The following is a 1,136,224-nucleotide window of genomic DNA, read 5'->3' on the forward strand; positions in this document are numbered from 1 at the left end:
GGATGGGATGTTCTTTTCACTGATGTCAAGCCTAGTAAGCAGACATCTTCTTCTGGCTTTTAAACAGCCAAATGCACATTCCACCACCATCCTGAGACTGTAACTGAAACGCTCCTTGTTGTCCAGGTGTACGGTATAGGGCTTCATTAGCTAAGGGAGCAAGGGGTAGGCAGGATCCCCGAGGATCACTATTGGCATATCCACCTCCCCAATGTTTATTTTTTGGTCAGGGAAGAAAGTGCCTGCCTGCATCTTATTGAACAGACGCATCATGCACCTTTCCAGACCGCCCTACACTGATGTCGGTGAAACGTCCCCTGTGATCCACAAGGGCCTGCAACACCATTGAGAAGTATCCCTTCCGGTTTATGTACTCTGTGGTAAGGTGGTCACGTGCAAGAATAGGGATATGCGTGCCATCTATTGCCCCCCACAGTTTGGGAACCCCATTGCGGCAAACCCGTCCACTATGTCCTGCACGTTTCCCAAAGTTACTACCCTTCTTAGCAGAAGCCTATTGATGGCCCTGTACGCTTGCATCACAGCATCTCCAATGGTGGATTTACTGGCTCCGAATTGATTCCCAACTGACCGGTAGCAGTCTGGGGTTGCCAGCTTTCACAGAGTGATGGCCACTCACTTTTCCACTGTCAGAACTGGTCTCAAGCGAGTATTCACATGCTTCAGGGCTGGGGACAGCTCCGCGCAAAGTTCAAAGGAAGTGGCATTTTGCATACAGAAGTTCTGCAGCCACTTCTCATCATCCCACACCTTCATAACAATGTGATCCCATCAATCTGTGCTTGTTTCCCAGGACCAGAACCTGTGTGCCACAGACTGAAGATGATGTGTGACAGCCTGCAGCAAACAGGAGTTGTTCTGCTCTGTGGCTTGCATCAGGGCAGCCTCAGTAACATCACTATTTTCCATGCTGCAGCTCCTTTCTCACCTTTAAAAATACTGCAGGATAAGCCATGAGGTATTTGTGATGCTCTCAATGATAGTGCAGAGCTGAGTGGGCTCCATGTCTCTCTGGCAACAGCATGCGCACAGCACAGGAAAACGGTGTGAAAGGGCGTTTGCAGTTTGTTTGGGATAAGAAGGGGGGGAGAGAGAGAGCATATTGCATCATGGGAGGACGACAAGCTTCCCGAAAACCTCTGCAGCTAGTTGCACTGTGGGATAGCTACCCATGATGCACTGCTTTGAATGTCGACCCAAGCATGGTAAGTGGGGCCGCAAGAGCCCAGCGCAAGGAGTGGGGTGTGATCACGCTCCTGTGACTTCTAACATTTGGCAGGTGAAAGTCGATTTAAAGAAAATCGACTTCAGTCTGCAGTGTAGACATACCCTCATTCTTTTTCTTTTTAAAAGAAATCGGTATTATCCGATTCCAAGTCTTCACCATTTCAGATTAGTTCTTGCTTCTTCCTTTCATTGTCCCAGGGTTATTTTTAAGTCACATTATCAGTTTGTTTCTGCTGATTATGGCTGAACAGAGGTGGGCAAATAATCCATCATGAATGAGTTAATCGATGAATTCAACTTTCATTTTTTGGTTCATGAACTGTCTGCAAATAAAAATCACAATTTAATTTGTTGTGCAAATTTATTTTCCAAATAATTTCAGCAAATACTTTTGGCGGTAGATCATTTGAAACCAATTTGGCACGGGTGTTTGATATTATAGAGAGGAAAGATTGGTGATACTTTCCCAATCCCCACCCATGTGAGTCATGAAAATGAGATGGTGCTTAACAGTAGGTTGTGTAGTTCTCTGAGCTCCATGGGGCTCCTTTAGGCTTGATTCCACCTTTGTGTGGCTTGAACATTCTCCTGGTCTCTGCTGGAATACTTGGATTTGGCTCTTTCTTGAATGGGAACAAAAAAAAGTGGTGGCACCAAAATATGACTTGTAATTCTTCCTCTCCTTTCTTAGTGCTCATCTGCATGGTGAAACTTACCAAGATAGCTATGCTAATATAACCCCTTATGTGCATACTCTTATTTTGGAATAAGAATATTAACTAGAGGCCTTTTACTGGCATAGTTGTGTTGGTAAATTTCCTTGTATAGAGAAGCCCTTAAATGAAGAATGATATCAACGTTGTTGATATTTGTCATTGCTGGAAATCTAAGCTAAAACCTCACTAAGACAAATGGTGCAGCTACTTTTTCAAGCTCTCTGTAGATTCATAGTTCAAAATTTTGTTGGTGGTGAATCTCTCTTAATGCACTATTTCCATCAGCATCTCCACCAGTGGTCTCATGCTGACACTGTAAGCTCTTTGGACAGGGACTGTCTTCATTATTACTAGTGTAAAATTCAGCTCATCTTCCCCTTTTCGGTAGCGCAATTTAGCGGTGGTTCCCACTGACTCCATTGCCACTTTAAGGGGTTTCTAGCACCAATACTCGCCACTGAAAAAGTAAGGGCATCTTCCGCTTTTCAGCGGCACAGTTCTACAGAGGAAGGTATTGCCGCTTTGAGACTCTCTTAAAGTGCCAATGCCCTCACCTCGGAAATCTCTTAAAGTGGCAATACATTATGGCCTTTGACTTCAAAGGGACATTTGAACCTAAATACACCCAAGATACACAACTCTTGGATGCTTTGAAATCCAAATCTTGAGTCTGAAGGGAATACATCAGTGAATCTGAGCAACAGATAGTGGCGCTGCAGCCTACATGTGATTTCTCCCCGTCAACTATATCCTGAGATGGGCTTGGCCTGGATAAGAAGATCAGAGGCAGGGCTCAGAGTTGGCTGGACTGTCTTGGTCTCCAGAAGATCTACTTTCCTTCCTTTTTTAATGAGTCACTAGCCCTTTTGGTTCCAGAGAAAAACCTGAAAATGTGAAAACAGCATGAACAGATGTAAAGGCATCTGCTTGCGTATGCAAAGAGCTGGGAACAGCAGCTCTGATGGGGTACTTATTCTAATGCTCAGTGATGTTGATTTAAATGTCAGTGTGGTTAACTATCTCATGCTGTCAAGGCATATAAGAAAGGAAACCACAGATCTGTATAATCTATGGTGAGTGGCTACTCATTTTGGTGCTGCAAGAGGATGGTGTTTGGGAATTACACCCTTCCCACCCCCTCCCCCCCCCAGTCTGTCTCATGGAGCCAGCCAACCCCAGGAAAGGAACAGAATCCTGCAGTGCATTGGAGCCTCATCAAGGGGAGCCAATCCCACAGAGCCCACTGAGGTATCTAAGCCTACCAACCAACCAGCATCCCCTCCCTAGAAGAGCAGGAGGCCAGGTCTGTTCTGGAGGTGGGTGTGGAACCAGCCATCCTTCTCCTTGGTTTTAATGGCTGCTTTCTCCTTCCAACACTGGGGACTGTTGACAGACTCATGACATCTGTCTACACTCAGGTCTTGTTTTCAAACTCTTTTTGGGAGCCATAAAAGGCAAGAAACATATATTTTTCTTTTAAAACTTCTAATGTCACTCTGGGAGTCAGGAAACTAGACCTGTGCTTACTGATGCCTTAATCTGGCCTGTTCAGAGCCTACTTCAATCTTGTTGAGGGAAACCAAATGTGAGGAACCCATTAATACCCATCTGATTATATTCTGAATATCTGCATAAGCTGCTGAGAATGGTATCTCATTTTGGCATCTCATGAGGGTGGTGCTTAGGGAGTACAGTCATATGACCTTGTGATTTACGTATTGTTGGGTTAGGGCAGTGTGATGTGGTGGAATAGGCCCTGCGGGTCCTGCAACACCCATCCCAGGAAAGGAGCAGTAGAGTAGTCCTCCAAGCAGCATAAAGTGGCTGCAGAGGAAGCAGTCACTCTGGGCCCAGAAGGGCCATATAAAAGGAGCTGTAGAGTCACAGACAGGCAGTTCCTTGCTCGAGCCAGAGGTATGCAGGTAGTGCTCTTAGCTGGTTAAAGGGAACTGCAGCACCACAGACAGCTCAGTGCTGGCAGGGACCAGGGAAGTGAGAGAGAGTTCCTGGCTGGCTGCGGGGCTGGAGCATAAGAGGAGCCTTGATGTAAGGCTGAAGCATTAGTGAAGTCTGGGGCCATGGAGAAGCCTAAAAGCAGTTTTGGTAAAGGGACATGGCAGTGCATGGCTGCTGCTGTTAAGAACCCTGGGGTAGGAGCTGGAGTAGTGGGTGGGCCCGGGTCCTCTCCCATAGCCCACTGGAGAAATAGCCTCCAATTAGACAGTGATAAACCCCCAGAGGGGATCCAAACTACTTATCTGGGGCCAGGAAGGGAAAACCATTACCTCCATAGAGGAAGCCTGGGGGTATGGCCCAATAGCAGGGCCTGGGGGTATGGCCTAATACCAAGGCCATAAAATCATGTCTCAGGACCCCGAACATTGATGAGATTAAAACAAAAATACATTTTTGGTTCTTATTTGCCCATTTGTTTCTGAACCTGTGGAGGACACTTGGGTCACATTTTCAAACTCTTCTCTGCAATCATAAAGGGCTAGAAACTTATTCTCTTTTCAATGAAAGCTGAGATTCTCACCTAATCTCAGGATTCCAGGAGTTTGGGATTGAAATACATACCATATAGCCTGAGACTTGCAATAAAATAGCAAGAGCTAGGATACTGCTTGCTCAGTAAACAGCAAGGAATCTATTCGTTACTAGAGGATGGTACAGAAGTAGCTGTTCTCATTCTCACTCCTAAACTTCCTCAAATCACTCTTAGACAAGGGCCCTTCCCAGAAGCTGGGAGGAGCCACGTCCTCTGTAGGAGGGTCAAGAAACATGCACGCACACTCATCTAGCCCTCACAGTAGCTGTTATGGTATTACTGCTTCATCCCACACCCCACTCTGAGCCCTCATCACAGGCCCATGAATGAGAAAGATGTGTATATGTGTGAGAGAGAGAGGGCACAGGGTCTCCATAGGAAAAGGGAATCAAGGAGAACTGTAGTGTTATCACACTGCCAGTTACCAAGCTTCTTCAGGTGCCCTCTGAGCTGTGCTCATTAGCATTCACATTGTCGGTCTGCTCATTAAAACACCATAGAAATAAGCAGGTATTTGTGTCTCTTTCTTATGAAAACCTTCCATTGACTTCAATGGGGCCAGACTGTCACCCTTGGAGTTTGGGTCCTAATTTAATAAGAATTGTTGGAAGTCACTTATCTACTAAATGTCTGAGCCTCCTGAACGTTCAATATTTAATAATGGCTAATCTTGGGAACCAATGAAAAATTAATCTGAGGTTTGATTGCATAGCATCAGGACACATTAATAAGAGATCCAGAGATAAATGATGAAAATATTTAAGGGTGGGGAAAGATTTAGTCTGCTCAATGTGGAGAGGAGATGAATAAGTGAGGATATGACACAATCTGCAAAAAATACAAAGAAAGTAAAACAAGTGCTTATACTTACTCTTGCTCATAATATAAGGAAAATAGTCAACTATGTTAAAAGGAAGTATATTTAAAAATGAGGAGTAGAAATGCTATTTTTTTTATATATAACATAATTAACCTCTGGAACTCGGAACTACAAGATACCACCGAGGTCAAAGATTGAGTAGGATTAAAAGGAAAGGAGACTTTTGCATGGATGAGAACACAAACATTTATATTAGATAGGATTAAGACAAAATAAAAATTTGGATATAAACTGTTATGTGTAGGACACAATCTAACCAGCAGCTGATGGGGTTAGGAAGAAATTTCCCTGCTGGGCAGGGTATTCCATAGTTTTCCACTATGGAATTTCTTGCCTCTTCTTCTGAAACATTGGATATTGGCCACTGTCAGAGACCGTAGATGTCTCACTGGTTTAGTCTGGTATGGCCATTCCAAAGCTAAACTCCAGTGGAATATTGAAATTATCAGCATCTATCCGGCTCAACAGGAAATGGAAGATCTCAGCAGTTAGTAATCATTATTAGTTATTACTGAGACTAAATTAATAAAATACAACAGCTTTATTCAGATGATCTATTTAAGGCTTATGTCTCACCTTTACAAAGGGACGGGCTGAATGATCTAGTAGATCTCTTTCCTCTCTCACTACTCTCATCTTAATTTAGTGCCAATATTGTCAACTGAATGACTGTGCTTAAATTGTCAGAGTGAGTGAAAGACAAGTCCATTTTGGTTTGGGCGGTCTGGGTTCAGTGCTTGGAGGAGTGACTTTTAAACTCCGGCATCCTGGCCTAATAGGGCTCAAAGTATTGAAGACTAATGTCCTTTGCAAGAGGCTGGATTAGAGGGCATCTAACTAAGACTTTGACAGGAGTCTGCAGTGCTGTCTGTCAACGTAGCCATGGCAAGGGATGGAGTAAATCTACAAATTCATCCCCTTTGGAAAATGTTTATAAAGACTTGAACAGAAGCACAGTTAGGTTCTGCAGGCACCAACTCTACAGCCCCATGGAAAACAAGGTTCAAAGCCAAATAATACGGACTTCTTGGAGGAAAGGGGAGGGGAGTTGCATAAGAAGAATAGTTGGTTAGAAACCTGCAAGCAGTTTTATGTCTATAAGGGTATTAAGTGAAAGATGCTTCAATATGAAATCATTATTTTCCCTCTTCTAAATCCAAATACTAATTGCAACCTTGCTGAGAGCCTGCAATATTAAGGCTATCATAGTCATGGCAACTGAATGAAACATTGAATGGAATACATATGATCTGCACAAGATTTTTTTAGTTGTTTGGGCAGTAGACAAGCATTTATTTAAAGCATCTACAATACACAGATTGAAAGAGAACTTTCAGTGCATACCTCTGAGCAATTTTGCCCCACACACTGTTATCGCTTAACATTTTTGGTATCTCTATAATTCATTTCTGCACAGGATGATTTGTTACTCCACAGACACAAACAAAAGTGCAAATGAAAATTTCCACATTCATTTTACAATGGCCCATTTATATTTCAAAATTAAACCCATCATACAAACTTTTGTTTATCATTGGGCTGACTTTTCTTAAAACCTAGTGATAAATACCTATATAAATAGCTGCACAAAGATTTTACATTTAAGAAAGCAGCACTTCAGATGAGCTGCTTAAAGTCACCTTCTATGCTTTGCATGATAATTGTAATGCAAAATAAGAAACAGCAGCAGGCATCTACTACAACACTTCCAGGCTGATAGGGTGCCATTTAAATAAAGATAATTAGGCATTTAAATACAACCAATACCAATTAAAAAACTTCCCAGTTAGCAAAGAGTGCTCAAAATAAGCTTGTTGAAATAATAAGTTTCCATTTGCCATTGCTAGCTTTTCATGGGATATTTATCCATAGCTATTCAATTGTAGTGCCAAGGTCTTTGTGCACACACTGGTGAAATTCATCTCTGTGCAAAGGGTCAGCCCAAGTTCTATGCACCAATGGTGCTGATATTTCAAACAGGGATGAATTTTACCTGTTCACATAAAGGCACATGTATATATGAAGGTCAAGTCTACACCTAGAAAAGGTTTGCCAGCATAGTTATATTGGTGAAGCTATAATGGCAAATCCTACCAGTGTAGACACAATTTAGGCCAGCAAAAAAGCACTTTTTTGCTGATACCTTATGTTGGTTCCCAGAGTAAAAAATAAGTTATACCAGCAAAAGCACTTTTATGCCAGCATAACTATATCTATACTAGGGTTTTTGCTGATGTAGAAATGTCACCAAAAATCATATCACTTAACCGACATTACTATACCAGCCAAAAATTTCTAGTGTAGATCTAGCCATGGTGAAATGTGTACAGGTTTTGTATAGCTGCTCACAACTCTCATTGTATCAAAAGGAAACTGGTTCACAATTTATATTGAGTTCCATTTATAAATGGCTGTAAGGCTAATAAAAGAATAATATGTTGTTAGAATGTGAAATATGTATCATTATACATGGTCATGAACACATTAGTAGATCGTGGTTATAAGCAGCCAGTTGTCCTGTTGGATTCCATAACTATCTGACAATTGATTAACTATTTAAACATCTTAACAACCTTTTGATAAATTACTCATAAAAACATGCCCTTAATATAAATTGTCATCAAAACCTGTTTAAGGGGAGTGCTTTAAACTGAGCATACCCTGGGATTTGATTGAAATTATCTTCAAAAAAGTATAGGATATTTTAACTAATAGTAAAAGCAAATAGTAAAAGCACAAAGGTCTTATTAGAAGTGGGTGATATTTTTAGCGGAAACTTTTTTTGCTGAAAAGTGCAGATTTGAATTGACTGAAACATTTTGCAAATTCATGTAGAATTTGTCAAATTGTTTTGGTTTTTTAAAAAAAATGTTGAGACTTTTTTCTGAACCTTTTCTTTCTATGTTTTCAAAAAAATAAAATTCCATTTTTGGAGTCAAAACATCTTTTTTTAGAAATTTCATTCAATGTTTATTAAATAATTTTAAAAAAGCCCCAAATTCACACAAAACATTTCATTTTGGGTTTAACGAGACATTTTGTTTGACCCAAAACAATTTATTTTTTGGTATGGCCAGTAAATGGAAAATATTTGAACAGTTCTGCTTATTAGTATATAACGAGATGAATAATATAGAATCAGTGAGGCTGGAAATACTGACTAACTTGATACATACTCTTAAGGTTGAAGATGGGACTTGATCTGTGGAGGGCCCACATTTCTTGAATGCTGTGCCCTGCAACATAGAGTCTGGTGTGTGAGGAGGGTGTCATAATAGGCAAAACCCAAGATATTTTTGTTTCTTCTTAACGGTGTTTTGTTTTTTCATGATATGAAGCTGGGTTGTGCAGGGTAGTGGTTTGATAAAGACACTAGTATGATCTTCTGCCCATTGGAAGTGGTTCTTGTCAATGATAGCTTTGGAATTGGTTTATTAGATTACCTTGTTTTTGCTTTTTAAGATTTGTTCTGGATTATATTTTTATTAAGCACCCACATGAAGAGCAGACTTTTTCTAGGAAGAAAATAGGGAGAAGGAGAAAAAAATGGGGACAGATGCATCCCAAGGGAAAAGAAGTACAAATATGTCCCTAAGCTACTCTTTGCAACATCCAGTTTCTGGACCAGCTGGCGCCAATTTAAACACTTTGCCAGAAGCTGTTTTAATTTGCTGCAGCCTTATTTAGGTAGCTTATAGGTTGTTCTGCAACCTCAGTCTTTCTACTAATCAAACTATGGAGAGTCCCATTCCTGTCTCCGACTCCTGCCCCCTGGCATGTCCCCTACAACAGGAGCTATGAGGACCCACTCTGCTCCTACGCCAGTGAAACTTCTTGCAGCATCATTGACTCCTGTATGCTAGAGCTATGTATGGGGACCCGGGATCGGATCCTCTGGAAATAAAACATTAAAGAAATAAGCTCAAAGGAATGGAATGAGAGGAAATGAGAGGGGGAGAGAAGAAGAAGGGTAGGGCAAAGGTCTGCTGTGCTTTAGGCAATAGTCTGGTTAGACCTCTCAGGTATATGTAACACATCTGCCCAGTCTGTACTGCTTTGAATTCTTCCAAGGGTGGTTCTGCTCAGAAACATTGACACAGTACTACATTACATGCTCCTACGCAAACTAGGGAAATGTGGTTCCATTAAACTACTATAAAGTGGGTGCACAACTGTTTGAAAGATTATACTCAGAGAGTAGTTATCAATGATTTGCCATCAAATTGGTAGAGCGGTCCCGCAAGGGTCAGTCCTGGGTCTGGTAACATTCAATATTTTCATTAATGACTTAGATAATGGAATAAAAAATACGCTTAAAAGTGGCAGAGGACACCAAGCTGGGAAGGGTTGAAAGTACTTTGGAGAACAGGATTAAAATTCAAAATGACCTTGACAAATTGGAAAATTGGTTTGAATGCAACAGAATGAAATTCAATAAATACAAGAGCAAAGTACTTCACTTATGAAAGAAAAGTCAAATGCACAACTACAAAATGAGGAATAACTGTCTGCATGGTAATACTGCTGAAAAGGATCTGGGTGGTATAGTGGACCACAAACTGAATATGAATCCTCAATGTGATGCAACTGGAAAAAAGCCAAATATAATTCTGGGGCGTATTAACAAGTGTTGTACGTAAGACACTGGAGGTAATTGTCCCACTCTATACAGCACTCATGAGGCCCCAGCTGGAGTATTGAGTCCAGTTCTGGGCACCACAAATAGGAAGAATATGGACAAATTGAAGAGTCCAGATGAGTGTAACAAAAATGATAAAAGGTTTAGACAACATGAACTATGAGGAAAGGTTGAGAAAACTGGGCATGTTTAGTCTTGAGAAAAGAAGACTGAGAGGTGATCTGATTGTAATACATTGAGGGCTGTAATAAAGATGATGGTGCTCCATGTCCACTGAAGTACAAGGAAGTACAAGGACAAGAAGTAATGGGCTTAATCTGCAACAAGGGAGATTTAGGTTAGATGTTAGGAACAACTTTTCTTACTATAAGGGTAGTTAAGCTCTGGAATAGGCTTCTAAGGTTGGGGTGTGGAGTCCCGGTCAATGGAAGCTATTAAAAACAAGTTGGACAAATGCCTGTCAGGGATGGTCTAGGTTTACTTGGTCCTGCCACAGTGCAAGAGGCTGGACTTGATGTCTTCTTGAAGACCCTTCCAGCCCTACATTTCTATGATTTGTATCCAGATTCAGGCCCCAATTCTGCAAAGGCTTTAGCATATATATGCAATTTAGGTTGTATAAGTAGTTCCAATGTGTCCACAAGCACTCCCAAATACTCAGTTTTTTCCTATCTATAATCCAGAGTAGTGGAAGTATTTCCCCATTTTTAGCCTATAGATCTTAAATGAGGGTTTATTAGTGGTAACCTATTCAGCACTGTTGAATTTACACTGCTTCACAAACACAGGCTGACACACAGATGCCCTGGTAGAAGAATTTAGAGGATCAGGCAATAAATTTGTTAGGTACAAACATTGGCTATATCCTGCCCTTCATCCATATGTGGCTCTGCCAGCTGCATCAATAGGGAGTTTGATGTAATGACACCAGTAGATTGTGTTCATGAAGGGATAGATTGTGATCTAGTCCTACTCATGGGGTTAAGAAGAAATAATTCCCCATACTCTGTCCGGCTGCATGGGACCTTCCAAGATCTTGGGTCTGGGTGCAATAGTGAAAGCAGATACTATATTCTTGATACTTCCTTCCCACGTGAAAGGGAGTGGACAGTGAGAGGAGCCATGGGCTTGCCCTGACATTGCATTGACAACTGGAGCCAGCTAGCCAGGAGTGAGGAAGTAAGCTGCACTCTTTTCATGTAGCCTCTGGAGCATATGACGTATTGTGACTCTGTCACACATTTCTTTTCTATGGCTTCTCCTGGGATTGAACAACTACAAGGGTTGAGCCTAAAGGCACAATCCAGTCTACAGAGATGAGGGTCATCAAATAAGACAATGGCAATATCACCATATCTGAGTATGTTCCTAGGTACTATATGAAGAAAATAATTTCTCTAATGGAGTTAAGTATTTTAAAGCATGATTTTAATTATAGATTATAGATTTCAGTCACTCGGGAAAATCTATGCTTTTACAGTTCTGGAGATTATCATCAGATTGAATAGTACTGAAAAGATAGCTATTAAAAGTGCAATCAGCTTTTTAATTTTCATTAGTTGTGACACAATGGCTTCAGAGTATTTTATTTTTAGAGACTTACTGTCTTTTCTATAACAATGTAGAACCCATAGGAGAGGTACCATGTTACCAGCATATGACTGAGTGACTGAGCCAATGAGATGTGAGGATGGGAGTAACAATGCAAATACTTGTGCTAACCCTCAGAGCATGCCCAGGGTGAATGAAACGTCTGTGGAAGCCTGAGCAGAGTCAGATGGTGCCATGTGCTTGTGCTGAGTGTGCATGGAGTTAATTAAAATGCTGCTCCTTCTCTCCAGACAAGCTGACTTTTGAGTGCTTACTATACATGACAGTCCAGGTTCATCAGAGGAACAGTGAAGTGATTCATAGATTATAAAGTCAGAAGGTACCACCCTGATCATCTAGTCTGACCTCCTGTATTACATAGGCTATAGGACTTCCTTGAATTAATTCCTCATTGAACGAGAACATATCTTTTTAGGTTATGTCTACACTGCTGGGGTGCATGGATCGATGCAGCAGGATCGATTGAGCAGTCTGTGCAGACCCAGAATCAATCAATCAATCCCGGAAGTGCTCTCCAGTTGACGCCATTGATCCACCCCCCTGAAAAGAGTAAGGGTGCATCAACCGAAAGGAATCTCCCATCGATGCAGTGCAGTGGAGATGCCACGGCACAGCAATGTAAGTAAGTTGATGGGAGATACGCAAACTACATTATGTAGCTTGCGTATCTCTCATCGACCGCCAGTGGCAATGTAGACCAGGCCTCTGACAGACATCCAGTCCTGATGGCAAATCCACCACTACTCTTGGTAAATTACTAGATTAAATTGATTTGAGTTTTAACATAGAAGTTGCCTTCATATTTGTTGAGTCTAAAATCGATAGGGTGAAATTCACTCTAGTGCAGAAAACCATGTGAAGCCCTTATATACCATTTTAGTCCCACTTAAACTCACTGTTAATGGATTAAGTGTACCGTGGGCCTTACACTGATTTGGGATAATTTAATTCACAGCAAATAATTCCAGTGATAATCTAGTTTGATCTCCTGTATAACACAGGCCATAGAGCTTCCCCAAAATAATTCCTAGCACATATCTTTTAGAAAAACATCCAATCTTGATTTAAAATTGGTCAGTGATGGAGAACTCTTAATTTTAATTGTGAAGGGTCTGAGAGTAAAACGAGTTTGTCATTAGCCTCTAAGGAGTAGGCTGAAATAGAACTGGGTTGAAATATGACAGCTGAAATATGTTTGTTGGTCTCTTGGCCATTTCTTTCGAGAATGAAGCTCTCCTCTTCAGGATTTAACTCTAGAGAAGCCCAGGACTGGGTCCAACAGGGTTGTTAAAGGTTGGGGATAAATATACATTTACTGGGCTATTCGGAGAAGTTTGGTTTTAAATCAATCCTCCTGGATTTTTCATGCTTATGACCTCTGGAGAAACAACTTCTCACTACCAGAATTCTAAAGAGAAAAAATAGAAGAAAGTGATGCCAAAAAAAAAAAAAAAAAAAATAGAGCTAGGTCTGAGTACACACACATTTGGAGATATTCAGTGATGGTAGGAATAATTACCAGCTATCTGTAGCTTGATTGATTCTACCTGAATCTGTTTTAAACTATTTTCACAGAATTCCATTATTCTCTCCTTTAGCATACATAGAGGAAAAGTGGAGGAAAAAATACACAATATATGAAAAGGAAACAAAACAGTTTTTAATATGTTAATAGTTGATGTTTAATTGGGATCATATATTAAATCTCTTCTTTCCCTCATCAATGTTTTGTCTCTATTCTTATAATCCTGTTGTCAGTGCAGAATTATCACCCACTGGTTTTCAATTATGGAGATACCCATATTGATTCCCCCCTTTAATTGTAACTCTCAGCTGAAAACTTACTCACTTAAGCCAATAAAAATGGATGCTGTGGTTAGTTGTAAGCTTCTTTTAAACATAATGTAGGTGTAAAATGCAGAATGATAAACTTATTATATGAAGCTAGTGTGGAATTGGACTTCAAATTATTTGAACCCAGACAAATGTTATTCATAAATATTTCTTTGTGGTAGCACCCACAATGAAGAAAGTTGTACAAGTGCATAATGAAGTCCTGAAGACTCTAAGGATCTATAAACACTTATGCATTTGTTTAATTTTTCAATGCATGAGCAGTCCCATGACTTCAGTGGACTAATCATGGGCTTAAATATATGCACATGCATAAGTATTGGCCTAAAATGTAAACAAACAAATAATATAAATTGTTATAGGGTCTTTATGTCAATATGCATTTAAGGCCCAATCCTGAAAGATGCGGAGCAAGTCCAATTGCCACTGACTTTAGTGGGAGTTGTGGGTGCTCAGGAACTCTCATTAGAGGGTTCCTATAGGGTCTAATGCTGTGCCCACTGAAATCATAGGCAAAACTCCCATTGAATTTTATGACAGCAGGACCAAGCCCCAAAATGAAAATCAAACACTGGAAAGTCCTTTTCAAATTATACAGCCCATCTAAAATGTAAATATCCAGAGATCAGTGTTTCCTTTAAATTAGATAAATTACCCTTTAATTATTTTTTTTTATTCAAGTAATCTTGTATATTGGGGATGAGGAAAATGGACTACAAGAAAATCTCCCTACATACAGAAAACTATTTATTTGTGATTTCTCCATCAAAATATATACAAAACATTAAAAATATTTCCGAAGCCTCTTAGAATGGGCCTCAGCCGAGGATGGAAACCAATTTTTTTTAAGCGCTTTTAAAGATTTAGAACCCAGTCCAGTGATATTGAGTGATTCAGATTCTAAGGTCAGAAGGAACCCTCATTATTATCTAGTCTGACCTTCTGCACACTGCAGGCCTCAGAACTTCACCCACCCACTCCTGTAATAGACCTGACTCCCAGTCAGTTCAAATCATGTAAACTTAGCACTTCCTATATGGACTTACTATAAAACCTATGCATGTATAGTCTTTACCACCAAAGATGATGTAGCTAGTGCACATATGTTGTATTGATCACAATTGAATTAAGTGTCCTATCTCTGTTTTCCTGTTTCCTGTTATTGGTCTTGCTTATGTTTTATTGTGTATCTAATTTAACTCCATGACTGATAATCCTCTGTTACCTGTAAATATTTGAGTGAAGATTTTTGTTTAAAGGGTTCCTGAAATCAGTGGGAGATTGTGGATCCTCTGCTCCTGAAAAGCAACTTGTATAGGTGATTAAATATTGATTTAGGTGTTTAACTTTAGGCATCCATTTTTTAAGGTCTTGGCTTTAGCCTATAGCTTTTGCTGGACTTGACAATACATGTTGAGGCAGATCCACAAAGGTATAACACCTAAACCCTAGGTGCCCTGCCACTCAGCTCTGAGTTAGATGAATGCATAGAAACTGGTTAACTGATCTCAAAAAGTAATTGTAAATGAGGAATTCCCATCCAATGGGGATGTTTCCAGTGGGGTCCTAATTGGAATCTGTTGTTGGCTTAGTGCTATTCAATATCTTTGTCAATGATCTGGAAGAAAACATAAAATAATTACTGGTAAAGTTGCAGGTAACACAGAATTTGGTGGAATGATAAATAATGATAGGGACAAGTCATTTATACAGGCAGACTTGGATTGCTTGCTAAGATGGGCTCATTTGAACAACATACATTTTAACACCATCAAATTCAATGTCATATATAGTAACAAAGATGTAAGTCACGTTTATAACATAGAGACTGTGTCCTGAAAGCAATGATTGTGTATCAGTACACTACTATGTCCAGTTCTGATATCAACAATTCAAAAAGGATGTTCACAAATTGGAAAGATTTGGAAAAAAGCTACAAGAATTATTCGGGGTCTGAAAAACATGCCTTATAGCGAGAAACTAAACTCAGTCTATTTAGTTTATTGAAGAGAAGGTTAAAAGGTGATGATCACAGTGTACAAGTACATAGATGGAGAAAAGATTTATGACAGTAGACAGATTTTTCAATCTAGCAGAAAAATGCAAAGTGAGATCCCAGGGTTTGGAAGCTGAAGCTAGAAAAATTCTGATTAGAAATAAGGCACAATTTTTTAACTGTGAGGGTAATTAACCATTGGAACAATTGACCTAGGGATGTAGTGGATTGTGAAGCTGGCAGGTCAGATGCCAGCTCTTGCCCAGGCTGCAGGCATTAGCTAAGAACTGACAACCTGGTAGCTGAAGACCAGACCGGCTCACGTATGCTAGTTTTGCTCAAAATAGGTACTAGTCTTACAAGAACATAGCTAGTGTTTAGACTCTCTGGAATGCTTGTATGTTGCTGCATGTATTAATCTCACTTATAATATCTATGTCCCATGTTATAAGGTAATATTTAAGTGTTTGCTCTGAAACTGTAAACCCCCACAATCAGGACAGAATCATTACTAAGTATGAAATACTAGTTTGTCACAGGAGGTGTTAACTTCTGCCCAACAAAAGAAGGTCCATAGACTAGTCATTGTGAAACATCAGAGGAGAAAAGATTTTGTTGATTCGTCTTCCCTCTCCCCCTTCTACCCCATGAAGAGGAGACGGGAACTCGTCCCATCATCTTGGACTCTGGGAAAAGGGATTAAAAAATCCCTGACAAGAAGAAACTGCATGTTTTTGGCTGTTTGAATTCTGAAGGGCCAGAGATCCAAACTGAAGCTAGAGATCCCCCAGGGGTTGCCTCCTGAGTCTATCCTGAAAAACACTTGGAATAGACAGATCACTACAACTCTGTCACTCTTAGGATTTAGATAACTCACTGGTGTGTATATGTTTGCTTACTTTAACCTGTAAATAACAATTATTCTTTTTTCCTAGTTTAATAATCCTTTGGACAGTTTATTACAGGATTGTCTTTGGTGTACGATCTAGTTTATCTGGGTTAAGTGACTGGTCTCTTGGGATTGGAAGCAACCTAAATGTGGTGTGACTTTGTGTTTGTGTGTGCAAGTGACACTTATCACTATGTCAAGTTTGTCTGGGTGACAAGATAGACTGGAGTGTCTAAAGGAACTGTCTGTGACTCCATGGTAAAACTGGTATAGTAATCCACATTTGTTACTGGTTTGATGAAATCCAATTATAGAATCCACCACCAATTTGGGATGTCCTCACTAACAGTCGTGATCCACTCCAGAGTTTTATGGTTTTGATGTAGAAATTACTGGCTGGGGTTCTTTGGACTGTGTTATGCAGGAGGTTGACTAGATAATCATAATGCTTCCTTCTAGGCTTAGATTAATAGATTTTATGAACTGGTTTATACTTCCAGTAGTTACACTGCAGGTAAAACTGTCTGTCAAGCTTTAAGGATTACTACCATGTTGTACGAGATGCATCAAACAAAATTGCTGTAGGGTAACCCCAGGCTAAAATTCTACAAAGTCACATCAGTATACTCAGGGGAAAATGCACATGGACATGCTCCTACAAGGGCAGTCTTCACAAATTTGACTTTTACATTATTAATACTGCACAGGTGCCTTGGCTATTAACCCAATCAAAAGAAAAGCTCAGACTTTTGCAAATGGTGAACAATACAATGTACACTGCTATTGACAGTTCCAGCCAAATGTCTTTAACAAAGGAACAAATAATTGGATCAATATGGGGATGTTTTTAAAGGCTTCAGAAGTCTGCCTAGAGAATATAAATTGGAAATCAACTCTGAGGTGAAACTAGTACAACCATCAAACAAAGTAAAGGTTCACTTTAAAGAAGGACCTGGAAATATGGATTTACAATCTTGTACAATGGGATTCTCAAAAGACTAGATTAGCAATAAGGTTTCTGGTTTAAAGAAACAAACCATAAATTTTGATTCCTTCATACCTCAAAGTTTTGAATTGTGATTCTTGCTAAAATCACTTCCTGCTATAGGAACAAAGTCAAGTTCTCTTTAGATTTAGACACTAAAGACTTTTGGCAGGTAAAACTTGATTAAAGAAAACAGTTACACCTATCTTCTGAACTCCTTTTTACATATAGATGTCTGTAATTGCAGTTTGGCACTTTTCTGGATCAAGAGATGTAGCAAAGTGAAATGCTAGAAAGACTCAGATTGAAGTTATTGTTGACAATACCTTAATGGCTGAATGCAAGGAATTCACTGAAAATGTTAGTGTAGTTCATGATGATCTGATACTGTATCCCACTGGTAATCATGTATTCCACGTCCCTTTCTGTGCCAATTTACATAGGATACAAGTTGTTGCACCCCCAGCTTCTAGAGCCTTGTCTTTTGAGCTCAATCTGTAGCAGCTCATGCTTTGAACGCTGGTGATCTCTGTTTCAGTCCCCTGCCAAGATGGTGGCTGTCACAGCAACACTGCTCAATACAGATGTATATTTGTGGATATAAGTTCTCTCTCTCGCACACACGCGTGCACATGCATGCGCGCGCGCGCACACACAATGGGAATGGTGCTTCTGAATGATCTAGATGCTTTTGAAAATCTCACCCTGTATTGGTCAGCAGTTACATGTATAGGATGTCTAACAGAAATCTTCACCAGATTCTGGGAAGGTTTAAACAGTGTTGGCTGTCCTAAATTCAAAATTGTTTTCAAGATATAGTTAAGCATTATAAGAACATCTCTGTCCAGATCCTTGCTGTGGCCCTGGTACAACAAAATATTTACGCGTATGCTTAAGTCCTCCTTGTTCAGCAAATCAAGCACTTAAACATGTGCTTAAGTGTTGGCTTCAAGGATTTGTTGAACTATGGCCTATCTTTCCAAAGTCACCAATCCCTTTCACAGACTGACAAAGTTTGTAGGTGGTGGTTGGAATCCAAACCTGCAAGGTAATAAGCTATCTAGTCTTAAAATGATGTCAAATAAGGGAACCTGTGACCATTCCATGTGATGCTAATGAATGCATATTGGGAATAACACTACAAGACTATCAATGTATAGCACTTGGCTTCATGGTACTTACTACAAGAGAACAAAACTATGCTGCGGTAGCGACCCTGCATACCTATTGTTCTCCGTGTACCAGTTGGAACTTCTGAGATGGTATCACAAACGTGGACAAGCTTACAAACATCTGGGCCTATCTTAAAATGCTTCAAATATGACTTCTGAGATACTCAGATGAAATCTTCAGCATATACCAAGAAATTATGTCAGGATCTTGAATACATCAACCAAAGACGCTTCCTTTATGTCACAGATACACAGCACATAAAACATTCAAAACATACAAGAAGGGAGAGCTAATATTTGTGAATGTTAGAAATATAGTGAAGCACTAATATCACAAAAAGCTATTCTTTATTAAGCCAGAAGTATCACACTACGTGAAGATATGAATCCTGGTATGTTTAAGAGCATATGCTTTGACTGTATTGGTGATGATATGTGTTTATGCAAGGCTTTCTGTGTAGAGCATACTCAAGCAATGAAGTAAGGGACTTTCCCAATCATAAGCCAGTGCAGTGTCTGAAATTAATTCCTAGTTAACCAACAAAGGAGACCATGATGCATGGAATATCTGACTGCCTTCAGAGCAAATTAGGCATTTATTTGTTTACAGTGGGCCGTCAAGAAACCTTGCAATGGTTGATTACTATTTGGGTTACTGGGAAGCAGATCCTTTACACACAACAGCAGCCTTTCTCACTGAATGCTTTGCCTGGCATGGAATTCCAGAGACTGTAATTACAGATAATGTAACTCAATTTGTCTGTCAGGAATTTGCAGTTCGTAATATCAGCAGAACCTGAACTTGTCACATCCCTGCCGCACTACAGCCAAAGCAGAAGCAGCTGTCAAGATTGCCAAGAAATTACTTTAAAAAAATAAAAAAGACATACCAGGATACCAGAGACCATGGGAAGCATTACTGAAGTAGAGAAATCAGCTGGTGGTATGATCAGCAAACATGCACAGTATCTCATACTATGCTGCATATAGATGCCTCTGCGTGTGGCAAGAACACTTTGGAATTCAGTTGAAAAGATGATGAAAAAATGTAATGGGTTCTGTTCCTGATTCTGTCATTGCCTTGCCATGTAAACTTGGGCAAGCCACTTTTTAGGTGCTTGAGTCCCTCTTCCCCATCTGTAAAATAGAGTTAATGCTCATCTTTCTAAAGCACTTTCAAAACCTGGAGCAGAAGATATTATATCATTTTAACCTGGCACAAATAGAAAGGAAGAAAAGTAAGCGGATTAGAAAAATTCCAACAACACATTTTCATCAGTTTGCTGATTTTGCTGAAATCTAAACATTTTGTGGAGACAGTTTGATTTTTGACAAAATTCCACTGGAACTCAGCAGGGGTCCAGCAACTGTGTCTGGGCCTGTCTTCTCGGCAGCCCACCATGCAGATTGCCTTGGAGTCAGGGACCCCAGAGCTTCTGTTGCTCAGGGGCAGCCTGCTAGCTGGACAGCCCCAGAATTCGGGCTCTGATCCCTTTCACAGAGAACTTTGAAACTTTTGGCGTTCATTCCAAATTGCAACTAAATCCTCCTCCAAAATGCAATTTCCATTCTCTGAGTAGCTCTACTGGTAAGGCTATGAAGTAACTTCAGATTTTAATCCTCAAAAAGCTCAAACTACTACAAAGCTGGAGACTCAATTTGGATATTTAAGTATATACAAAGGATGGCCAAAACTTACTGACGCCCTGAGACCTCCCTCCCCACTGGGCAGAATCCTCTAGCCCCACCACCCTGCAGCAGGGCAGAAGTTCCAAGCTCCCCACCCCAGTCTGGTAGGCAAGATGGGGGGGATAAAGGAGGCTCTGTGAGTCGCACTTCTCTGTAAAATAGCCGCATGCAGCTCACGAGCCAGTTTGGCCACTCTTGGTATATAGCAACATTAACTCAGTCTATATGTATTTTATAGTAGAGAGCAAAGATGGTAAAATAATACCTTTTATTGGACCAATGTCTGGTAAGAGAGACATACTTCTGTGCCCCTCCGAGCTCTTCTTCAGGTCTGGGAACAGAACTCCCGGCATCACAGCAAACAGAAGATGGAACAGATCGTTTAGCATAAGTAATTTCCCATCTGTAAAAAGGAGTTCATAGTCAGATTTGTAAAGCACTTTCAAATCCTGGAGTGAAAGATTCCATCTTATTACTTTAACATAGCACATATCAAACAGTAAGCAGATCTGATTTGAAAAATTTTCACGACATTTTTTTTCCCTCAGTTTAAGCTTGTCTTTTGCACCAAAAGAGGTTGGTTCCTGTAAAAGGTATTACCTCAACCACTTTGTCTCTCTAATATCCTGGGACTGACATGGCTACAACTACGCTGCATATATATATTTTATAGTATGCATTTAACAGCACAGAGAGTAATATGTTAGTATATACATTTTTAACAGGGGAAAGAGAAGCAGAGGATACATATGCACCAAGGTTGTAGGAACTCTATCTTAAATTTCCTGTATATGTGTGCTGATTTCCCAACCTTGATATCATGTTAATGTGAGTGTTTGCATTTATTTATCCTCTTGCCCTAACAAAATAGGAGGAAAGATTCTGCTAAAGCACTTTAGAGCTTCCTCAGCACGGCTAAATCAGTCACTGTACTGCCTTATAGTGAAGCAGCCTTAACTTATGCAGCAACACTAAAGTGTTCGGAGCACGCTTTGAGTTCTGCACTGTAAAGTCCTGTTCAAACTCTTGAAATGTCTTTTAAAAGTGAATGAGGATGGTGGGGGAGAGAAATACAAGATTGTGCATCTCCACTTCAGGGATGGATTTAACCTGCATGTTATGCAATGTATTCCCCCATCTCTCCAGTCAGACAGCAGCAAGCTTAGTTTACATATGTTTGCAACTCTGACAGTGCAGCATGGAACTGTGATAAGGTAGTCTGCCCCCTTAAGGGTAGTGATGCCTAGTGATCAGTCCACCCCCATAGTGTGGTGTGGTCTTTAAGATTCTGAAAGGCCTAATATATATACAAGTATCTAGGAGATATTGATTTTCAAAAAAACTGCTCTGGGGAATGAATGGTGCTGGGGAGGAAATTCCATCTCTGTGTCTTTAATGGCTGAGGGCCAGCAGCCTTGCAGAATGAATGCAGTAAGGTTCCTCACTCACCCAACCAATGGGGGATGAGCTGGAAGAAGGGGACTAGCATACATACTGCCTCCTGCTCAAAGCAGGGCAAACACAAGCAGGAGAAGTTTGCATTCAGATAAATTGGGGATGGAGGAGGAAGAGGTCAGCTGAGGATGAAGCTGGCTAAGGCCCTACAGCTGGCTAAACTACAACCTAGCTCCGAGGAGAAAGTGTTATGAGAAAGTGACCATCTGAGGTAGAACCCCAGCTCCAGAAATCAGGCTGGGGAGTGAGGAGATCCTGAATAAGGTAAGTGCTGATGAGGCCTCTTACATGAACAGAGTGAGTGACCTGGGGCAACTAATGAAGACAGTTCCACTTTGTAGAAAGACTTACTGAATCAGACTCCACGAAGGTGGTAAATATTTTGAACTAACCCAAGGGTTCTCAAACTGGGGTTTGGGACCCCCAAGGGGTTGTGAGATTATGTGTGTGTGGGGGGGGAGGGGGGTTGGGAGCTGTCATCCCCCACACATGCTGTGGCTGCATGGCTGACAGCCAGAGCCCTTCAGCTATGGGTGGCCGGAGAGCAGCAGCTGCTGGTTGGGTGCTCTGAAGACAGGGTCGCCCCCAGCAGCAGTGCAGAAGTAAGGATACTATGGCATAGGGGTGTGGGTGGCATGGCATGGGGAGGTCGTCACTTTTTTGGGGGGGGTGTTGCCTGAAATATTTTCAAAGGGTGTCCCAGGAAAAAAAAAGTTTGAGAACCCTTAACCTAAGTCTGGATAATTGGTTGAAAGAACCTGAAGGGGTACTGCATGCAATGCACCTGCAGGGCCACAAGGGGGTGTGTGGGAGAGCAACACTCCATGACAAGCGCTTGTTGCCATGTACCACTATGGAAAACCTGCAGGGAAATAAACAGTTGTCTAGAAATTTGAGCTGAATACAGCACACAACCTCAGAGAGGACAAGCCAACATACAGCCATGCATAACTTAGTTTTCTTAAGAGAATAGTTATCAAAGACAAAAAGAAGGTAGAATTAGGTGACCCATGAAGAGGATACAGGGTGAGGTTTCAGTATGAGAATGAAAGTTCCTGTTCCTCAGACATTTTAATACTAACCCTGTAGGCTAATGCTATAGGAGAAGTATGAGACCCACGGGGTGGCTGAGAGATTTGAGCTAACACATTAGATTAAGACACCAGTTAATATGATATTTTAAGAAAAAAGGATGCATGTGCAACTCCGTCAGTCCTAGATAAAATAGGACCTAGCTGGAACCATTGCCCTTAGCAAACGGAACCTTAATGAAGCTCTGAAAAAATTCAATAAACTACTTAAAAATATTTTTAATGTATGTGCCACAATCTACTACCTGCTAGAACCAAAAGGAGGTTGTGGCACAAATATGGAAAACATTTTAAAGAAGTAAACACAGTTATTGTGCAGAGAAAATTCTAGTAACATTTCCTACCCAATGTTGCTGACTCAAAGGGTTCTAAAAGTTTGGATGTGCTTCAAATAAACACCCAGAAGTTTGGATGTTTCTCAAAACTGGGCCTCTACCACATTTTAGGCTTGCCCCCCACCAGTGGAAACAGGTGCAAATTTATGTACTTTAATCACATCAGACACAGAGATGGAAATAACCTTGAGAAAGTTACAATGGAAGGTATGGAGGCAGGTCATCACAGCACCATCTATCCATCTCCACAACAAGCGAAGAGACAGAAAGATGGCATGTGGGAGATCACTGGAAGATCAGCTACTGCGTGCTCAAAGCTAGCAATGGATTAGGAAGGCTTCCAAAAATTCTGCTTTGATGTCAGCAATACTCAGTCATGAATAAATGGATTTTAATTACTTATCACTAGTGAAGAGAAAAATGGATGAGTGGTTAGAGGGACTGCCTGGGGCTCTGATGTCCTGGGGTCAGTTCCCTGCACTACTACATGGCTTTCTATGTGACCTTGGGCAAATCTCTTTCTCACTCCACGCTTCAGTTCCCTATCTGTAAGATGGGGATGATGATAATTCCTTACCTCAGTTGGGGTGTTGAGATGCTTAGGTAGTGAGGTTATAAAAGTACAATAGATAGAGAATACCGCTGACCAACAACAAACTAATCATTGTTATCAGTACATGGGTAGAATGATGTATTCTACCCATTTCCTGGCAGGTGGATTTGCTGTAGTCCAGTGCCAGAAAAATAAAAGTTGGTATGGACTAAACAATTTCAAGAATGGCAATGTCTGTCTCTCTTCCTCCTAGAATATAATGTCAATTTGAATAAGTATTGGTGCAATTCACAGTTAGACAACAAGGCCTTCAAAGTCAGAAGGGAGCCAGACACCTGTACATTCAAAATCAGTCTTGTTGCTCTGAAGGCCATTTCATTCATTCCAGGTTTCTGCACTTAGAAGACTAAACTTGCAGCCTCTTCATCTGTCAGCCATAAACACTGCCTCATGGTAAAACAAGGGGCTAAAAGAAGTGACCCATGCTCAAGTATTGGGGAGGGACTGAACATTCATTGCCTGAGATGAAACAGAAACTTGAAAGTAAAACTTCATCATTAAAGTGAGAGGAAATAACAATAGGATTCTTGCTTCATTTAAGAGCCAGCACCAAGACACCTGCTGTCAGTGAATACCAGGTATTGAAGGTTTTTTCCTTTTAACAAAGGTCACCCTCTGTATTGAACTACCTCTTTGTATCTGTAAAACTAAAATCGACCTGATGCACAGAAGAATGACTTTTATTCTCCTCTTGCATAAAGGAATTTAACACACATGCTGTATTGTTGGACCTCTCCTGCTCCAGAAACCTAATGGCTATTTGTGATTTGTTTACTCAGTTTTTTTTTTTTTATCAGAGTAAAGCTTTCTGGTGTCTGGATCTTATCTGCTACCTTGACTACCTCTCCCACCTCGCTTATCTAGCCTACAATCATATCTGGTGGACCTATCTTTAGTTATAATCATCTGGAGGGGGGAAAAAAGTCTCACTGCCTTTTTCTTGCCTCCTAACTAACCCTGAGCACACAATCATTAGTACCATAAAGAAAGGAAAAACAGCTAAAGGGACCATACACTTTAAATAATGCAACACAAAATGGTTCTGCAGCATCACTCAGTGACGGTGAGAGATGTGCATCATAACCAAACTTCCAAATCTTTCATACTACACTCTGCTACCTGGCATGTGAATGGCACTGAATGATGATAGAAGGTGGTAGTGAGGTGAGCTGTGCTGATAAGTTGTATGCTGGTGGGGTTGCCATCTGGTTAGCACTCTGGTCTGCCTTCAAACAGATTCTGAGCTCCTTTGGTCACTCCCTGGGCTGGCAGGGAGATGGAAGGCTGGAGCGTGGCTTGGTCAAACCCAGGGGTTATGGAGACAGGAAAGGAGACATTTCTGTTACTGAGTTAGAAATAGTAGGAATGGCTTGTCTCATCCAATGTGTTTGCCATAATGCAATAACTCTGGTGGTGGGGGATGTAATCAGAAAAAAACTAAGCAGTAGAGCCAGGGAGATCCTGCAGAAGTGGGGAACCACACAGCGGGCCCTTCAAACAAGAGAAGACTGTACTCTGCTACATTCAGGAATTAGTTGGAGCCTGTCTGGATATTGACCGTTTCCACAGATCTGTATTCTTCTTTAATTGAGCTGCAGATGGTGGTCTACTAAAATACATTTTTGTACAAGAGGTTGAGTGAGTTTCTTGTTTCTGCATCTAGCACATCTAAAACTCAAATGATACTGTGTGGAGTCCCTCTTAATTGAAGGGTAGGATAAACTTGGGTCTCAGACTAAGAGGATGTGCCACAAATCATACCTAGGGAAGAGTGAGGTAAAATTCTGGTAACAAAAATGTAGAGCAAATCTCTACCTGTGAGTAAGTTCACACACCAAGATAGCCTGGGGGCGATGCTACAACAGGACTCTGATCTTTTGCAAGGGAATGTCTCTTATAAAATTAAAAATTGAGTTGTAAAAATCTCAAATACTACAAACTGTATAAATTCTCAGGCATTAATTGCCTCAATACAGACGTCTGCTTACACACACACACACAAACATTAAACCTCTGGGATATATCAATACAAAACCCGACAGCACATCTCTTCAGAAACACAGGCTACTGCCAGCATGTTTTATCTGTCCTCTGTTGTCCACACTGGCTCATGGCGTATCTCAAAGATCATCTAACACGCCAGGATGAAGAAGGTGGTTATCAATTTTGCTCATCAGGCAGAATGGAACTTTCTACATAAGGGTAAAACTAGTCAGTGCAGGAGAGAGAGAGATTTTTCAGGTGCTGCTCCAAGACACTGCAATGAACTCCCACAAGGACAAAGAGCATCACAAATCTCATCACCATCCACTTCGGGGGCCAGGTACACTTCTTCAACCCGTCTTCTCTAACATAAACACACAGTAGCATATACATTTGTGTACCCTACCAAAATAAAATGCTCCTCTGAACATACAATTCTCCCTCTGAGGCAAGGTCAAAGAGAGAATGAACAATCCATGACAAAGGCTAGTTACGTTGCTTAATGTGTTATTTGCAGGCACTCAGGCCATGTGTGCACTACAAAGTTTGGTCGACCCAAGTTACATTGGCATAAACCTTCCACCGTTAGTATATCCCTCATGTGCTTGCATACTTGACTTCTTACATCAGCGTGGCACACACTCACCAGGAGTGCTTGTACAACGTGGTGCACCATGTGTAGGTATCCCACTGTGCCACTCACCGTCCTCCAGTGCACTGTTTGTTGGGAATTTTTGGCAATGCACGGTGGGGCAGAAACGAGTCACACTGAAGACTGGAAGCAAGGGGTCAAGTTTCCATCATGCCACTTTCTTCATCCCAAAATGCCATCCATATCCCATAATTTTTATGCCTTTTTAAAAAAAATGCCACAAACCCGCATGGTACTTCTTGGTGTCTGTCATCTCTGACATAAGAATGGAGCCTGCATAGCTCTGCACTATTGTTATGAATTTTTCAAACACGGGGCATGAGCCTCTGGTATTTGCACAGCTGAAGGAAGATCCATAGCAGCGGGGGACATGAAGATTTCTTGGAGAACAGTTTGCTGTGGAACATAGTGAAAACCAATTCAAGGTTGTTGGAGACATTCATGGAGCATCTGGAGGCAATGGAGCATCACTTTTGGTCTGAGAAACAAGCACAGACAGATGGGATCCCTACCTAACATGAGCTTAAGATCATGACAAGCAGAACTTTCAGATGAGCAAGGCCACATTCCTGGATCTGTGTGCTGAAGTCTGCCCAGTCCTCCAGTACCTGGACACCAGAATGAGAGCTGCACTGATCGTGGAGAAGCGAGCGGCGATCGCATTCTGGAAGTTTGCAATGCCTGATTGTTATTGGGCAGTAGGGAATCATTTTGGAGTTGGAAAATCCACACTGGGGGCTGTTGACGTGCAAGTGTGCAGGGCCATTAATCATTTCCTGCTCTTCACTACTGCAACTCTTGGTAATGTGCAGGATATAGTGGATGGATTTGCAGCAGTGGGATTCCTGAACTGCAGTGGGGTGATAGATGGCATGCGTGTCCTTTTTTTGGCACCAGCTTACCTTGCCATTGAGTACATCAGCAGAAAGAGCTAATTTTCCATTATGCAAATGTTGGTGTACACTGTGGATGATTCACTGATATCACAGTGGGTTGGTCAGGAAAGGTTCATGATGATCCCATATTTAAGAGCACAGAACTATTAAAAACACTGCAAGCAGAGACATTCTTTTTTGAGTGGAGGATTACCACTGGCCATGTTGAAATGCCAATAGTGATCCTGGGGGACCCAGCCTACCCCTTGCTCCTCCGGTTCATGAAGCAGTACACTGGCCACCTTGATGGCACTAAGGAAATATTCAACTATTGGCTCAGCAGGTGCAAAGAATGACAGTTGAATGTGCTTTTGGATTGAATGGATGCTGTAGGTATTCTCACTAGATTGGATCTTAGTGAGAAAAATATCCCAATGGTTATAGCTGCCTGCTGAATCCTGCTTAATGTCTGTGAGGCAAAGGGGGGGGGAAACGTTGCCACCGTGGTGGAGGGTGGAGATGGAGCATCTGTCTGGTGAGTTTGAACAGCTAGATACAAAGGCCATTAGAAGAGCTCACATCCAGCTAAGAGAGGCCTTGAAAGAGCCCTTCAATGGTCAGCCACAGTAATGCTGTGTAGTGAACTGTGCTCCACCTGGCCCTGATGTTTCGGGGGCTCTCAGGAACTGTGGAATGCTTAGTGTGCATTTATGAATATGACACTGTATGTTAATGCACCTATGAATGATATGGTGCTTTCTGTATATTTATAATTATTACACTATGTTTTCCACTAATCCTATGACTTCTGTGGCCGATAACAAGTAGTGGGCATTTTGAGTAGCGCTTGGCATTCTGCAGTATATGTCGTGAAATAATAAAGATGAATTCAACTTTCAAAAAGATAGAAATGTATTGCATACCCAGGAAGTAGGTGCAAATAAAAACCAAATGCAATAAAAAGTTCAAAAATAAATTAACAGAACAGAAAGTTACAAGGGGGAAATATTTTTCATGCCTACTTCAGTCCTTTTTGGCTGTATATACAGCAAACGGTGGCTCTCATTGGTCAGTTTTAGCAAAGCTTGCTGTTCTCTGGTGTGGACTGGTAGGAGTAGGGATATGGCCCCTGCTGCCATGTGGGCTGGTATAGGGAGGTGCTAAAATGGAGTTCTCCATTGACTTTAAAGGGAGATGAGCCCATGATTGTTGAACCTGTTGTGTGTGCTGCCTGAGAAGCCCCATAATATCCTGATGCATCTCTCTCTTCTTTTCCGGCTGGGACTCCTCGGCCTTTCTCCTGTCTTCTCTTTCTTTCTCCGTGGTGTCTACCATATTCATCATCCAGGCCCTCTGCTCATGGTCTGATGCAGCCAGCACTGTCTGGCAGGTACTCCCTGAACATGTCCTCCCAAGTCCTCTTCTTCCTCTTCCTCCTCAGGGGCATGTGTTCCACATGTGTAGAGGCAGCACCCCTCGCGGCCACAACAACAGCAGCAGCTACAGATAAAACCCACAGATGTGTCTCTGGATTTATAGTCAGAATGGAGAGTGAAAGTTAACTTTGTGAACTCTCTTCCCTTACTCCCCTGAAAGTTAAACACAACAAGCTTCTTGACACTTCGGCTCTGGAGTGCCTCAGCACAGCATCACTTTCCAGTCCCAGCTATGGTGAGTATGGCATGCCAGAGGCGGAGGGGGAAACGAGGAGGGAATTGTTCAGCTGCAGGAAACCATAAAAGTTTGTCCCCCGTTTCCATGGGTCTGAGTACAAGGCAATGTCCCTGAGCACTGGCACTATTTTCCAGAGGCAGAGGAGATTTTTAGCTCCTAGATCACTCCTGAGGATAACAAAGGCACAGAAAGCATAGTTGCTGCTGACATCCCAAAGCTCTCCAAGCCTGTGTGCTTCTAGCCTGCGTACCTCAATGGTGCCTGCCCAGGGAACGAGTCCTATTGCAGAGGACGAAATCAGGCCACCATCCCTACAAACCTTTTGGAGAGGATTGCAGAATGTCTCCGTGAAAGTTGCATCAAGATCTCTCAGGCAGATACAAGGGACTTCCCTGTGTACATACACAGACTGCTCTGGGTGGGGCCCCCCTCCAACTGTACAGGAGAATGAAAAGCAGATAACCACTCTACTTCTCTCTATTTTACCGCTACCTCTTCTAGTACAAGCAAGAACAATGAAAAGTCAATACCTGTGTCCTGCTAAGCTGCGGGTGGGCCAGGCACCATCTTTATATATAAACATTGTAAGGGAAAATTCATGCACACGCTTTCCTGCATCGGGCTCATCCTTGGCTGGCTCATCCTGCTTGGCTGGCAGGACTGCCAAGACTGCAGTGGAGTCTTGAACAGGTCCTGGCTCACAGCATAGCTGATTTCCCACATCAACGGTTCCCCCATCCTCCTCCTTGCGGTTAATGGCAGAGGCCTCTGTCTCAGGCTCTGAGAGATATACGTGGTGCTCTGCAAGGCGTTGGTGGGGTCTCTGCCAAGTGTGGCATGCAGCTCGTAGTAAAAAGGGCTTAGCACTGGACTGGCTGCTAGCTTCCCTGGCCTTGTGGTACGCCTGCCACTGTCCCTTTGCTGGTATGCAGTACCGCTGCTGATTCCTGTTGTACCCTCTCACCTGCATTGTAACTCTGTAGCAGCATTCAATGAGTATGAGGCTTTGTCGGGGGAATGAAGAAGGGGAACTTTTGTGATTATTAGTCTCTGTGACAGGGGGCTGGCTGAGCCCAGTGAGTTAAGCCAGCCCCCTGCCACTGGGGGAATGGAGCCAGCTGAGTGAGCCTGCAGGGACTGGGCTAATGAGGCGCAGCTGTGAGGCTCATTACATTAGACCCTAAAGGGTTGCAGGAAGGCACTGAAGAGGCTGACCAAAGGGAGGTAGTAAGAGCAGTTGCCGGAAGGGCTGAGGGGGTCAGCCTGAAAGGGAGAAACCTCAGTGGGAGATAAGCTGCCCTGGTCTGGTGGCTGAGACTGTGTGTCCACTGGCCTGAGATGGTACCTGTAAGTAGTTGGTGGTGGGAAGATAAGCTTGTAAATAAAGAGCACTGGTGGGGATGTGAAGCTGCATCTGTGGGTGGTTTGTGGGGGAAGAAACCTGGAGCAGCAAGGGGGCGAGCATGTCCCCCTTTTACACTCTCCAACATGTTAAAACATTTTTTTAATTGTAACTATCCTCCTTGAGTAGTTATTTGTATGGTGGTAGTGGCTAGGATCTCCAGTTGTGGGCTAGGGCCCCAGTGTGCTAGGTGCAGTACAAACACAGAACAGAAAGAGGATCCCTGCCCCAAAGAGCTTATAGTGGAAATGATTGCCAAGGATGCACAGGTATGTTTATCAGCTTTGTGAGACTAGAAAACAATTCACTGGTTTCCTGTTAAGACAGATAAAAGGGTGTGATTATATATCCTGTCATTGCAACTAGATGTAACAAATGAGACATGCTTGTTAAGTAAAGCAGTGGTACAGTGTGTGTTTGCAGGCATTGTGGTAACTGCATTTCTATGAGATAGTGTAACTAAGTGTCTCAAATAATGGGGATTGTTTTTATGGCTATTTCACTTTTTTAGTTATAAAATATTCCAACCTTTGTTTTATATCTAAACTATGTTGTTTGAATCTGACCTAAGTCTCACTCTGTGAGTGAGCAAAGGAAGGAAAGGGAAAGCATAAGAATTCTTCTCCCTACCTTGTGTCCCACCCCCATGCTCCATTGCAGAAAAGGCTAGCGCACACTCAGTGAAACTGGTTGATACTTTTGAAGTGTCCTAGGGGATTTAAATGCATCATCCACTGAATTGAATGGAAGATGTCTAACCCTGCAGGACTGGTCTGGAAAGCCATAACTGTGTCATAATCAGTGGAACTGGAGACAGAGAGCCCATGTTTCCTGGAGGTTCTGTTATTGATGGGAGACCAGGAATGCAGGGAGTTACTATGCTGGAAGCAACTCAGCCCCTTGGACAGAGCAATGCACAGGATTTCATAAAGTTCCTCTTTTTCAAATGAACCTGTGTTCAGCTTCACTCTTTGCTAATGAACCAATAACCGCTATGCCCAGCCAGCAGGGGGCAGGGAGGGGATAAGTCAATTGATCTCTTCTTCCACATAGGCAAGGACAGCAGTCATAGTCCCTTTAAAACAAATTTTGTTTAGTCTTCCTGAGGCTTAACTATCTGTATTTATATGCCTTTTTCCTATGGCAGGGTGGTTTAGATTAGAACATGCATTTATAGGCAATGGTGCTATAGTGAGGATGGGTTGCTCCATGCTCTTGGATGTAGTTTGGGTTGATTAATACTTGGTTTTGCTGCCGTTAGTATATTATTGCCATCACAGGCTAGTAGCAGAGTAAATATTATGTAAAGGGGAAAGCTAATTATTTTGAGTTTAGGATTCACAGTTAAGAAAGGAAAATTGTGGCCAAGGCAGTACAAGGAGTTACAGGGAGTGCCCACTTTATCTGTTCTGTGAATGACAGCATGGGGCAGAGACCATCTTGTTCTGGACAGCGCATAGCACAATGGGTGCTGGTCTGTGCCTAGGTCTCCTCCATATTACAGGACTATGGATAATAATGCAAGTGTATGATCACCGTCAGTGCTCTGTCTGTTTTTTGTGGTGCTTCTCTCAGGCACATGTGCACATAGTTCTATCAACCAGTGCCCCAGCCCCTGCATTTGCTTTTAGTTCCCAGGGAAACCTTTGGGCCACATGATTCAGCTTCTGTTCAAATCCTGCCCGATGCCTGTGTTTTGGATGGTGTCTACTATTGTTTCAGATGTCTGATTCCATGAAGAAGTTCAGTTGCTTTTTATCCTTACCCTGAATGAAAGGCAGCTGTTACACTGACCCTGTTTAGTGGTTGATCCAACCCACAATATCATATTATATAGGTGTGTATTGTAATATGGTGTGACAGGGTGGCCTACCCTTTTAAAGGCTGGGAAGCCTGAGCAAGGCAAGGCTCTTCAGCCCTACCTATGCCATAATTAGCTGTCTTTCAGTCTAAGGGGGCTGGACTAATTGGGTTCAAGTGACAGCCTGAAATGCCTGGGCCTCAGAAGATCTGAGAAATTCACTTTGGAGAAGGAACCATGGGGGGGCAAGATGAGCTCCTAAGGAAAGCCCTGAATCAGGGTCTGGAAGGACTCCAGGGAAACAGCCTGGGAGTCTGCACTCTATCCCAGAGCAGGGAAGACTGAAAAGTAGCCCAGAGGGGCTGAGACTAAGAGGGGAACTCTAGGGAAGGAGTCTGGGAGGCAGGGCGCTATCCCAGAATCCATGTGACTTAAAGAGAACCGGAAGGGACTAGGAACTGAGCTTGGAGAGTGGGCTGAAGAGGAGGCCAAGCAGAGTGTGTTTGTTTGTGTGGCTTTTTGCTTGGTTTTTTGTTATCCCAAAAGAGGAATTGAACTCTGAGAGTGACCCAGCCAGTCATGTGAGATACATGTCATGTGAGATACAGGAAAACCCTGGTGAGGGGAAATTAAGGTGTAGCACCTCACTCAACCAGCAGGGATGCTACAGGACATGCACATCTTATGACAAAGAGATATGTTAAGGAACAAGGTGGGACCACATTGCTTAATCCACAAACCTTCATGCAGCCACAACCCTGTGTGACGGGGCCAGCCCTGACGGCTATAGGAGGGTGCTGGAAGGCATATATATCAGCCCCAGGCTTAGCAAATCCTTGTTCCCTGGGTGATCCAGCTGGGGCCACTCCAGGGCAATTAGGCCAATCAGGCCAGCTGGGGCCAATCAAGGAGCTTGCCCCAGCAGTTAAAAGCCTCCCAGTCAGGCAGATGGGGGCAGCTGAGAGGGAGTTGAGTGGAGGAGCGGAGCAGAGCTGCTCCAAGGCGTGGAGTCAGTGGAGGAGCAGAGCTGCTGCAAGGTGTGGAGCTGGTGGAGGAGCTAGTGTGGGTGTGGCGAGAGCACCCAGCCACAGGAGGTAAGAAGGAGCCTGTGCAACCAAGACCAGAGGACGCCGGCCCTAAAGAGCCTGAAGGAGGACCACAAGCCGGGGGGGGGGGGGGGGGGGGGGGCTACAGATGAGCGACCCAGGGAAGGTAGTAGCCCTTGGATTAAGTTGTTTGAGGCTACTCCTCGCAGGGTCCCTGGGTTGAGGCTCGGGGTAGAGGGTGGGACCAGGCTCCTCCCCCTCCCACCCAGCCACACCACCGGTATAGCCGTAAGGAGCGCAGACCCACGGAGCCAAACAGGCCCACCTCACCACACCTGATACAGCATCCCCTGCCTCCCTAGAATTCATGACAAGCAGCTTCTCCCACCAAAAAGAACACATTTCCATTCCCATTTCACCAGCTTTTTTCCTCAAACTCCTGACTAACATTTACAACTTTTGTAAATGTTAGTCACTACAGGTAGTACAAAAGGCCCTAAAAAGATTGGAGACATAGGCAGAAAACAGAATGAGACTAATCTGTGACTTGCTCTAAACCAGCGGTTCTCAACCTTTTTTTCCCGAGTACCACTCTGGCCAGGTACAGTCAGGTAAAGTACCACTTCACCTGACTGTACCTGGCCAGGGTGGGACTCGGTAAATAGGTCGAGCTCCGTGAAGGGATCAATACCCTCCACCGAAGCCCTGCCGCCGTTGACCATGTTCGGCGGTAGGGTGCTTGGGGCTTTTCGGCGGCAGTACTGTTTCTCGGCGGCGGCGGAAGGGGGGAGGAATCAGCGAAAAGGCGGTTCGGCGGTGAATAGGATTTCTAGGCGGCAGGAGGGGAAAGAATTCGGCGGCGGCAAGGGAGGGGGGTCTGCGGCGGTGAGCTTTTCCGCCCGCGGGGGGGGGCATTCGGCGGCGGCGGCCTTTTTCGGCGGCGGGGGGAGGGGGGTTCTGCGGCAGCGGCCTTTTTCGGCGGCGGCAGGGGGGGCATTCGGCGGCGGCAGGGGGGGTATTTCGGCGGCGGAATCGGCGGCGCGGTTTTGCCTTGCGTACCACCGAACCGTCTTCCGCGAACCACCGGTGGTACGCGTACCACCGGTTGAGAACCCCTGCTCTAAACAGTTTTTTTTGTAACAGTATAACTGTCACTAGAGATGTGACTTTTTTATTTAACTGATATAGTTATACTGGTACAGCACTTAGCGTGGATGCAGTTATGCTGGTATAGCTTTTTTTGCCATCGCATACCAGCATAGCTAAAGTTTGTATGTAGGCAAAACCTTAGAGAAATGCAAATTAATGCACAAATACAAGCTAAATAAACAGACACAAACATGAAGGACGAAATCTCAGTGTCTTTGGCGTTATGAGTGGGTAGCAAATTAGACTTGAATCTGTAATATAATAGATCAGCAAAAATGGCCAAAGCCGTACATGTGCATGCAGACATTGTGTCATGGGATGTTGCTTTCAATTCTGGGCATCTCCTTGGAAAGACACTGACAGAACAGAGGAAATTCAAAGAAGGTTAATTACATAAAACGATCAGGTTGCTGGAGGGACTGACTTACAGATGGTTAAGGGTTTGTATAACTTGGCTAAGACTCAACCAAAAACTGGGAAGGGAGCAAAGTCTACAAATACTTGAAGGTCATAAATACCAAACGTAGAGAGGAATCATTTAAGTTTGATATGCAGACACATAATTAAGAGTAATGGAATTAAATTGAGACAGGGAAAATGTAAGTTGAACTTTTTTTAGTGGCAAGATGGAACAAGTTGTAGAGCAGTCTCTCAAGGGAAATGGTACATTTATAAGAGTATTGGAATTCACACTTGTGAATATACTGTAAGGAAAATCCTGAATCATCAGAGATGGACTAAATGATGATATAGCCTTCCATTCATAAATTTTATAATACAGTATATATAGATAGTGATAGAAATAGATTCATAATAGGGGGCATGTATAAAGAGCGGGTATGGCAGACATACCCATTGCATGGCAACGCAGCATGGTGTAGAAGGTTTATCTTCCATGTGCTTGGAATGGACTTGTTAGCCTCAAGCGGCAAAGGTTTAAGTGATATGTAGGGCCTTGCCACCTACCTTTGGTACCTGGATGAATTTCACCTGTGGCACTGATCTTCCAGAGACACATTTATTCAGCTTAAAGCATGAGTGGTCCATTTAACTTGATAGGACTACTCACATACTTGGTTTTAAGCACGTGTGTCTGACTTTCCCTGAGGGCTGCACCTTGGCATGGTGGGAAAGCTTGTGATTTCCAATGACCCTGTGAGCTATGCTGTGTGGAGTTTTACTCCCGATGGGGCCAGACAGGTCAAAGATTAGGGACCAGACAAAAGGCAGTTCATGTTGGGGTAGACCAGACCCCTTAGCTGCAGCTGGTCTAGAAGGCATACTTTGTATCCAAACGGGCTGCCATGGTCACAAACTTCAGTGGAGCAACCACTTTCTACTTCAATCTGCAGTGGTGTTAGCAAGCAAGTTGTGTCATTGCTGCACAATCCAGGCACTGTATCACTTCCCTTTGGCCTTAATGCATTCTGCATGTGACTGTCTTGATTGTTTCTCTGGTACCTCACAAAGTGCTGCATCTTTGTTAGTCAGCCCACTTGTTGCAATCTTCTATACCAGTGGACAAAATGGCCAACTAGGACAAGAGAACCTTACTAGTTAGGCACAACTTAGTACCACTTCAAACAACTTTTTGTACACTTCAAACAACAATTCCTTGCTAACTTTTCACTTGGTCTGTTCTTTGAAAGTCCTATGGCAATGGGCAAGTGACAACAGGGTCAGGCAGGGGATGCTGCTGGGGGTTCCTAGTCACAAACCTGCATGCAGGTGGTGCAAGTGTGATGGCTGTTCATTGTTGACTTGGAGTGACATCGGTGTCCATATCCTTCTCACGCAACAAAGCAGCCCTCTTTAAGGACAGCACTGCTCTTCTCAATCCAAAAAAGGAAGAGAGAAGAATTCCTGAACATTGCTCACTTCATTGTTGACTTGTTACACTGCAACTAGTTGGGCATCGAACTGTACGGTAAAATGCAACATCACACACACAACATTGAACTTTTCATCCTGGAATGACTTCACTCTATCTGATGCTAGTGGACTCGAAAGGTTAACTGCCCTCATTAGAAGACCTGCCAAACACAACACTGATATAGCTGCACTGATTGAAACGTGTCTCCCAGGCAAGTCCGATCTGAAGAGGTCAGTGCTGGTTTCACATTCTACTGGATAGGCAAGTCCTTAGAAGAGAGATGATATGGGGCTTGGACACTTACTGCAAACACGTGATTGTGTACCAAAAGGAGTAAATGATTGCCTGATGGTTCGTCATCTCAACGTCTACACGTCTTGTAATAGTCATTAGTGCATATGCACTCATGATGACGTGATCTGATGATATCAAAGAGAAATTCTATAAAGACTGAGACAATAAAGTCAACTCATTAGCCCAACAAATTAATCATCCTAGGTGACTTTGTAATCGACTCTGGAATTAATCACAGAACTTGGTCTACAATAATTGATACACTTGGTGTGGGGACAATGAATTTAGATGGCACACTGTCTCAGAGTGCATAGAGAACAAGCTAGTCATCACAAAAATATTTCAGCAAGCAACAAAGCACAAAACAAGATGGATTCATCCCCGCTCTCATCACTGACATTTAATTGACTGTCGTGCGCCAACGAAACTGTTGGGATGCCAAAATCACCCATGCATGTGGTGTGATCATCAGCTCGGGAGATGTAAAATGATACTGATCCTCTAATTAAAATAGCATAGTCAATGTCCAATACCCAAGCTCAATGTGACAGCATTGAAATCTGAGCTCATGTGTGCAAGGCTTGTTAAAATCACACACAACACTCTTTTTCAGTTGGACATAACAAACACTGAGTGTGCCTGGTCATCTTTTAAGGAAACAGTGGTCAATGCATCTAAAGACATCCTTGGCTTTGTAAAGAGGGTGCTTCAGGACTGGTTTGATGAAAATGACACTGAGATAAAGCAACTCATCACATCCATGTAATGGTCTTCATGCATTATGAATAAATGATAGCTTGCACATTACAATTTGTATGTGAATAAGCTAAGCTTCAACACATGAAGGATAGCTGGTGGAAAATGAGAAAATCGAATCAGCGGAAGGCCAAAAAGACTGTTTTCTGATGAACTGAAGACTGTGTGACTAACAATCTAATGGTACCACCACTAACTGGAATGCACATAAGTCACTGCTGCTGACCAATTATTGACAAATTTTGATGGGCTGAACACTTTGGCATTTCAGAATCTTAATCAACCAGGTCAGCATCAAAACTTCATGATCCTGAACAACTTCCAATTCAAGACCAACTCTCAATTCCACCAAACATATCTGAAGGATGGAAAGCTGTCAAGCAAATGTCAAATGGAAAGCAGTGGGTCCAGATGGTATTCCTGTGGAGATCTTCAAATGTGGGAGCCATGAGGTAATCAGGAAGCTCACTGGTCTCCACTTAAGGTTTTGGGAACAGCAGGCTGTGCCATAGGAGCTTTAAAGATGTTAGTAGTATTCACCTTTACAAAAAGAAAGGCAATTGCACTTCTTGCAATAATCATTGTGGCATCTCACTCCTTGCCACTGAAGGAAAGATACTTGCCCAAGTCATGCTAAATTGGTGAATTGATCAATTTGCAGAGACGATATCACCTGAAAATCAGTGTGGCTTCAGTCCTGGGTGAGGGAAAACAGGCCTGGGTAACTACAGGCCTGTTAGTTGGACCTCAGTAGTATGCAAGGTGTTGGAAAAATTTTTGAAAGAGAAAGTAGTTAAGGACATCAAGGTTAACAGTAATTGGGACAAAATACAACATGGCTTTACAAAAGGTGGATCATGCCAGACCAACCTGATCTCTTTTTGAGAAGATAACAGATTTTGTAGACAAAGGGAATACAGTGGATCTAACTTACCTAGTAGATGGGTGAAGTTCTGTGGCCTGTGTTGTGCAGGAGGTCAGACAAAATGATCATATTGGTCCCTTCTGACGTTAAAGTCTGAGGTATTTCAGACATGATCTGTGCGCTCTGGCAAATTCAGGAGAAATGTTGTGCGCATATTCAAGACCTATATGTAGTTTCTGTTGCTCTTATTAAGGTCTTTGATCATTGTAATGGCCCGCAGTTTGGTTTGGTTGCTCCAATAAGTTTGTCAGTGTTCGTTAAATCTTTTCACGCAGGAATGCAGATTTGTGTCCTTGATCAAGGCTGCTTCTCAGCTATAGTTTTTACCAATAGAGTAAAACAAGGCTGTGTTCTTGTTGTGACATTATTTAGCATCTTGCTTGCAGCTGTTGCAATAGAGGCATTCAAAGACATTAACTGTGGCATTTATATACAGTACCGTATGGACGGAGGTGTCTTGAATCTGCATTGCCTACGTATGGAAAAGTTAATACAATTTTTCACAAATTGGTTCATGACATTTACCATGCAGTCATCATCACCACACTTTTCTATGGCTGCGATATAGGACTATGTATTGACACCACATAAAACTCTTGGACCAATTCCACCTATGATATCTACGATGGATAGTGGGAAGATTGGGTTCCAAACATTGAGGTCCTTGGGTGCTGCAACATCACAAGCATAGAAGCTTTTATAGCGAGAATGGAGCTGAAATGGTGGGATCACATGATCCATACATTTGACGGTAGAATACCAAAGGCCGCCTTTTATGGAGAATTGCAAACTGGAACTTGTTTTAAGGGCAGACTAAGAAAACATTACAAAGATTCTAAAGGCCCACCTCCAATCTTGCAATGTTGAGCTCAACACGTGGGAGCTCTTCATCCCATGATGGCGGCAGCAGCACTGCCACCTTGAACTGAAAGATTTCAAGAACTCCTGGATTGCTACAATCAAGGAGAGACAAGCAATGTATAAAGCTAAAGTGCACATTCTTCTATAATTTGTCTTAGCTTGTGGCACTTGTGGATGATGCAGGTCCAAAACTGGTCTTTGGTCTCATCTCAGGACCCACGATAAGTGACTGACTGTGGCTCATCTGTTGAACTCATTGGGCGACTCCATCATCATCATCATCATCCATGTTGCAGGAAGTTTAGCATGATATTTAGTTTCTACCAAACAAACGGAGTGGGATGATAACATGAAATACACTAACTGCAAAAATTTTCACATCTACATGTAAACAAAATGCATATGCATGATAGAACAAATACAACATAATGCGAAGATTACTGTTACACGTTAGGAACTTGATTCTGTCTTCCAGTATGTAACTATGTTGAAAGCCCCAGATGTTTAGTAAGTTAAGTGGTTAGGCTATGGCTGTTCGATAGAACATTGTTCAAATTGTTTGTCACAATCTCTCCATATCAGAGAGAGCCAGGAGAATCTGTGGTGTATGCATGGGATTCTGTTTCACCCTGAACCAGTGAATCAGTTCACATTTTTTCGAAGTGATTCACTCTGTACCAGTGATGAGAACCTTCTGAAGGCTAACAATTATATTGAGCCTGAAGAATTACTGCATTCAGTGGAATTAAAGAGAATGAACCCATTTTTATTGTCTCCAGAAATATGACCATCCCCCTCTCTTGAGGGGTGGGTAATTGGGATATCACTATAGCTTTGCACTTATGAGGAGAATGGAAGTTCTAATGCAAAAGAATACTGGCAAATGGTCTTATCTTCCTCAGAAATATATTTGTATGCCCTATCTGTAGCCTCCTGAAAACTAGTCAGGAATCTGCTTCCCTGCAAAAAAATTACTTCCTTGCATTGCATGCACATGCTGTCTTTTTAATTTTCTTAAGATGTTATGGTTTGGTGTGACTGCTTGGACTGTTAACATTAGTTGTTGCTGGGGTTTTTTATATCTATAGAATAGCAGTGAAATATTTTCCTTTATGGGAAGAAGCCATACAAACAATTACATGAAAACATTGGGGAAAAATGGTATGTCCACACTTAGACCTACCAACTTTAGGCCCTATCCTGTAAAGATTTAGGCATCTGTCTAACTTTAACTTATGTGAGGAGTTCCATTGTCTTTAGTGGGACTATAACAATGGCTAAACTTATAGATGAGCTAAGTGTTTGCAGGACTGGGGCTCTTGATAGTGTTTGGGGTTTTTTTGTTTTTAAATCGCTGTGTAACTGTTTACAGTCAAATAGAAAATAATGTTTTTGCAAGTAACTGAAACTGCAGAATAGAAGATGGTTAAAACAGGAGAACTTGGATTCTATTTCCAGTTCTGCCACTGACTTGCTATGTGACCTCAGGCAAGTCAGTTTAGGCCCCAATCCTGCAAACACTTGTGCACTTGCTTAACTTTACAAACGCGGGTTATCCCATAGGCTGCTTTCATATATAATGCTGAGCATGTATAAGGATCAGGGCCTCAATTGCTAACACCTTCAAAAGGGAAGGATATATTTCCCTATCATGTGTACATCCTAAATGCCCATGAGTTTCTAAAGTACTCAGATGGAAAGTGCTATAAAGTGGGAAGTAGTGATGTCTGGGAAACTTCAAGTGTATGTAGCATAAGTGCTGCTGAATAAGTGTCCACATATTTGAGGGAACATAATGTACCTAATATCATAGAATTTTATCAAAACACTTTCATTTTCAAATTATTTAAAACTCTGAAACACAGGAGTGCTTTTAAAAAGGCTGCCTGGTAAGTGGAAAAGGACATTAGCTGGGAAATATTTATACAGCTTGGCATAATGAGCTTTTAAGATGTTTAGTTCAACGTTTACGCCAAAGGAAGCCTGTCTTTTATACATATCTTAGTTAATACAGCTGTCAGTAGTCAGAGAAGAAGTCGTGATGACACTGAAGTTGGAGGAGGCCCACTGTTAGGTGCATGCTTACCTCTGGTGAACACATTGGACTCTTAGAGGGACGTCACATAAAATAGTTGTGAACTTACTAGTTAAATACTGTGGGATTTTTCGCTTTAAAGGATAATTTTGTGCTGAATGTATTTTTGTTTTCTTCAAGCGTGTGTGGCTTTTGCTGTGTGTAAAGTGCTAGATTAATAATCCTCATAATGGATGTCCTGTCTTTAACCAAATTGGTACAATGGGCAGTGACAACACAAGTGTCACGAAGGGTTTTTCTTCACTGACAAAAATGCATTAGCTAGTCCTTTGTGAAAACATAGTGGAGACAAGGCACTGTAGCTTTGCTGCAAAGTAAACTAGGCCAGGTCAGTCATGGGTGGGGCGAAGGTGTGGGTTGAGTGCTGACCTCCCCTAGCTGCCATGCAGAAAACACTGAAAGAGGCTTGTCACCCCTTAGGATTTTGTAGTAAGATAACTATAATGGGATTGTTAACTCACTGTTTTAAAAAAAAAAAATGCAAAAAACACCACCAACCAAGGGCGCACAAACTTTTTAAACAGTGAAGACAAAGCCTGAGCTGTGCAATCAGTGACTCCTCCTTGATCTAGAGACGGTCCCTACAGATGAATATCTCTATGCTCATTTAGTGAGGCTGCTGCTGTGGCTGCTAATTATGGTGATTGGGTTTTGTGACGGGTACTGAGACCTGGACTGAAAATTCCAAACTCATTGCACAGAGCCCACTGAAGAGCTATCAGCTGGACACAGATTTAGTCACCAGGGGTATAAATCTACAGCAGTCAAGCTTGCCACGCACTAAGTCGTCATGTGGATGCTGCTATTTCACACTAAAAGTTCTGTATTTCTCTATGAACCTTTAGTGCACAGTAGCAACATTCATATGATGACTTTGTGTGAGCAGGCTAGAGCACTGTAGATTTACACCCCAGCTTGCTGCACACTATCTCTTGTATAGACAAGCCCTTACTATGTGAATTGCTAACCAAGAGGTGAAAAGCTTCCTGTTCCACTAACAAGCAGACTTAAACTATACGGTGCCCCCTCCCCCAAATATTTTTTCATTCCTCTATTTTGGTATGAAAAATGTTGCCCACCACTATCCTAGGGAAGAAACTGCTGCATACTGAAAATGAACAATAATAATATGGTGAGAGAGAATTTCATTATTCTGTTAATCTGTTGTGTTTCAGGATTCAGAAAACTTGTTCAAACTAATTCTAACTCCTGATTCTGAACAGTCATATCAGCCTCTGTTTCACTTTCCAAACAGAATATAAAGGGGGGGACATCATTAGGTATCTGTCTAACAGGGTGTGTTGTTCTCCACTATTTGCTGTTCCCTTAGAAGCATGAAAGGTTTTTTCCCTTACTTACACACACACACACACACACACACACACACACCAATATCACTGGACGATAGTGTCTGTCTGTGTCTCGTCTTGTAAGGATTTTCGCACAGGATTTTTGTAAAGATTTTCAAACAGTTTTAAGTGACTGTAGTGATCATGAAAGGTTTGTATTGACTGTTAACCACTGACTTTAGGCTTCTCGCTGCCTTACCATCATGCTCAACTGTCACCAGCCAGGAGCACTTCTAAAGACAAGACGAGGGTTAACTCTTCAAGCATGCTCAGTTCTTGCATTCTGCTGAGAATGTCTGGAAGGGATGGCAACCGTGCTCTGACTTTGTGCAAGATATTTATAACTAGGAACTGAACTAAGACCAACTCATTTCACGTAAGGCACTGCATCAACTAGTAAAACCATTGTCAGTCACTGCTAACCTGGGCTGGATTTGAACTGATAACTTAGATGTCAAAGGCTTCATATTCTATTCACTATACATCTACTCCCTTTTCCTTTTTTGTTTAAAGGGAATTGAATTGGTCTTATGTTTAACAGCAACTTCCGTTTATATAGTACTGTATTGTGGCAAAATATTTGTATGAATGGACACTTGTTAGAACTCAGGTGTCTCTGAAACAGTGTTTATTAGTTCAGTGCTGCATTGGAACCAGCACAAAATATTGTGGCTCCATCTGAAGCCTGGCTCCATCTGAAGCCAACAGTTTTGCCATTGACTTTCAGTAGGGCAGGATGTCAGTCACTCCCCCTATAAAATGCATAGGGTATCTTTTGTCAACATTGTCAAAATGAAGTGATCTTTTAAAAATAAATAAATAAAACCAAAGAATCATTGTATATATTTAGACACTCCAGGACTTAATGGATGCTATATGAATGGCAATTATTATCTGATTTCAAAGAGCTTTACAAACATTACCAAGCCACATGAGCTCCTTGTAAGTTATGGAGATATTTCTATGTTGTACCCATTTTACAGATGGAGAAACTAAGGCACAGAAGTTAAACAATTTTCTCAATATGTAAGTCAGAGAGTTGGGCGTAGAATCCAGGAGTCCCAACTCTCAAACATTTATTCTAAGTACTAGTTTACACAACCTCCTCTTATAATCTACCAGTTCTTTGGTAGATTGAACCTTGGGTCCAAAACTTTTCCGGTGCCTCTTGAAATATCTAATGACAATATCAAGGCTCACTTTCTAGAAAGTTGAGTCAGTTGACACTGGAGATAAAATAGCAAAAAGCTGAAGTTGCTGAAAATGCCAACTGCAGCTCTGAGTCTTCAATGTAAACATTTGATGTTGGGATAGCTGGACACACAACAATTTTTTTGAAAAATCTTTGCAGAAATTGTCTCATTTTTACAATAAACTAGAGTTTTTAATCCTTTGAACTTAAAAATCAAGTCCCCTGCAGGTAATTATTCCCTATTAGAACAATAGATTGGCTTGGTCGCTGTACCTGACAAGAAAGCCTTCTATCTGTATGGCTTTATTTCTGAGTGGGAGACCTAGTCTTGGATTTTGATGTGAGAGGCTCACACACCCCTAGTTTTTGTTTATTGGCATTTAAAATATACTCAGGTGGGTTACGTGCTTGTGAAAAAGTTCCAGTTGAAGAGCAGTCAACATCACGTCCCTTTGATTAGCCATAGGGTGATAGTGTGTGGGAAGCAGTAGCAAAGTATGTCCAGACTGTAACACCAATGTGCATGGTTCCTGAAGTAGAGGGACCAGCACTAGAAATGAGAAGGCAGTGTGGTCTCCTCCATTCAGTATCTGGTCTCTTTGAGATTACTAGCAGAGCTGCCAGTAGATTTGGGTAGAGATGGTTGAAAACCAGGACAAATTTCTCTCACATACTTGGTGCCCCTGACAATGAGTTAAAAGCACTGTTACATACACAAGAAAGAGACTGCAATGACCCCACAGTTTTTATTTGTATTACAGTTGTAAAGAGGTCCCAGCCAAGAAGTGGGGCTAGACACTGTATACATATGTCCATGCACTCTCTCTTAGGGATAGTCTTTGTCCTGACGAGATTACTATCTAAATAAACAAAACAAAGGGGGAGGGGGGCGGGAGGGAGAAATTTACCCATGTGGAATTCATTCCCTGAGACACTGAGTGACTTGTCCAAGGTCATACAGGAAGTCAGTGACAGAGCTGGGAACTGAACCCATCTGCCAGGAAGACCATTCTTCTCTAACTGTAGAAAAAGGCCAAATACGTAATTCAGTGCAGATAAAATAAATCAATCTACATTAACCCTCCTCTCTGACAGCATTTCCTTTCCAAAGATGCTTCTTGAAGCATATGACTATATCTAGGCTATTTCAAATTAACTGGGGGAGCACACTTTAAAAGGCAGGAACAACATGGAGGATGGCCTGCCTGCTGCCCAGCTCCAACACCCCTACACCTCCTAAATGCAGTAGTAAGGAATAATCAGTGAGGTGTGTACATTTCTGGTAGCTACCTTCTATTGTGCCTCAGTTTGATCTGGACTACCTCTACAGGTGGGGAAAGTAATTAATTTTCTGTGTCTACTCAGTGCTTTTCCTTTTAGCTGAGGTTCCAAAGTTACTGCCTACTGTGATGATGGTTTCATTATATGAAAATTTTATCCACTGGGTGAACTAGACATGATTCCCAGAACTTCTAGGTTCTTGACCACCAACTGATTTCATATACTGTTAGATAATAGGAACTTTCAACCAGCATGGATTGATTAAATTACCAAGCAGAAAATCTTGACTTAAATCATCTTTTTTTAAAAAAACCCACTTGTTTTGCATTTGTACTTTGTACTTTACATTTTAGTTACTTACCTAAAGGAAGGTATATCCTCATTGGTTGGTGACCATTAAATCCATGTTGATTTGCAATTAATAGTCTTTACACTAAATTCAATATATCTTTTTGCTAATATATCTTTTTGCTTATTATGTTAAAAATGGTTAAAGATAAATTTTTACTTGTGATTTCTGTCAAGTTCTATTGGATGAAAACTAGAATTTAAATTAAAAATGAACAAAACCAGCATTTTAAAATTGTTCTTATTAGTTAATTTACCTTAAATGTGTTGGATACATAGTTTTAAATGTAAAACATAGAATCATAGACTATTAGGGTTGGAAGGGACCTCAGGAGGTCACCTAGTCCAACCCCCTGCTCAAAGCAGGACCAACCCCAACTAAGCCATCCCAGTCAGGGCTTTATCAAGCTAGGCCTTAAAAACCTCTGATAGAGATTCCACCACCTCCCTAGGTAACCCATTCCAGTGCTTCACCACACTCCTAGTGAAAACGTTTTTCCTAACATCCAACCTAGACTTTCCCCACTGCAACTTGAGACCATTGTTCCTTGTTCTGTCATCTGCCACCACTGAGATCTTGATCAGAAAAAAATTAAGTATATTATCTATTGTGAATTGAACTGATAATTTCTGGTCACTAACTATGTCCTTCAAGATTTTAGAAATAATATATCTCACCCTTTCACACCTAGTGGAAGAGGGAAAACAAGCTTTTCTCCTTTTTTATCTCCCACTTGATTTCTTAACTTTGAATGATCTAGTCAATGAGCTGAACTAGTTGAATAAACTGAAACTAAGAAAACCTTCTCTCTGCAATTGCAGAAGAGGGTACTGCTGTCAAAAGCTGGTTTAGCATTTCAACAAACTCTAGATCCAGGTGCATAGTCAGTGACTTTCACAAGTTCAGTGGTTTGATTTTTCTTTAAAACTTTGGTAGCAAATGCATACTGCTTAATATTTTTAATTTAAAAGATTTTAATCGATCATAATAAAAATTTAATTGTTATAGGTCCATTTTTAAAAGGAAAAATGTATTTCATATAACTTTAAAATTCTAGTTTAAAACAAGTATCCAATTAAAAACAAATGTATCTACCCTGCTTTCAACTGTTGGCATTGGATAGTATGGTATTCTGCTAGCAGTCCCATCAAAACCGGTGTAAGTAAGGGAGAGAGAATCTGGTCCAAAATGTCATACACAGCTTTCATACTGACTTTTACCATTTTTTATTTTTGGAATTTATTTAATGTCATCTAATAAATTTGCTATGTAATTGAAATGGAGGTTGTTGAAGATTCAAGCACCAAAGAGGCAGTGTTTTTCTCAAGCACCATCTTTTAAATATATCCAAAAAAAAAAAAGTAAAGTTGGTTTTTTGGCTTTTGCTTTTTTTTAAAAAACAAAAGCTTACATACATGGAAATTGTTTTTTAGCAATAGGACCTGATTGCAATTCAGAAGATATTTGGAATTGCTCTGCTTTTAAAATATAAAAAGCTTGGACAGTAATTAAAAGTAATGTGGTCATATGTATTATTATTATTATTATGTAAATATATTTTACATTTCTTATATCATGAGCTGTTACCCTGTGGATGAAATGGGTCTTATGTGGCATCTGAGTGGATTTGATTTAAAAAAAAGAAATTCTCACTTGCATCCAGGTAGTTCTATTGAACCATTGTACTAGGGTCTGAGACCCAGCTGGTGAAACTAACTGAAAACAAAGGAATACACTGTATGCTGTTCTTGGGTCATGCCGTGGCTCAAGGGAGTCAGAAGGGATAAGAACCAACAGCCAGACTCCAAACCAGTCACACTCCAACACCCTTGTACAAGCTACCTGAACCTTAGTCTGGTTGTAACTCCCTGGTTGGTCAGGAATAGATGAAGCATTGGCTTGGATCCTTCAGTCCCCTATCCCCCTCCACCACCCTGCAGCATGCTGATCAGCTGAGTGAAATACCAAAAGGGAAACAAATGGTCAGAAGTCCCATTCAATTAATATAAAGCATTATTAGTAAAACACACAGGATTTTTCAATGTGATGTTTATCTTCACTGTACACTTACACTAATGATGATTGTGAGCTCAAGTCAGACTTCTTAACACTGGCTCTTGTTTCAACCAACCTGGGTATTGTTAGAAGGAAAAACAAAAAACACTTTCCTAAGATAAAAATCCACCATCCAGTAGAAGTGCCTGAGTCTCATTCAATAGACTGATACTCTCACCTCTGTATACATATTAAGATTAATGTGCTCATCAATGGGAAATATATATTATCCCTCACAAGACTGCAGCATCTCCTTCAGTGCAAACAGAATTAGGCTTTTCAAAGACTCATTCATTAGTCAGTAAGGGGTACCAGGAATCATTCTCAAAAACTGGTGTAACTACATCATGACTAGGGTGTGTTGTTGAGGGGGTCTGATGCTGCTTCCATTGAAGAAAATGAGAATTTCACCATTTGATTTCAGTGGGAGCAAGACTGGTAACCAATTAGCAGCGATAAGAGTCATTTTCTCATTCTGCTTCTCGGGAAGCATTGTACCACCCTTGCTGAGAAAGCACGGTGCTTCACCCAGGATGCAGAAAGTACTGTTCCATGGCTGCTATTGATATTAATGCACAACTGCAATCCATGGACCTTGTTCCCTGTTACGTTACATTGACTTCAACAGCATTCCTCCCGCAGAGAATTTGGCTCCATGTTATCAGTACTGTGACATTTTGCTACCGCACAGCTTTAGGGAAAGATCTAGGGAGCCCTTGCGCGCGTGCATGTGTGAACACACACACACACACACACACACACACACACACGGTGGGGTGGTGCTAAACCAAATACTAGCAGCTGGGACCCAGACTGATGGCTTGTTTGCTGCCTGACTCATAGACTTTAAGGGACCAATATGATGATCTAGTCTGACCTCCTGCACAGTACAGACCACAGAACCTCACCTACCCACTCCTGTAATAGAACCCTAACTTATGACTGAGTTATTGAAGTCCTCAAACCATGCTTTAAAGACTTCAAAGTCCATCAGCAAATGACCCATGCCCCCATGCTACAGAGAAAGGTGAAAACCCCCTAGCTCCTCTGCCAATCTGCCCTAGGGAAAAATTCCTTCCCAACCCCAAATATGGCAATCAGCTAAACCCTGAGCATGTGGGCAAGACTTGCCAGCCAGATACCCAAGAAAGAATTCTCTGTAGTAACTCAAAACCCACCCCATCAAACATCCCGTTACAGGCCATTGGGCGTATTTACCACTAGTAGTCAAAGATCAGTTAATTGCCAAATTAGGTTGTCCCATCATACCACACCCTCCATACATTTATCAAGCTCAGTTTTGAAATCAGCTAGGTGTTTTTTTTTTTTTTTTTTTTTTGCCCCCACCGCTTCTCTTGGAAGGCTATTCCAGAACTTCGCTCCTCTGATGGTTAGAAATCTTCATTTAATTTCAAGTCTAAACTTCCTGATGGCCATTTTAGAGAGCAATCATATCTCCCCTCAACCTTCTCTTAGTTAAGCTAAACAAGCCAAGCTCTTTGAATCTCCTCTCATAAGGCAGGTTTTCCATTCCACGAATCATCCTAGTAGCCCTTCTCTGCACCTGTTCCAGTTTGAGTTCATCTTTCTTAAACATGGGGAACCAGAACTACACACAATATTCCAGATGAGGTCTCACCAGCACCTTGTATAACAGTACTAACACCTCCCTATCTCTAGTGGAAATACCTCATCTGATGCATCCTACGACTGCATTAGCTTTTTTCATGGTCACATCACATTGGTGGCTCATAGTCATCCTTTGATGAACCCAGATCCTCCTCCTCCTCTGTCACTTCCAACTGATGTATCCCCAACTTATAGCAAAAATTCTTACTAGTCCCTAAATGCATGATCTTGCACTTTCCACTATTACATTTTCATCCTAGTTCTATTACTTCAGTTTACAGGGTCACCCAGATCTTCTTGTATGATATCCCGATTCTTCTCTGTATTGGCAATATCTCCCAACTTTGAGTCATCTGCAAACTTTTAGCACATTCCCACTTTTTGTGCCAAGGTCAGTAATAAAAAGGTTTAATAAGACTGGTCCCAAGACCGATCCCTGAGGAACTCCACTGTAATCTACCTCCAGCCTGATAGGTCACCTTTCAGTATGACCCTTTATAGTCTCCCCTTTAACCAGTTTCTTATCCACCTTTCAATTTTTATATTAATCCCCATCTTTTCCAATTTTACTCATTCCCCTTGTGGAATCGTATCAAATGCCTTATTTAAATACACTGCATTCCCTTTGTCTAAAACATTTATCTTTTCAAAAAAGATCAGGTTGGTCTCGCATCATCTACTTCAAACCCATGAAGTTTAAAGCTAAGCAACAAAGTATGCCTATTAGGCCCTGACATTATTCCCAAGTGGCACAGGATATAATGTGCTAACTTTCACCTAGGATGACCTTGGTTCAAATCGGACAACAGTTTTTTGGGTTTTTTTTTTTTGTTTTGTTTTAAATGAGAGCATGAGGGAATACAGCACAGGACTGGAAGTTGTAAGATCTAGGATCTGTTTCCATTTCTGCCACTGACTTGCTCTGCAATCCTGAGGAACATACTCCACTCCTCTTCAGTTATTCCCCTATTTCATTTTTGGGAAGATAATTTCCCTGTTTCCTGCTTCTCAGATCCTGTCTTCTCTAAGGTCTTTCCTCATCATCTCAACTACCCAAGAAAGCAATTGGTTTTGCTGCCATTGGGGCTTAACTCTTCCTCTCCACAGCCAGCAGCACTTTAGGACTGGCTACCTAGCAGTCCCTGACTCTTCTCACTGCAGCAGGATGCAGTGGGCAGGGGCAGGAGGAGGAGCTGGGCAGAGGGTGCAGGACACACAACCACCATCGGGTGGAGCAGTGACTCAACCAGCTGGGCACACGTCCCTGAGCCTTCCTCTCCCTTTCTTCTGTGTCTGAGAGTCCCTCCTTTCTAGTCTGAATGCTGCCCTGAGTGAGAGGTGGCAGGTCGTACATTAGGAATTTTCTGGTCTCAAAGCGCAATGCTTGAGCACCATTCCTAGTTACTCTGGCAATTAGCCCCTGCATGGTATGCATAAGACCTGCAATATTTTTAGTTTATTCAGTGCTGGTATAATTTTGCAAATACATGTAATTGTATCATTTATAAGGTATATCAGTTTGAGACTTTATTGAATTCTAATGCCAGTGAAAGGTAGGACTGGCAGCCTTGAAGACTGCAGACATCTGTGCCCAAAGCAGTAGTACAGGTTTCCCCACAGTGTCGTACTAATGAGCCTTCAGTCTGACCTAGTGCTAGCTGTGTTGGTGAGGGTGGTTTTATGATGTAGACCTTTGTCCACCAGGAATTGGACTGAAATCCCCAATTTATTTCAGTTTGAATGTTACCAAACCATCATATGGTAGTAATTACTACAGATTTTTAAAGGTAATTAGGTGCCTAAAGACAATAGGTGCTTAGTAGGATTTTCATAAACTCCTAATTCACGTTAGGCACCTACTCATCTAGTTGAATTTTCAAAAGTGCCTATCTGCATCTTTAGGTACCTAATTACCTTTAAAACTCTGACACTAAATCACTACTAATCAGAGCTGAATTTTGTCTGTGACCAAGCAGAGAGAGAGAATCATTATCTCATTAGCAATCCCATAACATTCAAATACCACATCTTTAACCTAAATTTTGCGCACTTTGATATCTCTTGGCTTTCATAAAAATGGGAAGTTGAAATATCTCAGAAGCTGGGAGAGAAGCTTATTCTCACAGCGTGTCAGAACATCAGAAATGTTTGGTGATTCTGGAAGTCTCCTGAGATTTCCAAGCTCAAAATTTTGGATGGGTTAGATATACTTAACAAAAAACAAATGTCTGGAGTTTCAGCCACCACAATTATTTCCTCTTAGGCCACAGTGTTGTCCCCATTTACTTTTCTTAGCAGTTACTTAAATATGTGTTTACTCACATAAAAATACATACATAGTATTTGGCTGTTATACACATTATCTAACAAATCAGGATTAACAATGACTCATAGTGACATTATGATCACTAACAGAAAGAGAACCAGGGTTCTTTAGCACCAGGTTTAGCTACAGCCACCATTTTGCAAGTAAATAGACAATACATTCCACTGATTTTAATAATCCTTGGAAGGCTGAGGATCTAGACATAGGATACATTGTCCTAAACATTCATATGACTGGAAGTATGGAAAATGCTAGTTATTCCAGTAACCAGAGGTTATAAAAATGTGTTAGTGTACAGACATGCATAAACCAGTAAAGTAACTTTTGTATACATTTCTGCAGTATCAGAAACATCAATGACCTAATAACTATAGATAGCTATCCATGGAGGCCTCTCAGAATAGGCAATACTTACTTCGTTTTGGTCAGATATGTTATCAACTTTACCTGCTGTTGTAAATTGTCTGAGATAACTCTCCTTAGTATCACTTTCACCTCCCCGCTTTTGGATGTTTCCAGCCTTAACTGATTGCTACAGAAAGTAGCTACTAAGGAGAACAGTGGACAGTCCAGCACTCTGCCTGTTGCATTTCCATATCTTCGGTTTTCTTGACAAAATACAAACTGTGTGGGCTAGCCCATAAGTATTTCAAAGTGTAGCTAGTGCATCAAAATGCTAGGGGCATATTATCCTTTGTCACAGGTAGCAATCGGAATATGAATGGTTAATTGTAGCTCCAGAACTAGGGAGCCAACAGGTGCTCTTTTGATCACTGCATCTGCTCAGAAAGAGATATTGGCCAGACTGAAAACTTGCATGGATTACTAGCAGAAACAAATGTCCGTAAACCAACATTACACTCAGGCTGATAAATGTGTATAGTCAGAACTCAGATAAAGCCTGAAGTTAAAAGCAGCACACTTATTTGTAAAGGCTGCCAAAATGTCCAGCCTTCCCAAGCAAGGGAAATCCTAGTTAACGTGAACAGTGGGATGGCTGCTGGTGGTGAATGTAGGGACTCTGAGAATGTTAAAAATACTTCTGGACACAAAAGTGGTTACTCCTGTGAACAAGCAGAATAATGTGTGTATAAACAGGATTGAATACTTAGCCATGGTGAGTTTTTTGTTCTCGTGTGCACAGTTGCTTCCCATGTTTGTGTAAGAAGGAATTTCTCCAGAAGATACGTAGACAGTGTTCATCTTCCCCAGAGTACTGAGTAGGGATCCTCCAATAGGATCAAGGGAGCATATTCTACATCAGTGGTTTTCAACCTGCAGGCCGCTTGCGGCCAAATCAGCACACAGCTGAGACTCATGTGACATCCTCAGGGCTGTACAGGAAGTATTGGATGCGGCCCACATAACACATATGCGGCCCACAGTGGTAAATAGATTGAGAACCACTGTTCTACATGATCAGTCTTTTCACTGTACAGAGCCGGGGACCAGGGCTGGACTAACTTTCCTGTGGGCCTGGAGCTATTAGATTTTGTGAGGCCCCTTACAGGCTGGTGCAGTGCTGCTCCGGGGACTGGGAGCACTCGGGCCGGCCTGGGGAAGATCAGCCAGCCTGGGGGTGACGTGGGCCAACGCTGTGGCGCTGCATGGGCTGGCGGCGCTCCAGGGGCTGGGATGGACTGGCCAGACTGGGGCCTGATTGGGTACGTGCCTGGTGTTGGGGCACTCTGGCAGTGGGGGAGGGAGGCTGCTGGGGCGCAGGATGGCCAGGGTAGGTTGAGGTGACTTAGCGCTTGGGCACGTGCTTGGGGGTGTTCTTAAAACTACAATACTCACCTGGGGAGGTGAAGAAACAAATTGACAGAGCCAGACGGGTACCCAGAAGTCACCTACTACAGGACAGACCCAACAAAGAAAACAACAGCACACCACTGGCCATCCACCTACAGCCCCCAGCTAAAATCTCTCCAACACATCATTAAGGATCTACAACCTATCCTAGCAGATGATTCCTCACTCGCTCAAGCCATGGGAGGCAGGCCTATCCTTGCTTACAGACAGCCCCCAATCTGAAGCAAATACTCACCAGCAACTGTACACCATACAACAAGAACACTAACCCAGGAACCTATCCCTGCAACAAACCCTGTTGCCAACTCTGCCCGCACATCAACTCTAGTGACGCCATCACAGGTCCTAATCACATCAGCCACACCATCAGGAGCTCATTCACCTGCACATCTACTAATGTAATATGTGCCAGCAATGCCCCTCTGCCATGTACATAGGCCAAACCGGACTGTCAGTACACAAAAGAATAAATGGACACAAATCAGTCATAAAAAACAGCAACATCCATAAACCAGTCGGAGAGCACTTCAATCTCCCAGGACACTCTGTAGCTGACTTGAAAGTTGCCATACTTCTACAAAAAAACTTCAAAAACAGACTTCAGTAAGAAACTGCAGAGCTGGAACTCATATGCAAACTTGACACAATCAGACTGGGTCTGAATAGGGACTTGGAATGGTTCTCTCATTACAAGAAGTAATTGTCACTGTTCACACATTCTTACCTTCTAATCAATGGTTTATGAATAGACCTCATCTACTCTAACTGAATTGACTGTTAGCACTTGCCCTCCCCATTTTTGTTTCTTACCCTTGGATGTGTATATATATACCTCCTATCTGTGATTTCCACTTCATGCATCTGAGAAAGTGGGTTGCAGCCCATGAAAGCTTATGCCTACAGAAATTTGGTAGTCTTTAAAGTGCTACAGGACTCTGTGTATTTTTTTTTTAATAGGATCCCTTGAAAGTCCCAGCTTTAGCCCATTTAATGATATGGTGAACACTGGCATAGCTGTATAAAACAGTGAAGAGAGCTCTCAACCATCCCTTTCCATGAGCACTTCACTAGCTGTGTGTTGAAAGTGAGCACACCCTTTGCCATGCAAATTAGTGAACACTCAACCAAGGGAAGCCCATGCAAATATCTGAACAGGTGAAGTCCCTGAGATAAATAGATACTATTAAGTATCGGTGTTTTATGACTTGTGACTGTAGTGCAGATAACATACAGCAACATATTAAAACATTACAATGACACTTGCCTTTTTGAAAGAAGGCTTTAAAGAAGTTAAACATTCATACCAATCATGGGTATTTCCTCACCAAATGTGTTGATTACAAGAGGCTTTTCATGTTCATCTGCTGCTTTCTAACATCTTCAATTTTTATCACTCGTATCTAATTTATAGCATTTTCTCAAATGCTGGAAAATTAGCTGCAAATATGAACATTTAATGAAAAGTAAGGGGTGTGTGTGTGTGTGTGTGTGTGTGTGTGTGTGTGTGTGTGTGTGTGTGTGTGTGTGTGTGTGTGGAGAAAGAGACGCTAATAAGGATATCGTTTGCTGAGGTAACTATGCACTGTAAGTCAGTGCAAATAGCCTTTGAAAACTCTACTAAGCTGTGAAAGGTTTTGAGGGTTATATATTGAGGGCAGATTATAGCATTGCAGATATGTAAATACTGTCTTAACTGGTCATTTTCATCTTGCAAGATGAGGGGAGGATAGCTTTTGTTTTTAAAGAAAAGTGGAATCCCAAATACCCCCCAGCATTTGCCATTAGAGGCACAAAATGTGCAGGACAGAGATACAGAAAGGGGATGTGGTGTATGGAAACCCTGTATTAAAATTGCTTTAAGTGCTCAGTAGTTTCTTGGTCCAGCTTGCAGGCAAGAGGGCTTTGTAGGGAATCTTGTGATTACTGAACAGCAGTCAGTCCACAGACAACCAGCCTAGAGTAAAAGGGTGAGTTGTGCCTCTCTCTCTTTTAGGGAGCAGCCTGCTTTATGTCTTTCTGGTTTGGGGTTCTTGTGTGGCGGTGTTCTGAATTCTAAGAAATAAAGGAGTGTTATGTTGCAACCTTATAAAATACTCTTCTACGTTTTTATCTAACTTCTCTGTTTGCATGCTATAAAACATAACAGGGGAATTGCTGGCTTCACAGAATTCACTCCTCTTCCCTCTCAGCCCTGCACAAGCCCATTCATGGGTGATCAATGAGATGCTAGCTCTGCAGATTAGAATGGGCAAGGACAAGAAAATGGCTATTCTTCCCCATCATCCTCCCACCAAATTCATGGCCCAGCCTGGTCCAAACCATTGGTATTAACTTTGCACCTTCCTCTCTGTATTGTGGATCCAATACCTTTCCCCACTCCTCAAGGAGCCATGCTACTACAAAGGCAGTAGTATTACCAGATTCTTAGATCTAAGGAGCTGGAACACCCTGGCAGAAGGAAAAGGGGTTATCTATTCCCTCCTGTTGGATGAAACCCCCTGAGTGCAAACTTGTGGAATTCCCATCTCCAAGGTGGGTCTCATTCCTGTAGGGATGTTATTCAAGCCTTTGATAGACAAATAGCAGTCTGACTAAAGGAAGAACCAGTTTGAACCTTCACCGAAAATGTTGATTTTGAGATGTTGAGAGCTTTGGTAGTGCCTATAAAATGTCACTTCCTGCATTCAACTGGACATGGAAGTATCAAATTACTGTGAAAGTGGTTATCTTTGTAATATATCAATTCCTGACCAGGACTTTTAGAACAGCCGAAGACACTGCCCCCTAAAGAATCATCCCAGGTTTATACTGCATAATGAGACAATGATTCAGGATTTTAGTGTGTGTGTGTGTGTGTGTGTGTGTGTGTGTGTGTGTGTGTGTGTGTGTGTGTGTGTGTGTGTGTGTGTGTGTGTGTGTGTGTGTGTGTGTGTGTGTGTGTGTGTGTGTGTGTGTGTGTGTGTGTGTGTGTGTGTGTGTGGTAACCAAGATAGTGTTACCCAATTGTGCAGAAAGGGAAACTGAAGTGGAGAGGCTAGATGGCTTGTATAAGGACTTGGACAGAATCAGACCGCTCAGGAGAATAGCTTACGGTCCTATGCTTACACTATGAGAATACAACTCTAGTTTGCTCCACTTCATTTCCATCTGTGGAGGAGAGAAATATGGAAACAAGTCCATCTATTTAAATTAATGAAAAGATGTATACCTGGAGGAACACCATGTCATATCAAATCTCTTTTAGAAGTTAAAGGTAGAATATTCTTGCACCTGTTGACTTGTTTTTTAACAAAACAACTTTTTACATTGTGTTAGAAACCACTTTCTGAAAGATCTTTCTATTTAGAAATGAGTGTTTATTAAAAGGAAACATTTTAGGGTGGCTCAGCCTAATTGTGTTCTTGTTCAAGTGAAACAGGATGCTTGGCCTGAAGCTTGTTTCCTTCATTTCACTGTTAAATTACAAGTGCTTTCCTGCATCCTGAAATAAGAAATATGAGTGGCATAGCACCTTTCTCAACACAATATGTTTGAAATGATGCATGGTCGAGGGAATTTAATTCATCAACCACTTAGACTCCAGCGACTCCATCATCTTTTATTACTAGCAGCCACTATGGGTCACAGTTTTAGACTTCTTCCACTAGAGGGGGTTACATGTTCTTCCTTCAGAGCAGATAAAAGTAAAAGATCAAGATAAAAAAGGGAAATGCATGTTAACTATATTTTTAAGTTATAGGTTAACTCAAAAGCATAACAATGATACAATAATAAAATATGTAGTACTGCAGGACTTAATATCTGTTACAAAAACAATTAATTACAGAGAAATTAGAAGAGACCTGTTGGTTGAATACTTAGCCACTTTGCAGTTCTCTATTTCTCAGGAAAAAAGCTAGCTTAAAATAATGGTTAACATTTCTCCATACTAGTCTTTTGTTGTCTTGTTTGTCAATATCGAATCATAGAAATGTAGGACAGGAAGGGACCTTGAAAGGTCATCTAGTTCAGTCCTGTGCACTGAAGCAGGACCAAGTATTATCTTCACCATCCCTGACAGGTGTTTGTCTAACCTGTTCTTAAAAACCTTTAATAATGGAGGTATCTGTTATTCATGGTAGATAGTTAGATTTGTCATCCATGTCCCACCATGTGCTGTTTTCTTTTATTAATATTTTTATACTAACTTGCAATGCTTTGCTTATTTATTTTATTTACTATATCTATTTACTTTGAGAAGCACAGTAAAATATATCCCTGGGGGGGGGGTGTGCGCGCACGCCTCTCACACTGATGTAAATCAGGAGTAACTGCACTGAAGTCAATGAAGCTGTCGGTCTAAAACTCATGTGAGAGAAGAACTGACCCAGAATTGGCCCAAAATGCTTATTTAGCAATATTCTGCAGAGTAGTTTGCATGCTAATTTCAGTTTAGTACAGTGATAGCTAAATCTTGTGGAGTTCTAGGATTTGCAAGTCTTTGGCTTGCTCATGCAGATAGATACTTCCACGCTTAGTTACTCCATGCACAGTCTCTGTGGCTGTGTGTGGAAAAAACTATATACCCGTACACTCCCATTACTTCAATGGGACTCTGCACAGCAGCAAAAATATGAGCATAATCATGGCCCTTGTGAATCACTTCTTGAGCTCATTAAATTAGTTTTTTTTCTTCATGTAAAGTCCCCTCCCTCCATCTTCCTGCAAGTGAACTTAAATGTAAAATAGTTACTTTTCTAGCTAAAATGAAGCCTGTGCTATACATTAGGAACAGTACCTCCCACAAGATGGGCTGGACTAGAGGATGCCCTGTACATGTTATCTATTCTGCCTTTAGTTTCTATTAGAATTTTTCCCTCTCTCTGCTTCTTCTTAGATTCTGTCTCTCTGTATTAGATTTTCATTCTTCTAAATCTCTGAACTATTTTTCATCTTATTTATTCCCTGAACTTTTTTTCTCTCTGCTGCCTCTCGCCAGCTCCCTGCAATTCTCCTAAGCAGAACACAATCCCAACAACTTCCAAGAAGTCAAATTTTCAGACCCACCGTGTCTGAGTGGGTTTTGAATTAGACCAAAATGTTCACTCATTCCTAATCTAGGTGTTTTTTTGTTTGTGTGGGGATGTTGTTAGGTGGTGATTAGGTTCTTTTGCATGTTGTACCCCATGAACAAAAATCAGTTACCTTATTCTAAAGGAAATGTTTGGTTGCAAGACATTTCTATTAGTTTTAAGGAAATTTATGGAGTGCTTTGCCTCTGCAACAAATAAGCTGATGCAAGAAGAGCAGCATGGTGTTCCAGATTCTGGTTATGATATCATGGATCCACAAGCCATAAACACTGCAGGGCGAAAAGAAACCTGCAACAAACTCATTACCAAAACAATTGGATTCAACAAACTTGTATGTTTTGTTGTTTATCTGTAACCATAAAGTGCTCTCTATCCCGTTAGAAAAAGCGTACTGGAGACTGCAGTAGGTACATATACAGAGTCCTTTCTTGAGCTTTTGACTCTGTTCCTTACGTAACTAAAACTAATGAATTTAGGGACACCACATTATACATAACCCTAGTTGATGATTCTCAATTACATCTTACTGCAGAAAAGTAGTGGAGGTGGAAGGGTGTAGGAAGAAAGCAATGTTGCCTTTGAAATATAAAGCTTCTCTTGAGTAGACAGAAGTGAAATGGCTTCATTGTACCTGTGTAGTGTGTGAGAACCCCATATTTTTTTAAAGTGTCTGTGTTTGAAGTACTGTACTGTATTGTTAGTTTGTCTTCTGTTCTGTCTGGAATTCTTCCAAATACAGCTAACAAAGGCTTGAAGAAAAGATTCACAACATCATGGAAAAAAATCTTCACTAAAGACAAGAATAAATATTTACAAACAAGCTTTCCCAGCAGACCAAGAAGCTATATAAATAACTAATGTATTCTTGCAAAGGTATTAACATACCAACATAGGAATTTATATATACATTCAGCTTTGGGGGTATCAGCCTTTACCCACGCAAAATGCCTAGAGAAGTCAATGCCAGATTGTTATTCTTCGATCAGAGTATTGAGGAGTCTATGTTAGGGGAAAGGTGTATCCCCCAGTCTGAACCAGCATTCACTATCTGAGCCTGTGGAAATTTGGCAATGATAAAACAGGCCCAGGCCATGTACATCCCATCCCTCTCCTCTGAGGAGCCAGGAAAGACCCCTGCTAGCGTGGTTGCAATAGTGTCCTGTTGTCATGGAGGCCCTTCCGGGGAACAGAAGTTGGTGTGGTGGCCAACCTCTTCATACAGATGATTCTGCCTTCCTGAAAATCAGCTGCCATATTTGAGAGTGTCACCATGTCCTTTTTTCACAGTGTGGCTATACCAAGCCTCTCCAGTCTTTGTAGGACAATGAGAAAGTGGATCTCTGCAAGGACTAGATTCCCTCTCGTGTTTCTCCTCCCTGGTTTCCTCCCCCTGGAAGAAGATTATCTGGGCCAAAGGGAAGTTTGCCTGATTAAAGATTGGTGAACTGGGCCCATATATGTATACAGTACATATACTGAATAATATATTTATCTTGTTATAAACAGAAGAATCCTTTTGTAATGAAGTAGCTTTTATTTTTTTTACTCTTAGCACTGTAACTGGGATTACAATAGCAAATAGCAAGGTATTGACCAAATTGTGATTTCATAGAATCATAGAAGATTAGGGTTGGAAAGGACCTCAGGAGGTCATCTAGTCCAACCCCTTGCTCAAAGCAGGTCCAACCCCCACTGAATCATCCCAGTCAGGGCTTTGTCAAGCCCCGCTTTAAAAACCTCTAAGGATGGAGATTCCACCACCTCCCTAGGTAACCCATTCCAGTGCTTCACCACCCTCCTAGTGAAATAGTTTTTTCTTATATCCAACCTAGACCTCCCCCAGTGCAACTTGAGACCATTGTTCCTAGTTCTGTCATCTATGACCACTGAGTACAGCCTAGCTCCATCCTCTTTGGATCCCACCCCGCTTCAGATAGTTGAAGGTAGCCACAAATCCCCCCTCACTGTTCTCTTCCATTGACTAAATAAGCCCTGTTCCCTCAACCTCTCCTCATAAGTCCATGTGCCCCAGCCCCCTAATCATTTTCGTTGCCCTCCGCTGGATTATCTCCAATTTTCCACATCCTTCCTGTAGTGGGGGGCCCAAAACTTGACACAATACTCCAGATGCAGCCGCATAGTGCTGAATAAAGGGGAATAATCACTTCCCTTGATCTGCTTCTAATGCTCCTACTAATGCAGCCAAATATGCCATTAGCCTTCTTGGCAATAAGGACACACTATTGACTCATATCCAGCTTTTTATCCACTATAACCCCTGAGTCCTTTTCTGCAGAGCTGCTGCTTAGCCAGTTGGTCCCCAGTCTTTAGCAGTGCGTGGGATTCTTCCGTTCTAAATGCAGGACTCTGCACTTGTCCTTGTTGAACCTCCTCAGATTTTTTTTGGCCCAATCCTCCAATTTGTCTAGATCACTCTGTATCCTATTCCTACCCACCAGCTTATCTACCACTCCCTCCAGTTTAGTGTTTGCACCTTCAGCAAATTCGTAGTTATCTATCCCATCCTCCAGATCATTAATAAAGATGTTGAACAAAACCGGCCCCATGACTGACCCCTGGGGCACTCTGCTTGATATCGGCTGCCAACTAAATATCGAGCCATTGATCACTACCCGTTAAGCTCGATGATCTAGCCAGCTTTCTGTCCACCTTATAGTTCATTCATCCAACCCACATACTTGCTGGCAAGAATACTGTGTGAGACCGTATCAAAAGCTTTGCTAAAGTCAAGGTATATCATGTCCACCACTTTCCCCACATCCACAGAGCCAGTCACCTCATCATAGAAGGCAATCAGGTTGGTCAGCATGAGTTGCCCTGGGTGAATATATGGACTGCTCCTGATCACCTTCCTCTCCTCTGAAAGCTTAAAAGTGGATTCCTTGGGGATCTGCTACATGATTTTTCTGGGGACTGAGGTGAGGCTGAGTGGTCTGTAGTTCCCCAGATGCTCCTTCTTCCCTTTTTTAAAGATGGGCACTATATTTGCTTTTTTTCCAATCAGCTGGGACCTCCCCTGATCACCACGAGTTTTCAAAAATAATGAGCCAATGGCTCTGCAATCACATCAGCCAACTCCCTCAGCACCCTTGGATACATTGCATCCAGCTCCATGGACTTGTGCATGTCCAGCTTTTCTAAATAGTCCATGGATTTGAACACATTCTTTGCAGTAAATGGAGTCTCTACTAAGCATGCTCTCTGCACAGATGTGAACTTCATACATATATTAGCAGGTATAGGTAGTACATGATGATCATGCTATCAAAATAATTCTACTGAATCCATGTACTTTTAAGATGAATGTTCATATATGTTTCTATAAGCGGTATTTCACTTGGCTTTGTCAAATACATTTGTAGTTTGAGCACAAATCCCAATATGTGTATATATCTCCTTTCCTATATAAATCTGAAACTTGTGTGCCTCTTTAACTTTTTTGACCTCGGTATTCAATACATGAGTTGGATTATGGATTAAAAATGTAGAGGTCCAAGTTTGACCATGATCCAACCCCTTAGCCACCATAGATTCTGTAGGAGAGTAAAGGGTTAAAAGCTGGACAAGTAGTCAGGCCTAAATTACAGGGAACGGGGTCAAAGCAAGGGCAAACCTAGTTTCTGTTAATTGGTGTGAATTTTAGTCAGTCTGTTATCTCTCTTCTCCTCCTCCCTTCCTTGCCATCTGTGCAGGGGATGAGTCTATCGCCATTTCTGTGCAAGGTCTTTTGGTGGGAAGAAAGCATTATCTTCTTTCTTCCCCTGGCACCCCTTTACTTCAAAGAATGTTAGTGTAAAATATATAGGTTTTAAGGTGATGTGCCTGACCTTTGTATGGTAATCCTGTAAACAACAAACAGAGGCGGGTATAATTATATTCATTATGTAGTTGTTAATATTCATTTTATAGGTGTCAATGTAACCAAATAAGGGTCTATGGGCAGTTGCTGAAAATGTATACATTTACATACTGTTATGGATAAAAGAATTATAAAGTAACCCCCTCGTTGCTCATTCACGGTGTCACGGTGGAATGAGCAGGCAATAAAAGGTTCAGTCTCCCCTGGGACAACCTATTTGATTATTTCTAACTATTTCTATTTTGATTCCTTCTGAGAACTCCCACTGTTCGTGGACAGTATATGTGGGGGGTCAAAGGCTGCAGAAGCACATGGCAGCTCCAGTCCCCATTCCACCAGATAACTTGCAGGTAAGCAATGCCTCACTGGAGAGATGGCATGGCTGGCATAGTCGCTAGCAGTCTCCATTAGTGGTGTTTGTAGGGACTCCTTCCCCCCGACCCACAGCCACAACGATTAAAGTTGCCATTTCCTGATAAAACACTGGAGGACGACCACAGTAGCACCATTTGCCATTTCTTCTTCATGAATACAGAGCCCCTTGGGCATCATACACCGCTCCTCCAGATCCATTTTTCATGGATGCTAGTGCAAGAAGTGAGTGGGTTCTAGACTGCACTCTTGCAGTATGATAGACTTCTCTGCCTGTTGAGAAGTGATCACAGGAACAGGGTGAGTGAAGAGGTGAGCTAGTGCAGTACAATCACGTCAGACTGCCAGTATGTTGCACATTACATATAATAAAATCCATCCAGCCAAACGCATTCATTTCCTCTGGGGCTCCGCATGTGTTGCTCCTCTGACCAGCTGCATCACCACAGAGATTGTAATCCTACTAATCAAGGGTGAGCTGCTTGTATGACATGACGTGAGAGGGATGGGTGACTAGTTTTCAACATCAGTGCCACCACTCAACTGTGTGTTTGTAGGCAGCAGTAATGAGAAGGTGGGGACAGAGCATTCATGAGATGGAGGGGCTAGGAGACGTACACTGTTAATGTGGGAAAACCCAGTAATGACCAGTAATTAATGATATCCTCATTAATCATAAAGTGGGGCCTTTTCACAGGCACAAATAGCATTAGATGCCTAGCTTCCATTTGCGCCTTTGAAAAGCTCCTCCTTTATGAATAATGACCGCATGCAGGGTTCCAGGGTCCCCCTCCATGCCTTCTCTTATTGCCCCGTGCATCTGCTCTTAGCCCTTCCTCCCATGAATGCTCTAACGCTGACTTCCAAAGGGAGTCAGGCACCTGACTGCTATTTGTGCCTTTGAAAATCTCCCCCACAAATAATAATTATTCAGTCTCGTGAAAGCTTTGGGCATCTGTACAAAGAATAATTCAAACCATGAGTGACCACTAAAGTGTTACTATGCATTTGTGAGATGGACACTTATTCCGAATACTGGTGGCTGGCAGTGCATGTGACTTCAGAAGTGTTATGGTCATGCTGGAAAGGCCATAACAAAATCAAGTGCCTGCTAGGTTTTCTCTTTGGCTAGAGAGCTGATCTATTAACATTAGCTCAGGGTTTATAGACACCAGCCTTGCTTTCTACTCAAGAGATGAACAGAATGGAGTTTGGTTTTTTGCTCACCTAGCCACTACAGAATTTGTACTGTTTAAAAAATGTATATTGTAGGCCTTTGTTTTTTCCAGAATTTGTTAACCTTTCAGCTAGTCCAATCACTGCAGTATCCACACAGCCTCTGTCTGTCCTCCTAGTCTAAGCCAATTGCATTAGAATCCCTTTGACATTCTTCATTAATAATGATAATTTTTACAAATCTTCTCTAGTTCCTGTCCTGGTTTCTTCCTTATGGCCCATCTTTTCTTCTTCTTAAGGTGTTCTGCACTATGACCTAACTGGTGATAGAGTATGTGTAAATCTCAGACTTCTCTGCACTGGAACACTGCCAAGGGACTTGACCATTATTCCAACAACTGCTGTGCCAGCCCCTGATGTTTAGTCATGCTATATCTCCTCCACCCCTGTCCTGTAGCATAATATTACAACACAGACAATTGCTTCAGACTAAGCAAAGGAATAGAAGTCTGTGTTCACTACTACTAAAATGTCAGGATTGACATTAAACAAAAACAAAATAATACTTAAAATTGACTTGATTGTGATGATGCCTTTGTCTGAAAGTTGCCCACTGTTTTATTTGCCCTTTGTTTCTTTTTCTCTACTTAGAGAGAGAAAGTTTTGTAGGGATGTTTTTAAAAAAAAAAAATCAAGAGGTTTTCCTAGCTCACCTATATCTTGCAGATATATATGTGCTAAATTTACAGTGAAGCCTAAAGTGCAGAATTTATAAGAGGATATCGGTGGTGGTTGCTGTCTCAGAAAACATTTGCATTTTATTATGAAAACTGGGGGAGGAGAGTCCATAGTGGATTCTCTGTACCTTAAAGTCTTTAAACCATGATTTGAGGACTTCAATAAGTGAGTCATAGGTTAGAGCAGTGGTTCCCAGTGTTTTTGGCTTGAGGGCCACAGATATTATTTTTACAACCCTGAAGGACCACCAGTCTCCCCTCTGCCCCCGCATTGCAGCCAGATGGCAAGAGTGCCTCCTCACTGATCTCCCATCTCCCTGGCTGCAGCAGGGAAACCACATGCATCCTGTAGCCCTGTGCACTCCACCTTGGTCCCTAGGCAGTGGCTCCCTTCTGCAGCCAAGGGCACAGGAGATCAGTGCTCCCCTCCCTCTGGCTCCAGCAGGGACCCCAGTGCCTAGGGACCCAGGTGTAGCGCTTTGCCGTGCTTCCTGCTACCGCCAGGAGGAGGGAAGCACTGATCTCCCATCATCTTGGCTGCAGCAAAGGCGTCTGCTTCTTGTAACCCCGTGGCTATGCACTCCACTTGGGTCCTTAGGCAGCGGCTCCCTTCTGCAACAAATGGGAGGGGAGCAGCGAGCCACTTTGAAAGCCTTCACAGGCCACTTTTGGCCCCTGGGCCACAGGTTGGGAAGGTTAGAGGTTTATTACAGGAGTGGTTGGGTGAGGTTCTGTGACGTGCGTTGTGCAGGAGATCAGATTAGATGATCATATTGGTCCCTTCTGACCGTAGAGTCTATGAGATGACACAGCAAACTTTTTTATTTTAAGTTGTAACTATGATAGCACCAATTTCTGAGATTATGCATAGCAGGTAGAAAGATCAGTTAAAGCTTCTCTTTTTTACTTGGGTAGTTGAAGTTGGCCTCCTAAGACCATATTTACATGCTCAAATAAGTGTTACTGACTTCAAGGGACAGCTACTAGGTACTCAGCACTTTTGAAAAATCAGGTCACTTAGTTCACAATCTTGGCATATATTTTTCGCAAATGTGCACTAAAAATACTGTTGTTTTGTTTTAAAGCTGTCAGTGAAGGAGTGCTTATGCATTTTAGACCAAGAAGATTTAGATCCATTGACTTGACAGGTTACTATTTGATTCTTTGCATTGGCCACCATTGTTCAATATGTAAATTGAGAAAAACTTATTTTTACATAAGGCATCACATAACTAGATATAAGGCAGAATTAGAAGTGCTGTGTGCATGTGTATTATAGGTGAGGCTGGTAGCACCACCTATTAATAAGGGTGCCCACACTTATTTATATATATGAAGTTACAATTCTGCCTTAAATATATCATGATATAATGCTGTAAAATAATCACGTAGGTGATCCGGACTTTTGAGCATGCAATAGCATTTAAGTGTGAAGTAATCTGTGGCACCTATTACATATCTGCTATCCTAGATCCTTATGTAATATTACTATTTGAAAATGATTTTGTGATACATTCTTTCACTACTGTTTATAATTATTTCTTATGGCATGTGTTACTTCCTGTTTCACAGCCAGTCAAATAGTGTTATGGAAATTTTAAGGAGGTCTAGATAATTTTATGACTATTGATGACACTTTTGTCTACGCAAGCTAAGATAAAAGGAATCGAAGCTCATCTGCAGGAGGCAGCCTGATTACCGCAGGCATCGGAAAGGAGTCCCTGCAATATTGCGCACACAGCTAAGTTATTTTGGAGCACCCAACTGTGAGCTGGCATACCTGAAGCACCAGTGCGCAGATCCAATATGGTAAATCCTTGGAGTCTGATTCTCCACTGCCTCACCCCTTGTGTAGTCATTCACAATCTATAATCACAGTGCAAACTGCTAGCGATTCAAAATACAGCATTTTGCACCCATTTCATCCATCCTTTGTATAATTGTAAATGACTGAACAAAGTGTTAGGCAGTGGAGAATGAGGGTTTCCGTTCCTGACAAATTTATTTGTATGGAACATTTTCTGTGTTTGATGTAATGAAAATTTTAAAAAGTGTGAATATATATGTGTGTGTGGGTCTCAGTATGCTAACAAATATTTTTATAATTTCAGTTATTGAATGGCACTTTAAATATGACCAAATGCAAATATTGAGAAAAGCACAAACCGAAATCCAATAAGCAAAGCAGAGCTGTTGACAAGCAGAGGTCCAGCCCTTTCCCTTGAAATCCAGACGCTGCTGGTAGGCTCAGTTTAAAGTATTGTTTTCCAAACCCAGCAATTTTTTTGGAAAAGAAACTCCACAACCCATTTTAAATCAGTGACTTTTATCAATGATTGCCCTGTTCCAATGAGAGATGTTAGTTTTATTTGTATGTTAACTTACCCCCCTCTTTGTGTTTATGGTAGTAATTTAGAACTAACATTAGAACTTGTGCTGTTCCATGAAAGATGACACTGAAAGAAAATGGCTTTTCATGAAAGGAAATGCTTTCCTCCAAATTGTATGCACTCTATCATTTTCAAACTGAGATCACAGGTTAACAGAGCAAATTTAGCTAAAATGCAGAATATCTTTGGCTTTGCATTTGACTTGTTTGGTTCTTTGTGTGTTTTTTTGTTTTGTTTTTTGTTTTGGTTAATGTTCAGTTGTATTGCACCATGCTTAGATGCTGGTATGTTAAGCACGCTACAAATGTATTATATACTCTTAAAAAATCAGCCATGTAAATTCTTTAGTTTTGTGCAGTCCTGCTTTCACATTACTGCACCTTCATAGTGAAACTTTGACCTCTTGTTACAAAGATAGATTTATATCCAGAATGAAAGACTGTTCCAGTTATGAAGGGCAATGGAGTCATATTTTCAGTCATTTACATGATCCGTCTTTTTTTCTCTTTTGTTTGAAAGGGACAATGTGGAGATGACTAATCATAAAAAAAAAAAAAAAAAAAAGTATATAAAAGCCCTTCACAGGGATTACTGATAACTCATTAAGCACTCAATCCTGCCGGTGCTTATTTGCAGAAGCGGGTCCACATTTTCAGAAGTTGCTAACGTGCCTCCATTTTTCATTGCCCAATCTGAATCAATTTAAAGGGGCCAGATTTTTGAAAGTGATGAGCATTTGCTCTCTGAAAACCCAACTCCCCTTACTCCCGGCAGCCAACTGGTGGGGATATTAATCAGACTGTTAGAGGGCTAGAGAGAGAAGAGGGGGGGGCAGGCATGCCTGAGAATGCAGGGCTGAGCCCTTCATCCTGCACGGACTCTTCACCTCTCATTGGACAGACGGGGAGCTGGGTGCTGATTGGTTCTGTGCTTCCGCTCATTAATTAAACTCTTCCCAGGCGTTTGGGGTATCTATCCCCTTTAGGTGCCCCACCCTCTCTTCCTGTAAGTCATGATTGAGGAGCTGTGTTTTTTAGGATGCTGCAGGTCTGACTGATGGCCCGTTTTGGGATCAAGAAGGGATTTTTCCCACTGGGTCAAAATTGGCAGAGGTCTGTGATTGTGTGTGTGCGCGCGCGTCCTGGAGGCACAGTTGGGTTAAAAGGAGTAGAACTTGAAACTATAACATAAGGAGTTTTAGTTCATTGCAACTTGCAGTAAGTGTCCAGGGCGGAATAAAGCATAAGGGGCTTTTAACCCCTACTACTATCTAACCCCTCACAAGTGAGAGGGCCTGAGGATTCAGAAGGGAGTTGAGTCCTAGGGGTGGGATGAGGAGGATTGACCCCAAGTTGTGGGTTATATGGTGGAAGGTCTATAACCACCCACTGCACCCAGTTTAATGCCTGGTATGTGAAAGATGGGGGAAGAGGAGGAAAATAGAGTGCCCCTCCCCAATATAAACTTAATAACTACTGAAACCCATTCACTTCTTTCTTCGTTCATCTGTGCATCCTGATCAGTTTTGCACTTGCTTAACTTTATGCATGTGAGTAATCTTATTGAAATCAGTGTGGTTACTTATGGTAGTAAAGCTAAGCAGGTGCATGAGTGCATTGGGGCCTCCAATGGTTGCAGGAAGTTGGGCCACACTCAATTATTAAAACAAGGATTTTAAAATTGAATTTCTCACCAGTTAGAGTATTTACCTTCCTTTTCACTTTGCATGGATGACTGAGGGTGGACTTTTGGTTTTAGTCAGCTAATTTGGTTTTCATTTTCCTGCACCAATGGGGAAATGTTGAAACTGTGATCTCTACCCAAATCCTGAAAGATCTTTGTATTGATTTCTTTTTTAATTAACATCTCTGTTTGTCCTCCTTGGGTTTTGTTTCCATCTCCCCACGCCAAACACACACACTTTTCTGTATTTCACAAAACCGAAATTTGGTAACTAAACTAAATTGTCTCTTTTTTTTTTTTTCTACTGCAATTCATTTTATCTCATGGATATTTAATCTAAGAGCGAGCATCTAAAGAGAAGCTGCATAGATAAACAGAGGGCCCTATACAAGGGCCAAACAATAGCATCATTTAATGAATCAGGATCTTCAGTATGGCTTTATTTAGAGAACTGCTCAGAAGTCTGCTAGACATATTGTAGCTGGAAGTCTGTATTGGCTTTGTGGAGGGGGATGGGACAGGGTCTGCACAGTGGCAGATTGTTCTGTTGTAAAATAGTTGCGGTTTTTCCTTTTCACAGGAGTCGCTGCAAATAAGGGGATAATTTTAAGATGGAGAAGTGGGAGAAAGGCTCAGTAAATAAGACAAGGATGACAAGATGACAGTCTGAGACCAGGTAGGGCTGTTCTGTTAACCAATTAACTGTGACTTATAGTAGTCTGAGTGCTGACAGACTCTGATACCAATAAGGCCTGTAAACTCCCAGTCAGTGTCCAGCATTTGATATGACTATAAGATCATAACAGTGGTGTGATATTGAAGCTTCACAGGCATGTAGACGATGCCATTTTAGAGTACCTGGGCCTGATTCTCTATTGCAATCAAAGTGAGTATAAAGCACTATTGTATCAGACTGATAGCATTTCACACCCACTCTGCCCAGATAGAAATAGCTGTACAAAGTATTAGAGAACACAAACCACTTATTTTTATGGGGGATAGGAAAGAAAGTCATATTGGTAGCTAATTTGCATGCATGGCCACCCTTTGGTAAAGTGTGTGTGTTTTGTCTCCATGGCCCTAATTCTGCAAAGAGAAGCACACAGGCTGCTGAAATTGATGGGGCTCTGTGCAGGCACAGGGGTCTGCCCCAATGGTTCTCCTTGCAGAATCAGGGTTAAAAGGAGGATCTCATCTTTAGTCATCCTATTTCTAAGCTTTGGGCACCTGAATGAAATAGGGCTTGTGTTTAAACTATTTCTGCCGGGGAAAAAAAATTGTAGAGGTTGGATAAAAAATTTCCACCTAACACCCAAATGTAAGTGATTTGAATAAAAGAGAACCCAGCCCAGATCCAAAGCACTCCTCCTTTGGGTTTGGAAAACTGAAATCCAACCAAGTTTTGCAAAGGCTGTATTAAGAACAAAACCTGTTACCTTTGGCCTCTCTCTGCTCTTTTTCTACCCTTCAGTAGTGGCAAAAATGAAAATGATCTTTGACACTTTTTTGGGAAGAAAGTTACTGAAAGCCCTCTCCCAGCTGTACTAGTTAACAAACACTACTATATATTCTAACATTAGATAGCTATAAACATTTGCAAGGTGAGAGAAATGAGGGCACAGCTTTAGGGTCTATTGAAAAGCATTTAACTGGCTGAACATTTTGAACGGACCCAGTGGGGGAATGGTAACATTCTATTAAAAAGTAAAATAAAACAAAGACTATTCCCCATTCCTCCCAAAAGGCAGATAGTTGGCATTTATAATGACATTACCAGTTTTTAAAACTTCTGGGAAATAGGGATACTGAGGACTGCAAAACATAATGACCTCACTATATTAAAAAGGATCAAATATAGCTGGCATCAGACCAATGGGGCTTTCTACAACTTTCTTTTCCATTGAACATCTTCGGACTATTGTACAAATAGAAAAATACAGGTCCTGGAGAGTATAATACACTCTTCACACTCACTGTGCTTTTGATCTGAAATAAAATGCATCAGGATGTTCCATTTAGCTTTTTTTCCTCCCTCATCCCTTCATAATCTTCTTCTCCATCATCCTACTTGCTTTCTTGCATTGAACTATTTGGAGGTTTAGGGGGTCTGTCCAGACAGTCATTACCAGACAGGGAGAGGTGGTGCTTGTGGGAAATGTGGGTGGGGCTTAAATGAGTACAGAGAAGTGCTGAAAAGTCTGAGCATTCTAGACTCATTAACTATCCAAACAGGAAGAAGCTTGACCTAGTGCTCATTATTCATGCCTGGGGTTGTGAAAATAACTGATTTTTGGTTCATTGGCAATTCCAGAAATATCAGAGGAAAACATTGTTGGCAAATCAAAAAGTTGAAACAATTTATTTCAGGTTGAATTTAATGTTTCATTTAGCCGTATATGAAACACTTAATTTCCACTCTGAGCAATATTAAATAAAATTAAACTTAAAAAAAAAAAAGTAATTTTGAATTGAAAAATTAAAATGTTTTCTTTAAAAATTCTGTAAACAATGTTTTGACTTTAGGCATTCTTTTGGCTGTTTTTTGAGACAATCAGCTTGGAAAAATTGGCACACATTCACAAAACATTTCTGTGTTGCCAAACTTGCATTTTTGGCGGAAAAAAAACCCAAAATGTTTTGGCCAAAAATATTGCCCAGCTCTACTTAATGATGTTAATTGCAACTAATGGATTTTATGCAGGATTCTGTACCATGTTTATTTAATTGCACCTTTGCAAAGTGGGTATAAGATGCTAAAATCCTCTTATGCACTTTGCAATGGTATAAATGACTGCACAAGCTACAGGTCAGTAATGGTGCATTAGGTCTTCTGCCCATATCCCCTCCCTACCTATGCAAGATCTTATTGGGAATTCTTGCTTTACAGGTATTGAGGAAGTCAAAAAAGAGGAAGGTCTTTCTCTCTCTCTAGAATCTCAGATAGAAGTATCCTCCTTTATTTATTCATTTTTTCCTCTCTGCCGGAGAGTTGGAGGCCTCAGTGAATCCACAGTTGTGAATATTATCCATGCAGTAAATGGTTAGCGTCCTTTTGCATCAGAGTAAAATAATTTAGGAGGAACATAGATTGAAAAGATCATATACAATAATGCATCAAAGCAGACAAAAATGATTGTAATGCTTATGAACTCCAGATGAAGACTTTTAAAGTCCCTGCAAAAGCAGTGAAATTGTTTGATTGGTCTGTTAATTATTGGACTGGGCCCAGTATCAAATATTTGTAGAAGATAAGACTTCTCTCTGTGGAGATGAATAATAAAGAAAGAAAAGTAAATCTGGGTTAACAATTTGGCTCACTATATGCTCTGTATTTTTCATTCTTTGCTTGCAAATCAATCTAAAATCATGCTGAACCTGTTTATCCAGTTTATAAAAGCATGTGCACAAAATAGTCAATTAAAAATAAGACTCTTGCAAGAGATCCCGTAACATTCACATATCTAGAAAGTACAAATGGTACTTTATTAATAAGGAATCAGATTCTCTTTTTGCCACCCCTGCAGCTTCAGGGTATAGAAATAAAGATGTATGACTTTATTCCACCTGAATGTATGGTGGGTGGTGTGTGTATGATGCATGCAATCAGGAAGTCTATTTGCCTACAAACTACTGTTTTAAATGCAGTCAGAAAATGAGTGTTGAGAAGAAAAAAAACCATGCAAACACACACACAGCCTACCCCCTCACGCTTATCTTCCCATCCCCCCCCCCCCCCCCGGAAAAAAACCCACACCAAACCACCATCCAACTTCAGCTGTAGTCCTGCTGGTAGTAAGAGTAAACAGTATGTGGTCATTGATCTCCTGTTGGTGATATTGCACTCTGGGAAATGCTGGGAATGCCTGGAGACATGGCTGCAGTCAGTTGATGAGCTTCTGAAGAAAAATGACAAGAAATAAGGAAGAGATAACATTCAAATCTAGAGGAGAGATTGTGGATCAAAGCTTTTCTTCCTCTCCTCCTCTTTACCCTACAGCCAATAACCCATATACCCGTTCCTGTGTAGTTTTAGGAAGAGGGAGTGAGTGGATCTTCCCCTTACTTTCTTGTGGTGTGTGATTGATTGAGATTGCTGTGTGGTCACAAATAAATAAAAATCCGCAGCTGTGTTAAATGAAAGTAAGAGTAGGCGAAAGAGCTGGAGCCGGCTAGTGGGGTATGCCCTGCTGTAGTCTCAGCACACTTTCATCAGCCCCTGTAGGCTCTGTGCGTTACGGGTGATGATGTAACTTTGTGTAGTACTCCGACGACCGGTGGAAAGCGTGTGTGTGGAGGAGCTTCTTTTTTTTTTTCCGCCGGGAGACGGCAAAGCAGGAACTAAGCTGTTAGCACGGCCAGTGCATGAGGCTGATGGCTTGTTTCAAACCCGCCACATTTTGTAGAGGGTGACTGTGTTTCAGCTGCGATCCCCCGCCGCCTGTGCCCATTGCACTGATTGTTCCTCCGCTTGGGGGAGGGGGGGGGAAATAAAAGAGCCCCAAACAACTTTTTTTTTTTTTAAACAAGCAGCTTCTAAAACTAGGGGACCCGTCCAGCCTAGCAGCTCGAGGATTAAGAGAAGAAGCTAAAGGAAAAGACTCAAGAGGCTGGCTGCAGTGGTCTCTTCAGACTCTGTGTGTGTGTGTGTGTGTGTGTTTGTGCGTTTGCCCCGCTCTGACAGTTGCTTGCATCACAAGAGGTGCCTTTGGACACACACACGCATCCACACAACAACTCTCGGCTGTTTACTCTTAGCAAATAAAGAGAGAGTGGAGCAGCCTCTCCTCGGGAAGGGGATCAGGTAATCATTTCCCAGGAACCAGCAAGCTTTTCCGCGTTGGGAAGTAGTGGACAAGTGGGGGGTGGGGATAATCCCCCCCCTTTGCATTTCTTTTCATTGCTCCTTTAAGTGGCGGACAGATTCTTTTTTTTTTTAATCCTTACACGGTGTCAATAATCAGCATGTTATTTACGATCTAGACACTCAGCGGCAACAGCAGCGACGAAAGCAAATTCCACTCTGTGTCTTTGGCTGGGCTGGGAGCGTGGAAGGGGTGGGGAAAGCTCTTCAGGAAGGAGGTCAGGGTTTGTTTAAGAAAGATCAGAAGACAGCTGAAGTGAGAGAGGGACTCGCCACTCACCCCCCCCTCCTGTTTTCCAGGGTGGCTGAAGATCGCACAGAGAGCTTCTCCTCCCCCATTGGTGCCAGTCTCTCTCTTTCTTTTCCTTTTGTTATTTGCGCTCGCATTGTGGTGTTTGTCTCTGAAGCCGCCTCATGACCAGCAAAGGGATTTCACCTCGTCCTTGAGAGAGAGAGAGAGACACACACACAGAGCAAAGGGAAGAGACCAACCCAATACCCATCTCCAGCGCCCTCCCCTCTCCCGCCAGCCCCGGTTCCACTTAGCATCCCACGGCAGGAGGAGACACTCAGCAGACCGGGTAGGTGCTCTGCCAGAACCATTTTAACTTTGCTTGTTGCAGATACTGGCCGGGGGGGATCTGATCTGCTCTGCTGTGCCTCGGAGGCTGGCTCTCTACTTAGCGCTCCGCTTCCAGCTGGAGGGGCGAGGAAGTCGGAGTGGTGTTCAGCGCTGGCTGGGGAGGGGGGCGCAGGCAGGGGGGCTTAGGCGAAGGGGCCGAGTTTGGCTTGAGGCGGGAGGGGGAGGGCAGCTGCCTCTGGGGAGGGGGTGTAACTGAACTGGCCCAGCGGCGGGGCGGGGAGGGGAGGTGTGGGAGAGGACTGATGGGATGTTTCCAGGCAGGGTCTTGCACACCTCCTAAAGTTCGGTGCAACTTGTCACGCCCCCCCCCCCATTGATTGCACGGGGGTGGGGTCGGCTGGGATTGCGGAGACGCGGGCTAGAACATTGCTCATCCCGCAGGACTCCGGGGGATCCCGCAGACAGGAAGCTTTACATGACTTTAATTGCCTCCTACTTTTGTGTGTGTGTGTGAGCGAAAACGGCGGCGCCGCACTTTGCGTCGCCTTCGAGGGCTTTGCGCGGCTAAACCCCGCGGGCGGAGGAGGAGGAGGCAGGGAGCCCAGCGGGCTGGCGGAGTTAAAGCGGGATGGGGGCTGGCGGGGTTGGAGCGGGCGAGCTGCGGTCTGCAGAGGGTCGAGCCGCTGGGAGCCAGGCACCCCCGCGTCGGCAGATTTCCACAAGCGCGCGCTCCTTCTAGCCTGCAGAGCTCCCGGCTCTGTAGGAAATAGCTCGACTCAGCCTGGTTCAGTCCTGAGCGCTTTCCCACCCAAAGAAAACCGCTCCGGCAGTCCGTGCACACAGCATGTTGTTCTCATGTGCCCCCTGCCTCCCATTCGGCAGGAGCCTAGCGTCGCTGGTGGGAGCGAACTCGGCCAACTGTTAAAGACATTTCAGGGACTTGCTTTTATCGTAACTGCGAGCCCAGAATAAGTAGAGCCGTTTGTCAAGAACATGAGCGGCGTTCCCGAGGGACTGCCTTCAGTCCCAGCACTGTACTGTGATCAAGGGCAGAACCAATAGGAATCGGTGGGATTTTGGGTAATAAGTGTGGGAATCTCCAAACGGGCTGAGTCTGAGTGATTTGTTTCCCTGCTGCTCATAAATAATGACCCCAGGCATTTTTTTTTTTTAAAAACAGCAGGCCAGTGAAATAGGCATGTGGAAGATTTGTAGGCGTTCAACATTTCAATTAAAAAAAACAAAAACAAACCATAGAGTCGTTCAGCAGGATTATAGGAAGGACATCTGATGTGAACTAGTGTTTTTAAGGAGAGACTGATAGAGCTTTTTGTTTATTAACTCTTGCATAACTGAAGTTAGAAATGTCCTAAAATTAGGAAAAGGTTTTTCATAAAGATACATTTTGCTCTCTTTGAAAGAATTCAGCTTTAAGCTTGATTCCAATAAAATAAAGGCATTTTATGTAGATCTTCCCAAGAAAGTTTCTTGGGTGCTTTTTCCTGATTTATCTATAATTAGCAGTCAGCAGCCTAGCTAAAATCAACTGCTAAGATTTAAAATCAAATTCTTTTTCACGAGGGATGTTTCTTAATCTTTATTCAAAGTTCGTCTATATATTGTCACTGTTTTCTCTCCAGAAACTTATCTCATAAAGATCAGAATGCTGTATCTGTTGTTGTTGTGGTGGTTTTTTTGTTTTTGTTTGTTTTTTTTACAGCCCCTAGTCCTTCCCAGTGGTAGAAAATTCCACTTTGTTTAAAAAGTGGATCCATTGTGTAAAATTTGCAGTTTACAAATATTTGACTGGGATTGTAGGGGAAAGGTGAATGTGTTATTGAGATATAATAATATCCAAATGTTTGTTTTGTAGGCCTCTTCTATTCTTAAAGAGAGAGACTGACGTGAATTTGTTGCCTTTTGTGAATGCATAATATGTATATGTCTGCATATTTAGAACATGGAAACCTGATAAATACACGGCCATTATGCATGGAAACCTTGCATTAGAGCTTTTTGTTGAACTTAACCTGTTTTGGATGAGTGTCACAACATACAGAAAACAAGACTTAAAAGCCACAAACATCTTTTATAAGCAAATTAGCGTTTGAGAGATGTATTAACTTGAAATAGCTAACTCAGTTCAATTGTGTATGCGTGCACATGTATTCAGTTTAGTCTAATATGAAGTTTTGTTAATGATGGAAGTGAGTATATGTTTTTGGAAAGGCAAATATAAGCATATAAATATTCCCTATATAAATGTGCATTTGTGTTAGAGAAATGTGATTGTCCTGTTGTCATGATCTTTTAGTGGTGGGGTAAAAGTTATAGATAGCTTAACACTTTTTCAGTCAAATAATTCTTCAGACAATGCACTAATAAATACTGAAATGGGAAGGGATATTTCTGAGATCTGTACACTGAGAAAATATGCTAGTGTCTAATACACATACATATATATGTGTTACTGCACCTTTTTATTTTATATTACTTGCCAACATTGTTTAGATTGGGTGGTAGCAATGTCGTTAAGATGTCAGATGTGTAGTTCATATGGGTTAGTTCCTTGACATTCATGACTGCGAAAAGTAATTCTTCAGTTACTCATCCTAAAAACACAACATTATATTTCAAATAAATTGTTAAGTAGCTTTAACTAAATACCAATACATATTACATAACAAGGAAAGGAGTTTGATTTAGTGCTAGTGACTGTGTTATAAGGCCATTTTTATATATAGGAGCTTTGTTTCTGCCTTGCTACTCTTATCTACAATGATATAAAATTCTGTGATCTGGATTTTGAGAATGAATAAAAAAATAAGAGCATTCAGTGGAACAAGTTTTCTAAAGCTGAGAAGAAAGTAAATGAACAATCCTTTAAAAAAATAAAACCGTATCTAAAATATTGCCAAAACATTGCAGTGATGCTGTTGAAAGCTGTTATGTTTTTTGACATTATAAGTAGATTGCGAACTGGACAAAAACTTTTATAATAATAGCAATGAAGTATCTTTTCCCTACTTCTACATATAAATGATTCTGTATTCCTTGAACAGGCATGGTGATACACCCAATGAAGTCACTGACAGCTTTGCCTGGAAAAGGCCTACATAAATGGGCTCTATATTCTTGGAGTGACCTTTTACAAAATGCAGGTTTTGTTTGACACGCAGTAGTTAGCTCTCCTTTTCTATCTCAATTTTTCTCCTTGTCCCTACATGCATATGTGTACACACATACACAGACACTTGAGAGTTGGTCCTATGTAATAATGTTCAGATTCAGATTAAGTTTAGGTGGGGGATTGATTTGAGGCTGAACCAGGGATGACTTCAGGTTCAATGGTGCTGAAAACTTGCGAGCTTCGGCCCTTTTGGGAATGTGTCAGCACGGGATCCAGAAATGCCTCTTTCTGATTGAGGTCCATTCAGAGATCAGAATTGTAGGATTGGGGGACATGAATCCAAACCTCCTTCCCTTTCCTCTACCCCCCCAAAAATTTTGGGAGAAGTGAGAGCTCTGGAGGAGGCCTACATGGAAACAGTAGGTCTGACTATCTCTATTTAGGATATTATTCATTTACATTCATTGGCGTTGTGTGTAGAGTTATACAGTGGAGCCTGTCCAGGGAAGATGAATAAGACTTTGTGCTCCTATACAGGCTGTCAAGGGAGCTTGAATCCTCTAAGTCTCTTACTTCAGTGATGGATACCCTAGACGTACATAAGATTGTCATCCTTGTAACCCTTTGCCCTTTATGCCTCCTGGGCCTTTACCCTCTTTGAGTGTTTAGCGTATATGTATACAGTGTTTTTTCAACATGTAAAATGCGAAGTCTGCACAAGTTCTCCCTATTGCCTACAAAGCACACATGCTTTTATTTCTCAGTCTGTGGCAAACATATGCTTCCTGACAGTTTGAGGAGGGTGTTCTCTAATATTTCTGAGAGGTTTATCTTCTGTCTATTTCAGCATCTATTTTTTTTCTTTGGATCTCAAACATGGAGTGAGACCCCTAGGTAATCCACATTGGGATCTATTAATACTGTTGGCCATTTTCAGAGGCACAAGGACAATTACTAATCTCCTGCTGGCTTTCCATCCATTTGGGAAGCAAGTGGTTGTAAGAATGTCGTTTTGCATGGTGCATCAAATACCTAGCAAATCTTTGCTCACCTAGATTACGGTCCCTAAACCCAGTAACAATACCACAAATCGAATGTGAGTGGCCCTGAGCACCACCTCTTACTGTGATGAGTCACACAACCAGCAGCACTTTGTTAGTTAAATTTGATCTACCAGCCCCACAGCAGTGCTAACAATTTTCAGCTAAAAAAACACTTCAGTGAATTGTCCTTCAACAGAAAATCTTCCCTCCCCCACCCCACTGTTGTGCTTTTTAAATTATACGAAATCCTTGAGAAGCTGGTGGAAGAAAAGTGCATTATATTACCCTCGGGGTGATCAGAGTATAAGGACTAGGGTAACCATGTATATTTCAAGGAAAAATATAGGTCAATACTTATTTTTAAAGGACAGCACCTCTCACTGATACACAAAGCTATAGAATCCTCTACAGTGCAGAATCATACTTTGATATTAGAGTCTTTGATCCTTGGCATGATTATAGCCAAAATCTTGAGGAAAGTATGTCCTGTATTGGTCTGTTGTAAGATGCAGGAAGTTTGGCACCAAAGTTCCCAAAGCTGTTAGTGACTAGTGCCCATTTGAGAGTGTTCATAGCTCTCAGGAGGCAGACAGCATTTGCAGGATAAGGTCTCAATGAAGGGGTATCCCTAAAATAAAGAATGGGCAGTTAGTAATCTTACTAGGGAAACACATTATTGGGCCATGAGCAGAACTAACTGGGGCCTTGTCTGTATTCAAAGTTGTGCCAGTTTAATTTTAAATTGATTTTAAAAACAGAGCTAGTTACACCACTGTAATACACAGTGTGGGCACTCTTAATCTGATTCAAATCAGATTAAATCTATGTAGTTTAAAGTGATTCCTCATTGCATGAAGATAGAGAGATACGGCAGGTTTAAATTGATTAAGTGTTCACACTGTTTTGCAATGGTTCATTTAAATTGGTTTAAAATCACATCTTTAATTAAACCAGTACAACTAGTGGGGACAGCCTCTCAAACTGATATAAGATCTTCCCCACTTTCAGACAAACACAGTTAATGCATGCAAATACCAGAAAGCTTTCAGTTTATGGTAGTTTTATGTTATGCTTTTGTTATAAACAAAAACTGCAGGAAATAGTTATAATATCTTAGCCAGGTAAATAAATGTTTACTCAATAAGAATATATGGATAAAAAAGTTAACTCTGCAATTTTTTAAAGCAATATCTGTTAGTGTTTCAGTATCTCCTATCAATGAATGGAGGTATTGTTTCTCTTAGTGGGGGATGTACTTTTTAATGATACAGCTACACACTTCTTAGTAGGAGGCCCAGCTTTATAAGGCAGATTTAAACTGAGGAAAAACTCAGGGACCATTAAAAACCACTGGAAATCAGGCAGTTTCAAGGTGATTTTAAGGCAGATTCTGATTTTTGTATTTATTTTTGGGGAAGATGTCTTTTATGTAACAGGTGTCTAAACTAACTCTTTACCCCATTTCTTTCCCCCACGCCCTCAAAACAAGACTTTTTCTTAAACAATTTCAAAAGTACCTAGTTACTATTGGGATAGAAATTTCTTCAGGTGTAATCTGTTCTGTGGAATGCTAATGATGGTAGTTGATTGTTTGATTCTGGGTGTTTTATTCAGGCAAAATTCTCACTAACTTCATTCTTAGATCCTGATGCTTTGTTAGGCAAACACCTTTATGTATCTGTATAGTCCTAAATCTAATGGCCAAGATTTGCAAAAGGGACTAGTGATTTTGGGTGCCCAATTTGAGACACTTGAGAGAGGTCTAATTTCCAGAAGGCACAGGCTCAACACTTCCTGAAAATCCTGCCTGTTTAAAGTATCTCAAGAGGGGCACCCACATTCACTAGTGATTTTGAAAATCTTGGCTTCTCAATTGGAGTTTTGCCTGGGTAAGGAGTGCAGGATCAGGTCCTACCAATCGAAAAATAAATACAGGGAAGTTCAGCATAATAAAAAACCTAAATTCAGGTCACGTGTACAGCTTAATTGTAACCATAATTTACTACTGGTGAATGGTATACAGACTATTTAAGAATCGGAAAGGGAAGATTTTTGGCCATGAAATAGCTAACATGTTAATATAATATGTTACCCAATCATATCTGGGGGAAGATTGTATATTTAGTATATGGGAACTACTGGGTGCTTGGTAGAGTTTGGGGCTAGTTTTATGTTTGTCACCCAATTGTAGTTGGATGCAGGATAGCCTTGGTTCTCAGGAATGAACAGTCTAACCTTTGAGGGTGAGAGAGTCTATAAAAGTGAACTATCCTGCAAAAGGTTTGTTGTTCTTAAGATGATCAAATTCAAGATAATTAATGAATTCAAATTTCCAGGTGACAGGCCTGGATTATGCACTAGATAACTACAAATATAGGATGAGCTTTTTTGTTCTCAGCGCAGACCTGACAGTTTCAGGTTGATGACATCCTTTTCATGCCCACTGCTGACATCCAACAAAGATAGAGTTGGAATGAAACTTACTGAGGCACTTGTGACTTTCCTATAAACAGGGATGCCTTAGGTGAGTAACATTTTGGACAATATGATGGAAGTTCTGCAATTGCAGGGAATAATATTAATCTGCCATCTTCAGTCTTGCATAAAGCAGATTACAAATGAGGGAATTCTGCTGAATGTATATATAAATATAAATGTGAATTTAGTGCTTGTGAAAAGCAATGGATTGACAGTTCTGGAAACTGAAGGCCTCTATCCACCTGAAAGGTGCAGCAACAGTGTGAGATTGTGTGCACTGCTTCATCTCAAATTTGATCTGCAAGGGAGCAACACGGGGAAAGAAGGGAGAGTTTAGCCACCCTACCCATTTGGGCCCTGATCTAGCCGAACACCTGAGCATGTGTTCTGTTTAAGCACATGAGTAGGACGATTGCTCACAATCCTAAAATTAATCATATGCTTAAGTGATTTGTTGGGTCAGAAATCTCCTCCTTGAATTGTCTGATGATACTGTTAACAAGGGAACCAGTTCTGGTGGTTTTTGTGGTCTGAACTATTTTTCCACCAGGAACTGTGGTGAGGCCGTCATCTCACTTCACATAGGTCACTGAGAAGCCCTCAGATGATAGAGATGGATAATATGCTTTAAATGAGGTAGAGGAGAAGGAGGAAAAAAATCTTGTTCCTTCTGATGTGAAAGCGCTCCCTATTGTTCATCCAAAAGCTGAAATTTTGTGTTGATAGATGAAGCAGCTTGTAGCTGGAAGTATCAAAGTGGAAAAAGTATTAAAAAGGGAAAGTCAAGGGAAATTCTAAATCTAAAAAAGTTTTATTAGGGAAAAAATAGCATTAATAGCAACTGGAGTTATATGTAGAATATTTTCATTATGCTATATATAGAATTAGCAATAAGGTTTTCATTTTAAAGTTTCCTTTGCGTAGGGGGAGGGAGGGGGGTGAAAAATCTTGAAATCCACACAGTATTTTTCTTCCTGCTGTGCTTAATTTCAAAATCCTGTTCTGTTACCAGTCATAGGAAGAAAAATATTTACTGTTAAAACCATGGACCCTAATGCACTTATTTTGATAGGAATATTTTGTTTTGCTCCTTCCAAGACAAAGGTGACTTGAAACACTTCTGAGCTTTTGCTCCTACCCTAAATTGTTCCAGAATGTGGCACCTGAGCTGTGCAAAATCTGTTCCATGGCCTTAATTAGGTGAAGCACTTTGTGTGGGCTTAACTTTAAGAACATGCTTAAGTCTGTTCAGTTCAGAAAAACATTTATAAGCACATGCTAAATGTTAAGCAATTTGCTTAAGTACTTTGCTGAATTAGGGTCTAGAGGTAAAATTTTCAAAAAGGACTTAGTCCTAATGACTTTCAGGGTACCAAGTGCTTAGTGTTGACCCACTTTGGAAAAAGGGAACTCAGGCTCCTAAGTCACTTACACCTTTTAGAACATTAGACTTCCGAGTCTTAAAAGCTGTGGTGAAATAATAGAAGAGGCAGTTTCAGTGAAACTCTCTGATGTGGTAATCCATGAAGCATGAGCTCTGAAAGACTGAGTGGGAGGCTCTAGTGTTTGCAGAACCCATGTGGCATTTGTGTTGAATTGGACTCTGAGGCAATTTTATATAATTAGCGTTAGAAGAGAATGGTTTCCCTAATAATACTTCATTTTATTTTTTTTAATTCGTGTGTGTTTGGCGGCGTGTGGGGGGGGAGAGTGTAATTTCTCTTTGTTTTCTTGGTTATATTGCGGTTTGTTTTATATAATGTTTAAATGTCCGTGTCCATTTTGTGGTACTTCCTGCTCATTTTTTCCTTAGACCAATACTTGATCTATATTATGAGCATGCAGTCAAGAAACACCCGAAATGTCCATTTTTTGCAAGACTGGCATTACAGGCCTGATTCTGCACCCACTAAAGTTAGTGGGGGGCTTTGCTTTTAATTTCAGTGAGTGCATGATCAGACCCTGTAAAATTGAACACCCAATTTGTATATGAAATGGATCACAGCTCACCTCTGCTTGAGATTTGGGACTTAGGCACCGAATATTAATTGAAATTCAGTGGAATTTGACAGCATAACTCCCATAGCCTCTTTGAAAATCCCAGCCTTTGGGTGAAATCAATGGGAGTTCTGCCATTGGCTTCTTTGATTACAGTGGAACCAGGATTCTACCCTCTAGTTACAGTTCAAGACCCAGCGTATCTTTTTAATGACTTCAGTAGGCTTTATTTCAGCCCCTTATACTGTGTCCTGATTAGTTTTCTTGTTATACTCTGTCTAGCCCGCTCTGATGTTTTGGTCTAGCTGACCATGTGTTGCTCTTCTGTGCAGTTGTACATTTGTTTGTTTTCTTTTATTCAATCAAACACACAAATAAATGAAGAGGGGAGAAATGAAAGTATGATCTTAATAAAAGAAAAAAAAGTATTTCCTTTAAATAAACCCCTATATCCACGTATGTGATCTTCGCTTGAAAGACACACTATCTCCTTCTTCTCAGCATTTGCACAGTAAAGTAATGCATTATTGCATTTTCATAAATAATTAAAAAGCAACTTAAAAGAAAGTAGGCCAGCAAAAAAAAAAAAAAGTGTTTGGTTTCAAATTTGAGAGAAGAAAAAAATATATTTCTAGATTGCAAGTTGATTAAATTCTACTAAATCCCATTGTCCCATCCCATAATGACCAAAGACGAATTTGACACCGACAGAGTTCCATTAAAAAGATTTGGAATGATGCATCTGTGGCATCTGCTTTTTTTTTTTTCCTCCCTGTTTTTTCCCCCCTTTTGGTAAGAGAGGCAATTGTGACCCTTTATCTGTTTTCAAGTGACTGAGGAGCAAATCTCTTGAGGACTGCTGATTGGGTTTTTAGTACGGTTTTCAGTGTTGTGCTGTAATAAAATGAGTTATTTTAAAACTGTGCATACATTAGTGTTCTGGCATGGCATGATACAATAATGTGTGAAAAAGTATAAGATCACACCTTGGTGAAACTTGCAGATTTCCTGCATAATCTGACAGTGAGCTCTTGTCAGCTTTTGACTGTGTGTAAAGAGGGAATAAAGTTTCCAGAAGCAGAGCACAGGGTTTGGATGTATTTTTATGTCTGTTCAGGGATTTTGGCCCCAATGTACATGTGAATATGCTTAATTTTAAGTATTTTAGTCCTGGAGGACTACTTGTGATTAAAGTTTGAGAGGTAGTTAAGTACTGTGTTGAATTGGGGTCTTTTAAAAATTGTATGTTAAGGAAGATCACAGTTAAATTAATGTTTTTGAATTATGTAATCAAAATGCATAATTTGTAAAATAATAAAATAAATGAAACAATAGATGATAATATTGCAAAAATGATAATGATGAAAAAACAAAATGCAATCCATAACAACCCTTGAAATTTAACACCACCTCACCTGCTCCAGTGCTCAGCTGATTTCAATGGGAATTTGTCTGAGAAAGGACTGGAGGATTGGACTCAAAAAAAGAAGTTACATTATTTCAATGTGCAGCACGCTCAGTACAGGTTGAGAACTTCTGTCCTTATTCAAGCATGCAATGAAGCATATAGAGATCCCTAAGTATTAATTTATGCTATAGGTCCAATTAAAGTGACCAGATAGCAAGTGTGAAAAATCAGGACACTTTGGGGGGGGGGGGGGGGAGTATAGTTGCGTATATAAGACAAAGCCCCTATAATTGGGATGGTCCCAATAATATTGGGACGTCTGGTCACCTTAGATCAAATAAAAGTTAGGGATTTGATACAGAAATTACTGGTGAGCTTCTATGGCCTATGTTGTGGAGGAGGTCAGACAGAAGGATGAAAATGGTCCTTTATGGCTGTAAAATCTATTAATCTTGTGTATTAATGGTCTCCAAATATGTTGTTATATGATGTGTTAAAACTGAAACAACTAAAGGATTGGGCAAGTACACAGCTAATCCAGGCTTAGTAGAAGCTTCAGGTAACTGATCCACATTTTTCAGGAAACACCATGCAAAAAGTCTGTGTGTGTGTGTGTGTGTGTGTGTGTGTGTGTGTGTGTGTGTGTGTGTGTGTGTGTGTGTGTGTGTGTGTGTGTGTGTGTGTGTGTGTGTGTGTGTGTGTGTGTGTGTGTAAATGGGGATGGGGGAGCAGGAAATCTCTTTATGGCCATATTTTGAATCACTGACCACTTTTTCCAAGTCGGTGTGGTGCATGTTGGAACACATTTTGAAACACTGAAATACATTTGAATAACTTTCCTTTAAGGTTTTATACAAACACCAGACCAGCATGGTCATTGATAGACTTGTTCCTAAACACCTTTTCTGCTCGATTCATCCTTACAGGTTGTCAAGGTATTCAGGTGACCTGAGATTGAGGAAACAAGAAAGAAGTCAGCTGGCAAAAGTCTCAAACTGAGTCTGACTGAAGCATAAATAATTTTTGCAGATTTATGCCTGGCTGCGTAGGAGGTGAAGAAAGTATTTTTCACCTGCACCATCACATCTGAAAGGCCCGAGTAGCAGAATTTTTCCAGGGAACGATTAACCTGGTTAGTTCAGGTTGTTTAAATCCAGTGACAGCTCACATTTTACAAGGCTTGGTGGTAATTCATAATAGTATTCTCTGGATCTTGGACCTGACAGGCCTTGTAATGAAAGGACTCAAATAAGCCAGGTGGATTGGCCATACCTCGGAGTATTTAAGAGGCTCTGAACCACGGTCTCTAGCATGCAGGATGAAGGAAAATGGGGACCTTTCTCCTTTTCTTTGCTGTTGCCAAGAGTGGTTGCATCACAAGAGTTATTCTGTCTGGGGGTTACCCTGTCTACATGTATTACTAAACAGTCGTGGCCAGTTAGTCAGAATTACAGATGTCTTTCTCCATCCATGTTGGCCATGCGCTACTTGCAATATGGGCTCAGATGTCTCCAGTATGCCAGTGACACCCAGCTTTATGAATCTCGCTCTTGTTTCCTAATCAGGTCAGTCAAGAGACTTGATCGGTATTTAACAGAGTTTGGGGATCAGGTGATGACTAGTAAATTGTGGCTGAGACCAAAAAAGGCAGAACTGATGTCTATGGGTTGACTGGGGGGGTGGGTGGTTTTTCAAACTCATGCACCTGTCTGGAAGGTTCTGATCTGTTCTATATAGGATTTTATGCCATGTTCCTCTCCATAGTGTCTGAATGCTTTCCAGTAGTGCATTAAGCAGTGTGACTACACATCTGTCACATGTTGTTGGTTCTCTCATCCTCTTCCTGGAGGAAGAAGCGGGTACAATGGTGTGGCTTGTTTTGGCAGGGTGGTTGTTTTTTTGTTTTTTTGTTTTTTAAATAAATATACCTGTTGCTATGTGCATATAGTAGTAAAACAAGGTTGAGCCTTTTGGGGGCAATATTTTGGCAAATTCTAAATAGAGTTTTTAACCTGGAGTTGAAAAATACAGTTGCTTGCTTCTTGCTCAGCTCTAGTTCTAATGTATAAAGTCCTAAATGACTTGGGTCCAGTCTACCAATTCTATCCTTGTGTGATTCTGTGGCAGTTATGGTCAGCTAAGGTACTCAAGCTAACAAGACTCTGTCTTGAATAAGAGGGGACTACTGACTGGGGATTGCTCTTCCCCTTTGGAATGTACTTCCTCTTTGGTCTGTCAGACTGGCAATGGTCAAGGTGTGATGCAAGGTCTACCTGTATTGCCAGGTAGGTTGGTTGGTTGGTTGGTTTGTTTTTGTTTTGGTCGGGATGGGGTTTTAGGGTATATCAACACTGCACTTAGAAGTCTGATTTGCAGCTCAGGTAGGCATCCTGTGTTGGCTTTATTCTAGATAGCCTGGCTGAAAATAGCAATGAAGACACAATTGCGCCGATGCTGCATGGTCTAGGAATGTGAGTATGTGCCCAGGTTTCCTGTAGGCTGGTGCCGTCCCCACTAAAGTAGAATTAGTAGCAGGGTAGGAACTGTAAAAGGCAGGGAGAGTCAGTCATTTGTTGACACAGAACCAGCATGTAGTAGTTCGTTTCATTTTTTTACATTTTGTACCTGTACAAAGAGAGTTTTGATTAGAATGTGCTAATGGTCTAAATATCTAAATTCTACTGGCCTGATTCAAAACTCCTCGTGTTCATTTAAAAAAAAAAAAAAACTGGAACAAATTTTAATGTTGACTGTTTAGTGCTCAGATGATCAAATTAAAAAAAAAACCCGAGAGTTCTGTAGCACTTTAAAGACTAACAAATTTAATTTCAGTAGGCATAAGCTTTCGTGGGTTGAACCCCACTTCCTCAGATGCAGTAAGCAACATATACATATCCAAAGGCATAGACAATAATGGGATAGGTGGATGAAAGCCAGGTACTTGAGGCCTAATGACAACCATATCATATATGTTGCCTGTATTTGCTATATTATTTCTACCAACTGCATCTGAGGAAGTGGGGTGCAACTCACGAAAGCTTATGCCTACTGAAATTAAATTTGTTAGTCTTTAAAGTGCTACAGAACTCTCGTTGTTTTTGCTGTATACAGACTAACACGGCTACCCCTCTGAAATTCAAAAAAGTTAGAACGTTGTGAAGAAACGCTTTTCTGTTCACTAGTTAATGACTATCAAATAGAATAGGAGGTGGTGGACACTAGCAAATGATTTTCTTTTTATCATAATGACCATGAAACAAGAATGGAAATGACTCATCGATGCCACTTAAAATGGATCAGCTCTTAAAGGAACTCTTAGTTCTTCCTAAGGTCTGAATCTTTTCTGGTTTTCTCTCCTCTCTCAAATAGAGGCAAAACAAAGGCTCTAATTCTGGAGAAAGTTTGTGTGTTTCCAGTTTTTATGGAAACATTTGAAAGGAAGGAGTTTGTCTAGCAGTCAGAGTATAGGAATTGGAGTCAAAACTCCTGGCTCTACCTCTTACTCTCCGTGTTGCCTTGAAAAAGTTCCTTAATCTTGTGCTCTCTCTGCCTCAGTTCCACCATGGGTAAAATGGGGGTAAATAGTAGGGCTGTTGTGAGATTTCCTACTTTAGAGGAATGTTGTGAGATTTACTGTTTGCAAAGAGCTTTGAGACCTTGTGATGAAAGGTGCTGTGTAAAGGTAATATAATTAATATCAGTCCTAGTAATAATAATTGTGTTCAGATTAATGATATTTATTTTTCATGGTTGAGTTTTGCTGGGGAATGATATTTTTCTACAGGAAAGAAATTGGCCTGAGAGTATGCTGGATTTTTGATTTCCTAGGATTTTTTTTCTTTTTTTACTTGTTAACTGACAGTGTTTTTTTTTATATCAGGCACCTCTCTTGAAGTTGTTGAAGAGCAAATGAAGTTTTTTGATGCTACTTTTTGCAGCAGAGAAGTCAATGGTGACATTTAGTGTTCCAAATGCCTGTGACAGATTTAAAAAAAAATCAAATCAGTTACTCCCAGTGAGATGGGTAACTAAGAGGGATCCTATTTGAGAAGATTTTGCTGCGCTGCTAACAACAAAGTATACATTTTCCTCCTCCCCCTGCCAAAAGAATCCAGTTTATCATGAAATGTTTATCAAAACCATATAAATATTTCTAAGCTGCTGAATTTTGAAGGGAAATTCTTACAGTTTAACATACATATTGCAAAGCAAACTATGGATTTGACGGTCCCCTGTTTAAAAAAAACAAATTAGCTTGGTTACAGCTCTACTTATTTCCATGCATGGCAACATCTGGCATAACTATGGATATCTGGGAATTCATTGCTTGAAGCCATGGAAGAAAGTGTTCTGGTTTGACCCCAGTGTAAGTAGAGTCCAGGACTTGAACCGGAATCTTCAGGAGCAGAAATGTCTTGTGTTTGGAAAGTTGGCCTGTTGAGTCACCATGCAAGCACTAAAACAAAACTAATTTTAATCAGGTCAGAGTTCACAGATTCCCTCTGGAATCTAAGTCTCTCTCCCCCCCACCCCCTTTTAAATAAAGTCTCATGTCTTAAGTGAAAAAGGTCAAAGTTGATGCACTGTTACAATTTTTTGAATGCTTTCCCTTAAGAACAGTCACCCAGGCTAGGATTAGCATGAAGGAACTTCACTGTCTGTGTTTAAAAATGCAGTCAGTCCAGAAAGAGCAAGATTCCTGGGAGCCTTCCTACTCAAAGCTCAGGGCAGCAACTGCAATGTAATTTAAAGCAGTGTATACTTCGTAGCTTTGGAGGATAGTGCCTCCTATTAATGTCACATCAGAGGATGCAGGGATAGTAGTCATTTTAGAAAGGTTTTTATTCCTGTTTGTTTTACACTGAACACTTCAGAAGAAATAAAAAGAAGCATCAATTGGGAAAAAAATGTAACTGCAGAAAACTACCAATGAATCCAATTCTGAACAGGCTATAGATACGACATTGGGATATGGGTACAGGAACATTTTAGTGGGGAAGCAATTGCAAAAGGAATTTGGGAGAGGCGGGAGAAATCAGATAATGGACTTTAAAAATCAAGTAGGCAAGCTTTCACCTAAGTGCCCATGCAGGAGTTAGATGCTACCTGCAATTGGATGGAATCCTGCTCAGCATTAAACTGCAAAATAATTGTTGAGGTAAGGTGGGTGAGGTGACATCGTTTATTGGACCAACTTCTGCTGGTGAAAGAGACAAGTTTTCAAGCTTATACAGAGCTCTTCTTCAGGTCTGGGAAGTGTACTCTGGGAAGACTGTCACAGCTTATACAAAGTGGAACAGATTGTTTAGCGTAAGTAGTTAACACATATTTCAAGGAATCATTCAAGGTGAAGTAGCCTGTTAAGGTAAATGAAGTCACTTTTTATAACATATTGAGTTTGGAAGTCGTCATCTGTGTTCCTGTTCAACTTTTTCAAATGTCAGTGATCAGATTTGCATTACCAGATTTTAGGTTAAAAAGTTTTTATTTTAAGTACAAATGTGGAGTTTATAAATATTGCAGTTGGATGTAAAAATGAAGTAAATGTGCCTAATGCTAAAAAAAAAAACCCAACCCCCCCACACCTCTCTAGTCATGGGAGACGGGGGAAGGAAAGGGGTGTGTGTGTGTGTGTGTGTGTGTGTGTGTGTTGGCGGGGGAGGAAGGAGGGTTAGTGGGTTATAGATTGTTGTAATAAACCATAAATCCAGTGTCTCTGTTCAGTCCATGATTTTTAGTGAAGTTATGGATTTAAGCACCCAGGTTTGTCTTTTGAAGGTGTTGTGCAGGTTTCCTTTGAGGTTGAGGACTAAGGGGTCAGTGAAAAGTGTTCACCTACAGGTGATATAGTGTTTTTGTCTTCTCTAATTTTTCTGTGAGAGTTAATTCGGGAGTGAAGTGATTGCTGAAGCTTAAATTCATAACTCTGCTAGACACTAAAAATTACGGACAGAATAGAGACACTGGATTTATGGTTTATTACAACAATCTGTAACCCACTAATCCCTTCCCCCTCCCACACACAGACTTCCTCCTCCCCATGACTAGAGCGATGTTAACCGGCCACTTCACCTTGAATGGCCCCTCGAATGTGTTAACTATTTATGCTAAACCATCTGTTCCACCTTGTATTTATCTATGACACTCTGGCCTGGTCTACAATAACAGGATTAGGCTGACGTAAAGCAGTTTACATTGAAATAACCGTGGATGTGTCTACAATTTAAATTTCCCTTCCTCTGACCTTAGTGCCCTGTTACACTGACTTAATAACACCACCTCCCCAAGTGGCATAGAGTCAAGGTCCATGTGGTTTGGTCAACACATTGTCAATGTAGGTGCTGCATTACTTACATCGACTATTACTGGTCTTCAGGGGATGTCCCCCAATGCTCCACCCTGACCGTTGTCACTGTTGTGAACTCCGCTGCCCAAAGGCCAGGTAGACAGAAAGCCCCTCTCCCCTTTAAAGCCCTGCAAACTTTTGAAATTCCTTTACCTGGTTGCCCAGCTTGGAGAACACACCTAGCAACTTTCCATTGTTGTACGTAACTGCCCAGCTGACCAGGCCAGCTCCATGCTGCAGATGCACTCTTGCCTGGAGTACACAAGAAGTGTTGGATCTCCTGGGTCTGTGGGGAGAAAATGCTGTGCAGGCACTGTTCCCATCCAGCTGTAGAAACGTTGACATCTATGAGCAGATTGCTTGGGGCCTGAAGGCAAAAGGCTACGAGAGGGACCAGCAGCAGTGCCATGTGAAAGCCAAGGAGTTGTGGCAGGCAGGCGTACCAGAAGGCAAGAGAGGTGAACAATTGATCTGGTGTGGAGCCATAGACCTGCTGCTTTTACAAAGAGCTGCATGTCATTCTCAGTGGAGCCCCACCACCACCCCCAAGAGCCCCATGGATACTTCAGAGGAGCCCACATCACAGGCCCCAACTGTGAACAGAGGGGAGGAGGAGGTGGATGATGACGAGGAAGAGGAATATAGGGGACAGGTGACTGGACAGGTTTTTGTCTCCGCCACAGTCCGGTCAGTCCTGACAGTGAACACAAGCAAGCCTGATTCAGGGGAAGGAACCTCTGGTAAGTATGCAGTTTGCTTTGAAATTACAGGGATAAAACCCCTAAAGCAGCAGGACACATCCGCTGATTTACTCTTTTTTTAACTTATACTGGAAGAGGTAGTGAAACAGACGAGAGGTAGAGTTTCTATTTGCTTTTAATTCCCCTCTTGAGTTAGGCAGAGGGAGCCATGTAGAGCAGTTTTTATATGTGCACCGGGATATCCCATGAATTCTTGGTAGAGATCTTGATGAAACATTCTTGGAGGTACTCTGAAATACTCTGCCGAAGGTTTCTGGGGACAGCTGCCTTGTTTCTTCCACTGCAGTAGGACATTTTCCAATGCCACTCAGTGATTACTTCAGCAGGCACCATTGTCGTTCACAGGGTTAGCAGTATATGGGTTGGAGTGGCATTGGGACACCAGCAGCAGGTGTGCGCTCTCTCTGCCTCTGTTTATCTCGAGAGTCAGATGCCATCTAAAATCACTGCTGTCTGTGGAAAACAGTGCCAGAATTCAGTTCCATTGCTCTACACATCCATCCCCATGCCTATGAGCTATCCCCAACTATCTCTCATTTCCCCGGGCCATACTCACTGTATCTGGTGCTTTGACTCATGCTGTGCTGAATCAATCCCAAGGAGAAGTGAGAATGTAGCTTGTAGGGATCAAGGGGAATGAGTTCCATATCAGACATTTTTATTTCTGTCATGAATACACTGACCATGTTACCTCTGTGTGTTGTACCTTCAGCTGCTGGTATTGTGTCCTTGAGGGTCTCCCCCTCTGCACCTGAAGAACGCCTCAGCCAGATAAGACAGCAAAGGAAGAAGATTCGGGATGACATGTTCCAGGAGATCCTGCGAGCCGGTGCTGCATCACAGAATGAGCACAGGGCCTGGAGGATCACCCTTGCAGACTGCATGGACGAATAGAGTGGAGAGGAGAAAGGTGCAGGAAAAGGAGAGGGACGTGCAGCAGGAGATGCTTGCGCTTCTCAGACAGCAAACAGAGATGCTGCAGACTCTGGTGGATCTTCAAGTTCAGCAATCCCATGCTTGCCTCCCTCTGCAGCCCATAGAGAACACTATATCAGGACCTTTCTATACCCCCCCCGCAACATTTCACATGACATCAGGGGACAATGCACTACCTATACTACTCCATCTGGGGGACATTAAAGAAAATAACATTTGAAAATACACTGACCTGGGAAAGCCCCAGTTGATAAGTATGTACTTGAAATGGACATGACTTTCGACTTCATAAGTCCCACCCCCCCTTATTTTATTAAGTCCTAATTGGTTTTTTTTTATTTGTCTGGTTACAGAATAAAATTCTATTTTTTGGAACATAATTCATCTTTATTAGTTCTGGGGGGTTTTCGCCTTCCTCTGTAGCATGGGGCACGGCTCACTTGCTGGTGGATTCTCTGTACCTTAAAGTCTTTAAACCATGATTTGAGGACTTTAATAACTCAGTCATAGGTTAGAGGTTGATTACAGGAGTGGGTGGGTGAGGTTCTGTGGCCTGAATTGTGTAGGAGGACAGATTAGATGATCATATTGGTCCCTTCTGACCTTAGAGTCTATGAGTTCACAACATATGCTGGCTTGTGCTGAGCAGCTCTGACACCTATCAATTTCCTGTTACTTCATTTTGTCACAGAGCCCATAACATCATTCACAGACAATATTAATAGGTGCATTGGCAGTGTTTTATTTCTACACACACGGCATTCGCCACAAGATTCATAGCAGGCTGCAAAAGAACATGGCCAGGTAGAGCACGCTACAGCAACACACACTACTCTGGCTCACTATTAAAATGGTCTTTCAAAGCCTTCCTGAACCATATAGCTCCACGATGAGCTCTTCTTATAGTCCTTGTATCTGGCTGTTGAAATTCAGGAGACAGCTGCTCCACCTCCACCCTAATGGAAACTTTACACCCTTTGCTTCACAGATATTATGCAGGACACAGCAGGCAGTTATAATCATTGGGATATTTTTTTCATTGAGGTCCAATCTCGTAAGTAGACTACGCCATCAACCTTTCATATGACCAAAGGCACATTCAGCTGTCATTCTGCACCTGCTGAGCCTGTAATTGAAGAGCTCCTTGATGCTATTGAGGTGGCCAGTGTATGGCTTCATGAGCTATGGGAGCAAGGGTGAGGCGGGGTCTCCCAGGATCGCTACTGGCATTTCAACATCCTTAATGGTAATCCACCAGTCAGGAAAGAAAGTCCCTGCTTGCAGCTCTCTGAATGGTCCTGTGTTCTTAAAGATGTGTACATCATGCACCTTCCCTGACCAGAGCCCATTGTCGGTAAAGGGGCCGCAGTGAATCCACCAGTCCTGCATTACCATAGAAAAGTAGCCCTTTCTGTTGATGTACTCTCATTTTAGTGTCCCTGTGCTGGAGGGCCGAGGTGAGTTCATCACACAGATCCAGGAATGTGGTCTTGTGCATCTGAAAAATCTTCAGCCACTGCTGGTCATCCTAAACCTGCATGACAATGCAATGCAATCCCAACAGTCAGTGCTTGTTTCCCAGGTCCAGAACCGGTGTTCCACTGTTTGCGGTTCAATGACCTTAAATTGATTCTTTCTATGCACTGCAGCAATCTAGCCTCCAAGGAATCGTCATGTTCCCCACAGTTCCTTTTGTGGCTCTGCAAATACTGCAGAATCAGGTGCCCCATGCTCACAACATCCATCACGATAGTGTGGGATGTATGCTTCTGTCACAGATGGCAGACAGCAAGGAGGGACGCATGGATTTGCGGGGATTTTTAAAAGAGACATGAAATATTATGGGATGCAGATGAAATTATGGGATGGAAGACACTGGATTATGGAAAGTTGAACTGATGTTCCCGGTCACCCTTGAATGACTCGTTTTGGTCCCATGAAGCACTGCAAAAACATCCCAAAATATCCTGTGCTGGATGCTGGCGAGCTGCACAGTGGGATAGCAACCCATGGTACGCTGCGTTCTGCATCGATACAAGCACTCCTGGTGAGGTCACGCACCAAATACACACAGAGCATAGCGTGGACATGCACAATCGATGTAATGGCTGTGGTGGCTGTATGTTGACATCATTTAGGTTGACATAATCTTGTAATGTAGACATGGCCTCAGAGTACCTTTCCAAGAGCTTAAGAAGAGCTCTGTGTAAGCTCGAAAGCTTCTCTCTCTCACCAATAGAAGTTGTCCAATAAAACATATTACCTCACCCACCTTGTCTTGCTAATATCCTGGGACCAACACCACTACAACAACACTGCAAACAACAAATTTTGGGGCATTTGAGAAAAGATTGACTTAATGTTCTATTGCTGAAACGCAAGTGCAGTTTGTAAACGTGAATTACTCTTTAAAAAACAAAACATGAGGGTGGGAGGAGGGAGTGAGGAATGATGAATGTTTTTTTTTTTTTTCCTCCTCCTGTTATGAGAATTGATTAATTCTTACCAGTTGTTACTGATTGGACTCTAAATTTACAAATGGAAAGAGCAGGGGCTAACTCACCTCAGGAAGTTTTTTCATCTGCACTCCATTTGTATCACGTGTACAAGTGTTGTAAAGTTCTCTATTCATTTCTTAAGGGGCAGTGAGCTCTCGCTACAGCCTATACAACATACATATATTGTTCAAACAGCCAAGGCATGAAAAGTTACACCAGGAGAGGCAGTTTTGTGCTTGATGGTTAGAGCAGAGGACTAGGAGTTAGAACTTCTGGGTTTTCTTCCTATTTCTGCCCCTGTATAACCAAGTTGCTTAATCTCTGTAGGTCAGATTGTGAGCGCCTTGTTCTTCGTGATGAGTTATTTGTGCAAATAGTATCATTGATGTGAATGTGGTCACTTGTGTGAATATTAGCTCACATAGATGGAACGGGTTTCATGATCTGACCCTCTGTGCCTTAGTTTACTAGTCTGTTAAATAATACTTACCTAACAGGGCTGCTGTAGTGAAGTTAAATGTTTGCAAAGCACTCAAATCTTTGGATGAAAGGTGCTATAGAAGTGCAAATTATTAGCAGACACCTCAATCTACCCTTGATTGCCCAGAAAGACATGGGAAACACCTATCCTTACTCACTCCCAGTACCTTATATGAGTCCGATATACTCAGAAATTGACTCCATCCTCCAATTTATTGCAGCTCTGTTCTTGAGCTTTACAAGTAGCTGTCATTACTTAATCTTTTTAATAATGTATTTTAATTTAAATTTAGGGGAAATTACTTAGATGCAGCTGTTTTTGCATTTCAGATTGCAGTTTACAGCCCTTTGAAGTCATCATATTTGAAGGAAAAAGAAAGAGCTTAGGATAAGCAAAACTTGAATGCAACCATGGAGTCAGATAAGAGATATGAATTTGCAGTATTGTTTATTCTGCTTGGGAAGCAAATCCAGTGGATGAGTGAGTAATGCTGGGGCAACTCACATCACACCCCGGGAGGTGGTGTGGCTTTAGTATAAGGGATTGGTGGTTCTCTGTATCTTAAATTAGGGACCAGTTCTTTCAACTTGTGGGTTGAGGTTTCTGACAAAGTTAATTGGCACTGTGGATACCTATTGTAATTCCAAATGATGAAGTTGTGATAAAGCAGGTGCAAGCACTGGTACTTTCAGTGGTGCTGATTCGTAATTTGCAAATTGCTGTTTAATAGATTTTGCAATTTTACCTCTTTGAAAAAAATTAATTCTGTGTTTACTAATGTGGGACTCGGTGGAGTTAGTGTTGCATAGTGGAGGATTTCATGGTACTGAGAGTTAGAATGTCAGGATTTTATTCCCAACTAACTGTACTACCACTACCCATTTGATTTGTAACGCTGGACAAATCAGTTAACTCCTTTGTACCTCAACGTGCCTGTGGGTAAAGTGGGTACAAAAATACCTACTTCCCCCCAGGTGCTGTGAGAATTAATTGTCCTGTTCCAGCAGGCCTCATTCATGTGATTCGTTCTGGGACTACTCATATCAGTAAGAACTGCAGGATTGGACCTTAGAGTTTGTAAAGCACATTAAGATCTTTGAGTTTCAAACACAGGACACGTAACATTCATTTCTCTTCCGAGAAATATTTGGTCTGATTTTTTTTTTTTTAAAGAGGTACTGAATACCCACAACTCCCATTGACTTCAGGACCACTGAAAAATCAGCGCCAGATATGTTTTGCAAGAAAATGATTAATGCAACAGGTGTCTGGTAGTACCGAGGAGCCCTAATCAGGAACTAGGATCCTGTTGTGCTAGGTGCTGTACAGACACAGAACAAAAAGACAGTTTCGTGCAATAATGCCAGATTTTTGTCTCTTCTGCATGCCCCTTCTCCCCCTGTTCACTGTTCCTCTTGTGTCTTGACCCTATCAAATGTTGTTGTAATGCAAGAAGGCTTCAGCATCTGCATCCTGTGCTGATCTTTTTTATTTAACTGGCAGTGCTACTAGCTTCCCCCCCCCCCCACCCCTAAACTAGCTATCAGAACACAATAGGTCAACAGGATAGTTCTCTTTACCATGGAACACACCTGAAATATCTGCTAAGGTAGTGCCTATGATTTCTTAGCAAATGTACAACCCAGTGGGGAGTGCAGAACTCACCTCCATCTTCCAAGGGTTAACAGTAACCTATAATAATAATTTTGTGACACAAAAATGCTTCTTTTTATGCATTACCTATTTCCAGAGGTCTAATTTAGGTTTTGTATCAAAATGGATATCACAAACATTCTGGCTTCCCACTGAGAAGGAAAGTGCTACCATGAGACTTCACTCTCTGCTCTCTGTTATTCTTATGGTGGTATCTGGCAGGGCTGAGGAAATAAGGAAGCAATTGCCGATATCACTAGCACTAAGTACAAATAGTGGTACAGAATGGGCTACAAAGATAAAATAGTTTGACAGGATTGTTCTATCAAGGCCTGACCTTTGTTCCTTTTTATACTGTGTTTGTGGCAAACTTTATAGATACCTATCAAAGAAAAAAATATGGATTGGTTACAGTGAATTCATTTTTTTAACCACACAGAAATTTCACATGCCATATGAAAATGGAGAACTCTGAGATAGTACAAAGAGATTACATGTGTTTTTGCATAAACAAACATAGGCAAGTACATTCCCATGTCTACGCTGCAGGTGCACAAATGCCAAGAATTTCAGAGTCAGGTTCTGCTGTAGAACTGGTTGAAACTTTTCATCAAGAATGGCTTTTTTTGTTGAAAATTTTCACAGAAAGATTTTAACTTTTGATTACTTTGTTTGTTTGTTTTTTAAAACCAAAATCTTTCACTGAAAATGGAAAAGTTTTAGCCAAAATACTACTCAGAACCAAATAGCTCTGCTTTTCAGTTTTTATTTTTCACTGGAAAAAACTACTTTGTTATGGGAAAGTTTTGAAGAAATTAAAAAAAACAATGAAAAAAAAATTCCTATGAAAAAGAATTGGAATTTTTTGATCAGTTCTATTCTGCAGACAGCCATCAAGTTTGGGTAAACTGCAGTACCCCATCTCACACCTGGCCTCCTGCTTCGGACCAGATTCCAGGGGAAGACTCTTTGGAATGTGAAATTCTTATCTGACAGCCTATTATCCATGGAGTTCCTTCCTCCCTCCTTTCTCTGCATCCTCTTGATATTGGCACAAGTGCAGGGCTGATTCAGACTGTCTCCAGGAAGCTTATCCTTTTCTTTCCTCATCTGTGCTCTGGAAAAAGGGATCCTGGAGTACAGGATCTTATGGTTGTTTTTGTTTGACAGACTCAAGTGTAAAAACGTGTGATGCATCCAGACTTGAGTCAAAACCAATTATCTAGCCTATGTAATGTAATCTGGTTTATCCAGGCTGTATAAATCTGTTTATGTATGGTAATGTGATCTAGTGGGCTGAGTATGTCTGGGAGTAAGCACCTTAGGAGTTCTAGTCCTGATCTACCACTAATGTGTGCTGAGATCTTGGATAAGTCACTTAACCCCTCTGTTTCTCAGTTTCCCATGTGTTAAAGATGGTAATGCAGATTTACCACTTTATATAGATGTTGTGAGGAGTAATTAATTACTGTTTGTACAGTTTTGAGGATACACAGTCCTAAATAAGTGACAACTTAATTTTTTCTTCATATTTATGCTATACTCTGGGGAAAGATATGTACTAATTCATTCCCTAACATAGGACATAGTTTTTGTTATCTTTCCACTTCTAAGTAGAACAGGAGTTTGATGCCAGCTCTGTATTTTTTTTTCTTTTAGTGAATGTAGTATATTTGTGTGCTCAAATAAAATGGTCCATCCTTTTCATTTCATTCAGAACCCTGGCATTTTTTTTTTCCTGTCAGTTATGTCTGTTGTTATGTGGCAAGCTGTATCTACCAGAATGGCTCAGTTTGATCAGTTTCTTTGTTTGTGCACCTGCATTGCTGACATTCTCAGCTGGAATATGTACTGATATGGGGATATTTATGTATAACAAGTTATTGCTTTCCGGTGTGCCTCAGTCTCCCTGTATACTCAGTGTCCAGGGACAATGCAGTATAGCTGCTTGCCTTCTTTCCTTCAATGTGCAGATTGGACCCTCTGTTCTTAGTGTTCAGAGTCTCAGTAGAGGAATAATGACCCATCCACAGTTCATCATTGCAGACAATCATGCAGCACATTGGCTTAATGTGGAATATCCGGGCACAATAGAGTGAGGAAAGTCAGAGAGTTCCAGTCTTAACTCTGAATTTGCTTTCAATGTTGGGATTAAGTCAGAAAAGAGTTTTTTGGAGGTTTAATTTCCTTTGTTTTTTTGAGGTAGGTTTATTTTTAAAGGAGGTGGGGGAAGGAGAGTAATATGCCACTCACATGCTTTGCGATCTGAGAATCTTTTGGACCCCATAGGATGTCAATGGACTCATTAAGATTTAGCCAAGTTTTATGCATTATTCATAACATACATTCACAGCATGCACCCTAACGACTGTCTCCTGTGAATGCTTAGTCAGAATCATTTGCATTCTGTATATGGATTCATAATATGGAATATATTTAGCTACTTTTTGTGTATTATCCTTTCTACATATTACCAGCATACACTGTTGTGAGTTATGTGACAAATGTGTTTAAACAATAGCATGTACTTGTGCAATATGATTCCATAAAAACAAACGCATAATAAAACTCCTCATGAAAATTAATTATTGCATATGTGCAATAGATGGGTTTTTCCTAATTTTTTTTTAAAGCTTTGGTATCATTTTCCTTGTATTTTTCCAACAGGTTTTAATGGATTTTTAATTATGGGCTCATATTTTACAAACTCTTGTTTCAAATATAAAAATATTTCACTTTTGAAGCAAAGAGTTGGCAGGTGATGAAACACCAAAGTGAAGCTGAGATGTTTGATAATCACAAGAGCCGTTTGCTGCAAGTTTGCTCTAATCCCATGAACATTATTCCTGCTGTACATGACAAGACAAAAGAGTCAACAAAACACCTCATCAAAAAATTAATGCTTTTCTTGTCCTCTGAGGTGTGGAAGCTCTTCACTGCTCTTTTCTGCGCCTCCATTGATGTCAGGAATGATGTTTGGACTGGCATTAAACCACTGAGTGGCCTAGAGCAAGCTACTTAACGTATCTTTGGTTTGGTTTCCCTCCCTGTAAAAGAGAGAGAGTACCAGAGTGGATTTGTGAGGAGTAACAGGCTAATGTTCCTTTATGGATATTTAAAGCTGATGTGCCCTTGTACTCGTGCTTTGCCATAAATGTTTGGCCAGACAGGGTCAGCCTCTTCTGCAGGACTATCCCTTCACTCAAGCAGGACTCTCTCTGTGTCCTCACTGGAGTGGGAGGAGAGATGGTGGATGGGTGTGGGTGGAGGTAGTGGTGGATGAGAATTACCTCTCTTGTACAGAGTCTGTGGGAAAGTAACTTTCCTGCAGAACTCCCTCTGCTTTTGGGACTTTAAATGGAGGTGTCTTGGAACTGTCAAAGGCAGGGAAATACCTGAGAGCAAAGCTGCATTGAAACCATGCTGCCAGATAGCAGAGGAAAGCTGCAAAGGACAGTGCAAAATCACAGGGCTTTTGTAAGCATGGCCTTGTGCTTCTAGCACTTCCCTGAAATCCATTTGTCTTGAGGAGCAGCCCCAACGTTTCTTCAGGATGTGGTGGGTACAAATCCTGACTTCTCATAACTTCAGAGAAACTGTACGCTTCTCTTCCCCCCAACCACTTCCCATGGATTTTCTCTTGGGAGAGAACAGCCTGTCATTTATTCATTCATTCATTCATTATTTCACCTAAGGGGCCAGACTTAGGTGATTAAAAAAGGGATTCAGAAAGTACATAATTATTTTAAAATGGGATTGAAAATCTTCAGGAGGGCCCTATGTGGAATATATTTATTTATTTTCCAGAAGTACCCACAGTGCACTAGGCAGCTTACACACGCTTGTGGTCCTTGCCTTGGAGAGAGAGATGCAACCTGGATCCAGACTCAGGCTTTATGTACACTTAAAAAATAAGTCGACCTAATATAGGTTTACTTACAGCCACCACTGTAATTGTCAAGATTGAAATTAACAAGAATGACAGCCCCACCGCCCGATGTAAGGGGATGCAGTGTCTACATTGACACTGCATCGCCCAAACTATGCCAACAAAAGCCCTCGTCGAGGTGGTTTTATTTTGTCGGAAAAACAGGGCAATTTTGTCGGTGGGAGGTTGATTGCCACCTCTGTTTTGTTGACCAAACCTGACTTTGGTTGACAAAACTCTCTAGTGTAGATCAGGCCTCAGTAAGGATCTCGCTATGTCATCTGGAAGATGGTACCATTCGACTCTCATAGCCTGGAATTGGCTGCAATTCTTCTTTGGTCAGATGACGCTCCATAACACGTACTTTGTGTTCTTGCTGCACAGTAGGGCTGGCTGAAATTTTTAGAATTTTCAAAATGTTGATGAACATCTTTTCATGAATTATTTTTTTTAAATGTCTTCGCTGTTTTTTCTTTGGCTCTATTGCTCACATAGCAATTGAGAGATCAGAAGGCTTCTGTTCCAGACACCTGGATCAAGGTGTGTTTCTGTTCTGTGTTTGTACAGCCCTAGCACAATGGGATCCTAGTTTATTACGAGAGCTCTTAAGCGCTATGGTAATAATACACGTAAAAATAAATAGTGTCAGTTCATTGGCAATATTGGCCCAGATGATGTACTTAATTATATCCTTGTACAGCATAAACTAAAACATGCAGAGGCAAAGCCATTGCAAGTCACTTCTTATGTATTTTATTTTCATATAGAAGATGCTGATCAATGAGAGAGAAAGAATAGGCTTGTGGCCAAGTCACAAGATTGGAATTTAGGAGCTTTGGGGTTTGTAGGTGGCCTATCGGTGGGTTTCCTTGAATTAGATTGCCTTCGGGCAAGGCACTAGTTAGTCTCTGTGCCTCAGTTCCCCATCTGTAAAATGGATTAATAATACTTCCCTGCTTCACAGGAGTCATGTTAGGAGCTTCATGATGATGAGTACCATGGAAAGATCTATTTAAAAAATACCCCAAACTCTAGGCAAATTTACCATAAGAACAACATAAATTATGTCAGTAAACTAGTGTGAACTCCCTTTCTCTCACTATCAAGCCAACAACAAAAGAACCTAAGTACCAAGGAAGTTAGGGTTCCCCTGAAGGCCAACAGACATGCTGTATGTGAGAAAGCCTCTGAGGTTTTCCTCCAGTGTTTATATGAATACTGTTTATATTAAGCAAATGCAAGCTCAGCGACATTTTTCGTATTCTGGGAGCTGTTTCCACAATTTGGGTGCAGCTTGTCCTTTAGCATGTCTTAGTTCAGACTACAGTGCAGTGTGTGACAGCATCACCCCCAGAGCAGCCTGTGATTCTGCTCCTTGTATTTTTCTCTTGAGCAATCTAAATTCAAATTGTAAAATGCGCAACGGTGCAGTGAGTATGTTTTGTTAGTGTTATTAGGCTTATGATGTGGAAAACAAAGAACTTGCTTCCTACAATTTTGTGAAATTTCTTGGAAACTCCTAACAGTTTTATTTAATATTTGCAATAGGTAGCTCTTTTTTTTTAAAATGGTTTTAAACAGATTTTCTTCAAAGAACAGCTGTTTAAATAGGAACTAGGGTACATGGAAAATGAGTGCCGTACATTAGTTGAATGCACAAGGGATAGCAAAAAAAATTTTTCTTGTACTAATCTTCACACCATCTCTCCCCCACTAATAATATCTTGCAATTACATAGTAACTTTCAAGATCTTCAAGTACTTTATGGCTATATTAATAATCATAAATACGTATGTAGTACTGTGCCTTGGTAGATCTTAAAGTGCTTGTGGTAGGGTGAGTACCACATTATTAGCCCCATGTCACAGATAGCAAAACTGTGGCAGAGGGCAGATTTGCAATACTGGCAAAATTCGGTGGCAGTCAACGGGAGTTACACAAGCTATGCAGAGTAGCTTGCGTAACTCCCATCGACTTCATAACTTCCCTTTAGCACGCTGTCTCCACTGCGCTGTGCTCTTTTTGGAGGTGGTTTTAATAGATTGACTTCTGAATCGATTGAGCATGTCTTCACTGCTGCTCAATCGATCTGGAAAAATCGATCTGACGGCGGCGAATTTACCACCGTCAGTATTATAGCCTTAGGGAGGTTGTGATTTGTCTTTATCACCCAGTGGCAGAGCCCATCATTCCAGGTTCTCTGATTTCCAGTCCTGTGATCTATCCACCTGACACGCTGTCACCCCTTTGTATACATTAATTAATGCACACAGTGTTTGTGTCATGTAGGTCAGTGTTATAGCCTGTATGCCAACCGCAGCTATTCAGAAATCTTGTCAGGCCCTTATAAACCCTAAGATTGGCTTAAAACTCATGAAATAAAAAAATGGGAGGAAGGTTCTCTTTGCTTGCTATGTGGTTTTCATGGCTTCATATTGTCAAGCTTTTCTCCACAACCATGAGGACTTAGATGCTGCTTTTAAAAAAAACAAGAAGTTGAGATTCTCACATACCCACATGACTTCAGGAGCTGGGGCTTTCAGATAAACACCTAAATACTGTAAAATCACAGGAGCTGGCAACTGCGTATTATTTATTTTGTGTACCATGAAAGTGGGACACGAAGATTAAAGTCCGGATTTTGCCTTGTGGGCACCTGCAGCAGCAAATGACCAAGTGAAATCTCAGAACTTGGGTTACCTCAAGTGCAAGAAGTTGCCCGTCCTTGTGCCCCCATGGTGTGCAAGTTACCATGGAGAAATCAGGGCTGTGCCTCACACATCCATAACCCCCAGGCAGTAGACTTGAACATCTAGGGTGTATGGAGGTGGTGTGCTGCTCTCATTGAAGTGGGGTAGCAGTGAGGTGGTTCCCTCTGCATTAATGGACTCTTCAACAGCAGAATTCTTCCCAGCGTTCCCACTGGGATGGGGCAGCTTTCTACCACTTCCCATGTGGATGAGTGTTTATAAGGCAAACGAGAGCACTAAGTCTCATGTCTTCAAAAGTGGCCATCGATTTCTGGATGACTCTGTTTCTATCTGCCCAGCTTGAAACCCCTTCACGTTAGGAACATTCAGGTGTCTCAAGTTGGGCTTTCAAAATGAGTGGTTGCACTTAGAAAAATTTGGCCTAAGGGACTTGCCCAGTGTCACACAGTTAATTAGTGGCAGAGCCAGGAATAGAATTCCAGGGGATTTGCTCCCTCTTCAAGCCTCAGGACTGGTGTTTCTCCATGGCTTAGCATTACAGTGTTTTCACGTGCTGTATCAACATCACCGCTCCCTCCTCCATTGCTCTGGGTCCTCCCAGGCATTTCTTTTTTCCTGCTCAGGTGATTGTTAGCAAAGCTCGAGTCATGTTGAAACTTGTTGCAATCACCGGGATATTCCTTCACCTCGAGCACTTGTGATCCTGAGCTTAATTAACAAGATGTACAGTAGCTAGCCTTTGTATTCGTTACCTAGTTAAAAAGCACTGGGACAGAGTCTCGATTCTCTCTCTCTCTATCTCTCTCTCTTTTTTTTTAATGCCAGTGTTACTGCACTGATCTGATTGATTTGTCTCGAAGTTCAGGCTATTCATACTTGACAATGGTGGAGAAAAGACCAAAGACAGGAACTGAATTGGGCCATATGTTACTTATCTGGAGGTTAGTGCTACCGCCTTTCATCTCAATGGGGTTTTAGCACTAAATCCTGATGATGATGATTTAAATGTCAGCATTGTTTTATTGTTGGCCAAAGCATGCAAGAAAGGAGAGGGACAATCCTGTTCTGAAGGTCAGCACCGTCTAGTGTGAGTGGCATCCTGACGGACCCCAGTGGGGTATCTGAACCCCGGTGAAGGGGAGCCCAGCAGTGCACCCATTTTGAACATCTGCCATATTTAGTGGGCGTGGCTTGGTCAAGTTCACACATCAAGTACATGGGAAGGTCAAAAACAGAACTCTGAACTCTCACGCCTGTGCTTCCTCAGTCCAATTCCTTCAGGTGTCCACATTATTTACAAAGAACCAAACCAAAACATCCCTATTGCAGCTGGTGCTGATTGCCAGTTGGTGCTGGTTGAGTGGCAAGAAGGAAGCCAAGGGCTGAAAACATAAAGACACTTTGTTTGGACAGCGTTTTGGGAATCGTATACAGATGCTGTAAGTGCTGCCCCTGCCCTGCCTCCGAGCTTGTCAGTCCACCACCTCCCATACTCACTGAATTAATGCAAACATTTTAAAAGCATCCAGGAAGTAGCGCAGGTGGCTGTTAAGTACAGCATTGGTGTATATCTCTAGTTCATCCATACAAGGGTTTACAGAAGCTAGGAAATGCATATAGTAAATAAATGGCAGGCAATTAGAGTCTAGGTTGCAGCAGCCTTGTTTCCTAAATATTAATGCCACACTAAGGAAATAAAACAGTTTAAAGGAACTAGCTGGAAATCTGGTACAGGTGTAAAAGTGAAGCATATGGCAGAGCAGAGATTACCCGTGAAAATGACAGATGATTAACATTGATTAAAACTTTTAATTAACACCCTGCAAAATCCCATAAAATGATACTGCATGTCAATTTTGTGTGATGTCTTTGAGCATTATTCTACCTATTTTAAAGATGGGGCAAAAAAAATTTAGATAGCAAGACCACTTATCATAGTGATTTTCTTACCCTGGGGTTTCTGTAGTGTGTCATAGGCGTTGTGTCAATCAAGTTTGTATCAACTGCCAATATGGTTTAAAAAAAAAAAATTGCGTTGATAATTAAAATTTGCCTTAGATCTGTACTCTCCACAGATTAAAAAAAAAATTATTTTTGGTTATTCTTGTTTTTATTTTAAGCTTCTCCATTGGGAGAGAATGGATGGATTTAAGAAACCAGAGCCTAGAACACTGGAGATTAAACACTGGAGGGCAAAGTAAAAGGTATTCTCACGCAGTAATTACAGAAAATAATCAGCCAGAGTGGGTACAATCCCACAAACCTTACTCATATGAGTAATACCATTGACTTCAATGGAGCTCTTTGCATCAAGAAGGATTATGCCCGTGGTCAAGATTTTTTGAGATTGATCCCTGGGTTTTATATTTTCCACTAGTTAGTTTACATGAGATGAGGAACACAGGTCTGTCTCCTCTAAGAAATCTTTGCTACAGTAAAAGAAACCACACACAGAGCTGGCTTGTATATTCAGTGTTAATTACACTGGAAAGTACTTCCCAACAGGAATGTACCTAGCCTCTTTGTTCCAAGGAAACTGATTTCTCTGGAGGGGAAGGGTCTCATTCTTGTAAAATTGTGTGTGTGTGTGTGTGTGTGTGTGTGTGTGTGTGTGTGTGTGTGTGTGTGTGTGTGTGTGTGTGTGTGTGTGTGTGTGTGTGTGTGTGAGAGAGAGAGAGTAAAATAAAGAGGGTACATGAATTCATGAGAATGTTACCAATGGGTAACTTATTCCAAAAGCAGTCTATACGCTACTGTCTGGGTTTTGTACGCTAGAGTATTCTGTGAAGCACAACCGTCATCCACACTCCTCAAGCCCTGGCTGGTCCTGGGTAGAGAGCTCTGTGGTTCTGGTGGATACAGACTACATTTAGCCTAATCCATTCTGTTTGAAGTCTGAATATGTTCTTAGCTACTTTTAAATCTTGTTCTTAATCCCCATCAGTCAAGTCCTGAGCAAGGTAGTTTAAACTGTTAAATCCTCCCCCCCCCCCTTTTTTTTTTTTTTTTAAATGCTGTTCCTGATTTTAAAAAGAATGTGCTCATCTCATCATGTATTCATCATGTTAACTGGACACCCCTCTCCCTCCCCAGTGAAATTTGGTTAAGATAGTTTAGAGCCTCAGGCAGGTGATGTAGGGGTTGGCAAAAGATACAGCAAAATGAATTAACTTGTAAAGCGGCCCGAGTTTGAGGTTGGGGAGAAAATGTGAGGAAGAAGGAATTCTTGGCAAGTTTCAGGCTTACAGCTAAAATGTAAACTAAATGTGGCCATTTCGACCTCTTATTTCGTACTGCTGAATGGGAGTTTGTTTCTCCTGTTTTCACTTAGCTGCCTCCACATATCCTCATCTGCATATATGGACCCCAGTCCATCACATTCTGCCATCCCTTCCACACCCACTGGCAGAAGTTGGTCACACTGGATTTCAAGTGAGGGAGCTGATTAAAAGGGAAACAGCCTATTTAAATATCGCACTTTTGTCTGAAATATTTACCGCCTACTATGGCCTCAATCCTGGAAATTGGTTCTCTTAGGCAGGCTTGGGACCTACTATTACAAATAACACCCAGGATTACTATAATTGAAAGTGATAAGAGGGGAAGAACATTCTTCTCTTTTTTCAGTTTGCTATCTTTGTCCCTTTGACAGCACTTGGGGTGTGTGTGTGTGATTCTTCACAAGTGCTCAGCGACAGCCTAGCTCTGCTTCTGGTGAAATCAATGGAAGTTTTATAAATGACTGAAATTAAAGCAATACTTGAATGCTTTTTAAAAAATCCCAGCCCATGCCTATAGTCAGTTTCATGGTTTCCTCTGGGTAGCCAGTCCCTTTCCCCTGATGTTTGGGTTTTTCACACAGCAACAGGGGAGAAAATATCTTTTAAAATATGTATATAGAAAGTGAGAGAGAAATGTGATGATAAAATCACAAAAATGGCAGATGGGCTGGGAGGAAGCTGTAGAGCTTGGAACTACTTTTAACTGATTTTAAAAAGTTCTAGGTTTCTGTTAAATGTTGTCCTTGTGCATCCCTGTTGAATGAATTCTCAAGAAATTCCCAGACACCCTGGGAAAAGTTCTCCTCTCACTGACACCTGAACAAATTTGGAGTAACTCCACTGAAGTCAATGAAGTTACTCCCAATTTTCTCTGTGCAAATTGGCTACTTGTGCTACAATCCATGGTGTAACTTTGGTGGGGAGGGGAGCTGAAATCAGCCCTAAATCTCAATAGGATGGGGATGCAAGTGGAAGCTACTTTTCCTTACAGCCTTTTGACAGACTGATCCATAGGGAAGCCTTATACTGTGATGTCTGTTCTCTCTTGATCCATGTTTCTAACCGTCTTTGACATGAATGGGAAACACATGCGTGCGTAGAAGAGTTATTTAGACTTAGGGCTTAATGCACTGAAGCTGATCATCTTCCCTCTAAGAGTTAAGAGGCTGAAAGATGACATGAAGACCAAAGAAAGGGGAAATATAGAGTTGAAAACGGACAAAGAAGACACAAAAAATATATTCTTGTAAATGCTCATTTGAAATTTCTCCCATATTATAGAAAGAAAGGGTGTGTGTGTTTGTGTGTGTGTAAAACAATTGACATGCTGGCATAAGTTGTGTTTTGGGGATAGGAAAAGACTTCTAATAGATTTAAATCTGGAGATCTTGTATGCAACCAGATAACTGAAGCTGGCTTGACTGTTTCCTGACATGCTGAAATAGAACAATTTTCTAACGGTGTGTGGGACAAAGCTGGGCAGAAGCCATTGGGCCTAATCAATCTCCAAGAGCTTCTTTTCTGGTTTATCAGGAGAAATCTGTGCGCAATGTAGGCATTTGTTGAGCAATTAAAACCCTACCCTTGAGCTTACAGGCTGCTCTTGTGTTATTGAAATGCAAAAAAATAAATGGTTCAGCCTTTTTTTTTTTAAGGTAGAGGATAATAAATTCCCAGTAATAACAGTAATTTAAAACCTTGTGACAGGAGTCATATCGAAGATAATTTTTTTGTCTGACTGGTTTAAAAATATTTGCCAAGAAAATGCAAGGGATGTGCTTGGTGCAAAAGAATTTAGCATATGTAGTGAACCTATTTCCTAAAAAAAGGATAAAAGTTTTTGTTTCATGTTCTATCATACATCTTACTGGATGTGCCAGTATATGTAAACCCATATTTATTACATATGATTATATATGCAGTGTTATATATAGGAGGATGCTCAATTTTGTGGTTAAAGCACAGAACTAGGAATCAGTTGATACAGATTCTATACCCTCCTTTCACGTTGATTTCCTGTGTGACTTTTGTCTAAGGCAAAAAACCTCCACGTCTCCATTCCTCTTTTCTAAAATGGGAATAATAAAATTTACTACAAAGGGGTGCTAAGCCTTAATACGTTATTTACTTTGAAATCCTTAGATGGAAAGAGCACTTATAAATTATGTTTAAATGCAGCAGGTCTGTAAAAGTGGGCTCCTTCAAACTCCGTTTAAGTCTATGGAACGGGACAACTTCCTTGAAGCTGATATCAGTCCAAAAACCAACCCAAAGGGTTCTTTTTGGAGCCACCTACCAGATGAAGGAGCTGGAATAGTCTGATTCTTTGAGATTAATGAAACAACTACTTCAAAACAAATTTTGTCTATTCCCTATTTATCTTTGGAGATGATAACCAGAGCTCATTTAACCCTGTGAACTCCTGGTATGACAGAGGGCTGCAAACATTGACCACTTTACTGCAAAGACAATAGACATTTCAGATCTTTGTACTCCCTCCTTTACCTATCTGTTTTTCAAAATGAAAAAAATATTTATTAAGGCCCTGTTCTTGCAAGTTGATCTGCAAGAGATAGACCCTTAAATCTGCTCATAGCTGTATTTAAGTCAGTAGGGCTTGCCACAGGAGTCTGTGAATATAGCTTGCAGGATTGGGGCCTAAATGTTACATTTTGTGTTCTGAGAACAAAAGAGTTCATCCATACAATGAGAGCAGATAAGGTTTTTCTGCTTTTGATTAAAAAAATCTGAGCATGCTCAGTTACAGGTCACTTACATTTATCACAACTCTTCCAGTTCTTAGGATTTGGAAAGCTGAAGCTCTTGTGAAGGTTTGAAGTAATCCAGTAATATTTAATCAGTGAACATTCTGCATTTGTTTCAATGGGACGTACTTCTGAATATCTGTGCCTTTATTACAAGGGGAAAAAAAGTACACCAATAGTATTGCATCAACTTGCAGAGTTTACAGAGTTTTAAAATTATTGGAGCAGTTAATTTTTTCCATAATCGCTTCAATTTGAAGAGAACTAGGTAAAACACCAACCTAAAAATGAGCTGCCTAAATAGAAATATTCACCTGTCAGAAATTAGGCTTTAAAATAAAAATACCCAATTAAGAACAAAAATCGCATTGAAAAATCTAAAGCAGTAACTAAAGTATTGAAGCTTTTATTTGTGCTTGTTGACTGCTGGCTTCTGGGAATATTCGAGTACCTCCTCACATTCATTGCACTTAAAACTGCAAAGGGGGATAGAGTCTCAGATGCTTTAGCTGAAAATCAAAGAAGCAGTACACAAGAGGAATCATGCTTTCTTTTTCAGTTGTGTATTGCCCCACAGTGGATAACAATCATACCTGAGGATGGATCAGCAAAAGGTCAAACCCTTTTTATAGCATGCTGACAATAGGCTAAAATATTTAGCACCACTGTGGATAGCTTAGGTTGGATGAGGAGCTTTTCAGTACCACATAATTGTATTTCTTAATGACTTTGAGCTTTCAGTTCACATTTAAAAAGCAGTTGTATCACTTTTGTTTAAAAAAACAACACACAAATCACCTCAGCACAAAGATTTTTCTTTATTTTTCAAATTGGTGAATTCACCATGGCAAGTCAAAATGACTAATACAAGTCTCAACTCTGGTCTCTTTTATACTTGACAAAAATATCCTACTATGAAATGAGGTAGAGTTGATTCATAAGAATTTGTTTGTTTTAAAGAGGAATGAAATCCATGTGCACATTTTCCATGTATGTGTTTTTCATGATGAGGAACCATTGGTTCTCCTGGCCACATATGCCTCAAACACATCAAAGAATGGAATTTCCCCTATGCTGTGTTTCACCATTGTCCCTGTATAGGCCCTGATTTAGTAAAAACAGAAGCACATGTCTAACTTCAAACATGTAAATAGTCACATTGACTTCAGTGGAACAACTCATGCTTAAAGTTAGGCATGTGCTTAAGTACCTTTCTGAATCAGGGCTATCTTGCCCACCTGTATTCTTGCCATCCTGGGCCTGGTTCACCATTGACAGTATAATTTACATTGGCACAAAATGGGTGTAAAATGCTACCATTCTGAATTGGTAGCATCAGGGGCCACTCTAGCCACAGGCAGATTGTGCAGCTGCCTAGAGTGGCAGATTTCTGGGCAGTTGTTTAGAGGGTAAGATTTGACCCAGCTGCCTCTCTGTCATGGTGGAGGGGCAGCCAGGCCAAATTTGAGTGGCACTGTGACCTCCTGTGCAAGGTCACAATGTTACTCACTCAAATTTAGTGGTGGGGGACACTTAGCTAGGCCTATGAGGAAGGTGGGAGACATGCTGAAATGTTGCTTAGGGCAGCAGATTGTCATGATGGTCTCTTCTGACCTTAAAGTCTGTGAGTCTATGAGTAAGACACATTTGGCACTCACTTTGTGCTGATGTGCATGACTACATAAGGTGCAGAGGAATGGCAAATCAGGCACATGGATCGGATCTGTGCCATACAAAGGAGGGCATTGGATGTCCAACTCTCTTTTGGATGACTGCTAATGATGATCTGTGCATTGGCCAGTGTTAGAACACTAATATACAAGCACTCATGCTCTTCCCTTAGAACCCCACTACTTACCTGATCCTGGATGCAACAAAATTTCAGTAGTGTAGGGACCAGGTGTTCCTGAGTGAGTTCCAGTCTCAGGTCACCAACATGCTAGCTTCAAAACCATTCACTGGTGGCTTCCAAGTATCAAGAAAAGAGAAGGATGCAAAGTATCATTGTGTTGATCTCTGTTTTAACATTCCTCACCAAAAAAACCCAAACAAACAAAAAAACCAGAAAACAAAAACCTAAATCACAATATTTCAGTGATGCAATAACTGATTGCTAAATTACACGATACCCTTACTGGTTGGATAATACCTTACTCTGTTAGTGGTCCCATTCACATAATTTGAAGAATTCATGCAGTAAGGTCCTATTTAGTATAAGTAATGGTATCAGAATCTGTCCCATAATAATAAAAAGTTTAGAGGAAAGAGTTCCATGGGTCCAGCCCCCCTGCGTATCTGTGCTGGGAAACTAATTTGGTCCATAGTACCTGCTTTAATGAGATCACAGACTAAGGGTCTAATTCTAATGTCAGCTTTACTGGTGTAAGTGTCATGTGTTAAGTGTGATCAGCCATTAGGTCTAAGACTGCATTCATTTTACAAAATATCATGCAGTATATTTGCTATCACATATAAGTAAAACTCAACTACAATTCCTCAAAATAAAACAAACAAAAAAAACCCATCCAAACAAACCCAAGTGCATTTGTTGAGCTATTATTCTTATGTGTTTCGTTGTTTATTCATTTGCTAATTTACCATATTTGGTAGTTTGTATGGGGTCTCTCAGTCATGGCTGTGAATTGACAAAGTTCTGATGTTTTCACCTCTTGTGATGCATTGAGATTTTGTATCAGTTTATGCCAGAGCAAAAGCCAGATTAAAATTAAGCTTCTAAAAACTTCTGCTAATAAAATTCAATAAAAAAAAATTAAAGATGTTTACAATGGTTGACAATTTCTTAATTAGAATTTAGAGATAAGTAGCTACCATTGTTAGCAGCCTGATCTCCAGCTTTCACACCTGCCTTTGACAATTCATTTATGATCTCTCTTACTTTAACAGTATTGTCTTACTGTGAGGAAAAAAATTGTTGATGACAGGTCCACTTCTCTGTGTGCTGCTGGGTTCTGGTGCTCTGTGTCATTAGAGGAATGGGAAAAGCCATCAGAAGATACCACAGTGATTAGGCATTTTACGAACACTTGCAGAGAAGTTTCTGGCAAATTACTATGCAGATTATTTCAGGTAGTGCCAATCCTGTCAGACTCTGTGGCTTCCTATAAAATGACATAGAGTGATGTGCAACCCAGATCAACGTGAGGTGATATGTATTTGTCTGTAAGGTCATTAGGCCTCATTTCCCTTTCCCTTTCCCTTGCAGTGATTTTACACTATTATAATGTCAATAAACCCAATGGAGTTACTCCTAATATATAACAGGATAAGTGAGAGGAGAATCTGGCACATTGTGTTGTAACTGGACCTGATTCACCACTGTGTTATCCCAATTTAATGTGGGCGTAACTCCACTCATATTCAGTAATGTTACACCATGTAGAACTGGAGTAATGAATAGTGAACCAAGTCTGTTTTAACTTCTAGTTCCCATTGTCCTTTTTTGATCTGTGCAGGTATTTGGGGGGCGGGGAAGGGGTGTGTGTGTGAGAGAGAGAGAGAGAGAGAGAGAGAGAGAGAGAGAGATTCCACTGTATTCCTACATAAGTCTAGGTCTTAAAATATATCCATGTACAGCAATATGCTGTTATCTGATTGTCAAAATGCAAAAGCTCATACTAACCCCACATAGCAAAAAAGAGCTCTCAGTAAATTTACTTTGTATCAGTACTGTAGGAGATACAGTAATATTTGTGTTTAAAATGTATCCCTGTCTCTCTTTAATACCTCAGGTGGGCATTCATGGGGTTAAAATGATGTGATAGCTGGTCTTTTCATGGTATTTCAGTTCCTGGATAGTGGAAATGCCACAAGCAGACCAGACACTGTTATTTTGTCCCCATAAATGGGATCAAAAGCATCCCATGGAAAAATGCAAACACAAACAACAAGTTCTCTGTATTCCTGTGAACCTGAATGCCCAACCCCTGTCTGTTACGTGAGCTCATTGCTCCTTGTGAAACAAACTTCCACTTGCATCTTGTTGAGTTTCCATCACATCAGTTCTTGCGTATTGATCTCTTTCATCTTAACCAGCTTCCATTTCACTGTCTATGGCTTCTGCTCTTTGTGCCACATAGACCCAAGGATTTCCACTTTCTGCTCAAGTTCAGTCTAGGCTTATACAGATATTACGCAACTATTGACCTGACGTAGTGCTCTGAAAAATTATTTGTTTTTGTTTTTTAAATGGATTTTTAGTTTTTTCAGCTGTATGTATGATAAAATATTTAATAATCCATCTTCAGAAAACTCACATTAATGACTAAAACTCCAGAGATTCCACTTCCATTCCCCCCACCCCCCAGGAGCCCACTGTTGGTAACATAAATCATCCTCAAGAGCACATATCCTCTGCAAGTCCTAGTGCTGAAAGTTAATAGTTTAAATAGTTATGAGATTTTTTTTCTTGTTCACCTTCACCTCATCTCATCTTCAGTTCAGCATTGGGGAAAAAAATGAGGGGCTAGTTGAGTCTTCAGACCCACTCAGTGCTTGCCTTCTCTTCTGGGACTGCCAACAAGGGTTCAACATTATACATAGGAATGTTAAGAATTGCTGTACCTGACACTAGCATCCTCTCTGGTATCCTGTCTTGGACAGCGACCAGTACCAGATTTTTTAGCGAGGATATAAGGAACCCCAGAAATCATAATTATGGAATAACCTGACCACTGGGGAGGTTTTATACTAACCCCTGAGTTCTGGTTCATGCCCTTAAGTATGAAGCGTTATCTCTCTGTATTCGTTTTCCATCCAATTTAATGCAAATGTGGATGTTCTCATCCATATAACTCTTTAATACTGCTTTTGGATCCTGCTAAAATCTTGGCGTCAGTATCTTTTGGCAATGAGTTCCGCAGATTGATTATGTATTGTAAAGGGTGTTTTTTATCTTTCTTTTAAAGGATGTTTAATTTTAAATGTGTTGCTTTTGAATCTCATTGGCTGTCTTCTTGTTCTTGTATTTTGAGAAAGCGTAAATAGAAGCAAATGACATTCTCTGTACCATTCATTATTTTACACACTTCTGTCATGTCCCCTCTTGTTCGGTCTCCTCTCTAAAATAAAAATTCCTATTTTTTCAGTATCACCTCATGTGAACGTGTTTCCATGCCTCTAGGCATTTTTGCTTTATCACTTTTAAGACAGGATGACCAGCGGTGAAAACGGTGCCAGGTGTTGTTTGTTTTTGTGATGTGGGACTAAATCCATGAGAGATTGGATGGGGGAAATTACCAATTAATTTCATTTACTCCACTAATCAACCATAACCCCTTTTGGTGACTCCTGACCTGTCTTTGAAATGAGGGTCTAAACGTGAAAGGCTTATCATCCCATCCACAAGTCATACGTTTCTTCCATGGTGTTTGGCTTCAAGTTGCTGGAGGAAAGATTCTCTCTGGCATTTTTCCCCAAATGATGGATCTTCCTGGGGCCTCCCCTTCTCTCTGAGGTTGGATTAGGGGTGCAGTGCCGGGGCAGAAGGTGCTGCTGTGGGTGGTCAGTGCTCCATTGGTGGGATGAGGAGTAGACGGAGAAGGATGTTGGCCTATGATTTTTGCCACCCCCCCCACCCCCCAATGAATTTGGACCCTGGATGGGTCTCAAAAAAAGACAAAGTGTGTCAACTTAGTAAAAAGCTTGGGAAACACAGTTCTGTCGCAATCTGGTCCCTTTGTACACTCAGGTGGCTTAAAGGGGTCTGGTTTTTTTACCACAAATGGCCATCAGAGAATTTTCTTATCTGAGAAGAACTCCCTGCTGGCGAAAGTGTTCAGACTTGAGGCTTTATGTCTATCACTCTCCCACTCCCCACCACTTAGCATAGGAGGCGGGAAGGTGGAAGGGACATGTTCCTGGTGGACAGGTACCCAAAACCAGTGGTGGAATTTAGTCCCTTTGAATCTAAGTCTAACTTTGAATTAGTTAATGATTGTACCACGTTTAGGAAGTGTAAAGCTACACATATGTGGTAGGTACTGTGATTATTGATTATTAATCTCTGGTTTGAAAAACAATTGTCAGTATAAAGTAAACTGAAATTGTTACTGCTTAGGTTAGTTGTCTCTTTTAGACTGTGTCTTACGCTAGATTGTTTGACTTTGTATTGAAGAATGCTCAAGTAATGCTGTATGTGACTGCTATCTGCTTGGGAGCCTAACAAAAATGAGATGTGATTTCATGAGACACTTTCCAGGAGCACAACATTTGTATATAATAACAGTGAATGCAGTGCAAGGAAAAATAGTAATTGATAAGGAAACAATTTCCAGTATTAAGCTTCCAAATGGCAGTTGGAAACCAACAAGACAAAAAGTTAATATTCTGAGACTTTTTAAATGCTTCCTTTCATCTATTATCCCCATTTTAAAATGGCAGTTCAGTCTTTCAGTATTTTTAGGAATTAAGGCCTAGTCCTGTAATGAGATCAGTGTGCCTTCACGGAGCCCCATTGAAATCAATAGGGTCCCCTAAGAGTGCAAAGGTCTGCCCACCAGGATCCAGTTGTAGGATTGGAACTGGAGTTTGGTTTTGGTATATATTGATCTTAGATGCTATAGACTGGGCCCAAAAGTTCACCTCTTCTTAGTGACTGGATTGCACTGGTGCTACAGGCCTCCTCCTTGTGCAAGGCCTGGCTACAGCTGCGGATTGATCCAGCCTGCATTAGAGATGTAGTACAGACTCTTCAGGCTCCCTAACTTGTTGCTAATGCTGTGACTGTTGCTTCTGGGGCCTGATTGTGTTGGCACAGCTCCGGCTGACTTCAATGGGAGCAGAAGTTGGTTCTTCTGTGGCGAGATTGTGTGCCTGTGTGTTTCCTCAGATGCAGTAGGATTTGCATAGCCTTGTTTGTTTAATCTTGTTGGCTAGTTGTGAGGTTACATTTGTTTCCAAGGTCTGTCTGTTTTGTGTTCTCAAAATGATGGGCTGGCTTTTCCCAAACAAATCTCACCCTATAGTTGATTTGGACTTTGGACTGCCATTTAATTCAATAGATGTTCTGAGCATGGAACAATTACAGCATTAGGACAATGTCTATTTGAGTTCAGTCAAGCTGCATAAAAGTGTCTTCCCCCCCCCAGCAAGAAATTGATTTCATGCTGTTCAATCTCTTGGTGTATTTATTAAGCTATTATTTATTTATTCAGTTACATAATTTATTTCATTTTATTTCAAAACTTGGATGTAGGCTCTAGAAAGAAGAAAGGCACATTCGATAAAATATTTTTCAAAGTATTTAAGTTTCTGCTTCTCTTTTGGAGATGGAAGACTGCAGTGCATGTTGAAATGATGGTAGCTAACAACGCTTAACAATGGGAACAGGAATAATGGCCCAGGGAGCAGAGACTTGAAGAATTTTGAAAGGCAATATTCTTCAGTGTTGGGAAAGTAATGAAAAGTCAGAATGAAACTCAATAGAGAAGCCATCATGAAAGGAACGGGCAGAATTGTGCTTTTATGTTGCTGTCAAGGTTCAGGATTTGTTTTCTTTCCATTCAGACAAACATTTTATTTGATTTAATTCTAATTATTATTTACTTTAACCAGTGCGGCTTGTACTAAATGTAATTTTAACCTGCACCCCTTCAAGTGCCCAAGTTTGGGGAAATTTTTGTGCTTTAGAACACTTTGTCTGGCGAACTCTTACAAAAAATTAGTCTTGTATTATTTACTCAGAGCCAGACTGAGATAACCCTTTCTCATGTTGAGTAGCTCCATACACCATACCTAGCTCCACTGCTGTGGTATAAAGTGCTATTCACTGTAATTCATGCACTATTTAAAAGTGGTCATGATTAATGGTCTGTTGCCACAGAAGTCAAGGATAAAACTCCTACTGGATTCAGTGTCAGCAGAGGTTTACACTCTCATCCATAGTTAGAAATTACACTGCTGCCCGAAGTTAGGGTCAGATTCTGCCTGCATTACACATGTTGAAAGTATCTTGCTCTGAGAATAGCCAATGAAACCAATGGTACCATTTGCCAAGTAAAGAGCTACTTAACAGGATTCATACTGATGCCAGTAACTTGTTTGTATTGACTTTTATTTTGTTCTAAAAAAACAGCTCTGCATTAAAGGGTGCTTTATATAAAGTTCTGGGCACCCTCATCATATATTTAAAAACACAGTGCTAGATGAATTATTGCAAAAATTGTCCACAACAGCAGCATTTCCCCTTTCTCCTCCCTACCACGTATCGTCTGATTGCCATTCAGCAGGGCACATTCCCTTCAGATAGAAATCCCTCCCCCAACTGTCTCAGTTCTTATCCAATGGTCACTCAGCTAATATATCCAGGAGTCAAGCAGCATTAACCTATTTCAGACCAGGGTAATAGATGGTGTTTGGGTTTTTTCTTTTAATACCAATCTATTTCTCTTTATCACATTTTTCCCACCCTCGTTTTTCTCCTAATGATATCTAATTATAAGGTACTACTCTGGCTATTAACCTATTTTTAAAGGGTGGGGTTTTTGCAAGGATGACCGGGAAGTGAAGTACCAGAAATGCTATCACTAATTGAAGCCAATCATCATGACAAAGGAATATTCTAGAGTTGAGACTAGTCCTGTTGGGTGATTTTATACAGTTCAAGCTGCCTTTATTCTGTGAATGTTTTTTTAAAGCAGGTATCTGAGATGCTGGAGCTGGTTTTCTGCTTTTCTTGTAGAGGATGGTGTTTTCAAATGTGCTCATCAAAACTCTGCTGCTGTTGAATTAAATGGTAACATGGACTGCAATAAAAGCAGAGTTATACCAGTATTTAATGCTTTTGAAAATTCCACCCTAGAGTTCTGCTGGTGAGCTGTGTGTTCCATCACTGCCACATTTGAGATCAGCCGCAGGTATAAGCAATGCAAGATGCTGCTTGGGATCATGCATCTTTTGGGAGGCCTGCACAAACTTGCAAACTCATGGGTTGGTCCAATCTTATCATTCAGTTCTACAATTGGGAGGGGAGTCAACTCAAAACCCCCATCACCCGCTCCCCACACCAAGGTCTTTAAGGCCCTTCATAATTATAAGTCTGACCTTGCCTGTGTTATTTTGAAGATTTTTTTTAACATAACACATTGTCATTGAAGAGCTACGACTCTAATGGGAAACTTCAGTTGAGCTTGGTTTCCAGGAAAACAGTGGTATTTATCATCAGGGAGGTAAATTCAAACTACTCATGTTGGCGCCTTATTGGAAGTTTTGCTCTATTTTGGTCAAATTTAGCCACTTAAAGAAGTTATTCTTAGAAAAGTTTTTATTATTTGTATTGTAATAGTGCTTGAGAGCCCTAATCCCATTCAGGACCTCCTCATATCAGGCATTGTATGCCTCTATGGAAAAATCCCTTTCCTGAAGAGCTGACCATTGAATTTGAAACAAGAAGTGATGAGTGAGTGTAGCACACAGTAGGGGAGAAGGGACAGGAGGAGAAAGGTCACCATGATAAGATCATGCAAAGAAATTGAGGGACCAAAGCAAGAGGAGGTTAAGGATAATGGGGACCTCTCCTCTTCATCCTGGTTAGTATACTCAGGGTCTGTCTACACTATCTATATATAGTAACCCAGAAGAACCAGGCTGATATTACCTCATTTGTGCTTTTTCTTTCCCCTTTCCAGCTAAAAGGACACTGGTCAAGTTAAATTTGACCCAAAGTTTAGATTCTATTTAAAGTTAACAAAATGACACCCCCTGCCTCCCGATTAGTGAATCTATAATCTAAATAATTCCAAATGTTTCCATGATTTGATTCTTTTTATGGAAACTTTATTTTTAAACAAACAGTCCTCAGCTATTTTGTAACCTACATTTCACAGCATTGCACCAGTAGTGTATTAGAATTTGAAAGTTAAACCTACTAGAAACAAAAGTGAAAATGTCATCTGCTTTAGTCATCAAAGCAGAAAGCAATGCAAAAAAGTGAGCAAACATCATAAACAGTGAAAAGGAAATAAACTTTAATATTTTGTCTCAATAGATGTCTGCATGATTAGTCTGTACAGAAGGTGTAATTATCATTCCTAATGGTTTACTTTACTCCCTGGTTATCAGTGGATTGAGACATTATTTTGCACGTTCCCTGCTTCTAATGGGCTTAATTTATTTTTGTTTATTTCTATGTCCATGGCTAATGATGGTCAACATTTTCAGATTTAAAAGTAAAAGTAAAAAATTGCTGTTTCAAAGAAAACAAAGTGTGTCATGAAAAGGCATTGATGTCTTTGAAATTTTCCATTTTGATGAAAATTTCAGTATAATTATTTTATCTTCGTTTTTGCTATTTCACAAAAAATAGCGCTGTAAAATGTGAGTGGTGACTGAGTTTTGTCACATGATGTCATGTGGAGTTCTAGGATTGAATGGGTGTTTTCATATATACTGGGAGAGCATGCAGTTGGCTCAATTGATCCACATGTCACACAGGGTGAACATCTGCTTTATGTGGGATGAGCCTAGTCACAGAATACATTGCTGGACTGACCATCTGTTTGTGGGGTTCCCTATAGGACTGCTAAGTGGTATTTCCCTCCAGCTCAGTCTTTAGTGAAAGGGAATGGTTTTGGGCTGGTGTTTATCTCACAGACCATTATAATCTGTAGCTCCTTGACTAGGATTTTTATTATATGGGGGATCTGGACAGGCCTTACACGTTGTGGGTCTGACCATCTGCAAGTGGGGTTCCCTGTAGGGCTGCCTGTCTCTACCCTGAATTTTTGGAGTAAGCAACAGGGATTTTGGACTGATGTTTCTGTCACTGAACACTGCAGCTTCTTCACTGGGATTTTTGATACATGTGTTGTGAGGTGAGGGAAAAGGGGTGAGCAGTTTCTTGGGATCCCTGCAGTACCCACCAACAACTGTGTGCTTCCTCTAGAGATGAATCTGCAGGTTACGGGTCCTTAACTCCTGCCCCCTGCAAACATGTGAGCCCTCTTGCAGAGATTGCAGGAAGCCAAATCCGGCTTCCCTGCAACCAGTGAGATATGCTCTCTAATGGTGAAGGATAGCCATCCTTCTTCTGCCCTTTTGCTGCTGAGAGGGTGCAGCTACTTTCCCACCCATCTCCACTTCACTTCACCACATCCTTGTCCCGTCTCCTCACCTCCTCCTTCCATGAAGTACTGGCAGATAAGTTTTGCTTTGTGTCGGTTTGGAACTTGCTGTTTTAAGTGAGCCTGGCAAAAGACAACTCACCTTCCCTGGCCTGACATCCTGAGAAATAAACTCAGAATAGCCTCTCTTGGTTTTCCTCTTCAAGTTGGAATTTCAAATGGATTCAGTTTGAAATTTCATTTATTTTTAATACAAATATATTGACATTTTTTTTTCTCATTCTATTTTTAATCTCCACCTTCTGGAGGATACTAGGTTGGCCAATTTAGAACCTTATTGTTAGTCAGGCTGGTATTTGTCTTGTCTTCCTGCTTCCTTGTTGGTTCAGAGAACTGATGGACAGACTATTGCAAAGCTTAGGGCGGGGAAGAGAGAGAGATTTGTGGGGAGCGAAAAGTCCCTGAGTTCATGCCAGACAATCTCCAAGAGTTAATTTTATTTGCAGGGAGTGGTATGAGGGAGCAGATTTTGGTGGAGAAGTGAGAAAGGAGCACAGAAGATGAGATACGTAGAGACAGATGGGATGCAAAGAACAGGAGGGATAAGACTTCAGAAAGTCTGTATGATTCTTTTCTAAGCTTCCGTATTTTCCTAAGCTTGTTTATACCTAACTATATCTGAAGCTTTGGAGGTTTGCTCATCACTAACTGTCACATTACAGTGAGATGGAGTGGGACCAATTGAAAGAAAAAGCAGAGACTCTTTATTTTTGATGGAGGAGGATTTCTTGACTCTGTATTTTGGTGTCTTAGATAGCTTTAAAGGATATTTTCCAAGTTCTTGAACAATCTGATATGCTGTTAGGTTCTATTGCTTATTAACAGAGGCAAAAACGTCTCTCTCGGGTATTTAGGTGCCTTTTGTCCACTACCAAAAACAGAAACACCTGCTGGGAGTAAATACTCTTTGCATGAAATGAAATATTTCTTTTTGGAAGAATTGGCTTCCTTTGTTCCATGTTGAAAAAGGTGAGGGTACAGGTTATTCTACTGGACTTCAAACAGCTGAGACAAGTAAAACACAGTGCATAGTTTATTGTAAGTTCATGCAAGTTAATAAATCCATTGCCTTCAGATATGAAATGCTACTGATACAGCAACTGATATTTTGTTGGTATGGCACTTCAGTGGTTCTTTCCAGTTTACTGGACCTATTCTAATCCATGTTTTGAAGCCAGAAAGTTAATGGTATGAAGAGAGATGCCTTTTCCTGAATAACAGTTGTTGTGTAGTTTATTGGATGAGCTCTCTGAATCTGAAGACTTCACTAAGCCAGGAGGAAGGAATTGTGTGTCAACTGCTTACTGTAACCATTGCTGTTTATAGCTCATTGCCTCAAAGCAATTAAACTTGGTGAGGACAGAGGGATAAAAAAAAGCAGTAAACAAATTCTAAGCATGTGGCCATTTGCTGCGTCATAGTTTTTCTTTTGAACTCAGTTCTGCCAGTATCATGAAACAGCAAGCGCCCACAACTACTAACACAATCAAAACATCTGCTCTTGCCACAGGGAAACCCTTGCAATGAAAACTGATCTCAGAGAATATTTTGATTTCTGTCATTTTCTGTCTGTGAACTGATATTAATAAGCCTGAGCTAGAAACCTGATTCTATGCTAGCAACATTTTCATGGCAACATCAACAGCCTATCACAGTTTCCAATCTGACCGTGCTTGTTATATCTGTATGAATGGTCACCATCTACATGATTGTATGAAAGCAAAATTATTGATATAAAGAGTATATAGGGAGCATCACTCCTAGTTGGGGGGGAGAGGAGGTCACTATTACTTCTAAAGTTTACTATTTGTTTTAACCATGAGAAATATTGCTGGGACAATTGTTTTTCTTTTTTTCCTCCTCTTTCCTCCACCCCCCTCCTTCCTCAAGCAGGTTACTTTTATATTGAGATAGTTTGTTATGCATCTATGCCTTCTTTCCTTAGTTTAACCATTCAAAGAAAAAGTATCCCAAGTTTTTTATGTATTGAAAGGTCTGGGATTATTATAATTGTAATTGGTTTAACTTTATTGCCTGCCAAGTGCTTTGAACTTGTAAAACATTGTATAAGTACTGAGTGTTCTTGTACTTCTTAATTCTGACTGGCATTTACAACAATTCTTTCACTATCTGTGAAGAATATGGCTCCTTGCTCTGCCAAGAGTATGTTAGGGTCTGATCCACTCCATTGATGCGAATGGGAGACTTTCAGTTGACTTCAGTAGGAGTTGAATCAGGCCCTTTTTGCTTCAACATTGCAAAATGAATTCCTTGTTGTTCTCAATGGGTGGAAATCCTGGCCCCACTGTAGTAATGGGAGCTTTCCTCGTGTGTATAATATTTTCAGTTTCATATAATCTGGTTATGGCTGCTGGACTCAACTCAGATATGCTGTTTTGGATGTAGACACAGGTGACGAGGGTGAGGGAAAATTTCCATGTTGAGGCCCAGTTCAAGTCACATTTACCCAGCAGTTGGATGGGGTTTGCCACAGTTGTAAAAAGATAGAATCCACCAACGAGGGAAGTGTTAATTTGCCCATTAAATAAAAGCTACGTACTTTGAAGGTATGTCTGGGCTAAAGGGAAGAGATACCACCAATGCATCAGCTCTAATTTTTGTAATTCTTACTGCATCGGATTTTGCTTTTGATGGATACCCGCATACATACACTGTGCAGGTTTCACTGGGAGAAAGGAAGTGGGAAATAGCTTACGGTCTCATCAATTTTTAATTTTTTAAATTTTTTTGTTTTTGTTTCAGTGGCACCATTTCATGCAGTTGTGAGCAAACAAACAAAAAAACCCAATCCTGATGACTGACTGTATGTTGGAGACTTTCTGTTAGGAGAGTTTCCATCTGTGGGCTGAGTAACATCCTCCCACTTCCCAGAGCCATCAACAAATGTGAAATCCAAATGGAATTCATGTCCACACCGGACATAGTATGAACTTACTGAATTGACTTCTCCAGACCCCCTCCCACACAATACTATTTTTAAAAAATGTATATAGCTAGTATTAAATAAAGCCAGATTTCTACAAAAGCTTTCCAAGAGAAACTGCTAGATGCCCTTGTAACCAGTTTGTTCTTGTGTTTCTTACATAGCGGAAAAGAAATAGCTGATCTGGATTGAACCGTAATTGGGGCACCACCTCTGTCCCATATTTTAAAATGTGTCTGCCTTGCCTGTCTTGTTAATATATTTTTCTTTAAAACAGTGGTCTGTGCAACAAGCAGAAGGACAGAGAAAGAAAAGGGCACCTAGAAAACGGCTTAATGTTGTAATCCAGAGATCTGCAGTGGAGTTATTCCTAATGTTGTGTGTGTGTGATATGAGTGTAGTGTGCGTGTTTATTATAACAATCTTTTACTGTAATTCCCAGAATTTCAAGAAGCATAAGGCACAGCTTGTTTTTCATGGTTTTAATTTCAATTATTTTTAATTTTTAGAAAAATTACTAAGTAATTAAACTGTAAAACTGCTTTGTCTGCTCCCAATGGTTTCTTTTTCCCTCTATGTGTTGAAGGGAAATCTGAACCCAAGAACATTTAAGTGAATAAACATCTCATCTCCTTGTCATGGCATCTATACTTTGCCATTTTTTGCTACCCAGATGTGACAGGGCAGCACATAAAATGTGCAAAGTCTGTCATGAATGGCAGTCAGACACTGGGTATTCAGGGAAATGAAATTTTGTCTTTTTGAGATTTTTTTGCGTTTAAATCTTACAAAGTGCTGTGTGCCTCCTGAAAGGTGATGCTAACCCCTCTCGATGCTGCTTTACCAGGAGGCTTTTGCCTTGCAGGATTCAGCCTATAACCTGCGCCTTTGATCTGGAACTCCCTCTGTGTGGTGTCTGCGACAGAAGTGCTCGGTATGCTTCCCGGAATCTCAAATATTAACAAATGTTGTTAAGTGAATTCAGTGTTTGTGAAAAAGATTGACAGCCCTGGATGCAGAAAGCTTCTCTTGACCCATAGAGTAGAGCAGGTACAGTACAGACAGCAGTGGTGCAACTTTCCCTACTCTGCCATGCCATTCAGGCCTCTCATAGAGGGACCATTTCTGTGAGTGAATGGCTAATTAAGGCTCCCTGTCTCTACAGACCTTCTATAAGAGAGAGGGTAGGTTAGGTGATAGCTTTTATTAGATGAACTTCTGTTGGTGAAAGAGACAAGCTTTCGAGCTAAAGATATTACCTTATCTGCCTTGTCTCTCTCATATCCTGGGATCTACATGGCTACAACACTGCAAACAGACCTTCCATTGCTGTATGTAGTGTTGTAGACATGTCAGTCCCTGCATAGCTCAAAAGCTTGTCTCTCACCAATAGAAGTTGGTCCAATGAAAGATGATACCTCACCCACCTTGTACAGACAGTGGCTTTTTTTCTGAGGTGCCACTTAGTGCCATTTGTGTGGTATTTCTTGTGTCATGAGGTTGGATCCCACAAGGCTCTGAGTTTAATGGGAGTTGAGGTTACTCAGCACCTTGCCAGGATCAGGATTTGACCGGTTAAATCATTTCTTATGAGCATCCAGGAGATAGTGATAGCCCATTGAGGGTGGGCTGATTTTAGACTCCACAAGTTCATTGTGCTGCTCCCTTGAGCTATTGCATTTCCTTGAATTTCATCTTTCATGTATTTCAGTCTCTTTTCTTTCATTAGTTTCATCTTCCCAATTTTGCAGTCCTTCCCCTCATGTACAGCCAGGCCTTTCTGAAGGAGATGGCTTGGCCACCTGCCTCCAGAAATTGCTCTACTCAGTTGGCAGAATGATACCTCCTAAACTTTTCAGAGCAAGAACCAGTCAACCCCATCCCCGTCTACCTCCCAAAACATGGTATCCTATGTTCCTTCTTCTCCAAGAGGCTGTTACTAATATTTTTTTTTCTTCCTCTCTCACACATCCACCCTTTACCTTGGCAAGGGAGAGATTTGGGAAATTGCCACAGCAGTGAAACTCTTGCCGTTTGACAATGGGCAATGACAGTAGAGTTGGGCATTATGATTTAGAGGCATACAGTAAGTGCATTAACTTTGCAGTCCATTTTCTTTTTTGTAAGGTATTTCATGTTGAAAGGAGGTGGGGAAGCTAAATGTAAACATCACCTCTATCCTCAGTACAAGATTTAGATCTCTGTGTTGATGTAAAAAGGTCATTTTGGGCCTGAGGGTTTTGACATTGTTCCTGTAAGTTAGAACCTTAACATAAACTATTTTCAACACTTGCCATGAAGAACAAATGACCTTTTAGTAACTTGCCCAGAAGACAAATGGTACGTTAACACAATAAATATACTTTGCTAGTATCATGCCTCTTGCTTTAATTTTCAATTAGAATTGTTATCTATCTCTCTCTCTTGCAATGAACCAAAATCTGACAGTGCATTTTCATGTTTTGATTCTGTGAGCAAGATTTCCTTGCCTTCTCTTGGATGGGTAATACAAACTGACAATTACTGACTGTCCAGTAAATTTCCTTGTGTTAAGGTACAGTTTGTCTTGTATTCTTCTCAAAGTGAGCTGGATACAACATGTCTGTGTGTGAGTTGGGGGGTGATTGTCAGATACCACAGTACAGGTCTCCTTTAAGAGCAGAATACAGGGAGTTAAGGGACAGCGCTATTAAAGCAGTTGTGGTGCTAAGTATAGCTTCTGTTTAACTGAACTTTGATAGTGTGAGAAATAAGGATTAAATAGAAATGAGATTGGATATCAAAGGTGAAATTCTGTCCATTTACATCAGGGAGGGATGAGATACAGGTTTTGGGACTCAAACTTTGATTTATGGGACTATTAAGTGACAAAGTTAACCTCTACTTTTTCTATTTTTTAAGTTAAATGTCTAGACCATATTATTGTGAAGTTAGCCACCAAAACGCATTAGTCCTGAAAGTGTCTCATGAGCTGGCCGTGTGGCAGCACCCACATTTCCACTGCTGGTGTTGAGGCCATTGAGTTCCCTGTCAGTCAGAGGCCAGCTGGTTGCTTTCTGCTGAGCTAGCTCCCCCTCTGGGCTGCCTGGGCAGGGTTTGGGCAGTTCCCTGGAGGAAGCAGCTAAGCTTTCAGGCTGCTAGCATATGAGTGGAGAGGATGAGTACCTTTCATCCTCCCCCTCCTTCACAGCTAATGGTGGTGGCTTCTGTGGAAGGAGGGACAGTGCGGTGGCAGTCAGAAAGCTAACGGAATGTTAGAAAAGGGATAGAGAATGAGACCGAAAATATCATAATGCCACTATATAAATCTGTGGGCATGCCCACAGCCTGACTGCTGCAAACAGTTCTGGTCTTGTTACCTCAAAAGAGAGATATTAGAATTAGAAAAGGTACAGGGAAGGGCAACAAAAATGATTGGGAGTATGAAACAGCTTCCGCATAAGGAGATATTAAAAAGACTGGGACTGTTCAGCTCAGAAAAAAGATGACTAAGTGGGGAGACGATAGAGGTCTATAAAATCATGAATGATGTGGAGAAAGTGAAAAAGGAAGTGTTATTTACCCCTTCACATAACACAAGAAGTGCAGGGGTCAACTGATAAAATTAATCAGCAGCAGGTTTGAAACAACCAAAAGGAAGTAGTTCTTCACATAACAGTCAACCTATGAAACTCGTTGTCAGGGGATGTGGTAAAGGCAAACAATATAACTGGGTTCAAAAAAGAATTAGATGAGGTCCATCAATGGCTGTTAGCCAAATGGTATGGGGCACAACCTCATGCTCTGCGTGTCTTTCAGCCTTTGGCTGCCAGAAGCTGGGACTAGATGACGAGGGATGGATCACTTGATAATTGCCTTGTTCTGTTCATTCCCTCTGAATCATCTGGCACCGGCCACTGTTGGAATGCAGGACACTGGGCTAGATGGGCTGTTGGTCTGACCCAGTATGGCCATTCTTATATTCTTATGAGAGAGGAGATAGACAACAGCATGCTGTAATCATGGAGAGTAGAGGGAGCTCCAGTGAAGAAGTGGGGGAGAAAGAAGTTGCCATGTGAGAAGGGGATTCTCAGAGAGAGAGGTTGCCATTAGTGGGGAGACAAGGGTGAGGGGAGAACAAGGGAAAACTATTAGTAGGTGAGAGAAAAGGAGGGAGAAGGGCTGGTCCTGCTTCTATTGAAGTCAGTGATAAAATTCCTTTGACATTAATAGGAACAGATTTGGGCTTAGAGTGTGAAATTCTGCCCTGTGCAGAGAGCCAGCACAGACCTAGGCATTACTTCAGTCCCATACAAGCCCTAGTTTGAGGGCATAAGTGGAGCACAGAATCTACATTTCACCCTAGGCGTGGGGGTGGGTGGGCAAATTTCAGTGAGAAAGGACTGAAGAAGGGGCAGAGACTCTAAAATGTGATGGTATTGTTCAGAGTAAGAGCTGGAGACAGAAAAGAAAGAGGAGACAGATGTGAGAGAAAAGAGAGACTAATATGGAGATAGATAGAACACATCTGATGAAAGGAGAGATGAAAAAAGCAAGAGGTTTTGCTTTGTTAGGTTAGTGAGTTGTTGAATGCTTCATATTTCTTCCACTTCTCTGACAGATGTCCCTGCTGGCTACTTTAGATTTTGTAATTAAATGGAGAAAAAGACAGCAAAAAGAGCTTAAAAGTTGTCAGAGTGTACAGAAAATGCTACAGCAAAATGGGAACCTAGCAGTCCTTAAACTCCCAGCCTATTTTGGGTGCAGAGGGACAGTATAAGGTCTATATCATGTACATCTCATTTAAGCTCCGGGGGCCCAGTCTTGCAAACACTTACACGTGTAAGCAACTTTACACCTATCAGAAGTGTTCCACTGGGCTCAGTGAGGACTACTGAGGGGCATGAATTTATGCTCAGATGCGTAAGTGCCGAATTGGGGTCTCAATGGGACTGAAGTGGCACATAGGCCCAAGTGCTCAAAAAATCATGAGACTGGCTTAAAAATTATTTTTTTTAAAATAATACATTTGCGGTCCTTTATAGTCACCTTCTGGTTTTCGAATCTTTAGGTTTCACATTTCCAAGCTGTTCTCCATAACTTTGATGCCTAGATGTGTACTCCATTTATTAAAAATGAAAGTGGAGATTCTTACAAAATTGCATGACTCCAGGAGCTGAGGTTTTAAGAAAGATACCAAATATTGCAAGATTCATGATAAAATAATGAGAGTCAAAGGGGCTGCTTGTGCTGGCCCCTTAGTTCAGGGGTGAATTTAATCCTCTCAGAATTTTCCAGTAAAACCATATACATATATCACAGCTATGCATGCCCTGTCCCCAAATCAGCCAGACTGGATTCCACTTCTCCAGCAGAAAAGATGACAGAAGTCTGAAAATTCCCTCTGGACACCTCCAATCCCCATTTTATTTTGTATTTTTCTATTTTACTCTATTCAGTTTGAGAGTCCCTAATTCTGCATCATCTTTCTGGCTCTCCCAAAACTCCTAAGGCAGGCTCTGCTGGTCATCACCCTCTGGATTGCTCATGCCTTTGTAAAACAGAAATGGAAATCTTGAGGATATATTTGAGTACAGTCCAGAGTCAAGCCTTCATTCTGGGGGAAGGAGAAAAAAGAAACCTAGGTCAGCGGCACATATGGGGAAATAACACCAGCAAGTCACCAAGAATGAGAATTTCTGCTTCACTGGTAATTTTGAGTTTCTTTATAAATAACTTTTTCGGTGTGGATTTTCAGATAAGATTTTTGAAGTGAAAACAAGGGTATGCAAATTTTTTACAAGAAAAAATCTAGGGAAATAGTAACCAGATCCCCCTCCCCTCCTTCCACCAGACAGACAGACAGACAGACAGAGTCCTACACCTAGTTCTCCACCCCTTTCCCTCCAAACACACAATTTGGGTGTGTGATCCCAATCTTGTGTTCCTCTGTGGGAGCTTTGCTATTGACTTCAATGGAATCTGGATAAGGAGTTACATGTTATTTTATATTGCATTCTATTCTAATTTTTATACTGTGTCCATCACCGTGGTATGTGAACATCTTAACTAACCCAATTGTCCTCCTCAATAATTTTGTTTAATCCTCTTTTTAATCTCCTGCCTCTTCATTAGCTTGTCTCCAGGTAGTTTTAGCTTCTGAATTTAGGGCTAGTCTGTTTTCAAAGAAAAAATTTGAGAAAGTTTTAAACAGTGCTAAATTCTAAAGCTATTACTCATTACAATCAATGAGAGTTTTGCTCAAGTATGGAATTATGTAATGTTGGATTTGACCTGGTAGGAATGGAACTATTTGTTCTTGGTTTAAAAGTATAAAAAAATTCAGTGAAAAAGATTGCTTTTACTACCTCATTTTTCATGGCAGTTTTAAAAAGACATCAAAAGAAAATACCTCTTCTCCAAAGAGCGAGGGTTGAGAGTTGTCAGCTCTGAGGGAGTCCACAGAGAGACCTCTAGAGAGCACCAAATGAGACAAGACCCACTGAAGTTGAAGCTGATGGAGCAGTTGCAAGGTAGAAGGAGAACTAGGCATGAGCGGTATCAGAGAAGGTTGGGGGAGGGGTTCTCGAAGTTAAGCGAGCAGTTGATGATGTAACAAGGGGCAGAGAGATCAAGGAGAAAGAGTTGGCAGCGAACAAGTTGTGAGTGAAGGTGGCTTCAGTAGACTGGGCAGAAACCTGACTGGAGAGGATTAAGGATGGAGTTGCGGTAGAGGAAGTCTAGGCACAGGGAATAAACAGAGTACCTGAGGAGCTGAGAAATAAAGGGAAGAAAGGAAATTGTTGATAGAGGGAGAAGTGGGGGTTGAGGGACTTGGTCCTATTGTGGTAGCGAATAAGAACCAGAGAGTGAAACTCGCTAATAATAGACTAATTTAGTTCCAGGCCTGATTCTTCATTGCCCTTGCTCCTTGTGTAGTCATTACAAACTGCACAAAATGGGCATAAAAATGCTATCATTACGTAGTAGTTTTTTATGCCCACTTTGCACTGATGTGAATGACTGTGCAAGGTGCAGAATAATGGTGAATCAAGCTGTCAGTGTCCAGTCTGAGTGAAATCCAGGATGGGAGGGAAGCCACAGGGTGAAAAGCGAGTTCACCAGTTTTGAAAATTATTTCATATTCAGTAAGCTGAGTTTTTAAAACAGGAAAGAGTGCTTTTAAAAAGTATATTAATATGTGATTTTTCTTTTAAATAAATAAATAAATAAATAAATAAATGAAAGGGGGACACAATCTTCTCTGGTCCATGTAGAAGGAGGGACTGAAATGACTTCAAGGACGATAGTGAGGTTGGTTAAACCCCAAGGACCTCATGCTTTATTTTTTTTACTCTGGTTCGCATGTTAATGTTTGGTCAGGGCTCTGAGGACTGCTGTGGGGACAGCTGTTCCCTCTCTGCCAGGAAAACAAGTAGTGATTCAGATCCAGCAGGGGCCAAGTTGACTGTGTAGCTGAGAAGGCTACTAGAACAGAATGAGTATGGAAGATGGAACTATCTTCTCGCCTGTAGAAATTCTCTAGGTTTGAGTGAGTCACATTTGCAGAACAGCATTGGGAATCTGTACTTGCTCTTTTAAAAGGAATTTGATTGCAAAGTTGATCAGTCTGATACATTTCACTAGTCCTACATTTGATATAACTTAAAAAAATGAAATTGCAAAAGATGTTGCCAAATGGAAACTGAAGCAGAAGCAGCATTACAATCATGGATACTTGGTCTGATTGCCTGGACACTGAAAAAGAATGTCTAACTTCAAAAGCTGCATCGAAATCCTAAACACACACAAATAAGACCACCTATATAGCATGATGAGGACCAAATAAAAGTCCCACGCAAAAAAGCCTCAAAAGATGTTCATAAAGTACAGATGGGGCTTTAGCCTGTGGAAATGTAGAGGTAGTAAGTGAGCAGCCAAATTGCTACATACAATATCCTGGGTGGAAAAAAATCAATTTAAAAGACATAGGGCCAGATCCTCAGCTGGTGTAAATCAGCATAGATCTATTGACTTAAGTGGAGCTGTGTCAATTTCTGCCATTGCAGAGCTGGCTTAGGGTGATTTATTGTTGTTCTAGGCAGCACTAATTTATGATCAGAAAACATCTGCAGTTGGGTGTGGAATGATGTAAATGTTTCATTGGGTTCTGAGGCACTTAGTAAGCCATCTGCAAATGAGGGTGGTGAATGGGTTTTGTCTCATATTGCAAGGGGCATAATTAAGATTGCTCCAGAATTATAAGTTCCCAACCCCACTACTACAGATGCTGTTATATGTGTAGTAATGCAGTTCTCTGGATCTTCCTGATAAAGTGTCTTCCTTTTGGGGCTCTCACACCCATTGCCAGTTACTACACATTCTTTTTTTTTTTTTTTTTTTTTTTTTTTTTTTTTTTTTTATGGAAGGGGATGGCTCGTTACCAGAAGCAACTCAAAATTTTTAAGGCAAACACATTGTTTTTGTCAGAAAATTACATTAAAAAAAAAAAGAGAGAGAAATTCGTTAAAAATTATTGACTTTAAATTTTGACAAGTTGTATTGATTTTTTTTTAAATCAAAGACATTATCAAAATGAGAATAGAAATGGTGGCTGAATTTTTTCCCGTAAGATGATTTTGATTAAAAATTTCATCAATTGTTTTTTAAAAAGCGGTCCATTTCAAACCCCACAAAACCAAAATAACTTCAACACTGATTTTTTTTAAATTGTTTTCCCATTTTTCGACCCAATCTTCTCACTGTGTATTAACTTGTATAACTAATTTTTGTACCAGGCTCCTTTGGGCTTTAGCCCTTTACATGCATTTGTTTTTCTAACGAAGGAAAGTAACTAGCATGAACCTTCAGCCCTAGCTGACACATGCTGGCAGTCTCAGCAGTGTTGTAGAAGGGATACAGGGACTGAGCTATTTTCGCAAGTGTAGGAATAGTCCTGGAAAGACAGCATGGGCTAGAGACGTGAGCACAGAATTTGCAGTTAGGGGCTTTGTCTATGCTGACATTTTCCCTCCTAATATTTCCTTTGGACCTGCTCTAAGCAAGGTTAGATGATAGAGGGGTTAACCCACCTGCAGGTGATCTACACTAACAATCTACCACTGGTGGAACTGAACTTGTGTTAATAGCGGTGGGAAATTTTAGGGTAAATAAGCTAAGGTAGACACAGTCAGGAAGTCCTGAGTTCTACTTCTGTCTCTGCCACTGTTTTGCCTGTGTGGCTTTGGTTTCCGAATCTATAAAATGGGAATAACAACAGCAGCCCTGGAAGATAAATAATTATTGAGGTTTAGTTAGTTAAAAGTGATCAATACTTTAAGCATGTGCAGACTATGAAGGTGCTACATGTTGTTAGTTCCTTTTGGGACAAGGCTGAAGCATAGACAGGGCAAGGCTCTTTTCAGCTGGTCTAAAACCCCAGTGTGACTGCAGAGGAAACCCATTACTCATTTCCGGACTTAACTGCAAATAAAGAACACCCTGAGGAGACACATCATCACTAATTTATTTGTCAGAAGAATAAAAAGTGACAGAAGGGGATTCCCCAGAATGTTTGGTGATTTTCTTTTGTGCTGCAGTGGCAGTCCCAGAATAGCCATATAGAATTTGCACTGAAACAGGAAGTTAAAGAACTAGCTATGCTCACACATGCCTCTTTGCTGCTTTGGCTTTACTGGAAGCTTGTGCCTTTTGAGTACAAGAAATAACTGGGAGGGGCAGGCGGGGAGGAGAGCAGGGGGTTTAAATCCAAACAAGGTGGTGTTTAAAGAAGAGAAGTGAAAGCTGTTTCTTTTCAAAGGAGAAGGGAGGAAAGGCACTGAAATGACTCTTGCATGAGTCAGCACTGGGTGTACCAGAGTATGTGTCACTTTAGCTGGGAACCTGGCACCACAGAATACAAAAAATACTAAGGCCTAGTCCATACACAGTTTTTGTACCATTATAATAACTATTTTGGTGAGGGTGTGATTTCTTACTGATATAGTTATACCAGTACAACCTCTAGTCACAGTGTGAATGCAATTATACCTGTATAAGCACCTTTATACCAGTATACTGTGTCCACTCTCAGGGGAGGGAGGGAAAGGGGGTTTGTCCTGCTTTAGCTGTACTGGTATAGCTAAAGTGATACAATTTATGTGTATAGACAAGGCCCTAAGCACCTTCACTTCCTATTGATTTCACTGAGTTAAGGGCACTCAGCATTGTTTAGCATTTCATAGACTTGGTTCCTTTTGAGAGAATGTGGCATCCGTGTAATGAAGCCAGATATTCAAAAAAACTCAGCATGTGAGTACTTGAACTCTTTTGAAAATCGAGCCAGACGTGTCACAGTGGGAATTAGTAAGTGCTGAGCACTTTTGCTACCCCTTATTTAGATACCTAAATGGGAGCTGAGCTCTCTTGAGACCCTGGCTTCACCAATAGCTGCTGAACTCTTGAAAATCTGGCCGTGCATGCAACCTTTCCCTTGTATGTATCTTAACTTTCTTTCTGAGTACACCGCTCTTTTATAGAAGTCAATACAGAAGCTTAAATGGAATTTGCATCTGATAGCAAATTCATTGACAGTGGAAGAAATAAAATAAGGATAGACAGTAAAAGTTAAAAACTTTTTAAAATTGCAAGATAATTTAGAAGAATGCTATTTCCATTCCCTGATGTGAATTTACAGGCCAAATTGTAGCTGATGCTTAGATGTAAAATGTGTTCTCATCATCATGGTGATGATGAAACTTCATTTTCCAATTGTTTAAAGAAACAGGACCAGATCCTCAGCTGATGTAAATCAGTGTGACTTCATTGAGGTTTATAAAGCTGATTTATAATAGCTGGGGATTTGGCCTTCAGTGATTAGTGTTTAAAAAAAAAAATACAAAGTTTATGGCATCCCACATTTTCCCCCTTCAGAATCTGGCAATTAAAATCCCAAATTACACACACTACTACAGTATCACAAGGGTTTTGAAGGCATTTTCTCAATAGACTGATCAATATTTACTTCCCCCAAAATCATTTAAGTACCTTTTGAAGTCACATCACAAGCACTTTGGGGAAGCTAAGTAGTGTCACCTTAAATAATATACTCTTGTGCAACATTTCCACAAGCCACATGAATAATCAGTGATACTTTTAGGTATCTAGTTCTGCCTTCTTCAAATGTATCAATTTAACAGTGTTAGCATGGCATTACAAAATATCCACACTGCAGTATCACTACTATATACAGGATAAGGATGTTTGTGTGAGCTAAAATTCAGGGCAGGGAATCAGGACAACTGTACCTGGTTTCAGGGCCATATTATCCATTAGGCACAATAGGCACAGTGCCTAGGGCCTACGAAACTTTCAGGGCCTACGAAAAAAAAGTATATATATATTTTTTTTTATTTAAAAAACTATTTCTTAATAACTTAAAATCAAATTAGTTATTTCAGTCGGGGGGCCTACGAAGGCAAGTGTGCCTAGGGCCTACGAAGGTCTTAAAACGGTCCTGCCTGGTTCTGCCAATTCTTGTTTGGCCTTGGGCAGCTGTCTTCCCTTTTGACTTTGCCATAAAAATAAATAAAATTAAATACAACAAGGAAGAAAAGATGCCGGGAAGATCTCTAGCTCTTCACTAGTTATTTTAATGTAAAGAGGAAATGTTCTTTTTGTGAAGCAGGGATTTTAATATCATATACAATAAACTGTGTCTAAATAGTGCTAATGGTCTAAAATAAACTCAGGAGTGTCAGGAATATCAAAGTTAAGACTTCCACTCCATATCTAGTTCACCCCCTCTTCCCTAAAAATAATCATAGAAAATGTTGACAGCAGTATGAATTAAAGACCATTTTTATTAGGACAGAACCTTCCTTTTGATTTCTCTGCGTTTTAAGTCACATCACTGAAACTTCTAAAACTTGAGTTCTGTGCACTTTGTTTTTGTTGCATCATTCTTTTTCCTTTTGTGGAGGTGGCACATTTTCTTAGATGGTTTTAAAACGTACTGAGTTCTTAAAAGAGCTCACTTAGTCTCACTGATAATAAAGTACATAAGGCCAAATTCTGCCCTCAGTTGCATAAGCACAGCTATCATTGTCTTCTGTGGAAGCTGCATGTGCACATCCAAGAGCAGAACTTGGACCATAACTCTTAGGTGCATGTAAATGTTGCTGGAAGCTTGTCAAAGGTCATGCAGAATTCCTGACATGAGGCCATATGGGATAGGGCAGACCGTATAGTCATCTCCCTCAGGATGCTTGCTTTAAAAATGTATTGTGTACCTGAGAGACAGGAATGTCTATTTTAGAGTCACTTTAGTTAATTGGTTAATTCAGTTTCAGTTGGATACAGTTTTTTACTTTATTTTCTGCACTAAGCTGGTGTGTTCTGTAGTGTTGCTGTGCACTGTTAATCAGCTGCTGGATTCCACTCCGGAGGTGGTGAAGTTATGCCTGTCTGATGGGATCTTTTAGTATAAAAGGCCCTATGTAAATATATCTAATAGTTGTATTGAGTTCAAATATATTTAGTCACTTTTTTATAATACATGCTATTCAGCAAGTGGAATGCAAGAGAAAAGGTAACAAAAACAGGTGCGTACTATTGTACTATTTTGTTTTTAAGGAATCTCACCACCTTTAGTAAAATGGAAACTGTGCTTATACTTAGTATCTTATGTCTCCTTCCTTTTTATTTTGGTAAACAGTGAAAAAACTGAAATTAAATTTTGAAGACACAAACTGTTGAGCTACACAAGGGCATGATGCAAAGTCCTTCTGTGATATCTGATCAAGTTTTTCCTTGAAGGGCATGAATTTGACTGTGGCCTTCTTTTGCAGGAGCTTTTCTGAGGCCTTTGAGGCTGTGTTGGAGTCCTTTAACAGCTATTCGGTTGATCTGTTAATTTATGTGTTGTACAGATGTGCTTTAGAACAGTGTGATCTATTTTTATAAATCTTAAAAATAAAGGTGCAAATCAGTTTCTGAAACCTGTCAGTGTCTATTTGATTTTCCTATACAGGAATATGCAAGTAATGCATATGAAGGCCTGTGAGGTTTGCTGCTGAAACTGGTACTTGTGATTTTACCCTAGTTATTTTGTGTAATATATTTGCTTGTAGCTCACTTGAAACCTGTGAAACCTCATCAGGTTGCATCACGATGTGATCTAATGACACAGATGGTCTCAAACAATACATATTCCCGTTTGTTGATTTTATTGTAAATAAAGAACATTTGAAAAGCCAAAATATTTAGAGTATTTTAATCCTAATGACATAGTGTTGAGGGGTAAGAAATAGTCTATATTTGAGGAAAAGATACACAGTCGTAATGAATGAAAAGCAATGCTATATCAGTTTTTCTTAAATGAAAAAAAAGGTAATTTTGCCTTCAAAATATCTTTTAAAACTGTGTATCAAGCTAACCCAACCAGGCAGGCAAACCCCAAATATCTACAACTCACAAAGTTAGTTGCCAGACTTGTGCCCTTAAATTTATTTTTGTATTCACCATCCAATACCAGAGAGAGTACAAATGCCCTTGACTCAAATGGGTAAATTCTGCCTTGAGATCTCTTTTTGTCTTGATTCAAATCTATCCTGGATGTGTAGATTTCAGGCAAAATTTGACTTGATGTAACTAAATGGATTCCTTGACTCTAAAGCAAAACCTAAAACAGGATCACGTGACTGTTCACTTTGTACATATGAATGGGAGTAGCTCAGTCTCCTGAAGGGAAGCTTGATGTGAACAGCAGACTAGGGAGCAGAATTGGCCAGGATGATGCATTTTGCTAAGGTTTGGTTGATAATAATGCCCAGTAGCTAAGTGCTGTTGAGAGAAGCTGTAGAAATGGAGCTTACAGTTTGCACCTATTGAAGATTCTCTAACCATTTCAGGAAGAGAAAAGGAATCAGCTTTGATTAAGCATGTAGGGAGGTATGGAGTTCAAGGGACAACCTGAGTCTGATTCAATGTATTTTGTGAATCCAACAAATAGGAGCTGGGTTTACTTTTTCCCTCTGCATACAGCTCTGCCAATAGAATTCTGATAGGAAAGTACCCAATCTAGTAGTATATCTGCCCCCCCAAAATGCCGGTAAGTAAAGTGATTGGAATTTGTCTTCTGCTGTGAATCTTCTGTTATGTAGTTCCTTCCTATAAAGTCAAGTTGGTTACCTGGCAGTGGTGAGTTAGGAATGTGTAGAGGGTGTTAGAAGTAAGGAGTGAATATAGTCAGGTCAGAGCTGTAGAAGTCTCCCTCTTGTTCAATGCAGTGTCTAGTATCCTGGTGTGGAAACTCACTCAATCTGATGTTCAGGATTTTGTTTGGTAGTCTGGACAGGATTGTAACACGGTATAAAGGTGTCACTATTCACTCTGCTTCTCTTGGCTTTGTGCTATATTTTTACTTGGGTGTTTTCTTATAATGAATCTATAATACAGCATGTGAGCAAGATAGATGGGTTAGTTTCTCCCTGCATATGCATCTTCCCTATACTAATAATTTACATATTGTAAGTCATCATGACTCAATAAATATTCATCTATACTTTTGATATGAAAATAGGTTTTCTCCATGCCACAAAGCAATGTGCTAACTTAGTTTTATTCCAGTATTTGAAAATATACTAGGTTAGGTGTGTCATCCAGATGGATTTATTCAAGCACAATATGAAAATGGTCAGTACAGAAATAGGCAGTTTTCTTACAGTAGAAGTCACCATGTTAAACTTGACAAAGATATCACTATGGTGTAGTACAACTTCAGAAGAGCACATTTACTGTGCTGTATATGATAGTTTTTAAAGTACTAGAATGGAAACAAATTTAAACTACTTCTTGGGTTTTAATCCATCTTTCAGGTGAGAAAGAAAACCAAGACATTTTCCAGTTATTGTTAAAGATCGCACAGCATATTTTATAGACTGGGGTGTTAGCCTCTATGTCCTGGCTAAATTTCAGCTTACATTTTACCCACCTAAATGTCCTCCTGCATGTTGGCTAAGTTATACTTCACTTCCAGTCATAAACTGTCATGTAGTTTTTCTACTGTGCTATTCAACAGCCACTCTGTTCCACTGTAGAGCTGTCTGTTATATAAACTCTTGGAGATCCTTTGGGATGAGAATATTATATAAATGCAGGATATTGTCATGTTTGTTATTGTTAATTACCTTCAATTTTTTCTCATTCTTGTCCCAGCTCTGCTTAAAAGCCCTATTCTCTCCACACTTCTAAGTAAGGGAGATTGTCCCATTGAAATCAACATATGCACTATGTACAGTTAACACTGAATTACATTTAAAAATACTTTTTAGGGTTTCCCTTCTAAGTATCTTCTACAAATATCCTAAACCCACAGGTACTTTTGCAATTGCATTTATTTCCTGTTTACAATTGATTTTTTTCAACTTAGTCTTCAGGAATCAGCTTTTTATGTTTATATTTTTTAAATTGTCTCCTTAGAAAGGAGTCAGATGATAGTTAATATAGGTAGTTGGGTCTTTGGAGGCAAATGTGTCATTTCACCCATCCTGCCATGCAAAGAATATTGCTTGAAGCCACAGAGATATTGCTGCACAGTAAAATCAGATGTTAAAATCTATATCCCAGCTATTAGTGTAATGTGGACTTGCCCTTTATAATATATAATGGAAGGGGGAGAGGAAACGCATATGTGAGATTTGATGCTTATTTTACATTTATTTTATTAAATGGGGTTATGTTTGACCAAACCATGTTCTTTTGTGCTCGTTTAAGACAAAACAGTGGGTAAAATTTTCAAAAGCTCTTAAATCCTATTTTCAAAAATGACCTAGCAACTAGGAGCCAAAGTCTAATTGAAAGTCATTGGGATGTAGGCTCTGAAATTACTTGGTGCTTTTGAAAATTTTACTCGGTATTTAAATCAAGGAAGATTGATGAGTGCAGAGGACAGAATCTCTTCTGAGCCCTTTCCACAAAAAATGAATTCTCATCTGGTGGATAGAAAGAGGTGGATTTTTATGTGTGAGATCCAGGGAAAACCTGGTGTGACCATGGGTATAAAGTTTTAGCTCTGCTGCTCTGTGTGAAATTATTTTCATGGAAAATGGAACCAAAGCCTAAATTGCTAATGATTTCTGTTGGCAGTTTTTTTGTTCAGAGGTCAAGGGCAGATTTTGCCACATTCAGCATTCACTATCATTAAGATTTAGCAAAAAAATGAATATAATATGTTAATGAGGATCTGGATTTAAAGTTGTAGCTGTGGTCATAGTGAGAGGCCTTCCAATAGTACACTAAACAATGTAACTACACATCTTTCACATGGCAAATTCTTTTTCTCACCCTGTCATCAGGGGAAGAATTGTGTGTGGTGAGTATCTTTGTTTTTTGTAGGGTTTGGTTTTTTTAAAATAAACACACAGCAGTGAGTACATGTTAGGGAAGGCAGGTTGAAGAAGTGTGCCTTGCATTTAAAATGGAAGGTGGTAAAGTTTGTGATGGTCCTGGGGGAGTTTGTTCCACTGCCTCAGACCAACCACCAAGAAAGTTCAGTCTTCTGTACAAATAAGCTTTATCTTTGTGGTAAAAAGTACCATTCTGCCTGAGGAATGGAGCTGTAGACCATGGTCTTCATCTCGGAACTTCAAGGGATCTTTATATCTTTAAATCAGTATTATATCTGTCCTGAATGTCACCAGTACAGTACCCTCTAGCCTCTTGCATGAACACTGGTTAAGTAAACACAGAGGTAAGAATGCCTTCTTCTTAAATCACTTCACTGCTTGCAACATCTGGATTTTCTTTGGATGTCTCCCACCAAAATCCTGTCCAGGCCCTTTATGAGATCTGATGAGTTCATAGAATTAGGTGGTATTGTTGCAAGCTAGATGCTATAAAAGGTTAAACTGCTTAGGAATGGATCCTCATAACACAGAGAGATGCAAGAAAATAAAGAGGACAGAATGTAGAACAGTGTCTAATTGTCCCACTGGAAGGAAAATGGGGCCGTGCCTATTCACCTTTAGAAGCCTTCGTCCCCTTGCTTTGCTCTCTCTCTGCTGTCAATCCAGAGAGCGTCTTGAACTTCATTTGTGTGCGTTTCACACAGAGTTTGCTTATCAGTCTGAAAGGCGTCTGTCTGATCTTCCCTTTGCATGCTTTCACTTTTAAGATCTTCCCCTTTCTTATGCAAAAAAGGCAATTAGAGTCATATCTGTTTATTTTAAACAAAATGGCTGTTAATTAGCGTGATCAAAAACCCTGCCATTGTAGACTATGGGTTTCACTTTGTAGTTGCACTAAATTGCGTACAGTTTGGTGCCAGCTGACATGATAGCAACACAAATTCTAGGTTTTTTTTAACTTAATGAACAAATAGATTTATGAGGCTTTGTTATCTTCTGGTTTAGATCTGTAGGTTCTGAATGCATTATTTAGAGTTCTTGTTTCTTAATGACTAATGTCATGTTGTTACTTATTAAGAGTGCTTTAACTTACTAAAGAAGTTTTCCTCTCCTTTTGTATCCTATTTTTTCTTTTTCCTTCATTTTTTTTGATGGCTTAATTAAACCAGTATGTGTAGTGTTCACAAACCGGCTAAGATACAGTTCTGGGTAGTCTCATTCAGATGCCTCATCACTGACTTTGTGAAAATGCAGATAGCGAGACTGGATTGCTTATCTTTTGTTACCCCAAGAATAACGATAAAGACATTTCTTGAAGCTTTCTATTTTAAATTTTCAACTACCTCTTGATATTCAGTAGCAATAGTTGGGGAGAGGTTCCCATAGCCATGCTGCAGTGCATTGTAGCTGTGTTTTAAGATAGGAAAGGTGTAGAAGAATGGGAGCAGATTGTAATTCCCTTCTTCATGTTAGCTAGCCTTTACTCACATATATAAACCCCCTGACATCATGCACACAACTGTTCACTCATGTGAGGAAAGGGGCCAAGATTTTCAAAAGTGAGTGGTAACTTTGAGTGCCTTTAATTCTGGATGCCCAACTAGAGACATCTTGAAAAAGCCTAATTTTCAGAGGGCTGGTGCTCAGCAGTTTCTGAAAATCTAGCCCCTTTAAGGTATTTTAAGTTGGACACAGAAAAAATTTCTAATCACTTTTGGAAAAATTGTGACTCTGGACAGTAGAAGTTAGAGAAGAAAATGACTTAGTAGGTCATCTGCTCCAGTCTCCTCTCAGTTCAGACTTGTGAACTGCATTTTCCAGATCTTGTGTTTAGGGAAGTGGTGAAAACTCCATTGAAGAGACTATTCCAGAATTTAATAGACTTCATTGTTAACTTTCACTGTTTCTGCTGATCAGCCTAAATTGACCTTTTAGCCTATTACTTCTATTTATAATTTATTGTACTGGAGTGTCATTAACTATCTACCTTTTTTTGTCAACTGGCCTTTGTTCAAGGACGCAGGATGAAACGGTTATGTTGCTTGGAGAAAATCAAATACAAATCAAGCAATAAATGCAGAACAGCATGAGTAACAAAGGCAGTAGGGCTATTAAGCCCATTTGTTGGTTTTGTTTTCACTTAAAATGTTTATATTTTTGGTAATAATTCCCCAAGTACACATTTGATTTTGATAGAATAAGACAATTATTGCCTGCTAACATGATTGCACAGTACTTATATGTTAAACATGTTTGCATTAATATAAAAGAATATTGAAAATATTCTGATGCCATTACATAAATTGGAATATTTGGAATAATAATAATATAATAAACTACCTGGAATAGAAGGGATCCAGATATGGGTGACAAAAATGAGTTTTGGAAAGATTTCAATATGAAGAGAGATTGAAAAGGTTAACATTGTTTAGTAGAGCTGTGTACGAACTGGAATTTCCAAATTTGAATGAAAACAAAGAATTTCAAAATTTCCCACAAAACAATTTTTTTTAGATCAATCAAAACATTTCATTTAGATAAAATCAAAATGTTTTGTTTTAATTTTGACCTTTTTCAAAAAAAATATAAAAGAAATTAAAAAAAAAAAAAGTTGTTTCAAAATAAATAATCAAAACATGCTCCAAAAATGTTGAAATGAAATGTTTTGACCTTATCAAAACACTTTTTTTTTTTTTTTCCAAATTTTTAAAACAAACTGTCATCAGAATCAACATGTTCCCACAGGAAGTACTGGTTTTGATGAAAAGGTAATTTGTGATGGAAAAACAGTGTCAGATAATAATTGACCATCTCTCTTACTGAGTTGAGAGAAGAGGTGAATAAGAGAAGACCTGGTTAAGGTATATATATTGTGGTAAAGTCAGGCCAGATGGCTACAAAAGGTTATGTAATTTTAAAAGCACGTTGGTCTTAAGAACCTGTGAAAACTGAGTTACTCAAGTTAATTTTCAGCACTTTTGTCTAAATGTTATGAAAATAATACAACTTATTGTGAAAGTGTGGGTGGCTCTTAAAAGAGCCTTTGTGTTATCCTGTAGACTTAGGGAGCAGGTTAGCCACCAAAACCATAGAGAATGCGTCCCTGGTGCTTCAGAGCATAAACCACGTCCATAGCCATTACGGTCTTCTGCTTAGCATGCTCGGTGTAGGTGACAGCATCGCGGATCACATTCTCCAAGAAAACCTTCAGCACTCCCCAGGTCTCCTCATAAATCAACCCCGAAATATGCTTCACTTCCCCGCGCTGAGCCAAGCGACAAATAGCCGACTTCGTGATACCTTGGATGTTGTCCCGCAGCACCTTCCAATGGTGCTTAGCTCCTCCTTTCCCCAGCTCTTTACCTCCCTTACCACACCTGGATGTGAGCCTTAGACTGCTAAAGGCCCTTTTCCCTGTAGGCAGAGGTGAGGTTACTGAAGGTCAATTAGAGATACTGGGACCCAGTTAAGGGCTACATCAGGCCTACTTAAACTCTGCCTCCCCTAGAGGGAAGGGGGAAAACAAAGGAGGAGGAGAGAAAGGAGCTCCATAAGGTTTTGGCAGCTGGAGGAGAGACTCCCCTGGATTAGGAGACAGTGCTTCTCTGCAGCTGGAGAAGCAGAGAAGGAAAGACCCTGGCACTGGCCTGCGGGAAGGACCAGTGTTTCTCCGATCCTCCAGGGCTTTACCACCACCTCTACAGCCCTGAGAAGGAGCTGCAGCAAGGTACCTCCCTGGGCCCTGGGTCATATACACGGACTGGGACTACCCGCCCCTCTCCCGTGGGGTTGAAGGACACTCCACAGGCCTGAAACAAGGCCACCACCAAACGCTCTGTTAAAGAGGTGCCGAGGGGAAAGGACAAAAGACTTGTCCAGGTTGGGGCAGAGTGACCACAGGCCCCGCTGCCAAAGGAGATTGTGGCTATACCACAATATATAATAAAGTGTGTAACAGAGAACATAAATCAAGCACTCCTCTTTACCTTTTCTCATAGGCAAGAAAATAAATTATTCAATGAAAATGAAAGGGAAAAAATGGGAAATTGACAGAAAGAAACATTTTGTGCAATACATAATTAACCTCTGGAACTCACTGGCACAAGATTAATTTGAGTTCTAGAGCTTAGCAGAATTAATTAGCAGAATGTGGGTAATTAGATAGGATAAAATTATGAGAGATATAAACCTCCGTGGTTCAGGACATACTCACGAATGAGGAGAAGGAAGAAATGTCCCTCCATGTACATGTTATTCCATAACTGCCCTTTATGAAAATTCTTTGCACCTTCTCTGAAGTATCTGTTGTTGGTAATTGTCAGAGACAGGATATCAGACATGCTGAAACACTGGTATACTGTTATGGCAATTTCTGTAAGGATATAAAAATGTGTGCAATTGACATTTATCACATGGCATTTTATTTCTTACACAAGTATAAGTTATATGTAAATATATAACATACAACATGATATGTTTCCTGTAGACTTAAGAGAAATAAGGCCCTGATCCATCAAAGCACTATGCTTTACTTTAAACACCCATTTTAGTCCTAGTGTTTTCAGTGTATGTCCTTAAGTGCTTAGGTGGATTTTGGCCTCATATCATTATATATTATATAAAAAACACTTGCTTAATATAAAACAGTAGTTTAATCTCAAAATATATGTAGGAAATGATATTAAATAGTATACATGACCTGTTGTGCTGCAGAAGTAGTCAGAAATTAGTACTTACCAGTGTCCTTTGCTGTTTGTCTATCATACTATCTTTGTAATTTCTGCCTTTTGGAAAGTCCTGTATATTTGTAGGGGTAAAGCCAAAAGAGATTTAATAGGATTCTACAGAAATTACTCTAAAGTTATATAGGTTATTGACTCATCCTATTCAATTCTTTAGTAGAGATATAATTCTCTGTTAAGATCTGTAGAATGGGTTGTAATAAATAATAAAAAGTACTATAGAAAGGCTACTGTCTCTTACATTCTATAAGACTTTGAATAAGCAATTACCAATAAAAACAGAAAAAGAAGTAATACTTAATTTCAGTTGGGAATCGTGACTACCATATGTTAGAGTTGCTAGTTTTAGTCTTTATTTTCCAGTCTTTGATTTCTCTGTTTAACTAGTGTGTTTTATATTTCCTCTCCTTTGTTACTCCTGGATCCATTCTATAGCAGATCATACTGGGTAAAACCATGGCTTATCTCCTTTAACCCAAAACAAACATAAAAGACCCATGGGATAAATATTGGATTAGATTCTCATAGTCTGTTTACGGGATGCAGGTGCCGTAGGCTCACTTAATCTCATCCTAGTAGCATTTCACTGACGCTTTCTATTTGACTACACAGAATTTTAGTTTATGATGATCTGAAATTAAGTGTTCGCTTACAAATTAGCACATGAGGTTGCCGTTGAAAAGATCAGGAGACCACTCGCTTTCCTGGATAGAGGAATAACATGTCCATCTCCTAGAATGCAGCAGTAGCCCTGGGGCCTCGTCCCAGCAGCTATGCAGCTCCAGTCTCCATAAATTAATTTACTGATGGCTACTCAAGTAGGACCTGATTCAATAAAATATATGTCTGGCTTTAGCACCATGGAAGCCTGTGAGAGGCTATGACAGAAGTCATGAAAAATCAATTTTCCATGGTCTTTTGTGGCTTTGAGTCAAAGCTCAAGAATATTTTATAATAAATTGGCCCCTTAACTCTTACAGTACTGACATCTTTTCCAGACTGCCAGCCAAATGAATGTTTAGTGGGAAGTAGCTATGGCATATTGCAGCATTTAGAGGGTTAAAGAAAGAGTAAGGCAAAATGGCTCATAGGGTGTAAATATTACTGTACAAAGCTGTTTGCAATAAAAGTTCCTCATATCCAAACCCTCAGTCATAGGGTAGCTGGCCCCTTTAAAGGAAGGCGGTTCAGCGCCTTTGTGCTGGAACAAGTGCTGCTAGTTTGGTCATATCAGAAGGCAGAGCAGTACTTACAGACAGACTATAAAGAAGCTGTCAGTAAAGAAGGTACAGGTGCAGGTTTCTGTTCCCTGGGATGGGAGCGGAGGAGGTGGAAAAAAGGGTCTTCAAGGAGAAAGCCCTGAAAGATGGTGCTCAATAAAAAGAGCACAGAAGAGTCCTACAACAGGCAGGAGGAACTGAGAGAAGCAAAGGGGAAAAATTCCCTGGGGATGTGTAGCCCTCAGTGCGCTGAAGAACTGTGTTGTGTTTGTTTTCCTGTGTTTGGGAAATTAAACTGTGCCAAGGAAGAGACTCTGGGTGTGACAGTAGGTCCTTCATGGGTTGGGGACAAGCCAATATCTTGCACCCTCACTATGATAGAAAGTTAGGCTATCTCGATCAGTATTCATCAGTTACAATGAAGGCTTCTCTTTTTTCTGAGAGTAGCTTGCTTAGCCAAATAAATTCCTTATAAATTCATTACTTTCACATAATTGGGGTTCTACTGTATATTCATCTTCACATATGCATAATTAGAAGTGTTGGTTTGCAGATCAGTGTACAATACTGTGTGCTTCTCTGTGTATTAATGTACATATGAGTGTAGAAAATGTCACGCATAGCTCCCAACTAAATGGCCTTGTCAGAAGATGCTCTTTGAGCACTATCTGGAAAAGATGAAACTGCAGCAAAAGGTTGCAGGAAAAACAGAATCTCTTCTGGTATGAGGTAGCAGAGTGGTCTTTTGTTCCTGAACATGGAAAGTAACAATTTCTCCCCAGAAATTAGTTCATTAGTGGGTATTGCTGTTCATGCAGGAAGGTGTGTGATGTCCCTTGATTGTATGTAGTTGAATAGAAAATGTCACCTCACATCAGATTTGTAATACTCTCAGCCTTTCCTACTTGATGGCATATAATCTCTTTTCTTCCATAATGCACAGTGACTGCATCACCACAGCAGAATCAAAATTCCAATGTGTCCAAAGAGAAGGTAATGGTTGCCACCTTAGATAAATGACAAGTTTGGGGAAGGGCAAAGTTCACTGCATTAAGTCTCCCTCATGATACAGAAAAATATTTTCCCCACACTCTGGATGGAGCCTCTCCTGTGCCATGTGATGAGCAGATAGGAATTTAGAACTAAACAGGTACCCAGAAGAATGAGTGTGAGGATGTGGGTGTTTATATTTTGACGTGGTTCATAAATTGTCCTTCATTGTTAGATGCTTTTAAGTTGAAAGGTGAAATATGCTCTGTGAGTGTTGGTAGGAATTCATAGTTATATTTAATTCTGTACAGGTGTGTGCAGAGGCAGTGGGGTGGGAGAAGTGCAAAATTGCAAAAATGGGTTAAAATGTACTTTTTTTTCCCCTTCAGAGACCTGCTTTCCGATAGCACTTTGGTTAGAAATGAATTTAGCAATCTCAGTCTAGTTCTCTGTGAGTATTTTCGTCTCTCTCCTATAACTATTTCACCTCCATTCCATGAGCTACACATTTCAATTTGATTGACAGCTTCTGCAGAGGAGACTGCTCAGGACCAACACAGCAGGGTGATAGGGGGAGGACATTCCAGGCAAAGCCTGAGGTTGCATTGGTAAAGCTCTGTTCATGGAGTGGGACGCTCATGCAATCGTGCTGTGCACTGTGGCTGATTTTTAGCCAGGGCTATCAGTCCTTCACCGTTATGAGCCCTGAAATACGTCATTCTTTCCACCATCAAAAAAAAGAAAGAAGAGGGATGAGGGGAAATAACTTTGAAGCAAAGAAAAATTACAGCCGTGGGCAATCTGCAGTAGAAATTGCTCTCAACTATGTTAAATGCTTTTACAGTGATCCAAAGAAGCTTCTGAAGTGACCAGTTCTCAAGTTGAAACAAGACTGGTAAACATAACTTTCCATGCTCTAATCCAGGTAACATGGTCTCCATCTTTAACTATCCACTCATTCTCATATAGCTGGCCTATATGTGCAAGTATTTCCATGCTCTGAAGTAGGGAAAAGATTAACCATGTTGTTGTACTATTTGGTTTCTGGCTGAACCTCTTTTTTTGTTTCTTTCGGTGTAAGATGTGTGGGTTTTTTTCCTTTCCTTTTGAAAGCTACAAAGTACAGTGACAGAAACCATCATATTCAATTGGACATGCTTTCTACAGATTTGTTAAGGATTTACTCTACACATTTGTAGCGTTTAGTTGCCATGGCAATGACCTCGGTGGCAAGAGGGAACAGCCTTTAGGTTGGACCTCAGATTTTCTTTTCATTTCCATTTAATTTGATTTGACTGCGAAATGTCACTTCCATTGCATTGATTAAGCTTCGTTGCTGCCACCAGCCCTGTTAGAAAGGTTAAAGGACAAGCCAGTGGCTGTCATTTTGCTCTCCCCACCCTTTTCTGATATCAATACAGATGGGTTTTTCAGATGAAAAATAAGAACTCCTTTCCTTCTCTCTTTTTTTAATTCCTACAGTGTTCTGGAGTAATAGCCAAAAACACTGCAGCAGCACTATTGCAAGATGCAGATTTATACAGTATTTCCATAGAATACTGTGGTATTTTTTTTTTAAATAAGGATTTACTGCATTAACAGAGGCTTGATTTCTCCTTCTTTCCCCTATATTACTCTGAAAAGTAAAATAAAAATGAATTCATGCTCCAACATTTCTCATATCCAGAAACCATATTTGAAAGAGGACCGTCATCTCTTTATCAAAGTCTGCTTTATCCATAGGGTGTATAATGATTGCCTGCTGGCTTTGTTGAGACTAGTAATTAGTGGAAGCTCAGTGCAAAGAACTCTCTTTTGGACAGACAGTTTCTAGTTGTTTTGGCATTTGCTGATTAGGTAACCGGCATCAAACAGATATTTTAGAGCATTGGTAGAAGAGGATCAAAATTAGAGATGGGCCAGAACAGGGACTATATAAACAACCCATCCTTTATTTTATTAAAAGCAAACACAAACAAAAACCAAACAAAACTCCCCAATTCTTTCTTATTCTGCCGTAATGGTGGAAAACATTGTAACTTACAATGGTGACACTGCTCTGCTTTGGACCATAAGCTACAATATTTGTACTATAGCTTACAATGGTTTCTCATTGAGAGAGAGCGAGAGATTGGCGGATTGGATAAAATAGTATATGATCAGTGTGGTTTTACAAAATCCAAATAACCTCCGTCTTTGCTCATCTCTAGAAATGAAACCTCATATCATTAGAAACATAAACCACTCCATATAGCTAAGGTTGTAGCTAGCTTCCTGCTACAAACCAGGTTTCAACCCTCTAACTCAGCTTCAACTAAAGGAAACTTCTTGAAGTTTTGCATGCTGCATCTCATCCCAAGGTGAAATTTTTTGAGAGTAGTTTGGTAAAAACAGAGGGAAAGAAGTTTTAATGTTATGATGCTTTTAAAACTTTCCAGGTGTTTATTTTAGAAACATTTAAAACATTATTGTGAAGAAACGAGTACTTGGTACTTTCCCATGGTCTAGGCTTATCCGTGGAAAAGAGACTTGTCCAAAGAATGGTGGAAAATAGCACCCTTCCTCATGGTGAATGGCTCACTCTAGTAAGTACCTGTATGTCATGCCTCCTGTAGCAACCCTTTGCCTCCTCCAGTGTGATCCATTGTTAGGGAAGGACATCATCTTTGGAGGAAACTGATCAATTTTCCTGTTGAGCAAGTTGTTAGTGTGCTCTGTGTACATTCATACACATATGCAATGGACTTCTGGAAAAAGTGGAGTCTTTTACAGTGATGGGGCCCAAAGCACTGCAGCTTACAATAGCTTGGGATGGGTATTTTGAGATATAGCAAACAGTATCTCAAAATGTGGGCCACGGGGTGGAGCAGGAGATTGAGAAACAAGATCTGAGTTCTTCCCCCTCTTTGTGCTTCAGTGTTCCATTCTGTAAAATAGGGATAAGGATATCTGGTCTCCTTCATAAAAGCACTTTCATGTTCTTAGATGTGAGTGCTAATTGTTGTTAATTTTTTGTTATGAGCTATTTGAGGGGGTGGGGGAAGGCATAACAGTAACCTGTAGAATCAGGTGCTGATTCCAGCTGTGGTGCCACGTGGCAGGGATATATGACAGAGCCATGTCATATGACAGAAGTCAGGAAAAAAAGTGCAATGTCTTGCGAGCATTCTTGTATGTCACACCTTTTGTTATAATCCTTGTGTGTAAAAACAGAGTAGCTAGGAAAAGTGAATGAGATGAAAGAAATTCTAGAATTTCCCCCTACACTCTAGCTCAAATCATAGCTGACAAAGGACAGACATTTTCAGTGCTGCTTCTCTTGAACAACAAGGGCATTTGTTGGTATACAGTAGAACCTTAGAGTTACGAACACCTCGGGGAGGGAGGTTTTCTGTAGCTCTGAAATGTGCATAACTCGGAACAAAATGGTGTGGTTGTTCTTTCAACAGTTTACAACTGAACATTGACTTAATACAGCTTCAGAACTTTATTCCTCACTTCCTCCGTCCCCATCCCTGCCCTATTCCTCTCCTCCCACGCCCACACCGCCCTCCCCCATTCTCCTATTCCTTCTCTTCCCCCTGTCCTATCCCATCCCCCTTCCTTCCCCACTCCTCTTCCCTCCCACCCCTGCTCCTTCCCCAATTTCCCCTGCCTCACCCACCCCCCTTGCCCTGTCCCACCACGGGCACTCTCTGATGTACAGGAAACAGGATGGTGGCCATGCAGGGCACCCAGCAAACATAGAAGGGAAAGACGACTGGCACTGGGACCCAGGAGGCTGTGTCCAGCTGCAGAGGCAGTGAGGGAGCAGCCAGCCTCCCTCACCTGGCAAGAGAAGCAGCTCCATCCCCTGGAAATGTGCTGAGAGGGAGGCCCAGCATGGGAACGACAGAGCCCCTCCTCCCCCTCCCCCTTACCCCCCAGGCTCAGCAGAGTCATCCCTGGGTAGCCCGTTACTCGAAGAAATTGGGGGAAAGCAGTGTGTGGTTGATGGGTCTGTTCCTAGCTCCAGGGTTTGTATTTCTGAGTTTCTACTGTACAACCATGATTCTCAACTTGCTGACATTCCCTCCACCCACTCTCACTCCACTGTGTTACCAAAAGGTACCGTTGTCATCATGGGTCTGATCCTGTGAGGTGCTGAGTTCCTCCCAGGAGCTGCTGAGCTTCAGTGCCTGTAGACTTCAGTAAGCCATGAGGCAGTTTGCTTGAGGCTCTCAGCACTTTAAAGGATTTGGGCCCTTGGTGCACACCATGGCACTGGAGTCAAATCAGCAGGTACTTTATACCTCAGAAGTGCATCAGTGTATTTTGTGGCTTTCATTTGCTTTATTAACATGTGACATGATCTTACCCAGGTAAACATTATTCGCCCTATTTCAATCTCTGAAAGAGATGCTGCGTGATTCCATTACACCAAGTGAGCAGGACTCGGAGGCAGCTCCAGCATTTTTTTTCTCAGCTCAGCAGGAGCTGAGTCCTGGCACTTCTCCCCCAGAATCATTTCTTGCTGTTTTCTTTCAGACAAGAACAAAACAACAAAAAAAGAGAGGCAAAGAATAAAAGGAAGAAGTAGGGAGATTTGAAGGAGGATGGTTAATTCTGGGGTCTGACAGGACCTGTTTGAAACTACTCCCACCCCCTCTGTCACACACACCCTCAGACTATGCTGCATTCTTCAGAACCCTTTATATACGGCCCCCTTTTGCATACACTTCTAAATGTTGTTTTGCTTTAAAAAAAACCCATTTATAGTGGGATTCCACCTCTTTATCTTTCCTCGTGAGACCTGAATAATCACATTCTGACATCCATGTGTTCGTGTCGTGACATTGCATTAATGTATTCTGTTCTCTTTGGCCATTAGAGCTGCACAAAACCTTTGTAGGGACACACACGATTTTCATCTGGTTTTAGGTTTTATTACAAACCTAAATCTTGGACCAGATTCACTGACAGACCTGAATTTTGAGTAAAGCTGACTTTATTTCTGGTTTTTGGTGGAAAGTTGCATGGCTCAGAGTCTTTTGCACTGATTCAGTTCAAAAACAGACAATGCTTGACACGTGGTTGAGACTTGGTTTTTAATTTTTGGGTTCCATCAAACCTAACATGTATTGAACCACAGGGAATTGTAACCCAAAGTGAAGAGGTTTGGATGAACCCTTATGAACTGAAACAGCAGCACAAAGACATTTATCATGCATTTACGTCATGGCTATCCTCATCATGTCAGTATATTGCCATTGTGACATATACCATGGGTTTGGGCATCTTTAACTGAATTGGCCTGACAACTAGACCTGTGGGACAGAGTATTGAAAATCTTGTGTATTCTCTGAATGTCGGGATGGGTAGTAACCCTACTTTTAGAGAAGGAATTTTTGACTGTAAACTCTTACGTTAGAGTGCAAACTTTAATTCAGATTGTGACCTCTTTCAGACATAAAAGGGACCTGATCCTAAATAAGGCCTTTGAGCACTACCTGACTATATATAGTAAAAAATGAGAGGAAATCATACAACTTTTCGTATTGTTAAAATTCATGATGGGCTTTCCATTAGGTTTCATCATGGTAGAGCTTTACTGCTACAGCAGGTCTAAACCTCCACCTTTCATAGTGAATGCAATGCCAACTGCACCATCCTACAGTTCTATATTGGTGGCAGTAAAGAGTGTAAAATCATGCCCAGAAATAGGACTGATTAGTGAGTGACCGATGTGAACATAAGAATGGCCATACTGGGTCAAACCAATGGTCCATCTAGCCCAGTGTTTCTCAATCTTTTAAGTATCAAGTACCCCCTAATTCTGAAAATTTTAATCAGTACCCCAACACTCAATGTTCCATGGGATTTTATGTTTACAGACTAATGGGAGCCATACGTTGGAAGAAGGGCTGAGTATATAAGGGCTGAGTATATGACAGGTGGTCAGATCTAGTGTGGGTAGGGTTACCACTTTTACATTGGGGTGCACAACTCAAGTATGTACCTGGGCTAGAGGTGATGTTGGCCAAAGCTAGGAGGCTTTGAGTGACATGCCAATGCTGGGGAATATAAAATGCCACGCCAAATTTTTTGCCATAAATTTGAGAGGAGGAAGTGGTGAGAGAGAGACAGGAAAAGCGGGTAACTGGTAAAATCTGGGGCTGTCATAGTTGTCAATTTCACTGCTCCAGCTGAAATTGACAAGTTTTCTGGGCACAGGGCTTTGAGCCAGGGAGGGAGGCTGCCACCTGGGCAAGTTGCAGGTGGCTACCACCTGGCTGCCAGTCCAGGGGGTGGGCGACTGCCATCCAATCCAAGCTGGGGCAGAGGAGGCTTCCACGACCCCAGGATGCGAGCAGACAACTGCTGCCCGTCTTCAAGCCGGGGTGCTGGAGGCTGTCCCGCGGCTCGGAGCCGAGATGCGGGTGGCTGCCACCCAGCTGCAAGCCCAGCTCGTGAGACTCAGGAGGCTGCCTCTAGGCTCCCACCTAGGAGCTGGGACCCAGCGGGAAGTGGGCTGCCGCCACCCGGCTTCCCCAGAAGCTGGAGGCTGCCGCCTGCCTCCCCCAAGACCCGCAGCTGCCGCTCGCTTCGCAGCTGGGACTGGGTGGGAAGGAGGCTGCTGCCGCCCGGCTTCCACAGACATCGGCAGCTGCCACCCACCTCCCCTTCACTTAGTTTTTCCCCCGGTACCCCCTGCCTGTGTCTCGCATACCCCCAGGGGTATGCGTACCGCAGGTTGAGAAACTATGATCTAGCCCACTATCCTGTCTGCTGACAGTGGCCATGCCAAGTTCTTCAGAGGGAGAGAACAGAAGGAAACCAAGAGCATAGGATTGCATTCCTGACCATCTTGGCTAATAGCCATTGATGGACCTATTTTCCATGAACTTATCTAGTTCTTTTTTTAAACCTCGTTATGCTTTTGGCCTTCACAACATGACCTTGCAATGAGTTCCCCATATTGACTGTGTGTTGTGAGAAGAGATACTTCCTTGTTTGTTTTAAACCTGCTGCATGTTAATTTTATTGGGTGACCCCTGGTTCTTGTGTTATGTGAAGGGATAAATAATACTTCCTTATTCACCTTCTCCACACCTTTCATGATTTTATAGACTTCTACCATACTTCCCCCCCTTAGTCATCTCTTTTCCAAGCTGAACAGACTGTCTTTTTAATCTCTCCTCGTATGGAAGCTGTTCCATATCCTAATAATTTTTTGTTGCCCTTCTCTGTATCTTTTCCAGTTCTGATACATCTCTTTTTGAGATGGGATGACCAGAACTGCACGTGGTATTCAAGGTATGGGTGTACCATGGATTTATATAGTGGCATGATGACATTTGCATCTTATTATCTGTCCCTTTCCTAATGGTTCCTAACATTGTTAACTTTTTTTGACTGCCACTGCACATTGATTCAGAGAACTATCCGTGATGACTCCAAGATTTCCTTCTTGAGTGGTAATAGCTAATTTAGGCCCCATCATTTTGTATGTATATCTGGGATTATGTTTTTCAATGTGCATTACTTTGCATTTAATAACATTGAATTTCAGCTGCCATTTTGTTGACCAGTCACCCAGTTTTGTGGGATCCATCTTTGCAGTCTGCTTTGCACTGATCTATCTTGAGTAATTTTGTATCATCTACAGACTTTGCCACCTCACTGTTTATGAATATATCGAACAGCACTGGTTGCAATACAGACCCTGGGGGACCCCACCATTTACCTCTCTCCATTCTGAAAACTGACCATTTATTCCTACCCTTTGTTTCTTTTCTTTTAACCAGTTACTGTTCCAGGAGAGGACCTTCCCTCTTATCCCATGATTGTTTACTTTGCTTACAAGCCTTTGGTGAGGGACCTTGTTAAAGGCTTTCTGAAAATCCAAGTACACTAACATGCACTGGATCCCTTTATCCACGTGTTTGCTGACCCCGTCAAAGAATTGAAATAAATTGGTGAGGCATGATTTCCCTTTACATGAGCCGAGTTGATTCTTTCCCCCAACAAACTGTGTTCATCTATGTTTCTGATATTTCTGTTCTTCACTGTAGTTTCAACCAGTTTGCCTGGCACTGATCTTAGGCTTACCCAGCCTGTAATTGCTAGAACGGCCTCTAGAGCCTATTATAAAAATTGGTGTCACATTAGCTGTCCTCTAGCCATCTGGTAAGGAGCTGATTTAAACAATAGGTTACATGGCCCAGTTAGTAGTTCTGCAGTTCCATATTTGAGTTTCTTCAGAACTCTTGGGTAGAAACCATCAAGTCCTGGTGACTTATTACTGTTTAATTTATCAATTTATTCCAAAACCTCCTCTTTTGACACCTCAGTCTAGGAAAGTTCCTCAGATTTGTCACCTAAAAAGAATGGCTCAGGTGTGGGAATCTCCCTCACATCCTCTGCAGTAAGAGTGATGCTAAGAATTCATTTAGCTTCTCTGCAATGGCCTTGTCTTTCTTGTGTGCTCCTGTGCACCTTGATCATCCAGTGGCCTTACTGACTGGCAGGTTTCCTGCTTTTGATGTACTTACAATTTTTTTGCTGTTAGATTTTGTGTTCTTTGCTAGTTGCTTTTCAAATTCCTTTTTGGCCTGCCTAATTATACTTGTACACTTGACTTGCTGGAGTTTATGCTCCTTTCTATTTTCCTCAGTAGGATTTGACTGTCAATTTTTAAAGGAGGCTTTTTGCCTCCAATCACCTCTATTACTCGGTTGTTTAGCCAGCATGACATTTTTTTGTTCCTTGTTTCACTTTTTGAAATTTGGGGTATACATTTAATTTGAGCCTCTATTGCAGTGTTTTTAAAACGTTTCCATGCAGCCTGCAGACATTTCACTTTTGCAACTGCTGCTTTTAATTTCTGTTAAACTAGCTTCCTCATTTTTGTGTAGTTAATTGCTAGTGTGGTGGGCTTCTATGGTATTTTAACCCCTTACAAGGATGTTTAAATTCAATTACATTATGGTCGCTATTACTGAGTGGGTCAGCTATATTCACCTCTTGGACCAGATCCTGTGCTCCACTTAGAACTGAATCGAGAATTATGTCTCCCCTTGTGGATTCCAGGGCTAGCTGCTCCAAGAAGCGGTCATTAATGATGTCTAGCATTTTATCTCTGCATCCTGTCCTGAGATGACATATTCCCAGTCAATATGGAGATAGTTGAATTCTCCTGTTATTATTGAGTTTTCTGTTTTTATAGCCTCTCAATAAAGGCTCCCTGAGCATTTCACAATCACCATCACCATCCTGGTCAGGTGGTTGGTAGTATATTCCTATTGCTATACTCTTTATTATTCAAGCATGGAATTTCTATCCATAGAGATTTTATCATACAGTTGGATTAATTTAAGATTTTTGATGTGTTTGACTCTATGCTTTTTTTTCACGTGGTGGTACTCCCCAACCTGTACAACCTACTCTGTCATTCCTGTATATTTTGTACCCTGCTATTACCAAATCCCATTGATTATCATCATTCCAACAAGTTTCTGTAATGCCTTTTATATCAATATCTTCATTTAAAATCAAGAACTTGAGTTCACCCATTTTAATATATCAAGCACTTATATATATACAAGCACTTATAAAATTTTTCAGTATTTAGTTGTCTGCTTTCTCGTGATGTAATTGAATGGGACTCTTTTTCATTGGACTCTCTCTCTTTAGTTCCTGCTCTTTTTATTAATCATTTGTACTTTATCAGGTTCTATCCTCTTCTCTTTACTATGATACAGAGAATCTCCATGAATAGATCCTTCCCTAAGCGATGTTTCTATCCGAACCATGTGGGGAGGAATTTAACCCTATTTGTTTTTGTACTAAGATCAAACTTCCATACCAGTGAAGCAGAAAAAAAAACATGGGGACAGGGAGGGGGTAAACTGTGGGGAGGAATTTAACCCAACTGTCTTAAAAAATGAAATAATGTACATAATACACTAGAGGCTTTTTTGTGGTCTATAAATAATCCCTACCTTCCAGTTTATAGCACTTCTCTCCCATCCTGCAGTTTACAGCACTCATGATCATTTTTTTGTCCACTGTTATCCAGTGCTTCCTTTTTCAGTACTACATTTGCTTAGCTGTATGTGAAGATATAGTACATGTGACATGTGCATTGTAGGATATTATATACAAATCTGATAGATAAAATCTATTTGCATGACATTATCTGGAATACTTTGTGCAATTCTGGTCTCCTATGTTTAAGAAAGATTCATTCAAACTGGAGCAGGTGCAGAGAAGGACTACTAGGATGAGCTGAAGAATGGAGAACCTGCCTTCTGAGAGGCGACTTAAGGAGCTTGACTTGTTTAGCCTAACCAAACAAAGGCTGAGGGGAGATATGATGGCTGTTTATAAATACACCAAAGGGATAAACACCAAGGAGGGAGAGGAGTTATTTCAGTTAAGCGCCAATGTTGGCACAAGAACAAATGCATATAAACTGCCCATCAACAAGCTGAGGCTTGAAATTAGATGAAGGTTTCTAACCATCAGAGGAGTGCTGTTCTGGAACAGCCTCCCAGGGGGAGCAATGAGGGCAAAAAATGTAACTGGTTTAAAGACTGAGCTCGATAAGTTTATGGAGGAGATGGTATGATGAGGCTGCCTACAATGGCATGTGGCCCATCTGCGGCTGCTAGTAGCAAATATCTCCAGTGGCTGGAGTTGGGACACTAGAGGGGGAGGGCTCAGAGTTACTATAGAGAATTATTTCCCAAACGTATAACTAGTGAGTCTTGCCAGCATGCTCGGTGTCTAACAGATCACAATATGTGGGATTGGGAAGGAATTTTCTCCCAGGTCAGATTGCCAGAGACCCTGGGTATTTCTTTTCTTGTCTTCCTCTGCAGCACGGTGCATAGGTCACTTCCTGGTTTAAACTGGAGTAAATGGTGGATTCTCTTTAATTTGAAGGCTTTAAATCATGATTTGAGGACTTTAGTAATCTAGCCAGAGGTTATGGGTCTATTACAAGAGTGGGTGGGTGAGGTTCTGTGGCCTGCGATGTGCAGAAGGTCAGACTAGATCTTGATGGTCCCTTCTGGCCTTAAAGTCTATGAGTCTATAATATTCTGCATGTGCTATTTTGGTCTTTTTTTTTTTTTTTTTTTTGGGAGAAGTAAATGAACCAAGGAAGTGAAAACACGCTTAATAACCATAAAGATAAATAATGGAGCTTTGTAATTAGTGTATCAAGTTTTGTTCAAGCTGGTCTATATAAGAAAACAAAGAAAATGCAAACAAAATTAAATGTAACAATCATTTCATTAATTGCAAGAAACTAGCTCACAAATACACAATAGCAGTACAATTGTCAGCAAATGCTTTGTCTTTCGGTTGGTTTGTTTGTTTAATAAATTAGATGGATGTACCAGATAGCATGCTACTGGGGCAACATTAATTTTATTATAGAATAAAAACTAAAACGATTAGTCTGTTTCTGGCATGTTTGTAAGCTATCTGACCTATTTCCTTCTCCTGCCTCCTCCACAGTGCCTACCAAATTCCCCTCTATGCATAATATACAACTGTCTTACAATTAAAGCAGCTGGTAGTCAGCCCTGGAGACATTATCCAGTACTATGGTAAATAGATAAGATATATTATTTTATATATTTGTGCAACAGGGAGAGACAGCTTCATCACTTGAAACAGGGGGATTATCTGTTTACACTAGAAAAATGGGCTCACTTGTTTTTCTTCTCTTCAATTGTGGAGATATTCGCTTGTTGCAATATCTTGAATCATTCTTACCTGTAGGAATATTTCTGGATGGATTCTCTTTAAATTATTACAGTTCAAGAATAGATTACATTTACAAAGTACAGGTCCCAGAATCCCAAGAAATGTGAAGGTACAGTGCTCAATGACATCATCCTGAAACTATAAGCCAGTGTTGGAAGCTTTGAACTGCTTTAAATTGTATTATATGCAAAAACCAAACCAAACTCAAAACCCCCGTAGTGCGACGTCAACATTAAAGTTGTAAAATGAAGCTTTTTCATTTTTATTCCATTTTATTCATATTTATTCTTTTTATTTGTCTTTGGGTTTTGAGCCTGAAAGGGTAACATTTTGAGGCTTTTCTTCCCAACCATATGGACTAAACACTTACTTAAAAAAAAAAAAAAAAAAAAAAAAAGTGGATGCAGAGATTCTTGTGTCATCACATAACACCAGGATTGGAGCTTTTGGAAAAATGCCAAATAGTGCATGACTTGGGATGAAATCGTAAGCGTTGTCAACACAAGCTCCTCAAGCTTAGCTGTGCTCTTTTGGCCTAATGGCTTCAACTATTCTCCATATATCATTTTCAATTATTTGTTAGTTAATATGGCATATAATAGAATACAAGCTAGAATTTCTTACACAGCTTTTGACAGCTGGTTGCAGTGTAGTACATACATCCTTGGCTTGACTGTTTTCAAACTTGGCTTGGTCAATAAGCTCTGCAAAAACAAACAAGGCAGTGGCAGAGCTACAAATGTACCCCAGATACCTTGTCACTCAATCCTGTGCCTCAATCACTAGAATTTCTTTATTTTATTCTTTCTCTTTTATTCATTTTTCATTTTGAGTTTTTTTTGTCACACATTAACAAGGCCAGTGTCAAACATTCGGGTATTGGAGGGTTGAGAGCTCTCAGAGACAATTTGTTTTATTATCCAATGTGGTTATAAGCATATTTTGCATGTCCATAATGCTTTTCATGTTGAAAGCACTTTGCAAACATTCTTATTAATAGCTAATAATTATATCTTTGGGTTTTTAATCATGGTGTAGAGAACTGTAAATTGAGAGGTCTCATGTTAGGTTGAGATTCTTAAAGTGTTATATTTTCCTCTCTTCTACCTGCATCTCGTTTCAGATGTTCCTTTTACGACATGTCAACATAAATGTTAATTACTGTCTTTAAAATACCTTAGGATTTGGCCTTGTACATGGTGTATATTGGAGCTTTGCTAGGTTGTCAAAGATGTTTTTCAATACAATGAAACATCAAATTTTTGTTCACATACAATAATACTGATGTTGATTTTTTTATATGTATTTCATTGGCTATACCTCAAAGTAGGTAAGGAGTAAAGAAAATATACTTCATCCTTATATTACTAGGTGCCTCAGTGTTAATGAGATCATACCTATGACAAACATTCAGAGGGAGAATGTTAGTAAAAGCTTCATCTATGTATTAATGTAAACCACCTGAAAGTTGAATGAAAAAGCAGTGTTCAAATCCTAACATCCTTTACTTAGTGCTGACTTCATTTCAATGGAAGTTTTGTCTGACTAAGGGTGCAGTAAAAGTGATTAAGGACTTCAGGATTTGTTCCATCTAGAGTTGATTGAAATTTTTTGAATGTCAAAACGTTGATGGTTTTTGTTGTCAACATTTTGACATAGAAATAGGGAAATAAATATGGAAAATATGTTTGGAAATGTTTTCACCAACTCCCCATTATCATGGGAAGTGAAATACCATTGACTTTTGCTTGTACTCCAGGAAAAATTCTGCTGTGAGGAATCTTGCAGCCACTATGATGGTCCTTCAGATCTTAGTTTGGGAGCTGGGTGTGAGCCTTGACAGTTTCAGAGATTCAGTCTGCAGAATTTTCTAAAGTTCAGATGCTAAGTGTAAGCAAATCCAAACATCTTTAGGCTGGAAATCTTCCAAGGAACAGACTTCCCCATGATTTGTCTAATACATTGACTTCAGTGGAATTACACCAGAGGTGATTTTGGCCCACTGAGTAGTATATATGCATCATAGGCTCACACTTACAAGGAAGGCTATTTTTTTTTTTGTCATAAGAAACTCAAATAAGAGACTTCACAAATGAGACTATCGGGAAGACAAGCTTAATTCTGGCCTCTGTCTGTGGGAGCATGGTACCATAATATACCAATGAGTTTTTTTCATTGGTGGCATTTGGAAAAATAAATGAAGTGTGACTCTCAGCATCTCTTTAGTTGCCCTGAAAATGGAATGTCAAACAGCATATAATCATCTTTCTTGTTTAGAGAAAGAAGAGCAAGTGAAAGACCTAGTTTTCTATTTGTGTCAGTTTTTGGAAGTCTTAATATTCCATCTTGTCTAATTTTCCAGAGAGAGATAATAGAGTTCCTGTCAAATTAGAGGTTACAGACTTTTTAACCTATGTCATGGAAAAAACATTAGTTGTTATTACAGAAATATAATCCAAATAAAAATTTAGTTTTTAATACTGTTATGCTGAAGGTTACATTCCAAGCATATAATTTTATTCATCATAAATATGAAAAAAAAAAAAACAACCTTGTCCGATGTTAGTATGCAAAAACAAAACAAAACAAAACGAAACAAAAAAATCCCAAGAGAGTGCGAGAGAGAGAGATTGAGAAGGCTTAACTTGCTTTGAAAAAAATATATAGCCCATAGCTCTGGTGAACTGAAGTTTAAATTCAGCCACTATGATGTCAGAGCAGAGTAAGAATTAGTACTGTGCTGATAAGTGGATTTTTCAGTTTTAATTGACATGGTAAAGAGGTCATTTTCAGATTTTAGTTATGCTGATCTAACCATCTTCCAGAGGGGGAAAGGGGATGGACTTAAAGGGTAACTTAGGAGGAATATATCTGCTCTCCTTTGAGGCTTTACTAGGGGAAGCATGATGTGGTAAAACTGAATTTCTGTGGAATGCAGTGGCACTTACTCTTTTGTTGCCAAAACGTTTCCCTGTGAAGAAACTAAGGGCTTGTCTACACGGTGCTTTAGTCAGCAACAGAGAGGTGTGCATTTTAGCCCGCACTCCCATGTGGCACAAAAACTGGCCTGTGTGGCCCTGCTGTCATGAGCTAAAAGTGCCCTAATGTGCATTAAATGTAGTCCTGCGTCGAACAGTTACAGCGAGAAGCAAAAGAAGTAAAATATATTTAGAATTTAAAAGCTTCACTGAGCCAGTTGACTGGAAAGCAGTAGCCAGAGCAGTGCCAAACACAGTAGTTTCAGTTTACTAGGGTTCAAACAAACCTTTCCTTTGGTTTTGATTCACATGGGTTTGTGCCACTTGGACCAAATTCAGACCTTGTGTAAATGGGTGCAACTCTGTTGAAATCAACGAGCGTTGAGCTTTGAATGAAAATGCCAAGTTTTACCTGCTTTTGCAGATAAACCACAAGTTCCCCATAGTTTGCACTTCAACCATAAAGGGCATGTCTACACTGCCTTTTGAAACATGTAGCAGCAAGTCTCAGAGCCTAGATCTATAGACTTGGGGTTGCGGGGCTCATGCTACGGCACTAAAAACAGCAGTGTAGATATTGCGGTCAGGCTGGAGTTTGGGGTCTGAAACTTACCCCTCTCCCTGGGCTTCAGATGCAACCTTGGCTCTGAACGACTATATAATCCTTTTAGCGCCATCGCATGAGCCTGAGTCTGTAGAGCCAGGCTTCAGACTTGCTGCCGCGGGTTTTAAAAGACAGAACAGTGTAGGCTTACCCATAGTAGCCCATGTTCTCAGATAGACAAGTCTAGGCCGAGTCCTTTGAATTCATTGAGTTCTGAATCCAGGTGAGTGTTACCTGGTTTAGGGTTTTGTAATGAGAGTTTTTCACTGCCCTAATTAATGCAGTGTACCTGATGCTGACTATTGAAGTAAGTAGACATTTTGGAACTAACTAATTTGGTACTAATTGGCAGCTGGATTGGAGCCAATGTGAGCAGAAGTTTTCACTTACTTTGATGTCCAGTCTTTTTTTCAGTAGGAGCTGTGAGTTCTCAGCAATATGTATGCATGGGCCTCTTCACTCATCTATGTAAGCCCCATCTAAAACAATAGGACTACTCAATTGAGTAAAAAAGGCTTTAGGAACAGGACTTTGACTAGCAGCACTAAACCAGATTTAACCATCTTCTATATGTCACCTGTTGCATCTGCAGTTGTGCCATCTTCAAGCATTCAAAAATCAGGAATCACACCACAAAAAACCCATGAGATTGACTTGAAAATCATGAGATCTATTATAAAAGGTTCTTTTTATTTGCTTTCTGGTTTTTGAGCCCTTAGGATCCACAATTTCAAGCTTTTCTCTTTAAACATGAGGGCTAGAAACTTGCTTTCTTTTTTTAATAAACTAAAGCTGAGATTTTCAAATGCCAACATGATTCCAGGAGCTGGGGCTCTAAATAGTACACCAATTATCATGTTACTCATGTTAAAATCATGAGAGTTGGCAATACCAGGCCTGTGCACGTATGCATCGATCTGTACAAGTGTTTGTCTCTGTCTTTGTTTTAAAGTGCCATTTGTTTTTTAGTGAGGCAAGCACCCCATCCTTGTCTAGGCTCCACACATTGTCTCACTGACTTGCAAGATAACTGAGTGTGGAGCAATGAGACTGCACCTCAGGAGTGAGGATTGAATATGACTGATTTCTGAGAAACTGGCTGGCTTTGACTGTAATATTAATCTAATTTATACAGTACTAACCCTTAGAGCACCTGCATTTCCAAGCTGCCAGCCAAATAGAAATTGAATAAATTGTGCAAAAATACTTTTTTTTTTTTTTTTGCAACTTGCATATTACATCTCATCACAGTCAGGATTTTATTTGTTCTTTTTCATTTTGAGGAAACTGTTTCTCTTTGAATATGTGGCATTAGATGTTTCCTTCTCGAAGCTTGACTGCTAACCCAGAAGAATGAGCTAGCCACATATACAGTTGATGTTCCGGTAACATGGATAGGATTTCAGAGGATGTTTCAACTCCAGCACGTCTGTGCCTGCCATCAGGGGGCTGAAGTCCACACTCATCTCAGAAGGACTCTTGTGTGAAAAGGGTTAAATATTTTAGAAGTAAAAATATGGCTTTTTTTAGAGCTTTTAAAAATAAAATAAAACCCCAGAATTTTTATACATTATTTGAAACAAATACAATTAGATTGTAAGTTTCCAGCCTTTTCTGTTTTGTTAGGTTGCATAGAAGCCAGCTGGTTTTCTAACTTGAGTGACCTCACATTCCACAAATGTACTCATAAATCAAAGCAAGGCCATGTATTAAAAGCTCAACTCTGACACTAATTCAAAGGAGTGAAAGTTTCATATATTGTGAGGGAAGTACATAGCTAAACACTTAGGCCAGATTTAACAACTCTTACTCACACCGAATAGGACTTACTCATGCCAGTGTAGGCCCCTGAAGGACATGGAATCCAGTGTACCATTGACGTCAACGGGACTGCTCGTGTTAATTAGTAAAAACAACGAGAGTCCTGTAGCACCTTAAAGACTTAAAGAAGTGGATTTCTTGTGTGGACTGGTCCAGACTGAGGTTGATGGTGGGGTGGAAATTATTGAAATCCCGGTGGAATTCTGAATAGCGACTTGGAACGGTTCTCTCATTACAAGAAGTAATTGTCACTGTTCACACATTCTCACCTTCTAATCAACGGTTGTGAATAGGCCGCATCTACTCTAACTGAATTGACTTTGTTAGCACTTGCCCTCCCCATTGTTGTTTCTTACCCTTTGTGTGTGTGTGTGTGTGTGTGTGTGTGTGTGTGTGTGTGTGTGTGTGTGTGTGTGTGTGTGTGTGTGTGTGTGTGTGTGTGTGTGTGTGTGTGTGTGTGTGTACACACCTCCTATCTGTGATTTCCATTTCATGCATCTGACGACGTGGGTTGCAGCCCACAAAAGCTTATGCCTGCAGAAATGTGTTAGTCTTTAAGGTGTTACAGGACTCTTGTTGTTTTTGCTGTATACAGACTAACATGGCTACCCCTCTGGTGTTGATTAGTATTGCTCAGTGTGGTAAAGGCTGTAAAATTTGGCCCTTAAAGAACAGTAGCAATTGCAAGTAGTGCAAACACATTCATGACGATAAATGAGAAAACAGGAGGAAGCTATGTACATTTTCACCACCTGAGATTGCCATTACTGAGTTTCTCCTGGCAATTGTGATCCAGTGATACTGTCACAATGTAACAAAACATACTGGTGTTATTTAATAAAAAATACTTCACAGCATCATCAAGTTTTACTAAAAGGTTAGCATGTCACAATAATGTGGTGAAACAGTGATGTTTCTGGGCCATGTGATAGATTTTGGGACCCAAGAATATCCCATAAGCAGTGCTTGGGAAATGATAAGTGAAACTGGAATGATCTCAGAAACATTAGGACCGATGATAACCTGGAGACATGAGTCAGAGTCTAAAGGCCTAGTGACTCTTGTCGTACTGTGAGCAGTATTGCTAGACTAGTATCTTCCTACACTCCAGTGCCTTGTTGTTTATAAAAGAGAAAATTAGAAAAACAAACAAAACAACAAAAAACTAAGTATTTCGGAGAGTTGACACCATGGTATTGTTGTCTGCATATCACCATGGTTTGGATTGTTCAATGAAGAAATTCTTTCTTTTGCCAAAGCCATGTGTGTGTTGTTTAGTTGTTTTGATCTGTGACAGATGGATGTCTCTGGAGATTGCTTTCCTCCATTAATCCATGGAAGACTGTGCTTCATCCCTGACCTGGAGGATCAGCCCTGATCAGAGCTGAAGAGAGAGCTCACTCTTCTTGCTTGTTGAATCCTTGGCCTCTTTAACCCAGTGGTTTTAGTTATGTGCATGTGGATAGGACAGACTATCAAATAATTCCACCTAAGTGGCACTGAAAACGGGTTTTAATTATTTCTAGTCATACTGATCTGGCTCAAATTTGAATGGGCACGTAGTGGCTCTTCATTGAACATCAATGCACCAAGCCTCCATAGAAAACAAAGCCCACAAGAAGAACAATCACAGCATTCTGCTGCAATAATCAAGACTATGGCATCTTAAAGTTGAAAAAATTGCCCTTTTCAGTGGCTGCTGTAGTATTTTTAAGAACATTGTCGCCCAAATAAAATGTTAGAACTTTGTCAGAATCCAGTGGAATTAGGTTAGCACAAGCTGATTCAGTCACAATTAAGAGTAAAACAATGTATTTTTTACTCTAGTCACATGCCCGGTATGTAAGGAGCTGCAATTTGCAGACACTCGTTCTCCTTGCTAGTCCAAAACTGATTTTCCACCAACAATAACAGAAGACTCCGCTTGTAACATTTCAAATACACTGTAAGAGCTAATGTGAATTCGTCTTAACTGTAATATTACCTGGCCTATTCCAAGATGTTATCCTTTTCCTGCATCTGCCAAACACTCTCAACACTGTTATATCAAATGTCTGTGGTAAAGAGACTGTTTTGGGCAGTGGTTTCAGAGACCGCATTGAACATAACTAAACCAACTCTAGACAGTTGTAAATGTGTATCATTTATTCTTTTGGATTAACATGGTTTATGTCAATCAGTAAAAGTTCTTTTCAGGTGGGTAATAAATTGATAGGGAAAATGTTCAGCAAAAAAGTGACATTATTAACATTTCTATTTATATAACTTACTAACAGTGCTTTTACCTGTTAAAAATACCATATGGACATTGGGCCAAATCAATACTGGGCGTAACTTAATGAGTGTTTATTTACTTGCTTGTTTGCATTTTGTCAGCACCTTGGAGCCCTAGGCATGGACCAGGACCCTATTGTGCTAGGTGCTGTATAAGTACAGAACAAACAGACGGTACCTATCCCAAAGCCAAGTGACAACAGATTGATACCGACAGATTGACAGGGGAGCACAAGGAAACAGTGAGACAATAATGGTCAGCATGTAGGCAGTGGTCACAGCACCCCAGCTCTCTAACAGTTGTCAAGTTTCTTGTAGGCATCATGGCAAAGGAGGGTTTTGAGAGAAGATTTGAAAGAGGACAATGAGGTGACATTAAATAATTTAATGCAGCTAATTAATTAATCCTGACCAGACTCTTGTGAGTTCAGTGTTATCACCCTTATTTTACTGAAGGGTGAAGCTGAGACTAAAACATAACTTGACCGAGGCATCATAGGCAGACTGGGATTAGAACTCAGCATTCTGGATGTCCAAATCTGCATTCATTCCTCATTCTCTCATTTACTTTTCCAAACTGCTGGGCGCAGCCTTCATTTTTATCTGTGATTCAGTACTCAAACAGTTTTTGAAATAGTTGTAAGTAGATTAGCCACATCTCTGCAAGACTTCACTTTACCCCCTTCTTTTGGCTGCTGCTTTCTATTGACTTTTTGTCTAGCCGATTTTCTCCCTATACCCCAATTTTTCACACCTTGTTTAGACTTGTGTGTTTACTGGAACTCCACTGTTTTAAGTTTCCTACCTCCTCAACACACAAAGCACTCCAAGAAAGGATTTCCATGTATTATATTTTGTTCTGAAAGCCTTATCTTATACAGACATATTTGCTCATTTTCTTTTTTTCTCTCTCTATAAAAAATTATGTTTCAGAACCATTATACATGCAGCATTCTACTTCCATAACCTGGGTTCAGATCTCCCTGTGAAACTGCACACAATAAAACATTTTCTCTAAGAAAAGTTAACAATGCACTAAATGCTGATGCAGTGTTTCAACACACTTAATTCTTTTTCTTTTTTTTTTTTTTTCATTGTTTATCATCATTTTGTCAGTCTTCCATATCATTCCCCACAATGCTATGTGCTGGGTTTTCTTTGAAAATTCCTTTCCTCTGAACTTACTATGAACTTGTCTGTAACACATGGCCATAAAATGCCCCATACAAAAAACTCCAAAAACAAATCAAAACTGAGAACAAAACATCACCCCCCCTTACAAACAACTATATCCTTTCGAAGGAACAAAAGATTAAATGCTGTGAAATTATGCAGCACCCAATCCTCCAACTCTCTCCCATCAACAATAAAAATAGTGATTTCATATAGAGAAAGAACTTCTAGTTGCAGGTATAAAGACTGGAACACAAAGCCTGATTAAGTAGAAAGCAAGTGTCATAAACCACAACAACATGATTTAAATAATGCATGGATAGCACACTTTGTTCTGTGTTCTTGCTTTACTGATGGCTATTTTGCTGGTAATGTCAAAGTGTCAGGATTAAATTTTGTGTGATGTAGGGGGAGGAGGAGGAAGAGAGGGATTGTGTTTCTTGAGATGTTCTGTGGGAGGAGAAGGATTATGCATGTATCTAATGTAATGAGTGAGAGGATGAAGAATTAGATGCATGCATAGAAAAAGGAGGTGGGAGGATTACTTTGTTGTAGAAGAGGAAGAATTACAGTGATTTTGATAGTTAGAAATATATTGCCCTGATATATGTCACATTTCAGGTGTTACAGGAGGGCTTTGCTTTTGGATGGAAGGAGTACATGGATTATGGAGCAGCTGAAGAAGGGAGGAAGTGATTGGGAGTGTGTGTGATTGCATTCTGCACCTGTATTAGCAGAAGGGTTTCAGCAGAGAAGTGGAAGAGGATCAGAAAGAGGGTGTGGCTAACCAACATTCCTTTGCAGATAGTCTGTGAGAATGAGAGGATGTCCTTGCAGGGGTCCCTGCAATGGAAATGAAATGGGTTAAGATCAGAGGTTGAGTTTGGAAAAGCACCCACAAATCTGGATTCTTTATCTGGGGCTTTGTGATCAGGAAGGCTCAGCTGGAAATCTCATGAGAACAGGGTTTCTTGGGAGACTTTGGGCACTTTCTGCCCTTTGTCAGACTGGACATAGGTGTATAAAAATTACACTTAGCACTTTTTCACATGTCGACCACAGATACTTTACAGAGTTGAGTGAATATAATTCCCTGTATTTTACAGATGGGGAAACTGAGCACGGAGAGGGGATGCGTTTTTGAACAAGGTCAAAAAAGACATTAATCGAATCAGGTTTAGAACCCAAGTCTGTCTGCTAGGTCTGTGCCTAATGCACTCAAGGCCACATCATGTAGGCTGCTAGTCCTGTGGTGGCAGAGGGCCCTGGCTTGAGAAGGGCCATCACAGAAAAGAAACTACAGACTCACACAGGGCCTTTTCAGTCTTTACACCCATTCCACATTACTGGTACCACTCTCTTTGGTTGGGGCCTTTTCAGGTCATGATGACAGCTGCAACAGCCTGCTTTAGTCTTCCAGTGGCTCTGCTGGCCAGACTGTCCAGGCCTCTGAGCCACTTCTCCCATCATCTTGAGAGAGCCTGCCCCTGAATCTGGCCCTTGCTTATTCGGCCTTGCCCTCACCTTTATATTGGCCAACCATTTTAATTAAAAGATTTGGGAAATGGAGGCAGTACTTGATAGATTCCTAGTGGTCTCCAGCAGCGCTTGAGCTGGCCCATAATCCACTGCACCATAGGCCCTCCTTATGGTAACTGCTATGTCTGACTCTGGATGGCTCCTGACAGCACAGAGTTCATGTGAAAATCAAAAACATTGGGAGAAGAAAGCAGGTGGAAATACCTAAACTTTCTGGAATCTCAACCCCCTCCTGATACCCCGCAAAAAATTTTCTTTTTGCTTCCAGTTCACTTGGAGGAGTGGGTAAAAGTTTAAGTCTATCTGTCTCTAATAGAAACTGTATGATTCTAAAATAAATTAAAATTGCAGCTTTGAAGTTTTCATGAATGCAACAGGCTCAACCTTTTCTGCACTGAGCTTCTGCTTGGTGCTGCTGAGGGGGGGAGGCCAACGTTGGCTCTGTTATGCCTCCCGCAATGGAGATACAGCCATCTAAAGTCATCCCGGAGTGAATCATATCTCAGCTGCTTAGATCCTCTTTAATGTGGAAATCTTGCGGTATGTTGTTTGCATTTGCAATAACTCCTGATAATAATGCCCATCTCTTACATAGCACTTTTTTTCTATAGATCTCAAAACGCTGTAAGAAGGAGTTCATTATCAGTATTTTATAGATGGGGAAATGGAAACGTAGGAAGGAAAGTGATTTGCCCAAGGTCACACGGCAAGTTAGTGAGGGAACTGGGAATTGAACCTGCATCTCCTCAGTTGTAGTCCAGTGCACTAGCCATGTTGCAGCTGAGAGGTCCAAGCTTGGGGCAGGGCATCACCATGTTATGTTCCATACTAACCTAACTAAGTGATTGTTCCTGCCCCCCCAAGAATTTACTGTCTGACTGACTTGGCTATTCAAAGTGGTAGAGGGGGGGATAGACACAAAGAGGTAGATTAAAAGATGGCTAAGTGATAGGTCTCAAAATGTAATAGTAAACGGAATCAACACTGAATGGATGTGTTTCCAGTGGGGGCCTGCAGGGATTGGTTCTTGGTCCTATGCTATTTAACATTTTTATTAAAGACCTGGAAGAAAACATAAAATCATCACTGATAAAGTTTGCAAGTGACACAAAAATTGGGGGAGTGGTAGATAATCAAGAGGACAAGTCATTGATACAGACTGATCTGGATCACTTTGTTCACTGGGTGCAAGCAAACAATATGAGTTTTAATATGGCTAATTGTAAATGTATACATTTAGGAACAAAGAATGTAGGTCATACTTACAGGATGGGGGATTCTATCCTGGGAAGCTGCAACTCTGAAAAAAGATTTGGGGGTCCTGGTGGATAATCAGCTGAACGTGAGCATGTAGTACACTGCCGTGGCCAAAAGGACTAATGCAATCCTTGCATGCATAAACAGGAAGAAGGAATAAAGGGGTTATTTTACCTCTATATTTGGTACTGGTGTGATCACTGCAGGAACAGTGTGTCCAGTTCCAGTCCCCACAATTCAGTAAGGAAGTTGATAAATTGGAGAGGATTCAGCGAAGAGCCATGAGAATGATTAACGGATTAGAAAACATGCCTTGTAGTGATAGATTCATGGAACTCAATCTATTTAGTTTAACAAAGAGAAGATAAAGGGGTGACTTGATTCCAGTCTCTTAAGTACCTACATGGGGAACAAATATTAAATAATATTCTCTTCAGTCTAGGAGAGAAAGATATAGAACATAATTCAATGGCTGGAAGTTGAAACTAGACAAATTCAGACTAGAAATAAGGCATACATTTTTAACAATGAGAGTAATTAATCATTGCAACAACTTACCAAAGGTGGCATGGATTCTCCATCACTGCCCATTTTTAAATCAAGACTGTATTTTCAAAAGATCTGCTCATAGAACTCCCCCAAAATTCTTAGCTCTGTGTTGTACAGGAGATCAGACGAGGTGATCATATTGGTCCTTTCTGGGTTGGAAACTGTGATTCACACAAGGTCGTATTGCATGACAGCAGCAGACCTGGGAGCTGAACCCATGTCCCCATCTAGTGCCCTGTTCACTGGATCGTGCCCCCTCTCTGAGAAAGTGTTTTTATCGTGAAATTTCTGAGCGCTCCTGATAGACTTTGAGTTCAAAGTGTGAAGCTTGGAACTGGGTTCAAGTTTGGAACTGAATGTTCCCAAGATTACATGTTTGCCCTTTGGAGGGACAAGGGGTGAAGAACTCCAGTTTCTTATTCCTGGTTTGATCTGATTTATAAAAAAATGAAAGAACAGGCTTCCTTTCCTCCCATCAGTGTTTGTGAAAGGCAAAAAGCTTTAAGGGGCATGCAAATGATGAAAAGGGAACAGTTTCCCGTGTTTTCAAATGTCTGTGTTTGAGTTTTGGACGAGGGTTTGGGATGATTCTTCGTTTAGCAGAACTGGTTCATGCATCCTTAATTGTAACACTTCTGATAGCAAGCCCCATTCTGCACTCATCAAAGTCAATGGGAACAAGGCTTTTTCTGAATGTAAGAGAATAACTTTCAGAAAGTTATCTGGAAAAAAAAAGGTTTTAGTGCATCATTTACACAGTTCACAAAGAAGGTGTCTTGAGCGATCAGGGCTGAAATGAGGTCATTGGTAGGACAAAAACTGGCACTCACGTTCTCCTGTCTGTGGATTTTGATTTCTGGTGCCATACATTTTTCCAGCATAATCATTTTCCTCTTTCCACCCACCACTCAAAAAAATCACAAAAGGTTTCAATATACAGTAGCTAATTACTATATTACAAGCTCTAATTAAGTGCTTGGAGTATCTGCACAATATGATGTCCAAGCCAAGAGGGACACATCCCATCCTTAAGTGGATGCATGTTCTTGTCAAGTTAACTTACCCGCATTTTACTCACATGAAATATTCCGCATCTCTTGCTTCTTGACACAATGACTGATAAATGTTTTAAAGGCACATTTAATGTTGATATTTTTGTCATCCGAAATGACAGTGACTTCAGTATCCCCAGATTTTATCTTACATAAAGCGACACATTACGTGATGGTGAACTTCCTAGATTTTACTGTAAGCCACACAGTGGTAAAAATATGTATCGCCTGAAACTTTTGTCTTTGTGTGGTACAGACATATGCTTTTAATGTTTCAAGCCACGTGTGACTATAAAACTAAAGGGTGTTAAATATTAAAACACATCTTAGAAATACCCTGGACATTCAGTATAGTCAGCGCTAATGTTCCTCTATTAACTATTTAGTTTTCCTGAAACCTTTAATGTACAGGAATTTGTTCTCTTCTGTTTTTAAAAGTCATGTCATATTAGCAAGAGGATGCGGTGGAAGATGATCAGAAATATTTTCAAGTCTTTTATAATTAAAAAAATACGTTAAAATGGTTTTTATGAACTTTTCCACCCTTGTTCTGGAGCGGAAAATAACCACTCCATATTTTAAACCTTCCATTCAGTTTTTCAGTTAAGGGTTCAAGTCCCTTTGCTATGCACGCAGACAAATGTTGATCATAACCAAATCAGCTTCACTTTTGGTAGAAGATGACTGTACAGTGACCAGTAATGCTGTTTTCACATTGAATGAACTGGGAATTTTCATTCTACTTCACTTTAAATATAGTTTCATTATATCAGAGTCCTTCATAAGCTGTGTGTGTTTTTGAAATAGGGACAATAAAATTCACCTGATTATGCTTCGGTTTTGGCTTCATCACTGAGTACTATGGCTGTTCCAAATGTGTGCGATTAATACTCTATATTATACCACATCATCATGTTTTCACTCTTTGGCCCTGATTCAGCAAAGTACTTCAGTGCATGCCTGACTCTAAGCACCTGAGTAGTTGAAGTCAGTGTCACTAGTCATTTGCTTTAAGTAGGCACATTCTTAAGAATCTTGCGGAATTAGGCACTATTATGTACACATAGTTAAACCTTTCCTGCAACAGTTACAGTATATTGTATTAACAACAAGCTAATGGATTTATGGATGTACCTATTTGTACATTGTAATTTGCATCTTCATTTGGAAACAGTACAAGGAAGCAATACAAAACAGCAAATGTTAGGTCTTGGATATTCCCATGAGGAAATACTTTTCTAGTCTCAGAACACAGCAATTCAGGTTTGCTTTAAAAAAAAAAAAAAGTCATATACTTTGACTCTGACCTTTAACTTTTAATACAAGTCATAAGTAAGCTTTTAAGCTATGGATTTAAATTGCTGTTCAAAGCTGCCAGAAATTGATTTGTCCATTTCATGATGGTGCAAAATGCTGACCAAAGCATCAGTGAGAATTTTGTATAATGTAGGAGTTTTAGGGGGTTTTTTTTGTTTTTTTTTTTTGACTGACTAATTGTACTCTTTTTACTTGTATTGATATCTGTGCAAGTTTTAGCATTAATTGTAAGGTTTATTCTACATGGGACAGTCTAAAATACAAGTGTAACCTATGAAGATAATGTTGACAAGAGTATCTTTTTATTATACAATGCATGTCTTCACAAACCATGTTTCAGGCTATAAGCTAAACAGGCTTGCCTTATTCAAGTGAGTAGACCGCTGAAGTTGATGGGACTTCTCACAGGAGTAAGAGAGCAGGATTTGGCATTATATATGACACGGACAGCGCTGCCATGATGAAGTTGCCCCTTGAGTAGAGTGAAACAATCAGAGAACACATTTGCAAATTAGGGAACACAGTATTTTGGCCAAGGACTTGGGGGTTAACCCCTTTTCTTATAGAAAGTGTAAGTGGTTCTGCAGAGACAAAATTTTAAAAGATCTGTGTAACAAGGAGGAGTGGCCTACCCCAGAGGCTGATGCTGGGAACAAATGTACGCCACCTAGTGGGCAGCACTGGGTACGTCACGACCTGCCTGCTGGAAGTCGAGAGGTAGGACATGAAGGGGAGGTGTAAAAGCCAGGCCCTGCAGCTCAGTCAGGAGAGAGCCGCTGAAGGAGGAGGACATCTCTCACCCGCTTCAAGAGTGAGAGGCTGGAGCGGACTCCTGTTGCACCACAGATTGGCCTGACCAGCCAGAATTGTCCGACAACACAGATGTCGAGGAGCTGCCAGGACTGCCACTTGCAATGTGCACCAGGGAGACAGAGGACAACCCCAAGGTGCAGGTATATCACAAAGGGGGTGTAGGAAGTAGCCCAGGGATAGCCGATTACAGTCCAACTGTGCTTCTGCTTGAGCACCGTTCGGCACGTTTCAGCTGGAGTTCCACTGATCCAGTGGTGGAACACTCCACCATTATTAGGGCCCTGGGCTGGGACCCAGTGGAGTAGGGTGGGGCCGGGTCCCCCTCCCACCCCACACCTGGTGCAGTAGACTCACCCCTGCCTGAGCTCTTGACTGTGTTGGTGTTTGCCCCTGGCTAAGACTTCTGTTTGTTGTACTGCCCTGCTAGAGGGCTCAGCCTTATAGACTACTTTTGGGGGTATCTGTTTACAGGTCAGACCCCTCACTGTGTGTCACCCGGCCCTGCCATCAGGGCTGGGCGCATAGACTGCCGCTAATCCCCCCTCCCACTTTTTTCTTTGGAGCCTTCCCCTATCGCTCGGACAATGAGAAGATGTGGCCTCTCCCAGGGGTGACCACGCCTCATTACAATCTATTTTACAGTTTTTGTTGTTTGTTTACCCTGTGCATTTCACTCAGCTGGCAGAAGGAATTAGACTTTTTTTAGTCGGTTTCACTTGCATGTTTAAATGCATGCAAGGAAATTTAAATAAAAGGTATACTATTTCGCTTTCTGTTGGGCCAGATCTTCAGCTGGTGTAAATAAGCATAACTCCATTGACTTCATCAGAACAATTCCCCATGGTCTCAACTTTTGCAAAGAATCCATTGCCTTTCACATTTGTATTTTAAATTTTTTTTATTTTTGAACCATTTGAAACAAGATATTTCAACACTTTAACAACTTTATTTTTTTGTTTTTTTTGCCAATCTATTGTTCTCTATTCTAGGGGGAGCATTTCAGATGAGGATCCTCTTCTAAATGGAGATATACAATTAGAGAAATTGTTTCAACACTTGCTTGCAAGGCCAATAAAAAGAGAGGCTGTAGTGCAAATTACCCTTGCAAATGCTTTCTAAAAAGCTAATAACATTCCCTCCTTCCCCCCATAACAGTCTCCCACCATACGGAGAGCCTCTCTTTCATGTTCATTTACCAGCCAGATTTATAAAACAATCCCAAATCCTTGTATAGACTGAGGGATTGCAGCTTTGAACTGCTGAATTGGAAAAGCTGTTAATATAAGAGTGAACTTTTCATGTTCTGTCAGATTGAGTCAGGGTGGTGTAAACTTGACCCTTCAAGTTTTGGTGTAAGATGGAAGACTTTGTTTCTTTTCTGTTGATAATTTTCATCATGAAATCCACAAGGTTTTCTGTTTAAAGCTATGAAATGAGATGATAAAAATATAAGAACAAATTATTAGCATATTCACTGCTTTATGTTTCTTAAAATAGATAATCTGCTTTCTGTGGAATATGGTATAATTTGAATCTTTTCAAGCACACAACGATTAGGCAAATAATTAAAATCACAGTGATCTTCAGAATAAGGTCTGAACGATCCATAATGGAGCTTGTACTCCCTGCAGGCATGAATGCAGGGCCAGAGGACAATTCTCCCCTTTGGATTTGTCTGTTGGCATGTGATATTTTGCTGTCCCATGATTTCTTGGGTAATCCAGGAGCAATTGTGCAGCCTTCATTTGTGTTTAGTTGCATTGAGGTCAAGCCTCAAAGAACAGCAAATTGTGTTTCTTTCCCCAGCAGTAGTTCTAGATGGTCTATGCATATTGGTTCTTTACCATTTAGCATATTGTACTTTGTGGTTTGTTACTGGAATCCGATATAACCCCGATGGTATTAGAGAGACAAAGGGTACGTCTGTATTGCAACGTAAGGCCACGGTTCAAACTTAGCCCTGGTCCACACTCACCTGGAGATTTGGCGGCAGTCGACGGGAGTTACGCAAACTATGCAGAGTAGCTTGTGTAACTCACGTCGACTCCTTTGCTTCCTTTCTGCGCGCTGTCTACACTGTGCTGTGCTACTTGAGGGGGTGGTTTTACTCAGTCGACTTCCTGAACGGTCTACAATGACTGATCGATCTGTCAGTGGCGAATTTGCCGCCGTCAATATAGACATGGCCTCAGACTCAAGCCCAACCTCCTTTCCATCTACACACAAATTGCATCAACCTAGGACTTAGACCCAGGGTTCCAGGACCCCACAGGGAGTGGAGGGCCTGAGCCTGAGCTCAGACCAGAGCTCAGCCTAAGCTGGGATACAGGGTTTTCAGTATAAACACAGCCCCACTGGACTCGTGCTCTGGGGGTCTGCCAAAAGTATTCCACAATGCCACTGTCTGCTTTCTTTTTCTTCTGCACAATCAAGTTTGGTGGATAGTGAAGTTTCCCACACTGCACTATGATCAAAGGGTAGAGTGGCCACATTTTGGGAGAGTGCTAGGTTGGGACCCAGGGTTCAACAATTCCTAACCTGGGGTTACAAATGAGTATAGATGCTTAAGCCCTAAATTAACAAACCCAGGGTTTGCTAACTCAAGTTCTACTAAAAGTGGGCTTATGCTGCAGTGTAGACATACCCAAAGAGATTAAGGGCCAGAGCCTGGGCCCTGCTACAGGTCCTTTGTACCACTCTGGTGACACAAAGCACCTATAATGCTGGGTCAACCAGAGGGTTGAGAATGTCCCCAAAATGGAGATATTCTTGGTGATATAGAGATACCGTAGTGGCTTACTACAGTGTGACCTAAGAGCCCCTTTACGCTAGCTGGCAAAGGTCAACTCACTGTTATCAGAATATTTTGCCGAACAGTACCACCTTTTAAACGTCCTACCTAGAGGGGTGTGATTGGAGGAAAGGGAGTGAGGCCAAGGTGTTCCTGTGCACACTGGCTGCTGGAACAGCTTTTTGGGGGCCATAGGTTCAGGAACCAAGAGGCTGCTCTAGTTTATACCTGGGACAGGGATGGGCTCGAGATTGGAGGAGCAGTAACAATGTGGTTTTTTTGAGCACACACCCTCCTAAACTGTGTAAAATGCAGTTCCGAGGCAGTGCACAATTGAGGCTTGAAGAAGGAGTTAGTATTGTGATTATTTTTTTTTTATAAATGCTTAAGTAGAATGGCAGCTAATCACAAAGGATTAGTGTAGCTATATATTCAGAGCAGCACCAGGTCCACTGAAACTTTTTTTCACCATCTGTGGCTGAATGGATGTGCTATTAGTATGGATAGGCTATTCAACTTGCGCTGAGTGTTCAGGCTCTTCAAAATCTGACCAACATCATCTGTACTCCAAAACCCTCTAGGGAGAATTCTTGTTCATACCCTAGATTTGTGTGCGTGCGCGTATGCGTGTGCGTGTTTGGTTTTAGGCCTACTCACCCTGCTCATCATGAAAACCTCAATTACTGTTATATGACTCTGACCTGCATTTGTTTCCATTAATCATTCTAATGAGTTTAAAATCCTAACACAACATTTCCCAGACTTTTGAAAGCCGAGCACCCCTTCAAGAACCCAGTCACACATACCATATGTTATTTAAAGGGCTACACATCTTGTTTTTATACATCTTCTGCACCCATAGCAGGTATCTTCAGAGCACACAGCATACTTTAGGAATGCTGCCCTGGGGATAAGTGGGGATGGTTCACTACTCCATTGTGAACTGGGTTGTTCCAGTGCACCTTAGGAAAGTTATCGTGTAAGTTAATGTCTCTGCTCCTAAGCGATTAAGATGCAAACCTGACCATGAGAAAGAGAGAGATCCGGAGCAGTGCATTGCTATAGGATTACAACGGGAACAAGTCTGGGTAATAGTGAAGATGGGATAAGCAGCATATGTATAAAAAAAGGACAGTGAGTCCAAATGGAGGGCTGAGGTGTAGTGTTTATCTGAGATAGGAGGGAGAATTTGGAGGTTCCCAAACCAGATGAATGTTTGGCTACCCATATCTCCTTCTACTTGCTATCTACAATGAGTCTCTCTAACGCAGGGAAGGATGTAGTACCCCAAGATTATGCTTCCTGTAGTGATGTTGCAGCATTAGAAAACCTGATTGGCTGGCACGATGATGGCAACATTTCTGGGAAGAGCACAGTAGGAGTTAATTGGCATAGTATTACTGGTGAGACAGTTGGTTTGGCTGGTGGCTGCTTATCAGTTTCATTTCTAACATTGCAGAACACTGATATAATTAAACAGGAGGCTTTCACAAAAATTAAACAATAGCCACTGATGTGAATTTCCATCTTGTGAAAACTGTTTCTGCATTTAGTAAGGAAGGTGCTAAAATGCCAGCCAGCAGATTGAATTCCTAGCTTGATATACGGAGTAGCTAGAGCATTATTAGAGGCAATGCAGGCTTCCCCTACAGTGCCCAACCAATGTACCTCAACCCAGATTGTATGAGACCACCTCCATAAGTGAGTCCGCTCTGCAGGCCACCTCCATCCTTAGCTTCTCTTTTGAGACTGCAAAACAGACTAATGGTATTTATGATCTGGACATTCAGAAGTGGGTTTAGACCATCCACTTGTGTTGCATGGGCTACCAAATAGCTATCAAATGGTAACATCTTTCAGTCATTTTCAGTCTGGCTTGGATTTGAAACAGCGAAGCATAGTAGATACAGGTGGAAAGCACCATGTCTTCACCTTGCATACACTAAAATGAACGAGATTGAAAATCATTGCAAAACAACAGCTGCTTTTCCCACTCGCTCAACTGTTTATGACATCTTTCTTAAGGGTAACACATACAGCTCTGTGGAGCCAGTCCTCTCTCTTCTTCTATTTCCTTTCTATTGTTAATCTGGTAACTGGCCACTTATTGTACTTACTGTCTTTGTAATTGAAACTGCGAAAACCTGTGGCAGGTAGCAGGCAGATGGTGTCTGTAGTGCTGTCTCTGATTCTCTATGCCTCAATCCGTAAGCCACAACCCTCCCCCCAACCCAGAACAACAGCAACCCTAAACAAAAACTAACATCAAAAGCCTGATGCTAGAAAGCTTTGCTCATGACCTGTACTCAGCATGAGGAGAATCAAGGCAGGGAAAGATGTATGGAGAGGGAGATATTGCAACAGATTTTAACATATGTGCTTTAGGCCTCTTGGCAGACTCCCTCTTGGGAAGAGGGGAGGGAGCATGCCCCCAAGCAGTTGGTTGGCTTTGCTTGTTTCTATAGCAGCCTGGAGGAGAAAAATCACGTTTAAACACTAATGTATTAAAACAAAACAAAAACCTAACCATTATAGGAAGAGAGGTTTTGTTGTTGTTATTATTATTATTTTATTTTTAATAAAGAAATTTGCATTAAAGATGAATGAGCGTATATTAGAATAATTATGTTATAAGGTATGTAACATTAAAAGATACTGAATGGAATATTCACTGTTTTGTAGCAATACTAATAATGAGATTCCTGTCACCTAATCTTACAATAATTGGGTTATTACTATGCAAATTAAGGTATTACTTAAAAAAAAAAGGAGGTAAGACAGATCCTTGAGGCAGCCATTTATCAATCCTTAAAGCTATGCTGTCAATTCTCTTTAGGCTAAAGATCCTTTTTTAAACAATTTGGAGATGCTAATTTCATTATTTTTTCACCCACTTTCCTATTAGAATATTTTTTTAGTTTTCCCAAGTTGCAAATCAATAGTGGCTGAGTTTATACATTTTTAGTCTCTTGTGGAATCCCCTTTAGGAATAATTAGACCAAATAACTCTGCTTATCATCTTTTTTTTTTTTTTCTCATTCCTTTAAATAAAATAATGGGTCTGTGTACCCTGCTAGAGATTTGTATTTTAGAACTGGGGAGGGAGGGGAGAATAAATAAATTGGTGAATTTAACCCGCTTTTTCTTCTTTAATTGTCCAACAGCTGCTTATAGATTTCTTGATTTTTATTAGTTATTAGAAAGTATTTGCTGATTGATTGTTGGCCTTGTTGGTCATTTGTGAAGAATGTTCAGTATACAAAATGTGAAGTTTGAGCTCCATTTGGTTAGTTTTGATTGGACACACAGGTTACATGGTATTGTTTCTGTTCCCTGAAGATAATACTTAGTATCAGATTTCCAGTGTAAATATTCATGTTTGAGTTCAAAATTTGCTTTCTCTATAATGTGTCCAATATTTGCTTAAAACTTGCTGTTCATGTGAATATTCCTTAATACTATCTTGATAGGATATATGGAAAGCAAGAAAAAAGGGGCACTAATACAGCCATAGGTGAACCCAGTTTGCATGAATATTCACAGAAAGGTCTTGTCCAGCTCTACCTTAGACCCTCATTACTTACTCTTTCCATTACTGCAATCCATCCCTATGTGCTGATTTCCCAAATGATCCTTTATCCAAGCTCTAGACAATGAGGAACGAAAGTCTGAATGGTGCTGAGCACTTACAACCCCTATGGACTTTAACGTTCCCCAGGACCTTGGTTTGTATCAAGTGTACAGAAACATGACTTCACTAACATAGAGTTAACTGACCGCCATTGTCATGCCATTCCTCAGTGAACACAAGGTAAGATCTACCTTCTGAACTTTGAAGTAATTATACAACTTTATTCCATCCTACACCTCTCTTAACACCACATGATCCCATGTCACAGGGTAACTAGTCTCTTATTCCTTGCTGACTAGTTGGGCTTCAGGGAAGGCACCTTGGCTTTATAAAGGGGGTTGATGACAAGTGCCTGCAGATGCTGCAGGAAGTAAGAAAGCTCCTGGGGGGCCCTGAGTCAGAAGGGGGAAGTTTCCAGAGGGGAAGACCTGTGGAAAAGGCCAAACTCCAGGCAAAAGATGCTGGGAGACAGAAAGACAGACCCACCGGGAGGAGGGGCTGGGCCTTGCTGAAACTGGAAGGAAGACTTTGTAAGTTTGAGTTCTGGTTTTTACAGGGTTTTGTGCAGGACAATAGCTTGACCTGCAAAAGGGGAATGTTTTGAATATCTGGCCTGTGTGGACTTTTTTTAAGGGCCCCTGAGTAAAAGAGAAACTGAGGTAGGCCTCAGCGCAGCCACTCTGGCCAGGGAAGCAGGGAGGTCTTAGAGGCCAGGGTTGTCATTTGGCAATCCTTCCGTCAAGTGACTCTGAATCTTGGTTTCTTCATCCTTAGTTCTCTCCACTGCTGTGGCAGGGCCTATCTCCAATCTGACTCTTATTCCTATTCCTGTAATCTCACTTTGCTGTTAGTTGTAACCTTTTCAAATCCTTTCTAAAAATGCACCCCGTAAGCTCCTAGAGGGATGCTTGGGTTTTGGGAATGAGCACAGGAATTTTCATCCCATCCCTGACATTAACTTCCTCTGGCTTTGGGCATAAGATCGTAAGAATGACCATGCTGGGTCAGACCAATGGTCCATCTAGGCCAGTGTTTCTCAACCTTTTATATTTACAGACTAATGGGAGCCATATGTTGGAAGAAGGGCTGACTAAATAAGGCTGTGATATGACAGATGGTCAGATCTAGTGTGGGTAGGGTTACCACCTTTACACCAGGGGTGCCCAACTCAAGTATGTACCTGGGCTAGAGGTGATGTTGGCCAAAGCTAGGAGGTTTTGAGCGACATGCCAATGCTGGGGAATATAAAGCACCAGGCCAAATTTTTTGCCATAGATTTGAGAGGAGGAAGGGGTGAGAGAGAGACACGGACGGAGGGCGAGAGAGAGAGAGGGTAACTGGTGAAATCTGGGGCTGTCATAGTTGTCAATTTCACAGCTCAGCTACAGCTGTGAAATTGAGAAGTTTTCTGGGCAGGACTTTGAGCAAAGGAGAGGGGCTGCCCCCTGGGCAAGTTGCAGGTGGCTGCTGCTTGGCTGCCAGCCTGGGAGGTGGGCGACTGCCACCCAATCCGAGCTGGGGCAGAGGAGGCTTCCGCACCAGCTGGGACCAGGGATGTGAGCAGGCGGCTGCTGCCTGTCTTTAAGCTGGGGCGCTGGAGGCTGTCCCTTGGCTCAGAGCCCGGGCATGGGTGGCTGCCACCCAGCTCGCGAGACTCAAGAGGCTGCCACCAGGTTCCCACCTGGGAGCTGTGACTAGGCGGGAAGTGGGCTGCTGCCCGCCTCCTCCGAAGCTAGCGGCTGCTACTTGCCTCCCAGCTCAGAGCTGGGACCTGGCAGAAAGCAGGCGGCTGCCACCAGTCTCCCCCAAGAGCCGGCAGTTGCCACTCACTTCCCAGCTGGAAGCTGAGACCGGGTGGGAAGCGGGCTGCTGTTGCTTGGCTTCCCCAGAAGTCGGCAGCTGCTGCCCATCTCCCCTTCACTCAGTTTTTCCCCAGGTACCCCCTGCCTGTGTCTCACATACCCCCAGGGGTACACGTACCACAGGTTGAGAAACTATGATTTAGGCCAGTATCTTGTCTTCCGACAGTGGCCAGTGCCAGGTTCTTCAGAGGGCATGAACAGAACAGGGCAATTATCGAGTGATCAATCCCCTGTCACCCATTCCCAGCTTCTGGCAAACAGAGGCTAGGAACACTTCAAAGCATGGTTTTGCATCCCTGCCCAGCCTGGCTAATAGCCTCGATGGACCTATCCTCCAAGAACATACCTAATTTTTTTCTGAGCTCTGTTATAGTCTTGACCGTGCCAACATCCTCTAGGAAACAGTTCCACAGGTTGACTTTGCATTGTGTAAAGAAATACTTCTTTTTGTTTGTTTTAAACCTGCTGCCTATTATTTTCATTTGGTGACCCCGAGTTCTTGTGTTATGAGAAGGAGTAAATAACACTTCCTTATTTACTTTCTCCACACCAGTCATGATTTTATAGACCTCTACCATATTCCCCCTTAGTCATCTCTTTTTCAAGCTGAAAAGTCCCAATCTTATTAATCACTCCTCATATGGAAGCTGTTCCATACCCAAATCATTTTTGTTGCCCTTTTCTATACCTTTTCTTGACTTAATCTCTCCTTCTAATTTTCCCTCTTCTGTGTGACTGGGACACACACAAAAATACATAATATAATACTTATCTACCTCAGGAAGTATCTGAGGGCTATCTCAGTAGTAATATTTACCGGCTACCTTACAGGCTGTAATAAAGTTAGATTAGCTGGTCAGATAAAGCACATTAAAGTTTTTTAAGTGCTTTGTTTTTAATTAATTAAAACACTATATTTATTATAATGCTGAGTAATTACCTTGTTCAGGTACTTTTGTAACCCTCTGTATTTTGCAACAGACCGTGTGTGACACTTGTCTTATGAAAGCTACTATGCAGTGTGACAAAGTCAAGTTAGTCCACTGCAAGAGGCTGGTCTTATTATGTTCTGGGATGTGGATGGGCTTATATGTGCCCACAGCTGAAGGCTCCTCCCTCAGTTGAAGGGGAGGAGCTACTGAACCTGGGACACAACTAAGTATGGGGGGCAACTAAAGAAAAAACCAGGAACAAGCGTGGAGGTCAAAGGGCCAAAAATAGAGAGCCTGAAGGGGACGTCAAGCAGTAGACCTCTGGGCAGAACATCCTGCATCTTCCGCCCACAGTCCTGCCCACAATCCACCCCCTTTCCTCCCAGGGCCCCACCCCCTGCTCACCGCCGCATCCTTCTCTGCCCCCACCCTCAGTCTCCTTCTTCTCTACCACAGTCCTCCTTCCCCTAGGCGGGACATGATGAGCAGCGGCGGGGAGGGGCGAGGAGGAGGAGAGGAGGGACGCAAGCGGCGAGCAACAGCAGGGAGGCCGAGGAGCGGGGGAGTACTGACGCCGTGAGCAGTGAGTGGCAGGGCCAGGCAGGTCCTGGGGTGGAGTGTGGGCAGGGCCGCAGGTGGAAGAGGCCTGGGCCCTTTTAAATTGCCAGGCCCTGGGCAGTTGCCTTCTTTGTCCCCCATCGACAGGCCTGCTGAGCAGAGAACTCCGGACAGCGCCCCCTGCTCCTCAAAGTTTACAAGAGGGTGCTCTATTTGGGTACCGGGATGCCTGCCTGCAGCTAAAAGCCCCTCCCCCAGTCTAAGGGGAGGAGCTACTGAGCTCAGGACTCAAGTGAATGCGGGAGACGACAAATGAAAAATCAGGGACAGGCGTGAAGGTCATAGAGTTAAACAGAGGGAACTGGAGGGGGACACTGAGCAGAGAACCCCAGACAGTGCCCACTGCTCTTCAAAAGTTGCAAGAAGGTGTTGGAAAGCAGTGATTTTGGCCTAAGAATGATAAAAGTCCTTTTTCTTAGAAGCTAAGAGGGGGAGATCTCAGGTAAATTAGGGACACCTGAGACCAATTAAGAGCTGCCTGAGACCTTTACAAGCCCCTCCTCTGTTTAGTGAGGAGGAGAGAGAAGCTGCTGTGCAGGGCTGGTGACAGTAAGGAGACAGGCTTCTCCAGAGTTTGCGCTTCTCCCTCCAGGGGGAAAACCCAACGTGAAGAGACTGTTTAGGAGAAGACTGACACCCTCGGGGCTAACAGCAGGACAGCACCACTCCAGCAAAATGGGGCAGGGGAAAGTTATTTCCCTTTTGTTTTGTGTTTATAAATTGGTTTCTTTTGGTCTGCTGGAGGAATCTTCCTTGGGTCTGCCCTGACACCTATCTTGAAAGTACTAATAAGAGAATACAGAGGGGAAGACAAACACAATCTGGAGTGGAGGCTGCTTTAACCCAGGCCCCACCAACACCAGAAGGGAAAGTGCAAAATGCGGTGAGACAGAGAAGGTGCCTTGCTACAGTAGAAATAAAAACAGCAATTGTGAATTGTCTGAGAGGAGAGGGAAAGAGATTCCTTTATTTGTTTGATGAAAGGTACTGCCAACCCATGCCTCCGTGTCACCGGAGCTCCCTGGGACAGTGTGCTTTCAATACTGCTCCCAAAGGGAAAGCCAGCTGAAGACTTTGAAGTTCCAGGGTGTCCCTCAACATAAAAACAACTAACCACAAATATTGCCAGCTTTTAAGTACAAACAGTAGATGTTAAGGTTAATGTATTAAAATATTGTTACCTGATTATAACAGGAAAGTGACTTTGTGCTCAGAACACCCCGGTGAGATAGGAAATTACTCTTATCCTCATTATAGAGATGGGGAACTGAGAGACTAAGTAACTTGCCCAGACAGGAAGTCTGTGGTGGAGCAGAGACTTGAATCTTGGTCTCCAGAGTCCCAGGCTAGTCCCCCCTAACCACTGGACCATCCTTCCTCTCAAAAATGTAAGCTGTGCACTTTTAAAGGTGCATGAGAGTGAAAGCTGTGCTAACAGTAGCTGCTAACTGCATTCACTTGTTCTAATGGCCGATAATATTTCAATCTTCCACGTTAATTGTACCAGGATACTGCCAGCTGTTACAAAAATCCTTGGCTTTTATTAAGTTTCTTGTTCTTGATGTATTGGTTCTTCTTTAACTGCTCTGTATCTAACTGAGCCACTGAACCCACAGACCCCAATTTATATTCAACCTTGACTATAGCAATCAAGAAGAATCTATCTGTGTAGCCGGGTGCACCTGAACAAAATAGTTGTGGTCTTGGCTCATTTTCAAACCACGAAAGCACCCCGTGTTACTATACTCACCACAGTGGAGATCAACAGGATATCCTGAGGGAAAATGTGCCCGGTCTTTTCTTTGCAGGAGTAATATAGAATGGCTAAAGAAGCCTGAACTGTACTTTTGTCCTTAATGAGGGGCATAAGTAGAGACGGGTGAACTGGTTCCAGTAAAATAAAATCTAATTTACATCTTTTTCCCAGAATTCAAATGAAAATTTCTGAAACTTAAACAAGTTAAATTATTTTTTCAGTGTTTCAGTTTTGTTCATGTGTGTGCTGATGGGGCACAGTGGTAGTGCTAGGAAATTTTGCAAGAAATTTGCAAGATTTCTAACCTGACTGGATATAAGGGACTGAGAGAGTCTGTTCTTTTGAGATTCCAGCCCACTTTTTCCAGAATGAAACGTTTCAGTTTAAATAAGCTTCACATAAGTATCTTAATTTTTTGTCTGCCCATTTGAACAAATCCTCTGAACCTTCTTGGGTTTGTCTTTCCCTAGTAATGAGTGCAGGTTGAGAGGAGGATAGGCTCTTAAGAAAGCTATGAAGTATAATATCTGTGATCCCTGAGCAAAATTTCCCTTAAAAAGGAATTATTTTAACCTGAAATTTCAGCAACTGCCAATTGCATTTTGTAAGTGCTGCCGTACATCCTATGCTGTACAAACCATAGGGGAAGACATGGTTACAGTGGAACAGCTGATACATAAAATGTGCGCTTGGGCCACAGCATGTACCAAAAGCAGCTATGTAGTCTTGTCACATCTTTGGAGTGCTGGCATTTCAAAAGAAACTCCAAGGCATCCCACCGCTGCATTGATTGATTCGGGTAAAAAGTATAAAACAAAGAGAATTTCCCTTACTCTCAATTTCCCATACCTCAGCCTCCTGAGGTATCCTCTTTATTAGCAACTCCCAACCCCCCCAGCTCCCCAAATATTTCTTTCTTCTTCATGGTCCCTGGTGAATTAATCTACATAAACCAGAAAATCATCAAAGTGAAGTTTTCCAAAGCAAAGAGGAAAGCAAGAGCAGTTAGGGAATGTAATTGTTGCTGCTACTGGCTGCTGGCACGAGAGTTAGATGATTCCAGAAATGGGGAATCAATACTTTGCCTAGCCAGGGTGGGGGTGTGTGTGAAAGAGAGGTGAGAGGCCCTACATGAACATGTAGGTTGCATAGGCCTAAAGTTATCACTGCTTCAGCTTACTGAAAACATAATTTATTGGCCTCTTAAAGTTATTAGTTACCCTGTGCGAACCACTGCTGGCTGCAAGTTGTAACTTTTGGTTTTGATCCATTACTGCAGCAAATGAACTTTGTCTGAAATCCTAACATCTGGATGGGAGGGGACACATTTTATTTTTAATGTTAAAAGCCATGAAAGCTTTTCTAAGACAGCTGTAGAGGAGTTTACACACTGAGCCCACAAAAGCACTTTGTGATCTTTTCTAATGCCTTTGGGTTTAGCTGAAGCGTTTTAAAAAACCCCTATATTATGGTTTTTAAAAAAGGAAGAACAAAAAGAAAGGACACTGCCCTATCAACTAGAACTTTTACAGGGCAGCATGTTCAAAGTCACCGCTGTAAGAGGAGAAAATAAAAGGTTTAAACAATTTTAGATTAAGCGAGAGAGGCTGAGATGTGATTTTTGTCTAGGAAACAGGTTGGGAGTGAGAATTAGTCATCAGCACAGAGGTGGAATGATGGCTTCAATTTGCCACAATGATGTGAAAATACAGAAAATTTAAAGTGGGTATAATTGCTCAGATACCACGGGGATGGGGACATTAAATATACATAGTGTTTTAAATAACACAGCAAGCTGTAAGAGCACAGTAACATGTGGTGTTGGGGGATCCAATAATTATTGGGATACATTTATAATCAATTCAACATCAAGATTAGATGCAGCTCTAAATAATAGTTGATTTTTATCTTGGTTAATTTTGTTTTCTTTGAATTCCTTTTCAAACTTTACTTTCTCCTCCCTCTTCCTCTATCACTCACTGGTGGTTGTTTGTGCCCTTCAGACTGATGGCAGGCAGATGGCTCTCTCTGCAAATAATGTTCAATGCTGTTCTGTCACTTGGCCGCTAAGCAGTGTTGTAACAGAAGGGCAGTTGAACTCTCTGTGTGCAAAACATTAACACATTTGGCCTCTACTGGCAAGGGGCTCAGGAATCTGAGTTGGCTTATGAACCTGGTTTTCCCAGGGGACAGTGCAATAGACTTGCTGAGCCACCAGGTCAGCTGTTAAAAGCTAATTTTTAAGTGGGTTCAGATCTCTGTCCATATGTGGATAACATTTAAGTGGAAGTAATTTAGACATTTAATCAAACCAAAATCCATGCTACAAAAACAAATGAAGGTCTTATTATAGATTCGTGGTGCTGTGTTTTTGTGTGTGTTCAAGGATGATAATGCTGGGATATATTTCAAAGGAAAGAGATGTGTAAAGGAACACATTCTGGTGGATGTAAGCCTGAATAAATGAAACTCTGTTATTTAATTATAGTATCTGATTGAATATAAGTGGGTGGCATGGAACAATGTCCTTCCATCTTAGGATGTAGGAGATTTCATGAAAGTGCACCTCTCAGCTTTGCATCATTACATTCTAGGTGACCTGGTAAGGACTTTGTCTCCCAGGACATGCGGAGTGGAAGTTGGAGTTAGAGCTGTGTGATGTTGTAATTTTGAGGCCGAATTCTTCATATTGGTGGGGGTCTTCTACAAGTTGCTGTGGACCCTCAACTCCCCCACTTCACAGAACTGGGCCTTTCACTTACAGGGGATTCATGCAAATCTTTATTTCAGTTTCATGTTGGGTGGATTCATGTCCCTCGAGTTTACTTTTGAGTTCAGGGTGTGAGCACGCCCCAAAACGCAAAGTGAAACTCTGCTGAAACCACCAAATTTTGCATAGTTTCCACCAAAAACCATATCTTGGCACAGAGTTTGCTCTAAATTTGACCTAAATACACCAAGATGTTAGCGAAGCTTTAGTGAAAGTTTCTATAATCTTGGCTGTGGATTCCCCAGATTTCCCTATTCCTAGGTTTCAGGCCTAAGAAATTTACAGAAATTGCTGGTAATGTTCACCATAGCCTGCAGTGTCTTCTGCATGGAGTTTAAGATGTTTTTAACCTACAAAATCCTAGCTTGGTCTCAAATCATTTATCCGAGATACCTCTTCTATTCCTCTGTGATACTGCCACCATTGAGATAAGCAGTGAGCTTGAGCTAAAACACATGCATAAACACACAGTGCAAGATGGGCAGGGCTGGATTCAGTCTGTTTCTAGTGAAGTACTTGGACCTGGAACACCCCTCCTTTTTCTGGTGGAGCCTAGATTTGTTACCCATTAGAACACGTTGCAAAGTTCGTCTCTTTATTTGGATTTTTGGGAGGAAGTGATTACCAAAGGAGTTACTATCATTAATGTTGTCATAATCCTCTTGGGCATCTATTATTGCAGTTTGATATAGGAAGACCATTGGTGCATTATATGCATTTGATTTTAGCATTCTTTTTTAATCATTGTAAGAATGCTGAGAATTTGGGATGGCCACTCCAAGGATATGGCTACATTTGGAGCTGGGGGCATGATTTGGAGCTCATGGAGACATACCTGCGCTAGCTGTCATCAAGCTAGAGTACTAAGAATAGAGCGTAGATGTGGCAGCATGAGAAGTAGGAGAGGCTAGCTGCCCCATGGACAGGTACTTACTCCTGGTGGCTAGCCCATCTCGCCACTTGTGCCACAGTGTTTACACTATATTTCTAGCACACTAGCTTGATCAGTGCTAGCTCCAACTCAAAATGTAGACGTTCCCAAAAAGAACTTGAAATAAACAAAGATAGCTTCTGTGTGTGCGTCATTAGTAGTGCTGATAGAGGTGCTGTCTTTCAGAAGAGATGTAACATTGATTCCCTAAACGCTTGCAGTCATTAAAGATCCTGCGGCACCATTTTCAAGTTTAGGATGTTAGCCCTTGGGTGCTGGCAAATTCCAGTTTTGGTAATTATATACTGCTTACGTTAATTTCTTCTTTAGTTGCTAATGAAGAAGTTATTCTACTTCATTTCTTGTTTTAAACTGTAACGTTTTTAACCTCATTTATTAGATGTTGTGTTTCACTTTAGAGATGGCTTCATTTGAGGAATGGAGTATGTGATGTTTGTGCACAGATTTGAACCATTGCTGAGTGCTTCAGAATGAAATGAAGTATACAGCCATGTGTCTGTGTAATGTACTTATTGGATCTAACTAAGTAAAATTCTGAGACACCTTTTTGCACATAGGAATTGCCATACTGGAACAGATATGGTCTTGGTTAAGGATCAGTGGATTTGGGAAATGCGGTCCTCTGATTTTTGCCTTCTCCTGTGTGACAGTGGAATTCTGTATAGTGATGCAAAGTCTCTGTATCTGTACACCTACAGGAAAACTTGGAAGCTGCTAAGCAAACAGTTTCTAAAGGGTTATAACAAGACCTAAATCATATTTCAATTCTTTATTATACCTGCCTCTGCCCAATTTCTTCTTTTTGAAAATGTTAGTATAATTTATTTCCAACATATAAATCTCTCTAAGCAGTGGGAGTAGCTGTGGACATGCATTCTCAGGTGTCCTTTCTCTTTGTTTCAGGCAATGTGGGTGAGTCTCCTCCAGGACTGCAAAGTTGTCAGGGGCATACTAAAGTTTTCTTTGGCAGTAACTTAGCAGATAATATTATTGGAGTCCAAACTAGAACTTCTCATCTAAGCCTCTTCAAAATTCAGGGGATTTGGGATTAGAGTTCTTTGATCTGAATCTTAAGGGTTTTCTTCAGAGTTTGATCCAAAACCAGAGAAGCTTAATTTCTGGTTCTGATTGGGCCTTTGGCCTAAAATGATATAAAGCTGATTTAAATAGCTCACAAAATTCCTACATCCCTATCCTAACCATGATTTGGCCATGGACTGGTTTGGAACACTGCCTCTTGAACCCATCTCTCGTCATTATTCTAGTAACGATAACTTACGTTTATATAGCGTCTTTCCTCAGAGAAAATACCCTTTATAAACATGTGCCTTGACTCTGCAAGGAACTCTGCAATTAGTCAACTTTGAATTTGGCTCAGGACTTCTATTTGGGATCTTATCCTAAACATGGTACCTCCATCAGCACCATGTTGTAGGACCTGATCTTGAAAAAAAATTACGTGTGTGCTCCACATTAGCAACTGAGTAATTCAACAGAAGTTGGTGGGAAGAGTGCCGCTTACTGAGTTGCCAGCCACACTTCTTGCAGCTCCTAGATGTTTCTTAAAGGTCATCTATCCAAGTATCCCATCCTGATGCTATTTTGCTTGTGAGATCTGATTGGATCAGAGTCCAAGGTGCTACAGCTACAGGCATATTCATAGATGGTCATTATTTAATGAAGTGGAGGAAATTTAATTTCTTTTAAAGAAAGAATATCCAACAGTTTGTCTTTGTACTAATAGAACATAAGAGGAGTGATTTAAATTAAGAGTAAAAAGGAGGTATTAATGAGTCATGGTGATTCTGAAACTAGTATTTATGCAGCTGAGCCTAATATGTGTATTCCACAATTTACTGCTGCCTGACTCCAGATGCCAAGCACTGCGTTGTTCTCATTGCAAGAGTCTGAAATATAAGTCTGTGGATAACATTAATCTGATTTTACAACCACTCACAATTAGACTGATTAAGGAGTCGAGCTGCACCTGTAGCGGTACACCTTACACCACTACCTGTGCTGGGATGTATTCAAGAAGATGCAGTTTAAGGGAATAGTTTAGTGATTGCTTCTAATATCTTGGAGTGCAATCTTTGCAGAAATTGGGTGTAGTTCTTAGTATGATGATTAGTCTTATTTGTTTCAGTATGATGAATGGGTAATAAATGAGTGCAAAACTGGGTGCTTTGATAACTGAAGCCCAATTCAATAAGGTACTTACTTACTGCTTAACTTTAAGCATATGAATAAACCCACTGATTTCAGTGGAGCTACTCACATACTTAAAGTTACACCTTCAGTACCTGGCCAAGCCAGAGCTTATATAAATATGTGATAATTAATGTATTAAGTGCAAAAATAATAAAATTAAAATCACAATGTAAAAGTTTAAAGTTTTCATTATAATATTAGCTTTATTATTACCCGCATTCATGAAACACCCAGTATCTGGGCAGCTGTATGTTTAGCTGGATTATTAGTAAACCCAAATACATTATGGTTGAAATCCTCATCCTGCTGTAATCAATGGGAATTTGACTTCACAGGGGCTGGGCTATCACTCCACAATGCAGTGTGAGTTAAAGTTAGTATAAGTGTTATAACAGAATTTTCTCATAAAAGATACACAAAATACTACAGTAATGATACAAAATATTACAGTAAGGCTATTAGAAACTAGTGATTTAAATGATTGGCTGCTGTAATATTATATAGGGGTTAGGCCATCATTGTAGTATTTATCTGTACCTTCACTTCTAAAGCACCCTTTTCTGTAGTACTTATTTGCGTATTTTAGAAGTGAACGTCTAGATAAATACTGTAGTAGGGGCTTGTATACATCTATATATATAGTGTGTATAGAAGACCGAGATAAATAAATCTTTTACAATGCAGTTGTTTAGGAAACAGTACCTAGACCAATGCTTCTCAAACCATGAGCTGTTTGCAGCCCAATCAGCACACAGCTGCAACCCATGTGACATCCTCAGAGCCGCACGCATAGTATATATATTGTGTGGATGCGGCTTACATAACACAGAGAGAGCCGAATATGCGGCCCACAATGGTAAATAGGTTGAGAACCACTGACCTAGAGTCACAACCTCAAAATCATTTTAACTGCTGTCCAGAGTGAGATTCTTTGGTTTATCATTTTCAGTCAATATTAGTATATCTTTAGTAGTATAATTATTGATATTTTTAATGGATGTACGTTTCCTTTAAGTAGTTAAGTTCTAAATGCAGTCCCCAGGAATAAACTTGTGAAATGCTTGTCATTATGGTTAACAATTTATTAGACTATGAAAAATGGTCATCTGTATTTGATCATCCATCTCAGAGTAACACAGAGTCTGGCCTTAGTAAAAATAAATTACTACTAAGCTTATGACTGCAAATGCTGCACTTTTATATTCGTGTTACTTTACTATAGTGCTTCAAGCTGTTACTAGTACTTCTATGCAGAATGGACAACTCTTCCGTTAAAATGGGTGGCCAATCCTGCAAGGTAATGAACACCTTAAGTTCCCATTGGCTTCAGTGGGAGTTGATAGTGCTTAGCACCTTGCAGAATTGAGCCTGAAGCATCTAGGAAACAATTAGTAGATGATGTGGCACTTGGTGATGGCGACAGTTGAGTTTGATTTGAAAGTGCATGTCATGAAACAGTGTCAAATCTTTCTATAAATAAGACCTCTTGCAATAAGTCAATTACAGAGGGAAAACCTGTTAATTGCTATCTTTCAGCTCTGTGACAACATGTGTCATAGGCTCAAGTGTTCACCATGTCTCCTGAAACAAGTGTTTTCCTTAGAAAACTATTTAATGTTGTTGCCTGGGAGGAAAACCAGTGCTGCTTGGCCAAGCACATTTGTAATATTGCAGCCAAAACATTAGCAAAATAGAGAGCCCTAAAGAGCAGTATGTATGCTACCCCACTGCAACAAAATGTTTGAAGCCTTGGGCTACTGTACTGTAAGATGGCTACAGACTGCCTTTGTACATCAGTAACAGCCCAAAGCTTAAAACAATGTTAGTCATTTTATAGTGCACACATTTTACATCAGTTTTCATATAGTCATATCAGAGCGTACAAGAGGAAAATATACGTGTTGTTTCACTAATATACATAATGTTTCTCTGCTATAAATGAATGTGATGCTCAAGATTAACTGGTTTATATTTGTGCAGAGCCTTGCAGATGTAAAGAGTTGACAGTGGGGTTTTCAAAAGAGCCTAAGGAAATTAGATGCCAAACTCCCAATTGAAATTCAATGAGAGTTGAGTTCCTAACTCCTTTAGATGCTTTTGAAAATCTCAACTAGTGTGACTGCTAAGTGGTGGTGGGGCTGGTGTTTTCCACTCTTCTTTACATTGGAAGAGTGATGGCAGTCCAAAGGGTTAAGCCTCAGCTTCCCATATAGTCATTTTTCTTGGACATGGTACCCTGGACTGCTGGACCTTGCTCCTCCATAACAAATCTGGCTGTTTTGGTCACCACTTGATGGCTAGGTTTTGTCTGGAAATGTAGGGGAGAGAGAGTGAGCGAGCAACTACTATGCAGGCACCAGCAAGGGTTAAGCAGTCATGCCAGCGTGAACAATGGAGACGGGGCAGCTTTAAATGAAATGAGCTGAATATTTCATTCGGCCACTCAGCTGCCTGCTCCAATTGCCTTCTTTGCTAAAACGAGAGCTTAATCTAAAGTGACAACAACATCAGTTTCTATGTGCTCCAGTCACACTGAACATGACTTCCTTAACATAAACAGTATTTACATGGACCGTCTGGATATAGTAGGGAATCAGGAGCGTGCCCAGCTAAGACACAGGCTACATTGAAGGACAAATAACAGGCATCTGAGAATTAACATCAGAAAATGAAAGCCTGACTCTCAGAGGGCATGTTCCTGATACGTTTTACAGATAGAAAGCCTTGCACCGGTAACCTCAGTTCCAGTAAAGACTCTGTAATTTAAAAGAAAATAGTACCTTTTCAGTTTAGCTACTTAACCAAATGCATTACATCTGACCCATTTTCTTACGCTACATGACAGAAGAGGAAGGACCCCCCAGCTACAATTATCAGAGTCTTTTAAGCAACTGTAACCGATAACCCACTCCCTCTCCTCACTCTCTTCTCAAAGCAACTTCCACTTTTTGGCATTACAGAGGGGATTCCATGCAGAGGAGGGAGTGATCCTAGCAGAGTCTGGCTTGGGAGTCGAGACTTTTGCACTATAAGCCTCTGTGTAAGTGCCTGAAGAAGCAGATTTGTTGAATCCCTTTTGGTTGGTGTGTTCCATATGGACAGAGCGAGAGAGAGTGCTCCAACAAGAGCATTTCTAAGATAAGAGCAAGTGTTTATCTTCGGAAGTCGTGTCATGACAGATATAATCTGGCTCCCTAATATAGATGCCAGTAGAACTAAAGCTATATAGGTGTAAGCACACATTCTCTCTCTCTCTCTCTCTCTTCCTCTCCCTTTCCCCCCTCCCTTCTCCATTCCTCCACATTCTTTCTCTTAATGGCTATCCTTCTCCAGATAAAGCATGCAAAGAACACATCTTTGCCTGGTTCTCCTCTCTTCCTTCTGCAACTTTTAGGCTGTGTTGTTCGGCCGGTAATATCCCAGACCTAGGATCTCTTTCCTAGGCCCGACTTCACCACAGGTTTGCAGGTCATTGGAAGACTTGTACATATCTATTCCTTTGTGTGTTGAGGGATAGAAAGCCAAGTATTTAAAGAAAGAGTTCCTTCTTTACTAAATAGCCGTAGGTAACCTAGAGGAGAGGAAAGCAAAGCAGGAGGGAGCCTGATTTTCTATGATCCTGACAGGGAAAGCAAGGGATAGTTTAGGACAATCTGAGCACAACATGCTGTGGCCCCTGGGGTCCCTTCCCCATGTAATGGTGGTGGCCCCTTTCCATTCCCAGAGATGCTGAGGTAGCACCATGGGACTCCCTTGCCCTTGGGAGCATCATGGACAGCAGCAGGCAGTCTCCCCAGTGCTTACTCCAATAGCCAGGGTGTATCTATTCTACATGTCTAGGTGGGCCAGGCCTGCAGCACTCATCTCCTGCCCCATAGAGCAGTGGGGTTTGGTGTTAGCACCCCAGTCAGCTGTGCGGGGCAGTTCACTCCTCTCAGGGCTATTTTTTCAGCTTGTCTGCAAACTCAGGCAGACATCACTGCATCAAATACATTCACGTCATGTTTTCAAGGTATTCTTTGCAACCATGAAACCTAGAAACTTAACTTTAACAAAGGGGGGAAAAAAAGCTGCAATTCTGATATAATTACATGACTGAATGAGCTAGAGCCCTCGGCATGGCCTGGCATACCTATGCCTTAATCTGGTCCAGGGCTAAACTGACTGGATAACAGGCCAGGTTATTAAACTATAAGCACAGGCTACAATGCATATTCGTTCTACCTTGTGTGGGTAGATGTCTTCCTTCCTTCTACCTTGGGGAAAGAAGAAAATCTCCCTCCTCTAGGCAGACAGTCCTGGGTTTTGCTGGGTATAGGTGTGTGGTAGAGTTGGGGGTGCTTAGTGCAAGCAAGTAGTTCTGCTGGGTGGTGCTTCTAGGACTTGGATAAAAAAATCTTCTTTGTAATCATTGGTCTAGGACCAGTTCTTCATTAAATGTACTGGTCCTGAAAGTGCTTGTTATCTTACCAGAGTGTTTTTCTATCCTGACAAATCATGATACATTAGAACCTGAAGCATCACTTAATTTATTAAAACCTATATTTCTGGATTTTTGTTATTGAATGTTAACTTTTAATACTCCAGTAATTTTGGAAAACTTTTAGGAAAATTAATATTTTTCACTGAGATCTTTTGAGTTCAATGCTGTTGTTGCTGAAGACAGAAGTAAAGAGGTGCTACAATGGCTAGATTAAGTGGAATTTTTCTTCCCCCCGCCCTCTTCAGTTGAATATTTTCTCCTATTAACTTCATTAAGTTGTCATAGCATGAGTGTAATGAGCAAATCGGAATCTCTTATGATGTCAGCATGAGACTTAAACTTAATAAGGTAGTCAAAACTTACATTTTCATACTAGGTCATTCTGATTGTTGTCTTGCTTTTCCTTTCAACTTCAGTTCCAGCATAAGTTTTAGCAGCCAATATTCTCCTGAATTTCTAGAGTTAGAGGCGTGTTCTTTATAGCATTTGAAACCATCTGTCAGATGCTATGTGACATTGGTTCAAGCAGTAACAGCTCTTCAGAGAGCAGTCACTAAAATCAGGTCATAACTGAAGTGTAAGGGAAAAAGGCAAGATAGTAATTAGGATACTTTGACTTTAAAAACAGTTTCCCTCAAACCACCAGAGCTAGCAAACAATGCTATCCATCAGATGGAATTAACAGTTTTCCAGTAGTGTAGAGCATAAGTTTCTTTCCCTACTGTTTCTTGTAGTAGACCTTAAAATGATCACTTGTCCCTCAGACTAGGCAATAACATAGGCTGTTTATTAGACAGGCTAGTCTGTGCCTGATCTGATGTTATATGAACTAAAGGAAAACTTTGCATAGCTCCTGCTGTACTGGTATGGCTAGGAGGAAATTTCACCTTGTAAAGCTGGGGCCTATGGATCCCAAGTGTCCTGGGCAGTGGGAAGTGTGTTAGCTAAGAAGTGGGATATGGCATAGCTCTAATTGCCCAGATTTTCTTTGTAATATTTTGTTACAAGGTGACAGAAGACTTGAGTAATACATAGGTAGCAAGATGAATCATGTATGTATAAATCTGGGTACACATTTAGCATAATTCCCATAGAAAATGGGAGTTTTGATATGCAGAGTTTCCCCCTTATTCTTACAGGGATTTATCCTCCTAAATCTCCCCCATGATCTGCATAGGTATTAGGGGATCTACAGCCAGCATGGGTCATCTCTTTAGGGGCCTTTTACCTTGATAAGTCCTTCCTTCCCCATTTCTCCCAGTGGCACTTTAATAAACAAGATCATACTTCCAGGAATTTCCTCAGCTATCACTTGTTTAGAACCTTGAGGGACAAGTATACTGGGAGAGGAGGAGCGCATGCAATTGGCTGCAATAACTTGAGCCAGTATTGTCCTGTGGGCTTGAAGGAAGAGAGAATCTGTTGCTCAGAACCTACCCCACCCTTTCTCCATCCCCAGATCTGGATTCCAGCAGAGGTTTCAGAGAGGGGTTACTATAGGGTTGAAGAAAGAAATATATTGTGATGCTGGCTCCTGTATACCTCCTTAGACTGTGTGCATAGATTTGTTTGTAAAGGAGTGTTTCTTTTTATGGTAATAAAATAAGTGCCTGTTTAAAAAGCTCCTTTTCTGAGGATTACCATTAGATGTGCATTTATTACATAGTTATTAAACTTTGATGAATATATTTATTTAACATGCAATAATTGTCATATTAAATATAAAGAATTAGATTAAGTAGGCTAGTGCTCATACTTAAATACTAACTGTCTATTACAAGTAGATTTATTGAGGATTAACAACTACATAATAGAACTATCTATTTCATGATTGTTAATCCTCAATGAATGTTTTTAATAATTAATTGGCACTTAACTAAGGGATTATAGGGTTCATTGTGGTGGAGTATATGAAGCAATAAAGGGTTTTGGTGTGTGATTAAATGCCAAAGGGAATATTCCTATGATATGATGAAATAAAAAGATGATGGACGGGAGAGAGAGAGGGGGCAGAGAACAAATATAAATTGGGACGCAGCTACTACTGAATTTAGTAGCAAAATTCCCATTAACTTTAGGATAAGTGGAACTCACTGTATAATCTTTACCCGGTGAGAGTTTGCAAGCTCTGTTCTGTTGCTTTGGTGTCATTTGAGGATGGGAATAATTGCAGGGAGTTTCAACAGTGAATAATAGTTAAAGGGGTGTGGCCCACATGGGGAAAGTGACCTGATTGGACACAATGTCAATAAATATTTCAGTGTAGCCTAAAACGCCAATCTGTCTGAATTTTCTCAGCTCCAGTTGGCTAAAATCTTTATCTTGTGGCATAAAAAGTAACCTAAGAAAGGTAAATGAAACAAGTAATGGGAAGCTTTAATGTAAAACACTAACTATATGAATTTCAGGAACATGTCTCTGTATCAGGTATCACAGTACCCAGGAGGAAGTTATGAGTTTTAATTAAGGACAAGAAATTGCTGTGAAGGTTTCATAAAGACAAATACGGAGACAAACAAGAAAAGACAAATGCTGTATTAGCTGACTTGGCACCCAGAGAAGACACCAGTCCCAACATTCCAGTCGCTAGTCCAATTTTAACAACTGGAAAGACTGAGTCAGAGTGGGATTAACCTGTAGTCTATTACTCTGCCCTTCTCCTTGCAATATTATATGGATGAGCAAATTCTGATGTAATTTAACCTTAAAGCCTTTATACTAGAATACTTGTGTGCTCTCTCACTTTGTGTGTGTGTGTGTGTGTGTGTGTGTGTGTGTGAGAGAGAGAGAGAGTCTCTCTCTCTCTCTCTCTCTCTCTCTCTCTCTCTCTCAAGCATTTCGTCCCTTTTAACAAAAATTGTATCCATTATGCTTTATATATTTTTAAATTTAAAATAATTGAGTAGTTAGACTAAAGATATTGAACCTTTTTAGCTAACAATGAAAAATACTGAAAAAGCTTTTGGCTTTATCAATTTTTACCATTGTATATTGTTTGAATGTCTTTTAAGAGTTGTCATCTGAATTTGAGGAACATTTTTATCCCACTGCAGAAGTATTAACAATATGAGGTATATCTTCTTTTTTTTTTTTTTTTTAATGTGATCTCTGCGTAAAACTGTGAGTGGAATATTCCATCTTTCTAGTTTAAGAGCTACTCATCTTTAGTTCCTGGAAAGTTTGCTTCTTGTTATACTTGCCAATTCAAAAGATTATAGAAAAATTCTCTCTGGTTACTTGCTGAGGGGCTTTGAAATACAGACTGTTTACTTCAGATAATTTGCTGTGGCTCTTGTTTGAGTGTAGTTAAGATTCAATCTTCCAGGTTTTGGGTGTGTTTGTGTCATTGTTTCACTTTCTGGTGGTTTTGGAGGTAGGAGAGCAAGAATGTTTCTCTTCCTGATGCTAGCCCCTGTTCTGTACATGCTAATGCCATTAGATGATCACCTTAAAGAGGACTGATATTCGTTGCGTTTGATGTATCAAGTTGAACATGCAAAAATGTGGCACCCAAAAATCACTCCTCTCTTTTGAAAATCTTGGCTTATGATTGGCTCTCAAAACATAGAAAAAAGTATGTATGGGGAAACGTGGCTGGAAGGGGCAGATCTGGCTGGAGATTATATGGGGGAAATGGGCAAAGACAGCCTAAATCATATAGTGCTCTCTGTGAGCAGGCAGAGGCCCTTGTGCTGGCCACAAGTTCATAAACCCTAAATCCACACTTTAAATGAAGGGGCCCTGACGGCTGGGATGTCCTCAGGGGTGCAGGGTCTGCAGATATCTTGTGGCATGTGGGTGACCATCACCTCCCCATACACCCCTGCAGCTCCTTTAAAACCTTGTTTGATAGCAGATTAATGTCCTATATTGCTCATTTCCAAAAGATGGCAGCCCTGCGGCGCAAGCTTCAAGGCAGAGCCAGCCTGCCCTCAAAGCTTAGCAACACTCATCTTACAGCAGCTGCTGCTGCTGTAGAAGGTATATGTAGTGATTGCTAATTTGTGTAGGAGACACAATTAAGAACAGGGAATGAGGATTCGACTGTTGGCTGTCATCCATCAACCTGTATGTTGCCCGAGGCAGTGGATATAATTTTACTGTTACTAATTTGACTTTGGTTTTCCACACCTTAGTTCTTTTCTTTGATTCACTTCATTTTCTGTGACTAAACTAAACAAGCAAGAAAAGAAGCACCATCCTTTCTGGTTTTGGGAGCAGGTACTTCACAGCTCCAGCCAGTAGTTTGCTGTGGTGTTTGATTTGTAAAAGGACTTAAAGGTTGGTGCAGGGGAGAAGACCTCTTAGGGCAGTGGTTTTCAACCTGTGCTTTGCAAACCCTTGGGGATCCCCAGCCTATGTCTAATGGGTCCACGAAAGATTGTCGTTACCATAGAACTGTGGTTTTCAGCCAGTGGTCTGTGGACCCCTGTGGGTCTGCAGACTACGTCTAAGATTTCTAAAGGGGGTCTGCACCTCCATTTGAAATGGGTCGCTCTGAGTGGCATGTAGCTGATGTGCAGAACTTCAGGTGTCCGGACTTCCTCGCAAAGCATTTAAAGTACCAAATGAAGCCACCGCACTGGGAGGAAAAAATTCTTCTGGCTCTGAATTGGTTGGTTAAAATATCGGGGGAGGAAGGGGGGAAGAGAAACGCTAACAACTGCAACTTCAGAGGTTATTTACATTACAAATGTGCTCCTTCACACCCATCAAGAGCTGAGTATTATGTTGTGATAGCAACTCCTTTATGAAATTATAGGTTGCGCAAGTGGAGTAAAATTCAAGTCAGTCACAAGGGAGCAGGCTCATGAATCTGGATGAGGTCACACGTCTCTAAAGATGCAGTTTGATAATCTGACATCAAAACAAAGGAAATCTGCTAATCCTCTCACAAAAATGCAATTTGCTAATCAGAACCTTGTGTTAGGCTGGTGTCTTGGTAAACAGTGAATTTGGCAGAGCGGTATCTTCGGCCAGCAAGAGAAAAAGCTGGGAATCCTAAGATACCAACTTTGAAACTCCCGGAGCTCAGACAGTGCTCTGTTTAGAAAGAATTTTAACTTGCTATCTGGGCCACTTGTTTTTTTTTAATACAATTGCTGATGCATATAGCGCATTGTGTTTTAACCATTCACTTTGCTTGCTTGAGAAATGCTTGATGCAATGTCTCTGTTGACCAAAGAGATCGGGTAGATTTCCCCTGGTTTACATTAGTGGAAGGCAGCATTACACCACTGGATGGGCCCCTGAGGCAAAAAATCTGCCAAAGAAGAAGGGTGCAGTGGTACAGAGCAGTTACACCCCATTCGGAGAGGCCAGCACAGCCCTAATAGTGGACCAGGGCTAATGGAGGGTGAGTGGGGAGGACAGCTGGTGAATGCAATTCAATACATCCCCTCAAACAACTTCTGTTGATGGGGCTCCTAGATAGCTGCCAGTGGCAACTAAATCTGCCCACCCCAGGGAGGAACACCAGCATGTGGTTAGGGAGGGGATGGAAATGCAACCTGACTTCCTTCAAGGTTAAGCCCTCCCCTAGTATCCAGGCTCCGTAGTTCTCAAAGAGAGATGCAATTTACAGGTTGAGTGAATGTATCTGGTCCATTGACTCAAATATTGTGTCTGGGTTTAAAATGGGATGGTAAGATTATTTTGTGACTAATAACATTTATAGTTACATATGCTAATGCTTTTAGCATTGAGATTAGAGATTGGAAAACCCTATCAGGCCATCTTGTCATCCCAGTTACCCATGGGACTGTATGGTCATCACAGAAGGTGGCTCTGAGCTCTCTTAAACATACCATAAGGGTAAACAAAATTCTCACATTCCAGGGCATTAAAATGAGCCAAGGAAATGATGCTCCTACCCCCATGTACATCAAACAGTTGTCAGTTTTCTTGCTTAAAGACTCCAGTACCGGCCACTCCTGGAGGTAGATTACTAGCCTTTTTAGATCATTGATCTGATCATCTGTGATGCCTCGTATGTTTCTTAAGTAGGAAGAGGTAATGGTCTAGAACCTGATCACTGCTCTGATTGATTTTAAACAAGCAAGAATAAGGGTTTTTCTTTTTCCTTTTCAACTGAGTTCTGTGCAGACGTATCAAAAAGTGGAGAGAAATGTCAGAGCCCTGTCTCTAAAATACCATAGTTAAGAGATGGCAATATTTTGAGTACTTCCCGCTAGTTAACGTCTCTTATCAAAGCGGTGTTTATAAATTATTTTTGTGCTCTGTGTGTGTTTGCATTGAACGAGGAGAAAATTATAGTACCTGTGCCAGAGAAGCATCTTTCAGTAGGTAAGAGCACAGAGCTTTATGTAGATAGACATTGAAAGCTGCAGGGTTAGATCCTATGGCATTTGGGATATGAAGGGAAAGGGAGGCAAACAGATAAATCAGGGAAAGGAGCATAAGTAAATACACACACACACACACACAATGGGTGGAAGAAAGCTGCTTCTATTAGCTATGCAGTTGGCAGCAACGCTTGTACCCAAAAGATCCTAAATGAGGGCACTGTCTCTTTAAAAGCAGTAGGGGGTTGGAGTTGAGGGAATGCTCACAGCAGTAAGTATAACACAGCTGTGCTCTGTTTATGCTTAGGCTACAATAAAAAAGCTATAAAATGTGAGATGTCATAGCTCCACTTTGCTTTATTTATACTATTTCCTCTGAGCTCTGTCACACTGCACATTCATCTGCTAAGTTGCAGCAAGACTGGAGATTAAAATATCACAGCTCAAAATAGGAGTCAAGCGGAAGGAGATTCATCATAGCCCTATTAAAAATATGTAAATACGGGAATGAAGTCATTTTAAAGCTGTATGGCTCTCTTCCTCGGTGGGCTGGGGAGAGCTGAGAGAGATTTCTAGAGTGAGTGATGCTTTATGCAAATGACAGATTTATGGGACTCATTCTACTTTCCCCCCATCCCTTTTAAGATTAAAAATGTCAATTTGAATTGCAAATTGTACCTTTGCTCTATATATTAAAAAGGGGTTTTTTCTCTCACCATTGCCTAAACTAAGAATGGAAAGAAATCTGATTCTCTAGTAAAGAGGACTGGAGGAGTAGTGTGCTGATAAACTTGTTACAGTAACTAAGCTTTATCCTTGTATAGCACTTTGCATCTGAGGATCTTGAGGCACTTTGCAAGCATCACTTCAAAGCTCACAGTGCCCTCAGAGGCCTGGGTATCATGTGACCCATTTTACTGCATCACCAAGGCTGGGATTTTCAAAAATAGCCTAAGGAACCGAGAGACAAGGTGGGTGAGGGTAATATCTTTTATTGGACCAATTTCTGTTGGTGAGAGCTACACATCGTTGCCCCTCAAGTCTGGGAAAGGCACTGCCATGCCACAGCAAAATGCAAGGTGGGACAGATTGTTCCGCACAAGTAGTTAGCATGTATTGTAAGGGACCACTCGAGATAGAGTGGCCCATTAACATGTCTGCCGTTGCAGGGCAAAAAGAGGGGATTGGTGGGGTACAGATTGCTGCAGTAAACTAATAATCCAGTGTGTCTGTTCAGTCCACGATTCCCAGTGTCTAGCAGAGCAATGAATTCATGCTCCCAGGCTGTCTCCCAGAAGTGTCATGCAGGCCTCCCTTGGAGATGACAGGTCAGACACAGAGCAGTTGCCCCGTGAAAAGTGTTCACCCACAGGTGACAAGGTGCCCCTGTCTCCTTACAACATATGTGCTAATTACTTGTGCTGAGCAACCTGTTATACCCTGCATTTTTCTGTGGCCCTGGGAGTGCCTTTCCCAGACATGAGGGGGAGCTCTGTGTAGCTCGAGAGGCTTGTCTCTTTCACCAACAGAAGCTGTTGGTCCAATAAAAGATACTATCTCATCTACCTTGTCTCTTTAATATCCTGGGACTGACACGGCTAAAACTGCACTGCATACAACCTAAGGAGGTTAGGCACCCATCTCCTATTTAAGCCATTGTGTTTTGGTGCTTAACACCTTTAGACTACTTTGAAAATCCCAGCCAGAGTGATTACATAAGTTGCTTAAATTGATTTTCTTTCCCCTGTTTTAGCTGACTGGCAGGTGGCAGCAGGTACGTGAAACTCGCCGATCTGTGTATCTTTAGCCTCATATTAAAACCTTGGATCTGTTCATTTATTGAACCCAGTTTTGGACAAAAGCAGAGGGTGAAGTGTATCCCAGCTCTGTAAAGCTGTATTTGAGTTCCATATGGGTGGAGTGAGGGGAGGTAGAATCTAAACCTGACCCAGGGAGTTTCCCAGACACTTCAGTTAAAACACACTAGTTTATTAACTATAAAGAGATAGATATTTAAGTTAGTACAAGTAATGAGGCATAAAAGTCAGAAATGGTTGCAAGAAAAATAGAGAGAAAACATTACAGGGGCCTAAATTAACAAGCTATTTTAAATTCAAAGTAAACTTCTCTCACCATCTGCTTTCAGCAGTCTTACTGACCAAACTTCTTAGGTCAGAACCTCTTCTCCCAGAATCCAATCAACGCTTCCTTTGTCACTTCAGGTGCCGTCAATGCAATGGGCAATGGGAGAGAGAGGAGGTACCTTGGGGTGTTTGTCCCTCCTTTTTATAGTTTCAATCCCCCTCTTGAAACACATTTCCAGCTGGATACCAGGAGACAAAAAGTCTAGAGCAGTGGTTCTTAACCTTTCCAAACTACTGTACCCCTGAAGCCTGAGTCCCACCCCCACGGGGCTGAGGCATGTAACTTAATTTCATGGCACCCCTGTGGCTCCAGGCAATTGCCTTTCTTGCCACCCCCAATACCAGCTCTGCACTTGCGACCCCTCTAAAACCCCTGGTTAAGAAACACTGGTCTATAGGGAAGGATGTTCCTTGCCGCCTTTTTCTCAACTATTTGGGCTTCCTTTGTTTCCCCTTCTGCTTGATGACTCTGTTTACTACTTAAATGCAAATTAAGCAGAGCACCCATTCCTTTGTTTGAGACAGATCTGTTTGCCAACCTCGGTTTGGAACATGTGTTAGTAACACCATAGAGTGGACTCTTATAACTTCACATACCATTTTGCCAAACATATTTTGCAAACACCGTAATGACCATCAAATTATGATTTTTCAAATGATACCGTACAAGGCATACTTTGTACAAAGATCATTAAAATGGTATATAGGGTGTGGACACAAAGGTAGTCTGTTCCAGGTCTGCATACACATTGTGGCCCCTCACCTGGCCATAGCTCACCCTAAAGAGACCTTCTCTGTGGCCGTTCAACTAGCCAGACCTTCTTTCAGTCTCTGTTCAGGGTTTAAGCAGTGTGGTGGACTTTGCTCCAGGGTGATTTCACCCAGAGTGAGGGATGGATATTCTTATATACTTTTATTACTAAAAGTGATTGAGAAATGTTCAATTCCCTTTCTTCCTCTCCCCTTTCCATCTTTTTGTTACTGATTTCTCTTTCTCTCTCTTTTAATTAAAATTGTTTTGGTTAGCTTAGTTGTGATGAAAGATTGACAACCGTGGAGGCTGATTTCCTGTGGGTAAATGGAGGCCAGTACAGCATGAACAGGAAGAGAGCTAGCTTTCTCCCATATCAGCTGGTCAAAGTTCCTCAATCCTGGCTTGGAGGGACCACCTCAATGGTTCATGGCATAGTTCAGTTCCTTGGGTCCAGCCTGTCTTTGGTTGCTGTATGTCGTCAAGGGTTCCAATTAATGTAAACTGTGGTGCTTTTTTTCTGATGTTGACACTTGTCCACTAAGGACTGGAGTGAAACCATCTACTTCTCTAGCATTCATTGATTCATTTCCTTCAGTTGTAGCAGATTTCCTGATCAAAACTACCACACTGATGTCTTCCACTGCATTTGTGTTAGTAGAAATGGGAAGAAGTCTGTTTCTGACTAGATCCATTGAAACACAGGCCCTTAGTTGATGCTAGAGTACTTTTTGGAAGTCTTAATTAATTCAATAGTCACTTGTTTCCAGTGGAAGGGAGAGAGTGAAGTTTGTTTGATAGGCTGTTCTGTGTTTTGCATGTTCAGGCATGAGGACTTTCTCTTGAAGATAGACGTGCTTCTGAGTGATTTAATCTATGAAACCCTGAGGGGGCGGGGCAGGTAATCAATATGATCCAGAGAATGATTTGCTTTTCAGTGGTTATATCATTAGTTTGAACATCTGACATATAGACCCTGTCTATACTGAATAAATTCATACCAGCATAACTACATCAATATTGGCTTTACACCAATATATCTTACTGTAGTGTGTTACCAGATTAAATTGTACTAGTGTAAACCCTGTTTTGCCCTGGTGCAGTGGGCCTATGCTGATGTAGTTACAGTGGTGTGAATTTCCTTCATGCAGACACAGCCATAATCCAAGGTAAAGAAGGTTTTTTACAAAGTGTAATCCTCAAAAATGACCCATGCATTACTCTCCCAAACAACTGTATGTCATGTTATATTCACCATCTTCCTCCTTCTACCAAACTGCTCCCCATTTTGTCATTTCCTCCCATTTGTATTTTTGTCTTAACCAAAAGGTAAGTTCTTTGGAGCACAGATTCAGAATAAAATTTTCCAAAGTGCCTAAATTACTTTTATAAACCTAAATCCCATTTTCAAAAGTGATGTAGGCACTTGAGTCTCACTGGAAGTCAATGCTACTTAGACTTCTAAGTCAACTTAAGTCCCATTTTCAAAAGTATGTTTATACTGCCCCACAGTTTGGGTTATGGGGGGTGTGAGTACCAGGGTGCACCAAAGTGCTACGCTGTAACTCCCCCACGTGGACACTGTGGATGCGAACTAAAAGGTTGCTAGTTTGTATTAATCTAGTCCTGTTACTTTTAATTTGTGCCCGCAGAGTCCATATGCGGGAGTTACAGTGCAACACTTTGGTGTGCACTGCTATTCCCCTGCTGTAGTGCAAACAGCAGGGCAGTGGAGACAAGCTGTTAGATTCCTAAAGCACTTAAGTGTTTTGAAAAGTTTACCTGCTTGATTTATTTCTGTAAAGTACCCTGTACAGCTATGGTACTCTCTTTATCACATATGTAATAATAATAGTGTCTTTTCAGGAAGAATACATGTTTCATTTGGTAAGCAGTATTTCCAACATGGCTGAAACCTGCAAGGTTGTCTTAAATTTCAAGATCCAAATAGGTTTAGAAAAACATCCAAGCTTCTTTCCTCTTGCTTAGGAAAAGGAAAAAAATAAAAAATAAACCCTCAGGAAACGAAACAAAAACATCTGTTTAAGGTTTAGAATATTTAAAAGCACAAAGATCAGGAAATTCAAAAAACTAAAGTTCCGACAAATCCATTGCATATATTGGCTAATACCTTCAAAAGTGTCCAATGATTCTGAATGCTGCAACTTTTTAAGTGACCAACTTGGGGCACTATCCTGGTTTTCAGAAAGTGAGTGCTTAGCAATTTCTGAAAATCAGGCTCCTTTACATTTTCTTGAGTTGAGCATCTAAAATCACTAGTTACTTTTAAAAATCTTGCTCGTTGTATTTATAAAGGTAAATGACGATCTACATACATAACCTGAAGAATTGCATATATTCTGTGTGCAGGAAACCAAATTTAAAGTTGCTTTAGAAACACGTACGTTTTATTTTCTTGATTAATACACTTACATTTTTTTTCTTAGACAAATTAAAATTTTAAGGCAGAAGATGCTGTTCTGCATTAATATAGATAACATCCTTTATTACAAAACTCTAAGAGCCCTTAAACTTAACAGATCTCAGTTGTCATTGGCACATTTTAGATATTACCTGCAGCTGCTTCTCTGATTTTTTAGATCTAATTTTATATGCTCACATAGCTTCATATACCACTGTCCCTTTTCTCATTGTTTTGATGATGAGATAAATCTCCAAAGCGTTATGCAGGCTTTTAGCAGTGCAATTCTGATGACTTCTGTGAGAGTTAGTGGGATTTTAATTTGAAATTATCTCCTAAATTTGAAAAATTTAGCCCTGGCAAAAAGTTAATTTGATAATCAAAGATTTCTAACAAACACTTAAACGTTATAAACCTAGTTTATTATGAGAAGCTAATTTCAGAACAAGTTATATTGACTGTGTTTATCATCTTAATTCACTTCTTCACCAATATTGATCATCCCAGTCAATATGACACACAGTCGGTTCTGTAGTCTTATTTGTTTGAACCCAGACAAGAAAGTGTTGGGTAGGAAGGCAGTAATGCTACATGTCCTTTTTTTACACATCATAATATTAAGCCAAATATTGTATGGATGGGCTACACAGAATAATAAAATACAGGTAATCCAGTAAAATCCACTAAAGGATTAATATTTACAAAAATAAGGCTCTTCCAAGCCCAGTGTATCTGGTTAAATATGGAGGATTATTAAGACTAGACAATAAAACATAGCCAGTTGTTTGCTCTCAGTTACATTCTAATGGAAGGGTTTCCTAATGCCAATTGGTTGACATTGATGCTTCATAGCCCTAATAGCATTTATTCAGATATATTTCGTAACAGCCTTAATACTGTCTAGACTGAACATCAAAAGGGCTATTAATGCTGCCATGATCAATTTTTTAAAAGGGCAAAAGAAAAATATGCTTTTTTGTTTATATTTGCAATCAGTTTTTTTAAAAAGTATTATTTTTATACAACAATGTCAATCGTATGGAAGTCCTTGCACAGGTAAATATCTGTTTGTTTTTTATTCAGTTTAGCCATTCATTTTTTTAAAAGAATTAACTAGTTAAGCGCATAATTTTCAAATTGGATCTGCTGATATGAAAGGCTCATAAATTTAAAAATACAGAACTAATTTTCTTAAAACTTCCTTTGTTTTGCAGAGCCCATTAGACATTCTATATTTATGTGATTGTGGGTTTTCTTACAAACACAATTGTATATAACACAGTAGAAAAAACTTATTTGTGAAATAGTATGTGATTATTTTAATAATGACTGTAAACTCCTTAGAGCATGGATAGTCTCTTTACTACATTCTTTTTACAGTGTCTAACAGTGGGGCCTGATCCTTGACTTGAACCTCAAGGTGCTACTTTAGTATAAACAAGTAGTACTGTATGCATGCCTCCACAAAGACAGAGTTAAGGTTCAGGGCAAATGCACCTGTATTCCCCCACAGATTCAGCATGGGCACCCACTGTTAGGCTCCCAGCTTGTCAGCTATCACCTCTCTTGGGATCTCTCTCCCTCCTGCATCTCTCTCCCTCCTTACCAGGGTTTTTCCAGGATTCATTGTTTCCGGCCTATATTGTGTTACTCCCAGCCAGCCAGACTGCTAGCAGTTAGGAGTAAGTCCTTCAAACCCCACCAAGGGATTTTTCTGCAGTTACAGATTCGTAACAGGCTTATCTCTGAACAAGCACGCTGACCGCATAAATCAGCCTGTTTCTTTATACATCTTGGGCCCTCCATCTCCAACTTTCAGGAACATGTAATCGGCACACAGTGGTTTTCTCCCTGGGCTTCAAAAGACTGGGTTTTTGAATAACCGGGTGAAGGAATTTGCATTCAACTACCCCTACATATTTCCCAGGAAATCAACTTCACACGTATTGTCCCAAAAGACCATTCTGGTCTACCACATGGTTTAATATTGATGATTTGATCATCCAGGCCCATAATCATACATAACCTTTGCATTTAATACAATGGACTTCAAAGATACTACAGTAAGGTTTTCCAAGGATACTGCAGGAAACTGCCACATCTGTTACAGTGTGTTTAACCCTAACTTTTACATTACCTGATATGGAAGTACCTTTTAACTTTTAAATTGAACAAATGTAGGGGTTTTAAAATGTAATATATATTTGGATTCAAGTTAAAGCATTTTTATTTCCTCTATAGAGATCAAGCCAAGGGAAGTGGATGTTTCTGATTATGATTTCTATATTTGCTGGAGACAAATTACCTCTTTTCTCCCTATCAATATTAGGTGAAATACTGGCTTCATTTAAATCCAGGAGAGTTTTGCTTTCTAGGTATTTTCCCCCATTGTGTTTTGTTACTTCCACAGCGAAATGGATGAAATGTTGGTTTGTGGGGGTTTCTTACGCATGTAACAAAGTTCTCTGATCTGAAATGGAATTCCAATACTTTAGATACGTTGTTGGAAGGTAACCATGGCTTTTCTTCTTCAGATCTACTCACACTAACTACTATGAATATTACCTGGCTGCAAAGGATGATCTAGATCTAGATTGTTTTAGACTGATAGCTGCACTGTGACTCAAGCAGGTCAAATCTTGTATTTGGGATTCAAAATGCAAACTCCACCCACTGTGCCCATAGGCCTGCTGGGTGTTGATAGCAAAGTTCAACCAGAAAAATTAACTCTGTCCTTTTAATCTTTTTTTTTTTTTTAAATACTTTTGAAGGGGGCAAGATTTTCTATTGTGGCCTAGTGGCTTACTCCATGGTTCCTTCCATGAACCCAGTTACATAAAGTAATGGCTGTTCTTACAATGGAGAAACCCACTGTCCTAATGAATTGAAATACCCATGCAGTATTAACTTGCTATCTGGACAGTGTTTTATTATCAGAGCTGAGTCTAGGGTGTATGCCACAAAACCAACCAATCCCCCTCCCAAGAACTGGTGGTATTTTATTACAAATTCTGTTTTTACCTCTACGTGAATAGTTAACGTACACTATTTTCTTTGGGCTAGATTGTGCCTTCAAGGCACAGCTCTGCAGAGAGGGCTCCCTGTAGCTGCACAGCTTCAGAAGAGGGCTAGGGAAGGAATTAGTCCTGAGAGCGCCACAATTTCTTCACAGCTCCACCTTTGATTCCGGTGGTAAGTAATCTGCTACAGCCCCATGACAATTGGTAGATTTCTTCCTTCCCACATCAGCTCAGCTGTACTAGGCCGCACATTGGAGGGGGACCCAAAGCTGTGTCCATTGCTGGCCTCACTCTGCCCGTCTGCAGAGGAGTGGGGAAGTATCAAGTGTGCTCCTCCAAACTCCTGTGCTTGCAGCTGAGAAGTGGGGAGGCCAAGCAGTGGAGTGAGTCTGGGGTCTTATTCCCCCCTTTGTCTCCTACACTGCTATGTAACCGTTAGGCACAGTCTAGCCCTTTGTATTTGTGTCCCGTATTTCAACTCCATAATTACTTCCTTATTATTATGTATTTTAATATTTGTTTCTGTTTGCTGTCCCACAAAAATGAATTAAAAAAAAATAAGAACAGAGCTCAAAGCTGACCTGGAAACTATGTGGAGATTAGCATCTGAGTCCATAAGAGGATCGGTTTTCCATTTTGATATGTTTGCAATTCCCATAATCAAGAGGAGAGTGTCCCTCTTAAGTTTTTGGGGTAGGCTTGCTTGCCATAATTGAGGTACTGCAGGCACCAGTGGAGCAGCCAGCTATAAAACAGATGCAGTAGATTCTGCTGCTGCCTGAAACTTATCTACTGCTATTCTCCTATTGCCCAGGAGCACCTCAGTTTAAATTATGGGAATCTGCAGAGTGACCACAAATTATTTTTTGAACCACACATTTTTTGGTTCCATTGTATGTGCTGGAGTGATCTCTCCGACTAAGCCAGAGAGTTACAAACTAGTCCAAAAATATAGCATTTAGTATTAATGATTTATAGAAGTCAAAACATTAGATTAGTTTAAATATTTTTATGTACAGTCCCACAAAAATTCAGTGGAGAAAATGGAGTAAATGAGGTTAAACACTACTCACCTACAACCCCTGCAGAGACAATGAGTTTACACTTAAATGTACAGCTTCTAAGGATAATGAGATGCAGTAGCTACATGGCTCTGCCCTGGAGAAAGAAAGAAAATGAAGGATAATGTACTACTTGCTAGCTAACCTAATGATGGCTATGAGACAGTGCACTATTAGTCCTACCATGTGCAACAGTTTATTGAGACAGATAAAGAGAGAGGCAGATAGTCACAGTTACATATTCTCATTAACTAAGAAAGGATAGACATGAACAGGGACAGAATTTCCTTTGGATTTTTCTTTGGCCAGTGAGCACCATAGCTATAGAAGGGGAAATTAAGGGAGTCAAAATAAATCTCAACTGGATTTATATAGCTGGAGAAGTTTCCACTAGCAGCATGGGAGCCTAATGTCACACTGTAAAAATAAACAAATAAATAAAAGCAAAACCTCTATTCTAGTTCAGCAATCATCAAAAAAGGAAGTTGGTGTTTAAACATTAAATATGTTCCTGACGTAGTTTTGACTTCAATTCTTCTGCTTTATAAAGAGTAATAGGAAAGTAATATGTAAATAATAGGACCAGCTTTCCTTTGTGGTAAAAGTGCATAGACTTGATTTCAAGTTACGAGGTTAATATGTTGGTTTAATATTTTTGGGGGAGGGAGGATTATTTAATGTTACTTTATTTGTAATTGTTCTCTTTAAAAAGTAATGACTAAAGTCATTTTAATTATTACTCTTATTTATTATTTATATTGCAACAATGCTTAGATGCCCCAGTCATTTAATGTTAGCTCAACCCTATGGCGCTGATCCAAGGACCACTGAAGTCAATAGAAGTCTTTCCATCAACTTCAGTAGATTGTGAATTGAAGGCCCTATCGGAGCATGGAGCTACCATGCTGTCAATGGCTGCCACTCTTCACACAAGTGGTCACCACAAGTGCTGCGCTAAATCATTCTCACCTGTAGTGAAACTTTGTTTTCAAATATGGGATCATATTCTGAAGTCATCACTCATTCAAGACTGCCATTGATTTCCATGCAAGTATAAGCATGGTCTGTATGAGCAAGTACAAGTGTGATCCTGCAAACACTATCCATTTATTACTGCATTTAGTAGTAAATAGAACACCTGCTGGTTCAGGCCTTTCTAGAATAAAGATTGAGCAAAGCTGGGGAATTATCAAAACTTCAAAAAGTGGTGGGAAAAATTGTGAACATTTTGTATATATGTTTTCCCATTTTTTAACCAGCTGAGAAAGAACTTCAGGATTTGGCCCATATTTTTCAGCGAACTTAAACTCAGTAGTGCTGTTTTTTCTACAAAAGTTCAGGTTGCTCAGCTGAGTCAAGTGGTTGGTGTTACTTTAAAAATGATTTAAAAACTCCTAGTGTCAAGCTAGCCTTTACTCCTAGTACGGCTGTGCATCCTCGCTACACAGCTGTGCTAGAGGTGCTGATATTATGGTTCTAAGTCTTCTCCAAAGTGCAGCCCCTGCATCCTCCATGAGGCAGTGGATGGAGCCACCATTCCAGTGTACTGACCATTGCTTAGTGTACTGACCAACTGAGCTAGCTGGGCATGAAAAGGAAAGACAATTGTACTCTTTTCAGGACTGCAGTACCTTATTTCCTCCAGAGTGAGCAGGAAGCAGGGGCAAAACTGAGAATATCCGAGTCAGTATTCCTTCTCTTGCTTTTTCTGTGGCAGGATAGTACCAGACCCAGAAATGATCCTAAAGGCTTGATCTAAGGATGTTACTAAGTGGAAAGGCACTCTCTGTTGATCAGACAGACTGAAAGAATAAAGCCACTGAATGAATTAATGTGCAGTATCTGAATATACTTAAAGGAAAAAGCATGCTGAAAATAATGCTGTATCTCCTAAATGAATACATTTTTAACTACAAATGAAGGCACCATCACTGGAGGGTAAAATACAGTTGTCACCTTTCCTGTCAAGATAAATACGTGTATTCATTATACATGCAGAAATCAGTGTGCCCGGCACCAGTTTTATATCACTGTTAACTATATCCCCCAAGGCTGTGCCATATTTAAGATGTTTCTACATTATATAAACTGTATTTGAGCATTTGGCACATTTCTTATTTTATAATAATAAATAAAAATTCCTTCCCCTGCTCCTTTTTGACATGTGTGGATATAACACATTTTAATAAAACAAGTTTCATACAGATGAATACTGTGTTGTTAGCAGCAGGTAGGAGTAAAAAAAAAAAGGACTAAACGTACATATATATATATATAATGAGAATATTCACTTTTACATAACAGGATGCAAATTTATAAGCGGGACATATCCTCATGTTTCACGGCATGCTAATGGTTAACTGCCAGCGGTCAGGAAGAAAATTCCCATATGTCAGCTTGTTCAATAACTGTTGATTACCAGATATTTTGTACTTTCTTCTGAATCATTTGATCCTGGCTACTGTTGGACAGGATGCTAGATAAGACAACCAATTGATTTGATCCAATATGGCAACCTTTATCATTTTCTCTTCTCTTCTTTATTTTTTTAGTATAAGCTTATTCATAGTACTGTTTCAGGAAATCACATACAAATATGAGTGTTCAGGCAGTGTTACCATCCCAGTGCCCCTTTTTTATCCATAAGGTAGTCTTGTGGAGGGCTAGGTGAGTGTTGTCCTGCTCACACTTGTCATCACTCTGATTTTAAAATATATACAGTAATGTGTCTCAAGCAACAGAACTTGTGTATCTTTGCTTGGAATAACAGGTAGCATCTGAAGAAACGAGTCCTGGGACGTCATAGCATATTGTTTCAGTGTTTTGCTTATAATTATTTGGTTTTTAAGGAAGGATGAGTTTTGCGTATTAAAGGATCCCAAAATAACTACCTACATTTCCTAAATAAATGCAGTGATTTTCAAATGAGCCTAAGAGTGTTAGGCACCCAAATATGATTGAAAGTAAATGGAAGCTGGACACCTAACTCCCTTAGGCTCCTTTTTAAATACCCGCCTTTAACTTTTAATAAATATAGAGACTCCAAACTGAGGGGTTACAAGCAGCAATCTAATCTCCTTCCAGACTACAGTCTGACTCTTCCTATTCAGAAGCAGTTCTTAGCATGGCCATCTCTAGATTAAATAAAATGTTAGCTATAACCAGGTACGAGCTCACTATTAGTTTAGCTGTCCCCTGGACACTTCTAGACAATAGCATTTCATTCACAATAAGTGATGTGGTAGGCAGGCAGAGTTGTAGGAAAGAGATCTTTATTAAACATGCTGAGAGGCCAGTGTTACGTACCGAGGCTCTACCACTAGAGTGGTGGTAGCTTAACCCCAACTTCCATTCATTTCCTGAGCTCCTAGTATCACACCAAACTAGGTCCTACTGAAAACCTGACCCTCTTTCTCCAGTTCCACACATCACATTGCAAACAGCAACATAGTAGCTCATATGGGGTCCATCTTAGTAGATGGTGCACACAAATTCAGAACTCTTCAATGCTTTAATTATTGCATTTTAATACTGCGCAAAAGACACATCTAACAATGGGTGAATTTGTTTGGACAAAACCATTCAAACCTCTAACCAGTGCTCAAACCTTTATACGATGGTCAAAGAAGTACGTTAAAAACAAAAAGTCCTTTCTTTTCATGTAAACACACTCTGCACTTTCTGGATCCTGTCCAGGAGTAGAAGAAAGAGCGCCAACACATGGCAAGAACAGCTTATCTTGCAATGTTTCTGCCTGATCAGAAGCAGAAAGTGCTGAAAATCTCATGAGAGAGCCTGTTCTTCTTAATAGGGATGGAAAGCTTGTGAGAAGAGCTGATTGTTTTGGTGTGCATCAAAACATCTGGATGATATTCTGAGAAGGGTAACCAGATAATAAATGTGAAAAATCAGGACAGGGTGGGGAGGTGCCTATATAAGAAGAAGCTCTAAATTCCAGTACTGTCCCTATAAAATCAGGACATCTGGTCACCCTAGTTCTGAACAAAGCCTGAGAAGCTTTGTGATCTTCCTCAATTGTTATTTTAAAGCATGTTTAAGTGACATGATGCTCACACACTGCTTGAATAACTCTGAAGACCAGAACCAGACCTTTAAAAAAAGTTATATTGTGTGTGATGACAGAAACTGAGCAAATAACCATAACCATTATAGAAGCTCTGCCTGCTGTTACCGTGGTTCTTCTAAGTGTGCTTTCACAGACAACCATGACATGAGCACTATGTTGAAATCAAGAGGCCCAAACATCTTAGTCCTGGTCCAAATTCCTGTACCTTCATGCATGATCCCATGGATGGGCCAGGTTTTTCAAGCAGTGTTATGGGGCTGGGTGTTAGGTTACTACTAGTCTCTGTTATTATGGGTTATATTCCAGAATTAGCATTTGTGCCAAATTTCATGTTTTTAAAAATTATTTTATTCTGGATACATTTGTTAATGTTGGAGTGTGTTGGCAGGTCTGTACTGTCCCACTGATATGGCTAAAGATGAGTGGAAACATTGTCCTGGCCTGTGGCTAGGGACAATTGAGGGGAGTAGACATTAGACTGGAAACGGGGTGACAGGGATGTGCTGGTTGCTCATTACAGCAGTAACAGTAGTTGTTGATATGGGATTTGTGGGAATACCATGGCAGCAGCAGTCAGTTCTGCTATGACAGCTTCCAGTTACGATACATGAAGCCAAGAAAGAACCTGTGTTTAGGTGCTGCCAGATGAGCTTTGACTGGCTGTTTTCATTGCTTGCAATTTTATATTAAACTGTTAATCCAAGGTGACAGGTAGGATGGACTGGTGTATATTCTTTTCTACTGACCGGCCTTTACCGTCAATAGAGCAAAACATAGGGATGGCAAGAAATTATATACAGTAGGATTCTGTCTGATTTAGGGGAGGGAAAAAAATAAGATCTTCAGTATAGAGTAAATAAGCGTAACATCAAAAATGGTCAGGGTTTTGGGTTGTTGCCATACTTACAGGTCATTTCAAGGACATCCTTTAACTTTGAGGTCTTGCTACAGACACCTGTACCCATTTAAGGGTATGCTTTTTACCTAGGCAAATAGTTGAATTTGGAGGAGCCTATTCTTCTGAGCCTGCCATCCCTTTAAAAGCTCATTTAATCTCAGTTCACCGAGTCTAGTGGGAAAGTTGTTTCTCCTGTTGACACTGTTTAATGTTAAAGATTTATGGTCATTCCTTGTGTATACACAATAGGTATTTTATAAATTAGATTGTTCGTGAAGTAACATGATAAGTAAATGTTATTGCTATAAATTCTGCACTTGGGCATGTATTTTATACCACATAGCCAGTAGGAACATAAAGGCCTCACAAACTATCCTGCCTTGTTGTGTAGAGTAGGCTACATTTATTGTAACTCCATTTATTTCAATGGGTTAAATTTGGGAACATATCAGTAAATGGTGGCTATATACTGGATCACCTAAACTTTGCAGCACCAAAGGCTGTAATGGCAGCTTGCCAGGAGCAATATATTTTCTTATCACTGCTAAATGTATGCTAATGTTAACTAGAGTTATATATGTGAACTAGAGAAATATATGCTAATATTAACTCTAATCATTATGTGACTTGTGGGTTTGTTTTTTAATGCACACATATTTGTAATCAATATTTAATGGGGAGTGCTTCAGCGTTCTCTTAGTTATTGTGATACGTTTTTAGGCCTTTTAAGAAATGGGGCGCAAATATGCATTTGACTGAATAAGCAGAAGCTGATCTGCAGCATTCTGCTGTGCATAAGGTTCACTTTACTAAAGAGCTGATGAAGACCCAGCTGACACCAGTATGTGTGCAAATATCTCTTTCCTTTAGTACAACCTAGGTGTGGCATTGTGTGGTCTTTCCAAAGCACTACGTGTGTGTTTTGAACCCTGACTGCATACAGTAATCAGCAGGCACAGATTCCAGGAAATAGGCAAGAGCGTCTAATAACCAAATTTAAAGCTTATGGGAAGTATAGGCAATGCCTGATGGCACAGAAACAAATCATGCACGGGTGACTAGTACAGTGAAGTCAAGTTCCCATCATTAAACTTTCTCCATCTCATAATGCCCTCCCTATCCCATAATTTTTGTAATCTATTTTTAAAATTCTTTGAACCTGCATGGAATTTATCATTGTTCGCCATCTCTGAAAAGAAGCACGGAGCCTGCATAGTTCTGCACTATTGTCATGTGTTGCAAGCCCAGGATGCATGTTCCTCCAGTCTTTGCAGAGCTGCAAGAAGAGTTGAGGGGAACATGATAATGTTGTGGAGGACAGTTTGCAGTGGGACATTGTGAGAACCAATTCAGGGTTGTTGGTAGCATTCCTAGAGCAGCTGTAGATGGTGAAGTGCCATTTCTGGGCCCAAGAAATGAACAGTGACTGGTGGGATTGCATCATAATGTGGGTTTGGGTGACTAGCAATGGCTGCAGAACTTTTGGATGCACAAGCCCACATTCCTGGATCTGTGTGCCAAGCTCGCTCCTGGCCTCCCAGTGCAGGGACATAAAAATGAGAGCTACACTGACAGTGGAGAAGTGAGTAATGATCTCACTGTGGAAACTTGCAGTCCCAGATTGTTACTGGTCAGTGGGAAATCATTTTAGTATTGGAAAATCCAACAGTGGGGGCTGTTGTCAGGCAAGGGTGCAGGGCTATTATTCATCTCCTGCTTTTCAGGTCTGCAATGCTTGGTGATGTGCAGGACATAGTGGATGGATTTACATCCATGGGTTTACCAAACCAAAGTGAAGCGATAGACATCATGTGTATCCCTATTTTGGCATCAGACCACCTTGCCACTGAGTACATCAACCGAAAGGGCTACTTTTCTATGGCTATGCAAGCAGTGGTGGATATTGGCTAGTCACGGAAGGTGCATGATGCTCACATCTTCAAGAACACAGGACTGGGCAGAAAGCTACAAGCAGGGACTTCCTTTCCCCCCATTGGCAGATTACCACAGGCAATATTGAAATACCAATAGTCATCCTGGGAGACTCAGCCTACTTCATGCTCCCCCAGCTTGAAGCTGAGCTTGTCTTTAATGTTTCCCTGTGCGGAGAGTAGGAGTTGGGATGTCACCCCTGATGCCATGTGGAACATTGAAGGGGGCGGGGGTATAGCTAAAATGGAGTTCTTCATGGACTGCAAAGGGAGGCGAGTACGTGATTGTTTAACATGTAGGTCCACAAGAGTCTGCAGCATCTGTGTTTGCTGGCAGAGAAGCAATTATGTCCTGGTGCATCTCCCTCTCCTTTTCCTGCTAGGACTCCTGGGCCTTTCTCCTGTCTGCTCCTTCCTTCTCCATACAGTCTGCAATATTCTTCCTCCTGGCCCTCTGCTCACGACCTGATGCAGCACTGGCTTGTAGGATCTCACTACATGTGCCATCTTGAGCCCTCTTCTTTCTCCTCTGTATCTCGCTAAGGCATTCCATGGGAGTGGAGAGGGAACCCTTGAAGGCTTCAGCGGCAGCAGCTGTAGATAAAACACCTGTATCATTGTCAGTATAGTCTCAATGGAAAGCAAAAGTTAAGACGCAGAACTCCCTTCTCTGGCCCCCCCAAAGTTTTAAACAAGATATGCTTATTGACACTGCTGCTTTCGAGTGCTTGAGCACTGCACCACTCACAGCTCCAGCCATGGGGAGTATGGTCTGAGAGGGAAATGAGAAGAGAATTGCTTGGTTGCATGAAACTGAGTATAGGGCAATGGCACTGAATACTGGCACCATTTTCCACAGGCAGTGGTGATTTTAGCTGATATCTCCCCCCTGAGGGTAACAAAGCCACCTAGACCCCTATGCTGCTAGTTTATGTACTGCAATGCTGCCTGCCAAAGTTATTGCAGACTGGCATGGGAAAGTGTCCTACCACGGAGGAAGAAATAAGACTGCCATTCCTAGAAACCTTTGGGAGGATTGTAGAGTATCTCTCAGAAGGATTCAAGGGACATCCCTGTGTACATAAACTACTCTGCATCCCTCTTGCCCCTCTCCTGCTCCATTGCCGCCTAACTCTACTACAGGGGAATGAAAAGCATATAACTCTACCTCTCTTTGTTGCACTGGTACCTCTTCTAGTGTAAGTAAATTAATGAAAAGTCAACAGTTGTGTCCTGCTAAGTTGGGAGTGCCATCACTGTAATGGGAGATACATTTACACACTTACCTGACGTTCCTTCCCCTGCATTGTGCTCACCATGCTTGACTGCTGGGACTGACTAAACTGAGGTCTTAAACGGGTCCTGGCTCATGGCATAGCTGGACCCCCCAGTCACATGTCCCCCATCCTCCTTGTCCTCGCTGTTCATGGTAGGGGGCTATGTTGGGCTCCTCAGAGGCATCCACAGTGGGGTGTGGGCAGTAGTGGGGTCTTCACCAAGTATAGCATGCAGCACTTTGAAAACGTGGAAGGTCTGTGGCTTGGCACCAAAATGACTTTTGGCCTCGCTAACCTTTCAATATACTTGTCTCAGTTCCTTCACTGTCATGCAGCATTGCGGCTGTTCCGCGTTGTACCACTTCTTCTGCATCCCCTATGCAATCTTCTCATAGATGTCCACATTTCTACAGCTGGTCTGTAGCTGTGCCTGCACAACCTCTTTTCCCCACAAGCCAAGGAGATCCAATCCTCCTGTCTACTCCAAGCTACAGTGAGTTCGGAACATGTAGCAGGCATGGTCAACAGGGCAGTTGCACACAGCAGTGGATAATTGCTAGTTGTGCTCACTGAGCTGGACAATCAGGAAAAGGTCTTCAAAAATGTGTGGTGTTTTAAAGCAAATTGGTTTCTCTGTGATCCCTGGCCAGTGGACTTCACAATTGTGACTGGAGTGGACAGTGTCAGACATTGTGGAGTGATTGCTGCTATCTGACATAGTGTCTACACATGGGCTCTGTTGACCTCAGTACATCAACCATGACATAATGCTGCTTGGGGAGGTAGTATTACTATGTCAGCATAACTGGGATGCTTACATCAATCAGTAGGAGACAAATTTAAGTGTTGACATATGCACATCAAGGTCAGCTCAAAGCATGGACCTAACTTTGTAGTGTAGACAATACCTCAAAGTATGATTTTTATACCAATTTAGTTAAACCAATGAAACTTTGTGTGCAGATGCTCTTGTGTCACTTTAAACTTGACCTGTATCAGTTTAGCTTGCATCTGTACGTTTACAGAAGCAATCTATAGTGATATAAGTACATCCATACGAGAGGGTTACCCTGATTTAATTGGTGCAAAACTGTGTGTAGTCAAGCTGTAAATGTGTTTAGAAACTAATTTATTTAAATGTATGCAATCCCCATGTGTGTGGACATTCTTATTTTGGTTTTTAAAGGCTTTATGTCAATTTAGAATGAAATAGAAGAGTCCATCCCAATGATTTGTACTGATTTAAGTAAATCTTTTCTAAAAAGCAATTTAGTTAAATCAGTACTATTTTTCTCATGTGGACAAGGCCTTTACATGCTTTGAGCAGTGAAATACTTTATATTTCAGCATTGTTAACTACTATCATTGGTCTATGAGTCAATTCTCATTGTAATGAATGCGGCGATTCACATCTCTGAGAGCTATTGTTTCAATTTCCTGTAAACTCAGGTAGGCATATTTCCATCAATTACATTTGGTTCACATTCTCAAAATTATCTTTGCAGCCTTACAAGCTTATAGACTTATTTTTATATGAAAGCTGAGGTTCTGGAGCATAAGAGAATAGGTTGGAAAGGTGCCAGTATTGCATACAGTTGTGTTCTGGTTCAGTTTGAGTCAATATCAATGTTTTTTGACAATGACTTCAGTGGGAGTGAAATCAGGCATTGTGTGCAATATTGCCAGTCTCAAGCATTCAAAAGTCAGGAGTCAGGCCTCAAACTCCTGAGATTGGCTTAAACATAGAGATCTACTTCGAGTGATTGCTCATATCCATTCCAATATAGGTGAGTGCGCGCCACCGTGCACTGGTTCCCGGAACTTTTTTCCCCTTAGCAGACCCCGTAGGGTCGGCTCAGGCGCCCCCTGGAGTACTGCGCTCATGCCGCGGTACATAGGGCACCGCCGACCCTGCGGGCCCTCAGTTCCTTCTTTCCGCCCGTGACGGTTATTGGAACGTCTGCCTCTTGCCTTACAAGCAAGTAGGTTTCCCCATTTGAACTGTTCTTTATAGTTGAACATTTAGAGTTAATTAGTTGTTAAGTAGTGTTAAAGTATAGGTAGCATTAGATTAGATAAGAAGCCCTTAGGGGCTTACTGTTGGGCCATGCCTGGCACAACAGGATTCAAGTCCTGCGCCGCTTGCGGCAAACCTGTCCCCATGAGCAACCCTCACGACCACTGCCTCCGCTGTTTGGGAGAGCAGCACCATACGGACAAGTGCAGGATTTGCAAAGCCTTCAAGCCGTGCACGCAAAAAGAACGAGATGCGCGCTTGAAGGCTATTCTGATGGAGTCCGCGCTCCGCCCAGACTCCGAACCAGCGCGTTCACCCATGGCACCGAGCGTCTCCTCGGTGCGGAGCGCTCCACCGGCACCGGAGCTGACCTATCGCAAGTCACCAGTGCTGAAGAAGAAGAAGCACCAGGGCACCGAGCGCCAGGACTCCCCCGCACTGCGGCCTGGAGGGAGTCAGGAGATGCACCAGCCACGGGCCGTTGAGGTTACTCCGGCACCTGCATCTCCTCGCAGGGAGCACCCATGCAAGGGCCGTCGACGCCGGAGGTGTTCGCTGTGGCACGCGCCCTCATGGGCATGCCCATGCCTTCGTCCACCCTCTCAGCTGAGGGCACAGGGACCGGCGTCTCGGGGTAAACCTGCACTGGGTGGCCCTAGTGGGTGGCAGAGACAGGAGTCGAAGTCTCCCCCCAGATGGTCAGAGAAGGTAGAGTGTGCGGGCTCCCCTCTCAGCTCCAGCTCTGGGTCATCGAGCTCCTCCGCACCGCAGCACCGTCGACGAGCCACAGCACCGGAAAGGTCCCAGTTGAGGCGATGTCATCACAGTCCCGCCTCATGCAGCTCCTCGGCACTGAGTCCCTTGCCTCGGCACTGGTCCCGATCCCTGGACCACAGTCTGGCGTGGATCTTGTGCCGGAGGAAATGGCACCACTAGCACCAACAGCACCGACGGCACTGACAGCTCCACGCCGCTGCTCGAGCTCCTCAGACTCGACACCGCAGAGGCATGTCCGGCACCGCTCCCGGTCCCCAAGGGGGAAGCGCCGCCGCAAAACCTCGGTACTGAGATGGAGGTTGCCCTCAACCTCGTCCAGTCGCACGCCTCCTCGCCAGCACTGCACACGACGGCACCAGCGCTCCTCATCGGGGTCCTTGCGCAGCGGATCCTCGACGAGGGCAGGCAGGACTCATAGACACCGCCGGCACCGCTCCAGCAGCTCGGGGTCCCGTACTCGCCGACTGGACGCGCCGCAGCCGGCACCCGTGCCAGCACCAGGATGGCCACAGGGACCGTGGCAGTGGCCATACTTGGGGTCATGGGGGGCCCAGATGGGCAGGGCACGGTCTCGGTCACGTCGTCAGTGGCCCAACCAGCACCTCCCCCGTTTACTCAGCCAGACAAGGGCCATTCCTCTGAGGAGGAATCTGATCCTGAGGAGGGACCCTCTACTGGGGCCCTTCCACAATCCTCCAAGGATGACAAGAAACTAGACCTACTCCACAGGGGCCATGCAGTTGTGAATAGCGAACCACCAGGCACTCATGGGTCACTATAACCTGAACCTGTGGAACTCATTGAGGAGGTTTGCAGGGGGCCTGTTCCAGGACCAAGTGGCAGACTTTGCCATGGTGTTGGAAGAGGGCGCCACGGTGGCAGCAGCGGCCTTACAGACTGCTAGCGACGCTGCGGATAACGCCAGCAGAGCCATGGCCTCTGCGATTGCCATGCGCCGCTGCTCATGGCTGCAGTCTTCAGGGCTATCCCAGGAGGTGCAGCAATCCATCCAAGACATGCCCTTTGATGGGGCAGGTCTGTTCTCGGACAGAACGGATGAGAAGCTGCACGCCCTGAAAGACTCTAGGGCGACCCTCCGCTCTTTGGGCCTTTACAGTCCCCAGGCCTCAAGGTGCCAGGCTCAGCTGCAGCCCCAGCACCAGGCCTAACCGCCCCCTAGGCGATCACCCAGACCATCACAGCCCCGTAGGGGCCGTGATAGAAACAGGGGATTTGGGCGCCGCGACCACCTGGGATCTTCCGGGGCCTGCCAGCAAGTGCCCTCTAAGGGGCCAAACCCCGGGAAACAGTTTTGAAGGTGTGCTCGAGGGTGGCACCGATACCTCTCTCATGGATCTGCACCTCCCATTTGCAGAGAGGTTCAGACCCTACTATACCGAGTGGCAAGCTATTACATCAGACCGTTGGGTCCTTGGTGTAGTCTTCAGGGGATATGCCCTCCAATTTACGGCTTTCTCCCCTCAGATTCTCCCCCCACCCTGTCGCTCTTCAGGGACCCCTCTCACGACAACTCCTTTCGCAGGAGGTCGTTTCCCTCCTCCGCCTCGGGGTGGTGGAAGCGGTTCCTCCACAGGAAATAGGGAGGGGATTTTACTCCAGGTATTTTCTCATTCCCAAAGCAAAAGGGGGCCTGAGACCCATATTAGATCTCCGCCGACTAAACAAGTTTATCAGGCATCTCAGGTTTCGCATGGTCTCCCTAGCCTCCATTATCCCTGCTCTGGATCCAGGAGATTGGTATGCCGCCCTCGACCTGAGGGATGCATACTTCCACATTTCCATCCTTCCCAGCCACAGGCGCTTCCTCAGGTTTATGGTAGCTGGCTGCCATTACCAGTTCTTGTCCCTCCCCTTTGGGCTCTCGTCTGCCACCAGGGTCTTTACAAAATGCATGGCGGTGGTAGCGGCCCACTTGCACCTTAGAGGGGTGCAGATCTTCCCCTACCTGGACAACTGGCTGATTCGGGGCAGATCCAGGGCCCACATTCGGAACAGCCTAGCCCTCACTGCGTGACATGCACCAGACTGGGGCTGCTCATAAACGAGCAGAAATCCACTCTCACCCCAGTGCAGCGCATAAATTTCATCGGGGCCACCCTGGATGGCACTCAGGCCAGAGCCTTCCTCCCACAGCCTCACTTCCAGGTGATGGCTGCCATAATCGACCAACTCCACAGGTCCCCCCACGACAGCCAGGCACTGCCTGCAACTGTTGGGACACATGGCAGCATGTACGTACGTGGTGAGGCTGGCTCGCCTCAAACTCAGGCCTCTCCAGGTGTGGTTAGCCTCGGGGTATGCACCAGCCCGCCATTCCTTAAACAGGGTGATCACGGTTCACCCACATGTCCTGACCTCCCTGAACTGGTGGAGGATCCCATGGAAGTACTGAGAGGGGTCCCATTCCAGGATCTGGCCCCATCTGTCACCCTAATCATGGACGCTTCAGATGTCGGGTGGCAGACCCACATCAGCACCGACATGAGCACCCAGGGGCTCTGGTTGGAGGAAGAAAAGAGCCTCTATATCAATGTCCGGGAGCTCAGGGCAGTATGGCTGGCCTGCAAAGTATTCTTCAGGTCCCTGAGGGGCAGGATGGTGCAGGTCCTCACGGACAACACAGCAGCCATGTTCTACATGAACAGGCAAGGGGGGGGCACGCTCCTCGGCTCTTTGCCAGGAGGCCATTCGACTTTGGGACCTTGTGGTGAGGCATGACTTCCATATATCTGCCTCTCACCTCCCGGAGGTCAGGAATGACGAGGCGGACCGCCTCAACAGATCATTTCTACCGCGACATGACTGGTCGCTACACCCGGAGGTGATAACTTTTATTTTCCGCAAGTGGGGTGTTCCCCAACTGGGCCTGTTCGCGTTGTCCTGGAACAGGAAGTACCCGAGGTTCTGCTTGCTCCGGGGTTGCGAGCCGGGCTCCATTTCCAACGCGTTCCTTATAGACTGAACGGGGACCCTCATGTATGCATTTCCACCCATTCCGCTCCTGCCCAAGGTCCTCTTGAAAATCAAGAGGGACAGAGTGGACGTGATACTGATCGCCCCAGCCTGGTTGAGACAGCACAGGTTCAGCATGTTGCTGGACCTGTCCATCACCTCGCCAGTGCTGCTCCCAAGGCATTACGACTTGCTCTTCCAGGACCAGGGTCACTTGCTGCACCTGGACCTGAACTTGCTCCACCTGCCGGCCTGGAGACTCTGTGGCTGACGGAGGGAGAGAGAGCCTGTTCAGCACAGGTCCAAAAGATTGTGCTGGGCAGCAGAAAACCTTCCACTCAGGTTGTGTACCGGGCCAAGTGGAAACGGTTTACCTGTTGGGCGGAGTTCCGGGGCATCCAATCTAGCAGCTCGCCTATACAGGCGATCCTGGAGTATTTGCTCCACCTGAAGCTTCAGGGTTTAGCACTGGCATCCCTGAGGGTGCACCTGGCAGCCATCTCAGCATTCCACCAGCCGATGGAGGGACAGTCGTTGTTTTCCCACCCCATATCGGTGAGGTTCCTTAAGGAGGTGGAGAGGCTATACCCTCAGGTCCATGACCAGGTGCCTCCCTGGGACTTGAACCTGGTCCTCACCAGACTAACGGGACCCCCTTTCGAGCCCATGGCTACATGCCCACTGCTCGTCCACTCATGGAAGGTAGCCTTCCTGGTGGCCATTACATCGGTTAGGAGGGTCTCCAAGATAAGAGCTTTGAACTCGGAGCCCCCCTATACCGTCTTTTATAAGGATAAAGTGTGGTTGAGACCCCATCCAGCTTTCCTGCCTAAGGTGGTCTCCCAGTTCCACTATAATCAAGATATCTTCCTCCCCGTGTTTTTCCCAAAACCGCATGGGTCGGAGGAGAAGCGGAGATGGCATTCGCTGGACGTGAGATGGGCCCTGGCCTACTACATTGAGAGGACGCGGCTGTTCCGGAAGTCTATGTAGCTGTTTGTGGCGGTGGCGGACCGGATGGAGGGCTCACCTGTCTCCACCCAGCGCATCTCCGCCTGGATCACCGCCTGCATCAGGTGCTGCTATGAGCAGGCGAATGTACCGCTTCCAGGGTCTGTTTCAGCGCACTCAACCAGATCCCAGGCCTCGTCCGTAGCCTTCCTGGAGAGGGTGCCCCTGCAGGACATCTGCAAAGCTGCCACCTGGTCGTCGGTACACACCTTCACATCCCACTACACCATCGTGCAGCAGGCGAGAGAGGACGTGGGATTTGGACATGCCGTGCTCAGAACAGCTCACCGGAAACTCCTACCCACCTCCAAGGTATGGCTATTTAATCACCTATATTGGAATGGATATGAGCAATCACTTGAAGTAGAAAACAGGGTTACTTACCAGTAACTGTTGTTCTTCGAGATGTGTTGCTCATATCCATTGCACACCCACCCTCTGTCCCCGCTGTCGGAGTTGGCAGAAAGAAGGGACTGAGGGCCCTCAGGGTCAGTGGTGCCCTTTGTACCGCGGCATGAGTGTGGTACTCCAGGGGGCGCCTGAGCCAACCCTACGGGGTCTGCTAAGGGGAAAAATGTTCAGGGAACCAGTGCACGGTGGTGTGCACACACCTATATTGGAATGGATATGAGCAACACATCTTGAAGAACAACAGTTACTGGTAAGTAACCCTGTTTTTTTCAAATACAATATTTTTTGGTTTTGTTTTTGTTCTATTTGCCTTTTGGCATTTGAGCCTCTCGGGAGCACTTATTTCAAATTTACAAGCTTTTCTCTTCAACCATGAGGGCTAGAAATTTTCTTTTTTTTCTTCTTTTTTTTTTGTTTAAATGAAAGCTGAGTTTCTCAACCAGTCACAGAAATCCAGCTAGGGCTTTAAGAAAAACACTACACATCACAAAACTTGTGATAATATCATGAGTTGGCAACATAATGTTGCCCTCTGTTGGCTGTTGCAGCTGTGAAATGATGTAAGTAGGGTGGTGGGTCCAAAAAGAAATAAAAAATCAAAACTGGTTTTTTGTTTTTATGGAAAATTGAGTTTTCAACTTATGCAAAAAATTTTCATGGAAAATTTTGACTGACCAAAATCTGAACACTCAGACACAGAAAATTTTTCATTTTTCATCTGAAAATTGAAAAGTTTAGAATTGGAAATGTTGCTGAAGAGACCCTTAGCTGTTGTACTTCAGATGCCTCATGTCCCAATTTTCCTTCATGGGTGGAGTTCCCCAGCTAGACTACAACTTCCAGGATGCATTAGGGCCAGGGACTTTCAAGGTGCACCATGGTGACTCAGCAAGAGGGCAGACCATGATACATTTTGGGAGAGTTATTCCAGTCTGGGAGCCCAGCCTAAAGAGGAGTTTGGCAACCAAACCACAATTCCACTGAGGAGTGCTGCAGCAGCATTTACTAATTGAAATTTTCAGCTTGCTGCTTAAGTTATTTGGTTTTTGGCCAACAACTTTTGGTTTCCAATTTTTTGCCAAGATATTAAAATTTTCCATGGAAATTTTTGATAAAACCAAATTCATTTGGTTTGTTTTTGTCAAAATTTTCTGCAGGATGGGATGGGGAGGAAAAACAATTTCCTACCAGCTCTAGACATAAGGATCATTGCTATATACAGAAACTTCCTTCAACTTAAGTGGTAGGGGCCTTTGTGTTTGGAGCTTATAGAATCATTTTTCTATACTTACCTGCACAGGCTATGATCTATGAAAGATGATAACCTCTTCATCATTAAGGTTAAAACCAAGGTCCTGTTATCAGGCTGACTTTTTAGAGGGGAAAAATAAAGAAAATGCCATGACCCATTCACCAACATTTCATTTTTACAGGCTGTGGTTACCTTTTAAATGGATATTGAAGTCATTTTCCAGTGATTATGGTCAGATTGAAACAATCAGTGATGAAGCTAAGAAAGTCTAGATCTATCCTAATTATTCTATATTTCCTTGTTGATGTTTCTGTTTCTAATATCATGTGAAGTATTTTCTTGTCAAAGGGTTCTGAAGTGTTTTTGGCTCTTTGTGCGTACAAGTTGCAATGCATTGTGTTCAGTGAACAAGTGCCCAGTAGCTTTCTAAGTGCAATGCTTTATTCACTTTCCTAGTTGGGCTGAATCATGGTGATAAGTGATTTTGTGAAAGGTCACTTATTATGGTCAACTATAATCCTACAACTCATGCACTGTACTGAGTGGCAGAGCATATTATATAGATGGCAAAGAGTTCTTTGCTGCTCTGTACCTTCAAATTGTCACCCATGGTTTATGCTCTTGCATTGCCTTTCGAACACAGTAATAGCAATTGTTCATTATTGAGGTCAGGATAATTAACTTACAGATGGTTGAAGATTTGCTCTGTCTAATTTGTTTGCACCTGCCTAAAATGAGAATTTGAAAACTGAGTTTTTCCTTTGTGATTTCCTAATGACTGATCATTTCCCCCAACCTCCAATTTCTTTCAGTCATTTGGAGTTCAAAATTTACTTAAATACATTTGAATATAAAAATAATAGGAAAACAATCTATCTAGTATGTAAAGTGAATCCAGACCTTGGTGCACTCAAGAAATGTCATCTTTGCAACCTGCATGGACACCTTTATTTTATTGTATCTATGATCCGATTGATTGCTCTATTTGCATGGTCAGGCACTAAAATAAGGGAAAAAAATAAGTGACAGTAATTATACACTCATTAATGGTGCATGTATTTTAATCTGTATTTATAATATCTTATACTTTTTAAGTTGTATTGCAATACTTTTTGTTTTCTGCACGTTGACCCAAGGCTGTCAGTACTGATAATCTATTGGTGACTGGACGCCTTACTCAGTCACTTCCAAAGTTTTGACACCTCTGAAAAACCTGCAGCACTGAGTCTCAGGGCCCTGGTCATATGCAGGGCTAAAAATGTCAGTGCAGACATGCAAGCTCAGTCTGAGACCCATCTCCCTTTCTGGGTTTCAGAGCCCAGGCTCTAGCCTGAGCCTGAATGTCTGTCAACATCGCTCTGAAACTCAGCACTGCAGGTTTTTCTTTGCAATGTAGACATACCCTGAGGTTAGGCAGGAATGCTCATGAACTTTGGAGGCGGGTGGCATAAGAATTTTTAATGCCTCTGGATATTTTTTCCTACATTAGGAGGGAAAGAATCTTTGTAACTTTAACTGGAACGCTATGCACATAATATTAGTAATACGCTGCAATTCCATAGCACCTTACCAATCAATTTAATCTCTAAGCACATGTGAATGGGTGGAGATGGAGTAGCACAGCAAAATAGTAAAGAGGGGTGGTGGGGAAGATTTTGCCCAAAAACCTAGGGGTGGAGGGAAATTCCCTACTATTATATAAGGTACCATGGGAGATTTAACATCCACAGAAAGCAGTCAAGTCTTGTATCATGGGAAAGATCCCACCCACCCCAACTCCTTCCCTCCCTATGCAGTGAGCCTCATGGAACTCAATTGATCTGTGGTGAAAGGATGATATGCTGTGATACCAGGGAATCTGAGTGGTTGTTAGGTAGGTGTTCCCAGGAATATACCTTTCATAGAATGGCATTTCTAACTTGGTGCCCAGCCATCTCCATCAGATATTTGTCACTGCCATAAAGAGTCCATTTAAGCTTTAGTCCAGTGGTTCCTTACTTGCCTGACAAGCCAAACTGGGGGAGAGGAGGCATCAGACTAGTCAGGTGGAGAGGGTCATGGGTAAGAGCAGAGGAACAGTGGTCTGGTTGAAGAAAGCTGCATGACTGCAGACCCACGCCATCCCCAAAACACATGGGTTCCTGAATCTGTGGGTAAGGCGGAGAGCAGCTCCTTGAAAATCACCTTTTTTCCTTCCCTGCCTCTGAGGGGGCCGCTAATGCAGTTGACTGTGCAGCTGCTCACATGTGCAGGGATTTAGGGGCTGGCAACAGTCAACCATTCCAAGCTTATCTTACCCCACAGTACAAAACTTAGAAGTGAGAGTATTTGTGGCTGAATACTTGTGGATTCCCACCCACGGCAGAATGTAGCCTTTTGAGGAGTATAGAGTGGGGAGCAAATAAAGAGAGGATGAAATAGTAAAATAAGAAAAACAAAAAACAGTCCACCAAATAGAGCAGAAGGAATAGAATTGAGTGGGCTGAAAAATAACAATCTGTTTCTGTACAAATTTTCAAAGTTAATGAAACAATTTTTCTTTCATTTTAAATTTTGTAATGGAATTTTTCTTTTTTATGGATTGATTGGGGGGGAATGGTTTGTTTTCATGTAGTTTGCCTTGAATGAAAATGAAAAACTATAGTCACTTCCACATCTGGTGAGATGTGTAACGTGTGTGGTACTAAATCTTAATCAACTAAATTTATAAAGCTCCTCATCCTCCCAGATCCCAGAGTACTCTATAAATTTTGTACATTCGTTACATAAATTGCTTTGCATGCTACAAAAATGCAGTCACCTCTTGGATGAAATGCAGCAGCTGTTTTATGATGTACAGGATCACTGAACAATAGTATAGGACAAGAAATAAGGAAGAATAACAAATCCAACAAACTGCAGGGAAAATTTTAGGTAGGCAGAATGCTACTACCGGAATTAAAATTTGGCCAGTGCACCAGAACCAAGATCCTGGCACTTGTGGAAAAATAAGGAATTTTTAATTATCACAAGTGGGCAAAAGATTGTTTCCACATCTCATCTTAAAAATGTCACCTTCGATAGCATGTAGTCCTCTGGCAGCATGCTGAGAGCCTTTTATATTTTTCCATAATGACAGAAACAAGGTGAAATTTCAGTATTTTTAGAAAGTGGTGCCCATACCCTAACTAAAGAATTAACTATCTCTGTTGGACTGTTCCTTGATCTGTTTGTATCGAGGTGGTAGTAGTAAGGAACTTACGATGTTTTCTTTGTTTCAAACACTTTCAGTTAAATAACGGCATATATTACACTGCAGCTATTATGAATACCTTTCTTGGAATGAGTAAAGGAATATTGTGCAACCAATAGCAGTGCTACTCCTTAGACAATCAATATTCGGTGGTAGAGAGGGTAGCAGAGCTCTTACCATCCCTAGGTGGATTCAGAGGATTACATTTCCACTCACAGTCTCTACTGGCTCTTCATAGTAATTGAATCTGAATTCTCTATGCTCCTTAGTTCAAACTCTTGCTTTTTAAAACATTTGTTTATGTGAGTAAAAACAAAATCTCAACATCACAACTACAACCACTTTCAGGTATACATGTGATGGTTTTTTTGTTGTTGTTTTTTTTAATGATACTGCTGGTTCAATCTGCAGATCAGTTGCATTATCAAACTATTTCTATCTCTGAAATCAAGAAAAAATGGAAAGAAATCAAAGTAATCTTGGAAGGAAAATATTTATCATGTTTTGGAATGGGTGAATTATTGGTACATCTCATGAGTCGAAGCGCTAAAGTTACCATCCACTTCTGGAGTACCTCAACCTGAACCTGAACCTGAACCAACCATCTGAACTGGGCAAACAAATGAGTGGCAAAAAAAGGCTTCACAGCAAATGTCTCAGCAGATTAGGCTCATGGAAACATCAATGTTTGATTTAGATGTCACTTTTCAATAGAGCGAGTGTGTTACCAGCTTGAAGATTGTGTGTCCTACTTTCTACAATTCAATCCTTTTGGAAATAAGAAAATGGAGACAGAAGAGAAATCTCTGTGGGGTAGGTTGCTGCTATGGGGTGGTGATTGATTGATGGGAGTGTGTGTGGGCATTTCCTTGAGATTTCCAAGTAGGTGCCACTTCTGAATCAGTATTACTCAGTGGGATCTGTCAAAGTTAATTAGTGATCAATTTTGTTCTACATCCAGTCTTGTTATAGGACAATGGACAGAGAACAAAACATACATGTTTTGTCTTACTAATTTAGAAGTGGGGAAACAAAGTGACAAGATAAAATCTAATTATTTGTTTTCCAACCAGACTATGATTTCTTCCTAATTACATGTGTAAAACAAACTTTCAAGACATGAAACTTGTTACAAGTTCACCAACATCTTCTTTCCTCACGCTTTCTCCCATAGGTTTGTTCACAGCAACACCCACTGGAGATAATGAGCAGTGACAGCAACACTGCAGATTTCCCTGTAGTAGAGCCCTGAAACATTGACTGCTATCAGCTAATGCTGTAAGCAGTGTTATATACATGATAGGATGCCTCTAGCCTTCAACAGCATGTTTTCTATCGACCAGCAGTTTTTAATAAAAACTGATGATTTCAGATGTTAAATTTTAATAAACCTGGTCAAAGCTAGTTGATTTTTGGTTAGCCAGATAATACAGTCTGTTATCAAAACAACACAAGGTTTAATTCAATCAGTTTTTATTATTTCCGTTCTGAAGTGGGTTTTTTTTTTTTAAAATTCAAGCAAGAAGTGGAGCTGTCACATTGATAAGAATTCTGACTGTATTAAATAGAAATGTGTGAGAGCCTGTTTTTTAACAAAAGCCCAATCCTAGGCATATGAAAATGTGGTATTAAAAGTATAAATATAGGAGGCTTCTAGTGAAGACAAGGAAATGGCACTTGTATGGTCTTCTAATAGGAAGACAGATCAACTGAATGTGAAAGACCTGAGAGTTGTTGCTATGTGAGCTGGGGTATAATTTAGTGAGCTGACAGGAGGAGTGAAGTATCTCCTCAATATCTGTGTTTGGCAGAAGAGATGAATGCATACATCAGGAAACAATGTTTAAGTGTTTTATTTCCTTATTTCAGCCTGTCAAACTGTCAGCGTAGTTAATGGCCACCAAGAGAGAGTGAGGGAAAAGGAGGGAGGAGAGGAGGAGGAAAAACTGAGAGAAACAAAGGTGCTGTGGAGTCTGAAAGAAAGAAAAACTGGGAAAGCATTTGCAGGATGCTGAGACATAATGGTCACTTGCACACACATGTCCAGATTCAACCATCTATTGTGTCTTCCTTCCTTCCTCTTTCTTCTAGTTTCCAGTAAAATTAAAAAAAAAAAAAACCCAAACTTTATCTTCTTCTTTTATTTTATTATGGCAGTACTAAGGCCCTGATTCAGCAAACCACTGAAGCATGTGTGTCAGTCCCACTGAAGTCAAGTGCTTTGCTGGATTGGGCTCTAAGCAGACTAGGGTGAGTTGGATTTTCTAAGGTTTAATACCGGGTTCTTATATAGTACTTTTCATTCAGAGATCTTAAAGTGCTTTACAAAGATTTAAAGTTTTGGCTTTTGCCAGTGGCCTAAAATTTGGTTTACAAACTACCTGTGAATGGGCTTCCTTCTGTTTTGTTTTGTTTTTTTTAAACAAATAAATGGTTTACATAAATCGTTCTTTAAGTATACAGGGGGATAAAAGCTCAGGGCATAATTCTTCTTTGACACACCCATACAACTTCCATTAAAGTTAGTAAGACTTGTGCACTCGTCTGTGAGGGAAATATTAATTTGTGGCCAGTTTTTTTACTTCTTTTCATTGCCTCGGCATAGAATAAAAGTATATTCTTTTTTTCAACACATTAAAGGACATATGGCTCAATAACCACAGAGAGAGGATAATATGTACTATTCTTGTACTTGGCTGAGAGATGACATTTTGTTTTCACTACCTTATTAATCAGCCAGATTGGCAGTAAATAGACTTAAGATTCTTTCATGGAATGTGAAATTCACTCGCACACGCCCATATGAAGTACTTTTCAAACAATGCTTCAAAGATATGAAGCGCAGATAGCATTTATCCAGGAGACACACCTGACTGAGCTAAAGCATTCCAAACTCAGTAGGGAATGTGTGTGTCAATTAGTCTATCCTTTTCCTTGGTGAAGAAAAAAATCTCCCCTTTTATTTAAAAGCTGGCACAGGACGGAGGACAGAACTCTTACTGTGAGGGGGAGGAGCTGTTTGCACTAAGTATTATATTGCATAGCATCTGTTTAAAGGCAAAGCATTAAACATTTCCTGATTCTGCAGATTGTGCTGTGTCCACCACACTTTTCAAATGACATTATTGAAATGTTGCCCAATTTTTAAAGATTTGAGCTTCAGTGCCAAGTATGCACCCATTGCTTTCATGTGGGTATGTACTTGGCATAGCTAAGCCATGCCTCCGCTGCCACTACCCATGCTATTGTAGTTACACTGCTATTTATACTCATGTGAGCTCTGTGTACATGAGCAGGATATATGCTCACATCCCTTAGCTCATACTGCAGACATAACATTAAGGAAGATGTTGAAGGGGATAGTCAGGTAGCTTTGTGGTTGTTTTATGGGGATCACCTTTCAAGTGAGAAGGGCAATATGGGAGAGAGCCCAAAAGTGTGTTTGAAAATGTAACAAGAGGGCGATGGAGGTTGTCATCAGTGGCCAATTGGAAGCAGGAGCCAACATTTTGTTAGTGAATGAGAGATGATATACACAGTATTGGGGATAGACTGTGAAGAGCCTTGAGAGTGAGGGTAAGCAGCTTATGTTTGAAGTGATAGGGAAGGAGGAGCCAGTGGAGGAATGCAGAGAGGAGTGACTTGGTCGTAGTAACAAGCTAGGAGAATAATCTTTGCAGTAGCATTCTGAATGGATCTGAGTGAGGCAAGATTGCATTGGTCAAGGCCAGAGTTGTATCTTCCCCTGAGTGTTTCTAGTACAAGTTTTCACTGGTTACATAACATAACTGAAGCTTGTCTGTCTGGCATTTGAGGCACTCTGGTTTAATATTATTAGACTACGGTATTATTTATTTACAGGGTGCATGTCACTGTACGGGAAAATAACAGACATAAGGCAGTGTTCTGCTCTCTGTAGATCAGAAGTCCATGGAAATCAGTAGAATAGACTAGTGTCAAAGTAGTAAGAGATCAGAATCAGGCCTGCAGACTCTACTTGAAAAGTATATACAGTCATATCACCCAGTACTTTGATCTAATCAGATATTACAGGCTATGCAGGATAAACACTGTTACTTTAATGAGAGATTTCCAAGGACTGACAGGAAATGGAATTCATAATTCAGTAGTTTGTGAACTAAATGAATCACCCAGTATAATGTTAGAGGGCATTGACCTCCTGGAGAGTCAGATGAGATGTAAAACCAAGGTCCCAAATACTGGTCATTTAATCAGCTCATGCCACAGTTTAAAACAATTAGGGGTATTGTCCCTAATGCCTACCTAAAGTCCATGCTGGCTTAATTATATTCTGACAATCCAAAGCACTCTTTGCAGTTTAATAAGGATTTGGATTCTCTTTCTGTGCTGTACTGACTTAGCTGTGATGTGCAATGTTAAATAATGTTTCACGCCAGAGATGAAATCCCTTTCTGGGATGGATTAAATGACCAGTGTGTATAAGAGGTGTGTCTAACTGTTTGGGATGAAGTTTGCTGTACAACTATCAAATATCTATTACATAAGATGTATGTTGTGAGAAGGAATACAGAGATGACATAGAATTAGAAAATGGAAGTGACGTTAAGCTTATATATTGTTCTGTTCAGTCTTTTTAGAGGGGAAATGCAATTGTTTGTGTGCATCAATAGAGGCTACTTCACAGTTCTCAGAAGACAGATCTGCCAATAAAACTATTATTTGTAGGGAATAATGAGTGATCCCCCATTATTCTCATGTGAAAGCTCTGCCAGCTGAGTTCAGGTGATTCCACATACACAACTTTTTATGTTTATGACTTACAGTTCCTTACATTTTGCATATCATTCAGAAGTGAAGGCGATGGCTTTAGTGCACAATGACCTTTTTATGAATCTGTACAGCTCCCTACACCATAGCTGAATTATACAATGGTTGCTATTATTTTCCTGTGTGTGTATTAAAATGTAGCTCATGGAGAGCACCACTGAAGACAATGGTGTGGACATAGGGGTCCATTCATGCAGGTCAGCTTGTGAATTAGGGCCTATGTCACTAAAGCTATGTATATCCAGCCGATTATTATGACATGAATGTAATGTATAAAAACATTATAAGATGCTACACATACAGAAGTTAGTAGGGGAGAATGGATGATATTCTATCATTTTAGAAATGGAGTGTGATAGTTAAAGACTAAGTTGTAATATTTCTTCAGAATTGGGCAGAGTTAAGGGAGTATATCCATAGTTGATGTTGGCACTTCTTGACTTTCAAGTACCTAACCATGAAACACTAATGTTCCGTTACCTTATTTTCTTGTATTACAGATTACAGAACAAACTTGTAGTAAAAGGCAATTTTAATGATATTTTAATAAATTCCAATTTCTTTATCTATTAGGCGGGCTCAGATTTTGTACCTTGATAATGTAGTTGGCCTTATCAAAAGCAAATGTTTACTGTCAATATAAGACTCAGATACAAATCATCTCATCACTTATTTTAATTAATTTTTTTTTAAAGGATTTTTTTTTATGGTGTGCATCACAGCAGTACTGTATTGCCAACCCCAAGGATTATGAAACCATGTCAGTCCCCATAACTTCATGATGTTGTCTTAAAATGATCAGATTTTAGAATTATTAAGTATGGGGTTCTTTTTATTTGCTTTTATAGTCACATTTAAACTTTTATGCACAACTATGAAGGCTGGAATCTTACTTTTTAAAAATGAAAGCTGAGATTTTTATGTAATTATCTGACTCCAAAAAAAATATCAAATATTGCAAGTCTTGTGATAAAACAGCAAGTGTGTACGACACTGCTTTTTAAATGGATTCACTGACATTAGTGAATATAGCCTCACAACATCTTTATGAAGCATGGATTAGCATCTTTTATTTTTACTGGTAAATATTGTGAGTACATATCTCCATGATTATGGTGGAAAAACAGGATGAACTTTTGCTTCATTTTAAACAGAATTAACCTATGCACAGGTTGTATGGATAGAAATACGTCTGAGTGAGTAAGAAGTAATTAAGTTTCCGTGAAAGAATGGCCTTCCCTTTCGTAGATGGATTGTAAACATAAGAGGTATGAATTGCCATCAAATCTAACTAACTACTGTGGGCACCCTTAACAATTCTGCCATTTTGAAAGACTTTGCAGTTTCTTCAGAATTCAATAGATGGTCCCTATCCAGCAGTATTAAATGGTAGGATCTCAAAACAGTAGAAACATAAAAGCACCACTTCATCATTATAGTGTGTCCATTACTGAGGCATCTGAATCTTTCACAATCTTCTCTTAATGAACAGAAAACTGTGAAGCAATTAAGCTGAAATAATTCTAAACCTAGAAAAGGCTTCAAAGCCTCTGTGTAAGTTTTTTGGATCCAAGACAGTTTATCAATCTTTGTTTATGAATTCAGACACTCTTGAGGCCCAGGCTAACTCTACTGACAGCTGTCTAATACGGCACTTAACAATGTCAATTCATGACAAATATTTTAATACTATGCCCACATTCTCAAGTTGTTTGCATATAGGATTTACAGGTTTATCAAAGAGGCAACTCTTATCATTTGGATATATTCTCTTAAGGGTTTAAGAAAAAGGTTGATATTGAAGCAGAATATATTTTTGATTGCTGAAGTGGATACCCCCAAGATTAATCTTTTGCAATAAAAAAGTATTATTAAAGTATCAATCTCTTTGGAAAAATTCACATATCTAAGTTAGGATGCAAATTCTCTGTGCTGTATATTCTGTCATTTCATTTCTATGTTGAGGACTTAATATGTTTGCGTGATGATAACTCAATAGTCCCTTCGAAGGTACTACCTATTGCTGGGATTCCAAACAAAAATACCTCTGATCAGGTTGGGGCAGCTTTGCCAATGTACCTCAGTCTGATTTGTATGGTCCTGTATTCCATCTGGAAGGCTGCTTTTCCCTTACATTGGTATCACTCTCATTGCTGCCAGCACTAGGGCCTGACTGTCTTCTCCACCTTGCTGCTGCCCAAAATGGTGCTAAAATGACTGCCCCACATATCCCATGTTCTCTCAAGTCCCCCAAATTGAATTCTAACGGAACTTTATCCGAACTCCCTGAATTTCTCGAGTCTCCAAAATAAGCATGGCACTCTAAGGAGTGCTGGTTTTCTGGAAAGCTTTCTAATCAGGATAGAAATAAAACTTACAGCATTTCAGAACTCCTGATTCTGGTCCCAGCTGGAACCCAGTGAAGAGACATGCAGAATTAAAAAATAATGATAATATGTCATCCATATATTAGTCCCCCCAAAAGATTTGGTCTGAGTTTTGCTGGAAGATTTTGGGTCGATTTAGTACTTCAAATGAATTGGTTTGACCATTTCTATTCTTTAATTGTTACTGTAGCATATAGGAGGAGGAAGAATCTGCTTTAGAGCAGAAAAGTTACTGCAGGGTAATACTAAAACACCTGGACTATTTCAGAGTAATTTGGAAGTGCCCTACCCCACTTTTCTAAATGTACTTTTAGCAATACAGAGGGGAGTAAAGGTTCTCACCATATGATGAATTAGGTATGGACCAAATATTCTGTGGAACCCCTTGTGTGAACAGTGCCATACAAAATGAAATCCTGATTCTTCTCCTTTCAAGACCAGTGGGCATTTTATCATTGGCTTAGTGGAAGGAAGATATGACCCTAAAATTGTATTGCTACTATAAACCACTGAAATTAGCCAAGAATCAGGCCGCTGGGTGCCTTAGGGTGGGAAATGGTCCTTCATAAGATATACTAAAGTGTCGGAATGCTGTGAACATGAAGGTTTCAAATAAGGTTAGCCCATTTTTTTTTACAAGATGTTAATTTTGGCAGTTGTACTTTAGCCACAGCATTTCACACCCAGAAAGAGAGAGTGTATCACTAGATAGGAAAATTAACGTTCTCTCTTTTATTTTTATACTCACTAAAACATATCTTGTTTCTTGGAGTCTTTTGTGTTCCATATGCTGTCTGCTCTTCAGGTTTGGTTTCTTTTCAGATTGCCTACATGACACTGCCTGAGATACCATTATAACATCTTTCTACCTTTTCATCCGCTCACAGCTTTGGGATTCATCATATCATTTTATTTACTGGTCAGACTTTTTGATATGCTGATAAAGATCTCTTTTAGGGAACAATTTGTGTTTATAGTTGTGTGAGCTTCTGATGCTAGGTAAGATGTCATTCATCCCCATTATTTTTAATTTATTTCAAATTCTCCCTTTTCTCTCCAGTGTACCATCAAACAAATCTGTTTTCCTCTGAGCGTAGCAGGACTTTTGGTTTTACATTTTTGTTTTTGATTGGCCAGCAATTATTGGTAAAGGACATCAGAAGACTGGCAGTCAGGACTCCTGAGTTCTATTTTCAGCTTTGCAACTGCATCATTGAGTTATTTAATGTCCTTGTTTCTCAGTTTACCCATCTAAAATGGTGATTGTTAACAGTTACCTACCAAGGGAGCTGGATGCTTAGGGCAGGCCGGATGCAAGGCCTTAAAAAAAGTGGGAGTCTTTTCATTGACCTATATAGGCTTTGGATTGGACACATAATTCATAATGTTTGTGGAGCAGTTTGAGATCTGTAGCTGAAAGGTACTATATAATACAAAATATTATTACCTATACAGAGCTATACGGGTGCATGGTACTTAGCAGATAAATCCAAATGACAGGTCCCTGACCTGAAGAGCTGGCAGTCTAAGTTAAACATAAAACAGCAAGGAAAAAGAGTAAAAACAAAAAGATGGGAAGGAGCGTGGGAGTACCAAGGTTACAAGAGGTATGAAATAAATATATTGTTTGATATGCCTACTGTGATTAAAGCATTTGGGTTCTCTTTTCAGGCTCTAAGTCCTATCCTCACTTATCCTTTGCAGTGTTCTAAGACTGGGACACCAAATATCTGATGATCTAACTGAAGTGTTACAGCTAGTGCTACCAATCCCTCAATGGATCAAATATGTGCTGCTCACTTGTTTAGCAGACAGGCAGCATTTGAAAGAATTCTGTAACAAAGATCAGATAACGAGGTCACTACCTTGGCACTGAAGTCCAGCATTGAATGTGATTGAAGGATCGGACCCCACTCGCCCATCTTGAATTTGGTATAAAGCAGAGGATAAAAAATAATAATTGAAGCTGCTGGAATATTTTTTTAAAATGCCCAAGCTCATCCCCATATTCGGTACACACACTGAGGCCATTTCTGTTGCCAGGATCTCCACCACCCATTCTTAAAATGTCAGTGTGTGTGTGGAGGGGGGAACCTGGTCTGTTTTTTGTAATGAAATATATGTGCATGCTTGTCAAATAAACTTTGATAGCTTTTTCAGCAAATGAGAGGAACCTTTTTAGTGCTTCAGGTCATCCAGGAAATGAGCTTCTTTAGTGCAGCCAAGACAACCCATTGGATATTTGATTCCATTCATTTAAAAGCACCACAGCAAATAGTTCAGGTCTGAAAATGTGCATTTTGGTTTTTATAAAACAAAATATAAATAGAAGGGTTTCTGTAATGTGTTCTTTGCTTTGTTATGGTGGAGCTTTTTGCTTGTTTGTTTTAGTTTTTTGTAATGGAAACCCTACTGCTTGAAAGGGGGAGAGTTAAATTAAATATAAGCCAGAAGTGAAACTGACTAGTCTGGTTTCATGGTGCAAGTTGAATGAAAAAGCCAGTAGATATCAATGAGCTGAAGGTCTGGCCTGTAAGGAGATATGGTAACTCAGCAGAAATAAGAAACAGCAGTAACCAGCAAGGACTTTTCACCAGGTGCAAATATTTATAACCATAAATAAAAGAACCCCACATTATTATAAGCAAAACGAATGCACAAAAAAATACTTCACCAGCCTGGGGATCAGCTCAGTTCTCAGCAGAGAGGCCTGCTTTCTCAAAGCCATTTTCCCATCCCTGCCTCCCCAGTAGCTGTTCTTACAGGGCGTCTTCTGTACAAGGATTGGGGCCAGAGAAAACAGAGTTAACGCCTTGCTTACATGGGACCTGATATTACCCTGCTCCCTGTCAGAGTTAGCAGCATAAATGGTCAAAAGCAAATTATTATTAATTATTTGTAATAATCTGAAGTGCTAGCCATAAGCGAGGTAAGTGCATTTTGTTAAATATGTATATTTATCTTGACAATGTCCTACTAGATAGATGTTCTTTTAAAACAGCTGCAGAGACTCTGTAGATTCTGGCAGTGATAAAAGGGTTAAGCAATTTTTGGCAGACCGTTAGTCATGTAAAATCATAAAGCAGTTCCAGTAGAAGAAGATGTGTGGAGGTAGAAAATATCAGACCGCGTGCACGCTCTCTGTGGATAATAAAAATTACCCACTTTCTCACAGATGTTGAATCTGGCAGTTTTCCACTGAAAATTTGGATTGCATATCAACCATCCAAATTATTTTAGTGTCTGTTGAAGAGTGTGTAGGCAGAATTTCTAGGAGGAAAATAGGAAGTCGATTTGAAAACATTAATATTGTTTGAATAAAACTCTTTAAGCTGATTGTTCCTCAGATGAACTGCAATAGACATATACCATCAAATCCTTAGGAGAACTCCAATGGAGAAAATGAAGATGTTGTGAAAAGAATGCTGAGAGAGAGAGAGTTATTTGAGGAATGGTCTTTTCCTTTTTACTTAGATCCGCAAGCCACCTTTCCCTCTTTCTAATTATGTACCATGTGGCAAAATGCCAAGGGGGATGAGATCATAGAATATTGGGGTTGGGAGTGACTTCAGGAGGTTGTCTAGTCCAACCCCTTGCTCAAAGCAGGACCAACCCCAACTAAATCATTTATCTTTATCAAGCCAGGCCTTAAAAATCTATAAGGATGGAGATTCCACCACCTACCTAGGTAACTCATTCCAGTGGTTCATCACCCTCCTAGTGAAAAAATCCTCTGACAAATATTTGAAGGGAGTCAGTACCAAGGATGGTATGCTCATTGGAGAGAATAATCTGGACTACTCATACACTTTATAGGTTTCTATATTAACAGTGTCAAGTCAGGGAAGGGAATTGTTGCAAATTATATTATCCCTGGGTATTCTTGTGTGCAGCTCAATGAAGATCTTTGCTTAATGTGTTGGTGGGATCAAAGAAGTAAACAAGATGTTAGGTGCAGAAAGAAATGAAAATAATACAAAATATTAAAATGCCATTCTATAAGTCTATGGTGCACCTCTTTTTGGAATACTGCATGCAGAACTGCTCATTGCATCTCAGAAAGGATAGTACAGGAAGAGGGGTTCAGAGAAAGGCAGTGAGAATGATTAGAGGCATGGAGAACCTCCTATAAATGGAGTCTCAAAAAATTGGGATGGTTTATTTTAAAACTTAACTGAATAAGAGGGGACGTGATAAAAGTATATAAAATAATAGATGGTATAGAGAAGGTCTTGTGAAAGCTTCAGTTCTCTTAGTTCAGTGGACCAATCTTTTTTCGTTTGTGGACCCCTAAAAAATTAAAATAGAGGTGCAGACCCCTTGGAAATCTTAAGACATAGTATGTGGCCCCCCAGGAGTCCACAGACAACAGGTTGAAATCCACTGCTCTACTTTCATAACAAAAGGCCAAGAGGACAGACAATGAAACTAAAGGGCAGCAGAATCAAAATTTATAAAATTAAATACTTTTTTTCACTGAGGCCAAGAACTTAGTAAAATTTAAAGAGGGGTAGGACTTTTATATGGATAACAAGATTATCCAGAGTTATAAGAGTTAATACCAACCAAAATTCTAGAAGATATATCAAACCTCATTTTTCAGAGCTTAAACCACCCTATCTATTAAGGATTAGGATGGGGCTTTCCTGGTGGGGACATTATCCCATATGTGCTTTTTGTGGGGCTTCTTGTATCTTCCTCTAAAACATCGGGACTGTAGACACTGGAGAGTAGATCAACCATCAGTCTGATCCAGTATGGCAATTCCAGTGTTCCTTTGGTATAATTTAGGAGAAATGGGATGAAGTCAGGAAAAGGATAATATAGTCAGGATATCAGGGAAAACTTCTTAATGGCAAGATTTGTTTGAGACTGCCTGGTACCATGGTGATGAGCATCTTACAAGAACTTGAATAGAAAAGACTGTGGAATAGTCTCCCAAAGGAATTACGGAAGGTTGGTTATTTGAGCCATTTAAAAGTAGACTGGACAAAGTACTAGGAAAGTGACAGATTTAATTTTTAAATTCTGTTAACTCCGTAAAAGAGAGAGAGATCCTCCCATGGACCTCTATGTCCTATCAAAGTAGTGACCCCGCACTGCTTAATTTTCAAAATGTTTCAGACTGTGAGACCATCATGAAGGACTCTTGGGCTTTAGTATTCCATGTATCAGGCTGTGAGAATCATTAGAATAAGGGCCAGATTCTCTGCTATGCCAGTTTTACATTGGCATAATTTCATTGACATGAATGGAGTTACAAGGCCTAAAACCAGTGTAACTTAGTGGACATTCAGGCGCTAGCTATGCTAATAGGTAGTTTCTGTTTATAACTCCTATGAATCTCTGATTTTTCCTCTCCTTCATCTATCTGTTGTCCCTCTCACTAGATTCACAAACATTCAACTGCAAAGCTCAATCCAGCCTTAGAAAGATATTGTCAAGAAACACCATGTAGCTTCCATACACATGCACATGATCAATGGCAATAATGCCCTCACCGAGAGGGTGGGACTCAGCATTTGGGATGTATTTCCCTCAATCAATCTATAGTGCTTATTCAGAAACTATTATGATTGCTATTATTTATTCATTGTATTACAGTATGCCTGGAGGCCCCAGGGATGGATCAGAGCTCTGTTGTACTAAGCATTGTACAGCCACATGAGAAAGACAGTCCCTGTCCTGGGGACCCCAGAGTCTAGCAAGGTGGCAGTCCTGTACCTCTTCTCAGCATCTTCTGTCACTGACATGGCACTAGTCAGGCACAATTTGGGAAACGCTATCTTATAAAAATGTTTGTGGTGCTCTATGGCTTTATTGTAATTTAGCTTTTGATACTGAGCTTTGAGAGTTATTGGAGAGCCACATACAGGGCCCCCACATGGGAGGGGCAGGGGGGAGGATACACTTTACCAGGACAACCCCAATTACCATGAGGAAAAAATTGAGACTAAATTTTAGATCATGCCTGAGGATATTTATAGAAACTTACTTCCCTGTATCTATGCGTCTGTTGTCCAGATCTTGTGAGATTTGCAAATCTTGGAGATTTATAACACAGGAGGAGGGCCCATGATACAAGTTTGTACTGGGCCCCAAAAAATTATGCTTGGGACCTGGCCACATAAGGTGTGTAAAGAGTAGCAATGGAAATAGCTTTAGTTTGTGTTTTGTGACAAACTCATCTTCTTCTGCAGTGTGTGTGGGTGTGGATCTCTAGCAAGGATTACCTGGGTATATCTCACTTAATTTTTTCCCTGCCATGGTAGGAGCCTTGGGCACCGATGCCCTTTGGTCCCTCCTCTGCCCATGGAACATAATAGTCTCCTGTAGACTGTAATACTGTGGTCTAATTTCAGTTGTTGGGTTTAGTATGATAGTGCTGGGTAGCGTTGGTGGCCTGTGATATACAGGAGGTCAGACTAGATGATCTGGTGGTCCCTTCTGGCCTTAAACGCTATGACCTATGAACTCTTAGGGTGGAATCCTGGCTGCACTGAAATCAATGGGAGTTTTGCCATTGATTTCTGTGAGGTCAGAATTTCACCCTTAGTGCTATCATTCAGAAGGATTTTAAGGGCCTTTTCAGACTCTGTGTACTTGCCAGCTGTCCCTCTTTGGCTGAGTCTGAACCAGATTTTTAAACCCGGAGTTGGGGGCTCTGAGATTAGGGCCTGGCAGATCTAGTTTTTGAAAAAATGTTGGCTTCCCACCAGCGATGGCCACTCTGGGAGCAGGTGGCAGCCTTGGACGTGTTACCAGCACAAAGTGGAATCTAGAGATGATGTTTAGGGACCCTGGGGCTGGGGTGCAATACTGGGGTCATGATAAGTAGCAGCAGTTGTTAAAGGGGCAATTTTTGCAATAAGGTGGTGGGGGGAGCTACTGAAAGGTTTAATATGAAATTATTTTTCTGTGCCTTTTTCTTTCACCTTTCTAAGAAGAAAATAACCTAAAATTAAACAGGATGTGCATATGGTCTTCCAGTGGTTGTGGGGACAGTGATCTTCAGACCCATTTGGAAGATTTCATGATAGAATTTTTACAAAGTTTGGCAACCATGACAGTGTGGCAAACACACATATAGTGTACTGACATACAGTTATCTCATATTGTATGTGTGTGTCTATACTCCCTGTTGCTGTGAGCATGCACTACTCAGGAATTTGATGAAGTTGTGTCTGTTTACACCAGTAGTAAATTTGACCCAGAGTCTGCAGAGTCCTTTCAGAATAATGCAAATATTATTAAGGAAATCAGGCAAAAGACAAATGAAGATTTTAATGGTGACCACTGTAGTATATCATGTTTTTCTCAGGGCTATTTCCCTTTTTGTCCTGACAGCATCAGTTACTCTTCTTAAGAAATTCCTTGGGAATTATCATTGGCTATAAAACATTGACAGCAGCGTTCCTACAGCTATAGTACTTATAGCAGGCATGATTCTGTGTTACACTTAAGATCAGGTATGAGGTACAGAATGATACTAGTGGAGTTTTTGTGCTTGCAGTCAAGATTTCTCCTTTTTTCTCTTGTTACCAGGGTATAACACAGAGAGCAAGTATGTGAGACAATTCAGTATGCACACTGTGAGAAATATCACCTCACTGAAACACCAACTTAACAGTTTGAGACTTTACTAAGAGTAAGAGAAATTTAGGTCAGACACAAAAAAACCTGTTCCTGATCATTCATGCTCCTCAATGAGTTACAGAAAAAGGTTTATTTTTCCCCCCAAGAGGGACATTTGATGAAATAGCCCTTGGGTCTCCTAACTCATGTCTGCTGCCTTGAAACCTGAACAAATTCTACCTTATTTGATAAAAACTAGTTCACTCATAAATTTGAATTTGTACTTGGCATGTTATCCTATTAATATAGATATGTACACAATATATGGGATAACTTAGTCAGTTTGAATAAAATAATACACTTTGCAGTCCCACCCAAGTCTTTACATCAATTCTGAATCAAGGCAAGACCCTGGTTCTGTGATGGGCCCTTGAGTCTGTATGGACTCCTTGGGTCTGCCTGTGAGGATCTGATGATCGGATCTGATGATCGGATCAGGGCCTATTTTGTTTTGTTTTAAGGTTCAGAAAAGGGCTTAATTTTTTTCAGTGTTTTTCCTTTTTTCTATTGCAGTTCTGGGCTGTATCTGAGACCTGAAGCAGAACTGGTAAGATGGGCCCAGAGCCAAACTCTCAGTTTCAGTGAAGTCTAGATCAAATCCAAGTATTACACGAGAGGTGCGTGCGTGCGTGCTATTTCATGCCGAAATGAAAACATAAAGTTCTGGGAATCTCTTGAAAGAACCAGTTTTTATGAGCTATTGAGCCTAGTTTTGCAAACTGAGTTTTGGATAGTTTGCTTAAGGTTAAGATAAGGTTCTGAAACTTTGAGTGCTTAAACTAACCAAATGTTGAGGTTCACACACCTCTAATATAACCAACTCTTCTACTACATGGTTTTAAAAAAAATTCATTAATTCATATCTAAATCAGAGTGGCTTGATTGGAGAAGTTTCCACAAAACCAGAAGCAACTACATTGTCTGCCCCAACAGAGAAACATATTATTTTAGTGTGATCTGGTTCTTCTGAGCATATAGCTGGTGTGCTTTATAACAAGTCCAAGCCCACTGAATGAAGTCTGTAAAACTAAAACTATTCTCCAATGTGAATATAAAATACTTTCCTGCTCCTTTATATACTTTTATAGTCATTCAGCATTCCAGTTGTTTTTAACCTGCTTTCCCAGACCTCTCTGAAATTCAAACTTTAAACGGTGAGAGCCACAAGTGAATATAGAGAAGGCTAAATTCTGCAGTCTTGTAATCAAACCAAGCTCCTATTGAAGTTAGTGAGAGTTTTGCTTGGTTTGATAATCTCAGAACCTAGTGCATATTCTTGAGGCATCGAGGAAATCTGATATGATAATGATCATATGATGCTATTGGTGGCCATTTCTCCATAAATATTCTAAGGGTTTTTTAAAAAATGTTATTGAGATTTACTTTTGTGGCTCTGTATTTTTTATTCCCAGCTGTTCCATTAAAAAAAAAATCTTAAAGCGAAGTTCTACCTTGAAAGGTGACTGTATAAAAATGTCATCTTGTGGTTCCGTATTTATTGGTTCTCACTGACTACCGGATCAGATCGACTCAGTGCTGGTTAAAAGATGTGTTGTTTAAACACCAGCTTTTCAAACTCAACATGGAAGCTAAAAGTCTCACACATCACCAGCCATACTTCACTCAGAAATTAATTAATAGCAGTTCTGTTGGTGGTTCATAAACCAGATTAGCACCCAGAACACACTTCCATGGATGAATTAAGTCTTCAGTGGCAACAGGAATAAAAAAGCAGAAAATCTTATGTAAGTGCTGATTCGGTAAACAAATGGACAATGTGCAACATGGCACCAACAGTCTATCCATTGAAGACAATGGAGCTCTGCATAGATATAAGGTTCCACACCAGTGCTCTGTTTGCATAAGTGAAGTCTTAGGCCCCAATCCTGCAATCTCATTGGTGTGGGTGGATCCTTACATTTGTGTGGACTACCACTGGAGTCAATGGCATGCTGCCTGGGCTCAAAGGTCCATCTATGTGGATCAGAAGGCAAAATTAGAAGGCCTTCAGCAGCTACAGCTCTAAATAATTTCAGGTTACCCAGGTTTATTTCGTAAGGGGTACCGCTTTTACACACTCACTTTTCAAAATAGTACCACACTTGACTAAAGTAAGTGAACATGAAAATATTCATTACAGTTATCCACTCATCCTGGAAAGAAAGATTTTTGCCAAAATAAGACTGTCTGGAATTGGAAACTAAGAAACTGAGAGTTTTTTGTACAATTTCTCCTTTTTGTTATTACAAATTGCAGGTCATTTCAGCAGTTTGTTTAAATATTTATTGGAAAAATAGCTATTTTGTCTGGAAAACTTCTCCTTAATGAGAGCAAATCCTACTAGTTTTGACAAAGTATGTTAGATTTTTCAAAGAACTACAATAACACACTTTTAGCAAACTGCATTTGAGAGGAAAGTGTTTTTATATATGTTAATGTACAGAATTAGTCCTAACCTGCCAAGGAGGATTAAAAATACAACACCTTTCAAAGATGCAAATTGACAATTAACAAAACAATAGAGTTCTACGCCTTCCTTTGCCGAGGTGCAAATTGATAATCAGACTGCAATGAAAAGCTGATGGCGTCTATTTAAAATTTAGTTTCAGACGATGGCTCCCAAAGGAAGAAGGAGGGGTGGGGGAAAAGTAATATGACCAGTTCTGTACTGCAAAAAAAAAAAGAAAGAAAAAGAAAAAACCAGCTCTAATGTACAGTGGATACCGGTTTAGTGTACTGTATAATTTGTGTGGGATGAGTTGCAATAAAAGGGGGGTAACATAACTGCACTGATCTGCGAGAGCAAAATTTAATGGCACCAGTCTTTTTTCATACACACAACATGCATTGAGGTGATACTGATGTGATAAATTGCAAAGCTGCATGACAATTTTTCATGCATCTTTGAATATCGCTCCTGCACTCTGCCCATTAAATCGCATCTGTGATACTTATTCTAACACTCCACAACCCACTGAGTAGCTTCAAACAGCCACCATTTTATTTTTAAATCTTCCTGTCTCTCAAACATTTTGCCTTCTTTCCAAATGTTGGAATTGCCCTTCAAAATATTCCTGACTAAGGCCTGTGATAGAGCAAGTCTGAAGGACACTGGCAGGTTTTCTAGGCATAAAACTGTGTGACTTTAGCATCAGCTATTCTGCAGCTCTCTAAGACTACAAATGGAAACTTTATACCATTGGAGTACCTTGTGATAAGTTATAGAGCCATGTGATAAAATGGAGAGCTGTCTAGAAAACTTTCATTCAAAGAATACTTAAATCAGAAGAAAAGTTCATAAAAATGCTGTTGTGTTGTTCCACCAGCCTTAATAAATTATATTTATATTGCACCTTTGGCCATCTCTGATGAATTCTGCTCTTTATCCTGTAATGCCCATGGACTGCTATTACTACTTCACCTCTGAGTAGCTTTAAACAGTTGCCATGGTTGGTTTTTCTAAAATCTCAAACAATTAGACAGATAAATGTCAAAACTACAGTGGGCCACTTACATTTTTGAGGTCCAGTGTTTCTTGCCCACTGTATATGGCTTCACCTATGGAGGAGTTGCGCTGAAGTTTTGCCTAGGACAGAAGGTTGCCTTGAGCAGTCTCCGCCTCTGGAAAAGGGACATTTTTAGCACTGCGATAGAATTTAAAATTACTACAGTTCTGATTCAGTAAAGCATGCCTCTGGAAAAGGGACATTTTTAGCACTGCGATAGAATTTAAAATTACTACACACTGATTTGATCCTAAGCACATGCTTCTTGAATAGGGATGGTTTCCTGTTTTGGAGCTTAAGTTATTATGCATAGGAAAGTTATTTTATGGTAGTTTTTAATGATTACCAAAGTGTATTTGTCTTAATTTTTCTTTTTTTGAGGTCTGTAAAATTGGACTCCTGTCACTATGGGAGCTGAATTTTAAAGGTGAAAGAGAAACTTGTAGAAACAATTTTTAAAAAAAAATTATGAATGTAAAACAATAGTTACTCGATATAATATATAGCATACGAAGAATATATATATATATATCCGGGTTGAGATTTTCAAGGCCAATTAGAGGATTTAGTCACATGACTTTGTTCATTTGAATGGGAGTCATGTGACTCGATGTCCTAGTCAGCTTTGAAAATCTCAACCAGAATTGCCTAATTTTAATGAATTTATCTCTTGAAAAGCATTGTTGAGTTGACAGCCATTGAGAATGAAATCCCGCATGGTCACAGAGTGGGTGCGGTGTGGGAAGCAGCAGTGCAAGCTTGTTTCCACCTACTCCACTGCAGCACCAAACTGGAGTTCTCTCTGTGAGGTATGAGGTGGCTCACTCGCCATTGACCATTCAGTCCTTGCTGTCTGGGACAAGGTAAAGAATAGGAGTGTTGATTTTTTTGGATCTGGCTGATTTATCCATTAAAACTGACCTGACGCCGCCACTCCTCTGACCAACACATACTGTGCAATCCTCTGTAGTAATAGCTTTCTGTCTGTTTTGTATTTAGAGTAGTCACCTCCGCCCCAGTCCTGCAGACATTTCAGTTGTTACGTACCTGTATATATGGCCCATGTGCCAGCTGGCACAGGGTCGCGGGGCTCGGGCTTAGGAACTGTTTAGCTGTGATGTAGATGTTCAGGCTCAGGCTGCAGACCGAGCTCTAGGACCCTGCGAGGGAAGCAGGTCCCTGAGCTCGTGAGCTCAAACATCTACAATGCAGTTAAACACCCCTTAGCTTGAGTCAGCTGGCACTGGCCAATTACAGTGTAGACATACCCGATGTGACTATTCACTGCCATGAATGCCTGCTGAATCTGAGACAAAAACTTAGAGATGAAAGTCGTTGTATCTTATCACAATAACACAAGCCTTCTACAATCTTCACATGATCATTTTAAAAAAACCCAACCCTACTGTTTAAGTTTCTTATTGCATTGAAATGCAGGTATAAAATAATGACCAAGGAAGTAGCTTGGGTGAGGAGAATGTGGTGGTGGTGTTGGCAGCAGTGGCAAGAGTAACTGGTGTGTGGTCTAATTAACTTATATCTTTAGCCCTGAGAAATGTAGGTATAGATTGTGTGATTATCTGACAGAAGGCAGGTGTGGAGCTTGAATTCTTCAACTATCAATGAAAGAACAGCTTGTGACGTCTTGAGCCTTTACTCTGGTGACACACTAACACCTCTTCTGATTATCAAGATGTAACTCCTCTTGTGTGTTTTACATAACAGGACTGCATGAAGAACATTGTTCTTGGTGAAGTGGCCTTTTATGAAAACCTGTTTGGGCTCCATTTATTATGGGGCAGATCTTGATATGCTTGCTTACATTGAATAGTACCTTTATTCCATGAGCTGTCTGCTAGAAGTCAATGAGACCATATGAGAAATAGGGTAAAATTAAGAGTAAATTCTGGTATTTGGCTCCATGTGAAGAATATGTTTTAACCTTCTTCATTAAAGCCTTCTCAAGAAGTTGAACATGTATTTAAAACATATATGGAATAATCATTTATAAATGTATCTGATTTCCAGTTATGGAAAGATTTATGTTTGATGTCACTAGATGCATCTTATTCTCTTGTCCCCAGTGCAGTGGGAGATGTACATTTTTGAGGAAGAGGGGGGCAGTTTGTTTTTTATGTGATAGTGTCCTACTGTTAACTCACCAGGACTAATAGCTTTGTTCCTTTTCAGATATTGTGTAGCCTTTATAATTTCTAATCTTTTATTTCTTTTTCTAGTCTATTCATATTTGCTGTTGGGCAGGGCAAATCAATCTTTTCTAAGTACTCTTTAATCATAGATCTGGATGTGTTAAGCTTGCTGTTACATAGCCTCTGGTGGTTAAAAGAGAAAAGGGGGCAAAAAACTAGTCAATATGTCTGAAATGTGATTGTGACCAGAGAGCTTTCTGGTCTCTGTACCTTTACCTTACTGATGTTTTTTGATTTTGTTGGTGATTTTTATTTTAAGAGGCTACTTTGGCATTTTCTCTGTCTAATTACATTGCTTTGTAAAACCTGTCTTGTGTGCTGTGAATGTTCATTCCCATAGCTCACATTTTCCCTCTGGTTTACAATAAATCTCAGAGCACCTTCATATTCAGACTCCTTTTCCGCTCTTTCTCCCTAGAGTGTTAATTCCCTTTCGTCCCCCATCTGAATATCTGTAAGATCAGCATTTTTATTCCCGCCCCCTCGAGCCACTATTGCCATCAACTGTCATTTATATAATGGCTTTAGATGTGTTCCATCATAGCACATTGACCCCTGTATCTGGTTTGTCATTAATTTCCGGAGATTGGTTCCAGGCTTGAACTAATTCCTCCCCCCCAGGGACCTGAGTTAAGTATCCCTTGGAACCCACCTTCTTATTCTTTTGTACATCAGATATTAATCATATCTCCAGCATCACAGGGACACTGAGGCATCCTGGCATGGTTAGAAATACTCTAATTGTCCTTCATTTGCTTTCTGTCTGTTACAACTTCAGATTCATGCTTCATAACCTCCAAAGCCCTATGTAATCTTGTCCCCAACTACATCTTTGATCCTTCTTCCTCTCTCTTTCAGTGACAGAATAGTGTTTTGCCTGCCTTCACTTTTCTGCCTGCTTAACTTCTCCGACAAATCCCCCTTTGCACGGTGCCTTACAAAGTAACAAGTAGATGCTAGTATGGTAGTGGGAAAAAATTGTATGTGAACATGTAATTGAAGATTACGTCGTCATGGATACATGCAAGAGGGCTGAATTAAGGATGTCTGGGCAACCTTAAATTTAGCATTTCCTAGCTTTTGTGTGTTTGACTTTACAATCTTTATGTTCATTTAAGAGAGTGTGTGTGTGTGTGTGTGTGTGTGTGTGTGTGTGTGTGTGTGTTTGTGTTTGTGTTCTGGACACCACCATCTCTCCTTCCACTATATAGCACATTTCCCAGCACAAAAATAATCTCCACAAGGGAAGGGCAATGATTAATTAAAAGGTTTTTACTTTTTACCTCTAAATACAGGAAATATTTGTTGACCCCTGTAATTTCTTATCTACTGGTAAAAAATATTTTAAACTGCATCCTCTATATTGAAGAACCATTGCTGGATCAAGAAGCTTTTGTGCAAAATATATGGACCACTCCCCCTTGAGGCCTGACCTGCATTACCTTTCCAAGACTCCTCTCTGTATGTTTTCGCAAAGCTAAGGTTGGAATGGAAGTTTGTGTTGTCCCTGTTGGGCATGTAGGTTTGGCCCTAAGGACTAGAGAGAAAAATATTGCCCATATATTGTATAAGACTTTGGCACCAACTATTTCTCCCCCAAAAGTGTTTTATTTTTATGAAAAGCCTGATCTTGCTTCCATTAAAGTCAATAGCCAACCACCCATTGATTTCATAAGCTGTAGAATCAGATTCTTCTTTTTTCATACATAATTTGTTGTTTTTATCGCACTACCATTTGTCATCTTTGGAACATGAAAATATACATCTCTGTTGTTAGTGTTATCTGCTTGGTGAACAGAGTTTTCATCCCAGTTCCTAATGGAGCTAAATTTAATAAGAGTCTATAGCCTACTTTCTTGCTTCTGCACCAGCTGTTTTATCTGCCAACTGATGTTTAGACACTAAAGCCTACTTTAACCAATTGTGGGATTTCCCCATCCTTCAGTTGACCTTTGCCATGTGTGCATTCTGCATCTTATCATAGTATTGATTCTAATCAAGATCCTTGTGGTTTGTAGGCAGCTGCTCTACCAGGTAAGCCAAAGGGGAAAGTATTTCACTCTCAGCTGGGAGCAGATCTGTGACAACTATTTGCACACGTTACACATATTCCAGAAACAAACAGAAACAGTTGATTTGCAGAATAACCATTTATTGAGTTCCTTAACTACAGTTCACTTAAAGGCTATTTAAGTTCAGGTGTGATACACACACTAGGATGACTAGGTCTAGACCTTCTTAGTGGGCTTTTACCCTCCTGGAGTCTTTTTAGTTGTGGTGGCAGATTTTGATTAGGGGACAGTGTGGTCCGGCAAAAAAGGTACTAGATTAGGAGATACTAAACTTGTGTTCTATTTATGGCCATGCAACTGTCCTGCTGTGCCACTGGGCAAGTCATTTAATTTCTCTGTGCCTCTTACTATGTGTTTGTGCTTTGCTAGCACAAAGGGCACCTGATTTTAGATGCGGCCTCTAAACTAATCCAAATAAATGAAACAATTATTATAATAATACAGAAGTCATGTATTTGCAGTGGTCTGCTATGCTAGGCAGCCATCTTCAGATTCTCTCTGTTCTTTTATGCCCTCTCTTTTTCCACCTCCTCTCTGAATTAAACAGTCCCAGGGTTTGTCTACATATACAGTGCTGCAGTGGCCCCACTGCACCGATGCAGCTGCGTTGCTGTAGCACTTAGTGAAGATGCTTGTGACGGGGTGGACTAGGCCCAGAGTTCCCCTGCTGGAAGCCTCAGGGTCCTGCCACACCTGAGCCAGGAAAGGAGCAGTCGAGCTAAGTCCCCCAAGCAGCCTAGAGAGACTGCACAGAAGGCAGCCAATCAGGGCCCCAGAGGGCCATATAAAAGGAGCTGCATAGCCACAAACAATCAGATCCTTGCTGGAGCCAAAGGTCTTCAGATGGTGCTCCTGGCTGGCCAAAAGGAACTGCAGTACCTTGGACAGCCCAGTGCTGGCAGGGACCAGGGAAGCAAGAGAGAGCTCCTGACTGGCTACTGGGCCTGAACACAGAAGAGCCCTGGGCTAAGGGTGAAGCATCGGTGAAGGCTGGAGCTGGGGAAGTGACCCAGGGAACTGAAAGCATATTCGTTAAAGGGACACAACGGTGCATGGCTGCTATTCCTAGGCTCCCTGAGCTGGGACCCAAAGAAGTGGGCGGGTCCGGTCCCCGTCGTGTTTCCCCTCCCCTCCCCCTCCCACTGTAGGCCACTGGGAAAGTGGACTACAGTCAAACAGCGATAAACCTCAAGAAGGAGATCTGAACTACTTAGTGGCCCAGCTGGAGAGCTGGGGCCAGAAGGGCCCAAAGAAGCCCTCCTGCTGACATAGTGCTGTCTACACTGAGGATTGGGTCAGTATTACTGTATCACTCAGGGGTATGGACCATCCCCATTCTTTTTGATCTTTCTTCATATGCCACTAATCACTTTTGTTGCCTGCTTTGACTCACGTCTATTTTTGCAGTACCTTTTTCAAGACAGGGTGACCAAAACTGAATATCGCATTTCAAGTGGATGAATTTGAAACCTAGCAATGGGAAACATTGTAGTTCAAATTATTCCTTCCACCATATGTTACCATACATAGTCACTGTATACTCCACTATCAATATTTTTAATGACTGAATGAGTCCCTTCTCACCACAGCTTCTTTGCATCTCACTACTGTCCAGATTTTCAGGACTGGCAAAAAATTATAAGGGTGGAACTGATTCTGCAGATAGGTTTCATGAGGCAAAGGGATTTACTTCTAACCTTCTTCTCAGACAGATAGTGCTGGTCACTGTCAGAGACAGGCTGCTGCACTAGATAGACAGTGTGTCTGTATGATGAGCCCTATGTTCCCATTGAAAACGACCTCCCATTTTGTTGACATCTACACACAAATAAACAAGATGCCAATCACATGTGATAGACAAGCTCAGATAATATTTTACCTCCATGCACTGACTTAGGCTAAGCACCCCAGAATCATTATCATTTTTCCAGGAGAGATTTGTCTCTCTGCCGTGCTCTCATTGAGGGAAAAGCCTATCAATTTGTATTGATGATGACCACAGTAAACTCAGGGAAATAATCATATAAATAACAGGAGGCTTCTCTCATACATAGTCTTGAAAATAAAGATGCACATTTATAATTGTTACAATCACTTTGGCTCTAAGCTCCCTCAGAGGCATTTTGTGGTCCCACTCAATTAGATAAGATCCTCCTCTTTGATCAACTTTATCTCCCCAAATCACAGAATCCAACCTATAGTGGTCACAGAATTTCATGAAGTGATATTTCTGCAAAGGTGGTTTATCCAACTGGGGCATTCAGCTCACGAGAGGACTTGTAACTTCTAATCATCCTCTTCATCTGTCCACCATATGCACTGTTGGTCTTCAATTTATACAACCTCACAATCCTGAAAAGTGCCTTTTGCTTTCTGAAAGGACACTCCTTTTCTTCCCTATTTGTTGCAAACTGAAGGATCCTTGCATTGCAGTGCATACTGAGTATCAGAACGTATTAATCCATGCTCAGTGATCCCAAAGGAGAAATAAATTAACCCAAATAGGCAGAAATTCCAGCTTTCTAAATGATTCTCAAAGTTATTTTGCAAAGGAATAGCTCCTTTATATCAGGTTTATATTTCAGTAAGCTGTGACTATAGTATGGTGTGCCTAATGCACCCACCCTGAGAACAGCACTTTTGAAGCTGGGTTGGGGAAGGGGTTAATTGAGTAAGTGCTGACTTAGCAGTGACATAGTCAACATAATTTCTTGATCTATATACCACCCAGACTATATATTTTGGCATCACGCTACGGGCACAAGAAACAGCTAGATGATTAAGTACACTTGACTCCAGGGCTGGCAATATTGTGCACCATAAGCACAATGAAAATATCACTGTTAATCAACTATGTCTTCCTTCTGCATGAGATTGGCAACTTGGAACCCACCATGCCAAATCAGGGTCAGCAGCAATACCCAAATGAGTCTGTTACACATGCCAGTGTAAAAATAAAATGAACAAACATGAGAAGCCTTACTGCAACTCACAGCTACATAAACAAACCAACCAATACAGAGACTTTCTGCTCCTCATGTTTATCTTGATACAAACAATGTTACAATAGATGCACAAGCTCAAGCCCATGGAGTTACCTTAGGAGAAGGGGAGAGACAAGAAAGAGAAAACACGTGCTTAACCTGATAGACAGCTTGCTGCTAGAAAAGGCTTCTGTTTATTTCCTTTGCCGGCCAGAGGCTGCCAGTCTCCCAGCAAGAAGGCTTGGCTAATATGGTTTCCCAGCAGGAGCAGCCCAGGGATGTGTTTTTTGAGTTCCCCAGTCCACATTCCCGATCACGACTCCATACAGCCTTAGGGGGGCAAGGACACTAATTTTCATGGCTTCTCTTGTGCCTTGAGCACCACCCTTCACAGCAGAAGTACAGTGATTTAATTGTAGGCAGTGGTGGGGAGGATTGGCAAAATTTCCACTCTAGTTCCTCTTATTTATCCGTTCCATAGTGCTAGACATTCCATCACTTCCCAGTCAGCAAACATTGGTTCCCTTCTTTCTTGTGAGCTACACGCTATGGCTTTATCTCAAGCCTTGTGCACGCACCAGCACGTTGGCGCACCACCCTAGAAGCAATATGTGAAAGAACTGTGGCTCAGTAAGGAAAGACTCCTCTGCTGCTCCCTTACTCCAAAAGGGTAATAATTTTTCGATTGGTCCATACCAGCTGCTAATTGCTGGGAGGAGGGGCAGAATAGCATGCTTACATGTGAGCACCATTCTGAGAACCAGTACATTGAGATAGAGAAGGAGGGCAGCAGAGCCAAAGCCAGTGTTGCCAACTCTTATGATTTTTATGAAGAGTCTCATGATAATTCATGTTTTTTCTTAAAGCCCCAGCTCCTGGAGTTCTAGGAATATGTGAGAATCTCAGCTTTCATTTAAAAAAATTTAAGTGTCTAGCTCTCATGGTTGTGGAGAAAAGCTTGAAACACTGAACCCTAACGACTGAAAAACCTGAAGAAGAAGGAGAATCCATTTTTTTTAAGATCCTATGATTTTTAAGTCGATCTCATGATTTTGGGGTCTGACTCATGATTTCTTTTAATGCTTAGTATTATGCTCTACACAGTCCCTACCCACCTGATTGGAGGTAGTGGGTACACAGGTCTGGGGAGTCCATGCAGGAGTGCAAGACTGAGTGTGTCTATCTTACTCCCATGTACATCCAGGTACAGGTATGCAGACCAGAGTACAGCCTTAGCTGCATATTTTTTTTCTGGTTTGCATTATTATTCACTAAACACATTACAACACACTAGTCTTGGATTGCAGCTGTGAGACCTCTCTGTGGTTTTTCCCACCCCATCTTAAGAACTCCATGCATAAATCGCTGCAGGAAGCATAGCCCCCGAGATGTACCTTGGGCTTACTTAGACCTGTTGTTCTGAGGCATCATAAACAGAGTGTTCATTCTCACCCTGGGCAAGGAGAAGGGAGCATGCTGTACAAAGCTGTACAGTATATGCTATAGTGGTGGAGTTTGAAGTCTGTTGTTTGAAAAACATTGGCTGGCATAAGGTTTTGATATTCTCCTTTCAACATGTTTGCTTATGTCACTATTGCTCATATGTATTAGCTTAACTTGCTAATATACCTGTGTATCCTCTTGGATTACAGTTGATTTTGGGAAACATCCTGAGCTGCAAATGGGCATCCTGGATTGTAAATGAGAACCCAGGTAACAAATATATTTTATTATTCTTTGCCTCATGTATGGCTATGTTAAGTTCATCTGCTTTATTTATGGGAACGAAGGCTAAACCCCCACTTCATTAAATGTACAAAGCCATTCTGAAGGTATTAAATCAATATCAAGGTTTTATGTTGCTAAAGAAATGTCTATTTTTATAGTCCTGGTATGGTTCAATTGGCAGCACTCTGGAATTGAATTGTGGATTCAGTTCTCAAATATTAGGCCCCTGATTTCCAGTGGCACCCACAGCTGCCATTGCCTTTGAATGGAGATGTTGGTGTGCAGCACTTATGGAAGTCTGGTCCAAGGACTAGAGCTTGTACCAACTGCTGATTGATCTACATTGCAGCAAGGAGGGAGATTGAAGGAAAAGAGGGACAGAGGCATTCTTAGATAGATGCAAACATGTTCTCTTCCATCAGCCTTGGATGGCTTTTCCGATCAGAGTTAATTACACTTTTCAGAATGATCAGGAGACAACTCTGGGGTTCTGGCCAACGTTTTCTGTCTGAAAAGGGCCAGTTCACATGTTGCAGATTGTGTTGAACTCTGTACAGGTAGGCAGCATGCATAGTGGCTAGAGCAGTGTTTCTTAACCTGGGGTTTTAGAGGGGTCGCAAGTGCAGAGCTGGTATTGGGGGTGGCAAGAAAGGCAATTGCCTGGAGCCACAGGGGCACCATGAAACTAAGTTACATGCCTCAGCCCCGTGGGGGTGGGATTCAGGCTTCAGGGGTACAGTAGTTTGGAAAGGTTAAGAACCACTGGGCTAGAGTGTGGATCTGGCAGTCGGGAGAGCTGGCCACTGACTCACTGTGTGATTTTGGCCAACTCATATAACCGCTCTCTGCCTCAGTTTCCCCTGTCTGTATACCAAGTACAATAATATTTACACAGCTCTACAAAGTACTTTGTGTTCCATGGGTGCAAAAGAGGTGGTGCAGTGTGTCACAGTTACCAGGCTAATTGGGCCCTTTAACTGCTCCTGGTCTCTTCGAATGCATTCAGGTCTAAAGCCTTGAGCTGTCACTTCTTGAGGTAATTTAGCTCAGCAGGTCTGACTTGTGTCCAGACCCTGTAATTCTGTACCCTCCAAGAGCAATGACAGTGGTGTCCAGTGACTAGACATCCTTTTTGAAATCAAAGTATTATTTATTAGAACAAAAGCATTTAAGAGAAAAACAGATATTAAAACAATAAAACAAACTATACAATGTCTAGCTCGCCAAGTATCTAATTATCTTTCCAGATGGAGATCCTAATAAGTTTATGCTTCCTGCAGACACCCCAAAATATCTACGAGCTGGCTGGCATAATCCATTCTCTCTCTCTCAAACCATTTCTCCTCTCCTGCTTTGGGGATAGTCTCCTTTTCAAAGCTGCTTAGTCCTTTAGAACTCCTTCCCTTTCCAAAAACGAAGTCACTTTTTAACTGTTTATAGCCTTGTGATCTGTTAGTTTTTTAACCTCTTTAGCCTTGTAACTTGTTGGAGACAGGAAGCCCTGGAAGCTGATAGCTTTGCCCATTGTCTTTCATGTGTGTGCTGCGGTGTCTTTATCTGCAGCCTTGGTGTTCTTCCTGTTTATTCTTCCCACAGCCTCCTAGTAAGCTAGATCAATGCATTCATATAGGAAAGTCTTATAACCTAATATATACTAACGTCCCCACACTGACCAGGTCACAGACAACGTTCATAGAAGTGTTACATCTCAGTAGTCTTAGATTGTTACACAGCAGCTCCCACACTATTGATAGAGTTATTATATATCAGTATTCTTCTATTATTATATAGCTGCTCCTCTGCAGTACTACTATAACATTTTTTAAACATAGCTCCTGCTTCTGTCCCCTTCTTTGCCTATCCAACCCCTGTGATCCTCTCTCCTCCCACCACACCTTCCCCCCTGAGTTAAGGTACATTGGAGCCAGTTTGCCTCCTCCTCTGCTGGTGTCTGGGAGTAAATGAGGGGCATTGAGAGCACAGGAGAGAGAGTCTCCTAGCTTTCAGTTCTAGTTCTTGGTGCCACAGTGGCTGTTGGTAGTTAAGAACAATTGCAAGGAAAGTCCTGCTCGTCCCCTGCATCCCTGGGAGGGAGAAATCTCAGTCACTTTGTGTGGATGGCACATGGGCTGTAGAGTTGGCTGTAGGGTTGTGGGATGGAGCTTGGTCAGTGCAGATGGAATATTCGGAGACTAGTAATGCCAGCCTGCCACAACCTCTACCGAATATGTGTGAACAGAGATTTTCCAGAAGCTTATAACTTGGGCAGACTGGGACTGATTTTCACTGAGGTGGCAAAAGGCATGTCCCTGACACAAGGGCCATCCCCCTGCTAAATTTCAATCCTCTCTCCAAAGTGCGGCAGCACTAGAGCTCCTCGATGAAACAGTTGCAAGAATTTTTGAACACAGGCAAAATATGTTTTTCCTTTACATTTTTTCCAGGAAATGGCCTAACTATGTTAACTTAAATTTTCCAAATTAATTCAGCTCCAGGAAGGCCCCTCTGAAAAACTTCAGCCTGGATGGTTAAAGTTTGGCAAAGTTATAAAATATTGTAAACAGAGTCTTATAATGGAAAGTGTCAGGGCTCGTCTACGTGGATCAGTGGTACACACGAGAGAGGTGTGATTTCTAAAGAGTGTAAATTTTCATATGTAGACCTTGCTGGCACAAACTATACTAATGCACATGAGGGAACTTTTGGTTCATGCCAGCAGGGTATACACAGGCAAGGCAGGTTAATGTGCATTATGTTGGTCTGCTTTAGAAATCATACTCCTCTAATGCATGTTGCTGCTGTATATAGACAATCCCACAGATAACCTTAATTATAGAAGTTGTACCTGCTCTGCCTATATACATAATATGCCCATATATTATAATGCCCATATATAATATGCCTAATATGCCCATTTCGGGGAGGGGCATTTCTACAGTGGGCCAGTGTTTGGCCAGTAGTGTTAATCCATATTGTAAAACTCTTGTTGTCCTAGAAGGGAGTAGTGTGGGGAAAGAATGCAGAATAACAGAGAACCACTGTATGGATTGGAGAGAATTCTGCCCTTAATAGAAGGCTGTTGTGGGGATTTAGTGAATTTCCCTGAATTTAATTCTGCTTTTTGCCACAGAGCTACCTACTGTGCCAAATGTTCATAGTTTGGTAGAGAAAGAAATGCCACTTTGCATTCAAGGAAGCAGATTTTTATGGTGGCATATGATATAATAGTCACAACAACTGAACAAGCAGTATAGGCTAAGCCCTGGCAATAATGTTAACCTTGTCATCATTCAAACGGAATTCAAATTAGCAAGCCAATATAAAAAAAAATAAATCAGTCAAGCATGGGATGTGTAATATATAGCCATATTTAGTGGTTCTGATAAGTATATTGTACTGCTGATTATATACTGTATATGGGGAGGATTTTTTTTGCATTTTTAGCTAGTTTTAATAGATGTGGGGTATCTAATTTGATGCCAGAAACTTTCATCACAAGTTGCTTGGAGGTGTTCAAATTTGCTTATGAAATAGCCCCTCCTGAGCTAAGGAGATGGAAATGAAACACCAAAAGGCTTTCTTGAAGTGCTTCCATGTTTCCTAGCTCACAACATCACATTTGATATTAATATTAGGTACTGAGGCAAAAGTCATCAGGTAGACAAGAGAGGAAATGTAGAAATAGTCATTTTCTGGTGTTGTTTCCTCAGGATGCTATTTTGAGTCTTTAAAAAAAAATCATGCTTTGCTGATGAGGCTGCTGTAAACCGAGGAAGTAGCAAATGTAATTGAAGTCCCAGAGCCCTGCCCTTAAAAAGATTCAATACTGGCAGTGTGCATATTGTTTATATGAAAGCAAACTGATGGATGTATTTGGTCAAATTCTGCTGGGTTCCTATGTGAACCATCAGCGTTTTCCTTAATATTTTGTGTGGAATTCTTAAATCTGCATTGTAGTTGCACATGATGAATACTTTTACACCTTTGAGAAGGGAACATTTTCTTACTCTGGGTGTCTTCAAATCATACCTGCTTTCTTTATGGATGAAAACAAGTTTCTCAGTACCATAGAACCAATACAGCCATTTAAGAGTGAGCTGGATTTTATTCTGCCTCTCATGACATCAACAGAATTGTCAATTGTAGGAGGCAGAAAGAATCCAGCTTAACTTTCCTAGACTGATGGCAGAGTTGGCCGGTTAGGTGGAACCCCCTCCCCCAAATATTTCAGTGTAAAAATATATAAATTTATATATAGAAATTGAGGAGTTAATTTGGGACCCCCATGATGTCATTTTTGAATCATATTTCTAACATTTAAATTCACATTAAACATATCAAAGGCAGATGGATCAGTGATGAAAGGGAAGCAATGGAGATTCAAAAAGTGAGGGTGTAGTTGCATCAGAAGGACATGGCTAAAACCATTTCCTGAAGTACTAACAACTTTGAGAAAATGTTGGCGTGTTTCCATCAGTAATGTTAGAAATGTTTTTGTGTTATGGGAATATTCACCAGGTATTGTCATGGAAAAAAATCAGGGTGATACTAAATCATCCTAAAAATCCATGTGCGGATGTGCTAGCATCTGCATTATAAACCAGTTGTCATTTTTATATATAGTATATAGAAATATCTAAATAATGCATTTAGACATTGTATCAGTGACAGCTTTGCCACTATTGCATAATATTACTGTTACAAAGATAATCGCTCCAAAGGTTGGAACCATGCAGGAAAAAAGGCTACTTTTATTAGAAAGTTTTAGCTTTTATGCATTTCAGGGCAGTTGTAAAAACAACAAAACAAAACCACAAAACCTGATATTAAATGCATGCTGCTGTGAAGTTTGCAATTGTGTAAATGATCATTTCTAAAAAGGATTAACTGCAGAAATTTGACTGAATTGAGGTTGGGTTTTAGAAGAAAAGGAATGACGTTCAGTTGGGTGGGGTAGAGAAGGAAGACCTAAATGTGACAATTAACTTTTGTGTTCCCATTACGTCCTCTTGATTTACATTTACATTTTACTTCCCCACCCAAAAAAAGACTTTCATGTTAATTTTCAAAAAGGAAACTTGACACTTTTTCTTGAGATTTTGGTTTGTTGGTGCTGAGGGGGCAGTCCTGAATGCTAACACCAATGACACAGCCTTAGTCGGTTAAAATATGGAAGTCAAATAGTGAATATCTCGCTGTATGCTGGTTGGAATTAACTTCTTAATATATTTTTAACACTCCTTTCTTTTTCCACCATCCATACCATGGTGAGTTTATCAGATGAACGTTGTATGCAGTGTTGTTGTTGTTGTGTTGGTCTCAGGATATTAGAGAAACAGGCTTCTCTTTCACCAACAGAAGTTGGTCCAATAAAAGATATTCTCACCCACCTTGTCTCTCTAAGATGAACATTAGCAGAGCGGTCTACATGGCTTCATTTCAATTCTGCAGCAACATTTGATGTAATTTTCCTGTTTTTGCAGAATTTCCAACTATGTTAATGGAAATTAGACTGGCCACAGAAACATTCGTGAGAATTACCTCTGCAGTGACATTTCAACAATTTATTTGATTTCACTTTAGCTTACCTGCTCATGCTTTTTTTACTCTGGTGTTGACCTTAGGAGAACTTGGTATATAATCACGAGTCTTTCAGTCAAATGCAACTTAACAAAATAGTATTAAAATTTCTGAGTGACATATTAACTCTTTTGAACACTTTTCCCTGAACATGCTAACAAAAAGGTGTTTCTATGTGTATACTTGGATAACTGATGCTCAGCAGCTAATGGCTCAGTGTTAAAAAAAGGTTTGTCCGGGGGTGTACGTGTGCATGTGGGGGAGGTGTTAGGGATGACCAAAATGGTGAGTTTGTGATTAAATCAGAGTACTGTCTCTAAAGGACATCAAGGTTGGTGATAAACTCTGATCTTTCACTCTTTTTTGGGTAGACTGAAACGGAGAGCATTACACAACTGATGCTCTGAACCATCAGTGTTTGTCTGTAGGTGTGACGAAGAAGTAGAAGAGGATGATGGGACAGCACTGTGTGTTGTGTTCTAGTGCGCTCTAGCAATCATCCAAGAGAAAGTTTGTGGACACATTAAGACAGCAGAATTGCGGTTACTGTATTAACATCAAAATGTGATGAAATAGTTGGAGAGGAAGTACCCTTGGCAAAAGAGCTAGAATTATGGCCTTTTTTAGTGAAAGTAGCATATTTTTTACTCTGGTTGACAAAGCTTCTTCCATTGTTGACCACGGTTAAGAGTACTGTTAGCCATACAACTCTGCAAATGGATAAGAATGATTTTTAAAAAATTACTACTGGTAACCATGGTCACTAATCTCCATACCAAGCCATTTGTCAATAATCAAGACTGGCCAGCAGGAAGGAGCATGCTGAGCTAATAATAGGCTGATCACAGCTGACTCTTTGTAATGGTGACCCTTCTACTCAATTTAATCAAATAGCCACCAAAGTCAGCATTACAAACAAAAGTCTCAAGTGGTATTGTGAATGAGGTAAAGTTTGTTATATACCATAATAGCGTGACCAGAATTATTGCCAGCTATTTGTCACTTACCTAAAGAGAACCTTAAGCTTTTGAATTTCTCATACAAAAGTGTAATTCCCGTGTACATCATTTTTTTTTTTTTTTAGTTGTAGCCCTGAATTTCACATATTTCACACGCAGACCAATTACTAATCATTGTAATGGCCAGGAATGACTATTTACTCTCTGGCTGTATTTATTCTGATTTACTTCCTTGGACAAGACTTTGACTATGTGCTCTAAGAGTTAAGCAATAATTATCAAGGTGCAATGTACTTCCTGGGAGAGGGCAGTGACTTCAGATGCAGGCTTTAACCTCAGTTGGTCATTAATTCATGAGAAATGGTTGGTGGTGAGGTCATTCCTGGTTTTATGAACTGAAAACTGGGGTGAAAGCTTAATCTGTCCTTGGCATATTTTTAGAGAATGAATGAGAATGATTAGCCTGAGTGTTAGATTTTATCAATCATCTCTCAGCATTCCTTCTCAGCTCATATGTATCCTTCATTTGTGAGCCTGGGATGGACATGAAATGAAAACATGGTAATCATTTGTCTCAGTTAAAATACATCCGTTTATAACCCGTTCTAATGGTCTAAACATGTATCAAAACATAGGCTTTCAAAACATTTTTTTCTTTTGCATGGGAGTGATGGAGGATGCTGGGAATAAACTCTACTAATGTTTGTGGAAGTGCACAAATAATATACCCATGGCAGACACAGGCCTTGCATGCAATGCCCTGGAAAGTAAGAGCCCTCTTGCACCAGACATTCATACTTTTACAGGTGTTGCTGTAAAACCGTCTGAGCCACAAAAAGATTTAAATAAAAAATAGATAAGGAGAGGGTAAGGAATTATTTGATTTGGCTGAGAAATATTACCTGCTCTTGTTTGAAGAGGATGACGTTAACACAGATTTAGGTACCTTTTAATTTGCAGTGGCAGTATCCACAAACAGGCTCAGTTAGAGTGCAACATTTTGGTGTGCTCTGCAGTTCACACCACCATAGCCTTCACTGCATAGCCAAGCCGTAAAACCTGGTCATTACCTCCAAGAAGCCTCCAGCTCCAGATTACAGCCAGCTCAGTATTAACCTGTTCAGATGGAACATTGAGAAGATGGCAGCTGTCACATTCTTGGGCAGCATCAGAGACCATGCTGAAGGATGCCCAATAGATGTGGACACTCATGGAGCAGCAGCTGTTGCATGTTTCTGGCCCTTCAGTGGCCTGTGTGGATGCTGTGACAGCAAATTTACCACAAAGCTGCAGAACTATAGGACCACAGCTATATAAATACTGTTGTACGGACGTGAAACGGGTGCTGAGGGAGGCTGAAGAGCACCTGATAGGTGTTTTTGATTCTCATTGTATTCCTCAGTTGTGCCATATTAAGTGGAAGGAGAAGATCAGAAATGAGGACATTCTAAGTCAATCCCATCACTGCCTCCATCAGCACTGGTTTGGTTTTGGTGTATTTCTTGGTATGGGCATATTACTGGAATGAAAGACTAATGAATTCCAAAGGAATGCTGCTACACAGCTGGTGACTCAAAAGCTTTGGTGGCATGACAAAATTGCCAGTGAGGGACCAATACTGAATATCTAGCTAGACCGCTTTAAGTACCTAGCCAGAGACTGATCCATAGTGCTTGATCTGCAAGGAGGCCATGTCCCTTTGGAATTTGCCAAGATGATGATTATAAGGATTTGACTATATGACTGTTGTAATTTCATTGTAGAAATTCAATATCCCCATTCAGTTAAAAAGAGAAAACATTGGGCCATTGATTGCATAGAAACAAAACTTATCTTATTTGCCTACATAACTTTCTTGGTTCCCTAAGGCTTGTATCCTGCATACACTTGAAGCATGGGATTGGTCCCATTGACTTCACTTGGATTATTTAGTGTTTAAAGTCAAGCATGTGTTTGTTTGACATGTTCACAAATGCTTGAAAATTGAGGCCCAAATGTTTGTGTTGGAAAAGTTTCAGGCCTCCTTCCCAGCCCATCCCCACTGCCCAATAAACAATAGAGGTACTCACTTGAAAGCTTTATACAGGAAAGCTGGGTAACCTGATGGATTTTAAAAAAACCCGACGACCTGGACCTTTAGTGCATGTTTGTCCACATCATTCATTATAACTGAGCACAGTCTTGATTCATTGTCCACACACAACATGTCTACAGGCTGTAACACTTACTATGCATACTATATTCACTTGTCATAGGTACTTAAGCTTTCCATCGAGACCCTCTGTACTGGCGGAGAGCATTCTAGGCCATGATCATTTTCCAAAGTCTTTTGGTTTTCTTTTTCCCTGTAACATCAAATCCCGCAACTGAAAACCACCAGAAAACTCTGGGCCTGATTTACCATTGCTTTGCATCTTGTATAATCATTTATACTCATGCAAACTGGGTGTAAAACACTGCTATTCAAACACAATAGCATTATGCATCCATGTCACACTGATGTGAATGACTACACAAGGTACAAGGCAACCATGAGTTGGGCTCTCTATCCTTGGACTCACAAATATATGGTGAGCCTATTTCAGTAACATTTCCACAATTAATAGGCTGTGAATTTAGATACCTTCACATGGACAAAAATCAGTTAATATTTTATTTGCATTTCCATTTAAAAAACCTCCTAAACTAATGTTTATTTGAAGTATTTTGTCCATGCCTCCTTTTACATATTTAGTGTCTTTTCAAAATAAAAAAAGTCTTCAATGGAAACGTGAAATTACAGAAAGCCAAGAGCAGGTGATCCATTATGAAATTCACTATGAATTACCTCAGAAACACTGTGCATTCCCCTCTTCCCACTTTCCTTTTGTGTGTGTATGTATGTGCCTGCTCAGTGTTTACCCAACCTGTGTGTCTATTTGTCTCCCATCTGCTGTCTGCTCTAGCACCAGACTGGCTGTTCCAGAGTCAAGAGTACTTTAGCTTTTTTCACTATCAAAAGGAAGAGAAAATAAAATAAAAATAAAAATGTGGAAAGGGGAGGAAGGGAAAAGGGAACGATCCTTCCATGGATTTTTCCCTACGTGATTTTTGTGTTGATTTTTTGTTTTACTTTTATTTGTTTGGGCAAGTTTCTTGCCATATACCTTTGCATTTGCATTTCCTGTTGATTGGCAATTTTAAAACTGTTTATTGTGCTCTTTTGTTTAGCTGTTCAAGAGCTAAAACAAAAGCCACCAGGCCCTGTGAGGGACACATTTGCATGCGGCAAGCGTTGCCCGAGGAAAAAGTAATTGCTAATGCATATTTATGTGGCACAAATTTGCCATTTGTTTATGCATAAAATTATCAATAGTGCAGGGCAGCCCAGCCGTAGAAAATGGTGACCTTTTTAGCTTAATAAATAGAAATCAGCTGTTATTGTGAAGAGATCAGCCATTTATTCTGTGTTGAGGGACACTGCCGGGAAAATGTAGATTGGTGTTGGCAATATCATTAAATGGAAGGCCAGTGACCCTTTCGGTATAGTCTATTATACTTTATCTAATAGGGGATAAATGACTCTGGTTGGCAAATAGATTAAAAAAAAACCTCCAGACCTCTCTCTTATTCCTCGACCATATAGATTATGAGCAGATAGACGCTGAGGAGGTAATCTTAGACAAACTGTTACTGTCATTCTAGAGTGACTCAGTTTTAAAGCAGTTTCTCTATTTATGAGAGTCCTTCACCACTTCGATAGGTTGGATTTGGAGTGAAAAACCACCAACTGTGATTATTCTTTTCACACTGACAGACTGAATCTTCTGTATTTTTGTAGGGTTTTGTGTTAGATTGGAGATTGCACGTGCTGCAGGAACTGACAGTTCATCTGTCCAGAAGCAGCATTCTGAAAGGTTCCATTGCCATCGGATTATGTGGTCATGAAACTGGGACAGTCAGCTTCAAAGGAGAAGGGAATGAGGTCCTTTCTGAAGACAACAATGAGTTTTAGGAAGTAGCTGTGACTAGTTTCTCCATTCCCCACCATCCCCAAACCTTTCAATTTTTCATGTGAACGTAGTGCATGTAAAAGTTTACCAGACTGCAGCTCCAGAGAGTGCAGTGCCTTTATCTGCAAAACAGGTAGACAAGGGAAATGGCAATGAATGCTTGTTCATGCAGCCCCACTAGTGTTTCTCAACCCTGATAGGCAGACTTTAAACCTGAGGAGGCAAAAGTGAACAACTATGAGTTCCAGGAAGTAGAAAAATACCAAACTTTTCTACATCTCTCTCATTTTGCTCCCTATAGTATACTGTGGGCTTGTTTACAAATGAGATGCTACAGCTGTGCTGCTGTAATACTTCAGTGTAGATGCTATCAACACCACGGGGAGGGGATTTTTCTGTCGGCAGAGATAATCCACCTCCCTGAGAGGCGGTAGGTAGGTCAACGGAAGAATACTTCCATCGACCTAATGCTGTCTAAATGGGGACTTCAGTCAGTTTACACCACTCGGGCGTGGAATGGTCTCTTCCATCCTGTTGTTTTGTGGTGGGGAAGGGCTGAGTCACTTGGAACCCTGTTCTTTTTGCTTTCTAAACATGAATCAGAACATCACAAAACAGCCACCATCACGTTCTATACTAACTGATGCCTCATTAGTGGTAGCAGTGGAGAGGCAAAAGAGTGAACCAAAGGGAAGCCTGAATCAGCATTTTACACCTGTAGTGGCGTCCCTTTGTGACAGGGCAGTGCGGGGAAGCTTGTGCTTTCATTGCCTGTGCCTGTTCAATGGGGAGAGGACTGCTGTCTCTTAGGCTGTCGACTTGGTCTTTTCGCCAGCACTACTACATTCACATGGCTTGGCTTGTACTGAGCATGCTCACACACACTGAGCATGCTCAGATACACTGCTGAAGCCAGCTGCCCTCCCTCTGCCCCCCTAGGCCTGGGTCATCTCTGCCAAGTAGTTACCCCAACCCAAGTTAATTTTGTCTCAAATGCAAAAATATTTGTGGGCAACATTCTAGAAACAGAGAAAAAAATGAAACAAAGACTAACAAATAAGCTTACTTAAATGAATGCTATGGAATGCAAAGCTAGGGTGGAACTAAACTTAATTACAAAGTAGTGCCTGGGTTACCTCACATGACAGAAACGTTCTTTTTTCCCCCCCCTTACCCAGCTTACAGCTTTCTTTGTCTCACAGTTCTCTGTGTATGTCAGTCACATGTCTTTCTCATAACTCTTACCAGAAGTCCAAGTATCTGAAGTCTCCACTAGCATTTGGGGATTGTCTCTTCTTCTGGTTAATAAACAGATACTATCAAGTTTTCCTTTTACAGATTTTCCTTTCTGCTTGAAACAAACTTAGTTATGTTGTGCCTTGGCCAAACAGATCTGCTTTTTCCAAAAGGTCTTTTCCAATGCAAATGTTGCTCCCAGAAGGGTTCCTGCTGTACACCGCAGGGCTTGCATTCAGTCATTCTTTTGCCTTTCCTCTGTCCCCTACTCCCAATCATAAAATAACTCTTTTGAGGCATGCTGAGCAAGTCCAGGCAGGCAAGATTGGGAGGTGACCAGTGACTAGTAAGATGAAGTTAGATAAAAATGAGTAGAAACTGTTTAAACATCTCTGGTGGAAATAGAAATTGAAGGCCAGATTCTTAGTTGCTGTAAACCAGCATAGCTCCAGCTGAGGATCTGGTCCTGGATTTATTATTATTTGTATTCATTATTGTGGTACAAACAAATAGAGCAAAGATAGTCCCAGAGAGCTCGCAAACTAGACTTATGACAAACCTCAGTAGGTGGACAGACAAGTGGAGGATGGTGGATAAGTGAAAGCAAAGATGCAGTTATTTGCGTAACTAGTAACCTTGGTGATCAGCATATTCATGGGTGGCCTCCAATCCAACTGGATAATTTGGACCTACTTGCCACAGTCTTTTTTATATCCTGAGGCATTTTGCAGTAACATCATTCCATAGCCTCATAGATTTAAAAGCCAGAAGGGACCTTCGTGATCATATAATCTGACCTCCTGCACATTGCAGGCCACAAAACCTCACTCACCCACTCCTGAAATAAACCCATAACCTCTGGCTTGTTACTTAAGTCCTCAAATCATGACTTAAAGACACCAAGTTGCGGAAAATCCATTCCCTTCTGGAATATTATACTAATGGTCAGATTTTGATGCCCTTACTCAGGTTTGGTTACACCTTCAAATAGTCCCATTGACTTAATCAGGCCTTCACGAAGAGTAAAACTATCACAGTCTTGCCCCAGATCTTCAGGGTGAGAGTGCATTCTGCAGTGTGTCAGCAGAATGACTGGGGCATTGGCTACGCATAGATGTTGTTCTGGTTTAACTTAACTGGCTTTTAAACTGATTTAGTTACACCGGTTCAAACCCCTTTGTGGACATGCTTAATTTGGTTTAGGAGTGGCTTTTTTGGTTTAGCTTAAACTGGTTCCCAATAGACTTGTGCTGTATTGAAATAATCCTGCTTTAAAATGATATAAGAATATTCACATGGCCTTTTGGACTGACTGAGTTGTTTAAAATTACACCTAAGATTAAACCGTTGCAACTTTTTTATGTAGACAATCCCTGACTAACCCTGCTATTATGATGTTTGACCGTTCATGATAGAAATTAATTGAATGAATTAGATGAATATCTTTTTTCCTTTTCATTCTGTTTTTAAGGAGTGGGCAGGAGATAGTACTGTACCTTTGCTCTTGTATATTGATTACCATGCAATGGCATTATAGGCTAAATCCTCACCTGGTACATACTGGCATAGGTCCATTGACTTCAGTTGCCATGTGCACTTGAGGCATGTGACCCAATGTTAGAATGATTGGAAGGGTCTAATCCTGCCCTCAACCCTTTCTCAGCTCTTGTTGAATTTCTGTTTTAGTAGGAAACGTTGACGGTTGAGCTCACTGAAATTAAGGTCCATAGAAGATAAAGGATACATTTTATACTGTACTGGTTAGCTGGTGAATGTTTCAGATGGGTTATTCTGCAACTTGGCTAGTGTTACCAAATATGATAACCAGTCCACTATGTGAGTTAAGCAATTTATGCTTTCTAAATTCTTTAAGATATATTACAATTAATTAGTATACAGGCCTGAACTTGATGAAGAATTTCCTTCACCATTGATTTCAATGAATCTATACTGATTAACATCTACCGAGGATCTAGCCCTTTATTTATTTATTTGTTTCCTCTTTCAGTATGGACCAGATTTTCATTTTAAAAATCCATACATATAATCATCTTAATAGGACCCTCTTTTTGTGGTGAAATTTACAGACAAAATATAAGGAGTTTATTTCTGTTTTGCTCACATGACTAATTGAGAAATATTACAGAAAATTAAACTTGATTTTTTTTTCAAGAACATTTGTGTACATGCATATTTTTATATGAACTATGGATAGCTCCCCTTTTTTGAACTTTATACCCTTTATATTTGTGTTCCAACTTCTTTTCACAAGTCTTACTATGTGTCTGTTTATATTCATGGAGCATTATGGGAGCCATAGAGTTGCCTAAATAATCCCACAGTGTTAATTTAGTGAAGAAGTGCCTGCCTTATATTTTAAAGGAATTTATTTAAGATCCTGTCAGGGTTTATTTTTTAATTTAGAATCCCTATTGATTTTTCTCCATTAGTATGATTGTTAACCTATCCTGACACTTTCTAAACTACAAAAACCTGTTGCAAAACATGAAGCCAAGTTAGAAAATAATATTGAACAGTTTATATTGTGAAATCTCTTTTCCACTGTAAACTAGTGAGGTGGGTAAATATTATTGTCCCCATTTTATAGACAGGAAAACTGAGGCAAGGAGAAGTTAATTGAATTGCTTATGATTACATAGTCACAAGACATCAGTGAGTGGTGGAACTTGAGATAGAACAGAGACTCTCCCCCCGGACCATCCTAAACAGTCTACTCAAAGAAGAAAGTTACAGGCATAGAAATGGAACCACTGAGCATGGATTAGCAGTTTAAATGGCCTAGAGAAAAAGGACAAAATTAGAGCTGTGTTGGTTATGATGATAAGAGGGATATGCTTTAGTTCTAATACTGTCTGACATTGTGGTATTTTTTTTCTCCTCATGGCAGCTTTTACATGTGAAATATTTTGGATCACACCTTAATTTACACCAGTCTCAGTTTTGCAAGAAAGAGTTCATGAGCCAAAAATAAAGGAATAGGGTGGTGTTAGAGGAACCCAGGCTTTTGTTTCATGATTTGGATGCATTTTCCTTTTAAAATCTAACTGTTGATATGCATTTTGTTTTATTTTTTAGCCTTCCTCTTGCTGATGACCCGGTTTCTCTTTGATCCTGTTTACAAGATTCCAGAAGTTGAAAATAACCCCAGCTCTTCAGCACTGGGTAAGAAAACAGAACCATATAAAGACACAGTGCAATTACTCAGGAGAGTTAGCAGCATGGAAGTGTGTGATGTGAGGGAAAACGTTGTGGAGAAAATAGAGAGTCAGTTATAAGGTTCCCACGATACACATTAGTACGGACATTTTTTCCTCACTTAAATACATATACTGAACATAATTTATTAATGTCTCTGAGTAGAGTTTTGATATTCACTCTAGAATTCTCTTTTGGGATGAACTTTTCAAAATAACTTAAAGTGCTGTGAAGGGTGTTCAATTGGAAGTCCTGGAGGCTGCAGTCTTCATTATTTATCCTCTCTAACTACAGAACAGGGTAGCTGTAGTCCAGGCTTTCCTGTGCTGCCTGGGCAAAGTGCCTCAACTTTCCCTTGAATTGACCACATCTGGGGGTGAGTGGGTTGCACACTCTTTCTTTCTGTTAAATTTTGGCCTCTCCTACCAACACAGTGGACTGTCATTGCATTTGTTGAATTCGCAACAGTAATTATGAATTTGCAGGATCAGGTGTGTTAAGATAGATGAAAACTGAGTTTTCGGGATTCCATTTTCCCAGGCGTGACCCTGATTCAGCAAAGCACTTACACCAGGGGAGAGGTTCACTGCAATCAATGGGTTTGCTCATGTGCTTAAAGTTAAACATGTGCTGATGTGCTTTGCTGACTAGGGGCCTGAACGCAGAGCATTTTGCAGAGCTCTCTGCACTGCTTTAGGCTTTCATGAACTAGTTGTGATAGCTTTTAGAGGGGGATAAAATGGAGTATTTAAAATCTCAGGTCTCAGCAAGTAGATAGAAATATTTCCCAATATATTGCTCTAAAATTTAAAATCTAAAATTATTTTAAGTCTATCCACATATTCTTTTATTAATTTGGGATGTTGAACAGGTTTGAAATTTTACTTTCCTTTGTTTCAATTTATGAAATAAAATAAAAAGATCATCAAGTTAACATGTTAAGGACTTATACGTATGCTGAATTTTACTACCATGAATAGAAAGTGTTTGCAGGATTGGGGCCTCACAGCCTGATCCTAGGAAGTGCTGAGCACCTTCATGAGATGGATGAGTGTCTTCATCTCCCTTTGACTTCCGGAAGAGTTGAAAATGATACCTCATAGAACATTGAATTCCTCTCAGGATTGGGTTCTAAGTACCTTCCCCTGTTTCTCTTTTGCTTTGCACCTTGTAATATCATTTACATCTTTGCAAGGTAAGTGTGAAATGCTACCCAATCAGAATTATTTACTCCCACACAACAGTAGGCACATTTTGCACTGGCTTTTCACTTGTTTTTCTCAGGTGTAAATGAGAACACAAGGTGTAAGGCAGTGAAGAATCAGGCCCACTGTAAGTAGGGATTTAGGGCTAGATCAGCGGTCCCTAACTTTTTTGACTCGAGGGCACAAACATCATTTTTACAACCCTGAAGGGCCACCAGTCTAACAACTCATAAAAAATGTATTGACATACACACCATTAAGGACTACAAATCATTACATATGTAAAGTAAACCTTTTGATGTTACTGTGCTCATTTTTACATTCACTATTTTACACCTACATATTAGTCACAGTATGTCACACACTCACAGACAAAGCACTAGTGTAGATGAATGACTGTCACTACACACTGAAGCGCATGGCCTGGCAGCTAAGTCACAGTGGGTGGCGTGCTAAGTGCGGGCCAAACTGGAAGGCACTTATTTTTAGAATCCTGCCCACTCCTCAAGCATGGTAGGTCCTGGCTGCTCCTCCTCCCCCATCCCCTCCTGACTGCTGCCAGATGGAAGGAGTTCAGTGTGGAGGCTGCCTCCTTGCTGATCTCTCGTCCCCCTGGCTGCAGCATGGAAACCGCACACCTCATGTAGCCCTGTGTGCTCCACCTGGGTACCTAGGCAGTGGCTCCCTTCTGCAGCCAGGGGATTGGAGATTAGTGCTCCCCTCCCTCTGGCTCCAGCATTGACCCCAGCGCCTAGGGACCCAGGCAGAGCCCTTTGCCATGCTCCCTGCTAGAACCAGGGGTGGGTAGCACTGATCTCCTGTCCCCTTGGGTGCAGCAAGGAGCCTGCACTGGTCTTGTAGCCCCACGGCAACATGCTCTGTGTGGATCCTTAGACAGCAGCTCCCTTCTGCAGCCAGCAGGAGGAGAGCAGCGGGCCACTTTGAAAGACCCTGTGGGCCACTTTTGGCCCCTGGGCCATAGTTTGGGAACCACTGGGCTAGATTTTCAGCTGGTGAAATCAGCTTAGCTCCATTGACTTCCATGAGTTGAGAATCTGACAATCCGATGCAGGGGTATATTTAGTTTAGGTTGGTGCCTGGAGCGGGAGAGAGAAACTGGCTATGCGGACTAGTTGAGTGAATTGGGAAGTGCCATAAATGGGGAAAAGTAAATCAGTTGGTGAAATGTCCTTCAGTGTCGATGATTGAAGGTGTTACTGGGAACACAGATAAGGATTTTTTAAAATCTGATGTTGACACACACCTCTTTAAAATGTAGATGTGCGTGTTTGTGCGTTTAGTCCACACATGGGGGACCTCTACCCAAGCCTTGTGTGGAAAATTTCTATTGAAACCAGCGAACGGAAGACTACAGGATTGAGCCCACATTCTGGACAGATCTTCATGTATTATAAATCAGCATTATTCCATTGAAGTCAATAGAGCTTTGCCATTTTATACCAGATGAGGATCTGGCCAATAGTGTCTTAAACAGTTGATTTTATTTACAAAAGCTTTGTGACTCACTTTTGTCTTCTAACTGCAGATAATGGATTGTGACCTTTTTGTACTGCTTCCTCATCTTATTGAGTTTATGAAACAAGAAATAGCTGTTTTACCAACTAGTGACCACTAGTGTAGGCAATAAAATTTCTACTCTATAGAAAAAATAAATCCTTCTATAAGTTGCTAAATGATTTCTGAATAATAAAAGATCACCATAGAATGGATGACTGATTATTTTTTAAGTCCTTCATTCTAACAAGGGTCATCAGCCTTTGCGAATGAGCCACTTTGTTGACAAATCTGTCATCTAAATTGAACAACATTAATTAGAACTTTGTGCTGCAGATTTCTACTTTTTAATGTGGGTGGTGGTATCAACAAAAATGTATAATGAATTTGATTGAAGATGATTTTAAAAGGTCTGCCACCTGTAGATAAAAATGTGCATTACTATGCATACGTAATTATCAAGACTGAAAGGCCATGGCACAAACCCCTGACCTTTTGAAATCAAAACACTCACTGTAAAGAAAGGAGGCTCTGGTTTCTCCAGCTATGCAAATATAGAACTCTCCATCTACTCAACTATATCAACACTGCATTCTATATCTAGTTAAAGAGACCCTTAAGAGTGCTTGATAGGGAAAATATGGAGGCCAAACACAGACCTGTGTGTTTGGAAAGTTCACATATTTTTAAGGTGTAGGGATTAATTTTTTAATCTAAGCAAATGCACTGCTAAAAATATTTAGCAGCACAACTCTTAGAAGCCACCCTAGAATAATAAAACTGTGTGTGAGTATGAAGAGGAGAGAATAATGGTGTGTATGGACCCATATTTCAGCTTCAGGTTTTCCACAAGATTATTTACAAGCAGAGAGAGGTTTTGTTTGTTTGTTTATCATTGTAAAATTATGAAAAATATTTTGATGGTCCTTTTAAAGTCAGTTCACCAAACATGGATCAGAGCAAAAGCAACTCAGAGTTCCCCATCAACAACATACGCCCACTATTGCTGTTTGTAGCAGGGAATGAAAGCTTTTGCTTACAGTAGTGGTGAGAAAGACTAAAGGGAAATAAAGGATGTAAACGAAAGATTTTCTGTTTCCATATGAGTGCTTGGAACACCAAGCAAGCAAAGAAGCAGCTATTTTAGCTAAGCTAATGTAATAGAAGACCATTGCACCCAAACTGTCTCAGCAGAACTTCCTGTATAATTAGATTGTAAATCTTCTCAGTTGAGGAAGTTTTGCCCAGGGTCAGATTGTCTAAGTAATAATCCATTCTATATAAATTAGAAAATCTGAACTGCTGGGATAAGTTATTATATTTGTTTTTGTTTTTATTCGTAATATAACTCAGGGAACTAAGTGCAACATTTCTTCTTTTTTTCTTTTAATTATGTTTACATCTCTTAACTTTTAATTATCTAAAAAGGCCTTTTTTGTGTATGTTTATTGCCATTTTCCTGGGTAGTAATGGTGGAGATTCTGGGCAAATTAACACATTTCTTAATATACTTTAGGAAGTGATACCACAGAATCCTCTGGTCACCACATTCTATGATATCATTTCCTCTACGAATCATATATTAGGAGATTCTGTTGCTTTTTAATCCTGCTACAGTTTTGTAATGCTGAAGTTTTACTTCAAGCTATGACTCCCTTGTTCTGCAAAGATTAGAATTGCCACCTTCAGGGTAAGAATTAATGGACACGGTTTTGCTAATAACTAGTTATACAACATGAAGGCTTCTGTGGTTAAAATTTAATTATTTTATTTGAAAAAAGAAAGGATTGGAAAAATGGGTATGTTGATTGAGTTATATAAAAATATTTTTGGGCTAAATTCTCAAGTCATTATTCAGGCATTAAGACTTCAGGATTTTCCCATTAGGCGTTCAGGATTTGCCCTTATGTGAACAAATAGGGTTAGGATTATTTACTTGATTAGGATCGATTGTGGTATGAGCTGATTCTGCATGACGGCTCTTTATCCATTCCTACCTATAAGCCTTGATTTATAAAGTGATGACATGTGACCCTGGTTTTCAAAAAGGTCCTCAACTCATTCTCTAGCTTTAAAAAAAAAAATTTAAAAAAAAAAATTGTGGGTTCATTTTATAGTTTTTATACATGTGTTAACCTGATTTGTGCATATTACACACTTTGGGCTAGATCCTGAAAGATGCTGTGCATACTCAACAGATGCTGAAAGTCAATGAATGGTGTCTGGTGCCTTGTGGAAGCCCATAGCACCTTGCAGCATCAGGCTATTTGCAAGTGCATAGTCAGAGGTCACTTCTAGTCATGTCTGTTCGATGATCTAGAAATAAACATATGTTAAATGGTAGCATTATTGCAAGGTATATGAGGAATTTTTAATGTGTGTTTAGGATGTAGGGGAGGAGGAGGGGAAGAGCTAAGAAAACCTTAGTATGAAGAAAAATGTCAATCTTTTTTTCATTGTGAATGAAATTGTACTTATCATGATGGGTTTTCAATTATTTTTTATTGAAATTTTCTCTTGCAATATTGGAAATTCAAATACAACAACATTTTATTAATGTTCTAGGATAAAACCAAAGAAACTGACTAGGAACAAAAGTTGAACTGCCCCATGTCAGATCTAATGTGTGTTTTCCAGATGAGCGAAATACAAAAGATAAACAAACAACCATGTATCTTGAGCTGCAGGAGGATTTTTGCTAGTCTACTGCCAATTTCACATGATCGGATACTCAATAGTTCCTTCAGCTGGATAGTCTACAGAGGATTACAAAATGCCAGGGCAAAACACTTCTTTTTGGCAAAAACAACAGGGGCATTGGAACAGGCCCTGAAAATAGGAATGTTCTCAATTTTCACAGCCACATGGTCATCTGTTTACTATCCACAACAGGAACAAATTTATTCTTTATTATTTTTCTCTATTGCTGTGAGATTCCAGTCAATTTTTAAAAAGGATAACACTCTAGAAGAAATGTGAAAAATTCAAGATGCTTGAAAGGCCCTTGAAATTGGTAGTTTTGGGAAACACCAAAGCATTCAGGTGCCCTTGGAAACACAAAAGAGCAGTGCGAGTAAGAAGATAAGTGGAGGTCGAAAAATAGTTCAAACAGCCTGCTCTCATTATTGCCATCAAAATCCTTATAACAATTCCATTTTTATGTTTTTAAACTGTTCAGTATTATTATTTAACAGCAAGGAACATTGCCTTTGTGCAGAAACTCCAGAAATAAAAGAAATCAGAAATCAGACCTCAAGACTACTTGTGAGGCAGAAATAATCCAACCATTATTTCTGGTGTAAAAGGTTTGTGAATAGCATCATTTGCCTAGAAGCTGTTTTCCAACCTAATAACTCCCAGAATAATGACCTAAAAATGTTTCCAAGAGAATTAGGGCCCATATAACTATTAGAAACTACAAGTTTTTGAAAAAGTTAATTTATGATCGGCTGAGAGGTGAGTTCTAATATAACTTCTTGTTTAGTTGGAATCATTTTAAATCTCTCTGAAGTAAAAATAAATATTGGAGTAATCCTCTAGAGAAGAACTGTCTGAGTTATAAAAAATACACACACACACTCACAGAGTTAAATACATACACACACATATATATATATATTACTTATTGTTATAATGAGCCCCAAAATGGTATTAACTAGATTTTTAATCCATTTGGGAGGTGGTTTTGTGTTTGTTTGTTTTTTCTTAATCTTCTGCTTCAATTTGCCTTGGGCAAAAGCCATTCAAAATAGGCTAAAATCAGAGCTGAATACTTAGCTTGTTGGTTAATCATCACTTGAACAGTTTTCACTGGAGAGACTATGGAGTAGAGAATTTATTATCTTTAATGAAGATGTTGGTGTGTTTCCCAGGTGCTCATAGGTTTTATTTGCTTTGTTGCTTGTTAATTTCTTTCTTTAGCTGGCATGAATTGTTTTAAATGGGAGGGATGGAAAGATGCACAAATATGCCATTGAAGCCATTTGATAAAGACCTGTTCAGTGAATTACTGTTATTCACAAAACCTCTAATCTGTGCATCAAAATGTTAATTCTCAAAGCTCATTGGAAAACCATGTGTGTATATATGTTAAAATGGCTATCAAACACCAATTGGTGTTTGATCCAGATATGGCATACATATTTAACCTGTTGGCTGCTGCCAGATGTTCCAAAAGTGTCTTGGCAGATCTCACGAAAGTTGATTCACCCATGAGGTATGTCAGTTTTCTACTCCATCGGGTGAATCAGGCTTCTAATGTGCAGGAGAATGTACCAAGTCTGTTTTTAAGATTATATTCATTATAGGAGGTGCAGTTAGGGCCTACCTCCAGAAGATAGCAATAAATAGTTAATAATAATAATATACTTGAGGAACAAACATCAGCAAAAACACTGGAGGTTGTAATAATTTTCAATTTAGGGGTAGCTCACCAGGGCTTTCTGACTGCTGAGGTAATAATGAGGTTTGGCTGCAATACTATAGTCTGTATAGTGTGAGATCCATCCTGAAAGATGCTAGTGAGAATTAATGAGTGAAAGGCACTTGGCTCATTGCAGAAACATGTCCAGTCTTGGGACAATCACTTGTGTTGTCACATTGATTGACTATATCTACACTAGCTGAAAGTCAAGTGGTGTTCAATGGTCAGATTTAGGGCCCAATTCTTATTTTCTGATGTCTCGTGTACAGTGCCACAAATCTGATGCAGATCCACATATGAGATTGGCTACTGCTGTTTGTACTTCAAAATATATTCCTCCTTCGAATGCTTGCTCATGTCGATTCCAAGTAGGTGTGTGCATTCCACGTGCACTGTCGTTGGAAGGTTTTCTGCTAGCGGTATCCATCGGGTCAGTGCAGGCGCCCTCTGGAGTCATGTCTCCATGGCGCCGTATATAGGGCCCTGCCAACCCGCTGCCTCTTCAGTTCCTTCTTACTGCCCATGACAGTCATTGGAGCTTCTATCTTCTCTTGCTTCAGCAAGCATTTTCCCCAGTGGTCTTCTACTGTGGTTCCTATAAATAATGAGAATAGAATTAGTTAGTAGTAGTTAACTAGCCAGCTAAAGTTTTCTTTGGGGGGTTCCCCCCAATAAGTTTACTCCCACCCAAAAACCAGGGCATGCCTCGGTCCCAAGGATTCAAACCATGTGGGAATTGCCATAAACCTACGCCAAAGGGCGATCCCCATGAATCCTGCCTGAAGTGCCTGGGTGAATCCCACCAGACTGATTGCTGTAGGATTTGCAGGGGATTCCGTCCCAAGATCAAGAAGGAGAGGAATGGAAGATTTAAACACCTCCTCAATAGAGACAGCTCTCTGTCCCCAACTGGCGGCAAACCACTCAGACCCAGCACCCAGTACCTCAGTGCAGAGCGCGTTGGCCTCTATTAGAGAGTCTACAGCATCAAAAAGGACTCATCACTGAGAGAATCCTGGCACTGGTGTTCCCGGCACCAAAGACAACCCAGCATGGTTCCCAGTCTCTGGAGTCTAACAAGAGGCTCCAAAAGACTGATGGACGGCATTTGCCCACAGTGAAGGCAGCGGGGAGGGACGGCACTAATGGTGTGTGTCCTGCACCGGGGCACCCAGTGCCTACCCCACTGGAGGGTGGCACTATCGACTTTGGACTTGCAGAGGGTTCCGTTGAGTCTGGCCCCAGTGGACTCACCTGTAAGGGAGAGCCAGGTGGAAGAGTTGGACTTCCCTTCCACACCTGACACTTTTGACGTGGCTAGCAACCTGATAGCCATGATGGCACAGCAGTCTCCTGCCAGAATGGAGAGAGTTCCAGAATGAAGACCTCCGGCACTGCAGTGAAGTGTGGTGCCATGTATAGGCAAACCTGCCGTGATGCGGCACCAATCACCTTCCCCTTGGCATCGTTCTCTAGCACTGTCTCACTTGGCACCGCCGTGGTCTCTGTGCTCAGTGTCATCAGACTCAGAGGTGGAGTTGTACCCTTTGAAGCATAGTCAGCGGAGTGGCACTGCTACAGTGAGTAGAAGGAGCAGGCTCCCCTCATGGGACCTTGGCCAGTGCGGTGGCAGATGTCCATGAAATGCCCCTTTTGTACCCCTTAGGCACATCACCAGGCCCAGGGGTCTTACTCTAGGCATTCCCACTCAATTGCCTCTGATAGACGGGCTCCCTGTCAGCAGCCCCTCGAGTGTTCACCAAATGTATGGTGGTTGTCGCTGCATTCCTAAGGAGACGACAGATATAAGTGTTCCCATATCTGGATGACTGGCTTGTCAAGGGCCACTCCAGGGAGCAGGTAGAGGCACATGTCAACCTGATTCTGTCGACCTTCAACAGACTGGGTCTACAGCTAAATGTACCCAAGTTGATCTTGTCCCCTACTTAAAGAAAAGAGTTTATAGGAGCAGTCCTAGACTCGTGCCAGGCGAGGACACTTCTACCAAAGTCTCGCTTCCAGACCATTTGCTCCATCAGAGGACTTCAGATGCTTTTCTACCATAATGGCTCAGAGCTGCTTGAAGCTTCTAGGTCACATGGCCTCCTGCACATATGTGGTCCAACATGCGAGGGTGTGGATCAGACTTCTTCAGGCTTGGCTGGCAACAGAGACAAACTAGACAAGGTAGTTTCACTTCCCCCCTCAAATTATCGAGTCCCTTTTGTGATGGCTCAACCCTCAGTCGGTATGTGCAGGAGTGCCTTTCTCCAGACCCCAGCCGTCGTCATGTCTAGTCATGACCGCATCACTGTTGAGGTGGGGAGTGCATTTAGGGACCTTTTGACCTCAAGGCCACTGGTCTCAAGCAGAACTGTCATTCCACATCAACATCAGGGAGCTGAAAGAGGTTCGCCTAGCCTGTCACACCTTCCAGTCCCTTCTACAAGGCAGATGTGTATCAGTCATGATGGACAACACAACAGTTTTATATAAAGAGACAAGGTGGAGCATGCTCCTCTCCCCTGTGTCAAGAAGCCCTCAAACTGGGGGATTTCTGCATAGCTCACTCCATGCACCTAGAGGCATCTTACCTCCTGAAATCACAGAACAAGCCGGCGGACCATCTCAGCAGATCCTTCTGCTACCACAAGCAGTTTATTCACCCAGATGTCGTGAAAAGCGTCTTCCAGCAATGGGGAGTTCCCCAAGTAGATCTGTTAGCAACAAGAATCAACAGGAAGTGTCAACAGTTTTGTTCATTCCTGAACCACAGCCTGGGCTTGATCGCAGACGCATTCCTCCTTCCTTGGAAAGGACACATGCTTTACGCATTCCCACCTTTCCTGCTCGTTCACAAGGTGCTGCTCAAGATCAGGAGGGACAGAGCATCTGTCATTCTCCTAGCCAAAACCTGACCCCAACAGCATTGATATAACAGATCACCCTGCCGGTGCCGAACCTAATCACACAAGACTTCCAACATCCCAGCTTTGAGTCTCTCCACCTCACAGTGTGGAAACTTCATGGTTAAATCCCATGGAGGCCATATACTCAGGGTTTGTCAGAGAGGTCCACCTTGGCAGCAGGAACCATCCATCAGGGCTACGTACTTGGCCAAGTGAAAGAGGTTTTCCATTTGGGCAATGCAGAATGGCACCTCTCCGACACAAGCAGCGTTACTCTTCATTTTGGACTATCTGTTGCACTTGAAGCAGCTAGGTCTGGCAGTGTCATCCATAAAGGTGCACCTAGCGGCGATCTTTGCATTCCATCCCATTTTCTCAAGGGCCTGGACAGACTATACTCCCAAGTTTGCCATCCAATACTGGTCTGGGGCCTTAGCCTGGTGCTGTCCAGGCTTATGAGGCCTCTCTTTTGAGCTCTTAGCAGCATGCTCACTCCTTTACCTCTCATGGAAGGTGGTGTTCCAGGTCATGATAACCTCAGCTAGCAGGGTGTCTGAGCTCAAGGCCCTGACATCCAAACCTCCGTACATGATGTTCCATAAGGACAAGGTCCAGCTGCAACCACAACTAGCCTTCCTCTCTAAGGTGGTATCCCAGTTTCATACGAACCAGGACCTCTTCCTTCCAGTATTCTTTCCTAAGCCACATGCTGATAACCAGGAACAAAGTTTCCATTTCCTGGATGTCAGGTGGGCACTGGCTTTCTACATTGAAAGGACAAGACCATTTCATAAATCAAACCAACTCTTTGTTGTAGTAGCAGACAGGATGAAGGGTCTTCCGGTATCATCCCAGAGGATTTCATCGTGGATCACATCCTGCATTAGGACTTGTTTATGATCTGGCAAAGGTGCCAGCCCCAGCGCTGACAATGCACTTCATGAGGGCTCAGGCCTCCTCAGCAGCATTCCTGGTGCATGTCTCTACGCAGGAAATCTGCAGGGCCACAACATGGTTATCAATCCACATGTTCACATCGCATTATGCCATCACCCAACAGGCCAGGACCGATGCAGCATTCTGCAGAGCAGTGCTTCAATCAGCGATTCCGTAAGCTCTGACCTTTCCTCCTATGGTCAGCTTGAGAGTCAGCTACTTGGAATCGAGCAAGCACTCAAAGAAAAAAAATCAGTTACCTACCTTTTCGTAACTCTTGTTCTTCGAGATGTGTTGCTTATGTCCATTCCAAATCCATCCGCCTTCCCCTCTGTCAGAGCCAGCTGGCAAGAAGGAACCAAAGACACAGCAGGTCGGGAGGGTCCTACATATGGTGCCATGAAGGTGTAACTCCAGGGAGCCTGCACCGACCCAATGGGTACCACCAAGGGAAAAACCTTCCAACGACTTGCACATGGCATGCACACACCTACTTGGAATGGACATGAGTGACACATCTCGAAGAACAACAGTTACGAATAGGTAGGTGACCATTTTTTCCCATGGCTCCATGAAAAGCTCCCTGTTACTTTACTGAATCACAAGCTACTAAGACACATCCAATGAAGGTAAAGCTGTGAATTAAACTCTTAAAGTTCCTGACACTGAAGATGTTGTTCAGAGTTTGTCTTTTTCACTAGTTAGTGGCTTTGGTGGCTTGAGTTCAATAAGCACCCAAAAAGAAATGGGAAATTTTTCATGGAAGGGACAGAGAGAGGAAATGCTCCTACTTTCCAGCAGCAACTGGCTATTTCCAACTTAAAGGGCAATTTGCTCTGAACAATGGTTATATAAATATGGCCTCGTCTTACTCAACAAATTTGCTTCCCGTGTATATATTTAGACTCGTGTCTTCTCACCATATCTTATTTACACACACAAGGTTTTGCTCCCTTTAGCTCTGCAAAGCCAGTACAACTCTAGTAAAGTAAACTGGTTTCCGTTCTCACTCATGCATTATCAATACAATTTTTAACTGAATGCCAGCTGCAAGCCAAATTTTGTCCTCTTATACCTGTGTAATCCCATTGAAGACACCTGAGTTTAGACAGGAAAGAAATGGAAGATAATGGGGAACAAGTGCAGGTAAGGAAAGTATATGGCCATGAGAATCTTCATTATTGGTGATTGTGTGGGAACTGGTGAGAGCAAAGTTTGGCTTTCAGATCCCAGGTTGAATTTTCAGTGCTGGCAATTAGAAAATACACCCTCCCCCCCACACCCCGCTCACCCCCCACAATCTGCAAATTGAGCAACTTTGATCTGGAAGTCAGAGAGAGAGATTGAACATTGCCATCCCATGATGCTATTTATACAGTAGCTTTTCCACAACAGTACTTTGTAAAATCCTTTTGCTCAAGTGGAAAAGATAAACTATTTAGGCCAATATTTTACAAAGCATCTAGTAAGGGTTTTTTTACTGCCTTAATTTTTGGGAGCTCAGCCTGAGACATCTGGCTTTAAGGGTCCTGACTTTTAGAAAGTGCTGGGTATCTATTGTCAGGAATCAGGCCTGCAGGAGAGCCAGTTGGGAAGTGGGAGCTGCAGTAGAGCCAGTGTCTGGGTTCCCTAGTGAACATAGCTGGCCTGTAGTAAGCCTCCTGATTGGCTAAACTGCTTGATTGGTTAGGAGAGTCAGCCGGCTGGCTCTGAAGCCAAGCAGCAGCAGCAGTTCAGTGGCTGCTCAAAACATTTGCCCATGGCTGTGGTAGCTCCTGCTCCTACTTGTTCCCAGCCTTGCTCCTGCCTTTCCTCACTCCAGGTTACCTGCTTCTGAGCCTGGGCTCTGACTTCTGGCTGCCTGATGCCTGCTCCAGCCACTAGGCATGACTGCCCACGTCCCTGACACCCACCTTCTGAAAACCAGACCCTTTTAAGGCATCTAATTGTGGGTGCCCCAAAGCTGACACACCCAAGTTCCCTAGCCACTTTGGAAAAAATACTGGGGCAGAAATCTGAAAAACTGAAATGTTGGTATCAGGATTTCTGCTTCTTTTCACACCTTGGGAAGGGTTAATTCTGAGGTACTCTATTGTCTTAATGAGGGCTGTCTCTTCTCAAAGCCCATTGGGCTCTTTCAGGGGCCTTTCAAAACAATGAGTGCAGTGAGGCTGTTCTGTCTAATTACTCCAAGACAGGGATGCTAAAGAGGAATTAATGACAGTTGACAAGTGCAATTAATAATTATAGCAAAGCCGGGAGTCATGCAGCAGGCAGATGACAATAACAGGGTAACTGTACATGACAGCTTTCATCCGTTCCCTTTCCCCCTCCTCCCTTTAATGCGAGCTGCTCTATGTAGCAGGGCCCACACAACACACTGACCAGAAAAAAGAAGCTGTTGCAATCTGGTCACTTAAGTTTGGGCGATTTCTAACCTTCCCTTTCCTCCCTCCCCCGTTCCCTCCTAAGGAAAAACATCACAACAGCACAAACTTAGTTGCACAAGCGTCTGTTGGCTTTCACTATCAGGTGTTGACAAGGCTACTTAAAATTCATGTTGGTAGATTGGAAGGAGAGGGGGACAGGGAAAGGCAGCAGCAAGCTGGAGTTGAAGTGGGATTTCCATATCAAAGGCCAGGCCTTTGGCTCTGAATGGTAATTAAAGTACCCAGATTTCATCTCCTTGGTCAGCTCATGAAAAGGGGGAAAAAAAATTAGAGAGAAGATTTTTTCACTCCCTTTAGACTACAGTACTGCAAGCAGTAAATTAAATGAAAGTTGAGCTAAAAGGTGCCTAACGCCTCAATCTCTTGCATCTAATAGAATCTATGATGTTTTTAAAGCATTTATTCAGTTCACATCTTCATCTCACTGTGATTACAAAGGATATCATGTCCGCTTACATTTATTGGGCACACATCTTGGCCTCCTCAGTGTTGTAGAAAGACTTCACTTCGCATTACGTTGCTGTTGTGTCATGGCCTTTTGGTTAAGAAGAAGAAGAAAATTCTCTGTAATTTCTAGCTGACCATCACAGGAACTACAAACACTGAAAACCAAAGAAGAGCAAATTTAATGAGGCTTAGGGAATTGTAATGAAACTCAACTTTGCTGGTTCCAATCTAGCCCAGGTTGTGACTGAAAGTTCCTGCCACATGATAGGTGTTTTGTGACCCATGTGAAATGTTTTTGTCATTTTGGCCTAATTCCCAATGGACACGTATCCCACACTGCATAAAGCGCATGTGGCAATTGTTGGTAGTCTCAGGACAGAGATGGAGGATTGAATGGTCATGGATTCCGAACTACCCCCAGCCGTCTCTAGAGCTGGTCCCATTCAGCTTAGAGCTGAGGTACATTGATAATGAAGTGTGGGGGAGCTTGTGCTGCTCTTATCCAGGCTTGTGCAGCTCCACACTCTGGATAAATAGAGGCTTCAGTGGCTGCCTGTGGATAAATAGTGGGTTTCAGTCTGCCAGAGCTGTCAGTCTGGCCCTTCGCAAGCAATAAAATTGCACACAAAGCCAGATAGTTTCACTTCTGCCGTTGATGTCCTCATTTACACGTTGGTTTGTCCTTTTGTCTGTGGCTATCAAACACTTTCCTGAGGTTTTCGAATCCTTGCTGTGAATTCCCGCCTGTGCAAAGTCGTGGTCTAGCCATTCCCAGCCACACTGGAAAGGCTAGCTCTAGGAGTGGGGTGAGCCCGCTGGATAATCACAGCAGGATCAAAAGCATACAAAAAGTGTGCGTGAGGGAGAGAGGAATTTAAATCATTGTTTTCTGGATGTATTTTGTTTTGTTATAACAAATTTCAAGAACTTAAATAGAGATGAGCCCCTGAATTGTAACCCTACACCCAAAAAACACTCCTAACTTCACGGGGTTTCAATTCTAGATGCAGGCTCTAAATTCTGAGATTGCCTTCTCCTTCCCTTTTCTTTCTTCCCTCTGTCATCTTCTCCTTCCCTTTTCTTTCTTCCCTCCTTGCTTTCCCTCTGTCTGTCTCTTCCTCTCTTGCACCCCCACAGCTCAAGTGCATCGTTTTCTACTATTGTGTTTAAAAAAAAAACCTCTGCTGCAGGGGCTCTGACATGAATAAAAATGTAATCCTCAGTGCGCCCATTGTGCGCTTTCATTTGTTTTTGCTGTATCGATTTATCAGCGGAGGAAAATTACTCGCTGGAAGAGAGGATGCCAGTCAGAATGACATTTATTTCATAGTACAAGGAGGCTCTCCAGCGTGTTTCCATGTAACCCAGATATCGGAGCTGTAAAAGGGCTTGTAACAAGGTTTAGTGCTATGATTAGATCGTGTGGAGCACCTTGCTTTCATAACAACAGGCACTTGGCTGGAGCCAAGGCCTAAGCTTATGGTCAACTTTTTTTATTATTATTATTCCTTTTTTTTTTACATAGACACAATATTCAGCTCACCGCCTCCAAAATATTTCTGTACCAAAAACAAAACCTGGTAAGACTATGAAATCTTATTCAGCTTTTATAACAGGGCTTGAGCTTTTATGTCATCAACTTTTTAAAAAAAGATAAAATACTCACCACTTAATCTTTTTAGCTTCTTTGTGCTTTCTTTCATTTCAATTGAAATAACCCCATGATTTTAATTCACCAACGCAAATCTTCTCTTCTAGTACCTTATACCTTATATTTGCTCAAGGCTAACAATTACCTGTAAAATGAAACGTATGCTTTACCCAAAAACTGTAATAGTTTTATACGTGTTGCAAATAAAAATGTGTCTCTGCAGACTGAATACGGGGCATGGAGTCCCTGGACGGCTTCTGTTCATAAATGCTTGGTGCTGTGGGACGTAGGAATTGCACAGAGGCTCAGATCTGAGGTCCATCTGATTCAGTATCGAGTCTCTAACAGTAGCCAGTGCCAGATGTTTCATAAGAAGGTGCAAGAAATCCTACCCAGTAGGCAGATGGGGGACATTCATCCACCCGGGGTATCTTCTAATCTCTAGTAGTTAGAGATTGGTGTAAGCCCCCCCATCATGAGGTTTATATACTTTTAAAAAACTTTTTAGTATTACTGTTATAACTCTGAATATTCTTTCTATTCTTATATTCATTCTTACATCTATATAAATATCTTATCTCCGTTTAACTCTGGCTAAATTATTGGCTTTAATGACAACCAGTGGCAATGAGTTCCACAGTCCAGTTATACGTTGTATGAAAAAGGGCTTGTTTTGGAAATGAATCCAACCCTCTCGATGCTGCTGTCTCCCCAATCATAGCTTTATATGAATCCATTCTGCATGGGGATTACAGGAAGACTGGTAAACAGTAGTGCAGCATACTCATAGGCTCTCAGGTCAGAAGGGACCAATATGATCATCTAGTCTGACCTCCTCCACAATGCAGACCACAGAATCTCACCCACTCACTGCTTTAATAAATCTCTAACCTATGACTGAGTTATTAAAGTCCTCAAATCATGCCTTAAAGACTTTAAGGTGCAGAGAATCCACCAGCAAGTAAGCTGTACCCTATGCCACAGAGGAAGGCGAAAACCTCCCAGAGCATTTGCCAATCTGCCCTGGGGGAAAATTCCTTCCTGACCCCAAATATGGCAATCAGTTAAACCCTGACCAAGTGGGCAAGACTCACCAGCCAGGCATCCAAGAAAGAATTCTCTGTAATAATTCAGAACCCACCCCATCTAACATCCCTTCACAGGCCATTGGCATATCTACCACCAGTAGTCAAAGATCAAAAAATTGCCAACCTAGGATGTTCCATCATACCTTCCGCTCCATAAATTTATCAAACTTGGTTTTGAAGCCAGCTAGGTTTATTGTCTCCACTTCTCCTCTTGGAAGGCTATTCCAGAATTTCACTTCTCTGATGGTTAGAAACCTGCGTCTAATTTCAAATCTAAACTTCCTGATAGCCAGTTTGTATCCATTAGTTCTTGTTTCCACATTGGTGCCGAACTTAAATAATTCCTCTCCCTTCCTGGTATTTATCCCTCTGATGTACTTATAGAGAGCAATCATATCTCTCCATAACCTTTTTTTGGTTAGGCTGAACAAGCAAAGCTCTTTGAGTCTCCTCTTTTAGGGCAGGTTTTCCATTCTGCGGATCATCCCAGTAGCCCTTCTCTGCACCTGTTCCAGTTTGAATTAATCATTCTTAAACATGGGGGACCAGAACTGCACACAGTATTCCAGATGAGGTCTCACCAGCACCTTGTATAATGGAACTAACTCCTCCCTATCTCTACTGAAAATACCTCATCTGATGCTTTCCATCATAAAATCCTGTTTCCAGTTGTTTATATCTTTGCCAAACGGTAATACTTTGAGCTGAAATTTTCCATGTGATGTGTTTGCCTCAGACTTAATTTTTTGTTTGTTTGTTTGTTTGTTTTTGTGTAAAATTTCAGCCAAAATGGTTCAGCTGTTTTCGAGCAAGAGGCTAGAGAAAAATAAGTTGTTTTGCCAGTTTAAAAATTCTTACAATTGCTTACAATTGAGAAGCTCTAATACATCCATGCTTTGGATCAGGGACTTGAAATTTGGTGGGATAGCGGGGGGCCACCCTGTTGTCATGGATATGCATTTTGTTGTTCTTGTGAAAATTCACCCAAATTTGGTGAAGTTACAAGCCTCTGAAACTCTGTTTGCACATAATCAGAAGAGACTTTTTAGATTTTGGAAGCTAAAGTCTCTGAAGATTCCATCTGTGATGAAAATGCTGCAGCACAGAGCTGTAGGGGCTGAGTAGGACTTTGCATTTGCTCTTCTTGGGAGCCAGAGGCTGCTGTGGTGCTGGGCAAATGAACTGAGATCAACTCCTGTGAACTCATTGCCTTTCTGCTGTTGCTCAGGCAACAAGGGTGAGAAGACTGGAATGCAGAGGGTTAAGGAGTTGTGCCTGGAGGGTGGGGTGGAGAGGCCTGAGGGAGAGGGAGACTGGTACAAGCAGAGCTGGAGGAGTGAGATGAGACTGGGACCAAAGGCTGGGGTGGAGAGCTGGGTCAAAAAGGGTGTGTGGTTACGGACATGAAGCAAGGGGGACAGGGCAAACTGAAACTCGGATGAGGCAGCAAGGGGATGGAGGAAAGACTGGGACTGTGATCAAGGACAGGCTGGAGGAGCCATAGCGAGTGGGGGAAAGGGACAGCACAGTTTCTAACCACTAGAGTGCATCCTCCTCAGAACCTGGAATAGAACCTATGTTTCCTCTTTTGCACTGTTCTTCTGCTGTAAGCAAATACATGTGATTCCCTAGCTAAGTGTCCCATCCCTCTCTACGGCTGGTCTGTGTAGAGGATGACAACCTACTACTGCTATCCATTGCTATCAGAGGTCTGAGTGGTGGAACTGAAGATTGTAAACCTGCTGATGAACCATGTGGGAGTCGATATGGAACTGATGGGGTTTTTCCTTCAATTTTTTTTTTTTTTTTTTTTAATAAACCTACGTTATTACATTTAAAAAAAATCCTACATAAAAAGAATACTAAGGTTGCAAGTCCAACCACTCGAAAGTTAGGAAATGCCAAAATTAAGGTTGCCTGTGCAACCTTAAATCGGCCCCCTTGTATATATGCATTATGAGACAGTCTTTAATTACATGAACATGTATTATTTTTTTCAGTGATGCCTCTCTTGCATTCAGTGCACAGGCTACATGGTGCTCAAGGAACGAATCAAGGTTGTATAGGAAGAGGACTGTAATCTCTAGGACCTCCTGCCTTATTTCTTGCAGAAGTTGGAAGATATACAGCGAATGAGGCAGGGGGCTGTAGAAATAGAGAGAATACTCTTGTGGTTAAAGCAGTTGAATGCTGCCCTGGAGAATTGGATTCTACCCTCCCCACATTCCTTCTACTTCTGCTCCAGAGTTGCTGTGTGGTGCCGGGCAAATCACTTAAGCCAAACTTTTGTAAGTGGTCACTAATTGTGTGTGCCATGTTTTCTGGGTGGCCAACTAGAGATACCTGAGGTCTGATTTGCAGAAGTGCTGAGCACTCACAGTTGCAACTGAGGTCAGTGAGAGTTGTACTCTGAATAAATAAAATGATAAATTCTCTGAATAATCAGGCCCTAGGCATCTCAAATTGGAAACTCAAAATCAGTGTACATTTTGGACATTGTCTCTGTGCCTCAGTTCCCCATCTATAAAATGGGAATAATTTTACCTTACTTCATAATCATGTTGGGAAGATAGAGTTAATCAAAGATTAATGAATTTATTATAGTAATGGACACCATGGAAAAGCCATGAGGAAATTTAATAATTCTGGCTTCATAGCAGGGCGTAACTAGTGTGCAATAAATAAGGCCTAGGGCATTAGGCCTAGCATTAAATTCTGAGGACCATACAAGATATTAAATACCTGCTCATTAAGTGAATCCCTTCCATTTTGTGTGCTGAAAGAGGCAGAGGTCCTGGGGGAAAAAATAGCATGTGATCATGTAATTAAAGAATTTATCATAATACGTACTCATAAGGGAGCTAAATTCATTTTGCCTAGGCAACCTCAATGCTGGCATTTCCTAACTTTTGAGTGCTTGACTTTGCAACCTTAATGTTCTTTAAATCCAAGGTGGGCTTTTTGTTTTTTGTTTTCTGTAATATAAGAACAAAATATTTGCCAAGGTAGTTACTCTGACTTGCTCAAGATTACACTGCGAGTCTGTGGGAGATAGGGTGACCAGATTCCCAATTTTTATAGGGATAGTCCCGATATTTGGGGATTTTGCTTATATAGGTGCCTATTACCCCCCACCTCCTCTCCCAATTTTTCACACTTGCTATCTGGTCACCCTAGTTGTAGAGCACAAAGGAGAAAGTAGTTCTTAATTCTGGAAGATAAATGGAACAAAGAATGTGTGGGGATTGTGGTTGGATGGCTTGGCGAACAAGGAGGTAACAGTCCTGCTTAATTAATGTAGGTAGGTAACTTACATACCACTACCTATAATGTAACAAAGTGCAGAAGGAAGAGTGTTGTTGGGACTCGATGCAATAGGCTAGCATTGTTTACCTAAAATACCCCATTTTTCTGACTCATTGGTGTAGAAATCAGTGGTTCTCACCTGTAGCCTCCAGACCGCTTGTAGCCCAATCAGCACACAGCTGCAGCCCACGTGACATCTTCAGGTCTGTACAGGTAGTATATATATAATATGTGGGTGCAGCCTATATAACATGGAGAGCTACATATGCAGCCTCTAGTGGTAAGTAGGTTGAGAACCCTGGGGGTAGATGGATGTTAGAGGGGGATGGGAATAGCTCTCAGGATGAGGGGAATAGAATTTTTTTGGAATGACAGGTCCTGAAAGAAAGAACTCTATGGAGAGGCTGACATTTGGCTAAAGTAATTGTATGTGCAGTCAGGCATGAAAACGAGGCTTATACTGGGGTTTTTCTGTGATATTGTTTAGGAATTACCTTTTTTATAATAAAGTATGCTGTAGGAAGGATGATGCTTTTTAGACTCTATGTATGAGCAGTTCTACTTGGAGTGAGGTGTAGACTCCACCCACATGTAAGAAAAACTGTTGTTTAAAATGTTTAATCGTGCAAAAAAAAAAAATGCTGTGGTACCATACATCCTAAAACTAGTTACATATATAGAAATGTGTGTAAAACCAGTGCACTACACACATTTGGTAGTGTCATGAAAAGCTTTTGCAAGTCTCATGACACAAACACGCAACTGGATGGTAAAGTGTGGCTAGAGCAGCACTCTAGCAAAACCTTCTTTAAAATGAAATTATTTTAATCCCTCTCAGGCAAGAAATTAGTTTAATCAAGAAAATTGATTTTAATTTAGAAGTGTACTAGCATTTACAGCCGTATCCAAGTAATCATTTCTCCCCACTGATGTATCAGAAAATAGCTTGCAACATGAGTAATATCCAAAAATCAATTAGTTCAGTTTAAGATTTTCAAATTTCATTGTTGTTGTTTTTTTAAAGTAAATCTTTCAGGTTGTCTCTGAAAAATTTGCATGGAAATTGGTCTAGTTAGAGCTTGCATTTGAATTTTCCCACTCACATTTTCTAGCCCAGAGCAGAATGACAAATGGAGCTGAAGAGCAATAGTGATCACCATTAAAAATGGTACTGACGGTCTCCACACAGTAATATCTGAGGTGATTCAATTTCCTCCCCATATTTTGAATAGGAAATACTGTAGTTTCCCAGATATCATTGGATTTGTAAACAGTGGCATACCCTTGGTGTATACAAGGCATACAATACATGCCCCAGACCAGCTGTGGCCATGAGACGATTCTGTCCAGCCCTCAGGTGTCCTCCACACAGCGTGACCTTGCATGCACCCTACGTGTGGTGAGGTCATGCTGCATGGAGGATCCTGTGTGTACAGCTACAAGCCTGAGTAAAAATGTCATGGTATGCCCGTGTAGCAATTGGTAAATGTTGACATTGTACTTATGTATTTCGGTAGAGGGAACAAGAACTTTACTGATCACCTTACAGTGATTGACTTTCAATGCTCATAGATTTATTGATGATCTTACATTTATATAAGGTGTCCAAATGTCCTGATCTAATAGGGACAGTCCCAATATTCAGGACTTTGTCTTATATAGGCGCCTATTACCTTGTCCCAATTTTTCACGCTTGCTATCTGGTCACATTTATATAATACTCTTTTTTTGAGGATGGACCTTTTGGAAAAGATTTTCTCACTATTTACTACATATTTAGATATGGGCAGGAAATGGCTTTCCTGTTCTGTGAAAATTTTCAAGATTTCCAAAGTTTTTCCCATTGTACTTCAAAACAAAATGGAGACCTTTCAAAAATTTAGAGAGAGTTCCTGTGAAAAATTTTGATTTCTGATGAAAAACTGTGTTGAAAAATTCCCAACCATTTCTCTCTGTGTAATATACATAAACTCTTGTCACCCATCCTGGAATGACAGCCACTTCTGGGGTGGAACATGGCAGGAGATTAGTAATGCACAGTAACCACTGCACAAGTTAACACTGGATATTAGTGAGAATGTCGGGCTGGTGTAAACTAGCATAACTCCATTGACTTGGGAGTTGTCTGTAGCAAAAGTTCAATGGAGCCATGTGATTTTTATTAGCTGAGGACTTGGCTCCACTGTGCCTAACTGAAGCTTCAGAAGGAGTTGTGGAAAGGCAGGATATAATTTTACAAACTGGAATTTGGTCAGAGAATCTTAAATGATCACACAGTACCTTGGTTTTATGTCTCACCCAACAAACAAGGCTATGAAAGACAATGTGATTTGAAGTTCTAAATGCTTTATAGACTAGTTGAATGTTTACAGAATTTAATATAATAGCCATCCTCTCTAGATAGAGATGTTTGTAACATCCTTCCACCACAGTGAAGAATTGGGAGAAAATGATCGAAAGTATGAAGGTGTAAGTGGTAACTCTTTAATACTTGTAATACTGAGAACATAAGAATCTTAGATTCATTCATAGACTTTAAGGCCAGAAGAGACCACTGTGGCCAAGTTACTAGTTTGTCCCTTTCCATAAAGGGAGGCCTTGGAATTACACCCAGTAATTCCTGCACCAAACCCAATGAGATAGTAAGTGCTATACAGGTACAAATTATTAATTAGAATTTAGAAATAATAAGAGTCACACTAATAATCATTAATTTCAATTGTAGTGCATTGGAAAGACATGGGACAGAGAGCCAAATACAATGGAGAGACTTTCTGAAGCAAAATTAGACCCATTAGTTGGGAAATCTCATACTGCAATGTTTGTTCATCTCTTCTCCATCACTGAATTTTGCTTTCACTTACAAGTGTGAACTGGCAGATTAGAGACTTCCAAGGGCTCATTCACTGTGAGGTTTTACAGGTGATTTCAGTTTAATGCAACCAGATAATTGTAGCCCTGGGGCTTGGCTAGGTTGTAAAGCTGCTAATCCAGACAATATTATCCAATTGCATGTTGTGCTTATAGGAGAGACCTCTGCCTTTAATAGTCTCTCCCCATGCTTGTAAGTATTTTCTAGTTTCAGCAACCCATAGAAATGAGACACAGGCTAAGATTATGCTCTGGAACAAGTCACTAGAGTTGTGCAATATTGGGGCCCTAATTTATGGCACATATATTATATATGGACTCACCATGGTGCTATGCATATGCTCTTTTCCCTCCTCCTTAAAACTAAGCAAAATCTTTGTACTAGGCACTGACAGACCTGAAAAAGTGAAGTCTTATTTAGCTATAGACCAGATATAGTGAAAGCAGCCATACTGCTCCCTTTATAAATAGACTTGTCAATTACCATAACCATTATTTGGTAGAACAACCCTTTATAATACAAAGTGGTAATTCACTCTGTGTTGACTCCATTTTGGGCTTCTTTGAGAAACGATTGACATAGGCATTGAATAATGTGTTGGTGATTTTGTGGTATACTATTCCTTTTACTTGGTGGCATATGACTCTGATCAGAATCCCAGAGCTGAAAGGCCAGAGTGTTAGCTTCTAAATTACTCTCAGTCCACTCTGGACTTTGTCATATGATGCAATGATAGAAGAAAAAAAGATATTTTATTTTTAACTCTGTTTTTTGCCATTGTGGAGCTCCCAGCTATCGGTGTTTGGACAAAACAAACTCCAATTTGAACTCATAGATTTTTCTAACTTAAAGTGTGTGTGTAAATTTCCCTTATCTGGGAAAATTAGGAACTCTGCATAAAGCATCATAATCCAGTGAAATGATCATGAGAATGCAATGCAGGAACACCTGAGTTGTAGTTACTGTTCTGCCACTTGGTCTTTGGTAAGTCGCATGTGCTCTTAACTCCATTTTCCAGATCAGGAAATAATACTTTCCTACAATCACACTGGCATTGTGAAGCTTCACTAGCTAATGTTTATACAGTGCTTTGAAGAAGTAAGTGTTACATAATTTCAAAACATTACTATTCTTTTACACACAAACAGACACACATACCACCAGGAACTGGTAAATTGCTTAAAATAAAATGAGAACTAAAACCTGTAGAGTTTGGATATGGATCCAAAGTTGGAGGTGTTCGGATCTGCTTTTGGTCTGGCCATGTGTCTAAAAAGAACTGACCCTCATCTTTGTACAAAAGTTGAACATTATTATTGTCTGTTTATTTATTTGTAATATCATAGTGCCTTATGGCCCCAGGCTTTGACCAAGTCCCTGTTGTGGTAGGTGCTGTACAAACACAGAACAAAGACAGCCCTCACCCCAAAGAGCTTACAATCTAAGACAAGAGACAACAGATGGATACAGACACATGGACGGGGAGTTCAAGTAAACAGTGAGATGAAATCAGTCAGCATGTTAAGCAATAGTCTTAGTACAGCAGTAGCCTAATCCTTTTCAAGCTTTTTGTAGGCAAAAACACAAAACAAAAACCAGAGCCTTTAATAAAATGTGAAAAGTTTAGGTAACTTCTCATCCCCTATTATTTTTCATGTCCTGGTACTTCTGCCTTTCCAGATTCTGGATGGAACAAGATACAGAAATGCCAATATACTGTGAAGGGAGCTTCTTTTGCAGTATTTCTGAATCAGATTGATAGATGGAATACTAGAAACCTCACAAGAAAGCTTGTTCTTGTGAGATTTTCCAGCCCAAGTTTGCACACTCAAGAGGCTCATACCGTTCATATATGGCTGAGATGAAAGATCATGCCCATCACTACACATCAATGCTGTTGGTGACTGTGACTTTCATTTATATAAGCACGCTTCATCCTGAAGCTGGTGCCTTTATAACAAGCATAATCCTTCAGATATGAAGGCAGAATGGGAACCCACCTTATGAATCAGTCACTAAAATATGCTCACTACGATTGAGTGAACTGGTTTGGCTGGCATAAGAAACAGTGTGAACTTCAGAGCAATCTTTGCTCTGAATTGAATGTGAACTTTTTTGAGATTTGGGTCTGTTATAAAAGGGATGTGCCCCTTTAACATGGCTGCTAATTTCGTAGGGCCTGGTAACTGTGCTATAGCCTATCAAATGGGCAGAAGAATTTATTAATCCAAAATTTGCTTGTCCTGACATTCCTGTAACAGGGAAGCAACGGAGTGTGATCTGCACTAGAACACATGAGATTTGATTTTAGCTGTGCTGGAGCCAAACAAGATTTGTTGTCTCTTTCAACAGTAGCTGACATATAAGATGATCATTGAAGGTGGGCTGGAAGCCTATTTATGAGGATACTTACTGCCTAAGATTCCCAGGGGGAGGGAGGAGAGGAAGGTACCATATGAGCAAGGAATGCAAAGAGAAGGGGTGCTATGAAAGGGTGGGTGTTTTAGTGGCATCCATCTAGCATAAGCAGCACATGCCACTCACAGCTTTGTCACTTGTGGGTAATGCAGCTATCCCGAGCTCATGCCAATTAACCCGTTAACACATCATCATAGGTTCTGTATGCAGGGCAATCAGTAATGTACAAGCAGGTATGTAGAGCTGTGTTCTGAGGCATCAAAAGCACCTGAATGTCTCAACACACCTGAAGTGTGTGTATTGGCTGACGTACCTGGATGAATGAGAGTGGCTGGGTATGTCTCAACAAGGGCTCTATTTGTCAACATTACTTTATGTATCCCATTATTTTATTAATACATTTTAAATGAATGAGGACTGTATAAAATGCATTTTGATTAAACAAAAATGTTTTCATTTAAATAAAAAAATTCAGTTAACACTTTATCTGCTGGAAAATAGCTGCACTGGAGCTAACAAATGGGTACCCTGGGGCAGAACAGAAATGCTTCTCTATCATTCTCCCTTCTTGCTACAAATCACAGGGTGGAAGTAGAAACTGAGGTGCCAGTCTTCAGAGGTGGCTGAGGAGTGGACAAGGAAACTCAGGGGTAGAGGGCAAAAGTGGCTTTAAACTAGTTTTGCCTTTCCTCAATCCTACGCCATCTGTGCACTGGACCAGCATCCCCCAGTATGAATAGAGTAGATTGATGGCCACTCCAATGTGTACCAGCTGCCAATGGTTCCAAGAGACCGTTATGGCTGCTTGTGTTTCTGAGGGGTAGTGAAATTCCTGGCCACTCCCCCATTTTCTCAGCCACACCTCTGTGCTTGCTGCAAGGAAGGAGTCATTACGCCACTGAAGGATCCTCCTACATTTTGGTAACAGTTTGGGTAACATTTTTGACAAAAATTGGTAGAAATGTAACAAAAACTTCAAAAAATGAATTTTTAAAGAGTTCTGTGTGCGACAGAGATTCTGTGTCAGCAGCTCTTGTCAGGCTTGACAAATTCCCTACACCTAACACATTGCTGTCATGATATTTATCTATGAAGCATGTCCTGTGGAGTATCGAATGGAAGCTTACATCCTACTGGTCATCAGAAGCATTGTGAGATGCATGTATGGATGTTGTTCAGGAATTTGTATAGAAGTACAAAAATACATTTAAACCATCATTCTTCTCAATAGTCACTTGAATCTGAGCATCTCTGTTCTTTAATACATTTATTTTCTTTTTAGTATAACATCATCTCAGTGCTGTGATAAGAGTATGCTCATAGACTCCTAGACTCTAAGGTCAGAAGGGACCAATATGATCATCTAGTCCGACCTCCTCCACAATGCAGGCCACAGAATCTCACCCACCCACTCCTGTAATAAATCTCTAACCTATAACTGAGTTATTAAAGTCCTCAAATCATGCTTTAAAGACTTTAAGGTGCAGAGAATCCACCAGCAAGTGAGCTGTGCCCCATGCCACAGAGGAAGGCAAAAACCCCCCAAAGCCTTTGTCATTCTGCCCTGGGGGAAAATTCCTTCCTGACCTCAAATATGGTGATCAGTTAAACCCTGACCAGGTGGGCAAGAGTTGCCAGCCAGACATCCAAGAAAGAATTCTCTGTAATAATTCAGAACCCACCCCATCTAAAATCCCTTCAAAGGCCATTGGCATATCTACCAACAGTAGTCAAAGATCAGTAAATTGCCAAACTAGGATGTTCCATCATACCATTCTCTCCATAAATTTATCAAGCTCAGTTTTGAAGCCAGTTAGATTTTTTGCCTCCATTTCACCCCTTGGAAGGCTATTCCAGAATTTCATTTCTCTGATGGTTAGAAACCTGCGTCTAATTTCAAGTCTAAACTTCCTGATAGCCAGTTTATATCCATTAGTTCTTGTGTCCACATGGGTGCCGAACTTAAATAATTCCTCTCCCTTCCTGGTATTGATCCCTCTGATATATTTATAGAGAGCAATCGTATCTCCCCATAACCTTCTTTTGGTTAGGCTAAACAAGCGAAGCTCTTTGAGTCTCCTCTCTTAAGACAGGTTTTCCATTCTGCGGATCATCCTAGTAGCCCTTCTCTGCACCTATTCCAGTTTGAATTAATCATTCTTAAACATGGGGGACCAGAACTGCACACAGTATTCCAGATGAGGTCTCACCAGCGCCTTGTGTAACGGTATTAACACCTCCCTATCTCTACTGGAAATACCTTGTCTGATGCATCCAAGGACTGCATTAGCTTTTTTTACGGCCACAACACATTGGTGGCTCATAGTCATCTTGTGATCAACCCAGGTCCTTCTCCTCCTTTGTCACTTCCAACTGATGCATCTCCAGCTTATAGAAAAAATTCTTACTAGTCCTAAATGCATGACCTTGCACTTTCTGAATTGTGCTCTAGTACGTCACACGTGGAAATGTGCCTGATTTGGAATGGATTTTAAAACAGTCGAGTTCAGTGTTACATTTTTGAGGGGGGAAAAATACCACTTGTTAACTATAAGCCTAGAAGGATTTGTCTGTTTCACTGAGCTGGGAAATAGACACTGATTCTTTTGAACAGGTGGCCCAGAAAAATAATTCTTTGTCTCTTAGTTTTAAAACAAATAAATAAGAATTTTTTACCTTAAAATTTAAATGAAAAAAACAGACATGGGTTCTTTTGGGCTATAGGTTAATACATCATCGTAATCTGAGGGGCCGTGTCCAGCCCAAGGGTTGCTTTCTGGCCTCACTCCCATCTATACAGGCAAATATAGAGGCAAATCCAAAATATAGGCTGAGGACTAAATACAGTCTGTGGATACTTTATCTCTGTAGAGTGGGGATAAAGCCACTGGAAAACACAGACAAGCAGCCATTTCTATTCATCTTTCAAGGAAGACAGAAGTACAAGCTAAGGTTATGACTGTGTACCTCTGTTTTTTGTTGAAAGATGTAACATATGTTCCTTCCAGAGGAATTCTTCTGTTCACATCAGGTTCTTATACTTTGCCCATTGCCATGATGTCTGTGTATCTGTTGTGTTGTGGGGAGAGCCAGGGACTGGGAGTCTAGTGCTAAGTTCTGTTGCTGACTTGCTATGTGACCTTGGGCAAATCACTTAAACTTTCTGTGCCTCATTTTCCTGAAGGTCTAAAATGGGGATAAGAGTACTTCTGTGTAAAGTGATCCTTGGATGAAAGATGCACTTGAAGAGCAAATTGTTGTGACATGCACATGGGACTTGATCCAGATGTGCGCACTGGGGCAGGGGAAGTCTGGCCTAGTGGTCAGAGTTAGGAACCGGGGTCAGAGCCGGAGACAGAATCAGGAGTCAAGAAAGGGTTAAAGTCAGAATCAGGGGTAGGGCAAAGTAGCAAAGACCTGGAATGAGGCAGGAAAGCAGGAAGTGGCAGTGGAGGAGGACCAGGGATTAGGAGGGCAGGAACAGGTTGGAAGACAGGGTTCAGGAGTCAGCCAGGTAGGCAGGGTCCAAAATGGCAGCTAGCCAGTAATCCATGGAATAGCTCAGACAATTTCCTGTGGCCCTTTGTGGCTTATGTAGTATATCAGAGCCAGCTAGTGGGGCCAGATGTCTCCCTCAATCAGGAGCTTTGTGGGTGAAGCCCTTGGTGAGCTTGAGCTCTGCAGGTCCTCTTCTCCACTAGTTCCAGTGAGCTGCCGTGTTCTGAGCACTGCCTGGGGACCTGCAGGCTTGGGTTCAATATCTGCAATCCCTCCCATCAGAGCCTATTGAAGTCAATGGGAGTCTTTCCAGTGACTTTGTTGAGCTTTGCATCAGGCTGATTTAAAGTGGTTCTTTGGGGTCTGATAAATTGCCAGTGGTAGTCCCTGCTGTCACCAGATTCGGATATCCCTGCTCTGGGTTACCCCCCAGTTCCTTTGTGTTTTAAAATGCAGCTGCAGTGACTGGAGTTTTATCTGTGATGATTTATTACACCTGGGACTCTTAAAAATAATCATCTGAGTGGAGCATGATTCTTAGAAGTTAAAGATGAGTCTAACCTTTTGGCCTCTTCTGTCCATTTCTTTCAAATTACTTTAAAGAGGAAACCTCTCTTCTCCTCCTTACTCACTGCCCTCCTTGCCCCAGCTACTTTTCCATTCTGCCTGGGAGTAAACAGTAGAAGTTACATGTATTAACACTGCACTCCAACACAATGATTTTGGGTGTGCTCTGTGTGCAAGTCCCTGGCAACCATAAATTAATTAAAAGTAGACAGGAACCATAGAAAAAGCAAGTTCTCTTCCCCCCCTTTTCTCACCCCTCTCTTCCTTTCTTTCTCTGTGGGTAAATAGCTAATTCCTTTGTTCCTTGCTGCACTATTTCATTTCTGCCATCATTGTCCTCATTGTTATCTGAAACAGGAGGGGTCTGGGCCAGGAACAGCCAAGGTCTTGGCTAATGACGGGAAGTCTTTAAAGTTTGCGCTGCATTTCATCTTCTCTGTGGGAGTTTTAGGACGCATCCAGTGTTTGATCCCCACCGTGCAACTTTGCTTCTAGTTAATTAACAGATCCCCATTACACTCTCTCATCTGCAAGCACATGGGAGGCCTATCAGGAGGTAATTCAAGGCCAATCTGAGTGATGGCAGGAATTAGTTGTTTTAGGGGGCTAATGTTCAGGAATAAATCTGTCCGTTTGCAGAGGTCTCATTTTAATTTTTCATTTCATTGTATTATTTTCATTTTTTTTCTCATTCCATTCAGGTCCCTTTTCTAATTTTGCTTTTTGGGGAGTATTTTATTTATTTATTTTGCTGCCACTTTGCCAAGCTGGCAGCCTGCATGGAATGCAGTTTGAGGGCTGCTTAGGAGGGAACTGCAGTGTATTAACAAGATGTTTTCACCTTCCTTTCACTCCTGCCTTTCCCATTCCCACCCAGCCTATTATACAGGTTACAAGTGTCTTAAGGCAACTTTTTAGTCTTGAGTAAAACCACCACGGGCCTCCCAGCTGTGGAGCTTTGTCAGGCTTTTGGCTAAATACAACATCTCGCAGGAGTGCAACCTTCTGTTGACTTTGAATGTTTGGAGTTGTCTGATTTTTCTTTCCTTTTCCCCACCCTATGAGCAATGACCCCCTTTAACTAATGAATTAGGAACTGCTCCTGCAGTTGCAATTCTCAGTTCGACACTTGGCAATGAGAATCAAACTGGGGCTATTTAGTGCAGCGTTAAATGGCCCACCACATTAGCCCCCTGGCATGCTAAGCTATTAGGTTGTTTTACTGTTGTTAAAGTTACATTTGTTAGGTGGAGTTGCTGCCCTTGCAGAAACTTAGTAATGTGGACGAGCAGCAGCCAGCCTGTGTATTGTGAATACAACGTGCAGGATGTGTAGATGCAGTCCACATAAACGTTGCCCTTCTGAGCAGGCGCACATGTAGCTATTACAGTGGCAAACTTTTAGCTTTGTTTTGACTAACTGAATTAAGTGGGGTTGGCTGACCATTACTTTGTAACAGGCTCTAATTGAATCATTAATTGTCATTGTGCCAAAGGGGGGAGGTGTATGGGGGTGGGGGAGGAACGAAGGAGAGAAAATCTGGGTGATGGAGGGAATGGTTTAGTGGTTTAGAGCTGCCAGTTTGAATCCTGGCAGGGTCAGGTCAGCCTTTCATCTTTCTGAATTCCATTTAGTTCATTGCAAGTGGGTCTTTCAGACAAGGCCTTAGGTGATGAGCTGCCTTCTATTCTGCACAGATATTAAAGTTCCCATAGCTCCTTTTGGAAACGTGGGGGATTGCCCTGGTGTTCATGGCCAACATTTCTCTTACCCGTCACTTGTTTTGCAGTGATTTCCACCTTCTACCACAGCAATGGCAACGCTTCAATGGTGCTGAATGTTAATAGTGTTGAAAGCAGTTTGCTATCCTTCAAAGGAGGAGAGAAAAGCAATGTGTAAATAAAAGGTACTGTTGTTTTATTTGCTATCTGATTTAACTCCTTTGAAATGGGTGGTACAGCTGCATTTGAGGCAGCCCGTTGCTGAACAGTTTAGGCAACTGACTGTTAGTGTATGGCCTAAGATGCCAGACAGTGAGGCTGCTTGAATGGGCCATTGGTTTCAGAGAGAATCCCCCTGCAAGAAGAACATGCCAGTATTGGACTGGGTTTGTGCTAGCCAGCTTGCAGGATATATTTGGCATTTGGCGCATTGGTAGCGGCTGCCAGTGTGTGTGGGGGGAGAGGAGGGAATAGACAAGAAAAACACAGAGGTTTAAAATAAAAATATGGAACGATTTCCTTCAGACCATATGGACGATGACGCTGTGACAAAAATAAGGCCAAAACTAATCATGCCAGGTTAGAGTTTTAGTTCAAAACCGTATGTATAATCGTTCCCATGGGCATAAATTTCACTGACTATTTTCATAGCGTGAAACGTTTCTTAAGTTGTTCAGACTCTTGTTCTTTAGTCTGCTACCAGCTGAGTTCCCATTAATCTTTCCCATAGTGAGAATGTTTATAGTACCGTGTTCCTTGTGTGCATGTTACAGAATGAGCACCTTTGGAATTTTTTGCCAAAACTGAAACTCTGCATGGAAACATATGGGTTTCAATGAACAGTCTGTCAGGTTCAGGATGGAATTTCTGCTCAAAATGAGGCAGAAACACTCTTCCACATCTCAGAATAGTCAATACCCTTGTGGTTAGGGCACTCACCAGGGATGTGGAAGGCCAACTTCCTGCTCTGCACAAGTCAGTTTCCCACATCCCAGATGAGTACCCTAACCACCAAACTATTTTGAGTTGGCGCATGCATTCTCTCTCTCTCTCTCTCTCTCTCTCTCTCTCTCTCTCTCTCAGTTTTGTTCCACTGCAGAACAAAAACTCAAACTTTTCACAAAATGAAATTCTTATTTTTCAGCCAGCCCTAGTTAGAAATGGATTTCAGCCTCACATTTTAGAAGTAGATGCAGCCTTTCCAGACTGAGAATATTTGAAAGTGGGGTTTTGGCTTGTCCAAAGTCATAGAATGTTATGTCCTAAAGGGACCATTATGATCATTTAGGTTTAACCTAGATGCAGTCCCATGCTCTGGGTGTCCCTGAACCTCTGACTGCTAGAAGCTGAGATTGGACAATAGGGTGGATCACTCAGTAAATTGCCCTGTTCTGTTCTCTCCCTCTGATGCGTCTGGTACCAACCACAGTCAGAAGACAGGATACTGAGCTAGATAGACCATTGATCTGACCCAGTATGGCTGTTTTTATATTTTTAACCTCCTGCATAACACAGTCCATAGAATTCTACCCAATAATTCCTACCTCAAACCCAACGTTTATCTTTTAGAAAGACATCCTATCTTGAAAGGTCCAAATTTTTTAACGTTAAGGTGTGGGTGGATCCATACTTTTGTTAATTCTGTTGCAGAGATAGGAGCCAGTTATGAAATGTGTATGTTTCCAAGTTTGGAAGTTTACAGAAGCTTGCTTTTGGATTGGGCCCATTTTTAATTCATGTAAATGTAAATTGTGGCTCTCTAGAGACTATAAAGAATATATTCCCAATTTATCTCAAGATTGACTAATCTATTATCTAAAAGCTCCCCTGGGAAAAGGAAAAAAATCATGAGAAGAAATTTAAACAACTGGTTTCCGTTCACTTTTAAAATCAAATAGTGAGGGAGGCATAAAGAGAGTCCCAGCTTGGGTAATAACGAAACCTTGCTTTGAAGTTCTAACTAAATTGCATTTCTTGTTCTCTGCTGTCGCCTGTAAAACTCAGCACAATTGGGCATGGGATAATTAGTCTATAATACTGTATGTTCAAATAGCTTTTGTATTATGAAAACAAAAATTCAAAAGGCCAATATGCTGACAGTTAAACAGGCTATGGGGGCAGTAGTGGGGACCTTCACAAGAACAAGATGTGTATTTTATTTGGCTACCCTGCTGAGCCAAATTTTAAATAAATTAAACATACAGAGCTGTACTGGAGTTGAGAGATGAAGCCATTTAAATTTTCCCTGTTGTATGTTTATGGACATTCAGTGGAAACAGCCTTTGCCAAAGCAGATCAGACAATTGGTCTATTGAGTCTGGTATCCTGCCTCTGTAATGGCTAGTACCTGATGCCTCAAAGGATGGTGGAAAAAACCCATCTTGCGTCAGAGCAGTTATGTAGGCAGGTGTACATGAGAAACAACACATTTCTGAACTAACAAAATGAGCTATATCACCTCCTGCTGTTCCACTCTCCCTCCCCCCCCAAAGTGAAACTGTTGCAGCCATGCAAAGCAAAGGCTTGCATCAACTCCAATGGGCCACGCCGTATGCTCCGTATACTCCAGATCCTCAGGGCTCCCTCCCTCAAAACCAGATCAGGCTCTGTATGCTTCTATTAAAAAATGGCATGATAAAGAGAAATTGAGAAAGAAAAGTGTTGAAAGTATACATAATGGACAGTAGATAATGTAACCCTGGTCATTGTCAGCCAATAAAATTACTCACTAATTGTAAAACCCCTCACAGAGACACACTCACACAAAACACACTGGTCCAAACCCTGCTCTCATTTACACCACTCGAAACTTGTAGTGATTTCCCAAAAATCAACTGGATTGCTCTGGATTTACACCAGTATAACTGAAAGCAGAATTTGGCCCAACATTGTGCATCTCTTTGATTACTTGCTGTCTTGTTTGTTTATAGTAGAATAAATACTAGCATTTGAACTTATTTTAAAAAAATATATTTCAACATTGCTTAGACAGAAATAGAGGCTAATGTGACTGGCTTTCAAATAGCTTATTACCATTCAAATACTCTGTAGATAAATTATATTAAAAGGGGGAGGGAGAAGGGGGGGGAACTGTTTCAGCTTCCGAAACATTCTAAATGGAGACTTAGCTCTAAGTAATCAAAATTGCTTTGGTTGTGCATAGCGGCATTAAAAGCCTTGTCCACTAATTGAGTGAAGCGGCTCCAGTGAAGCAGCCTTGCCCCCTCATTATGCGATCTTGCAAGTGCTGTTTGTCATCGTCGCTTGCCGGTCTCAATCTAACTGTACTGCTGCTGCAAATTAACGGTAATTCGTTATGACATGCTGTGTCCTTCTAGTGAAACAACAATATGGAACTAGTACCACTCCCCTCTCCTACCCTTTCCTCCTCCTCCCCTCACGCCTGGATCTCATTCCTAGTTCAAGATACCACCCCGGATTTAGCCTTCTAACTGCTCTCTACTAATTCGTATGTCAGGGTGTATTGTGGCTTGACTGATGGATAGTACCCACTGCTCTTCCAGTGACACACTATAAAAAGATGTGTGTCAGACAACAGGCCATTGCTTTCTAGTGGCTCATGCAGTTTCAGTCCTGACAGAGTATGTGGACTTCAGAGGGAAGCTGTGTATGTGTGTATATACATGTATCAGCTCACCTTCCATCTTTTACAATCCAAGCACCTCACCTATAGAATGTTTGTAGAAATAAAAAAGTTCAGTGGGTAATATTTTAAATAGAGATTAACAAAAATGTTTTGAATTTAAATTGAATAGGACAGATATTGTGAATAAACACAATTGATTAATGTTTTTTGTACTTGTATCCAAAGGAAAATTGGTCTTGTGATGAAAACAATGGAAAAGGACTCCAGATCTCTACAGTTCAATCCGCTGTTGTGCCACAAACTTTTTTAGTGACTGTGGGCAAATAATTTAATCTCTTTATAATAATAATACTAATAATTGCATAATAATAATCTCTATCTCCCTTCCTTTGTCTTTACATTTAAACTGGTTTGTGCACAGATTCCCTTGCTATGGGTATGTACAGCAGTTAGTACAAAGGAGCCTCAATCTCATTTTTGGGTTTTCTGAAACCTTCAGCTGGTGTGAGTTGGCAGAGCTTCATTGAAGTCATTAGTAGAACTGGGAGAAAAGTTTCAGATAAATGGTCTGTGTGCTAAAAAATGCACTTTTGGGTCCACTGAAATGATTTGTGAATTCAATATGAATTCACCAAATAGTTTCAGACACACCCCCCTCCCCCCCCCCCCAAAAAAAAAAAAAAAAAAAAAAAAGGCTAGATTCCCAAAGGGATTTAGGCATGAGTCACAAAACAGGAGGAAGAGAAGGATGTGGTGATAGTGCCCTCTTTATACCGTTTAGCCCTGTAATTAGAGCTCTCCCCTAGGGAGTGGGAGACCCCAGTTCAAGTCTTTACTTTGCCTGAGTCAGAGCAGGGATTTGAACTTGCCTTTTCCACATTACAATAACCTGCAAACTTTTTTTGGAAACGTCACCTTGAAACAGAAGTTTTCATTTTGAGGTAGCCTGTGGGGAAAAATTGAGAGTTTTTGTTCTAATTGACATTTTCACATGAAAATCTTAAGTTTTGATTAAATATTTGTTATGGAAAAACTTTCTGAACAAAACATTTCAGCCAACTCTAGTGCCTGGTATATCATTATTATAGCTGGTAAAAAACAGAAAAAAGTAGTTTAAAAATGTCATGGACAATTTAAAAAAAATTGTTACTGGTTTTTCCAAATATTTTTGAAAATTGAAAAATTTCAATTAGCTCTATTGCGGGTCATTTAGCTGAAAAACTTCAGTGAGAATTTTCTTCACATTTATTTTTGTAGAAATTTGAACTTTCAGAGAAAACATTTTGATCAGTTCTAATTGTTACTAACGCACTGACTAATATTAGAACATTGGCACTAAAAGGAAGGCTTCCATTGCTTACTGCAATGAGGGATGATAGTAAAAGGATTAGCTAGGCATGTAATGTACAACTGTCATAATCTGGCAGCCCTCACAATTTTATCACAAATCTTATGATATTTGGTGGATTTTCCTAAAGGTCCCAGCTCCTGGAGTCATGTTATTACTTGGCAAGCTTTCATTAAAACAAGTAAGTTTTTAGCCCTCCTGGTTGCAGAGAAAAACACACAGATGTGAATTCTTAAAGACATAGAAACCAGGAGGTGAATAAAAAAGAGGCCCAACATTTTATTATTTTTAGAAATCTTTGGGGTTTTTTTGGACGATCTCTTGTTTTTGAGAGCTTTACTCGTGATTTTCGAATGCATGAGCTTGGTAGTACTGTATCAGAATCTACCATTTCCTAAGAAATATAGTGGTGGGGGGAACAACCCCCATAGGGCTCAATCCTGCCAGGTGCCAGGTACCCTGAAAAGACACTGACCCAAATCCCAAAGAATGCTGAAAAGTAATGAGGAAACTGAGGCAGGGAATAGCGTACTGTTGTTTTACCCAGATCTCTAGATCTCTTGTAGTGTCTGAAGTAAAGAATGATTGTTGAAGAGATCCTTTTGCAAAGTCTGTGTCTATTTACTTCAACTGTCATGTGTCCCTGGAAGGGTAAACTATAATTCAGAGTGCTCATGGGAAAGGACCTCTGAGACCAGGTATGCTTAAGCTACTGGGGTATCTTGAGGGTGGGTCAGCCCTGGTCCTGAGAGCCTGGAGCAACTGAGTTTTGTGGTCTCACTTCTAGAGGAATCAAACAGAATCTGTGTCCGGAAGATGTGCTCAGTGTGTGGTTCCAAACACAGCAGCAGCCTGTTCTGTGCCCAGCAGGGGAACTTGACCAGTAACATTATGGTTATGAAGTAGCTATGGTCAGAATCAGCGCTATGGGCTGGGGGAGAGGGAGGGAGGCGCTCAGTGGCTTGTTCATTGAGGCTGCAGAAAATGCCTTGGTGCTGCCATTTGTGGATAGGGTGAATTGTCTGGATACCTTACTCTTCACCAGGAGTCTGATCCTGCACTCAGGGAAGAAAATGGCAAAACTGCCATTGCTTTCAGTGTGACAGTATCAAGCCCCAGGAGTTTTAGGGCACCTCCCCATTCACTCAGACGTACCGATGTTTCATGAACTGGGGTAAACATATCTTTAATTTATACAATATATAATCATTTTTTAATTCAGATAAAGTGGTTAAGTATAATCAGTTAGCTATTGTATTATTTAAACACCAGGTGATTGTTATTTCATAATAACAACTTACATTTGTAGAGTGCCTTACATCCCCAAGGGATCCTAAAGCACTTGACTGACTCAAAAATAAAATACATAGAAAGTAAAACATTAATTACAATTATACTGCATTATAAAATACGGGGCTATTAACATTCTGGTAATCTAGGGCTTGCTTCTGCTCTCATTTAATTTAATTTAATGCCAAAGCTCTGGTTGGAGCACAGTTAGACCTCTACTTATTGTGAGCCTGGCCCAAGTTCTGTCACCCTTGATTTGCTTATTATCTCTATGCAGGGATTGAACTGAGGGGGCACAATTGGAAAATGGGGAAGGGGAGAGAAATGGTCAAGGTGCTCTTCCAAACTCCATCCACAAAATCAGCTCCGCTCACATGAGTTGCCAGACTGAGATGCTGCATCCAGTAGATTGTGCAAGTGTCCAAATATGGTCACGTGTGCTCTCTGAGATCCACTGGGCTTCCTCAGCTTGACTGTTTCTTGGTGGGGCTCTTTGAGCTCTGTCAGTCTCCTTGGGATTGGTTCCTTCTTGACTGGGGGGAAAAATAAGTTGTGATATCTTCCAAATGTCAACTACCTGTGTTAGCAAACGAGGGCTCATCTAGTACACTGTACAGAGCTGTGATCCTACCTCTCTTTTCTTACATGAAGAATGAAATAATTTATATGTCAACATTAACCGTAGGCATTGGGCATCTGAGTTAATGCTGAGATGAATAATGCAATTCACAGATCTCTCACAGATATTGTCCAAGGCTCTCTGCAAACTCAAGTAAACATCTCTGCATTGGTTTTCTTTGTAATGATAATACGAAAGCTGAAATTCTGGAGAACAAGAGGTGCTGGCACATTTTACCGTTGCGTACCAACTGAATCTGAGCCCTCTTTCTATTGCAATGTCTAAAGATCCCAAACACGCATTAACATCCCATCATACTAGGCCCTGCACAAACAAACAACATGAAGACACTCTGCTCTAGAGACCTCACAATGTAAGATTTAGGCAGTATGCAAAAGGTGAATAAAAATATAGGCATGGGAGGGAAAACCTGTGAGTAGTGGTACTATGTGACCTAGGGACTCCTGAGTGTCCACTGGCAGTGGGCACAGAGGCGCATAGGGTTATATAAGGATCCTCTGGGTCAGATATCTGTAAACTGGTTCATCAAAGGGTGGCATGTAAGGTTTCTACCAAGAGCTAGTAGTCATCGCAATTGTTGCAAAATGTATGCACAGTTCATATTTAAGTTATGTATCTACATGGTAAATTATGTTCTTAAGGTGCTGGCCAGTCCTGGTGCTGGCTGGCTCCTGCCTGAAAGGAACATTTCTGAGGTAACAGACAACTCCTTGTCTGACCATTGTGTATTGTATTCCTCACACGGTATGCCAATTTGCATAGTGAGCCAGGTGCAAAATTAAGAGATTGTGAAAACAGGAAAAAACAAACAGCAGGAGGTGTCTTTATTCATGAGCAGGACAGAGGGTTGTTTTGCTTTATCGCTTGTTGAAGTACAAAGCTACACACCAAATCTTTTACCTCGGAGGCAACTCACAGCATGCTTGTCTTATAAATAGAGGGTCACAGCCAACCTGGCTGTGAAGAGCTGCAAGGATTTGGGGACAACAATGCTCTACAAGACATGAAAGTATCTTGATAATTAAGTCTAGGTGCTAGAATGCACATTATGATTTTATTTTATATGTATCCATTTGTTGCCATTTGTTACCTACTTTCTGCTATTACTTGAATCCCTGTGCTTTCTTAAATAAACTTATACTTGGGTTTACTGTAAACATATCTAAGCGCTGTGTGTTAAGCAGAGTGGTGATCTGAGATAGAACTGGTAAGCTGGGGTGGACTGCTTTGGAAGCAGAGAATCTGTGTATACTGTGAGCATCCAGTGGGGCACCAGGGAGATGTTTGGTGGGCTCGAGAACTGGAGTGTGCCAATTGCTAACCCGTAGAGTGACAGCAGGGCCTGCAAGGCCTACAGAGGAGTGCTTGAGTTGCCATTGCCAGTGGAGTTGAGGAGCTGACCACTGGCAGGTACAGACAAGGCTTCCTCATGCTGAGGGCAAGTGGTGGTCAGGTTTCTCACCACCCTGAATACCCCTGGGAAGCATCACATATTACTGAGTAAAGTATTAATGAGTATGAACAGGAGAAGCAAAATCTGGCCCTGTGTGTGTAAAAAAATTTGTCACATGCAATTTGTTTTCTTTAAAAATAATTAAGGATAACTATTGTGTAGTAAATTCTCGTGCATTCCTGAAAAATTCTGAGCACCCCATGAGGTTAACAGGAGTTGTGAATTTTCTGCAATTCTCCAGATCAGGCCCTTTGTTTGTGTTCAAAGATGTAAATAGAGCACGGCCAAACACAAGTTTCAGTTCTCAGAGTGTGTGTCTCTGTGTCTAAGTAAACTGTACTTTTTATATGGATTTACAAGGGATCTCTCCTACTGAGATTGTTTTGAGTCTCGGAAACCACTCAGTTTTCCCTGGCTTTGAACCAAAACCACGTGAAAACTCACTATTTCAGATGGTTGCTTATTGAAACCATAATTCCTCCCAGGCCTCCAAAGCTTGCTTTGTGTATCCCTTCCTAATCTTTCCACTGCTGTAGGTCATTGGGTGGTACTCATGTTCTCAATCTGAGCATTATAATTACTGCTTGCTTCTATAATGTGGTGAACCAGAAGCCAGCACCAAAATTCCCTTCAGCATTGCGGGAATTAGGTCTGATCCGCAGTGTTTGGATCCAATCTCTAACTAATGTTACTACGAATGAGTATTCATATTCTCATTAAAAGATGATGAAGAACCTTTCACCCTCCCTGGCTTATTAGCATTATCTGTTTTCTAGGTCTGGTCTATACCAGAAAGTTGCATAAATTAACCTAAGGTATGAATTTGAACTGATTTAGTTAAATGGCTGCAAACCCTGTGTGGACACGCTCACATTTTGGTTTGTGTGGGTTTTTTTCAGGTTGGGAACAGGTTTAAGCTTAACTGAAATAAGAGTGTTTGTACTGTGTTTACTGAAATTGGGTTTTAAACCTATTTAAGCCAGTGTTATTTGCCTATGTAGACACGGTCTTACTTTCATGATCACATTTTGCTCTCTCACCAATTCTGAAAATGTATATAGATTTATGGTAGTGATTTATAAAAGCTGACAGAAGTGTCATTTTTCATGTTGACTAAACTCTGTAATCAGTGGCTCAGTTTTTTAAAAATGCCTACTTTTTTAATCATATGGTAAGATAATTAAACTATCAGAGAGGAAAAGCTGAGCTGGATAAACATAAAAGTTGGGTCTAAGCACCCAAATTTGGCTCTGGATGTCAGGCATGTTCAGATTTGGAGTTTTGTATCAGCTTACTGGTGAGATAAGACCAGCTGAGCATTTCAGATCAAGAATTGTGTTGGGATTTCCAGCATTATCTGATGGGGATTTATATTCAGGATTTTGACTTGTTCAATTAATGGGAGCTGATCTTCCTTAAAATTTGGGACTATTTTTATGTGGGGTTTTGATTCAGGCCCCTCTCTAGAGGACAGGCATTTCTGAAGTATACATATGAGAGAATCTTTGCTTTCAAAGAAGACTTAGCTACATTATATTCGTGTCATGTTTTCTTTTTCATTTCCTCCATGAAACAGCTGATAAGTTGCAAGCACATGTGTTATTATCCAATGGGTGACTTTGGTCTGGAAACAATTAGATGTTTGAGGGACTTGGACAGAAAGACATAAGAACTTGGGATGTGCAATCTGATCCTGATAAAATAAAGACCACACACCCCTCCATCTTCACAGAATCCAAAGCTTAAATTGAATCTTTTTCAGTGTTTAAAATGTAAATCATTTTCATTTTCAGCTATTTGTGTCATCTTCTCTCATTTTTCCTCTTCTTGGTTTCAGTTTGGATCAGAAGCAGAAGTACCAAAATATCAGAAAATAATTTGTTCTTATGAAATTTTTACTCAGTTTGGCAGACACATGTTCACTTAATTAGGATAACTTTTTTTTATGTGGGAGGGATTATTTTAACTGAGTTTATGCTCTTAAACTTGTTAGGGTGGCCTAAAAGACTACATCTGCTCTTACAATTTTTCTGTGTCTTGGATCTTCTCTGTGCATGTGTGCGTGCACGCATGCGTCTCCCATTTCAAGACAGGGTTCAAACTCAAAAAAAGACTTCTTATGAAGATAAAGTAAGCAACACCCAAAAATTATGTTTTGCCCCTGGTATGACAGTATTTGATGAAATTACAGATATGAGACTGGCTCAGTTGGAAAAAGTAATTTCTGCATATACAAAATCTTCCTAAAATGTGAGGTGGCTATTAGGCAAGAAAAGTCCAGATTTTCAGAAGTGATTCCACATGGCTTCTAAATGTGTGTGTCTAACATTGTGCTTCTAAGTCTTGCTGTGATTACTTTTGGGTGTCTATTTTGCATGCTTACTTTTGGATGGATGGCTTTGCACATGGGAAAATCTGGATGTGGAGGTGCAAACTAGATTTAGCAAGGAAATCAGCTAGTTGGGCACTTAACTTCCCATTTTCGGTGATGCCAATTCTCATGATTTTATTTTGAGTCTGGTGATGGTTGGTGTTCCTCTTACTCACACTAGAAGGAGCTGGGTCTTTATGTGACAATTTCAGCATTCAGTTTCAGAAAGGAGCTCTAATTGTTACTAAAGTACTGATTTACCAACAGAACATTGATACTTAAACGAATGCTTCCATTGCTCATTACAACAGGGGGTGGTAGTGAAGGGATTAACTGGGAGCCACTCATTAATTTTGGGTGCCTGAGGCATGATTCTGAACACCTGGATTTCCAGGTACTGCAGTTTGCTTATTTAAGTACAGTTTGTGCATCCACATCTAAGGTTTTTTATGTGCAAAAAATGTAGGCACCCAAGAGTAAGTGTTATACAACATAGGAGCAAAATTCAGCACCTTCTGTTTGCAGGCACTTTGAAGATGGGGAACAGAGAAGTTCTGGCTGCACATTGTCCAGAACCATCCTTCTGGTGTTGGGCAAGGTGCCTTGGACTGTTAGGAGTAGCGATCATTTGTAGGGTACACCTTAATATCCTTTATAAATAGTAGCCTGAGGTGTTTTTCTGTACCTAGCACAGAATCTAGTATATAACAGTATATGTGCAAGGAGACTGAGGTTCTAACTGAGGGAGACTGAGATTCTGCTGCATGGAGTTGTAGAGCACTTGCAAGTGTGTTAGTTGAGCTGCCATTAAGGGACCTGGATGTGGGGTGTGTGCGTGTGTGTGTGTGCACGTGCGCACACGCATCACTTGGCAGGACAGGTGTTGTATTAGAAAAATTTGGTCCTAAAAGCTTTAGTCTCTTTCAGCGTTTGCACGACATCTGTCTTCTTGCACTGTGATTTAAAATCTACTAGTCACAGACTTTTGAGCAAAGAAAAAAGAAACTGTATTTGAATGTAACTCTTTCATTGAAGTTTCTGACACATTGTGTTGCGTTAAAAAAGCTTCAGAGAAGATCCTTGGTATCAAGTCTTCTACAAGGGCATAGTGAGGCTTAATTCATTAATGTGTGTAAAGCACTTTGAGATCCATGGATGGCAGGTCCTACATACAGAAGCTGTAACCTTCAATAGAGACAGATGCTATACGCTTGTTCTCATAAGAATTTCCAGCCTGATTTCTCAACAAATATTGTACAGGTACATGTTGATAAACATCCAAATGGAACCTTCTGAGATTCCATCTTCCACTGCTATTCTCAGGATCATAGAACTCAACTCATTAGGTCCCTCTTTTGGCAGCCAACCACTTGCAATGAACATGTGCATAATTTATATGCAATTGCTAAGTAAGTGGCATTTCTTTCATATACTTTAAAAATGACATAGTGACATTTCAATCAAATGTGAACTAATAGAAGAATGTTACATTACGGACATTTATAATACAGTATTTTTTGTTTTATGTTATTTGACACAATTCTATAACTCTCAAACAGAAATATGAAACACACATGTCCGTTCCACAAGGGAACGTGCTACTTCTTGTGGCAGACTTCCAGAGTCTAATAGAGCAGAGTGTTGGGAAATGTTCCCTGATATTCAGGTTACATTTTCCATACATTTTAAAGGGGTTGTGTGGATCCTGTTGCCTTGCAAAACATCTAAATAATAATTGTTTCTTCTCTAAAGAAAACCAGTATCTTCTTTTAAAGGGACTTTGTGAAAACTATTCCTTATTTTGTAATCCTCCTCTTCTCTTTGTATTTAAAAAAAAGAAAAAAGTCCTCTTCCACTCAGTGCTTTTAATGAGTTGAGTTGAAGCGATAAGGAAACTATGAGCTGCACTAAGACACCATTACTAGATCAATGACATACATCCCTGGGGAACTGGGCCTAGAACCCTGGTCCTTCATTTAAATAAACACAAATACTTTTTTTAGCTAAAGTAGATCTCCCCTAGGTGAGTAGCTACAAAAGGGGGACACAGCATATGCATACATACATGGCTAATATATTATAGAGGGCCATATGACTGGAATTGAGAAGGGCAGGACTGGAAATGACGGAGTTCTATGATGGAAATACTGTGATGGAGGAGATAGGATGGAGCCATCCTTTATTAAAAATAAATACTTTCTGAATAATCCAAAATTCTAGACTTTAGAACTTTGGTGCAGTGTGAAAGCTGCAGAGGTTTAGAAAAAAAATCAAATGTTAAAAAAATTAACCAAATACAGATCTTTAATTTTTACTCAGTTTTTTTTATTTAAAACTTGGGCAATGTGTCATTAATAGTGACCATGAAAGTACTTCTAAAAAATATTTAGTCTCTGTTTATGAAAGCGTGAAACTCTGTTGAAAAGAAACTGGTACTTTCACACTGTCATATACAAAACTCATGATGTGCCTACCAGTGAAGTGTAAAGAAAGCCTCAATTGTTCATCCAAGAAAAACAGCACATGGATTGTGGTATAAATGTCTCTGGGTTTAACCCTTTTATGGTTTCATATCAATCTGTAAGTCTCAAACAGGGAGAGAGAATAAAATAAGACTGTGAAAGAATATGAAAATCATGAGGTCTGTGGTGTTTCTAGATATTTCAGGAAATATTATTAGAACTAATTGGAATTTTTATTACTCAGAATTCAGTAAAATGTCTATTTTATAAATAATTGTGTTCAGAAAATATAAATAATAATAAGTTAAGAGTCTTGATTTAAAGCTCCCTGCTCTCTCCCACTATTGGATAAACCTCCTACTAATTGACCAGTCATTCAGTCTACTTACATGGCTCTCAGCATTGTAGTATCTGACTGCCTCCCAGTGTTGGAACACTCAGTACTGCTTAGTTTCTCTCTAGAGTTATTTTGTACTCTTTGATTCTGTTCTTAGTTGCACTGATGAAGATGCAGAGCTAGTCCGTTGACTTCAATGGCTTAATTCTGGATTTACAGCAGTCTAAGAGCAGAACCTGGCTCTTTGCTTCTAGTTTCCCCCATCTCTCTTTGTATTTCTTGGACTTATTTGCTCTCTCTTGCTCTTTTTCTCCATCCTGCTTTATTGCTCTCATCTCTTTGTGTGTAACCCAAATGTAACCCAAAGTCCGTTGTAATAATTGAGTCTTTCAATTGATTTCAGTTGATTTTGTATCAGGCCTTTTTTTCCCATTTAGACCCTGATTCAGCAAGGTTCCTGTGTACATCTGTAAATAGGTCCCAATGGGAACCATCTGTGTGCTTTAAGTTCCACACATGCTTAAGCACCTTGATGAATTGAGGTTCTAATCTCTATATTTTCCTTTGAACACCCTACCCAGGACTAGTTCTTTTCAATGTTTTCTTAGTGCAAAATTCTCCTCCCTATTTACACTGAAGATCTCTAGCGTTTTGTATGCTTCATCCTCAGATAAAACATAATTAGTGGCCTAATCCAACTTCTGTTAAAGTGAGTGCAAAGAACCTCATTCATTTTCTTGGGATCTGAATCAGGCTCCAAATACATAGAAATCTGCACAACTGATGAGAGATTTGCGCTATGGAAAGTGTGATGTTACCCAGGGTTGGTGTGTCTTTTCCCTCTGTTTCTGCCTGTCTCTCAGATCATGGCATTCTCTCTCCATCTTCCAGACCCCCCAGCTCTGACATCTTGTCTACTCGAGGCTTTTGTAAAAACAAATTCTCTCTGCTGTTACTGCTAATATAGTTCCTTGTTGTAGTAATGGTGGGAGTGCTTGTGTAGGCAAGGAGCTTTTTAATGCTATTTTGCCTAGACCTGCTCTCCTTAGGTAGTTTCTTTAAAACATAGGGCACTAAGAACATGCAGGGAATTTTGCCTTGTTTTCATGGAACAATGGTAATTGGTGCTTTGATGCATTTTCCTTTTTTAATCTTTTTTTCTTTTTTCCAGTTTTGCAAACAGAAGAGAATATAAAGGACAGAAGGACTGGTGGAGTTTAAACTGGGAGACACAACAGGTAAGACTTGTATAGTAACAAAGCATTTCCTGCTTTCTGAGTAACACATTTTTGGAATGGTAACTCTTGAATGAGAGGAAGGATGGTTTGGGCACTAGCCTGGGACTCATGAAATTGGGGTTTAATTCCATGTTCCACCTAAACTTTCAGTATGACCCTGGGCAAGTCACTTAGGTCTGATCTTAATCTAAAACTTAGATTGATCTAGCTATGTCGTTCACAGGTTTGAAAAATTCACCCACCCCCCAAGACACACAGTTAAGCCCAGGTGTAGAAACTGCAAAGTCAAGGGAGGAATTCTTCTGGCAACCTAGCTAACAACCCTCAAGCGGTGGATTTACTACGGTGTCAGAAAAATCCCTTTCGTTGCTATAGCAAGTGTCTACAATGCAGCAGTGTAGCTGTACCATTTGTAGTGTAGACATATCCTTAATCTGTGGCTCAGTTTCTCATCAGTAAAAAAAGGGCTAATAGGACTTCCTCACCTCACAGGGTTGTGTGTTCGTATTATACACTAAAAGAGTGTGAGGTGCTCAAGTACTGTGGTAATAAGAGACATTTAAGTTAACTAAGGTAGATAGAATGGTAATTCTTAGCCTAAAAGGCGTAGTTCAAGTATCCTATCTTTGTTGTATGGGTAATTGGCTTGCTGTTTACATTAGTTTTTTCTAACAAGTTCCTTGTATCATTTCCATTGTTCACTGCAATAGTCTCTTTTGTCCTGCACCACATGTTTTGTAACGAATGTGGAGGAGACAAATGATACAGTCATGATATGGTAGATTGCATACAAAAAACTACATTAAAAGAACATTAATAAGGTTGCAAACTCAAAAGTTAGGAAATGCCAGAATTAGAGTTGCCTGTGCAGGTATGAACTGTGGTATTTTTCAGAGGCTTATAACTTGCTCAGATTTGGGTGGATTTTGACTGGGACTACAAAGGGCACATCCCTGATTTTTATTTTATTTTTTTTTAAAAAAGGCAACTCCCTTCTTCCCTGCCATATTTCAAGTTTCTGCTCCAAAGAATGGGACACTAAAGCTTCTCAAAGAAAAGGTCTCAAGAATTTTTTAACATGGGCAGAACAATTTTTTCTCCCTAGTCTAGTTCTTGAAAATGGCAGAATCATTTTGGCTGAAATTTTGCAAAAAATTCAGTATGAGGCAGACACTCCTCATGGAAAATTTTCCCCCAAATAGTTAAAGTTTGACAAAGTCATAAGCAACTGAAAGTAGCGGCTTACAAATGGTTGTGCTGGGCAACCTTAATAAATAACTGATGTTACAACTCCTGCTTATTATACATGTCCTGAGGTTCTTTCGCAGTCCTTATTCAGACAAAGCTATTATTGGCCTGAGTAAGGTCTGCAGGATTTGGCCCTGTAAAGCTGATTTAAAATATAATACTTATATATAAACTGGGTGCAAAGTTTCTGATTTAGAAACAGCTGATATAGGCTACCATAGGATATAGAAGAGGCTGAAATACCTTCTTTTATCGCATATTGTGACAACAAGAATTCCTGATTGCTTTCCCTCCTACAAACTTGTAAAAATATGTTTGATGTGTAGACATCCATGAAATGCAGGCTAGCACCAAAGTTAATTTTGATCACATTTGGAAGCCCCTGCTGTTCCACCTGTTGTATCCGGTCTGAAATATAAGTTATAAGCCCTTTGGGGAAGAGGCTGGGTTTTTGTTACTTGTCTTTGCAGGGCCTAGTACAATGGTGCTCTGATCCTTCTTTGGGGTTCATAGACACCACCATTATGCAAATAATAAATAACACCCATGACTGAGATTTCGAAGGCACCTAAAGCCATCTACAAGGGAAGTTCTTTGTTAATAGAGGAATAATTAATTTCCTAATCAGAAATAGTTCTGGTCAACAAATGTAACAATAAAACCCAACAGTGCAAACAAAATAAAATACTAAGCTGTCCAAAGTCAAGTAGCTGCAGAACTGGAGAAATAGTTTTCCAATTGCAAAATGTTCAGTGCTGGAACTTTGTATTTCAGTGTTTTTGTCTGTAAAGATACCCTCTACCAGGGGTATATGTAGATCAGTGGTTTGCAAACTTTTTAAATGGAGCCCCCCGTGGACTTTTGTCTAAAAATTGCGCCTCCCCTTCCCCTGAATCCTGCCCCCCTTTCAGAAAAAAACAGGGGGGCACTTCCCACACTGTAGGCCCTGTTTTTTCCTGAAAGCAGGCATTTGGGGGCAAGGGAGGTGTGATTGTTAGGGGGGCGCTTCCCACACTGTAGGCCCTAACATTCGTGTCCACAAACCGCCCCTCCCCCCTTCAGAAAAAAAACAGGGCCTACAGTGCGGGAAGCACGGCAGCAACAACACGGGGAGCAGCAGCGCAGGAGCTTGCCCGGCAGCGGCAGGGAGCTACTGCTGCTGCAGGAAGTGGGCGGCAGCTGCTTCCGTCTCTGGGGAAAGTGGAGCTGGACCAGCTCTGTCCCCCGCTCCACGGCCCCCCATGATCCCTCTTGTACTCCCCCCTCCCACCCAGCGGGCCCGCCCCTCTCTTTAAGAACCATTGATGTAGATAATGCATTTTTATTTATTTATTTACATTTGGAAATCATTTCTAAGCATCTTGACCTTTCAAAATCACCCACTGGCATCATCTCATGCCAGGCCAACATTGTCTAACAACATACGTTGGGTCATACCTTCGGTTTCAGAGTTCTGTTTCTGTGCAATTTCACTTTAGATGTCTGCTAAGAATGGCCAAGCTGCAGAAGAATCTTGAGCTCCCTGTTTCTACAGTCTTTGATCAAACTACATTCAACACTCAAAAATATTTATAAAATGGCTTTTCAAATTTTCCTTTAAGTAACCATAAACCTGCCCCTCCATACAATTGTTTTTTACAATGAAGGATTTCTTACGATCAATCTTGCATCTTAATGATTGATTATCGTTTAATATTTATATTACCGTAGTGCTCAGGGGCCACAGTCAGGATTGGGCCTTATGTGCATTGTACAAACAGACAAAGAGACAATCGCTGCTCCAAAATGCTAAGCTGAGACAAGTGACGTGAAGACTGGAGAAGAGGTACTGTCCAATATATACCATTTATACTTACACACCTGCAGTTCAATTTCACCTTCTTTTCATTGTAGTGTTAAGAAGAGATGGTGGTTTTCTTTTTAATGACAGAAGAAAGGAGATCACACTATAGGGAATTTGAACCTTGTGGCTGAAATTGACTGTATTTCTTTTTCATCAGCAAGACAAAGACTGAAAGTTTTTTTGGATTTTGTTTTTTCTGGGTAGGTCGGGAGGTTCCTCTTAAAGTCATTAAACAAACACATTTTCTATCCTTTTCCAAATAAGGCATACATTTTTATGGGTTTTTTTCCCCTTATAATGTTGTTATTGAACTGATGGAAACAAGAGACTAATTAATAGCACTAAGATTAGCTGAGTATGATCATGCAAGCTTCCCTTTTGTAGCTTTGTTGATGCACCTCAGTCCTGGCCTGCAAAATAAATTGCTATTCCAGCCTTGGCTCTCTTTTGAGCTGTGTGTCTGATGAACCACATGCATTGGTTTTGTGATGTGCACAAAAGGTAATTAGAATGAGAGTGCGTGTTGGGCATGGTCTGACTTTTAGTTTGGTAATACTAACGTACTCAGATAAACTCTTCTCTCAGGCCAGTGTGATTCCGTTGTCCACTACAGATGTATTTTCTGTCATCCTAAGAATTTGGGTATATATCACGTGTTGTGATGGTAGTAAGAGGGGGGTTGGGAAGAATATTACTTCCCCTCCTTCAATTTTGAAAAGTGAAATCAACTGCTAAACTGATAATCTGCAAACTCGCAACATTTACATGTCTTTTTGTTTGCGGGTGTGAGAGGAAGGCAGCTCCCATTCTTGCACATCATTTATTTTCTGTGCCATCCTGAATATCTAGCGTTGTGTCTTTAATTTGCATACATGGCTTTAATTTGTCTTGTGTTAAGCTCTTTAAAAATCCATGATTGAGGGAGACTTGCCTGCAGCACATGCGGAGGCAGTACAGTGGTTGGCACCTTTTGTGAGTGTTTCATCCATAGAGAAGGTGGATCTTATTTGTGGCAAGTATAATGACCCTGCATTGATTATGCTGCAGTATTGTAGGTGTTTTCTCCTGAGTGATCAGATGTATTAGAGTGATTGCTGTTGTACCTTTGTGGACTCTTGCTTCAAGAATCCTTCTGTCACCTAAGGGGAGTCTTGGACTCATGTTTTGTCACCTGAGAAATTCAGAGGCAAATTCTCTACCACACTCCCTTCATTGTCAACTGCCCCAACTATCACCCAGCTGGCAAATAGTCCCTCAGAGACAATGGCCAGTTGATGCATTTAGAGCACCCTGAGACTCATCTGATATGTGCTTGAGCCTGGGACCAAGCAGAAGATTAGGGAACAATAACTGCAGGAACTGGACACAGAGGAGAATCTGGACCACAGATTCTCTTAAACTTTCACCTGTCCTGTTCTGGGAAGAACAGCTTTCATTCTTAGTTTCCCATCCTGAGATTTTAATACAACAAAAGCAGTGCAGTCCACTACCATGTTGGAAGACTTGGGGTTTGTCTACAAGGCAAACTCCTGTGTGGCAAGCCAGGTTTGAATCTATAGCACACCAGATTGATGTGCAGTAACATCCTGTACGGACACTGCTACGGGGAAAGCTACACTCTGGGATTTGCTGCGGCTGGGTCCATACAGGATGTTACTGCACGGCAGCTGGTGTGCTGTAGATTGACACCTAGGTTTGCTGCCCAGTAATTTGTTGTGTAGAGAAGCCATAGCTTTTGGGAGTGACCCTGTTTTGGTTTTAAGTCAGGCTGAGCAAGGTGAATAGCAATGTATTGTCTAAAAACTGTCAATCAATGTAAAGTTTGTGACAATCAGCCAGCTGTAAGAAATGTAAGAGCAAAATAAACAACAGTCAAATGTTAAATCTTCCTTTAAAAAAAAATCATAGGGAAGATGAGAGGTGATGTGAGTAGGAAGGTGGCAGGTAGAGTATTGTATGATGGAAGAGAAATGGCATAACATTAAAAATGATGCAGAACAAGTATTCTTTATCTTTTAATTTGTATTTCAATTGCTGACAAACTCATTCTCCATCAGGCTTGCCAGTGAACTAATTTTATACACACATAGCTGTTTTTTTCCTTTGAAGTTAAGGTCAGACTGTTCCTGACCATTTCCCCACTAGCAAATCTTTGCTTGCTTTCCGGATGATCCTTCACACTTGTTAATAGTACTTCCGATTTTTTTAAAAAACATCTGTCAAATCAATGCTGAAGATCAGTCTATCCATTTACTGCCCCCACCACAGACAAGCAATGTCTAAAAACCTTCCTGTATTTCTTAATCTACTTCTTGCACACAGCTATCCTCTTTGGTAGGAGCATGATTTTCTGTCTGAAAACAAGATAATGGAGGTAATTGATTCAGCAGTCAGTAGCTCAAGCATTTCATTCATGCCTCCCTGTGGGAATTTCTAGTCACTTCTTCCAATCCTTGTCTGTTGGTTCAGGAATTCTAACCAACCTTTGTAGAGCTGGTCAAACTGAACTCTTGACTGTTAGTCTTGTCCTGTGGGAAAACAGAACAGAATTTACTTGAGTCTCTGAAAAGGTTTGCCTTTTTTTGGCTTTCCAGCTTAAATATGTCCATTTACTTCTTATCTTTTCTCATTATTTGGGTCAAAGAATACAAGAATTCTTTTCCTGGAAGGAGAAAACCTGATGTTTAGAAAAGACGAGTCAAGAGCTATATTTTGTCTCCATCCTAGTACCATCTACATTTAGGAATGCTGATTATGTACCAGATCTGAAAAGGTTCCATTCATACTCTTCATAGTCAGTTGAAGGATTGAGTAGCAAATGCTGGCTATGAGTTACTATGCTTTCATACTTCAAGCAATGCATTTTGGGCTGATTTTCATAGGTAGTAAGCACACAAAACTCCCAATAAAGTTGATGGGGTGTGGCGGGTACCCTAGCACCTATGAAAATCAGGCTGGTCAAAAAATGGTAAAAAATATTCACAATTTTAAAAAAAATTCACACAAAACCCCCCCCAAAATTTCAAAAACTGCAGTGACCTCTATGAAGCTGTTAATTTTCACTGAAGTATTGGATAGATGTGATGGACAGAACATTCCTACTTCATCTCCCTGGCTTCATACAATGACCCATAGCACTGCTTTGGCATCTTCATCATTCTATCTCCCTGTCTGAAGGGAATCAGTTGGCTATTTAATGGGGGAAAGGAACCACCTTATGGATCAAATCAAATAGCTTCTCTTCAGTTCTGAAACAGAGAAAGCATTCATAGTGCTTTCATGAATGCCTCATAGTGCCTCATATTGATGCTCATATGAAAAACCATTTTTTATTCTTTAATATTTTATTCTTTAATATTGTAAAAAGCTTTTTTATAAGATGTTAAATATGTACTGATGTAGTTAAGAAAGAGAACACATATCTGACATAAATTCTGGGATGGTTATACACAGATGTGGTCAAAATAGTTTGATGCATATTGAATATAGATTACACTGAAGGTCTTTTGGATTCAGGTGTTTAGCACAGTTGTTGTACAGCTTCCCATGAAGGAGGACTTTTACTTTTTAGCACCGTTGATCACAGTGCACTTTTTGTGTGGTTTCCCCTGAGGGAAATAAGGCCCACCAAAAAGTTATCTGAATGAATAACAGACTCATAGGATTAGAAGGGACCACAAGGGTCATCTAGTCTAACCCCTGCCAAGATGCAGGATTTGTTGTATTTAAACCATCCAAGACAGATGGCTATGCAGCCTTCTTTTGAAAACCTCCAGTGAAGGAGCTTCCACAACCTCTCTAGGAAGTCTGTTCCATTTTCCTACTGTTCTTACAGTTTTTCCTGAGATTTAATCTAAATCTGCTATGCTGTAGTTTGAACCCACCGTTTCTTGTCCTGCCCTCTGTGGCAAGAGAGAACAACTTTTCTCCATCTTTTTTATAGCAGCCTTTCAAGTATTTGAAGACCACTGTCTGCTGGTTATCTGCCCCACAAACTCAGCATAGAGTAGCTATCACACCATTTTCTCATATGGTATATGGAATATCAGGTGCTACCATGGGCCCATTTATTCATGCTTGAGAGAGAGAGAGAGAAAAGAAAAATATTGCGCGAGAGCTTACAGAACAATTCCTAGTTATAAGGCTTAGCACAAACTGAAGCTCCAATAAAAGGGATTTCAAGTATTTTTTTTATTGTAAGCACAATTATAAGCTTTCCAGTTTAAATCTGACCCATCATACTGAAATGCTGTCACCAGTATCATTAGCAAGTAAAGTGTTGATAACATAGTCAAATGCACAGCAGAGTTCTGGCTCTTAAGTGTCTGGACTGACTCCCAATATTAGAAATAGGAGTCAAACTGCCATCCACTTCTCCTGTGCTAACAGACACCCCACCATTAGAAGTCTGAAGGCAATTTTAATAAAATACATAGCCCTGCTGAGTTGGTCTTGAAAGATAAGTAAGCAACATGGAAAAGAAGCTTTTGTTTAAAAGTAATTATTTAAACTATGCATTACAGGTAATTTTCCTTTAACAGTAAAGCAAATGCTATCAGAATTTCAATAATAGTTTTGGTTACTTATCTAGATAACATGATATTGTCATTTCCAGGAGCCTAAAATGCTGTTTTATTTTCATTTCTGTCAAAAATAAGGGTAAATGGGACCCAAATAAACATTTAAACATGGTTTGTGTGCGCTACATGTATTTGTGAACAAGTGTTTTATATCCCGGTATTTTTATGGTAATATAGCTATCTAATGATGGTTTTATAAACTGCAGGCTTGATTTATGAGCCCAGCTTAAAATACTGGGGTGAAGAGCATCTTTTTATTTTTCATTTTGTGTAAACATGGCACATTTCAGCTTTAATAAAAAAGCTGTTCTTTAAAAAATCTTGTTGGTAGTAAACCACAACACTGTGGGAACTTTAAAGAGAAAGTGTAAATAGAGCCAAACAGTCAATGTCTCCACCAAGATGTAATTGAGAAAAAGCTGCAGTATCTTATTTCATCGAAAGCTTTTACTTTAAAAAAAATACCTAAATAAAAGTCAGCTTTTGTTTTTCTTTTGCGGTTTCAACCCTGCTCATACAGTGCAAAGCTCCCAAATTATCACATAATGGTTTATTTTAAGGAACTTAAACAACCCCGTAGAGGAAAAAGAAAGCAAGTGCAAAGCTTTATTTTCCTCAGAAAGTAAGTTCTCAGACCTTTCACTAAAAGGTTGGGCATTTTGTTACAAGTATTCTTGCCCTGAGCAAAGAAAGAGCACAAAGTTCCAGATGTTTAGTCAGAGTAGATTTCTCGATTGTATTGAAGGGCATGATTATCTGTTATGAAACTTTCATAGGAGTGGAAGTAAAGCCTAGCAGTTACAGCAGAGGACTGATAGCTGTTTTTCCTGTGTTCTGTCACTGCCTCTTCTACAGACTCATTGTGGGACGATGGAAAAATCACTTCAACCGGGAATTTGAAAGGACCCTAAGAGGAGTAGGATTGAATTTCACTGGGTTGGATGCCTCATTGTCTTAAGTTTCTTTGAAAATCCTCACCTTAATGCATTCATTATAAAATACGTGTATTAATAATAATAATTAGTAACATTATACTGTATATACAATAGTGATAGCAATGAGGTCTGAGTACTGAACATGGAGATCTACAAAACATATATAAAACAAGGTTCCTGCACTAAGCACTTACAATGTAAGGCACTGATCATAGAACTGAGTCCATGTAAGCTCAAGGATTCACTTGTATGTATTCAGTTGCAGGATCTGCATCTAGTTCAGATAGCTACAGGACACTAGATAATATCTGGAATACAAGAAAGCATGGAAAGTGGTGGAATGGTTATGGTGCTAGTCGGGGGTTTGGATGACCCAAGTACAACTCTCTGCTCTACCACAAACTTCCTTTGTGACCTTGGGGAAGTCACTGTGTCTCTCTGTTCTCCATCTGTAAAATAGTAAAAACAGCACCTACCTCATAGGTAGGTGTTGTGAGGTGCAACATATAGCGATGGGGGTCATATCGGTATCTTGATAGATAGGAGATCAGAGTAAATAGGTTTCACAAGAGAAGGGCATAATAACTCATATCTATCTCACAGGAGCATTGTGAGGCTTAGATAACATATATCAGTACTTGAGATCATCTGATTAAAGGAGCAATCTAGGTGTAATTATGTGCATTATTAATGTGTCTTCTTTCACATTGAATTTAACTGGTTCACATAACTGGTTCATTTAATCTGTGAAATGTTCAATTTTGTCCAGTCTTCTGAAAGTTCGATCTATTTTCAAGCAATATTGGTCCTAGATTTATTTTCCTTTTTCTCTCCGTTTTGCAATGAGATCATCCTTTTGCCCTAAAGACATAGCCTAAGATTTTCCACTGCTGTCACATAAGCCAGTGTTTCTCAAACTGGGGGTCCTGACCCAAAAGGTGCTTGCAAGTCCATTGTAGGGGGGTCACAGTATCCTGCGCTGTCTTCAGAGCTGAATGGCCAAGGAGTGTCGGCTGCTGGCCAGGTGCCCCATTCTGAAGGCTGTGCCGCTACCACCAGCAGTGCAGGAGTAAGGGTGGCCTGGTATGGGGGAAGCGGGTCATCACAGCCTGAAGTATTTTCAAAGGGGAGCCCAGCAAAAAAAGTTTGAGAACCCCTGATTTCAACTATTGTATCAGGCTACCATTGCAAGGTGCAACCCTTATTGCCTGATGAGCCAAAGAACTTGGTTAAAACTTGGGTAGCATAGTCATTTGGAATGCACAGGCAGAAATCAAACTTCTATCAGTTGACTGCAGCGAGAGCTAAAGTTTTGTCTCCAGCAAGAGACAGGAGCCAAGATACTGTCTCCCATTTTCTAATTTTAGTAGAACCCTTGGCACCGATCTTACCTAGACAGACTAGTGTTGTTTCTGCCCAGAACAATCTGCTGCAACAGGTTCTATTCCAAGTTACTCAACTCACTTTCAGGAAATTGTGTGTCTGGAGGTAATGGGGGCAGAGGGGGGACCCCTAAGATATTTCGGAAGATAAGTTATAAAATTTCAAAGCATATTTTAATTAGTAAAACATAATGCTGCTATAATCATCTAAATGTAAAGACTTGTTTGATAGGGATTTTATTGGTGAATACAGTGCTTGATTTAGAAAGCCCATTTGGAATAGATTGTTAACAAAGACCCTGTGACAAGATGTAAATGTGTTCTTGCATGTAAAGGCATTCCTGCCTATCACATGGCTGATCTGGGCAGGATTTTAAAAGGCAAGGGGAGGCCGGTACAGAGGAAGCCTCCATATGGAAAGGATGTATCTTCTCTGCTCCCAACTGGTTGAAACTGGAAAGCCCTAGGCAATTTTCCAAATGGCTCTGTTGAAATTTATTTTAATTATTGTACTTGTGTCAGGGGACATGGTATTATTTACTTCTTGCCCTAAAAAAAAAAAAAAATCATGTGCTGGTGCCGTATTCTGTTAACCATATGCTGTACTCTACCTCAGAAGTGGCAGTATTTCAGCAGTGGAAATTGAAGTGACTTGGAGGTTGCGGGGGTGTATAGTATATTGTAAAACTGCCAACAGTCTCACAGAAGACAGATCCTATATCCTGTATAAATGTAAGATCTCATTTCTCTTTTTTGCCATTTCCTCTTTCTCTTGTGTTGAGCTGGTATTGGTTATGAACTGTAGTGAGTGGTTTTCCATTTTTTATGCAAGCAAATGGGTAGACAAAGATGACCCACAACCCCTTAGAAATAAAATACGGTTATTTTCAATTTCCCTGAGAAAACTGTAGATAAGGCTCATTTTTATTTTTGAAAATATGCAAACCATTTTTGGGTAATCAGTTTATATCTAGAGCATCAAATGACAGAAAACGGGCAGTATATTAATGATGACTGCCCAAAGAATGGCAATTTTCCTCCAATCATTGATGCTATGACAGTCTACACCAGTTGAGGATCAGCCCCATAATTTTTATTAATTTTCTTCTTCAGGGTGAGTAGCATAAATATCTAATCTCAGGCTTTTGGCTTGAGAGGGTTGTTTCCAGGACTTCAAGTATTTGTCCAAAATCTCTGGGCTGTTGATGGTGCAATGGTCATGGGTGCCACAAGCCCTTCATCAATGAACCCATCATCAATAGAGAATAAAGGATAAAGAAATGGGCATTGTCTGGGCAAGCTGCAAAGAAGTCCTTGTCTCCACTTCCCCTCCCAACAGCACATGTTTTGCTGCCTGGATTTACTTTAAAGTAGAGCATTTATTATGTTCTTAGTTTCTCTCTCTCTCTTTTGTAATTGATTTATTTGTCAGTTTCTTTTCAAATGTCAGACAGAAACTAGGAGTGTATAGAAAGGTGAAAGGAGGGGGAGGGCAGCTGCAGAGAACCTCAGGTGTTTCAATTTTCCATTGTACACAGATAGTGTGATCAGTTGGATAGCAAGACAACTGGTATAAAGAAAAACATGCATGCATGTGGATTTTGGAACGTGTGTGTATAAAACTATAAACACTACTTCATCTAAAGAAATGAAAAGAAGTGGGAAGTTGTAGACTTTATTCGGACAACCTCGTCCTTCCCTCTTGCTTTGAGTGGGGAGAAAGGATAATCTGTTTCAAAAACATTTCTGTAACTCTGTGAAATGATTTATAGAATATGTGTGCTGTACACAAGAACTTTTATTGGCTGCCTTTGCAGTGAATTAGGGCCCTATTTGACAAAAAATTATGTTAAGACTGTTTTTGCAGCCATCCCAGTCTTCCGTGTTGCGGAAGTCAAATGTAAATTCTGTCTGAATTGGGCCCTTATAGAAGCAGTGTTCAAACAACCTGTGGAGAAAGGAGAAACCATTCAGCCTGTGGGCCTGTGCGTGCTTCAGAGTCCTTCATTCACTGCTATAATTCTCTGAAAGTAAGCTAATAAAACTTCCTATTGACTTGCATTTGTATGTGCTTCGAGCATATATTTATAGTCTACCATCAGTGGATTAAAAATCAATTAAAATCCATAAAAACAGCCAAAGTTACATATTCCCTTTTTGCTGGTAAAGATTTTTCTAAAAGATTTTACATTAATACTCACTGCTAAGTATTATAGAAAATAATGAACCAGATTCAGGCTATGTCTTTAACTTCATAGAAGCCCTGCCTAGAATTTACATGCCCTCACCTTCCCCAGAAACCTGGGAATTTGTGAAATCCACCTAACTGAACCGGAGATATTAAAAATTCTCAGATATGATGGTAATTTGGGTTAATGAGGAAATTCCACCCAACCTAGAGAGTGCCAATATTGTGACCATTTTTTAAGAAAGGGGACAAGTCAATGTGCAGAAATTACCAGGGTATTGCCCTTCTCTCCATTGCTGGGAAGATCCTTACTCACATCTTGTTGAACTCTCCTCCCTCTTCCTGAAGATGTCTTTCTGGAATCCCAATGTGGTTTCAGACCATCTCGGAGTACCACCGACATGATTTTTGTTGCATGACAGATCCAAGAGAAGTGTAAAGAACAACATTGCTTATGGCATTTGTTGATCTAACTAAGGCCTTTGATTTTATCAATTGTGAAGCATTATGGAAGGTGCTGTCTAGGTTTGGTTGTCCACTGAAGTTCATTCATGTTCTCAGGTTACTTCATGATAGAATGACTATCCTCCGTAATGGGTTAGAAACAGACCCCTTCACCATTCGTACTAGTGTTTAGCAGGGCTGTGTTATTGACCCAACCTTTTTCTCTATCTGTCTTGCCATAATCTTGATTCTTCTTCATGACCGCCTTTCCTCCGGAATTGGGATTGAGTATCGTATGGATGTCCAGTTTTTCAATCTGCAGCGTCTTCATTCTAAAACTAAGGTCACCAGGACTGTTATTACTGACCTTCAGTATGTTGACCAGATGTACTTTCTGACTAAGTATTGTTAACCTTAATATAGGAGGTCCCTCGAGCAATAATTATATTGGAATGCCAGTGTAACCCTACTTTCCCTTTTATCCCTATATACAGAATCATAGAAATGTAGGGCTGGATGGACCTCCAGAGTTCATCTAGTGCATTCCTCCACACTAAGGCAGATCCAGGTATACCTAGACCATTCCTGACAGATGTTTATCAAGCCTGTTCTAAAAATCCTCTAGTGGCTGGGGTTCCACAACCTCCTTTGGTAACCTATTTCAGTACTTAACTATCCTACTTAGAAAGTTGGAATTCTCTCCCCTCCCCCCCCGATTATCTAGTGTATGTCTCCCTTGTTGCAGATTAAGCCATTACTTCTTGCCCTACCTTCAGTGGACATGGAGAACAATTGATCACCATCCTCTATATAAATAGCCCTATCTGAAGACTGTTATCTGGTTCCTCCCTCCGTCTTCTTTTCTCAAGGCTAAACATGCGCAGGGTTGTTTGTTTGGTTTTTTACCTTTTCCTCAGAGGTCAGGTTTTCTGAACCTTTTATCATTTTTGTTGATTTCCTCTGGATTTCTCTCCAATTTGTCCACGTCTTTTCTAACGGGTGGCAACCAGAACTGGACACAGTACTCCCAGCAGAGGCTTCACCTTTGCCATTTAGAGTAGAACTATTACTTCCTGTGTCTTATATATGACTGTTAATACATTCCACAATTATATTTGCCTTTTTCCCATCCCATATATTGTCAAACATTCTTGGCGTAAAATTCTGGACCCACTGAATTGGTACTGTAACCTATGTTCCTCTTCGGGTCTCCTCTTCCTAGTATATAGCCAGGCTTGGCAGAATTCTTTTTTTTTTTATAATTTTGTAGGATAATATCAGTGTTTATTTTGAAGCATTTTTCAAGATTTGTATCCATTTAAATTTTCACAGTTATGCAAAAATTATGTGCTTTGAGCATTTATTTTTATTTTTATCAATTTAAATTTTCACAGTTTCATAAAATAATGGGGAGGTGTCAGACATTAATTATCTAATGACTGTTGACATTGAGATTCCAAAAGTTAAAGGTTTATAACTGTTAAAACACAAATTGTCAATGTTATATGTCAAAATACACAAAGAAAATATTCTTCAATCAAACTCTAAGTTCTCAAGCAGCATTTTTCTTACTTTGCCTAATCTCTAAATTTTCAATTCATTGATGGAAATATTTGTCAGTTTCTGTGTGTGTGTATAGTGAAATTGACAATTACCAGCATTTACCAATAAAAATCTAAGCCTTCTGAGCCCATGGATAATGTGGTCTCACATCTTCTGTGTTTTCCCCCTCCGCCCCACATAACACCAGTAACACTGGTGAGCTCTATGAGGGCCTGATCCATGCTCATGAAATTCATCAGAAGTCTTCCCATAGATTTCAGTGGCCATTGGATTACACCCTAAAAAAATAAATAATGCTATTAAAACGTGGTCCCTTCCCTCAAGAACTTATGGTCTAAGCATGAACAAAATATAACAGGTGATGACACACACACATAAATGGAGGTGGGAGAACAAGAGTCAGATAAATGTGATTATATGGAGGATTTGGTTAGTTCTGCATGTGTCCTGGTGAAGTTTGCTGTAGTTTAGAATTAATTATGCTCTTCCTGAGGTACTCGCTTATTTTGCAGGCATGGTTGGCTGTTTAATTTAATGTTAGTGTATGCTGATGTACTGACCTTTTGGAGACCAGAGGGAACCAGTCTCAGTCCTTAGCTTCTTTGCTGAGACCACCACCTAATGCCAATTGTGATGATGATTTTTTGGTATGATGTGGACACTTTTACACTAGGAATTAGAGTGGCAACTCTAAATCAGTTAGTTTAAATCACTGTCAGGAAAAAAAGGCTTTTATAAAACATTAAACATTTAATCTTGTAGGGTCGTGGCTGTGGGTAGGTAGAGAGCAAAGAATTGGGAACTGCCATGTAAAATCAGAAGATTGTGTTTTGTGTGAAAATCGTATCTTACGCACAATAAGTCTGATCACTTCTCTTCTAAAATGCCTTGTCTTCCTACTAAGAATTGAGAATAATGGTTCCCATATTTTACAGAAACTGAATTCTCTTGCCTCCTTCACATTCCTTTTTTTTTTTTTACTGCATCATGTGACTAGCCATTTCCCCATAGACATAGTTTGGGAAGTTCTGAAACTACACCAATGTCACCTTCCACAATACTGAACTGCCCCTCCTTGTGATCAGAGATAATGCTACCTGCCCACTGGTCTGGATGAGATATGGACACTTTTCTGCTGTGCCCCCCCTCCCCCCAACTTGCCTGGGGCATCACTAGCCTTGTCCCTATTTTCCAGAAGAGTATTTGTAGTGGTTACTTTGGTACAGCTTTGCCACAAGAACTATTCTTGTACTATATAAACTCCAATAAAAACTGGTTCAATTTGCAAAAAAAAAAAAAAAAAGTTAGCTCAGAGTGAGACTGCCAGCTAGTAAGGAGTGTACTCAGTGATACCTTGAGGGCAATCTCCCCTATAGCTGTTAACTGGGGTCTCCCCAGAAACCAAAGAACCTGTGGCTATTTCTTTTTTTTTCCCCTAGACCTCAAAGCCCAGCTCTGGGTGGCTGAATAATCTGTGATCTCTAGGAAGAATTATTAACAAGCTTTCAGTCCCAAGGACTGATTTACATTAGTTTATTTGGTTTACATTTTCAAGATTATCCACCCAAGGAAAAGAAATAGATTTTTTAAAGTAATCTGAGATTCTTCTTTACATTTATTGATTCCCCATATTAGGGCAAGGGGAGATTATGACTTGGATTTTGCAGGCTGATTGAGTCTCAGATCATAGCTGGAATCAGAGTGTGATATGACTGCAGCTTTATTTGCCAGAGGATTTTAGCAGCTAGAGATGGGGCTGAACCAAAATTCCAGATCCAAACAACCATGAGCTTTGGGGAAAGTTCAAATACATAGCTGAGCATTACCACTGGCACTTATCTTTACAATGAGCCAAACAAAACTACAGATCACGAACTGTGCAGACTGGGCCCATGTCTAGTACTAACCTGCATTGACCATTGATCATATTATTGGTGTGATGGCCAGTTCAGCTAGCTTTGGTCATTTGAAAGAAATCCATTCACTCTCCTGGTTTTAATTTTGATAATTCAAATTCACAGTGCTATACATCTATTTGGTTTGGTGTTATACATAAATCAAAGTTATAGACAAAACCTATCTGAATGAAAAGTTTCAATTTTCTTTTCTTTTTGGCTGCAACTACTCAAAGAAATCATTATTTGGTCAACTAATATGCTTAAGTGTCCTTCAAAAGGGACTATGATATATTAAAGCAGTTCAAACGTCTTCACAAATCATTTTGCTTTTCAGCTTTGATCCTGAAATATGTGAAATGATGTCTGATTTATGCCACTGATCCTTCTTTTAGATAGTTAAGTGTTCTTGCTTAATGTTATTAAATAAGTTCAAAGCAGCAAATGGCCATCCTGGGCTAAGGACATTTAAAAATGGTCTTCTCAGCAAGGTATTTATACAGTATATGTGCTTTAGTCATTCTTGCTGCTTTGCCTTGTACAATCAGGTTCTGGGACTTCCTTCTTCCACTCATGTCCTTTCTTACAAAGCCTTTCTCATCATTATGATGTGCCTTCTCCTGGGCATTGTTTTTTTTTTTTTGGCATAAAATCTTATTTATATCCCAAGATTTTGGAACTGAATGGGGAAATAGGAAAGTGATCAGATGGTCTCCCAAAATGGAAGAAGCTTGAAAATGGGAAAGGGAAAAAGATGCAGCATAAATTGTGTGGCATGACCATCTCTTAGCCCAAGTTACTGGTATGCGAAGTCTTTTCAGGAAAGAAAACAAGTGATCGGCAATATTAAATAAATAGATGCAACCTAAAAGGATGGTGAGGCTGCCAGCTTTCTAAGGAAAACCTATCAATATATTGTGTCTGATTTCTGATTTTATAGGACAGGCAATGTCAAACTAGGGCTCAAGTCCCTGCTCTGCCAAAGCCTTCCTCTGTAACCTTGGGCAAGCAATTCAGCTAGGGTGATCAGATAGCAAGTGTGAAAAATCGGGACGGAAGGCAAGGGGTAATAGGCGCCTAGATAAACACAAAGCCCTAAATATCAGGACTGTACCTATAAAATTGGGACATCTGGTCACCCAAAATTTAGAAGGAAAAGAAGAAGAAGAAAATTTAGCCTCTCTGTGCCTTCTGTTTCCATCTGAAAAAGGGCATAATACTTCACAGGCTAAAATTATGAGGCACTCAGATCTGTGGCCATATAAGAGACATAAGATAGATAGACTTGGCAAAAGCGCCACAAGAGGGAGGCTAATGCACTTCAAAGAAATAAAACACACCTTCCCCCTCACTAGCCCTTGTGCAAAATACTACAGTATTCTACAATGAAGTTCTCAAACTCTACAATTTACACTAGTGTTGTCACAACACTTTGGACTGTGTATGTAGAACGTAATGTAGAACTGTCAGTGTAGAGTGTACTGGCTTTTTGGTGTGGTAATGGTTTTTGTTTAATAAGAAAAGAATTCTTAAACAACAAACTAAAAACATTAGAGACAGAAGTTTTCTTTCTTAGGAAGTTGCGGTTTCAATGCCTTAAAATGAATCTAAACATTGTCCATATATGGACAGACCAATATAATTATTAGAGATGGCTAGAAAGAGAGAGAGCACACGCATAGTTTATTTCTCTGGTGTCACATCAATCTGCCCAGTTAAGTGATTGAAGGGGAGAATTGCAGGCTGCAAAAGAAACTGGGCCCTGATTTGTTCAGGGTCACCAGCAGTGGTTTGAAACCATCTTGTTTGCAGATACCTCTTTCATGTTATGAGGCTGTCAGTTGACTGACTTGGTAAGATTTATGGCTTGAAGCTCAAGTGTATGCGTGTGTGTTGGTGGTCATGATGGGCAGCGGAGGAGGGGCGGGACAGAGATGTTATTGAGCAGACAGTGATCCAAGCCTACTTAAATTGAACTTTTGCCATCTTTTGTCTAATCCTAGTTAACCTCTTTTTAATTTCCCCCCCACACACTGGTGTGACTAACTCAAGCAGGTGAATCAATAAGTGATAAAAGGTTACTGTTATGGAAATAGAATCAATGAAGTCTTATTGAACACCTAATGATGGTGGGGAAGCTCTTTTCTTAGGTTACTTGTGAGATCCTGGGTTTAATTTAATAGATTCTCTCAAATAATCTTATTTACTATGATACTGTTGAAGCCATTAGCTGAGTACTTGTTGGGACTAACAGTTTCTTAAAGCTTAGGATTCAATATGGAAATTCTGTATAATTATGGAATAGCTTATGCTTTACTTATACTTTATGGTAAACAGGTTTTTTTTTTGTTTGTTTTTTGTTTTTTTGCTTTTTTAAAGGTTGACTAAAACAGCTTTTAACCTGATTTTGAGTTCCTTTTAATTAGGGACAGGAGATTTTATTTTGCTTAGTTTGTAATGTTTATTTTTTAACATATTCTAGATTTTGTGCAGAAATTACAATTTTTGAAGTTTGAGTTCTGTTAGACTAGCAAACCATGATTTCAGGCTGCTGTTTTGTCTATATAACTAATTTCCCTGGCTGTTTTAGAAACAGGGCAAGAATTATTTTCAAACAAGGATCTTTATTTTTTCTGCAGTTTCCATATAATTAGAAATACATGGACTTTAAAATATTAAATTTACCTTGAAAACAGTGGTTTACATTAAAAGACAAGCCCCAAAATATGGGGGTAAAAATAGATTAGCTTCTATGAAATATAAAAAAAGATATGAAACAGCACTGGTTTCTGCCATTTGATTATTAAAAACAGAGGGCTGATTTTTAATGATTTAGCTACACATTAGAAATATAAATAGATGTCACTGTTTTGGAGCTATCAGTTTGAAAAGTTTACTACTGTATCTGCTTAGTATGTGTGTGTGTGGAGGAGTCAGGATCCCAACAAGGACAGTCAGGGCCAGGAATCAGAGCAGGGGCAAACCTCAGGCTGGGAGCAGCAGAAGAGTTTGTTGTCAGGTTCGAGACCAGGGTCAATACCAAAGGTCAGAGTCCAAGTCAGATGGTGAAGTCCAGATCAAGCCAAGGTCAAAGCCAGGAATTCAGGAGCAGGAACAGTCACAGCAGCTAAAGGAGATTCAGTGCTGTTGGCTGGATGCTTTCTGCCATACGCCTTGGGTTTATATAGGGCAGAGAGCCAATCAGGACCCATGAGGCTACTGTCTGTCAAACCTTGGAGGTGGAATTTCCCCAGTCTGAGTCCACAGTGGGTTATGAGATATGGAGTGCAAGCTGCTTACAGTTGCCGCTGGGTCACAACCTGAAGATGTCAGCTGCCTGGGAGCTCTGCAGGTCTGGATTTTGCCCCAGGGGGCCTTCAATCAGGCAGCTGATGTCCAGTCTACTCCAATTAATCAAGATCTGGAAAATAGAACAGGGTTAAAAACATGCATTTTCTGATCAGTGGGCTTGGAGCAGTGCTTAAAGAAGTTTACTGCTCCTGGGATGTTTTGTAATGGTCTGCCTAAGTCTTTCTATCGGGTTTCAAGTAGTGGACCTTAAAACATGAGTGTCAGTTAGTTTATTATTTTTGCCCATATTTTAATTGTTGTTGAATGGTACTTGTGTAGAAGTTTTCAATAGTCCCACAAAACTAAAATGAAGGTTAATGTTTGTCCATCAGCTTGTTTCCACCCCTAGCAAAGTTTGAAAAGTGGTTTAGTCCCATACAGCTGCTGACGTCAAAAGCAATTGCCATTTCCACATTCAAAAGGAGTAACCTAGGTCCAGTGAAGTGGTTAAATATCAGACATAGGGGAAAGAAAACTGTCCATAGCTTTGAACATGGCAGCAGGAATAGCTTACTATGTCATCCACAATATGGAAATCAAATGGCCTCTCAAGAATTCATCTATGCTACACCTAGGGCCTGTGTAAAAGGAAGTTTAATCTTTTATGAAATATTCCCTCCAAATCCAAAACTTTCAGCCCAGGTATAAAAAAGAGAAGGAAGCTAATCGACTATTCTTTTGGGCAACCATCAAGAAAATACCTGTTCTTTCATGTGTGACACAACTGTATGTACCCGGATCAATTCTTAGCAGATGAACCATTTCTAGTCATGGCACAATCTGAAATACAGTAATACAAATGCAATGCATCATTTCACAGAGTGCATAGAGGGCGCTTCTTCTCTGTTTGCAGGCAGATATCCATGAGAATCTGAAGTCCTCAGACAGATTAGATAAAATAGAAATTTGGGGTAGGTTAGAGAAATCTGAATGTATTAGAGATTTTCATATAACATTTCCTATTGTTCTACTAAAATCTCAAGGAAAAGGATAATCTTGTGGTTAAAACTCAGGATAAGGGAGTAAAGGGAACTGTCTCCTAGCTCTGCCACAGACATTTTATGTGATCTTCGGCAAGCCACTTAATCTGATTTCACTTCAATTTTCCCAGCTGCAAAAATCTGAGGTGAAATCTATTCTACATAGGTTCTTATACAGCACTTATCACTGCAATATCTCAGTGCCTTCTGGTAGTGCATTTAGCATCTGTCACGTGTTGTTTGTTCTCTCCCCCTCTCCCCAGAGGGAGAAGCTTGTGCAGTGGTGTGTCTTGTTTTGGTAGGGGTTTTGTTTGTTTTTTGGTTAGATACTGATTCATGTTTGTGAAGTGCTTTGAGATCCTTGAATGGAAAACCATATAAGACAAGATATTTGTCTCCTGTAGTACAGGCTTACATTTTAGAACATGATTCCTAATTGTTTGGATAGCACTCTGGCTTTACCCAGCTGCTTTGTAAACTGTCTCACCTTTCAAAACTAATAGTTAATCTGGCTGGGAATGAGGTTTTATTATTCTCATCAAAACTTTTGATAACCTCAATATTTTTTGGTTTCATCAAAAATGTTCAGGTTTTTATCAAAAAAGCACATTCTTGTTTTGTTTTGATAAAAACTTAAACATTTTTGATTAAAAACAAAGAATTTAATGAAAACTTCAGTTCTACCAAGAAGTCACAGGGGGTTAAATAATTTTTTGAAAAATGAAAAAAAAAAAAAAAAAATTCTGGTAAATTCTAGCTAATAACAACTAAGGGAGCTATTTGGGAGCGAGAGAGAGCCTTGCTCTAGTTTCTATCTTGCACCTGTAGTATTTCTGGGGAATTTTTCAAATAAACTTATCGAGACAATTGTGCTTGGCTGTAAATATGGAGCATAATAAATAAATGTGATTCTGTGACTGTATCAACACTGTTACGTATCTGTTGTCAAGAAGCGTAAAACGTAGAGACTGGCAGATGGGATGGGAAAGATCATTATGTTTCTTAAAGAATGATAAATATTTTAAGGACAAAGTGCTCAAAAATGACAAAACCCCTTAACACCATGTGATTATTTTGGGGAATACTTTTTCATGTGATTTAGGCCATTTTTGAAGGCTGCACTATACTCTTAAATGGATGATGGCAGGTGGGGTTTTGCTTTTTTCCTTCTTTTAAATCCTTTGTGCTGTTCTTTCTCCATCTCACACTTAGGTGAAATTAAGAAGTCTGACTGTTGGGTATTACTTTTTAGACCTGCTGAAATAGCTCTTCCTACTTGCATCCTTATGGTCTCATTAAGAGGATGCTCACAGCAGGCCTGACACCAGTGAATATTTGCAGAGCTCATTTGCCTACATTAGAAACAAAAAGCTTAGAAACCCTTCTTGAGAGATAGAATGTAGAGGCATTAGTGCCCGTTATCTGGGTTACCTGGGCCTCACAGAAGTTGGTGACCCACAAGGCAAGACCTAATGTTCTCCTTGCAATTCAGCACGTCCTGTTGAAAAGTGCCTTCAGTATTGCAGATTCCATGAGAGTATGCCTATCCCAGGACTTTGAGTGAGTGGCTTTAAAGCTTGACGGTAGTGAAATCACTAAGGAATGGGAGTGCACAGTGGTGTTACTGAGTGCCCTACAGTTCAAAGATGTGTAAAATGATTAACTAATTCTCATTCCTACCTTTTCTAGGGTTACTGCTGTGGTTTAGTATAGCATATTTTAATGAGTCTTATTCTCTTATGTGAGACAAGTTCTCTCGGCAGGTCATGTTAAAATATCTAGAATCCCTGGACCCAGGAACAAATCCCAACGGGGATGAATCAACCATTCATCGGTGACGTAGATACTTCGAGTTCTATGTGTTTTACTGTGTGGGAGTCTAGGATGAGATTATCTAAATTGATGAGAACCCTTCTGCTCTGCGTGGACATTAGTCCATGACTCTTTCTGTAAAAAGAGGATTGTCCAAAATATCCACTACCTCACCCTCCCCACTTGTGAGTAGTATTGTGTGCTAGTTGTTCGCTTGGCTGCCACACCCTACCACAGAGGTAGCTGCAGTTCAGTGTTGAATTGATTGCTTTGTAGAATAGATGTAGTCTGTAAAGCGTATTAGAATTCTTTGAGATTAAATGTGTTGTATAAATCTAAACTGATACTGATATTCCAGAATTTTTATTGAGAGAAATGGAGCAATTGCAATCAGTTACATAATGTAGTCACAAGAGATGTGTATGTTATGTTAATAGAAAAAATCCTGAAAGTTCAGATCATTTTGGATAAAAACCCAAAAAAACTGGATGATCAGGCAAACCTATTTAACTCTCTGAACCCTATGATTCTGAAAAATTGGGCTGAAAATCTTGAGAGAAAAATATTTCCCATGAGACTTGTCCAGAGATCCAGTATTTACCTATTACTTCTTCTCTGAATAGATATACCATGAGAACAGCCTTTCTCAGTACATTTAAGTACTTCTGCTTTTGGAGGAAGGCAGACTTGCACAACCACTCAAAGTGATTTTTTTTTTTTTAAACAAACAAACCCGCTCAGCAGAATTGTCTCACCTACCCTAATCCCATCATACCAGTTTTGGGTTTTCTTTATTATAGGTGGGGCTGGTAGCTCCACTGATTTTTAAGGCCGCCTTATATATTCCATTATTTTCATAACTTTCCTTGTTTTCAACTACTTATACCTTTACCAAACTTTAACTATTTGGACTGAAATATTATGTGTTGGGTGCCTGGAAAATGTCAACCAAAACTTTCCAAGAATGAGGCTAGAGAAAAAAATCTTGTTTTGAACATTAGAAAATTCTGGTGACCTTCTTTTGGAAGAGCTCTAGCTCCCCCATGTTTTGGAGCGGAGACTTGACATTTGACAGGAGGGTAGCTTTATGGCAGGGGTATACCTTTTGCCATCCCTGTGAAAATCTTTCCAAATTTAGCCAAGATTCATAGATTCCAAGGCCAGAAGGGACCACTGTGATCATCTAGTTGACCTCCTGTATAACATAGACCATAGAACTTCCCCCAAAATAATTCCCAGAGAACATCTTTTAGAAAAATATCCAATCTTGATTTCAAAATGGTTAGTGATGGAGAATCCACCAGGATCTTTGAGAAGTTGTACCCTCACTATTAAAAATGTAGGCTTTATTTCCTTTCTGAATTTGTCTAGCTTCAACTGCCAGCCATTGGATCATGTTATAACCTTTCTCTGCTAGATTGAAGAGTCCATTATTAAATATTTGATCCCCATGTAGGTACTTACAGACTGTAATCAAGTCACTCCTTAACTTTCTTTTTGTTAAACTAAATGGATTGAGCTCCTTGAGTCTGCCAATATAAGGCATGTTTTCTAATCCTGTAATCATTCTTGTGGCATTTGTCTGAACTCTGTCCAATTTATCAACATCCTTCTTGAATTGTGGATACCAGAATTGGACACAGTATTCCAATATCAGGTGCCAAATACAGAGATGAAATAACCTTTCTACTTCTACTAAAGATTGCCCTGTTTATGCATCCAAGTATTACATTAGCCCTTCTGGCCACAGCGTCGCACTCGGAGCTCATGTTAAGCTGATTATCCACCATGACCCCCCAAGTCTTTTTCAGCGTCAGTGCTTCCCAGGTTAGAGTCCTCTATCCTGTAAGTTTGGGTTACGTTCTTTGTTCCCAGATGTAATGTTTAGCCACATTAAAAAGCACATTGTTTGCTTGCATCCAGCTTCCAAAGTGAACCAGATCAGTCTGTATCAGTGACCTGTCCTCTTCATTATCTGAGACCTATCAACCTGCTTTTAATCCATTTAATGTGTGCCATGTCAATTTTGTATTTTTCTAGTTTTTTAATCAAAATGTTATGTCGTGTCAAGTCAATGCTTTACAGAAGTCTAAGTACATTATGTCAACACTGTTACCTTTATCAATCAAATCTGTAATCTCATCAAAAATATTGGAAGTCAGTTAGACAAGGAACTATTTTCCATAAACCTATGTTGATCAGCATTAATTGCATTACCCTCCTTTAATTCTTTATCCGTCAAGTCTCATATCAGCCACTCTATTACCTTGCCCGGGATCAATGTCAGACCAACAGCCCTATAATTACCGGGGACATCCCATTTTCCCTTTTTAAAAATTGGCACAAACATTAGCTTTTTTCCAGTCTTCTGGAACTTCTGCAGTGTTCCCAAACTTACTGAAAATCAACATTAACAGTCCAGTAAGCTCCTCATCTTTTAAATATCTTGGATTTAAGTTATTTGGACTTGCTGATTTAAAAATGCTACTTTTCTTTAGTACCTGATGTTGAACATCCTTATGAGCTATTAGTGGAATGGAAAGAAAGTTATCATATGAAGTGCCTATATCATCTGTTGTTTTCCCAAATACAGAAGAGAAATATTTATTGAACATATCTGCCTTTTCTGCAATATTATTGATAACTCTACCATTTCCAACCACTAATGGACTGATACCATTGTTAGGATTCTTTTTGTTTCTAATATATTTTAAAAACTTCTTCTTATTGTCCTTAACTCTACTGGCTATAGATTTTTCCTTGTGTCACTTAGCTTCCTTTATCAATTTTCTACAGTTCCTAGCTTCTGATTCAGATTCATTACTATCAACTTCTCCTTTCTTCCATTTGTTATATATATACTTTTTTAATTTTTTACATTTGCCTTCACTTCTCTAAATCAGGTTGTTTTTTTCATCTGTACAGCTGCCTTCTTTGATTGTGGCTTTTTGGGCATCTATTAAAGGTTCTAGACAATTTCCAGTTATCACTCTCATGTTTCTGATTAAATTCTCCTCCAAGATAATTTAGCTGATAATTTTTTTCATCTTTGTGAAGCTGGCCCTTTTAATGCACCAAGTATATATATTACTGGTCTGGACTTTATTCTGCTTGCAAATTATACATGTGATCAAGTCATGATCACTTGTATCTAAGCTACTATTAACTTTTAGTTCTATCATCAGTTCCTCTTCATCTGTCAAGACAAGGTCTAATATAGATTTCCCCCATGTTGGATGCAACACTTTTTGTGTTAGGAAATTGTCATCTATAACATTCAGAAATTCCAAGTATGTTTTAGTACTGGCAGCATGAAACCTCCAACATATATTACTCAAACTGAAGTCCTCCATGATCACACACCTTTTTTTCCCTATATATTATAGAGGTGTGTGTAAAGAGCCAAACATCCTGTTCCCTAGTGTGATTTGGTGGTGTGATTAACCAGATACCAGTTAATAGTCCATCTTGTGCTTTATATGTTAGAACATTGATCTATAAGCATTCAACATCATTTTATTCCAAGTTATCAGTGATTCAGTAAAAGGTAAAACCGTATTGTATATAGAGTGCTCCTTTCCCTTCCCTTTTGTCCACTCCATTCTTCCTAAATAGGTTATAGCCATTGATTTTTATATTCCAATCGTGGGAATCATCCCATCAGGTTTCAGCAGTACCAGTTAGATGGAATTCCAATTCCTCTTGTTTGGTTCCCTTTGAAAAAGCCTTTGAAAAATCACTGCTCACACATTCTCAATAGACTTCTTTGATATTAGCAGTTAAAATCTCTGAGGATTCTGGCTCAATGATCATGCTGTCTCTCACACCTCCTTGTGCTGACTACTAGTGGACGCACCATCCCCACACAGCAACTGAGCATGCTCCCTGCATCCTAGGGCTACAGGGATTCACTAAAGTGTTTTCCCTGTAATGGCTGCTCCATGCACCAGAACTGTGAGCAGGGAGCCTGTCTTTCTTGGCTTTCAGTAGCCTCTGCTGGCAAGGGGGCATTGTGAAAAAGGATGCATGTGATGCAAATGCAGAGGGGACAACAGCTAGACTGTAGGGAGGGAAAGGATAGGAACAAGATGTCTGATGAGACTGAGTCTGGGAGCCAGTGAGGGAAATGTGGGTGGAGGACTGGGACCCATTTGGCTGGGAGGGGGAACACTGAGATCAGAGAGCTGAGAAAATAGGGGGAGACTAGGACTGGGTTGGACAAGGAGACTGAGACGAAGAAACTGTATGTTTGAGGGGAATGGGGTGGTGAGGAAGGGTGGTGGATTTTTCTCTTCCTGCAGTTCCCTGCCTCACTCACCACACACCTTCAAGCTGCTGTAACAAATGAGGCCAACAGCTGCCTTTACTACACAAACTCGATTATATCTGAGTGGTCTGGGTTTTTTGCGTTTTTTTTTTTTTTTTTTTTTTAAATATAGATATTTGATTGAGAAATTTTAGTTTATTTCCAGACGGAGGTCGTGAGGTTAAAATCCATTCACGCCGAAAAAGAAAATTATTTGAAACAGTTTTGCTACAGATTTCAGTGAGGAAACCAACCGAGAGAGCTCCAGTGCAAATGTAGGAGAAGACATAAGAAAAGGAAGCCGTGATCATATCTAATTAGAGTTGAAATAATGTTTCCCTTTGAAATGTTTAATTAGGCCTGTTTTATTACATAAACATTCTTGACGCAGAGCACACTGAGCAAGAAGACTCTGATGAGTTAAACAGTGCAAAGTGCTCAAGCTCCCAGTGTGGGGCAAAACCTGACCAGGAGTGGCTGTTGTTACCAGATGTCTGGACCATCGGTGGAACCACGATGCTTGCTGCAAACAGCAGGCTATCATTTCAACCTTTGTTGCTTCTACTGAAGCCTCCCATCGTGCTTTCAATTTAACAGCATCACAAGGAGACAAAGACATTTCTTATAATGTGCTTTCAGTTCAGAGACAAATCCCATTTAAACTTGATCAACCTCTCATAACCTATTAGTTATTGTTGCCAGTCTGCATGTCCTCTGGCAAAGCATGCTACTTGCTCTAGAGGAGGGAAGCGTCCACTCCCCCCCCACCCCCAACCACCGCCCTTCACTTTGATAAAGCAAGACCAGATTTGCTGGCAAACTTACAGTCTGCTTCTCACAAGCTTGCAGCAAATTTAATTAACCTTATTACAAATATAGTTTTCTTGAAGATTACATCACAATCTGGTCATGTCGCCTGCTGCTGATTCAACATATTCTGTGCTTTGGAGAACATGTTCATTTTCTGAAAAAGGTCAGAGTATCAGAATATCTAAAACTTCACTGATTTTTTCCAAGTTCCTGTTCAAACACTCAGATATAGCAATATTTTGTTTCATGTGCAGTGTTGTTCTCTTACTTCATGCCAACCGTGGATCGTTTACCTCACAACACAATTTACAGCCCTGCAACAGCAAGGATGGCTAGACTATGGACAAAGTTGGTGCTTGTTTAACCCCTGAAAACTAGTGGATCAAAATCACTGCTGATGTAAATGAGAGCAGCCCCAGTGACTAAAATGGAGTTTTGCCTGTATAAGGACTACAAGATTGAACTCTGAGTAAATTAAAATGCAATATACTGGTCAAGATCATCAGTAGTGAGGATGGGTAAACTGATTCAGATTACAATAAAATAAAATACAATAAATTAAGGAACTCTAAGAAACCTTGTTGCAGTTCTGAAACATTTGCGGTCGGGTATTATTCACTTACAGTTTTCAGCTGGAATCAGAAATTTCCTAAGAATGCCTACTTTTGGTGCAAATTCCACCATCTTATTGCAGAGATCTGGATTTAAACTGAACTCTTGGATGCTCACTTGAATTGTACCAGAATCTGACCTGTCAAACGCTCACTCAGCTCTGCTCTGCTGAGTCCCTTTAAATGTGTCCACTCTCAGCTACAACCCCTTGGGGAAAAAATGCTTGCTTACTCTATTTCAAATCTAGAAGAGACTCTTTAAAAAGGTCCTTGCCCTTATTCACAGATTAACAAAATCAGACCTTATTTACTGAAATTTCACATCATTCCCTACTCAGTTATTGGGGTGGGGAAGATATTAACAAAACAATATTAATGTCTCATTGACTATATTACAAATTCCTCTCACAATTCACAGCAATAGAGGAAACGTAACATAGAAGTCTTTCTGACTGATTTTTGCCTATATAATTATGTTAGCACAGAAATATCATGTGGATGGACGGTGGAGGCAAAACAGATTAGTCAGATAGACAAAACAGACAGTGGTACAATACCCTGTGATCTAAAACCTGACCACTTTCCTCATATATGCTATACAGTTAAGGTGGCTGACCAACACAACATCTCCTATTGAGCACATTCAAGAGATTAAGTAAAAATGCAGAAAAGAATTTGTAACAATTCTATAACTAATGGGAGGTCTAAAGATTTATCTATTGTTGAACAGCTTTTTGTTGCATATCAAGGTGATGAGTCCTATGAGAATGGATGCATCTTCCATTTACACCTACATGTGTGCACACAATAAGCATGAATGTTTCACCTCTGAAATACAATATCTGTCACCTTTTTAAAAAAAAAGCAGTTGTTTGCTGGTATTAAATGCTATTATTTATTATTTTACCTTCATGCATTGTAATCTGGAGGTTTGAAAATGCAGTTCAGAGGGACAATCAAGGAAAGAAGTGAAGGCTGTTTCCACCAAGGTCAATTTCCCCCCATCCCACCCCTCCACACACAAAAAACACTCCCCACAACATTTAGATAACCAAACCTTTCAAATGGTTTTGTTAAATTTAATTAATGCGTAGGTCATTCTAACATTGTCATGTGTGGAGGTGGTGCATCATTTTAGTGCTTCACTTTATAACAACTAATACAATCAATCAAAATATTAAATTATTTAAACAGAACAAAAGTCCTTGATCCTTTGGGAATCTGCACACCATTAGTAATGTGTTTTTTAAAATTTTCACATATAATCCCCGGAGCTCGTTCAGCAGTATGAATCAGGTTGGCCTCTTATTGCTTGAGAGGCCATGGAGATACTTGCTTAATACTTGGATTTTTTTTCTTTTGCAGCTGCTAACAGTTCTGACTTTGAAATGATTCACTTAGCATATATTTCTAGTTCTATTAAGGGTCAAATAATCTTCTCTGTCTATTTTTAAATGTAGCCTGTTAATTTTCATATGCTGTGGGCATGAAATTGGTTTTCTTTATATACAGGATTGTTGTGCTTACAATTTACTTTTTAAAATTATCATTTTAGAGTCTATTCCTAAAAAGTGGCAGCTCCACAATGCTTTTTGAAAATATCACATTTTCTCTTTCCTGACAGATCTTAGACACTATGGGAGGGAATAGTGCTTTTAGAAGCATTAACTCCTATTTGTAAATCTATGGGTTTTGGCAGAGTGGCTGCTCCCTGGCTCTTTCCCTCATGCGCCCTAAAACCCACAAAGCCTTAAATGAATGGAGTGGGCACAGGAGGGTGGCTGGGAGCTTGAGGGGGTGGGGAGCATGCTGCATTAGCTCTGCTTCCTCCATGGTACTCTTTGTGCCCTATTTCCCTCTCCTTTGCTCCCTTCCAGGCAGCATAGGGCAATCAGTCCACACTGAGCTAACTAATTCCTTACCATGGTGTTCACAGGCAATGGGCTGATAGGGTTCTGGGGCAATGTGTTCAAGAGGAGACTTAAATCAGGGTACTGCCTGCTATCTTAGTTACATTCTCCTGGCATTTTTCGCAAAGAGGAGGTAACCCTGGTATTCTGACCAAATGTTAGCTCCAGAAATGACATTCTGTCAGCCTAAATTCTTGTCCTGAACTGTAGTACTGCTGTATGCTATTGAAGGGTTTTCATGTTTCACCCTAGAGGTTACTGCTTTTTTCTGGAGGGTGAAATAAACCTGGTGTGTAGTTTGTGTGCCTGTGTCTTAAGTCTGTAAAAGCTCTGGGATTCTGTACTATGAGTCAAGAATGAAGTCAGGACAGTGTTATAAGCAGACTAAGATCAGATGAAAAAGAAATATGTTAAGATGGATTCATAAAATTTCTGAACTTGTCTCACTTTGGGGCACAAGTGGAATCCTTCTGACTCACCCCCTACCACCTTTCCCTAAAATCTTAGGGGAAAGGAAATTCTTGTTACTACTTGCATATAAAACAGCAAAAACTGAAGGCTTTGTAGCAGCCAGTTCTCTTATCAGAGTCCTCCATGGACAAAACACCTGTTTGTGCTGGCAAAGAATGAAGAATGCGCCGGCCAACACCTCATTGTCTTGTGTGGTAGCTCTGCACAGTATTAAAATACATGGGAGACAAGGACACAGATTTTCTTTAAACTCTGAAACCTTGGACTCAGAACACCACAGAGGCTGTGCTCCTATTGAGACGGAAGATAGAGAGGAAGTGAAATGTGCTGATTCTGTGCTCTTTCACAGCCCACTGGTGAGTGGCTGAAGCAGCAGTGGTGTGTGTGTCAGTTAGAATCCCCAGAGGATGATACATGTTAGCTTCCAAAAGCCTCATTCAAATATCTGTTCATGCGTCATGGGATGGCACCAGGAGACCCAAGATGAAATGCCCTGGTCATATAATTTGGTTGGTAACATAACCACATGAGAGACTGGAGTTCAGAAGCATTGTAGGGCATTTCATACCACAAGTCAGCTGGGAGTCCTCTGCCCTGAACCTAGTCCTCTGAACAGTGGGAAGTGTTGATTGACTTTTATTTAATTTATAGCTAATGTCTCTCAAGTCAGCTCTTCCATCATATGCCTAATACTTGGGGAAACACCCGAACACCCAGTCTAGAAGCTAGTTTGAATATATAAAATCTAGGATTATTAATTATTATTATTTATTATTACATTCCTAAAGCAAAATAGCTTTGGGATGCTTTTGTCTCACTCATGCACACTGTAAACATGTAACATTCTCATCCTCTCCGAACAGAATCTGTACAGCTGGGGTTTGGCTTTATAGCTAACCCCAACAACAACAGAACCATAAACCTCCGCCTATGCTCTCTTGAAATTTGGTTGTTCCTAGATTGCCCTGCAGTGGCTTCTCTGCATAAGACCTGAGTTTCCTCTGCATAAAGAGTCAATCCAATTTCCTTTATGTACAGGGTCTAGTTAACAACCCTCAATGCTACAATGAGTCTGCAGCAAAGTGGTCAGTATCTTTCCATAGGGACCAAACACTTGCTAACAGGATGAGTCTACACATGAATGCCCCCACCCAGATACATCCCCCCAACACCTTTAATAACCACTCCCAGCAAATGAAAATGCAGGAGCAATCAAATACAGCTGTGTAACATTTTAAAGAAGTGATTAATCTATTACACAGAAAAAATTGTATAAAAAGAACACTCTCTTCAGGTTGCAAAGGCAAACACTCAAAAGTTAGGAAATGCCAGAATTAAGGTCACCAGAGCATTCTTAATTCAGCCCCCTTGTGAGTATGCATTATGTTACAGTCTTTACATGACCGTATGTTGTTTTTTCCACAAGACCCCTGCCTCATTCAGTGTACAGAATGGACCTGATCTTTCACAGGAAGTGTAAGAAGCCCCACCACTTGAAACATTTAAAAGTATTGTGGATTAAGCACAAGAAAAAAAGCTGCTGGGGAAAGAGCACTCATGCACTTGATAGGTGGAGCAGGACTACGGTACATTACTCCTTTCTAGCTCTAACTTCTGTGACTCAAATTGTAAAATTATTGGACCTGGAACAAGTTCCGGCGTGCTGGTATCTCAGCAATGACTGTGATGTAAACTCCAGACAGATATGAACTTCCAGAAAGTCTATTATTAAGCAAGGCATCGCCCACCCCGCTCCCCTTTCTCAAATATATAATCCTTATGTATAGAACAACAGCATCTGACAAAGCTTTGGAGCCTCATTTTGCCAGGACAGCAAATACCCAAATGGAGAGAAACAAATAAATGGGAAGATCAGAGAGAACAGGCTAAAGGCAGCAATAATCAGTGCATATTTTGTCGGCAAAGCAAATGCTGAAAATTTTTATTGTTGTCTGGCTTTTATGACAGAGCCAGACTGAAGATCGTATGGGTGAAACAGATTGATGTGATGTAAGAAACCATCCATTTTATGTCATCTCTAAATACAAGATTTTTGGATAGAATTTTAATATTTAAGCTAACACATCTTAAAATGCAAGTTTACTTCAGCTTTTCACTTGGTTTCAACCATCACCCCAGAATTCTACAAACTCTAGTTTGGGTTTAAAACTAAAAGAAAAAAGGCAGGCTCTCATTCAGACTGATTCTCTGCAGTCCTAATTAAAATAGACTTCAATGAGAAGTTTTCTTTTCCTCTTCCAACCCAACCTTAAGGGCATAGTTGTAGATGGAGAGTATATTGTGTTCATTTTGCTGTATGAGTGGTTTGGTAGAAGAAGCTGTTTTTCAAACACAGAGCGACTACTATGTTGCCTCAGGACTCTGCTGTCACATCAAGGCTGTTATTCCCCATCTCTCCCTTTCTCTCTCTCTCTCTCTCTATATATATCTATATATCCTCACCAGCAGGTAGCTGAAGTTTCTACATTTTACACGGAGACAACTTTTTACTCACCCTTAAGAAGTTTCCTCTAAAGTGGGATTAGAGCCACAGATGTAAATGAGTCAAATATATCTTTTGTTTTGAAAAAAAAAATAACAAGATGGGATAACAGCATGGATGGTTTTTTTCCAAGAACCACCACGCAGATTAGAAGACATAAATACATCTATATAAGATATAAATTGAGCAGCAGCAATGGTTCAATATCTTTTTCCCTATTTTAGGAAAAGTGGGGGGAAAGGAAGAAATTATTTTAAAAATGTTTTAGTCAATTTTAATGCTTGTGAAAGTTCTTAGACTAAGAGCAATAGAAAATGCAATGTTCCATTTAGCCAGTTAGTGAGAGGAAGTGGCAGTCCATGGTTAGATTTACTGCTACATCAGTGTCTCAATCCTTATGGAGAGGACCATCTTGAAAAGGGCAGAGGTTTGTTCATTTTCCATGCCCACAACTTCTTTCCTGAGATCATTAGCAAGAGTGCCAGTTAATACCGAATGTGTTGGTGTTTTTTGTGATGTGTGCACTTGCCCACTAGGAACTAGACTGAGGCTACAAACTCATTTCACATAGGCCACTGAACACCCATAAAATGGTAGTCTTTCAGTCACTGTCAATCTGGATTAGATTAGAGCTAGCTATATAAAGGTAAAAGGTTTGTATCACAATTCCCTAAACTGTCCAGTCCCTAACCAAAAGAAGGCCTTTCTCAAGGGTTTCTGCAAAATTCTTCTTCTAGTAGATGTGGATGTGTATTTCAGATAGGTGTGTGGGCGCCCTGTGTATTGGAGCAGGAGACTTTTGCTTAGCAGTACCTGTAGAGGGGTGGTACTTGCGGTTCATGTCTGTAGCCCTCCCCTGGCTATATGAGGTGGCGCTACCCCAACCCCCAAATTCCTTCTTACTGCTCATCAGCTGGAGTTGGAGCTCTGTGTGGTTGTAGTCTCATAACCTTGCATTCATCCTTTTCTTAGGGCTTGTCTTCACGTACAGCACTTTAGTGAAGACGCTAGTATGCCAACGCGAGAGTTTCTCCCATTGATGTAGTTAATCCACGTCCCCGGGAGGTGGTAGCTATGTCAGTGGGAAAAACTCTTCCTTTGACATGATGCTGTCTACATGGGGGGTTAGGTCAGTATATCTATGTCGATCCGGGATTTTTCACATCCTTGAGTGACGTAATTACATCGATATTAGGTCTGTAGTGTAGAACTGGCTTTAGCCTTGTTCCTTGCAGGTAGTTAGTCAGTTAGTGAGTGTGTGTTTTTAAAAAAATGTATAGACTATAGTGTTAGCAGTAGTGGTCCCTGGAGATGCCCTCACCGGAATTCAAATATTGCCCTTCATGTGGAGTGGCGATTCCCAACAGTGACTCCCACACGTGGTCTTACTTCACCTTGGTGAAACCCACCTTAAAGAGCACTCTTCGATATGTAGATCATTCCAAAAAGAGGACTCACTTGGCATGGGACCTTTGCCTCAAACAGCACCTGCTTGAACAGTCCACGTGGCTTGACATAATACTGAAGCCTTCCTCAGGCCACAGATTGCCCCCAGGCTCAGAAAATTTTGCTGCCTCTCATTACGGAGCAGAGACCTCTCAGAAGAGGCTCAAGAGACCTTCTCTGTCGTCCGCACCAAAAAAGAGGTCTCATAAGACCAAACATGAGCACTACAGGTCCCGGGGTGACTTTACTGCCTCTCCTAAGAAGAGCACGGACTGGCACAGGATCAACTCTGGTGCATGGGATGGCACGGGTATCTCTGACCAGCCCTCAATACAGGGTAGGGAGGTCAGAAACGCTGTACTGTCGACTCTGGTTCCAGCCTCAGGGCATCAGTTGAGTCTGGTACCAATGGGAACGATGCCTATACCAACTGTGTCTGTGATGTTGGTTGGGATGGAGGTTCCTGGCTCTGTGCCTACTGGTTATTAATGCCTGTCCCATACCAGGGGCCCCCTTGGGCTCAGTGAGACCTCCTCCCAGAGGTCTCATTCATCATCAAGATAAAAGGCAAGGTCACTTGCCCATGTGACATTGGTGGCTGCAGATCAGCTGCAAACCCAGGTGCCCACAGATCCCCTTCCTGTGGAACCACTGGCATCTCCCCATCCACAGACACCAACCCAGGAGAAGGACCTGACTGTGGCTCAGCCAAAGGCCTTGTCCTCATCCCTGGATGATGCGATGCTGCCTGGTTCATCCTCCCCTTCCATCCTTGAGGACTTTAAGGAGTGCAAGAACCTTTTACAATGGGTGACCTCATCCCTTGATATTCAAGCAGAGTTTCTCCAGGAGAATACCCATAAATTCACGGATGTTCTCTGTTCCTGGGTGGGTGGCCATCCCAATTAATGAGGCTATCTTTGAACCAGCGAGAGCCCTTTGGAGTACACCAGCCTTGGTGTTGCCAGTGGCAGAGCCCTTGGAGAAGTGCTATTTTGTGCCTGCGTAGGGAAACAAGGGGTTCTATTCCCATCTGGCCCCAACCTCCCTGGTGGCCATGGCAGTGAATATCAGCCCAGCAGGGCAGGTTCAAGTCCACCCCCAAGAACAGAAACTTTGTGTATGGACCTTTTGGACAGAAGGATATACACCTCATTGTCATTACAGATGAGGTTCACGAACCAATAAGTTTGGCTGTCCTAATATGACATTCTCAATTGGTTGGCTATGTCCAAGTTTGAAGACCCAGTTGCCCAAGGTCTCTCAAGATGAATTTTAGAGGTTTGTTGCCAAGGTTTGCTTGATGGCCAAGATGTCCCTGCAATCCACCCTTGATGTTGCAAACACTTTGGTCAGGGCAATGGCCTCTGCGATCACTATGAGGAAGGCTTCATGGCTTCAAAATTCTGGGATCATTCTAGATGTCCAGCAAGTGATTGAGGACTTGCCTTTTGTTGCTTGGAGCTTGTTTTCAAACAAGACTGAGGAAACTCTGAATTCCTTTAAGGATTTCAGGGCTACCTTAAGGTCTTTGAGGGTATACACGCCATCCATCCAGAGACAGCAATACAGGGCTCAGCAACAACAGCCATAAAGGCTACAGCATCCTTTCACACAGCCCTTCCCTCACCCCAAAACAGCAAGACCATCCCTAGAAGAGAGACAGGTCTCACAAGAGAAAGCACTTGAACTCAGGGTTGGCCAGTCTGTTCGCCATCCACTAAGCACCCATATTGACTCTTTAGTCCAGAGCACCATTCCAGTTGTTGTTTTGTCCTTGTTGTCCCTCCGTTCCTTTGAGGACAGGCTTGGCCCACTTTTACAGTGTCTGGCTCTCGATCTGACACCTGGGTCCCTAGACACTGTCAAATCGGGCTACACAATCCAGTTGCTCTCCACACACCCCTCCCCACCCGCCCTCTCCATCCCTCTTCAGGACCTTTCTCATGAGGCACTGTTTTTTGAGCAGGTCCGCTCTCTGCTAATAGGAGTGGTGAAGGAAGTTCCGTGAGAACACCAGAGTCACGGTTTCTACTCCTGCTATTTCCTGATATCAAAATGCAAGGATGGCATGCAGCCCATCTTCGACCTTTGTGGATTCAACAAATTCATCAAATACGTGAGGTTCCTCATGGTCATTCTCAGCTATCCTCCCTGCTGGTCTCAGAATGACTGGTTTGCTTCTCTGGACTTTCAAGACACTTATTTTCATGTGACCATTCTACCAAGTCAGAGGAAGTTTCTTTATTTCATAGCAGAATGTCATTTTTAGTATACGATTCTCCTGTTTGGCCTCTCTTCTGCTCCCTGAGTCTTCACCAAATGTATGGCGGTGGTCATGGTGTACCTCAGAAGGAAGGGACTCCACATCTTCCTCTGCATCAACCACTGGTTGCTGAAGGGCCTCTCCAGGTGTTTCTCGCCCACATCAACACCATACAACGTTTACTCGACTGTTTGGGATTCATTCTAAACACCATAAAGTCAGCATTTTCTCCCATTCAACAAAATAGAGTTCATTGGGGTCCTATTAAATTCCACAAAGCTTCCCATGCCACTTCCTTTTCTTCCCAATTTCCTCATAGAGGTGGGAAAGGTTGTTTGTGTGGTTTTTGGCACATGAGGCCCACCAGGCAGGGACTTCCATCCAGAACATCTTGAAGTACCTGCTACACCTTCAGAAATCGGGCTTGACTCTTAGTTCTCTGAGAGTGCGCTGGGCAGCAATATCAGCATTTCATCCACCTATCCAAGCAAATCCATTTTTTCCAACGCCCTGGTGATGAAATTTCTGAGAGGACTTCTCTGCCTGCACCCTCTGATGTAAGAGCCAGTCCCTCTGTTGGACCTGAATGATTTTAGCATCTCTAATGGGGTCTCCATTCAAGCCTCTTGCATCCTGTCCACTGATCCTCCTATCTCCAAAAACTGTATTCTTGATAGCCATTACGTCTGCCAGAAGGGTGAGTGAGTTGCAAGCCCTGATGGTGGAGCATCCTTATATGCAGTTCTTCAAGGAAAAGATGATGTTCTGGCCATACACAAAGCTCTTATCCAAGGTGGTCTCTCAGTTTCATTTGCCTGAATCACAGTGTATTTGCCTGTATTTTTCCCTAAGCTACATTCCTCCATGGAGGAGCAATGCTTCTGTATGTTAGATGCTGTCTAGCCTTTTATCTGAGCAGTACTGAACAGTTTCATTTCAGCTGTTCATATCATATGCGAACTGCATGAAGGGACAAATGGTCTCTGCATTGACCATTTCTAGATGGATAATGTCTTCTATCGAGACTGTGTATGAGATAGCATCAGCAACGCCTCCTCAGCACATACGGGCTCATTTGATGAGAGCACAGACAATGTCAATAGCGTTTCTCAATGACATTTCCATATTGGACATTTGCAGGATAGTCACGTGGTCCTCCATACACACGTTTATGGACCATTACCCGATCACTGCATCTTCCAGAGCGGACGCTAATGTCGGAAGAGTGGTCCTGTGATCCCTGCTCTGAAAGACTCCGAGCCCACCTCCTACAGGAGGTACTGCTTGTGAGTCATCTACCCGGAATACACATCTGCATCTACCCAAAGAAGAAGAAATGGTTACTTACTGTAACTGTGGTTCTTCAATATGTGATACAGACAGGTATTTCCAGGGCCATCTCTAGGGAGGTGTGGGGCTCAGGGCAAATCACACTATGTGGGCCCCCCTTAACATTGCAGGTTGTTTTCACGTGTTTTGGGCCTGGTTGCTTCCTGAATTTAGGGCTTCCGGAACCACGTGACCGGAGCTGGAAATGCAAAATCCGCCATCTTTGTTGCAGTAAAAAATATTGGATGGGTTTGATCACATTTTTGGACATACTTCTGCTCTTTCTTAGGGCGGGGCCAGGCAACTCTTGTGATGTCGAAACGCAGGGCCCCCCAAAATGCAGGGCCCAAGGCAGTTGCCCTGATTTGCCATGCCCTAGGCATGGCTCTGGGTATTTCACAACCTATCCTCCATCCCCTCTGCATTGGAGTCTTCCCCTGGACATTTAGTGCGAAGGAACTGAGAGGGGTTGGGATGGCGCTACCTCTTATAATTAGGGGAGGAGCTACAGACATGAGGCACAAGCACCACCCCTCTACCAGTACTGCTAGGCAAAAGTCTCTGGCTCTGGTACATGGGACATGGACACACCTTCCAGGAATGCACATCTGCATCCCACCTTGAAGAATGACAATTACAGTAAGTAACCGTTTCTTTTAGTTTCAGACATGAGTCTGTTGTAAAACTCACCAAAACAAATATGAAAAGGTCAATACACTTCAGAGAGCTATTTTTTTCTTCTCATTCTGTCTGTGAATTGTCTGACTCGAAATGATGAATGCTTAAAGAGCTACTGCCACACTCTATCAAACTTTATAAACTTCAGCAGAACTCCATTTAACACTTCTGTTCTTTTCATCGTATTTCCTTCCCCAGAATTGCTGAATATTGAGATGCTATTGTTATGTATAAACAACTGAATTAAGTGCTGGTGAAAGGTACTGAATAGACAAACCTGGGGACTAAAGTTCTCCACAAAGAACAGGCACAGCATGAGCAGAGACAGTGTAAGCTTCTCCCTCTGTAGCTCATCGCACCCCATCCTTGACTTGAAGGATGAGACGGTATTTCAGTTTCCAAAGTTCTTTGTCCCATGACTGAGATTTCCACCCCAGGTGCTATTTATTGTGATGTCTGTTTGGAACTAGACTGAGAACACCAATTTATTTCATATATTGTAGATCCCCCAGCCATCTTCAGAAGGTAACAGCTTTTGCCTTCTGTCCATGTAGGCTGAATTTAAACTCTAAACTGAGAAGTGAAAGGATTAGTATTCCAGTATCGATACTGTCCACTACCAACATTGTAATCTCCTCTGCGGTCTGACTCATCCTGCCTGACTCAGTCTTTGGTGTCACACCATCCATAGCTAGTGGCATCACAGTTGTTGCAATGGTGATGAAGTTTGATGTCATGAACCCTGGATCAGCTCATTACTGAATGAGGCATACAAAAGCCAGTAAGGAACAATTACTAATTATGAACTGATGTCCTGGCCATGTTACCCCTGCCCTGCAACTTTGGGTGCCTCACAATGCTTTGCTGCTGTAGCTACCATCTTGGCCACTCACAGCCAGCCTGTCAGAATGCAGGTCACACATTGAGTGTCTGTGTATAGCCATAGCCTTGGTCCAGCATCTCTGGTCCCAGCAGCCTGTCAGCGACATATCAGCCACACTTTGGCTTCCAGCAGCCTTGGCTATTACTTGCAAGGTGACCCCAACACACTTCGTCCCAAATTTTCTCCCAGGACATGTGTTCTGTGCTGTCCAGCCCACTCCTGGACAGTCCAGATATATTAGATCTGTTGTCCCTTTAAGGAGATCAATATACAGTAGTCTGCTACCGTAAATGGAGTTACCCAAACAATTCACAACTCCAGGTTAGTTTTAATTACAGAATAAAACAAGTTTCTTTGTCTACAAGGGGAATAGGTTTTAAGTAAGTACAAATATAAGACATAAAAGTCAGAAATGGTTACAAAGAGACATAAATATAAAATGCTTTCTAAACTTAAACGAGACTTGGTTCAAGGTGACATTCTTAAAACAGGTTCTTAGTAACATTGCTGACCAAGTTTCAGGTAAGAATCTGCTCCCAAAGTCCATAGGCTGTTTCTTTTTTCTTCATAGATGAAAGAGAGAGATGGATAGGGAAAGGTTATTGGGGAGTTTTTGACCCACAATTTTATAGTTCAGTCACCCCTTAAAATGCATTTTCCTGAGGGTTACCCCTAAGTAAAGTTCATTCCGGCTGTGAGGACAAAGACAAAGAGTCTGGTGGTGAAAGAAGTTTCATGCTGTAGTTTGCTAAGATGCAGATCTGTTTGTTCCTGCCCCCATTCCTTGCCACTTGATAGGTGATTGCTCATCAACTTTGATGACACCTGGATAGAGGCATCAGCTTATCCTTTGTCTTTGAGAAACAGATTTACCCGCTGCCCAGACTTGTCTGGTAAACACACTTTAGTCGTGATTTCATCTTATGTTTCATAACTTTATATATAATGTTAGTACACACATTTCACCATGATATTATTGACCAGCAAGTTATTAGTTTTCGAATGATACCTCATAAGGCATGTTTTGTACAAAGATTATAACGGTATGTAGGGTGTGAATACAGGGATGCATTTGGTCTCAAGGACCCAATCCAACGCTCCTGAAATCAATATGAGTCTTTCCATTGACTTCAGTGGGAGTTAGATCTGGGTCTTAGAGTTTTTGTAAGATATGATATGATTTTAAGTTTGTCATTTTATATCTATCCATGGGTATCTCTTTTCCTTTGGGGAAGAACTTGTACAGTTTTTTTTTGTTGTTTTTTATACAAAATTATTATTTCAATGATAGTAATGACTCTTTATGTATATTATCTATCCCAAAGCAATTTTAACATGTGTAAGATATAGGGATTTTAGTTTTTCATGGTCAGGTTTGCCTTCTATTTTTTGGTGTGCTTTGATGTGTCTGAGTGTATATATTATATGTACACTTCAGTTTTGTTGGAAGTGAATTGAAAGTTGGGAGATAATTAGCTTTATTTTTTAGTAATTGAGGTTTTAGGTGAGAGAGAGAGAGAGAGACAGAGAGAGAGAGTGACTGTGTGTGGCAGTTTAATTTGAATAGAGCTTGAGGTCCAGGCAGCTGTTGGTGAAGTGATCAGGATAAGTAAAGGTATATCCTGCTGATGAACACAGCTTACATAACATTTTCATGTATTGAACAACTTAACTTGCAATCTTATCTAAATGATAAATCATTTGAAATACACAAAAGATATCAAGGAGAGGCCAAAATTGTACATATATAAAAGACACATGTTTCCAAAAGCAAAACACTACACTTCACACTTCCCCTGGAGAGAAGATGAGTTTGCACTATTGGAAGGTTCTCTGATACTTCGGTGAGGAGTGTGTGTGTGTGTATGTATGTAATACAAAAACAACAAAAAGAAAACATGCATGCATATATGTATGGGCCCAAATTCTGATTGTAGCCACGCTGGCATGGATTGAGAGTAAAGCCTCTCAAATTATACTGGATTACCCTGGTGTTGGTGAGAGGAGAAGCTGGACCATTATATGCAAGTCAATAAATGAGGGAGCAATTCTTTAGCCTCTATTTCACCTCCCCAAAACACTACAGTGTTCTTTAACAGTGGTCCAAAGGACTACAGCTGAAAGTGTCTCAGGACATCACTCTGTAATACAGTCATATTGTTGGCTTCAGCCAAGCCTAGTGATAGCAGTCAGTGTGTAGGCTTGCCATCAGCACAGCTTTGCCAATAATTTACCTCATTGCTGACCAGTCGCACACCCTGCTCTCTCAGCCCTGGGGCCAGCAAACAGCTGTGCCAGTACACTTCACTGTCACTTGCAACACCCCCACAGCGATAGCAATCCCGAGCCTCCATCCTTAAGCAGAGAGACTGCCAATTGGGCTGAGTTACAGCGCGGCCTGTAGCGGTACTGTGAAGAGCGCCAACAAATTGGGGCGAGGAGGTGCTAGGGCAGGCTTGCTTCTTCTCTCTGTGTTTACTAAACAAAAATCTAGAGCAATTAATCTGAATCAATCTCTGTCTCTCATATATATATATATAAAAGAGTGAGCGAAAAACTCTGTTAACCAGAGAAGCAGGTTTTAAATACATTAAAATATTTTATCCCACTATTTGTTTTGACCAATTGACCACAATATTAAAAATTCAATCATGGAGCAGCTGACAAGTGCAGTTGTCTAATTTTATTTAAGAGGTTTTTTTTCCTTTTTCCATTTTTCCATCCTGTTAACGCTGCTGCCTGTGCCCAGACAGTAATGGGCTTCTTGTATGCCCACGACTGTTATGATCATGTAAATTTATTGGTGCTTAGAAGAAGCGAGCTATTAAAACATTACAACAACCATTACAGCCAGGCTCGTGTTGGCTTTCGCTCCCAATGAACATATGCTTCCGAGTGAATGCCTAAACTCTTATTTATGGATTTAATTTAATATGCGGAAAGAATTCAAAATTAAATTTTGTGTCTGCCTCCAGAGAGTGTCAGTGTATAATAACATGGTAATTTTTACACATCTTTATGAGAAATGGGAAAATTAATTCTTTCTGACAAGTTGTAATTATTCGACTTGGAACAGTTGCAGCTGAGCAGTTTGCATGCCTGTTGTCCGTTGTGGTGCCGTGTAAGGGGAAAACGTGGGGATGTAGATATATTGTGTGTCTGAGAGTTTCTAATAGCTTTTGACATTAGCCCTCTATATTATCAGGGTGCACTTTAAAGGAGAAGGGGTATAATCTGTTACACTACCTGGAACACACATATAGTTACAGTAGACAGAGTGTTAGAAGGTAGGAGGATTATTTCCATCTGTCTGAGGCTGGGGAAGGAATTCTGTGGATCACTTTGCAATTACTAAATTTGAAAGTAGCATGATACCTTTTCATAGACTTTGGCCTTAACCTATTACTACCGTTTAAAATGTGCATAGAGGCTTAGAAAAATCTTGTGTTTTATCTTCCATCTGGGACTGATCCTGTAAGATGTTTTACTGCTTTCAACTCCCATCAAAGTCAATGAGATTTCAGAGTGCTCAGCAGCTCCCACAGAAGTAGATTCTCTAAATGTTATTAGTCTTTTAAAATGAGAATATTTTAAAAATAAAACAAACATTCAACATGAGCTACCGTGACAAATAGTTTCATGAGGGTGACGTTTTAATAGAACTTAAGTGCTGTTTCAGAGTTTCTACCGAAAGGTAGGACATGGTCATCAAGCACAAGCCTCAAGCATCCCTGACTGTATTAGATAAAAAGAGGAAATGTAGTCAAGTGAATGAAGTGTGTATTAATGGATCTGAAGGCAAACCTGGTGCTGTATTTTCTGCCTTCCTGGTATGGTACCTTTGGGATAAACAAATACAAAAGGCAATGCTTTGGAAACATTTTAGCAGATACATGTTGTAGAAAATGGAAGCTCTGCAAAGAAGACAACGTTGTGCTTTCTTTTATACCTCTGTGACTTATAGTAGCAATACAACTGGAAGTGGTGTTGACGGTTCAGAAGATGGCGCTCTGCTCTACAAGACAATAACGTGTTAGATATTAGGGGACATTCTGCTAATGCCACTTTTGGTCTTTTAAAGACATTCCCCTCTCCCCCAAACTAAATGTGCTACTGTGTCCTAGTTATAATTTGGGTTATAATTTGTGCAAATGATGCAAAATTTAGGCCTGGTCTACAGTACAGGGTTAGCAAGGCAGTTTACGTTGACCTAGCCATGGAAGTGTCTTCACTTAAATTTGGCTCCCGCCAATGTAAGTGCCTCTTTGGGCTGATTTTAGTAACACCACCTCCCCAAGCGGTGAAGAGTCAAGGTCGATGTAGTTCGGTCAATGCAGTTGCAGTGTAGAACAGATTCTGGGAGACCAAAGAAGAGAAGTGAGGTTGAATCCAAGATTCCTCACTGAAGCTGTTCCCTCCTATTTAAACCAGTTAAGCTCTTGGCTCGGGTCCCTCGGATGATTGCAACGACTGTGGTATCACATGAGGAGAGAGATGGTCTCTGTCATCCTGCCTAACTAAATTGCCTCTGAAATTTCAGCTGTATGTAATAATGATACTTCACACAGGAGACCCAGTTGTTGTGTATTGTTGCTCTGCACATCTGTGGCTTCTATCAAATACACCAAATCAGTCAAAATCTGGCTCTACACACTGTTCAAACTTTGTCAATATACTTCATTCCAATTATAAAATCTCGTCCACTTTATTTCTGTGATGAGTGTGTTATAAGGAGATATAACAGGGAGGTTGGCTTCTTCTGCTGTGACCCATCCTTTCTGCAGGTGCTGGGACTCAGCAGGGTATTGCTCATAGATTGCACTGACTCACTGTAGCAAGTGAGACCTATTAACTGCACCCTAAATGTAATGGAAGTGAGAATGAATCTCTGGGAAGAAATTATATGGGCTGAACAGTCCTCAAGAAAGGACCCCTGTGAGCATCCAAGAATGGAAGATTAACCTTTTGCCAGTTTTGGCCTTATGCAGCCAGTGTGGACTGTGCTTTGAAGCAAGGTGAGAAATGTACCTCATCACAGGGTCTTCCAAAATTTTGTAAAACAGCTGTCCCTATTAAAATTGCAGTCAGCTCAGATTAAATATCATTGCCTCTAAAATATGAGTTTTGCAGGACAATTGATCCCCCTGGTACTTTGAAAGCTTTCAGTAAAGGTGAAATATCTCACATCACTGAGATCCTTGAGCTGTTTCGTTGTTCCAGTTTGAATGTTGACTTTGTTCAAGTAGGCAAAGCAGAAATTCTTGAGGAGTTTCCTGCATTGGACGTTGTTATGATGTCAATTGCTTTCATTCAAGGTATATGATATAAGGATTACAATACCCAGCCACTTCCAGAGATTTAATGTTATTTGTGGTGAACAGTTGGGTTCCTTGTGGTGTTTAAACACTAATACAGAAGGACTGAATAAAAGTTTAGTGCAGCTAGTTGTACCTCCTCTCAGCCTGCAGAGTGCAGGATTATTGTTAGTCACATTTGTCCTGAAAGAGCTATCCCATAAAAACTACCAGTGAACACCATTTGACGCACATCCATACAATTCCTTTGGAATAAGGAGAAATTATCTATACCTCTCTCTAACAGAATGTATCCCTGTATTCACATCCTACACACTATTGTAATGATCTTTCGTACAAAGTATGCCTTGTAAGGTATCATTTAAAAACTCATCATTTGCTGGTCATTATCGTCCTGGTAAAATATGTGTAGAAACACTGTATGTGAAGTCATAAAATTTCAATATATAGTATTATTTATACATGTTCCAAACTGAGGTTGGCAAACAGGTCTGTCTCAAACAAAGGAACAGGTACTCTGCTTAATTTGCATTTAAGCAGTAAACAGAGTCATCAAGCCGGAAGGGAAACAAAGGAAGCTCAAATAGAAGAGAAAAAAGCAGCAGAGAACATCTCTGTAAACTTTTTGTCTTCTGGTACCCAATTGGTACCCCTCTTTTTCAAGAAGGGAACTGAACTATAAAAAGGGGGACAAATACCCCAAGGCACCCCCCTCTCTCTCTCTGTGCCTATCAATTCACTGCACCTGAAGTGACAAGTAAGCAGCTGTTGGACTGGAGATGGAGTGCTGGCCTAAGAGGTTGGTCAGTAAGACAGCTGAAAACATGTGGTGAGGAAAATTTACTTTGAATTTAACAGTTTGTTAAATTAGGCAGTTGCATTTTATCTTTATTTTTCTTGTAATCATTTCTGAATTTATGCCTCGTTACTTATACTCACTTAAAATCTATCTCCTTGTAATTAATAAATTTGTTTTATCTAATCCAGTGTGTTTAAATTGAAGTATTTGAGAAACTCTATTTGGTGTGGCAAGTTGTGTGCATATTATGTCTATTAAAGAAATAACAGACTTTATGTAAACCTGTATTGTCTAGGAGAGGGCTGGGCAATACAGGATATATATTTCTGGGGGGAAATCTAAGCCAGGGAGTGTGCTGAGGTCACCCTGAAGTATAACCAAGACTGGTGAGAGCCAGAGTGTAAACCAAATGTGGCTGGCAGGCTGCAGTTAAACACAAACAGTCAGGGGGTGGCTTGCATGCTGGACGGTTATTTGTGAGCAGCCCAGATGGGAACATCTTCAGCAAGCCATTGTAAGGCACCCAAGATTGCAGGGCAAGTGTAGCACAGCTGCTCATTAGCCTAGATTGTACCCTGGTATGTCATATTCTCCTTTCCTGCTGGGGAAGAGTGGAGGGAAACCTAGACATTTCCAAGCTATTCTGCAAAGTAAACCCTAGAAAATCCCACCATATCCCTAACAGCAAACATAGTTAAGCGAATTTCATTTCTGCCCTGGATATGTGTGAGCAAGAAATAAACAAGGGTTGAATTGCCAAACACATCAACTAATCCATGGTTGTGGTCTTATTTTTAATTCCCCTTCAGCACGATGCTATATAGCAAATTTGTCAAGAATGTTTTCAGATGCTAATCACTTTCTTGCTCAGTATCTTAGCTTATAGATATAGATTGGCCAAATGGATCCTGGTAGTTGGAATTTTTGTTTTTTATTTGGGGAGCAGAAACAAACCTGTGTAGAATTAAATATGGAGGTCCCATAACAGCTCTATTGAGTATTCGACTTAAATTTCACGATAGTTCTTCAGCAGCATCTTCCATCTGATGATCCTTAAGCATCCTCCAAACATTAATGAAATAAGCCTCACAATACTCATGTCCTATTTTACAGATGACAAATTGAAGCCCTTAGTGGTTAAGTGATTTACAATCGGTCACACAGAAAGTTAGTAGCAGAGCTGGAAATTGAGTTCTGGTCTCTCAACTTCAATCCCAGGTTTTACAACAAGAGCATCCTCCATCTCTGTGATAGATAACCTCATAATTTAGTAATTGGTGAATAAAATATTCAGTGGTTTACTTCAAATAAGTGCTCAAAAATTTGGATTTTTATTTGAAAGTTATCTGAATTTCCCAACTTCTTGGGTCAGCAAAACTGTGCTGAAATTTCTCCTTTATGTGAGATTTCCAGTACCACTAGCTTCCAGTCAGATATTATCTAAATTTCAAGGTACTGCTCTTCTTTGTGCTGTTTTGCCACTTGAGAGGCAGAATGGTTTGGAGAGTTGGCCACAGGATGGACTGGGAGCTAGGAACTCTTGATTTCTAAAATCCACTTCTGCCACAGATTTATGTTGTGACTTTTGAAAAGCACTTTATCTCCATATCAATTTCCCCATTTCTGTATAATAGGTGATAATACCTGCCTCACACACCAGTAAGTGAGTCTTAATGATTATTACAGTGCTTCTGCTTCCAGTTCCAGTGGGAGTCAGGAAGTGCAGAGAGAGACAACTTTATAAGACAACAGTTAAAAGTTATCAAGAATGTTATGGATCTGCCATTAATAATCAGTCCAGGTTTGGGGAATCATATTTTGATGTGTTCTTTTTTCAAGCTGGTATGTCATATACTCCTTTCCTGCTGGGGAAGGGAGGAGGGAAACCTAGAAGTTGCCAAGCTGTTCTGTAAAGTAGACCCTAGAAAATCTCTCCATATCCCTAGTAGCAAGCATAGTTAAAAGGTGTTCATACAAACCAAACTCCTAGATCTTTTCTAACTCGAACTGGATCTTGATCCTGATAAAAAATCCTAAGGAATGTCCCATCTATAATTTGATTGTATCCAAACCTATTCCTCCCATCTCTAAGCAAAAGGCAGCATTTTTGAGAACCCCAAGGCATTGCTTAGATAACATTTCCTTTTTCTGTCCTTTGGTGCTGCATATCAGAACGTGATTATAATCATTATATCCCTATCTGTATCTTGCTCTCTGTTTTCCTTTTAATTAGGTTGTAAAACAATTAGTTACCACCATATCTTTTTTTTTTCAAACTCCCCCAGTGAGCCCTGAGCTGTTTGTTCTCTGGGGTTGGGAGGAGGGGGCCCTATCGTCTCCTTTTATTTACAGCAGGGTGAAGGTCAGATATAAACAGTTTTTGTTCTTGTGCTGTTGCTTTCTTTTGTGACCTATCCTGCATTGTTTGGCTTCTTTCCTCCCCCATGCTTTGAAGTGCCGCACACCAGGTGTTCCTGTTCTGAATTACACATGAAAGGACCACATCCCTGGACTAATTAACTAGTAAACTGCACCCGCCTCCCCTGGGTTTAATTGATGCTGCTATTAAAAGGGGAAGCCAGTTCCTCATTCCCCCTGATTTCACACCCTAGTCATCTCCTCTTTATCTTTCTAAATGTGGGGGATAGTCTTGAATTTCTCACTTCTGGGCCACACACCAATTAATATGTTCTCTCATTCCACAATTAATAAAATAGTTATCCTGTATTAAAATAAAAATTTTAAAAATCCTTCACATTCATTTCTTCACTCTTCCTTATTTGTATCTGATGGTTACAAAGGCTCTCCCAGGAATGAAATGCACAGAATGAACCACTTTCTTAAAGGAGGAAGACCCAGTATCTAACTACTAATTACTTCACTTGATTGTCTTGACCCAACAAAAGCACTGGTGTATACCGACATGTTCCATGGCGCACAGTTTCTTTCCTGGGGCAATGTTTCTTATGGTGCAATGAGTGGAAACTTCATTTTTCCTCATTTGTGTCCTATAGTAACACTCTGGTACAAATCTAAGGCACCCACTATGCCCACCTGAAAAAGTAGTACTGACTGAGTTAAATTAGTTTAGAAGTTAATTAAGTAAAATTGGTGCAACTTCCTTTTGCAGATATTATTTAATTGGCTTAAGGGTGCCCACTACTGATTTATCTTAAATTGATAAAGAATCAGCTTGAAATTGATAGATGGCACTCTTAAATAAATGTTTTTAAAAGTGTGTTCACACAATTGGGTTGCACTGATTTAACAAAATCAATTTCTAAAACAATTTAGTTAAATTAGTGCAAGTTTCCCAGGGAGACAAGGCCTTAGTGATCATATTGGACCTGCATTCTTTGTGTACTCATGGGTTGACTAGCCAAGAATGCTTGGATAAGTGACTCATGGTGGCTTGTTCCTTGCCTTTTTTGAAAGATCAGTGACCATATGATAGCTTTTGAAATGTAGAGCTAAAATCTCTCATGATTTACCACTAAAAAGCTGAGAATCCCAGTTATTCAGTGATGCATAACAGTTTTCTTTTAGCTTTGCCGGTTCATGAGATATCAGACTTTAAAATCACGTTACTGTGTAAAAACTCTTGCATTTCTTCTGAGGCCTGTGCTTGTAGAATGGCATCTTGGCATGTGACCCAGCAAGTGCTTCTCTAAAAGGGAATGCTATCTAAGCAATGCCTTAGGGCTCTCAAAAATGCTGCCTTTTGCTTAGAGATGGGAGTAATAGGTTTGGATACAATCAAGGTGAGGGAGAGGGAGGAAAAGGAGGAGGAGGAGGGATGTGGTGAGCAGCAATGGGGGGCGAGCAGGGGAGTAGAGGAGGGACACACTTGGTGAGTGATGGAGGGGGTGGTTTGAGCAAAGATAAGGGGGAAGGAGGAACATGGCAAGAAGCAAGTGGTGGGGTCTGGGTGGAGCTGGGGTGGAGTACAGGTGGGGCTATGGCTGGAAGAGGCAGGATGGGGAGAAAATATCTCCGAGGGGAAGCTTCACCCGCCGGCTATGGCTCGGGGCCTTTTAAATCACTGGGCCCCTGGGCAATTGCCTCTTTTGCCCCCCGCCCTCTGTTGGCAGGCCTGCTCCTCTGTGTATACCCAAAACTCCTATTGACTTAATCATCAACAGAATGTCAGTGGGAGTTCAGGTGCATACGGAGTGCAGGATCCAGCCACTCATGTAAAATGACTTGTCAGGCTGAGAGACTGTTGGTATGAGGTGGGCAGGAGTTGGTCAGTGTGTACACCATGAAAATTACAAGACAGAATCGCACCTCGGAATGAAAATAATAGTAATTAATACTTAGCTCTTATGTAGCGCTTTTCATTAGTAGATCTCCAAGTGCTCTACATCATTAGCCCCATTTTATAGATGGGGAAATTGTGGCACAGAGACGGGAAGTAACTTACCCAAACGTTACCTAGAAGGCCAGTGACAGAGCCAAAAAATAGAACCTAGCTCTCCTGAGTTCCAATCCAGTGTTCTGTCCACTGGGACACATTGGAAATCAGACTTCCTGACTCTGTATACTCTAGGCAGTATTCTTGCTTACACATTAAACATTCTTTACTGGGTTTATACATCCTGATGATGCCAGAAAGAGGAGCTGTCACAGATAGAGAGGAGCAACAGTAGGTACAGTTAAACTCTGATATTAGGTTGTATCCTAATTGACTTCAGTGTTGTTATATAATATTCTACTTTTATATACAGATTGGCTTCACTACAAAATTGAGTTCTAGGAGTTTCAAAGGATTAGGAGATGTTTGGATCTGGGAGCTTGTTTTGACCCCATCTCTTTTGTTGTTTATCCCAAAATAAGCCATTTACTCACAATATTTCTGGTATTTATCACCCAATTGCTCCTTTCTCAGTCACTGAATAGCTATCTCAAGTTACTTATGTCTTTGGTCAGTTTTACACTACAAACTTACATTGGTATAACTAAGTTGCTCAGGGGTATGAAAAATCCATACGCTGGAATGACGTAGTTGTACCGACTTAATCCCCCAGTGTAGATAGCGCTATGTTGGCAGGAGGGCTTCTCCTAGCCACATAGCTACCGCCTCTGATAGAGGTGGATTAACTACACAGATGGGAGAAGCTCTCCCATTGGCATAGTAGCATCTTCACTGAAGTGCTACAGTGGCACCGCTGCATCGGTGTGGTTGCGCTGATGCAGCGTTTTAAGTGTAGACTGCCCTTTGCTGACTTGAATTCTTAAGTCCTTATTGTGAATGGATTCTTATTGCCCTGACTCAATTCACACTTGAATCTTTCCATCAATTTAATTTGAAGTTGGATTAACCTCCTGTACTTGAGCATATTTGTTTACTGTATTGAGCCTGATGGTTTTCCAACTTATCCAGTAGATAGGAAAGAGAAGATGTTGGGAGTTACCAGCCTGAGTTCTTTCTTCATAGATTTTGAAGCCATAGATAATATTTCCAGTTTAAATTTTATGCTGCCATGTATACATACTTCTTGTAAGGATGATTTCCCCATCCAAGGTGGAGCCTGAGAGTTACTGTGCAATTGGATTCAGAGAGATGGGCTGAATGTTAATCAGCTGGAGAAGATTTTCAGAAGGGATCAGTTGTCCAAAGAAGACAGCTGCCAGGATGACAACTTTGGGCCTGATCCAAACACACTGAAATCAATTAGTCTTTCCATTAACTTCAGTGGGCTTTGGATGAGGTGCTCTGTGTTTGCTGGTCAAATAGAGGGGAAAAAAGGCCCGTTAGTCTGAAAATGCACCGTTCTCCTCCACAGAAATGGGAGTGGTTAGGAGATGCGCAGTAAATTATTTTGGTGGGAGTGAGATAGGACCCTGTAAGGATTCAGTATTGGCCTTGATTCAACACTCTTTCCAAGCTCCATTCAGCTGTAATGGAGAAGAGAGAGCCACTGGGGAGCCCATTATGACTACCTGATTCATAGCTGCTCAACACTGGAAGAAGAAGAACTCTGTGTAAGCTCGAAAGCTTGTCTCTCTCACCAACAGGAGTTGCTCCAATAAAAGATATTATCTCATCCATCTCGTCTCTCTAATATCCTGGGATCAACACAGCCACCAACTGCATGCAACACTGCATACAACTCTGCATACAACACTGCATACAACTCTGGTACAAGTCAGGACTGCCCTAACTTATGAAAGTTGGGAACCTGGTGCAGCATAACTCCACTCCACCAGGCCCCCTCCCAATCTTCTCCATCTCACTCTTGCCCTCTTCCCCAGGCACTTTGCTTCCTTCTCTTTACCCTAGGGTTTGTAGGGAAGCTGGTGCAGGATGTTCTTTTGTTGGCAGTTCCATGAGCCAAGGGGATAATCCAAGGGATATCTGCAGCTAGTTTAAGACCAGTTTTGCCTTGTTTATGTGATGCAAAGTAACCTTCACAGACTAGAGAATCCGGCCTATTACCTTACCTGTTACCTTTGAGTGTGGGATCTAATGCTTTTATAATTACCCAGTGAATAAGCTGATGATTGAGGGGAAAAAATCTCTGTGCATTTCATCAGATACTGAACAACATTTACTTGTCAAAAGGTTAGAAGAATGAGTGAATTTTTATCTGTAATTTAAATCAGGCAACTTTACATCTTCAGAGTAGCAGATTTTTTAAAACAAATTTAGAGTTCAAAATAGCGATGACTCATTGGGTTGGGTGGGTTTTTTTTCTTTTTTTCTTTTTTCTCAAAATATAAGGCCAGCTCCTAAGCTGATGTAAGTTGCATAGCGCTACTGAAGTCATTGAGTAACTACATTGATTTATAATAGCTCAGGATCTGGCCCACATTTTGTGTTACAACGTATATAACATTTAGGTTTTTTTAATTTCCTGAACTTTTAATTTAAAAAAACCCCAATCTTTGCTTAATTCTCTTTTAAGAAATTCCCCCTTTAAAATATCTTCACCTGGTTTTGCTTATTTTCTAGCTTATTTTCTAGCAAAGATGTTTTTAGCTCAGGGCAGATATAAATGAAAGCCCTAAAAAGACATTTTATTGCCAAAAAGCACTGGTATAATTCAAAACCACCTCTTGCTAAATCATTTGTGAGTGTCTCATCAAAAGTATAGAATATGATTGTGTTATTACAGATCAGCTCTTCTGGGAACAGTTGTCATAAACTTTCTTAAACCTAGCCATTTTATCCCTTTCATAATCCTTCCTACCCTTCCCTCTGATGTTCTATAGAGTCTCTGCCCCCCTTCAAATCTCAGCTTTTTAATTCTTTTTGTGATGGAACTCTATATTTTTGCTGTTTAGAAAGACTCAGTCAAGTTGAAATACCTAATTAAAAAAATCCCCAAACCTACCTTGGTTATAAACATTACTTTTGGTTATCAAAACTGAAAGGTCTGTAAAATCTTATTTACATTTCACTTCTGCTTCTTTTGTTTCATTCTTCAGACAAAGGATGAAAAATATTGAGGCCAGAATCAGGCACAAAAGTCTCCTTAGATCTTTCAAAGAATATTTTTGAAAATATGCAAAGGAACTGATAGTACCTAACAAGGCAGTGGGCTTGTTTGGTTATCCTTTTCATTTCACTCATCTTGGTCCATGAAATTAGACTGGTCAGTTACTTCATTGTTTTGGTTCATTTTCAGTTTCCAGCTGTTACAATGATATTGTCTAGGGTGACAACACTTGAGGGGAATTTTTAAATGTTTTTAAAAGTAACTGTATATTGACTTAAAAATAACAATGGGAATGTTTCTATTCATGGACACTAATCGGACCCTTCCCAGCTCTCATAAATTTGTATATTGATTGGCTAAGCTGGTTGGCATTGGTTCATTAAATAGAATTTCCAGGACCAATCATAGAAAATACAAACCTGCTGATGCTAATATTCTAGGCATAGATCTTAAGTTAAAATGACATTTAATTGTATAAAATGAAATTCTTTGAATGTACCCTTTCCCTCTGCTCCTCTGTGAATCTTCTCTTTAACTGTACCTTGCCTCCTACTCAACTTCCCCCATGAAGCATCTCCTTCAGAATCCTGATGTTGACATCACGAGTGGAACACCTGAAGCTCTCAGCTTGCTTTGGGATGATAGCATTCAATTGATAATTTGAAGTCTTTTTAAAACAAGACCTAAATTAAATATTATCTTACTCAACGATAAAATATATTCTTTCAATTACTTGTTGCTGGGTCTTATTAAAAAAAGTAAATAGTTTTAGTGAGCATTGTTTTAATTGTTTCCTACTTTGATTTTCAGTTCCTTAGTTGTCATCATCTCCTGGCAGCAGCAGCAGTTGTAAAACAGATCTTTCAACAGCCTTGGTAATCGTGTGGAAATGAATCTGATTTTAAAAACTTTATTGATATACTGGTTCATTTGCCTAACGTGTACAAGCATATGCCTGCTCACCACGTACACCCAATACATTCATCTGCACCTCATGTCAATCTCTGGAGAGAGGGTCACTCTTTCTTCTTATCAGGAGTATCTACATAGTCTTTACAGGATCAAATCTCATTTCAGCATTCATATTAAGTGCATTTGATATCTAGATGGAGATACATTTTTATATCTTAAATATTAAACAGCATGTACAGACTTCAATCAAATTCACCAGCTGCTGCTGTCTGCTTCTGGCTGGCAGTATGTCCATAAGAAATAGTGGTCTTCAATCAGTAAGTCTTGCTTCTATTTACATACTTTAATTTTTAAAGACAGAAGAATGTAAAATTTGTATGTATTACTGTGGTGCCATTATCTTGCCCATCAGCCAACCAGCAAATGGCTGGCAAAATGCTCAGAAGGACCTGGTATCACTTTGTGGCTTAGTAGCCCATGGTCCTTGAAGCATTTACACTGAATTATTTTGTTTCCAACTAGTGGTCAAATGTCTTTAGCAAAATTGACATGAGATTTCACTCTTAAGAACCTCCAGGTAAGCAGGAAATGTGTGTCTGTTACACACAGTAGTAGATATTGCTCTGTGGGATGCATTAGAGAGGTTCAAAGAGTGTAAGATAAGAATCCTTTGTGGTATTAAAAATCTAAAATATGCTCAAACCTGCTTAATGCATTAAGTAACTCTCACTTAAAAGAATTATTACTTTCCACATAATCACAGAGGACACGGAGAAGAGCTCTTGTATACCTCATATTTCTGGCAGATGCTACCAATTAAGCAAATGAAAATTTTAGGATTAAATAATACAAATATCATGTAGTTTAAACTGTAAGCAGATGAGACGTAAAATCAAGTCCCTGTCTACTAGTGGTCATTAAAGATCTTATGGCACTTTTAGCAAGAGAAGGGCTATTAGTTTTGGTGGTTCTTTTCTAAATTTCAGTTTATATTCTGTACACCTTCATTCTGCTACTTACAATGAGATAGTGGTGTTCTTGTCCTGTCATCATGGAGTGGCACACTCGTAAAAAGCTGTCTCATTTCAGTGTGTAGTTGAAATGACCCTTGTACACCATTATGTAAAGTCTGCAAAATGCTTTGGGATGCTTTGAGTGTAATGATATAGAAGTATAAAATATTGCTACTTTTAAAACAGAAATAACATGTATAATATGGAGTCTAATTTAATGCCCATTACGCTAATTGGAGTTTTTCATTGACTTAGTAGTTTTTGGGTCAGGCCTTTAAAAAATGGCCTGCTCAAGTAGTCTTTTCTGTGCATGTAACTATCACTGAAATCAGAGGGAACTCTCTGTTGCAGAACTTCAGACTTAAACCCTATGCACTTGCATTTTATAGCTGATAACCAGAGCCTGTTTGAATGTTGTTGATTTAAAGCAGACATTCAAAAATCACCTACCATTTTCATTCCAGTGGGAGATAGGTGCTGAATACTTTCCTCCTCTTGTGTTGTTATACAATGTCAGGATCTACAGAAAGAACTTCACATGGTTGAAGAGGGCTTTAGAGGTCTTAAGCATCAGACTTGGGAATGCCTAATAATAATTAATAACAACTTTATTTATAAAGTGCCCCTTTATGTAAGTGCTTGGGGTGCTGAAAAACAGTACAATAAAAACTTTATAAAAATGTACTAAAAATATAATTATAAAACCACCCTCTTCCTGAAATCACATGTTCAAATCCTGGTGGTGTTGACTTAACCTTTTATCCTTCAGAAGCAGATGAATTAAATATCAGGCAGTTTTCTGTGTTCTCTTTCTTTTGGATCAGACTTATAAACCAAGGTCCTGTCTTTTCAGCATGGCTATCAGGCTGCATGACACTTTTCTTAAAAGAAGTTATTTTCCTTAGGGTTTTATGGCCTAAAATTTCCTTTCCCTTGTGACAGTTGGTTGCTGTATTTACTCTCTATTCACAAAGTGGAATTTTTCAAATGGAAAAGGTTCTGTATTATAATAGATTATATATAAAGTATGATCGTCAATTTCAAGTTCATTCTTATTGTAAAAATTTATTCTTTCATCTATGACTACTCATTAAAAATCTGTTTATCTAACTTCCCATAAAAGAACCATGCAAATCAATAACAGCCTTCTAAGAAGTAGTGGAAGAATTTAGGGCAATCTCAGAGTATTGAACAAACATGCAGCTGCATTTCAGTGATGGGTGAGGAGATTCCTATATACATAGAAGGCTGGATCTTGTTTAATGGGAATTGATGGTGCTCACTGGTTTGCAGGATTGGATCTGTGACAGACAGAGCAATTTCCTGCTATAGCCTTGGCTAACCTTATTGAATTAAGTTTAAGTAGCTTTGGAGGCATTGTATGAAAGAATGTTTATGTATTATTGTGGGCTAGGATTGCATGTAACCTCTTAAGGGGGAGGTAAATGCAAATATTCACCTCTGGTTATGAAAAAACCCAACCCATTGAAGCTACGTCCTGAGGAGGGGACCATTGTCTGTTGATTACCTAGTCCTGGAATCTGAAGATCAAAGGCTTAAGGTGTATAAAGGAAAGATTGAATTATTCATGTTTATGCTTGTTCTGAACTAAGAGAGTTATGAACTTGTTACCATAGGAAAAACTGTTTTGTGAGATTTGAAGGACTGACTACTATCAGAGCCATTGTTGGACTTGGGGGTGATCGCTAGTCAAGTTTATTCGCATGCATGTAGGTTCTTTTCTTATTTTTAATATGTTTTGTCTGTAATGCTTTCACCTTGAGAATAAATGTGCTTGCTAAGAAAGAGATGTGTGGTAACTTATAACTACTGGCAATTATGCTGTTCATAAGCCTTTGGAGAGAAAGGAAAGTACAGATGTTGGCCTATTTAGGCAGTCTGGCTTACTGGGAACGTCAGAGTGTAGGCAGGGAACTGGGCAGCCAGGAAAAACCCCGCTAAGGAGGGTGAGAGAGGCAGGTCTCTGGCCAAGAGAGTTGACAGTTGGGAGCCGGGACCCTAGAGTGGGTGTCCTTGATAGACCACAAAGGAAAGATACAGGTGTAGTTGCCCTAAACTGCAACAGGGTCCATCATCTGTAAAATGCTTTGGGATCCATTTGGATGAAAGACGTTACAGACCTTATTGAAAGCCCAGTGACGTCAATGGGAGTCTTTCCATTAACTTCAGTAGGCTTTGGATAGTGCTTTATAGAATCAGAAATTATTATTATTATTGTATTTTTGAGAGTCTTGGATGAAAGTGGCTTCCAAAATACTAAATAGTGTTGTGTTCATTTGAATCCTACACTCGTTATTTACTAAGGACAGCTCCTTCACTTTCTTCATCTTCAGCTCCATAATAATAATTATATTATTCTTTTAGTTACAGTTTTTCCCTCCAATCCTCCATGAGTTTCCTACATTCTCTTATGCACTGCACTGGGACACAGGATTCCTAGTTTTTTTTCCTAGCTCTGCTACTCAGCTACTGGGTGATCTTGAGCAAACCACTTCACTTCTCTGTGCCTCTGTTTCCCCACTGCAAAGTGAAGATAATGATACTGACTTCCTTTGGTAAGCTTTTTGAAATCTACTGATGAAAAATGATTAATTAAAGAGCTAAGTATTATTATTATTATTATTATTATACTAATGTTCTTACTCTCTCGTAACTATCTGGTCTCTGTTGTATTGCAAAGAGCCTATATTAGAGAAAACATATTTTAAAGTTAAAAAAGAAAAAGTCTCTTTTGGCCACTTCTGCATCCAAATTACCTGAAAACCTGAATTACTCTGGGCACTCAATAAAACCTCTCAGACAACAGCCCTATGAGATAGCAACTAATGGCTTAATGTGACTAAGCCACTTAGTAGAGGTTGGAAAGGGGTGAAAGTCAAACTCCTTGGACACTTCTGAAGCTCCTACAGGAAAAACACAGCCTGAAACACTTTTTTGTGTAGGATTAATCAAAAATGGTGTAAGTTACTATCAACTTCTCCTTTGCAAATGTCTACTTAGTGCCTATGTGGAACTCCTGGGAAGTACAAACTGACCATGAGCGATTCGATAACCAAGGCTGCCGAATGATATCAAATGAGTTAGAGGTCTCTTAGTTAAAAGAAATGCTGGGGAACTGTTGTTCCATTGGTCTCCATTCTCCACCGGTCTCCATTGGAGACTAATGGACTAATTGGGCTAAAATACTGTTCAAATGTAGCTGCTGCCCTCTGCTAAACTAAAAGGGGTTACGGAGCCTCTGTTGTAATTTAGTCATTCAACACAGGAGAAATGAAGAATAAATTAGTTAAAAATATGCATGGGATGGCTTTGTGATATGTCGTCTGCTCAGTATTATTTCCCACTACTTAATGGAGGAACATCATGAACTGGAGACAGTCCAAACTGCAGAATTGTTACAAAATCTCCAGCTGCTTGGGGTGGTTTGTCCCATTATAAAGACATGAGACACTTACAAAATTTGGATCCAGCTGTGGGTTTGGATTTTGAATACCCTATATCTGTTGGGGGTGTGGGTTGGTGTGCATCTCTACCACAAATTCTTGCTCAAAGGTAGAACATACCAGATGAGGCTGTACAGGATTACCCTATAAACACAAAGCTGCTGCTGCTTAAAAAAGAAAAATATTTTCTGGGCATTCATATGTTCTAGAAGTCCAGAGTGGCCATATGTAGTCAAGGCCTTTTAGCCCTGTGGATTACGGGAAGCAAAGTATTCCATACTATGCAGATTCTTGGTCTCAACCAGAAAGGGAAGTCCAAGGACTGGAGAGGTAGAGTAGTCTGTAGGGGCAGGCTCTCTTTTGCTGCTCTCCTGTACCTGCTCCCTCCTGACAGCACAACTATTCCAGAGGTTTGTGCTGTAATTGACTGCACAGTAGCTTCAAGCCATATTTACAGCGATAGATGTACTTGAGGTGACGAGGGACAATGCTGCACCGAGCAGCTGGTCCTTTGCTGTAAACTTTCCTCTCCCTTAAAGTCCATAAGGGTCAGCTCCCCCTGAAGCTTCAGCAGAGGGATTCTAACACAAAGCTAGGGAGCAGGATCTATGCCACAGAGGAGGCTTTTCATCTTCATCGCACACCCCTGAAGCTCTTAGAGAGATTTCACTGGATTTCCTTCTGCTGTACTTATAGAAACAGAGGTGATGATGATCTGACCCTTTGGGTGAAATTCTTGTCCTACTGAAATCAATGAATGTTTGCCATTTTGACTTCAGTGTTGCTAGAATGTCTTTCATGGTTTTGTAGACCCAGTATCTCTTAATTTCTTAAAAGTAAAAATCAGTTTGCATATTGTTTTTTTTTTCTACTGGTATCTCTGTACACAATGGCTGGCATTTTCAAAGGAGTCTAAGGGAGTAAGGGATCCAACTATTACAATGAGAAGTGGGTGCCTAACTCCACTGGGCCTGGTCTACACTTACCGGCAAATTCGGGGGCCGTCGACGGGAGATATGCAAGCTACGTAAAGTCTTAAAGTCTGTTCTGTCTTTTGACAAATCTCTGCCAATGTGGGATAGTTGTTATTGCATTAATAACATTGAGTGATGTATCTGAATGTGAGTTACCAGGACTGCACACACACAAAACAAGAAAAAGCAATGGTTTATGGTTAGTGCAGCCCTTTATGCAAAAATGAATTTGTTAGACTACATGATGATGTTGTTGTTTCCAGTTCTGATGCACCAGATACCCCCAATAGACTTTTATTTTGAAGGTTAGGTGCCTCAGACACACTCTGACATATGCAGCCTTAAAGATAAAAGATTTATTTTAATGATTGCATGTGTTACAATAGCCACAGCTAAGAAAGGTGAATTAATCAGGGATTAGATCCAAGAGGTCACTAGAGGAGCAGAGATAAATGGCTAGAAGAGCTGAAAGAGATCTAAGAGGAGAAAGGCCGGGTACAAGTTCATAGATTCAGAGATTCTAAAACCAGAGGAGACCATTGTGATCATCCAGTCTGACCTTCTGTATAACACAGACTGTAGAACTTCCCCAAAATAATTCCTAGAAGAGATATTTTAGAAAAACATCCGAAGTTAAAACATATCTTTAAAAACATTTGTATTAATAGGCTATTTTATGGTCTGCCTTTTTTATTTTTGTTTCTCAGACGTTACCTCAATGGTTCATAATTCTGCTCTGATGCAATAGAACCTTATGGCTAATTTGTAAGAGAACAGTGTTGCTCTAAGTGGGGGGTATAATTTGTGTGTATTCATACGATAGAATAGGATAACGTACACCCTGATAATATTACTAATGTAATGCCATACTTCAAAGAGAAAGTGTTGAAACTGAACATATGAAAATAAAAGCGCAAATAAGGGTCTGTGTTAGGTTTGCATATAATGAGCCTGATTCTATATTCCTGGTTTACCCAAAACTCCCACTGTCTTCAATAATAGGAATTTTGGGTGCATAAATGCTGTATGATTGGATCTAATACCCACAAATCTGAAATGAGGGGCAGGAAAGCTTATAGAGTTCAGAAGTTTTCAGGGAATAAAGTGTCTACAACTTTTTAATAGTAATGCATAATATCTAACATGGCCTCATTTGTAGGATTATATCTTGTCCTTGCATGATATGAGAAGACTTAAAGATAGACCTTTTCCATCCCTAACTGCTCTGATTCTGTATTGTTTGGCTCTGCTATCATTTGCAGATTTTAGTTTTAATCCTGCAATTTAAAAAACAAAAAACACACAACCTAATAAATACTTATTGAAAAGAAAAGAAAAAATATACTCGCTCTTTGATACTATTCTCTTGGTAGTGCTGACAATGCAAAAGAGTATTTCGAGAGGAGGTAGAAAACTCATGGAGGATGGGGGAGGGAAAAACTATAATTAACTAAGGGGATAATATAATAACTATTATTAGAACACGTGAAAACATATTTTGAAAAATATTTTTCATGGCAATTTAAGTCAGCGACAAAGATTTTAAGCAAACAGTGCAGGTGCAACTCACAGAGTATAAATGAACAAAGACAACAGACAGCTGAGGACAACTGGTATATAAGCACAATGGAAATCTGTTGAAAACATTTTTTAATCTCTTCTGTTCCTCCTGACTCACCCTTCTCCTGACATGACATTTGTTGTTTTCATCCACGACATGTTCCTGTCATTATTTCTGGTTTACTTTGTACACAGTACACAACACACACACAAGCATTCTGTAGATTTTGATTTGGTTTAAAACTCCTTTTGTGGCTTATTCAATAGAGAACATGTTTGTCACACATTACTGTACTGTTGACAAGTTTCATCAACATTCTCTTGAACTTTTACCTGTTCTGCCACTCAGTTAATCTCACTCAGCAGTGAGTGGGTAGCCAGACCAAGTTGTGTGATATTTAAATGTTACCATAGTGATGAGTAGTGGACACTGCCATCTTTCTCTTTTTAATTAAAGAACAGATGCAGGGAAGGCTGATCTTGCAGTGACCCTCTTTAAGCTGACATCAACACACTAATTGTTTTCAATTCTTTTCTTTCCTCAGCAGTCTTAGCTTTGTCCTTCCTTCCTATCAAGGTCTTCGCTCCTCTTAAGTTAAAGGAGCAGTAACTCCTTTCAGATCCTTCCTTTTGGGGACTGCAAGCTGACGTTACTTCAGAGAAGTGACTGAGCACGGTCTCCTACTTGTACAAAGCATGAATGCTCCTGCCAGTTATAAAAAACTCCTGCTTTGCCTATGTTAAAAAGTACCTTTGTGAGAATGTTAAGTGTGGATTTGGTCAAACAATATACAAAAGAAGTGTGCCTCTAAAACCATCAACATAATTCTGTCCTCCTGTGTGTGGTATGTCAACCGGACCCTTTGCATTTAAGAAACAGCTTACCAAAAGGGACAGCTGTGGAAAACAGAACATGAATTTGACAGGAAAGAGCCTCCTGCGTTCTAATCCTGGCTCAGCCACTGACTCGCAGTCCATCTTTGGGCAAGTCACTTTAACTTCAGCCTCAGTTTCCCCGTCTCTAAAATGGGGATGAGAATACTTACCTACTCTACAAAAGTGCAGAGAAATAATTAATGTTTGTACTGGTGGCTGAATGTGTAAAATATTCTATAAATAATAAGTATTTATTTACAGTGGTCAGCATTACTGCATGTTGGTGTTCTGAGATTGTCACAGTTTTCTTTTACACTTAGAGTAGAAGGTATTTATGGTAGCCACGTTAATGGCTGGCAAATGGCAGACTTTTTAATAGCTTCTCCTGTACTAACTGCCATTTACAGACCCATTTTAGCCCAACTCCAAGATAGACCAATTTAGTCAGGAAAAATGCTCATCAACAAGAAACCAGAGATTATTCATCTTGCGCAGGTGCAAATTAAAAAAAAAAAAAAGTCTGATATTACAGTCTGTATGTACCTGATGTAGATACTGTCACAAAATCAGTGAACGGGTGTTTGCCATTGAAAGTGCCTCATTTCTGAAATAAAGAGCAATTATTCAGCTACAAAATCCTAAAGATGATCAATGACCAAAATCCTTGTAATGTAGTAAGTTATCTGAGCTGTTTGTACAAAGGGGTGGAAGAGGTTGCTTTTGTTCTGTTCTTCTTTTCTCCTTTATCTCTAGGCTTGCTTGAGGTGGTACAAGATCTCAGTTTCATGAGGGCTTGAGGTGATAAGAGGTAATTTATACATATGAAATACATCATGCTAACATTCACAACACTCAGAAAATCATTATTTGACTCTATGTGCCAGGCTGTCTGATGAACTGATACTGGCAATTGAGGCCATTGAACTGTTTATTTCTCTGGCATTTTTCTACATTAATATAAAACATAGAGGCATAGGATTTGCCATTCCAGATCAAATCATTTGGTCCATCAAATCTGGATCATTTGGCCCCTCAAGTAAGCGTTCCTGTCTGTGAGATTGATCAGTTCCTGATGTTTAAGAGGAAGCCAAAAATTCCTCAAAATACTACTGGATAATTTTGCAGGGCTGTACATGGAGGGGAAGGAGAAAATCTTTTCCACTGCGGTGATCAACTTACACTGCGGAGTATGAAATTTCATAACCCTAATTGCCTATCTACAAATTCTATTTTTTATAAACTGATACATTCCTTTATAAAATACAGTCACAGTATGGATGTGGTGGGTGTTTAAAAACACATGCCTGCACACACATATTTAAATGATTCAACTCCACTCTTTGTTTTCCTGCACTATGAAGTAGGCAAAAAATAGATACTATATAAAGAGAAACAATTAAGGCAAGGCACAGATATTTCACACCTAAGCATAACCAGATCCTGAATAATAGTATTAATTCCTTTATCAGTTCAGGCAAGATTTTCCATATGAGCAGAGGTGTTGCAGAGGGGCAGAAAGATAGGATTGCATGGTTTCTCTGTGTTTTATACTAGAGATGGACCTGAGGTGTAAAGGATAAGTCCCGGTGAACTTTTCCAAAGATTGGGGTGGTTAGAAACGAAGGTTATAGTTTGTTGTATTATAGGGTTAAGGGCAAACTGCAAAGTTCAGCAATCCACCAAAGGGTATTTAGATGCATGATTCTCTAATAGTAATTAATCTTTGGGTTTTTTAAATTTCGTGTGCAACCAGTATGGACTCCTAATTTAGCTGACACTGGCTAAAGAATTTCAGATGATTGTGGGGGTTTAAAAAAAAACCCCACAATAATAATGCAGTCCAATCTAATAGGATTAAATATATCAAACAATAGCAGTCTGTGACTTCATTTACTGCCTGAACAAGACCATAGGGGAAACTGCTGTCTGTTGTAATGAGGTGAAGAACATAAGACCAACTGTTTTGTGGGGATGAAATACTCAAGATAGGCCAGTATGCTCTGACTTAATCTGAGTTCATCCACATTAAGCCTCTTTGGAGGATGTATATCTACAAGGGCATGGCTCTTTGCACCGCTGCCTGAAATGGCTCCTCCGGCTGTTTGTGGGTTTTCACTGGCAAGTTAGTTGATGCTGAATGTACTGGATCACTATGTACTGTGATTTAATGATCTTTTGGGTGAAGCTATACACTGAGGGTAAATCCAGTAAGTCAGTAAACTGCCCATTTATTGCTTCCAGGTTGGAAGGCCATGTCCATTTGTAAGAAACATGTTACCTGTTAGTGTCAAACTTTCTAACATTGTGGCTTGAGTTGCAGCTGCAATATTTGGCCCTATCAAACCCTACACTGATATTTCTTCTAGGTTTGAGAATATAAGTGCATAGGAGATAGTGGCACACTCTGTTCTTCTTCGAGTGATGTCTCTGTGGGTGCTCCACTTCAGGTGTCAGTGAGTCCCGGCGCTGTTGATTGGAGCTTTGTGCATCAGTGCCTGTATGGGCCACGCATGCGTGGAGCATGTCTCACAGTGTTGTTGGTGCCCTAACCGCCAGGCACGCGGCCCAACCCCCTCTCATTTCCTTCTCAACTGTCCCCGGTCTAAGACGGAGCTCCGCAACACTCCTTTCCCTCTAAAATAAAAATTAAAAAATAGTTAGTTTAGGAATAGTGCAATCATAGATTTTAGTCATAAAATAAGTTTGTTAGTTAACCTATATAAAAAAAAAGTTCTTTTCGTCTGTTAATATAGCTAGTTTAATTAGAAACTGAGAAATGCCAGGATCACCAGGATTTAAGAGATGTGAATCCTTCAGGGACATAATCCTAATATCGGACAGGCACGCTCTCTGCGTCAGGTGCCTGGGAGAAGGCCATATCCCTGCTAAGTGCACTCACTGTGCCAAGCCTAAAGCTAGAACCAGGTGAGACAGAGGTCTCCACCTTATGCTTATCCTCATGGAAAAGTCCCTACAGCCTACCTCTAAATCTGACACAGGAGACAAAGGCAAAACTGTGGCTCAATCTTCCAATGTAAAAAGGAAGAGAGCCACAACCTCGCCCATTAGAAATGTGCCCCAACAAAAATGGTCTCCAGCCAGGTCTTTACCTCCCGTACTTACGCCTCAAGGGAGAGTTTAGCTATGGTGCCTACCTCTTCTGGCACCATCAGCACCGAAAACAAATCAGCACTGACCCAGAAAACTATGCTGGCTTCCTCACCGTCAACACCAGCCAAGTTGATACTGAAGACTGCACCGGCACGCATGACACTACCTTCGGCACCGCCATCAGTGCTGTCTCCACCATCAGCACTGGTGTCAGAAAAGATAAAACCTGCAGTACCAACTACCGCACCGAAGGAACAATCGGCTTTGGTGCCAATGGTACCGATAAAGCATTTGCGGCACCATTCCCGGGAAGATACACCTCCGTCTCATTCCCCTTTTTACAGCACCAACAAATCACCCTATATTCAGGCATCACAGTCATCCATTTCACCCATTCCCACTCCATTATCAAGTGACGATGAGGAAGCCTCACAGAGAGGAATTTTCTCCCAATACCAGTCTCCCCCAGCCAGAAGAGATTCTATATCATCACTAAGATCTCTGGCTCAAATTGAAAGGACTATGAGGAAGTGGATTGAAGAAATGAAACTCTCTCCCAAATATCTTCCCATTCATACAACATTTCAGAGGAACTGTGTACATCCCATATTCTGCAACAAGGCACACCTTCAACATCAGCCAAAGCCCTAGAAAAACCTCCTCTGTTATCCCCTAGACAGGATGCAGATCTGGAGGAGTCAGATGACGGGATGGAAGAAGAAAACTCCCCAAATCACAATTCATCTTTATCTCTGGATGAAGCAGTAATGCCCCCTCCCCACCAATTACGGCTGATGATTTCAAACAGTTCCAAGAGTTGTTTAAAAGAGTAGCAATAAGCCAGGGCATACTTCTACAGGAGGTCAAAGAAAACCAACATAAGCCTCTTCAAACATTACACACATCAGCCAATACGAAAATACCCTACCGATTAACAATGCCATAATACAACCTGCTGACTCCATCTGGCAAACACTGGCATCAATCCCACCAACCTGTAAAAGGGCTGATAGGAAGTATTGCATTCCATCAAAGGGAAGCAAGTTCCTATTCACTCACCCTTTCCCAACTCCCTCGTGATAAATGTGGCACATCACAGATCTAAACAATCACAGCCTAAATCCACCCCAGGCAATAAAGACAACAAACGCCTTGACCTGTTCGGGCGCAAAGTATACTCCTCGGCAACCCTACAATTTAGAGTGGCTAATTATAATGCCCTATTAGCCAAATATGACCATGATAATTACAGAAAGATCAATGAACTGAAATAATACTTACCCGAAGAAAAGTGGACACAATTGAAGGTACTGGTAGATGACGGCCAGTTGATCCCATGAACAGCTCTGTATCATGAAGCACTTAGAGTGGTCGTTCTTTTCCACTGCCGTGTGGCTACAACTGCTACATAGATCCACTGGCTAAAATGTGGGGGTGGCCCTGGGGGAAGGACATAGCAACATCAGTGTGACTGTGCTGGTGGAGGTCTCCTGCATAAACACCCTCTTAAGACAGGATCTCTAAGGTAAAATCACAGCTATCTCATGGAGTTCCAAGATCACAAAATGTCTGTTAAGTGGTGTGGTGGTGGCCTGAGGGAAGGACATAGTGATGTCAGAGTGACTGTGCTGGTGCTTGTCTCCTGCAAAACGCCTGTTTGCTTCGGCTTTGTGTAGGAGTCAGTATTTATTATCATTTGTATTTCAGTAGTGCCTAGGCACCCCAATCAGGAATCAAGATCCTATTGCGCTGATCACTGCGCAAAAACGTGGTAACAAGACAGTGTCTCATAAAGATGTAAGGGTGATGGGTTGGTTTTTGTGTATGTGTATTAGTCAAATGTGATTAACCATATGGGACAGTAACAACGTTGCTAATTCATTTAATTAATATGTAATGTATTGGAATACTGTCTGTTTTAGTCCATTTTTCTTCAGAAAACTCTGTCTTCTGCTATGGCAGAGCTGTAATTCATTTCCATTTTCTTACTTCTTTCATTTTCACAGTGTCTCAGTTAATTGTCAGGGTCTGTCTGATCACAGCAGTTAGTACATGTATTGCTGTATTATGTTTCCAAACAAAAACTAAAAAACAAAATCAAAACAGACCCACACATTTAAATTTTTCTTCTTTTTAAGATTTTTTTTTTTAATTTGGATTGACCCACAAAAGATTCTGATTCAGACTCTTGCAAAAGCAAACAATGTAGTATTATATTCTGTGTGCACTGCAGCTGGTTGTTTTTTTGTTTGTTTTGTCTTTCCACTTCCTACCATGTACCCAGTATGGTGCAGTAATTCCACAATGTTACATAACTTTATCCTATAGTGACATTCAGTGATATACGGTGTGAATTTTGATATGCTGAAACTCAATAGATGTAACAGGGTGTACTGGTGTTTTGGTGTCCCCTAGAGGGATTCCCGAACCTGTGATGTATCCCACCACATGTGGCATCGCTAGGAGGAGGTTCCACTGAGGTAGACAAAGGCCTAGGGCTTCAGGGGTTAATTCCCAGCCAGGGTTCAGAGGCAATACCGGCTGGGTGCTAATTAGAAACATCTGCGCCTATGGGGGCTCAGCATAAGGAAGGAAGAATGAATGAATGGATGGATGGAACCGTGTTGACCAGAAGCTAGGCAGAGGGCTTTTGTAAGAACATGGGCACTGCTCTGTATGGTTTTGTATGAGGGTTTTTAAGTTAAATTATATAAAAGGAAAAGCAGCTAGACACTTTTGCTATGTTAGTGTCAACTTTGGGTAAACCACAGCCCCTGCAGGAAAACTCTACCCACAGAGGGAGATATTTGTGTTCAAACCTGAGCCTCCGCTGAATTTTTGCTTTTGATGTTTTGTCCCAGCCCTATCAACAGTAGGTACAAAAACAACCCCCAAAATCTGGATCTAATTTCAGTCCTCCTCATTTTGCTAAAGTTGTGGAGCGATGAGATTTGAACTGCTTTAACTATGGACTGTAAAAAGATTTTAGCACTTTACCTGAGATGTGGAATGATTTTGGAACAGAATTAAAACAAAGTTTGATCCTGTCTAACCTACAAGATCAGGTTGTGAGTGATTTAAATGTCATGTAACTAGTTCTGGCTACTGTGGTTTAATATTTATTTTGCCTGGTTTAGTGTAGTAGTAGTCTGGGAATATAGCTCTTTGTGGCAGGACAAATCTAGTTTGTCTGCAGAGCACCATGCACACGTGTGTTACTGTATAAATAGTAGATAGTGCTATTAGAGAGTTGGGATTTAAAGGAGGCTTCTTGAGCTTCTCTTAAATCCTGTATTAATGGGCTCAGCCGAAGTGACTTGCTCATAGCACCCTACCTGTGTTATCCAGACATATTTCTCAGATATTTTATTTCATTTCATTTCATACATCACAAACTACCAAGGCAACCTTGTCATTGCAATTTTCACACCCTTTCTTTTCCTTTGTTCTATGTATCAGTGAAATCTTAACTCTGCAGTCTTCTGCCATAGGTTAATAGTCTGGAACAAACTTCATTTAAGACTCTTACGTAATAAAAGAAGGGAGATTACAGAAAAGGTGGTGGCTACAACCATGGTTATGTGGATCATATCTCACAGGCTTTGCTAGTTCTGAAACATCAATCAAAGGTGTGTGAGAGGGAGAGAGGAACAGTCCTCAAAAGATTCACTTAGTTCAGAATGCCTAGCCAAACTTATAGGAGATGGGCTCGACCCACAAAGTTCAGGTTAGGATCTTAACAACACCAGAGTATGAAGTGGTTCAGATCTGATGTATCGGTTTGGCTTATTTTAAAGATGGGCCAAACCTACAAAATGCAGGCCTGGATTTGGGAGTGTTTGGATCTGAGGTTTGGGTTTGCCACCTTTTATAGTTTACTGTAAATGTCAGATATTAGATATAAACTCCTCCAAAGTTTGTAATTCAAAGCTTTTGGTTTGGAAATCATGCACAAACAAAGGTTGTCTCACAAAACTTCCCTTGCTGTCTGGTTTTTTTGAGAGGCTGAAATATTACAAGAAAAGTCTGTTTCATCATAATCAAGTACTTTCTGCTTCTATTGAAACTTGGAAGTGCTGAGGTGCATAAATACTATAAAAACAAAAAGCTAACTCACACTTTTGGATTTCAAAAGAGTTCCATTCCTATTTTGTTGAGACTAGTTCACTGATCCCTCACTTTAGCTTACTCACAGTTACAGTGTGAGCTGCACTGTAGACTTTCTGTTACTCCTACTCAAGTGCACCCTTCAAGTGACAATCTTTTCTTGTTTCACCTCTCTCAAGAGTGAAGCCCTGTGGTTCAAATACTCTGGGACTGGATCTCTGGGTGGCAGCCACAACCGTGTTAACATAACAGGGGTTTGGGACCTGTAAACTCTTTTCCCCTTTATCAGCAGCTGTTTAAAGTGACTCAAAAACAGCTTCTTCAAAACAAAGCATTAGTTATTCACCCAGAGGTACATAGTAAGCAGATTAAAGAGATAAAATAACAAAGGGCCTATCCATCTGATTCTTACCTAAGTTTATTCTTGCCTTGCAAGTTTTGGGTAAGTTCTACTGAGTCCAGATCCCTTGCTCCTGGAATGGAAGAGACAAACTGCTAGACTGGGATCTACAGGGATCTGACCTTAACCTACCACTGCCTGTAGTCATCTCGTTTGGACACTAAAGTCATTTCACTGCAGCAAACTGGTATCACCAATGGAGGACTCTGACCTCAGGTAGGGACTGAATAGCAGGAGTGTATGAACTCCATAAGGAGAGATCCAGGACTCCATGTAAGTAGCCTCAGTAATAGAGAACTGGGAAAGGAAATATGAATGTGTAGAACTGGTTTTAAATAGAATACTTTTCACTTATTTTTAATAAGCTGACAGGGTCTTTATTAAACATTGAGCTTATAACAGAACTGTTGCTGAGGAGTTCCCTTGTCTTTAATCTGTGCACTCTGTCCCCTTCACTCCCAGCCTCTCCCTCTCCAAATATTCCTAACCCATTTCTCCTTTCAACATGCAAAACAGTGTCGCTGCTACTGGCCACTACAGACGCAAACACCTGTGTGCTGCTGCTCTGCAAAACATGTCACATAAGTCAAGTGCATTGGGGAAAGAATCCACAGTACTGTTGAAACTACATGTATTTTATTTTACTTCTGATTGTTCATCTTTTATTTCCTTTACTATTCCTCTGTTTTTCTCCTTTGGCCTTTTTTCCTACTTCTTATTTCTCTGTTGACTTTAAAGAGCTTTCAAAGCCTCCTAGTAAATGTTGGAAAAGATTCTACATAGAGAAACTGTTTTGCTCTTCTGGATCATTTATCTTCTGTTTTTCTTTTTCCTTCATTTTTTCTAGGAATATTTATATGAAAACAAGTTATTTTGCTGCTTAAAGAGAAACTGCATTTTAAAAATAGTATTTTTAAAAAATTCTGTTACTAATAGCACTTTAAATTATTAAGAGTTTTTAAATATAATTTTGTTTTTGCCTTATATGCTTTTGTTTATTTTTCACATTTTCTTCTTGCAAAAAGGATTATTTAAACATGCCTGATCAAAGTTGCCAATTTTTGCCTATTTTGGGGTTAATCAGAATTCAGCCTAGGAATACTAAGAACTAATGTATCTTGGTGAACCTTTTTGGTAAACTTAGTTCAGGTCTTGAGTTGTAACAATTTCCGGTATAGGCAACTTTGCCTGTTCTTGAGTTTTGTTACACACGGTTTTTTACACAATTCTGTATGATTTCTGTTGTGTGTGTATGTGTATAGGATAAGGGGAATGTAAGAATGATAGTAATGAACCATTATAGCAGCTGATAATTATGTTTTTATTCAAATGTCTATACAAACAAAATACGAGACTAGAAAGACAATTTGGAAAGATATATTTCAGTAGAATTATTGTTAAATGTTAAAGTCAAATGTTTTTCTTAGACTAGGGGTTCATGGTTATAATTTATCTAGGATTTTATAATTAATTAGTGGATTTTCATAGATGTAGCTAAACTTATGGGGCAGGGGCTGGTGGTGCCACTTATTAGTAAGGTTGCCTGACATTTCCCATTTTAAGACCTGTTCTCAGTTGCGTATAACTTTCCAAAATGTTAACTGTTCAGGCTGACTTTTTCTATGGCAGGTGTCTGTCTCAGCCAAAACAGTTCAGGCATTTCCAAGAACAAGGCTAGAGAAAAGTAAATCGTTTTGCCCATGTTAAATAGTTGGTTTTTGTTTTGTTTTGTTTTGTTTTTTTAATTTAAAAGTTCTAGTACCATGCTTTGGAACAGGGACTTCAAATTTGGCAGAGCCATGTTCTTTGTGTCAGGGATGTGCCTTTTGCTGCCGCCTGATAATCCACCTAAATTTTGCTAAATTACATAATTCTTTGACAAAATCTCAATTTTCACATGCTCAATAGAGACTTTGATTTTTAACAGCTAAAATCTCTGATTTTGCTCTCACTGAGCATGCTCGAGCCTCTTGTAGCTGCTGGTGCTGACCAGACCATGCTTACACTATCCCCTCAGAATATCTGAGTATGCTTCATAGGGCTGACTGGAAAAGAAAAATTCTGTTTTGCTGCTGAGGTTTCAGAATATGCTTTTTTTCCATATAAGGACAAAACTTGAAATCTTTTAGAATTATATGGGGGATGGGGAGGAGAGAGAGAGAGATTTGTCCCAGAATAGCCAGCAGCTCTAGGATTAGGGGGTGGTCTGTTAGGATGTGGTAGATTTAGGTTCAGTTCCCTACTCTGTTTGATTAGTAACAGGGCCTTGAAGCTGAACTATAGAGTTAGTATCATTTTCTCAATCTCCCCTGGTGGAGCTGTTCTACTTTGTATAAGTAATTAAAAATTCCTTGAGCCAGAAAGACTGATCCTTTAGCCTAATGGTTAGGTCACTCACGTGGAATGTGGAAGACCTGGGTTCAAGTGCCTGCTCTAAATCCAGTGGAGCAGAGACTTGAACTTGGGTCTTGCATATCCCAGCTGAGTTCCTTAACCACAGGGTGGGGGTGTCTCTCATTTTGACCAGAAATTCCAAACTACACCTAAGAAATGTTCCCAACAAAAGTCTTGTAGAGTCCAATGCATTTCTGTGAAAAGTTTCAGTTTTGACAAATTGGCATTTTCTGACAAAAAGTTCTTTGCCAGGTCCAATGATTCATCGCCTCACAGCTCCTACATCTGACCAGACTGCACGTGTGCCATTCCCACAGAGCAATTGAGCATGGTCCAGCCCAGGATTACAGGGGTAAAGCAGGACTTTCCTGGAAACCACTACTCCAGGTGTTATGGGCCAGGGTGGAGTGGGGCACCAGAGCTAAGAGCAGAGAGCCTGGCCTCTCTTTGCTTATGCTCTTAATCACCCCTCTGCCGCTGCCCAGGAAGCATGGAGGAGGAAACCACCTGAGGTGAAGGGTGGCCAAAACGGACAAAGGGTGGCCAAATTAAGGTTGCAAAGGCAACTTAATTCTGGCATTTCCAAATTTCTGAGTGTTAGACTTTGCAACCTTAGTTATGTTCATTTAATATATTTTTGTGTGTGTAATATTTGGTCTTTCATGAAATGCCAATAGGTCTTTTTAAGACTTGCTTACGATTTATATAACAAAACAAAACTTCAGCAATCTTGTCAGGTGATTTTATTTTTTTGCCAGCTTTTACAGCTCTGGTTCAGATATTTCAATGACATGTAATTTTTTTCTCTCTCTAAATGTCAATTTCTTTGCTTCTGATGATTTGCTTTCAAATATGATGCCTAAAGCACACTATTAGCCATTCTGAAAGCATATGACACTTTTCTCGCAATATCACATGGCCATTTATGGCTGGAAGGACAGTGAAAAACTAAACTGTTCTTATAAAAAAGAAAGCATTGCATTAATATAGTATCTTTATAGTTTTGTTTATATTTATGTTCGGGTATCCCCTTTGTGTTATTAAAAGGACTCATGGTCTCATGTGTTTTCTCTACAGGGGATCACATTCATTTATATTTATAAGGACTCCCATGATGGATGCTTTCTGGAAACATAGTTTTTCAAAAAGTTGTTTGGATTATTTCAAACTAGATAGCAACACTATTTTGCAAGCAGTGTGATTCCAGGAAGAGACTGACAAATATGTCCATAGTAAGTCATATCTTACTAAGGCAAAAACATCCATGTTGGAGGACCCCTACACCTGCAGGGGGCCCACTTGACGTCAGCTTGGCTTCATGTACATGCAGTGGTCCCCCAGTTGTATGAGCCTTGGGAGCAGGCCTTAAGTAATGAAACACAGACAAATGTATAAGTTTTTTGAAAGTCAAAATGTTTTTGCAAATTGGCAAGAAAACAAGCAATATTCCCTCAAGGTGTCTCTCACTTCCAAACACAGTGAAGACGGCATTACAGTGATGTCCCCCAAGTTTTCTCTCTGTGTTTCTCCATGCACCTCTTCTCGGTGCCATTTTTGCTGCTGATTTGCATGTGAAGGTGCCATAATCTGACGTACAAGGAAAGAAAGATTCTAAGGGCTGGTCTGCGTACACAGTTGTACCAATATAACTAAAAGTGTGATTTTAGGTGGATTTCATTAAACTGGTGCAACTTTTGTGTGTGGACACTCTTGTGTTGATTTAAGCCTGGCTTATATTGGTTTAGCTTGTGTGTCTACTAGCTGAACAGATATAATCAATTTTATACTTGTATAAGAGTCCACACACAAAAGTTGTACTGTTTTAGCTAAACATATTTTAGTTAAACTGGTGTTGCTTCTATGTGTGGACACGAGTGTTAGAATGTTTGCATGTCTTTTGGTATGATGGGTGGTGTAGTGCCTCTGGGCAGTTTTAAGCTAAATAATATTGTTTTCATTTCAGAATGATATTTTTATGACTCAATAATTTAGGGAATGACTCTTTTTATCTTTCACTCTGCTTTGTGCTTGTGCACATTTGCATCATACGTTTGTTCAAGCAGTTGGTTTTGTTGCTACATTAATTATGTATACTATAGATGGCAAAGAATTTGAGGTCAGAGGAGCGATTCTTTAAGGGGAGTCCATGTTTAACCTCTTTCACCTGCCTCTTCTCACTCCCCAAACACCATATTAAAATGAAAAGCATCTTTCCTTCTGTAACGGCAGTTAATATTAGTTTCAATCAAATTAAAGTTTGGGTATGTAAAAACAGTAGTCTTGATTAGGGCTGTATATTTTGGCTTAGTTTGGGCCACATGTAACTGGCTCTAATTTTTGGCATTTTTTTATGAATATTTGTGAAATTGAATACAAATCTGGTCCACATTAACTCTTGTCTGTGAATATAATCTGAATATCATCTGATTCAGCAGGAATACATCAAGAATGCTGTTCTCTTAGTCCAGCACTGAATTTTGCTAGGATAGAATGCCTTTCAGCCTTCCAGACACAACTGGGAATCCAGGTCTTGATAATCTATGAGGCTGAGATTATGTATTACAGTAAAAACAGATAATAAAAAGATGCTTTTGTTTGTGATGTTCAGATTGACTTGCTCTGACCATTCCCATTAACATACAGTGCTAGACTGAGCCCTTTGGCTTAACCCTATGTAAGGGGTATCAAGTAGGTTGTGCAGCCCTCATAGCCTTCCCCCCCCCCCCAAATTCCTCCTGCACTTCCTTCTTGTTCTCTGGGGAATGCAAAGAGGGATTTACTTCAGTCTTTGAAAGGAACTTCTCCCAGGTGCCCAGCCAGCACTGCTAGCTGGAGCACTGGGGGCCATACTCAAAGGTCTGCTCATTTCTGCACCTTCCTCCTCATTGCTTGCACTGGGGGGTGGGGGGGGGGTGCAAGTCTGCAAAGCATCTGAGGTGCTCCCAAATTTCAGACCCAAAATGCAGGTGATTTTGACACAGATACATGGGTTAGTGTGGGCTGAGTAGGTCTTACAATTGTGTACTGCCTCCTTAGGACAATCTAGTGAAAGTGAATCTATGAAAAGTAGTGGTAAGCAAGACTGTTAGTGCAAGCAATTGTGTTTTTGTAAATGAGCTTTTTGGGGAGTCAGAGGAGATATAAAAATATGTTTACTTGACCTGCCCAGTAAGTGTGGCAAAGGCTTCCTAATGTGGTTTAAGATTTGACACAGTTTGTGAGACCCCTATGTAGAACAGCATAGCAAATACAATCCATCTATTTGAAAACATTGCCTCACTGTTAATTATGAATACGCAGAGAAGGCTCTGAAGTAAAACAAGGTTTTAAAATTGTCTAAATATGAAGAGTGTAGCAGTTGCAAAAGAGCCATTGTGGTCAGTGAAGTAAATATGCATTTTAAATATTGTGTAAGCGTGTATCTGCATGATAGTCTCTTATATGTCAGCTTCTTTTATTCTTCCAAGGGAGATTTGTATACTTAATTGATTTTTTTAAATGATTTCTTTATTTTTTTTAAAAGGAAATAAAGTCAAAGGTAATTTACAGAGAAATGCTTTCAAGGGATCTGCAGTCCTGTCTTTGAATTTGTATCTGTAGTTTGGTGTGGGCTGTCAGTTGTATGCAGAAAACCCCAAATTATATTTGCAAGTACAAGTCAGGTAGTTAAAAGTTCACTACCCAGGTGGAATGCACTAATACGATTTGCTCATTCATTTCTTTGTTTTTGTAAATGCGAAATGTAGGGAGCAAATTTGGAAGTAATTTACTGGCTTTCAAATTTGGTAGAAATTTTAGCTAATTCTCACAATTTATAATTAAAATTAAAATTGGCTGCCTCTCCCCGCTTGTCTGAAACAGAACAGCTCTGTAGTGAGGTATCATATAATTAAGACTCTGCTGTTTTTATGTACAAGAGTAGTGGTGATAATACTATTGCACTTTCTATATAACTTTTCATCCATAGATTTCAAAGTGGTTTACCATCTGGGTGAGCAGCTCAATACACTAAACAGGTCTTGAGAGCCCTGCAGACATTAATAACTTGTTGATTTCAATGTGGAGCACTTTGGCTCTGATTCAGATGAATATCTATACTGAAGAAAGCACTTAATGTAAAACACATGCTTAAGAGCTTTCTTTAATAAGATGAACTTAAGTACATGATTAAGTGTTTTCCTGAATCAGGGCCTTATGTCTGAAGGCAGACTTTGGTCGCAAGCATCAGATGGTTCTTTGTAAATAAGTTATCTCAAGAGGCTCATTGCAATATTAAATTCTAGTGTAGTCTAACTATACTGGTACCTGGACAAAACTGGCCCCTAATACCATGTATTGTGGCTTGGGTGGTGGCCTGCAGCTTTGCATCTTTTGGATGTGGCTGGAAGTGACATCAGGTTATCTATTTTCCATACATATTTTCCACCAATCGACAATTCATTCTCCATTCTAGAGGTGTGAACAGGAGAGAGGAGGAATTGAAGTATGTTCCTGTGTAGGAACACCTCCTACCACCTGCCAAATCTGTGCCATGAGGTTGAGTTTCATTAATGTGTACAAAGAGGAGGTAGGAAGTCCGCAAGAATTTAATGCCATGGAAACATTGAGGCCTAAAGCAAGGGGGCAATTTAACTATAAAATTCAGAAAGGGAGATGGAAAAAGAACTCAGTCTCATGCCTGGTATCCCACTTGCAGTAGACATATTTTGCTAATAAAGAGTAAAAAATTAGTGCAGCTATCTACAGGTCAGGTTTCCCTGCTCCCCTTACTAAGCATGGGGTACACTAATTCTGATTAACTGCAAAAAGATGCAGGTGGGTGTGTAGGGGGGAAATATCAGTGCATGTACTGGTAATATACAAACCATTTCAGACAGCAGCGTTCAGAATACATCTCTGTAATTGGCCTGAAAATCCCATTCTTAATTAAAATCAAAATCATTCTGGCAACAACCTCGCCACAATTTGCAAAATGTTCTCTCACTCTCTTGCTCTCGTTTGTTTGAGGGTGAAAAACTTCTGAGTATATCTTTTCTGAAAGAGTAACATTAACTAACACAAATGTGCAATAGCTGATTTTTGTTTTGTTTTGTTTTGTTTGTGGTTGAAGCTGTTAAACCCTTCCAACCAAAACTAAATTGTGCATGTGAAGTTCATACATTGTTGTTCAGACAAATGGTAAATTTTATAACATTGTTAATGCCAGACAATAAGATGAGGGATAATAGCTCCTGTTTTATCATTTGTTTCTACTTTGCACTAAATTGTCTATTCAGTCACGCATATGTGGGTTATAATGTAGCATATTTAATCTTGCAATTTAACCACTAGGTTTATTTAATACCAAGATAGCAAGGACACAAGGAGCTGACCTCTCAAACAGCACTTACCGTTCACAGGGGTTTTTTCTTCTTTTTTTAATCTGAATTAAATTTAAACAACTGTAATGGTGGGAAAATCTATCCAGAGTTCTTTTTTTTTTTCTTTTTTTTTTTTAAACAAGGAATTGGCAAACCAGGAAGAATAGACTTTGTCATGTGCAAATATGGTGACCATAAATGGTCCTGGAGGCTTTTTCCATTGTCCTCTGACTTTGCCACGAGAGAAAGCGAGAGAGAGAAAGAAAGACACGTTTGATAGAGTTGTGAAGAATGTTTGAATGGCTATTGGGTGTTGGGCATTGTCTTGCAGTGACCTCAATTCGGTACAGTAGAGACCCTTGAAAGCACTGTCTGAAGTCACAATACCGCTATTCTCCTCCATTTAGCAAAAGGGATTAGTTAAAAGGGTGACGTTCCGTGCAGAGAGTTCCAAGTATTCCATGAAACAAAAGGCCCTGAAATGTTTTTGAAGTTATTTTTAATTGAGTTGAACTAATTTAATAAAAGTCCTAAGGAGGAAAAAAAAAATAAAGGAATGTGATTGTTTTATGATTCCTCACAGATGGAATGGACGTTTATAGCATACTTCTTCTTTAGTCTTCAAGAGAACAGTAGCCCCATTTACAGCTACTGTTAGCAATTTAAAACTGCTCCAAAATGAAATCTTTCAAGAAGTCGACAGCTTATAAATAAATCTGTCTGATAAAATTGAGCATAAACTGCATCTGTGGTTAGTTTGCCAAAATTAATTCTACATTTAATTAGAGATAGCAGTCAAACATATTTAATAAAAAACAGCCTTGGAGAGTAAATCAAATGAAGTCAGATTTTAGCTTTGCATTTATTTATTTATTTTGCAAAGAGTGATGAAATGACCTCACCTCTACAATCCTCAGATATATAGTAGAGATGGCTAAAAGAGGCCTGGGCAAGCCAATGAAATTACTTGGAAGAAGTCCTTAATTACTTGGCTCAGACCACAAGGAGACAACTATTATGCTGTAATTTTTGTTGATTCTATAATTAGGATTTTCAGTAGTGCCAGTGTATTTGCTGCAAACATTAAAATGAATTAGTATGCTAATTATTACCAGAGTTGCAAAATTCAGACCCAGGCCTGGATTCTCAATAGCCCCCAAATTCGGTGGTGTTTAGATTGATAGTTTTTAAGTTACGCCCCACTGTAGCGATTAATTTCAGGGATACACTTTCAAATCAGAGAACCAGAACCATGCATGCAAAACTTACATCCACTAATCCATGTTTTTCATAAGCAATTCAGACGTGCCTCAAAAATATTATTTGGAACGGTCTTCAGCTGGCATAAATGGGTGCAGCTCCATTGACTCAAATGGAACTACATCCATAGTAATAAACTTCTAAAACTACTGCAATAAAATAAGACAATGGCCCAAATTCATCCCTGCTGTAACTCCAGGGAAGTCAATGATGTTATAACATAGAAGAATTTGGTCTATTATGTTTTAAAAAGAAAAAATGTTTTTTTAAAACAAACAAGCAAACAAACACATACAAACTAAAATATGTCTCAGGCCTCATCTACAGGGGAATTACATCTATGGGGCCTAGATTCAAATAGTTCAAGACGATTCAACTTACTAAAGAAATCCTGTTTGTTGTTGTGCTTTTTTTTTTCAATTCGTTAAGCTGAAATCTGGATCGTTTTTTAGACATGAGATATAGTGTGCTATCTGACAATATGCGGTACTCCTTCTAGTAGTTTAGTTTTTATTTGTATATCCTGTGTCTAAAAATTAAAAGTATAGGACTCCTATCCCCTCCCCTATATAAATTATTAGTTTACTAAACTTAACTGCAGTTTTCTTTCTTCCTTTATAACTGGTCAGTATTTTCTGAATAATTAAGTTTTTAGAAAAAATGAACACATACAGGAAACTATAATAAGGAACATGGGTCAGACGTTGCTGGAGGTCAGGATTAAAACCTTATTTAATTCACCCTGCTAAGGTTCTACTGTTACCAAATATTTTCTTTCTCAAAACCACTGCAAAAAAGCCTTAGGATTGCTTATTGAAAAATATGAAAACTTTTTAATGTGTATTTTTGCCAAGATTATACACTTGCGAGAAATATGTCCTATTTCTTTTATTGCGTGCTATTGATGGTGTGGCAACTTGCGCATTGAAATGAGTATTCATTTGTGCTGTGAAGTGCAACAGTAACAAATCTTAGGTTTCCTTGTTTTATTCTTCAAGTTATGTACAGTTCTGTAGTACAGAGTGGATCTGATTTTCTAATGTATACTGGCAACATAGCACTGTATCTCCCTTGATTTCACTGGAGTTGCATCTTATTAACACACATGCATGTGAGATCAGAGCCAGAACAATTGCCTGTAACTGAACTGCACTTATGTTGACTGTAACTTTATAGGAACTGTGGTTGAGATTTTTCAAAGTCACCTAAGGGATTTAGACTCACAAGTCCCCTTTAAGTTAAATGGGAATTCAGCAAATAAATCCCCATGGCTCCAAAAATCTCAGCCTTTGATATTGTCAGTGAAAATATTTTCTGTGAGCCAGATCCTGAGTCCTTAGATATTACTGAGGCAAAGCTCTCATTGATATCAAAGGACTTTAGAATTTGACCCTTTTGTCTTGAATTTTATTTCATGCGTTTCATTATCATAGATCCAGATTCTTGAATCAAACTATTGACCTTAGTAGGACTATTCATGTGTTTAGTTATACCTATACTTAGGTGCCTTGCTGAATTAGGGCCTTTAGCATTATTATCTTACGAGAGTATAGGAATTTTAGGAATTATAATATGCATTACCTGCAACTCACACTCAAATAAATGCAGGTCTTTTTAAAAACTAGACAGAATTTCTACATTCCAATATATTTCTATGAATTTGGTCTGGTGATAATACATATCACTGTTCTCTTTAGCCTTCATAATTACTTATTCAAATATTTCTACTCACCCACATTTTAAAGTTTTCAAAGGCTTATCTTTTTAATATAATGTTCAAAAGTTCCAAGTGAAGGTCATTAAGACTTAAAATTGACATTTTGAAGCCAAGCTACAGATTTCATTCTTCACTTAACACAGAGTTAAGGTTTGATTTGGGGCGGGAGGGAAACAGGGAGTGTAATATCACTTACATGAAAATGTCTTTAAAAGTATATCACTTCCATGTAAAAATTAGCTATTGGTTTTAATTGAATCAGATGCTTGGATCTATGTGGAATTTTGCAGGAGGCTTTGATGTTTTTTATTAGATATTTTTTAAAAGGTGGGACTTTCTTTAAAACTAAGCATACATATTGATTTTGTGTACCATGAGGTTGATCATTTCTTTCTTGTCACCAATAGTCCATGCAATCCAATTTGGGAATGATTTGATTTTCTTTTTTAAAACCTCACCTACAGTAGCTATTTTCTTAAAGGGTTAATTTCAGATAAATGATCAGGAAATCTTTGTGTGAAAAACTCAAAATGGAGAAACTGCATCGTTAAGTGGAGAATATGTAGTAGATTATGTAGATTTCTGCAGGAAAATATGAATTTACAATGAGAATGAGTGGGTCTTTAAAGACTCCTTTCAGATGAGCATCCAAAAGTTTAGACGATTATCAAATCACATCTAGATTTAACTGAACTTCTTGTCTAGGAGTGTGGCTGGAAATCTAATAAAACAAGTGTTATCCCAAGATTTCTGTAACTTGCTGTTTATACCTACGTTGGAAATACCACAAAAAAAACCTTTAATCTATTTTTTTTTTTTTGGTACTTCCACTTCCAGCAGAGAAAAGTATGATCTGAGCACAGGACTGAGAGCCAGGAACAACTGAGTTGTAATTCCAGTGCTGATTTAGTGCCTCTCTGGGCAATGCCAAATTACTTAATATCTCTGCTTCATTTTTCTCATCTGTAAAATGGGGATAATCCTTACCCATGTCACAGTGGGTGTTGAGTGTTATTTTTTAATGTTTATAAATCACTACAGTGTTACTTATTATTATTATTATTATTATAGTCATGGTCACAGAACCAAAAACACAAATGCTCTTCAAAATGAAGTTTGTGATGGTGGGGATGAGAATGGAACTAGAGGAAGCCCTTTTGAAGCTTGATTAGCGTTCTGGACAAAGCTGTAGGTCAACTCTTTATCTATCCCTAAATTAAGTGTGTTGAAAATATCCACATGTAGGCATATTTGCCCCAGTAGGGAAATTAAACTGAATTGAAGATATAGGAGACTATCCCTTAAATCACTCCTTATGAAGGGATTACTGTGATGAAGGCAAAACAGGATGCTGTATTATACCGCAAGAAGCAAACAATGTGAATGAAAGCAGCTGATATTATTCCTTTATCCATTCCAGAGCTGTTTGGATTTCGTGGCAATAATCTGACTGAAGTTTCTGAAATTGTTAAGGGGATAGATAATGCTGAATGTGAAAATGAGAGCACTCAGGATGTGCCAAGATTTTTAATACCCTGCTCTTAAACAAAAACCTCCTGCAGGTACAACAAAACTCAAGCCTGCCTGCCGTGGTCTAGTTATACACTCCAGAAAACTTGTTTTAAGGTAGTGTTCACCATTTTAATTTTTTACTTCCTGAATTACATCATCTGTAAAAGTTGCCAGAAGGATAAGAGCGAAATCTTAGAAAAATGGAGGGAAAAAAATCTGTTTTCAGACTGTTATACCCACTGTGTCAACAGGTGCACTTCTGCCACATAGGCTCATAGGGTTTGTCATAGTGGGTCAGACCACTGGTCTATCAAATCCAGCGTTCTGCCTCTGACAGTAGTCAGAGGAAGAAAAGGAACGCCATTCACTCTTCCTATCCAAATCCATAGAAAAATGAAAACTATCCTGTTCTTTACCTACCAGTTGTGCAACACCGTTCATGCAGAAGAGGCAAGAAGCGATTCCTTCTTAATTCCTGTAAACCATAATCTAATGTAGTGTGTCTCAACCTTTTCAGACTACTGTACCCCTTTCAGGAGTCTGATTTGTCTTGCGAACCCCCAAGTTTCACCTCACTTAAGAATTAGTTGCTTACAAAATCAGACATAAAAATACAAAAGTGTCACAGCACACTATTACTGAAAAATTGCTTTCTTTCTCATTTTTATCATATAATTATAAAATAAATCAACTGAAATATAAATGTACTTACATTTCAGTGTATAGTATATAGAGCAGTATAAATAAGTCATTGTCTGTACGAAATTTTAGTTTGTACTGACTTTGCTAGTGCTTTTTATCTAGCCTGTTTAAAACTAGAGAAATATCTAGATGAGTTGATGTACTCCCTGACAGACCTCTGCATACCCTCAGGGGTACACATACCCCTGATTGAGAACCACTGCTCTAATGCCTGGAAGTATGTCATTGACTATCTGAGGACTAGTCTACACTAGAAGCGTTACTTCTGGTGAAGACCCTCTATGCCAATGGTAGAGCACTCTCCCACTGGCATAACAACTCCACCCTGGCAAGTGGCAGAAGGTATGGGAGAGTGCCTCCTGCCGACATAGCGATGGTGTGGGTAGCATGTAGGTCGCTATAACTTGCATCGCTCAGAGGTGTGGCTTTTTCACACCCCTGAGCAAGTTATATCACCTTAAACAATAGAGTAAACCTGCGCTTAGTCTGCACCGCTACAGTTACGTAGCATTTCTCACAAAATTATCATGCCCTTTATAAATCCAGCCATACTATTTGACTTGATGCCCTCCTCTGGCTCTGAATTCCTCAGATTACCTATCATTATTTGCAAAGACAGTTTTGTTTGGTCTTTTAACTTGTCTTCAGTTGAGCATAAATAAGAGCCACAGCAAGGAAAATTTGGGGTGAAGAGGGAGAGAGGAAATATACTTCAATTATTAAACACTCTTGGCCAATTTCTGCCCTAAGATATGATCATTCAGCCCTATTCATTTCAATGGAGTTGCACAGCTGTTTCTAATGACAGAATTTAGGCCATTCTATGGGAATGGTGGAAAGATCCTAGACTTTTTCCTAATTTTTTATTTAACTACACTGATCAAAGTTTGTCTTTATAAAATATTCCACTGCCTAACAGCCCCAAACCACTATTGTATGATTATCATAAGCTGTAGTGGTGTGGACCACTAATTTGTGTGTGTGTGTGTGTGTGTGTGTGTGTGTGTGTGTGTAAATATTTTCTATATATAAAGGTATATAATATTCATTACATACATATTATAAATCATCATTCTAATATTCAAAGGTATGTCCAGTATTAAGGTTTTTATTTGAGAGATCTTTTGGATTATTAGAGCTAGTTGAAAAATGTAGAACATTTTTCATGAAAACTTTCTAAATGTTTTCTGGAAAATATTAATTGAAATTTAGAATTTTTGAAACATTTCAACCACTTTATAAACTGGTAAATAAAAAGTTTTTAAAAAAGTAAAAATTGTCAATTTTTTTTTAATTGTTAATTTTTCAACCTGCTGAAGTAATTATTATCCTACTGATGATGCAAAAAGGGAAGGAAGCACAGGATATAGTTCTACATATTCTCTGTCATTGTTTACACGGACATGTTTCCAGTGACAAATATGACAAGTAAATAAGAGAGAGCATTAGTATAGAACATTTCCAAATGGCAAGTGAGTAATCAAACAAAATTATGTAAAGTAGAGAAGAACCAGAAAAGCAATATTTGAGATTCCAGTCCGAGTCTGCATCCAGTTTAGGTTTAGACAAGAGTTCAAGGCCAAATCAAGTCTACAGTTCAGATTTGAAGTAGACAGAACAGAAATCTCTCAAGCTGCTAACAAAATTTTGACCCAAAATGGTAAAAAATTTTCAAGATGAACAGTTCTTGTGAAATTCTGCTGTTGTTAGATGAAACCTTATAAGACAAAAATTTTGGCTGCATACAAATCAGTACTGGAAAATGAGTCCATTCTGATTTTGGATCCGACCCACAACCAATAGCAGTGAGGTCATATCAGGGGATTTGAATCTGAACCTGCTTAAATTTGAAGGGGTTTAGACTGGGATGTCTTGTTTTGAATTCTCTCTGTTGTGGCCCTGATTTACTCTGCCCTGCTTATGATGCACTTTGCTAGATTCCTCTACTAAAGGAATTATAATTTTTCAGTAAGTGTGCTATGCTTAACTCCAAAAAGCTTCCAAACAGCATTTGACTTCAATTCCATAATGTACATTGGCTTTGATTTTTCTATGGGGTTATCTCAGATGGATCTGACCCGGGAAACCAACCAGTAACCGGCAACCAATTTCCATCAAATGACAGAGGTTTTGTTCCGTATGTAAACAGCACCAGTGTATTGTGATCGTCATTTTGATAACCTTGTTTTCCAGCTAAGAATGGATAAAACTAGGCATTAGGAAAGAATACATATCAGCCCCAATCTAGCCACCCAAACTCAAACTGAACCTTATTCATTTACCCAAGTGCTTAATTTGTGCTATGGCTGAGGCCCGGCACCTCTAGGCATGGCAGTTCATGGTCCTGGCACCTCTGGGCTTGCTGTGTCATTTATGAAAGTAAAAAAAATTGCTTGAGCCATAGCATCTCTTTCACTACAAATTAAGCACAGATTTACCCACAGTACCTCCTTCTGGCTAATACAAGAAGAATAAGGGCCAAAGTATCATGGAAACAGCCTTTTTCCATGGTACTGTCAACTTGTCCAGAAACAGGAAACATCTCACAATACTCCTCTTCCTGGGAGATTACCAGGTCCTTCATGAAGGATTCAAAAGGTTTAATAGTTTGGATAAAGTTCACATAAGAATCCACATTTGGGCTTGCTTGTCTGAATTGATCAAAGCCTTTTGATGTTTGCCCATCTCTGCAGGGAACCAGACAAGTTTTCCACTGTAAGCTTCTCTGCTTTTCAGTACTTACTTTGAGCTTAACTTACCTTACCTGCTAGTATTTCTCATTGTTTTGCTCTTCTAACAGTCTGTGGTGCTGTCTGGTCAATTGTGATCCACAAGTAAGCAGCAGCACTGTAACAGGAACGAGAAGGTTTGTTAAATTAAGATCCTCTTAGTCCCAAAGGAAAAGGGTTGCTCACTCTTCCGTGGATGAAAAATGACCTCTTCTTCTCCCCTTACCCCAGAGGAAGATTTTCTTGATAGAACGACATGAAAACTTGGCAGGATCCATGTGTTAGATGACACTGTATGTTGATGAAGAACATTTCTTGATATCTCAGTAGGGGCAGACAAGAAGGTTCTCGGAGAGCAACAAGAAAAGAAATCAAAAGCTGGGTGCCCCGGTCATGAAATCTGATGGTTGTAATTCATAACCTGCCAAGACCCAAATATGTGACAAAGGCCTTTAAAAATGTGTGACAAATGCCTCAAATGAGGGACACGAAAGAAAGCAGGGGAGGGAAGGAAATTGGAATAAATTTGGGATTTGTTCCTTAATATATATGGACTGTCAACTTGGATTTAAAAAGTCATTATTTCTGATGTCATTAATTTACAAGAATAAAAAGGGAGAACACTAGGTTTATACGAAAGGAGATAAATGATTATTATTGCTAGTGGTGTGGCTTTTTTGTATAGCAGTAGCACCTGTGGGCATTAATCAAGGCTCAGGGCCCCAGTGTGCTAATGAGAGGCTGAAATAGGAGAGTTCAAGTTTCAACATATTCTCAGTAAGTTGAATTCATTCCTGGTGTGAGCCTGGTGTTACCTCAGATTCTGCCAGCTGAGTCTATATTTTTATCTATGTATCCCTACTACACTGTCTGTCAGCCAGGTCCAATCCATTGCACCACTTTGTCTGCCAATGAAATTCAGCTGTATGTGGGGCAACATACACTAAGTACTGACCATGTGAAATAAGGGGAGATAGTTAGAGAGGCAGAATGTAATTACGCAGGTTGGAATTTGGCTTAGACACCAGGATTAACACTCTTCTCTTGCAAAAAGTATCATAGGGTCTTTAGTAGACAAAAATGTTAATAACTCTTCTTTTACCTCTCATCTGAAAAATGGCACCTTGAGTGACAATTTTCTTTTGCTAGAACTTTGGCTCAGTGCTGGCTATGAAGGAAGAGTGCTTCCAATTGAATCATGGCCTGTACTTCCTGCAGCATTTTGGATGTGTCCTGGATAAGTCTTATCCAAGTATTCATTGTGGCTGATTCTGCTTGACATATAAGGTAGGAGAGATTGGCAGCTGGCATTTTTGTAATATAAATATTCTAGCTACAGAAACATAATTGCCCTGATTCTGAAAAGTGATCCCCATCATAGCAATGTCAACAGGAGGCCAGAATCTGCTACCCATCCTCACATTGCACAGCATGAAGTCATGGGAGTTTTGCCATTATTTTCAAAGAGGCCAGGATGTCACTCATTGACTTCAAGGGGACTTCTCAGGGAGTAAAGACCCGTTCAACACAAATAAGAGCCCCAGAATCTGGCTTGTGGCAGTTCTCAGTTCTCTGTGAAGCTGTGTTTCAGCTGCAGGGGGCAGAGGTGTTTTCGTGAAATTGAGTTGCGAAATGTGTGGGCTCCAGCTTATGGTGGACGGGCAATGGCCAAAGGACTGATATCATTGCAAATCATTTATATTGCATATTATTACACTTTATTATTGTATATTATATTTGAATGACAGGGAGCAGGATTGTAGGGTGGGGGTAATTGGTTTTGGGGGGGAATGTCAGGGACAGTGTGGGTCCAGGAGAAGGTTGAGGTGCTCTGACCAGGCATCTCCACTCTGCTCCCTGGCAACTGGGGCCTTCAGCAAATGGGCCAAGAGTCACCGACTCTTCAGTCAAGAGTTCCTGATCCACAATCATGTGGGCATTGGCTTCTGCATTCACATAGGCTCAGATTTGGCCCCTCTGTGGCTACGCTCTTGGTGGAATCCCATGGCCCAGGTAGGCAACATAATATGCCACATGACTGTAAATCAAGGAAAAAAGCCACAAATGCAGTTGATGTCAAGATGCTGCAGAACCTACCTCACCTCAGGTTTCTTAAATAGTTGTCTTCACTGGTGGTGATAAGGGAAGTTGTCCTGATGAGGCACATTCTAAGTATGGGCAGGGAAGGAGTAGCCATGGGAAACTCAGGTTTATATATTAAGATTATCCAGAGTGTATTAATGGTGGGGGGGGAGGTGTTTAGATAATAATGGTCAATTTAATTTTATCTCATGTGCCGCAGAGAACCAGATGAACTCTTGCCATTCAACTGCATCTGTTGTTTGCTCCTTCCAGAATAAATATTGCAGTTCCTGATGCTGAAACAGCTGGAAATCTTGCATTCATTTGTTTTCCCTGAGATGAAGTGTGTCCTGTGGGCTTATCTTATGATACCGCTGATGTACTGTTTATTTAAGATAGTTAGTTATAAGACGTGTGTTGTATGCAAGTCTTCTAAGGCCCATGTTTTCAAACCCAGGTGCCGAGAGGCTCCTTGGCCACTTTCATTTAGCTGTCTATGTGTGGGTTTGGTTTTCAGAGGTGCTGAGCTGCTCCAGCGGTGCTGTTTCAGAGGTGCTCCAACTGATTTATCTGGGAGTCATATAAAGGCTTTGCAATAAACTAGTACTCTGTACCATTGGGTATATATTGTACTAATACAATAAGGCCTTGATCCCTGATTGAGGCCTCAAGGCACTACTGCAGTACAAATAAATAGAATAATAATGCACCTGAGAGAAGCCAAAGGGGGCTCTACATTTCAGACCTGCACCATTGGGATTCGTAGTCTTGTTTTGAGAATATTTGTGATCGTACAAAACAATCTGGATTTTCTTCTGTAATAACAGGCACTAGTATTTGCACTAGGGTGATTGCCTTTTCAAAAGGCAAAAGAGGGACCTTACAAGAGCCCCGGCCCTATGTGGCCCCGCCCCTGTTCTTTTCCTCTTTCCCTGAGTCCCCGCCCCTTCCCCTCCTCTTTTCCCCCAGGGGCCCTGTCCCTTGGCCAGGCTGGAAGCTGGAGCTGGACCATGGTAAGAGCTGCCCCAGGAGCCCAGGCCATGGTGGGGAGCCCCCACACCCTACACCTGTACCGGGCAGAGGGGGCAGGGTGCATAGCCAAGGGCAGGTGGAGGGTCCGGATCTCCCCACAGCAACCCATGCTCCCTGGGTGGCTCTTACTACTGCCCAGCTCCAGCCTCAGGGGGAAGAGGAGGAGCAGAGGACAAGACCTCATGCTGAGGTAGGGCTAAGGCCCCCTCCCCCCGCAACTCCTCCCATTGGGAAGAGGCTGGCACCACTTCTGAGCCTTGGGCAGGCATGGCATGGCCTGCAGGGAATCTGGCACAAATGCTGTCCTGGAGTCATTCAGCCCAGGACCGGGACTTGAACTCTGCAGTTTGGGACTATCCCACCCAGTTCAGGAGGGTGATCACCCTAATTTGCAATGGTGCAAGCTCAAATGACTTAGACACCATTAAAGCTTTCATTATGCTTGCTTGTATGAAGAATATAACAGGACTGTGCTGTGATTCTTACCAGTTATGCTGTACTGTGGGTGGAGACGTAGGTTGGAGGTAGGGGCAGAAGTAGAGTAGCATAAACATATATACAGCATGTTGAAATAAAGCACCTTCTGTTATGTCTGCTTCTGGTAGATGTTCCTCCTGCTGCTGCTGAAGATAGTCTGGGAAGATTAGAGGCTCAGTTGAGGCAGGTCAAAGACAGACTCTGTAAGCGGGGATCGAGTCTGTTTGCTTAGTGGAGCTGTCTATCTAGTTGTTGACAGATGTAGCTGGTGCAGCATTAGACATTGCTGGCTCCTCCTCCCAATTGTCAAGTGACAATGGTTGTGGTAGTAAGTGGCTGTGTGAAGTGCATCATGAATCCCTTATTTATCTGGTGGTTGTTGCCTGGGATGGGGGGGTTTAACGTTGATTGTCTAAATTATAATCACGGCGTTTATTTAAGCAGTCTATGGGGACTATTGAAGCATTTTAACTTTTGCTCCTATGTTTCACATGTTATGAAGTCTTGAGGCTTGTTGGGGACAGGGGCAAAAAAGAAAGAGTTAGCCCTGTAAAAGCATTAGCATTACAGGTCTCCTTACATACGAAGGAATCATCAAGAGTTTCAAGTCACTGTATTAACATGTAATATGATGGACAGGACCCTGCTGTGCAATCTAAATGGGGCTTTTACTTTTGCAGATGCATTAATCTGCCACAGAATACTTGCTGCTATCTCTGCTCAGTGATGTTCCTTTCAATGCCAAGTCACAGCTTGTACTGTGAACAAATAGCTTGTGCAGTAATTTGCCCTTTGATAATATCATGCCACTTAAAAAAAAAATCAGTAAACCAGAACAAGTGACCAGGTACCAAAGAAGGGGGAGCACCAAAAATAGTCAAAAGCCATTGAATCTTAACTCAAAATATGCAGGACATAGGAAACTCAGGTCCCTTTAGCTATCAGAGATGCCCTAAATATAGTTTATGACTGAGTGAAGGAGTTCAGGTTAGAAGAAGCCTGCCAGAGGTAATTAATCCAGGAGAGAGAGAGAGAGTGAAGAGAGCGTGTGTACATACACACACATGTACTTCAATAACTGTGGTTCCAGATCTGCAGCATAATCCATCTTTACTGATTGGGACCCTCTGCATCTACTCTTTAGTCTGTTTCAGACGCTTCACCACAAGGGTATTGTGATTTGGGACTTCCACGTCCAAAAAGAAGTTCATGATATTGGGCAAAGTTTTTTCTTGTACCCCTGTAGGACAGGAGGGAGTTTTCTCAATCCCTTTATTCTGGATGATATGTTATCATCTTTTAGACTGTACTTTAGTTGTGGCTAAGAGAGCATATGTGCAACTTCTTCCCAAGATATTTATACAAATCCATTCCTAGCCAGCAGGGGGTCCTGCAGGAGCATTCTCTGTTACAGAGAAGTGTATTCATAAAACACCGCTACACATCTACCAGCAGGTAATGGGGCAAAGTTCTGTTAACTTCCAGAAAGTCTTTTTTTTTTTTTTTTTTTTTTTTTTGAGAAAGTGACCCTTTCTTACAAAGGTGGTGGAGTTTTACAGTAGAAGAGGGATTTAACAATAATGATTTGATGTATTACATGGAGCAGATTATTGGCACTAATATTTTCCAAGGTAATGCTAGCTATACTAACTTTGTTAAAGTGGTGCAGGTTTGTGGACAATCTAAATGCATTCAGGAATGCTAATTCGCAAGATTAAAACAAAGCCATGATTAATCAGTTTCAATCGCACTGTTAAACAATAGTAGAATAGCAATTTAAATTTATTATAAATATTTGTGGATTTTTCTACATTTTCAAATATACTAGTATTTGCACTGTTAAAAGATAAACAAAAGAAATAGTATTTTCAGTTCACCTCATGCAAATACTGTAGTGCAATCTCTTTATCGTGAAAGTGCAATTTACAAATATAGAATTCTTTTTTTTTGTTATATAACTGAACTCAAAAACAAAAAAAATTAAAACTTTAGAGCTTACAAGTTGAAGCATGAAGGGGCGTAGAAACGTCTAGCATATCTGGCATGTAAATACCTTGCAACAGCGGCTACAACAGTGCCATGCAAACACCTGTTCTCACTTTCAGGTGATATTGCAAATAAGAAGCAGGCAGCACTATGTCCCATAAATGTAAACAAACTTGTTTGTCTTAGCGATTGGCTGAACAAGAAGTAAGACTGAGTGATCTTGTTTGAGGTAAGTGGAAAAATACTATTTGAAAATGTAGAAAAACATCCAAAATATTTATAATGAATTTCAATTGATATTTTGTTATTATTTAACGTGCGATTAAAACTGTGATTGATCATGACTTTTTTTTTAATCTAGTTAATTTGTTTTGTGTTAATCGCATGCAATGAGTGCAATTAATTGACTGCCCTAGTAAATATATATACTCTAAAACTGGCAAGGTGACAATTCTATACATTTTAGTATTAGTGAATCAACGTTCATATAGTCTAGATGTTATTTATAATTCAAACATTGCATTTTGGAGCCTCCGGCTATGGTGGCATCAGATCTTACAAGTTAAGGTGGCAATTTAGGGAAGCATCCCTTTCCAGGACAACACTTACATATGTGCTTATGTCTCGTTAATGGGACTTAAGAACAGGCTAAATCTTATGCATGTGCTTAAATACTTTACTGAATAGGGATACACTTAAGTACATGCCGAAATGCTCTTCTAAATCAAGGCCTAAAATGGGTAAAATATTGTTAGTACATGGGTAAACAACATCCAAATAAAGCAAGGACTTGGTGGTGGTTCTTTAGCTGGTATCACTACCCATGCACCAATACCCCATGGTCTAAGGGGGCACTATCTTTTGGATGAATTGTATAACTGAATTTCTGACCATTTGTGGTCACTAAAGATGCCATGATATTTTTCTCAGAAGTAAAAATGTTAGTCCTAATTGCCAGCCAAATTCCAATTTTCTGATAAACACTTTCTGCACGCCTTAATTCTGCCTGCAGACTCAGTTAGCAAGGGTATCTTCAGTGTTTGCTGATGCACAGCTTGTATAGTATTGTTGTATGCTGTGAAAAGACATTGCATTGGACACTAGAGGTGGCTGCATTTTTTAAGCTAAAGTGATGAAATATATAATAAATTAGTTTGCAAAGCTCTTGAGATCCGTCAGCATGAAAGGAGCTATGTGATGTGTAAATTAGGTGTCTTCCATTGGAGTAAATAAATGATAATGTATGGTACTGAGTGCATGTTGGGGGTGTTACACTGGAGATTGCTTTTCAGCTAACATGAGTTACATGGCACCAATATCAGTTTAAAGTTAGGATGTACCTGGTGTGTTCAGTAACGGAGCAATTTCTCCAAGGTACATGGGGAATGTTCAGCAAAGTCAATGGTTTGTCAGTGGAGTCACGGCTTAAAGCTAAGCATGTATTTAAGTGATTTGCTGGGCTGACGTAACTACGTTAGTTTGATTTTGGTGTGTTTTCAGTGTGTTTTTTAATTTTTCTTTTTAAAGGGTATATTTTCAAAAGTGTTACACCAAAGAAATAGAGCCTACTATGGCTTTTAAAAATTCACATGATTGACTCAGTAGACTGCGATCACTTCTTGGGAACTCTTATAGTTCATCATCATATTTAAGGCTTGCTCAGAGCTGGAGGGGTACTATAATTCCTGCATTATTGATACAATGGTTCTTTTGTGTTGGTATTTCCATTGCACATGTGTACCATTTCCATCGGTCGGCTAAGAATCCTTAGGAAAGTTATGATGAAAATTAGCTACTGGGCATATGCAGAAGTCTGGTCTGGAATATTTTCTTTAAAAGAATGTAGAAGAGTTTGAATCATAAGATTGTGAAAGACGGTCTGTAATGAATAACTCAAATTCCTGTTCCCATTTTTTCTTCTTCTTCTTCCCATAACATTATAATGAAAATTTGAGATTGTTGTGGCTCAATATTATAAATCTTTTCAAATGTTATATTTTAAAAATTGTATTTCGTTATTGAATATATTTTGGCCCATATTTTGTATTTTGAGTCAGTTAATATCAGAATCTCTAGAGATCAGTTGAGTCATAGATTCATAGATTTTTAAGGACCACTATGATCATGTAGTCAGACCACCTGCTAACACAGGCTATAGAACTTCACACTGTAATTTATTCATCAAGACCATAACTTCTCTTTGAGCTATAATATAATTTTTAGAAAGATGCTCTTTGGGAAAGAACATATATGCTAATCATGGAGTTCTAAAAAGTCACCACCTTGTAGTTCATGAATCACATCTTGCCTGTTATTCTGCCAGAAGGAAACACTTAAATGTTTGTGAGCCCCTATAATAGAGCTGACCTTTGGACTCAGCAAAGCCAACTGCCCAATTTGGGAACTGCAGTTTTCAGCATTTTCCTTCCAATGTCAGCTCTGAAAATGTTACACTAATGTGTACCCGTCACTAGGATTGAAAGAAAGACTAAACACTTTTGCTTCACTTCAACAGCTGGAAGATTGAATGAGTTAATGGTTAAAGATCACCCACAACCACCATTCCCTTCTCCTATTTTATTTATATGAATAATAAAATGGGAGAAAACCCCCTCAAACAACATTTTAAAACAACAGGAACAGGACATACATGTAAGCCCAGTGAAGTTTGGGGTGTGTAACAAAGAATTATTTCTTTTTCGCTCCATAGTCCTTTGTTTGGCCTTGTACATAGTTGTGTGATTCTGGTTGGCAGTGATTAGAAAAAAAAGAATCAATATCTTTTGCAAAAGAATTTGAAATTGAAAATTTTCAGCTCTAACAGTGATCGTGTATGTTTTGATGTGGAGGAAGCTGACAGAACACTGTTTTAGAGGCTAACCCAAAAAATTCTGGGGGCCTAATTGTGAATCTCTTACACTGATGAGGCTGATTTGGAGCTGCCTGTGAATTCTAGTTCAGATGTCTTGTGCCCACATCTTCCTCTACAGGCTGAGTTCCTTGGCTGGACTACATCTCCCATGATGCACCATAGTACCGTCACAAAACATTTTGATTCGACTTGACAAACTTAAATGTTTCCATTTAGGTTGACCTGTCTTGTTTTGATTTTCCCAATGGGAAATTGAAAAATTTTGGCAAAATCAAAATTTTCCTGTGGAACGTTTTAATTTTGTGAAAACTGATTTTCCATGGAAAAAAAGTTTCAGTGGAAAATTCCCAACTAACTGTACTATTCAGTCCCTGATGAATCCTACCTCTGGAGAAATAATCTTTTAGTTTAAGAAGAATTTTTCTTGATGTTAATGTGAATGTTAAAATCGCCTAATAAAATGCATTTTCTAAAATAAATGTTGACTAATCAGACTTTGTTGCTCAGTGTCAGGTTATCTGTCTTTATTGCCTTTATCCAAATTATGGTTCAAAGGTGCCATCTCAATAGCACGGTCACCACCCTGATTTGGTAGTGGAACACCCTTCAACAGGAGCACTATTCTCATTATATTGTGTCTCTGCTGAGACCGACAATGTTAGGGCCAATTAATATTGATTGTGCGGATGATTTTTGCAGCGTTAACACAATACCACTAGGAACTAGACTGAGACCATCAGTCCATGTCACACAGACCATCAAAGAGCCATTGGGAGGGTGTGAGAAAGAGGTTTCAATCAGTACTGACTTCCAATTCATTCAAACTGCTGGCAAAATTAAGTCTTCCACATCCTATTATAAATCCTTGGAGAAATCCAACCACCCCAATATTAGAGTGGTGGAAACAAATGCTAGATAGATGTTAAAAATAGCAACATAGAATTTTTAGGGTTTTGTTGTTGTTGTTTGGCTTCTCCAGCTAATGAATTCCTGGTAAAGAAAATTGCACTTGTCCTAGAGAGTTTAGTATTTATCATTTTGGATAAGGGAATTTCAGAGAGGCTGAAGTGTCATTCTGGTTGGTTGTCTGCAAGGAAACATTATTGATTTCTATTGGTAGTACTCAGTGCTGCCTACAGATGTACATCATGTCCAAGAGTTCAGAACACCAGAGCACAGAGCTTTTAATTCTTTGTAAATAGTAGCATTGTGCATAGAAGCCTTTTTTCTTTTCTTTTCTTTTCTTTTTTTTTTTTTTTTAATATAACTAGAAATAATATTGTGCACATCAGTTTAAAATGAATTGACCTTTGTTTTGAGTTGGGGTTGTGTGTTACTTATTATTATGGAGTGCCTCCATTTGCCCATGCAAATAAGAACAAAGCAAGGATATTATCAGGCTGCAGCAAAATTAAGAGGAAGGTCAGATTTAATGAAAACATCTGTCATTAACCCTTTTACAGAGGCTGCCTGGGGGAACCCTTGTGGTAAAAGCCTACCTCTGCTGAGTTGCAAAGGGATGGCGAGCATAATGCACATACTCTGTCGAACAGGGTGTACTCTAGAGCTCTGTAGGCCTTGAGCAGGAGAAAAACGCATGACTTTTAAAAAAAAATTGTTTTCCTTTGTTTAAAAAAAAAATGCAGAGAATGTGGCCCAAGTAAGGCTGCTAACTTCCAGGTTTTATCCTCAGCCTTGGCTCTGCTGCTTAGTGGTACTATGACATTAGGGAGGGGTGTGTATGCGAAAGAGAGATGTATAACCAATGGAAATCCCAAAGTTATGGCATGTAGCCTTTTCTGAATGTAAAAATGAAGATTATCTTGAACTTCCAAATCTAACAGAAAAAGGTCTACATTTTCATCAAAAGAAATCTACGTTTTCACCGATTGTGGGAACGTGTGTGTTTTTGTGCAATAGCAGTAATGCATTCTGGTAGTCAAAAGAACATAGATAAGAAGAGTTAAAAACAAAAAATATTCAGTTTGTAACTTTGAAACACAGGAAAAATTGCTAGCTTCCAAATCATAGTGATAACAATAATATTTATTATTTGTTATGTGTTGACAGCATGTTTGTAACACAACAGGCTCTTCAGTCTAGCAGGCAAAGCTATAACAAGATCCAATGGCTGGAAGTTCAAGCTAGAGAAATTCAAACTAGAAATAAGGTGCAATTTTTTAATAGTGGGGGGTAATTAACCATTGGAACAATTTACCAAAGGTTGTGGTGGCTTCTTCATTGCTGGCAACTTTAAAGATAGGATTTTTTTTTAAAGACGTGCTCAAGTTCAAACAGGAAATTAATTCAGGGAAGTCCTTTGGCCTGTGTTATATGGGAGCTCTGACTAGATGATTATAATGTCTCCTTCTGGCTTTATAATCTATAAATCTATGAAAAGGCTCAATTTGGGTAACCAGCCAACACTCCGGGACAGATAATCAGCTGATTAAAAATTGACATGGCTCCATCGACTTCACAGGAGCTATTATGTTTTGTACCAGCCGAGGACCTGGTTCTCTGTCATCATTCATGCCTCTGTGGTCTGAGGTACAAGATAGGAATCTTGTTTTGGCTGGACTGGAAATTACTGCAACAAAAGCTTTGCCATTAGTATTTTGGTGTTCCCAGTCCTGTCTGAAATGCAGAACCTGTACAAAAAATATAAACAAACATAATTAAAAAATTGACCAAATTTAATCTCATTTCTAAAATAGTTTGGGTTAGTTCAAAGAGGATAAGAACAAATTTGCCTACTCTTAATTATTAGCCAATAATGCTTTCCCATTAACAAAGATGACTATGAAATAATTGTTTTCATTCACAGGTTGGTTGGCATTTGGCGCAAGGATATTGGGTGCAAAGCAGCATTGAGAAATCCCTGACTGGCATAGCTAGAGCAGCCAACTCTGTACTATCTGACACGGGGTGTGTGCGGAAGTAGGAAGGGGTGTGACAGAACATTCTGGTGATATATGGACAGCATGACAGGCCTTTGCGGGCTGTTGCAAGCAATTAGAGCAGCCCAAAGGCCTACAGTTCTCTAACTTATGCCCACAGGGACCTGTGAAGCACAATGGTAGCATATGACCAACTTTGCTGCCTCCCCTTGCATCCCATGCTGAGCAGATCTTGGTCAGAACTGAGGCTTGGAGCCAGAAAATCCATAAAACACCTAGACTCCTGAGAATCATCTAACATAGACATTTGGACTCTGTGTTGAGTTCATGTTTATGTCCTGTCTAGCCCCCAGATTTTGTAGCAAAATTAGACAACACTTTTATTATTTTCTGCTCTGTCTGCGATGATAAGTGGCAGTGTTACAGGAAATATAGGTGGAGCTAAAAATGTTGATTGTATGTTGCACTAGAAAACTCTTTTCTGCTACCATTCCCACTAAGATGACCAGATAGCAAGTGTGAAAAATCGGGATGGGGATGGGGGATAATAGGCACCTATATAAGAAAAAGCCCCAAATATCAGTATTGTCCCTATAAAATCAGGACATCTGGTCACTGTAATTCCCAGCCATCTAGAACTTGCTGCTCCTTTGTGATCAGCCATAAGTTGTTAAATGAAATAGACTTACTGTCATCCTGATCCCCTAGTTTATTCTGCTGCAACTGTTCTGGGTCCCTTATTTAGAATAGAATAAACAGATTGGCTTGCATTACCTGCTGGCTTGTTAGGTTCTGTATTCACTTTTCCTCCTCCTCTTTGCATCCCTGTATATTTAGTGAAGGATTTTGACAGCCAGCTTCCATTTACGGTGCTAATGATCTTGGTGGCTCCGCTGCTGTTTTTGCTTGTAATTTGTGTAATGCTGCTTGAAATATTTTATTATCTGAAGTGGAAATGGTCTGCCTTATTATCCCACAGTGCCCTCATCCTTTTGTGGATGAACCTGTTTGTTTGACTTGCTGCACGTGTGACATATTTCAGAGTGACATTTAGCAATGTGGCATCTCACATTTGGATACTTCTTGCTTGGCTCTGTGCTCATCCCTCCACTTATATTTTGAAGAGTAATTTCATATTTTCTTCTCTATGATTTTATTTGCCAATATGGACAAGAGCCATCCGGGGAAGGGGAGTGCACATTGGAGCTGGCACTGAGTGAACCTCTGGCATAGGGAAGAGAAGCCTTTCCTGTGTCAAGAAGACTTGGGTACGTCTAGGTTCTACAGCCTATTCTACTGTCAGCCTGTTGCCAAAATTCTGTGTGCTGCCTAATGCCAAGATTTACTGAGGGAGCGAGAAAATGTGTGTCATCTCTATAGATGTTTAATTAATAAACTTAACAGATAATTTCCATAGTAATTACCTTACCTAAGGTGGTGAAAGAAGGGGGAAATCCCTGTGCACGTTTTTAGATTACATAAGTTACAGTACTATTCCATCAATAACAACCACATGCTGATTTGCAACCTGCATTAGTAAAATGGGTACAAGGTGTATATGGTTTGGGAGGGATTATTTTGCATAATTAACAACAGCAACACAGGTTTCTTTGAGACCTACTCCCTTATAAGTGATCTTGATTACTAGAACCCCATTGTAACAATGATCTAGCATACAAAGTAGTGCTGGTGTAACCCACTGGTGAATGTGTGCTACAGATCCTCCTCTGTGCTCAACCCACAAAGGATAGGAATCAGTTAATACAGCTCCAGCTAGAAAGCCTTGATTATTTAGCTCAAATTGTAACAGCTCATGCTTATACCTCTTGAGGTACTTGGCTTAGTCCCTGGTGGGTCGGCCAAGATAGCAGTCATCACATTGGCAAAAACTGGGCTCAGTTTCCTGGCCTGTAGTGTGATGATGCAAATCAGGGTAAGAATGTCAATATCTAACTCTGTCACATGAGAGAGTTTAGTGTCTACTGACTTCTGTGGCTGCTTTAAGACCCCCCTTCATAGCTGTTTTATCACCATTCATAGATGGGGTGGGTGGGTTTTGTTTTGTTTTGTTTTTGTGAGAATTGTAGGTCAATTTGACGCCCATTATATTTTCTTTTTGTGTTATCTCATGGGTTTTGTAAGTATTATTATATTATATATATATATGTGTATGTATATAAATACATAAGTATTATTATAAGAATTATTCTCCATTCTGTCACAACAGTTTTACACTAATGTAACGTCATTGAAGGCAATAGAAGAGTTTCATTGGTGTAAACCTGTGAAGCAGAATGGAGAATCCATTCCCAGATTCTAAATGCCCTCCTACAATAAACTTCTGGAACTTGATTATTCTGCTGACAGAAACCAATTCTTGACACACCACACTGTGCACACACTTGCAGAGTAGAGGATGGTTCCAAGTTATACCCTTCAAGAAGGAAGTAAAATCTCCAAGGTTTGGATGTGGGGAGGCCAGCAGAGTACCTTAATAAAAGGCCTTTCTTACTTGCTATAACTCGCCCTCCACCCAGCCAACAGGTTTTGTGTTACTATGACTTCCCTGTAGGAGCTGGTCACAGTACTGCCACTAAATTAGCTACCTGGAATGACTGCTGGCAGGGATACATGACTCTCCTTCCCTCGCCCTGGCTCTGGGGGGAGTGAACAAAGAGAGGAATGTGGATCTTGGACTCAACAGAACAGACATGTTCCAAACCAAAGTCAAGCTTTCAAAGGATATGCCATTGAGTAAGAAACTGGAAAAGAATAATTCACTTAAAACCTTTAAGCCTTGGTGGAACAAGAACAACAAATGAGGGGTGGACTGTGAAACAGCCACATATTGAAAAACTTCAAAGTAGTTTTGAGCAGTTGAAGTCTAGTCAGTGATTCATCTACTTCCCCCCTTTCACTTTTCCTGCCTCTACATGAACAGCATGTGCAAGCACTGAAAGAAAATAAGAATCTTATACTCATAAAGATACCTGCCTACCATCTGGCACTCATCCCAGCAGCCTGATGATCTCCTTAGTTGTCCAGCAGATAGTAGAAAAACAAGAGTCCTGTGAAGATTTTCATGTCACCATATCCCTGCCAGATGGCGGTTAGTAAAACATGGGCAAATTGCGCTAGCTCTGCTTCCATCATGACATTCACAATAGAAATATTAGAATATTGCAGCTTTAAAAAAAAAAAAAAACAATCTAAGAATTGGAAGGGTCTGTAAAGTATTGTAATTGTGGAATGATTAACAGGGACAAAACTTAATTGCAGGGCAAAAGAACCCACAAAACCCGAGAGGGAATCGAACATAAGAGAGAATGATCCACTGGTGGTAGGCAGCCCCTCTGGCACTTCAAAGATATTTCAGTATTCAGAAACATTTCACTGCACAAGCATGTCTCACTGAACTTTTGTAAGTTTTGCCAACTTACGGCCCGTTTTATTAACTATTTTCTATTCTCCATTTGATACAGTCTTTCAACTCCTAGTCCTGGGCATAAAGGGTCAGATTTTTAAAAGTATGTAGGTGCCTAATGGGATTTTCAAAAGTTCCTAAGTGCCAAAAACCCAATGAAATCCACAGATACTTTTGAAAATCCCACTAGGCGCCTAAGTATCTTTTAAAATCTGTCCCTAAATGTGAGACTTGCTTCTGCACTTGTTAATGGGTGAGTATTAAACTCCAAGAGGCCAGGTGAGTCAACTCTGCAGTAAGGTGAGCAAATCTGAGGAAGGATGGTATAGAAGAGGACGGACTCCACATCTTTTCAGGGTCATGAGTGGTGCCACTATTACTGCTATTATTATTTATTGGTATTACAGTCATATCTATAGACCCTAATCAAGGAGTTGTGCACATTGTGCTAAGCACTGAGCTCTCATGCACACACGTACATATGATGAAAGACCGTCCCTATCCCAAAGAGTTTACAATCTAAGTGTTGTGTCTACCAGCTCTTTCTTCTTACAAATGACTGGGAGGGAGTAGGAAACATAAGGTAACAGTGAAGCAGTTGTGATTGGTATCATCATCCTTTTGCTGCCATATAAGGACTGAGCTCCTGGAGAAGAATAGGAGAATATGTAAATAAGAAACCCACCCCTGTATGCTCCCCCGCCAAATTCCCAGGCTCCTTTATGCTCACACTAGGTCCACATAAATTGTACTCTCCATGGCATTTTCTGCAGTGGAAAGAAGGAATTTTGGGCAGAGGCGCTCCAATATTTGTGTGTCCTTTACAAGGGTTACCTTTGGGCTTCCGATGAAAGGATCTATCTGTGCTTCTCCCTCATAGTCTATCTTTGAGGAGCAGCCCCTCTCCGGGATGTGAAGGAGGAGCCACCTGCCCATCAGCATCCCTCCAACTGCCATGTAAGGACTGTGTTCATTGGGGAGGACAGGAGTTGGCCACCAAAAAAGCATTAAGTGCTCCACCTGAAAGGAGAGAGTTGGGAGTTTCACTTCTCAGGGTCTGAGTAGGACTGTTCAGAACCTAACGAAGAACCTTTGGCCACCTCTGCACCAGAGAGCCAGGCAGAGCTTGTTCCAAGGACAGAATATGGTCTGGTGTTTCAAGTAGCAGAAGGCTTGTTATTGACCTGCGGTCATATTAATTTGAATTCAGATTTTTTTAATGTTTTTCTTCTCAAAGCCATTTTGATTAGCGTTCATTTCAAATCACAAAATCTTTCATTTTACAGAGAGGTCAGTTTCACTCTTTTGTGTGGTGAATTGCTTGTTCTCATACACAAGTTCAATGCTGTTGTATTTGGGTTTCTAATACCGTTTGAAAAAATAAAAATGTTTTCACAGGAATTTCAGAAAATCACTGGAAACATTTAAGTTTAGATCAGATTTTGTAAAAGCCACCTCACTTCCCCTCAACCTGAAATCTAAATTACTTGATAGCATCTTGTTTAAAGTTACAACATCTGGAATACTAACTCTTTGTATCAGGACTCAGAGGAGTTCTGTACCAGCTCAGTTTCATTCCTGGCTGAAAAAGAACTGTGAATCTTCTCCACACTGAACTTTTTACATCACAACTTAATGTCTTGCCATTTCCCTACATCCCCACCCCCATTTCTTTTTCTCTCACCCCCCATTGCGCTAAAATGTGTCTATTACCCTCAGGCTTTGACCTTAGGCAGGCAGTGACCACACAGTCATGTTATTTAGAGTGAAGTAACACCAGTAGTCAGGAAGGAACAATGTAGTTCAGGCCAGATAAAATAAATCTCGCATTTCCTGTCAAGAAACTGGGCCAAAAGCAATGATGAGAGAGAGAGTGGGGGCAAACCACGTAGCTCAAAACCAGAGACACATGGGACAGATACAACCACAACCCTCTCCTGAAAACAGAAAACAAAAACAAAACCACTGGAATGACAGGGAATACATAAAGTTTGCCGCACAAACAAAAAGAATGCACAACATGTGGGAGGTGGGGGATGCCAGCTTCCAAAACCATAACATGTGCTGTATAGTGGGTCTGTGAATCCACTACTCACACAGTGAGCAATTACTCCCACAGGGCTACATGTGGGAATAGGTGCTAACCAATGCGACTAAAGTATTCACAATCTGGCCCTAAAAGGCAAAGTATATAACAACAAGATCAGTAATCCTTAGCAATCTAACTGACAGGTTTTTTGTGGGAAGAGATATCGGAGTATGTGGAATGTAGCATGACTATCTTCCTGAAAAGCTGGAGATTGCAGGAGGGGGGCAGGGAGGGGAGTGGGGAGATTCCCTATGATGCTCCCATGAGCTGGTATTGGATTTTGTTCAACTTTGGACAGTGAATCGGAGGTGAAGCACCAGATATTATTATAATAATACTTAAACACACGTAGTGCTTTTCATCTTCAAAGCACTGTACAAATATTAAGTAATTAGGTTGTTTTTCCTTCTTCTTAGGAAGAGTTAGAGAATAGTGTTTAAAGAACTATCATAGATCTGATTTATTTAGACATTCAAAATACTTTGTGTAAAGTCCTTCACAAGAGGCTGTTAACAAAACTCAATTGCCGTAGGGTACAAGGTAATGTCCTGATGTGGATTGAAAACTGGTTAAGAGACAAGGAACAAACAAAGAAACAAAAACAGAACTAAATGGCCAAAATAGAACTAAATGGCCAATTTTAATAACTGGATTCCTCACATATAGTTTGTTAGCTCTGGGCAATATGTTAGAGAGGCAAAGTTTTCTAACATCAAATGTATTTTGTGTCAGTTTAGCGAAGAGTAGTGAGGTTTGTGAGGAGCTCTGGAAAAATTTGCTCCTTGTCCCTATTTTCAGGAGTGGAAGTGCAACATTTACTCTGGGTCAGTGTCCTTTGTGGTTATGAAGGATGTGACACTTTCTCAGGGTACCCAGGACTGAGAGTCACTTTATCCCCTGCCTCCAGTGAGAGGAAGACTTGCTGGTGCTTAAATGGATGTCAGCTCCCTGACACCATAAACAATCTCCTCAGGGCTCTGCCAGCCCTTATTTTGCTGGATAACAAGAGATGCACTCCAATCTTTGATCCCCCTTGAAGCGTTGCCTTGTGGTATCCAGCCCCTATCACTGGACACTCTCAGAAATTATTCGGTTCGCTATCCCCAAAGAGATAGCATACACACAAAATTTCCTGATTCAACTGAGAGTCTGCTCCTATATGATATCACAGCACTGAGATATAATTATAGTGAGTACAATCATAAGTTCATTATGAAAAGCTAAGATTTAAGAGATAGTGAGAAAAGATAATGGAAATAGAAGTGATTGCATATCAAGTAAAATGCAGACCTGGGTCTACACTTACCAATTGTTACCTTTCCTATATAATAAAGTAGATTTTTCCCCAAAGGTTCAGTCTTTTGCAAGCTAGCTAGTTTCTGACAAACCAAAGCCAAGTGTTCATGAAGCATCCTTCTCTGCCAGGGGTTTTCCTTAGGGATCCCAGCCATCTTTGCTGAAGATGCTGGGAGATTGCGTCAGATGAGATTAACTACTTTAGACAAGGGTTTAACCAGTTAAAGTTAAGGTTGGACTCTTGGAAGTGTGTTATACTTGTTGTTTTATATGTAACCATTTCTGTTTCCATTATTATCCTTACTCAGAATCTCTTAAATTTAAATTTTTGATAATAAATTTGATTGTTTTCACTATAAATATATCTCAGTGCTGTGATGTTATATAACAGTTGATCTTCAGTTGACTCAAACAAGCTAGTGTGTACACTGTCCCTATGGGAATAGCAAACATGGTTTTTCTCTTACTGTCCAGTGGCTAAGGGCTGGACATTGCAGGGAGCATGCCAAGGACTCGGGGGTTGAGGTTTGCCTGTCACTAGCCAATGCAGAGAAAATGAGGTCTGGAAGGTAGTGCTTGTTTGTCCACAGGCTGTTGGTTTCAGGGAACTGAGCTACAGCAGGCACAGACAAAGCTGCTTCATGCTAAGGGCAGGTAATGGTGAAGTACCTGACATCCCTGTATACCCTTCTAGAGTGTCACAGAGGGAGAGGGCAGGATTTTATTTAAGGGAAGACATCTATTCAGTGTGGAGCTCTGTGTGTGTATAGGTGAAAGGGTGGGTAGAGGGTTTAAGGAAAACGTAAACCCCACAAAGATTATGGGAGGTCATATGGGAAGTGTGTTTGGAGCAAGAGTAATTTAGTCCAGAAATGAGGTTGAATCAATAACAACTAAGTTTGATAATCACTTAACTGACTATTCCAAAGAGAAGCTTCCCTGCAGGCTGGGGTCTTACACAAGACCCCAGCCCTAGAATTCTCCAGCAGGATATCGAGTCACAATGTACTCAACAATGAACCACTGAGTTAGAAACATCACAATGCCAGAAAAAACTCTTATCACAACTTACAGGCATAACCATTTCTTGCTTCTTCTGAAAGCTGTCTCTGCATATTAACTCTTTCATGGCTGACTTGGCGTGTGTGAATGTGTGTGCTTGTACACAGGGTTGTTTGATGAGTGAGTTATGTTTTCTGAACTTCTGTCGTTTTCAAAATACAAGAATAGTGTGAGAGAAACTAGTCTTGTCCTATGTCCAACCTGCCTGAACCAGGAAGTATGCTGGAGAGCTCACAACTATATGTGTTTTCAGAACAAGTTTTTCTTTCCAGTTTAGAGATCAGAGAAGACTGGAAAGACTTTGGAGAAGCATCCTAAACTGGGATGCCTATCTGAAGCTCCATTCCTTTTGTAGATTGGTTAAGCTTCTTGCCACGTGCATAGAAATTCCCACATAGCAAAGCTTTAGCATTCATTTGCAATCAAATTAAGATCAACATTCTGGTTGGATGTGCACATGCACCGCCTGTTAAAATGTTGAACGCCTAGAATACAAGTATTTTCCAGGTTGCTGTCCAAAAAAAAAAATTAAATAGCATCATCTATAGGTATATGTATAAATGCATGAGTGTGTATGTATAAATAAAAATATATACATTTTTATGTAGTGTGTATGTGTGTGTGAGAAAATATATTTATAAAGAAAAAGCGTTCAGAAATATTAATTACAGGAGTAGCTATATTTAAGTTGCCTAACAACAAGAAAGATTTATGTGATCTTTTTTGAGACACACTAATACCTCCAATGTCTATAGCAGACTTTTAAAATTCAGTGGGGAAGACATTCCCTCACACGAGGGAAGTGCCTGTGCTTTGTCCCATGATATTCCATAAAGGTTTGCTGAAATGTATATTAGTGAAAATCACCATTTCCCTTTTGCCATTTGTGTTGCTGAGGAAAGTTTTGGCAACCCGAATAATAACTGAACAAGAACATTCTAAAGATCTGGCCCTATACAGCTAGCAGCAGTAAACTAGGAATACCTGGAATCTGCCAGAGCAGCTGGGGCAGCGAGGAAATGGAAGAGCTGGTCAGGCTCCTCCCAACCACTTCTCTGGACCCAGCATATAGCCCCAGCTTCCCACCTGTCCACTCCCAGGTCACAAAATGGGGAAGGAGCTTCCCCAACTCATGGAATGAGAGGGAGGGAGGAGAGAGAACTGGGTTCCTTTGGTCACCAATCATACCCAGCACCAGTCCCCAGCACACCCCGTCCATGGCCCCACAAAGTCACTGGACCTTTTTGTCAACCTCCTCCTCACCTTGGCCAAGGTGACCATCTACAACACCAGGGAGAAGATGTTGGCTGAGGAGGTCCTCTGCAACTGTAGGGCCTATTTCCATTCCTCCGTCCAATCACATATCCAGACAGCCTCTGGGCTGCATCCACTGACTCCTTAGCTACTTTTGAGGAGCAGTGGATGCTGTCCAGGGTTCTCTGCTCCGTGTCCCTTTCAGGTTCCCTCCGTTTAGCTCTCTGACCTTCACACCTGTTCCTGTTTTCTCATTTGTTGTCCTTCAACATTAGTTGAGTCCTGGGCCCAGTAGTTCCTCCCCTTAGGCTGGGGGAGGGGCTTTTAGCTATGGATGGCCTTGCACCTGCCCACGTCCCAGAACCCAAATAGACCAGTCCCCAGAGCCTATCCCCCACACTAGGGAAAACAGCTTTCTCCTGCTACCAGTTAATGTAGTTAGTCCTAAAGCTGAGGTGGTAGAAATCCATGCTGAATTTTCAGGAGTCAAACCCTGTGGGTGATGCATGATGTGGAGGGCAGTTAGTTGTACACAATAGCATTTGTTTTTACCTTTAAAAAAAAAAAAAACCTACCACATACACCAACCATAGGAAATTACAATAAAAACCTACTTTAAAGACAGGTGCATAGTTAAGCACTCAAAAGTTAGGAAATGTCAGGTTTAAGGAGCAATCTTAATTGGGCCCGTTAATGCATATGTATTATGATACGGTCTTTAACTACATGATGACATACTATTTTTTCCACAGAACTCCTGCCTCATTCAGTGCACAAGATGGCCACACAAGGTGGCAGAATTAAGGACAACCTTAATTCTGGCATTTCCTAACTTTCAAGTGCTTGCAACCTAAATAACTTTCTTTTAACATATTGTATATGTATATTGTATTCATATTGATTTCAGAATGTACACTTCTCTAGACCTAGTGAGCCAAATTTATCTCTTGTGCAACTTCTATCAAGTCAAAGGTGTTTTACTGGAAGTTAATTTGGCCCATTTGATCTAGTGAAATATATATTCCAAAGTCAATATTGATCATCCTGGCTGTTCTTTTTAAATAGATTGTAGGCATTAAAAATGTGCATGTGTAAAGCTCATACTAAATGACAGTGTCCTATTCTTTATTATTCATTGTGGCTAATAAATAAACCTCTAGCTTCCCAATAATTGGTTCCTGGGATGCTGATGGACATCTGTATTTATCATTTAGGAGGCTATCACTAGTAAATCCTTTTCTCTTTATGCATTTGCCAGAAATTGCAGGGTTTTTCAATAAATGACTACTGCTAAATTAATTATTTTTAAATTACCTTTTGTATAGGTGAGCTTTAATTTATCAGTTGTGAAATTCTTTAGCAAAACACAAAACGTTAGCAAGACATAGACAAAAGGGAAAAACCATCATCCATTTGCTGAATCTCTGCATTTGTTGTGAAGCACCATTTCATCTGGATAGATGAATGACTCATGAAGTTTGAGGAAACTCGTAATTTCCATATAACAGTGCTGTTTGGTAGGATTTTCTGACTTTTTTGTATTCATCATTAAAGGCGATATTACACAATGCCAAAGAAAATATATAACCTTCATAATGTGCTTTCCTGATCACAAATGGGGCTGGATATCCTGCAATGAAATGTCAGGTTAGATCTTTGTAGACTATGGAGACTACTCAGAATAGAACACTTCTGGAGCGCATTAAATTGGTGTTAATTGAGAAACACATATGCCAATGACATTTTAAGCTACGCTAAATAAAACCAAACCTTTAGCAGGTCCCTATCACGCAGAGATTCTGAGACTTCACTGAACCTGCTGCTGTCATCATTTTTTTTCAACTGCGCATATGTTGCTTACAATGATATATGGTAACTCCTGATGCAAATACCACTCCTGCTGTTACAGCTAAAAGGCCCAGAAATAGCATACAAACATCATGCTTTTTTTTTCCTGTTTCATCTTATAAAACCCTCTGACCAACAGCATACATTTGCTTCATGTTCTGTGCTGTTTTTACATGGTCTGACTTTACTCACTGCAGCAAATTGTTTTAATGAAGCAAATCACAGTTTCTGTATTTTAGAAGAGACCGATCCTGCAAGTTTCTAAGGACCATAGAAGTTGAAAGGCTGCTTAGTACAGTATCTCACATGAGGAACTTGGACTTTGCAGAATTAAGCCCAAAGGACCTGATCCAGTGCTCATTTACACTAAACAAAAAGACTTCTGTGACATCCGTGGACATTGGATGAGGCTCAAATGCATTGTGCATGAATGTGCTTTATCTTTCTCTTTAGTTAAATAAAGCCATTTGGAAAACGCAAAGCAAAATTGGGGTTGAAGTCCCAACTGTGTCAATACACTCAAGCACTGTGGCAATATTTGGTTGCATAATTTGATTTGTTACAGAAAATAAAAGGGCAACCTGAGGTTACCAAGGCCTGGGTTCAGAAAAATCAGTCACATTTTGCAGGTCTGTGGTGAAATTCTGCTGTCTCTCTCACCAGGAATTGCTGTAGAGTGACCTGACATCCTGATATTATCGGGACTGTCCCAATATTAGGGGCATTATCTTATATATGCAACTATATGCTTCCTCATCCCCACTCCCTCCCACCCCCAAAAAAGTGTCCTGATTTTTCACACTTGCAGTCTGGTCACCCTAAAATGCTGTGATGAACAGCTCTTCAAATTAGGTTGCAGGGTTGTTTTTTTACAGCAATTGTCTCCTGCAGAGAGCTGTGGTAAGACAGCAAGGAGGGCTTATGAAGAGCCTAGAACAATTAAGCTTGCATTTCCCAGCCAGTGGGAAATTCCATTGGCTGTTAAGTGATGTTGAAGCCAATGGAAGCATTGCTATTCAATATCTGCATGGAATTGGACTGAAAGGCAGGTGGGCTTTTTGTGTTTCTTTAATGTTTTAATTCCTGCAACTTTTTTTCTTTCGGAATTTTTTAAAAGAAATAACTAAACCAATACATTTCAAGCTAAACAGATGCTGTTTTGAGCACTTGTGCTCTACCTTTGGTAGGAGGAGGGATGGGTTTGTGTTTAAGTCACTGTCCTGGGACTCAGGAAACCTGGGTTCATTCTGGCTCTGCCACAGACTTCCTATGTGATCTTGGGCAAGTCATTTGATCTCTCTCTGCCTCTGTTTTCTCTCAGACCCTTTGTCTACTTCAAGTGTAAGCTCTTTGGGACAGGGACTGTGTTTTATTATGTCTCTACCATTGTTGCCCAAGATTTTAAAAATCATGATTCAGACCCCACTCAAAATAATGAGTTTTGCTTAAATCGTGAGATTTTTTATTAAAAGAAATACATTTGGGGGTTTGGGTTTTTTCATTTCATTTTTGGTTTTAGTTTACCTTTGGATTTTTGAAGCTTTAGGATTTGCCCTTTCAATGTTATCTCTGCAGCCATGAAACCTACTTTTTTTTTAAATTTAACTGAAAGCTGGAATTCTCATGTAACCACATAACATTGGGAGCCTGGGGGTTTAAGAAAAAGACTAAATATCACGAGACTTGTGATAAAATCATGAGAATTTGCTAAATTGACATGCAGTGCCTCATTCAACAGGACCTTGATTTTGGTGGAGGCTCTAGGGGTTAATAATAATTCTGTGGCCCAGTGTTACAAAAATCTCCCCAACTCACCATTTTCACTTCAGGGGAACTCAAATTGCTGGGACAAGCATAATGGTGCCTGGCTGTGAATTTAAAAAGTAGGAGGGGGAAAGCTGGAAACTCTTTTTATTTTAATCTCTAATGAATTTAGATTTTTAAAGGGATTTTTCAGCCTTATTTCTTTAAAACAAAATTATCTATATTTGTGTGTAGTGTATGTGCACCTATACAGTTAATGTATATTTAGCCTTGGTCTTGGAAGTAGCTGCGCACTGCCAGGACCCCTAGAGTAAAATCCTGGCCTCACTGAAGTCAATGATAATATCACCACTGACTATAGTGGAACCTGGATTTCACTCTGGTCCACTTGGAACTCCATTGAAGTCATCTGAGCTGTATGTGGGCACAGGACATCTGCCCATGCAGAGTCAGTTGCAGGATCGGGGCCTCTGTCTCTATGTTCTTAATGAATGGAAACAAACATTTTGATAGAAATTGTCCCTTTCTAAATGCTCTGATGCATAGTTCTAAATGATCAATAGCTTCTCACTCAGGAAGTATATTTTCAGCTCTTCTGCATTTTCCCATCATCATTTGTTAACTATAGTACACTACTTTGTTTATCTGGGTTCACTGATTCAGGACTTTTAAAATATTTATATATTGATTTATAGGTTTTTCTATGGCAGGCGTAATGGCAGCATCTGAACATCTCACCAATATTAGTGAAGATATCCTCACAGCGGACAGACTATGAGGGAAACATCATTATCCCCCCTCCCCACCTTTTGCAGAAAGGGAATTAAATGGCTTATTCAGGAAGGCTGTGATAGAGCTGGGAACAGATCCTCTAGGCTCCCAACTGCTTAGTGTCTTAGCTGTTGACCATGCTTCTTTTTCCTTATGTAACTTCTCCCCACCTTTTAACAGGAAAGGATCTTAGCATCATGCGCTTCTGCACTTCTAGGGTAGCCACAAACCACTTGAGCATTGTAGGTTTAGGCATTAGCCAGTTGTTTTAGTCACACAATATGTTTCATTGGAAAGCTGCACATTGGATTCAGTTGCATTTTACTTAATTGTAATTTTGTTTGTTGTAATTTTTCTTGCCCTCCCTTTTACTCTGTGCCTATATTTGAAGGTTCCAAAATCCTATACCAACAGAAGGGATTGGTTCTTTATTTCCATCATAGCCATCACCACTCTTTTGTGATGGCTAACTAATAGTTAGCTTACAACCTGGAGGGTGAGTTCATTGGTTAAAATCCTAAAGTATGATTATTATCCACAAGTGGGGGATTCCTTTTATATTAACACTGAAATTACAATGTCTAGGTTTTAATAGTGCTAAAATAAAATATTAGCATCTATCTAATCTATCATTTATTTTAATTATCCTAAGCAGATGCTGGAATAGCTTGAGGAGGAAGGTCAGTGGGAGTTCAAAATGATAGAAAGAAGGTCTAGTTGTGTGTGTGTGTGTGTGTGTGTGTGTTTCTCAAACTAACTGATGAGGCGTCCTGGCACAGCCCTTCGATTTAAAGAGACGACTTCCTCCGTTTGGAGGATGTGAATGCCATTCTTGTGAAACAGTGAAGAGTTATTTAAAATAAGTGACTTTTTATGGCTTTTCTAATGATAATATGTCTTGCAAATATCTACAGCAGTTCTGCTGAACTTATCAGAGATAAGTATGGAATGTGTGGAGGGTGCTCCAGACTTTGTGTTTAATTGGAACATCTGTATGTATTGTTTTAAAAAAAAATCTCTCTTTTACCATGGAGGAATGGGTTTTGTGTGTGTGTGTTTGTCTTTTATGTATACAACATAATGAAGCAAAATAGTTTGTTTTGATGACTAATTTGCACTATTTATTTCAAATACATTTTCATACATTGGTTAGAGAACGAATTCCCCCCTCTGGAGGTGTAATATTAAGGATTAGATTCTGAGTGTAATGTTAGATTACTTATTTCTGCATTTTAGAAATGCCAATGCAGCCAGAAGGGATCAGCCTGATTTACAGCTTTACCCACCCGCTCATAAAGGGACCATTAGGCAGCCGGAAGTCCCTGGCTGGGTTATGAACCAGACAGTCTATATGAGGAAGGTCAAAGGGTGAGCTTACTGTTTACTGAATCTGTAAATAGTTAATTATTCAGCTCACCAAAGGAGTAAAACACTGCATAGGATGTAAATCCCCAGCAATTCAATGCTATCTAATATTGTACCAATTGTAGACCCAAGTAACACATCTGCCCTATGCAATAACATACAGAGGAGCTCTCTGCACTTTAAAACCTTTTAGGGTCATCATACAATACTGTAAAACCATTAAGTAGCCCTCACGTGCCAAAACAGTTTAATAGGCGCTGCGATGGGCGCTTAATTGCATCAATAATTATTCACGCATTAGCACCAGCTCCTCCTTAAAGTGCATACAGCAGTGACTCGTTAAGTTATTACTAGCACTTATTACTGATAAAAATTAGCTTTGTGCAAAGTATATATTCATATATACATATATATTACAGGATAAAATGTAATCTGTTTTGCAAGATTTTTGGTATACTGCCTAATTTTTTAGCTCAAATATATGTAAGTGTCTGTTTGGAGATAGAGAAGAATTTGTCTATAAAACAGGCAGTTAAGTAGGAGGCAATCAAATCTGCAAGGGCACGAGTCAATTTAAAAAAAATCAGTTTATGTATTGATATGGCGGGGGGTGGGGGAGTTCAAATAGCTGGCTGTCTTTCTGTGTGTGTATGTATGTCTCATCCCTTTCGGTATCCCAAGCAATAAAGACGTTCGCTGTACTGTCGTTAATAAAGTCTATATGTTTCCGTGCCTGTGTTAAATGCCTCGTAGTGCACTTTGTTTCTTTAACCGCTGATCACTTACAGGGAGCTTGTACAGTAGATGTGCCTGGAGGGAGAGCAATTGTTATACAACTCCTTAATCCGAGTCATGATTAAACCCCCCTTTGTTACTCCCTCCCTGCATTACTCCAGCCTATCATCTTCTCAGAGAAATCATTTGGCAAGGAGATGCGTATATATTTTAAAATCATAAACCCTTTAAAATCAGTTTTGCCATTGTTCTGTTTTTGGAATGTAAAGATTTTCTTTTTGGGCATTTCAATGTGCTGTGCTGTTCAAAAGTGGTAGGAGGGTCATGCCTCTGTGTGTGTGTGTGTGTGTGTGTGTGTGTGTGAGTGAGAGTGAGAGAGAGAGAGGTATAATTGTGTGAAATATGATGTATGCAGATATCATCACTTCTACAGTAATTATGGAGAGTATTTGTTTAGTGGGAACATACTTTCTAGTGGGGGTTGGGCCGGGGGCAATCGTGTTGTGACGCAGCTGAGAGAAATGACAAAGAATATGTAAAATCTCACACTGTGAAATGTTATGTTCTGCTGAGACCCTCTACTAGGGGGACTCGTTAGGAATTTCGAAGGTGAGGGCTGCGGTGGTTTCTGATGGGGAGGTTTGTGCTTAGATCTTCAGGAGGCGCTGGGGTTTAGCGTTCTGTGTCATGTGGAGCCCAACAATTAATATGGTCCTGGCTGAAACTTAAAACCGCTCTATTAGTAGTTTGATTGAGGAGGGGAGAAGAGACCAAGAGTAAACAAAAACGTGTCGTCTAGCGATGGGCTTAATTGTACACAATACATCTTGCTTCTGTGCAGCTTATTCCAGTCACCCCGAATGGCAACACACAGACACACAATTAGATCTGTGGCGTGTATAATATTGCCAGGCGAGGGTGGGGAAATGGACATCTGTTTAACAATTCTCTATTGTAGTAAGGAGCGTAGCAGCACTGTTGCCTGCCTGTCGTGTTCAATCAAAATGAATAAACTGCTGATTTAAAAAAAAAATCAGGCGGAAGAGAGCCTGAAAGTATTTGCTTGCACTTGGGGGTTTAATTTCGGCAGCATGGTGAGGAGGGAGAATCCCAGGGCAGGCGGGGTTTCGGTAACACTGAAGGGAAGAGTTGGTTTTTTTCCCCCTGGTACTGCTCGGGAGAGCTGAACAGCAGTCGGAACTAATTGTAGCTCGCTCAGGAAAGTCTTCATTAACACTTGCCACACATGCTCGCCAGATGTGCTGGAGAGGAGGGGGAGAAGAGGGTATGCGGAGAATGGGCTCCATACTGAAACCTTATAATCTGTCTTTTGTTTTCAGGGCTATTGTGTTAGGGAGGGAAGGACTGGAGGGGGAAATCCTGGCTGCTTTTTGATGCAGTCAGCTCCTATTGCGTGAATGGAATTCCTTGTCTTCCAATCCGCACCAAGGAAAAAAAACCCTAGTCAACCAGAAAGGGCTTATTACTATTTGTATAGCTATCAGTGACCTGTTATTCCACTGCACACAACTGAATGTATCTTCGTTATCAAGCTAGCAAAGCTCTACCTTTCTCCTCAGTTTAAATTGACATTCTGTGCCTTTGTGGGCTTGCAAAGTATCCGTTGGGCAGACCAAGCAGAAAAACTGTCTCCTTGTTTCACATGGACTTTGCCAATGAAACGTAGCTGTGAACAGAGAGGCTGAGGCTGATAGGAGGAGTAGAAGAACTCTGTAGTTATGGCCAACTCTGCTTCTTGGTCGGGATTATAGCTCCAGTGCTTTGCATTGCACCATGTTTCTATGTCTCACCTTTTAAAAATCTTCCCTCTGTAATGGCTGTTGCCATTGCCGCCCACATCCTGGAGTTGCTGCTCACGCAGGTATCTTTCATGGAAACTGGAACTGATTTGCATGCAGAGCAGTATGACCAACTGCTCTTTAGAAAGATTCAGACAATCTTTCTCCTCCTGAATTTGTAATCCTGGTAAGAACCAAATTCAGTGCAGCTATCCAAGGAACACTCAACACTACAATTTCTCCTTTCCTCTAACTCCCTGAAGTAGTATAATCATGAAGTGGGATTCTCTTGCTAAGGTAGTCTGTGACTGGACACCCTGCTTCGTTCAGACCTTCCTTTTCTCATGGAGCATGCTTTCCATCTACTGATGGGAGAACCTCAAAGCGTTCAGAATTTAATGACGTAGATAATTCTCCAAGCCCTTTCTAAATAATCTGAACCTATTGACCCTGGACTGAAAATAATAAGGGCATATATGCACACACGTGATTTCCAAAGATTTACTACTTGCCAGAAATAAGATAATCTTTCCTCTCAGCATTTCAACACCCCGTTTCCCTTCATATATACTGCAGGGGAACAGAAACATGACATGATTTATTGAAAATAAATTTAAAAAGGCAATCAAACTTTTTTGAACCTAAACAAAAATCTTGGATGAACTTTGTGGGTTTGGAGCCATCTTGTTTTATATGACTCTTGCCCATCTATAATCCCACCCTCCTTTAAAGCCTGGAATGGAAGTAGCTTTGCTCACTACCTCAGAAGAGCAAATGTTGCATACAGGGAAAGTGGGTTGTGGCTGAACATAGGTCATAGATCTCAAAGAAAAAGGCAAGGAAAGAATTAAGACTAGCCAGGGCACAGGTCTGCCAACCTTTGGGAAGCAGTGGCCAGACATTTTCTCCAAATTCCCCTCTGAGAATAAATTCTTCCTCCAACCCCCATATGGGACAATGACTTTCCTCCCCTCAGCATCATTGACCTCATTTCTTGGGAATAAGGCAATTCCAGACAGCCCAAACCCACTCAAACAGGTGACTGGAAGCAATCAGCTGTGTGCTTTACCCCACCACCTATTGATCTGCCTCTTAGTCACTGCTGCATGCCAGCATCTTCTGACTGCAAGTCCCTGGAAAATCTAGGGCCAAGAATTTCTCTGTTACATGCCCTTCAGAAAGAGCTAACATAGCCAAAATACTGACTTAGTTGCCTCAGCTTTACCTTTTGTAGGACAGCAGTGTTTCCTATTGAACTTGATTGGACCAGCAAACTTAACCCATTTGCATGCAGAGACTCTGAGGATATAGTTTGCTTAAAATATATTTATTATCTGCTGTGGTCCCATGAAAAAGCAAATATAATAAAAGTAAATTAATTATTTATCCTCCTAATTTTGCTGTTGCTACTGTTTCATTAGTTGTGCTCTTTAATAATATTAAGTAGAGCATTTGCAATTTGTGTAATGCTATCACACATTATTTACACACTCTGAACTGTGACTGTGCCAACATACAATATATAGACAGCATTTTACTTACAATAATTCATTATTAGAAAACCAACACTTTGACATTTTTGTCAAATTGATTTCTTCTTGAGATGTGTATGTTCATATTCTCTGTTGCCATCCACAGAACTCATTTCCTACTATTTCACCATGAAGGCAATGGGACAGAACACACACACACAACATATACAGTCTCCAATGATTATTTTTTATTTTGATTTAAAAAATACAGAGATTAGGTACAACTTTCAAATTGCACCTAAGTCCCATTTTCAAAAATGACTTAAGTGCTTAGGCATTTAAGTATCATTGAAAGTTAATGGGGTCCAGGCTCCCAAATCCAACAGGGACTTTTGAAAATTTGACCCATTGTCAAGATAAAATTCCTGTGTGTTTTTTAAGAGACTTTGCACATGTTACTAATAACGTTTCGATTATTAAAAGTGAATTAAGAATCTTATTTGTTGTAATTTTATATGATTTTGATTTCTTTTTTACCCTTCAATCAGCTTGACAAGTGAAACTAGACTGGTCAGCTTCATTTGCTGTGTATTGTCAATTTCACTTCTGGGTTTTCATGCAGTACCAGAACACTGAAGTCTTTAGGTTTTCAGCAGTGTGGGAAATAATTTCACACAAATTAAAAAATAGCCATTTTTAAATATGAAAATATTTCTGTTCATACTTGGTTTTCTGTAATCTTAACTTTGAGCCCAAGCTACTTGACAGTTTCTCTTTGAATGAAGGTATATGTCTTTTTGTAGAGAAGAGGAGGTTTTGTGCTAGGTGGCTTGAGAAGGAGTAAGATCCGTTCACAGTCTGGGATTGATTTGCGGGAGTTCTGATTAGCCCGATGGTTATCATTTGGGAGTGGAGTCAGGGGGAGGAGTTCCATTACAACAGGCATCTTCTCCCCTTAATAAAAATAAACATACGTCTCTGCAGAAAACTCAGATAAGAGATTGTAGGCTCTTTGGGACAGGGGACTGTCTTTTTTGTTCTTGTTTGTACAGCACCTAGCACAGTGGTGATCCTGGTCCATGACTGGGGCTCCTAGGCATTTTGGGCTGAATGCACAAAGGAGTTAGGGCTTCTAATTTCCAGTGAAATCACTGGAAGTTAGGCTTCTAATGTCTTTTTAAGCTCCTAACTTCTTTTGAGCATTCAGCCTTACTGCAATACAAATAATGAATAATGTAAACACTGTAGGGCTGTAAGATGGAGACTCAGAGAAGTGGATAAATACCTACTGCTCTTTACATTTTCACAGGCAGTCAGGGACTGTGGGAAGAAGTTCCCCTGCCTTCCTGGCTGCTTCAGGCATTAGTTTCTTTGTTACTTGCAGGGTGGATCCAAACCGCCTTCTTCCTCTCAGCTATTCCATTTGCATTCTAGCTGTCTGGCTGACACCACCTGACCCTTTGCCTTTTTGGAATTAAATTTAATTCACCCTGTGCCTCTCTCAGAAAAAAATAAGCTGGATTTAGTTTTGGAGCTCAGTTTAATTTCCCAAAATAACACATGACAAGATATAGCCTTCTATAGTCCCACAGTCAGAGTCCCAGAACTTTCTTTGTGATCTGTATTAACTCAGGCCACAGGCTGAGGGCTGGGGTTCATCACACCCACCCACATCTGTTTGCCCACCAGCCCCTGAATAGGTGCACCCTTTCATCCTTCCTTCTGGATCCCTTGGGCATGACCCTCTCGACCCTCTTCTGTTCAAGCCAGCAGTGTTCATCTTGGTTAGCAATCTTTCGTTTCTCCAGCTTCTTCCATCTCTCCTGCAGTGTGGCTTTTCCCACTCTAGCCTCCACATCTCTGGACCTCTGACCATTGCTGCTACCTTTGTTGGACTGTCTGTGGCACTGTCTCCTGCATACCCTGGAGGAGGAAAAGGGAGCTTTCAAGGCCCCCTGCAGGGGTACATCCTCCCTCAGATTGTCTGAGGAGAGCATGGCTCATCACCGCCAATTTCTTCAGATGAGCAGCAGACAAAGTTTGTTTCTCATACAAGTTTAACAGCTGCTGTTTCTTCAGCAGTTTGTAATTCGTTTTCCCTGTCTGTTTTTTCCAACTCCTTTCCCAAACAGACTATGAGACTTTCTTCAGTGCTTCTCAAGGGCACTTGCTTTCACTCCTTTTGGTACTGAAGCAATTCACATCCACACAAGCTGCCACCATATAATCACAGATCCTAGTGAGTGCCCCTTCCTGGCCACCCACTAGAATTGCCGTGAGGGGAATCTAAGCCCCTGTGCCCTGGATTCCAAGAGGTATCTCAAGTTCTTGGGGCCTGATTGGAGTCCAACCACTGGCCCAATTTCAGGGTCCCTAAACACACAATCAAAGCGCAGACGTGCTATCTGGTTCCACCCTCCCCCTCAGTGAGTGTTGGAACCCGCTATCTAGCCACCTAGCCCCACTGGCCACAGTACTGACCCCTCAGGCTTCCCAGTACTTAAGCACACCCCTTTCCCAGAACCCCAACCAACAGGTGTGAAGCTTCTGGTTGACAGTTTAAATCTCTCAGGATCACACAATAGTTGTGAAGCAGCTAAGAGGTGCACACATAGACTGAACAATCGCCCTTATGCTCTTTATATGTAATCATGTGAAGTACAGGAGAGTACAGATCACATGAAACAATAAAATATACTAAACACAAAATCCTTCACTAGCTCACTCTTACCTTGGGATTCCTTTGGGGGGGGGGGTCATCTGTGTTCTATCAGGCAAACAGGGTCCTCCTCCCCCTTATCTCTCCTGCCCATGCCACAGCCTCCCTCATCTTAATCTGGTGCAAGATGGCTCTTTTCCCCAGTTCCCCCCTGGAAATCCCTTTATAGACTCCTGGTGGGACCCTTACTTCTTTTGTTGTGCCTTTTGTTGGTAATTTTCCGTTACCAGTGCTCCTCAATCTGCACAAAGTTCCAGTAAGTTTCTAGGTGGCATTCAGGGTGTTGGTTTTAAACTATAAAAAGTCCTGAAAGGTTTGGGATATAGTTGCCTTAGAGATGGTCTCTCTCCTTGTGACATACTGCTGCAGCTGAGATCAGCAGAGGGGCTTTAACTGGAGCTCTGTCCACACAAATGAGAGGGAGCTGCTGGGAGGGCATTTTCTGTCAGGGTTCTCCATTTTGGAGCTTGTTCTCTGCCATGTTGGTCTGCTACAGACTAAATTAGATAACTTCGAAGCCTACAACAAAGCTCATCTTTGTTCTCCCTACTCTAAGTCCATTGAGGACGGGGTGGTCTCAGATAGATATATTCATGGGCAGTACCTTGTTTGTTTTTGTGGTTCTGATTAATAGGATAGGCACCCAGAACACTGCACATGTGACTGTAGATGCATCTTAGACATCTGAAGACATATGTAAATATCAAGAGGGATACCTCACAGCATGCACTCATTTATGGCAAGTTGTATTTTATAGTTCCTGATTCTGTTTCAATAGCAAGAAGACAGCTTTTTCAAAACAGTGCTACCAGCCCATTTTAGCCTGAGTCTTGCAGTATTTGGTGTTTCTTGTAAAGCCTCAGCTCATGTGAATTCGTATAAATCTCAACTATTATTTAAAAAAAAAGTTTCTAGCCCTTGTGGGCGCAGAGAGAAGCTTGAAAATGTGACCTGAGTACACCTAAAGAGTTAAGTATCAGAGTTAATAAAAAAGACACTAACACACTTTGGGTCTATTTAAATGTCATAATTATTAAGCCAATCTTATGGTTTGGGGTGGGTTGACTCATGATTTTTTAACACTTTTTGGGTTGACAGTACTCAATACAACATTTATTTATTTATGCAGGCTCTTGGTCCTGATTTTAGGAGGTCTTTTTTGATTCACATTCTTTCACCCTTTATCCCAAGCTTCTAAGGATCAACCTGTGTTTCCTCTTCCTTTTCTTTCACCATTCTGTGGTTGAAGAGGTCTGTTTTCTATGATCACAGTGCTTTGACTGTCAGAGAAGCATCTACGGTGTGGGGCAGGATAGTACTCAGGGCAGCCTATGTTGCCATCACACCACGGCAGCTACACTAGACCATATACGTCTACTCAAGCTGGAAATTAAACCTCCAGCTTGAAGTGTTAAATCTACTCTTAGTCCTAGATCTTGCAATGCTGTGTGCCCGCAGAGCCCTGTTAGCTTTGGTAACTAATCTCTGCCTCGGTGTGGCAATCTGTCCTGCACGCCACAAGATACAGGATAAGGATCTTAGACTTTTGAACAGAAATTCATGTGAATGGGCTTTCTCACTACATTTCTGGTTATTATTACAGCTTTATGGTGGGCCAGAAATACTGCAAGGTCACTAGCACAGACTTTCTTATGGGAGTTTCTTGTCATAGTCTAAACCAGAGAGACAAGGTGAATAAGGTAATATCTTTTACTGGCCCAACTTCTGTAAAAGATATTACCTCACCCACCTTGTCTCTCTAATATCCTGGGACTGACCTGGCTACAACCACTTTGCATAGCCTAAACCAGTAAGTCAGATATACCTTGAAATAACGGTAATAAACAATAATATAATTAATAAAATGTCCCAATGTGATTTGTATTCAGTTCAACTTTGGCACAAACCTTGTTTTGTGCATGGTGTGGTGAGGTGGGTCTTACTTTATCCCAGGAAGTTCAACCTATGTACAATTGATATAATTTTTAGACAGAAAAAATGTATTGTATGTTCACAACTCTATGTACCACTCAGTAACCTGATGTGAAATTACAAAAGACACTTTTGACTAAAGGGGCACTAATTTACAGGTCATTTGTTGACTTAGTTAAGAAAATTTCTTGTGGTTTCAGAAAATCAGGATTATTTCCTCTTTAATAAGGAAGGAACAGCCGTTCTACAGATAATAAAGCTGTTTTAAACCTGCTAAATACTATGAAATAGATGCGTACTGCTAATTAAGGTACGTGTTGAATTGTAATTATGTCATCCTGAGGGATTTACATATAGAGTCTCGTTAAAATTTGATTCAATCTTCTATCATTCACAGAAGGCGCAAATTATTATTCATTTAGTGCTCTCTGATTTCAGTTCCAAAGGTAATCCAGAGAAAAGAGAGGGGGATTTTTGTTTTATCAGCATTGTTTAAGATCAAAGATCCTTTAATTATCACACTGTACCAATAGTCTGCTAACAATTTACCGACAAAGCAGTTCAGGTCTTAAACTGACAGTTTACCCTACAGACAGAGAAAGATAGATGGATGAAGTGTCTAGCCAACAAGCAAATACACCAAATTTGATTTTGAGGTTACTTGTTGTCACCACCAGATAAAGTTTCTTGGCTGTCCAAGTAAAAGCATGTGGCACTTGTACAACACCTTTCAATCAAATGTATCAAAACATAGAACACAGATCGCAAAAAAGGGAAGGGCAAAGATGAATGAAGGCTAAATTGGACCCATATCCAGCAAGCTTTTGGGACTTCTGGACAGACTGTTTTTTCCAGATCAACCCTGGAAGACACTGTCTCTGGCCCCCAGATGGACACTTGTCTTTATACAGAAATTAATAATTAATTAAGGCTCCCAACAACTGAGTGAAAGAAATAAGTAGCATTATACATGTTTTATAGGGAAGTTACTGTGGGTGACCTTAAAAGGAATTTTTTTTTTTTTTTGCAGTACTGAACTTATAACTGTAAATTGGTGTGCTTTCCTATACAGTTATTACTGTTTTTTAAAAAAGCATTTATCCACATTAGCCAGACAGTGTTAACTGAGATTACCATTTTTTCCATATAGTTGGCATAGGAGCTATCTCTGGTAATCATTGGCAATTGTTGATTTTTCTTTTTTAATGGTTTCTGCTCTGCTTAGTATATAATATCCTGGTGATGTGTTTTTATTGGAACAAGGTAGATGTTCTCCTACTCTGTTTCTTACCTTAAACTCTTTCCCATTGAAGCCAGTGGGAATAATTATCTGAATAAAGATTACTTCCAGGAGTAAAGGTTGCAGGATTCGCCCCTATGTAAACCACCCACCACTGAAAGGCAGTCACCTCTAAGGTAGAATGCAGCAGCTTAGCCGCTCACTGCAATGCTTTGCAAGAGGTTAGTGCCAGAACGGTAAGCAAGGACAGTGCGTAAGACATGATTCTAACTTTGATTTCCTGCATTGTGAAAGTCAATCAGAACTCTGCTTCTGTCTGGATAAAATTAGTGGCAGGAGGATGTAAAAGAATCCAAGTCAGTGATGTTTCTGTTTGTGGGAGCCTATAGCAAACATTCGACTCTGGGGGTCCCTTCCAGCTTAGTGCCTCCACACAGCTGCTTGTTTTCAGTATTGGCCATGGGTTGGAGTGGTTAGCTAACCACTGAAAGAGACTATTGCTGATTGTCATTTGGAAAAAAAGACATACATCAGGTTTGGCACACCAGCTTTCTGGCACACAGCACCATGCTACTGTGTTTTGTTAAGTGTTTCTCATACAGGCTATTTTAAAACACTTTGCACAGTTAAAAAATATTGTAATAGCAGAGGGAGGAATTGAAAGTTCATGGCAAGAGAGGAAGAGGCAGTTTTCAGCTGAGATTTGGACAAGGACGAAGAATTGGTGAGGTAGACAGGTAGCTATCAGGAAGGTGATAACACGTGTGGCAGAAGCTGCAAGAAGGAGGCTCTTTCACTGGTGGTTGGGTAAGATGGAACGAAGAGACAGAGAAAGGCAAGTGGTAAATGAGAAGAGGGGAACAGGGAGATCTTTAATGCAAGATGACATAAATCCAGGGAGGAGGATAGTTTTTTGTTTTTAAATAAAAAGAGGAGTGTTGTTTTGAAATGGATACTGAAAAACTGGGGAACCAGTGGATTTGTCTGAGGATGGCTTTAAGTGGTTGCATGCAACTTTTGCTTTTAGATATATACATATGCAAAGAGTGTGGGGACTGACTGTATCTCCCTTGCTTTGGGGTACCCCACAATATATGAGTATCCCCTGTGAGTATAAAGCTGGCATAACTGGCACCTATGCTTTCCTCCCTGCAACCTCCAGTGGAAGGGCATGTCAGGGTGGGGAAAGGCATGTTGGAAGTGGGGAAGAGGATGGCTGGAGCTCTGTTGTGCTGCGTTGTGCTCTGGTTATCCCTAGCTGGTAGGTATTCCCTCAGGGATTGTTACTGACTGTCGGAAATTAGAGCAGCCCCCAAGCTCCTCTAACCTGTGCTGGGGCAGAAAATAGGTAGCCATGTCTTTCTGCTGCATTCCATGGAGCTGGACACGGCAGAGAATCTTGCCTTGTATGCCCAGTTTATATCATAATAATATTGGATGTGTTTTCTCATCACAGGAGGGAATTAGCTATGTAACATTTAACTGTGTTTTCTTTACAGATGAGCTTTTGTATCATCTTTGTTAACATGTCATATATAAATCATGTGTTCAAAAAACGTGAGTCAGGCTCTAAAAGTCATGAGATTGTCCTAAAAAATAATTAATTTTGAGATCTTCTTATTTGCCTTTACTTGCCTGATTTTTGAGCCTTTAGGATACACTGGGGACATGTTTTCAAGTTTTTCTTTGCAACCGTCAGAGCAAGAAACTCACCGTATTTAAAATCAGAGCTGAGGTTCTCACATATTCACATGACTCCAGGAGTTGGGGGTTTAAGTAAAACACCAAATATGGCAAGACTCATGGTAAAATAGTGAGAACTGCCCATACATAATGAGTGAAAGTGGGAGCCTTTGCTTTTCATTAAAAAAAAAATGACTTTAATGGATTGCCAAAACCGCTTAGTGATTTTCCAAGAGGTGCTGCAATGTGCTTCCAGAAAATAAGGTTTTACTGATCAGCTGACTCAGAATTATGAAGTCTTTTATGGCATTCTGAGATTACTGTCATTGATTTGAAAAAACCAAACAAACCCAAAATATAATTGTTTCATGCCACAGCGTAGTAATGACTTCAAGAACTTTGGCGTTTCCAAAAGATATGGAGGGTTGTTTGGCACAGACAGTCCCCAGTAATTCCTTACCTTTCTGCAATGACAAGGAGATAGAGAATTGTTCAGTATTAGTCCATGATCATATAGTGTGGAACAATGGTACGGAAGTACAGGGCTGTTCTATCTCTCGCTTGTTCATATTGGGAGATACACCTAGGTTCCCCTTTATTGGATGCAGATAAGTAGGCAAAACCAAGGGGTTCTGCATTTAAAAGCTCAGATCTTGTTGTAGCATGGCGGAATGAAATCATCTACAGTAACTGGTACGCGCATTAAATCATTTGCTTCCTGAGCTGCTGACATCAACAACTTTCTAGCACCATGCTCACATTTTGTAGCTGGTGCTGTGTTTAACGGAATTTACATTCTATGTAATTTTGATTTAAAGTGTCAGTGTAACATAGACAGAAATGCTCTGAGAATGTTACTCTCCATTTCATTGGCACAGGCAGGTTTTGCTCCCTGCTTTTTGGTTGCACATTACAAAATATATGTGAGCGAATAAAAGTGCGCAGAGAATGAAGTAAAAAGAAATGGTGCTGAGAACCAATTTAGTAATTTGAAGTATCATTTGAAAGCTGGCACTGAGCAGGAGAAACTGGGACAATTCACTAACCACATCTCCACCCCAAAGTAGCTAATCAAATGACAGCAACTGAGTGAGCAGCATCTTGGGAAGAATGCAGGGAGCATTAGTGCTAGTTTTGAAACGAGATGGGCCCAAGATGCAAAGTCAAACTTGGCTCTGAACTTCCCTTAAATTCATGAGTGTTTGGATCTGGAGATTTGGTTGGGCCCATTATACAGATAGGAGGCAGCTACAAAGTCTGGATCTGAATTTCTCAAAGTATCTGTGTGTTTGGATCTAGGTTTTTGTTCATACCAATCTCTGCTATTGAAGTTGAATGCTATGCAGTTAGTCATCATGGAAAAGTGTCATGGCATTTATCAGCAGCCCCACAATAACAATCATATGTGCTATAACATTTTAGTTGGGACCAGAACAAGAGGTCTTCTGGTCTGACTTCTCTTCAGCCAGAAATCCATAAGCATGTCCAAGGGAAGAACCAGAACCAGTTCCTAAATCACTAAAATTTTAAAAATTCTAATTTAGGGACCAATTCTCATCTCAGACCAAATCAGGAATAACTCCACCGAAGTCAATGGAGGAACTAACATAACACCAATGTGACAGTGGAATTTGGCTCCAGGCCCTTACTTTAACCATTTCAAGGGGTAATACAAAGTTAATCAAAGAGCCAGCTTTGGTCCTAAAACCATATCCCTATCACAGAAAAATGAAAATGTTTTCAAAAGTGATCAAAACAGCGGTTTTCTTAGGATAGAACTTTTTGGTGATGTTTTTAGACATTTTTCATAGAAGAGGAAATCAGGAAATTACAGTCCAATCCAAGTGTTGATGACTCACTTTAGGAAAGGCCTCCATTAATTACAAAACAAAAAAAGAAAGAAAAAAATCAGTTTCTTGCAAAAGATCTTTAATGTTTCTGATCTGCTGCTACTAGGTATTAATGCCACCTCTTGGGGTCTGGTCCAGGGGACAATATCTGCACCATCCAGACTGTGTATGCTTCCAAAAGCTGTAGTTGCCAGCTGCATGGCAAACCGACCTCCCAGGGGTGAGGTCCACAGCAGGGAGCAGCATCAGAGATGTTCAGCAGAAGAGTGAAAGTTGTAAATGAGCTCCACGCCTCCCACTGCTTCTATTCCAGGGGTTCTCAATCTATTTTTGCTGGGACCCCCTTTGAAAATGTTTCAGGCTGTGACGACCCTCCCCCCCGCACCAAAAATGAGGTCTCCCCCACCCCCATGCCATGCCACTCTTACTTCTGTGTGACTGCTGGGGGCAGCACTGCTTTCAGAGCTGGGCACCCGTCCAGCGGCTCTTTGGACACTCAGCTCTGAAGGGCTTGAGCTGTCAACTGTGCGCATTGCTGATAGCCAGAGCCCTGGCATGCGTGTGGGCTAACAGCTCACAACCTCCCTATAATAACCTGGCAACCCCCTGAGGGGTCATGACACCCTGTTTGAGAACCCCTGTCTATTCCCTATGCTGTAGTCACTTTTAAGTCTGTATAACCTACTGAAGTTACGCCAGTCCTAGTGCTGGAGCAATTCCTACTCCCTTCTACGTGAGAAAAGAGGTGGCTGGATCTCAGGCCCAGCTTTCTTCCTTTGCTCTCTAAGTAAAGAAGAACTTTTGTGGTTGGCATGAGTAGGGCCATCCCACCCGAACTGCTTTAAAAAGTGTGTTTGGGGGGGCCTCTTCCTCTGCTCACCAGAGGAACATAGAACTATCCACTTCCTTCATTATGAAAGTTGAGGGCTCCTTTACTCCATCATCACTTTGTCTAGGATGAACAGCAAGATAATCTTTGACTCGATGGTCCTCTGCTCTTCCCTGTGGCTCAGCTTCAGCCAAGGATACATCATCTTCAGGGCAGAATGACCTTTTAAAATTCTTCCCTCGCTGACTGAACATCAGGGACTCTTTGCATTAGGAGGCAGGCGGTGCACTGAGTGTGCTCAATCTGTCTTCCCCCTCCTTTTCCCCTGGGGCAATGATAGGCGTCTGCGCAATACCTAGACCTAGCAGTACATAGACTTCGCTGAGGGAGAAGTTCCCCCCTCAAAACCAGGAGCAGCCTTCCACAGCTGCATGAGTAGGGAGACCTGAGGTGCTTCCTTGGGGCAGCAGCCACAAAGGCTGCTTTCTGCTGGGTAGGGTTCTTATTCCTTAATCATTAGCAATAATGAGGTTTTTGTCACATTAAAAAAAAAAAAAAAAAAAAAAAGAAAGGAAAGAAAGAAAGAAAAGAAAAAAGAAACCAAAAAAAAAAAAAAAAAAGAGGAGAGAGAGAAAAAAGATTTGGAATAGTTGGGATTATCTCTGTGCCGTCTCTCAGGTCCAGTGACAACACGACTACAATGGGCAGCTTTCAGAACTGCATATGGTCTTCCTTCCGAGGGAGTTGATTAAGCGACTCCGGATGAAATTGAAATCCTGTGATTTGACCTTTGTCTGGCCTGGGAGGGCTGCAATTCGCATAACAATTTCCTTTTGTTCTTTGTTTGGAGTTATTAATCCAACATGAGCCTCGAATTAATCAGGGGTAGTGTGTTGTTACATTTCTAATTCACAGCTCCACTGCTTGTCTTTTTTAATTAAGGCCGAATGATAGCAGGCCCTAGCCCCTGATTGCAACACTTACTAACCACACATTGAGGGATGAAGAGGCTAAATAGGCAGAATGAGATTACTTCAAGGTTTCACTTAATTGTTTTCTTCCTTTAAGTAAAGAGCATTGAATGAACATTGTTAATTCCAGGCTGGGAGTATTTCTTTTATATGTGTGTGTATGTTAGGGTGGGGGAGGTTAGGCTGGTTGCAATGAGGACTCTGAGTTCTAATGACTTAAGGATTTGTAAAATTGAAGCCCTTAGTTATTGATTTAAACCATTCCTCCCACATCCCTTGGGGGCCAAGGGTGGAGGAAGAAGGAAAAGAGTTGAAGGACATTCAATTTCAGTTAGCGATGTGGATTTGCTTTTATCAGGTTTGATCCCTTTTGTTTAAGTAGATTTTTGTTATTGTTTGTATGCTAATATTCAAAGGTAGGAAATACAAGAAGACCGACTAAGAGCTAGTAAGGAAATGTGCTGAGACATACTAATCTCCTCAAAGCTTCACAATAGTAATAATGATCATTAATAAAATCAAGGCAAGCCAGTAGTGTCACACAGCAGGTTTTGTTCATGCTGAAGAATGTGTGAGTAATATTTCAAAACCTGTTTGTAAATTTTTATTGCTGGAACTGCTCAGGGCCACAAAGACCCAGGTGCTTTTCCAGGGGAATGGTGTAGATGATCTCAATTAGATTTGTTCTGTGGAAATGAATCTGTGCCAGGCATGCAGTGCGCTAGAAAATAAACACACTAGGAGCCTGATCCTCCAACCTTTACTCACATGAGTAGTCTCATTGACTTTGAACAAGGATTATTCCCCATGGACAAAGGTTGCAGGATCAGATCTAATATTTGTGCCTTGTCTGCCGAATGGGTGAGTGGATTTTGGAATGGATATGAACCTTGTGGGGAAGGGTTAATGTTTACTGTCCCAATCCTGCAGTTGTTGCGTGTGCAGAATTCCCATTGATTTCAGTGTGCGTTGTGTGCTTGTAAACAGTACGTCATGTAGCCCTGTTGCCAGAACATAACTCTTCCTGGGTTATTTCATTCCTGCAAAGAAGTGGGGTGGGGGAAAAAGTACTTGTATGAAATAGTTAAGTTAAGAAAAGTTACGTTTAAAACATTTATGTCAGTGTTGCTCATACAAACTGATACAGATGCAGAATTCTAGTCTTGTTATATGAATATAATATTTCCTTTCTAAATTCTGAGTACACGATGGCTGTTTCATGCAGGATTATCTAAGAATGCGATGGTAAAACATCTGGGGGGGGGGTTAGTGAAAGAAGTGTACAAACTCGAAAGGAGAAAGTGCTCCAGGTAAAAGTTTATTTCTGTCTTTAGAAATATATATTGTACACGGAGTTGGCTTTTTTAATTGAGCATGAAAAGGACAGACTATGTTCAGGCTTGCATAAAAATACGTGTACTTGTTTGAAAACAACAAATAAACTAACAACTGTCCCAATTCCTTCAAAAACTTTGGATCAGTTCCATTTCAGTAAGTGGGACTATGCTGATTTACACCAACTCAGGATCTGGCACTTGACTGTTCATTATGTACAGTATATATACAGTGGCATATTCTGGAGATAAATATGTGATTAGAGGGCCTCTATTGCCTTTGTGTTCATGTATCCAAAGCCAGAGTATGGTCACTCTCTACTGTTGTCTTCTCAGGTTACGTATGGCCTGATCCTGTGAGATGCTGAATGCCGACTGCAACTCCCATTCAGGAGGGTAGGTGTTGGTGGCACTGTCATTGAAGTCAGTGTAATTTGAGGGTGGTCAGAACTCTTGTAATGAGGGCTTTCTTACTTGTAATTCTGATACATATACCTCAGAGAGTCTCTTAAGGTCAGATTCTGATGCCCTTGTACTGAGCACTACCTGACTCTACAAGTAGTCCCGTTGAATCAGACCATGCGTGCAGTAAATACTACTCAGTGTGGGTAACTATGTCAGAACCTCAATTATTTATTTTTAATTTCCTCTTCCATTTGTGTGCTCTAAATATTTCACATATGTCCACCTTGTTCTCTTTTTTCTGGAAGTTTGTGCAAAATAAGGAACGTTTGTTCAGCCTATTCAGTTTCAGGATTGAAATCTACATTGAGCTCATCTCTTTGCCTTTTAAACCTCTGTGTTTCTTTTTAATTATTATTTTTAGGTTGTTTTGTTGATGTAAGTTCTTATTTAAGGAGCCACATTACGTGGCAAGTAGGCAGTCATCTGAATGAATAACAGTAGCCCCATTTTGTTTATTGTGTGGGCTGTTTTGGATAAGATCTTTAAAACCAAAGTTCAGTCTGCTGTATGTTGCTTTTAAGATCCTATGGCACTTTTCATCACAATAGAGTCTGGGTGTTCTAGTCCAAAATTCCCGCTCCTGATTCTTGTGTAACAAGCAGTTCATCATTTGTATATTCAGCTGCTGTCCTTTACCTCAGAGGTGGGTGTTTTTCTGTGTGTGCTGTGCATATATTTTTAGTGCTTTGAGATCCTTCAGAATGAAAGGTGCTATATAAATATATGACATTCTTATCGCAATAATTTGTTGGATGTTATGCCCCATAATAGAGCATGATATTTTTGAAGCCTTTTGTTACACAAATAGAACTAGATATCCTTTCTACAGTTTTCAGTGGTTGGTTTGCTCTCTATGTGATATGTCATTTCTGCTTCCTTTTAATTACTCTGTCAACAGAGTTAGGCTTCTTGCCATACTCAGGAGCCAAAGGACTGAGGGGTTAATGCTTTTTCTATCCATGCCCAATGTGTTTTTAGTGTGCAGTTATTTATGGGGCAGTCCTTTGGTCAATAGTTCTCAAGTACACACAGCAGTAATGTTCACAATTACTAGCCCACAAATAAATAAGGGGTTACTTTTGTTATTGCTGCCACTGTCATTCTTGATGGCTTTAGACAATCTGTTGTCATTTATTAAACGTTCCTACTGACATCAAACATGACACTAGACTTCTGTTCATTTGAGATTTTAACATTTTTTTACACAGCCATAATTCGGATTCATATAGAGTGCAGGGATGTGCTCCTCATGTCACAGGTGACAAATTGTCCCTGTGCGGCATAACATCAGATCTCAGCCACAGAATGTCAACCATTCGTCCAAAATGTGGGTAGGTGCTGATGTTACTTACTATGAAATCGGTGACAAGTTGGCCCTGACCTATTATTTCTTGGGTTCTTTCTTCTTTTGGACATAAGGTAGAGATTACTATTAATGGTTCTTTTAGTTTCTAGAGCTCCTCCCACTGTGCTGTCTCACTGTGATTTCCCCCTCCCCCTTTTCCCAGTTGAATGGTTGTCTTTGATGTCACACAAGAGAATACTGTTGGCTAACAGTCTGGAGGCTGCTTCATTTGAGCTAACCACCACATGAAAACAAATGTGATCCATCATATTTTATTAACTAGCTGCCCCCTGTTCTGGTTCCCTTTTTTGATGTCAGAGAGCATCCTGACAGAAATCAAAAAGATATGTGTGATTAAGACCAGTAATAATACTTATTGCATTGTATTGTAAATTACCTTTCTGGGCCCCGCTACTTTATCAGCCCCACTGGCTTTGGCTCGGGTACATTTTTGACTACTCTGTATATACAGTGTATTAGCGCAATGGAGATCATTATGTGGCCTGTATTTGAGTCATTTTTATTTAAGATGCCAGACAATAAGCTGTTGATTGGGGGAACAAGAGGCGAACAATAATGTTCTGTGTCACATAATATACCACCATTTTCCAGCTTTGCTTTAGAAGGGCCCTCTTTATTGTTTTTGTATAAAAATGGTTCTTAGGAGGAGGAATATTTTGCTGAGGTATGTCATTATTTTGCAAATTTCTATTATCTCATCATGTTGTCTTCATTGTAAATTGCAGCTAATTAGGAACCTAGTTAGAGCCCCAGCTTTGAGGCTGGCTTTTTTGTGAAAAGAGCCCACCGATTACTGCACTACAAGAGAGGAAGGGAGAGAAAAAGGAGATTAATCTGGTTACCTAGGCGACACTCGCTTCCATCTGCGAGGAACAATACATTTTTGTTTCCTTGGCTCAGTTCAGATCTGTTTTGTTTAGGGGAAAAAAGAGAGAGGGAGAGAGAGAGAGAAGAGAGAACGTAGCCCCACAACAATGCTGAATTCTGTCTCGCCCCGGCTTACCGGCTTCGATTCCTCTGCAAGTTAGGGGTCCCAGGGGAGTGGGAAGATGAAAGAGATAAGCTCCAAAGTTGTCAAAGGTCATGACCTTGCCACACAAAGCCAGCAGTTTTACTTCTAAATCCCCTTCTCCCAAAAAGCACTTAATGAAATAATATACTGTGCTTCTCAACACCCCGTAGTCTTTATTAAGCAGCAAGGCCCCCGAGATTGTGAATTTAAGGAGTCATTTAAAACTTCTGACTAAACAGTCAGTGACAGCTTCTACGGAAGATGGGCTATTTTTCTGTGTGCACGAGACAACTTTTTTTCACTGTTTCCCGTAAGTGGCAGCATAGTTTCCTTGACACACGTTTCGTGACGGCATTCGCACAAAAGGTGGAGGTTTGTGAATGCAGGATGGTCTGATTTCTTTTAAAAAATGTTCTCCTTCAGTTACCTTCACAGGGTCATGGTTTAAAAGAAGAAACTAACCTGTGTCTTCTGTCGTGCATCAAATTATTAAGCCTTTCCATGACTGTTGTGTGCAATAGACAATGCAGCCACATTATTGGATTCTTTTTATTTAGCTTGCCAGAGAAAGGGCTGAGGTAATAACCAGGGCTGATAGAGCCTGGCTAAAATACTCAGAAAGGCTCAGGAGCCCTTGAACTGATTTGGCCAAATCCCCAGTCTTTTGATAAGCATAATGCTTTCCCCAGGTGTTATGCCATCATATATAATGTTTTGCTATCTGGTAGTGTTATGGATTATGACATAAAGTCACAAAAATATTGAAGTTACTGGTTTTAGCTTATCTGAGCTTTCCAAACCTGGACTACTGATCAAATCAGAACAAGTATCAGGCTAACAACCCTACTATGCCTACTTTGTGTTGTACTAAAGTGCTGTTCTATATTTCCATCTCCAGAACAAGCTCTTACAGGCTGTCTCACTGATAATGCTTGGCTTTCTTGGACTGGAAATGACAGTCATCATAGTTAACAATACAAACGTTCAGTTGGGACGAATGAAGGTACCAGACTTATTTAGTATATAGGCCGAGAAGCATTAACGATCATGCAGTTAAAGTGTGGGAAAAGGAGCTAGGAGATCAGAGTTCTATTTCTGGCCTGCCGCAGGCTTTTTGTCAGACCTTGGGCAGTTCACTTAACCTATTTATAGCCTTCAGTTTTTCCTACTCTAAAATGAGGATATGTGATGGGGTTTAGATGCTACACAGAAACTAGGGGAGTGAAGGAGCAGTACTGGGCCAAGAGAGTCCCGCCTTTCAGCAGTAGCGAAAGCATGCTCCAAATGGAAGATCTGCTCAAAAGGGGTCTCTGACAGTCAGGTAGGGAAGGAGAGTGAAGAATTGGCTGTCTGAAGGGACAAAGACAGTTAGCACCTTCTGGGGGAAAATCAATCCACAGAAGAGTATCTGGACCATGACTAAGACCCAACCGGGATGATAGGGGCCTGCTCCTTTTCCCTTCCCTACTGCCTGCTGAAGGAGAATAACTGGACAATAGAGAGTGTCAGCTGGGAGATGCTCAGTTGACTGACTTAGCTGCTGGGACTGATTGGGAACTCCTGCTGGAGGAAAAGGGGCTACGACCACACCTCAGACTGAAGAGTGGGCAGAGAGGTAGCAACCAGCACAAGGGAGGCTGATCAGGTGCACCAGGAAGTGGTAATCAAGAAATTCCACACCTCTCCACCTTGGGCATTGATCTTGGAGCCTGTTCACCCACTACTGGAAAGGACCCAAAAATTGTTTAACAATCCATGACAATACTGTGCACTAACTTAGAGCAAGCAGTGAAGAATTCCATATCCACTTGGAACTAAGTTGCAGTTTGGCAGGACTTTAAAATTCCTGCTCCAATGGAAGGTCCCAGGGCATTTTAATAGCCATGAGTGGTCAAGGCCACAGTTTACATCTTGTTCAAAATATGGCAGTTGATGGGGTATGTACATAACCCACAACCAGATAAGCAAAGCCTCTGCAGTGAGGAAAGAGAGGCAGACTTACTGCAATAGGCAGTATCATGGAAGGGGGGATCTCTTCTATCATGGAACCCTGGGGGGACCTCCAGCAAGAATTGACAAAGAGTAGGAAATAGAAAGGAGGTAAAGTTAGGTTAATGTTAGAGGGAGGAGGAGGACTTTGCAGCCTGACCAGGTAGTTTTGGTTTAAGGGTTTAGGAAGCCCTGGAATCAGAAACCAAACAGAAGGTTTTGAGGAAGAGATTCGGAGCCTGTCCCCAAGGTAATCTAGAGAATGAAGCTGTGGCTGGGTTCTGAAGTGGGTGCGGAGGAGAAATGGTTTAGAGAGATTTTGTAAGTACCGGTAAGAAAAGGCCAGTATCTGCCTCAATCCTGTTAAAATGGTTGGACCATTTAGTGGGAATTTTGACAGCAAGGAATTCTAATTCTGCTTAAAGTACAGGCCCAGCTTTATTTAATTCCCCTGAAATGACGTTCTATATATGCTATTCTTAGGCTGGAGACTGAAAATGTCCCTAGACTGTCTTATGTCCTGATACTAGAATACACAGTTGCTGTAGCCCTGCCTGGAAGGTCTTTTTTATTATATATTTATATAGATCCAACTGATGTTTGAGACTACTCAGTGTCCCAGCAGGTGTTTTTGAGACACAGAGTGTGAAAAAGTGCACTGCAGCCTGCCTGCTGTCATGCAGCAGCACTAACAGAACAGCACCACCCAGCATAATATTGAGGCTTTGGTTCAGGATGGTCTCTCAGAGAAGAGTGCCACAAATGCTGCTACTTGGAATACAGGGTGTGTCTCTGGGAGGTGTCTCATCTCAGTACTAATCAGCACCAACCCAGTTTAGCTTGTGAAATTGACAAGACCACACTGAGGGGTAGGCTTATTGCATCCTCTTCCTCTGCTATATATTAGTAGGAATAACTCACACTGTTGTATATTTATGTTGTATTTTGATAGTTGTACAGGAAGTTGGATGCAGTAAGAGAAAGCTGTCTCAGTCCTAATGAGTTTATAGTGATATGAACACTTTGTAGGCTCCACAAAGGGTTCCCATCCAGCATAGCATCTTAGCACATCCTGCCATAGCACTTCATCCCAAACCAGTTTACTACCATTCAGTCTCATATTTGTTGTTGTTGTTGTTGTATGTAGTGCAGTTTCCTTTCACTCCCAACCCATTACCGTAAGTTCTTTAAGGGAATATGTTATCTGGGTCAGGTAATGTAAGAACTGATGCAGACATTCAGCCAAAGTCGGAACCAAACCCTGACCATTTCTGAGGGTTGAAAAGGTTTAGTTAACTCCATTGTTCATTGGAGTTCATTGGAACTTCTTGCCTTCATGTGTTAGTCCTGCAATAATGATAGTAACCTCCTTTATAAAGTGCTTTGAGATCTATGGATGAAAAATGTTATATAAGAGGTAGGTATACTTATAATTATTTATTTACTACCAGCATGGGAGAGGCTAATGTCAGGAATTTCCAAACTGTCTGACACTAGCAAGTACCATACATTTCATGAGTCCAATCTCATGAGTTTTCAAACCTGATTTCCAGACAACAAGGTTCAAATGACCATTCATCCTTTGGGACAGAACCTCAGCTGATGTGAATTGGGATAGTCCCACTGAAGTCAACAGTGCTATGCTGATTTACACCATCTGAGGCTCAGAAATTCAATTGGTTTGCATAAACACCCTAAAGTTTGGATTCCTACCAGTAACGGTCAGTCAGGTTGAGTTTGTAAAATTGGTCTAGAAACATCACAGGTTTTCCCATGAGCTAGCCAGTATTGTACCTCCTGCCCAGGCAGAAATAGCGTACTGTTTACAAACACACACATGCTTTGTGTGATAGAGAAGGAGGGGGAGACTTCATTCACAAGGAAGCGCAACAATTTTTTTTTTTTTTTTAAATAGCAGTAAATGGAGTGTTTCCCAATGAATATTTTGCAGTGCTCTATTTCTCTCCTTCCTAAAGTGGTTCCTACAGAGCAGGTGTAAAAGGCCACCACCCCGCTGAAAATGATTTTTCTGTATCAAAATATTGCACCTGCGATAGGTCACATAGGATGAATATAACTGATAGGCCACAGCAAAAAATGTTTGTTCAAATTGTTTACTTGGTGAGTATGTCAGCTCCTTGTGTAGAAAAAGCGTCATGTCAGTCTTCCCCTATAAATCTTGTTCCTGCAAACATGTAGGGGTCTGCTTAACTTTATGCTGGTGAGTAGTCTGCAGGAAAAGATCCTTGTAAGTAACAATAGAGGATGAGGAAAACCCTCACAAAAATATTTTAAAGGGATTTAAAATAAATCCCTTTAAAAATGTATAATATTGAAAAGACATTCCATCTCATACTGGATTTTGTTTTAAAAAATAAGGCTGTTTCAATGATGTCATACTGACAGCATCCTTTTAAGTAAATAATTTGTTGAAGTACTCTCTACCAGTGCCTCTGCTGCACCTGTACTGTGGCTAGAGTGGGCTTTTCGTTCTTCAGGATGTGAGTGTGGAACTTTTCATCACACTGAGATCACTAATAAGTAAATAAATAAATAAATAGGAAATGGAGAGACTAAATGTCTTCAAAGCCTTGAGGAGTAACTTTACAAGTCGGATTTAAACAGAAAAAGGCAGGGATCCAAAGAGTTAACAAGATTGTTTCTATCTTTACTTTTATCAAGACTGCCTGTCTGTAATATCACAGAGTTCTTTAAACTATGGTGGTCTTACACTCCATGTTCTCTAAGCCTTTGCTTTATTAGCTTTACACAGTATACACCGTTTTACATTTTTTCTGAACAACTCTTTCTACCACCTCAGGTATATGTCAGCCTTTAAGGCAGTGGTTCTCAACCTGTTTACCGTTGTGGGCCAGATATGCAGCTCTCTATGTGTTGTGGAGGCCGCGTCCACACAATAGATATACTACCTGTATGGCCTTGAGGATGTCACATGGGCCGCAGCTGTGTGCTGATTGGACTGTGGGTTGAGAACCACTGCTTTAAGGAGACTCTTTCTATAGGGAGTTCTTTGCACTACAGAACTGTATCAGCAGCTAGATGTGGCCAGCAAGTCATTAAAACTTGCTGTGAATCTGAACATCTTCTGTTGCATTCAACTTTTATGCATTCAGTCTGAAGATGATTAAGTTTTTAAAAGTTTGGAGGACTTGACTCTAAGCGTTGTTGACAGTTTCAGGAATCGTTGGGCAGCCTGACATAATGTTATTCATGATGAAAGAGCTGTCAGTATAGATCAGGAATGGTACCAGAGAGAAACGTAAGGCTATGTTTTCAGCATAGGATGTGGGGATTTCGCCACACGACTTCTATTAATAATGGGAGTTTTGCAGTTAAATCCTTGTGCACCATACTGAAAAAATGCTGAAAATGTGCCCCAGAGTGTGGCTTGAATGGCACCTTTATCAGCTGTTGTTTGGACATTGAAGATCATCGACTCTGAGCAGCAGCCCTGGTCCCAGTGTCCTTCAGATGCTGCTAGAGAGTTGTAGAGCAAGTGATAGTAGATTGATGGAGCCAAAGTACATTACCGTTTAGTTTTCTCTCTTTCCTCATTTAAGCAGCAGCAAATGCATCTCCCTTCAAACTAAAACTCCATATCTGCACAGAGCTATCAAATGTCTCTATGTCCAATAAGAATCATCAGCCTGGATTTGTTTTGTGCATTACACTCACACAGTCACATACATCAGAATTTTTGGATTAATAGGATATTTGAAAATGCCTGCTCATGCAACACCAGACAATTATTACGCCTTCCTTTCTCTGATCCCAATTATGATCCCCTTATCTATTGGAATGGTATCTTCCTCTGAGTGACACCAGTTGAGTTAATACTTGCTGAGAAAGGGAGTAGGGGATGGGAATCTACCCTGCTATGATCACTCCTTTCTGTCCATCCCTCTCTCTTTCTCAAACAAAGCTTAAACACATGTAAAGGGCACCATGCACAGGGAAGGTGTTCCCCGTCTACCTTCCTGATGCCACTCTGCATGATGCCGCTGATGTGTCCTGTGTCATGGGCACCGTCCGGCCCTCCACTCTTCAGAATGAGGCATGTGGTAAGCAAATAGGGAGCAGAATGGGAATGGCAGCAACTGATGAGCCCCAGTCACTTGACACAGAGGGAAGAAGGTGGGGAGGGAATCCTTAGTCTAAAATGTCTGAAGATGCAGTTAAGCTACTATAATTATATCCACACCCAGCCCTCAAACATGCATGGACTTTGAGAGTTCTCCCTATTGGAGCCCATCCCAACTCATAGTGGCATGGAACAAACAAAACCAAACATAGAGCACAAAAACATTTGGGAGTTGGAATATGTGTTTCTTCCATTATGGACAGAGCTGAATGTAAACAATAGCTAGGTTCAGTTATTAAACTAATTTGTTCAGTTGTGCAACTCAGTGGTGAACAGAGCCATAGATGCTGTCTGAGTACCCAGTCTTACAAGGCATTGAGTGTTTCCTTGTGAGGTGTTGAATGCCCTCAACTCCCATTGTGTCTTGAATGCATATTTTTTTGACCAGGGACTAATATCTTCCTCTGTGTTTGGAAACTATGTAGCATAACTTGAACACTACCATAACATAAATAACAATAATAATATAATAATGAAAAATGGAATTCAGAAAAGCTGATAGTTAATACATCTCTATTATCCAAATGGTTTTATAGCTTTTTCTTTGTTTTCTTGCTCATTAATTTTTGTTATAACTCTATAGGAGAAAAGAAAAGAAAACATAATGTACTAAGCATAAAAAGCAGCGTCAAAAAGGTTTGTGTGCCTCCACAGAAATGTCTCCCACCTCTCTTCTAAGCTATAGCCTCAATCCACTCTTGTCTCTGTTTACCTTTGAAGTATTGTCAGCCATTGTATAGCTACAAAAGCATTATCATACTTTGAAATACATTATTTTTGTAAAGCCAAGGTTTCGAGGGTAAGAATTCTTCCCAGCTATGATAGAATACCCTTGAAGCTAACAGTGGCTTAGTATGGGACTCTGGAAATAATGGCAACATTCACACCACCATAGCTGAGGCTGTGTTAGCCCTTCCCATTATAAACCCTATATTCACGGGGTTGTCTTGACTGTAAACACTTCCCCTGAGATGACATTTATCCTACAAAATTTCAGCCTGTGAGACACGTTTCTTTCACAGATTTAAAAAAAAAATCAAAGTTGCTGTTTTTTTCTTCATTGATAGTTACTATCCACAGAAGGTTCTCTTCTTTTTCTTGTAATTTAAAAATGTTGTTTTCCTTTTAGAGAAATTCCTTAGGCTCTTTGGCCATTCTACGTCAATCAATTTTTTTTATGCATGTGTCTCCATTAGATACGTGCAATAAAGGCTCTATCTTGCAAAGTGCTGAGCACTAAAATACTTAAAGCTAAGCATATGCTTAAGTGCTTTGTTGGATCAGAGGCCAGAACCCTCAGCACTTTACAGTAGCAAAAAGAAGCCAAAAAAAAACAAACCTGTGTGGTCTTGTGGTTATGCTGGAGACTAGCCATCGCTATTCCTGATAATAGCACTGGTACACTTTGTTGATGTGCCTCAGTTTACTCCTTAGTAAAATGGGTATGAGAATACCTCTGTACCTGACAGGGATTTCCTTTTGCTAATTAATTAATGTTTCCAAAGCTCTTTGAGATCTTCCAATGAAAACCACCATATCAGTGCAAAGCATTACTGTGTATGTGCCTGCATACACAATATGTGTGTATATCTACCTGTAAAAAGTTCTATTTGAAAAGTGTTTACTGCAGAAACACCATAGAGTTTATCAAAACCTTTTAAATGTAACATGAAATCTATGCTCCATTTCACTGTTATGATTCTAAAGCCAGCAGTGGCTGCAAAATACCTGACAAAATCATTCTGGTCAACAGTACAAGTTTTAAGAATAATACACATATATACTGACTTGGAGCAGTTCTGGTCTCTAAGGCAAATATGTAAGGAACTTCTGCAGCCTGTGGAGGGCTTGTAATTGAATTAGTATAGTTTATCCCCTATTTGTCATGGCCCGCCAGAGGCTGCCCATGCAGTTAGGCCATAGCCATACCGATACAGAGAGCTCTCCCGTTGGTATAATAAAACCACCTCCGTGAGCAGCAGACACTATGTTGGCGGGAGAAACTCTCCCGTCCTGCCGATATAGCACTGTCCACACCAGTGCTTATGTCGGTGTAACTTATGTTGCTCTGGGGCATAGTTTTTTCACACCCTTTGTGACATGCTGACATAGGCTGTAGTGTAGTCATAGCCTTATTGTCTGCTAAATGAAATGGCTGCCTGGTTCCTTACGTGCAAGGTACTGTGTTCTGTTCTTGGAATAAAGCCTGTTGCTGCATCAGCTGAACCTGAGTCCCTTGTGTTATTTTGGTTCATGACAGTTTGAGCAGACCACCAACTAACCCATCACACCCCCTCATGATTTCTACCAGAGAATGGAAAATGCTAACAGACCTGTGACCGATAGGCCGAATCTGATACAGAGCCATCAGGACCAAGTGACACAACTACAGGTACAAAGTACCGCTGTCGAGGCACAAGCCTCTTAACCCCTTGAGCAGGGCCCTAGGATCCTGTTGCTGGATAAATTTGATGGTGATAGATGGAGATTTCATAGTTTCTTGAATCAATCCCGTGTTTTGAAATCATGCTAAAGCGTTGGTCACTGTTTAGGGACATGGCTAACATCTTATCTATTTATACTACAAAAGGGAATCGTATTGTATCTGTTTTGATGGTGAGGGAGGAACAGTGTTATAACAGAGTCTTGGACAAGACTAAAGTTTTAGCGCAGATGGGCCCTTGGAGGCGAATATAGTGCTAATGGACCACTTCTTATCTCTCTCACTCTCTCTTTAACACCCCTCTAAATGATTGACCCTAATTCAACAAGACTATAACAAGTTTCAAAAAAGAACTAGAGAAGTTCATGGAGGGGCAGGAATTGCTGTTTGCCAGAAGCTGGGAATGGGCAAAAGGGATGGAAAACTTGAGGATTACCTGTTCTGTTCATTCCTTCTGAAGCACCTGGCATTGGCAACTGTCTAAAGACAGGATACTGGGCATATTGGTCTGAACCAGTCTGGCTGTTCTTATGTTCTTATCTAGCACCCTCTAGTATCCCTGGATACTCTTCTTATCTTAAGAGAGCACCATCTGCACCTTCAAATTTCACTCAGCCTTCACCATCTTGCCATGCCTGATGCTAGCGCTATGCAACATCTACTTGAAGCAGAAGACTCAACCAGTAATTTTATGGACATAAAATTCACTAAGAACTTTAGGGTCCCAAGTAAGTGTAAATCCACTCCTGATTATGTTGTGTCCATGGATGGCACCCTGCTTTCTTCAGGCCTGGTTACCCATGAGACCGTCCCTCTTGAAGTCGTGATTCAGGATCACCATGAAATCCTCCAATCCAACTTTGTCAAATCACCACACTTTCCAATTGTTGTTAGTATTACTTGGCTTACACTGCATCAGCGACATATTTTTTGGGGGGGTCACAAGTGATGCATTTCTGTTCAAGTTAATGTCCACAGTTGTGCTTCATGGGATTGAGTACTGAAATCCTGGAAGGTGACACAGATAGGTTTATTGTACATAGTTCCAAGCATTTGTTAGCTAATACTGATCTGGCGCTTCATATACCTCTGATGTCCATGACTGCAGTAACAATTAAGATACTCCCAACCAACACGTATCAGATCTATGTCTTTAGAATAGTTAAGCCAAGATTCCAACCAAGTCCCAGCAAAATGCTGAGATCTAGCAAATGTACTCTATAAATGGAATGTGGACACTCTATCCCCTCATCAGCTTTAGGATTGTCCCATCAATCTCCAACCAGAATCCAAGATCCTGATTGGGCAAATCTATGCCTTCTTGTAACCAGAGCTCAAGGCTCTTTGGAAGTACATCCAAGAAAATCACACAAAAAATTAAATCCGTCCATTGACCTCACCAGCTGATGCCCCAATCCTATTTGTCAGGAAGAAAGATGGCTCACTATGTTTATGCATCGATTATCAAGCTTTGAATAGAATCACCATTAAAACAGATATTGATCAGCAAGTTATTTGACAGACTGTGCTCTGTGAGTGTGTTCACCAAGCCTGACCTTCATGGGGCTTATAATTCATGAGAGTGATGAATAGAAGATGGTGTTCTGGACTTGCTGTGGCCATTTTGAATACTGGTGGTACCTTTCAGTTTTTCAAATACTGTACCCAATTTTTAGCATTTTGTTTATGACATTTTTAGGGACATTTTAGATAAATTTGTGGTGAACTATCAGCATATTATTCCATGGTCATAGTTTGGGCTGGTGGGGGGCATTGTCCCACAGAAACTACAAGCCTTGGGCAGGCGTGGAATTTGCCCCTCCACGCACAGCCCCATTGGCCTGACTGGAGGTGGTCCCCCAAATATAGAAGTCAAACTACGCCTATTCATTTATTCTTATCTTCTCCAAAAACCAATTCCTGTATGATCAACTTGTTTGGCTAGTGCTGGAACAGCTCAGTGAACGTAGGTTATACGCAAAACTAGAAATATGAAAATTTGTCCAGTCCTTCATGCAATTTCTAGGTTTTATAGTTTTCTCCATTGCAATCAGTATGGAACCTAGAAAAATATCTGCAATCATGAATTGGGCAACCCCAAGAAATGTGCATGAAATTCAACATTTCCTTGGATTTGAAATATTTACTGATGTTTCATTAAGGATTCTGCAGGACTGGTGTTCCCTATCAGTCCACTACTCTGGGAGAATGCCCAATTTACCTGGACTCGGGAAACTCAGTCAGTCTTCAACTACTTAAAGGAGGGATTTATGGCAGTGCCTGTTCTGATGCACCCAGATCCGTCAAAACTCTTTTTATAGTTGAGGGAAATGCATCCAATCAGAGCTGTACTATCACATCAACATGGACCCTGAAATCTACTCTATCCACATGCAGTCTAGTTCGATAAACTCATACCTATGGAGCAGATTTATGAGATCTGCAATAAAGAACTACTCACCATTAGAGCTTCTTTTGTAGAATGGTGCCACCACTTCGAGGGCTCCTGATTTCCAGTCCAGGTATTAACAGCTCACAAAAACTTGGAATATCTGTGTGCTGCAAAAACCCTGATCCAGTGTCAAATCCAATGGTCTTTATTCTTCTCCAGATTTCGCTTTGTTTTGTTGTACCTTCTGAGCAGCCAGAAGCTGCGTAAGGGGGAATACCTAGGTGAAAGAGCTTGAGATCAAGAATGTTTTGCATAATCTTCAACAATGACATTTTTCCAGTGCCCTAGTACATAGGCATTTGCTATCCCTCATCCAGTCCTCGTTATCTAACAGCCCATTTTCAGTGGAAGTCATGTTGACTCTGAATGCTACCAATGACCAACCTCCTAACCCAGTCTTCCTGGAAGCCATCCTTAAGGGAAGGGTAAATGTAAAGAACTCATGCAGCCTGTGTAGGGCTTGTAATTGAATTAGTATAGCTTATCCCCTACTGGTTGTTGCCCAGCAAAGACTTCCCATACCAGCTATATAAGAACTCAGCTAGTGCCAGTCAGTTTCTGCTCGACACAGCAGCTGCCTGGCTCCTTACGTGTAAGGTACTGTGTTGTGTTCTCAGAATAAAGCCTGGTGCTACTTCATCTGAACCTGTCTGTTGTGAGTATTATCTTGGTCCATGACAGATGTGTCATTTAAAAGGCTGTGTGAAAGATATAAACAAGGGTGCTTTAAAAAAAAAAATGGAAATAAACTCTGTGTCCTGTAAATGCTATGCCAATTGTCTTAATAGTGCACATTAGTCGTAAAATCATAGGACTGGAAGGGACCATGAAAGGTCTTCTAGTCCAGTCCCCTTCACTCAAGGAAGGACTAAGTATTATCTACTGACACAGTAGTTCAGAGTAATTCAGATATTATTTAATGACAGAGTAGTTCACTTTGCACTCTTTTTTTCAATTAGTGTTGCACTTTTAATTCTGTAAAGCATTGAGCAGTATGCTTACTTGTTGTGGCCATTTTGTTCTGCAGTGTTTGATTAGCACCAGATCATCTTGTTCCATGCATCTTAAAAAGCAATATATCAATGGAGACATTTCATACCCTATGACACATCTTACAGAGGGGCCTTGTGGCATGATATCTAATTTCATAAACTGCATGTAATAATCGGGGACTAAACGCCCACAATGAACAGAGCTACAAACACATCCTGATTTTTCACGCACACATTTGGAATGCCTTGTATCTGGCTTACGATCCTGTTAGTCATCAGTACACTATCAATCCTGATTTTACTTTTGTTGGGAGAAAAGGGAGACCTCCTGATGCATAACATCAGGTTGTCAGAACAAGGATATTTTTCTGGAGGTTTCCCTTCCTCCTGGCAGAATCTTGCTTTTGTAAATAAATGAATTCTTTGTGTTTTGGGTGGATTATTTGGGGCTGGGTGTGGTGCTATTCAAAGGATGTTCTGTGTGGTCAGAACATTTGCAATAATTTCACTGGGACTACAGTCTTTATCAGATGAGACATAATGATCCATTTCCCTTCCTAAGAGCAGATGACTGCCTATATAACTTGCAACTGAAAAATAAGATCTATGAAAAAGGGCTTTTTCTGGTAGCTGTAAATTATACTGTATTAAGCAAAAAGGGTTTTTTCCACTTCAACTTTTAGTTTTCTTACCAGTTACCATCCAGCGTATTGTGCTTATTCAGATACCAACCCGAGTCCAAGAGTTTGCCCATGGTGGACTGAGCACTGACTGAAAAATTTATATTTTTGCGAAGTGGTGGGCTTTAAAGATGTTCTGCACTGAATGTATCCATTGCATCATGCCCCTCCCCACCACTGCCTGTGTTCAATTGTTAACTTAGTAGACATTGTTATAACATAGACAAGAAGAAGCACACACAGAAGGCTAATTTTTACTATTTAGTTCACACCGGTACACATGAAATATAGCATCCCCTCTTCCTCTCCCCCTTCATCCCTTCTCCCCCCGCACACACCCTCAGGGGTTGTGTCTACAAGCACTAGTGACTTCTCAGAGGAAAGTGTACTGACAGATCTCAGGTCACTACCATAATCATCCCTCACCAAGATTGATTGTGGACATACCGTAGGTAACAGATATATTTTTGTTCTGTTGGGATTTATGTCACTTTGTGGTCCAGTTGTTCTAGACATTTTGTCCATCAAACTAGGAGCATCTATAGAGAGCAATAAAATAACAGCTTGTCTCCTTGGATCAAACAAACAAACAAAAATGCTTTCTGATCATTCAGTCTTTTCCATATCTACAGCACTTCAGAAAATAAGTTCCTTTAGCTTTTATTGGGTGTTCTTGTCTAGAAATGAGGATAAGTGCCTTTTTAAAGGTGCCTCTGGAAAAAGGGCAGCAGTTTTAGATGACTCCTGACCCCTCCTCCTCTGCCTCCCTCCCCTCCCTGTGTGTACAGGCCTGCAGTGGTTGGTGAATTAATAACAAATTGCTGTGATTTGACAGAAGGACAAACTTTGAAAGGCACTGTTTAAAACAGAGCTGCTTGGAAAGAGGAGACCCTGCAGCAAATTATGATCATGTATGGCCTGAGACTTTCTGGACTTTGTGCAGAGGATCTATGAAGGGAGAGTCAATTACATCAGACAACTGAGTGACAGCACGTGTGCATGTATAAATATAAGATAATATAATTAATAAAGAATTTTCAGAGTAAAGAACATGATCCACGAAACCGCCTAACATTTGGGGCTCTGCGTATAAATACAATCCTTCAAACTTAAATGTCTCTTCCCTTTCCGCCCCACCACTGCACTGTGTCTTTCCCTTTTCTTTTTCTTTCTATCTGACTTTCTCTTTAACCTCCTCCTTCCTGCATCCTTCCCTGGCCATCCCCTCTTCTTTCCTCATTTCTTTTCATCTTCCTTATTTCCTCTGAGGAACAACTTTTTGTTATCTAGCTAGCAGAAAGAGCTGCTTGTTGTGATGAAACCTACCCTGGCTCTGGGGGTCACTGAATCTGGCCCTTAGAGGTATCTAGGAGAAACACTTGGTATGTTGACATACTAAAATGAAGTTGTCATGATGGCAATTTGGAGCCTTGTCTGATTTGACAGTATTTGCTTTCCTTGCAGTTTTGGTTGAAAAGAAAAACACTGCGTCTAGGGAGTAAATCTACTGCTTGAAGCTTGGATCTGGTGCACTTAAACAAATGCATTATTTTTAAAATGAATATTGAAATGGTTACTGCCATCATAAAAGAAAATATGTAATTGAGCTGAGATCATTTCCCTGGGGTTTTAAATCTCCGGACATTGTTTAACTAATGTTCACTTGCTAAGCCTGAAAACTGTTGGAAGAAGTGTAATTTTTAATCCTAGATTTTTCTTGTTGATAGACTGATTCTACAGTTGAAATATCTAGGTCTATATAGTTTATTGTATCTAAAGTTAGCAATACTTGTAAAATCTCCTAGTGGTTGTTTTTTGTTTTGTTTAAAAGAAATTATCTTAGTGGTTGTGCAAGGTGATGAATTGACAGCCCCAGGGACCGAAGCTCTCTCTTTATTCACAGAATTGCTGCACTGTGCTTTGGCATGTTGTCACGCCAATAAGCCCCAAGTGTATTAGGGAGGGACTAGCTCTAGGAGCAAGTGGGTAGTCTTCAAATCCTTTCAAGTCTTGACCTGTCTATTGAGACAAGACAAGGTCCCAGTCAGTCCCAGTTCTGATCATAGTTTTGCCTTGTGGACATGTGTCTACTAAGTAATGATTCTACTGAAACCATGAATCAACCCTATCAACCTGAAAGAGACCCGGTACCCTGAGCTATGCAGTTCTCTGGTCCGTGAATGTTGTTAGTTGGCTTTGGGACCCCATCATCCCCACCTGTAAAAGCTGGTGACTTAAGTAGAGCAAATTATATGTACGGAGTGTATTCACTTTTGATTTTGTACTGAAAGTCCACTGTTTTTCCTCTCTGATTTAAAAACAAACAAAATAAAATTAATTAGAATCATTTGGTTGGAGGAATTACTTTTCAAAAGGATCTATCAACAGACAATGCCAGTATGGGTTTAAAATTTTAATGTATGATATCGTCTGTGAAGCCACTTGCTTGAGGCCTTAGAAGATGTGAGCTGCAAATAACACATTCTGATGCGTTAATTTAAGTGGGGGGGAAAAGTAAGATCCAAATTCTGCCCTCCGATACATGCATGAAACTTCCACTGAAGACTTCTGAGTTATGCATATACATCTAAGGGTGGAATTAGGTCATGAGTGATTATGTTGTTTCTCTTGTGCTATTGCTGTAAATTTCTCATTGGCAAATCACAGATTAAAGTGACTTGACCACTCCTTTATGGCCAGATTCTGATACCCTTTTGCTGAGTAACACCTTGCTCCACATTGAAGTCAATGGGATTACTTGTGGTATAAGGTACTATTCAGGTTGAGAAGAGGTATATAATTCTGGCAGTGAGTGATTCACCTTTTGTGCCTTGACAGTTCTCCGCTGATACTAGAATCATCTCAATCTGCATTTCCTACAGAGTAGTACACACACCATCCCTGCTTTCCCACCTCTTCTCTTCCGATGCTGATCTATTAACGAATGTTGTGTGCTCAGATCTGACCTGGCAAAGTACTTCTAGCAGGTTAAGAAGGTATTCCCACTTCTTAGCAGTTTTAGCCTCTCTGGTTAGGGTCTGAGTCACATAATGTCTTCAGAATGTGACGCTCTTAATTTGTTGGGTTTGATATCTAAACTACAGTGCATCAGCCACTGACCCGCCATCAATCAACTCAAATGCCTCAGTGCCCTTTCCATCCATTTGCGTTTTCTCTCTGTGTGCTGAGAATTGGATTTAAATTGGATTTAAAGCAATGTGCCAGTGATTAAACAATTACTCGGTCCTGTCTCTTACATACCAATAATTTGAAAGTGGAAAAAGCGAGCTATTCTTTTTTTGTGTTCAGCTGTGACCCCTAGTATTGCATCTAGCATATGATGACAAAGCAGTATCTATTTAAAAAAACTTGTAACCTGTATGGCCTTTTCACTTCCATTTAGGGACTTCCAATGATCATAAAACAAAGAAAGCAATTTAATACCACCTTTGATAATGTCATTTTTAGTCACCTTTTAATTAATAAACATGGAAAGTCTGAATTTGGGCAGCCGATCTTCTGAACTAACAATGGCAGTAATGTGAACTGTTTTTCACAGATGATTTTAAGGCTATTTGAATGTGGGCATTCATTGTTTAGGGAAAGAGCTAGTAACAAGCTACCAATTAACAGCTGCTGAGGAATACTATTTGGACTGAGAATACAGGGATACTGATATTACACCGTTTTTCATTCAAGTGACTGTGTATTCTACTATTTTAACTTTTATCTGATAGAAGGTGAACTTCACTACCCATCTACACAGAGAGCCTGAATTAGCTGGGATGTCTGTCAGGTTAGGAGAAGCTATGAAACCTTCTAACCGAGGGTTTGGCTTTGGGCCTGAAACATGGCCTGTTTATGTCTCCTCTTCATTTCCATAGACCCTAATGATGGGCACTACTGCTTCATACCTGCTCTGTGGAGTTGCTGGCATAATCTCTGCTCCCATGATGCATATCAATATATGCCGAAGTCTTTTGGATACTGTTGAAATAATTCCAAAAATGAATAATCCCCAGAGACTGAGGGTTGTTTATATGGACCCTAGTATTTCAACTTTATTTCCTGGTATTCCTGGGCCCCATAGTACCCCAACTTCTTCAGGAGCCCCACTCCTCTATTTTCTGGCCTGTCAGTACACCCAAAGCCCTTTGCTACACAGGAAGTTTTCATTCAACTGAAGGGGCATCAAAAAGCTGCTGAGAGGGTATTCATAATCCTTCCACCCCTGACTTGTGCAGCATGATTGCTGCCATATACCCCCTCAGGGGTTTCTGTGAGCTGAGCTGCTGCTGCTTCTGCAAATGGAGGATAGCCCTGGCCCCAGATCAGTGTGTTAAAACACACAAAATGGGTACAAACACAGTGTAAAAAACATAAGTACTTTGTCTCAGTTTACATACTTATGAAAAAGAGATGATCAACAATGTTAATTGCAGCATCAAGTGCTGATTACAATGATCAAGGGACCTTGTCTGCCAACAATGGCAGTATTGTAAGAAAAAGGCTTTTTTTCCCGCTCAAGTACCAGTTTATTATTGATAATCAATGTCTTGCTCTGTTTCTAAAGCTAGCATTATTTTAACTTATGCATATCTTATAAATGGTGGGGGGAAACGACATCAGAAGAAGTGCTTCAAAATTCCATTCTTACTCTATTGTTTCGATTTCTTGGAAGCAAGTTTTGCTGCACTTACAATATAATTTTAATAACTCCCCAAATCACGCAACAGATAGGCCCTCAAAACTGATTTAGCTGGATTAGTAGTCACCCAAAATAGTAACGCCCACAGTCCTTAAGCAACCCCTTATCCAAAAGCCCGAGGAAGAAGAGATGAGCTTTGCATTAAGCCCTGCAGGGTAACAAATCTGGGCTCTCAATAGACCAGTGAAGGAATCAGATGGTGTTCCAGGACTGAAGACCCCACATGGAAAATGCACTGCCACTGGCTCCCCAAACCCTTTAAACCAAAACACTCTTAAATTTAGTCATCTCAGCTGATCACCACTAGGAGGTTATCACTTGGAGGGGAGAGTCAGTCTCCCAAGTTGTACGGTACTAAACCATTTAGGACTCTATGGGTCATAAGCGCAGCCTTAGACTCCCCCTGGAAATTAATAGGTACCCAATTCAGACAAGTTTTAGAAGTCGGAAGAGCGTGATCACACCATACTCATTGCATCGGGGAATTGCATCCCCACTAGCCGTGCTTGGGTCGACAAGCAAAGCAGTGCACCATGGGTAGTTATCCCACAGTGCAACTAGCCTCAGAGGCTTTTGGGAAAGTTGTCATCCTCCCATGATGCAACGTACTTCCCCCCTCTTCTTGGCCCAGTCCATAACAAACAGATGATCTCTTTTTTGCGCCATTTTTTCAAACCCTTTCTGCTACGCACATGCCATTGCCTGAGAGGAATGGAGCCTGCTCAGCTCTGCACTATTAGTGTGAGCATCACAAACACCTCCCGACTTATTCTGCAGTATTTTCAGGGGCGAGACAGGTGCCACAGCACTGCAAATTGCGATGTTACAGAGGCCGCCTTGCTACAAGCCATAGAAAGAAACAACTCCCATTTGCTGCAGGGTGTCATGCACCATTTGCAGTCAGTGGAGCGCTGTTTCTGGTCCCAGGAAACAAGCAGTGACTGGTGGGATCGCATCATTTTGAAGGTGTGGGATGATGAACAGTGGCTGCAGAACTTTCAAATGGGAAAGGCCACTTTCTTGGAACTTTGCAGAGAGCTCTCCCCAGCCCTGAAACGCACGAGTATTCACTTGAGACCAGCTCTGACAGTGGAGAAGAGAGTGACCACTGCTCTGTGGAAGCTGGCAATGCCAGTCTGCTATCGGTCAGTTGCAAACAGCTCCTGGCTTTCACGGAGAAAGGATACCACACTCGCCTGCCCTCTGTTCTCCTCATCATGCCCCTCCTACTTGTCCACAGACTCATCTTCATTCATCCTGGACTTGGATTCCCCAGAGGTATCAACGCTGCATGGTGGCATAGTGGTGGGGTTGCCGCCAAAAATTGCATGCAGCTTCTTGTAAAAACGGCATGTTTTTGATGAGGAGTTAGAATGACTGTTAGCTTCCCTAGTTTTATGATAAGCCTGTATCAGCTCTTTGATCTTAACATGGCACTGCTGCATGTCCTTGTTGTGTCCCTTCTCCAACATGCCATGAGATATCTTCTCGTAGATATCCAAATTTCTTTTGCTTGCTCGGAGCTGAGCCAGAACAGACTCTTCGCCCCACAGATCGATGAGATCCAAGACCTCAGGTCTGCTCCATGCTGGAGCGTGTTTGGGGCATGCAGTCACAATGATCAGCTGTGCTGGTAAGCTCTCTCCACGCTGACCAAACAGGAAATGGGAATTCAACATTTCCCGGGTCTTGCGGGGAGGAGCTATTTCCTGTTTACATGGCCATAGTGCAGCAGAGTGCAAATGTGCAGAGCAGTCAGAACAGAGCATTATGGGATACCTACCGGAGGCCAATGACATCGATTTACATTGTGTTCTGCCTACACTGATGCTCATTTGACCCACTGAATTCAATTTCAGTGCTTTGCCACTTGTGGAGGTGGTTTTATTAAGTCAAATTTTATCGTGATTTAGGTTGGCAGAATTGACATGCCAGTGAAGATGCATACATTAGGGGGGTCGACGTAAGCAGCATTACGTTGACCTCCATTGTCAGTGTAGACCAGGCCTAAGTCTCAAAGTGGCACAGCCCTCATCTGAAAGAAAAGGTCACACTTTTTTCTCTTACCGGGAAAAAATGGAAAATAAGATATCCCTGTTCATCCTGGGGGATCCCAGAGGTCTTGAATCTGTCAGGTACTGAGCAACCTCAACTCCCATTGCAAAAAGGAAGCCCAGAATCTCACAGGATCAGGCCAAAAGTGCTTTACAAATATTCCAGAAACAGGAATTCATTCACCCACTAATGAAATACAGCAGTGAAGACATCACTGCAAAACTTAGTACAAGAACTGAAGGAGAATACTATATCAAGGGAGGGGAGCCTTAGCCCTTAGCAGTCTCCAGTTATAGTACTACCTAGGCCCACGCTTGCTTTGCTTATGAGATTCAGCAAGAACCCATCCCAAAATAATACAGAGGGAACCATCTTTCTTGAACTGTAAAAGAATGAGCAGTTAATACATATGCAGAAAGGAAAATATTCTTATCTAATTAACAGACTTTCTTCAAGCTTGCTAAGATTAGAAAACTTACTTATTTCAAATTTGGTAAAACATGCATTCATTATAAACATGATTATAATGATAACTTTGTAGATAAAAATCCATTATTGAAATATGAATTATTTCCCTACATTAGAATCATGTTTTCAGCTATAATCACCTAGGGTGTTGTATTCGTCCCTCCTTTACTGCACCTCTAGCAATATGCAGAATCTTAACCATTTGCTGTCAGAAAGAGAAAGCAGAAAATCAAGACATAATTTCCTATATCTCTCTGGCTGGAAAGTTCAATGTGTGTTTGCTTAAGTCTTTTGTAGGGTAAAGGGAGTTGGGGGGGAAGCCATTCAATTGACATTTTTATCCTTATTTTCCCCCTTCCACCCTTTTCATTTTATAAAAAGCTTGCAAAAATGCATGCAAGCTGAACTTGTATGCTGAGTGAATCAATAACTGATGCCCTGGATGTTTGCAAGCACATGTAATCATCCATTTTTAATAAGAATTCTGAGAAGATTAGCACCCTGCAACAAGAGCTTCATTTACACTGTTGCAAAGCTTAGTCTTACAATAAACTCTCCTAGCCTGCATATGCTCCGTAACTCTAGATGATAATTTAACTAAGTTCCTTGCTACTCTTAGTGGTGTGGAGAAAAGCCACCTTGAAATATTAGATCTCTTGAGCATATGCAACATGCTAAACATTTATAGGGTAGACTGTTTATGTGCAGCGAGTGGAATTTAATCCCTTTTATTCCACACTCTTGTCAGTTGCTTTCCCCATTCTTCTGTAGTCTCTTTAAAATGCTTTGCACATATATAGCTCCTTCCAGCTGAGGATCTCAAAGCACTTTCAAGCATTATTTTAGCCTTCCTACAACCCCGCAATGTATTTAGTGTTATTACATTCTCATGTACTCATTTTTGAGATGGGCAAACTGAGGTATGGAGAAGTTAAGTGACTTGGTGGTTGTTACATGTCTGATCAATTACACAGATCAGGAAAAGAATTCATGAATCTGAACTATCAACCCCCTGTTCTAACCTCTAGATTCACTATCTCCTTTCCACAAGTTTTAATGTTTAATGCTGAGGGGCTCTCTATCAAGGTTTCAAAAAGTTTAATTTGACACGGAGGTTAATTCAATACTTAAATGAAGAAGTTTGCTGCTGCCTGATTTAACTTGGCAAGAAAGGAGTTGAACGTTGAGATTATTTTGTCGGCATGTAGTGTATTTTCTAACGAACGAGGGAGCATTTTGATATGAGTATCACCTACTTGGAATAATGGACAGATTTTCAGAGGTTTTTAGGTGCCTAAAGATGCAGCTCAGAACCCAGTGGGATTTCCAAAAGGACCTAAGCAGCTTAGTCACTTACAGCTAGCTCTAGGCACCTCGCCTGTTTAGGCAATTTTGAAAATTTTACTCGGTGCATATGTGCATCTTTAGGTTCCTAAATACCTTTGAAAATCTGGCCCAATATGCTTTCAGAAATGTCTAATGAAATGATGGAGGTTTAATAGTCGAATCTGTGTTGCAGAATGAAATGAAATGTACTAAAGAAACTGAACTGCAGTGATGGAGTGGCCAAATACGGTTTATGTGCTTTCAGAGTTTAAAAACTTCTTTACCTCAGAATTGCTTCAGATAGCAGATCTGCATCTTTCATTCAATAACTGAACTTTTAAAGTAACATGGCTACTGTGGATGGAAATATGTTAATGGAGCCTATATTATAGACAGCAAAATGGTATAATGCCTTCAGTAGCCTCTTCTTAAGATGATATTTGTGATTTCTTGGCTTTACTCTAGGACAAGGTAAACACATGCTTTAAATGCTTTGCTGAATTGGGGGGCAAATAGGCAAAATGGGAAGGAAAATGCTAGTGTTTTTATGCACTGTGCCTTGTTTTTCAACAACAGCAATTTCGCAGAGCCATATACTCCTTTTACAAGGTGTGTGGGCTTGTATAAAGCATGAAAATGCCTTATGTTGACCTCTGCAACTGTTTCTAATGGAACTTGACTCCAAGAGAATACAATGATAGGTGTGTGTTTTGGTGGGGTAGGAAAGGAAGGTAAAAAAATTCATTATGAATATCTTTGTAAATAGGTTATTAATCAACATGAAGGATATAAAGGCTAAACCATGGCATGCTTGGCAAACACATTCCTTAAGTGAACCTAACCTGAACTTAATAAAGAAAGCCCAAACTAACTGCGAAACAGTATTATATCAAGATTCAGATCATAGTCAATCATCCTGTCAGGCTACAGTATGGTTAATACTGAGACAATATATCACCAATGACCTCAGCTGCTACCAGCTCAACAAAATTAGACTGTTTATTGAACAAAACCCAGTGAAGTAGTGCCAGTGGTACAGTAGTTAGGCCACTACTGTTCTTAGATCATGTCTGCGGCTTATCACTTCACCTCACGTAGGAATGGGGGTACTGAGAAGCTGCATTACAGCCACAGCTTCCATAAGGGATTCTGTCTGAGTTAGCTAGGACTCCCCAGATGAACATGCTGCAGTAGCCGCTCCAGCATCCTCGGTGCTGTACCCATCAAGCTGCAACATCTTCCATGCTGCCCCCATCCAGCTTGGTTGATAAGTGCAAAAGCTGTGGGGGGATGGACTCACTGCTTTCTGCCTCTTTTGTGGTGGCTACTGACCATGCCACTTGCCATGCACATGGCTATGTGCTCCATAGCCACAAGATGGCTAACCGCAACACAGGAGCTCAAAGGGGAGGGAAGGCTCTTTGTCTCTTCTCCTTCCCCTTGTGGAACAGTCAGTCACAGTCTGACCCACAGGAATTAAAGATCCTAAGGCACTTTTTGCAAAAGTAGAGATGTTAGCCCTGGTATCTTAGTTAAATTCCAACTTGGGTAATTCCTTCTGCCTTACAAAAACATCTCTGCAATCTATTTTTTTCCATGTACCCTCCTAAAAATTGTTTTCTAGCGTCATTAGCAGATAATGTCTATTCCATTCCACACCAGAGGTAATTTCATTTGTGTGTATTTTGTAGTGTTTGAGGAATCTTGCTCATGAAAGGTGATAGATGATTTTAGTATTATAGTTATAATTAATTTTAGTGAAATTAGTCAAAGATGCTAGATTGGAGATTGGAATCTTCTATTTGCCCATAGAATAGCTACTTGCAGTTATCAGTGATGCACACTTTTCCACATCTCTTTGCAAGTATACCTCCCCATTACCCTGGGGAGATACATTTCTAGGCTTCACTTCTAGGGGGGAGAGGATAGTTCATTTTCCATTACCATTTGGTCTTTGGCCTTGCAGTTGAGACTACTAGAATTGGTTCCCTTTGGGTGGTGTAGTTTTGTAACATGTATTTGCATTCATGATAAACTGGACAAAGATCACCAACTTCAGGGCACAGCAAGAGTCCTTTTTTGCTTTCTGCATCATGAACAGACTTGTTAATGTAGTTCCATTTGCAGGACTGTATTCTGCCCCCAGTTTCCCTATCCAACCTCAATGAAGACAAAGGAGATGCACAGATGTAACAGAGGAAAAGGTTTTATTCCTAGCATGAACGCATGAGCCACAAAGTACCCAGCTTGACTTTATGATCTCTGTTTGAATTTGCAGGACTAGTAGTTTGAAAAGACATCTTTTGTCTGTCAGCCAAGTAAATCCTAGGTTGAGTCACTAAAACTCAACATATCTGGAATCTCACAATGCCATTTTCATGGAGCCACTTTTCAGAATTGAAACTACGTTTAGCACAGAATTGTGTGCATGTGAAATGAATTCCAGGAGCCCTTACTAGGATTGAGTAAACCCCTTCAGATGAAATAAGAGCCAGTCCAAACTTTCAACCTAAAACAGAGCCCTTAACCTTTCCCCCCACCAGCTTTCTCAATCACTGTGAGCAGCACCACCATCCTGCCTGTCACTCCAGCCTGCAACTTGGTGTTTGACTAGGATCTCTCTCGAGGGCCTCACATCCAGGCTAAGTCTAAATCTTGTCAATTCTTTCTATATAACATCTCGAGGATAGACCTTTGTTTTTCCACATCCACACAGCTAAAACTCTCGCCAGACTCTCAACATATCACGTCTCGATTACAGCAACATCCTTCTCTCAGGTCTTGACAGCTGCAATCTTGTCCCACTCATTTCCATTCAGAAGAGTGCTGCAAGATCATATTCCAAGCCGGTCACTTTGATCATGTCACCCCTCTCTTTGAATCCCTCCACTGGCTCCCCCTTCTCTATCATTTCAAACATAAGCTGTCTATCTTCATTCTCAAGGACTGTCAGAGCCTATCCCTACTCTACCTAACATCTCCTGTTCACTATCAAAATATCCAATTGGCCAGTGATGTGAGCCCCCATTGACCACTTATTACATTTTCAGTTAAGTACCTTTGTGCTTGTACTCCTCATGCCTGGGAGGAGCTCTCCATAAATATCTACAAAGCTACCCCATTATGCTCCTTCAGATCCTTCCTTAAAACTCTGCTTTGCCAGGACGTCAAGTGTTTTGCAGACAGCACTGAGGCTGCTGGTGTACTGAGACCACAGACAATTATGCTGACCGGTATTGCCTCGTTGTTTCCTTGTGCTCCTCCATAGTCCTGTCTGAATCCATCTCTTGTCCCTTGTTTCATGCTTAGTTTGTAAGCTCTTTGGGGCAAGACTTTCATTTTTGTTTTGCATTTGTGCAGCACTTAGCATCAGTCCATGACTGGGCACTCTGATAATACAAATAATAATAATAATAACCACCCTTTGAACAGAAACTTCTCTGAGAATTGAAAAAGTTCCATGTTATTTTTGTTGTTTGTTTGTCTTTTTCATTGTGTGTTTGTTTTTCTAACTCCAGTCACAATTGGAAACAGAAAACACAAGATACTGCAAAAACAATCTCTCTTGTGGTATTTCTGGTCTGGTTTGAAAAGCTAGGTTTTGTAATATTTTCAGCCCACTTTGTAGATCCTTTCAGGAAAGGTTCAGATAAATATTCAAATGTCAGGACATGCATCCAAAATGAACCTTTTCTGGTTTGTCCATATAAGTCACAATGCTGAATATTTCACATTCACATAAAATATAATCTCCAATTGACCTAAATCCAAATACCACACCAACCAGCGTATCAGATACAATGGCCCATAGTGTTAGCCTGATCTTTTTAGGACAGTCATAAATCCAAAAGAACAGAAAGAAAGTTTGTGAAAACACTGAATTCTCTCCTCAAGTGAAAGTTCACTGCAATTTCAGGTCATCCAGTAAGTACTATTCCATCCTTTCCACCATCTCAGCCTTCCTAGTCACAACAGATTTATGAGAGGACTCCAGGGAAAGTCACAGAATATAGCCCCAGTGAGATCCACCCCATCTCCTGCAGATGTCTTTTGGTTTCCACAAATCTTTGCCATCCTTTTGATGAAGTTAATAATGTATTAGCAGTGATTTTAAAGAAAAAGCCTTTTGGAAGCTTGGAAGCCCCGACCACCATTTCACCAAGGAAGATTCCACATCCTTTGAGTCACCTTTCTTAGCAATTCTGACCACTGATAGTTATACATACTGCAGCACTTATATAGTACTTTGCATTGTGCTAATGTTTTTTGAAAGATTAGCCAATTAATTCTCTATATAAACTGGTCATCAGGAAGTTTAGCCTTGAAATTAGACAAAAGTTACTAATCATCAGAGGAGTGAAGTTCTGGAACAGCCTTCCAAGGAGAGCAGTGGGGACAAAAAACCTAGCTGGCTTCAAGACTGAGCTTGATAAGTTTATGGAGGGGATGGTATGATGGGATAGCCTAATTTGGCAATTAACTGATCTTTGACTACTAGCGGTAAATATGCCCAATGGCCAGTAATGGGATGTTAGATGGGGTGGGTTCTACAGAGTTACTAGAGAATTCTTTCCAGGGTGTCTGTCTGGTGAGTCTTGCCCACATGCTCAGTGTTTAGCTAATTCCTATATTTGGGGTTGAGAAGGAATTTTCCCCGGAAGCAAATTGGCAGAGGCCCAGGGGGTTTTCGCCTTCTTCTGTAGCATGGGTCACTTGCTGGTGAATTCTCTGTACCTTGAAGTCTTTAAACCATGATTTGAGGAGGAGTTCAATAACTCAATCATAGGTTAGGGATCTATTATATGAGTGGGTGGGTGAGGTTTTGTGGCCTGCGTTGTGCAGGAGGTCTGACTAGCTGATCATAATGGTCCCTTCTGGTCTTAAAGACTATGAGTCCAAGGTGGTCTCAACTATCCCACAAGTTAAATATTATCCTTGTTTAGTAATTGGGGAAACTGAGGCACAGGAATGTTAAATGACTTGCCTACAGGTCTCACAGCAGCTAGGCCAGAGCTGGAATTGGAACTCATGGGTTCCAAGCCCACAGTCTGAGTCTCAAACCACTAGACCATACTTCCTTTCCTAAATGAGAATCTCTAATTCCAGTCTTAAGGTTTTTTGCATGATGGATGCGAAACCACAAAAGGGTTAAATTTATAGCCAATCTCTCTCAGAAATCATTAGATAAATGTTGTGCCTTCAGAGTATGTTCAGCCAATGAGAATGTTATGATGTAATAATATTTAGCTCTTATTCGGTGCTTCTGCCTTATGTTTCACTGGTTGAGTGTGCTGTTTTATTCTACTGTGTGAGGGGAGTTTTGAATAACCCATGGATATTCTTATCCATTTGTATCACGTTGCTTGACTTAGTCCTGGTTTAAGAGTTAATTTTGTTAAGCACTATCTCTTGGCTACGGGGAAATATCCACGTTTTTGAAAATTGGAATTTTTAGAAAAGCAAAATTCCAATTTCAAGGGACATTTCTGAATATCAGATAATCTCAATAATCAGGCTTCAGATAATTGAATTTACCTGTATTTCTAATTCATTTCCACCGTCTTGAAGATTTTTACTCCAACCGCAAAATTTTTGGTCTAGTGGGAATATATAATTTTCTTTAATCAGAACAGTAATTGGTTCATTATTGCCATCTGAAGAATTTTCAAAACACACAACACTAAATTCCTTGTGCTGGACATTATTTAATGTAGCTGCGATTTATTTAATTTTGTAAGGCTGCAATAGAATTCAACTATTTATAAATGAGATGTATGCACTCAAGTTCTGTAAATTATATTCTTATCCTTCAGTATTGGGAGACAGACTAGTGAATTAAAATTAACTATATTTTTTAATGTTTAAGACATATGGTTATAAAAAAATGACTTCCTCGAGCAGGGTCCAATCCAACGGATTCTTACCGCTGAGTGTCATGCTTGCCATTCTCCTACTGAGGGCAGCGTAACCCATGCAGATGGTAATCTAGCGTCGTCCCATTGAAAACAGTTGCATATGCCTAGTTATAAGCACTACATCTGATAATAAGTTATATCACGATAAGGCCCACAATAAGACTTTCCTATAATAATATTGCAATCATGTTTCTCTGATATCAATCTCTTTTTATCTCTGTAAAGCTAATCAATAGGCTCCTAGTTTACTAGGGTTGGATTCTCTTGAGTGGCACAAGATGGAATAAAACTGGCCAGAAATGGCCAATGTAGAATACCCTGCATGCAGGGAAGCTTAGGGAGATAGCTGGCAGAAGTGGCTCTTGCACTAGCCACCTTCTCCCACCACCGGCATAAGGGATCATGTTTGGGAAGTAGGGTGGGACAAAGAGGGATGTGTCAGAGCTGAGTTTCACTCTGCCCAATCTTTCGGTGGTGTAAGATGACTGAAGTTCCTCATGCCAGTGATGTAATTTAGAGCTGCTCTGCAGCAGCTCCATCCATATGAAAACAGTGAATATCTTCCTGCATTACATTTTCTGAATAGTCAAATAATTAGTTTTTTGTACCATTCTTCTTATTTATTATCTTTATTTACTTGGTTTATTGCAAACAATGGGCTTCAGCTCTGTGTGGCATGAAAACTTGTCTCTCTCACCAACAGGAAATGGTCCAATAAAAGATATTACCTCACCCACCTTGTATCTGTAATATCCTGGGACTGACATGGCTACAGCTACACAGCATATCTCTTTCCTTGTGCAGATGAAATGTATGGAGGAGGAGGGGAATGGGGTTTGTTGAGGTCCCCTCTCCCCTCCTCAAGGCTAGTTTCTGGACACGGGACGATAGCCCTTTTATGCTGTTCCCTACTTCTCCCATTTGCACACCAAAGTCATGATTTTCCTGCCAGAGAATACAAGTAACTCCCACTGATTTCTGTTGCAGCTCCTTGGTCTGTTCGGGTTGATTAGCCAGTGCAGAGCTTAGTTCCACAACCTCTTGAGCCATGTGGATCTCTCCCACTTTGCATATTGCTTCTACTCTCTGTACTGATATTTTTCCAACCTGTGTGATTTGCTTGTATTGCATCTATTTAGTCACCGATATTTTGCATGTAACATCTCTCTATGTCTAATTCATTGTTATGGACCCACCTAGTGACAGCTTTTTAGATTCTTTTCTTTATACTTCACACTTATCTTCTCATGATTTCTGATTCTTTTTTTTTTTTTTTTTTTGGTATTTGAAATGCATCACAATAGCCAAATCTGAATTCCTCTTATGAATAATACATTTGTCAAAATTTACGTACTTAAGTCCAGAGGACAAAATCAATCTTAAACCATCACACATGAGTGAAAGGGTAAATATGTATAGTAAGGCCACATTGTAGGGAGATGCATACCTTTATATGTTATGTACAGAGAAATCTAAAGGGATGAGTGAAAAGTAACAAAACAGAGAAAAAGAAGAAAATATTTTAATTCTCTCTGAAGATGTCTTATCTTTCTCTATATTGTGTATCTTACAGTATACATGTTGTAAACCACCTGAAAATGATAACTGGCTGCATGTTAAATACAAACAAGTTATGATTATCTGATATGACCGGTGCATTAGAGCAGTGTTTGCTTCCCATTCAGACTGTGATAATGAAGATCTTTATTTAAACTATCATTACTGTTATGGATCTTCCTCTGTCTCAGGATTGACATAATAACACACTTGAAAGCTTTTCCTGTCTATTAAATTTCATATTTTTGGTTTACACCTGAGTAAAAATAGTCTAATGGTTTAGAAAACAGAAGCTCAGTGTAACCCTTAGCCTATCTGCCTTAACTTTTTTGTATTCGTAACTAAAATGTTCAAATCTGAATCCCTATTATTGTGCACAGATTTGGTGCATTACTGTACTATAATCATTAAAAATACAATACTCAAAGCTTTATGATAGATGCCATGTGTATTTGAGATAGATGAGCTAGTTTGGATTGATAACCAACCTAGTGTTTCACCTAAAATTCCAACTGAACCAGATATTTTTAAGGCTTAACAAAGTTTAGGTAACTTTTTGAAAAGGCCTTTCATTTTTTGGGTACTACAATACTTTCTGGTTCTGGTTTGATTTGGATGTGAAAGTGCCAGATTCCAGCAGGAAAGGCTGCTTGTGTGCATTTTTTCTCCATTATAAAAATAGCACAGTATTTTACAGAAATCACCCAAAAATCTGCAGTGTTGCTCCTGTTAACTATAGTGATTTGGACCATTACTCAAGAATATTGTTTGGTTCCTTTAACAAGCTAGCCCAACCTGTGACACAAACTATAAAACTCCTGCAAAACTGCGTAATCGCATGAGATCTCTATCCCAAGTGTCTAATAGTGCAAGTTGCAGAGCACTTTCATTTCCAGGGTGCTGAAGACATTCCATACCTCACAGAATCAGGCCCCCATTTTTATAAACTTAAGGGGCAAAATTGATTGATGGTATAAAACTGTTAACTTCAGAGGAGTTACACAAGGAATATTCCAAGTTCCAGATACTTTGAAAACTGGGATTACATGGTCCAATACAGAATACAAGAGGAGGAAGCAAGCTATCAGTTAGAATTATGTGAATTTAAAATCCAGTATCTCATGACCTACTAAAGCCAGAAACCCACAAGAAACCAATAAAATAATAATAGCCTGATTTCCAGAGAATCGGTTGGTCTGCTGGAATATCAAGGTGCAAAGGCGGCACTTAAGAGGATAAGAACATTGCAGAGGGGCCGACCGATTTATTTGTTTCAGTTTTTACCACAGAGGATTTGGAGGAGAAATGTAGCCCACACCTATTCTTTTCCAGTAATAAAGATGGGCTACTGTTAAAAATTGAGGTGTCAAAAGAGCAGGTGCTAAAGCAAACTGATAAATTGAAGAGCAACAAGTCACCAGGGCCGGAGGGCATACACCAAAGAGTGCTATAGGAAAATGTAAGAGTGAACTGGATGAGCTGCTAACATAAATATGCAATCTCTCATTTAAAAGCAGTTACTATATTGTAGAACTGGAGAGTAGTAAATTGCATACCTTTCTTTAAAATGGTGATTGATTTAGTGCCCAGGATTAACCCTATGAGCTTTCTTTGAGTATCAGGCAAATTGTTTGAAATAATAATCAAAAATAAAGTTAGAAGACACCTATGTAACCATAATATATTATAGGTACAAACTGGCATGGCTTCAGTAAAGAAAAAGTGTGCCTACTTGTAATCTACTATAATTCTTTTAGAATGTCAAAATAATAGATGAGGAAGATTTGGTAGATACAATTTATTTGGCCTTAGAAACGCCTTTGACAAGGTCCTTCACAAGAAGCTATTAAGCAAAAAAGTAGTTGGAGGTGAGAAGTAATATACTGTCATGCATTAAAAACTACTTAAGGTCAGAAAACAATAAAAAGGAATAAATGGTCAGTTTTCAGTGGGAAAATGTTGACAGTTGGGGGTATCCCAAAGTTCTGTATATGGCAGGTGTTTAATGTATGTATTAGTGAACTGAAAATGGAAAATTTGTGTGAGACAGCAGAAGTTGCACCTGAGACAAAATTATTTAAGTTAGTCAAGACTAGAGAAGAAAGTCAGGAACTTCAGAGGGAGCTAACAAAATAGGAGAATAGAGAGCATGATGGCAGATGAAATTCACTGTTGACAAATGGCAGGTACTGAAAGAATAATTTGAACTAATCCTACAAATTGCTGCATTCTAAATTCAGGAAAGGCACGGTTTTCTTGTGGACAGCCGGATGAAAATGGCCGCAGTGGTCAAAAAGCAAACACAATATTGGGATGTATAAAGAATGGGATAGAAAATAATACTGAAAATGTTACAGTGCCATTATATAAATCAATGGTAAGCCTTCCTGAAATACTATGGTCTATTCTGGTCATCCTATTTCAGAATTATATAGCAGAAATAGAAGGGGTTCAAAGACGGGCAATGAAAATGATCAGAGGCATAGAGATACTTCTATATGAGCAGAGAGCAAACTGACTGAGACTGTTTAGTTTAGAGAAATGAAGATTAAGAGACGATAGAGGTATACAAAATAACAAATAGAATAGAAATGGTCAAAAGGAATCCCTGATAGACCTTTTCTCATAATACAAGACCAAAAGATCATTCAATGAAATTTAAAAGCAACATATTTTAAACAGGGAAAAGTAAATACTCTTTTATGCAACTCATAATCAACTTGTAGAACTAATTGTCACAAGATACCACTGAAGCCCAAATTTTAGGTTTCAGAAAAGATTACACATTTATAGAGATGAGAACAAACCATTGTTACATTAAAAGAGGTATCTATATTATTAGTGAACATAAGCCATTTTGCTTCAGAACCTAAGCCAGCTACTTAACTGATAAGGGTTAGGTAAACCATGGACTATTTATTACAAAATTGAGCATTATGGGGTTCCCTGCACCTTTCTCTGAAGCATCCACCACTGGCCCTGTCAGAGACAGGGTACTGGATTAGATAAAGCACTGGTCTGATCTGGTCTGCCAATTCCTATGTTCTTAGATTAAATAAATAATAAATTCACTGATTCATGCTGCACAGTTTATCCCCATCAATCATAAACCACAAATAACCCCATAAGATTATTCTACTCTTATGGAAAACTCTGGATTTTAGAAGGGATTACACCTACAGAAATTACTCTAAAATCCTATAGAATGCAATAGTGAATGATCTACTGCATAAAGCTATTTTGAAGCATGCTGGGGTATAATTCTCTATTAAATTTTATGGGTTTTTTGTACGATCCAATAACTTTTTTTTTTTCAATTTGATTAAATTATATAGATCATTTTTGTATTGGCAAAAACAAACCCATAGTAATGCTATGGACATTTTTTTCCGCCTTGCCTAATGTATCACACTTGAAGAGACAGCCCACTATTGAGGTGACACCTGTTTAACAGGTTTGAAGCCACAATGCTGCTCCTTGTAGCTGCTGGGGTGCCAAAGTATGTTCAACAGTCTGCATCTGGTCAGCACTGACTGGCTGATGTTACCATATTGAGACTCCATCAAGAAGTGTGTGGGGAGGTACAAAAGGCTGGCTTAACTTTATCCCTTTTTAAGTGATTGATAGGACTGGGGGAATCCACTGCTGTTCTGACTATCTCAGAATTCATTAGATAAGTTTCCCCTGTGATATTCTCACATGTGAAATCCCTGCCTCGACTTTGAACCACATTTTTCTCAGGAAAGGGCGGTGGCTATGTGCAAACACATAGGAAATGCACTGGTCGAACTGGGCTAGATGCTCAAATGCACTTAAGAATTTTCTTGAACAGGTGTGAAAGGAACAACTTTAATATGTGCTTCCCCTCCTCCCCTCCCAGCCCTGTATACTGCTCCTGTATACTGCCTGTGACTGTTCACATGCTCTTCTCTTCTTTCATCTCAGAGCATCTTTACAGAAGCTGGTGGCATTGTAGCGTTGCCATTCATTCATTGTCTGTCCATGTCCTGTTCCTCCATTAAGCCCAGTCTGGTCATGTCCCTGCGCATGATATCCTGCCGCCTAGTTGGTGGTCTTGGATTGACCTTGGTTGTTAACAAGATGAATAATGCTTTTGTTTTCATTTATAAGAGTCATTAAAATGCTCTTAGTAAATTATGGACTGTGTTTTCAGTGATTCAAAATCCTTAGGTTGCTCGTGAGGGTTGGCACCATGTCACTAATTACTTTTACATACCCTGAAATAACAACAAAAGGAAAACACATCAACAAAGAGAGACAAATCAAACTATTATTTTTAAACATCAGAAATAGAAAGTGCTGTTTCTTAACTGGAGAAGTGGGTGACAAAATGCTCAGTTTGCATGAAGTACATCCTATATGGCAAGAGAATAGTCACATTGCTTTGGTTGAGGTAACCAAATGGAAGAGGTAATTGCTCTTTTACAGACATTCCTTAGAAATTAGGATGTGTTTTAATCTCAATGGCATGTCAGTGTACTTCTCAATCCAGGCAACGATTTCTGTCAGCCAGGTTTTGATACATCCTTTGTGATTCACCTATATTTTTACTTGCTTTAAACCTACCGTAAAGCTCTATAGTGGGACCATTATCCTTCTAAAATAACAAGTGAGAGGATTAAATTGGCACTGGAGGTAGTCACCTCTGCCCCTGTATTGGCTAGAGGAGATGCTGCAGTGTATCCCAGGTATCCTGAGACTGGGTTTTCATTTCCCTGCACCTTGCATAGAATGGCAGCATTTTATATCCACTTTGTACAAGGTATAGTGCAACTCCCTCAGGGGCTTTCAGCACACTACCTCAGCAGTGTTCCCAACGTCTAGCTGTCCCCTGAAATGAGAGGCTAGGATCAAGAGATGAAACTGCATGGAACAAGCAATAAACACAAGCCATTAGTCTGTCCTGCATGTATTCTAGATGCTGAATTTTCTGGTTTGGGTCTGTAAAAACAAGTGCTAAAGGTCCCTCTTCATAACAAACCTTAGATTTCCAACAAATACATCCCTTCCTTCCTCCCTCCCTTCCTCCCTATTTGGCCATTCTGACTACATACTACCAAATCTCAATCCCATCATTGCCAATGGGAATATTATTATTGACTTCAACAGAACCAGGATCTGGCCCATAATGGCTTTACACACTCCAGTAATATTACCTACAGGATTCCACCAGGGCATCATTCAAAGGAATGAATTGGTCAGGTTAAATTATTTCTTTACCAATAGGACTAGGCTTTGTGTAAATGAAACATCATTTTACCTACCCCTGATTGCTGTTTCCATTGCTGCAAGGTATGAAATAGCCAACTGTTTAGTGACCTCATTTAATATGTCCTTAATTCACTTTAGAATTATTGCTTAATTGACATTTTGTTCTTCCCAGTGAAATATATAACAAATAAAACGCCAACAAAAGGCTTTTATGAAGAACGCAAAGCAGTGGATGTAGTTTAGTGGAAATGTAATTGTTTGTGGTATAGGGCGGAGGAAATACATTCACTAAACAATTTGTTCCTTACTCACACATCTACATTACTAAGGATACCAATAGATGCATTAGGATGCTTAGATATACAAATTACAAAAGCATAATCTTCAAAATCTTTATTTCGTTGAAACAATAATGTATTCAATAGCTGGCAGTTTAGTAAGTTCTTATAATTATACACAGAAGATAGGATGAAAGGCAGTTTACAAAATGTAAGGATAGGAAGGATGGTCTTGCAGTGAAGGCACTCTGTTTAGGACTTTGGTGTTCTGCTTTCAATTCCCACCTGTGCCACAGCTTTTCTGTATGATCTTGGGCAAGTCACTTGATTGCTCTGTGCATAGTTTCCAAAGTGTATAATAGGGATAATAATACTTACTTTAGTCTACTCTTTGTCACTCTTGTCTGGCTAGATTACACACTTTTATGGTCCGAGGCAATCTCTTACTAAATGTGCAGTTCTCCATTGCCCTGAACCTTGTGTAGTTATTTACACAAGTGCAAAGTGAGGGTAAATGATATTATTCAAATTTGGAAGTGTTTTGCATCCTCTTTTTACTTACTTTACACTAATGTCAATTACTATACAAGGTGCAGGGAAATAATGTCTGTGTGGTGCCTCACACAATGGGGCTCCATTGGTCCTTGGGAGTTTGCTGCGGAGGTTACTAATAAGAGAATATAGCGGAAAAGACAAGCAGGTGAGTGAGAACAGAGTGGGTTTCAGCTTGGTACTGGCAAGGCCAACTCTAACCCTCCTTAGCTAATAGCTGCAGTAGGAAACAGTGAAGTTAACAGAAAAATGTCAAGAATGCGGTGGTGAAGCCTAGAAGGATTCTAATGAGAAATATTAATAAAAGGCCAGATGTAGAGCCCATTGATGGCAGTGGAAAGACTCCTGTTAATTTGAGGGGGCTTTGGATTAGGCCGCATAACTATTTATTACCTTTTAAAGATATAGGAAACTACTCTGTTGGAGACTGCATGGCTCAGGGGTTTCACTTTTTAGATCACCCGTTAAAATTCAGCCCAGAGTCAAGATGAATCAAAAGTCATTTTCTTTAGATGGAAGTTTGGTTGCCTCTATGAAATGAGTTAATGGCCATTGTCCAGTATGTTGTGGACAGGTGTTTATATCCCATAACAGTAACTGGAATTGGTACTAAGTAGCATCCCTGTTGGCATTCTCATAGAGAAGCCAAGTATTGAATGGACATGGCAGCTACACAACTTTTCCCTCAAGAAGCAATCATTTCAGATCAAGATTGAGATTCTTTGGGGCAATGTAGGGAAACTTGGATAAGTTTGACCTTTAGATAAAAATAAGTTTAACCCTTAAATAGATGGATGAGTTTAACCTTCTGGATAAGTGTATAACCTTTTTAGTCCCCTGCCTATATGGTACCTTTCACAAGAACAAACTTCACTCAAAAAAGAAGAAAACAAACATAAAATGTTGAAATCCACTGGTTTTCACATCAGCTGGAAATGTATTCAATTCTTAAGTAGTTTCAGATACTGTACTTGTCCATGAGTTCACCTGCCTATTTTTTATGACTTTAGAATCACTTTCTTATTTTTCAAATGTTTTTCTCTCAACCAGCTTTTGTGTGAAAGACTAACACAGATCATCAGGGAAACTCCCTAACTAACTGACTATGCAGAGGAAACAGTGAAACAGATTATATACAAGTGCTTTCATATATACAAGGTAAAGAAACTGAAGTATACCCTTCCCTTCCCAGCCCCATTTCCATCATTTACAATATATAGGGGTACTTTTAACAATAGTAGATTTAGAAAAAAATTGCAGGTAGAAGTGTAATTTTGAAATTGATTATGTCCCTGTAAGGAGCTAGTGGCTGAGGTATGTTGTATGTTTTCAAATGGTTTGGGCAAGTTTAATTTATGTTAGCTACTTTTAAGGGGCAAATTACTCAGGCAGATGGAAGAGCTGGAAAAACTCACTTGTTTTGACAAGGTCCTTTTATTTTTTCCACCATCACTACTCTCTTTTTTCTGTTTTGTTTTGTTTTGTTTTATTTGCTTTTATCCCCTCTTTCTGAGGCACCACTGGAAACATTTATTCTCATATCTGTATTTCCTCTAGAGAAGAATATCTGGATCATGTACAGTTAAGCAAAAAGGATGATGTATGAAAGCATCCCCTGTTATTTATGTGAAATGCTCCCTTGCTTGCTTTTCCAGTGAAGGCAGAATGGATTAGTGATGGATGAACCACACAAGGATCTGAGGTTTGGTTTAGATAAGTATTCAAAAGTTTAGATTGGGCTGGAGATTTCTTGCAAGCAAGGGTTCCAACATGAAAAACAAGATAAAAAACAAGGGTGATGTCATAGTACGGGTCTACAACAGACCACCTCAGCAAGAAGAAGAAATGGATGAGGCTTTTTTAAAACAACTAACAAAATCCTCCAAAGCACAGGACTTGGTGGTGATATGGGACTTCAACTACCCAGATATCTGTTGGGAAAATAACACAGCAGGGAACAGATTATCCCACAAATTCTTGGACTGTATTGGAGACAATTTTTTATTTCAGAAGGTGGTGAAAGCTACTAGGGGAGAGGCTGTTCTAGATTTGATTTTTGACAAATAGGGAGGAACTGATTGAGAATTTGAAAGTGGAATGTAGCTGGATGAAAGTGATCATGAAACGGTAGAGTTCATGATTCTAAGGAATGGGAGGAGGGAAAACAGCACAATAAAGATAATGGATTTCAAGAAGGTAGACTTCAGCAAATTCAGGGAGTTGGTAGGTAAAATCTGATGGGAAGCAAGTCTAAGGGGAAAAATATATCAAGAGAGTTGGCGAGAGGGGCACAAGAACAAACTATCCCACCGTGTAGGAAAGAGACTAAATATGGCAAGAGACCACCTTGGCTTAACCAGAGATCTTTAATGATCTGAAACTCAAAAAAGGGTCCTACAAAAAAGTGGAAACTAGATCAAATTACGAAGTATGAATATAAATAAACAACACAAAAATGTAGGGACAAAATTAGAAAGGCCAAGCCACAAAACGAGATTAAACTAGCTAGAGACATAAAGGGTAACAAGAAAACATTCTACAAATACATAAGAAGCAAGAGGAAGACCAAGAACAGGGTAGGCCCATTACTCAGTGAGGGGGGAAAAGCAATAACAAAAAATATGGAAATGGCAGAAGTGCTAAACGACTTTTGTTTGTTTTCACCAAAAAGTTTAGTAGTGATTGGATGTCTGACATAGTGAATGCTAGCGAAAATGAGGTAGGATCTGAGGCTAAAATAGGGAAAGAAGTTAAAAATTACTTAGACAAGTTAGATGTCTTCAAGTCGCCAAGGCCTGATGAAATACATCCTAGAATGGAGCTGACTGAGGAGATATATGAGCCATTAGCGATTATCTTTGAAAAGTCATGGAAGATAGGAGAGGTTCCAGAGGACTGGAAAAGGGGTAAATATAGTGCCAATCTATACAACGGGGAATAAGGACAACCTGGGGAATTACAGACCAGTCAGTTGAACTTTAGGCCTCAGCTTGAGTATTGTGTCCAGTTCTTGGCCCCACATTTCAGGAAAGATGTGGACAAACTGGAGAAAGTCCAGAGGAAAGCAACAAAACAGATTGAAGGTCTAGAAAACATGATCCATGAGGAAAGACTGAAAAAACTGGGTTTGTTTAATCTGGAGAAGAGAAGACTGAAGGGGAACATAACAGTTTTCAAATACATAAAAGGTTGTTACTAGTGATTAATTTGTGCCAGGGCTTGCCAGGCACAACCCTGGCACCTTTAGGCTTGGCATTTCATAGCCCCAGCACCTCTGGGCTTGCTGCATCAGTTATGAATATAAAAAAATTGCTTGAGCCTCGACACCGAATTGCTTGAGCCCTGGCACCTCTTTTATTACAAACTAAGCACTGGTTGTTACAAGGAGGGAGAAAAATTGTTCTCGTTAACCTCTGAGAATAGGACAATAAGTAACGGGCTTAAATTGCAGCAAGGGAAGTTTAGGTTGGACATCACGAAAAGCTTCCTAACTATCAAGGTGGTTAAGTAATGGAATAAATTGCCTAGGGAGGATGTGGAATCTCCATCATTGAAGGTTTTAAGAGCAGGTTAGACAAACACCTGTCAGGGATGATCTAGATAATGCTTAGTCCTGCCTTGAGTGCAGGGAACTGGACTAGAAGACTTCTCAAGGTCCCTACCAGTTCTATGATTCTATGAAATTTCCGATATTTCTTGGTTCCAGTTGGGCTAGCTAGAGAATTTTCTAATCAAGGTTTTCCCTCTGGGCTTGAATAGAATCTGGGAGTGCAGACCTGGGCAAAAATGAAAAATAATGACTATAAAGTTCATCAAAATGTTTTGAGACCCTCAATATAGTTTTACATTTTAGTTTTGGATGAAGGTTCAGATTTAGTGAAAACTCAGTGATTTGTCCTTTCTCCATAAGTGTGTAGTGCCCCTTCTTTCTTGTACAGTTTTTCTTGGATGATAGGCCACCTTGTTGAAATGCTGGATAAATGACTTACAAATGATGGCTTCGATTGTTATCAATTTTAACGAAGATGGTTTTATTTTTCTTAACGAAATTAAATAAATTTGAAAAACTGTAAACACAAAATGTATTTCAATACCTTCGCTCCATTTTCACATTTTACTGTATTCCATTCAACAATAGGTTTCTCCAACACTACACAAGCCTGATTTGGCATTTATGTATTTTCAAACAGCCTAAATCCATTATTTAACTTCCACCCTTACATATGTATTTAATTCCCATTAATGGAGATGGCAGTTAGGCAAACACTTTGAAGGGAAAAAATCTATTCCTAAGTATATGATCCAAACTATATTGCAGCTAAATATTTCCATCCTCCAAATTAAGCATCCACTGTTTGCAAAATATTCCCAGTAGAAAATGTGTCAACTTTCTCCCATTCTCATTCTCCTCCCCTCATCCTCCCTCCCCCCCAATCTGGATAGAAATGTTAAAGGTCCAGATTTAAAACTGTAGCTGAATAGGGTTTAAGCCTAGCAAAAAAAAAAAAAAAAAAAAAAAAAAAAAAAGTTTATAATCTGTAGGGCTTCTTATATTCTCTTTGAGAATTTTCCAGTAGATCATTCTATGGAACATCTTACATTTCCTTGGCCTTTCTAGGTCTCTTACAACTTTCAATGGAAAAAACAAAAACTGAAAAGCTCCCTTTTTTTCCAGCACTTTGCTTCACTTACTGTAGTGTATTATCTGCCAAAAACATAGAGCTGAAGTTATCATTTGACAATTTTAGGAACACTTTTGTTCAGTTCAAGGATTTTCTTTTCTTCAGAATGCTTGTGTACAAATGTAGGGCTCACACAGCTCACATTCCTCCAGTTTACAAGTGTTGTAGTATTTATAACTTGTGTAATATATGATTTACTTACATGGATGTTTGCACTTTACATACCTTCCTTTTTTCTTAGTCATTTATCCATATGATCCCCCATTACTCTCTAATTTCACTTGTCTGTTTGTTTGGAAGAGGAAGGATAGTTTTGTGGTTAAGGCAGTGGTTTGGGTCTTGGGTGATATGATCTCTGTTCCCAGCTCTACCACAGATCTCCTGTGTGATTTTTCAGAAAGTCACTTAGGGTCAGATTCTCAGTTTTTGTAAACTGGTGAAGCTCTCTTGACAATAGCTATTCCAGTTTACAGCTGCTGAGGATCTGACCCTTAATCACTCTGTGCTATAGTTCCCCATCTGTAAGATGGTTATAAATAACATTTTCTGCCTCTCAGAGATGTGTTGAGGATAAATTAATGAGTTTATAAGGTGATCATATTCTGTGGTGATGTGGGCTATATAAGTACCTAAGTACTGGGGGTGGGATTTTCAAAAGTGGTTATTGTTGGCCTAAATTTGCTCCCACTGATGTCAATAGTAACGTTCTGACTGACTTCAGCAGAAGCAGATTTAGGCTAGTGGTGTGTGGTTTTGAAAATCCTGCTCTTATTGAAATTCTACTTGTGACTTACTTCCTAATGAACACCAAACTATCTTTCAGTTCTGTGTCATCGTTTTATATATTTAGTCCTTGAAATCTTCCAGAATTATCCATATTTTAGTCTGTCCGTTTAAATCTATGTTGTCCATCCATCCTTCCAATATGTCTGGTGATAGCCTCGTGATAAATTTCAGAACCATGTGATAAATTAAATGTATCATGCCCCTTTAACTGCCCCTACTGCACTCTGCCTGCAGATCCTTTTCTGCTGAGACTACTTGTTACATTTCAAACCACTTTCAATAGCTACCCAGTTTAAAAACAAAACAAAAGGAAGAAACAAACAAAACAGTTGGCCCACAATGTTTTTTTCTTTCCTCTGTAAATATGCTGGTCTGAGGTATTGGGTGGGCAATGTTCAGGTCTGCACCAGGGACAGTGTAAGGTCCAATATCATGTGAAACAGCAGAGCTAGGAATGAGAATGTTCTGTTGTTGGAGAAGAGCAGGGAAATCTCCAGCTCCTCTACTTTTGAATGGGATATACAATACTTCTTACGTGTTGTGGTAGCTACTGAGATATAAGGCCTTAAAACTGTGACAGTATGATTTGTAGAAAAGATGATTCCGTTAATTGTCAGAGGTTTCTTAAATTAATTATTTCTAATAAAGATAGCATTGGAAACATTTCTGCTCCTTTCCAGAGCTGCCTTCTCTTCCTCTCATTGAGCCAGGAGAGGGAGCTCAGTGGATCTGGAGAAACTGAGGAGGAGGCTCCATACTCGGTGAGAGAGAAGGACCAGAGCAGCCGTGTGGAACAGGAGAACAGAGCTAGGGATGGAGCAAAATGGGGCCAAGGAGTGTGAAAAGGATCAATTAACAAGTAGTCACCGAAATTTGAAAAGTACATGTAGGGAGTGTCAAGCTCTCTAGAGTGGCGCACAACCAGGAATGCCAACATCAGGACAGATGTTAAGAAGTTGGGTACAAACCCCAAACTGGTTGTGTGTTCTATACTTAGATTTCACCAACCCAGTATTGGGTGTGAACTCCTCAAGCACTACAACAGCCTTAACGTTGAGTCATAAACAGTCCCCTTGGGTACTCTGGTCTATCTTGTCACCTACGCAAGCTGCCTTGTGATAGACAATCTGTTACACCAAAAATTACAATATTCAGGATAGTCCCAGTCCCAAAGGACCCCAGGTCAATTTTACCTTGAATCTCTCACCAAAAACAACACTTGTAGCCAATCCTATAATAAACTAGCTGAGGATTTACTAACTAAGAAAAAAAAGAGTTATTTAAAAGATTAAAGCAGGTGAATGTACATACACAAATGAGTTACTTAGGTTTCAAAAGGCAATAGAAGCTGCTGTGATATGCAAACTTTCTGTAATCTTTAGGGCTAACCCAAGCTAAGCAGTTTAGGAATCCCTTGCTTATGTGTAGAAATATTGCCCTCTCCAAATTCCAAGCAGCATAGTGATACAGTCCCTTCTGGTCAGGCATTTTTATTCCCATCCCTCAGAGTTCAAACTGACGGAGCAAGTGTTGGTGCCTCTCTTCTCCTCATGGGTGTGTGTGGGGAGGGGACAATCAACAAAGTCTTTGTCCTTTGATGTTTCACAATGGCTCATTTGGTTTCAGTGGGCCTTCTTGTGCGTAGGACCAGCACATTCATGCTAATTAATGCTTCCTTCCTGTTTGGTGAGTTACATAAATACAGAAATTTACAGTGCAAAGACTCAGTATAACTTCATACCTTGGACTACAGATGTTATATGTGAGATCAGTACATGCAGCATCCTATGAGCATGTCATCAACACATTCTTATCAAGTTAACTTCTATTTTAACAATGCCAACACACAGGGGTGTGCGCGGGAATTTAAATTTGACCACATTTGGAGGAGGAGCACGTTAGAGCAGCTGCTGGGAGCTAGGACAGCGAACGGCAGTCAGCTGGGGCTGTTGCAGCAGCTGGGGCTGGGTGCAGGGCTGGGGCTGGGTGCAGGGCTGGAGCAGAAATACATATTTTTAGATGAATATTCAGGAAGGGGCTGTGCCCCTGCTTGTCCCCTCTCCCCCCTTGTGCATGCCCCTGCTAACACACAGGTGAGCCAGACAAGTTTCCGCTATGCATTTGTCAGTGTTCAGAGAGGCAAGAGTGACCCATCCCTAACTGGGCAGGACAGTCCCAAAATGTACATTTCAAGTCCCGGTACTGGGTTGAATGTTTCTGTGACAGCACCAGACTCCCTGTGGTGCCACTCTATGCCTGCCCAAGGCTCAGGGGCTGCACCAGCCTCTTCCGGGTGGTAGTGGGGGATTGAAGTGGGCCTTAGTCCCACCTCACCATGAGGCCCTGCCCCCTGCTCCTCCTCTTCGCCTTGAGGCCCTGCCCTTCGCCAGGCCAAAAGCTGAGGCCGGGCAGTAGTAAGAGCTGTCCAGGGACCCCAGGCTACTGTGGGAAGTACCGGGGTCCCAGATCTTCCACCTGCTCTGGGCAGTAGTGTCCTGAGGGGTGGGAACACAGGCCAGGGACTGCTCTTGGGCACTCCATCCCCCCCATCCAGAGCAGGCGGGGGGTCCAGGACTCTCGGGCTCCCCATAGTGGCCCAAGATCCTTGTGGGCAGCTCTTATCAGGGCTCAGCTCTGGCTTCCAGCCTGACCAGCTGGCGGGGCCTCATGGGGGGAAAGGAGGAGCAGGGGATGAGGCCACAGAGGGGGACAGGGCTCCTGTATGTGTCCCTTTTCATAGTTATCCTACAAGGGCTAGCTATTAAAAAACAAACCACAATTCTTGTACGTATTAACTAGATTTGTCAGTTTATTGTGAATGAAACTCTGTGGAAAATATTATCTGCCAGGGGCTACTCAAGGAAAAGCCAGTTTACTCTGCCCCATAGTGAGGAGCATTTAAATCTACCTCATGCCAGGAGTTGACAAATTCTATGTGACTGCTCTGAATACTGCGGTATGAGGCAGATTTAAGACAATCTTGGTTGAAACTCTTTTCTGTACTATATGGAAGGTTCCTTTGCAAATTTGGCTCCAGTGTTTTGCTCCCACAAATGGCGTAAGGCTCATTTAGGAAGATGTGCGTAACTGACAAGTGTTTGTTACTACTGGTGACCAATGCTGTGTCCCAGACTTGTGCTGATAAATTCTTGATACTACAACATACTGTATACTCTCTGTATGTGTGTGTGTATGTGTGTACAGTTTTGCAATATCTATAGAAAGAAAGTTTAAAGGACCACTTTTTTTAAAGGGATGCAGTGCTGGATTTTAATAGAAATAACATGCTTTATCTTTTTTTTTTTTTTTTTGCTTTTTTAAAAAAAAAAAATCAGCGTGAAAAGGTTGAACATTGTATAGCCTCTCTTGTGAGTGTGTGTTCCTGCACTTGTGTATATCTAAAAAAGTAAACTTGCTGTCTGCCTGTCGCCAGGGGGATGGAAAATGGACCAAATCAAACTGCTGTGGGGTCAAAACCTTGGGGTGTTTAAAGGCCCTTAATGTTGTCCAGCTGCAAAATTAAAAAAAAAACAAAAACTCAAAACCAAAAAACCCAAACAACCCTAAATGGGAGAGGAAGCTGGAAGGAAAGCAATAGAGGTTTGTGTGTGCCCATGCTTGTGTATGTGTACAGGAACAGGGAGACTGGCTTTTTTATTATTATTTTTTTTTAAGTGAGTTCAGTGCCAGCCTGGACACTGGCCGTGCAGACTATTGAGCCATTGTCTGCTCCATTTCCAGAATAGCCCCCAGTTAATCACTCCGGCTTTGAAGGGAATTTCCTCGTGGAATTCTCCACAGAAAATCTAATCAACTGACCTGCCCTCTCAACAATAAAAGGCTTCCCTCATCCCTCTCCCCCCCCCCCTTCCCTTATTGGGGCGGGCTCTGTAATGTAGCCTTTTGTGCAGAATGAACCCTCCCAGTAGGAGTGGATATCTGGTCTCTCTCATTCTCTCCCACTCTCTGTCTCTGTGTGTGTATGATGTGGAGCATTCACACTGTCTTATATGTGTGTGAATCTGTGTGTGTGCAATACTATTTGACCAGATGCTGCAGTGCACTGGCCGGTCACTGTCTCTGCATGTGTGTATGTGTCTGTGTGTGTGTGCGTGTGCCTCTGTCATTTCATGTCAAAGGTCCATTACCTGATTACCTTCCTCATCTGCCAGATTTTTATCTAGATAATTGGAACTGCTATGAAGGCTGTGCGCTGCCAGCCAGCTTAGATTCTCTAAAACCATAGTTTGTCCACCTTGTTATCTGTGGCTGTCTGGGCAGAGGAAATTAAAGAGATTCACAGCTAAGGGATTCCTTTGACTTTCCCAGAGAGAAGGGTTTTTAAAAAAAAAAAAATCCAGAGGACAGACTGAAAGTTTATTGTTGTTTTTGTGTGTGTGCGCGCGCGCTGTTTTGGCATGTGGATACCTTTTCCCCTTCACACACCAGGGCTGTTTGATGGAGTTTGGAGCTGAGGAAACTTTGGTTTTGTTGCCAGGACGGTTCGCAGCACTTTGTGGCCAGCAAGAGCTAACAGTGAGATCGACAGAGTGAGTGACAAGTTGTTTACAGGTTTCCTTGAAGGGGCCTCTGCTATATTTCAATCTGTCAAAGTTGCTTTTCTTCCCTCAGAACAATGCCTGATTGTTTTTTGTTGTGTCCCCCCCCCAAAAAAAAAAAAAAAAGAGAGAGAGGGAGACTTAAAAAGGGGGGGGGAGGGGAAAGGGAGAATGGAAATTCTTTAAGTATAAATGCCGTTGGTTATATTTTTATGTGGCTAATCTTTTCTCCCCTATTTCAACTCTGAGAGAGTTGATAACAGCTTCAGTTTAATCAGGCTGCTCTTGTTTTATCTTCCTTCTCCCCTGATCTGCTTCAGCAGAGGTTCACTCCTGGTTCGCAGGTTTTGGGTTTTCTTCCTTTTTTATTTTTATGGACATTAACTGAGTTGACTTTTCCCATTTTGAGGTGACTGGAGGACAGAATTAAAAGGAAAGGACAGGCACCCTGAGGTTGTCTAGTGCCTTGCAGCTGCAGCATGCTGCTCCGCTGTGGGGGGAGTTTTATAAACAGTGTCTACTGCTAAGTGTGCTACCCCTTTAAGAGACTGGTCAAGGAGTCCTAGCTCAGAGAGGGGGGTGGGAGAGAGAGAGCCAGACAGAGAAAGAGAGAAAATCAATCGGTTTAGAAGGTTTGGACTCATTTGACAGGTTCAGTTGGAGGCGATCATAGGTGGCTGCTGTGACAAAGGGAAATTGTGCTTTTCCAGCATGCTAACTGACCCTGATTTACCTCAGGAGTTTGAAAGGTGAGTGGAGTGTGTGTGTGTGTGTGTGTGTGTGTTTAAAAAAAAAGTATAACTCTCCCTTTTTGCAGCAGTTCTCTGTATCCGTGGTGAGATGCTCTCCAAAAGAATGCTCGGAGGAGAAGCTTTACCTTTGCTATTCAGATTACATGTCAGTTTGCTGATCATTTGTTTGTTGTTGTTGTTGACTGAACCGGATTGAAGGGATCTGCAAAGTCCTTTAAAACTGCTTCATCAGTGATGCTTTCCTGGTGTTGTTTAGCTCCCTAATGGGGATCTTAATGAACGTTATCATGATCTCTCTCCCTCTCTCTCTCTCTTTTGCTCTTGCTTTCCCCCACACCCCTTCTCTGAGCCACTCCGCTAAAATATGGGAGACGAGATTTGATGCAAAATGCCCTCATTTTTAGCATCTCTGTGTCTTTAATGAGTGATTTCTGGTGTGATAGAGAAGGTCTCTGGTTGTGGGTGAAACCATAGATTTAACCTCCAATTTGATCCTTCCCTAAAACTTTGGAAGGGCTCTGTAAAGCACATGACCTTTTGTTGATCTAACAGAAGTGATTATTTTTAGTCAAGTTAACATCACCACACTCTGTCAAGAGATCATCCTTTAAGTATCCACACACAAAAAAAAGGGGGAAACTCTCGATTCTAAGTTTTAGCCGTATCTCTTTCACTCAGTGTCAGAAGCTGAATTTTGATTTATGACTTATTTATTTCCTTCCCCCCTCTTGCTATAGTAGGAGCCTTGTACATTTGGAATTAAGTTTTTGCTATCAGTAGCAGTGGTTTGTAACCTCCAGAATTTAATGCTTATTTCACATAAATCTGGCTTTTCTAAACTGTGTTTTGAAACCTCTTCTCATACATTTTTACATTTGTACAAACTTGAAGATCCACTATCCTTCTTCTCCAGCTTAATTTTTAAATATTATAAATAGGCCCTTGTTTTCCTTTAACAAGGAATTCAAACTTTTCATTTGGTAAATAAAAGAATGCCAGGATGCATGTTACATAGGCTTTTTTTCATTTTCATGAAAGCTACCTTCTGTATAAACATTTGGTTGTATCTGACTATGCAATACAGGCTAGGTGATAGACCAGCTGGTTAAAAATATGCTAAGTCAAGCTGTTCATCGCTCAAAATACTGAATATGATAGTAAAAGGCACAGAAAAGAAAGGAAGATGAAAACATTTTAAGTGGGCAGAAAAACACACATGCAGTGAAAGGACAGGAAAGAATGCTGGGATTAAAATAAAAAATAAAAATAAAAATAGTTAGAATATGAAATTAAGCAGGGAATTCAAAAAGCAAGAACTATTTTAACACTTTGTCTCCTTTTGTGACTAAAACACTTCCTTACCAGAAAACGGCACTAGAATTGTTGAACTACTTCAAAGATTTTATTTAGTACAATTCATTTGCCAGATCTATTTAAAATACCTTACATTTTTCTGTAGTTTCTTACTATTGTGATAGAAGAGTAACAATTGCTTTTCCTCATATGTACCATATTAAGTTAGCTACAGTACCTGGGGAAACTAGTACTGTTTATAGTGATGAACCCTAAGCTAACGCAACAGTAAACAGATTTCTCTTGTATATGCAATCAGTGGTTAATAGTATTCCATATACTTCACCAAGGTAGAAATTTGTAAGGAAGCTATTAGATTGTTCTTTGAACTTTATTATGAATAGAATATGTATAAAGTCTATTAAACAGATACAGTCCTTTCATTTTTCTATTGATTGACTTTTTTCCCCTCTACCCTCTCTTTAACCTCTCTTTAAATGACTTTTTTCTTTATTTTGAACCAAACTTTTTCCTCCCTAATAACACTAATTTCTTCCTAATCTGTCTCAAGACATACATTTCATTTTGAGAGCTCAGAGATTTGCTCTTATGAAAATTCTAGTTAAATAATCAGTAAAGTGCTATTCATTTGGCTATGCAGATGATTTCAAGGAATAAAGATAAGAAGCCATATAAAAGAAACCTCACAATATATGATTTTTTTTACTGTTTTTCCTCTTCAGTTGGAATTGGTAATACAAACCAATATCTCTGTTAATCATTACCATTTGTTTACATTGTATATGTGTGTTTGGCTATAGTTACACACACACACAGCAGATACTGTCCATGTGGTATATTTATATTTACCAAAAGACAGGCATAAGAACGAACACACACACTCTCTCTCTCTCTCTCCACATGCATATCCAAGTTACACATGTACCATATACAGGGGACTGCTTCTGGGGCTGTTATATTCTCAACAAGCACAGTCCTTTGAGTGTGTTTTCTCCACCTGTCACGTCCGCATTCTCAGCTTCAGTTTTGTTACTAACATGCACAAGCCCCTATAAAACGGACTGTGTAGTAGATTACAAGGAGGTAAAGATTCAGCATGCAGAGCTGTTTGCCGGTCAGTTCTCAGAGTGTATATGTATCGCAGAAGAGTTATTCTTCTTTCATTGTCATCATTCCCCTAGGTAGAAATGTTCATGTTTCATTGTACCCTAGTAACTGTAAACAGTTTAGAAACTTTAAGGAGTCACCCCAACTTTCTAATGAATAGAGGGTTTAGAATGAAGGAGACTTCTCTTGTTTGTCTATGATCGTTATCATGGACATTTGTGATACACATTTGGAATGAAAATGGTCCAGAGTGGCAGGCAAATAAACAAGCATTAATTCATTCAGCAGCAGTAGTAACTTGCACTAGGTTTTGTAAATTAGCGGGTACAATTTATATGCCATTCCTTAAGGGATAGGGTTTTTGGTTTCTACTAAGAAATTCCTTGCACCTCTTTATTTTTATTAGTGGAGGTTCCATCATATAATTGAAGGGATCATCAGAAGGCACAAACTGAGGCAGGGAATGTTTGCAGTAAAAATATATGGATAAATGTATAACTGGAATCTGTCAGCTTATTAGGGAGTGAATAACTGCTGGGATGTATTTTTGGTGTACCTGTGGCACTTAGCACCCATACCAAATTATTTAAAAGAATAACCTGGATTTTTTTAAAGACAGGGATGATTACACAAAGTTTGTTGAAAACAGAAGGTAAACCCACAATAGAGAGTTTGACTTCCTTGAGAAATAGATAGAGCAAGTGTAGCCAGAACCATCGCAAACAGTACTGAAATTTGCAGAATGATTAAGAGCTCAAAAATGCCCAGCATATAGTTTTAATATCCTAATAAAATCTAGTAAATAAAAAATAGATAAAGTAACTGCTTTATAGTGTCCCTAGTGTATGATATTCTTAAATCAACATTAATTATTGCATATTTACATTTTCTGTAGACTTTGAGTGTGGTTAAACTAAGCATCAGGACGTTTTTTTGTAGATTCAAGGTAAAGAAGTGTATGGTGTTTGTTGAAGAAGGAAGGGTAAGTTAATGTTTCCTAAAGAAGAAAGGAAGACAAAAGGTAGAGAGAGGCTAAAAGGGTGCTTGCTCTAGAAATTACATGAGCAGCTAAATAGTTTGTAGAAAGGGAAAAAGAGTCAGGGGTGTAAAGTAAGTGTCTACTGAGGGGGAAAAAAATACATAGTTGCTATGCTGCAAGAATCATTTCAGACTCCCACTGAATTTATTTTGGGATCGTACCAATACTGTCAAATGGAGAAATCATTTTCCTAAAAGGACCTTTTGTATATTTTGTAAGTGCTTTTCTTAACCAAAGTTACCCTAAAAGTCTTCGCCTTAAACTATTTGTGCTGAGAGTTTTTGTAAAAGAAAGTAACAGAATGATGTCTCATTCTCATATAATCTACCTATAGAGATAAAAAATATAGTTATGCTGTGATTTTTTTTAAAAAAGTTTGAGATTTTACCAATATTGGATTGGATGTCATTTATGTTCCACTGATTTATTTTCAGAAAATGATTTTCCTATTTACTTATTTAGGTTTAAGGGTTTGGGAATGGAGGAAGAATTGAACTCAAGTGGAAAGTTGCAGATAACAATTTTTTGCCTAAATAAAATGTGGTTGTTTTATATTTCTCTGAGATAAGACTAAAGGAATAATACATTTCCAGAATCTTCATTAATGTTTTTTACTGATTTAATTTGTTGTGTTTGTGCTTTGTGGGGAAGAAGTTGACTGTAACAGATTATAGATTTTAATTAACATCTCAATAATTTACCAGTTGTTGGAATCATGAACTACGCTTAGAATGGAAAACCACATATGAGGGAACTGACAAGTGACACATCAAACTGAACAATTTATACTGTTGTATTCTTTGCATCAAGAGTTTGGCATTACCAGATTCTGGGTGGCTGGCTCCTCATCTGTATTCAAAGAGTTAATTAATGCGTGAACACACGCGCGCGCGCGCACACCTGCACCACCACCAAGCATGTGATGTTTATGTGCATAGTGTGTTTTATTGGTACCTTTATATGTAGTAAGAACTGTTTTTCTTCCTTTTGTTGTCCAGAGACCTTAAACACAAAAAGCATATTAAGTATTTACTATTTCTTAGGGCGCTTTTAACTAGTATCCATAGTTATATCTCATGAGAGGCATATTACAAAATGTAATGATAATCTGTCGTGTTACTTAGCCACAATGGTGTTTGGTAGGATAGACATAAATTTCAGTTAGATAGATTTAATATATATTTCTATAAATGATACATACACAAATACATATTTAAGAAAAAAAATATCATCCACAGATAAAGCCTCAATTTTTTTTGTATGCTTGCCTTATATTATTTTTAAGCAATCTATTTACGATGTTGCATACGGCTCATACCTATATGAATGTCAAATATCTCTGCTTTCATAGCTAAGTTGCAAAAATGAAACTGACATTCTCTTGGATGCCTTTTTTTTTTTTAAAGCTTATTTGTTGTCATGATTTAAATACAATTAACCAATAAGTGGAAGGGGGAAAACTGTGTTGTCATGTTTTACCTATACATAATACAAATATGCAGTGCCTGTAAATACCGGACACTGTAGTCAAGTGAAAAGAAGTGGTCACAGTAATTAGTCAATAGTGATAGTCCTTCTCTGATGATGATAAGGATTTCTTTTAACAGGCATCATCTTTAGAAGTAGGGATTTAAAAAAGTTTTTATATATTTTATCTGGCATGTCACTGAAACACCGTATAAACTCCTGTTAATTTATTAAATATTGAAAAGTTAAAATTGCATGTGTTAAAAATTGCATTAGAAACCCCATTAGATTATTAGATTAAGGAATATGGAAAACTTTTTCCCTCAACAACTTCTGTTTTTTTTAAATGATATGTTTGTTACTTGAACTTTCTGGTTTGGGTGATGAACGCAGCTAGGTATCTTGAGCACTAGACCTGACATGAGTTTAAACCAGTGAATCTTTGTCACCGTTCCACAGATATACCTGATAAAGTTACTAGTTGAAGTGGTGAGATTATGGAGTTTTTAAAGGGCTCCCATTTTTTAAGATGCATATTCCTACATATTTTATCTCTCCCATCATACTCTACAGAACAGCTTGTCATAGTATAAGTTTATTACATCTTACATTTCCTCTGGAGATCATGCAATACCTACTTTCAGCCAGCCGCTAGAGGGGTACTTGCGAACATTGTGGACTGCACCCTCCACTCAAGAGACTGAGTTTGTTACCTCTGCAATGATCCCAGCCTCTGTCAGCCTGAGAAGCAAGAGTCACTAAAAGTTGCTCCTGAGCCCATATATCCTCTTGACAGTGTGAAGTTCTATACATACTAGTTGTTGAGAGAGACCATATGTACACAAGATTTTGAAGAATTTTGGTGAGAGCTGCTTGCAGGAACCTTTTGTTTTTTAAAAGAATGTAAGGAGTGAATGGAATTGTGATGTAGACAAGGGTAATTAATATTAAAAATAGATCTTTCTTAGGGTTGGTGGATATAAAAAAAGACCTTAATTGAGTTCTAAATGTTAGAACCATCTGAATCTGTACTTCAGAGGAGTTGCCCAGGTGTATTGTGGTTTTTGGTTTTTTGTGGTGGTGGTTGTTTTTGTTTTTGTATTTTTTGAGAAACTTGTCAACATTTCCTTCTCTTTGTTTGTTGGCTTTGGTTTTTGACATGTGTAACATTTTTGGCCATCACGTCCTTTTGCCACCTTGCTTGAGAGCAATTAATTCTTTACAAGGTGGTGTCATTTTATATTTGTAATATATAACAGAATTACAATTAATAAAGAGAGGTTCATGGCTCAGTTTAGAAGTTTGAAATTGGGATTGGATTTATCTCCCTTAACAGTATATTGTGAGGATTAATTAGGTAATATTTATAAATCAGTTTGTACATAAAAATCTAAATAATGTTAAATTTCAATTATATTAATTTTAAAAATAAAAAAATTGACCTACAGATTCCAGATTCTGTGTTAATTTTTTTAAAAAAGAACAAATGCTCATTGATATATATAATAATAATTATACTTTTAGTTTGTAATGTACTTCTGCTTTTTCCTGAAAGTTCATACAGATTATATCTATTGCTTGGTTTTCTAGGAAGTGGGTGACTGTGTGGTTAAGTGATGCTATTTATTCTAAAGATATCATAAAATGTTACCTTGGTGCTAATTATTTGGTGTGGTTATATTTAAGACTTCTTACTAAATATTTTTTTCTGTTCTTCATGCCTTGAATTAAAATCCTTTCGAGCAAAAAATAAGCACAGACTAGATATTTTGTTGCCTTGTCTGAAGAATCAGAGGTCTTTATTAATGGTGATAAAGTTTGCGTGTGCATGTATGTGTGTATTTGCATAGTTAAGATTGTTGTCTATATCTAATATGCTTTCTAAATCTTTGTAGCTCTCTAGAAAGTGAACTAGGAAATATAAGGGAGAACCTGTAGATTTTTCATCCTCATTGTCTCTTTGGTGCTGAGTGCATACTTGCATCAGTTTCTTGGCATTAGGAAGATGAGAGTAAACTACTGTACCATAGTTCATTCATTAACTGCACAGGAATTTTCATACTGCATGGATAAAAATAATCTGGCTAATAGCAACTAGGGCTACTTGCCAGTGCCCGCACAATAGATAGAGTAAGAGCAACAGTGTAAAGAGAAGTTGCTGGCTGTAAACCAATGACACTTTTTTATAAGCTCTCCGATTTAATTGTTTGAAGGTCTTCAGGGGATAACTATATTTTAAAAAGTAACTGATGAAAAACACGAAGGCAAGATTAAAAACTGTGTGTGTTTATAAATTACTTTGATATGTCAAGTTACTTGATTGCATTAGGTTTCTTTATGTTCTCTTTACCCTACAGTAACATAAAAAGACTGGGCTGTGGCTGGATGTGATATAGCAAAATGCATCCCAGTGTGAAAGACCAAAATTTAAAAATATGCAAATACGTAAAATGCAGAATGTGTTAAATTAACGTCAATTTTAGGATATTGTGTGTCTGGACATAGGGGGGCCAAGTAACGAATGGGCACGGATCTTAAAGTGCCTTCTCACCCTTAGAGGTGGTCTGACTATGTCAGGCTTGAGGCACTTTGGTGGAGATGTGTTGGGGGAAGTTTTGCTTGCATTAGCACTGCCCATGCTTTATTTGTCCTGCAGCTATAGGGAAGACTTCTGTTTTTCAGAGCTGTCAAAACCTGGCAGTTTCATTAAATTCACTTTAAAAAAGACGTATTTTTTTCTAAAAACTTTTGTAAAGTTTGCCTGTGTGGTGTTTGCTCCCCTAAACTTTAATTACACACTCAGGAGCTCTGTGGAGCACGAGTACTTCTAGTAGATTCGATTGAGCTGGGGGGCCTTCCACGTCTGGCATTTCTGTTACAAAATGGTATAATTTTAGTGGATTGTATTTACATAGTAAATGCTCGTTCCTTTACTGGTGTGAAACATTAAAACATGTTAGAATATTTAACATTATTCATCTAGTAAATTCTCTGTTTGCAACTGCTGCATGCAGTCAAATAAGTTTCTTTAGCACTTCTTTTAAAGATATTTGAGCTTCTGGCCTTGAAATTCAGAGGGACATAGAAATAGTGTAGCTTTTCTTTCAGGTTCAATGTTTCATTTGTCTTTTGCTCTCGGGTTTTGGAGATTTACCGGCATATTTCTGGACAATATGTTGCAAAGAACACTGGCCAGAATTGATATCAGCTATACCCATGTGAATCTGGAGTTAATTCTGGGAGGGGGTTTGTTTTTTTTTAAACTCAGATCAGAATCTGGCTTTATGTGGTTTGATGGAAGATTCATCTCCCTTGCCTCTGCTTCTTGATTTCTCTCCCTTTATGCCACTGTGTTTCTAACTCTGTAATTATGTTATGTAGCTCTATAAAGCATTTTGGAATAAAGTGTTTGCATAAGATGCCATACAAATTAAAGTGCAAAACACTGCTCTGAAATATGCCCTATGGATTTGTCATCCATAATCTGAACTTGTATTATTGTTGTTTATTTATTATTTGTTTGTGTTGTAATAGCACTCATGGGTCAGAGCCTCAACTAGGGTTTGTATCCTGAAGAACATACTTCATGCTCAGAACTTTTTCTGATGACAGTGTTTGTGCATGAGACAAATGCAGAATCGTGGTCTAGATAAGGGATCCACAATATGGATCATAAATGAGAATTTAGCCCTAAAGTCGCATTGTGGAATTCACATGGAGAACCTATGCACTGGTTACATATTCACCTGAGTACTTCCAAAAATGCAGATTTGTGCCTGTGAATGACTGTTTGGCAGGCACAGATGCATGTTTGTTCAGGTATAGTGGTGGATGCATATACATTTGTAGGTCTATTTCCTCAACCCATAGTTACATAGGAGGGTTGATTAAATTGTGTCTTTCCATCCGTTAGAAAAAGACAATATAGCTATGGAAACTGATTTATTGTGGATAATAATCATGTTTAGATCTTGTACAGTGCCTTTCATTTTAGGAACTCAAAACATTTAAAAAACATTAATGAAATAATTCTTAAGACTTCCTTGACATCTAGCTGTAAAATATCATTATTATCCCCAGCCTACACATGGGGAAACTGAGGAATGAAGTGGCAAAGTCATTAGCACATCTGAGGATACAGGCCAGCAATATTGACTGCCAATCCTGTGCTTCAACCTCAAAACCATTCTTCCCCTTCTTAAGATCCTGAGAACTGCAAATTACAGATTTCTAGCAGTCCAATTATTGTTTCTAAAGGTCTCGTTCTAGCAAGATGAAATATAATACTTAAATTACTTAAATATGTAAAAGAGGGGCTTTGGAATATAATTAATAGCATTAAGTCTCTAGGAATATTTACAGCTTTAGATACTTTTCCAACGACTTTGATAAAGGGAAAAATATCATCTTTAGCATCACCAATTCTTTGAGCATGTGTCAAAAATAATTCCCTACCTACAGGCAAGTTCTGAGAACTGAAGATAGGTAGCAGAACATGCAATGTTTAAGCGGTAAATTAAGAGAGTGTATGTATAACTTGCAGCCAAGTAAAGGACTCATCTTGGAGAACAGTTAGTATCTCCAGCCATATGTACAAGAACTGTCATTTGTTTTATAACCTTAGGACCAGATACTAGGGGAGTACAGGAAAAATATTCTTTACACAGAGAGTAATTAATGTGAGGAACAGACTTTCCAAAGGCAACAATATAGGCAGCCACTGTGAGCAAACTAAGTAACTTAAAGTAACTTTCAATATTTTGCATTTCCAGTGGCAATAATTTGCAGGAATTCACTGCGAGATAGAACTGGATTAATGAACGATGGTGGTAGATTTGGCTTTAATCTTTGTGCTGTATCATTCTCTCACTAAGTATGGTTGAAAACTGTGGGTACAAACTCTAGAGTCTTTTGATTTGAGATGCATAGCTTCTAAATGTTATTCCTGGGTAAGTGAGCTGTCTTGTTTGAGAAGCTCTATAACAGGGAGTCTTCTTGCAAGATTATAATAATAACAGGTTCTGTGGTGTTCCAGTAGGATGATTGCAGGGGTCCAGCCATGCAAAGCTCATTGTAAGATGGTGCCAGTAAGGCCAAAATATTCAAAAGTGGTCATTAATTTTGAGTGGCCTCTTGGACACTCAAAATCATTGGTCACTTCTGAAAATATAGGCTTTTATTAACAAAGCCTCTCATCACCCCTCAAAACCAGGCCAGGGTTACTGAACCCATTTTAGAGATGAGTAAAACAAGGTGGAATGATAAAGTGACTTATCAAAGATCACAGGGTGAAATCCTGGCCCCACTAAAGTCAGTGGCAAAACTCCCATTAATTTCAATGCAGCCAGGATTTCACTAGCATTGTGAGACATTTCGATAGGACCTGTTATCTGCCAGTCTCAAAGTGCTTTAGAAATATTAGCTCATTAAGCTTCGCAAGCAGGTGAGGGTAGAAGGTGATGATGATAATAGCGATAACAACATAGTGGTGTTTATAATAATGTTATATTTGCATTCTGGTAGTGCCTAAATGTCCCATTGTGCCAGGCATAGAGAAGCATTATTATTTATTTGTATTGAGGTGTAGCCTAAGAGCCTCAGTCACAGACCAGAACCCCACTGGGCTCATCACTGTATTGTTGTCCTGATTAATAATAATAAACAGCCATTTTACTAATGAGTTAACTGAGACACCTGTAGGATAAACGACTCACCCAAAGTTACACAGTGTGTGAGTGGCAGAGTCAGGAACCGACTCTAGAAGTGGTCTGCTGCTCTAGTCACAAAACCAAACTCCTCCAGACCCACACAATTGGTCTACACTTCTTTAGATAGCCGGGGAGGTAAAATAAAATGCATTATTTTATAATGAGTTTATAAAACAAGAAAAGTAAAGTCTTGTTATTAATAGTTTACCCACACTCCCTGTTGACTCTGTTACTGCAATGATTGGCTGTGGGGAGAAATTATACTGGTGTCAATATGTTGTGATGGAGATTGATACAGAAACTGATATTCTTTAAGGGGCAGACTTTAAAAAAAAAAAGGGGGGGGAGGGGGGAAATAGAATGGGATAACTTGCTTTTCACATACACAGTCTATTGAAAGGCCATCCAAAGCACTGATACCAATTTAAGAAGATGATCTTTTGCCTTAATTATACATCTGGGAGATATTAGCTGAACATTTTGTGGAGAACAGTGAATACCTTAGTTGCCAGTTAGTGCCTCAGTGCCAGTATTTTGATGGCTGAAACCTAGGCTTGAATATGAATACAAAGAATGCAGTTTAAAACACACACACACACACATACACTCTCTCTCTCTCTCCTTTTTATACAAAACAGATTTCAGCCATCTGCTTGGCACTTAGCTTTGCAACTATAGAGTCTATATGAAAGGGAGCACTGTCCAGGTTATGAATGGTATCACTTTTATTGGTACCTTAGAAAAACCATAGGGTTTTTTGAAAGCTTGCATAGCCAATGGTTTTCTTCAGCTGAATAATGAAAACAACTGCCTCAGCCAAAATTTTGTTCCTTCCATCGTTCCTTCGATGCGATCTCCTTAGCCTAGAAAAAGGGGTTTTGTAATGAAGAAAAGTTTCTTAGTTCTGCCCCTCAAAATTTCCAAGTATATCAAATGACTCTAGACGAGTAGCCCTTATAACTGGCACCCCAGATGGTTTATGACACAAAACACTGTTTGCTTAGGAAGAGGTTGTATAGCAGAGTCTGTTGCCCAAGCACTACAGAGCGTGTCAAATCAACATGGAAGTTAATGGACCAAAGGCACTTCTGGATTTAACACTTTCCCATTTGAATTGAATTTACAGCTTTAAATCAGGACAGCCCTTTTTCTTTACTGGTGCAATGAAAGAAAACAAAACTGATGGCATAAATTATAGAGACAAGGTGGGTGAGGTAATATCTTTTATTAGACCAACTTCTGTTGGTGGGAGAGACAAGCTTTTGAATTTATACAGAGCTCTTCTTCAGGCATAAATTGTAGACCAGTAGTACAGTCATTTTGACCCAGTTCATCTGTCTAAAGGTTCAGAAGGAGAGAGAGTCTAAAATATTCAATATGTATATTTCGTATAGGCTGTTATTGAAACATACAGAAAACTTGCAGCTTCCAGTGTATCCCAGACTTGTCAATTTGATCCTCAAAGGTGACTAGTCCATGTTTAATTCTTAACAGATAATCTAGAGCAAAAGGACATACTATAAACATAGTGAAAAATCTTTAAAGTTTTCAATCTTTTGCTAGCAATTTATCTATTATCTGCTTTGGCTGTACTGGTTTTATCCCAAAGCATGTTTTACACAGTGTATTTCTTTTCTGCTTCTAATACTTTTAATATAAGGGGTCAATAATGTTTTCCTTAGGAGTATACTTTAAAAAAAAAAAAAAAGGGGGGGGGAGGGGCTGAGCAAAAGAGGAATAATCAGGTTCCTATACATAGAATGGTCTCTGTTTGTATTTGGACATCCATTTAGTGCTGTGTCACATTAGTACTGCATTATTAACACCTTTGGACAAGGCTAAAGGTTCTTGCTGCTGTGTCTAGAGAGTTGCTGATTATCATAGTTTTGAGGTTGTTTCAGATCATAATGTTACAAAATGCTCTTCTCAATAAATGTACCTTTCCCTAACAAGCAGGGCTGGATTGTTTGCTCCAACGCTTTCAGGCGAGTGAGTAAAATGTCTAATTGTTCTTTGTTGTGATTTTATAAAGATTTTCTCTATGGTCCTATATGCAGTCTTGAGAGAGTGATGCTATTAACCATACATTTTACTTGCCTATGCTTTTATTTTGTGCAGACCTTATGGGATGCAAGGGAGATAAAGTTGGATTTCTAAGGATAAAAGGCAGATAATATAAGAAATCTGAGTCGTCTTACATGCTTAAGCCAAGCATAATGCACAAGCAGCAGAAATCTAAATAATTTTCTATTAGTGTGGGTGAGAAATAAGCCCCAACAGTAGTAAAGTTACAGCGTTACTAAACTAATAAGGTCCTAACTCTGCGCTTGCAGAGATTTCAGTCTCTCTCTCAACCTCCAACACACACAATCAGATGAACGAGCACATTTCTGTGTCTTTGTGGGAAACACTGCTGTCCTCTCTAGGGGGAGCTCAGAACATCAAACCTATGGAGATTAAGGAAATTCTGATGCCAGTTAAATTATGATTCTATTGAAGAGAAAAAAGCTAGTTCTACGGCCACCACAGCTTCCCGCAGCAACTGTGCTGAAATTATTTAACCCTCTTATTGGCAGAACAATTCTTCAATAAAATGGGTTTATTCAGGAGCAGGAAATAACAGCTTATCTGCTTTCCAGTAAAGCGACTGAGAAAAAGGAGACGCTGTGCTATATTTGGGGATGGGAGTAGGGTAGAAAGCTTGTTTTTAAAAAAGTCTACTATGAATGCATTCATAATGAAGCTTCCAATTCAACCCCAGTGTTCTTGGAAATTTTACAGGGGAAAATCTACTTGACCGATATCAACAATTTGGTCATTTTTCTTTGCTTCCCTCTCATTCCCATTGCTCTTAGGTAATATAGTTACATTTATTGTCCATTTGCTTTCAGTCAATTCCTCCAGTCCACTGTGGCTTGAATGGAGTTCCAAAGTAAGTGCATGAAAAGTTAAATTTGAGAAGGCAGTTTGTAGTGGAGGTTGCGAGAGGGGTTTAGGGGAGGAGACGGAGAATGAGAGAGAGAGAGAAAATGTCATAGTCTGAACAACCTGCCAGTTGTCTCCATTTTATTAAAATGGCAACTTTCAAGCCAGATCCCTGGGGCTATTTAATTTGATTTATGCTGTTAAACCTTAGTCGCCTTATGCCATTAATGAAGGAGGAATGAATACCCAGCTCTCTTCTTTCCACCACTAAATTTCTAAATGCCTCACTTGCTATGTTTGTTTGAAACAAACTGCCACATTGTGTCACCCATACCATTAACTCTGACGGGCTAGCTTTAGAAGAGCATTAGGGGGAGAATGGAGGATTCGAAAAGCAGTATTCACTTATCAATCGGGTGTTGCACCCCTACCTCTCCCACTGGCCCCCATTCTTGACTAGTTTAGCTATTAGTAAGAGGGGTTTTTATTTGTGATAAAGGCAGGAACAAATGACTCTAAAGTAAGGGTTGAGAAGTTAATTTTCACTGTCTCTCTGCTGCATGCATATTGTCAAATTCTTGGATAAGGACTCGCCTTATGATTTGCAGGCCCTCAGGATGCCAGAGGAGAAAATCAATCTGTCAGTTTCTTGACCCCTCTGGTTGCATTGCTTGATGGGGGAATTGGGTCAGTCATAAAGTTAGTACAGGACTATGGGGATCCCTGGAAGCACAGGGCCCGAAGCAATCACTTGTGTTGCTTGTACCTAAAGGAAGCCCTGTATGGCTTCGGTTTTGAAAGCCTCCAGAATTTAGTTGACTACTGCATGCCAAAGCATGTGCAGCATCTGTATTTCAGTGACCTAACATTCAACACTATAAAAAGGACGAAAGGATGGATGTATATGTGCATAGTGGAGACGGGCCACACAAGCCTATAGAAAAAAGTTAGCAATCATGCTGTTTAATACTGTTTGTTGCACGTCTTCCAATGATCAGATCATTGCAAAAGCTCGTGAGTGCTTATAGGAATTTGGAGCTATAAAATGTTGTTAATGGTTTATCTTAGTTGTCCAGTCCTACAGACAGGTATCATTTACAGAAGTAAAAAGATCAGAACCTATCCCCATCCTCAACCCTTTGATCTGCTTTATGTAGTATGAAACATTGAAGTGGGTGCCTGAAATAACCTTAATCTGCAGTTGTAGGCCTATTTATCAGGTTAAATTGAAGGAAAACATGCTGATACATTGCATTTTCTGCTGCGATGTTGTGCAGGTGGCCATAGCTGTTTTTTGTTTAAAATGGAAATAATACAGACGGGAGGTTGCGGGAGGTGTGGGGCTGGATGGTAACAGGCGAACTGAGCCTTTTACTCCGACTTGGCTGGTTTAAAAACCATCCAGGACAGTAGTATCCAAAAGTTATTACTACTCGATGGCTGTCCAACAGCTAATATGCAATCAGGGGCTGTGTTGGTCTGGTTCCTGTGGACAAGTGTTTGCATGATCACATCTGGCAGTATTTGGTACCCTTGTTGGCAGTCATAGCAGACAGGCCAAGAACCAAAGGGATCCAGAGAACGGACTTTCCTCTGTCCTCTAGAATTGGTCTCTTTAATTAAGGGACAGGCTATGTGGGGAAGCATGTTGCCTTGCAGTACCTATTCTGTCCTTGCAGTACCTATTCTGTGGATAAACAGAGGATGTGCTTGTAATTTTCTGCCTTCTTTCATGAGCACTAAATTCTTTTACAATCACAGTGCCCCATCCAATTCCCATGGAAGCCAGTAGAAAGACTCTGATTGACTTCAGGTTGGGGGTTGGAGTGGACCTAATAATAGGGAAGAAAATAAAATGGAAGGGTTGTAAATGGCTCCTTCTGATGCTTTTGCTGGCACCAAGAACTTCAGATCGTTGTTTTTAGATAAAATATGATTATATTAAAATACTACATTTATTAGCTTTTTAAAAGGAGAAAAAACCAAAGTGGACATATGGAGTGTTTTGAAGTGTGATCTTGTGAGACTAAAATTATTCCAGGAGGGTAGATTTAGTCGCAGGATGTGGTGTGAAGCCCTTTGTGTACACTGTATCATGAAACACTATGGAACCAACTGAGTCCAGGTAAAGACAAGACTCCAACTCGGCTCTGAACTAGCAACCGCTCGACAACAGGACATGGACTGGGGGTCTGGGCATGAGTTGTTTGTTTTAATGTTTATATTAAAATGTTTGCAAAATGGGAAAGATGCATGATGATCAGTGGAAGTGGAACAGAGGGTCCATGTTCCCTGGAGGAAGGATACCAAGGGAACTGGGGAACATGTGAAGTGAAGTTGGAAGTAACTCAGCCACATGGACAGAGCAGTCCATAGGGTGGAATAAAGTTCTGCTTGTTAGCTTACTCTGAATTCAGCTTCACTCTGTTCTGATCAAACATACAATGTTGGACTAAAAAGGCTATTTTGCATATACTGGATCTGACTGGGAAACACTCCAGACTTTGGGGGTGTATTGTCATCAGTAAGTGGCTAGAAATAAGGTAAACTCTCTTGTATACACAGGTAACCCCATGGATTTGATGCTAGGGTGATAGGTTCTCTTGAAATATCTTAGGCAGATAGGTTAATAAGAATGAATTGCTTGAGATCATTTGGGCTAAAATCTGCAAATCAACATTCATAGGCTGCATGCAGAAATAGGGACCAATCTTGAGAGGTGTTTAATGGCTTCCACTCCTATGGGTTTCTAAAGAAATTGGGAGAATTCATCTTGTTGCAAGTTCAGGCACATAAAATGGGGGCTATCTTTTTCTGTATGAACCCTCCACTGTAAATATTGTTTTTAATTTTGTGTTAAAGTGGGCCACAATTCATATTTTTGGCATGATGAGCTCAGGCTTCTATGACCAAGTTAGAACATGCAGTACAACTGTGTGGAAGCAGATATTAAACACAACCTGAAATTTTATCAACTGAAAACTGGTGTTTTCATGTGAAATTGTATACTACTTTCCTCTCCATTTTTAGGAATGTTCTCCAGTGGCCTCAATCTGAGTTGGGTACATGATCCTGTTCCAGATCCTGGTAGGCCTTTTGAGCCAGAATTATTGCAAGGTAGAAGAGGGCAGAAATTATTAAAAATTCAGCAGCCTGCTCGGTATTCATCTGCAAAGCAAATTTTGTGGGTGAGGGGATTGCAACTGCCACATATTTTGAAAGATGATGTTCCTGCTGACACTGCATTGCCAAAACATTGTACTTCTGTATGAGGTAATAGCTGTGGTTTGCGATGTTGGTTTATTAGGATGATTGGGAAAAATAAAGATGATGACGATGAAGATACAGGATAAATGTATTTGTAACATTTTATTGGAGTGAAACATGGAAAGTTCAGTATAGCTTGGGTTCTCCATTGCATGATTTCGTATATCAGGAATGAAACGAAGCATTTGCAAAATCTAAATGGATGTGTAGCATGAGTTAAATTGCAGATTTTGGTCCATCACTATGTAAATGACTTACTATGAGTGTTTTTAAAAATTATCACATTACTCTATGGTAAGTTTTGTTGACAATAGGATGCATTTTACCAGGTTAATTTGGGAAACGTGAATGCATGATTTCACTATGTTCTGTGAAGTGGAGATTGCATGACCTAAAAGATAACACTACTGCAAAGAATACAAACCTAGGAGGGGGAGAGGGTGTTATGCTATATGCAAGTACTAAGATAAATTCAGTGAGTGAGGCCATACAAGTATCTAAATAGATAGGAATTTCATAGTCTCTCCTCTCTACATTACATAATTATGAGATATGACATTCAACATAGTAGCATAATGGATAGGAAGTTGCATGCCTATTGATGTATCTGACCAGTCTGTGTTCCCATATTTCCTAGATATTTTTGTTTTGATGTATGGTACTAATTTTGGAGTCAAGTTTACCTTCATTTTACAGAAACCATTTTTTGTTTGTTTAGTTTTGAATTCCTTTTTGGCTATTGGGCATCAGAAATTTTGAAATCTTGAGACTTTTTTTTAATGTGATATGTTAATTAAGCCAGTTGGGTTTAAGCAATACAGCATGACCCTAATTTTCCAAAATCTTGGCTATCTGAAGCTCCCTCTTATCCCACGTGAAATCATGTCTCCCCTCATGTAAATTAGTATCTGTTAATTATATTACAAGGACCCTCAATTATAAAAAAACTCTGCATATTTTCTCACTTTCATCACATTCAGATAATCAAGCCTGTACAGTAAATGTTTAGCAAGAGTTATTTTCAAAGGCGTACCAGCAATATAAGTGTTATCAGACTGTATGAGAAAAAGGCTCAAATACAGGTGTATTAAACCAGTAGGTTACTATACTTATGAACTACACTATTCCTTGCTTCCTCCTCTGTTCTGTCCTTATTGTTGAGTGTTTTACTTTGGATCTTTAGTACACATTAAAAAAAGGACAATGTCACATATTTAAATCTCGGGAAGTTGAAAACCACATATGGTCTTTGCAGTGCCTATCTTTATATCATGGTTCATATAAAACTAAAAAGGATCTGTAGCATAGATGTAGCAAATGACCTCAGTCAATTACTATGACAGGTGATTGATTTCTAAAAGTATACTCTTAACAGTTATTCATTTAACAGACCTAGTCTCTCTCTCTTTACATTCAGTATTGTGCCAAAAGAAAGGCATGGTATGTGATAATTCAGTATTGATATACACTTGCAGATGTGGCAAACTGAAGGAAAGAAATAGGTGCAAAAAGAGAACATATATTTCTAGATATAAGAGTGAAAAAACCACCACTCCAAAAGATATCTAGAGTCAGATATTAGTAAATACTGCCTACGGAAAATTATATTAAGTAAAACTAAAGGAGGATCTGGTCAAATGAGCAAGAACTATTTTCCCAGGTATCTCTTTTTCCCCTTAAATGATGAAGCTCACAAACTATGCCTTATTAAATACTGTTGTGTTCAAACACATAGACAGCATCCCTAAAATAATGTGTTAAGATCGAATTTTGTTTATACATGTGCATTATCTTGTGTAGTGATAGAGGGTACCAGAGTAACAAAGCTAAACTGTAACTGGACTCATAAGGCATAGCTTTTTGTCTTGACTGTTGTATGACATCCCTATTATAAATCTAACCATTGAAAAATACACACACACACATTCTCTGTCTCTCTCTCTTTGTTGGCCTGGTGGGACACAGTGGTGAATTCCGTTCCGGTTGAAGTGGAATGAGGTTGAAGATGCATGGAACCTCACAAGACCAGGTTCTATGGATATTCTGATACTGTGCACTCTTCTCAGACTCTCAGCGAGCTGCTAAAGCAGGCAGTTGCTTTTCATTCTTAGAAATGCGATATTCTTACTCAGTAGGCTGTGAAAGGCCTATCTGCATGGAGTCTGTAGTGTGGGGGATGGTTGGTGGGAGAAAGAAACTGCACCTATAGGACGGACACTGGTGATGCTCTCTTCTCCTGAATGTTGAATTGATAATTGATGGCAGCATGACATTAGACACTTTGTTCTTGCTTGCTTTCTTTTTTTCCCCAGCCAAGCTGAACAGGAAGCTCTGCTGGCAACCTCTAGATTGAAGGGGGTAGAGTGGAAAAAAAAAGGGAGGGGGAAATACAAAGATTGCTTTGGGTTTTTTTAAGGAGGATCAGGGCTAGATGGGTTGTGGGATTCATTATCCATTGGAAAAAGGAGAGAGGCAGACCAGGGAAGTTATCCTGTTTATTTGACTAGGCCCTGCCTTAACTCAGTGTACTATAATCGTCTTTATGTCCCTTGCCTTTCATAGCATAATTAGCCTTCTCTGGAAGTGAATGTGGGTGGTGGTGGGTAGTGCAGAGGAGCTTTTCTTCTGAACAAAATAAGTAAGTAATGGGCTGGCAGGAAAGAAAAACCCTGAACAGCTTTCCAGCTTTCCGGTTTAGATGCTGCATGTGGCTTTGTGGACTTGCCTGCAGAGATGGTCACTGTCATCATTTATGGGGGGAAAATATCAATGATAGAATAATCCATGGGACCTCTGTGGGAAACAAATTTGAGAACAGGAGTCTTTAATCTGTGCTCCAGTCTTCATACATTAGTTTTCTTTACCTCTTTAAAGTATTTTTCATTCCTTCTTGATTGTTTTGCTGAAAGTCAGTGTGTTAATTAATTTATTTTCATTTTGACTTTTGAAATCCAAGATCTTCACTGGTATGTTGAATTCTAAAGATACTTCCCTCAGAACAGATACTTCATGTCTGTGGTTTCAAGGACTTCACATATTGCTACACAAGCCCCCAACACTGGTGTACTAAATCCAGCACTACTTACACCAGCAAAACTCCCATTGACTTTACTTGTATAAAGACTTTTGGGCATAGCCTGCTGAGTGCATTGGGTACTAAGGAAACAGGCGGGGTAGATGCAGTGAAGCATTTTCTCCATTTCTTCTTCCCTCTTTTGCTTCATCTCTCTTCATTTGTTTGTTCTCTGTCTCTCCCTTCCTTCTATATTCCCATTTTATCAAACCAAGAATGAGATAAAATAATTAGACCTCTTAGGGTATGTCTACACTGCACACTAAGCCTAAGATTTGAGTCTAAGCCTCATTTCCATCCAGATATAAATCAGTCTGACTTGGGTCGACAAGCTCTCAGGACCAAGGTCCTAGGACCCTTCAGGGAGCGTGGAGGGAGTCAAAGCCTATGTCCTGCTGTGCCTCAGCTCCAAGCCCTGTCATTTTGCAGTGTGGACGCAGCTTAAGCTGCAGACCCGAGTCAGGAAGGTCTGTGTAGTGAAGTACGGATACATTAGCACAGCTGTGAGACCAAGGTCAAACAATTTGTTAACACAGGTTTATAGAGCAGTGTAGATGCACAAGCACAGGCTTGGAAACACCGAGTCCACAAGCCTGGGCTTGTCCCACAGACCTGAGCTTAGCGGGCACCCCTTGGTAACAAGTTCCTTCTAGTTCCTGAACACATTCTTCCTCTCCTTTCAACCTGGCTTCCTTATGCAGCCATGTAATAGGGGAGCAGGAGCTCAAGACATATTGACTCTGGTTCAGCAGTTTTTCTGAAATAGACACTTTATATTACTGTAATATACTGATCCTTTGAAGGTTTTTGGATTATTCCCACAAGTCAGAAGATTTCTAGCTTCAAATTTGCATTTAAACCACAAAATCCAAGTCACATAGAGAGGACATTGTACTGTTACAACTCAGTCTCCTGTTAGGGGACTCAACTTCAAGAAGCAAACGACAATCTCAGTAGAAATCTAGAGAGAATTCACCAGCAACTGTAATTGGAATATACCTCAGTTTATTGTAATGATGATAATACTTTCTACATGTGTAATGCCTTCTATGCATCTCAAGGTGCTTTACAAACATTAAGGAATTAACTTGCACAATGCCCCTGACAATATGTGTTGTTATTGTACGTATGAGGAAATTGAAGTACAGAGAGGTTAAAGGCTTGATTGTGTAACCCTTACCTCCAGTGTTGAGCATTTACTCACAAGAGTAGTCCCATTGAAGTCCAAGGTTCAAATATAGATAAAGAACCTAATTTATTTATCTGCCCTGGTATTTGCTGCTAAATTCAATTTTATGTAAGTGGACAAACTTATATCTTTAGAGGGGCAGGAGGCAAAGTTGCAATTAATCCCTCCTTTATTGATGTGACTGTAAATAATGTTCTGCTTAATCCACTCCTTACTGTGAGGGTGAAGTGTGGCTAAACATTTGGATTCTGGACTAGGGGGAGAGAGCATGAGAGAGAGGGGTGCACTTTTGTGCTTTCTTCTGTTGTTGTAGGTCTATGTCAAGAAATATCTGTGTTTAAATAAAATACCTTTTGTTGGTTTCCCCTCAAACTGTCTCTTGACTTAATTAAGTGGACTTCAGTGAAATAAACAATCCACTGTGGAGAAGTTCATAAAAACATCTTTTTTTTTTTCGCCCCCTTTCCCCCTTCCCCTCTTCTTTCTTTCATTTAACCCATAAAGGTCTCTGGAGTGTGAAATGTGAATGCACCAGATTGGAATTACTTTTGCTTTTTCATTTAACAGTTTGCATTACATTAACCCCAACCTATTCCACAGAGCAAACCTTTACTTTACTTAGATGTCAGATATTACTAGAGATTAATGCTGAAAGACTGGACATGCAGAAATGTTTTATGTAAGTTTCTTGCCTGTGATTTTTCATCTGTAAACATAAAGAAAAATATAAAAAGATTGCACAAAAGATTCAGCTTTGTTAAGAAATCCCGTCCTTCCATCTAAGTAGTTATTTCAGATGCCAATGAAATTTTGACCATGAAAGTATACTTTCCTTAAATAATTTTTATTGATTGTATCATTGTTGATGCATCTTGATTTTCAGCCATGGGATACTCTCATGGCCCTCTGTACGTGAATCTAATTGTGGCCAATCCAATATATGAACTTATTTGCAAATGCCAAAAATGTAGTGTTTCACCACTCCTATGTGGGCCTGATTCCCCACTCCATTACACAAATTGGCTTCAGTGGAGTTACACTGTTGTAAAACTGATGTAACAGTAGGGAGAATCAGGCACTGCATTTTTTTCTTCCTTCCTTCCTTCCTTCTTTAAATGTTATATTTGTTTCCTTGGAGATCTACAGTCCTATATACACTGTGGGGAAACTTTTTGCAGGAAACTAAGGCCAAGTGCACGATGATTGAATTTGAAAATGGTGCATGTTATCTCTCCAGCATACTGAGACATCTACCTTTAATATGGGAAGTGCGGGGGGCTTTATTACAAATGGGTAGAGGGATGAAAATCTGTCCAAATATTTTTCCAGGCATGTACTAACTAAGCCTTTAGAAATCTGGGTTTGTACTGGAGATAATGAGGATCCCTGTTGTGTATTACCACTAGTGCACATGCTGTATTATGACTATGTCCTTTAAGACCGTGTTGAACAAGAACTTCATGCACAGATCAGAGAGGTTTCGTAGACCTACAATGAGAACTCTCATAACTGCCAGCTTTCTGGCATCCTGCTATACAAGCTGCAGTGCTAAGCAGGGTCAAACCTGGTCATTATTTGGAAGTCAGACCGTGATGCTGCTGATTTAGTATTACACTTCCCTCTGAGCCAGAGCTGAACTGGTGGCCTGCCACAGTATTAGAGGGCTATTGGCTGTGCTCTCTTTGGGCTGTAAAACTCAGGCTCTGACTGCTGGTAGTAAGTCTCACTTATATACTGTGGTGCTGGTTCCATTAGATATATAGATTCTGTTCATTATGGAGCTTTTTGCAACAGTAGTATAATCATATACTTTGCACTTTTTATAGCATCTTCCATTCAAGGGTCTCAAATTTCTTTGTCGTCTTTGTCTCGGTTAAAATCCATTTAGGGCGATTACATATTGCCTGTGTACATTTTCTTCTCAGTTTCAATTGGATACAGTATTCTTCATTTCCATACTAAATTGTTGTGTAGCATTGCTATTCACAGATAAACAGCTGCCATGTTTGTATTTCATGAATGCCATGGCTGCATTTCTCGGTGGGTGAAGTGTTTCCTAGATATATTATTTGTAATGTTCATTAGGCCCCCTGTGAGATACAAAGCACTGTGGACCCAGTCCTACTCCAGTAAAGCCAATGGGAGAATCTCCATTAACTGTGATGGAACTGAATCAAGCTCTATATAAATGTAAGGTATCCCTTTTATCACTGGATAGTACAGAGATCTGCTACAGTTACACACTGTGGACTATGTCTGAATAATAAGAAAAAAGTTGGTCAGGGAATTATATATGTCCTTAACTGTATTTTTTGTTAAAACGGTACCTTGTGTGGAACTTGCCCTGCTAGTTTCCTGGGCTACATGAATTTGAGGAGGAGGACACTAATCAATTCTACTTCCAGTGACTTCTTCCTGAATCTCTGTTCCCTTCATGTCCCCCTGCCAAATCTGTAATATTCAAATTCAACAAGTCTATGTTACTTTCAAATTTTAAGCATTTAGTTCTGGAGGAACAAAAAAAAAAAAACCCCAAACACACCAAAAAAAGAAAATGAGGTTTCTCCAAATCCATTCAAAGTTAGTTGGCTTTGCAAATCAATGTATATTTTATTAAGCACAGTTGACTTGGTCTACATCAATTGTAACTACTACCTCAAGTGGAAGATATTACAGAATGTAAAATGTAACATTAATAATAGAGGATTGGATTCTGCTTTCATATTGGTGGGTAAATTGTTTCTAAACTAGTTGGGAAAACAAAATAGCTGAACACAAACCACTTAGCTGTGCTGCTGTCTGCTTTTGTAACTTTGTTGTTTTGAAAAATGGTTGATTATACAGCTTGCAACATCAACAATAGTGGATTTCATGTGAAATAAATTAATCTCACAGTGCCATTGATGGAAGAAATGCTCACTAACAGATGATAATTAATGATCAGTTTGGAGATTATCACCAACAATTTACAAAGGTTGCCTTTTCCTTTAGAAGTCCCTTTGGATAAACTGGATGTTAAATTACCTGCCCAAGGCTTTTACTTTACTTGTGCTAACAAGACAAAAATGACTGTGTTTAAAGAGCTCTGGACTCAACTTTTCAGACTGTCTGATAATCCATACAACTCTTCTTTAAACATCTTAAGTGAGTGAGCAAATAGAGACTATAATAAAATTGAAAACCATCATATAAGGCACATGTTACTACCAGGTTTAAGTAATGGAGCATGACCAATAAGAGGCACTGCTGCAGAGTTCATATTTTCATTTTATGGCACCTATTAAATATTTGATCACCAAGCAGCAGACAGAGGCAATTGGGCTAAAGACTATATATAGTTTGCAAGGATAAGATTTAGAGAGTGTTGTGTCTGAGCTGAGGACGGGGAACTCCTATATCTTAATCCCCACTGACTCAGTGGAGGTAGACAAACCACTTAACCTTCCTTCCTTATTTTCTCCATGTGTAAAATGGGGATAATAATGCTTATTTTCCTCACGGTGGAGTTGTGTGAGAATTAATTAATATTAATAAACTGTTTTGAAGATGAAAATAGCTGTGCAGGTGTAAAAGCTCTGTAATAAATAGTGTAATGGGAGAAAAGAAGCAGGTATAGTTTTGTAAAGGCATCTAGGTGCCTGTGTCTAAAGATGCAGATACGTTCCTAGTGAGCTTTTCACAAGTGTGTAGGTGCCTAACTCATATTGAAATCAATAGGAGTTAGGTTCATAAGCACTTTTGAAAAACCCACTAGGCCCCATCTGCATCTTTAGGTACCTAAATGCCTTTAAAAATGTGGCCCTTATACTATATCCACACCAAACTGGGGTGAGAAGATGGGTAATAGGAGGTCCGCACACAGTCGGCATTTTTTTTTGGTCTCTATCCTTCTGGGAGAACGTGGGGGAAGAACAACACCATCAAGAACCCCTAGATCTGATGAGTTCTTTAATAGGTAGATTTTTATAATCTATAAGCTGCCCTTCCTAAAATTCTCTGTGAGGAAACCCAGCAGTATTTCATTTACCTTGCAAATAGATTGGCAGAACTAGAAGCATGCTGCACAGCTGAAAGTGTCCCCAAAGGAACGGTCCTAAATCTTTGAGACTTCAGATTATGGTTTACATTTTTTTAAAGGTTAAAATCCAGTATAGTTGTATTGATACATTTAAAAGAAAGATAAGAGCCAAAGAAGCTCAAGGTTATGCTCATCGGCTGTCTCCAGCTTGTGAAAGAGTGATTGCTAGCTACAGGAGGCAACATAATGACAAACTACTCTTTCCATGGAAGTCATTGTTTTAAAAATCTACCAAAATCATTGAGAACTGGAATGGGTTTGAGATCTGGGCGTAATAGCCCTTCTTTCATTACATCCTTGATATTAATTTCCCAGAGAAGGGGTTCAGAGGGGGGACTGTTTTCCTGTTCAACTTTCCATCCTCTCTGCAATATTTTCTTTCATTGACTTCTGCATTTGTTGCTCTCATAGGGAAGCAGCATGGTTAGTGGTTAACCGGGGGAAACTGGAAATCAGGACTCCTGGGTTCTAATCCCAGTTTTGCCCTGACTTGCTCTGCGTGTTTTGGATGGGACAGTGAAGGCGATCCAGTTCTATTAGAGGGTATCATGAAAGGTGAACTCTGAAGTGGTACACTAGTTTAAAGTTTTCTGTCAGAAAAATGCAGATTTTATATTGTTATAATCCATCTTGAGTCAGTGATGGTGGGAAGTTCTTACTGATCAGTGGACTAGTGATATTCAATGACTGTTCAGTGTCCTGTGTGAAATGAGTGAATGGTCTTTCTCGAGTTCCTAATTTAAATATATTCAAATCACAGAAATGACCTTGATTAGCTGCCTCATTTGCAATAGTTCAGTCGAGAGACCAGGGATTGACTAGGTATGGAAAGTGGACTATCCCCCACAGCCCCCAGAAGTGGTCCTTCCAGGGCATGGTTGAGGCACATTAGTGGGCTTTGTGAGAGAACTTTCCTTGTTTGCTGCCCATGCTGTACCTCTTTGATAGACAAGTAAAGGACTTCAGTACATAAGATTGTTGTTCTGGAACTGTGCCCAACACCAAATCCACACACACTTTTTTGAAATAAATATGCAGGTTTTCAGAGGTGTTCAGCACCAACAGCTTTCACATCAATGGAACCTGCAGGTCCGTGGCATCTCTGAAAATCAAGCCAAAATTACCCTTTACATTCTTCGTTCTAGGGAAGTGGTCACTTTCCTCATAATAACTATGATGCCCATTTTACACCTTGACATTCTGGTTCATATTCACCTGCAGTATAACTGGTGCATCCCCAGTGGAGAGACTGAAAGGTTATTTATGAAAATGACTATGCAAGAAAACTGGCGTACCACTTGGTATGGCCATACTAGTTAGGTTTTGTTTTACCATAGTGTGTGTGAGTTTTTTTCAGAAAGCTGTAGCTATTGCTTCTAATTTGGACTTCCACAGAGCAGTGTCTTTAAATGCTAAACTGTTTTAATAAGTCTTGGTAAAAATAATCCAGTGCATGTACATTTCTTACACTTCTTTTAAAAAGTGTTTTGAAAGGCAGTGTGTGGACAGTATGATACAGTGGAAGGAGCCAAATAGTTTATTTTAAAATGTGTTTGAATGAATCTGCCTACATAAACTTGCCAGTGTTAAGAAAGAGGGGCTCTGCCCCTTTTAGATCACAAAGGCCTCTCAGTGGGGGGATGGTTTTGGTAATGGAAAAAACAAAAAAGCTTCCAGTGTGTGGTGGAGGAGGTAAAATAAACAAACAGCAATGGATGATTACTTCTCTCCATCAAGGCTCCTTTATCCTCGTAAGCTCAGCCAGTGGTCAACATGTTAGACACCCCTCCCTGTTTTATCCATCCCTTAACTGTGTTCTTTGACAGCACTGGTTTATACAGCTGGGTCTTTGTGGAGCTTTATGGGAATTGCTATTGAACAACAGACATGAAGGTAGACAAAGTACCTATGGAAGAGTGAATGGAAGACTTCCTTTGAGTTTTCCTGGAGCGAGAGATACTGGCCTCAAGATATTTTGTTTTCCTTTACTCCCAAAGATTTTAGAGTGGACACCTTTTTACAACTGTGATTTAGTCCTTTGTACCTCACGTTTTATAAAGAAATAGAAGTAGAGACTCCTCACAGTGCTCAAGGTAAGCTCCTGACAGTGCTCCTGTGGATTGTTACACTGACTTTAGACATGTCTCAAATTTTGATATTTATTTTAATGGTGTGTGTGTGTGTGTGTGTGTGTGTGTGTTTTATAGACACTGTAGCATCTATGTTTCAGGTACATTCTAAGGGACCATGTTCAGCTGTTTATAACTTTTACAAATTTTTGTCTTTGTGGCTGAAACTTGGCTTGACAGGTATTTTTACAGCTGAATGTGTGTGTGTGTGTATGTTTATATATAACGTTCCTTTTATTTATTTGTTGAGAAAGAAAGTGAAAAAGAGAGAAAAAAAACCGCCCCAAAACAACTACCCCATTGATGCATGCAGGGTTCCCATTGAAGTCAGTGGGATCCCATGTACATACTTTGGAGTGCAGTTGCATGTGTGTGTGAAAATATGTATATACACATGAAAACAGAAAGATTGCAATGTCAGGGACTCAAAAGATGACAAAATTAAGGTTCTTGTGCAATTAAAACCCTGACCTAAAGGGGCATATACATTACAGCACAGTCTTTCATTGGATGATGATCACATATTTTTTGTTATTGCCTATGTCTTTTTAAAAGAAAAATGGAGAATCTAATATAAGCATGTTCAATTCTTAGCAAGACAGCATCATAACACTTTGCACTTGACAATATGTGTAGTCAATGAAACAGGAGCCTTGCCTTATTCCATGTACCTTTCTATTTTATTCCATATGCAATCCACCTATTGGAGGAAAGGAGGCATGACTCTCTGTGAATAATCTTAAGAGACACGTGTATACAGAACCAATGGAATGTGTGGAGAATGCTACACTTTTGCTTTACAAAATTCAGTGTGTCTGAGCAAAATCTATCGTTTATTTAAACACATAACTTTCACAAATTGCAATATTTTTACCAACTTCTGAATGGCACATCTAGGACTTACGACCTGTCTCCTTGCCAGATCTCAAGATTTTACCTCAAAATCCTGAGACGCTATAGATAGTCAAAAAAGATTGTAACTTTTTGTAAAAAAAGAATGGGAAGGAATGACATTTTTCCCACTTTGTTCTCAAAATTGGTTTGATTGATTTTTCCCCCTTCAATCTTTCCAGAAATGTTTGCTCCTGGACTAAGAAAGTACTTGCCAAACATCAGCCCAAAGGGCTTAAAAAAACTGTAAAAGTTACAAAAAGAGATGAAAATGACATCTTAGAATGAAAACACTTAGGCACTTTAACTAAAGTGGTGTTCTGCTTATAATATATAATTCTAATAAATATATACACATAAATACATACATAAGATTTGCATTGAGGTCCCAATCCTGCTCCCATTTAAGTCAGTAGTAAACTTCTCATTAATTTTTTGGTGTAAATATAAGTTTCACTCAAATATATATTGGTGTCATTCTGTCTGTAATTATATACGTTCCTTCTATAAATGTCATATATATGAGTGGCACAGGTGGGATGTATATAATTACAGTCAGAGCAAAACCTATAGTTAAGATGCAAAGTGTTTTTGTGTGTGTGTGTGTGTGTGTGTGTGTGTGTGTGTGTGTAAGTAATATGCATTCAGGGAAAACTTTGTGTATGTAGTTTGTATATGTATGTTTATTAGAATAACACAGAAATACTGCAGAAACTACTCATGCTAAACTCAGGTGTGAAACTCCTTTAGAGCAGAATAAAACTCCAGACATTGTTTCTGTGTATTTTGATGTTCTGAATTCATTTTTGGTTATAAAGGACCTGTGATTAGGGAAGGTTGTGATTTTAAAAGTAAATAAAAATGCCTTCAAAATAAGAGGGTTTCAGTGTGTATTTAGGTGGGGTGAGTGGAGAGAGAGGATTTGAACCTGGACAGCTGTTTTTTTGGAAATCACAGTATTAAGCAATGGCTTCATGTATCTAAGAGAATGGAATAGTGGGGGAAGCTGGCTGTGTTATCTGGCTAGATTTCAGAGTCAAAAGAATGGCTCATCATACTGAAATCAAGGCTTCTGTTGGTAGAAAATTGTTGTTGTTAACGTTGATTCTAACTAACATTATTCATCGTTTAATATTATGCTTGTAAAGAATTTGGTTTCAGTTTGATTAAGCAATGACTATGGAGGGGCAAGGGTAAGCCCCCAAAACTGTGCAGCATCAAAAGTTTTAACAGTAGTCTTTCAAAGTGTGAATCTGTGCTTACTCGCATTTCTCTTTAATAAGTAAGCCATTCGTAATCGTCAACCTTGTAGAGAACTTAACAACTCAGTGTTTTGCTGCATTTTACACTGTCAGTGGAAATTATTTGTGTGTGCATGCGTGAGTCTGGAAAGATGAATAGACTCCTTCCAGCATGCAGCACAACTCTCCCACTCTGAAACTGGAGGTTGACTGAGAAATATTGTTTTTCATTGTTTTCAAAAAAGTCATTTCTACAATAAAGCTTAAAGGGTTTCAGTGTTTTGATTCCCTAATTATTTGATCTGATTCCAATTTGTAGTTCAGCTGGCAGAAGAGTGATGCTTACCTAATGTTGTATGGATTGTGACATTCAGTAGCCCAATGCTGACCAGTTCCTAAACATTTATAGGAAAACGAAATACCAACACCAAAAACTGCAATTTCCACTGGAAGATGAATGTTAAAAAGGAAAAGTAAAATGAAAGACAAGAAAAATAAGATATACTTATTTTATTGGAAAGGTTAATCGGGAAATGGCTGTAGAGGGATAAACAGTAAAGAAACAAAAAGAGGAAAGAGCTAATTTAGAGGACATACTAGAAAATAAGTGAGCTTGTGGATTTAATTCAAGATCATCCAAGCAGAGGCTCTTTGCATGAAAGAAGCCAGTGATCAGGCTCGGTTTACTTGAAACATCAACAATGACTGCATCCTGCTGTTTCAGAGTTTGTGCTGATAGATGCTCATCGTGTTTGACACTGCACCATTACATTCGGGCAGTGGCTCTCAACTTTTCCAAACTACTGTACCCCTTTCAGAAATATGATTTGTCTTGTGTGCGTCCAAGTTTCACCTCACTTAAAAACTACTTGTTTACAATATCAGACATAAAAATACAAAAGTGTCACAGCACACTACAACTGAAAAATTGCTTACTTTCTCATTTTTACCATATAATTATAAAATGAATCAATTGGAATATAAATATTTTACTTACATTTCAGTCTATAGTCTATAGAGCAGTATAAACAAGTCATTGTATGAAATTTTAGTTTGTACTGACTTTTCTAGTGCTTTTTATGTAACCTGTTTGTTATAAAACTAGGCAAATATCTAGGTGAGTTGATGTACCCCGGAAGACCTCTGTGTACCCCCAGGGGTACGTGTACTTCTGGTTTAAAATCACTGTGTTAGGGTGTTTACTGTGATTTTAGCCACCCTTTCTATATTGGGCTCTTCTCTTGCTGAGAACACTGTAAACGTCCAATATCTGAAGTTTGATCTTTTACAAGTGCACCCATCTGCAGAGGTGATCCAGTCTTTCAAAAATAATATTGTTTCTGTACTGTGGATATAGTATTAGATTTGCAGTTTGTTTTAACTGACATACAGTACAAGACATTGTAGTCTATTAAATTTGGCAGATCTCAAGCCGATGTTTATTTGCTGTGTGATGTTGCACAAGTCACTCAGATAGGCAAAGTGTAAAATAATATATACCTTTCTTTGAGAACTACAGATGAATAAAGAACTATATAAGATCTACAGTAGGTGAGTGGAGCTGGTCCTCTTGTTAAGAGCTCCTTCATCACCTTACAAAGGATGCAGTGGTTGAGGCAAGGGCTCTTAGCCTCAGCAAAGCTGCAGGAACCATTTTACTTCATAACTAGGTTAGCCATATACAGCTATACAGTCTTTTATTAGCTGTATGCGTCACAAAGTCAGCAGAAAACGCTGTGCTCCACATACTGTGCATATGGAGCATGCAATTTTCCCCAAAGGGTTATAACTAGAGATCGTCAGACAAATGGGTTCCTTCCCCCATGGAAAATTTCAACAAAAATAAATTTAAATTCTTCATTGGTACCTGCCTCTAATCTTCCTTCCCCCCAAAATTAGGTTTTCACTTTTCTGATTAAAAATATCAAAGTGTCAAGAAAAGAAAACTATGGGAACGTTTTTGTAGTTATAGAAAAGTTTTAATGGAAAGTTTTTGACTGTTCCTAGCTATATCTGCAGTCAAACTGAAACCAGTTTCCGTGGAATACTCAAGGCAAGTCTCCTCAAAAAGGACAAATATGACAAATGTCAACTGTCTTTTTACAGCTGTTTTGCCATTATGGCTGTTATACTTAAAAAATGTGCTTTTTTTTTTTTTTTTTTTTAAACTGGAGAAAGGGTGTTCCCCCCTCACTTCTCCCCGACTCAGAAACAACTGAACCATTTTTGCTCAAATTTGAACAAAGCCCAAACCATTGTCATGCAAGGGCAAGCCTGAAAAGTGAAAGTTTTGGAAAAGAGAAGAGTGAGTGAACGTACTAGGTTAAATTGGAAATCATTAGGCAAAATTAATTATAATGGTAGTTGCTACTTTACCTGCTGTAGTAATTTTCTATGCAAAACTTTATACAGCTTCAACCTCAGTAAGTTTAGTTTTCATTAACAGAGTCATCTTATTCACTGCAAAGGCATTAACCATTCAAAACTTTTTTTTTAAATAAACATAAAGTTTTTGTAACACACATGCCTTTGAAGAAGGGGGCTGATTGATGTGTTCTTAGAAAGTAATAATTAACATATTATTATGCCCCAGTATGAGTGACACCTGAGACATATTTTTCCTCTTAATTCCTGTGCACACATTTTTATTGATTAACAAGTTGAGATTTTTATTTCCATTTTTTTAGCTGCAGAACTGTTGCTGTGAAAAGTTCCAAGCCAGACAGCAAGTGACTCAAAATCGTTACCCTCTGAAACCTGTCAGAGGCTGGACTTTGCTCCTTGAAGGGCCTGCAGAGTCAAGGAACAGCAAGCTCAGGCCTAAAGGGAAGCCCAGCAGGCAAGTGTTGGGAATCAGGAGATCCATGTAAGCAGCTGCTAATGAGTGGCTCCGATTCCCAGGTGGAAGATGTAAGTGGAGGACCCAGCTCAGTCAGAAAAGGAGGCTGGGGGAGGGGAGACAAACGCTTCCCTGAGCAGCAGTGGGGTGGCTGCAAAAGGCAGTTAGGACCCTGTGGTCTCTCTGAGGAGAAGGGAGGGCTGTGAACCTGGAGCTACAAGGGGAGGCAGAGGACCCTGCAGCATCAGTCCAGGTCAGGTCTATCACTTGTGCTACTTTCTACATTGTTTGTGTAAGAGAGCCTGCCTTGAAGGCTAAAGCAGAGTTGGGCATGGCCAACTGTTTTGTGTCCAACCTGTTGGACAGACCCAGCAGACTACACCGAGCTGTGTAGAGACAGCAGGGGTTACAGTGCAATCTCTGGTGGGACAAAATGCTGGATTCTGCCATCCTTACTCATGTTGAGTAATACCTTTATTACCCAGATAATCTTGTAGAAATGAATAGGGCTATTTGGTTGTATAATTAAACAGGGAGGAATTGGGACCAAAATGACCAGCATAATTAATATTAGTTTGCAGCCCTTGTTGGGAGCCTCTACAGACAAATCACAGCTTGAATGAAACAGAACTGTTTTCTCACCTCTAAATGTGATCAGAGGTGAGATGTGTTGGTGATCATGTGGGGCATCTTGCGCTGTCACTACCTGTGCATAGATATGTATTAATAAAACTATATTGGTGCCAACTCCTAATCATCTGTACTTCTTTTGTAGAAAAGCAGAATCTCCAGGGCTCCCAATTGAACACCTTCTATGAGTACTACATTTACTAAAGGAAAATGCCCCTGCAGATTTCACTACAGTCTTTTTGTTGTTATTGTTGTTGTTCCCCTGCTCTTCTCCTTTGGTCTCATGCTGTCATTAGAAGATTGAACAAAAGGGTCTGATCAAAAGCTCCCTGAAATCAATGGAAGTCTTTTAACGGATATCAGTTAGCTTGGGCTCAGGACCTTAGAGAGTAAATTCTTTCCACTCTCCTTATTAGTTTGAGTTACTCCCTAAATTCTTGCGGAAGGTGATTATTTTCTGAGGGTCCATTCTTGACCCAAAATGCAGTTTTTTGTCCACTACCCATGGAAAGCGTTTGGCTGTTTTAACTCTGCTCACGAGAAGGATTTAGCTTTTAGCAACCAAAGAAACTCAGGAGGGGTGAGCATTTTCAGACTGATTTGGAAACTAGTTATAAGATTGCAGTCAGGCGCTGTCATGCCCGGTTATGGTGAGAAAACAACAATGCCTTTCCTGATAAGGGAAAAAGAAAAAGTCTTGCACAGTCAAAATTTTGACGTACCATTTAAATCATCTCTACATCCTGTGGACTTGGAGCTGTCAAAAAGGCAAAGCCTGCATTTGAATGGAAAAGCTTTTATTTCTTTAAAAAGTGTACCAGCTATAATTATCCATAACTATGCAGGCCTGTTTTAATGCTGTTTTATAATTACAGGTCTTAATGCTAGATTATACAAAGTCATTTATAAATAGTTAGAACAGAAGGACTTTGGGAGTTTTTAACCTGTGGATTGCTGTAGGTTGTGGCAGCTGATGGGATTTTGGCTGTATATATATGGTGTTAGCTGTGTAATGATTGATGAATCCCTTAATTAATTCTCCAACAAGTTAAGATTTACAGTCTCATATCTTTTTCTCCTGACACATCTGTGTTTGTCACTTTTAAAGACATGGATAAGCCATTTCTTCAAAAGCCTTTGTGGATATCTGAAACATTTCTGGGGTTATTTTGCTGAATGTAACAAGATTATAGTTTCATAATTTTATGGCATAAGCTATTGAATTGGGATTGATGTTGGTTATATACCAGAAGGCACCATCTCCTTGAATACTGGCTGCCTCTGTGGATTTATTTAGGGTATGCAATTACTTATCAAATGATCCAAAACCAAATGAACAAATTGAAATATAGTGGGGGACTTTTAAATGGGCCTCTGTTTAAAGGTATAGCCTGCTGAAAGATTATATTTTCCATGCACTGAAATCCAGTACAATCTAGAAGACATTGACTCAAACTCTTTGGTGTTATTCTCTTAGGGAAAAATCCTGGCCCTATTGAGGTCAATGGCAAAACTCCTGTTGACTTTAAAATTGAAATCCTAGTGCTATTAATCTACAATGAATCAGTGATAAATTGAGGAAGAGTGAGTGGACAGGTGGAGTGGAAGACAAGAGGAACCTATTGTTATCAAATAGCCGCATACAGAATTTGTGTCATTCTTTAGCCAACCATGAGTAAGAAGAATAAGCTTTGGCTGAACTAAAAATATAATTATTGACAGCAAACTTATTTGTTTACTTGGTGAAGTGATAGATCTGTTAACTGTGTCTTCTGCATAGCAAACCAAGATACATTTCCTAAAAGAACAGGGTTCTCTTAAGTGAATTACTAATGGGTTTGGACTGGAACATCGAAATCCTCATTTTGCACTTCAGTCTTTGGAGAAGTTCAGATCAAACATGAATCCCAATTTTGCAACTCAATCCTATCTCTACAACTAGCTGAACACTGAATCTAGATGCACCTGAGCTTTGGGGTGTGAGTGCAATTCTGTGGACTCAGATCTGCCTCAAAAAGTTCATACCGTTTTGCCTTGTCTTGTGCTTATATTGAGTAGACTGAATTGCTGATAGGCAAAAATTCAATGCTGATTCACTCTTAACTATGTGTGTTTATACTATTATGTGGACCAAAATTTGTCTTCGATACAATGCACAGAGACATATTGATTTCAGTGAGAGGTGTGCATTTAAGCTCAGAATTTGGTCCTTTATTTTGCTGTCCTTACCTGAACTAAGCCTATTTCTTGCTCTCTGTATGAACACACAATTTACCCTGGTGTAACAGAGCCATATTTGGCCTTCAAAGTCAAAGAAGTAAGGGCTAGATATTCAACTGGTGTAAAATGATGTCGCTCCATTGGCCGAGGGTTTGGCCCAAGATGTTTGTTTTATATTAGTGTAGTATACTCTTTGCCGCACCTAATTTTAAAAAAATGAAAAGAAAAGAACAGACTTGCTAAAACAGCTCAGTTTTTGAGTTCTCTATTTAACCATTCTACTTTATATATGAACCTATCAGAACAATTTGCTGCTTTCTGCTGTTACAGCATTTAACATTCTCTGCCCTTTAGGAAGGGGTTTCAGGTTGGAAAAATATTAATATCTTTCCTTTACTTGTGTGAGTTTCTTAGATATATGTAATGAATAAGTAAATACTATTCTGCTGTATAGGATTGGTGTTAAATACTAATGGAGGTTATAACATTATCACAGGGCCAAATTGTATAAGATTTATATTGGCTCAAGTAAAGGGTAGGGCAGAGTCCTCCTGCCAGTAAAGCACGATCCCTCCCTGAACTTTCTGGTGCACATGAGAGGTGTGTAGAGAGTGCACCTCAGAATGGTGCAGCTAGTTTCCTGTGTGTGTCCTACTCAGTCTCCAAGCCAGTAAAGACTGGGAGCAGGACCATGGACCCACCTACTCACCTATTGTTCTTGCATTAGGGTGGGTGGGGCATGAGGGAAGCAATCCTTGCTCTCCGTCAAACACTTATCACAGTTGCCTCTGCAACTGTAATTAGACCTTATTGGGGTTGTTCAAAGTAGGGTAAGGTTTCTTGTGCCCTCTCCCCTTTACACTGTGGACCAGAATCTGGACCATGGTCTTATGGACCAAATATATAGTATTATGTATTAAAAATAAATAAGAATGTGTCACCTATCTCTTCCTCATCTCCTCCCCTTCTTTACATTTTTTGTAAGAACTTACTGTGGCCAGGAGGAGGTGGTGATGAATTCTGGTATGCTAACTGAGCATTGTAATGGGAACCATATATTCAGAGGTGGAGCTAGTAGAAGAACTTTGAAATGCTAGTCAGATTCCCCTCTCCCTGTTACATGGTGGAGCTGTGTGACACAATTTGCACTTATTCTGTGTTAACATCAGTGAATGTTCTTTACACAAGTTGGGTGCAGAGTATATGGTAAAGGTCCTTATTTCAGATATGGGATCCTACCTATGGATAAAAGGGTCCCAATGTGAATCACCGTGGAGAATTTTGACAGTAGTTTACGGTCTTTTTCCATGGGATTAGATACATTAAAATCTAGGGCCTATACTTTCAAAAGTTATTAATGTTTATGAACGCCTCAATTTTTGAATTCCCGACTTGAGACACCATAAAGGGGCCTGATATTCAGACAGTAAGACATTCTTAAAAACAAATATTTTAAGGCATCTCAAACCAAGTAACCAAAAACAAGCACTCAAAATCACTTTTAAAAATTTAAACATAGGTGTCTGTCTCTTCCACTGCAGGATATGAATGACTCATATGGATTCTGCAGCAGGGAAATTAGGGTCCTGGGAGGGACATCAGACATGGCTGTAAGATTTTGAAGTATCTCAGCTAAGTATACAAGACTGTTAGCAGGAGTCTATCTGATGAACTCTGTCCATATGCATATATTTCTCAGTAGGCATGCAGATGTGAGAGTCTAGAAAACAGAATTCAGATGAGATATACAAGGTGCTAGTCTGCTGGAATAAGACAAACATTCAGGGAAAATACAGACTCTTTCTCTACATTTAGTTAATAAAGGGTGTTCAGATGAACGGGAGATATGCAACTGAGTGTAGGTTCTGGTGGGGTTTTATTGGGGGGGGGGTGGTGGTGTCTGGATTTTCTTTGTAAACTCTAATGTGGCTTAGGAGTCAGAACTCAAAGTGAGATAATTAAAAGCGAAATAAGTCCCGACAAAAGACCATTTAAAATCGCTCTTTGTTTTCAGACCCAGTCGACTGCCACGAAGAACCATTTTGTGCTCAGTATGCCAAATCTTATGGACATGCTTCATATCACAGCAACCTCACGTGTGGTTCAAGAGGCTTCTGGGCCTTTGAAACACAGGTCTTAAACTATGAAGTGTAAAAACAGGTGTAATTAGAATCATAATTGCTACACTTTAGAGGAGCCAGCAGTCTTCTATTGTTCTGTTCAGCTTCTCCATAAACTTTTTTTTTTACAATAATCTTCACTTTTGTATCTCATGAATATCCATTTTTATTAGTATTATTATTGTTCTTAGTAATATATGTGGTTTATTTGTCTCGCTTCTCCCCCTTCCCATCCTGGCAGAATGGGTTCCTGCTCTAAAGTCAGTACTTTATGGCTTTTGACTCCCATTCCTTACTACAGATGCCTCTTGTTAGAACACAGGTCCATTATGCCACATACAAGCCTTGATTTTCAAGAACAGTGCTAAATTAATTAGTGATGGCAAACCTCAGAAGGTTTGGATAAGACCCCAATGTTTGGATACTAATGTGGACCTCTCTGTTCTGAAAACCAGTCTGGAAATCTCATGGAATTAGGCTATTTTGTGAGCTTTTTATTACTGCTTGGTTTGGATGGAAATACCATGATGAATATAGCTTTCTCATGACATTTTGATTTTTCTGGCCTCCTCTGAAAACAGGTGATGTAGAAGGGTGTGAAAGTTTACTGAACTATTCTGTGAATCTCAGAAAATGTTTGTAGTGTCAAGCAGTTAAGATAGTTTAAGCATCCAAATGTTTAGATGCTTATCCACGCCAGACTTGTGAACCTTATAAGATTCTTCCAACAATACTATATTTTACCCTTTACTTTGGTAGGTGTTTATAGAAGCACAAAAATTTTAGCTTGAAAGTGAGATTTTTTTTTTAAATTTTTTTACTTTGTTAGTTATTATTAAAACAAAATAGATTATTGTCCCTTAAAAGCTAAATTGATGGTAGTTTGCATTCGGAGTCGTTCCATCTTCTACAGGCTCTTGCAAAATGTAAAACTAGATGGGTATTTTTAAAAAAGAATTGCATTTCATTATACAGTGTTCTTAGGTGAATTTTCATGTTTAAAAAGCCAGAATACAAGAGAGTGCTGTATTAGTGTATTATTCTCACAACAAACAAGCACTGTTCTGTTGCTACCTGCTTGGCCATTGTTCCTGATTGTGTATGCTTTGCAGTGGTATTTGGATGGTTTCCTGCTCTCTGCCAGCACAAAAAAGGCATTTCTGTTACAATGGCCCCTAACCACACAATGACGGCATTAAGGATTTATTTGGAGGTTTCATTATTTTCTCCTCTTTTGTTCCTTCCAGGATGTCTTCCAAGCGACCAGCCTCTCCGTATGGGGAAGCAGATGGAGAGGTAGCCATGGTGACAAGCCGGCAGAAAGTGGAAGAAGAGGAGAGTGACGGGCTCCCAGCCTTTCACCTTCCCTTGCATGTGAGTTTTCCCAACAAGCCTCACTCTGAGGAATTTCAGCCAGTTTCTCTTCTGACGCAAGAGAGTTGTGGCCATAGGACTCCCACTTCTCAGCACAACACAATGGTAGGTTGGCTCATGGTCTATTGTGCTTACATCCATTCTTTGATTTATGCGTCTACAATAGCGTGGCATCCAGATTTGCCCTTTATGCCGCATACAGTTCCTAGTCACACGTACAGAACATACTACAATAATGTGAAACTTTTGACCTAACTGGACTGCCTTCCACCCCCTCTGCCAGTGCTAAATCATTCTGTTAAGGATCAAACTCCACTTTCCCTTACCTCAGTTTGTCCAGTTATGTTAGTGGAGAGGACACTAAATTCTGCAGTTAATTACAGAAATCCAAAGTATATCTGCTCATTTACTAGTAGATACTCTGGATTTAGAGCACTATTAATGAAGCAATATTTGGCCTAGCATGTGGAATATAACCCATACACTGAGGTCTATGCAACATCTAGGCACAAGTGGGTGAATAAAGGCTAAAGCAGAATAAAGGAGACTTAACTTTGGATTTTGTTGCTTTTAAAAGTTGAAGTTGGATCCGCTGATGTCTTTCTTGCATACTGTGGTTAATTGTATGTACATTTACTAATTTTCTTAGTGCCAGCCTTTCACATCAGGAGACCTTGATTCAAATGCTCACTTAGTTTATAAGTATGTTGACTTCTTTCTAACACCAATATGTATAATTCATAGACTTTGGTTCAATTCACCAAAATTAGCAGTCCATTGGAGGCCCAGGACTGCCCTTATTTTAAAACAAACAAAAAACCCACTCCCATGTTTCACTCTGATATTGTAGTACATGTTTTTAAAAAGGTGAAAAAACAGGTAAAAAATCAGGGGGACATTTAAATCCAGGGCTGAGATGCATTGGCTGAGTTCTGTGCTGGGAAGATGTTTGCACGACACTTGCCTGCGAAAATATGACTAACCTTGCTTTCGTCCCCAGCCTTCAGAAGGGCTAAATTCACTCACAATTTTACTTTAAATAAAGATAACCTTTGGTCCTGTATATATGAAGTCTATTTAAAAAATGAATGCTAATATCAGTGTCAGTTTATTATCACAAAAGCCTGCAACAACTTCATCATGCTATTTAAGCTACTACAGCTCATTACAGAGATGCAACAAGAGCTACATTAAAAAGCCTTAGGATTCGCCTCCACCTCCCCACTTCGAAAAAGCGAGTGTCTCCACTGGAGCTGCTTTCCTATATGGGAAAAAAACCTTGCTTGTCTCTTTCACTTTTCTCTTCCATTTAATTTTATATTGCTCTTTTACAACTTAAAATTGAAGAACAACCTTGTGGGGAAGATTGCTCGGGGGTGCTTATTATGCTTTTTTAACTTTGTTTCTTTTGATCCTCCACCACACATACCGTGCAGATGTTTTTCATTAATGTGTGATTAAAGTCAGTGGAACATGGGCTATATTGTCGTATGGGTTATGCTGTATTTTGGCCTGGTGTGAGAGCCCTGATCTTTACGATTTTTCTTTTGCATTATGATTTGGGTTTTCTATCTTGTACAGCACCTAAACCCAGGATGATAGGTGCTTTCTCAAATGTAAAGATCTTTTCCTGCTACCATTCAATTCAGAGACAAACCTTCCACTGACTTCAATAGTAGAGGACCAAGCCCTAAATGAATAAATATACCTCGTCTCGAGGAAGCCCAGCCTACCTGGACATTGCTAAAACCGTAGTTTGACTGACTTGTATTCTTATTCATTCATAGATTTTTAAGGCTAGAACAATCCAGGATAGTCATCTATTGTGACTTCCTGCAGGAGATTGGCTTTAATTGAACAGCATAACAACGTACTGTATCTTCTAATAATACTATATACTGCACATTTTAGACAGTTTTGTTTTATGGAATGTATTGATAGCATGTGCATCTGATGCACCTTCTTGTGTGTGCCCAGGGGGTGAGGAGTTGATTTTTCCCCCCCCCCAACATACGTGAAAGAAGTGCTAGTTCATATGAAATATGTAACATCTTTGTAATCTGCCTTAATGAAGAGAATCTGGAAAAATAGCCTTCCATGTAGGTAAGGGTGTGAAGTAATCAGTGCAAATAAGCAATTTACGTGAAATGTAATCCTTTTTCCCTCCATCTCTCCCTCCCGCCTTTAATATCCTGGAGAGAAAAAGCATGAGCACAGAGCTCTGACAACTTGTGTAGGTGGCTTTAACTTGTGTGATCAGCACTTACTGGATCCATCCCCATGGAGCCTACTCACCTTGGCAGCATTACAAGGTCATTTTTCCACTGCTTGAACTGTTCCTATATGATTTGGTGCTGTCTCTGAGAAGTAAATCCACATGCACACACATTCGCAATGTAGTCCAACTCTGTTTTATTAAGAGAGCTCTGGCAGCCTCACGTCCTTACCAGCTTATGGACTACCCTGACTGATTCTGCTGGTAGTCTTGGCATTCTTGTTTTACAGCTGTGTGCTGGCCTTCACGGGACACACCGTTACAAGTATCTTCAGTATATTATAAGTAGGCTTGAAAGGATTCAATTTTTATTGGTAAATGTCAAATTCATCATAGGATAGGCAAAGTAAGAAATGTGCTGCTTGAGAACTTATTGGAGTTTCTTTTAAGGATATTTACTTGGTATATTTTGACGTGATGTTAACAATTTGTGTTTCAACAGTTCGAAAGCTTTAACATTTTGAATTTCAATGTCTACTGTCACTAAACAATTATAGTCTAAGCCCCCCAGTAATGTTGTGCAACTATGGAAAACTTAAATCAATAAATATCTAAACAAAAATGCTTAAAAATAAACCAATATTATCTGTTGAAATTACATGAAAAATCAAATTCTGACAGGCCTAATTAAAAGGCACAACCAGACCAACATTAGGCAGGCATCTAGCCAGTCTTAAACCCATGTCAGAGGCATTCCCACCTCCTTGCACTCTTCATGAACAAAGTGATGCCGTCTGCTTTGTCTCTCAACTGGTGACTCCCAGGGGATACAGACATTCATGGATTGGCTCTGGAGAAAATAGGTTTTTCAGTATCACAAGGTCCCCGGGTCTTTTACAGGTGGTGTGCAGCCCGCTTGCAGCTTTGGGGACAGAACCAGAAGCAGTAAAGCCACAGCCGAGCCCATCCAGAAAAGGCATGAAATTGTCAAGGGTTGCATCATCAGCCACTGATGCTCATTGCAATGCTCCTTTCCACATCTCCTTATGTCCCACTTCCCAACACCTGGTTATGGAAGAAGGGTAGCAAAGAAACTCAGACATGGAGAACCACGTAGGGGTAAAGAGCCTCTTGTCCTGACTCATCCTTCCGCTCATCACTTGCTGTTACATCTTTAGCAGGGATTGAATTTTTCCCTTTGTATAATAGGTCACTCTCACCTGGGCTTCCCTTTACAATTCCCGCCAGCTGGGATGGAGAGACAGAGGAATAGAAGAGGGAATAAAGGGAGGTTCAGAAACTCGAAGGAGGACAGGGAGGGTGAGAAGGAGGGTCCTGGTGAGGGACATCTGACCTTCTTCCAGGCCCATTCCAGCCTCTTCTGGTCCTATTCCCTGCTCCCCAGCCTAATCCCAGTCCCCTGGCAGCCACTTCAGTCCCTCTGGGTCTCTCTCTCACCTCTGCTCCCAACCCCTGGCATATGCGAATTTATGTGAGGGCAGAGCCCACAGAATATTTCCATTCCAAAGGTGCTAGGCCCCACACTGCCCCTGATTCCACTGCCCCTGAGCTGAAATATCCTAAGATCCATGAGATCATGATTCATCCCAACAGAAAGGCCACTGGAGAATCTACCTGATCTCAGATTTTCCTAGGATTTGCACTTCTGAACAAGAGCAAACCCTGTTACTCTAGCCTGGGTCCTGGAAACTCCTGTCTCTGAACTACAATACAGAGACATAGGTCCAAAGGACAGGAAGGCAGACCACTGGAGAAGGGGAGCTGAACCAAATCTTCAGGGTTGTTGGAGAGCTCCATCTCCATATCTTCCATGGAAATGAATAGTACGTATAAATAGCAGGGATATAAACCAAAAAAAGACAAAAAAAGAAGGAGGCAAAAGTATTCCAAATTTCCTCTGGGTTGAGGAAGAAACCAGTCATCATCTTCTACATTTGCCGGACATCTTTATCCAAAACAGATTAAGAGGATCCCAGGGAAAATGACAAATATCCTGGTGGCTTGAAAAAGAAAATCCAAACACATTTTTGCCCGATTCAATTAACTGCAGCCAAAACCAATGAGGGTGGATGCTTAGGGAAACATCAAGAAAGAAATAATTCTAAATATGAAAAGTCTGGTCCATGCTTTTGGAAAAGGGCAAACTGTCAGAATCAGAGGCAAAGGCCCAAGAAAAGCAAGTACAAGACCAACTTTTACCCTAGAATATATAGAGACTCTCCTTAGAAAGTTAATAGCGGGCTCAGAGCTAGCCTCAGTTGAAATGCACTGCCAGATTAAACCGTGCATTTCTATCTCTTTTGTAGACTCCCCACTTTCAAAGATGCAGTATACTAGTATAACTGGTAGCATTTGGCCCTTCTCTGACAAAAGTTCTGGGATTTTTGATTTAGTTACGATTGATCTGCCTCATGTTGGCATATGCATATATACAAAGTGCCCTTGGGTCGTTTTCAAAGAGTAGTAATGGGCACCAGCAGTGACCACAGCAGTCTGCTAGACATAAATGGCAGAATTAAGAGAATAGTAGATGATAAACTATACTGTGGACACTGTGTCGATCATTCTCCATAAGGGTTGAGGCTATTTCTTGATAGTGGAATATCATTCAAAGATAGATGAGATATAAAATCAGAAATCTGACCACTTGACATTAAAAGATCCTTTGGCAAGATCAGGGCTGTTTGTGCCATTGTCTTTGTCATATTCCACTTTGGGTAACTACATTTGCCAGTCTACATTGCCTCTGCAGTTTTATTTGGATCCAGTATTCACCTTCGGTATTAGACTTAAATTGGCCTGACATGTTGCTGTACATTGTTAAATACCTTCAGTGTTTGACCCTAGAAGTGGCTGTGTTCAGCAAGTGAAGTGATTCCTGCATAACTTGGGAAGTATTTTGAAAACCTTGGATGATATTAAGAATAATAATAATAATAAAAAAAAGCTTAGCCTGCACCTTGTTTTGTGCTATTCCTCCGTTTGACTCACCGGTTGCGTTTGAATTTTGCCTTTGTGCATACATCTTGACCTACACTTTGCCAATAGATCAAGGGCTATATACACATTTCTTGAATGTTCTTGGGCCAAAATAATGTGCAACCAGAGCACTTGAGCTGCTGCTCAGAAGTTGTGGGGAAGATGGAAAGTTGTATGTGCATAGCATTTTAAAATGTCAAAATAGGACCCTAATTATACTGTGGAAAATAGTGGGGGGTTAAAGTACTTTTAGAGAAATTTAAATTTCCAATGTACCTTTGCAAGCTTAGGATAAGTTATTGTGATGGTACAATGCATGGTGTTGTGAACACCAGTGCAGTTATTGTGCCAGCTCTAATAATGGGAATTCCATTGTTTGGGGAGAGCAGTCTCCTACACTCTAGACAAAAGTGTAATTACTTTTGAACGATGTGGAATGTGCTCAATTTAATAGCACGGAGAATAGATTCACAAAGATTCAGATAAAGCCAGCTTAAAAGCCATACGTGCAATGTGGCAGTATGAAATTGTTAGGCAGCATTATTACACACACGTGTGCACACACGTATGCACACTCCTACTTGCTCAGTTTAAGGTATAAACTGTTGTTTCTGTAAGAACTGAACAAGGTTATATGAAAAAGGCCAGTTCAATTAAAACAAAGCAAAATGGTGATAAGTTTGCATCTTTCTGGAGGGTATTTTGGGTTTTTTTGCTTTGTTTTTTCTCTTTGTTTTTTCTTTTCTCCTTCCTCGTTTTATGAGAAATTGATATTTATTATACGATGAAAATACATGGTTACAAACATTGCATTATAAATGTCATCACAAAGAAGCACATGAAAGCTGTTTCCATAGATATAATTCTAGGTTTGTATCTTAGTTTGATCTTTTCAATCTTTACATTTGCATTGTTTCAGAAAACTTACCCCCAGGAATACCTTTCAAGAATGGGGACATGTGAAGAAGAATCAGATAGGACCCATCAAGTAGCTCATGAAGTTATGCAGTACAGTCCTCGTCCCAGACAATTCTATTTAATCCAGAGATTCCAATAGTGAGGGGTTGGGGAAAGCTTTGGTGCACCTGGTATGTGCGGCACACAAAGTATCACCACTAACTCCTGTCTGTCCTCTTTGTTATAAGCTATATTCCACTGTTTCTCTTCATTTCTGCCCCATTTATTTCTATATATACTGTCTATTCACACTTAGATCGTGCTTTACAAACACCAGTGAATTAATTATCAGAACACCTCTATGAGAAGGAATGTAAACCAGATGCAATATCTCAGTTTTTCAGATGAAGAAACTAAGAGAGAAATTAAGGCCACATAGGGATTCAGAGATGCAATTTTATCACATAGGAGTAGGGTGACCAGATGTCCCGATTTTTATAAGGATAGTTCCAGTATTCAGAGCTTTTCCTTAAATAGGCGCCTATTACCCCTTACCCCCTGTCATGATTTTTCACACTTGCTATCTGGTCACCCTACATATGAGTCCCTTGCTTTCATCCTTGTGCTTTATCCACCAGGCCCTATTGCCTCTTTCTTTATTGAGTTGCTTCTCTCTGTGGACAGTGGCCACCTAAACTTTCTAGCAGATGTGCTGTCCTAGCAAAAATAATTTGCTGAGAGGTGGTCGGGTTGAAGCCTGGGGTGGCCCATCGATGGCAGCTTGTGAGGGAAGCAGCTCCTCCTCAGCACCTGTGATTTGGCATGGGGTCCCATCTCCAAAGCAAGGGGGACCTATGGCTATGGTTTGGTCAGGCTCTAAAAGGCCTCTCTGGATCTCTAGGGACAATAAATGACTCCTGATTATAGAGAGAAATCACTATGGAAAAAATTCCAACCATCACTTTCAATTAAAAGGGCTAGAAATGTACTTAAAACAGTAAATATAAGCAGCTGAGGCCAACCTTGATATTTATGGTCGATCTGAAATTTGTTGGGAGAGGTGACTTCAGTTTTCGTGGCCACAAAATCAGAGGAGCCTGTGTGATGTGGGGGTAAGAGGGAAATGGCAGGTGGTTGTTAAGGAGCATCTTAGTGTGAAGCGCTTGCTTTTTAATAGATCCATTTGAAATCAGTTAAGCAGAAAATAATCACCTGAAAAGTAAACACCTTTGTTTTATAGAAGTGTTGGGAACCCATATGTATCCATTGTTTGCAACTGTAGGCACACCTAACGGTCCATGCAGTGACTTAATGCTAGAAAAAGCCTTCATTTAAACTTCTCACATATATACTAGCAGACACCTGATTCATTTAGCTAGCTGATAAGTTATACAGAAATGAAGTCTGTACAAACATGCAACTTGATGTCCTTAGGAACAGTTGAGCCACCATCTGTGAAACAGATCTGTCCCTTTCCTGAATGGTGAAAGCAAATGGAGAATAATTAGGCACACTACTAACTGTAATTATCAACACCGTCAGAGAAATAAACCTTCCAACCACTCTGAAAAAAACCCAGTAGTTCTCCCAGTTGTCAAAAACCCAACCTTAGAGTCAGAAAACATCTCAAATTAATGTCCTATGTCTAACTTCCTATCCTTTGGCAAACTCATTGAAAAGGTGGGGGCATCAAAGCTCCAGCAACACGTGACATCTGGCAGTAACCTAGAAGCTTCAGACCAGGGCATGGATAAAGAACGTGTGGCAATAAAGGATAATCTTTTCATGGCACTGGATAAGGAGCTGTGTCTCAGCAACCATAAGGTGTTGCTGACCTATGTGCATGATGCAGCTGAAGTAGATGGTGCAGCACTATAACGGCTCCAATCACTCCTGTTCTCCAGGACCCAGAGAGTGGTTATGAACAACAGCTCTTCTTACCCAAATCCATCACCTGTGTGGTCGTGCAAGGATCTGTTCTGTCCTTCCTTCTCTTCAACAGTTAGCTGAGTCCACTTAGAGAGACAGAGGCTTTGGTGCCAACACTACTCCGGGCACCCAGTTGTTTATCTTATTTTCCACAGACACAGTCAATGCCATCGCATGGATGTCACCATGCTTAGAGGAGATCAGCATCTGGGTGAAGACTAGGTACCTCAAACTAAATCTGGAAAAGTCTGAGGATATGCTGATCAAAAAGGGGTAACACTTTTAAGAACTCTCCAGGAACTCTGACATCCTCTGTCCCAGTTCATCTAAACCTTGGGGTCCTGTTTCACTAATCAGTACGCCTAGATGACCAAGTAGCTCGCACTGTGAAAAATGTTGAAATCCACCTTTGACATGAACAAAACTTCTCCCTATTTTCCCAGATGATGAACTGTCCACAGTAATCCATGCATTCATCACCTCCAGTCTAGATTACTGCAGCTCTAACTAGGCTTGAATGTGGAAGCAACACATTGACTCAAATTGCTAGCATCAGACCAAACTTTTCTCTGCGTTAACCCCATTTCTGCTCAACCCTTTCTTTGAATACTTTACTTGATAGATTGTCTCAGTAAAGACCATTATCTAACAGTGATTATTCCATAGCACCTTCCTTTTAGGAACATTCCTGCAATCTAATCCAAATGTATTGGCTTTCTATTGTGTTAAAATGTTCCTTCTCATCTTAATATTTATATCTATTGTGAGTACTCCTTTCTTTTCCACCCTGTCATCGTCTCCCTTCCCCCCCTCAATGGCTATATCTTGTTTTTCTCATCTTGTTCCCTTTAAGCACCTTTTCCCAGGTTCTACAAATTAACCTTCCTTAGGCTCTGTCTACGCTAGATTTTTTTTTCTAAATTTTCCTTCCTTTGCTAACACTTGCAGCTTTAGCAGTGGTAATAGTGGTGAGAGTACTAATACAGATATGGCTTCAGGCAGCTGCTGGCACTTCAACCATCATGTCATCCAGCCATGTTTTTTTTACTCTGAACTAACTACTCCCTTTTGTCTTGAGTGTATCAGTGAAATGTCAGCTTTCTCACCATCATAATCTTAGATTAAATGGTTTATTCAATTTTATAGGGGTTTCATGGCAGAAGAAAGGCCTCTGGCAAAACACAGACTCAAAATTTCAATGTGTGCATGCCTAAGTGTGCATGTCTGACTTAGGCAGGTTAATTCTGAAGGCACATGCGTTACCTTCCAATGGGAAAAGATTGCCATACTGCAGTGTCATTGGAACAGCACTAAAAAGTATTTTTAGTTAAGTGAAGGACAACACGAAATTTCCTCCATCAAGTAAGAAGGATCTTGCAGAATTTTGGATTGGGTGGAGAGCTCAGAACTTACCTAAACCTTTTAGCCTGTATCTATTGTCCACCTTTATTATAAAGAGGTTAAGTGTGTTGTTTCTTATTACTGTTTAAATACAGTACATGTGAGCAGACGAGGCATCTCCTCTGTTATGTAAGCACAGCAACCTCAATGAATCTCGTGAAGTTAACATCACAAGATAAAGCAATTGGACATAACTGACTGGAGTTTGTGCCTAATTTAACCAAGGATGACTTTGCCACAGTACCATAAACAATGCTATCATTATCTGTGAAAGTAGTGTTTACTTCAACATCCATTCTTTATGCTTTTAAAACTCAAGTCAGCCTCAGGGAAAGATGGCTCTAAAACAAGATTAACCGTTTGTAGGCCACAGACTGAATAGGAGAAGCAACAAAAAATTATGCAGATTATTCTAAATAAGTGCCAATAAAAGCTTTACATCACACTATTACCATTATTTATATCATGCCCAAAGTATATTAAGGTGCGACACAGGCAGAAACACTCCTTCTCCTGAAATGTTAAGATCCTGATGCTGCAAAAAGATCTGCCTGCATGGACCCTTACACTGGTATGGGGACTTACTTAATATGATTCGTCATGTAGTGACTCCTACAGAGCCCTTTGTAGGATTGGGGATTGAATTAATAAGGGATATTACAGAAAGGACAAAATCCTCTGACACTTCAGGACTGGATTACTTCAATGCACTCTACATGGTGATACATGCTAACTCAAACCAGAAATTTAAACTGGTGCAAAATATAGTGGCCTGCCCATTAAACATTGCTTTACCGTGACAGCACAGAAAACCTATGCTCCATGGTTGCCTGTTGGGTTCCAGATTGAATTTAAGTCATTGTTTTTCACCTATGAAGCCCTATGTGACTTGGGACCTTCTTATTTGAGAGACGACCACTCTCCTGATTCCTAACTTCCACAGTTGCAATCAGCAGAGATGTTCATTTCTATTTAGAACGTAAAAACATTGTTTGCAGGGAGCTTTCATCTCAGAAACAAGCCCCTCTCGTTTGTTGACCTTCATGCCAGGCTGTAAGGCACATCCATTTGTGTGAGCTGGTTTGGTGAAGGTTAGGTGGGCATGAAGGTTTTATGTTTGGTGTGGAGTTAAGTTCTGGTACCTTTGGAGGTATAAACTGATGTTGAATTCAAGTTTTTGTTTTTGTAATGTGTTTGAGGGGTGCCAAGACTGCCTCTTTTTATTATTGTAGACATCCAAATACATAAATACATAGTCTTAGAATGTGAGTAATTTGAAAGAGAAAATGTCCTCCTTAGCCTTGTTTTGACTAGGAAAGAGATTGTGGCTAACATCATGGTAGCGAACATTAACCAACATGACATCAACCATAACCTCTCTTTCTAGTCAAGACAAGCCCTTGCGCATTTGGAAGTTACTTAGCACATTATGAATTCTACTGTAAATAAACATGATCATTTTTTAAAAGTTCTCTCCATTATACTGGAAATATCAAGAGTTCTGCACTCAGAGCTAAAAATTCTCAACTCGTCTGAGATCCTAAGTATTTCAGTTGGACTTGTTGTCTGTTAGATAAGGTTTCATATATATGGAGTTTGTGGTGCATTCCTTATCTTTTTTAGATACAGTGTCTGTGATTTCCCTTCTTAAAATGTGAATTTATACTCAATTCATCATTCTGCCTTTGACAATTTTGCAAGTAGAATGCTGGTTTTTGATCACACTTTATAGTCTCTTTGTATCAGAATGAAATTTTATGAATTTTTAAATTATTAAAACAAAGTTACTAAGCTGTATCCTCCAAGATTTTCAGGATTGTATATGTTGGTATGTAAAATTAAAAATGGAACCCATTAAATACTGCAAAAAACATGTTGTTTGTGAATGAAGTGCAACATGCCTTGCTGTGGTCAGTTGACACTGTAAGCTTTTTGGGATAGAGACTATAGCTCCAATACTGCAGGTGATAGCTTGTGGTGAAGCCTCAGTGAATTCATTGGGGTATCATGTGGCTGTAGCAGTCTGGCTTCACACTCTCTGTGGTGGGTTCTGGCGCTATGTCTTTATCTGCTGTGTGGAGCACCATGAGCAGCTATAGTGCTGTATGCAAATGCTGTTTTATAACATTAGCAAAAAGTAGCAGTTTTTCTAGTAGCCAGTCGTAGTCTATTATGTAAAACTGGGAGCTAGGATTTAGGACTTTGTTCTTGGCTCAGTTGTTGATTTACCATTGGCAAGTCACTTCACTTTTCAGGACCTCAGTTTACCTATCTGTAAAATGGTGGTAATACTCAGTGTTGTGAGCTTTAATTAATGTTCCCAAAGCAACTAGAAACTTGTGGAGATCCTTGGATAATAGGTGTCCTCTAGTAAGGGCAAAGTAAAACTGGATTAATACGCACACATTTTAATGCAAATATTCCTTCAGATTTTGTAGATGAATTCACTTGACTGTGTCCGAGCTCATCTTGTATTTGCTTCCCATGAATATTCTAGCAAACTAGCTGTACTAGGTCTAGTGATACTCATGGAAAAAGAATTCTAACATTGGATGTTCAGTGAAAGCAAATTTTAAATTGTTTATCTAGTTAACAACAGTTTGAAGTTCGCATTGCAGATTTTACACTCAAATATGCATTTTGAAGTTCATGTTGTTATTGGTTAACAGCATAAATAAGGGACCAGTAATAATGCCTCTTGGCTTGTAGAGGTCACACTTTGAAAAGTTTTTCTGTTTCCGCTTTGAGACATTGGGCTGCTTCCAGGGTCTTTCCCATTTTAAGTATAGGGAAGGTGTCTCAAACCAGTAGAATCTGAGGCTGTTCATGTGCTTAGTTAGGCATGTGACTTGCTTAACAGAAGCCTTAGTGAATGTCAGGCTTTCTTTTAAAACTGAATCCGGTAATGACAATACACTGTATGTATATCATGCTGACTTCAGAACCGATCTCATCTTACCAGTTATCTTTGTAGTGTGTAACTGTGAAAATGCCACAGACAGACAAATATATCTGAGTAGTGTACTAATTGTGAAATTGTGATAACTGTCAGCCTTATGCCACAACTTGTCAGCTGTGCTCCTGTCTTAATTCTAGTTTATTTTCTGATCTATGTTTAATTCAGAAAGCTCTGTGTGCACACGTGTGTGCACAGCTTTGCATTTTGGCTGTATACATTTTTACAGTAGCTCACCTTTTGGCACATTTTGCTGTAAATTGTATCATGCCTTCAGAGAAGCATCACAAATATGATGTGAAGTAGAGAAGAGACATATACTCCAAACTGTACATGCTCTAGAAATGCAAAATGGCACAGGAGATTTGCAACATATTGCAATATAAGTCAACGCACCTGACCGAAATACCTATTTTTAATTCTTAGCTATTCACGCTGCTGGAAAAGTGGGTCATTTTCTTATCTATTTTATTTTAAATATCTGTTACTATATTTTGAGTTTATTGCTTCCTGATAACTGCCACATGTTCTCTGTTCTTTTGATTTCATTCTAACTACACTGTTCAGTGTTCTCTTATGCCCTCTTCAGTGATTCTATAATTATATTTATTTTACATAGATAGAAACATCAGGGATTTTCCCCCTTTTACATATGGTGTTTTTGCCTCATGCAGAGAAAACTACACAGCAGACAGGGTTTTAAAAAAACAACTTCCAAATTCTATTCAGCTTTAAACTCTTATGTTTATAACCCTGAATATCTCTAAAATGTCTTTACCTAAAACACTTTATGGTTTTATTACCAGGTTTATGCCAGTAATAATATTCACATCAGCTTTCTTAGGGATAATCTTTAAACAGAACCTAGCAAGAAAGGCTTTGAAAACTAGCATTCCCAGGAACGCAAATCTCGGAACATGAAACATCGGTTTAATCGCCCCCTCTGACAACTTAACACGACAGATTGAAAAATACAAGCCGATATGGAAGTGGGATCAATGGATTATCAAAGTCCTAAACATCTTCTCTGGGGGGAGGGGGCTTTTGGGTCCATTGGCATGCGTAAGACATTAAGTTTGCATAGCTTACCGCAGATCCGATGCTGTCTGACTGGCAGTGAAGTTGAGAGGGGGAGAGAGAGAGAGATTTACATGAGAGAACTCAGGGGGCTTTGTCACGGCAATTGTATAAAGTGATATACAGTGCAAATCGACTCGAGCATGTCCCTGGGTAGCAAGCGGTTTACAGCCTCTTCGAGCAGAGATTACTGCTTTATCTTGTCATACTAAATTAACGTGGCAGCACACTGTTAAACAGTGGTGACCTCTTCATCTGTGGAAATTGCTGCCTAGAGGAGAGATGGTATTTAAGACTCTCTCTCTCTCTCTTCCCCCCATTTCTCCCCACCCCTACAGGGCCCTGAGGCACATTTGGGTTTAGGATGTAGCATAAAAGAAAAGAAAGGGGGGGGGGGAGGTTAAAAAAAAAAAAAGGCTTTTAACATCCAGGTGACAGCAGCTAGGTGTTAATTGGGCCTTTGTTGTTTGATTAATAGCCACATTTGTGTAGAATATTAAACTGTTGTTTGGACAACTTTCTAAAAATGGCATGTCCTCTCAGTAAACTGATATTCGGCAATATTCTCTGGTCTGTTCATTTTAACCCCTTATTGTTCATGATAAATTGGCATAACTCTCAGCATCAGAGCTATAATGACTTGCAGAGGTTGAGAGTCTGGACCATTGTTTTTATTGAAGGGCGAGGAGATGAGGATTATTTTGAAGCTCATTTGGACTACTGTATTAGGCTATTTTATGTGAGAGGGTTTAGAACAAAACATTTCTCTGAAATAGAGTGTGGAGAGCAGGGGAATATCTATTCCATTGGTCTGCTATTGTGCTAGAGGAAAATAGGGAGAAGGGGAACTTCCCATCTTCCTGTCTTCTTCATGACTGTCATGATGAGGGAGGGAGTGTCAGCTAGTGTTCAGACCAGGTTTTCTGGTTCTCTTCCTCACTCGTTACTTGCTGTTCATTGGCTCCATTATGAGACTGATGCAAAGCCCACTGAAGTCAATAGAAAGACTGTTCTTGTCTTTAATGAACACATTATTGAGATTCAGTGTTGAAAACGGCATTGAGATTCTCAGATTATAGGTGTCTTACAAGTGCAAAGTATTAATTTTTATTATACTTTATTATGAGCTTAGGATGCTTAGGTCTGGCTGGCTTGGGTTGCATTAGGGACAGTCACATGCTGAAAATCATGGCTTTACGGCTACATTTCCTATTGGATGAGACATTTGCTAATTAGTGTCCAACAGGTTTTGTGGATCCATTGCCAAGTTCACTAGCTGGAAAGAAAAAGTCCCTTTATTTTTAAAATTTAACACTGACTTGGAAGCCACAGTTTCACTCTGTAGATCATATGAACTAGGTCATGTAACTGTAGTAATCTGAGATGGAAAATGACCTCTTAGGTCATCTAGTCTGGCTCACTTTTGGCCATACACAATTGTTCCTTAATGTTGATTTAAAAAAAAAATTTTTTTTTGGAGCCGTCACCTACGCAGATTCGTGCAAAATTGTTCATGTTGCACTGTATGTTTTCTTCATAACACTTTTTTGAAGTAGGGTTTTCTTTGCTTCCATGGGATGCCAGTAAAGCTAGATTGCAGTCAGAGTATTTGCCTTTTGAGATATGGCGTATCTGCAAACATTGACGTTAGCACTGTTTTCTTTGGGTGAATTCTGAAGTCCATTCGGCTAGACTCGTATGCTGGGGAGATGGGAAAAACTGACTTCCTAATTTCTTTCTTTTAGAAATCAATACATTTGATATTTATGTATTGCTTACAAAGCCTGCACAAGTGGCTCGTGAATTGATCAGCAGTGAGCAAAAATGAAAGCTAATGAACTCATTTCAGTAGCAAGTTGCTCATTAGCAGGTAAGCTACTGATCTTTCCAGTTTTCCAGTTCAAAATCACATGGTCTTTCCATAGAATTGCAAGAAATAGTTTCCCTCTTTTATAAATAAATAAATAAACATTAAAAAAAATGAAGAGATGGCCAAGTTTTGAATGCTTCATCACTGTTTCAACATATATATTTACAATATATATTTGATAATGGGCTGTGGAAGCTTAAATCTATTTGTCTTCGGTACTTATATGGTCTCCATTACTGTAGTATCTGAGTGATTTGTGCTAGCCTTAAAGTATTGCCATATAATAGTTGTTTAATTGCCCTTATGGAAAAATTGGTTATTTCAATTTAGTTCCAGTAGGAAATGTGTGCAAGTACCCAAGAACTATCTCAGTGGCCTCTAATTGGTACCTTTACTGGAAGAACAGCCAAGGACAGAGTAAATTTGAGAACTGAAATCCTCTCATCCTTGGAAGTGCTATACTACCTCCATGTCAGGGTTGAGACACAGTTGAATGTGAGGAATTGTGGGACAGATTACCCTTCTGCCGTCCAGTTCTGTAGATAAATAGAGGACTTCAGTCATCAAAGCTGTCAAGTACTGTATTCTTTTTTGCGTTTTTAGAGAGATTAAAAAAATTAGAGAAACATTATTTTAATTGCCAAAGCTTTGGCAAAAAATTCCAGATGGCTTTTGAATTTTTGAAAGCTAACCAAAGTCGCTCTTTTAAAATAAAATAGGGGGTTGAGAGGGAGGAAAGAAATGCATTTTTTTAAAATGCCTCCTACAGTGATGAGAAATATACTGTTTGAAATCAAGCAGGGAGAAAAAAGATTTTTTTCTGAAAGAGCTGTCTGAGTTCCACAAAGTGCTGTACAAAGGAAGGGACTTTTGAAACATTTCAGAAAATAAAAAAAATAAAAAAATGCAGATTTCCCAAATCTCAGAAATAAATTTCTAACTGCCTGATTTGGTTTTTAATGAGTTGGTTGAATCAGATTTTTTTTTCTTTTAAGTAAATCTATAAAGCTTTGATGAATCTGGCCCATTGTTTAGCACTTATCTCATGAGTAAAGCTTGAGAGGTTTGGCTTGAAACTTACCAAATCACCTCTTTGGAAAATGGCCCAAGCCTATTGATTTTATTTTTTTTTAAACAAAACAAAGCAAAACATAACCAAGAAATTCTGAGCCAGCTTAGTGAACGAATCCCTTACAGATCTATACAGCCTGTACTGAATGAATCTGTCCCTTTATATATATGAGTCTTGTGTATATATAGGTCTTTTCTCCCCCACATTTTTCTTACAGTTTTCTACTATTGCACAGCTCAATGGTGGGTGCATTAGGTTGCTGACAGCCACACACATTTTAACTGCGTTGTTATCTAGATCTGTTCTGACTAGAGCTAAACAGCAGAGTGCTACAATGCCAGTCACCTATGTATACTAGTACTATCAGTGTGGATACCACTAGTGGTAGTGTAATAGTAGGAAATGTTAAGAATAACTGTGAGAGGGGAGGCAGCCTTACAGTTGGGTGAGAGGGGAGCAGTGTGTAGCAGCACATGTCTACACTAGGAGCACTTTGCAGATTTAGTTATACAGTGTTACTATATCAGCAAAGCGCTCCTAGTGCGGATGCAGCTTATACTGGCAAAACTGTGATTTTGCTGGGTATAGCTTATTCCTGCCCACCCAAGCAAAATACGCTTAAAAAGTAAAAGCGCAGTTGTGCCAATATAATTGCATCTACAACAGGGGCTTTTGTCTGCACAGCTCTGTCAGTCAGGGATCACACCTCTTTACACCCCTGACTGAGCTAACTGTGCTGGCAAAAATGTTGTGTAGCCCTGGCCTTAGTAAAATCTGTAAGTCACAGTATGGTTGTACAATGTCAGTGAGCCTTAAAGGGTCAAAGAAAAGACTGTAAAATGTCACTTTCTTACTCAACAGATTTACTCCCTCTAGCTCTACAGGGCAGGAACCGACTAGAAATCTGTACTGTTCCTAGCACAATGGGGTCCCAATCCTGTTTGGAGCCTCTAGTGTTACTGTAATATAAATGATAACGTAGTCTAGTCTTCACTAGGAATTTTATCCATTGCTGATGATGGGTGTCAGCAACAGGTGCAGCTGAAATGGTGCTGAAAAAGGGTTTAATTGCAGGTGTAGACAGGGGCAAGAAAGTGCTGAGATGGTGCTGAACACAATTTGGTTCTGTCTGCATGTATGGTTAAACATTTTAGGAACTGGTTCCAGCACAGCCATTGTCAGCAATGGTAAATTTTTCAGAGGAAGAAAGGCTTGTGTATTGTCTTTTGCTCATTTCACTGGTAAAAATGACTTTTTACTCCTGTTAGCATGACAGAGCTCTGACTGCCTATCTGTGGAACAATAAGCTGGATTCTGTTCTGCCTTGCACATCAAAAGAATTTTCAGTCAAGACTGACTGCAGGATCTTTCTGAATGGCAATGATGTAAAAAGCAGAAGGAACACAGTTTGAGTCAGATCCCATGTGAAGTTTTCAGCGCTAGTAATAAGGGGGGGGAACATCTTTTTACACAAAATAAATTTGATCTGGAAGTCATTAAGAGGGAATAAATAATTGACCACATGATATCATTTTCACAGTCGCCTTTCTGGCTATCATCACCTTTAGAACTTAATCAAACTTCTAAACAGAATCATTTTCATATGTGAGAAACAATGTGAACACAAGACCTAAAACCCAAATGCCAGATTCTCCCACCCTTATTCACTTTGAGAAGTACCTTACTCTCAAGTTATCCAAATGAGAAGGCATTTGTTATAGTCAGAATAGTGGTTTCCTATGTCTTACGGGTTTTTTACAAAATTTCCAAGTAGAGGTATATCAAGGAATTATCACATCAACCTGCTGCTTTATTGGTAGCCACTGAATTTGACATTCATACAATTTGGTTTTTATATTGATTAGTAGTTTTCACACTTTTGTTATGCTTAAGGCCACTTGGTAAGAGAAGAGCCTCCCTTGGACCACTGTCCCTTTTAAAAGTGTCAGGCCCCCCTTGTTCTCATGTCTATATGTTCCTTTCTTCTGAAATTTTCTCGTGTTGTGAACTACCTGAAAGGTTCATCATCCACAATGAACTGTCTGAAAACCACGGTTGTTTGTGCTCAAGGGACCACAGTTAATTTTACGAAGTAATGAATGATGGCACTGGTTATACAGTCAGAGCAAAGACTGAGGAGAATGGTCATGTGTTGCCCACAAGTGCTTCTTCTGTGGCTCTGGTGTGGTAACTATAACAAAGACATTTTCATCAGAGTAGCCCTTTTGGTAAAGCATGTATTATACAGTGAACATTGTCACCTGTTTCCATGTACTCATCTGAGAAGATTGGGGATGGATTCAGCTCACAACAGAAATAAAGGAGTGTTATTTAATGCCCAAAGGGAGACAAGGATGAGAACTAGAGTACGAGGGACAAAAATTAAATTGATATGGATCAGCTCCTCAGGCAGCTGATGATCTGATCTGATATGTTGTTGGTAAGTTAGGATATGTCTTCATTACAATAAAACTCCCACGCTGGGCCATGTCAGCTGATGAGGGCTCATGGAGCTTGGGCTGCAGAACTATAAAATTGCAGTGTAGAGTTTCGGGCTTGGTTCCAGAGCCCAGACTCCAGCCTGAGCTCGAACATCTGTGCTGCAATTTTATAGCCTCACTGCCCTAGCCCCGTGAGCCAGAGTCAGCTGACACGGGCCAGCCATGTGTGTTTTATTGCAGTGTAGACATACCCTTAGAGAAACAGTCCTCGGACAGTTTAACCTTAAAATACTTAAAATTCTTGCACAGAAAATAACCAAACTTCTTGTGACTCACTAGCCACCTCCCTTCCATTCTACAGCCCATTTCCTGAGGATCATTACTAAGCCACAAAGATCCCTGAGCACAGGAAATGACCACGAGACTCAAGATTGTTAAATGCTGATGATAGATGTTGATGAGCAGATCAACATCCTGTCTCAAAGGGGAAGTCAGATACAACTCAGGACCATCAGGAGACTACTGAAATCTGCTGGATTTGTAGAACAGATAGATATAGACCAATGTGGATGCTGATACGGAGCAAGAGAAGTCTCTATGCTGAAATGATGGTCATGGTCAGGACATGCCACAATAATGTGCTGAGCAGGTGAGGGATTCACATCAGAACCAAAGAGAAAGTAGAACACAAGGCTGGCCCTGTCAGAGTGCTTCTGAATAGAAGGTCTCTGACCTTCAGAGGAGTGAGGATCTGGACTAGTCTTCCTATAACAGTACTAGGAGCAGACAACCTAGCTAGTTTTTAAGGAGCTTGATAAATTTTTAAAGGGATTATGTGATGGGGTTGCCTGTAATTGCAGGAGACTGGATTCGATGACCCAGGAGGTCCCTTCCAGTCTTAAAATGCTATCAATGTTCTGTGTATGACTCTTAATAAAGTATTGTAGGATGTAAGGCCTTATATATAAATATAGGATATAATTTATTACAAAAATAAACATTGAAACATTGAATTTCAGAAAATAATTTAACTGGTAGCATTAGCTAGCAGAAGGGTGGAGGAGGAAAAGAAGCAATACAAAAGAAATCTGAGATTTTAATAAAAAGAGGCAGATGTAAAGGAGAGTCCTTTTAAAATGAGTTTTGTGGAATTGCTGTACTATAAAAGTGGCTGGAGAACTTGCCCCAGGGAGCAGTGTGTGAAGAGGGATAACTCTTCATCACCGAAGAAGAGTGTTTTAATAAGATGACTGCAATTGAAGATTTAGGAAAGTAAGAACAGCTACTAACTGGCAAAGAATCAGTTTGTTCTGTTACAGTTTTGTTGCTTGTTTCCAGATTTTATCCATTTTCTGTTGGGAATTCTTTGTATCTGTTTTGATAAATAATTGTACTTGTGAAGGTTAATGGAGTGTCAGTCCCTTATTTACTCTCAAGTCAAATGTGGTGCATGCTAGTCAGAACAGTGTAGCTCATGCTTCATGACCGGTTGACCTCAACACTTACAGTGTGGTTATAGTCAGATAAATGACTATAAAAATGACATTATAAGGTCCCATATTTTCTTTCTCGCAATGGCTTTCCAGATCGTATTTGTTCACATCAAAATGATACACGCGCGCGCACACACACTAATAATTGCCTATACTGCAAACTTAACCTGGGATTTGCATCATATCATTATAACTAATAAAGATTTTGCAAATCGTACTTAACTGATTGTTCTGTTGATGATATGTGTGGCAAAGTAGAGTGCAACTCCCTCCTTTACAGCTGCATTGATTTTGCAGTGCTAATGATGGTAAAAAAAAATTACCAGTAAAGCTAGCAAATAGATATGATTCAGAAGGCACATGGGGAGCAAATATGTTGAATATGATGTTGCCATTTTACATAGACTCTTTTCTCCCTATAATTGCACTTTAAATAGGAGTACACCCATTCCTGGAGGGCCATATAAATGTTTCCATGCTATACTCATCCCAGTTTGTGCCAGTTGGGCTCTAAAATTATTGTAACCCTTGTGATCACAAACATGGATAGGAATTTCCAAGGACTCTAGGTCCTATTTATTTTCTGCTTTTTTCCCCCTCCCCCATATTTTCCAAGTAGTATTGCTGGATGATGGAAATATAGTGGTTATTTCCTTCATGACCATTAACACTCGGCCAATCTTCCATATAAAGAGAAAAATGCAATGCAAGCTGCATTGTTACTTGTTTTAAGAAATTTTCATTGCAAACTGTGGTGATATGTCACTGAGTTCTCGTAGTACAAGTGCTGAATACTAGTTGATATTAATGATGTTTTGCCAAGTTCTGCAGGGAGGAAGTTCTTACTTATCATCCAAATGAAGTATATGATAAAACATGAATGGATGCCATGATACAGACTCACAGGCCAAGATTAGAAAACAAACCAATAAATAAATAGGTGCCTAATGTCAGGCTTCTATGACCATTACTTAGGCACCTAAACAGATGACTTGATTTTTGAAAGTGCTAACACTCAACATTTCCCATTGAAGTTCATTGGGGAGCTGCTGGGTGCTGAGATCTTTTAAAACTCTGGCCACTTCATTTGAAAATCTAAGACACTTCATTTAGGTGCCTAATCGTGAGCTGAGCTCTTAGAAATCTCGTTAATAATGCATGAACATTCAAGTTGATTTAAAGAAAAATGCTTGTAACAGCTCTCAAGGCTGATGTTCTGTGTTTAGTCACAGAACTGATACAGCAACATCACCAAGGTTCTCCCTCTCTGTCCCACATCTGTCCCATATCAGCCTAGTGGTACCACTTGTGTGTCAGACTATGTGTAAAGATGTGAAAGCATTGCTCATTTTCCGAGACTATTTAGTCCACAGTTTCTCTTTTGGGATAGTGGTGGGTGTTTTGGGATTTGGGCACCTGGAAACTGGACTAAGACAACCAGAGCTTTTCACGTGAGCCACCCACCAGTCACGTGATAGCTTTCACGTGAGCCATCAACCAGTCACATGATAGCTAATTTTTTATCTCTGTGAACCTAGGCTTAATTGAAACTTGCAACCTGTGGGCTATATTATTTAATTAATCTAGTGTCTATCTAGATCTATGTTGTTTATGGGATGTGAAGTTGATACAGTGGTGTTGACGTGAATGTTGCAAAATAAAATTATTATTTATTATTTGTCTTCTGATAGCGCCTATGAGCCCCAGTCATGGACCAAGATCCTGTTGTGCTAGGCATCATACAAAAACAGAACAAAAAGACAGTTCCTGCCCCAAAGAGCTTACAGTCTAATTTCAAACCTCTTTTCCAAAATTCAGTGTTGTAATATAGGATCAAGCTCCACCCTTATCCTCCAGCATCTTACTTTGAGAATATGTAATTATTCACACAAAGGCCCTACACCTGTGCTGAACTCAATGAAGGATCAAGGCCTGAAACCTCATCTAAAATTTGGAGGGGGAAAAAAAGAAACAAATGTACTTACATTGCTATGTGTATATCTACACAGCAGTTGGGAGATGTGTTTCCCAATATTCCAGCTCGGGTAGACAGCCCTCCTTGAGCTAGCACGTAAAAGTAGCAGTGAGATTGCAGATACAAGGGTGGCCACTTGGGCTAGCAGCCCTGAGTTACGTGCCCAGGGGGTTGGGTAGGATTGCACTTGGGAGCTAGCCCGAGCCACTGCCCAGGCTTCCCCAGCCACACTGGGTTTTTTTAGGCAATAGCTTGAGCAGAGCTGGTGCATGTACATTTACCCAAGCTAGGAATTACACCTTCCAACTGGTGTATAGTAGAAGTACACTTTGGAGTGTCCACATGATTATTGCTGATAATGGAATTCTGTGGGTTCCTTCATGTAAAATGACATGATGCTCAGAGGGAAGGAAGAAAGCAACATTACACATCCATGAGCATATATACTACATAGTACATGCTTTGTATTCTAAAAGTTATTTTTGAATGTCAAGTTAAGAAATGCTAAGGAATATTTAAATCATGTAAATACAAAATAATACCCAAAGTACAATAACTCAGTGTGTGTATCTAGGATATTCTTCTCTAACTGGCATATGTGTCACTCCTATTAATGTTATACATACACATGTGTGGAAGACTGGACTACTTTCAAATGGACAGCTATTATGTTTCTGACAAAGGCTCTGGACAATGAAAATTAACCCAAAGTTGTTGGCATGGTTCCCATTTATAATGTCATTTGCATGTGATTTTCACTGCTTCTTCAGATAATTGAATGTATTCAGACACTTTATTTTTAAAATGTGTTGACTCCACGCAGGATACATTTTGGATTTTTAAAAAATTATATATTAAAAAAATAAAATAGCCAAACTTTTATTCACTTCTGTTCCATGCATGCATGCACCATAAATGTATGCACGTATCCATCAGAAAAGAGCGTAAAGAACTGATAAAGTGAAAATCTTCTGTTAAAAAAAAATAATTAAAAGATAAAGTGTGACTTTTGTAACCAAATACCCTGTCTTTGTGTTCACCTCCAACCTGTGTTCGAGGTCTCTAGGTGCTCAATAGGAACTTTTTAATTATTTTTCCCTGTTTGATGTTGCTAAGTATAATGAATGGATTGCAGCGGACTTTTTGTAGAAACCCTCTGTGTGCGTCAGCTCATTGCTGGTAGGCACAGGGATACCTGGCTAGATCACATCCTGAGACTCGCTCTTGATAAATTTAAGATAAGAAAAGACAGATTGTTTAAAACCAACCTCTATAAGTCAAGCAATGCTTCCTTGTCACAAAATAGGCTAGCATTCTTTCCAGCCAAAGGGGAGGAAATGGTGTACCTTTGGGATTGGGCAATTGTATGGGTTTTTTCAACATCAAGGCAGCATCACTCCATGATGACTGAGAACAACAGGGAATACTCAGAAATCTGTGATTCAAGGAGAAGCTTGGAGAAGAGAGGCTAATTGCAACAAAAATTATTCGTCCCCTTCCTATGCTAGATAGCTTGGTATGACTTCAGTAAAATAACTGTTTGCTACAGCTTTTATTACTTGCATGAAATGCTAAAGTGGCAGAGAGTAATTTATAAGCAACATGTTTCATTGACATAATCAGTTGCAATGACCTGAAAAGCCTTCTTATCTACAAAAACGAATTAGATTTCTTTGCTTCCAAACTAGCAAGGATAAGAAAGCATTTGTGGTGCTCAGTGCGATTTTTGGAAGATGATGAGGGTGCAGAATTATCATCCCCAAACAATTTTGGAACAATGTAATTCTTAATTAAGCATGCCATAGCTTGCTTCTGTATATTCTTATCTCACTGCTCAGAGGTCCCTTGATAGATAGCACATATGCTACAGTATGGGACTTAAAGGTGTTGAGGAAGGATCAACTGGGTAAATAAAACCCGGTGAGGTGGGCTGAGTCTGTTTTAAATCAGAATTTATTTGCTTGTATAGCTTGGTATCACTTGAACACAAGTTTATGCATCTAGGGCTAAACTAACTCCTGTGTCTAAGGCCTTCATACTTTTAAGTCCTTATACACTTAGAGGAATGAACAGAGGAGTAAGCATTCAGGAGCTCTTTAATGTTAAATCCACTTTGCCATTGGCTTATTGAATGGCTTGGGCAAGTCATTTCACCTCTTTTCCTTGGTTGTTCCATCTGTAATACCTCATAGGATTAATTTGTGAGGATTAATTAATGATTGTTGGTGTAGCACTTTGATGATACATGCTGTGCAAGTGCTAAATATTTTTATTTAATTTTTTTGTCTTTTATTTTTTTTAAACATTCTGAGAAGAACAGCATTATATGATCAAACACTGCCATCACACCAAATATCATTGTCCTATCATATATATTTATTCTACCTTACTATCTATTTATGAATACATGCATTAATTCCATGTTCATTACGATAGTTTCTGAACGTCTTATAACATTTTTCATTCGGTTTTATTGCTTCCAAATTGCAATTACTGAAGCTTTCATATACTGAATTTGGAAGAAGAATTTATGGTGTTTTTTTAGAATTGAGGAACAATACTTGATAATATGAGAGTCCAGTAAGTAGAAAAATATATCAGGGGGGCAGATGGGAGAGGGAGAAGAAATCCTGGAGAGAAAGTAGGTCTATTAATAGATGTGGAAAAGGATGAAAACAGTGATTCATGGAAAAAGGCTAAATTACTATATTGTTCTTACAATCATTCTTTTACCAGAAATATATGATGAATAAGTAAAATGCAATTAGAGAATATGGGAGACCTTGATAAAAAGCAGGTAAGAAAACACTTGGAAAACTTAGATACATTAAAATCCATGAGTCCAGAGGTCTGGATGAGGTCATCTCAAGGTTTAAGTGAATGAGCTAAAAATGTCATGAACCATAGGAAATTACTTTTGAAAAGTCATGGATTCTGATCTCCTTATTCACACTTACTCCACGTTATCCCATTGGAGTCAGTGGAATGTCTCATGAAGGAAGATGTTATTTAGCTTGAATAAGGTAATCAGATTCTGGCCCATATAGAACTTGGGAGCTTCTGGAAGATTTTTTATTTTTGGGCTTTTTAAAAAAATTTTTAAAAAGGGGTTCTAATCTTCCAAATGGGGGGTAGGGAATGAGGAATAGGAGAGTGATTCTGGCAATGGTCATCCAACTGCAATTTTTAATAAAACAATGGAACAGATATGTAAACAAACATTTAGAGGATAATGGATCCCTGAACAATATGCAACATGGCTGAAATGTTCAAACCACTACATAGGATTTAGCCACACGTCTTTCCTTAATTTTAATGGCATCATGTGTTGCTTGATAGAAGATATGTGGCTAAATCCCTGGCATTACTTTGAAAATTTCAACCCGTGGGTTTATAAAGAGGAAATCATGCGAGAACAACTTGATTTTTTTAATAAATGAATGATGTGCAGTAAATACATCTGCACATAAATGAAGCATTTAATAGAGTGTTTCACAAACTTTCACTTGAAAATTCAAATTGTCTCTGTTGAAAACAGGTGGAAGAACTGAATGAAAGGTAATGTTAATGCACTGACTGGTTGGGAGGTGTCTATTGTGGTGATGTATGACCTGGTTTTATTTAACATCTTTAATAAAGAGGTTGTGCTAACAACATATTAATTAGATAAAATGGATCTTTCCCCTTGATATGCTGCCACAATTGAGGTCAGCAAAGGGGCTCATGTTGGAGCTCCCTCAATGTAAATGAGTGGGTGCTGCTGGCAAAGCATTCCCTATTAGGGGTCTCCTATTTTGGAGCCTTTTTCGCCTCACCTTGGTCTGCCAGGGGCCAGATTTGTTCATCTTCCAGGCATGTAGTAAAAGGCCATCATTTTTCTCTACCCTAAGGCTGTTGGGGAAGGAGTGGGCTGAGGTGAATATATTTATGGACACTCCTTCATTACATTTAATTTACGAGATAGGCACCCAGTACACTGGATGGGTGCTTATAGTTGCATTATAGAAATTTGAAGAAACAGATTATTCTAGAAGTTTTAAGAAGAAAAATTAATTATAATACATTAGTTAAAATTGGCAACTGAACACCAGTGAGGAGAGAGAAATAACCAGAAAGGGAGGTTAAAACACTGTGTATGTAGGAAATAATAAAATGTTTTCATCCTATAAAATTACAAGCTAATACAATGGGAGAAAACTAATCCAAAATGCAGATAATCAATGGGAGAAAGGCACCTGGAAATGCTGAAAGAGATTTAGGTGTAATAGAGCAAATCAGATACGCGCTTGCAATGTAGCATGGCAGCAAACAAGGAGGTAATTGTCCTTCTCTTCATAGCTCTGGTAAGATTACATCTAAAATATTGTGTTCAGTTCTGGGCAATTCAAAGATGTCAACAAATTGGAGGGATTTCAGATACAAGCAACAGAAATGATTAAAGGGTTGTAGGAGCTGATTTGTGAGGAAAGATTGAATGAGCTAAATATGTATAGGAGAGCTAAATATGGCCCAGCAGCAACTAAGGGGGGGATATGCTAACTGTCTAAAAAGATGAGACGGTACAAACACCATGGAAGAAAAGGAATTGTGCAGGGTGATGAAAGGGAGTATAAGTGGAGTAATGGGTTGAAATTAAGCAAAGAAAAGTTAAGACTGAATATTAGTAAATGTTTCCTAGCAATGAGGTCGTTTGATCTGTGGAATACTCACAAGAGCCCCGGGGTTTGAGACATTTTAACTAGCCTGAACACAACAATTGAGAACACACTGGCGGACTGCACTGTGCCATTAAGGCACAGCCCTGCATTGCGGGAGGGGCAGAACCACACAGCCCTCAAGGAGAGCCTTGGAGGCATTTTATGTCTCAGGCTACATTTTACATTATGAGCTAGGGGTATAACTGCCCTGCTTCTGTACACGTACTCAAGCTAGGGTGAGTATAGATAGCCGTGGTTGCGTGGGTAGCAGCACCGGAGGCATGGCTGAGCCATGCAGAGTATATGCCCACCAATTCCGGGCAAGATTGTACTCAGCATGGCTCAGCTGTACCTCTGCTGCTGACACCTCTGCTACCATGTCTACATGGCTATTTATACTCATGCTAGTTTGATGAGAGCTAGCGCAAGTGTTTGTGCGCAAGCAGCGGAATAACACTCCTAGCTCATACTGTAGACATAGTCAGAGAGGAAGAGCCCTCCTTGTAAGGGAGCACAAACTGCTACAGCCCTTTATAGGTGCAGCATACTCCCTGACCCTTCATTCCTCCCCTCCCCTTTCAAACACTGAGTTCCCCTTAAGGAGTACGCTGGTAACAGCTCCCAAAATGGAGGCTGCAATTCTGGCCAACCCATGCATGATATGGACAAAGGGGAGTGGAGGGGTTTTTTTTGTTTTTTTTTTTTAATTCCATTGCCCCCACCACACTCCCACATAAAGGATTAGCTGGAATCTAGCCCTTAGGGAACAATCTTCCATTGGTCACTAGGCAATGGACTAGATGATCTCATAGCCCTTCCCCATCTGCGAATGTTATTAATACATAGTATGCTGAAAATATCAAAAGTAGGAAAACAGAGAACAGCCTGCCAGTCATTGCAAGCCTATGGCATCCCATAACAAGATTGTGAAAATGCATGGGTTGTACATGATCAGTAAGTGATTTCATATTTTAAAACTATGGTCATTTTATACCATGTTATTTCCAAACTAGCAGAAGAGTTTAATACAAATTGAAGACTAAACCAAGCAGTTTTGATAAGTAGTCTTGTTTTTGTTTAGCAAGGTCTAAAGGGTGATCTTTAATCTCTCAGGGAAGAGATCATAAATGTCTTAAAGTGCTTTTTGCAGGGTTTTATTTATTGTTTTTAACCATACAGCTCACTAGCAAGAAGATAATGAGGCTGTCATAGTACAAAATGTTCTTTGTTTTTACAGGTTGTAGTTAACATATTAGCAATTCTCAAAATGCTCCTTTTGCTTATTAAGTGTTTTTGAGCGCAAATGGAAACCTACATTTCATTCCTGAGATCAGTGTTTTTGAAGAAAAGAGGAGCATTTTAGGGAAACAGAGACAGATGTGTCTAACTACTTGTGGTATCACTACCTAAACAGGATCTGTGTCACTGCAAATCCCTTGCCAAATTTATGCAATACAGAACTTATCAGCATGATTATTTTTATTATTCTTAATATCCTCATGCAAAAGAAGGATTTTCAGTTTCCTTCTTTATATAGGGAACATGTTATGATAGCCTCAGTGAAAAACTGTGCAAACAGTTTAGCTAAAAACAAGATAAAATTTAAATGACCCACAAAACTGGGGAATACTGTCAGACTTTCAAAAGTGGCTCCGAAATTCATCCACAAAAATTTGCTTATGCACCCATCACCACTGCAGATACATAATTACACTCATAATCTTTGATTTGCAATACCCCCAATTATGGAAAGTTGGATAAGCCCAAGCTATTAAGAAATGGTGGATCTGAGCTGTTTGTGTAGATAGTGGGGAGATCAATGAGAGAACAAGAAAGGTTTGTATTAAGGCAGTGGTTATCAAACTACAACTCATCTATGGAGAGTTGACTGGTCACATGGTGCTGGTGCTTCCTGCTTCCTTCCAGCTGACTCTATTGGTCTTGTGAATATAGGGAAGAGCTTGCATGATTGTGTAGTTAGAAATAAGGGGGAACACAGCCTCCTACACAGACCATTGCTATGGAAAATGGAAGGAAGATCAGAAAAAAGAGCTACCCTCACAGACGGTTGCCACGGACAGGACTGGAGCCAGACATCCCCCAGTGGATGGAAACTGCCAACCAGAGGGGACTGAGGAGCTAGTGATGGAAAAGTAGCAGAGGGGAGAACTGGCAATATATCCAGGGGAGCTGAGAGAACAGAGGATTAGGTGGCTTGGCTGCATTCCATGAAAGAAAAGAATCAAACACCTGGGCAGCATGTGCAGTGATTGACTAATGATCCTGTGACATTGGTTAGAGCTCAGCATAATAAAAGGAGTTGCCAAGCAGGTTATACATACACAGCTCAGGCTCTGCTGATACATCTCAATCTTCATTTGCAGTGCAGTCCTAGGGCGTCTGAGCATAGATTCTTCTAGTCGTGCTGCATTAAGGAAGCTGAATGTGAAAATGCTGATTTGCACATCTGAACACAACTCTGGATATGTCTCCAGACAGGTTCAACGAGATACCTGAACTTTCAGTGTAGGATTTTCAAAAGTGCTCAGTGTTGGCCTAACTTTGCGCTCCTTGAAGTCAAAGGTAAATGGATTTCAAGGGAAGCCCAGGTGGACCAACACTGAGCACTTGTGAAAATCAGTGTCTTACAGGAGCCTTATTAATTGTATTGAAAAATGTCAGTTTATATGTCTTCCGTGGTGTCCTTTACAACTAGAACAATCTTCCTAGCCCAGATCAGCAGACTCCTAAATTCTCCTAATTCACATCCTTCATCAAACTGCACTTCTTCCACTAGATTCATTAGTGTTAAAGCCTATATCAAGGTACTCTGGTTTGGAATACTAATCTCACAACATACTCTCCTCCCACTGCTTTGTCGCTGTCTCTATCATATGGTTGACAGCTTGCTTTTCTGCTTACGTTTTGCCTTCATAGATGTTAAGGTGTATAGGCAAGGACTATTGGCCAGATTTTCAAAGGTATTTAGGTGCCTACAGATGCATATTGGTGCCTAGTGAGATTTTTTGAAATGCCCAAATGTCTTAGACACCTAACTCCCTTTTATTAATATAAACAACACTTCTCTAGAGCCTTTCATCCAGTAATCTCTAAGCCCTTTATGAATGATAATGTCAGCCTCCAAAAAACCTTGTATTTCTTATTATTATCTTCATTTTTAATATGGGAAAACGAAAGCACAGGGAAGATAACTGACATGCTGGATATCATCGAACAGATTCCTTGCTTTCCAGTCCTGTGCTTTAATTATTAGACCATGTTTGTTGAGATTCATAGAAGTTACAGATGGAAAAGACCTGTTAGATCATCACATCCAAACTCCTGCCAGTGTAGTTTCTGGTCTTGTGCTAGAGGTCATTAAATAGATATTACAACACTGGATTTCAGCTCAAAGGACAAGAAGCAGCAATGATTGCCAAAAAGGAATCCAATACCCAGTAATATATTAGTGCTTTAAATAAGGAACTAAATATAGCCATCTAAAAGTTGGATAATTTAGGACAGTTCCCAAAGATGTGTTCTTAGACTCCTAAATGCATTATATATTTAGCAGAATCAAAATATTTTTTTTTTCTTAAATCAATTTAATTTCACGTGGGTGTGGTATATTCTATATAATCAGTGAAAATTTTCAACTCCTCATTTAGAAACATCTCTAACTAAAGAAAGTCCCTCTCCAAACTGTCCAAAATGGTGCAGTTAAAATTATTATCCTTCTTTCACTATGACCTCATCACCCAACTCCTCAGGTCCATTCACTGACTTCTTCTACATTTCTGTATTAGATTTTGGCTCCTCCTCCTTACCTTTAGGCCTCCGTGATGCAGCAATGAAACTCTGTGGGTGGAGGGATCTGCTTTAATGGATCTGGTTACAGGACTGGAGCCCGTGGCTCTATTCAGTGCTACGCCTTCCAACGTCTCAGCTCTTTTTTCCTTCTACACACCTAGCTGAACCTTACGTTCTGCCCAATCTTTACTTCATAATGGTGTTATCTGTCTCTTCCCCCCCCCCTTTTTTTTTCCTCCATGTCTTTTTGCACACTCGTGTCTTTTTGCATACTCCCTTTTATGCGTCAAATATCCTCTATCGCCTTGTTCAGATCTCTTCAGAGACCACTCCTTCCATCACTGATTGATAATTCTTCTGTAGAAAGAGACTTTACGGACAAAATACTTATTTAAATGTAAGATAGAAGCTAGGTAAGTCTACAGTTTTTAAAGTTATTGTTCAGTAGGCTAGCCTCGTGAAATATGCATTTCATCTTCTGGAAGGTGCTGGAATCACAGCCACCACCATGCAATTTTTAAACAAGATCCTCAGAAAACACAAACAATATAACACAAGACTCTTAGGCAGGGGTGTGTGTGTGTGTGTGTGAGAGAGAGAGAGAAATGCCATAGTGACTTAGTAGCACAATTCTCATTGAAAATCAATGGGACTTCTGCTTGGGTCAGTTTGGCTCCTTTGAATATCCCACTCACAATCTATGAAATAGCAGACAAGACTGAACTCTCTGAATGTTAAGTTTTTCTACAGTAACAAAGCATCTGACAGATGTCCTGCATTTTTTAAAAATAAAGTTTGATTCTTTTTTTTTTTTTTTTAAACTACTTTATGATGTATAAAATAGGCCTGGAAGATTTTTGTCCAGGAGAAAAGAATGTCCTGCTTTGTGTTTTTTGTTGGTTGGTTGGTTGGTTGGTTTTCAACATTAGAAATATCGCAAATATCAAGTTTGGTCTTTCTTGGTATTGTGATCTCTCATGTCTTAGTTGAAGAAGTAAGGAGATAACAAAGGGATTTACCAAAGACATCCTTTCTCCAAAATCTTCATTAGGCATGGACATTAAATAGGTGTTAACAAAACACAAACAATTCTAAGCAGCATGACTAAAAATCCCTTGCCTTCACAATGGCTTTGTTTTCAATCTCTTGATCTTACAGACATAACTTCACTAGTTTTCCAGTGACTGTAGAGTATTCCAGGGTAGACAGGGCAAAATATCTAATGTAAAAAATGTAGGAAAAAAACCCTTTTTTCTTGTCTTCTTTACACATTATGAAGGAGCAAAAAATGGGCAGAAATCAAACTTATTCCAGGTATTTTTGGTTGCAGCCCCAAAAATCTGCTTCCTATTATCATTTTAATACTGCAGATACAGCATCCCAGAACAACAGGTTGTGGTAACAAACAGTTGCAGCTTAGCTCTGAATTTCTGTTTGATTTGGTTATTGGTCAGTTTATGCCACAACTTTAATGTTACAGAAACACAGTTTTCTGTCTTTTTTAGTTTAATTTTGGATTAGGAGCTGGTAATGTGCATCCAGAGGATAAGAAGCAGAGGCTGAAACATACTTAAAACACTAAAAGATACTAGAGAAATCTCACTGAGTGATGTACAACTTGTTCCTTCTGAATAAATATTTTAGCATCCTTTTCTAAAATTGGAAGAAGGTCTTACTCAGACTGTGGAAATGGAAACAGACATTTTAAAGATATAAATCAAGTTCTTTTAAAAGCAAAATATTTGTACTTTTTATGGGAGCAAGGGTAACACTGAGTAATCTTTAAAAATATATTGCTCAGTGAGGATAAGTCCATTGTCCAGTGACATGACTTTTCCTGTCAATTACAAAGGTGACAAGGGGGCTAGATTAAGTAAAGCTTGCCCAAGATTAACAAAGGAAGATTATTGACCTCATCCTGAAAGGGCAGAAGCCTGTTTTATCATTAAACCTGGGAAGAGAGATTCGTCCATAGGTGGCAACTTTCATATAAATGAACCAGTGTTTCTGAGGGACTCTAGCTCTGAATAGAACCAGAAGGCTTGAATTTGGTTCAGTTTGTTTTTTATTGTTGGTGAGGGAAGAGAAAAGGGGCCAGAATGATCTTGTCAGCAGGATCTTTATAGGTTCTTGACTGCCATTTAAAGAGGCGAAAACCAGAAACTACTTCATCAGGTGTTGGTGAGTACAGTCCCAGTTTGGCGTTTGATTGAGTGTTGTGTCAGCACACATTAGCAAGCAATTCACAATGTAAATGAACAATGGACCCCCATACACGAAACAGCTGCTCACTGCATAAAACTGTTACAGGGATTAACAGAGCCAGAGGCTGAAATGTAATCAAATTTGAACAGGTGAAATGGTTACATAGCAGACAGAGAATATTCCTGGATGAATTAGCAACAGCATTTAGTTTTCCACTGTTGTGGTGACTGGGGTTTGTAACACTTGTGAGGTCAGCTGAACTTCTATAAGTTTTTGTACCTTAACAAATATTTAGAGAAGCTGATGCATGCTTTTTTTTTTAATGACACTTGCTACAAAACTGTAATGTGCTTTTCTTTCAGTAAACTAAAAAAAGTTGGGTGGTTTTGTCTTTTCAAAAGAGAAACCTGCTAAATCTCACTCATTTGGAGACTTTCCTCCATTAATTTTAGGCAGCTTCTGAGGTATCTTCCTCTTGTCATTAAGGATTTTTCCGGGTGTTGGCAAGGGGATGTTTAATGTCTTAAGAATTTCCTCACTGAAATTTTTTTAGCTTCATACAGCCCTTAACATATGTTGTCCCTTAAACATGAGTAAGTTCTTTATGGAATTAATCTTTCTCCTTTAAACAATGAAAGACTTAACAGGTCTTTTTTTAAAAAAATTCTAATAAAAATGTGAAATAGAATGTGAAAATAAATAGAAGTGAGTAAGGTGGAAACAAAGACAACCGTTGATCATTTCAGGCTGTTGTGCTGAACGATCATGGGATAAAATCCCTGGCTAGCCTGGTGGAGGGTGTAGGCTTATCTCGATATGCGGAGGTTTACACGTGAAACTCTCATTAGCACTAATGGATGCAGTGTGCACCAATCCCTGTGACCTGAGAGGAGAATATTCTTTTTAGATTGTAAATCACACAATGAATATATGATTTCTGCAGATCTTTTTGGATGAATAATTCGCTGTACCTTAACTTAGCCCACAAAGATTTGAATGAAGCTGTGGCCCTTACTGTATGTCTTAATTAAGTGTAGCGTACCCTGAAAACCACCTGGGCATGAATAGTCCATATATGTCATATTCATGCACTCTGTATGCACACATATAGATGTTTCAACAGAGTGAAAACAACTTACTGTTGGAGCAGGAATTTAAAAACATAATCTAATACGCAGATATGTTGTTTTGAAATCTGTACAGGGTTTAGGTCTGAGTGATTTTTTCCCCCCCACTGTGCAGTCTGACTGTATTGGTACATATGTGGCCCTCGCACATCACCACAGTATCAGAGTACCACACAATCGTTGGTAGATTTATCCTTATAATACTCTAGCAATGTAAGGAAGTATTACTGTCATCCCTGTTTCACCAATGGGAAACTGAGATCCTGAGAAACTTGCCCAAAATCACACAGGAAGTATGGAGGAACCAGGAATTGAACCCAGATTACCCATGTCTTAATCTAGTGAATTAATCACAGCACCTCTCTTCTATCTTGATGCAGTTGTTTTTCCACTGAAAGCCCATATAACTTTTAATAATGGAAAGTATTCTAGGATACAGTTTGCATGCCACATACTTTGTATAATATGTCTTTTAAAAGTTGCCTTGCATTTCATTGTATCTTCCTTTAATAGCTAGAGTGCTGAATATACAACCCAAAGCTACCATTACACACACACACAAAATCATTACAAAAATATATAAGAGAGTAGTGAAGCTATTTAGGCACCATTGCAAATATCTTTTGCCCCTCTCTGTCTAACATGTGAAGCATGCAAAAATATGCTCGAGTATTTTTGGAGCCCAATTTGGAACAAAAGCAAGGAGCTTGTTGCCTTTAAAAAATTGTTAGCAACATTTGTTCCTGGAACCTCTTGATGGTAGACTGAGTCAAGAACTGTAACTAAGGAAGACAGTTGACTTCTTTGTCTTGATAGAGCAAACAAGCAAGACGTTTTCCAGAATATTATTAATATTGCTATTGCTTGACCATAGGTGTGTGATGGGTAAAGCTTGAACTGGTGCTGAAGATGATTAAACTACAGGTATACACCAATGGTTGAACTTACTTTATTCTAGTCTATGCTCATCGTAAAACTGTATTTAGATCCAAGTTAGCTCTGCCCATTGTTGAAACCAGTTGGTACCAACAGATAACTTTCCACTTGTAGACCAAACCTGGAGGGGAAGGTAAAGCAAAAAGGAGTGTTTTTGTCAGCTGGTAGCAGAATATTCTTTTATGGCCTCGTCCAAAGCTCACTGAGGTCACTAGAAAGGCTTTGAATCCAATGGGCTTTGGATTGGGCTTTTGAAGTAGATGATAGTCTAGCTTCTGATCTCAGAGAATGTATTGAAGTTACTCCATAGATTCACCAACGCAAGTAGTTAGAATTGGTCAACATTTTGTTCACAAGAAGTTTTTTCATTTAAAAAAAGGGGGAGAGTATTTTTTCAAAAATGAAATGTTCTGTGAAAAATTGTCAACGTTATTAAAACTTTTAATTAAATATTCACAGAAAAAAAGATCCATTTTCGAATCCTGAAAAATGGAAACAATTTTTTAAAGTTTCGTGATTTTTTTCAGCCAGCTCTATATCTGAGATCAGAATCTGGTTCACTGACTTTATTAGTAATGAAAATAATTATCAAACATTTTATACAAACACATAAGGAAATACTCTGTAGATTTATTAAGAGCTAAAGAATAACAGAAGAACCTGAACATACAAAAATGCTTAAAATGGATAATAGAAATAATTAATTTTGCAACATTATATAATACGGATGTGATGTGTAACAAATGAAGGACTGATTGAAGACATTAAAATCAAAGAAACTAATCATGTGCTTAAAGTTAACTATGTACCTAAGTGTTTGCAGGACTGGTTTCTAAAGTCACAGCAGAAGAAGAAAAGATTTAAGAGGCATATGCAAGAGGGACAAAAGAGAATTAAAAAGAGAAGGGAGAGTCATTGAGTCAGAAAAAGATACTTCATGTCAGGAGCTGCAGAGGAGAAGGCTCTCACATTAATGGAGGCAAGATTGTACATATCAGACCTAGATCGGTACCCATTAAAGTCAATGAGATTCCTTCTGTTGATTTTAATGCAAGAAGGATTATGCTTATATCTTAGGGAATTGTGCAACTGTGCCACCTGTGAGTGTCATTAGGACCACCATTGTGAAAAATATTGTCTTTAAAAGGAAAGAGGGCATGAGATGGAGGAGGAGAAAAGAGAATGAATTAGAAGCAGTAAAATGATTGCTTCTTTCCTTCAAGATGAGAGAGCTACTTGAACTGTGAGTTGAAAAAAAAATCATATAGTGCAGGGATTTAATATCTGATTATTATTTCATTTCCAACAGCAACTAGCCATCATGGCATTAAGTGCTTTAAAAAGGCAGGAAATTAATTATCCTAGGGAAAAAAACCTGAAGATTGCACATAGAAAGCTGTAAAAGAGCAAACAATTAAAGGTAATCAATACCATTGTTATTAGAAAACCTATGAGTGCAACACTTCTCCTCAATTAGAGAAAAACTGTATTTTATGTTTCTCTCCTGCAAGCTGATCTTTGCTCACTTCAGCCTGTAATCTTGGTTTATCCTTTATCGAGAAGCTTTGTTCTGGGTGATTTTGAAGCATTGCATTTCTTTTTTAAGGTTTCACCAGAAGAACAAACAGCAATGAACTCAAAGAACAAAGGGTTGTTATTTCTTTCTTTCTTTTTTTCTTTTCTTTTTTTCAAATTGTTTCATTTCATGTCTCTCCTCTTTCAGGAAGTTGATGGCAATAAAGTGATGTCTTCATTTGCCCCGCACAACTCATCTACCTCACCCTTGAAAGCAGAAGAAGGTGGGCGTCAGAGTGGAGAGTCATTGTCCAGTACAATCCTGGGAACCCCTGAAAGGCGTAAAGGCAGCCTAGCAGATGTTGTAGACACCTTAAAGCAGAGAAAAATGGAAGAGCTCATCAAAAATGAGCCAGAAGGTAAGGCCTGGGAAATGGAGCAAAGTTTTCTGTTTTCTTTCCTCCAGGTTCTGTCAACTTTGTATATCTATCTGTCATTTATTCCCTCCTTCCTCATCTCCCCATTTCCTTCCTTGTTCCTGGCAAAATGGAAGTACATTCCTTGTCTACACTAGGGATAATTTTCACAAGTGTCCCACCATTTCACCAGCACCGTTTCAGTTTTTCCCCAGTAGAAGCCCTACTCGGCTGCATATGGGCGAGCTGCCTCCCCCTACTGTAAGCACAATGTCTGCTAACTGTGCTCAGAAGCAGGTCCAATTGACATGCTGATTGCTACAGTAGTGACAGCCAATGACCCATCTACAGTAGGGCTCCTGACATTACTAACACCAGTGAGCTGAAAACAGTGTTATCAACAATGGCAAACTTTGGCGGGGGGAGGGGGATCCACTTGTATAGACAGGGCCAATATTTGAAGAGCAGAAGGTGGAATTTGGTAATCATGAAAGGTCCTGGATTAAGTGTGCCCTAAAATATAATCCTTTTATTTATCTATGGAACGGATATTGTGTAAGCATGTTTACCCTGTGCTGCTCTGGAAATTTATCTCAACCCTGACATTCAGGGAACATCTCTAGGAGGTGGTAGTTGAGTCTCTGTGCCCTTTTAGCCCTTAGCTTCACTGCCAGAGCTATGAACCACCTGTCCTCTAGGAATACCAAGTCATTTCATAGAGGTCACTGAACAGCCTTCAGATGGGAAATATTTTCAGTCATTATCAATCTGTGCTGGATTCAAACCAGTGATCTAAGGTGAAAGTCTCCATGTCCCCATTACAGTCCCCTGAGCCATCCAGGGAATATTATTGTAACTGTTTGGGTACTCCTTGCAGATTTCCAAGGCTCCAGGGGTTTGGTTCTCCTCTATGAACCCTTTGTTACTGATTACCTAGTTTTCTTGCAGTATTAATCACCATATGATTTTGTGTCTGCCTATCCCTTTTCAATAGTTTGTTTTTAAAAGTGAAAAAACCTCAGCCTCAGAGTCCCCAAAAGCTATTCTGTGCTTGGGTGTGAATTGATGGTGCCTGTGGGAAATTTTTAGGACTACTTGTACATTCGAAGGAAACTGGCTGACAAAACAGCAAATAGAAGTGTAGTCACAGTCTTGCACACTATGTACACATGACCTGATTATAAATTAGTCTTCTCTTTAGTGGGGCTCAGGGCAAGAGTCTGCTGGAAAACAAATGCTTTGTTTAATAACCATTTTTAAATGGTACTCAATACATTGAAACATTCAGATTTGCTTGTACCACTAACATTATGGACAATGTCATGACCTGCCTTTTGCCTTGGAGTAGGAAAGACTTCTACACCATGGCTATGTGTGGGGCAGTGGGAAAAAGAAGAGGTGAGGTTGTTTTAGGGGATGGGAAAGAGGAGGGATTCTGGGCAATGTGCAAATATAGTGTTGAGTAGGAAGTTGTGCATTCTCCAGAGTCTCCATTAAGGAAAGGCCACAGTAAGAGATGAGAATGGTCACAGAGCCTATACATTTTCTCATCTCCACTGAAATGAAAATATACAGTATAAACAAAAGGTCTACAGCTCTGTAAAAAGATTGGGAGAGAGAGGAGGGAGGGAGGAGCAACTGAATGTTGGGCTTTACAAATGTATGCAACAGAAAATCTTTTCTTCCCTCTAGCCATTGTTCTATTGTCTTTCAAAGGCCATTAAAATGAACAGCAGGTTGTGATGAAAATTTCATTAAGCCCTAGTTAAATCATTATGAGGGTGCCATATTCATGTCTCTGCTTCTTCCCCATCCAGAAAAAAAAGGAGAAAAGAAGGTTGTTGGAGTTTTTATTTTGTTCTACTCCCCTTTTCCATAAAAGCAAACTAACAAAAGTTCAGAAGTTAGACGAGAATGGGAAATGGGGCATCAAACAAAAGGAGGCCAGTGAGGTGAGCCGGCTAGGAAAAAAGAATTAGACATGCATAAGTGCATTAAAAGGTGGTGAGGGGGGAAATATGTCTTCTCAACAAGCCCTCCCCCTTCCTCTAGGCAGCATGAATTTTTTTAAGTGTCTAATTAAATTTTTATCTTTGTGGGGTGTGGAAGGCAAACTACTCTCTGTTGTTTTTAAAAAACCCTCCAGAAAACAATGTTGTCTCTCAAAAATTAGGTTCCTACTGCAACCACTGCCTCTTTGTGTGTTAACTCTTTCAGAAAATCTTTTTGTTACTGTCATGTTTTATTGATATATGCAGTGGTGTAGCTGTGTTGGTCCCAGGATATTAGCGACACAAGGTAGGTGAGGTAATATCTTTTATTAAACCAACTTCTGTTGGTTATAGAAACAAGCTTTTTAGCTTACACAGAACTCTTGACCTGAAGAAGAGCTCTGTGTAACAGGAGCATAGCTATGGGGGGGCCTGGGTGGCTTAAGCTACCTTCAACTGGAGCTTCCTTGGCCGGTGGCTTCCCGAACTGCTTGCTTGTGCCACATGACCAGAAGCAGGAAGTTTGGAAAGCGACCATCCGAGAGTCACTAAGCTGCCCAACGCTCCAGTTGCCTTTGGTGTTGGGCAGCTTAGTTTCTCCAAACTTCTTGCTTCCGGTCACGTGACCAGAAGCAGGAAGTTCGGGAAGCACTTGTTTTTCAGCCGGCCCACCAGTGTCAGCCACAGGCCCTGCTAAAAGACTAGGTCTGGCTAAGCCTCTGCTATGTAAGCTCGAAAACTTTTCTCTTTCACCAACGGAAGTTGGTCCAATAAAAGATATTACCTCACCCACCTTTTCTCTCTCATGTTTTATTGACATAGTTCAAGTGTGGAAATCTCAGCCATTGCTGATTGCTAGTCAAGTAATTAACAATTTATGTTTTCTCCCTGGATAAGATGTGCTACAATTGGCAATCTACATGCAAGTAATAACTCAACAGCGGGTGATGCTGTATGTCTCAGTACAAAATTTTACGCTTGAAAGTATACAGGGTCTTGCACAATGAGGTTGCGATCTTAGTTGGGCATGGCTGTAGTATAAATAATAATAATACTTAATTTCTTTCTCTGGGAAGAGAAACAATTGCACTAGTTATCATTATCAAATAGTTTCCTTTAATCTTCTTGAGTCCAGACATGAACTAGATTTCTATTTCTTTATATATCCATTCTATCATTTGAAAACATATTTTGAATCACTGAAAAAAAAAGTCCACTGGAAACAGTCAAAGAACAAAGTATGAGCAGATTCAGATTAGCTAATTTACACCAGGGTAACTGGAACCTCTAAAAGAATTCTGATATAGATTTTTGGCAATGTGTTGTGCATCTGATGTTTAACATAAAAATGGCCCTTAATGATGCATAACACTGGAGTTTGGGATAGAGTTTCCACATTAGATTGTTTGCCGCAAATCTTCAGGTCACGTCTTGGTAATATTTACACTGGCACATCACAACACCATGTCATGATGTCCTGAAATTAACATCACAATGTTGGGACGTAATGGTATGTGATTTATAGGCCAGGGGTCGGCAACCTTTGGGAAATGGCATGCCAAGTCTTCCCCCCACCCCTCTCCCACATGCCGTGGGCCCAATGCACTGACCAGGAGCTGCGCTGGGCCCCAAGCAGCTCTGTGCAGCGGCCCCTTTCCTCCCGCCTCTCTCCACATGACATAGGTCCAGCACCACCACAGGTGCAACAGGTTGCCGACCCCTGCTATAGTCATTGTGACACTATGATATGACATGATGCAACATCATTGCATTGTGCAAGCCCCAAAATATCTGTTGAGTTTCTGGAATATTTAGCAAGCTAAGGTTGCAGGACATGGATTGCTCCTTCAAAACTGGGGCAATATACAAATATTGGATGGGTGGGAACTTTAGGGCCTGATACAAAACCCATTTAAGACATTGAAAAGCAAAGTATTTCTTGGTGCAAGTGTAGATCACCCTCAAAATGATATGGATTTTAATGATTTTACCAAGCTTATTGCAGTGTGTGCATAGTGGTTAGGAGCAGTAGTATAATTAAGTGAGTATTTTGTGGCTAGAGACCAATGTGTATATTTTGTGGTGCAATATTGCTTGGTTGAGGATTTGCACTTGTAAAAGCCCCACGTGGAGAAGCCAGTCTATCTAGTGATTCCTCAGAAATTTACACAGGTTGGTTTGCTTGCTTTTTCTTTCTTCCACGGGTATACTGATTGCTTTGTTGTGATTTTCACTTAGTCCTAAATCCTACCCACTATTTTAATCTTCTGAACCTGCCATTTGGCTTTTGACTTTTGCAAGTATGCGATGGAGGATGAGGCATTTTGGCACACAGGCATGGAGCGTTTTAGCAAATATAAAATCTGTGGAATTTTACTCCTCACTGTGCACTTTTCCCCTTCTCCAATTCTGCAGAAAATCCTCATACGCTGCTTTAGTATTTAGGTCCCCAAAGGCATAAACCTATTACCAAAGTCACACAATGTTATTTTACATGAAACATTCCATCCTTTTCTAACTTAGACTTCAGAAGAGGAGTCAGTCCCTTTTTATTTCTGGTGTACAATAATGAAGATAATGGAGTGGGTTTGGAGAAGCCTTATATACTGTGACAGACCTCAAGCCCTCGCCCTGAGGGTCGTCTGTCGACCATGGGATTCCTTTTGCAGCTAAAATCATTAAGGGAATGAGATACAGGCATGGTTTTTTCTATTTTCTTAAGGCATCAGAGGATGGCAGAGACTCTCTGTCTGTCTGTTCTCTTCAGTCGTAGAAATGAAATAGAAATCTCTTTGAAGTCACTGAGCTTGACACAAGTTCATGAAAAGCAAAGACCAAAGCAGCCACTTAGGTTTTTCTTGCACTATTAATGGGATTGGATTGCAGTATTTTAATTTATGGCCCTGTGCTTGTGGAAAATTAAATGCTTTAAATCTGCAGTAGCCTTTTCTCTAAATTCATGGTTGGGCTTTTGCAAAAAAAAAAACAAAAACATAAAACAAAATCACAACACCAAAGACATATTTTTAGCAATAGGCTAACGCTCTTTCTTGATGTTTCCAGCCCAAAAACTTGTTAAGAATTATTCTGCTCTTTGAGTTTCATCAGTTTTGGTTTGTGGCAGCTTCTGTATTTACCTCTCTGAGGACTGCCCCTGGGCTGTGTCTTAGAAAGGTATTTCCATTACTGTAGTGTTCCAATGGATGCCTAGACATTAAGCACCATCGTGCCATCTAAGCAATCAGATATTGTGTGTATGCGTGCGCATGCTCGCTCATCTGCATGGCCCTTGCTATGTCCATATTGAAGTCCCTCTTATACTTATTTCTGCTGTGCTGCTTATAGTGAATTGGGTTGATTTTATATAGAAACGGATTGCCTGTTGTTCCCCTTAGCTCCTTATGTCCATCTACCTGTCTGTGGGGCCATAGCTCCACAGAGAAGGGATCATTCTTATTGAGTGTTTAGAAAACACCTAGCATGTTGTGGATGCTATTGTAAGTAAATAAATAAATCATACGTAGAAATAAATATATAATGTGCATATGGTTAAAGGGTACTAGGACACATGTTTGTAGGGCTTTAGTAGGCATTGTGAACATAAGAAAGTCTCATCTATTAAGGTGTGTGTTACAATGCTATGTATAATTATTATGTGGGGAAAAGTGATGGAAAAAGGCCCCTTGGGGCATGATTTTTGTCTTCTGAACATCCCCTACAGGCTATTTCTGTTTGATGTTTAGGTTTACATTATAAATCACAACACCTGTTCTTGTGGTAATTGAAATGGCTGTTGTTTAAGCAGCTCTCTAGTTCGTAAAAGTGAACCATATTGGATTCAGGCTCTCTAGCTGAAATATGAACTCTGAATTACCCCCTAATATTATCAAACTTTTAATCACCATCTCTTGTAAAGAAATCAAGAGGTCTCCCTCTTCTTAAGCCATAAATTCCAAAGCAGGCCTGTAATGGGCACAAGAAGGGAGGCCTTTGAAATGCAGACTCTTGTTTTTAAATCACATCTGATGAAGTGGGAAAAAAATAAAGGGAACAGATCCTGGGGAAAAGCCTAAGGATACTCTAATTGGCTGAGGTTTGAGTTTCTTTTGTTTGGTTCCTCACTGTCCTTTTGACAAAGTAGATGTTGAAGAGGCTTTGTAATGCTGCTCTACTGAAGGACAAACAAGGGTACCTTTCAACTGAGTACTTTTAAGTTTTGTTCCTCATTCTCCTGCTGCTGTAGAAGGATGCTCGAAGTGCATTGTGGTTTACATGTTCATCTATGCAGTCTGTCGCCAGAAAAAGTGTCTCTTCTTGTAGAGCAAGCCAGCATCTAACCTCCATGCACCTCTTTCAAAGACTCCTGCATATGGTAATGTGCACTCACATAACTGATGAGGGGGAAAAAAAGTTTATGAAACAGGCCTGTGTGAAAAGAAGCCCTTAAATGCTGTGGTCTCTGAAATCTTCATTAACAAGTGCTTTAACTTTAGAAGACAGGTAGCCTAGTTTGAAGTCCTGCCAGCTCTTACTCACTCAAAGTGAAGTTTGTTCATTTGTCATCTTCCGTTTTTAAGTGTATTGCTTCCTAATAGTTTAGCTCGATAGTTATGGTTGATTTCAATGGATGTTTTCAAAATGTGCTTAGATTCTCTTCCAAGTCTCTCTTGCTTAGATCCTCAAAGGTTCATAGCTTTTGGATTTCTTTTTTCTTGCTTGATAAAGGCATTTGAGATGCTGATGTAGCATCTTAAATGTGCAAGAAACCATTATGGTCAAGTGATATTCTGAGTTTGTCTTGGAACTTGTGCTTTTGTAGGAGGAGGCAGTCCTTCTATTTTAGGATAAAAGTCTTCTTTTATGGGTCACATAATTAGGATTTCTTTCCAAAACATACTCCTCCCACAAAAAGGAACAAGCAGCAGCAACAACAGAGCCCCTCATTTATCTTCCTGTCTTGAACAATGTAGCATAAGCAAGTTTGACCAAAACCAAGTTAATAACTCTGTCTCCTAGCTCCACCAACCCACACCCCATTCTAAGGCCAGAAGGGACCACTATGATCATCTAGTCCAACCTCCTGTATAACACAGGCCATTGATTTCCCCCAAAAATAATTTCCAGAGCACATCTTTTAGAAAAACATCCAATCTTGATTTAAAAATTGTCAGTGAGGAAGACCCCACTATGACCCTTGTTAAATTGTTCCAGTGGTTAATTACTCTCACCATTAAAAATATACATCCTATTTCCAATATGAATTTGTCTAGCTTCAACTTCCAGCCATTGGATTGTCTTATACCTTTCTCTGCTAAATCGAAGAGCCCAATATTAAATATGTGTTTGAATGCCTCTGATGCCCCAAAATGTTTCTGCTAAATGGGTTGCAGTCTGTTTTCTTTGTATATTTTTGGCAAAGCCATCAGCCTTCAGTACATAGATCACTGTTGAAAAGCCTCTGACCCAACCTATTAATATACATATATACATGAGGGAGTATGCCAGCTCTTTTTGTGTGGTTTATGTGCCACAGCTTTTGGGGGATGTCATTTATTCAAGAGTGAAGAGCTAGCCACCTGTTTCTCAAGCCTCTTGTCCCTCATCTTAAAGGTTCAAGCCCTTTCTGAATAGTAAAATTCTAATCTGTGCAAAATGCACCAACATTTATCTGAAACCTATTTGTCAAGCTAGCAGGGTTTGTGTTTTTTTTTCTCCCCTCTTCCTTACCCCGGAGGCGCTTGTCATGACCGTGCATATTAAAATTAATCAGACCTCCCAGGCCTGTGTGGTTTAATGTAAAGAAGTGGATATCAAGCATTTGCCCTAATTAAAGAGGCCTGCTTGGTTTTGTTCTAGTGGGTGCTTGGTCTTTTTTTGTTTAATAAGAGCTGCTTATGGAGGAGGCACGGCCAGTACTAGAGTTAGTGGAGAGCTCACTTCAAAGTTTTCTTTACCACCTGCGCCCAGAACACCAGGACCTGAAGAGCTCCCAGCGTTCTTTCTTAACTGCACTATTTGTGGAAAATAAGTGAGGGGAAATATAGCCAAATGAGTCAGAGTGCGATTGGGGAAGGAGAAGCTAGAAGCTGGGATGAGCACTGGATTGGCTTTTTTAAGTTGATTAAGATGGCCTATCATACCGTCTGATTAGCTTTAGATATCAGTCTGTAGTCTGAGCTATTCACAAGGCTGTCTTCTGTCTTCCAGATGCATGTGAAGGCCTTTAGTATGGCAAAGGCAGAAATTCATAGCAACTCCCACTTGCTTTCTTTGTTAATGAAGTGGCCTGGTAAAAACACTCTAAATTTGAAGCTGTTGATTGTATTTATTATTAGTTAGTTTCTAACTTTGATCTCACTTCAGTGTTGTTTGTATGTTGTCATTTTGGACAGGGCATTCTACATGATATATCCATCGCCTGTGGAAAGATCATGGGTAGCGTGAGTGAGTGAGTGAGTGAGTGAGTGAGTGAGTGAGTGAGTGAGTGAGTGAGTGAGAGAGAGAGAGAGAATGCGCATATAGGCAACCTGAGGAGCTCAAACCAGAATCAAAGTAAAGTAAATCTCAAAAAAGTACCTTTTGTTGGTTTCTACATTTGATGACCTCATGTGAGGAGAAGCACAAGGCACCATTTGTGCTAAAGAACGTTTATTGGCATGTGGGAGCTTCTCTAAAATCAGTTGGGATCACACCTATGGGTCTGAAGGCAGGATTTGTTCCATAGTATTTTAGCCAGACTGAAAACCTTTCAAACTTCATTTTCACCTAAATGTGGGAATTTCTACATTTCAACCTCCATCAGAAAAAGTTAGTGGCATTGACCGTTTTTATTTTAAAATGGACTCCTCCAAAGTTTATCATTGTTCATGTGTCAGATAGGCCTACAGTTCCCTTACAGCAGTGGCCAATGCGCTAATGCCGGAAGGGGACTGGAATTGACAGTCGTTACACCCCCAGAATTTGCTTTTGCTTCCTTATACAAATTGTTGCAATCCACTCCACAGGCAGAAAACAAAGCTTTTCTTATCTGTTTCCCTGATAGCAAAGCCTGCTGAAACAAAACCCAGCAGGTAACAAGATAGACCATTGATTTCAAAAGGTACTGGACATCTGGGCACTAACTCACATTGCCATCTTTTTTTTTTTTAAAAAAAAATGATTGTTGTTATTTTATTTTTTATTGAGAACTTTGGCACAACCCAAACGTAAAGAACCATATTGACACTGCCAAGCATCTGCCTGGTGCTTGACAGCATCATAGAAACCCTTCCACTGTTTCATCTAGGTTGCTATTGGTTATTTAACAACACAATGCAAACTGTGCAGTGTGGGTGTATGCGAAATGGAAAGAAAGGTCGGGGTGGGCAGGGGAGAAGGAGCCTTGCACAAGTAAATACATCTTTCATCATACCTTTGTTTGGTCTGTTTACTGTGTGTTATTCAATATTCAGAAGAAGTTGTTTGACAGTTCTGCAAACGGGTGAGGAACCTTTTCTTGAACCTTTTTCCTTCTGCCTTTGTCTTGGTACAAAAAGTTTTCTGTTCACTGTTTTTCTTTTGTTGTCACCTGGCTGTGGTTCAGCGTTTTTTTGTTGTTGTTGCTGATGTGACATATGCCCATATTTAGGAAACACAACTTATGAGCACATAACTCAGTCAGATAAAATGGACATCTAGAGATCTAAGATGTAAGGTTAACTGTGACATATATCTGAGGCAGCATAGTTCTTTCATACTTCTTTTTATTTTTTTTCTTAGTTTGTTTATTTAATCAAGGAAGGAAAGTGGAGAATGACAGAATAGAAAATCACTCTTTGCTTCCTGCTAAATAATGTGCTGTTAGTGCTTGTGCGACTCTGCAAGGCTTTCTGAAATATTTAGCCTTGATTTAATTCGTATTTAAGATCTCTCTTCCCAGCACATTAATATAATGTCAATGTAGAATGCATTGCATGGTGTAATTACTGAAGAGAGCAGTAGCTGGGAAAACAGACAGTAATTGAACACATGGCTGTTTATTACAACAGGACAGTGCTCCTACACTGGTATTTAGGGCATTAATAGGGAAGAATTGATTTGTTGTTTTAAGATGAATTCAATCACTGTTGCTTAGGCCTTTGTTTGTTCAGGCCGAGTTATGCTTTGTTTGTATAATGTGCCCAAGAGGTTTACACACTACAGCCTAGCATTAGTCATGCAGAGGGCTTGGGAGCAGAAAGCCATTTAAATGAACAAAGGACATTTTTCTTTTTGGTTCTGTTTATCTTCCTTTCTAGTTTTGTTACCCTCTAATCTCATGCCTCTCTCGCCTTCTCTCTCTCTCTCTGTCCCCCCCTCCTTCCTTCCCATTTCTGATCAGTGCAAAGCTCTCTGTTCTTTTCTAATTGAGGAATGGAACTTTGACTGACAGGTGGCAATGCTGGGAGCAGCACAATGTAAATAGGAGTGGTTGCGCCTAAGTCTGTACAAGAAAGAAGGGAGGGGACAAAACACTGTTCAACTTTGGTGAAAATGATTAATTTCAAAGCAAACAGAACTGGTATTAGATGTGCCAATGCATGTCTCAACGGTGATGTTTTTTAAAGGGGGAACCCACACCTTTTGTCATTCTTACTGGATTCCACTCTAGTTAGTCCCCTTGTAGGCCAAATCCTGTACATTAATTAACCTCCTGTTTTCTCCCTGTTACTGCTGTGAATCTGAGAGAGAGAGAGAGAGAGGGAGGGGACCATATGACTGAAGTTGAATTCCTAGTCTCCCTGTTGTGAACAGTTTGGCTTACGTTTAGGTTAATTTTGCTTGAGAGAAATTTCATCTTGATTTATTTCTGAGTGGGGAAGAGGTAAATACACAGTTAAAAACAACATTGTGGGCCAAATTCTGTCCTTGGATGCATGCTCCCAGCTCCCATTGACTTCACTGCTAGCATTTGACCCAGTGCAGGCTCTGGGGAAAAATCTGAAGTGTGTTTGTTTGGGTTTTTTATCCCTCTATGACCAGCGAGTATACTTCGTTCCTACAGTTACCACTATTAAGAGAATTACAAGGTACTATGTTTCATTAATCAATTGCTAGGAAGTTGGCTGTTTTCTGGATGGTGTGATATCCCTATCCAACTATTGTAATGCAGGATATTTGGTTAGGATATGAGACCCCATGGATTGGCCCTATGAAGTTACATCTTCTTCTCGCAGTTAGCCTTGAAAGAGAGCGCAAAGATCTGTAACACACAGAGGTAGTTCTCATGAATAATCAGCAACTTAATGTATTGCAAACTTAGTCTATTGCAAAACTCAGAGGAGGATGTAAAGTTTACTAGGCACTTCCTTCTTTTTAGCCAGAATTAATTGAATTGCTGAAGTTCTGAATAATTTGAAGCACAGCTACATTTGTTCTATGTTTGTACCAAACCTAGCAAATTGTGGTCCTGGACTATGACTAGGACTCTTAAGCTCTAAGATAATACAAATAGTAGTAGTAGTAGTGCTAATTAACAATAAAAAGTGCCAAAGTCTGAGAATGCTTTCTCAATGCTTGCTGATGCAGCCAATTGGTTATGTGTGAGACATACCACTTGGCTATAATCCATACATCTTTCTTAAATATTCAGAAGAAGATGCAGTTCCTGAGGCCTAGTCTATTTGACCCAGGTGATATTTCTTTCCCATTCCTCAAAGAGGCAATCACTATATCCCTCTTCACATGAGAGAGACTCACCATAGCTTAAGCATCTAAAGACATTGTATATTTCCCAAATTACTACTGGTGCCCAAGTACTAATCATGACTTGGAAGAGGTTACCTAAGACTGACCTGTTTTTCTGGTCTGTTTTGAATTCTAGATGAATCATGTGTTTTAGATTATCAGTTCTCAAGGAGACAAATGGAAGATTCTCAGGGGGGATCTTTAAATTGTATATATGTGTATATATATCTTTGATCTTTTTCTCTAGAGCTGCCCCACCCTTGCACACACCACACACATCCCACCTCAATAACTAATAATTGCATCTCCCACACTGTCAGGAGCCAAAAAATAAACAAAAGTAAAAAGTAAAAATATTTTAAAGTAGGTTTCTGCTGTAGTAATAGCTGTACATTCACTCAGAGTTTATGATGTTGCTCTCTCTCTTTTTCTCCCTCTCTTCACCATTTAACTAACACTCCCCCAAGTATAAAGAGGTAACATATGCTTTTGCTAATATGTCTATGCTATAAGCTTCAGTAAAGCTATGTTCTCCAGTGGATTCCTTCTACTCTAAGTAAAGTTTACATAGATATAAAAAATAAAAAAAAATTAGAGGACATCAGGTTCCGGCTAATAATTTTCAGCTGCTATAATTCTGGATTCCACACTGAGCTCATCTTCAGCCTTAATCAGGAAGGCAAATTAACTAAATATGGAGACATTTCAATCAAGTTTATTTTATTTTAGTTTTTTATTATTATTTTTTTTTAATGCATTTCTCTTTGCTATCTCATCTAATTGATTCAAAGCTTCTGTGAAGCTTTTGGGATTTAGGATGGGCTGCCAGGTACATTGCATACTCTCCTTACAAGTTGAACCAAGCCAATCCTGTCTAAGGTTCACAGAAGTTAAAATCCTATTGTTGGGCATCATTTGGTAACAAACTAGAGTATTATTAGATAAATCATGCTCACAGAGTGAGGACTGGTATCTCTTACTTCTGCTAAAAAAGAAATAGTCTCTCAAGAGACTAAGGATAGGCAGATTCCTATCCTGGGAAAAGCAAAAGGAAGAACTATTTTAGTGACCCTTCCAATACAACTTTTTTTAAAGGACTTTAATAAAATATATGATATAATATTCTTGAAATCTCCCCTTCTGACACAATCTTGGAACTTGTGATCCTTGTTGAGTCTTGGGACAGTTGAAATAGAGGATCTCCCAGGTTTTTCACAAACATGATGCGCGCCGGGGCAATTCCAAGTAGATCTCCTGCCAGGTGGAATGCGTTCAGTAAAGCTACCAGTTATTTAACTTAATACTAAGTCTTAGTGTATTAATTCAAGGCTCCCAGTGATCTGGGACACAACATGTGCCCGGAGTAGGAACTAAAAGTAGAGACAGACTTTTGGCTGTGAGGCTATGCAGGGTGACAAAGGCAAGGAGAGGACAGATGTCCATCAGAACCCAAAGGTGGCCAGAGCACCTACTTACATGGAGTATTTTTTATTCGTAATATGCACTTTAGCCAATGACCATTCCTTTTTTTGTTGCATCCCACTTACTGATACACCACTTGATTCATTTCCAACATCAACTCCTTGTTGAAAGCAGTTGTAATCATTGTTCACTTGTTAAACAGAGTCCAGTTCTTTGTGTGGTGGGGTGGGCGAGTCCCCTCTGAATGTATGATTTTTCCCCAAGAAGGGGAGGGAGAGCTTAAAATGAAGCAGTCGGTTATTCTTTGACAGCATAGGCCTTAAAATGACACTGACATTTCATGTCCAAGCCTGCCTTTATGTACATGCCAGCTTTTGGTGAAATGGTCTTATGAAAGAGGAAGGATGAGGAGAAACAGGAGATCGCAACGCAAGGCAAAATGTTTTTTCTTCTTCTTCACATTACTGAATATATTTTGCTTGTTTATTTGTAAGAATCATTCCTATTTGATTTTAAAATGTCATAAATAATATGTTTAAAGACTATGAATGGATAATAGTTGGACATTATTATTTGGGTTACGTAGAATATCTTGTGACCGCTCGTTGCTTGTTTCCTGTATGACATCCAGAGCCATACAAAATACAGCATCCCTGTTATTGAATGAATATTAGATTACAGCAACGTTTAGAGTCTTATACTACTCTAACACTTGTTCATTCTTTGTGATTATTTCAGACCAAACTGAAACCATATACCTATATAGAAATATAATATGCACATGCAAACACACTGTCTTTACTAAACTCATCCTTATCTTTTCTGTCTCTACCTAATAAAGTCATGAAGTCAATAAAGGGCTTTCCTTTATCATCAATGGGGTATTTTCATGAACATAGCAGAATATTGGTCTAAATATGCACATGGATCCAAGATGAGAATTTCGCCTTACGTTTGAACATAGAAGGGTTTTTAAATTTTTGGTATCAGGGTAAAATTCTCCTCTGAAATGTATACAGTGGATCTAAACTCTGATATTCTGCTCCTCTACACGTGCAGCACTCTCTTTGATGACAGTGGGAGTTCTGGGCTCATAGGGAGAGAAGAATATTGGAGTTGAGATTAGGGTGACCAGATAGGAAGCGTGGAAAATCGGGACAGGGCTGGGGGCGTAATATGGGCCTATGTAAGATAAAGCCCCAAATATTGGGACTGTCCATATAAAATCAAGACATCTGGTCACCCAAGTTGAGATTTTCTGCATGTAGTTTAGGAAGAATTTTGTCTTTAGTTTGTTTCAATAGATTCAGGTTAATCAGAGAATAATTAAGAGTCAAAATGCCAGGGTTCTGATGCATGCAAAGGATCCAGAACTGAAGTTCTTACTTGGGAAAAACACTCATTGAAGTCAGTGGGACTTTCGTGTGACTAAAGACTTCAGGATTGGTCCCCAGCTATTTTTCCCCCATTAATTTTTAATAAGGATCCCCTGAAAGAGCTTAACCATTGTACTAGCTTTGTTTTCTGAAGTTTTGGGAGAAAACTGTTTTTACAGGTAGCTGGGCAGTCAGGGGGATGGTGAGACATGGTGAAACTAAACCTACAAATTGCAACAGAGATGTCTAACTTAGTACTAGCAAACTCAAAGAACATCTCACTGCAAGCTTTCTGTGAGACGGTATGTTCAGGATGTTGTATAGCGTACCAAACAAGTATTGTCTAGAAATTGCCTGAGGGAAGAATTAAAATTGATAGACTGAATCTATCTTAAGATCTTGAGATAGAAATAGATTTAGATATGTGTAGGTACCAGTAGGTTTTATTATTATCAATAAATAAAAAAAAAAACCCTAGTGCTCAGATCAGCTATACAGAGCGTGGTGTTTAAATAACATGATTTTATGTCAGAAGAAAGGGCTACCGCATCCAGATCTATCCTTTCCCTTGTCTTCCTCAGTTGTCACAGAGAGCTCCCAAGCTGAGACAGATGGCTGCTGGTTTACTTCTGTGCGTGGGAGAGAGGAACTTCCACATGTGATTTTTTACCATTTGGTAGTAATTAGTTTGTTGTATAAATTAACATTAACTGAACCATTCTTCAGGCATTGTTTGTAATTATCTTCTTTGAGCCTCTGAGTTGTGTGAAGAAATAAAAAGCGGGGAAGAAACTGCTCCTTATTTTATACAAGGAGAGGAATCTATCATTAGCAGAACAGAACAACAATTATTTGCTGTATGCTCGGTAGACTGAAAATTTTGAAATAACAGTTTAAAAACAACAACAAAAACAAAACAACAAAAACAAAAAATATAAAAAAAAGAAAAATGTTCATGGAAATGAATGGTTAGGAATACAATTAGATTTTTTGAGGTTTATAAAAGCAAAATTTGGGGGAATGGGGAGAATGACAGCCTGAGATTTTTATTTTTTTGGTTCACTTGATAACAACTGGGGTTTTCTTTCTTTCTTTTAAATACAGATTTTTGCTAATTGTGTTTCAATATTTCCTTTCCATCTCTGAGATAGTTCTTCATTGTTTGTAGTAGAGGTAGTCGAGGTAGAGGTTTGTAATGGGCTTATCCAAACAAACTGCACCACCTGGGCCTGCAAAATCGGCATTGAACTAGCCTTGGTACAGATTTTCTCGAGATTTCCAGCACTTCTTACTTCCAACCAGTTTGGAAGTGTCAGGAGAGCAGCCTGACTTGGCATTCTGTTTCCAGTCTGGGCCAGAACCTGGAAATGCAGATCTGCATGGAAATGAAAAATAATGGGGAAATTGCCCTTTGCTATTAACCAAACATTTCAGAATAATATAGTTAGTTAGTTCCCCATTGTGCCTCTGTCATTTAGGGCAGCGACAGAGCTCCTTTACTCCTGTCTGTTTCTGGCAAGTCTTTCAATGGTTCCCCAGCTGTGCCCCAGGTTTTTCAGCTCAGCCTCCGCAGCTCTTCGCCATGTTGTTTTTGGGCGGCCTTGTTTTGTTTGTCTTCTGGTGTCCGTCTCACTGACTCTCAGGATACGTAACTTATAGCATCTCATCTCTGCTGTGATCTGAGCTAGCTTCCCTGTTTCGTACATTGTCTTTACGTTCCAAAAAACAAGTCTGGTTTTTGTCTTGGTGCTGAGCACTTCAGTCTTCATGTCAGTGGCTTCCTTTCGGCTTTCACCACTGGCAGGCCATCACACACAGTAATGGTTGATTTCTCCACCGCTGAGTCCGTAACATATTTTGTTTTTTACAGGACAGGATTGCTAGCCCTGTGCCTAACCCCCAACCTGGACAACCAGGGTGTCTGTTTTTGTCTGGACACTCCCCCACAGACCAATCCAGCATGGTTGAATCGACCAGGAGCAAAAAAAAAACCCACTGACACAGAGTCTGAGGATCGTTAGGGCACACAGGCAATCTCACCATGACAAGGCACAGACACCAAGGGACAGAGAACAGTATAGGATCCCTTCAGGTTCATTTGTTGAAATTAGCTCAGGACCTGAATAAATAAAAGTTTCCTGTTTCATTAAAATTAAGTGCTAATAGTTTTTCATGTGCGATTTAGTAGAGGCTGGGAAGTGGTGTACTTATTTTTTTTCCCTAAAGTAACTGACCCTTTCCAAGCAGGCAGAGCTGTGTAGCAGAATGACTGTTAAAGAACAGGCCTGATTTTAATCTCCTTTATAGTAGTGTATCTCCTTAGAATTCCCTGATTTGCACCTGTGTAAGTGAGATCAAAGTCTGGCCCTAAATATTTCTTTTTCTAAATCCATCCTATGTACATTTCTCCATTGGAAATTACACTGAAGAGATTCAAAAATAGGAGGGAGAGCAGTTATTGCAGGCCACAATTTTACCTAAACTCTTTAAGGAGTGTCATACACTTTTTCATGTAGGTAAAAATTTCAATGTTCAAAAATAGACGTGACTGGCATTGATCCATGAAGAGTTTGTTTATTGCAGCCAACTATTGACAGTGGCATAAAAATTCTGTAAATGTCGTCGTTGTCATCGTCATCATCATCCCTACAGTAGACAAATCAGTGTGGGACAAAAAAAACCCCACCCACATACATCTCACTACAGCCATCTCACAGCCCCATCAGTTAATTCAATATCTAAAACAGGTATGTGACATTTAGAGAAATCTCCAAATAACTTGAGTTTCAGACTTCATGTTGGCATTTTCTCAGAAAACAGACAGACAGTTTGGGTCTCTAGCTCTATCACTGGCTTGGAGTTACCTGTTCTGTCAAAATCTGGGTCTTGGCCTCAAAGCTGTGCCAGGGTTCTTTCATTTGGCATCACACATTACCATTTCCTGCTGCCTCATAGACAGCTTAACTGGACAATAAATACTAAAAGAGACTTTACATTAAGCCAGAAAAAAATCACAGTGAAACCAGAAAGTAATCAGACTCCAGATGCAACTACCTGGATTTTTCTATTTGTGCCTGATGCTAAGATCATAGGTGAGTTTTGCTATGTGATACAAGACAGTGGAATCAATGGAGTTGAACTAAGGTAGCTGTTAGAATTTTTCTTGGATAGATGGGTTGCATTTTTTGGCATGCATTAATATTGTAACTGAGAATACTGTACTGTGTGTCCTTCCTGGTATTGATATCAGTGGATCAGAGATTTCAACTGAGTCATTTTACAGAGAAGAACAGATTTTAATCAGCCAAGAAAACTGAACGTGCCAATCTTGCCTCAAAGATGATATGAAAGAAATAGGTAACAACAGAGATAACCTTTGATTTGCTGAACTAAGGAGAAATTAAACTCAGAGTAACTATGTGAGTTTTTTAGTTCATTTCTTTCCAGCTGAAGAGAGGTGGAAGGGGAAGGAAAAGTTGAATGAAATCTATTGTTCTCTCAAGTGTCATTAAAGCTTCTGGTTCTTCTTAACAGAAACCATATGGCTGCATTTTCATCTTAGGCAGGGTCTTACAAATCCCTAAAGGTATCCTAGGAAGGGAGGAAATGGTGGTCTTGTAGCTAAAAGCACCAGGCCAAGAGTTGGGAGATCTAAGTTCTATTCTTGGTTCTGCCAGACGTCTTTGTGACCTTAGGCAGGTCACTTACTCTCTCTATCCCTTAGTTTGCCGTTTATAAAATAGGGGTACTAATAATTATGTATTTTGCAAGGGTGTATTGAAACTTTAATTAATGCCAGTACTATCCTTTTCACAGAAGAGAGCTTAGACGGAGGGCTGGAGAAACCATTTAGCTGGAAATCTGAGCCTGTCTTCACCAAGCCCCACCAAACCTGAAGATTGCAAATTCAGTTTGGCAGCCCCAGGGGCAGAACCCTCATTGGCTGTGGTGGGGTTTTTGCAAATGAAATAGCTGCAGATTAGGGGCCATAGGGATGCTGTGTGATGGGAGGTTGACATTATAGCTTTATATGGTGATCCAAATACCATCCTGTTGTACCACTAGGACAGAGATGATTTCAATCCTTCTATCTCTTTATGGTTAGCACTCTAATGCTGTCCAGATTCCCCCATTCCTAGACCGAGCAACTCCTTTCAGAGTCCATCGCTTTCTAATGCTGCAAAGTATGTGTTCTTGGCCAGGGCCAGGGCTGTGACCTGCTGCATAAACGTGTTCATCTGCACTTTCAGTATTGGTGACACAGCAAACCACACACACACACTCAGTGTGGGTTAGAAGAATATAACCCATATGCTAAAATGAAAACTGTTTTCCCCCCAGTAGAAAAACCTTGATATTTTGCATTTTTATTTGTTTCTGCAAATATTTGCCTTCCCTTTCCTCATTTATATGGGTTTGTAGGATCAGCATGTAAAATAACCCCCAAAAAACTGACCTGGCAGCTACCCTCAGTCTCAATTGTAGAATTTATTTATTTATTTTGTGGCCATGCAAGTTACAAGGTTTGTCATGACAAGAGAGTTTTTGTTTTGTTTTAGTTCAGGGGGAAAGGATGGTGGTGGGGGAAGGTGGCGGGGAAACGTGTGGGAGTTTTAGTGATTAGAAGCTCAAAGAGAATATATTAATTAACCCAGGAGGACTGTTGGGATGCTAGAGAAACTGTAGCTTTGAAATCCAGTGATCTTTATCCATTGTTGGGTTTGGGTCAAAGACCTTGGACAAGAGAAGGGAGGAAAAAAGGGCTGGGAAGGTGGGCGCAATGGGAACCAGATGTTAAAACCTGAGGGGGGTTGTCTACTCTGTTATTGTATAACAAGCCCTTGTTTCCCTTCTGTCCCCTCCCCCTTAAAAAGTGTGACACTTTTTTCTGAAGTTCTTCTGTCCTTCGCACAGTGAGAAAGACACACACACACACAATTCTGGCTCTGCTTTTTTCCTTTGGCCTACCTTGTCGAATGGCCCTGGAAGACTAAACAGGTGTTATCTACTTTTGATTTCAGTGCATTTAAATTAATCCTGTCAGCTCAGCTGTTAAAACAACTGTCATCTCCAGCTGTTAGTAATTTTCGACTGGGCACTTTTACAGGTTGCCAAGTTCTGAGCCTGCATTGTGAATCTCTCTCTCTCAAAGCACTATAGTAACAATTTGTTTTTTTTTTTTGTTTTTTGTTTTTTTTTTAAGGGGGCTTGCATTGCAGTATTTTTTGGTATCAATTCCTGTTTATTATATATTTGAAATAATAATATCTCAAAATCCAGCATCATCATGCCAGGCTTTGGCTTAAAGCACTAAACCATGTGTGGAGGGCACGCATATCAATCTTCTGTGGGTTTGTGGCAGCCTCTTTATGCATTTTAAATTTGAATGAGAGATAAGTCAACCTGAAGGGTTAGGTGGTGTGGGGGGGGGCCTCAAATTTTTATTGCCAAACATAATCCTTGCTTTTCTTGGAGGCACTTGTTTCTTTTTGTTGCAGCTAAATATGAAAGTTGTTTTTAATAATGTCTTATGATAACAGAAGGAATCCAATGGTAAAATAAGATGTACCTTTAAAATATTAGGTTCATGATACACATTGTGGTATTAAGAACTGTATGAAAATAAATACATACATTGGATACTTGTTATTGATTTCAATAGGCACCACCTGATATGACTTTTTCTACTGAGTCAGAAGCTGCAGTCCGTTAGCAATAGCTGTGTATCAGACAGCACTCTTGGTTTGCAGAGATCCAAATTCTAACAGAGTAGAGTTTCTGCGACTTTAAGGTTTACATTGATTACAGTTATAGGGCCAGATTTTCATCTGGTGTAAATTGATGTAGCTCCATTGACTTCGACATTTACAGGTCCTTCTCAAGCAAATTGAGATCATTCTTTTGGGGTTGCTTTATATGTTATTGGAAAAAGGTGTATTTTAAAGAAAAAACATCAAGTAGCATTTGGTAGTCCTTTTTTAATGAGCAAACTGGAAATTACCTTAAATACCAGATACCCAGTAAAAGGGATCCCCTATAAAGTCTTGTTTTGTACTGTCTGCCCAGTAGACAAACACAGTCACTGCTTCTGTATTATCCTGCTACAAAGTAGAGACTTCAAGGTGAAAGCTTTGTTTCTTTAGGTTTCTGTTACCCTTTAGTTCTGAATTTGTAAAGGAAGTGGCATCTAAAGCAGGAAATCCCTTCAAGGAATTGTAATATTTTTCTCCTTCCTCTTCTAGAAAGATATCACACACATAGAAACACTAAGTCTTAGATGAAGTTTGGTGGGGTTTTTTTTTTTTAATTTATAATAATTTTATTTAAGAAAAAAAAAAATATATCTGACAGTGCAATACCATCATCAAACACAAGAGGCGAGGTTCTGTCTCATTTCCACATACATCTTTAATATTTCTGCCAACATGAATGAAACTACTCCAGACTTCCATCAATGTAACTAAAATCAGTTTGGCTTATTGTCTCAGTCTACTGGTAGAAGGTTTACATTTCAGTAAAGGTAGGTGCCAGTGGTTCTCCCCTGCTACTTAAAGGAAATACCCATTTAAGCAAAATGTGGTCTTTCTCTTCCCCGTCCTCCATCCACCCCCATGCTTTGGTGTAGAGCACCCTGCACTCTCAAACATTTATTCCTCTTTTAGGGTTAGATTGTTGGTTTGTGATCTGCCCAGAGTAAGGGGCTAGATGATGTGATGCTACCCAGGCACGCTCTAGGAGAGAGATTGTGACTCAAGAACTCTCCTGGTCTCCCCACTGCCCTGAGTAGGAAGTAAGCTGTTCCAGTTTTATACCTCATGTACTGTACACTGCATGACACACCAACACAGTATGCTGCTGACATGCAAGATGGACCACAATTGGGTCCTTAGTAAATACCAAAATTCTGAGTACATACATCTCTACTTTTTTTTTTTTCCAAATACTTTTACAATGCAATTTTGTAGCTACACTAGCAGTAGCTTAATTCATAGGCACCTATATAGATAGATAATATGGCTATACAGTAATGTCATAACTAGTGAAGATTTGTATTCTTCATTTAATTCCTATGTTCACATACTTGAATCTTCAAAGGTGCCACTTTTAATACTTTTCTTTACTTTATCTTTAGTTTAGCTATGATTTGAGTGGCCACATGAAGTAGCTTCCTCAAATTTCTGTTCCCTTACTAAACAAATATGGGGTGATACAAATATATGAGGCAAGGACACATGCAGTATCAGTAAGGATACACAAACAAATGTGGAAATGTTCTTCACAAAATATGTGTATATTTATCCTGGGAATTAGGATTCTTTCTGAATATTTAGGACGAAATTCTTCCCTTAGATAAGATATACAACTCCTACTGGCATTAGTGGGAGCTGTGCTTGCATATTTTAGGCCATCGTATGTGCCATCATATACATGATCCAGGGACACATACTTGTACTGCATGCATGGTCTGATGAATATGGGAGTTACAGAAGCATGCCAGACATATATTAGCAGATAGCCTAACATAAGTTGCATTAAAAGTAAATTAGAATCAGAATTTAATCAATAAAATATTAATTTAAAATTCGTATTCAGTAGGAGTTTCCTTCAATCAAGCAAAAATGTCGTCAGATCAAAGCAAGTCCATCCGGTAAAAATATTGCTTTTTAAAGAATAAACTCAAGTGATCGGAACTTCAAAGAAGAAAAAACAAAACAAAAAAAGAAAGAAAAGATGTTATATGAATGTAATTTCTACCCATATGCAAACATTTGGCTTTAAGGGGATTTAAAAAAAATTGTTTTTGATCCAGTTTTATTTGGTCATTTGTGGTACACATTTTATGGCTAAATTGCTTAAATCTTCATTGGACCCTGGGGTGAAGGTGTCTTGTTGTCAGATCATACTGTTTGCAGCTTAAGGATTTATCAGGAAAGGTTTATGTTCTGTAGTTCTGGTACCCAGGACCCCCCACTTAATTGCTTGTAAAAAGCTAAACTTTGAAGCCAGCCTTGATTACAGTTCCTGAAGTGGAATGCTGCTTCTTCACTCTCTCCACACCCTCGTCCCGCCCCCACCTCCATTCACACCAGAATTGCCCTTTGACTCTTGGCTCCTACAACAAACTGTCACCATCTCTTTACTGTAAAATACTGTTAAAGGCATAGCATTTCTTAAATCACATTTAGATAGTTATGTGTTTAACACCACAAAGACTGATTTACATTTTTCTCCTTGACATTTCTGTTCTGAAAGCCCCCTTTCCTGGGAAATATAGGATGTGATTCTCCTCTCTCTCAAATCAGAAGTAACTTCAGTGAACTCAATGGATTTACACTGGTGTAAAATTGAAGTAAGTGCAACTGAATCAGGCCCATTGTCTTCAACAAATAGATGTGTGTCCACATAGTTTGTTCAAATCCAAATGAAACGCCAATTCTTTTAAGGTTTTTGTATGACTTAAAAAGGGTCCCATTAATCTTCTTTATCTGTGTGCAGTAAAATTCAGACTAATGACCAATTATAAATTGCTAGATTTTGAGAATTTACAGGTAAGCAAATAAATCCATTTTTTTCATCTGGCTTCTGTGCAGTTGATGGGCTGAAATAAAACCTTTGACTCAAACACACCCAAATTTGGGGGTATTCAAAATCCAGATCTGAATTTTGTAACTCAGGTCAATCTTTAAATTTCATTGACGTTGCATTTTAGAAGGACAGTAGTTTCAGCCAACTGAATTATGTTTGACAATCCAAAGGTGTAAGAGAGATATATCTATGTATTCTATTATCTCTCAGTAGATAGACAGAACACATACACAAAGGGTCAAGTATATTTAGGGGCTCAGGAATGCTACAGCCTTACCAGCAAAATCTATGAGCACACACTTATCCATGCTGCTGAATTTGTAAAATATGCCACAGGGCTTACTACTACCCTGTGCAGAAGGCGGCACCAGAGTGCCCTAGAATTCTAGGGGTCTTGTGGTGGAGTGGCCACTTATTGAGCATGCTCTCATGGCCAGGGGTCACTTTGCAGGCACCCAGCCTCTTTTGCCCCTCTTGCGATGCTTTTAAGAACACCACATATCTCTCTTGTGGACAACAGTGCCGTCACCCGGGGCTGGTTTAATGACAAAAATGGTTCAAAGAATCCTCAGAGAGTCCCCAAAATAAAGTCCATAACATATCACATAAATTCATTTTCAGCCCTGGTTCTTCTGCCAAACATGGAGTTCTTTCTCTGTCTGAACCTGCTTCTCCTCAAGCCATCAGTTCCAGCCTTTTCTGGCTAGAGCTCTGGCCCTGGCTCCCTTCTCCTGTCAGGCCGCACGCTGTAGCTTTCTGTTGTACTTTGTAAGGAAGCCCCTGACTTACCCAGGTATGCCTCTTTAGTAATCAGGGGTGGCTAGCCTCAGATCTCCAGCCCTTCAGGGGCAAGCCACCCTTTTACAGGCCTGCATTGCTCAGAATGGTGTTCACCTGTTCATCCATTTACTGGTTGTTACATTACTCTTCTGAAAGCTTATTTTGAGAGGAAAGGTGACTCTACCACTTCTCTTCACCATTCTGAAAGGGCTAAATTGATGATAATGCAAACCAGGCTTTTCTCTGTAGAACCAGTAGATAGATGGCAGAGATTTGGGGGGGGAAAGGATTTGTCAGGCTTTCTCATCATTCCTGTCCGTGAGATATAGTATAGCTAACTTTTAACTGCTCCTAACTATATTTTAATATAAATTGCGTCCTTGTGAACTTTATTAACTCCCAATTAAATATTTAAGTAAACAATGAAAGTGCCTGTCTGCCATGTTTTTTCTTGAGTATACTTCTTAGTGTTGAGGGAAGAGGGGTTTTTGTAAAGTTTTCTGTTCTTTGGGAGCAGGGAAATTTCATGTTCTGTCTTGATGTGGAAAGGTTCCTAAACTGGTCCTGAGGAGGGAGGAATTCTTTTCTCCTTGCTTTTCTTTTTCCTCTATCATTCCTCTTAATCTTACAGTGCTATGTCTTGTCTTTCTGCACCTCCACCTTCTCTTTCCCTTTTTTCATTTGTTCTGTTGAAGAAACTGATTAGCATCCATTAACTAATGTTGACGAGTATGAACAAGCCTCTCCAAAATGAGCAACAGAAATTATAAAGAGCCCTATAATAGTGAAAATCAAATTTTGTTAGCTACAGGACAGGACTACATAAAGGACACTATAGTGTGAATAGAGTTTAGAATAGTGCTAGGCTCTTAATTAAACAAAGGTTTCTGTCGGATGAGATGTTAAATCCAGTTTCCTGTCTGCTCTGCTTGGGTTCCTAATCTAACTCTAATCTGATCTATTTGCATTTCTAAATCTCCTATTGCTGTTATATTTTAGGGCTTGTCTACATAGGAAAGCTATACTGGTATAAACCAAGATGTGAATTTAAACTGATACAGTTATATTGGTGTAATCCCTATGTAGAAACTCATATTCCAGTGTTAGAGTGCCTTTTTTCACTTTAATTTATGTCACTCGGGAAGAGGTTTAAATTAAACTGAAAAAAGCCACTCTTCTGCCAGAACAAGAGTGTCCACATGAGGGTTTATACTGGTATAACTATATTGATTTAAAGGATACCAGTATTATAGTCCCAGTATAACTGGTAAAGCTTTCCTGTTAGACAAGCCCTAAGTCTGTGTCTCCTAATAACTAATGTAATTTTAATAACTGTGATGGTTGTTGAATGGTACCACTGTGGTTTATTTCCAAGAAGAGAGGGGGAAAATAGGTGCTACTGTACTTTTTCATAAAAATGAGTGTTTGCCTTGGTATCCTTGGCTAAAACTTCCCTACTTTCACTGTTGTGCAATGTGATTCATGCCAGTTGGATGCTTTCCTCCTCCCTACAGAGGCTACATGTTGGTGTTTGTGTGTTTATATATATATTTTCTGAGACCTTTTTTGGAGGAGTGGTCCTTTGTGAATGGGAAATGTCATTTTTCACTGCTTTTAAAAAAGGACCTTAAATAAGAGATTTGAGGGCTGCACAGGATGGATGGCTCATGTTTCAAACAAAATGGCCAGTGATAAAAAATTTTTGTGTTGTATGATGGAGCTAAAATAAATTGAACGCTATTTCTATTTTTCCATGTGTATGCATGAAAATGAAGATGAAGAAATGTTGCATTAGAGGAGTTTATTTAATATGATATATTAAATTATAAATTTATTGAGAGAGAGTCCATGTTTACTTTGTGTTTTTTACATCATTGAACATAACAGTGACACTTAACAAATCATAATAGTAATTATAAAATTAGTTCAGTTTAGATAATGTAGATTGGCAAAGATTTTACTCCCTCTTGATTCCCTTCAAAATTTCGGCTTCTTCAGTTCTGTTCAGAACTTGCCTGTTCTTTAAGTTCCCTGTGCGGATGACCAGAAAAAGAAGAGGTTCTACATTTAATGCTAGTTGTCCATCAAATCATATTTTACTGGCAAATGATTAAAATAGAAAAGATAATTGGAAATAAACACACATAATTCATTACTATAAAATGTGTGACTAGCGGGTACGAAGCTTACATTACCAAGTACAGAAATACTACCTACTTCATGGTAAACATATTCTCAGCCTAAAGACTAACCTTTTTTTCTTTCAGTTTTTCAGCTGAGAGATGTATCTACCTATATGAGAAATATCTATATTTCAGTTTAGATTAAGTCACTTAGAATGAGGTTTAAGCTAAACTGAAATAAGACACTCTAAAACAGTAATAAGAATGTCTACCCAGTTTTTTGCACTAGTTTAACTAAATTGTTTTAAAAAGTGATTTAAGTTAAACAAATGAAACTCTTGTGTTTAGACTGGGCCTCTGTCTATCTTTGATGCGAGGCTTTACCTAGCTATATAAAACATTTTGGAGTGATGACATTGTTCTTTATACACAATAATTCCATTTGTTTCTTGCTGTTACAGAACCGATGTGATTAGATTAGCTCCGTCATGTGAAACTGATTTCCTTTCCCTATGCTGGTGTTTGCTAACTTCTCATCTCTTCTCATTTAAATGCTTATGTGGATATGGGTGTGCATTTTGAGAGAGTTTTCCCTCAGCTCTACTGAAAATTGTAGCTGGGGTATGTGTGACTGTGTGTTCCTGTAAACTCTAGCCCATTGATTCTCTTCAATGCTTTTCAGGAATGCAAACAGAGGGAAGTCTCTTGTGAACAGGAAGCTTCACGTGTAAAGCACATTGTGGCTCCGTGGATGAAATATAGGAACTCAGTTTAAGAGCTTTCCCCAAATGCTTTAAAACAGTCCACAGATTGTACTCCAAAACTCACAACTTTCTTTGGGTTTGACTGTTAACAAAGAGATTAACAATAATAGAACAAAACAATTTTCACCACCACCCCTCTTCCCAAACTTGGGTCTACTCTAGGTTCCTTACTTCAGAACTTATGTGCCTTCACTCTAAATTCTCTCTCCCCCCACCTCTCTTATGTTGAAGTGAAGTAAATAATGAATCACCTACTTCAGTGATTCAACATAACTCACTTAACCCTTTCCCACCATGACTGATATCTGTTTAACAGACTGGGTTGTTTCAGGCAAAAACTGACAGCCTTATTCTCTTATAGCTAATAGCTTATAGCTATAGCTATATATCATAACTAGAGAGACAAGGTGGGTGAGGTAGTATCTTTTATCAGATGGGTGAGATAATATCTTTTATCAGAGACACAAGCTTTTGCTCTTATGTGGAAATCTTCTGTTGGTGAAAGAGACAAGCTTTCTAGTTTATATACAGCTCTTCTGAAGACTTCTGTGTAAGCTCAAAAACTTGTCTGTCTCACTAACAGAAGTTGGTCTGATAAAAGATATTACCTCACCCAATTTGTGTCTCTAATATCCTGGGACCAACACGGCTGCAACAATGCCGTATGTATCATAACTAGAACTCTAAACATTAAACTCACCCTAGATTTACATGGCAGGTACAAATTGTATCTGGCCGACTAGACAGCATCAGCCATGAGGAAATGAAAGAGCCTCAAATGATTTCAGAATTGCTGTAATGTACTGTGCCATGACACTTCATTGTGATGTGATGAAGCAGCATTGTGATGCAAACATCTTGACTTACAAGTTTAGTCTGCAGGGCAAATGCTGAACAATAGCACCAAATCTGCCTAGTAGTTTCATGACATGGATAACCAAACTTTTCAAAGCCAAGGGCTATCCTGGTAACTTGCTGGAAGCCAGAGTACTGCACAAGATTTGCATGCCTTTCTTGAGGGGGTAAGAGCATTTGACTGGGAGCAAGGACTTCTAGGTTCTCCTAGCCTCACCCATTAATGTTATGAAGTGTAATATTTGTAAAGCACTTTGAGACTACATGGTGGAAAGAACTGAAAATTGTATGTTTTTTAAATAAATTGTTTGTAAAATGCATGTAAACTTTACCTATATTGTCTTTTATCTTCTTTTGCTTGTGTCTTCCTTGACAAGTGAATACGTTTGTTTGACTGAGCTCACCAGCAATAAAAAAACAAGTAAATCAGCTTTGTCCTCATTCTGGAGATGCAGGAAGACGATGTGGGATGTAGGTGACATTTTACAGTCTATATAGTACTTGTCTACACTTGAACGTTAATTTGGATTAAGGTAGGGTGTGAATTTAAAAGCACAAAAGCTGAATAAGAGTGTCCACACATGGAGTTATTCAGGAATAGTTATTCTGGAATAGTTGCTTCAGAATAACTACACGTGTAGACAAGCCCTATAGGTTAAACTCTGGTTGCCCTTGTTTAAGGGGAGCTGCTTTTTTTCTTTTCTTCTGAGTCTTATAATGACCAAAAAGCAGGTGAACATAAATGTTGACACATAAAATCTCACTGAGTTGATGGCTTCATTCTGGTTCATGATACAGTAGTGTTGTAGTGTCCACCTTAAATAAAAACAAAACAATTCAGTACACTTGGCACTAAATGGCCTCTCAGGAGAGGCCCAGGACTGAGTGAGTCAGGAAAGTTGTACTACTCTCCCTCACCTGGAAGTGCTCTTATGCTGCATTGCTGGTTCCTGAACTATACCCATTTTGTTGATCAATAGAGGACTTTAGTCCTTGGTGCTTTCAATTTGACATCCTTCAGCACCAAATTCTTTAAATAATAATAATGAATAAATACATCAATAAACCTTTTCTATAGGATTGATCCAAAGCCTGTTGAAAACAATAGAGAAACTCCCATTGACATCAATGAGCTTTGGATCAGAACCTGTTAACACTTCCTGTTGTAACTCGCTTATGTTTTGAGAGCTGTGCCATTAGCACTTGAAACTTTTATGTTCCTTCCTTCCTTTGACTTGGGCTTTGTCTACATTAGCGTTTCAGCTGCTGGTGTAGGTGCACCAATGCAAACCCTAGTGTAGAAGAGCTACACTAAAGTAAACTGTGGTTAAAAACCCATTATAGGCAAGCTCTTGTATTTGACTTGCCCCGTTACTGAGCTTGGAAGACTTATTGATGACGATAAGAAGAAGTAATAATAATAATATTGCTCATAGTTTTCCACAGTTTGACCAGCTCCAACCAGTGGGGTTTTGAGACAATTTCTGGATTGCTGCTCTAAGAAAAAAATACTTAAGTACAAATTATTTGCCAAGTGAGACTTTGAGCAAGAAGGCTTTGAATGGAATGGCAGTATGTAATTTGAGTTGTAAACAACATAGATTAATTGTGGCTTAAAAGGATTCATCCAAAGTGAGTTGTAGTTAAAAGGATTTGGTGGACCATTGGGTACAGCTAGATAACAGTTTGGGATTTGCACTGTTTCCTTTAATGTGGCTATGGACAGGCTGTATATCAGACAGCTATAGAGTATTAAATTACACCCTCCCTCCTAGTGCTCTTCTCTCAGACTCCAGAATTTGTGTTTGTTTATTAGTTAAACGCCACCTCTGCAGTTAAAATGCCAAAGAAATACTTTCTCCAAAAATGCTTTCAGGAGGGCAAAACATTAAGCCAGTGACATGTCACAAATGGTTTGATTTTGTTTCCCCTGAAGACATTTTACTCAAGTGTGGCTTCTGTAGATCCATTGTGCAGGACTGAAAGTCGCAACAGTGTGTACATTGAGGGTTATAGTCTCATTTGTTTGAAACCTGGCTGCAAGAAATTTCCTTACCCTAATTAATTTTATCCTATGTTTGGACAGTTTAAATAACTCATGCTACTGCTCACAGCCTAAAAAACACAATCCTAAATGGTTCTGATTGGCATCCTTATTAGCAGTCCCATCAGTGAGTCTGAGGATTAAATGGGCAACTTCTTGTCTTTTAGAGGCAATTCCTTCAGGTTAAAATAGAAACGTACGAGTGAGGCAGTGTGGGGAAGCCTCACTGCATTTCCTGTACCTGGTCTGTGGGTAGAGTACTTCAGTTTCCAGGAGTGTCACCTTTCACCGGCACTAAATTTGCCTAACTATAAAAAGTTACAGAACACCAACAGCAGCAACACAAATGCTGCTTTCACTGCCACATAGATTAAATACACCCTGATGAGCATTGTCGCTCACACGGAAATTTTCTGGAAAAAGCTGATTTCCCGCAGGTCTGGACCATGACTTGAAAGCCAAAACTTCAGGACAACTAAAGAACACTGCGTTCTCCTGGCACTGTTGTATCTCCAAACTGTGATGTTATGTCAACACATGCTGACATTGCATTCTAACGCAAGGCAGACATAATTGCATGTTGCACCCATCTCATTTCCGCATGAAGGTACAAACACCCTGATGAACTATTTCTCCTCTTCCCTTCCCCACAACTGGAAAATATTTAATCTCAAATAAAGTTTTTCAGATAACCTGATGGGTAAAATTTTCAAAACCACCTAGAAGTCTATGACTCATTTTAAAAAGTGACATAGACACACAGGAGCCTAGAGTCCCATAGACCTTCAGGTGCCACGGTGCCAAAGTCACTTTTGAAAATGGTGTAAATCGCCTACGTCACTTAAGCATTCTTGAAAATGTTCTTATTTTAATCTTTCTTATTTTAAGTAAATGCTTTATACTGTGTGACCCTATTTCATTTAAATTGTGCCAAGATAAGAGAAGCATGGGGGAAAGTAACATGACAATAACCCTTCTTTAAAAAAAATCAGCAGTATTCCAGAACAATGATTCAAAACACTATAATAAGTAAGCTGTAATATTTGTGACTAGTCTGGTATAATGCAGTATTCTGGACTGGATTCATGCCCCTCCGAGCTATTGCAAAAGTTTATAATGAGACACAAACCTCTCACCTGGCCTCTATTATTAGTACTGTTTACTTGTTTTACAGACATGCTTAGAGGCCCCAGCTGAGCTGAGGGCCCTTCTGTGGTATGTGCTGTATGACTGCATTCTAAGATACAGTCTCTGCCCCAAAGAGCTTACAGTTTAAATCAATAAGGGTGGGAAGGAAATTAGGGCAGGGAAGACCATTTGTCTAAGATCACATGGGCAAAGTAGGGAGCTAAACCCAGGTCTTCTGACACTCATTCCTGGCCCCTACCAAGGGAACTCGCTGGATTTTTGGATCTGGATTTGGACTTGGCAACTCAGGCCCCTTTCTAATTAAGATTTAATGTGGCAGAGTGTGTTAGTGTGTGGATGTATATTGTCACATGTGTAGTAGGGGCATAACTCAATGCTACACTAATTAACCAACTTTTCCTGAGAGGTGACAAAACAGAGCTCTGGTGTTTTTATCTGTGCTGAAATTGTATGATAAATGAGAAGAGTGAGAAATCGAGACATGTTAATTATGAAAAAGCAAGCTGTCTTCCAACTGTGGGCCACATTGTACCCCATAAACTCCCATTAATGTCCATGTGAATCAGCTCATGGAACAGGACTTGAACTGTGACCTCATGGGTTCCAATAGCCTGTGCGCAATTCTGTCCTCATTTATACTAGTGCAACCCCAGTTGAGTCAATAGGATTGAACACGTGTAATACTGGGCAGAATTTGGCCCAATTACTAATATTTAATGATAGTCTGGTAACCCTTTGTATGTGATTTCTCTCTCTCTTTTACATTTTGGTTTATTTCTTTTACTTCTGTAAATGATGGTGTACCTCTAGAAAACAGTGGTTTCTTTACATTCTAAAAACTCATACTTTATAAATATTCAACAATTTTTACAAGGGTAGCTGCTTAAAATATCATAGTGTGGCATTTCACAGCACCCAGAGTAATTCAAGATGATTCAGTAGTTTCCATTATAAACCCTGTTTTCATGACTTAATATTAACTTGGCCATAAAAATTCACTTTGAGCTGGAGGTTGGCGTATGATTTTTCATCCCTTAAAGTAGTTTGTTAATTCTTTTCTTTGTTTTCTATTTGTAAATAATGGTATGGATGGTTATTTTGGTTGGGTTGTTTTAATTTCTACTATTATTATTTTATTTTATGATATAGGTTAGCTGGTTTGCAAATATAAGCCCTGGTCCTGCAAACACTCAGGCCCCAATTTTGGAAAGCGTCCCACTGCAGGACAGCAGTGGGCATGACACGTGTAGTTCTAGACTTTCTTGTGCATACTTGGCCAGAAGAATCTGGTCACCACCCACTCCAGGATCTTCTCCTGCCCCAAGTGTCCTGTGCACTGTATCGAATGAGCAAGTCATAATGCTTCTCATCAGTATCTTTTTGGCATGGGTCTCTGTACCCTTACCTCTTTGGTTTGGAGGTCCTGTTCCAGGTGATAGAGCTGTTCTCCCCTAAGTTCAAAGTGGGTCCGTTGTTTTAACAGCTGAGGGTTGCTCACTTTACCATTGGCCATTGCCAGCTGGTTGTAGGCCCAGCTTAGTATCAGGTCATTTCTTTCTTCTCATACGAAATCTACATCTCTTGCTAGGGGCTTTATGTCAAGGAGATGTGTGGTCTCATTGCCCTTCAGGGAAAGGAGAGAGTCCCTCAACTTGTGAGAATTCCCTTTTCCGGGGTCCTCTATTTCACCTAACCCCACCAGTTCCTTTGTTCCCAAAGATTCTTGGGCCTTTGAAGTCAGGGTCATCCCCTCAGGTGAGTGATTGCCCCATTCTTTTGACTTTTCCAAAGTATTTACAATCTCCAACCAAAATTACTGGGTATGTGAGGGTAGACACTAATGCCACAAAGAGGTCTCCTGTTGTTTCCCCACTGACAATTGTACTTCCCTAGTGAGATATATGCAGTGTTGTTGTAGATGTATTGGTTCCAGGATACTAGAGACACAATGTGGGTAATATAATATCTTTTACTTGACCAACTTCTGTTGCTGAGAGAGACATGCTTTTGAGCTGTACTGAGTTCTTCAGGTCTGGGAAAGGTACTTTGAGTGTCACAGCTAAATACAAGGTGGAACAGACTGTTTATCTTAGATAGTTAGCACATGTTCTAAGGGACCATTCAAGGTGGAGTGGCCTGTTAACATCTCTGCAGTCATAGGACAAAAAAGTGGGAGTTAGTGAGTTACAGATTGTTGTAATAAGCCATAAATCCAGTGTCTCTAGTCTGTCCATGATTTTTAGTGTCTACCAGAAGCTCCCAAGCTCATTGACTTAAAATCTCTCATAGATTTTCACCACAACTTTTGTAAACACCACCTGCTCATTAAACACTCTCTGGAACACTCCCATGCTAACATCAACTTTCTGGACACCATGATCAGCTTCAACAATGGAACCTTATAACAGACAACTATATACAAGAAACTCACAGATCACCACACCTACTTTCATAGATCCAATAACCACCCCAAACACACCAAGAAATCTTTTATCGACAGCCAGGTACTCAGATACCACAGAATATGCTCCAAGAAGAAAGTCCGGAATATGTACCTCAACATGCTCAAACTGCTTTCACCAAACAGGGACACTCCACAAGTGAAGTAGATCACACCGTGGAATGGGACACCCAAATACCACAATAAAACCCGCTCCGACCATACACTCCTAGTTGTCACCTATCATCCTACACCAAAGCCCATATGGCATATCATCAAACTAGGACAACCCATATTCAATGGGTACCTTATCCTGAAAGAAATCTTTCCTGAATCCCCACTTCTGGCCTTCAAACAACCCTCCAACCTCTCCAAGCTCATCATCAGAAACAAGCTCCCCACAGACCAGGACACACCAGACCCTACCAGAACAACAGATGCAAAACCTATAGACATATCTCTACTGCTACAATGGTCGGTACCCCCCACAAAGCATCTTTCAAGATCCATAGATTGTACACATGCCTATCACAACATGTGGTGTACCTCATCCAGTGCACTAATGCCCCAATAATAGCTATGTGGGTGAAACCAGACAGTCACTATGCTCTCAATTGAACTCACACAAGAAAACGATAGAAGAAAAAAACATTCTATAACCTCACATTTTCCACAAAGCGACCACTTTATCTGACCTATCAGCCCTCATCCTCAAAGGCAACCTGCTCAACACTTTCAAAAGATGAGCCCTTTAGCTTAAATTCATAACTTTGCTAGACACTAAAAATCATGGACTGAATTTATTTTTGGACACTGGATTTATGGCTTATTACAACAATCAGTAACTCACTAACCCCCACATTTTTTTCCTATGACTTCAGAGGTATCAATGGGCCACTCCACCTTGAATGGCCCCTTAAAATATGTGTTAACTACCTATGATAAACAGTCTGTTCCACCTTGTATTTAGCTGTTACACTCAGGCCATGTCTATATGTACAGTGCTACAGTGGCACAACAGCAATACTGTGCTGATGGGAGAAAGCTCTCCGGTTGGCATAAGAAAAGCCACCTCTGTGAACGGCAGAAGCTATGTTGGCAGGAAAAGCTTTCCCACCGACATAGCACTGTGCACACAAAAGCTTACGTCAGTGTAACTTATGTCACTTGCGGGGTGGTTTATTCACATGCCCGAGCAACATAAGTTATGCTGACATAGTCTGTAGTGCAGACATACCTCAAAGTACCTTTCCTAGACCTGAAGAAGATCTCTGTGTAGCTCAAAAGCTTCTCTCTCACCAACAGAAGTTGGTCCAATAAAAGATATTACCTCATCCACCTTTTCTCTTTAGTGAGCCACAGTCACATGTCTCCAATGTACACACTGGAGGAAGATACTTTTCTCTTGGGGTACCCCAACTGTCCACTGACTGCTGTCTAACTGTCTGGCTCCATTCTGAGTCAACTATCCCTGCCACTTCTACCATATTAACCTGTTCTGGGACTACCATCTTAGCCAGCCTTCTTTTCGGTCCTTGCTGTCGGCTGTCCAGGCTTGCCCATGGTCACAATCCATAAAAGGGCAATTGCAGTTAAGGTGACCCTATTGACTACATGTAAAACAGCCCCCTGAAGTCAGCACCATTGCCTGCTCATCACCCAGGGAATGTCTAGCTCCCAGAGAAGGCCTTCTCTGTAGGACTGAGTATTCTCTGTATTTCTGTTCTAGGTTGGGCCATGGCCCTGGGACCTTGCTACTGCCGCAGGCTGCAGGTAATGTTAAGTCAGAGCTGCAGTTCCAACTAGGATGTCCTCTTCTCCTAGAATGGGCTTTGGAGCACACTGGTTCTCTGGACCCAGTATAACTATGCTCTGCCATCTTGGAAGGGGGTCTGTCTGCCCCCATGTAATTGTCCATCAAACTTACAACCTCAGCCAACATTTCAGGCTGAAACCTCAACACCCAGTCTCTTCTCCCAGCTGGGAGAAATTATTCTATAACAATTTGCTCATCTACCTGCACACCCTGTATACCATCTCATGTTGTAGCCAGCACCAGCAGGGTTCCTTGAATTTTTGGGCCACTACCTGGGGTTGGATCCCCAGTGGATATCTTTCTTCATGGAAAGAACAATGATATGTTTCAGCCATGATGTCTAAATAATCCCATTTGGCGCCTGTGACTCGAGTATAGTCTTGTGCAATGACTAGATCAAGTTCCCTGTAGGCACCTTGGACCAGCCTCAAGATAGGGGTCAGCAGAATGGCCCAGTGTTTGGGCAGCCATTGTGCTGCGGTTGCTGTGCAGTCAGATGTCAGGCAGAATGCCTCAGGGTCATCCTCTGGTCTATCTTTGTAAATTTCACTGGTATTGTGGAAACTGGGGGTGGGCTTGGTGCTCACATGGAAGGGTTTGCAGGCTCCCTCATAGTTGTACAAGGTCAACGGATGTTGAACAAGGTGCTTTTGTTTTGTTGCGGCACTGATACCTCTTGGATGAGCTGCTGCTTTTGTTGATGTTGTACCGATAGTTGCTGCTGCTGGACGGCCATGTTTGGCAGCAGCCAGTGTTACTGCTGTGCCAGCTGTTGCTGCTGGTTATCCATTACCCACGGTAAATTCTCTTTCCTTATATATGTGTGTGTATATAAAAGCATAATAATATAATATATGCTTTTAGCAGGGCTGGGATGAGCTGCCTGCAGCCTCCATCAGCCCAGCTGTGAAGGGGATCATTCACTGCTAGCACTGCCTCACGATCGGGAAGAGGTGTGGAGGTGTCATCCTCCTGAGCTTTTCCCTTTCTTATTACGACTCCACCCTGTGGTGGTCTGTCTTTTTAGTGACTGAGCCCTCTTCAAGTCCACCTCTTCTGGGGCATATATATAAAGAGTCCGTTAATGGCAAAGGCTTTGGAATTAAGCCAGGGACTCAGGGTTCCCCACTTGGGTTGGAAACTCATGGTCCAGACACTAGTATCTTCAGGGTCTTCCCCCCAACTAGGTTCCCTGCCAAGGGATAGACTTCCATAGTTGTCCCTCCTTAAGGGATGGTAGGGGAACCAAGGCTCAATCTCTCCATCAGGTTCCAATCTAGGACAGTTTAGGCAGCTAAATCCTGCACCCTCAGGTGCTATGAAGCTACCTCCCTGAATTGCTTCCTACCAGTCCCCTCTCTTCACACAGAGTAAAGTAAAGACTTAGATGTCATGGTAAATTTTCTGACCTTCAGAGAGTTACAGGTCCCTTCTATGTTGGCTTGGTCTGGTCACTATTGCCAAGCCTCAGGTAGCAAGAGCTCCTCTGAAGCAACGTCCCAGGAACTCAGAGTGCAGGTCAACTCCCCTCCACTGTCTGCAAGTTACTGAGATACTCTGTTCCCCTATTTAAAGTCCAATTCCAGCCTGTGCACATTTTGCAAATGTTTAGGATGCACTTAAGCATGTGTCAGTTCACTGGCCTAAAAAGACTCCAAAAGCTCCTCTAGTCCCACTTCATATAGTGCGGAGTGTCACGCTGGCTGGATTGGGTGGGGGTATTTAGTATGTTGTTTACGTCAATATTTCAAAATCATAATAATTCATATGAGATATGCCATGTCAGGTACTGCTAGAAAGGCTATAATGTGCTAAGTGAGATGATAATGTTTATTTTAATGTGTTATATGTGTAATGGAAGTTATGGATATGGTTGATATATCTGTATTTCAAATTGTGCTGTGTCTGGGCAACACCCCAGACAGGATGGCTGCAGCACTAGCCTGCTTACTGGCCAATTTAGGAAATTCACAGGTACAATGGGCCCAGGGGGAGAAGCCAGGGATATACCTGATGAGTCACCAGGACTTACTCATGTGACTCTGGACTCCATCTTATTCCTGTAAATTTCCACAAGCAGCATGGCCAAGGCCAAAGGACATAAAAGGCAGCTGCACAACATCCATTTTGTCTTTAGTCTGTCTTCAGTCTACCATCTACCTCTGGATCAACTCATCTACAACTGAACTGAAGCTGTGAAACAAAGGACTGAGACCCATCCAGGTACTGGATACATACCAGAGGGACTATACAAGCCTGCAAACGCCACAATTCTGATATATATGGACTTTCAAATCATTTGTATGTATCTGATTGCTTTAATCCTTTATCATTTCTCTTATAGTTTGTTTCTTTCTTTTTATAATAAACCTTTAGTTTTATTTACTAAAGGATTGGCTGGCAGTGTGGTATTTTGGGTAAGATCTAAACTTATATTGATCTGGTACTGTGGCTGATCCTTTGGGGTCAGGAGGAACCTTTTTGGTAAAGAGCATAGAGTTTAAATAACTGATCTCTTTACTGGACCTAGTGGCCGACTGGGAGCCACAGACTGAAATGCAGTAAAGGGGGCTGTGTAAATTTGTATTTTGGCTTCTTGATAACCGGTGTAGGAAATCAGAAGCACTGTTTGTGGCTGGTTGGGAAGTCTGACTTCAGTGTCACCCATCAGTATTGGGAGAATCTGCTCTCCTTTTACAGCCTGCCCTGACCTTGGCATTTTCAGGTGGCTGCCCTAGGCACGGACAGGTCATAGGGGGTATCCTTTGAAATAATAGGGATGGACCTAGTACCACTGGAGAAAAGAGAGGCAAGGTACCAACATATCCTGGTGATCCTAAACTTTGGAATTCGGTATTCCCAAGCCATCCCCCTTCATTCTACAAATGTGGTGACCATCGCAGCTGACCTTTATGAAGTTCATTGCTCGGGTTGGGTTACCAAATGAGTTCTTGGACAATCGGAATGAATTTTACATCAGATTTGATGAAAGAGCTGTTGGTTTACCACCTCCAAATGGACAGATTAGTTGAGAGGTTCAATTGAATGCCAAAAGAGAAGCTGGAGAAATTTGTAGCATCAGACCCGTGTCACTGGGATCGTTTAATTCCATTGTTGTTGTTTGCCATTGGAGAGGTTCCACAAGTATCCACAGGATTCCCCCACTTCAAGCTGCTTTATAGGATTTTAGATTTTCTGTGAGAAGCCTGGGAGGAACAAGGACCAAAGATGGCAAATGTGATGTGGTACATACTACAGTTGTGATAAAAGCTTAAGACTTAGGGGCCTTTGCAAAAACAAACTTATTGAAGGCCCAGCAAAACCAAGAAAGGGCCTATAATAAAGGGACCTGTTTAAAAGAATAGACCCAGTGACAGGTGGTGTTATTGCTCCTGAATCCAGAGTAGAAATTATTGGTCCCATGGCAAGGGCTGTTTGAGGTGGTGCGACAAGTGAGGCTGACTGGCTACAAAGTCTGGCAGCTGGGGAAGAAAAAGAAAACACAATTGTACCACGTTAACCTTTTAAAGGCCTGCAAAGACCGAGAAATCCTCATAACATCTATCCACATGAACCTGAACTAGGCCCTAAAGCACAAGTCACCGAAGATTCCTGATCCATACTGATGTGAGAAGACCTTTGACTAGAACAGAGAGACCAAATGCAGCAGCTTGGAAAGCAGGAAATTTGCAGGAAGATTGGAACTTCCCCTGCAGTCTTTTTGACCTTACCAGGACAGATCCACGAGGCCTACAATCACATAGCCACAGACCTGGGACAGTGGATCCAGGAGAACCCACAAGCACTAACTCAGAAGATGTGGGAGACTGTCCAAGAAGAGCTACAAGCCATATTAGACCAGAGGATAGAGAAAAAACTCAGTGAATGGAGGAGTCCTATTGCGCTGGTAATTAAACCAGCTGGGAAAACCCATTTCTTTATTAATTTCAGAAACATAAATGCAGGGTTGAAGTTTGAAGCCCACCTTAAGCACAGGTTGGATGAATTGCTAGAAAGGGTGGGAGATACCAAGTATATCTCCATCTTACACCTAACAAAAGGGCAGGTCCTGCTGACCCCTAAGACTTGGGACAAGACAACTTTCTCCATCCCATTTAGACTGTACCAATTTCAAACTATGTCATTCAACCTCTATGAGGCAGCAACTACTTTCCAGTAACTCCTGGATATCATGTGCTTCGACCACCGGGACAATAACCGGCAGCATATACGGATGACATTCTTATTTACAGCCTCCACTGGAACAACCACATAAGGCATGTTACTGCTGTCCTAAGAGTCCTTGAGAATGCAGGATTCATTGTGAACTCAGCCAAATACAAGATGGTGAACCAAGAAGTCACCTATCTTGGTTATACTGTGGAAAGGGATAGATTATGGCCAGTAATTGGCAAGCTGCAGGCTTTAGCAATCTGCCCCATTCTCACAGCAACAACAATAACAAACAGATCTGATGCTTCTGGGGCCTGGCAAGCTATTATGGATGTTTTGTATCAGACTGCCACAATTGTGATGCTCCTCCTCATGGACCTTGGGAAGGATGCCAACCCTAAGAATATAATTTGGTCCGAAGATACTGATGAAACATTTTTGGGTGCTAGAAGATCATCTGTGTCAGAAACCAGTACTTTTCCACCGAGATTTTTCAAAAGGGTTCATTCTACAAACAGATGCAGCCAAAGTAGGCCTTGAAGCAGTGCTTTCCCAGGAGTTTGACGGAGAGGAACACCCAGTCCTCTATATAAACAGAAAACTGTCCCCTGAGAGATGACCTCTTGGTCATCGAAGAGAAGCCTTAATCGTGAAAGAGGTTGTGGTTGCCCTATGTTACTATTTGTTGGGAAACCCCTTCTCCCTAGTAACAGATGATGCCCTTCTCTGCTGATTGAACAGTGTGAAGGATGCCAACCTAAGGATTATGCGGTGGTACCTACTCTTACAACCATATAGCTTTTGGGGATTATAACGTGCTGGGAAGGCCCACCAAAACCTGGATTTTTTTTTTTCTTGAGAGGTGGCAAACAGGGTGCTGATGACGATTCCCCAGGACCTGTTTTGAGGGAAGGGTATGTGATGGGGCGTACAGTTCCCACACGGGAAAGGAAAGGGTTGAAGAGCTACTTTGGGCCCAGGCAACCCTGCCCCACTGCACCTGCAAAGTTTGCACAGGCTGAAGGGGGAAGTTAAAAAGGGGAGCACAGTAGGTTAGCTGGCAAGCAATGGAGGTGAGCAGACCTACACTGAACTGTTGGAAAGGAGCACCACAAGAGCACTCGCTGCCTGAGGCCTGGTGATAGTCACCTTGCCAAGCCATCAAAGAAGGAACCTGTGTTTCTTTGAAGGTTAAAGACTTTATCTTGGAGTTTAATTATTTTCTTTACTTCAGGGCAAAGGAGAGGACTGGGAGGAAGTGATCTAGAGAGGCAGCCACATAGCACCTGATGGTGCAGGGCTTAGCTGCCTACCATTGGGCCCTGGATTTGAGCCCAGGGAACTGTTAAATTAGGGAATAAAGCATTAAATAAGTACTGTGAGCCAGACTCTGCCACACTTTACTTCAAATGAATAGCACCACGCTCTGTTCTAATTCAATGGGAATGAAGTATTCCAAAGTATGAATGAAGCAGGTATTAAGTGCCTTGCTGAATAGGGATGGACTTAAGCACTATTTAAAGTTAAGCATGTGTTTACTTTTGTTTCTGAATAAAAGCTGAAGATATTTCTCACTGTGAGTATGGGTGACAGTATTTGCCCCTTGTTATTTGGGGGTGATGTTGAAGAATTAAAGAGACTGAGATATTTAACATTGAAAACGTCTTTATTCATATTTTGGTTGCTACATTTGAAAAAGGGGTTCTCTTGTACATAACTAATGTTTTGAACAATGGATTTGCCATATTAGTTCAGCTCAGTGGCCATTTAAATCTTGTCATTTGCCTCTAGCAGTGGCTAATACCTGATGAGGAGGAGGAAGATCTTGAAACAAAGAAGAATATGGAAAAAAAAGGAAACAAACCAGTGTATCTAGTTAGATGTATACCACACATCACCTGAGTGTCACTTGCAAGCAATCAGCTTATGCCTGAAGCATAAGTCTTGATTACTTTTATTTTAGCACACACAGCTTCAAACATTATTATTGGTCATAAAATTACCCAACCTATTTGGAAATCCAACCAGCCACAGTATTTGATTCTGTAACTTTTTAAAAAAAATACAAAATAAGGTTGCAGTGCAAAACAACCCAAACCAGAAAATGAAAAGCTAAAGGTGAAAACCATATTTAAACTTAGGAATTGCACTAGTAATGCACATATACTGCATCTGAGTAATTTTGCTGTTTGTGTTTATAAGACAGCTTAATATCTGCATGTCAAATTTGACTTTGATTTTGCTCACTTTTGGTGGTTTATGTGTAACTACCAAAGTAACATTAACGTTGCTTTAAATATGTTGTTGTGTGCTTTAATATTCTATAAATTTTGTTCTGACAATCAAATGTGAGGTTGAGTGTGATGAGGCTAGAGGGTAATATCTCATTCAAGCGCATTTTTTGTTATCATTCAAAACTATGGTAATGTATTTGATGATTCGTATCTGTACCTCTATGTATGTGGTTATCTTTTTTATTTTCATTCTCATACATATCTATAGTGCTGTCTAGATCTGGAAGATTTGATTTGTTGGATGCGTTGAAAGAATAGAAAAACTGATTTTGTGTTGTATTATATTTTTCTGCAATCTTCTTGTAGACCTTGAAATTGAAGCTGACATATTTGTAAATATGATTTTCTTCCTTGGATCTTTTGAAAGTTGATTTTCTCTGTAGGTAAATTAACCTGTGATTCTAACAGTGACTTTGGCAAAATCAACACAGTAGGATATCGATACAAGAATCCTTCAGAGTCCTGAGTTAATAATAATTCCAGTGCACTCCTTTGTACGGATCTATCAAGCGGTTAATCGTATTTAATGTAATTAGTCAAGAATGAGCTTTGCATAGGAATATGGAGCAGCCTTCACAGAGTATTTGGGTGGAGTGAGATGAGTGAAGAGAGCCTCATCCCGTTCCCGATATGTGAGTTAAATTGGTCAGCTGTTTTGCTGTAGCAGTGTTCAGTCAGTTATAAAACTGGACAGAATAATTCCAGTGTGCACAGCCACAGATGAATTTTGAGTAATAATAATGACTCTCTTTCGATTAACTTTTTCTTACTGAAAGCTGAAGCTTTGTTTGCTCTGTGTGGATATTAAAAACCCAATTGCAATTGTTGTAAGAGTGACACAGTGTCCTTGGGCAAAATTTCCTCTTACCTATTGCTGTTTAGCATGCTGCATCTTAACTGGCCTCAGCTCTCTTCCCCAGAGGGGGTGGAGCTGTGCGTGGGTGGGGGTGGGCGTGTGTGTGGAGAAAGAGAGTTTGTGAAGTAGTTTTGGAGCCCACAGTATGAAAAACAGCATTTGTGTAAAATGTGCCTTAGTTTCCCTTTCTCTAAGATGGCGATAATAACAACTACCTTCCAGGGACATTGTAAGGATTAATTCACTTATATTCATTAAACACTCTGAGTTGGAATAAAAGAGCAAATTATACGTATAAATGATATGTATATTTTCATTATGTGATGGGAATAATTATTAATACATAGTATTATATGGGTGTATGAAGATGTTGGCCAGATAAGCAGTGTGAATTTCTTCTGAAAATGGAATAGTACGGGCTTAAGACTACACTCCACTTATTTTCAAGAGACTTAATAATACAATAATACATAACACAATAATAATAATACAATAAGACATAATAATACAGTGTGCTTCCACGCTGCCATAGACTAGGCCTACATTACTTGTTGCTACATACATTATAATGGAGTAAACAGGCAATGGATAATGGATGTCTTAATTCTGAATAGGGCAATATATATTTCAAAACTTTAACTCCACCCAGGCCACATTTTCACAAGCACGCTGATACTAGTGAGCTATGATACAGAATCTTGAGTCATTGGGGGACTAATCTTTGGAAGACAGTCTCACTACATTAGACACTCAGATACCACATTGATAATTCATAGTCAAATTCTGTAGAAAATGCTGAAATAGGGCTGTTCCTGTCAAATCCATTTAGGAGAGCTGCTATTTCAGTTTAATACTATGAATACCGTTGTACTCTGTTAGAGCTGGTCAGACATCGGGAAGTGTTGTCATGAAAATTATTGGAGAATAATGGAAAACGTTCACCCATCTCTGTCAAAAAAAATTAAAACGCTGACATTTTTGATCAGCTGTACTCATCATCAATACACAGTTAGCCCCCCTTTAAGCCTTAGAACACAGCAGATAGATATGCTCACCACAGAGAGATTGTGCTAACAGAATACCTGCCTAGTATGCATCTCCCCTTCAAAGATTGCCCTGTGTAACCCCCATGCTCCATACCTGCACACCACCAGATAATTAACCCCCCTGAAACTTCACACATTCCCTAAACCTCCTTCAGTTTTCAAATCCATTGACAATTTGACCCTCCCACCAGATGCCATATTCTCCCCCAATCCACCCCTCCTCTGGCAAGCGCTTCCAGCTTCTCCCTTCCAGCTGCTGATTCTTACCATGTGTGAAGCCCTCTCTTACTCCCCTGCTAAGCATCCTTCTCAGCTGCTGAATCCTCTTCCTACCCCATCCTCCACAACAGACTGGTTCTGACTTTCCTTTCTTACATCTATCAAATCGTATCACTATCCCCCCCTCCTCGCCCCTCCATGACAAATTCCCTTTTCCTACCTATTCCCCAATACAAATGTCTGGTCCCAGCCTCCCTCCCACTAACTCTCTGCACGATCTCCCTCTCCGTATAACTCTCTCCATATCACCACCTCTACCAAACAAGCATCGTAAATATGCCAGACTTGTAGCTGGTATATTCTTTGGGAGCAAGGAAAGTATCTTCATCTTTGTTTGGAAAAGCACCTACCACAATCAAAACAATAGAAGTTGATGATAACAACCATTCCAACCCGGTATTAAGTACAACTCAGAACCAGTGTTCTCCAGTTACACCGCTTTGAATATGGATTTATTTTGGAAATGACAACTAACCTTTTTTACTATAATCTCATAAATATCTTGCTATAATTTAAAATCTGGGTGTGATATTTGTATCATTTTTCTATTTTTATTAGCATACAAAAGTGCTACTATATGGAAATGTCTGTGATTGATCAGTAGATAGAAGACGGTGGCTTATTTCTCAAATAAATAAATAAATGCATTTTATCACACAGTAATGTGTTCCCTTTATTAATGACTTTAAATTGCCATGTTAGCTTTAGGTGTTCCCAGTGAGGGGGATAATGATGAGTGTGATGATCTTAGTTTCAGGTAGTGATGTTTATCAGCTGCAGAAAATGTGCATTGAAGCAAATATAGGGCAAATTCTGCCCTTGCATTCACACATTTAGCTCCCACCAGACCAAATTCATCCCTGGTGTAACTTAATTCAAGTATAAATATGAATGAATAAAGTTACACCAGGGATGAATTTGGGCTTAAAATATTAATGCATGCAACTGAGAGAAATTTTGTCCCCGGATGTCAGTTCTTAACCCCAATTCTAGGGCTTACATTGATGCATGTCCTCAAAAGCCCATTTGAACTTGTGTTTAGTATAAGGGCAAGATGTGCAACAACATATCTTAGGTTGTATTTGTGAAGCCAGAGTCTCCTTATTAAATAAATAAATACAGCAATGTTTGAGACTGCTGTTTAAGCAGTGGTGGTTTGGGGACTGTCCTCAGCAATGGTAATCCTAGCAATTTTAGTCAATCTTGTAATCATAGAATCATAGAATCATAGAATATTAGAGTTGGAAGGGACCTCAGGAGGTCATCTAGTCCAACCCCCTGCTCAAAGCAGGACTAACCTCAGCTATATCATCCCAGCCAGGGCTTTGTCAAGCCTCAGCTTAAAAACCTCTAAGGATGGAGATTCCACCACCTCCCTAGGTAACCCATTCCAGTGCTTCACCACCCTCCTAGTAAAAAACTTTTTCCTAATGTCCAACCTAGCCCTCCCGCCCTGCAACTTGAGACCGTTGCTCCTTGTTCTGTCATCTGCCACCACCGAGAACAGCCTAGCCCCATCCTCCCTGGAACCCCCTTTCAGGTAGTTAAAGGCCGCTATCAAATCCCCCCTCACTCTTCTCTTTTGCAGACTAAACAAGCCCAGTTCCCTCAGCCTCTCCTCATAAGTCCTGTGCTCCAGCGCCCTAATCATTTTGGTTGCCCTCCGCTGCACTCTCTCTAACTTGTCCACATCCTTTTTGTAGTGGGGGGCCCAAAACTGGACATAATATTCTAAATGTGGCCTCACCAATGCCGAATAGAGGGGAATAATCACTTCCCGTGACCTGCTGGCAATGCCCCTCCTAATGCAGCCCAATATGCCATTAGCCTTCTTGACAACCAGGGCACACTGCTGATTCATATCCAGCTTTTTATCCACTGTTACCCCCAGGTCCTTTTCTGCAGAGCTGCTGCCCAGCTCGTCGGTCCCCAGTCTATAGCTGTGCATGGGATTCTTCCTTCCTAAGTGGAGGACTCTGCACTTGTCCTTGTTGAACCTCATTAGATTTCTTTTGGCCCAATTCTCCAGTTTGTTTAGGTCACTCTGTATCCTATCCCTACCCTCCAGGGTATCTACCACTCCCCCCAGCTTAGTGTCGTCCGCAAACTTGCTGAGGGTGCAATCTACCCCATCCTCCAGATCATTAATAAAGATGTTGAACAAAACCGGCCCCAGGACCGATCCCTGGGGAACTCCGCTTGTGACCGGTTGCCAGCTAGACATGGAGCCATTGATCACTACTCGTTGAGCCCTATGCTCTAGCCAGTTCTCTATCCATTTTATAGTCCATTCATCCAACCCATACTTCTTTAACTTGCTGATAAGAATACTGTGTGAGACAGTATCAAAAGCTTTGCTAAAGTCAAGGTATATCACATCCACCGCCTTCCCTACATCCACAGAGCCAGTCACCTCATCATAGAAAGCAATCAGCTTGGTCAGGCATGACTTTCCCTTAGTGAATCCGTGTTGACTGTTCCTGATCACCTTCCTCTCCTCCAAGTGCCTTAAAATGGATTCCTTAAGGACCTGCTCCATGATTTTTCCAGGGATTGAGGTGAGGCTGACCGGTCTGTAGTTCCCTGGATCCTCTTTCCTCCCTTTTTGAAGATGGGCACTATATTTGCTTTTTTCTAGTCCTCAGGGACCTCCCCCTGTTGCCACGAGCTTTCAAAGATAATAGCCAATGGCTCTGAAATCACCTCAGCCAACTCCCTCAGCACCCTCGGGTGCATTGCATCCGGCCCCATGGACTTGTGAATGTCCAATCCTTCTAAATAGTCTTGGACCCGTTCCTTCCGCACTGCGGGATGTTTGCCTCCTTCCCATTCTGTGCCACCCAGTGCAGCAGTCTGAGAGCTGATCTTGTCTGTGAAGACAGAGGCAAAAAAGCATTGAGTACCTCAGCTTTCTCCACATCCTCCGTCACTAGGTCGCCTCCCTCATTCTCTAAGGGGCCCACACTTTCTCTAATCTTCCTCTTGTTGGCAACATGCCTGTAGAAACCCTTCTTGTTCCCCTTCACGTCCCTTGCTAGTTGCAACTCCAATTGTGCTTTGGCCTTCCTGATTTCATTCCTGCACGTTCGAGCAGTGTTTATATAATCCTCCCTAGTCATCTGACCAAGCTTCCACTTCTTGTAAGCTTCTTTTTTGTGTTTAAGTTCGCCAAGGACATCTTTGTTAAGCCAAGCTGGACGCCTACCATATTTGCTATTCTTTCTGCACATCGGGATGGTTTGCTCTTGTGCCCTCAATAAGATCTCTTTAAAATACAGCCAGCTCTCTTGGGTTCCTTTCCCCCTCATATTAGCCTCCCAGGGAATCCTTCCCATCAGTTCCCTGAGGGAGTCAAAGTCCGCTTTTCTGAAGTCCATGGTCCGTATCCTGCTGTTCTCCTTTTGGTAATAACCAAATAGTTTTTGTACGCAACAGGGAAGAGAAAAAAAGATCAACAAAGCATCATAGTTTTGAGCCTCCAGAAGATTATTATAAACAGCAATGATTAAAAAATATATATTTTAAAAGTAGAAAATATCTTGCCACTGTGTATGTTCTCATAACTTGTAAACTATGATCTAAGAGTAATGCACTCAAATACTCTGCACTTGACAAACTTTGCATTGTCGTGCAGTAAAGATGTGATTTCTTTTTTCAACGGGGCCAGCAGGAGTTGGACACCTAAGTCCAATGAAAATTCCTGTGAAAAATGGCAGTTTAAACTACCAAGTAACAGTACTGTTCTACTCAGAGCAGTGTTTTCCTTGTTGTTCCTGTGTTTTCACTGCTTGCCCTATCTGGGAGACTAAACATTTCAATCTGCACTGTTAAAGGTTGGCAAAGTTAAAAGCAATTGAAAATAGGGAGGTGTAATGGGGCGGATTTGGCAACCTCAATAACATGGATCATGCCAGCACCCTGTATAATATGTAATATTTTTGATTTTTTAGTTCCAGAGAGGTAGCCGTGTTAGTCTGTATACAGCAAAAACAACGAGAGTTCTGTGTCACTTTAAAGACTAACACATTTAATATTTGCAGGCATAAGCTTTCGAGAGACTTCAGCTCTCTTCTTCAGATGCGGTAATACAGTAACTCCACCTCCCCCATTGTTCTCAATGCACCTGTATATTTATAAGATGCCTCTGTGTTACCTATTTTTTGTATTACTGCGTCTGAAGAAGAGAGCTGAAGTCTCTCGAAAGCTTATGCCTGCAAATATTAAATTTGTTAGTCTTTAAAGTGCCACAGAACTCTCGTTGTTTTTGATTTTTTAGTGTTTGTAATAATAAAGTAACAGCTATGGATCAGGTTTGTCAAGCGCCAGTGGTCTGACAAGGTTTCCTCACTGGTGTCATGTGGGGAAAAATTAGAAACTCTGCTTAAAGTGTGAGATGCTCTACACTGATCTCATCTCATTGTTATTTTTGTTTATTTCATCTGTTTAAGGTGTCCTATATACAGTGGAATGTTATTAGAGCATTAGTTAACCCTCTCTCCCCCCCAAGATAATCATCTTCACTGGGCTGCTTCTGAGAAGTTGTCAGCAAACCATTATTGAGCTGAGTAATGTCTTGGTTTCTGTGTGGGGCAGCTCATGGAAACTAGCATTATAATGTTGATGAATACCCCTGATTCCTTACTTTGGTGGGAGTGGGTGCCAGGTGGTTGTGTGTTTCTGGTTCGTTGGACTAAAACTCCCGTGTTCGTTTCTGGCCCTGATGGATTTGAGACGCTGAAGGATGACATTTACATGTAGAAGAGATGTACATTTATAGGCGTGGTGGAAGGATGGGGAATGGATGGCCCATAATCGAGTGTAGGAGTGAGAGTGTGATGCTCAGGGTATGTCTACACTGCCATTGGAGTTGTAATTATGGCTTCTGTAGGGCTACCTGGACTAGCTTTAATGCAGCTAAAAATATCAATGAAGATGCAGCAGTGCGGGCTTCAGCATGAGCTGTACAGGCCCACCCAGAATCCTGGGTATATGCTCACATTCCTAGCCCACGTCAGGACTAGTGCTGCCACGTCTCTGCTGCAAATTTTAGCTGCACTAGCTCGAGTAAAGCTGGCACAGGTATGACTACACAAGCTGCCATCACACCTCTGATGGCAGTGCAGATGTATCCTAAAAGGAGGATCCGTGGGGAGAAGAGACTAGCACCAATGGGCCATAGTCTTTGCCACTAATTATGGCAACAGCCATAGTCTTTGCCACTAATTTATCTCAGCTTCACAGTCTGATGCTTCTATTGTGTAGCATTACTAGTATGCAACCTATGTGTTCATTAGAAGCATAGTATCCGTGCTGCCTTTCAGTATTCTGCAATAATGATCTAAACCATTACTACCTGCAACAGTGTTGTGACAGTCTTTGCTATAGAAGAATGTAGAGGTTTTTGCTTTTAACTATGGATGGGGGGGGGTAGAAGAATACTGGAATTGTTTAGAAATCTGTTCTATTTTGAAGCTGAATCTATAGACTAGTAGGATGATGATGGCTAGTCTTATAAAATTCATGTATTCATCATCCTCCCGGGTCACCTTGGTAGATAGCGAAGCTGATGGTAAGACAAATTTTTGAGCCATCTGGAATCCTCAGATTTCTTTTATCACTTTCTGTCTGGCTTCAGGACTGGGTATGGCACAGAAACTGCAATAGTCTTGTGGGTTGGTGATCTCTTTTCTAGTGTGGACAGTATCCAGATATGACAGCAGCCTTTGATACTGTTGCCGGCAGGCTTTGTTCAATTGGCTGTGGTGTCTTTTTGAAGTAGATGGTATCCCTCTTGAATGGGTTGCTTCCACTTTTTCCTTCCCTTCCAGAATGGTTTTGGGCAATTGTTCACTTGCCATGAGGGATGCTGTACAAAGTTCTGCTTCGTCACCCTTCCTGTTCAAAGTGCATAGGAAGTCACTTGGGAGACAGTCAGATCTAGCTTTGTTTGTGGGTCATCCAAAAAAACAACAACAACAACAACAACCGACCAATCCCCTCCCCTACACCCACCCCCAAGCTCCTGTGATTAGATGTAATTCTAGGTCTTATTTTCATTAGTTCTGGAGATGTGGTCTCTTTGCTTCCTCAGTCTTAATTCAGGTAAGAGTGAGGTGATACCAGTGGGTTTGGAAAAGTTTTAGGGTGAGGGAAGGGTGATTTCACCCCTCTTATTGAGAGGATTTTTCTGTCCTTTGTCCAAGAAGTTCATAATTCGGGGAGTGCTTCTGATTCGTTGCCTGCTCTAGGAGTCTCAGAGGGCATCAGTGGGCAAAACTCCATTTCTTCATCTGTGTTTGGTTGGATGACTGCAGCATTTCCTCTCAGATCTGGACCCCATCAGTAATCCTTGTCACAGTGATTTGTAGATGAGATTACTACTATAAATTCTACATGGGGCTACACTTGGAAACCACTAAGAAGATAATCGCTATTGCAGAATGCATCTGCTTTCCTGTTTGATTAAAATTAGCCACAGGGAACATACTGGATTTATTTTTTGACACCTGCCCTGATTTCTTATTTACTTCCAGTTGCAATTCAAGACATTGACTGTGAACCATAAAGCGTTAAATGTTTTAGCACTTAGTATCCCATAGAGCACCGGACCAGGACTCAGGAGACCTGGCTTTTATTCCTAGCTCTGTCACTGGCCTTCCAGGTGACCTTGGGCAAACCACTTCTTTTTGTGCCACAACTTCCCCATTTGTAATATAGGATAATAATACTGACCTCCTTTGTAAAGTGCTTTGTGTTGTACAGATGAAAAACACCATGTAAGATTAAGGCATTATTATTATTCCTTCATAAACTGCCTCATCGGTTCTAAGCAACGGTGGTCCTCACGGTAACAGCCCTAGATTTATTGTCTATGGGTTGCGAACCAGGCATTCTCATGTGTGGATTTCAGTTCCCCAAACTGCTCTGAGTCTGTAGAAGGCTTTTCTCACAGGCTTTCTTTCCTGTGAGGATGGTGATGGGAAGGGTGATGTTAGTTTGCTTTGGGGCTTTTTAGGGAAGTGTTTAAATATTGAGCCAGAATCTTAGCTGGCATAAAACATCCTAGTTCTATTGACTTCAGTGGCACTGCATTGATTTACACCAGCTGAAGATGTGGCCCTTTGTTAATTTTTAATTGTGTACAGGCATTTTTAGAAGCGTAATTGGGCATGTTTTAAATATCAAATACTAAATAAACTCCAGTTACATCTGACATTATGGGTCACTAATTATTTTAATTGTAATCACAAATAAATCTCACATTGCGTGTTGGTGTCCTTTCTGTTTATACAAACACTTGCTTAATAAATGCTATCCATAGTCACCTTCTTAAGATTTCTTGGTATTCCATCTTTCTCCCTCTCCCCACCAGATTTTCAAATTGTTTCGAGGACAGATATTATTGAAAGCAAAAGTCCTGCCGTAGACTTTAATGAGCTTTGAATAAAGTCCTAGAAGAATGCCATCAAAACCCTGCAAGGACATGATTTGGGGCTGTCACCTCACTCTCACCCCACCACTACCCGTTTTGTAGAAACAGTATTTCCCTAGGTACTTTAACTAGCTCTAATTATGTGTTCTTTTGTTTTTGTTTCTGCCTTTAGCATGGCCTTCTTTATTCGTTGGTGCGTTGTTGGTTTTTTAGTTGTCAATATAAGAACACACAGTTCAATAAAGCAAAGAGTGACTGCATGCTAAACGTATTACACTTAACGGGTTAGAATTTAAAAAATGTATTAAAAATAAAAAGCCATGACTGTTGCAGAGCCTCAAGACTCTCTCTTTATTTTTTTCCTCTCTTTTTACCATCTAAGTACTCTTTTTATTTTTTAATGCTGGATAGAGAGGAATGGCTCTAAGTTCTGGAAACTGGGAGAGGCAAGTTGCAAAAGCACAGCAGATATACCGATTAATAAGAACGGGTCCCCAAAAGTAAGAAGGACATAGAGTGGGTTTAGAACCAGAGGAAAAACGGATCATATAGGGAAATAGAAAACATACTATGGAAGTCCTGCATCTTCTTTTTTCCTCCCAGGTAGAAGCTGGTGTGGCAGTTTTTAACAATCAGCCCTTCTGTGTATGTGTGTTTTCTTTCCTTCCATGTTGTTTCATAGTTATCTGTTAGTAACAGCAGTATTATTACACACAGATTAGAAGACAGGCAGCTTTTAGGCTCCCTGACAGTTGGCCAGAGCAGAGATTAGAGATAAAAGTTAATCCCGTGAGGTAATAGCAAAAAAAGAGTACAAAGACATGAGATGAGCCGATAATGGTTTGTTTAGGTAAGAAGGCTTCGCTTCTCATGGTGATTGGCTCTCGCTCTGTAGTGCACTGAATGATAGTTTCCCAAATCCTTTCTGAGGTTTCTAACATTTAGCAGTGGTCTGGCGAGAGGACTGGGGGAAAAAATGGCAGCCGGCAGTGATAAAAATAATAAAATCATTATTACCAGAAATGGAAGGTGCTGAACCATGGGGGAGCTGAGAGATGTTCTTCCATAACTGCAGGGCTGCTAGTCAGTTAACATTTGAATTTAGGGAGATTAAAACAATTCCCAGTGAAGGCTGACAATATCAGTGAGTGTGTGTGTGTATATTGTGTGTGTGTACACATTTAATGTAAAAGAACAATAGTTTAATCTTACATTTTAGATTCGCTTTTTATGTGACAAAACAGTCTGGTTAGATATGTAACATTAAAGAAAAATTAAAGGCAAGATAGTCAAAAGGGTGAAGTTATGTCTGTGTGAGTGAATGCATGTTTGTTTCATCATGTCTTTTTGTGTCTGCATTGATTTGCATTGAAAGGGCAAGTGGTTGCAAACTTCCTTGAAATGCACATATTTAGGAATGCTCTTCAATCAGCAAAATGTCACAAATGAAATTCAGATAAACCATTGTTTTACAATCAAATTATTGGGGAATATTCAACAGAAGATTAGGAGCATGATAGAAAAGACTTATTACTTTAGTGCCATTACTTAAATACAGCCCTCTCATTGTGCAACTAACACAGATAAGGTTGTGTTTGAAACAGAAGCTGTTTGACTGACAACTGACAATTCAGCACTTCTCTGCAGTGTCAGAATTGCAAAGAGGTGGAAACTCACATCTCTCAGTCTGGCTTTTAAACAATGACTAATGAAACCTGTTCAACACAGCCCCTGGCGTATAATAAGGATATAGTTTTGGAGTGACTGATTAAAAGGCTAACGTTGCACCTGCCTTAGAGCTGGCTGCTGTTAACGTTGAAATAAAACAAAACTGTAATAGGAACATAGACTGAGTGTATTAAGGCACATGTATTAAGTTCATCACAAATGGGAAGGAAACAGTTTTTGCCATCACACTTAGGTTTTGGGGGTTTTTTTAAGCTCTTGTCCTTTTCTGGGAAACTTTTGAAGACTGCAAGAATAGTGTGAAAGGGAAAACGTACAGCTATGAATGGTATGTCTCCAGAGTGATCAGAAAGATTTGTTCCATTCGGCCACATCTTTCTTTAATCTCACAGTCCCTTTTCTGCCAGAGATATGGCAAGAACCCATTTCAGGTAGTCACAAAAATCCAGCCATGTTTTTCTCTTTCAGGGACTGAATAACTAACAATTAGCTACCAATTCACTTGGAACGTTCCTGAAATTGATTTGTTTGCTCACCTCAAATAGATTCTGAGTATAACACAGGAAGGAGAATAACTGGTTGGAAATATGAACCAACCTAAAATTTCACGTTGAACTTAGGCCACCTTTCAATCCAATGCCACTGGTGCTCCATAAACTGGTAGCATGACTGCTCTGCTGGAGATACACAACATACGTTTCAGGAAACGTCAGTTACCTCCAAATATAGAAATACAGCTTCCTGTAGTTCAGCAGATGTGTTTTATGTACTATATAGTAGTATGCCATGATCTTCTGATATTGTCACATCAGGCAATGCTGATTGAGAAACAGGAGGTGAAATCCGAACCCTGTTGAAGTCAATGGGAGGTTTGCCATTAACTTAATGGTGCCAGATTTTATCCATGGAAGTGTCACTTTAAGGGGCAGTACATTAGAGAGTGCCATATTGTAAAATGGACTTTGATTCAGGCATTTCTGATATAATCATTTCTAGTTTGGAAGGCTGATAACTAGAGCCCGTTGAAAATTTTGGAATTTCTAATTTTTCGGACAATTAAAAGATAGCTTTTTCGTTAGAACTGTTGTATAACGTGTTCCCATTTTCCAACCAGCTCTGCTGCTGATGTCACTCCTAATCCCTCTTCATTGGTGCCAACTGGGAGAGGGCACACAGTTGTACAGGGATCCCAGGGGTCAGATATAGGCATGACAGTTCAGCAGAGGTTGGCATTTAAGGTCTCTGCTGAGAGCCAGTAACCCACTGTTCATCATAATCATTGCGAAACGTGTGAACAGATAATATATAAGGAGCTGTGTGTTTATATTGAAAATTAAGTTCTTAAGGTCTTGGAATTAAGGCAGGTCACCAGACGGTGACATACCTCAGAAAGAGTCCCTTCAAGCAGCAGGTAACAGACATTTATCTCCCTGTCTGGCTATTTGTGTATTTTATGCCTCACACTGTATCCTTATTGGCATGGTTAGCCAGGGACTAAATAAGAGATTCCTAAATCTACAAGATAAGAAATCTCTAGGATGAAACAAAGAGCAAGGGGGTATCCTGTTTATGAATAAATACAATTGATTGTGCTGGTATATTTTGGAGTGCACAAAAACACACAGAATTCTTTACCTAGGAGGCAACTGACAATGTGCTTGTGTCATGAAAGAAGAGTCACAAGCAACCTGGTTGTAAAACGTTGCAAGGATTTTGGGTGAGCAGTACTCTACGAGACATGAAAGTATCTTGATAATTAAGTTCAGGCTCTAGAATACATGTTATGATTATATTTTGGGTGGAACCATTTGTTTCCAGTACTTTACTTGAATCTCTCTATTTTGTTAAATAAACTTGGTTTTACCATAAACATATCTAAGTGCTGTGTGTTAAGCAGAGCGGTGATCTGAGGTGGAACTAGTCAGCTGGGGTGTACTGTGTCTTTGGAAGCAGTGAATCTGCAAGCATCCAGTGGACCAGGGCTGGACGTTCCAGGGAGATGTTCTTAGGGCTCAAGGATTGTGACGTGCCAGTCACTTAGCTGTAAAGTAACAGTGAAGCCTGCAGGGTCTCGAGGGGAATGCCTATGGAGTTGGGGAGCTGACCCACAGCAGGCATAGACAAGGCTTCCTCACACTAGGGGTTGGTGGTAGCGAGATGCCTCACAGCTCTGGGTATCCCCGGGGAGTGTCACAATACCGGGTTTTTGTTGTTGTTGTTTGCTGTATAGGTCCTATCTCTATTCTCCTCCCTCACTGAATGAGTGGGAAATAAAAGGCCAGGTCTACTGAAGGGTGCTCAGGCCAGCAGCTGATTTGTATGAGCTCCTCAAGTCTCATTTGCATGAGCTCCTCAAGTCTCTCCCCTTGAATAACTCTGCAGCTCCTGACTATGGAGCAGGACCAGTCCACCTCAAGTTCAGTCAGCCCAGCCTAGCTTACGTAGCAGTTAGAGGCAATTGATAAACTTACAGCTTTGTACCATAGGACCATGCTACAAAGTTTGGCCCAAAGGGTTTTTTAATTCCATTAGAACATTTAGAAAAGAGAGAGAAACTGAAGGAAAAATCCCAGTCTCTCCACTTGCCAATGGAAATGTCATGCTCCTGTCTCCCGTTCAGAGGTAATTCACATTTTTGGATAACAACTCACCATATAATTTGTTTCTAATAGAATTTCATGGTATACATAGCAGGCAGATAATTGGCTTAGAAGTAAATTGATGGGAGGGTTTCTCTCTGGTCTCTCTTTTTGTTATTCGCTGCTGCTGTGTGTCATTCAGAGTCCAACTCAATCAAGAGTCTGTAACTGATAGCAGAATAATGTGGTTGCTGTAAAGACCTTTTATGATGCAAAATTGGGCAGTTGAATTGTGCACATTTCAAAAAGGAATGACATAAAAAAAGAACAAAAGAAAGAATGCACTTTCTCTAAATATGAGCTTTTGGAAGGGAAGGTGCAGATAATTCCTGGAAAGACTCTTATAAATAGTTTTCTGCTGCAATAACTTTCTTCTGTAGAATCCTAATTGAAATGATGGAGTGTCTTGTACCTTTTTATTTTCTACTGGGAAAACATATTCAAAGAAAAGGTACTGAGTGGGGCTGCCTTTCCAGTTAGTATGGTGGGTCTTCTTTTTGCATCTTGGAGTTAGAATCCCAAATATTTCTCAAGTTCTCTACACTTTCTCCTCTTAGTCTTCATCTGTCCTCCTCATTTACAGTCTGTTTAAGGCACAACAGAAGGTAAATGTTATTACCCAGTTGCCTAAATTGTGGTTGAAATTGTGACTTTTCCATCATTTTAATATACTTCTTTAGTCATCACCTGTATTACAAGAAATAGCAGTGTGGTTTATGCATATGTGGTTTGTTTGTATGGAAAGGAAGAGGGGAACTAAATGATTTAAAAAGGATCAGAAATAATTTTGGAATGAGGGGTTTTATGAGTCTGTCACTGAAACAAATGTCCTTTGTTCATCTGGGAAAAGTGGAAATATTGACCAACATTTCAGCTAAATTCCTCCACCAGTTGTTGGAAGATGATGTGGTGTTGCCATTTTAATGTGTCTTTGTCTGGGTGCTCCCATGATTTGCCTTTCCCTTTTGCATCCTGTTTACTTAAACTCATCAGCCACCAACCATGTTCATCTTTGTGGTAAAAGCAACTCTCCTTTCTTCTGACCTAGAGATTTAGATCTTGTTAATGCTGTTCTAAATGCTAGCAGGGAAGACATGCATACATACACTTGGGCTACCTACCAGTGTGAGAAATGAGAACCAAGAGCAGAAAGTCAATTTAGATGTCCACACTGCAGCACAATCTGGTGCCACTAGTTTGCCAGCCGAAACTGACTGTTTCTGAGTTCTTGTATTGCCCCTGTTAAAGAAGAAATGTAGATCATTCAGAACATGTGAGTACTTTTAAAAGAAGCAAACGAAGTCAAATTTGGCAGATGCTTACTCACTTGAGTGTCCTGTTGTCATAGGAGGCATCCTACTGACTTCACTGAGCTTGTTCATGTTACTATGGAGTGCACAACTTGTGTGAGTAGACCTGGGTGAAATGTTATGAACGTTTGAAATTTTGACATATTTTTCCTCCCAATCATTCTTTTTCACAGAAAATTTTTGCCATTTTTCTATGAACTCTACATGTGAATAAGGATCTGCAGGCTGAGGTTCAATCAGAAAAAATATGTTACCAGCATTCACAAATGCCATCAGTTAGACTTCACATAACAATGGACCAATCTCAAAACAAAAAAACAACCCTCTGAAATTTGGATAAGTGTTCAAACATATGGATGCTTTATCCTAATCATGTTGGTCTAGAAATGAGGCTCGAAATGCCACAAGAACAGGCTTTACTCTATGTAGATATCCTCTATGCCCTGTGTCTGGCATGATCAGAAGTGCCACAGGAATTGCCCTTTTTTAGTACTTTTCAGTCCTGATCAAAAAGTATGAAGTTCCAAGCGACTAGAAAATGAGGGACAATAAAAAGTTAACTGAATGTTTTTGCATCTCAGAAAAAGGGTTTCTTTCTTATTTTACTTGAACTCCTTTTTCAATCTCTTAACTACAAAATATCCTTTATTAAATAAAATTAAATAAGCATTTGTGAGCCGGGAGAAATTCTGTAACCTGTTTGCTTCATGAACTAGTGGTAGCTTCTTCATATGAGTGTTACAGAGACCACTTCTATAGTGTACATCTGTAAAAGTGAGACCATCCTTCTGTGAGCAATGTTGCATAGGTAGCCAGTAGTGACTTCATTTTGACATGGTACAGTGCCCTTCACAGCACTTTGTGTTTTGAGACACAGTCATCAGTGCTTCTCACACTAAATCTAAGTAGCTTTTTCAGGCTGCATAGCATTGAAATAAAAGAGAAAATGTGGACTAAGTTTCTGGAAGCATTTTGCATTAATAGTTTGCAAAAGAGCATTACAGCAAATAAAAATTCAGGGGAACCAGTGGAGTAGCGGAGGATGGACCCAAACAGGCTATCCGGTCCTTTTCTTATAATGATACATGTTTCTAAAAATAATATATAGGGATCGGCAAAATAAAATAATCCCCTGCAAAAAGTCTCTGTTTTAGAAGGGTTGGGTATACCTTTTTTTCAATGTTTGTCATACTTATTTGGTTATGGGTTACAGCCAGGATCAGAAGTAGAAGTATTAAAATAGCACAAGAATAGTTCTCACTGTGTTAAAGGCTCTTCCAGAAGCAAGACAGATCCTTTGAAATTCTGTTTTAGTGCACTTTCTTGATCAGTTTGAGACCCAAATGACTTAGTGAGTTGGAATAAGGATCTATAATTTTAGTTAGTAATCTGAACCTTCAAAATTTTAAAGGTTTTCCCTTTTCTAACAATATAGTGTGTTCACAGTACCCGTTAGCTTTTGGGAGCGTGCAGTTTTGACACTGTTGACTCTTGGCTACTTTTTTTTCTTCCCCCCCATACCCTGCTGTGTATTCTTGATAGAAACTTGGTTTAGCTTGCAATAGGAAAGTGTGTGTGTGTGTGTGAGAGAGAGAGAGAGATGCCTATATGAAATGCCCCAGAGAGAAAGGCAAGGATACTGAATGGCAACATTTAGGCATTGACTGTGACATTGTATTTACCTTTTTAATGGATATATGTAATAAAGTGACATGTAAATGGAGCACAAAGGGAGATATGACACTATATCTGGAAAAGGATAAAACAGTCAGTTGAATACTGGGCTATTATAGCAGTTTGCAAACCTTGGATAAACTCAGTCAGCGGTTGTATAATTGGTTATTCAATCTCGACCCTTGTTCACAGCTCAAAGCCAGGAACACTGAGACCTGTTGCCAATTTGAGTGAATGCAGTGACTGTACTCGGCCGGGGCCTAACACTGGAGCCAGGCCTTTTCCTGTGGGCTGGTTTCCACCATGTCTGGGACTGGCGCAGTGACAGTAGTCCTTTTGTTGTGAAAGACTGGCTGGTACTCCCCTCCTTTGCAAAATGTCTAACAGCTACACAAATATAAGAAAATAGGAAAAGGGACCTTACTGTAGCTTTTCTCTTACTGAGTTCAACGTGGAGGTTTTGAAAGGGAGGTAAGGACCCAGTAATAAGGGAAGTTGGAGCGTGATGTGAAAAGTTATGGCTAGATAAGGAAAGTGCCATACTGTCCCAGTGCATGACACAAGCTGCATGAAGAGATCTAGACTGTCTTGGATTATACGAAACATAAATTGTATTTTCAGAACAAGACATTGTTTTAGTATGTCCTCTTTCTCTTTTTGAAAATTCTCATAACATTGTGTGAAAGGGAATCTAAATCAATGGTTAAAGAGTTCTAAGAGTACTCTAGAGGTTGTCTCTCAGCCTAAGGAGATGACATTTTATAAGCTAGCTATGGATGGATTTCATGTCACAGGTACCCCAACTCTTTCCCCCTCGTTATAGACATGGCTTCCCAGTAGATGCAGGGAGATATTTACAGATTGTCCTGACTCAGAGGTCAGCCGTTTTTCTTCTAGTAAAATGATTGATAGAAGTAAATAAGGAACAGTTTTTAATTCTGGTTGATAATATAATGAATATTCAGTGATATACAAGATGTCAGTCTTGATGATCTAATGGTCCCGTCTGGCCTTCAATGCCATCAATGAATCCACAGTGTGTTATTCCTTTCTTTTGTAAAATAGTTCTTAACATGTTTCTAGCATTCAGTAGTTAGATGTTGCTCTGCCATAGGATGATGGTTTCCAACTTTAATTTAGTACACTTCAATTATTTTTGCTATTTCATCATACCTACAGAACATCACTTCAGAGAGAAAAGCAGTTATTGGTGTAGATTATGCATGATCTTTGTAAATTAGCAAATAAAATAAAGGCAACAGTTAAAAAATCACAAAAGCAGGAGCTTGGGGGTAATTTCTTTGCCATCCTGATTTACCCTAGTGCACAGAAAATAATACAGAGTGGCTTGATTTAATGAAAGACTGCAATTCAATCAAGAGGTTCTGCTGAGGTCATATAATATAAATGGTTACAGCACCTCTTGACTGAGTTACAGCCTTGATAACTCAGTACTTTGTTGTTATTTATGGGGTAACTTTTCATAGCAATCTGCATATCTCCCACTAAAACCTGTTTTGAAAATTTTATGCCATGATGTCATTGAGAAGGATTTTTTTTCCTTTGGTTAGGGGGGAAAAACCCAGCAAAATGGAGGCGGGAGGGGAGGAATGCATTGTTTTAGAATAGAAAATTAATCACTTGGAAATGGATTGGTTATTGTGAAGCAAATACAAAGTATTGAACTTGTGATACATGAGAAGAACTACAGAAACTCCAGCAGAGGCCTTTAATGGAAAACACATCCTGCCATCTCATTATAAGTACAACCCTGGGAGCCAAGTGTTACAAGCAGTAGAGAGAAGGTAGCATTATGAGAAAAAATTATAATAATCAAGGTTAATGTAGCTGAGCCTTAATGAGAATATTGTATGGGTAGTAAATATCATGTTATAATAGTCTTAGAATTTGGGTGGGGTTAGAAACAGTTTGAATGTTTGTCTGAGCAGGATGTGACATTACTTCCTCTTGGTGAAACTAGAAATGTTTAGTGGTCAGAACTGCTTGGAGTCCATGGAAACCTGCCACACAATATATATCTCATCATCTTAATCTGAAAATATTCTGTGTCGGATTATAATACAATATTATAAATGCAGGGACAATGCACTGATGTCTCCCTTTGGTTAGTGTTTACATGTTAGTGAATTGTAGGTATCCAACTGGAGAGCCTACAGCGGGTGTCGAAGAATGAATGCTTGAAATGCCTCATTAATCTATTGTAGCTAAGAGGCTAGTGGGTATAAAGGATTTTGTAGTAGCCTCATCATGAACTACCCAAACATAATTCATAGAGCATAGAGGAAATTTTTGATTCCTCTCTTTTTTTCTTTCTCCAAGCTATGAAAGCTCACTGAGTTCCCAGGTCATTGGTGTAGGCACCTTACTGTGTCACAACAGACAAAAAAATCTGAAATCTTTGGCACTTTGGCACTGCACATTATTGGCACTCTTGTGGCTTCTCTCTCTTCCCGCAAAAGAAAAATGGATGGGAGACGAAAGTAAGGGGGAAAGGGTAACCCACTTTATGGGTGAGCATAAAGCACAAATGATTCCTGAGCTAAAGTCTCTCCGATCCCTGAAGACTTGGTAAACCAAGTGCTCTACTTCTATCTAATGCTTTAATACTGCAAACCTTTTGAAAGCTGTTGCTTTGACTATTAACCCATGTGATTTTGGTGGTAGGAGAACTCCAATTGCCAAATTTAGAACACCCTCTGAAATAACGTGTTCTAGGTTTAGTACAGAACTTGAAACTGTTGAGGCTCAGGTTCAGTTTAACATCTGGGAAAACTTGAGTTTTAGACTGCTGTGTCATCTTTCTTTCTTTTGTTTCCTTGGCTGACTTAGAAGCTGGTCAAGAATTTCTATCAAATAAGAAATTTTATTATTTGCACAGTACAAGTTTCCAGGTGGTTGGAAACACGGATTTGTTTTCTTTTCCCTGTAGAACAATAGTTAAAGTGAAGGAATGTTTCATGGATTCACCAAATAAAAAATTAAAATTCTAGCAGTTTGGTGATGCATAAGGTGATTTTTTCATCTCTAGCAATTTTCCATTTGTTCTCTAGCCACTCTCCCATCATAGTAGGGGTAGTCATCTTGGGGAATTGTTTTCCCCCTCTCTCCTCTCCTGCTATCGTCTGATTTTTACTTACTTTTTGGATTGGGTGGTGGCTTTTGAAAAGTATGCAGACTATTAGTATCTCACAAATGCTTTCTTCCACTAGGACTTAGCAGATCTGGGTTCAGTTCCCAGCTCTATCACAACCTTCTTGTCTGATCTGAGGGTGGATCACGCAATCCTTCTGTGCCTCAGTTTCCCTATCTATAAAATCAGAATACTAATACTTCCCCACTTCACAAAGGTGTTGTGAGGACAAATAAATTAATGTTTGTGAGGCACCCACATCCAGTGATGAGTGCCATAGAAAAGTCAATACAATAAATAATAAATGAAAGAGGGTAGGGTCTGTTCTTTGCTACACTATGGCAGCGGGGTAAAGGGAGAACACTGAGGTGCCCATGTAATTGTGGCAAATAGGGGAAAACCTTATTATTCTCCCTATGCCTATGAGGGAAGAATAGGTTAAGTTTGGAGTTCACCAAGATATTGCTAGTCTCCTGCCATTCCCTTAAAGCTGAAGGAGAATAAAAAACAATGCTGTCAGTGATACCACTGTTGTATCTTAGACGGCTGGCTGTTGGATATAAACTGGAGGCTCCTGATGATTCCAGAAAGCTCTAAGAGGTGGAAATATGTGAGTTTTGATGGCAGGGTTCAGTTTCTATTGGTGACAAGGTCTTATTCTATCTTAGTCACCTATTCTGTGACTTTTATTTTTGTCAATGATCTGGGCTTTTCCCTCTGATCCAAGTCGCAATGAAATCTCTGGAAATGCTCCCCCTGATTTTAATGAGAATTGGATGAGACCCTCTGAGCCCAAAACCCTATCTTGTACACACTTTGGGTTCAAGAAACGCGTAAGAAAGGGAAACTGGATGAAAGTTTCCCAAAGACATGCAGTGCTCTGTGAAAGCTGGGGAGGAAGTCCTCCACTTTACACCAGGCTTCTTTTAAAGCACTCACGTGTCTTTAGTAGGGGAGAAGGAGGGAGTATAATTTGGTATTGTATTATTTAATGCATCTGTGAATACAACCAGAAGGCTGTAGCTTTAGTCCAGCAGTTAAAACATAGGAGAAAAGAGAAACCAATATACACTAATTCTTTTTCTCTTCTGTTCATCTCTATAACCATTACATTTTATGTGGTATTTAACCACCTCTTTTTGTCATTTATTTGGCTTGTTTTCCTCCTGAGTACATCGGGATATGTTGGTGGGGGGCAGAGAAGGAGGGCAGGGCATGCTTGTGTGGTTTTTCTAATTGCAACTCTTAAGACTTTGCTGAGAGCTGTGGTAGTCAAAGTGGTTATGTGATATAGAAATTTATGCCATTGGCTTTCAAGGTATAGACTGCTTTCATTTATGCCATAGCATCCCTCCCAGGATTAAGTCATTTGTTGTCTTGGCATTCCCTTAAAGCTTGTTCACAAAGGAGAACTTTCTGAATAATGGGCCTGCTATCCCATTCAGCCTTTTCCGATCTATTAAATTCCTTGCAACACCATCCCACAATTACTCGATCCCGCCACCACCTCCCCCAGACCTCCTGTTCTCAGGCAATCTGGGAATTTGTCCTTGTCATTTGCCAAACAACTCAGGCGTCCTGCATCTCTTTTCCCTCCCCACCTCCCCTTTGATATTGACTCTGCCCCTTTCTGTGCATGGTGTTTGTATATATGGTACATCTCTCTCTGTCATACATGCATATTGTACAAATATTTAATATGTGTGTGTATACACAGTTCTCCATTTATTTTCTCTTTATATATAGAGAAAAATTAAAAAACACTATCTATAGAACCTGAACACCAGTTTGCTCATAAAGTTCACAAATACAACTGAATCATTGGATTATCCTCTTTCGAAAGTAGATAATAGTAAGATCTCTCATTATGTATAGAGAGAAATCTGTGTATAAACACACACAAATTGTCTGTACAATATGCATGGGATAGAGAGATGTACTGTATATGAAGGGGGGAAAGTAAATAACAAAAAGTTAGGTGTGATTTCAATATCAGAACATCCATTGGCTGTTTAATAAAGCTGTATGAAATGTAAAAATTCAAAGAAACTTGTCTGGTTTAAGGTTTCATTACAGGCACAAAACTCAGACAAAGATCTTTGAAAACTTTACTTTGGTTTGAGAATCTTAAAAGCAAATCTGGGCCCAGTTTCCACTGAATCTGAATAGCTTTATCATGTCATTTTAAACCTCTGAGACATTCCCTATTCTTCGTGGTTCCAGTGTGAAAACAGATGAAATGTGCTGGCATTAGTCAAGTTTCACTTAGAAATTTGGAGTTGGTTTGAACCCAAAATCAGGAAGTTGAACCCCACCTAGATGGAGACTGAAGAAAATGTTCACAGGGAAATAAAATTGCAGAATTTTGCACTCACCTACTGTTTGGTCCAACATTTTCTTCATCAGCATAGTTGGCCATTACTGGAAGTAGTTGCCCCACTGAACAAGAGCTACTGCTGAAACAAATTTATCCTCATTTGCTAATATCAGAGTCACTCTTTTTATGTCTTACAGGATCAGTTTTCTCAGTCTAGGTCCAGTTCCCTTGAAGGTTTTGTATCCTGCATTCACAGGCCTCCCACTATTGGCCACTAGTTTCATTGTTCTAGTGGAATCTAGCTGATGTGGGTGGTCATGGCCTCAGAGAGAAGGGTGCTCTTTTAGATAGATGGCTCCAATCCCATCAAGGGCTTTGAGTATGAGGGCAGAGATCTTGAACTGGATTCTGTGCTCAGTGGGGAGATAGTGCAGAGATCAGAGCTCCATATGATCACAGGGAGCTGTGTTGTTGAACAGACAGATTGTTGCCTTTTGTATTAGTTGGAGCTTTTTTAGGGCATGTGGTATCATTTGTAGATATTATGAGTAGTAGTAATCAAGGCTGGAGGTCACATTCACTGATCTTCTTGGCCAGTTCTGTCTCTGATGGAATGGGACACTTCTGGCTACTTATAGAAGAAAGTTGGTGTTTTTTGACACCAAGACTATTTGGACATCCAAAGACAATGAAGAGCCCAGTAGGACCCTAAGTTGCAGACTGATTTAATCAGAGGGCAGATGTTCATTATAATAGGGGATGTTACAGAGGAAAGCAGGTCCTTCAAAGTACTTTCCTTCTTCATCCCAGCCTCAGCTCAGTCTTGCCTGGGCTCTGCTTTGGCCAGGTACTTTTCAACCAAGAGCTGATTTCACTTTGGCATTGACAGTGATGCTAGATGGTGCTGTTAATGTTTGACGATAAGATTTACCACAGAAGGCTTTATCTATAAATGCTGGAACTTCAGTTCTCTCACCTGTTCTCTCACCTGCCCTCCCAACCACTTCATAGAGATGTTGAACAACACAGGATGAGGGGTAAGGATGATTAATCCTATGGGACTCTATGCGGGAAGGCTATGGAAATGGAAGATCAGCTGGTTTAGGCTGTGGCAAAGGATCTGAGCCATTTCAGGATGATTCCATTTAACACCCCCACCCCTCCCCCCAGCTTCTTGTAGTTAGGTCAGGAGTATTTAATGATAAATGGTATCAAATGCTCCAGGGAGATCCCTCAAGATGAGTATACTGCACTTTCCTTGTCTATGGACATGCACTGGTAAGCTTGTACTAGCTCTGTACCATGCCCCGGCCTGTGGTTTAACAGAGAGGAGCAGTGTCCAAGAAACTGGCAGCTGACAGAGTTGGTGTTTGAGGGTTGTTGTTTCTTTTGCTAGTTTCTTGATTAGCTTACTTAAATACTGGGTGCTAGTGACAAGATTGGTAGTGTGGAGTGGAGTGGCGGTGGTTTCTTCTTTTAAAGTGTGCGGTAGCTTCCTTCATCGAAGGAGGTTTTGACAGTCTCTTTGTCCCAGCTTTTCTCTGTTCTCTTTCACCATCTGGGCAGGGCTGTGAGGAAGCCGGAGGGTGTGGCCTTCGATTGTCATCAGTGTTTCCATGACTGCTTTTTAAATGAATGGCCCTAATTTTTGGAAGAGTACTGTTCTGTTCCTGTCCTGTGCTTGGCTTATTGTTCTTGGTGGCCCACAAGGCCATCCCAGGTGCAGGTAAACGAATTCCCTATGGAATTAGGTAATTCCTTGCAGTGGGAGGTGTCATGTTCTGGGATTGAGTGGGTGTAATCTGAGTTCACAAAGCCGTGAATGCTTCAGAAGAATTCTGCAGGGCATGATTATACTGCCTCTTTTGCAGTGGAGAAATAAGACTTCTGCCACCTTCATAGCAATGGCACTACTTTGTAGAAATCCCTGGTGCCTGAGTCTGTATCATATTGTATTTTCCACCAGCACACCTTGAGTGTTGCTCCTTCGCGCTTTTTCTCTTGCATGTTTACCTAGACTGGTTGGGTGATCTATATGTGCAGCCGTGTGGGAGGGGGTAATTCAGTGGTGGTGTCTATAATAATAGTCAGGAAGTGGCTGTATTGCTTCTCTGACTCTTCTACTCCTTGGCCTCTTCACTGATTCCCTCTTTTTCTGATTCTTCCATCTTCCCTCTTTGTCTTCTTCTTGGTCTCTCCTTTCTTAAGCTCTCTCTTTCCCCTTTCCTCTCTCTCTTTCTCTGTTGGTCTCTCTTCTTTATCCTTGTGCAGAACTCTTACATTAAAGAGCCCCAGATAATAGACTTCTGGTGGTTTCTCTTTGCTTGTTTGGGGATGACTTGTCATAACTGCTATATGGCTGCACCATTCGTGCATCCTGATGTCATTTCCAAACTCATGAAGATAAATGCTATATCAAAAGGAAACCCAGTGTATTTCCTCTCCCTATTTAAACCGAAAATAACAGAGTCCAAAAAATCTATGAATGGCGACAAGTGAGAACAAACAGAACAAGTTGTTGAGGCAGATGGAATGCTGTACTTTGATGGAGAAGCCTGTGTGAAAATCTTGGAAGATTATTCTAAGCAAATCCAAAGATGACATTTGCTTTAATAATTTCTATTTAATTTGACATAATGATTTCTTGCAAATATCATTTGCATTACAACTACCATCCTGATTTACTGTGAAACTACCTGCACTCCAGAAGCTCTGATTTATAGTATAATTCTTGTCTTTTTTTTTTATTGTTCATGTCTTTTCTGGCATCTGGCAAACAGATATTGAGATTTTGTTTTCACATATGTTGCGCAAGAGGAGTTCAGGATGTGTAGTTGTTTAGCATCAGGCGTATGTGCTTTAATTCTCACTTCCAGTGGTAAAACAGTCTGTCATATTTTCAGAGACTGGAAATCTTAGCCTAGTGTGTATTTTCTTGAATTTTTTTTAGTTTTCTGTTCTTTATTTTTTTCATCCTTCTTCTTGTTTGTATTATTTTGTTAACATCGCCAAAAGTTTATTTTAGAGTATTTCAGTAATTCTCTGCTTTGAATAGAGTGGTACATAATCCACTTTTCTTTTGATCATATGGCCCCTTTCACAATGTAATTGTGACAATTAAAAATTTAAATGTATAGAACCATATCCTCAATGGGTGTAAATTGGCATAGCTCAGTTTGGCCATAACACTTACGACTCTATATCACGCATTTCTAGAATATTAAATTAAATCGTTGATACTATGTGCATTGAATGAGCTCTACAAAGACCATATTTGCATGTGCAGGTGACTTGCTCTATTTGCACTTGGAATTACCTGGTTTGCCCATGCAGATGTAAGGTTTTGCCCAGACAATGGATGGCTTTGCATTTGATGGAGCTTATTGGCTGGGCAGAGTTTTGACAATTAGGCCTGTAATTAGCAAATATATATGCTTGGCATCAGAGCATCCTGATGCATTTGTCCCCTGGTGGATAACATGTTTCGATGCATTATTTAAGATCTTGTTTGCCATAAACAATGCAGTTTTTAAAATGTGTTAATTTCACATTCACTTTAGGAAGCTATAGTTTGTATTTCCGGTTTTATCTCTGCCATTGTTCTCTGAAGAGGCATATATGGGTGAAATGTTAAGATTAGTAAAGAAAAATAGGTTTAACCGTAACGGCGGGACTGTCTTATTTATTGTCTAACCTTGCAACTATCTTTCAAAAACAAATACTCTTAAAAATCTCTTTTCTCTCTCTCCCCCGCTTCCACATATTCTCGTTTTCACTCCTCACAATGTAACTAATGGCTAGATCTTGATTCAGCCCTCCACACCCACACTTGCTGACATCATAAATTATCCAGATCTAAATGGACAACATTCATTAGCTGTGCACTTTACAGAAAGAGCTATCTCAGGAGCTATGCGCTCTCCCATTTTTATTAAAAGTTAAAATGCTCCTGGCTGCCACGGAAAAGGGAGGGTGGGGGAGGCACAATGAAGGACAGTGCCGCAAAGCTAATAAATAAAAATAATAACTATTACCATTGGCTGAGTGACCCGGGGAGACGAGCACTGTCGAGCCATTTGTTGTTCCCTTTCACTTGTCAACAGTAGTGGCTTAAAAGCCTTAGCCATTGTTCAGGGCCTAATAGCACCTGTTGGGATGATAGGAAGACAGCTGTCAAAAAAAAAGGGGGGGGGAGTAGGGAGGGGGAACCAGTGATTAGTCAAGTAACATGTACTTTGGTGCAGCTGCAGTGGGACATTTCGTGTCTTAAATTAAAGAAGGTGAAGCCTTCTCCCACACCCTTTCTCCCAGTGCAATAGACTCCTCTTCTCTGAGAAGAGTACATTGCGAAACAGAGCCAGAAAACCTACAGGAATGTCAGAGGAGGAATTGATCTTTGTGTGTCATTCTCTGGGAACAGAGCTAGTTAAAACAAAACAAAACAAAACAAAAAAACCCTCACCAAGCGGAAGTTGCCTTTTTGACGAGTAGAGATTTTGTGTTTTACTCTTTTTTAATTGCTCTCTTTCTTTGACAGATAAGGCTTTTCTCGTCTCTTGTTCCCTGATAGTGTGGCATGTTAGAAAGATGTAGGAATTTTGGACACTAATAATCAATTGTCTCTTTTCCAGCTCTGAAATTTGTGTACTAATTTTGTAACAATCTTTTAGGCACTGTGGTCTAATGGCTACAGCAGGGAATGGAAGTTAGGCTATCTAGATTCTTATCTCAGGTCTACACTGATGGTCCTAGCTATGTGCCTCTGGGCAAGACACTTACATTCTCTGTGCCTCATTTTTTCTCATCTTATAAAAGGAGATTAAGGTGCATATCTTTTTAAGTGCTTTGAGATCATCAGGAGAAAGCTGTTATAGTGCATATGTGCAAAGTGCTACGATGTCATTGATGATTATTATTTTAGTTGAATGGCTTTTATTTGAAAGTGTAGTGGAAATAAACTGAATGTGGACTTTTTTTTTGAAATTTTATCAATAGTGCTAGATATTTGCTTTATTATTATTTACACCAGGTACTCATTTTTTAACGATTTTGTTGAAATTTTAACTTACTAGTACCCTAAAAAGTAGGGGGAAAAGTAGTAATTTCCAGCAAGAGAATAAACATAGCAATAGAGCCCTCAATCATTTTTTTTAATATTCAGTGTTAATATGCACACATATGTCCTAATGTATGTTTTTAAGTCCTGTTGCTTACCGATCATTTTCTAAAGGTGTCAAAAAGTAGCAGACAAAAAGCATAGCTGTCTGTTGTTATTAATTAGCTAACATGAGTGCTTAATTAGAAAATGAGTATATTGGTGGTACTAATATGAAAATATTTCAAGGAAACTTATTAGCTTTGATCTAACTGCGATAGAAAAATAAAGCTGATGTGAGATTTAATAGTTTAAATTCCAGATGTTTCTGTTTTTATGTTGTTACTCTTGAAATAGTTTCTGGAAATATTAAAAATATCTCAGTGGCAGCTGAGTTATGATGCTGCTCAGTGGCTGCTGCTGAGTTTGGTATACAGGCGTCCTTTATCAGCTGTGTTTTGGGGAAATCACTCTTGAGAAGTAAATTTTATCTTTCACTTATAGCTGACTGGAATTAGAAAGTTGCATATGACATCCTGGTACAGAGTTCTCTTCTTCAGTCCATAGGGAAGACATTTTTTCCACATTTCACTTTTTTCCTCACACATGCTCCCATTGATGTACTTGTAATATTGATAAAAAGGAAAATGCTGCTCTTAAACTTTACACAGATGTATAATATTGACATTTAGTTGTATTGTGTTATTTATTCATGTTGTTTTGTAGACCAGAGTGGAGATTCATTTTATTAATTTATTTTTTAAAAATAAATATCTCTGAAGAATTAGGCACCTTGTTGGGGTTAACATACGGGTAACATACTTCCTCATTGTAATGAATTTTATATTAATTTAATTTAATATATTTTGGGGGGCACTTTATTCCTTGTCCACACTGGAGCGTTGTACCAGTAAAATGTCTGTTGACACAGAGCCACCCACAAAATGATATCTGTGGAGTGCTTTCACACTCAGCTGTTTATGTCGGTGCATTGTGCCCACATAGCATGAAGCTGTATTGGAAAAAATCATGTTATACTGTAGGTAGGCATCCCAATGTCTGTCATGCTGTCTTCAAGCATGCTACCTTGGGGAAAATTGTCCCATTTGAGAACTCGCTGCTACAAGCATGGATGTGGCACAAAGAAATACAGCTTCTTCCTATGTTGTAAGGACAGGGTATAAGATCTTGCTGTGAGTGCAAGGACACAGCATTCAAACAGAGTTAACTGAGGATGACTGAACAGTGAATGCAGAGACTACACTGTTACAGCTATTCTTCGCAGAATAACCACACTCAGTGGACTGGTGGCTTTAGGACCGTCCACTGAGCAATGAGACCTGGTCATCCTGCAAACGTGGAATAGCCAATAGCGACTCCAGACTTTTCAGTTGCAGAAGACTACACTCCTAGAACTGTGTGTTGAATGCACTACTGTCCTGCAGCACAGAAACACCAAGACAGGACCTGCCTTTGCAGTGGAGAAATGAGTGGCAAGGGTCATATGGAAGTTTCCAACCACAGATTACTGTCAGTGAGTAATCAATTTGGTGTTGGAAAACCTGGTGGGGCAGTCATCATTGAGGTCTGCAAGAAGATAAAATAAGTTCTTTCAGGATAAACCAAGTGCAGGAAATAATAGACTGATTCCAGGAGCAGGGCTTCCCTAACTGTGCTGGAGTGATAGTTGAGATGCTTGTCCCCTTGCTTCTGGTTATATAAACCAAAAGAGATGGTCTGTATGGTTATGCAGGCCTCGGTGGATCATTATGGGTTCTTTACTAACATACATGTTAGCTGGTCCAGAAACGTCCACAACACCCTGATTTTTAGAAACACTCCACTTTTTGACAGTGTGAAAATAAGGCCTTTCATGAAGCTATTTACTAGGAAGCTGCACAGCTGCAAGGAAAGGTTTGACTGTGGCCTGAGTATTTGCGGAATGAATGTGAAGTGTGCCTTTGGAACGTTGAAGGGCAAGTGGAGATGTCTCATGACAAAGCTGAATCTCAGCAAGAAGAATATCCCAACAGTTATTGCTGCACACTGTGCATTGCATAATAACTAAGAGCTCGGGGGTGAGACCCCATTGCCAGTGTGGATGAGTGAGGTGGCCAGGCTGTCTGCTGAACTAAAACAGCCTGAAAATAAGCTGGTTAACAGTACCACTGCCAGAACATTTCAGATGAGGTACTTTAATAGGGGCAATAGCCTGACTATGTGATCATTAGTATAGTAACTAGTGGTGTGTTGTAGTAGTACGCTGTTTTAACCATTTTTTGGAATGAATTAACAAGTTAGTTAATTTCAAGAAATATTTTATTGAAGTATAGAAGACTTGTATATGTATATATGTGAGCAATAGTAAAATGACTGCTGGTGATTTCTAGATCAAACAGAAGTAATTGCTTCTGTAGTATGCTAGATTACTAACTTTTAAATACTTGTTCAGTGTTTTTATTGATCTATGGAACCATTTTTGGCTATGTGAATTACTTTCTAGCACTACGGGCAGCACTACAGTGCCAGAAATCACAATAAGGATGCTTCAATGTTCAGACAACATGTACTTTATCAATATACCAACCATCACAAAATAAAAAAAAAAAAGAGCCAGTAACTTACAGATGATTTTGTCTTCACTAACTACACCCCATAACTATGTATGAAAAATGCAAAAAGAACCTGGATATCAGTGTATCACAGGTGACAGGTCTTGTAATCCAAGAAGTTCTCTTTGTTCCCTGAGCTTTTGTCTACTGGAGTTGAGTGCAGTGGGAACTGAGTCAAAAGAATTGTGGGGAGGTTGGTGGCTCAAGGAGCAGGGATGAGAGTGGGGAGGCATGATCCTGCCAAGAAGGGAGCTGTTTGAGAGGTCTAAAAGCCACCTGGGGACATATATAGCCAAGCTGTTTTCTGTGATGATTCCCCCAGTGGTCCTGGTATGGAGTAGGGTTATACATACCATGGTGACCTGGTCAAAGTATCTCTGCCTCGTAGCATCTGGGAAAATCTTAAATATTCAGTGCTGATCATCTTCTATGAAATTGTGAAGATTTGTTTATAACATAGGCTCTAGGTCTGAGTTTGTTTGCCTCCCAGTGTGAACTGGGAGAGCGGTGGGTTAATTTTGCTGCATTAAGAATGCAAGAATACTTGCTGGAGAGTGTTGGTATAATGGTGTGTGGATGGACACGGGGTGGAGAAATGATGAATGGATGGCAGACAGTGCTTACAGCTGGATTGTAAGGAAAGGACATATGTCTCCATCAGCTTTTTCCAGGCAATGCAAACATACAGGCACAGATTGCCAAGAGTTAGGGCATATCAGCCTACACTATGGCTTCTTCATGGGGACATTAGCAATCACTTGCCCTCCCAGATTCTTCCTCTTCCTCGGATGAGCTGTGTCGGTCTGAGGCATTCAGACTGTCTGAGGTCCAGCTGTTGAATAACACCTGGCTTTTGGACATTTTGCTTTACTCCACCTTGTTGTCTGTTTGCTAGCCAGTGCCAGACACCTCTCCCTCATCCACTGCTCCATGGGGGCTTCCACCTCCTCTCTGAGACATGAAGTGTCCACAGGGGTTACAAGAGAAATGATAGGGTCCCTGGTGAATATAGCAGTCAGCAGGTTGTAAAAGACTCAGGTCATGTGGGTAGCTCTGGAATTATTGTTCTCCTTCACTTTCTGATAGTCCTGCCTCAGCTCCTTTCCCTTTGCACAGCACTGGTGCTTCTCTTTGGAGTACCTGACCCCTTTGCCTAGTCACTGTAAATATTGTTGTTTTTATGGGAGTGCTGTAGCTGTGCCTGCACACACTCATCTCCCTACAGAACAAGGAAATTCAGCATCTTCTTCTTGAGCCAAGCAGCAGCCCGGGGCTGAGTGCGAGGAGCCATGCTGAGAGCAAATAGTCAACAGATAACAGCAACAGATGTGGCTGTGAAGACCTTGCTGGACATTTAAAAGTGAGGTGGTCTTCTGGTCAATGTAACTCCTGGGCAGTGGAGTTCCAAAGTGCTTTCAGAAAGGTCACTCCTGAAGGGAATGTCGCAGTGTGGGATTGCAGTGGAGGGTTGCTATTATGGGTACAGATACTCGTTCATCCACAATGCCACTGTGCTGATAGAACTATAACAGCAGGAGGTTTAGGTCACTCTGAAAAGGAAGCTAGAAAATGTGGAGAGTTTTGTCAGTAGGAGACAAAATTAAATATGGATGCACTTCATGCTGTGCTGAAAATGGTGTGTTAGTACAACTTTCTAGCATAAACTAGGCCTTAGAACTCAGTAGTTCCTTTCTCAAAATGAAACCGTTTTCGTGAAAGAGAGCTCTGAAACAAATATGTCAATGAAGTCACAGTTAAAACTCAGGTAAACAAAGAACAAGTATTATGTTATGCACAGCTAGCCCACAAGAACTTGGTTTATAAAGGTGGTTTTCTATTCATTTACTTAGCTCCTTTATTTTTTAATATTTTCAGAGCAGCTAAATTATATACACATGCTCACACACACAAACACGTGTGTGAATACATACATACACAAATTGGACCGGTTTATAGAGCTACTGCACTGGAGAGAATGTGGTTTTATTCCTGGCACCGCGGCTCCGTTTGAGAATTACTGGATGCTGGCACGAGTCTCCAGGTCTCATTGTTCTATATGAGGGAGTCAGTCTTGAGAGTGTTTGGCACCAAGGGGGGAGAGGAGGGAGAGTTCTTGGGAATGAACATGAACTGAAGAGCCAGTATGCTGCTGTAACAATGGCTGGCACAGTTGGAGGGCCATTCACCGCTGGGTATTGCCATAGGCATTGATGCGAAGAAGCATATGCGAGCAAAAGAGGCAAGGGGGAAAAAAAGAAAACAAAATGCTGTGTAAATATATTATCAAGGACATAATGACTGATAAACCTACAACCAGAAAAAACCCACACAAATAATAGCTGTGAATTAATCTGTATTTCAGGTCAAAGGACTCCGTTCATCTGTGTTTTCCAGTTTTACCATTATTTATTTTATAATTGCTGTTGTTCTTTCCACATTTTTGTTCTCTTTCTCTTCCTCTACCCTAGCCATAACTCTCCATAATACTTAGCACTTATTCATTGAGAACTTTTGCAAGCATTAACAAAGTATTCTTCATAACACCCTTGTGAGTATATACTGTAATGTCCTGGCTATTCTGTAGGTGTATCATTGCTGTCTACTAGATAGAACCAGAACTAGTGCCCTAGAGCTAGAGTCACAATGGAACTGAGGTGTCTAGAAAATCATTGGGACTCCCAAAGAGCTAAGTACCTAGGCTCCCTATACAGTGAATGGGAAGAGACAGGCACTTCAGAATGAGATTCACAAAAGCCAGGATGTCAGGTGGCTTTTCACCTAAGTTAGCCAGTGGGAGATGCTAAGCCCCACCCCCTCATACATATAGGCGACTACATCTGGGCTGCAGGGAGCTGTGTCCCTTTGTTTTGGGATTCTCCGCTGCAGCCCCTCTCTCGGTGTTTGGTGCCTATGCTGTTTTTGCCAGAAGCTGGGGGAGAAGGTGCTCCCTCATAACTTAAATGACATAAGTAATGAAATAATCAGTAAGCCAAAGAGATTGGGGGTGCAATGACTCAATAGCAGGTGGTTAGAGTACTCAACTGCGAGCACTCCAAGTCTCTAAGACACCTCCAGTCCCCCTGCTCCAATGACTCGTCTTAAATTATTTATTCACAGCGAAACAGCTTCAACAGGAGAGACTGCGAGAGTCGCACACCAGACTATCCCATAGCCCCGTAGTAGGGCAAGCTCCTAAGAGGTGGCAGATCCCTGTTCAAATCCCTTCTTTCCCTCAGGTGGCGGAGGGATTTGAACCAGGTGAGTATCTTAATCCCTGGGCTAAAAGTCAGGGGGGAGGTGGTCCTCCTTCTCTCTGTTTTGTGTAAGCTCACCTGTAGGCACTATCTAGTAATTGAGCACAGAACATGCTTACCAGATTTGGCCCCACTGATGAATTAGATGGAGGAACGCCTGTCTTTTCCTGGTTTATGCATTGCCCTGGCACTCAGGGGTCTGCACTCGAGACATGGGACTTCCCTGTGCATGTGAGAGGTGTACAAACATATAGGTGTCGTTTGATTTCTATATTTGGGGGGACAGCTCCAGTCAGGCCAATGGAGCTGTGCTTGTGGAGGGACAGCAGTGGTGGTGGCATATTCCATGCCTGCCCGAGGCTTGCAGTTTGGTGGGGCGGAGCACCCCTTGCTTTCTTCTCCCCCCCAAACTACACCCAACTGTCCAGGTATCTTTTATTGCAGAAAGTTGGGTGCCAAGTGAATTTAGGCATCTGCAGGATTTAATGGCTGCTGAATGGGGTTTTTATTAATCACAGTGGAGCCTGATTCTGGGTTTAGTCACCTGAAATGGCAGTTAGTCACCTGAGTCCTTTTGTGACTCTAGCTCTGTGTGTCGTAGGTTCTATGTTGCTAATAACTAACAGAGGTTTTCCTTCAGCTCAAGTAGATGAGTGCTGTGATTCTGAAGAAGGAAGAGCTAAACGCTATCACTTCTGTTACTGAGAAGTTCTGAACGGTTGTGGCATACAGCGTAGCATATGCAGCATTTGTGTTTGTACAGCATTTAGCGTAATGAGGTCCTGGTCCATTACGGGCAATTGTACTAGGTGGCTAAAAGTTGTTACAATGTCATCCCCATTTTACAGATGGTGAAAATGAGGTAAATCTGTTAAGTGATTTCCCAAATCCATGGAGAGAATCCATATCAGAATAGAGATTGGAAGTAGCAGTTCCCAGTGATGTGCTCAGACCACTTGACTAAATTTAGCTTCATGGAGCACATTGCATGCATACCCATCTATACGTATGTAAACTTTCTAAGGTGCACAACGTATGTCTGTTTTCCAAACAAGTTATTGTGTTATTTTTTTGTCCCAGTATGTGTGTTCCTCCCAACAAAATGTTCTAGGCTTTTATTTAGTTCGTGAAAGTTCCTATGATTGTAGCTTTTAGGACAATTATGTTTAATATATATCAGTTTCAAACTTGTTTTTATGGAGTGGATATAATATATATATTCTAATTGTTTTAAAGATACGGTATGTAAGCCTTTCACAAACAATACTCAGAATACATGAACAGGATATATTATATTACTGTATAACATAATATAATTAAACTATAATTTCATATAGACTTTTAGTTCTTCCTTTTTCATGGGGAATGCCCATCTATTGTTTCTAAAATCACAGTACTCTTCTTTTTTAAATAAAAACATTTTCAGGCTGTAAAAACAGCAAAATTCTGTCAAAGTGCCTCACATGACAATTGCCGTTCATGTCAAAAGAGGTTTCAAATACTTTAGTACATCAATTAAACATGATTACAGGTATTTTAAACACAAATATCCATACAGTATTATTTTAAATGGGTAACATACAGTATTTCAACAGGGGAAACACTTATTAGATCACCACAATCTATTTTATGCCATCGGCATTGCAGTGTGGATTATAAGTGTGTTACATTTTCATATTACTCATATTCGCACATTAATGAACAGATGCATTGTTACTACTGGGATTTTGCCATTTGGCCTTTCACATCCCTAATCATGCATTTCCTACTGAGATCTTTACTATTCTAACAGAAATTCAGTCATTGATACATGGCTGTCCATTGAATTAATTATTCTTAGCTTATTTGTTGCAGTTCTTCCTGAATTACCAGTAGAGTCAGGTTGCGAGAACAGTAATTTGTAACATGAGTTGTTTCATTACAGTCAATAGGTTTTTATTGACAAAACAGCAACAACAACAAAATCGCTAAAAATAATAGCATTGAACTTAATCACAGGCACTCCTATCCTGGTTTATGCATAGAAAGTTAACTGTGATTTCTGATCAAGCACCTTCCAATAACATGGTCTTGAAGGAGCCATTCATTTGGAGGGACTATTTGTAACAAGGAGGGTAATTGTACTAAGCTGCTGTGTAGCTGAGCTGTGTATCCGCTTGGTAGTTAATACAGAGGCCTGCAGTGAACCTGGAGTGTTCTGCAGGCTTCAGAAACCAGACTACTGTTGCTTTAACTCTGCAAGTTAGACAGAAGACTTCTGTTTCTTTATGAGCACACTACAGCGAATATTTTGTCTAGCTGCAGGGGAAAAGCTTTGTCATGGACTTTGCTGACAATAGACTTAAAAGTAAAATGGTCTACTTTTGGTGCCTGGAGGTTCTGTAGCCTATTGTTAGTTCACAATGGATTTCTATTGCTGCATTCCTGCTTTGCAAAGGTTTGTTAGCTTTTAATGACTGACAGTCCTCTATTGCAAATACCGCATTGGCTCTGGCCTGTTTACATGATACTCAAGAATTTTTGAAAAACACAGGAAAAAAGAAAACAGCAATGTTTATTTGATCTATTCAGATATGTTTTTAAAAATGGTTTCCTTCATGAAGTGTTTACTGGGAAAGTACACACTTTGGAAATATTTGTAAAAGTGTCTTAAGCATAGTGGAATCTTCTTATCATGAACTCAGGCATGGAAATATTAATGTTAAAAATGTTAACATGCAGCTTTTCATAGACGTTTCGTTGTGATCTAATTGTAATTTTTGAGCTTCTAACTAAATTTTTTGTTAAAAGTTAGGAAAAAAACTTCATTCAACTTAGAGAGCAGAATTCCTATAATTATATATTTTTAAAACATTAAACTGGAGACTGAATATTTAGGGATGGTTTGTGTGTGTGTGAGAGAGAGAATACATATATTACATTATATTTATATTAATGATTATGAAATAAATATTTTGTTCGCTTTCATTTTCCACAAATCTTTTATAAAGAGAGAATAAAATGTTATAATACTGCATTTTTAGAAAGAGGGAGAAAAAAACCTGTGATATGTTTTTATTGAAGACTGCACACAGATTTTGTGACTGATTCCTGAGAGCTTGAAGTTAGTGGTTCAAGAAGGTTGGCAAAATTAGCCAAACAAGATAATGAAGGCTCCTCATAATGCTTTTTACTGTGGGGAAAATTAACCAGTTGCTAATAATTGTATGGTCCCTAGGCCAGACGGTCCCTTTGATAAGTTAACATGTACTCCTTTTATGCTCCTGGTAGGGGGTAAACAAATGCCTGAACAAATACAAATACACATAAACACAAATGTGGAGAATAGCAGTATATGTCTTAGATCCAGATAATAAGTGTGGGTATTGTTATTTAGATGGCGCATACTGGGACACTTATCTTTTAGTACACTCCATTTTCTAACTGAATGCAGTACTAATCGTGGGATTGAAAGCCATTGTAATTGTGTACCCATCTAAATGCTGACAAGAATATACAATTACATTGTTTGGAACTGAGTTTAATGTTCTCTGAATTTTATTAGCATTTATATTTACTTATGCATTAAAATTCCACACAAAAAAGAGGTCAAAATGCAAGAGTTAGGGACATAAATATTGGACCCATCCACACCCTTAGTGTATTTTCCCCTGAAAATACTGAACAAATATATTTTATTAAAGAAAGGAAGTGATAGAAATCTGAAATGAGCAAATAATGGGTTTCCATTCTAGACATTGCTTTCCCCCCGATTTCTGGATTTTGCATCTTTGTAAAGCTTTTTATCATACCCAACTTTTTTTATTATTATTATTATTATTATTATTTACAATGTCTGAGTTTGTGTGTGTTACTAGAAAACCTTTCCAGGGTGTGCTTACCATCACACGATGTTTAAACACACATTATAAAGTAGACGTAGTTGTAAACACACAGAGGGATATAATTACATGTAGCAGATTTAGGAGCTAATTCTTTGCCTTTTTTTTACTCTGAATTTTACCAACATAATTATTTTTTGACTGCAGACTAACACCCTGAAATTGACAAGCATCCATTATAAGCAGGAACTTGTTCACTAAATTGAAAAACAATGAATTGCAGGTTTATATGTGCCCATTGTCATACAGAATTACTATGGCTTTGTTCCGCAAGAGGAAAAAGCTAATGATTTTGAAACAGCAGGTGACAAAACACATTCTTTCCCCTCCCCCCCCCACCTTCCGTCTTATCAGTTTGTTGATGAAGTCATTACGAATTGGGGCCCAGAATAGAGTTGGCCTTATTTTTAACAGATAGACTTTTAATGAGTTCTATTGTGGAGCCAGTCATGTTGATTTTCTTACATTTTTTTTTCCTCCCTTCACTCAGAAACTCCCAGTATTGAAAAGCTACTATCAAAGGACTGGAAAGACAAGCTTCTTGCCATGGGATCAGGGAACTTTGGAGAAATAAAAGGTAATGTTACTGTGATTCTATAAAGTTAAAACAAAACAAAAATAAAATATATGTATATATAATTAGCATTATGGAACTTCTTCATCTTTTTTTGTTTTGTTTCTCATTTCTTTGTTGGCAACATCTTCACTTGGGAGTGTACAATCTCCCCGTGTGATTTTAATAAATCATGGTATTTTGTCCTAAATGAATGAACCACCTTCATTTATGTAAGGGTTCTGTTCCATCTTTAATTCTGTGTTTATCAACATAAGAGTAGTCTATTATAGGATTCACATAAAACCCAACAGAGATTTTGTACAGTTTGCATATTAACACAGTGATTAACATCCATGTACAGCAGGAGCTACCCGTCTGAAATCTGAAGGAGATCAGAAATGTTTGCTATTGTTGGTGCAGATTGTGATGATATTGTGCATAGATGAAAGGGCAAAGTTTTTGTAGTGATGCCTCTAAGTACTGAAATTAACCTGTACAGATATTAAGAGACAGCACACAACATCTGTGCATTAAAACATTAAACTTTAAAGCCCTGCTCTAGAAGGAAAATGCAAAATGTGACCATTATCCAGCAGTAGTACCTTCTTATGTTTTGCCAAGATATTTATGTATGTGAGGTCATTTTAAGAAACCGATAGTTATTTATTTTTATACAGTATTTGTAATTCTTCCTAGATAATGGTGCAGCACTGATTCTAAACAAGTGTGTCAAACTTATGTAATTTCCAAGATAAAGAAGCTGATGTTCCCCTAAAAGAAAACAGTGTGAGCCTCCCACTTCCTTCATGATAAAGCCAGATGGGACCATTGTGATCATCTAATCTGACCTCCTGTATGACATAGAACTTCTACAAATTGATTCCTGTTTGCACTAGAACATGTCTTACACCACTTACAATCAAAGCAAATCCAAAGCAGCTCCATTTAAATCAACAGGAATACAGCAGTGAAAAAGTGGCATGAGATTAGAATTAAACCCTATTAGACCTAGTTCTCTGCCACTGTTTTACTCATATACAGGCAAATCCTGAAGTCCTTATTCAGGCAAATTCCTAAAAATTTACTTCAGATAGTTTCACTGTACACAGTAACACTCAGTAAAACATACAGTAAAAAGTTGAAACAAAAGCTGTCAATTTACTCTAAACCTAAAAGGCAGTCTCTTAGGGAATAATTCATCAGCTTACACTAAAACTTAGTATTTTATTCATATGTTCCTTTCAGCTTGTCACAAACAAGCCACCGGCACTAGCTTGCTCTAGTCCACTGGCTTACACAAGGGGGAAAGTATGCCATTTGCTCCCCCAACTTCTCTAGCTAGGGACTCTAATTCATATGAGTCCAGAATAAATATACGTATCTATTACACTTATTTGATAAATTGATGACAAAACACACCACTTCAGACTCATATAGGTTGAGAAATTACTCTTCTTGTAAGTGGGCCAACTTCAGAGTTCCTTACTCAGTCTTTGACACGAAAACTCACCGAGCACACTTTCCTCACATGTGAGTCAATTGGCCAGAGAGGGCTATTGCTAATATCTTGGCTTATGTGTGATTAGTACCTTTTAAAAAAGTATATGGTTTCAGGAACCCTACGATGTGCTATAAACTGATTGATTAATCTTCTAAGGCTTTTTAAGCGTAGGGTCCGTAGATGGCTTTCATTTCGGCTTTCGGTGTTGAGTTGCTGCAGTGGCCACCATAAGCTCTCTGGAACTTCTTTAACCCTTGAGATGCTAGAGTTTTAAAAAATGATTCCCTATGATCCTCCACTCTCTGTGGACTGAGGAAAGCTATTCTTAAGCGTGCTCTGTACTAAGAAGGCAGTCTGTTCCAAGTCCCTATGATCTTGTTCTGTTGGAGGGCAGTCTTTTTTCTCCCTTCCTTTCTTTCCCCTTCACAAGTTAAACATGAAAGCAGCAGCAACCATAAGCTAACACGAAAGAAATTCAACAGCTCTTTCAGTCTTGCCTGGGGGGGTGGGAGCAGGGGGATGATGGGGAGCAATAGCACAGCCTCAAAGAAGAGTTTTCTTTGCTTTAACTTTTTTGTTTTTAAATTTCACATTTTGAACACAAGTTGAGTTATTATTTCATAGCTTTGTTCAAAGCCTCACATCCAATGCATTTTAGTGGAAGTGTGGTTCTGTGACTGGGGGCATGGTTATTAGGTGTTTGGATCAGGTTTGGCATTAAGCTGTGAAAACAGGCACTGGTTTATTTTTCCTACTGACTGCCGTGACAGTTGCAATTATTGTCCATTGTTCGTAGGTGGCTAGAAAGAAGGGAGGATACAATAGAGCATTGCCCTCTGGAGGTAAATAAATTTGACTTACAGGTTCTTGGGGGGTCATGCAGGCTGATTATTTAGTGCCCAGGAATGTGGTTTTCATGCCACTGCCAGCCATGAGCGGCTAGCAAACAATAGATCAGCGGTATTGCAGCTGTATTTAGTGAGACATTATGAAAAGTGTGCAAGTTGAGCGGTTTTATACATACATACACACAGGCATTGTACCGGAAAGAAGTAATGTTTTATTTCTGCTGTGTGAACATGAAGTTATTAACAGTTTTTCAATTGTAATTTTTAAATTAAGTTCTTTATGTATATTTGGCATAGCAACTACATTTAAAAAAATAATTTCTTTTTTAGTGATATTTGGAAACGCATTCTCAAATAGTGTCTGAATATTAGGACACTATGGAAGGTGTACATGACTGAAGATGTTTTGCCCCACTGTTTTGTACAGCAAATCATTTTTTCCATTTAAATGTTCAAAATTTCATTGTGTTTTTCATTAGATCCAGCAGAGTTTTCTGGGTTGTGTGCTGTAAGCTCAGCACTCAGTTGCTTATTGTTATTGCCTGGGTTTATTTCATTACCATTGAATTATATTCTCTGGTAGAAGCAAAAAGCAAAAGAAGATTAGAATTTAGCAAGAATCTTTATTTTCTGTTACAGTTATTTCTTTTAAATAAGCAAACAGTAATATTTTACCAAAGGTAGGGAAGTATGTGCATTAGCTAGAGCAAGTGCCAATTAAATTAGGTCTCCCTAGTTCTAATCCCAACTCTGCCGTTTACTTGTTCTGTGACTTTCAGCAAGTTTTTTAAACTCTCTTTCTCAATTTATCCATCTTTAAAATGGGAGAAGCAATGCTTACTCATCTTACAGGGGTGCGAGAGGCCTAATTATTGGTAGTATTGCACTTTGAGATTATCAGGTGGAAGGATCCATAGAAGTCCAATTATTAAAGAAAAGTAAAAAATAGTGTTTATTCCAGTTGTATTTGTGTATACGCTTGAAAAGTCCATTCCAGTATCATGTACATTTCAGGGACATCATTTACACTTAAAATTGGGGAAACTTCCAGAACCAGTAATACCTATAAAAATCCAATTAAACAAGTGTATCTGTTGTATATTGTGTGTGTGTTTGTATAGATAGGTAGTAATGGTGGAACAAAAGTACAAGACTGAGGATGGAGACTTCCAAGGAGATCTTATTTTGAAAGTCACATAATTTTGAATCTGCTCAAAGCAGTAAATGAAATTCCAGTCTAAGATGTCCTTTAATTATTTTCAAAGCACCAAGCAATTAAGTTGTGACATTTTTAAAAAATATATATTGAACTAGTTATATATGATTCAACAGAAATTCTTTCTACCCTCCACCATTTTGGGAAATGAGTTCAGAAAAGCTCTTTGGATTAGTCATGAGTAAGCATTTTATTGTGCTCAGTGAAGCAGGATGAGTTCAGAGCTAAAACTGATCCCCTACAGGAGTCAGATTTCTTCCCTGTTCAGCACAGCACATTAGTTCTCATGCAATATAGGGTGAAAGTGGTTGTCTTCCTGCATAGCATTAATATTGGCTACAGCAGAGGCAGCCTTATAGGATGGACCAATGGCCTGCTGCAATATGGCAAATCTTGAATTGCTGTATTCTACTGTCTACACACCCGGAAAATGCCCCACTTTTCAGTTCCATCAGTGTTAGCATTGTTGGAAGTCCTACTGTAGATGGGCTATCAGCTGGTGCCACACCACCTCTTCAAGCACCTAATTAAACCTGCTCTCAACAGGTACAGTAGTAGCATTCGATGGCCCTTCACACTAGGCTTTCCAGAGTTGCTAACACTAGTGGGGTTGAACTGTCATTAGCAATACTGAGAAAACTTTGAAAAACGTTCCTAGCCTACGTAGAGCCTTTGTGTTAATCTAATTTATTTCCCCCTTGCCAGAAGTTATCAAGATGTAATAAAACAGTTTGATGTGTCCCCCATTTAGCTAATTTTGAATGAGCATAGGGGATTACAAGACAAAAGTCAGAGCTGACTTTTGTTTAAGATCTTCCTGACTTTGCTTACTTGTCGAATTAAAGACATTGTTTACGAACTGCCATGCCAGGATCGCTCAAAGTCTGGGCAAGCCTGAATCTGCATTTTTATTTTAAAAAGAACCTTCTTTATTGCATGGAATAGTCCTCAAACCACTCTTCTGAGGACTGTTCTTTTCATCCCATGTAAAAATGAAGAGTCATTAGGGCAAATTTGGATCTCAATTGCACCCCTTTGAAAGCAAGGCAACTCCAATGGAGTAACTCCAGATTTAAATGAGTGTAGTTGAAAGCAGGATTAGCCAACCATGCCTAATCTTAATGTACTAAACCCATATATATGTGACACAGACATTTATTTGTAAGGCAAAAGCTCTGTTCCATGTTGTATGAAATATCAGTGCAGGTATTTATATTAAACTGTGTTGATATATGACAAAACTCTGTTTGATGAAGACTCTAATCTTGCTTGTGTGTTGTGAAGACGGGGCATGAGGGTATATTCAGTGAACAGTCTTATGACTGCCAATAATGGATTAAAAGAAATAATCCATTCAGTGATACTATTGCTCATCAGAGCCTGTGAATTAAAGACATATGTTATGTAGATGCAATGTATGGATTAAAACGGATAATCTGCTAGGTGACATACAGAATCTTGAGATAAGTGGGCTATGCAGATTCAGTATATGGATTGTGACGGATAATTCCATTTAAGTAACACTGGACAAGCTGAAGACAAGTAAGCTTGGGGTAGTGCTCATGTTACCAGCAGTAATCCAGTGAGTGACACATTGGATCTCATAATCTGTAAACTGAAGACGAGAGAGCTAAGGATTCCACATTTAGATGTGGGAAAGGAGAAGGAGGAGGGGAGATTATTCATTGGGCAAAAAGTGGGTTTAAACCTTTAACTAATAAAGCACGGATCTCAGGAGATATATGAAAGCTGAGCATTCCTTTCGTAGCTGTGTCAATTTGCATTTGCAAATTATCGTTTGAAAAATGTTTGCATGTTTCTGTCAGATGTGGAACTGTGGTATTCTTTTTTATGGAAAGTGTTTTATTTGGAATAGGAAAGAAAAGGAGGGTGAGAGTGAGACATAAGTAGAGGAGATAAGATACAGGTGGTGGTTGGCGTCTAAATACGATAAATTCAATATTTATCACAACCTACTTGGTATCATCTTCTCTGTGTTTATTTACTTTGGTTTTTTTAATAGTAGCAATTTGCTGACAATGAGCTTTAGTCCTTTACAAATGTTCTAAAATTGCTGGAGGGGGGAACCTGCCCAGTGGGGGAAGGTGGAACCCAAGTTTTAAGAACAAATTTGGCAACTGCTGAAATAGTGGAGGTTGATCACAATACAATGTGATACTCTCAGTTGGCAAAGAAACAGAGTGCCAATTGAGCCACCCCAACTCATTGCCTCTTTCAGGTTAATTTGAAAGGCTGAAATGGACACTGTAGCTGGAGGGAGCTGTTCTCATTTGTCCTGCAGCTGAAGGTTAGTCCAGGAAATGGAACTGGCGATGTCTTGAGAAGGGACCACCAAAGAAGATTGGAGGAGATACTGTTAAAATGTGTAAAAATATTAAAATCGAGAGTTTGTGACAAAATAGCTAAAATGCTGCTTTCAGGCTTCACAGGAATATTTCAGCATTTTCTCTGAATAAGCGTTATGACTCATAATAAATAAAAAATTAGAACCTACTTACCCAAATACTTCTTTTATTTTTTTAAAATGTGGTTATCAAAAGAGGGGAAAATAGTCTAAAATTGAACTAATTTAAATAGCAAATGGCAATGGCTTTATTTGTTTGAACATGTGGAGGCCAAACCATTCCATTTAAACATTATCCAGAGTGTTGGCCAACAAAAAGGGCTAAAGCCTGTGTCCTCTTTGAGCTAAAAGTGCCTCATAGATGATCTGATAGAGATTAATGTCCTGAGCTACAATTATCAGTCTGTCAAAATGAAGCATATGAACGCACTTGGATGTGCACACACACACGTATACGTATATATATATTATGCTGAGTTTGTCTTTTGCTGCTGCATAAAATTCAAAACATGAACCAGGTAGCATAGTTACAGCTTGTTGCCTGGACGGTGGAACAATGAATAACTGCTGAGAATTGTCTTAATACAATGTTGTCTATTCCTTTTTTAATCTTGACGGTAAGTTACTAAACCTGGTTAAATACCAAGCTTTGTTTGCAGCCTATTGTACGAAAACTTTTATGACAGCCAATGTTGAATATTTTCTAAGGACTTATTTCTAGCATTGCAGAATAGGTAATGTACTGGTCTGTTTCAGAATGTACTACTGAGCAGAAGGCTGCATCTTTATCCCTATAGAATATTCATTCTTGAGCGTAACAATAGCTATAGATAATTGTTCCTCAAATGTTTTAGTTCTTTCTGAGCTATCTTCCTTGAAGGCTAAAAGCTTCAGACAGTACACATGCTCAAATCAAGATGAATATCCACCTTCTAGACTGTTATTACAAAAAGAATATACTTTATTTGTCAAAATACAGAAGAAAATATATTACAGAATACTATAGATAGACAAGTATTTTGTTTTGTTTTTTCTTTTGTAAGCTGTGGCTCAGCTAGTACAAATCAATCAGAAAGTATCCTTTTATTAAGCTGATTTCCCATATCAATCAGATGGAGTCAATTAATTTAGCATGGTAAGTAGCCGTCTATTTCAGATTTGCATTGTAAAGTGATAGTGGCCACTGTGTACTGAAGATGGCTTTAAATACTTAGTTGAAAATGTCAGTCTTCAGATTTTTATGTCCTGGCAGTCCCAAAGAGTTACTGGTTTGAAAATTATCATGCCAACTCACAATAATACTCATTGTAGCTATTTCCATAGATCTGAGTTGGAAGCATACAAGGGATTTGCGTACATGTTCAAACAAACACTCACAAAACTCACAAACACAACAGTGATATAACATTAATAATTTGGTTAATCAATGACGGGTAATAAATGCTAAAATTTCTGGTCAAAGACAGAAAAAAGGTGTTTAAATTCCATACTTACCCCAGCCAGTTATGTCTGTTTATCAGGATACATTTCCTGAAAGAGCATAACATAAACTCCCCATTGCCCCACATACAGAACTGCTGTTGACGTCAATGACAGTTCCATGTGTGGATCATGGGGAGAATAGTCCATTTAAAATGAATACTACCAGGCTTTAACACTATGATTTTGAAGGGAACATAACCAAGATAAAATTAATGCACCAAATCTGAAGATGACTTACACCAAGTGCAATCCCATTGGCTCCAGTGGATTTGCATAGGGTGTAAATTAGTACAGAATTGCACCCATATGTTTAAAATAAATCTCTGTGTGTTTCCAGCTATACCTAAGATTACTGAAATGGAAAGAGAACAAAAAATCACATATACACTTCACAGTTTATGCTGTTAGTTTGTTTTGCATTTCACTCAGTTTGGAGAATGAAATTAGGCAGCTGATCCGTTTTACTTTCCAATTCCCATTGCTTAGCACGGTTACATTGTGTTTTAGTTTCCAACACTGCAGAGGGAATTTTAAATTGGCGGCGGAGGGACAAATCCCCCAAAAAACAGTGGTCTGTGATGGGGGGAAAAGGTAAAAATGTCAAGAAAAAAAGTCTGTTCAAATGGAGTCCAGTCCTGAAGTCCAGACTTGGACCTCACTCCCGTTGATACTGATAGGAGCTGGAGCCATGCAAGGACTGTGGGATTTGATAACTTCCATATCATACCTTTTCTTTCTTTCTTTCTTTCTTTCTTTCTTTCTTTCTTAACTTTAACGTTTGTAAAACATTGTGCCTAAATAAAAGGCCCATCTTCACTAAAAAAAATAATTCTCATAACTGAGCTAAAAATCCTTGGACATGAGCAAGGCTTTAACTAGTTTATGGAATATAAGTATGTTCTCATCCACATTATTTTACCACGGTTGTACCCAAGTTAAGGGACAACTATTTTATAACTTGGTTTCCTGACTTGGCTGGTTTTATACCATAGATACGGTCTGTGTTCACAGTGTCCCTTTTGATAGTGACCAAAGTATAAGGCCCTGATCTAACAAAGGTTTGCATAAGCGCTTAACATTTCAAACTGCGAGTATGCCCATTAAAGTCAATGGGAGAAATCTTAGCCCTGTTGAATTCAATGGGATTTTTGCCATTGACTTCAGTGGGGCCTAGTTTTGACAAATGAGATTACGTACAGCACATAAAATTAAGTGTGACCATAGACAAGTCACTTAACCTTTGAGCCTCAGTTTCCCTATGTTTAAAAAAGTGTTAAAAAGGGATAATAATGCTTACCTAACTGCCTGGGGCTTTGAGAGGATTAATTAGTTAATGTTTTAAAGTGCTTTGAAGATAACAAGAGCTCTATACTGCATGAGCTAAGTATTATTACATTGGATCACACAGCAAACCAAACATGTTGCACTATTTGAGATATGTAGAACATCTTGAAAAATGGCTATTCCCATTTAATGGATTTTTTTTATTCGTTCCCCTGTGTACACAGGATTTGATTTTTTTTTTAAACAATAACTATGTTTTATGATATGAACATACTACAGTGTAATTATGTCTGCCAGGCTTTATACTAGCACATTGTTTTCTTTCATTTTCCTTGAAAGACAGACACTGACAATTCAAAAGCTATTTAGGTAATTACTTTGATAGTAAACTGACTCGGGGGATAAGTTTAACTGTCTGTACTATTTTTTCCCCTGTACTTCTGATTGATGATGTTCCCAGTTATTTAACAGTGTAACAGAGATTATACAAAACCATGCTACAACATTTTGCAATACTGTCCACCCAATGTCCTTTTTGTACTGTCTTAGAGGGCAGATGGTTGGGGGCAAAACATTCTGATCACTTATCCAGCCACCGCTTAAGGCTTCAAGTATGCTTATTTGACCAAAAAAAAAAAAAAAAAATATGTCCTGGTTATCCCACTTTCTGAGTTCTGGCCTCAAGGAAATTAAAATGAAACATTTTTGCTGCTGTGATTGTCTAAAGCCATTTTCCAACCTTCTGCTTGCTCTGGTTTTGCAGGAATGTTCCAGGGTTCTCCTCTGGCTTGGTCCTATGTGTCTCCTCACTTTAATGTAAATTAAAATGTCACTGCCACCACCAGTCTCAGACTGTGAATAGAGCTGAGAATGTATAATAATTTATTTCACATTCCAGTAAAAATTTTAGTAGCTACACAATATAGTGGATAGTGTTAATTTGGGGTGAAATATAGATTTAACCTTACAGAATAGCATTAATGTAGTTCTCCATTAGTGCTGCCTCCTGTGGCTGTTGAGTGCTCATTGTGACTGTGTCAACAAATTAGTTTTGTTCCCAGTCCCCTCCTTCAGGCCAATAGAGAATAAACTGAGGGGTCTGGAAACCATCTACTCTTGGGCCTTCACTCATATCTACAACAAGTCCTGGGGTTTGCTTTGATGCATATATGCGTGTGGGCTTGTTGGATAATGTTCATGGTGGAAAATCCACGATATGCTACTGCAGTGCTACAGAACAGTGAGAACAATGTGTCTCACAAGAGCAATGTATCCTGAACAGCAGGTGCCCTGGTGGTTAAAAAGCTTTGTTAAACATGAAATGCGCACTATCATTTGTTGCAGATTTGATGGTAATTCAGTGTAGTTTTATGGGCAGTCATTGATGTAGGCCACTCTCCTTTTCCTCCTCGCTTAATTACTTGTACGAAATGGTCTAACTCATTGTCAATTTGTACATTGCCACAATGGCCGTCTTGTTTTTTAAATCACTATACCATGTAGTAGACTTGAAGGAATGAAATCATGTGAAGAGTATATGAATAGTATAGAGTAGTCTCCACCAACCAGAGCCATTTTTAACTCAATATCAGCTAGACTAGCTCTGAGCAAGTTTAACAGGCAAGCTGCTGGAAGTGGCTGCTGGGGCCAATAACCTGTCTATCTAGGGTTCCCAACATTGCTACCAGCTTCATTGATAACAGCAAAGAGAGATTTTTGTAAAAATTCTGAAGCGTTGCATGACTTTGCAGCTGCCTCTTCGGTGTCTTTCGTTGCATAATTGGTAACATACTAAGATATAATATTGAGGCAAATTTAAAAAATCTCTAAAAACTGAAATTGTATTTAGTAATAACGTCAGCAGTGCTGCACATGACAGTTAATATCTGAACCTCCTCATGTTGCATTTTAAGGCGCAGATAGTAGCAAATAGGACAAAGTGTCACTTTTTCTGCTTCTGTGCATTTTGCATGATCAGCAGAACAGGGCATGTACATGAAGGGAATATGTTTTCAAGTTGTTACATCCACTTACATAACCACTTTCAGTAGATATTGAGATTGGTTTAATAGCAGCAGTTCAGACCATCTGGAGCCTGGTTTACACTACAACTCCTGCTAACTTTAAAATAAGATAGTTGAATCAATTTTAAAACCAGTTAGAATGTTAAGGGCAATTTCCCCAATGTAAATCAGGCCTTATTCTTGACCAGTTAGCACTTCTTGTTCTTTAATTCTGAGCAATAATTTTGATGAGCATGAGGCTCAGTTTTCAAAGCCAGCGTTACATTCTATATATTCAACACTTGTTTTAAAGATAGATGAACAGTTGTTATAACTCTATGCAGTACCTAGAGATGAATACACAGTGCATAGAAAAGTTGATTTTGTTGAATGCCTATTGATAGTGACCAAAATTCGTTGCCCTTTGACAATGGTTAGCTGGCCAAAGTGAAAATATGTCTAAACCCAAGCTCTGAATTTCCCATCTCTAATTTAATTTTGCTTCCACTACTTGAATAAAGCTTTCCATTTCTCTTTGGGAGAGATTTCTTGCTCATGAATGGATTAATAAGAGTTCGGAAAAGTATAAATGTGTATGAAATTAGGCAATTGTTTCTTATTAGTGCCAGTGTGATGACATTGTGAGGGTTTAGTCTCTCTTAGGCAATGCAGTCTGGGCTTAGAATACAGAACTGGGTGTCAGAACTCCTGAGTTCTGCCATTGGCTAGCCATATGTTTTCTGTCAATTTACCCACATGAAATACTTCTCTACTTCTAAGAGTTGTTGTATGATTTAAAGTTTATAGTTTATATTTGAGATCCTCAAATGAAAGGCACAGTATAAGTTCATATTACTTGATCAAACCATATTAGTTGACTGTCTGACAAATATCAGTTTGTTTTTCAAATACATTATTTAACAAATATTTGTTCTTGCCTGTGTCTTGCTTAAAACTACCAATTCCACACATACAGCCACCCCCTCAGTAAATGTTTTGAATAAAATATTTGCAAAAACCATAGGCTCCTATAGGCAACCATAGGCTCCCATTCTTTCTCACGAGTTTTAACAGAACTTTTTCAAAGGCTTATGGTTTCTGTTTCATTACATCTCTCAAGTTTGTAGCATTCCCCCATGGATATTTTGATAGAGTGTTGGAGAATTCTCTCCCATAGATAGTGAGAAGATTTTCCCATAGATCTCTCTATTTTTATGAGGTTTTAATAGGAAGTTCAATCAAGTGCCATTCCTTTTGAACCAAAAACCTGACCCTATGTTTTCTCCCAGATACACATAACTGTCTACAAGTATTTAAAAGGTTTGGAATTGATTTTAGTAGAATGAAGGAGTGTTGCTGGGAGCACTGGATGAAAATACGTGAAATTAAATTAAGCTAAATATCAAGAAAATATCCCTAATGGTGACATCTATCAGATTGTGGAGTCATCCTTCAAAGGAGGCAGAAGGTAACCATTTAAGAGAGAAATACTGTGTCCAGTTCTGGTACTCACAATTCAAGAAGGATGTTGATAAAGTGCAGAGAGTTCAGAGAAGAGCCATGAGAATGATTAAAGGATTACAAAATGTGCCTTATAGTGACAGACTCAAGGAGCTCAATCTATTTAGTTTAACAAAAAGAAGGCTAAGGGATTACTTGATTACAGTCTGTAAGTACCTACAGGGGGAACAAGTATTTAATAACAGGCTCTTCAATCCATCAGACAAAGTTTTAACACGCTCCAATGGCTGGAAGTTGAAGTTAGACAAATTCAGACTGGAAGTACTGTGTACATTTTAAACAGTGAAAATAAATAACCATTGGAACCCATGCCAAAGGTCATGGTGGATTCTCCATCACTGACATTTTTAAAATCAAGATTGGATGTTTTTCTTCTGTGACTTATTTTGGAGAAGTTCTATGGCCTGTGCTATACAGGAAGTCAGACTAGATCAGTGGTTCTCAACCTATTTACCATTGTGGGCCACATATGCAGCTCTCTAAGTGTTATGTGGGCTGCATCCACACAATATATATACTACCTGCATGGCCCTGAGGATGTCACATGGATTGCAGCTGTGTGCTGATTGGGCCACGGGTTGAGAACCACTGGACTAGATGATCACAATGATCCCTTCTGACCTTAGAATCTACGAATCTGTGAAATTCAGTCTAGAAAGCACAAGTAAATATATTGTAGGGAACATTCTGCACTGGCAGAGGGGTGGACTAAATGAGCTATTACTAGTAGCTCTTTTCATGTCTGACTGATAGTTGGCTATGAGCATGTTTAGTGTAGTCGCCAATTTTTCTTTTGTGGAATTGGAGAGCGTCAGTGACATTGGCAGCAGAACACGTATTTGAGAGTGGTTTGTGTGGCAGAGTTGTCCCAAAAGCAGACTATTTTAAGAGGAGGCATTTAGACAGAAGGCTTATCCATTTCCTCAAGCTCTGTGGGCAGGAACCTCATGGGTTCTGTTTTCTGTGAGGGAAGGGAGTTTTGCTGGGGTTGTGTTGTGTTGGTGGTTGCTGGTAGATTAGCTGGTGAATTTATTATTTAATTAGTCATCTTTTCAATTCATGGCAAAGGTGGTCAAAGTTACCATTGTTGTACATGTTTAAGATTCATATATTTGTATTTCTCTCTGATCTGTGGGGCTCTTACTATACCGTCCCTAGATCCCCCCTCATTCTGCTTCCTCTGAGTGAAAGGAAACCTGCTGTGGGGGGGAAAATTGGACGGTGGTAGTCAGTGCCTGTTTCTGGGAAAGCATGAGCAGAACATATTTCTAATGCACTTGTACATAATAAAAATCTGGTGTTTGCAAAATAACGTAGTGAGTGAGTTGGGCTAATGAGGGCAAGTGGCTCAACCTCTTTGCTATTTCTACTCAACACTAGACTTAAAAAAATTCTCATCAGTGGTAGGAACCGTAGTAGCAGCTATTGGCATTTGATCCATTGTTTCATCTAACCCTGATCAGAGCAGAGCTGGGTGACATGGCAGCTAGAATGCTGACAGCTGGCCTGCGCTGGGGTAGTAACAGTGGAAATTTTAAAGAAAAAAATCTCATGTGAACAAGACTTCTGTTCTTCAGTGTGCCCATTCATAAAATGGGGATGATAATACCTATCTCATAGGGTAGAGGGTTTTCTGTGAACAAAAAATGTGAGTATCTCTTTTGGACAGAAACATTTTCAAAACAGTTGGTTGTGACCCCTGCGAAATACAAACAACTTTGAAAATTTGAAACTTTTCACAAAGCCGTGTCTCCATTTTTCTGTCCACTCTGCTACATAGGCTACTGAAAAAAAAAAAAAGTGGGGTGGTAAGGAAAGGAAGTATTTAACCCGTTTTAGACATGGGTAACTGAGGCACAGAAAGAATAAATAAGTGACTTCCTCAGCTATACAGAAAAATTGCAGTAGAGCAGGGAATTGAATGGTGCCTTAATCATCCTTCCTGTCTCATTTTTCTGTGAAGGGTATGTCCCTCGTTGTTCCAGTATTGTGATTTTGCGTATGCTGAAATTCTGTTTATATTGAGATTGCCATTTAAAATTACCCAGCTCTCATTTCTCTCTCTTCCCTTTACCTTTTGTCACTGTATGATGCCCAGGGACTCCAGAAAGCCTAGCAGAGAAAGAAAGGCAGCTTATGGGTATGATCAATCAGCTGACCAGTTTGCGGGAGCAGCTGCTGGCAGCTCATGATGAACAGAAGAAACTGGCTGCCTCACAAATCGAGAAACAACGCCAGCAAATGGAGCTGGCTAAGCAGCAACAGGAACAGGTGAGTGATTATTACAGCGAATTTCATTCTAAGCGCCTATTCAGTGATGTTTAACTTTCCCAGAGTTTATATTTGAGGGCTGAAATTTCTCGATTGTTCTCAACCCAGCATTCATTTTTGTTTTGTTTTGGGGTGTGCAAAGTTGGACCAAAATATATTGAACCATTATTTTATTTTCCCTAGTGTGAAATGGTGGCTTTCTGCTTTTAAAATAATTGTCCCACTATGTGGGGGGACAAAAACACAAAAATTGCTTTGTTTTATGAGTGCAAATAAAAACACAAACTCAGCCCTCAGGATATGCCTGTGCCCAATGCCACTTGAAGTCAATGAGGTTCCCCATTTAAGAGTCTGATTTTCAGCCCTCAGAAATGCACACACCTATACTTTGCAGGCACAAATGTGTGTTCATGCTTGCCCATATATGCATATGAGAATTTGCATGCAAAACCACCCATTTTCCTAATTCAAATTTTCACAAAAGTGAAGGTGCATGTATGTGTAGACAAAAATTGAGGACAAACAGAGACCTGGCTTAAAATTGTGCCCTACGTGTTTGCTGAGTGCTGTTATCCAGAAACATTATGTCCTGGGTGTTTGTGTATCTCTAGAATTCTGCATATTGAAATAAACAGATTTGAATTTATTTGATGAGTTAGACATTCCATATGTGTTTTCTTGAATGTATTTCCTAGAAACATGGGGAAACAGTGCATTTATTTGAATGTCTGATCAATTTACAGCTCTCTCTTTTTTTTTTTTTTTGAAAAATGAAAATTAAAGAGGAAAAACCCTTTGTGACTCATTTGAAACTCAGAACCTGAGTCTGGATATTCTTTCATTATTGCCACAAATACAGTAACTCCACCACATTGCATGAATATATGAAAGCATACAAGCTGACAGTTTACAATGGAAAACACTGCATTATGCACAAAAGGAATTATGGTTGCTGTGGGAGCTATGGTTTTATATTTACTGGTTCTTGGATAGTTACTCATCCTTAATGCTGCATATTATATCTGGGTTCTTCTGTGGAATTCCCATCTCTTGAACCTAAAAACCCCACATAAGAAGAAGTTCTTTAGGGGACAGCAGGAGAAATGAATAATCCATTAAATAAAAATAGCCCTTTCACATGGTTGCTGATACATAGACATGGATGGAGAGGCATCACTGACAAGATCTTTGTGGGAAGACCTCCGTCAGGAGCTGTACCCTTACCTGTAGAGGTTGCTATTGTTTTAATGCCATTGAATAGTCCAAAAGAGAGGAGGAGAGTCGAGTGAGAATGGCACGAAACAAAACAAAACAAAAACCAAAACCAGCAATTTAACAAAATCCAAAGGCTAGAAATACTATTTGTTTATAGTCATTCATTATATACAAACTGGAATAATCTGATTCTTATAAAGATATAAACATAAGTACTTATTTGATCATTAATGGAAAGACTCCCTAAACACAGAGAACTTTTTTCTTTCCCCAGGCTATCCAATCAACTTATGGCAGATGTTTTGTAATAATGGAAATTAAAACTTTATTTGGGGGGAGAAGCTCATCAGTTCTCCCCTCGATAAGCGGGTGTTATTCCCATAAACGTTGAGATTTGTCTCAGAGGAAGAATGCTCTTCAAACAATGCTTCAATGCCCTATTAGCAATTCACAAGAGTGGAGCTGTTCTGTTGACTGAAACAAAACTCTTGTGGAATTTTAAAAAAAAGATGCTTTTTAAATTCAGGGGTTTATTCCCCCTGAGCTTTTTAGGTCTGTCTACACTGCAGCCAGTGGTGTGATTTGCAGCTCGTGCAGGCATACCCCTATTAGCTGTTATCTAGCTATCCTGATAAATATAGAAATGAGTTTGCAGCAGCTCAAGTTCAGTGTGGGCTGACCTCACTGGGTACCTGCTTGTTTGTGTAGTTGGCGCTGAAGTCTGCACTGCAGTGTCCTCATTTCTATTTTTGGAAAGCTAGGTAGAGTAGAGCTAGCATGGTTAACACCTACATAAGCTGCCAATCACATCCATGGCTGCAGTGTAGACATAGCCTCCATTTGAATCAGGACTCCTTGTGCCCTCTCATCAATTGTAAATAGGATCTGTCCAGAGTCTCACAATCACCTTACTCAGTTGAGGAGGAAGGATGGTCTTGTGTTAAATGCACAGGTCTTTGAATCAGGAGACTTGGGGCCAGATCTTCAACTGGTGTAAATTGGCACACTTAACACTGAAGACAGTGCAGTTATGCTGACTTACACCAACTGAGGATCTGGCCCCCTGGTGTCTGTCCATGGCTTTTCTGGATATTGAGCACTGAGAGGTTAAGTGAATTGCCCAAAATCAAGTATCAATTTCTCTGTGCCTGTGTTTCCCTATTAATAAAATGTAGATAATAATGCCTACCTCCTGCATTTCATGTTTGTAAAGCTCTAGGAAATTCTTGAATGGTAGGTGCTGTAGAAATTCAGAAATTATTACTGTTTGTTCTACTTTTTGCGGCTTTTTCCTCTTTCTCCTATTTGATGTCTTCTCCCAAGTGCTCTTCCATCAACAGAGAGAGGCAAGCAAGCAGTATTCTTTTAAAATTAGTGGCAATACGATTCCATAAATTGGCTAATGGGAAGGGACTCGCTCATGTATCAGTCTATGCCCCCTCTCCCATCAGTACTGAACATCGGGTTGTCCCCGAGGTTCACTTTTTCATGAATTAGCATGATCCCAAGGAACAAATGTGAGCCTCCTGCCTCTGTAGCACACCCAGTTGCTGCTGCCTGCACACCATGACTTCGCTAGCTTACTAGAGTCGTGTCAAGAACTAAGACAGGTGGACTATTCCTATGCAACAATTCCAGGGATGATGGTACAAATTTTACATTTGCAATTTCTCCACAGATTGCAAGACAACAGCAGCAGCTCCTGCAACAGCAACACAAAATTAACCTTCTTCAGCAACAGATCCAGGTCAGAGATTGTCTCTCTATCTATAATAACTGATCTTCACTTTTTCCCATCTTCTTTCCAACCCGACTCAGTATAGCCATAGTCTTTATAAGAACCTATGCAGATTGATGTTGATATCATATTTTAAGAAAATGGATAATGACGTTACCTACCATTAAGCACTAAGGGCAGGATTCTGCAAACCTTTACATTTGTGATTAACTCAACTCATATGGGAAGCTCCATTGATTTCAGAGTGTTATTCACGTGAGTAAGGGTTTTCAGGATCAGATCTTGGAACAGTGACTCTCAAACTGTGGGTCATGCCTAAAAAAGTGTCTGTAAGTGTCTCTCTCAATTGCTGGGCAGGGAGTTACAGATCTCCTCCAATTTTATCTCAAGTCTTCTGCTAAAACAGTTTTACTCAGTCATTTGCAACCAAGTTCCCTTTAAGTATCCTGGGCACAATCTGAAATATTGTAATAATTCTGGAGAGGACTTATTTGAATCAGGAACCAGGCAAAGGATTCTGGAGAGCAGCTGGGGAGTGAAGTCACAAGTGGCTGCATGGGGGCTCCTGCAGTGAAAAAGGTGGTTAACTCTTGTACCAGAAGGTTATGGATGTATTTATATTTCCTTTCCCCCTGATATTGCCTTTTAATTTAATCTTGTTTCTTCATCTTCCTTCCTATGATAGTATGCATTTTATGCCCTCAGAGTCCATAGCATATTATATTTAAAAAGCTAAAAGTTGGTTCCTGCATTCTGATGTTTCAGTGCACATCACCTTGTGCCTAAAATCATTGATTGCACTTGCTGCTAGAGATGGATCCAACCCAAAATCCTTGATCCGAACACCCCAAAGCTTGGAGGAACTTTGGGACTGGACATTTGTGGCTGAATCTGATTTCTATAATTCGATGATTCAGCCTCCTAGATCCCAAAAATCCTTGAACTTTGAGGGAAGTTTAGATCCAGGTACAATCTTCATGCTTCAGGTCCATCTTTAACATTCAGCCTTGCATAGCAATTGGTTTTATGTGGTATGCGCTACTACCAGTTAAAAATGTGTGTAAGATCCAGGGCTTTGCTCCATTCTTAGATGAACCCTTGGCAGCCCTACTAAAGTAAGGTTGCATGGCGTGTAAGTCAAAGGACACTTTAGCTCCTAATAACTGCACAGCTATACTTCAGCACAGGGTCATTTCAAGATGTTGCATGTCAACCTGAACCCAGAAAAAATCAGTTAACATTATGGTGGGTTTTTTTTGTGAATTAAAGTTTAAATCATGCTCTTAGTGAAATAATGTAAATCTGTTGACTATAGTGGAGTTGAACACATAAACAGAAGAAAATTTAGACAGGAATACTTACGTACTGCAAGCTGGCAGTGAAGTATAATAGAAGGAAACTGAGTTTACCTTCCTTTTGAGAAGTTCAGAGGCAAATAGGAAAGGGCAGACTGCTTTATATTAAGCAAACTCTACCACCCATATTAGCCGTCTTTGATCTAAAACCGAAATCAATCCTGCACTGCTTTGGAAGATTGAACATTTTGATGAAGTATTTTTCTTGTTTGTTTCTTAATTTCCACAGTTCTTTGTTTCTCCTTCTCACCTTTATGTTTGGGGGAGTATGGACAGAGAGGGCTGGCTGCCTGGCTACCTTCTTTGTGGATGCATTCTGAGATGGCCTGGTAGTTTCCTATTTTCTGAATGCTCATTGACTGTATAAAATACAGCACAATATTCTACAATTCTAAATTCTGTATTTACATAAAACCAAAATGCTTGGGACTGTTGTTATATTATAGATTTTATGGGGGAGGTAGGATGGAGTTCTGGCTGGTATTGGAGGATGTTTTTCCTTTTTGAGTCTGTCAGATGAAAAAGGCAGACAGCTAGGAAAAGCTGTGATTGGTTATGCTAACTAAAGGGCAGAGGTGGAATTTGTAATTCCTTCTCTTGTGACATGCTACTGTGGTTGCGTGTATCAGAGGGTTTGTCTTGACTTGGATTAAAGATGTGGTGTTAGATTGTATTTGCTAGATTCCATGTCTCTACACTTCAACTCAATCCATTAGCATGTGTTGAAGTCTACATTGCCTTGTCTATTCTGGAATTTTAGAACATGTTTAATTAGAATGTGTTAGCTAACATGTTCTAACAAGATATCATCTCTCCTATACCATGACAAACCCTTGGATTGGACTGGTTTAAACCTTGAACCCCTTTTGAGGCATATTTAAACTGGGAAAGGAATGTATGTTTGTAAATGCTTTCTGCCAGAAGAATGACATCTCCACAGTAAAAAAGGGTTTGAAAGAAGGAGTTTGTAGAATGAAGAGGGGAGGGCCTGGGGTCTTACAAACATAGACCATTCAGTCTTCCAGGCATTGAGGAGCAAAGGTGGGTACTCAGAGAGGAGATACCATTCCAACCTGACAGTACATTTAGTAATACAGTTCCTTCCCTCCTTATTTAGAAATTTCAGGACCTGATCGAAAGCCCATTGAAACTCCATGGACTTTAATATTCAAAAATCTCTTTTTGCATCACTTGCTATATTTCTTTTTTTATTTTTCATGTGTGCACGCGTGTGTGCCTTTGCACATACTTCTGGTTTTTAAAAATACAAATCAGCTTGGGCCCAGACTTTTGCTTGAGTAATAAAGTGAGGTTTTACCCTCTTGTTTGTAAAGAAATATCTGATGTTTACATGGGTTTACAACCATGGCACAACTTCTGAGTAGCTAGGTATAATTTATAAATCATCCCAAATCACGGTGGTAAGTAGATGCAACAGCTGTTCTGTTTGTTCAATAGCATCAGGATTTCCGTGCCCAGACTTTTTTGTAATACCTGTCTCAGTTGCAGAAAATTATGGGCCAGATCCTCAGCTTGTTTACAACAGCATAATTCCACTGCAGTCAATGGAGTTGCACTGATTAACATTAGCTGAATAACTGGCCCTATCACTTTGGAGTTTTACCTTTAAGTACCAGTACCTATAAACGGTGGCTGGCAAAATCCTAGACTTGTCATATAAGATAACTTATAATAGACACTAATCTTTGTTAAAGGGAATCTTGAGATTGGTAGGCCCCAATTTGGATCTATATATTTTTTTCTTTATGTGTTCTCTTTGTAAAATGAATGCAGTTATTTGTGTCGGTTGAGAGATTTTAAAAAAATCCTTGTTGTGGTATCTTTAATAAAAGTCTGAAAAACAATACCAGAAACCTTGCAATAACGAGTGATGAAAAGAAGAGGAAACAGATCTTAGTTTTAAGCTTCTATTTATGAGCAAAAGTGAGAGGGGAAGTTGTTTTATAAACAGTGAAATAAAAAGTAAATTGCAAATAATAATAATAATTTGATCCTGTTTCTTTTAAGTTTAGAGCCTTGTAGAAAAAAATGAAATATGTCTTCACGAGGATACTGGAAACCACAGATGACTGATAATGAGATATAGAGCTTTCATGTCTTGATCCCTGACCTAAGTCACTAGTAAATGAAAGTCAACTCACTGCTTATCTGATACACACTGCTGGCTTAGGAAATGAGTTGGTGGCCTGTCTCAACTCATTTTCTAGGCATCTGGGATGAAATCTTGACCCTATTGAAATCAGTGAGGGCACAAATTTACCCTGGGTGCCTACTTCACACAAAACACCATCACAGCTTTCACCCTTTTTAGGCAGCTACATTACAGAGATCAAGGCTTGAAGAGACATGGAGACTTCTCATTTCTCTAGAGATGGTTCCTGGGTGTTGAAGTTAGGTTACATTGGCAGAGGAGACAGTTGTACTGCTTCTGCATGTGTCTTACCTTATCTTGTGCAAACTTACAGAACATTTCAGTCTAAAGGACCGTCACTCCAACCACAAGTGATGCAGGGCACAATCTAACTAATGCTACCCAGTAAAGTCAGTGGATGGGGCCACATTGATTTCAATGGGAGCCGGATCAGGTCTGAAGTTTTTAAAAACTATGAATCCTAATAATAATAAAAAGAGAGAAATATTTTCTTTCCATGGCATAAACGAGAGACAGAGAGGAAATGGAGGCAATGGCCCTGTCACTCTACTACATGGATACTCAGAATGGTCAGTGAGTTTTACAACAGGTTAAGGCTGGCGGAACAAAGTTGTGACATGAAAGTCAAAAGCGCGCACAGGCTGTGGGTTCAGGTTTTTTGACTGCCCTAACTAGTTGATCAAGCTTCTGTCACACAGAGCTAGAATTTTTAAACAAACTGCCTTAGATTTATTGACAAGGAAATGTTCCTACCAAGTTGGGATTGCTATTTGACTTATGTGCAATTGAATGGTTAGTCTGCAGCAATGAACCCAATCTATTTATGACAAAGGATTCATTTTACTAGAGCCAAATTTCTGTAAGCTTGTTAGAGTTGCAGTAATTCCAGATAAATTATTACACACACAAAAATCTATTGAAATATTTTATTGAAAACATAATACCTTAAGGTTAAAAAAAATCTGACTGACATGCTGATTGATGACTCCTTTCTCCGAGTGTGCTAAGTTGGAAACATTTCCCTCTCCCTTTACCCCTATCAAACAAACGCCAAGACTGACAGATTACAAGGTATTCCTCCTCTTTTGGAGGACTGGAAATGCTGAGTATAACTAGTTTCAATTAAAGTATCCACTTCGGTGGTGCAGAAGCAAGACATGTCAGCTACTTGGGCACAGAAGAATGTACTAGTCACATGGGTCTCAAACTGAAAATACACTTTGCTTCTGATTACAGGAAGAGAGGGAATCTTCATTAGAGTAGAACTATGGGTTTATTTTCACATACGAGTTGCCAGGGTTCAAATGAAGGTTTAATGTTAAACCAGTGCAACTTTATAGGTAGACTAAGGCCGGACGATGTGTGTGAACTCAGGGAAGGCCACCTGTACTGCAGTTTATGCTTTGGCAAAATGGATGTAATCATTTTTATCTGCTTTGCAGGATGCTCTAGAACTAATTTGTAAGGATCTTTGAGATCCTCTGACAGAAAATACTTTAGAAGCACAAAATCTATTAATGCCATCGTGAAATGCTGACTTTCCATATGCACGGTTTTAAATTATATTTATTTTCCATGTGTTTTAATGCCATTTTAGAGGCGTGAAAATGAAAAGATATTTGCCTTACTGATTTCTATTTGCCCAGGTATTCAGTTCATTCTGCCCTGCTCTCTCTCGACCTGCATTTCCAGTGAAGTGGACACTATTTTTTGTAACTCTTCCATTTGTATATGGGCAGCCCTGATATCGCCAACTTTGTTTTCAGAACATTTCCTTAGCTGACTGCTGCTGCAGAGCGAGCAGAAGAGATCACACACGAGCTCAAAGTACTGCTTTGTTGGGCTTTTCAAATATTGGGCTGATTCTGCCCTTGTCTTTCACAGACACACTGGGGAGAAATCCTCATCCTTACCTTACCACAGAAGACCTACTGGCACCAGATGGGGTGTCATGATGCCAGGGATTCCAGGGCTTCTGGGATAGTTGTCCTTGGCAGCAGGCCTGGTGCTGAGTTTCAGAATTGGGGTTTCCCATACTCCCACCACCGCAGAAGCCAGCCTGAGGGACTATCCAGGATTCCTGAGATCCTCCAGCTTCCTGGGCTGCCCTCCTATCATCAGCCTTGGGGTTCCTCTCCTGCTGTTGTTAGTCCAAGGGTTTCCAACCCCACCCCCCGCTGAAACACTGGCAGATAGGGAGACCTGGGACAGGTGTCAGCAACACTGGTATGCTCCTGAATCAAAATATTCCCATTCATGGGAAAATTCTGAGATCGAGGTTTCGAAATCTTGAACACTTGGAATTTCTTGCAGGATGGATATGACCAGCTGTATCTAGCTACAATTTTTTTGAGGGGAGGGTGGAGTGATTTTAGGACTGTTTTAGCTATCTCTGCCACATAGAATTTTGAAAAGATTTTAAAAGTTTAACACACGTGTTAGAAATGGCACAGAGCTGTCCTCGTTAAGCAAGAAGAGACATGAACTGATTCTAGCCTTGTATAAGTATACAAAAGCAAACTGATTTCAAAATGCTTTGCATATCGTGATTTGCCACACAGACGCTAATTTGGGTGAGTAATTTTTGTTTGTTGGCATTTCGCTTTTTTTGTTTAGCTGCTCAGGTGAGCAAGCATTTGTTATCCAGCGTTTACAGAATGATCTTTAGCCCTGATATTTCATACTGTTTGTATGTAGCAATTCTGTCTTTGCATTTCTTTTAAGTAAAACGATGAGATTTTGATTAGTTTGCTATAGTGTTTAAAATGAAATGTAGACAACTCTGAGGCAGTTGTAAAAAGGACCAGTTGTTTCTTCTTCTTATAGAACAGAAACAGTGTATGACACTGTACATTTTACATGATATGCAAAGCAATTTGAAATCAGTTTGCTTTTATATACTTACGTATAAAGAAATGTTCCCTGCCCCAACAAGCTTGCAGTCTAAATTTTACTACCGGCAGAGCTCAGTCTTCCTCATGTTCTGTGTCCAGTTGGAAGGGAAACCTGAGCAGCATACCACAAGGCATAAATCCTTTGAGCAAAGAGGCTTTGTGCCAGAGGTGCAATCACTGATGGGGATGATGGGGATCTCTTCCCTCAGCTGTTTATTATCCTGTTGATGTCTGTTTCCGGCAGTCTCAGGGTTTGTGAAGTTTCTCTCTTGGCCCACTCTCAATTTTTTTTTTCAATGTGGTTGCTTTGCACAGGGGATTTGAAGAGGCAGAGATGATTAAATCCCTGCCCCAAGACCCCATTTCTGAATTCCCGAGGAGAGAGTGGCTGCAAAGCCGGGCTCCACAGTCTCATGACCTTTTTGCAGCTTGCAACCCCCTGTAAAGTGGAATGTGCAAATTCCTCTGTATTTAGGGACCTCCACACATATTAGGGAGAGGTGGGGACAGAATGTTGCCCTCCTCAGCCAAGACATCAAACTAAGGGCCTGATCCAACTCACATTGAAGACAATGGGAAAGGTTGTCATTGACATAAGTGGGAGTTTGCTCCCAACCTTCTTCAGTAAGAAACTATTCAAAAGTGTCTTTCTCACCGTTCTGCAAAATGCTTTCAGAGCAGGCTCAGTCCATTGAGCCAATTTGTTTTTGTTTTGTTTTTCTCCATTGTGAATATGTCTTGAAGAGTCCAGGTCTCTCTGCAAGCTGAAATTGCAGTCAAACCCAGTGGACTCATAGATTGGGGATATCGTGTCCAGATTCCTCATATATCATGAGCAGCTGTTTTCCTGCATCTTGTAAACATGGACATACTGGATTCACTGAGACAAGCCCATGAAGAAGTCACATTGCAGTCTTTCCCATGACTTTGCAACCTTTTCTCAAACAACTGAGGTTGCCGGCAAAGCGCCTATTCAATTGTTTCTCACAGACACTCTGCAGCTGATGTCCTCTCAGTTATCATAATAGGGCTTGCCTGCTTTGGGAGTGCAGAAAAACCCTTGGGAACTCAATTATTTAAAAAGAGAGAGAGAGAGAGGAGGAAAGGGTCAAGATGGGGAAAGAGAGGAGTGAAAAAAAATCTAGGCTGGAAGTCAGAGTCTAGCCTCTGAGTGAACTAATCTTTTCCTTCTGTCATCGCATGTACAGCAAGTAAAGTGTGTGCTTTGCTGAAAAGCATGATACATGATGCATTTATCATAGAAAAAACTCTGGGTCTGCACCTCCTCTATTAATGTAAAAGTTAATTGAGTGCTAGTGAAAGATGCCAAATTGACAATCCTCTGTTTATTCACAGAACAACCTTCCATCGTCCAGAGCCGCCCCCAATACATGGGAATCACTACTAGAAGTGAGAGAGCAGCTCGTTGTCAGGCTTGTCTACGCTCAGGGTATAACCCAAATTCAGCAATTGGTGTGGCTGTACTGGTGCTGACCCTAAGCGTATTCAAGGGAAAGCCAAGGGTCAGTTGAGGTTTTAGGGATAGATCATGATTAGGTCAGTCAATACAAATCCTGGCTTGTCTTTGGTTACACTTAGAGTCAGCAATGGGACAGCTACAACAACTGTTGAATTTGGGCTTTTTCCAATATTCACAACCCAGGCATTCAAGAATCCTGAGGCAGGCCCCCAAAACTCATGAGATTGGCTTAAAAATCATGGCATTTTAAAAATAATTAATTTAGCTTCCTTTATTTGCCTTCTGATGTTGGAGTCTTTAGGTATCATGTTTTCCAGCTTTTCACCACAATCATGAGGGTTAGAAACTTACTTTAAAAAAAATCAAAATCATGTATTCACAAGGTTCCAGGACCTCTGGCTGTAAGAAAAACACCAAATACCATGAGACTCACAGTACAATCACCGGACCTGCCAAAACTGAGACAAGACCTCAGTCCTGGGTCTTTCCACTGAGGTTGCCAACAAGGATGCCAATCAGCCCTTCTCTTTTCAGTGCCCTGTCTTTCTATCTTCTCTTTCAGATTCTCTCTCCAATTTTGTAGTTTGTCTGGATCATGCCACATTCTCTTTTGCTGCCAACCCCAGTATCCCTGCTTCCAGCACCCCTGCCTTCCACATTACTAAGCAATCTCCCTTGGCTGCGAGGCCCCTTTTCCCAGCTAATATTGTCTGCCAGGCCTCCCTTTCTTTCTCCCCTTCCTAGTCGGTATTCCATTGGCTTTTGTAACTGGTTTCATCATTGGCTATCGAGAATGTGAAAAATGTCTAATGTTTTTGGTTACAATCTCTGTGTGTGTCTGTGTATGCAAATGCACTGCAAGAAGCAGAGGTATAACAGGGAGCAAGAAAGTGGTGTTACTTATTGAACTATCATAGGAAGGAGAACTTTAGTTTACTGCAGAATCCCAATCTCACCTGTATGGTGAACGTGTAATCATGAGCAGTTTTGTTGTGTGGCCAAAAAAGGCAGCAGTGGCAGTGGCTGCTGCTGCTTCTGCAGTAAGGTAAGTTGGGAGATAACAATAAAATTTTTACTGCTGGCTGGTGGAGGTGTTTAGGATGTGTTTTCTTTATATCTTCTTCCGCCCCTAATTGAAGATGCTTTAAAATTGAATGACTAGCAGTCAAAATGTGTTTGCTTCAAGCTGAGAAGAAAAATGCTGGTGTCTCTGCTTCCAAACTGATTGCGCTTTGTACACAACTGACAGCCACAGTCACTTTGAGTGACTGATAAGTGGGAAGCTTTGCCACTTATCAAGGAATGCACGCTGAAAAGAAAAGACTGGAGCCGTTCAGATGCTTTGGCATGTTCAAAATAACATCTCACATCAGTCAAACTCAGAGGCACTAGAAGACATTTCAAAATAAACTTTATATCTATCTATCTTTCTATCTAGAGGCAAAGATTCAATTTAACAGACAAATCACTGTGTGGCATTGCATAGGTTCTGAAAAAGAGAACATCATTATAAGGGTCACAAGTTGCAAGATGACTCAGCTAGCTACATAATTTGAGAGCATTTGTTGTTAGGTTTTACCTCTCGGAACAGCCTAAATTTGAAAATTCATAACCACAGACCTCTAAAGTGATTTCTTCAAATTGTGGGCTTTTACCCTTGTAAGCTGAGCAATGCTTGATGATATTTATGCTTTATATAGCACTTTCCATCCCAAATAATCCGAAAGGGTGTTACAAAACGGTGAGCCCTGATTTTACATCCCATGCAATACTATTGAGTAACTGAATGCGATGTGCTGGGATAACATGGCATTATTATTATTATTATTATTATTATTTATTATTTATTAATAATAATAACGTTATTCTTTATCAGTTTGTATTTCTTGTAGCATCTAGGAGCGCCCGTTGTGGAGTAGGACCCCATTGTGTTAGGCAATGTACAAAAACAGAACAAAAAGATAGCGCCTGCCCCAGAGAATTTACAATGCATAAGACAAAAGACAATAGATAGAGCCCGGGGAAAAGGGAAAAATAAGACAGTACTGTGAGCCTGATAGGCAGGGGTCTCAGCACACCAACAGTCCACCTGTTGCCAAGGGTTTTTGCAGGCCTCCCAGCAACGGGGAGAGTTTTATGGAGGGTTTTGAAGGAGGATAATGCATTCATTTAAAATATAATCTGGTCCGTCATGCTCACTTAGGAACCACTGTGTCAGACAATGAATTGAAGTCATTTATGGGATACAGCATGGCAGCTATTGATTGGCACATGACAACAACAATTTGCAAGAGGGAATGGATGGGATTTTTCAAAACCCTCAGGTTTGGTCTGACTTCCCACTGAAGTCCAGGCCAAGGTTCTACTTGACTTCAGTGGGAGCAAGCCAGCAGGCATCTAATGTTAAATATTTATTCCATTTTTAAAATGTGGCTGCCTAACAAATGTTTCACCATCCAACACAATAAAAGTAATAAAAACTCATTCTCCCCTTCCCTGCAAACAGAGTTGACACATGGATTCATACCGTGTCAAGAGCTTGAGGGAAAAAGATGTGCCTTCCAAATGAAATGGTATGCAGACTTACACACACACACTTATATATAGAAAAGAGAGAAAGAGAGAGAGGCAGGCAGAATAGAATTTCCCAAGATAGAATTTGGCCAGGACACTCGCTCATACTTCTAAGCACTGCATACAGCAAGGACACTTCCCAAAAAATGTTCATGGCTAACAACTCTGCTGGTCTTAGCGACATTGGGAACACTGGTGCAGACAGTCACCACCATTGTAAGCACTCTGTCATCCAACCCTGCTGCAGGGCTGCTGACTCACGGGCTTTTCAACAAAGTTAAGTGGTCATGACTTCATTTTGACAGCTCACCCAAAACAGCACTTTACCCTAAACACTGATGGAGCAGTGGTTCAGTAATGACTCATAGGGAAGAGTATGGTACCACCTACTGAATCATCAGTATCACTGCCGTTGTCACCCTAAACTCTCCTTAGACATCTCTCATTCAAAGATTGACGATGACCAATCCAGCATAATTTGAGACAGGATGAGATCACCACTGTGGTGGTAGGAATATAGACTGCAGAGAAGCTGATGGAAACTACTTTATCTCTGGTGTTCTCTTTCTTGTTAGTGGTGCGTCAGCATACTGTTACTGGACTGCCCAGTGTATATTAAAGCAATAGGGGAATTCCTTCAACATGGCGTTTATAACAATAACAAAAAAGACAGTGGTTTGATGGCTTGGCTGATAGCGACCAGACAGGACAGTTTGTGCTACTTCTGACTCTGAAACTGGAGAGATGGGTAGAAGCTGAGATCTCTGTCCAGAAGTCAAAGGATGAACTGGAGAACTAAATATGTAACAAAATATCTTGCTAACCTGCTTCTGGTTTATTTTTTATATTGTTTAGTACAGGTTCATGACACAAAAGAGAATTCAACTTCAGTGTGATATACACACACCTCAGTGGGTAAATAATTGTCATTTACCATTCCAGATGTTTCTCTCAGATTGGTTAGAAAACTATTGTATAGACTAAATAAGTCGATTTGAGATTCCTGTGTTTACAGGTTTAATTTAATTAAAAATAAAATTAAATGATAAACATAATAAAGTTACAGAAAATAAAATAAAATAAAGACTGTTATGATAGGTAATAACAAGAATTGATTGGGGTAAATTTAACTTTCAGTGTTCAAAGTTTATAAAAAAAAATCCAATTCAAAACATGTTAACATGGTAATCAAAGTATTATTACAAAGTGTACTTAACTCTGTTCTGGCAAGACAGCTTTTGTCCAGACCTGGACACTTTATAGGTCAATAAAGCTTATGTCAATAGTAGTAATAACTTAAAATGACTGCTATAAAAATGATCTCTGAAGATGGAAATTCAATCATTTCAAAAATTACTTTCCTATAAAATGTCAATTCAAAGTAAACTTGAACAAAAAAATTCATTTTTAACCATGTTCTGATATATAAATTACCTATGAAAAGCTACATTAAAATTCCATTTTATTTCAGTTGCATGTCAAGCACTCAGACATTAGTAAATGCTGGACAGCCTTAATTTGCCCCCCCTTTTATATCCATCTTGTGCACTAACAAGGCATGCAGTTCCGTGGAAAGAATAGTATATGGTCATGTAATTAAAAACTTTATCGTAATGCATACATACAGGGGAGCCCAATTAAGGCTGCACAGGCAAATCTAAATCTGGCATTTCCTAATTTACAAGGGCTTGACTTTGCAACTTAAATAATGTTATTTAATGCCTTTTTTTATCATGTACATTTTTTGGGGGGTGGGGGAAGCTAAAATCAAATTGTTATGTATAACTGTAACAAGCCTGAACTTGCAGCACTATCACTTGAGCTATTGGACTAACTACATTAGCTGCTAGGAGGAGAAGGCTTTTATCCCAGAGTAGGAAATGGGCCGTTGGCACTGTATGCTAGGTCCCAGAATTGCTTGGAGAGAACCCCGTCCTGCCCCTCCCCCCTCATCTCTTTGTTCTCACCTGTCAGAAGCTGCTGGCCCATTTGGAGCCCCTTGGAATGAGAGGACACTGAGGTATGGTCATGTGTGTGCTAACGCTGCTCTTGCAGCTCCCAAGTGTTTCCAGAACAGCGTTTGTTGCTGCCAACGTTTCCTTTTGTGGAGAACAAGCAAGAAAAAGGAAATTCTAACTTGTAACAGTTTGTAATTCAGCTGAACCTGAAAAGGACAAAGAAAAGGCATTTCTCTAGTCCAGGGATTTTCTCTCTGCTGAATTTCAAAGGGCTGTTGCAAATGATGGAGGACTCAGAGCTCCTCAAAAAATGAATCAAAGAATCTTTATAATGGAGAGTATTAGACAACCCAAATATAAGGGTCTCTACCAACTTCCCCTAGGATAATATTCATTCCAAATGGGTTTACTACTCCTTTTCTAATTTCTTCTGAAATTCACCAGTTAGGTATAACCACAGATAATTTATTGATTTACCCTTTCCTTCTAGTTTATGATACCTCTATGTTTTGGCCAATGTCAGAAATAAAGCTAGAATTTCTAGGATTCTAATCCACAGATCTTTAAGTCAGGTAGTAACTTTCTCTGAATTTTGATAGCTTCAGATAGCATAAGACTATTTAACTCTTTAAACTATGTGTTGCCTGGCATAGTACTTTATCTTTTACTCTGCATATAGACTCCAGTTTCCTGTTAAGCAGTAGTGAGCTGTACTCAATCCATGTAGAGGGTCCCCCCTCCACATTGCATGTGCTGAGTTTCAGAGTCTCAATTCACTTAACAATTACTTACGTATTAAGAATTGTTTCTAGTTACCTTAAGTGAAACTTGTTTTTTGAGCACAAGAAAACATACAGTTAAGTGGTTGCAGTCATTAAATACATATACCTTATGTATCTGAATATACATATTCACATTACCCTAAAAAGTGGGTTTTAATCTTCTTTCATTTGCGGACCCTTAACAATTTTCAAATGGAGGTGCAGACCCCTTTGGAAATCTTTGACATAATCTACAGACCCCCAGGGGTCCACAGACCACAGGCTGAAAACCATTGCTTTAAAATAACCAAGTCATTGTCTGGCTAATAGTACATATACATTTATAAGACCCTGATTTGGAAAACTACATAACCACATGCGTAATTTTAGGCACTTGCTTCAGTCCAGTGGCTTCAATGGGACTTAATAATATGCTTGGAATAGGGATGCTTTCCTAATTTGGGGCCTAAAAGTCATTGATATTTACCAAGCTACAGCTGATGTTAGGTGTGAATTCATCAGCTCTTTATGAATTCTCCAGCTATGCTGAGCATTCCCTGTTCAGCTGAAATCTTGGCAAATAGATAGAATCCTTAGTTCGCTTCAAGATGTTATGACAGCGAGGGTGTTTCCTAGTGATTGAAGCAGGCTTCTTTGATCATGGACTGACGGTTAAATAGTATGGATTCAATTTTTGTCAAATTTGATTTTTTTTTTTTTAATTTCAAATTTTGGTTGGGGGAAATTTCTGATTCTCCCTTCCTTCCCCTCCCTAATTTTTTTTTGATGGCTCAAAAGTTCAATAGCATGCCTCTTTTCCGACATAACTTGCTGTTATCAACAGGAAGATGCTTTGGCTGTCTGGAGTAGCTCATCAGTTACTTGATCTGTCCATGCATTCTTTGACTTCAGAGTAGAAAGCAAAGGTTTGGTTGCCAAATAAGCCTCGGTGTCTAGAGTTGAGAAGTGCACCCTATTTGTTACATTCTCCTCTGATCACAGGTCTTTGATGAATTGGCGTCGAAGGCATATTTCTTGGGTCATTTTTCAAGAGTCCAGTTTCCTGTGTCATAAGTTTTCTTTTTGGATAAAATCTCCTTTCAAGTTGTACAACCTTACTTAAACCTGTTTACCTTTATCTTTTTTATTTATTTTTGTAGCTTTGATTTATATCTGTTCAGTAGAATCAGGATGTCAGAGAGATTCATGCTGTAGTTAGTCTATTGACATAAAATAAAAAGCTGTATCTTACATGAATAATATCGAAACTATATTCAAAGGGAAAAATGAGGAAAAGCCATCACCCAATACATGAGCCATGCGTGTAGATATCTTGATTTGCTGGAACCACAAGCTTTCCTTTTGCATGTCTTTTGTGATGGTCATTTGAACAGACTATGCTTTCAGCAAAACTCTTGCAAAGGCTCCCATGGAAAGAAAAATTGTCCATTGTATTCTTTGTAAAGCAAGTGATCTTTTTCCCTAAAGCTAGACTCCAGCAAGTTTGTTCTGCCACTCAGATATCTTAGGAGGGTCCTGTCCTTTCTGGCACCTAGGAAATTCATAATTTTAGCAAGCAGATATTTATATTGTATTTATTGCCATCATATAATCTCTGATATTTCCCATCAAGTATAACGAATTGTGTTTTTTCTCAGCTTTTGATTTGATAGGATTCTAGCTCCTCATTTACAGACAGCTTTGTCTCTCCAGTTCCTATTGTTTGAACCATGGCCTCTCTTCTATACCAATTGTTTGTGTTTCTTTTTTTGTTGTGCGTAACAGGTGTTTCTTTCATACAGCCCAGGCAGCAAGGCAAGGGCTTCCTCTATGGTTGATCCCTTGAGACTTTGATTAAACTCTTCTTTGTGATAAAAATGCCACTGCCTTTATATGAATTGCACGTGTAATCTGTATGTGCACAAATCCTCTCAATCTCTTCGCCTTCACTGCTGTAGTCTCTGTCTCTCTTTCTCTGTGTGTGTTTTGTCTCTTTCTCTCCCTCCCCCCCATACTTAATTCCCTCTAACCTTTCTGTTACTGCACTCCTTTCAGAACCTGGGTAGAGCCTTGAGAGTGGATTGAAAAAGAGCGAAGCACTCCTACAGAAATAATTCACTTTATCAATATTGTCGGTTGCTGTCTCCACAAATACCATTGTCAGATTGCAGAGAGAACTGTCTCAGGGGGATCTGGCCAATCTTTATGACAATTGTATACTTACTAAAGAGGAAAATGAAGCAGAACCACCTCTACTGATTAGGGAAACAGTCTGGAAAGCAGGTGTCAGTCTGCTTCTTTATAAGGCAAGTATTTTGCTATCCACTTCATCATGGAACCCAGATAGTCAAAGAACTCTCCTGTTGTTCATATCTACCCTTGACTTACTGTTGGAACTAGCTCAGTGCTAACAAACTAGGTTTTCTGGAACTGAAATGTCACCTTTGGAAGAACAATCATTTTCAGACATTATGTAAGGGGATTGTGATTCAGCATGACAGGCAGCTTTGGACTCTGTAGAGGGCAGGCGCAGGCATGAGTAGGTTAGAATCTGCACCTCTCGTCACTAAATTGCATAGCTTTTTGTCTTTTGGGTTAAATTTTTGTTTAAAGTGAGATCTTCATAGTTACCAGTGTCATCTAATTGTCCCTTTTGATTTTAAAAAAGCTAGAGGAGAAAGTTGGAGGAAAAAAGGCAGCAAGGTGGCAGCACTTTAGTAGACTGTGGGTAGCCTGGCCCAGAATTTATCTGGCAGTATCTTGCATTAAGGTTGGTGACTTATGGAATAGTCTTTACCCTTCATACATTCCTCGTGCAAAGCATCCATTGGTAAAACCCCAAAATATGAACAGGTGTAAATGTACAATAGATACCATAGGTATTATGCAGATCCAGGGAACTCTGCCAGATGTCGTGAGATCCACAATTCACAGGCCCTGCAGTACTTCGCGAGAGTGCTGCATGTGGACAGGCTGTACTGTGAATACATTGCAGTCGTGCAACTTGCACCAGTTGTGTCACAGTGCACAAGTAGGTGTCCAGTGAACTAATGTCGGCACAAGTTTTCAGTCTGAAAATCATGTCTTCTCAGAGATGGCCACTCGTTTTCTGCTCACGGCTCTCCATTCGATTTGGTCAGCTGCCAGGATTTCCTAATTGCCAGCTGCAAAGTCAGCATCTTAAGGCGGTGCCTATGCTATGCATTTTTTCCTTAAAAGTAACCCATTGGTTCAAGTTGAGTGATAATGGCGGTGATGGGAGAGCTAATATGCACTGATCACTGACATTTCAAGCACCATGTCATCTAGCATTGCAATTGTGACAGCATTTGTGGGAAATTTTGAGAAAAAAATCTAGGATAGGCACAGTCAAAGAGAGAGAGTACATTATATGATGCAAATAATCAGATTTTTTTTACTGGATGTTCTATGCCAAATAGACATGTTTTGGGGATGTCTAAGGCCTGATTCTCTATTTCCTTGCACTTGTCTGCAGTGCTACCAGATCGCAATGGTAGCATTTTACAGCCACTTTGCACTGCTGCAAACGACTAAGCAAGGCGAAGGACAAGGACTAATCAGGGCAGAGAATTCACCAATTTAATATGCTCTCAACAATCCCTTCTCCATGGAAAATCCATATTGTTTTAAAGAACCTAAGCCAAGCACAAATAAATAAATACAAAAGAAAAATATAACAAGAAAAAGCTGTTTTAAATGAGGCCATTTTGTAACATCGTGCAAACTCAGTTCAAAAGCAGGTTTTTAAAGAGAAGTTTGGGAGCATTCTCTGAGATGCCTGTCACCCATTTTTCTTGCTTACATCACTTCCCCGTTCCCGCAGGAATTCCCCATATCGTCTTACAATAAGCCTTCTTTCCACCAAAGTGGGGGGGAGGTGAAGGAGGCTCCCAGGGAAGCTGTCATCACTACTCTTGGATTTGGCAAGCTAGGGATGCTTCGTGAGAGACATATGAAGCCCACCTGCCCAGAAATGAGCTTCTCAACTATGCACTTTAAGAAGACTTTGCATTTAAAAGACTGATTTTCTTCATTTTGGGACTATCGCTCAGTGGAAATGTCAAAAACATGGAAGGATAAATACATTACATTAAAAAGAAAAAAAAAAGCGCTCTGAAATTATCTGCAGGCTCCATGTTTTGCAAGGTTTTGCATTAGCGGGGACAAAGTCACGGTGTGTTGACACAGTCTAATGTGCAGTGACATAATACCTGGAAAATGGAGACAGCGAGAGGTGCAAAATCAAATTTATCTGAGTTTTTGCAGGAAAAGAAGGGATTAAACTTTGCTGGTTAAAATATGGATTTTTTTTTTTTAAACAACTCTCCTAGTTTGATTGAGATAAACCTTCTCAGATCTAATTCCATCCGGTCCCTGGGAAAAGTGGGTCTTAAGATGTTGAGCCTATTTGCGCAATCCCTTTTTCTAGAAATAAAGATTAGGGTAGGAAGTTTGGTCCTTATCTCTAAGGTTCTTATTGCTTCAGAAGGAAACTGAAATGCCTTCATGAAGGAGACACTTTCTTGAACTCCTGATTTGTCTTCATTCAGATTATTTCAGAAAGCGTCAGCCATATAGATTTCCCACAATGCTCAGTTCTTTGGGTTTTATATATCTCAGAGTGGCAACATGAATTTTTTCTTTCCATTAAGTGGTGGAAAAGAGATGCCAAAACGCTATAGTTACTTACAATTTAAATGCCATCCCATGAGCGCATACACACCATTTACTTTTCACCATTCCCAACACAAAGCTACTGGATCTGATTCTCCACAGCCTTACATCTAGTGTGATCATTTATGCCTATGCAAAATGAGTGTGAAATTCTACTGCTCTGACTTAGTAGCACTTTACACATCCTTTCACGGTATAAATGATGACATGAGGCGCAAAGCGGTGGAGAATCAAGCCCTCTGTGTTTTTATTTTATATTTCAATTATTGCACATTTTTAACTTAAACGTCCCACTGCACCATGTTAGAAACTATAAACCACAAAATAATTGTGGTAGGGTGTGAGAACTAAGAAAAAAAAGCAAACAATAAATTGATGGTGAATCTGACCATATCTAGTATAAGGACCAAAATCTCTGCTGGCATAACTCCACTGAAGTAAATATAGTTACATCTGCAGAAAAATTGGCCCTATCTGTCCAAGCTCAATAAAAAGTAAACAATTAGCCTAACTGATGAAAAAGTAGATAACTGGCCAAATTCTGTTCTTAGTTCATATCAGTTTAAGTGTAACTGGGAATTGTCCCTACAATCTCATATTCTTTGGCCTTTAATAATCTGTATATTATTATTATTATTGTAAAACAGATTAGGCACTTTTTAATTTATGCATTTTTTTCATCTTTAGTGTCCCTTGGATTCCATGAAAAATGTCTAAAATAATCTCATGGCAAGCCACATATAATTCATTATTCCCCTACTCCCTCCTCACCTTGACCACTGTTAGGCTTTTATTCAGTTCTGGCTGTGTTAAGCTCCACTGCACACGTGGAAGCCTGCACACGTTTTTCAGCTAGATTGATCTGCTCCAGCTCAGAGGGGCTCATTCACTGAGGCTGTTTCTATTCAGTTCTGGATACTTACCTGCTTTCATGAAAAACTTAATGCTCTGGTTGTGTGAGCTTGGTGCTTGTTCTTCTTCAAATCACAAGTGGCTGCGCCTTAGGCCTGGCTCCCCCTGCTTTCCTCTTCTGTTTTTCATTTAATAGTTTGCTAATAATGAAACCGCACATGCAACAGTAGGGGTGGCACAAACACATGGTCACCTACAGGAGAGCTGCTGATGTTTTAGGATAGAAAACAAAGCAGGATTATTGTGGGATAATAAAAGCCAGGACAGGTGCTGGTGCTTTTTTTATTTGCTGATTAAAACAGTTACAGGGTGATACCTTTTTATGTCATAAAATAAAAAGAAGGTGGGTTGTTATATTTCCGCCAGGGTTTTGAGTAAAAGCTTACAAAAATTTGCACTTAACATGGGTTGGTGCTTCTTGGTAAGGATGATTGCATGTACCTGTTTTCCATGAATGTTCCTGTTTTGAGGGGGTACGCAGACAGATTATATAATTGACTAACTAGCAAATCACTTGCTCTCCTTCTAGTTCACCCCTCCATCATAGAACCCCAAGAACCAATGTGACAGCTGAGGGCCCAGCTATGAGGGCAGTTACTAACATTGAGATATTCCAAATTTTCACGTGTTATCGCCCCCTCCCTTGTGAATATTTCCCAAACTTGTCTTGGTTTTGTGTTTCAAAATTTGATAATCCTACTAATCCAAAATTAAACAATCAAGAGGGTGTCTGGAGTTTCAGAAAAGAAGGTTTGGCTTCCTCATCTCCCCCTCTACACCTCTTTTTTTTTTTAATTCTTCTTTAAGAAGAATTATTTTTGTCTCTGTGTTTCCCTGGAAGTTCTTCCATGTCAGTTGGAATTCCATTTATTGGAAACAGCGAACTGGGCTTCACCTTCCCCACCCTCATTTTCTGTCTCTTGCGCTGTTTACACATGCACAACGTTTTCTGTGTAACAGAAACTTCACTGTGTTGGGCGTTCCATCATATACGAGAGAGAGAGAGAGTGTGTGTGTGTGTGTGTGTATGTGTGTGTGTGTGAGAGAGAGAGAGGAAGAGAGAGAAAAATTCTCTCCATTGTGCAATTAACAGCTACTTCTCATGCCTGATGCTCTAAATCTGCAAATGCAATATGTAGATACTTTTTTTTTGTCAGTCTGCTTCAGGCTAAACATTGAGACTGCCACTCTGAGTTAATTAAGCACCTATTTGAAGTTAAGCTGTTGAAAGACAATAAATAAATAAAATAATAAAAAAAAAAAACCCAAATAGTCCTATTCCAGCTGTATGGAATGGTTATTGAGGCTGACACAATATTTGACAATGGTGCCATACTTCTTACTACTTCAGTCTCCATATCTGTTTCATGTGTATCTTGCACAGGTAGAATACAAAATTTGCCATACAGGATCAGATGATTGCTTCAGCAGGGGCATTTTTCTGCTTCCAGTGATGGCTAATACCTGATGCTTTAGAAGGTGTGTGTGTGTGTGTGTGTGTGTGTGTGTGTGTGTGTGCAGTAATGCAGACAGGCATTTATGCAGTTCTGTACTTCGCAGGTGGTGGGGGTGGGGATTCTTCCCGACTTCTGCAACAATCATTTCACCCCATGGATCATGAGAAATTATTATTCTCATCTTACCGAACATAAGGACAAATGTTATTGGTCATAAAATTAACCCGCTCTTAACCCTGTCATAGTGTTTTATGTAGTGTAGAGGGTTCCATCTTTTTTTTCCCCCTTTTCAGTGTTTGCTACAGTTATCCTAGTTACCTACGAAAATGTGAAGCAGTGTCCCCATCAAGATAGGCAAGTCTGTCTCCATGCACTAGCTTTGCCAGTCTAGCTAAAATACTACAGAACAGTAGTATTCCAAGAGTATTTCCAAGAGTATCTCCTGACAAAGTACATAGCACAAAGTTTATGCAGCATGTGTTCTTTCCTTAGTGACATTATATTTCCATTAAGTTAGGGGAATGAACAGGTTAAAACATCAAAATAGTACCATTTAAAAAGCATTAAATTAAAACTACCTGGTTCAGAAAGGGAACAATGAATGCGGCACTGCCCACCAAAATTCTGGAATCCTAGATACTGGGGTCCTGATGCAGTGCAGCTGGGGCTCTAGAGATGGGCAAATGAATTCAGATAAAATAAGTGATCTAGACTTTTACCCCACATTTTTTGGAAGGTTGTTTAAAGTTTGTTATTTCCTCCCTTCTCTCCCCTCCTCCATGCATCTCTGCATTTCTGGACTCCAGTTCTGCTACCTCAGTACATGAATTGACTTCCTCATATCCTGTTGCAGGAGAATAGGGTCCTGTAGAAATATTGGGTGAGAGTCTGTTTATTTTCCAGTTGGGCCCAGGAAGAACTGCATAACCTGCAAGAAACCCTGATCCCAACAAATCTCCCAGTCCTATTTCCAGAACAATGAGTTATGGCAAAGGCTTACATGCTTACCCCAACCAAACCTTTCAACCTGGGGAGGTTTGTCCACACTCCTAGAATCACCACTGCAAATTGTATCACGCTGATACTTGGCTAGCATCTGGGTACTAAATATTTATTCCTGTGTGTGTGCGCATTTGTCATTGATGATGCAGCATATCTCCTAAAATATTCAGATATTTTCTATTTTACTTGCATAGATTACTTGCCTTGGCAGCACTGCTTCTGTAGAATCCAGTTGGCCTTCTATTCCATACCTCTGCAAACAAAATTCCCCTTGTGAAGGGGTGCTGGTGGCAGAATTTAGACTAAGGAATGTTGCTTTTGTTCCATTTCACAATAATCCAGATTTGAACTATTTTACATTACTTCCCTTTCCTGAGATATATAGGAAGATTAAGATTTTTAAATGTAATTTAATTTAATTTTAATCCTATCTGTGTCCCAAGATATTGTTTACAGACTATTACATCTTCTGCAGAGTCTCAGACCCTCTGGATCCTTAATTACTCAATGAGATTTAGATTTAAACCAAATGGGATTGTGTCCTGGATAAAATACCAGTTTAATCCTGTCCTTGCTGTGTGATCAAAGCAGGATTTGACCTTATAAAGTTTATGTGGCTATTGACATAAGGTCTTCCTTGTGAAATTTAGATGTATCCACAGACACTTGGTTTTCAAGCCTCGTTCTAGGCTGCCAACGTATTGCTCCATGATCAGCAAGTAAGAGAGATGATCAATTAGCTGTGATTTGTCTGCCTTAATCTTTAGCTAAGATTGAAGTAGCCTGAGTTTTAGCCAGAGACACCAACCTCAGCTGAACTCTTTATCTTTCTTCCCAAAGCATCTCCACTGCCTTCAATCTTTATCACTGCTGACAACACCATCTTCCTCACTGTCATTCAGGCTCATATCCTGCAGAATCGTCATTGGTTTCTCCCTTGCTTTTACCCGGCACATCCAGGCTGTGTCCCAATGCTGCTACTTTTCCCCTTAATATTTCTAAAATCCATTTTTATCTTTCTAGCCACACAGCTAAAGCCCTCAACCAGATCCTTATCCATGTCTTTACTAATGAAACCTCTTCTTTACTGATCTCCTTGTCTCCTTGTCATTGCTCCTCTCCTGAACATACCAAAATTGCTCAGACCATTTCTATTTCCGGTCCCTGTAGCCATATCATCCCCCTCATTCGGGCCATATATTGGCTTCCTGTTTTCTACTACATAAAGTTTTAGTCCTTTAGTCCTTTCCTTCAGGGGCCTTCTCAGATCTGTCACTCCTTTCTTGACACATAATTTCCTATCTCTCTGTTCTGCCAATGATGCTAGCCTTGATTCTTTGTTTGTCATCTTCCTCCATACACATTTTTATGTGTTCTTCCATGCTAATCTTTATGCACAGAATGCAATGCTGGAGCTAGTCTGGGTTGTCTCCTTCTTTACATCTTCCCTTTAGATCCACCTCTGCTGTGACACCTGTAATGAATCAGCAACCCGATGAAGTCTAGTTGGAGCCAAAAAGAACCATAGCAAATCTCTATATTGACATGAATATATTACTTTTACCCTTTCTCTCCTTACCGATCCTACTGTTTGTCACACCCACCTGTGGAGCATCTTGTCTCAAATTGGTTTGTAAATTCTTGTGGGCTGGGTCTGCCTCAGACCCCAAACAGGATCAATTGACTTTGCCAGAATACACAAACAATGAATGATGAAAGTAATGGAGAGAATGATTTAGCAGTCTGAACACCTATTTGGGGTTTAAATGGATTCCCCTGATTCCGCAGTGCAGGTATGCAATCCAACCCTGCACCCTTCCTGTGCAGGTAAAATGAGAACCATGCTATTTACCGGATGAGGGTCATTTGCACGAGTGCTTAAAAAGCTAAGTTCTCACTCCTCTGTGTAGATATTAAAGATTCTATGGAACCTTTTTTAAAAAGTTCCCCACTGTCTTAAAAAAATACTTGTTTGCCTTCCACCTTCTTCTGTTAAGCAACATGGCACCCACTGTCACCACAGAACTCTCTGCCTTTCAGAGGTGACCGAGGAGATGTCATTTTTAAAGCCTTTTGGCGTTCTTCAAAATGGGAATTACCGTGTCAGTGTAAGATGGAGTCTGAGCCACTTTCACAGTGCCATATACTCTTCTGTTTGCTCTTTATTTACTGTCTTCCACTTGTCTTTGAATTGTTACCAGTTCATGTAGTCAGTAACTAGGAAGCACGAGGGATTTTCTTCTGCGAAGTTCAAAATATTGGTCCCATTCTGCCCTGTGGGCCTGATCCAAAGCCCACTGACCTCAACGGAAATACCCATGTTGACTTTAGTGGTTTTTGGATCAGGCCCTTTATCATCCTCGGCATTCATTTATCTTAAGCCATAGAACACAAACAGTGGTGAAAGGCAAGTTGCAATCAAATGTTAATTTAAACAGTTATCAACCACAAAAACACCTGACATTATCTATTCCCTCCAGGGAGCTCCTGCAGTTTTCAGTACTGTTGTGTGCAACTGAGCAAAAGAAAGGTAGCAGTGGGATTATTAGTGAAGAGAGAAGCTTATAAGAGACATGAAAAGTGGACCAGTTCTCATTCTGATACCTTTTCCCCACCATGCAGTTAAAAAGAGAGAATCATTTAAACGAGTTCTTAAGGAACCTTTTTCATTGGTCTCTTTTCTTAAGCAAGGTTACCAGTGGTTTCATTCATAAGATGATCTTGAAGGTTGTTTCACTGTCACTGGAGTATAGGTAAGGTGTTTTGTAAACGGCACCACTTAAGTGTAAAGATGTCTGGTAGAGAAAATACGGCCCTCCCAAAAAATAGAGCAGCAGCCCATCAGATCTTGCTTTTTCAAACTAGGCAGGTTCCCTCATGGAAAGATTAATTACCGTCAGGTTCAGAAGACAGACTTGCTGAGTTTTTTTCTCCCAACATTAGAAAAGATAAAGGGGGTGATTAGTGTGCACAAAGTCTCTGATCAAGCCAGCACTGAGGTTTGTGACAGGAGGTTCAAACACTTTATGGATCACTAGTGCTGACAGGTAGATCATACAAGCCTTAAACAGATGTTTAGCGAGAAGATGAATGTGTGACATCTCAAACATGCAGCGTTCCTTTGCTTGGCCATTGTCGCCTGTGAAGCATTAAGAAAGCTTCCTTTTTTTTTTTTAACCTGCCCCACTAAAAAGAAAAAAGGATAGTACTAACAAGCTTCCATTAAATTTTGGATTTTTTTTTTATCAAGATTAAATATAGGTAGGATCTTACAGTTGTCAAACTTTTTCTTTAGAAAACGAGGGATATTCTTTTGGAATGTTTGACCACAATTTACCCTCTCTATAAAAACTGTTTTCATGAGCTAATGAGCGTGCATGGTCTAATGAGGTGCATATGAGACATTCAGTTGGACTGGGGATTCAGTTAAATGAAATTAGAGAGGACTTCATAACAGAGAACTTCAGGGAGATGGTGCTTTGTATTACAACATGTTCTTTAGGGTTTTTCTATGCATAATGATGTTAAAACACTGTAATCATCTATGTCTAGGTTTGTTGAGCTAACTGCATTTACCAGACCTCTCTGAAACCTTTCGCCAGTTGTTAAACTGAAGGGGGGAAAAGTATTGCCATTTATCATGAAAATCTAAAACGTCTGAGCACAATTTCAGTGCCTTCTTCTTGAGAAGCTATCCCTAGCTTTCCACTTCAGAATCATAAAATTGTATCAGCTAGAGGTGAAAAAGACCTATGGGTAGGGACAAATAGAGGCCCTTTTTATCTAATAACGTATTAAGACATTGGCAGAATGTCTGATGAATGTCAGACACCTGGAGGGATTTATTCAATTTAGAGGTGAACTCATGCCAAAAAATTGAGAACCCGATCTCAGTTTTGAACACTCTAGAATTCAAGGGCGTTTGGATCCAGGTTTAAGCCATTATACAGACATGATCAAATTACAAAATGTGGATCTGGGCATGGATTTCAAACACCCCTAAATTTAGGGGAATTCGGATTGGGATTCTGGTTTTCATCAGTTCACTTGCACCTGATCCAGGATTTAGAATCCTTGCCATCAGCCATAAAAGCAGTTTGCTCAAACCTTATGAGTGTCCTATTCCCCCTCACCCCCCGTTACTGATTTTTGCTTCTTTCTTAAAGAAATGCAGAAGAAAGGGTGTTTTTAGCAACTTTCTGAATTATTTTTTGCCATCCATGAGTGTAGGGCTGCCTATTTGAATGTTTCCAAGAAAGTATTGTTCTTATGTGACAACAGGTCAGAAAGACTCTGCATTAATTACACTAACATATGGTTATTAACAGATTCTAGCTCAGGGAGCAATACTTTACAATGTTATCTTCCACATAGTCAGATGTTAGCCATATTGTCAGTGCTGGCAGCTATTGTTTCACTCATTTACTTCACAGAGCTAATTACTCCCTAATAATAACTTTACCTTGGAGTTTTTCACTTGTTTGTGCCAGCAAACCTGTTCACACTACATATGCTAATTATTGGCACTTATTCATTATGTTAAGATAGCTTTAAGTTCAAGCTGTGCAGCCTGGCTTTCGGTATGGAGCCAGCTGGCTGTAAAGTTCCACCTTTTTTTTTCCTAAACTAAAGTCATTAAAAGTTTTAATACGGGCCCATCTTGTTCTCTTTAAAAGATTCTGTCTTTCGGGAATTCAAATGAATGTTTGGTTACCCATGGACAATTGCAAGTTTATAATAACAAGGTCCCAGTTTTTGTAAGAATTTTCAAAAAGCTTGCACAGTCTTTTCTGTTATGTAGAAGAAGGATGGAAATGAATTCTTTGTGATTTCAAGTACAAGACCATTTCATCCGGTTGGATAGATATTCTTCTCTTGCACACACACATACATATGCACCCTTGTGATTCCAAGTTCCAACTCTGTTGCTTGACAAGGATGCACTCTCCTGGTTTTATTTCTCTGTCCTTTACATGGCCAAGGCCCTGACTGTTAGTGACTTCATATGACTTCCTTTGGGCTCCACGTGGGTTCAGGGAATCAAATCATTCAGGACTGGCACCTAAACTAGATAACTTCATAGAATTCAATCTATAAGAACTTACCAGAAGTATTACAAATAGCAGGTCCTCAGTAATCTCTTTCTCACCCCCAAAATATTGCATGTATATGTCTCAGAAATCCCAGAAAAGTATGATTTATCCTTGGGACAAAATACTGCCTCTGAACTATCCATGTGATTTCTTTTGATACCAGTGAGAGAGAAACCCATGAATTCAGGACAATTGATGGCTTTTCATATGCAGCTGTAGTTTGAATCAATTCAACATCTGATATATCTTGTTCCAGTGGAGGTATGGCCACAGTTGATTTGCATCTAGCTATATGTAGAAACAACAAAATCAGTTCAAATAGACTATTGCTTCTTATGGTCCAACCTCAAAAGATTTGCAGGTTTGGATCAATTCAGTCGTTACCCAAAAGTTTAGGTGCTTAACAAAACTTCCTGGGTTTATAAAAGTGATCTGAAAAACTCAAGAGAACAGTATTATCATACCTCAGCCAGAACCAAGGTGGGGGAGGTGCCCCAGAATATAAAGAATTTTTTTATTGTAGGGTGATTTTTAAGTTAGCTGAACATTTTCATTCTACAACATAGCCCCCATTTTTTGAAAGCAGCCATTAATTTGGGGTGCCCACTATTTTAGATGTGTGACTCAAGACACATTGGACCTGATCTCGAGGGGGTAAGCACCTGCAGCTCCCATTGAGTTTTGTTGGAGTTATGGATGCTCAGTACTTCTGAATTGTCAGGCGCAAGGTGCCTCAAGTTGGACACCAAGAATCAATGGCTGTTTTTGAAAATATTTGGCTTGAGTGAATTTAATGTTATGGTTGAGGCAGGTCCTTGCTGAATTTGAACAGTTTCAGGTCACCGGTGGCTAGTGTAGTACATACAATATTGTGTTATATAAGTGTCTGTTTTAGATACAGATAGGAAGAGCATATGGGCCAGATCCTCAATGAGAGCAAATCGGTGTATTTGCATTTACACCACCTGAGGGTCTGACCTTATATTTTCTGAAATCCTTAAAGTAAGTAATTTGTATCTTGGATGAGGTGAAGCCATGTTAAATCCCAGCCTGAATTTTTAGTAGCAGAGAGAGACATACCAATCTTCCATATGTGATGAAAAACATATTTTTTTATATGACAATTTAGTATATAGTTAGAAAAGGATTTTTTCACCTATAAACCTCCCCCTAGGCCAAAAGTTTTGAGTCCCATACCAAACTTGGCATTACAAATAAAAGGTTCATTGTGAGATGTGGTCTAGTGAAGTTTATGCAATACGTGTAAACAGAAAACTATCACGTGGTAGCCTTTCTTTGTACTGGCATACCCAGTACATACAACAGGATTTTTCTCCATGCTAGTTATAATGTTAGAAAGCACAGAGATGAACTGAGAAGATAATTTCAGCACATAACCACTAAAAGCTAGATTCTGCCCGTAGATACCCACATGCACAATCCAAAGAAGTCAACATGAGTTCCGTGCATATATTTGAGGGCAGAATTTGGCAATAAAACAAAAGAGTGAAAACAGGCTATCTGAAACTCTGCTGTGAAAGAAAGATATATTGGAAGTAAAAATATGAGTTTTCTATGATTAATGTAGTTCTGTGTATTAAATCACATCAGTTACAGATTATGGGCTTGATTCAGTACTGCATTACTCCAATTCTACTTCAGTGTAACTCCACTGATTTAATTTAATTATCACTAGCATAAAACTGGAGTGAACCACTGGTGAATCAGGCCCAAAATAAATGAAGAAGTGTTCAAGGATTGTCTCCAGTCTTTCTCAAATTATCAAATATTATTACTATTTAATATAAATATTATAGTAGCATTCAGAGGCCCCGGTCAGGAATAGGTCTTCATTGTGCTAGGTGTTGTACGTGTGTGTGTGTGTGTATAAATATATAAAAGAAAAGAAAAAGTCCCTGCTGTGAAGAGACTACCGTCTAAGAAGATAAATTGATATACAAAGCCACTATTGATTTACAGACATGGAAGTACATAGTCAATCCCAAAGCACTCTAGGCTTGAATGGGCACTAAGAAGAAAATAATTTTTGGAAGGGTGCTCTCAAAAGCAACTAATCCCATGCGTCTTCAGTTTATTTCTTGAGCCTTGTGACTTCCCTTTCGGCACCTAGCCACCTAACCAGATGGAAGTTCTGCTACTGTACTGAAGAACAACACTATCCATTCACTGCTGCCTCTTAGGGGACCTGCTTGAGACAAGGCAACTGTTGGATTAATCTTCATATTAATCGTCCTGGACTAGGCCTGGTGCATCAGACCCTGGGGAATGGAAGTGGGGAAAAGCTACTTCCAATCTCTCTTCCTCATCCTCCCCTCATCCCCCCTCCCCCCAAGTGTGGCACAAGAAGAATACATTTCCTGGAGTCATCTCAGCACCCTGAAAATGTCTGCCTGCCCACAGTGGGACTTCATTTCTCCAAGCTGGAGCATGGAGAGGTAGGTAATTGGGGGAGTGCTAGTAGCTGCCATGCTGTGGGAGGGGTATCGAAGATTGTCCTGGGAGCATTGCTGTCACAACCACCAAACCTAAGAGCAGATACTTGAGGGGAGTAACGCAGCATAAAGATTCCATTGGTGTCTCTCTGGTTAATGGAGTGTGGGGAGATGAGAAAGATCTGGGGAGCAGGTAATTGAGTTAGGAGCTGTGTCCACTAGTGGCTTGTAGGGTCTCAGCTTGCAGTGCAGCTGATGAGGATGAATGAGAGACTGTTTGCAGATTTTGTTTGTTTGTTTTTCCATTATAAGTTGCAGCAACAAAAGTCTTTAGCAATCAGTTTGCAGTCTCTAAATGGAAATGTTCTAGAGACTGATTTTTTTTAAAAGTGTAAACTTAGTTCTCCATCAGGCATTTGGCACTCTCTAAAGTCCGCTGGAGCTCAGTGGGCCATTCCGACATTCCTAATACACCTGTGAATAACTTTCCAAACATGCCTTTCCCTGCCTTAGAGCTTGCCAAGATCTTTCATATCAACCTTATTTGAAGTTTCTAGGACAAGCTACTTTTGAGATAAGATGTGGCAAAAAAGAGCATTAGAAGAATTTGTTAATTATGATTAACATCTATTTATTTCTGAGTCCCATATTGCAAAAACGGCTTGGCCAAATCACCTGCAATTCAGACAAAAATTTGCCCTCTGGCAACAGACTACACATGAAGTATTTGAGTGACCCCCTTCTTGAAGATGGTATTTATCAGGGCTCATCACCATGATATTTGAATGCTTCACTTTATAATGAAAAGTAAATCTCAACCTTAAATATGGACAAGCTAGCTATATATGTTATGATATACTTAATGTGTGAGAGAACAGAAAATACATGCTGGTGTGAGGGAGTATAAAGGTTTTATTGACATGTTTGGGATAGCCTTGTTATTTGTCACTTGTGTGTTATGCAGGGCATCACAAACTAATTCCAATAAAACCTTTATACTGTGATATATTCGGTATAAACCATATATTTTACAGAAAATCTGCTTTAGAAAGGTTTTGGAGAGTTTTTGTTTTTGTTTTTATGGCTGTGTATTTTTTGTATCCCTCTGTGTGTAAAGCCAGGCTACTTAATACCATGAGTCCAGTAAACTTCTGAAAATTACCTAAAAAAGCTTTTCCATAATTGTTACGATAGAATTTCAGTGTTTTGGGATGGATCAGGGCTATACGCAGGTGTTGTGTGTTGCACTTGCAATTATGACTCTTCCCTTCTATTGATAAAAAACCTCTTATTTCTAGCCCTCCTGGGTCTCAAAATATCAAACCATATAACTGCCACTGGTCTAGGACTGAATACTGCCTGCCCTGCAGCTCGAATCACTGTAGTTTTAGGGCAAAAGATGGGAAGAAAAAGGCATATCAAGTTGCTGTTTTTAAAAACAGCGGCTCTTTGAAGCTGCTCAGAGATTTGGAATAGTAAAGATGGATTAATGTGCAGAATGCAAGTGAAATTGTCACTGGTGCATGATAAATGCAGTTTGTATACTGTGTTAAATTTTCACATGGAAATCATCATCAGGTTTGGGATTTGTTACATGTATGCAATTATGCAGACACTTCTGTGTGTGCATCTGTTTGGGTACTCTGTGTATGTGTGTCTGTCTGTATTCTGTGTTTATATATGTATATACACACATTATAAAACATTAGATGCCCTGTGAACGCTACAAGTTATCTGTAGTACTCATTAATTACTCATTTTAAACTATCCTCATGGATTGCTAACAGAAATTGTTTGAATTGGGTGTATTATTTTTGCTGAACAAGTGCACATTAGTATTTGTCTGGGGAGCAGGGAAAATGTCCTGGGGGACCAGCCCAGAGGTTGGGTAATAGAAGGAAATGAGCTGCTCCTCTGAGAACAGCCAAGTATGCAGACACACAGGCCAATCTACCCATTTGAATAAATGGTCCTTCCCTCTCACTTTGCCACTTCCTGCTTTGATTGAACATGGTCAGATCATTCCCTTGAATTTATTCAGGGCCACGAGAGTGACAAGCTACTACTGTATCACTCTTTTAAAAAAGCTTATAAGCAAAATGGAAGGGTTGCAGTGCTTGCAATGTAATAAAGTATATTGAAACCATTTGATTAACTGTAGATGCTACTTCATGATTATTTAATGTCATAGTGAGAGTTTGAAGCTTGTCATTAATGTTGTCATTTGCCTAAAAAAAAAAAATCTTCTAAGTGCTGCTTGGCATTGGAGATGACTAACCATCGCATTATAATCTGAGACTGGCTCTGTCTCAGTGTATTGTTAAATTTGTTAAGTCAGGACATTCTACGTTGCAGCCCTAGAGGACCCCATAAAAGACATTTGCAGACAAGAACTGGAAATAAGCGCAGCCTCAGCGTAATTGTAGCCCAACGGTTCCACAGAAAGAGTTTCTGTGTGTGGAATCTGAATGTCCAGCTGTTCTTAGAAGGATTAGAAGGATTTAATGGAGAGCACAGATGGAACCAATACTATTGTCCAGAGTATTCTAGGGCAGAGGCTAAAATGTGAAGGATGATCAGTGGAGGGCTGATTTGGGTGGGGGAGAGGGGGAAGGGGGAGGAGAAGAAGAAAGAGTGGAAAAAATCCCCTTGTTCTGTGAAAAGCAAGGGGATTGATGCTGTCCAATGATGAGGGTGCAGAGGAAATAGTTCCCAAAGCTTCCTTTCATGGTTAATAGGCATTGTAGAGATGGCACAGGTCATGTGTGATGTGCAGCTGTTTAGAGGTTCTTACTGAACTGTTAGAGACTTAGCAAGGCCCATTATTCTAGGCACTAAGGCAGTTTTACTGGATATGGACTACTGCAATTGTATAAGCTCTCCATTGTGTGAGTACTAATTTGGAGTGCTACCATAAGCCAGCCATACAACCCATGCTTCCCATGAATGAATGAGTCATCTTGATAAACAGGCTCAGGGCTTGCGGCACTGACTTTTACTCTTAAAAGGGACCTGATTTGTTTAAAATGGATTGCATTCTAATGAATAAACTTCTTGACATTTTTTTTTGGTTTTTAATAGCTAATAAATCCTTTTCTTTTTGAGGGAAAGCTGTCATATGTGAAGGTTTTAGATGGTCTTTCATTCCCTTCCCCATGTTAAACATATTTGTGATTACTAATTTGTTACAGATTATTAAAATGTTACTAATATGATCACATACCCATTACAGGTTTCGTTGCCACTCAGTAAGTCAGCAATTTATGTCGCAAATCATATCATTTCAGGTGCCAAAGAGCTCCTTGATTGTTTTATTCAAATTATTTGGCTGAAGTAGTACAGCTGTTTTTCATTAATAATGGCCATGAAAACATGCACGCACGCGCGCGCGCGCACACACACACCTGCTTGTAGTTCTATAATATTACTATTGCTTCATTTCCATGAATGCCAAGAATATGAAAACAATGTTAAGGGCCTATAATGTAGTTGCAAGATTGTTTAATGCAGTCATCCTTTGCAAAACTCTTAACTGGTGCCACTTAGCCCCTGAAGCCCCAAATTGTGTTTGCTGTGGTCTTGTGTAGCACAATACTTTAGATGTAACACAGATTTCTTATTTTATGAAGACTACCTGTCTACGAGGACCCCATTTACCTAGATCCCAAACACTTGTTTCTAATGTAAAAGCTTCTGGAAATAAAGACTTGGGGCCAGATCCTCAGCTGGTGTAAACTGGCATAGCTCCACTGAAGTCAATGAAGCTATGTTCGATTTACGCCAGCTGAAGATCTGGCTCTATTTATCTACTTTCTACGTTCTTTTTTCTATTCTAAATAGGCAGTTTCCTCCCCTTTGAGATTCTTACTGTGTAGAAAAAATAAAATAAGGCAGCTGAATAGATGAGAAAACTTATTGGCTTTTAGTGAAATGTTCTGATTAGTCTAGTCTAGTCTAGTTAGAGATCATGGACCCTGAAGTCAGTGGAAGTTGTGGGTACTCAACACCTCTCAAGGTCAGATCATACATATGTGAGTATGTATTTTAAATGTATAATATTATATATCGTGATTATTTAGAAAGGCTGTAAATGTATTTTATCACTCACCTTTGGACTCATCACCTGCCCTCTGCTTATTAATTCATCTCCTTAGGACTTATTTTAACGTCCTAAATCCCTCATCAGCTTCAGACAGCCATAGCCAGAATGTAAAGGTGCCTTTAAGTTGGTGGAAACTACGTAAAGTTCTGTAGAAAATCAGTGGTGGAAAGGGGCCCTTAGTGTAAATGAGAACTGGGCCTATTTAAAAACCACTGATTTGTAATACAACTTCATGTATTTAGACACAGTTTACGGTCTCTTTTTAAAAAAAATGAGAATTGGTAAGTACAACCCTAGCTTTACGGGCAGGGAGACCCAAGAAAATAGTCCCAATACATATTTAAAAATTCTTGAAAACATTCCTAAAATAGTTTTATGTTTATGGCACCTAAAATACATGATATTGTGATACGCGTAAAGGTTTTATTGGCATTAGTTTGGGATGACTTGAATAACTCACTTGTAAATTTGCCAGTCATGAATATTGTGACCATCTCAAGCTCATGTTGATAAAATCTTTTATCAAACAGTTTTGTCATATGCTTCCTATAGACTGGGTGTTTATGTGTGAACTGCACATTAACCTTAATTAAATATAGCATTTGCTATAGATACAAAGACTTCTGGCCACAGACACAGTTCTGAACCGTTTGGATTTTTTTATTAAAGTACATTTTTAAAAGGTAAAGGCGCAACCCATAAATGAAGAAGAAGCTCCTACATGGAAGTAAACCAAAAAACACAAATGACAAACAGCAACAACCCCCAAAATTCAGACGATAAGTTATTGCTCAGCCTAAGGATGAATTTCTTTCTGGAGCTGGCTAGTAGCATAGTCACTGTTGAGACCTGCTTTTTTCTCTGCTAAAGGAACATTTCAACATGGGATTCATGTACATGATCCTTTGACGCTAACTAACAGTAAATTTCTTGCGTTTGCATCATACCATTGTTTATGGAGAAGGACTTCAAAGTGCATTGCAAATTTTTACAAATACTGGAATCGCTTCACCAACCGCTGATGTTGTGCCCATCTCTGGGTTTGGATTTTGGCACAGCAACAGTTTTAACAGGGCACAACAACGCTAAACAACAGTTTGGGACAAGGAAAGAACTGGAATTCCATAACCAGTTCCTACCTAAGGTATTGTAATTCACATTCAGAAACTTAATTTGCTGGATAACCCAGAGTTTGACATGATACTGAGATATGCTGCTAAAACCGTTATGATCTTAGTCCACATACAAACCAGTGGACGCTCAAAGCTTCATCTTGTCACCCAGTGTACAGTATGCATCAATGGTATCTGATTTTCAAAAGATAAGCACATGATAAATAAATGCATAATATAAGTAAGTAATAAGAAGAATTGCTGTGCACCATTGAAATCAAGCACCTTAGAACATGTAAAATGATCCTTTTATGCACAGTATAAATTTTGCATTTGTCTGTTTTTCCCCAGTGCAAATTCCATTTTGGGGGTTAATCTTCAATTTGAATGGTGACACCAAACACACATGTGCACCATGAAGATGATTATAGATTCATTAAGTGGTCTAAGCTAACATGAATACGTTTCATCACAGTTTCATCACTGAGTTCTTTTGCAGTAGTAGCAGCAGAAAGTTACTTACATTTTACTTTTGTTACCCTCTCTTCCCTCCCGCACGTCCGCCCACATTTGGGTTGATGCTGTCTTTTCAGTTTCCATATATTTTCTGTCATTTTTTCCTTTTTTTATTTTAAAGTGGCACTGTTGGTATTAAATATGCAGCTAGATTTTTAAATGATCTATGTTTCTCTTTATGCCTTAGATTTATTAATGTGTGGTTCAGTTCTGACAACTGACACTGTGAATATGGCATCATGGAGTTCTAGGTTGTTGTCTCTTAAGTAACACAGTTTACAAATAAGATGTTTCCTTTTAACTGCTAGTCCTACAAACTCAACTTGAGATCCTAGAATTAAAATGCATTGTTTCTGTCAGGCACTTCTAAAAAGAATTAAAAACGAAGTGTGAAATCATGGTACCACTGATGTCAGCTCGACTTCAGTAGAGCCACGCATTTACACAAAGCTTATAAAGGCCAAATTCTGTCCTCGATGACACCTGTGCAATCTCATTATTGTTAGTGATGGCTGTGCTGTGTTATGGGGTCAGGCAGATGAAACTAAATGGAACTCCATTCCAACTGACCAATTCTGGTGACACGCAAGAAGTCATAGAATCTACTTAGTACGCTGTTAACTATGTTGGCTCTGCACAGCTAACAGGAGTGAAAACAGTAAATCTTATCTTTTTCATTAAATCAGCAGATCTGACTCTCAATACAGGGAGCAGATCTGTGAAGTGATAAAGAGCCATTATTTAAAAGTCACTCTTCTAAGTTGAACATTACTTAAAAACTGACAGAGGTTTGCAAATGGAATTATTATTTTTAATGATTTTTTTCACACTATTTTTAGTGTTTGTTTTCTTCTTGTGTTTCCTTGGATGATGAAACTAAACTGAGTCAGTTCCACTTAGTGTTTATAATCTATTTCACTTTCTAGTTCACCAGTATTACCAAAGTGGTGGAGTTTGGATTCACAGTTCTGCACAGGAACATTTCAATATAAATACATTATTTTCACTGGGGAAAAATACAATTTCATTCATGTAAAATATTTTTAAAACTTAAATTTGGAGCAGAAGATACCTAAGGGTCCTGATATTTAGTAAAAGCTAACCAATAACGAGCCCAGTCCTGTTCCAATTGAAGTGAAATTAGATGAAGATGAGAATCAGAGTGTGTCAAATATTAATGCCTATAGGAAAAAAAAATCAAGCCCAATCTTGCCAATCAAGCCCAAGATTTACAATCTTGTAAATAATCACAGAAGTTGAGTAACTTTACACACATCAGAAGTCCTACAGAAAGCATTGGGGTTCCTCACCTGAGTGAAATCACTCATTTGCACAAGTGGCCATAAACACCAGTGCATCTGCCCCTGAGAAAAACAGACATCTGCCCCTGAGAAACTTCCGATTTAAACAAAAGCTTTGTCTTTAGTCCAAAGGTGCTTCTTGTGTCCAAAGGCATTTCAGTGTTTTCAGTGTTAGGGATAATGTCAGGTTAGAGAGCTGTTTCAAGAGCTCCTTTCATTACCTAAGACAAACAGAGTGGCTTAAGACCAGTTCTTAAGTGTAAATTCTGAATGTCCTTGGTTTATGCTTAGAATAGAGGGAAGCATTATTTTAGTATTTTCAGAAGTAGAGATTTTTGCAGTGCTCAAATACCCGCCTCTTCCACACACACACACACATACATACACAACCAGCTTTCTCCTTAGTATGCAAATACATAATTAAAAGCATTCAACAGATACAGGTGAATAAACCAATAAAGCAAGCTGCTAAAATACATATTCATTAGCTGAGCGTATGTGGAAGTACCCCAAGCAGCTGAGTGGTCCTGGGAAGTTGTAACAGATAAGAATCTAGTAACTGACTTTATGTTAGACATTAGATCTTGTGAATATTCTGCTTCCTCTCCAAGCAGTGAGCTAGTATGGTTAACCAAAATTGTTGAGTAATTGTTCTGTGGTTGAGAACAAAATGCTGAATTAAACTGTTCCCTGCACAATAATTGTATGATTACAGCATTTATGTTGCTGGCCAAAGGAACAGTCATTAGATTTGGAAGACTTACCAAAACCACAGGCACAGGAAAAAAAAATGCAAATCACATGTAAATTGTTCTCTAATACCTATAGTGGCTTAGACATTGAACTAAAAATAGAGTATGTGTATATTTAAGGCAGGCAAACTGGAAAAATGATTGTACATTCAAAAACTACTTCAGTTTCAGAAGAAAGTAACCAAAGATTATTCATTTTCATTATGCCTTTTTCCCTCTTGTGTGATCCTATATCATGTATATTATGAGCATATTTTATTTTATTTTGTGTATGCACTTGTGTTTTTCCCCCACTGCATACCAATCAGATATTGTCTGGGAGTTGTAAGGTGGGATGCACTCCCACACTTAACTAGATCCTGGACGGAGCCAATTCAAAGAGAAGTATGTGAGGGAGGCAGGCAGCAAATGTTTATTTGATTGCCCGAATCCACCAGTAAAATTAAAAATTGATTTATGATGACAGGCCCCCTTGTTAGGTAGATAATTTCCTTCTCCCAACGTGCTGGCCAAACTTAGAAGTTCCAAGGGAAGTCCACTGTTAGTCTTTTGCTTTGTGCTTTTGTTCTACTGTTGCTTGTCCTCATGCTGCCAATCTTAAAAGAAGAGGAGGAGGTTGTCAAAAATAATGTTGGGCAAATGTTTAAGGACAGTTGCTAATTTTGTTCCTGCAATTAAATGGATTTAATATAGGATTTGGATGGCTGGCTACCTGACTGAGCTCAGAAATCAGGTAGTTAGATAGCTAAACTCTAGCACTTGCATCTGCAATTAACCATGCCTCCAATTTATTTGCTATCAGAAATTGTAGGCATAAAATTAGAGGCTGGGTAGAGGCTCATTTAAAAATGTGGCACCAAATATAATTTCTCATAAGCATTCTCCTGTGAGAGGGTTTATGATATCAGAGAAAACATCAGTATGCGGATTTGAGTAGAAGAGTTGTCACATACTTTGCCTTTCTTCTGCAACTTAATTCTATTTTACTTTTAAAATTGAATTGTCAATGGTGAAAATAAACTCTGTTAAAGAACAGTCCCACTGGCAGAGGGGACAGTCAGACTCAAGCCTGAATAGCTGAAAGACTGAAAAGAGGTTTTATTGTGCATTTCCCTGGGCCATAATTAGAGGCTATCCAGCACTAGAAATGTGTTTTCCACAGAGATTTTCAGTAACATTTGGTCTTCATTTTCCTGGCCATTTGTCCATCTTATTTAAGAGCAAGGTTTTTAAGATCATGCAGAAGCATTAAAACTCAGTATAAAATAATAATAAAAAATCATCTTCAGGAAAAAAGTACTTTAAGCTACTGTAACAACTAAAGCCCTGAAACCGATGTCAGTGCAAGCTAGCCACACGCTGAAACGTGTATATGATTTAATAATATAGCGGGGGCATATGGAGCAGGGTTTGATCAGTGGATTTAAGTCTAAGATTTTCTGAGCAGACCCCAGTTCCGTAAAGTCTACCCTCATTAGCCCATAAAGAATGTTTATTTCTTTGTGCTGTGTTAGATTGGCTGTACACCATTTTATCAACTATTCCCCATAAATTTTCCATTTAAAGACATCAGGAGACAGTACAGACTTTTAATATAAGATTAACTTGTATTCTGTGTCCTTAACCAAAATATTATCTCTAGGTAGATAGATAGATTTAATTTTAAGTGAGTGACTTTGATTAGACATTTGTGTTTGTTTATGCCATTGCAGCATTCAGATACTACACAGGTTTTGAATTGCTGCCCACAACATGATATTAAATAACCTCTAATTCTTGCCCACCGCCTACACATTAATTAAAACAAACATGGCAATCTTAACGATACCCCACTTGTCAGAGAGATACTGAAAGAAAAATACATTTTGAAATCGCAGGATTTTATTTGAAAGATCAAATTGCATTATTACTATTCAGAAATGCAGAAAGAAGAAGTCCCCAACTAAAATAACAGTCTTTGAAATTATATTAAAGTTATTGGCATACAAAGAAGAAATAATTTTTTGTAAGACAAAGTTTTAATGGTCTGCTTCTGTGAACAGACTATGTAAACAGGGTTTTTTAAATATCCAGTGTTACGGGAAAAGAAATATTTCAAATTATTTCAAATAGAACTGTGACATGGGGGCATAAAGGGGAGTAAGGGACATAGGAGTGTAAGTTAGGTAGCAGTACCAAAGTGGAAAAAAACTGTAGCTCCCACCACCAGCTGAGGTGGGCAAGAGGAGGTGGAATTGTAGGGGGAATGGACAGAGACTTGATACCAACCCCATCAACTCCCATATGCCACTCTCCAGTTTACTTTGCATTTAACTCCCATTTACATTCCAATGTTCTCCTTTCTTGATGCAGTGGGTGAAGCTGGAGGAAAGAGACTGTAATTGTCTGAGCCACAGTCTTCCTCCTAGATTGCTTCACAGACAGCTCAACAGCATGGTGCTGCATACTCCAGGCAGATCACTGTCTCATAATCTAATCCATAGACACTGATATATTCCTGACTTTTGGGTTTGGCTCTGGATTTTACCCCTGTATCAACCCCTAACACTCTGCTATTCCTCTTCCTCTATAGCAATTTTAAAATCCAATGTCTTCCCTACTGGCACAGTGCCTCCTATTTGGGGCGGGGGGCTAGGGAGGACAAGGGAGGAGAGAGACATATTTATAACAGCTGACCAGGTACATTTTATGGCAATAACTATGCAAAAATTATTATTTGCTGAGAGGTTTAATAAATTCAGCTTAATATGCAAGTGTGGAAAAAACTAGCATTCGGGGAGAAAACCATAATCTTTTACTTTTAATATAGAAGTCTCCATTTGAGTTCACAGAAAAAAACCTAAAAATGTATTTTGTGTTTTTCCACCAGTCTTTCTTGTCCTGGTTAATGATAATGACCCTTTTCCTGCAGCTTTCTGTCTCTTGTAAAATGCTATGATTTGTATAGAGCTGACCACTGTAAATACATTAAGGAAACCAGTAGAATTCTGTGACACTCAACATAGTTTTACTCCCTGACCCTGCACATGCTTAGCTTTAAGTCCATAAGTAGACACATTGAAATCAATAGGTCTTTGTGGGACTGAGCCCTTAATTAGTACAGACACAATATATTACTGAGGATACACTCATGTCATCCAAGGCATGGTTATAGCCAGCCCCTGTCTGCATCCACAAGAAAGGAGCTGTCCCTTTTTTGCATCCTTTTCATAAGCACCAGTCGCAGCTGCAGTCCTTGTGCTAATTTGAATCCAAGGCCACTTCAGAACGGGTGAAGAGAAAGCTGGGACGAGTCACCTCTCTTGGCTAGCAAAGCTTGTCAGCCACATGCCGGTACCACACCGCACAATACCTCCAGGTGCTCTTTTAGAGCAGTACGGCTCCATGTGGTCCCCACTGCTAGGCCTTGCTTCTAGGCATGGTTGATCCCATACTTGATTTGGGTGTAACCATAAACCATTAATATGCGGGATTTCAGGCTCCAACCCTGAATGCATTAAAGCAGTTATACTGTGATCAGAAAAATCCCAGAGTCTAAATATTGTCTTTGTTTTTAATACCTATCACTCCATCCCTAAGAAATTAAAAAAAAAAAAAATTGCCATTTATCACAGATCCCACAAAAGCAATCATATATGCTCCTCCAACTGCCTCTGTGGCAGCAGTTACCTTAACAAACCCTGTTCCCAGAGCTGTTATGACATCAAGCCATAATATTTTTGTGCAAATAGATATGACCTAGTAAAATGTAAGCACAATATAAGTTGAAGAAGTTATTTTAAAACCAAAGAGGCCATGTTAGTTTTAGCTTTATTTAAAACACTGGGGTCTTTCTGTGTTTGTAGATGCAGTGACAAAATCAACAGGGGAAAAAAGAATACATATAAAGCTTCTAAGAGACTAATATGAACAACAGAGGAAAATCTACTTTGTCATCAATGATTCTGTAAGGCATTTATAGCCCCTCCGCCCTTCATCATTGTAATAATTGACACAGTATTTAATAGATCAGCCAATCATAGAAAATAGCCCACGTTTGCAGCTCCAGAAATTATCCTACATGATGTCCTTTCTAACACATCAGGAAATCTTACACCTGCTTTCTTTTCATTGACAAATGGGTCATTGAGTGGCTTACTGCTAGAGTACTCACCCTTGGTCCAGAGCTTATCGGGCAGAGCATTAAACAAGCATCTGGAAATTGTGAACTCCATGCTAGGCTGTGAGACATCATCAGTTATTAGATCATATATTTTCCACTTCCAAGGGAGTCACATTGCACATTAATTCTTGTTGTATTATGACTACATTTGGGAGCAAGTTGCTCTTATCAGTGTATACACAAAGAGAGGGATATACACAGTGTTAAATAATGGAATAATAGCTTTGAGATTCACAAGTTTGTGGCAACCCTGTGACAAGTGATGGCTCTCAGTTGTACTTCTGAGACAACTATTGTAACATAAGCACAACTGTAGGGGGCTCTGGAGCATGCTACCACATGAAAACATTGAAATATAGCATGGGAAAAACAGTATTCTTATGAATTTTAAACCCAACAAAATGAGAAATGGAATGGCCCAAACACTAGACATTGTGTTGCAAAGAGCCTGTCTTGTCCCCACCCAATCCCCATTCAGCAAATGGCTCAGTCAACCGAATGATGGATCCCTTTCTCCTACATGGAGGGAAGAGCCCTGCTCCCGAGCCGTGTCCTAATTAGCAAGGGCTTTTTGAATATGCACTTCAGTCCTCTGCCACGGCTACCAGGCAGTCATCTGAGTACAGAAGCCCTTTCTGAAAGTTCTGTTCCTCCTCGGGAATCTCTCCCACTGGAAGGGGGCCCAGAGAATCTGCAGCAACTAATCCTGCATGAACTCCTCATGTGAAAGAGCTAAAGCATTGATTTAAAACAGCTGCATATTGGAATAAAGGCCAATTTATTTTTCTTTGCTTTGGACATTTTTTCCCCTGAGTGGAGAAGTGACTATGTTGCCCCTGTGGCAGAATTGTCTCTTTAGATAACTTTCATGTTATCTGAATGGCTTGCCCTAGATCATCCAAGATGAAATAAAGTTGTGTTATTGTTTTCCCTGCTGCTGTATATTTTCCATTTACCACATCAAATGTAAGAGAAGAGGCGCTGCACTTTTTTTATGTTATATAAACCAGCATAAATAAATTCACTCCTTCTTCAGTTGTTCTTTTGGAACTAGCCAAGAAAAGTTCCTTGCATGCTAAATCTCCTTTCATTTTGCATCCTTCTAGGAAACAGTGAGCTGTGTGTGGTGGTCCTTTGTGTCCCTATCATAGTCTATTTTTCCCAGCTTCACACCTCCCCCCCCTGTTTTATACCACTCCATCTTATCCTTCTAAATGAGTAATATGGGTCAGTGGCTCCTTTTTTGGAGCATTTCACTGCTCTGTAGCTGGCTAGAGGGGCTGCTGTTTGGCAATGCAAGGCACACTTCCTACACACACACACACACACCCTCAATTAAGGGACTGAGCATGTGCTCACTTTTATAGTACTCAAAAACTTTGCTGAGATGGATACAAGGAATGAAACAAGGATCTCCCACAGGATTGTACAGAGCTCTAGGGCTTCTGGAGTTGGTCCAGTTCACTTTTTTACATGGTCACCGTTTCTGTAAGTCTTTGAAACATTACTTGTTTTGCACTGTCTTTCTGAAGATTTGTTTGCCATGTTTTCTATGTGCCAGGGCACATGCGTTCCAGCTATTGCCTGTTGGGGATAATTCCCATTTTTCAGCAAGCTAATCATTTTTCCACATTATCGCTCCAAAAAAGCTCTCTTATTCTGGAGGCATTACAAAGGTGTGTCTATTTTTTTTCCCTCCCCAAATGGCCCTATTTATTTGTCTTGATCAGCGGCAACATAAGAATATATTTTCCTATGAAAGGTAGCATTACTAGCGAGCAGTTGTAACAGGGAGGCGAGAACGTTGAATGACTCTAGTGATATTTGGGGAGGGTGAATTGTAATAAGTGCTGCCATATATTTAAGTAAGACTCTAATGCCACAAAGGAAAGAATACCATTTAGGACCCACATCATTCCGTGCTGAAGAACTCGCGGTAGATTTGGAAGAAGACATCTCTCCACAAGATCCCCTTTCAGAGATCTACCACATCATCTTGCCTAGGAGCTGGGGAATTTGCCTCTCTGTGGCAAAGGCTGAAGCTCCTCATTCACAAGCTTGCAGAACTCCAGAGACCTACGTGTATGGGGGGAGAGGAGCAGGAAATACATGTGTGGCCCAAACTCCACAAATTTGCATGTCCCCACAGCCCTTTGTCTCTTCTCCATGTTTGTATTCTCATCCCAGCGTGGAACCCAGACCACATGGAGAGGCCTCCTCAGAATAGATAAGATGGTGAGGATGTTGCTGCAGAGGTAGCCAAGTCATCTTTTCACAGATGGAGATTCCCTTCCATGCGTGGATTTGGGGGCTGAGAGGAACGATGTAGGGTCAGGTCAGGAGAACATTTCACTGTCTTATTTTAGAAGTACTGCCAAATAAATGGTAAGGGAAGACTACAGATTGTAGTTGTAAGAGGAAATGCATTTTTATTTCTGCTTAAGATAGATATGGTTGGGGGTAGGGGTAGCCAATATATTCCCCGTTTAAAGGACCAATCTTTAAAATGCCAGGTAGAGTGTTTTCCATCATGAATACTCCCATAAAACCAATGGGACTATTCACAGTAGTAAATATTTCACCAGTAGTAAGCTTTTTTGGAACATTGAGTCCTAATACATTAAATACTTAGCTCCTGAAAACAAATTTTCATATTTATGTCATCTTTATGGTCATTTTCAGTTTACATATCAAATTAAAAATATGTTTAACTCTTGAACCAGCATTGCATAAGAAATGGATCTGTACACAATCTGAAGTTAAAGAGGCAATTCAAGTGTATCTAGTACTCTGAGGAAGTAATATTTGAATTTCACTGATATACTTTATGGCTACATCACAAGAAAAAAACAAGTTAGCCACACTTCTGTATAAAAAAGACATAGTAAAATAAGAAATAATTTAAAGAAAGATGTTTGTAGAACTCTAGAATGGTATTTCTATGAGCAAGAACTTGTGAGAGACTAAAGTAATGAACTATTGTTTAGCATTTTATCTGTCTGTAAAAGATAAACTCCTGCTTCAAGACCCAAATCTGTCATCCTTACTCATATTGAGTAGTACCTTACTCCACAAGTAATACTATTGAAAACATTGGGACCACTTGCTAAGTAAGGTGGTACTTAATGGGATTTGGAGTAGCAGACTCAAATTCTAAATATAAAGTATATGGTTGCCAGAAAATGTAATAAAATATAAACCTTGGAAAGAAGAAAAGTCTATATCAGTAAAGATTTAATGGACAATTGTGAGAATAAAATTAGTGTAAGTATATATAAGAATGAAAAAATAATATCACGTATGTATGCACATATGCATATCTAGATTTGTACATATGTATATCTAGATTTGTAGAAAAGAAGTATGGTCAGATATTACTTGAGAAATATTATGAGCCAGCTAAATGAGGCAAGTGTCCTGTGGGAAAAAAATAATATGTGATCATATAATTAAAGACTGTACCATAATGAATATGCACAAGGGGTCCAAATTAAGGTTGCACAGGCAACCTCAGTTCTGGTATTTCCTAACTTCTGAACGTTTAACTTTTATACCTTAATCTTCTTTTAATGTAGCTTTTGCATGTAATTATTTATATAGTGACCCAATGTGCAAGGCATTTGATTGAACATAAAAAAGAGACATGATCCCTGTCTTGAAGAGCATGCAGTCTAAATGTATATGACTATGTCTACGCTGACGGCGGCAAAGTCGTCGCCATCAGATTGACTTATCTGGATCGACTGAGCGGTCAGTGAAGATCCACTCAGTCAATCCAGAAGTCAATGTTATTAATCCACCCCCGCAAGTGGCGTAGCACTGCGTCAACAGGAACGCGGTTCCCATCGGTGCACTGCAGTGAAGACAGTGCGCAGAAGAGAAACACAGAACTCGACGGGAGTTACACAAATTCTTTGCGTACTTTGTCTAACTCCCGTTGACTGCTGCCGAATCGCGGAGGTAAGTGTAGACCAAGCCTATGGCACAACAGGAGAAAGTAGCTATTTATTGCTCCAGGTAACTGTGATAATCGAGGTGTTTGATCTCTCCTACCTAAATTGAGGGAAAGTATCACAATTACTGTGAAAGAATAAATGCTGAGTTTTTAATTGTGCCCAGTGTGTTCATATACACATCTATATATGAATGTATATATTATACATATGTGAGACAGGAAGTATATAGTTTTGTGGTTAAGATACTGGACTAAAACTTGAGATATTGAACCTTGAGTTCAGTTCCCACCTCTGCAGCAGTCTTCTGGTGAGAACTAGGGCAAATTGCGGAGAGCTGGATTTTTAAAGGTATTTAGGTGCTTAAAGCTGCAGATAGGAACCTATCAGGATTTTTGAAAATTCCTGCAATCATGTAAATAACTTTAAAAATCTGGCCCTTAGGCCATGTCTACGTGTACAGTGCTACAACGGTGTCGCTGTATCGATAGAGCTGTGCCGCTGCACCGTGTCTGGTGAAGACGCTCTGTGCCAACGGGGGGATAGCTTTCCTGTCGGCATAAAAAAACCACCCCCAGGAGTGGCAGTAGCTATGTCAGCAGCAGCTCTCCCACTAACATAGCGCTGTGCACACTAGCGCTTATGTCGGTATAAGTTATGTCACTCAGGCGAGTGGAATATTCACATCCCTGAGCGACATCAGGTTTGTCGACATAGGCGGTAGGATAGACATAACTATAGTCTCTTTATGCCTCAGTTCCCCATCCGCAAAGTAGGAATAATCATATTTTCTTTCACCCTCTCTTATTCTATCTTGTGTATTTAAATTATAAGCTCTGCATGACAGTGATTCTCTTTTACTTTCTGTATTTACAGTTCCTAACACAATTTGACCTTGTCTTGGTTTGGGCAGTAGGATCAATTTTAATAGCATTAATAATAATATGTAGATGGTGTCTGTGTCATAAATTGCATAACCATGTGGTACAAACCCCTCCTGCCTCTCGTACACTCTGTCTACAGCCCATCTCCTCAGGGACTACTTCTAATAATCCAAACTTTTGGGCATCAGATTTCCTTCTTTCATTACAAACATGGGGAACTTCCTCCCAAAATTAACGGTTTGAGGTTCAAGCATGAAAATATCCATGTTGTTGTCCAATGTCTTGCTTATACAATAGTTCAGTATGCCCATATTCTCTCATCCTCTGTTCAATAATATTCCAAGTATATCCTTTGATAACCCTATTAAGTTCCTTTGAGGGGGGGAAGGATATTGCGAAAAAGAAAAAGTATTACGTATTTTATCTTATTTTATTTTATTTTATTTTTGGGTGTAGGGGCCTTTTAGTGGAAACCCAGAGAACTTTGAAAATAAATTAATAAATTATATTAAACGAGGTGGTTTTCCCCCCCTTCGGTTATTTCATGTATTTGTTTTAATTTTTTTTCTCTGTGTGTGTGTCCTCTGCTATAGGAATTGCAAATACTGAAACATTGCATAAAAATACAAAATTTTAATAACGAAACAAACCTTGAAAAGAAGGGTATGTAGAGTGCGGGGGCAGAAAAGGGGATGATTCAGAAGTTCTGAACAACCTGCCCAATTTTAAAATGACGATATTCTCTTCACTCTAATAACTCTGTAATACACAAGCACTTAAGGGTAAATTAAGCAGTTCATGCTAAATGAGCACTAAGGAAACCTTCCTACCATACATACATAGATCTACAAATATTCTATATATTCAGATAGGTTACAATAAAAGTATTTTAGGTATGTTTTAGAGAATTTTTGAAAATGGTATTGGGATTATCTGTTGCATCATAGGTTCTTTCTTTATCACCAGTTCAATGGCATAGTGCACAAAAGGAGAGAAGAAATAGAACTAATATACATTAAGCACCTCTAAAAATAGCCCCCAAAACTTAGTTTTTCTCTGCATTATAAGGGTATAACTTCAATATCCAATATCTCTGGACTTTCCAGGGTAAGAAAAAAGTACCATGAGTCATACTGAAAAGCTAGGACTCTTCTTTCCAAAGGTTTTAAAACTCCCATTTCTAGCCATGTGATATTACATGTATCAGGTTCGTTTTGATGGAGCAATTCTACATTTGGGGATGGAGGGGGAAGAAGGATGCATTTCTCTGGCTGGTTGGTGAGTTTTTTTGGTGCATTATTTTTTAGATGTCTAGTTACAGTTCCTTAGTGGTTTGGAATATTAGAATGAGTGTTGGGACAGATAAATAAATGGGCAGGGTGAAGATGAGACAGGAAAAGATGCCTAACTGCAGTTTATCACATGGCTTTTCAGTTTATCACATGCCTGTACAATCTATCATATAATAAAATAGTAGTTCTTGAATACCTGGAATGTGGTGAGGACACTAAGATGTACTATTATTATAAGGTACATTGCAAAGCCATGTGATAAAATGAGAAATCGTGATGATATTTATATTTCAACCACACCTAGATATCCCACTCAGGATTGGGACTGCATTGTGCTAGATGCTGTAAAAAAATGCATACGAATGTGAAATACTGGCTCAGTGAGATCAATGGGAATTTTGCCACTGACTTCAGTGCGGTCAGGATTTAACCTACAGTCCCTACCCTGAGGAACTTACATCTAAGAAGGGTGGGGACAGAGAGTCACTATCAAGTGTATAGACTTGTTCAAAATTGTTATCTACATATAAACATGTGTATTTACTTTCGTTATCATTATACATCAATAGAACGAAAGGTAAGGTCTGAAACTAGCCCTGATTTGAAGTCAGTTGCACTCGAGCTGTAAATCTTGTATCAAGAAGTTACCAGTGAGATGATTTTTTAACGAAAAATAACCATCTGACAAGTTGTTTTAGACAAATGTGAATAACGAGACATTAACTTAAAAGAAAGAGAAAAAACCTTCAAGAGAAAAAACTGAAAAGGGAGGGTCTGAATTCTCTACTGCTTTAAAAAGTTGTATCTTAGCAACAGTAGGTAACAATAAACATACACTGTATGAAAGTTAAAATGCGGTAGTTAAATGAGGTATAGGAAGGAAGAGTAGGTCAAAATATATGCATTTTATATTGTATCAAGTAGTCTGATTAAAATGAAATAACATTTGCACTTATTTTGGGGAGGAAATGAAGTACAGGTATTAGAGTGGTGCTACATATATTCCAGCTTGGAATGGAAATTACATTGTTTTGACTGGGTTATTTCTGTATCCATGCAAACCATCCTCACTTCTCTGCAGTTCTTGCCTTCTTTATACAACTGCGGTTGTGCCATTTAAAGTCAGAGGGTCCTAAGGCCCTTTGGAGGGTGTAAATTTGGAGGGGTAATTTGAAAAAGAAAATGTGACAGCCAGTTTTGAGAGAAAAAAAGGGCATTTTTCTGGTAGACGTTTTCCTAAATGGGAGGATTTTTTAGTGCCGTGTTTTGCTAGCATTTCAGGCAGTCACTTGGAATCAAGTGCAGACTTGTGCTACGTTGTGGGCTTGGCAATGACAATTTTGTGTATGTGTGTGGTGCTTTGGTTATATTAGCCCTGGAGGCAGAGTTAACACTTGCAATGGGACAAGAGTATTTGCAGTCATCAGAGAACTTTGCAGTCAGCTTCAATAACATCATTCAATTTTTTTGCCTTTTTTTTTTTTAACATTTTTTTTTTTGGCAGCAAAGCTCTTAGCAGAACCATCTGTCTTTCTATTAGTGTTTTTGAGTCCTGTTTTGAAGCTTCTTTGCTTGGCAAAGTCACTTTCATCCTTGGAAACCATTTAAAAAAAAAGTTCCATGGCTTCTTGCCGAAGAAGAGTACTATGCAAAAATTCCACACGGCTGTTCATTTTTGTTCTAAAAGAATACAGTTACTTTGTCTTAAAAAAAAAAAATCAAGGCAGTTCCAGACTGGTTGAATGTAAAGAGGAAGAAATAGCATTTTATATTTCTCCCAAAATCCAAATATGTCTTTCTAACTAACTGCATCAGAATAGCAGCAAGAAGAATAAATTAAAAGTAAAAGTGAATCGAGTTAACAGAGTAATTGGAGCTACATCTAGCATAGCTTCAGTCTTAAGTTCAATCTCCAACTGCAACAATTTCTAACCAATAGGTTTTGTGAGCTATGCCTTACAGGATGTCCCAGGCTGTAAAGATGCAATAACCACACATACAGTCACCACCATTCCTAAAGCTGCATACATCACACCATGAACCAAATTTTAATCTATGACAGCTTATCTATATCTCTTATGCCTCTGTTTCACAATTCTGTGGCAAATCTTGATGACCTATCTTGTAAGGGTTTCCTCAGTCATCCATCCCTTTACTGATTGACCTCCTGAAAGGCAAAGTTTCTTTTATTAGTATAGTTTTTTGTTAAAACCAGTCATTCAGCTAATGACTTAAGTTATGAAATGGTTTGCTCCTCTCCTATATGAGATGGAAAAACAACATCCTGCGCATTTGTAGTAATCAAAAATTGCTCATAAAAATTTGCAAGAAGAATAGTGTTAGCTGTTGTGTTGTGGACAGTTTCCAATTTGGATGATAATTTTCTGCTTTCCTAAAGTTCCCTTCAGTTTCACTTGCAATATAATATTCTTCATTTTCTGCCCTACTGTTTTGTGAGCAAAGTGTTTCAACTGTGTTTGTGGCCATCTCCAAGAATGTCTGTGCATGCGTGTACACGTGTGTGTACGCATGTATGCATACATCCCAACACAGACATCTGTGTCTAATGTTTGCAAAGTATTTAGAATCATTTGGGATGAAAGGTGCTAGGTATACCATTGTGATCTGGCAGCAAAATGTGGACTATTTTACTGTCACACGGAGAAGATAGATAAAACTGCAGTCATGGTTGTTAAGGTATTGTGGTCTAGCAGGGAAAAATTATTGAAATGAAATATAAGTTTGACTTAATTCATGCAATTAATATTGAGTTCTGGGATGTGTGATAATTAACACACAGCTGAACTGTTGATGCTGTTGGAACCCCTCACAACAAAGGAGTATATTCTAGCCTGATGTGGCTACAAAAATAAATAAGCAACTACACAGGCAAGTTCTCCAGAATATTTTCCAGGTTTGATTTTCCTTCTTCTGTTCAGCAGGTTCAAGGTCAGCTGCCTCCATTAATGATTCCAGTGTTCCCTCCAGATCAACGAACCCTAGCAGCAGCCGCTCAGCAAGGATTCCTCCTTCCTCCTGGTTTCAGCTACAAGGCAGGATGCAGTAAGTTCTGTAGATTTTTCCAGTTGGAAGTGGGCGGAGGGCAGAGTTTTAAACCAGGCTGTCCCATATTTTTGCTGAACGAAATCACCAGATCAAAAATGTCATCTCTACTGCCTTAAGGTGACAGCCCCACTAAGCTGAACTTTAGGATTTAGGAACATACAGAATAGTGTAAGAACAGATTTGCCGGAAGACCACAAATCTGTTAACTGATATAATGGCCAAGAACTTCAGAAGTGACTAGTGAATTTGGGTGCCCAACTTGAAGGAGCCTGATTTTCAGAGGGTATGTGCTCAGCCCTTTCTGAATATCTCTTTAAAGTGTGTCAAATTGGGCACTGACAATCACTATTTACTTTTGACATTCAAACATTCAGACTTTTGACAACAGAACAAAACACAAACCAGTGAACATGTGCATCGACACGCACAGATACTCCTCTCTTCATCTAAAGGGGAAGTTGTTTGAAACGGCCCAATAAATTTCAACACTATTGTAGGGAAATATGTTTTTCCTCTAGCAGCCTGCTTGCTTTTTATTAACTAAAGGCCTATTCTACCCTCTTTCTACACACAGAACTCACATTCATCTCAACGGGAGTTCTGTACAAAGATCAAGGATAGCATATGCCTCTCAATTTGATGGACTAATACAAAGCATGAGTATATTTTACAAGAGCCTAAGACTAAAAACCATGTAACATGTACTTTTTTAAAATCTTTGAAAGCTTTATTGTCACTACAGGATCCTGAATTTTTGGCAGTTTTATTTAAGCCTTCCATAGGATCTCTTGTTCCTGTCAACAAGATCAGAATAAATATAGGTTAAAAACAAATCAAGAATCTTCCTTTCATCAAATAGACTTAGCTACAGCTTCAATTCTGTGAACCTGGTTTCATGCATCTGTGCTTATCTAACTCTACTGACATCAGTTTCCTATCTTGTTATCTAAGACTTGCTTGTTTTACCATTCTCTCTCTTTAGTGTGTCTGTTTAGTTTTATTATGTCCGCATCAGTGTATCCATCTGTATCATTGACTAACTCATGAATTCGTTAATTGTTTCTGGTTATGCGGTGCTCACCAGTGGAGCAGTTTATTCAGTTTTGAATGCAAAGGGGCTATCTGACTATCTGGCAAAGGGACTATCATCCCACATTTTTAGAGTCTTTTGTTTTTCTAACTTTATAGATCCAGTATTGGGGTTTCTGTGAACAATGTTCCCTTTCGCTTTGACCATCACCCCTCATCTTAATGTTCTATGGGCTGTTACCACGACTGAGAAATCACTGTTCAAAACAATTCACCTCACTCAGCAGCTGCAGTGCCAAAGCATGGGCTCATTCACTTCTTCCAGTGATTTCGCACCCATTCGTTCTCAGACGGGAGAAGCAGTGATTCACATTACAGAATGTGTAACTGAAAGCAACATTGAATATGAATGCTGCCATAACTGTAGGCCTGGAAAAGGTCAAAAAAACACCCCATTAGACATATTTGGCAGATTAAATTAGTTCTGTGTTAATGCAGTCTGACTTGGAGAGGGTTGTTTTTTTTTTTTTTAACTGTTAGTAAATTAACAGTATGATAGTCACATAGTACTTCACATCCATGAAGTTCATATGACATCACATATTTTTGTAACCTTGGAAATTAAAAAAATTGAACAAAGTTGCTGCTGCTCCTGGCAATAAGGCTTGAAATTAACAGCATGCCAAGGTCTAAGATTGAGCAGAAGCCAGTGGAAAAAGACAGCTCTGTGTTTGCTGATTCCCTGGCATGTTTGACTGAGTTTGAATGAGAAGTTGAGGGGAAGTGATCAGGAGTCCAAAGGATTTGTTTTTCTTTTCAGTCACAATTTAATGTAAACAAAAACATATATTGGCCTAGCTGTCCCTGGAAAACTTGTACCAATGAAAAATATAGCATCCTTGAAAATTATAATATGCTCCCATCAAGTCATTTTTTTTGACAGGCAGTTAAAACAGTTACAACGTTTCTCTCCCCCATTTCTGTCTGTCATCATGGTAAAGACATGGCAGACAACATTTTGGGTAAAATTCTCAAAAGCGCTTAAATGACTAAGGAACTGTCAAAAGTGATCTTGGCACTTTGTAGCCAAAGTCCCATTGACTTTCACATAGACTTAGGGTCCCATTGATCAGATTTTCAGAGTTATTTTTGGCACCTAAACATGCAGATGGGTGCCAAATGGGATTTTCAAAAGGGCCTGAGCAGGTTATGTGCCTTTCTTCCACTGATTTCCATGTTAAGCGTCTAACCTGCATAGGCACTTTTGAAAATCCCACTAAGATCTTACCTGCATCTTTAGGGACCTAAAAATACCTTTGAAAATCTAGCCCCAGGTGCCTAAGTAACTTTTGAAAATGGGACTTAAGTTCCCAAGTCATTTAGGTTCTTTTGAAAATTTTGCTCTTTAAGCCTGGGCCAAAATATGTTCATGACAATTTTACAGGACTGATTTATATACTTCCTAAGTGACAATTATATCATTTACTAGCTTTTGTAACTTACATTTAGGAAAAAAAAACTGCATGAGACTCTTAGTTCTATTGACAAAGAGGTAAGAACCACATGATACCAAGTTTCATATAGGGTTTACCTGCAGATGAGGAATTTGTAGATTTTGAGGGTGAGTTTTATCAAGATAAAAACCCTGGGCTACATTTACAAAAAGGGATTTGTGATTTTGGGTGCCTTGATTAATGCTTGCCAATTTTGAGAAACCTGAGAAGTGCCCAGTTTTCAGAAGGTGCTCTGCCTGTTCTCTGAAGGTCAGGCCTCCATAAAGTCTCTCATGTTGGGGCATCCAAATCAAGGCACCCTAAATCACTAGTCACTTTTTAACTAGTTCCAAAATTCCACATATTGCTAAGAGATCCTTTGTGCTACAAGTAACACCTTAGATTACTGAAACAGGAAGTATTCTGAATATCTTATTCAGTACTACTGTTTATGTTTCATTCAACTCCAACGGCAAGACTAGTCAGGTTAGTTTAACACTCTGTAGTTGGTTTCCCTTTATGGTTTTCTTGGCCAGCAGTAGTGCCTGATTTCCTTGAGATTTATCTTGTCTCCCATTAGCTTTGGTGAGAATTATGTGGTCAAATCCCTCAGCCAACACTTCAAAAATGTATATCCCACAGGACCAAAAGGGCACTTTCTGGAGAAAAAGTCATTTTTTGTGAGAAAAATACTATTTTCTACGTTCTCTTCCCATCTTGACAGTCACTAAAGATCTGCTCTGACATGCTGTTGTGAGAGGAGCTTATCCACTGTAGATTCACTCTCTGATTAGTACTATGTTCTGGTGTGCTGATATATTAATAACAATATGATAATAATTCATTTAATAACTAGTACTTGGATCATTTTTTATCCATGGTTCTCAAAGTGCTTTGCAAAGATAGATAAGTATGATCATTCCTATTTTACATATGGGTAAACTGAGGCAGGAAAAATAAGTGATTTGCCTAAAGTGAGATGGCAGAGCAAATGACAGAGCCTATGTCTCCTGACTTTTAGTTCACTGCAATACCGGTAGCTCTTTTCCTTTTCTTACTAATCGGGAATGGCTTGTTTTGTTATGTTTTTTTAAACAGATGGTTTACATTTCATAATGGACCATTTAAACAAGTTGACACTTCCTCTCCTCTCTCTACAGCATATTGTGTAGTGGTAAAGTTGGCAGAAAGAAGTATAAAGCTCTTGAGCTTGGATTAGGAGCTTCTATTAGTATTGGATTTCTATTAAAATGAAGCAGAGCTCTTGATCCATGATTCTGGTTGCTGTTTGGTCTCCCTACCTAGATGTAATGTGATTGCTTGACATGTTAATGCTATTATGTATAATCAAAGCAGTTGTTCCTTAGTTTAAATTAAAAAAAAAAAAAAGAAGAAGAAGAAGAAGCTGTCAGTGTCCCGTGATGGGAATACACTGTTCATAAATTTCTCCACAAATAGCAGGGCAAGTAATGGCTATTCATTGGACATGTATTTTGCTAAATGTTCAGAGTTTATTATTCAGAATTGAAATCCTAAAATGTTTGTGTATGACATCTGCTTTTGATGGATAATGAAATACCATGTACATTTCGGATGAGAAAAAAAACTAAGGTTGTGACTAGTTTTAGTCCTTCAAAATTGTGATGTGTTAATTCCGACATCATCACCAAACTTCTCTAATTAGATTTTACCAGGCTACATCCTACATACAGTTTCAGTCAGGTATGTTGCCCTTGTGGGCTGAGCACTGGGATCAGAGCCAGACTGCTGCATCTCCAAGATAGGCAGAATTCCTGATCTCTGCCACTGATGTGCTGTGTGATTTTAAGCAAGTCATTTCACCTTTCTGACTTTCCCTACACTGTGCTCTTTGACCCTAATATTTTCCACTGTTGCTACTACTACTTCAGCTGCACTGGTGATAGCAAGTGTGTGCGCTCCAGTGAGGGTGAAGCACTCGTGTTTCCAACTTTTCAGCCTCTGTGGGTGAAATACTGACCCTGTTGAAATCAAGGAGCTTTTGCTGTTGACTTCACTAGGGACAGGATTTGCCCCATGTTGTGTAGACCTGTACTGAGCAAAGTTAGATGTCATGGGTAGTTTAAATGCTAGTAGCCATTGGATATTTATATCGAGGATTATTTAATTAACGTTTGCAAAGAGCTATGAAAATATAAAACATTATGTGAGTTCTAAGTATTAAGATGTGAAATGTTGCTGTGTGCTGTTTAAAAGCTGCTACATTTCACTTCAAAGGTGGCTTATTTTCCAGGGTGAACAGGATGGTTCTTCCTTGTCCATGCATGGATACCTATAGAGAGAGAACTTGTAACTACACCTTAAGTAACTGATAACGTGGGGAAGGGAATAAGGAATTCCTCCATTCCACTTTAGTTTGGCCCATGTAAGGCCCACACAGAAACACAACCCTTGTGCTTGTGAGAGTAGAGGGGTATAGGGAAGCCACTTGTTAAAAGGGCAGCAAAGAATAAGCAGATATTAACAGTAAATTACATTGCCCCAGAATAAACTTGAGGAGCAAAAATCTCTCAGACAGATTGCCTCCTAGTGCTCCCTTTGAGGCAGTGCAGTTTTGCACTACAGGCACAGTGTAGCCCATACTTTGTAAAGAGTGATGAGATCCTTCAGAATAAAAGGCACTGAATAAATACAAATTGTTATTTAGGAGACTTTTCCCCCATTGCTTCTTTTGTCTTTTTTTTTTCTTCTTTAAATGTTTGGTGACACTTTTACAAAAGAAAATAAAAATGTTGACAACGGTGGCATTTTTCATTGGAGTTGTTTTTTCTTATGATTGAAGCAATCCAAGGCGAGAGATGCTGCTTGCTTGGTGGGTCAACAACACGACATTTTGTGTTTCAGCTGAAGTGCATGTGACCATTTGAGTGATATGTTTTTTTCAGTCTTGTTTTGTGTTGTTTACAGAAATGGTAGCTACCCGTACTACTCTTCAAAAAGTTTTGAAAAGGGGATTTGCTGCCAAATGTTTTCCAGGTTATTCACTAGTTCTTAGGAGAGTTCCTAGGTGGTGTTTTACATGCTGGTACCTAGGTTGTTTTTATGGCTACATGCCAAATTTTGGAAGCAAAAACTGTTTTTCTTTTTCTTTGCCCTTTCCTCCTTCTCCCTCTGGAAAATTTGTTGTAACAAATCATATTGTGTTCCCAGTCAGATGTCATCCAGTTGGTTTTTTTGGAAAGCACTTTAATCACAGCTTCAACCATATCCAATTGGGGGAAAAATGTGAATATACAATAGGTATATTGTATGTTTGTTACATATCAGCTCACTGCGGCTGGAAATTTTCTAAATAAAATAAGCAGACAAGTTATTGATGAAATATCTAATTATCCCTTAAAATAGGCATAAATGTGTGAGAAAGTGGACAAGCCAAACCTAATAAAATTAAAATATGCTGAATTTACTATTTCTCCATTTTCTGAACGCTATTCCCTACATCCAGTAAAAATTAAACTCTCAGTTAATTGGCTCCTCATACAGTACAATAAAATTAATGTTTAGGAGTTAAATACCATAAACTTCCTTGGGCATATTTGCTGATGTCTTTCTATTTTTTAGTTAGTCACATGTTTCATTGTTTAATGAGGTATCATGTGGGCTGTATTATAATCTCTTTTGTAAGCGGGGTCCATGTGTCTGGCTTCCAAAGAGACTGCATGCTAATTTCTGATTTAACTGTGTCAGCTGTATCAGATGACACACAGGTCAATGACAACCACCAAACCACAAGAAAAGAAAATTGACATGGTACGCTTTTATCAAAATGACAAAAATAGGAACCATGTGTTGTCAGGACCACATACTGTAGTTTCTTTGTAAGGATGTTAATCATCTTTTAGAGCTACTGTTCGTGCCTTGGAAAAGAATGATCATATGACTTAAACCCTCATCTTCCCCTCACCCAAAATATGAAGAAAAAAATGTAAAAAGCATGGACTGGCACAGCAAGAATTAGATGCTTTCTGGTAAAGAGTGAGAATGTGCCTCTACTGTAGTGTTGGACACTGAATTAAAAGTATCCTGTATGTGAACAATAAAAAACAGTGATTTTTCAGTTAAAAGGAAAATTGCCAAATCTCTGGGGGGGAGAGAGCGGCTCACACGGTAGCTTTAAAAAATCTGAAATAGACAAAGAAAATAGTGACTTTTGCAATAATAGGTTGATGGTTTCAATTCAACTCCTAGGCCAAAACGGGTGCCTACAATTAGGTCCCTGAGAGTGTATCTACACAGCCCACAGTAGTGAGCATACCAGCTCAGTTTGACAGTCTCAGGCTAGCGGGGCTGCACTAGTGCTCTAAAAATAACTGTCTAGACAGTACTTCGAAGTCATTGCTCAGGTTGGAGCTTGGGCTGTGATGCCCACCCCACTCCCTAAGCTTCAGAGCCAGAGCTCCCACCCGAACCACAATTTCAAAGCGCTGTCTGCACAGCTGTTTTTAGAGCACGAGCGTGAGCCCCGTTAGCCTGAGTCTGTTGACCTGGACTCAGAGACTTGCTGCCTTGTGTTGTGTAGACAGACCTTAAATCTGTATCTGAACCTAAATAAGGGTACATCTACGCTGCAAAAAACCCCAAAACAAAACAAAAAATCACCCAACCCACACCCTGTGACAGCAAGTCTCAGAGCCCAGGTCTACAAATTCAGGCTCGTGCTAGGGCACAAAAAATAGCAGTGTGAGACGTTGCCTCTCAGGCTGGATCTCGGGCTTTAAAATCTGGGGATGGAGTTGAGTCTCAGGGTCCAAGTCCAGCCTGAGCAGGAACATCTACACTGCTATTTTTAGCACCATAGCACAAGCCTTGTGAGCCTGTGTCTGTAGACCCAGGCTCTGAAACTCACTGCTTCAGGGTTTTGGGTTTTGTGGGGTTTTTTTGCTGGTGTAGACATACCATAAATGGCTTTGTTTTCAAATTTCTGAGCACGTAGCTGCTTCCATTAAAATTATTGGAAATTCCTGGGTGCTCAGCACTTTTGAAAAATCAAGCCACTAATTTAGGCACCTAAAAAGGATTTGAAAGCCTAGCCATGGGCATCCATTTAAAAAAAAAAAAATGTGTGGAAATTGAACTGTCCATAGATATGCTGAAAGAAAATCAGGATATGGACTGTGTGCTGTCTTGTGATCCATCAATGGCACCTGCTTTACTCCCTTTCTCTCCCCCCACCCTTCCCTGATCGGGCTTGAGCCCCACCCCGTCTCATGGGACATAAGCTATGAATAGTGCACAAGTGCCCATCTCTTTCCATACCTCCCACTTTATTTCCAACAACCCTACTTCCACATCAGAACCATCAAAGAAAAATATGGATATGGACAAGTATGAATGAGTGGTGAGAAGCACTGCTGTGGTATACCTGCCTATACCCACCTCTGTTGAGTACTCATCAGAAAGATATTTAAGTAAATAGAAATATTTTTTGAAAATTGAGCTATTTTGATCAGAAATGGTGGAAAAATCATGCATTTTTTTGTTCCACAGGTTTAAAAAGGAACAATGTTTCATTTAATCACATTTTTGTACAATAAACAGCATGTTAGTTCCTAAGGGATTTTCTTGTAAATTATGACCTTTGTTATATTATTTTTGAAAGGATTTATTAGACCTTGGATACAATATTCAAAAGCATTTAAGTGATTTAGGACCATAAGTCTCATTTTCAAAAGTGACTTAAGCAATTAGGGACCTAAGTGTCATTTGAAAGTCAACAGGACTTTGGTTCCTAAATGCCTAAATTACTTTTGAAAAATGTAACTTAGGTTCTTAAATTTCTTTGGTGCTTTTGAAAACTTTAATGCTTGTCTACATGAGAAAGTCACACCAGTTTAATTTAAGGTATAATTTTAAACCAATTTAGTTATGCCTGTGCAAAAGGCTGTGGAACAAAAGGTTATTTCAGTTTTAACCAGGCTTATTTCAGTTTTGCTTTAATTGAATAGGAAGCAATTAAAGCTAAACTGAAATAAGCCACTCTTAAACAGAAAACAGAATGTATAATGCAAGGGTTTGTTAGTACTGGTTTAACTAAAATCAGTTTAAAAACTGACAAGTTAAGCCAGTGGGCAACTCTCTCATGTAGACAAGGCCTTAGAAGATTGTTGTTTGAGGGACTGTGGCTGAAGGTGGGTTTTGAGGTGGGGGAAGTTGTAGGGCAGTGATGCTCAGACCTCAGTGGTTCAGGAGCCAAATTAGAGATCAGCATTACCCAAAAGAGCCGAAGTAGTATGAATTCATTGTTTCATTTACTATAGTACTGTACATTCATATTTAAACACTATGACAGGGGAGATATTTAATATATATATATATATGTATAAAACATAGTAAAACATTCTGATTGCTTAATAACTTGGATTTGGTTAATAATTAAATCACACAGTGTTTTAATATCATGTGCTGCAAAGAGCCACAGGAGACTCATTAAAGAGCCACTTGCTGCTTGTGAACCTAAGTCTGAGTATCACCATTGTAGAGCAAACATGACCAGAGAAAAGATTCCAGGAGAAGAGGCGAAGAGAGAGAGCTGCTTGTGGGACAAGGGAACAAAGCAGGAGTGAAGGGAATAGAAACTGACCAGAGACCAGGTTCCCCCAGCAAAGAAGCAGGAGACTGGTGCTAAGGTGTTGATAGGCAGGAAGGGAGAGGAGCTGCACACCCTTGAAACAAAGGATGAAAAGTTTGAAATTGAGGTGGAAAGGAAAGCATTCAGGCCTAGTCTATGCAGGTAAAATTTTCAAAATTGGCTGTGTGACTTGGATGTTTGTCTTATTTTCAGAAGTGACCTAGGCACGCAGAGGATTATGTCTCATTGAAAGTCAATGGGGACTTAGGCTCCTAGGTCACTTAGGTGCTTTTGAAAATTTTACCCTACATGTTTTTAGAGAAAGCATTGGATTCACATCGGAAGATCCCAGTTTCTTCAGTTGCTCTTTCCCCATGTCTGCCTCATAGGGCTTCATGTTCTCACAGTTCTCACCTATGCCATCTTCTTTGTATTTTGAAAAAAAGTTATACTCTATAACACTACAACCAGTCCCAGGACTTTGGCCACTGATTAATTTCCTAAGGCTGCTTTTACAGCTGTTTGCAAATTAGACGATCTGTTACAGTGTCTATGCATCAACCAGAGGCAACCTCACTGTTCCCCCCCCACCCACACACACACACTCTCTGCTACTCCACACAAACCACCTAAGTCCCCCCACACCCTCATTCTCCCCCAAACTAGGTCTATCCTCCCCCTGCATGCTCCTCTGATTGCTTCCTCTTCCAGGTTACTCTATGGTCCTGTATTCTCCCCATATATCTCTTCTCCCTCCTAACCCCCTTTTCTACAAACCCTCAACTCACCCTCTGATGGATGGTCCTAGAAGTCCCTTCTGTGCTCTCAGCCCCTAATTCTTCTGTTCCATCCTGGGCCCTCCACAATCTCCAAAACACGCCTTCATCCCACCCAGAGCTCCACATCTCATTCACCTCTCTCATGCCCTATCACCACTATATACACGCTCTCTCACACTTTTTCCTGTCCTCCTTTTCATTCCTGAGTTATATTATTTATCTAAGATGCAAATGCCGCCCCTTACTCCATTCCAGATCCTTCCCTCTGGTTTATACGAAAATTGAAAACAGCAAACCCCTGCCTTTAATATTTCTTTTGTAGCAAAAGTCCAAGAATTGTAGTGTGGAACTTAAAGGAGCCTCCCAAAATTGTATTTTTGGCTGTTGCCTGAAGAATAAAGGGAGACTAGTAGCTACTAATTCCCTCCCGACTGTAATACAGCAGAATGTCGTGATTGCATTTTGTAGATTGCTGCAGTATAATGTTATTGTTTGAGAGTGGACTGTTTGAGTAGTACAGGCTTATGAATGGTCGGGAAATAGCTGTTTCTAATAGCTGAATATCTTGTTGCGCATTCCTAAAAGGTTCCCAGCACTTGGGAAAAGGTTTAGCAATTGTTTAGATCTAAAATAAGACATGTACTGAAGCATTAATAAAATGGTTAGGAAATCCATTTCCCAAACATTTATTAAGCATTAAATGCAGCTGCTCAGACAAATTTAAATGCCGATTTGAGAGAAATATTAAGGACAGCTCAGAGAGGCCTCATGGTCTAGAGAGGCAATGTGGTCCAACGGATAGGTACTGGAACAGGAGTTAGGAGATCTGGGGTCTAGTTTCATTTCTGCCACTGGCCTGCTGTGAGACATTCACTGGGCAAATCACTTCCCCTCTCTTATTTTCCCCTCCCTCTCTCTATTTGTTTTGTCAGTTAAGGGACAGACAGTCGCTTGCTATGTGTGTACACAGTACTTAGCACAGTGAGGTCTGATAGTGTCTCTACTCATCATTGTACCTGACCTAAACTTTGCCATCATTGCGATACTGGTTCAGCTACCACAGTGAGAGTATTAGTATAAACTAGTCACAGGACTTACAATGGTGGGAAATGTTTTAGCAGGGGTGTGTGCAGGGGGGGTGGCGGGCAAGCAGGGGCATGCTCCCTCTCCACCCCCGTCCCCCCCCCCATAATCAGCGAGGGCACAGAAATCCTCCGGGGACAGGGCGGGAAGAGAGAACTCCTCCTTCCCCAGGCTGAGTCGGGCCGTGGCAGATAACAGCTCCTCTGGAGCTGGGGCCACAGGGGCAGAGTCAGCTCCTCCATCCACTGGGGGGACGGGATATGGAGCCAGCTTTTCAGCTTTGTTGTGTTTATATATTGTTCTTAAAAATATTATTGGGGCACTGCAAATGTATCAACAATCAAAATAATAATAATAATAATGACCATGGAAAACATGGAGCACATCAGATCCTGACCCCACACAACTTGGTGCTTTAAAAATTACCCTTTAATGCACATCAGTATTCATTGCTTCTCTCTTTGGAATTGAAGGAAAAAATAATGTTGGGGTCTTGTGTCACTGGCACTTGCACAGTCTGCTTGTTTCTAGAAAGAAGTCATTCAAAATGAAATTGGGATTTTCCTTTGAGGTTCTTGTGGCGTTGGGAGTAGCACAAGCTATGAATGTTGAGTCTGTTATGTTTTTGGGTTTTTTCCTTAGCTGTTTCTAAGACTAGCTGCTTCCATCACTGGTGATGTTCTAGAAAACTTATAGTCAAAGGATCACTTCATTCAATCAGTGATATTAAACAGGAAATATAATCCTAAATAAAATCAAGGGGCTATTGGAAAATGTAGAACAGTAGCATAGTGTGATTAAAAATCAAAACCAAGTTGAAAAACCCATTGTATGTAAAAAGAAGTGGGCTAATGGCTGGCACAGAAGTCTAGGAATCAGGATTATTGGGTTGTGTTGTTGGTTCTTACACTGCTTGACTGTGTGTCCTAAGGAGAATAACTTAGGCCCCAGATCAGGAAAGCACTGAAGTACAGTCTTAACTTTAAGCATACACATAAGTCCCATTGAAGATAAATATGTGCGTAAATGTGTTGCTGAATCAGGGCTTTATTTTTTCTGTTTCAGTTTACCAAACTGTAGAAGAGTTTAATAATACTAATGCAACTCACAGGGGAGTTGTGGGACTTAAGTGTTTATGAACCACTGTGGTCCTTGAATGAAAAGTAGAGTATGGGTAAAGCACATTAAAATAAACTTTAGTGGCTTTCCTGAAAGCATATGCACCAATTTTTTCAACACAACCTATTTACAATATTTTTAAAATGTGATGAATGCTTTTCTCCCCTGTTTTGTGTTTCCTGGGGCTTTCACTTGATGTCATCACAAATATATCATTTAATAGGAATAATAATTAATAATCATGACATGTAGCATTCTGCATGGCCTTTTAAATTGCTCCTTTATCAATTTGCTCAAGAAAGTATATTCCTAAAGGGAAACTTTTATTGTGTCCACTTAATCAAATGTACTGCAACCTTGTAGAGTGCCTACCTAATAAAATGTTATGTCTGCCATGGTTTTATTTCAAATGGTTCATTCTAAGCTGTGCTAATCATATCTGTTAGCAGATCATTGGGCCATGCACTAATGATCTCATGATCCTTATTAATTGAGTGGAAAGCTTTTAAACATTTTGTCATTTGGGCAAGGAATATAACGCATGTAACATTTCTATTAAGCTTGTAGCACCAGCTTTCCCATTGCTTTCATTAATAGTTGGACAAGGATAGAATTCATTTGAGTAAGACATTTAAAGGCAAACCAAAAGTGATTTTTTTTTATAGTAAAACATGTCTCTCCTTGTTTTTGTTTGTTTTTTGGCCTTTTTTTGTTCTTTAAATAAGGAACGTTTTCCATTAAAAGTGTTTGTGACTTTTGTTTTTAAGTTTTATTTTGCTCCTATGCAGTATCTAGCACAGTAGGATCTTGAGCCTAAGCTGTCTCTGTTTTTGGTAAGAAGCTAAATTAAGACACCAGTCCTGCAAAGGGATCTCTGACAGGGCTCCTGACACTTGTGTGGAGTTTCTTTGACTTCACACTCTTATGCCTTTTGGGATCTGAATCTGTAAAGCAGGATTGCTTCCACCAAAAAGAAAATATAAAATTCAAGAGAGTGCCACTTTTGTTCGCATAGATCCTGAAGTTTGATCTGTGTTCTGTACAGTTTACAAACAATGATCTCAGTTTGGTTAACTTCATATTCTGGACAAGCCTATAAATTTGTCCCTCCCAATAACGTGAACTTATCAAGGTTGTACTCTTCTTCTTTTCTTTTTTCTCTCTCTCTCTTTTTTTAATTTTTTTTTTTTATTTTTTGAAGTGCAGCCCTCTGATCAGTGTGCACTTTCCCCCCCCCATTTCCCTAAATACATCATGAAAAAGGATGAGGTTTCCGCCTTAATTGCTTGTGCCTTTTATTCACATTCCTCTCTCAGCCAGAATTGTGAAAAGAGTGTTAGTAAAAGGCTTCACAATAGAGCTTTTCATTAGGCCTCCGCAAGACACACAAAAGAAGGCTTTTGGAAAGAGTGAATGCAGGAGTTTAATTTGCAGGTGGAGAGTAGATAAAAGGTGCTGACGCCTCTATTATTCTCTTACTTAGGTGACCCTTACCCTGTTCAGCTGATCCCAACTACCATGGCAGCTGCTGCCGCAGCAACACCAGGCTTAGGCCCACTCCAACTGCAGGTAAGTCTGGAAACAATGCAGAAGAGGCAAAGGCTAAGTAATTATGGAAAACAGTTTTCTCTTCCATTAGAACACAATAAAACTAACTGTGTTTTTGGCCCACCCTTTTCAATTAAAATTTACATCGAAGCTTAAAATAAATGTAAACCATCTTGGTTTTGTTCTGGGATTTTTTTTTTAACCTGTGGGGAAGATTTGTTTTACACCAATATTAATTTTGATTTTTAGTTCTGAACTTTCACTCTTAATGGGCAAAACCATGTGTTTTCCTGTTTTGTTGCAACATCCTGACACAAGTCATAAAGATTTGGATACATGTAAAGCAGCAAAAAGAAACACATTATCAGACAGAAAAGCCCTGTCCTGACAAGCACTTTTAAACTGCTTAATGTGATTATGTCTTTTTAGACTGTAAGTTCTTCAGGGCAGTGACTATGCCCTTCTACATAGTCTTAAGGCACCCAAAATATTTTAGGTGCTGCTATAACACAGGTAATTAATAATTATACTATTTAACACACTATGCAATTATGATACTATGTTACAAACACATTACAGAATCTTGTTTGAGCCATGCTAAAGAGTTAGCCTGGGACCCAGATCTGTTCAGAGTTGTGACTGATCCAAAACCCCATAGTACAAATACAGTAGAACCTCAGAGTTACGAACACCCTGGGAATGGAGGTTGTTGGTAACTTTGAAATGTTCATAATTCTGAATAAAATGTTATGGTTATTCTTTCAAAAGTTTACAACTGAACATTAACTTAATACAGCTTTGAAACACTCCTATGCAGAAGAAAAATGCTTCTTTCCCTTTAGTTTTTAGTAGTTTATGTTTAACACAGTACTGTACTGTATTTGCTGCTTTTTTTTTTCCTCTGAGGCTACCTGTTTATGTACTTCTCATTCCAAATGAGGTCTGTGGTTGACTGGTCAGTTCGTAACTCTGGTGTTTGTAACTCTGAGGTTCTTCTGTAATCCTAAATTTGAGGGTGTTTGAAATCTGACCATGGATCTGAATCAGAGTTTTCCAAATGTTCATTGTTCGTTCCAAATCAAACTCCCCAGATGTAAACCCACTGAATATTAGGAAGTTTGTTAGCCAGATACACAATTTGAAGTTTGTATTCTCACATGGTGGTTTGTTGCTAAAAATGGGCCAAAATCAGGATTCACATTAATGGGATCCAAATCCAGACTCTCTCTAATTTTGAAAAAATTTGACTGACATTTTTTTGTAAAACCAGAATCACCAATGAGGCTTTGTCCCTCCATTTACTACCTTGGGCAAACTATGTGGGATGCACACCATTTATATCTGCTTGGAAATGCTAAACCGTTATAAACTACATCTGTGAAACCAAAGTCTCAAACTAGGTTTGATTAGTACTAAGGCAAAACTGGACTTCATACAATTAGTTTGGATAGCACAAGAGAGGATGAGGGACAATTCTGATAGCTTTCTTACAAGGCATTTTATTGAGTGATCCATCCCGTCATTCAGTCTCAGCTCCTAGCAGTCAGAAGTTTAGGGACACTCGGAGCATGGGGTTGTATCCTTGACCTTTTGGCTAATAGCCATTGATGGACCTATCCTCCACAAACTTATCTTTCTTTTTTTAACCCATTTATAGTTTTGGCCTTCACAGCATCCTCTGGCAATGAGTTCCGCAGGTTGACTGTGTGTTGTACAAAGAAGTACTTCTCTATGTTTGTTTTAAACCTGCTGCCTATTAATTTCATTGCGTGAAAGAATTTCATTCTTTTGTTATTTGAAGGAGCAAATAATGCTTCTTTATTCAATTTCTCTACACTATTCATGATTTTATAGATCTCTTTCTTATTCCCCCTTAGTCATATCTTTTCCAAGCTGCAAAGTCAAGTCTTTTTAATCTCTCCCCATACAGAAGCTGTTCCATACCCTTAATCAGTTTGTTGCCCTTCTCTGTATTTTTTCCAATTCTAACATATCTTTTTAGAGATGGGGCAACCAGAACTACATGCAATGTTCAAGGTGTGGGTGTACCATAGATTTATATAATGGCATTATAATATTTTCTATCTTCTTAACTATCCCTTTCTTAATGATTCCTAAAATTCCATTCACTTTTTTGACTGCCACTGCACACTGAGCAAATGTTTTCAGAGAACTATCCACGATTATTCCAAGATCTCTTTCTTGAATGGGGACAGCTAATTTATATGCCATCATGTTATATGTATAGTTCAGATTATGTTTTCCAATGTGCATTATTTTGCATTTGAGGAAGCAGATGGCTATATATCTACAGCAATTTATTTAGCATTCACTCAGAGTTGCTGTGAAATAAAAAGTGATAAAGGGAGTTGGGAGAGTCTGGCTGTATTTCATTTCAGGACTAGGATTGGACAGTAGCTCAGTGAGCACTGAGTTAAAGTATTCTGATTAGAAGGAAGACTATAACAATGATCATTTCATCATAGAAAATGTGATTTCTTGTAGTTACTATTGGTTTAACTAAAATTTTCTGATGATTTTAGGGGATGAAGAATTGTAAAGCACCAAAGATCTCTTGTCCCCATGCCAAGGAACATGAAAGAAAGGGAAAGTACTGAGCAGGCTCACCTGCTGGTTGGCTTGCTCACCTCTTATTTGGGCTGGTAGTGGAACAGGAGTTTGGGAGTCCGACTGTGGGAGGAAGCTGGATCCCTAATTCCCGTAGACTTCTCTGAAAATCCCAATTGTGATCTCTGTGTGTGCACTGGAAAACTCTTTTTTTGAGAAGTATCTCCCTATTCCTAACACTAATTCAGTTCCACAAGCTAGCTACATAGGGAGCCTCAGTGTGGACAGACTACTGTCTTCTGCTACCATTTTAAGCGTGGTGTAAATTAGACCTGTTTTGAGAAGTTAGTTTGTTTTTATAATACAGTATTTAAAATGTACTCGCAACCTTGCTAATGCCAGTGGAGCTGAGCCAGCATTAACAAGAGTGGGAAATATTTAAAAAGTTATCTTGACCTTATTTGGTGGGAACCAGAGGCACAGAGTATAGACAATGGGATTAAAAAGCATTGTGGTCCTTCAGGAAACAGTTCAGATCCAGTTTAGGTCAGTAATGGTTGTCTCCTCAATAGCCTGTGTGAAATGAATTGCTGGTCTCAGACCAGTTTCAAACCGTGTGAGTGTGCAGTAGATACAGCCTGGGGTCCCGTTGGGCGGAGTGGGTCATCTCACTTCAGAAATTAATCTGCATAATATGCAATCATGGTGTCCACCTGCCAACCCCAAGGGGTCAGAATGATGCTTTATGCTCCCTTTCACCTCCCTCTATAGTCTCCCCATTTTTCTCCTATAAATTGCTCTTCCAGGCTTTGTGTGCTGAAACCAGTCAAGTGGTGGTCTACGGAAATCAAAGAAAGAGATGCAATCTCAAGTCAAGGAACCAGGAATAGAGTTTGTCACTGTCAGGCACGCTCTTTGGCTTTTCATTCACCAACGGAAAGGGTGGTTGTTAGTGGTTCTAACGGCAAGATAACAAACTTGATGGTTATCTCACTGTAAAATCCTAATTGGAGACAAAGTGCTAGCAGTGTTTATCACGAGGTAGCTAGACGAGTTCAGCACTCTACCTCCCACTTCTGGTTCATCTGGGCTTGTTTACCTCACAGCAAAATTAAAGAGCCTTGTCTCCACTATGTTCTTACAGCTAAAGTGTTAACTATCCCGCAGGAAAAACACGCGTTTCTTATCAGCCTTTGTTTTGAAAACCCCTTGCTAACCTCAGCCGAAGAGGGTAAATAATTTGAAGCCCTCCTTTTCCCTCTTCTCCCCAAGTCCCTGCTCCGGGGCGGGGGGGATGGGGGGGGAGGCAGGGAGCAAGACAGATACTGTGATACCATACCTGGCACAGTCAGGATTAATTGGTTCCCTTGGTGGCACTTTCAGCAGAAAGTCTAGAGCTCTGGAAGCATGGAGAGAGTACTACTGTCACATTCATAGAGGTGGTTACTCCAGGTCAGGTTTGAAGTAGACTGATAGGCCCATGTCGGAGAAGCTGGAATTAACTCTATCTATGCTTGAACCTGGATTTGTGGGTAAAGGTATTTAGGCACCTAACTCTCATTCACGCACTACCCTAGATATGCTTTAAAGGAAAATGTGCTCTCTGATGGGTATTTCACAGGGGACACGAAAGATGATGGGTTGACAGTCTCTTTGGCCCAGATCTGCAGAAGTATTTAGGCACCTATTGCCATTAGGAGGTATGGCCCACATCCTTGAAATCAATGGGAGTTAGGTACCTAAATAAACTAGAGGATCTGGGCCAAAGAGACTCCAGTCTTCAGGATTGTCAATCCAGCATCTTTCAGTCCCACTGACTTCACTTTATAAAAGGTAATTGTCAGCTTCCCACTGTTACTGATATAATGCATCAAAGGGATTCAGCCCCAAACTGTGTGAAGAGTTACATCAGAAAGCATAGGTTCTGTTAAAGCATGTCTAGGGGAGTGGATAAGTTTCCCCTATTGAGGACTTGGGTTCAAAACTTATATTTTTATCACGCTAGTGAGCTAAAAATAGAATATTGCCATGGTGGCATATGAGTGATGGGAGGGCTAATTGCGCCAAGTATGTACCTAGCCTCCCAGACAGCATTGTACTTGGTGTGGAGATCCCCTCCCACTAATCATGCCACCATATCTACACTATTTTTAGCAATCAGAGCTAGAGTGGGTATGTTTCCCAGAGCTGGAAATTAAACCTCCAACTCAAAGTGTAGGCAAACCCTTAGTCCCATAACATGACTGTAACATGATACCTATGTTTCCAGGTTTGAATGCCCATCTCCAAAGTAGGGGAACAAAAAGCCCAAAGTTACTGATCCATCTGTGAAAGTGCCATCTTCAAATGAGCTATGCACTATAGCAGACCTTTGAAGCCACCAGCTTTATTAAATCGACTTTGAAGGCAGGGCCAAGCTCAAGTATTGCTGAAGGGAATAATATAAAGCCTCAGATGTCCTTAAGTCTAGTTCTTACTCATTTGAAATAGAACCACCACTCATCATCATCCTCTAGGAATGCCACCCCTCTTCTCCTCTGTTCTACTCACTGGCAAAAGTACTTAGGGAAGCTAGCGTGCATCTGTGTCCTGTAGCTGAAAATTACACCTTCCAGCTCAAAATGTAGACATATCCTAAGTGACTATAAAATTACGATAGGAGTGATTAATACCAGTTTTAAGCATCTGGATATGTTGAGTATGAAAAGATATTTCCAGACAGCCTGAGCTTTCTGAGATGAGTTCTCTTGCTTTCTCTTCTGACAAACCTGACTCCCGAGTGCAAGATAAAACACATGCCTTAATATCAAGGTCTAAAGACTGTGAGGAGATTCTGTATTAGGGGAACTTGAATAGTTCAGATTTCCCAGCTTGGTTGTCTGATAATCAAATAATCATAGAATCAAAGAAACATAGGACTGAAAGGGACCTCAAGTCCAGTCCACTGCGCTGAGGCAGGACCAAATAAATCTAGACCATCCCTGTCAGGTGTTTGTCTAACCTGTAATTAAACCTCAGCTGATGGGGATTCAGCAACCTCCCTTGGAAGCCTGCTCCAGAGTTTAACTATCCTTATAGTTAGAAAGTTTTTCCCAATATCTAACCTAAATCTTCCTTGCTGCAGATTAAGCCCGTTACTTCTTGTCCTGCTGTTAGTGGACATGGAGAACAATTGATCACCATCCTTTCTACAGCAGCCCTTAACATATTTGAAGACCATAGTCTTCTTTTCTGAAGATTAAACAAGCCTAGTTTTTTTAACCTAATAATGACAGTGATTAATTGGCTGTAATATAAACACTGTATGTTCACATGGTTGTATTGAAAGATGATGAATGCATAATGAAAGCTGCTCATGTGTTGTCACTGTTTGAGCATTTTGCATCTGTTCAAAACAACTTTACAGTATGATGTAACATAGACTGCCCACAAACATCTGCTCTTGGGAAAAATACACTGAAAAGCTTCAGGCACCAACATTCAAACTTTTTTCCTCATCATCCTAGCATGGAATAGGACATTGTGCTTTTTTGGTGATGGTGTGCAACTGTTGTAACCAAACCTGTTATTACATGGATAAAGAGAACGCTTATGTTAAAAAAATACACAGATGTGAAAGTAGTTTGGCTAGTTTTCTCAACTTTAAAGATTGAAATCTGCTCACTTTACTTACTTGAGTAATCCCACTGAAATCAATTGGACTATTTGTGTGGAGTACAGTGAGTAGGGCTTGGCCCTCCCTTTGTCTGAAAAAATGATTCTGCAAAATCTTTATTCCCCCACTTTGCCCTTTTAGTACTCAGGTCCAGTTTCCATTCTTAACACAACCCTCTTCTTCAAATGGTATGGGAAGATGCATACTGAGGCCTGAATTTCAAAAGAACTCAGCATCTTTAGTCTGGACCAGATTTTCAGAAGAGCCCAGCTTTCATTTAGGCACCAGAAAAAGTGGTCAGAATTTTAGAAGAGTATTTAGAATAGCATATTGAGTGTTGAGTGCTTTTGAAAAATCTGGCTTTTATTTAAGTGCCTAAATGGGTCCAGATCAGTTTGGATTTTCCTTTTGAAAATATGGCCCAAGGTATTTAAAACTCATACAGGTACCATTTAGCTGAATGTTTCTTGTACTTCAAGGAACAGACAAAGATTAAAAACCTGTCTTCCCTGTATGTCTTCATAATGAATATAATCAAAAGAGAGACTGTTCCAACTGCCAATAATGTATTATATAAATACTTGATGCACATGAAATTCAAATAAATGACAAGGACTGCCCAGCTGTGTTAGAGAACATGTTTTCATCTGTCCTTCTTAACTCACCTCATTTTGGCATTTGCAACATCACAGAAATGAGAGAAATGGTGAAAATGTATTAGATTTAGTCCATCTCTCTCACTCTCCACTTGCCAATATGGAATGTCTCTCTAAAGTATAGTTTTTGTCCAGTTTAGTTTGAAACATCTCAGATGATGGGACTTCCCACCATTACCCTTGAGAAATTGTTTCACGGTTTCATACATCTCACTGCTGGGGAATTTTTCATCATTTTCAAAGCTTTTTTTCTTTTCCTAGCTTCTTTTCTTTTCCTGCAGTTATATCCCCTTTTTTGACCACCCTAAACAATTACCTTCCTGTATGATAACAGCACCTACAAGTCATGCAAGAAGCCCATGAAAAACTGTCTAACCATTGTAATGACTTATCTGAATACAACTAGAGTCAAGCTCTCAGTATTAAGGAGCACATCTAACAGGATTACAAATGCCTTTGAATAAATCTAATTGGCAGGAAAACAATCCTTGTGGCCTGTTACTGTTCCTGCAGAATATATCTAAGAGGTGGCAGTATTTTATCCATTATTTTTTTGCTCTACGATCTATATCCGTTGTCTCCTTTGGATATTAATATCCTCAATGCTTTGCGTACAAGAAGATTAGCAATTTCTTAGCATTACAAGGTCACTCTTCATATTCAGTGGACAAAATGTAGCTTCAAGCACCATCTAAGCCTTAATTTTTCAATAGTGAGAGCCAACAGTTACTTCAATGTTTGATTTTCTGCTTTACCTGGCCTCATTAATAGGACTATAGCTTAATTTGTGGGGGAAAGAATCATTAATGCTCAGTTTAATTACAATATTATAAAACTGGTGCGGTCCATTTAAGTATAAAAAGCAAAATTAGGTTTCCACCATGAGCACATGCATCTGGGGGAGAAAAAAAGCCAAGTAAATTTACTGCAACATTTCTCATTAGCATAACCAAAAGATGGCAGCCATCCATCCATCCATTAGTTCACTATATTCATTTATATTAATATGCATGTTTTTGACAGCCATCACAAATAATGATTATAATAAGAGTGATAATATGTCTTAATATGTATACATTTTTATTGGATGTCCCATTAAATAAGTTTTAAAGATATATTAGTGTAGATTCTATACTTCCCAATCCTGCCCTTCATTTATTTCTGATTTTAGAAGTGTGTTGGCCACAAGATACTCATCACTTCTATATAAAATGTCCATTTTAAAGAAGATTACTAGAGATCAAGGCCTAGTCCTTCAGCTGGAGTAAATGAGTGTAGCTCCATTGACATGAATGGAGCTACACTTTTTTTAATTAAATGAGGATCTGGACCCAGGAGAGGCAGAAGTGCCCCTAGAATTTGCTACATATAGATAGTTATTTTTAATAATAAATTATTAGTAGCAATTTTTTAAAAATCCATTAAAACACATAAAGAAGGTTTCAGTAAATTAATTAATAGGATTATCTGACAAGGTTACCTGCAATAACCAAGCACTGGACTTAGGTCCTATGTCCCTATGGGACATTTAATTGGTTGTCAGCTGCAGTTTTTATCAAGCCATATGTTTGTGAAAGAAAAAATATCTCCAAATTATTTCCTAAAAAAACTATAGTATCAGAATGTAACTAGTCCTTACACTTACTATACCTGCTGAGAGCCTGAGACTGAACAGACCATGAAAGAATGAACTACAAAATATATCAACTCAAATAAATCTTGTTCATGGTGGGTAAATGTACTTTGTAGTACATTTTAGTTACTTTGTAGTTGATGTCTAAGTAGTCCATGCTTGCCTGTGACATCAAGTTACACAATTTTACAGGTAAATCCAATATATTTTTCAAAGCATACATGAATGAACAACTCCACCGCATTATTTTATCAGATTCCTGCCATTCTCTGAAGGAGGTTGATAATTTTGACAGTACGTAGGTAAATCCTTCATATTTCCCAGAGCACCATGTGTGTCTGCACATGTGTCTGGTGAACAGATATACTCTCAGGTAGTAAAGACACATGGTAAGTCAATAGTATAGATATTTTGTGGAATGTCAGGTTTTGCATTTTCTTTTCTCCAGGGGAAAGCATTAGCTATGGCAGCATATTCATTTTATCTAGATTAACAGTCTTTTCTGCATAACTTTCAGATTCCATTTGTATCTATACAGAGTGAAAAACGACCAGCCTATCTTCATTTCAGTTGTAACCTGGGCCTGCTGTTTGCTAGCAGACCTCTGTCTGCATGAGTGAGTTTTCTTGTAGGTTAAAGAGCCTGAATTCCCTCTTCCCCCTCCCTCCGACCCTGAGCCTGCAGGGCAGACAGACAGAAGCACACATATGATTAATACAGCACAGCTGCAGTAGTGACTCATTTGCATATGTATTAATAGAGGAAAAAAAACAACAATTCAATTACATACAGAGACATTCTGCATACTAAAGAACATATGCAAATAGGCCTGAAAAACTGCAGCCAGCATTTTTTCTGACTTTTCTAAGCCCATATGGTCTAGGGTCAGGCCCAGCAGTTTTCAAGAAATCCCCATTAGGAAGAACCTAAAGAGATGTTAAGAGATGGTTACATGACTATTATGACCCGTGGGGTTCCCAGAAGGTGTTTGACATTTGGACAAAGGAAATAGCACAAGCAATGTCTTTTTCATGCTATTTTCCTATTTGCCAGCCTTCAGCTTCATCATGTGGTCTCATTGCATGCTAACAGAAACCTCAGTACACATGATCCAATTCTTTCTCTTGTCTTACACATGCACATATCCTTTATCTTCTTTTTCTTCTCCTCTCTCTGTCTCTTGTGACATCTCCCTTTGCTTTTTCCTTTGTCTCCTTTTCTCCTTCTCTGCTTTGGGTCAGATTCTTTTGTCCTCCTTGACTCTCTCACAAGCTTAAAAAAAAGGTTAACTTAAACATTTCTGCAACTTTATCTTCTACTGACATTAAACATCCTTTAATAGTATAATGCAGACCATAGGTGATTTGATTGCCATCTGGTGTAACTAGTACACAAGCCTGTTTGTAAGAGTAGAAAAATTAAGGCCAAATGGAAGTCATTGGGAGCTGTAGGTGTCCAGCACCTTTGAAAACCTGGCCCTATGTGTCCCAACATGGGAACTCAAATATTGTGAATACTTTTTAAAACATTGGCCTTACGTAATTAATCAGCAACAGCTTGTGTTTTTATTAATACACACACATGCATATATATATATATATATATATACACACACGTGCACTACAGAAACATGCACACACACACTTTAAAATCGTAGAATAGTTCCAGAGGGGTAGCCGTGTTAGTCTGTACACAGCAAAAACAACGAGAGTTCTGTGGCACTTTAAAGACTAACAAATTTAATATTTGCAGACATAAGCTTTCGAGAGACTTCAGCTCTCTTCTTCAGATGCAGTAATACAGAAAATAGGTAACACAGAGGCATCTTATAGATATCCAGGTGCATTGAGAACAATGGGGGAGGTGGAGTCCGGTACTTAAGACCTAATGACGACCATTGAGTAGGAGGTGAGAATGGGTGAGCAAAGTAAACCAGTGGGAGAACACTTCAATTCCCCAGGGCATTCTGTCTGACCTGAAAGTTGCTGTACTTCTCCAAAAAAACTCCAAAAACAGACTTCAAAGAGAAACTGCTGAGTTAGAAATGATCTGCAAACTTGACACATTTAAACTGGGTTTAAACAGAGACTTGGAGTGGCTATCTCACTACTGAAGGTAAATTACTTTGCTCACCCATTCTCACCTCCTACTCAATGGTCATCATTAGGTCTTAAGTACCGGACTCCACCTCCCCCATTGTTCTCAATGCACCTGGATATCTATAAGATGCCTCTGTGTTACCTATTTTCTGTATTACTGCATCTGAAGAAGAGAGCTGAAGTCTCTCGAAAGCTTATGTCTGCAAATATTAAATTTGTTAGTTTTTAAAGTGCCACAGAACTCTCGTTGTTTTTAAAATTGTAGATGAGTATATACAGTGCATTTGTTTAAGGCACATCATAGAACAAGACCCTATCTGACATAGTCTTTTGTAGAGTGACACATGCAATGAGTTGTATTATAACTTTAAATAGATACCACTTCAGTTAAAACATATAGATACCGTATGATGGCACGAAAATGCCTGATATGGTTTGGATGGCACTCCTTATCTTCCAAGCAATTTATTTTACCTTCCATTTGTTTGGAACTTCTCTATGTGATGAGCAGGAGAAAATAGGTCATGCAAACAGGAGTCGTAAGTGCCTGGCAAGCATACTTAAGAGGTCAGGTCATCCTTAATTTCTTTTCTCTTGTAAAAATGTTACACTTTTTCTTTTTGGGGTTAGTCTGACAGATTGAAGCAGATTACTTCTTGATTATTTATAAAGCATTAATTTTAGATGAATATTGCTCAAGTGGCTGACATCATAAGTAGTTCTAGCAGCCAGCAGAAGATTCTGTTTGTCCATTGGAATGTGACAGTCGTCACTTATATGATGTCCTGTCTAGATGAGTGTCTGCAGCAAATTGAACTGGGAGGAGAAGGATTATATATTGAATGAACCTTTTTTTTGTTCTGTCTAGTATTACATAAAGACACACCACTGGAATTTCTATAATTAGGAATGATGACAGTGTTATATGATCAACCCTCCCCTCCCCCAGTATGGAACCCTGTTTTTAATACTACAGACATGAAAAGTCCCAGCTTTTTAAAACAGTCCAAAAGAATCTTAAATCAGAAAATTTATTCCTGCCATTTTCCATCATTGTGTCAGCAGTTTTGTCATTACTAGAAACAGAGACTTCCCTTCCCATAGCTAAATTGACCATCAACTGTAGCATCCCTTTGGGAGAGCTTCAACACCATCTTTATCTTGATAGCAGAAGAGGTCAGAAAACCAAGTTTTTAGACCTTGAAGAACTTAATGCTTTGTATTGCCTTGATACAAAAAACAGAAATGGGCTGAGAATAGTCTTGCAGGTCTACTGAATAGTTCTTGTGGAGTAAGGGGAAAATATTTTGTATAGAACAGCAGAATAAGGTGAATGAAACAACCAACTTGCATATCGGCAACAGTGCCAAATGTCTGAATTGCTTTGGATTTACAGAGTCCAGTGGTTGGTTCCTTGCACTCTTTTTTAATTAATTCTGTCTTTAAAAATCTGCATCAAAGAATCAGGACACACACAAGCAAAAAAAAACGAGAGTCCTGTAGCACTTTAAAGACTAACAAATTTAATTTCTGCAGGCATAAGCTTTTGTGGGCTGCAACCCACTTCGTCAGATGCAAGAAACAGAAATCAGATAGGGGATATATATATATACATCCAAGGATAAGGAACAACAATGGAGACGAAAGGTGTTCGCAAAGTCCATTCAGTTAGGGTAGATGAAGCCTATTCACAACCATTGATTAGAAGGTGAGAAAGTATGAACAGAGATAAGTATTCCAAGTCCCTATTCAGACCCAGTCTGATTGTGTCAAGTTAGAAACTACAACATTTACTTCAGAAACTCCCTAAAAAAACACAGGAACAAATCTACACAGACACACCTCCTGAGCCCCGACCAGGGTTATTCTATCTGCTATCCAAGATCCACAAACCTGGGAATCCTGGACGTCCCATCATCTCACGCATTGGCACTCTCACAGCAGGACTGTCAGGCTATGTGGACTCTCTCCTCAGGCCCTATGCCACCAGCACTCCTAGCTATCTTTGTGATACCACTGATTTCCTGAGAAAACTACAATCCATCAGTGATCTCCCAGAAAACACCATCCTAGCCACTATGGATGTAGAAGCTCTCTGAACCAACATTCCACACAAAGATGAACTACATGCCATCAGGAACATTTTCCCTGATGATGATATGGAACACCTGATAGATGAACTTTGTGACTTTGTCCTGACCCACAACTACTTCAGATTTGGAGGCAATCTATACCTTCAAGTCAGTGGCACAGCTATGGGCACCCGCATGGCCCCTCAGTATGCCAACATTTTTATGGCTGACCTAGAACACCGCTTCCTCAAAACTTGTACCCAAGCACCTCTTCTTTACCTATGCTACTTTGATGACATTTTCATCATCTGGACCTACGGCAAAGAGTCCCTCGAAGAATTCCACTGGGATTTCAATAATTTCCACCCCACTATCAACCTCAGCCTGGACCAGTCCACACAAGAAATCCACTTCCTGGACACTACAATACAAATAAAGGATGGTCACATTAATACCACCCTATACCAAAAACCAACTGACCGCAATACATATCTTCATGCCTCCAGCTTCCACCCTGGACGCATTACACGATCCATTGTCTACAGCCAAGCCCTAAGATACAACCAAATTTGCTCCAATCCCTCAGACAGAGACAAACACCTACAGGATCTCCATAAAACATTCTTAAAACTACAATACCCACCTGGAGAGGTGAAGAAACAAATTGACAGAGCCAGACGGGTACCCAGAAGTCACCTACTACAGGACAGACCCAACAAAGAAAACAACAGAATACCACTGACCATCACCTTCAAACCCCAGCTAAAATCTCTCCAATACATCATTAAGGATCTACAACCTATCCTAGAAGATGATCCCTCACTCGCTCAAGCCATGGGAGGCAGGCCTATCCTTGCTTACAGACAGCCCCCCAACCTGAAGCAAATACTCACCAGCAACCGTACACCATACAACAAAAACACTAACCCAGGAACCTATCCCTGCAACAAACCCCATTGCCAGCTGAGCCCGCACATCGACTGTAGTGACACCATCACAGGTCCTAACCACATCAGCCACACCATAAGGAGCTCATTCACCTGCACTTCTACTAATGTAATATATGCCATCATGTGCCAGCAATGCCCCTCTGCCATGTACATTGGCCAAACCGGACTGTCACTACGCAAAAGAATAAATGGACACAAATCAGACATAAATAGTGGTAACATCCATAAACCAGTTGGAGAGCACTTCAATCTCCCAGGACACTCTGTAGCTGACTTGAAAGTTGCCATACTTCTACAAAAAACCTTCAAAAACAGACTTCAGTAAGAAACTGCAGAGCTGGAACTCATATGCAAACTTGACACAGTCAGACTGGGTCTGAATAGGGACTTGGAATGGTTCTCTCATTACAAGAAGTAATTGTCACTGTTCACACATTCTCACCTTCTAATCAATGGTTATGAATAGGCCTCATCTACTCTAACTGAATGGACTTTGCTAACACCTACCCTCCCCATTGTTGTTCCTTACCCTTGGATGTATATGTATACCCCCTATCTGATTTCTATTTCTTGCAAATGATGAAGTGGGTTGCAGCCCACAAAAGCTTATGCCTGCAAAAATTAAATTTGTTAGTCTTTAAAGTGCTACAGGATTCTCATTGTTTTTGCTGTTTACAGACTAACACGGGTACCCCTCTGAAACAAACAAAAAAGTATTTTGCCCTTTACATATTTTGGAGAATGGGTTTCGGAGTTAGTCAGTTTACAGCACTGGTTTTCCTAGTATGCTGTTTGTTCTTCACAGAGATGCTGCTGATGCAAAGAAGGTTATATAATCATGCAAAGAAGATTATGTAATCATAAGCAAACTGTTGGTGAGGAAGGAGGCGTGGGGGAGATATGCAAAACCACACTGAGTAGAGTTTGGCTGCTTGTTGGGGGGGGGGAGGGGGACATTCGTTGCGAAGCTAGAAGCTGGAGGTTTATAGGCTACCCATAAAACATGAACGTTTGAGTCAGATTAGTGCATTTTTCTGGATATCCATCAGATTCATTGTCTTCACGCTGAGCTTTGCCAATAGTGTATATTTATGATGCATCCCCAAAACCATATGAGAGAAAATACACAGGAAAAATGAAAGTCACTAACAGGCACACTGTTCAGGGCTTGTCTAGAGGAATAAGAAAAGCTGACCGCAGACAATCCCCACGTTAGGTCCATAAATCCATTCAGAACATCGTATGCATCCCAAAGATGATGATAGGAAAAAATTCTCATCTGAAGTCTTGCTATGCTTGTGATGCCCACATATTATATAATATATAATTTATAGTATTGTATACTATATTCAATAAATATATATATAATGACATCTATCTGGAAAGATGCTGATTACTTCCTGTTACTGCTCTTTCACTACAATTCTTTTGTCTCTGACATTTTAGCTCACTTTAAATCAATAAGGAAGTGTGGGGTATAAATGTATAATCAAGGAGATAAGCTAATGATATAGAGTTCATCTAGCAATACGCACAGCAAAGGCTATTAAAAGTTCTTCAACTTGTATTCTCATCCTGTATTAGACTACACTGTGTCTAGTGTCCTTCCAGGCTAACTATTTCTAGTCAGAATATTTTAGCATCAGATACAGACCGAGGCTAACATTAGGCACAGTTTGAAACTGTAAAATACCTAATTTCTTTAGACTATAGGTTTGTGCATGGATCATATTCTAAAAGCAATATCAGTCACAGAAGCCAGCATGATAGCTTCAGCTTGTTTTCTTTTTAAAGTCAGCACTGACCTGTTTTATGCAAATGGCAGATAAAAAATATTTGGAGAAGTAACTTTCAGTATGGTAAACGTGCTCAGCACACTCTGTTGTATACTAGGGTCTGAGATAAGTGTGTGGTTCTACTAACATTTTCTGCTGCAATACCTTCGCACAAATGGCCTCAGTCCTGCAAGTTGCTTAATGCCTTTTAGAAGATGCTTAGTGTCCTCATCTGCTGTTGGAGTCACTGGAACTTGAATGTGTTCAATGTTTTGCAGTCTCAATCTCAGTGAGAGCAAGCAAACCTTTTAGCTCTCTATGCTTTTTGACTTACTTTTAAGCCAGACCAGTAACCTTTATATATGGGCTTCCATTTACTATGTTTGAGCTCCAAACCATGTAGGTTTCAGATGAATTTCTAAGCATCCCTTCCACTTTGGGGGATATTACTTCTTTTTTGCCTCTCCTGGTCTGTTTCCTTTATAGACAGTCTACACAGCTGAACAGGAAACAATTATGTAGCCAATGTCCATCACCCATATTTCTTAACACCCTAACCGCATAATCCCAGACACATCATATATATTGGGTCTGCTGCCTGACCCAACATGCACCAGAAAACTTGAAGGGTCTTCTCAGAGTCATGCAAGCTCCTGTGCCACAGATAGTGAGGCAGTCAGCTTCCCCCAACCAGGCCTAGGACCACTGCTAGATGTGCAAGGGATGAGGCCGTGGCTAAGCTCCCTTTGGGATTTGGTTGTGCTAACTCTTCCCTTCACATTGCACTCAAGCTCAAAAACAGAGTTTCTATGTGCCTCCCAGCAGGTGCTATATAGGGCAGATAGGGCCGTCTCCTCTCCCAGCAAACCTGCTCAGGCCGGCTAACATCTGGTTCTATGAATTTAAAGCAGGCACTCTTCAAGTTATACTTTTATCTACCTCTGATAGAAACCTTCTTTGCTTTGCTTAAAACACCCCTTACAAATTATAACACCGTATTCTACAATAATGCACCAAAATACTACAGCTTGTCATAGTGTTATTATTAAAGCACTTAAATATTGTGGTGTTGCTCTTCAGTTGTGTGTTAAGTGATCCCTATATATCCCTTTCTTTCACATAGTGGGGCTGAAATATTTAAGTGGCAGTATCTGCAAAGTGTTTTGCAATCCTTGGGATAGATGTGCAAAGCGTCCAGTAAATTATGTGTATATATACAAATATGTATTGTTTTATGGTTGGGTTTTTCAAAGCAGTCTGAAGAGATTTGGGTTCCCAAGTCTCATGAATGTCTAATTTCAAATCCCTTAAAGTGACATTGAAAATGAATATATAGATGTCTATTTTTTAATCCTTCCTCCCCTGCTCAGTTTTTTCCCCTTTCCTCTCAGCATTCAGAAGACCATTTGCCCTGTGGAGAGGGAACTCTTGCTCCAAATATCAAAAAGTTTGATCCTAAGATGTTGAGCATCCTATGACTCAACACTCATTGACTTAATTGGGAGTTGTGAGTGGGAGTTGTGTGCGCAGGATCAAGACAGAAGCTGGCCATACTTAAATTTGAAAAATACCTCATGGTTTCAGTGTATGAGGTTTTCTTTGACTCACTATTGACAAAGGAAAGAATGCAGATTCATTTTCTAGGCTGCTGCATTCTCTGCTGCCTTGGTATTAGAAGGTTTGTCATTGTGCTGGCATTGGAATCTGGATGTATTGAGTTTAAACACACCCCTCCCCCCCAATTAGCTGCTTTTGATACCCAGGTTTTTAACACGCTGTATGGACATTGGTAGGTAAATTTGCCCTGCGTGTGTGAGAGGATGTCAAAGAGAAAATAGAAATGCCAAAAAAGAGAGCATTTTAAAACCAAAGCAGATTGAGACCTCAGTTTAGGAAAGCAAGTAGGCAGATGTGTAACTTTAAGTAACTGTTTAAGTTCCATTGGCTTCAAGTTAGAGTGTGCTTAAGTGCTGTCCTGAGTAGAAACACATTCCTAAATCAGGGCCTGTATTGATGTAGCATCACCGTGTGCTTGCAAACTGAAGGGTATCTCAGTTTGGTGGCTTGTGTTACAGGTCTGATTTCAGTGGAACATACTTTTGTCCATGATCAAGTGAAGGAAGGAGGGATGGAGACGAATAAAAAAATGATTTTTTTACGAAGATAATTTGTCACTTTGCTCATGGAGTATGAACTGAATAGACTTCTAACCCTTAAAATACTTTCTCCCCCCCTTCCCTTTTTATTGCCTGGAATCTTAAGAGCTTTATCATTTGCAGTCATAAAATGAAAATATACACCAAACCCTCAAAGGGCAAGTATGAAATTAAATTATATTTGGGCAGCTGTAACCTTTTAAAACGATCAGATTCCAGTTAATGTATTTCTTCCTGTTCCGAGTGCTGCCATGGTGTTTGATGGTGGGAAGCAGTCCAAAGGGCATTGGGAGATAATAAATTCACTGGAAATTTCACCCTGAGGCGAGCCTCGATACACCAAGGCTTCTATTTAGCAGGACTGACCTAAAAATCTTGTCACATCCAAAGGTCACTTGGGTTGGGGTTGGTGTGTCCCATCTATCTTTCCCTGGTGCAAAGAATGACAGCTGAGTTCATAAACAGTCATCGGAATATGGAAGCGAAGCAGGCAGGGAAGGGGAAAGGATAATACAACTGGCAACTTCTTAGCTTTCCTGCAGGCCAATGAGGCTCTACCTTTGGGGTTGCTTGCTTCTGCTGTAGGGCAATGCATTCAAAGTCTAGTGGGCTAAGCAGTGTGACTGTTTTTATTTCTCTCTTGTATTTGTTTGCAAAGTCTGTGTAGTCCTTTTAATACATCTTTTGCTATAACTAACTACTTTAAGCTCTTTTTTCTGTCACTGTTGTTAATAAGAATACTTTGCAGTTTATGCAGTGCTTTTTATCTGAGGATGGTCAAACAGTTTACAGAGAAATCAGTGCTAACAGCTCACCACCCATAATCAACCCTATAATAACATACCAGTGTGTCTGAGGGAACAGCAGGAAGAAATAGATTTCAAGTTCAAATTATAGTGGGGTAATTATAAACAACAGTGAAAGTTAAAATATATTAAATATGATGAGAAATACTCTGCCAGTGTTCTTTCAGGACCTTACCCGAAGTTCACTGAAGTCAATGAGAGTCATATAGGCAAAAGCCCCATTGGTTTCTGTATGGGTCTTGTATGATTAAGGACTTCATGAACATGACTTTAAAGATGACTGCATAATGGCTTCCAGTCATAGGCCTGTTTCTGCAAAGGGGCGCATTCATGCAGACCCTTATTCCCAGGTGTAATCCTAACTTTAATGGAACTCCTTGTGAGAATAAGGGTCTGGTCTTGTGGTGCCTGTTGTAGCATGGGACAATGGACATATAAAAACAGACAATGTTTAAGGGCAATGTTAAGTCCACCACGGTCAACCCTAAAATAGCAGGTAATTGGTCATGTGGGATATGTCTCCCAATCCTAATGGATGCTGGTCCCTTTCTCAAAGCTCCAGGGAAAGGTGTAAAGCAGAGTATATGCTGCTCATCACTGGGATAAGGAATTTCTCCATGTACAATATGTCCTAGTCATCATGATGTCCTGTAAGTGGTGTTCTTCCTTATGAAGCAACAGGAACTGTCCACTGGCAGAGGCAGGATACCAGGCATGATGGGCCAATGGTCTGACCCAATATGGACAGTCATATGTTTTTAAAAAAAGGAAAGTAAAATCTAGCTATCAGTTTAACATGGGCCTATGGTCAAAAATCACTATAATTAAACAGCTAATTGCATTTATACTTCAAAGGCCAGATTTTCAAAGATATTTAGGTGCCTAAAGATGCAGCTAGGTGCCTGGTGGAATTTTCAGAAGTGCCCAAGTTGGCTAGGGGTGCCTAACTCCCATTCACCCCTTAACTTGCTTAGCTGCTTTTGAAAACGACACTAGGTACCTTTCTGAATTTTTAGGTGTCCAAATATCTTTGAAAATCTGGCCCCAAGATGTCTGTGTCCAGATAATTGTCCTTTTTACGTTTTCTAAATCCTAGAACAAATTTTAGTAAAGCAGATTATTCCAAAAGAAGATGATTCTAAATAAGATTTACCCTCTGAGGAAAAAATGTCCCTCTGTCTATTCAATAAAAACTTAATTTTTATATATTTATTTTATTTCCAGAAGTGTTACACACACAGATAAAATACAGTGTAAATGTGTTTGGCCCAAATTCCACCCTCGCTTCCACCTCTGCTGTTCCATAGATAGATAGGTAGATTTGAGTCAATTGGCATTGCTCTCCCATCTTTTTACTTGGGTTCAGAGTGTACTTTGTAATGTGGTTGTTAACATGAACATTTCCTAGGCAAGGCCAAGGTAATTTGGCATGCATCCCTTCTTTTTTCTTGCTTACTGCACTGGAAATGTAGCTTTACGCATTATTCATCATCATAGATTTGGAAAAAGAAAAAGTTGCCTTCCATTTAATTTGTTCAACCTGAAAAAAAAAAGTTACATTTTTCTCTTGAATTTGGGAGAGGGTCCATTTCAACTTAAAAGAATTCAGCTGTTAATATTGTTAAATTGAAAAGACTTGCTCAACATAAAATAGACAATCCTTTTTGTTGGTGTGTACTCAGTAAGTTATTGTCTCATTTCTACTGTTGTCTAATTTCCATTTTCATCTGGATACACCAGACAATTTCAGCTAGTTATATACTAGTCTCACCTATAAATAATACTGGAGGACAGGATAAAAATGATAGGTGGGAAAGAATCCTTTAATGTATTATAGGACATGAGTAAACTGGCTTGAAGTTCCTAAAGGTTTTAATTCTAGCAATTTAGAATTTATGAAAGATGCTGGATTGATATGACTGGGGACTGAAGTCTTCTAACTGTAGAACAGGTATAATACAAGTTTCCCTATGCCAGTGTGCCTCAGGACTGGAACTGCCCCTAGTGATGAGATGGTAGTTCATTCACTGTGTCTTCAAACACATTCAGTCCAACTATAGTGTCACTTCTTGCCAAAGGGTTTCAAGCGCACAACTAACAATGATTCTTGAAGTAGCTTAATGCTGTTAAAAATGGTAGTTTGTGGTGAGAGTGAGGATTTTATCAAACGGTTAAGAAGTCCTTTTATGGCTAGTTAAGGTGCTCCTTTTATTATAGTGAAAACATCCATGGTCCCTCAAAGGCACCCACTCTAAGCTTCAGGTTCTTCAGCCATCACCTCTCTAGAGTAGGGACCTCCCTTCTGACGAGGGTTTTTTCAGGCTGCACAGTGTCCTGCTTACACTGTGATATCTCCAGCAAGCCAGACTGCCTACACAGGCCAGCAACTGCACTTTGCTCTCTCTCTTTCCCCAGAGACTATAAACAGCATAATTGCCCACATTATAAATTACCATGCAGTCCATTCTGAGCAAGTGCATTTATTCTGAATGTAAAAGTATTACAGAAAAAAAACCATATTAAAAGCAATAAAAGGACCTATACACATGGTAATAAGCCTACTAGAGATCACCCCTAATTCCAATAAGGGCTCTGGTAGGAGTCAGTCCATTAAACCTCACCAAGAGGTTTTTCTGTGGTTACAAGTTTATAACAGCCTTAGCTAAGAACCCGCACACTGCCAGGGCAGATCAGCCTGTTTCTTTACACAGCTTGGGCGTTTGATCTTCAGCCTTTGGGAACAGGTTATCAGCAGACAATCACCCTCTCCTCAGGGTTTAGATTCAAAAGGTTTTTGCATAGCCACACATGAGAAATTTGCATTCACCTCCTCCTAGAAAGTTCCCAGGAATTCCTCTTCCCTCATCTTGTCCCAAAGGACCTTTCTTGTCTGCCACATTGTTCAACATAGTCTTTGATCATCCAGGCCCATAATAATACATAACCTTTACACAGTGGACTACAAAGATTAAGGTCTCCCAAGGATATTGCAGGAAATTACCATATCTTTCACGGTCACATTGGCCAAAAAGCTCTTGTGATGCTAAGATATCAGCTGGAAAAGTTAAGAGAAGTTTCACGGTTGCTGACTTTGGCAGAGAACGGTGTCTTTCTACATAACAGAGATTTGTGGTGTTTCTCACATTATTCATGCTTCCCACATTGGAATCACAAATACTGAGTAATGTTGTTGCTTGTGTCATGGAAAAAATTAACTGGCAGAAATACTTACATATATTATTGGTAGATGGGAGGGTCCACAAGAGACCTTTCCTGTTCTCGACTGAAATATTACATGCAATTAGAGATAAAGGTATGGAGTCAGTCATAGCTACATTAAAGAAAATGGGGACTATCCCAACATCCCTGATGGTCTCCTGAAATGGAGGTATATTTACTAGTTGTTGACCTGCGGAAGTAATGAGCAGTCTTCATCCTTTCACTGTAATGAACAATAGTCTTGTAGCAGCATAAAAAGGGTCAATCAAATAGATTGTACATCATATGGGGAGGCAGATGCTGAAACATATTGAAATGGTTGCTATACAGTACGTGAAGATAGCTTGTGACGTTCAGGAAAGGGGGAGGGTGAGAAACCATTGGGGATTTTCTCTTATGGTCATAGTAAATATCCAAATCTTTGAGGAAACTTTCCAAACACAAGAAGCCAAAACACTAGTATTCCTGATGTCTTTGGCTCTAGTATATGGTATCTGGTGTGGTAAAAAATCACTGGTTCCTCCAGGACGCACTGCACAATAGCAATATGCCTAGATGTTATCTGTGTTATGCCAAAGTCAAATGTCATTCTCAGAATGTGTGCATATTTTACCTGCAAAAAAATTATATGGCTTCAAATTATATTAAATACAAAACTGTTAAATAGCTCCAATTTACCAGCAATCCTCATTCATACCCATTTCACACTACCTCCTTCGTTAACCCCCTTATCAGACCCAAGTACTCAATTGAAATGAGATTGCATTAGGAATAATATAATGAACAAAGGTTTCTGCATAATATTATTATTACTTCATGATAGTCACTCTTGTTAGAGCGACTCTGGTTAAGAGTTTCTCAGTGTTTCCATTGCAAACCCTTCTGTTCACCCACCACTTCTACTTTACAGACAAATACTTTGCCAGAAACAATTGTAAATTTGCTTTTAAATCAATTTTGGCTGATTTTCAGTTAGAGAAGTGAAAAAAAAAGTTTTTCAGTTTCTGGATCACTCCTAAAACATAGAAATTCCTGCTGTTTTATTTCTAAATCCAAATTTGCAGGTGATTAATTTAAAATGTGGATTGGACTTTTTTTTATAACTTCCCATATTATTAACAGTTGAAAACTGTCTTATGAGCATGTGCAGTAATTTCAGTTTATAATGATTTTGGATAAGCATGTCCACCTTAATACTATAATAGCACCATATGAAGGATAGACATGCGGGGTAACATTTTCAAAAGCACCTAAATCACTTAGGCAGTTAGTGGCTCCTGAGTCTCTTAGGGACTTTTGAAGATTTTACTCAATGCCTCAAAACATCTACAAAAATCCACTTTAAATAAATAGGCCTGCATGGCTCAGATATAGGAATGGATTATAGATTCCAGTGCCTCCAGCTAACTAGTTTGAATGTAGCCCTAATCATTAGTTCCAGAATCTGTGGCTATTTTGGTGGCCTATGTCAAATGAGTTGGTGATCTCAGCCCTGGTCTACACTTACCTGGAGATTTGGCGGCAGTCGACGGGAGTTACGCAAACCACACAGAGTAGCTTGCGTAACTCAAGTTGACTCTCTGCTTCCCTTCTGCGCGCTGTCTTCACTGTGCTGCGCCAACGGGAACAGCATTCCCATTGACGCAGCGCTATGCTATTTGAGAGGGATGGTTTTACTCAGTTGACTTCCTGATCGATTGAGCGGGTCTACACTGACCACTCAATCGATCCAGAAAGATAGATCTGGCAGCGGCAACTTTGCCACCATCAGTATAGACATACCCTCAGTCTAGTTCCTATTGACTAGGTGTCCTAATCAGTGAAAAACAAAATCAAAGGGCCAGATCCTCAACTGGTGGAAAAAAGTATAACTCAATCACTTCAGTGTAGTTATGCTGATTTGGACCATTATTTGCAATATCTGATTTGACATCCTTGTTATCAGTTACATCAAAGAAGCGAGAGAAGGATTATGGGGAAAGAATTCCTCTCTTCTTCTTGATGTGATCAGGACTGAAGCATACTATTTGAGAAATATGAAGAAGCTTTCCATGCAGTACTTGGTTACATGACTAGAAAACCTTTGGTTTTTATGCTGGCTAGCTGCAGTATTTCACTAGAATTATATCCATTTAATTAAAAAAAAACTTCAGTAACAGATACTATATTGTAAATATAATTTTAACCCTCCCTCATCCCACATATAGAATAGAGCTAAGCAACATTTTTCAGATGAATAGTTTATTTGCCAAAAAATGCAGTGTCAGGTTGACTTCAATTTGCCAAATAGTTTCAGAATATTGATGCTAAATTCGCAAGGGGACTTGGGCACCATTCACAAAACAGGCTGTTGGGTATTCTGGTGTGGGTCTCTATCAGTCTGTCCTGTTGAAGCTATTCCACTTTGTATAAAATTCTCAAATAGTCATTGGGCTGGGAAGACAGGGAAAATGACTCTATAGCCTGGTACTTAGGGTTCCCACCCAGGAAGGGGGAGACCCAAGTTCAAGAGCTTAGTATTTATTTATACAAAGCAAAACAGCTTCAACAGGAGATATCGAGAGAGACCTACCCTAGAATGCCCCATAGTCTGGGGGCTTGGGCATTCACCTGCAAGTAGGGAGATCTGGGTTCAGGTCACTGCTCCAGTGTCCCACATCCCAGGTGAGCACCTGGGCTATTGGAGCATAAAGGCAGTGGTGCTGCCACCCTTGTTTTGTGAATCTAGCCCTTCATTTCCTTTTGTTTTTATTTAATTAAATAAATAAATAAATAAAAAGGCTGGGAAGCCAAACAAAATGTTTCATTTCAAACTAAATATTTCATTTGACTCTAAGCAATTTAAAAAAAATATCTTTTTTGAGTCACCAAAAATTTGGAAGTGTTTCAGTTTAGTCAAACTGAATATTTTTCTTTTTTTTTTTTTTTTTTTTTTTTGCACTACTAGTGAACCAATCCCTCCTGATTCTAACCCCTCCTCCCCCTGCCTCTCCCACACAATTATTCACTTCGCTCTAGTGTGGAGCACCTCCTCCTGTTCTGTGAAGGTGCTGGGGGTGGCCAGAGAGTTCAGAGGGTCTCTATTCACAGATAGGACTTGCATTGGATAAGCTGCTTGCTGCCTCTAGGAGCAGACTCTGGCCTGTGAGCTGCTGACATGGTAATGTAAAGTGTTAAACAAACAAGTTCCTTCATTTCTGACAAGCTCTCCTTGCACTGAGGTGAAGAACAAGAGCCTCCCCTAGAAACGGAGGAAGTGAAGAGTTAAGAATTTAATTCCATCCATTCTTAGCCCATCTTATTGTGCCTACCACTTTGTAAGCTTACTGTAAAAGAGGCATGGTGGAGTGAGTTTCAGGCCAGACTTCAGATTTTATGTGTGTGGGTTGAAGTCGGACCATGTGGTGTCATCTGATCATAGTGTTTGTGGTTTCATTATATAGAGAGTCAGAAACTAGGCCTAAGGGATTTCAAAGTTTTTCAGAGATCGTTTCTGAGGGCACGAAGTCCCTAAGCAATGAACTTCCGCAGATGTCCTAATGGGATATGAAAAGTGTCACTCTTCCCATTACATCAGTGCAAGTATGAAAGTAATGAGATGAACCAGAAAGCAGTTCCTTTTGCTATTTCCTAAGATGTTTGCCAAAACTTCATAGAGGTTCCAACCTCTCTAGAGTTTTACAGGCTATATGTGAAAGAGAGGGTTTTATAGACCACACCCATTTTTGGAAGAACAAAACAAGACTTGACAAATTATTCACTTGTGTTTCCACTTATTAGTTTCATTAAAGTGGGACTTTCAGATAATAGAGCAAACATCAAAACAGATATGCACTTAGTATTTGTCTGTTTCTTCAGCTATCCTCAATGATTTTGATTTGAAAGAAGGGCCTTCTCCCTCATACTCCAGCATCTCCTCGTGTTTGATCCTGTAGATATCAGGGCCCCAATTCAGCAAGGTACTTAAGCATGTGCCTGATTTTAAGCATCTGAATAGTTCAATTGAAGTCAATAGCATTGCTCACTTGGTTAAAGTTAGGCATCTGCCTAAGTACCTGGCTGAATCAGGGCCTAGTAGAACTGTGAACAATTTGCAACAGAAACTGACGCTATGGAAAATTAAACTGGTTACCAATTTAAAATTCAAACCAGTTCTGTCAAAAGATTCACTGAGACTCATAAACTTTAGATCAAATCTGGGCCAATTTCTGTAATCATGTGGAATGTGTTGGGTTCAGAGTTTCCCTATAAGCATGGTGGGTTAGACTGAGTTTTGGTGCAAGTTTGGGGGTTCACCTGTATTCAAAACTCCAAGAAAAACTCAGGTAGGGAAGTGAACGAAACCCATGTGGATTCAAACCACAGGAAATGTGTGCCTGAACTGCAGCTTTCCACAGCTCTAGTTATGCTTTCTTTTTCTCATGGAAGAGGAGGCATAATGTGCTATTGTGCAGCAAGATCAGATAGGAGAAGAAGATGGGCCATGTGGGTTTCCCAGAAGGCTTTGGTTATAAATATACAAGGAATGGATAATTATGAACAAAAATCTGAACGAAAGGTGAATAATCTCTGTTGAAGTCTGATAGGACTTGAAAGTCTTCTGCAGTACAAAAGCCGTAAAAGTTCCACATTTAATTCGAATTAAAAGGCTGAAATTAAGCTATAAAGATAACGTTTCAGCAGGTCTAACATTCCTTTTTGCGCCACCAAAATAATACCCTCGCTCTCCTCGTGCCACCTCTCAAAATAAAATAAAATAACATTCTTGGGTTGAATAAAGATACCACGTTATCTGGCTGTTACATTTTATTAGCATTCCCCATGAAGACAAAAGGCAAGGGAAAAAATTCCTTAGAACCCCCCTAGAAATAAATACGTCTTACAGTTTAGTTCTTAGGGAATATTTAAATTCTCTGCCATGACTCAGATGTTCTCTTCTCCATCCCATGCCAAATATTTTTTCTCCAACCCCATTCCCTCCCTTGTGCAGTTCTTTCCTCCAGCCCTGTTTCGTCCCTTGCACAGTTCTTTGTGTGTGTGTGTGCATATGTGTGCACATGCTTGTGTACTCCTGGCTTCCCCATAGGCACAAGTGTCATATTCTTTCATCTCTGCTCTAAATGGAAGAAGTTAGCCACATCTGAGCATGCACTCCTCTGTCCAGTGCTGCTTGCCATGGAGTAAGCATCTGACTTTGTCACTTCTATGCTCTCCTCTGTTGTTACCTAAGTCATTTGACCAACAATAATGGAGATCCAATAATACAGTTCAAAGAGCAAATTAAGCTTTTGAACCAGCAGAGCAGCTGCCAGTGACTACCTGTGCACATCACCTGAACAGGGAACATATTAATTTACATCTTCAAGGACAATACATATACTTCCATGGCTCTTCAGCCTAGAAACATTCTTAATTTTAACAGGAAGATGGAGCAGAGAGGAGATGTTTCCCTTTTTGCTGTTTAGTGTCCTCATTACCAAATAAGGTGTACCCTGACAGTACCCTGGACAAATCTTATGGAATTAAGATAAACTTTACTGAATCAAGTTAAACCTTATTCAATTCAGTTTAATAATTTTCAGGGCCATTGTATTAAAAGTGCAATTGGGTAAGTGTTATTATGCAATTGTCTATGTGTTATTGTGGAATAGGAGAAGGGGGATGCTAAGGTAATTCCTCCAGTTATCAGCCCTGTGAAGCCCTCTCACCTTCTGGAAAATTTTGCACATACTATTTCAAACTGGATTGTCCATGGACCAGCAGATCAAAAAAAAAAAGGGGGGAGGGGCAAGGATTGGGATAAATCGCCTGTTTTTTAAACAGGCTCAGGGATCTCTTTGTGATCCAGCAAACAGACAGGACTCCTTGTCCAAGGAGGGCCCTAATCCTTAGGGAATGATTGGATGTACTGGGTTTGCTGAAGCCACGTAAGTCTAGGTACTTGTTCTGAACTGAAGTTGTGATGAACTTGAAACCACAAGTGGGAAACCGCATTGGTGAGATTTTTGAAGGACTGCTTCTGCCAGAGCCCAGATTCTGGGGTGATCTCTGGAAAGCTTAGTAGCACATGTGCAGGTTCTTTTAATGTTTAAATATGTTTTCCCTGTAGTGCTTTTACTTTAAAAGTAAAATAGACTTGCATAAAAAGAACTGTGGGGTAACTATAAGTGTGGGCAGTCACATTGTTAACCATCTCTGAAGAGAAAGCAAGCAAGCCTGCTTGGGCAGCCTGTCTCTGCTGGGAATCACACAGTGAAGGCAGGAAATGGTTCATCCAGGAGATATCCTGGTCAGAAGGAGGGAGACATGTCTCCAAGCAATGGACATGATGGCCAGGGAAGCCTGAGAGCAGGTACCCATGCTGAAGCACCGAGGGAGAATACAGATGCCTTGAATTGTGACATAACGTTGTATCCAAAGTTGGGCTATTGGAAATATCATTAATTTGCAAAATTACAGAAGTGAAATTTCTGTCAACTCAGTTTTATTTTATTTTTTTTTCTGTTTCCACCCATTTTTGGTATGGTCTATTCTGCTTCTTTGATATAGCCTTCTCTATAGAGAACTTCTGTGGTGGCTGAAGTCAGAAGATCAGTATCTCTCTGCTGCCTTGATTGCTAGAGTAATCTCTTAGCTGATAAGGAGGGCTTCTTGTAGTTTTGTGGACTCTGTGCTCCCCATTTCTAAAAATAGCACATATCTTTTCCGTGGTTTCTAGGACAGGCTAGATGTTGTTGTCCCAGAGCACTGTGTAGGATATGTCTCTTCAGAAATTTGACCTTCTTTGCTTGATGGGATGGTGGGGACAATTTCTTAAGAAATCTTCAGAAATGCACAGACCTTGATCTCACAACTGCATGCATGCAAGTGGACTCGTAGCTCATATGAGGCCCCACTGACTTCAGTGGGGCTCTGCATACACCTGGGTCTACCAGCAGAGATGCAGTTGAAAGACTGAGACCATAATCTACTTTGTGTGAGCTTTATTTCTTAACACAGAAGTGAAAGATGTGTTCAGACTGGCAATCATTGATTCAGCATCAATTCTAAAACAACTGCAGTCTATTCCTGTTTTAATTCCCAGCTGAATATTACAACTTAAAACACAAACAGAAAATCTATCAATAAAAACTGAAAAAAGAGGTGCTTAAGGAGGTGTAAAGTAGTGGAATGTCTTAATTATAGCTCGGCAGTGTGAAACCTTATTTACAGTAAACCTGCTGGCAGTGTTTGCCTATTAAGTCTCCTCACTTAATGGATAAAAATGAATGATGGTATACAGTAGCAGTCAAGTAAAGCCACATAATATGAAATAAGATTTGTCAAATGGCCACTCAGAGAATTTTCCTTTTGCAAATGCAGAATTACCATTACTAGAGTCAAGTGCTCCGAGCTAGTTGCCAGGGATCTGGATATATCCTACATAAGCTCTTAGGAAACATCCTTATGGTAAACAAATGGGTAGCATGAGTTTTTCTTATAACAATGCAATGTCCCTGCCACTTTACTGACTTCAAACTTCTGACAAAAGAATTACATTGACACAGTTATATGACGAGTCTCCATATGGAACCCACACACAGACACTTGATCTTCATTACAGAATAGCTGGTGAAAAAAGATATTACAGCTTACACTGCAAATTCTGGCCTTTTTAAATTCCACATCCCTGTTGTTTATTGGTCTTCCATATAACCCTGTGTCCTTTGCTTTATGCACATTCATGCGTATATCATTAAGAGGGTGACATTTTAATGCTTTACTTTCAAAAAGTCTATATTTCTAAAATTTTCTTTAACAAAAAGCCCCTTTGGTTTAGGAATGAAGAATGGAAATAGCAGCATGAATAAACTATATTGTGGTTTCATGCAACAAACTAAGATGGGCGTAAACTGATGCCAGATTTCTTTGCATATGTACAGTATTTATTTATTACATTACTCGAATGGGCCAAACTATTCATATACAACATTTCCTCTAACAACATTTCTCCAGAAGACTATATCAAATTTCCTTTTCAATATGCGTTCCATATAGCCACTCCATTTCAGTGATTATCACATAGTGTGTACATTGTATGTACAAATATGTATGCTACTTGGGCAATTTTCCAGTTAAACGCTCTAATTTGAAAGGGGAAGCCAATCTTAATCACAAAGGTTACAATGGTGTGCTATCACAAAGACTAACAAATATTGTTAGCCTTTGATAAGCAGTGTGTGTTGGTAAGTTCCTATAGCTGAATCTTGTACAAGGATGGTCCTCTGATTAAGACACAGTATTAGGGAGTCATGGGGTCTGGGTTCTATTCAGGGCTCTCCCATAAATTTCCTGGGTGACCAGGAGTAAGTCATTAAGCTTCTCAGTGCCAGTCTCACATCTGTAATTTTAAATAATATTTTAGCTTTTAAATCCGTTAATGTCTGGAAAGGGCTTTGAGATTCTCCAATGGAAGCTACTATCAAATTATAAAGTAGTATTATAAATTTAGGGATGGTAAATTCGATTTAGCTACATTTAGAACCCATTCAACAGTTGTGGATCTAGAGTAGAACTGAAAACATCGAAAGTCCAAATTTTGTTACACTGTAACAAAACCCAAATTCTGGGCCGCTTTGCATTGTTAATTTTCTTTCTTCAGCCAGTTTTTTACCTCTTGTTGTCTGAGAAGCAAGGCAAGAGTTGCTTTCAAAAAAAGTTCTTTATTGAATGTATTACATAGGTTTCCACATAGTTGTACATACAAGTATTTACATTCCCCTGGGAGAACTATAGTTTAAAATAAAGCAAAACTTATATTCGGAAATTCAAAAGTTTGATGAAACCACAAACTTAACAGAAAAAGCTCTATAAATTTTGTGATGCTCAAAATGTCACTGGATTCATCCATCTCCTGATCTGCAAAGCTTACTCATGTGAGTAATCACATAGACTTAAATGAAAATTATTCTCATGACTAAGTGTTGTAGGTATGAGACTATGGAGATTTCATTACCATAATTACCAGACCCTTATTGTGCTAATGAAGACTGTGGTTTCTGTTTCAAAAAGTTTTTTAACACAGTAGATACATGTTGGTTGCTCTATTTTTAACTTTGTACACAAAAAATGTACTAGTGAAATCTTGCTTTGTGACTACTTAATGTGTTTACTACTGAAGCCTTGTTTCCCTTAAGATCTCTTAGGCCTGGTCTACACTGCCATGCTGGTCGACATGAGATACGCTAGTTACATAGAGTAACTAGCGTATCTCATGTCAACGGACTTACGTCTTCGAAGCGCAGCATCTTCACAACACTACCTTCTGCCTTTCGGGGCGGTGGACTAATTCAGTCAACAGGAGAGCGCTCTCCCATTGACTGCCACTGCATTGGTGCCTACCGCTGTGGCAGTGTAAACGTGCCCTTAGTTAGCCGGATAGATTTTTAAAGTCAGAAGGGACTGTTAAATCCTCTTGTCTTGATCTGAAGACTTCAAAAGAGAAAGAATCCACCACTTCCCCTGGAAGTTTTTTCCAGTGGTTAATCACCCTCACTGTTAAAAAATATCCCTTAGTTTTAATCTGATTTGAATTTGTCTGGCTTTAAATTCCAGCCATTGATTCTTGTTATGCCTTTCTCCTCTGGGTTAAAGTATAGTACAAACCTGTAGTTGGAAATGAATAGAAGTTAGGTGATCATTATGGCCATGAAACAGAACAATATGGCTTGTTACCATGCACTCTAGTCTCTATGATCTACATAATATTCTTCTGTCACAAAAAGGCAATGTCTACATGCATGTGGATGTGTACAGCAGTTTCTGAGAATTATGGCAAATAAGTATTAAAATGTCTGAATATGGTTCATCCAAGTGGATGCTGTCAATGATGGTACTTCTGTTGCCCTGAAAAACTCCTGTCTTTTATACATTGTCTGCTGCTAGTACTGTATTAATGCCCTTTGGATGGGATAAGGGCACACTGCATACAAAGCAATAATCGTTACTGGATACCTAGTGCCACTGAAGTCTTAAAGAAAAAATACATAAAAAGGTGTCAATGCAGACCGAGATCCTGTGCTATATTGTCATTATCTTGAGGTTCCCTAAACTAAAAACTGGCACTCAGCCACTTTAGATAAGTAAAATTTGCTTTGTAATGGACTGTGGGGGCTGGATTTTAAAAGAACCTCTTAAATTTGTGCCCATGCCTCCTTTTGTATTCAAAATCCCATGTTTTTATGCTGGCAAATAGCCCTCTGGGCACCCAAATGCTAAAGTCTGCCCATGCAGATGCACTCTGTGCAGATACAAATTAGAATCATAGAATATTAGAGTTGGAAGGGACCTCAGGAGGTCATCTAGTCCAACCCCTGCTCAAAGCAGGACGAACCTCAGCTATATCATCCCAGCCAGGGCTTTATCAAGACGCAGCTTAAAAACCTCTAAAGATGGAGATTCCACCACCTCCCTAGGTAACCCATTCCAATGCTTCACCACCCTCCTAGTGAAAAACTTTTTCCTAATGTCCAACCTAGACCTCCCCAGCTGCAACTTGAGACTGTTGCTCCTTGTTCGGTCATCTGCCACCACCGAGAACAGCCTAGCCCCATCCTCCCTGGAACCCCCTTTCAGGTACTTAAAGGCTGCTATCAAATCTCCCCTCATTCTTCTCTTTTGCAGACTAAACAAGCCCAGTTCCCTTAACCTCTCCTCATAAGTCCTGTGCTCCAGCCCCCTAATCATTTTTGTTGCCCTCCGCTGTACTCTCTTCAACTTGTCCACATCCTTTTTGTAGTGGGGGGCCCAAAACTGGACACAATACTCTAAATACGGCCTCACCAATGCCGAATAGAGGGGAAAAATCACTTCCCGTGACCTGCTGGCAATGCCCCTCCTAATGCAGCCCAATATGCTATTAGCCTTCTTGACAACCAGGGCACACTGCTGACTCATATCCAGCTTTTTATCCACTGTTACCCCCAGGTCCTTTTCTGCACCTTTGTAAATTTGATTTAGCAATCTTTGAAGGAAAAATTGATGGAAAATGAAGAAAGGAATATCTAATATTTGAACCTTTGATATATTAAAGACTTTGGTGAAGAACTGTGTGCATGTGAAATCTGGGCAGATTTATCACGTGTTGCTGATAAGGGCAGCTTTCTACAACTCACCAGTGGTTTAAAAAAATATTCAAGAGGAGGATACATGTAACTTTTCGGTTTGGGTGAATTCTTTCTCTCCTCCCCCCCTAATTTCTTCACCCACTTTTTGGAAATGAGCAATGAAGCCCAAACCACCTCAGTCTCCCACACACACTTCCTTTGGTACACTTGATACATTTCCTTAGATAAGCATCAAATTCACAGTGAAGAAGATAAAATTCTTTTATTTTGATTAAGAGAATTACATTTTATACCACTTCTTCATTCAAATCCTGCAAAGCTATCACAGCTACGAAGTGAGAACAGGGCCCATTCATATGTATGTATTTAGTGATGGGACTTAGAATGACACAGAATTTCAAGTGTTGGATCAATCCACAATTCCAAACCTTTATACACAGGGGACCAAATTCTTCCCTGTGATAACTCCATTGAAATCACAAGTTACACCAGAGACAAATTTAGCCCTATAACTGATTCAGTATCCAATGCTGCTTGCTTTTTTTATTCCTTTTTTTTTTTTTTTTGGTTGAGAAAAGATATTAATCTCAACACTTCACAAATACAAATTATTTTAATATTAGTGTGGTATTATAAAAACACATAATTTCTAAGATATATTTTTTCAAATCTTTTAAGAATTGCTATTCTCATTCTCCTTATTAATAGAACAAGATCTCATTTTTAGTTGATCCTCAAAGCAGTAATGAGCATTGTTAACATATAATAACAATGCCCAAGGGGGAAGTTTTCAAAGCCAGTCTAACCTTAAGGCTGTGCTATTGATGTACTACACAGTCACCAAGGCAAGCGCCGTTAGCAGTGGAGAGTTCAGCAGAATATTCCTGGTTAATATATAGGATGAATTATAAATGTTTTAGGTGATGACCTGCGGGGAAGGCGGGGGGTTGCTTAATGACTTAAGAACAGAGACAGGTTCAATAATATAAAAATAACTGGTTTTCATTTTAAAGTGTAACCAGTTGTTCTTTTGTGCTGTAATTCTGCATATACACAGTTTTTCATAATAGTTTAATGAGAAGACAGTAAACAATACTGCATATGGGCAGGGCATCTGAAAGATGATTATTTGGTTATAAATAAATAAAAGATTTAAGATGTAATTGTTTTTTAAAGATCCAGTTCTGCACTTTTTGAAGAAGAAAAAAGTCCATAATAATATTGTCTGTCCTATTACCTGCAGAATATTTTTTTTTGGTCATAAGACAGCAAAAATAAACTGTTGTATAAATTGGCATAATTAATGGAGTTTTGCCAATTTACACCAGCTAAATACCATGGTGAAGGTAAACCACTCAATGGCCTATGAAGTCAGAGTACTCCAGGGGTTCTTATACAGCTGCATGACATCCCTAAGTGCTGGAGATTGCATTTGTGTCTGTAATTAGCTAAAAGTCCTGTACAAATCTCCAGTAGTTGGGAAGTTCCCTTTTGGGCCTACATTTAAGGCTCAAGAATGGTTTATTCCAGCACTTGTATGGAGTAAATTATACCCATTTCATTTTGAGGTGCCACCTTCCTCACTGTGAAAGATCTGAGGATGCGTAAAATATACACGTTGTGGATGATGGCAGGATACAGACTGTGTTGACTCACCAATTCAGTATAAAGACTGCTGGCAGCCTTTACATTGCATAAATTATTCCAAATTTTGAGGTTCTCTGTTGTGGACCTCAGGGTAGAACTGTCCCTTTGTTTGAGTTTGATTGCTTTATTTACCATAGCCATAAACTCTCTTATTTGTTATCCATTAGCTATCTCAATTCACAGGATGTGTCCATATCAATGTCCTTTTGTTTGGCATAAGCCATCATCCCCTGAAATGATTAAATTTGAATAGACACATTCAGTAATGTCAAAGGTCAAACTCGTGCGACAACATTAACAAGCTGAAATGTGTCCTGCATATTGTATGTTTCATTCCATTTTTCAATATGGGCAGGACTGTGGGAGTAATCTCACTGGCTAATTAAGAATCCAACCCTTTGTCCCTTCACAGCTGGGAACCATTTAGCTTTACTAACTTTTTATTTACTCAAAAAGTCAGTTATACCATTTTTAAATGGAGTCTATAGTAGCAGGAGCTGGTCCAGCTATTTGCAGAGATTGCTCTTACCCAGCTACCCTTTAGTTTCAGTGCCAGATCATGCACATGAGGCCAAGTACTGCCCTCGCAACCTTGCAATGACGATATGTCATTAAAAAAATATCATCGAGTGGTGGTTTGGGGCAGAAGATCTGGTATGTGCGGGGGTAGGGTTGGAATCTTTCTTTTTAGGCCTCCAAGAAAGCTGGATGATGATAACACTGCAAACAGCTCTCACCTAGGATTGACTGCTTCCAAGCCATTTCACACAGACCACTCACAGCTGTAAAGTGGTACAAACTCTTGGTCACTATGACATACACATGTCCCGTACAGATGGGCATGCCTGATCTGGTATTTGGATTAGGGATAGGATGTGGAGAAATTGGAAATTCTATCCAGTGTCACGGACCTACTTGAGTTAGGGGCTCCCCTTTCCACTCAGGGTAGTGTCCTATTTGAATATCCACTCTTAAAGAATAATAGAACATGAGCATTTCCAAGCTCTGAGGGAGAATATTATTTTCTGACTCACGACTCTGTCAATTGATTAGCACAACTTTATAATCATACTGTGTCATGGATCATCCGTAGTGCCCACTAAATGCCACCTTCCAGTTCACGTTAAAACTCCCTCATCATTACCTTTAAGGTCCTGTACAGATAACTCCTGCCTTTGTCCTTCTCTTTGGTGTGTAATCTATGTTTTCATCACTCTAATATCTGTTGTCCTGTAGGCCCTTTATGGGGCCTACTGTCTTCCAGTTCAGCTGGCCATTTTGTTGCCTTTTCTCCTCCCACAAGCAGTTCCATACCTTTTTGTCATACAACTTTTGCTGCCTAACTCAGACTGGCACTTGTCTAGCAGTCTCATCCCTGTCTCAGCTGGCATTGATCTGCTTCCACCCAGGTATGTATCTTGTCTGGACAGCTCCCCTGATTCAAAGTGCTACTATATTGAGCTGTTGCACAGCCGTATCCCCTTTGCCTCTTCAAGAACTGCCACCCTCCCCACCCAATTCTACTTTGGGGAAAGAAGCTTGGTTCTCTTTGCACTATTGCTGCAGCAGCTCTTGTTTGCTGCATCAAAGTCCCCATTCCTTTCTTCCTACTTGGCTGCAGGAGTGGCTCCTTTTTAAGGCCCCGTTAAAGGGTGAGTGAGCATGCCCCATCAGTCTGTTCAGACATTTATTTTGCATCCATCACTGTGACTTGTGGCTGGGTGACTGAGGTTGGCTGGGGTTGGGTGAGGATGACAGGGAGAATGAATGAATAAATAAGTAGGTGTGTGTGTGAGGAAAAGGAGGGAGAAAATGAAAGAATTCATGAATGGATGAAAGGGAAGTAGAGAGAGTGGAGGAAGAAGGGAAGAGATGAATGTCAAGAAAGAAAAATGAGGAATAAGCAGAGGTAAAAATGAAGAAGTAAAAAAGAAAATTAAAAGAAACAAAAGTGAGAAGAATATTAAACGAAAGAAGAGAAGGAGAGAAGAGGAAATAAGGAAGGACTTGGTGCAAAATCAATTAAATGTAAAGGAGTCGAAACAGCTTAAATTTAAAACAGTAAGAGGAGCAGGACTACTGGACACAATACAGGCAGAAAGGCTATACAGAAAAAAACATGGTAGTGTGATGAGATATCAAGGTTTGGGATGACTTGCATAGATCACTCAGGTCTTCAGTATGCATAAGCCCTATAAATCACCCTAAACTCGTGACACTGAAACCTGCACATTTGACCACACCATCATATATTCTTTATAGAGCATATATACTCCATGTGATATTTGTGCACATAGCCAGAGGCAGTATCTTCGTACATTGTTTTACCGAGCTTTACTTGGAACACCTCCCCAAGCCTGGTCACCATGGATCTGGCTTGATGTTGAAACTGACTCTGTGACCAAGGGGTGAAAGGTTCTGTTATCCTGTTAACTTTCCCTGAGCCATTCAGACTTCTATCCGGCTTCATTTTTGTTCTCCTTCATAAATCTGTCTGTGTCATATCAAATGCTGCTTTTCTTGCTCCTGGTAATTGTTTTCTCCTCTCCTCTTAGGTTGCTTGCGTGCACAGCCAGATTACCTATTTCCTCTCAGTTCTGGGCCCCAAACCAGCAAAGCAGTTAAGACAATGCTTAACTTTAAACACGTGACTTTGATGTCAGTACTCATGTGCTTAAAGTTAAAATATAATTAAGTCCCTTAATGGCTCAGGGCCTTTAATATTTAGGACTTTTTTTCATTCTTACCATATGTTTGTGCTCCACCTAACACAAAAGAGGTTCTTGATTGTAGCCTCTAGTTGCCACTGTAATATAATGCAAAATAATTAGTGTATTGTTGTTAATGTTTATTACAGAAGTGCCTGAGGACCAACTGAGAGCAGGGCCTTATTGTGTTAGGTGCTGTGCAAACACAAAGCAGCAAAGAGTCCCTGCCCCAAAGAGCTTACAGTCAAAACTTACAAGCCACACACACCATAGAGGGTTGTAACATACCAGCAGAGTGAACAATATGATGATGGCAAATGTCACAGGCTGGGTGAAATGTAAGATTGATGGGATGGGATGCTTTTATGGTCAGGTCCTTTCAGGAAGCAAAATGATTGACCAAATGGCTGAGGCAAGGCATGAAGTCGTCTAACTATTATTTGTTTTCAATCCCTTGACGCACACGGAAGCCAGGCCATTTCACATGTGACGTCTGTCATTCCTCCCCTGAGGAATGACTCACAAAAAGATGAAGTGGCAGCTTCAGTCTTGAAATATGCCAGTACGCTAGATAAAACAGTATCCAGTAGGAGAAATTTTTGAAAGTTGTATTCATTTATTCATGGGCGATGTCTTATTTTCTCTCTCTCTCCTGTCTTTTCTTCACAGCAGTTGTATGCTGCCCAGCTTGCGGCAATGCAGGTCTCTCCGGGAGGCAAGATACCTGGCATACCCCAAGGCAATCTTGGCGCTGCCGTATCCCCTACCAGTATCCACACAGACAAGAGCACAAACAGTCCTCCACCCAAAAGCAAGGTACTGTGCCATTTTAAAGGCGCACATGTTGCAACGTGGTATTTCTATCTCCATATTTACATGGTCCCTGTCAATATATCTGAGCACCTCCCAAGTGGTTACAGATTTATCTTCACAGTACCCTTATTTCATAGGGAAAGTACTCATCTCCCCAGTTAACTGATGGGGAATTCAGGCACAGTGACAATACGTGACTGGCCCAAGGTCACAGAGGAAGCCAGCAGCAGAGCTGGGAACTGATACAGCTCTTCTTCTAATGCCTGAGCCACAAGATTATTATTTCTTCCATCCTTTGGTAATGTGCGAAAGACTAAGGCCACATGCCTCCCAATCTATTTCCCCCCAACCTTTCACTCTTAGCAATGTAAGTGGTACCGCAACAAAAGCTAACAGCAGCATGGCATCTCATCCAGGGCCAAATTCTGTCCTGGGGTTCATGCACTGAAATCAGTGGGGGCCCTATGTACATATCCATGGCAGGACTGACTCTAAATTGGTGGTCATTGCATCACAGAATAGATTTTAATCTTGTTTATAAAATGAAGAGGTCTACCAAGAGTAATTTGGAGGTGGTTGTGGAATGAGATTTATGCTCTCTTTGAAGGTCAGGTTAGCAATTTTAGTCAAATCTTCAAAACCCCGCCTGCGTTTGGCAAGTTGGCTACAGCTAAGACAAAGGCACAGAATGCATCATAGCCACATAACAGGTTGAAATGTCATTGGACTATCAGCCAAGTGAACTTAAATTGAGATTCTGTAGTTTCTTAGCAATTGTTTGTTGAGGATTCAGTTGCTCAGAATCAGATACATTATCTTTCTCTCAGAGTATACTTCTCCTTACCTTCAAGCTCCTATTTCACGCTGTCCCTCCATGTTCTTTGCCTGGACAAAATGAACTAGGGTAAATGCACATGCCAAATAAATTAGACACATCTTTTTTCTGTTGCTAAATCCATTTTAGTGACTTTATCCATTTAAATCAGATATGCATACAATACAGTGGACCATAAGACCCCAAAGAAAATGGTTTCCATATCTTTTGATTACTTTCCTCTTTGGATTAGCATTAATGTATTGTAGAACCTGTTTCAGCAGCCCCCATCCGACCCAGCTGTGTTGAATGGTAAGAAACCTGAACCAGTCACATTAAAGAATCCAGATTAAGTTCTGTGCTCAATGGAACTACTCCAGTGGTATTTGGTGAGATTACTTGCATAAGTGCAACTCAGAGGTTGCAGAATAAGGACCATCATTTGTGGCTATATCTACACGTAGACAGAGAGAGGTATAAACAATAGATATATAATAAAATAGATAAGATTTTCAAAAGGACCTAGGTGACTTAGGAGCACAAGTCCCATTGACTTTTAAATGGGATTCATGCTCCTAAATCACTTAAATGCTTTTGAAAATTCCACTTATTATTTCTTGTATCTCTAAAGTATCTAATCTTTGAGCTGCTCTATCTCACCAAAGATCAACTCATTAAATCCACTGTCCAGAATAAGATGTGCTCAATTTATTTCTCAGGTGACATAAGGAAACTGGTCACATTTTGGAGTGGCACATCACTCCGTACCTTATTAAAACATCTAAAACAAGGATTTAGCCAAGGCAAACAAGTAAAAAGCATCCCCATTTAAGTGACAGAAAAACTTGATGAAATGTGTCCTTCCTTTCCTTCGGTGTCCTCTAGCATGCTGTCCATGTCCTTTATCATGTCAGAAAAGATTCCTTGAATTGACAGTAGCATCTTAGTTTTTAGCCTAACAGTAAAGCTGTATGAATTAAAAATAGCTTGACAAATAAATAATACCATTGTCAGCTCAATGAGATACATGGTCAGAAAAATGAAAGGAATGCTTAGAACCCAGAGCCTGTTGTGTTAATGAATCAAACTGAAGGTCTACATTTAATTTCTCCTCTTCTCAATGCAAACTTTTTGACATCCCCAACTTTTTCCTTCGTGTGAGCATCTCTTTTATGTAGTGCAAAGCTATCAATCCAAAGCCATTTGGCCCCCAGTGATGTGCTTTTTTCCAAACAGTTTGTGTGGTTAACAAGAAATGTTTGCGCATTTTACAAGGATTTTCTGTGTGTGTCCAATTGCTTGTTAAAGAGATTCCATGGCACTTAAGATCCCGATGTTGTTTTTGGATCTACTTGGCACAAACAGAATGTCTGATGAGACCTGATGGGGGACAGTATTTATTTTGTGGCACTCATGAAATTATAAGGCTTACCTGGCTGGTAATGTCGGCAAAACCATCCTATTGGCAGCTGTCTAAATCAGCTCTGTTCTTCCTTGTCTTTTTTATTACTTCTCCTTATTCATAGGTGTTCCAGCGCCTTTGACTCACAACTCTGCAGAAGCACACAAACAGAACTTATTTGCAAATTGAAGAAAAAGAATGGGCCACTAGGAAAGGAGGGGGGGCTCCAAAAGGCTGTAAAATTGTGCAGCATGAGCCTTCTGATGCATGCTGTTTTCAATCTGCTGTGTGCCAGTTGGAGACTCAGAGAGAGAGAGAAAGGATAATGCTGAGAAATGATAGAGTGGCTGTGACCTCCAAGCTCAGCCTGGAAACCCAAGACATTGATTTCACTTAGCATTCCTGCTGAGAAATCCGGCGGAGTTCAGTTGTAATAAAAGAACAAGATTCTGTTCTAATGGTAATGGCGTATGACAGACATATCACTTTGTCTGTCCTCAGCACCAGGGAGAGGAGAATTGGAGAAAGGTCACCTGACCTGCCTGTGGTGTTGTGCAAGTGCTATACTGAGCTTTGAACTCACCATAGGAACACAATTATGTATATAATACTAAATGATAAAGAAATCTTTATAGTGCCTACAATAAATAGAATGAACCTTCTAAAACTGGGTAAAGACTTAGCTAGGAAGACAGTGGTGAATGTGTGACAGCACCAGAAACTGAATCATGCATGTTTAAACTGTGTATAATATGCATGGTGATATACCTTAGTTTGCATCTGCATGAGTCTTTCTTTGATTTTACAAAGCTTGTTTGCACCAACATTTCCCACAGTATTTGCTTTATGTGACCATATTATTTCAGTTATTACCAATGAAGACCTATCTGGGTTTCACAGCCCAATTTTTCCAGAGGCAACTTGGTTCATAAAGTTGAATCAGGGGGTCTTTCTGGGGGAAAAGGCTCATTAAGATGCAGTATGTAACGTCTCTATACATAAATAGCTAGTGCCTCAGACAAGCTTTCAGGAGATTGTTTGCTGAATCTCCATTGGCAGCCCACAGTTTACACTGGCACAGCTTTGGAAATATGCTCAAGTGTTCATAGACAAGGAGGCAGCCCCACATGAGAGTGTTTTAAGGTATTGGAAAACATCTGGGTCACTTTTGAAAAGATGTGGGTTTTTTTTCCTTTGACTAGAAATTTAAAGTTACTGTACTGCTCTTTTCAAAGATGCTTCAAAGTCAGGCTCAGCAGCAGATCGAACAACCGCTGGCTCTAGATGTGCTGAGAAACGTCGGGGGGAGTTTGCCAAGGTTCATCCTTTAAATCTAGTAAGACTTGAAGACATCACTGAAACCCCTTTAAGATGTTGGCAACCCCTGTCTTAGCAAGCCTTTTACCAGTTGCCCTCATCAGTCTTTGAACACTGGGCTGTTCAGACTAACCTGCTATCTTCTGTGTCTCACTGGCCTTTCGACAGTTGTGTCCCCAAGCATTCAAATTTACTTCTTAGATTCTTGTGGTGTGACTTTTAGAAAACCATGGAGGAGATGCACCATTATGTCCTGCTGCGCATTCTGTTGAGTTTTCAGGCAGGAAACTGAGTTGGTGTCATGCATTTTTCCAGAATGGAATCTGTCTGCCAGGAAAACTGATTTAAGAAACAGAGCTGGTGGAATACATCCAAAAGAAAATGTGTGTATCTTGCGGAAATGGATTTTAACACAGCTTTTCCTTTAACAGTTTTTGTGACAGCCGGCATGCTAATCACACCATTCAAATTTACCAAGGCCTCCTCCACAGCCCCTTTGAAAGGCAACTATCTCGTAAATTTGCCAAATTGTGCTGGATTTCCAGAGTCCGTTTTAAGCACATTTTGGCCTTGATTCTGCAAGTACTTTCATGCTGCTCAGCCAGATGCCCAAGGTGGTTGTGGCATAAGTGAGAAGGTGAGAGTAGGCTCAGCTAAGGTTCGATGCTTGGCAGCATAGTCCAATCACAACCCCCCCGGCTTGCCTGCTGCCTAATGTGTGTAACATGGTGGAGAATTATGTGCATGTCTGGAGAGACATCCTCTTCATGGTAATGAAGCTCTTAGCTACACATATGATCTCCCATTGACCTCATTGAGCTCTGGATCAGGCCCTCTGCCTCTTAAAACATATCCCTGGTTTAGGAAAGGAGCAATCTGGTAGCCATGCAACAGCATATCATCTATTCACACTAAGATTTCCCTGCACTTCATTGCATGTTCATCACTTTTTGCCTTGCACAAATACATGCAACATTTAGTGCCTTTTCTGTGCAAGTTCCCAGCCCTTTATATATATTCTTTCAAGGTATTTTGGTTCTTGGGTGAATTCTCAGTGTAGTTTGTAAATGCAACTAAATGTCTCTTGATAGTATGGTGCACTGTCTGCAGCATCTGCAAAAACAAGAGCAATTCAGTGTGAAATGTAAAGAGAGAATTCCTGGGTGCTTTTCTTTTAACCTTGTTATGACCCCAGACCTAACCCAAGTCAGAGTCAATGGCAACAGCATACAGATTGTCTAATTCATGATTTTTGTTCTTTTCAAACACTTCTGGCAGTGATGTTACAATTTGCTCAGCAGTAGCACCTGGGAGTTGTGACGAGGAAAGGAAATGTGTTTCAGACAAGCCAGAAACAGCACTAACCAGTTGGATATACACAATCAGATTCTCTTCAACTGCAAATATCCACAGAAATGTCAGTGTGAATCCTTAAGTGAGGATGGTACTTTATTTTCTCATTATCTAGTTCTCCGATCACCAAAATGAAAAAAGGATTGAAAATCTGCCCTTGTGCCTATAACCAGCAACAGAATCAACTTCAAAAGATTTAGGGCTGGATTCTCTTATGCAATGCCAATTGGCCTTAAACTGCCTGGAGATTCCTCATGGGGCATTCTCCTGGGTAGGGAGAATATTTGCTGACACTGAGTTGGTGTCGCAGTCACCTGCACCAATGACATCCTCACCCCCTACTTAATGAGAAGGAGGAAGTGGGAGGGACCATGAGAGACCTTGTACCAGCAGTGTAAGTTTTCCAGGTCCACGCCTGCTCCATCTTACCCAAGGCCTAGGTGGGCCTAAATCAGAAAGCCACAACCTGCTAGCTACAGCATCTCCTGTCCACTACATCTGACCCCAGCTCCGACATAGTAGAGAATCAGAATCTTAATCTTAATGTCTAGTGTTCTGTACATGAGAATTATAACTCAGACAAATACTTTTGGCTAATGTATTAGGGAAGAAAAGTACACTCCTATTTATTATTTAAACAGTTATATTAGATTGCTTCTCCCCTCAGACCATCAACTATTGCAGAGTAGCTTAGCTGTTGAATGGTAAGGTTGGTTCCTTGCACCTAAGCATAGGGCTTTCCTGTTTTGTGCTGGTGTTGGCTTTCAGGATTGAACACACTATAGGTAAGGAATTTACTTCATTCTCTAGATACTGAATACATTGCTCATTCAAATGAAGAATGTCAACATTCTCCCTTCTATAGCATCTTTTTATCTCATTATCGCAAAGCATTTTGGAAACACCAACAAACTGCCCTTCACAACAACACTGTGAGGTAGATCAGAGACATGAAGGGGCTGTCTTCATTAGGAAGATGACCCATTGTTAACAGTGGCCCTCAACTGGTGTAGATAGTGTTTGGTTACTAGTGTAGAAGAGAGAGACTGGAACTGAGTTAAACACCTCAGCGCAAGTATACTAAGGGCAACTACATTCCTCTTTATTGATATAAATGCTAGCTACACCTCAAAGGTGACTATTTCATCAGTAAATGAAGCTATTCCTATTTACAACATGCACAGTATTAGGGATCTTTTGAAATGAAAGGCTCTGTATGAATGTGAGTTACTCTATTACTGTTAGAATTTTGGGTCTGTGTTTGAAGCATGCTTATCTGGAAGGTTTGCAGGCTTTATTTATTTGCATGTATTTCTGGACTGGACAGAGCCTTTTCCATTCCACTAGTTTGGAAATCCCTGTGAATGAATCCACGGGAATTTTTGGCACTGGAATAGAATAATGTTATGCTGAGAGGTATTGGTGACTGTATGGGTCACAGACCTCTTTGAAATTGGGTGTGACCCCACCCTTTAGTTAACATAACAGTCAAGCTAAATAATCACAAGCCTCCCACCTAAAACAAAAAGGTTAAATGAACCTGCCCAGGAGTTTTAGACTAGGTGGGGGATGGATTTTTACTCAGTATTGTTTTGGGTAGAGTGTGTGCATGAGAGAGAGAGAGAGAGGCAAAAAGAAGAAAGTCAAATAGCTGACCTATGAGAGCTGTGTATAAACTTGGAAAATGCTAGAGAGTGAATTTTTTGGGTCTGGTGTTGGCTAAAGAGGCTTGTGACTGAGAGTTAAGAAACTGTTATTTTGTTTCTAGTTCCTCCTGCATTTGGAGAAGCAGATTAAAGAAAATACAAGATTCCGTCATCAATTTTTACCCCCAGCTGGAACATCCCCAGGATCCCAAACTTTGATTAAACATTCGGGTAAAAAATGAGCAACAGCATTTAGCCCTGTCCACGTGACAGTTAAACCAGAGTAAACTTAAGCCATGTTCAAATTGTTCAAAGCTCACATTCCCCACTGCCGTTCCCAAACCACCCAATGGGACTAGAACACAGCTGTAAAATAGTTAATACAATGGTTAATGTTATAGATGCAGTGATATATACAGAGTTAGTGATTGACACTTGCTTTTACAGCTTTGCCCCTTTCTGTATTTCTTAGGTGGTGTTTATGTCCATTTCATGATGGATAAAATGTTACCAACCTGTCCATTTAACTGGAAGTCTTTTCCTTGTTACTAGATGAAATATAAGTTACTCATGTTACTTAGATGAAATATGTGGAAAGAATTGTTGGTGACTGATAGTATTTTCCTTTCCTTGCCTTTTCTCCATATACACAATAAATGCAAACAGCTAAGCACAGAAACAATGACATTTTTATCCATTTTTCTAAGCACAATGAAATTATGTAGCTGAATAGGATTTGTGATGATCTTATAAAATAAAATGTCTTTCTGCACAATTAAAAAAATGTAAAAAACCAACAAAAATGCAGTTACACAGTACTCTTCTTCCCCCCTCTCCCCCTCCCCCCCAATAAATTAAATAGATGGAGGGACTCATAGGATTCCCTTACAGGTTAACTCTCCCCAGCTCCACTTCCCAGTATCAGGCTGTCTCTCTAGCACAGCCACTAGTGAGCCAGCTCTGTCAGGCTCAGTCGGCGCTTTTAATAATGCAGGCTCAGAAGAAAACAAGACTCACAGTGACATGCACACAGAGAAAACCTTTGAAACCTACTACTGGAGGAGGGGGGAGGGGAGTGAGGTCTTTGCTTTTCTAAAAGATACGGCTTCAGAATGAGGCATCTGATTACACAGATGTGAAGCAAAGTGAGGATGACGAGGACGTGGGTAGTTCCATGTGCCTAACCCTGTGAAGGTCTCCATCGTATCATTCAGTGCCTTCCTTAGCTTATACAAACCAGGAAACCCCGCCACATTTTGCCTTTTTTCCTACAAGGGAAGAGTGTCTTCTGCATTTCCATCCTTGTGGGAAAATGCCCCACAGCATTAACCAGGCAGCATTGCTCGATACCATGACACTGTTCCTACTACTACTGCTTTCAGGGGCTGGTAAAGAGGTCAGACAGCTCCCCAAAACATTCCTTTACTGCAAAGCATTAAGAGGTCAGGAACTTATTGCAAACAGCTGTACGTGCATTAGGCTAAAGAATGTAGCCAGTCTCCAAATGGGACAACAGCAAATTCCTGCACCAAAACCACTCTGAGCTGTAAAAATACCAGGCCTGACTCACCATTGTGTTGCTGCAATTTTAAGCTGATTTCCATTAAATGAGGAAGGTTGCACTGGCATTAAACTGGAGTAGAGCAGCAGTGAATTAGGTACATTATATTTTTACTAGAGATTGGCCTAAACCACAGATTCAGATCCAAATATGCCTGAAGTTCAAGAGCACGTTTAAATCGAAAGTTTCTGTGTGGCTCATTATAGAAACATGGGCCAGCCATTAAGTTCAGATCTTGATTCGGACTTCCCCAGAGTTCAGGAGCATTGGGATCCCAGTATTTTGTTTCAGATTCATCTATTTGTTTATTTTTGTAGAAGCATTATAACAGAGTACTGACTCCTGGGCACCACTCGGTCCATAAAACTAACAGGGGAAGATCAGCATTTTACAGAAATAAAATAAAAAATAAATGAACAAGGAGCCTCACAATTTTTTACAGCCGCTAGGATCACAATTGAGCTGACATGGCCAGCTCACCAACCAGCCCTAACAGTTTCATTAAAGCATAATATGGGGAACAACATGGAATCTGAGGCATCATGAGGAAATGGAGAAAGGATTGGCTTTTTGGAGTTGTGTTGTTGTTTTCATCATTCCTTTGCCAGTATTTTATCCCGTAGGTAACTCTCTAAGAATCTGGGGATCATCTAATTTCAAGTTTGACTGAGCCCAAGAGGGCAGGAGATTGGGTCCTGGGAAGTGTGGCTTGGTGAGGAGTGCTTGTGAGGCATGGCTGGTGTTAATCTTGGTTTGCCCTGCTGTGTCCCCTCCTCGAAACACCTTGCCTCTTCCTGCCTTCTTGTTTAGCTGTGTTTCCCTGCTACCGATTCTAAGCTCTACAACCTGAAGCTGGAAACTAGCAAATGAATGGAGGAGTTAGCATGAAGAGGGCAGATGAGTGGCAGAGAACAACGGACACAGCACACAAGGGGGGAAGGTGATATCTTTTATTGGACCAACTTCCGTTGGTGAGAGAGACAAGCTTTTGAGCTTACTGGAGCTCTTCTTCAGGACCTGAAAGCTTGTCTCTCTCACCAACAGGAGTTTTCCAATAAAAGATATTACCTCACCCACCATGGTATCCTGGGATACCAACATGGCTACATCTACACTGCATGCAACAATAGAGCACAGAATGACTCCATGCAGATAGGAGAGGCTAGCAGCATGGGAGAAGTGGGCAAGGAGCATAAGGAGGCCATGAGGGTCACAGGGAAGAGTGTTAGAGTATTGCCCACTCTCAAGATTTTATCAGGAGGTTTGCAATATTTGGTGTTTTTCTTGAAGTCCCAACCCTGGAGTCATGTGACTATGTGAGAATCCCAACTTTCAGGGTTTTTTTTTTTTTAAGTGAGTTTTAGCTCCCATGTTCCAGAGAAAAGCTGGAAAATGTGACCCGAACGTATCCAAAAAAAACTCTGAAATCAGAAGGCAAATAAAAATAATCCCAAATGTCTGATATGTTGGGGGCTGACTTGTTATTTTGGAACTTTTGGAGTTGGTGATATAGGTGTTAGGGGAAAGCTAAGGAGGCAGTGGGTTGTTTATTGGGGGACAGGGCGGGGGTCTGAGAGCTAGGCTACCAATGCAGAAGAGTTTGTTTTTGTTAGGAAGGAGGCACCAGGAGTGAGGAGAGAGGGATGAAGTTCATGTTGTGAGGAGGGAGAGCATAAAAGGTACTCAGGATAGGCATGATCATTCTCTTCATCACTGCAAATTGCTGAGAGTGGGTGTACACATCCTGTCAGTATCTGGAGGACTTAGGGCCACATACTAAATCTGAGTTTAAATGTAGAAAGCAAATATAGCTACCCTGCACCAGTACAATAGTGGGATATCCTGCATTAACATTTGATTTGTTTCTTAGTATTAAAATCCTATCAAGCAAGAGTCATTGGTCCTTTATTACAGTAGTTTACTTTGAGTAGGCACTAAGTTAATATATATCCTACGGCAAAGAATATGTTTCATTCCAGCAGCACCTACTGGCCCATTCATAAAGCAATGGTACTCCAGCCATTTTGCCCCTCACGATCAAGGAGACAGGCTGAAATGGAGCAGGGGAGGCTGACTCTAAGAGTTTCTTCAGGAAGGAAATCAGATGCCCCTCTGGCTCAGGCAGTAAACCTTCTACTCTATAAGTGCAGGTTCAATTGGACCCTATATTTCATTTCTTCGATTATTTATAACAGCTAAGGTCCCTAGGATGACACTTCCCTGATGTGCACTGTACATAAAAGAACCACAAGGCACCCATGTGGATTTTCCTTTAACCTAACGTCTAACTTTTGTCAAACACAGAAAGAGAATTTCCAAGGGGGTTAGAGATCCAATGCCCATCCAGTCAACAAAGAGGTTTTTGCATTGACTGGAATGGGCACTGGATTAGACACCAATATTGTTAATTTACCCAGCTTCCAGAAGCTGCTTGCTTTGTCTGCTAAGAAGCAGTTTGCATGCACTCACTCTCTAGCAGGTTTGAATTTGGCCTTCTGAACCCATATTCAGGACACAGTTTTAAACTAATTCTGAAAGAGGCCTGATTAGCAGTAATCAGCTCTTATTTTTAGGGAAATACTGCAATGTTTCAAACAAGGATTTTTTTATTAACACTGTAAAACATTCCTCTCCAGGGCCCAACTCTCAGCTCTTCCCACTGTTATACTGCTAATATTTTAACAAGGGGCTTCACAGATATTTTCTCCCTTTAACCTGTGAAGAATCTCAGGTAACTAGGCATCACTGCAGAGATGGGGTGGGAAAAATCTATCTTGTTTTCCCATTTAAAGAGACTTCCACAACCCAGGAGGGAGGCAACACCAGTTTATATTAAGTGCACTTCCGTGCAAATATTTATATTTTGTTTTGTAAAGAAACAAAAAAGCAAAGTACTTTCTGTGTAACATAGCAGTGTTCAGTTTGTGTAATGTGAAATAGTGAGGTATGTTTGAGAGAGACTTAAAAAGAGATTGTGTGTAGACCATGTCAAGATGGAGAATAGTACCTTCCTCAGAAGCAAAGCCTCAGCAGTGTTGCCAACACTAGTGATTTTATCATGAATCTTGTGATACTTGGTAGTTTATTTAAAGCCCCAGCTCCTGGAGTCATGTGAATATGTGAGAATCTCAGCTTTCTTTTGATTGCAGAGAAAAGCTTGGAAAAGGGACCCAAGTATATGCCAAAGGCTCAAAAACCAGAAGACAAATAAAAAGAACCCAAAATGTTTTAATAAAATTTCATGAATTGATTTTTAAGCCAACCTCTTGATTTTTTGGGGTCTTGACTCATGACTTTTGAATATTTGGTCTTGGTAATACTGCAAATGCATAAACATTGCTCTTCAGAAGTATATTTCTGACCCTCAGTAACCGTGGCAAGAATGATTTAGCAGTAACCAGACTGGGGGTAACTTCAATCAGAGGCAGAGAGATCAACACACCCACCATTCAATTTTATAGTGGGATTTTAACAAGGGGATCTGAGGATGCCCCTACACATATAAAACCAGCAGTAAATTTTTGTTCACAGTCTATGTATGTATGTGCTAGTTGTGTGATACTCAACTGTTTAATACATTTGGTTCTCATGGTCTGTTTTAATTTCTATTCATTCTTGCTGCATTTTAAGGGCAAAATAGACTAGCATTGTGACTGATGATCTTTGAAAAACACATCTATTAAAGATGGGCAGGTATCTCACAACATAGCAAGTATGTGGGACGAAAACCTTGTCTATATATATATAGGAATGCTGGAGATTGGGATATTCGGTTCACTGGGATCATCAGAAAAGCTCTTTGAGTAACAAACCTTAAGTGGTTTGTAAATTATTAGTATTTTTTCAACGTTTTGAATGGATGTGTCAGGCAAAAAGAGCTAAAAAACCCAAACATTTTAGGAGCTGTGTGTGTGTAAATATGTAAGTCATGGATTTGCACAGCCTTTCAGCTGACAGACCAGAGAGTGACATGCCATGTCATGAATCAGTCACATCGTGTTATATGATTTCAAGCTAACATGACACAACAGGAGTTACATAGTGACAGACAGAACCCAACATGACATATCATAGGAAAACTGGCGCAAAAAGCTTCTTACAGTTGTGTTTGAAGAGTGCTTTTTTTCCCCCTCCCCTGAATGCTTCAGAGAAGAATATGAAGCAATGTAAAAGAAAAGGAAATAATGTGGTGATACTACTACTAAAGTAATTTTAATTCAGTGTACAAGAGGGAGAAAATGTGTTTATATCATAAGACTGCTGAGTATTTTAGTTATTTCAAGTTCTAGTAATTATCTTCCCTTCTACAGGTAATGTTCTCAGAGCTATAGTCATCCCAAGTTAGTGTTTACCTTATCTTTATTCAATTTAAGAGTTATATAAACATTAATTTATGGCTGCAAGTTAATACATTTTGAACTTTGGCATGGGCAGTCTTAGTGAAAACACAAAACCTTCTGATCCACTACAGGCTGCATTAACTCTCTGGCAAGTTTGGGAGTGGGGAAAAAATCCCTTTGGCCCTGCCTCTGGCCCTCTCCTCACTCTTCTGCCCCATCTCACCACCTCCGAGGTTCTGTGTCTTCGTACCCACTGGTGACACCTACCCAAAAGAAAATGGGGGGCCCAGTGTTGAGAGATCTCTCCCATGAGTCTAATGCTGGTGATATCATCCTGCCCATGAAGCTATGTTTTATGATATTACATTAGCTGCCATTGCTACCCTAGTGATCTGGTCTTGCAAACTCTTCCTCATGTGGGTAGTTCTATTCCATGAGATTAGTCACATGAAAAGCAGGGTTACCTGATTTGTCTATTGATGGCTGTTTAAAATAAAAAGCCAGCAACTTAAACTCCCTGGTGAGTTAACTAATCTCCATTTTCTTCTTTAACATCAAGGTTCAGTTGGACTGTGCTTGCAATGTACTACTCATAAAAGGCACAAATCTAATATGGGTCAGGGAAATTTGACCTATACTCACATTTGGCATCATCTTGTCAGGTGCCATTATATTTGTGATCCCCAAGGTCAAAATGTTGTCACATGACTTTTTGCCCATCTTATTACTGTGCTGAAGCCTGGGTTTGCAGTTTTGCAGTCATATATTGTTGTTGTTGTGTTATTATTTATTTGTATTATCATAGCACCTAGGAGCCCCAGTTACAGATCAGGACCCCATTCGTGCTAGATGTTGTATAGCCATAGAACAAAAAGAGATTCCCTGCACGGACAAGCTTACAGTCTAAATAGACAAGACTTAACAGGGTGGGGGAAGGAAAGAAAAACACATGCAGAGTGAACTATGTGATGGTACCAAACATCATGTTAGTTCCAGAATATTTTATACGTGTATTTATTTATTTATGATGGGTTTAGCTAGGAGGGGATCAGCTAAAGGAAAGGGAGGGGCGACATGGAACGGATGGCATTTGAGGGGGACAGAGATGTGGAGAAGAAGGTCAGAGGAGTGCTGCTGAAGTGAAGAGACTGTGAGGGCTTGGAGCAAACAGCCAATTCAGCACAGGGCATAGAAAGTCCAGTCAAAACTGTAGCAAATTCCCCAAAGGTCTCTGCTTTGGCTTCTGTCCCTGCTGACTGGCATCTCTGGAACTTGTTGCAGCTTTCTCCCAAGCCCATATGGGGAGGAGAATGGGAGACACCACCTGGATCCTAGTGCCCGTAGAGTGTGTGCTAGGATCCAGGTGGTGTCGCTCATTCTCCTCTCCAGGATGACACCGGGGGTGGAAGGGGAGAAGGGGAGGATGAAATGTCCCACACAAGATGTGTCCTGTTTGAGAAATAAGCACGAATATTTAGGGGATGATAGAGGCAAAATGCCAAATAGATGCCTACACTTTTGAGTTCATTTTAAAAGGATAAATGAAACTCAAACACATGGATAATTTCAAAATTGTGCTTAGAGCAGGAGTTTTATTAAGATTAGCCCTTTATTTCCAGTCGAGTGCAGTATGCATCACTTCCTCGTCCTGTTACTGTGCACTGTTAAACAATGCTGTGATTCATCCCCAGATAACTGTATGTCAGTTTTGGGTGAAGTGATTCCTATTGTAGTCACAGTACATAAAATCAGTTGGTAAACCATTGTGAGCTTATACAGGAGCAAAGATGCTGTGTAAACATGTCATTATAATTGAAATGATTAAATCACCTGATGCTTACAATATAACCAAGTATCTTATTTTGATCATAATTAATTGGTGGCGTACATCTTTTGAGTCAGCACTCAAGGACTTGTGCCCAGAGTAACTCATAAAACATAGCATCTTAAATATGGGGGGAAATATGTTTTTTCTTCAGGGTATTATTTAAAACTAGCCCGTAGAAGGCCCTGCACATAAATAGTGAGTCAACCCCCTGGAATTTTTTTAAAGGCATCAACTTTCCTCCTGGATATTGCTGTGAAGACAAAGAATCATTAAAATAAAAGGAGATCTATAGACATCAGCTATAAACCATCAAGAAATAGCTAGTGGGTAACCTTTGACTCAACTGAACTTACTTGAAATGAGCTAAGGCTGGATTCATTGCCTTTGGTCAAGCCAGTAGGTGGACTAAAGGTCTCTCTTATCCTTCTTTCCATATCTTACATTATTAGCTTCTGGGAGGTGAATGTGTTCTGGATGAGTGATGGCAATGTGTTTAGATGTGTTCTTAAATAGACATTTGTTGTATGTCTGAAAAGAATAGGCCAGCTGAACAGTGGGGCTGTTTGAAGGATATTTTTTTTAAAGCAGTTGCCTTCTCAGCCTTTCAAAAACCCATTTTTACCTGACTATTTCTGCACAAGGAATAGCATGGGATGTGTTTTGTGTACAGATGCACATACGTTCTATATAATTAACAGAGAGATGAAATACAAAAATCTCCATAACTTGACCTAATAAGTTCTTGTACTTGTGATTTGATTTCAAATTCATCTCTCTAATTCTCTCAACTCCTGGAGTGAATTGTACAAATTCTTGCAATGTAACAAATATGCTGATACATATTTTCTAGTTTTAGTTTAAAAGGGCCTGATCCTGAGCGTCAGGATCAATGGGAACTGCAACTTCCCTGCATCTCAAAGGTCAGACTATAAGTCTTATTAGTGCATCCAGCAATTAGTGATTTCGTTTTCACTGGTGAAAAGGCAGGAGTGAGATGTGAGTGTAATCTATTGCATATCACTGAGTGAGGGATGAATTTGGCACACTACTTCTTCACTATTGTTTGTTTTTTTGGTATCCTGTCACTGTCAGTTCTGAATAAAAATGGAACTACAGTTTATTTTAATTTTTAAAAGCTCTATATTGTTAGGATTGTTTCATATTAATGTGTTTGTTTATTAATTAGCATGTACTTTAAATTAAAAAGTCAGTAAGCTGGTGGAATTCCTATCCAGCTAAATAGGTGTATATGTGATTTATACCGACATTAGAGCTCTCCACACTTCCAGTGTTGTAAAGTCAACTTAGTGTGAGAATCAGATCTTTAGGGTGAAAGTAAGGAAGTAGTACTATCACCATTTTACATCTCGAGAAATAAGGCACAGAGAGATTAAGGGCTTGATTTTTCCATTGCCCTGCACCTTGTGTAGTCATTTACAGAAACAGAAAGTCCTACCATTTGGATTTGGTAACATTTTACAATCATCTTGCACTGGTGTAAATTACTTCACAATGTGCAAGATAGTAAAGAATCAGGCCCCAAGTCTCATGCAGGAAGTCTGTGGATAAATCAGGAAATGAACCCACATCTTCAGAGTCCCCATCCAGTGCTTTAACCGCATGACCATCCTTCTTCTTCTGTCAAATTTGTCTCTTTTAGGCCCTATGTCCCTCTATCAGAGGGCTGCTTCCCTTATCTTTAGAGTAGATTCTGATGAGCAGCCTATGCCCCAGTGAATCACCAGAAATTAAGCCTTGTATCCTGTATGAGTCCAACACCTGGTAACAGAGTAGGCGGATTGGGGAAATCCTGCTCCCTGTTATAGGGACAGTGTCAATTAGTTATGCCCAAAATGTAGGAAAAGGGGTGAGGGCATAAAAAACACATAGAAATTAAAGTGATTTCATTTTTTCAAATGCAATTGAAAACAGAGTTTGAGTTGGTTTGAAATATTCCCCTGAAGTACTCTGCAGATCTCCCGCCCTCCCCCCGCTTCCCCCCCCCCCCCCAAAAAAAATTGAAATGCATGGGATACAGAAAGTATGTGAAACTGCTTAGATCTAGTTGAGTATCCAAATGGAGTGAAATGTAAAACCGAAATAAGCAGCATAAATGGTGAGAAGTAAGTTAAAGTTGTAAAATCACTTCAGTTGTAGTGATTGTAGGTGGTGATAGTAACACAGGTGAGCATATTTTATTTTTAATATCCGAGTTTTGTGTTCACAGTTTATCTTTTAAAAACTAGTAAGAGTTTGACAATTAAAATGATCAACCAGTTCCTTCCTAAAGTAGGAAAACATGTAGACAGTCTTTTCATAGAGTTGTATGGATCTATAAATAAATCCTCCCATCTGTATCTGTGCGCAGCAAACTCTGTGTACTATATACATAGCTGCCTGTATGTTGATGTAAAATCTATCTAGACTATATAGAGATATACAAAGTCAGAGGGAACACAGGTGTTTTTTTAAAGGAATTTTTTAGTCCACTGTGGGTTGTTCAGGCTGTTTGAAATTTTCTTTTCTTTAAAGCTCTTTTTGACTTGTTCCTTCTAAAGTTTTCAACAGCTATTTTTCTGAATTCTGGGTTCCATGCAGCACTTTTGCCTGTCTTATATGACTACAGCAGGATGAGGGGTTTGTTGCTAATTTGTTTTGATATGGTTTGCTTTGGTCTGTCGTCTTCTTTAAATTAATTCCTTTTGTAGGTGTGGGGTTGAGGTGGTGGTATGCTCCCAGCGTAGGTGTCATCTACAGCGAGGAGGGGAGGTGGTAGACTTTGATCAGTGCAGCTTGTTTTCTTGTTGTTCATTTAAAATGTACCAGTTTGTAATGCTGTTTGGTTTTGTGGGTTCTTGTTTTATTTCTTGCCAGGTCCTTCCCTTCCTTTTGAGGTTTCTTCTTTTCTACTTCATCGCTATTGATTTTGCCTAGCAGTTCCTGAGCATTATTAGACAGAGGGAGGTAGTAGCCACTGAGTGCAATTTAGGCAGGAAAGCAAATGCAGTATAAAGTCTATCTGCTTTTTATAAACATGCTTTATACGGATAGGGCATGGACGTTAGTAAGAATAGGACACTGAAAGTCAAGTCTCCCAGGTTCTGTATCTGAAATTGTTACAGCAAGGATTAAAAATAAAAACCTGTGTTTTGGAAGAGATATAAACACTCGTGTGACAGGGCATAAACCAATCTCTAACTAATAAGAGTTATATTCCCTGGAGTCAGGTTATCCCATAACTACCTACTGTTTTTTGCACCTTCCTCTGAAACAGCTGGTATTGCCCACTTTGGGGGATAGCATACTGAGCTAAATGAACCACTGGTCCAATCCAGTGTGCCAGTCTCTGTGTTCTCAATCCCAACTCTGCTACTTAATTGCTGTATGAGATTAGGCAAGTCATTTAATCATGCTGTACCTCAGTCACTCCCATGAGGATAATGATGTTGAGGTGTTGTGAACTTTAAGTTCACAAATATTTGCTTTACTGGTTCTTTCTGCCACATATTTCATCAGGGTTGTTTGGAAGAAATATTCCTTTTAGGGGCATTCCCCCCTCTAATATTGTGATCCTTTCTAATGATTTTTTACTTGGTATGAAATATTTTGTATTGTTAAAAGCCTGAGCAACTGGCTTTTGGCTTTCCCTTAATATTTATAATATCTGTGTTGCTGCCTGCTGATCTGTGCCTATGACACTCTTTTCTTGTTTAGCAGCTAACTTGAGCCTGTTTAGAGAGGAAGCTCATTAATAGCATTATAAAAAGTTGGAGCAATGTTGGTGTGGGAAATATAGTTGATCAATGCTTTAATTATTAGGAATTAAAAGTTATCCAGAGGAACCAACTATGGCCCAAAGTGTAGATCAGCCCCAACCAGGAAAAAAATCTCACTTCCTTGGCTTATGTTGCATCTATATCCCATGTTAGCTGTTTCGCAGTATGGGCCAAACCACACAGAAATTAGGAAAAACTCTCATTGAAATGTGTGGAAGTTTTTCCTAAGTAAAGCTGCGGGATTGGGCTCATGTTAATTTATCAAATTAAATGTTCATTTATGAAATGTTGAAAGATGGGGACTTACACGGTCATAGCGAGGCACAAGCAAATGTTAAAGGACATTGTGCTTGTAATTCTCCCCAGTGCTGTACTGAAAATTGACCTGTAGTTTTTTCAGAAGTGTAGCTGCTAGCAACCATTGCAGCCATAGGAAAACAGTTGCTCATACAGCAGCATATTCACAATAAAAACATACTATTTCTATTGAGGATGATTATTAAATTCCAGGTTTGAGGTTTGGGTTGGTTAAGATAAGCAGCCACAAATCCAGATGTTTATCTGAAGTTTATTCTGTGTAAAATTCCTGAGTGAGCAAAAATGACCTAAAACCCTCACATGAACAGACAGGCTTTGCATACTTCCTGGTACTTATGCTTGCAGCTCACCTGGACAGCCATTTTGCATTTTGCGATTACTTCCAGACCCAGACAGAAGCTCAAGTGTGTTTGAGGGGTGCATCTCTGAGTGTTTCAGAACCTGATAAGTGGGTCAGTTCAGTTTTAGTTTTAAGCATTAACAAAAAGTTGTTCTTTTACACATACCAGTTTACCCATTGCTGACACGTATGCTCCTGTGTGTGGTGTTAGCACAACAAGCAGCCTCCAGCTTTGGGAGTTTCCAGAGGGCAGATCCTAGCACAGGACTGACACTGCTGATAAGATTTTTAGAACCCACTTCCAGAATAGTATTGAATCACCCTCCAGAGTCTTCACCAATTTATACAATGCAATTAATGGGGTCAAATCCTGGTCTCCAGTGCACAGTCTTTATAACCAGATTGTGCTCTGAGGATCTTTTTGGGCATGAATAGGAGAAAAATTCATCTAGCTTCCTCCATCGCCACCACCATCTTCAGGCTGCGTTGGGCCTGGAATAGTCCTCACTGCTCAGGGGTTCATCCCCCATGCCTTGAGGGGACTGGCTGGTGGACCTGAGTAGTAGGGGATTCACCCTCACTTCTCCTTCAGCCTGCCCTTCCCCTTACATCTGTGTGGTGTGGTTCAGAGGCCTCTATGGAGCGCAGCTTTGAGGCATTCCACACTCCCCTCCACATCCCAGCACACTGAGGAGCACTACAGTGAGGTTCCTCCGAGTTTATGGATGGGAGAGAGCAGAATTTGCCTGCAAGCCATTAGACAAGCCCCTCTCATTCTCACTGTCTGTTTAGGAAGACGTGGAAATCACGATACCAAAATACAGAGGGAAAACAACAAAGCAGCTCTCTGTCACAGCTAAACAGCATATGAAATAAACAAGAGAAGAGCTTAGGGTTTCCAGGTAGTCAGAGAATTCCCAGAGCTGTTCACACCCAGCCAATAAATTGTCCAGGAATCTGCAGGCATTCTTAGAGTCTTAAAATCATCATTCCATCGCAAAGCGGATGAGAGGACAAAGGGCCGGACTTTGCTCCCAATGCAATCCATGGCCAAATGCTCATGGACTTCAAAGGGACCAAGATCTGGCTCAAAGAGTGGAAAAAGGCTGCATATAAAGCGCAGGATTGGCTTTCAAACACTCAATAAACCCACAGCCCTCCACACCCCAATTGTAGGAACAGTCATAAAGTTTGGTCTCAATTACACCATTTAGGCAGTCAAATGTTGAGGGTGGTGGAGAGCAGCACTGCCCTGGGGAAACTCCAGGAGTATGACTTAGGGTGGAAGAATTCAACCTGAGCCTCCCTGACATACAGGGGAGACAACTCACTGCTCCACCCCTTCCATGGGCGCCCCATGCTGACTCTGCCATGTGGCCAGTGCTTTCCTCAGTGCATAGAGATGGTCATGGTTCCTTCTCCTCCCTGCACCCGTTGCAGTGTCTTGCACACTAGGTGATGCAGGAAGATAGGTGAGTCTTCTTGTGCCCTCATCTCCTCCATACACAGAGCATAACTGTCACTTACCGCAAGACAGTGCATTCTTCGGTAGGTGTCTGAGTGCACTCATCCGCATTGCGCTTGTTCTGCCTAATCTTAGGCAGAGAGCAGAGATCAGTGTGTTCTGTCCTGGCCCAGCCTGGGAAAGGTGTGGCCAATTGTGCTTTCTCTCGGCCGCCACATAGGCCAAATCGAAAGTCTGTTGTGCTCTAGAAAGGATTAGCGATGAAAGGGAAAACATTGTGTGAGAGGATCAGTGCCTGAAGAATAACCTCACTGGGAGTCCCCAAATTCCTAAAGATAGCCCTGGAAAAGAGGAGCTAGAATTTACCAGTTAACGTAGAATTTAGTAGAATGTTTAATTCCAGCGTCCTGATCGCTCAGGATTAGTTATGTGATTTCAGCTAGTTCTGTACATAGAACCTCCACAGGGCTTCATGATTGAGCTCCCATCAGGGCTACTCCTAATACTAAGTTTGTGCCCTCCTTACTTAAGCTCCTCCATCAACAGAAATGGAAGCTGTGCATGAGCATATCGGGAAAAGAACACTTCCCTGCGTATACATCACCGCCTTGGATGACTGCTGTTCATGGAACGGCTGTCCTAAAATTAGTAGTCATGGGAATAACAACATAGTGTGTTCCATAATCCCCAAAATAAGAGGAGTATTTGGGGAATGCCAGCAGTGACCGGAAGCGCCGGCTCTGGTTGGGTAATTCAGGCCAAATCCATACAGCATCTAGCCCTGGAAGCTAAGCAGCATGCAGTTGAGAATGCGATACAATAAATAAAACAGGCCTTTACAGTAGATTTAAGGATCAGCTAAAGCCACAATTGGAACCTGTCTGAAAATGAGAATCCAGGCTGAGATCTACCTGTAGTTGTCATACGTTACCTAGCAAACTCTGCACTGTGCAGCACCAGAGAGGAGGCGACAGCCTTACTTTCCATTGGATCTGCTTGTCAGTGCCTGTCCCTCTGCTTCCTAATCAGCTCTGGTCATGCCCAGTCTTCAGGTTATCCGCACTGCCAATGTTACTCAGCTGCATAATAAGATTTAGCCATTTTAATGCATCCCAAGATAGTTCTTCACATCTACGGTTTTTAAAAATCTGTTCTGTTTTTATCACCATATTATGACCTAGATGTCTGTCTCCCTCTCTATCTTGTTGCATCTCTGTGTAGATACATACATTTCCACTTGTAGAGGAAGGGATGCATTATTCTTAATCAAAACTTGAAAATGTAGCAGGAGGAGTTGCAGCTGCAGATGAACATTATCTAATTCAGCCATCCTGTCGTTTGAACATCCCTGCTTAATTTAATACAATTATTTAATCAGTGAGGATAATATCAGCAGTATGATTAATTTATACAACATGTTTCACAACTGCTTTTACCTCTCGGCTTCTTGTTATCACCACTGATAATTTTATGAGTGACTATGGACAAAGGAGAAGAATGGCCAGTATCATTTTGTGTGAGGACAACTGTATTCTTGGGGGGGGGGGTTATTTGTCTGCGTGCAGTTGCACCCCTGTTGTTGATATATTTACTGGTTAAACATTTCTGGATAAGCTAGTGACTGGGTGTATTGTTCAACGTGCAACAATAGCAACATTGTCTTCTACCCAGATGCATCAGTAAATGCTCCATATTTTGCACTTTTGTTGAAATGAAGATCTCCATGAAACAAAAAGAGGGTGGAGGGAGTGAGGCCATGGCTTTGTTTCTGGAGAGGTGGGGGGAATGCGTTCTTTCAGAAACCCCCTCTCTGGCTTTCTATTTCTAACTCATTTGGCTGTAATTTGTACTGTCAAGGTCATTTAAATAGGCAGCAATATGTGGTGAATGTGTTCCCAGAGGTCATGAAAAGCCTCTTTAGTAGAACACACTAGGCTGTGCTTATGCCAGGTCATTTAAGCACATTTGTATTGCCAGTCAGATGATGCACAGTGTAGTTCATGATTTTGTAATAAACTGTGCAACCTGGACCTTCAGTTTGTGGGGCTCAGGGATGCACTTCTTGGGCTTAAACAACGACAGTGTTTCAATAACTGTATTTTAATAGTAAACTAATACATAAAATATGTGAAAAAGAAGCTAGATTATTACAATCCAAATGGACGCATCTGATCTTTTTTTTTCTTTTTTTTTTTTTTGATGTCTCTGAGACTGGTGCACTCATCTGGGTCAACCCTCTTTCATTCAGTTCCCACCATATGAAGCGGCATGACTTTTATTAACTGAGTCAGAAAGACTCAGAAAATCGTATTGCAGTCCCTTCTGAAATCCCTACTTAGGCAAAAATCCCATTGACTTCATGGGGTCTTTGCCTGGAGTAAGGACTGAGTAGAGACCCCAGGATCTGGCCCATAGAGACATTAGCGAAAACATAATTTCAGTCAGCTATTTGGTAGGACAATATTAATGACTGGGAGTCAGGATTCCGGAGGTTTACTCAAGGCTCTGCCACTGATTTACAACATGACCTTGGGCAAGTCACCAAGCCTCTGTCTGCCTCATTTTTCCTCTCAGTGTTAATAACTCTTAGCATTTATTTTGCACCTTACATTTACAAAGAACAATTATCTATAAAATAGGTGCAATACATACCTAACCTATCAGGAGTGTTTTAGCTTGTTTATATTTATGATTATATTTAGAAATCCTCAGCTACAAGGCTTTGTTTTACATGACACCTGATGCTTCAATGAGAAAGCTTAAAGCTCTACAAATCCAGGTGATTCCAAGATATAAAATTCAGATCTTGGATCTTGAATTCCCTGATCTCCCCACATCTCCTTTACCCTCTCCCACCTTCCACATTTTTCTTCCTCCTCCTCCCCCCCCCCCCCCCCACAAAAAACCAACAAAAAAAAGAGGTCAGGCGGATTCAGATCTGAAGTTTTGCTTTTGTCCATTATAGGGCTTGAAACCAGCTGCAAAAACTTAGATCAGATCTAGGATCTGACCTCTCTATAGTTACAAAGTTAATGAGGTTTTGGGCCCATCTCTGGTATGGTTTATGATGATCTTTCAACAAAAGAAAGGAAACCACTAACGCTGTTTGAAAGAATGCTGTGCTGATTTTACCATGGCATATGGGACTGAAATCTCCATTACAATACATTGGTTCTGCTGAATATACTTCCTTTTAGCAGCCTTAGTGGTATGTTTTTGCTTCTGCTTTGCTCTCCACATTTATTTCTTAATTTTTTGTTTTGTTTTGTTAGCCAAATATGCCACTTTTTAAAGGAAACATTTCATAACCTTTAATCGAGATCATATTTCACTTTCATCACATCTGTGTTTATATTATTACAAGACTTTTAGGTCTTAATGTCTTCTGTTTTAAGCATTAATCATTTATGCTGATATATAAATAAATGTTTGACTTTGTTAACTCTTCAGAAAAAAAAATTAGCCTGTTCTTATCATTGGTATCTTAGAATAATTCTGCATGTGTGTGTGTGTGGGGGGGGGGGGGGTGTGAGGGGGGGAAAGGCAGGGACCAATTGATGCTGGATTTCCTCCAATAAAAGTAAGTATGGGGAATAATGCTAGTCTCTGTTATCCACCTAAAAAAAATCTCTATCCTTCCTTAAAGGCACTGTGTACCTGGATTGAACATGTTGTGTCTGATTTTTATTTACACTAGGGCCCTTTACACTGCCAGAGTGGTGTAAATGGGCCTTGGGATAAATGAAAATCAGGCCTGCTACTCTTTAAGATGGCCACGTACTAGCTGGCAATTGTATCATAGTTAAAAATAATGGTGAAAAGGCAAAATGCCCAATTCTCCTCTCAGTAATTCAGGTGTAAATCACTAATGAAGTAAAGGCAGCTCTTCCCAATTTAAACTGGGAAAGTTGAGAGTAGAATCTCTGGTCCAGAGAATTTAAATTTATATTTGTAAGTAAGGAAAGGATAAAATGTTCCATGAAATATTGAGCTAAGGTTCTATTATTGATCTTCATGTTTAATACAAGTGTACATTATAATCGAATTCCAAAACATTTTTTATATCACACGAGTTCCGTTCAATTCAGTGGAACTATCTCAACCTAGCGATCTGACTCTGAATTTTTAAACTCTCAGACCAGATTTTAAACAGCTTTTCAGTCCAAATGTGGGTTTGATAGGGCCTTTTGAAATAGAGGGAGAATATTATGAAGGACTGAACAGTCAAGTAACATCATGTTGTAAATACATGTAATAGCTCAAAATAGTCCACTCATTCTCCTGTATAAGAACCAAGCTTGTGTGACTGCCAATTAATTTACCATTAGCCTGAACACACAATGAAAGTAAACGAAGGGGCAATTTGGAATGACATTTATCAGCTCTGGAACTGTCGACTTCTATTATTTCCACAAGACCTTACACTTCTTGGCTCCAGAGAAAGCGGCGCTGACTTGAATGAAGAAGAGCATTCTTAGCACCACGAATAGTTACAGCACAGACAGCTCCATGGCGGGTTAACTCAGACAGGAAGACCTCCACCTCCATTTCCAACTTGCATTAAATGAGACATACAAAGTAAAATTGCTTAGTGCGCTAACGAAAAGCCTCGCACTTCACACCAGGAAAAAAAAGGTGTGTGGGGGAGGATGAGAGTGAGGGAGGTAGGGAAAAGAGAGAGAGAGAGAGAGGGAGAAGGAAAGGAAATGAAGCTCAGTGGGACTGGATAACCCAAGGATTCATTATAAAGGGGGAGGATATGGAGCCCTTCGCCTCTAAAATATAGGTTTGAATCCAGCCTAGTTATGGTCAGTGAAAGCCATTCCCATCTGATGACTGTTTGGTAGCCTTTATGAAATGAGGTGGTGGTCTCAATCAGGTTTCCAGTGGACAGACGTTTCTACACAAAGCTCATCACCATATCTGGAACAAATCAACCGCCCCCACTCCCTTTTTTTGGCACTTATAATAGGGGTCAAGAATTGAATGTACATGAAAGCTTGACCCCTCTGGAAGTGAACTGATAAACGTTAGTGGGGAGGTTTACATTGCTCCTGGTTATCTGTGCTAAATAGAGGACTTTGGTCCCTAGGGATATTAGTCTGGCACATTTCATCAAGACAGGTGGTTGGGTTTCTTGGGGGTTTTTTGTTTTTGTTTTTTTATGTTGCACTTTTTATTTAACCATTTCACTGCTGATCTTCCACTACCATGGTTGCACTTTTGTTTTCTGTTGAAAGTAGTGGACAAACAGGACAAATCCCATCCCATTTAACAACACAGTTGCTTTGTTTTATTCAGATGTGAATGTCCATCAACAGTCAAAGCAAGCACCAGGATTGGATTTGAATGCCTTAGTCTTAAGTGGAATGGGTTCTTAGAATTGTAAATGTACACATGTCAAGAAATATCAATTAAATTGGGTAAAATTTTCAAAAGCCCTTAAGAAGCTAAATGACATAGAACGACATGAGGTGCTCCGAAGTAAGCTCTAAGTCTCTTTTTTTGAAAATGGGAGTTAGGCTCCTAAGTCACTTTGGGACTTTTGAAAATTTTGCCCACTGATTTATTTTCTTTATTCTTCTTCACAGATAGTATCTAGGAGAATTTAACTATCACTTTAAAGATCACATTTGTGTACCTTATTTCCCTAATCATTTTGTTTATTCCACTTTAATTCATTTTTAACTATGATGATTACTAAAGTAAAAAAGTAATCAAATATAATAAAGACATTTAACTCAGAAGCTTGCCTATTTGAAATAATTGAAAGATGGTATAACAGTGCTTTGCAGAATTACAAATAGGTTGCATGATCATGAAGACATTCTATTTATATAACATATTTTCATCTGCATTATAGACCACTGGAAAATTTCTTGTTTACTGCAGCACATGGCATTCTTTGGAACAGAATTAGTATTACAACAGCTGCAGATACTCCAACAGTAACAGGGAAAAATTTCAGTGGAATTTGCTCTACATTTACCAATCCTACATTATGGGCCTGATTCTAATCTCCCACTGGTGCAGGCGGGAGTAATTCATAGGAGCAAATGGACTTTCTCAAATGTAATATTTATGGAGGAGACCAGAATCAACCCTACTATATCTGTAATAGAGCCCAGACAACAATGTGAGCATGCAATTGAATATTACTTCCATTAATTAATGGATGGCATTCCTAATTCACAAGTTGCAGAGGAAAGTTTAGCCAATAGTGAGCTCTGCAAGGACATCTTTAACACATTGTGCTTTGGCATGATATGATGTTAGCAAGCATACAAGTTGCAGATAAATATGTGACAGAATGGTCCAAAACATAGATACCATTTCTGGATATGAAAAAGTACATTTTAAAAAGTGTTTACTATTGTTTCTCCTCCACAGGGACAAAAAGGGGCTTCTCTGATCCTTCCTTCGCTTTTCATTAGAGTCAAATTGAAACGTGACTTTTGATTTTTAATGTATTGTTCGGCAGTGTTTATTGCTCTCTCTCTCTCTATGTAAAAGCCAGATTCAGTCCTGGATTAAGCAAGTATAACGCCTGTTGATTTCACTTGTAGTTGAACTCTCTTTATGAACTTGTCCAATGTTTTCAATGTACGCACACCATGGTAATTATTAGTGAACCTGTAAACTTTCATATAAACATCCAAAAGTTTAGATGCTTATTGTAAATTATCCAAAACTCTGATGGAGATTTGGAAGCTGGCTCTAGCACAAAAACAGACTTTCTGGTTCTCATCAGAAAGAGATGCCCATGAACTAGATTGCTTGTGATACTTTGGTACTTGTGAAAACCAGGAAGTTAAGAGGAAAACAAAAATAGAAATATAAAATCAAAACATTTATTCACACAAGTTTACTCAAATTTTAAAACTACAAGTAAGTTTCGATTTGGGTTGAATTTTAGACAAAGGTTGTGGTTAATTCTTATTTTTTCCACCCATCTCAAGTTTTAAAAAATACATAAAATATTATTGTCAATATACTCCCAGTTTGGATTGTATAACTGTACAGTGTAGATGCAAATTTGTGGAAAATTATTATGTATATTGTGCAAATAAAGAATGTTCTCTAATTCCATGGTGGTAATTCTCCAATTCATGGGTCATTTTAATTCCCAGCTGACATAACATGATAGTATCTTAGGAAATGTCGTATGATGTATTTTTAGGATCACTACTTTACAACTTCACATGAATGGAAAATGACTATCTGTGTTTGGGTACAACTATGCCAGCAGCAACATCTTTATGACATGCTTTATCTTGTGCTCGTTATAGGATGAAGTCGCTCAGCCACTGAACCTCTCAGCTAAACCGAAGACATCTGAGGGAAAATCTCCGACATCACCCAGTTCTCCTCATATGCCAGCTCTGAGAATAAACAGTGGGGCCAGTTCACTCAAATCCTCTGTGTCAGCAACATTAGCTAGTCCTTCGGCCAGAGTTAACACAATAGGTAAATTTTTCTTTTGGTTTTGTTGATGTAGCACAGAGGTCAGCATTAAAAAGTCAGCATTTGCCAACCATATGATAAATCAAAGGTGGGGTCTGATATTGCATTCATTGAAGTCAATGGAAAAGCTCTCTGAGGTCTCAGTAGTACATGATCTTAACTGTCTTTATTCAGCATGGGAAAAGCTTGTGTTGTTTCAGATAACAATCAGTGAATGATGATGGTTCTTCTTCTATTGCTTGCTCATGTCGATTCCATGTTAGGTGTGTGCGTGCCATCAGGCACGGGTGTTGGAGATATTTTGCCTTAGTGGTATCCGTAGGGCTGGCTCTGGCACCCCCTGTAGCCCTGTGCTTATGTCATGGTATATGAGGCGCTGCCAGCCCTGTGCCCCCTCGGTTCCTTTTTTCCGCCCGTGATGGTTGTTGGAATGGCTTTCTCTCTTGTATTCACAAATGCCTAGTGGTTCTTTCTTCGCTGTTATTTGTTAGTTGTTGTAAATAGTTTGGTAGTTGGTTAGTTAGTTTGTATGTTAGAAATAGTGGTCCTGTTGGGGATGTTCGCCCAGCAACGGGGCATGCATCGGTCCCTGGGCTTCAAACTGTATTCTGTTGCCACAAGCCCTTCCTGCTTAATGACCCTCATGATAGTTGTTTAAAGTGCTTAGGAGAAACACACATGAGGTTATAAGTGCAAGATTTTCAAGGGCTTCAGTCCACAGACTAAGACAGGGACATTCGCATGAAAGCCCTGTTAACGGAGGCAGTTCTCAGACAGGCCTCAGAACCCTCCCACTTGGACTCGACGCCGAGTACTTCAATGTCAGTGTGGAGTGCCCCATCAGCACCAAGCTCTTCTCAATGCCGCTTGACTTCACCGGTGCCGAAAAAGCAGCATGATTGAATCTGTTCCTCTGTGCCGAAGAGGGATAAGAAGGCGGGGTTGGGCAAAGGACCTACGTCAGGCCGATCACCTGCCTCGGTGCGTCTAGAGCCAGCCTTTCCTCTCAGGGCAGAAAGTCCTCTGAGAGAGCCACCCCCAACTCCTGGGAGCAGAAGGGGGCTCCTCCGCCTAATGGTGCCCTTAACGCCAGAGGCCTTTCAAGTGGCCAGGGACTTGATGGCCCTCCCAGTGCCTCTCACTCTGCTGGCCTTACTCTCGGCACCAGAGCAGTGGTCAGTCAAATGGCACTGTTCCACAACACTTTAGCCAAGTCTCCTGTGGCTCAGCAAAGGTCTCCGCCGTCTCGACCATGCTCCCAGTCTCCAACCCGGAGGAGAGAATCACCTGCTACATATGGCCGATCTCAGTTTCCCCGGTACCGGTCATCACCCTCACAGCACCGGTAACATGGTGATGGTTACTGGACCCCTGGCACTGATCCCCAGCACCACACAGCCCGACACGTAGTTGCATGCCATTGTCTCGGCACCATTTCCCTTCAACATGGCACTGCTTAGGGGAATGCTGTTCCTGGTCATCATCTCCCCAGCACTGTTCACCAATTCCACACTGCAGCCAACAAGAGGAGCCACCATCAGCTCCACCTTGGTCCCCCAGGGGGAACTGTCCTCCTCAGAGTTGGAGAGAGAGCCCAGTCACTGGCGTCAAAAACGCAGGTTGCCGGGCATACCACTGTTTGATGTTGGCATGCAGTAGGTGCCTGGCCTCAAGGACAGTGGTCTGTCCGGTGGCCCTACTGGAATCCATGTAGGATCCTGATGGCACCAGGATCCTACTCGCTCCAGTCCTCCACAGCTGTGTCCAGAAAACGATCCACAGCACCGACTGGCCCGGTGTGGGATCTGGACTCAGGATCCAATACCAGCACCGAACCATGGGACCCGGAGGTAGTGACAGTTCCCTTGAAGAGGAGGAGGCACCACTCTTTCTCCCAGCATTACTATCATTCTCCTCAGCCCCGGGCGAGATGGTGGCCGGTCCAGCTCCCCCAGTACCGCCAGATGACTTTCGGGCCCACCAAGAACTCCTTAAAAGGATTGTGTCCAACCTAGTCTTGGAGGCTGAGGATATCACCAAACCAACAGACAGCCTCGTTGACATCCTGGCAGCTGTAGCACTGACTAAAGTCTCATTGCCGGTGTATGAAAGGATAATGAAGGTGGTCAAAGCCCTTTGGCACACCTGATCCTCTCTGCCAACCATATCCAAAAGAGCCAAGAAGAAATATGTTCTGGCCAAGAGATATGAATACCTGTTCTCTCACCCACTCCCTGCATCACAGGTGGTGGCTGCAGCGAACGAGCAGGACAGGCAGGGTCAGGGAAATTAGACACCTAAGAACAAGTATGCAAAGAAGCTGGACTTGTTTGGAAGAAAGATTTATTCCACAGCCAGTCTTCAACTTAGAATCTCCAACCAGCAGGCATTGCTGGGGAGATATAAATATAACATTTGGCACTCCGTAGTCAAATTCAAAGACGCTGTGCCACAGGACATCAGGCAGGAGTTTGTGTCCATCTTAGAGGATGGCAAGACAGTGTCTAGAGCCTCCCTCCAAACTGCACTGGATGCTGCCAATTCCGCAGCCAATGGTCAATGGTCTTGGCAGTATCAATGTGGCGGTGTTCCTGGTTGCAGTCCTCGGGGTTGTCTCAGGAGGTACAGCAAACTATACAGGACCTCCCATTCGAGGGGATTGCCCTATTTTCAGAGCAGATGGTGATACCAGGCTTCATGGCCTGAAATATTCCAGTGCCACTGTATGATCTCTTGGCCTGTATACACCGCAGAGGTCTAGGACACAGTTCTGACCGCCACAGCCACCGCCTAGATATTCAGGTCAGCTACATCAAGGAACCTATAAGAGAAGGGACAGAGATAAATGGCTTATGTGCCACCATCTCACTTCTTCCTCCTCTGCTGCCCAATCGGGGCCTGTGCTCCATCAGAGTGTATGAGGGTGCACCCGAAGACAGCGTCTCAGTCTGTCCTCATGATCCATACCCCCATTTATTTTTAACCGACTGTTCCCCTTCCTTTCCACATGGGCCCAGATTACATTGAACCGTTGGGTCCTCAATGCCGTATCAGATGGCTACACCCTGCAGTTTTCTTCAGTTCCCACCCTCCCTCCTATTCTCTCTTCAGGGTCTTCAGGGACCCTTCTCACAAGCAATGTCTCTTTCAGGAGGTGGAAACCTTCCTACAGGTAGGGGCTGAGGAGGAAGTTCCTCAAGACATGAGAAATAAAGGGTTTACTCCCAATTCTTTCTTGTACTGAAGGCCAAAGGAGGCCTCAGACTCATCCTGGATCTGCATCGCCTCAACAGATATCTCAAGAAGTTGAACTTCTGCATAGTCTTCCTAGCCTCCATCATCCCTTCTCTGGATCCAGGGGACTGTTGTACACCTTCCCGCCAGTACCACTGGTCCACAGGGTCCTGTTGAAGATCAAGCGAGACAAGGTGAAAGTGATACAGGTAGCCCTGGCGTGGCCTTGACAACACTGGTTCAGCACGCCATTGGAGCTTTCAATAAGAACCCTGCTGGAGCTGCCACTTTGGCCGGACCTTCCGTCCCAGGACCACGGCTGTCTGTTGCATCCTGACCAAGGATCCCTGCACCTGACCTGACAGTGTGGCTGCTGCATGGCTGAATGCAGAGGAGCAGGCTTGCTCAATGAAAGCTCAGCAGGTTCTCCTGGGCAGCAGAAAGCCTTCTATCCAAGCAACTTACCTGGCCAAATAGAGGAGGCTTTCCTGTTGGGCCTTGGACCAGAACCTTTCTCCTCACCAAACCTCAATACAGTCCATATTGGACTACCTGTTACATCTCAAGCATCAAGGCTTGGCCCTTTTGTCACTTTAGGTTCATGTGGTGGCTCTTTCATCTGCTGGTCCAGGGTAGATCAGTTTTCTCCCAGGAAATGATGATCTGATTCTTAAAAGGCCTGGAGAGACTTTACCCACAAGTACAAGATCCTATTCCTCCCTAGTCCTCTCAAGGCTCATGAGCCCCTCTTGGGCCATTAGCGTCCTACTCTCTGCTGTTCCTCTCTTGAAATGTTCTCTGCTTCCTGGTGGCAGCGATCACCTCAGCACAAAGGCTTTCCGAGATCAGAGCTTTCACCTAGGAACCACCTTACACAGTGTTTTATAAAGACAAAGTCCAGCTGTGACCCCCATCCACCTTCTTACCAAAAGCGGTATCACAGTTCCACAATAACCATGATATATTCGTGCCTGTGTTCTTCCCCAAACAGCACAGGTCCAGTGAGGAGCATAGGTTGCATACCCTAGATGTTAGACGGCCTTTCGCCTTCTACATCGAAAGGACAAAACCCTTCCAAAGGTCGATGCAGCTCTTTGTTGCAGTGGCAGAAAGGATGAAACGTCTATCAGACTCCTCCCAGAGGATCTCTTTATGGATAACTGCCTGCATCAAGTTCAGTTATGAACAAGCAAAAGTGCCTCTGCCAGCGATTGTAACAGCTCACTCGACCAGGGTGCAAGCCTCATCAGCAGCCTTCCTGACACAGGTGCCAATGCAAGACATCTGCAGAGCTGCTATGTGGTCTTCAGTTCATACTTTCACGTCCCATTACGCCATCACCCAGCAGACCCAGGAAGATGCCAGCTTCAGTAGAGCAGTACTGCAAGTGGCACATCCATGAACTCCAAGCCCACCTCCAGGGATACTGCTTATGAGTCACCTAACATGGAATCAACATGAGCAAGCACTCGAAGAAGAAAAAACAGTTACTGATCTCCTGTAACTGTTATTCTTCGAGATGTGCTGCTCATGTCCATTCCATGACTCGCCCTCCGCCTCCGCCGTCAGAGTTGATTACAAGAAGGAACTGAGAGGGCACAGGGCCAGCGGCGCCTCATATACTGTGTCATGAGCACGGGGCTCCAGAAGGTGCCAGAGCCGACCCTACGGATACCACTAAGGCAAAAAAATCTCTGACAGCTCTGCATAAGGGCATGCACACACCTAACGTGGGATCAACATGAGCAAGCACTTGAAGAACAACAACAGTTACGAAGGTTAGTGACCATTTTTTTCATGGCTACCACTGTATTACAGTGATTCAGACATTCAGCGGTGTCATTTAAAAGCATAAACAACTGATGAATAAGTTTAAAAATATCCCTAGGAGTTACATGTCTACATGTGCATACAGTTCTTTAGAAAATTACAGGTTTAATTCATAGTCCACTGAAAAGCTTTGTGGGGCATTATTTTAGCTTAATCTACCAGCAGTAATATTAATGGCTAACTAAAAAGTCACCAGGTACATTTCAAAACATACTTTACATAGTATCTTGAAAATAGTCTGGCTAGCTGCTTTTAGTATTGTTCTGTAATATATTATTATTCCTCCCTCCCTCCCTCCAAAATTGCCTCTCTTGAGACCATTTAATCAATAAACGGTTCTGGTGTTACTGACACTTTTTATTTCACAGGTGGGTGGGTGCTTTATATGAAAATGGATGGGTGTGTGCATGCCATGTCTTTTTGTGTGTGCATGTTTATATGTATATGTATAAATAACATGCAGATGTCCCCCATTGTAATTATGATCTTTTTCACTCAACTACTGTACAAAGTGATTTAATATAACTTGAATTGTGATTTCAAGGTATAAATTAATTACTAACTATTAGGGATTAGGCTGAGACCTTTCTGGGAGACAGATTGTCCTACAGTTGCTTATTGTGGAGTTTCTTGTACCTTCTTCTGAAGCATAGTGTTGGCCACTTTCGGAGACAGGATACTGCACTGACTGGACCATAGGTCTGATCCAGTTTGGCTGCTCCTACAATTTTTCAATTGCAGTGCATTGAAACTATCTGAGACGTTCATTCTGTTTCCCTATAAATGAACATGTATTCCACCCAAGTGCACAGTGCATCATACTCCAGCTGTACATACACCAGTAAGACCCAGCTTATGCTCCAAGTTTCAAATCCCTATATGTGGGCCAACAGTATCCTTCTCTCAGTGTGCAGACTGATGAGAGTTATGATTACATGCACCAAATAGAGAATATAATCCTATGGCCAGTATAAAAAGAGAAACTACTTTATCCAGCATGACATTCTATAAAACTCCATAAATGTTTCATAAATATCCCATTGTTAATTCATGACTTATTATGTATTATTCTTATTAGCACTACACTATTTAACTTGCTAGGTTGGTAATTTATTTGCATCTTTAATTGGTTTGGCCCTGCTGCTCTCCTTGTACAATGGGGTGAGTTTTCATTTTTTTCACTTTAAAACCTTTGTCCTGAGGAGAGTGAACAGCATCTCTAAGCACAGAGTTATGAATCTGACCTGCATCTCAGTGGCAGAACATCTCTTGTTCTCCCTGTATGATCCTCCTCCTTCACCCTGGGTATTTTTCATAGATTTGAGATCCCTGCAATTTACTTTTCTCCTTTTAACAAAATGCAGATTTTGAAATACTGTACCTGTAATGAGTGATAATGTAATTGGATAAAAGCTGCGAGGATGAATGGAGATTTAAAGGTCACTCTTGTAAGAAGAATTAATGTGTTATACCATTAATAAACCATGGAAAACTGTGGAGCAAAAGATAACATACTTAAATTATTGTTAATGACATAGAGTTCACTGCTTTATATCTCCTAGTTACAAATACAGAAAGTGACTTTTTGAGGTTGCTGAACAGTATCATTGTGTGTACTATATAAGATAAGCTGTCCTTAAATGTGGCACAAGAACTGGACAGACATAGACTGCTCCTATCAAAAATCTGTCCTTTATGGAGAACTGGATGATTCAGAGGCTTGGTACTGGTATGTGGAACTTTTTACTGCTAGGTAACTAGTTCACAGCCAGCCACAGTTGTAGTAAGCAAAAGCCATTAACCATGTAAAGGCTCTCTGTTGACCTTAGCAAAATGAGTTGTTGGTCTCAATCAAGTCCCCAGCAGAAGTTCGCACATGACATTAAACCACCACAGCCAACAACCTTGTTGGCAATTTAAGCAAAAAGACCAAGGACTTGATGGGCTAGGTAGACTGAACTATCTTTTTACCTTGAGAGGTAGGTCACTCCAGCACAGAGCTGAAGCACAGTTGTTGGGAACCTTGCAAGCCATTGACTATGCTGTCTCTGATCTCTGGATAAAAACAGCATTTTGGTCTCTGGGGCTGCCAATGAGAGGGTGGGCCTTCTGTCGTAGGTGGGCTTAGGCCCACTGTCCCGGAATTCAAATAGGCTGGTACCTTCCCTCGCGCCCCCCAACTAAATTCACTTTAAAACCACGTTTTAAAATCTATCCTCGGACTGTTTGTTTTCACTGCGCTCACAATAATGTTCAGTTCCATCTGGCCAAGGAAAGCATGTACCTTTATATCAGAAATAATGCAGAGCATGTAGCTGGTAAAGTGGCACATATGGTAGGTGACCCTTTGGTTAAATCCATCCATACTGCCTGTAAATCATGCTATAACTTGAGGAGTCACACATGTCATGGCTTCATATTCAACTTAAATCCAGGCATGTCTTTTCAGAAGCAGGCATATGCCTACCTATTAAAAACAAAAACATGTCTCTCCTCCCTCTCCCTGTTGTCTCCAACATCTATATATTGGTTTACCAATCCCTGTAACTAAGCGCATTTAATATCTCCCTGTCAATAATTCACCACATACCCTAGACAAAAATAATTTACATTCAACTTGTATCTATATTAATCTTTTCCCTGCACACCAGCATATTGGCAGCTATTGAAAAACATAAGGAGCGCTTGCTTTTATTCACTGACATGTGCCAAAACTTCTCAAAAATAGTAGTACTCAGGAAAAAATCAAATAGTCTGGAGAAGGACATGAATTCCAGTTCTTAGGTAAAGTCAGCTATAATACAGATTATTCTGTATCAAGAGCCTACCCTAATCAAGAGCACTGCTATTTTTAAATGTCGCTGGTTTTGGTTTGCTTTTTAATTTATTCTGACCAAATGCAAACTTGATCAATAACAAATGCAAGATGGGGAAAGAACCACGAGACTTGTTAAGATGGGGACCAAAAATAAAGCTATGATACCATTTAGTAGGTGTGGATTACATCCTTCCTAGCACTGGAAAAGCTGTTGTTCCCCTGAAATCACTGAGCCAGGTCATTTGGTAATAATAAGTTATGTGGATTCAATTAATTTTAAGTAAAACTCTGAGTGTTTTCAGCTACCTAACTGAAAGATATTTGTTGATCTGTTCCCCCTACACCCAGACTTTACAAAAATTTTTGCTTTCAATTCTCTAAAGGAGACCAGAATTCCAGGTTTGTTCTGTTATAATTTGAGGGGGTTAAAAGGGCGGGGGGCAGGGGGGAAGCAGTGCAGCACTGAACTAATCTGACATCAGCTTCTTCTACTGAAATGTTTTAAGCAGTTAGACAATGTTCTACGTTTTTTGGCAATCAGTAGATCAGATAGAAGAGTCTAGCAATACAACAAGGATGTGTAATCTGACGTGATTAGACAAGGCTCTTTAGGAACAGAACATTCATAATTGAGACAAAGAAAGAGTATTAATAACACTTTCCTAACACGGCAGTTAGCCATTTTATATTTCCTTTCTTTAATCTTAGTGTTTTTCAACAAATCATGGGATTTAATAGCGTGTTTTGGCAGATTAGAGGATTTATGGCCCAGATGTTTTTTGTTCTAAAAATGGATTAGGGTGTAAAGTTTGCTGGAATCCATGGAACATGTTGAGGCAAGCCGGTCATTTTGTGTGTGATTAGTGCTTGCCTTCTGTCTCACAGTCCCTCCATCTGTCACAATTCACCAATGGATCTGGTTAGATTTAGCCTCATGTCACAAACAGAAGTCCCTTTTCTGGGCAATTTCATATTACAGATTCATTTTATGCCATTTTTATGCCCTAGTTAAAAGACAGAAAGAAGAGAGAGAGAGAGTGTGTGTGTGTGTGTGTGTGTGTAGGGGAGAGGTGTGTGTGTGTGTGTGTGTGTGTGTGTAGGAGAATGAGGAGAAAAAATGATAGATATTAGCTTCTCCTATAATGTTTGAAAAATGGACTGTGGCTTGGAGTCTTCCATCAGTATTCCATCCTACAAATCACATGCAGATCATAAGTATAATCTACCGTACGCTAAAGAAAAAAAATGACAAAGTATCACATTTAAAATTAAATAGCATTAGCTGTGCTAATGTGTAACATTTAAAAACAAAATAATTCAGCCACTGCTATGGCTAAACCCTAGGCAGTGAATTCACAGCCAAACAGCGTAGACATCTGACCCACTATTAGCAACATGTATAGAGTGGGAACGTAGGTCCATATAGTCACTGTTTCTTATACATTTCTGAATGACAGGTGGTGGTGGGGAGTATTCGGCGGAGGAAGTTTCTTTTCCCAGCCATTATGCGCTTTGTATCTATAGCAAACCACCGCCACCTGTGGTTTATTTTAATGTATTCACAAGTTTAGAGAAAGGGAAGGAAAAAATGGTCTATTTTTAATAGTTCTGGATTCTTTGCATGATCAAGGCCTCCCACGTCCCCTATCAAGTTAACATCCTGCTGTATACAAACCACAGGACCAATCTCTGTAATGTTGGATAAACATTGAAACTAATGGAATCAAGTATCAGAGTGATGCTATCGGTACTAATGTTTCTCATGGTTTATACCCAGGTGGCTCTATCATGAGAGCAGCATGATTTCCACACACAGACAGGTTTATGGGTCTGCTCATTGTCTCTGTCTCTTTCTCATTTAATTAAGTGCCCAAGGAAAACATTGATGTGTTTCACAGACAAAAGCTAATTCTCGTAACTTTCCTTTCTTTCTTTCTTTTTAAGATATTCTTTCTTCTATCACGTCGTCAGGTTATTTAAATGACCACGATGCTGTTACCAAGGCAATCCAGGAGGCCCGACAGATGAAGGAGCAACTTCGGAGGGAACAACAGGTGCTTGATGGGAAGGTGGCTGTTGTGAATAGTCTGGGTCTCAATAACTGCAGGACAGAAAAGGTCAGTTCCTGAGACTCCCTTTTCTGATAGTCTCTTGGGTGACCATGCTCTCCTTGTGTTTAGGCATTACACACACACACAATCTCATTCTCTCTCTCCCTCCTTTTTTCCTCTCTTCCCTGCTCTATCTCCCTCCTTCTAGAATATCTACTTCTGTCAAAAAACAAACAAAAAAGCAGCCCCCCCCCACACAGATGCGGAGACAGGAAAGACTAAAAACATAGTTAAAGTCCTTATGAAAACTTTGGAGACCATTAATTCTCTGTTCCAGGCTGTCAATATGTATTATGACTAAGTGATCTTTGAAATAGCTGGGTCTGAGTGAAAATCTTGCTTTATGGAAATGCATACATGGTTTTGTGAGATGAACTGGATTTGGAAAATATGCAAGCTTCTTTAGGAACATAAAGCTTTCTAATACTCAGGCTCAGCCTTTGGGTATTTAGCCTTATGAGGTTGTCATAGATGGTATTTCATGACCGTTGCAACATAGTACTGTCAAGTCATGTTAGATGACTTAGCAAAATTGAAAAAACAGAGAATTGACAATACAAACTACACCAAATACCTTCAGTAGAACTTAGAAGTGCTAGAATTGATGGGCCCTGCGTTATTCTAATGTTGAACTGGCCTGCTAAGCTGCAATAAGCAAACTCATCGACGAAGGTAAAATTTTCCTCTCAAGTAACACTTGTATATATTGTATCTAGCACTGTTGTTTTGTCATGGGGTGGGGTCACAAAAGTCACGGGTTCCATGACTTCCTGCTTTTTTCAGGAAACACCTATGACTATTTTCTGGTGCCCTACCCCTGGCCGAAGGGATGACTAGATCCACTCCTGGCCACTCTGAGTTGAAGACCGTTCTGCCACCCAAGACAGAAATTTTCAAAACACACCCATGTTTTAACAATATTTTCCATGATTTTTTCCCCAAATATTTCTTGAGACAAAACTGCTCTAATTCCACCAAATAATCAAAGTGAAATATTATTGCATTTGGTGTAAACAAAATTGTATTGTTCTGGTGGCTCTTTCATTCCTAGATCCCTATGTGATTCATTCAGATAGGCAGACAGATAGAATAAAAATGATCGGCTACTTAGCAATAACTTGAAAGTCAGTCATCCTGGGAAGCTTGTGAGTCAAACAATATTGTCCAGGACAAGCAGATTGCTAATTTGGATAGCTTTCCAGTTTCCCTGTTTTTTAGATGGAGTTTGATCAATAAGCTGTGAGAAGCCAGCAGACCGGATAATGAATGTTAAATGTACATGTGAGTCTGTCACTACTGTACTTTTTTACCAGCCTAGCATGGGTGTAAATGATGTAGAAATGCCTCCAATTTCATGCACTCTCCTGAGAGGAAGGGGGAGAAAAAGAGGTCAGTGTAATAGGTGTTTGGCTGTACATAAAACCTCTTTTAGAAGAATAAGGGCATTGGTATTGAGAGAGAGAGGGACAGAGCATGTTTATGGCATTTCACGGAGAAGAGTACCAGAAGGGAAGGGGGGAAAGTGGAGTGTCAGCTATAAGGCGAAGTGATCACAGGCACAAAGGAATTTATATTCAAATATTTAAGCATTCTTGAAAGGATGCTTGGAGCAGAAATTCCTTTTCTCTGCTCCCCATGTAGAAATGACTTTAACACTCAGCCAGATGCTAATGCAAAGTGACTCAAGCTATTCCTCGCAAGCATAGCTAAATTGCCGTTATTTGTTAAGCGCATTGAATTCAGCTGTGGATACAGCAGTTGGTTGCATTCAGAAAGCATCTGTACCCTTTTTTTTTTTAATCCTCCAAAGCAGAGACAACTCTACCTATCCCCCCCCTCTCCTCCCCTGTGCTGGCTGGGAATTGTCAAGTGACAACCGACCAAATCCTTTTGGACAGGAAGCCTTCATCCTGAGTCCTATATACTTGCAAAGCAGGCCTTGTGGTTGGATCAGGGAGCCCATTAAAAGCACTTTGATGGTATGGAAATTCATCTTCATGAAGCACCCAGGCCCCTAAGCAGCATGCTGTTTAGCTGTGGTTACAGATCAGTCATTCACATCGGAGGGCAGTAATTGTGCTGACGGCTTGTACTGCAATGGAAGTACATAAAATAATCCCAGGCCCTCCACCATGGCACTGCGAGTTAATCTTCTTTAATACACAGATCAGCTGTTGTTCTAACACATGACTTTATGCCGGCTCTAGTGACTTTGCATAGCCTTTTGATTAAGTAACAGGAGTGGAACCATCTGCATTTGCTTTATTCTGTTACTTTCCTATTGTTGGGCTACTCCTTGCCCCTTCTGTTTTCACTGCTCACCCTCACCTCAAGCTCTAGGGTTTATTTTGCTCTCTAGTTCATGTTCCATGTTTGGCATGGGGGGCAGGGATTCTCTGAGGGTGTGGAGGAGGGGAAGGTATTGCATTTGCAGTTTTGAGGGGTTTTTCTTTCCAATTTTTCTTTTCTAAAGTGGCAAAAGCTTTTATTTATTTATTTTTGTACAATAGCTGCCAAAACTATCAGGAAGGCTATCATTCTCAAGTAGGGTTGGGAAGGGGACACAAAGGTTAAATCCAAATCTGAACTCTCCAAAAGTAGTGTTGTTTGCGTCTGGGTTGCTGATATACTGATAGGGGCTAATTGTGAAATTTTCTTTTGGATCTGCAGGATCTCAGAGTTGAGAGAGATTTGTTTGTGGGGTTTTGGACTGACCCAGCAGAGAAAGGAAGGTGGCTGTGAAGTTTGGAACCCTAGTTGAACTTTCCAAACATTATCGGTCTTATCTCATTATAGCCAGCCGTGAAGTTCAGATCCAACTGAGGATCTGAACGTCTCCAAAGTTTGAGGGTGTTTGGATCTAGGTTTTTGCTTAAAGCTTTTATCAAGACCTCCTCCAAACATTTGAAAAAAAGGAAAGTATTGCCTTTTTCAGTTAAATTATATCCTAATGATTTTTCTTTCCTTTTTCATGGAAGAGAGAGAGAAAGGCAGACAGCGGGGAGGGAGAAATTGAGAATATTACAGGGTGGTCTGTAAGGGTGTACATCAACATGCATAGGGTCTAATCCAGTGATTTAAAAGGCAAACACACCAAACTTCCAGACCTTCAGGTTTCTTGTCCCTCGCTCCCTGCAGAAGAGGTGGGAATGGGATAGCTACAGAGGCATTGCAATCAACACATACATGATTTGTTACTTTGCTTGCATACATGTGTACTACATAGCTGTGTATGCCATGTGTTGGAGAGCAAGACTGAGCCTGAATCACTTCATTCTCCCTGGCATGTTACTAATCTTTATGGGGCCGGCACACACTGCCACAGTGGGGTCCAGTGTTTGAGTCCCTTCTTTTCCAATGGTGTTGATATAGTTATGGAGCTCATTCTGGGGCAGTTTGAGCTTTTTTGTTGCACCAATAGTAATCCGAGCCCACCAGTGAAAAAAGGTGCCTGGGCCTGCATTTGTGAACTAACCAAAGTCACAAGTACTGTTCAGGCTCTATCTGCTGGTGTGGTCAGAAAGGCACAAGGGCAGGAAATCTCCTTCATGAATGTGCATGTTCAAGCCCCAGAGGCTGTTTACCAAACATTCAGATGACCCTGTGGCTACTTTTCATGTTCCCAGCTAGGCTGGTCTCTGTAGATGGGCCGTGCTCTGTTATCAGGCAGCAGTGAGGCAGACAGACAAATTGTGTAGGATTGGAGAGGTCTGGTGCTAGAGGAGGCATAAGCAGGAAAAGATTTTCAAAAGTGACTAGGACTTTTGGATGCCTCAATTTTGTGGGCACCCAACTATCGGAACTTCAATTTCAGATGGTTTTCGTATAATCTACATCATGAATGTAGATTTTACTGAAACATATTTTAATTGGAAATGCAATGAAATATATATTTTAAAATTCTTTTCTTGGAAATACTACAAGGTAAAAGAGAAGTAAGTGTGTGTGTGTGTGTGTGTGTGTGTGTGTTTCTGGTTTCTTGGAAACCCAGGAACAAAGTTATATTTATAATTGTCATCTGACACTTGCTGCATAAACAATATTACCTTTTATACATATAGATTAAAAAGTGCAGATTTTCATCCAGAGCAACCACTGTAGTGGGCAGTATCAGTAACTAGACTATGGTCTATTTGTTTAGCCAAAAAACTGCACATTCTGCTACATATTGGATGCATGCAACTACAGGTACTGGCATGTGTATGCACGCATACAAACAAACAATGCGCTCATCTACAAATACACAACACGTGTACATACAACAGATGCACATGCACTGTACACAAAAAACTAGCCAGAAATTTGTATATATACTCAGACCTATACACAAGTAAACAGACATGTACATACTCACATATCTGCAAACACACACACAGGTGTGCATGCAAACCGGTCCACAAATACACATTCATATATGTTTAGATATGCTCCATCAAATAGATTTACTAATTCCTGAGTGCTGTGCACTCCTAAAAATACACAAGCAGCGTGTGCGCATGCACACACACACACAGATGAGTGCACTAGTATATACACACACACTGCAAAAGTGTTTCTTAACCTATCATACCAGTTCCCTCACTCATTGCTGAGAGTTCATCCCTCTTCTAAAAGGCTCTGACATGTACTTGTCTGCTGGGTTGTAACTAAAGAGCTATTTGTAACAATATTTATTCCAGCATTGTAAGCAGAAGCCTGTTTTTATTACTCATGCTTATGGAACACTAGGTCCAGGATGCCTTTCCTCCCATTTCCACCCACCCCATCTCCCATCATCCTCCCCACTATACACCCTCCCCTCTTCTCTCTCTCTCCTTTAACAGAGTGCCAAACATGAAATGACAGTGACCAATGTTGACTTAATGTGGATGTTTAATAATGAAAAAAGTGTGTCAGTTCCAGTGTTAGTTACAAATGGCAGTAAGTGTATCGGGTGGCAGCCCTGTAATAATTTTACATCCGTCATTCTTTCCTGATGCCTCACTGGTTGCCTGATGGATGGGGCCAGCAGAGTTAACTCTTAAGAAACTGCAGTGGTCTGTTGAGCTCAAGTGAATCCAGCCTCTGCTTTCCCCTAAGGGGAGGTGAGGAAAGGGGATATTATGAGTCCTGAGCTACCAGATGCTGCTCTTTGAGAAATAGAAAACTGGAGCTCACTTCACTGAAGGCAGAGGGAGAAGATACTGTAAAATGAGATATTAAATTTTTCAGATGAGTTTTTCATTTAAATAATACATTGTTTTTCCTAATGGTTAAATTGGAGCTGGAGTTTCCAAAGGGGGCTTCATCCAAAGCACACTGAAGCCAGTGAGAGTTTTTCTGTTGATTTGAAAGACCTTTGGATAGGGCCCATAGTGAGCAGGCTGCGCGTATAATAAAGCAAGGGAAGGCAGGAGCTGGGGGCAGTTTAATTGTTCTTGTTTCCTAAGTAGCAGGAAACCATTGGAAATTAGTCCAGAAGTACAATGCTTACATTCTGTACCAAAGTTCTTTGCAAAAGTTTAAACCGTGCTCATTTTAATGATCCACATAATATTTTACTGGAAAAAAAATATACTGTAGCATTTCTGTTCACTAGCAAAGGTTATATTGCACAGACACAGTATATACACTTACCCTTTAGACTCAGTGTACGTGTAATATATGTGTCCTATAATTTGTAGACCTCTCTATTTCTCATTGGCCTGGAAAACACTAAAGAAGATGAACAGTATATTTTTGTTCTATTTTCACAGTGTGCAGAGAGATCTGTCTGTTTAGAATAATTAATATATAATTATTATATTCTGGGGGGATGAAGGACTTTTTTGTGACAACTGACTGTTAGAGACGCCAAATCACCCTCAGACACAGAATTTAACATGCGGTCCCTGCTTTTTCCTATCCATCCCGTACACCCAGTAAAACCTTCTTAATTCTGTCTTGCTAAGATTCTTTGCCAGTGGAAATTTCTTGTATGTAGGATACAGTGGAAGGGGTTGCAATCCTCTTTGTTAATGCTATCAACAGAGAGCAGACAGTTTTCAAAGAGCATGACAACAAGGCAAGCAGGTATTATGTCATCGCCCATCCATCACTCTGTATGTCAGCCTTTCAATAAGTCCAATCAACAATCTCAACAGGATCATTCACATTAAAGGGGCAATTTATTCAGAGAGCTACTGAATCCAGTGTCTCTTCTCCTGAAACGTCTTTATTATTTTTTTTAATTTAATTAAAGTTTGCACACTTCAAAGATCGGGTCATTTTTGCCCAGCATTGCTAACTAAGTACTAAACATTTTGGTTGGTTTGAGCTTAAAGTTTAGTCCTTTATTTCCCTTGGATTTTGTGTATATTTACAGCCTCTGCATTTAATGGCCACATGCCTTATTTTCACAGATGGCCAGTGAGACTTTTTTTCCCCTTCTTCTTCTTCTTCTCTCTCTCTCTTTTTAATAGAGCCTGCTTTTGGTTTTGCTACATTTGTCACAGTGCCACTACTTTCAGCTAGCAAGTGCCCACGCATGGTAGGAGTGATTATGGGATGAGGTTTTTGTCAAGATTTACATGGATTCCTTCTTTTCATTTTCAAGCAAACTTTTTCTGGCTGACTATCATCCCTGCTAAAAGCTCACACATTTTCAAAGGGAAAATTGTGTGTTTTTTTGGTACGTCATTATAATGAGGAGGCATGGGCAGGGTTCACTAATAAAAATGAGTGACACACCAGAGAGGGATGAATTTTGCCCACAGATGTGCATGTGCAACTCCCATTGAGATCAGTAGGAACAGCACACAAACATGTGAGGGAAGAACCCTGGGTTCCATAGAGATGCCAAAGTCTGAATGGGCGTGTGGCCTGAACTCCCCGTTCACTTCTCAGAGTAATCACCCCTCTAAATCGAGTTCCAGACAACATTTGCAGAATAGTGTGGGGAAACTGTCCCTGAAGCTACCATGCCCAGCTTTACTAACCTCAAACATTAAAAAAGCAGGAGTCAGGCTCCCCCCACCCCCCCCCCAATCCCAAAATCATGACATTGGCTTAAAAAACATGAGGGGTTTTTTTTTTAATGGTTTTTAATTTGCCTTCTGGTTTATGAACCTCTATAGGCCACAGTTTCAAACTTTTCTCCACAACCACGAAGGCTGGAAACTTTTCTTTTTTTTTTAAATGAAATCTTAGGTTCTCACATAATCATGGCTCCAGGAGTTAGAGCTTTAAGTAAAACATCAGATATGACAAGAGTCACAATAAAATCATGGCCATTATCAACACTAATACCGGGCCTGGGAGTAAGCAGAACCTGGGTCTGATTCTCTTCTAACTCTCTATTAGGTAAATTGGGAGTAAACCACTAAAGTCAAAGGAGTTAAACTGGCGTTAGTGAGAAGATAACCAGGCGCATTTAGTCTGGACTGTCAGTCCACCACCTTTTGCCAATGCTAAAATGCACATATTCCTTTATTTGAATAGTGAACAGCCTCTAGCATTCTGTTGTGTGTGTAGAACTCCACTCTCCATTGGAATGAGCACAGTGCTGATCCCGGTGAGCAAACAAATCAGGCATTATTATTGTTTGGAAAACCTGGCAATTTTCTACTCAGGTGATAGTCTAGATGGAAAACGTGTGACCCTCTTCATTGGGGCAGAGAGCATTGGTGAAATGTTAGGCAGAGGGTTAGCATAGCAGCCTTTAATACCTTCCAGGAAAAAAAATGGAAGAGAATAGTCTATACATTTGTTAATGCTTCTAAGTAATTGAGTCACCCATTGTTTAGTAAACAATTACCAGCAAAGTGGAGTCTGCTTTCTTAATTCTCTGTTTACATGATGCAGACCCTCCCTCCCCGGATATCCTGCATAGGCTGTGATTTCCACCTCACTTCATTTTTGGTATCCCATGCCTTTTCTGTAATTAACCCTTCACTGTCATCATAGACAAGCTGTTATGTCACTTTCTCTCTTGCTGGGAGGAACAACAGTACCTTGTGTTTATACTCCATTTTTCAAACACAGATCTCAAAGCACTTTACAAAGGTGGGTATCTTTATCTCCATTTTACAGATGGGGTAAATTGAGGTACAGAGAGGTTAAGTGACTTAGCTAAGCATGTCAGTGGTGAACTCAGGACTAGAAACCAGGTTCCCTGGCTCTCTCAACCTGGGTTCAGTAGATCGCTGCTGTATTCAGTTGAGAATCAGTCTCTGAATCAACATGGCAAAATCTTTTGGAGGAGGGAAGCAGCTACCTACACCGCCTTTTCTACCTCTCCTCCACCCCTTCTCTGAGACAAGGGGCTTCCACATTTTTTGGAAGTCTTGACTCTTACCAGCTTACCAAGGTCACCACCAAAATACACATCAGACTGCCAAAGCCTCTTCATCTTTTCAAAGATAGTTCCCTTTCCCTTTAGATTTGCTGCCTTCTACCATCTTTAAAACAGTTTGTTTTTAGGCAAAATGTTTTCTAAACGGCATCTAATTTGTCAAGGAAGTTTTAATTTGTGGACTGCAACATTAATAAATATATTAAGGGCCTGATCCAGGAGCCACTGAAATCAGTGGGAGTCTTTCCGTTCACTTCAAGGGGCTCTAATTCAGGCACGGCATGAGTTCAGTGCTTGCGAAAGATGATGGATTGGCAGCTCTGGAAACTGAAGGCCTCTCTCCACAAACAAGTACAGCACAGGAAGTGAACATGCAAACTGTCTCCATTCCACCAATGCCCTGCAGTTCAATCTGAGGATGAGAGAGTAGTTAAGAGTGGATTGTGCTCACTCAATCCAGAGCTTCTCTGGTTTAGAATCGGGACAACTTTTTGCTAGAACAGCTGCCGGGACACCTGTTTACTGAGACCACCAAGGCATTTCTTCTAGGTCACCAACAACTATTAGTCACTTTTGAACCAATAGTTCATACAACTGGGTTTGAATAGATGACCTAAAGTCAAAGGGTTTGTACCCACTTCCCAAACCATCTAGTCCCAACTGAGACTGGAATTGAAGAGTTTTAAAAACAAGTACTGTAAAATCAGAAAGGTCCCTCAAATAAGGAGTGTTGTTTTATTTCTTTTAATTCTGCTTTTAGATTTGGTGGGTGGATTATTATTTCTGAGACAAGAAAGAGATCTCAGATAAGCAAGAGTGAAAGAGTTGAGGGGGTGGTGAATGCATTGTTTCTTCATATTTAACTTCGATGCAGCAACAACAAAATCCCCAACTGATAAATTGTTGTGACATTATAAATAATCTTTCATCTTCTTTGGTGGTCTATAGAGTTTATATAATTGGAAGGTTAAAACCCTTCTTTGTTGATTCTTCGCTTTTCATTAGTACAGTAGAAGACTATAAAATAGTGCAGCCAGAAGGGGTTTAACAATTACTAAGTCAACATTTGAAAGTCTCACTCTAGTTTATCATGTCATGAATGCGTTTTTTATGAGTTTTATAGCCCTATAAGCAGGATCCATTGTAACAGCTGATCTGTAGCTGATATTGTTTTATTTTGCTTTTCCTGGTAACGCACGTCACCACCACGAATCCCAGTTCCAGGCACAGAGGAAGTATGGCCTTGTGGTCATGGCCCTGGATTGGGACCCAGGAGGTCTAAGTACAAATCCTGGCACCACCACCACACTTCCCGTGTGACCTTGGGCAAGTCGCTCGGGTTCCTATATGTGAAACAGGGCTCTGAATACTTCCCTACTCCACTGGGCGTTGTGAGGATAAATTCATTAACGTGTGAGTGATATTATAAGCTACTTAGAAAACCCTATAAATAAATAGAAAACTATTTATTTATAAAAGGAATAAATATAGGAGCCTTCCCAAAAACACAGAACCAAATTCACCATTTGCGTAAGCATGCAGAAGTCAGTTAAGGAGCATTCCCTTATGCCACCAGTGGGCTTACCCCATAGTGTTTAAAATGGGAAATCGTCTGCCTGCATCTGGACGTAAATACAAACAACATCCACATGTATTTTGCATGTTCCAGGAGATAAAATTCAGGACTAAGGGCCTGATCCTTCAGTTCAGTGCTTACAAGGTCCCAGGTTCTATCCCCATCTAGTGTAGACTAGCCCTTAGTTACATAAGAATTCACAGAAGACAGAATCAGAGATGGGGATAGAACCTGGGACTTAACTCTCCTAGCTTCTCTGTCCCTCATTTATGTTGTTTATACTTACCTCTCTCACTAGGGAGTTGTAAGATTCCATTAACATTTGTAAAGAAAAGATCTTTGGATGAAAGGCAGCATATAAATACAAATTGTTACAGTGCTTATTACTTCAATGGACAAGGACCTTCACTCGGGATTTTGTGACTGAGAAAAAGTCAGTTTTAAAAAGGTCTCACGTATGTCCGTTAATGGGATAGGACTCTCTCATTCTCTTTATGGGTTAGGAAAAATATTTTAAGGTGGCTTCTGAAAGGACAACTAGGATCTCCAATATGATTATCCAACAAGAAAATGTATGGACTGGTGGCTGATCTGATCTAACCTGCACTTAAAAATCCCATGTGCGTTAATTGAGTGGTATGTCTGAACAATTATTAATCATTGTGGAGTATTGAGCGGAGTCTCTATGCTCACCACCATATAACATATTACAAGGTGCTGTGGGCCTTACCTTGGAGACGTACAATCCAAGGCTGATTTGAAAACTAGCCCCTCACTTCAGTTTGTGCAGTAGATGTGCTCCATATTAGCCTTTAGGAATTCTTCCCTTAGTGCACAGCTGGAGGAATAGAATCAGAGGGGAACCTAACAAAGTAACAGGGCATGCAAACCATCCATTCCTTTTGCTAGACATGGTGTATGAGGAAAGTGAGGCAGAAGGCTAATTGCTCAATCAATGCTCTCAGGATTTTTAAGTGCAAGATCTGATGGGCAAGATATCAAAATTTCATTTATAAAGACCAGGTTTGTAGTTCATCCAGGCTGTCAGACAAAAGAATTTTTCTTAGTCTGATCTATCAGCTCGCTTGGAATAAGGAGAACACGAACTTGATAGCTGTGTCTGAGCTCTGCTACTCTGACACTCTGGCTGCATTCCTCTGAGCACAAAAAATGTATGTATATCAACCATGAATGAAAACATTCATATCAAGGTAAATGGGTATAGGCAGAGGGGGAATTGAATACTGAAGGGCGGACAGTTTCAGCAAAACGTTTAACCTTGAATTATGCAATGTGAGAGAGGCTTTTGGCAAAATACAACCCTAAACAGAGTTCAGAGTACTCTAAGTGTTTGCCAAGTACTCTGGCCAAATGAATGTCTCAATTGGGGGGATTTGTCACCATGGGCCCAGCATTCATATTGCCCTACTGAATTATGGAGTAATTCAAGAATGGAAGCATGCACATAATCTCAGATGCGTGTTCAGCATTCTTACTGTGGCCCAACATGAGGTGGGGGAAGGGCAAAGGGAGATTAGGGAAACGTATCACAGTGTCTTCATTTCCCAAACCTTCCAAGGTTTTGATTCACATCTGTGTAGCAGTAGGAGGAGTTCTGGCAAAGGTCATCAGTCTGTTCAACAGACATTTTGACTCCTCTTGCTTTGTTTCTTGTATGAAAGAGAGAGAGAGAGAGAGAGAAACTGCAACCAAGTTCTTGTCATTTTTAGATCAGTGTTTTGGTAAGTTATGACAGCTATCCATGACAGAGAGCCAAGTAACTTTTGCAGCTGACACATAACTGAGTCTGACTTGTGGTGCTTAGTCATTTTATTTTGTCCGGAACACACACACTTTGTGTGTGTGTGTGTGTGTTTGTGTGTGTGTACATATTCTTTTCTTTCTTTCTTTCTTTCTAAATATATAATTAGAACATTGCTTGGAGCCCTGCCACTGAATTAGTCTAACTCTCCAACAGATTACTTTCTTTGGTTATAATGTCTTAAAAAACTTCTCATCTTATTGTGGCTATTAACTCTTCCTGACTGGCTGTACTCTGTAGAAGCAGTTAAGTAGATTTGGAAGTATTTTCTCCTGTGTATTTCTCTGATTTTGCCTGTCACTTTTATAGTCCTCTAGTTGTCTAGAGTGGAGCTATTTGCAGGATTGCTCCTTACTCTATATTTGCTAATGCTTTGTCTGTTATACTTTTAAATGACCCAAGCAATGGGACTTTACTGCTCCCACAGTGCGACTATGCTACAATCTAATAGAACTGACCATTAGGATAGTTTCCCTCAATTTCTGCCTAATTTTCTCATAGAATCACAGATGTTACAAATGGAAAAATATCTATTAGCTCCTCAAGGACCTGATCCAAAATCCACTGAAGTCAAAAGAAAGATTCAATGGGGAGCTAGCTCAAATCCCTAGTTCAACCCCGAGCCAGGGCAGGATTTTTCCCTCCTGTATATTTTCATATGGCTTGTACAGTCTGATTTGAAATCTGACTCTTTTTCAAGAAGAGCTACCTCTGTGGGTCTGGGCTAGTTGTACGATTCCAACAACTGACCTGGTATTACCTGTAACTGACGACGTTCACTCACTGCTTAGATCAGTGGTTTTCAACCTTTTCTCATTTGCAGACCCCTAAAAAATTTCAAATGGAGGTGTGGACCGCTTTGGAAATCTTAGACAGTCCATGGACCAGTATTTTGCGGGGGCAGGAAACAGGGAATATCAATCTGTTGTATTTCCTTCAAAAACTAAGCGCTGGAGGGATCACTCAGGACTTCATTAAATGAATCTCCCTCCAAAACCATGCTATAATTGCTAAAATGAGTTCAGGGCCTAGCTCAATGCGAAGTGCACTAATGTATCATCTCTTCCTGAACTTTAGTGGCAAGTAACAACTGCACTGTTAGCCCTGTGCCGCTGAGCCCATCATTTGTAGCACCTGGCAGCCTTGCCATCATTTATTATGTACTTACACAACTACTATGGTGATAGGGAGCAGTGGGAGTTTTAAGTACTCGTAACTGGCTACCAAATTAAGATAACTATGATTAATGGATCCTTTTTATGTGTGAACTTGAAACCGTCATGTATCCCTATTTGGAGTCACTAAATAGATTTTATGAGATGAGGGAGGATTGGCATTATCAGCATGTTGCAGTTAATTTGTGGGGGCAGGAGAGCCCTTGTTCTGTTGTAGCTTGTGTGTAGCCATTAGTATTTTCAACTTAAAGTAAAATATCCTCTAAGAAAGGTAGAGAGAGCGAGAGGCAGGAGAGAGGGTTCGAGCTAATGAGATACTGCCACCCACCTATGGTATCTCCCTTTGGTAAAACAATACGGGATCCTTGTGCTTATCTGAGCTTTTCATTTCTGAAGCTCCTTTCTACTGATCCTCGTTCTGTGTTGTGCCTATGTTTGTTTGAAGCATCTTTTTATGTCAGGTTGGGAGGAAAACTGCTGCAGCTTGTTCAGTGGTTAGACTGCATGACTGGGAGTCAGAACATCACCGCCGTGCTCAGGATTTTATAACAATATACCCCCCAGGGTATCTGAGTACCTGTGTTCTGTCCTCGAGTCAGCCACTTTTCTTAACTCTGTTACTGCATGGCCTTGGGAGGGAGCGGCACTGTGCCCCAGTTTACACATCTGTTGCATGGGTAAAAGAGTGCCTATTTCACATGGAGCACTGAGTTTTAATGAGAATTTCAGAAGTATTTTGAGAGCATCCACGTGGAATGTGCTACTTAGGTGCCATCTATTATTATTAATCATACATGGTGACTTTCATTCTCTTATTCCTCACCGACTGTCATGCCCCAGCGTAAAGGCTGCAGGATTTAGCCTCTCTCTCTCTCCAGTACGGCAATAGAGTAATTATTTTCCTCTTTATTTGGATAACCATTGTGCTTCTGGTTTTTGGTTTGAAATAGCCGTATTTGTCTCCTTGCTTCAGTAGCTGCTAGTTGCCACTGACGTGTAACAGCTGTGCCATTTTGACTTACAGGCTGCTCTGATGTATTGTAATTAGAGATAAACAGCACATTCCCTCACTCCCCCTCCTCAGCCCCCAGGTGCCGTCATCTCCCTTTCCCTGCTCTTGGATTGACTGATGGTTAATGTAAGTCATGGCACAAAGGGGCATGACAAAAGCACAGTGTACTGTTTTGACATCATCTGTTTTGGAATGACATCCTGTGAGAATCTGCTCAACTTCCACTTTCTAGTTATGAATTGAATTATTTTATTATACTACATGTTTTAGTAACAGGAGGTTAGGAGTTTACCTTGATGCTGAAATGTAGTCTGGACTTCCCTCTGATCACTCGTGCCTTTGAGCCTTCTGGTGAGTCAGCTCAAGCCACATGGCTGAATAGTGCAGCTCAGGAGCTCTGCATTCTTCTCTTGTCCCCTCCCACCCTTCCCTGATCATTCGCTCTCTCTAGTGTGACTCAACCTCAAAATGCTCTTTGCAAGATGGACAGCTTCAGAGTATCTGTAGACTTAAGTCAAACCTGGTAACAGCCCATCCCAGCGTGTGCTTTGTGGATGGCATGGCAGGGTATTCACTGACCTTAAGACTGAATCAGATCGTGTTTCTCTAAGAGGTTTATACATGACTCAGGAAAAATCATGTTTTATTCTACACTAGAATTAAAAAAAACCCATCGTACACCAAATATCAGAAGATAGCGGAAGTTTTTGATACGTCAGGCTGACTTTTTTACAAAATGGCCTCTGCCCTAAAAATGTTTGGACTATATCATTATGGTCTAGGGAAGTTGAAGATAAATCGTTTCTTGAGAAAACCATTGACTTGCATTATAGATATGAGATCCATTAGGAGGGAAAACAAAGTAAACTCAGTACTGACTTTCTTTCTGAATATTCTCCCACATTGTGTTGGAAATGAGTGATGGGGCTAACTTACGTAAGGTAAGGAGTTTGGTTCAGTTACACACCTCAAAAGCTTAGGTAATTATTTGAAGCTTCTCCAAACAGTCTGAATCTGATGCAGCTGAAAATGTCACACACACTTTCTCGCTTGTGGTAGGCCGGCCCTGCTGCCTCTAGTTGGACTGGAAATACCACAGTCTGTCTTGCATTGTTTTGGCAGTAATGCCTCCAGTTGCAGCCAGAATGCAAAAGTGCAGAGGTGAGCCAAGATGGAAGACAGTGGGGAGCAGTAGAGCGTTAATGTGGTATTACATAAAGCTTCGGGGTGTTCAAAGCAGAAGTGTGATTTGAGGCTCATCTCTAAATTTTAAGAAAAGTTTTATCAAATACAAGCCACACGAATTTAAATCTTTGATGGAATCCAGATCAAATTTAGGAATCGTCTCTCCTTTTTTTTTTTTTTTTTTTCCCCTTTCCTGCTTTCTTCTACAATATGATGAATTAGCAGACTACAGATAATAATTTTAGGATTCCAGGTTGCCAGGTGATCAGATGTCGTTTTTTAGTTTTGTTGAAGTCTGACAGTCATCAAGAATGGAACATATATCAACAGAGCAGTACATTTTCTTTCAGGAGAAAGCTCAAAAGGATTTCTTCAGCCAGAGTCACTTATAATTTGACCCCATACCATTTCACTAGCTTTGCAAAAAGAAAATTATCTACATTTTGAAAATATAGTATTGTTTTCCAAAAAGATTTATTCCTACACAGATTATTGCCAGGAAAATAGGATATTTATGCAGAACATCCCTTATACAAACAGAAGATAGATGGAAAATGGAACTCCTTTGCATTGGTAGATTTAAGCAATTAAAAAAAAAAGTGGGGATGTATTGAAAAGGATGTTGGAATTATCTGCCTTGGGATATAGTGCTGGCAGTGTCTTTAGACACTGTAGCCTGACAGATTTCTTTAATTGGCAGCATATATGGTCTTGTTGCAATCCAGGGATGCCATTTCTTTCAAATCATAGATAGTTGTGACAGAGTGTTAGCAAGGATGGGGCAGAGCATTCTGGAATAAGAACACTCACCACCACCCAAAACTCAGATTGAATCAAAACTGAACCTTTCCTGAGGCATGAAAAAGTTTAGCCTTAGTATTTGCTTCCATAGGTTGCTTCCAAAAATACTAATAAAAACAATTAAGAGAAATGTCATATGCCTCTGCATTCTAAGTTCAGGCTGGGAGGAGAAATGGAGCTGCAGATATACTGTAAGAAAGCCTGCACTGTCAATTTCCAAACCAGTTTTGATGACCCAGGGGTGTAGAGTTCAAATATGCATCATTGTGCATCCAAATTAATGGGTGCATAACTGAACCAGACTTTACAGCCTTATGAGGTTTACTCATCACTACCTAATCAGCCAAATTTTAAAATGGAACAGTAGACTCTTAAATCATATCCATCCCAGAAAAAACATTTGTGTGTATTTTTAAATACTTTGCCCAGTAAACTCTTCAGGTTTGTTATTCCCCTTCCCTCCCAATTCTGCTAAATTACCAATGAACTTTGCAATTGGATTTCCTGATCTAAGTCCAGTCATCTTTCTCACACAGGACAAAACAACACTGGAGAGCCTGACTCAACAACTGGCAGTAAAACAGAATGAAGACGGGAAGTTTAGCCATGCTATGATGGATTTCAACATGAGTGGAGATTCTGACGGTCAGTAGGAATTACTTATCCTTATTTCTAGTTACGTTTGTGTATCATGTGTCTGTGCAGAAGAACACAAACTCCTTTGTGGAGGGATGGGATAAGCAAGGATTGGCCACTAAATAAGGCAGGAGAAATTATTCAGATTGTGGTGTTTTAAGTTCATGGGCAATTTTTATCTTTCTGTGTTATGCACTCAATTTGTTCAGGCTGGACCAAGAACTTATTTATGACTGTAAAAATGAAGAAAAGGAAATAAATATATGTGGGATAACTGAGATCACACAGAGAGTCTGAATTATAGAGCTGATCATTTGTAGATGATGCACACACTCTAGGTCTGTGGGAGCTTGTTTGGATTTGCTGAAGCGAGCTTAATACTCTTTTCTCTCTCTGCTATTGCTTTTGTTATTGTGAAGGTGTAAGCACAACCAAAGGCAGCTGTGCAAATGTTCATTTGCTAGTTAGTCTCGCTTAAAAAAAACCCCACCTGATGGTGCCATATATTAACACCATTCTCATCACAAAGGAGGCAAGAAACAGATAATGTAATACATTCAACATATTGTAAATTAGAAAAAAAACAAACCTCCATTCATAAAAGTTGTTTTTTAGGTTATTAAGCAGTAAAAGAAAGTTAAAGGATCTTTACACTCTTTGTATGGAAAAATGAACGTGTCTCTTAATCAGCTCAGATTTATACCATACCTTCTATACTTTACCAATATAATTATAATCTAGACATAAGAAGAAAAAAAAGAATAGGATACACCTGAATGATTCAAGGGGAAGAGAAAACATGGTGAATGTATTTTGAACATATGTTTTATTGAATGTGCCCTATGTAACAAAGGTTACCGAAAGCCCAAATGGGCTATGATTTTCTCCCTTCTATTTAGGAAGTGCAGGTGTCTCAGAATCTAGAATTTATCGGGAATCCAGAGGGCGTGGAAGTAATGAACCCCATATCAAGCGTCCAATGAATGCTTTCATGGTGTGGGCTAAAGATGAGCGAAGGAAGATCCTTCAAGCCTTTCCTGACATGCACAACTCCAACATCAGCAAGATACTGGGTAAGGAAATCAGTAGAGCACAGCAGTTTCTGTAGCAGAACTCCTTGGTTTTGACTGAATATTTTAAAGAGATTTTAGTGCCTGACTTATAGGTCCTCTGCCTATCCACATAATAGTTATGGGAAGGACAGCAGCAATACAAGCTTCATGCTACCTGACAGAATGCCTCAACCATGACCTGGAAAGCCCATTCAGTCCTTGGAACCTCTAGGCTTGCCAGTTTTGTAGTGGGGTTTTTGTCATGAATACACTGGTCTACCAGCAACTAGAAAAAGAATATGAGCTCATTTCCACAAGCCACTGAATAATCTTGAGATGACTTTGTTACGTTTTTTTGTGACAGCTTTGGTTTACTGTCTCTTATCTCTCTAGTTTTTTATAAGGCTGCCCACCACAGTATTTGATTCACAACCTACTGTGTTGCGTTCAAATGAATGACCTAAAGATGAAAGATCCTGTACCCTAAAATATGTCCTCTTTTAAAAAAAACTGGCAGTATTCTGTGGCCTTTATGATGTTCCAGTCATATTACATGTCCCTCTAATTCAGGATCCATACGTCAAGGATATTCTGAGAAGATTCACAGAACTAATGTCTATATCCTACCCACTCTTCATGTCCCACACAATACATATTTGCCAGGGCCATCTGCTAGTAAATCCCATGCAGCAGTCTTCCTCACCTTCTATACTTAACACTTAGGGCCAAATTCTTCCCTACATTAGATCCCTGTGACACCTTGAAGAATAGAAAGGGAATAACTGAGGACTGAATTTGGTTCATAGGGCTAGATTCACAAAGTAAATAAGGCTTGGGGAGGCTGAGCGTTGCCATGTCTAATTTTTAGGTGCCTAGAAAATCACTGGGATCCACAAAGGCTTAGTAGGCACCTAGGCTCCCTATTCAGTGCATGGAGAGAGATAGGCATGGGTGGTGGGTATAAGAGGCTTGGAGAGGCTAAACCCCACCCATGTTGCTCCTCTTCTGGCCCCCTGCCTGTGCCGCCCATGTCTCTCAGCCAGCTCCCTGGAGGCTGCTGTGCGTGCTGCTGATGCTGGAGCAACTCAGCTAGGGCCAGTGACAGGAGGGGGGAGGGGGAAGAGAGGTGCAAGAGGCAGGCAGGGGCAGACTGGCGGGCGGGGGGCCAAACAGGAGCAGGGCCTAGGGTGGAGCATGGGGGAGGAGTCCAAGTGGAGGTGGGGCCAGCCTCCCCAAACGCAAGAGGTGTGTGCTGCTTACGGAGAGAGGCATCTTAGAATAAGATTCACAAAAGTCAGCATGCTAAGGAACTACTTGCATAAACTAGCCGATGGGAGATGTGAAGATGAGGGGGGTATGCTAAGACCCACCCCTTTCTTAGAGAGGTGCCTAAGTCTGGGTGCAATGAGTTGCCTCCCTCTGCTTGAGATTCTCAGATGCAAACCTTCTCTGGGGCCATGTGGCAGTGGCAGAGGAAGCTGCGATCCCGCCACAATTTTAGCCCAGTGGCTAGGGTACTCACCTGCAATGTAGGAGATGCCTGGTTCGAGTCCCAGCTCTGCCTGAAGGGGAGAAAAAAGTTGAACTAGTATCTGTCTCCTCTTAGATGCATGCTCTAGCCACTAGACTATGAAATAGTTTGAAGTTGGGCTTCTTCAACCTCTCCTCTTGAAATTGTTCCACTGTGGCTACATAATGAAAGAATCACTGCACACGAGAGAGAGAGAGAGAGAGAGAGAACATGAGTAAGCAGGAGAATAACTCATGTTGCCTTGGGCATTTAAAGCACTTACCTGGGAGGTGGGAGACCCAAGATCCAGTCTCCCGGCTCCAACGACTTCTTAAAATTACTTATCCACACTGCAACAGCTGAAACTGAAGGAGGCCCATGTCAGAATACCCTGTAGCCCAGTGGTCAGGGCAGCCTTCTCAGAAGTAGCAGATGTCAGTGCAAATCCCGTGTGTCCCTCAGGTGGAAGGGAGACTTGAACTTGGAGATTTCCCACTTCCCACGACTGGGCTATAAGCAAAGTTCTCCCTTTCTTGCTATTTTATGTAAGCGTGCCTATAGGCACCCAATCTGGTAAGCGAAGTCTGAGCCCACTTATCAGATTGGGCCCTGCCGGTGACTTAGGCAGATGAATGTCTGTCTTCCCCCGGGTTCATGAATCACTCTGAGGCTTAGGCATCTGGATGCTTGTCACGGGGCTGCACAATGCATGCTCAGAGGCAGAAACACAGGCACCTAGGGTTCTTTTACAGGAAAAATCGCTGAATGATTTTAGGTGCCCACAGGTTTGGTGACAGCTGAGTAGGGGTTTTGTGAATGCCAGTGGGGCCTGATTTTGGGATTCAGGAGCCTAGGTCCTTTTGTGGATCAAGCCCCCCAGAGGCCAATGACTTACCCTCATATGTTTGTAAATCTGTGAGCAAATCTAAGATGTCACACTTTTTTTCTGATTACAGTGTTGCGCTATATTATACATTTTATATCAGGCAAGGAAGGTAAAACGTGAGCATGAAAATATTTGCTTGAGTAAGGTCTGTTTGGTTTTTGGTATGGCTTGAGAAATTTAATCAGATATAATGGCAACATCAAAAAGGTTTGACTAGTTAGAGGGCTGGTGACTATGCTGAGGTTAGCCTGGTCAGAGGTATCAGAAGATAAGGTTAGATTGGTTAGAGAGATATTATGATAAGGTAGCAGCAGGGTGGAATTAAAAATGAGATTAAATTGATTTGCTGATAAACATTAACACTTGGTTAAAAGGGTGGCATGAGTTGATTAGGTTAGGTAGAGGAGCAAGACAAAAAGGCTAAATTGATGGTAAAATAAACATATACTAGTTCAAAGGGGTTAAACTGACTACAGGTGTGTGATGTCATTAGACTAGGGAGGGGCAGTAATGGTTTTGTTCTGTCTCTAAATTTAGAGTAGACCTGATTAAACCTGCCTTTAAATAATCAGCTTCAAAAATCTACAAAGATCATTCTGAATGGCCTTTTTCATATATAAAGTACAAAGAGAGCTTGATGTTTCCCTCTTAACTGATTGTTTTGGATAACAACTTCCGACAGCACGCTGCTAATTCATTCTGCTTAAAACAGGCGCTTGAGCTAGGTTGACATTTTACACAGTCTCTGGGGATTCTGGTTGACATTTTAAAGGGCTTCTAAGCATTTTATAATACCCTAAAATCTGGTTTTAATAAGCCATTCTGCTGAAATTGTTAACATAAGGAATCACCTTTTACTGTTTGGCGCTAGATCAGGGGGATATGGGGACATCTTTTTCTGATTAGATATACAGTAGTTGGAGTAAAATGTGCAAATTCATTACAGATCCTGTAGAGGTGACAGACAACATAGCTGACTCCAAACTCTATACCGTTTTGCTGCCAGATAGAGGAAGAAACTATGTTTGAAGGCAAGGAGAGATGTGGTTTCTTTTCCTTTCCAGCATCACATTTAATTTTTTTAACCTTCCTCCTCTGCAATAGGGAGGGATGCCCTGATATCCTTTTTCTTGACAGAAACGTTACAAAGGTCTTTCTTCAGTTGCAAAAGGCCAAATCTTTTGAAGTCAGCAGGGAGGTCTCTGGTGAAGGGCGAGCAACTAGAAACTTACAGATCAACCAGGTGTTTGGATCTGTTCATGAAAAAGCCACAATTATTATATATGTTTTAAGCAGTGCTGCTACACACAGGGGTCAGGGAGCAGCATTGTCATTGAGAACGGCTTAGATGGGGTTGCCACTGAGCAGGGGTCATTTTTGTAGTGAAATGAAAGGAGCGCCCTTCGCTGCACCAGAATTCTCTAGGGATTATGTTTGACACTATGGTATTATGTTTTGAACATAAAAATTAGATACATGGATTTGTCACTAAATTCATCTGTGCATACGTTTGTCATCCATCTGTTCATTGCAAGTTGAAGTTGTGGAGAATGATTGGGATTTTTTAGTAAATGGTTAATTAATCTGTTAAACTGGTCTGCTGGATCCCCGTACATTTTAATAATTTATTGCTTAGCTATTTTTGTAAATATATTCAAATTAATTTTAATAATAGATTTACAATATACACACAGAGATTTTAAAAAGATAAAATAGGAAGTTACCTCTACTTCACTAAGGCAGGGTGTCTATATAAGTGGTTTTCAACCTGTAGTCCGCAGATCCCTGGGAATCCGCAGACTTTGTCTAAGATTTCCAAAGGGGTCTGCACCTCTATGCAAAATTTTTTGGGGTCTGCAAATGAAAAAAGGTTGAAAACCACTGGTCTGTATCAATCCCCCCAAAAGAATAAGCCTGAGGCAAACACCCGGCATCTAAAATTTCAGACTGGATCTTTAAAGTTCAGCAGCATTACAAGCAACTGAAAACAGTATCTTAACTGTATGTCAGCAGTTCCCAAACTCTACCATGTTGTGTACCACCAACACAAAATGCCACCACCTGTAGGGGCAGGGGAAGGGGCGGGGCCGGGAGGAGGGAGTGGCTGCCGCACTGCTTGGGGGTGGGGCCGGAGCTGGAGTGGATCCTGGCTAGCCCCCTGGCAGCAGGTGGACACATGCTATTGGGAGGTGGCCTGAGTAGCACTGATAGTTCGCGTACCAGTTTGGGACCCGCTCCCGTATGTGGTACTACCAGCTCCGCCTGTAACGTATACGTGTGTTTATGTATGTAGACTGTGATCCTGCACTGGGATCTGTGTGTGCAGGCTGCTGCAGCTTTGCAGATGACCACTGATGTCATCAGGGATCCATGTAGGTGCATCAGTCTGCCTCCAGCTCCCAGAGCAGGATTATGGCTCTATGCAGGGCTGATCATTCTTGTCATTTTATCACCAGCCTCATGATATTTGGTCTTTTTCTTACAGCCCCAGCTACCACGTTCGTGAAATTGAGACTCCTAGCTATCCTTTTTTAAAAAAAAATGTACATTTCTGCTGTTCATGATTGTGAAGAAAAGCTTGACAATGTGACCCAACCCCACACTTACGGCTCAAATGCCAGAAGGCACATAAAAATGCCCAAAATCTATTGAGATTTTTTAAAATCTCATGATTTTTGAATTTTTGCTTGGGATTGGCAGTAATGTATGTGAGTATTTATACACATATATAAAATAAAATCAACCTTGCAATACTATCATGAAAACATTTTGTCCAAGCAAAAAGATTTACTTACTTAACTTTATTGTGTTGGTCAATGACAGTAGCCTTGCTCATGCTATCTGACTTGTGCCGAGAGACCCCTTAATCTGCACATACCCCAATTGACTTCAGCAGGTCTCACATGGGTGTAAGGATCTGGGTCTCATTCTTTATCTATGTATATTATACAGACACACTTTAGCGTGTGAACAATTCATACTGAGACCTGTAGCAGCTTGGCAAATTTTGCATATTAGTAAGTAAGAAAATGAAAACAATAATCAGAAAAATCAAGGATATTTCATCACAAAATCTGCTTTTTATTTATTTTGAGAAGCACAGTTTAGTTTTAATTATTTAATGATGCTTCAAAAACACTAGTAAATTATATTTAGGATATTTTGTAAAAACAATAAAGTCCTAGTAATCGGAGTTATCACTGCAGGAGGCAGCTACTATTTGCTAGGAAGAGAGGTGAGACTGCCAGGATATTGAGATTGCAGCTTGCATGGGGGAACATAATAAATATTACAAACCAAGATATAGATGAAAATGTCAGTATCTGTGACCTTGGGTCATACAAACATGTATGCATGTGCTTAACTTTATGCATGGGGCTCTGCCCTCCCAGATCTGATTGGAAGAACTGGGGCTACTGGCATCAGTCAGCACAGTAAAAGATAGGTTAAGTAAATTTCCTGTGTGGACAGAACATTTTCATGACCATTTTGCAAGGCTGATTTTATTTGATATATTCATTTAAATACATACGCACCCCTGTAACGCCAACCCTGCGTTGTGGGAGGATTCAGTATATATAGCTAAGCACATGCAAATGCCTTTCCAGGATAAAGGCTTATGTTCATTATTCTGTTCCTATTTTTTTTCTATGATCCATTTATTCCCAAAATTAATAGTGATAACTATGGGGTATTTTAACTTAGTTTGTGATATATGCCACATATATAACTTATCTGCTTGGATATTTACATAGTTATCATTTTCGTAAATACAAGATACTAAAAATGTTACTTTACGTTGGGGGGAGAGAGAGAACTTCTATAAGTCATTTCATAAGTAGGAGTCAGATATCAGTGCACATTATCACCAATAATTACATGTGGCAATGCCAAGCTGTAGGTGAGATTTGTACGTATCTTTCCTAACAAATGGTTTTAATCTTTTATCCCTTCAATTCTCTCTCCATATGCACATTTACCTCTTAATGCACACACACATGCTTTCACATAACTTATCAGAGAATCTGTGGTGCCTTCACTTCTCTGATATTTAACATATTTTTTGCTTAAAATCTTTTATATTTTCAGCTTTATTATTTATAAATGAAAACTATTTGTCAGCATAAACTATTATTTTTAAACCAGTAGGTGCTAAAATGGTGTTTGTGGCCTGAAGGCTCTAGTTTCACTTAGTCTTACTTTGTGATTTCCTCATACGTTAGAGAAGCCCAGTATTACTGAATAAGGGATAGATCCTGAAAATGGATTCACATGTGGGCACCTATTTGCAGGATCTAGCCCTAACTCTCAAATGTATAACATCAACAATCATAGGCCCCCATCTACATTCCCACATGTGCTTCTCTGGGGTCAACTGCATGGGTGGACCAGGTTCTGGCAGTTCCCAACTGTTTATCACGGGTCAGTTAAACCTGATCAGGATCTGCCAGTCAACGGGGAGGAGGTTGCTACTGAATCTCCATCTTAGTTTTTACAGTCACTTTCCTGGCCTAAACCAGGAAATGACTTTTCTCTTTAGGAGACCGACAAGCTGCTTTCCATGCTCGTTTATGTAGTGGCAGTAAAAGGGTATATGATTGACTACACACTAATTGTACTAAGGAATGGCTTTTCATTGCTCCCTTCAGAGTAAAGACATTTTCCCTTAGGTCAGTTACCAGTAGATGTGAGGTAGGATCAGTATCTGTACCCAGCCTGTTAGCCTTTCATTCCAGAAACCCAGACTGGAGCTTGGAATGAAGTTTCAACAAAGTAGAGCACTGAGAAAACTGATAGCCAGGGAACTCTGTCTTCACAAGGGCACATTCCTGAAGGAATCAAACTGTTTTCTTCTTAAGGAAAGGGGCACTGTGCTTTTTTATATTTAAAGACAATTTTGGAGGCACAGTGAGCTAAGAACAGTCTAAGTAATACCATGAGCTCAGCACTGAATGAGTAACAAAGAAGGAAATTATCATTAATCAAATATGACAGTCTGCACCCATTATTATGGAGACTTGTTGGACTATTTTCCAACCAAGTTCCCTTCTGCAGCATATATTTCACAGTTTGGTCCATCAGTGTTGCCTGGAATGGATCTTGTCCTGAAGCAATCCTGGAGTTCATTGAATAATTTCCAAAGGATAATTTATTCAGGGAATTTTGCTGTATTATTTCATGGGTTATCTATTTGGGTTTTTTTAAATTTTTCACTTTATGAATTTCATGAGACATTTTTAAATAAAATACTCTTTTTCCATTATTCACCCAGCTTTAGTATATACACAGCAACGCAGAGAGAAAGTTAATGATTGTCCCAGCGAAGCAGGAATGTTTTTATTTAAACAGTAGTTACCAAAATATTGTATATTAATGCTCTGTCTCCAACTGCTAATTTGTCACATGGGAACTACTCTTTTGACCCTCTAGGTTTTTTTTTAAATAATATCTCCTTAAATAGGACCTTTTCCTCCCCAAGATCCAGACTCTAGCTTGGTACTTTATGGGAACTACTCCTCTCGTCACTGCAATACAACTGCTTCTGAGGCAGAACCAGGCTTGCATCAGAGAAATCCAGGGCCCTGTCCGCACCACAATGTGAGGGTCCCTGAGGCTGTGCTGGCACAGCCCATCACCATGGTGATGGCAGGGGATGCCCTACCCAGATCGCGAAAGGCCCTTTCTTCTCCCCCACTCCCACCTCACCTCAGGAGTAGCAGCAGGCATCTATTCTGATCCCAGAAAGGCAGAAGTAGAAGCAGGGGAGCCCTCTGGTAGCTACTTGAAGCCATGGTGTATTTCTGTAACTGGGTGAGCCAGGCCCACTCTTCACCTCCTGCTATATACAGAGTCCTCTGTTGGGCTGGAATTAACATGCCACTGAGATGCACTGGACAATTCGCATCTCTCAGACCTATTTTTCACGCTCTCTGAAGAGTCAGGCAGAATCCAGCACTTTGGTTATGCTCAGTTCATGTTTTCAAGCTTTTCTTTACAATTATGAGAACTAGAAAGATACTTTTTTTAAATGGAAGCTTAGACATGCATATAAGATTGACCGTAGGAACTAAAACTCTAGACATGGGGCTATAGTGCCTATATCTTAATCCAGTCCAGGGTGGAATATAGCAGCTACTGCAGAGGTGTTCATGACACACTTTTGAACAGGAAGTGAAGAAGAGTATCATGCCCCCTTGTAGTTTCATTTGAACATAGGCAGAGCAGCATCTAAACCTCTGAATGGGACTTTGCCCAAGCCATGGGGACCTCACAACCTACTTTTACAAAGAGTCAGGGATCTTTAATAATTACTGTGGTCGGGACCTTGGAGTTATGTCTCATCTCAAAGGCAATATGTGTAGCAGCAGTGTCCATAAAATATTGACTCAAAAAGGAAAGAATGCCACGTACAAAGCTGTCTGGGCATACCCTGGAGGTTTACCATGCAAATAAAAACTAGGTATGACTCTATTTATCTAAAAGCGCTAACTATTTCACAGCCCAAAGTCATAGGAGTGTGGCTATCCCGTTCGTAATGACTTGATTATTTCTCCTTCTCTGAATGGGAAATGGGCAGGGTTCTCATTTCTCATTCTTCTTGTGACAGGATCTCGCTGGAAAGCTATGACAAACCTAGAGAAGCAGCCATACTATGAGGAGCAGGCCCGACTCAGCAAGCAACACCTGGAGAAATACCCAGACTATAAATACAAGCCCAGGCCGAAGCGCACCTGCCTTGTGGATGGCAAAAAATTGCGGATCGGCGAGTACAAGGCAATCATGCGCAACCGGCGACAAGAGATGAGGCAGTATTTTAATGTTGGGTATGGGCCTCTCACACACATTTTTTATTTCAGTAGAAATTGCTTTTCTCTGGGGGTGTCCTTGTTTAGGTGCTATAAACTTCATATTTTATTACGAAAAAAATAATGTGTTCCAAACTGTGATGGGGGATACTCACCTCTTGTGAGCGCCTCCTGTCGGTTGGGTGCAAACCTGCACTCTCTCTTTCAGTTCCCTGTGCCCCCTGCTGGCTGTTAACCACGTCAGCTGGGTCTTCAGTGGTCCAGCCCTCCAGCCAGGTCACATACAGTTAATATGTGAACAAACAAACAAAACCCTTCTTGGGTAACAAAAGTCCAGCAGAGCCTATCATTGTGCCCTGGTTGGTATCTGCAGCCCTGCATCTTGAATCTGTTCTTGGCCCTAGCTTTAAGTCTGTCCCTGCCCTGGTATAGAGCAGTGCCCCAGGATTTTCTCCCTAGAGCAACTTTGTCCTCAGCAGTTCTGTGGTATTTCAGCTCTCCAGCCAGGCTATTCCTTAAATTCAGTCCCCCTCTGATAGAAACAAAGTTCAACGAATGGTTGGTCTGGTTCAGGGTCTTCAGCCTCATCCTTGGGCCTGTTTAAATTCCCAGCCCCTTTCTTGGACTTTAATGCAAGAGTCTTATCCCCTCGTTGGTGCTTAGGCCACTTCTCCAGTGGCTGGGGGGGACTGGACACACAGGCCCAACCACTGTTCCGGGTCCCAACCCAGGGACCCTGCAAATAGCAGCCATGTGCTGCTTCCTTTAATTCTGGTGCTGCTGCTATTCCCTGGGCTGCTTCCTAGGTAACCCCTTCCTCTTTACTCTTATCTCAGGGTTCTCTGTCTGTTCCCTGCTTGAGCAGGGTCTCGCCCAGGACTCTTTACCTGTGGAGTTTTGCAGCTTTCCAGTCCTTCTTCCCTCTTCTAGTCCCAGCCAGCAACATAGCCACTCAGCTCCTTTTTATCAGAGCCTGCTTTGCTCTGATTGGCTGCTTTCCTGTAGCCTTTCTAGGTAGGCCTGGATGACCCACCTTCACTGCTCCTTTTCCTAGGATAGGGCGTGGCAGGGCCGTAAGACACAAGGTGCCTCACAGGGCCTGGTATACTGCACTAACATAAGATGACGCTCATATTTAAAGGCTATGTGGTCCAAATCAATATGACCTGGGAGTCAGGAGATCTATTCCTGGTTCTGCTATTTACTCACTGTGTAACTGTGGCCAGCTGTGCTTCAGTTTCCACATCTGTAATGCAGACATAACGATATTTGTCCACCTTCACCACATCTTGCACCCCGTATGTGCTAAGTATTATTCAGTATGGTGTTTTACAGAACTTGTATGAATTAATCTGTTGATAGTTTCTATAGCTTTAAAGGCCAGAAACACTAGCTCACATTAAAGGGGTTTGGCAAGCAGTCAGCTAAAGGATTGCTCAGCAATGCTAGTGAAGACAACAGCCCAGGGCAGACTGAGATTTGCTAGTAAGGTCAGTGGGGATATAGGCATGGCAAAAACACCCTCAACAAGCTCAAACTAGTCGCATGTGATGAGATTACTTGAGCCCAATGTTATGAGCAGTGCCAGAGCGTCTTTTGCTCTGCGGTAAGCTGAATGCTAAGGAGGGGTACAAAGCTCAAGAGGGACTGGTTCAGAGAAACATTTAAAGGTTTGTAGGTTTGTCCAGGTTTACTTCTCTGCTTTTTGATCGAGAAACCTACCTAGAAGGCTCTTTCTGCAAATACTTCTTGGTGTTGGCTACAAATAGGTCAGAAGTATTGCAAGGACAGACGTTCTTGTGATATTTCAGCATCTGGTACAGGAAACGCAGAGCTAAACCAAAAAAACAATTTTTTGTGTGTCTGTGTTTTTTTTTAAGTCATCTAGCCATAGAAAGACTGGATTCTGGGCTCTGTTTCACTTTGGGTTGAAAAAGGAATGGTTTTTTTTTTTTTTATTGTAACGGAGCCAGGTCACCTATCTCTAGTTAATGGATGTGAATAGCAAGAGTGGGGAAAATATCTGTTCAGCTACTATGTGTCCTTAGACTGTGTTTTGAACAGCTACAGTGTGCATTGTTATAATAAGCAGCTCAACAGAAAAATTTGAGCTGCTTAACCCTGTGGTGCTGGCAGGTCCAGTGATCCCACTGGTAAGCACGGAAACAAACATAGGGAAGTCAGCCAACATTTGGCATCAAGAGATTAAAAAAAGAGGGAGGGAGGGTCTTTCTGCAAAAGAAGAGGTGGCAACAGAGCCCTTCCCCCCTCTACCCCCGCCCCTCCAAAATACCACTTATCTCGCCACCATGCATGGCTTTACAATTTTTTTAAACTAATCTTGCAATATTTTTTCACTTCCCAGTGAGTGTGTGTACCCTATCTGAAAACAAAACATTTTGGAGATAGTTTGTCTAGAGTTTACAGCAGAGACTGGGGGTGAAATCCAGGTTTCACTGAAATCAAACAATTTAGGCACCAAAATAATTGGCCACGTTTTCAAAATCTTTAAAGTCTGTCCATAAGTGTCACAATAGCTGCTTCTTAGTATTTGGTTCTTTTGAAAATCTGACCCTTAACCTGTCTCAGCCGCCTCTCAGCCTCTCTAAAAGGAGGCTAAAAATATTTACAGGGCCATTGCAAACCTTCATACATCAATGGTTATATAGAGTGATGAGGTACTCTGATGGAAGGTACTATAGGAGGGGAAGATATTATACTATGAAATGTAGGCTACATTACAGAAGAACTGGGAAATGTAACAAATGTCTGGCCTCTGAAAGGCACCCTTTGAGTGCAAAGTGCTCCTACTGTTCATATTAAAAGCTATTTAAAAACACTGAATAACGCTAGTTGCAGAAATGCTGACTTTTGCGGACAAGGTTTTTCTGTTGAATTAAGAGTAAAAGCAAATATATATGGTCTCCCTATTTACGGTCTAAGCCCTTAGTTGACGCAACGTATATTGTTTCAAAAATAAGGCCGTGATGATCGTAGGTGAGCAGGCGTCCCTAGGACAGCAACCAACAACTATGTTAAAAATGTGGCAAATATTTCCAAATAAATAGTCAGATGCTTGGCACGGCTAAGTCTTTCAGGATCGCTGTTCTGTGCAAGGCTTACTGGGTAGTCAGAGCCCAGTCAGGCTCAGGAACAGGGGAGGGTTTCAATTTTAATTAAAAATGTTCATCTCAAGAGATTCCACTCTGTCTCCTGTGGCAAGATTTTGCAGTACAGATGGACACACCACTGATGACATTACAATATGCAGCATGTACGATTACTGCAATGGAATTATTTCATGCAGCAAGGAAACAAAAGGAGCATACATTTTAAACCTCTAGGCTTGTTGGGACCCTGGAGCTTTTGAGGGAAACAAACACTGGTACAACATAGCTAGTCTTCTAGATGTAAAAGGAATTTCGATGGCCTGAAATAATTCTGCTTTCATTACCTTGTACGTGTTTCCAAGGCTTAAATATCTTATTGAGGATTTTTATCAAACACTAACGTTGCTCTATTTATTTTAAAACAATGTACTTCTAAATCTGGCTTTTCCTACTTTTATCTGCCATCCCTGAGTGGACCTACTTTTCACAAATATCCCTCAACATTCCAAGGAGTTGTCCATACCTGTCACTAAATGATCCCTCTTCTCCTCACCCACCTCCCTGCGGACATTGCATTTGCCACCTCCAAAGTTACATGGCGTTATCACCTTGCAGGGCAAAGTCATGGGGATCTCCCATGTGTGTGCCAAAAGGCTCCTTGTTCCCCTCCCTACAAGCCATCAGGTTTCTGAATAAACTCCACATTCCTAGCCCACGTCAGGCTTTCAAATGGAGTCCCTGTTGCTTTTCCCCATACCACTATTACATTGCCTAAGGGACTCCTCCACTTTTCCCATCCCATCTCTCCTGCCACCAAAACCTTGTTGTGTGTTTCTGGCCCTCGCTGCAACTTGTGATGTTGTTGAGGGAAGGTTTTTTTTTAATTGTTGGATCTCATGTGGCAGGATGTTGGTCATTGGCTGTGTGCGCGTAGACATCCCGCATTCACCCAGTAAGGAAGCCTGCATCTTAGGCAAGCTCCAAAATTCAGAGAGAGATCAAAGTTTGGGTGTGTTTGAATCAGTGATTTGGTTCAAGCCTAACTTTAGTCATAGAATTAAGTGATGACACTTGGAAGCTGTCTGGTATGGACCATATAAGGACCCACCCTAGCAGCCCACTACTGATAGGCTATAAAGTCACAAAGGACTATGCTGCTAGCTCTCTCTTTGCTCCTGCCCATATTTAAATTACCTTTTATTTTTCAACAGGCAACAAGCACAGATTCCCATCGCCACCGCCGGTGTAGTTTACCCAGGAGCAATCACCATGGCAGGAATGCCCTCCCCACATCTGCCATCAGAGCACTCGAGTGTGTCCAGCAGTCCAGAGCCCGGCCTGCCCGTCATCCAGAGCACTTATGGCATCAAAGGTGAAGAGCCTCACATCAAGGAGGAGATGCAGGCCAATGACATCAACGGAGAAATCTACGACGAATACGACGAGGAAGAGGACGACCCTGATGTGGACTACGGCAGTGACAGTGAAAATCACATTGCAGGGCAATCCAACTGATAAGGGTCCAAATATTGCGTGACCGTACAGGACTTCAAGGAAAAAAAAAAAGCCCCACCTGGTTTATCCTTACCAGTGGCCAAGCACATTAACTTTCTCATACACTGACTGTTACTTTAACTATTAGTCTTAACTAGTTGGGACATCAGCTGACTAATAGACATCAGCCTGCATTTAAAAAAAAAAAAAAGGCCCAGAAGAAAGAAAACAAACGATGATCACAACAACAAAAGAACGAAATAAGCTATGGGTAAAATAATGCCAGTAATTCAGCTGCTATACCCAAGCACTGAAGTCTTACCCGTCGACCTTTTATTATTCTTTTTTTTCCAAATAAACTTTATGGCTGTTTGTTCTACAATGTTCTAGAAATTCTCACTCAGGTACACAGTGCCAACAAGTGGCTTGTGAATGTGTTTTGTTGTTTTGTGCTACATTTTAAAGAGAAGTAAATTTTTTTTTTTTTTTTGGTAATGCACCTGACAGGACAAAAAAAAGATAAAGTTTATTTTGCCCCTCTGTCTCCTCCTCCTCCTTTTCCCTTCTCCTTTGCATATTTAGGGTTGGAGGCACGTGCGCACGTGTGTGTGTGTGTGTGTGTATGTTGCGGAAGGGAGTGGGGAGTCTGTTTCTGCAAACCCCAACAAGTAATTATTTCCTTTCTAGAGAGAACTTCTCTTCATCAGTTGCACACCACACTGACTCTTTGAGCAAGTGCCAAATTTGTACTAAAGCGCTGAACTAGTTCAATTTTATTTTTCCAGTTGGTCTCTTTTGTTTCCTGTTCTGTCTTAAGTTAGGACAGTGTTATGTCTTAGACAATCCCTTGAAGAACCTGATATACCAGCAGCTGGTGAGATTAGACTTTGTTTTCTTTTGTTTTGTTTTTTAAAGGAAACTGTAGGTGCCGTTCTCAGGTGAAAGTGAGAGGGAGAGAGAGACATAAGAAAATTTAGAGAAAAATATTTTATGATCTTGGATTTGTGTGTGCGTGTGTTTATGGTACTAATAAGAATAATATTGGACCATTGTGAGCAAAAACCATGTTCAGGATGAAATCCCACATCTCCAAACAACTCAGTCTGTAAGAAGTTTTTGCTTTTAATTTACACTTCAAATGGCAACATAAAAAAATGTCCAGAACATACCCTGTTTAGTCCAGGGCAGGGAAATTGGAAGTACTAACCTCTAGAATGAGCCGAAATGGATGAATCTGATGTCCAGTTTTAATGGACTGGTGTTGATCTTTGATCCATAAGGCAGATCTTGTCTGAGATTCTGCTCTCTCTAACTACACGAAACACCCACAGGCACCCGTGGGATGTTTGTGCAATGAGAAAGAGCAAAAAAGTGATTCTCCTATCCAGAGTGGGCAACAAAATTTGACTTATCGCACACAGGATACTGAGCCTTTGAGGTTCCCAACAGGGAAGACCAAGAAAATAAATAAATTCCCCCATGTTCTAATAACCAATATTTGTAATGTTGTGCTAGACCTTTTTGCCTCAGTCAGATTACCTGTAACTTCTGTCCTGGTCACACATGGGCATCCAGGTTTGAGACAATGGAGTTGCACGTATGTAACCCTAGCCAGAATTTAGTCCATTGTATTCTCAGTGAGGTAACTGAACATTCTGCTTTGTTACAAAGAAGGAAATAAACATAGTGACACAAAGCATCTTTTTGGTTACTGACTCTGATCCTCCTCTAAAAGGAGTGTGCCCGGTTTCATGTGGTAAGACAGCAAGCAGCAGCATTACCTAACCCAAACACAAAAACAAAAAGGATACCTTTGATTGCCAACAGCAGCTCTGTCTGTGGTCTCATATTACAGAGAAAAACATTCCATTGAAGCACAGTTTGTGAACAGAGGGTGCCATCCTACAGATCCTGGCTCACATCACTAGTCCTTACTTACAAGAAGACACTCATCATCAGCATCACTGGGGCTCTTCATGTGAATAAGGACTACACTCATTAGCATGATCCAGCCCACAGAGCTCATCAGTAGACTCAGGGCCTTGATTTCGAAAACAGACCCTTGAGCCAGTCAAATTTTAGACCTGGAGCAGTCAGTTCCAGTTGCAGGACCATGACCTTACTTTGCCTGGAGGCCTACCACTTGAAGTGTAAAGTTCCTTCTGAAGACCTTGTGCAAAGCAAACGACAAACAAACAAATGCCATTTAAGAGTTAGGACAATACTCCAATGAGCAGTTAAGATGTGTGATAGCTTCACCCCATGCCATCTTTTTCTTTTCCGCTCTTTTCTTTATAGCCCCTTCTGATGTCCACCTCTGCATCAAAAATTCTTTTCAATTTTTCTCTCTTTCAGAAGACTTGCTCTGGGATTACACATGCAGTAGCTGATCGCATCCTCCATGTCAGAGTTTTTTTTGGTTTTGTTTGTATTTGATGACTGTTTTTTTTTTGTTTTTTTTTCCATTTGAACTGCCTCTTCTTGCTAGTGTTGTAATGGTAATTATAATAATAATAATAATGGTCAGCTGTTCCCAGATTAGTAAATTATGTATAATTTATTTCCCTTTTTTCTACTTTATTTTATTCTGTTCTGATTTGGCAGTGCAGCAAATGAAGCTGTTAAGATATTTAAAATTGCTGCCCTCCCCCAGCTTTTTTATATAGACATAAAAACTCACTTCTTCCCAGTCTCACCCCATTCCTATTTCTTCATTTTAATTTTGGCCCCAGTCATGTCAACTTCTGATGTTTATTATGATGGAGTGAATTAATGGAAGTGTTGTTTTCAATCTTAATTAACTTCTGCTCTCTCATCACTCATTTTAGTTATTTAATTACACCAGTCATCTAGAGCCAATTTTTTAAGCACTCTGTTTGGATAAGAAGAAAAAATATAGACAATTGTTTTTATATCATTATTATGTACAATGTGAAAACAGATATTTGCTTTTTTTTAATTTGTTCCCTGTCTTTGTGAACAAATTATTTCTGACTCTTGTGGATTCACCTCACATTTGCTGGATGCTTGATTTCCACCATGTTATACAGATGCTCTGGTTTAATTATGTGACTTCGGGCTACGAGAATACTTTGTTTTAGCTCCAGGTAAGTGCCATTAAGGCAGGCATGGTTGGAGCAAATCTTAAATATACATGGTATAATTCTGGCCTCATTGAAATCAAGGGAAGGCTTGCCTTAGACTTCAGTGGGACTAGCATTTCACCCAAAAAACTATGAGCTTGATACTCCAGGCCTCAATCATGGGATTAGCCCTGTTTAAGACAATGGGCCCAGTCGCGTGAATTAGGAGCACTGTTGTGGTTGAGTAAGGGCTGTAAGACTGAGCCCTATTCTTCATAATGGGTGATGTGACAGAATTCCTTTTTGGGGCTGTTTGGGAGAGGGGGCTGTGCTTTATATTCTGTGTTGTCTTTGACTGAGACTCAGAACGAATGCTAAAAAAGAAAAAAAAATTGCTAACTTTATTGCAAACCAACCTATACCTGAGAGACTCTGCTAGGACCTGAGGCTTGGGTCAAATTTTCAAACCTGGGTAGCATTTGGATGCTGAAACTGATCCAGACACATAAACACAGCTCTGAGGTCCCAGCCCAAAGCATTTAAGCATGTGCTTAAGTACTTTGCTGGATCAGAGCACCCAGATGTCCTACAGTATTAAAACAAGTATTTGAGGGGAAGGGAGGGAAAAGGCCCTTTTTATTGTTTGTTTGTTTTTGTTTTAAACGTATCTATAAAAGAAGTTCTTGTCTTGTTTCTTTCTTTTCCTGGGTTTTGTGCTCTTTTGGCACTGAGAAAAACCAGGTTAGAAGAGATTAGGATAGTATTAACCTAAAAGAACACAAAAAGCCTAGCATATATGTAGGCTTAGCTCGCCTCTTTCCCGGGAATCTGGATAATAATGATCTTCTTGTTAGAACTTTTGTGTTGGTCGCACATTTCGTTTCCTTTTAAATCAGGGTAGCTTCTTACTCCAATGTGACTCATGAACTTCTCAGAAAGTAATACCAGCAGTGGGGAAAAGAGGGTCAAAGAAAAAAAAAAGGCACTGACTGGTAAGCTTAGTGAAATAACACATAATTCTTTCTGAATTTATTCATGCCTTATATTAGTAAAATAGGATTTTTAAGTGCATTTAACATCTTTATTTAACCGTTCCGCTATATTAATCAGGCCCCCAGAAAAGAACACTAGCTATTATTATAGAATTTAATTAGTTTTGTAACCAAATCCTCTTATTACAAATGCATATGGAAGAAATTCTTTCTGCATAGACATTATTTCAAAGATTTGGTTTCTGCAGTAGACTCTTTAATTAAATCATTTTTTAGAAAGTAAATTGTCTTTAACCTTTTTACAGCACATTTTCAGAGCTTTTTCTTTTTTAATCCAAAGAGATGAGCTGTTATTGTCCCTGAAGAAGACTCTGACATCACATTTGTAACATCAAAAATAATTACAAGCAGTGGAAACGTAGACCTCACTTAGCAAGAATTCAGCTGCTAGAATTAATGGCAACTACATAATATATCGTATGTTTAAGGGCATGGTTTATCAAATATGAAATATTTTTGTCTGCCCACTTATTGATAGAATCCTATCTTCAATTTTGCAAAGAAATGTATGTAATTCATTAGATGTGGATCCAAGTGTATCCTCAACTCACAGGGCATGGGATGGATGTTTAGCTTGGTTTATATTTACATTTTCTTCAACTTTATCTTAACTTGTCAGTTTCCCAGATTGAAGAACATGTCAAGTTTGTTTTTTCTACTGACTGATTTCTCTACTCCCCAGTGTTTTTTGTCACTGGTTTGCTGAAACAGTATTTATATAGCTCCATTGGCTCTAAAGCTCTTACTCCTTCTAACATTTTGGATTTTACAAGTGAAAAGAAAATAGAAAAAAAAATAGAGACAATCAAATGCCTGGAGCTTAAAACAAAGTATGTGCAACCTACCATCTCACTTGAAATTTAATAAAAGAAATAATTATGTAAATATAACATAGAGTTATAGATTTATATTTTGTTCATAACACATAGTGTAATATAAGTTGTATATTTTCATGTTTTGGTTTTATGTTATCATTCATGCCACAATAAATAAAAAAACAGGAGTTGATGTACTCTTCTTAAAAAAAAAAAAAAAAAATGTGGGTTGCCACCATGCTGGGTTTTTGTTTTTGTTTTTTTTTGCATTCCCCTTTTTCAGTATTACTGCCCTACAAGGCACCAATAAAACAGCAAATGTGTTCTTTGCTTATACTGTGTTTCTGTTTCCCACTTCTTACAGCGCTGGTGTGCTATTTAGTTTTGTTATCAGATGAATAAAACAGTTGGACTTGAGGTGCAAAAAAATTTAGATGCACATTTCAATTACTCAAAAATTCAATGGTATACAAATCCCAGGAGCCAAATTTTCTTTTGATGTAACTCTACTGAAATGCCAGAAGAGAAATTTGGTCCCAGAGATCTTGTTCAGGCCACGTGCAGACAGGAACGATTTCCAACGTACAGATCTGGATCCAGATTCAGATACCTGCCACTGTATATGTGCGGCTGTTGGGATCAGAATTTTAGTTCAGGGCCATCTCTAAACAATACATTTATTTTGTTTTACTAATTTGTAAGTATAGCTCTTAGATTCAGGAATGCAAAGCAAATTCAAGGAAATGATTGATTATACACAAAGATAATAAATAAGTACTCAGTAAATAACCCTATCCACAGTTAGTCAATACGCCCCAACAACCAGGTTAACAGCTCATTCAGTTTCCACAGCAACATGTGGCAGAAAGGGGGGCAAAACGAATGCAAATTTCCCACCTCCTCCATCTTCCCCCAAAAAGAAAACTACCACAAGCAAAAAATACAGATTCAAGTGTGTACATGCCACCATATGATTAAAAAGCTACTCATATAACTTAGCCGGGATGCTTGAGAAAACAGGGAGAAGCACAGAGCCATAAAGGCTGTGAGTCTGCAAAGCTTACGTGCGCCATCAGCTTTGAAAGGGCTCCTTGTGTGAGTAAGCATTTGTAGGGTTGGGCCTGAACTTGTGGAATCACTCTCCCAGCCACAAAATATGTAGCTCTGATTTTTGCAAGCTGTTAGGCTCCTCCTGGGAAAAACTAAGCACCCTCAACTCTCACTAACTTCATTCGCATGTGAGGTTCTCAGCAGCCTGCAGGACTGGGCCCTCAGCATGTAAGAATGCGGGACTTAACAAAGCAGGGATGCCTGACAGTCTCCATGTCAGAGACCGTGAGTGGTAGACAGCAGAAACACACATCCTGCAATATAAAACAGTCGACAACAACAAAAGAAAGAGGCAGTGGCTACGCATCAAGACGTCCAGGGTCCCTTTTGCCAGGAAAAGGACTGAACTTTACAGGGTCATGGTGCACACCCCTGCTACAAACAGCAGCCCAATCATCAATGTATATCACAGAAAAGTTCATTACATGCACCTGACGTGTCCAGCAAATTAAAGTCACACCAATAGCATGCTCAAGAGCAAGTAGTCCCCAAGATTCCCCTCTGACCCACCACAGGCACCTAATGTAGCTGGTTAGTTGTGCTCTGTCTTTACCATCTGTTGCATGTTGTGGTGCATATACAGTTTGGGCCCTAAGTTACTGCATATCCAGGCCAAAATAGCTTGTGCAACCTATAGGTGATTCTATTGACCTCAGGATACTGGCTACAACTGCTAAGCCCACCACCATGTCACACGTTCCGCCTCCCACCCCAGGAATCAATTCACTACTGAGCAGCTTGCCAGCATTTATCAGCTGCCCTTCCTCCCTACAACACTTTGCTATACACCAACCTATTCATAAAAAATAGCTAAGTCCACGATTTGGCCTATAACGACTGGAAAGGAGTCTGAGCAAGTGCAACATCCAATTTGTAATATGAAACTCTAAGGTTCAGAGTTTCAAAAAAGGAACCTCCAGCTAGGCCCTAATTACAATAAAAATGACAAAAGCGTCTGTGTGAGTCAGTGCCTACACTTAGAGACTCCTGAAAATGTTGGTCCCTAGGCACTTGCCTGCTCCAGGGACAGGGCGCATCCAGCAGCACCCAATGGCATCAGTCGGTGTCTCAATCATTTTGAAAATCAAGCCAGTGCCTAAATAGGGATTTAAGAGCCTAATTTTGGTTAGGCCTAACTTGAATCTACATTGGAACTTACTTAGTTAATTGTTCTGTCACTGGAATGGAATCTAGCGCTGTTGTGATGGCTATGTTAGGCAAGCAGTGGTAAAAAAGCAGTACATGCTTGTTTAAGTAAACAGATTTGACTGGTTTTATATACATGAAGTGCCACTTTTCAGAACACGACTACACCTCAAATACTGCAGTAGAGAGACGTGTGGCTCTGGCGAAGCCATTTGCCTTTAACAGAAGTAGCTGGTGCATTTGTGTGAATGTGAGGGCATCTGTACTGGGTTGTTGTTTTTTTTTAAATCTGTGGCAGGAAACCCAGTGAGGGGCTGAGACAGGTTCTGGGTAGAAACTCTACCCTGAGGGAGTGAGAAAAGGAGATCAGGATAATACGTTTTTCCTGAGTTCCCCTGTTCAGTGTTAGAAAAAAACAGCTTTTTTTCCCAAGGATTTATCCATGTCACATGATGTGTATTTTGAATCAGCATAAATAAGAGGACAAGAAAATGACAATGTTCCACACTCTCCAAACATGCAGTGTGATAAGGCCATGGAACAGCCTGAGTGGAATGAACACGTCTCCAGATGCCAAGCTGCAAGGAACATTAACACAGCAAGCAGGGAATATAGGTCAGCTCATTAATCTATACAATGGGGTGTGGGGCTGAAACTATTTATAAAGCCTTTTTGCTTAGGAAGAAGCTAAGAATAACTATGGTTATGGAATAACTATTAAAAAAAAAACAAACCCAAGTGTGAACAGAGCATGCCTACGAGCAGTGTAACACACAAATGTATGCATGTACCAAAAGGTGCAACGATCCATGGAAAACGTGGGCAACTATAAAGCACCCTAGATGAACAAGCAGAGTGTTGTGACTTTGGTGTCAACACTTGAGCGATCATTTAGTAATTAAACAAGGACCGTTCAGGAAAAATACAGAAATGTTGCAAGGGAAACCAGAGGGCAACTGATGTCTGCTCAGCCACTGAAAGCACAGGTAGAAAATGTAAGAAAAGGACGTGTGTTTGCTAAAGCAAAGGAATCCGAGACACAGGCATCCTTCGGCTAGTTTCCTGGGATTTGGGTCCAGAGTATTCATAAACATGCTTAAATAGCTGATCTCAGGAGTTGCACTACTTACTTTTTTTTTTTTTTTTAATTTGTATTACAGTACCACTGCCGGGTCCCAATTCACAACAGGGCCCCAGGGTGTTAGGTGCTGTACATACCTATAGACAGTCCCAAAGAGCTTACAATCTAAACAGAAATGGCAGGAAAGGAACCGGAGAAAGTATTAATATCCCCGATTTACAGACCTGGCTTCTATTCTGTTCGTGTATCATTAAGTCATTGGCTAATTTCTGACTGAAGAATCTTTATGGCTTTTGAGGATTCATGAGGCAGAAAGCTTGACTTTCAGCTTCCGTGCTGACCTTGCAAGGTTGACAGCTAGAAAACACGTGTGTGTGTGTGAGCAAGATAGCGTGAAACACACGTGCATCTGTATATAAACTAACTTAAAAACTCTGATCTGGAAATCACTTCAAGAGCAAAACTATGGAATCCTCGCATTATTTTTCAGTTACCGTCGAGACATGATTGTGCTCTTTCCCTGTAAAGTAGTCCAGGCAAATTAAAAGTCCTTGCCCTCCACATACTTTATTGCCCACTACAAACTCACGCTCATTCATTCTAGTCCACTGCTTGCATAGTGGTTTAAAAATTCCACAGTGCTGAGGTTTGTCCCTATAGGTGTTTCACATTAAGGAAATATCCCTTTTTGGGGTTTTCATATTGGTGGAGCTGTATTCTCTGCTCAGACTATCAGTATAGCTTATTTCCACTCATGAAGATGTTCCCTTTCAACTCAACCCAAGAATCTACTTTACATTGGATAGACTATATGTACAGCACAGTACTCATCTCTCTTCCTAATCTATGTGTTTGCCGCAGAGCCCATAATCACAGTAGTTGAGCACATAAGAACGGCCATACTGGACCAGACCAATGGTCCATCTAGCACAGTATCCTGTCTTCCAACAGTGGTCAATGTCAGATGCTTCCAAAGGAAATCATCAAGTTATCCATCCACTGTCATCCAGTCCCAGCATCTGGGACACCTAGAGCATAGGGTTGCATTCCTGACCATTTGGCTAAGAGCCATTGATGACCCTATCCTTTATGAAATTAGCTAATTCTATTTTTAACCAAGTTATATTTTTTATCTTTACAACAGCCACTGGCAATGAGTTCCACGGGTTGACTGTACATTGTGTGAAGAAGTACTTCACCTAATCAGTTAATTCAGAAGAGGTTCTGTTAATACATTAAGAACAAGAGAAAGTGTAGGTCCTGTACCTAAAAGGGAAGGAGAGTTAATAACTGATGTCTTCAAGAAAGCTGAGGTGTTAATGCCTGTTTTGCTTCAGTGTTCACGAAAAAGGTTACTGGTGAACAGATGCTCAACGCATTATTAGCAACAAGGGGGAAGAAATGCAAACCAAAATAGGGAAAGAACAGGATGAAGAATATTTAGATAAGTTAGATGTATTCAGGTCAGCAGGGCCAAATAAAACTCATGCTAGGATGCTTAAGGAACTAGCTGAAGCACTCTCAGAACCATTAGCAACTATCTTTGAGAATTCATGGAGAACAATTGAGGTCCCAGAGGACTGGAGAAGGGCAAACATAGCACCTCTCTTTAAAAAGGGGAACAAAGACGACCCCAGCAATTATAGACCAGTCAGCCTAAGATACTTGGAAAGATACTGGAACAAATTTATTTAACAATCAATTTGGAGAGAGGTCAGAGGAGAGCAACAAAAGGGTTGGGATAATCTGACCTATGAGGAAAGGTTAAAAAAACTGGACATATTTAGTTTTGAGAAATGAAAATGGTGGAGAGGACCTGTTAATGGTCTTCAAATATTATTAAGGGCAGTTGTAAAGAGGACTATGATCAATTGCTCTCCATGCCCACTGAGGGCAGGACAAGAAGTAATGGGCTTAATCTGTAGTAAGGGAAATTTAAATTAGGTATTAGGACAAACTTTCTAACTATAAGGGTAATTAAACTCTGGAACAGGCTTCCAAAGGAGGATGTGGAATCCCCAGTATTGGGATGTTTTTAAGGACAGATTGAACAAACACCTGTCAGGAATGGTCTGGGCTTATTTAGTCCTGTCTCTTGCAGGGGCTCAATCTGATAACTTTATGGGGTCCCTTCCAGCCCTACATTTCTATGATTCTGTGGTTACTGAAGGAAGTCAAGGAGGCTATTTTCCATAAGCTTAAAATGAGTAATATATTTTTGTAGGATTTTTTCCCTGGAGGCTGTTACTCCAAGACAACATTAACAAAATAAACTGTTTGAAAGAAATTGTATCTGCAGACAAGTGGCCTAATCTGTTTTATTGACAAATTGACTTATTATTTGATCAACTTGAATACAGTCTTCAGGATATATTTCTATTAAAAATAAAAAAAGAAGGAACATTGAGAATAATGTATTTAGTCCATCATCCTACTTCAGCTGTCATTTAAACACTGATATGTCTGTAGGAAAATAAAAGAAAAGTTTTACAGCTGTTGTGATCATACTGTCAGGATTGTCTTTATTGTCTACTGGAGAGTTGCCTGTATAATTTCCTCCTCCCTGATATGATAATATATTGACCTTCCTTATTCACTGAGAAGAAAGCAGGTTATGATGGCTCTACCCACCTCCTACATATAACTTCAATTCTATCAGAAGAGAAACAAAACATCTTTGAGAATCAAAATCACTCACTTCATTTCCTCAGTGTTCCTTTTCAATGGGTCCTGGAAATGAGGTAAAGTGACAAGGCTTTGTCTTAAAAGTTGAAAACTTTATAAAAAGAAAATAAATTCCTACATTATTCTGTTGAATTTTCTTTTGAAGTTTTTTGGAAGGACAGAAAATCAGAAAACTTCATTTGGGAAGTATTGAGAAAATCAAGTTAGGTTTAGTTGGTTAGCAAAGTAAATGTAACAATTTTTAGACTGCTCTTTCATTTACACTTTTAAAGGAGACCAATTTGTGCCCATTCTGGGTTTTTTACGATGTATGCAGAAGGCCTGAATTTTTATTGCTTGTTTTTCACACTGGAAATTCAGGTCTTCTCTAGTCTGGAAAACTCTTTGACTGGAGAATTAATGCAATGGTGTCATCATAAGACATAAGTGAGATTTGAGCAATAGAGATGAGAAGGGTTTTATATTCAGTCTTTTAAAAAAAAAATAACTATTCAGTTGCTTGTTTTTGTTAATGCTTATTTAACTTTAATGGTTAATTAATATTTTGGATAAAGTAAGCTACTGTTGAATATTCAATACCTTTGCCTCGCTATAAACAGGCTCTCAGATCTTCCAAGGAAGACCAGATTTGTCAGGCCTAATTTTTCATTTCTTCATGAAGATTTTATACCAGTCAGTATAACAGTTTTGATTAGGGCTGTGACTTTAACAAAACATTTACACCATATTTGACACACACCAGTTCTACCATCCCTGGAAGGATGCCATTATATTGGTATTGCTTATTCCCCTTCTCTTATGGGAATAAGCAATGCCAGTATAAGCACCTTTATAATACTGTGGAGTACTTAAATACACTAGCAGTTTGTGCCATTTTAACTGTACAGATGCAGTAAAAGAGGTACAACTTTTATGTGTAGGCAAGCCCCAAAATTTAAATAAAGAAAAAAAAAAAAACCTTAAAAACCAACCAAACAAAAACTATTTCATACTTTCTTCTTACATCACAAAGCTACAAAAAAGGGCGTACTATGAATTTAAAAAAAGTATTTTGAGCTTTGACTGTGAGAATAAAATGGGACATTGAGCTAACCCACCACTGGTTTTGATTTTTCAAGCCAAAAACATGATGAAAAAGCTAGCTATGGAACAATCAAAACCACCCACAATTTGCTCATCTCTGGGTTTTTGCTTTTTTTTTTTTTTTTTTTTTTAAACCTAGATGTTTAATGTGATGCTTGTCTCAGAGCTTTTTCCTCTAGCTAATAATACTTTGCACTGCTGTAGTGCCTTTAATCCAAGGATCTCAAAGTAGTTTGCAGCCATTAATGAATTAAGCCTCATAACACCCCTTTGAAGGTATTATTATAGCAGTCTTAGAGATGGGTTTGAGTAATTTTCCTGGTAAGTTTAGGCCTTGTCTATGAGAAAGTTGTGGTGGTATAACCTAAAATGTGAGATTAAACTGGTGCACACCCCTGTATAGACCCTCATATTACAGTATCAGAGTGGCTTTTTGGGGTTTAGTTTAAGTTCTTGTTTCTACACAAAAGTTGTATGTTCCTAATATGGGTTATATTGGTATAAAAGTGCTTTATACCATTTTAGCTACTCCTGTGTGGGAAGGGGAAACAGCTATAAGACACCTTTTATACCAATGTAAGTTTGTGTACATTAGGGCTTAAACCAATTCAAGCCTTGTCGGCATGAAAACATGCACTTTTTAATTAAACCAAATTAGATAAATGGGTGCAAATGCCCCTGTTTTGAAGTTCTTACTTAGGTTTAAGGAGTGGAATATTTTGGTTTATTTTAAACCTGTTCCTAATTGGCTCAAGATAAACCAAAATAAACCTGGTTGAAACAAAAATAAGTATCCATCCAGTCTCTTTCACCAGTTTAAAATCACACCTTAAATTAAATTGGTGCAGCTCTTCCGGAAGACAAGGCCTTAAATCACACACCAAACTGTTTTGCTTTAATTCAGTTAATGGTTCAGAAACAAACATCATTGATGTCAGTTTTGAATGTCCTAAAGCCACACAATGTTTTTGAGGTAGTGAAAACTGAGTTCACTATTACATTGATAGTTAATTTTACCTTTTATGGCCCTTGCTGGGTGTAACTCATTTTGTTGTGCCTTAGCCTTTCTGATTTTGTCCCTACATGCTTGTGTTATTCTTTCATACTTCTCTTTGGCAATTCATCTATGATTCCACTTTTTGTAGGATTCCTCCAAAAATATGTTTATATCTTTTTTTTCTTTTTTTTTTTGTTACTTGCTATTCTATGGACCATGGGTTAGGGCTTAGTAGTGTGTCTTAGAAACAAATGCTAACATTTTCATTTGGCCCAACAGAGACTGCATAAATTTAAGAAGTTATATATCTGGTGAGTGTCTTAGGGAAATGAATGGGTGCTTCCCACCACATTCTCATGTTACCCCCTACTGGAGAATAATTTATATATATATATATATATATATATATATATATATATGGTGGGCATGAGTAAGCAATAATGTGGATGTATCTTTAGAGAAAGAATCAGAGATGTATTTCTGTGTTTTTGATTTCATGTCTGTCACCCATTTTGTGACCCCCCCCCCCATAATTACTTCTTATGCCATTACACAGAGTCTGCATGACACTTACAATATCAAGTGTTCTGTGCTATCATATCATGAGCCATTCAGTGCACTTGCTGCTTTAAGCTATGATGCACTGACACATGTCGCACACTGGAGCAAATAACTCCTTAGAGACAATGGGCCATACTCAGCTCTCAGTTATATGCGGAAGTACTTTTGATGCACACTAGCATGACTGAAAACAGAGAAAGGGATACTAGGTTTGCATAGAATGACCAAATACAAATGAGACATAAAGGCAAAGTTAAAATTTGAATTGCACATGCAATTAGAATACAGTAGCATGACAATGGAAAATCACTGTTCATAATATACCATAATTACGGTTTGGAGTAAATGATATAATCATATACATAGTATACAATAGGCCTGCACGTGCAGTCCTAACTCAGGTTAAACACTCTGATGTCAATGAAAGTTTTTCCCAAGTAAGATAGAAAGAAAGAAAAACAACAGGCTTAATCTTCTCTCTCTTTTTTCAATTGTCACGTCATGCTGGTGAAGGTGGGTGCTCATATGCATTTTTTCTCCCATACATGCAAGGAGATAGGTGATGGGTAGAACAGTGTAAGGGAGTCTGGGGGGATTTTTGTGTGTTAGAGGATGGGACCTAAACTAAATAATGTTACATCTATGTAGAGTATTTGATTTGGGGGTGGCTGACTGGTCTATTTATCCAAATGTTTTTTAGAGTAATAATAGCTGAAATAAGTAAATAAAAAGATAGATTAGACAATGATTAGGATTCAGGAAGTTTTCCCACTGCCCAAAACTGATTGTTTTGCTGTTTCCCTCACAAAGCAATCAACAACTTTTGAGTGAGAAGATCCTTCTCTCATGAAGTTTTTGCAGAAAGAACAAGATTTGGAGAAACACTGCTCTAGAAGCTCCAGAGTGATAAGTATCAGTAGATCTTGCTGGCATGGCAGCTGAGTGGGTTTTAAGGATATTTTTGTCAAATGAGTAGAACCGGTTGAAAAACAGAACATCTTTTTTATGGAAAAATATCCATTTGCAATTGAAATTTCAAACATTTTGCGATTTTATAATCAGTTCTATTATTGAATTTGTTAGGTTCCTTGCTTTCTAAATTTCAATTTAATCAAAAGCTTGTGAGAAACAGGATCAGAACCTGAGCATTTGTAATTTCTCCAACTCTTGAGTTTATGGCACCAAGTACAAGTGTCAGGAATGCCTAATTATCCACCAAGTCTACAAACCTTGAAGCATAAGATAGCTATCCAATCTAATTCTCAATTGTTTGGCATGTCTCCACATTGTAACTAACTAGAGTTACCCGTAGCAATTGCTCTTTAAAGTAAAAATATGTGCAAAATGTCTTAATTCAGCCTACTAGTATTATATGTCAGTCAGATTTAGGATAGAAAACTGGCCAGCGATGTCCTAAAAAAATCATCTCTTGTTTGAATCACTTTGAATTAGCTTGACTCTGTGTCATGTTACTGGCAAGTCTTCTTTCTTAAGCATCTGATTTGTAGGTTTGTAGTCTTTGGATTTGTCAGCAAATTCCAAGGGTTTTCTTTAAGGTTTTCAAAACTGATTTAGCCAGTGGCTCTGGCAAGGACTTAGGCATTGTTTATTTCACTGATATCCAACCCATGGCCCATGGGCCAAAAGTGGCCCACGGGGTCTTTCAAAGTGCCCCCCTGGCTGGCTGCAGAAGTGAGCCACTGCCTAAGGATGCAGGCGGAGTGCGTTGCTGTGGGGCTACAAGACTGGTGCAAGCTCCTTGCTGCAGCCAAGAGGACAGGAGATCAGTGTTCCCCTGCCCCTGGCTGTAGCAGGGAGCATGGAAAAGCGCTCCACCTAGGTCCCTATGTGCTGGGGTCCCTGCTGGAGCCAGAGGGAGGAGAGCACTGATCTCCCATCCCCCTGGCTGCAGCAGGGAAACTGCACTTGTCCTGTAACTTTCCATCTGGCTGTAGTGTGGGAGGGGGATTGCTGGCAGAAACTGATGGCTCTTCAGGGTTGTAAAAATAATATCTGTGGCCCACAAGCCAAAGATGTTGGGAACCACTGGTTTATTTCGTACTAAAATTTAGTAAACACCCCTACAAAGCTGCACGGTTTTTAAAATCAAGCAGGGATTCATTCTTTAAAAACAATAAGGGCCTGGATTTCATTTATCCATACACACACACACTGACTATGGGAAATATCATAGGTAGGTGCCATGGCGATGTTAGACTTCACCAAATCAAGATGCATAGAAACTTTTATGCAATTCCTACGATTTAAAGGCAATCTGAAAAGTGTTTTTTGTTCAGAATACCCAAGTTGAAGTTCTGAGTTTTCTTTGCTGCGACAGTGAATGACACTGCTGACATTGGATATTACCACTGGAGAAGCCCAAATATCATGACATAGAATTAATCTTATTTTCACCAGAACAAGGGCTGCAAAAATACTCCAACTGCTAGGCCTCACTAGGAATTACTTTCCTCCCCAAATACTAATTGTTTTGGTTATGTTCTGTGTGACATTTATGTCATGTTGTGATGATGTGATGTTGCATAAATATAGTCCTGCCTGTCCTACAGTGGTTTTACAGTTCTGCAGGGAAATGACATTGATTTACACTGGTTACCGATAAAGAGACACTGAGGCGCAGATGCACAAAGGTACTTATGCACCTACATTTGGTACTTATGCACAAAGGTACTTAGACATCTGGATGGATGGCTGAGGCAACAGTGCATGTGCCCAGAGAAAGGAACCTAGGCACCTGGGGAACTTGTAGAGGGAAAATTAAGGTGCTGAGTGTGCCTATAGGGTTTAGGTGCCTATAAGGTTAGATGGCAGTCAAGTGAGGCTTCTGTGGATCAGAGTTGCACCTAAATCCCAGGTGCAACTACGTTCCTAGGTTCCTTTCTCTGGGCACATGCACTGTTGCCTCAGCCATCCATCCATCTCACACCTAATCCCCAGTGTGATCCTCAAACCAGGTGGATATAGGCACCTATCTTGCCTGTGGAGACCAATCTGGTAAGTGTATTAAGAACAAGCCTAACTCATGGAACCTCCTTCACTGGAGGTTTTCAAAAAGAGGTGGATAACCATCTGTCTTGAGTGATATAGACACAACAAATCCTGCATCTTGGCTGGGGGTTAGACTAGATGACCCTTGTGGTCCCTTCTAACTCTGTGGTTCTATGGTTCCACACACAATGGCCAGGGAAGAGGGAGAGGGGGAAGAAGGAAGGCATTCCTTTAGTCCAGTGATTAGGGTACTCATCTAGGATGTGGGAGACCCCAGTTCAAATCCCCTGTGCCTAATAAGAAGAAAGGATTTGAACAGGGGTCTCCCAGCCTTGAGGCAAGTGCCCTAATCACTGGACTCTGGGATTTATGTGGGGTCACTCTCTCTCACTCCTACTGAAGTTGTTCCAATTTGTATTTAAATATTAATTGGGCCAGAGAAAGCGATGTGATACCTGAAAGTCTGGCTAGGCAGCAGTTCTGCAGAAGAGGACCTAGGGGTTACAGTGGACAAGAAGCTGGATATGAGTCAACAGTGTGCCCTGGCTGCCAAGAAGGCCAACAGCATATTGGGGTGCATTAGTGAAAGCACTGACAGAAGATCGAGGGAAGTGATTATTCCCCTCTATTCAGCACTGGTGAGGCATCATTTGGAGTATTGTGTCCAGTTTTGGGCCACCCACTACAGGAAGGATGTGGTCAGATTGGAGAGTGTCTAGCGGAGGGCAACGAAAATGATTAGGGGGCTGGAGCACATGACTTATGAGGTGAGGCTGAGGGAACTAGACTTATTTAGTCTGCAGAAGAGAAGAGTGAGGGGGGATTTGATAGCGTCCTTCAACTACCTGAAGGGGGGTTCTTGGGAGGATGGAGCTAGGCTGTTCTTAGTGATGCAGATGACAGAACAAGGAGCAATGGTCTCAAATTGCCGTGGGGAAGGTCTAGGTTGCATATTAGGAAAAAGGTTTTTTACTAGGAGGGTGGTGAAGCACTGGAATGGGTTACCTAGAGTGGTGGTGGAATCTCCATCCCTAGAGGTTTTTAAGGTCCTGTTCGACAAAGCCCTGGCTGGGATGGTTTACTTGGGGTTGGACTAGATGACCTCCTGAGGTCCCTTCCAACCCTAATCTTCTATGATTCTATGAAACCCTGTTCAAATCCCTTCCTGTCATCCCTTCTCATCAAATCCCACACTCACCTGAAAGGTGGGGAAACCCTGTTCAAATCCCTTCTCATCCCTGAATGAGGGTGTCTCACACCCCAGTGAGTATTCTAACCACAGGGCTAAAGGTTATAAAAGTTACACCCCTTCCTCGCTTTATGTGGTGTGAGAGGGGTGCCTAACTCCTTGTAATAAATGGCTTCGGCACCCAAAATGCCTGCATCCAGGAAACGGTTTCCCATTGGTAGATCGCTAGTGGAGGTAGGTGCCTTCCTGCAATCCAGACTTAGATGCCTACCTCTGAAAGAAGGGTGGGGCTTAGGACACACCCCTCCTGTCAGCTTCTCCTAATGGCTGGTTTAGGCAGCTCCTTGCCTAGCATGTTGGCTTTTGTGGATCCCATTCTCAGGCGCCTGTACATTATATGTATGACTATAATGCCTATTCTACAACAGACTCCTAAAGCATATTTCAGGTCATTTTTATTTTTCATTTTAATTTCTACATTCTCTTCACTGTCACTAAAAGTGGCAAATATTTATTCCACAAAAAAGGATATGGGCCCAATCCACCACCCACTTACATCAGTGGGAATCCTTCCTTGACCTCAGTGGGCATTAGCTCACTACATGTTGCTTTCTACAATTTTGAAAAAGGATTTTTTTTTTTTTAAAAGAGCACTGCTATTGCACTGCCATACCCCGGAGCCGCACATACACTGTACAATTCCCTGTAATCATTACTAACAGATGATGTCACTGCAAGTTATTTTTATGTCATTCTCCTTATCCATTGTAAAAATGGAATGCTGTTATGTCATTACATGCTCTAAATATGTCATCATAATTTGTCTTTACACATCAATTCTTTTATCTTATGACATTATTGCACCCTCTAGATACCTTTTTCCATATGAATGGCAATTACTCAAAGTATTTACTGTAACCATGTCACTTGGTGAAATTACAGTAATTATATCGAAAAATGATAACCCATGACTAATGAATTAAAATAGCATAGAAATTCACATAAAAATGACATTAAAATGTTAAGGATCGGAGGCAAACTTACAACAGCAAGGAAATTCATAATTACAAATTTAATCTCCAACAACATTGTGGGTGCCACATTTTTTAGGTTAAATCTCACAAGGAAAATGTGGAAAGGTAGGACTCTAACAAACAGAAGGGGCAAATCAAAAGCAAAACTGGCTCAGGGCATAACCTCACATGCCTCTGTGCACAGTAACATATCCAGCTGCAGTACAGCAGTATGCAATGACATTTCATCATGAATAAAGACAAGGGTCCAAAGTCAGAGCTGGTGTAAGCAGCTGTCAATTCCAGAGGAAGCTCACTCTACCCCAAAGTCAGTGAGGACATAAATGATGTTGTAGGTTATACATTGGAAGCCAGATTTACAAAGGCACTTAAATGCTTCCAAGCAGTTTAGGCCCCAAACACCCATTGATTTTCAATGGGAGTTAGGCACTTGGTCAATCCCAGTAGCTACCAGTCTGCATCTTTAAGCAACAAAAATATCTTTGTAAATCTGGGTGGAAGCAACAAACCAGCATAACTTGCACTAATTTGGCATTCAGGGCCTGCTCCTGCTCCCGCTGAAATTAATCGGAGTTTTTGCCAATGATCTGAAAGGGAGCAGACATTGGCCCTCCGTAGAGAAAGAACACGATGTACAAAGTATGTACTATTATATTCATTATTTAATTGCATTATTTTTTCCCTGTAAAGACAAATGTCATCTACCACCTCAGTAGCTATTATTAGAGCCCTGCACGGATACAAATACGTTGATCCGCATCCTCAGGAATAAACTTTTACCCAATCACAATCCATTATTCGTCTTTTAGACTTACCCGCATCCATGCATCAGCTGAGCTCCTGCCACCCCAAACAGCTGATGAGCCCCACCCCCCTAACATCTGATCAGCTGTTGAGCCCTGCAGCCCTGCCCTCCCACCTAACAGATCATCAGCCCCGCCCTCCCACCTAACAGCTGATTAGCTGTTGAGCCCTGCCAGCAACCTAATAGTTGATCAGCTGTTCGCTGCACCATTGGCTGGCAGCTGCTCCAGCCCTGCCCCAGAACTCAGAGAGGTCCCGACCTCTGTGACTAGCCTATCGCGATCCGCAAGAAATGGTCCTCGGATGCCGATGTCCCCGGATATAAAGCAGATATCTGCAGATTTGCAGGGCTCTAGCTATTACAAAATTCCTAGGTACTGGCACCTGAGAGCCATAAGAGAAAAAACCTTGTTAGAAAAGTACACCTCATCTCTGTCTGCCTGTTGGCTGTCTTTTCAGGAGGCAGTGAATTATGAGAGTTGCTAGAGCTGCCTGACACTTTTTTCACAGGGAGGGGGATCACGGTCTCCAGATTCCAAACACATAGAGTCTCCTCCGTACATTAATACAACTGAAACTGAGGAAGATGGGTTCAGTTGCCCCCATCTCCCTCTTGAGCCTTACAGACTGCACTCTGTGATGCCAGGATCTATGCAAGGACAGGATGGCCTGGAACAGCAGGAAGCCAGCCTAAGGCATTACTTTTCTAGCATAATCTCTCCCACACCACGGTGGATATCCCCCTTTAAGGAGGATTCCAGAAGCAGCTGTGGGCAGGCCCAGGGCTCATCAGGAATACAGAACAGGCAAGAAGGCACACAGCTCTTAATGAGACCCTAGGATCCACAAGGTTTGGGGGCAGGTTCCATGGCCTATTTCATGTGTATGAGAGTGTAAGCCATGCCCACTCCCCCCCAACCTTCCCCTGGAGAATCTCCACAAGAAATTTACAGAGATTTAATTTGCAGGATCAGGGCCCATGTGGTTAACCATCCTTGCACTAACACAGCTACCCAGCTCTATTCTGGGCTCGGATGCACTGCTATATCTCCATCTCTGATCGTTTAATGCAGTTACCCCCTGCTACTGTCAATTTAAGAATTACAGGTGCAACAGCACAGTAAACATTACTAAATCAAGTCAGCTTTCTACTGTACATCATGTGATGGCTGGGTTTCTCTCCAGGTTAAAAAAAGAAACTCTGCTTCTAGTTAGACTATCCAGTAATAACTCAATATATGGTGCCATTTTAGAAAATGTGCTATTCATATTTATGAAAGGCTTAATAGATGCAGCTGCATCCTTTAACAAATTATTATAAGGCACGGTATGAAATGCATTAGTAAGAAATGCTTAACAGATGATGCTGTGACAAGCTGTTACAACGCACGTTATAAGACGTCAATATTATTAAATCTATGTGCTTGGTTAGCACATGAATATAAATAATTTTTATGCATGCTACAAATTGCCATGCTTTATTAAAAATGAAGTATTTATAAATGGTACCTTACTGTAAAGCATTATTAAATACAGCTACTCAGAAGGCTTTATTGTAATGCTGTAGTTGCATTATCATGCTGTGAAGCAGACTGGAAGGGCTGTCTTACTCTACTATATAAATATATTTGGCAGGATTCGATTTAAATCAATACACATCAATAGATGTCACTTTCAGTTGACACTGAAATCGATGAAAAAAATACCCATCGGTAACTGTCTGCGAGAGTGCAGCCTCCCCATACACCTGTGCCTGCAGGGATCAGGTGTCACGAGTCCTGCGGCCTGTGCAGAGAGCCCTCTGCAGCCCTGCTGTCACAGAGTGAGTGAACAGTGAGTGCCCAAGGATGGCCCCTGCACTCTAGACTGATGAGTGAACGGGGATGTGACAACGGAGCTGCAGAGGGTTCCCTGTATGGCCCCAGGGCCAGTAATATGACCTGGCAGAGCACAGCAGAGACCCCCCAGTCAGGGCTGCAAGGAGGACAATGAGCCCCTGGCCACAGGGGAGGCCACACAACTGGTAAATGGCTCTTGCAGGGGGACAGAACCACTCAGCAGCACTGTGGCCTTATCCACGACCGGATCTTGACCTCCACTTCCTAGACACATTAACTGAAAGTTGCTAGTGTCACAGTCTCTCTTAAGTTGATCTGAATTACAGAGACGATCAAAGGCATTTGGTCTGATTCTTACTTCGCTTACTCACGTCTTACACCAGTGTAACCCAACTGACATCAACGGTGTTACTTCCAGTTTACTCCACTGCATAACGTCTCAGAAGCAGACTACATCGTTTTGGTCACAAACTAGAGCTGAGTGAAATTCAACATTGGTGCTGCACAGCATTCCTTGTGAAAATCTGTGCAACTTTGTATTGTGCAATTTCACATCACTCAGGTTGTGCTTGTCTACGGTATTTCTTTCAAATGACCTTTTCAGTGCAAAAACAAAGTGAATTTCTACATCTTTTCAATGCAAACCCGTTTTCAATCCAGAAATTCTCACACCTCAGACATCCCCAGAAATGGGCTCATTTTCATGTTCACTGCACCATGTGAAATTGCATGGGTTTTTTTAAGCAGTTTTATGCTTTTAATATTTTGCACACTTTATGCTGCCTAAAGGTCCAGTCAGAACTAGGGCCCCATTGTGGTAGTCCCGGAAAACACAATCCCTGGCCTGAAAGGTTTAAAATCAAATTAACAAAGAGACACAAAAATAGTCACAGAGGCTATAAATGTGCCCAACTTGATGGTTTCAAATTCTTGGCTATTGTTAAAAAAATCTCTTCATATTTCTGTATTTTTTTAAATGCTGCACCTCTCTCTCTTTTTTTTTCCAACTCTCTGCCCAATTCTATCTTTTTTATTATTATTAATTTTTTCCCTGACTTCCAGGTTTATTTAATTCTTTTTTCCAAACCCTCCGATTTTACCTTTGTTAAATTAACCACTAAGGGCTAGATCCTGCCACTGGATGCAGATGCAGGGCAAACATGCTTCAGAATCTATCCCATTCCTATGAACCTCCCTCTCCTCTGACTCCACACAGTGAGCACGTGATCCATCCCACGCCAGCTACAGTGCACATTGTTCAGGCTTATATCTAATTTTTTACAGCATGTTATTTGCAGTCATTAGAAAGCACCAAAACCAGGAAGTATAGAAGCAGATGAAACTTCCCAGTCTTTTGGCTCAGATTAAGCTGTATTATCAATTTAATAATCTGATCTGACCTTCCTTTGGGGACTATGTCCTGATGAGGCAGAGGGATTTGTGTGTTTATATGTTAGTTGGCACTGGAGTCTGTCTGTCTACATAAGGTACTTATATGGCCCCGATCATCATAGTATCAGAGTGCTTCACAATCTGTGATGTATTTATTCTCACAAATTCCCTGTAAAGTAGGGAAATGCTACTAACCCCACTTTACAGATGGGAAGCCCAGTCAGAGAGAGACTAAGGCCTGGTCTACACTGCCACCGGCAGTCGACGGGAGATATGCAAGCTACGTAATGTAGCTGGTGTATCTCCCGTTGACTTACTTACGTTGCTGCGGCATCTTCACTGCGCTGCATCGACGGAAGACACCCTCCAGTCAACGCAGCCGTACTCCTTTCAGGGAGGTGGATTAATGGCGACAACCAGAGAGCACTTCCGGGATCGACTAAGCAGGTCTCCACAACCTGCTACATCGATCCCCCAAGTCACCGGCAGTGTGGACAGTAAACACATCCTGACTGAGTGACCTCACTGAGATCACACAGGAAGTCTCTGGTGGAGCGGGGATGAGAAACCAAAGTCCTAAGCTATTGCCTTAACCACTGGAACTTTCCTCCTCTCTTCTGGATCTCTCTCCTATGATCAGGGGCGGGCACAAGGGGGGAGTCAAGCAAGTGCATGGCCCTCCTTCTCCCCCCCCCAAATCTCCATGCTGACTGAGCTCCTCCTCCCCCCACCTTTACAGCTGCAGCCTGCTGCTGGAGTCCCAGAGCGCATGGGAAGTTTTGAGTTAAGGTTTTCTAGAATGACACAATGTTGTCAAAAGGATAAATCTGGAACAGTTTCTGAAATGTTGGCTCCTGTTATTTCAAGATCTCAGTTTTTGAGCTTCAGGGTGACAGAATTCCACCTGGAATTTAAATAGTTAAGAAGGAAGATAACACACAACCTTGAAGATTAAGGGAAGGAGAGTTTTGGAACACAATGGCAAACTTTCTAATGAAATGACAAAGCTGTTTACACTTCGGAAAGGATTTTTGACAAAGTTCCACATTCAAGGTTGTAAATAATGTGTTGGGTGCAGGAGTCATGGAATAAGTAGAAAGTTGGCTCAGAAATTAAAGATGAAGAACAGGAAAACAAAGAAAAGAGTGATACTAGATGGATTATACTGTAACAGGAAGAATTGTAAATATGCCTAGGAACTAATGCAGCAAGATACAAAAGATTAAGATCCTATCAAGGCTAATAGATGTCAAAGACAGTGCTGCACAGATAAATACAGTATGAGTCCTTCAGCATGTCTGTATTACATAAGTCAATGTGTGCCGTGAAATATGAAGAATGAAAATAAAATAGGGAAGTCAAGAATAGGGGTGGATGAGCGTTGTGTGTAAAATAAATCTATTTGAAACTTTGCCCAGAACTTAGACTGAACACAAATGCAACTTTACAGAACTTCAAAAAAATATATTTTTTTATTTTTAGGGACATAATAGTGATGAAAAAGCAAATGGACTACATTCACCCAGGTGTAAGGGATGAATCTGACCCATCATAGGCAGGGATGTGGTGCAGGAATTTAAACTTGAATGCTTTTGGAGGGGCACATTAAACACCCACAAAAGAAAGATTTGCTTGACCTCCCCCAGATTTCTCAGGATGCCTCTGGTGGGGATGCCCTGCAGCAAGGAGGCAGCAGCTCCCCCTGGTAGTAGTATCCTGCTTAGGTGGAAAGTTGTGGCATCCCTCCCTCTTCTCTTGCACCCATCCAAAGCCCTCTGGGGAGATCTGCACAAGGGTGCGGGACAGGCTGAAACAGAAGGTAAAAGCCCCTCTACATGGACAACCTTGGCTTCAGGTAGATTCCCTAGGATCTGCACATTTTGTGGGCCAAAGCTCCAATTATTTCCAGAGTTGTGGCAAGTCAGTCTTATCTCCTCCCTCCCCTATCCCTATCCCCCCCCCCACACACACACACACACACACACTACCAGGCCCACAAGAAACTCTGGCCCTTTCCTGTCTTCTAAGTGTTTTTCCTATGAAGGGAATGGTGTATGTCCTCATTATTTAATATCTTTTAAAATCTGCAGTAACCTGTAGCAACCAGTGAAACAGCAGTGGATGTTATTAACTATTTCAAAGGACTAGATAAAAGGAAAAATAATACCTGGAACGGAGCATATTTCATCAGAGGATCTCAAAGTGCTTTACAAACATTAATGAAGCCCCACTGCATCAGAGCAAGACTGGAAAAAGTGTTGTCACTTCCATTTTCCAGAGAGCCAGTTTGATAAACGGAGAGATGTAAATGACACAGGAAGACAGAACTTTTGAAGTGCCCCTCATTCCCCAGGCTAAACATGCCCATCTTGCTGATTTGGAGTCCTCTGCTGGAAAGTTTGCTATCCTACCTGTTGCACAAGAGCAGGCAGATGACCACAGAGATGCTGAAAGAACTATACAAGTAACTGCCTTTCCCCCCCCACTTTGATCTTATTTTCTCCTTTTTATGGTACGGGGCGGCGCCCAGCTGCCTCAGTGGCAGAACCACCACTGAAAGCAAAGAAGGAAAAAAAATAGGATCAACAGATTCTCTTTTACCCTTTATTTATATTCTTTATACATTTGAAGTTGCTATTTTATATGTTTCTCTATTGAGATGATGTGTGAATTCTATGTACACTTTTTTCCTCAGAGGCACGCACTGAGTGTTTGTTTGTACATCTGTATTATGCTCTACTTTTCGTCATATTAACAGATTTTTATTAAAATATTTCCATAAAACAGGTTGTTACCAAAAATAAATCAACAGATACAAATTAATACATAAAAACAGATGAGTTGTATAGAATATTTACAAACAATGGGATGGAATTCAAAGCTGCACATTAAATATGTACATACGTACCACTATCTAGTGTGACTTTAAGAGTTGCTTACTAGTTCTAAAGTATGTCAGTGCTAACTTAAAGAGACTTTTTCTCCATGTCTTACACCTAGGTTAAATGGCAGCATTTTGCACCCACTTTACCCAGATGTAAATATCTACATATGGCACAAGACAGCAGAGAATCAGACTCAAAGTGATCAGAACAGTCCTGATATGACCACAGTCCCATTTTTAAAATGAGAAAAATGAAGCACAGAGGATTTCAGTCACTTATCCAAGGTTACACAGCAATTAAGTCTCAGCACCAGGATTAGAATTCTGGTCTTTTGTTTGACAGACCCTTGGCTAATACACTAGATCACATGGAAATAAAAAAAACAAACAAACAATCAGGAGCTATTTATTGACAAAAGTACCTATTATTATAGCAACTAGGTGTTAATTTACACAATTAAAGCATGTACATTCCATATAACTACACGAAGGATCAAAAATAAAAACAAATCAAAATTTCCCCACAAACCCAGTCCAAAATATGACAATATATACAAAAACGGCACCAAAATAAATGGGGACTCAAGGTGACAAATCCCTATTTATGAGATTAGTTCCAGTGAAGATAAAAGGAATACATACATGAATAAAAGTTTACAAGATCAAGCACGAGACCTTACATTGTTCCCTATAGCTCACTAAGCTCTGGCTCAACTGAGTAACCTCAGAAAGTTAAATTCGGAGGCTGGGGATTTATAATTGAGACAGTCCTTCCACATATCTCAGAAGTTTAACAAAAGCAACTAAGAGTCCCCCAGGTAATCCTAAGTGCTGCAATGGGATAAAGAGTGAAATCCTACAGAAGAGCCCATCCTTCAGCTAACTGGATCCCAGATGCCTTAACTTTTAAAGATCATCATCAACATCATGAATTTCAACAGGAAGTGAAAAAGGAAGCTATGTCAGACTTAAACACAAGAGTCGTGCGTTCACAGAAACTCTCACCATGCAGGAGGGCATAAGGGAAGTGGAATGGGAGACAGGATTTGGCCCTGTTACATAATGGCTGTGCACAACAGGCAAACTAATGGTTATGTGGTCGATCTTAACTCTGGCCTTTCCCGACTTTTCAGTGCTAAGCTATGTAACTGTACCGTTGCATTAACATTATATATGTATTTGTATTTAGTGTGACCAAGTTGCAAAGGCAAAACTGTAATGACTACTGCATAATACAGAAGTCTTTCAAAATGCAAGAGATACCTGTCTACTTTCTGTTAAATAGGTGGCTTATAGAAGGATGTAATGCACAGGAAAATAACTTTTCCGAGGGAAGGCTGTTTTGTCAACATTTTGCCAGATACAAGGAGTGATTGCCTGTTCATGAGCAGGCTGCACAAGTACTGTAGTTTGGAAGTGAAGGCAATTAATTTTAGTTGTTGACTTAAACTGCTGTTGAGAGGTACTTCATTTCCCGATTCTTCCTCCTATAAATAGATTAAGGGTTACATGAAAGTCAAGTTGTGCTCGTTTGTCCTCCCTCTAGATAGATTTCTCATGACTGCTTATCTATCAGCTCCCCCCTTAACACAATTTGTTTCTCAAATTAATTTAGCTCACTTTCTCTTATTGGTCAACAGCCAAAAAAAAAATCTTCTCCTGTTTCCATTTTTTAAAACACTTTAGAATTAATATTTTCTGGAAGGGAAGCTGAACAAAGTGAATCTTGAGTTAAGGATTGAAACTGCTACAGAAAATGTGTTTTTGGAGGAAAGAATGCTTGTGTTCTCATTCTAGAAGAGACTAGTAATAATGGAGATTGAAGTCTATGGACCCAATCCTGCAGCTGTCACACGTGTGTGGCTTTCACTGATATTGCACATGCATAGCAGCTGCAGCGTAAATCCCTACTAACTAGATATTATTTGATAAGTTACCTCATTATAACAATATATTGTCTGCAGCCAATGGAATCCATATCTCCATGTAGTGCCTGATTTAGGTTCTCAACACTCGTATCTCTAAAAATGAAGGACAATTTAGTTTCCTACCTTATTTACCCAGAGGGCCTTTTCTAATGTTGAGAATATTTAATGTGCCAGTTTTCGAAATCTGCACAGCATATTAAAAATAACAGAAGTGGAAAGTTGTTCGCATCTGATGATCAGGGATTTATGCGACATGAGTTTGGTGGTCTGAGCTCAGTTCCCAAAGGACTGACATCCATGTCACAAAATCTACTACCTACATTGGCACTTTATGGCAACCTTATTGGTAATCTCAGCAGAATCGTAGGACTAGATGGTCAAAGAGACTGGACTATCTCTCCAACCACAACCCTGGAGATGACTCCCTCTGGGTTACAGATAAGATGTGTGTCCTTAGACGTATCTGTTTTTCCAGAACAGGAACAGCATAAACCTACAAAGATTCCACATGTTTCGATGTGGGATTTTAGTTCAGAGCCATCCCAATTGATTTAATGATCACTGATCAGTGTGCTTGGTCCTGTAGCAACATAGAAGTAAGACAAAATCTCTGCCCCAACACACTTATAATCAAAGGGCCCAATCCTCATTACATACATGCAGGTAAGCAAAATTACTCCTCTTACTCCAATTACACCTACTCTTGCATGGGTTTGAAGGATTGGACCCTTAATTCTAATACAGACAAATCTGAGCCATTTGTTTGAAGCTACAGTGCATATTTTTCTCTCTCTTTCTCTCTGGTGAATTATCATTGAAAAAATCTCCATAATGGACATGGGTTTTAAGAAGAGACTCACTTCGTCTAAAGTTCTTGTCATTCTCTTCTTGTTTCTCATCTAACCACTAAGATAGAGTGGCAAAATTCATTTGCTCCAAATCACCTAATGTAAAATGAATTGCACGAGAAGAGCTGTGTTTTGTCATTGGAGATGACAAATAATTAATTGGAACCACTGCACTTAGTCATTCTTGCCAAAAGAAAAGAGAATGAATTTTAGAAAAATGTACACTTGTATAGTGGATACTTTGGAGTAAGGATTAGTGCAGGTGTGTGCATGCTGACCTGGGGTACTTGATAGCCTATAAGTTTATTGCAGTTCAACCCTGAAAATGTCCCCTCTCCCTCATCAATAGGAGGGGACACTGACCAGACAGCAATATATGTGGGATATAACACAGTGCTGGGCATGATGAACGCATGCTTGGAAAGACAGGGATTGGACCCGCCCCTCCTCAGGTCCCCATTAGCTGGAATTAGGGGAATCAGGCTGTCTCTGTCACCTACTTCCCTTTGTTTACTCCCCCCGCCCTTAAACTCTCCAGGGCTTCTCAAAAGCCTCTTTTCCCTGTCAGCTGCTCTGCACTCCCTCCCCTTAGTTGTAGTACAGGAGCTGTGCTTTCAGGATGCTGCAGATCAGACTGAATGCCTATTTGGGGATCAGAGAAGAAATTTTCCTAATGGGCCAAATTGGTCAAGGTCCAGTGATTTTTCCACCTTCCTCACAGCATCATGGAGGCACAGTAGGATTGAAAGCAATATGACTTGAAAACTGAATATTAGGAAAAGTAAGACGCATTCATAGCTCACCATAACTTGCACCTGGTGTTCAGTGCAGATAAAGGTTAAAAGGGCCAGCTCCCAGAGGTAAATGAGCCCTGGATTTTCAGTAGCGGACATTGTGCCTCGAGGAAAAGAGACCTAACGTCTTTGTAGACAGAGATCCACCCTTGGTGCCACAGCAAGGAAGGGAGAAAGGATTCAGAAGTGATCTGAGTCCTATGAGTAGGCCAAGGAGGGTCTACCCTGAGTTACTGGTTATATGGGGAAGCATATTCCCCAGTGGAGCCAGTTAAATGCCTGATAGGTGAGAGCAGGGTTGGGGGGAGGCATATTGCCCCTCCCTAGGGTTAAATTAATAAAGTTGCAGACTGCTGCTTAAATCCAGCCCTGTGCCTGTCCTTCATTCACCTGCATACCATATTCAATGCGTACACACATTTGTAATATATGCACACAGCTAGTCTCACTGAGTTACGTACATGCTTAAGGGTTTGCAGGATCTGGGCCTCACACTGTAAGATCCTTAGGGCAGGAACCTGAGTGTTTTTACGGTGTCTGACAGAATAATGCCTTGATCCTGACTGGAGGCCCGTGTACTATTACAATATAAATAAATAAGAAAAAAAATGGATAGAGTTTGATTGTGAACCGAAAAAAAATAAATGCAGATTTAAATAATCTGCTACAAGAATATCCAGATGTGGTATGTGTTCCTTTCCTGATTATTTAGGTAGAATCGTCTAGGATGCTAAGCAGCTGAAAAGTTAATCAATGAAGGATTTTTTTTTTTATTTAGCAATCTCATGTTCCAAATTAAAATTACGTGTGTTGTGTTGGGGGTTTTTTAAACCTAGCAGTACCATCTGTGAATTGAATGGTCTCATTACACCAAAGTATTGTAATTAGAATAAGAGTAAAATAAATACCAATGTTAAATACAGTCATGCCAAATATGACCGGTGATTCATATACAATTTAAAATAGATTGACATGCTAAAGCATGGATACAACTGACCAGCGGATGTCATGATTGTTCCACATGGAATTCCTTGGAAAGAGCATTTTTAGCAGTAAAGAAACTTTATATTAAAAACAAGTTATTCATCTAAACCAAACACTCCCGTTGTTCCTGTGTGTGGTGATATATTTGAGTCCATGATAGAGCACACAGAATTATTAAAATAATAGGTCTATCTACATCACTGTCAGTATAAGCTTGGGAACTTTTAGGCCCCAATTCAGCAAAAGCATCCACGTAACCTGGATTTAAGCACACGCTTAAATGTTTTGCTGAATGCAACCTAAGCATTACATATCCCAGATCCTCTCTGCAGGCAGGTGCATGCAGCACAACTCAGGAGAGGTCTCATAAGTGGGTTTAAGTCACTCTTGTCTCTCCCGAGCTGGAGCCATTTAGGTGCCAGACTGCCCTCCCTCCAATATACGTTGGATCCTTCATCTATTCTGGGATGGCAATAACTATAGTTATATATTTTATATGGGAAACTTTTTTTTTTTTTTTTTTTCTTTAATTCCCCAAGTTTTATTTCAGCAAGATCCACTGACATCTTTAAATTGACCCACTCTGCTTCTTCCTCAAAATAATAAACTAGCATCCCCATAGTGAATGGCATTTTAGAGTCGACTCCCAATCCCATTCCATCTTTTCTGTCTGGCACATAAGCGTTTTTTTTTTTTTTTTTTGCCTTACCTCCACCTGACCATTTCTGTTTCTGAAACACTTGAATGTATATGAATGGTGATAGAATGTTATTTTTTTCTCTTTAAATCTGATGCAAAATTTGACACATGCCATAACATTACAGGTACATTCTGTCCTGGCTTAGCCTCAACACAGACATAATTGTTTCAGTGTTATAATTTTATCTGAATGGTTGAAGTCTACACTGATAGCTGCTTGAGATAATTCCATATCTAGCAAAGTTCTTCTTTCAGTTTGCTTTTTTCTGAATGCAGAATAATAGTCACTGCTGTTCTGGAGTTCTGTTTCAGAGAACTTCACTTGATCTCCCCACCGCCTTCTTCAAAGAAAAAATACATCTTCTTGCTGGGAGATCAGGGGAGCATTGTGAATGATCAGCACTTCTGTTGCTGGTATTAATATCTATGGCAGTCAGATTTTGGGCAGTAAAGCGGGATGGAGTCACACCTGCCAGGCCTGGGCAGAGACACTATTTGGCCATATTAGCTGTGAACAGACTGGAGCTACCTCTCAAATTTCAGAATGTGGTATAAGCTACGGGCAGAGTTGCACTTGCTGGCTTTGCTTCACATGGTTAAGGTAGGGCCCTCTGTTTGCTGCTGTAGTACAAACAAATTATAAACAATATATTAAAGTTTTAAAATATATTTAATAACTGTAACTACCCATATAAATATATGGAGGGATCCTGGCCCTTGCTCAAGCTATATATCCCTCTGGTGGTGGAAAGCTAACAGATCAGGAGCCCTGCCTTGAGGAATTTCTGGGTGGCATACGGGTGAGTGACTCCTGTGCCAAAATGCGTGGGAGAGAAAAGGTCAGTGGCTAGATCATATGCCCCAGCAATCCCTGGCTAGCACAATGGCCTTTTGGAATCTTGACCAATTGGGTACAAGTCAGAGTGCCCCAAGCTACGATGATTTTTACCAAGTACAAGACCATTTCTTAGCCAGGCTTAGTATCAAAGAAACATAAAAGTCATCGTTTTTTCCCTACTTCCAGTCCTGCAGGAAGCCCAGTTTAGTTGGACCAGAGGATCAAGCCCATAAGAGCCATATTAACATTTATTCATTCATTTTCTGAGTGTTCCAAACAGCATCTCTTTCACACTGCATTCTGAACTTGAATGAATGTAAAACTTGATTAAATTAAATACAGAAAACCAACTTATTAGATATTCCTTTTGCTTTACTTTTTTTTTTTTTTTTTAAATCATCTTACTTTTATGGCTTTTGTAAATCTAATACAGTAGCAAGGTCTAGTACTGATCTTTCTGTGTGTAGTACAGCAAATGCTGTAATAATATATAGTATCATTAATATAGTTTAATGTAATACCCATTAGTACAAAGTAATATTATGTGATTTTATTAGCTCACATTAGTAAACATAGATTGCATTCAAAACTGTTCGTTTTATTTTAAATATGCTTAGATAAGAAAGAATAGCTCAAAGTACAAAAGTCTATGCTTTTCTGACACTGCAAAAGTTAGCTGCCTGCATATCAGCTTATTTTAAAGACTTTCCTCTCTCTGTCCTCTTTGAAAAGGTTAATAAAACAGTGGCAAAAGATGACCCTATACACATACTTTATTAGGATTTTCAAAAGACCTTGACAAGGTCTCATAACATAGGAGCATGAAATAAAACGATGAACAATGAGATGATACAGAAATATCATGAAGAATTTAAAGCCTAGTTAAACTGAGAATTTCACTTTGTGTTCAGTCATTTTCTGGTTCTCATATACTCGTGCAGTGGCTGCAGTTAAAATAAGACCAGTGCTCTTGTATTTGGGGTTCCAACAGTGTTAGGAAATGTTTACGTTTTAAAATGTTTTAGCCAACATTAAAAAAAACCAGAATCAATGCATTTCTAGTCATATTAACTTGAAAAATATCCATAATTTTAACTGTATACTAACTTACAGTGTCCTTCAAACTGTGTCCTGCACATCAGAAATATTGGGCCAGATCCTCACCAGGAGTAAGACACCGGAGCTCCACTGACTTCAATAGAGCAATGACACTTGACACCAGCTGAGAAACTGGCCCAATAGATCAAATAACATGGCATATGTATGGTTAGATATTAAAAGACCCAGAGAAAACCATAGAGAAATACATAGGCTACATAAAAGATTTTATGCGATTCTTATCAATATGTTGGGTGAACATGTTTGCCCTCCAGACTACATAGATTTCCATAGATAATAGTCTTTTCCAAACGTGTTCATTTTGTCAACAGTATTGTACACAACAAGTTTTCATTTTGCCACAAACCATCACAGTGCTTCAGATTGTGTTTTATTTTACAGGAATGTCCTGTCTCTGCGCTAATGAGCAGCATTCTGTTTCAGTAACTGATGGCAAGGCATAGCTATCACATGGCTTTGTAATTTATTAAAACAAGAAGTGGGCCCTAATGCTACAATCTTACATTTACTAGATCCTAAAAGGAGACGAGGCACATTTCATTTTCTTTGTTATGAGTTTTTTCACTTGTTTTAGTTGAGGGGGGGGAAAAAAGGCATGTACACACAAATCATATAATTGCTGCTAAGATGGACTATAGCTTCAGTGTGGAAATCAAGAGGTTGCCCACAATAAAAATATAGAACAAATAGGTAAATGACAATGGCATTTTAATCCTGGAAGAACTCAGCTGCTTAAAAACTAAGAGATTTACAGGGTACAGTATAACATGAATGAACTTTAAAATTCTAGAAAACATATCAGAACAAAACCACTGGAGTTCTCTTTTTGCCTATGGACACACAAGACTCACACAGAGCAAACATTTCCCAATAATAACAATAATTCATATTTACAGTATAATAGCAAATTGCATTCAATGATCTTAAAGTTTTTTTATAAACATTAATGATATCTGGCAGCACTCTGAGTTAGGCAGTAAAGTATTATTGTGCCCATTTAGTAGCTGGGAAAATGAAAAGATAGAGAGGTTAGGTGACCAGCCCAACCTAATTCAATAAGTCAGATGTAAAGAGAGGAATAGAACCGAGGAGACTGAATATCCTACTCAAAATTCAAGATGACAGTGACAATTTCTGATTTCACTAACACCAATGTACATCGGAAGTAACTCAACTGAAGTCAACTATACTAGATTAGTAGAAAATGAAGTGAGAACAGTATCAGTCCCATTCCCTTCCCTAGACCAGACATTTTGTAGTGGTATACTGAGGCCAGGTCTACTGTAAGTACTTCTACCAGAATAGCGATGTCAGTCAGGGGTATAAAGAGATACAATCCCTGACCAACACACTTGCACCAACAAAATCCCCTAGCACAGATGCAGTTATACTAGCAAAACCACACTTTTGGCAGTATAAGCTGCATCCCCACTAGAAGCGCTTTACTGGTATGCTAGATAAGCAAAAAAGATTCTAGTGCAGACCTGGACAAATATTTTTTTCCAAGGCAGCAGGCAGCATTAAGAATTCTATATTTTTATTTTCTTTTAGTTTTCTAAGGATTTAAAACAAATATTTAGCTTAGTAGTTTTGATCTGGCTGAGTGGGAAAGAAACCCATTGATAGACAAGTGCTGTGCCATATTATCTTACTGCAGTTTCTAAAGTATGCAAATTTCAGTTTCAGCATGCAAGTAGATGTGGGCTCAGCTGGACTCCAGGACCTTGAACATGCAAAAGGCTCTATAAGCATGGATACCTTACTCCCACATGTAATCACAATGAAACCAAAGGGACTCTCCACTTGCAGGTCTCTTTGCAGGACTATTTTCCTGTTGGCTAGAAGAGCCAGGCACATTAAAAGTTCTGTTGCAATTAATATCAAAGCTCACAACTTGTGCTTAAGTAATTCTCCCAGCATGCACCTGTGCTTAAGTAATTCACCTGATGACTGAGATATGTAGAAGAGCAGTCTGTGAGCTACTAGACAGAACTGTCTGGAACTGGGACTGCCATACTGATCTCTAAACTCACTGGAATCTGCTTTTGTGGTTACTTATAATTTAAGTACGAGTTAAGGAAACTCAACAGGCTGAAGTTAAATGATTCTTCAATACAGAACACACATCAGTGTATGTTGCCGATACACTTAGGAAACAGAATAAAACTTCAAAAAAATAATTTAAAATCCCATAGAACTCTGCCGAGATAAAACATAATAAAATGACAGACAACATCACTGCAAATCTATAGAGTAAAACAGAGGCAAAACAATGTCAACGGATGTCTGTGTAGACAATGTTATGATTTGAGGAAAGGCAAAATGCTGTCAATGGAAGTCTATATGCAGTAGATGGCATTACCACAGTATGTGAATAAAGGCAAAATGATGTCAATGCAATACACAATATGCTCCAGACAGAATATATTTAGTCTGAATAGAAAATCTGTCATGTAAAATAGTTGCATTGATTCTCATCCTGCACAGTGATGTGTTGTCATTTGTTATGTTGTCTGTCTTTTTTGTTTAGATTTATCGCATATTCTAATATTTCTGCACATTAACACTTCCTTTACTTGCCATTGGTGAACACACTAACATTGCCCTTGTGTCGAAGTTTCTTGAGTTTTGAAGCAGTCAACTTTTATTGCCTTTGGGATGTTTTCTGTTATTAAAAAACAAAAAAAATTCTCGGCCAAGTCCTGACCCTGTTGAAAAGCCAGTGGCAAAACCCCCCTTGCCTTTAATGGGACCAAGATTTGGACCCCTTTCTTACACAAATAAAAATATCACAAGGTAATACACACAAACACGTGCCTTGCAAAATTCCAATAACTATCTCTGGACAAGTAATTTTTTTGACAGGTGAGTAGAATATCATTAGTTTTTTCATTATTGTCAATCATCACAGTAAAGGTGGATGACTAGATTTTTTGCTTGGGCTTGTAAATAGTTCATAACAATTTTGCAGGCCTATAATACATAGTTATGCATGCACACACACACACACACACACACACACACATGCACACATGCCCTTTCAGTTGAACATGGATATCAATGACAGTGACTGTGATGCACTCATTTGCTTTTGGCAGGTACCGACTTTTAAACAATATAACATTATTTGATTTCATTATTTCAACTAACGAAACTGGCCAGTGATCAATCAATAGAGGGATGCTTAAATCCGAATAATCAATGAACAAGCCATTCATATATCAGGGGGATGGGCACAGTATAAAAACCTAAATAGCATAACAACCTTATTCATAGGTATGTAGCTTTTCATGCTTTTATGTGAATCATTGATTCCTTATTCAGATGTTCAGCCTCCTAATAAAACCGCTTATTTTTCAATGTTAAAATGTGGTTAAAAATGGAATTCAGTAATTTCACTAAACTTTAAAACACTATAAAGTTGGTAGACAGACCATATTAATAGATCACAAGAGCCGATATATTTCCTGTGCTTCTGTAAGAATGGTGGCAATGCTAGACTGGCAGCAGGGGGCTGTGGCTACTTTCCTCATAACAACATTTCATCGCTAACTTTCTAGTGTCAGCCTGTGCTCCAACAAGCCTGAATAAAATTTAGCTGCTCATGAAGAGTTCCATGGGATCAGAGCCTCAGCTGGTGTAAACAGAGCTCACCGACTTCAATTGGGCTATGCCCAGCATCATATTGCACTTAGTGTTAAAAAAAAACAAAGAAAATGAAATTTACAAAATTATATTAAAATAACGTCAATGTGAAGATGTAAACCATCCCTTTGTCTGCAGGTGCCATCTTTTGGATGCAAATTAAAACCAAGACTTTGCAGCCCCTGCCATCATTAAAAATCTCACAACACTTTTGTTTTTTAAGGGTAGGAGCATTAAAACCCTGTGTCCTAAGTAACTGTAAATTGGTATTTACATTCTGCTAAATTCTCTGTGACGTTTCAGTTGAATAAAGTAGTCTCCTTAACTTTCTGTCGTAAACTGTCTGGCAGTTTGGTTGTGCTAGTCTGCCATGTTAGAGTCCTATGGTGCTTGAATTTCAAGAGTAGGTGAAGTGTTTCATATATTTTGGCCCCCATTCTGAAGACTATATTCAGCCAAACAACTCAGCTCACCTTCAAGCTAAGGGTTCTTTTTGCCTGACCAAAGAGATCAGAATTAAGGATAAAATTAATCCCTACACTGAGGTTGAGCATCAGGCTTATGCAACATTTAAGTCTCACTTACAGCCCTATTTTTAGGATATAAATAGGACATAGGCTTACTACCTCTGTACAGGTGTAAATTTCCCCATACACTTGTAATTTGTAAAGCCTGCTTGGATTCTTATGGATGAAAGGCCCTAAGATACAATCACTTAAATTACCAGCCAAGGAAATCACGTAACTCATTATCTTAGCTTGTTTAATTCAGCCTGGTTGTGCCTGGACATTGTAGTATGCACTGTTCTCTAGCAGATTTCACCAGTACTCTGATGTAACGTACAAAGTATATGCTTTGAGACCCACCTACAACAGATGACCTCCTGATGGACTAGATGACCTCCTGAGGTCCCTTCCAACTCTAATATTCTAACAGGCCTGGGTTTATACTGTGGAGTGTCAGCTCAAATTTCTCTTGCTTTTGCTGCTTTGCATTTCAACCTTTACATTTCTTTAGCACAGTGTTTCCATGCTTAATTTGCTTCTCATCTGGATAATAGTAATGGACTGTTACTGACTAGCATTTCCAGTCCAGTGCTGTGCACGCTGGGCAGTTTTCAAAAACATTCCTCTCATGCCAGCTGACACTAGTAGAGATTTTGAGGCATGAGGCCAGATTCATCAAAAGGAAAATGGGCAGCTATATTTTTGGTTTGTTTTTTGAATTTTAATAACCCAACTGCATTCCTATTCATTGTTTACCTGTTTTTGAATTTTATCAAATAGCTTTAGTGACAACTACCCAATTTCTGTATTTATAGAAAATTGGCACAAAACAAGAAAACAGAACAACTCCATTTTTATGAAGCACAAACTTGCAAAGGAAATGTCAGTAGAGAACTAATATGAAGGAATTCTATAGTAAAACATACATATAAATATATATCCAGCCTGTATCCCTTTGGTATACAACAACACGCTCAGTTACCTTGAAAACATGATAAGATCCACTCCTGCTCCTACCGAAGTCAGATAGGAAACCTACACACATCGCATCCCAGGTAAGGCAACAACAGGAATGTGTATATTAGGTATAACATTAACGGAGGAGACTCGCTACCAGGTTCATAGCAGTCCAGAAGGAACCCCTTGTACTCACAGAGCCAGAGGGAGACACAAGGAAAGGTCACAGTCTAAAAGAGGCACTCCAAAAAGTACACAAAACAGCCTTTCCTTACAAACTCCCTAGCAAAAACCCCACATTGACTTTAATGAGACTAGGACAGGGTCCATTAAGAAGGCAGGCATAAACTATTCTCTATAATAAGGTCAGAGCAGGAATCAGTATGTAATATCGTGGTTGTGTAGAAATGTACTCAGACCAAAGCTCTGGTCCCCAAGCCCTTTGAGTCTGGGGGTAGCTTGTTCTTCTTGTCTAAGCCTGGAAGCTCAGTTGGGGTTGAACCAAAAGCTCAGCTCTGAACTTCTTTGCACCAGATCAGAACTTTGCACGTAACCCCTACCTCTGCAAAGTGTCTCAGGCTGAAACATGGTGAAGCAATTTTATCTACAAAGGTGGGGGAGGGACACAAACATCTCCCCCCACACCGAGGGCCAGGAGACCTCCATGAGACTCCCAGCAAGACGAGTTCCATCCCCCAAACCCCACCTCCTCCCTGAACTGCCCCCCTTTGCAGCTCTTCCCTCTACTTGAACAAAAGGGGTCCTCTTAAATCCCCCACCCCGTGCAAGATCCTTTGGGGCCTTTCCCAGCTTCCCCACACACCAGCTCCCACCGTCCCACATGTCCCACCTTCCCAAATCACTCCATCCCTGGCCCCCAAGTGCTCCTAGGTACCCCTGCTACCCCTCACTGAGCAGTAACTGTACCCATCCCCCAAATCCCCCTGCAACTGCCCCCCACAGAGGATCAACTCCTGGCTAAGATCCCCCCTGTTCTTCCCAGGCTCCTTCCCCCCAGACTCCACCCCACCCCCTTGGCTTGCTGAGTCACCCACCCATTGTCCGCCCCCTGTACCAGTCTCCCAAAGGGCAGGACGAAGCAGCAGCTGCTGGGTTGGAGGTCAGTGGCTGTGACTGGCTCAGGGCAGGGGGGCTCTCCTTAACCCACCCTCAGTCTCAGACCTCGCTCTGAAGCAGCGCGGGGCAGGCCGGAGCTGGGGCTGCAGAAAGGAGACCCAGCAGCCTGTTGGAGCAGCCCCTGCTGTGGGAGGCTTGGCTGAGGGCTGCTCACTATCCCAGCCAGGCCAAAGCTGGGGGGGCGGAGGAGGGGCATGTTGTTGTCTAAGAAGCTAAAAGCTGAGGGCAGCTGCCCTCTCACCCCTGTCCCGCTCCAGACATGAGCCTGTGCTAGGACACCTGGGATTCCGCAGCAGGTGCAGCTGCTGATCCATCCCCTTCTCAGCCAGGCACTAGCTCCTGCTCTTCATTCTACTTCAGAGGCCACCTCACCAGCCAAGTAGAAGGGAGAGCAGCACTCCTGCTCAGGCCAGCTGAGAGGTACCCGAGAGCTGTTATTTTAATCCCCTGCTTTTCCAGCCTACTAGCTAGGATGCCATATAAATTCCATCCATTTAGACTAGGGAATCACTGTGGTAGATTGAATAATACACAATTGTACTGTAGACAAAGGCGGGCTCTTGTTGGAATAGCGCACAGCAGCTCTGCACAATAATTTAGGGCAGGAAATAAAGAGTATGGGACCTGTCTGAATTGTTGGGGCAATTTAGGCAGGGAGAACACACTAACCCAAACTGGAATTGGCTAGGGCACTAGGGCTAACTCTGCCGCTCCCTTTGCAAACTAGGATCTCTAATGACCCCTCGTGGTCAGGGCTCTGGTTTTACGTCTCAGCTGAATGATATCACTTCCAACAGCACCGTGTCCCTAACCACCATTTTGTGACACTTGTTCAGCATGCCTACAGCAAATGACGGCACTATTAAATCACCATGACCAATTTCTGCAGCATTTGGACTTTATCTGCAAGGGATACAAGTCTATTCACCCTTATCTGTTTATGGGATCTTTTCTGCTTACTGGGAGATTCCTCACAGCTGGGGAGGAAGGCAAGTCTTGTCATTAAGACACTGATGAGGAACCTGGGTTCAATGCCTGGCTCTGTCACAAACTCTCTGTGTCACTGATCCTTCTCTACCTCTGAAATTGTGGAGGTGGGACAATATAGGTATCTAGATAGTTGTACAGCTAGATTGTAAGCTCATCAGGGTAGGGACTGCCTTTATGTTTTGTGTCTGTATAATGTCTATACACAGACCCTTTATCTATGACTGGGACTCCTAGGTGTTACTGCAACACAAAAAATAAATAATAATGGAGAGTGGGTCATCCAGTGATTTAGCACCTGAGCTATTATACTCTGCCCTTGTTCCCTAAAGGCAAATACTGAAGTAAGCATGGAAATGTAGCTTCTCCAGATTCTTCCCTGTTCCAAATAAGGATACAGAAATTATGCCCTACACAGACGGCTCTCCAAAAAAATGCTCTGCTTGGTGAAAACTCAGAATTTTTAGCTCACAGCATCACAAATGTGGCTTCTACTGTCTTGAAATTTGTTGAAATGAAGGCCCTGTCAGGCAGAAAAGATATTCCACCCCTTAGGTGGAGTAAGTGATGTGCACACAGGCCACCTCAGCTGAAGAGACATCAGTTGTGTCATATTCTTTTCTCTTCACTGACATGCATGCAACATACCACAAAATGCTTCAGTCCCTACTGCTTTCTTTTTGGAAGCCAACCTACTGGTGACAATAAACATGACTTGACAGGTAGAGGGTCCAGCAATGGAGATACATGGACTTTGATTTATGTGTGATATAGAACATTTTTTGGAAACATTGTCTGAAATAATCCACTATGAAACAATTTTTTGGATTAACTGTTATGACTTTGGTATTCCAGCACAAACAGATGATTGTCCCAGTTAGAATTAGATTGTTGTTCTGTGTATTCTCATTGGGAAGGAGACCACAGGAACAAAATTTGTGTTTGCCAGTAGTAGCAAGCTACCTTGAACTAAGAATAGACATAAGAGATGTAAAGTAGTCATGTGATGGTAAGAGCATAGCGCTGCGAGTCAGGAAACCCAGGAACTAATCCAGCTGCTGACAATGACTTGCTGTGTGACCTTGGGCAAGTCATGTAACCATCTCTGTCTCAGTCTTGCCATCTGTAAAATGGGTTTAATGTTTTTGGTTACCATACCTATCTCAGAGGTTTAATCAATACATTTGCAAACACTTTGAGATGGGCTGGTCAAATGTTTTAAATGAGTGCAAAATTATTAATTATTCTGAAAATAACCTAGCCCTAGATATGGGATTAGCTGTTTGAGAGCTGAACATGAAGAGTTGGAAGTTGGATTTCAAATGCTTTCCCACAGCCAAAGCCACAACGCCCAGCTGCAAGACGAAGGCATATATAACCATTCACCCAGAGGTGGGTGAACTTGTTAGGAACTCACTTGAACACTGTGGATTCAAAGGTATGACTCAGCTTTAAACAGAATGTGAACCTAATAATATTGAGGAGAGATTGGGGGGAAGGGTAGAAGAGACAGAAAAATTCCAGTGAAGCAGTAGGCAAATTATGCAGAGTGTTGCAATAATTTCCTATGAGTTTTTTTTTTTCTTGGTTGTTTGTTGTTGTTGTTTTGTAATTGACTCACTCTTGAAAAAAAGTTGCAGAGTTTATGAACTTGAAGTAGGTTTGTGGTAAATAGTTCCAGAGGTTCAGAAAACCTGTTTCCGAGAGGCTTACTTATTCCTGATTCGAAGTGAGCAGTTTGGCCCTGCTTGTGGCCAGAGATGCAAGCACAGAAAATGAGGAGCTGACCCACATTGAAGCTTTTTGTGTTGTTGTTGTTGTTGTTTTAAAGAAATGGCTTCATAATAAAAGGCTTTGATTGTGCTTTAAGAAACACAAATCCTTTAATAAGCCCTTTGAATAATAATTGTGGGTGCATTTTAGTTGTTTTAGTTAATTATCCTTTTTGCTCTCAGATCCTAATGTGAGGATGTCTGTTTCACTTTTAGGGAAATACTAAATGGATAAAACATGACTAATAAATCATGTTATAAAAGGGAGCAGCCTCAGAAGCAAAGGCTTCCAAGCTATTTTAACCTCTGCCATATATACACAGTAGTTTTTGGCAACTAATTTGTATCTCTTCAGCTATGGCTATTTCTCTGACCAAACATTACTAGCTGTTTTCTTTTATTGTACATACAGCATATCTAGTGCCTCATGGAAAACTTTGAAATATTTTCTAGTTAGAGAAAACTTTGTCTCTGTGCCAATAAAGAAATCTTCTTTCTTTCTGGGGTTTTTTAAATTGACATAAGACTTTTGCAAAAAAAAAAACAACCAAAAAACAAAAAATGTGCTAGAGGCCTGATTCTCACACGAAGGTGCCTTTCACCACTGGTTACATCCACCTTAAGGTCCCTTTACTCTGCCAGAGCAACGTAAAGAGGCGTCATTAATATTAGACAGCGTATGTAACCATGTGTTCCCTGCACTGTGATCCTGGCCCCCTTCCTCCCTGCCTCCATTTGTTTGTTATACCCACTTGTTGCAATTTATCTTAATGTAGGCCCAAATCCTGCAAACAGTTATGCACATGTATAACTCACGTAAGTGTTTGCAGGACTGTGGCCTTTGACTATAAACATTTGGGGCAAGTCTCTTGCTATGTGTCTGCTCAACACCTAACACAATGGTTGCATGTTAATGCCAGAATTACAGTTTCATGTGTCACAAGCACACCCAGTCCTCCTCTGAGGACGGACACCAGTCTGTTGATAGGATCCCAGCTGCTGAATCAGACGTTCCTCTAATCTGTCTGAATCTGGGTAGTGACTAATCACTGTCCCTAGCTCCGAATCTCAAAGGCACACTCCCAGGTGCAAACCCCATGTCTGACACCCTTCTTGGACAATGGAACCCCACAGTCTGGCTGTGTTGACCCTGGAACCACTGCCACAATCTTCCTGAGCCCCCAGTTGTTTAGGCATATTCACCCTAGACTCCACATTGTTGTGGAAACTGGTTTCTTAATTAATCCCTTCAGGGACAATATAGCAGTAAAACAAAAGCTTAGCAAAGGAATTTTTTTAATCCACAAACACTTTTCTTCCTAACCTAAACAGCACTAGGGTTATAGATCTTAGGAAAACAAATTCCTGAACACAGTTCCCTCAGTCTGATCTCCCTATGTATGTGAGTCCTGGGTTTGGTCCAAGTCCTTGGGCCAGACAGCTCTTCCCACCTGCTTGTCCTGGTCTTCTGCATGTGATGGTGAAATGTCCCCCCCATGTGTGCCTAGATTGAGGAACTGCAGCCTCCTCTGCCAGCCAGTCTTCTGTGTGGTGAGTTCCTCGTTCTTGTGGATTGGGAGGGTAGTTGAGAGACAAACAAAATGGATGGCCTTTGATGGCTCTCATTGTTAGCCCTATTCTAGTGGTAGCCCACCCTACATGAGGTTACAGAAACACTGTCCTTCTAGGGATCAGAGGTTTATTAAAAACACACCTGGGGTGCCTCAAGTTAATATGTAGAATAGTGAAGGTTATGTACAGGTTACAATTAAAATGGTGTTCACAAAACAAAATGGAGTTTACAATTTAACCCCAACATACCCTTCAATCTGTCACATCCTGTACAATCTTAATTCAGCCCCCTTGTGTGTATGCATTATGACACAGTCTTTAGTTACATGATCACATGGTATTTTTTCCATAGTATTGCTGACTCATTAACTGAATAAACAGTTATTTGATATTTTTGTCTTCCATAGTCTTTTGTCTTCCATAGTCAATGTATGGGCCAGTTACTCTTTACTACGCAACCCTGATTCAGTGAGTGAGGCAGGGGTACTGTGGAAAAAAATAAAAATTTAATCATGTAATTAAAGACTATATCAGAATGCATATGCACAAAGCGGCCGAACTAAAGTTGCATAGGCAACCTTATTCTGGCATTTTAAAACTTTTCAATGCGTGGCTTTGCAACCTTAATATGCTTTTAACAGTTTTTTAAATGCTATTTCCTAATTTTAAAAAAATACTGAAAAAACAAATTCTATTACATGGAATCATATTGACCCCCCAACTTGGGTTATCTGCAGGGTTTGCGACCTTTAGAACTGACTTCTACATCTCAGTGTGAGCAAGGATGCTCTGGTCCCAAGTTAGCTGAGTCCCTACCAACATGCCCAGATCCTGCATTTGACTTTGCTTGGGAATTTGGGGGGCACAAATTACCTGCAACCAGGGCCAATAAAAACTTGCAAGCCATCGTTCCTTCTTCGAAAAGGTCCAATCCTGCAACCCTTACATGAGTAATCCATAATCACATAAGTAGTCACGTTGATTTAGAGAAGCAAGGTTTAGTCATGTGAGTAAAAGATGCAAGATCAAGTATTAGTTTTTATTTGTTTTGAGACTGTAAGGGCCCTGATCCTAATCCCATTGGAATCAATGGAAAACTTCCTATTGACTTCACTGGGGCAGGATCAGATCTTAACTCTTCCATGCCTGCCCTAATTCAGTGTAGCAAGAAAAGTGCACAGGTATTCAGAATTCCATGTCACTTTTGAAAAGCATTTTTTTCCCCTTCATTTCCCTATTAGAATCATATTTGTTTAGGAGCTGCTCGGAAATCTGTCATTATGGTGGTTGTGACAGCTTGACAAGGCCTGTTGCCATGGAAAAGCTTTGTGATGTTATATAAATATATTCCGAGGTCAGAAGTTCCCATGTATTTTTGGACACAGATTCTAAGAGGAAAAAAGTGACTAAAGATTAAAAAAGAATAGCATAATAATAAAAACTACAATAGCTAGCAATATGTCTGTCCAGGAAACAAAGTATTTCCCAAAGCATTTCATTTATGCTGTAACAATCCTTTTAGCAATAAAAGTGCCTTTATTGTCAATATCCCCCCCCCACCACCACCTTTAAAATATTCTTATTACCAGTCATCCTGCAATATTAATGGTTCCACTATTAATAGACTAAAAGACAAGGGAGCTGTTATTCTTGCTCTCTGTCTGTTATTCCATTAGGTAAGGCTGGCAGTCTCTGACTGCTAGCAGCAATATAATGAACCATGTGCTTAAGTCACAGGATATATACTAAGTAAAACTCATCCTCACATGTTGTTTTTGGTGAAAATTATGACTAGACAGGAAGAGCAACAACATCATGCAAAAAAAAAAAAAGTGTCAGAGGAAGCCAAATATAGGTTAGCATCTAGAATAGCAATATTTTTTGACTCAGTTGGAGATGGAGAAGTGTCAATGAAATGATGTGAAAAGCCATCTGAGAATGTCTCTGTTATTTGCCTCCCCTTCATGATTGATGCCCTTTATTTTACTTCCAACTGTAACTTCTATTTGAGACACACATGCATGCACACATACAAACACACACACACACAGTCTTGTCATCCACCTCTGTCTATAAAACAGCATTATGCTGTTTAATGTGTAATGAGAACAGTCAGTTTCTTAAGCATGGGCAAACTTGTGCTGCTTTAAGAGCTAACACGAACTGTCTATGGACACAGGTATCATCAGCATTGGGTATGAGAAAAGCCATTTCTCACTTATGCTTTCTCTCTCTGTTATCTGCATTTGATCCGGGTTTCACAAGCATCGTTTTAAAGAAAAACTTCTCAGAGTATAGGTGCAGAAAGCTTAAAACAACTAGCTCTCCTCACCTACAGCTCGTGGCTACTGCTTTCACCACTGATCCTCCAGTTGAGAAAACAAGCAGTAGAGGGTGCTCTTTCACAGGAGCATTAGCCAGAAAGTTTATCTCCCAAGACTCCCTTGGCTTCCCCCATGTGTCTTTCTGTCCATCTAGTTATCTTGAATTCAATTATTGAGGTATTCCACTTGTAATCCTCAAATAGCAAAACACACACATGTGGAAATACATATGCTCTCCAATTTCCTTCAACTTTACCCCCATTTTCTTAATCTGAATATTAAGCAAAGGAGGGCAGGCAAAGGGCAGGAGATAGTGAAATCAAAATCAAACACTTGCTCTCACATGCACAAAAAACATACATACACATTCATATGGTCTTACCCCGCAAAACAGATAATTTTTATACAGTATTGTATATTCAAAAATATTTCTGGACCTCATGGAACTAAAAGTAAAACTAAATATTCCTAAACTGCTGAATCTACTTTAGTAAGGGATGACTGCAAGAAATTTTAATCGTGGACCAAACACCGCAATTCTTACTCAGACAAACTCTGAAGGAAATTAAGAAGCCAAATCCTGAATTCTTTCAGGGGGAATTTTAGCTGAATAAAGACTGACTAAAAACAGAATAAAGTTGTCAAGACTTGATCCTTATACCTAAAAATGCTTTTTCATAAAAGCTAAATAGACCCTGAATACTATATACATTTGTTTGGTATAATACTTTCCCTGATGGAAATGTTATCTACAGCATCACATTTACTAGTTAGCAGGGAAAAGGGGGGCAAACTAGAATTTTCTGGGTGTGAAAAAACCTGAATAAGGTTGGGTTCACTTTCTGGTTACAGCAACAAAGTTTTATGAATCCAATTGTATCTCAATCTTTATCCCAACATAATGGGCATCGCTGCAGAAGTGCCTGCCCTCAGTGTGGGATCATGTGTTTGAAGACTGGGTTGCAGAAGAATGCCAGCTGCCTGGGGAAACAATTCGCTCCAAAATGTAATACAAGCTTGAATTGTTACCTAGAACTTAATCAGATCTACAACACAAGCCAAGTTTGAACAAAATCCATTCAACTGTTGCCATATGTACCCAAACCAGTTATGACTGGGACATATGGGCCTGTGTATTAATTATAATAGTATAAAAAAACCCGCAAGACACGTTCAACTGAAATGTTTTTAAAAAAAAGTCACTTTTGAGAGAAAAGTCAGCCTGGAAAATGTCAGCTCCTTTGAAAACATTATTAGCAAATGAAAAGGAGAGGGGTGATTGTAATAGCAGCAGCATTTCAACCTTACCTATTGCAGTCTCTTTCCTTTCCTGCTATGACAAATAGAAAACAGATTGGGGCCCATAACCAGATGCCTACCAAGTGAACTTTAGACATCGGTATATTGTGAAGAGGGATGAGATCACCATTTCATTTCACACAAGTCACTGATCAGATGGTGCCAATCTGGCCCCTACTTTAGGTAGCCATCTTTAAGTGCTGTCCTGGATAGGGATGGATTTGAGCTGGTGCTTAAGTGCTTTCATGATTGGGGGCCCTGGGCTAAGCCAGTGACTTACAGAAATGAAAGCTCTGTATACCATTACCAATTTTTTTAGCCTTCCACTTTTTCTCTGCATTCACAATATAATAATATTTAAGGAGAACTAATGTAGGATGTTCCATCCAGAGATATTAAAGAGCGTATAAAGGAACACAAATATAAGTATTCACATTTTTATAAATGGGGAAACTGAGGCACAAAGAAGTGACTCTCCCTAGCCAATATATTAAGTCACTACAGAACTGGAACTGAGGTCTCCTGGTTCTAAGTCCTGTAACCCATCTACTGGACCATATTTCTTGGTCCACATTGCCAAGTATTGTTATGGAACACATTCTACAAGGGAACTAAAAAAAGCAATCATTTATCTTTAAGCTTGGGACCCTGAAAGCTTTTAAGGGAAAGATTCTAAATAAGGAACCAAAAAGTGTCCCAGTTTCTGGCCGTAACTGTAAACTGAAAATAAGCACTTATACAAACTAGCCCAAATATTTAGTTAAAGAATGGGTTTATAACTAAGGATATCTTAAAATGTGTTTGAATTATTATATACATTACTTAAATAGTTAAACTGTCAGCTTAGACTTTTGTATATCTACCTCATTAGATTGGCTCATGGGCCCTGCGGTAGGTGAATCTGCATTTTAAAATTTTGTATTTTTCCATGCTTTATGCATCCTGTAAAATACCTTGAAAACTTTATGAGGGATGTTGCATTAAAATGTGTTAATATAAATATGATTTAAATATCTGAAACATTACAGAGTGATTATTGTTCAATAAGGCAGCATGCATAAAAGGGTTATCTGCATGCTATGCTTAGGTTTCCAAAATATAATGTAATGAATTGTTCAATCTAGTTTGTATGCTATTTGTCTCTGTTTCTTCTCATACTCCAGAGATGCCTCATATGCAGTCCTCTAACAAGGCTATCATAAATTGCTGAACAATAAACAGCCCTTGAGATTTTTAGATAGCATGTGGTTAGCATGTAATCCATCTTGAGGAACTTGATTTAGTGCCACAAAGGAACATCCTTGACAATGCTCAACATTGTTTTAAACTGCTGCTAAATCAATTACTGTATTTGGGAAATGGAATGCTGCTTCCGCTCTCTGTTCCATTCTGGTGGCCTGGCTGGCTGTTCTGTTCAAGTGGAGATTTAGAGAGCCATTCTGTGGAGGTATCGGGGCTCCTTGAAAATCGTTTAAGATCACTCATCGTGAAAGAATGGATAAGTAAAGCCTCCTGAAATCTGTGTTCATCAGTTTTTGTTTGCTGGCTTGTCTTAATGATACCTAGTGAAGAGGAAATTAGACAAAAGAAGAAACTCATTGTTTCTTTGAAATATGTGCTAGTTGAAGGAACAATAACAATAAATGATTAATAAGACTTAGAACTTAGTGAGCTTTTCATCTTCAAAGCACGTTACATACATTAATGAATCCTCACAACATCCCTGTGAGGTGTTTAAGCACTATTATCCCCATTTTATAGATGAGGCACAGAGGTTACATGAGCTGCCTGAGGCCATGGAGGGAATCGGTGAACTAAGGATGACAGTTCCCTAGAATACAAGGATATTGCTAGGGATGACACAAAAATTGCAAGGAACCCAGCTCATTTATATTCCTTTGAGTTCAGACTGTGCCTTGAAGGCATTGCTGGGGACAACTCTGAGAAAGATTGTGGCTCCGTGGGGCAAAATTCCTCCTGGTGCTCCAAGGAGTGCACGTGCCACTCCAGCTATTAGGATGGTGTAGAGTGATCCCTTCTTCGCAGCTGGCCAGCTCTTGTGGTTGCTATGGGGCAGCAGGAAAGAGGAAGGGAAGAATTAATCCCTTTTGGCGGCTAGCACCCCATTCAGAGAGGACAGGCACTGTGATTCTGACTGGCCCTTGTGTGTAGGGAACTGGTTGGAATACGAAGCTTTTTGCATTTTGGGTTTCACTTGTACCCATGTGAGGGCTAGTCACAATCTAGCCTTTAGTTTAGGGACATAAAGGAATTTCTTATGCATTACTTTTCTGTATCCTAGGAGACCTTAGTGTTACTCAGAGTACTTTTGAGGGGGTCTTGACAATTAGAGCAATTCAGTGTTTCACGTACTGCAACATCCTCAGCAGTTTCACCCTCCATAGGTGGGTCTAATTAATTCTTATTTGAAAAGACATATCAGATCATTTGGATCAGCTACCTCTATAGCAGTACTTGGCATCACCAAAGCGGACCAAACCCAGCAGGCTTCAATTAGTAAGGATCACCTGAACCAGACTCTGCTGAGTTCATTTGTAGGGTCTGTCTGTTAATCATTCATGCCGACTCATTTGGAAGTTCAGAATCCATAGAAATTAGTTCTGTACAGTTTGAGTCTCCAGCTAAGATGAATCCCTGAAACTCTGTCATTCCCAAGGCACTCCTCCATGCCCAGGTATTCCCTCAACTGTCACCTCCTCTCTAGGTCCTAGAGTTTCCCTCAAAGCATTCTACTTCTGTCTGTAGAGAGTGGCTGACTGGTAGTCTCAGCCACCTATCTCTCTCTGACCAAGGACCAGATGCTATACCCACCTCTGGGTCTGTAGCTCTCATAATAACAATCTGATCAGATATTGATCCTTAATTTGTAATTGTTGCCACTGTAGCTGTGAAGAACAACTGGCAGTCACTCTGGATAGTGCTGGCATTGGTTCTCTCCTATGAGATCCAAATTCCAGAGAACCAAATGTTCTTGTGATTCAGGCTTTCTGCTGCCAGTAAAACTTAGGATACAAAGCTAATTAGCTTCTTGCAACTTTGCTTGGATATCTGTAAGGGAAACAGAAATAAAAATAAAAGTAATCTACCAGTATGGTGTAGAATCTACAGGAAATAATGGGGAAAGGTACAGACAGTGGTAGCCATTAAAAAGCCAACATTTACCCATGGTTTCAGTGCAATGGTTTCTGAGACCGCACCATTGTTTCATATAAATTGAACATGGATGTAAGAGTTCTTTGGTTCTGTTATAGTTTTGAAAGAAGGATATACAGAGCGCATACAGGGATTGAGGATTTTTTGTGCCCTTTGTGCACCTAGACTAGTGTCAGGCACAATACACAACAGCTGGATTGATCTTAAAATTTTCTGTAAATATGATGACTTAGTTCCCCCTTTCTCAGCAGCTCAGGTTCACCCACAAAGAATGATCCCCGTTGAAATACAGAAAGAGGATGGCGTCCATGATTATGGAATACCGGATTTGATGACCTACCTTCTGCACCTGATCAGATCATTTGGATCAGCTCCACTCTACAGCAGTATGACACACAGCCTTCAGAAATTATGGAAGAGGAACTCTATTGAACATAATGAAGGAGTCTCCTGTCTCATCACATGACTACCATGATATGTAGCTGCTATTAAAAAAATGACAGGTTTTTTGTTTTTAACTCCCAGTACTTTAAAAACATTTTCAAGAAGTTCAGGTCACAGAAACATAGCTCTCCAGTGGATGGAAAAAAGATCCCCGTGGGATAGAAGAAATTAAAAACAAAAAGGTGCTAAAGTTGCTTGGACCATTAGTGCCAAAACTAAGCCATCTGCTACTGCAGAGTGTGTGTGAGAAAAAGCGTTTTACCAATGAACTTACTCCTTGCATTGTGGGCCAGACTCTGTTTTCATTGGTGTAACTGAAAGCACAGTCTGGTTCCAACTCAGCAATGTTTTCATTTCAGAGGAATCCCCTGGATTGAGGAGGAAAGTAGTGTAAATTCTGGGATGAGAGCTCCTTTCCACTGACCTGCCCTGATTCACCAAACCAAACCATTTCAGTGGCCCTTCTGCTGAATAGATCCATGGGTGTTTGCCTGAAAGAGCACTACAAGGGCAGGCCCTGTGTAATTCACATAAGGCCACAGGAGGAGTCTGTAACAGTGCTGAGTCAGAGGTTCCTGGCCATACATCAGTGCTCAAACCACTAGTCTGCTCATACTGTTGCTCATGTCTCTTTTCTTTTAAAAAGCAAAAGAGAGAAATGGAAACATTTCTTTTACATACCGGTCTGACTGAGGGGGTTAAAGGCTCAAACTTCTATCATCCTTCTTTTTAGCATATGCGCAATGTGCCTCAGGTGGCACCCGACCAGGATTCATCACCCAATTTGGTGCGCTGGCTGGATCATTAACTTTTCCAGCTTGGGCCGGGTTCTGAGGGGGAGTGCGACATGAAAGCTGATCCATGCCCCCTCTATCATCCTTGATGGGTCCTTTTATTTTCTTCAGGTTCCTCTTTGCCTCAACAGACACACATACACCTAAGATAAAAAAATATTGTGTATCTGCTTCAGTTGGTTTCCTCTCCAGACAGTTACCTGGCTGTAAGCCAGCAGTACAAAATCAAATCCTGCTGTTCCTTTTAGGATTTCTTTTAAATTCTTGCCTGAATTTTATTGTTTTTCATTTCTTATTTCTTCACGACATGCAATTTTTCCTTCTTGTCTTTGCTAGCTTTGTTTTCTTCCTGTCACTCACTGTTTGGCAGTTCAACTATAAGAGCAGAATGAAAAAGCTACATGCCAACTGAGGTTATATATATTACTGTCACTTTCTTACCACTGAAAAATTCAAGCAGCAACCAGAAAGCAAGCAGATCTGAGGTAGGTCAGTAACTTAGACTAGAGTTCTTTGAATTATGCCAAGTCACAAGGAATCTTGAATTGCAGATATAAGAAGACTTTTTAGAAAAAATATTCTGTTTATTGAAGATGAAAGCAATACAACAACAATGAGAATAAGCACGAACATGATGAAAAGCAAAGCAGCAGCAGCCCAAGTATCAGGCTGAGTGTAATATACACAGATACTTTTTATTTTTAAAAAGAGCAAAAATGTATTTGTAATGGTTGTTCTCAACCCAAAAGTTTGTTTGGATCTTTGAATCATGCAGTTGTAATGTTTAGAGCTATACAGAGTTATCACCAAGATGACTTTGGAACAATCTATTTTTCTTGTTGCTAAACACATAAGGGGAAATGATAAAATATGCACCTACCCCAACACAGAAATATAGGCCTAGATTTTAAAAACACGGGTACCTAAAGTTAGAGTTCTAAGGACCTAATAAATAGCCAGATTTACAACATGGCTGTACCCAATGGAAGATGTTGGGTGCTCACGACTTTGGAAAATTAGACAAGTGCCTAAATATTGATTCTTGGAGCCTTACTTTAGGCTCCTGTTTTTGAAAATGTTGGCATAGGGGCCAATTAGGAGCCTAAATTTAAGCACCCACTTTTGAAAATCTTGGCCACAAGCTTTGTTGTGTGATCAGTGGTCCACCAAATCTGCTCTTCTTCCTTCTGCAATGGCCTATACCTGATGCTTGAAACACACCTCTCCCTCAACCCCCCTCGCCACCCCCCGCCCAATAAAACACCTATCCTGGATAAATGTGCAATGCCATACAACTGTACCAAGAAAATGAGTGTCCTGACCTGATATCCTTTGGATCCCTGTCAGTAACTGATAGTCAGTTAAGATCCTTTTGTCTTACTCGGAAGTTTGGCCTTCACTTTTGAACTTTAGGCTTCCAGAGCAGAAAATCTAATCCAACAAATGTACATGAAATGGCATGTGCTACCTTTTTCTACTCTAGAGGATCTTCGTACGGGGACTCCCTGAACTGAAACACTCACGCACTTCCACTCCCTTCATCCCTCTGTGAGACATCTAGTCCCCTTGAGGGTTTCTTTCTAAGGTCACCAAAACTACAGGGAGGAACGAGGAGAGGGACAGAGGCAAAGCTCAGCCTTTCTTTCATCTTTTCTGTTTCCTTTCTTCCATCTTTTCAGTTTCCATGTGAAGCTTGTTTGATATAGGCAGAACAAACTGAATGCAGAGCACCCAACTATTTCACAACCCTAAAAAATGTTGCCAGAAAACTGTGCTGGATTTTGATTTTGAAAGTAGTCACTTTAATGTCAGTCCCATCCACTCAGACAAGTGTTCTTCCATCCATCGGCAGCTCTGTGGAGCATCTTTTTACTGTCTGTTCTCCTCACTGTAAGAGGATGTAGAATCCCCCATACTAAGAGAAAAACTGAATGGATTCCAGTGACCCAATCTCCCTGATTCAAAGTTTAAGCAGCCTCTTGGTCTAGCTGCTTCTCAAGACCCAATCTGAGCCTTACGCATATTCTCTAAAAGAGGAGAAGCAGGAAGGTACATACTCTCTTTTCTTTTCAGAAGCAGGGAAACGTTAATTTAAGTTAGCTACAGTTAAACAGAATCTTTCTTAATTATTATTCTTACTTTATTTAAATTCATGGACCCTTATTTTCAGCAGGGCTGAGCACCTGCAGCTTTCATTTCCTTCAGCTGGAGTTGTGAGTGCTCAGCCCCTCTTTAGACCAAACCCATATAGACCAATTGACTTCAATGGAATTGTACTGGTGTAACAGAGAGCAGGATTTGGCCTCATACAACTATATTACTAAAATCTTGTCAGTCCTAACCTCTCGTAAACCTCTATTCCCAATCTATACAATCCTAGTTTTTCCACCCTTTATATATATTTTAGCACTCTTTACCACTCATTCTTTTTATCCTTCTTGGTCCCTTTTAATTGCCTAATTGCCATTTCTAGTGCACAGTGACCAAAAAATTAGTCATATTCTAAATGTAGTTCATTGCAAGTTCCTTAAACAGTTATGAAAAAAATGTTTTTTAGAATCTGCTTCTTTGTCTCAGTTCATGTATATATCCTCATTGTTTTTGCCTTCTGGATTGCAATGATACATTGTGCTGATGGTTTAATGCTACTATTTAGAATTCTAGAGTCAAGTCCTAAACTTTTACTGTTTTACATAGACCCAGATCTTCAAGGTATTTAATGTCTGATTGCCATTGATTTCAGTGGGAGTTGGATGCTTAAGTACCTTAAAGGATCTAGGGCTTAGCCCTTATGCAGGGCAAAGCTCCTATAGGGCCAGCTTCTGAGAAACTGTTGAGTATCTGCAACACCAAGTAGGCAAAATTCTAAGCCCTTAAATCAGTCTCTGCCCTCTCAAACTGAGTAAAGCCTGACTAGAGACTTTAGGTTCACTGGCTGTGATGGAAGTTTTGCCTGAGTAAGGATTGAGCAAAGACTTCAAGATTTGGCCCAGAGAAGATACAAATAGAGAAGATCCTATTATTATTTATTTGTATTGTGGCATCACCTAGGAGCCCTAATCATGGGTCTTGACCCCATTGTGCCAGAACAAATATATGGCCCTTGCCCCAAAGAAACATGAGGTCATTTTGTCCATCTCCTAGGGCCCAGTGCTGGATTATCCCTGTAGTGTTTTTTCTAGAGGTCCAGTCAAATAATAGGGTATTCCAGCATTCCCATAGGAAGGCTATTCCACAGACTAATATATTTAATCAGAACATTTTTCCTGATATTCAACCTACCTGTTCTTTTTCTTCATTTCATTCTATTATTTCTCCCGTCGTTTCCAGGCATTTTCCATGCTCTCTTTACAGTAAATGTGTTTGCATGTATTGTTACTATATTTCAGACTCCTTTTGCATGCCATATAATCTTCCATTTGTCTAAATTGAATGAAACTCCTAAAACATTCAGTTTACTCAGTTACCTCTAATCCCTTTCTTTGGGGATAATTTGTTGTTCTTTTTAGTTGCGGGGGGTGGGGAGATCACTCACAAATTTGCATGCTATGTCCATGGTACCTTCCTATAAACGATGTGTAGAATGAAGTGTGTCAACCCAATACTAATTCCTGCAGTACTCTAGACCTCATCTTTCTTTGTTTTATTAACTTACAACTTTCAACCAGTGAAGCCACCTAACCCACTTTTGCATCCACTCAAGGGCAGTGCTTTCTGTCCTGTGCTTCTGACCTTATGTGGTATGTAGAACTCTGTCAAATGCCTTTTAATCTTCATAATCCAAACAGATTATGTCCATGATTTCACCCTGTCTGCTCACTGCATTATCTCCTTTTCAAAAAAAAAAAAATGCCACCAGCTTTTTTCAGACAAGATTCATCCTTTACAAGCTGGATTTGTTTTTACCACTGCGCCCTTCTGATTTGATCTATTACCTGTTTCAGTGCTGCCCAACATACCAGCTGGGGCAAAGCATACCCCATGATCCTGGTATGTCACTACTGAAGTGCCAACCTGGCAATGAAACACTGGCACTTAAAAGAATACCACTTCTGAAATGTGTGGCAGCACAAGAGCAGTTAATGTTTCGGGATAAAATCCTGGAAAGCAGAATGAACCTTTCATCATTGACATTGACTTCAATTTGGGCAGGGACTCTCCCCCTTTCTTCCCTTTGTTTTTCTCATGCATCCGTTCTGTGCCCTGAATGAGGCAATGGGTCAGTTGGAAAAAAGAGTATGCAATTAAAAACTGTATTATAATGCATATGCTCAAGAGGGCTGAATTAAGATTGCCACAGGCATCCTTAATTCTGGTATTTCCTAACTTTTGAATGCTTGACTTTACACTATTAAATAATGTTCTTTTAATGTAGGGTTGTGTGTATGTAACTAATACAATATAATACAGATGTAATAATTAATACCTTTACCTTTCTGCTGCTCTCCTCTGGAGACTTTCCATTGGTGACATATTATTTCTCATAAGAAATGATAAAAGAAACTTTCTTCAGCTCTCGCTTATGTCTGAGTCGCCACGTTCCTTTCAATAATCCTGAGAGGAATTAAGGCTGTAATAAAAACCTAAAGGTACCACTGACTCCAACTGGAATTTTGGATGCTCTGGACTTTTGATGGCCAAAATTTACAAAGTTGGTTGCCTAAAGTTTGACTTCGGTGGGCAAGTTAGGTGCTCGGGCCCTTAGAAAAAAACCAGAACATTTATTCAGATGCCTTAATTTATGTACCCATGTTTGAACATTTTGGCCCTATTGTCTTCGCTGCTCTGAATAATTTATCATAATTTCCATTACCAATTTTGACAGTCTTAATCCTGGCATCCTTTAAGCTTTGCTTCCATCTTTTTTTTATCCTCTTATAGCTGTGTTTTTATAGGGATCATGTCACACACACTTAGTTTTTCCTTGATGCTTTTAGTAAGCCTCCACATCAGTCTTATTCTTTTTTTGTTATTATTTCTGTAAGATAGCGTAGTGCTTCATCAGGCACTGCTGAAGTAAATGGGAGTTTTGCAGTTCACTGCAGTGGGGAGAAGATCTGGTGCTTAATGAACTGAAACTTTTTTTTTTTAAGTCATACATCTATCAAATGTGTCTTTACTATCCCTTTCACTGTGCCAGTTAACCTTATTTAATAATTCTGTGCAAAAAAACCTAACATTGATGCCACCTTATTGCTGAGGAATTGAGCACTGAAAAGTGAGAAAATGCAGAGCTGATGTTGAAACATCTAAAATCTGCTTGTGGACGCGCCCCTAGAACCAGGGAGCAGCGTCCGGGTTTTCCCCTCTCTGGGTCCTCCTCAGAGGGGGACCACCCCTCCCAGCTACCTCTCACCGGGAGCAGTCTTGTGCCCTTCTCAGGGCAAGCAGCCTAGCGCCGGGCCCTCAGGCCGGGCGGGCAAGGCCGGCAGTCTACGGCCGGGCGGGCAAGGCCGGCAAGCCGCTCTCTGGAACGGCACGGCGGGGAAGGCTTTCTCACGGAGGACAGGGAAGGGGGGAGAAGGACGCAGGCCCGCCCGTCTCCACTGCGTCCCAGCCCAGGGCCGTGGTAGTGGCAATGGCGTTTGCCACGGGGTCGGCGGGGCTCCGGCCGCAACACGCCGCCCGGGTTTCCCCTGACTCAGCCACTAACGTGCGGCTATCCCTGGGCTTCTTCCTCCCCGAAACCCCCGGTACCTGCCTCTTCTGGGTTGCTGAGGTGTGGTAGGCCTGCTAGGCCCTCCTTGTCCACAGGCGGCAGCTCGGGCAACTCCATGGGCTTGTCCTCAGAGGGCAGCTCTTCCAGGTCCTGCGGTCCCTAGGCCTCGGGCAGGGCCGGTAAGTTCTCGGGGTCCCAGGCTCTGTACTGCTCTGGCGGGTCCGCTTCCGGCTCCCAAGTCCCGAGTGTCTCAGGGGGGTTCTCCTCAGGTTCGTAGTCCGCGGGGAGCCCCGATGGGTCTTCTTCCAGCTCCTAGGCAATGGGGGCCTCCGGTGGGCCCTCCTCCAAGTCCCAGGCTGTGGGGTACCTGGGGGAGGCCTCTGCCAATCCCCAAGCTGGGGTTAAGGCCAGCTGCTCCCTTTTAGCGCAGCTCCCCAGCCCAGCCTTAGCTAGGCGCTCAGGAGGAGATGCATCCTTCCCCTTCAGCCGTCCTCCTCCAACTGAGCTGACCGGCCTGGCTCTTAAAGGCCTAGCTCCGCCCCCCCTGCTTCTGGTCAGGTGGGGCCACTGGGGCCTTTAAAGGCCTAGACCCGCCCACCTGCTTCCGGTCGGGGCTTCTCCTGGGGGAGGCCTCTGTCAGCCAGGGTGGGTCTGGCTCCGGCTCCGGCTCCCTCTCTGGGTCCTCCTCAGAGGGGGACCACCCCTCCGGGCTACACTGCCATATTTATTATTGCTATTATAAGCCCCAGAGACCTCAACCAAGACAGGGGTCTCGTTGTGCTAGGCACTGTACACATGAAGTCAGAGAAAGCCCTGCTGAAATACTCAGCAAGTTCACAATATAAATAGACAAGACAGATACAGTGTGTCAGTTGCTAGAAAGAGAACTCACTTGTCCCAAGTCCCAGGCGTGTGCCCTGTCCACTCGACCAAGCTGTCTCTGTAAAGCTTATGCCTTAAAATACAGTCTTTCTTTATTACCTTAATCGTCCCTTACGCTTTAGCTGCTTTTTGCCACTATAGCACTACAAAGTAGCCAAAAAGCCTTCTTAACTGGCCCTCTTGTTATTCACATTGCATAAAAGAAATCCTGAGATGGTGCGAAGTTGATGTATTAACTCCACAACATTCCTCTTCCAATCCATGGGGAAGGGAGCATGACTTGGGGAAATTAAGCAAGAAAAACAAAATTTCAACAACTCAGGTAAAATACGTAAAGAGACAATTTAACTTTCCTTTCCATCTTGCTTTATGAATTTCTCTTTCTCTGAAATACTCAGCAAACACTAGGACTCCAGCCAGCAACAGCCTAAGCAGCAACTTGTCCAAAGCGAATTTGTGTTTAAAAATAATGTGTTGCATTCGCATCCCATTTCATTTTTGTATATATATTTACTCACATTAATTATAACCTGATGTTTTATCTGGAATCTGTTATACTTCACATAAGGTACTGGAAACTAACATTATCACCAGGTGGCCTGAGGTACATTGGGTCCAGCTCTTAATGAACTGAAAGCTTTAATTTAGCTAGCTCAAGTAATAGAGCAGGGAAGCCACAGCAGCAGGTTACAGGTGGGCTTGTACCACTCCTGCTGAAACCCAGCCTGCCACCCTTTTCCTGCTCCGGTATCCACTGATAGGTTAAAACTAACTTGGGTAGGTCTGCACAAACTGCAATCACACACCACGATTGCAGAGCAGACATAGACTTAAACACACATCTACAGCACTGACTGCATTGTTCATGTGGCAGTGGAAAGGCTGAGCTGCAGCAATACCAGAGTGTTGATGGTCAGTTGATGACTTTTGTGCGGATCTTGCAAACATCCATACACATGGACTCCAATTCAACAAGTTACTTAACCATGTGCCATGTACGAAGTCCCACTGACTTCAAATTAGGCATGGTATCTTGTGGTTTGGGGCCATGAATAACTTTATTCATGGGAGTAATGCTATTGAACTTACTGGAATTCCATGTGCAAGAAAAGTTACTCATGTGTATAAATGGTTGCAGGACAGGGGCCTTGATTTGTGATCACATCATACCCCATTCACTTAATTATACTGAAGTAATAGGGTACAATACGTGGTGTCATTGTATAGTAAATTACATCTGGGGTGCATGAAGCAAAGCAATGCATTCACTTATTTTAGCTCGGCAGTTTTTATACCCAACTGCATGCTCCTGAGTGTCTCTCTTGCCCTCCTCCCACACAGTTATAACTCAAGCTGTTAAAAGAAAGAAAAACAGTAGAAAGGACTGTAAAGTAAATGTCATCATAGGTTACAATTTTGCTATTTTTGACTATACAAATTAATGTTACAGTAGAAACTCTCACCAACTGCTGGAGAGAGAAATTAGGGGAAATTAGGGGAAAATCAAACGTTGATTTTCCCATCAACTAATGTTTTTATTAGTGAGGTATTAGACTGTGTGACAGTTAATTTACTTTAACAAATAAACTAGAAACCAGAAAGTTAAAATTGCCATTGCTTCAGGTATAGTGAAATTTAAAGAATATACTGAGCAGAAATATGATCTAGTGGATCAAAGAATTGTCATGCACAAACATAAAGAGCCTTGGATTATACTAAATATGACTTAAAAGCTTAATAACTATATTTAACATAGGTGGTCCAATGGAGGAATAGGTCTATTAGTTTTAGACTAACAGAATAATTTTGCCCATCGGCCATCCCCAATGCATATTTATTCTAGGTTTCTCAGGATTTCCAATATTAAGTTCAAGCCAAATCTTCAGTGGTTTTAGAATTCATCCATACCACTTTTACTGCAAGTTGGAACTTCCTACATAAGGCCCTATCTTGCAGTCCTTTCTCAGGCAAAATGGTCATTGAGGTCAATGGAAATTTTGCCTGGTTAAAGTGTATGCAAACAGGGAATTGAAGTCACAGTGTAGCAGGAAACTTTTTACTTCATTTTTAACTTTTATAAAATATATTGGTGGGACAGGTGAGCTCAGTGAATTGATGATGAGAACCAAAGTTTGGGAAAGTTCAAAAATGGATCCAGATCTGGTGCTGAAATTTGCAGCTGGCTCTTAGCTGTGAAATTCAATATTCTCAAATGTTTGCAGTCTTAAGGTCTGTTTCTAATAGTGACTATCTAGTGGTTGTCTTGTGTCATGGGCTGTGGGCCCGGAGATGTTCAGTAGGAGGGTACTGGTTAATGCTGGCTTAGGCATTCATAGTAGGTGACCAGATAGCAAATGTGAAAAATCAGGATGGGGAGGGAATAGGCACCTATATATAAAAAAAGCCCCAAATATCAGGACTGTCCCTATAAAATCGGGTCCGGGTATGAAAAATATTTGAGGCCAAGGCCAACTTTCTGTCCCCATACAAGTGTTGGCTACAGTTTTAAGAGATTAACTATAGGCATAGCGAGTCCAGTCATCCAGTATATGCAACATGGTCCCCCTGCAGGCATTACAAAGGTTCCATGTCTCCTGAGAGTGGCGATTGTGTAGTGAGCTTCCCATTTCTCCTCAGAACAGCTCTGCTTGTAAAAGGGCATCAATTAGCCCTAAAGAAATAGAATTACTAAATTTTATTGGCACCCTATATTAATGCCTTAGGAAACTATCTCCTAAAATGGCAATCAACCAGTCTTAATCTTTTTTCAGAAATTGGCTCTGAATAAAAAAAGAGTTTGGGTCCAGTTTCAGTTGCAACTGATGCACTTATTATCCACAGGTAACAGGATAAATTTCATGTTCATCCCTGTATCTGAGCAAATTTCATTCCACTCTTCCTCTGAGGTTATATTTTCACAGAACTCCTAAATCTCATTAGTTCTTTTTTTCTAAATAGCAAGCTGTGGTATCATCTTTTGTCTTTTTCATTGTCCCGGTAAAATACAGGAACTCTTGTAGATCTGGGAATCAAGAAAATAATTAAATAGGGTCACAGTGTTGACGTTTCATAGCATGCCACAGAACACCCACTTCTTGTTTTTTTAAGTACTAAAAAATGTATGCAGTCTAATTAATTTCTTTAATCTGGCAAGCAGAGATACCTCCTCTTGACTCTATCACTCTCTCGCAAATGCAACACCTTGAAGATCAGAAATGTTCACTGAGGGATTGTACTATGGTAACTAATTGAAATAAGTCAGGAAAGCTGTTTCTCTGCTGCAAGCATTGGTTTGTAGTTAAGCCTTTTGTACTGGCATAGGAGCAACCAGGTGAAAATTTCTAACTACTGTGCACTCCTCACTCATACTTAAAATGAAAATTAATTGTACAGTGGAATCAATTTATTATGAATTTGGATAAACCGAAATGCCATTTATATAGCTCATTAAATGAAAGTCCCCAATTAGCTAAATAAAAGGGAGGAAAGACAAGCCTTCACTGCTAAGGTTACTCCAGGGCCGTCTTCACACTTTACCCAGAAGGGCCAAAGACCTCTCTCTTCCCCAGAGGTTCCACATCCCTCTCCTCAGAGAATTCTTTCTAACTGTGTGTGGGTCTCTCTCTCTGTTCTCTCATGATGTCTGTTCCCTCTTCTCCTGAGCCTCACTTAGGTTTCTGTCTTTCACTCCAGCTTTTGTCCCCTCCTTTTTATCTTGCCTTTTCACAGACTTAATTTTGTCATAGGAGGACTGACTGACTCTTCATTTGTTGCCCACTCTCTGTGGCTCTTCCCCTCAACAGTGGCTCCTCAGTGCAGGAGCCAATGGAAGAGCAAAGAGGAGTGAGTGTGATAAGTAGTTGGCCTGGTAAGGCAGAGAGGGAGTCTCAGCCTCGGCCTGTCCAGTGAGGAGTCTGAGGAAAGAGCAGAGAAGATACACGTTAAGCCCGTCTGGGCATTAGGTGAATCAGTTCATAAAAGATAAGCCCTTCTCCAGCTGAAAGCTCACCTCTTTCTATAACCAAACTCAAACTAACCCTTTGAAAGAACCTCAAATGATAAATTCTTATCCAAACACCTCCAGATTTTGGCTGTGACTAGAAAATGGATGGTTGATAATCTGTTCTCATAAAATTTCCAGTCTAATTTTGCAGATTTAGGGAGACAAGCACTTCATCTAAACTCCTAGTATAAATATCTAAATATTCAGAACTCAAAAGCTCCACAATTAATAGCCAAATGTTGAATGTCCACCATCAATATTTTCAATGTAAAATTTCACTTCCTCCTTTTATTGTTCACAACTCTCCTTCCCCACACAGAGCCAAAATACTGTGCAGAGGCTTTGTTCAGTGAAAGTGTACTAAGGCTAGGAGGACAAAATCCACTCTCTAACTCCTATTCAACCATGGAATCCAGCACTGCTTTAGGCTGGGATGAGGACCATCACCCCTGCACACCTTCTATAGAGGAATTTCTGGTCACTGGATCTGCACAATCATAGACTTACTGCTCACATCATTTTCAGCACATGCCCAGTTCCTCCTCTGAGCTGACCAGTGTAGAGCTATCAAGGAGCCCAGCTCCACTGTGCAGGGGTTGTGAAGTATCCTAGGGCATCCTCTCCACAGCAGTCTTACCCAGGAGAATTTACATAAGACTAAACTTTTCATGATTCAGCCTTCCATGGCCCTTACTATAATGGGAGAATTTCATCCATAATGAAGATGTTCTGTAATAACAGTGACTTTTGTATAAAGTTGCATCACATTTATATTTAAAAAAACTTAAACTGGATCATCATAGATATTTATGCAACAATATACTGGTGTATGATAGCACGTCATGTAACAGACCCATATTCTCACTGTAAACTGCTAGAGGATGGTATCTGGATGGGCATTAGGACTGAAATTTTCTATTTCACCTGCTAACCTAACTCTCTGGAAATTTCAACTCTATTGCAAAGTGAAAGATCTGGGCTGAAACAGAATTTTCTTACTGCTGCTCTGGGTGGCTGGCATATCTCATACTATTGCTACTCTGTTTCTCTCAGTTGTAGAATAATGGATTAAAAACTAGTGCTAAATATGGAAAGAACTGCATGTTGATGTGAAAAACAGTTCTCACATCTCTTTATAAACTAAGCATGACTAGGATTTCTTCAGGTTCACTGGAAATTAATTCCAGGTGGCTCTGTTCCTCTCATCAAGCTGACAAACTAAAGCGCTACTTTTATTTAAGTGTGGGTTTTTTTGGTTTGATTTTTGAGTGTTTAACTACTTAAAGGTCTGCTTCTACAAACAGTAATTTCCAGATGTAGTATTTAGTACTGTGATTAGTCCCATGAAATGACAAAAAACTATAGTACAATTGAACCAAGTGAGACTACTCACAGTAGCAAGCACTAGACTTGGTACTAAGTGTTGCAGGAGGATCAGGCCTTCACATATGAAAAGACCTTATTAGCATAACACTCACACTCAAGCTGCTCCAAAGTAGAGCTAGAATGAAGCTCCATCTTTGAATTTCAAGTCCCCTCCCTCACCACCAAAGTTTGAAGGCATTTGATTCAAATGAAAAAAAAAAAAGTTACTGAAGGGCCGACAGGGGTTGCAACTACAACTCCGATAAGGCAATATGCTGATAGGGAAATGCAGTTTAATATTTTGTTAATTGATTCAAAAACAAAATATTTAAGGATTGGTTCAAGAAATATTTCTATTTTACTTAAAGCAACCCAAAATGAAATATTTCATTTTGATTTTCTCATCTCCCTCCCTTAAAACTTGTTAGTGGAGAATTTCATTTTGTGGAAACTGCACTTTTTGTTGGAAAATCATCCTGATAGAAAATTCCCAACCAATTTTACTTAAAAGATAAAGAGATTCATCCCTGGTATATCTTTAGGGAAGTCAGTAGAAGTAAACTAAAGATAAACATTTCCTATCCAGTATATTTGCTAGAACAGAGACCATTTTTAGTCTTAGTTAAATTATCACCGGAAATTAACCTGTGCCACTATTGTATCTATATAACTGAGAACAGTTTTGTTTAAAAAACTAGGGCAGTTAATTGTCAAAAAAGAAGTGGCAAATCACTGATGGAAATGAATGAGTTGTTCAAATTTCAGTGAGATTGCCCTTGATGCAGGAAGGCTTAGTTATGGTTAATAAGCCTTTGAAATGGAGATTGAGTTGTCTCTCTCATATTTTCATTTTGTGTGATTTTAGAAAAAACATATGCATGTGTCAGGGCATCTCATTGTTCTTCTGATGATTTATCATATCTGTGTGGGATGGTTTTGTTTCCTGCTATGAAATGCAAATTTGGCTCGCAGTGCTCCTGCTGTGTGTATAAAGGTTAAAAAGATAGAGATATATATTTAATATTGTTCTTGCCACTTTTAGAATTGTCTTTAAATTATGATTCTAGCAAAAAAGATTTTTGCTTGTTTATAATTGGTCTACATTTACTGATTTTAGTTAATTTTTTAAATGGCCTTTTTTTAAGCTTTTCAGTTCTAATTATGTAAACATTTATCCAGAAATTCATGAAACATGATTGGTGCCACAAAAAAATGCAGTTTATGATGTCAGGAAAATCCAAATTTAGTTTTACTGAAATGAACAGAAGGTTGAAATATCTGGCCAGAAAACCCAGGAAATTCCTGTACAAATTAAGGGTCTGAAGTATCCTTAACAAAAGAGTCTTTTAATCTTAACATGAGAGTGATTGGCTAAAAAGTTCAAAGTGCTTTCTGACATTCAAGTGTCTCAAACTGGGCACCCAAAATCTGAGACTGTTTGAAAATTTTGTTTCTAGGAGTGATTCTAATGACTTAAAGGTTGAATTGGTGGGGGGGTGAGGGGGGTTACTTTTCCAACTCGTCCCATAATCCTTGCCTATGCAAGTCACCAAGATGAGATGCCACTCACAGTAGTCTATATAGATGTTCAAAATATGATTGTATGCTCTCCGGGCTCCGTCAGCTTGGCTCCCCTAAGTGGAGCTTAAATATGGGCTCTTCAGACGTGGGTCCTTCATCCCTCATTGGTTCCTGCCATTCTTGATTGGCTCTCACACCTCTCTTGCCCGTTGACCCCTCCCCCTTTGTTGCTGAATGCAAAACTCCACTCCATTCTCTTCCTTACAGGATGATTACTGTTAGCTGGCACAAATTACTCATCCCTTCTTTTTAGTCACATTAAACCTTTTATTAGCTTCAAAACATAGTTTTCCTCAAAGTCTTAAAAAATGGCAACCCCATTTCCTTCCCTGAAAGCTTCCCTTCCTACCTTGTAAATTGGTCTAAAATAATACTAAAAACAATGTAAGATTTGAGCCAAAATGTACCACTGATAATGACTAATGGATGGAGCACAAGGCTGGGACCCACTCCCAAAATCCTAAACCTTCCCGTAACTGCAGTGTTGCCTTGGCTAATCACTTTAGCCAAAATATTCAAACTCAGGGGCCTAAAGTTGAACTTAAATTATGGCTAAATCCATAATTAGACAAAAATATGTGATTTTTACTAATTGGCTTCAATGGGTTCTCTCCCCAATAAAGGACAGGAGCAGCTGACCTCTTACTAGATGCACAATTCCCACTGAAATCAATATGAGCCGGGAGGGTATCTGAGCACAGATTTTATATTCTTTCACTATTGGAATGTACGAGTGAGACCATTATTTGGCTAGTTCAACTAAGAGTGGTAAAAGCAAACTGCAGAAACAAAACTGATTCCATTTGAACAACAAAACTGTGAACCTCCTTCCTTAGAATAATCATTTAGTTATTAAAAACAAACACACACAAACTTCAAGATCAGTAGAGACAGTTGTAGCAATTAAATTTACATACCACTATCATTTTGCCTCCAATGAGAACAGGCAGTAGGGAATGGCTCAAACTGAGAGGAGCATTGGATTTTTGATGTAAAAAACCATGTTTGTTGCCTTCTCTCTTGACATAATAAATTTTTAGACTAATGTTGTCTATTTGTTAGCCCCAGATGTGGATGGTGCTATCCGGAAAAATACAAAGTGAGCACGACTATTAATTCAGATCAATATGTGACTCTGGTAGAAAATGTGAGGCATACCTAACCCAACTAACTATACCCCTGATAAATGTGGTGAGAGCACTGTGTCACCCGCGCCTTTCCTTTCTTTATTTCCATTATCCATCAGGACAACCCAGGAGGGAATGTCTGGGAACTGTGTAGTTCTATGTAATAAGCCATAACGCTAATGAGGCATAACAAATTGAGGAAGTATCATGTATAATCCTGATCCCTCATTGGCACTATTACCAGTATAGATTTCAATTCACCATTTGTTACGTGCTTAATATAGATGAAGTGGGAGGGTGTAGCAGTTACTCCTTCCATCTTTGCATTTTTCAAACAGTTGTCATACTTCAAGACAGAACTCTGTGGTAATACCCTCTGTTTTTTGCTACTGCTGTTTCTCAGCAGGATTTGCTGCTTGTTCTTGTAGGAGGTCAGCCAGACTTTGTCTTTCTCACAGTTTCAGTTTCCTACTGGGATTAAGGGTCTAACATATTTCTGTAGCACATCAGCTGAACCCAAGATAAACAAGCATACTGAACAACATGGTCCTGGTACATTACTGCACTCTAGAAATCAGGGAATTGCAAAGTTTCTCCTCTGTAAGATTTTACTGACAATAAACCAGGGTGTTTGCATGGTTTTAGTGAGGACATATCAGAATGCATTGAAAATTTTAGACTATATGATTTTTCAGGGCAGGGACCGTGTCTTCATATATGTTTGTACTTTTTCTATCACACTGCGGCCCCACTCTGGATGCTATTGTAACACAGATGTTGAAGAATAACAATCAAATAGTCTTTTAAAGAACAGTTTGCAAACAATTAATGCTATGCTGTACGCTCTTCAAGGAGGCATTAGAATACGCATTTTACAGATTTAAAAACTGATGCACTGGGCCAGATTCTTCTCTCTGCTCCAGCCACTCAGATAGCACAATGTGGCTAGACTCTGGCCATAGCTGGCCAGTGAAGAATTCTTCTGGCATAGGGAGAAAAATTCCCAGGCACCAGCTGATGTAAAGCCTGCTTAAGGGGCATGCTGGGAGAGGAGTGAAGCTGCAGTCTGCCATTCTCATTCTACAGAAGTGCAAAGTCCTCTAGGTTGCTGTAATTCTCTAATCAACTCCTTTTCTCCTCTGCCAAGCAAGGGGAACCAGGAGGTTGGGAGGGGTGGGGGGAACAAAACCATGATCTATGTAGTTACTTAAGCTCTTTGGGGCAGGGCTTATTCAGTAAGTATGGAACTACTCAAAGTGAGAAAAGGTGGTGCTGAATCTGATCCATAGTAAATAATGTACTTCAAAATCAGATTAAAAAAGGGATTTAACAAAATAAGACAAATAGGTAGCATAAAACAAGGTACTTGATGGTGCAGTATAAAGTTATTATTGTCATTTGCTTGGGAAAACCTTTATAACTACCTGTGAATCTTTTACGTACGAGTAATATGATCATCTTACATTTGTTTATAGCATGTATCTATATGGACAGTATGCATGAGAATTATGATAATAACTCTATGCCACATTATACAAAGAGCACTGCAATACCTTCATGAGACTTCACTTGATTAGGACTCCTACTCTATATGAACTTGTGTTAAATACAGTGTATGGGTTTTGGATCAAATATGTTTTACACCAAATGTTTTATCATAATGTACTTGTTCCTGTTCAGTTCAGTATTTTTTTCCTGGATAAATGTTATTAGTTTGAGGGCATATGCTTTGGTTCAAATATAGCTATTTACTTAAACGTGTACTGTACCTGGAAAGTCTTTGATTTAACATCTTGACATGCTTTCAAATGATCAAGTGTCACAAAGAGTAATAACTTTCAATGTAATTAACGAGCAAACTGAACAACAGTTCAAGTGTACCATAACATTTTAGTCATTTATAATTTCACCAGGCTGTTAAATGTAAGGGATGATTCATTTTAATAAGATATTTATCATAAATAGGCAAAGCTCTATCCAAGTTTTGCCACCACTGAGACATGTTGCTTTTTGCTTTAAGGTAACAATAGCCAGTATGGGACAGGTGTGTACTGTGGCATGCTGTTTTATTTAGACCCTCTTATCAATGTGTAATTTACACCTCCTTACCCAGTGCATGGCCTAACAATTATCTCAAAACATTAAGAAATCATGTCTCTCTCTCAAAACATTAAGACATTGGTCCCATAAAAGATATTACCTCTTCCTCTGTAGTGAGTTCGTTCCCATTAAACAGAATTGCCTTCAGTTCCTTATTACAAGGAACGCCCCTTATTTTTTCATCTCAGCACTACAAGATCGGGAGCTGCAGAATGCTGCAAAAAGCAGCAAGAAATACCCCTGGCAAATGTAGGTGAGTACTGGTGCTAAGAAAACGGTGACTTAATTTTTAAATACTATGTTGGCAAAGCTACCATTAAGGACCTGTCTCAACACCAAAGTTGCACTAATTTAACTATACAGCATAATTAAAGTGGTATGACTTCCTAGTGTGGATGCAGTTATGCTGTTATACAGGTGCTTACATTGGGATAGCTTATTCCTGTAGAAGGGGAATAAACCCTATAGTACTATAAGCACTTTTATACTAGTATAACTATGTCTGCGCGATTCGGTTATTATTCGGTTATAACTATTTCAGTTAAAAACACACCCTTAACTGGGATAGTTACAGCCAGTATAAGATCTGTACAGCAGACATTAGGGAGTTAGTCACCCATCCCCCTCTGTCATTTTGAGTATACTTCCCTTTGATTTTGTCTAAATCCTGTCTAAAATATTCTAAAGTGCAAGAAACTGCACTTGATGTTTCGCAATTTGTGGGAAAGGACTTTAGGATTCTCCATTGTTAATTTGTATTGCTTTCCCACTTCCATTTTCATATTCACAGGCCTGGTTATCCTATTCTTCCTGAAAATTTTACCTAACTGACTTTAAAAGAAAAGAAAAAATGCTGTCTTTAGTTGATTTCTGAAGTATAATATTTTGCTTTTTCATAAGGGACAAATAAATGCTTCTGGATCAAATGCACCAAAGATGCATAGTCATAACTTTTTTTGTAATTGTAAGAAAAAGGGGAGTGAGGAAGGTAAAGCTGCAGAAGACAGGTTTTTTTGTTATTTTCAAGCAAACTTTCTCAGTTTTCAGCAACTCTTCGTGTTATTTAATAACAGACTTAGCAAAGCCACAGCTACAATTGATAACACTTTGTTATCTGAGAGTGTCCTTCATCCAAAGGTATCAAAATACTTCACAAAGGAGAGTGTTGTTACTCTTGATATACAGATGGGAAAGCTGAGGCACAGAGTTGAAGTGGTTTGTTTGGTCATGAATACACAGCAAGTCCATGGCAGAGCCAAAAACAGAAGAAATGCAGTCAAATATCTACATGATCTGTATCAGTGGTTCTCAACCAGGGGTACACGTACTCCTGGGAGTACGCAGAGGTCTTCCAAGGCGTACATCAATTCATCTACACGTTTGCCTAGTTTTACAACAGTCTACATAAAAAGCACTAGCAAAGTCAGTACAAACTAAAATTTCATACAGACAATGACTTATTTATACTGCTCTATATACTATATACTGAAATGTAAGTACAATATTTATATTCCAGTTGATTTATTTTATAATTATATGGTAAAAATGAGAAAGTAAGCAATTTTTTCAGTAATAGTGTGCTGTGACACTTGTATTTTTATGTCTGATTTTGTAAATAAGTAGTTTTTAATTGAGTTGAAACTTGGGGGGTACGCAAGACAAATCAGACTCCTGAAAGGGATACAGTAGTCTGGAAAGGTTGAGAGCCACTGGTCTATATGATGCTGTGTTTACATGCTGACTTTATTATTTAGAACTAGGGAATACTGAATGTCTAACTGTAGTATATAACTGAATATGAAATATCTGGAAACTATTTAGCCAAAACTGAATCATGGAGACAGCAATGAATGATATAGTTAGTCATGTGTAATAGATTTGATCATTTATTGCTACAGGGCATTAGTAATAAAAACCATTACCAAAATGTAGTCAACCTTATAATTTCACAAAACAAAACATATTAGTTAGCTATTAATTTTTCTACTATATTAATAATTTTCAATTGTCATCATAATACATGGAATTAGTTGTTTTTTTCAATTAAAAATGTTCTTGGCATTCAGGTAGGTATACAAACCAGAAAAAAAGAAAACATTGACAGTGAGAAGAGGAGAAAAGAAGCGAAGGATGAATAAAAAAGAAATGTGTAGTAGTGTGATACATAGGATTACAGTGTACAACAATGGATCATTGACCTTTATGTTTCAAGGAATAAATACCGTAGAATCATAGGACTAGAAGGAACCTCGAGAGATCTTCTAGTCCAGGTCCCTGCACTCAAGGCAGGACCAAGCATTATCTAGACCATTCCTGACAGGTGTCTGTCCAACCTACTGCAAAAATCTCCAGTGACGGAGATTCCACAACCTCTCTAAGCAATTTGTTCCAGTGCTTGACCCCTGACAGTTAGGAAATTTTTCCTAATGTTCAACCTTAACTGCCCTTGCTACAATTTAAGCCCATTGTCTCTTGTCTTTTCTTCAGAGGTTAAGGAGAACAATTTTTCTCCCACCTCCTTTCAACAACCTTTTAAGCACTTGAAAACTGTTATCATGTCCCCCCCCTCAGTGTTGTCTTCTCCAGACTAAACAAAACCAGTTTTTTCAATCTTCCATCATAGGTCATATTTTCTAGACTTCTAATAATTTTTGTTGCTCTTCTCTGGACTTTTATCAGTTTGTCCACATCTTTCCTGAACAGTGATGCCCAGAACTGGACAAAAGACTACAGCTGTGATCTAATCAGCACTGACTAGAGAGGAAGAATTACTTCTCGTGTCTTACTTACAACACTCCTGGTAATACATCCCAGAATAACGTTTGCTTTTCTTTGCAACATTGTGACACTTTTGAGTCATATTTAGCTTGTGATCCACTATGACCCCAGGTTGCTTTTCAGCAGTACTCCTTCCTAGGCAGTCATTTTCCATTTTGTATATAGGCAACTGATTGTTCCTTCCTAAGTGGAGTACTTTGCATTTGTCCTTATTTAATTTCATCCTATTGACCTCAGACCGTTCTCCAGTTTGTCCAAATCATTTTGATCCTATCCTCCAAAGCACTTGCAACTCCTCCCAGCTTGGTATCATCTACAACTTTATAAGAGTTCTCTCTGTGGTGCCATTATCTAAATCACTGATGAAGATATTGAACAGAACCAGACCCAGAACTGATCCCTGCAGGACCCCACTGAATATTCCTTTCCAGCTTGACAGTAAATCACTGATAACTACTCTCTGGGAATGATTTTCCAACCAGTTTTGCATCCACCTTATAGTAGTTCCATCTAGGTTATATTTCTCTAGTTTGTTTCTGAGAAGGTCATGTGAAACACTATCAAAAGCCTTACTAAAGTCAAGATATATCACATCTACCGCTTCCCTCCTTATCCATAAGGCTTGGGCCATGGTTCAGATTCTCATTTATACTAAAACTCCTTTGGACCATTCTGGTGTAAAATTACATCTATACCCACTTTACAATACTTTTATCCTAACAGAGTGGTATAAAGCATCCTTGATGTAAATGAGACTCAGGACCCAAATGTTTTCAAATTGTTCAAGTCCATTAAATCTCTAGTAAGCTACTCTTTCCAAGGATGCATGTTTAGTTACAAATTTAGTTCATGAGTCCAATTCTATCTGCAAAAGGATTTCTTCCATCTTTGTAGCACTAGATTTTTGGGCTAGATATTGATAGAGATTTCCTCTCTAACAAGGGTCCTCTCTTTCTGTCAGCCATTATGAAGAGTTTTCAGAAACAGGGCCCATAAACTATTCTATGGCTAATATGGCTAATAAATTGGAGTGAATTGACCCATACAGTTGCCATTTAATTCTGAACTTCCTTGGATGACCAGTGGCATGTGGAAAAGATAGTGAGCAAAACCTTTTAGTAGAAAACATTTAGTGCTTTAGAGAAAGGAGAAGTCCCACAATGCAGCAGGCCAAACATGTAATGTTATCAGGAAAAATCCCTTCTTCATGCCCTGTGATGATTAGCTTATGTGCTGAAGCAGGAGGTTTAATTACCCTTGTTCAGCTTAGGTGCTCTGGATTTGGCAGAGGTCCTGTACAAGTGAGGCATTCACCTCCTTCTTAGAGAATTAGAGGCAGATTTTCAGGGCATTGTGTGAGGAGTTAGTTGTACAACTCCCATTAACATTAATGAGTGATGTGAGTGTAACTTCCATGCATCAGGCAGAAGATGTTTCCCTAAATGAGTTCTTCCTGCCTTCTATTTTAAATGCATTTCTATATTCTTCTGTCTAAAGCAAATATGCACCATGAGTCACCTACATGAACTATTTAAAGGACACCACAGAAAACATAAACTAACCTAAGACAAGCTAAATAAAATATTGTGAGCCTAATTTTTGTTCACATTAAGGCCACTTTACACTATTCTGGCTACACAAAGGGGCTTTAAAGTATGTGTAAATGTAATTTACACTTAATACTTACACATGCATTTAATAAACTATTACAATATTAAAGTAACAATACTGTAGATCAAAACAATCGGAAGCTCTTTTTGCTTCATCTCATAAAGTATTGATGGTTGTGTCTCCCAACCATGATTCTTCATTTCAGACATCCGCCCAAATTTCCTTTTAAAAAATAGGCTTGAAGAAACCAAATGTTGGAACTTACAAATGAGAACTATTTGAGGCTGAAGTGTTTTAGAACCCCCACACTCTTCTACATCACTCTAGATTTGAGTTGATCTATAAAAATAAATGAAAATCTTTAAAAACTTTAAACTTTCAGAACATTAAATGTTAAACTTCAAACTTGACTTATTTTGTAAAGTTCCTTCAGACTTAAATCAAGCGAAGACTGAAAACTGTTCTGTAATATTGTAAGAAATTCTAATTTGTATTTATTGATTATATAAGAGATCTGGTCAAAAATAGGTGAAAAATTTTGCAAAACAATTCATTGAGTTTATTTCCTGTGTATTTGAAATTTTTATCAACAATATGTCAAGATTTAAAATTTCAAAATTTCTGACTGGCTCCAGAAATTGTATTTTAAAAGGAATAAACTCAAAGGTGAAGAATTAAGTTTTAGCTTTTGATTTTTCACTACTTATTTTGTCAACCATAACTCTATATTTCCTGACTTCTGAGTACTACCAACATTTCATTACCACATATCACTCTTTTAAATTTACTTACTTTCCCCATGAATTATAAATAGAAATAACTGGTAATTCAGGATCCTGAGGTATTTATAGTGAAAATAAATGGTGAAGAGGTAGCTACTAAATAGGGATGGTTACGAACTAAAACATATGGGAGCTTCCAAACCAAAATTATGGTGGTTTAAAATCAGAGCTCATCCTATTAAAGCACAAGCTTAGGATGCCTTGAATTTATACTGTGTTCTTAAATATATAAAAGGAAATGCTGTCTGGGATATATTTCTTAAACATAGTAAAATAAATGGGAGGTGATGGAAACGGTGAGAGATGATTGGCAAAATCATCAGTTTGAGATAAACACCTGGCACATCTGTAGCATCACCAAGAGGTCTATGCTTTAGCATCAGAAAGATATTCAGTATAATAAAAATAATACTTTATTTAATCTTCCTATAACAACTTTAGAGCATTAATCTGTTACAGTAGGCTGCGTGCTTGGCACATGTGAGTGGATAAGAATGTGTAATTAAATCTTAAATGTGTGATTGTAGCAATATGGTTTTTAAAAAGCATATGATGGCAATTAATAGAAAGACTGGAATATTTGAAAAGAATATTATCCTTAGTTAGAAGTTGTAGTCAACTAATACAGTCTCACAGTACATCAACAGCTTTTTATTTACTGCTTTGTGTAGCTTTATGAGGATCCCACAGTGTTATTCACCCTTTCTCTACTATCAGTGGGAGAGATAAATGATATGTCTGAGCAAAGAAAAATATTTTAAGCCTGTTCCTGGAGTATTTTAATTTTCTTACTACATGGCTCCAATTATGGATCTCAGTCCAATGTTCAAAATACTTTGTGTCTGAGAACAGTACTAAAGAGAATGCATATTGTATATCTTTATGCTTTAAAAGGACAGGCTGTGGCATCAGATCTTGGGATTTTCACTGAGTGCCATTCCCACCCAAATTGTCTCAGAAAGCAAGGAGACATTTCACAAGGCTTGCCAGGCTTTATTGGGACATGTGCCATATCCCTCCCTGTTTAAGACAAGCTCATCTGGAGAGGTTCAAGCTAATGGTGAAGAAAGAAAAACCCACACTCGAATTTAAGAAAAATCTCAGATTTCTACCAATGACAATTTGCATTAAGATTTAGATGTGTGGTGTTTAATCTTTCATTTATATTCAAAAGAAATTCTGCACCTGGTTTTTTTTAGGTCTTTTATATATAAAATCAAAGAGTCCCCGGATACGAATTTGTGTTGCACCTTAAGAGGCAGAGCACAGAGCTCTTAGTGCTGGGGAAGTGAAGGGCTTATGCTGACTTTAAGTCTCCTTTGTGACCTCCAGTCCTTGGTAGCTCAGAGCCTGCAGAAGCTCCCAGTGTAACTTAGACGGCTCTGGGGACCTAAGTGATAGACAGGTTTCCCAGGCTTCCCATGGGTCTCAGCACTGCTTACTAAGGTACCACCTTGATACAACTCTCCTCCCACTAGCATGACCCTTGTACCAGGGTTTGTAAGGCAATTCTTCAAAGGTAGCCTTACGGTTGTCTTCCACAGTGTCTGCACCAGGGGACTCTTCCCAGCCACAATGAGGTCTTTACACCATGCTAGTCCCTTTACCTTGTATAAAGGGCCTGAAGCAGAGTGAGGATCTCAACCCCTAACATTAAACAGTTAGTCAAAACAATAAATGTTGATAGTTAAGGTTCCTACTGCACAATTAACTTGGTCATCTTGCATGTCCTGTATATTTTGCAGTACTGACTAAAACCAATATATTATGGACTGTGTGTAATATGACTATGTACTGTGGGAGAGATGTGACCTGTGGAATTGTCTTTTGGTTTTGTTGTATTAATAGTAGGTTTTTAGTATTTAGTTTTGTTTCTCTTTTATTTGTAAATAAAGAAAACAAAACCAAGAAGTCCAATCCTCAGTCTGATATTGACTGCACTTTGGTCTCACATCCACCTTTCCAAATCCATTCCTGCTATCCTTTCCCTGGATTACATTAAATAAATTTAACCTGACCGGCACTTGTTCTGATCTCTCATTTTCTATGGGTCGACACTGGATAATGCCTAACAGAACCAGTTGTGGCACAGTCTGGTATTGTGCTGGTATTAGGCAAATACCTAAAGCAGTCTCTTGTTGATTATAATCCTCCCAGTGCAACAGCTGTAAATTCCCATGAAAACCTAGCCTTGGTTGTTCAGAAAGTCAATAAATTGGGGTTGACACTCATGTGAAGATGTGACAGGCACTGCTCTTAAAAACCCTTTTGTATCTAATACTTTGAGAGCTTTGGATTAAAAAAGTGTTAAGTAAATGAAAAGTGCATTACAGATGGCAACTAAACATACCTCACAACCTTCCTCAGTGATGGATAAAGGATAGATAGGTTAATTTCTATTTTCATAGATTTTAAGGCTGAAGGGACAATTAGATCTTCAAGTCTGACTTCCTTTCTAATGAGATTTCATCCATTTAGGCTAAAGTCCATCTTCCAGAAAGGCATCCAGACTTGATCTGAAGACATCAAGAAATGGACATTCCACCATTTACCTTGGTAGATTAACTATTAGAACAAACACCCTCACTGTTAAAAATTATGCTAAATTTCTAATTTGAATTTGTCTGACTTTTAACTTCCAGCCATCGGTTCCTGTTATGCTGCTCTCCGCTAGAATAAAGAGTCTTTATTTTCATCCATCACTGAAATGCACAGGAGCTCTTTAAGAAAGTCACACTGTGGAGGGCCTCATTTTCAAAGGCTCTGACCATCCACAGCCCCATTGAAATAAAAAAGATCTGTGTGTGCTCAGCACCTCTGAATAAAAATCAAGCTATAACTTCGAGTGCTTAGGTCTTTGCTGATAAGCTGCTCTGCTCTTGCACACTGCAGTGAGCAGAAGTACATAGATCTGATCCTTGATGATGTAACCCTTCTTGGAAAGGTGAGTCAAAATGACCTCCTGACTAAATGGGGCAGGTTCTGTCAATCTGGAAACCAGAATCAACATGTGTCTTGTGCAACCAACCTCAACCAACCAACCCCACAAAAAATAAAAACAAAATTTGTATGATTCTCCCCATATCCATCTGTCATAGACTCATCATCCCAGAGCACCTCCTTATGGCAAGACCTGGCATTGCAGCCTCTCTGACTTACCATCTTCTTCCAGACATCAGAGGTCTGTGCAGTGACTTGGCCCTCCACCCAGCTGACACTAAGAGTCCCACACCAGGGTAACACTGTCCAAAGTAAAAAAGAAAAAAAAAAAAAACCTCTTCCACCCTTCCCAGGCACAATCCTCCACAGGCTTTTTGCCCCTCTCCTGGACTCTGTAGCATTCTTCCTTGCTCTGTTACAAAATGCTGACTCCACCTGAGCTGCTGACCCTCTTCTCTGGAGTTTCTCTTCTGCCAGGCCTGTTTTAGGAGTATCCTTCTCTCCAGCTGCCCTCTCCCTTTAGGGATGGGGCCAGGGTATAAGTTCCTTCCCACAGGAGCCTCTGTGATTCCTTAGCTAGACTCAGGAGAGAGGTCAGTCTCTTCTCCTTATTACCCTGCAGTCATTCTTTTATAGGGAAACCCCCAGTCTGGTTTTCCCCAGCTAGGTCTGATCCTCAATTACCGGTCTCCACTTCAGGTGACACAGACAGGGCTAACTAAGCTCACTGGCTCTCCTTAACTTTCTCACTGCCAATGTTGGGTAAATAGCTCATTACACTATTATTTTGAAATATTTGCTTGCATTTTGCAAGAGACTTTCCTTGCATATTGCAAGAGATGCAGGAATTTGGTGGGATTTTTGAGTGTGTCATATATGAATAAGTCCTTCGCTTGATGATGCATGTGAGGGTCTGTAGGAGTAAGAATATTGTTTATAGCATGCACAAGATATGTTGAATGATCAGTGTTGGCCAGGTCAAGCTGCAGTCATGCCAGATTTATTGCCAGACCCGGAGTAGACATGTGAAGAGTACCACTTCTTATTGCCTGACCTGGTAATCACTGGAAACCAAGACCCCATCACACATTCATGTTCTCTTTGGTATATCACATCCCTCTAGATTATACATTGTATACATCACCCAGACTAGTGTTCTGCAGAGTGTGGAACAAAAGGAGATGCTGATGTTCTGTGACTCCTACCCAGAGACTGTGTATGGGAAGGAACTAATTGCAGTTACAAAAGAAAACCCTTCCCCCCCTTTGGAAGGGGGAGATGGGATTGCTCAACCAAAGCCTTATTTCACATCAACTGGCTGGTAGGTGGTGCTCTTGTCTGCATTATACTTCCAGTGACAGTGCTTATGTGAAGGGCTGATTCCAGCCTCTAGCTCAGAGAAAGATTTCTCACTATAGACATTGACTGATTTGCTACACTCTCCACAGTGAAGTAGTGAGTAGCTTTCACTAGGACCTGAAAGAGAAAGTAACATGAAAACTGGCAATCTGCATTAATTAAACTGCTAGAAATAATTGCAGAACTGTTTGGTCAATGGCCCTACAGAGATGGAGCATGCACTTTTTTCTGCGCAGGATCCAGGTGTCCAATGATGGAGGGATCATGTGAAGTAATTCAAGTATGATACTTGGGATGAAATCCTGGCCTACCTAAATCAATGGCAGTTTTGCCATTGACTTCAGAGGGGCCACAGTTTCATTACTGGAGCCCAAATACTTGGGTTCTCTTCCAGACTCTACCACTGACTCATTCTGTGTCCTTCATAAGTAACGTCACTCTTTATGTGCACCCATTTCCCCCATCTATAAAATGGATGTAGTACTTCCCTATCTCCTAGCTCTGTTGGCAGAGTTAATTGATTAAAATAGGGCAAAGTAATACTACGTGTATGAAAAAAATACATATTAAACAACAGAGTACGGAGAGTCAGATTCTGATCCTAAGTACGCATAGGAAATCTGATTGAGCACCACTCAAGTCAAGGCACTTACCTTAGATTTAGCCTAGCATAACTAAGATCAGAATCTCTCCCAGTCTCAAAAATCTGAATGTTAACCAGTGATGATGTAACTAGCATCTCTACAACTAAGCGATTAATGAACGGTGTTTACTAGCTGCAAGGCCCTCATGGCAATCCTTTGGCTTTTACTGACAGAAAGCCCAAGCAGTCTCACGCCTAGGGCAATATGTCGTCTTTCTTCTGCTACTGTATCACCTTTGGCAGTGGAGTACCGAGGGTCGCTGGTGCTCGGGGCCAAGCCTACATTTGCGGGCCCCCCCCCAGGCCTCACCCCCACTCCCTGCAGGGCAGAAGGGCTCACAGCACCACCCCTCAGCTGCCTTGGGGAGAGGGGTCTATACCTGCAGGAGTAGAGGCGTGAGGCTTGGGGGGGGAGGGGCACAAATGAAGGCTTGGCTCTGCCGTCCCCGCTACCCACACGGCACCCACCACACAGCTGCCCCACTGCAGACCGGTGCCGGTTTGGACAGGGTGGCCTCACAATGCATGGGGAGGGAGGCGCAGAACCTCCTGTGCCCTCCACCTGTCGTGAAGGGCCGGCCCGGTGTTTACCTGCCGCTCCAGCCCTGCAGCCCGCTTTTGGGTTGGATGGGGCAGCCTCACTTCCCCCGGCTTGAGGGGTGGGGTGCCAGGCTGGCCCTTCATGACGTGTGGCGGGAAGGGGGAGGTGCTGAGGGGCATCCCTCAGAGTCTCCTGCATCCCCTGTCTCCTTACATGTGGTGAAGGGCCAGCCTGGCGCCGCCCTGGAGGCCAGCGCCCCGGGGGTCTGACCCCCCATCCCTACCCTCAGTATGCCACTAACCTTTGGCCAGAGCCTCCATGCTGTCTCTAACCCTGGCATCATGACATGCAATAAGGATACATTTTCCTCAACACTGAAGGATAGCTGAGCCAGATCTCAGGCTGGCCAGCAGTCAGAAGAGCCACAAACCCCCTTCTAGTGCACGATTTAACCAATCGTTAATGACTTCGCCTACAGGCTCTACTCAGAATATACTTAGAACCACAGTTGTTGTTGTACTTAGAACCTTTTAGTGATTTTATGTGCTCAGTTTTTTGCCCTCTTCAACATTAATCCGCTTTCATGGGAACAGAAGTGAACAGAACAAAGCCAATTATTTGCCAATTTAAATGTGGGGGAGGGGTGTGTGTGTAGAGAATAGTGGTTAAACAATAATGAAACTAATGATGAATGTCATTTAATTAATATTTATAATGTGCAACAATATTAACAGCAGAATTACCTTACTTATGTATTTGACAGCTCTGTGGTTGCTTAAGAACTGACTGATGATATTTTGCATATTTCCCTTGCAAATAGTGTATTTTCAGAATTATTTTATCCTTAATTGAGGTATTGTTTTGAAATCACTATTATCTGCATACTAAAGCTCTGTAAGTGATCCGGGTAGGGATCTGATTTTTTCTGTCACCCTCTCATACAACTCCACCAAAGGCAGCCAGCCAGAATTTCAGATGCAATTTATTGCTAGGCTCCTCTCTGAAGTATAATGGTCCCCATTCACATGGGAACTCTGTCCCACTGCTTGGTGGGGAAGACACCTACATGCCTACTTTATTATTAATATTGCAGTGGTGTCTAGGCTCCCTCATCAAGGATGAGGGACAGTAGAAGGGACACTGTCACCTCCCAAGCACTGTCTTGCAGCTGATTGTGGTGCTAGTATGGGCTAATCAGCCCTAGGTCTCCTAGGTTTAGGAGTCCCTCTAAAAGTCCCTGGCTGGGGTAGATACAGGAACTAAGGCCTGCCCACTCAGCTGGGTTCCAGTTCAGACCCTTGTTTGGGACAGCCAGAACCAGTCCTTTGGTGAGTTACATCTGATTTCTGTAGCTTCTGCCCTGTTTCTTCCTCTTTGGAATGTTAGTTTGCCTCATTGTTTCTCAGTCAGATGGAGGGATCCTCTCTCCACAGACCCTCAGTCTCTCTGTCAGTTGCCTTTTTCTTCAGGAGTTTTTCTCCCTAGCTGACATCTTTAATCTTTTATCATACCCAGGTGCTTTCCTGCCTAATGAACTGCCTCCCAGTTACTCATTGAGTTGACTATACTTCTGGTGATGACTTCTTGTGTGATTGTGGGCAAGTGAAACTTAGTCTGTCTGTGCCTCAGTTCTCCATCTATAAAATGGGGACAACAGCACTTCCCTATCTCACAGGGGTGTTGTGAGGATAAATGTGTTAAAAGATTGTGAGGCACTCATGCTATGGTAATGGCAGCCATATAAGTATCTAATATAGAGAGTCAAAAGCCAGTCTTAACTGCAGTGACTATTGACATAGAAAAGGATGTAAAAATATGATGTACACATTCTTCTCTTGAACTCAGTACAATTAGTTTGGTTAGGTTAGTTCTCATGCTGTTGCTTCAACAGTACAGAGCAGTGGTTGTCAACCTATTTAGCATTGTAGACTGCATATGTAGCTTGTTACATGGGCCGCATCCACACAATATATACATATATACTACCTGTATGGTCACATGGGCCACAGCTGTATGCTGATTGGGCCACAGGTTGAGAACCACTGGTGGAGAGACTGCCAAACATATTATGCACCTCCTTGATGTACTGTCCTGAGACAAATCTAGCATGTTGTGGAGTAGGATACCTGTGTGGGACATGTATCTGTTGACATTCTTCAGCCATCATTGACCAGAAAGGATAGGGGGGTCTTTTCTTTTGTGAAAAATCCACACCCCTGAGAGACATAACTATACCGACCTAACCTCCAGGGTAGATAGTGCTAGATCAATGAAAGAATTCTTCCATCGACCTAGCTAGCACCTCCTGGGGAGGTGGATTATCTATGCTGACAAGAGAGTCCCTCCTGTCGGCATAGGTAGTGCCTACACTAAAGTACTACAGCAGTGCGTACGCTTAGTTATTTTGGTGCAAGTTTGTATGTAGACCTGGTGTCAGGCCTGGCTTATACTAGAAAGTTGTATCATTTTAACTATACTAGTATAGTTAAACAGTTTTACCCCCCCTAGTGTGGACACACTTATACTGATATAAAGGTGCTTTATACCAGCATAGTTATTCCTGTATGGAAAGGGGAAGAGACTATACAGTTCTAGTATAAGGGTATGTCTACACTACAGCTGGTACAATGGCACAGCCTTGGTGCTGCAGCTGTGCTTCTGTAGCACTGTAGTGTAGATGCGTCCTATATTGATGGAAGGGATTTTTCTGTCTACATCATTAATCTACCTCTCAGAGAGGTGGTAGCTAGGATGATGGAAGAATTCTTCCATCAGCCTAGCTGTGTCTACACTGGAGAGGGTGGGCAGGTGGGATGGGGTAGGTTGACCTAAATACAGCACTTAGGGCACAACATTTTTCACAGCCCTGAGTGATGTAGGGAGATCAATCTAATTTTTAAGTGTAGACCAGGCTATGTGGCACCTTAGTGCTAGTATAACTGCATCCAGACTAAGGGTTTGTCTACAGGAACTATGTTGGCATAGCTACGTTGCCATAGCTATGTCAGCATAACCCCTTCAAGTGGACACAGACTGCCATGATGGAAGGGATTTTTCCACTGATGTAGAAACATCACTTCCCTGGACAATGTTGGAAGCATTTGCTTGTCAACATAGCTGCATCTATACTGGGGGTTAGGTCTGTGCAGTTTTGTTGCTCAGGGGTGTGGACTTCTGACACCTTTTGATTTATTTAGCTATGATGACCTAAATTTTACATATAGGCAGTACCAAAGAGTTGTACCAATTATACTGGTTAAAAAAAAAATCCACAGCACTAACCAAAGTAGTTATACTGGTACAACTTTCAAGTGTAGACTAGGCTTTATACACCCAAATCACATTGAAATTAAGAGATTAATAATTTAACTGTCTCAGTCTGGATTGGCCCACAGTTTTTGTACAGGTTGCATAAATATTTCAGTTAGGGGTGTGATTTTTACCAATATATTACCACCCTTAGTGTAGACACAGTTTTACTGGTATAGAAGTGCCTTATATTAGTATAGTTTATTCCAACTTTTTGTATGGAAATAATCTATACCAGCATGTGTATCTTTCTGCTGGTATAACTGCATTCACGCTAGTGGGGACTGTACCACTTAAAACTATACTAATACTTAAGAGTCTTAAATATTACCAATCCCAAGCACTCAGAAATCATGAGTCAGCAGGTCCTGAAAATCATGAAAATGGTTTAAAAATCATGAAATTTTAGAAAATACAAAAAATTGCCTTCTGCTTTTTTACTCTTAGGGTGCAGTCAGGCTAAGTTTTCAAGCTTTTGGATGCACCCACAAAACATAACACTGAAACTCACAAGTATAATTTGACCCCAGTGTTAGGGACCAGGATGTGAGCTCTTGTGTCTGGCGGTCAGAGCAGATATCAGAGTCAAGGGTCATAGCCAGAGTCGGAACCACACTCAGAGGCCAGAGCGAAGGGTCAGAACTGAAGTCAGAAGTAAGGAATCTGAGCCGGGCGTCAGAACTGGGTTATCTGCAGAGGCAAGGCACGAGCAAGACTGAGTCCAAGGCTGGAATCAGACAGAAACAGGACCAGAACAAGCAGGCGCAAAAGCTATTACGCCATGTTCAAATGCTTTGAATAGCCAGTGTCCTGCTGTTGCGGTTTATTTTTACAGCAGATCTGTTAATCTCCTCAGCCAGTCGGGCAGCTTGGCCAATTGGGCAGCTCAAATGGGGCCCAGCTGTGCTCATGTGACTGCCTGGGGTTAAGTTACCAGGTAAGCTAGGAGCTGGGGCTTTAAGAAGAAAACAAACTACCACAAGACACACTATAAAACTGCGAGAGCTGGCAACACTGCTCCCTTTGAAAATCCCAGCTGCCGTTACTTTCAAATTACGCCCTAAATTTGCTCCTGTGCAAACCCATTGGTGTCAGCTGTGCTGCAGCGTTATAACTGAGAATTTAACGCTGCAGTTAGAACTTACGTTTATTAACGTATGGATGATGTGCACCTGCCTCTCAAAACGTCCCTCATTTAAAGGGACAACACTCATTTTAGTCCCAAAGATACCTAGGCTACAAACACATTTGGTGTCCTTTCCACTTTTCTGATTGAAGATTATTGACATTAGGAATTAATAGTCATGAAAACGAATGAATCCTACAGAACCTTGAGATTTCTGCAGGGATAATTTGTTTGTTTACCTCATTTTGGGCCTTTGTCTCACATTCGAGCTATGCAAGGATGCACATGAGTAAAGACTATTTTTCTCCCATAGCTACGCTGACTCTCCTGCTAACAGCAGGAAGAAGTAGTCAAAATTTAATATGACTACACACACAAAGCAGATAGTTTGAAAGAATCCCATTGACTTCAAAAGCAACTGGATAGGGCTCTTTAATTTCTGGCCCCACTTCCAGAAAGCATTTAAACACAAGCTTAACCTTAAGCATGTGATTAAGTCCTATTGATGTCAATAAGGTTTAGATGCTTTCCTGAATTAGGGCCTCTAACATGTAAAAATAAGGACAGGTGAGCCAGTTGGAGAAAATAGAATAATCTTGCTGACCCTTTTGCCTATTTCTAAAATTACATTAAGTATGACCATTTTGGGTGTATTTATTTGTTTTAGATTCGGCATTATTTAGTGAAATGTTGTTCTCCATTATTTTTAATTTTTTTGTATGCCTGATTTCTTGCCAGAAGTGGAAGTTCCAAAATATGCAAAAAAGGCTGCTGCTTTTAGGGATATTTCCCCCATGACTCTTAGCTGGAAGTACTGGACACTTTAAGAGAAAGCTTACTCTCTAGAGATTTCCAGCCCAGTTTTGCAGCCCTGAATAATACAGAAAAGCATCCAAACTTTAGACAGTTTATTTGAACTGCCCCAAAGTCCAAACTTTTTGAGGCCCCCCCCAATCACAACTTGAGGACAGCATAGACTTCTGTTTTCTAAGAGAAGACGTGGAATGGAATGTGATGACCAGCAAGCAATAACAAATACAAGAGAAATGCTAGTTTTAACTAATTGACTAAAGCAGTTAGATCCCTTTTTGGTCATGTTTTTAAAGCCAAATGGAAGGGGCAACTTTCTGATTTAAATTGTTCAGGATAAAAGAAAAAATAAGAAGAAGAAAAGCACACAGTGTATATAAAAAATCTAAAATGTGCCCGAGTGTAAGTATGCTAACTAGTGCAGAGTTCTCCAAATATGGACTAAATGTGATTTGGAGGGGCATGAGCCAGGTCTCATGAGTAAACAAAATAAAAATACCAGAGGGAATGTTTTAATAGCTACTTTTTGTTCCCAGCTCAGATAGATTCTTTGCTTAATTTGTTAAAGTCTGAAGCAGCGTTAGGCTGTTAGTTATTTTGAATCTATGTTATTGTACACAGTGGTCCTGATTCTTCACTCTCATACACTGACTTTACACTATGAAATTCCTTTGAAATCAGTGGAGTCTAAAACACCAATGTTGGGAATTAGACCCATTATTTCCAACAAGCTGTTTTGCAAATACATCTTTTAACAAATGGAAAATTACTGCTTCTCCAACACCTGTAGCATGTACACAGGATGAGATTTAAAAGTCTGATGAGCCTATACAAATCCCAGAATTTTCCCCCAGAAAACCATATTAATCCCTCAGATAAAAGAGTATCTTATAATTAGAGAAGCAACATGGAGACAGCATAGGACTGGGACTCAGGAGACATGAGTTCAATTCCCAGCTGTGCCTCTGCCCTGCTGGGTGACTTCAGGCAAGTCGCTACCCCTCTGAGTCAGTTTTCCCACCTGTAAAATGGGGATAATAACACTGACCTCTCTTGTAAAGCACTTTGAGATATACTGATGAAAACAGCTAGATATTATTATTACTGAAACTTATCAATAATGCTGGCAGCAGGAATTCCAGAGTCCAGTTTCATCTCTCTGACTCACTAAATATCTGTAAGCAAGACACTTCACTATACCTCAGGCTATGTTTACACTGGTGGCGGCAAAATCGCCGCCACCAGATCGATCTTTCATGATCAATTTAGTGGTCAGGAGACCCGCTCAATCGATGACGGAGTCGACTTAATAAGTCCACCTCCTCAACTAGCGTAGTGCTGAGCCGATGGGAACGCTTTTCCCGTCGGCTCAGCGCAATGTGAACAGCGCACAGAAGCAGTCAACGGGAATTACGCAAACTACTCTGCGTAACTCCCGTCGACTGCCACCGAATTTCCAGGTAAGTGTGAACAAGCCCTCAGTTTGCCCATCTCTAAATTGGGGATACTAATATTTACCTACCCGAAAAGGGAGTCATGATGATCAACCCTGTTTGCAAAGTACTTTGAAGGTGTTAAGTACTAAGCATGATTATTACAATTAGTAATGTGCAAACTAGACAACAGTTCAGAGGTTTGGCATGGTTTAGATACGTTTCCTAGAGCTTGGACTCTCATCTGAATTACCCAAACTTTATTTTTACCTCAGTGTATTTCAGGGGGCAAAGTCTGACTTAAAATTAATAGCTGTCATTGGTAAATCACCTACATTTTTGGAAGACTGACCCCCTTATTTTTCCCCAGAGTGAGTGAATTAATTTTAAGATGTGATTTTTTCCCTACTTTTACCTGTCTAATTCTTGAGGGGTGGGGTGGGGGGAGTTGTCAATCGCTGACCCCATCCCCTAAGGAACCAAAAGGCCCTTCAGAACAGATGCTAGAAGGAAGGCAACCAAGCTTCATACCAAGAAACACTAGCCAAATGGAAGCAGGGTGGCCAAACTTACTGACCCCTTGAGACCCCCCCTTCCCTGCTGGACAGAATCCTCTAGCCCCATCGCCCTGCCGCAGGGCAGAAGCTCCAAGTTCCCCACCCCAGTCTAGTAGGTGGAGAATGGGGGGGGGGGGGGGGGGTTGACGTAAGGGGCTCCGTGAGCTGCACTTGAACTGTAAAAGAGCTGCATGTGGCTTATGAGCCACAGCTTGGCCATCCCCAGAATATAGCAAAGGGAGGGCTTTCTTTTACATCAAGGTAAGGTAATAAGCTTGATCCCACAGGTGCAGGGCATCCTCAACTAGGGTGAGCGGATGTCCAGATTTTATAGGGACAGTCCCAATATTCGGGGCTTTTTCTTACATAGGTGCCTATAACCCCCACGCCATATCCCGATTTTTCACACTTGCTATTTGATCACTCTATCCTCAGCTCCCACTGGCTTTTGTGGGAAGGGGCTCAGCACCATATGGAACACTAATTGCCACATGGGATGGGACCCTCAGTATGTTTCTATCCTCTGTGATACCTGAGGAGGCGCAATGTTACAGTAAATGAGCCCAGAGAGTTTCAGAATTATTATACCTTTGCTAGCATTATGCCTGCAATGCTCTCTGAAGGAATGGCCGATTCTACCGAAAACACTTTAGTTAGCAGATTCTGTGCCTTTTTTTGAGAAGTCTGTGGGAATAAAGATAGACAAGGAAAAACTTGGCCCCATGGCAAGAAACACTGCTTCAAACTCATCAGCAACCTTCTTTTCTGAGACTGTACTTCAAAAAGGGAGAAGGCTGCCCTGGCCATGAGAGAGTAGCTATAGTAATATGTATTGTTTGGTTTCCCCCTCTCCCATAATAAGCCGCTTCTGTGAAGTGGACAAAAAGGACAAGCAGGTTTCAATGTGAGAAAAGACTCTGATTTTACCTGGGTTTTTCCTCAACAGCTGGATGAGTGTGATCATATCCTTTTTTAGCCCTGATTTCTTTGTTAGCAAATCACCAAGCAGTTCCCGGCTTAGAAAGTGTTATTCCAGGATGATCTGTAGGTTGGAATGGAAAGCAGTTTCTTTTTCAATATAGCTGTACATGATATAATCACTGATAGCCATGTTAGATTAAAAAATAAAGTTCATTTCCATGGAAAATAGAATTCCATCTTGTTTTTGTAAATCCTGAAAAACCTCTTATATTTAAAATGCTTTACTTGCACATGGCCCCTAACACAGTCATCGCCAACAGTTTGCTATTAGGAAAGCCCTATGCTGGTAGGACAATGAAAGAAACAGCAGACGTGAATAAGCCTAGAATCGTGTTTTTCCTGTCACTACCATTTGATCAAAACTCATAGGCTGGAATTATCTAAGGAGATCGGGTGCCCAACTCCCATGGACTTTCAAGGGAAATTTGTTTGATTAAGGATGACAGAATTCACCATAAAGGTGAATCCAAAAATCAACCAGATATTCTTCTCAGCTTTGTTTAAATGAAATTTAGAGCACATTTACAGCCATTTTCTTGATGTGTCCAATAGTGGTAGCTTTGATGCTGGCATTCAATTACAAGAGCAGAACCCCAAACCAGCGACAATAACTGGATTTCTAGGGAAATTGGAGTGAAACAAGGGAGCTGTTTGCTCTTTGGCACCCCAAAAGATGTAGACAAGCTTAGGTATGCACAGGGGGGCAGTGGCCCTCCCTCACTGTCAATCTCAGAGGGAGGCCACACGTCCCTGCACATGCACCATGCATGAACAATTTATATAAGAGGGGAGATTAGCAGTCCTTGGGATTCCCCGGCCAAATATGGCCATTCCAATTTGCGGGCCCCAGCCCTCAAGTGGGATGGGGCCAGTAGCAGTCTATCGCCTGGACCTCAGGCAGGGCAGGGCAAGCGAGCAGTCTATAGCCCCTGGCAGGGGGATGAGCACGACTCCAGGCCTCCTAGCTCAATGGGGTGTCTGCCGCACCAGGGGTGGCATGGCAGGCGGTATGGGGGATGCGGGCTCACTTGACTCCACCGTGTCCCAGTTCAGGACCCTAACCGTGATGGAGCATTCCATCACTGGGTCAGAGGGGCTCTGGCTGAAACACGCCGACTGATGCTCCAGCGCAAGCACAGCTGGAACATAGTCAGCTATCCATGGGCTGCTTCCTACTCCGCTCCAAGATGTACCTGGGTCCCAGAGTTATCCCCTGCCTCCTCAGGGTACACAGCCAGTGGTAACCCCAGCAGTTTCTTGGCATCAGGCATCTCCAGCGACTCCAGTAGTTTGGGGTCGTTCCTGGAATCACAGGAGTCACTAGTGGGCTCCAGGGCCAGCAGCAGGCGTCTGTCTCCCTCGCTGTCTCCTCTTCAACTAAGGTATAGGGCCTGCCTCTTATCCTTCTGGTTCCTGTCCTGCCCCTCTGCTTCTGGTTTGGCAGGTGTGAACTTCCTGGTTCTGCCCACCAGAGGGTGGGTGGCCCTTCTTCAGTGTCAATTTCAGAGGGCGGCCACACCACTCTGCTACAATAAGCCTAAAAAATGTGATGGTGAACATGTTAAACTTGTGGAACACATTGCCAGAGGATACTGTGAAGGCCAAAACTATAACAGCGTTCAAAAAAGAACTAGATAAGTTCATGGAAGATAGGTTTATCAATGGCTATAGCCAAGATGGTCAGGGATGCAACCCCATGCTCTGAGTGCCCTAGCCTCTGATTACTAGAAGCTGGGAGTGGATGACAGAGGATGAATCATTAAGTGACTGCCTATTCTGTTCATTCCCTCTGAAACAGCTGGCATTGGCTGCTGTCAGAAGAAGGGATACTGGGCTAAGGATAATGGATCATTAGCCCAACCCAGTATGGCTGTTCTTATGTAAAGAAAGGTAACCCCTAAAATCTGAAGCAGTAACTGAAGCACCGTTTTTCCTCTTTCTCTTTGTTTTCTCTCTTCATTATCTTTTTCTAATGTTTTGGTGGCCTGGTTCTTTTTTAGGCCATTTAATGATATGATCACTCACAACACTGTGCAAGTAACCTGCACTTCCAAGATGCAAGAAGCTGCTGAACAAGCACAAAAGAAAGCTAGGGTGGAAGAGTCATGAGAACAAGAGTCATGAATTTCTTTCAGTCCTAATTTCAATTACTTTGTGCTGCTTAGCAGGAAAACAGCTACAACAGAGTAAGTTCAGGCACATCCATAGGTAGAGAAAAAGCTTGGAACTCCAAGAGCTATTGCTTGACTAACATCTGTCATTTAATTAACTTATATAGTCTCTTATTTGCCTATAAGATGTTGTAAAAGAAAACTCTATGTCACTTTCACCCAACATTAAATATATGCAACTGATGAGATCTACATAGTCTCCTGGTTGATTCTGTATTACCTCCTTTATCCAGACTTACTCCAGTGGGGTTGCATGGGACGCTAATGAGAGAAACATTTGGCCCCACGTTCTTTGCTACGTGTACCACTGAGCAATACATCACAGAGCCGAGGATTAAATACAGCCATTTTAAACAGACTGTCTTTTCTTTAAAGTGATGTTAGCTAAACAAAGTTATAATTGCCCATCACAATATTTACGTTTGCTACTAACTCTTCTGTCTGTAAGGCACTTGCTTGTGTGAAGTGGCAATGGGGAAGGGAGGAAAGTCTTCATTTTAGGTCTTTTTTGTAATTTATGAAACATTGGAAGGAAGATTAGGTAGCATTAATTCATCTTATGTTTCCACAAGGAAAAAAAATTCTTGGCAAAAGAGCATATTATGCAAGCTCAGTCAGCCAGCTCCCAGGGTTGCAGTGCTATTTGCCCCAGGCCAATTATATTTTACATGATCAACACACCCAATAATTAAATAATGAACTAGTTTCTTTTGGAAACTCCATAAAATGTCATAGACCAAAGAATATTTATCTTGCCTCTGTGAGTCCTGCTGAAGAAACAGCTGGTTCTTTTTTCGTCAATCAACATGAAGCCTGAAGGGGCCCAAATTCAAAAGTGATTATATTTTATGTCATTTATGTGCATTACGAGTTGACAAATTCAACTTGTGATCCCTCCTCATCCAAGTTATGTTCATCTCATTTTCAGACATCCAAAGAAAGATAGCTCTTGCAGATTGGCAAAAGTTGTTGACTGAGCTATTGATTCACAGACCTTCAGTTCCCAGGGGAAGCTATAGCTTTATAAAGTTCATGATCATAAGGTTCTTGTTCTGACATAAAACTGCTGCTGGATTGTGCTTCCCTTCTACAGTGTTGAGCAACAGGGACAAAAAAACCAGAAAATATTTCTTTAGTACGCACCTTGCAGATGGTCTTTTGATAGAATTCAGCCTACAACTAGGCTGCAGCTTTTTCAAAGATAAGAGCATTCCTTCCTCCCCCAATCAAAAATAACAATTTGAGGAGGGAAAAACCACATTAATGGAGGTTAACCTGCACTGCTGTAAGTAGTGGGCTGTATAATTTTTCAGGCTTATATATAAATACCTATTTGGACATGGTGTGTTTCAAGTTCCACAGCTAAAGCACTGCAGGGAGGACTGTGTTGGAATAAGTAGCTCAGACAAGCAGTAAGGCCTGTAACTTAGGGTCACAAGGAACAGAGCAGGTGTAATGCATCTGAACCCATCATCTTATGCTGCCATCATATCGATCTCGTAGCCTAAGATGAATCATTAGCTGGATAGTAGATTCCAAGCTATCCCTCAGTGCCACAATAAGGAATGGTGATGATTTGGTAAACAGCACCTTTCCTTCTGTGTCCTGTTTGAATCAAAACATCCTGCATGGTTTGAATCAAAACATCCTGCATGAAGCTTAGATAATACCATGACTGCACCCTTAGAAATACCGGAGATGGATTAGATACCATGCTTCGAGAGGTAATATCTTTTGGATGAATGATGAAACAAGAAGATTAACATCCTGTTGCCATAAAAGCAGTATTGCCAACTCCAGGCATTCAAAAATCATGAGTTGGCCCCCCGGTATCCCAAAAAAATGGAGGCTGTTTTAAAATCATAAGTTTAACAAAATGTGGTTTTTATTTGCCTTCTAGCATTTGAGCTTTTGGGGTGCACTTGGGTCACATTTTCTAGATTTCTTCTGCAATCATGAAAGCTAGAAACTTACAAAAAATGAAAACTGAGTTTCTCACCAAATCCCTCCAGGAGCTGGTGCTTTAAGAAAAACCACCAAATATCATGAGACTTGAAATAACATCGCAAGAGTTGGCGTCACTGAAGATCTCATAGCTGATTTTGTAAGAATTAGGGGGTTATCCTTGCTGTTTTGACCAATTCTAGCAAGTGTAATTGTATTCTGCCTATTTAACCCCCTTTTCTGTTTCAGTTAGATTTGAGATACTTCACTTCTGGCCTTACACAGTCTTTATGCACTGTTAAATGGCTTCTGTGTTCCACCCCAGAGGGGGTTGTATTGAAGTGATCAGTGAAAGGATATCCAGATACTCCTTTGTTCATTTTGGGAAGTGTTTTAGAATTCCTTTTCTACCTATCTGCTCCATGTAGTTTGCAGATCACCTCTGTTTATTGATAAAAAACAGATTTAACATTGCTAGCCCTGCAGATCCAAATTACCTATGGAGGAATAAACTGGATTCTGTGCTGCTTTGTTCATTAATAAAATCAGCAAAGAAGTTCTCATTGAAGAATATTTATTCCTGGTGATGTAAGGGGACTTATTCTAGTCTGTGTCTCAGGACTTCTTTCTACTCCACTTTTCACTTCCTCCACTTGTCTGGCACTGGCCTCTGCTTTTTGTTGACAAAATCATACATCTTTTTGTGCAAAAGCCTTCCCCTTCACAGCTCCTAACACCTGGACCAGCTCTCTTGGATGCTTCTGCCTCACTGATTTTCATGTGTTAGATAATGGCTGGAGATGTTGATTGTCCAAAGCCACTTTCTGATTACCCATCTCAGCCTTTTTGCCGACATACGCCTGTCCATCAACTCCCAAGAGCACACAGCTGCAGCCACATTACTCCTTGTTTCCAACTACTAAATAGTATTAAAGGGCAGCTAAAAATACACTAAATACTTTCCTCATGTTACTTTTCCATATAAGCAATTGCTGTAGTTTCTACAGGGATGTTATTCCCCCCAAGTGGGAGGAAGTGGCCTGTACATTTTTGTATGTAGGGGCGGTCCATGCTCTGAAAAAGGACATTGAACTACTAAAGTAAAGTTTTGGACCTGCCTATACATTGAAAACTGCTGGACCGATGTGTGCATAAAAATGTTGTCTCAAGCATACAGTACAGAGAGTGTGAACTAGCAGGCATCTCTGCTTCAGTGGTTGTTTTGGCAAAATGTTTCTTTCTGAAGCTAGGTCACCAGCACCTTTCTGGCCTTGAGAAAATGGGCAAAATGTCCACTGATCTCACCCACCATCCTCGACATATTTTCAGGGTTGTAAAAAAGTCAAGAATTTACCAATCAGCAAGTGTAAGCAGTGTACACAAGGAAGCATACGATGGTTATGCATCATTCCTTACTGCAGGGTCTGTGCTGGCACCATTGCCTGATAAAGCCAGGTCTCCAAGTCTTGCGTTTAAGCCACATTCCCAATTGCTTTTGTGATTTTCTGCAAAATCTTTTCAAGCACAGTGACGTATGTTTCTTGTTGACACTTAGTTTGGAGCAGGAAAGGGCAGCTGTCTCAGAGTGGCACACAGGGCTGATTGACACAGTATTGCCTGAGTCAGTACTGAACTACTGCCCTAGCATGGTGTTAGCGAGCTACAGATGTCATGGTCTGGATGAGACATAAAACCATGTTTCCTTCCACCAACAGTCATTGCAAATCCTATGGTACATTCAGGTAATTTCTTCCTGTTTTCCTAGAGCCCCCTTGCAATTTCATCCTTTACTCCTCTCCTACACTGCAAAGTGCTCCAACCAAATGGAGACTCCACTGCTTTCCTTTTCATAACTGGGACCAAAACAAGTTCATATTTCTCTCCTGAGAAAACCCAGAGGGACTGTTTTGATGAGTAAGGCAAGCAGGATTTGGCCCCAAGTTTCCTGAACATGAAAGACACTGTCAGCCAAATTTTCAGAAGTTACCATTGATTCTGGATGCCTTCAAATTTGGGGGTGAATCAAGACCGTTTGGGCCTGATTTTCTGAGATGCTGAGCACCCACAGCTCCTACTGATTTCAGCTTGGGTTGAGGGTGCCTCAGTGTGACGCCTTGGGGTTCTGCCCAGACCAAAAAGGGGTTGTGTTGCCACCTGCCTTGCTACTGCGGGTGCCTTAAATGCTACGTTGGTGTGGCTCACAGCCCTGAGAACAACAGCCAGCATAGAAGTATGCAGGTCACACCCTGGCTTCCATGGCCCAGCCTGGCTTCAACCCCAACACCCTTCCAGTCCCAAATTTTCCTCAAATCATTCTCCAATTTCCTGGAGCTGAATTTCCTGGAATTGTGAATTTCTCTGTTACTTCTCTCAGCCACAGTGAGAGTTTTGCTACTGCTAAGCTGTGAGACAACTACCTGAGACACCAGCTTGTCTGCCTTGCCAGCAAACTCTTCAGGACTCTGCCAGTCCAACCTTGTCTTGCAAGTAACAAAACAGTGAACCCCAGCTCCCAAGTAACCCAGAGATGTCTCCCTGCAGTGTCCAGCCCTCTCACTGAACACTAGCAGAAATTAAGTTAATTGCTTCTTTAAAGAGACAATAAACTGCAGCTCATTAATTTAACTGGGATTTGACTTACACTCTGATTTCAGTCACAAAACTGAATTGGTTTATAGTAAAACAAGTTTATTAAACACAAAATCATAGGTTTAAGTGATACCGGTAAATATATGCTTCTAAAACTAACACTTAATTTCAGCAAGTTACAATCTTTGCCTAAACAGGTTTCTCACCTATATTCAGTTCCCAGAGACGTCAATCCCCTTGACTGAAGGTCCCAATGTTCTGTTATTTCAAGAGCTCTGGCCCCTTGACCCCCCCCCAAGTGATGGATACCAAAATGGTGTGGGTTTCTGCTTATACCTGCTAACGTTAATTGTAGTTGGGCATTGGGTATGCTTCCTCCTCTGGGTGTGAGGGAGGCCACACCGCCTCACTAGGTCACAGTCTTTTGACAGGGGGAATTAGCCAATACGCCATTAGGGGAGTCTCTGGCCAGGAGGTAGGGCAGGGCAGGGCAGGGCAGGGCAGGCCAGGGTCTGGCAAGTGAAGCGATCTATGGCCCCAGCAGGAATTTGAGCACCTCTGTGGTCTAAGGCTCAGGTAGGTGGTTGCTGCCACCCCGGGGGAAAGGGTAGGGGGGATGCAGGCCCGCCCAACTCCACCGCATCCCAGCCCAGGGCCCTAACAGTGGGGGAGTTGTCCACCTCTGGGTCAGCGGGGAATCTACCATAATTCGCCGACCATGGCACAGGCCCCAACACAGCCAAATTGCAGTCAGCCACCCGTGGCTACTTCATACCTTCTCCCTAGATTTTACCTGGGTCCACAGGGCATCCTCAGTTATCCCCCGGTAGGTGGCCAGTGGCAGTCCTGGTGGTTCACCTGCAGGAACGAACTCCTCAGTGGACAGAATGCGTCTGGGCACATCAGCAGAGGCAGTAACCTGGAGCAAGCCAAATGCATTCATTTCCCTCACCATCTGAGCCCCTACTGAGTTGGAGGCCCTGTCTTTTATACTTCCTGTCCTGCCAACCCACTTCCAGTGGGAGGGGCAAGGTTGGTCTAGCTCCGCATACTTGGGTAGGGAGGGTGGCTCCTCCCCCTCTGGGTTGGAAGGAGGCCACTCTGCCTCACTACATAATTGACCTGCTACAAGAGGCAAGAAGGCTTTGTTCTTTTCTTCCTTTCCTGTTGACTTCCCATCGCCTTGCTGATTTATATGTAAATGGGGCTTCTATTGTTTTGATTTATTATGCTTGATTTACACTGGAGACAGGTACATGGCTAGCTTCCCTCCTGACTGGGAGAAAACCTGTTTCTCTCTGTGCTTCGTCACAGACTTTAAAGCATAATGTTAATGAGTATCCATAATTCCTCATATAGTGTTAATACATACATTTCACAATGATATTAATTACCAGTGTGTCACAGGCTTTCATGAAAGACCTCATTCCATGCACTTTTATAATACGGTAAAATTGTATACAATCAGTTGATTCAATTGCTTACCATTTGAGGTTCAGACCCCTGTCTTTATAGTACAACACTGAAATGTAGTCTCAGATAAAGATATTCTTGTCCTTCTAGGAAGAGATTCATGCAGGTTCCTGCCACACTGGTGAAAGCTGAGTTGTTACCATCTGCCCTTGTTAGCTTGATGGCTTTGTTTACCTTTTATATAAATACATCTCCAATGTCTCTCAATTTACTTTGGAGATACAGTCAAGTGGGTGGAGCCACATTCCTTTGTCTAGGGTGTACCTTATGTCCTGCCTGGCGCACATGTTAAAAATATCATTTCAACATGTTTGTAATTTTGCCTATGTTACCCGTCATACACCACACAATTATATTAATGATCAGTGAGTTTTTCAGTGATATCTTACATGCTGCCATTTGGGTAAATATCAAGACAACAGTGTGTGAAGTGTATTGAATATGTCAGACCTGACAAGAGTTGCTGACACAGACCAAGGAACAACCATTGGGCCTCTATATCACACTGAGAACCTCTGAAAATCAGGCCCAAGGTGTCTCCAGTTGAACACCAAAAATCAGCAGCCACTTTTGAAAATGTTGGCCTATACACATACAAGTTCATTCTGTTTCCCCACTGGTCAACCAGTGAAGAATGAATGAGATACTTTTCAATTTTCTTTAGCTCACAAGTCTGATCATCACAAAATGTAGGATAGCTCTTTGGTGAGAGAACATGTGGTTTCAGCCATAACACTGAAGGAAAGTTTTCTAGACATCACATTAGTCCATATATCACCTTTGAAGCATTTCTTATTCCATCTCTGTGCACCATACATCTCAGCCTGCCACAGTCCAGTTTCATGGATGCAAGGCTACACAACAAATGAGAGACATACAAATAGAAATAATGAATGCTTAAAACAGCTCAGGCTTCATTGCTTTAGAATAAATAACATTTATTGTAACCACAGCTGCATGACACAAAATTTCTGATATTGGTAATTTTCAACTATATAGGGGAAATATAAGGTCCACATTAAAGCCAATGGCGTAACTCTGAGTTTAATGGGACAAAATTCAGCCTAGATAGCTGCTATATGTCAGTTTGGAGACGGGGAGGTTCAACCTTTACTGAACATAGAATCTTTCACATGTAGGTCACTTGTTCAAAGTAGTGACAAAGCCATTACCATCTGAGGTTCTTGGGTGACTATCTGAAATGAGCTGCTGGATTCTCAGTGGATACTTGTGTCTGCATCTCAACTGACACTAAATGGCACTTTTAACAGAGAGTACAAGAAAAATAGAGACTGAACTACTTTTAGTATCTTAGAAAGAGCCCTAAAAGTGAAGTTTGAATCACATTGTCTAGGAAGAATCTTGCCCTACTGCTGCTTGTGCTGAACGTGTTCTGTAGATAGAGAACACAAGCCCCTAGGGTTGTTGGTTGATTCCTTATAATGTTCTCAGTTTTAAACAATGTCTCTTACCATAGCACCTTCAACTAGGTTATTTATTTATTTTTCTGTATATATTAGGTACCTATCGACCCCCCATTACCATAGTATCTGATCATCTCACAATCTCTGGGGTATTTATCTTCAACAACCCCTCTATGAAGTAGGGAAGATCCTTTTTACAGATGAGGAACAAGAGAACCAGAGAGGCTAAGTGACTTGCCCAAGGTCACAGAGGAAGTCTGTAGTGGAGCACCAACTTGAATTCCGGTCTCCCAAGTCTGAGACTAGTGCTTTAAGCACTGGACTAGCCTTACCCCTATTTGTTTTCTCATGTTAAGCAGAGCAATGTCTCTAGTAAGTGGATGGATGATCTCAAAGGAAAACCCAAGTGGTATTGTTACAAAGTTATTAGGGGTCATATTGCAGTTAGAGGTGTTGTAACCTAGTTAAGATGTAAAACTGAGTGTCACCATTTCAGGACTAGCTGCACCTTAACTGCTCCCCTGGCATCTCTGAATGCACCTTCCTCAGGTCTCAGGCCTTGTGCCTTCTCCTCTCAGAGTGGAATCCCACGATTCTCCCACTCTTAGACCAAGTCCTAGTCTATTATACACTATGTATCAACTATGCTCACCCAATGGTTCCAACTGGGTTTGGTACCTGGGAGTCTTTTCTTTGGGAGTTTGGGACCAGAGATGACCCCCAAATACTGCCTTCTTAAACCAAAGCACTGTGTAATCTTAACAGCAGGAACAAAGCATAACATAGGAAAAAAGAATTTTTAACATAACAAAAGGTCTGCACACATGTCTGTCTTATGTAGAGGCCTATCTTACCCCAGAACCTAACCTCTGGGTGTCTAGGTCTCAGTCTCTTTCCCTTAATTCTTTTTCATCCAGTCCTTGAGGGCCTAAATACCTTTGAGAATATGGGCCTTTGTTCTCAGTTTCCTGCACCTTCTTTCTCCTGCTGCCCAAAACTAGTCCAGTGAGCTCAGCAAGGTGTCGGAGGTGGAGCTTCAAAGCTAATGGCACTTGCATTGTTCTTCAAGTGCTGGTAGATGGAAGGCTGTCTAAAGCTGTTGCTTTTTCCTCCCATCATGCAACAGCCTTTTCTTGAATTAACCTCATGGTTTCATACAGTAACTACCCTTGCAACAATCAGACAAACATACAGAACATGTAGGATTCATAAATTATTACAGAGACGCTCTATGTCTTTCACACTAACATCCTAATCAAATTCCAGTTTGGGCAATTATATTCTGCCTACCCACATTTCCCTTTAGTTTTAATTGCATGCATTTTTCTATTCCACTTATGAAACTGTTGTATGCTATTGCTCAGCACTGTTATTAATGTATTCCAACCCAGAGGTGTTTGTATTTCATTGCTGGGAAAATTTATTCCAATGTGTATATATATATATCTATATCTACTGTATCCATTTCCCTCCTGCATGGTGAGTATTAGCAACTCTGCCAGATATAAATAAAGGCCTTTAGATGTATATATACTATAGTTACTGAGGGATCCTGTGGGATACAGCATAAATGCATGAGCCTACTTTTAAACTATGTGGTCCAAAAGCTCTCTAGCCATTATTTAAATATAATTCTGTACCTACATCTGACTCATTTCAAAATACAAAATGTATTTTAAAATACACAAAAATATTTTTATTTTTTCTATCCAGTGACTCTTGATATTGAGAACATTTTCCATTAGACACATACTAAACTGGGCTTGGGGATTCTGCCTCTATCATCTGTAAATCAAAGAATGAACGTGAAGGGTTGTGATGCCACTGTCACCTCATCACTCTTCTGACCATCACATTTTCACCTGCTCATTGTGTGAACACCTGTGGCTTACTGGCAACACAGTTGCAGTGTGTGTGAGACATCCAGGCTCAGTGATAATCTTATCCAGCACAATATACATGTCCCTCCAAGGGAAGTTTTTCTTATGATCCCCAGACTGCTTCTGTGGACCCAGTCCTGCACTCCTTACCCACAAATCCAATTATTTTGCTGAAGGACTAGACCTGTGTAACTATGTCAGATTCATCTATGAGATATACTATATTCTGTCTACTTTTAAATGTGAGTGAAATATAAATCCTAATAATATATTTCAAATTTTAAAAGATCTCCACTGTGTATTCCTTTTGGAATATACTTTTCTTTTTTCTTTTCTTTTTTTTTTTTTTTCCTTTTTAACTTTTCATAACATTGCTCTCCTTTGTCTTCTTATAGGCCAGATTCCATACTTCAGCAAGATTCCATAATGGCTGGGATGCTAAAGCCTGGTATCTGGCAGTGCTTCGTGGCAGAGTGGGGTCCAGCTTGCTGCCACTAGAGGGGCTTAAGGAGCCTGATCCAAAACCCGTCAACATCATTGGGAGTCTTTGCATTGACGTCAGTGAGATTTGGAATAAGCCCCAAAACACCAAACAGATACCTTTAGAATTAGTGGGCTGAATGCCTTCCTGAACCATATCATTCAGGGCATTCCATACATACCCCTTACAGTTAGTTCTATGTAGGTTTAAGTGAATTTAAGTGAAGGCTGGTTTAAGCTGCTAGATTTTACAGTCCTGGAATCACAGACATCAGAGACTCAAAATAATGAGGTTATCCTTCCATCCCCCTAATACCATCCTAATACAGGATTGTTCACTATAGTATATTTACCGGTGCTTTGTTAAGTCTAGTTTTAAATGTCCCCATTTCCACCATTTCTCTTGGGAGGGTCAATTCTTCAGGCTGATAGATTAATTGAAAATGAAACTTTTGGCACAAATGGATTGATTTCAATTAAATTGGGTTCAGAAAAATAAACAGAATGGAGCATTCTAATGTCTAAATGGAATGTTTCAGCTTTTCAGAACAGAATATTTCAATTTAATTTTTTGAAATGACAATTTCAATTTGTTTTTAAAGTTGAAATTGGAACAAAACACTTTTACTTTATCAAGGGAAAATGTTTTGATTAACACAAAATGATTTTTTTTCAGAATGTCATTACATGGGAATTTTAAAAATTTTCTTCCATTTTGGATCATAAAAAAATTCAAAATCATGGAATTTCTCACAAAATGGAAAATCCAGTTCCTGTCCAGCTCTAGCCAAGAGGCTTTTCTGCAGTTTTCTTTGGGATTGTTGTACCTATTCACAGAGCAAGTAAGCACAAGGTATGGTAAAGCTAGCATCCCCACATTGTCCTGCCTCTGTCATGCCCTGTGAGGTCTGTTTGAGGGAAGAACGTTCCTGTGCCTATGCAAAGACTTTGATATCTCTGGTGAACAACAAGGAAAACAACTACTCCCAAATGTAGTGCAGTTTTGTATGTTAGAAATATCTGTTCGCTAGAAATTGAACCAAGGACACAACATATTTCTCTCATGCTTTTACATACACAAAAAGCAAACATATACTTTTGTCCTATTAGGATGACCTTTATTTTAGAGCAAGAAAAGAACAAAAGTAAAGTTTACCTGAGAGAGCATAGTATGTATCCCATCTATTACAGGTTGCAGCAACTGTGAGAGTAAAATGGATGCTTTCTATGGACATAAGCAGAATATTTAGAAATACACTCCAAATAAAGGCATCACAGAGGCAATTGTCAGGGGCAGATGAGACAGAAGTTCTGAAGGACAAAACACCCTTTCCTCCTGAAGCACCAACTTGCTCTTTCAGCAGCAGTTTATGGACCTTCAGGAACTTTCAATCCACTATCTGTGATAAACATTAAGCTGGGAACAGTGCAATATTGTAAAGGTGTTTTTTTTACAAAAGATGGGGAATAGAGATTGGCTGCTGGGTATATGTTGCTACTGAAAAGGTAGCCCAGCTTCTGAAGGATAGGAGAAAGGATCAGTGATGTAGATGATCTAAGGGACATTTTAAAATAAAACCAGAAAGAAGATGATAGAAAAAAATATAGATTAAAAGAAAAGTGGTTACCAACCTCTTCTTCACTATATCTCTTATCCTTCTATTAGTAACTTTTTCCTACTGGCAAGTTACATTATATAATGGCCCACCCAAAATATGTTAATGAAACTTTAAAATCACTGAGCCATATTCCAATAGCAATAGGCAGAATTTTCCCTCTCTACATCCTAAAGCACTTAAAATAAGACTTTCAAAAAATGGGGGCCTAAAATTTGGTTCCTAAATCCATAATAGGCACCTAAGTCCAAAAGTCCTGGAAGCTCCTATTTGGTCCATGGTGCTTTTGAAAGTTATGCAACATATTAGGTACCTAATTTTGAACTTAAGAGCTGAATTTTAGGCCTCTATTTTAAAAAAAATCCTGGCCTTAAAGTACAGAGACTAAAAGTTTGCTTTCAATTACCCCATTATAGTCTTATTGATTTGTGGGAGATGTAGCTGAGCTGCATAAGACTTAAAAAACTGTGTAAGTCAGTCTTAAAAATATGAATGGAAGGCATTTCATATTCCCTCCAGTTAGCAGTTGTAACAGAGCTGCTATGTCTAAAAGCTTAGCCACTAAAGGTCCTTGTAGAAAACCTGAAAGGAATAGCTTTGCATTCAGCTGCACAAAAAAATTCTGTGCACTTTGATAGCCTTTACTTTTATACCTACTCAATGTCAGCACCCATTTAGATGTAAATTTTCAAAATGCAATGAATTACTTTAACAGTGCTGCTAAAACCACTTTATTTCTCTCTGTATTAATACATTCTAATTTTATCCCATAAAAACCCAATGAGAACTATTCCTACTCTGCGTGCATGTGGGGGGAAAATCTCTAGTGAACATAGACTAGTTGAGTTCTAGAAAGACAGATAATTTCTTTTGCTTAATAATAGTTTTCTTTCCTCTTGGCTTCAGTCTCTCATAACTAGCACCATGCCAAACATTCGAAGATTGGATTATGGCCTGTCGTACTTGATTATTTTTGTCAGCATGCTGACCCAGGGTGCCCTTTTCTTGTGTTGTTCCTTCTGTTTCCATTTTTCATGTCATCCAGCTTTTCATCTTGTCAATCAGCTTTTGACTTCCTGATTAAAGTGTCTGTCACAGGAGCAGCCTGGTCTCCAGTCAGTTGTTTAATTTGTTCCTCATGGCATCCAATTGAGTTATTCATCTGGCCCAGCTGTTCCCAAGTGCTTCCAGCATCACTTTTTCATGTGTTTGGGTTTAACCTCTATATCTGTGTACAACAGTGTGAATTGTTCCATTCATTCTGTTGACTGTGGATTGCTTTGCCGTTGTCTAATGCCTTGACACTGTTAGGCTGGCTGTTACTGTATGCTGTGGCTTAACCAACTAGGCAGAAGCAATCTTTCAGCCTGATGTTGTAGTAACAAGTACAAATAAACAGATTAGTTTTCAAGTATTATAACAGGCCCAGTTTAACAATTAAGAACATGTAATGGAATACTCAGCTCTTTGAGATTTGACTCCACCCAAAACATAACATGGATGATGCAAGGCCGAGGGAGAGAAATACTAGTTTGTCAGCAATTGTGGAAGTTTGGCCTTTGCTCAAAATCAGTTTGCTTCATTATCATGGGAGATATTCACTCTGGGCCAAATCCAGCCCTGGTGGCCATAACTCCCATTGTCTTAAGCCGGAGTTTACATGCTTATAGCAGGGGTAAATTTGGTGTGCTGTCTAAAGTGGTGCAGATGGCCAATCAGACTAACGGAATTTAAGTCAATGCAGAGGCATGGCAGTTTGAAACTTGTAATATATTGCTGTGTTACTTTATTCAGTGCTATACTAAGGAGATAATTAGGGGTGGGGGAGATCATTATTAAATTCTAACTCTGACATTTGTTCCCTCTGTGAGCTCTGTGCCTCAGTTTCCCCCACTGGAAATAGCGACCCCCACATCACAGCAGTGTATGAGGGTTAATGTTTATCAAATTATTTGAGATGGAAAGCACTTCGTAAGTTCTTAGTATGATCATTCATAATTATTGGAAGACAATATAATGCAACAGACCATTGAAAAAATTAACAGAAATAATTTCAAGAAGAAGCAAAGTAATTTTAGGGTAATCAACACTCATAGTTATGTGGGCTGAAATAAAGGTAATCAAATCTCATGTTTCAGGGCACAAATTGATTGTCATAGGTGGTCAGGAGGGACTTTTTTAATCCCACACATAGCATTGCTTCGACAAGATGTTTTCTATTTTTTTCACCCACAGCATCAAGTACTGGTATTTGCTGAAGGCAGGATTATCTAGTAATCTAATCTGATATGGCAAATCCTATGTTTTGGTGTAAAAGGCTATTACATTTGTAAATGCTGCATAGCCTATTTTGCAGATTCAAAGAATTTAGTCCCAAACTGGGTAGATATTCTGCAAATTGTAGTATTTCTCCTCCTATTCCTGTAATACCAATTTCTCCTCAGACATATCAAAACTTGAAGTGGTCATTCCAAAGCACAAAGCTTTTAGTGGAGTTTTATATACTAGAAGATTTTTACTAAAACAATATTTACTCAGTTAAGTCCCTCTTGGATATGGATCTATATCATAAAGCTGTCAATTTAACTGGCACTCATTGGCACCCATATTGGAATTCTCAGCTGAGAGGCCAAGACTCAGTGGACATGGTGACTGAACTGCCCTTTCATCCCTACAGGTGGTCCTTCCAACTTAAGAGTGAGGTACATTGTTGGAGTGGTGTCATACCTATTCCATGGATCAACAAATTACTTCAGTTTCCATCACCTTCATGCCAAAGCCGTTCAGGACCATTAAATTCTTTAATAAAGAATCTCAACTTTTTATTTAGGAAACTGCATTCTTTCCAGCTCCTGATGTTATATTTATTAAAAAGCAGATAGATACAGAATAGGATCAGAAAGTGCCTCTAACAGCAATTGGATTTGTGAGCAAGAATGTGTCTGTATTCCACAAAGATGTGATCTCCATTTCCCCCTACTCTCTCACTGGATTTATAGGAACAGTCACAAGACCGTTTTGAACATAATCTGGTTGTAACCACTGCTACATTTTTTTCAACCTGCTGCAGATTTGTTTGGGAAGGATTGTTACTGAGAAGTACTGCTGTGAAATCATTCTTTTGGAATGAGTGTGTAAGTGCTATGCATTTTAGGATTAATTTAAAAAAAAAATATGATGGAGCAGGAGTGCTCACAAAAATGCTTATTGGGCGTAAAACTCCCCTCGTTCACATGAGTATATGAGCATCTGCAAGGATCAGATTGGGAAAACAGGCTGGTGATACTCTTCTAGTCACCACCCACAAAATAAGCTTTGCCCATATGAATCACCAAAATCACCCAGGCTCTGCATAGGCTCTGCTTATGATTTTTCTAATTCAGGAGGAGCCATATCTCAAATGCCACCAACTTGTGGCATCAGAAAGAGACCTTGTCCACAATTACTTGTGCAGATCTGTGAACCTGCCTCTTCTTTCTTACATGAGGGATGATATTTAAAATTACCATCACTGGTCATCTGGGTTAACACCTTCTTGAGATGAATGGGTCAGTTCATACTTCTCAAAGCTATTTTAAAGGCTTGTTACAGACTCATCTTCACCTGGTTTTACTGAGTTCATGTTCTGAGGTTTTCTTTGCAAACAAAATCAGTCAGAGGTGTACTTTAAAAAAAAAATCTGAGATTTTGGAGAACTTCATGGACAGTGGAACTAGGTGTCTAACATGGATAGTGGAATGAGGCACTACAGAGGACAAGGGTTGAGGGTAAGACATAGCTTGAGAGAGGTGATCAATGTATGGGTTTGTATCAGGTGTTTCTGAGCCATGAGAAATGGTGGTCAGGCATGCACTTATAAGGGCTAGATAATGTTCACAGAATTCAGCTGAAATCATGGTGGAACCTTGGTTCTATGGCATTTGTGAAAAATAGCTCATGTTTATGAACCTGAGCTGATTGTGTTTACGCATAAAGTATGGTGTATTTAGCTATATCAGGCTGTGATGCCTTTTGGTTTGTATACTGCGACTATACATTTCTTGCACTTCACCTGTGCGCAGTTAAGCAGCCATTTTATTCTTAAAGTTCAGTGTGGACTGTGAAAAAGACATACATAGAGTGCTCCCCACGGAGGTTTTATTTTTGCTTTTTCTTATTTTGTTGTCTTCAACTTACAATAAAAATAATTCCAATCGAGAGTACACGTTCTGCTCTTTATTCAAATGACAGTAGAGTTCCTGCCCTATAAAAAGGCACAAACTCTGCTTCACCTCTTCCCCTTTACCTCTTCAGAGGAAGGCTGATGTAGCAAGATGTTTCCTGAATATAGGGAATAAGCTACCTCCCCCAGGGTGAGATAACTGAGTTTAGGCTGGCTCGTGAGACACCAATCCTCTACAAGAGGAGATGAGCTTCAGGGCACATATAAATATGCATTATATACATACAGTTACCATCCCAGCCAGAAAAAATACATATGTTTAACAAGCACATTTAGAATGCAACCTTGTTAGTTTCTGCTGCACTAATAACTCTTGCAATTAAGCAACATTGGTAGCCAGATAACCTGCATTCCTCTCAATGCCAAAAAAGTAGATATGGGCAGGTACTTGAGTTCCCCTGGGCAACCAGCATGTCTAAGACCAGGGAGGCTGTAACTGTAAACCTGTTGGATGTAGTTTTGCTTCTTCTATTACATCAGGAGGTGATCAAATGAAATAGTACGGCTGAATATTAAAAAGTCTGGAAAACTTTATAACTACACTAATAATAACCACCTTATGTTTAAATAACTTCTTTCATACAATCTATAACTTCATTTACCATTGAACTATAGTCACCTCTGGGGTAAAATGTGGCAGTTCTTTAACAACACATAGAACCACTAAACAAGACTTTTCAAACAGGATGTATAGAATACCATATCCCACTGAAACTGCCAGGGCACTTTATATAGCAAGAAAATAATCACCTGAGTTGGAATTCACATACTGCTTTATACCCTGACTTTTAATTTATTTTTACCCTAAAATAAGGATGATTATTATTTACTATTTGTATTACAATAGTGGCTAGAGGCCACAATAGCACAATAACAGCACAATAGCACTGTACAAATATACTGAAAGACACAATATCTATCTCTGCCCTGAGAAGTGGAGTCGGCGCATGGGATTGACTGGTCAAGGCCATCAAAACTGGCATGGCTCAGAGTATCTTCCTGCTTTCTTTGTGGTGTTCTATGACCTTGATCCTGCCATCTTTTTAGCCTTAGGCCAAATCCTGGAGTCCTTACTGAGGTGACTCTTTCCTCACCCGCAACAGCAGTTTTATCCTGAGTAAGGGGCGGCAGGATATTACAGCAGACAGAACACCAATTTCACCGGTGCACTAGATTATGCCACTCTGTTTGGGTGCAGAAGATGGGGGACAGGCCCAGAGATTCAGGCATAAAACTAACATGGATAGTGGAACTAGGATCTACTAAGGAAAAGGATTGCGGGTAAGACATACCCCCAACCTACTCTGCACCAGCCACAGAAGTTGGGCCAGTGCATAGAGAACACACACTGCATCGTCAAAAAGGGTGCACGACAGGTTTCTCAAGGTCACTTTCCCTCTGAGCCCATGGAAATGCTGTACCTCCTGTACGCCTCTGGGAACAGACACTGGCTTAAGGCCACAATCTTGCTCTCATACTTTATGCATTCATGTCATATTGCAAAATACTGGTAGTCTTCTATGTTCACAATGTGGACATACAACATTTTCATACAAATGTTTGCTCACCAAACCCTCTTGCCTCCCATGGTTATGAGAGGCAAGGCTGGACTGGATGATGTTTTAATGCACTCGTTTCCATTTAAAATTCTACAGGAAAAGTGTGAAATATCCTTATTCCCTTTTCCTTGTTTTTTTCCCCCTGTGAATAGAGCCTTTAATGAATGCTCAAGTTTAAATGAATGGTGTATTTCTTGGCTGGGTGTCAAAGACTTAACAGAACTTGCACTATAGTCTTCTCACAGGAAAAAACAAATAGTTTCACACTGAGCTGTTTGGAAACAGGTGTGCTGAACAATTACAGAACATTACGGCTCTTGGGGGCACCCTTCCAAGAAATTGAGATCTAAACATGTATAGTAACAGTGTCACATTGATAAAGTATCTGGTCCTAAATCCCACTAGTAGGAGAGAAGCTGACTAGAGCAGAGAATGAAGATATGATTACCGTTATGTCCGGGTGTGAGGCAGCCAGAATTGCTGCCGATAGCCATGGAAAGAAAACTATAGAAAAACTTCAGTCCAGAACTTAGTTTGGAAGAACATCATCTGCTTAGCCATTCACTATCACTGCCCTGCCTCAAGGGAGCCCTCCTGATACACACTCTCTTCCTGCCAGCCTATATTTAACTTCAGCAAAGTGCTTGACAGAGTGCTCTCTCCTTGTTTAACATCAACATCCCCTTCACACCTCCACAGAATCGAACAAGAGCCTTCTTTCCTGCAGTTCTTCTGACCTAGAAGAGCCTTTCCATAATTCTCTCACCAGCCCTCCATCTCATTTCAAATCTCAGCTGAAGATTTATATTTTTTCCCTTGCCTATGCACATAAACCCTAACTTACAGACACCTCTGTTATACAATTTATGTTAATCCAATATTCTCTCCCCCCCATTTCTAACAAGCAGTGAGACATAGTTCTAAGATCTTCCAAAAAATTGTTAAAAAGGCCCCCAGACATTGTGTCCACCAGCCTGGCACATTCCTCCTGCTTTTGCAAAAGTTGTTTGTGTCCTTTGAGATGTTTGGATAGTCAGTATTTACCAGTTCCTCTTCATCTTAGAAATGTGTAATCGCGATACTAGTGCAAACCACAGGCCCATTAAGTCTGATACACTGCAGTGATCCATAACCAATACCTCAATGCAAGGTGACCCCCCTGCTCCTCACTCTCCATAATCCGCTAGGCTAATTATGTAAAGCTGTACTTGGAGAATTTCTTCCTGAACCTTTCCTGCAATTGGGTTATGCCCTTATTATTTTAGCATATATGGCTACAATTTTTATTACTGGTCATGAAATTATTCATCTCTTAGTATTTGACTCTATGACATCATGTGGCCATGGACTCCAGGGACAATTCTAATGTTGAAGGATGAAAATACCTTAGCCAATTGTTGAAGATTTAAGAGAGGAGAGAGACCTAAAGACCTTTCTATGTGCTATATAGTGCAACACATTTATATATCTCTGTGAGTCTTACTCAAAGTCAGTTCTGCTCAACACTCTGGCCCATCAACATTCCCTCTTAAGCTTTCCTATTTCAGCTGCACCCTTGTTTATGTAATTGTGAAACCAATGCTAAACAAACCAGGAATTAAATAGCAGATGTAATCAAGCATAACACTTCACACTTCGATAGTGCCTTTCGCAGTGTTTCCCCTTGATAGTGACATTGATCCAAAGAGCTCAAAGGCCTCTCTAAAGCAGGTGAATACTATTAACTTTTACAAACGGGGGGCCAAACTGTGTAGAACTCATTTACAGCAAAGTAAATCGGGAGTAATGATGACAATGGGGCTACACCGGTGTAAGTGGCAGAAGAATCAAGTGAAAGGAATCTGAGCCAGAGAGAGATTAATTGGCCTGAACAGCAGTCACACAGCAAGTCAGTGGCAGGGAAGGAATGGAATGCAGGTATCCTAACTTTCAGTCCTTCCCCTTCTTTGACTGTTAGGCAACACTGCCATAGTGTTCACAATAAGTGTACTGTAGGATGAATAAATGGTGTGAATGCTAACAAAATGCAAGCTAGCCCAAGGCTGCTCTTTGCGGTCCAGCCAGCCCTTCCTGTCCTCCTGCAAGCATCTATACTGAATAGCAAAAACTGGATCATCAGCCACATGAAATGCCAAAGTAGCATAATAATAATTAACACCAAGCCAGTCTCCTGTTCTCTCTATGACCCTGTTTAGACTTGTCAAGGGTCTGATGATCAGACATAAATTTGTTGGGATTTACTGATTTTACTAAATCATCCAGTGGGTGTGAGGCTCACTAAGGATTACTTTGTATTTTGAATTCTAACTAGAGCCGGGCCACCCCCCCGCACCCTCCCCCCCAAAAAAAAGAAAAGAAAAAAAGGATGTGATTTTTGTGAGAAATTTCACAAAAGCTGTGTTTTTTCCCCACTGGAAAAAATTAAAATTCTTCAATCAGCTCTAGTTCCATCTAAAAACAAAACATTTTCTCTAATCAGAACAGCTAGAGACATTTTTTCTCTAAAATGTAGGTCTCCCTCAGGCACCCAGCTCCTTCCCTTGAGCTCATCAATGCCAAAATGCTATTCTGTTATTGCTACTGGAAAACCTTAACTTTTAAAATGAGAGTTTAACCAACTAACTTTGATCTTGTGCATGGGACTACAATTAGCAGAATCCAGTAATCTTAAATTTTAACTCTCACTTTCTGAAAAACCAAAACCAAACCACAGTACCATTAGACTTTTTTTTTTTTTTTTTTTTAATTAAAACTCTGGTGAACACTTCTCCTAGGAGGCAGAGTGGCCTAGTGGATAGCACACTAGATTAGGACTCAAGACCTGTGTCCTATTCCTTGCTCTGCCATTGCTTCGGTTTCCTCATCTATAGGGTGATAATGATACTTATCTGCTTTGTAAAGTGCTCTGGGATATACTGATAATAGCACTATATAAATACTAGGTATTAATATAATGTGTAATAATTCAGGAAACTCTCATCCAATGGAATTCAAATATGACTGGAAATGTCTACCTCTACCCCAGGCCTACTCTGCCAATTTTGCACCAATAGTCCTTTGCTTGTGCGTAAAATTGGACAAAGGTTGGTCTATAGTGGAAGTTGCAACCGTAACAATGGAATGGATATTTCTATTCTATAATGTAACATTATCAATATATACACACATAAATATACGTTCTTGCTCTCACACACATATTGCACAAGTGCTTTAGCATTCTCTGTGAGGAAAAATACTATAAATATAAGTCATTATCTTTGCATACAAAATTCATTACAATCAGAAATTTCCACACTCACATTTTCAGAGAGTTACCAGATATTCTTTTAATTTGGCTCTCCCTGCCTTGTCAAAATAAAAGCTCTTTCCCTAACTCTTATTAGGGCCCTAAGCTTAATTGTATTCATCATTATCAAGTGTAGAAATTGGCTGATATATTTAAATGAGCTGAACTAAAAAGGTTTGAGGCAACTGAAGTCTCTTCGATAAACTGAAGGAAAAAAAATCTCCAAAAGAATAAGGAAGCAATAGTGACCGAAGCAGTCAAGAAGAAAGATTTTAAAACTAACAAAGTTGCCAATTGGAGCTTTTTCTTAATTAGTCTTCCTTTCAAAGAATTAGTGCATAAAAGACTTAAAGAAGATGAAGTGAAATTTAAATATAACAATTTCTCTATAAATAAGATTTAAATTAGTCTTTCATTTGGACCTGGGTAATTGTGTTATATATGTCTGAATAATCTCATTTTCTTGTCTTGCCTCCCCTTATATCTTCTCCATCAGCAGATTTGACTTTGAGTATTGGAGGAGTCTTTGAATATTGTTCAATGTTATTAAGTACAGTTCAGGTTAGAGATGCACTGCCTTATTGGTTTTAAGACTGAAATTCACCAATCCCCCTCCCGAAGATGGGTGTTCCCTTGTGGAATGAACATAAAAAGAAAGGAAAGATGATCTTTTGGTTAATCCTCTGGTCTGGGATTCAGGAGATCTGGGTTCAGTTCCCAGATCTGCCACAGACTTTCTAAGAGACCTTAAGTCTCCATCGGGCATCCGAGTAGGCCCAGATCCTCAAAGGTATTTAGGCACCTAACTCCCATTAAAATCAATGACTTAGAGGATCTGGGCATTAGTCTCTCTGCGCCTTTATTCCACCCTCTGTCTGTCTTGCTGGTTAGAGTACAAAATCTTCAGGGGAGGGACTTTCTGTTACCATATGTATCTAGAGTTCCTAGAACAATGGGGCACTGAATATCATTTTTTATTTCTTCTTTCAATAAGTAGTTCCATACTACTTACTGATAGTCTTATTGATACTTATTGATGCAACAGTAGTTGCAGACTGTTCTGCCCTCAGCCCAATATTTTAAGGGGAGAGTGGAGATCCAGCTCTTTTTGCACCTTGGTGCTCTGGTCTCAGGCCTGGCCAAAATACAGCTCTCTAGGTTTGCTTCACAAACTCTCAACAGTTTCCCACACCTCACTTTTTCTCCCTTAGAGACTATCTTCTTTTGTCCCCTCAGAACTTTCCCTCTAGTGAATCCTAGAATGGGGGAGGGCTGGTCCTGGAGGCATCCCTAACCAGCTCTAATTCATTTATATATTGACTCACCACAAGCAACATGTCTACTTCTTAATTTATTAGAAGATTTTATAACATCATTGGCTATTACACCGGGCGTTCTGTGTGCATGCCCGTGAAAAGGATTTGATACAATTTAAAATTGTGATGCCACAGAAACAGGTGATGTCAAGAAGAACCACCACTTTTACTTTCCTTACTAAACTGGTTATGTGCAAATGATTCTTTGTGGATGGGTCAATGGACTGGATGTCATGATGACCCTAGTTGGCTTCTTATCATGACTGAGGCACCGCATAGTGTGTGACCATGGACATTGTGTCAACAAAGCTGTAAAGTTATTCAGTAGACAAAAAGCAAAAAATCCTGAAGATTTTACTGAAAATCAAAAGCTGCCTCTGAGCCCAGTTTTCCTGGGTGAATAAATGACAAAAACAACAAAACTAACCAGGGGTGCAAACATACCATGCAAACATATGAAGAATGTAGAGAAGAAGCAAAGAAAGAACAAAATAAAATCAGTAAGAATATTGGTAAGCCAAAAAATGCACAAGTCATACTAAAAGAAACAATTCCAGCCAGAACAAAAGAAAGTTAAGATGCCCCATTGATGGTGAGCAGAAGGGAGTATTCAAAAAGAAAAAGAAAAATGAAGTGATATGATGCTCTTTTCCTCCCAAAGTGCTTTAAAAGCTGTACAGATATTACCTCACCCTCTTATAGGGTGCAATCTTGCAATTATTTAAGAGTGCACAGCAACGCTATGGAACAAATTTTAGTACATTAAGTGAAGCGTGGCTTAGCCAATATAAACTGTATGGGGAATTTAGGGAGGCTGAAATAGTTCTTTACAACAGACTTAACACCTCATGCTTCTTCCCAAAAGTATCATTTGTGACCAACTGTGGTTAGAGCCTCAGTTTTATATCTCATCTGAAAAGCCATACCTGAAGCTGTACAGTCCCTCTGACCCTTTGCTGACATTATTTCACAATGACTAAATGGTAAGTCTACATGATAAAAAATCTGGCCTAGCCCAGATCTGCTGACTCAGGCTCTTGGAACTCAGGGTTTGGGGCTGAAAAATTACTGTATAGACATTCAGGCTCGGGCTGGAGCCTGGGTCAGCTGCTGGTTTTTTATGCCTGTGTGGACATATCCAAAGCGAGGAGAATGATACCTGCTGAGTCATCAGATTATTTTCTGCTGCTCTCTCTGGGTCTCATCCATATTGGCCACACCATGCCTGGCGTAGCTTGTTAGATAGAATAAGGTTGTATCCCAAGATGGCATTGCTTGGGGTGTTCTTCTGAAAGAGGGAGGGATGACACTGCAACCGTGGCAAGGGCAGCCAAATGGCTATCATGGCGGTGAAAACATAAAATGCAAAGGAAAACAACGAACAGTGAAAAGTCGAAGTTAGGCCTGAAGCAGGAGAGAGGCTACAAAGGTAGCTTCAAAGTGCTTCCGGGGGGGGAGGGGGTGTGAAGCAGACAATATACATATTAATGAACCAGAAACAATATTGAAAAACAACCCATTATCATTACCCAGATCAAAAGAACACACAAGATTAACATCTCAGACATCTCTATGACAGGATGAGAGTGAGCTTAGCAGCAAGCTTGCTCTCCCCACTCTTTGCTTTTGTGACCAGGACCGGGAAAAGAGAGAGGCTAAAGGCAATTAACTGAGGAAACTATAATCTTGGTTCTAAAAAAATCCAGCAATTGCACCAAAGAAGTTTAAAGAAACAAGAGTTAAAAACCAAGCAACGAAGACTCAATAAAATCCAGATGGTAGGGGAAGATAGCATAGGGGAAGAAGAAAAAAATCATGTGCTGTGCAAAGAGACAACAATATTTAGTGCCCAGCCTTCCTTTAGGGAAATGCTGAAGTGCTCAAGGAAAAGATGGGACATTATTTGCATATTCTTATTGAATTGCCAGGAGGCTTCCTGATGAAGCTCCATCTTTCACCTGGAAGCGTCTGAGGCTTTGCGGCCTTAAGAAAGAAAGAAAGATGCCCTTTACAGTGAATATCAATTTAAAATTGGATGCAGTCTCTAGTGGGTGTGTTATATCCTGTCTTTGCATGGGGGTGGCTTGATGATCAGACAAATCTTTTCCATCTTTAATTACCATGTTCAACATAATAGCAATCCATCCAAATTATATTTTTCTTTTAATAAATTCCCAGAATATAAATGGTTATTTAGGAACTCCTGCATGTCATATGAAACCATTTCTGCATGATGAGGGTATTTATGGAAATAAAGTTAAAGTGGCCCTAGAGACGGTTACGGTAAAAAAAAGTGCCTCTAAAAATGACAATATGGGGCTGCTCCATTAAGTCTTGCCAATGACTCCATATCAGATGTACTCATTTTACAAGTGAAAGGATGTTTTTATTTGCTGTCAGCACTACAGATACACCCTGGGATTTGAACATCAGGCTGGGTTTCCTTTCATCATCACCAGCAATATAAATATGTATTATGCAGCTGGAATTTAGCAATTAGTTTTGCTGATGATGTAAGGGCCAAAATAGACTCTGCAGGGATTACAGGAGTAGAAACTTTGTGTCAGGAAATTGAATGGGTAAAATTTTGGCCCTATTGAAGTCAATGGGAGTTTTGATTCCAATGGAACTAGGATTTCACTCAGTGTATCCATAGGACTTGTTAGTCAGAGAATAGATAGACTGTTTTTGACAGTCACTTTCCTGATTCTAACCATATGTTAAAAAAGAAAAAGTATATGCATGAAAAATACAGTAATTTATATGTATTTATACAGTATTTAATGGGGCTCTGACCTGCTTGACCTCTAAACACTACAACAAAACAAATGTTAAATAATAACAAAGCCAAAGTCAGGTCGGTCTAATTTGTGCAACTCAACAGAGTTGTGCCCACTTAGCCAAAGTTTGAGTTTGACCCTAAATGCTGTTTTAGTCAGCCAGATAATATGCTGTTACTAATAATGCTTAACATACCTATTTAGCAAACCCAAATACACATTACTTAAAGCCTACATGTGTATTTTGGAAGCACTCTGGTCTTTTATTTAAATATTAATGATAGACTCATGGAAAGGTTTAGCTCATTTTGGTTAAGCATCAAAAGTTTTTGGGCCAAATTCTTTGTTGACTTACACTCATTGCAACTTCAAGTGGCAATGGGATTGTGCAAAGAGTAGATCAGTATAGAATTTAACTGTATATTTATCCAAATTCATAAAGCTTCTTGGTTGAGAGACTGGTCTGGAATTCATGCAAGAACATGCCGACTCTTGAGGTTTCTGAGATTTCCTGCTTATGGCTTAATCTGAAATACCATGATCATTTTTCTTGTGGTATTTTGGTACTTCAGTTTCGTCTTCAGGGAGTGAGGGTGGGAAGGGGAAGCAGCAGAGGTATAAATGTGGTGGGGAGGGGAGGAGGAAATTAACAATTGTTTTTAAACCTCTTCTCCTGCTAGATTCAGGCCTGTTCTTTTAAACGTATTATCAATTCACTCTTCCTGTATCAGTAAACCCACTCAAACCTCTGGAACATTCAAGGGTTTGTGCTTCACAAATTACAATTCATTCAATTGTGAATAATTCCAAGGAAAAATATAATAACTGGATGGTATAAAATGATTAAGGAGTAATTAGGCAAATGAGTCATTATACATCAGTGGTTTACAAAGTCTGTGGCATACCTCCTGGGGGGCTTGAAGAACTAGCCAAGAGTCATTATGGAAGATGAACACATTAAGATAGGTATGTATTTAACAACATATGATGGGTTTTCAGGGGAAACATGATTGTTTTCATTTTCCTGAAGGGCAGCTCAATTTTCAAAAGTATTGGAGATATTTTGATATATCATGGTCCAATGCAGAAGAATGCTACTACCTGCTTATAGCACAGAGCTGTAGCTGTCTGTAGTATTTAATCTGTATTTCATCAGTTATCCCTGTCATGCATGGCATTACAAGATCTACAAGCACTTCCTAATTTGTGATGCTATTAGAGGGCAAGATACTAATGGTCTGTGAGGTAACTATAGGAGGAGGAGAGCAAACCAATGCTGGACATCCTTTTAGGTCCAAAGCCACCCTGCCAAGATGCTCTGGGAGGGCTGTAGGAGTGTAGAGAATGCATTCCCATTCCTCTGAGAAGGTACAATGGACACTTCTAGCTAGTGCATGCTACACAGACACTAGCTGGCTGAATGCCTGACCATGACTCCATGCTTCAGCCAGTAATGAAGCCAGAGTCCCATCCTAACCTTCTCCGGAGTGCTAGGTAAAGATCCTGGTCATGTGAGAGGAAGAAAGCTCTCTACACCACTTCATTTCTTAACTACTTGTGCACTTGCATAGCACAGGGCAAAATCTGGATCCTAGTCCCCCATGGGTGGGTAAACCCTGGTTTCTGATTAGGGATGAACTACAGAACAGTCCCTGAAGTAACCTTTGCTTATTACTAAAGCGGAACTTGACTCCTTTGTGGAGGCTCTGAAATGTTCAGTGTTACATTGATATTACTTTTTGTGCACCTCTGCTCTTGGTAGTTTTGACCTGAACTGGTTGTAATCTGCTCCACTAGATTTAACAAGTAGGCCTGTTCTTGTAAAAGCTTCATATTTGCATATTCCAGAGGTTCAGTCAATTGCCAGGAGCTTGGGATAATAGTCCAAACATCTGGGTGCTCTCAACTGAGCCAACTTGAAGCTAATCTCTGTACTACTTGAGAGTCTCCTTTCTCTAGCATGAAATTTGGTGTACATTTAACACATAAATCAAGGAGCAAAGTTCACAAAGTTCTGCTAGGGCCAGATATGCAAAAGGACTCACCTCAGAATCAGGACTCCCTTATAAGCACCAAAACAAGCAGTCAGATTTTCCACAGAACTGAGCCCCTCAGACAAAAATCAGCTATAAGTGTCACAATGGGAGCTGCTTAGTGCTAGAGACTTTTGCAAATCTGCCCCTTATTTAGGCACCTAAATAGGAGTAGATTCTTTTGAAAATGCTGCACCAATTGTGGGTGCTGATCATTTAAAAATGATTCTGAGTTTGTCTGAAAATATGGCCCATCGTCTTGCCTTAGAACATTGCCCTCGTGATTTCTCTGGTAAATGAACCATGTTCTCCATATTCTATGTGATGAAAAATAAAATTTGCTTTTGATTTCAAAGCTTATTTATTTCCCTCACTCACATTTATAAATACTTGCACATGACCCACCTTTGATCTTATACCTTACCAGCAGAAGGGATACCCTTCTGCTCTTATTGTCATCCATGTAAGCATGGTAGATGCAATTTCATAAGCTCCCAAATCATCTGTGGTTTAGGAAACACATGGGGCTAAGTTCTGCTCTTAGGTACACATGCTCATGTCCTATTTACTTTAATGGGAGTTCCACATGCACATCAAAGGGCTGAATTTGGCCTAGAGCAGCCGTTCTCAAAATGTGGTCTATGGACCACTGGTAATCTGCAGACAGCCGTCTGGTCACATGGTATTGGTGCTCTTCCTTCTCTCCAGCTATTAAATACCATTAAAAGACCTCTAAAAATACATGAAATATTTTCCTAAATGTTACTTTTCCATTTAAATAATTGAGGTCAGAGCAGCAGCACGGTCTAGTGGGTAGGACACCTGAGTTCTATTCCTGACACTGCCACAGACCTGTGGTGTGGTCTTGGACAAGTCACTTTAACTTCTCTGTGCCTCAATTTTAGGGACTGTCTGTTAGTATGGGTTGGCACATTGCTTTAGCAACTGGTTGGAACCTCTAGGTATTGCCGTAATACAAATAAATAATATTGTACTTGCAAGATGTATCTTATATGCAAATTAGTTTTTCACACAATCACCAATGGGAGTGGAGATGATATTAACATACGGTCCACACTATGAAACTTCCTGGTCTAGATTATGTTTCAGATGATTTATGTAACAAGGGACATTGGTATTGATCATTAGTTTGTTGCCTACATCTTCAATCTTTGTCCTTTCCCTCAACAACTCATGACCACTAATATATTTTCAGAAACCATAATTGGGGTCTAAAACACTCTCAATAATGCTGGCACAGAGGCCAAGGATCAAATGTACATGGAGACTGAAATATCCTCTTACGTTTAGAATTGATCCTTTAGGTCAAATTGAACTATATTGGTAGAATAGCACGGGGAAGCCTGCATTCCAGCTACTTGTATCTGTTCTGTGGATACAGGGTTTTAGCCTCCAGCACAGAAGCTAGAATTATTTATTTGTGTTGATATTCTCAGTCCTATATCAGACACAGACATTGACACAGTCCCTGCTTCAAGGAGCTTACCATCCAGATAGACAGACAACACAACATGCATGAGGAGACGCCTCAGAGGATGATGTAAACCTAGGCCCCAATTTTGTGATCAGATCCATGTAAGCAGAACCCTACACACATTCAAAGTCCCACTGAAGACAATGGATGCATACAACTGCCCATATGCATCCAAATGCAGAATCGAGTCCTTAGAACATACATATTTTTGAGGTAAGTGATAGCAATTCAGTCACAGTAATTTTAACTATGAGGGTGAGCATTTATGGGCTTCATAGGAGAAGGGAGTTAGGCCAGTGTATTATAAATTTACTTTTTATTGTTTTTAAATTGTTCTCATTCCTATCCTACCTACTATAAATGGAAAGAATTAAGTTGCTCTTTAGGAGGCTGGAAAATAGAGGACTGAATACTCATCCACCTGGGTTAACAGTCATCACCCAACTACAAAGAGATTTCTGACCTTTAGACACCCACATAATATATACATAGATATAATATAGCTGTTTTAGTTGGGGCAGAGTTAAATATTTAAATAACTTTGAACTAAAATAAATAGTGTTTGTATTTTATAACTGTATTTTTTAAACAATTGAAAAATGGACAGACGATGCTGAAATGCTTCATTAATATCTACGCTATCTTCACTAGATGCTCAAAGATTTGAGTCTGATTTTAAAGTTCCTCCACTCAAGGAGATGTAGATTTTCTTGGCAACAGCTGCTGTGTAAAATATTCTGAGATAGAATTTTTTATGATAATTAATAATAGATGAAAATTTCTGTGGTTTTGATGTTCTAAACTCTATGCTGTTTGATTTACGATGTCTTTATAGTTGTTTTTCTGGTAATTCTATGCCTCTTTCTGTTGGTATAAGGCTGGTTGTCTCTTTTATTTCCCTAGTGGAGTTAATACAGTACTGTTTTCTTCCCTCTCTTGTTCTCTTTTTCTGTAAATATATTTTATAAAGTTCCTCTTTCCTCTTTAATGGGATTGATTCCTATGTTCTATAAGTTTGTTACTGTGGATTTTTTTTTAAACTTTGCATAGTGGTAGTAATAATAATCCAGGAAGATACTATTGCAGTTAGGAGAATGTTCTGTGTCCACTCTGATAGATGTATTCTCTGTAATGAATGTTTTAAACTGGTTGGTGACTGAAAATGTACATTATGCTTTGAAAAAAAACCAGGTTCGTGTCACTTATAAAAAGTTATTGGATCATACTTGATAATTGTTAGTTTACAAAAAATTTCAGTATAAGTGATCATAGGATACTATTATTGCATCAGCACATATGATAACAGAAGAGCATGTGTTATACCTGGACCATTAGTGACTACTATAGTTAAAGTTGCCAAAGTGTTTTCAGAATAACTCTCTTGTTTTCTATAATTCATAATTTTTGCAAAGTGTCACCTACCCAATTCAAATTTTCCAGGCTTCATCACTGCCTGAAAGTGAATGTTCTTGGAAAGTTTGAGTAAATACACCTCAGCCATTTTGGAGTACAAAAACAAACCAAAAAACAACAACAAAAATATTGCAACTTGTCTCCCTTTTTACCTGTTCTACATCTGGAGATAGAAAGCCAGCAGGGCATTGTCCTCATTTAGGAGAAACATATTTGAGTGCTGCAGTGAGAACTGTTGAAATCTGACTGAGTTATGAAGCACTGAATTGTTGCAACTTGCACATGATGGAAAGCAGTACCAAAGATGGTCATATAACAAACTGCCCTTCTTAAGAAGGTAGGCTGTGCTGTGTGTGTGTGTGCACAGCTTATTTCTCTTTGTGGTGAATGTGCACCTCCCTAGAGGTGATCACACCAAATAAGCAGGGTTCAGAACAGCTTCACTCCATTTAATGTGGTTGGGGGAAGGGGTGCTCTGCTAGGTTGTTTCCAACTCTTACAGCCTTTGGAGAGGCAAGAATTAACCGGGACATCACTCCAGTGCACAGATTCATTAGCATGTGCAGAACCTCGCTGTAGTTGCAAAGAACACTAAAAGGGAACAGGGCATAAATGCCAGATGCCTAGAAGTAACTCCACCTCCAGCAGTCACCATCTTGACTGCCTCTTCAGCCTCAGCAACTTTAGTCCTAGATTAGGCCACTCCTTCCATTTGTTACATGTGCCCCCATAAGGACCAAGCCCTCAGGCTGCCCACGGACCTGTTCCCTGCCTCAAGCTTGGACTGTCAGCCTGGTGTGTGTCTGCAGCACGATAGCACATGCCTTCCTTCCCCTACAGCCCTTCTCCAATGGCAATCCCATCCTCCAATCACAGGAGAACTGGAGCGGGGACCGGATTTCCTGCCAGCTCTCTAACGGACCAAGGTTGTGTGTGTGGTGTTGGTAGGGAAGGAGAGGGGAGTTGTGAAGAGTCCCCTTCTCCACTCTGCCCATCCTCCCAGCCAGTCAGGGCTCCAGGGCCAGGGCAAGCCTTCACAGCACCACCGCTGATCTGTGGATTGGGGGTATTACACAATCTTGGTGCAGAAAAGTGCCAATTCAGGGCCTGATTCTGGCACCCTTCCTCACCGTGGGCGAAATATCCCCTTTGGAAGAGGGCTGGCAAAAGGCTAAGCGCCATTTAAGTCCCACTTAAGCCCTATTTTGAGGACTTAAGTAGCGTCTAAACCTTGGGCTGGCCCTCTGCACAGGCCATGAGTGCAGATCACAAGGTTCAATGATACAATTTTATACTCACAGCACATTTCACATAGCTGGAGAAAGGGGCATGCTGAGAGGCCAGCCCCAGAGGGAATCCCTCAAGGCACCAACATACTCCCTTCTGTGCAGCTCTGCCGCCATCCTTTGAGGTCCTATGCACCCCAGAGGAACAGTCATGAGGAAGCATCTGCACTTCCTTCTGCACAGGGAACGGGATTCTTCTCAACCCTTATGGACCACATAAAAAGAGAGCCAACTCTGTGCCCTTTTCATATAAGAGCGAGGAAGACAATGGCCCTCAACGGGGGTGTGTGTGTGAATTTAAATTTGACCACTTTTTGGAGGGGCACATTTTGTGCCTCCCCTGCCCCGGGAGGAGCTCGCTGTTCTCTCCCAGGCCCTGGGGAGACACTCACTGGAGCCCTCTCTCCTTCTCCCACCTCGGCTCTGGCAGGAGCTCACTCTCCTCCTGCAGCTCCTGGGCTGGAGGAGTTCTGTGCCACTGACAATTATTGGAGGGGGGCCCCACGGCCCTGCTTGCCCCCTCCTTGTGCATGCCCCTGGCCCTCAATAAGGCAGATCCCTTGTCTCACTGTGTGTGAACTTCATGTATGATAATGCCTTTAAGTTCCAGATTATGGAATGTTATTTATTTTCAATTTAAAAATAAAAAAATAAACCCTAAGAAATTGCAATTACAAACTCCCATCACCTGCAATTCCTTCAGATTATAGACAGTACAGGCCCATCACAGAAGCACTGATGCAAATAAAATATCACAGTTAGTAAGAATTTCTTCCTTCTTTTACATTGAATGCTCTCCTCTTCTCAGGACTTTGCACTTTTTAAATAGCTGCTTCTGTCCTTGTTCTATTATCACTGCAGTATGGCTGTTTGCATAAGACTGCAATCAGATTATCATTTTACACCTCTGCAATTGGATGAATCACTTTATGGTTTACATGTCCAGTTATCAATTTGTACCTATAAAGATGTGTGAGTTTTGTCACTTACATTGTTCTGCTTCTGTGTTTTTCAGCAAAATCGCTATATTTGCCTATAGTGCAACATGCCATATGGGCATAGTCGCAACAGTGTGCGTTTTTCTAATGTCTGCATTTTTTATTTGTAATACTGCACTTTCCATAAAAAACGTTTGCAAAAGGAATGGAGAATTGTATCATATTAAAATGATTTACTATGACCATCTTTTTTTTTTTTGGAGTTATAATTTAATAAATGGCCTTGATAACCCCGGGATTCTGGCATTCTTTAGTAAACTGGACCTTGTAAAAACTATGCTTGGGTGGTCCAGGATTATCTCTATAAAACCAGGCTGTTCCCAGTCTTCCCTCCCCTCTCCCCCCCAAAAGAATTAGGAGAATGCTTGCTGAGAAATATGCCTCTTGCAAACTGATGCATTTTTGAAAGCTTGCTGGGAAATAATAATTAGACTTACTGTAATCGGTGGCATTTTCATTCTCAGACGATGATTATAATTGTCTTGGAATTCTGAAACCTTTGAGTAAAACGCAATATTATTTATTATATTGTATTTATATATCCACTTTCACCCCCAAAGGATTTCCTAATGCTGCCCAGAATTCTGGCCAGAGCCATGACATAAAGAGCATTTTGTGGTCCTCCTGACTATGGTCTTCCCAACTAGGGCCACACATATATTTCAAGACCCCAATCAATAATTTGTGACAATCAAGGCCCCATTAACAATTTGTCATAAATGGAGAAAAGGGGAGATGAAACTAGAGACCAGAAAATTCAACAAATGTGTTTGGTAATTGTATGAAGCATTCCTGAATATGAGATGACACAAACTACTTAACAACAGCATGCTAAGTGGACTGTATTACAAGAACTCAGGCTACAGCACTGGCATTAGCAATTATGTGAGGCTGACATGGGTATGTGACTGCACCCTTCATAGTTAGGACCACACAAAACCCATCTAACAGAGACAATTAAATATGACAGACAAGGATTTGGCCTCATCCTTCCTAGCTGGGAAAATGCACACATGCAACATAGCAGAATTACTTTGTGTGAATGTGGTGAAGGAAACTTAATTTTACCCCTGAACACAGCCTACGGTATTACAATAGTCTAATATTTCTAGCAATTACGTGTTCAGCAAAGCCTGACTAAGTAGTCTGCAAAAGAAGAGTTTTAAAATGTATTAAACATTCCCTAAACTGGCAGACCTAGTTTATTAACTCCAAAAACTTTTCCTACCCGTTCAAAGGCACAGTGACCTGATCATGTCTTCACCTTCTTCAGACAGCTATGCTCAAGCAATCAGGGAACAGAAAAAACCACCTTGCACTCAAGTGACCAATCATATAGCGATTGGAATGAATACACGTGCAGCAAACTGTTCACGAGCAATCCAGAGGATGAAACTTATTCTCATGAAACGTTAATGGAATAATATTGAACACATCTATACAGACGTAAGTCTGTTTACAGAAACTGGATACATCTGTGTATATGTTGAATGCATTCATCACTTTGAATAGTTTACTCACCACAAAATGCAGCCACCTATGGGCAGATCGTAACAATTACTTAACAGAGTCAGCAATGCAACAAAACATCTTAGAACAAGAATTGAAAAAGAATACCTTTTTCAGCTGAAACTACAGTGGGAAGCTAAGCATGCAGAATATATTTTCCCAGAAAAGAATTTGACCAGGATGGTAGGATTAACAATTCTCTTGTCAAAGTGCCGTGAGATCTTTTATAACCAGAAATGATCAGAGCCTTAGTTTTATCTTTGAAAGGTTAAATGCCAATCAGCAGGGTATCCAATAACATCATTTGCTTACCAACATTGTTTGCTCTGTATTAACTCAAAAGGCAGGTTGCCACCTACAGAATAATCAAGTACATTTTCTGGCAATCCCTTGTTCAATTCCTAGCCAGACCCCAGAATGCACAGTTTATAAAATCAGATCTGATCATTGCCTGAGATAACATGACTCAGAAGGCCCTAGGCATCACCTAATTATAGATACCCTGGTTGATCAGAATTATTAAGAATGGAGGCCAAGTGCATTAGGGAGAACTTTCTAGGTTCATAGCATAGTAGTGTCCTTCCAATAGCAACGGGGTTTAAAGTATTTATCCATAAAAGATAATTACCAATAAACAAAACTACTCTGGTGTTTTATTTGCCCTGTTCTCATGGTACTCAGAGTGGAATTTTTACAAGAAATAGATATTTCTTAAATATTTTATTCTTTTTCCTTGAAAATTTGAGAAGTTTTCTGTGGCTCAGTAGGCTGATTAACCATTGTAAATGAAGACAGTCCCCATTGATGTTAGGGTTGGAAAAGACCTAATAGGGCATCTATTCTGTCCCCTAAAAATTCCCAGCAAGTTACAGAGCTGGTTTACTTGGTGTTTATACTGATATAAATGTGACATCCTACAGCATCATCCTTGGAAGCCAGGAGCAGACATAATACTTCTAGGGATGCTAGGTGAGAGCACCCTTATCTGTGACCCTGGTTACATATGTTCCATAGATATAGCTTACATGATTCTCATAGCAGATGGTGGGGGGTGGAAGGAGAAGGGAACAAGACATACCTTCCCTTTTCTCTGCAAATCACAGCTATCTACCCTAAGGGTGCACTGCAAAGAGGGTTCACCTCCTGGTCTTTCCCAAGTATAAAAACAAGCTATCATTGGAAATGAGATGTTTAATCTCAATGGGACATTCCTGGTTAAATATTTTGACGCTATAAATATGAGGATAACTTTGACGACAGATACGCTGCACAACAAAGCTATGCAATCCCAAAGAAGTATGTAAAGCCATTCACTCCCATTCCCTCAAAACACCAGTGAATAGAGGGAACACAGGGAGGAGTACATCCAATCAATCAGTTCAATCAGTTTGAATGTTTCTATGAAAGCCTTCATGAAGAGTGATCACAAGGAACTTCACTCAAACTAACCTCAAACACTCACCAAACTACAACAGAGGAGAGGCAGAATAAAACAAACTAGTCTTCAAAACTAAGGCTTAAAAACGCCAAGGGCCCTATTAACTATAAAAAGCATACAGCATCTCTCTGTGTGTGCACGCGCTTGCAAGCATGAGAGAGAAATCTATATGTACATGAAAAACCCCAGAAATTAGCAATCCATGCTGCCTCAGAGAGATTGTGCACTTCACTCTTGATTCACAAAGAAAATTTGTCTTGCAAGGACCCATATATGAGGATTTGAGCCTTTCCCTTCCCAAGCCAACATTCAGATTAACATGGATAACAGGGATGGTCAGGGCAACAAACACCGATCTGGACCATATCATCATCACACAGTGCACAGTCCTGTGTCTTAGTGCAGGACCTTACACAGAAAGATAGAAAGGCACTGCATTCCATATGCTTATAAATACTGTAAAGATGTGAAATGCAAATGAGCGGAAATTGGCAGTAATCGTATCTCTATCGCAACACCAAATTAAAAGTCTGCAATTACTGGCAATTTTATATGTCAGACTGTGTTAACATTTTGTTAATGTGTGGATGATGTTCACTAACAAAGTAGGGGGAAGTAGAGATAAGACTTTCCTATATGAATGTATTGTTCTAGCTTAATAGGGGGCTGTGGGCAAAAAAAAAAAAAAAAAAGCAACCCAACAACAATAGATAAATAACATCCTAGCAAATATTTGGGAGGCAATTACATGACAATGGCATACTTCCAGGGCCCAGGCCCAAGTGACTGTTCTGCTAATGCTGGGACCTAATAGATCAATAGGCTGTTAAAAAAAAATCTAAGAGAAGAAGTGTGTGTGTGGGGGGCGGGGAGGTGTCAATTGTCAGGCGCTGTCAGTGGACAGATGACACACAGAGGCTCTACAAAGGAGACTGAAAGAGCTGGATCTTTCCCAGGGAATGTTGGAAAATGAATCCAGGGAATGGTAAGCTTTGGGGGAAAGCAGGCATGCATGTAGACTGGTTCATTGTTTTTAAGATTTGTTTTCTCTGAAATGCTATTGTTCTAAATAAATAATATTTGCTTGAAGAAGGATGTTGGGTTGAGAGAGCAGAACTGCAGGTGCCAAAGATAAGTCAGACCTGCTGAGATGAATCGTGGTTGGTCATAGGGAACTGCAGCAAAAGCCCAGTCTGAGAACGGGAGAATCACGTGATTCCAACCCAAGAGAGGTGATGGCTCGAGGCCTGAAGTGGGTGCAGTCAAAAAGATCAGGCAGGATCAGAGGGGCAGTTAGCTCAGAAACGGTGAACGCATGAACATAAACTTTGGCTGTAGAAAGGGAAAAATGTCATACAACGGATATTTCCAGGGGATTTAATGAAGGTGACATCTATAGACCCAGAAGCCCAACAGACTGCAATGACACGGTGGAACTGCATAAAATATTCTCATGCCTTGTTAGTAAAACGTAGAGATAGCTGAGAACTAGTGTGGGTGAAAGAAACATCCCACCCCCCTCCAAAATAATAATAATTAAAAAGATTCTACCCAAGAAGGAAAGATTGGAAGGGTAGGTCTTGACAGGCAAAATAAATGCTTTTTTCAGTCATGTAAACCAGGTGTTTGCCTGAGTCTTAACAAGAGTTCACAAGGTTTATTCAGTCATGTTAATCTTACTCAATTAAACTAACGTGATTGAAGAAAGCACACTTTTTGCCTATGTAAACAAAGTCTAAGAGGTTAAAGAAAATTTGTTTTAAGATGACTTGAAAAGGGCTTTTTAAAAATTGGGTTGATGGATTTGGGGACTTCTTCTAATACTCGAAAGAGTATTTTTCCCAGAAAAAAGTACTTTTTTCCCTTGTAATTTTCTTTTTTAACTTCAGAAATATTAGGAAAAGCAAGTATAATCTTCTTTGGCTTTGCTAGAGGGCCTCAAAGTGAATTCATTGTGACATTGACAATAAAGCTGGTTGAAATACCAGTACAAAACTACACAGGATTTTTGAAATGTTTGAAAATATTCATTGAAATTTAAAGCATCAAAAAATCTCAAGCCATCAATAACCAGCTGAAAAGCCTAAAGATTCTGATGAAACTTCTTTGTGTTTTTTCCCCTCCATTTAAAAATCAAATTTTCAGGAAAGAAATGCTAAAAACTCAGAATTCAGATAAAGTTGACCACCTTTAATTAATGCCTTAAAGAATAAATATCTAACAAAGATATCCTTTATACAAAATGTTAATCAGTCATTAACATTAAATAGCAACTGACAGCTTTTAAGGCCAGAAGAAACTGTTTATGTCATCTAGACTATCCTCCTTCATAACATGGGCCATAGAATTTCACCCAGTAGTTCCTGCATCAAATCTCATAACTTACAGTTGAACCAGAGCATATCTGTAGAAAGATACTCATCTTGATTTAAGACTTCAGGTGATGGAGAATTCATCAGATCTCCTTGGTAAGCCTTTTCAATGGTTAATCATCCTCACTCTTAACATCTGCACCTGAATTAACAACGACGACAACAACAATAAAAATCAAACTTTAGTTATTTTAAAGCCCTACTCAGGAATCTGGAGGGAAAATCATCAGGACATTACACAATAGAATTCAAGGGAGAGGGAAATAGAAATCATAGAAATCTAGGGTTGGGAGGGATCTCAAGAGGTCATCAAGTGCACCCCAACGCTGAGGCAGGACCAAGTACATTTTGACCATCTCTGACAGATGTTTGTCCAACCTGTTTTTAAAAACCTCCAATGATGGGGATTCCACAACTTCCCTTGGAAGCCTATTCCAGAACTTAACTACTCTTATAGTTAGAAAGTTTTTCCTAATATCTAACCTAAATCTCCCTTGCTGAAGATTAAACCCCTTACTTTCTTGTCTTACTTTCAGTACACATGGAGAACAAGTGATTACTATTCTCTTTTGGGCTCTTGAAAACAGAAAAATAGGACTGCTGTATGAAACTGCATAAATAGTAGGAAATCCAGAGCTGAGAAGTTTTGAGACATCTTGAAAATGAAATGTTTTTTTGCTTTGAATTCCCATAATGGAAGGAGAATGAAAACATGTTTTGAACATAAAATCTCTTTGTTCCCATCACATCATATGAACAATATTTGGAAAATTATTGCTTCATGGTTATTAAAAAACATGATAAAAATGAAATATTTTCTCACACTACAAATATACATTTGACAATTGTTTGCTCACTCCTGCAGCCAAATAGGCAGGCTCAGTGACATAATCCTTTAACAGGGTGTCTACTTGTTCTTAGGCAGAAGACATAGTGTACTTTATTTTAACTGAAGTTACATTTCACAAGACATGTCCAACTATTTTAAACTAATGAACAGTTTGGGGACACATCATCACCTCGGGAAAACACCGTCAGTGAAAGCCAGAGGCAACTACTGGGGTATATGTGAATGTCTGGGTGGAAGGATGAAAAGGAGCATATCTCCCCAAGATTTCCCAAATGAAGTATGTCTCCTCTCCCCCACTGTGCAACTTGGGTGAAAATCAGCAATGCTAACCTTTCCCAACTTTTTTTTTTAAATAAGGTTACACCCAAAATGAAACCCAGAATTGAAATCACCACAGTAAAATGTGTGTGTAGGAGGTTGGTGTATGTGTGTGTGTGCGTGTGTGTGTGAGCACGCGCGCAGAACGCATTCTTCCAACATCCAGGGAGTTCTAGAATGTGCGTGCCATTTGTAGTCTGTATTCAATTTATGTCACAGTTTCAGTATCAGAGCTGCTTTTGTTCTTTTAATCTATTTGAGAATGGATTTAAGTCACAGACATTAGAGAGGGAAAAGAAGACTTCTTAGCCTGTCAAGCCAGGGAAGGATATAGTCAAGACAGAAGACACATCAGATAATAAACGTGTACCATGTTTGATAAACAAACAAAACAAAACCTTAGAAAAGCTGATAAAAGTTATTCAGTGGCCAATCATTTATGAGAAACCCACAAATACTCATTTATTCATCGTGACTTTTATAGAGCTTGTTAGGTATTTTTGATTAAATGTTTTTTTCATTGGAAACTGCCAATTTGTCAAAACTGAAACTGTTCATGTGAAAGGGTTGGTTTCAATGAATTTTGTTTACATTTTTTTTTAAATAAAGGCTTGAAATTGTCAAAACATCCCATTTGACATTTCCAAAATGAAAAGTTCCATTTTTCAGTTCAAAACAAACTTTTGTTCTGAAATTTAAGTTAATTTATAGTAAAAATAAAAAAGTAAAAAATGGTCAATACCTTTAGAAACTATCAGAAAGAAATGCTTCAGTTGATCTAATCTGAATAATTTTTTTTCCAGATTTGTTTGTGAAAAATTTTGAGATTTTGACTTTTTGTCTTGATTTGGGACAGCAGTTTTTCCCCAAAAAAATCTTTAAAATTCTCACAGGTTGAGAAAGCTTTAGACTTTTTATGTTAACAGCTTATTCTGGCTGGTTTGCAGTGTAAATATTTCTGGATTTGGTACTGATCACTTATAGATTAACAAAATGTTTCTGTTGATTAACGTTCCTTTATGCAGAACTCTTACAATTTCTACCAGAAACGTTTCAGAACATGAAAGTGAGGCATCCTAACTGCTGAACTAACTCTGAAGACAGCGCTGCCCCCAGCAACAGCGCAGAAGTAAGGGTGGCATGGGATAAAGGCGGTCATCACTTTTGGAGGGGGGTTCATCACCATCTAAAATATTTTCAAAGGGGGTCCCAGCAAAAGAAGTTTGAGAACCCCTATTTGTAGATGATGGAGGCATTGCCAGATAAACTGATTCTGCTGATGGGCTAGGAGATAAAGTACACAATGTAGTAATAGCAGGGAGAACTCTGAGGAACTGCTGAGTCTCTATGTACAGAGGAAGCTGTAAACCCTGGTTTTAAAAAACCTGTTGCTAGCTGCTACCAATATTACTAACTATTTCTCTACTTCTGCCTGGGTTAGATACCCAGATGTTTCTGAGTAAAATCAGTCATTCTGTCCAGGTAAGGGTCTCTCTTCTCTTGCTTCACAAGTCTCTTTCCTGGAGTATTCCCTGAGGTCCTTACCAGCCACATAAAGAGTCATGGGTCCTTTGTGTCAGCAGTGCCACTCTGATTGGAGCATGGCTGAGTACTTAAAGAGCTCCCCAGTCTGCCTCTCCACAGGCTTTTATGCCCCTTCTTCTTGGGGAAGAAGGGAAGTTCCCATAGTTTGATTGGTTCTGAAGGTCTTTGGGGAGTTTCCCAAGTTTCCTTGGCTACTTTCAGAAGAAGTAGCTTCTCTTTCAATGGCAGTTCAGGCTTGAAACCAGAGCTCCCACTATAAGACTTCAGAGCTAGTTTTGATTCTAGAGCCACGGCTGCAAACGGGGCTGTCTTGACACAACCACATCCCTACGTCTTCCCAAGCTGTTTAGCAAAATGCTAACAGAGTTCACAGACAAATAGGGAAGCTCACAGATAGGGTTTACATTCTGAAACCAAAAAGAAACGTTTCCTCAAAAGTACAAATTTTCAACCTGGAATGAAAGCTCCACTCACCATCCTCAGATGAACAGTTCAGGGGTAACTACAGCTGACGAAGCACACAGGCAGAAAGTTAGAACACCAATGGAGCAAAAATCTCTCCACCTACAGCACAAACAACTCTTACAGGATTATGTCACTGTGGTAAAGGAGGCAAAATGAGCTCTCTGTTCCTTTGTTATCAACACAGCAGCCCTGCAGCCAGTAGAATTATTTTAAATAGAACAGTGATTTTCACCCTGGGGGTCCATGGTCCCAAGGACAGCTGCAGACTATGTCTAAGATTTCCAAAGAGGTCTGCACCTCCATTTGAAACTTTTTAGAGATCCGCAAATGAAAATAGGTTGAAAACCACTGGCACAGTGGACCAGCTAATTAACCCAGTCTGCATAGGCCAGACATTAGTCCCAAGTATCAATTTCTGAAGAGCTGTGAACGCAATTCACTGATTAGATCAACTGAAAACATGTGGAACTAAATGGGAAAGAAATTCCACCCCTGATCAGATTATATTATCTGTCTCCCCACCCCCCTCCCCGAGGCTGAATCCCTACCACATGTGCTGAAGCCCTGAAAGTTATTATAGCCAAAACCTGTGAAATGGACCCATTGATGCTCCTGATGGGTAAAAGCAAGTGAAGAACTATTATGCCTACTACTAATGGAAATGGTCAATTCCTCCGTCAGGGAAGCACATGACCAAATTACTTGAAAAATGCAATAGCTCACCCAGTCCTCAATAAGCCAACACTTGACTATGAAGACCTCTCCAACTACCATCCCACATCCAAACTCCCATTCCTGGGCAAAATGATTAAGAAAGTAATAGCAACCAATATTTGATATCAGCCAGCATTCTGGATGCCTCACAAGTGAAGGTTCATAGACCACAGTACAGAGATGGCTCTAGTGGAAATAAAAGTTGACCTGCTCACAGCCCTGGACACAGGTAGGATCTCCATACTCAGACTGCTGGAACTTTCTATAGCTTTTGACACAGTGGACTACAAGTTATCATTAACACACCTACTTGACAACAGAAATAGATGGCCCAGCACTACCATGGCTCCAGTCATCCCTCTCCAGCAGAGCTCAGAGAATGATGATGGGTAACTACTCTCTCTCTCTGAAGGCCCACAATGAAGTGATGTTGGTCAAAAGGAAGAAACACTTCAAAGAACTGGCCAGGACATTGTCTCCAGCTTCTCCTGAAGACATAAAATGTTTCCACCATAAGCGATACTCTCAGTTCAAACACCCCATCTATTCCCAAACCGCTACCAACTCCATCCCAAAACACCCATAAAAACAAATACAAAAATCATTCCCCAAAGCAGAGTTTTGACCTTGTTAAAAGAGAAGTGTCCTAGACTCCATGAAGTCCACTAGAGACTTAGCTCTTGCTATTGATTTTATATGGAAGGTGCTCAGATGCTATGGTGATGTGTGACAGTATAAAACTTTAAGATAGACATGTCTTCCATGGCTTACTGCAGCATTTCTCAGGTGGGATTTTGGAATACTTAAGGGCTATGCTAGGTCAATAGAGTTTCAAATTATTAACATTTAGATTTGGACATTTCCTATTTTCAAACAGAAGACTAATTTCATGCAGCTGGAAAGTAATTGAAGGTAAATAAAATATCAGTATTTGCCAACTGTTACTTTGAAGTTGTTTCTGAAATATTTTGAATAGATTAGGGAAAATGGTACTAAGAACACTGAGTTACCTGTTGCTTTGTTAATTATAACCACTCTCTCTTTTATTTTGAAAGACAAACACATGCAGTAGTCATATAAGACCAGGATCTGCCATCTTTATTCTCAGGATGTGGAGGTCAGACTGCTTTGCAGAGGGCCAACACAAAGCTATTTAAGTCCCATCAGACTCTATTTTGAGTACTTAAGTCGCAGATAGGCCATGACAAGTTCACAGGTGTTCCTACTTATGTATTTTTCAAAGCACTTTTCAGGTAGGGAGATGTGTTATTAAATTGCAATTGAAAACAAAAATGTTTAAGTATTCAAAGCACTGTAGAAAAAGAAAACAAAAATTCTGGCAACCAAGGAAAGGCTGTTGGGTTACATGAAAAGTTCATGGTAAATAAAAAGATTAGCTTGACAGATAACAATGTGAAATACCTGAAACCCATCATATCTTTGAGAAAGCAACTAGAATCTTACATAGAACTGACAGCATTCTTGACACAAAATGCAGATGCAAAGAGACAGCTCCATACTACTTTATACATCACACACACACACACACACATTCTGATGCAATGTATGATATTATACTTACAAAACTAATTGCTTTCAAAGAGGTGTAACTGGTGCTCTGCTTGTTCAGCCAAAGCAGATAGGCCCCAAAACATAAAATGGAAAACCAATGTATTTTTAATGGACAAAGGGTTCAGAAGCTGTGGAAAAAAGTGAGAGCTGGCAGCAAATATAATTCAAAGTAGAGCTGGTTGAAGTTTGGGCTAAAAAATTGGCTTTTTTTTTTCAAAATTTTCCAATTTTTCATTGAAATACCAAACCCCATTAACTCTTTGGTTTTCAAATAATTAATAAGTGAAAAATATTTGGTTTTCAGCTCTTTTATAAAAAAACAAACAAACAAACAACAACAAATCAAAATAAACAATCAACCCCACCCTTAAAACTGAAAACACTTCCCTGGAAAGTGTTGAAAAAAATAGATAGGGTTTATGTCTTCCAAAAATATTTGCAGAAAATACTTTCCACTTTCTGATCATTTCTGGTTCTAAATCATCTGTGCTTCCAGTTAATAATTTGTCTTTCTGTAGCTCAAAATAGCTTGTTGGTATAATTGACAGCAAATCATATTGGGCTTTAATACCTCACCCTGAAGCTATGTGGTGGTAAATTGTAGTATTTATTTGATTTTTATTTCAGATGCCTATGTTTTGGCCATTAAGACATCCTTAGAGCAGAGACAATAGAGTTTCCACCAAGGTTATGAATGATGGGAGAGGAAGCAGGAAGTTGGAAGGAATGAGAGGAGGGGAATACCAAGTTTAATCTCTGGATCTTGTGATCAGACCTTTAATCAGACCTTTGTCTACTAGACTAAAGAGCTGTTTACTATCAAATATCTTGTTCACATTTGTGTATTTACAACTTAACCTTCTTCTTGACAAGCTTCTTGTATACTACCAGTGCTAGTATATAGTGTTGTGAATCATAACATCTCACTACTGCCAGTACAAAAATTGTAAAGTAAAATATTAGATGTATTCACTTAATGATGAGAGGTGGTTGTTTGTTTTCACAAATAGCTCTGGCTAGAACCAAGCACAGTGAGAGAAGGTGCTGGCTCTGCCAATGCATCTCAGTCTTACAACTTGCGCAAGATCTGTTATTCTTCAAATCTTATGCTGTCAATCATGATGAACTGTGACAAGCAGTGCAGTGATTAGTGATGTGGACAAAAATCCACCGGAGACCAACTCATTTGCACTTATGACCTAATACAAATTTGAAATTCTAGTCTCCAGAGGTAAAAGGTTAATGGAATAACCCAGTTTTCCACCTAGATCTCTGCTGCATAAGACTATTTTAATTATTGCTATTATTTATTGATTTATAAGTTACCTTTCACATCTAGCAAAGGATGCCATGCAATCAAATTATGCAACTTGTCGGACTGAATTAAAATAATCAAAGAAAAGGAAGAGTTTATGTTAGATCTTAAAAAAGCTATAATAATAATATGGAAAGGCATTCACCCAGCTTGGAGACAATGCAAGACAATCCTATACCCGGATATTTCACTCAGTGAAAATAACACAAAAAGCAATAGAATGTAGCAGTGAATGTAAAGCAAAAACCAAGAAACATAAAAACACACACTAAATTGCACAGATGTGAAGAGCCCGTAACATGAAGACTCTGAACAACAAGGAATAAACCTCTTAAATCTCATCCTTATTTTAAATGATGAAGCACAGGTGAGCCCAAGCTGTGAAGTTCAGAGCTGGATCCGAACTTCTTTGTGGTTTAGAAGGGGTTCTGATCCAGTGTTTTAATTCACATCCATTTTACTGAGATTGATCTTAAGTGTTGAGCACAGATCCAGATCCAAAATTCCCCAAAGTTTGGGTGTGGATCTGCTGTTCCAGTTGTAGGAACCATTTCAAGGGCACGTGTGTGTGCGTGCCTAAATAAGGGTGTAATGGAAGCACCAAGAAGTGAAAAATATTGTGCACACTGATGTATTCTGAATAAATCACCAGTGGGAGATGGAAGGAAGTGTTCTGTACAAAGAAGTGAATTTTCCATGATGTGAGACTGGCTATTATGATCCCTGGCATTTGCGGTCTTGTAAACATTTGGTCCCCGAGCAGCTCCATATGCAACCACTACATGCTACCAGCTTCCACGCTCATGGCTAAGGCTACATTTGATGCTTCTCTAATGTAGCCTCAAGCTGGTAACTTCAAAAGAGCACATCAAAGCTTCCAGTCCCAGCAGAAAGAGTAGTGAGCTGGGTGGCACTTTTTTTTTCTCCCTAGTGAATATGAAACTTTAGGGTGTTTCCCAAAGGACATGTGAGGGTTTTAAAAAAAAAATTCTCCTATGTAACCTGGGGAAAGGAAGGCAGAGGCACCATGGAGTCATAGGGAAGAAGAAATGAAAATTCCTCTCTATTAATAGGTCTCCTTGATAGCCTGCTATGCTGCAAAAGGGAGGAGGGTTGAAGGGGGGAGGGGGTATAGAGGAGAATAAAGGAGTTTCATCTTTGTTTCATTGGTCTTTTTAAATCCTAGTCACAAAAGCTTAAAATGATGAAATGAGCATGTGTAGTCTGACTGAGATAGGAGACAGGCAATTAATGAAACTCTGGGCCATAATATCAGCTGCCTGCTGACTTCTGCAATTGAATTAAAACTATCATAAGAATAATGCAAGGACTTGCCCTTGTCCTGCTTGTCTATGTGTTTATTTAATTTTCTGTCCAACTGACTCTCAAATAAATTGGAAACAGCTGCCATTTTTTTTGATTCAGTAGCTCCATTACCCCCCAATGACATCATTCTGGGCACGCTCACTAACAATAGGTCATTATGCAGCAATTACTTTATTGATTTATGGAAGTTTTTAAGCTACACCAAGAACATACACATCCAAGGGAGGCAGGGGGAGGAGTTCTCCTTCTGTGTGCTTGTTAAGAAGTAAGTTGCTGTACCAGTGCTAGGATAATGTTACTAGCACAAAATTTGAACAAAAGAAGAGGGAGGAAACGTATTTACTATCACATTTTGAAGAAAAAAAAAAAAATTCAGAGAAAGATCATGTTGTGAACAGATGTCTAAGAACCATAATTTCATGTAGTAATTAGATAGATGATGCAAATAAAACTGCTACGTAATAAGATGGCTATAATAGTATGCAGCATTTGCTAAAATCCATCATAATGAATGCTCTGATGCATGAGCTCCTTGAGCTAGCACATAACAGGTCTGAGAATTATTACCACATGGAAACATTTGCTTTCTTCTGTTCTATCAATATGATAGATTTGCCATTATTTATACATTATACACAATGTTTAAATGATAAATGCAAACATAGTATGGAGCTGATTTGATTAATAATGGACTTTCAGGTTTTAATCACTCTTTCTATTTGAAAACATGGGATTTTACACAAGTTTGAGCTACACTGCAAATTAAGACAAATTATCACTTTCTGTGTTCTAGCAAACTTCCATTCAGTCAACAATACTCCTGCACTAAATAAAGCAGCATTGTGCAATTAGGTGCATTATGGGGGTTTTGCAACTCACTGAAAGAGAATGGATGTCAGACTATATTGATCAATGGTCTGTTTTGGATTTAGAAATCCCTATGATCTTATGCAAAAACTAGAACTGGTAGAATACCTGCAGAAATCGGGTTTGTGAACTTTGTCTGACCACTCCAGAAGAAAGACAGGAAGTAATATATATGGTTCAATTAGGCTGCAACTTTATTCACTTAAAATATCTGAGAGTACTTGGCCATAGATAGTACAGTGCAGGCTGTCATCATTTCCTTAATCATTTCCACATAATCCCCAATCTGGTCCCAGCCATCCCATTGCACCACCGTTTTCCCACATAGAAGGGCTGAAGGGGGCTAGAAAAGGGGAAGGGGTGACTCCTCACTGTACCAGACATAGGAGCCCCCCGTTCTTCCCTCACAACTGCTTCTTAAAGGTATGCTTTCCTTCAAATCCTTTTCCAGTGCATTTTATCCGATAACCAGATCACTTCATACTGAGTAACTGCATCGGACACCACAAATTTTGCTTACTAAGTTGTGACATTATAACCTAACCCACAAAGCCACCCCCATTGGATCCCAAACCTGCTATGGGAAAGGTGAAAAAAATTCAACCTGCCTTGGCCAATCTGGCAATGAGGAAAAAATTCCTTCCCAGTCCCAGAGGGAAAAAGGTGACTAATAATGCTCACAGTGAATCATTAAGAAACCTGGTCATTTTTAAATAATATGGGTGGGAGGGTGGGTGCTGCCAGCCCATTAACAATAAGAGAGGGCTTCTCCAGTACTGCCTAGGGTATAAATAATGCTCCCTCTTCCGGTCAGGTGGAAGGCCAATGATCTCTTCCCCTACCCTGACCTTGTCCATTTGCTTCTCCTCCCCATGCAGTATAGGTAAACGTTCTGCCTTCCTCCCCTCTGCTACCAGTTGGGTGGAAAATAGATCCTGTCATATTAACCTGATATCTTTTTTTATGATGTTACAAATTTGGTTGATAAAGATAATAGTGTTGATTTATTATATTTAGGCTTCTGTAAGGCATTGACTTGGTACTGCATGACATTTTGATTAAAAAATTAGAAAGATATAAAATTAACATGGCACGCATTAAATGGATTAAAATCTAGCTAAGTGATAGGTCTCAAAATGTAATTGTAAATGGGGAATCATCATCAAGCAAGTCTTTTTCCAGAGGGGTCGTGCAGGAATCGGTTCTTTGCCCTATGGTATTTAACATTTTTATTAATTACCTAGAAGAAAACATAAAATCAGCATGGATAAAGTTTGTAGATGACAAAAAAACTGGGGGGAGTGGTAAATAATGAAGAGGACAGGTCACTGTTTCAAACCAATCTGGATCTCTTGGTAAGCTAAATGCAAGCAAACAATATGCATTTTAATGAGGCTAAGTGTAGCATATGTCTAGGAACAAAGAATGCAGGCCATGCTTACATGATGAGGGACTGTATCTGGGGAAGCAGTGACTTTGAAAAGATTTGGGAGTTGTGGCAGATAATCAACTGAACATGAGCCCCCAGTGTGACACTGTGGCAAAAAGAGTAATGTAATCCTTGGATGCATAAACAGGGGAATATTGAGTAGCAGTACAGAGATTATTTTACCTGTGCATTTGACACTGCAGTGACCACTGCTGGACAACTGTGTCCAGTTCTGGTGTCCACAATTCAAGAAGGGTGTTGATAAATTGGAGAGGGTTCAGAGAAGAACCATGAGAATGATTAAAGGATTAGAAAACATGCCTTATAGTGATTGAGCTCCTTGAGTCTATCTGTTTAGCTTAATCAAGAGACGGTTAAGGGGTGTCTTGATGATGAACTATAAGAATCTGCCTGAGGAACAAATATTTAATAATGGACTCTTCAATCTCGCAGAGAAAGGTACAACAGGATCCAATGGCTGCAAGTTGAAGCTAGACAAATTCAGACTGGAAATAATTTTTAGTAGTGAGAGTAATTAACATATATTGGAGCAACTTACCAAGGATTGTAATGGATTCTCCATCACTGACAATTTTTAAATCAAGATTGGATGTTTTTCTAAAAGGTCTACTCTGGAATTTACTTTGGGGAAGTTCTACGGCCTGTGTTCACAGGAGTTCAGACTAGATGCTCAAAATGGTTCCTTCTGGCCTTGGAATCTATAAATTTATAAAAGGAAGAACAACCCCTTTTCTTCCAGCCAACGGGACAAGGACACCCCACATAAAGCATATTTGTTTGAATACTGAATAGCAGAAGTTCGTAGTCTTTAAAAGTAATTATTTCTGAATATTCATGCATACTTTTCCTCCGTATAAATATCTGGGGGATGACTTTTTTGTTCTATTAACTGTGGCTGGGATTTTCAGAGGCCTAAGGTAATTAGTGCCCAAAAATCGGGGTATTTCAATGTGTAAGGATGGGAGGGACTTGAACGTGAGCCTGCAGAACTACATGGCAACCAACGTCCTCACATTGCCACCTGGCAGCAGCAGCAATGTGACCATTTTCTGCGACCCACAATTCTAAGAGGTTGCATGCCACAGGAAGTTCTGCCTAGAGTGATCCGACTAACAGGTGTCTTAGCGAGCCCTGATTGGCTCCTTAATCCTATGTAAGCCCATAGGGGATACCAGGAAATGTCCAGGCAACAATATGGATCCCCACTTAGCTGTCATGATTGCCCTGCTACTCTGCCTCTGAACTCCCAGGTTGGATCCTTACTCCTGATTGACCCCTGGAACCACAACACTGACCTTGATATCTGATGTTCACCCTATGACCGATTCCTGATCCTGTCTGTGGCTTTGACCCTCAGATTGACTCCGATACTGGCTGACTCCTGGTTCCCACGCTCTTGCAACTAGTCCTGAGCTTACCTTCACCCAGGATCCTGATACAATGGGAACTGGGCACCTAACTTGCTTAGGTGCCTGGGAAAATCCCACTCTGCATTAATAATTCATGCATTAATAATTAATAATTCAACAACTATTTATTGTTTCCTCTTGATTTTTGCAGCTATTCTTAATTCTCCTGCTTAAAAAACTTCAGTCATTCATTGATAGAGCAGAAACTATGTCCTGTTATTTAGCTGAGCAATCATATTATGTGAATAACATACACAGAGAATAGCTAAAGTACACAATTTATAAACACGATCAGGCTGAAATTTGTTCACATTTAATTATTTGTAGACTGTTTTCAGACCAGAGGTACAGTCAGAGAAATTAGGCTAATATTAGACTTGAAAATGATTCACAAGCAGAAAAAAAAAGTTTAATTAATTGGCTAATTTAATCTCAGTGAATAATTTTACCAATTCTAGAAAATTCTCCAATCCTGCAATCAATTCTATATGGGATGATTACTGTACCCAGCAGAATCCCACTGAAGTCAATGTTACAAATTGCAGGTTTGGGACCTAGCTGTGGATCCCCAACATAAGAGTTCTAAGAAAATATTAAAACCAATTTTTGTGAATTTTTTTCTTACCTTTAATTCTTCATTTTGGCAACCTAGACATTTCATTTGTCATGACATTCTGATACACGGTGCATCTCCATTTCAAATATATGTTATATTTTAAATGGTGTGTTTTTGATGCAAAAAGGTTTCTGGATGAAAAAAAAATCAGTTTTTTTAAGTTGTCATGTTTTGAACTCAAAAAAATTAAAAAGCTCATGAGATCTGTTGGTATCACATTATAGAGAAAGGTTAAAAAAAAAGCATGTTATTATCTTAATCCAAACCGCTTTAATAAACTATTCAGTATTTGATCTTATTTTTGTGTTGCCCACATTAAAATAAACATGACCAGGAAATTCCAGTAGTTTGTATTTCATTCTTTTATTCTGCTCAGTTTGTGGTACTATTTTCATTTTGCTTTGAGAATACAAAAGGATAAGAGAAGTGTTCTTTCTGATATGATCTTCAATTTGAATTTCTCTAATGTGATTTCCCATATCTTACTTGTATCTGTATCAATAGGATCTGATGATTCCCAATAATACACTCTTAATATGTGTTTGTAATGCACTTTGATTATATAATAGCACGTCTTAACTATTGTTAAGAATGTTGTGAGAATAGGTTATATGGTTATACCATTTTTATTATGTTCAGCACAAAAGTGAGATATCTGGGTGCTTCAGAGTTTGTGTGAAAGAAACTGCATCAGCAAACAGCATTGCTTTGACCTTTTCAATTTTCCTTAACTTTGCTGGTCTCCCCTGTTTATGGAAGTAACCTAGGAGGAAAGGCCTATCAAAATTGACAAGCCAGTTATTACATTTGCATTTAATTCATTGATGCACCACTTTCAATAACACAGCAATGCAGACAAGTGAAAAAGATGAAACTACTACAGGGAATGTCTTTCACACAGACAAATCCTGCGCTCCTATTTCTTACTCAACCACAACTCAACGTCCATTGATTTTTGTGGGAGCTCTGTCTGAGCATGGAGGTTGTGGTTAGGCCACCTATACTGAAATGTAAATTGCTCATTCTAGTCACAAAGTTAGTCAGGAGAACAGAAAATGGTGCAGCAGGAACTTCACTCTCATCGTGATGAATAAAATAAGAATGAGAAATAATACAAATTGAACCTCTCTGACAATTCTGCCCTGGGGTTCTCCTTTGAATGTCATTTCCAGCCCCTAGAGCTTACCTCTTTCTAACGGACTCAGTACCCCTACAGGTTCTGGATGTGCGGGGTCACAGCTCCATGCCAAACCATTACAAGATTAACAAGTCAGTGAGACTTGAAGGGAGGTGGGAGGAGAAAATCCTCCCACTCACCCATATAACTGGGGCAGAATAGGGCCCTAAAAATTTCCTTCACTATTGGAAACCCTTCAAAGCCAACAAAATGGTATAATTCCAAAACGAATCTCTAGTGCCAAAATATATTTCTGTGGTAAACTGGTTGGCAAATTCTGCATTAACATCATATACAATGAACCAGATCATCAACTGCTCTCAATTGCTGCAGCTAAAGTCAATGGAGCTATGCTGATTTACAATATCCTTGTATAATGAATAGTTCTCTCTAGTGTACAGATTTGGAAACCTAGGCAAAGAGGTTAAGTGTAGTGACAAATGCCACAAAAAACCAGTGTCAGAGCCAGGATCAGAACTCAGGAATTCCTGGTGTTCAGCACAAGCCTCTCCCTCAGTGTAACTACATTTATCATTTACAGAAATTAAAGTTACATTGTAACTGAAAACTGTCAGGAAAAAAAAAGAGCCATTTCACATCCTAATTTGTCATGTAGTTGAATTAAGTATTTCCAGTGAAAATATAGTCAAGGAACATGTTTGCAAAAATAATTATTGCTACCTATAACAAATAAAGGGTAAAATTTTGCTCTTGGATCCATATTACAGACATCAGTTCTAATATTTTACTTTCTTTTCATGTACAGCTCTCCTGTTCTATCTGGGTACCTTTCTGGCCCTCATCATGAGAGTACCTCCCAATCAGTAATGCGCTTTTATCTTCACAAGGGCTCTGTTAGGAAAGGGATTACAATTCCCACAGAGAGTCAGTACTAAGCTGGGAATTAAGTCCACATTTGTGGCATACCAGTGCAAAGTCCTGTCCATTAGCTATACCATCTTTCATACCCCAGGAACTCCCCTGGGCATTCCATAAATGTAGCAGAGCAGCATGCAGTATCAGAGTTGAGATCGGCCCTTCAGGTGAGAGAGTGAAATCTTGTCTTAGCATTCACCATTACTCTTTGGATGTAAGGTAATATAAAGGAGCTATATTTTATTGGCTGGGAGAGTAAAGCTGAGAGCCTAAATGTGGACAGTGAATTCAAACTATGCTATTCTGAACTGGAAATATTGGGTTATTCACCAACATTTAGAAAGGCTACTACATGATTTTTCAAAAAGACCATGTTGACTACTGTGTCTAGTTAATTCTCTTATTGGGACCCAGGGTCAAAAAGCCATTCTAAACAGAACTAGCAGTTTTGGTCTGAATTGATTGAACTACTACCACCAAGCATCCGTTTCCATGGCTGATATCTCTCGGACGTCACAATAAAACCTGATATATGCAAATTGGCTTACCTTCAGAGTATTTGCGTTTTACCTTAAATATAGTTTTTCAGATGAACTCTGCATTCTATGGAGACACATTTTTGAAAGCCAGAACCGAGCATAAAATTCCATTATTTAAGTGGCATATACTAGGTAGGTAAGGTCTAAAAAACCTGGCAGTAACTTACTCTGTTTGTGGTTCTACTTTGTTAGACTCTGTGGAGCCATGAATCTATCTTGTCCTTAAAAAACTGAAACAGGGGCCTTAAAATGAATATAATGCTAAATTTATGTGCCACAGGAGCAGCATATCAAGGCCTCTGTGCTGATTAGACCCAGATGTTGGTAACAATGTTAGTGTTATGGACCAACTGCAGGTGTGGGAATAAATCCCTTTCCCTGGGACTCTCAGTGATCAGTCCAGTGGTTTCTTCTAGCTCTCAGCTCACAGTTTTCAATTAGCACTACAATGGTATTGTTGTTCTCCAGCATTAGATCATGTGTCATGTAAATGAAGTTAAAAATACAGTTTAACTTGACAAGGTGATTAAGGACAACGATACATACATATGTTCAGTATTATAACTCAATCAAGGTTAAAAAATAATAATAATAAAATAGCTTTGACATGCTATAAAGTTTTCATTATTATTTTGGCTTATCAATAGATTTTCACATTTTACTTTCATAAAACAGAACACAATGTAAAGCAGGATTAAACTAGACTTATAATAAAAGGCAGACAAATGTTCTTTATATTAAATAATTCTAGGCTGGATGTTTTTATATGAGACAATCTGGATTGTATTTTCTTGTTTCATTTCCCAATATTATGTCCATCCTCTTTACCTTTTCCTGTTTAGTGTAAATGATCAGTACATTACAACCATTTCCACTGGAGAAAGAGAGGCTGGGATATTCCTGAGAAGCCATTCACCTCAAAGCAATGAATTCAGCTCATCAGTGCCACAGGCTATTTCCCCATCTCCTTTGGGTTTCCTGATATTTAGAACACCACCATGGCTCACTAAAACATATTAAGGACTCTATTAAGTAAAGGGTCCATACTCTTCTTCCACACATACATAATTCTCATTAGTGTCAATGGGTATCCTGTCTGCATGTGAAGAGAGAGGCCTCTAATATTTTTCTTATATGTTCACTTTCATCAGTTTGCTCTGTGCCAGAGCTGTGGGACTGAATATTACTCAGTGGTAGAAAATGGAAAATAAAAAGGAATGCCATGAAAAAGGTAAAGAGAATGTCACACACTGGCATCTAGGGAGTGTTCTCAAATAGTAACCTGCTTTCTAATATATTAGCCACTGATATATTACCATTTACAGGAAGGCAGGATAACTTCTTCTTTTCTGACAATACTAGGAAATAACAAACATAAACACTTCACAACAGTAACAAAGAAGTGGCCTCTGTGAGAGAATGGTGCAGAGGGACTGCTAGTTTTCATATTGCAGGCCAGAGGAAGTCTTTATGGTTGATCATACAACTCCTTCGTATGCTATGTCTTCTGATACAGGTACCTCAGAACCACATGTTCCTGGTGCCCTTGAACGTTCCTTGACAATGGAACAAAACGAATAGTGGTGATAAAAGGTCCCTCAAGAAAGTACATCTAATTGTTAGAACAGGGAATTGAGAGCCATGACCCCAAGTTCCATTCTCATCTTCTCACTGACAACCTTTGTGACCTTGGACAAGCCAAGCCATTTACCCTCTCTCTGTCTCATTTACCCATGTATGAAATGGGTACAATACTTACTTCACAGGGATATTGTGAATTAGCTGGAGCTAAATTGTGTGAGTTAGGCATTTTCACACATAGGTGGGCGGTGCAGGACTGCAAGTGGAGCTCAGGGAGACATTCTGCTTCAGAAAGGGATAGTCCCTTTCCAAGCTCCCCTATGCATGCTGGGGGCACAAGGGGAAGTTACACAGGAAACACACAGACTTGTTAACCTCCTCTTAATAAGAGTTATAGTCATCCACTCAGCGATCAGAGACAATACCATGTGACTGATATAACTACTCACAAGTATAAATGCTCACATTGTGCATACAGTATTGAATATTCATGGTGAACGGTTGTGATCAAATCACAGAGTAAAAAATATTCACATATTCAATGAGTAATGAGGAAGATTAGGGAAAGTGTGGGCCCCTTACAGAATGGGGGAGGGGCAACCTAGTGACAGGGGATGTGGAGAAAGCTGAAGTACTCAATGCCCTTTTTGCCTCTGTCTTCACAGACAAGGTCAGCTCCCAGACTACTGCACTAGGCAGCACAGAATGGGGAGGAGGTGAACATCCCTCAGTGCTGAAGGAACAGGTTCGGGATTATTTAGAAAGATTGGACATACACAAGTCCATGGGGCTAGATGCAATGCATCCAAGGGTGCTGAGGGAGTTGGCTGATGTGATTTCAGAGCCACTGGCTATTATCTTTAAAAGCGCGTAGCAACTGGGGGAGGTCCCTGATGATTGGAAAAAGGCAAATATAGTACCCATCTTCAAGAAAGGGAAGAAAGAGGATCCAGGGAACTACAGACCGGTCAGCCTCACCTCAATCCCTGGAAAAATCATGGAGCAGGTCCTCAAGGAATCCATTTTAAGGCATTTGGAAGAGAGGAAGGTGATCGGGAACTGTCAACATGGATTCACCAAGGGCAAGTCATGCCTGACCAACCTGATTGCCTTCTATGAAGAGGTGACTGGCTCTGTGGATGTGGGGAAAGTGGTGGATATGAGATACCTTGACTTTAGCAAAGTTTTTGATGCAGTCTCCCACAGTTTTCTTATCAGCAAGTTAAAGAAATATGGGTTGGATGAATGGACTATAAAATGGATAGAAAGCTGGCTAGATCATCGGGCTCAAAGGGTAGTGATCAATGGCTCCATGTCTGGCTGGCAGCCGGTCACAAGCGGAGTGCCCCAGGGGTCGGTCCTGGGGTCGGTTATGTTCAACATCTTCATTAATGATCTGGAAGATGGGGTAGATTGCACCCTCAGCAAATTTGAAGATGACACTACGTGGTAGATACCCTGGAAGATAGGGATAGGATACAGAGTGACCTAGACAAATTGGAGCATTGGGCCAAAAGAAATCTGATGAGGTTCAACAAGGACAAGTGCAGAGTCCTCCACTTAGGATGGAAGAATCCCATGCACAGCTACAGACTGGGGACCGACGGGCTAAGCAGCAGTTCTGCAGAAAAGGACCTGGGGGTTACAGTGGATAAGAAGCTGGATGAGTCAGCAGTGTGCCTTGGTGGCCAAGAAGGCTAATAGTATACTGGGCTGCATTAGTAGGAGCATTGCCAGCAGATCGAGGGAAATGATTATTCCCCTCTATTTGGCATTGGTGAGGCCACATTTGGAGTATTGTGTCCAGTTTTGGGCTACCCCACTACAAAAAGGATGTGGACAAGTTGGAGAGAGTTCAGCGGAGGGCAACAAAAATGATTAGGGGGCTGGAATACAAGACTTATGAGGAGAGGCTGAGGGAACTATGTTTGTTTAGTCTGCAAAAGAGAAGAATGAGGGGGGATTTGATAGCAGCCTTTAACTACCTGAAAGGGGGTTCTAGGAAGGATGGAGCTAAGCTGTTCTCAATGGTAGTAGATGACAGAACAAGGAGCAATGGTCTCAAGTTGGAGTTGGGGAGGTCTAGGTTGGATATTAGGAAAAAGTTTTTCACTAGAAGGGTGGTGAAGCACTGGAATGGGTTATCTAGGGAGGTGGTGGAATCTCCATCTTTAGAGGTTTTTAAGCTGCGTCTTGACAAAGCCCTGGCTGGGATGATTTAGCTGAGGTTAGTCCTGCTTTGAGCAGGGGGTCGGACTAGATGACCTCCTGAGGTCCCTTCCAACTCTAATATTCTATGATTCTATGACAATGAATACAGTTGAGGAAACTGTGATCCACTTGCAGATATTTAATGATCAGATTATAGCATAATATGAGCAACTATTTGCTATACACTATTTGCTCAGCTCCAATTCCTAAACATTTTCTGTATCCATCTGTCTTCTCTTGTCTTAGACTGTAAACCGTTTTGGGCAAGGACTGTCTTTTCATTATGTGCATATACAGTGCCTAGCACGACAGGGCACTGATCCTTGAGTTGTGCCGCTAGGTGCTCCTGCTAGATAACAAAATAAATAATAGGGTGATCATTTTGTTTCCATGGATATTGTACTTCTGTTTCAACAGTATTAATAGCAGGTACACATGCAGGACACATGGAATAGGGTAACATATAGAGCTGGCTGAAGATATATGATTTGGAATGTTTCACTATTTCAAATTTGATTTCATTCTGATTTGGAACAAAACCAAAACATTTGAAATTCTCCATGAAAGGGGATGGACCCCTGGCTACAGGGCTGTCTGCCTGGCAGGCCACTCTGGAATCACGGACCCTGGAAACCCTATGATCTCTGACTCAGTGGTAGTCTGGCAGGCAGGCAGGCAACTGATGAACCAGCTGGGGGAAATGGCAGGAAATCAAGCAGGTTTCTGATGCAAACTTGTGTGGGTTCCTCTGGAACATTGACGACATTGAACAGTCTCCGTGAAATGTTTCAGTTTTGATGACTCTGCACATTTTGATGTAAAAATGTTTTGTGTCCGTTTTTCAGATCAACTTTATAAATAAATCCTGAAAAGTTATTCTGTGCCCACGGAGTGAGTCGGAACCTGATCTAAAACAACTCTGTCAATGTGGAACAAGTCTCAGGATGCATCAATATACTGGATAAGACAGAGAGAGGGGAACTTCAGTGTGAACGGAGAGGGAGTGGGGATATTCCTTCCATCAATCATCCTGAGAAAGTTCATCCTTTATGGACAAGGTGCATGCAAAATTTTGAAGAAAATCTTGTTTGTGGTTAACGCATAGGAAACGATTCATCCTTGTAAACATTACCCTTGTAACAATGTCAATGTCACTACTGCCTGCATACATTAACTTCAACAGAAAAGTGGGTCATATAAGCTAGAGATGATAGGTAGGGCTTTAACTTATTAAAGGGAGTTTTTTTTTTTTTAAATGTTGGAAGTTTTGTATGCATGAATCCATAAAACATTTATGAGAGGGAAAACAGATCTTGTCCCCTGACCTTAGTTTGCTAATGTTCTATAAAGTGTTGTGCTGTGTGTGTGAAGTTCTGGCTAACTGTTCCCATATGCAACAATTAATCCCTACTGACAAATTTGTTTCAGGTAGCAAAGGTTATTTTGTAGTGTTTTCATTATGGTACTCCCAAATTGTCTTAATGTAGTCCTTTGTGTAGAACATAAAAAGGTAAGTCATAATATTAAAAATACTTATATTAACACACAAAACTACTACAACTACTACTTAGCTCTTGTGTATTGCTTTTTATATACTCCAAAAGCTTTAGGGGGAAAAAGTAGGAATTTCTTTCCTTAAAAAAAAAAAAAAAAAAAAAAAGTATCACAAAACCCATTAATATTCTTATTTTAATACATAAGACAACATACAGAAGAACTCTACCAACAGATACAGGTCCAATAAGTAATAGTCCCAATTTTAAAAAGGGCTATAGGAAAATATTCTGTTGGTTTATGTAACAAATAACAATACTTATAAAGCACCTTTCAGCCAAGGGTACTGGAGTGCTTAAAAAATATTATTTGAGCCTCACAACAGCTCTGTGAGTTAGGTACTGCAGGAACTACCTTTCCTATTTTACCAAGTGGTAGAATTAGACACAGAGACTATGGGCCACAGTTTGCTCTGATTCACACATCAACAATAACGTGGAATTCAATGACCAAAGATCCTGAATGCAGCTGAGCTGGGGTTGGTGCAATCCTAGAGGATGGGGAGCAGGAGGCATCCTCGGGGAGCTGGCTCTGCCTGCTTTAAGCTGCTTGCTCAGGGGTCAAAGAGGTTGCACGGAGTATACGTCAGGACAGAATTGCACCTCAGATGACTTGACCACAGTCACACTGAGTCAATGGCAGAGACTGAAATAAAACTCAAATTTCTGGACTTCCAGTCACCTGCTGTAATCATACCACACTCCCTCCACTTTCAGTTCAAGAATTCCTTTGAAAAGTAAGCACTGAACTAAAAACTGCATCTGTTTTTTAAACTTATAACAAAAAGTAAGAGTAATTCACTTAGCGGCTACAGTGGAGTGGAGCAGTAGCATGAAGCCTAAGGAAGGGCACACAAACCAAGTGTACTGTAGCAAACATCAGTTCCTAGCTGTTAACCACTTTAAATAAAATACAGACAACAGGTGTGCCCCTTAAAACTGACTAGGTGTGCCATATACACCCATTGATTGGAGTCAGTTAAATCCCTGGCATTGGATCTCTTCCCAGGCAATCATGCCAAAGATAGCAGAGGGTGGTTGAACAAGGTTCCAGTTAAATAGAGTCTTCTGTTGTCATAGCAATAGGCTGATTTGATCAGTTTTGATAATAAAGCAATGATATTGTAACCACAACAGGTTAATCCATTTAAAAAATTGTTTGTTTTTTGGCTACCCTGTAATTTAGATCATTTGGATTCAGGTGTTTGGCATCAACGTGAAAATGAACATTGAGCTACGATAAAAAGTAGTATGGTCTGTATAACTATCATTTAGAGGCACTTACTCTTTTAGAAAATAGCAGCCCTGAGAACACGTTCATTTTGGAGAACTAAGGAGGTTGTAGAAGTTGAGAAGGGAGAACTGTTCTACGGTTTGTTTTCTGTGGGCAGAAGCTGAGTTAGCTCAAAGCAATGTCTATAAAGTGTAAAGGTCACTTTTCTTGTTATAATAAACCCCCAGCTTCAAAAGGTGACTTAAAATGAAAAATGTAAGAGTGGTTTGGGCACTTAAAGCCTTTCTTTAAGAGTAGACAAAATACCTTTCAGGTTGAATACACGCATTCAGACACAAGCCAGTAACACAGCAAGCAGTGTAAACAGTATTCACACAGAGTGGGTTTAATGAGTCATATACCAAAGAAATAGAAATACACACCTCAAACAGACCCCTTATAGTAACCACTAAGCTTAGTGGCTGAGTTGTTTACACTAAGGGCCATTCGTTATGTATGCCCTAACAAGTGCACAATAGGAATATTATGACGAAGAGTTGAGTAAATCTACCCCACCTTCCATCAATACCTTTATGAATCAAAGATTCCATGGGGATGAATTGCATTATTCTGCAAAGTATTGTGAAAACAAGAGCCATTGTTAGTCCCACAAAGCATTACTGATAACCAAATAAAGACCAAAGCATAAGGGAACAGTTCATTATTGCAGATGAACCAAAATGTTTGGCAAACAAGCTGAAATGAAAGAATATGCTTTTTGTGCTCCTATTTCATAGTTAAAGTATAACTAACTTTTACATTTAAGCAACAGCTTGCTGAATACAGCCATGATGAATAACTGCTCCTACTTTCCTGTCCCTCTGATTGCCCTTTGGAGCTAATTCATACTTATATTAAGATATGGAATGAAAAACTAAATATATGATGCTTTTTAAAAAATCTCATTTCTTCTGAAGATCCATATTAGTAGTACTGCAGGACCAGGGATGTGGGCTGCAGGCCAGTAGAATGTGAGTCTGTGGTTGGGTGGAGGAAAAGGGATGATACTCTAGGCCCTTAAGTGAAAGTCTTTCAGTGCAAGAGCATCCCTCACTGGCCAAGATGAGGCACTGACTTAGATGAGGTTTTGCCTCGTTCTTCTGGATGAAATACTGATGCTGTAATACTGTACCAAATACAGTACCATGGGCAGAAGTGGGGATGCACTGGTGGAGGTATCTCTTAAAAGCACAGCTGATGCCTGAGTAAATCCAGAAAAAAACTACGCCAGTGATCTAGGATTTCTCTCTCTTTTTCTCATATACATATGAAAAACAGAGAAAGAGAGAGATTAATATAATATTTCCATATTTTTATATATTTGTGTGTGTGTGATATATCTATATTATATAGATATATATTATATAGATACATATACAGCTACACCTAATTAATTCAAATTATGATGGAAATCACTATTACAATATTAACTTTGACTTCAAATTATTAAATCAGATAAGGATAGATTATGGTCCAGATTCTGGCATTTCCCCTGGGATAAGCATTAAAGCGGGGAGAATAGCTGTAACGGAGTCTCCAGCGTAACATTCTACCAGCGCAACTGCTTTAGATATGAACTGTGTGCCCGCCCACAGCATGCATTTCTGGGCTTCAGAAGCCACAGAACTAGGGAAATGTAGGTAAGGTGGTGCTCCACTGCTCAGGTGTGCTAGGCACTATGCAACCACATGGCAAAACATGGCCCCTACCCTAAGGAGTTTCAATCTAATTTAGGACTAGCCATAACTTCCAGTCAACTTCTAGGCAGTTGCTTATCATTTACCGCCAATGGACACATTTGGCTAAAGTGAACGTAAAGTAACCACATCTGACTCAAATGTCATACACCACTTAAATGAAAATTAACTAGGCCCTGTGTTTGTTTGTTTTTCACCCTTGAGGGTCAAAATCCTGTTTGCCTTACTCATGTGAAGACAGTGGGATTATATGAAGTTAATGTTACTACGCACATGAGAATAACAAGCAGGTCCAGGCTCTCTTTGTTATTGATAATATCATTTTAGAAGGCTGAAATGACATTTCATTGATTTTTATTTATTTATTTAATTATGTTTAATCTGCTTTTTACACAGGTTTTCAGCAGGGTTAAAAGTTCCATGGCTCGTTTGTGTTTGTGTTTTGGTTACTTCATTGTCTGTCCACCTTTGTTGATAATAGCAATAGTTTCATCATAATTTTAGGAAGATGGGCTTAGCAGAGCTATGCAAATGTGTTCAAGTTTAAATTAAACATTTGTGCATTTTTACAAAGCAGACCATTCCTGCAGATTCACAAGCCCTGAAGTGTGGCAAGGTTAATGCTTTTCCTCATTGGTGAATAGTATCACAAACCTGGAAGCCCAGTTTGCTCATCAAGAGCCATGCTAGTTACTAATGATCATCAACAGCCAATCATCATCCTTTCTTTGCGGTTAATTTGCATGCTACAATTCTGTTGGTTGAAATGAAACAATGACAAAAGAGACTGAACTCATGTCAAGAATTCTTATTTGGGGGTTACTTGGCCCCAAATGTCCTATTTTCTTAAAGGTGCATGGTCACATGCTAGCTTGTACTTGAAAGGTTTTCCATTACAGGCTGTCATGGCTCATCTATGCACAGCAGCAGCACTGCCAAGGGTACAGAAACAAGAATGTAGAAGAATCACTTAAAGTACAGACATTGAGAGTCATGGACTAGGCTTCTCCGCCAAGTCCGTCCTTCGCATAATACAGTCTTTTTAATGAAGCCCTCTTCCCCAGGCACTGGTCTTCTCCCCCCAGGCCCATACACATCCTTACTATCCTCACCTCTCCACATCCTTGCTCTCTCCCCCTAATTCCCTCACATCCCCTATGACTTTCTTTCACACAGCCACTTCCTCCCTTCTCTCCTGCTTTGTTCTGCAGCAACATCACGAGGAAAGCAAATATTTAAAAATTGATCATCTTTAAAAATCAGTTTACTCTAGTCAGGAACTACAAATGTTAAAATGTATTAATCATAATCATATGCTTTTACATTGTGTCACTACAGGACATAGGTTGTTTGGGTGCATTTCTGTGCCTTAACATGTTTAAGTTTAACCTTAACTCTGAATTACTTGTTTTGGGGGTGATTACAACATCCTTGTAATGCATTTTAACTTGAAATTACTGATGTATTCTCAATTTTTACTCAATTTTAACACAGTTTTTTGTCTGGATATGTATGTAGTCAAATTCTCAGCTGCTGTAAATCAAGGTAGCTACACTGAAGTCAATGGAGTGACATCAGTTTACATGAGGTGAAAAGCTGCACCATAATTTTGATTTTTTTAACCAATATAAGAAGAAGACAAAAAGCGTACTAATAACTCCTGGGGAACCCATGATATAACAGTCACAATGGTTAGCATTGCTATGTACATTCAGTGATTTACAACAATATTAATTTGAAATGAACAGAACTGCAGCAAAGGTAAGTTCCTCATAAATTATGATAAAAGAGGAGGAAGGAGATGTAAAAAGACAAAGGAAGGAAAACCAATAAATATGTAGGTTAAATAATTAGAACAATTTACCTTCACCAGCTCTCTTTCTAGGAAACCTCAGGAGGAAAACCCAGACTTTGAGGAGAGAACCAACATCTGTTGCCTGGTAACCTGAAATTAAACTAAACCAAAGAATTTTTGCAGAGTGGCCAGCATATATAGAGGCCTAAACTATGTCTTTAAATCTAAACTCATATTGAGGAACATCATCTTTGACTTGGGCCTCTCACTAGGTCCTAACATCCTGGCTGTCTAAATTTTGCAAATTCTTTCTTCATAACATTGCTAAGATATGTCCTAAAGCTCTTGTTGAGGCTTTCATCACCTTGCATCTCAATCACTGCAGTATCCTTTTCCCTGGCCTTGACAAATGTGATCTTGCCCTGCACATATCCTTTCAGAATGCTGCTACAAAAATAATTTTCCTAGCTTATCGCTTTGACCATATCACCTCTCTCCTTGCATCCCTTCACTGGCTTCCCCTTTTCTTTCATATCACACATAAGCTACTTGTCTTCCCTTCAAGACCCTTCAAGGGCTATCCCCTACCTATCATCTCTCATTCACTATTGAGATGTCAGCTCCAACCTCCAATTCACTCATGATGCCAGGCTCCACTGCCAACTTTTTACATTTTCAAACAAACACCTTTCTGCGTTCTCCCATGTTGCTCCTCACAACTGGGAGTTGCTTCTTGTAAATATCCACAAAACTACCTCGTTGTCCACCTTCAAATTCCTCTTCAAAACTCTCCTTTGCTGTGATGCCTACAAAAACTTCACAGCAATTAGGCTGTTGGTGCACTGCCGATCAACATTGTCTCATTGTTTCCTTGTACTCTAGCTATATCTGTCCATCCATTGCATTGTCTTATGCTTACATTGTAAGCTCCTTGGGACATATTTTTGTTCTGTGTTTTTATAGCTCCTAGCACAATGGAGTCCTGTTTCATGACGAGGACTCCTAGGCACTATGGTAATACTAGGGTGACCAGATTGCAAGTGTGAAAAATCGGGACAGGGGTAGGGGGTAATATGCGCCTATATTAGAAAAAGCTCTGAATATCGGGACTTCTGATTACCCTAGGTAATACACATAAATAATAACAACAGGGGGCACGGCATTCTAATGGGAACTACCAATGGCATTGTGTCTGAAGCAGACTTAATCATCTCTCTAGGTTCTTATAATAGCTCCAGTCATTGTAGTATCTGAGCATCTCCAAAGGACCAATATCATGGTAGACCAGTGGTTTTAACTTTCCTCCCTACTATTCTTGAGATAGTTGGGCCCATGTATTTTGCAAATTCATTTACCTCTCTTCTTCCCCCCACCTCTTTCCTCTTCTTTTTTCTGCTCCCCCCTCCCCCGCTGCTTTAGTGACAGCTCTGAAGCTAAACTGAAGAAGTGAATTTTAACCCTTCACCCTAAGGGCAATGAGAAACATTGCCGTGCTAATCGCCTATGGCAATGAGTTCCAAAACCTTGGCCCTGCTGCTGAGAAGGCCCTGTCTTTTAGTCTCATTCGCTTCACTCTTGAGGTTAATAGCTTGACAATTCCTGAGTAAAGTAGCTTTTGGGGAGGAGGGCGGAGCAGGGGGTAGATCCTTTTCAGATCTTTAAAAAAAAAAAAAAAAAGAAGAAGAGGTATTATTCAGGTATTGTGAGCCAATTCCATGGAAGACCTTGAATCTGATCTGCAATTTTATAGGAAATCAGAGTTGTGAATGGAGGCTCGAAGGTCAGCGTGATGGGGTCTTTACAGCTGATGTTGCTGACATAGCATGCTGCTGCACTCTGGCATAAATGAAGATTTTGAAATATTTAGGGCTCACGCCTAGGAACGCTAAGCTGCAGTTGTTCGGCCTGGAGGTCACAAGGGCATAGATCACTGTGGTCAGGTTCATGTTGGATGAGAAGGAGCACAGTCTTCTGGTTAGTTGTAGTTGGAAAAAAGTAGAATTTGGGGGTGTGGGGTTACAGTCATCACGATTTCAGCATCTAGCAGCATCAAGGAATCCAGGGCAATCCCCACGCTACTGTATAAGCTTCAAATGTGGTGGAAAGACTCCTCTGACCAAAAGCAAGGTGATAATCATTGCTAGATCTTCAGAGTGTTTCTCTAGTCTCTTTCACTCCTGCTATCCCTGACCTGTCTAGTGTCCTCCAGCAGGAATGCTTGATTACAAGGAGAAAGATCTGTCAGGTCCTGGTGGCGATGCGGTGGGTGGGGGTGGGGGGGATGGTGCTACAGACACAGCTCAGTGAATTTCTCCTGCCTTTGTGACCATAGGAGATATGAACTGGCTCATTATTTTTTAAAATGAAGGACCTCTTCTAGTAGTAGTGATCCAGATAGCTGCAAATAGATATTGAATGAGATTTTCAAAATTACTTACGTGACCTAGGAGCACAGGTCCCACTGAAAGATGTGTGCACCTAAGTCACTTCGGTGATTTTCAAAATCTCACCATTATCCCTACGGGTAATGCAGCCAGAGGTTTCAAGTTGCAAGGCAAAAATACTTAGCACTTTACATTTTCCAAGCTTTGTCCAACATTAAATAACTAATTCTCACAACAACGCATTGAGGCAAATATAATGCCCATTAAAAAGCTGGGGGAAACCGACACAAAGAGATTGTGCTTTGCTTTCAATGAGTCAGTGGCAAGGTAAGGGTTAGCATTCAAAAGGTCCCAAGTTCCACTGTGGTGCAATAAACCATGCTGCTTCTCAAAGGTCCAGGCATTCTCTGCCAAATCGGCCAAATAATAAAGATCTAAGTATTAAGCACCTATACAGTGCAGATGTTCTTGATATGATTTCTACATTAGTCAACAAGCCTTGTACCAGATACTCACAGATTAGGCAAAGTCTACAAGCACATATGCTTATCTTTAGCATTATATATGTTTTTCACATCTATTTACTAAAAACGATAATGGTGCAAACATTTCTAGAGTGAAAGCAAAATTACCACCAATGGTGCAAATAGAACACTATAATGCAAATAAAGACACCTATTATGATCGTATTCAGAAAACTGACTGCAGATGATAAAATATACCCATTTTATGATAGAACATGCTATTGACCTCTGCACTTCAATACGATAGGATGATCTCACAATAAACAAGTGCTCTGAGAGGCAGGCCCCTATAACACCTCTGTAATTTGGAGTATCTATGAAAAATTTTGAAAAACATTTGGTCAGATTCAGCAGTGACTTATAGGTGGTGGAAAAGGTAAAGTTGTACAGTATTCACAGTTATGGGCATCTGTTAATGTGCAAGCTGAGTAATGTACAATGTGGGGGACAGAAGAGTGTGCAGGTAGAAGAGCAGCAAAGGTGTAAGATGAAGCAATCATTACCACCACCTCTTTATTTTACACACTCAAATTAGTCACTTTTGCTGCTATGCTTCTTTACATCTCTCAGCATATAAATTACACCCACTGCATCAAATTGTCATTCTTTAAAGTCTGTGGCAAAATTCCCACTAACCTCAAAATGGTCCAAATTCTCACTCCATTGTATACCTGCTGAATGCCATGGGACAAATTCTGATCTCAGGTATACACATGAAAATAAAGTCATACTACTGATACTTTGAGATATTCCAGGTTTACACCAGGATATCTGCTAAGAGAATTTAGCCACTACAGGGGTATCACCATGCTCCTGTCTCATTTCTAGCCACAAACTGCTCAGAGACCTTCTTCTGGGCAAACACCTTGCACAATTTATTTATGGTGTTCCCCCATCACCCTTACAAACTTGTGCAGCTTTATATTTACAATAGCGTACACCCCTTAGCTCACTCCTGCCAAAGTGAGTGAGTGAGTTACCCCCATCCTCCCTCTTCTGCTTCTGCTTCTGCCTCTGCCTCTGCCTCTGCCTCTGCCTCTGCCTCTGCCTCTGCCTCTGCCTCTGCCTCTGCCTCTGCCCCTCCCCTTCCTCCAAACACTTCCTTCCTGTGCCTTTTCTACTTTCTGGGCTAATGGGTTAATTAGCTTTGTAGCTCTCTCCTGCCCATCCCCAGTCTATCAAATAGAAATAGCTTTACTCCTCAGTGATCAGAGTGCTGGTACAGCTGCTGTTGCTCAGCACTCTATCACAGGGTCCATGTTGGCAATTTATGTTATTTCACCTTTTATCATATTGTCTGTCACCACTTCACTGGCCCAAAAGACTTCTACTAACAAACCCTGTTTGCACCAAGTCTGAATTTGGCCCATAGTGTTTACTGTACACACACTCCGCATCATTTCATGATTGATCCAGTGAGTGTGCTTCTGTTTTGGTCATCTGACTTGTGTTCTGTATCAATGATGAGGGCGCTTCACAAGGTTCTGAGACTCACTGGAGTAACCAAACAAGTTCAGATGCTTCTCTGACTCTACCTGAAACACTTAAGTTTGCAAAACATAGCACAAATGGGCTCTTATTCAAAATCTCTGATACTCTCTTTTCTTGCTGGGCCAGAAATACCATGAGAGCAATTTTTCTTGTGCTGTTGCAATCTTACAATTCCTCTTCCAGCTGGAACCTGAACATGGAAAGAAATTATTTGAACATTTCAAAACCTGAGAAATGCATAGAGAGGGTCCTGAACCTAGAACCCCTGGGCTTTAGGCAAGCCTGCATCCAGCTCTGAATTACACAGCTGACTGCTATCCATGAAATAGACTGAACCAATATCTTGGATGCAAATAGCCCCAAACTTTGGGGACATTCCGGTCTAGATTTTTGCAGCCTTATTAAATTGCTCCTTAAAAAAAATAAAACTTTAGCTCCCCCAATGGCTGAAGTCAAGGGAACCTTATTATTTTCTATACCAGTTCACACAGTCCTGTTTACAGTATAAGAGACCTCCCTGTAATTACATGTATTTTATCAAGATTCTAAGCCAATTTATTTCTGCAAAAAACTGTGTCTTTAAATTGTGAAAATCTCTCCATAAATCCCTAGTTAGAACAGTCAAGGTCTGATACCTTCTCTGCGCTCTTACTGTATACGAGGTCACATCATCAGCATGTAGATGTACAGAATATTTCATGAACTATACAGCGTCGACAGGTCATTAATAAAAACTGAAAAAGTAAAAGCCCTCTAATTAGCTCCTGAGGTAACTTTGCATGTAACATTTTCACCTCAGATTCAACACCATTAAACAAAATGAGTGGGGTTTGCTCACTAATGTAGCCAGAGAACCATTCTACTGTAGTTAAACTCAGCCAAATTGAGGGAAACTTAGATAGCAATATGTTGTGATTTATTGGATCAAAGGCCACAGTCAAATCAATATAGATAGTTCCTGCATAAAAAATTATAATGAATGGCTATAACAATATCATCAAGGTTACCTTGAAAAGAGCAATGGAGCAGACCAAGAAACATGACTAAAAATAGGGTCAATACATTATCTTTGAAAGGAAAGCTCATTAATTTTTGAGCAATTTGGACAAAACAGAGAAAACACAAATAGGTTACAATTAGGGCAATGCAATGGGCTTGCTACAGCAACATTTCAAATGGCTGGTCATCTCAAATTAGAAAGGAAATCTTATAATAATCACATAGCAACAGGTTTGAGAAGAGATTAATGAAGATATTAGTATGAGGTAATATTTCTAATGTTTAGCACATTGACTGGGATGTGAGACTGCCAGGTTCTATTTCCAGCTGTCACTGACTCATTGTTGACTGTTTTGTGAGCCAAGATTTGTAGAGCACTTTGAGGTCTTCAGGTGAAAGGTGTGACAGGGATATAAAGAGCATAGTCTGAAAATAATCAACAGTCCCTTTTCTTCTTATTCAGATTTGAGACAAAAGTCAATGGGATGATCAGCCCTCTATATTTGTTACATCGGTTTGAACTCATTAAGAATTCATTACTGGTTTCAACTCATTACTACTGTGATCCAGAGTGAGTCAGGTAGACCTCAATGGACTGGGCCACTATCCTGAGACATACCCTGGAGCAAAGCAGGGTGAACTATTCATAGTAAACTATGTATTCCACAGATTTCATCCTCTGGTTTGTTTGTGAATTATTCACAAGCAGACTTAGATTTTCACTAATTCATTTATTACTTGAAATTGTTTGATGAATGGTTTGTCAAAACATATTTCAGCCTATGGGTTGTTCATGTACTTTGTCTGTTTGCTATTCAATATTGATGGCATGTCATTGGTCACCTAAAACACAGTGTATCTGCTCGGTGGCTGGATCACTGAAACTTTTGTAAACAAGAGACAAAGAGAGAAAAAGCTCAAAGAGAATTTGAGAAGGACATGTGAACACTTCTATTGTGAACAGATTAACATGAATAGTCATGAGGTACTTTCTGTACATATACCTGTAAACCTAAAATCTTTTATACAAAATGTGCACAATGCCTTTCACATCAGCAAATCAATCTATTTAAAAATGATTTTAAAGGACTAATTGCCTATATCACTGCAACTGTAACTGAAGGTAATTCAATTGAAATCAATGGATTTGTGGCTGTTTACATCAGAAGTTAATTGGTCCTGCCTTCCATTAGTAATATTTGTTGGCTTCGGTGTTGTTTTTTAAGTTCTTACAAATAATTCTAAAATTTCTCTTGAAAATAGCTTAGACCTAGCTTTTTGATGTTATCTTCAAAGAAATATCAAGCCATGAGTATTTAAACAACTTCATCTCTGTACTGATGCTTATCTACCTGCATAAGTGCCCTCATCCTTATCATCATCCCGCCTGTTCAATAGGTATAGGGCATTGTCATGGGAAGGTTAGTGAGGAAGTATGAGCTGTAGTGTCTTCAAAAAGCTGATGGCACCTTGCTGTACATTTGCACTTCTTCTGACACTGGAGGTGCAGTGGAGTTTGCTGAATGCAAAAGGACACAGCCTCTGGCTCTGAAACATACCCTGAAATGTAGCAGGGTGGGGAAGTTTGAGGATGGTGCTGGGGTGCAAACATCATCCCAGCAAACAACTCCAGCACCACATTGAACACTGCTTTACGCAAGCTCCAAGCAGTGTTATAATGGAATCTCTTTTAATTAAACAGACAAACTACAGAGGACCAATATGAGAATGTAATGGGAGTTTTATACAATAAAAGAATCAAGGTCATCATTCTTAAAACCAGCATCTCCATTTGATGGGAAGCAGGACTTGGAAGAACCTTACCAAAGCTGTAAAATCACCATACTTGTCTTGATTATATGTTTTGCCTGTAGAGTGATTCCCCATGGTCACATTTGTAACTTTTAAAATTCAAACTGTATTTGAACAGTAGATCTGAACATAGCTGATATTTTATGTGATGTTTTTGTTAGTTATGGACAGATTTCTAGAGGTTAGGTGTTCAAGTTTGATCTGGAAACACACACAAAAATCACATCAGCTTCTCTAGACTCTCCAAAATAAGTAACTCAACCAATGGCAAAATTGGGCTGCAAATTTAGTGAGATTTCCAGTACTCCCTGATTCAGGTCAGACTAGATATATCATAAGAGCAGGTTTGTTTGTTTTTTTTGGGGGGGGGGGGTTGGGGGGGGAGATATCAGCCCTCCTGTTTTCAGTCTTGCCAGAAGTCAGGAAATTTGAAATTGCGCAAATTTGATTAGTGGTTTAACCAAAGGTTTTGGGATAAAAAGGACAACAGTGAAGTCTTGTTTTATTCTGAATAGTTTTCCCATCTCCAGTGCTAATGCAACAGAAGTTTAGTTTTAAAAGCTATTTTATTGGTCACAGCAGTTTACTTCTTAGACTGAATGGCTAGCAGCCACCAGCGATGTGACTGGGTTGCTTGGTCCCTGCAATACAGTCTCCCATGGGAACAGCAGGCCTGCCATGCTTTAAACTGAGGACATATTAAAACACATTACCAGGGAACCAAAGATATTTCACGTCCTCCCCCTGAAGTCACCCAGTAATTTCTTCACTGTCAATAATCATGATAATTCTTGACTGAATTAAATAGAGTCCTTGTCTCAAGTCTTCACACCTTGCCTACTCAATTCTGAGACAATGGGATGCCCAGTTCAGTGTAGGATGGGCAAACATACTGCAATTGTTCAGTCTGACTGAAGAATATACTTTTAGGGAATAAATTCTACATTGGTCTCTGTTGGATACACTGTATGACCTAATAGCTCTTTTCCCAACTCTTTAATGATTTCTCCCTGCTCAGGCCTATTAACTTGTTTCCCTAGTTTTTTTGTACAACTGTACATGAAGCTGGATTTTCCCAAATGGTAGCTTCCCCAAACATCCTGAGAGAAGAGCCATTATTGGTATTAGCGCACCTGTCGCAGTAGTACCTAAGCAGAAAATTGCTAATAATAATCTAAGAGTTTGTCTACATGGTGAGTTAGTACACAGTAAAGGGGTGTAAATTCTAGTGTTCATTAGTGTATTGTGAACTAACTGGTCCATCAGGACCCTACTGGTGTGCACTGAAAATTCCCTACTGCATATTAATGTAGTCCATTTTAAACTGTACAACTTTGACATGCACTAGGAATCTTTAGTGTGCACCAGCAAGTTCCACACAAGCCAGTTAGCATTTACACTCCTCTAGCGTGGTCTAATGCACTGTGTAGATAAGCCCTAAAATAGCAGTAGTCTAGGATACTACTAAGCATGTGCCTGGGTATCAACAACAGATGTTGGTTCTATTCTTGACCTCTGTCAATAACAAGTAACTTAAAATTTCTTTGCCTTAGTTTCCCAGTCTGTAAAATGGGAATAATAATATTAACCCAACTGTTTAAACTGGTTTAGGTTCTGTGTATGGAAATTGACACATTTAATTAGGAACAATGCTTCATCTGGGTCATTCTGTCTTGGTAAAAACAAAACAAAATCCATATTTATTGATAATGGTATAGACATAACAAGAAACACTGAATTACAACACTTAATTAGAAATATGAGATTCTGATGGTATTTGAAATAGTGAACTCTGTCCTTTTACAGTAGAAAATCTATCTAACCCTAACATACAGATGCACTTGGAAAATATGTGTAAATTAAGAGAAATCCATAAAGGACTTAGCATAAATATTATAGTGGGTGATCAAAGCACTCACTAACACAGACGTATAAAATTAAACTACAATGGTCAGGAAATTATTCCTGTATTTTCTGTGGGTTGATTTTTTCAGTGTTATGTTGTCCATGAAAATCAGAAGAAATCTTAACACTTTAAAAATAATATTAAAAGATATTTAATAACTTATTAAAAATGGAAAATATGATACAAGGGAATAGTCAACATTTGCTATATAATAAACGTCATTTACTTTTATTGGTAACCTCAATAAGTCTCACCTACATACTTAAAGAGCAGTATATCACTGGGACTATACTTTCTATGGAGAGCTGGCACTATTTTAGATGTTCACTAGAGAAACTTGAAACTACTAGGACAGAGATCAGTCACATCTAAATTCAGCCTTTTGTGAAAAAGGACTGACCAGTTTAGGTTCTTAAGACTTTTGTGAGAAAGGACTTATGCAATAAAAAAAACTGACCTTGCTTAGGTGCCTAACTTCAGGAGAGGGTTCATGGCTGAAAATCTCAAGTGGAGAGCGGTACCTTCTCTCAGGCTTAGGCCTCACCAGCCTTCCTAGCATTTTGTATTGACTAGCTTAAGTGGCTCCTCACTCAGTGTGCTGACTTCTGTGAATCTTATTCTTAGATGTTTAACTCTATCCCCATGCATCTAATCTGGCATTATGGGTTTCCAGTAGGTGGCAGAGCACCTAAAAAAGTTAGGCTTACTGCAATGCTGAGTGAGGGGGCTAGTCTACACTAGAAGCGCTACAGCGGCGCAGATGCACTGATGCCGCTGTAGCACGTCTGGTGAAGACGCTCTATGCTGGTGGGAGAGAGCTTTCCCTTCGGCATTATTACTCCATCTCATGAGAGGTGGTAGCAATGTTAGTGGGACAGCGTCACATCCACACTGGTGCTTAGGTTGGTGTAACTTGTGTTGCTCAGGAGGGTGGTTTTTTTAACAATCCTGAGCAACATAAGTTATACTGACATAGCCCTAAGATCCCTTTGTGGATCTTGCCCTGTGTGTCCAGCAGACAACTGCAGAGGAGACTTACCCAGAGTTAGCAGGAAACTTAACTGGAGTTTGCTCTTTGTATAGTTTATAGCTGAAGGCAAGACACAGAAACTAATAAAAACAATTCCAGAGGGGTAGCTGTGTTAGTCTGTATACAGCAAAAACAGTGCTGGTGGCATAGGGCCTTAGGAGAGAGTCCATATAGCTTGACAGTCCTATTGTGACCGTGACAATGCATGAAATGATAGGGCATCCAGGATTCCCAGGTTTGTGAATCTTGGGTAGCAGATAGAATAACCCTGGTCGGAGCTCAGGGGGTGTATCTGTGTAGATTTGTTCTTGTGTTTCTTTAGGGAGTTTTTTAAGTAGATGTTTTAGTTTCTTTTGGTATTCCTCAGTGGGATCGGACAGTAGTGGTGTTTGAGAGTTGTTTGGCAGCCTCCTGTTCGTAATCTGATCTATTCATGATGACAACAGCATCTCCTTTGTCTGCCTCTTTGATTATGATGTCAGAGTTGTTATTGAGACTGTGGATGGCATTGCATTCTGCATGGCTGAGGTTATGGGGTAAGCAGTGTTGCTTGTCGATAATCTCAGCTTGTGCATGTCGGCGGAAACACCCTATGTAAAAGTCTAGTCTGTTGTTTCGACCATCAGGAGGAGTCCATGCAGAATTCTTTTTCTTGTAGCGTTGGTAGGAAGGAATCTGTGGGTTAGTGTGTTGTTCATTGGTGTGGTGGAAATATTCCTTGAGTCAAATCTCTTTCTCAACAGGAGCTGCGCCTGAATAGAGACCAAAGCATTCAATCCAATAGAAGAATGCAACACAACAATTACATCATAGATAGAAGAAAATATTATGTGGCTTTCTGCACCCAATTCTAAGCCTTCTTAGAAATCTGATCATTTTATTTAGTCTGTAAATTAAGATCTCAACATAAATGTAATAAAATTACAATAAAGGTTATGTATCAAGAAAGTGTTAGTTGCTCATGAGGATAAAGTATTCTAGTCATAATTAAATTTCAAATCAAATTATAATTTGAGGAGTCCTTTTAATTACATTGCAATATTTTGCTTTTGTAGAAAGATGATTGCTATAGCATCTTATATCTGTAATTTTCTTTTAATTAAAAAATGTAAATTAATCAAAACCACCTACTTAAAAATATTTACTTTCTATATGAAAACAACAACAAAATAGAGGGATTTCTCTGGCCTGGCTTTATCTGCTGAATCACATTTACAGCTATATTTTGTTTGTAAAACAAAGTGGTGACAGGAAAAATATAATGGATTCTTTAGTGTATTTTGCAGTTGTCTATTTCATCACCATTTTAAGGTCAGAACAAATTCTCTGCTTCATTTCCCAGTTGTGGATTAACTTTCAAAAACAAACTTTCAACATGAAAGAATGAGGATGATGATGATATCGACCAAAGGGGAAAGAAGCTTTCTCACAATAAAGGGAGATGGGGAAAGGAGGGAGGAAATAAGGGCCTTCTCAAAAGGGTGGGATAATACAATGAAGCTTGGAAAAGCTGTTTGATGCATCTCCAAACTGAACTGCTTCAGCTGGGCCGTGATTCGCCAGTGAGAAGTGATTTTAGATGTCTCTATTTTTGAATGTCCTACCTGAGATTTGTAGTGGATGAGAGCGCTAAACACTTTCTGACAATCATGCCCCTTTAAGGTATCTCATCTGGACATGTAAAAATGGAGACACCTAAAAATCACAAGTCATTTTTCAAGAACTTGCCCATTGAAGTCTTTGATATTCTTCAATAACTATTAATAATAAAACACACACAAGGCTTCTCTGGAAAGATTTATGCACAGAATTTTAAGTAGTCCCATTGACTTCAGTTGGATTACTCACAATTGTAAATTATTGCAAGATCAGGACAATATTGTTGAACTAACCAAGGCAATCAGCTAAACTATTCCTGAATCTGCAAAAAGCATTTTTAAAAAAGAAGAGAAGTTTTACATAGACGTTTGCTGTATTTAAGGGAATAATGGTTTCTCAGATCCTGGAGGACTAATAAAATATAATCGCAGTCTTTATAATATTTTTTGTTGCTCATGCTGATAATGGTGTAGCAGATTGTTTTTTCTCTTGAACACAGCCTGTCGTCACCATGCTTCATGGGAGAATTCTGGCTTGTGGCGAGCATATATTCTTATCACTTAATCTTTAAGATTAGCAAGAAGGAAGTGGGACACCCTGATTCCGATGCCTTTCAATCATCCTGGAAATACTGTTCAACAAGACCACTGAGACAGGAGTCATGGAAAGGTACGAAGTGGCATGCACAAGAAGCAGAGGATATATTCCACGTGTTAATCGGGGTGCATTTCCTCATTTGGGAATCACTATTATCTGCAGTACAGGCTCTAGCACAGATAATTCTTATTCTCTGTAGAAACAAACTGTGCACTGTGGCTGCATGTGGCTTACCCTTTAGTGGCTTAGATCCTCAGATCTGAATTCACTCCACTTCCATGCGAGAGCAGGCAAAAGTGATTGTGGTGAGGGGGGGATACAATTTCAAGTGAAACTTAAAGCACCTTTATGCGGCTGTTCCAAAAGCCACAGATCATTGGAGTACAGCAGCACTCTAGCCTTGCCTTCCTTCACCACACACCCTCATTTGGGGCGGGGACTAAGAAAGGAAGTGGTTGACACTAGAGAATTCCCACTACTCTGCTCGGGTTTATGGAGCCAATTGGCACAAAGTTTTTGTTACCCCAAATGAAAATCTTCATTAGGATAGGGTTGCAAATAGAGTCAACGTTCACGTTAGCATCTTAAATAGGTATTTACAGACTTTCTGGCAGTTAGGCATCTTAAACTAAAATGATCTGAATTACTTACTTTCCGGTTTAAGGCTTTTTTAACCTGGATGACTTTCTGACATTTCCTGACTTTTAAACATACCTTAACAACTCCACGAAGAATTTTCAGATAACAATGTTGTAAATGAACGGTTCAGACAGAACCCTAACTTTATCTTACTAAAGTTTGTGACAGGGATTTTCTTTAAATGACTTTTATATCAACATGTGAAAATTTGACATAGGTGAAGTTGCTAGTTTGGAGCAGAGAGAGAGCGTGGACTAGTGTTCATGAAAAGTATACACTTGGAAGCAATTTCTATACTACTAACCCATGTGCGGACTTTAAGCAGCCTGAGCATCTTAAATTCTCTGTACACTACCAGTTTTTATGCGGACTAAGGCATTCACATCCAGCAGCACAGACACCTTAAAAACTATATGATATATGAGCAGCAGAGTTCCCAAAGTTTGAGGAAAAAGCTAAATAACTCAAAAACTAGACCACTGCACTTTACAAAAGTGTCCAAGGCTCCTGACCTTGTGGCAGGAGAACAGAATAAACCAAATTTGGAGTTTCTGAGTCAAATTGGTTTGTTTGGTTTTTTTAAATATGACATGGCAAAAACATCATTATACTTTTCAAAAAGTGCAACCATTTGACTTTTCATACTGTCCTACCTTAGAAACATCTTTATGATTTTCTTCATGCTTTTAATGACAACAAAGCTTCCTTTGGCACAGAACTATGCAAGAAAATTGTGGTGCAATTTGAGACAGGGGGAATCAAAATGGGACTTTTAACAGAAACCAAGCTCTTATTATCTTAATGTGTGGAGAGATTATTGTGTCATCATAAACATTTTTATTGGTGCTTTATTATCCAAATAATTTTGAGTGGGATTTTCAAAAGCACTTAAGCACTGGTCTAACTCTGCCATTAAATTCAGCAGACAAACACTTCTGTTAACTTCTATGGGAACAGAGTCGGGCCAAAGCCGAATGCTTTTGAAAATCTCATCTTTCATGCACAGTGAACTGGGAAAGATGGAGAGTTTCTTATTTAACATGACCATTTACATTTCTGTTTCCTAACGTGGCTGTTTTCTAGCTATCACATCTTTATATGGCGAACTGTTGTTTTTTTCTAACTTGGCTTACCGGGGTTTGTTTTTTTTGTTTTTTTTTAATATGACATTTCTTTGGATCAGACAGTTACTGTAGTGCTCTTTTTCAGCTTGGCTTCAGTCACTATGTGTCTCTCAATGATCACAAAAGCTCACATTATTTTGTAATACTTCCCCTCTCAATGCACAGTACTATAGCACAGCGGAGCTCTGGAGTTTCCTACACTAATTGTATTCCAGCCAGTTGCTGCTTTCCCTGCAGCAGTACAAGCCAGATTTCTTACAGGCTGTTAATATTTTCCACTCTAGTATCTGGTGCCAAAATTATCCCACAACTTGCTCCAAGTTTCCTGACAAGATACTTTTTTAGCAAGGTGTACAGTACATTAACATATGCATCCACGGCAGAATCTCTCAGCCTGATGCTGCTTTCTGTACTGCTTCCACGTCACTGACACCAGACATGGGTTTTTTCCCCCTACAGGAGGGCCAATCAGGCTGCCAGCACACAGTGGGGTTGATTCTGATCTCAGTTATATTGACATAATCTGCAGTAAATCTGCTGACCTCTGGATTTACACCAGTGTAACTGAGATCAGGATTTTACCCACTGGGACTTGCAGTATCCTAGCCTGTTTCATTTCCTACGGCTGCTTTCTCTGCAGTGTAGAAGTATAGGCCACACTCTCACTCACACTCTGTTTCTTATTGGGGCAAATACATATCAACTCTTACGCGTAATAGAGTTAGTCTGAACAGCATAGAAAGTGGAATCTTCTGATAAAAACAGAGCTGATATTTCCAAATGAAAAAGAAGCCAATGCAACTAGCAAGAAGTGAAGATAATCAGCATAGGGACAAAGGATGAGCTAGACTGCCCTTAAACACAACTTGGCAGTGTGTAATCTGTGCCAGCCTAGGAGCCAGGGAGGCATTGTGACTCAGAGAACATCTTTGGGTCACAAACCTTCCCCTGCTTCTGCTTCCTTTGGGGTGGGCATTGTCCAGCAACAAATTATGACATGCCCCTACATTGCCCTATCTGTGTGTATAGAGGAGAAAGAAGCCATGACTCTGGTCATTTCTCTCCCACTTGTTCTTGGGAGAATTTAAGTGGATTCTATTATCTGAATCTAGTACCTGAATTTCAGGCAGTTTTCCTTTTGTTTTGCAAATCAGCCACAGACAAAGGGTCACCAGGCCAGGAGGAGATCACTTTCCTGCAATCCACCAATGTATGTGGCTGCATGGTCTGCATCGAACAAAGGATGCCTAGTGATTACAGGAAGGGGAGTTCAGACTTTTTACAACTGAGGGATGGGGTCACTTGAAAACATACCGGGTTGGAACAAGACTGCAACAGAAACTGTCTGTGCTAGTTGAAAAAAAAATAAGGAGAAACTTGTGTGGCAGTTTATGAGGAAGAGGCCATACACTGGGCTGATTTTGCCATTTGCTATTAATCTCTATTTACATCTCTATGTACAATTCCTGCGCAATGTAATAAATTAAGTTAAGTTAAGTAAATTAGAAGTATGCATCACTCCTGTGTCCACTCATATCTATTTTAACATAGAAAAACCAGACTCCTTGAGTCCAGAAGTTGCAGCATTATTATCCCATATTAGAGGTAGGTTTTGGTCTTCCCAGCCACTGCTGTGCGAGACTGTGGATGCAGAAGCATATTTTATCAGTAGCAATATCTCTGGAGCAGTCTGCCTGTGGAGAATAGTGGCAGGGAAGAATGTCTTGGGGAAATGTATATACACCATGTTGCCAATTATTGAGATTTTTATAATGAGTGTCATGATATTTGGTGTTTTGTTTAAAGCCCCCACTCCTGGAGTCATGGGAATATAAGAGAATCTAGTTTTCATTTTTTTAAAATAATACATTTTTAGCCCTCATCATTGCAGGGAACAGCCTGAAAATGTGACCTGAGTGTACTCTGAAGGCTCAGAAGCCAGAAGGTAAATACAGAATCCAAAACTTATTTTTTTAAAAAAAATCTCATGATTCTTTGGCAGTCCTGATTCATTCATTCATTCATATTTTCCACTGTTTGGGGTCAGCAATTCTGTGTGCAGGAGAGGCACCCTACAATAGGATGCAGCAAACATTCTCATCAGCACCTACCCTCATTCTTCAGCTAGTGAAGAGCGGGATGTAGTCCTGGCCATACCATGTTCATCATGCCTCTTCTGAGGTATCGAGCACAGCTACCATGGCTCTGACTGCCCCACTTTTGTGCCCATATAGATCAAGTGACAGTATTATAGCTGCGCTCTGCCAGTGTTCTTCCTGAACTCTCCTCACCCCACCTTCAACAAGAAGAGCCAAAATCTAGCTCTTAATTTGCAGCCCACTCAGTTTTGTGTAGCTTACTGCTGTATTTCTTTCGTTCTGGATCCTAGGAAGAAGCCCAATCAGCTGGCCAATTTCTCCTGCTCTATCACAGACTGCTTGATTCAGTATTTTCAGCAGCACCATAGGTGTCACCTATCTTTGTTGGCTACACCTCACCTAGCCTCCTGCCCTTTTACCCTGAACTCACAGCTCTCTTTTCCAGACAGCTACTATTTTCCATACAGCATAACATGCGTAGCCTCTCAGCCATAACTATCATTTTTCCTGCACCACTGTCTTTCTCAGTTTGTTGCTGTTTTTGGATGATGGCTTTGTCTATCTGGTACACTACTTTCCCTCCTCTCTCACAGACATCATTTCACCTAAGTTTTGCATGGTTTTTTTTGCTTCCCTGCCACTTGCTAGGCAACTTACTAGTAGGTTTTCCTGAGATTCCCTATAGAGGTTCTGCACTTGCTTCTATATACGTTTTTCAGTGTCAACTTTTTCCCTTGTACTCTACCAGCCAAATATTATTCATATACAGCAATGTAAACCACAGTATTGGAAAGCCTCTTTGAAGTGGAGTTCCCAGTTATTTTAGCTTTAGGCTTCTGTCCCGGGTTACTATGCTACCTTTTAAAGATTTTGTTTCCAAGATCATATCTGAAAATATCTGATCTGAGGGTTGTTTGTAGAACACTGCAAACAGTGCCAGTGCTAGCCCATTGGGGGCCCTAGGCTTATGCCTAGCGCTGGCTCTATAAAATATTGCTAAAATACTTCCCCAAAGCTCGGGGTGTTTGGATGACTTAGGGCTTTTATTCTCCATTTATTCCAAGGTTTGGGAGTGTCACCTAAGCCTTTTAATTCTGGCTGCTATTTTTAGTTTACACTGTAAGCTCTTCATGGCAGGAACCTGCCAACTTTTCATTGTCTGTTTTGAACTAGGAACACAGAAGATGCTGTATGAGCAGAATGTGACACTAATGATTTGAGTTCATCTCTAAATCAAGCCCTAACAATAGTGCTAATAAATAATAATATGCTAATGTGTGAATAGCTCAGCTGCAGTAATGGAGAAACACTGCCTTATTAAGTATATTATCATTTTCTGGCTCTTGTGCTACTTGATTCATGGGGCCAGCTCAGACTTTTGGGAAGACCATAGAGGGGGAAAAAAAGTAGGCGCCTGAGATGAAGTTTAAAGATCTTCCCAGGAACATAACCTGGTTTCTGCATGATAGCAGAAAGTGGAGCCACCATGTCAATGGATGGAGGGACTGAGGTGAGATGGGGCTGCAGGCAAATGAAATCTATCCATTCTGCAGCTATTAAAGCACCAATCTGGGAAGCTGAGAATTGTCTAACAAGACCAATATCCTCAACAAAAATCATTCAGCTTCATTAGTGAGAGATCAAAAGAGAGAAATGTTGGTCTTCTATATGCAATAAGGCAATAGCCAAGGATCCCACTTGTTGATATCCTCTAACCAGGCCTGCAGGATCAGGCCCATTGTATCACTTTTTTAAAAACTTGAGTAACATTTTTAATTGTCAGCGTGGAATCTTTTTATTTTTGTGTATGCAGCTTGTGATCTGAATAGCCAGAATGACATATTTACATGTGAAATGATCAATTATTGTGTGATGAATGATGACATTTATATGTTCAAAACCTGATGGACTTGCGCTGGCTGTTTTTCATTTAAAACTCACGTTTACCTGGTATGCATAAATCAGTGGCCCAGTCTTAAAAGTTAATGATTGCAGAATAACAATTTACAACAGCAACATTAATATCACTTATTTTGTCTCTAAGCACCATTCCTGCATATGCTACAAGTTGATTGAGAAGAATGGGGGAGCTGCCTGTAATAATTCATGAATATTACAAGTTCTAGCTGTCTCATTGTTATTGCATGGTTTGCCTTATGATTACAATGGGTTAATTCAAGCAGGGATTAGTTGCAGGTGAGCAGGAAAGGGGAAAGATCTTCAGGCAGCCCCATTTACTAATACTTAAAGGACAAGGCAGGTATCTTTACCTCCAACCATGCTGAACTCAACAGTCTGGCTTAGCATGGAGGGGGGGCTCCCAGCTTGTTAGCCAAGAGAGGGATCCAAATGGAGGAAATGGGAATGAAAATCTCTGGGTTTGTCACAACTGAAAACACTACCATGTCAGAGTGGCACCACTGCAGCTACGCTGCTGTAGCACTTCAGTCTAGACACTACTTTTGCTGATGGGAGGGATTCTTTCATTGGTGCAGGTAATCTATCTCCCCAAGAGGGGGTAGTTAGGTCGATGGACGAATTCTTCCATCAACCTAGCGCTACCTACTCCAGGGGTTAAGTCAATATAGCTACATCTCTTGAGGGGGTGGATTTTTTTCACACCCCTGAGGGACGTAGCTATACCGATATATCAGGCCTTTGGGTAGATAAAAAGACAGTCCCTGAAGGACAGGGGAAGTGAGACAGAGACTGATGGAAAGCCGACTGAACCTCCACTCCTCAGAGACTAGGGTGTCTGGGATAAGATAGGCCTACCTAGGACCATATGTAAAATAGCTCTGTGTGTAGACCTTTTATTGAGTTAAAATCTTTTTCTCTTGTCATATGTTACTGCTTTGTTTAAGATTAAACAATACTGTGCTTTGAAAAGGCTGTTTTGGCTCACTGAATTCACATACTAGTTATAGCTCCTGAAGGGAAGGACCCAACCCCAGTTGGGCCTGCTGTATAAGCATGGTTGAGCTAAGGGTGCTGTGGCTCTGTCCCAGTCTAAGTGGGGGAGAATTGTGGGATTACAGCCCAGGGCAGGTGATGGCATGAGGCCTAATACCTCAGAGGGCACTTGAAAGAACAGAAAGAGGCCAACAGTGCAGATGGCCATGAAACATGACATTAATAATGGATTTCAGCAGTCCAAGAGCACAAAATTCATAAATGTGCCATTTTCTGCAGAGTGCTTAACCCTTACACTTATGAAGAAAAGCTGTAAAATTGTGAATTGAGCATAACCAATGATGCAATATGTCTGAGTCTGCGAGAAGCCTGAAACAATAGCTCTGAGATGTGTGAACTGCCTCATGCATCTCAATGTGATGTTAACTCCAAGACCCACTGCTCTAGTGGACTCCACCAACATTATCTCAGCAGAATACTTCCTGGGTGGAAGGGAGCCATGGACCACGCGCCTAAGGAGATACACCCAACAGCTGGGGTAAGTACTAGGATCCCCTGCTAGTGCCTCTGCTTCCCTGTTGGGGAAAGGGGACTCTGCTATTTCTCCTGCTGCTCCCAAAGAGTAGAGAGAAGAGAATAAGGGGTCCCCAGGCTGCTGCTTCTAACACACCAGGTCAGAGATATGACCAAAGGGTTGGGACAGGGCTGCAGGTACAGATCTCCACATTGCACTATACCTAGGACCTCGGATTGTCTTAATCCAGCCCTGCATGAACGTAAATTATCACAGGCCAAATCTGCAGTCTTTATTCAATCTTTACTCAGGTAAAGCTTCTCTTGACGTGAAGGACTGCAATGTTCTTGGACCCACTGGTGCTAATGAAAGTTATGCAAGTGCCATGAGAGGAGAACTTGGCTTATTGTGATCATATCAATTGCTAATTTGGCAAACATGTTCCCAAACCTAAACAGCCAGCTTTAGAAATAGAAAAGTACAGCCAAGAACCATTTTGGCTGAAGTAGGAATGGATGAGTTAGTTCAGATAAAATGAGAACTGACCTGAAGTTGATCATAAACTTTTCTGAGATTTATATTTAAAAAAAAAAAAAAAGTGTGTATGTGTCTCTGCATGTCAACTGTAGATACCATTGTTATAGGTTCTTTGGAAATGCAAGTGCGACAGACAGTACCTTGTTTTGGCTGGGATGAGAAAGGGACATGAGAACATATTCTGAGATGGGCTTGAGCAAAAATCCTGGATCCAAACCCTAGCCTTCTAATGGCTTGAAGACTATCCATAGTTTGAGGTTTGGATCTGTGTCTTAAAGAAAAACTATTCTCAGCTTTGCTGTCCCTGCCAAATCCACAATGTACTGGCTCCTGAAAATTGATCTTCTCTCAAGATTTTCTACTTCCCACTTTCCTTCTACAATGCACAGATGTTCTACCTCACCATATGTGGTTCAGTAAACTTTTACAAGAGAAATGAACCCAAGCCACAAAGTTTAGATAGCAACCTGAACTTTTGGAAACAAATTTGCAGGGGAGCAGGGAGGTGGCAACATGGACTGGGCCCAGCTCTTCTGAATAACGCTAACAAGGCTTGGACTTGGCAAAAAAACCAGGTTGTCTGTTGGTTCTGGGATAAATTCTGTTCCCAGTTACACCCATTTTATAATGGAGAAAAGACCTGGACCATTTTGTCTTCTTCCAGCCCCACCCAATAGATCTGGGCTCCCCCCCCATTTCTGAACATGTGCAAATTAATGTCTGTCCTCTTCTGAAAACCTTTTTAAAGTGTTGTCATGTCACTTTTACGTCAGCATTCATATTTCTACTCAAGGGATCATTCCTGTTATTTCAGAACAGATGGTTTCAGCATAATCCACATAAATAGTAGATTGGCACTGCCACTCATGACGGCATGTGTAGAAAAGAGCTGGCTGATGCAACAATATTTATGGATTAGCAATTTGGAACACTTTAAATGGCAATGTTTCTTGCCACTGCACCTCATCCTGGTGCTACGGCATTCAAATAGAGACATGGCAGCCAGCAAGTCAGGGGATCCACTGCAACTGCTACTAAAGAACTAACAGCTAGCTTTGACTGCAGACGGTGAAAGGTGGACATCTTTTTGTGGTGAGGAGGTGTGAAAGCTACCTTGCCATCCTGGCACTGGGACCAATGGATGTAGTGTCATGACTATCTGTGACCTTCTCCCCACTGTACTCCTGCCAGGCATGGCTTGGGAGTTCTCTAAGAGAAACCAAGAATCACCATATAATATTATTACATGAAATTACGTGTCATCAATGACCAGTGGAATGTGTGAGCACTGTGCATATTTTATAAGCATTTTCAGAGTATGTGATATGTAACTGACCCCTCTGCAGCTGTGACTGTTATGTGTTGCAGCTGACTGGTGGGAAAGAGACATCACTCCAAACTATCAATTATATAAGCTAAGCTTTGTCAAAATATCCTCTTAGCTGCTCAGGCCCCTGCTCTCTGGTTCTGGCAAGCTCTCTCCTGACAGGGCTAGGATGCTGACTCATCTACTACTGTCCGTCCTGCTCTTCTGCATACTAGGGCTAGCCCACTAACTTAGACAGGTCTTTTTTTGGGGTCACCCTGCTGGAAGGCCAACTGGCCCATTCTTCACTACCATTCTAGGATCAAGTCCACCAGTCGGCTGACAATGATTTTGTAGCTACAGGAACATCCAGGACCTGGACAGGTTCACCATGGGGCAGCGGAAGCTTGTTTGGCTTAACATGTAGGCACACAGATCTTAACATAGGTACCCAACGCAAAACTCCCATTGACTCCAGTGGAAAAAGACTAGACCCCATAAATACTAAATAATTATAGGAGGCTGTCAGTGTGGCTTCTACTGCTGCTTTAAGTGAATGGATAGTGTGCTGGTTCAAATAACAGGGTTAATAAAGGACATGTTTTGAATTTCAGGAGCTTAGAGCTTCAAGGGTATTAACAACCCTTTGAGGATTTGCAGGTGATGCACATTCACAAGTCATGAAGTCTGCCCACAATGCCTATCTGACCACATGACACATCAATAGAACAACCAGCCACATGTTTAAAGCACCAGTGCTGACTTTCTGGCTGTGCCTTAAAATGCCCAAGGGTACTGAAATAGTTATCCAAGACCGGGAAAGAAAATAAATTAGTTAAAGTCTTAGCATATGAACTCCTAAGGCCATTACAGCTATGTGGAAATGTAAAGAATTTCTTGAGTAAGCTGTTACACACTAAAAGAAAAGCCACTTAAAACATCTTCAAACTATCAAAGTCAGAGATGATTTGATAGAACCTTACAAATCCCATAATCTACTGTAAGTAGTAGCTAAACCTTGACTTCACCCACGTGTCTGCAAGTGGGAAGGAATCAAGAGGATAATTTATCCAAGTCCAGGGTAATGAAGTGTTAACAAAAACCATATGACGTTATTACTACAACCACAGGCAACAGAATGCAAAAGGGGAATGATCTCGGGAGACCTACCTATTTTCAGTCATTTTCTACTTCATGGTTCACCTAAAGGCATTCACCAAAAACAGGAGGCGCATCAATTGAAATAAAGTGATTAATTACCCCTAATGAACAATGCTGATCATATTGTCTCTAAAATATAGTCGGCTGACATTGATATATACAAACTTCAACTCATTCTTCCCAACTTTATTAGGTACATATGTCTACAGCAGACACAAATGAAACATTCTACAACTAGGCTTCAAGCCAAAAACTAATTTATTCTTTAATGTGGTAGTGATTACTTGGTGGTTCCTTGAGCAGAGATGACAGGTCTGAGCTAATGGAGTTGTACTGTAAGTTAATATAAATCATGACAGAGCAATTAATTACAGAAACCACTGCAAATCCCTTTGTTAGTTTTCCCCATCACCAGAAGGATTTAATAATGTTCATTTTGCTAAGTTCCTGTGACATTTACAAGTCTTAAACCATTTTTAATCAAATCAATATCACTGGCTGCTAAATTTAGTCGTGCTTCGCTAGCAAGTCCTGGAATGCATCAATACTAATGTTTCCTACCTTCTGTTCAAATGAATCATACTGAAACCACACACTTCCTCTTTATTTGTTTATATAGAGTAATTGGGATTAAAAAAAAATTAACACCGTAAGAAATAAGTATGTCAGAAGGAGTTAGCAGATAAAAAAGCCAGTCCATAGATAGATACAATTTAGTGATTATGTGCACATTGCTTTGTCTAAAAAAACCCCTGGAAACTGACAAATTGTCCTTAATTCGTTGAGAGAAGATGTTTCACAACACGGGAGCAAAGGCAATTTGGAAACTGGGGTGGCTAAAATGAAGATGGGAGCAAATCTACATGGTTAGTGCAAAGTACTGGGGGCAATGATCACTGACTTCTAATCCCAGTTTCGTCACCCTGACTGGTTGTGTGTTCTTAGACCAGTCACCTAGGGTCCTTAAAGGGATTTAGGCCCCTAACTCCCATCAGTTAGGAGTAGGGTGACCAGATGACAAGTATGAATAATCGGGATGGGTTAGGGGGTGGGGGTAATAGGTGCCTATATAAGAAAAAACCCCAAATATCGGGACGGTCCCTATAAAATCAGGACATCTGGTCACCCTAGACTGCTCGGCCCTATACAGACACCTTGACTTTCGGTGGGAGTTGGGCACTTACCTCTCTTAGGACTTGCTTACACTGCCCCGCAGTTTGAACAACGGGGGCATGAATAGCCACAAGTACCAAAGTGCTGCGCTGTAACTCCCAGCGTGAAGGCTGCAGGCGCAAACCAAACGGTTCCAAGTCTGCACTAACGTACCGTCGTTCTCTTCAAACAGAAGTCCATTAATGGGAAGTAGGAACCTTTCAGTTCATGCCCCTGGCACCCACATGGGAGCAATATACTTTGGTGTGCACTGCTATGCAGCGCAGTGTTGACATAGCCTTCGATACTTTTGAAAATATCACTCCTAATAAGTATCTTCATACATTGACTCCTGCCCTCTAAACATTTTGCCGGGATCATGCCCTAGCACTTGCTATAGCCCCTGCAGCATAAAAAGGCTTGAAAAGTCCAGACCTGGCCAGGTGAGAATTCCCTTGGAGGCGGCTCTGCACTGAGCTGCCATAGGTGTCTGCATGCTGTCCCCCGACCCCAAGCCCTGGCATGTGAGGCTAACCAATGACAGGAGGGTCACACTGATTCCCAAGCAGCCTGGTATCCTGAGGGCACAAACTTTGTTTTCCCTCCCCCTAAACTGTGTATGTGTGCGCGCAGCACACTATCTATTCTCACCCTTTGAACACTGAGCCTCCAACCACCCACTTCGAGCAAAAGCCTGAGGGAAGAGATAGGCATTGCACCATGCGTGAAATGTCGATAAACTCCATCTTTGTCCTACCTGTAGAGCTGAGTTCCAGAGCTGAGGATCCTATTCTAGAATGCTCTGCCCACTGACCTGGAGAAAGGAAAGATGATCTTGTGATCAAAGCATTTGTCTGAGACCCAGGAGAACTGAAATTCTCTTCCCAGCTCTGCCACTGACTTCTTGTGTGACCTTGGGCAATTCACTTAGGTACCTAATTTCTTTTGTGCATCCAGAGCTAAGTCCCAGTTTTGGGACCACTGAGACGTGCAAAATCTCCTGCCAAATGCTGTAGGCACCTCAACTCACTTGTTGTCTACATTTTTAGAGTAAAAGTTCCCTGAGCACCTATGTTTTAGCCTCTGGGTATGCACACCATGAGCACAGCTGCCTCAGTCTAGGTGTCAGACACCTGTCTCCTGGATGAACTCTGCCTCACTCAAGATGTCTGGATGCCTATCTCCCAGCTGAAACCCAGAGCAATTCACAGACCAGGGGAGGATAGGCATTTGGTTGCCAAAATCACATGTGAGACCCAGTCTGGTAGGCATGCCACTGAAAATCTGGCAAGAGAAGGAGGAAGTGGAAGGGGTGCAGGAGGAGATGCCCATCTTATAACTTTTAGCCAAGTGGCTAGAGCACTCACTTGGGATGCCAGAGGAGGAGAACACATTTGAATAGGGGGCTCCCACCTCTCAGGACCGTTGCACCGTGGATAAATACTTAAATAGTCACTGGTCCAGAGAGAGAGGAGGTAGAGAGAGAATTATTCTGAAGCCCAATTGTTAGGAAATTGAACCTGGGTCTTCTACATCCTAGGTGACTGGTCTATTGTAGCCATTACTACCACCACTTCTTCCTGATCCTCCTCAGTTTCTTACTAAAACAGCATAGGCACCTTGCTCCAGGAGAGGGTTCACATCTGAGAAAAGCGAGCAGAGACAGGGGCCTCCCTACCGCCTGGTTTAGCAGCCTATCTCGCACCCCTCTGGCTGGCATCTCCTCTTGACTAGCTTAAGTGGGAAGCTGCTTAGCCTGCTTAGCCACTTCAGTCTAAGGCACCTCTCTCCCCCCATTCATTTCATAGGGACCCTATGCTCCCCAGTTAGGCTTTGTGAACCTCAGCGATTTCCTAGGTGCCTAAAAGGTGCGACTCTCATCGTCATACCACCTAACTGCTTTTGCGTATCCAGTCCTTAAACCTCTGTATGGGTGGACCTCAATGTCCTGTATCTCATCTTCCCAGTTGTAAAATGAGGATACTACTACTCCCTGTGTTATCTTGCCTATTTAGATAGTAAGACACTGAGGGCACAGGCTGTCCCTATGAGTATGTACAATGCCAAGCACAACGGGGGCTCAGATCTTGGTCGGGGTTTCTTGGCTGTACTTTACTACAGTAATAATCAGAAGCAACAGCAACAACCCGGGATGTTCATATCTAAGGACTTTTTCCAGATAAGGCGTTGTGTAATAATGAATATCTGTAAAGCAGTTTGAAATGACAACTATAAATGGGGCCAATCCATCTCTTATTGTAATCAATGGAAGTTTGGAAACTGATTTGAATGAGAGCAGGATTGGGCTCATTATCTGTTAGGATGAAAAGATTCCTTTCAATATGATTACCCATCCAATCTGAAACAATGCAGCTGGTTTCTGAATTCTTCAGCAGACTAATTCAGCACAGGCATTTAACGTCACTGTGTAAAAATAAAGTGTGGGAATTTATCAGTTATTGGTTGTTATTTTACTCTGTCCTTAGCAGCAGCAACAACAACAGAATCTGAAGAGATTTGACATTTTGTTTCATCTAGATCAGTCTCTTTTTCTTCATACCTAATGATCACATTCACAACAATGCCTCTCTGGTGTCTGCCATCCTCAAGGGACTGCACATAGGTCACGGAGTCAGAACACCATTGCATCAGCATTGAATAATAATAATAAAACGTAAAACTTCAAAGACATTGCTAGCTTCAAGGCCTGTGCTTTAGAAAGAAACCTCATGGCAAGTTTCTCCCTATTTATTTTATTTCATTTCATTTCATTAATTGCTTTTTGGTGATACTCAGTGATCAAGTTGCATATAGCTCCTCAATCTGTGACCTATGTGCAATTCCCTGTTTTGTAGATGGGAAAACACTGTTGAAGTTTTGTTTCTTCTTCCTGCAATCATAAAAACAAAACATCTAGATCTAAAGAAAGAGGGGGGGGGGGGGGGGGAGAGGAAGAAAAGAAAAATCCAACTTAAAAAAAATAAAATTACTCCCACTGAGGTTTCAAAGGCTGAACTCAGCCAGAGTTCCTCATCTGCACTTTCCATTAACGTTGGCTCTTTGTGTAAGTAGTATAGATTGATAACTAGAGTTTCATTTCTTTTGTTCTTCCCCTGGACAATTACTTTCCATTTTACCTTAGATGACACCAAGTCGTTGTGGCAGAGGCCCCCAAGACCTTGCTGAGATTCTGTAATGACTTAAATTCCCCACTATCCCAGAGTGCCCTAAGACGTCAGGCTTTTATGTCTTGTGCTGTTGCATTATGTCCTAATGGAAAATTTCTCTCCTAACTTAAGAGCTACCCTACCCCCCATGAATAAAACAATGACAATATATGGATCAAGAATGACCTCTGATACATTTGTCTTTAATGGAGGAATCATGGTAAAAATCGATTTCCTTTCACCCTTTAGCAAAAAAAGATCTTCCCTGAGCAGAATTAAATACACACAACGCATAAGCCATATTCAAATGTGGTACAGCAAGTAAAGACACTTCATTTAACATGCAGCTATGCAGGAGGCTTAGACCAATTTGGAATTCAATTTGCATGATAATGCTAAAAATAATAATGTTCTAATTATGGTGTATGTGTGTTTGTATATTTACAGTCATAAAATTCACTAATAAAAATGATCAAACAATTTTCTGTATGTAACAGGAATTTAAGAGCTTTCTAGGAAATCACAAACTGACCCCTAGTAAAATTTGTTTAGCAACTGTACATTTGTTCAGTCTGAAGCAGCTCACAGTCTGGTTCAACACTGTATTTATTAATGCACATTTATTTTATTGAATCAATTCTTGGTTATTACAAATTGCTGAGAAGCCAATGGCTTCTGATTTGTTTCTAGCACTGTAAATCAATTTATTATTATTCATAATAATGTTTCTTTTAGTTAACAAAGGTACATTTTATCGGGGGAAAATTAGTAATCCAAATCACAGACTATTCATCAAAGTAGTCATCATCTGCAATTCTTTGTGAATGGGAAAAAGTACCAAAAGGCAAAAATTGTCTAAGTCTTTCAGCTGTAGCCAACAAAGGAAAATGAACTAAAATCAGTTTGTCCTTTTGAATAACTACTTTACCCTAGTGGTGCTCAATCATGTGCTGTCGCTGGCACCACACTGCAAAAAGCAGAGTAGCATACTGACCAGTGAACTCTGAGCATTGCTGCTTTTTTACATAGTTGGCCACTATTGGCTCTTCAGAGAATTCAAAAATGAAGGGAGGGGCAATATTATGAGTTCTTTCATATCATATGGTGTTTAACTAACCTTGACAAATTTGAAATTGAAGCTTCTACACACACACACACACACACACACACACCAAAGAAAACATTATGTATAAGCTAAAGAGTGAGATAAAAGGTTGTGTCTTTTTGAACAAGCTAAGACTGAAGAATATCCCCAAACTGTTTTAACCGTGTTACTATTCCACTTGTTACTCAGATTCTTTCAGCATTTCAGTTTTTAAAAGCTATATATATAAAACTTGCTAGTCCAGGTATGTGTGTGTGGCTGGCAGTGTGGGGGCATTGCCTTTTTAACTTTTTAAATGACATACAATTTTAATGCAAAAAAAAAATCAAACCCAGGTACACTGTACTCTGAACAACAGACTGAAAGTCAAAGTTGATTTCCATAGATAGGATTTTTTTGAAAGTATGATTCCTCCTCAGCCCTCCGAGAAAAGAGGAGAGGATCAGGAAAAAAATCAGCTTTTTCTACAAAAGCTGGACTTACTTTCTCTTAGGCAGTCAGATGCTATTGGAATGGGAGCAGTATAAATACTTAAATGATTGTAAATGATTTGAGACAGGATCTGTCATGTTACTATATGTTTGTACAGCTTGTAGCACAGTGGGATCCCGACCTGGTTGAGGCCTCTCAGCGCGGTTGCAATAAGATCACAAAGATGCATATTGTTCACCAACACACTACTGTTCAACAACACCTATTGTTAGATGCTGGCTCAAAATAAATATATTGAATTTCATTGTGGAACCCTAAGGGATGAAACCTGCTGTCAGCTCCCATTGACTTCCGTGGGAGGTAAGGACATGCAACAATGGCACTTAGGGTCACTCCTGCAACGTGCTAAGTTACTGCAGGCCTGTTCCAAAACCCATTGTAGTCGAGGGAAAGATTCCCATTAGTTTCAGTGAGGTCTGGATCAGCTCCCATATGCAATTTCCAGCAAAGTGAATGGTAGGAAAGATACTAGTTAAAAACCCTAAAGGAAAAAATAAACAGACTAAGAAGACAGCATGGACTTGTTATGTGTGACCAGATCAAACAGACTTACTGTTTCACATCACAGTCTCTTTCATAGTGTTGCAAAGTACCATCTATACATTAGAAACTGTTTTACAACTGATCAATTTTCCTCCCAATAATATGTTTCATGTTGGAATAAGTTGCTTTAAAAAAAGCTTTACATCTTAACCTGATAATGCCTTTTTTCATTCAAATTGCACTGGCCATTAGAGGGAGTTAAAGAATTCACATATCCCAGAAGATGGTTTGATTAAACGTGGTTGTTAAAATTTTAAGATCAGAGTGATTTCCCCTGCTCCTTGCTCACTCCCTGCTTCTATGCATTCTAGCTTTATAGGAGGCCCATTAATAGATCAGCTTGCCCAGTTTGTTATCTGTTTCATTATGCAAAATATATATGTTTCATTTACCTTTGCTGTGAAAAAAAATCAGTTATCTTCAACCAGATTTTAATGATTTCTTTGGGTTTCCTCTCAAGTCCAGAATGGCTCAGAATCCCTAAAATCTCTACTGGCAGCAGGCTGTGTGCCAATTTTAATGTAATGATCTTTATGTTCACTTATAATAACTAAGAATGCTGACTACTAGGCAAACCTAACATTGACCTGAAAGGAAAATGAAATAGTTTAAAAACTCTCTGAACATCATTAAAAGAGCTATTTGACACGAAAAATAAAGAAGGAATTCCTAAAACGGAACTTTAGTTCCTAAGTCTTTGGTTTTATTATATCTTTGTGAATGAAGTGTAAAAAGATTTGTGTTGCTTCTCTCATGTCTTGACTTTTCTAAGTGGAGTGTTTAATGTCAGTGGATTAGACACACCTGAGCTGCAAAGTATGAATCTACATCTATTTCTGAACTTCCCCAAAGTAATGCGAGCTTGCATCAGGCCTACCTATAGTACATTATGTAAAACACATGCACCAGAAGATGATCAAAATATTATATTTGCTGTTATTTCTTACATATATAATGAGGAATTGTAAACATGCGTGGTGCTATAAAATACAGATGATGACAGCATGATAGATATGGCAATTTCCTGCAAAATCTGTGAAAAACCTTATTGAATTCAGTGGAAGTACCTTTGGAGTCCATTGCATCAAGTGGAAAAGTTACATTTTATTGTGCTCCTGGATGGCAATGCGATGTGAACTCTGGAAAGTGTTATGAACGTCAAAGGACTGCATTGAACAATGGGCCAGACAACAATGGACTACTGGGACAAACAGTGTCAAGGGGTTTACTTGGGGAATCTTTACAGGGAGGTGAATGCAAATTTTTCACTTTTGGTTATCCAAAAACCCAGCCTTTTGAGGAGAGGACCATTATCTGCGGATTACCTGTTCCTGAGGTCTTAGTCAAAGAGCCAAGCTCTACAACGGAAAGACTAAGGTTATGTCTTCGCTGACAGTGGCAAATTCGCTGCCGTCAGATTGATCCATCTGGATCGATTGAGCAGTCAGTGAAGACCAGCTCAATCAATCCGGAAGTCGACGCATTAAAACCACCCCCTCAAGTGGCGTAGTGCTGCATCGATGGCAACACATTTCCCATTGGTGCAGCACAGTAAAGACACCGTGTAGAAGAGGAATTATGAAGTCGAAGGGAGTTCCGCAAGCTACGCAAAGTAGGTTGCGTAACTCCTGTCGACTGCTGCCAAATTTCCAGGTAAGTGTAGACCTGGCCTTACTTATTTGTGGGTGTGCTAGTTCTGAGTTAAAGCTGTCACAAACTTGTAACCACAGAAAAACCCTTTTGCAGGGCTGAAGCTTGAGCCCTTGTTGGAGTTGAGGGTGGTCTCTAGTAAGATTATTACCATGCCTGTAGGTTCTTTTGTTGTTTTTAATATGCATTCTTGGTAATCTTTAACCTTAAGAATAAATAAGGTTGATTATAAAGAGCTGTGTGGTAATTTGTAACTCTTGCCAATTCCAGCTGTTCACAGCCTTTGGAGAGAAAGTAAAGTGCACATGCCGCCCTGTTTGGACCATTCAGCTTGCTAGGAATATCACAGTGTAGGCAGGGAACTATGCAGCCTGGAAAAACCCCAGTCAGGAGGCAGAAAGACACAGGACTCTACCCAAGAGAAGTGATGACAGAGCAGCCAAGATCCTAAAGTGGGTGCCCTTGGTGGACCATGGAGGGGGAATACAGATGCAGTTGCCCTGAACTGTGACAGACAGATTCCTTGCCCCAGACTAGTTACAATTTAAGTCCTCAGTTCAGGAAAGCACTTACTCACATACTAATTTTTAAGTATGTGCCTGTGCCCTATTGATTTCATTAGGATTTAAGCATGCTCCTAAGTTCTTTGATGACTAGGGATGAACTTAAGTATGTACTTAAAGTTCAACACATGTAAGTGCTTTATTGAATTGAGGCCTAAAGCCTCTATCCTGCAAGTAATTATGCATGTGAGTAACTTTCCACTCATGAGTAGTCCCAGTGAACTCAGCATGAGTTCCTCCATTTGCAAGATTGGGGCCTAAATTAATATGACAATAAACATAAGGATATGGCAACAGGGGGAAGGTAGAACAGAGGAAGGACAAGGAGAGGACAATGTGATTATATGATCACTTGGGAAATGAGTGTGTGTATCTCTAAGATAATACATGTTTTTCTGCTACAAGCTCAGGCAGGAATGGCAGTTGGAAAAAGCCCCTCTTGGCTTCAAATCCTGGTCTTATTGCCCCAGTGAGAGTGGGGGAACTAGGATTTCAAGGGAGTCCCGGCTGACAGCTCCATAGTGCAACATTTCCAAGGAAATTCAAGTACAAAAGAGAATGAGAATCCTGTGGAAGGGTGAACAGCTCCTGAAATACGCTGCTCCAGTCAAACAAAAAATTCTGTGCACAGAGAAAATATTACCATAGTCTTCCAGCTCCTCTGTGTCTCTTTTGCCAACCTTCCTTCCCTCAACTCCATGTATTATTCACCGCACTGGAAATACTAACTTTTATTTATGCTTTGTAGAGTGGTGTATTACAAAAAAACAACTTCCTTGCTCCGAGAAGCCTACGGTATAATTCAGACACATATAACAATAGCAACTCTATCCATCTATGTATCGGTTTATATGGTCCTTATCACTACAATATCTGAGCACCTCCCAGTTTAATAGGAAGAACAAAAACAAGCAAAACAATGTCTTTTTTCTCTCCCTTCCCCCAGTTCCCTCTCCTTTTCTGTTTTCAGGAAGTAGTTTGAAAGACAGAAGATTTCCTCCCTTTCTCCCTTCCCCCACATCTTCTGTATGGTGACCAGATTCAAGAATGGATGCAATGCCCAAATCCAAGAAAGCACTTAAAACACTTGCCTAACCATAAACACAGGCATAATTCCATTGAATTCAGGCACTTATGACAGCATTTAAGGACATGCTTTAATTTAGGACGGTGCTTAAATCCCATTGAAGTCAATGGGACTTCAGCACAAGTTTAACTGCTCTCCTGAATGGGGGCCTGTGTGAACAAACTATTTGAAGAGCTATTGTGGGAAACCTAAGTCAAAGAAATGGGGTTTTCATATAGCTCTGCTCAGACTTATCATTTTCAGGAAAAAGAGTTTTAAGTCTAGGTCCAGAACCTGTGTTAGCTCTTTCTTCTGCACTCACAAATTTCCTACTACTGGTCGACAGTTTCATTGTTCTGGTGGAACACAGCAGTCTGTGGAAGTCATGATTGTTATGGAAGATATAGATATAGAAGATATATAGCCATATATAAGTAAGTATATGTAGGTAAGTTAAAAGAAAGAGCATCATTTACTATCGCATGAAAATATATAACATCATTCCTAAGGTTGTAGTACCTTAGCTATTGTTATTCACTGTAAATAGCTGCCTATTGCACAGTTATTAACAAAGATAAGGGAAGGAGAAGCAAACAGTAGACTTGCATCATTTTAATTATGGCTGAGGAACGTTTGTAAGGAGTGGGTCAGTTTTAGGCAAGTATTTGTAGTTGGAGCTGAATTAGTGCTAGGTTTCAGATTAGGATTTGAGGGTGCAAAAATCTCACATGTTTTCCTGGCCTTCTCATGAAATTTGGAAACACAATATCAAAAGTTTGATTAAGTGAGTTATTTATCAATTCCTGGATTTTTAGGCCGGAAGGGACTATCGCGGTAATCTAGTCTGACCTCCTTCATAACACAGGTCATAGAAGCCAACCCAGTAAACTCTACATCAAGACCATCACCTCTCTTTTAGCTATAGGATATTTTTTAGAAAGATACCCCATGTTTATGTGAAGACTTTAAGTGATGGAGAATCCACTAGATCCCTAGGCAAGTCATTCCAATGGTTAATTACCTTCAGTGTTAAAATTTTGCTTCTTATTTCTAGTCTTACTTTGTTTGTCTTCAGCTTCCAGCCATTGGATCTCCTTGTGCCCATTTTGTTAGATTAAAAATCTGTCTACTATAAGAAATCTTTGCCCCATGTATATGCTTAGAGACTGTGTTCCAGTCACTTCTTAATCTTCTCTTGGCTATACTAAATGGATTAAGCTTCTTAAGCTTTCACTATGAGGGATGCTTCCCATACCTTGAATCATTCTTGAAGCTCTTTTCTGAACCCTTTCCAATTTTTCACCATCCCTTTTGAATTGTGGACTCCAAAACTGGACACTGTATATAATGGTGGTTTCACTAATGCGGCATATAAGGTAATTCCGCCACTCTACTCCTTTCTGATATTGCCCTGCTAATACATCCAAAGATTGTGTCTGCCCTTTTAGCTACAGTGTTGCACTGGGAGCGTGGTCAGTTGTTACCCCTAAATCCTTTTCAGTATTACTGCATTCCAGGATACAATTCTCCATCTTGCGTGGTCTGCATTCTTTGTGTGACTTTGCAATTAGCTGTATTAAAACACATGTTGTTCAAATGAGCCCACTTCACCAAAAGATCCAGATCAATCTGCATAACTAACCTGTCCCTATCATTATTTACCACTCCACCAATGATTTTAACTTTTCTTCCAGATTGCTGACAAAGATACTGAATAGCATGGGCCACGGACGGATTCCCCGTTGGAACCACTAAGAAATGCCTTCTTTGGCATTCCATTTACACTTGCTTTTGGAGATCAGCTAACCAGTTTTTAATTCATTAAGTATGGGTTATTTTGATTTTAAATAGTGCTAATTTTTTTTAACCAGAATGTCATTTGGGACTAAGTCAAATGCCTTATAGAAGTCTATTACTTTTAATCGATGAAACTTGGAATCTTACAAAAAATTACATCATTTGTTTGACAGACCTATTTTCCATGTTGATTGGCATTAATTGTGCTAGTATCCTTCAGTTTTTTACTGATTGCATTCCATATCAGCTTTTCTATGATTTTGCTCGGGATTGATGCCAAGCTAACTGGCCTATAGTATCCAGGTCATCCCCTTTTACCTATTTTAAATATTGGAATAATAATAGCCTTTTTCCCAGTCCTCTAGACAGGGCCGTATTATCCATTAGGCACAATAGGCACAGTGCCTAGGACCTACAAAACTTTCAGGGCCTATGAAAAATTTTTCTATATATAATTTTTTATTTTTATTTAAAAAACTATTTATTAATAGCTTAAAATCAAATTAGTTATTTCAGTCAGGGGGCCTACGAAGGCAAGTGTGCCTAGGGCCTACGAAGGTCTTGAAACGGCCCTGCCTCTAGAACTTTCCCAGTGTTGCAAGATTTGTTAAAAGGCAGCATTAATAGTTCAGAGAGCTCCTTGGCCCATTCTTTTAATATGATTGGTACAAATTTTCTAGTCCTTCTGATTTAAAAATGTTTTACTTTAATAGTTGCTGTTTAACCTCCTCCTTAATCAATGGTGAAATAGAAAGTATTTCTTATCATGGTAAGATATGAATGCATTGTCAGCCTACCTTCCAAATACAGAATACAGCTATTTATTGAATACATCTTCCTTTTTCTATATCAATTTTATTATCTTTATTTAGTACTAGATCTATATCACTGCTAGGGTTCCATTTGTGCCTACTACATTTAAAGAATTCTTTCTTATTGTCTTTACCCTTACTGGCAATAGATTTTTCACTGATATCTTTAGATGTCCTTATCAATTGTTTCAATTTTCTAATGGCTAATTTGTATTTGTTGCTATTAGCTTCCTTTTTTTCCATTTGCTATATTAGATAAGGGTTTTTTATTTTTTTAGTTTTTGCTTTCACATCCCCCTCTTAAATATTATTTTTATTTATGACCCAGAGAAACCTTCTTTTACCATTGCAGAGTTAATGCCCAATTATCATTCACACACTTTTGTTTAAATTTTTCTTCCACTCAGTTTTGTTCATGATTGTTTTCAGCTTTGGGAAATTGACTTTTTAAAAGTCTCAAGAATATATAACACTAGTCATAGCTGTATTCTATTTACACATAAATAAGATTAGACCATGATAGGTCACCTTGACAACTATCAAATTTTAGTTCAGTGATCAATGCATCTTTATTTGTTAAAATGAGGTTTAATATAGGAACATAGGACATATGACTGGAAAGGAGCTCCTGAGTCATCGAGTCCAGTCTCCTGCTACTAGGCAACACCATCATACAATCCTGTTCATAAACTTATCAAGCACAATCTTAAAACTAATTAGGTTGTTTGCCCCTGTGACAGATATGGCAATTTCCTGCAATATCCTTGGAAGACCTTATTGTAGTAAGTTTATGTATTATTGTGGGCTGGGATTGTATGTAACCTTTTGAGGGAGGAGGGATGTGACAGATGAGAGACCTGGGAGTTCAAAAGACTATATTGAAAGTGTGCCAAACAAATATGGGTTTTGGTGACAATAAATGTTAAGTGAATTTTCTGGAGAATCTCTAGGGAGAGGTCCCCAACTCTGGTTATGCCAAAACCCAGCCTTTTGAAACTACACCATGAGGGTAATTGTCTGCTGATTACCTAAAACAGAAGCCAAAATCAAAGGTCCAACCCTGCATAAAGAAATGACTGATTTCCACAGTCCTTGTTCTGGTTCTGGATTTAAGAAGAATGAACTTGTAACTGTGGAGAAAACCCAGTTGTGGCTTTTGAAGGACTAAAACCTTCCTTCCACTCAGGATTTTTGAAGGACTAAGACCTAGAGCCATAGTTTCGAGTGGGGAGATGTCTGGTAGGTTTTTTAGCATGTATTTAGGTTCTTTTATTGTTTAAATATGTTTTCTCTGTAATGCTTATACCTTAAGAATAAATGTGCTTGCTTAGAAGGAACTGTGTTGTAACTTATAACTGTGGCGAATAGACAAGTCAGAGCCTTCGGAGAGAAAGCAACACACGGGCTCTGGCCTTTTTAGGAATTCTGGCTTGCTGGGGATATTATAGTGGAAATCAGGGAGCTGTGTAGCCTTAAATCCCTGGTCAGGAGGAAGACGGGGGACTCTGCCCAGGAGAGGTGATGACTGGGAGCCAGAAGTCTAAAGTGGATGTCCTTGGTAGATCACAGAGGAGGAATACTGATACAGTTACCCAGAAACTGACTGTCCCAACTGCTCCTATCGGAAGGCTGTTCTAAGACTTCACTCCTCGGATGGTTGGAAATTTTTTTCTAATTTCCATCTAAACATATTCTGGACAGTTTATACCCATTTGTTCTTGAGCCTAAGTTGTCCTTTAGATTAAACAGCTCTTCTTCCTCTCTGGTGTTTACCTTTCTGTTGAGTTTATAGTGAGCAGTCATGTCCATTCTCAGCCTTTGCTTTGCTAGGGTAAACAAGCCAAACTCTTACAGTCTCCTCTCATCAAATAGGCACTCTATTCCCCTGATCATCCTAGTAGCCTTTCTGTGCAGCAATTCCAGTTTGAATTCATCTTTCTGATTTCAGCTCATTAAGTTCCTGAGTTTTCCTTCCAGCTTGGATGTGGCCATTTCCATTTCTATACACTCATTTCCATTAATCATCTTACACTTGCCCCCATGTTCTACTTTGTCCTCTTTATTGAAAACTAAGGCAAAATATTCATTTAGGTTTTGGGCTATACAAAGATTATCTTTAATCTCTACCCCAGCTTCCCAGAAACCAGCTTCCTGCTTTAAAAGATTATCCCAAAATATCTACACATTTTAACTGATTTATTTTGAAAACAGGAAACTGGGGTTTTAACTAAAAAAAATTCACAGAAAGCAGCTGCTTTCCTCTTAAATTTCTGACTTTTCATCATTGAACCAAAAATTTGTGGCTGAAAATGAAAATTTTTAAGTGTTGGTTTTTCAAAGAAAAGTCAAAATTTTCCACAGAAAATTAAAAATTCAGTCTAGCTCTAATAATGATTATAATTCTGCTTCTCAGTTAGCAGAAGACCACTTAAATGATAAAAAGGGCACTGTGTGAGGCAATTTTTAGCTGATGAGGTATTCAGTCCTTGACCTTTTTCTAAATGTATTCTCCACAATGCCTGATTAGTTAATAAGAAAACAATATAGGTGGCCAGAAAACTGAATATTTCTCTGTGGAAAAAAAAGAATAGTTTTCAGATTTTTTTTTATCTCACTGAATCAGGCCTAAAAATCCAAACATTTAAAATTTTTCACAGAACTGAAATTCTGCAATAGCTCATTTGGGAACACTGAAAGCTTTATTCCTGCGTTGGGAAATGTTTGACCCACTCTAAGAAACTGGTTTTACAACAGGGGGGACAGGTTATCTATTTAAAATGTCTGGAGGTAAAACTTCCATCAGTTTGGACATAACAGGATCTTATGAAACTCTCGTACAATTTACTTGACCAGTATTTTTTACAGGCTTATAAAACGTAGTGCCAGAATCACCAGTGGTGCAAAGAAGCCATAAACCTGGCACATCTGATCTATTTTATACATTTGTTTTTACTAGAGCTGGGTGAGTACCGCAAACATTTGTTCAAATATAAACTATGAATTAGCTATAATAGTATTTGCAACCTCTCTTACTCATTTTCTGCAAACATTTGTACAAGTGGATTTTTGTTAGGCATGATGTTCAAGGAATGAGAATGTTTTGAAGTATTTGTACTGAAAATGTTTGATAGCCATCTTGAAAGCTCTTTGTGTCATCCTATCAGAGATCAGAAACAGAACTATGCAGCTTACTTAACCAATCTAAATACTCTAAAAATATAGTCACAATTTAAAGTCCTAAACCAAACTATGGGCTGATATGTACTCATATCATTCATTAGTGAATTCTAAATAGATGCAAATTTAAATCTGCTTGTGGATAAATCAGAAGCAGAAGAGGAGCTACATTCATTAGTCAAATGGTTATCTGTGAATGTTCACTTACCGTCATTTTTAAGACTGCTTTTCTTTCCACATACTGGTATGCAGGTTCGCTCCACCTCATGAAATGCTGCCTGCAACATCTGACATTTCCCTGTGATATATTTATTATTTATACATAGGTGTGCACAGAGCTTGTGCTTACAACAATTTGTCTTTATGTCTGTCATCCTCTCAAATGAATTTTTGTCCTAGAAATTCCTTGCAGTTCATTACTGGTGGGGGGTCCTGTTCATGGAAACTCATTATTGTTCTAATCAATTACTGACAAGAGCTGTAAATGATCACATTATAATAGTCAGACCCAGTCATTCAATGAAAATTTAATTACAGAATACAGAGACATGACAAAAAATTCATGCCTGTGTTCAGGAATGCAACCTCCCCAGTAGCAGTTGATTACTGAATGTTTTCATGCTACTATACCTTCTCTTAATTGGACTTTTTTTTTTTTTATTGAAACTGCAATTGATATATACAACAGTTATAACGGCTCCCTGGCCTCATCATCTTTCTGGAATTGTAAAGTTTTGTTGTTAGCTCTTTGGGTGATACCACGTCCCACAAATTAGGTGGCCATTTCCAAGAACCACTCAACAATGAGAAACTACCGGCTGATTCCGTGGCGGATATAAAATCAGTGTAGCCCAACTGACTTCAATGGAGCTGTGCCAATTTACACCAGCTAAGGATCTAGCCCTATTACATGATTACTTTATGACTCCAGAAAGAGTTATGCAGGCAACCCCTACTGAACACATTATAAAACATTGGAGCAAATACCTTGTCTTAGGTGTATTGTTCTGCTGTAAAACACCCTATACATCAACAACTCAATATAAATAATGAATAGGTTGTTTCTATTATCATAGTAGGGACCATGATATTAGCTCTCTGTGCTTACAGCACTGCCTTTACTGGGAATCATTCCCCAATCTATATATATACATGGAAATGAGGGTGCGACCCTTAGACTCTCCCAACTGGCTCCATTTCTTGGTTCCCCAACAACTCTATTTTTGAACAACTGAAGCAATAGTATCTGAGCACCTGCTTCCATGGCTCGTCCTCTTAGTAGCCAGCTGCTCTAGGGGAGCTAACCACCACTACCATACAGATGCACTTGTAAAGTTTCTCCTCTCAGCAGCCGTTCCACAAGGAAGTTGCTAGATAAGAGAACTGGCATGTATCACCGCCACCAATGTCCTACCACTGAAAGCCAGGATCATAGTAGGACCAAAGAAGTAACAAGCTTAAATAGTAATAAATAAAATAATAAATAATAATAAAAAGTCATTAATCTTTGTCAACAGTCAAGAAAATAATTAATCTCCACCTTGTGTACAGTCACTTCCCAAATCATGGTCTCCCTTTCTTTCTGCATGCCTCTTTTTATTGCCTCTGCTAAAGAATAAAGGTTTTTAAGGTGCTTTCTTGAACTTCTCTAGCTATTTTGTAAGGTCCTTTATGGAAATATGTTGAAGACACAGATGTGGAAGTTTAAAAGACAATTATTGAATAGTTACCATTTCTTCTTGAACATTTGTATTGTATCTTTTCTTTAATTTCCTTTGTAGAATGTGGAACAACTTCATTTTGCACATGAAGAGCTTATGACAAAAAAGAAAACTGTTTTTTTTGCAGGGGGGAGGGAATTGGCAATATTGCTGTGGCAAAAGCGTTTCCTATTCCCTTCAGCGAATCATCAAATAAACCAAAATTCACTTTCTTTAAAAAAAAAAAAAAAAAAAAAAACCTTTCACAGAGCTTGAATTGTTGCTAAAGTTATATACTGATGCTAATCTAATCTAATGAGATAACATATTGCTAGCACATGCCTGCTTTTCCAATCTAATGAAATATGGTGATTAAAGCTATACATGTTGCATGAGGTGCACTGTTGGAGTGTGTGTTTGATATTAGTAGGGAGGCATTATTCAAATATAATAGGTAGTACTGCCAGTATGCTATCTTCAGTGCTTTTGAAGCTTATTCTCTTCATATATAGATATACATTCTTCATATATAAAACCTTTTAAAGTGTATCTCTTCAGTTATACACACACGCCCCCCATCCTAGCTCTTTTTCTGAGCACTTTGATTAAATAGAGCATTTGATAAAATATAAGGGTATTAATAATAGAAACATTTCCCAGTAATGTGTTAATGATGTTCAGAATTGAATCACATACATTTAATGCTGCATGTGTCATAGTGGACTGATCAGCAAAGACAAATTTACTGACTTAAAGTCACTACAATCTACACAAAGAATGTACGTCAAAAAGCATCTATAATCGTGAGTGACAAAATAGGCAGCATCTGGAAATGGAGAAGGTATTACCAAAGTGCCTCATCATCAGATCCCCATAGAAAGGATTTCTATGAGTTGCATTAAAGCAGTTGAAAGGCTCTGTCTGACTCTTGATTTTACCTGATGTATAATTATAAATAGTGTGTTGTGTTTCTCTAAATAGCATGGTTAAATAAAGACCTGGTTTTACAAATTAGCTTCCTGTACTTACTGACTGTCAGTGCTGTGAAAAGAACCTCTTTAAATATCAAAAACCAGCAGCAGCTCTAACTCAGATAAGAGCTACTTTATAACAAAGGTGGGGCAATCCAAGGAAGTTTGCTTCAGCTGTAGATCTGCTGTTACCATTTACTAAACCTGAATCTGAATGAGTCCAGAAGGAAAGTGACTTTTCCCCCTTCCCAGGAAAGAATCAAAATATTGATACAAAAGGTTTCAGCAGCACACCTTCCCCTTCAGGGACAGGTTTGGCTAACTGTGGGTAAGCCATAAACAGAAATTAGGAACTGAGGTGTAAACACTCGGATATCCAGAGAGTTGGAGGAAATTAATCAATAGTGTTGGACACTCCACTGTGAGGTAAAGGAGAAGACAGCTGAATGTGGCAGAGGCTGGAGAGGGGAACTCCAGCTAGGGGCTGAGGGGAAGAGGAAGGCAAAAAGGATGTTTTCCAAGAGGAGATATTGGTGCTCCAGTCAGTCTGTTAGATGGTTCAACATGGGACAGGAGGATGGATTGGACTGATAAACCAGCATCCTACAGCTGAGTATACGGTGTATGAGTATACATTGTGTGTGTGGACATGCGTGTGTGCATACCTTACGGTATAACTACCCTTCAAGCTGAAGGTATAATTTCCACCTCAGAGAGTAATACACATCTTGCCATCCACAGCTACAGAACACCTTTTTGAAAATCCCATGAGACATAAATGCCCCTTATGAGATTGATTAGGCATGGAATTCTACATTTAGGCATTAACTCAGCTCTGAAGCTTTGTCAGTATAAACAGTGTACAAAGTAAGGGCCCAATCCTGGGAGGTACTGGGTGTGCTCAACACAGTGAAATCATGAAACTACAACATGTACCATATTGACATATATATGTTGCACGCAATGAGAAATAAAAGATGGTTCATTTCTGCATTTAAAAAAAAGCTTCTTATAATCAATATACATAGCAAACTATCCAATCCCTGCCAATGTCATTAATTCTATTCATGTTTCTTAAAGTTATTTTCCACGTATATGATGGAATCTTAAGTTTGGGTGGTTTTAATGGAATAGGATTTTGTAAGCTGGTCAGGCTCCAGAATAGAGTATTTTAGTAAGTGAACCACTTCACTTTATATATTACAGCAATTAATTATCCTTTTAACAAAATTGATTGTAGCAAGAGCACATTTTTTTCCCCAAGGAAAAAAAAACCTACAAAATTTTAACCAATTAAAATCAAGTAGCTAATAAAATCCAGTAGCTATTAACATGCAAAATGTTTTGCTCCTTTAATGTGATTTGCTCTAACTCTACTGGAAAAGCAATACTGAGAAAATAAGCTTTTCAGCCAATCTGGTAGCTGAAGGGGAGGAAGAAGAAAAAAATAAAGAAAGGGATGAATTAAAAAAAATTTTTTAAGGGTAGATTTGATACAATAGTGATAATTTAACTTAGTTCTTAGTACACTGGGCAATAAAAGAGCTTAGAAATGTGCAAATTAAACTCTGAGGATACAGAAAGGAGCCATTTATTGCCTTGTAACATCAAATGTAAACCAAAATTATCTCCTAAATAACAGATTTTCTAGTTGCGCTGAATTATTGTGTAACAGAGGGACAATAACTTCCACTGAATATCTCCCTTGGTTACCAGTAAAATGAACAGCATGAATTAGATACAGGTAATGTTAGATGTCACCAATTTTAGCAAATGCAACCTTGGAAACTTTTCCAAGGAAAAGTAAATCAAAGCTGAGATCGGATCTTGGGTTCATGCTTCTAATAAGCTGTTCAGCCTGTACAGGAAAGAATTAAAACACATGGGGGGAAACTGTAATCTTTGCTTGAAGCTTTGCATAACGTCTTATCTGTATATTTCCTTTACTCACTGACAGGTTAGTATTCTGTTATGGTACACATGGCTAAGATACTAGGTGAAGGAGACTAGTGATGTTCAAACTTCCAAAAGGCTCAGCAGCAGACCAGGAGGGGAGTGTGATGCTAATGGGCTATCCCATGTTTCAAACTCAGGCGGGGACTGGGACAAAAGTGTTTCATAGACAATCATCAGGGAGTCTGTGCAGGTCCCTGGAGACAAACAGAACTGTTTGGTAGGATAAGGCCATGGTGCCTGGTCTGAGGATTCTGCAACTAGAGAGCAGTCTGTTTGTTCCTGCAGCTGGTCAGGGAACTGGGACCTTAGTGTAATTCATTAATTTACAAAATGTCCCTAAGTAAATACTGAGTCTGTGGCACCAAATTTCTCACCCAAATGGAAACTATCTTGGGAGGCCCAAATTCTGTCTACCACTAGGTGCAAGAGGCAACACTATGAAGAGAGCTAGAAGCTCTGATACATAACTGAGAACTAGTCCCTAAGAGGCCTTCAAGATAAAGCCAAAATCTCAGAGTCAGCATGTGGAGTTATGTTTTCAGCTCATAAAACTGAACTCCAGCTTTCCTGGAACTTCCTGACATTTCCCTTGGCATATAGGAGCTTCTTTCAGAGTTGGCAATTAAAGATGTACCTTGTATCCATTCAAAAACAGTACAAAGTCTCCTTAGATATCCAATGACATACCGTTTTTCTCTTGGCAGTGGGACTTTCCAGGGAAGCCCCTGGAGGCAGTGTAGAAGTGAGAACTTCCAAAGGATGAGATGTCTGATCAAAGTAAAAGTTTAGGCTTGAAGCAAAAAATATTATTAATTATGTTGCACGTGCTATGCCAGAAAAACATTGGATCTAGGGAGAAAGGCACAGAATGTAAAGAGAGAGATAGAAAGAGAGAACACCATCCTGCCAGCGTCCGCCAGAGGGAATCAAGCTATAGTCAGTTTGGCGAGTGTTCAGTACCATCTGTGTAATACTATATACAGAATGAAATGGAGAGCCAAACACAGATACTTTTCTTCAGTTAGTGCAGGAGCACTCCACTTCACCTCTGAATCTGTGAAACAGCTCCATTTCCAAAACACCCTAAGAAGCTCAAACAGGGAAAATAACAGATAATGGGTAGAAGGCTCTTGTGTTAACAGGAGGACTTTGAAGTCAATAACTTTAGGAATCATTGGGTGGTACACCTCCAGAAATGTTCAAAGAAGTGGCTGTAAAAATGCTTTCATCTGATTAAAAATGAAGAGCACTTCTGTTTTGGTGGGCTGTTGAAGCCACTGAAATTAAAGGCATCCTTTCTGACTGGCTAGCACATTCTTAAGTGGGTGGTTTCAATATTTTCAAAAGCCTTTTTTTCCTCTGTAAGGAACAGCAGCGAGACCCGAAGGCCTTGGAGCAAATGCATCCCTAGTGTTACTCCATTTGTGTCAATAGAGTTACACTGGGGATGGATTGGGGTCTTTGAGTTGAATGTAGCAAGTTCTTCTCCATTCATTCAGTCATCGCAAAATCTGAACACAAAATTCAAGGAACGACCAAAGATTGGCTCTCCTTCCTTTGAAAAGAACCAAAGAATAAATAGTGGAATCTGCCCTTTACTGGAGGGGAGAGCACAATTAGCTAGTAAGAGTTGGAACTGCATACAGCCTGTGTCAGTATTATATTTTCTTCTGTGCAGTTTGGTGAAGCATGGATGGTTTCCTGCATGTCTTATAAAATTGGCCAAGTGTTATACAATATTTGGCATACGTCCTATTCTCAGGATTTTGGCCTGAGCCTCAAGCTTCTGGAGGTTTCCTAAGAAGCCTTCCAAAGTCTCAGGTTTCTTGGTGGTTTTGCAGCTACACCCATGAAAATAAATATTAAACTGAATATTTGTGCATGCATTTTAGACATATTGTTTGAAAATGTAGCCTATTATATTTTTCATTTAAATTTTTTTGTGGAACCTGACCCTGCAAGGTACTGAGCAAACTCAACACTTAAGGGCCATATGATGTTTTTGGTTATACACTTACTGAGATCAGTGAGAACCATATGCATGCTTCTGGTGGCATATTTTGCCATAACGTATAGATCTAATAATATAAGAGTTCTCAGGAGAACAGCGAGTCTGAAGCCATGATAGACGATACAGTACATCCAGCTTCTCCATGTTGCACTCCTCCACTCATTTATTCTTTTACACTCATTTATCAGGATCCTTCTAGCTCTTCTGTAGATGGCTTCTCAACTAGCTTATAGGAAGAGAAGCAATCAAATACCTGTGTCATTCCTTTATGAAAGATTGTAACCTCTTCTTTTTCACCTACTATGTATTTCCCACGGAAATCAAAACTTGTTAGGATGTACCTGGGTGCATATGTTGTACCTGGGTGTATCTAAAATGCTTGGCATCAGTCATGTAGTTAGTATTGTGCTGAATTCTTTCTTCAGAGGTGTGAACGGCATAAGTACAGAATGTTAACTATAGTTTTTAATAGTACTAAAACACTGGAATCATTTGATCAGCCTATATCATTAGGCCTCTATTCAAATTTGTTTTAAAATACATTATTTCCCTTGAAAATGGAGAAATTTGAATACAGTTTAGTTTGGGCATTCAAGTGTTGTATACACTTTCAATGTCCATCTTGCATCCAAGGAGGTTTAATTCAGATTTCCTGAATGCAGGTGTCCATGTTAGCTAGAGCCTTAGTTCTCCTCTGAAGCCAAGACTCTAAGGAGCATTTCTTCTACCTTGGCTGGAGGTGTACATAGATCAGCGCAGCTGGAGTCTGCCAATTTTCTAATTCAATGAGTGACTTCGATAATCCCTACTTAGAATGAAAATCAGCTTGCCAGGCAAAGCCATATAAGGGAGTTCGTACAGTATTCTCCATATAGGGGGTGAGTATCATACCTCTAAGATACTCTAAGTGCATACATATTTCTCAGCCCTCAGACTACCACGTTAGTATCATGTATACCCAGAACCTGATCCAAAGTCTATTGACGTAAATGGAAAGTCTCTATAGTGGGCCCAATTCAGGTAAGCATGTGCAATAAGCCCACTGATTTGAGATGCATCTGCCTACAATTGAATGTGACCCCTAGGAATTTTGAGGCACCATTTCATAGGAATTAATAGCAATCTTACTGGGAAAAGTCCAGGGATCCTGAATGGATGATGCGAGGATAACTACTCATGTTTTTGTGCAAGGATCATTCCTAGATACTCTTACAGAGCCCATGCATAGTACAAGGATCATGCATGGACAACCTTTACAATTTTACTATATATTTGGAGCCACTCATGACTGCAGAAAAAACATATGGTCATTGTTATTTTTTAATTACCAATCAAAATGAAGCAGCTGAGCAAACCAATACACTGGTGGGCCTTCCTCTGTCCACCAATATAAATCTGATGATACTGTGCCAATTTCAAAATGCATCTTAGACTCTTACTGTTTTTCTTTGCCAGTGACATTTCACCCATATTTATTTATCTCCTCTTGCAACCTTAACTAAAGATTCAAATCTCATGCCATTTCCTGTTATTAGAATGAGGTTTTCGGATTCTTCTTCTGTGTAAAACAGTACTATACCTGATTCACTCTGACCTTTTCCATGTTCCTATTTGACTAGGTTGGCCAATTTCCTTTCCAAGTGTTCTATCCCCTAAACAGCCCATGAGCAAGAACTGAAAATAGACAGCCTATCAAAAACTTCCGCATTTAAAAGATTAATGTATTGTCTGCATACTGCTGGCTGGACATGATGGCCAAGATCAGTATCATCATCATCAAGACGCCAACTCTGAACAATGTTGATTACCTCTTAACAAAAGTTAAATTGCTGATCTCTTGACAATGAAATTATATTTAAAGAAAAATCTCCAGAAAACTAACCCAGTGCTGTCTTTAAACAGCTGTGTGGGTAACTCCATTTGAAATAGAAAAGTGTTCTACGGAACTCTAATTTCTGGACTGTCTAGAAGAGGGCTGGACAGGGCAAAACTTATCTTTTTGGAGAAAATCTGGGACTGGGAACGTGCTGAGGTCACCCTACAAGTGGCGAATCCCAGAGCGTGACTGGAGTGTGCTGGCAGACTGCAGCTATATGGACCCTCAGGGTTTGACTTGTGTGCTGTTTGGCTGTAAGTGGCCCAGTTTGGGAGTAACAGCAGCATAGCATTGTAAGGTACCCAAAACTGCAGGGCAGGTGGTGACACAGCCCTTCATTGGTTTGGATTGCACCCTAGAATGCCATACAGCATTATAGAACTGGTAGCATTCGGGGCTGATAAATCTGTAACTCTGCCTCTAGATACATGCATGTAACTCCCTCTGAAAGGCCTGTTGCTTGCATAAGGAATTACATGAAAATGTGACGACTATACAAGACACAAACAAAATGTATGTTAAAGTAAGGATGATCGTTATTTATTTACGGGCCTGATCAATACCTAGTGAAGTCCTTCTGTTGATTTCAATGAGCACTGGATAGAGAAAAAATGGGTATTGTATTTGAAAAAAAAATAAATAAGAAACAGTAAGGATTTCTAATAACTGGTTTTATATATTTAATATATATTTCTGTTACTTAACTTATATATAACACTTTGAAATAGAGCCTTCATCCTTTGCCTGCCTAAAAGAGCAAAACTAGTCACTGCCTTTTCCCCTTTATTCCTTTCCTGTTATATTTTCAGGTTCTTCCTCTTGGGATCCTCTGGAGGTGGCGTTTCAAAATTGCCATGGGTGATGCTTAGAGGATTGCTCAGCAAGGCATATACAGTAGCATAGCATGTGAGCGCTGCAGCTGTCACCTTCCTCCCTGAGGCTGGTTATCTCTGTAACAGCCTAGGGCTCACAATCAGAAGTTTACAAAGTGTGGAACTCCCACTTGACAACAAGCACCCTCAGTCCTTTGTGCTGCTTCAGAAAGCACCTACTTATTTTGTGTGACATATTGCTTTTAAATGCATAATAGAATTCAGATTTCTAAATAGAGTGCTTCCTTAGTGGCCAGAAGTAAATATTCCTCCTGATATTCAATGGGTTAAGCACCAGGCTCTAATACATTTTTGTAAGGAAAAAAACAGACACTTTTGACAAGACTCGACAGTAAGCAAGTTTCCAGATGAAAAAGATCTGCCTTAAATCAAGTTTGCAACTAAAACACTTCAGAGTTGTGTTCAATAATTTGAACTAAAATACATATATTTCAATGACTCCTTTATCCAGTGTAAAAAAATGTCATGATACCTATAATTGAGTTCCTTAGGTTGTTTTTTTTAATCCTTCATTCCCCAAGAATAATAATAGGAACAGTAATTTTAGCACAAAAACCTGATCAAATCCAGTTTTTATTCCCCCCAAACATAAATGTCCTCATTAGGAATGAATTGAGCCATAATAATCTCCCAGTCTGGTTAAGAAAATGTTCCTTCAGACCATGTGTTCATTAACATGAGTGAATGAAAATTATGTGGCCCAGATTTTCTAATATTTTTATTCCTTAATTTTTGTGGTGCCCAACTTGAGACACCTAAAAGAGACCTGACTTTCCCAGGGAGAATGATCAGCACTTTCTGAAATTAGGACCTCTTTAAGGTGTCTCATGTTGGGCACCCAACAATTCAGTCATTTTAGCCTGTGTTTATAAAAGGAAGAAAGAAACCCTTGCCGATCTCATATTTAGAAACATTACCTGCTGGAAGTTAAGAATTCTGTGCCATGGCTTATATGGTGTATGTCTGCCTATGCTCACATTACTTTTATTACTACAGTATTGTAGACAGGGGTCAGATTAAACCAGTATTTGGAATGTTTTACTAATACTTCTCTGATTCCTCTCCATCATCTGTCCTGGAAAAAAAATTAAGATTTCATTTGACAAAGTTAAGTTTCTATCCCTTACAGATGAAAATAAAACTTTGCAAACCTAACCCAATATAGTGCTGTCCTCCTGAATCTGTGGCAAGAAAGTGAAACATTAGCTCAGAGAAGTGTCGGCTGCCCTTGATTGGGTGTGGATTCCAAAACTTAAATCATAGCTGACAAAATTGGCATTTAAATTATTTCATCTCTAATAATTTTAGCAGAAATACACACACACAAGTACTCTTGGACTGGGGATGGTGCTTGGGTTGAACAACATTACCCATTTTAGCCCAAATGGTTAGCCAAAAATATGGGGGTCTTACAGGTTGTTCCAGTTGGTAAAATAAATTGATAGTGGAGTCAGGTATCTTGATGCAGTCTTGTTTATTTACAAGCAATGTAGAAAGTCCTGTTTCCCAGAACACAGGAGGAACCAAACAATAGGAGAACGTTTCTGTGTTTACAGTTCCAAGCCACTTTTAGCCAGCGTGACACGGTGCTTGCCTGGACTGTGTCTGTAGCTTCCTTCCCAGTATATTTCTGTGTGCCTCTTTCTTAGTCTCTTCCTGTCTCTTTCCTTACCCAAAACAAAGTCCTTCACCCACATAGCTCTAATTCTGAGTGGACTTGCATATGTCTTTGTTTTAGGTGGGAGCTGCTATGAAGGAACGTAACTGTTTCTTACAGCTATTTTAAGTGAAGGGTGACAGTTACACCCACCAGCTTCAATTATGTTTTCCACAACCTACAACAAAAAAACTCTCCACTCTACCCAAACTGATCCTGACCCAAGATTCTTTTTTTTTTTTTTAAATTAACAGCAAATCTAAGAGATAAGAGTACTAAATATCTATACAAAAGTAAATCTGTATGATCTTTCATGAAATAGATAAAGGTAACGAATAAAGCCTTTAACTAGCTTACTCTACATTATGGACAGATTGTGGCTGGCACTGCACGTTTGTGTAGGGAAATACATAAGGAGCCTTCCTTCTTACATTCCTGCACTGGGAACAGCAACCATCCAACGGGCAGTGCAAACCTAGCACTGTTGGTGTATGTGAACATACCAAAGGGAGCAGAGCAAGGAGAGGCTGTGGATAACAAAGCAGAGCTGATCAGGCATATGAAGGGGTGTATGGTACACTTGGAAAAGATATCAGAGTGCCCTCACTGGCATGTAATCATCCATGTTCTTCTGGTGATTCCCACTCCTTTGTGGCCCCTCCCTATCTTGATCCTGCATCCTTCCAAATAAGATGGATTTAAACCACAGAGCAGCCCTAAATGTATATAGTGACTGTTCTACCAAGACACAAGTAACAATCACAGTCACTAGCTCCTGGCTAAAAGAAAGAAAGAGAAGTATGAGGGAACTTATATCAGGAACTGAGAGAAATAAAACGGGGAGGGATCAACGCGGAGGTGTTTGAAACAAAGATCCAGATCCAAATTTAGCAGCTTTTGCTGATCTCTAATAAAGAGAAGAAGAATCCAGAAACAACAAAGCAGAAATATTGATTTCAGCAGAAAGTATATAGGAGGAGATATAAAGCTACAATTACAAAGGAGAGCCTTTCATGGTATATTTTTCCTGTCAATATCTCTAAAATACAATTTTACTGTTTAACGGTGGTAATTAGTTTTCAGATATTGGGACGATGGGAGCTGTGAAAACACACACAGGACAAAGTCCTGTGACTGCAACACTTGTCCTAATTAAAGTCTATTATTCCAAATCAGCATTGCTCTTTTCTGCTTCTTGAAAGTTACATTAATTTGATAAAACAACCAGCAGAATTTCTAATGTTAATCAAAGAGATAACAGTTTCACAGGACAGACCTTCTTTGCATTCTCCCTCTTGTACTTTCACAGAAAAAAGATGACTAGCTGAAAGGAACCCTGAAGGAATGTTTTCCCATTATTGCTTAACAAGAAATAGTCAGCTAATCAAAAGGAGATACAGTAAAACCAAAAACACACAACCCCTCCTTCGCACGTCTGCTATCTATATGAACTATCAGAGGAATCCTCTTCACTTCTGCGTAATGAGGCAGCATAGTTTAAAAAACTAAGAGGTAAATTTTCACAGGGGCACGGTGATCTAACGACACGACTACTATTGACTCTAACATGGGCTGTGTAGCTAATCCCTATGTGAAGCTTTGACAATGTGTCCCTAAAGAAGATTAAAGGTGCCAAATGATCTTGGTGTTAAAAATTAGGCCTTCCTTCTGGAAACCCGGTTGAGAGTAAAAATTCATTTTCATCCAAATGATACCCCTGAATTTTGTAGTTAATAGTTTTGGAGTTATAAGTGTAATATTGTATTCCAAGTTGGTTTGTATGCACTGACATAGCCTATTAGCTGATGCTGGAATAGTGCCAGGAGAGACTACTTAAACTCTGTTGGCTCATTTGTGGTAGGTGCAGTTTGTTAATCATGCTAGGATGCAAGGGAGATAGGAGTGTGACCTTCTGAGTGAAGGAATATAGGATCCAGGGCTGAGCAGTCCTCTGAGAGGAACCTTAGGAAGAGCCAAGTCTGGGGACTACCTTTGTTGTATATGTTGTGTTAAATTAATAATAAAGCCAAACCCCAGGAACGAGGTGAGTTTGTTCTTGTGTTGAGAGTATGACATAGTGCTTTGCAGCAGGTTGGGTGCTTCTGCTCACAATATAGCATAGCAAAATTTAGATGACACAGCTTGGAACAAACCAGACTTCGACAAAATCTGCACACTGTGAAATTGGCTACCCTGTTGTCAATTTTTTCCTTATATTTTTCACATTATTTATTTATTTAGCACCCAAAGTGATCCTCACAGACATATGAGAAAAAGATATAGTCCCTGTCCCTTTCCAGTCTAAAAGAGAGCAAGAAATAAGCAAAATTGATAGAGAGAGATGACTGGCACAAAAATGTATGTTAAATAACTCAAGAGACAAACCAAGAAACAACAGATTTTTGCTACAGGTGTAGGAAGGCAAGTGGTAGACTTTAAACATCTTATCCAGGGCTGTTCACAGACAGAGCTCTACAAAAGTCTGATTTCAGATAATAGGGAGAGCTGTGTAAATGTTTTCATCCGTTCCAGTGTGTGAGATGATTTCTTGCTCCTCCTGAATTTTAGCTTGAGTTTTGGGTTTGTACAAACAAAGTCAAATTCAGTTGTCACCACCCAGGGTCTCATGATTTCATGTGAAGCCATGATTGTGGATGCAAAACCAAAGTTGGGCCATAGTTCACAGAGTATGTGAATATTTCAAACAGTCTGGGTTGAGTTTTGATTTTGTATTTAAAATGGCAGGTTGTGTGTGGTTTCTGGTTTGGTTGTGAATATTTTTCATGGTTCTATTTAAATAGTGCTGCAGAGTTTAGGGAAGGGAGAGGTGTACTCAAAACAAAAAATAAAAACCCAAAAAAACCCAAAAATTAAAGGAGCATAGAAGGGAGGCAAGCCATGTGGTTCAGATAAAATACGAGCAATCAAACTTTCACCAACCCGTCAAACTAAATTTAAGTCAGAACTGAGCCTATATTGAGGATTGAGAAAATTTGGTTAGTTATAAATTATTGCAGAACCTTTCTTCTTATTGGTTTCACCTTAGATTGGAAGCACAGATACCAAACTACTGTAACAAAAGTTATTCTTGAAATATTTCGTACCTCGCCAAATCACGGAACTACTGAACCTCTCTCAAGAAAGCCTGCTCTTGAACAACTTCCAGCCCAATTTCTAGACCAGTGTTTCAGATAAGAATCCAAATTCTAAAGAGCAGGTAACATTTTTTGCAATAAAATGGCATTAGTCAATCCTTGATTGCTCTTTCTCAGCTTAAAAACAAATGCAAGAGAAGCTGGAAAAGTGACAGCAAACAATGTTTCAATGTTGGTCTGCCACCAAATTCAAGTTACAGTAGAAAACTTTAATGATGGTTTAGAAACGGGATTTGTTTTAGCCTTGGAAGACACCAGCTACACGACACTGCACTACCAAAGCTTGCCAGTCACAGCAAAGGTTGAAAGCTGACAAGTAGAGCGGGTGAAAATGTTTCAAACTAAAACACATTTTGTCAAAAACAGACTTTTCAGGAACTAAAATGATCCCAAAATGGAAAAGGTGTTTTCAAACTTTTTCAACAGTAACAAAATATTAGCCTATTGATTTTTCATTTTTGGTGTTTTTCCTTACAGTCAGCTATTGATCACTGTTGAGATGATCTCTCTCTTTGTATCTATGTTATTTCCTCTTTCCTCTTTTTTTTTTTTTTTTTTTTTTTTTTTGTGCTCAACAGCCTTGCTCCTCTTTTTCTTGTGTGGTCATCATACTCTTCTCCTTTTTATTCCTTTTAGGAATATTCCATTATTGTACCTCTCTTTTCTCCTTTATTCTCAGTTATTTAACTTCCCTATTTTTGCATTTCTGCGCTTGTCTTCTCATTGTACCTTTTACCCTTTTCTGTGGTTGGTCATCATCTTGGGGGGGGATCTGCAGGACATTGATGAGGTTTGAGCTGCCAATTTTGGCTAGCCAGCTTTATCACAGGGTAGGAATTTTTTCCCCAAAAAACTGAAATACTCCATTTTCACAATATTACTTATTTTGGAAATGAACGTGAAAAATGTAAAAATTGTACAAAAGTGTCAGAAAAAATTTTGAAAAATGAAAAACATCCACTTGAAAGACTAATGGAAAGAAAGTGTGTATTTTTAGGGGGTTGTGAGGGTGCTTCAACCAGCTTTGTTGACAAGCATGGTACTGCTAGGTATCGTTTGATGCATTCTTTTCACAGATTACATGTTACTTGATGCTAGAATCTCCATAATGTATATGGAAACCTCACATTTCTAATTAGGGTTAGTTATTAGTTTTAAAGGAATTCTTTTGCTTGTCATTGTTATATCATCAGCTAAACAGATACACAATAGATCTACCTATAGTTAGGGTATACACAGGAAAGGTTTTACTGAGTTTTAACACCCACAGAGGGGAAAGCTCATGGCTGCCCAGAGGAACTGCATATTGAAACAGTATATACAAAATTCCACTTAAGTCAGCTATATCAGTATTTTTATTTTCTTGTTCAGTAAATTCTTGCCCCTCTAATCCCCAGGCTCCCTTTTGCTGAAGAAACTATCTGAAACACAGGCAAAGTGGCAAATTCACTACTGCTTTATATGGGATTGCACAAAGTGTAAATTAGTGATGAATCTGGCCCTTCCCTATTATATTGATCAGCATTCTCAGTGGCTCTCAGATTGTTCTTTGAAACACTCTTCTCAGCTCAGAGCAGCAGCTGATGACAAGTCTGGTTTGCATCTAAATAAACAACTAATCTTTCTCTTAAACACAGAGTTCTTGCAGCTACTTAATTTTCCTCCTGAGTACAAATAGCACACATAACACTCACCTACCTATTCAAAGTGCAGCTGCTAGCGTCATCTTCCTTGCCCAGCATTCTGACAATGTTACTCCCATCTTTAAGCCCCTGACTCAGCAAAGCACTTAAACACAGACTTAATTTGAAGCGTGTGCTTAAGTCTATCACTGTTGAAATCGACTTCCACTGAGGTCAATGGCTTGATTAAAGGCCTGCTTTGCTGAAGCAGGACCGGAATTTCTCCCCAGGCTCCTCATTTCATTACTTCAAGTTCAAACTTCTTTAAGGTTCAGAATGAAATTCTGGTCCCACTGAATTCAGTGGGAAAAACTGCTATTGACTTCAATAGAGTCTGCATTTCAATCTTCGCTTATAAATTGCATTATCCAAAGAGGGAACCTTATTTTCGCCTCAATGGGTCTATTAAAAATCAAACTAAAGTCTGTAATGAAGGAGGAATGGCAATGTTTTCTTATTCTTTAATGCCTGCAGCTGTACCATATCAGGCTAAAAACCAGAGCCGAGTCTTGGTAAATAAAAGTGGATGGGAGAGCAACAAGTTAAAAATAAGGTTTTGCAAGAAGTGGCACTCTTGCCTCTAAGCAAGGTGATTGGGTGCATGTCATTGTTGGAAGTGCCATCTTTTGAAGAAGATGTAAAGGGGAAGGGAATCAGGCCTATGTGTTGCCCTGGTCAGAGATCTTGGGGTACTGAATTTATTTGCCCTTTCCCAAAAAACCCAGCACAAACCCCACAATATCAATCAAGGACCTCTTTTTTTTTTTTTTAAATCTAGGATCCCAGGACTTGTGCTGCAAGTGAAATAGATGCTCAGCCAGAACTCTTCTCTTCATTACATTTTTCTATCTGTAAATCTTAATTTGTAGAGGATGCCGGTTCGTAATATTGCATTTCGGCAACTTCTGTTCAAGCTTCTCACTGTTTTCAAGATGGATTTAGAGCACTAACAAAGTGAGGCTTCCAAGTAACATGTGGGGGGATGAAAAAGAAGCAAATATAAAACTCCCTGAAGAGAAAACATTTTTAAAGGGTTCACACACCATCCTTTAGGAATGCTGAGCTTCAAAAGTAATGCAAAGAGATGGAGATTGATTTCCTTTTCTTCTACAAAACTACAGTGAAGTGATGATGACCTCAGAATTATATGTGTGTGTTTATTCCATCTTTGGCCCATTTGTTGTGGTTTTGGCCTAAAGAAAAGCTAAAGGCTAAATGTATTTTTAGTGGGCTAAAACCAAGATAAACATGTCCCTGTGGTCATTATTTCCATTAGATGGCAGCTTGCATAAAATATCAAACGTCTTGTAAAAACAATGTAATTTTTTTCAAAATTATTCTTTTGTAGGTCAGCGCATCTTTTGCAAGGGTACATTGTTTCTGAGCAATTGTTTCTCCCACTGCAAAAGCTGCTTCTTTAGGAACAGAGAAACCAGCGTTTATTTGAACGGTAATGACATAGCCTAGTCTTTGTAAATCCTGTTCAGACCAACGTAAAATGCAAACCAACTGTATGAACAGTAATCACATACACTGTGTGCATGCCAGTCATGTATGCAGAAACATCAGTTAGCTACACTGCAAAGACAAAGAATTTATCCACTCTACGAAGCTAGTAGCTGAAACCGTTTTCAAACATGATTATGGATGCACATATTAAGTAACAAGTTTTTATATCCATGCTGAATGTGAAAATAACTGTACTCAGCATTTATGCTAGAACCATGGTAGGAGAGTTCCAGAGGGGTAGCCGTGTTAGTCTGTATACAGCAAAAACAACAAGAGATCTGTGGCACTTTAAAGACTAACACATTTAATATTTGCAGACATAAACTTTCAAGAGACTTCAGCTCTCTTCTTCAGATGCAGTAATACAGAAAATAGGTAACACAGAAGCATCTTATAGTTATCCAGGTTCATCGAGAACAATGGGGGAGGTGGAGTCTGGTAGGAGAGTAATCAATAGCACAGTTTTTGCTAAGACACATTGGGGATGGGGTGGGGTGGGATAAACCACACTGGACACTTGAAACCATGACAACTACAACTGTCACCTAGAACAGTTGTCAAGCACATTTCTTCCTCCTACTGATGGGCCAATAGCTCAGGCAACTTTTGCCTTATTTTAGCAGAACTTCAGAATAGTAGCCCCGCTCTGCTGTAGCTCTCATTCTCCTTTTTAAAACTCTGGGCTCTATTGTGTCTGTACTTCCCCTCATTCTTCTGCATTAGGCATAATGGAAGGGAAAAAGAATTGACCTTTGTTTTGCCAAAATGCCTCTGTTCAATCCAAGCTCAATTAAAATCTCATAAGCTTTGCCAAACTTTCATGGTTCAACACAGCTGAACCATTTGGGAGGCACAGTGCCTTCAAGATATCAGTTGTGCTGTTGTTTCATGACCACTCAGAGGAGAAAGAGTGAAATGCTGTGTGTTATAGACCAGCAAAAGAATCTGGATGGTGGAAAATTCGTGAGTTCTACTGACAATCATGAGAGCTTCTCATAAGATTTCAGTAAGGCCAAATTCAAATACAAACCCTAATTTAAATCCGAGCCAGATTTGGATCTGATCACTTCCTCTTCAGCCCAGTTAGAACTGCCAGAGAACTCACTAAACACATGCACTGCGCAATGTTTCTTTACGTAGCAGTATCAATGAATTCTTGGTTCAGGCAAACCAGTCACATTTTTCTTTGCCTCAGTAACTTTTTTTTATAGTATGATCTGAGTGATTTATGGAAAGACATTCCACACATAGAACAGGAAGACATATATAAAAGTGAGTACTACATCAGCAATGGCAAGCAATTTTCAAAAGCATGGATTTTTTTTTTAAAGCTTCCTGATAATACAATGGTTCAAAAACATTGGAAAGTAGTTAATCTATTGTGGCTAAGACATCTCAGTGGAGCCTACTCCTCCCTTGTATCACCATTCCCTCTCCAGTTTAAGATAATTAAAGAGAAGAAATTTGAAGGCCTGGTATATCCTTAAAAATATAACCTAGTTCCACCACTCCGTACGTTTCAATAATTAATTATCTCTTCTCTACTCTATATTAGATGGGTACCTTGCATAAGACATCAGGATTCATTTGTGTAATTCTGCAGCTTTATACTTCTTCATACTGTTATTCAATTAGAGAACATGAAAGCATCCACAGAGGTGAAATACTGTTTTTGGCCCTTATGGAAATGTTGGAAGTAAAATGGCTTTTGACAGTGTGACAAACTTTGCCAGGATGATTTAGAAACATACATAGAAAATTTCATCTTTATCTTTTCAGAAGAGATTTCTTCAGTTATTCTGTGGTACAGTTGTCTGAACTCGTTAGCCCCTGTGAATCAACATTTACACTGAAGAGGAATGATTTGCACATAAATCTGCTAATTTTCCTTGATCTGTATTAGTACAACTACAATCCTCTAAAAGCAGGTAGGATTGGGTATTACTCAAAATGCCTTTTTCCACACAGTGCTGGCCATTGCAAGTACAGCCCAGCTTCGTCCTCCCCTATGAGCTTACAGACTGTAAAGTGTTATCACACAGTCAGTAAAACTATCGACACATAGCAAAGAAAATACAATGAGAAGGCAATGAAGCTATAGTGACGTGCTGATCCATGCCTCAGTAAATATCTCCCCTCCAAATCTTGAGGATGCCTTCCAAGGTGTAGCTGCCACAACAAAAACCATGTCCTCTCACTGTTACAGCTGGGCAAAAAAAAAATTGGCAAATAGTAAATTGCCAAAAATACATTTTGGGGACACAAACTATTCACAGATTCAGGTCAAATTCTGTGAATAATATTGCCAACACCCCTACCCCCCGTTTCCTCCCCTCCAAAAAAACTTGAAAACAAAAATTTCAGAAACGTTTCAACATTTCATTTCAAATCAACATTTTTGAAATAACATCTTGTTTTGAATTGACATTCAAAACTTTTCGTTTAACCCAAACAAAATTTTGTTCATTTTTCATTTTAGTGAGAAAAAAAACCCCCAAAAAAACCCAATTTCAGTTTGAAACAAACTGAATTTTTTTTCTTCTCAGTTTGGCCACCAACTCAAAAAAATCAATTATTCACTCAACTCTGCTCATTGTCACTGTTACAGACTAGTGAGTCACGGTCTCTTCTGTGGGGCTTTTTGGGCTCTGTTAGAAAGTATTACTCCTGTTAGTAAATGGAACCCACCAGCAGACACTTGCCAGTAGTAATGGCAATGACTGGTCCAGATACTATACTTATTAACCAGAAAATAAGGAGGGAACAAAAGACTGGAAAGGGCAGAAGAATGAGGAAGAAAAGGGGAAGAGTCAACATAACTTGGAAATTGTGAAGGGGTAGATAACAGAGAATAGAGCAAATAGGAACAAGACAAAGAAATAAATGAAATTTGGTCTCTCCGTTCTACTATTGTGACTCCATTGACTTCAATGGAGTTACTGTTGATTTATATCAGACCTACTGTTTTCAAGACAACAAGGAGAAGAGACACAGAGAAAGGAGAGAATAACGGAAAGCAAAGAGCAGTTTGAATGGAAAAGCAAAAAGAAACTGCCTGGAGGTGGTTTGCAAAGTGGCCAAAGGTTACCAGCCATAACAAGCTATTGAGTTCTTCTACTTGTGCCCTGCTCCAACTGTTTATTTAAACAGTGGCAGTTATATTCAGCGGAATGCCCCTAAAAAAATCCCTCATCTTGTTGGCTTTCCCAAAAGTCACACAGGCAGTTCTGCATGCAAAAATACTGCAAATATTTGTGCAAGCATTGACTGCAGCTTTAGCCAGTATAGCAAGTCACGATCCATAATATTGTGTGGACACACTGTGCCATTCAGTACAAAAACACAATAGTGAACTTTACTGTTTTACATTTGTGATCTTTTCGTTTCTAAAGTGTTGGTTGCTAGGTTTCCTGTCTCCTCCCCACTATATTTTGAAATTATACTGGAAAAAATAAGGGAGGCATGATAGTCTTATAACTTCTCTCAGATCTTCCATTCTTTTATTTCCATGTCTAGACCCCTAAATAAGACAGATATTTACTCTTTAGCAAATCATTCTCATGTTGTTTATTTTAAGAGGGAACAGTATCTTTATTTCTATTAGTGCTTGTCTAATTTCTCAGTTTTCTTTTACCATCCAATTTTTATGGTATTTTCCTCTGACTTTTTGCAGAGACAGTATACAATTGTATTGGTTTAAATTTCATACAAGAAAGAAAGAAAGAGAGAAAGAATTCCTTTGAATAAGAGGTCCATTGCACTTAACATTACATTTCCTGTATTGAATTTGCATACTGCCTCAATAGTTTTCAGAAGACTTCCAAGACGACATAAAGAAAAGAACAAGAACAGTCTATGCCAAGAACATCCCTAAAGAAAAAAATCTGCCATTCTTCTCAAGCACTAAGAAAACAGTGTTTTACTGCTCAGAGCTCATGATATCCTCCCTCATTAGAGAAATATCTGCAAGCTGTAAAGTATCTGCCCTGGCAAAGGATTCATGAATCACAACAATTACCTGCTTCTTTTGGACACTGAGTCTGCTAATTACCCACCAAAGTTTGGATTGGACATCTGCTACCTGACTTATTTTCGTATTCACCATAGAGTGCTTTTTGGCAAAGGTTTTCTGTTTTTCCCCTCACCTCCCACCCTCATCAATAGGAAAATGGGAAATGAGTTGGTAGCCATCAGTAAACATTAAGTAAAACTTGAAAAACACTGGCCTAAGGTGTCTGATCCCTGAATGAACTATAAAATTTCTCCATCCTTAAGGCCAAAATGAGTATGAATGCAGGGAGAAGAAAAGCAGATGATGAGACAAAGAGAGAGTAATAGGGGAGATGGGGAAATAGGCAATTAGGGATTCTACTGGGCTGAAAAATAAATAACCAGTAGCCCCTGATGTAATATGCAGTATAGTTTGGCAAGTATTAGGGATGAATCACAACATCTGGCATCCTAGGTGTTACTATTTATCTAAACTACCAATAGCATCTGTGTAAGCGAGTCTTGCCAGTATCATCATCTAATGTAATCTTTTATGTTAGAAAATAAACATATGTTAGACAAGATTTTGGTACCACTCCCCATTTTTGACACAACAATTCAGTCCATGCTTCTTCCACAGGGAGTAAATTCAACCCTGGTGTAAGCAAGAGGAACTCCCACTGAAATTATACGGCTTTCTGCCCACTTACGCTAAGGCTGAATTTGCCCCACATAACTAGGATGTCTGCAATGTATAAATGAGAGAGACAGCTGCTTAATTTAAATATACACAGATTCAGCAAGTCAATGGTGGAGCTGGGAATAGAACCCAGGAGTCCGGATTCCAAGTCTCTTGCTCTAAACACTAGACAATACTCTCTGACATTCTGATTGGATGTGCCACATTTAAATTCCATTTATATTCATTCTCTACATTTTAGCTCTAAAGCAGAAAAAGAGTAAGGGAAAAATATGAAGAAAATAAAAGATTTGTTTCTTTAAACAAAGACCATGGATACCGTAAAGGTATTTTTCACATTTAAAGAGGACGGACTAAACAACCTAATCTGTCTTTTATATCTCAAGCTTCTATGATATTAGAAAATGTAGAACAACAAACCTTAACATAACATGGGTAATTTACCCTAGCACATGATTTAGGCCCCAGATGACCTTGTGTAATATTAGACAACTGCTAAGGCAAAACACAGAAAGCATCACCATGATTATGATGTTCTGCTTTTGTGTTGAACTCTTATGTTTACACTAAAGGAGGATTCAAAACTATGCTTTCAGCCTCAGAGATCTCAATTAAATTTTTGTGAATTCAACCATTCCTGGATGTTTTATTATCCAGAAAGAAAATGATAGGCCATCATGAAGTCCTGGAAAGGTTTAATTAATTTGATGGCCACCCATGAGGCTAACAAAAGAGCAACTAGCCATTCAGTTATGAAATATTCAAAGCATACCTTCAATAGTCATAATTGTTAGCCATATGTAGGGCCCCATTTATTTTGCTTTTTCACAGCAGCAAAATTTACTCCAGAATCTATTCCTTACTGAAGAATTGTAGAGAAGAATTTAACTTTTCTTTTAAAAAAATATTCATTTCCTACCTCTCATGATTGTGAAGAAAACCTTCCAGAAATGGATATGGCACTCAACTGGGAGTCAGACAACTTTGTCCTAATTCTGGCTCTGCCACAGTCCTGCTATGTGACCTTGGGAAATCATTTTCTCTCCTTGTACCTCTGTTTCCCCTCCCACCCTTTGTCTGATCTGTGTACTTAGACTGTAAGTTCTTTGGGGGAGGGGCTGCTTCTCACTGTGTGTTTGTGCAGTATCAAGCACAACAGTGCCCCAACATCAATTGGGTGCTCTAGGTGCTACCATTGACAAATAACAAAAATTAACTGAATATAATTGTCCCTTTCTACTCAGTAGTAGTGAGGCCCCAGCTGAGGTACTGTGTCTAATACTGGGTATCACAATTTAGGAAAGATGTGGATCAATTGGAAAAAATCCAGAGGAGAGCTACAAAAATGATAAATGATTTAGAAAACTATGAGGAAAGGTTTAAAAAACTGGGCATGTTTAGTGTTGAGAAAAGAAGACTGAGCGGGGACCTGATAGCAGTCTTCCAATATATTAAGGGCTTTTATAAAGGGGACAGTGATCAACTGATCTCCATTTCCTACTTCTGAAGGTAGGACAAGAAGTAATGGGCTTAATCCGCATCAAAGGAGATTTAGGTTAGATATTAGGAAAAACTTTCTAACCCTAAGGGGTTTAGCTCTGGAATAGGCTTCCAAAGGAGGTTGTGGAGTCCCCATCACTGGAAGCTTTTTAAAACAAGTTGGACAAACAGTTATCAGGCATGTCTAAGTTTACTTGGTCCTGCACCACAGTGCAGGGGCTGAACTTGACTTCTTGAGGTCCCTTCCAGCCCTACGTTTCTATGATTCGATGATCCTATAAACCAATGAAGTATCATCTTCCTGAGCATCTCTCTGAGATGTGTGAAAAGCCCCCTTCATCCCAGTGGGAGGCTAAATCTGAAACCTAATTATGACCATTCAAATGCCAATATTGTTACTATTTCCAGCTGTGATTGTCATTGCAGAAACACTTTGATAATGTGTTGATCTAAGATGCAGCGCTGGATATTGTGGCAGGGACATGTCATGTCATGTCGTGTTTGGGCAGAAACTAGGGACCAGATCCTCGGTGGAAGTTAGGTGCCTATTACCTTTGAGGATAGGGGCCTAGGAGTTTAAGGCCCCCTCAAATAATGTCAAGTAATCTTTGGTCTAAAACAAATGGGGGAGGAAGAGAAGAGATACATCCCCATCCCATTCCTTATAGCATCCACTTGATGCATCAAACCCAAACTGCTTCCCTTCCTTGGTGTCATAAATCTCAACCGTCTCCTATACAGTCGTAAGCATCCATGACAACTTCTAAAATGCAGCTGTGCATTAACAGTACAGAATTCTCGGATACACTGAAAATGTAGTGGAAGCATAAAATCAATTGCATTTAATAGTAGCATTAACTACTAGGATTACTATACTGATTGTTTCATTCATTTACATTTTTAATTCAATAAAAGCAACTGAACTAGAATTTACTTGCAGTTGCCAGAGAATTCCCATTTTACTATGGAATTCAACAGAATGCCACAGAAACTAGAAGGCCTTGATGCAAGAATGAGATTCAGCCTCCCCACAGTTCATAAGACCTTAACTCTGGGTATGGCGCAAATTGCATGCCAAGAGCAAACAATAAAATAGATTCCTCTCATTTACACAGAGGTAAATAAGGAGTAATTCCACTGATGTCAGTAGAGATGAACCGCTCTGAGAGGACAATCAGGTCCAGTGAATGTAAGTTTAGTATTAGTTTTGAAATGTAACAGCCAGAGATAGGCAAACATGTAAAAGTTCAAGGTGTGTTTTTGTCACAGATGCAAGCCACAAATTTAGATGTTTATCTAAAGTTCATCCAAATTATACAGCTTTTTTCTGCTTCTTGAGGGACCTCATTTTTAGATAAAGACACTGTAATTGGTAGGTATGAAAAGACAGAAGGTCTTCAGGCTAACAATTTCCTATTACCAACTTTGCCACAACATTGGAGTCACTTAATTTCTCTCTACAGTTACCCCGTCTATAAAAGTTTGTTTTTCTGAGAAATGGGGATTATTTTACACACACACACACACACCCATCTTCAGGGTTCAGCTAGGAAATAAGCAGCTGAAATGCTCTTTAATCCTGCATAAGTGGGTTACAGGATTTGACATACCCCATCATGGCCCCAAAGCAGAGTTTCATTGTAGGAGAGTTAAAAATAGGCCAATCTCAGAAACCTTAACTCAGTGCCCAAATCTGCCACCCAGACTTCCATGGAGGTTAGCCTTAGTGGCCAAGCCTGATCATAGTCTTTACACTTACTTGAGAACCAGTAGGACAGGGTGGCGTTTCCACCATCTTTTCCACATGCGCCAGAAGAGGGGAGCACCTGTTGCATCCTCTAAAAAGCAGCACAGCAGCCTTGTTTCCCCATTGGCCAAGGATTTCTAGCAAGAATTGTGTCTCCCTTCAGGCTTGGTGCTTTCTGGCGCTCATACTAGGACAGTGCAGGACTGCACCAACACCAACATGGGAGCAAGACCCTGCAGGCACCATCAAGCCTTTAATGTTTGTGAGGCACTTTGAGATCCTCATTAGAAAAGCTCTATGTAGGTGCTAAATATTAATATTATTATTAAAGCTAATGGATCAAATGCCCTGTTGGTGTACATGGGCACAGATCCATTGACTTCAGAGCGTTTCATCCACTTATACCCGAGAAATTATGGCCTAATCAATCCATCAGCATTTACTCCTTAATTTATAAAGACAATAAAATATCACAACCACCCTGCAGAATACCAGATGGCTCTCACACATGAAGACCTCTTGACTTACACTATATAGAACTTTTAAAAAATAGTTAATTCTATTTGTTACGATGAGAAAGTCTAGGGAAAACATTGCTCTGAACCTCTTTTTTTAAATCATACACACACAAAAAAAAGAATTGTCTGAGAACAAATCTCCTTACAGTGATCAAATGAACTAAATAACTCGACTCACAAACACTTATCTTTCATTAACAAACACCTAAAAGAGAAGATTATGAAAAATTAGCCCTAACCTGCTGTTACGCTTTAACTGTCACCACAGAAGCCTACCACATTCCCTTTAATCTACCTAATGACTGGTTCGGAATTCCAGTCCTGAATTTGGAGGTTAGTTGTATTTTATATAATTAATTGCAAAGAATTAATAGTGTGCATTACAGACCAGTGGCTAAAAGGAATGGGAGAGTTTAATAAAACCTTGCAAAATAAAGTGGTCAGGTGCATGCATAACCACATTTCTCTGAAAAAAATGTTAGGTCCTGGTTAGAACTGGGAATCAGGGCTGAAGGATTCTGTTTCTAGATCTACCAGAGACACTCAGTGTGATCTTAGACGAGCTGTACACAGGCAAATTTTCCAAAGCCACCACTGATTTTGAGACATCCTACTCCAACTGGGCACCCATACACAGTGGTGTTCAAAATCAGTGGTCACTCTGAACACGTTGGCCTTAGCCTTAATACAATCAACATAGCCATCTATGAATGGGGACAAAACTACAAACCTACCTCACAGGTATGTATGCTGGGAGGTTTAACTAACTGATATACTTTTAAGTGCTTTGGGATCCTTCAATAAAAGGTACTGTAGAGATACAAAGTGTTTTTACATTCATGGATTCCATTAGTTCTGAAGGATCTCCTGTCCTGCCCACTTCCATGAGATGCAACCCTAAAACATGAAGCACATTGTTCCACCAGACCTCCTCAGCTATTCAGCCTAGCATGTTTCAGTGCCACCGAAACAAATCATCCAAATCAAAACACAAAGCACTTGACTGATTGGAAAGACTAAAATTTTCTCACAATAATAATGTATGGTACTTATAACGTAACCACAAAATGAAATGGAGTTAGAAGACCAGTCCAATGTATTTCTCCCACTGCCACAAAGCTCCTGTAGAGTCTCTGACTCCACTGATTAACCCTAAGGGCTCCATTTTAACTCTCATATATGAGGAGCCAATTCAACAAGGTACTTAAGCACATGCCTAACTCTTGTTAGACCCTGTGGAATCAGAGACTATATTCTGATCCTGCTGAGATAAGATAGCAAGAGAAGCTAGCGTGTTTTGTAGTTATCCATGCAGAAGCATCATGTCACAGACCAGAACAATACTACTTCATCTCTATGTGATATTGGTGAGACCACTCCTAAAATAATGAACTCAGTTGTGGGTGTCCCAATAACAGAAAAATGTCACAAAACTGGAGGGATTCAACTAGGAGAAATTAAGGAGAAGTGAGGGAAAAGGCATATGAGAACGAAGGACAGGGAGAGACACAATAATCATGTACATGTATGTGAAGGGTGTAAACACCAAGAAGGAAAAGGGATAGCTTTGGGGTCCCAAAGGATGAAGTAGAAGTAATGGGATAAAAATAAGCAAAGGAAAATGTAGGATGAATAGAAGGAAATATTTCTTAAAGGTGAGGTATGCAAGACTGTGGAAAAGGCTCCCCAGAAAAGCCTCAATTGCTTGAGTAATCTAAAACTAGACAAGACAAAACACTTGAGAAGGTGTCGTAAGGAACAGTCCCACACTGCCATTACCTAATAGGTGTTTTATGCCTCTAACTTATATGATTCCACTGACTTCAATTGCCATTGGGGTTGTATTTTTGATTCACACCCTTAAATGTTTCCAAAGGCATCATTACACCAAATCTCCACTTACTGCTTTTTAACAGGTCATTTTGATGCTATTCTGGGGGAGAGTAATAATAACTCGAGAGACCTCAATGTAGTGGTCCATTCCTGCCAATTTGTGTCAAATTAACGAATATTCGTGGAGTGATTTAATTCTGGTTATTGTGTGTTAACAGCAATAATACTTACTGCTTCTACAAGTGCCTTTCATCTGAGATGCTCAAAAAGTGCTTTACAAGCCTATTTTAAGTGGAGAGATCTAGGGCTGGAATAAAGAAGATCCTGTAGGGACAACCCTAAGAGGGGTGGGAGGGAATTGTCCTATGACTACAGGGGTGTTAATGTATCTGTAGCAGGATCACGCAGGCCTCACTGCTGATAAGGTACTCTGCACCCACAAATCACATCCAGCCATCAGCTTCGTGCTCCTGCCAGTGCTCTTTATTTACAAACTTAGCCCACCACCATCTACTAATATACACTCCAGCCTAACAGCTCCAGGGGCCTCACTGCTCCAGCCACGGGTCAAGGGAATTTCACCCTCTGCTGGCTGTTCCCCCCGGCACTTCCTTCCTGGGAGCCTTTCTAGTGCCTAGCCTAACAAGCCCAGCAGATGCTCTTCATTATCTCCTTCTGTGCAGGGTTTACTCAGCCTTTTCCATTCCATCTAATTAGGACACCAGTGGCAGGGGGCTGAATCAGCCTGGTAGCTCCCAGCACCCTGCCACAGCGTGACTTCACCTTAAATAGTCCCTTAGATATGAGCTAACTACTTATACTAAACTCTCTGATCTCGTATCTAGCTGCAACACTCTGTACAGTAGAACTTTTGTCGGTATAACTTATGTCACTCAAGCTGTGTAAAAAAAAAAAAAAAAAAACATACCTGAGTGACATAAGTTACACTGACAGAAGCTCTGGTGTGGAGAGCGCTGTGTCAGTGGGAGAGCGTCTCCCACCGACATAGCCACCATCGCTCATTGGGGACAGTTTAATCATGTTGACGGGAGAGCTCTTTCCCATCAGCTTAGAGCGGCTACACGAGAGATCTTACCTTGGTGTGGCTGCATTGGTCCAGCTGTGCTGCTGTAAGGTCTTTAGTGTGGACATGGCCTTTGTATCTGTCCCAGACTAGAAGAAGAGCTCTGTGTAGCTCGAAATCATGTCTCTCTCTCACCAACAGAAGTTGGTCCAATAAAAGATATTACCTCACCCATCTTGTTGCTCTACTATCCTGGGACCAGCATGACTACAACTATACTGCATAAAACCTTCTCAATATAATTTTAATAACTTTTTTTTCTAGCGCAATATCTTGCCAATATGCTGAGGGGACTGTGGAGCATCTTTAAAAACTTAATAAAATACTATAAAACACTGTGATAAAAGTAGATGACTCCCATTTTACAGATGCCGAAACAGAGAGGATAAGTGACTTGCCTGTGATCACTCTGCCCAGGGAAGAACTAGGAATGTCATCTGGATACCCTGACTCCACGTTTTGTGTTTTGGACAACTTTAAATCAATGTTAGGTGCTGATATGGTCTCAATCACCGCAGTATTGGACTTCAGAAGCTTTAATGCATTTATTCTTACAACATCTGTGTGGCAGGGCACTATTATCCCCATTTTACAGATGGGGAACTGAAGCACAGAGAGACTAAGATGTAATTTCCGGTTTGAGTAAACACCCTGCCTTAGCTCTGATTGAGCTAGTGTGCTAAAAATAGAAGTGTATCTGCGGGGGTGTGAGAGGTTAGCTGTACAGTCCCATCTGAAAACCAAAGCATGTACTCAGGTGACCAGCCACTCCTGAAACTCACACTGCTGCAGTTACTCATCTATGTTTAGTGCCCTAGCTCAACCAGAGATAGCGTGGGTATGTCTAGCTGAGCTGGAAATTACACCTCCAGCTCAAAGTGTAGACATATCCTAAGTGACTTGCCCAAGGTCACAATGGAAGTCTGTCGAAGACAAGGGAATTGAACGCCGGTTTCTCACTGGATCATCATTTCTCTCCCTCACCAGTGTATGTATAAAAACGCAGCTACTGACTTTGTCAATCCCTGACATCATTTTAAAAATCCTTAAAATTCTTTTTAAGTCTAGGGATATGCAAAACAGTGTGGATCAGACCTCCTCAACCGCCAAAAAAAAGCCAAACCTTTCACCTATATTTAGAACTAAATTCAAATGAAACCTTTTTTTTTTAGGTTCTGAAATGTATAGATCACTCTATTTACAGTGTCACTAGTGAATGAAGTTTTTTTTAATCCACGTGACAGAGGAAGCACACAATTCACTACAACTGCCACTTCACTATTTCACAACCGTATCCTCGGGAGTGTTCTATTTACCTGGCCCATTCAAATCCTGACCTTTCAACTGCCGCTCTCCAGAAGGGTGCCCGATTGTACTGTAACATTTGTAACGTGGACAACTGTCCACACAGAACCACACTGAGACCACTACATTCATTTCACACTGGCTAGGTACAAGTCCACAGATGGTTATTTGCTCGACTTATTTTCTGCCTCGGGCTAGATTTGAACCAGCAACAAAATTAAAAGGTTCTGTAGTCCAGTACCAGGCCCTGAGCCACCCATTTCCCTGCCTTTAAGTAAATTTGTAAAAGCTTTTTTTCATTTTTCCTTTAAAAGAATCCTTCTCACTTGAAATGCTCTGTCTCAACCAGCCATACCATACAGAAGACCCTGAACTGAAAGTAGACTCTTTGACCTTTTATTCTCAGGCCAGGGAATGAGGCATGCCACGCAGCAATACACTCTGCCCCTGGGCAGTACTCTAAGTAAGTTACTTGGACAGCATCCCTTGCCAGCTGATTCACAGACTGGAATCTGCATAAGCTCTTGAAAGGAGATGCTCATTAGTATTCCTAGCCAGAGGCAACATGCTACAACTCAGCAAGAGGAAGGGTCAGGGGAAGGGGAGGAAAAAAAAGGCAAAGTATTGAAGGCCTCATAGAACAAGTCAATACCCCAGGACAAGTGGTCCCTTTGTTAATGGAAGAAGAACAGGCCATTCTCCACTTGGAAGATAGAATGAAAACAAGGAGATATTCTCTGTTCTATTTTTACCAATAACCCAAGAGTATCAGACTAGGATGGCCCCTATCCCCTAGGAAACTTGCACAATTTAATAGTGCCAAACAAAGGGTACAGGGAATTCCAAAAGAGATCAACCCTCCTGCAGCAGATGATGTAATGGTGAAAACTCTCCATTCAGCTCTAAACATTGCAGGGATATATTATCTTTCTAATCCATGCTCTTTTTCTCTGCCCTTCCCCCTTCTCCAATCCCCTGAACCATCCTCCCCCTTAGTGATGGAAATTTCCATCCTCTTTACAGCAAGTGACGATTTTTTGCCAACTAGGAGCTGAATGAAGCCTACAGTGATGCATACGCTTTTGTCTGAGAGCATGCATCACCTGCCAGTCCCCTCCCCAATTTCTTGCAAAAGAAAAAAAAAAGATGGAGAAGGAGGTGGTTATGTTATAGTTATTCATTTTCTTTTGATCTAAATGATATATCACTTTTCCTATTAGGATTTAATTTGCTTTAGCATGAAGGGATCAGCAAGTGAGTTCTGTTTTAATTAGACAGGTACTAAACAGTTTGATAGTAATTTGAATACTGACAAGCTGGAGTGTTCACTGGTCCATGAACAAAAATGATATTGCAGTGTTCAACCTACTTGAAGGGGGGAGGGGGGAAGCCTTTAAATATTTTACACACAGAAAAGAAACAGAAAGCAGAGCTGTGCTGAATGGTTACATGAAACGAGGGGGCCACTACACAGAGGTTGACTGGTAGTGAGGTTAAACCTTGTAACCACCAGTTTTTAATCAACATCTCTCCACTAGCTGACTTGCAGTATCTACTGAATTTAGAGGGGGTGAAATTAAAATCAAAGAAGAAGCTGAGGTTTTAGTAATGTCCAGGGAGTATCCCCTCCATGTTCATGACCGGGATTTTGCAGCAACCAATATAAACACCAACTCCCAAGAGGCATCTACTCCAGGTGTCAGAAAACCCTTGTGTGTGCTGAAATTGGAAACTATGGGAGTGTTTAGTTAGTTTGATTGAACTAATCATGCTCTTGAACTAATCATGCTATTGGTTCCTTCCACTAGTATTCAATCTTAATGTATTCATTGAAGACTTCCATGTTGTTTTCTCTTCCTTATTTTTTCTAATTTTTACTCCTGACATCAAGTATCAGAAAATGGGTTCTCTCTCCAACTTCTTTGCCCTAGCTAGAGTTTACACCAACTGAGCATTTTTCAATTCTTTTAAGATTGCTACATAGGACTTTTTGCTGGGTCATTAGCATCTTCCTCAGCATCCTTGACTCTCATTTTCACACCTCCCATATGTCCTCATCCTTCTCCCTGTAGACAAATCATGCTTCAGGCCATATCATTTGGCCAGCAGGAAAAGGAATGTCTCCTTTGCAGTTTCTCTGCTGTTGCAAGCCAACAAAGAGAATTATCATGAGCAATGCATTACAATCCTCTCTCTCTCTCTCTCACACACACACACATCACCAAGTCATTGGGTTGACTCAAGAAAGTCCCTGCATAACTCAATCTATTCCTTGCATCAGAAATTAACAACTTTGCTTCCATCCTTTGTGTCTGGGTAGACATCTTTTTATGTCTCTCTGGCATTGAGACAGGTAATGTTGCATTAGTGACAACAGGAGATGAGAGAATAAACACAGCAAAACAAAAATACTAATGTAATGTTAGAAGAGCCTCACCAGTGGCAGTGAATTTGCTGAGCTGTCCTTCTCAATATGTGCCCATCAAAAACATCTGTCTAATAGTCCATATCATAACAAAGCATTGTCTAATCTCCCGGTGCAGAGATTTCATTTTACATCATCCTAAACAAATGACACATATGCTAGTTATAAGCGTAAGAACAGGCATTTCAAAGACGCCTAAGGGACTTGAATTTCAATGGAAAATGAATGTCTAACTCCCTCAAACTCCTTTTAAAATCCCAAGCTAAATATTTAAAGTAGAGAACATTGTTGAAGAAAACAGTTGTTTCATTGTGAAGCTGTGTTGTCTAGTGATTACAGTAGCGATCAGAAGTCAATATTGGATTCTATTTCTGGCTCTATGCCTCCCTCACAGTGTGACCCTGGTCATTTAACTTCTATATACTTCAGTTTACCCATATATAAAACAGATGAATAATCCTTATTGCACAGAAGTATGTGACACTTATTTAAACTTCAATTTGTAAAGTGTTGTGAAGTCCCTAGATGAAAAGCACTACAAACACAAATTACTGTTGACTGTGGGTATCTTTCTCTCTCTCCCCTACTCCATAACATGGGCACGACTTTCATTTCGTCACCTCCTTCCCCTTCCCCGCCCCCAGCTTCCCATTAGAAAATGCCCTTTGCAATTTATTTTTCTTCTACTTGTTTATACTCCTGGATATGTCATTGAAACTTCATCCAATCACCCCACCCTTCTGTCCTAAGCAGAACTATGCTCTTGAATACGAAGGGGGAAGATGTGGTCACATAAGAAAATAAATAAATAAATAGGCTACTGCAGATTCAAATCCCCACTGCTTCACACAGTTTGGTAACTTCATCCAAATAGAAATTACAGGGGGGCATGCTGTTGCTGCTACAACGCCTTCTGCTGTTATGACTGGAGATAGTGGAGTTCTGTACAGAAAACACAACTCCTAAGAAACAACAGGGTTTCATGCTGTTTTTTATACCAAGAGTATGACACACAGGCATGCTGATAAGAGAGACTGATATTTATTTCCTGGCATCAGTCATTTGCCATGGATCAGGGTTACAATACACATGGCAGGGTCAGTTTCCACCAACACTATTGGCCTTGATGTGGGAAACCATTTTTATCCATGAAAAGCACTTAAATCCTGCTGAAATTAAGAAAATATAGTAGCTGCCAGCATTATGGGGCAGCCCTCAAATTTGCATTTTGCCGATTATAGCTTATACATTTCAGGCAGTACTCTTCCTCATCCCCATCTCAATACACATCCTTGCATCCATAATCAACCTTTTGTATCAAATGCCTTCCCCAAACTAATCCATGAGGCCACTTCCATCTCCCCCTTCAAATCCCTCCACAAGAGTTACTTCTACCATGATGCCTAGCAGGAAATTCCCAAATGGAAATGGCTAGGTGGATGGCCAGTGAGGATTGCTGATACCTCTCATTTACAACACTACGGTTTTAGATGACTTAGAGCCATCAAGCTAGGTATGTTTCTGTCACCCTAATGCTCCTGCTACACCAAACGTTGTTTATTTCACCCACCTGTAAAATCCTTTCTTAAACTGGGTGGTAGGTAAAATTTTCAAAAGCACCTAAATGTCATTTTCAAAATTGACTTGAAAGTCAATGGAATATAGGGTCCTAAATATCCATTTTGAAAATGGGATTTAGGAGCTTTTGAAAATTTGATCCGGTAAGCTCTTCAGGATAGGGACTATCTATTTCTTTGTGTTTGTACAGCACCAAACACAATGGGACCCTGCTTCTGACAGAGGCCTCTGGGTACTTCTGCGATATATATAACAACACAAGCACTCAACATAACTTTCTATCACTGTGCAAAATCTAAAAGTGCAAAGCTCACACACCTGTATGCTACCTGCTGCCCTAAACCGCAAACCTGCTGATGGCCAAGGGTCTCCATGGGCGTAATAGAGGACAGTTTGGTTCACAACATCTGCATCTCTTACATACCACTGCTCAGCAGGTTCATCAGTTGAATACGGGGAATAGCTACTACTTTATTTAAGGTGGAATAGGAGGGGATTAAAAAGTTGACTTGATCCAAAGTCACTTGGTCATTTTCTGGTAACTAATGTGGTTTCCGTGGGTGCTCAAGTGCTCTGCACCTGTCATGATCAGGCCCTAATGCAAGTTCAAAACAGCCATCTTGATTATTTTTGTTAAATTGATGAGAATAGGGCTTTCCGCATGTGTACATAGAGCCTGGCAGAGAGAAAACAATTACAGGGCTTAGAGGGATGAGACCTCTGGGTGTGATTGCAACAAATGCTGTTGAGTAACAAAACTCACTTATTGATCGGATAAGGTTCAAAAAGCAAAGTGAATCATACTTCATTCCACATGCAACTCGAAGTCAATGAAGTTACTGTAGAAATCATTAGCACAGGCTGAAACTCCAGACTTCTGGCTGTGAGAAATGTTGATATTTCAAAATTTGGGCTAACTCTGAATCTGACCAAAACCAAACTTTTCAACATTTCTTCGGAGCTAGAAATCCCCCTCAAATTTCATTTTGAAAATGCTGCTGGAGTGTAGCCTCACCATGAGGCCTGCCCCACGCCATTGTTCCCAGGGATTCCAGACTCCTGGGCCAACTGGCTCCCTGGGTTGCCCAGCTCCTGAGCAGACAGCCTGGGGACTTAGTTGGCTTGGGAGGCTGGAAGGCCAGGGGTCCACAGCCTGGGGCAGTCCACATGACAGGGCTGTCTTGGACCCTTGAAGTTCAGAGCTCCCAGCAGCCCACCAGGCAATATGGCAGAGAACCAAGCAGGTTTCCACTGGAAACCTACCCTGGCAGGCAGAGTTCTGCTGGAACTCTGCCTGTGAGTCAGCAAAAGTTTGCTGAACAGGACTCAGTTTCATGAGAAATTTCAGGTTTGCCAAACCAGCTTTTGCAGATGAAACTCTTATGTTGGCAAATTAAGACCAGCTCTAGAAAGCAGCTGAGTTATATATCGTGTTGGCAAAACACCAAATAAGCAGAATGAGTGCCCATGAGCATGTGAAGGGTATAAGCACTAGGTGAGAGAGAAGAATTAGTTAGGCTTCAAATAAACTTGAAAGGAAATTTAGGGAATAATGATGTCATGCAGTAACTTTACAGGTATGATAAATGCATAATATTGTTTTACTCCTGGATTAGGTTAAACAGATTTAAAGACACCTTGGGTGAAATCCGGCTCCATTCAAGTCAATAGCAAAACTTCAACTGATTCCCCCCGCCCATGACGTTACTACAGAGTTATGGTATGTATTTCTGTAGCTTTATACGTTTAGATTTCATGTTTAATCTTAATTCTGAATTTCCTGGGTTTAGAATACTTATGTGGGGGATAATTACAACACTGGCGTAATGGTTTTTTACCCTAAATTACTGATACATACTCTTAACCCTAACTCCATCAGAACATAGTTTTTCATATGCAAACACTTATAAGCACAATTAGCCTAGGACCCCGAATCCAGCTTCAAGATCTGAACCCCTAGTTTTCCATAAATCTGGTCCTGGCAAGCACCCATGAGTCCCATTGGAATTAAGACAGTTTAATTGACCCTGTTATGACTTACTCTTTTCGCTCTCTTGTGACTTGTGATATTTTCTCATTTCATGTCTCTGTGAAACATGTGAGGGGTATTTGTGATGATAGGTCAGCTCACACTTGACTGTGTGAAGAATCATAGACAACAGCCTAGTGTACTTGCATTGAGTGAGTTATTTACTGCCCCTAAGAAAAATATTTCAAAAAAACACAAACAGACAACAACTCCTTTTGTTACTGTTCTTCTTTTCAAGTCTCAGATGTATCACAAGACACTTCAAGTTAAAAACAGGAACAATAAAAGCGGACTAATGCCAGCAATCCAGTCATATGCTTCTTGCATTTACATAAGCTGATCATGTGTTGTCTCCTGCAGTTAGATAGGTTGGAGATTTGCAGGTTCTTCAGATCTTTCTGGGATACTTTGTTTGTGGCTCATACAACTTTTGTGCCTCAAAAGTTGTGACCCTTACCGAGATTATGTTGGTATTGTTGCTCCCACTGCTCAAATGGGAAAATTCCAGAGGCATTTTTCTATGGCATTTTAATTTTCAGTTCTACTTTCACTTTGACTGTAGGTTAATTTGGATGAAGGACAATCAATGGGGTAAATTCTACTCTCCGAACTACACCAGTTTAACTCCATTGACTTCAGGAAAGCAGAAGGAAGTGGAATGTGATTCCAGACAGTTTCTCCCATTCATACAGTTTCAGAAGCATTGTTTTCAGAAAGGGGGCTCACTAAAATTAAACTTTATAAGAAAACAACTTTGTTGAACATTCTGATGTAGATTGGCAGATCTGCCTAGATTTCTAGAAGCAAGACACAGTTTTGAAGTGAGACAGTTTAGTTCATTTACTAAATTAAGGGCCTGATCCTGAAGACACCTATTACTGGATGAAAGGGTTACTTCCATGATTAGTTTCATTAAGTTAATGAGCCTATGTCTACACTGCTATTGAAAGTGTGATTTGCAGTGTGTGTAGGTATACCTGTGTCCACTCTAATCTATTTAGCTTGATAAAAATATCCATAAAGATGTCGCAGCAGTGGCTTCATTGCAGGATAGGAACACCAGTACATACCAGTTGAGCTTGTATAGCCAGTGCTGAAGCCTGTGGGCTGCCACATTTTCCCTGCTATCTTTAGTGAGCTAGCTAGATTAAAACTAGTGCACATATGCCTACTGAGCTGCAAATCACACCTTCAGTTGTAGTGTAGATGTATCCTGAAACTACTCAGGGTGGTAAGTACTCTAAACTGGTCATAAGTGCTTGCAGGATTAAGACACAAAAGGAGACATATCAATATATATGTATTAGCCTTGATCCATTACTATGTTAGCCTGGAATTCACTTGATTTCTTTCCTTCCTACGAAAAATGTTTCTGTGTATTCAGACATTTTTCTTCCATCAATACAACCATCCTTTCACTTAATGTCCTGGAAATATCCCTCCCAGATTCATCACTACGTACTACTGTAGCCAAGCTCCTCAAACTGAGGGAGTTTCAGATAAATGGGTCTGGTTTTGCACCTCTTCTTTCAAACCAAGATGAGGCAAAACCCAAGGTGGTTTTTGTTTGCCAAAATACTATTTTGTCTGTGTGTTGCAAGGATGAGGGCATTTTGGAATAATCCCACCAGCGATGGCTCGGATCAATGTCCTAACACACAAACACACACACTCATTCAAATGCTACGGTGACACCTCCAAGTTGCAGTCAGCTACAACATCACACTTGCTTTCTGCCTTCCCCCAGATCCGGATAATTTTTTTCCCTTTAAAAAACACACTGAAATTGCCTTTCCAAATGGGCAGCAGCACCACATTTCTCCAGCACTCCGTGTATACACCGCAAGAGCAGTCACCATTGCCACTAGTGCAGAGACCTCCTCCCCTCGGACTGATAACCTGTCTCAGTGTTGAAAAACAGTTCAAGGTAGCACTTGAGACCAAACGTGCCATTTTCCTTGTCAAAATGAAAGCTGTAAATTTGAAGCTTAATGCTTAATGTATCCAGATATTGAACACAGGGACTTTTATCCTCAGCTTAATGGTCTGTCTAAAATCATCAGAAAAGATTACTTAAAAACTCTAGGGCCTCAAAGGTCCTATAAAAATGGTGTGGAGTACTAGTTTGGGGTTATTGTTTTGGTTTTTTAAGCAAAAAAAAAAAAAAAGGAATTGGAAAACATTTGTGGAGAAAGAATATAATCTCCTTTGTCTTGAACCCAAGGGACTCACAGATAAATGTGTCTAAATTCAGGAGGCCAGATCCTCAGTCAGTGTAAATCATCATTTCTCCATTGACTTTAATGGAGCTGTGATGATTTACGAGAATCTTTCCTGGGTGTTTCTTTTAAAAAGATGCAGTGATGTGAGATCCTGAATATTGCCTTTGAGGCTGCAATTCTGAGAATCCCAGCACCACGAGTTTGCTTTGTGATTTTTGTTTATTCTGCTAATTTGGGTTAGCGTCTGTCCAAGGATTTGGAAGGTCTGATAGTTTAGCTTTCCGATGTTTTATTTGGGAAAATGGCTGTACTTTCTGGATATGATTTTCAAAAAATGCTTATAATAATCCTACCTTTTTTTCCCCAGGTTGAGATCCTGAGGTACAGAAGAATCGACTGGCAGAGCTTTCACAGTGAATTTTAACAAACTTCTCCAAAGTGGTGATGCTTTTTTCTCCCCCAGTGATATACATCTTCCAAGTACATTATTTCAATGGGCCAGATTCAATAGTGCTGGAGCAGGGAGGTAAAAAAAAAAGGCATCTTGTGCCAAATGAGCCACCTCAAGGAAGGGCAAGCAACATTACCAATACCTGCCCTCAGAAAATGAAGGCTTTAAATACACAGTTACTATTCCTCACATGCACTGAAAAACTGCATACGTAAACTGACAAATATTGCTCACTTATTTCCACCTCCTCTTCCCCCCTCCACCCACCCACCCACACACACACACCCTTCCCCATCTAATTTAGTTTAGCATAACTTAAATATTTGTGTATTTTGGACTCGTATGTCTAAAAGCTTTTGAAGTATGCCGGCATTCACTTACATCCATGAACCACATTGTGTTGCATGTATTCAAATGTCTGTCTGTAGCCTGCAATAAAAAGAACTATTAAAAAAATAAGTGTGCGTGGATTATAGACTTCATTTTGAAATGTTGGTAAATACAGTGTTTATATCTCAGGCCATGAGCTGCCATTTGGAATCATCTTTAGGAAAATTTCCTACTTGATTGTTTATTTCTTTGTTATTTTCTCCCCTTTTGGTTAAGTTTCTCTTAAAAAACAACGAAAAAACACACAGAGAAAAATCTTTTTTTATTAATCACACTGTGACAATTATCAGACAAAATAAATTCAAATTTAAACCTGATATTGTGTGTCCATAAGCAGCCTTTCTGGGAAGCAGTCATTCCAGGACAAGAGTGTGATATTCTGGAACCTCTGCTACCAATATCAAGATGCCAATAAGATCAGGTAAGAATGTAGTGGCAATCTTGCTTTGCCAGTCTTTCACTCCTGGATCGAAATCTTAACATTACTTAAAAAGTAGCACTAAGCAAAAAAAATCTCAGGGTCTGACGTAATACAAGCATCCCAACATGTGGATGCTAATCTGAAGCTTAGCTAATGAAACATCCTTAGGGTCTTGACCTCAGCTGCCGTAAATCAGAAAAACTTCTGCAAAGTCTGATCTACACCAGTTTATACTGGTCCCAGAATCTGCAAAAGTGTATAAAGCTTTCTAGCAAGATTTCTGGCATCCCCACTTTCAATCCTGGCTAGTAATACCACAGGAGCAACTTATTTTTCTTTTTTGTACAGTATTTCCCTGCAGGAACTCAGAACCATGGTGATGTGCCAGAATGGACCCACTTATCTGGGGTTTGGTTATAGTTCAGGTCTAGGCATGGGCAAAGGTTTGAGGGCTATAATTTTTTCCAAAACCCAGTCTAGTCATTCCTACATAAAGGTAGTTCTGTTTGGTTTAATGTTGGATGTTACATATAACAAATTAATGCATTTCTTCCATAGCCTTATCTCCACAAGTAACACTGTCCCAAACATATAAATCCTAGCATAAAAGCAGGTGCAAACAGTACGTCCATTACATAAGCTTTCATTGAAACCATGTAGTTTGTAGATGATATTTAAAAAGGACAATCTGCTTATCTTTGCAATAACTATCTGTCTAGACTATACTTTTTAAAACCAAATTTCATACATCAGGGAACAAGTGCAAGAAGATTTGATATACCCCAGCAAATCCTACAACAATTCTAATCAGTTGTCAGTTAAGAAGTGTCGTGTAAAGAACTGTGGGGAATTGCTACTGTATTACCTGTGTCTATTCCTCTCAATTCAGTTGAACATTTAAAAAAAACCACTATAATAGATGCATTCAATAATTGTTTGAATTGATGCTGTGCATTCTGTCATAAATGGTTTATGGATAACCATCAATTCGTTCTGCTCATCACTCTAACAAGTTCAATGTACTACTCAGAGCAAAGGATGACTATTTATTTAACAGCTCTTGGCAGGAAAATTTGTTGTGTGCCACAACTTTACAAAGAACATTAAAATCAATGACAATTTATAAACCAAAGGCTGGGAATTATGCTTTAGATTCCCATAATTCATCAGAATAAAGCTGTCAGATACCTTTTATTATAAATTAATAGCATGTTGTCTAAAAGCTTGTTGGTGGCAGGTGTTTTGTCAGTTTATTAGTGACATCTAGTGGGCATATGTACCTACAACTAGTGGTTTTATTTTATTTCCTAGAGATACCCGCTGCGGCATCGGCTCTCGATGGTATAGAAAATGTGTGAAGAAAAATGCGTTTGATCATGTCATCTTTAACATCACTTGACATTACTTAGGCATTTTAATTATAAAGAAATTGTACTGATCCTAAATAGTATATTTCTATTAGTTTACAGTTTATATCTGTAATACTGGCCATGGAATCATATTTACTGACCTTGCTTTCCTTTCACATATGAATTTTTTTATTTTTACGCGTGTACTCATACTTAATTGTGCCTTAACTGATTTCAGAATGACCACTTAGACAACTTTTATGATTCACAATTAAGTGGTGGGAATATATGGAATTCTATCATATATACTCTTTTTTAAACCCTGTTATTTTAAGCATCTGTGAATAAAACATTCCAGTTTCTATTTGGTAAGAATTCTTTAATCTTTCACAAATCTTAAAAAATTGCACCTCTTGAATTTTGTCTCTCAATGTTCATTTAAATTGGATACTGAGAAATAAAAGACTACTTGTGAAGTGATGGGGTAGTCAGAGTCCAATTTTCCTCACATCCTGCAGAACAGTTACTTTTGTTTTAATGTTAACAAAGTAAAGGAACAGTCTAATATACTAGACCGTACTATACCGTTTTTCACATTTAATTTTGTCTCCATGTTCTATGACTGCAGAATAATACATAAAAGTTGTAAAGAAACTATATGTTTCCAACAGCTTTGTTGGCTTACAAAAGGTCCTGATGATAAAAAGAAAACATGAAAAGATAATTTGTGAAAATGTTCTTTCTACTGTTTAATGTCAGAGGATATGGAGCTGATCAGCTTCTAATCATAAGGGTGAATAGATGCAGCTGCACTTACAGTAATAATCCTTACACACACATACTTATGTTTCAATATACTTTTCTCATATTATATTCTTAAATAGAAAATACCTTGTTAATTTCTACACAGAGGAAATAATGACTAGTAGTGCAATTTCCAAACTGTGGTCATCCCTGGAGCACATACTACTGGCAACTGGTCACATAATGACATGTTTGCCTCCATGCTTTCAGCTGCTACTTTCCATTAGAAGCAGCTAATCATGTCCTAATTGTGCATCTACACAATTGCTGTAGTTGCCACAAGGAGATTCTATGAATGGGAGGTGAGGTATTCATGAGACCCTCTCCGGTAGATTCGGTCTCCACTTTGAAAAAATTTCAGATGACCTGGCTAGTATTTTGTTTTCAGTTCTTCTACCACCTTGCCTTTTCACAACATAAACCTTTGCTCCTACCTACCTAGCTCTTAAGTACATGTAATACTCCTGTGAGGGGGAAACAATATTATCCCTATTTTACAGCTGGGTAGAGATGCTAAGTGACTTGCATACAGTCACACAGAAAGTCTGTGGCAAAGCAGGGAAGTGAACTCCAATCCTATATATCTGCTCTAACTATGGGGCAACCCTTCCTCTCCATCACTACAAACTTTTCACCCTATTCTCTCATGTGGCTTGATTTTCACTGCTTGTCACCTTACTCGGAATAGAACTTGAAATATTTCAAATTCTATGGCTCCCTGGCTACCATTTCCCTCCTTTAGCAGCTTACGGCCTGAGAATTAGGTTCAAGAATCAGTTTTATAGATGGTGGGTCACATCCAAAGCAAAGACAATGGAAGACCAGGGTTTCTAGCAGCAAGAAAGCAGGCAGATGCCAGACCAAGAAGCTTCTTTTATCTCCATAGCACCATCCACTGTAGCCCTGCAAAACCCTTAGAAAACTGTCAGTACTTTAACAATCAAAAGCACACCACTGAAACCTAAAGGAAAACATTCCCCCCAGTATAGAAGGCATTGGATGAAGTCTTCTGCATCAAATAAAACCTACTTAAGCCTAAGTTACTTAGGTGCTTTCGAAAAATTTACCCGCTATCTCTTTAAAAACATCCACAACATCTAATCACACTGCCTGATCCTGCTTTCCTCTTGCAGCCAGAACTCCCATCAAACCTCAAACCCCCAGGTACTCCACCGGGATTGTTACCTGCTTAAGGACAGAGGAACCTGACCTCTCATCTGCAAAACTGAACCATATGTTTGTAGAAGAGGCCACACTACTCGGGACAGACAACTGGTCGATAATTCAATTTCCTTTCTGCTTTTGATTTGCTGTCAGTGGGTAGATGTATAGCTTACCACTCCATCATCGGGTGCACCCGTGCTTCAGTTTCTCCACACTGTGGTCTCCCTCTGCTAGCAGGCAGTTTGTCTCTCTGGTAGCTTGTTCCTTAGGCCAAATGTAAATGTCTGCCCCTTCAAGGGTACCAAAATGTCCAAATGAAAACAAACCACATCCTTTGCTGAGGGGATGCCCCGGTCTTCCCATTTGACGCAGGAAAATGAAAGGGGAATGTTACATTATATGCTTATATCCTAACTTTGAATAAATATGCAGGCCTGTGTATCTGCCTGAGATGGTATTGTGAACCTGCTTTTGGGGCCTCGGTGCTTGTCTAAAGTTTCTGAGATTCACACGTTAACAAAGAACAAAGACATAGTGTGTTCTTTTCGCCCGCCTGCAATGAGTTGGATTTTCTTTATTACTGTGAAAAAGAGAAGGAATGTAATTAAAATGTTTCAAGTCATCATGAAGGTGTGATATATGAATGCACAAATGAGGGAAGGCTCTGACTCCTCTTCAAGACGGATGCCAGAGCAAGGCCAAGCAACTGGCTGGGAAAACAAGGGAAGTGTTAAAAAAACAGCAACAAAAAACCACCATAAACATAGGGCCATAAACTGACCATGGCCAAGATGTGACCCCACTCCCTGCCCCTCCCATGGAGTACAAAAGAGGTTGTACTAAAGTCCCTAGGTCCCCCCAAAATGGAACATGACCGTATAGTAGAAGGGGTGGTGCGGGGGGCGTGGAGGGGAGGGAGATGCAGGTATAATTAAGGCTATCAAGAAGAAGAAGGGGAAGAGGGGGTTTCATCAGCGTACATGGTCAGGGAAAAAGGAAGTTCTATGGGCATATAGAACTATGGTTGGGGGAAACTATCAGCGCATAAAGAAATAAGCCTGACTGGTGTGAAGGGTTTGGAGATCTGGTTATGGTTTTAAGTTTGTCAGTATAAACTCCAGTAAACCCATTGTGGAGTGCCTGCAGATTGGGCCCTGGACTGTTACTTTCTGGCGAACTGTGTCTGGGGATTAAGAAGGGACAGGGTTGGGGAGCCCTAACAGGGGCTTCCTCCAACCCACTCAGAAAGGCCTGGTCTTGGAACCCTGACTAAGAGCCGGTGCGTACACCAGGCCTTGAGCCCACACCACTGCTGTCCCTTGCTGTTTCTTTCTCCTGCTTCTACCACACACCTAAATTTTCATCCCTGTGGGAGGGCTCAAATGAACTCTCTTGATTCACTGAACAACTTACTCCACCTGATGGTTTCTTCCTGTTCTACTTCTTCAGGTTTCCTTCTCCCTGGTCCTTTGCAGACCACCTCCCAGATATCTTAACATGGGGAGCTACACCATGCCTTGCTCCTTCCCTCATCTCTCCTACCCTCTATAGATATAGTCTCTCTCTCTCTTACAGAGGAAAAGGCAGCTCTGTATTTATATTCCAGCCCTTTTCCCAGCACACATTGCTGCTAAGTCTACAACTCTCACTGGTCCCTCCTCTAGAATGCCCTTATTTGGGGCTGAACTGAGGACTTACTGCCCAGTAGCCTCCCTCAGGGTATGTCTTCACTGCAGAATTAATGCAGGTGATGGGCCCCCCAGGTCTGAGCACTCAGATTGGCCTAGCCTAAGTCTAAGCAGTCATACTGCAAAGCCACACTAGATTTACGGTATCCTCACTGGTGCTGCACTCACTTGTGTGTTGTCACTAGGACTTCTGGGGGCATATCCCCTGAGCCAGTCTATGAATCTCTCCCAGTGGGTTATGGGAGAACTTGTCCGTCATGGGCACACGGGAGGTCCTGTGACAAGGCACTGGAAGACTATCAGAACTTGAGTGATCTTGCCTGTGGCCTCACTGCAAAGAGGGCGGGTTACTTCTTGCCAGCACAAGTGAAAGCTGGCCCTCGGTTTTAGACTACAGCCACAGGTTGAAAGCACCACTTAACTCAGGTGAAAAGGTTTTGTGTTTGAAGTGGAATGGGGTTAGGGAACAACACCTGAGTTAATGCTGCAGTGAAGACATACCCCTAAAGGGGACACTTCTGTTAAATAGCATCACACAGGAATCACATAATATATGATATACATGGAAGCTGTGATACAAGATTTACCCGAAACTGTTCAATAACCAAAAATCCCCCCAAAATCTCAAAACTGCACTGAATATAATCACAGAGGGGATAAATGGGCTGTGGTCTAACATATCAACATTATCTCTCTCTTTAGATATTATGGGCCTGATTGTCTTCACCTCCACACCAGTGTAAATCTGAAGTTACTCCATTTAAGTCATTCATGTAAGACTGACATCAACAAGAGGAGAATCAAGCCCTGTATGTTTGAGGATTGCCCATTTCACATTTTCGCAGTTTCAGAAAGTTGTTTTTATAAATTCATGGAAAACCTCAAAATTTATGGTAGCCAAGAGAAGAAATAAACAGCAGCAAAAAGGAGTTCATGCCTACTGGGCTCTTGAAAAAAATTTCAAAAAAATACTCTTAGAAATTAAAATTATATTTTTTTAAAAGAAGTCTGAATATTACATTACACAAAAAGCTCAAAAATAAAATATTTGATGTTAAAAGCATAAATCATATGCAGGATGCCCATAAATGAAGTGCCCAGATATTACAGTGCTTTGCATTGGATACATAGGTGATTAGATAGATTTTAAAAGTCACATTGATAAATATTTATACCATATTTCCATTCATCTATAGTAACAGAGTCTCAGGATTTACTCCCTTCCCTGCTAGCATCCAGAAAAGCTAAACAAGCATGTACACACCAAAAGGAAAAGATTCCTGAAACTCACTTGTGCTGAGGGCTGTGTGTCTTGAAGGGTTCACCAAAGTGAGACTATATATACCAAATTAAATTGCTGGTTGTGTTGACTCTCAAGAAGTATGGCAAGAATTAAACTTGATCTGTGTCCTTTCAGATGTCCAGCCTGGCCCTAGCCTCTGCCAGAACAATTTACCTCAGCTAAGTCACCTCTCTCTGACCAAGCATTCAATCTGTTAGTAGTTAATACCATTCTTCCCCTCTACCACCCTATTATGAAACTGAAGGTGTATGAAGAACACATTTTTCAAGGACAGAACAGCTTTTATTTCCACAAACAGAACAGTCAGATTCAACCCAGATTAGATAAAACCAAAGAGGAATAGTATTTATTTTAAGCTACAGTAAAGAAAATAGAAGAGGTTAAACCTTTAAATATGTCACTTATTCCTGCAAAAATTTCTGCGAACTAGTTCCTTCTTAAATTACAGAAAGGAAATATAATTTAAGACATTCAGAAATCTTAACCCTCTAACAAAGATTATGATAACTTCTGACCTATGACCTGTCTCATCATTGTTATCCTTCTCTTAAGATGAAGTCTGTCTCCTCTAACTTCCAAGAGCTGTTTACATCACACACTTCTGAAAATCACTCCTAGAAAGAGTAACCCATCTTCTTTCAAGCACACATGATTAATTTGTGGAAAGATATTAAGTCAAGATGTTGGCCAATGCCTTTCCTGAGACTCCTTAGAAAATTTCTTGACTTCTGTTAACTGTCTTTAGCATAACTTTTAATGGTTGTATTTAGCCTGCTGTCCAAGTCATTAGGACATCCCATATGTTTCCCTAGGAATCCCTCTGACCTGTCAACACAGAGATGCCATTAGTATTGAAATAGCCTTGTGGTACGTACCAGTTCTTTATGTGCTTGGGTCTTCCCATACGAAGGCATGAGTTGAATGTGGGCCTTCTCGGTTTTATGCATGGCATGTTCACAGTCCTAATATTATAAAATTAAAAATCATAAGTACCAATACTGAAAAGATTAAAATTGGATAGAATGGCTATAATCTGTCACAGAGAGCAAAGCCACTCATAAGACTAGCATACATCTTCTTCAGTCTGCATACATTTCTGAGCAGGGCTGTGACAGCATGTCACATCAATAGGGTTTAGAAGATTTGGTGGAAAGCACTTAAAAATAGGACCCACATGTTATTACTCCAATATGCTATATGTCATGTGGTGGGTGGTTTCCACAATGAGAGAATTAGCCTCTGAACAGCAATCATTTCTCTTGAAAATCAAAGCACCTCAGAAGGATTCAGAGAACCAAATTCAGAGATGATGTGAGAGGTGGCAGAAGTTAGATTCCCTTTGAACGACTTACATCCACTTGCTGAAATATAAGTTACTGTAATGGAGTCTGCAGTAATGTAATAGATGTACCAGGGAGCTGGAAGAAGGTATAAGGACAACCTACTTCAATTAACACATTCCTGCTTTCTGTGTTAATTGCTTTCTTGCTATATTCCTCTCTTCTGGCCCCCTCACCATATGAACTGCATCAGCTGAGTCCAAATTCATCTGGTCACTCCGGCTCAGTAGGCCAAGTTTATAATTAAGATGTAAAATAGCAAGAATGGGCTAACCTCAAATCAATTAGAGAACAGCTGTGGAAATGGGTGTGGGTTTTGTTCAATGTGGTTCATGAAAACCTTCCCCCCCTTCCCCCCCTTCATTTCCAGTTTTAATCCACAAGGATTTACATCCCCTGAATTTTCATTTCAGTTTGGGGTTCATACTAATCCTAAAAACCTAGAATCCTAAGAACCTAGAATGCCAGAACAGCTTTTTCATCTAGTTTCCACAGACTGACTCAGGTATCCTCGACACTTAGTTTGGTTTAGCCAAGGTTTGGAAACCTTTCAGCAAGCCTGGTTAGTAATTCAGATCCCTGGTAAAAGTTTCACACAACTTTATATTGGATGTTCAATTCATTTTGGCTAAGCATCCAAATATTCAAACTTAAAAAAGGAAATACTTTATTTACTTAATTACCCTGTGAAACTCATTGCCACAAGGTATTACTGAGACCAAGCTTAACCAAAAAAAAAAAAGATTATGTATTTCTAGAGATTATGAGAACATCCCTATTTACATTTATAAAGATTTTTAACATATCTAAAGATATAAACCCTCATACTTTAGGCTATAAGCCAATCACCAACAAAATAAGGGATAATGGAAAATTTCCCCTGTGGGTAGGTATTCAACTATTGTCTAATATGGGTTTCTGGCAACTTTCTCTGAAATATCTGGGCCTCACCACAGTCAAAGGACACTGTACTGATTAGATATGGTGTAGAAATTCCTATGTTCCCAAATGTGTATCTAAAAGCTTAACAAAACACATACCAACCTGCATGCTCTAGTAATCAATGTGGAAATGTTGCAAGATCAGGCTTTCCTATGATATTGAGATTTTTAGTATTTTCTGGTGCTGATTGGGTTGGAAATACTGCACTGCAAAAAATGGTCTTGCAGGGAGATAGCAGACAGGATATTGGACTGGAGATAGGGGCTCTGCCTCTGATTTAGGGCTACAGTTCCAAAGGTGATCTTTAACTCTGAGTGCTCCAGGTTTTGAGTACCCAAGTTCAGACACCTGCACATGATTGCCTGAGTGCCTGAGCACCCAAAACTTCAGTTTCAGTTAATTGGAGCTGTGGGTGCGCAGCAACACTGAGAATTAGGTCCCTTATTTAGTTGTTTTACTTTAGGTAACTGTGCTGGAAAATTTTGGCCTGGGTGTTTAAAGTAAAGCACTCAAAACCAGAGGACACTTATGAAAATTTGGCCATGAGAAACTTGCCTATACCACTTACCTAATCTGGTTCAATTGACCCATCTCTAAAGCAGGTTATGGACATGTAACATTTCGGCAACATATTTTGAGATCGGTGAATAAAAAGGAGTAATGTACTAGACCAGATCAGTACTGGCAGTGAACAGAAAATGGGAAATTTTCTGTGAAAATTTTCATGAAAAATGTATCCCTTTTTCATTAAAATAATTTTGAATTTTGAAATGTTTAAACCAGCTCTAGTTTGTACCTGGTCTCAACCAGGAAGAGCAGTAGTGCACGTAAATTTAAAAATAAGCCAGAGAAATTATTATTAACTGTTATTATAAATAACCCCAAAATACATTTTGGTTTGAGTTTTGGGTAATGTTCTGCTGTCTGGTTTGTTCAATGCGTTCACCTCTGCTCCTTGGAATGGCTTTTCTCATCTGTCCTTAGGAGGCTGGGAAATGCAACTGTAAATGAGAACAGAACTAACCAATTTGGCTCTCACTATCAAGTTAAATAGCTTGCCATCAGAATTAAATCATCCTCTGTGCCACACAACAATAGCTATGAAATCCCCTTGGAGTCAAGAATCGCTGATGGTTCACAGCACCTTGCAGAATTGACCCCCTTGCACAGTAACTTGAAATAATTATGGGTCAAATCCTGAGCTCCTTATATAGGCAAAACTCCAAATGAAGACAATGGTATAGTCTATGCTGGCCTTTTCCCCCCACACCTTCAAAAAAATGTCTCACGATTAGCTCTAACGGTTAGATTCTACTGATGGTTGAAACAGCGGCAGCTCTAGCGCAGACAAAGCACAGGGGCTCTGAGCATCTAGTCATCTGCCCGTGCTCTTAGCAGGGCTTGATAATTCAGTGGTAAAAATGCTGGTGGCCATGGGAGCCTTGCCTATACTTCAGGAATCAGCCCAACAATACTTTGCACTTCCTAATATCTTTTAACTGAAACTCTTGAAAGTGACATACAACGCTAATAAAGCTGCAACAGTACCCCTTAGTGAGCCCACAAATGGGTAGAACACTGCAACTGTTTAAAGGGGTCCACTCTCTGCAAATTTGGTATAAAATGTGTTTTATGGAAGGTGTTATAAAAACTAAAGGCCAACAAAGGAGCGAAATTCTGCCATCCTTCCTCACACTGAGTCGAGCTGTTCTTTGGAAACTGTCTGTTTAATCCACATGGAAACATATTCATTGAGTGATTTCAATAATGAATACATTCAAGGAAGTCGCAGTCTGTCCATTGGCTTGATTTTCTACTCCGTCTGAAGACACTTCAGAGAGAGTGAAGTAGCGGGTGGGTAGGGAGCCCGCTTCAGTACCCTGATTCAGGTCGGCCTAGCCCTGGCGTGAGTTAGGGCTGCAAAGGAAGAGCAAATTACTTCCTGCATATTATTCACTGAGCTCTATTCAGTACTAACGGAGGCTCTGTCACTATTACTCTTTGGGTATGGCTACATTGCAGCACAATACTATTTAAATGAGTAAGGATGACAGAATTATGCCTGTATAAGGAACAATGACATCACCATCCCTTAAAAAAAGGCTTCACTAACCAAGAGCTAGTGCAACCCTTGCTCATTTTGGTGAGCATTTACTCACACGACTAGTCTACCTGAAGTCCATGAAAAATTCTAGTCCTAAAGTCTATCTCAACTACAATTCACAGTACCAAGGGAGCCTGCGAACTACTTTCCCACAGCAGAAGAAAGAGTGGCGGTTTGACCCTATAAACAACTGCCATAATAATAAAAATAATTCTTTAGCTGCTTTTCCAAACTACAAGGAAGAGAAGTCTTCATTTCACAATGGTGGGGATGAAAGAATCAATATATCAACTTTACCAGAGGGTAAAGAAAATATAAGAAATCAGGAGCTAGCCTACTTATCAAAGTTCAGCAGTTCAGTGAGGAGAGGCCAAAAAGTTCAGATGCTTAGTGTGAACTATCCGCAAATTTGAAATCTGCTAGTATAGGACCAAATTCTGCTGTATATTCCTGTAAAAACCCACTGAATTCAATAGGAACCTTGCCTGAGTAAGCCCTGAGTAAAATCTGAGTGAGGACTGTGAGAAATCTGTTTGAGGAAAGAAGAGTCCAAAAATACCTTTTCTCTTGGCATTTAGGACCTTTCCGTTTCCAGCTGGAGACAGGAAGTACAGCATCATGCAAAAATAAAAACTGATTAAGAAAACTAAAAAGAGTATCTAAATTAAATATGAACTTCAAAAAAGGGCTTGGTTTAAGTTTGTGTGTAAAGGTTTAGGTTAGTTCTTATTTTATCCAAACCAATTTGCTCTTCTCTAATTAAAATAATCTATATTTAAAAGAGATTTACCAGAGCATAAGGAAGAGGATTCAGTCACATCAACAATGGAATTCGGCAACAATTATACCATATGCAGTATACAGTTATCCATGCTTCAGAATAGCACATCAGAAAATAAAACTTTGATTTATCACATACTTAATCCTTAGCATGTATATATCTGTACAGATTGAACACACCGTATGAACATTAAGCAATCTTTAAAACAACCCTGTATGGTAAATAAGTATTAATCTCATTTCATAAATGGGGAAATTCTGGCAGAGCCATTAAGTGATTTGCCTAACATCACACAAAAAGCCAATTGCAGAACTCAGAATAGAACTCCGGAGTTCCTAACCTCCAGACCTAGGCTCACTCTTCTTCAGTACTCTGCTTTTCAAGGATACATAAAAAGAGTACAAAATTGCCCGTACAGAATGCACTTATACAAAGTTTGAGAGAAGAAAGATTTGGGGGAAGGCTAGCACTTCCACGTTACCACATTTACTCAAGAGAGGTTTGTTGGAAAGAAACAAAAGAATTTGATACCATAAGCAACACGATAATAACAAAGAAGTACAACAAATGCAATGAGCGATATGAATAGACACTGATGGTAAGAACAACAACTTTAACTAGGAGCAAGGTATTATTTACCTAAGGGCAAAGCCTTCCCATCAGATCATGGATCTGAACTGAACATTAGGAACAATACCTTATCTCAGTCTCAAACACAGATGGTATGTAACTGCCTTGTGGGTTAAATCCCTCCAACCCTCCTGTGTACTGTGGAATAGCAACAGCAGAGCTAGTCAGAAAAAGGTATTTTTAGCCTTCAGAAAATTCCAACTTTTTGTCAAAAATCCAAAACTTGAAAACATTGGTTATTTGCCAAAAACTTTTCAGTTTTGGGTTTTCAAGATGAAAAGACAATTTTTTTGTGGAAAACAGACACTTTCTGTAAAAAATATAATCTAATTGAAAAATGTTTTACCAGAGCTATGCACCAATTTCATTGCACTCCGGGATCTCCACGTACATAGAAGATGAAGTAGGATTTGGGGCTTTTTGAAAGAATGGCTCCCTTCTGTCAGACCCACATGGTGTACCATGCACAAGAGAGGAAAATAGGAGTCCTGTGACTTTTGTATTGCTAAACAACAGGAGAGTGTCTCATATAAAATGTACTTATACCATTCAAGTCTAACTCTACTAAGCTCCCTGGTGATACTTATAAAAACCTGCCAACACCTTCTTGGCTTATAAAGTGTTCAGGTGTTACTGACAGAGGCAAAGAAGTTCTGATCCTCTTCAGGAAAGTGTGGAAAAGATGTTTGATCATCTACATAAACCTGGTACATTTTCCTTGAGCTATGAAAGAGAACAATCTTTCTTCAGCTTAATTCTTGAGCCTTATTTTGTTAGAGGAGGCATCCCAAAAGATTTTTCTGGGTCCCTTCCTCCCACTTTGTAAAAAGAATGAGTAATCTGGGGATGTCAGACTTCTGCTGTTGGAATATGTGCACTGTAAAGGTTCTATGTTTTCAGCCAGCTGTTTTTCAAGTGCAATTTGCAAACCATAGGATATCAGAATTTAAAAATGAGAGTGGATTTGATCCTTTTGGCTGTGATCCAGTCAAGCACTTAAGCAGGTGCTTAATTTTAAGGGGATTACACACATGCTTAAAGTTAGGCATGTGCTTACATGTTTTGCAGGATCAGAGCCTTGTGGCCTTGAGGTACACTATGCAAAAGAATAAATGGACACAAATCAGACATAAAAAATGGTAACATCCATAAACAAGTTGGAGAGCACTTCAACCTCCCAGGACACTCTGTAGCTGATTTGAAAGTTGCCATACTTCTACAAAAAAACTTCAAAAACAGACTTCAAAGAGAAACTGCAGAATTGGAACTCATCTGAAAACTTGACACAGTCAAACTGGGTCTGAATAGGGACTTGGAATGGTTATCTCATTACAAGAAGTAATTGTCACTGTTCACACATTCTCACCTCCTAATCAATGGTTGTAAATAGACCTCAACTACTCTAACTGAATGGACTTTGCTTATGCCTAACTTCCCCATTGTAGTTCCTTAACCTTAGATGTATATATATATCCCCAATCTGATTTCTATTCCTTACATCTAATGAAGTGGGTTACAGCCCACAAAAGTTTATGCCTGTAGAAATTAAATTTGTTAGTCTTTAAAGTGCTACGGAACTCTCGTTTTTGCTGTATACAGACCAACACAGCTACCCCTCTGGAACTTTTCATCAGTAATTCTACCATTCTTCCATCTCCCCTTGTTCTAACATATCTGTGATTTGGATATCATTGAAATAACAAACTGCAGTCAGAGATGAGAGAGATAGAGAGAACACTATCTCATTTCATCTGTTTCATTTTGTCTCAACTGTATTGCTTCACTTGCAAATTCTGCTACGTACATATGGCCAAATTTTTCTTTATTAAGTTAAAAGAAAGAGCTTCTTCCCACTTGGAAGAGAGGAAGGTGATCAGGAACAGTCAACACGGATTCACCAAGGGAAAGTCATGCCTGACCAACCTGATTGCTTTCTATGATGAGGTGACTGGTTCTGTGGATGTAGGGAAGACAGTGAACGTGATATACCTTGACTTTAGCAAAGCTTTTGATACTGTCTCTCACAGTATTCTTATCAGCAAGTTAAAGAAGTATGGGTTGGATGAATGGACTATAAAATAGATAGAGAACTGGCTAGAGCACAGGGCTCAACGAGTAGTGATCAATGGCTCCGTGTCTAGCTGGCAGCCGGTCACAAGCGGAGTGCCCCAGGGGTCGGTCCTGGGGCCGGTTTTGTTCAACATCTTCATTAATGATCTGGAAGATGGGGTAGATTGCACCCTCAGCAAGTTTGCGGATGACACTAAGCTGGGGGGAGTGGTAGATACCCTGGAAGGTAGGGATAGGATACAGAAGGACCTAAACAAACTGGAGGATTGGGCCAAAAGAAATCTAATGAGGTTCAACAAAGAAAAGTGCAGAGTCCTCCACTTGGGAAGGAAGAATCCCATGCACAGATATAGACTGGGGACCAACGAGCTAGGCAGCAGTTCTGCAGAAAAGGACCTGGGGGTAACAGTGGATAAAAAGCTGGATATGAGTCAGCAGTGTGCCCTGGTTGTCAAAAAGGCTAATAGCATATTGGGCTGCATTAGGAGGAGCATTGCCAGCAGGTCGCGGGAAGTGATTATTCCCCTCTATTCGGCATTGGTGAGGCTGCATTTAGAGTATTGTGTCCAGTTTTGGGCCCCCCACTACAAAAAGGATGTAGACAAGTTGGAGAGAGTACAGCGGAGGACAACAAAAATGATTAGGGGGCTGGAGCACAGGACTTATGAGGAGAGGCTAAGGGAACTGGGCTTGTTTAGTCTGCAAAAGAGAAGAATGAGGGTGGATTTGATAGTAGCCTTTAACTACCTGAAAAGGGGTTCCAGGGAGGATGGGGCTAGACTGTTCTCAGTGGTGGCAGATGACAAAACAAGGAGCAACGGTCTCAAGTTGCAGTTGGGGAGGTCTAGGTTGGACATTAGAAAAACGTTTTTCACTAGAAGAGTGGTGAAGCACTGGAATGGGTTACCTAGGGAGGTGGTGGAATCTCCATCTTTAGAGGTTTTTAAGCTGAGTCTTGACAAAGCCCTGGGTGGGATGATATAGCTGAGGTTAGTCCTGCTTTGAGCAGGGGGTTGGACTAGATGACCTCTGAAGTCCCTTCCAACTCTAATATTCTATGATTCTATGATAAGAGGATGATAAAAATGATTAGCGGTTCAGTTGAAGTTTGCAGAAGAGAAAACTATCTGAGGTATTTGGAGGCGTGTGAGTTCCTTTGGAGTAGCAGCAGTATCGGAAGTACATATCCCACACAATTGATTTCCTGATATTTCAGCAATTAAGAATTTTGAACCTTAGTCCTTTCACTTATCTATTTCTCTAACTGCTGAGGTTTTAACATTAGCACTTCAATCTTAGCATGCTAAAGAAAGTATCAGAAATGGACCTTCCAAAGGACTCCGCTGTAGATAGGAGGCCGCTTTTTATTGTTTTCTTTTTTAAATTTATTCCATACATTCAAACTGACATTTCCTGCTGTATTATCATAGACAGACACAACCGCAGAAGTTCTGAAAGCACCTTAGTAAATAATAACTTTGAGAATAAGTCATGGGGGCTTCCTGGAGCACAGGCTCTGAGAGTGCTGGCTGTTCTGTAGGCATTTACATTTAGCTTTTTTGCTTGACTTGTGATCTCAGATTCTGGAAGCTGATAAACAATCAACTAAAGCAGCTGGAGAAAGCTCTTCCTGGATGATACCCAAGTGGAGCAGTTGCATGCAGGATTTCAGCAGCTTCCAAGGAAGAAGTTCAAAGACATCAAGGCATGTGACAACTCTGGCAAGCTGCTGTAATCTCAGTAATGGAAAATTATTCTGAATTACTATTATTCTGCACTGTAGGAAGAAGTGGGACATACATACACACAACAGTTTACTTCAGTGGGCTCTTCACATGATCCCACCTTCAATAAATAAATAAATATATTTTTTTTTAAATCCCCAGGCATCTTAGCTTATTTTGTTCTTAGTTATAAAAGCCTCATCACAAAGACTTTAAAAATAATTCCAAAAGTTAATAAGCCAGATCTTCAGCTGGTATAAACTGGCATTGCTCCATTGCAGTCAGTGGAGCTATGCCAATTGACACCAGCTGAGACTCTGGCCCAATGACTATTAAACAAGACTGTTCTTCCCATAAGACTACATTGCAAATTGTGTAGACACACAGCCACATTCTGCTTTCAGTTACACCACTTAAAACCTAAATAAATTCCATTGAAGTCAATGGATTTACTGTGATTTGCACCGAAATAACAGGGCAGAATTTTTCCCATATTCTTTTTTTTTTTTTTTTTTTTTTTCCAGATATTCATCATTAAGAAAATGTACCTTATGGCTACATATGCTACAGGTCAGACAGCTAATAAATCATGCTAAAATAGGAACAATACAAAGGATTCTTGCAGCACTAATGAATTCAGGGGGCGAGATCCCTAGATGGTGTAAATCAGTGTAGCACCATTGAAGTCAGTGGAGCTTGTGCCAATTTACATCCGCTGAAAATCTGGCCCTCATTCAAAATAGGGTTAAAATTAAAAGACAAAAGAGTCAAATGACGTTTGTGGTGAAAATAACTATGCAGTTAACAATTCTATAGCCCTTTTCACCTTCAAAGAGTTTAATGAACATTAATTATTCTTCTCAACATTCCTGACACAGCCGGATCCTCAGTCACACTTGTAGTGATATCTTAACTTTTATTATAGCAGAAAGACTATATCAAATCTAAGCCTCAAAAAGTGTGTGTTTGTTTTGTCCCTAAATGTCAATTATTAAATTTCTTTCTCTTTTAACTTATACCTCCATTCACAGTGACTCAACCAACCAACTGTTGTGCTCTAGAGGTATTACCTCCAGGTCCGGGGGTTAACGGTCCTTTTGTGGGTCTGTGTGGGAATGCTTGCACTCCCACTGTCTTCTGTTTGAGCTGAGGATAAGAAGGGAGTTCATTATCCCATGGGTTAGCTTGTGTCTCTAAAACACAGACCACAGTAAAGGGCAATACATTGCTGAGTCATTACAATAGCATCCCAGGGAAAGAATACCCTTCTCCTTCTTTGCTCCAGGTTTTGTGAAGGTACCACTCAATGCAACAAAAATAAATTTATTCACAAGATGGCAGGCTGGGAACTTGCTGCTTTATTTAACTTCATCATGATAGAGTGGTGGGAAACTCCCACTGACCAAACAGGAAGTAAGGGAGGAGAAGAGCATGGCTCCATCCCATAATGTTTGCCATAACTCCATGATGACCACTTTACCACAACAGCAGCACAATTAATACACCCTCCATGCCATCTCAACTCTGCTATCCTGTGCACTCTGAAGGACTGTGTTTTGGCTCCATTTAGCCCAAGATTTTTAATCTATCATCTTTCCTGAGCACTAAATTTACAAGAAAAAGAGAAATTCATCTTTTACTGTTATGCTTTTTGTATGTGATTCACTCAGAGCAGAGGGTCTGCACGAGGCCTGTACAAAGCTTAAGTCTCACTTAAGTTCCCAAAATGGTGCTCAAGTGGTACTTAACTGTTGTATAGGCCTATTCTACAAGGTGAATTTCACTTGTTAGAAATCTCTATCCCATTTATTGTGTAACATTACAAGCATTTTCTTGCTCTTCCTATAACAGCTAAGCTGTAATAACCAGAGTTAAGGAAGATCAGGTTTCTTTAAATGAAATGTCAGATGCTTGCAAGACATCATATTCTTATGGAAAACAGTATATAGGACAGGAAGACCACTGGAAGAAAACAACATGAACAAGCTGTTAAAATGCAAATCCAGAATCTGCTTTTGTACAGCCTGCATAGGAAACGAAATCATAACTCTAATTTCAATTGGCTATAACCAAAAAACACATGTACAATTTTATTGTGCACTCCTAGATTAACGAGTCAATCGTTAGAGAATAGTCTCAGAGATGTAACTTTATAAACCCATAAAGAGCAGTTAGCCTATTCATCATTTAATAAAAATAATCAACCTGACATTTTCCAGTTTTTAAATATTTAGAAAAATATTTTACTAGCTCAGGATTAGGAATATAAATATTCAGCCTGTCTAGTCATGTTGCCATCCTACAAACAACAAGCATTATTAATAATAATTTTCATTCCTAAATTTCACTGTAGCATTCTAGGTGCCTCTGAATAAAAACACTAGCATCACTAAAATGTACCAGTAACAAACTATAGCACAAAATAATTAAAGCTAAAACCAGAAAGTGCCATGCCAAATATTATTTCCAATAAAAAAATCTTTATACCTCTTAAATAATAATAATAGTACCTAGTTCTTTTATAGTACTTTTCATCCATAGATCTCAAAATACTTTGCAAGAGAGTAAATATCATTATCCTCAATTTACTGATGAGGAAACCAAGACACGGGTAGGCCCAAGGTCACCCAGAAATCCAGTGACAGAGCCAGGAACAGAACCTTGTCCAATGCTCTATACACTAGGCAACACTGCTTCCTAAATCCCAAAATATATCATATCTCTGGCATTTCTCTATTTCCAGGGCCGGAGAACCAAAGCTACAAGCTCATATTTGTCCCAACCTTGGAAGCTCTGGGGACCAAAAGCCCTAGTCTCTTTGATCTCGGCCGGTGAGACGGAACTAAGGATGCCTGAAATTTGAAAAGATACTCTGGACAATAAGACATTTGTTATCTGATGTAATTCATAATGCTATCTCTTTGAGATGTGACTGTATCATTTTCAGAATCTGGTGACAAGGATAAACTAATGTAATATTTCATTGTATGTGACTCATGTTTTGTTCAAAGGATGCTTGTAATTTGCATTAAGTAATGTTCAGGCCTGTCTGAGAAACCCTGCCACAGTTTGCACATTGGTACCAATTTTAAGCATCACCAGACAATCTCCCTGTCTGAGACCATCTGCTCAGAGGTGTTTAGGCTTGGCAGAGACAAATAAGGTGATTGTTTCAGGTGGAGTGCTTTAGGATTAGCAAAGTGTTCATTTTGTACAAGAGTAATTATTTATGCTTTTTTATTATTAAAGGAGCATTAAAGAATCAAATTACTATTTGTCAAAATAAGCTTTTACAATACATAAGGTCATGCAATTTTGTTTCAATTCCTATGGAAATGGGTTTTTTATAAAAAAATAAAAATCCCACTACTGTGTATGCAAATAAAACAGTGAGTGGATGAGAACCTGAAAGTCAAGTTGAAAAGAAATCATCTATAAACAAAAGTGAAGACGACTACTCTCGTTTCATTGCTCAGAATGAGAAAACTGCAAAACTTAAGTCATCAGCATACAGTCAAAAGTCATTTATGTTTTTACATTTAGAAACTGATTTTTTAAAAATATATATTTAAAATCAACATTTCCTTTTAAACTTGCCTTTCATAAAGCTGCTACCTTTTCCCACAAGCTGGTTGCATCATCATTCAATGTGTATATTTGAGCAATGAAACTTCCCAATAACAGGAATTAAACTAAGCCAACATCCTCTGATTGTCCCCTTGTGTCAGCTATATACCTGCTACATTTCATAGATTTATTATGCAGCAACCAGATTCTCTGTATTCAAAGTGCTTTTCCCACAGTTTTGGTAAGGCACGCTTAAGAAAGCCCTGGGAATGTCCTGCACTAGTTTTTCTTCTAGCCATTCTGCTTATGCTGTTTTGGAACTGGAATAGGAGCTATCGAGCAGTTGAAAGAGACAACTAAAACCTGTGATGTGCTATGATCACTGCTACATGAATCATAACCATTGCCCTTTTTCCCCTGTCTGGTTCTTTTATACACCTATTGTCTCTCATCTAGTACTTTGATTGCAAACTCCAAACATGACCAGCATTTCTTTACATGTGTGTTCAGTGCCTATCATGATGGGGCCCTATCCCTGATTGGGGCATCAGTTGTGAAGGAAAGACTATCACTGAAGCGATGAAGTTTAATTACCAAAACTGAGCATGGGTTCTGACAAGTTGCTTCTTCTCCCTTTAGAATGGACTCAACTTTTTAAACATACAGCTGTGTTGATATGATATGACGATGTTACTAATAGTTTTCAGCTAACATATCATTTGAAAATAAGAAACAAAAGCAAGAAAACTTTTGATGTGGGGGGAAGGAGCTGAGGATATGAGATACTGAGGGCTAATTTGAGTCTTTAGGCTCAGCCCCATGTAAAGAGAAGCCCAGAGAAGGAATTATGAATCAGAAAGGGGCCATTTCTTCCCTGATCCTCTCTTTCTTCTGGGAAGATATAATTTACAGCACCTATTGATATGCTGCATCTCTCTTCTGTCACTGGTGTAGCACTGCTAGCTAGTGGGCAGAGCTTCTGCTCACTCCTCACCTCTTCCTCCCAGCTACACAATGGGAAGAGGTGAAGAGTACCAATCACATTAGACCTTGCTCTCTTTCCCCTCACCCAAGCCATGATGTAAGGAGAGCTAATGCAGCAGCAGCACAAGAGCCTGGGAGGATGTGTCTTATTCCTTGGCATGACTGCATTAGGCTGGGCCATAATGTGGATACTTCTTCATAGAACATGAATACGGTGAGGTAGTGGGCCCACTGAGTTTTGTCAGAGTAAGAACAACAAGCTGTGACTAAGTGCATTTAGTGCTTAGAGCAGGAAAACTAGAACTCCTTGGCATTCCATTTCTGCCATTGAGTGTATGGCCTGTGTCTCAGTTTACTCATCTATAAAATGGGTATAATAAAATATAGTAAAACTCAGCAGGTGTCAATCAACATAACTCCATGGATGTCAGTACTTATCTTCTATATTTATCTACTACTTGATGGTATTATGAAAGCTAATGTCTGCAAAGCTGTGTGAGATCTCAGAAGAGAACTACAATAGAAGTGGGCATTTTTCCTGTTATAAATACCTTAATGCTTGATTAAAGAACTGAGATGTGTACATTTTCTGATAGTGCAAGCTTGTATATATGTAGACAAGGAACAAAAGTAGGATTCAACTTGTCTGAAAGGAAAATTTAATAGCATATGCCTTTTCTTCTTGAGGAATTATACTGTCACAAGCATTTTTTAGTGATGGTTCATCCACTAAGGTAAAAATTTATGGCAGTTTAATTCCTCAAGTTAAAGGGGAAAAAATGTAAATGCTGCTGCAAAGATAAAGGACTACCAAGAAGCAGATGGCTTTAATTACCTTCCTACAAGATTGTTTATATTGGGAATTTGAAAAAGAAACAGAGCTTAGAAACAATACTCACTGTGGAAACATACTGTACATTTCAATTAAGCCAGACTTTAAACAGGAATAAGAAGTGATTATTGAATATTATCTAAAGTCAAATTGACACTAAAAGGCTAGATAAGCAAAATGAGTGTGCCTACAGAAACAAAGATTTAGACATTCAAAGTGTATGGAAATAAGTTACGAATTTATACTTATTGGGCCTGATTCTCATTTACACTCAGGCTGCTTCACATCTCCTGGGCAGTGTAAAGGGAACTTAAAGTAAATGTAGATTACTTTTACTTCCAGAGCGGTGTGAAGCAGCTTTAGTGTATATGAGTATCTGACTTATTAGGTCAAATTCATTTCTGATGTCAACCCTATTGACTTCAGTAAAGTTACATCAAAGGTGGATATGACCCACAATTTTGTGATTTAGCAGTCCGGGCTTGATTCTCATTTATACTAAGGAGCCAGAGTGGTATAAAGAGGCCTCGGTATAAATAAGCATCAGGCCCTCTGTCTCCAACTACATAGAAAGAAGTAATGAAATCCTTACTACAACCTGCCACCAGCTGAGACAGTTTGAACTCGTCCCTACAGACCTCAGCACCAAATCCACTATATGCAGGAATTCAACCTGTAACCTATTCTGCTACGTAGTTGAAGAGCTCCTGATGGAGTTATATTGGGTAAAAATTTGCATGCAGTAACATCCATGTAACTCTGGTTTGAGTCAAGTGAAGTTTACCCAGGGTGTTGGAGAGAAGAACTAGGCCTAGACTTGGGTTCCTGAGTCCCAGTTTTAAGAGATCCTCTGACCCACAGAACTCGCACTTGGCTGCTGCCTAACTCTGTAGGCACCTATGTGTCTGCCTAACTCACATGTGGGGCCCAATCCAATAGCACACTCAGAGGCAGCCTCCCAGGTAGGACTCCATTCAAAAACTGGCTGGAGAAGGAGGTGGTGATGGTGCCAGTGCTTACCTTATAGCTTTTTATCCCAGTGGTTATAGTGCTCATTCAGGATGTGGGATACCCAGGTTCAGTTCCCCCATCTGCCTGACAGAGAAAAGATCTGAAGTGGGGTCTTTCACGTCTCAGGCAAGGGCTCTAACAATGCGCTGTAGGATATTCTGATGTGGGTATCCCTTACTCTCACCTTCTGAAGCTGTTCCATTTTGCTAAATAATTAGTCATTGGAGCAGGGAGATTGGCTTATAGGTCTCCCACCTTTCAGGTGGGTGCCTAACCACTGGGCTACAGAGCCATAGAAATGTAAGGCTGGAAGGGATCTGATGAAGAAGTCATCTAATCCCGCCCACTGAGCTGAGGCAGGATCAAGTAAACCTAGACTCTCTCTGACAGGTTTTTGTCCAAACTGTTCCCAAAAATCTTCAATGATGGGGATTCCACAACCACCCTTGGAAGCCAATTCCAGAACTGAACTCCCCATATAGTTAGAAAGATTTTCCTAATATCTAATCTAAATGTCCTTTGATGCAGAGTATGGCCATTACTTCTTGTCCTACATTCAGTGGACATAGAGAAAACAAGGTTACTTACCAGTAACTGATGTTCTTCGAGATGTGTTGCTCGTGTCCATTCCACTATAGGTGTGTGCACGCCTCCATGCACGGTTACCCGGAACTTTTTCCCTCTTAACAGACCCCATAGGGATGGCTCCGGAGCCCCCTGGAACTCTACGCACATGCTGCGGTATATGAGGCGCTGCTGGCTCTACGCCCCCTCAGTCCCTTCTTTCTGCCAACTCCGGCAGCAGGGATGGGGGGTGGGTTGTGGAATGGACATGAGCAACACATCTCAAAGAACAGCAGTTACTGGTAAGTAACCTTTTTTTCTTATTTGAGTGATTGCTCATGTCCATTCCACTATAGGTGACTAACAAGCAATACCTTTGGAGGTGGGTCGGAGTTACCGGTGAGCTGCCCTCAGCACTGCTTTGCTGAATCCTGCGTCTTCTCTCACCTGCTGGACGATGGCGTAGTGGAACGTGAAGGTATGCACCGACAACCAGGTGGCTCCTTTGCAGATGTCCTGCAGGGGCAGTCTCTCCAGGAAGGCTGTAGATGAGGCTTGAGTTCTGGTTGAGTGTGCTGTGATGGTTCCCGAGAGCAGCCTGCTCGCAGCAGAACTTGATGCATGACGTAATCCACCAGAAGATGTGCTGGGTGGAGACAGGTGAACCTTTCATCTGGTCAGCCACTGCGACAAAGAGCTGTGTCGACTTCCGGAACGGCTTTGTATGCTCGATGTAGAAGGCCAGAGCCCATCTCACGTCCACCGAGTGCCACCTCCTCTGAACCGTGAGGTTTGGGAAAAACACAGGGAGAAAAATATCCTGATTATAATGAAATTGGGAAACCACCTTGGGCAGAAAGGCTGGATGTGGCCTCAACTGAACCTTGTCTGTATAGAACACTGTATAGGGGGGCTCTGAGGTCAGGGCCCTAATCTCGGAGACCCTCCTAGCTGAGGTAATGGCCACCAGGAAGGCTATCTTCCATGAAAGCAGGAGCAGAGGGCATGAAGCCATGGGTTCGAAGGGGTGCCCCGTGAGTCTCGAGAGGACAAGGTTGAGATCCCAGGGAGGCACCGGGTCATGGACCTGCGGATAAAGCTTCTTCACCCCCTTGAGGAACCTGACCGACATGGAATGAGAGAACAGGGATCTCCCCTCTAGCGGCTGATGGAAGGCCAAAATAGCCGCCAGGTGAACCTTCAACGAGGCCAGCGCCAGACCCTGGAACTTTAGCTGGAGCAGGTACTCCAGAATCGCCTGGGACGCCACCCAACAGGTAAACTGTCTCCACTTAGCCCGATACACGACCTGCGTAGAAGGCTTCCTGTTGCCAAGCAGGACTTGCTGGACCTGCACCGAGCAGGCTCTCTCGCCTTCCGTCAGCCACAAAGCCTCCATGCCATGAGGTTCAGGGATTCCAGGTCTGGGTGCAACAGGTGACCCTGGTCCTGGGACAGAAGGTCATGCGATCTCGGGAGCTCCATGGGTGGGGCTATTGAAAGTTCCAGCAACATGCTGAACCAATGCTGCCTCGGCCAGGCTGGATCAATTAGTATAATGTCCGCTCTGTCCCTCTTTATTTTCAGCAGGACCCTGAGCAGGAGCGGAATGGGCGGGAACGTGTACTTGAGGTTCCCCATCCAGACCATGAGGAATGCATCAGAAATTGACACGGTCTCTCGGCCTTGGAGAGAGCAGAACCGTGGACACTTCTTGTTCCAGGCCAACACAAACAGGTCCACTTGGGGAACGCCCCACTTCCGGAAGGTCATGGATGACACCTCTGGGTGTAGCGACCAGTCGTGGCAGGGTAGAAACGACCTGCTGAGGCAATCCGCCTCATCGTTCCTCACTCCCGAAAGGTAAGAGGCCGTCAAGTGGAGATCGTGCCTCATGGCAAAGTCCCACAGATGGATAGCTTCCTTGCAGAGAGCTGAGGAGCACCGCCCCCCCACTGCCCGCCTGTTTCTGTAAAACATGGCTGAGGTGTTGAGAGGGGTCCCTAGAGAGGGATGAATGGGGAGGGTTGTTGCTGGGGGTAGATGTAAATTGCAGGACATAGCCCACCAAGACTATCCCAGGGACCCATTGGTCTGAAGTTATTTTGGTCCACTTGGGGTAAATGGGCACTAGCCAGTTTAGAAAGAGGCAAGGTGGATCCAGGAGAACGGTCAGGGCGCCACCCTCAGGTGCACCATCAAAAATGTCACCTTTGGTTGCCCGACCTCCTGGGGGGCCCTTGCTGGGGGGCTGAGAACAAGCTAGGGGCTGATTCCTTCTTCTAGACCCCCTATTTCTGTCCCATTGCCTATAGGACTGGAAAGGCCTGGGCTGAAACCTTGGCTGCTGCTGCTGCGCCTGGCGACGTGACTGACGCCTAGAAGACTGAGGCGTGTAAAAGCCCAGGGAGCGAAGCATGGCCCTGCAGTCCTTCAGACCGTGCAACTTTGCATCAGTCTGGTCCAAAAGCAAGGCCGACCCATTAAAGGGAAGATCCTGACTGCTGAACCTCCTGGGACAGTCCGGAGGATTGGAGCTACGAGCACCTTCACATACAAATGGCGGAGGCTATAGCCCGGCCCGCCAATTCAGCTGCATCCGGGGACGCCTGGAGTGCTGCTCTAGCTACCGCAGTATCCTCCTCCATGATAGTATTAAAATCCATGGCCTGGTCCTGGGGCAGGGCCTCAGCAAAATGTCTAAGAGAGTCTCACACATTGAAATTATACCTGCCCAGCAGAGACCGCTGGTTGGCATTCCTGAACTGCAGGCTTGCTGTTGAATAAATTTTCCTCCCAAACAAGTCCAGCTTCTTGTTATCTTTGTTCTTAGGAGTCAACCCTGGCTGACCCTGCCTACCCCGCTGGTCAACCACCAGGATCCCAGGGGCAGGATGAGTAAACAAATACTCAAATCCCTTAGCTGGGATGTAATACTTCTTTTCGGCCACCTTTGACGTTGAGGTGACTGAGGAAGGTGTTTGCCACAGGGCCTTCACAATTTTAAGGACCCCTTTGTGGACTGAGAGGGCCACTCAAGCTGGGGCAGCCACCACCAGCATATTAAAGAGGCTATCTGTGGCCTCTTTTAGTTTCTCCACCTCCAGCCCCAAGTTGGAGGCAACCCTCTTGAGCAGCTCCTGGTGTGCCCTGAAGTCATCCAGTGGCGCACAGTGGTCCTGGGAGACTGCCTCGTCAGGTGAGAAGGAGGAGGATTGCAGGGGTGAAGCTTGTGGGTGTGCCCCCTCCTGGCGAAATGCGGTACCCACTGAGGTTCCCTCATGCAGGTCTGACTCTTCCTCCGAGGAGTGATGCCAGTGGGCCTTCTCCGGTACCGGAGGCATAGACTGCATCCCCAAAGATTTAATTGATTGGGGTCCTGATCCCACCTGGAGACCCGATGGGGCCCAATAAGGCCATTGGGGTGGCCACTGTCCTTGGGGCCATCCAGGGGCTAACTGCGCCAGGGACTCTGGCACCTTATGGGAACACTGGCTCACCTGACGACTACCCCCCCCCCGAAGACCCCGAAGCAGCATCGGAGTCTGAGGCCCTGGTCCTGCGGTACCATGTTGGGGGGGGAGTAGTGTCCCGGATCACAGACACTTCACCTTAACAGAGAACACCCCCTCGATGCCTCCGACCTGGAGGACAACAAGGAATGCCTCCGTCGCTGAAAACAGTGCCGACGAGTGGGGTCGGGTTCTGAAGAGCTAGAAGTACCAGAGCGTCACCTCAGCACTGACAATTTCCGGCACCACTTACCCTGCAGCTCCGTAGCGGCCTTCAGTGATCGAGTTCGGCGCCATCTCAAACTCCTTGGTACCGAGCCAGACTCTGACGATCGGGTTCTGCGCCACCTCCATGTGGGCAAACTCCTCGGTGCTGGGGAGCAGGAATGGGAGCTGTCTGAGTGTCGCTGGGTGGACCTCGATCGGTGCCGTCTCCCAGCTTGAACTGCCTCTGGTGCTGGGGATCGACATTGGCACCAGGAGGGAGACTCCACGTTCCACATCGGAGCAGGCCGGCTTGACGACCTGGAGCGACTGCTAGGCGAGCAGCTGTGCTCTATCCTAGGTGACCGTCTTGCGGGAGATCTTCCTTCCTGTACCGGGGGTCTCCTCTGCCATTTAGGGGGACCCAACGCAGTTTTCCCCTGCAGCACCAGCCTATTCTCCCTCAGCGGAGGGCAGGGCGGAGGCGGCATGGGCAAGATCAACAAGGCTCTTGCCGCCTGAAAAGTCTCCGGTGTTGATGGCTCCCAGGAGTCAGGGGAAGCTCCCTAACTGGAGATGCAGGCACCAGAGAAAGGGTCTCTATGGGCCGAGCTCAGTGCATCTTGGTACTCGAACCCACCTGTACTGATGGCATGGGGGAGTGTCCGCATTCCGCGTGCTGCTGAATCTTCTTCTTCGGCACCGGGGAAGCGATGCCACAATCGGTACTAAGACGGAGCAGGTCAGCTCAGACGCCGGGTGGAGCGCTGCCTCTATCAGTAGGGATTTAAATCGGATTTCTCTGTCTTTTTGAGTCCTCGGTTTGAAAGCCTTGCAGATTTTACATTTATCCTTTCTATGGGCTTCCCCCAAGCACTTAAGACAGCTGTTGTGGGGGTTGCTGAGCGGGAAGGCTTTCCCACAGGAGGCACACAGCTTGAAGCCTGGTGACTGGGGCATGCCCCGGCCGCATGAAGTCACAGCCAGGACAACCTTATCTCTAACTACTCTATTAACAACTACTTAACTAACTATAAAACTAAAAACAGAATAAGAAGTCAAAACAAGGGGAATTGTACTTGCGATTGCAAGCAAGGCTAATTCCAGCAACTGTCACAGGTGGAAAGAAGGAACTGAGGGAGCGTATGGCCGGCAGCGACTCATATACCATGGCATGTGTGCGGGGCTCCAGGCGGTGTTGAACCTGGCCCCACGGGGTCTACTAAGGGGCAAAAAGTTCCGGGTAACCTTGCATGGAGGTGAGCACACACCTATAGTGGAATGGACATGAGCAAGCACTCGAAGAAGAACAATTGATCACAGTCCTCTTTATAACAGCCCTTAACATATCTGAAGACTTAACAGATCCCTTCTCAGTCTTCTTTTCTCAAGACTAAACAAGTCCAGCTTTTTTAACTTTTCCTTGTAGGTCAGGTTTTCTAAACCTTTTATCATTTTTGTTGCTCTCCACTGAGCTATCTCCAATTTATCCACATCTTCCTAAAGTGTGATTCCAGAACTGGAGACAGTACTCCAGCTGAGGGCTCACCAGAGCTGAGTAGTGGGACAATTACCTAATGTATCTTACATACGGCACTCCTGTTAAATACGCCCTAAAATGACATTAGCCTTTTCACAACTGCATCGCATTGTTGACTCACATTCAATCTGTGATCCACTACATCCCACAGATCCTTTCCAGCAGCACTACTGCCTAGCCAGTTGTTCCCCATTTTGTAATTGTGCATTTGACTTTCCTTTCTAAGTTAAGTGCTTTGCATTTGTCTTTATTGAATTTCATCTTGTTGAATTCAGGTCAATTCCCCAGTCTATCAAGGTCACTTTGAAATCAAATCCTGTCCCCCAAAGTGCTAGCAACCCCTCCCAGCTTGGTATCATCTCCAAATTTTGTAAGCATGCTTTCTGCTCCATTATCCAAGTCATTAATAAAAGTACTGAATAATATCAGACCGAAGACTGACCTCTGCAGAACCCCATTAGATAAAACCTTCCAGTGAAACATTGATAATTATTCTTTGAGTATCATCTTTCAACCACTTGTGTCCTACAGTAATTTCATCTAGACCACATTCCCCTAGTTTGCTTATGAGAATGTCATGTGGAACTGTGTCAAAACCCTTACTAAAATCAAGATATATCATGTCTACTGCTTCCCCCCATCTACTAGGTAGGTAACTGTATTGAAGAAGGAAATTAGGTTGGTCTGGCTTGATATGTTCTTGACAATTTCATGCTGTCTTTTCTTTAGAACCCTATTATCCTCTAGGCACTTACAAATTGATTATTTAATAATTTGTTTCATTATCTTTCCAGGTATCAAAGTTAGGCTGGCTGGCCTATAATTCCCTTTTAAACATAGATATTATATTTGCCCGTCCCAGTCTTCCGGGACCTGTCCTCCATGACTTCTCAAAAATAATTGCTAGCAGTTCCAAGATTACTTCAGCTAGATCCTTAAATATCCTATCATGATACTATGAAGACCTGCCAACTTGTATACATCTAACTTATTTATATATTCTTTAACCTGTTCTTTCCCTATTTTGGCTTGCGTTTCTTCCCTCTCATTGTCAATATTAATTGTGCTGAGTATCTGGTCACCATCAACCTTTTTAGTGACGACTGAGCAAAATAGGCATTAAACACCTCAGTCTTTTTTATGTCAACAGTTATTAGCTCTTCTTCCCCACTAAAAAGAGAACCAACACTTTCCTTCATCTTTCTCCCAATGTATTTAAAGAACCTCTTCTTATCGGCTTTTATGTCCCTTGCTAATGATAACTCATTTTGGACCTTTGCCCTTCTGATTTTGTCCTTATATGTTTGTGCTATTCTTCTGTACTCCTCCTTAGAAATTTACTCATGTTTCCATTTTTTGTAGGATTTTTTCTTGATTTTCAGATAATTAAAGAGCTCCTGATGGAGTTATATTGGCCTGTCACTATTCTTCCTATCTTTCCTTCGTGTTGGGATAGTTGGCTGTTGTGTGCCTAATACTGTCTTCTGGAGAAGTTGCCAGCTCTTCTGAACTCCTTTATCCCTTAGATTTTCTTCCCCTGGGACTTCACCATTTCTCTGAGTTTGTTAAAGTCTGCTTTTTTAAAGTAGTCCTTATTTTGCCATTCCCACTCCTTTCTTTCCTCAGAATCATGAAATCTATTACTTCATGATCACTTTCACCCAAATTGCCTTCCAACTTCAGATTCACAATCAGTTCCTCCCTGTTGGTCAGAATCAAGTTTAAAAATGTCTCCCTGGTTACTTCCTCCACTTTCTAAAACAAAAAGTTGTCCCCAGTACATTCCAATAACATATTGGAAATTCTGTGTATTTCCATATTACTTTGCCAACAGATGTCTGGGTAATTAAAGTTCCCCATTATTATCAGGTCTTGTGATTTGGATATTTCTGTTATTTGTCCTAGAAATGCCTCATCTGCTGCCTCCTCCAGGTTTGGTGGTCTATAGTATATCCTTAACATGATTTCACCCCTTTTTTTCACCTGTTATCTTTACTCAGAGACTTTCAGTTGGTCTGCCTCTCACCTCCTTCTGGATCTCAGAACAAATATTTATATTCTTTATGTATAATGCAACACCTCCTCCCTTTTTTCCCTGTCTGTCCTTCCAGAACAAACTATAGCCTTCTATACCAATATTGCAGTCATGAGATTTATCCCACCAAGTCTCTCTGATGCCAATTAGGTCATAATGTAGCTCATGTACTAATCATTCCAGTTCTTCCTGTATTTCTGACTCCCATTTTCTCTCTGGCCTCAATGGCTCTTTAAAATGAGTGCTCTAAAAACAGTGAACTAAAACTTACAAAGTTGTCACTCCCGCTGCTGGCCTTTTTGTGTCAAGCGATGTGGCACCTAACTCATTCTCACAGGAAACGACACAGGAGCCTAAGTTTCCTGGCTGTCGATTGCTAGCAGATACGGATGCCTCCCTGAAGCCCAGCCTTTCTTTGTGAGCAAGATAGGGTTTTAGATACACCCCTCTCATTGCCAGGTTTAGGCAGCTCCTTGCCTACTATTCTGGCTTTTGTGACTACACTCTTAGGCATCAGTGGGTATGTCTACACTGTAATTAGACTCCTGCAGCCGGCTTGTGCTAGTTGACTCAGGTTTGCAGGGCTCTGGCTAAGGGACTGTTTAATTGCAGTGTAGAGGTTTGGGCTTGGGCTAGAGCCTGGGCTTTAGGACCCTGGTAGGTGGAAGGATCCAAGAACTTTGTCTGCAGCCAGAGCCTGAATGTCTACACTGCAATTAAACAGCTCTTTAGCTTGAGTCTGCTTGCATGGGCCAGCTGTGAGTTTTTCATTGCAGTGGAGACATACCCTATATCTCCCCACTATTGTACAGGGAGCTTAGGTGCTTAACTCAGGCTTTGTGACTCATTGTTTCTGTGATTTTTTAGGCACTTACAATGCGACACTGAGCACTGTAACTCCTAAGTCCTTTGTGGATCTGGGTCACAGTGACTAGGCCAGAACCCCACAAAGGCCTCGATCCTGCAAAATGCTGAATGATCCTGTGTGATGCAGAGTTCAGGCCTTGTCTAGACACAAGCTTGCACCTGTTTAAACAGGCTAATTAAATGTGTGCAAACCCCTGTGTAGGCACTCTGACTTCAGTTCATCTTAAACTTGTTCCTAACTGACTTATGCTAAACCTAAAAAAGGCTGGTTTAAACTGAAATGACCGTGTCTGCATAGCTTCTTGCGAGGATTTAACATAAAGTAGTTTAAAATCACAACTTAAATTGTACAGGGGAAGTCAACAGGGACTAGAAGTGATCTACACATCATGGCAATGCTCAGCAAATATGGACAGAGTAGGAGTACAAATGAATCAACTGAAAAAACTCCATCTTCAAAGAAAACGTGTGTAGGGAAGTGTTATTCTGCATTGCTACCTCCACATAGATTAACTCCAGTGACTAAGAATAATTACAGTATACTACCTACAAATTAAGAAAATAGTCAAATCAAGTCAATTCAGCTGGATGGTGGTAGCTATAAGGTGCTTCTTGGGCTTAGATAGAATAGATATATAGAATCTTTTAGCAGCAGAAACCAGTTAAACAGACAGGAGCAATATTTCTTTACCTTTCCTGGGAAAAACTGAAAACTTACACTGCTTCTGAAAACGTACACTGCATAACTGGTTGGAAAACCATTCTCAGAAAGTAGTTATCAGTGGTTCAGTCACGCTGGAAGGGCTTATCAAGTGGGGTCCCTCAGGGATCAGTTCTGGGTCTGGTTCTGTTCAATATCTTCATCAATGATTTAGATAATGGCATAGAGAGTACACCTATAAAATTTGCGAACGATACCAACCTGGGAGGGGCTGCAAGTGCTTTGGAGGATAGGATTAAAATTCAAACTGATCTGGATAAACTGGAGAAATGGTCTGAAGTCAATAGGATGAAATTCAATAAGGAAAATGCAAAATATTCCACTTAGGAAGGAACAATCAGTTGCGCACATACAAAATGGGAAATGACTGCCTAAGAAGGAGTACTGAGGAAAGTGGATATAGTGGATCACAAGCTAAATATGAGTCAACAGGTTGCAGAAAACAGCAAACATCATTCTGGGATGTATTAGTAGAAGTATTGTAAGCAAGACAAGTAATTCTTCTGCTCTACTCAGCACTGATTAGGCCGCAGCTGCAGTATTGTCTCCAGTTCTGGGCACCATATTTCAGGAAAGATGTGGACAAATTTGAGTCCAGAGAAGTCCAAAGAAGAGCAACAAAAATGATTAAAGGTCTAGAAAACATGACCTATGAGGGAAGACTGAAAAAATTGGGTTTGTTCAGTCTGGAGAAGAGAAGACTGAGGGGGCACATGATAACAGTTTTTAAGTACATAAAGGGTTGTTATAAGGAGAAGAGAGAAAAATTATTCTCCTTAACCTCTGATGATAAGAGGAAATGGGCTTAAATTGCAGCAAGGGAGGTTTAGGTTGAACATTAGGAAAAATTTCCTAACTGTCCAAACAGGGTAGTTAAGCACTGGAATAAATTGCTTAGGAAGGTTGTGGAATCTCCATTATTGGAGATTTTTAAAAGCAGGTTGGACAGACACCTATCAGGGATGGTCTAGATAATGCTTGGTCCTGCCTTAGGTGCAGGGGATTGGACTAGAAGACCTCTCAAGGTCCTTTCCAGTCCTACGATTCTGGGATGAATTAAGAAATACTCTCCCAAAGAGAACCAGGCACATGAGATGCCCAGCAATGGGCATAATAGCACACCCTCCAGGAATTTTGCATGACATGATAATATTCTATTGGGTCTAGATATTCTAGTGTAGTTCCAGCTACTGTAGATAACTGATTGCGCTTCACACTGTCACGTCTGGATGGAATCATTATGTATTTTCTTGATTCTCTGTCTACTCTGAAAAGTGTCTGTGTAAAAGTGGTCCCTTCTTACTCAGCAGATCTGCTCCCGATGTGCTGGGTGGGTGTTTTGTTTTGTATGTGTGACCTTTCTATATGCCTTTGGATTCCAGGTACACTTACACATAGGCTGTGATCACTTTCTGATTTTATTAATAAACATTGGCAGTTTAATATTTCTTTTCCAAACTTATATTTTACCATCACTGCTGCTGTAATTTTTTGACACACCAGCTGCAGCCTTCTGGACTGTGCTAATCTTTGGTAAGACAAGGGCTCATGCCTAATTGAAATTGTCTACTACAGCCAACACACTGCTTAAAAGAGTTTCATCGCTTTCAAAAAAAGTCCATTTTTACTGGCTAAGACTGGATTTAATCTTTCAGTCATATGGTTATACCTTACGTTTCATTTTAAAATGCATGGGAAAGTTTTTTAAAAATCCAGTTTTATTATGTGCAATCTTGAGGTGGATTGCTTCAAACCAGCCAGTAAATTAGGAGTTTGGGTTGACCTAAATGGTTTGTAGTACTAAAATATGACAGATTATTTGTCTTTTCCAGAAGAATTTCTCACAATGAACACCTTTTGTTATACTCATGCTAACGTTCATGGTACCTGACATAGAGATTGTATTTGTCAATGCACAGTCACACTGACTATGTACTTGTCAAAGGAGAGACTTTTCACTTCTGCATTATTCTAAGTTACCACATATCAATTGCCCAGTTTCCTTTCCATATTTTAACCTCTGATACTGAAAGTTCACAGAATCAAGAAAAATAAAGAGAGAAATTAGAAGTGCTAGTTGAAAAAAATTCACCAAAAACAGAAATTCAACAAAACACGGACATTTCCAAAAATGTGCTTTTATTGTTTTCTGACCAGTTCTAATAATTAGTTTAGAGTAATAGAGAATAAAATTTGCAGGGAGCTTTCATCTGAAGTTTAATGCATCTTTCCTTGGGAGATAGTGCTATCTAGTGGTTAGAGAAGGGGATTAGGAATCATGACACCCAAATCCTATTCTCCCTTTCTATCACTAACTTTGTTACTCTAGGATCCCAGTGATACTATAAAATTGGCATTAAAATTACTAATCTACCACACAGTGGTATGGCTAGGCTTAATTAATTAATGTTGTAAGCTCCTTGGGACAGGGATTGTCTTTTTCGCCTGCATTTGAACACCACCTAGTAAACGGGATCCTGGTTCATAACCACAGCTCTTCGGCACGATAGTAATAAAAATAAATAAATAAATAAATGTTTGTAGGTGCTTTACAATGTTTAGATTAAAGATGCTATCAAATTGTGAAGTACTTTTATTTCTTTATTATTTATGTATTCATGGTGACTAGATACTCAACACAGTTAATATTAACAACAAGAGGAAAGGAACTCAAGCCAAAATAGGGAAAGAACAGATTAAAGAATATATAGTAAGTCAGATGTATTCAAGTCAGCAGGCCCTGATGAAATTCATCCAAGAGTATTCAAGGAACTAGCTGAAGAAATCTCGGAACCGTTAGCTATTATCTTCAAGAAGCCATGGAGGACAGGTGAGATCCAGCGGACTGGAGAAGGGCAAACAAAGTATCTAACCTTAAAAAATGGAATCAAAAGAAGCTGCAGAATTATAGACCAGTCAGCCTAACTTCAATACCTGTAAAGATACTGGAACAAATTATTAAACAGTCATTTTATAAGCGCCTAGAGGATGTTAGGGTTATAAGGAATAGCCAGCTTGGATTTTTCAAGAGGAAATCATGCCAAACCAACCTAATTTCCTTATTTGACAATGTTACTGATCTAGTCAATGGGGGGAAGCTATAGGTGTGATATATCTTGATTTGAGTAAGGTTTGTGACATAGTCCCACATGACATTCTCATAAGCAAATTAAGGAAGTGTAGTCTTGATGAAATTACTATAAGGTGAGTGCACAATTGGTTGAAAGACTATACTCAAAGAGTAGTTATTAATGGTTCACTGTCAGACCGGGGGTGTATCTAGTGGAATTCCACAGGGATCAGTCTTGGGTCTGTTGTTATTCAATATTTTCATTAATGACTTGGATAATGGAATGGAGAGTATGCTTATAAATGTGCAGATGATAGCAAGTTGGGCGAGGTTACAAGAATTTGGGGGGACAGGATTAGAATTCAAAACAACCCTGACAAATTGATGAATTGGTCTGAAATCAACAAGATGAAATTCAACAAAGACAAGTGCAAAGTACTTCACTTAGGCAGAAAAAACAAATGTAAAACTACAAAATGGGAAATAATTGGCTAGGTGGAAGTACTGATGAAAAGGATCTGTGGGTTATAGAGGATCACAAATTGAATATTAGTCAACAATGTGATGCGGCTGTGAAAAAAGCTAATATGAGTCTGAGGTGTATTAGCAGCAGGGTTGTATGTCAGATACAGGAGATAATTGTTCCATTCTGCTCGACCCTAGTGAGGTTTCATCTCAAGTTTTGTGTTCAGCTCTGGGAGCTACACTTTAGGAAAGATATGGATAAACTGGAGAGAGTTCAAAGGAGAACAATAAAAATGATTACAGGTTTAGAAAATCTAACCTATGAGGAAAGGTTAAAAAAACTGGGCTTATGAAAAGAAAAATGAGATAGGACTGGATAACAACCTTTAAGGGCTGTTATAAAGAAGGCTGTGATCAATCATTCTCCATTCATTTCAGTTCCAGGTTCAGTTCTGCCCTCTGCAAAGAAAGGATCTGAACAGCCATCTCCCATATCTTAGGGGAGTGCTCTAACCACTAAGCTATGGGAGAGGCTGGGGAATCCCTCAGTTTTTCCTGTTGAAGTTGTTCCACTTTGGATAACTAATTAAAGAGTCATTGGAGTAGGGGGTGTGACGCCCTGCACCCCCGTGTTCACCCTTATAGTATAATTGAGTATTATCTAATGCAAGGTATGTCACAATAGGTGTCTTTGGAATGCTCATAATATACTGATCTTTATTGTTATAGTAGTATATTAGTTGCAATTTCATGTGTATAGTTAAGAGGCTGCATTATGTAATATTCTCAAAGATGTGTCCTCTTAGTTCAAAACACGTCCAGGCAAAACTCTCCAGGAGCAGAGGGGCAGTTCACATTGCATTAAGGTATGTATAGGACAAACCCAGCTCAGCCTTCCAGGAACAAAGGACTGGCCTGGGCATCAACAGAGGATCAATTGGACTCTTGAGTATGTTACCTCCCTTCCCTTGTCCAGTTTGGAACCATAATGAGGTAATGCTCACTGACTCAGGACATGAATGAGTCCATATAAGGACTTTGTTTGTCACCTGACTGGGTGGGATGAGGGGCAAAGCCCAAGAGGAGAGAAGGAACATTATAAAAAGGAGAGACCATGCTCTCTCTCTTCCATCTCCATCTACTAACACCACCAAGCAACTTGAAGTACTGACCAAAGGGGAGAGCCTGACTGAAGGGAAACCAGCCAGCCTGTGGTGGAATCACCTAAGTTTGTAAGGTTGCTGAAAGTGTTAAGCTTAGTTTAGAATGTGTTTTGCTTTTATTTCTTTTGACCAAATCTGACTTATGCTTTGACTTAGAATCACTTAAAATCCTTTCATAATTAATAAATGTATTTGTTTGTGCTACCTAAAGCAGTGTGTTTGGTTTGAAGTGTGTTGGAGACTCCACTTGGAGTAACAAAGCTGGTGCATATCAATTTCTTTGTTAAATTGATGAACTTATAGGAGCTTACATTGTTCAGTGGGCATAACTGAACATTGCAAGACAGAAGTTCCTAGGGTGGTATCTGGAGCTGGGGGGAATGACTAGTGTCATTCTGTTGTACAATCCAAGGAGTGGCTGGCTAGCAGCACTCAGTTGGGATCAGCTTACATGCTGGAGGTTGTGTTGAACAGCCCAGGAGTGAGGGTTCTCACAGCAGAGCAGAATAAGATGGGCTCCAGGAGTGGGGAATTGGGGTGACACAATGATTCACCAGTCCAGATTGCACCAGGGGAATGTCACAGTGGGAACATCATAGGGGGCCTGGACCCTGTCTCTCCCATCTCCTTTGTGGATGCCCTAACCACCAGGCTACAGAGTCTCTCTCTCTCTCTGTCCCAAAGACTATTTATTTATACACAGTGGAACAGTTTCAACTGTTAAGATTGAGGAAGCCCCACATCTGGATATCCAACAACCCAGCTCCTGACAAGGGGGAGACCCCCTGTTCACATCCTTTTCCCCCATCAGGCAGCTGGGGAACTGAACCTTCCACCACCTGGGTGAATACTCTAACTACTGGGCTAAAAGGTATGAGAGCACACACCTACCTTTTTGAACCAAACAGGCAAGATAGCTGGGGGAAATGTCTATATTCCCCTGCTTTGTGGGGGGTACTGGGGCTTAGGTATGAGACAGGCACCTGGATTACTAGAGTGAGGCAGTGGCGCATATGCTCAGAGGCAGAAATCTAGGCACCAAGGGAAATTTTACAGTGAAAACCTAGGTGCTGAGTGAGTTTAAGCTCCTACAGAGTTAGGTGGCAGCCACACAGTGGTTTTGTTGGTTGCAGTAGTGGCTAAAACTGGGACTTAGATGCCTGTCTCCCTTTGTGGATTTGGGCCTCACTGCATATGGCTAAGTCTCTATCTTAAGATCCTTAATCAGGTAATTCTCCCATTCAGGTCATTAGGGACAATATTTTCAAAAATAACCCCTGAATATTGTATGCTTCAGTTGTGAGCTGCCCAGCTTGAAACACATTGCGCCTGAATTTCAGAGCTATTATACACCTGAAAATCCTATTGATTTCAACACCTTGGAAAATCTGGCCCATTCCAAGAAAAAGAGTTTTCCCTGCATTTTATGAATACAGTATATTCTGCCTAATGATCGGTAAGTTTCCATAATATTGTTTATCAGCTATGATTTTATCAATACATTTTGAAATGACATAGTAACCCAGATTTTCAAAAGTGACTAGTGATTCTAGGTACCTCCTTTCTTTTGGTGCCCAAATTGTAACATCTTTAAAATACCTGATTTGCCGAAGGTGGATGTGCAGCACTTTCAGAAAATCAGGCTGCTTTCACGTATCTCCATTTGGGCACCCAAAATCACTAGTCTCTTTTGAAACTCTTGCTCCATGTTTCTATTTGGGGTGAATAGCACCAGAATCTATTATGGTAGCTGCATAAACTGGACATTTGCTTGAGAGGATTCCTTTAATCTGCTACTTATTTTGGAGATGCAGCATCTCATTCCTGCTTGGACATACCTTCTGTTACTTCCATCCATAACTACAGTGGACATTTTTTACACAGATGATTCACCTTCTTTTCAAAATGAGAAGCCAGAGAAAAATGGCTGAGAGGTTAACAGTAAGGAAGAAGTTAAATGATAAAAATGTGAAATGTTATGCAGCAAGCTGTGTACAATTAACTAGAATTCAAATATACACCTTGTTCCAATCCAAGCCATTTATCAGATAAAAATAGTCTGCTACAAGAATGTCATGATTAATGAGGTGAGACTCCAGCTAATTACTGTTTCCTCCAAAAGTAATTAGGTTGGCATTGCTAATCAAGATGAATGAACACTCTGACCCGCTTTTTTAAATGTAAAACTATGAGCTGCTGCAGCAATAACATCATTTAGTTCGGGCAATGTAGTCTTTATTAGGCTTGTAGTTTGATTAAATTCTTTTGTTACACCAGGCTTTCCACACATGAACAGATGAATGCTGTGATGTTCAAAGAGTTTGTCACCCTTAATTAAAGACTGAAAAGGCTTGCTCGATTCACAGGGAAATACACAGGACAGCTCTAAATTGATAGCTTTTAAGTGGGGGATTACTGAAGGAGTCATAGGGTTTGCCCATCTGCAAGAGGTTCCCTCCTCCTCCCGTAATTTTCAGTTGTAGTGGCTGGAAAATTAATGTTGAATATTTTTGTATTGATTCTCTTAAGCAATGCTGATTTAATCAAAGAACCTTTCTATGCACACAGTTATACAGCTTTACTAGTATAAAGTAGATTTCTTATTAATCTACTATATGGACGTGAGTCAAAATATAACCCAATTTATCACAAAGATTCTGAATGTAGTAGCCCTTTCGTTCACTTCAGTGCACCCCTTTTTTTGCTCATTTCAGCAGCTCATATAATGATGACAAATATTTCATATTCATTGGGATTTCAGTGAAAAAAATTATTTCTATATTCAAAGCACTTAACTATCAGATGTTCCCTTTGTGGTCCCACTGTATTAAATAAACACAGTTATTATTTTTAGGATTTGTTTCTATAAAGCTTATAGGTCAAATCCTGGTCTAATAACTATAACTCAGGGCAGAATTTGGCTCAACAGCTGTGGCTGGGTTCTCAGCTCAGTCCTCTTTAAGCAAAATCCCATCTTGTACACACAACTCACCACTCACTTGATAGTAGGGGTAACGTCCTGTGGCATTTGCTTCTTGCGATCTGACTATCCCTAGAGTATGAATTGTTTTACTGCCTATCCCTTTCCTGTTTAGTGCTTTGTTGGATTGCCTGGAGCCTTCCATCACCAATGCAAATGTACTGTAGCATGTTGAGAGACTGACTATCTCCTGTTTCACAGAACCATCTGTGTTGTACTCTGGAAGGTATGCTGCATGCAGAGTGTCAGGCACCAGGAGTGACTTTCACTGGAGTCTCAATATCATGCATGGTAGTCACTTCAGTGCACTCATGAGTGGCTTCTTCAAAATACTTTCTAATGCCTTGTGATCAGTATGCATGTCCACCTTACGCCCAAAGATGAACTGATGGAACTGTTCCCTTTCAAAGAGCACAGCCAGGAGCTCCTTTTCTATATGAGCATATCCCCTGCCTGTGTCTGTCAAGGCCCTACTAACAAATGATATGGGCTTATAGCTTTGCATCCATGCTGCTCCTAGGCCACCTTCTGAGGCATCCCACTGTAGCTCTAGCTGCTCCTCAGGATTGTAGTACTTCAGGAGTGGCACCTCGTTTGTGATTTTCTTTACTCTTTCAAAAGTCAGTTCTTGGGTCTCCGTCCATTCCCATTGCATCAGTGTGTGTATCAAGTGTTCACAGGCTTCTGACAGGTGTGAACAGAATCTGGAAAGACAGCTGAACATCTCTATAAATTGTTGGACTCCCTTCACAACCTTTGGACTGGACAATTCCTAAATATCTCTCACTTGGTCATGGTCTGGCCGAAGTCCCTCAGAAGTTAATAAATAGGAATGTCCAATACAGGGGACCTCAGTTCTCCTCTGCTTCAGCTTGTCTGCATTCAACCTAACGTTCCGCTCACAGCTCTGGTTTATGCGTTGTCACAGCTTGATATCATGGTCCTGGATTGCTTCTTTCTTGACATCTCCTTCTTCTACAATAAGGATATCTTTAGCTTCAGTCTTGATGCCTGAAAGTCCCTCTAGTGCTTGGTTCAGTTTACAGTGCAACATCTCTGGGGCTGCACTTATGCCCATAGCCCATAGCCATTCGTACCCAAAGATACCTGCAAAAGGTGTGACAAAGGTTGCCGGATGGCTCATCTAGTCCAGTATGCCAGAACCCGTTCTTGCCATCACAAGCAGTGAACTTTTTTTTGTGGTGGTCTCTGGGCATGCACTACTGTGAGTAACCTTGTTACCCTCTCTCTCCAGCTGGAGGGAGTCTTTCTTGTGGTAGCTAGTACCAGCTTCCTGACACTGCCAGCCTTTCAACCACTCCAGTATGCTCCTCTGGGCCATGCCAGCCTTCACTTTGCTTTGCAAGTTAACAATAGGTGCACCCCCGTCCCCAATTCCCTATGAATTGTTCCCCTTTGATATCCAGCCCCTGACGCTGGCTACTAACAGAAATTCCAGATCCTCTGCACCCAAAGGTGCAGTGTATGCCAATTTACCAGTTTTACATTAAACCACCATGGCTTCTGTAAGCCATGCAGCATTTATAAGAAAACAAAAGTAGGTTTATTTAAGAAAGAATAAAGATGTAACTAGAAATGAGAGAAAGAGAGAGAAACAACTGGTTACACCCCACAATGAAGTTATAAAACATAAACCCAGGTCCACACTTAATAGTTACCTTTCCTATATAATAAAGTAAGTTTTCCCCCAAAAGTTCAGCCTGTTGCAGAGCTAGCTGGTTTCACAAGAACCAGGATCCAAACATTCATGAAAGCTCCTCCTTCCCCCCAAGCAATTTCCTCAGTGAATGGACACAGAGTGCCTTTCCCTACATTCTGTTATACTGAAACAGTCTTGTGTTTATTCATAGCTGGGGCAATCTCCTGCCAGCTATAATGCTACTTTTCACCTCCAAGTGGTTTTGGTCACTTGCAATTGTCTTTGATGGTTTTCCGTTGAGTATTCTGGGATGTGGCAAGAGTAGACAACAGAACTTTGCACTAGCTCAACAGCTGACGAGGGAGGGGTGACAACTCCCTGTTGCTTGAATGGGTCATCACGAGAAAAATTACCTCCTGGTGACTAATTTCTACTCCCAGTTCATAAAGCAAACTTTCAGTATAAATACATTATTCTTAAATATTATCTGTCCATACATCTCACAGTGGTTATGAATCTAGACAAGCTAGAAGCTTTCTGTATATACCGTACGTGTTACTGTTAATGGATAACTATCCTGGAAGACATTGCTTGATGTAATTAGTTTGTCAGATTTGAAATGAGAGTTTTTTGCAAAGACCAGAGGAGTCTTTGCCAAGGGGTCTCTGTGTCACACTTTTGCCATAGTATGTCCCCAATCATCAGTAATGGGTAATGACTTCTTTTCAATGCTCTGTTCAGTGGTTTTGGGTCAATGCAGATCTTTAGTTTAGCTGAAAGTTTTTCTCATGACTACTAGGCTACTGATCCAGTCTGTGCTAATTTCAACAGGTGTAATGTTGCCTCTTCTTTGTATATTTGACAATTCTTTCTTCAGTGGCCCCTCCAGAGTTAATAGAACACTGCATTTCAGTGTTCTCAGGGCTATATGTGGGGATCCATTTCTAACCTCAGTTTGCCCTCTAGGTGTCCATCCCCTTGAAATATGTCCTAGTCTGTTGGAATGCTCGACGGGGCCCATGGTGACTATTCTCCCTTCTCACTCATATTGAGGATATTCTGGTGTTGTATTTCGATCAGATCCATGGCTTGCACTGTCCTGCCGCCCAGCAGTGGGTGGTATTCTTTGTGTCAACTACTATAAATTCCAAGTGATGACGTCTCTTGTTTTGTGAGTTTATTATCGCCAACTTGCATTTGCCCACTAGCTCAGAATGATTTTATTGTATATCACCAACACTTGGTCACATTTCTCCAGTCTAATATTGCCACTTAAGTGTTGCTGGCACTATGTTACAGCTGGCTCCACTGTCCAGCTGGAATCAAATTGGTCATTGATCTAATAGTGTAAGTGCAAATATGATAGTTGAATGGCTAGCAGCCTTTTCCAGCAGTGCATGTATATATTGAGACTTTGAATCTGCTAGTCATATTGTGGACACCGTCTTTCTAACTGAAAACCTCTACATCCTCCGTCACTGCATGTACTGCTGCTTTTTATTTCCTGGAGTAAGTGCAGTATAAAGTGGTTCTGTTTCCCACATCCATTGTATCATTGCCCTTAGGATGGGTACTTTTCTTTCTGCCTTTCTTGTTGCTTTCTACAGTATATATACACTGGACCATGATGCCTGCATTCTCTGTCAGTGTCTCACTCTCCTGGCTCCTAGGTTCCTGCCTTCTAGGTTAGGTCAGTCCTGTGTATTTGTTCTACACAAGTGGCTGTTATTATTTTGATCTATTCCCTGGATTGTTCAGCTGCCCTTGCTATTTGGAGACATTGGGTTAGATCTGTTTTTCTCAATAATCACACCTGCAATCTGGAATTAAGAGTCTCACAATCATTGACTGTAATTAGGGAATCTTTATTGTCTCCAAAGCCTAGGTATATGCCAGAGTTCTCAGCTCTGTAGTGCTAGTACCTATTCCCTCTTTTACTCCTTGCTTTTGGCTTAAAAAACAAACAAACAAACAAACAGTAGATCTCATTCTATCTGGGATTACAGAACTCAAACCCTTTTATCAGCTGTTCCAGTGTTCTGGGCATTATTCCTGGCAGCAGTGCCTCAGTCCCCTCTCATCCTTTTCTCCCCAATGAAATAATACAAAAGTTTTACCTTATTCTCTTACCTTTATGCGCCATAATCAGCTCTGTATCCAGACTCAGCTCTTGCTTCCATGCTTCTGCAAGCTTTTCTCTGGAAATCCAGCATTCCTGGTGACCTGAGTCTCCATCTGTTTGGTTCTGTTTCTAGATGCTACTTTCTTTGCCTATTAATCGTACTTACTTCCTTGTTGTGGGTTTCACTAGAATTACCACTGCCACAATATTTCATATACCACAGGCTTGGTAATAACATGAGAGGACTTCATGCTTATAAAACTAAACTGCTTTTTATTAAGAGAACTATTTACAGAGATGTCACATTTGCAGCTAACATTCTAGCCATGGGCTAGACTGACTTCCTGTTGCTGCCTCCAGACTGCCCTCCTGCAACCTGTGCTCTTTCCTCGACATTCCATGCAGGTTGCTACAGTGACTTAGCCAAAAGCAACATTAGCGACTACTGGCATGAGAAGACTGTGAAGTGGGCACTGGCTCACTTCTTCTGCCTGGGGGTCCACCATGAGATTAGGGACTATTGCTCTTCCAGTCCTCAGTGTCAGTAAGTGGAACCTAATGTCCAGAAGACTCCTTTGGTCCCAATGCCATTAGTGGACACTCCATTTGAAAGAATAAGGATGCACATGGTGGGACCTTTAGAAAAATGCTCCTTGGGAAACCAACGTATATTTATAGTGGACTACAGCACTCACTATCTGAAGCCATCCTATAGGCATGTAGGGGTGGATGGCCCTCATTCATTGTCAATCTCTGAGGGAGGCCCCACCTCCCTGTTGTCACGCCCCTGGAGTAACCATCTAAAAAAAGGAGAAGATTAGCAGTTCCTGGGCTTAAATCCCCAGGCAGGGTAGAGCAGACCATAATTCAAAGGCCCCAGCCCCCAGGCAGGACGGAGCAGTAAGCAGTCTTGGGCTCCAACCTTCAAGCATGGTAGAGCTAGCCCTCAGGCAGGGTGGGGCAGTGATCACCAGCACAGTCTAGGGGCTCACAGGCAGGTGGCTGACCAGCACGGGCCTCTTGGCCTAAAATGCAGAGGCTGCCACCCCAGGAGTGATGGGGTAGGAGAGGTGAGGGGAACACAGGCCACCCAACTCCACTGCATCCCAGGCCAGGGCCCTAACAATGGCAGAGTGTTCTGCCGCTGGGTCAGCGGGGCTCCAGCCAAAATGTGCCGACCGGTGCTCAGGCATAAGTACAGCTAGACTGTGGTTGGCTATCCCTGGGCTACTTCCTACACCCCCTGTATAACATATCTGCAGCATGGGGTTAGCACCTGTCTTCCTGGGGCAAGTTGGCAGGGATAGTCTTAGCAGCACCTCAGCGTGGGTTGTCTCCAGCAGTTCTGGAAGTTCAGGCTCACTCTCAGGACAGCAGGAGTCTCCTGCGGACTCTGGCTCCAGCAGCAGGCTGGATGAATCTGTCTCCCTCAGTCACTCCCCTCCAACTGAGCTGGAAGGCCTGCCTTTTGTACTTCCTGCTCCTGTCCCATCCTTTTGCTTCTGGCGTGGTGGGCATGGCCTTCCCTCACTGTCAATCTCCGAGGGAAGCCACACCTTCTCACTACACATCCCTTCACAGAATGTTCCTGAGCCTATGAGATACTATGCTTGTGTCTTAAAATCAAGGCCCTAAGAACATCGGTGTACCCTCCACAAATGGACGGCCTTGTAGAAACATTTAACGAGACATTGAAAGAGATGTTGAAGTGGTTTGTCAGGATCGAGCCTAGGCACTAGGACCAACTTATCCCACTGCCACGCAAGAGGTGAAATCCAAGCCTCCATGGGATTCTTGCCCTTCAACCTTATCTTTGGATGCCAGCCCCGGGGAATGTTGGATGCGTTGGGAGAAAGTTGGGAGAAACAAGATGAAACCCAAGAAACAACCCAATACATTATCTGACTATAGAAGCATCTTAAGAAGTTGTGCACTTTCAGAAAAGAGAACCTTATCAGGGCTTCTGGTTCCCAAGGCCGACTGCCCAGCGCAATACCTCTGCATGATTGACCTTACAAAAGGCTAGTGGCAGATCTCCCGGTCCCATCCTCCCAGTAGAAAACAACATTCCTGACCCTCTTTGGCCATTTCCATTGTAAAACCATGCCCTTCAGGCTGCAAGGGGCAGCAGCACTTTCCAGCTCCTGATAAATTGACTCCTCAGACCCCATCAGCAATGTGCTGCAGCTTACCTTGACAACACTGTAATCTATAGCCACATGGGGGGAAGACCATCTATGTCACCTAAGAATGGCACTGACATCTCTACAGGAAGCCAGCCTCACAGCTAACCCGGCCAACTCTAAGTTGGCCATGAAAGAAGTGACTTATTTAAGATATCGTATAGGAGGCTTCATGAAAATGCTGTTAGATAAAATCCATGTATTAAGCTCCTGCCCTACACCCTGGACCAGAAGAAAGATATGCCACTTCCTGGGCCTGGCAGAATATTATTGTTAGTTCCTCCCCAACTTCATGTTGATCACAGCTTCCCTGACCAATCTACTAAAAGGCAAAGATACTAAAAATGTCTGGTGAGATGATCAGCACAATGAAGCATTTAATACCCTGAAGGCGTGGCTGGGCCAAGTATCTGTCCTTGCCAACCTAGACTTTTCCTGGGCATTCATTCTTTATATGGACACCTCCAGCATTGGCCTGGGAATAGCGATCTCACAGGACTTTGAGCACTGTGATATAGCAAGGGCAATAGGAGAGTGCTACTATTTGAGTTCCAGGGGGAGTGGGTGGGCACAAGCCTGCCCACCACTAAAGGCCCCTCCCCCAGCCTAAGGGGAGGAGTCACTGGACCTGGGATTCAGCTGATTATGTGGGACAACAAATGAAAAAACAGGAAGGGGCGTGAGGATCAAAGGGTCAAACAGAGGGAATCGGAAGGGGACACCGAGCAGAGAACCCCAGACAGTGCCTACTGCTCCCGGAAGGTGTCTAGGGAGCCAGTGGACGCTGCCCAGAGGAACTCCGCCAGGATGCGTGAATGGATGGAGGAACAGAAATAGTCACAGAGCATCCCCTCAGCCAACCTCCTCTCCCTGGTATTGCAGATGGCCACTTTGGCCAGGGCTAGGATGGTGGCAGAAAGGTATACACCCAGATAGAGCAACGGACCCATGCTCCACCGGATGGCTTGAAGCACGGGTGGGAGGGAGCTCTCCTGCCACCCGGCCCCTACCGTCAGACCAGAGCTCTTGGCCCAGTTGACCCGGGCGAAGGAGGCTGCCGAGTAGATGGCCAGGCAGAGTTCCAGCCATGCCAGGTCGCCCGGGCCCTGGACCGCGCGGAGTACGTCATTGGCGTACACTGACAGCACCAGCCTCAGCTCTGGCTCACGGAGCACCAGCCCATCAATCTCCGGCGGAGGAGACAGAGGAAGGGCTCGATGGCCAGAATGTACAGCTGGCATGACAGCGGACAGCCTTGACGCACCCCCTCGCCCGAAGCTGACCAGTTCGGTCAGGGTCCAGTTGAACTTGACCAGACACTCTGCGGAGGTGTACAGCATCTGGAGAAAGCCCACGAAACAGGGCCCGAAGCCGAACGCCTGCAGGGTGCCCAGGAGCTACTCGTGGTCCATCCGGTCAAACACCTTCTCCTGGTCAAGGGACAGGAGGGCGAATGACAGACCATTCCTACACCTGAGCTCCAAGAGGTCACAGACCAGATAAAGGTTATCAAAGATGGTGCGGCCCAGGACGGTGTAGATCTGGTCGGGATGGACCACATCCTGCAGCACGTCCAGACTCAGTGAGATGGCCTTGGCTATGATTTTATAGTCCTTCTGAGGAGTGAGAGGGGACACCAGTTCCGAAGTTCACGGAGGTCCCCCTTCTTGGGCAGCAAGGCGAGCACGGCCCACCTGCACGAGAGGGGGAGCGCTCCACTGCCCTTGGACTCGGCCCAGACGATGGCGAGGTCTGGGCCAAACACGTCCCAGAACTCACGGTAGAACTCCACGATCAGCCCGTCCATGCCCGGAGACTTATTAGTGGGCATGAGGCAGAGGACTGCCGAGGTAGCTCTAGCTGGTCTCAGTTGCCCACACTGACTGTAGGGAGTTTATTCCAGAGTACCATGCAGGCGGTGAGGAAGGCGGACACCTGCTGGAAAAAATGCACCCTCTCCGGGTCCGATGTCAGGGCATAGGCGTTGACAAGGTTCAACACCAGCCCCTCCATGCGGACCTGGAGGTGCAGCAGGTGACCTGGCATGACCTCGGCAACCCCCAGCACCTCGGGCTGTAGGTTGGAGGAGAACAAGGTGGCCACTCTGCCCACGCGGGCAGAGAGGTGACTAAAGAACACCCTGTCCCCCCACTCCAGCTGCCAACTAGCCTCAGCGGCTGGATCCATATGGGTCTCCTGCAGGAACACCACAGAGTACCCTCCCTCCCGGTGGAAGGAGAGCACCTGGCTCTGCAGAGACCCATCCTACAGCCCCTGGAGTTCAAGGTTGCGAAGATGGTTGAGGCCCTGGGGAGGAGTGGGGAGGATCTTCATGGGCAGGAACACCGGCGGTCCCCGTCAGGCCCCGCAGCAATCCATGACCAACCCCAAAGGCCAGGAGGGAGTCATGGAAGCTGAAGGCCCATCGGTAAGAGGCAGTGTCCTGCCTCCCGGTCCCTTTCCCCTCCTTCAGGATGGCCCTCATGGCCTGGAGGACGAGATGGAAATCCCCCCAGCACTGCAGGGCGAGCTGCACCCTATTCCTGGTCCCGCGACAGTCAGTCAGGAAGGCCCACAGCTTGTCCTGTAGCGTCTCAGGGGCCAGGGTAGGAGACCCCAGGCCGGCCTCCGGCTGGTACCCCACAGCTGCCCCGTGGCCGACAGAGAGGGGCAGACAGAGCTCAAACCCCCGATGCAGCGCCAATGTTACGGGCGCCGCTCTGCCCACCCCAATCCCCAGCATAAGGAACGGCGGCAGAGGGAAGACAGCAGCCCTGGGCGGGAGGGGGAACTTGAATACTGCCTCCTGGGAATTGGCTGATGTAAGGGGAAATGACACAACCCCAGAGGTGGTAGCAATATGGGAGGTGGACAGGGAGTGTCAGGGGTGGGAACAGGGGCAGGATCAGAAGTGGGGACAGGGACAGAGGCAGGGGTGGGGCTCTGATTAGGGGCCCCAGTGGCAGAGCTACTGGGATGTGGCTCTTCCTGACCCGGCACGGGGGTCAGGGGCATGGGTTCAGGGGGAGGGCCCTCAGTGACACCAGGCCCAGGCACCATGGTGGACTCAGCGACCGCAGCCCCCATGAAAGGCAGGGGGTGGCTCAGGTCAGGGCCCACAGAAGGGGTGTGGGGCAGCTGTCCTGCCTCCGACACCCCAGGGCCCAGTTTCTCGGCACCAGCCATCGCCTCAGGAGGCTTGGCGGTCACAGGTATGATGCCGTCTGCAGCCAGGCAGATGGGGGCATCAGATGGTGGCTCAAGGGCGGGGACAGCAGTCTGGGGAATGGAGGGAGGGGAAGGGGGAGGAGCCGGCACAAGGCCTCCAGATCAAGACCCCATGGCAAAGGGTCGTCTTTCCCCTGGGTGACCAGGGTCAGACCCAGGGACTCGATCTCTGCGAAAATGGAGCCATAATCCCCCTCCACCACCACGGTTGCCACCCCTCTGGAGGCCAAGGAGGCAAGCACCTCGGCGGCAACAGGGGGCAGAGGTGACAGGGTGGCGGGGGCGGCTCCTTCCGAGACTTCTCTGGGGAAAGAATCCAATAGGGCCTCCAGGGGGGGGGACCTGCTACCCCTCCTCGCTGCTGCAGCTTCCTCCTCGACCGGCACTACCTGCTGGACTTCGTTGGGGGGGCAGCTGAAGGCTCAGCGATGGCGGTAACTGGTGATGCCCTGGCCCACTATGAGAGGCGAAAGCGCAAGACCCACTAGGGTGAAGCCGGCCGTTTGCCACAGCGCAAAGAACACCCAATCCTCTATGTAAGCAGAAAGTTGTTTGCCAGGGAGAGACCCTATTCTATTATTGAGAATAAAGTTTTGGCTACCAAGTGGGTGGTGGACTCCCTCAGGTATTTCCTGTTGGGTTGTCCCATTTCCCTAGTCATAGACTACGTGCCCTTGGGGTGGCTACATTCTATGAAATCCCCAGATTATGTGCTGGTATCTAGAGAGGCTGATGATAGGGTATGATAGAGAGGCTGACAAGCATTCCTGAGCTCAGGCAGTGCCCTTTAGGCACACCTGGAGAAAGGGAGTTTAAAAAGGTGAAACTTACCCCACAGAAGGGGGAATTTTTCCCAGGAGGAGAGACTGCTAGAGAGCTCAAGCAGCCAGGGGAGCCCAGCCTGAGGCAATAGCTAGCCTTTCCTTTTCCGCTCTCTTGTCTGGGGCTAGACTGACACTACAAGCCTGATATGAGTGATGGGCCCTGGAGGGCTGCTGCCAGCCAGCAGTTTGTGGCAGGACCTGGGGACAGCTGCCAGGGACTAGAAGTAATTGGACCTCAGAGTGAGCTGAATGCCTGCTGGGAACAAAGACTGCCCAGGAGTGGGGGGTTCCTGTAGGGGACCCAGGGGCAAGAAACTCAGAGAGACTACAGCCAAGCCCAGGCTGAGGGTTAGCCCACCACAGAGTGAAACTACAAATATTTAGAAAACATTTGCCATTGCTTAGGGAGGATATCAGAATAACTATGCTGTGCCATCATTCCAGCAGAGTCCTGAACAGTTCATTTCTAGGATGAATAATATACAAACAGGAAAATGCTTTTTCTACAGGGACAAAGCATGGAAGCCTTTATAAGAGCCCTACCTGAACAGGAGTAGCATTAGGACTTTGCTATCAGTGAGGCAGAACACTTAAGAGCTTGTCTAGCAGTTTGGATTTTTAAACAAGAAACATTCAAAGCATTCACAGTTAACTTCTGAATTCAGAACACTGTGAAAGAATGTTACAGCAAAAAAAACAAACCTCATGGGAAAAGAAGCACCATAAACTGAGTACTCCATTGAAAACCCTGAGTACCCGGGGCTGAGATGTGGCAAGGGAGAATACAGGAGAGATGACATCTGTCCAGCCAGTGGAAGCATATGCAGGAAATGTCAGAATAAAGGACGGGGTGTGGGGAGGTGTTTCTGTAGAACCAAAGGAATCAGGAAGATACTTCACACAAGGCTGGATGACACCTATTTCCTAGGATCTGAGTCTGAAAATAGTGTTTATAAACAGTAGAGCTGAGTGAAATTGGGACTTTCTGTCCAGCAAGAAATTCTGATATTTCAATAATTGTGTTTGTCCCAAATCAGAAATATGTGGACATTTTAATTTGAAACAAAATATTGACATTCCTGAAATCAAAATGTTTGGTTTAGTTTATTGAACTGATCCAAAACACTTCATTTCAAATCAGTGCAACATTAAATTGCATTTCCCCATTGTGAGAATGTCATGGGAGCTGACATTCATGAGTCTGATTTTACCCCAAAGGGGAGAATGGGGTCGACTCCCTGGCCAGATTGTATCTCATGATCAACCCTGAGTCATGTGACACCCATGATGCACCAGTTTGGTCAGAGGGGAGTCTGTGTTGCATTTTGGAAGATGTGATTCTCCAGGGAAACTGTCGCGCAGGAGAGAACTAGGCCCTGAACTGTAACACCCATGAGTCAATAAGCTGATGGGGAAATGCAATTTAATGCTTTGTTGAACTGATTCCAAACAAAACATTTCAAGTCAGTTACACAAAACAAAAGATTCAGAGTTAGACTGAAATTACTTGAAAACAAAATATTTTGTTTCCGTTTTCCAACAGAAAATCAAAAATTGCCACCAAAATAGAAATTTTGATTTTGTGGAAACTGCATTTTTCATTGGAGAAAAAAAGGACATTCTGGTAGAAAATTTCCAACCAGCTCTAAGGAACGGGTTCTGATAACTAATTTCAAGAGTTACATTAGTGTGATTAAATTTGATTTAAGGTCAGAAATGACTGATCTGTAAAGTGACTTTTAAAGAGAGAATCCCTAGCCTTAATCTGGAGCAGTCCAGGGTAGTGCTCTATAGTCCAAAGGAAAGAATAAATTCAATTCAAAGGCCATATTAACTGAACAGGCAATGAGTGTATTTGACATCTTTATTGTGAATGAGGCCACTGCTAGTAACCTCCTACTGAACCAAAGCCATTGGGATGGGCTAACATAACTGATGTTCATAACAATGGGACTGTTTTCATCTTCTGTCATGTGACCTAAAGGAGAATTTCTTTAACCATGAGATGACAGTAGTTTGTATAGCCATTGGGACCGGTCCCATAAAGGATACATAATCACAATACACTAGGCCACTGTAGTACAATTCCACACAAATCTTCATTCTCACCCTGGGACATGGAAGTTGTAATAGTAATAACATTTATACAACGGTAACACCAAAATCCCCAGTCGGGATGGTCCTCCCATTGTGCTGGGTGCTGTACAAACTTAAGAAAGAGACAATCCCTGCTGTGAAATCTTAAAATCTAAAGACACAAACAAATGATGGGTATGGAATGGGAATACAACATACAAGCAAATGAATAAGGTGAAAAATTTGATATAGCATAGTCTTACTACCCACTGCTCAAGCATTTGGAGGTTGCAGACCAAAATGGTTCTCTGGATTATGGAAAGCAAAGTAAAAAAGTTTTAAAAGTAAGTTCAAAGTAAATTAAGCCCAAAGATGGAGGTTCATATCTACACCCTACTGAAACAGGAGGGAAAGCAGCCTTCCCTGGGATTTTGTTTGCTTAGAACACCCTCCTTTTTGTAGATTAATCAAAGTAGAAGCTTCACCTAAACTAGCAAGAAGATGTAGTACAAACACAAGTAATGAGGAAAGATGAAAAATATGCCTTCAGAAAAATTTGCTCAGAGGTGAGGGGAAATGTTGTTCAAATGAACAGAATTATCCATTGTTCAAATAATGTTTTCTTTCTGTACCAAACAATAACACCACATGCTTTTCTTTGGAGAGTAACAATCTTTTTAAAAAGCTATCATCTTTGAGCACAGATCAAGCATGGAAAGATTTTAGCCCAACAGATGACTATGTCAGAAAGTTATGGGCATTAAAAAAGATGTATGTTTATATACTGGTAACTGGTTTTCAACCTTAGCTAAAGTAGATGCAACCAGCTCTTTCTAAAATAACACACATCTATCAGGACCCACAGATTTCACTTTTAAGCTTACAAACTGTACTTTTACTCTACATTTTTAAAAAAAAATATTTTTCTCCTTTTGAAGCTTCTTGATTATGATATCCTATCCTAAACAACTGCAGAACAGAAAACATTCTTAGATTAATTAAATAGAAAATGTCCTTCATTTTGTACCTTCTGTCTGTTGTGTCCATTTAAAAATATTGTTTTTACCTTAAACCTCCTGGCACCATAGGAAGCATTTGGCAGTATTTCTGTTTAATTTTCATGCTGCTCATCCACAACTTTCATTTTCTGGGGCATGATCAATAAACCTAAAGGGCAGCAAAAGAAATTGTGCTAAATATACTACACATAGGCCCCAGTTCTACAACTGAATCTGCGTAGGCTGAAACTTGCACCATACCCAGTCCCACTGGAATAATGAAATCAGTGGGGCTATTACAGAAATGGGGCCTAAATGTGGGCTATGTTTAAATGTTTCAATCACTAGATTATTGTAGGGTTTAGACATGTTGTGACAGAATTACCATGCCCTGAGATTACCAGATCCTGTGACCCCTATTTTAAATGAAAGAAGCTCATATATACTTATTTGATCAGACCAGAGGGAAATAATGAACATCTATTGTCATGTGGCTCTGTCTCAGATAACTGCAGTTTAATTTGGCAATCAAAAGGGGCAACAAGCAAATATAAATACAGGATGCATATTTTAATATGTCATCACTAATATATAGATACACATACACAGAGTATGCATAGAGATTACTCAAATAATAAATCTCTAGTCTAGCATATAATAAAGCAGCAAAATAAAACATGGTTTAGACCCAACCATGGAGACATAAACCATGAAATATTGCCTTTTAATAAAGGAAATTTAATAGCTATGGAAGGAGCTAACTTGACAGTCCTGGAGCCACAGAAGAAGTAGAGCCTGGGCAGTAGCAGTGCAAGGATTCGTGAGGGCTCACCCTCCTACTCTGTCATGTTTCAAATGGGTTCTGTAGGGACCGCCTGTAGGTATACTTAGCTTGTAAGCTCCTTGGGAGCAGGGACTGTCTTTTTCTTCTGTGTACAACACATAGCACAGTGGGATCCTGGTCCATGCTATGGTAATACAAATAATAATTAATACAAATGTAATTACAGATTCATTTAATCTCCATGTTAATTCAGGGTGGAATTTTCAGAAGGGTCTAAGAATCTGTGAGATGCAAAGTTCTCTCTCACCCCTTGCTGTTTGCTGCGCACCAGCCCAGGAAGAAATTCAGCCCTATAAAATGGCTAATAGAGCTGGGAGCAAAGTAGAGGGTTTTTATAGAAAATATCAATGAAAATGCAAAACAATAACAACAAAATCTACATTTTTGTCTAAATTTTCCAGCGAATTTTTTTTATATTTTTGGAAGAAATTGGAATACCAAAAAAATTCAGCCCCCAAACCAAAACATTTCTGGTTTTGGCCAAATATTTCAGGTGTTCAGCTTTTTGACAAGAAAAAAAAATGTCCACAGAAAGCAGACGCTTTTCACAAAAAAACCATTCATTTACTCAAAATGCCAATTTTCCACTGAATGACAGTTTTGATGGAAAATTTTCAACCAGCCCTAGTGGCTAATAATCCAAACAATTGCCCACTTTCTAAGTGTGACTCTCTTATCCCACAATAGCAATAATTGTCATTTTTTCAAATAGTCCTACACTATACCTAGACCAATGCTCCAAACCTGTCTCTGTCTCCCCTTATCCCCTCCCCAAGTTATAAAGAGTATTATAGGTGTTTGTACACATTATATAACTAATAGGAACAAAGCACTGACTGGTGTGGACGCAAACAGTCTGTATTGATCTTTGGAATATATCCTCCTGGTTACACTTCCCTGTTTATATTGCCTGTATTTTTAATCTCTATCATTTTTTCTTTCCCTGTGTTCAGTTGTGGCTCAGTAGAGAGAATTCTGGCAGGAAGTATTCTGAGTGGTGGGACATGCTCCGTTAGCTTCCTGAGAAAATCCTCTTCTTAAGGAGGAGCTAATAGTTAAGCTAACAGAGGGCTAGATAAGTTTGGACAGGGGCTATTTCAGATATTTCCTGGCTCCTTTGACCTATCATCCCAAAATTTAAAGTCCCTGATTGACTAGAAGCCAGATAAACACTGGACTTTTCTGTACAAGACATTAACCAGCCACCAAAGAGTTAGGAAATAGCCAACAAGAAGAGGATTTGACGGTTTATGAAAGCTAATCCTTCTCATTTTGTATAATATAGATATTATATTGTATTCACATGTGCATAGTATATCTGATGTGGACATTTTAACTCCCCTTCAGCAAGGTGTTAGCAGCAAGAAGGGCTGGGTTCAAATCTCTAAGGGCTCCTTCTGAAAACTTAAACAGCAGCATCTTGAGCCCACACCCAGAAACCTGGGAAACTATATAAACCATCCTGGATGCCCTTGGGAGGCAATACTTCCCCACTTTCAAGCATTATGTTCAGGGGATTTAAAGGCAAGAGAACTTTATTAGGGGTATGGCAGAAGTGGGGAAAATAGAACAAAATTGGGAAAGCCAGCAATGAATAAATGAACAATACCTGGTAGGTAAGACTCCCACTCCCGACGGTGATAGTCCCAAACTCAGTCCTCCTTTTACAGCTGTAACTGGTTAATGAATTCTAGCCACTTCTCTCTTCATCACTCACAGTTTGTTGCCCAAACTGTTGGATGGAGTCCAAGAATTCTGGCAGATCAGTCTCCAGTCCCTTGGGCTGCTCCAGGGACTCTACCATCTGACCTGGCTGAAATGATTTCAGCTTTGATTGATGGGTAGAGAAGTCTACACTGGAGTTTCTCACATAGTCTGCTGATTGCTGCAGTTGCAGTCCAAATCACCTCAGTGCCACTCACTGTTTCAAAACTGCCTCTGTACTGAGTCTTTAGACAGAGCTCAGTGGTGTATATAACCCTTTACAGACTCCTTACCACCACAAAATCACCCCTAGTAGAAGATAGTCTTTTTCTAGCTCCACCCAGGCTCTTTTACCCAACTATGCCTGACTACAGTCTCAGCCAGGGTGACCTCAGGTACATTTGGTGTAGATCTGTCTTTTCCTTTCCCAACAGAGATAATAGCATTTTATTGCCTCCAAACTCACAACTGCCCTGAATTTTAACCAAATACCCCCAAACTGTCACATCATTGAAATGTAAAGGAGGCTTGGCCCATTTGGCCATTTCCCCTTGCTCACCAAAGATGCCAGCAGAGAGACCTCTCCCCTGTGAGGCCCCTGTTCACTTGCAGCTCAGGGCTGGTCTTCTTCCTTTTCACCAATAGGTGTCAATAGTGAGCTTCTTATGCAGTAGGGCTTCAGTCCACGGGGCTTACATTGTTTTTTCACTGTGTTTTTAGTTTGGATTTAAAGTCTACTCTGAAAAGCAACCAATTACATATGGTATTATGGGGCTGAGTCTTACTGACTTCCATATCAAACATGCTGAGTTCACAAGTAAAAACAGGGTTACTTACCAGTAACTGTTGTTCTTCGAGATGTGTTGCTCATATCCATTCCAATATAGGTGAGTGCGCGCCTCGTGCACTGGTTCCTGGAACTTTTTTCCCCTTAGCAAGCCCCGTAGGATCGGCTTAGGCGCCGCCTGGAGTACCGCGGTATATGAGGCGTCTGCGGGCCTCAGTCCCTTCTTTCTGCCAACTACGACAGCGGTGTGGAATGGATATGAGCGACACATCTCGAAGAACAACAGTTACTGGTAAGTAACCCTGTTTTCTACTTTGAGTGATTGCTCATATCCATTCTAATATAAGTGATTAAATAGCCATACCTTGGAGGTACCTCAGTACGGCCCTGCCGAAGCCCGCATCCTTTCTCACCTGCTGCACGATGGCGTAGTGGGACGTGAAGGTGTGGACCGACGACCAGGTCGCTGCCTTGCAGATGTCCTGCAGGGGCACTCGTTCCAGGAAGGCCACCGATGAGGCCTGGGCTCTGGTTGAGTGCGCTGAAACAGCTCTTGGAAGCAGCACCTTCGCCTGCTATAGCAAGTCCTGATGCAGGCAATGATCCAGGCGGAGATGCATTGGGTGGAGACAGGTGAGCCCTTCATCCGGTCCGCCACAGCCACGAACAACTGCGTCAACTTCCGGAACAGCCATGTCCGCTCAATGTAGTAGGCCAGGGCTCGTCTCATGTCCAGCGAGTGCCATCTCCATTCCTCCTCCGAACCGTGCGGTTTAGGAAAGAACACGGGGAGGAAGATATCCTGGTTATAATGGAACTGGGACACCACCTTAGGCAGGAAGGCTGGGTGCGGTCTCAGCTGCACCTTGTCCTTATAAAAGATGGTGTAGGGGGGCTCCGAGATTAAGGCTCTTATCTCAGAAACCCTCCTAGCTGATGTAATGGCTACCAGGAAGGCTACCTTCCATGACAGAACGATCAGCGGGTATGTAGCCATGGGTTCAAAGTGGGGTCCCGTCAGTGTGGCGAGGACCAGGTTCAAGTCCCAGGGACGCACTGGGTCACGGACTTGTGGGTATAGCCTCTCCACCCCCTTAAGGAACCTGACTGACATGGGGTGGGAAAATAATGATCTCCCTTCCATCGGCTGGTGGAAGGCCGAGATGGCCGCCAGGTGCACCTTTTGGGAGGCCAGTGCTAAACCCTGGAGCTTCAGGTGGAGCAGGTACTCCAAGATCGCCTGTATGGGCGAGCAGCTCTGTGGGATACCCCGGGACTCAGCCCAACAGGTAAACAGCTTCCACTTGGCCCGGTACACCACCTGAGTGAAAGCTTTTCTGCTGCCCAGCAGAACCTGTTGGACCTGCGCCAAGCAGGCTCTCTCTCCTTCCATCAGCCACAGAGTCTCCATGCCGTCAGGTGGAGGGAGTCCAGGTCTGGGTGCAGCAGGCGACCCTAGTCCTGGGAGAGCAAGTCATAAAGCCTCGGGAGCGGCACTGGCGGGGTGACGGACAGGTCCAGCAACATGCTGAACCAGTGCTGTCTCGGCCAGGCTGTGGCGATCAGTATGACGTCCGCTTTGTCCCTCTTGATCTTCAAGAGGACTTTGGGCAGCAGCGGAATGGGGGGAAATGCATACATCAGGGTCCTCATCCAGTCTATGAGGAACGCGTCGGAGATGGAGCCCGGCTCGCGACCATGGAGCGAGCAGAACCTCGGGCACTTCATGTTCCAGGACGACGCGAACAGGCCCAGTTGGGGAACACCCCACTTGCGGAAGATAAAACCTATCACCTCCGGGTGTAGCGACCAGTCGTGCCGGGGTAGAAACAACCTGCTGAGGCAATCTGTCTCGTCGTTCCTGACCCCGGGAGGTGAGAGGCAGATATGTGGAAGTTGTGCCTCACCACAAAGTCCCAAAGTTGAATGGCCTCCTGGCAAAGGGCCGAGGAGCGCGCTCCCCCTGCCTGTTCATATAGAACATGGCCGCTGTGTTGTCCATGAGGACCTGCGCCATCCTGCCCCTCAGGAATCTGAAGAACATCTTGCAGGCCAGACGGACTGCCCTGAGCTCCCGGACGTTGATATGGAGACTCCTTTCGTCTGCCAACCAGAGCCCCTGGGTGCTCAGGTCGTTGCTGATGGGGGCTCCCATCCCACATCCGAGGCGTCCATGATGAGGGTGACCGATGAGGCTAAGTCTCAGAATGGGACCCTCCTCAGAACTTCCCTGGGAGTCCTCCACCAGTTCAGGAGGGTCAGAACCCGTGTGGGAACCGTGACCACCCTGTTCAAAGAATGCCTGGCTGGTGCGTATACTGAGGCTAGCCACGCCTGGAGAGGCCTGAGCTTGAGGCGAGCCAGCCTCACCACATACGTACAGGCCTCCATATGTCCCAACAGCTGCAGGCAGTGCCTGGCTGTCGTCGTGGGGGACCTGTGGAGATGGTCGATTATGGCAGTCATCACCTTGAAGCGAGGCTATGGGAGGAAGGCTCCGGCCTGAGTGGCATCCAGGGTGGCCCCGATAAAGTCTATGCGCTACACCGGGGTGAGAGTGGACTTCTGCTTGTTGATGAGCAGCCCCAATCTGGTGCATGTTGTGCAGGTGAGTACTAGGCTGTTCCTCACGTGGGCCCTGGACCTGCCTCGGATCAGCCAGTCGTCCAGATAGGGGAAGATCTGGACCCCTCTGCAGTGCAGACGGGCCGCCACCACTGCCATACACTTTGTGAAAACCCTGGGGGCAGACGAGAGGCCAAAGAGCAGGGCCGAAACTTGGTAGTGACAGCCAGCTACCATAAATTGGAGGAAGCGTCTGGGAAGGATGGAAATATGAAAATACGCATCCTTTAGGTCCAGGGCAGTCCCCTGGATCCAGTCCCCTGAATCCAATGTGGGAATGATGGAGGCTAGGGAAACTATATGGAACCTGAGACGTCTGATTAACTTGTTCAGACGGCGGAGATCTAATATGGGTCTCAGGCCCCCCTTTGCCTTGGGGATGAGGAAATGCCTGGAGTAGAATCCCCTCCCTATTTCCTGTGGAGAGACTGTTTCCACAGCCCAGAGGAGGAGGAAGGAATTCACCTCCTGCATCAGGAGTTGCTCGTGAGAGAGGTCCCTGAAGAGGGATGGGGTGAGGGGGCAGTCCAGGGGGAAGGCCATAAGCTGAAGGGTGTAGCCCTTGAGAACTACACCGAAGACCCAATGGTCTGATGTGATCTTTTTCCACTCGGTGTAGTAGGGCCTGAGCCTTTCTGAAAATGGCAGGGGTGGATCCAGGTGAAGGGTATGGGTGCCACCCTTGGGCGCACCATCAAAATTGTTGTTTATTATTGTTGGGCCCCTTGGCTGGACCCTGTTGGGAAGCCGCAGATGACCCCAATCGGTCGCAGTGGTTCAAGCCCCTGTATCTGTCACGGCCCCTCTGGGGTTGTGAGTGCCTGGGTGGCAGCCTAGGGGCCAGCTGGGTCTGGCGCTGAGGTTGAGACCGAGACTGGCGCCTTGAGGCCTGCGGCGTGTACAGCCCCAAGGATCTGAGGGTGGCTCTAGAATCCTTCAGGGCTTGCAGTTTCTCATCAGTCTTATCTGAAAATAGGCCTGCCCCATCAAAGAGCAGGTCCTGGATAGACTGTTGAACCTCTTGTGTTAACCCAGAGGACTGGAGCCACGAACACCTCCGCATGGCAATAGCCGAGGCCCTGGCTCTGCTGGCGGTATCCGCAGCATCGCTGGCAGTTTGTAGGGCCGCCCCTGCGACAGTGGCACCCTCTTCTAGGACTGTTACAAAGTCCACTGCCTGGTCCTGGGACAGCCCTTCTGCAAACCTCCACATGGAGGTCCAGAGGTTGAGGTTGTAACGGCCGAGGAGCGCCTGGTGGTTGGCGATCCTCAGCTGCAGGGCCCTGGTAGAATAGACCTTGCGGCCGAACAGGTCCAGCTTTTTATTATCTTTACTCTTGGGCGTGTTGCCCTGGCTGCCCTGCCTGTCCCGCTGGTTGGCCGCATCAACCACAAGGCTGACCCTCCTCAGGGTCCGATTCCTCCTCCGAGGAATGGCCCTTGTTTGGTTGGTTCGGTGGGGGCTGCCGGTTGGGCCACTGATGACTGGACAGAGACGGTGCCCTGTCCCATCTGTGCCTCCCATGGCCACCAGTATGGCCACTGCCATGGTCCCTTTCAGGCAGTGGGTGTGGGACCCCGAGCTGCAGGAGCGGTGCCGGCAGTGTTTGTGGATCCTGCCTGCCTTCGTCGAGGATCTGCTCCATGAAGACTTTGACAAAGATGAGGAGCGCCGGTGCCATCGCATATGGTGCCGGCGGAGAGGCGAGCAGCTGGAGGAGCTGGAGTATGATCTCTGCCTTGGCGCCGAGGTCTTGTGTCGGCGCTTCCCCTTTGGGGACTGGGAGTGGTGCCGGCCATGCCTTCTTGGTGCCGATTCCGACCCCAATGAACATGAACAGCAGCATGGTGCTGATGCCGCTGTTGGTGCCGAGTCCTTCAGCACCGGAATCCGCGCCGGACTATGGTCTGGGGGTCGGGACTGGTGCCGTGCATGTCTCCATGCCCTTTCCTCCGGCTCCGGGAACTGCGCCAGGCTGCATGCCGGGGATGGAGACCGGCGCCGCATTGATGGACTTGGTGCCGGGGTGGGGGAGTGGGAGCTGCGCACCTCACGCAAGGCGGAACTGTAGCGGCGGCGCCTTGAGCGCGAACCCTCTGGTGTTCTGGACCGCCCTCAGTGCCACGGTGCGGAGGAGCTTGACGACCCGGAGTCGGAGCTATGAGGGGAGCCCGCACACTCTACCCTCTGTGACCATCTGGGGGGAGACTTGGACTGCTGTCTCGGCCACCCAGCATGGGTTTACCCCGAGACACTGGTCCCTGCACCCTCAGCCGAGGGGGGGATGGAGGCGTGGGCATGGCCATGAGGGCGCATGCTGCATCGAATGCCTGCGGTGTTGACGGCCCTTGCAGGGGTGCTCCCCCACCCCCAGGAGTTGGGGGAGGCTCCCTGAGAGGAGATATAGGTGCCAGAGTAATCTCAGCAGCCCTTGGCTGGTGCATCTCCTGACTCCCCCCCAGGCTGGGCTGGCGGTGCGGGGGAATCCTGGCACTCGGTGCCCTGGCGCTTCTTCCTCTTCGGCACCGGGGGCTGGCGACAGGTCGACACCGGTGCTGGTGGAGCACTCCGCACCAAGGAGATGCTTGGTGCCGCAGGGGAACACGCCGGTTCGGAGTCCGGCCGGAGCGCGGACTCCATCAGGATAGCCTTCAAGAGCGTCTTGTTCTTTCTGCGTGCGCGGCTTGAAGGCCTTGCAGATCCTGCATTTATCTTTTCTATGCTGCTCTCCCAGACAATGGAGGCAGCAGTCATGAAGGTCACTCACAGGAAAGGCTTTGCCGCAAGCAGCACAGGATTTAAATCCGGTTGTGCCAGGCATGGCCCAACCTTGAGCCCCTGAGGGCTCCTTATTTAATCTAACTAATTACTATGCTTAACACTAACAACTATACTTAACAACTACTTAATGGTAATAGAACAACAAGATAACGTTCAACAGGAAGGCTACTTGCTAGAGAGCAAGAGGCAGATGTTCCAGCAACCGTCACAGACGGAAAGAAGGAACTGAGGGCCCGCAGGGTCGGCAGTGCCTCATATACCGCAGCATGAGCACGGCACTACAGGGGGCGCCTAAGCCGACCCTATGGGGCTTGCTAAGGGGAAAAAAGTTCTGGGAACCGGTGCACGGGGTGCACACTCACCTATATTGGAATGGATATGAGCAATCATTCAAAGTAGAACAAAGATTTATTTTTCAAACTTCTATCCTGTCAAACTCAGCCCAGATCCACAAAAGTATTTAGTTTCCTAATGTTCATTGATTTCAGGGGATCTGGGCCTAGGGGTTTTGTCAGGCAGAGTGATGATTTAAAAACAAAGCATCCTTCTCATGCATCACCACTAATGAACGTTTTGTAGGAAAAATTAGATGCTCCATGCAAACCTAGCTTCAGTGTGTTTGCACAGGTATAGTGGAGTGGAGCTCAGTAAAAAGTCTGTTGCTGATGCAGAAGAACAATTACAATTCAACTCTCTCTCTCTGAGCTACGCTGGCTGTTTTACAATGAGAATTTGAGCTCCAATTTTGCATTTTGTCTACTTTAGCTGCACGGAGCTGAATTTGTGTTGTTGGCTACTTTGGTTATTGGTGGCCACTTGATTAATACACCTACCTCTGGTCTGTAGCACACATAGCTCTTCCAGACCTTTGACAAGATGCCATTACTGTTAAGTCTGCCTAGAGAGCTGTGACAGATGAAACCAAGCTATTACCTCTCTGGTAGACTGATACCCCATTTTCAGACAGCAAACAACACGCAGCAACAATTCGAAGGTCTGCTTGTGTTCCGGGGAGGAATCCCACTTGTGTGGACTGGATGTGACAACACAGCTGATCTCCTGACACCTCTTTGTTACTTGGACAAGAGTACTACTGGCCCTTTACCATGCACAGATGTTTAGTACTTCCAGGGAACTGAAAACTACTTTCCAATAGAGTGGAAGCATCAGTGGGAAAGGGTCTAACATACTAAATAAATTTAGGTGTCCATCACAGCACCTGCCTCCATGTCCATTTGATCAGAGATCCTGGGCCAGGCTCAGGCCAGGCTAATCTCTGACTTGTCCAGAGTTGCCGTAACTATACACTGGATTGGCCTGGTTTCCTCCCCACTTTTTGACTGGGCGGCCAGCATGAAAAATGTTGACAAAAAAACAAACTTTTCTTCAATTTTTTGTGGGGGGAGGAATGGGGGGAGAGGTTGTCAGAAAAAAATATTTTGGCATCTGAAGATCAAAACATTTCAGTCAAAAAGCACGACATTTTTGATTGATGAAAACCACAACAATTTTCCGTTTTTTTGAGGGGTTGTGGTTTTTTTTTAAAAAGAAGAAGAAAAAAACCCTGAAACATCAAATTGAAAACAGACATTTCCCCGTTGACAAAAAAGCCATTTTTTTGTCATGAAAAATAGTTGGATATACAATTTGCGACTGGCTCTGTTGGTGTGGCTGCAGCTACGGTACACCTAGCTGCCATCGCCACACCATCTATACTGGGCACCAGCACTCACTGCTGATAGGGGCAGAATGCCTTTACTCTAAGTATGTTTGGAACACTAGACCAGCAAAGCAAACCATCATCTGCTACAGCACCGTGCAGCGATGCTGTCTCGAACGCTTAACTTGTGTCATCCGACAGATGCTTTCAACAGCTCCATGCAGCTGAAATCTCTAGTTTATTCCTAACTCTACTCAGTCCTGTTAAAACATTAGTTATTGCTAAAAGGCTTGGTTTGTAGGTCGGTATTGAATTCCATTTCCTATTGCATCCTTATTTCACTACAGCAGTGGGGCCTTATGTGTGGAAAATCACTAAGTCTGTGGTCAGTTTAGCCTGATTTGCTAGTGATTACTTGAACTGTTCTATATGAGTAGGAAAAGAGAAGCCTGTGGTGCCTTTAGGGCTGACCACATGTAGGAAGACTGCCAGCGCCAGCTGGGCAGTGATTGATTTGGAATGCCACCATTTTATGCTGACTGAACAATGGCATTATTTGCCTGTGCACGTGCAGATATTAAACCACCCTGCACAAGGGAGTGGGAAAGAGAAAAGGAAAGACTGAAATAAAGAACCTAGAGTTCAGCCAGAAAATGCAGGAAAATACAGAGTAATGGTTGAAGCCCTGTTTTTAAATCACAGTCTGACACGATTCTGCTGTGCTACTTGGAACAGAGCGTTATGTGGTCTTATATATAAAGCCAATCTTCAGTTTGGTTGAAAGACAAATGCAGATCCATATTTTTGTTTCTGCTATACAATTCCATTTAGATTCTTATGCACTAACCTTGGTACCTGAGTGTCTAAACAAAGGCCAAAATGATGGCAGCAAAGTTCTGGAGTCAGATCCTCAGCTGGCATAAATCAGCATATCTCCATCAATTTCACTGGAGCTTTGCTGATTAACATCAGCTGAGGATTGAGGCCCTTAATTTTAATTTTATTATTTTATTATTGTTAGAACAATCCTTGAGAAACATTTCAAATTTGACAAAACTACATTTTTCAATGGGAAATGGTTTAGTCAACATTTTTTCGACTGGCTCACCTTAAGAATTGGCTAAATGGCAAATCTCAGAAGTACTTTTCATCGGGAAATCATTATCAAACAGAGATGGTTGTAGTGGTATGGGTTCAAGACCGGATGCTACATAGAATTTTCACCAACGATCTGGATGTAAATATAAAATCACTGCTATTTGAAGATGACACCAACATTGGCAGAGTGATAAATAATTATGAGGACAAGGCAATCATACAAAATTATCTGGATTGCTTAGTAAACTGGGCCCACTCAAACAAAATGTGTTGTGATACAGTCAAATGCTAGGGCATACATGTAGGAACAAAGAACGTAGGCCATATTGACAGAATGAGGGACTGTATCCTGGAAAGCAGTGACTCTGAAGAGGATTGAAGGGTCATACAACTGAACATGAGCAATCAGTGTGATGATGTTGCAGAAGGGGTTAATGTGATCCTTGGATGTATAAACAGAAGCTTAGCGAGTAGGATCATGAGGCTGATTTTGCCTCTGTATACAGCATGGGTGAGACAGATAATGGAATACTGCATCCATTTTTGGTGTCCACATTTTTAAAAGGCTGTTGAAAAGTGAGGGAGGATGCAGAGGGGTACCACAGAAATGACCTGTCTTACAGTGGGAGATGCAGGGAGTTCAATCTTTTCACCTTATTATAAAGATTGAGAGGACTTGATTACAATGTAAAAACACCTCACTGGGGAGAAGCTACTGAGTATTAAAGAGCCTCTAATCTAGTAGAGAAAGGGGTAACCCAAATCAATCATTGGAAGCTGATAGGGGGCCCCCAGAAATTTTTCACATGGTACTCACAACATTGGTTTAATGTAGCATGATGTTCCCACATATACTTTTTTATCTTACATTAGGCAAAACTTCCTTGAGTCTGCGCACCGCCCCAAAGCTCCCTGCTGCCCTTCTCCCTGCCGGCTTCCATACGGGCACTCCTCACAGCTCCCATACTTGTAACAGGTCTTGAGGCCGTCGCTGAGCAAGTCCTGGGGGCAGAACAAAGGGGACACAGGATGCTGCAAGTGAGGCACGGTACAGCAGGACCCCGTTGGGGGTCCTGGTGCAGGACCCAGCCCCAGAGCAGTAGTGAGAGCAGCACTGGTTGTGACCTGGTGCACAGGGGTTGCAGCACTGCTCAGGTTTGGCCCCGCAAGCCCAGTGTGCCAGATCACAATGCCACTCACTCCATTTTGCCCCCTCCCTCCGTCATGACAGAGGGGCCATGGGGCCAAACCTGAGCAGCCAGTGGCACAGCCAGCACTGCTCCTGCTCGCTGCTGCCATTGAGCCAGCTCCTGCACCCGTCCGTGAACCAGACCAGATGGAGGTCAGGTTGGGCTCGCCAATACAAACTGGGCCCTAAGCATGTGCCTAGGTTGTCTGTGCCTTAACGCAGCTCTGCCAATGGTACACCCCATGCGTAACATGTGTATTGCTACTGGCACCACTGGAAGCAAAATCACACTGTGGGTGGTTAAGCGTTGGAACAAACTACCAAGGGAAGTTGCAGATTCTCCATCTCTTGTTATTTTCAGATCCAGACTGCATGCCTGCCAGGAAGAGATACGTTAGCCAGTCACAAATTATGCTTCAGTCAAACACAAGTATCAGGGCTCATTCTACAGGGTAACTGGGTGACATTCTATGGCCTGTGTCATACTCGACGATCTAATTGTCCCTTCTGGTCTTAAAATCTATGAACCTACATATTAGTCATTTGTACATAGTAAGACGATCAGCAAATATTCATGAAAGCTTCACGCCTTTCAGTTAGAGCACCAGAGTGGGGCTCGGGACCTCTGAGTAGAGCTGGCCAGAAAAGAGAGAAACATCTCAATAGTCTGGTGGGATAGAGCACTCCCCTGGGAAGGGAGACCCATATTCAAGTCCCTGATCTGCCTGGCTGAGTAGACAAATGTGTATGCCAGCGATTTAATGCAGGCAACCTGGCATAGATATTTGTTAACAGTGCAAAGGTGTGTGTGTGAATCAACAAAAATATCCCCCTTCAGTCTGGCAACGTCAAGAAAAATATATTAATATTTCCCTACTGAGAACTGAAATGAATTCACTCAAGTAAAATTTAACATATTGCATATTTCTGACACTTAAAGTACTTTTCAATTTGCAACTTCCTAACACAAGCATATGACTTTTAAAGTGAAGTAGCCATAAATCAGGCTACTGTAAGACACTACTTACAGAAAGCCTGACATGAAAAATGATCACTCTGGCCTTGATCGCATCAATTTAGTGATGCATTTCATTTATTTTTCTTTTAATCTGAATTAGCCAGCCTCCTCCCCCAGCTCCCTTCTCCAGCCGCCCTCTTCAAGGACTCAGTGACATGGAATAGGCAGTGATATGGAATATTTACTGTCCCACTAAGACTAAAAGTGCATCAACCAGCACCTCATTAAGTCTTTACCGCCCTACTTGCCCCAAATACTCTTGGTTTGCATTCAGATTTTTAAGGTGGCTCTTGGTGTTGGTGGTGTGTGTTTCTTTTTTGCCTTTCCCCTTCTCCCTCCAAACGTAACTGACTCATTTCAAATAAGTAGTGCCCAGATGGGGAGGTTGAATGGAAATCTTCAGGCTCACACCAATCCTCTAACTACAGAGCATAAATACCAGTGCTTGGTTTTTATTTAGTGGACAGTTCTATTACTAAACCTCGATCATCCTGCAGACGTTTTGAGGCACATTCCAGTGAGAAATTTAAGAATTTGAAGGAAGAATGAGAAAATAACCTAAACTGGGTAGCCAGAAATGTTAGTGTAACAAGTGCCAAACTCAAATCTTCACTGTCCCCAAAATTTAGAGATAAAGGGACCACATCTTCCCAAGTGGATATTGTTTTTGGGTGCCCAATTCAAGACACATTAATATTCAGAGGGTGGGTGCTCAGCACTTCCTGAACATCAACGCATCTCCAGTTGAGCACCAAATATCAGGGTACCCAAAATCATTAGTCACTTTTGATAATGTAAACCAGGGAACCACCATGAAATTAAGTAATGTTAAATACATAAAATAGTTTGTTTATTAATTCCCCCCCACCCTTTTTTCTCTGACTTAAACCTTGTCTACACTACAAAGATAAGTTGACCAATGTTAGGTCGACTTACAGCCACCACATTGATTATCATTTGGCTGATATCCACACTACCCTCCTGGGGTCGCTGGTGCGCATCATCACCAGGAGCACATCCACCAACCTAAGAAGGGCAGTGCGGGGAGCTGAGAGACCAGTCTCTCATCTCTGCTGGCAGCTCCCTGCGGGAAGCCCAGCTGCCCCACAGGCTCATGGGCTCTCACTGGGCTGTGCCCCGCCGGTTCCCCATTGGGAGGTGGGGGGAGCTGCCCGGGGCTTCTCCCCTCCCCATTTCCTAAGCTCTCCAGCCAAGCGGGAGGCAGCTGGGTTCTAGCTGCCCAGCTTTGTTGTCAATTTTATGGCTCCAAAGCCGCCGTGAAATTGACAAGAACGATACTCATCAGCCCACGTAAGGAACGCAGTGTCTACACTGACCCTGCGTCGCCCTAACTACACCAGCATAAGCTACACCTCTTGTTGAGGTGATTTTATTATGTCGGCATAACAGCAGAGTTACATCGACGGGAGGAGCATTTCAGTGTGTACACCTCCACTGTTTTGTCAGCATAACTCTGTCGTGTAGACCAGCCCTTATTCTTTTAATCTTTGTGCAAATTTCTCTTCTCTCTCACTTCCATCTACTCTTTTCTCACTTTGCTCTCCTGCTTAGGTCTTCTTTCCTCATTAGAGAGTATCTTCGTTCCTCTCATTCTGTACCTTTTACCCCACTCTTTGCTGTCCACACCCTTTACCCTTTCCCATGTTATACTGTCTCTTTCATCCTTATCCCACTTCTCTTTTCCCACCTCTATTTCATTTTCCTTCTATAGTCTTCTCCTCCCCCTCCCCTATTCTTCCTCCTTTTTCCTCCACAGTACCAACTTGCTCTCTCTTTTCCTCACAAAAGTTCACGCTTTCTTTTTCTTTCCCCCTTCTTGTGGGTGTGTCACTGCCCAGGAGGGGAAGGCAAGTTCCCTTCTTCTATATCCTCCTTCCATATGCTAGAAGGTGAACCAGCTGACCAACATTTGTAGTTGCACAGGTTAAAATGAGGAGAATACAGTTTCTTGATTCAACATATAATCTGCAGAAAATCAGGAGGGAAGGAATTTTTTCCTCGCTGTG

At 40.4% G+C, this 1,136,224-nt stretch overlaps 2 protein-coding genes and 1 non-coding gene across 14 annotated transcripts; 2 read left to right on the plus strand and 1 right to left on the minus strand.

Annotated features, from left to right (window-relative positions):
- Window positions 1-12,154: 12,154 nt before the first annotated feature.
- SOX5 (SRY-box transcription factor 5) lies at window positions 12,155-843,905 on the plus strand. 12 transcript variants are annotated; one of them, XM_067559200.1, is made up of 18 exons: window positions 12,155-12,260; window positions 73,572-73,852; window positions 273,597-273,683; window positions 319,402-319,468; window positions 534,251-534,482; window positions 571,202-571,412; window positions 650,650-650,736; window positions 665,034-665,206; window positions 668,100-668,168; window positions 717,983-718,103; window positions 731,700-731,785; window positions 769,483-769,629; window positions 797,076-797,253; window positions 807,077-807,249; window positions 823,662-823,770; window positions 824,661-824,834; window positions 833,817-834,033; window positions 838,337-843,905. In XM_067559200.1, exons 5-18 carry the CDS (start codon window positions 534,252-534,254, stop codon window positions 838,638-838,640), a joined length of 2,280 nt encoding a protein of 759 aa, XP_067415301.1. In that variant the 5' UTR covers window positions 12,155-12,260; window positions 73,572-73,852; window positions 273,597-273,683; window positions 319,402-319,468; window position 534,251; the 3' UTR covers window positions 838,641-843,905. The 12 variants fall into 12 exon arrangements, with proteins under 12 accessions (XP_067415301.1, XP_067415304.1, XP_067415302.1 ...); XM_067559201.1 differs by lacking the exon at window positions 12,155-12,260 and adding an exon at window positions 73,050-73,211; XM_067559203.1 differs by lacking the exons at window positions 12,155-12,260; window positions 73,572-73,852 and adding an exon at window positions 69,070-69,086.
- On the minus strand, window positions 142,812-162,105 carry LOC137160377 (histone H4-like). The gene is made up of 3 exons (XM_067558940.1): window positions 162,042-162,105; window positions 143,952-144,110; window positions 142,812-143,152 (listed from the first exon to the last, which is right to left on the minus strand). Exons 1-3 carry the CDS (start codon window positions 162,103-162,105, stop codon window positions 142,812-142,814), a joined length of 564 nt encoding a protein of 187 aa, XP_067415041.1.
- LOC137160939 (small nucleolar RNA SNORA5) lies at window positions 632,541-632,660 on the plus strand. The gene has a single exon (XR_010922007.1). It is a non-coding gene; the product is annotated as a small nucleolar RNA SNORA5 (small nucleolar RNA).
- Window positions 843,906-1,136,224: the final 292,319 nt, after the last annotated feature.

Source organism: Emydura macquarii, unplaced genomic scaffold, assembly GCF_026122565.2.
Source record: "Emydura macquarii macquarii isolate MOO-44397 ecotype Brisbane River unplaced genomic scaffold, CSIRO-AGI_Emac_v2 contig_2205, whole genome shotgun sequence".
Taxonomy (NCBI): Eukaryota; Metazoa; Chordata; order Testudines; family Chelidae; genus Emydura; species Emydura macquarii.

Bases quoted from the DNA above. Each gene is read 5' to 3' on its own strand.
- LOC137160377 (XM_067558940.1), bottom strand. From the start codon at position 162,105: ATGGCGCTAAAAGGATTATATAGTCGTTCAGAGCCAAGGTTGCATCTG. The intron at 144,111-162,041 runs GTAAGTTTCAGA...ATATCCTTACAG, and splicing joins TCTGAAGCCCAGGGAGAGGG to AAATTGCCATAACAGTATAC. The intron at 143,153-143,951 runs GTGAGTATGTCC...CTCTGCCTACAG, and splicing joins TTTCTTCCTTCTCCTCATTC to GGAAAAGGGCCTTTAGCAGT.
- SOX5 (XM_067559195.1), top strand. From the start codon at position 495,726: ATGCTAACTGACCCTGATTTACCTCAGGAGTTTGAAAG. The intron at 668,169-717,982 runs GTCAGAGATTGT...TCTGTTCAGCAG, and splicing joins TTCTTCAGCAACAGATCCAG to GTTCAAGGTCAGCTGCCTCC. The intron at 731,786-769,482 runs GTAAGTCTGGAA...TTTTCTTCACAG, and splicing joins TAGGCCCACTCCAACTGCAG to CAGTTGTATGCTGCCCAGCT.